General features: G+C 41.0%; 10 protein-coding genes and 4 long non-coding RNA genes across 52 annotated transcripts; 8 read left to right on the top strand and 6 right to left on the bottom strand.

The window, feature by feature from the left end:
* Positions 1-88738: 88738 nt before the first annotated feature.
* PDE7B (phosphodiesterase 7B) lies at positions 88739-346442 on the top strand. 12 transcript variants are annotated; one of them, XM_020779568.3, is made up of 14 exons: positions 96470-96598; positions 117722-117937; positions 214537-214597; positions 294781-294864; positions 302519-302670; positions 304520-304583; positions 307385-307480; positions 315474-315574; positions 318648-318779; positions 324929-325020; positions 328289-328433; positions 339678-339774; positions 341445-341525; positions 345269-346442. In XM_020779568.3, exons 2-14 carry the CDS (start codon positions 117878-117880, stop codon positions 345484-345486), a joined length of 1383 nt encoding a protein of 460 aa, XP_020635227.1. In that variant the 5' UTR covers positions 96470-96598; positions 117722-117877; the 3' UTR covers positions 345487-346442. The 12 variants fall into 12 exon arrangements, with proteins under 12 accessions (XP_072852545.1, XP_072852548.1, XP_020635227.1 ...); XM_020779607.3 differs by lacking the exon at positions 117722-117937 and adding an exon at positions 283305-283427 and having other exon boundaries at positions 96487-96598; XM_072996443.2 differs by lacking the exon at positions 117722-117937 and adding an exon at positions 97184-97366 and having other exon boundaries at positions 96507-96598.
* LOC140706182 (uncharacterized) lies at positions 333267-334842 on the top strand. The gene is made up of 2 exons (XM_072996449.2): positions 333267-334461; positions 334567-334842. The coding sequence occupies exons 1-2, from the start codon at positions 333811-333813 to the stop codon at positions 334693-334695; spliced, it is 780 nt and encodes a 259-aa protein (XP_072852550.2). The 5' UTR covers positions 333267-333810; the 3' UTR covers positions 334696-334842.
* Positions 346443-357978: 11536 nt separating the features above from the next.
* Positions 357979-378431, bottom strand: MTFR2 (mitochondrial fission regulator 2). 4 transcript variants are annotated; one of them, XM_072996388.2, is made up of 10 exons: positions 377540-377871; positions 376083-376220; positions 375499-375613; positions 372888-373010; positions 370756-370860; positions 369162-369283; positions 367013-367206; positions 365637-365940; positions 364165-364345; positions 357979-358627 (listed from the first exon to the last, which is right to left on the bottom strand). In XM_072996388.2, the coding sequence occupies exons 3-10, from the start codon at positions 375559-375561 to the stop codon at positions 358529-358531; spliced, it is 1191 nt and encodes a 396-aa protein (XP_072852489.2). In that variant the 5' UTR covers positions 375562-375613; positions 376083-376220; positions 377540-377871; the 3' UTR covers positions 357979-358528. The 4 variants fall into 4 exon arrangements, with proteins under 4 accessions (XP_072852489.2, XP_020635175.3, XP_072852504.2 ...); XM_020779516.3 differs by lacking the exon at positions 376083-376220 and having other exon boundaries at positions 377540-378431; XM_072996403.2 differs by lacking the exon at positions 370756-370860.
* Positions 378432-387731: 9300 nt separating this feature from the next.
* BCLAF1 (BCL2 associated transcription factor 1) lies at positions 387732-419579 on the bottom strand. Of its 11 annotated transcripts, none has more exons than XR_013540602.1 (14): positions 419408-419579; positions 416177-416226; positions 415211-415333; positions 412783-413688; positions 408161-408826; positions 407894-408063; positions 401214-401319; positions 399863-399947; positions 397699-397874; positions 397406-397565; positions 396459-396639; positions 392887-393033; positions 388890-389096; positions 388363-388780 (listed from the first exon to the last, which is right to left on the bottom strand). XR_013540602.1 is itself a non-coding variant. In XM_020779436.3 (13 exons), the coding sequence occupies exons 3-13, from the start codon at positions 415312-415314 to the stop codon at positions 388775-388777; spliced, it is 2754 nt and encodes a 917-aa protein (XP_020635095.2). In that variant the 5' UTR covers positions 415315-415333; positions 416177-416226; positions 419408-419579; the 3' UTR covers positions 387732-388774. The 11 variants fall into 11 exon arrangements, 6 of the variants coding, with proteins under 6 accessions (XP_020635095.2, XP_020635139.2, XP_020635124.2 ...); XR_013540604.1 differs by having other exon boundaries at positions 396459-396570; XR_013540603.1 differs by having other exon boundaries at positions 419393-419554.
* Positions 419580-421060: 1481 nt separating this feature from the next.
* Positions 421061-456146, top strand: LOC110082664 (uncharacterized). 2 transcript variants are annotated; one of them, XM_020800429.3, is made up of 14 exons: positions 421061-423723; positions 427637-427756; positions 428295-428414; positions 429501-429620; positions 431012-431134; positions 432359-432441; positions 434802-434927; positions 438731-438776; positions 439193-439326; positions 445422-445550; positions 449435-449552; positions 452052-452186; positions 453088-453213; positions 454445-456146. In XM_020800429.3, exons 1-14 carry the CDS (start codon positions 423498-423500, stop codon positions 454564-454566), a joined length of 1728 nt encoding a protein of 575 aa, XP_020656088.3. In that variant the 5' UTR covers positions 421061-423497; the 3' UTR covers positions 454567-456146. The 2 variants fall into 2 exon arrangements, with proteins under 2 accessions (XP_020656088.3, XP_072852477.2); XM_072996376.2 differs by lacking the exon at positions 434802-434927 and having other exon boundaries at positions 421877-423723.
* A 1749-nt stretch (positions 456147-457895) lies between these two features.
* MAP7 (microtubule associated protein 7) lies at positions 457896-598299 on the bottom strand. 13 transcript variants are annotated; one of them, XM_072996260.2, is made up of 19 exons: positions 596232-598299; positions 513022-513123; positions 509362-509439; positions 499612-499775; positions 498927-499044; positions 497897-497983; positions 493673-493783; positions 479519-479632; positions 475720-475868; positions 473408-473511; positions 470167-470444; positions 468385-468568; positions 466380-466572; positions 465680-465775; positions 464900-464950; positions 464769-464811; positions 463435-463570; positions 460218-460450; positions 457896-458727 (listed from the first exon to the last, which is right to left on the bottom strand). In XM_072996260.2, the coding sequence occupies exons 1-19, from the start codon at positions 596623-596625 to the stop codon at positions 458717-458719; spliced, it is 2646 nt and encodes an 881-aa protein (XP_072852361.2). In that variant the 5' UTR covers positions 596626-598299; the 3' UTR covers positions 457896-458716. The 13 variants fall into 13 exon arrangements, with proteins under 13 accessions (XP_072852361.2, XP_072852363.2, XP_020635059.3 ...); XM_072996262.2 differs by having other exon boundaries at positions 475720-475844; XM_020779400.3 differs by lacking the exon at positions 596232-598299 and adding an exon at positions 566550-566919.
* Positions 566835-623241, top strand: LOC110071777 (uncharacterized). The gene is made up of 4 exons (XR_013540606.1): positions 566835-567422; positions 594804-594914; positions 619648-619811; positions 622618-623241. It is a non-coding gene; the product is annotated as an uncharacterized LOC110071777 (long non-coding RNA).
* Positions 598293-717054, bottom strand: MAP3K5 (mitogen-activated protein kinase kinase kinase 5). 2 transcript variants are annotated; one of them, XM_020779391.3, is made up of 30 exons: positions 716616-717054; positions 672404-672543; positions 670570-670593; positions 667761-667954; positions 666595-666763; positions 660267-660373; positions 656438-656608; positions 649607-649719; positions 647072-647231; positions 642443-642596; positions 639256-639363; positions 637951-638000; positions 633144-633239; positions 631936-632017; positions 630191-630324; positions 628473-628600; positions 626056-626192; positions 624087-624192; positions 621933-622090; positions 621099-621276; positions 620662-620682; positions 619603-619780; positions 619304-619472; positions 616913-617098; positions 615740-615845; positions 613910-614156; positions 602758-602870; positions 601826-601938; positions 600268-600344; positions 598293-599394 (listed from the first exon to the last, which is right to left on the bottom strand). In XM_020779391.3, exons 1-30 carry the CDS (start codon positions 717052-717054, stop codon positions 599328-599330), a joined length of 4125 nt encoding a protein of 1374 aa, XP_020635050.3. In that variant the 3' UTR covers positions 598293-599327. The 2 variants fall into 2 exon arrangements, 1 of the variants encoding a protein (XP_020635050.3); XR_013540601.1 differs by lacking the exon at positions 602758-602870.
* LOC144585959 (uncharacterized) lies at positions 602858-605626 on the top strand. Its single transcript, XR_013540609.1, has 2 exons — positions 602858-603218; positions 603556-605626. It is a non-coding gene; the product is annotated as an uncharacterized LOC144585959 (long non-coding RNA).
* A 15630-nt stretch (positions 717055-732684) lies between the features above and the next one.
* PEX7 (peroxisomal biogenesis factor 7) lies at positions 732685-816123 on the top strand. The gene is made up of 10 exons (XM_020779379.3): positions 732685-732977; positions 737017-737074; positions 738185-738335; positions 745220-745297; positions 747511-747619; positions 759977-760083; positions 762197-762310; positions 763992-764047; positions 788542-788641; positions 815526-816123. The coding sequence occupies exons 1-10, from the start codon at positions 732824-732826 to the stop codon at positions 815592-815594; spliced, it is 996 nt and encodes a 331-aa protein (XP_020635038.3). The 5' UTR covers positions 732685-732823; the 3' UTR covers positions 815595-816123.
* On the bottom strand, positions 795824-804302 carry LOC144585958 (uncharacterized). Its single transcript, XR_013540608.1, has 2 exons — positions 802889-804302; positions 795824-796595 (listed from the first exon to the last, which is right to left on the bottom strand). It is a non-coding gene; the product is annotated as an uncharacterized LOC144585958 (long non-coding RNA).
* An 11453-nt stretch (positions 816124-827576) lies between the features above and the next one.
* SLC35D3 (solute carrier family 35 member D3) lies at positions 827577-840582 on the top strand. The gene is made up of 2 exons (XM_020779294.3): positions 827577-828268; positions 836953-840582. Exons 1-2 carry the CDS (start codon positions 827833-827835, stop codon positions 837771-837773), a joined length of 1257 nt encoding a protein of 418 aa, XP_020634953.2. The 5' UTR covers positions 827577-827832; the 3' UTR covers positions 837774-840582.
* An 86588-nt stretch (positions 840583-927170) lies between these two features.
* LOC144585957 (uncharacterized) lies at positions 927171-928598 on the top strand. The gene is made up of 2 exons (XR_013540607.1): positions 927171-927296; positions 928406-928598. It is a non-coding gene; the product is annotated as an uncharacterized LOC144585957 (long non-coding RNA).
* A 489-nt stretch (positions 928599-929087) lies between these two features.
* On the bottom strand, positions 929088-950381 carry IFNGR1 (interferon gamma receptor 1). The gene is made up of 7 exons (XM_020779205.3): positions 950147-950381; positions 937166-937280; positions 936781-936956; positions 935659-935828; positions 933699-933873; positions 932644-932756; positions 929088-930671 (listed from the first exon to the last, which is right to left on the bottom strand). Exons 1-7 carry the CDS (start codon positions 950235-950237, stop codon positions 930204-930206), a joined length of 1308 nt encoding a protein of 435 aa, XP_020634864.3. The 5' UTR covers positions 950238-950381; the 3' UTR covers positions 929088-930203.
* Between the last annotated feature and the right edge of the window lie 95904 nt (positions 950382-1046285).

Genomic DNA, 1046285 nt, shown 5'->3' with positions numbered 1-1046285 from the left:
ATTTATTTATAAGACAGAGAAAAAGCGGGAGAGATTCTTTAGTTATACTGGAGAGGATTTAGACTTTTGGGGTTTATTCCCTCTAGCTTATTATTATAAGAGCATTTGTGCTTTTCTCCATTTGGGTCGCTTCTCTCCTCACTTCCAGGATAGCATCAAATTACAAAGTATATTAGCTTGGTGTATTTATTTTCAAGTTTCACTTCATTTTGTAAAATGAACAAGATAGTTTTTACAGTCTCGGCATTGTCTAGTATCCTGTGAATGTAACTTGTCTTGTGGAAAATTTATTTATTTATTTTATTCATTTTTACTCCACCTTTCTCCTTAAAAAGAACCCAAGGCGGCTTATATCGTTGAAAGAAAATATTTAAAACTGAAAGCAACGAGTATACAACGCTGATTTACATCATTACAAGACAATGCTGTATTTAAAGCTAAGAATAATAGCTATAAAGAGGCAGATTGCATCATTGAAAAACAATATTAAACTAAAACAATAAGTATGCAGACATTAAAAAGGAACAAGTACCACTCTGAGAGATGGTAAACACAAGCAGTACTAAAGATCCAGTCAGAGCAGTAAATTCATAACAATCCATCTAAAAGTCACACTCATGTAGCCAGTTACTGAGTGAAAGCTTGCCTGAAGAGAAAGGTTTTTGCTTGTGATTGTGATCTAAAATCATGAGTATCCCTCTCTATGAAGAATATCTCTTCTGGAACTTCGTTGAGATATTTGAGACTTTGGAACAGTTTGCCATCAGAGATTCGCCTGGCACCCTCGCTGGGTGTTTTTAGGAGTCAATTAAAGACCTGGCTCTTTAAGCAGGCCTTCCCTCCTATCAATACTTGATTTTCTTTTCATTTAGTTTTCTTTATTCTTTCCATCTTGACCAATGTTAATCTTGTTAATTTAAATTGTTGTTTTAACTGTATATGTATATTGTTTTATGAATGATTTTATGTAAGCCGCCCTGAGTAGACTTTGTCTAGAAGGTGCGGGATAGAAATCTAGTAATACATAAATAAAATAAATAAAAAATGTTTTCCTTCAGCTTTCCTGGTGTCAGTTGCCTTGCATGGATGTTTAAGTGTATTTCGATGACTAGCAATCTATTGGTAGAGAAGAGAGACAGCCTTAGTCACTTAGTGACTTTAGTCTTCTTACAGCCTCTGCTGCTTTAAAACCTTGATTCTCCAAGTGGTGAAATTTAAGTTTCTGCATTTCAATTATCCTATATACAGTACAGTATATACTTTGGCTGTCCTTACTTGTTAGAAGTCCCTTAATGTTGTTTTTCACTTTTGAACGCCTTCTCCCACCAAGATCTACCCGTGTCACTCGTGCAAGCCAGGAGGTGAGGCTGAGGAGCCTAACGCCGAGAGAGGCCCGGAAGGAAAAGACCAGAAATAGGGCCTTCTCGGCGGTGGCTCCTCGCCTCTGGAACAACTTACCTCCTGAGATTCGCGCGGCTCCCTCGCTGGGCATGTTCAAGAAACAACTAAAAACGCTGTTGTATAAGCGGGCCTTTCCAACAGAAAACTCCTGACGATTTTCTCTCTATTCCTTTTTAATTTCTATCTTTCTTAAATTGTAATGTTTTAAAATTTTGTTGTTGTTGTTTGTTGTAAGCCGCCTAGAGTGGTCTAATACGACCAGATAGGCGGGATAGAAATAAAATAAATAAAAATAAAATAAATAAATAAAATTCTTCATGTGTTGCCTTGCTTGCTTTATCGTGTGAACACTCCATACCTCCCACAGAGAAACATGCACCACAAATTTGTACTCTTCTCTTGATACTTAAGTCTAGCCTTCCATCCAGTGGCCATAATACCTGGTCTGTTTTCTTCAAAAAAAAACTTTTCCTTTGCCTCTACTTCCACTTCCCCCACCCACCCCAGTTCTTGCAGCTTTACAAAGCTTTAAAAGAAATTAAAAGAGATAAAACTAACATTTAGCAAAAACTTTAATCAAATCATATAAACCTACCCTACCGTAAAACCATAAAAAATTAAGCAAAGTACCTCAAAATGCCATTTGAAAAAATACAGATTAAAAGCAAAAGATGAATATGGTAGAGAATGAGAGACAGTCACTGTCATTATTTTTAATGACTGTAATTTAAGCATTGTTTAATTTGTGAATTTCCACTATCACCAGAATATCTGAATAATTTTGTTCTACATCAGAGTTCTCTGACATAGACAGGTTTCACAAAGCCAGGTTCTCTGCAGAACCTCTCATGGTCCACTGGACAGTCCAAAACCAGTGGAAGGACAAAGCTTGGGGGACATGGTCATCCATCCATCCATCCATCCATCCATCCATCCATCCATCCATCCATCCATCCATCCATCCATCCATCCAAAGACCTAATTTAGGTAGGGAAATGATGCCAAGAAACCCAGAGGACTGCAACAGCAATACCCCTGCATGAATGCACCTCCAAATTTTATCCAAAAATCCAAAGTCAAGTGAAATGAGAGAAAGCAACACTTTAATAATCATGTGTCAATATCACCTGTCAACAAATGTTCCCTGACTTATCTGGGAGAAAAGAACAGTGGCAGTGAAGAATCTCTTTCCTGTTAGTATGATCCAAAATTGAAAATAGGAACATGCGCTATCTTCAGCCAAAGGTATCAAAATGGACCTGCCCAGAGGTATCTGTTCAAGTTTGGAAGCAAGGGGGCAAAGCAAGCAGCCTCTAGTTGTCCTTGAGGCAGAGGAATACAACTATGGATCTTTTGTGTTCTATCTGGAATTTGTGGGGCTAAATACATTTTGGGGGAAACTCAGTGAGTTAAGTATACATACTACTGGCACACTAAGCTGCTGTCACCAAGGAAAAGGCAAGTTACAGCAGAACCTCTAATCTAGCCCGAGATCTCCCCTGAACATTCTAACTACTTAGATCTATGAAGGGGTCAGATTGCAGCTCCCACATGGTATGGAACACCTTGCAGCTGTGTGGCTAGTCATTTTGTGGAGCTGGAGAGCAATGTGAGGGAGCTCCCTTGCTGTGTTGATTAGCTTTACACAGCAAAGAGCAACCTGAATGTTAACAGCACCCATGGCAGCAGTTAAGATGGTCTACAGGGGTACTCTCTTGCGCTCACTACCAATTACACTTGTTGAAAAACCAGCCCTGACCATTGCTTTGTGTTTGGGTGAGAAGAGGTTAATTGGTGAAAGAAAAAGTCAGCTTCTGGGATTTTCCCTTGTATCCTGTCCCTTTGTGAATGGTACTGAGAAGAAGATATAAAGCTTAGCACCCTTTTTCCTGCTGGTAACATGGCATTATATTGTGTAGCAATATTGGGTCGGTTCCTGGTGGTTTGAATCATGGATACAGAAGCACAATAACCTACTGTGAGGGTTCAGTTTGCGGGACCTCCCTTTCCCCAAATAAAGCAGGAGATGTTTTAAGATCAAAATTGTTGTTTTCATTTATTAACTCTGGCAATGGCACAGAAACATCATGTAAACGGGGAACAAACTTCTCCTGAGAGAGCAACGGCTCAGACAGGGGCAACCACATGTCCATTTCAAAAGGGTTCGTAGGTTGGTGCTCCCAGGGACCTGCCAGAACCTTTTTGGGTTCTTGGGGCTCATCTTCTCCCATGTCCGGTATTAGTAAGGGGGTGGTTTCTTCATCCCCCGACCAACCCCAAAGCGACAATCCTCCTGGGCTGGCACTCCAAGGTCCAGGAAACACCCCAGCCCCTTCAACTCCTCCAGAGGCCATGCCTTTTTTTGCCCCCTCCCTCTCTCTCTCTCTCTCAGCCGCCTCTTTCTCCTCCCTCAGCTTACGTCGCCACTCCCGGGTTTCAGATTCACCCCAGTAAGATGGGTGCTGTGGGAGTCCTTTTCTCCTTCGGTTCTCTGCTTCTTGTTTTGGAACCCACCTGCTCCCATCGCCCAGTCCACGGGTCCTGCATCCAGATCAACTCCCAACCTCCCGGGATCTCGTCCCAGTTCCCTTTTATATCACCCATGCCCGCCTCCACCACAGACCACCCACTCTCCTCTCTTCCCGCCATTTCAGGGTAGGTCTGGGTGGATACCGTTAACCCATTCATTCCCCAGGTTAAGTCTTGGGTGTTGACTCCTCGATGCACCAACCTAGGAAGAATAGGGGGTGGAGGCGTCTGTGTCCCCATGGATGCTTTGGGGAGAGACGGCACTCCTACCATAGCTTCATGACCCAGTTTCCGGGTTCCACACCTACATTCATAAACCAGAGGTTTTTTGAAAAGTTGAGCAAAGAATAACATTGGCTACTTTTGGATGTTGTTAATATGTCAACAAAAAACAATTAAAGCTCATAATATGAAATAATACTGTATTGGCTTTTACAGCACATGCTTTAGTAATATAGTTGGAGTACAAAGCATGTGAGACAGAAATGTCAGCAGAGTATCCGTGTGTGCAAATATAGTCCTTTAAGCAACCTAAATGAGATAAGGATGTTCACCAGGTATAATCCTGTCCCAAAATAGAGTCATTATTACAGTCAACTAAGATATCCAACCAAGGACTTTACTGCCTACTTGAAAGCTGTATCCCAAAAGGACATGTATATCATAAAGAAACTTGTGCAACATGTACAGTATATTTATTTATTTAGCATCTAAGGCAGAGTGGGCAATACCTTTATTGTGACATTAAAATAGCCACAAAAAGGGCAACTGTGGCGATGAAGCCCCTATCCCCTTAGGCTTTCATGAGGTTCTTGCTCTTCTTCCTTCATTGCTGCCACCAGGTATTACTGCTCTAATACCATTTAATCATGGAGACATGTGTGCTTTTAAAACTTAAGTCATTTATTAGATCAGGGAAGTTAATATAGGATTAATATTCAATAGGTAAATCACAGGTTGCTAATCACTTGCATTTGAATCACAACTGCTATAACTTTAAACTTCTTTTAACTCTCTATTACATTCATTGTCCTTACAGATCTCTCACTTACTCTTAGTGCACTTTTAAGTTTCACACAGTCTCTCTCTACCATAATCTCTTCCTCAGACTCCATCCACCAGCCTTTATATCCAGCCTCCTCCCCCATTGGCTCCGCCTTCCATCCAGTCATTAGCTCCTTCTTCACTGTTCTACTGTGACGGACAGGTGAGGGCAGGGTTGTTCGCTACAGCAGTGGTCCCCAACCTAGGGTCTCCAGATGTTCTTGGACTTCAACTCCCAGAAATCCTGGCCAGCAGAGTTGGTGATGAAAGCTTCTGGGAGTTGTAGTCTAAGAACATATGGAGGCCCAAGGTTGGGAACCACTGCACTACAGCAACCTTTCCAGTCATTGAGCTCTTCCTCAGGCTGGCTGTTACAAGATTTGGGATGCAGAGAAAAGCAAAAATAAAAAATAAAATAAAAATTTTTTAAAAAAATTTTTTAAAAAATTCAAAAACCAAGCTAGTCAAATGCTATAGTCATGAAGTCTATTGGGAACTTCTCAAAGCTGAGACTGCAAGCCTGAAGAATTAGCCAGAAGTGCAATGTTACCAGATTTCACCTCTAGGGATGCAGGATCAATTGCCTATGCCAACTATCCATACAAAAGGCTTGCAATTACTCTGTGGACTATGCATTGCCTTTTAGCTGAAACACATGACTCTTGTGTTGGCTTGGAGCAGAAGCACTAAGTAACATGGCAGACACAGAGCAGAAGGATCCATTAATGTGGCAGCCAAAGCTGGATATTACATTTAGGCAAAAACTGTTACAAATTATGACTATTATTTCATGTTGACATCTAGGCCAACCAAATGGAAACTAGCTTGAAGAAAATCTAGGCAAATAGGTATTTGAATCTAGATGTCAGCTAGCCTATATATATATATATATATATGTAGATATGTGTGTGTGTGTGTGTGTGTGTGTGTGTGTGTGTGTGTGTGTGTGTGTGTATGTAGAGATATATAAAGTACTGTAAACTCAGTTCTTATAAAGACGGTACCACATAGTCCTTTCTTTTGCTTATATGTTTCGTCAAAAGTGATTAGAGTGGTTGTCTCCTTGTTATGTGAGTTTGGATATATATATATATATATATATGATATATATATGAGACCACGAGTGGTGTTTTAGTGACCTTTAAATCTGGAAAAATGGATAAGAGTGGCCCCACACATTCAGTGGGAATAGAAAATGAGACAGGTGTCACTTCCAACCCTGCTGTGGTGCTGACCCCTGTTTTACAGATTAATCACTCATCTCTACTGACAAAGATATTACTTCTTCAATTAACACTGGTATTTGATACATTTTAAATTGGATTTTTGTGTTTGTCAAATAAGAGAAATACAGGGAAAAACATGCACAGATATAACATATTTTGACAATATTTTCTTTAAGCACATGTCATTTCCTGCATATGCAAAAATATCAAATCTCAGTGTAAAAGTGGCCTTTAAAGTTTATTTGCTCGCTTTCCTCTAGGTGGCAATGAAGTTATACTAATTCATAGATTTTATCCACACACTTCACACATACACAAACACACAGAGACATCTTCACAAGCAGGGAAAGTTAAGAGATAATGTTTTTATCAACAATTTTAAAGACCATTTCATCCATACATTTGTGCTGGCCTTGGTGGAATCAGGAATCCATTCTCCATATATGTTTAGGTATCAACACTATAACATGGAAATTAACAGCTCTCTAATTCCACTGACAGTTGTATAATTATCCAAGCTTCCACTGGATACACAGTGTGGTGCAGTGGATAGAGTGACGGACTAGGACTCAGGAGGCCTGGGTTCGAATCCCCACTCAGCTACGGAAGCTTTCTGGGGATATGGAACTGGTAAAACCACTTCTTAAATATTTCACTTACACTTAAAGCCCTGTTAAGGCTGCTATAATTCAATTCTGATTTAACAGCACATAACAACAAGACTCCAACAAGACTTATACTGCATAGCAGATAACAGAAATATGTAACATTATTATCCATTACATGTAATTGAAACGTGCAATATAGACCAGAATCCACCGATGTTACTACACTGATGTAAGCAGAGCCATCAGCAGAAGCAGTTTCTCTCTCTGTCTTCCTTAAGCATCCTTCTCGCTATAGCAACAGCAACATTAAAACTCTCTCCATTTCAATCCACATTCAAATACTCTCAAAACATCCTTCCCTGATTCAAACAACATTCAAATTAAACTCACTCAACCTCTTCCTTCTTCAACCATGTCTTCACAACATGTCCCAGGTTGTAATTAGCTGAGCCAAAGAGCTCAGAGTAAGGGCAGTCACTAGAGCAGGGATCAGGGAACTTTTTTACCTTTTACCCCCCCCCCCCCAATTTATATATGTTGACATTACCCCCTTGATTTGAAAGGAAGGAAATCAGACATTATTTGAATTCAAAATCTTATTGGATCTATTCAAAATTATTTTGAAAGCTTCAACTTACTTGAAAACTTCAGATTTTGGAGAAATGATGTTGCTTCATCTTGGATATGAAAGCATCAATATTGGGGCTCTGCTCATCCTCATTACCTCCAGGATTTTCATTTTTACCCCATTTGGGGTAATTTACCCCTGTTCCCTGACCACTGCACTAGAGCTTCCCATTGTGGTAACATGCTGGGAGGAACCAGTGGAGAAAAGGGACATTTTTGATCCCTTAGTACATGAGCCTTCGACTCATAAACCCATTCCTCAAACCCATATCATTTCCCATGCAGAGTATGTATTTTACCTGCTAAGTACTTGAAGACCAAGGCCTGGTGTTGGGCTGTGGCCCATTTCCATGTTGCTTTCTTCCTTCTGATCTCTTCTCCCCAGGAACGCAACCCTCCTCATTTTCCATGCATCGTCATGGCTGAATATTTGAAAAACCCTTATGTTTGCCATCTTACCAAGATTTTAAATCCCTTTGAATTTGTGACATTATTCATAATTATATAAGTATGAAAGTGAAGGGTTGTTGTTGTTTTTCCTGTTTCTGAAAATTTGCATTGTTTCACAACGGCACTCCAGATGAAAAAAATCCCATTATTTCAGGAAAAAAAAATAGTCAGACTTCTTTTTTAAAAGGCTGTTATGCTAGGAGGGGTGGTAGCCAAAATCCAGTGGGAGTAGAGATAGGAGGGAATTGATAGAATTTGGAGTGGAAAATAACTCCCAACTGGAAAAACACAGACGACTTCTAATGATGTTTATAACTTAAAATCCCTCAAGCCAAGTACAGATAAGACCCAGATCTGTTTCTGCAGCTTCCCTTCCAACTTTAGCATCCTGTGCAGAAGAAGTAAATATTCCTTTTGTTAAATAGTTGTCACATTCTGTCCCTGAAAACTTACCTAATTGGACTTCGTTATATACTTCCCATGGTCCCCACTGGGTGAGGGCTTGCCCTCTTTTCTTTTCCAGAGGGAGCATCCCCTGATCCAATCATGAATTGCCTGTGACAAAGTAAGAAATCAAGCTAAACCCTGTACCCATTTATCTGGGAATAAGACACATTAAAAACAATAACACTTTTTTTATGAGCAAACACTGGTAGCATTAGAATGTCAATTTTGTAACCCATTTGTAACTCATGTGGAGAAATGGGTACATGGCATAGGAAGGAGTGTGTGTATTGTGGCAAAAGAGAAGGAAGAACAGGGCACAGACAAATGGCAAGGAGCCAGGATCAGCCCTACTGTTAGGCAGAGTGAAGAAGCTACCTCAGATGTCAGAACATTGGAAATATGGTAAAAAGAATCAAAAGACAGAGTAGAGAGCTCTGTTATGCAGCTTGCCCAGTGACCCTCCTTCCATCTAGCTGTCCTTTAATATGGATGATTTGTTCTGTTTTCAGTGCATAATTAAGGATGTAATCAGACGTCAGGAAAGGTACATGTCTGAGTACACTGGAAAGGGTTGTTTGCTGGGAGTGATCACCCTCAAAGCGACCAGTCCATCCATCATAAAATTGTTCTAGCTCAGTCCCACAAAGTGGTAGCTCTACTGCTGAGCCAAAAAGGTCCAGCTTGAGTGTTGATCAGTGTTGGGCTACAGTGCTATTGCCCAGACATCATGTGATCGCCAGGAAATAGCTTGCATTGGGCTGTACGGTAAGTGCTTCAAAATGCACACCTTAAGACTGAACTGCCAGTTCAACTGGCTTCTGTGTCATCATTTGAATGAGAAGTGTCATGTCCTTTACCTCAAGGAGCAACATATCTTTGGCTAACTTTGCAAGGAGCTCTTCAAGGTGAAAAAGGACATGGTGGCGCTGGGGGTTAAACCACAGAAGCCTCTGTGCTGCAAGGTCAGAAGATAAGCAGTCATAAGATCAAATCCACACGACGGAGTGAGCTCCGGTCGCTTGTCCCAGCTCCTGCCAACCTAGCATTTTGAAAGCATTCAAATGCAAGTAGATAAATAGGTACCACTGCAGTGGGAAGGTAACAGCATTCCGTGTCTAGTCGTGCTGTCCACATGACCACAGAAACTGTCTTCGGACAAGCGCTGGCTCTAAGGCTGGGAGACGGGGATGAGCATCATGCCCTAGAGTCAGAGAACAACTCTAGGGCATAGAAAAGTCAAGGGGAACCTTTAACTTCAAGGTGAAACAGTATTACTTTTTTTAGCAGTGGACAGCCTCAACCAACCTTTTCTTGCTGCAGAGCTTTCACTGCTTATACTTACTCATCCAGTATCTACCCCCTGCTCTTGTATAAATGAGCAGTGTTCCAGAGTTTAGAAAATTTATTTTGTACAATAACTCCCAGAATCCTCCAGGCAGTTTGGCCAACGGTTGAGGGAACTCTGGAAATCACAATTCAAAAGAATAATTTTTCCAGAGCAGAGTACAGGGTCATAGTTCACGAGACCCACCATCTAGAACCAGATGATGTACTGGCTTAGTGTGTGGAGGCACTGGCACTCAGAATTAAAAATCAGAATGCCTTTCATAGAATATTATCTCTTCAATCAATTTTTTTAGTACAAGAACTATTTTTTTTTGGCATTCAACAAAAACAAAAGTGGTGGCGGCAACAACAACAACAACAACAACAACAACAACAACAACAACAACAACAACAACAACAACAACAACAGTGTGCTATCCAGTTAATTCTGACTGACAATCCTTTTCAGAATGTCCTAGATAGAGTGCACTCAGAAGGGGTTTACAATTCCATTCTTCTGATAGCATCCTGGAATGGTGCAGATTGCCCAAGGCCCCATAGGCTAGATTCCCTGACAGCTAATAACTGTGTACCCTCAAAGCAAAAGTGGCTAACCATTCCCTTCTTCGGGGTGCATCCTGGAATTGTGCAGCTGTGCTGACTAGGGTTGATGGAAGCTGCCATCCCACACTATGGATCTCAGAAGAGCCAACCTGTGTAGCCTTTGGGAAGCTGTACAGTGAGTTTTGAAACATTTGAAAGCCAATTGTTAAAAGTTGAGAAACTGCAGTAGACACCATCTGTTGCATACTGAGTTGTGCAACTTGGCGTGCAACAGATAATGCCTACAGAGCTTTCTTAATTTATTGCAATTCACAGCTAAATGTTATGCCATTTGTGTAACTCTGCAATAGGATTTCAGCCAATCTATACTTGAGTTTGTTCATAGTTTGCTTCCATTTTAAACACACATATTAGTGAGAAACAGTCAGCGGGCTTTGTGCAAAATCAAAAGGGAAATCAAACACTGGTGCTACTGTAGTTCTAATTCTGAAAATCCTTAGAACAGGGTATTTTTTTATATCTTCTGAATCTATGCTCTAGTTTATTTATCTAGATGAGGTTTGGTGAAACTGTGGCCTTCAGATGATTAACAATTGCAGCTTTCATTAGCTCTAGTCGGCATAGCCAATAATGAAGCCACAATTGGTTTTTTAAAGAATTGAATTTCCTGGTTTTTTAAAATGTAAATATAAATACACTACACACAAATTCCGAAAGAAACTGCTCTCGTATAAAATTACCCAGCAATAGAGGGTCCCAGAAGATGAGCACATGATTTGTATTTCTATGGTTGCTGAGGGAGGAAAGAAACAAGAACAGCTGGGATGTAACTGCAGTCCCTTCTGGTCCAAAATATTTTGAAGGGCTGTTTTGGACTTAGTGAAATGGTGAAGCAAAGGTTTCGGTAAGTGCAACACGTACACAAAGAAACAAACACACCTTTAACCTCTCATGTAAACTAATGTTGCTATGGCCACCCTGCAGAATGCAGTCTGTAAAGCTATGTTTCAGTTTTCCTTGGGTAATCAACCTATATTCATAGATCAAACCTTCTATGAATATGTTGTGTGCATGTTTCCCAAAAGACATTCCTTTTCCTTATGATTTTTTTTTTAAGGGGGAGGGCTTGGGGTTAGCAAAGAATGTCACTGGAAACAAAGGTCAAAATCATCTGTAATATGTTTTTTTTTAAAAAGACAATGAATAAAGACAAAGAAAAAAGTCAAGTCATTTGAAATGTTGTTTTTGAGGAGAGCCTTACAGATAACACAGACCACCAGAAAGGCAGATGTGTGGGTGCTCAATAAATCCTGAATGCTCACTAGAGCAAAAATGAATAAACTGAGGCTATCCTACCATGCACATAGAATGATAACACAGAATTAACCTGAAAAAAACACTATATTGCTGGGAAAAGGAAGGGCAATAGGAAGAGAGGAAAACCTAACATAAGACAGATTATCTCAATAAAGGAAGCCACAGCTGTTAGTCTGCAGGACCAGAGTAGAATTTACAGGAAAAGACAATATTGCTAGGACAGGTCAGTATAAAGACCTAATATGAGATTGTTTTACTTCTTAAGATCCTAATAGAGCTGTTAATGATTTTACATTTTGGAGGCTATTAACTCATATAGTCACCACCCATTAGAATGGCAGGCAAAAACAAAACAAAAATGAAGAAATGAAGAAGACAAAAATATTGTGATGCCTCAAAGACAAATGGCTATATTTTAATGCGAGCTTTCAGGGACAACTGCAGTGCTTCAGCCTTCAGACCTGTCTGAAGAAGTGCACTTGTCCATGGAAGCTCACATTAAAATATAGAATTAGTCTTTATTAGGCATCACAACATTTTTGTCTTCTTTATTTTTTTAATTTTTGTTTTGTTTTTGCCTAACATGCTAGCACAGTCTAGCATAGCTACCTCTTATAAAATTACACATTAGAAATTACACATTAGAAATGGCACATAACATATTTGTTGTTATGATTATTTTGACTTATATACCACCCCATAATGCTAGAGGACTCTCTGGGCAGTAATTATGCAAATGACAACTTGCTCCTCAGTGAGCTGGGTACTTATTTTACCAACCTCAAATTGATAGAAAGCTGAGTAACCTTTGAGATGGCAACTTGAATTCATTGGGATCGAAATCAGGTTGTGAGCAGAGGCCTGACTGCAGTACTGCAATCTTTGAAGTTTTTTTTTTAATTACCAAACAATTTTATATTGACAAATGGGTGGAATGGTTGAAACTATGACAAGATCTAGGCACCAAAGCTCCGCTAATGTCAAGTAAAACCATCCCAAGACACAAAGCAAAACACAATAATTTCACAGTTTAAATGAGTGAGAATATGAATATTTGTTTTCTATTCTTTTTTGATATATTTAAAAAGTATTTTACAACCAGATACAGCATCTTATTGCAAACACATATCCCTATCTGGCCAGGAAGGAATTAAAATTCTATTGGATCCTGATCGACGGGTTCAAAAGTTTAGATTTCCCCAGACCTGAAGCTGGTTTCCCCTTTGAAAACCTGTGTCAGGAGCCTGGTGTCAGAAATCCTGAGGTAATGTTTACTGAAAGCACTAAGGCCTGGGACAAACACAACTCCTCTACATTTTTGTAATACAGAAATATTTTGAATGTGCCTTGCAAAATTATATGCTAACTCCCTGGAGATACATGATAGTCCTCTTTCCGGAAGACTATCACTCCATTACTTTCTTTAAAGCAAGCCTGTGGTCCTTTTTTGACTTTTCAAAGATAATCTGTCTTTTGACTATGTTTCTGTGACTTTAATTGTCCTAATCAAAATATCTCCCCTCCCAACCCATGAAGCTGCAACAAGGTATCTTATTTGCAATGTTCTTACTAACAAGCCTGATCCATACATGCCCAGTGTTATAGGAAATCACTCTTACTCCGCTTTGAAAGTCCTTTTTTGGGGAACCTAATGCCTGGATTTTTTTCCAAATAAAAAAAGTTGATGGGGTCAACCATTCTCTTTCAAGATAAGCAAGATTGGTCTTTTCATTTTATGTGATCAATTTTAAATCTGGGAATGTTTATGGTCACCTATTACTGAATAGGGGAGGGGAGAGTTTTACTTTAAAAAAATCATAACCTCAAATCCTTTGCCCACTCTTCCCCCAGATTTGGCACAGGGCAAGAGCAAACTGTCTGCTACACATGTCTGTGCAAATTTGGTGCTGACCTAAAGCCCTGGTTTAAAGTCTTTGTTTTGTTTTGTTTGGGTTCCCCCCCATTTTTAGAATTGTCTGATAGAATGTTGATTTCCTCTGACAGTACAAGATCAATGCTGCACTCTCATGCAGCAATAATCCAGGGGTGGCAGTTCCAATACATATGAAGGGCTAAACATTCATGACCCACAACTTAGACAGATATATATAATCTGCCTTTTAAGGCATACTCTTCCAAGGTGGCTAACACAATGGAATTCAAAATATAAAAGTCTTTTTGATCTGTATAGTTATTGACACTGATTTTTCCCATCCAACAACACCGTGCTTCCTCTCCCTTAAGCATTTTGGTAGACTAACACTCCTGTTATTATTTTGGCCTTACCACATCCTGGGTCTTTAGTCCTGGTCTGTTTTATTTCCTGATCAACAGAGATGGATCTTTTATGTGCATTCTTATATCATTGCTCTATAAACTTCAGGAAGTCCTGATAACCATTGTTTGTTCTCACTGTATGCATAGAGAAACAACAGCTGCTCAACAGTGTTGCCCAGTGAAGCAGAGTTATAGCATGTCACTGTTTTATGTCAATAGTTAGCAGAATTAAAAGGACAGTGTAGGAAAGACCATGAGTATGTCCAAAGGTACTTTGGTTGAGCAGAAAGCCCTTCAGCTTGTAAAAACTTAAAATGCCCAATTATTATAGATCTCTCTTACCCACTTAAGCCCCCACATTCCAAACAATGGCATTTTGTGCTGAGATCTGCATTAGTGGGGTGTGGGTGAAAAAGAATGAGGGAGTTAAAGAAAAATCCTCCCTTTTATTATTCTCAGATGCAAGACTAAGGAACGTCTGCACTCTCCTTGCTGATGGATAGCTATGAATTCCCCGGTACTCTTCAACAGAGTACTTATGTTGAAAATAATTATTATTTGTACATCAGTGCCTGTCTTTATACCCAAAGTCCTGATTTTGGACAAAATTGCACAAATTGTCTAAAATGACTCTTGCTTGGTTTAAAAAAAAATCAGAAAAACTAGATTGTGCTGTTTTTAACTACCAGCCAGTCCTTCTGTGCTTGTAAACTAAACAATATTTTGGTACTCAAAAGACACTAAAGACATAAATTATAGAGATCTCAAAGAAGAGTTAGAAAGCTTTTTCCTTGGCCAGAAGGAAGGAATCTTGTGAACCATTAAAATTCCTCGTCAAAGTATCAGTCTAAATCAACAAGGACAAGAAATTTAGGGAACCCCACCCCATGTCAGAGCTTCTGCCCACTAACCTATATGGTAGACCATATCTGTGCAGAAAAGAACCCCTCCAATCTGGTCTGGCTCCATCTACCCAGGCTGCTCTAGTGGTTTCCCCTAGACCAGTGGTTCCCAGTCTTGGGTCCCCAGATGTTGTTGGACAAACTCCCAGAAGTATTCATCACTGGCTATGCTGCTTAAGATTTTTAGGAGTTGTCGTTCAATAATATCCAGGGACCCAAGGTTGGGAACCACTGCCTTAGACAGAAAGGAGTATTAGTTGTCTCCCTCCCCTCCAGACGACCTCTGTTTGAAGACAGGATCTTCTTAAAGGGTAGTATGCAAGGTTCTTCCTAAGCTGGACGTGCACACGTGCACTACACTTCTGCCTCCCTGCACACATCTGTCTACCTCCTCTTCGCAGTGATTGCATTAGGTCATGATGGAACCCAGCATGTGGAGGGGGCAGAGTCACATGCGCACTCAGGGGTGAAGTCATGCGTGCGAGAGGCGGAGCCCCACTTAGCAGGGCTGAAAATTAGAGGGTACATTGATAGTATGACTTGTATTTCTGATCTTGTCTCCAGTTGTTTTATGCAAGAAGGATTCCATAATCTGGCTCCCAATGTGACACACTCAGTTCTTCTAATACATACAAGGACTTACATTTACATAGCTAGGACAAAAAATTGCCTATTACACCACTGAGTTGTTCAGGAGGAGTGATGTATGTGAATGTGAAGATTCAGTTCCCCGACATAGCTAGTCACTGACCTTCTGACATGGCTACTTGCATTCAGATGAACAGTAGCTATTACTCTCATACAATGCTCATCCCATGCCACTGAATGTTCAAAGGCTGATTTGTTCTAGACTGAAATAATCCTTCCCAGATTTTTGTCTTATTCATATGAACTAATGCTGAGGTTCTTTCCTCCTCTTGGTTGGAAAAATAGGATTAAACAAAATTTCCATTGCTGTTCTATTTCTAGATTCCGTGTCAAAAATACATTCATTTGCTCTGCTAAAAAGAGTCATTATATTGTTTCCACACCCTTCCAGATCTTAGGTGGAATGGTGTATTAGTCATTGCCCAAGATTAAGAAATACTAGTTCTGGGAACCATTCAGACTCCATCCTTCCTGCTGAATTTATCATATCAGAGGTGTCACTCCATATTTTCACAGGTCACATGCAAGCTTGTTTGAAAATGCCGAGGTTACAATTTGTGTATGTTGACACTTTAACTTTTTAAACTGGGACTATTTTTCTAAAGCAACATTAGGAACTCTGCAATACATTATGGGAAAATTTATAGAATCAGACTTTTAGAATGAGAAAGAGAGAATATGAATGACTGTGGCGAAACTATCCAGTTGACGCCTTCAAGTTCAATATCTTCTGATGTGTTTTTCAGTGTAAATTGAGAAACATACTCCTTTCTTTTTTAGCAGAGCAGTTTCAAAGGAGACTTTTATTACTCCACTGCCCTGCTACATTCACCAAGTTTTATGGGTCTTCCTGTGATATCATGCTCCACTCATAAATCTCATTTTTATTTTCATCACCTCTGATTTTTCCTTGGCACAGAACACTCATTAAGAAGGAAAGATAGAAGGGTTTTAGAATGCCTCCTAATTGATAATATGAGGAACGCTCCATCTGGAAATGACCCCAATGTATATAAGCATTATAAATGCATTGATGTAATTCTTGGATTCCTCAGGGACCTATATGTTTGCTGTTAAGTTGTTATCTACTATCAAGTAGCTTCCAACCTGATGCAACCATGTGAATTAAATGATTTCTAAAAGGTCCTACCATTAACAGCTCAGCTGCTGGAAATGAAAGGCTGAGTCAATTCATCTCATATTAGGTTTTCCTTGTTCCCTGCTTCCTTCCAATTTTACTAGGACTGTTATTTTGATTTTTCATGCTATGTTCAAAGTTGGATAGTCTTAGAGCTCAGTCAGACTGGCAATAAGAACCACTGTTGACTTGTGTTTTTCTTAAATAAAATTAATTTAAAAAATTCTGCCTACATGACACAAATGGAAGTAATGATTTTTCTTTACCCTGGAATTGTGGTGTTTTTTAAAAAATCAGAAGAGAGATATTTTACTGGGCTGGCAGAGGGTTATTTATTTTAACACAGATGTAAAATCAATTTATTTTTCATTAGTTTGGCGTATGTGAATACTTAAGTCAGTATAAATTGCATCTGTTGCCCCATGTTGGCTGCCTCCCATAGCTATGTGCTGGCTGCCTAATTGTTTTTATATTTTTCCAATGGGGATATCCATAGTCTGACATGACAGTGGAAATTTAGGAGCCAGGAAGAAGCCCCCCTCCCCACTTCCCAAAGTGAAGAAGCTACCAATACTGTAAATTTCTCTGGTCAGTTTCACTTTACAAAGGAGGAGGGAACACTTCCCCCCTTTATTTGCTAGCTCATCAATTTCTCCTGTCATTTCAGAATATTGATATTCCTCTTGGTGAAGAAAAAAGATGACACCACCTTTGTTTAAAAGTGGAATGTACTGTATATTGAACATTTTCAGTCTGTGGGTTATTAGTTTGTTCTCTATATTTGTTAGTATAACCTACATTCAGTCTCTGTAGCTTAAATTGTTATTTTTGGATCCCATCTATTTGTGGCAATTTATTTCTTCCAATTGCTTTGAGATCAGCTTTCACTTTGCTTTCTAAACATCTTTAGAAAGCATTTGCATTCTTCTTGAAGAAATCAGTAAATCCTTGGTTCTGTGGTGATGATCAGTAGTGAAAAACAAAATAGTAATTTTTTTTAAAAGACAAGTTTTATTGTTAAAGTTCTGGTGGGGAGTTTGATTTTCTTTTCTTTATTATTGTTACATCATGTGGCATTATTCATATTTTTAAAATATTTCTAACATCTCTCTATTTTATGCATTCCCCAGTTCATATTTCAACCTAATTTTGGTTTAAATTCCTCTTCAATTTCTTGAATCATATGGAAGAGGTTCTTGCTTTTCCTTTTCCTTTTGATCATGGGAATGGTCTTTACATAGTCAGGAGCCTTGTGGTGTAGTGGTTAAATTACACTACACAGCCAAGACTCTGTTTATCACCTAAGCTCAATCCTGGGCTTAGGTAGCCAGCTCGAGGTTGACTCAGCCTTCGATACATTCAAGGCCGGGAAATTGAGTACTCACCTTGCTGGGGGTGAGGGAGGCAATGTGAAGCTTGCATTATTTAATTGTAAACCATCCAGAGAGTGCTTTAAGTGCTATGAGTTGGTATATAAGCAGTACACTTTGTTCTGGGTTGTGCATTCTTCCCGGACAATAACTCTGGTTCCAGTCCACAATTTTTCTGGTTTACCATCACTTGGGAATACAGTAATAACATAAATCTGTTCTGTGCGTAATCTTTAAATTCTTCAGGAATGTTACAGAAATCCCTCTCTTTTCTTTTCTTTTCTTTTTTGCAATAAGGTTGCTTAAGAGTCATTCATCATCCTTAATACATCAACATGTCATAGTCAGGATTATAGTCCAGTCCTGGTCTTGTTTCTGCTGAGAGAATAGAGCTTCTTCATTTTCCACTCCTGATTATGTAATTTATTTGCATTCTATACAGGCCATCTGATGACATCTATGTGTTCAATTACCTCTTTGATTGCCAGAGGAATGTATGTACAGTAAACAAACTGATGGTTTTAGAGAATCCTGTAAGTCATTCTTCTGCTTTGTTTCTGATCCCTAGCTCAAATTCTCCAGCAATGTTTCTTAGTTATTCCTCATTGAACATTTAAGAGTTTCACTGGATGGCATGTTAATTCTGTCTCTAGATGCAGTTCCTCCATAAAAAATTATGATTCAGAAAGTCCATTTTAAAAAGAAAGATAATTATAGGTCATTTTTTTTAAAAAAAGGCTTTCTTTATATGTTTAGTTTGTTGTTGTTGTTTAGTCATTAAGTTGTGTCCGATTTTTCGTGACCCCCATGGACCAGAGTACGCCAGGCCCTCCTGTCTTCCACTGCCTCACGGAGTTGGGTCACATTCATGTTGGTAGCTTTGGTGACACTTCTAACCATCTTGTCCTCTGTCGTCCCCTTCTCCTCTTGCCTTCACACTTTGCCAACATCAGGGTCTTTTCCAGGGATTCTTCTCTTCTCATGAGGTGGCCAAAGTATTGGAGCCTTAGCTTCAGGATCTGTCCTTCCAGTGAGCACTCAGGGTTGATTTCCTTCAAAATTGGATAGGTTTGTTCTCCTTGCAGTCCAGGGGACTCTCAAGAGTCTCCTCCAGCATCACAATTCAAAAGCATCAATTCTTCGGCAGTCAGCCTTCTTTATGGTCCAGCTCTCACTTCCATACATTGCTACTGGAAAAACCATAGCTTTGACTATTCGGACTTTTGTTAGCAAAGTGATGTCTCTGCTTTTTAAGATGCTGTCAAGGTTTGTCATCGCTTTCCTCCCAAGAAGCAGGCGTCTTTTAATTTTGTGGCTGCTGTCTCCATCTGCAGTGATCATGGAGCCCAAGAAAGTAAAATCTGTCACTGCCTCCATATCTTCCCCTTCTATTTACCAGGAGGTGGTGGGGCCAGTGGCCATGATCTTAGTTTTTTGATGTTGAGCTTCAGACTATTTTTTGCGCTCCCCTCTTTTACCCTCATTAAGAAGTTCTTTAATTCCTCCTCACTTTCTGCCATCAGAGGAGTATCATCTGCATATCTGAGGTTGTTGATATTTCTTCAGGCAATCTTAATTCTGTTTTGGGATTGATCCAGTCCTGCCTTTCACATGACGTATTCTGCATATAAGTTAAATAAGCCTGGAGTCAATATACAGCCTTGTTTAGTTACAGGGATACAACTAACAAAGGATATCACATTCCTGTGGAGAAAAAGTTGAAGGGTCAGGAAGGATACTGGAACATGAGTTTTAACTAACTTCAGTTGCTTCAGCTATGCATTGAATCCTATTTCATCTATTGCAGGGCTGGTTAGTATTCAGCCTTTCAGTACATCACCTACTTTTTGTGACTTCCAACAGTGTAATGTTGGCCATTTGCGCATCTGTCTTGCAGTCTCCCTTCAGTGGCAAGTCTTTGTAAAAAATACCTGGGAGTCAGCTCCACTGACAAAAGTGCCAATGTTCTAAGGAAATAGCATAATACGTATTTGGCTTTTAGCTTTGCATTGGGAACAACACTATATAACTGCTTTAAAAGAAAAGGAAAGAAGTTCCAGTTAAAGAATGGGGATGCTCACAAGAAACTGAAAGAAGGCTTCAATCCTGCTAGAGATGACACAGTGGGTGAAGTTGAGCAGTAGAACATCAGAGCTTCTTTGGACCAGCTCAAAGAATGATCTAATCCAGCATGTTCTGCACACCAAAGCCATCCAGGTGTCTATGAGGGCCAAACTACGTATAACTTACAGATAACCCACTGTTAATACTGAATTCACATGATTCCATTTGTGTCTGCAAAATTAGACTTTCAGTAGAAAACCAAATACAAAGCAGCTTCCAGGAGTGAAAGAATTTCCTCTTCTAATGATAGGTTATCATTAGCTTGGTTCAAAGAAGCCCAGAGGCAGGATGAGTTCAGCAACAGGAAAACTCTTAACTCACTTTGCTTTGGCTATTTCTATGCTCAAATGAGACCTCAACCAACATATCTTGTGCCTACTAGTATGGTAGAGGAGAAAAATGTGTTTGCACTGTTCTTCCATGCTTGATTATAGCTTTCTGGGTCTGCTTTCAAGTTTTAAAATTTGTGGAAAAGTTGTATGCATATGCATGTAATATCCAGTTTCAAATGATCTTGTAGCTCATTGCTTAGTTCTTACTGAGATAACTTCTTGTTTTATACTACCTCTCATACTGTCAACTGTGGTACCTTGACTTAAGAACTTTATCCATATTGGGACTGTGTTCTTAAGTTGAAACGTTCTTAAATCGAAGCACCATTTCCCATAGGAATACATTGAAAACCATTTACTGTAATCTGTATAGGAACTAATGCAAAACTGGTTAATCTGTATCTACCACTAGGGGGTGAATTTTTTTATTTTCTTCTTTTGACCTAAGGTGAACTTAAGTCAAAAAAGGGGCAGGAAACATTTTTGCTTTTTTGCTTTTTGGTTCTTAAGTCGAGGCAACTTTTTGCGAATGGAGCCGTTCTTAACTCGAATTGTTCTTATTTAGGGACGTTCTCAAGTCGAGGTACCACTGTAAATGCTAGTTAGATAATGAAGCAGCATATCAGAATAACCGATTATTCCAGGTCACTAGTAGTCATTGATTACTTATTAGTGATATAAAGGACACAAAACATTTCAAGAGAAATAATATACATTTGCTCTCTTTTTCCCTAAGTTAAACTGCAGTTTGTTTTTCGTCTACCTTGTTCTATGTAAGCTGCATGGAGATCAGTCTTTACATCCAGAGCAATGGATGCAGGACAATGGACTGAGGTTGAACCCGGACAAGACAGGGGACCTGAGGGTGGGCGCCCCTTCTATCAGTGGTTTGGGAAGCTCACTCTCTTTTGGGGGAGGGCAACTCTCACCATGAAGAGTGTGGGCTGCAGCTTGGGGGTCCATCTTGACCCACTGCTTACCACGAAGTTCCAGGTGGCCATTTACATCTTTGGCGGATTGTCCAGCTGCACTCCTATATTGATGTTGGGTCGCTCACCACTCTGGTCCATGCGCTCGTGGTCTTGAGATTAGACTACTGCAATGCTCTCTACATGGGGCTGCCATTGAGACTGATGTGGAATCTACAAATGCTCCAGAACATGGCCACCAGACTATTAACTGGGGTGAAAAGATATCAACGTATTTTCCCCACTCTGGTGGCCTTACACTGATTACCCATTTGTTTCCACACTGATTTCAAGGTACTAATGCTTACATTTTGTTTGTTCAGTCGTTTAGTCGTGTCCGACTCTTCGTGACCCCATGGATCAGAGCACGCCAGGCCCTCCTATCCTCCACCGCCTCCCGGAGTTGTGTCAAATTCATGTTGGTTGCTTCGATGACACTGTCCAACCATCTCATCCTCGGTCGTCCCCTTCTCCTCTTGCCTTCACACGTTCCCAACATCAAAGTCTTTTCCAAGGAGTCTTCTCTTCTCATGAGATGGCCAAAGTACTGGAGCCTCAGCTTCAGGATCTGTCCTTCCAATGAGCACTCGGGGTTGATTTCCTTTAGAATTGATAGGTTTGTTCTCTTTGCAGTCCAGGGAACTCTCAAGAGTCTCCTCCAGCACCACAATTCAAAGGCATCAATTCTTCGGCGGTCAGCTTTCTTTATGGTCCAGCTCTCACTTCCATACAACACTACAGGAAAAACCATAGCTTTGACTATTCGGACTTTTGTTGGCAATGTGATGTCTCTGCTTTTTAAGATGCTGTCAAGGTTTGTCATCGCTTTCCTCCCAAGAAGCAGGCGACTTTTAATTTCGGGGCTGCTGTCTCCATCTGCAGTGATCATGGAGCCCAAGAAAGTAAAATCTGTCACTGCCTCCATATCTTCTCCATCTATTTCCCAGGAGGTGATGGGACCAGTGGCCATGATCTTAGTTTTTTTGATGTCGAGTTTCAGGCCATTTTTTGCACTCTTGTCTTTCACCCTCATTATAAGGTTCTTTAGTTCCTCCTCACTTTCCGCCATCAGAGTGGTATCATCTGCATATCGGTGGTTGTTGATATTTCTTCCTGCAATCTTAATTCCAGCTTGGGATTCCTCCAGTCCAGCCTTCCGCATGATGTATTCTGCATATAAGTTAAATAAGCAGGGTGACAGTATACAGCCTTGTCGTACTCCTTTCCCAATTTTGAACCAATCCGTTGTTCCATATCCAGTTCTAACTGTTGCTTCCTGTCCCACATATAGGTTTCTCAGGAGATGGATAAGGTGGTCAGGCACGCCCATTTCTTTTAGGACTTGCCATAGTTTGCTGTGGTCCACACAGTCAAAGGCTTTTGCATAGTCAATGAAGCAGAAGTAGATGTTTTTCTGGAACTCTCTGGCTTTCTCCATAATCCAGCGCATGTTGGCAATTTGGTCTCGAGTTCCTCTGCCCCTTCGGAATCCCGCTTGTACTTCTGGGAGTTCTCGGTCCACATACTGCTGAAGCCTACCTTGTATGATTTTGAGCATAACCTTGCTGGTGTGTGAGATGAGTGCAATTGTCCGGTAGTTGGAGCATTCTTTGGCACTGCCCTTCTTTGGTATTGGGATGTAGACTGATCTGTTCCAGTCCTCTGGCCACTGTTGAGTTTTCCAAACTTGTTGGCATATTGAATGTAGCACCTTAACAGCATCATCCTTTAGGATTTTAAATAGTTCCACTGGAATGCCATCACCTCCACTGGCCTTGTTGTTAGCCAGGCTTTCTAAGGCCCACTTGACCTCACTCTCCAGGATGTCTGGCTCTAGGTCAGCAACTATATTGTCTAGGTTGTCCGGGATATCCAACACTTTCTGATATAATTCCTCTGTGTATTCTTACCACCTCTTCTTGATGTCTTCTGCTTCTGTGAGGTCCCTTCCATTTTTGTCTTTTATCATGTCCATCTTTGCTCTAATATCTCCAATTTTCCTGAACAGATCTCTGGTTTTTCTTTTTCTGTTATTTTCCTCTGTTTCTTTGCATTGTTCATTTAAGAAGGCTCTCTTGTCTCTTCCTGCTGTTCTTTGGAAGTCTGCATTCAATTTTCTGTAACTTTCCCTATCTCCCCTGCATTTTGTTTCCCTTCTCCTCTCTGCTATTTGTAAGGCTTCCTTGGACAGCCACTTTGCTTTCTTGCATTTCCTTTTCTTTGGGATGGTTTTTGTTGCTGCCTCCTGTATAATGTTACGAGCCTCTATCCAAAGTTCTTCAGGCACTCTGTCCACCAAATCGAGTTCCTTAAATCTGTTCTTCACTTCCACTGTGTATTCATGAGGGATTTGATTTAGATTATACCTGAGTAGCCCAGTGGTTTTTCCTACTCTCTTCAGTTTAACCTTGAATTTTGCTATGAGAAGCTGATGATCAGAGCCACAATCAGCTCCAGGTCTTGTTTTTGCTGACTGTATAGAGCTTCTCCATCTTTGGCTGCAGAGAATATAATCAATCTGATTTCGATATTGCCCATCTGGTGATTTCCATGTGTAGAGTCGCCTCTTGTGTTGTTGGAAAAGAGTGTTTGTGATGACCAGCTTGTTCTCTTGGCAAAACTCTATTAGCCTTTGCCCTGCTTCGTTTTGAACTCCAAGGCCAAACTTCCCTGTTGTTCCTTTTATCTCTTGACTCCCTACTTTGGCATTCCAGTCCCCTAGAATGAGAAGAACATCTTTTTTTTGGTGTCAGTTCTAGAAGGTGTTGTAAATCTTCAAAAAATTGGTCAATTTCAGTCTCCTCAGCAATGGAGGTTGGTGCATAAACTTGGATTATTGTGATGTTGAAAGGTCTGCCTTGGCTTCGTATTGACATCATTCTATCATTTTTGAGATTGTATCCCATTACAGCTTTACCCATTCTTTTGTTGACTATGAGGGCTACTTCATTCTTTCTATGGGATTCGTGCCCACAATAGTAGACATGATAATCATCTGAGTTGAATTCTCCCATTCCTGTCCATTTTAGTTCACTGACGCCCAGGATGTCAATGTTTATTCTTGCCATCTCCTGTTTGACCACCTCCAGCTTCCCAAGGTTCATAGATCTTACATTCCAGGTTCCTATGCAATATTTTTCTTTGCAGCATCGGACTTTCCTTTCACTTCCAGGCACGTCCACAGCTGAGCGTCCTTTCGGCTTTGGCCCAACCACTTCATTAGCTCTGGAGCTACTTGTACTTGTCCTCCGCTCTTCCTCAGTAGTATGTTGGACGCCTTCCGACCTGAGGGGCCCATCTTCCAGCGTCATATCTTTTAGCCTTTTGTTTCTGATCATGGGGCATTCTTGGCAAAGATACTGGAGTGGAATTGCCGGTTCCTACTCCAGGTGGATTGCGTTTAGTCGGAACTCTCCACTATGACCTGTCCGTCTTGGGTGGCCCTGCATGGCATAGCCCATAGCTTCTCTGAGTTGCTCAAGCCCCTTCGCCGTGACAAGGCAGCAATCCATGAAGGGGAATGCTTACATATAAAGCCCTAAATAGTTTAGGGCCTCGATGCCTGACAGAGCACCTGTCCCCACCTAGTTCTACTCATGTCACTTGATCAAGCCAAACTGGGCAGCTGAGGGGCTTAACCTCGAGAGAGGCTCGGAAGCAGAGAACAAGAAACCAGTGGTGGCCCCTCATCTTTGGAACACCTTGCCCCTGGAGATCCGACTGGCACCCTCGCTGGGAATTTGTAAAAACAAATTTAAGACTTGGTTCTTCCGGCAGGCCTTTGCCCTTCCTATTACATAGCTTCCTTTTCCCATCTTGGATCCTGTTTTCTTTATTGATCTTTATTGCTCTTAACAACAAAGTTATTTGAATGCTGGTTTTATCTTTATATTCTGTAAACTGCCCAGCGTAGATTCCCAAATCTAGATGGGTGGGGTAAAAATGGAACAAACAAACAAACAAACAAACAAACAAACAAACAAACAAACAAATAAATAAATAAATAAATAAATACTGGAGATTATATAGCACATTTTATGAATTCAGTTAGGATTAAATTATTGGGATGTTACTTTGATAATCAAGTATTCTTCTGGTGGGTCACTTTTCTGTGTTGACATTTTCTTCCCAGTGAACTCATTTAGGACAGCATCTGAGAAGTAGTTCAAATACTGTATTACTCAGTTCCTCCATGCGGCGTATACTATAGCACATGTGTAACAGCTCTGGTGCTGACATGTTAAAACATTTTACAGAAGAGCAGAGACAGCTGGTGAACAGAAAGTTTCCAGTATTGGTGTAAGATATTTTCCGAGAATTGTCCTGCAGCTTATTAAGCTGCTGAGTATCTCTCTGACAACAGAACTCTTAACTACAGTATTTCAGGAGCAATTTTGGTGTCAGTGATTAACAAAAACAATGATCAATTTTTAAAAAATCAGCAAGCCATATTGATGTGAGTTTAGCAAAGAAATCTTGCCGTCCTTTGGCTTTTTAAAGAGAATTCTGTATATTAGGAAAATAACATGCACTCTCAAGAACACACGGTTTTAATCAAGATGTATCTCTACTAAAGCCATGTAAATAATGATCAGAGAAGGTAGGTAGGTAGATAGGATATGTATATCAGTGAAAATTAAGGGGCGCTCAGAACTGATTTTGGCACATGTGCTGCTTGTTTTGAATATCAGCATATATATATTTTGAGAAACCATTTTTTGGACTACAACTTGCAGAATTCACCTAAGGATATTCTCCGTCCTGCAGCCCAAAAAAGTAACTTTTCTGAGCACTTCTGCAAAATTATATTCAACTGTATTGGACCTGTGCAGAAATATGTTTTTGTTTGCTAAAGCCACACATAGGTTTGTCTGTCATGTACAGATTAGTGCCAACTCTCACTGTTTTTAGCATGGCTGTGTTTATTCCTCATGGCTGCTACTTCCCACCACACAGATGACAGGAATTCTGTTCTCAGAGCTTTGAAGAAAGATAATGATCTGGACCTTTTCTTGTGCAGTATGGATGAATGAGTTTTCCAACAGAAGATCTGATGGAAAAATCTGATTTTGTTTAAACAGGAAGTACTAATTGAAAGTGCATGGGATAAACTGAGGGACATAAAAGCACAGCACAAGCTCTTAAGTTGGGGAAAAGTTTCATATCTTCTCCAGGTTTTTTTTTAAATTCTCCACAGATAGCTGCCTATGAATTGAGTGCTTTGCATTAGGACTGGAATGGCAACACATTTTAACAAGGGGTCAAGGGCAGGACCCAGTTCATTGAATTCAGCTGTAGTCATTTCTCATGGCCATGGCCCAGAGTTTGGAAATGTTATTTTTGGACTGCAAGTCTCAGAAGCCTCCAATCAGGTGGTGGTGGGGGATAGAGGAAGTGTTAGTCTGAAAACTCATTTTGTCAAGGTTCTAAACAGCTATGTTTCCTGTCCTGATCCTGAAGAGAACAAGAACAGGCCTTCCAAATGTTCTTGGTGTGAACAACTGCTTGGTCAGATTTTTGTATAGCATAGTTCTTATACACAACAACAACATATGCAAATCTACAGATAAGGTGCTGATATTTATTATCTTAATAGGCATACTTTCTCTGAACTTCTAAGACAAATTATTTTTGTTGTAAGATTCCTCTGCCCCCCACCCCCCATTCCAACAGAAGTGCAAGGATAAATGGAAGGAATCCAGAGTCAATGACATGAGGTAGCTGTTGTATTGCAAGACAAGTAGATAGGGGGGCATTTGCATAGGTATGTCCATTGTTGAAGTTGGGCAGCTGCTTATGCTTCATCCTAAGCATTTGCTGCCATGGCAAAGCAAGCCGATCTGATGTTCCACTCAGCAGCTCCACTTATAGCTAATATAGGAAGGGAAGAAAGAAGTGACCCTGTATTGATTAAGACCTCTGGCCCACTATGCTTGCTAGTGGCTAGCAGTCTGTCTAGGATTTCGGACAATGTGTTTGCTGTGTGCATTCATCTTCTCATTCTGTGACAGCTTGGTACAGCTCTGGTCATTTCCCATTATCAGGAATGGCTCTTCCCTTTGTATTCCAAAGCCTCTCTGGAGCTCTTCCAGCTATAAAAGTTCTCTATATGCTTCTGACGCTGCACTGAATTCTAATTCTGTGGAAGATAAAGGTGTGATACCTTGTTTGCGACTAGCCAATACAATGGGACCATACAGAAATTTGAAAACAATAATGGACCTATGATCTTTGCTATCTTCTGTCTAGTCTGCATCTGTGTAGGTGAGCTAACCTTTTTACTCAGAATTCCTGTAGGAGTGGCAATGTCAGGTGTGGTAGTGGTTATCAAGTACAAAAGCTTTCCTATAGCTGTTCTGTTCCAACTATTATTTGCCAGACATTTATTTTCCTCTCTACCTTTCAGAAAGTCCATTTACAGGGATGTTGCTACATTGTAACCATCTTGCCTAGTGTGTCTGTGAGTCCAACTATCTCTTGTTTTTGGTTCAGCAAATATGATCGTCTGCCTCCTTCTCACACAATGTAGCATCCTCTACCTCCTTTATCACCTCCTGGATAAATTTACGTACTATTTCTTTGTATTCTTGTTCCCTATGTATGGCTACAATGAGATCATAGACGTAAGCCAAAATAAAGGTTAAATGCTCATCTTTGTTTCTGGTGTACAGGCACTGATCTGCTTCACCTTTCTTGAAGCCATGTTGCAGTAGCATCTTCTTTAGTTTCTTATTCCAGACTCAGGCAGTCTGTTTCAATCCATAAAAGCCTTTCTTCAGTTTGCAGACAAAATCAGGATGTTTCTAGTTCACAAAACCAAGTGGTTGATTCCTGTATAGTTAGTCTTCTATCTCCCCATGTAGAAAACCAGTCTTACTGTCTAGGAGCTTGACTTGCATCTGTCTGGAGGCTGCTATGCTGAGGACAGGAGCATTCAAATGGTGCTGTGCCTCACAAATGGAATGAAGATTTCATCAAGTCTTCAAAATACTTCTACTGAAAACCTTTGCTTTGGGGCACTCCATTTCTTCATCTGCACCTTTCTTCTTCTTAAACACCTATTTGTATCCAATTGCTTTCTTGCCTTGCGGTAGTTTTATCTGTGTCCCCCTTGTTCGGAATGATCTTGCAGAGCAGGACAGGGACAATCTGTTGGATTGTGATGAGTATCTAATTCAGGATAAAGTCACTCTGATGCAGGCATTCCTTTGCTCAGATCATGCATTTATTTGCATGTTGAACTGGCCATAATTACAACAGGGACTGCTAGTGTAACTCTAATGAAATTGAGCTGGAGCCCATAGAGTTATTGATAGGATACCGTGGCTGTGCCAGCGAGGAAGCTGGCAAGGTGCACAGTCTCTAACAAATTTGCACCAAAGAAACCATTTTCTTCTGAAGCCTGGATTGGGTCATTAGCATGTCCTAGACAATGAAGCTCAGAAAACTTCACTGTCCTTGGCCCAAGTGTCTCTGGGGAAGTGGGTGAAACTATGTGAACACACTACCTGCGTTTCTCGTTTCTTTGAATTAGAAGGTTCTTCCCCAGTCTCTGGCTTCTGAAACCTCCCTTTTCTCCTAGAATGGCAGCTCCATTTTGCCTGCTATCCTTTTCTCTGTGTGCGTACACAACTTACGTCAGTCATACCCCTTTCTGGTTCGGTCCCTATCAGTGCATGCACTCAGAGGACATGGCTGCCATCTGTACGAGAGAATATGGGAGCAGTGGACCAATAGTGTTTCTCAGTGGGGCAGATAACAGCTATTAAGAAAAATACAGCAGGGTCAACTTGGAGAATTGATTCATGAGATACTAAGATCAAATTAGCTTAACTTTCTCCCACACTCAATTTCTTTGTATTGAAGAAACTATGAAGGAACTGCTGGAATTTGGTAATTTTTTAAGAAGGAGGAAAGGAACGAAAGAATTCTTGACCATCTCTAATGGCCTAGTTCAACAAATCCAACTATTCTCAGTAGGAAGAGTGTTGTCTCATGTCCGATAGACACAAAAATCCTAATTTTAGGAACATTATTCTTTTATTTGTCAAAGGAAGACAGGAAATGTGTGTGAAAAAGGAGATGGTAATATTAAGTCAGCATGTGAAGCATGATTGAATAAAGCATGTATTCAAAGAGCTCAGCACTCAATGCATTTTGCCAGGATTGACAAATCTGAACATTTTACATTTCCCATGTCTGAATTTTTAAAAGTTATTTCTATAATATTTAGAAAAAAACATTTCAAAGTTTCAGAAGTACTTACTATTGAAGGTGCAACCTTTTTTCACACCTGAGAGTCTTCCTCTGGGTCAGGGTAGAGGCACAAAATGGAGTGAGTTAGACGAAAACAAACTCAGAACAGTTTATTTTGACTGATAAAACGATACACCCTTGTGCAAGGAGGTACGATCATATGATGGAAGTGCAACCCTTTTATACTCTTTTAGAGGAACTAGGCAAACATTGCCTAAATCTACCAATTAATGAGCAGGATTAAACTGTGACCCAATAAGGTCAAAGGAAACCATTTGTAATTTCAGTTATACCCTAATAAAGTCAAGGAACTGGGTAATGCTGAATTATGCATTTCCATCCTTAATGTGGAACAATCATAACTTATTGCTGGACATACAAGATTGATAGTTACACAATGTTAAAATATTGCTGAGCAGGTGTAAGTTAATCAGTTACAAAAAATATGTTCAGGCAAGTCTAACCTAAGTAAGCTTGCATCATCTGTCTTTCACATAGATACAGCTGATAAACAAGCTTTAAGAAAAAAAATCCCTTAAGAACAGTATATAAAAATATATAAAACATTATTTTGATTTGCAACAGTTACCAACTCTGTATTTGCAGACCAGCTCCCCCATTTGTCCACGATGACTGACAAAACTGAAACAGTGTGAAAAGGACTACATCATAGTACTAGCAATACTTTGTAATCATCAAAAGCATATAACCCAGCAGCAATGACGCTATGCCTAGCAGCATCTTGACTACATCTCTGCACCACAAGCACACAGTTAAAGCACGTTTGTCTGTTTTTAAAGCTTCTGCCATCCAGTACGGGTGGTAAAGCCTTCATCTGAAATGTACTTCTTGTCTCTGAATCCTACCATCATTTTACTTACTGTCCTTTTAAAGCATCAGACTTTTTGACAAGGCTTTTCCCCCCTTTCTGCATCAAAATTCCTAATATTTTTGCACATGTTTTCTGTTGTGCACATTTATTTATGCATTGTACTTGATTTATGCATTTCTCCCTTTGACCCTTCATGCATATTCTTTCAACTCTAGGCATTCTAGCAGTTCCTATTTTAAATGTGCTGATTGTTTTGTGTATATTTTATTACTCCAAGCCCTTAGCCTTAGAAATGTAGTGTTCTGGAGGTGTCTCCTCACAATGTCTTGGGAGGCTGAATTTCAACTCTCCATATAGAAATAGGCCATGAAGAAGACAGGCAAGCTTCCTGGGGAAGAGATGGAAAGCAAAGACTTAGAGCAAACAGCATCTAAGCTGGGGGGGGGGGGGGTTCATATCACAGAAAGCACTACTTCAAAGATCCTCCCCCCCCCCCCAAGCTGTTTGGGGTTGTAGAAGTCATCAGCAGCACTTTGAATGGGTCCTGGGAACAAACTGGAGGTGATAAGAGAGGTGATAAAGTGGTAGAGTGATATATTCTAGATCAGTGGTTCCCAACCTGGGGTAACCCAAGTGTTTTTGGACTGCAGTTCCCAGAAACACCTGGCAGCACAGCTGGGGGTGCAGGCTTCTAGGAACTGCAATCCAAGAACACCCAAAGTTGGGAACCACTGTTCTAGGTAATTGGTCCCCATAAGTGTTGTTGTTCAGAATCCTTCAGATATCCAACTGTACCAATAAAGCATTGTTATTCTTTGAGTGGTGGCATTCCATTGTGGAATGCTCTCCTCAGAGAAGGTGCCCACTTTATTGTGTTGTGAACACCAGAATAATTGTTTATTCAACCAGGTCCATTAGTCCTTTAGATATAAAAATGTTTGTGAATTTTTAGCAGGGTAAGAAGGAGTCTGGAAAGACTGGCTGGAGAATTCTGGGTGCAATAGTCCCCCAAAGTAACTTCCTCCTTCCCTGGAGATGGTTTGCACTGCTGCTAACTTTTATTTTCAAATTGATTTTTTTTTTTACTTTGACTTCATTCTGTGGTTTTCAGCTTTCAAAGGTTACTAGATTGGCTAGAATCCTCTTTGCTTATGCTATTACATTGATCACATTATTTTTTTCTCCCTCTTTGGCAAGCTCTGCATAACATTACTAGGAATGTGTTGATTGTAAAATTGGTCGGGCAATCAGAAACACAACCAATAGCACAAAAGAGAACATGCCAGAAGGCAAAACATGTGATATAATTTCCTTGGGAGCAGACATAAAATGTTTTTGTATTTCATGGTTCTAAATTTTGGTCTATCAACCACACAGGCAGATTGGGGTATACAGTGAGGGAGGTATACAAAGATTTAAAAAAAAAAAAAAAAGATAAGCAAAATGGTTGGTCATAGCCCAGATTTTATTTTGTACCCACAACTGCAAGACCACAATGAAATGCATAGAAGAGCAAATAAAATAAAATACATGACATCAGGTGAAGCAAAGCTAATATCTTATTTCTGCACCCTGAGGAAGGCTTTTATATTTGTTAGCTTATTAGAATATGTACTTCAGCATTTCAGAAAGCTGACACAACCTTATCCCCCACAGATCTGAGCAGAATGTATGGTTTCTATATCTGTTATTACATAAGCACATTCTTCCTCCTTCAGCTGAGTTACTGCCCACTCTTGAATAGGGGGCTTGTTATGTAACAGAAAGGCTATTCCCTGTATATTCAACTATACAAGAATCTGGGAACAATATTGGAGTACATGACGGTCTCATTGCATAATCACTCTTTCTTACAAGTCTACTGTGAGACAAGTTGGTGTTTACAACTCAACAGCTGCAATGGGTTGTTCCATACTATTACAAAGACTTATGGCACAATTTTAGCAGTTGATGTGCCAGGATAAATACTCACAAGATAGCATTAAAATGTCCCATAGTAAGGAAAAATTTGGTGATCTGAGTCATCAGCCTGCCTGGAAATGCATTACCTGGTAGCAAGAGATGATGAGGGGGCATGTGAAATACTTGGTGTATGGTGATCATTATTATGAACTTTAGTCTAATCCAAATACAGTGGACCCTCTACTTACGGAATTAATCCGTATTGCAACAGTGGCTGCAGGTTGAAAAGTCTGTAGGTTGAAAACCGATTAATCCCATAACCGGCCGTTTTTGTTCCATTTTTGTCCCATTTTGGGTTTTTTTTCTGGTCTGTAGGTCAATTCTCTGGCTGCAAGTCAAACCTAAATTTTGCAGCCATAGAATTCTGTAACTTGAAAAGTCTGTAAGTCGAGCCGTCTGTAAGTCGAGGGTCAACTGTAGAGACAAATGTGTAATATTTGTAAGAAATATGTCAAATATACAGGTCTCTTCAGAAGCCCAAGCAACTGTAGTGAGAGCTTCACAGAAATTTCTATATATTCAGCATTTTTTACATTTTATTTTGCATGCAAACATTCAGAGGTCTGCTGCTGGAACCCAATCCTGTGTTTAAGATTACTTTTTTAAAATCAATAGATTGGGTCCTGATTTATTCAAAGCAGAGTCTTTGAAATCTGTTTGGTTTACGTTAGTCATGATTACATGATATTCCTCTAAGAGTGGCCCAATCTGAATCCTGTTCTTGGGATGACATCCAACTCATGTCCTGCTCAACTGGAAAAAGAGTCCCATTAGCAGAATGGGGTGGGTGGCCATATTCAGCAATTGCCCCTCCTTCCTACTGTCCCAAGATCTGTTTCAGAGGGTCTCCAAATCCTCTGCAGACTTGAGGGGACAGAGAGTCCTACACGAGGGACAGGTTGTCCATAAAAATTCTCCACAGCCCCTATCCCACTGACAAAAGGCAATGGAGGGAAACCAGCTGGTTTTGCCCCTGCTGAAAAGCATTTACAGCCAAATTTGACAGAAAAGCTGAAGCCACAGAAATGATTTAGAAGCTGACAGCACAACCCTGGGCATGTCAGCTCAGAAATAAGTACTAAAGTGTAAACTGCTAGATAACTCAATGGCTTAGGTATCTGGCTGTGGAGTCAGAGGTTGAGAGTTTGATTCCCCACTGGGCCTCCCTGAGAGGGGCCGGACTCAATCCACAGGGTCCCTTACAGCTCTGCAGTTCTAAGATCCTGATGATTATTATTATCTACAGTAGACAGTTCTAGCAGTTTGATAGGACTTTAGATCCCATAGCACCACCCATTGGGATCTTGGAATACAGTATATAGTTTGGTAAGGTATATACAATTCTCTGCTTGAGAAGTTTAATTACTGTTGTATTTTGGAGAAGTGCAAGAGTGCTTTGTAGCTGAGAATTCCAAGTCCTTCATCAATCTACATATCCCAGATTCCACAGGATGGAGTTATTGCAGTAAAAAGTGGTGTTAAATTGCTATAACTGCACAGTGCAGATACACTTTTATGATATTCAGTGGAGCTCAATCACAAATAAGTGTGCATAAGAAGTGATCAAACAACCTCTCATCCATAATTCCATATGATTTTTCAGCTGCTATTATTTGTTTAATAAGGAGAAATTATTTTACAAACATCGAGTTAAATAACATTAGTTGGCAATTGTGAAATTTCAGCTGGAATAAGGATCAAATACATCTATGGGTAACTCTCTGAGGGAGCTTGCTGTAGCCAAGGCTGGCCCTACCATTAGAGAGAATGAATCGATGCCGTGAGCACTTAATCTTGGCTATCACGAAAAAGCAGCAAGTTGCTATTTCACTTATCCCTGTATTCCTCCTCACAAAGGAGAGATGTTTGTCTAATTTTTTTAATGTGTCAAGAGCGAATGAGGCTTTACTCTGTGTAACATCTGGTTATGTAATTTAGATAGGAGGCAGATGATTTAGATAGGGAGTTGCTGAGTCTGACACAAGTGAGAACACAAGGAAATGACTTGCAGGAGTGGAAGGGTGATGTTGCTCAGATGACCATACTAAACATGATGAATATTTAATTTTTTTCAAGTCACTGTCAAAGCTCTGGGATAGCATTGGATTATCAAGCTTCCACACTGACATTTCATGGTTTTCCTTGCAATTACTATTTGCAGGGGCAAGCTGAAACATTTGGCTGATGGAGGCAAAGGACAAAGTGACACCTCTTTCTCATTCCATGCACGGAGGCCAACTGGATTGGAATCTTCAACACAGGCAATGACATTGGGTCCTTATGTTGCACATGTAAGCCTCAGAGTTGTTGTCTTCATGGTGGGAAGGTGTTGTGGAACACATGGAGCTTTGCTTTGCAAGGAAGATGAACAGCCAAGAGACTCAAGAAACCCCCCACCCCTGTCATCTGCTTCCTGAGACAATTGTCTTTGCCTAAAATATTTTCTAGGGATGTGGTGGCACTGTGGGCTAAACCGCAGAAGCCTGTGCTGCAGGGTCAGAAGGCCAAGCAGTCGTAAGATCACATCCACATGACAGAGTGAGCGCCCATCGCTTGTCCCAGCTTCCGCCAACCTAGCGGTTTGAAAGAATGCAAATGCAAGTAGATAAATAGGGACCACCTTGGTGGGAAGGTAACAGCGTTCTGTGTCTAAGTCGCACTGGCCATGTGACCACGGAAGATTGTCTTCGGACAAAAACGCTGGCTCTGTGGCTTGGAAACGGGGATGAGCACCGCCCCCTACAGTCGAACATGACTGGACAAAAATTGTCAAGGGGAACCTTTACCTTTACCTTTAAAATATTTTCTGGCTATTTGTTTACCTGGCTACCAGCATTTTAGCTCTACAACAGCAGTGCTGTACGTTTGAATCTGTACAGTGGTTACTACACTGGGATTATAAATAGGCAGCTGAATGCAAGTTTCAACAACATATTTTAAAAGTAGCAGTTCTGTTTCTCCCCCCATCTCCAAGTGTTGCTGTTGTTTTTAATTCACAACGATGAGTTTACTGTATTGGCAAGAGAATTGAGATTCTAAGTTAAAAACATCATGAGAAACAAATGGCTCCTTGTACACATCAAATTAATCAGCACTTCTCTTTGAATTTTAGTGTATTCTCCCACAGAGATCCAGATATTTTCCCAGATATGGAAAGCTTCTATATTCTGGAAAAGACAAAGGATGAGTCAAATGATGTTTCAGTGGGAATTTTTGTTTGTTTGGGGGTTTTTTGTTCCTTTATTGAGCAGTCTGGGAGTATTTTTCTCAAGTATTGTCATTTATCTGTCATTGTGTGGTTTTAGAAGAGTAGTAATCTGCAGAGAGACCTGCCCTTCCTTGTGCTCCCCAGGCCGTAGGACTAGCCAGCTTCAAGCCCTGCCAAAAGAACCTGAGATGTCTAAAAACAAACAAACAAAAAGCTTTCCTTAGCCCACGAGCACATCCCTGTCTTGGTTCTGTGGGTCTATCTTTTTAAATGAGTATTGCAAACACAATTAACTGCAAGGGTTTGAAATTTTACATCAGCTAACAAAGACACCAATAACTATAATACAATCATAGCCCAAACTGGATACTACCTAAATATAAACCTCAAGTTCCATAAGGCCAGTTAAACACCAGAGCAGGAGCTTGTACAGGAAATTCCACAAAGCCTCTCTTTCTGCCCCAAGTCAGGAAATCAGGCTGTGAACATAATTGCTCTCAGAGGATTCTTCTAGACACAGCACTTATTGCCCCTTAAGGGTTGTGTACCAATCTGATCGGAAATTTTCCCAACGGACAGCCAATGCTCCTCTTCTCTTAGTTTGTATCATTTTCTTTCTTTCTTTTTCATGAATTCTTGCACTTTTTGCCACTTCCAAACCCATGCACTTAGATTTTTTTTTGTACTCTGCTTTGTACTGAGGCAGAGTTTAGTGCTATTGTGCTTGTCGTCTGCTGTGGTGTCCCAGTGTTTTTCTCCCACAATTTGTTCTGCATAGGAAACAGTCAAAACCTGTCCAGCATTTTAAACAAACAGCCTTTTACTTTTTCTATTTATGGTTTTACCACAGAAGTATTTTCCCATGGGGCATTGTGCTGCAGAATTGGTCAACACATTCTTAAGAGAAAATTCTTTTTGTTTGTGTTTGTGTAAAAATAATTGCCTAAATCTGTGCCTCATCCTGTGCAGGACAAACCACCATATAAATATAGGCTATGCCTCATCCTGTATAGCACTGGTTCTTAACCTTTGTTACTCAGGTGTTTTTGAACTGCAACTCCCAGAAAACCCAGCCAGCACAGCTGATGGTGAAGGCTTCTGGGAGTTGCAGTCCAAAAACATCTGAGTAACAAAGGTTAAGAACCAGTATAGGACAGGATGGGGTGCTACTTTGCACAGCATAGCAACACCCACAGAACTGTGTTTCCTAGCAAGGAAAATGGCTATGCTCAGGGTACCATCCTGCACAGAAATTTTGAGTTTTTCTTTTGTGCAGAAAATGTGAGGCAGCTGAGAAGTCCCACAAGATTTCCCATGAGATTTCTGTCCAAAGAGATCTTTCAAGATGAACTGTCTGGGTAAACAATAAGACATTTTCTTCTTCTTTCTTTCTTGGAGAGAACAAGACACTCTGAGATTCTCATCGAATCACTATTCTAGTTTTCCTCTCCATAAAATCATGCTGGAAGGCATCCTATGAATCATCTGTCCCAACTACCACAGACTTAAACCAGTCCCAAAGGTTTTTCTCTGAAACGTTTTAGACAAGATCAAACAACCTTCATGGACAGCATGTTCCATTGAAGGTTGGATATTTTATGTACTATGACAATTGTCTATGGGAATATTTGGAAGAACATGTCGGTAGATGGAGGATTTGTGGCTCTCCACCACAACCAGTAGTAAGCAGTGTAGTTCCTTAACATCTGGAAGGCTGAATTTCCCCACATGTATGGCTCCAGACATTACATGACTTTTGACATATTATTTCATTGTCATGGATCATATATGAGGATGTAAATTCATTCTTTCTGCAGCACAGCATCTTAATGCTTCCACTGACGACCACTACTTACTTTCTCACTTTCTGGCTTGCTTCACTACATTCATTTTGTTTGTGGGATTTATATTCCACTTTTGTTTGTGGGATTTATATTCCACTTTTCTCTTAAGTGGCCACAAACCAACTGACAACAGTAATTAAAAAAAACACCACACAAAAAAGAATAAATACATAACATCAACAAGAACTGCTGGATAGCTCAGTGGTTTAGGTATCTTGTCTGTAGAGCCAGAGGCTGGGAGTTCAATTCCCACTGTACCTCGTTGACAGGGACTGGACTCAATGATCCACAGAATCCTTTCCAGCTCTGCAGTATTAAGATTATTATTTATTCATTGATGATCCAGAATTTTGACTATGCTGTGCTAAATATAGTGGAGAAATTATCTCCACAATGAGTTTCTTGGACAAGTCTTGGAAACAGAATTTTATTTTCTTTATTAAGAAAGGTCTGCTTTCTGGAGTTTCTCCACCCACTTCCTGTCAGACACACCTCTACCTAATATTACTTATTCTCTACTGTGCATTTATGAAACACAGTAGATTCTGGAGCCAGCATACGGACAGCAGTTTGCTAGAGTGGTAGCAGTGTATTCTCCAACAGAAGAGAGTGTGGGTAATGGAGTGAATAAGTTACTTGTGCAGTACATTTACCTCCATCATCATCATCATTGGATTTTCTGAATCCATTTCAATTGGGTTTCAGGCCTGGCTTTGGTACGGAGACTGCCTTGGTTGCCCTGTGCGATGACCTTTGCTGGGAGAGAGACAGGGGGAGTGTGACCCTGTTGATACTCCTGGACCTTTTAGCGGCTTTCGGCACCATCGACCAAGGTGTCCTTCTGGTTAGGCTGGCTGGGTTGGGAATCGGGGCATTGCTTTATGGTGGTTCCGCTCCTTCCTGACTGACTGTGTCCAGATGGTGATGCTGGGGGAGAGTTGCTCTGTCCCATGGCATTTATGTCATGGGGTTCCTCAGGGCTCGATACTGTCCCCCATGCTGTTTAACATCTACATGTAATCGCTGGGGGGGGGTCATCAGGAGGTTTTGGCTGAGGAGTCAGCAATATGCTGATGACATTCAACTCTACCTCTCTTTTCCCACCAATCCAGGTGAGGAGGTTTCTGTGCTGAACTCATGTTTGGACCTGATAATGGACTGGATGAGGGTTAATAAATTGAAACTCAATCCAGACAAGATGGAAGTGCTGTTAGTGGGTGCTTCACCGGACAGGCTAGAGGGCCATTTCCCTTAGACGGGATTACCCTCCCCCTAAAGGACAGGGTCCACAGCCCAGGGATGCTCCTGGACCTCAGTCTAACTCTGGAAGCCCAGGTGGACTCGGTGGCCAGGAGCACCTTCCTTCAGCTGTGGAAATTATACCAGCTATGGCCCTACTTGGATGAGAGGAGTCTCATGACAGTTACGCATGCACTGGTAACATCCTGTATAGATTGCTGCAATGCAATGAATGTGGGGCTGACTTTGAAGATGGACCAGTGACTGCAACTAGTTCGGCGACTGGTGAGTTGTGGGGCCGCTAGGGAACACATCAGGCTGATCCTGTTCAAATTACATTGGCTACCAGTCACTGTCCAGGCCCAATTCAAAGTGCTTGTTTTGACATATAAAGCCCTAAATGGCTTGGGTCCTGGATACCTGAAGGACTGCCTCCTTCCATATGAGCCTACCCAGCAATTTGGGTCCCAATGCCAGTTTTTTGGAGCATTGTATTTTAATTGTATTTTAATTATCTTTTTATTGTATTCGAATTTTTGTAAGCCACCCAGAGACCTTGGGGTAGTGTGGGCAGCATATAAGTTAAATAATAAATAAATAAATAAATAAATAAATAAATAAATAAATATTAGAACTGCAGAGTTGGAAGGGACCCTATGGATATTCCTATTCACTTATATTTTACAAGAGAAGGTTTCAGGTGTTGTATAGAGATGTGAGTCCTAAACATCTGTAATGACAATTATATATTGTTCAAGACTGAACTGAAAGCACTTATTAACTTAATTTGCAAGCAAATACTTTAACAGGAAGACGTAAACATACTAACGAGTTCTCTTCTAAACTCTCCATTCAGCACATTTCAAAAATCATTTGGCAAGAAATATTTCAACAACTTCTTCCAAAGTATAAAAACCATGAAAGTATCTGTTTTCTTCACAAAGTTTTGAAAGATTGCTCGGGGATTTTACACAATGAAACAATTATGTAGTGAAGCCAACAAATATAACCTTATCAGCCATGCTACATTGTGATAGCTATGAAGTAACCAAGCAAATACATTAACCAAGTAACAACTAGAATAATAACTTTTGCTAATAATTGTAATGATTGATGCATATTACTTTTTTTCTCAGTTCCCTTTTTAACTGAAGATGCCATAATTTTACAGGTTTGGCTCTTGAGTCCCCGGTGCTGGCCCAATCCATTTACATTAAAACACAATATTTTACATACATACATACATACATACATACATACATACATACATACATACATACATACATACATACATACATACATACATACATACATACATACATACATACATACATACATACATACATACATACATACATACATACATACAGCTCCTTTCCCTTTGTGTAAATTGGATGGAATATGCAGGTAGGATAGACCCTTGGAAGTGAACTGTGACTACTTAATTTCTTCCAAATGTGCAGGGGTTCCTGTGTTATACATATTTAAAGTTTATTTTAAAAAAAAGCTAAGAGTTTCTTTACTTCATGTCAGAACTGAAATAAATGGAGTGTGCAAATTCTGCAGGTTCAGGGACATACATACATACATACCAGTTGAAAAGTGATCCATACTCAATGGCAGTTCTCTCAAGGGTTATCAAAAAGGGAGGTCCAAAAGCCAGGCTGGGTGAGTACACAAAATGGAGGCCAGAGAGCAGTTTAAAGAAGAAGACCAAAGGTATAGTGAGAATACAACCTGAACAGCAAGAAACACTTTAACTGAAAGACTGAGGTCAAGTTGTGAGCTTATCAATCAGCTGAGAATTTCAGAAGAATGACAACAGGGAACAAACTGGGGAAACTGAGCTTGCTATCAGGGGTCTTTTGTTAGATATCATTCTTATACTGCTATACACGGGCAACTTCCATCCCCACCAACAGCCACTCAGTAATACCGTACACTAAAGGTGTCTTCTCTTGGAGTCTCACATTATGTCTGTATCCAACTGTTCTTCACCTTGAGATACTTTCTCTCTCTAGGTCTTGGAAGCTGGTCTTCCTCACCAAATCTCACTCCTCTGCCAGGTGAATTGTCCCTGAAAGGTCTGGACCATGCCTCAGTCTCTGGTGTCTCTAGAAGAGGGATCTCAGCTAGACGTTTGCGTTCTTCCCAATCAGACCTAGCCACCTGGGATACATCACCCTGACTATCATTCTCGGAGGAAGACCTTTCTAGGTGGGATATGTTATCACCCACATGAAACACTCCCAACAACTGGAAGCACTGGAGTCAATGGTAAAACATGTTAGCTTTTAAGGTGTCACAAGGCTCGTTCCTATACAACAGACCTCACACTGGCATGGCTATCCCTCTGGAAAGGATTTATTATTTTTTATATGGTGCACATTGTCTTGATGGTTTGTGCAGGCCAGTGATATAAAAGACTCCTGCTAAACAAATGGACAAGGTTAGGTCTTATTAGGTTTCTTTCACTGTATTAAAATGCCCAAGAAACCAAGGCTGTCACCCAACTGATGTAATCTGAATTTTAGTTGACAATGTAATGACATGTGCATACATCTGTATTTTAATAAAATCAAATAGTTGGAGCTAGCAGTGGTCGGCCTTTATTTTCAAATGGGGCATTCGTGTGTCCTAGCAAAGCAAAAATGCCGAAGAGAAATTCTGCCTTGTGAGAGAGGAAAAGGAGAAACATTCTCCTTAAGATGGTGCTTTCTGTCTGTGGTTTTTATTACTTCTTCTATTTAAAAACCCGTGTTTAAAATTTATTCCTTGAATTAATTGGGGCAGCTTTATAGATAATGCATTTTTTTAAAAAAAGCCAGCAAATCAGTGAAATATTACAAGTGTAAAAAGGAGTATATCAAATGTGAAGCTTGCATTGTTGGCATGTCACTATTCAATTAGTATGAGAGATGGGGCATAATCTATTAATTTATTCATTTATTTTTGGATGGTCAGTCTTAGAAATCTATAGCCAGCACCACCACTGCTATATTGACCACAAACTATTGTCGCCATAGTTTTTTAAAAAAGAGGAATGATCTCTATCCCTGTTTAAACATCATCTGTCAGCAACGGTCCCCTTAATTTTCAACCCTGCTGGGTGGGGTTCCATCCCTCATGTGCAAAACTCCACCCCCACATGTAACTCCGCCCCTGCCCCCATGTGGGGTTCTGTTAGAACTAAAGGGGCTGGAAATGATCACTGTGAGTGTACAAAGGCAGAGGAATGCTGTACGGAGGGGGTAGAGTTGTGCATGCTCACACAGCTGCACAATTAAGAGGGAACCTTGTTTGTCAGATATATATGTTTTTATAAGGGAGTTAAAATGGACATCCAAACACTCTACATTAGTTATAATGTTTGCATATTTTATAGTTTATCATCCATATCCTAATATATGAGTGAAAAAATCTGACAGAAAACAATCCTCTTTAGATGGGTGTGGGGGATAACCTGGCTGTTGACAGATAAATGTGTTTTAGCAGCTACATGTTTTTAAAAACCAAAGGTTTCTATGTTACCGCTGCAGTACACAGCCATGTCCATCACATGCTGATCCTCCTGTTATTGAGACCTTCTGTGTTTCTTTTGAGCATTCCCCCCACCTGCTAGATTAATGTCATCATGTAGCTATTAACACATAGGAGTTGTGGATCAGCTGCTGTCTCCCAGCCCAGTAAGAAGAATGGAATGCTTGTTCATTTGCAGGCTGGGAACACCTATGAAGTTATAATGCCCATGGTGTTTTCCAAGACAGCCCGTGGGGAAGACACAAAATGTAACCCAGAAGCACAGGTTGGAACAGGTTGATGTTGTTATTACATTTAAGCTGCAAGTTGTAGTCAAAAAAAGTAACATTTCAATCCTCTGCCTACAAGTGAATGTAGAATAGAGTAGTATATAGAATGTTCATTCCAAGCAAGCAAGTTGATGGGCACAGCTTGCATGTGTCTCCCCATGAAAGCATCTCCTAATGCACATGGAACTGTAAAGTTGCATGAATCCATATATACACCAGAATTAAATTAAGCTAAATGAAGAAGCTCTGCATTTTCTCTTTTTCTGCAGTGCCGTTTGATTTGTATTTCATACGCACATAGACAACATTTCTTTGTCTCTAGTTTACTCTCTAAGTACCTCTGAAGATCAGTTCAGCGGCCCATAGATCACTTTTATGAGGCATTCTTTCTGTGGCGTTTCCTGTGTTCAGACTCTGTTTCTCTTCTGTCTTCCTTGCAGGGTTTCCAATGTCCATGCTTCATGCTTCATTCTGCAAATGGCATCAGCACAGCCTATTTGATCAGCGTCTTTGTAGCTGCCCCCTTCCTTCCAAACATGCTGTGGCTTTTCAGCCCCCTCCATAATCCGCACTACAGATTTATATCTTGTTCTTCCTTACCTTGCTGTTGCTGTTCTCCTGCCTGAACAGACATTGTGTGTTCACTATTCAAAGGTGAATGACATGATGCCCCAGTGATCAGGACACCATCCATTTTTAAATGGACAGCAAGGAATTTAGTACATCTGATGTTCCATGCATCAGTACCTTACTGCTTAAGTCCACTGCCAGGCTTGCCGGTTTCTCCAATGCATTCAACTCAATGCATGGCAGAATCGAAAACACAGGCAGCAGCATCTCTTTTGTCTATGCCAACATATAAGCATAAAACATTTGCCTTTTGAGAGCAGGATATTGCTTCCCTCTGCTTGTGCTGTCCTCATATGAACCATATGATGCAACAGACTTCATCCTCATATACTAAAAGAGTCAAAGCTAGCCATACTGCAGTGAGGAAACTTGAGACTTAAAGTATGCCTTGAAGAGGACAAGTACATCATCTCCACTGTGACAAAACTAACTGAATAGCCCATGTAAAATAGGAGAAAAACTGGAAAAAGTTAGTAGATTTAAATAACTAAATAACTTCCTGCAGATGGACTGACTTTTGTCAAAAGAATAGGGTAGTAATTTCCCTCTATTTCTACAGACCCCTAGATGATTCTCAAAATCTTCTCCAGGAGATCAAGGAGTCCCTTGAGTATATTTGGGAAGCAGGGCAAGTCATGGAAACATCACTGTTGTGAATAAGTACGAGAATCCCCCAGCTGACTGGCTTCTGAGCATTGGGGATTGAGAGCTTCCAAGAGAAGGAGAGAAGAGAGAGATCCTATCGTAGAGGCAGATGTCCAGTCATACAATATTGCATCCCAACTGATGTCTCTGCCTTGCATTGCCTCCACTCTTGCACAATGAGAACTTTCCTGCACCTGGAGTTTGTGGGGCATAGGACCATACTTATTGCAACATTTCATAATGACACTATATCCCCTATACAGTGTCATACCAAACGGATGAATAGAAGGTATCCATGTCTCAAAGTCAGGTAGGGGAAAGCACTCCAGGACCATGGCTATGAAATCTGCACATCTTCTGGGTAGGGACAAAAGGTGTTTGACAATGAGCTTTTACCTGCCTTCGTTTTCTTTGGGGTAGACCTACAGCTGTAGGAACATGGTGTAGTTCCTGGTTGGTGTTAACCCTCAGAGTCCTGATGCAGAAAACCCACCAGGCTTCTCCAGAAACAAATATTACTATCCCTGCTCTGTTGTAAACTTTGCTGTTTGTTAGACTCTCTTTCTACCTACTTAGGTAGAAGGAAAGTCATGTGTTGATTTGCACATGTTGCCCTGGCCACTGGTCTTGATGTAGAGATCAGAGTTCCTTGGCTGGGTCTTATATTTCCTGAGTGCTGTGCCAGGACTGATGGAAATGTTTACTGGAATCCCCTCTGCTGTTGTACCAGGGAAGCTCAGAGACCACTGATAATGGCACAGCTAAAAATATATTGTAAACAAATAAAAATAAATAAATAAAACAGGTAGAGGATAGTCATCGGGGTTGCCCGCTCATCCTTCCTCATGCCACTGCTAGGTCAGTATACAAACAGTCAACATAGGGCTTTACCAGAACAGTTTGCCCTTGATGATTGCGTGGTTTCTGTTTTTACATATTCTTGGCACGCACTTCCTGATACAGACATGGAAGCTAATAAGAGGAATAACTGTCCTCATTTTAACCCATTTTCTTGATCAGGATCAATGGAGAGTGGGCATGCCTGTAATTTGCCATGCAATCATCATCATCATCATCATCATCATCATCATCATCATCATCATCATCATCATCATCATCAGAAGTTACTTCATGGAAATGGTACTAAATTGTCTTGGAAGTGCAGTGGATTGTGTTTGCCTGTTTGTTGATTGCCCATAGGACATGTGTATCTAGCAAACATGCATTGGGTTTCTTTTGAGATTTTAAATGCACTCAGATATCAATATGCAGTAACTGCCTACATTAATTATGTAATTCAGTTTTCAGATGTTTCTGTGAAGAGATAAAACTCTATACAGAACTCTCCTCTGTTCAGTCTTGTCCAACATTTCACTATCTTTCTTGCAATAAAAGTGAGTTTTCAATATGTATATTTATTTTCTTTGCAGATGTTAGTCACATCAGGGAATGACCTAAGGCTGCACAAAGTAGCATTTAGGATTTTATAGCCCACCACATATGTGTATTATCCATCTGCATTATCCCTTCAGATCCATTCTATAAGCATTTGCAGGCTGAACTCATGGAAAGCCCAGGCAACCTTAGTAAGCCTTACTCATACTGCCCACAAAACTTTCATGTGGCTGCCTTAATTAAAAGACTGAGGAAAGTACAGTATGTTCTATAGCGATGCAGTCCAACAGGGTGACGTGAACTGAGGAAAACATATTGATTACAAAAGCCCCAAGTTAAATCCTAGAATTCCAATAGGGGAGGGGGAATGGTTTCTATTTACACTTTTTTGTATTTGTGAAGGCTTTCACGGCCGGGATTTAATGGTTGTTGTGGGTTTTTAGAGCTCTGTGTTCTCACCAGAGCACAGAGTGCTGTCCTCTGAAGATGCCGGTCACAGAGACTGGTGAAACATTAGGAAGAACAACCTTCAGAACACGGCCAAAGAGCCCGAAAAACCCACAGCAACCATTACACTTTATTTTTGTTTCATTTTGAAACAAATCTGCTCGTACATTAGTAATCAAGGGAGGAAAAAAATGTAAGAGATCTACTTCTCATCAAAGTGATGAGCTCACCAAAAGTTGTTGACAAACATTGATGACATTGGCGAGGGAAGGCACAAATTAACTGAAGCAGCTGTGGCAAACTGTAAACGGAAACCCTCATTACAAAGTCCAGAAATAAAATAATGCACCAATGGAGAATTTGTACTTCCTTGTTTTAAAAAAATAGCCACGTAATTTGGAACTCCAAAATACCAGACAGAGCTATAGAGCAGGGTTTCGAAAGCATCCATGCTTACTCCACTTTTAGGACTAGGTGTTGGTTTACTTTAGTTTAGTTTTGTTTGAGTGGCAGGGCAAATGTGAATTGAGGGAGGCACAGAAATGATGATGTATGAGTAACAATAGTTACCTGTTACGAGTATAGGTGTGCACAAACCACCTTTCAAAATTGTCTACATATTTATGGGAAGACAAATTAGGGGGACAATTACACTGAGTTTCTTGGAGGAAGGAGAAATTCTCCAACAATATTTTAGAAGTGAGACTCACCATTAGCAGTAGTTGTAACAAAACTTTGTTCTCTCCCCCATGATTCCCCAACAGCAGCACCATCGCTAACAGCAATTGAGTTAGGAGCCTGGTCACCACTTTGCTTCCTTCTTAGTGCCTTCTACCTGATTGCATAATTATTTGGAAAATGAATATCCAAGATGGAATGTGAAGTGGTCTTCTATTTATATAGTGTAAGGGGAAAAATAAATCTCAGAATGTTTCACAGGGGAGAAAAGATTTCTGAGAAATTTTGGCTCAGCATTCTTCAAGGTTCACCCCTTTCTCCAGACCTTTGAAATCCTATATTTTAGAGCAGTAATTATAAATACATTTTGTCTTTGTTCCAGGTGCTTATAATATACTTCCTTCCTTCTAAGAGACAGCAGTGATGGACGCAACAACATGAAAAATAGGAAAGTAGTACTGTGCCATATCTTGTCCTTCTAGCTTCTCCTTCAGTTTATTGGAAACTTATTTCCACATGGAGGGGCCTCCCATTTCTGCCTCATTCCTTCAGAATTTTTTAAAATTACCATAGCAAGATAGCAGAGGATTCTGCATTTAGCTCCGTACCTCCTTTCTGTCACATATGTCTTCATCATTCTGCGGCATCCTTGGCTGCCCACACATGAATTGAAGTGTGGAAACTGGGTATAGATAGGGAGACTGGGCTGCTGGCTGCCACAGAGCTGACTGAGCAGTGAAAGAAAAGACACTTATACACACACACCTCTCAGTAACTTAAGAAGATAAGCTCAAGAATCTGAACTTCAGCCATATAAATTACTTTGAAATTTCTATTCCTCTAAAATACGTTTCAAAGGGAACCCCTTTTGTATCAACTTGACAAAAAAGAGGGCTGGGGAGAGACAAAATACTGTGGAATCTTAAAGAAGAACGTATTTTCTCCTTGCAGTCTTTCATGGATCAAAATATACTTCTTCAGACACAAGGAAAAAGAATCTATTTGTACCAAATTGTTGAGAATGGTCAAAAATTTTCTGATTATTTTGTAGAGGGAATGAACACTGTAGTGAGAGTTTGTAAATTAGTTTGCTTTCTTTTGTGATTGGTATTTATTTATTTATCAATTTATTTAAGTTATATGCCGCCCACACTACCCCAAGATCTCTGGGTGGCTTACAACAATTTGAATACAATAAAAAGATAAAACAATTAAAATACAATTAAAAATACAATGTTCTAAAAATTGCCATCAGGGCCCACAGTTGATATTATTTCAATTAAAAACCTTCTGGAACAGGAAGGTTTGGACCTGGTGCTGAAATGCCATCAACGTTGGTGCCAGAAGAATCTCCCTTGGGAGCGTGTTCCATAGTCTAGGGGCAGCTGCTGAAAAGGCCCTTTGTCTACAAGCCATCCCGCTTACCTCCTTGACAGATGGCTGTTTCAGGAGGGCCCCCTGGCTAGATCTTAATTGCTGGGTAGGTTCATATGTAATTTGAACAGAATCAGCCTGCTGTGTTCCCCAGCAGTCCCACCACTCACCAGCCATGCAGCTTGATTCTGAACCAGTTGCAGTCACTGGACCGTCTTCAAAGGCAGCCCCACGTACAGTGCATTGCAGTAATCTATACAGGATGTTACCAGTGCATGTGTAACTGTCATGAGACTCTGCTTGTCCAAATAGGGCCGTAGCTGGTATAATTTCTGCAGCTGAAGGAAGGCGCTCCTGGCCACTGAGTCCACCTGGGCTTCCAGAGTTAGACTGGGGTCCAGAAACACCCCCAGGCTGCGACCCTGTCCCTTAGGGGGAGTGCAACCCCATTCAGGGCAGGGAAATGGCTCACTAGCCTGTCTGGCGAAGCACCCACTAACAGCACTTCCGTCTTGTCTGGACTGTGTTTCAGTTTATTAACCCTCATTATCAGGTTCAGCACAGAAACTGCCTCACCTGGATTAGTGGAAAATGAGCGGTAGAGTTGAGTGTCGTCAGTATATTGCTGACTCCTCAGCCCAGACCACCTGATGACCTCTCCCAGTGGTTCTATGTTAAACAGCATGAGGGAAAGTATTGAGCCCTGAGGTACCCCATGACATAAATGCCATGGGTCAGAGCAACTGTCCCCCAGCATCACCTTCTGGACATGGTTAGTCAGGAAGGAGCGGAACCACTGTAAATTCATGCACCCAACTCCCAACCCAGCCAGCCTATCCAGAAGGACACCTCGGTCAATGGTGTCGAAAGCTGATGAGCGGTCCAGGAGTATCAACAGGGTCACACTCCCCCTGTCTCTCTCCCGGCAAAGGTCACCATACAGGGCAATCAAGGCAGTCTCCATACCAAAACCTGGCCTGAAACCCAATTGAAATGGATCCAAAAAATCTGTTCCATCTTGCAACACCTGGAGTTGCCCAGCCACAACCCGCTCTACCACCCTGCCCAAATAAGGGAGGTTCACCACTGGTCAGTAGATAACCACCAGCCTTGGGTCCAGGTTAGGCTTTTTAAGGAGTGGCTGAATTAACGTCTCTTTCAAAGTGATAGGGATCACTCCCTCTCTCAAAGAGGTGTTCACAGCCTCCTGGACCCAGATGCAAAACCCCCTGGCAAATTTTCCAGTTAGCCGTGATGGGCAAGGGTTGAGTGGAGTGGTGATAGAATGGACAGATCCAAGCACCCTATCCACATCCTCAGGTCTCAACAACTGAAATTCGTCCATTAATACTTGACCTAAGCATGGCACACTAGACACATCCTCTGATTCTGCAGTAATGGTGGAGTCCACCCCACTGCAAATCTGAGCGATTTTCCCCTCAAAATGAATGGCACAGTGAGCTGATGAGCAGTACGGGACATCCACCAGATTTCCCAGTTGAATTAGATCCTGGACCACCCAGAATAGCTCTGCTGGATGACATTCTGAAGAAGCAATATGGATGGTGAAATATTGTCATTTCACCAGCCATATTGCCATGAAATAAGCCCGATAATGGGCTCAAAGTCACGTTCGAACAGACTCCTAGTGAGATTTCCTCCACCTGCACTCCAGCCGCCTCCCCTCTCACTTCATTGCTTCAAGACTTGAGTATGGGATTTCTCTGAAGTCTGAAAGACTGCCCCAGCCACTTCTCTCCAACACTAACATGCTTTCAGCACTATTTATGGGTATCTATCAGTTTCTGCTCTTGATAATGTGAACTGTCAGTTTCTGCTTTTGATAATGTGAAGTGTCACCAGTGTGGAGTTGCTATCACCGCATTCAGTATTTGTATTCACCATATCACAATTTTATCCTTTGAGGGGGGGGAATGCTTCTCAAAATTCAGGCAGCCTTACTGGGATTTGTAGTGCAATGAAATGTAGTTCCTATTCTTTCTGGAAGTTATCAGAGTTTTGGTTTTCTTAATGGCACAGCAATGCATAGTCTCCATTTGCGAGTATATGTCTCATTACTTCTCTTTTATTTTTATTTGGAGCAGGAACCAGAAGTCTTATAGATTTCAGGACTGGAGATTTGCTATTAAACAACTGAATCAAACAACAGCTTGAAAAGTTACTTTTTTGGTCTATAACTCTCAAGATTTCCCAATGAGCGTGGCAAGGACAATTGTCCATGTTCTGAGTTTGTGCTCACTCTTCTTTAGAAGTTTTCAGGGAAAGATGGAAAAAGTAGAATAAAAGTAAAATACTAATTGCAAGGCTCTTCCCAGAAGCACATCCTGGAGCTAATTTTTCTCCTCTATCAAGGGCAGCATACAATTTATTATGTGTGTACCATTCTTCTGTCAAAGATCATAGTAGCAGATGTACACATCTGATAGGGCAGCAGTTTCAATAACAATCCCACTTCCCCATTCAGCTCCCGGATGGCATCATCCTCCATCTGCCCAGGTCTGCAAGATAGAGACTCAAAACTCATGGACTTATAGCAAGTATTTATAGCAAGAATATGAACTATAGTATTCACTAAATCAGGTGAGAAAAGAAATTGATGGGGCAAGACTGATGCTCAGGAACAAGCTATTACAAAACACACTCAAAAGAGAGAATTGCAGACCACCAATAGTTGACACCCTACAGCTCCTAGATGAGAACACTAACATGTATCATCAGCAAGCTATAATCCATTATGAACAATACTTCACTTCTCAGGCTTGGGAGGGCAGCCCTGTACTCACTAAAAGAAGTTCCCTAACCTTAAACAACAAGCCAAATAATATAGGTACAGGCTCGTACAAGACCCTGCTAGAAACCTAGATGCCAAGTCCATCCCCACATCTACTGTAGCAGCACTGTTATGAGTCTCAACAATGCTACCCACAATATCAGTGTCTCATTAACTTTTTCATTTTCTAACACATAGCTTCTTAATCTGTGGTCCGGGGGCAGGGGGGCAGCGGCGATGTCCTCACAGATATCCACAACGGCAGGAAGAGAGAGTCAGTCAGTATCTGTGTGCCTGAATGTCTGGACAGACTTCATGATCTTGTTTCTTCTTTGATTTCTGCTAATAAAATCATTTGGTTATTGTCAGGTAAAGTGACTTTTCAATATTATCACAGTAAATTTCATAACAATACATTTTGGCTGAGCCTCAAAATGGACTGCTGGCTGAATCTGAAACATGAGGGATATGATGCTGTGGATGAGGGCGCATCCTGTTCAAAGCAAAATGAAGCAGCTTCCAGTCATCTTAAAAAGTGTTGCCATTGTAGCAAGGAATATATGTCAATGAGATCCTTCATGAGAAACTTTAGAGTTTTGAATCTTGAGTTAAGCCTTAGTGGTCCAGGCAATAAAAGATGTTTAAAGGGGTCTGTGGTAAAGAAAAGGTTAAGAAACACTGTTCTAACACAATGGCTGAAATCCTGTTGATTTGTTATGCAAAAGGTGCACTTCCTTTTCTTTGGGATGGTTTTTGTTGCTGCCTCCTGTACAACGTTATGAGCCTCTATCCAAAGTTCTTCAGGCACTCTGTCCACCAAATTGAGTTCCTTAAATCTGTTCTTCACTTCCACTATGTATTCACAAGCCAGTGGACATGCATACTGCTAAAAATTCCAGCAGGGACTTGTAAATTACCAGCTAGAAATGACTGAATGTTATGCCTTTTATCTTCTGTCTGCATAACAAAGCAACATTTTAGCCAATGTTTTCTGTCATCTGCCAACAGTGCCCTTTGCATCCCACATAGTCTAGACAGTACAATCTATAAGCAAGGAAATAAACGAGCAGAAATCTGACATCAGAAATGGCAACACATAAAAGCCCGTATATCTCAGGGTGGGTTTGTGGAGAAAAGAAATCTCAAAAGGAGATTTGAGAAGAAGACCCTGAAGTAGGTTATGACAATACATATCCTATGTATGCATCCCTCTAGAGGCATACATAGAGACTGGAGCATTTTGACTATGCTGAATATATTTATAAACTTGTTTTTTAACTATAATTTTGCCTATAGCCAAAAAGATATTTCCTTTGGCAAATTCCGGGCTCAACACAAACAATTCTGCAGTACTTCAACAGCCTAACCATTGTGTACCGACTGTTTTCTTTAGGCAGTCATTCCATCTGCTGACAGAGTTTTTATGCAATCAACACCTAAGAAGTTGATTGTGTCTGTTAATAATTTATTATTAACTTTCAAAATTCATTGCATTATGAAAAAAGGAGCTGAATGGAGGTGGTGAAGGGATATGAATACATACAGTTGCCTCTGCTGCCTGGAATTAGATCCTGCCCCCATGACATGGGGCTACATGTCTGAAAATGTTCCTTTTTCTTGTGACCCCCTTTGGAACTTCTTCACACATTCCTAGAGTGTACTTGCCCCCAATGTTTGGAAAGTAGTGGTATTGTACCCCATATGCCTGAGGACGTAGATTGTAATCCATAAAACCTCACACTAAGATATATTTTAAAGATTTTGCTTTTGTCATACACAGCAGCTTTGGTGGACTTTGAAAATGCAATAACGCTCTACTTTTTTTAAAAAAAAGTAATTGGCCAAGATCATGGTAGAAATTATTTTAAGACCCAAAGCCAGCAGAAAAGCTGGATAGAATACAGCGTGACTGCACTCTGGAAATTCAAGTTTGAACAAAAAGATAAAGGTGCACCCACTGTGTGGCTCATCCACTGGACACACGGAAGAACTGTTGGAGAAAATGGACTCGTTAGTGCTGCTAGACCCCTCCCCCCCTCCAATGTGAAGAGGGAGGGAAAGCATGTGGCAGATCATTGGAACAGAACTAGGAGAAGAAAGCATCAGTTGCACCAGGGCTGTTATGAATAACGGCAACTGTGGCAAGTCTGCTGAAGCTGCAAAAACCTCTTTATGAAGGCTTGTACCACAGCCAGATGCTTGCGGATCTAAGGCTGGTGCCTCAGAGTTCATTAAGTTATCAGGTCATGGGGAAGAAAGAAATGGTGGCTGATCAGTAGCTCATGCACAAGGACACAGCTCTTCAAGGCTAAGAGTACGCCTTTTGAAAGCTAATACCAATGTTCTTCCGGCATCCCTGATTATGCTTAAGAATTACATGACCATGTGTTTTGAATGAAGTGAAGATGGATGGAAAATATTTTGACTCAATCTCAGAATGAGCCCTAAAATGCATTTTGTAGATTAGCAAGGAAAGGGGAGGGATCATATGTCCTTTCAAATACTGTTTCTGTAGTCTAAAATTGAGATAAATTTACAGAAGTAACAATGCTTTTCCAAGGCGATGGAACAGAACTGCATATGGTTGAAGTCACTGTATTTTTGTAATGCTTTGGAGTATTTGCTTTTAATGGCTGCTCTTTTTTATGAAGTCCTTTCTAAATCCAGGATACACATGGAACTTCCTTTCCATCTGGCTACCAAACAGGAAACAGTTAGAATCTTGAACCTCATGGAAGCTTTAGTTGACTGACAAACAGACCCTCATATTCACTGATATTGCCAGGTTGCTTTTATCCATCCCTGATGACTTGGACATGCTGAGAAATCAGTGCTATAGGCCTGTGATTGAGGGGCCTGTTCATGGTATTTTGTATTCTACTATAAGAGAGATCTCACTTTTTCCGTTTTCTTCATTTGATGTGTTGATGCTTATGATGAATTCTAGTACCCGGGGAAGAAGAATGTGAGAAATTCTTACCAACACTTTTTAAAAATAGCCAAGGGCTTGATCCCACTCTCAAAAAAACCCTCCAGTGTTCTACTGAGTTCTCTTTTTTAAAAAAACACAATTTAAATTTTAGCATACGCAGGAGGGACATGCACGTGTGGACCACTCTGCCAGGGGTTTTTCTGAACCCCTGGCAGAGGTCTGTTTATTTTGGGGCAGATGTGGCATTGATCCATTGGAATTGATTTCACATATGTGAATGCCCCATCTGCTTTTTTTAAAGAAATCCTGTTACCATATAGCAGGATTTTATTTTTATTTTTTGAAATAAAAGTACCAGGCTTGCTGAGAAAGTTGGTGCCTGCCTGGTTGCCCCCCTCTGTCACATCCTATCATGCCCACCCCCTCTCCCTTGCTCACACACCTGCCTATCCCTCAGGCAACTGTTCCCATGCCCTCCCACCCTCAGCCCTTGCCTCTTCCCCAGTCCCTTTCCATTCTCACCACCACCACTACCACTGTGTTAGACCCACCTGGCAGGAGATGGAGGTGGTCCAGCAGTGGTGGAAGCAGCAGGGAGCCAAAGAAGGCAAGACCAAGGAGGATGAGATGGCAGTGGCAAGGTGAGGATGTCCCAATCACCACAAAAGTGTGGGATTCAGTCTAAAGTCCACATGACTTCAGCCTAAATCCAAAAAAATACAATCCTTCTGCTGGTTTATTCCAGTAGTGGAAAGAGGCTCCAAGACAAGTTGTTCCAACCCATCCAGATAGCCTGCTGAGGCGTCATTAACAGGCCCAACATTTCTTGTTTCCAGTGTGAGAATGAGGTGAATTTAAAGAAACCAACCAACCTGTACTATGGAAACCCATCCCAGCTGAGGCAGCTGTCTTGGATTTTGGTCTGACTTTGAAATCAAAGGGACACTTGAACTTTGCAAATTCTACCAGCCACTCCTGTATTAGTGCTGTTGCCAAAGTCTTGGGTGCACAAATTGCTATTGTTATACTTGTTCATGTTGTCTGATATGAACGCAAATAAGAAGGGACTATTTTTCTGAAATTGTCTTTGCAAGATTCATCAATAATAAGCAAATACCCCCATAGGACTTAAATTGTTACACATTCAGGTTTCTACCAAAGCATTTCTGTGGCATTACAGTTAACAATATGGATCCCGTTGTTCAGGCTTTTTTTGTTTGTTTGCTTTTTTTGCCCCTCCAGTTTCACTTCCCCATTGTCATATTCAAATTTATGTTTTCTGATTTTTTTATTGCCTCAATTCTTTGTCCACTAAATATAATCACTACTTAGTTCCTGATATTTTCTGAAACCTACAGATGTTGTTTATTACCTACGTTTTAGAAATCTGTTCATTTTCCTGAAAACACTTGCAAAATACAAGATGAAACTTAGATTTCAGGGGTATTGATGTTTTGTTTTGGTTTGGTTTGTTTTAGAGTCCAGAGCTTACAGCTGTGCATCACTTTTTGGAAGAAAGACATACATTTTGTGCCTCTAGAAAATCATTTTAATAATAAAAAGCCAGAGAACAAATGGATTACTATCTGTTCCAAATTCTTTCCTAGTTTTTTTTCTTTTCCATTCCATCTTTTTTTTTAAATTGACTGGAGTGGAATGTAAAACAGATAACTGGTTCAAAGTGATGAAATCCATTTCATTAGGCCTTCTCTGCATTCCTTCACATAAAATAAACAAATCAAGTATATACAGCTGCAACCAGTCTTATTTTAAGTGCATATATAAGGTACTATGAAAGATTTCAAAGAGAGATCTGTGGGTGTGAATTGGGTAGATATTATACGTAGACAATTACTTTAGATAGCATTATTTCCAAAGAATGCGTACTTTGTCAAAATTTCTTCCTTTCATTTTTGACTCTGCCTTGACAATTTGTACTTTAAAACATATTTCTAAAAGTTAGACATAAAACTTTCTGAGGATGTGATTAGTGATTTGAAGAGCAGTCGGAATAAGTATCATAACAGGGAGAGTGAAATGTTTTCTAAAAGCAGTGGCACTTCCTTGGCCCTGGGGTGGGGTGGAGACCAGGAGGAATGTTTGGCTTCTACCTCACCTCAGCCAAAGGTGCATGATCCTCCCCTTTTACCCTTTAGCTGTGTTTCTTGACGTTGGAAGGTTTTATGATATAGTGCAATCCTTGACTAAAGTCTTTAAAATGGCAGGCCTTACCAGGTGAAATGGCATGGGCATCATCTGAACTCTCTGAGGGACTGGCACTGCCAATTGCCCTCTCCTCTTAAAAATGCACATATCTTGCAAGCATCTGGGGAGTAAGTAGCATGTATGAGGAGCTTTATTAATAATGGTTTATTAAGATCAGTTATGCTAGTGATCTGTAGCCAAAGGCTTGGCTCCATCGTTTGTACCGAGATGTGAAATTCATCAAAACCTCCACTTGATTTTTGTTTAATATTTTATTTTACTAGCTTCTCTAGCAGTTCACTACCTCCTTATATATTCATTCTTGTCAAAAGATAGCTTGGGAAAGTTGCTTCTCTTGGCTACAAATCCCCAGACGACATAGCCATTGGTGGTGGCGCTGTGGGCTAAACTGCAGAAGCCTCTGTGCTGCAAGGTCAGAAGACCAGCAGTCGTAAGATCGAATCCACGCGATGGAGTGAGCGCCCGTCGCTTGTCCCAGCTCCTGCCAACCTAGCAGTTCGAAATTATGCAAATGCAAGTAGATAAATAGGTACCTCCTTGGTGGGAAGGTAACGGTGTTCCATGTCTAGTCACGCTGGCCACCTGACCACGGAAAACTTTCTTCAGACAAACGCTGGCTCTATGGATTGGAAATGGAGATGAGTGGGGAGATGTGAGTCTATAGCCACTAGGTGTCTTACCCATCTTTGGTTATTTATTTATTTATTTATTTATTTATTTATTTATTTATTTATTTATTTATTTATTTATTTATTTAATATCCCGCCTATCTAATCAATTAAGACTACTCTAGGCGGCTTACAGCAGCATAAACAACAACAATATGATTAAAAACAATTACATAAGGAGGACTTTCAGCAAGATGGGACAAACACTGGGAGAAGAAAGAAAAGGGAGGTCATGTTCTCATATCCATATGATACAACTTGTATGGTGTAGTGGAGAGTGTTGAACTATTTCACAGGACACACCTGGCTTGGTCATGAAAATTCAAAGGGTTGTGAGAGAACATTTTGTTTCTAACCTTCACAATTTCCGTGTCTCTTTTGCATATACACAAGACACTTATGATTTTTATATTATTTATTTATTTATATCCACACATCAGCTAACAAACTCATGACATCAAGGCTGGGACCTGCCATCTCATTCTCATTCTTGCAATCCACCCATCTGCCATTTGACCACATGAACAGAACGATTGTGTTGTATATCATTAACTTAACCAGGAGGCACTTTGCCAAGGAGCACTAGGAATGCCGTAATTCTTGCCACATGAAGTTCCACCTTGACAGCTTTTTTAAAAAATGAATCAGTCGTCAGTCGTTAATCCTGGGGTCTCAGCAGCACTAAAACCTTAATGAAGACATGTTTCCTTCCATCTTTTCATTTTCAGGATTCTATTCAAGAGCATTGGGATTGAGGCGGACCTTATACTGTACATCTTCAGTATATTGTTCAGGCAAAGAAGACATATGTTACAGGAGATCATTAACATGCATTCAGTTAAGCAGTGAGGAGAAGCGGGTCCACGGGAAGCAGGTTTCTTTCCATTAATGTTTCCATCCCACCAGGTGATCCCTTCTGTCATTGCCGAGGCCTGGAAAGCTGGGCCTTGAGATTGCAGCAGCACAAGCCAGGGTGTTATGTAACCATCTTTAGAATAAGTGTAAGTAGGAGTTCAGTGAAACTGCAGTTTGCTTGAAATTGCTCCATAATTTGTGAGTATTTTCTCTTGTAATGCCTCTTATTTACAGCACTCAGAAACCATGGCTTTTCCAAGAATATTCTATGATCTTCAGTAACCCTATCCAGGCAAAGATGACTGTTTCCAGCTGCAGGGATACAAAGCATAAAAAAAAAAATTAAAGAAACTGAGGAACATTTTGTTTAGGAGGCAATAGTCAAATAAAGTCTGAAATCAAATTAGCAAGCTGCTTATTCTACAAAAGCCACTTACTATGTTACTAAGAGTTCTGGGACTTCTCTAGGGTAACTGTTACATACAGTAGTGGGATATACATGTTCATTATTGTTTCGGTTTATATACTTGAGGAAAATTGAATGATCCTAGATAATTAAGCAAGAGGTTTAGTCTAGCATTCCTTCTGTTTTAGTATAGAGGCATGAAGGGTTCTCTCATGGTCGCATATCGCATCCCACTGCCATGCTGGAGGAAATGGGTAGTAGCACCCAGAAGAAACATTTAATGCAAGTGTCCTGCAAATCACAGATTGGGTGGAAACCCAAAGAAGCTGTAGATGTGGGTGGCAGGACTGCAGGGATGGACAAGTATAAAGACAGCCTAAGTTCCCCAGGGGGATTGGAGAGCAGGATCACGGTGTGAGTGGATAAGGTCCTTGAGTTGTCCAGTTAGAGGAAGAGGGAGGAGACATGGGCCTGTATGAGAGAAGGTAGCTCAGCATGTGAAAGAAGTGGGAGGCCTGAAGCAGTGGGAGGCTCCCAGAGCCCAAGAGTTAGCAAATCTTCAAGGAAGCAGAAAGAAAAGCCAAAATGCAAGCAGTGGCAACTGGTCTGAGGAACTTACCTGGATAAGCAGGCATGGGGATTCCCCAGAGGACTGTCACAACAGTGAGAGATCATCCCATTCCCAGCTGAAGGTAAACCTGAGCCAATGCTGGGGCCCCCGGTTGACTATTTAACCTCTGTCTAAGGGTGCTGCACAGCCCTTGGCCATCCTTGTCCATAGGCAATTATTCTAGGTTGGCAGTCCTGCCACACAACTTCCCTGCCCAAAGCAGGAATCAGGGCTGATTGCACAGGCCCATGTAGGGCACCTGGTGGTGGGACTAACCTCCAACTCACCTGGTTAGTGAAGTACTAGCCCAAGAGGTAAGGGTTGGTTCCCATGCACATAGAAATAAAGAGAGCATTATTCCGATCTATGAAGTCTCACCTTGCCAAGGATATCCAGTTGGGGTCTGTGACATCCTCCAACCAGGAAGGGGAATCGGGGATGCAACAACTGGTTAATTCAAAACCAGGGGCAGCAACCTGTTTGTGTACTAGTGATCTAGCTATACCTGAATAAACTGCCTGTTTTTTTAAAACAGAATCTGCATTGTGAATAGATTTGCTGTTCTCTGAGACAGCAGGATGCACTAAAGTACAGTATAATTTCTGCTTGCTCCTCAGCTATCCCTAGTACATTGCTGTCATTTGGCACATATGCTGAGTGGAAATGCTTTGACACTATGAAAGGAAAGTGGAGGGGGATAAAATACAAAACTGTGTGCCGGGTAAAGAGGGAGAGGTCCTAAATGTTAGAGGCATGTTTTTCAAACAATTATTTTTTGCTTGGCACCCACACTTTTATTTTTCTGGTCATATTTAAAACTAGGCATTTGCAAGGCAAAAAATGATAATATATGTTTGTTTGGGGTTCTTTCAGAAGCTGCCTCTTTCAATTTGTGTGTGTATACCAGTCACTTTTTAAACATGAAAGAGATGCCCTCTTTTGGACAATTAAATGTTGCATTTTACCATTAATGTTTCTTGGGATAAGTAAAAAAACAAAGTCCTAAAGAAATAGTAAAAACTAATCCAAAATGCAGAGGCAAGGAAACAGATAGTCAACTTACTCTTAAAATAGGCAACAGTACATGGCAAAGAAAAATCACCATCTAAACTGTGTAAGCACCCACATAGCCCAATGGAGCACTGGCACAGTGACAAATCTTCTCCTACAAGCCATCTTCCCCCAGAAGCAAATAGACAGTCCCCCAAACCCACCAAAATATTCACATTTAACAGAGTAAAACACACAGTAAAATAAACAAATACAGTGGTCCCCCTGTTTCCATGGGGGATCCATTCCAGGATCAACCACAGATACTTGAAACCACAGAAACAAGGAAACCCATTAAAGACAATGGATGAGAGCAAAAAGAGGGGGAAGGACAAGAGGAGGCATGTGTGTGTGTGCACACTGCAGGTTGGGTTGCAGTAGTGGTGACCACCAATAACTGAAACCGTAGGTACTGATTCTGCAGATATGGTATCTATAGTTATGACAGGGCGACTACTGTAACAAATTTTAAAAACTAGTCTGACAGAAGAAGTCTCCACCAACCCGCATACATATACATACATATATATACGTACATATACATACATATATGTACGTACGTATGTATGTACGTACGTACGTACGCACGCACGCACGCACGCACGCACGCACGTATGTATGTATGTATGTATGTATGTATGTATGTATGTATGTATGTATGTATGTATGTATGTATGTATGTATGTTTAAAGGAAATTATCCAAGATGGAGGCACAAAGCAGGGAGCTGGACAACCAGGCATCCCACAATCCAAAATGGAAGCCACCAGGCACTCATATACCCTCAAGTTAAAAAAAATTAAAAATTAAAAAAAAAAACCCTTCTCATTGCGTCCCAACCAATTCAGACTTTTTTCAGAAACAAAATTGCTTCTCCTGCCGGACCTTCTGATTAACTTCTGACAGCAGTCTAATGCTACTGGAATTGACCAAAGAAGGCGGAAATAATTATTAAATAACAGCTTGAGTATGTCAAAAGGATGGGCTTACAAACCAAAAGGTCACCTAGACCATAATGAGTTAGTTGTCAAGTTATTACAGATATCGCTGCCTGATTAGCTTAGGATAGAATGGTGCCCTTTGTTTACGGAGGCCAACCATGTCTATAGTTCTATGACTTCTGGTGGTCTGGTGTCATTTCATTCAATTACTGTATCCAGATGTCTGCACGGAAAAGTTGTGAAACAGCCTAATACGTTTATAGCAGCCCAAATATTCAAAAGTAGATTGAAGAGCCTGTGTGGTATTGGAAGTACACTGTGAGACTAGAACCTGGGAGATCTGAGTCATGAAAGTCACTGGGTCACCTTCAGATAGCCACACATTCTCAACCTGACCTATCTCAATAGGGTTCTTATGAGGAGAATATGGGACAGAGAACAACCATATAACTTGCACGGAGCTAACTGCAGGAAAGAAGAGATATCAATGTAATTTTTTAAAAAAATATATAAATATATTTTCAGCATTACATAAGTCATGCACAGAGGGAGTAATGACTCATTAGGAAGGGGCAAAGGTATAAGCAAGGTGGTGAACATCAGAGGAACATCCTTCAGTATCAGAAAATCCTGTATTTTTTCAGCCTGCTGAACACTACAGTATATCTAAATCTCATCTGCAAAGTTTGCTCAGTTATGATCACAAAGGGCTGGTTAACCTTGTTACTTTTGCAAGGAATTTGTAAACGGTATCTTCACCCAGGCCTTTCATTATCCTGCAAATCTCTTTAATAAACTTTCCTCAGAAAGTCTGCTACTACAAGGACTTTCTGAAAAGATCACAGTTCATAGTGTCCTTAAAATAGGAATCCATCAGCTGCTGACCAGATTAATCAACTGGGAACTGACCCAACACCTGCTGGGCTGTTGCAGATTTCATGGTTATACGTATATATGCATAACCCATCTCTCCCCTCTGCTGACTTCCAAGTGATGGCATCACACAATGATTCTGGAAACTATTTTGAGCACAGAGGCTTTTAATAGGCTAGAGAAGGCTTCAGTGCAGACAAGCTTGTAGAATGACTTGGAGAGTCAGCAAGACTCCAGATAGAGGGACGATGCAAAATTCCACAGGTCTCCATGATGATACAGGTTGTTCTGCGTTCCTTTACAGGTTTCTCTCCTGGCATCTCCAGGTGGCAAAACCCCAGTGATTTACTACCAGTGCAGAACCACGCCAAACATGATGGATCAATGATCTAATTTTACATAAAGCAACTTCCTGTAATCTTGACACAAATAATTGTTCTCCTTTTTTTTCAGCAGAATGGAACTAGCTTACTTTATGTTGAAATGCCATATTTCCTTGTAAACTGAGAAGTTTTAGCCCTCAACATCTCCAATTATAGGGGGTCAAGATGCACTCAGTGGAAAAGCCCTCCACCTGACACGTTTGGATAGACAAGAGTGGGCTAGATGGATGAAAGTTTGGATCTGGGACAGAGAGAGACACAAAGAGATCAGTCCCTTCTGGAGACAGAATTTGGCTTGGCAGATAATTGAAGACTGTTTGAAAGAGGGATTTCTGTTTATGAAGTGCACATTCATCCCACATTCACCTCTGGTAAACATCAATGCCTGAATTATCCTGGATAATGCAGATAGAAATATGCAGATACCATGGGGAAAAAAGGCATCTCTCTCTCTGAAACTAGCATTTTCAAGTTTACCCTGAAACATCACCCTGGTTTCTTTAGTCCATGTCTCTTTCTATACAAAAAAAAATCTCATTGGTATAAATTAACTCTTTAAAATTAATCTATAGTATATACAGCATGTTGTGGTGGTTTTTCTTTTCTTTTTTCTTTGTCTTTGTCTCTGTTTCCCTTGCGGGGGAGGGGGGACTGATAAATGTCGTGTGGCTGCCTGGAAGTCATTCATTAACAATAAAATATATGCTTATCCAGTTTATTCATTCCAGGAAATCCTTCTATTCAGACACAATCTCCAGAGATGGGCAAAGTTGGGTGTGGATAACAGCTAACTGATCTCGGAAAGATTTTCTGTACTCTCCAAGTCAAACTCACATGAAAACCTTTGGAGGGGAGATTCTAAAAATATCTGCTTCTATTTTATGAACATGGTTTCTCCAGTGACATCCTTTCCTCTATGTGTGGAATGAATATCTCAAAAGAGCAATAACATATACTGTACCTAAATGAGATAAGCGAGCACAGTATTCTTCTTCGATTCTTTTATCCTACATAAACTGCAAGAAGGAAAAGTAGGGAATATATAAAGCTACTAGAAAAGGATAATACTGTTAATGAAACCTGACCATCAGACTTCATTTTAGGAAAGTAAGCAGTCTTTGAAAAGTCACAGTACATCCATGAGGTTATGATGATGCACACTAGAGAATGGTGGTGAGCCTGACAACAATGAATAGTGGGGAGATTATAAAACAGTGTGATGATTTTATCCACTTAATGCTAATGGCCTCCAATAATTTATTATTTATTTAGTCTGATCATTTTTATCTTGTTCTTTAGTTGACAAGGTTCCCACAGCAGCTTACAGAACACCAATAATAGATTATCAAAACAATAAACTATTTAAAGAAGTATTGATTATTATATTTCTGCTTTTCATTTTCTCATTCTTCTAGGGTAACCTGCTGTAATGTTCTGTGTTGTGTTGGTGGTTGGTGGAATCCAGACATATTTTAATTAAGATGCAGCATGTAGACAAAGCAATAATAGGCACTCACTTTACTGGCTTTTTATATGGTGTTGGAAGCTTTATGCCATAATACAGGGAGAGGAACAATAGCACAGGGATAGTGTGTGTGAAGTAGATGCTCCAAAACTCAGTACTTTGTAGTATGTTCTGCCCTAATCTCTCCCTGCCTACCATCACCACTTTTTCTCTAAAAATATAAAATTGTTCAATAGGGCAACGTTATTTTCACAACTCCCTTCTCATTAGCATCCCTTCTGACTTCACCCTATCTCCTATCAATGTATTTTGAAGTTTCTGATGTTCTGCAAACTTATTTTTAATTAGCATCAAAGTAGATGATGGATAAAATCCAACTCAGATAAATTACATCACATAATTCCATCACGCTATGTCATCAGCTGGGGCAATTTTTGGTCAATAAATATTTTGCCCTCCCATCCCAAGACTCCATCAAGTCCTGAATAATTGCATTTATCATCTAAAAACCTTGTGGACCATGGGATGGGAGAAGTCATTAATAACTAAAAATCAGCATCACAGTAAAGTCATCTACATTGTTCTTTTACATAGTGTTGGTCCAGACCTTTTTTATTCCCCAAGGCACTTAAATTATTTTACTTCTTTGACATTTTGTTTTATTTGTATGTTTTCTCTTGCTGCAGCTGTTTTTTCAAGTATGCATTCTGTACATATGCACACAAACACAGAGACCATGGGAGAAACCAGAAAGCACAGCTTTCATGTATTTGTGAAGATTCTCATTCATCCAGGTGAGGTTATCTGGAAGTTGAGTCATGGCAACTGGACTTCTTTCTTAATTAGGTTGAAATGTTCACTGTTCATCCAAGTAACTTCTTCAGTCTGCAGAGAGTTGGTAAGAGACCCCTGATAGATCCTCTACGTTGGTTTCATTCCCGCTGGTCTGAATAGGCTTGTTAGATGGACAAAGGATGGGATTCTGGATTTTCTGGATTTTCACTCACCTCCATCCTTTGTCCATCTAATGAGCCTATTAAGACCAGGGGGAAGTGAAACCAATGTGGAGGGTGTATCAGGAGTCTCCTGCCAACTCTCCTCAGACTGAAGAAGCGCCTTGGATGAGTAGCCAAACATTTCAACCTAATAAGAAAGAAGTCCAGTTGCCCTGACTCAACTTCCACACTGTTGACATACTTATCTTGAATTTTGTCTGCCATACAAAGAAGAAGAATTTAAAACAGTTGTCTATAGCTGCTAAGTTGCTTCCTGAAATTTAAAAATCTGTTATTTTGCAAACATGCCATCTCACCTGTAAATTTTTAGCACTTGACTTTTAATTTTTAGACTTGATCCTTGGGCCAAACACCGGCACCAACAATGCTGAGAAATAAGAGGTGTATCACAAAATAAAAATCAGTGATTTGGCAAACATGTCATCTCCTTTGTAAATATTTCGGACCTAATTTATAACTTTTTTGACATATCAGACAAACAAAAACTAAAGCAGAAAAAAAAAGAAACAAAACAATAATAATCTTAAAGCCTATATCTTAATGGTATATTTTAATGTGAGCCTTTCTTGATCAACTCTATTTCCTCAGACATGAGAAAGACATGTCTCAGAACATGGACTTGATCCACAAGCTCAATTAGTCTTTTAAATGCTAAAATATTTTCTTTCTCTTTTTTTTTTTCTTTTAATATATACTTGCACAGACTAAAATGGCCACTTCTTTGAAAGCTAATTTTTAAGCTTGATGTTTTGGCCTGCCTCCCAAGCACCGCAATATGTGTTTGGCACAAAGGCCCCTATGTTCAGTCAGCTTTACTCTCTTTCATTTAAATTACAGGGAAGAACTGCTTCTAAGCTAAAGCAGTCAGTAAATTGATCCCACACTGCAATCATAGATGGTACCGTCTTCCTTCAGAGTGGTTTGATAAGATTCCATATCAGCCCCTTATGGAAAACTCTTTCATGGCTACACTAACTGAAAATACAGAGGCTAGGATATGGGGCTGGATGCAGTTGTGTTATTCAACACTTTCTACATAACAATTTCCTCCAAATGGAACACTAGATACTGGGGACAATTTTTTAAGCCCAGAATTTGGGAAATTACTCTGAAGAAAAATGTGTGCTATGACATACTGAAGTACTTCATAACTGAATGAGAGTAGGATGATTCACCCCTTCATGGATTGCTGCCTTGTCATGGTGAAGGGGCTTGAGTAATTCAGAGAAGCTATGGGCTATGCCATGCAGGGACACCCAAGATGGACAGGTCATAGTGGAGAGTTCTGACTAAACGTGATCCACCTGGAGCAGGAACTGGCAAGCCACTCCAGTATCTCTGCCAAGAAAACTCCATGGACAGAAACAAAAGGCTAAAAGATATGACACTGGAAGATGAGCCCCTCAGGTCAGAAGGCATTCAACAAGCTACTGAAGAAGAGTGGAGGACAAGTACAAATAGCTCTAGAGCTAATGAAGTGGTTGGACCAAAGCTGAAAGGACGCTCAGCTGTGGACACGCCTGGAAGTGAAAGTCCAGTGCTGCAAAGAAAATACTGTACTGCATAGGAACCTGGAATGTAAGATCTATGAACCTTAGTAAGCTGGATGTGGTCAAACAGGAGATGGCAAGAATAAACATTGACATCCTGGACGTCAGTGAACTAAAATGGACGGGAATGGCCGAATTCAGTTTGGACAATTATCATATCTACTACTGTGGGCAAGAAGCCCATAGAAGAAATGGAGTAGCCCTCATAGTCAACAAAAGAGTGGGAAAAGCTGTACTGGGATACAATCTCAAAAATGATAGAATGATTGCAATATCCAAGGCAGACCTTTCAACATCACAGTCATCCAAGTTTATGCACCAACCACTGATGCTGAAGGCTGAAATTGACCAATTCTATGAAGACTTACAACACCTTCTAGAACTGACACCAAAGATGTTTTTCTCATTATAGGGGATTGGAATACTAAAGTAGGGAGTCAAGAGATAAAAGGAACAATGGGTAAGTTTGGCCTTGGAGTTCAAAACAAAGCAGGGCAAAGGCTAATAGAGTTTTGTCAAGAGAACAAGCTGGTCGTCACAAACACTCCTTTCCAACTACACAAGAGGGGACTCTACACATGGACATCACCAGATGGGCAATACTGAAACCAGATTGATTATGTTCTCTGCAGCCAAAGATGGAGAAGCTCTATACAGTCAGCAAAAATAAGACCTGGAGCTGATTGTGGCTAAGATGGACATGATAAAGGACAAAAATGGTAGGGACCTAACAGAAACAGAAGACATCAAGAAGAGGTGGCAAAAATACACAATCTGGACAACCCAGATAGTGTGGTTGCCGACCTTGAGCTAGACATCCTGGAAAGTGAAGTCAAGTGGGCCTTAGAAAGCATGGCTAACAATGCCAGTGGAGGTGATGGCATTCCAGATGAACTATTTAAAATCTTAAAAGATGATGCTGTTAAGGTGCTACATTCAATATGTCAGCAAGTTTGGAAAACTCAGCAGTGGCCAGAGGATTGGAAAAGATCAGTCCACATTCCAATCCAAAAGAAGGGCAGTGCCAAAGAATGCTCCAACTACCATACAATTGCACTCATTTCATATGCTAGCAAGGTTATGCTCAAAATCCTCCAAGGTAGGCTTCAGCAGTATGTGCACCGAGAACTCCCAGAAGTGCAAGCTGGATTTTGAAGGGGCAGAGGAACTAGAGAGCAAATTGCTAACATGCACTGGGTCATGGAGAAAGCCAGAGAGTTCCAGAAAAACATCTATTTCTGCTTCATTGACTACACAAAAGCCTTTATCTGTGTGGACCACAACAAACTATGGCAAGAAATGGGAGTGCTTGACCACTTTATCGATTTCTTGAGAAATCTATATGTGGAACAGGAAGCAACAGTTAGAACTGGATATGGAACAACTGATTGGTTCAAAATTAGGAAAGGAGTACGACAAGGCTGTATATTGTCTCCCTGCTTATTTCACTTATATGCAGAATACGTCATGCGAAAAGCGGGACTGGATGAAACCCAAACCAGAATCAAGATTGCCGGAAGTAATATCAACAACCTCTGATATGCAGATGATACCACTCTGATGGCAGAAAGTGAGGAGGAATTAAAGAACCTCTCAATGAGGGTGAAAGAGGAGAGTGCAAAAAATGGTCTGAAGCTCAACATCAAAAAAACTAAGATCATGGCCACTGGTCCCATCACCTCAGGGAAATAGAAGGGGAAGATATGGAGGCAGTGACAGATTTGACTTTCTTGGGCTCCATGATCACTGTAGATGGTGACAGGAACCACGAAATTAAAAAATGCTTGCTTCTTGGGAGGAAAGCAATGACAAACCTTGACAGCATCTTAAAAAGCAGAGACATTATTTATTTATTTTATTTATTTATTGCATTTATATGCCGCCCATCTAGACATAGTCTACTCTGGGCGGCTCACAACTTAGAAGATAAAAACATTTTAAAATATACAGTTTTACATTAAAAAACAAAATGATATAAAATATAATATAAATTTAGGATTTTAACAGTTAATTTAAAGCAAAGAGTCCCAAGATGGCAAGAATAAAAGAAGAAAAATAAGAATGACTTAATTGACTGAAGGGAAGGCCTGCTTGAATAGCCAAGTTTTCAGCTGGCTTTTGAAAATGCCCAAGCTCCGCATAGTCAAAGCTATGTTTTTTCCAGTAGCAATGTATGGAAGTGAGAGCTGGACCATAAAGAAGGCTGACCATCAAAGAATTGATGCTTTTGATTTGTGGTCCTGGATGAGACTCTTGAGAGTCCCCTGGACTGCAAAGAAAACAAACCTATCCATTTTGCAGGAAATCAACCCTGAGTGCTCACTGGAAGGACAGATCCTGAAGCTGAGGTTCCACTACTTTGGCCATCTCATGAGAAGAGAAGACTCCCTGGAAGACCCTGATGTTGGGAAAGTGTGAAGGCAAGAGGAGGAGGGGACGACAGAGGATGAGATGGTTGGATAGTGTCATCGAAGCTACCAACATGAATTTGACCAAAGTCTGGGGGGCAGTGGAAGACAGGAGGGCCTGGTGTGCTCTGGTCCATGGGGTCACGAAGAGTCAGACATGACTTAACAACTAAACAACAACAAGGATGATTCAATGGAATACAAAGAATCATTCACTTTACTTTTATTGAACTTATACCCCATCCCTCTAGACAAAGTCTACTCAGGGCGGCTTACATGAGTAATAAAACACTATAAAATAACATACATAATAAAACCTCCAACTAGCAAACTAAAGTCTATATACATTGTCAAGATGGGATAATTCAGTTATGAATGGCCTCAGGATGCCTTTCTCCCATATTTTTGCTTTCTGCAGCTTTTCAGACTCTAGCCTAGCATGCTATAATACAGTGATTTGGATCACTGCCTGTGGAGCCAGAGGCTGGGAGTTTGATTTCCCAGTGTGCCTCCTTGACAAGGGCTGGTCTTAATGATCCATAGGGTCCTTTCCAACTCTGCAGTTCTAAGATAACCTCTTACTTCTTTGTTGTTGTTTTTTTGTTTGCATATATGGACTATTGTTCCTGCAAGAAACATGTCCCATCTAATAGGAAAAATGTTATCACATATTGAGCTGTTCATTGGAAGTGATATCGTCATCCTTCAGTCTTGAGAGACTATGGTAACATGCTCTGAATAGATGTCTTGGAACAGCATCTAGTGTGGCTGAGAAGACCAATTCGAGAGTGACCATCCCTTCCACACTGAAGACAAATGCAATCTGTTCCAAGTGAGAATATCACTTATTTACCAATGCTTTTTCAATCCAAGAGGCACTCAACCACTCAGTTTAATTTAGGACTGTCAGGCCTCAACTTTAGTCTTTATTTTTTTTTTTGACTCATCAGATTCTGGAGTTCATTCTGCACATATCAGGCTTTGGACCAGAAACCTCAGAGAGTGGGGTGTGGCCAACATGGCAACCAAACGGTTGAGGTTCATTCTTCTAAGCATGCCATTTAGACATGCTTCATTTTCATTATCTTGCATTCTCTAGATTGCCTGTTGCTGTTGCTGGTATTTTAGATTCATTGTAGAGTCTCTTCAATGAATCTAGCAAACACATCCCATATTGGAATTGTTGCCAAGGCTCTGCCTTGTGACATCATAAAGGCCTGTCCCCTGTGACATCACAAAACATAGTCTCTATTCTTAGCCTTTGGGCCTAAAATATTTGGGAGCAGGATGTTGCTGACCTAGCAATCCTCCTCAATGAAAAATTTAAAAGGTTAAAACCATAAAGCTGTCAGAAACTAATTGTTCCAGCAATTGTGACTATGAGGAGTGCTTGTACTTGTGTGTGTTTCTTTATATTTTATGTTTTAATCTAAACCACAGCTGATTATCTTGTGTGTTTTATAACTTCATATTAAATTATGTGCACATTAAATTAAATTAAAATATCAACAGGTTCATCCAGATATTCCATGCTGATTATTGCAATGTAGCTGAAATCCTTAAAACAAGAAACAATAGAACGAACTTTAAGAAATTGTTATTACTTGAAACTTTATTTTCTTTACCCAGAGTGTCTAAAGCTGCTACTACCAAGTCTCTGGTATCTGCAGAAAAAACACAAAAGAAACCTCATTTACGTACCAACTCACCACAGCAAAACCATACACACAGCAAGGTGGAAATAGCAGGCCTCTACTGCAAAAATGGCTAGAAAACTCTTCTTACAAACAAAACAGAGAAAGTTTTGATGGAAAACTGGAGAAACAAAATGATCTATTTTCTTCAAACTAATACTTGAAGGGAATCTTTGTGTGCAAAATTTGTTTGCAGCCCTCACAACCACTGTTGAAAAGGCCTAGGGCAATTATGCAATCAGATATAATTTCTCACATCAGTTTGTGTTAGCTTTCAAGAAAAAGTTGTAATTTCCAATTCAGCGAAACTGCCCTTAATTTTTCTATAGTCTATATTCAGAAGATGTTTGAGTGTTTATTATTATGATAGCAAAACTCTGATACTTCAGGAAGAATTTTCTGTCATGAAATATTCTGAAAAGGTATTTTAAAAACAGCTAGGACTACATGACCTTTTAATTGCAGTCAAGGAATGGTAAATTGCCACAATTAAATTGATATGAAGCATAAATTGGACAGAAATATATGAAATGTAATATGATGCAGTTTCAAGAAAGACTTTTTCCCCTAGTACTGTATTTCTGGCTGATCAAAAACAGGAAATAACAGAAATCTCATGAGAATACTTGCCTCAAAATATTTCCAAGCCAATATTATATTATGTGGATGCAGCTAAACCTCAAACCATTGGGGTCTGCCTACTGCGAATGTGAATTTTGAAAAACACCACAGGTTGTATATCCATATAAATATGGTGCTTATTTTGTTAGGATTACAAGAATACCCGCTCAGCAGGACTCCATACTATTGTATCAATAATTTTGCTTAGTTATGTAACTTTTATGAAAGGCGGCTCAGATGGACAAAGTGATGCCCAGAAAAAAATACCAGCACCCCAAAAACAACCAAACATCCATGTTGCATATACTATGTGCAATATCCATATCTTTCCATGTACAGTGGTGTCTCGCATAATGATGTTAATTGGTTCCATTAAAAACTTCGTTATGTGAAAACATCGTTAAGCGAAACACCATTTCCCATAGGAATGCATTGAAAACCGGTTAATCCGTTCCAATAGGAGCCTATTCAATACATTTCAATGGTGAAAAAAATCACCAAAAATTCAAAAAGACTCAGAACGAAGCCAAATTACTTTAATGAAGGTTTTATTAGGTGCACTAATGATTCCAAGCATTTTAAACATTTTAACATTTTAGAATATTTTTAAAATAGCGAAAACAGGGCTGTCAAAAAAAACGTTAAGCGAAACAGGGGACCTAAAACTGTCATCGTTAAGTGAAGCAAGGTCCCAAACATCGTTATGCGAAAATCCCCCATAGGAAACATCGTTAGGTGAGGCAGCAAAATTTCCAGCAAAGGCCATCGTTATGCAAATTCATCATTGAGCGAGGCTCTCGTTAAGCGAGGCACCACTGTATATTGTTTGTGGTGCATATATCGCCTGGGCGGGAGGAGGGAATCCCTCTTTCAAATGAAAACAATTTTTCCCCCATTTGTTCAAATAGAAGTTGTTCATATTTCATGATGGATAAGATTAGATTGGTTTAGAGCAGTGGTTCTCAAACTTGGGTCGCCGGATGTTTTTGGACTACGACTCCTAGAAATCTTGCCTAGCGCAGCAAGTGGTGAAGGCTTCTGGGAATTGCAGTCGAAGAACATCTGGGGACTCCCGTTTGAGAACCACTGGTTTAGAGCATTTCAAGATAGAGGATCCCTCATGACAGCAGTTACAGGCATTATGGGGGGGTATCCCACTCTTTTTCTCCTTTACTGATTTTCTGTAATTCAGAAAAAAGAGGGAAGGAGTGGTGGAAAATTGAGACGAAATCATTGTCTTATAAAGCTACAGCAGGACTGTGGTATCCTCAGGGGATCTGTTCCAAGGTCCACCCCCACAGATTCTGAAAACAGTGCATAGAATCTCTTGTTCCCTCCAGTGGCCAGTTTTGGTTCTGCACCTTGGAAACACATATTTCTGGAATTTTTTATTTAATATTTTCAGGCTGTGCATAACTGAAACCATGGGTACTGATTCTGCAGATACAGCAGTCCTACTGTAAAATGCTCACCAAAAGAGGAACAGTTAGGGAATTCAACTCCCAACCAGTGGCTCTGCAGCTAGATACCTAAACCACTGAGATATAGTCTTGTCTAAAAAATAAAAAAAAATCTGAGTACAGTTTTGTCAGCAAAGTTTTCACTGCTTGAGTACAGGTTTGTTCTTGCTCTCATCCTTTACCTATGTATATCTTGTTTCTCTTTCTCTTTCTTTCTCCTTCCACAGTCTTCCTGCTTTCTTTCTTTCTTTCTTTCTTTCTTTCTTTTTTACTGTTTAACATGTACAAGGAAACATTGGAAAGATCATACAGTTTTTAAGAAGATATGGGCAGAAGTATGTATGGGGAAAACCCACTTGTATCTTCCTGTCTGTAAATCCACAGAATTTGTTCATGTTCTGAATCAGCATCTGACACTGGAGATGAAGAAATCCACTGCTGAAGCAGCCTAACACAGAGCCACCAACCTCTGCTTAAAAACCTCTAATGGAGAATCTAACACCTGCTGGGATAGTCTTTTACTTGCCAAACAGCTCTTGCTGTCGGAAAGTTCTTCTCAGTATTTAGTTGAAATCAGCTGTCTTGTAATTTCAATCCATGACTTGGGGTCCTGCCCTCTAGAGCTGGTCAAAACAGGCTTGTTCGATCTTCCATATATTTGGAATATTGGAAGAGGGCTATCATGTCACCTCTTAGTCTTGTCTTCTCTAGACTAAACATGCCCACTTTCTGCCCGCTTTCTTCAACCATTCTTCACAAAGTTTGGTTTCCAGACCCTGGTTGCCCTTCCTCTGGACATGCTCTTGCTTTTTACTATCTCTCTTAAACAGTGGTGCCCAAAATTGGACACAGTATTCCAGGTCAAGCCTGACCAAAGAAGACTAGAGTGGCATTATTACTTCTGGACAGTATACTTCTAATAACATAACAAGGGACATGCTGGCGCTGTGGGCTAAACCGCAGAAGCCTGTGCTGCAGGGTCAGAAGACCAAGCAGTCGTAAGATCGAATCCACGCGATGGAGTGAAGGCCCGTTGCTTGTCCCAGCTCCCGCTAACCTAGTGGTTCGAAAGCATGCAAATGCGAGTAGATCAATAGGGACCACCTCGGTGGGAAGGTAACAGCGTTCCGTGTCTAAGTCGCACTGGCCACGTGACCACGGAAGATTGTCTTTGGACAAAATGCTGGCTCTATGGCTTGGAAAGGGGATGAGCACCGCCCCCTAGAGTCGAACACAACTGGACAAAAATTGTCAAGGGGAACCTTTACCTTTACCTTTACCTTGTATAGTAATGGCTTTTTTGTCGTTGTTGTTGCCTCATCACACTGTTGGCTCATTGTTAACTTGTAGTCTACAAATATCCTCAGATTATTTTCACAAGTGCTACTGCCAAGCCAGCTGTCTCCCATCCTTTTTTTTTTGTCTGTATACATCTAATTTTTTCCCACCTAAGTGGACGATTTTACATTTTTCCTAGTTCCTTTTGGCCCAGTTCTCCGATCTATCAAAGTCCTCTTGGATTCTTATTCAGTCTTCCGAAGTATTAGCTATCCCTCCAAGTGTATTGCCATCTGCGGCTCTGAAGAGCATCCTATTCACACCTTCATTCAATTTATTTATAAAAATACTGAACAACACAGGACTCAAAACAGATCCCTGTAGTACTACATGTGTCACTTCTCTCCAGGATTATAAGGAATCATTGGTAAGCACTTTCCTGGTGCAGCCTATCAACCAATATAAATCCGTAGAACACTAGCAATGACTAGTTCACATTTGACCACAGGTGGTTAGCAAAAAGGTATGAGAGCTTACTCCACACAACATAGATTCTCTCTTAGTAGAATGGCAGGCAGATGAAAGAATAAAAGTTCAGCCTTCTTTGGATGGAGCTGTACTCCACTTGAACATTCAGGTTTGCAGTTTTGGTGGGCTTCTGGATTCAATCCTGAGTCCAGGTTCTACTGGAGTGGCTTTGCACAGCTAAGCCTAGGGCCTCAAACCATTCCTGGAGATGTCAGAACAAAGTTGTCAGAACTTCTTAGTTACATTGTTGTGACTAGAGATGGCGACAAATATAAAAAATGGCGATTTGTTTTGATCCGTTATTCATCAAGGTTAATGGATCAATGAATACGAATATACGAATATTCTTCGACAAATCAACAGATCGATCTGTCAATTCATCTGCAATTCAAATGGCTATAACACTGGCCCCCGATGACCTAGAGACATCAAATTTGCAGGGAAGCTTCCTCAGATGCTTTTCTACAACTCCTGAAAGGTTGGTGAACATTGGGTCATGGACCCTGAGTTATATAGTCACAAAGAGGACCCTCCAGGAAAGCTCCCCCCACGTACTTAGAGAATCAAGAATCACAATGGAGCTTCCTATGTCTCTCCCCAACACACCTGCCAACTTTGGTGAATATTAGATATCAGAACTCTGAGTTATTCACCCACAAATTGGGTCCCCCCAGGAGAGTTTACCACACGGCACAAAAGCCCATGGTATTGAGGGAGTTATATTTGGCCCCAGCAGAATGAGAAGTCCCTTTGGCAGAGGCATGCATGAGGCATTCAGTTTGTCTTTGGGTGGGGCAGAGCTTGGCATAGGAGACTCACCTGTCCACCAATGTTTAACTAAACTTGCTGACAACCTTAAAAGAAACAAAGATGCTTGTTTAAAACTAGAAAGCTGGGGATTGCAACTTGGCTGCTGAAACCACCCGGATATGATAAAGATAGCCCTCAGAGGTTTGGGGGGGGCTGAGACAGGCCGGCTCTCTTGGCACATTTGGGTGTGCTGGGCTTGATGAGATGTCTGAGGGATGTCTGAGGCAGGCATGCTGGTCTGGTTTATCCCAGGAGGGCTGGCTGGGCTCTGCCCCACCCACAACCCATCTGCGCGTCACCCCCATCATCAGCCTGCTGGGCCGACATGACCCAGCAGGCAGGCAGGCAGGCAGGCAGGCAGAAGTTAATAAACTTGGTACGCTGAGGCTTAACCCAGTGGGCAAAAAGAAGACAATAGGCCTAAGCTTGGCCCGCTGAGCCAACGTGACCCAGCAGGCAGGCATGACTTGGTTGGAACTTGGCCCGAGGAGGCAACTGGAATCGGCAGCTGACTGAGGGGCAGGTTTACAGATCGGCAGGCAAGTAGGTAGGTCTTTTTTTTTCAGAAGGACTGGAGGGTGGGCAGGTGGGTAGGCAGGCAGGCAGGCAGGCAGAGAGACGGGCGCAGGGAGGCAGGCGGTGTGTTAAGGGAAAGACTGTCATTGGAACCCTACCTCTTTGGGTTCAGTGAGAGGAAGCCCAACAAGGGAAGGTTCACCTTGATGAATGACAGTCTCTCCACAGTATCGGGATCCAAACACGAGTGGCGTGGTTGAAGTATGTCTCCGAGATGGACACTCGCTCTAGACACTGGTGGGGGGATGGAAAGGAGGTCCATGGTCACATTGGACAACTCCGGCCATATGACTAGTTTCCTAGCCCAGTAATGGAGGAGATCTGACTGGTGGGGCTGAGGGGGCTCAGCCAGATATTCCCGCACCATTATCTCTGCTGAATCCTCCTCAGTCAGCTGTCTTTCCTCTGAGGCAAGTGCCAAGGTCACCACAGAGCTCCAGTAATGATGGTGGCGAATGAAGCCTTCACCAGGTGAAGTCCTTCCCTGTGGTTTGGGCAAACTACCCTGCCCCTTGTAGCCTGATGTTCCCGTCACTCCATGCAAGCATTGTGGCCCCAAAGCCCTGCAGACCTCAGTGGAGAGCTCCGTTCTCCACTCTTCAAAGTCTGAGGTGTGTGCTGCCAAGCCCCCATTGATTTGAGAATCACACAGGCAGGCCATTTGGTAAGCTCTGTCGCTGTAGACAGGATGGAGTCGCTTCTGCACGCCTGCCTGCAACCTCTTCACCAAAGCCCTGGTCCGTGGAAGGAAGGAGGATCCTGGTGCCACAGCAATCTCCAGGCACCGATCGAGGGCATGAATCAGGAGGATGACCTTCCCCAGGCTTGCCGTATAACCACACAAGATGTCCGTGGTTTCCAGGAAGGGCTTGAACACCTCCACCATCTGGGAGAGGGCCTGCCAATCTGATGTCCACCTCTCTCCCCGGAGGCAGAATGGGCATGGAGGACAAGATGTCCTCCAAAACAGCCTTCTGCTCCACCAGACACCAGGGTGTTTCACCTGGTGGGCAGGTCTGTCAGGAGAATGTGGGTCTCCTGACCCAACTCCTCTTGCCTCTCACACAGCCAGCGGGCAGCTTTCAGACTGCAGGAGAAGTGGCCCACCAGTTGGCGGCATTACTCCAGGCGTGCTCGCATCTCCCAGGTGCCTGTGTCCCACTCGGGCTTGATGTGGCTGCCCAGGCCAAAGGCATCACACACCACAAGGTGTAATTTGTGTGCCATGCATACCAAGCCCACCACATTCAATGCCAGCAACATGTTCCACCTAGCATCTGTGACCATGTGGCCACGGGTCACCTCCCCCTCCGGTGCCCACTCCTGCAGCGTGGACAGGAACTCATTGGCGATGTTCCTTCCCATCGCCTGAGCTTCCATGTGCCAGACGTGCAGCAGAACGGACCTGTAGCCTGGGCCAGGGCAAGGGCCTTCCCCTGCAGTCCTGTCGCTGATGCCCTGACAGTACTCAAGTCTTCGGCTGCCACCAGTAGGCTGTGAGCTAGAGGTAGCCATGCTGACCTCAGATCCACAGGTCTGCTGTGAAGTGCACCTTGTGCCCCTGTAACCGTGAAAATGGTCACGGACCACCTCCCTCATACAGTCATAGAGTGAGAGCAGCACTCTAGAACTGAGAGTTCTCCATGAGGAGAGGTCGTACCAGTGGGCAAAATTTTTTTTTAAAAAAATGCAGCAACCGGCAGAAGGCTTGGGATTCCATGATGGACAGTGGAAGTCTGAGCAGGGTAATCCTCTTGGCAACAAGACAAGTGGCCGCCTGCTGGGCCTTGCCCTTTGACTGCCAGCTGAGGGCCATGGCAGACCCAATGGGTGCCACTTTGTGGAGCGTGGCCTGCCTCATGCTACTGGCCCCAGAAACCCCTCTGGCTGCCCTTTTGAAAGGAGGTGCCTCCTCCTGCCTCCCTCCTGCCTCCCTTGGAGCTGCTCTTTTCCCTCTCCCAAACAGCACAGATGAAGTGCCTTCCCTGGACAGGAGCCTTGGGTGGTGCCTCTCCAGATGTTGGCAGAGGGCAATGGAGAACAGATCCCTGGGGTCTGGCCCCCTCTGGACCATCACAAGGCAGGCATTGCAGCGTGCCAGCATTGAGCATTGTGAAATGAGCCCACTTGGCCCCTGTGCCATGTTTGCCCAAACGAGGACGCACTGCCTGCCCCTGACTGCTGGCCTGAGAAGAACTCTGTGTCCCAGGGGTGCTGCTGGTCTGGGAGGAGGGAACAGATGACTCTGGAGACAAGGGTGGGAGGAACGGTGACGCTTGCCCTGCTGTCACTGGTTCCAAATTGACTGGGGATCTTCAGAAACAGCCAGTTTAGGCAGCCCTTTAGGCACCTCTAGAAGCTGTGCTTCCGTGCCTGCCTCCAAGGCCACCGGAGGAGGAACAGTGGTGGCCATGGTAGTGGTAGTAGACATATATGTGGTGGTGAAGGACATGCTGCCACTGCCAAGCCTATGTAGCTTCATGGCCTTCTTCCCCTTGTTGGCCATGACATGAAGAAATCCGTTCATCTTCTACTGCCTGCCTACCAAACCAATTTAATCATCATCATCATCATCATCATCATCATCATCATCATCATCATCATCATCATCATCATCATCATCATCATCTAATTAATAAAGCAATGGAGACAGGGACTGACTGCAGATTTTATTTTTTGAATGATAGGGTGGTGGACTAATTCTTTTACTGAAATGTGACCTCCCTACCTAAACAAAGCCCCCCCCGTATGATGTAATTAGTAAAAATCCCCCCCAACCCACTGTAGCTGAATGAAAATTTAAAAAAATGCAAAAAGAAAAGCCCTGCCAGCTAAGTCTTAGTCAGAGACACGCGCGCACACACAAGTCACACCAATGTCATTTTAGGGGAAAGGAGAAAAAAGGATTAATCCAGCTATACCGACCCACCCACTGTGCCTGAGATGCAAGTCTCCCAAGTTCCAAACTACACTTTTGAAAACTGATAGAATAATGTAGTCCTGCCAGCTACGCGCACACACACACACACACAAGTCACACCAACAAATTCCCCCCCACTGTGCCTTAGATCGAAGCCTCCACTTGCCTAAAGGCGACACGACACAAGCCTCCAGAAAAAAAAAGTTTGAAAAAAAGCCGTTCCAAGGGTTTTTTCAAAGCTTCCAGAAAATTCCTTCCCAAATTCCCAGTACAGTTGATGATCATGATGATGAATGATAATTTTGAAAAAGAAAAATATAAGCAACGTGTTCATTTGCTTTGCTGCCACAAAAGAGAAATAAACTACCAGAGCAACAGCAAGCCAGCAGCAACTGTTCTCACTCCGGAGAGCATGAACAGAAATGCACAACATCCAGAGGGGAAAAGCTGATATACAGCCTCTCATCACCTTTCATCAGCGCTACTGGCTGCTGGACATGCCAATCCACGATCTCTGTCCTGATTCACCAAAGCTTCTAACTGGCACCAGCAAGCTCAGAGAGAACCCCAAAAAGGTAATGAATATATAGGAATATCAACGGATCAACAGATAGACGAATAAAACCAAGGAAATATTCGTCCAGCCATATTCGTCTAGATTTATATTTTTATGAATACGGATTGACAAATATTTGATGAATCGGCTATATTCATCAAAAAAACTGACCCGTTTTTATATTTGTCCCCATCTCTAGCTTTGACGACAGTGGGCCCTCAAGTTACGTCCTCTCTGCCTTTGGAGCTTTCAAAAGGATTCCCTCACATCAGAGGAAGCCTTCTGAAACCTCCGAAGCCAAAAAGGCAGGGAGAAAGGGTGGGAAGTTCGAACTTTGCGTGCTTTCTCCCTGCCTTTTTGGCTTCGGAAGCAAGCTGGCCGGCCAGGGAGAAATCGGTTCCCTCCTTCACCTGATGGTGAGTCCCCTTCGCGCGGGGCTGAGTTCAAATTTCCTGCACTTTCTCCCTGCCTTTTTGCCTTTGGAGGTTTCAGAAGCCTTCCTCCAATGTCGGAGGAAGCCTTTTGAGAGCTCCGAAGCCGCCCATCGCGGCGGTGGGGGGGGGATCCCCAGGGAGGTCTCCCAGGGCTTGCACGCCACCATGAGAGACCTCCCTGGGGGTCCTCCCCACAGTGATTGGTGCTTTCAGAGGTTTCAAAGGGCTTTCCACGACATTGGAGGATGCCCTTTGAAAGCTCCAAAGGCAGGGAAGAAGGGCAGGAAATTTGAATTTCCCACCCTTTCTCCCTGCCTTTTAGGCTTCGGAGCCACTTAAGCTAACCCAGCGCCGGGGGGGGGGTAGAGCTAGACGCTCGCCCCCGGCTGCGTGGAGGCAGCGGAGCACCAGCAGACTTAGACTGGTTAAGTCCTTTTTAAAAAAAGCTTTTCTGTGTGGGTTTTGGAGGGGGGGGTTGGACTGGGGGGGTTATGTTTCTGTGGGTTTTTGTATGTGTGTGTGTGTTGTTTTTTTTTTGCAGTCCCAACGTGGGACTTGCTCTTTTTATTTTTATTTTTGTATTTGTTTTTTTTGAAATGCTGGAATGGATTAATTCCTTTCCCATGCATTTCAATGGGAAATAGTAGGTTGACTTACGAACTTTCCTAGCTACGAACGTCCTTCCAGAACGGATTAAGTTCGTAAGTCGAGGGCCCACTGTATTGTCAACCGCTCTGCATGCAGCTGTCACTGATGACTTCTGGAAAACTAGAGCATGTTCAGAGTGCTATGGCAAGCTTGTATAACTGATTAGTTTCAGTTATAAAAGGTATATGACCCTTACACCAGCTTTATTGGCTTGCAGCTTCTTTTGAACCCATACGTAAGATATTTAAATCAATTTAATAATTTTGTGCAATTCAATAATATCACTGTTATTAAAAACAGAGTATGTTATTGTGGGATATAGATGCAATATTTTGATGATCTTTGATTTTTACTGGTGCAGATAGTGCCTTCAGCAATGCCAAGCATATCAATTCCATCCTATTATTGCATTCATAGTTGTTATGGCCATTTTGTCATAGGCTGGCCAACCTGCTGGTGGCAAGCCTCTTTATACTTGGTGAGGCTGGTTCTTAGGTAGCAGACCTGCAATCCTCCATCAAGGGCAGACGTGAGGCTTAAATCACTTGGCAGAACCTGCCAGAGCTTACTTTTCAAAGGCACAGCAATCACAGAATCATAGAATTGTCATGGGGTAGAAGGGACTTTTGAGAGCCTATAGTCATTTCTGCTCTATGATGAGGCACCAGAATTGGATGTTGCACAGAATACATTTAATAAATAAAAAAAAAGCACTGAGAAGACACAAGCCCAAATTGACAATGTGTTGCCGTGCATATTCTTACTACAATGTTTTGAAACACTTGAACTATCTTAAGTACACAAGGCTCAAGTTCTCTACTGTATGACCCAAGAGGAAAGTGTGCAATCATGGATAGCTGCAGAAATGTGTGTGTGTGACACATACGTATATATGTACATACAGTATGCTATATATACTTCCCTAGAGAGACAGTGTGATGTAATGGACAGAGTGTTGGGCTAGGGCTCCGGAGGTTGAAATCCCTGCTCAACCATAGCAACACATTGGTAGGAAGCAGTGTTAAAACCACTCCTTAAATGTTTCACATACCTTGAAAACCCTTTGAAAGCCACCACTAGTTGGATGAAACTGGACAGCACACGACAACAACAACAATTTTAATTGGAAGTCCTTTCCACTGAACATGGCTGTACTTACATCAGAATGGGTACATTCCCAGGATTACACAATACAGAGAAGAAAGCACAGTGTACATGCATGCACACTCTAAAGGGGTGCTAGAAAGGTAATTGTTGCCATGCCCCTTAGTAAGCAATGATGTGCTGAGCTTCTGTGCATTTCCGGAGTTATGCAATATGAAATGTGGTTTGTCTTCACAAAACGTGAGCCATTCTTAGAGGTTTATTGCTGGCTTTCTGGTCTCTTTCAGTTTGTTCATGTCAGCTGCCAATTTGCGTCACTGGGTTGGCTTTGTGGTTGTGTCCCTGCTCCACTGGACACCCTGTTGCATGAAAGGAGTCACCACAATCATTCAACCAGTATGACCCAGTGTCCTTGTTTTCAAAACATGCTACAACGCAGGGAAACAAATGACTAAATATACAGTAGAGTCAGAATAATTTAGCATTGTATTCTAAAGACATCCCTCATCGCTGGCAAAAATAAGATTTCTTACTCAAGGTGTAACTATCACAATGAATAGTTGCCTTTGAATGTCTTTGCTGTTACAGCTTTATCTCTAATGTTAAACTCTACTTCAAACAAGGTCTGCTTTTTCTATGTTTATGTCTCAGCAGAGTTGCTGTGCAGTTGTGTTATAGAGAAGTAAAGACTAGTTTCTTCACTCTTCCCAATAGGAAACTCAGCAACACCCACAACTGCAAAGTTGGGTGTCCGAGCAACAGTTTAAAATGTCCAGTTTGTATAATCAATAGGCCATTCCATTCAATATGCAAGTGCTTGGATGTATTTGTTTATTTATTTATTATACTTATATACTGTCGAACTGAGCAGTGGCCACTTTGGGCAGTGCACAACAGAAAACAGTAAAAATACATAACAAATACACCCATAACATCATAAAAAATTACTTAAAATATACCATAGTATAGATTCAATTTAAAAAAACAGATTAGACTACTAAACTAGATTTCTTTAATGTGGGCATAAGTGACTTAATTGAGCAATGAAATATCTGGCTGCAATGCTTTCAACAAGAAAGACTCTTAATCCCATTTTTATTCTTTTTGCTTCACGTCTCACACATTGGCTGCCTTATTCTTTACTGAAAACACGTAGGTCCACTCTCCTGAGTCACATCTGCCTCTGATCATACAGCAAAAACTAAGGCAAGTTTTAAAACATATATGCCATTTTTTGGAGAGAACATCCGTAGCTCCCAGAGATGTTGGAGGAAGGATATTGAGGTATGTTGGTCTCTTCTTAGACAGACATGTGTATGATAATTCATTTATTACTTTTTTTCAAAGGTGCTCCAGAGAAACTGCATTCGTTGCAACAGAGCATATAGGCAGAAGGTCTAAAGTCTGGCCTCTCTTTCCCAGAAAGTGTGCGAAGGTTATTATTTTGAGTCCTAGAATCACTTAACCAGCATTGTCAGTAAATTCAGTAGCTCATATCACGTCAGGACTTTTAAAAGCATTCCTGCTTGTTTTGGGGGACGAGACCTGCTGGAGAGGAGGACGTTATTTGTATTTGCATGCATGCTTTTTGTTTTTCTTCTGCAGTTTCCACAGCCCTTTGCCTTAATAAAAATGGGGAAAGAAGGTGTGAACTTTCAGATTTGGTTTTTAAAATAGCAGCACAGTCTCTAAATGGTACAGGTGCGGCCACAGCTTGGAAAAGCAACTGTTGGCTATGCTGGTTGTGGGAATTTGGGGATCTACAGTCCCTTTAAGTAACTTTTCCAGTGTCTGGGTATGAGCAGGGCTGGCAATGTTGGCGAGTGCATAGGTGCATATTATACCACATTGGCACTGGCCAGTTGCTGTCTGACTCATTTAAATAACTATATTATGCAGTGCATTCCAAACAAGTGTAGCTGGAGATATTTGGTTTCTTGAAATGGTGCAGATAATGACCTCCACCATCAACTAAATTTTAGTTGCACAGTGTGATGCGGTTTTGGCACATGAGGTAGAAAACCCCACAAAAACTTTCCACCTCAGGGCGGGTGGTGGCTGTCACACTACCTGATCATGAGGCCAGTCCTAATTCCAAACCACCACAAGAGATTAATTAGATTATTAGGAAATGGGCTGCAGGAGTAGATTAGCCCTGGGGGCTGCAGGATGATATCAAAAGGAAGAGGGACATGAGTATGGAAGCTCCTCCTATAGTGTGGAGCTTTATGGAGGAACAAAGCCTCGGGGAAGAGCGTCATCTGGACTTTTAATTAGTTGGAACTAGACCCGTCACAGTCCTCTCCCAATTTAAGAATCTGATACATGGAGGCTGCAGTTGTTCAGATGAATTAGGACTTAGAATTTTATTGAACACAGGGCAAAGGCATCTCTTGCTCCCAACAGGCCTTCCAACAATGTGGCCACCACTGCCGCCCCTCTCTCGCAAACTGTAGTTTTTGTATGGCTTGGGAAGTAAGGAAGGAGAACTGGCATGAATGGTGAGTTTGCCCATTGCTAGTAAGTAGTGGATATCATGTGAAAAGAGGAGGAGGAGAGCAGAGGCTCCCCTTTGCAGGCTTGCTGCCCTCCATGTATAGGAAGGTGACAGAACTGGAGGTGATGGGGCCTGATAACGTCCCCTGCTCATATGGTGAAGACACACCATTTCTGACATCTAAATTGGGCTAACACCTAAAGAGGGAGTTAGAGATTGCACAAAGGCACTTATCCCAAGAATCCTTTCTCCCTGCTGGCAGGGAACTTTCTGAGCCTCCCTGCCTTGACATGTCTTGACTACAGCTCCCAGAATACTTCAGCTACATGGCCAGAGGATTCTGGGACCAATGATCCAAAAACCAAAGTTTTCTAAACTCTGCCTTCCTTTTTGCGTGAGCAGCAGCGGGAAAAGGGTGATCTCCATAAAATCTGCAAGAAACACCTGGGAAAGATGATTATGGTAGAATGTGAATGACAATATGGGACAAGAAGAAGAACAGAGGAAAATGATTAATATTGTGAACCAACAATATGCGCTAGTGCTGTGCAAGTATGACCGAAACTTTCCTAGAAAAGCCAACAAGACGGATGTAGATATTGCAACATATTGCATGAGAATTGAACAGACTTGGCTGAAGTTTGGAAATGTTTATAATGTTTAGACAACAGCCTTGAGTAAATAACACACTTTGATGGTTTGTCTTGCTTTATTCCTCAGCCAAAATGCAATAAAGAAGAAATAAAATGTCAAAACTTGGACACACATTTTATCACATTTCTTTTCCAGGCTACCAGTTCCCTTGTAACTAAAAGAAGAACCATCTATACCAAAACACACACATATATTTCCATCTATATACTATATGTCATAATGGCAGCCATTGAATGTAAATATTATTGCAGTCTTTCCTGAGTGGGCTTCCTTTTCCCCATCCAGAAAGCAAGACGAAGCCGTCTTAATTTGTGGATCTCAGATGAATTATCAGCCTTTGGGGATACAGGCTGAACACATTATTATAAGCAATATTCTGTTGGGAAGTATCCTAAAACAATTTATGGTAACTAAAAATATGCTTGTATTTAGTTACTGAAGCCATGTATTACTCTAAAGCAGTAATACTCTAACCTTTTTGTTTGTTTGTTTGCTTTACCCAAGAGGATTGCTATGAAGATAAATTGTGGAGTCAGAGAGCCACATACTGTGCTTTGAGTTCATAGGAGGAAAGGAGGTAGTCTGCAAATAAATGAATAATGCTGGGAAGGGAAGTCTCTGTGTGATGGCAGAGTGTCCTATTGTGTCGAGTGACATCTTTCCACTGGAGAGAGTAGAAGAAAAGTGGAATGAGGAGAGGGCACTGCACTTGGGATGGGGATATCAGGGAATTCTGTGCTTGCCCAATTCCTGCAAGCATGTCGATGGCTTGTGTGGCAGGTTATATGATGCCCTTGACTCACCAATGATTTAATTACTAGTGCCCCCAATTGAGAGAGAGAGAGAGAGAGAGAGAGAGAGAGAGAGAGAGATTTGCTCTGCCACAGCTGTGGGGCTATGAAATCTGTAATCCAAAAAAAGGAACTCTTCCCATCTCTGACTCAGTAGGAGAGAACACGTTATGCATGCAAAAGATTCTGGGGGCAGCTCTTGGCAACCCCACAACCTTTGTATTGGTACTGGCGGTGCTTGACCTGATTGAGGACAGCATGATGGGGATGACCTACCTCTCAACCACTGAGGTGACAGCTGATATCCTTATCAAGATGCTACTGAGAGACCAGTTCCAGAACCTGCAAAGGAAGATGGGACTTCTAGACAATCTTTGCAAGTTGGCTTGGGAAAGAGTGTTGGAATTATGGGCAATTCAACATGCAAATAAATGCATGATCCCCTAACAGGAAGGAAGTGCTTGTAAAACTAATATGCTAGGTAGCTTGCATGACCCTCTCCTCTCTTGACCAATTAACTAATCCTTTTTCTTTAGCAGACAAAGATGACCCCTCCCTCTTTTCAATTGTTTTACTGCCTTTGTTTTGGAGAGAATCTTTTGGGAACACCAGAAAGGAAGGATGCTGTTTTGAGCCTTTCCTGTCCTGATGTCCACCATTTTCTCTTTCAGCAGTTCGCCCTGAGAGAACCCACTTTTATTTTTACTATTTTAAACTTTTTCTTCATTTCTCCTATTAACCTCTGAAGCGTTGTACTTTATTGAAGTCTTCTATAACCTAAAACTTGTAGCATCAGTGAGTAAAGCTATTTTATCTTTTATCACAAAGACAGTGTCTATTTAAATTAATTAAGCTGGTTAAAAGCATTGGAAGGGCATGTTTGGCAACTTGCTTAATTTTAACAGATAACGTTACTAGTCTTTCTGTTGTGCTATTAGAGAATTAAATATATTTCTCTCTGCTAGTACTATATAAGCTTTCATTCTTTAATACTGTAATTCCCTCTGCCTTTCCTCCCACAGTTCCTATAAGATCAAATTACAGTCTCTAAATTACTTGCAAGCTTTGGGGTCCAGTTTGTGTCACTAGAATTCCCACAAAGTCCATGTTTTGTATGACAGGAAGAAGGAACGACCTTAAGTCCTAGATGCAACCCTTTTAGAGAAAAATTGTAGAAATGAGCACAAAAATTCAATCTCTGCAGCTTGTCTCTCCCAATGCCTCCTCTTACTTGCCTCTCCAGAGCAGTGGTAACATCCAAGCTCACGTCTAATGTCTCCACTGCCGGCTCTGTAAACTTGGCAAGGGTAGACAGCTTCTATAACCTACATTTCCAAGATAGGCAACAACCCCTTGCCTTCCCAGCCCTGCTTCATTACTCTCCTTGGCCCTGCCTCCTCCAGCTCTCTCTCATCTGGCTGCTGTCTTTCCTGCAGTTGGAAGAACTCTCCCCAGCCACCCTGATCCTGAGGAAACTTACTTTCCTCTTGGCTGTCTGCTACTTGTGTGCTGGGGCCAGACAGTTTGCTAGGGCTTCACAAGTGCACTCCCTCACGGGGATAGAAAATGAAAAGGCCTGAAGGCTTTCTATATGTGAGAAAGTCTTTTGCCAAATGCATCTGTGTCAAAAGACATACATGTATATACAAATCCTGGGGGACGGGGATTATAACTTCCAGTCCTCACCCTAGTTGAGAGATTATGGAACTGTAGACCAAACACTAACTTTTTTGAAACTCTGCATATAAGTACATTTGGCCATGAAGCATCCCATGGGTTCCTGAGACATGGATTGCCTCTCTTCACTCAGCTCCCCAGCTCAAAAAAATTTGATGTAATATTTCCTTGACTGATAAGACATTACATGCAGAGATACAGGTGCACAGCCCACCTGAAGTGTGTGGGAGGGGCAGTATGATGACTGGAAGTACATTCAAATCACTGTCAAAGGAGGCCTATCAAGTTGGACGCATTGACAGGAGAAAAAATGCACAGCAGCTGCTATTTTTAATGTTTTAGTTTCACAGGTGCCACTGATGAAGACTGCAATTAAGAGGAAAGTGTGGCAGGTAGAGGGAAGCAAGAGGAAGAGATGTTTCAGTGAACATGTATAGCTTACCACACTGTTATCTTGAATACTGTACAGGCTATATCTTTTACTGGTGCCTATCAAAGTTACCACATAAGGGATAAGATTATCAGCCATCAGTGTTTTTGTCCATGTAACAGCTTCTACATAGTTCTGAGTAACCAAAGATCATTTTATATTCTGAAACAAAATTTTAGCCCAGAGAGTCAATCAAGTCATGGTACAGCCACATAAAGAAACATGCCAGGAAATACACTAGGAGATCTCTATATAATTGGATTACAAGGTTTGGAGTAAGACTGTGGGAAGTTCCTCTTAAATAAGGTAATGAATAGAAGCAAGCAAGAATGGGCACTTCCATGGCCAAACCTAGACTGCTGAAAAGCCCTTATCTGGGAGTGTCTCATGGGCCAGTTATTACTGTTGTCCATGCTTTACGCAATCCACTTCTAGAAACAGAGTTATGTTCATCATTTTAGGGCCAAATAAAACATAGCCACAACATACTAGAAATGCTTTCATGAGGCAATGACTTCATACAGGAACCATTATTTCTGACAGGCACTCACTAACACCAGTAGCCACCGTGATTTGGTTTTGTCATGCCAAATATGACATTACATTAAGTCTACAACAGTTACATGAAACATTTCTCCTACTCAGCATCTAAAAAGGCAATGTGTAAAATATTAGGTTTCGTATCAGAGCTTGGAAATGTTACTACCTCACTTACAACTCTCAGAGGCCCCCAGCCAGCAGGTGGGAGGAGGAGTTGAATGTGCTTCATGCTTCTCTTAATTTGGAATCTTATTATTATTGAGTATTAATATGTAACTATCTTTTTTGTTGGAAGAATCATCCAGAACATCACCCTTTCTGTATGGCTCCTTATGCATGCCCAACAGGGACATTCTGGATGTAAGAGTAGACCCTAACTATTCCTTTCACTGGCTGTCTTTCACTCTCCTATTGCTGCTTCAAAACAGTCAAAAGCTGCAAGTACACTGGGAACCTGAATCGGAGCAATTTGGGTTTGCTGCCTATTTTCTCATTAGATTAGGTGATCTCATGGAGACTGTACATAGAGGCAAAGTTAAGTTAGAGATCAGAAGTTGTGTTTCTCTTAATGGAATGTTGATCTGCCAGAACTTTCATAACAATTCATGATGCAGCCTGATATTTTCAAATCTATCAAAGCAACAACTTCCAACAGAATATGTCAGAGAGGATGGATAAAGATTATTAAGAAAGATCTGAAGTGAAAGGGGGTTGAGTGATACATCTGTAGAAAGATGTCTGCTAGCAGCAAAATAAATGACAACAAAATATGCTTCAAAAATGCTTTCTCTAATCACTGCCATGTGTTATAGATGCAGAAATTAAAACATCCTTATTTAATTTGCCCTTGAAAATTGGACCTGTATTCTGAGCATTGTGTTGGTTGCCTTAACACAACTATGCACCATGTGTGGTGTCTAGAGATGATTATGGACCAGTGGTTTGTGTCAGTTCGTTTATTGGCAAAAAAAGGGTATTTGATGCCTGAAAGTGCACTTGGAGAGAGCGACCCAGCTTCTTTGCCTCACTGCTTCTGAATCAGCACCTGCTGAAGGAGGCAGGATTCGAAGTGCCACACACCTGTTTGGCCAATAAACAAACCAGCATGGACCCCCAGAGCACCAGTTTGTGCCCATCTCTAATAGTGCGCATACTAGGATAGCTTCTACGTGGCATCATTCACATGACACAAGATGAAGAAAGGCATGAAAACTAAGCCTAAAGAATGGCACAAGCAGATCTATTTTTCAGTTTCTCACTGGAAGGAAAGTTGCAAAAAAGAAAAGAAAAAAAAGAGAGAGAGAAAATTGCACCAACCACCTTTATAGAACAAAGCTTCAAAGGTTAAGTCTGTCATTCTCAGCTCATTATCAAATGTTGTTTCTGCTGTTGTTTTGTTTAGCCACTAATCACTGCTGTTGCTTGCAGAAGAGAGCTTCAAAATAAAAGAACTGAATAAACAAACAGGAGTCTTAAATCATTTCTAGATGTGAAATGCAGCTTGAGATGGCCAGTGTCTCTTACAGCCCTGTATGAATGTTTTATCACGTAGTCTCTTTATTCTCACTCTTATGTCTGAAGAAGTGGATATGTTCCACAAAACCTCATATTAAAATATAGCAATCTTTAAAGTGCCACAAGGTCTTTGTTGTTTTTGTTTTGTTTTGTGTTTCTTGCTGATATTCTGTATATATTGGCTTTAATCTAATTGCTTATCTCTTTTAGAGTGGACCCACTGAATCTATTACTGAATGGTAAGTAGCCACTTACATATATCTTGGACTTTTAAGTTTTTCACACTGGTACCAACCTGATGAAGTGGTGTTTTAGTTCACGAAGGTTTGTGCACTGTATGATTATTTTTTTTAGTAGTCTATAAAGGTTATTGCCTATTTTTGTGTCCTGACTAGACATGGGGATGAATATAAAAACCAATCAGGATATTTGTTAAATATCCCTGGTTTGTCAGATATTTGTTGCTTTGTGTTCTTGGGGTTCAGAGACCCCAACAAATATGAAACAACAAATATAAATGTTTTATATTTGTCTGTTTGTTCCCTGTTATGACCCTAAGGATCAGAGGCATAAGCTAAAGCCTGCCCAAAGGGAATCCCATCACCGGGGCTGGGGATGGCTTGGTCCCCCTTTCCTCCTCTTCCTATGCCCATGGAGCATAAGAAGAGAACGGAAGAGATCAAAGAGGGATCAAAAGGATCCCCCCCGCCCAGTAGTTGCGAGATGGCTTTGGTTCCTGCTGTCCCTCCTCTTGCTATGCCCCAGGGGGCATACCAAGAGGATGGAAAAAGGGATCAAAGCAATCCCCCAGCCTGGCTGCCTTACCAAAGGCAGCCAGGCTGGGGGATCGCTTTGATCCCTTTTTCCATCCTCTTGCACTGGGGGGGGGTAGATAGGAAGGCTGAGGGGGCTGGAATTTATTTATTTATTTTTAGATAGCCCTATGGTCTGTCTTTTTAAAAAATGACCTGATGAATTGATTCTTTGTTCTTCAGGTCACTGGGGGGCAATTTGTGGGTCATGAGTCATCAAGTTTGACAACCCATGAACCAAGACGAAGCACCATTTTGGCGCTTTGTCCCCATCTCTAGTTCTGACTCAGCAGCCAAAAGTCTAAAGATATTTGTGGAAGGGCTTTTTGCATGACCCAGAGTTCCATCACTTGATGAGGCACTCAGCTGTGGGGAAGATGGTATGTATGACAGACATTCTGGGAAACAGCTACCACAGCTTCTATCGTTGTCCTTGTGTGATTCTATACTGGCTAGCAGGTTTACTCTGGCCCGGACTAACCATTAGACTTTGGTCAAATTATTTCTATTTATATTGTAGTAATTATTTTTAAATTTGTATCTGTGCATTGACATTCACACATGCCAATTTTATGGAACCCCACATTTCCTCCTAATGATTTATTTGGAAACACATTCCCTCATTTTGGCAATATCAAGCAATAACTCTATTCTCTGTATGCTTTAAATGTCCACAGTTTGCATTTCATTTTGAGATACAGTTCCATGTCTCTTTGTTTCTTATTTAAATATTCCTTTGGGTCCTATCTTACACCTTCTTAATACCCTAGTTTTGGAGACTTCTTCACAATTCACAATAATCACCTTCCATAAACTTATTTTATTAGCTGTAAACAATCCAATTCAATTTGAAAATACAATTATTATTCCTCCCTATTTTGTTAGCTTAAAGAGAGTGCTTAGTATTCTGTTCACAGAGAAAGAAGGATAGCTATTTGAGCACCATTTCCTCAAGTCACAGTGCTATTTTATTCACAAACACTAGGCTATTTTATCCTCCTATATGTGCAATGTAATGATGTGGCTTGCATTTTGGTGTGGAGAACTATGATAATTCTTGGGTTTTGGCTCTGCCTTTAATTTTTCTGGCATACTTTAGCTCATGAAAGGAGAGTCATGTCAGCATCCGTTCCGCTTAACAAAATGCAGTTTCTAAAGCTTGAGGCTCAGCATAAGAGAAAATGATTCTGTGCAGTGTTAGGGCCTTTTAGATTACAAATAACTTAAAAGAACAAGTTAACTATTCTTCTTCAAAAATGCCACAGTCAATCACTAACAGATACTGCTGCTGCTGCTGCTGCTGCTGCTGCTGCTGCTGCTGCTGCTGCTACTACTACTACTACTACTACTACTACTACTACTACTCAAAAACACCAGGCACAGTCAAAATTATAAGAACATTGTCTGCTATTATATAACAGATACAAGTTTTAACCAAAAAAATAAGTATCCATTAAATATCGGCGCAGTATGTATGCTGTTCCTAGTACTGCCATTTTTGTAGCTCTGATGGTGTGATTTCGGAGATCTGCAACTGCTTATAGTACTGTGTGAAATTTCTTCATATTGTTCCCAAAGCCCCAGTGACTACAGGAATGACTGAAATGTGTTTCTTCCAGAGGTGAGATGTTTTGATTGCCAGGTCTCTGTACTTTGTTAGTTTTTCCAGTTCTTTATTTTCAACTTTAGCATCCCCTGGAATCGGAGTGTCAATGATCTGGACATTTCTTTGTTCTATTATTGCTGTGTCTGGTAATAGTTGAGGGTGTCTGTCCGTCTGGATCCGGAAATCCCACAAGATCTTGACTTCCTCATTTTCTGACACCTTTATCTGATGTTCCCATGGGTTTTTGGAGGCCAGCAAGCAATATTTCTTGCATAATGACCAGTGCACTAACATTGCCACTCTATGATGTCTAACTTTGTAATCTGTGCAATTTTTGGACATTTACAGATGAGGTGTGACACAGTTTCATCTTTTTCTTGGCAGAATCAACATTTGCTGTTAGCACTAATTCCCTAGATCTTAGCTTTCATCATGTTGTTTTGATGATTTATTTATTTATTTAGCAATAGAACAAGAAATAAAATCCACTCCTTTTGCAGTGTAACTAGAAATTTTTAAGTTTGTTTTACCGTCACAGGGAGTGTGGCCTGGTTTGATGGTGGGGCAGGAATGCCACATAGTTCATATCCTGGCTTCCTGCTGTCTCGTACTTTGTTGTAGGTTTTGAGGCAAAGACAAGGAGACTGTATGTGGTATTACAGGTCCACGGCTTGTAGCATTCAGATTTTTTTCTCCAGAAAAATTCTAATGTAATTGTTACAATTTTGAGAAAAGAAAAAGAATTGCTTTTAAATACTAGCAACTGTGACAGTAACTGACTGCTTGGAACGGCTTGGAACTATAACTATAAATAATTAATTTTTTAAAAGTTACCAACTTTTTGTGCCAAATGGAGTCTCACCAAGTTTAGATATAATCTAGAAAATAATTTAAAAACTCTTTTTCTACTCGCTTTTCTCTCCTTTAATAGCTTTCACTTTGTTAATTTCAGTATTGCAATGTGGACTGTCATCTAAAATTATTGTTAACTGATTAGTTTCAAGTAGACATACTAGAGTGAGCGTATGGTTTTTATATTACGTTTCTGGAAAAATCTGCAGAAGCTATATAATTAACAAGTTAATTTACTTGAATTGTGAAATGTACAGCCAGTTTACCTAATTCAGACATGGAAATTTCTCTCTTACCATATCCTGCCTCATCTCTGGCTCAGAATACTTAGAAAAATAACTCCAGAGTTCCTGGATCCAAGTCAAATTTTGCTTTCAGCCTCTGCAGTGTGATTGCAATGGTATTTTGTACAATCTTTCTCTGATACAGTGTTTAACATTTCATTGTCAAGCCAAACAAATCAAGGGCAAATCTGTACTGCAATACAGTACTGTATATATGCTAAAAACTTTAATTGACTTCATGCCATTTTGACTTCTTCCAAAGAATGCAATTAGGTGAAGATGCAAAGTAATCTCTCTTTGAGCTCAGAACCCACAGTTGTACTGCTGTTCCCAAGGGAGAACACAAATCCATCAATCTGCTCTCTATAGCATAAATATCCCCCAATGGTTCATAACAAGCATTCAAAACACAAGAGAGTCTTGGTGAGTCCAGGGGGGGGGGGATGTCAAACTAGGCAGTATGTTCATCCTGCTTTTTGCAAAAGTGCTCCCCCAAGTGGTGAAAGACACCTGTTTGAAAGAGACGAAGAACAAACAAGGAATGCACAGTGAAGTTGCAGAATACAGTACTTCAAAGAACAAGAGTTGCTTTTGAGGTCATGTGGATGACTGTGGCCAAACAGATGTTTCTGGTCTACAACTGTCATCCATCATTAATAATGAGTGAATCTGGGAACTGCAATCTAAATGTATCTAGAAGGCTACCCCTGCACACCCTATTGTAAACAGTCAGGGGAAAGAAGTGTTAAAGTACGTTCTTGAAGAGCTTCAGACAGCAATGGAACAAGGCTGGGAAGAATCCAAGGGCTGATGGAGGTTAGGGAAAGAGAGACTCAGATGTTTTAAAACCATAATCCTCACAGAGCAAAGGGATAGGAGGAACCACCACTATGCAACCCGAAGAGTGTATGGGGGAGATGCTGGATATAGGTCAGCTAAAAGTTCCAATGCAGGCCCAGGAAACTGGGGAAGGGAAACCAAGGCAGCAAAAACAGATGGGCAGCAGCTTCCAGATTAATCATAAGGACAGGGAGAGGGCAAAAAAAGAGAAGTGGTTGCAAAACCTGGTGTATTTAGACTGTTTGTAATGCTGCAATTTTCTGTCTGATGCGCTTTTAGAGCAATCCCTTCATCTAAGTACTTTATTTGCAACTGATAGATTTTATAAAATGAATGAGGAGCTAAGTGTTTGTGATTGCAGGGTGATGGTGTTGACAATGGTGGGAAGCCAATGGGGGCATCGTCTTCTGGGATGCAAGTAGGAAGCTGGCTCAGCACATTGCAGCAGGTGGGGGGGCAGTGGGCGTAGGGGGGAAATGAGGTGCCAGGGGCTCCCCTGCAGTTCTCACCCTGGATCTGTTCAATCCCTGTGCTGGGAGAAAAGCCAGGAAGAAATAAATTAAATGAGTTGCATACTAATTTGAGTTGCATAACTTATTGCGACCCACTTCAGGTTGTCCAAGAAGAAAGGATTAAAAATCTGAATATGGATCTGCCCAGGTGTAGACTGGGAAGGGACGGTGGAGGGGACGGAGCTGGTAAAAAAAGAAAAAGAAATAGGAGGAGCAGGAAGAAAATTTGAAACAGGAAGGTGTATAAAGTTGAAGAAGGGAAAGAGACAAATGGAGACAGAATGTTATTCTATTTAGAACATGTGAGGATGATAGGGTTCACACTCACACAGATTTTCCCACAGGCTCTCGACTTCTACATGCCTTGATTTCCCAGGGAGGAGACAGGGCAAGGAGGAGGAAGAAGGAAGGGCTGCTTGGCTACTGCAAGTGCTTTTTGCCCACTTGCCACCTTTTTCAGTCAGGAATGAATTCTTGGCCTTTGAATTTCTTCATGGCTGCAGCAAGTGGTGGGGCAAGATGTCCTGCCACTTCAGGGAGGAAGCAAGATGGCACCGCCCATCTCTTCCGCTTTGTCTGGCCCTGGTGAAGAAAGCACCTGTTTCCATTGCAAGCAGCAGCTGGCGACATCTCCACACGTTTCCCCACGCGCATGCTGCCAGAGAAGGAAGAGGCAAGCGGCAGCACCATCTGTTGTTAGGCCTGGCACCCTTCTTTCTTTTTTATTTTTAAACTGGCTCCTAGATGGCCTCTTGGAGGCAAGGCAGAACAGAGGTAGAGAGAGGTCTACACAGCCTCTCCCCGCCCTACATTGTGCCTTGACTCTGTAACATTGTCTAGTTCTATGGGTATGTATGTATGTATGTATGTATGTATGTATGTATGTATGTATGTATGTATGTATGTATGTATGTATGAATGAATGAATGAATGAATGAATGAATGAATGAATGAATGAATGAATGAATGAATGAATGAATGAACTCTAAACTATCTTTTGGGGAACAGCAGTTCCTGCTGCTCCAGCTTTCCCATTCTTTCTCAATTGAAATCTTGGATCACAACCCCTTCCTAAAAGTTCTTCATCCACTGGTTTGAACCAAACAGTCCACGGGGGTTACAACTCCAGCAGCAGCAGGAGGAGAAGAAGAAAGCAGCCAGCTTTAACAGAAGTTGGTTGATATGACGCTACCTCCCTTCTCCTACAGGACAGCATCCAGAGAGGCAGGACACTTCTTGCACACAGTGTGTCCATAAGGCAATGGCAATGACAAGGTGACTGAGCTGTGCATTTGCCACATCCAGTGTTCTAGCATCTTCTGAAGTTTGCCGTCTTGGACTTTTTCCCCGTCACCCCATGGTAGTTATGGTCAAAGAACTGGCTAAAGAGCATAAGAAATTCCCACAAAACCACTTCCTTACTGGAGTCTCTAACTAGATCTTTTACTGAACTCTATTATTGAATAAGTTGTTCTGCTTTCTGTTCCTGAAGGAGTGCATCTGCACAATTCAGTGTGAATTCGGTATCTTACCCTCTGCCAACACACCAACAGCTTTACATTGGCTGGAACAAAACATTACTTTTTTAAAAACTCAGCTATTTGTTTCTAATAGAAAAAACTGTATGTGGCAAGTGCCTGACGTTTCGCAAAATTATTTGCTCTATGCAAATATGTGTGTCATACAATGACTGTACATTGCAGACCCATAGTAGTTGTAGATTCTGCAAGACAAAAATGCTTCTAAGTTACATATTGAAATATCCTATGGCAGTCCATGAGTATTAAAGCAGGAGTGTGGAACTTTAGCCTCTCCAGATAATACTCCCATCATATGTCTCTTTTGGCAAGACTAGCCAACACTAATGGAAGTGTTCAACAATATCTGGAGGGCTACAAGTTCCCCAGCCCTGCACAAAAGTATTAGCAAGGGCTTGGGCAGAAACAAGAATGTAGAAATATCATATAGTGCAGTTCCTTCTCTTTCTTCAATTTGAAATATCTGGGACTATCTGATAATTTTAATACAAGCCTAATGGTGTGCTTGTGACTACTGAAGGGTAATATCCACTCTGGAGCCTGGTAATTTAAAAACGGGAGGAGGGGGAAAATCATGGTGGTAGAGAAGGATACAAGGATCTACACTTGTTTACAGAATCTTATTGGGCTGACTTCTATGTGCACAGGTTTGTGAGCAGCCATTTCTCTAACTAAAAAAGAGAAAGAAGCAGAAGGGACCACAGGGAAAGATGGAACTTCGCCAATCTGCATGTAAATCTAGAAAGGACAAGAGGAGGAAAATACACACCAGCAATCCAGCTACCTATGTACAAGTTAAGGCTGATGGCTACCTGTGTGGGTGGCCCTTAAAAAAAAAAAAGCAGTTTTGCTGTTTGGAGCTGTTCCTAGGGGAGTCAGAAGAGCCTCTGAGGATAAGGCTGACTGGCCAGGGAGTGGGATGATATCACTAGCACTCCCAGGTGAAGCAGGTGTAATTTTCCCTATCAAGTTCAAACACATTGAAAGTTTTGGAAAGAGAGACCCTTCCCTTCTTTTCCTCCCCTGCCTCTTTCCTTCCCATCCTGCTCTGTGCCCTTTTGTTCCTCTGCTTCAAGCTTTCATCACGATTTTCTGGTAATCTAGTGGCTGAACAGGAAGACCATCCCCTTTGGGAATATGTGCCTGTGGCTAACTTAGACACGAGAGACATGGCTTGGGAGAGAGAGAAAAAAAGATTTTGAGAGATACTGGTGTTGCTGGTTTCCTCCTAGGCAACACTGACAACCCAACACGCACACAAATACTTAAAAATCAACAACAACCAGGAGACAAGAAAGCAGGAGTAGCAGCAGCTGTGTATTTTCAGGCAGCATCGCTTGAGAGCTCCTCTCACACATTCTCTTTCTCCCACCTCTCCCCAAATGTTCTGCCTGCTGTGTGCAGGCTTGGTGTTTACAGTTCAGGGCTATGGAGGAGGAGGAGGAGGAGGAAATATTTTGCCTATTGTTCAGTGACGTCAATGGCTTAGCTCCCAGTCACTTGAGGGACTCTGCTGCTTAGCAAATGTCAGAACAGTGCGGCTACAGCATGTGCCTCTCAAACGGCTGCTTGTTACAGCATAGCTTTCTAAGGCCGCAGTTTGGATAGAGCTGGCGTGTGTGAGGGAAAAGGTATGGAAAAGGCCAGTTTTTAAGTTTGCTACCTATGTGGAACAGTTATTTCCTGGTATACAGTATGGGGAAAATAATTATAGGCAGCTATCTATCCAGCATTACAATACCACTCTTTCCTATATCTTTTTTTTAAACTGTCCTAGAAATAAAAGAGAAAGAAAAAACAACAATGAATTGGACACTTAGAGGTAGCTGCTTATAATATGGGACTATATTAATTGTTTCTCAGTTGTGCCTTTCTTTCATCTCCTCCCCTCCCCTTTTTTTTTTTTACTTCTTGGCCTCAAAATGAAATTTGTAGGTGGGAAAAAAATAAGCTTGCATGTAATTCTGTAAGAAATAAGGCTCTTGGTGCTGATGCTAGTTAGTGGTCAAAGAATGCTTAAAATGTTATGTTACCAGTAAGCCTTATTTATTTATTTATTTTAAAAAGCATTTGCCAAGAGAGTGAAATCTGTTTGAAAATTGTCTGCAGGGGCAATGCACATATACACAACCCCAGTTTCACACACCAATAGCATATGGGTTTTGTAGCTGGAGGTTCTCTAAGATTGTTGTCTCCGGTCACTGTCCATGTTACAGCTGTGCTTAAGGCTGTGATACTGATCACACCTGCCTGACATTATTATGTTCTCAAGTAAATATGGTGAGGGGCTGGCTTTGAAAGCACATGGTAGAGGATACAAATTTGAGTTCTGAGAAGAATTTTCATCAAGGTCAGAGGAACTCCAGGAAAAAAAGCTTCCCATGATATCCACATTACAGGTAAGCTGCAGTACTTCTGTTTTTGTGGTCAGAGACTTTGCTCTTCATAGCAGTGAAGGCAGTAAATCAAACCAGCACAATTGTGAGATGTTATTAGGCAGAGGCAAATGACCTCAGGGGGCAGAGCACTTGTAACAGAGTAAATGTTCTGCTTTTTCTATAATGTATTATATGTTTAGAATGGTTGGTAATGATGGGTTTTCTTTCTGAGGTGCTGAATTTTGAGGGTTGGACCTGTTGAATGTATACTGCAAGTATTTCAACTGTTTACCTTGTACTATATGTGGAATGTGGGGTAGCGTACCTGGGACTGTGCCTTTTACAGAATGGATATAACCTTGCTGATCTCCTTTAAAGAAACTAACAACGTGATCAAAGTAGGAAATGTACTTGGGTAGCCATCTCCCAGTTCTTGACTAATTATTCAGCATTGGCTATGTGCAGGACTCAGCTAGAGTTACCAACTGAACAAGCTCTAGTACATAATCGTGTCTGTTGTGTAGAGGGGGGGGGGAACAGAGAGTGCTGAGGTGCTGCCTTTGGAAAAGAGAACAGAGGGAAATTTATATTTATTTCTATTTTGTTTATTGAAATAATCAGAAGCCAATTTTCTCCTAAAAGACCTACAAAACCCAGTGCCCCCATAGTATAGAAAAAGAACAAAAGAACATTTAAAAAATTAAAAATAACATCTTATAAAGCAGAATTATCTCCATATCCAAACTATGAAAAACAAATGGAACAAATGCCTCTTTAGGGCATGCCTAAAAAGGAACAGAAGTGAGGCTAGTCTCCTCATCCTAGAAAATGAACTTTATGGCCAGGGGTGCAGCCACCAGAGTAAAAGTCCTGTCCTGTGTTTTTACCTGTCTAGCTTCTCCTGGTGATGGGACACACAACAGGGCCTCTAAAGATGATTGCAATAAACTGTTGAAATTGTACCAGTGTGAGAAGGTGGTCTCGATGGACTTCAAGACTTGCTTCTTCTTTTTTGATGGTTTTATTTGTACCCGCTTCAGCCTCTCAAGAAAGGAAATCATATGGTACAGCATTATTATATCCTCCTCTCCTAACTTCTTCTTAACTGACAATGCTACATTCAATTAATCTTCCATTGTCTTTTGTTGTATTTGGGTTACAAGAATGATTTCTGAGTGCTGAAAAGCTGTGTTATTCAAACCACATGTGGAAAGGTGGCATGTAAAGTTGCTGAATATTCCAGGCTTGCCCACTGCATCCTATCTCCCCATTTATTCTTTGCATGGTGCGGCACTTTGTTATGCTTAGTCTTTCAGTTTATGTATATTCGGCCAGCTTGACACACAATGTTTGTAGCTGCTAGTTTCAGGAAATCAACAGCAGTAGAATCCATTTTGGCTTGGTAAAAAAAAAAAGAAGAAGAAGTTTGGTTGGGATTGCTCTGACTCTATTTTAAATACCCTCATTTCCCTCCCCCTCCCAATTCTTAAAAACTGAAGTATAACTCTTTGTACAAGATTCTCCAGTGGAATGCACCAGTGGGGGAGGATTGGGAACAAAATCATCACTCTGTGAGACCAGCATGGGCTGCATTTTCTCTGGGGTAATCTGTCAGGGGCCACCTGATGGCAACAGATGGAGCTAAAAATGAATAGGTGAAACTCTCCTAGCCTATTGGAGGAGAGACAGTTTGCTTTTGCACAAGCTCAAACTGATCACTTGCAGAGGGCTTTTAAATTAACTTGAAGGCCACATGGAAGGGCTGAATTGGATCCTTGGTTGCTCACCCTTGATTCTCATCCATTCTCAGTCACATATCTTTTTGTCACTTTTATATTTGGTTTATTCATCCTATCTTGTGCAACAGTTCAATACAGATGCTGTAGACTGGGGTGGGCAACCTCTGAGGGTTCGAGGGCTATTGTCATCCTTTTCCTTGACCTTGGAGGCCTGCACTACCACAAACCCCCTTTAAAACAGAAGCCTTTAGAATATTTGCTGTCTAAATTTTGCCTCCTTGTGAAAAGGCACTAGTGGGGAAAAAACTACCTCGGAAAGTCTGGGGGAATTGCTTGCTTCCCTGGGGTTCACTTTGCCAATCCCTGCTGTAGATGGAGAGCAACAAAAGGGGAAGGGGTGATTATTCATTTGTCTACATTTTCCACGCAGTCGTGGGATGCGTGGGGAAGAGATAAATGTGAATTACTATGGTTTGTTGTGAAACCTGTGAGGAATCTTCCAGATCATGTATACTTGCCCACAGGTATAGGCTGTTTTCTCATAGTGAGGAGGCAAGATTTAGTGCATTAGGAAAGCAACGTTTCTACCCTGCTGTCTTCTCACAGCCTTATTTTTAAATACATGTTCACATGACCACTGGTGATATTACTGCTCATGCTTTTTATATCTGGAATTACATTTATGGAGTAATCTAATTGGTTTGGTGTTGGTATGGGGTGAGGAGAAGTTGTCAACAGCACAGTAAGGAATTGCAGCTGGAGAATTAATATTATGTTTAGTCAGTTCTGTCATATGTCTTTGAAAAATACAGGTGGAGTTTCCCACCAAGCAGCCAGGTGTGCTAAACAAGCCATAAAAAACCGGTGTCTGTTCGGTCCACTAATTGTCAAAAACCAGGATGTAGACAATAAAATAGGTAGAAAGATCAAAATGCAAATCTTGGCTGGACTGAGACCTTCATGGTAGAAAGCTGGCGTAGAGCCACAAGGTCAGTCTGAGGATGTATCACTTCAAGGCGGGGCAGTATCAATTCTGAGAAGATAACCAAAAAGTGGTATAACAAAGAGCATAGGGAAGGACCAGGCAGAAAATGTGGCAGAATGGGAGGGGGCAGGAAGTACATGTCAAACGAGGCCTGGTGTCCAGCCAAAGACCGAGGGCAGAAATACACATTAGAGATAACTGTGGTTGGATGAGGGGAGTTCTTGACTAACACAAACACTAGAATGTGGAGAGTATGAGTTTTTCTTATCTCTGGGATCATGAAACCCACTTGCTCTTTTCATGGTTAGTCTTTGACTTAAACATGGTATTCCTTGAAAGTCTGATTTCACAAACAGAGAAAGATCGCCTCTGCAACATTAACACACTTCCAGCAACCCAGTTTCACACAGCAATAGCATATAGAAATGAGAAACAAGATATCTCTTTCAGAAGATCCAAGAAATCAAAGATAAACTTAAACCTAGATTAGGAGTGCTGATTGACCAACAGGGAAGCACATTATCTGACCAGGAAAAATAAATAAAGAGAAGGCAGAATGGTTGTTGTGGGGTTTTGGGGTTCTTTGGCCGTGTTCTGAAGGTTGTTCTTCCTAACTTTTCGCCAGTCTTTGTGGCCGGCATCTTCAGAGGACAGGAGTAGCACGCTGTGCTCTGGGCTTAAATCTCCAGGCTTAAAAGGAAGGTACCTCAAAATGCCAGATGCAGGGGAGGGGTATCAAGAGACAGGTATCTAGTTGTCTTGTGTGCTCCCAGAGGCATCTGGTGGGGCCACTGTGAGATACAGGAAGTTGGACTAGATGGGCTCTTGGCCTGATCCAGCAGGCTCTTCTTATGTTCTTATAAGTATACTGAAGACCTATACAGAAGAGATGATAGGATATCAGATCCCTTTGAAGAACAATCCTACCACAAAATACCTGCAGTTCTGGAAAGTAAAGTGAAAGCTGCTCTGAAAGCACTCAGAAGAAATAAATCACCAGGGGTAGACCCATAGACCTTTTTCAAGCCACAGAGACTGAATCTGTTAAAATCCTGACAACAATATGGCAATAAATATAGAAAACAAAACAATGGTCCACAGACTGGAAACATTCAACATACTTTTCAATACTGTATACTGCCAAGAAGTGCAGTAACTATAGAACCATTGCTTTAATTTTCCATACTAGTAAAGTGATGCTCAAGGTGTTGCAACAAAGGCTTTTTTATGGACAGAGAAATGCCTGATGTTCAAGCTGGATTTAAAAACAGAAGAGGCATCTGATATCAAATTGCAAATATGCTCTGGCTATTGGAGCACACCAAAGAGTTTAAGAAGATCAGTCTATGCTTTATAGACCACAGCAAAGCCTTTGACTGTGTAGATCAGCCATTCTCAATATTTTGCTTTCAGTTGTCATAAAGGCTGTAAACTTCATCAAACCTCTCACCCTTCAAGATCGTCTTTTCCAGAAGCAATGTGAAAAAAATTACAAAGACTTCCAGATTTGTGCTGCATACTGAGGCTAGGGAAAGTCTAAGTCTAGAGTGGTCCTTTCGGACCAGATAGGCGGGGTATGTATGTATGTATGTATGTATGTATAAATAAATAAATAAATAAATAAATAAATAAATAAATAAATAAGGGAAACTGCCTCCAACATTTTGTAACACTCTCGGACTTCATAGTTTCCTTCATGTCTGATAAAGAGCAGACAAGAGCTTGTTGATGCTAAGGCAGACATATTTTATCTAGCAGATATTTTTCAGAAACTTAATTTGTTAAACAAGTCCTTACAGGTTTAAAAACAGTAACCTTGTAGACAGGAAGGAAGCCATTGATTCTTTCCTTATGAAACTCAAAGTCTATTGGCACAATATAGGATGTTGGGAATTTTTACACTTTCCAAACTTGAAGACTATCACAGAGACACTGAAGGGCAATGACCTTACCATTTATGTGAAGCATCTCAGGGGATACAGAAGGATATGCAAGAAAATGTAATGATCTGTTAAACCTGTGTATCCCAGACTTGATTTTGAATCCATTTGAAATACAACCCACCCAAGTTGAGGCAGAAAGTCAAGAGAGTTTGATTGATCTTCAGAGTGGTTTAACTAGCCATCGTCAGTTCAGTCAGTTTCAAAAAGATTTTTGGATCAAGATTGATCTGCCAAATAGATTTCCAACACTGTGGGGGAAAGCCCAATTTTTTAAAAATTGCCTTTCCCTCAACATAGTTGGTTGAGTGTGGATTCAGTAAGGTAGTTTCCTTGACAAAATCCAGGAACAGAACTGCTGTTGCGACAAGAGGAGAGCTCCAGCTGTCATTGTCTAATTTAGTGTCTGAATGCAGGAAACGTGCAGAAAAGCACCAAGCTCGAGGATCACATTAGGCTTAAGAGATCTTTAATTTCTTACAGTCCTTTAAAAACTTTTGTCAAGTACATGTTGGAATGTTCATGTTTTCTTGATGTCTAATAATGTGACTTTATGTTTATCTGTTCATGTTGTATCCTTGTTTGACAAGGGAGCCCTGGAACCTGAGAAGAGCTTCAGAAGGGGGAGGGGGGTGTAGCCAAGAAAAGGTTGAGAAAGGCTGGTAAAGATCATGAAAAAGTATGGATTGCTCTGAAAGAGAATGCATGTGCCTCAACACTTAATTGTCCTGATTTGTAACTTGTATTGTAGACAATAAACTATCATTAGGACAAAATATGGAGAGCCAGAATGGTTTCCTACAGGCAAAGGTGCCAGATAAGGGTGCATTTCATCTCCTTATCTGTTCATTCTGTATGCAGAACATATCACATATCATAAACCAGATTAGATTCAGGTGAAGGAGGAATAAAATTGGTGGAAGAAACATCAATAATTGAAGATATGCAGTTGATACCGTCTTAATGGCAGAAAGCAGCAATGACTTGAAACACGTTTTAGTGAAAGTGAAAAAAGAAAGTGCCGAAGCAGGTCTGCAGTTGAACATTAAGAAGACAAAACTTGTGACTACAGAAGAGCCACACAACTTTAATGGTGGCAACAAAGAATCTGAAATAGAAATTTTGTATACCTTGGTTCAATCATCAATTCAAATGCAGACTGCAGCAGAAAAATCAGAAGACTGAGACTCTGAAGGGCAGCAATGAAGGCATTAGGAAGGATGATCAAGTGTGTGTGTGTGTGTGTGTGTGCGCACGCATTTGGCTTCTACACTGCCCATCTGGCTACTAGACCACTCTGGGTGGTTTACGTGTTAGACAAATAAAACATACATTATGCCAACAAAGAACATAATAATACAAAATCATAACAAAAATAAAACAACCAATAATTTAAATAAAATAGTTAAAATAATAATAATAATAAATAAAAATAGTTAAAATAGTAAGACAGCAGGATTGGTAGTATAAATGTTGACACCACTCACCGTAATTAGATGTTGTAAATAAGATGATGTAAGGTCCAGGAAGGTCTTCTGGAAAAGCCACATTTTTAACAGTCACAAAATTTATTGTATGGGTATGTCTACATGTGAGACAGAAAACAATAGTTAGAACTGGATATGGAACAACTGATAGGTTCAAAATTGGGAAAGGAGTGCGACAAGGCTGTATATTGTCCCCCCTGCTTATTTCACTTATATGCAGAATACATCATGCGGAAGGCTGGACTGGACAAATCCCAAACCGGAATTAAGATTGCTGGAAGAAATATCAACAATCTCAGATATGCAAATGATACCACTCTGATGGCAGAAAGTGAGGAGGAAAGAATGTCTTAATGAGGTGAAAGAGGAGAGCATAAAAAAGAGTCTGAAGCTCAATATCAAAAAAACTAAGATCCTGGCCACTGGTCCCATCACCTCCTGGCAAATAGAAGGTTGAAGATATGGAGGCAGTGACAGATTTGACTTTCTTGGGCTCCATGATCACTGCAGATAGTGACAGCAGCCATGAAATTAAAAGACACCTGCTTTTTGGGAGGAAAGCAATGACAAACCTAAACAGCATATTAAAAAGCAGAGACGTCACCTAGCCGACAAAGGTCCGCATAGTCAAAGCTATGGTTTTTCCTGTAGTGATGTATGGAAGTGAGAGCTGGACCATAAAGAAGGCTGACCACCGAAGAATTGATGCTTTTGAATTGTGATGCTGGAGGAGACTCTTGAGAGTCCCCTGGACTGCAAAGAGAACAAACCTATCCATTTTGAAGGAAATCAACCCTGAGTGCTCACTGGAAGGACAGATCCTGAAACTGAGGCTCCAGTACTTTGGCCATCTCATGAGAAGAAAAGACTCCCTGGAAAAGACCCTGATGCTGGGAAAGTGTGAAGGCAAGAAGAGAAGGGGACGACAGAGGACAAGATGGTTGGACAGTGTCACCAAAGCTACCAACATGAATTTGACCCAACTCTGGGAGGTAGTGGAAGACAGGAGGGCCTGGCATGCTCTGGTCCATGGGGCACGAAGAGTCGGACATGACTTAATGACTAAACAAGAACAAATGTGTGTGAGAGCTGGGCAGTAAAGAAAGTTGACAGGAAAAAAACTTATATTTGTTTGAAATATGATGCCAGAGGATGGTTTTGCAGATACCCTGCATGTCCAGAAAGATGAAGAAGTGGATGCTAGATCAAATGAATTTTGATTTATCTCTGGAGGCAAAAGTGTTGAAACTGAGGCTGTCACACTTTGGGCACATAATGAAGAGGCAGGATTCTCTGAAAAAAGTAATAATTCTGGGGCAGGTTCAAGGCATCAGGCCCTGGTCTGGAATCACATCAGAATAATTCACATCCATTAAAGAAAAGATTTTAAAGCCTGACTCAGATATTAAGAGAGTGACACAAGACTGCTGACTAGCTCACAAACTATCATGTAGTGATGTTGACCTTGAGAAGTGGCACCTCCATATGAAGTTTCAAAACATGGCTACTACCATTTGCAGAATCATGGCTGTTCATAAATGGGCCACTGGATGGAACCAGAACTTCATACTACAACAACAGCTTTCATAGTGTCTCCCTGACAGGCCTCCTGTCACACATGTTCTCACACATATGTATGGTGAGCTGGGCTTTAGTATTTCTATAAAATCTAAATTATTAACAATGTTGAATCATTAGTCTCCGTCTGGCAGACAATAAAGAGCCAGGATGGTGTAGTGCAGTGGTGTCAAACTGTGGCCCTCCAGATGTTCTTGGCCTTCAACTCCCAGAAATCCTGGCCAGCAGAGGTGGTGGTGAAGGCTTCTGGGAGTTGAAGTCCAAGAACATCTGGAGGGCCACAGTTCGACACCACTGGTGTAGTGGATAAATTTCAGAGTAGGACTCGAGAGATTTGAGTTCAAATCTCTGTCTGGCCATGGAAAATGACTGGGTGTGTGTGGTAATGATAAATCACTCCTCAAACATCTTGCATACTTGAAAAGGCACAATTAGGGTTACCATAAGTCAGAAACAACTTGACAGCACATTGAGGGTGGGGGTGGGGAGGCAATACACAGTATTTCTACTGTCTCCAACAGGCTGCCATGCTTTTTCCTGGTTTTGTCCCATCCAGAGCATAAGACCTCATCATTTCCTCTTCTTGACTGTACAGTGTCAAAACATTAGTTAGACTTTAAATATAAGTGTACAGGAAGGAAGCTTGTCATCCCTTGCAATGAATTATACTCAGTTGCCTGATAACTGTCTTCACCACACATAGTATAAATTAGAAAACACTTGGCTTTTCCTGAAGGGTTTGTAGAGATTGGTAAGTGGCAGTAAGGTAAAGGTAAAGGTTCCCCGCGACATTTAGTCCAGTTGTGTCCAACTCTAGGGTGCGGTGCTCATCCCCGTTTCCAAGCCATAGAGCCAGCGTTTGTCTGAAGACAGTTTCCATGGTCACGTGGCCAGCGCAACTAGACAATGGACCACAGTTACCTCCTCACTGAGGTGGTACCTATTTATCTACTTGCATTTTACATGCTTTCGAACTGCTAGGTTGGCAGGAGCCAGGACAAGTGACAGGAGCTCACTCCATCGCATGGATTCGATCTTACGACGGCTGGTCTTCTTGCAGCACAGAGGCTTCTGCAGTTTAACCCACAGCGCCACCACTTCCCTCGCAAGTAGCTGTACAGTATATCAATAAAAGAGATAAAAGAGGGGGAGATAATATCATTTCAGCTGTCTTGTGTTCATCAACCTCGTTTTTCTTCTTTGTGGAATCTTCCTTTACTTCTCTTCCTTGTGCTACTGTTTTGTTTTCAATCACTTGTATTATGTTAGTTTTACTTACAGAAAGAAGGGGTCCTGAAAGATAATGCAGCAAACATCTAACCATATAACTATTCAAAATAAGAGTACTATAATATATTCACAATGTAAACTATTACTCTGTATTCCAACAAGAATACTTGTAATCTTCCTAGGTAATAATTCTTAATTCCACACCTGTACATGTATACACCCAAAAAAATGAGCAACACAGCTACAGTGTTAGATATCAAGGTTAACTGTTTTATCCCCATGCCTAGAAAAAGTGGACTGGATAGGAGCACATTGATTCTTATGTTGATAATAAGAGTAAAATAGGGGGTTAGGATAAAAATCTTAATAAATCTTAATATGGTAACTCCTAAGAGCCTTGGAACTGAAAAAAGAAATAGCCTATACTATGGCAAGATTATTTCCTGACTGCTTCCTTACAGAACTGGGGTCAGTGATCACAATTCAAGTGTTTCGCCATGTTAAAATCAACACATTCTGTTCTATCAGTATGAAACTTGAAATGAAGAGTATCTGTAGAAGAAGCCAGATGACAGCAGGCAGAAGGACAATAATTTAAACAAACAAAAGCTGACAGAATAGTGCAAGATATACATATATAGCGAAGACAGACCAAGACAAGGAAAGACCAATGAAAAATGTGTCTTTTTCCAACTCCCGAACGACAGGCAGAGGGGGTCTGATCATGCTCCACAGGAGACATTTACTTCCAATCAAAGGAGACTGTTAGATGTTCAAGACTCAGGACCCAAGACTCTCAGCAGCAGTGTTGAGTCAACAGTCCCCATTTATAGGGTTTCTTTACTTGTCTTCTGTTTAGAGATTTTAAAAAATTCTCAAGAGTGCCTTACAAAAATACGAGGTATTAGAATTGTTCAGTGCAATACAATGACATTATACAAAGTGGTATACAATACAACAAAAACAATACAATGGCATTGTTTACAGTTGTTACAAATAAAAAAAATCTGCTGAAACATTTTCCCTCATTAATTCCCACATTAACCTGCTGCAGGCACAGGATTTCATGGCATGTGACTGAGTTACATGCTCTGGGTGCAGTTTTAAAGTTAGTGTTTTCTTATGGTTTTGTTTAGATCACATTAGGTCATCAGTGGAAGCATCTCTCAGACAGTTTGGGCCAGGATTGGACAATATCTCTGAACAGGAGTAAGAAGAACACTGTGGTGGTACTTAATACAGACAGAGACCCTGAGGAGTCAATAACTTCTGAGGCACAGATTTGCACTCATCCCAAATGACTGCCTGAGGAGTTTCTTTTGACTCTGCACTCTGGGCTTTCCCTCATCACCCTAAAACCTTTGGAGTAATAATAGTCACGATGAGTCCCAAGCTTGGGTCCAGAATGTTTGGCAACTCAAAGAACTTCCTTCTGTTCTGTTTGGCATATGGGGAGAAGAAGGAATTCTTCATGTATGCTCCAGCTCAGAGCATTCAGATTTGGACTAGTATGACTTACTACACTAAGTGGGAAAGGGACAGAACCACCAGTTCCACTATGAAATCATGGGCCCCTACTACCTACTTCATGCAGTTGCAATGGCTGTATGGAGTAGGGCCTCCCCAATTGTTTCAAACTCAGCTCTGGCTTTTTCCACCTCTGCTGGGTGATTCCCCTGTTGGCCCAGAACTCTAAAATCCTCTTCTCAGTGTTCAGTTCCCTCTTTAGGAAGCATAAGATCCTTAAATATTCTGTTAAATGAGCTGTGATTTTGCTCCTAGAATTAATTCATAGAATCAGGAGGACCAAGCAGAAAGTTGAGTGAAAAGAGATATGCCAAACAAAATAGCAAGCCAAAATTGGACTTGAACTCTAAGCTTCTTATTTCCAAAGAAGGAGGGAATGTGTCATGCCATCTTAAGATTTGCTTAGCACTTACTTCACACACACCTCCTAGTCATGTCAAGATACGTAGGAGTAGAAACCAGAAGCATGAAAAAACAATATTGTCCTTCTGTGTAGGCTTCATTGAAAGGGACTAGATTTGATTATATGCACATACATGTTGATATTTGTTCCGGTTATGGATACCAAAATGCGTTTATCTGTGGTTCCTTCATGGTTTTCAATATTTCCATTGTAAAGGTAAAGGTTCTCCTTGACTATTTGTCCAGTCGAGTCCAACTCTAGGCAGTGGTGCTTATCTCCGTTTTCCATAGAGCTAGTGTTTGTCCGCAGACAATCTTCCGTGGTCACGTGGCCAACATGACTAGACATGGAACACCTTTTAACTTCCACTGAGGTGGTACCTATTTATCTACTTGCATGTTTGCATTTTGCATGCTTTCGAACCACTAGGTTGGCAGGAGCTGGGACAAGCAACGAGGGCTCACTCCGTCGTACGGATTCGATCATACGACTGCAGGTCTTCTGACCTTGCAGCACAGAGGCTTCAGCGGTTTAACCCGCAGCGCTACCACGTCCCTTCCATAGTATTTCCATAGTTGTTGTTGTTTAGTCATTTAGTCGTGTCCGACTCTTTGTGACCCCATGGCCAGGCCCTCCTATCTTCCACAGCCTCTCGGAGATGGGTCAAATTCCTCTTGGTAGCTTCGATGACACTGTCCATCCATATCATCCTCTGTTGCATTCAGGGTTGATTTCCTTTAGAATGGATAGGTTTGATCTCCTTGCAGTCCAGGGGACTCTCAAGAGTCTCCTCCAGCACCACAATTCAAAAGCATCAATTCTTTGGTGGTCAGCTTTCTTTATGGTCCAGCTCTCTCTTCCGTACATCACTGCAGGAAAAACCATAGCTTTGACTATGCAGACTTTTGTCGGCAAGATGTCTCTGCTTTTTAAGATGCTGTTTAGGTTTGTCATCGCTTTCCTCCCAAGAAGCAGGTGTTTTTTAATTTTGGGGCTGCTGTCGCCATCTGCATGGAGCCCAAGAAAGTCAAATCTGTCACTGCCTCCATATCTTCCCCTTCTATTTGCTAGGAGGTGATGGGACCAGTGGCCATGATCTTAGTTTTTTTGATGTTGAGCTGCAGACCGTTTTTTGCACTCTCTTCTTTCACCCTCATTACAAGGTTCCTTAATTCCTCCTCACTTTCTGCCATCAGAGTGGTATCATCTGCATATCAGAGGTTGTTGATATTTCTTCTGGCAATCTTAATTCCATCTTGGGATTCCTCCAGTCCAGCCTTTCGCATGATGTATTCTGCATATAAGTTAAATAAGCAGGGAGACAATATACAGCCTTGTCGTACTCCTTTCCCAATTTTGAACCAATCAGTTGTTCCATATCCAGCTCTAACTGTTGCTTCCTGTCCCACGTATAGGTTTCTCAGGAGAATAAGGTGGTCAGGCACTCTCATTTCTTTAAGGACTTGCCATAGTTTGCTGTGGTCCACACAGTCAAAGGCTTTTGCATAGTCAATGAAGCAGAAGTAGATGTTTTTCTGGAACTCTCTGGCTTTCTCCATAATCCAGCGCATATTAGCAATTTGGCCTCTAGTTCCTCTGCCCCTTCGAGATCCAGCTTGTACTTCTGGGAGTTCTCGGTCCACATACTGCTGAAGCCTACCTTGTATGATTTTGAGCATAACCTTGCTAGTGTGTCAAATGAGTGCAATTGTATGGTAGTTGGAGCATTCTTTGGCACTGCCTTTTTTTGGGATTGGGATGTAGACTGATCTTTTCCAGTCCTCTGGTCACTGCTGAGTTTTCCAAACTTGCTGGCATATTGAATGTAGCACCTTAACAGCGTCATCTTTTAAGATTTTAAATAGTTTCACAGGAATGCCATCACCTCCACTGGCCTTGTTGTTAGCCATGGTTTCTAAGGCCCACTTGACTTCGCTCTCCAGGATGTCTGGCTCAAGGTCAGCAACGACACTATCTGGGTTGTCCGGGACATCCATATCTAGGCATCAGTAATAGCCAGTTTATTGTACTGTGACTTCCTTCTTGTGCTCCATCTCCTTCTGTATTATGGGGTCTAATCAGACAATGCAGCCCACTCTTCATTAGAAACAGAGTTCTTTTGAAAAATAAAAGGCATCTGTTTAATCCTAGTATGACCTTTCCTCATCTCCATATGCTGCAAATGATCTCGCTTTTGCTTTAAATGGCAAAGAAGAGCGTTATTTGCAACTCAGATTGCTTAGGCAGGAAGCATTGAAAAAAGGTAGGAAAGCATGCTACTCACTTCTAACTGTGAGCTGGAGTCTCATGTAGCTTGATCCCCGGTTGATTCATCCCTCTTGTTTTTTGCCCCATTTGTTCCCTGCCTATAAATTTGCTTTGGCTCTCTTATCTTCCTTTAGATAGATGTCTCCGGTTAAGCCTGCAATGTATTCTGCTGCAAGGTTGTTCTTTTTCTGGATTTGCTGAAGCACCCCTTCCAAAAATCAGTTCCACCTTGGCTAGGATTAATATTCCATCTCTTTGTTTACTCACCCATCTACAATCCTCTGTTGACTTTGTAGACTGTGGAGGACTTTGGGGGTGGGGGGAGCAGGCACACTGATTTGACTGTAATTGAAACATGATTTCCCCCCTAAAATTACACAAAGCCTCCCTTAAAGTCATAGCAATCTGGGATTGATTAAGTGGTGGCACCTTAAGTTATACTTAAAGATGGAAAGTAGAATTAAATTCATAGGAAGTGTTGAGAAGATAAGTATGAGTTTGCAACTGCTAGCATGAGTTCATAAGCACTACGCTTGCTGAAGCACACATATCGCTGTACAGAAATACTGCTGAGCCATCACAACCACGCTGTTTAAATGCACCAGAGTTTCCAGATTATTTTGGCTGGTTTTATTTAAGAGGTGGCCCAAGCAAGCACTTTTCCAAGACTAGAATGTCATGGATCTGGATGGGGGTCCCACTGCAACGCTGTGTGTGGTAAGCTGACAAACAGAAAAAAGGATAGAGGGAGATTTATTTCAACATGCCAGCACTCTTTGAAGAGTATTCTGTTCATTCAATCAAAATATATGCATTTAAGCCTGTTATATTTTCCAAATCGAGTTTATTTGGCTTCTGCTGTGCCTTTAACACTTTGAACAATTTAGGCAAGTCCATGGAAATTACTGGGAGCATCGAAGTAGCACATTTTGTTTGTAGAGAAAAGGATTTGCTGTTCTCTGCTTTTTTTGGAGCAAAAACACACCACACTGAAGATGAACTTTGTCCTTAAAAAGAGAAAACATTTTCAGAAGTTACAAAGCTTCTGTCCCTTTTTAGAGGATAATGAAATAATAACTTCATTGGCAGCAGCTCAACAAACTCCACATAGAGCGAAGGAGCCAGTTTTCTCTGTCTGGTTTATTTTGCTCTGTTCATTGATGGGGAGGGTGGCCAACAAAGAAGCACATTGGCAAGCAATTAAAAAAAAAAACCAAGAAGTGCTAAAACTCATAGAAAGGTGAGACTGTGCCATTCGTGTTGTGAGAAAGGAAAAACACAGATTTTTTTAACAGCTGATCGTTCAAAGTAAAATAAATGGAGAAACGTACAGGAAAAACTTAATGCCTGAAACCATGGAGACTGGTTTGGATACAACACAACATAATTTATTAGAGCTGCCACACTAGAAGTCAGTATCACTATGGCAGTGGTTCCCAACCTTGGGTCCCCAGATGTTCTTGGACTACAACTCCCAGAAATCCCAGCCAGCACTTGGAAAGTTTTAGCCCAAGAACATCTGAGGACCCAAGGCTGGGAACCACTGACCTATGGCAATGCCCAAACTCTGGTAAGAGAGGGGTAAGAAAAAGAAGAATTTTAGTTGTCATTAGAATTTTTCCCTCCTCATTTAAGGATCATGAAGTTGGGGGAAGACTCCCACCCTTCTCCATTCTGTTGTGTGTGTAGTGAATAACATATTGCCAGAGCAAGCATCTCCACCTCATTCTGAAGAATTGTACTAGTCATGCGTATCTGCGTACCAGACAGATGTGCAGATAGTGCTGTAAATGTGTTTGAGTGGCAGCTATTCTTGGAGGATTCGGTTATCTCCAATAGCTAGGTAAATCTACAGTATTTGTCTTCTACAGTATTAGTTTTCTCTATGTAATTGAAACATCTAAAATGGTCTCCCTATCAAAAGACAATGACTACCTGGTGACTCTGACTTTCATCTCTCAAATAGCCTATGACTTCCACACAGGATGCAGAAAGTTGTGAGTTTATTAGAACTTGAGGTTTGCATTTTCAATAGAGAAGATGATGTTTCCATGCATTTCCTACTCCCAGAAAGCCCTGGGGCTACTTTGGATGAAACATAGTGTCATCACATCACCTGATGAGCCATATTCAGAGCTAACAGACCTGGAAAGCAGTCAAACACTATAGTTTGCAACACATAGCCAAAGCCCTTCAAGTTAGGATGTGTGTGTGTGTGTGTGTGTGTGTGTGTGTGTGTGTGTGTGTGTGTGTGTGTGTGTGAGAGAGAGAGAGAGAGAGAGAGAGAGAGAGAGAGAGAAAATGGTTGCAATTCCTGATGTGATGTTATAAACTCAAGAGTTTCTGTTTTTGTGTGGAAAGTTGGAGGATATGAACTTTCCATTTTTATTAAAATTCCATGAAAAGTTATAAATGCCTTTCTGTTCTCTTCATTCTGAAATTAGACTGTCACTGAGGTAAGAGTAGTCTGAATTCACAACATCTGGCTTTCAGTCCAGTCACTGAAGTAACTTAATGCTCACCATTACCATGACAACTCGAATGGTAGCACAAAAGTAGACCATGCCTTCAGTGAAGGATGGACATAATGGCAAAATGGATTGGGCGGCTGAAAGATCCTAGCTTTGGAGTGGTAGCAGAACAACTGGGAAGCCCACAAAGCAACACAGTTGTATTCTGTTCAACAAAAATAAGAGTTTAAAACTCATTGGTCTCATATATTTGAAATGTCCTGACATTCCCAAAATACCAGAAGATATTGTTGAGAGTACCCACATCATGGGGGGGGGGCAATGTGTAACCTGCATAATTAACTTGTAAACTGCCCAGAGAATGCTTGAAGCACTATGGGGTGGTATGTAAGCAGCATGCTTTACTTTTCCTTTTGGGAGAAACTGTGTGTGTGGTTTTTTGTTTTTTTTTTTTAAGGGAAAGGGTGGCTCAAAATATTTTGCTGGCACATGTCATCCCAGCCATATGCTCAGTGCAAGGTGCATAATACCAAAAGCTAGATAAACTATTTTGGCACATGAGGCAAAAAAAAAATCTTATAACAGTATAATGATAACTACTTGAGTAACCAACAACGTGCTGCCTCTTTGTCACATCTGTTATCTGCAGTCAGAGGTCACTGCTTCCCTCTGGCCCACCTTTTTAGAAGACCCCTGCTACATGCCATACTAGATATGTTGTTAAATTCTTATTTTGCTGAGTCTTACATACCTTTTATAAAACCATACTTTTCATGTGTACTTCAAACAATGATTGTTACTATTATTTTACCTCTATGTCTTCTTTAAAAAATACAACTGGTTTTAGCAAGGAACGGTTTAGAGAAAGAACTTTCCACCCCAAAGTCCAAAGGGAAAGAACCATAATGTAAACCACCTGTACTCTCACTTTCACTGTCTGACTTCTGTATGTTTTTGAATAAATTATAGCATTATTTTATATTATTTGCATATTAAAAAGACTAATGCCATGTGATGATGGTGCCACTTCCTTTCTATTTCAGCTCCCGTTAAAGTGAGTTCATTTAATCTATACCTATGCCTAAATTCACCAAGATGGCACACATTTAGCTGCTCAGGTTTATGCAAACTTTTCACCTTCTCAAGTTTTTTCCAATGGAACTTTTTTTAAAAGAAGCCCAGAGTTTCTGGCTTACAAAAATAAGTTCAAAATAATCTCTTCTACATGACTAGCTGAATATTAATAGTGCCTTTTGTTACTTATGCAAATTCTTACAAATTGTTCATTGCCTCTCTTACAAGGGAGGGAGGGAGGGAGGGAGGGAGGGAGGGAGGAAGGAAGGAAGGAAGGAAGGAAGGAAGGAAGGAAGGAAGGAAGGAAGGAAGGACGGACGGACGGACGGACGGACGGACGGACGGACGGACGGACGGACGGACGGACGGATATTTGTAAGCACTAGCTTAGGCTTTGTTGGCTGAAATCCTGTTGCATACAGAGTGTAAGGAAGCATCCGGGGTCGGACGGCTTGCCTCCGGAACTGTTCAAAGAAAATATTGACTGGTGGGCACCTTTTTTAGCAGCATTATTCACCTACATCGACTCCACGGGCCTCTTTCCTGTAGAATGGAATACAGCAATAGTAGTACCTTTTTTCAAAAAAGGACTAAGAGATGAACCGGCAAACTATCGCCCTATTAGTCTCTTAAATATATGCAGCAAACTATATGCTAGGCATCTGCAGGACAAATTTGAGACCTAGATGATTGAAGAAAATAGGATTGCTGTAGAGCAAGCCGGTTTTAGAGAGTGTAAATCCACTATGGACCACTGTCTTATTATTCAACATCTTATAGAGAAATATGAGGCAAAAGGCCCAACGTCATTATATGCTGCATTTGTCGATCTGAAAGCGGCTTTTGATTCAATCTCGAGACAGCAACTATGGGCCCATTTAGAAGCCACCTCAATAGATAAACGCTTACTTCTGTTGTTGCATGTGCTACACAATAATACCAATCTCAAGGTTAGGCTCAATAGGAAAGGGAATTTAACAGAACCAATTAACACCTATAGAGGAGTCAGACAGGGTTGCTTACTGGCCCCCTCATTGTTTAATTTATATATAAACGACATAGCAGAACACCTGAATTCTCCTAGTCTTCATTCTCCAAAATTACACCAAAGACATATTTCTATCCTTCTCTATGCGGATGATGCCGTGCTTCTACTGAGAACGCCAATCGGCCTAAAGAGAACCCTTAAGAAATTTGCAGACTTCTGCAGAAAGAAGGAATTAGAAATAAATTATCAAAAGACAAAAATTATGGCCTTTGGTAGAAGACAAAAGAAAAGATCTTGGATTATAAATGGGCAATCTCTTGAACAAGTTTCCTGTTTTAAATACCTAGGTATGGCCCTGCAATCCACAGGGGACAGGAATGCCCATATACAATATGCAGCCACCCAACAGGAAAAAACAGCAAACGCCATCCTAAGGTTCTACCATTCAAAAGGGGGTCGTTATATCCCAGCAGCCCAAAAACTCTTCCAGGCAATGGTGGTCAGCCAGATGCTCTATGGGACCTTTATGGGGCCTCCACCCAGCAGTTTTGACCCGATAGAGCGGGTTCAGTCAAAATTCCTTAGAGCAATACTTGAAGTCCCAAGATGTGTAACGAATGCACAAATCCATTTAGAGACCGACTCACTAACAATGGTAGCCAAAATTGTACTAGCCTCCCTTCAGTACTGGCTTAAAATAAACTTCCAGTTACAGGGATTAACACATCTACTCCTAGAGGACAATTTCCAATCGAGCTGGTTAAAAGCGGTCCTAAATAAATTGCAAGTAATGGGCTTCTCTCCTCAAGCAATATTAAGCATGCAATGGGATGAAGCAAAATCAGCCCTAAAACAGAGAATAATGGATATGGAGAGACAGGTAGATCTCAGTAGATGCCCCAATTTTAGAGCAATAGACATGCATAAATATCGTCCGCTCCCTATGGCCTACCTATCACAGCTTGAGACATATAAGTTTAGGAAAGCCTTTACTCTGGCTAGATGCGAGGCTTTCCCTTCTGCGGTGTTGGAAGGCAGATTTAAGAAGATCCTGAGGGAACAGAGATTCTGCCCTTGTGGCTCTGGCAAGATAGAATCTATCGAGCACATGATGCTCAGGTGTAACAGGCATAATAAGATCCGAGGAAAATATATTACACCTCTCTTAAAAGATATGGCAGGTCAATCGGATTTGGACTACTGTAATCAATTGTTAACCGACCAAAATAGGATTACTACAGAACTGGTAGCGAAATTTTGGGCGGCATGCTATAACAGACAGAACAGACAGCTAAACCCTTAGACCTTGGTCTTACATTGTTATATTTGCTGTTTTGGATATTTTACCTTTTGTATGTCTGGTAGGGTTCTTTATAGTGCATGCCAGTCTTTGAAGTTTTGTATTCAATTTTATATGGCTTGATGCCATAACAGTAAAGTATGTATGTAAGGAAGCATCCTCTTTTGGAACTCACGCTCTCAGGCATCTTTGCAAGTCTCAGGGAATCTCATGATTCCCACAGTGCTTTTCTCCCCATCACGAGAGGAACTGTGTAGGAACTGAATGGAGATAAAGGGGCTTTCACTCTCATAGTTGACCTGGATGTGGGGGGGGGGGATTCCCACTGAATTATGCAGGTGGGAGGCCATTAAATACAACAGTATTTGTGCCTTCACAAAAACGCACAATGTCACCTCAAGTACGTATTGAAAAATGAGTGGGCAGTATTATGGAGAGAAATTAGAGAATGCAACAGGAGGAAGCTGTTTCCGTTTACCTGTCATACTGTGGCACTCAGAGATTTTTAAAAGTTCCACAGATTCTCTGCTACATCATATGTTTTGTAAATTCAAAACGTTCATGCTTGTTAGAGCTCTTCTATATTGCTAGGACGATATCATGATGATTTCAAAAGTCATTTAGAGAACAATTGTGCCTTCACATTATGATGGCTGAGGAACAATAGGATATTGTATATTGTTATCCCAACATAATACTAGATAACAGCACTGCACCAGCAAATATGGGTACGTAACATTTTACCAGTGCAACAACTGTACCAGCTACTATGCATTTGTGCAACAGGTAAAATCGGAAAGGGAGTTGTGAGCCAGTGCCCCCTCTCACACAGCAGACATATGCCCATCGTATGCAACTTGACCAGAGTAGTATTCTTCCCATTGACAATTGCTGTGTCCACACTACCACAACATAACAGAGGTTTTGGTGTAACTCAGTCACAGCATACAATGGCCAGTTTATAACAGCTCCTCAAGGAGACTACAGCTCACATGGTGTGGTGCCTATCTCTCTTGCCTCTGTTCATGTGCACTTAGGGGAAACAGAGAGGAACGCTGATGAAGGGACACTTGAACACAGGCAATTAGTACAAAATGTGTTGGCTCACCCTTATACATGGGAACTTGCACACACAGATCACACATCTGTGCCTAGAACCCAGAAAGGTTTTCTCTGTGAGACTCCAGATATAAGCACGAACAATCCTCAGCATTTCACCATCGGCTTCACTTCAGCCAGGATGGAACACCTTGGCCAGGTAAGCTAGAGGGGGCAAGGATGCTACCAAGTAGAACTACAGCAAATAGCCTTTCCTCTTTGCTTTATGTAAATCCTGCATCTTGTCAGAATTCTAGCACTTCCTGTAACATTCTTTTCCTCCAACAGTGGGGAAGGGTCTCTCCCGCACTGGGGAGATACTCACCCCCATATGTGGCAGGTGATCTCTCTGATGGCAAGGATTGGATGCTCTGCTACAGCTGCTGCCACAGCTGGTGAAATGCCTCTGCCCAACTTTGCACTGCAGAATCACTGTCCAGATAAATGGAACGGAACACATCTCTGCAGGCCAAGAATGCCACTGCAGCATCCATGAAGGATGGGGTGAGTAGGCTCATAATTGCTGCAGTCTCGCTCTCCCCCATGATGTGAGGAAGGTGGAGGCATGAGATGTTCACTATTGTTTGTTTTACCTTCTTCTGTGCCTCCCTTGTTCTCTACAGGCTGCGCTTCTGCAGGTCATGAGGACCACCCCATTCCATGGCCGGCTATATTTACAAGCATGTTGCAAGATGTTCCTTCATGGGGTGGCCAACCTACTTGTACCAAGCAGACACCTGAACCTCTGCAAGCTCTATGACAGACAATTATGTGTAGGCATAGGGCACAGAGACAGTTGCAAGATCTTAATAACAATATATTCCTTGCCACTGGATCCAGCTTCATTTAAGTAGGAGGGAGTCCCTGGTTAGAAGCTCAGACTCCCACTATGCCTCCCAGGGAAGAGGGTGTAGCAGCAGCAGCACAGAGGCAGAACAGATAAGTTAATCATATTCCAATCCAAAAATACAGGAGTTTATAGACTTCAAAAATATAAGCTTTAAAAATTTGAGTTTCAGCTATGATGGACTACCACAAACTCAAAGTACCAAGGGTTCTTAAATTTTTTTTTATAATGCTCTATGGACTACATTTGACCTTGAAAAGACCAGCTGTGGTCACCCAGGGTGTATGTGGCTGATAGGCTGATGTGCCCTGCCACCTGTATGGCCTAAGCTACACAGGCCACTGGAAGGGAGGACTGGTAACTCACTTTCTAGCACTTGTACCTAGAAAAAGTCACAATGGCTTATACGTACACTGACATCCTCTGTTATTTATTTATTGTGTAATTAAAGCACTTGTTTATTGCTTTCCTGTTTCCAAGGCAGCTTACTATAGATAAAATTTTTTTAAAAGATATTTAAAACATTTTAAAAACAGGGTGAAAATGTTATTTAAAGCTATATTAAAGCAACCTCTAAAAGCCTGTTTTAAAAACAAAAACAAAATGAGAGAACAAATCCTTCCGGAACAATCCTGTTTTAGCTATCCTTCAGCAGCCCAACAGAGATGGAACCCTGTGAAATTCGTTTGGGAGGGAGTTCCTCAGTTGTGGTTGTGTTTCACAGAAGGACTCTGCTTGTGTACCCACCAGCTCGGCCTCTTGGGTTAGTGGTACACATAAAAGGGCCTCTGCTGGGGATCTTTGATTCCAAGCAAGTGTATATGGGAGGAGACGGTTTTTCAGATGTCAAGCTGTGTAAGACTTTGTAGATCAAAACCAGCACTGTCAATGTGCTCAGAAGCAAATTGGAAGAGCAGCTAGTTCTGTACTGTCTCTAAAGTTCACATCAGGCAGCAGTCTGGCAATCAAATTTAAAACCAGCTTCTGAACATTTTTCGAATGCAGCCTGCCTTGTACAAGCTGTTACTATAGTCTGATCCGGAGGTAGTTAAGGCATGGACCGCTGTTGTCAAATCCATCTCGCCTAAGAAGGGGCACAGCTGGCACCTCAGCTGAAGTGGGCAAAGGCATTCTTGGTCACAGCAGCCACCTGGCCTTCCAGGAGCAAATGCAGAGTACAAGAGCAGCTCCCGATTGACAACCTGTTCTCTCGAAAGGAATACAAGCCCATCCAGAACAAGTTGTAATCCCAATCTGACCTTGTTTTTTTGTTAATCAACAGTACATCTGTTTTGGACTTTGATTTGATCCACTACCTCTAATGCCTCACTACATCCAGAAAACAAATCAGGACTTCCATGGGTCTTTGGTGTCAGCAAATAAAAAGAGATTTTGCTGGGTGTTGTTAAGGTAGTGCTGAGACCCAGCCCTCAAATTCTGGATGATCTCTCCTGGAGACTTCATGTAAATATGAAGAGGCATTTGAGATAATGCCTTCTTTTTCTTTTTCTTTTTCTTTTTGAAGAGCCCCATATGCTAATATCTAGGAAGTTTAACAGTGTTTCCTCAGCATCACCTTTTAGATGCATTCATCCAAATAGAACTGGAACTAGAGAAAAGGCACCTGAGAGGGGACATGAATGAGAGGAATAAATTATGTAGGGGATGGATAAAGTGGATAGAGGAAAGCTCTTTTTCCTCTCACACAATACCAGAACCAGGGGACATCCACTCCAATTGAGTGTTGGGAGAGTGAGAAGAGGCAAAGGACTATATTTCTTTACCCAGCGTGTTGTTACTCTGTGGAACTCCTTGCCACAGGATGTGGGATGGCATCTGGTCTAGATGACTTTAAAAGGGGATTGGAGAGATTTCTGGGGGGAAAGACCATTACAGGTTACAAGCCATGATGGGGATGCATAATCTCCAGACTTAAAAGGGAGGTACCTCAAAATGCCAGATGCAGGGGAGGGGTATCAGGAGGCAGGGATCTAGTTGTCTCGTGTGCTCCCAGAGGCATCTGGTGTGGCCCCTGTGAGATACAGGAAGCTGGACTAGATGGGTCCTTGGCCTGATCCAGCAGGGATCTTCTTATGTTATCACATCTGCATTCCCAGGTCCCATATCAGCCAAACAGCCCAGAAGGGTACTATGATCAACAGAATCAAACTGTGGTTAGATGTGGGTATGTTTCTGGGAGCCACTGAGGCCAGAAACATGCATTAGAGTTAACTCATTATTGGAAGAGGGAAATTTTTAACTAACCCTATGAATTGTGACAGCATGAGTTTATCTTACCTTCAGGATTATGCCATTCATTTGATTTGTTCAGTCTTCAGGGCTTAACCACAGGATTCCTTTGAATGCTAATTTCACGAACATAGAAAGACTGCCTCAGTCACCTCCACACGATATTAGCATGCTTTCAGCTCTAATTATGGGCTATCTCTACCGTTTGTTTCTGGCCTGAGTAACCACAGCATGCTTAAAAAGGTAGAGTGTTAAGTGACAGTTATCACCCTTACATCTCTTTTCCTACCCCTAGTGAGTGGAGTTTCTTAAATCTTTTCCTCCTCTGTCTTCCTTTTCTAGAATGGTCTGTTCTGTTCCTAGACATGGCAACAGAGAAGTCTCCTGCCCTGTTTAGCTGAGCTCCTCTTATCCAAGGAGGAATCAATTTTGTTCTCATTCTGAATTTTTAAAGTCAAGAGCCAGATCAGATTTCCAAAGGAGAGATGGCCTTGTGTTCACTTCATCGGAGAGTTGTGACCCAGAGTTCCATCTGCTGATGGTGTGTCTGTAACAGTACATTAGGCAGCCTTCCAATCAGATGTCTGTGTCACATCCAAAACACACAGCAGCTCCAAACATGTGGCTCTTTAATAAAGGATAGTTGTTGCCGATGGTGTCTGACGTTTTAACTTCAGACCATACCTCAGTTAATGCAGTTCAGGAGGGGATACACGATGGTTTACACGATGCTTTTAAGCAGCTTTCTTGTGGATTGTGCTGTGTCGTAAGGAGGAGGTGTGAAAGGCGGTAGGTAAAAAAAGTCAAACCCCTCATTTTAAATGTACCTTACCCAGAAGTCAGTAAGAATTTCCTACAAGATTAGCACTGTGTACCTGAAAAATACAATTACTCTTTCTGGGGCTTGTATCTGTTCCTTTAACGGGTTCTGATAAAGTGGGAAATTCTCATCAAAATGTTCTCTAATGCAAGAGGTTTTAACATACTGAAAAGCTATTATCTGCTAAAACCATCATATAAAGAGCAGCAAGAGCTCCATAGGATAAGTTTGGAGAAGAATGAATTAGGCAGGACAACAGATGTACATGAAAAAACTTCCTGTTTGCCTGCCGCTGGAAAGCAGACTTAATGCTTCCTCTTTCAACACAAGCACAGTCTACAGCAAACCCTGTCAAGTAAGAGCAGGAAAGTCATTTGTCAGGATAATGCATTAGTAGTAAAGCAGTCAGGACAGCTGTCAATGGAGTCCAAAACAAGACAGGCAGCACAAACCCATGGATGCGAGTCCACTCAGTTCAGTGGGGCATAGTTGCTGGTAAGTGTGTTTGGGGCTGCATAATACAAAAAGGGGCATACACTGAAAGCAGTATGGGCTTTAGACATCACCAACCTGAACTACAACCGAGAATAACATCTAATTGCAAAACTCACCAAGCAACATAATAATTTGGAATTAATTCAGCTTTGATGAGGGAGTTAACCAAAATGTATCCCAGCTTTAGGATGCAGATGGCCAAGTCTCTGTGTGGCCTTTCTCCCCTCCCCCAATAAAAAGACTTGCTTTCCAAACAGGCAATATGTCTGTTTGAAGGTGGGAAGGGGGTTCACTTAAGGACTACCTCCTATCTTGGAGGCTGAGTGGAAAATTCCAACCAAATGGCACCAGAGGTGAGCCATTTAAAACACACACACACACACACACACACACACACACACACACACACACACACACACACACACACACACACACACACACACACACACACACACACACACACACACACACACACACACACACACACACACACACACACACACACACACACACACACACACACACACACGGGGGGGGTTGAAACAAAGCTCTCAGCTCACCTTAAGCAAAATGCCTGGCAGATCTCTGCCATGACTATTTTGGGACTTTCGTAATTTTTTTTTCCTACCCTGCGCCTGAGGAAGTGAATTTTATTCACAAAAGTTTGTACTGAATGTTTGATTCTTAGTGGTCCAAATAAAGGTGTCATCTCTTCTACATTTGGAAGCAGCTGGGGGATTTTGTAGCAGACAAGGAAAGCAAGCAGCTTGAGGGCAACTGAAGTAGGAGACAGGGAAGCCTCACTTCAAACTTGAAGCAAATAAATGGCCCACTAACATCCCTCTGTATCTGTGAAGCAAGGAGATCCAAGGCTAAGCAAACATTCCGCCTTCCTTAACTAGCACTTGGACACAACTTCTCCACTGCATTATGTATTCTCCTCTCATGCACATAAGTGTTCTTCGTTCTAGTGGCTGAAACTGCATTTGGGCCAAACATAAACTTGGCTTTCTGCTTGTTTAGGGATTCTTTCAGTTCCTGTTTGGCTGTTGAGCCCTGCTGATCTGTTTGTATTTCCTTGCCTAGGCAGGCAGGAAGACAGTTTTGTTTTTAACATGAAATTATCAGTACCATTAAAGGAAAGGAGTAGAAAGTGAGGGTGTCATCCAGACTATATCAAATTGACACCGGGATGGAAGATGGATTGAGTAACTAACTAGAAGGATATTCCAGAGTTGCATCTTGCCAAACTTTGGAAGTGTTTTTTTTTTTCAAGTTTCCTTTGGCAAAAAGGGAGAAGGAAGTATTTCCACTGAGAAAAGTTTCTGTTTTCTGTAACCACATACAGATGTTATCATTAATGATTTAACTTCACATGAGCAACATGTTAGACTTCACTGTCATTGATTTTTTTTTTTTTTTGGTGGGGAGAGTCTTCAAATAAACAGAGCTGCAAATGAATTCCATACACAACCATCCAAGTATTGTACCATGAAACAATTGTATGAATATAAGTTGCATTTTCAACAGCACCATGTTGTGCTATTGAAGTCTTGATAGGAGGGATATATATTTAGTTTCAAATTCTATTTTCACTTCAGATTAAAATAAGAAAACTGTCTGGGGATTTTTTCAGGCAAAGCTTCTACTAGTTATTCCCTTGAAACAATATTGATAGAAGTAGGGGAAAAAGAGACAAAAATATAGGTTGGAATTTCGTACAAAATCCTTATGCTTGCTTGCTGTATAAGGGTTTTTATTAAGGGTGTTTCTTCTATATTTTAGGAGACATAATTTGACAGGACCGTCTGTGTCTTGGTCCACTGCTTTTTTAACTGATATCTGCTTGGCCCATTACATGCCTGCAAGTGTCTTAAAAGTCTGTGAACCACTGCTCTGTTTCCCCTTGCATTGTAACTGAGGTCTACTGGGGCCATTTGACACTGTTTTTTTTTGGGGGGGGGGGTCACTGTTTTCATTATGATTTTTTATTCTGCATTTTATTCTTACTTTTAGTTGCCATTAACTCATAGAGTGTTCCTGTTTAAAATTACATCTCTTAATAATGACTGGCTTAAGTCCTGAATACCCCTTTTGGTTAGAAGGGGGTGTGAGGAGATGATTTTGCTGAAAGAGTTGCTTATGTTGCATCCCTTTTAGCATTTCACAGGGAAAATATGGATAGTTTCGTTTAGTTAGAATGTTCATTTTCCACAATGACTATTTTTGACCGAGATTGTCACCCACCTGCCCACCCATAAAATTGCAGAGAGTCGTGAATATGTGTACATGTGTACATGTTTATGAATGGACATTAAGATGCAATATATGCCCGAAGAAGGGCAGAAGTTGCAATAACATTTGAGCATGCCTTGCCAGACCAAAAGAAAAGAAAAGAAGAAAATGAAGAGACAAAAACATAGTGGAATCTTAAAGACTAATTGTTATAGTTTAACGTGAACTTTCATGGATCAAGTCCATTTCCTCACACATTAGAGTGAGATTTTTAGGACTGCTATATTTATATAAGGCCACATGATCAGGTGGGGATACAGATAACACAGAGTGACAATGGTTCATTAGTAAAGGAGTATCAGGAAGTGAATAATTTTATCAATCTATTAACCTACAAAGTAACAATCGCATTGTTGAACGTGCCTCGGTGTATTAATTTTTTAAAAAAAGACATCCAAAACATCTCTCCAAAGTATAAAGCAAAGACAAAAAAGGAAGCATTGTTTCAACAGGGAGAGGAATGGAAAAATATGGACTGTCCCTAGTAAACAGAAAGGCTGGAGTGGATAACAAACAGCCTCCTATCCAGACACTGAAGTTCCCACCAATTTAACTTCAGAGGTTATCTGGTGCTAGTTATGTTCCCTCTACAGTGGGCTGTATGAAGAGGTGAGTTGGAATGGATTTTCACTTGCTTGTTCATAATTGCCCCTGTTCTACGACTCTAAGCCAATGCGGCATATTCGTTGTTCTAATTAACTAGTTTTATAACTCATTCAAATACAGGCATGTTCTCAGAATGTAACAATAAATAACAGGCAAAACGGCCCTGAAAGAGACAAATGACAATCATTGACGTCAGTATTTCTTGTCTTACTAAACAAGCTTGGAATCTGCATTTTGCAGTTTCCCATGGCAACCCTCTAATATCAGTGAATAGAGTGCCCCAGTCTACACGCCATTCCGTTGGACGGCTCTGCTCTGTACAAGCTTGTGGAGAGATTGTGACATTTGCACTTGTGCCCCAATTCTTTGGCAGAAATTATGTCAATAGAAATGATGTTGATTCTTTTGAAAGACTGGCAGTTGGCGAACACTTGTGAAAATCTGTTGCTGTGCAGAATGCAAAAAAAAAAAAGACGTGGCATGTGAAGTGGCCTTTATTAATTACAGTCTATCCCATGATTCCTGTTGTCAAGACAAACATAGATGGCTGTCTCTTTAAACTCTATAGGAAGCAGTTCATACAGATTTCGAAACTTGACAAAATTAAGCATCGAAGTGCATTTTACAAGAGAAGGATTTTGGCAGGGGTGTCAGCAACTCAGAGCAAACCAATGGGATGTACAGAAAATGTTTGCAAAGAATTTTTTAATACAACCAAGATTTGAGATTCTTTTTCTGTGTGAGGACAGTGTAACCTAGTGCTTAGCCTTCACTATTGTCTTCCTTTTGCAGATGTCAAGCCCTTTAAGCTTTGATGTTTTCGTGCTAAGTTACCCAATATTTCTTCTCCCCATTAAACGACTAACCTTAGAAAGTGTTTAAGGATCAGGTTATACATTATTCACCAGATGCATGACTAGGTCTTCTGCCTTAAAAAAAAAAACTTATAGTCAGCTGAAAGGTTCTTTCCATTCCACCCTCCTAACTGTTGCCAAGTTTAGAATTTGTACTTAAAATTCCTTTGTTTGCTTGCTTGCTGTGCAGTAGAAATACAGAGACTCTCAGAGGAGAATAACCCCATGTTCCCCAGATAGTCCACCCCTTTATCATTAACTGGCACTTAAGGTCTCAGTAACTCACTCTGAGACATTTGTAGGTGAAAGAATAAAAATGTTTCATTACATACAGTTGTGAATAGAGCACCAACAAACAAATAACTGTTTCCAAAAAATGAAAGAGAGGGAAAAAGAATACCTGGGTGCTGGGAGTTTGAGGCACAGTGGGAGGACTGGCCCAGCAGCCCTGCCACACATGGTTAGTTTTACCCAGATCTGTGACCTATACAGTAGTACCTTGGTTTACGAATTTAATGAGTTCTCTGGGATATTTAGTATTGTGAAAAATTTGCAAAATGAAACACAGTTTCCCATAGGAATGCATGCACGCGGGCGGTGCCATAAACCTCCCAGGTGCAATGTATTGTGGGGAAACTTGCTTTGCATTGCGAAAAAATATCGCCAACCAAAGCATTATTTTCAATGGATTTTCATTCTTAAACTGAAAATTACATTAGCCGAGGTGTTTGTAAACCGAGGTACCACTGTACAGCCAGATGCCTCTTGTGCTTGTTTATACACTCACCTGGCCCAGAAGGAGTTCTGTGCTCCTCGTACACCTAGCCTATCCTGCTCCTAAGAAATCTCATCTCCCACATGTTTTGAGCCTGAGCCCTCCTCTCTCCAGAAAAGCATTCACCACCTATATTCAGTACATTCTGTTCTGTATCTGTCCTGGCTGTTATGCTGAAATTTGCCAAAAATCTGTTCCATTTGAGGCATGTCATTCTGATATGAAGAGGTTGTGTCATGGCTTTAATAATGGTAGAATTTAGACCAAGATGTTGTCCAGGAAAGTAGCCACTCCTTTGCAGATTTTATTCACATGTGTTGTGTGAAGTTGAGCTAGTACATGGTTATTTATGGGCCAGTTTACTTGCTACTCTTCCTCACAAGACAGTGACTGTTCCAGGTAGCTTGGTATACAGACTGAATTTGAGTGGTTGCCTTAAAAATGGAATGAGCAGTGAGTTTGCAGGGCAACAAGACAGGCAGAAGGCCCCAGTCTCTGCTTACTTCCATTGCCTTCATCTGTGAAGGGCACCTGATACATTATAAGGAAGAGGTTCAGCAAAGGTATTGATTGCTTTCCCTGTATCACAAGAATCTTGAGTTGGCCTGTGATTGAATCAAACGCAGAGGTTCACGCTTGCATGTTTTTTCCACATGCACACCTGCATCACCACATTTCAAGTAGAGGGCCCCTCCTGCTCTGGTCACAAACCAGCTCTGAATAATAGGTCACAGAAACAAGGACATTCTAACACTATGAAGATTGTTGAAAATAAAATTTTATAGCTTGTGTTGGCTTAATAACAGGCTCTGCGGTGGTCTGTTGTTGGCTCCAGAAATTGAGAGAAATTTTCTTTTTATGCTTTCCATGTTGAATGGTTCATTGTCGCCTTGCCACCAGCACTGCTCAGAGCTTGAGAAGTTACTTTATAAAAGGAATCCGTTATAACTGGGACTCCAAAGCACAGTTAGCAACAGAGTTGTTGAGTTTGTTTAAAAATTTTAATCTTTACATGTTTCTGAAAGATGACTAAAATGGTCGTCAAATGATATAAATCACTGCCCCGAAGAATCAAACTCATTCAGCTTCGTACACCTTGTCATGGCTTCAACACCCGTAAAAGATCACAAGCGAGTCGCACCATACAGCACAGACTAGCACCTCCTCCACCATTTAGTGAGACCACACTGCTGTGACTATAAGGCAAATAAAACGTTGTAATTATACTTGAAAAAAGAACAGTTATAAATACCTTCATTATTAGAAAAAGGAACTAATTATAAAATTTTGGTAACTGCTTACTCCCAAGCCGTGACACTACTGAGCATCTGCTTGGCCTCTCCTTCTGGGCCCAATGCACCTCCGTCCTCAGAAAGACAAGGCAAGGTGAAGGGTTTATGCCTTTGGAGAGGAGAGGTCAACAGTAAGCAGCCACAAAGAGGAAGAGGGGTGGGCATGTGGGAGTCAGAAGGGGGCACCATGCCGGGTTGTGGGCCTTGCTAGTTCCCAGTGGTATCAGGAGCTATAGCAGGCTAAATTAATCTTGTTGGGGGCATCAGCTATTTTCTTTCTTTCTTTCTTTCTTTCTTTCTTTCTTTCTTTCTTTCTTTCTTTCTTTTTATTTATTTATTTATTTATTTATTTATTTATTTATTTATTTATTTATTTATTTATTTATTCAGTTTATATGCCGCCCACACTACCCAGAAGTCCTACATACAGAAAAGAAAAGAAGAAAACAATAGTGCACCCTTCACCCCAAGGACCATTAATTTATACAATACATAATTTTTTTTCAATAACTTTCAATTCATCTTTTAATTGACCCCCTTATTCCTTCCAAAAGTACATATATTCTTGCTGTGGCTTTTGCCCTTTTCCTTTATTCATTATGGCATTTATAAAATCATCCCAAATCTCATTACATTTATTAATCTTCATCACTCCTTTTAAAAAATTAATTTCAGATGCCAATTTATTATTAATTGCTATATTTTAGATTTCATTATACCACTCATGTGGTTGAAAAACCCAGTTTTGCTTCCACTTTTTTGCTATAAGCATCCACCATTCTAGCTATGGTTTCTGCTGCTGCATCTCCCAAGCCCTGCTCAACTTGGGCATATAGTTCAAGTACAAGGTGCCCTTTCTATCCAAGGAAGTTGACGATGTAAAGACTTTAACATCCTAGTACTCAGAGGGAGTAGAGCAGAAAACAGTATCTTTCCTCTCTCTTTGTAGAAAGTGTGCGTTTTATTAGATGAGTTGCTAAGGATGTATTCAGTCCTTATCACAATTAGAGATATTTTCCCGTGCTTAAAGATTAGGAAACTGAGTAACTGCTATATTTCCTGAAATGATATGTGTGAAAGAGCGGGGTCATGAACTTCTTTTCCTCTTGTTTCATTTCTCCTCCCATCTTTTCTTATTTTTAACTTATCCAGTCTCCCTGTTACTTCTGTGTTTCTTCTGACATTCTCTTTCTTAAATGGAAGCTGTCTGCTTCATATTCTCGCCTCAAGAAGTCATTCATTTATGTAACCTCTAACACTCTTGATTACTACAATGAGCAACTGCCACTGGTGATTAATGTCACTCTGAGCAGTGTGCACTTCAGTGAGTGCCAGGCCAGTTAAATGTATGTTATAGATTAAAAAGAAAAAAGAGAGAGAGAGTAATTGTTCCTCACTTCCCTTGGAAACAGTGTCTATACATCTGATTTTGATGCAGTTTTCATGCCCTCAAGGGAGGGGCACGGAGAAATACAAGTGTGTATGTGAAGAGGGAGAAGAAAAAAACATGCAGGTGAGGAGGGAAGCGAAATGGCAGTTGTGCACATGCATGCACACAGAAGGTACCTATTGTCCACCACCACCAAAGGCAATCTCCAGAAACAGCTGGCTCTGGCATTGAGAGTGGAGGACTGAGGCCTTCTCTGACGGCAGGAGTGGTTGGTGCACCACGTGGCAAAGTGTGTTGTGTGGCCAGGTCCACCTGCTCTTGCCTACTACCCACAGTTCATCTTTACTTGCCTTCCCCTCCCCATCAGTAGCTCAGTTCATCATGAGAGAGCTGTAAATCTCTTTTGCTTACTGACAAAACAAAAAAACAAAACAAACCCCCCCCCCCAAAAAAAGACAAACATCTATAAGGGATTTGAGGAGATTTGAAGGGGTTTGCTCAGGCAAAACCTTTGATGAATTCTGAGGGAAGGTATGTAAAAGAGAGGGTTAAAAGAGAGGGTTAAATGGGCAAGTTAAGAACTGATCTTGGGGGACGGGGGTGAAGGGTGGAAATGTCCCAAAGAAATTTCACATTTATTTTTCTTTTGTTAGTGACATTTGGATTTCAGTCTCTTCCTCAGCTGATCTCAAGAAAAAGACATACCTCAGCTGTTGTCCACTTTATTCTCCCCATAACCCTGTGGGGTTGATCAGACCAAGTGACAGAGTAACTGGCCTAAGTTCATCCACTGAATTTCATGGCTCAGTGATATCTTGTACACAGAACGTCTATCTCCCAGATTAATAATAAATAAACATCACTGGCTCATTGAAAGATTGAAATGTTTTTAAATGTTGAGAGGCTGATCCAGTTCGACTCTAACATGAGTCATTTATATGTATAACTTTTTTTTCCAATACTGACTTTCCCTTTTCAACAAACTCCCAAATATAATTAGGCAGATAGCCTGAAAAGTACCAGACAAGATCGTCAAAAATCTTGGGCTTTGATGAGCAGTGCACCTCTCCAACCTCCTGCCTGACACAGCTTATTCCCTCTTTTGAGCCATATGAGATGGATGGACGGATGGACGGATGGACGGATAGACGGATAGACGGATAGACAGACAGATAGATAGATAGATAGATAGATAGATAGATAGATAGATAGATAGATAGATAGATAGATAGATAGATAGATAGATAGATAGATAGATAGATAGATAGATAGATAGATAGGAAGGCAGGAAGCTACAATAAAAATAAAGTCCAAAATCCACAGTGATGCCAATACATTTAGGACCAACTACTATATTTCCATACTATTTCTGCCATGTGGTCTCATGAAGACTTGCTCCTGATAGTGATGTTATACCAATGGCAAGGTACAAATAAAAAGAATCATCTGTTTGTTCATCAGTAGTAGTGAATAAACATACATAATAACTTATCAGTTTTATCTGGTAACTAATTATTTGCATATCAGGGAATTTATTTTCATACAGACATGATTAAGAAAATTAAGCACAAAGAGTTACGGTATATTTGTCAATTTCTCAAAAAACAGAAGGTGGGGCGCAATGCAAAAAAAAAAAAAAAAATTTGGAGCCAGCCGCCTAGAAGACCTGGAATCATAAATTCCAGAATGTGTTTATGAAAAGAGGCTCACCAGATTATCAGACCAAAGACCTGTCTACTGCAGCATTCTATTCACACAGTGGTTGACTATGGAAATCTCACCAACAGGGTAGGATTACACAATCCCATTTATGTTCCCCCAGTAGCAGATATACAAGGGTATATTACCTTTGGTACTTCAGTTAAAGTATATCAAGAATCACTAGCAGCCTCATTTTCCATGAATTGCCAAGTCCCCCTTTAAAGCCATACAAGTTGATGGTCATCATAATATCTTATGGCAGTTAATTTTACAGTTTTATGAAGTAGTTCCTTTTGTTGCTCCAGAGATTTCTCATGATGCAATCCTGCTGGATGGCCCAAGTTCTAATATCATGAGGGCATATGTATCCCTGTCTGCTCTTTCTGCACCCCACATTATTTTATACACTTCTATTGTGTCTCCTTTTGTTTCCTTTCCCTCTTTAACCTAAAGATCCCCAAAAGTTACAGTTAAGACTCATAGGAGAGTTGTGTCCTTCTTATCATTTTGTTTGTCCTTTTCTATACCCTTTTCAGCTATACAGTATCTTTTTTTCAGATGTTCTGACAATATTTTAGATGTGGTCCCATGACAGAGGAGCATAATATTGACTGTTTTATTTTCAGTTCCTTTTCTAATCATAATCAGTATGAATTTGCCATTTTTAGAACAGCTCCTGGTTTGACATTTCCATCAACATATCTATCGTACTCTGGAAATTCCTTCCTTTGCCATTCACTACCACCTCTAATCCTATTAATGTATTGAAATACTGGATTATATTTTTTTTTGTCCTAATGCATCACTTTGCACTGGCTGATACTGAATGTCATTTGCCATATTACTGTTTATTCTTCCAATCTGAAGCAGTCCTTCTGACTCTTTTTGGATTCTGAAGTTGTCCCCAGTAGATTTGACCACCTTATGCCTCAGCATTCACTCCAGGTGGTTTCTGAAGAAATTAAAGGTTATCGGTCCCTGTGGTGTCCACCCAGGTCCTGAATAGTAATAAGCTATTTGCATGTACCAATGAGAGTGCTGGAGAGGCCGAGTCACCAGATATAAGTGTCTCTGCAGGAGGGGGAGTTAAGGAGGGAGGTTTTGGAATTTGAAGTAGAGAGAGAGAGAATGGGTGGCTGAGAGTAGATGAAGTTGGATGTTCTGTTAAGAGTTAATGACATTGATAGTATCTTCATCACCTGTAACAATAAACAACTTCTATTTAGTTCTTTTTAAAATGTCACATTGCCTGGACCTCTGTGATTTATAATAAACAATGTTGATGTAATCAACTGGTGGCAGCGACACAAAACATAGCTTGGGCTCTTGCTTGGTGAAACAACCAAGGGGCAGGCGGGAACGTGACAGTCCCAAAACAGATCCCTGTGGGACTTCATTTGTCACTTCCTTCCACTGTGAGAGTTTCCAAGTTGTGCCTACTCTCTTCTAACCAGTTTCCAGTCCATAAAAGGACATTTACCCTTGCCTGCTGAATTCACTCTTTTAAAAGTCTTTTGGAACTCTGAGTAAACCATGTTTACTACCCTGTGTACATATTTATTTACACTTCTTCAGAAGTCTAAAAGGATAGCGAGGCAGGACCTAGTCTTGGAAAAGGCCATGTTGAGTCTTCTTCAATCAGGTTTACACTTCTATATGCTTTCCAGTGTTATGTTTTGCAATAAATTTATCTGGAACAAACATTAAGCTAAGTAGCTTCTAATCTGCTGGATTTCATTTTACAAATTAGGGTTATTTTGTCCACTCTCAAGTCAGATGGCTGTCCTTAGGGACATGTTACGTATTTTAGTTAGATAATCAGCAATGTTCTTTAAGAACTCTTGGAGAGGTACTACCTGGGCCTAGTGAGCTGTTTATCTAAATAATTTGTCATTGTGGCTTAGAATTTCTAAAAATGATTTGGGCTATACGATAATGAAAAGTTAAGTATCTTACTGTCTTAGAGAAAGATTGGCCACTGCCCATGGTTGAAGTCTACAATGGCCTGCATTTGTATTCTAACTTGAGTCATTACAATTATTATGGGACAAGCATAGTGGCTAAAGAAAATGACAGCTAAAAGTTAGTCTAAATGGTTCATATTTATTGTTTAAAGGCTACACCATCTATTTGATTAAATGGATTTACACATAGATTATGGCTGTAGTGCTAATAACTGTTATTCAGGAATAACTGGTAAAATTTGTGGGATTTCCTTCTTATTTTCAATGACCTTGTACTTGGGCTTCTGGCATGTGGTTCTTTATAAAGTTACACAAATGTTATATTCTGCTGAATGTTTATCATCATTTTTTAGCATGAGCTAAGCAAATCATTGACATGCAGTGCTATTCTGGCAGATGGAGCAGGGCACCACTGGAAAGAAAAACTAGCAAACCATTTTGTTGCCTTGAAAACCCTTAAAAATTGTCTGAAAGTCAGACTTCATTCCCAGTATGGTGTAGTGCAGTGGTCCCCAACCTTGGGCCTCCAGATGTTCTTGGACTGCAACTCCCAGAAGCCTTCACCACCACCCTGGCTGGCCAGGATTTCTGGGAGTTGAAGTCCAAGAACATCTGGAGGCCCAAGGCTGGGGACCACTGGTATAGTGCATAGAGTGATCAACTAAAACTCTGGAGAACAGGGCTCAAATCCCCCCTGGAAACCGACTAGGGGAGGAGAACTGATAAAACTGCTCCTTAAATATCTCACTTACCTTGAAAACCCTGTTAGGGTCACTATAAGCACATAACAAACAGTCAGACTTGATGGCATAACATTATTGTTATTACGTATTTATTTCAGACATGAGAACCCATGAACCAAATGGGGTCTTTTCTCATCCCCTCCACACTGAATATTCATTTCTTACATCTATTTGCTTCCATATACAGAACTGGAGTGGGGGAGAAAGAGGTACTACAATATTTGTCTTTTGTGACTTTGGGTCATACATAGGGCATACATAGGGTGAGATATAGACAAAATCTTGCTCGCCAAATGGCCACACCCCTCCTCCCCATGGACTTATCCCTCCAGAGTTTGTGTCTGGAGAGAACATTCAGGTCCACTGACCCAAATGATTGTTTTGAGCCTTGCATCAGATGCCATCCTGCCTCAATTTCAAAGTGGCTTTTATATGATGAGTTGAAACACTCAAGTCATCCACCTTTCACCTGGTTTGACATTTCACATTGCTTCTCCCAAGATACGTGCAGTTCATGCATACAAGGGGAACCTGTGCTGTCCTGGGCAGAAATGAGACAGTCAAGAGTTTACAATTTTCTCAATTATGTTGTTGTTGTTGTTGTTGTTGTTGTTGTTGTTGTTATTGTTGTTGTTTGCAGTCAAGTCAGAATTGACTTAATAGCAACCCAAATAGGGATTTTAAAGTAAGTGAAATATTTAAGGAGTGATTAACCAGTTCCACTCCCTCAGTGAGTTTCCATGGCTGAGTGGGGATTTGAACCCTGTTCTCCAGAGTTTTAATATGTTACTGTATCCACTACACCATAGTTGTGGCTTTTTTCTGTCAGGGCTAGAATCAGAAACTACTGGATCTCATGCACTGCTACCTTACATGGTGAGCCACCACATGGCCCATTGTCTTTTAGTGATTAGAATGATCTATGAAGGCTCAGAGTTCAGACTGGAATGTTGCAAATTGGTCTGTCAGCCATGCCAGTTTCAACTTTGCTGAAGTCCTACTTTTTTCCAGGCCCGTGAACAAGTCTTGAGTGGGACATAGATGGGGGCCTCTTTCTGCAGCCTCCCTACCCCCCACTCCCGGCATCTGCACCAGATATTGCAGACACATATACACAAATTGTTATCATTCCATCCTGAATATGAAGAAAATTTGTACATTCTGGTAAATCTTTCAAATGCAAATTAATACATTTCTCTCAGCATCTATAGTGGCCAAATTTACTTCCAGGATACAAGACCACCTGTTTCCTGATTTTGATGGAGGTGCTCTCAATGTTAAGAAGCCTTTTGGGTGGAAAAGAGGTGGCAACATTAATTTAGATTGACAGAGTTAAATGCATAGATATTTGGTGGAACATTTAGAATGAAGTGCTCAACATTAGAAATGGGATGTCACCACCACAGGTGGCCGGGCCCTTTTGGCCCCCAGAACCAGCAGGTCCACTCACTGGGTTTTGTATGGCGCATGTGGCCATCACTGGTAACATTGTGCCAAACGTGGAAATAGCCTGGCTGGCGCTTCCCCACCTCCCTGCTCCGCTGGCCCACTCAACAGCTGAGTGGGGAGACTTGTCATCCCATCTCCTCGCTGGAGTGGCTAGCAGTGCAGGGAGGCACGGAAATGCTGGCCAGGCTACTTCAACGATTGGTGCAGTGTTACCGATAACTGCCTCGTGTGCTGTGCGATGCTCAGTGAATGGACCAGACTGGTTCTGGGGGTGGGGGTGGGGGTGGAATGCACCTTCGTGGCACCAGTGGTGTCATGCTTCATATTTGCTTCACTTTGAGTTGATGCAATGACAGTGGCTCTGGACTGGAGGAGGTCTGTTTCTGGTGTAACTCAGCTTCTCCCACACCCTTTCCCATCCTTTTATTTTGGCTCTTTTGCCAGCAAATACTAGCCAAGTAGAACTAGCAGATTTGTCTATCAGCAGATCTCTGAGATAAGCCAGCAGAAGAGAGTTCTAGTGGAAACAGAGGCTTATGCCAAATGCTAACATCCTACAATCAACACATCTCTGAGTGATTGTTGCATTGCCCATTTTCAAAAATAATTGAGCTGGGGCAGAAACAAATGCTGAGGAAATGAAAATAAAAACCAAAAATATGTAATAGGTTCACATTGCAGCCAAGCTCTGGAAAAGTTTAGATTGCTACTCTGTATAAATTTAAATCCCTTTCTTTTTGCATTTTTAAAATGTGCTTTAAGGGCTGCATCCAACATATATCCTACCTCAAAGAGACTCATTCAGTATGTGGGATCCTTTATTTTTTTACAAGTAACTATAAACCACTGTGTCACATCCCCTCCCCCAGTGTCCTGTTTGCTTTCCCTCAAATGCAGGTCCACCTTTGGGCACGATGTGTTATTTTCTCCCTTTACACACTGCCACAAGTGGATCTTTATTCACACTGTACCAAATATGTTTCTTCGACACGGGCTGCCAAATATAACAGGTTTATTTATTGTTTGATTATTTCAATGGCTTCACTTTAGGAAGGACTAACATCGGACTGTGCATGAAGGATGGGCACAAAGGCACATCAATTTCATAAATAACCAGTTTAAAAGACATTTCATTCTATCTCTGTGTGTTTTTTTAATCTGAGTAGAATTATTTTCTTTTAATTCCTTTCCAGTCCTACTTTTCCCAGAACGATACCGTAAGGTGTCTTTTGGCATCTTAAAGATTACCTCATTTTATTTGGCCCAAGATTTCATGGACTACATTATATATTTTGAGATGCATCTGAAGGAGTGGGCTACAGTCCACAAAAGCCTATACCTAAATAACAGTGGTTTATCTTTCAGTAAGCATAAGATTCCTAGTTGGTTTTGCAGCTGCGGACTAACATGGCTAACTCCCCTGGAAATTTCTTCTACCGTTTTGTTTGTTCATTTTTGTTTTTCCTTTCCATTTATGTCTTTTGAGGCGTTGCTGGGTTCTGTTTATTTTATTTATTTATCTATTGAACTTATACCCTGCCCAACTAGTGGAGTCATTGTTTAACAATGACAGGAAAGTCAGAGGTCAGCAGGCTCTTTTACACAGCTAAGGTAGTGGCTACTACAACAGACCCCCCCCTACAGCTGCAACCTAATTGGTTCTATGATAACAATTATACAGTAAGCCATTGTAATTTGAACCTTATTTTCCTATGAGGCTCAATGTTTTAAAAAGAGCTTTGATTCCTGGAGAATTGTCATGCCCTGTTAATGGAACTTCTGCTGTCTTCTTGCTTCCCTCACATCTCCTCTCTCTAAGATTCTTGCTGAGTGTTTTCTTCTGAGCTCTGCTGTATTCACTCTTCTCCCCCCCCACACACACAGCTGCTTGCTTGCTAGTAGAGTTGGTGATGGAAATGCAGCATTTTATAAAAGTGAGTTTTGGAAGCGTGGGTGCTTAACTTGTCAAGGTTTGAGATCCTGTATGTATAGAGTGTTAAAATAATTAAGGGGGTGTAGAACATGCAAGACTGAAAATATGCACCACACTTTAAAAAGGAGGTTTGAACAGCTGTACACTAAAAGTCACTGCAAAAGAATCAGCCAGCTCTCCACCCAAGTCTGAAAGCAAGATTAGCGCAAAATAACATTGCTTTGCAAAAGAACCTCTTTCGTACCTCACACTTGAGCATGGAGGTAAACAACGGAGAAGAAAACAAAACCAACGGAAAGGGAAAAACTCCTTGATTCCTGAAGTGCAGATAGATTAAACTGGTACCTGACCAAATTAGTTCACCAGCACTTTATGCTTGTGGCATTTTGCCTACTCAATAAAATGATACCCCAGTTACTTACTATTCCTATAGGTGCAAGGACCCATTTAGTCAAAATAAAGGTGATAATCTGCAATTTGCTAGTCCATATTTTATGAGGCCGATTCTTTGCCACTGTAGTGAAAGCAACAGAGGTTTCTATTAAAAATATTCTGACTGCTTACAAAGATCAGTAACTCACTACACTGGCAAAATCCAGTTATTTATAGTTGAAGGAAAATGTAAACAACTAAGAGAATTATAAATATAGGAAAGCAAGTGACACACACAACACACCATGCCACACACACTGGATACCAACAACACTGATACTGGGCACCAGACATCAAAGAGCAGGAACATGTAGCAGCAACAGCTCACAATAACACCTCAAAACCGATGAGGACAACATGGATTTTCCTTCACAGATTCAAACTGGCTTGGCTGAGTGAGCACTTACAATATTTTTCATGTACCCAGTAATATGCTTAAAGGCTAAATCCTGCTTAAAGCTATAATGCTTTTTACTTTTTAATAAGGTATTCTTTGCTTTCTCAATGTGCCATTTTAATCTACAAGTCTCTGCATTTTTAGAACGTAGTTAAAACATTTTTAATCATTTTGTACCTTTTATGCACCTGTATTTCGGATTGAATCGTATTTAAATATTTGTCTGCAACTTTTTAGTGTTCATATATTTCTAAGAATGTGTGCCTACCGTTTTTCATAGCTGCAAGACTGATTTCTTTCTAACTGAAACATGCTTGTAACTTCCTGGTTACATGTTTTCAACAACTCCAAAATATTTTGTAGATAAGGTACATGGAAACAATGCAGATGAATAAAGCTTGTAGAAATAAACAAACTGATGTTGCTACTTATTCATCCTTGATGCCCAGATGAATTTTTGTATGATTGGGAATGATTGTCTGGTTTCATTCTGGACTTACCCTAAATGGAATAAATGCCAGCTATGATAAACACATGCTTCTGAATTTTCCTAGAGGTTTATTCAGCACTATAGGTCTCTTTGGAAGATGTTCGGGTGTCAACAACCATGGACAAGAGTGAGCCATATATATAGTATTGTTGCTGGTTCCCTCTAGTGGCTGGTTCCTGTAATTACATTGTGGAAAAACATATTTCTGGGGTTTTTTTAATTTAATATTTTAAATACTTTCAGGCAATGGATAAGTGAAACTGTGCATGCTGATCCCATGGATATATGGGTCCTACTCTATTGCAAATGTAGACTTATATTACAGGAATAACCTTTTTCAGAAAATAGCATCAAACTGTTATTTTATTATTGTCATTGTTTATATGTTTAAATGATATACATGCCACATTTCCCCTGAGTCTGGGACTCAAAGTAACTCACAACAAAGAAGCAAATATACTAAAATATGCTGAAAAGTAAGTTGTTATAATATTAAAACATAATTAACTTAAAATGAAACCTGTTGTTATTGACATTCCTGTTATCAATTTGCCTGCTTTCCTTTTTTGACAGTGGTAACAGATACATAATTCCTGCATATACACACACCCAGCATGGCAGGATGCACCTCCAAAATATGACTCAGTTAATCTCTAACACTAGACTGACTTGCAATTTTCACAAGAGACTGGCAATCAAATCCCTGCTGATCTTTACAGTGTATTTGAGTTAATCACTGTACATTGTAGAAGTCAACTCCCCTCCCTGCCAGCCATGAGCTTTTCTCTTAATCTGGGTCATGTTTAGCCCTATTATGTATTTCAATGATAGAACAGTCTGCTGCTAGGATTATAGATCCAGAAGTACCCAGATTATTTCAGTCAATTAATTCACATTTTATTATTTTTCAGCCTGCCCCCACTGTGACTTGATTCTTATACAAGATGATTATTACTTTTTTTTCCTTTATAAAATACTGGTGACTGTTTTGTTAAGGTTTAAATAAGATATATTTTTAGCCACAATCCTATGTATACTCCCCTGGGAGTAAGCCCAGATAAATTCCACGTAGGATTTCACTTTTACTTTTGGTTCTTGGCCCAGAATGCAACTTCTGAATTTTTAATAGTGGTAACACAATTATTATAAGATATAAAGAAGAAGAAAAAATTAAAAAGCCTTTAGTACCTTTGCTTTCACATTTATCTAAATTCATTTAATTAGGTAACAGTTGGTGTATGGTTGTCTGCTCCTTCAGAACAATGAGAAGAGTTGTTTTTACTGTATGTGCGATCAAGTCACCTCCAACTTATGGTGGTTCTATGAATGAGTGATTTCCATAATGTCCTGTCCTCAGCATCTCTGCTCAACTCTTGTAAACTCAAAAGTGACCTTCTTTTATGCAGTCAATCCATCTCATATTTGATCTTCCTTATTTCCTGCTGCCTTCAGGCTTTCCTAGCATTATTGATTTTCTAGCAAACCTTGCCTTTTCGTGATGTACTCAAAGGATGGTAGCCTCAGTTTCATCATTTTTGCCTCCAGAGATAATTCAAGCTTGATTTGCTCTAGGACCCACTTGTTTGTTTTTCTGGCAGTCCAGAGTATCCAAAGAGCTTTCCTCTGGCACCATATTTCAAATGAACCAATTTTACCCTGTTAGCTTTCTTTACTGTCTAGCTTTCACAGTTGTACATCATAATCAAGAATACAATGTTTACTTTGCAGGTACATGAAGGTGGGGCATAAACTATTACAGAACTGTGCACATGTGCTAATATCCAGTACAGCATAGATTGTCTAAGCCTCTGGAACAGTTGTTCCCAACTTTGGATCCTACAGGTTCTTGGACTACATCGCCCAGAAATCCAGATCAGGGCAGCTTCTGGGAGTTTTAGCTCAAGAACAGCTGAGAACCCAAGGTTGAGAACCGCAGTTCTGGAGGAAAGATAATAGTGGTACATTTTGAAATGTGGGGGTTCACCCCCCCCTCAGTATTGCAAAAAAGTGTAGAGTTCTTAACTGCTAAAATACAGGTGCACAACCCGTGGCCCTCCAGATCTTGTTGAACTGCAACTCCCATTCACTCCTTTGATTATATTGACTAGGACTCCTGGGAAGTGCAGTCTCCGAATATCTGGAAGGCTCCATATTCTTCAGCTTTCTCCTATAGTGAAAATGAGCCCCTGAAAAGAAAAGAAGTATCCAGCTTCTACTTGATTACTTTCTTCATTCTTTGATTTTCTCTATGCTAAATTGTACCAACACCAGTAAAACGTAAATACTTCACTATCACCTCCTGCACTTGCCAGAGTTTGGAGGATTCCACAACAACCCTCATGCTCTGAAAGATGAACAATGGGTGCAATTAGACAGGGGAATTTGGAACAATCCTGTTTATATTTAAAAGGCTCTTTGGCATTATCTATTTCATCTCACACTTGAGCAATCCTTTCATTCACACGGGAGATGTTTCTTCTCCTAGGAGAAGGATCCAGACAGCATTTCGAATCACTCCAATTTATTCCCCTTTTGATTACTGACACCCCTCCTGCGCCCCTTTACCCTTTGTCATTGTGGTCATTCCCATATTTTGTTTAATTTAGTAAGTGGCACAGCTCTTCAGCAATACATCAGCCTGGAAGGGATACTCCCTTATATCTGAAATAGCCCTGTGTCACTTAGGAAAATATCCTTTAAAATTGTGAGGAAATTGGGACAGAGAGTTTCTCTGCTGGCCTTTATATGGCTACAAACCCACTGTATATATTACAGGATTGTCACCAAAGAGAACACCACCCCCAGCTCTACTTGGGAGCAAATTAAGCAACCACACAGACATCAGAATGAGATAATCAGGAGTGCTCCGAATTGCACCAATTAAACTGCTGCCCTAGCACTGTCCCAGAAAGGAGCAGAACAGCTTACAAATGGGTCAGGGTGGGCTTTTTTCCAATTTTTTTTATTTTTTTTATTTTTATTTTTTTAGTCCAAGATCTCTCACTGCAAGCATTCACAAGTAAAATATGGCATACATTGCTGATGGAAAAACGACTAATAAAGTTAGAGTACATAGATTCCAAGCTGGAATTAAGATTGCAGGAAGAAATATCAACAACCTCCGATATGCAGATGATACCACTCTGATGGCGGAAAGTGAGGAGGAACTAAAGAACCTTGTAATGAGGGTGAAAGACGAGAGTGCAAAAAACGGTCTGAAACTCAACATCAAAAAAACTAAGATCATGGCCACTGGTCCCATCACCTCCTGGGAAGCAGAAGGGGAAGATATGGAGGCAGTGACAGATTTTAGTTTCTTGGGCTCCATGATCACTGCAGATGGAGACAGCAGCCCCGAAATTAAAAGACGCCTGCTTCTTGGGAGGAAAGCAATGACAAACCTTGACAGCATCTTAAAAAGCAGAGACATCACCTTGCCAACAAAAGTCCGAATAGTCAAAGCTATGGTTTTTCCTGTAGTGTTGTATGGAAGTGAGAGCTGGACCATAAAGAAAGCTGACCGCCGAAGAATTGATGTCTTTGAATTGTGGTGCTGGAGGAGACTCTTGAGAGTTCCCTGGACTGCAAAGAGAACAAACCTATCAATTCTAAAGGAAATCAACCCCGAGTGCTCATTGGAAGGACAGATCCTGAAGCTGAGGCTCCAGTACTTCGGCCATCTCATGAGAAGAGAAGACTCCTTGGAAAAGACTTTGATGTTGGGAAAGTGTGAAGGCAAGAGGAGAAGGGGATGACAGAGGATGAGATGGCTGGACAGTGTCATCGAGGCAACCAACATGAATTTGACACAACTCCGGGAGGCGGTGGAAGATAGGAGGGCCTGGCGTGCTCTGGTCCATGGGGTCACGAAGAGTCGGACACGACTAAACGACTGAACAAACAAACAAACAAAACATAGAGGAGAAATAAACCATAGCAAATTCACGGAAAATTGGAAGCCATTATTAAAATATGCAGATAAAATAGACTTTGAGACATGTGGTTTGAAAAGAGACTTAGACTGTTGGTCAATATTTCTTTAAAAGGTGATGGGGAAAGGTATATATGTGATTTGGAGAAATGTGGGGAATAGTTTTGTACAGTTTTTAGTATTTGCAATATGGTCGATTGTCTTTTTATTCTTTAGAAATAAATAAATTTAAAAATAAAAAAATGGGTCAGGGTGGATCGCTCTTACTTCAAACACATATGTTCTCTGGAAAATAGGACAAACCACATGTGAACCAAATAGGAAGCTATATGTTCATTTGGTTGCTCTCAGTATCACTCATGTTCTGAAAAAGGCCCAGAATGGCACTGCCTTGCATTCCATGCTCATTTTAAAAGCTAAAACTCTTTTGGCTCCTCTGGTAACGTGTTCAGGAGGTAAAGTAACTGGGTGGTCTGCCCTGTCTCCAAATGGCCTCCTATAACTTCTCAAGTTGTATACAATGGAATCTCACCTGCAATTACTTCTCCTCTTGGGACAGGGATGAGGAAATTGTAAATCTGTAAATGCTTTTCAAATGTCGTTGGAATTAAACTCCCATATTTCTTCACCAGTGGCTATGCTGCTTAAGGCTAATAGAGGTTGTAGTCTAGTAGTCTATGGAGGGCGACATGTTGCCTATCTGTGTATTGGGAATGAAATATTCTGCATCTGGTGACATTCTTAAGTCCATGACAACTTTTTAAGGTAGAGGGACTTCCATACACAGTCTGGACCTTCCCGACAACTGTATTTATAAAAGTTGGGACTAGGAACCCACAGCTTCCTATTTCCATTGTGCCCAGTAAATACATTAATTACATGATCAGTCTAGCCTGTCAGAACCAACAGGGAGTTTCTTAGCACTGAAAATGAGTTGTTCAATGGCAAGTGGAGGCCAGCAAAGGGAAGGAGGAGGGGGGAAATGCCCCTCTGTTTTGAAATTCCTTGTGTGCCCTAGTGCAGTAGAATGAGAGGCAGGAGCATTTCTCCCTTACGTCCAAATGCTACGAAAATTATTGAAATGGCTGCCTGGTGCACTATTTTTGGAAAGTGTGGAGAGTGAACTTTTGACAATCCCAACTCCCCTCCTTAGGCGTGCTTCCAAGAGAACCATGCATCCTTCAAAGTGCTACCTTAGGACAGACTGGGCAGAACTGCTTTGCTCAGAGAGGATTTGAAAGTCTCCAGGCCAGAGTTTTTAAGCCCAAACATGCCGATGAACATTTCTGTTTCAAAGTCTGAATGGCTGTCCCCTCACTGCCGTCTGCTACGCTCCCTGGTGAAACAATCATGGTGTTAGTCACCTATGTGAATCTCCCATTCATATCCTCTATTTACAGTATATTCCCTGAGGCAATAACCATGGATGCTCTGTTCCTCCTGGGAATGAATAAAATTTTCATTCCCATATTTTAAAGATGAGAATTTACTCCCAAAAAATCATAGATTTCTTAATATTTGGGCTGGAAAGATCTTGAAATGTAAATATGTGGAAGGTAGGAGAATATTGAAACTGAGAGATTTGTCCATCTCTCTGAGGCTCAAGACTCTTTAAAAATCTGGGGAAGTGAATCTTGATCCACAGTGAAACAAATATATTAGTCTTTAAGGTGCCACAACATATTGTGCTTTGCTCCTGCCTTTAATTTAGTTAACGTCTTAAAAATCTGGGTTTAAATTGTGTGTATTCCTCCCTGTTTGTGCTAAATTTGGGTTATCGCTTCTTCTAGAGGCTCTGTGTCACTAGCACCTTGCAGGATCACATAGGTACGATTTTGCCCTCTGAAGGCTAGAAATAGCTATAATTTAGCCAGGGCAAATGGGGATAATTTTGTCTCAGTTTGACGAACTTAATGAATTGCTGAAAGAACTTGAAGCTTTTTTAAGAAATGCAAATATGGAAGAAAGCAAAATGAACTCTTTTTCTTGAACCTAGCTACTTCTCCATTCAAAGTTCCTCCAGCTCCCTCTTCCTCTGCAGCTTCATAATATACTCTGCTCAGAGATGGGACTGTTTACTTTTCTGTACTACAGCTCCCAGAATGTCATATCCAGTACAGCAACCACCCATCGTTGGTGGGGTATTCTGGGACTTTTAATCTCAAAAAGGTCACCCATCCCATCTCTGTCCTACAGCATTGTCGAGGGCCCACCCATCTCCTGAAGCAGGCTGCTGCTAAAAGAATGGGGGAAGCAGGAAAATCCTGTTCGACAAACAAGAATTATGTGCTGTTCATGAGGGAAAGTTAGCTTGCATGCTTGCACAGTTACTTGCTGAAAGTGTTTAATCTGTCATGTCAGGTTGTAAACATGTGCTCTGTTCCATGAACACATAAGTCACAGGACTGCAGCCTAAGTTTGCAGCTAATACCTTTTCATTTATTAATAATCAGCTAATTAGGCATCCTGGTCGCAACGAGTTGTATTCCTGCTGCCTTTTAGGAGCAGTGGATATTCTGTCTGTATTGCTTCACAAAGTCATGTAATAATAAACTACTGAGCTAATGAAGTAAGCTGGAAGTTCAATGGTGTTCCCTTACCTGGGAGTGGCTCTTCATGACGAGACTTGCAACAAGTGACCTTTCAGGTTCCACTTTCATGTAGGGTATGAAATTAAGACCATTAGTTAGGTGATGTTATCTGGAGGCCAAAAAGCCCCATTGGCGATGCAACCAGTGTCATTTTTGCTGTGCAGCTTCAGTTTTATTTACATGTCCGCATTATGCTGGAAAGAGACTCCATGAGGCATATCTTCCTTTTAGAATTCACACATGTTGCTGCACTTGTAACACAGGGTTCTGCTTTTATGTATATTATCTATATAGAATATGTAGTATCGATTTTATATGTAAAAAGTAAGGTATAATAATAAAAGTTATCTGTGAAGAAACATTACTTTGGTCTTCCCATAAGTAGGATATCCACAGGTCTCTATTTATTATTATCTGTCTGTTGCTTTTATTGAAAAATAATGTTAATGAATAATATCTGGCCACAGGATATATTAGGCTTGATCATATTATCTAGCTCTAAATATCTGTTCTAATAATTTAATAAACAAAATTGTTTCACAAATTTATGCTTAAAATTTGACAAGCGGAGAAGCTTCATTACTCCCTTTTAGGAAACATCCATATGACATTTTTACTAAAAGTTGTGGGACATTTGGTAAGAGGTCTTTTTAAAGTCCTGTCAGCCTCCATGATCTTATGGAAATTTGTGTGAACTGCACTGGCTTGCTTATCAGATGGTCAAACAAGGGGTTCCTATAATTTCTGTGAGTTGCTAGTCCTGGTCATTCCATCCCAGCTCTCTGTGTGTATAGAGCTAAACCAGAAGAGGACAATCTACTGTAACTGTGGAGAATTTCTGTGTGATTTGGAACCTAATTTTTCAGGATTTCTGGGGATGTGGCTATGTGCCATATCGTTGGTTCATCTTTTCAGCTGTAACTGTACATGGGCTGAAACCTAGGATGCAGGGAGGGCAGGACTAGAACTTTTTTCCCCTCACATGTGCACCTTAAACTGTTTTGTAGAATGACGATATGGCTAAAGAGTTGGGTTGTTGTTTTTAAATGAACTCCTCTTGCAGCCCACCCACCCTGTCCTTTCATCAGAAGGACAGTCTGAAATATAAATGGATATACTGTAATTTAAATGGATATAATTCACAGCTTCATAATTAGGGTTTGTCTACACATGACTAGTTGATCAATAGGTCTAATATGGAGTTAATTCATGTGGCTTATTCCTCCCTTACACCAGTCAGCTTGTTGGACTATATTTTATTTACCGGTACTTATTTTTATTTTAAAAATAAATACATTATATGCATTAAAAGGTAAAATGCAAAGTGTTTTTTGTTGTTGTTCATTGGCTTCCCATCACTAGTAACAGGCAGTTTGCTTCCTTGTCAGAGTCGCAGCTATTGACTCTGGCAAGGAGTCAACGGATAAACAGATACATTGCTCACAGGGAACCAGGCAGTTGTAAATAATAATATAAAAATAATAAAATTAAAATTATTAGAAAAGTGCAATTGCACAAAAGGGACAAAAAGCTAAAAAGGAAAAAAGCAACTCCAAAACCAGATGTTTCTGCTAACTTCTTCCTCAGCCTGGTGTATCCAAAGTGTTGGGTAGCAACTCCCATAATTCTCCAACTGGGGACGTTGAGACATCTGGAGGGCAGTGAGTTTGGGAAAGCTGGTTTGGGAAGTCCATGGTTATTTTTAGTGCCAGGCAACAAAAAGGGTCAGGACAGACCAGCTGAACCAACCATCCTAATTACATATGATGTGGATTCTGATATCAGGGTCTCGTATACCCATAATCCTCTCAGGCTGGAGCAGCAGCAGGCGACCTTGACTGAAGTAATGAAGACCTATAAGGAGCTTGTCTGTCATCTGACGTCTGATCCAGTGCCAAAAACAAACATTACCGGTGAAGGTCTTCATCATACTGCTTTTCCCAATGGTCTGGTGCTTAGTGTCTCTCTGTTAAAAGGACATTAAGAAACTCCAGTGCTGATTTCAAGAGGTCTGAGTTATTTTTTTCTCTCTCTCAGCTACCTTCTTGTAAATAGATTTATTATTCAGTGAGGTGCTGACTATAGTGTGGCCATATGCCCTATATCCTAAAGAACAATCCTCATTTTGAAGTGGTCTCAAAGAATAGTCCTCTATATAAAATAGACTATCATGACCAGGTCTGATTTAGAGATCCAGAAATATAAGGAAGGGGGGCAGAGCCCAGATGTTGTCCATCAGAAGTGCGCAAATAGAGAGGAAAATGAGCAGGCAAGGCATTTTATTCAGTTTTCTCCAAAATGGTGAAATTTATAGTTTTTCCATTTAAATTATACATAATCACGTTTTACTTTGAATGCATATATATGTATTCATAGGGAAATGGCAAAACAATAACAACACCCATGTCCTCTTTTTGAGGAAAGATAAGGGAGAACTCTAGATGATGTTCCCCCAACAAAGCCTCGAATGTGGAGGAATATAATCTAAAATGATATTTAATAGACCGTTCTTCATATCCCCTGGTTAGAGTAGGGTTAGTACGGAAAATGGAAAACAGGTCCCACCTTATTATGTACAGCAAAATTGATTTTGATCTAAATATTTTCCCCCAAGCTCTTGTAATATACATTTCTAGGTCAATGCTAAGACATCCTTGTACACTGACACCCCCCCTCCCGCTGCCTTTTTTAAAAAATTGATGCCTGATCATTTTTGCCTTTAAAAAAAAATTGATGCCTGATCATTCTGGCAATCGATCTCTCCATCTATCTCCAAGAAGATGAGAATATATATATAGTATAATCAAGTGAGAGCCACATCTAATTTGAGACAACCACCAGAAAAAAATAATCATAATCATGCCACCTCCCCCCCCCCCAATGGCAGCCCTGGTTTCTCCCCCCTCCGTCCCACCCTTCCAAGGAGAGTGGTAGCCTGCCGAAATCAGGGCCACATTCTTCCCATAGTAGTCCTTTAAAATTAATAGCACATGCAGGGGAAAAACTAAACCCCCTTTGACGTCACTTTTGAAACGAGGAAACATAAACAGAGAAGGCTCCACTCCAGCGAGCTCTCCGGGCTTAAGCTGATTGGCCGGCTTTGGTGTGCCTGTGGCCGCTGACAGCACCTCCCCGTCAGGCACCGCAACAGCCGTCGACTTTGCTGCTTTAACACCCTCAGCCACTCGGAGACTGCAGCAAGCACAGCCCAGGGTTTTATCCCAGCACTTCTTCCCTGGCAGAAAAGTGCAGCCTTCTGCCAGAGAGTCTCTCTCTCTCTCTCTCTCTCTCTCTCTCCCTCCCTCCCTCCCTCTCTCTCTCTCTCTCAGCTGCTTCTTGGTGTCCTGTCTCTCCCCGGACATTTGTCCCTTCTCCTGGGTGCATGTTCCCGCGCACCTCTCCCGGTCCCCTCGTGCGTCTCGCTTAATTATTTGTCTAATCCTGGATGCCGTTTCTGGATCCTGCAGCACAAGGCTTCATGAACCAGCTGCACCGCTTACAGATTTCACGGCATTCAAAGGTCACAGAGCTGCCACTATGGTTAAATGTCTTGTTTAATGGTTGAGGTACGTACGGCGAATCGGAAGAAGCAATAGGCTTCTGTTGTTGCTGCTAGTTTTTGTTTTGATTTTTTTTTAACGGTGGAGCTGCCTTTGCCAAAGTTAATGAGGGGGGAAGTTATGTCTGTATGGAGAAGAAAGGAGTAACTGTCAATGAAAATTGTTTCCTGGGTTTTGAAAATGCCCCTACCTGCCTTTTCATTGTTAATATTATCCCAGACCCTAGAAAACTGAGTGTAAATCTTAACTGTGTTGAGTGTAAAAAAATAATGGAAAGGTTCTAGTGCAATTATGACCATCACAAGAGTGAGAAGATGTTTTCCCCTGTTATCTGCCCTCAGTTCTTGAGTTTTTCAGTGGCTTGATAAAGCCTACAGTATATAGGTGACAAATGCATAGGTGCTAAGGCTCTAGATTTAAAAATTGATACTGAAGGTCTTGGGAAAATGAATGGCTATCTACATCCAAATCATTGCTTGTTAATGTGTGTTACAAATGTTTTGTGTTTGGATGATTTAGGGGACTGTTATGTCAAACTGTAAAACAAGAAATGCTTTCACGTCAGCAAAGGAGAGAGGGCTTGTCTTAATATGCCATCTCTTTGCTGATAACTTTAACAGCTAGCTGTAAAAAAATGTAGTAGATACTCAAGCAGAAACTGAGCCAGCAGTGTCTCCTAGGACTGTTTGGTGGCATGTACGTTCAACTAGTCGTCAAAAAGCAGCCTGGCTGTTGCAGCATTAAAGTGACCTGCATGGGCTGCAGGAAACACAAGCAATAGTTCAAAACAGACCTCACATTGTTTTTAAGAGTGTAGCTGCAACATCCGCTTGGAGAAGCTGCTGAGTTAGAGAGATACATGTTTGAAATTGGGAGTGATGGACAGTTTTTTTTTAATTAAACAATGGTAGAGTGGAGAACTGTCTATTGAAAAGGCTGAAGGGTTTAACTATACCAGAGGGTCCTTCAAGCAATGGTGGGCAATTGCTTTGAACTCTTATCTTTTTTTCTTGGAAAATTTGCTCTTAATTCCAAACTCATTTTTGCTTTTAGAAACAGGTGACAAATCCAGAAAGACAGGACGGTCACCCTAACAATGCTTTTTTAAGGGTGAAAGTTTATGTGTGAGGCAATTAATTGTATTTGATTCATAGATTGCCACCTTAAGAATGACAAAATATTAACTCCAAAATGCAGACTATCTGCTATGTGCTATGAATGGACAATTGCTATTCTGCAGTGCCTGGTGGGAAAAACAGGGACTTTGTGTATTACAAATGCATAACTGCAGCTCCTTCATTTCCTTCCCTGTATCTTCACTGAGGGCTGCAAGAACAAAGAGATTGCTGTCGTTAATAAATTGCTTAATGACACATCTTGTATGTTGTGCTGAACCATCCCTCTTTTTTTTTCTTGCATGCCCACAGTCATTTTTAAGTAGCTGAACTAGAAGCAAAAGATATTCCTTTCTCTGTTCCAGCGTTCTGTTGCTTCCTTCTTCTTTTTCCCCACATTAGTCTATTTACACTGAAAATGTTAGCATGCTCTACAAATTTGAACCACTGTTCTTTTTGTCCCCCACCCGACAGAATAGTTTTTGCTGCTGATTATAAATTGTGCGGTATTCACTGTGAATCTTCACTTTGTAGCATGGAAATGAATGTGGAGGGTAGAAGTCTTCAAACTTTCTGAACTTTCTGAAGGACCCTAGTTTCTGAGACCCCCCAGCTTCCTACAACTTCCTAAGCAGGACGAATGTCACTTCTGCAAATTTTGTTGGCGTATGTAGTTAACACTGAAGCAATGAAGACTGTAAACAGAAATAGATACACACACCTCAACCAGTTAACCAGATGTCTTGATTTATCAGAAGTCTCTGTCCTAATCAAGGAAAATATAATTGAGTTTTATGTCCCAAAGAAATCACATAAACTTTAGTCATAGCTGAGGTATTTAAAGTTGATAAGATACTGGCAAAGCTGACTTCCTGTATTGGTGTCTTCCGACCTACCGTAACATGAAATAGCATTTACTGCCTGACATAATATTGCATATTTCTCTGTCTCTTTTAGTACCAATGGTTTAGAGTGGAAACATATACTGTGGTGAGGTCACATTGTAAGTTAAATGGCACACCACGTTAACATGGGACAGCAAGGCCCAACCCTACCATTAGACAGGTTGTGGGTATCATGAAACTGCAGCAGAGTGTTAGTTACATAATTTGTTAGTACTGTATTTTGATTGCCAGGGATGTAAAAGATACTTGTGAGATTTTCAGCCTCAAGTGCCAGAATAATGTGGCTAGCTTTGGGTACCAGGAGCTGTGACTTGGCTGAGGAGGTGGCACTTGCTGCTGTATCTCAGGCAACATTAGGTCATTGGCTACCCTTGGAGATACAGGGAAGATTTCAATATGGGGATATTGTTTTCATTCAGTGGTATGTCTCATAACATTAAGCTCTTGTGATGTGGATCTCTATTTTCCTAACTGATTTCAGTAACTTTGGAGGATAAATGTCTACCATATACCTCTGTCACTTTTTGTAGCACCTTTCCTTTCACATGTTCTGCTTCATACAATCATTTTCAATGCCCTAGAATGTGCTAGAAAAGACACTGTGCCCTGGAGAGCAGCTACATCTTCATGTTTATAAATGGTGGTCAAACCTCTTAATATGCATACCCAATATAGTGACAAGAAGAAAATGAGGGGGGGGGGAGAAGAGTAACCGTTTGGTAGGATACAGAAAACCAGTTTCTTTATAGTTACTTATGAAATGTGCTAATCATTCATTTATTTGCATTTTTGGCTCGCTGCATCCCACATGCTCAGGATAGCTCACAAAGTTTCATTCATTTCTCAAGGTAGACACATGAAGAAATGTTAAAAATAGTCACCTCTCGACTGATTAGCCCATGCCAATAAATACTAGCCCAAATAAAGATGTTCTATTATGCTTTCAGAATTACTCAAGCTAAGGGTTTGGCCAGCTTCCACAGAAAGGAAGTCCCAAAAGAACCTCAGGAAAGGAAACTTTGCATTAGAAGCGTTCAGACAAGGACAATGTCAGGATCCGATGAAATGCCTGGCATCTGAAGTTTGAGCTTTGCTTTGTCCAAAAGTGCTATGTTTTCAAGTTGATCAGAACCCGGTATGAACATTTAAACAGCACCATATGAGCAGTCACACTCCTTCCTCTGTATCCTAAGTTTGTACACATTTGTACTAGTTCTCTTTCGGCAGCATTGCCTTTGCTGTTTTCTCACACGTTCTTGTTTCAGCCTCGGTGAACTTGACTCAGAATCAAATGCGGGAGGAAAAATCTGAGAAACTCTTGTAGGGAAAAACGTTCAGGCATTGCTCATGTGCTCTATTAACTTGTGCATGCTTACACACACACACACACACACACACACACACACACACACACACACACACACACACACACACACACACACACACACACACACACGTGCAGATTAGACAGATTGAGATGTTTCTGTATGAATGCATGGAAAGCCAAGTTTTACTGTTTCCAATGATTTTAATGGTATGTCAAGATTATATCCTTCATCCTCTCACAAAAGCATGGCAAGTCACATAAACTTTGTGTCTTCATTTACACGGCTTTAATTTTTCTCTTAAGGTGTCTTGATATTAGTATGTTCTAAAAGTATGAAGCATTAGGCTGATTTCTTATAGTGTCAGCAAGGGTATCTTCTGGCTTTCAGAATATATTCAGGTCAGGATGCCTGTAAGACCTGTATGTAATGGATTCAGTCTGCAATGACAGAAAATGTATAAGTCACTCGCGTGTCCTTTACTATAGTTTCCTCTGTCAGGTAATTCAACTACAGATAGGCACAAACTGGAAAACTAGAGATGAGTTAACCATTGCTGAAACAAACAAACATCAAAGGGAAAAATGTTTGGGGTTTTTTTTTTCTTTGACAAAACAGGATGCCGGAACTGGATCGTGAAACTGAACCACGAACTGGCCTGGTTCATCAGGCTTTTTGGTTTGTAATTTGTTTCGTGCCTGTGGCCGCCTCCTCATACGTCACAGAGGGGACACCACTTCACATTCTCTTTCTCAACACACGCTGCCACCAACCACACACATATATCTGACTCCTCAGACAAAGGTATGGATTTTAAAAAGGAAAATGATTGTTTATTGATACAACTTAATATGTGGTAAATCACTATAGAAACTGAATAAGGCAATCAATAAAATAAAGGATCCCTTCAATCACACTATCGCTCAGACCTTAACTAACACAGTACTTCATGCCCTAACTCATCTCTCACTCTAACTCTAACTCTCCAAAACTGTCTCACATCATTCACTCCCCCCCTTATATACACAGCTCCACCTCCTGGAGTCCCACCTCCTGCCCCGCTATAGGCAGAAGAGCTCCAGCATACCATTGATAGGCAGGTGATGTCATCGCAGCCGTCACATACCTCCCCCCTTAATAAGTTGTTTTGCGGTGAAAAGCTATAGTGCTTTTCATCACAAAACAACTGCAGGTCAAATATATCATCTAACACAACATTTCAATAACTATCATAAACTTACCACATTTTCATGCATACACATACCTACCATTATTACTTACTTTAAATAATAAATGAACATATAACACGGCATTGAACAATATACTCAACATTCCAATACATAACATAACCTTTTACATTTACATATACACATATACTTTAAGAGTCCATATCACTTCAACCGTTGTCTTCTGGATAAGGCGTCAGCCACGCAGTTCATAGTCCCTCTGACCACCTTAACCTCGAAGTCATAGTCCTGCAAGAGAAGTGCCCACCTCATCAGCTTACTGTTCTGGGCTTTCATTGTCCTTAGCCACATTAGAGGTGAGTGATCAGTGCACAAAGTAAAATGACGACCCCAGATGTAGGCCTTCAATTTCTTAATCGCGAAAACGATGGCCTAACACTCCTTCTTAATGGTAGACATATTCTTCTCACTTGGTTTCAGCTTCTTGCTTAAGTAGGACACAGGATGTTGGTCTCCGTCGTCATCTTGTTGACACAGCACCGCTCCCACACCGGCATTGGATGCGTCGGTATAGATGATAAATTCTCTGCTGAAGTCAGGAGCATGCAGCACAGGATGGTTGGTCAAAGCCTCTTTCAGACGTCCAAACGCCACCTCGCAGTCTTGGGACCAGGAAACACGGTCACTGCTCCTTTTCTTCGTCAGCTCTGATAATGGTGCAGCAATCTCACTAAAGTTGGGAATAAACTTCCTATAGTACCCTACCAGACCTAAAAAGGATCTTACTTTCTTTTTAGTATTGGGTCTGGGCCATTTAAGAATTGCATCTACCTTGGTCTCTAGGGGTTTGATAAGACCTCCCCCAACTCTATGACCTAGGTATTTCATCTCAGAGCTCCCCAGTTGACACTTGCTGGCTTTTACAGTTAGCCCAGCATCCTTTAATCTTTGAAACACTAATTCTAAGTGGCATAGGTGATCCAGCCAGTTGTTGCTAAAGATCCCTATATCATCAATATAAGCCACAGTAAATGCACTGAGCCCTTGCAATGTTTTGTCCATTAGCCTCTGAAATGTAGCTGGTGAATTTCGCAGGCCAAAACTGAGAACCCGGAACTCAAACAGACCAAATGGACTACAAAATGCGGTTTTCTCTTGGTCCCTAGGATCGATTCTTACTTGCCAGAACCCTTTAGTTAGGTCCAAACAAGATATGAATCTGCACCCTCCAATAGTTTCAATTAGGTCATCAAGCCTGGGCATAGGATAAGCATCAGGTTTAGTTACTGCATTTAACTTTCTGTAGTCTACGCAGAACCTTATACTACCGTCCGGCTTGTCCACCAAAACTACCGGGGCTGACCAAGCGCTAGAAGAGGGTACAATAATTTGGTCTTTCAGCATTTCATCAAGTTCTTTACGAACTTTCTCAACATAAGGACCTGTTACCCTATACGGAGTTACAGACTGAGGGGAAGCATTCCCTATGTCAATCCTGTGTAGCATTCCCTTGGCAACACCAGGTTTGTTTGAGAACACTTCTTGATATTTTGTAACTAGCACTCTAAGACTACTCTGCTGTTCACTGGATAGAGCAGGGCTGATCTGCACATCTTGTGGATTGAACTTTTGTTGCCCCCTCCCTTCCCAAAAGGGTAACTCATGTTCCTCTTTATCAGCAGCTTTCATAGCAAACAGCACATGGTTCGTTTCTCTATAATAAGGCTTAAGGGCATTGACATGAACGACCCTCCTGCCTAAACTTTCATTGTCCTCAATAATATAATTGAGGTCACTCATTTTCTGAATTACTCTATATGGTCCATCCCATCTAAGTTGTAATTTGTTCCCCTTAATGGGTCTCAGCATGAGAATCTCATCACCAGGGTTGAACTGACGTTCTCTTGCTCTTTTGTCGTACCACTGTTTCTGTTTGGCCTTTTTAGTTGTTAAATTCTCAACAGCCAAATCCATATTTCTCTTGAGGCAGTTCATTAATGAATCAATATAAGTCACTACATTTTGGGGATCATCTTCAATACACTGTTCCCAATTTTGCTTGATTAAATCTAGCGGTCCACTCACATGTCTCCCAAATAATAGCTCAAAAGGACTGAAACCAGTACTTTCCTGTGGGACAGATCTGTATGCATATAAGAGTAGTTGTAACTTTTGGTCCCAATTATTTGGATTCTCATGTAAATAAGCTCTGATCATCCTGATAAGAGTCCCATTAAATCTTTCTGTTAACCCGTTGCATTCTGGGTGATAAGGAGTAGTTTTGAGGTGTCTGATTCCACAAATCTGCCATAACCTTTTCATAAGTCTGGATGTAAAAGAGGTTCCTAAGTCTGTGATTATCTCAGAAGGGAAACCCATCCTACTCATATAATTTACCAAAGCCTCTGCTACAGTCTGGGTCTCTATGTTTCGTAAAGGAATCGCCTCAGGGTATCTAGTGGCATGGTCCACAATGGTTAAAATAAATCTGTTTCCTCGCTTCATGACTGTGGGCAATGGACCTATAATATCCACTCCTAGACGTGTAAAAGGTGTTGAAATTACTGGTAAAGGGCACAGCATTGCTTTGGTCTTGTCGCGGTTATGACCCTGTTTCTGGCATACATGGCCTCTCTGGCAGAAACTTCTAATATGTTTTCCCATATTAGGCCAATAAAAATTTTGGGCTATCCTCTGTTTGGTCTTATTTATCCCCAAATGAGCTGAGAAAATGTCTGCCTGTCCCTTTTCTAGAATCATAGGATGATATTTATCAGGAACAACCAACTGTCTTTTATTCTCAGACCCTCCTTTTGAAATATTAATCAGTTTTTCTTTGTAGAGCAACCCACACTTTATAATGAAACGTTCAGGACATTCAAGTGTTAATTCTTTGTCATTCACCTTTTCAAAACAAGATTTTTAAAGTGGGGTCTGCTATCTGATCCCTGGCAAATACACTTTTCTGAGGTATTTCTAAAGAAAATGCCTCATCTTGGGGTATATTTTCCTGTGGTTCTTGAGAGTCAGTATCATTACTAGATTCACTTTGTTCAGATTGTGATCGAGTAATCACCAAGGCACTCTTGACATGCTTTGTTAAGTCAGTGCCAATAAGAAAAGGTGTAGGAATTTGAGAAGAAACCCCAACTCGCCAAATTCCCCACCATCCTTGATAATCAATTAAAACATCTGCTACAGGCAAAATCACTATCTCCTTCCCAATTCCTTTGAGAGTCAAGTTCTGATCCGAAATTATACACTTCTGAGGTACAATATCTGAGTGGCAGATCGAAACCTGTGAGCAAGTGTCTCTTAAGGCAGTGTAGTTATGTCCAAAAATTTTTATTCTGTCCCCAGCTGATTCCAGTAACTGCGAATTTGTTTGAATATGCAAGCAATGTCTAATTTCAGCTATTGGCAGATCTTCATATTCGCTTGTACTTTGCCCACTCAAAGTATCAATTTCTGAAGAGCTAGCTGCTGCTTCTGTCTTCGTTCCCATGGCAACAGAGCTATTTCTAGAGGGATACACCTGGCTGTTCTGTATACAATATACAGACTTGGCATCTTTCAAATTCACTTTCTGAGGAGAAATTTCTTTCTTTTGTTTTGTATTAAAACACTGGGAAGCAATGTGTCCCCTGTGGTAAAAGCGTTCCTTAGAACTGCCTTTACACGAGACAGAGAGGGATTCAGAATGATCAGTCCTTATTGCCTGCAAAATCGGGTCCTGTAATTTTGCTCTAGGCGACTTCTCACTCCTTCACCCAAGTCTGTCTCGATTTTAAACAATCTGGAAGGTCTGCTCTTCCTCTTTTATTACTTTAGGACCCTCATTTGGTAGCGTAATGTGGCCAGATCAAAACAATCCTAGTTCTAAAATATCCAATTTACTACAGTAGCTTGGTCTAAACAAGGAGCCAGCTTACAGACAATTTGTCTTTTTATATTTTATTACAAAAGATATCATTTCAACAAGCTCATTTTAACGTCATTCAGTATTTCCAAATTATTTTCAAAATAACCCCCAGCCTTAGCCACCAGTCATTTCCTCTATAAAGTGAAAATAATAAACAGTCTAGTTATATCTTAAACTAACATTCTTACACAGTCTTCTGATTAAAGTTCTGCCAGACGCATATCTCTCCGTGTGTTGTCTCTGGCTGTCGTGAAAGCAAACTCTTCCCCCATCTCTCTTCTCCGTCCTCCTCTTCGCCCATCTTTCTTAAATTAAGCTGTTGTGTCCTTGTCCGTTGGAGTTTTGATAAGATAAGGGTCAACTTGTTCTTCTTTACTTTTTTTTCCTTCTGCTGGAATAAGAACTGACCTTGTACAATTTTTTCTTCCTAATTAACACCTGGACATTAGTCAGCTTCTAGTTGTTTCGTTGCTGTAATGAAACAAAATCCATCTCTATTCTACTTTTACAATTTTCATAATCAAATTCATGACATCCCCTACCCTGACAAGCAAAGCAAATTTTATCTCCCCAAGAGCTTTTGCTAGTGAATTTTTCTGATTTTTCTTTTCCCTCCAAAATCTGGTTCCTGGACTGGCTCTGCCCAGAAGTTTTATCAACAAAATGGCCGCCCATTTTAGGCTGACCCTGACCTAGCTCTTTGGAGTACTTTGGGTCCCATGTTTTCCTCATGCCTCTTCCCTCATAGTTTACAGGCCCCTTTATTTGAGAAATAAAATCAGCAATCTGAGCAGTCTGTCTAATGTCAGAAGGTTTCTTTTCCTGCACTAAATATTTAAGTTCACCATGGAGTAAGGAATAGAATTGCTCCAAGCCTACAATAGCTTTTAATTGTTGAAAAGTCTGTACATTCTCCTGTTCTAGCCACCTGTCCAAACACCTCTCTAAGTTAAAACCAAGCTGTGTATAAGTTTCATCTGATCTCTTTGTAAGCTTTCTGAATTTCTGTCTCAGGTGTTCTGAATTTATGCCAAATCTAAGAAAAACCAACTTTTTAAACTCTGAATAATCTTTACTGAGTTCAATTGACATATCAGCATAGACTTCCGCCATTTTCCCACTAATCAGAGATCTTAAAATTATCATTTTCTCTGCTTCTCTGAGAGAAAAATCTGAGGCTGTTCTCTCAAAACTTGTAAGGAACGCTTCAACCGAATTCCCTTGTTTATAGGAAGGAAATTTCTTTAAATCTGCTTTCGATAATTGGCTCTCCTCATTTTCCCTATTATTATTATTGTTCTGGTTCAGTAATTCCATTCTTCTTATCTCCAATGCTATACGCTGTTTCTCCAGCTCAAATTGTCTCTCTCTTTCCTCCTTCTCTATTTCCATTTGTTTCATTCTATATTCATGTTCCTGGGTTAATTGAATTTTCCTCAGTTCTGATAACTGTTCCCCCTTAATTCCTTCCTCCCGCTCTGAGGTAAACCTGTCCCCTTCTTCATAAAACACCTCTCCAGCTCCTTCAGTCATCTCTGGAGACTTTGGCTCACTTTCAGCCATTTTACTGCGTGTCAAAGGCATGTTTCTTGCACAGAAGGCTCCTCACTATTTCCAAGCCTCTGTTTAAAATACTTTTTTTCCTTTCCTGTGTTAAGGTCTGATATATATATTAGCAGTGTGCTCCAACTGATCTAACACTAGAAACTGTAACCAAGCTTCTCTAGCGTCTTCTTATCCCCTTTCACTGGCCTCTTGCCAATTTCAGGATACTTTATTTTATATTGCTGCCTTTGGCTGCTTTTATATTCACCACAGCTCTGCCCTCTCACAAGAGCTGTTCAAAATGGAGATCCCTCAGCTTTGCTGCGCTTGGTCTGTCCTCTCAGAGTTCACCTAACTCAGGACCCTCTGACCAATTTGCCACAGCCTCTGCTTTTGGGCTAATCTCCCTCACAAAATTGACCTTACAGAGCTCATAAATCAGTTTTCCACTCTGAAGCTTAAGTGCCTCTCCACTAGATTTGCTCCCCGTGAGTCAAATCCTAAAGAGTTACCCACACTTTCCACTCCAGGTGACACTAACTGAAGTCCTTTTGCTCTGGTCACTCTAGCCAAGGCTTTACTGGCCAACTGGGCAACTGGACACCTCGTATCCCACACGCTGGCACCAATTTTTATTGTGGCTGCCTCCTCATACGTCACAGAGGGGACGCCACTTCACATTCTCTTTCTCAACACACGCTGCCACCAACCACAAACATATATCTGACTCCTCAGACAAAGGTATGGATTTTAAAAAGGAAAATGATTGTTTATTGATACAACTTAATATGTGGTAAATCACTATAGAAACTGAATAAGGCAATCAATAAAATAAAGGATCCCTTCAATCACACTATCGCTCAGACCTTAACTAACACAGTACTTCATGCCCTAACTCATCTCTCACTCTAACTCTTAACTCTCCAAAACTGTCTCACATCATTCACTCCCCCCCCCTTATATACACAGCTCCACCTCCTGGAGTCCCACCTCCTGCCCCGCTATAGGCAGAAGAGCTCCAGCATACCATTGATAGGCAGGTGACGTCATCGCAGCCGTCACAGTGCCCATCTCTAAATGCATCCAAAAATTACTCTATCCTGTTATTACTTTTTGGTGAATAGTATATCTAAGCCTTTTCTGTTTTACATCTTGCTGATCGCTGCTGATAGCAATCCATAAGAGAGCCTCTTAATTTTGTGTGTGTGTTTGTGTGTGTGTGTGTGTGTGTTTGTGTGTGTATGTAATGGATGCTGTCAACAAACATCTGTTTTTGCTTAGGAAGCACCTGTTTAATATTAATCCTACTGTTGCTCAAATATAGTAAGCATCTAGCCTGTTCTTGTGTTATTCCTATACAGAGATGGGAAAAGTTACTTTTTTGAATTACAATTCTAGAATATTTCAGCCTGCATCACGGGTATGTTGGATAGACTGCAGTTAAAAAACAAACAAAAACCCTGTCTACATTTCTATTCCTGAACTAGATCTTTTAAAACTCAAGCTTAGGATAATTGTTACTATATGCCGTCAGTTCATTTCCAGCTTACAGCAACCTTGTGAATTGGGTCTTTCATATTTAAAGGACTTCAGTGTCCAAAATTTGGAAAGGAACCCCCCCCCCCAGGTTGAGTTATAAGAGTGAAAGCCCTCAAACTGGCATAACTCTATAGACACAACCTTCACTGGAACACACCCACCCGCTCATGCACCTTTGTGGGACACATGGAGTCCTTGTGACTCCCACAGTGCAAGAGCACACTTTTTGCCCTGATTGAGAAGCAGTGTGGGAACAGCAGGGACGTGAGAGAACTCATCTACCTCCTTCCAGTTTGAGGTTTTTCACTCCCATAATTTGACTTGAGGAGTTCTCATTGAATTATGGGATTGAAAGTCTATACAATAAAAAAGCCTCATCCCTGGTAGGTGACCTCATCAACAGACCTCCTCAGGTCTTGCAAACCCAGGATGGTGGCTTTCTAATATTTCCAACTTGCCCAGCATTATTAAGTCTTGTCTTCTTGTGGTATGTCCAAATTATGATATATTCACCATGTATGGGTAGGAAAGCTGGTTCGTTAAGAAAGCTGACATGAAAAAAATTGATTTGTTTGATATATGCTGGTGGAGAGCTTTGTGGGTATCTTAAACTGCCAGAAAGATGAACAAGTAGGTCCTAGATCAAATCAAACCTAAACTATCTTTGGAGACGAATTTTGTTTTTTATTTATTTTTTTAATTTATACATCTGTTTAATTTATAGATCTAGACTGAAGTCCACTCTGAGCGGCTAGCAGCAATCCAAATAATAACAATATAAAATAGAACAACAGCATTAATGCAAATGAAGATGGCAATAAACAAATTAGGTATTGACAGGAGGGAAGGCCTGCCTAAAGAGCCAGGTCTTGAGTTTGGTCTTAAAAACACCCAGCAAAGGAGCCAGACAGATCTCTGGGGGCAGACTGTTCCAAAGGCAAGGGGCCACTGCTGAGAAGGCCCGGTTTCTTGTTCTTTCTTTCTGGGCCTCCCTCGGCGTTAGGCCCCTCAGCTGCCCTTCCTGGCTAAAGCAAGTGATGCAGGTAGATCTAGGTGGAAGAAGGCATTCTGCTAGATATTGAGGTCCTAAACCGTTTAGGGCTTTATATGTATATAAATATTATTATATATATTAGTACTTCTAAATCAATACAGAAACGAATGGCAGCCAATGTAGGGCAGACAGAGTGGCTAAATATGTTGATGTTTTCTCACCCCAGTAAGAAGTCTGACCACCGCATTCTGCACCATTTGAAGCTTCAGCAACAATCTCAAAGGTAGTGTCATGTAGAACGCATTACAGTAGTCAAATCTTGAGACTACAAGCACATGGACCAGAGTGGTGGGTGCCCCAACATCAAGATAGGAACTCAGCTGGGCAATCCGCCAAAGATGGAAGTAGGCGGTGTGGACCACTGACACTATCTGGGTTTCCATGGTAAGCGCCGGATTCATAGAACCTCACTCTTTGTTGTGAGAGTCTCCCCCCAAAAGAGAGGGCGTATCCCATACCGCCAATGGCGGGACACCCACCCTCAGGACCTCCATCTTGTCTGGGTTCAGCCTCAGTCCATTCACCTGCATCCATTGCAATATGGCCTCCAGACAGCGCTGAAGGGACGAAACTGCATCCACTGTTGTTGGGGAAAAAGGAGATGTAGAGCTGGGTGTCTCAGCATACTGATGACATGAAGCCGCACACCCCCTGATAACCTGACCCAGCGGCCTCATGTAGATATTAAACAGCATTGGGGAGATAATTGAGCCCTGCGGAACCCCACAATTGAGATTCCGCTCAGCTGATATACCCTCCCCAAGCTGTACTCTCTGAGGACAGTCCTCTAAGAAGTACTGGAGCCAGGCAGGCACCAGACCACCAATTCCCAACTCGGAGAGCCTTCCCAAGAGGATACCAAAGGCGGTATCAAAGGCAGCTGAAATATTGAGAAGGACCAACAGAGACATTTTGCCCCTGACGGCCTCCCTCATCAGGTCAACAAACAAGGCGACCAATGCCGTTTCTGTACCATGGCGCGGCCTGAAGCCCGATTGGAATGGATCCAGGGTGTTGGTTTCATCCAAAAGGGCCTGGAGCTGGTCAGCCACCACCCTCTCTACCACTTTGCTGAAGAAAGAAATGTTGAAATGTTGAAACTGAGGCTGTTCTACTTTCGGAGCATCATGAGAAGGCAAAATTCTCTGGGGAAAAATTCCCAATAATGCTGGGAAAGGTAGAAGGCAGAAGGAAAAGAAGAAGGCCAAATACGAGATGGACTTACTCACTAAATGAAGCCACAGACCTGAATTTACAAGAGCTGAGCAGGGCAGTTGAAGACAGGACATTCTGGAGATCTCTCATTTGTAGAGTCACCATAAGACTTGATAGCACATAACAACAGCAGCAATGATTTAGTCATATTCTCAAAGGCTTTCACAGCTGGGATCCGATGGTTGTTGTGGGTTTTTTGAACTCTGTCCTCTGAAGATGCTGGCCACAGAGACTGGCGAAATGTTAGGAAGAACAACCTTCAGAACACAGCCAAAGAGCCCAAAAACCCACAACAGCCATCAATGATTTAGTCGATTTAGTCATTTTAAATTATAGTAAGAGTTCAGGTTTAATTTGATGTAGAGCACATTTTATTTGTCTTTCTAGTGGTCAGTGGTGTCAATAAAGCAAATTCCTCCAACAACACAATTGGAATGAATTTTTTTTCATGTCAGCTGTCTTCATTGTCCAGCTTTCACACCCATACATAGTGATTGGTAATACCCTAATATAGATAATCTTGGCCTTGACCTCCAATGACGCATCCTTCTACTTTTCTTTTCTACTTCCATCCAAATATCAGACTTCTGATATTTTTTGTCTTTGGTCTCTAGTTTGATTGCTAATGGAACCATGTTGAAACAAAACCTAAACAATTTTGATTTCTTCATTGTCAGCATCGTTGCTGTTATGTGCTGTCAAGTTGTCTCCAACTCACAGCAGCTCTTTTAATGCGCAAAATCCAAAACGACCTGCCATCAACAATCCTACTCAGCTTTTGTAAAAGCAAGACTATGGCTACTTTTATGGAGTCAATTCACTGAATATTGTGTCATTCCCCCCACCACCAGCTTCAACCTTTCCCAGCGTTACTGTATTTTCCAGCAAGTCTTCTCATAATATGCCCAAAATTTATGACTGCTTTCCTTTTGTCATTTTTGCCTCTAGTGGAAGCTTGACCTGGTCTAGAATTCACTTGTATGTCTTTCTGGTGGTCTGTGGTATTTGCAATGCTCTCCTCCAGGACTATATTTCAAATGAATTGTTTTTTTTCCTCCTGTGTACTTTTTTCACTGTCCAGTTTTCATATCCATACATAGTACTGTAATTGCAAATACAATAGTGTGGATGGTCTTGGCCTTGGTCTGCAAATACACATCTTTATACAAGTACTTGTTAATATTAGTGTTATATACTATAATTCTTTTCTAGTTATGATTTTTGTCTCTAATCCTGTAGTTGCACTTTCTTCGTTATCCTTCCTCAGGAGCTATTTCAAGTCACTGCTTTTTTCTGAAGTAATATGGTGTTGTCTGTATATGTTAGATCACTGATGTTTCTTCCACCAGTTTTTACTCCTTCCTAGGCATATAGTCTTAAAAACAAAAACAAAAACACACACACAAACTTTCTGGATAGGTAAAACTATCAGGTACAGATAATAATACTAAATATTCTATAAAAAAAAATTGTGTTCTGGTGAACTCTCATGTTATCTGGTAGTAATCTCATGCAGAGATCTTACTTGTAAGAGCAAACTTTAATTCCCCAGACTGTTTTTTATGTGGAGTGAGCAGAGTTGTCATTGCAGACTCCCAGGGTGACAAACTCTACTGTTGTATAAATGTAGGCAAATACTGTAAGTGCCTTTGAATGAGCACACACAGAACTGGGCCTGCATGTCAGGCTAAACATCCCGTGACCTGACTGAAAGCACACACATATTTTAATGCATATCATAATGATAATTTGTGGATCATTCCCGCTTTAGCCCATGTACATTGTCCCCACATTTAAATTTTACCATGTCTGCAAGTGCCCAAGAAGACTCTTTTAACGCCTGTCAGCTTCAGATCCAAATCCATATCATGCTGTGACTAGACAGAGGCGATGCCACAGGAATCTGTTCTAGTCTGCCCCATCACCATATCCTTCATAACCACATTGTCAACTTTCTAGCAAAACTCATAAATTGGAAGAAGGCCATATAGGTTTCATGGATGCCTTACAGTGCAGTGTTTCTTCCATTTTCTTGATGAAAGAGGGGATAGAGAGTTCAGAAAAGTTGTTTTTTAGACTAGAGGATTCTGGGAGATATTATGCAAAAAAAAGGAGGCATCTAAGCACAGTGATTGTGCCCATACACATGCCTTTGCCAAAAGAAAATCCTTTTCCCCTCCAGCTATTATGGCAGAGAGAGGGGGACTGGTTGGGGATAATTTCCCTAGTGTCACCTAACTGACAGACCTGTCTGCAGGGTTGTCAATTTCTGTGACAAGCAGCCTTGAAGGCAACTGATATTGCTGAAATTAACCAGTCCTTCCTCAACCTTGCTATTTTCACCAGAGAGGGTTTTGAAAGAGAGACTTAAAAATACATGCAGCCAAGAACAATTTCCTCCCATACCTATCTACAAGGCAAAGGACAAGCGACTCAAATATAAAAAACGAATTCTCAATTGTGGAAACCTATACGGGTAGAATGGGAAGAGTAGTGGATAGAGGACAAAAAAGAAAAATAAACTTGAACTTAAACAGTTTGTTAACAGGTGGCCCTAATGGGCCAGGCACATCAGAATGTACAGTAATTTTATATGTAAGCCTGCTTTCTTGGGTAGTCATCCTTTAGTTTTAAAATCTAATGCGAGCACACTGAGAGTTGTCCTTCACCAATGCCTATAGAAAGCAGGAGTGATGCTCAGCCACGTGTGAAACCTTGCATGCTTTAAGTGCCACGTGTGAAACCTTGCATGCTGCTCATGGGGTGGGGGTGGGGAGACCAAAATCTTAAATCTATGCTCAAAGTGGCAAGATGATCCCCTCATTCTACTTTTTCTCTTAAGTTGCCAAGCTGGGGGAAGTGTAAGCAAGGAATCAGATGCTATGCTCAGCTTCTGACTGCAGCTATAAAACATGCACAGTTAGTCCTCTTTGCTGCTGCTTCCTCTGAGTCCAAAGGAAACACCAATGGGGCTAGAAGAGAAGAGAGGGCAAGAGACCAAGACAAGCTCAGCAAGGCCCTTCCCAGTAACTGTTTGTGAGGTACAAAACGGGTGTTTAAGATGTATGCTTCAGACAACTTTTCCATTGTAAAACTACAGGGGCTATTTAGTTTATTTATAACTCTGTTATTGGAAAAACACAAGCATTATGAATAACTTATTATTTGTAATTCACTACTGTACTTCCAAACAGTAGTGACACATATAGCAGCCTAGTCATATAATATTCCATCCTTCTGTAGGACAGGAATTATGCAGATAAAGGTCTAGTTTAGGGATAGTTGTGCCAAAAGTAGTGTCTTGACAGCAAGCTTCTTGGTTGTCATGGGAGACTAAAGCATTAGCAGAGGTTGCAACAGCTGCAGTCATCTGGAAAAGAAAGTACGCCTTCTTTGAATTCAATGGTTTTACATATCAGGCCATAATAAAAATCATCTGATCCTTAGCAGGTCTGAAAATTAGGTAAATGCAACCTCAGATGAATAACAACACATGACATATTATTTGGAAAATAAATGATGACATAGTATAATATGCCATGTGTTGTTGTTCATCTGAGATTGCATTTACTTAATTTTCAGACCTGCTAAGAACCAGATGATTTTTATTATGTCCTGATACATAAAACCATAGAATTTGAAGAGGGTGCACTTTTCCCCCCTCATGACTGCATATTTTAGAAGATTACAACTCTCAGAATCCCAAGGTTGGCTGGAAGATTTTGTGGGGACAGGATTGTACTCCATAAAAGTTCTTGGTAAAACTAAAGGTGAAACTCATCAAAGAACTAGGTAACAGACAAGGTTCAATTTCAGAGAATCGGTCCGTGGATTAAGAGTACAGTACACCTATGTGTAACACTTAAAGATTTTTGACATCACTTTAATCAACATGACTCCATTCTACCCAATCTTTGGATTTGTATTTTGTTGATATACTTAAGAGTCCTCTGCTAGAAAACTCTTATGTGCCAGAGCTTGTGTTCCTGTGATGATCAACAGGCAGAGGATTCTAAGTACCACACCAAACCACAAACCCTTTGGATTCTGCAGCATAGAGCCATGATCGCTAAAGTGGCAATTTAGGAAGCTGCCTTATGCTGAGTCAGACAATTGGTCCATTTAGCTCAGCATTGTCAACAATGACTTGTAGCAGCTTCCCAGGCTGTTAGGCAAGCTATACTCATCTATGGCAAAACTAGACTCTGGGACTTTCTGTAAGTAAAGTGAACCTTCTTCCACTGAGTTATGGCTCCTAGCATGGCAATAAGCTAGAAAGAAGACTGCAGCCTCTTGTCTGGGTTTCAAAACATTACGGCCAGAACGTCTGTTTGGTTCTACAGAAGATATAATGGACAAAGTGTGCCGATCCCAGTTGGTCCTGCTTATTATCATTTAGAAGGAATTTTGTAAACATCTGTTGTTAGCATGGTTGTCTTCCACATTCATCTTGTTCATCTTGATTGCCAATAATATGCTTATTTTACTGTACTGTACTTATAGACAAAGCAAAACAGGGCTGTCAGGCTTCATTCAAGAAGTGGCAGGAAGATAGTTTTAATAGAGGGAAAGCTAGCTGTTTCAAATGGTGTTGACAGAAGCCACAGAGCACTAAGTACGTAGTTTGCAAAGGAAGAGAGGAACAAATGTGCCTTTCAGAATTGCTAAGAGAAGTTACTATGAGTGGTTTAAGTAAAAAGAATTCATGGTGGTTCTGTTTCTTTTTTCATTTTTAAAACGTTGCATTGCATAAGGTCTTTTAACCCAGTGGTTCTTAACGTGGGCGATAATGCCCCCCAGGGGGCGATTTCATTTTTCAGGGGGGCGGTAGAACGAAAAGGGGCGGTGTGGGGGCGCTGGAGCAGAAGGGGGCGGTAGGGGGGCGCTGGAGCAAGCCAAACCTGTGAACATGGCTGCAGCCTTTTTACAGTGTGCATGAATATATATTTTCCTCCAATCTTAATTTAGTTTCAGAGTTTTTGTCTTGAAATTTTTAGTTCCTGCATTTGGTTTTATGCCCTTTTTATATTTCTTTTTGCATCTTAAAATTCACTTGCAACTAAATCATTAAATGTTACTTTTTGGGGGGCATTTCATTTTCATGGAATTTAATTTTGCTTTCAGGGGTCATTGGATTTAAGTGTAATAAATAAATAAATAAATAAATAAATAAATAAATAAATAAATAAATAAATAAATAAATAAATAAGATATCATCACCGCGGGGAGGGGGGCGATGATAACTTCCTCAATGGCTCAAGAGGGCGTTTCTTTCAAAAAGGTTAAGAACCACTGTTTTAACCACACAAACACATGTTTAATGCACTTTTGCTGGTCCCCCTACCTGTCCAAGAGTTAAATCAGATATACATTTATTGTTTTTTTTTTTACAAAGATGCTCCTCCTAACTGATGAGAAGTACTTGTTAGAGCTCATGATTTTCCTTATACATGCATCTTGCTTTTAGCCTGCTTTTTAAAAGTGATTGATCATTGGAAGATCAATATGGGTTTAATTACTAAATCTGGTGTCCAGCCCACTTATCTCAGTGGAAGCAGAAACAGTTAAAGGCAGTGTAAATCACAGGGTAAATGCATTCTTTTTAGCATGTCATTTGATACAAAGAAACAAAGTTGGTATTAATCCCTGGTATTTGCTTCTGCATGATATTCAGTTCTGAAGATAGGAAATAACAACACCTAAGGACTCTCAGGAGATGTCTAAGTGATATTTGAATGGAGGAAGGGTCCACATCTCCACTAGGTTGCTTCTTCCACTGCTCAGTTTGTCACACCTTTTAAAAGGTTTTTTTTAAAAAAAACATGAAGCAAAAACGTACAAATAAACACAAAAACCTAGTAAAATGAAGCAACAAAAAGATTTATACAAAAATATTCTCCCCACCACCAGGGCCATTGGAGAGATAATCAATTTTCTTCCCTTTATAGAGGCAAAACAAATAGGCCAACTCCAGATACTGTGCAACAATCCCCTTCAAAAATTGCATTGACTCATGCGAAGGGGCACCTCCCTTTCCCTTTATTAATATGAAATAAATAAATTCTCCCCCAAAATCTATAAAAATATTATTTTTCAATTCTTTCTTTAATATTACATGTTAACTTATTAATATTTGTATTCCAAATCTCTTTATACAATTCATATAAGTGAAAATTGTACTTTATTTTCTAATTCCAAGCTGCCATTAATCTTGCTGCTGTTAATAAGTTTGAATTGGTTTAGTTGTCTAATTACAGTACATTGATAAGAAATTTCATACTGTAGGTAGGGAGACAGATTTCCACTAAAGGCTAGATTAAATCTACCCCTTGGATTTAAGAGAATGAGACAGAGAGAACGGCAGGTGAAGTTTATTAAAATATAGTGTAATGATAGCTTTCAAGGGGGTAGCCATGTTTCAGAAAAAAAGCTAAAGAATATTGTGGTTTTTTGAAGACTAAGCCATTTCAGCTGACAAAAGTTTGCATAGACTATTGCCCACTTTTATTAGCTGTGTTTTAGTCTTTAAGGTTATGCAAGGTTAGCAATACAACATTTTAAAAATTGTTAATCCAGTGGTAGAAATTTCACTGTGATGTTGTTTCCACACATCATTTGTTCTTACATGAACACAATATGGAGTGTGAAAGGAACCCTTACTGAGGGGCCATGTTTTTAGAAGCTCTCATTATGGAAAGAATTGTCTAAGGGAATAGATGTTCAATTTGTGTCATGTTTTACTGTATAAACAACCTTGAACTGATTAAAATCCGTTCCTTGAAGGAGCTGTTGCTCTAGGCCAAATCTTACATTATCATTCCATCCTTATTCCCAATTGACGTTTTGAATGAACAGAAGAAGGTTTCAAGAGTTTAAGAGATGCTTTGTCTCTATACAAGACTGGAATGTAGATAATCCTCAAGAGACTGGAGATTTGGGTGAAATATTTGTCATTATTACTTTACAGGCACATTTCAAGTTCCTTATTTTGCATTTGTATTAATATAATTTACAAGCAGTGGCTGAAATATTTTGTTTAAGCAATGGAATAGATTTGGGATTACTCTGAGAGGTTTTCAGTTATGCCTTCTCCCACTTTCCCCAGCCCAACACCCACCATATATAACATCTTGAAGATCCCAGATTTCCCAGGCGATCTTTACTTTGCACTTTGGGACTTGTAGTCAAGGTTGAACCACCCCCGTAAGTGTTGGGATGGATGAGAAATTAATTTTGGTTAATTTTGGTTAAGATCTTACTGGAATTTGCAAATTTCTTTACGAACTGCTTTTTCCTCCCATAAAATTCAAATGTGGGGAAATATGCTTCTGTTGGCAAATCTCTGAGATCAGCCAGCGGAAGGAACTTCTGCCATATTAAAGGGCGTTTCTTACAGCACAAGAGACTTCTTTCTGCCCATTCCTAAACCTGCTACAGCCAGTACATCATTGTTTTAGAATTGTACTGAAGGCACGTTAAGTGAAAACCAAGTAGACAAGTATCTGCAAAAGAAAGTATACATTTGTTTATTGTTTGATAACACCATTTTAATATAATTTTCAAAGAAAATTTTGATTAAGATGTTGTATAGGAGTTTTTTAAACCCATTATAATAATACAAAACACAACAAAGTGTCATTTGCAAATTGCAGTGAACATTAATAAATCCAGGCAATTGACAGGCAATATACATTAATGAATTAGATTTGCAATATCAATCAGATAAAACGTCATCCTTTTTTGTCACCATGATATCAGAATGTGTTTTTAATGGGAAGTTTAAAATATGTCAAAATGTATTTATTTTTAGCATTGTTCATTTGATAAGAAAAATACTTAGTTTGCACTTTTCTTCACCAAGCTTTTGTTTTTGTTCTGGAATCTTCTTCTTACCAGCCTCTCTGCAGTTGAAAAACACTTGATGAAATCACAATGAGTTTTATTAATTTATTATTTATTTGTCTCATTTGTAGGCTGGCTTTCTCCTGATAAGGGAACTCAAGGCAGCTCACAGTGTCAAAAAAATAAATAAATTAAAAACACAATAAATTATACATTAAAACAATTAAAATATAATAGTAATTAAACTACACTGAATGACTCATAACATTTAAAACTTTAAAAACAAACTGAACTTAAAAAAGGCATTCGGGGACTCAGTTATGATCATACAAAGCCTGCCTGAAGAGATGGAAGGATAAATCTGTCAGTGGAAGGATGATATGGAGGGGGCCAACCTGACCTCTTGAGGGAGAGCATTCCATAATCTGGGAGCAGTCACAGAGAAGGCCCTCTCTCATGTCCCCATCAACCATATCCACACTGGTAATGGGACCAAGAGGAGTGCTTCATCTGGAGAGATATAGTCCTTCAGGTCACCAGGACCATATAGGGCTTCATCAATAAGTCTGTAATCCCATTAACTGTGAGTGGTTAGCAATCATTCTCTCATTCTCCTGCATAGGAAGGTGAAGGAGGGTTTTTCCCCCCCAATTCCCGTTTTATGAATGAACACTGATTCAGGGAAGCAGGGAACAAGGCTATCAGTGGTTGCTAGTCAGGATGGTTACATATTACTCCCAGTGCCTGAGGCAGTATACCTGCCGGAACCAGTCACTTGGAAACTGTGGTATTGTGACCATGTCCTTTGTATGTGATTTCTATAGCATCTGTTTGGCCAGTCTGATACAGAAGTGAGAAATATTACTTGTCTGGATTGCAACTCTGAATCCAATAGCCAGCATGGTCAGAGATTTTGGGAGTTATCATATGAAAAATGAGTAATTTTTCTCATCATGGGTTTAGGAACGGAACGAGTGATAAGACAGATACCTTTTTAAAGATAGATATAACTCCTTTTCTAAAACAGCTACAGTACATTGGCTCTGTTTGGAGACATAAAGAAATGGTGGGAATTAACGCTGTTTTTGACCTATGAAGCCCATATGACTTGTTCCAGGCTCTCTGAAATACCATATTCTCCCATATATGCTTGTCCACATGTTGAGATCTACAGGAAAGGTCTTTCTCTCTATCCTGCCATTTTCAGAGATTCATTTCATGAGGATGTGAGAAAGGTAGGATGGTCATATATTCTCCTTTAAGGAGAATGATCCTCCATTTGAAGAGGTGTCCTCCTTTTTTGTAACATCTAAGGGGCCACCCTAACTACTCCCCAGTGAGTTTCCCTGATGAAGCAGATTAGGATACAAATCTCCTGAATCTGTGTCCAGTGCTCTAGGCACCACACCACACTTGCTATCAAGTGACACCTTTATCAGTCCAACAAAATCTTGAAAACAGACTATCTTTTGAGTCCTTCAGAATGAGAGATGGGCATGAATTAGCAAAATGGCAGTTCATTTTGCTTCACAGTTCATCAAAGTCCACAAACCATGAATTTCCGAACCTTTGCTGAATGAACCACAAATTGGTTTGTTAGTTTGTTGACCCTATAAAACATGGGGCTGACAAACTGACAAAATTCACCTTCCCACTGCCCCTACTCCCTTTCCACTGTCCACATTGCCTCCCTACCTTTTGCTGCTGCTGCCGCGTCTTCTGCTGTCATTATATTGAGTAGCAGCCTGGTTGGCTCCCACAGGCCAGCTGCCTCTGCACATGTGTCTACGTCTCAGCTGGTAGGTGGGTGCATAAGCAGAGGTGGCAAGCTGGGCTCCCAGAAGGGAAGCCAGGCCACTGTCTCCAAAGATGGCAGCAGTGGTGGTGATGGCAAGACAAGGTAGGGAGGCAATGGAAGTTGTGGGAAGGGGGCAATAGGCAAACTATGGGTTGTGGGGGAATGAACCAGGAAAAGATTTGGAGTTCAAGTCAGTTTGGGTTCTTCACTTTGGATGAACCCAAACTGATCCGAGTCAACGAACTGGTGATTGTCGACAAATTTCCTGGTTCTTTGTTAGGCTCATTCCCATCTCTATTCTGAACTTTTCATCAGGCTGGACATAGAGCACACCCAGTGATATTACTACTAGAGATGGGCACAAATCAGAAAAATAGTGATTCATTTTGATTCATGGTTCCTCAAGGTCAGTGAATCACAAATTATGTATATATTATTATTTTTTTACTTTAAAACCCTATAAAATGCTCCCCAGATTATAGACACCAAATTCACAGGGAAACTTCCCCTGACTCTCCTCTACAAGTCCTCCAGATTTGTTGAAGATTAGGTTTCAGACATTCAAGTTATACACCACAGAGTGGGGCTCCCAGGAAAGTGCAGTTTAGCAGCTGGCTTGGGGGAACCCAATGTTCATCAAACTTGGAATTGTAGAGGAGAGTCATGGAAAGCCTCTCTGTGATTTTGGTGTCACCACGTGGCTGGGGAGGGACTTTCCTGGTTGGGCCCTCCTATGGTTTCAGACATCTGAAACCCCAATGTCATCAAACTTGTAGAAGAGGGTCAGGGAAAACTTCCCTGCACATTTGGTGTCTATAGATGCCTGGGGCCCCATTTTATATCCAAATGAATCTATGAATCCAAAAATCACTAAAAATTTATTGATTCATATTTGTTGGGTCCATTGATTCATACAAATACAAATCAACAAATTAGCAATTTTTGAGCAAATCAGGTCATTCATTTTTAAAACTGATGCCCATCTCTAATAACTGCTGTGAGTGGCAGGAAGGATATGGCATGGCATGTCAGTTCTGTATGACCCTCAGATGTGAGGTCAGTCCCAGGTCTGGATATTCTGAAAGCACTATTCAGACCATTCATTTGAAATAACAGATTGTTGCCTAACCAGACGTTTTCCCCCAGGGCTATCAGTGCTTCAGTAGCTGATAGCATGCTAAGGACAGAGGTGTGCCGCTCTTTCCTTTCCTTTCATTTCCTCTCCTCTCCTTTCCTCTCCTCTCTTTTTTCTCCATTCCTTTTCTTTATTATTATTATTATTATTATTATTATTATTATTATTATTATTATTATTATTATTATTATTATTATTATTATTATTATTATTATTATTATTATTATTATTAATGTTGTTGTTGTTGTTGTTGTTGTTGTTGTTGTTGTTGTTGTTAATACTGTATTTTGACTGACATGTTTTCAAACGTCTTTCACCTTTCTGGGTTTTATTATTTTTAACAACACTGTAAACCTATTTGATTCAGTCCAATAAGTGGCATATAAAATAAATAAACAAAGAAACATGTGCACTGGAGGGAAAAAAAACACTAATCAGTCCACAGGACCACACTGGTTGAAGCGGGGTGTGAGTGATGGAGATTATCGCCAAGGTTAAAAATGCAGCCAGTCGACTTACACAGAGTTGTGCTTAGTCAAAGTGACTGAAATGAAAGAACACTTTGTTCCTATGCTTGATTTTTCCAGGTTTCCACTAGCTTTCCACAACTTGGCAGCAAAAGCTTACCTGCCACAGGGAAATGGATCTTAAATATCTGCCAGATATGTCAGGCCAGCATTGTTTTCAAAGAAGAGGTGCTGTAGGGCTAAAGAAATGCCACTCGTTCCACTGTGATGATCCCTATGCATATATATATATATTGTATATGCACCCCTATGCAAATGTATATATATATATTTGACGTTTTGGGATGCTGAGAGATTTTTCTGACTCCTGTTAAATAGGTCCCCCACGTGTTTCCATACTGGGGGAAATGGGTTGCTTAAGTGTGCTGGATCTGCCTCTGTGACTTGAACTTCCATTGTAATTCAGGTTGAGAGGAACTGTTTCTTTATTCCTCCATTCCTCATCTCCATACAACATACTTGGAGTGCTTTATGTTCAATAACTTAGTTAAAGCACACCTGGATTTTATCCATACATAATACACAGCTCATTCTTCCTATTTTGGGAGCAAATCTAATGTTGTTATTGGTTTTTAAACAATAACAAGGTAAAAGTAGAGGTTCCCCTTGACATTTAGTCCAGTTGTGTCCGACTCTAGGGCATGGTGCTCATCTCTGTTTCCAAGCCATAGAGCCACCATTTGTCTGAAGACAGTTTCCATGGTCACGTGGCCAGTGCGACTAGACATTTGAGGGCCACACAAATCAGAAAAACAGAGTTGAATATTTAAAAACACCACTTTCAAAAGCTGGAAAATAAAAATATGAAACACCATAAGAAAATGGGAGGAAGTCAAGAACAGTGTTGTCGGCTGTGAAGATTTCATAATGGGGATGTGTGCACAATGAGATCTTTATTTTTACTTTTTTGTTTTGTTAATGTGCATCTTTTGGATGCAGAAGAGGAAGGATGAGAAAAATGTATGTCCAACACATTTTACTGCATGTTGACAGTACTTTTTTTTTTTTACTTAAGACGTATTTTCAGAATTCATAATACTTTTCAGAACTCTGTAAGAAAAGGAAAGCTTCTTGCTTACCAAGGTTTTTAATTTAGAAGGAAAAAAGTAAACCCCTGACAAATCAAGAGAGCCTAAGCATTAGATATGAACTGCCCCAGTTACTAACAGCACAGATTAGGCAAAATCAACAAACTTTGAGAGTCCCTATCGCAGTTCATGAAATTTATGACAATGAAAAAATATGTTGTGTAAGCCATATATTCTGAAATGAGCCTTGCAAACATTCTTTGGCACAGTGTGCCACCAGCCCCCATGGAAAGTTGTTGGCTTGTTTGGTTTACTCATTACCATGCAAAGAACTCTCTGTGCACTTAATAGTAAACACATGTACCTATTATCTACTGTCTGATCTTGGGTATGTCTGGGATTTTTTTTCCATACGAATCTTAGGACTGTTTCCATAATATGTGAAGCTGACACACTGTATAGTTCTCAAAATGTGTTGTTACCACAGACCACATTTAAAACAGGATAGCTGAAGTGAGCTGATAATTTGGAGAAGGATTAGAATCTCTGGTTTTTAGCTGTGGATGAAGTTGTGGTATGGAAGGATCCAAAAATGGAATCAGACCTAGGCTTGAGGACAAGGAGATATATAGGTTTCCAAATTTCACTTTCAAAAATTGTCTTAAGGCACTTAGACACAATTTAAATTCCAGTGTTTATAATAGTGATTTACTCAATGGTTGATACTTTTTGTCTTCCCAAAAGGTCTATATAAAAATTCTAAAATGTTTATACAGTATATAAATTCATACTACATGTTAGGAATGCAGAAAAATGTGGGAATGTCCACAGGGAATATACAGCCAGGACAATAGTCACAGCTTTGAATATCTATGTAGGAAGTAATGTGTGAAGCTTCCTTAGAACAAGGAGAGTATGGATAATTTGTCCCAATGCTACTTGTCCACTCATTGTTATACCTCTACTAGCTGTAATAATAAAGAATACATAATACAGTGGTGCCTCGCATAACGATGTTAATTGGTTCCATTAAAACATCATTAGGTGAAAACATTGTTAAGCGAAACACCATTTCCCATAGGAATGCATTGAAAACCGGTTAATCCGTTCCAATAGGAGCCTATTCAATACATTTCAGTGGTGAAAAAAAAAAATCACCAAAAATTCAAAAAGAATCAGAACGAAGCCAAATTACTTTAACGAAGGTTTTATTAGGTGCACTAATGATTCCAAGCATTTTAAACATTTTTTAAACATTTTAGAATATTTTTAAAATAGCGAAAACAGGGCTGTCAAAAAAAACGTTAAGCAAAACAGGGGACCTAAAACTGTCATCGTTAAGTGAAGCAAGGTCCCAAACATCGTTATGCGAAAATCCCCCATAGGAAACGTCGTTGGGTGAGGCGGCAAAATTTCCAGCAAAGGCCATCGTTATGCGAATTCATCATTGAGCGAGGCACTCGTTAAGCGAGGCACTACTGTAGATAAATATGAGCAGAGTCAGCAGTTTAAAATGATGTGGTAATTTACACATATGGGCTTTTGGAAATGCATAGTAATCAATCTGGAGTTCCTTGATCACATAGGTCAGATCAGGAGCATATCCTGTACGAATTTTAGAGCTAGTTGTCATAAAGGACAGGACAGTGTGAGAAGACAATTATGTTTTTGAACAATAGTTGTGCTTCAGCTCTAAGAGGCAGCCTTGAACAGCTTGTTAAGAAAGAAAGTAGCTGGTTGTTTTGAAGTTGAAGTTTCATACAGACCTACCTGCTAAGTATGGGTGCACCAAAGCTCCATATAACACAGAGAGTCTTGCTCCTGTGTAAAGAGGCATGGAGAAGTCTGAACAACAAGCATACGTTTGGTAGGCTTAGACTGGCCTTTCTGTACTCTACAGGGAGATTGGAAAGCAGGATGGGGACACCTGAAACCATACAGGATGCTGATGAATGACTACTACTGTACTTGCATCAGCCCTTGCCATTGTCCAAGTTGGGTGAAATTGATAAGACCTGGAGTTCAGCAACATCTAAAAACTCCACAGGTTCCCTAATCATGGGGTAAGGAATTGGTTAAAGCGTTTGTATAAGCCAAAAACAGAGAACCTATGGTTTTCTATATGTTGTTGGATTCTAATTCCCACCATTTTTTTTACCATTTGCCACAGTGACTGGGGTTGATGGACACAGAAGTGTTTGTTTATTCAGATACTTCACAGGCTTTCCCACATAATATATCATTTTGTTCCTCATCATTATTTTGGTTCAGTACGTTCAGTTCAAAAGGTCAACCTCTGACTTGCACAAAGGGACTTTCCCTTACTTCTCTCTGCAGGCCCCCAACCAAATATGCTCCAGTGTCGATACTGCAGGGGCACCACTTCTCTATTCCAGTGATGGAAACTGTCCCATCCATGAGAGGAATTACTGGATGCAATCCAATATATGTTTGATTTGGATCTTGGTAATGGATGTGATATGTGTGAATATGTCTTTAAGAAGCCTACTGCCTCCCCATCCTCTAGTGTTCTCTGATTATGCTCGTCCTTCCTTATTTGGCTGTAAGTCATGTTCTAGGCTGTGTTTTATTTCAAATAAATGCTACTGTTGCATTAAAACTTCATGCATTTGTCTGATTCTTGACTTTGGAGGGCATATTTTTAAAGAAACCAAACTAGAAACATTATTATACTGGACCTATGCAAAACAATGTCAGTCTTCTGCTGTGCATGTGTACTTGGAGAAAAGACCAATTCTTTTCAACAAGTCATTCTTGCGGGTAAGTTCAGGATGGCAATCTTGGAGGAAGAACACATTTTCCTTTAATCTCCCTCTGTCCTTACTCCACCCAGGGGTGTGTATATGTAAATATCGCATCATATTCCGGGTACATATCACGATCAAGGACAAGTGACTTCAGAGGTCTCATGCGGTCTTAGGCGTAGGGATAGTTTTGAATATTTGCTGACGTAGTGATTGCTCTGGCTTTGCTGACACATTGGCTTATTTTATCCCATACTATTCTTGGAGCTGACGTGGGTTTGGTGACATATGGAGGAATGTCAGCATAGACTAATGTTACTGGCTGAGGTCATTTGTGTTATACTTTCCCTGGAACACTGTCCTGTCTTACATTTCTGTTTTTGAAGCAAAAAGACTTTGTAGCAGGACTGAAACTTTAAGATTACAGAGTAGAATGTTCTCATGCTTCCCCTGGTGTAACTTTTCAAAATGTGGGAGTTTTAAATTCGAATTTCAAAGCTTAGGACATTCAGTGTAACTCAATATGTAGAAATAAAAAGGACTATATTATTTTATCAATTCCTTTTTTAAAAAAATATAATGACTTTTGTGTTATTGTGCTAATTTACATTTCAAATTATCTTTTTCAATACAGTGCACAGTTCTTGGATAATTAGAGAAACACATTGACATGTTTTATATATCTAAATATAACATACTAGTCAGAAGCAGTTTACCATGCCATTCTTCTGGGGCTCTGGGACTTTACAATTTGCCCAAGGCTTCTGTCCCACCTATGCCAAACCTCCCTTTGTCTTATCACATGACTATTTAGGTAACAGACTCTTTAAATCACCAGAGGAATAAAATGTTTTTTTTACAAATCTCCACTTATCTACCCTCTTCCTGTTTCTCTGCTACCAATCTTCAGCTGCTCCCAGGTGTGTGTGTGTTTGCTCCTTCACTCAGGTGCCTTTTAACACCCTCAACTGAGCCAGCCAGCCAGCCAGCCCTTGGGTACTCAGCTGATCATCACTTAGCTTGAATAGTTCAGATAAAGTATTATTAAAATAACAGTGTTAAAAGGCTGTTGTATGTTCCTAGGCTTCAAATTCATTCAGCGCAGCCTTTCACCCTCTGTATCTGTTCCCCCTGCTACCAATCTGTCTCTAAAACTAGTCTCTTCTCTCACAGAGCCTCAGCTTGCTTTCTCGGACCTCAGACTGAAAAAACCACCTTTCCCCCAATCTCCATACTAGATTACTCCCAAAATCTCACCAACTCTCAACTCCCCTTGTTTCCGCCAGTCAATCAGATCCAAATATTGATATCTTAGAAAAATGAAAATACAACCCCAGGACATACTTGGTAATTAATATGCTGACTGCTATCCTGCACATATTTACTCAGGAACAATTTCCCTTGACGGCAGTAGAACTTACCTCCTAATATGCATAGATAGGAGACTGAAGAACTAGAGTGTGTGGCTGCAAGAGATAGATGGGGTCAGGGGTGATGTGCATGAATTAACAGAGAAGGAAAGAAGGGAGGGAGGCCTGCAAGCATTCCTTCATGCACACATATGTAACAACACCCAGAGAGTGATTCCAGACATACAAGCAAATGGGTAGACATTCTTTTTCTTTCTTTCTTTCTTTCTTTCACTCTCTCTCTCCCACCATATCCACCCATTCTCACAGACCCCTTACCACCCCACATTCCTCTATCCTTTCAGATAGGGAAACAGACATGTTGCTATTGGCTTTACATCAATCAGTTTCAATCAGAAAGAAAAAGAAGTTGTGCCTCTGGAACCTACTGTTTTCCTCTGTTTGACAAGGAAGCAACTGGCCTATTGACATTTACTCGTTCTGTCTCCAATTTTCTCTTTTGCACGTGCACACATGCGTGCACGTGCACATACACACACAATGAGAGAAAGAGAGAGAACACTACAGTATACCACAGAAAATTCCAGCTTCAGTAAACTTGCCCAGAAAAAATATTGACAAATAATTGATTTGTTGTTAGATACAAGAACAAAAAACTGAAGTTAGTGGTGGGCATTTTCTTTCCTGCTCATTTCTTAATCATCTGTGGACATATCAGATCAAAAAATCCTTCAGGGAGAGTGATTTTGATGCCATACTTTGTACCCACTCAGTTCAGGACTGGAAAACACCTGCTACCATTTTTTATTTTCTTCCACCTTTGTGCAGAACAGGGAAAAGAGAAATCGGAACAGGTAAGGAAATGCTCAGGAGGAGGGTCATGAACAACCTAACAGTATAATATTGACATAAGAAAGATTTGGATTGCACCAGAAAGGTTCACTTCATTGGGTGCAATCTTTAAAGTGACCCTTTAAAGTGACCTTTCCATCCACATTTGATCTGTTCTGGATTGCTGAAGGCCATCTCCAAAACAAGAGCAGACCTGATGCTGTACCAGAAAAGTTCAGACTAAGCATGGAGCAGATTGGGCTGGTTTGCAATCTCCTTAACATTGCCTAGTCACTGGAAAATAGATCAAACCAGACCATGTCCTTAGTGCTCCAAAAGGGGACTTAAATCACTGTCTGATCACACCCCAGCCCTTATCTCTGGTAGCTGGAAATTCAATAGGATAAAATACACTTCATTTCATCCTGCTCTACCCCCAGTGGCACTCTGCTTTTGCTTTTAAAAGTTATATGTAGGAAAGCGTTGTGGTATGGAACCAAAATAGTTTGCTGTTTATATCGATTGCTTTACCTAGAGATGGGCACGAACCCATCTCTAGGTAAAGCACGAACCTCCCCAGCCAATGACCCACTCAGCAGTCGGAGGGCACTCCTCTCTCCTCCTCTTTGGCTGCTCAACCAGTTCCCAGCTGTAGCGTGGGTTTGCCTGTCCCGCCTCCTCGTCTGAGTGGGCATCAGCCAAGGAGGAGGGGCAGGAAAGCCCATGCTCTTGCCGAGACTGGTGAAACAGACAAAGAAAAAGAGGAGAGGAGTCTGTGCTGACTGGTGAATGGGGGATTCAGCCGTGGAGACAAGGGAAGAGAATGGGTGACACAAACCTCCAAACTGAGATCCCCATTAATTATATGCTGCTAAGTCTATTCTTTCACATTCCTACAGTCGCACACGTATTATTTTGCAGTTTTGTCACAATGGCCCACTTCCAGTGGCTTCATATGGGCTTACTCTGCTAGTCTCAGGTTGTGGCCCTGAAATTTCAGGGGCCAAGAAGCTGTTGATCTGATGACCAGACTCCCCATCTCTGTCCTGGGGATACTATTAAGGTCTGAGTTATTCCCACCCCCACCTCTGAGCTGATTTCAAGCTGTAAACAATAGCAGCAACAAAGGGACTCTGTGTATCCTTTCATGGATCATACCTGTCACGTGTCCCCATAATATCAAAAGTTCTGTGCTGGAGTTTTCAAGTCATTGTGAAGTCAGTGTATTTTGATATACTGGTTGGCAACTATCACTGGATTGCGCAACCCTCTGAACCTGTTATCCCAAAGGAGAAAGTTGCTGGGTGTTGGACCTGGCCTGTAGAAACCGTCATGCAAATTGTTCACATGAAGCCATCTTAAGACCTTGTGGCATATCACAATTGTAAGTCTTTCAGACCCATTGCTTTAAAATAAATATCCTATGCCAACGCTTGTGGAGTTTTGTTTCCATTAATTTCAATAGGAGAGGAATTGATTTCAACATAGAGTATTTCTTTGCCCATTTATTTCAATCAGAAGCATAAATGCCTGCTAGGATATCTCCCATAGAAATCAAAGGGATTTTTACAGAGGTTAATTTTGTCTGGACCATGTCTTAAATAAGTATCTATGGACATTGTTTGACTCCAGTGTTCATGAGCTGTCTTCCTCCACAAAATACAGCTGGCTCCTGTCTTTTACGAAAACCATTGATTTCAGAAACACTGAGGATAGAAATGCTAGTGTGCCGTTAAGAGTACATCTATTCAGGGAAGCAAGAAAAATCTTATTTAAAATGGAGACGGACTGATACACTGAGAGAAGACAATTGCAAATAAAAATAGTAACATCTCAGTATCTCAGTTTTACACAGTCCATTTCAAAATAAAGTCCGAGCATAAATGTTATGTTTTTAACCATTTCCTATTTTGTGAAAGAGTTCTGCATAAATAATATTCCTATGCACAAAGTCTTAAAAAGTGGAGTTTGTGTAGATATGTCAGACAAATGACAGTACACCCATGTTATCTACTGTTTTAGTGTGGTTGCACTGAGAGCAAAAAACATGGTTCCTCCAGTATACAAAATGTGAGATATTTATGGAACTTGATATTTTGTTTGTTTAAAATGGAAACATGAGATTTTTAGCATGCCAATGTGTCCTGTTTTTACTGTAACCGCGTGCCATACTGCATTCCAGGTTTTATAGTATAAAATGTACCATACTGCACTCAGGTTTTACAGTGCAAAAGTGTAATTCTATATGTGTTTGTTCAGAAAGAAATTTAATTGAGTTCAGTGGGGATGAATGATAATTAAGTGCTGTCAAGTCAGTTCTGGCTTCCTGGGATTTTCTAGGCATACAGCACCTAGAAATGATTTGCCATTCCTTTCTTCAAGGGGAGCCCTGGGACTGTACAGCTTGCCCAAGGCCACCTAGGCTGACTTTCCTCCCTGGAGGTACAGTGAGGAGTTGAATTCCTGCCCCCTGGGTCCACAGCCAGGTACTCCAACTCACTAAGCTACCTAGGCAGCTTTAATGGGGATTACTGCTCAATAAATATGAGGACCAAAGGAGAGTGACAGATTACTCTAGCATTCTCTACCCATGCCTCTCTACTTATAAATAGAACTTAATTTCAGGTAGGGCTAGGCAACCATGTGTTTTCAATGAGAGATTTTTTTAGTGTACAACTTCCATACACCCCAGCCAGCATGCCTGTGGTTGGTTGTTTGGGGAGCTGTGGCCCCAAATATTTGGAGAGCTCCAGTTTGCCTACCATTGTTCTAAGGTACAAGATAAGGCTGATGTATAAGATATTCTTGTCTCAAGCTCAAATTGGTACTATGTCCAAATTCTAATTACTTCTGCATTTTAATTTCTTTGCTGGTTCTGCAGTTGTTTTTTCAATTGCTTTGTTAATCTAAGCAAGACATTTTTTGCTCATTTGAACTGCTACACTTAATTCCCTGAAAGGGACTGTAGAAAATTATTTCAGTGATCCATTACAACATGTACAGCTTTTCAGCTGAAAATTAGCATTATAAAATATCTTATAAGAAACTGTTGTCATGGATTACATATTTTTTCCCATTGCCAACTACCTCCATTTTTAGACCGAGACTTACTGTTAGCCTGAACAGCCTGAATTTATATATTATGTCAGGCGAAAAAATTCATCTGGACTACATATCATTGCAGGTGGAGTTGAGAGTTTGCATGGTACAATCAATATGCATCCATCAAGGATAGCCCACATACATCCTGAACGTGACAAGTAACTTTTTAGTAGTAATTAGCTATAGCTATATTATCAGGTTGCAAGAGTATTTAATTACTCCTGTGATTACAAATTTTTAAAGTACCTCTTTATTTCCCTGTTTTTTAGAGGTCACTAAAATAGTTACTTTTTAATTATTGAAAACAACCCCTGAATGCTATAAACCACAAAACATACACTCCTTCTGTCCAGCCTGTTGTTGCTTCAACACCTACAGCTGAATGTAGGCAAGCAGCAAGAGACACACATTTCTCCTTCATGATTCTGTGAGGGCACATCCCAATGACTGGAAATGTAACACTTGAGGCAAAAAAGTGACCTTGCTCTTTGTTAAACGACAGTTGTTATGTGCTTATATCTTTGCTACAAAGGGAAAAATTAATTACAAGTAACAGTTACTTCTGAGCTCTATATTATACTGTACTGCGTTCACCTGCTAATCCATCAGTCCCAAAGCTGTTAATAAGGATCAAATTCAGTTTTGGAAGAATCTTGTATGAAGACTACATTTCCTGGTAGCTATTTAATACATACACATCAGCAGAAAGGACTGATCTCTACTTATTCCCTTTCCTGGCCATATACATTCATTGCCTGAAACAGAGCAGTCCGGGAAAGTTTTGGCCACTTGCAGTTGCCAATTATATAAACTGTTGCTCAGGAGTTGCTGTGGGCATTTAGGGAAATATCATTGCTCCCAGAATTCTGTTTGGGTTAGAGAATTCTGGGAAGTCCTGTCTAATAAAGTAATTTCTCCAAATGCTGTCCATTCATTGAAAAGAGTGTCACAGGGTGCCGCATGTTTATTGTTTATTGCTGTTTCCTGATAATGAAGAAACACTATTTGTTTGTTTGCCTATCTGTCTGTCTGTCTTTCTTTCTTTCTAATTTATAGGCCACCTCTCTCCCGGTAAGGGGACTCAAGGCAGTTCACAATATTAAAAAATTAGAATTAAAATAAATAAATAATACTGTATAATATAATAATTAAACTATAATAGCAGTTAAAATACACTGGTTGATTTAAAGCATTTAAATGTTTAAAAGACAAACTTTATTTAAAAAAACCAGGAGATTCAGAAACTTGGTTATGATTGTTCGAAGCTAGGGGCCACTAAATAGAGGTGTTGGGTCACAGAGTCCCAAGCACCAACTTTTTTCTTCTTGTGCTCCTGTCTTTCACAAAGTGTGTGTGTGTGTGTGTGTGTGTGTGTGTGTGTGTGTGTGTGTGTGTGTGTGTGTGTGTGTGTGTGTGTGTGTGTGTGTGTGTGTGTGTGTGTGTGTGTGTGAGAGAGAGAGAGAGAGAGAGAGAGAGAGAGAGAGAGAGAGAGAGAGAGAGAGAGAGAGAATGTTAAACTGGATAGTGGGGTATCCTGAGAGTTGTCATCTAAAAAAATGAACTCTTCCAAACTCTGGTCCCCAACCCTGAGATATCATTCCCAATGGTCATTTCGGGGGCTGAATAGGAGCCTGCCCTATGGCTCTAAATCACAGGTTATTATCCTAGTAATAGTAGTAGTAGTAGTAGTAGCAGTAGTTTGGCTATGAGAGTGCGAGTGGCCCAAGGTTATCTAGTGAGTTTCACATCTGAGTGGAGCATTGAATCCAGGTCTCCAGATTCATTCATTAACATCTGGTTTTTGATACCTGAAACTCTGAGACGTACTCCCATCCTGCAAGGGGAGCATGGAACGCTTGCACTGTGGTACAGATTCTGGTTCATGTCTTTGCCCAGTGTTCTCCAGGCTCCTCCAAGCTCCTCTGTTGTCCCAGGTGTTGTTCTGAGGCAGTGCTGGATACATAATTTCTCAAACACAATCTACTTAGCCACATGCAACTTTCTGCTACATCTGTCAGAAAAGGGCTACCACCTATAGAGTACACTGATGCTTTGCCTGTATCTGGAGCTACCGTGCTGGCTCTACACCATGGTCTGAAATCACCCACTCATTTTTCTCTAGGAGCTTGGGGTACCAGGAAGTTTTAACTGTGCACATACTGTATTTTGGATTTAAAAAAAACTTTAGGCTCCCTTGCAGGCACATCGCACAAAAGGAATAGAGCTTCAAATGGGGCTGTGGGGCTGGGCCTCAGAATCACAGGACAGTGTGCATCTCCAGCCATTCATTGTATATATGTGTGTTCTGTGCTGTCAAGTCAGAACTGATTTATAACGACCCTAATAGGCCTTTCAAGGGAAACAGGATATTTAAGGAGTGTTTTTACCAGTTCCACTCCCCCAGTGAGTTTCCATGGCTGAGTGGGGATTCGAACCCTGTTCTCCAGCGTCCCAGTCTGTCACTGTAGTCACTTCATCATACTGGGAATATAGCCATTCATTAGATAATTATAATAAATCTGTACTGTCAAGTCGATTCTGAATTATGGCAGCTCTTCATGAGCTTTTGTAGGTAGGTATAAAGCACTCCAAGATAGTTTTCAGTCCTTTATTTTGGGGATGCTCTGGCACTATGTGACTTGTCCAATGCCACACAAGCTGGCTCTTCTCCTAGTATGCACAGTTTGAAATTGAACTCCGGACCCCTCACTCTAGGTGCTAACTCCATGAATTATCCAGACAGCTGTTAATTAGATGCCAAAGGCATTTTGCTACCTGTGGTAAAGTAGCAAATAACAACTTAAGCAGTGTCAAGATACACGATACCTAAAGCCAGATAAATTACTTTGGCACCTAAAGGGGAAAAAACCTGTCGTGTACCTCTTTCCTTTCCTGGAAGTAAAAATACACTAATAATAAATGTTTCTTGCTCTTTCATGACATCCAAAATCCATTGTGTAAAAGAATTGCCTTATTCTACCTAGCGGTAGGGCCAGCCATGGCTCTCTCTCTCTCTCTCTCTCTCTCTCTCTCTCTCTCTCTCTCTCTCACACACACACACACACACACACACACACACACACACACACACACACACACACACTCTCTCTCTCACACACACACACACACACACACACTCTTTCTCTCTCTCTCTCTCTCACACACACACACACACACACACACACACACACACATGCAAGCACACACGCACGCACGCACGCATGGTCACTCTAGAGCACTATGATTGGATTACATGACGATGATTCAAACTCTTGAGCTACTGATCTCTCCTGAGGATACAGTATGCCTTAGACAGTGTCGTTTTCCATTTTTCTTGTCTCCTATTTAAGGAAGTGAATCACAAGTTTTTGAAACTATACCAAAAAGCCACAGCGAGAAGGTTCCATCTGTGAAATGACGTCACTGTGGGATTTCTACCGAACTTTATGTTCTGGTAAACAAAGCTTCTGTGCCAATTGCCACAGGACAGGAAGGGGAAAAAAGCCACCAATATATTCTGCCACTGTAATTGCTTATAATTGCTTATCTGCTGTTAAACTAGCCTTAGAGATGGAAGAATAGAATCTATATGAGAAGAACTGTCATGTTAAGAAAAGCTTGCTGGGAATTTTAGAGGAGCACAAGCTGATTCTAAAGAGTTTGGTTTTCATTCTTCAGAGAGCCTGTCTGAATAATAAATCTGACACCATTATTAATAGTGGGCATGTGCATACAGTAAATGGAGGATTTTGGTGTTTAAAACAAAGCAAAATATTTGCCTGGCTCAGAGAATAAAATAGTGGTTAATCTATCACTCTGATCAGCAAATGGTTTTGCAAGGTAGACGTTACAGCCTTAACAGTGTCAATGGTATCTGGCTACGCATTGCCAGGGCTCTCCGGTTGCTTATGTTGATTGCTGCTCAGCTTTTATGTTCCCGGGGCAGCTCCCCTCAGCAAAGGCCAGCCCAAGCATTAGGCAGAGTGAGGCAGTTGCCTCAGGCAGCAGATTATGGCCATTTTGAAAAGAATGGATTGTTAGAGGCTAACACTGTTGTTATATTTTTACTGCCAGGAATGGGAAAATGTGTTTGTGGGATTTTCTGACACTTGTGCCAAAATAATTTGGGTCACTTTGTGTACTTGGCATTGAACTTGGATAAGGACAGGACACCATTAGCTGCTTAAAGCATGCATTGAAATGGCTTAGGCCAGCCCTGGCCCCAATTTTTGTTACATCTGCAGAGGAGACGTTTCACATGAGTTAAGCCCGTGACTGGAAATTTAAAGAAGGATTTTATGTCAATTTAGTACCCTGGGAGTGGTCATTTTTGGCAGGACATTGAGTGGGAAGTAGAGGATTGAGGCAGTCAGAACCTTTCTGGGAATGCCAGAATCTTATTTGCTGTATCTCACTTCAATTTGCATTTGTCTAAACTTGCACTGCACTTTTTCAGCCAGTTTTTAAATCACAGTTTGTTTCTTTATTTACTTATTGCATTTATATGCTGCCCATCTAGACATAGTCTACTCTGTAGTTTTAAATCACAGTTTTAAATCAGAATCTATGCCAAAAGTCTAAACTGAGTTTATACTGGGTTTAACTGGAAGGGTAAGCCTGTATGTCTTGTTTATGACTGTTCCATGAGTTGTGTAGAAAAAAGAATTTCACTAACCACTGTGCTTAGGTGTGGTGAACCATGCTGTCCTATATTACTTTTGTTGGAGTAACATTCCAGTGCCAGTCTCATCAACTCCTGTACATGATGCCATACTGTGTACTTTTCCTCAAGCAATTCACACTCTTCTACAACATTATCACACAGGGATTTTGCCCCTGGCACACGGTGACCTTACTGTATCTGCTTCGACTGATGATTAATACATTAAATACATAAGTAGTTCTTACTCTTTTTTTGTCACACAAGTGTTTAACTTGTGCATCCGCTAAACTATTTACTTGACACTATGCCAACATTAATAGTCACATTCTTACTCTTTAGAAGGGGACACATCTGGAATATAAGTTCTGACTAATACAATGTGCTTCTGCCACCAGAAGGGCTTCAGCCACTAGAAAAGCCCACATACACTGTGATCCATTACCACAAACCGTTAACAACACTGTCATATCTGGATTCAGTTTTATCTTATTAATCTGGACGAGACAGATTGTCTAGATCCATTTCAGGCCTAGTTATGGGACAAAGACTTATTTAGTTGCCTTGGTAGATGATGTATGCCAGGAATTGGACAGGATGTGTATACCCTTATTGTTTCTGCTGGGCCTTTTAGCAGCTTTTGATACTATCAACCATGGTAATCCTTCCGGCCCATCTCTCTGGCGTGGGACTTGGAGGCACTGCTCTCCGGTGCCTCTGGTTCTTCCTGGAGGAGAGAACTCAGAAGATGATGGTGGAAGAATCCTGTTTGATGCCTTGGCCACTGGCTTGTAGGATCCCTCTGGGTTCTGTCTCCTATGTTATTTAACATGAAGCTGCTGGGAGGGTTCATCCAGAGCTTTGAAGTTCAGTGTCACAAGTATGCAGATGATACCCAACTCATATCTCTCCTACTCATCTAAATCTGAGGAGGTTGTTTTGGCTCTAGATCAGTGTCTGGTATCAGTAATCAACTGGATGAGAGTGAATACGCTGAAACTTAATCCATACAAGACAGAGGTGCACCTGGTCAGTTGAAAGGCAGATCAGAAAACAAGAGATACAACCTGTGCTGGATTGGGTTGCAGTCCCTCTGAAATCACAGGGGTGCAGTTTGGAAGTGCTCCTGGATTCATCTCTGAGCCCAGATGCCCAGGTTTCTGCAGGGGCCAGGAGTCGCCTTTGCACAATTAAAGCTAGTGCACCAGCTTTAATTGTGAGTTTCTTGAGAGTTGTGATCTGGCCACAGTGACACATAACCTGGAGGTAATAAGCACACTGCATTCTAATATAGCTACATATTGGCAAGAACTTCCCATTTTTAAGACTTTGATGTATTTCCCAAAGTTATTCTACTATAGCTACTATTAATCTGAGCTTCTTCTTCTTGTTGTAATTCACCTTTTATGTCTGACACAATCTACTCTCTGAGGACTCCTTTGCTGCTTCATTTGCACAATCCTGCAACGAAGGGATTTTTCCCCCCTGTTGACCCATCGTATAACCGGCAGTGTATTTTTATTTCTCAGTTTCATCTCCAGAGCTTGGCTGTAAACTACAGCACTCCCTCTGACCCTCCATCTAAAACCACGTCAGACTTCTTGGGCTTCTGCCAATGAACATGGTACAAAGACTTCAAACAATAGGACCCAGCCACCTCCTGGAGAGTTGGCTCACTATTCCTACTGGTTTCAAAGCACACAAATTCTCTTTTATTATCATGTACAACAAGAAATTGTACAGACAAAAACATGACTAGACTACTAATTAAACTGCTCTCTCTCACTGTGTGTATCTATGAGTGGGTGTGTGACTTCATAAGGACAAAGGATTTGGCCTGTTGATGTGGATGTACATGGAATGTATTCAGAAACATTTTCCAGTGGCTGCTCGGCATACTGGGTTTGTAGACGTAACATGTTAAAAGCAGTGATATTACCTCTGATATGTTGCTTTTGGGGGGAAAGTGGTCATAACGTCCATTTTGTAAAGCAATGTAATAACTTGTAAAATCTTGCTTTTTCATGTGGCACGTTTGGGTTACTCATTTTGTTACTTTTGGGAGGCAAAATGCTTGGAGGGGGACATTTTCTTACTTTTTTATGGGTTTGGCCTCAGGAAAGGAATGGCACTGTCAATAATACTGGTATCAATGGTTGTTCTGATCCATTGTAAAAAAAAGAAATATTAGAGGCTCTGCTGCACCCTATCCTACATTCTGAACCAGTTACCAAAGAAGGAAGCCAATATTATGAAACTTGTATTAGGCCAGTTTATTTGGGTTCACACGTATTTCCGCTACTGAGATGAGGAAAGGATAGTTTTCTCTTCTAGAGAACTGTGCACTTTTTCCATTCAACATAACTCAGATATCAAACTTTTTCATGTGGAACCAATTTTCTCAGACCATATATAGGAGAAAGGCTGTAGCTCAATGGCAAAACACATACACAGTTGGCCAGGAATCCTAATTTTACTCCCCAGTTTCTTCAAGAAGGACAAAGAAGGACCCTTGCTTGAAACTCTAGCAAGCCTCTGCCATTTGGTGCAGCAAAGACCAAACTAGATGGTCCAAGGATCTCATTCCATGTGAGGCAACTTCCCATGTGAATCTTGTTGCATTTCTCATTGGTTGCATGCACTGATGTGGCTCAAGGTGGAACTGGTGGGGTCATATTTAATTGCAATTGCCAGCATTCCCAAGCTGGCCACTGACCATCACAACAGGAGGTGTCCTGAGTAGAGTTGTTCTGGTTTCTAGTGTTGCTGTTTTTACCAATCACATTTATATCTCATCTTTCCAGTACCAACTAGCACTCAAGGTCGCTTGACAATCTTCATTGAATGAATCTTCAATCTTCATTGGAGTTTTAGTCTATATGACTAGTTTCTACAGGCTGTGGGGTCAAAATACATCTTTCTTGTTATGGGGGCTGCTGTCTTTCCAAACAGTAATGTACTGTATGCAGAGCTTAGAAAAGTTCTTTTGTTTGCTTTTACTACAACCAGAGTGTGGGAAGTTATTCATTCTTGTTGCTCATTACAATGTTTCAGAAGTAATTTGATTTTGGTAGTTGTTACAGTACGTGTTGCATTGCTCAGTAATTTTTTTTAATGTTTTCCATTACCTTTCAAAAAGGGGTTAGTTTTCATAAAACTTGAAAAATCCTATAGAAATGCATCTAAAAATGCTTTAAAATGTTCTTCAAAAAGAACCACTTTGTTGTTCCCACATATTATGCCACTTCTGCGATGTAACTTTGTTGTGCCATCATTGCAAAACTAACTCATTGCAAAAACACTACCGTATTATTGCCAATGCAGTTTTTCTGAACTCCCACTTCTCCTTGTATCCCCAGGGCCATGTTAACTGGGAGATTCTAAAAACTGCAGTGTAAAAGGTAAATTTTCTAAGCAGCCATTGACTGGTGGAGAGGGACCTGCTACTTTCCCAGACAGCACATTGTTATCATGATCGTTGTACAACCAAGGCTGCACAAGTGTCCTCAGCACCAGTGAAGTAATTAGTGTTGAGCCACAAAACTGCTTCCCTTACCAGCCATGTGCTATTGTTCAAATATATTTTAATAACTTTTAAAAACATCCATGGAGGTTGTTTGCTCCTGTTGCTGGATGAGTTTCATCTGACCTTAAAACAAACACTGTGAAGAGAAACAATTTCAGCTAAGCCTCCACTATTTACCGGTAATCAATTAATTAATTAATTTGTTTGTTTGTTTAACTTATTTATATGTCACCCTTCTCCCCATTTGGGACCCCATAGGATCTCTTATTTCAACCATCTGTAGATGGGTGATTTCCTGCTCCATCTCTCCAGAGCTGTGTATGTACCCAGATTTTAAAAGAAGGATTTGCTTTCCAAGAGGATCGCCATGTTAATAATTTGCAGCAAAAAAATTACAAAGAATTTTATGATGCTTTAAGTACTAATGTCATTGGTCCTGAATGCCAAAGCTCACAGTAGTTGTTTGAGGAGACTCTTTGAAATACATTGGACTTAATTAAAGAAGTGGTTAGTAAGTCTACTTCATTTCAATAGATTCAGTTCAATTGCTGGATTTAACCTTAAGGTACCACAAGATTTGTTGCTATTTTTGGTAATAATTAAAGAGCAGCATAGCTATCTTGTTACCATTAGTAGCTATAAGTCCATGTTCAAAGCCTTGCTCAGTTGCAGATCTCAATGAGCCACTGTGAAGGAAAAAAAATGAGACAGAAATACATATATCACTCTTAGCTCCTTGGAGATAAACTGAAGTAAACATGCAAAATAACAACAAAAAACAAACAAACAAAAAAACCCACCCACTCTTAAACACTCACTTATTTGTATTCACAAAGGCTTTCATGGCCAGGATCTAATGGTTGTTGTAGGGTTTTTTGGCCGTGTTCTGAAGGTTGTTCTTCCTAATGTTTTGCCAGTCTCTGTGGCTGGCATCTTCAGAGGACAGCATCTTCCAGAGCACAGAGTGCCGTCCTCTGAAGATGCTGGCCACAGAGACTGGTGAAACGTTAGGAAGAACAACCTTCAGAACACGGCCAAAGAGCCCGAAAAACCCAAAACAACTCACATATTTATTATATTTCTTTCGTTGTCAAATGTGACACAGAGTTCAATTCCTCACTGTGCTTTCCAGGAGAAGAACTGGCTTGTGTAGTCTTGGACAAGCATGTAATAAACATGTAATAATATACTCTCATTAATCATTCTGATTGATTTTCCTTGTATTTTGATTTTCTGTGTAGCATGTAAAGTAGGGAACAACACTGTCTGAAGGAGAAATCTAGTATTATATGTGCTGCTCTTAGCAATGTCTATGTTCATAACAATCTGCCCATCTGTAATATGAAAGGGAGTTGATGTAATCTAATTTCAAACCATAACAAACATTTTGACCTTTGGCAAAGAGGCTGTCCTGCCAGGTTAAATTTGGCTGGAGACAAAATTTGTTTTCTTTCCATAAAACTAGAAAGAGGAACGACCATTAAAGTGGGTTATACCCTTCCCATGTATGTGTCTGGTAAACATGTTTTGAAAGTTAATTCAAAAACCTGTTTGACCATTATATCCTATTGAAACTGAATCATACATATAAAAAATGTGAACCCAAATTGTTGGAGGGACTATAAAGAAATTGGTACATATTTACATTCCTGGTGGCATTGTCCTAGAATATATAATTTCTGAGTCAAGGTGTTAAAAAAAAATTAGAACTATAACATCGCAGACTATGGTTATATGTCCAGCATTGGGATTAATGAATTTATTCTTAGATTGCAGTGTACTGATTACTTTCTTGTGTGTAGCAGCTAGACAAACAATTGCTCAATTTTGGAAGACAGCTGTAGAAATTTTGATGAATGCTTGAGATTCTAGGGTATGGAAATTAGTTTTGATGGAAAAACTCACTGCCCACTCTCAACTGAGGTACCAGAATCCCAGTATAGACTTGTTCTTATAAAACCTGGCTTCCTTTTATTTGGTATTGTAATAATCATAGTGATTCTCTTAGCAACTCCCCCAGACACTCATGCTAATTTATGGAAAGATGCATTATGTTAACTAGTAATGCCATTTGGTATATTTACTATGTGAGGTTTGATGGTTTGTAACAATTTAATTGTTTGTATATTGTATCTTAAATTTTATTTATTAATTATTTTTTAAAACTCTGTTTGACTGACAGTAACAGTGGACAAAATAAAATTATATATAGTCCATGGCAAGTGAGGCTGCTCATGAAACTTTTCAACATTTATTAGAACTATATTTAAAGGGTGCATCTACACTGGCAGAATAGCTTGCTATTTGAGTTGCTTTTTGTGCTGTTTTATGGCATCCACAAATGCTTCATCCTGGCCTTTTTTAGAGCTGTCCCACTCCTCTTTGGCATACCAGTAGGGCTTCAGGAGAGGTTGGCACAATTCAGAGAAATTCTAATTGTTCTATTATGTAGTCCATGCATACGGTTAGTTTCCACCTAAACAGAGCTGTACGAGGTGCTATATGAGATAACCCTGTGATGTGCAGTAAGACCCCTTTATCCAGGGGATCAGTATCTGCGGTTTCACTTATCCGCAGTCTGAAAATACTAAAAATATTGAAAGAAACGATCAAGAAAAAAAAATGTTTTCACATGTATTACCATAACAGGTGTCACCGAAGCTACCAACATGAATTTGACCAAACTCCGGGAGGCAGTAGAAGACAGGAGGGCCTGGCGTGCTCTGGTCTATGGGGTCACAAAGAGTCAGACATGACTTAACAAATAAACAACAACTGTAACAGGCCACCAGATGGAGTCAGTGACCATGCTATGAATAATTGCCAATGAAGGATACATTGCATAGTCCCTGGTGCCCTCTTCTGACCAGTTCTGGTAATACATGTGAAAATAAATTTTCTTGGGTTCCCCCCCCCCTTTATCCATGGTTTTCAGTACCCACTGGGGCATGGAAGCAATACACCAGCCGATATGGGGGATCTGCTGTATTAGGTGGATTGTGGCATTGAAAGCAACCTGCCCCCTGCAGGTCCTGAAAATAAGCTAGTCTGCATAGTGGGTTGAAGGAGGATGCTTGATCCCCATCTGACAGTTGACAGTTGAAGCTTGGGTGTGTGTGTGTTAACAGTGGAAAGGGGACTGGGCTGGGGATGTGCAGGTGTATGTGGGCACATCTGTTTAATTTTGCCACTCTGCCCCTTGGTCATTGCAGTTCCCTCTCTGTAGCTCATTGCTGCAGTTTCACTACAGGAGAAGCCGTGGAAGGGCAGTGGAGTGACAGAAGCCTCCCTTTCTACTGTAAGTTTTCCACATGGAGGGTGGCTTTTCTCTGATCAAAAAGGCTTGCTTGGATTTTAAAAGCAGCACACAAGTGTGTCCAATGTGCTGTTTGCTCCTCAGTAGAACCAGGGGCTCAGAGCTTATGAGGTGATGGGCTAATCAGACCAACAGTCCCAGTCTCTCGCCCCCCTCCCCCCCCCCCATTCAGTCCAGGTGATGGAGGCAGTTTGTGTCAGCTTTGCTCCAAGACCTTCTGGCCTTTGTGAGTTTCTCCCTTCGCACTCTCCAAGTGCAGAAAGCGAGGGGGGGGGGAAGCTTGCATGTTATTGCGGCAATCAGGATTGTGCAACACCTGCCAGGAGGGAGCTGCTGTCTAGGGAATGCCAAGAGGTGAGTGTATGGCTGGAGCTGGGGCTGGAGGTGGGAAGGGATGGGGAGACAGCAGTAGCGCCCTTGGGTTGTTTCTCTCCCAGTTTTGCAGGCTTCCAAAGCAAATGTCTGGACCTTGGAGGAAAACTGTTGATCTGTGTGAATGGAAGGATTGCTCAAGTGAAGTAGATGGCACTAAAGATAAGAATCTTTAAAGTGCAAACCAGACCTCTCCGACCCCCCCCCCATGCGGATGTGCCCTTAGTGTTTTTTTAGTCATTATCTCTCACATCTGAGAAGTGAGAGCATAACACACCAGCTTCCATATCTTAGCTGCTGCACATTTCCAGCACTGCTGATCCCGATAGGACAAGATTGGGCAGGTGTAGTTCTCTTCGAAATATTAGTGAAGAATACTCTCCAAAATGTCCTGTCATCAACATTCCTGCTCAGCTCTTGCAAACTCAAGGCTGTGGTTTCCTTTAGGGAATCAATCCGTCTCATATTTGGTCTTCCTCTTTGCCTGCTTCTTTTAATATATCTTAGCATTATTTTCTTTTTCAGAGAATCTTGCCTTCTCATTATGTGCCCAAAGTGTGACAATCTTGGTTTTGTCATTTTTGTCCAGGGTATCTGCAAAGCTCTCCTCCAGCACCATATTTCAATTGAATCAAGTTTTTTTTTTCTTGTTAGCTTTCTTCGATGTCTGGTTTTCACATCCATGCATAGAAATCAGGCATAGAACAATGTGGATGATCTTGGCCTTGGTCTCAATGACACACCCTTACGTTTGATTATCATTTCTCATGGCTTCATTGCTGCCTTTCCAAGTCTCAGACTCCTTCTGATTGCTTGGCTCAAATCTCTAGCTGGATTTAATGATTGGATCGAGTTATACAAAATCTTTAACCATTTCAGTTTTTTTCATTGTCAATATTAAAGTTGTGTAATTGTTTTGTAGTCATGATTTTGATCTTCTTAATGTTCAGCTGCAGATCTGGCTTGGCACTGTCTTCTTTCACTTTCACTAAAACTTGTTTCAAGTCATTGCTGCTTTTTGCCATTAAGATGGTATCATCTGCATATCTTAAATTATTGATATTTCTTCCACCAATTTTCATTCTCTTTCATCTGAATCTAGTTTGGCTGTCCATATGATATGTTCTGCATACAGATTGAGCAGATAAGGGGATAAAACACCCCTTGTCTGACAGGGGCAATAGGAAACTATTCTGTCTCTCCATATTCTGTCCTAACAGTAGCTTCCTGTCCACAATACAATACAATGCACAATACAATCAAATGGTAAGGCAAAGCCATTTCTTTCAGAAAAATCCATGAGATCAAAGTATCTGCTCTAACTACTATTGAGTCTAGGTTCAAGCCAAAGATAATTCGCCTAGAGCAGGGGTCTCCAAACTACGGCCTATGGGCCACATCCAGCCCACCTTGCCATTTTATTTGGCCTGTTCCCTTCAGCCCGTGTATGCACGGGTGGGATGTGGGGCAGGATGGTGTGCATGTATGGGGATGTGCATGTGTTCATGTGTGGGGGGCGTGCATGTGTGCATTTGGCCACTCATTCATGTTCCTATTCCTTCAACCCTCAAAAATGTTGGAAAGATCCGATGTGACTCTCACGGTAAAAATTTTGAAGACCCCTAGCTTAGAGTAACACATATCTGAGAGGGAGTTGAGGATTTCATATTTGGGCCTTGTGTCAAGTCTTAAGAGAAAGACATGGTGATCAATTAATTAATTGTGTTGGTTTAAGTAGAGGAGTTACACTAGATTATTAGTGCAGTTCTGTTTTACTGAGAAGATTGTTCCAGCATATCCAGTGAGGCTTATTCTTAAATGTGGGTGGCTAATGACCAGTGATCCCACCTAAAAAAATTTGGACATGATGTGAACTTCTTGACCGACAAGCCAACTTGTTCTTGAAAGCTGCATAATCAAATCAAGGGCTGTGTAGCCTGTTCTGTTCCACACACTGATTCAGGCCAGAAACGGACATTAGGAAATGTCCGCAACTGGAACAGAAAAGTGCTTAACTAATGTGAGCATCCCAGTGTCACAACATAAACTTCAAGGTTATTTAATTTAGCTTGCTTTGTTTGGTTTTCAGCATATGATTCTTTTTAAAGTCTGTCTCCACAAACATGGAAAGATTGCCTTAATCCCTTCACTGCAACACGAATGTGCTTTCACCTCTCAGTTCAGACTCTGTTCCTGCTCTCAATTGCTATGAGAAGCCAGCACATGGAGGACTTCACTGCACTAGCACCCTTCTACTGGGATTTCCTGGCAACTGGTATTAAAGGGCAGATAAGTGTACAGGAGATAAGTGTGCATAATGAGATAAGTGTGCATATTCTCACAGGCATCCTTCAGTCTCGAAAGACTATGGTAACATGCTCTGAATTGAGGAGTGTCGTCTCCAGAGCATGAAGCCTGGGTAAAGTAATATGGAGGATAGGCTGTTACCCAAGCAGCAGATCCCCCCTCTCCACGTTGCTGAAATGGTCCAATGGAAAGGCAAGAGCCAATACAACTGGTTCCAGCAATGTCGCAGGAGTTGGCAGAATGACACAAACTGCCTCCGGGACTCCAGCCCTGGATTTTGCCTCTAGGTTAACTCCTGAAGCCTTTTCCATGAGTGGATATAGCCACAAGGCAGTGGAGCTTTGAAATCGGAGTTTTCCTTCTCCTAGATGGGCTGCCTTCCATGGTTGACGAGCCCCACCTACCCGGCCTGCTCTTTAATAGTGCAGAAATATGATCCAACCTTTACAACTTTCCTGCCTCCCAGGTGTATGCAAATCTAATTGGCTTTCCTATTTACCATATTAGGGCCTGAGATACAATCAGAGAATTTGAGAACTTCACACGCCGTTTGGCGTGCGGTCCTAGGACACGCTCTTTTAAAGCAGAAAGTCCCACCCCCTAGGCCCCACCCCCAGGCCATGCGGTGGAGGAGACAAAAAGAAAACCCAGGAAAAAAAGCTCAGCAAATTCTCCATGCAAACATTCAGCCTCAGCCCAGCTTCCTAGGGAAGTGTGCATAGGGATGTAAGCTAATAGGCAATCTTGTGGTCCCATGACAGCATCCTTGGTGCCACTAGAAGTAGCAAAAAATGAGACGCACAGCATATGGGCTGCCTTTTTTAAAAAACAACCCCAGCGCCCCTTCCATATCCCCACAGACACTCCTCACTGGGGGGGGGGGAGGAAATCAGCTGAAAAGGGGGGATTGTTAGTCCTAGAAGCCTCCAGGAGGGATGATTCTTCTTTGAAACAAGGCACAGGTAGTCTTGCACCTTGTTTTGTTTTCTGCAAAAAAATTTAAAAAAGGAATTTGGAAAACAGGAAATAGGCTTCTGAGTACTTCCAGTTGCATGACAGAGATGCAGCCTGTGGCAGGTACAAGGAATAGAAAATGGGAATCTAGACTACTAAAGATAAGTGCACCTCCCCATCCCCAGAGAGGTTTCCCTAGGGGCTTCCTATCCTACACTGAAACACCAGCCAGAGAAATGGCAAAACAAGAGATGTGTCAGGGAGGGAAATAATGTTGCATATGCTCCACTTTTTAGACTCCCTATTAGATTCCCAATGATGTGGAGCATCTAGAACACTGGTTCTTAACCTTTATTACTCAGATGTTTTTGGACTGCAACTCCCAGAAGCCTTCACCACCAGCTCTGCTGGCTGGGGTTTCTGGGAGTTGCAGTCCAAAAACACCTGAGTAACAAAGGTTGAGAACCATTGATCTAGAACACCTCCTGTGGTGGTCTAAACTCTAAATGAATGCATCTCTCCAAAGTCAGAGCACCCTATTTGTTGGGCTCTGAAGGTCTGCACAGTGTTGCTCATGGGTGATGGAATCAGAGTGTTCAATGTTTATTTCCTATGTGTGATAGACAATGAATTTGTTTTCAGTTAATTTTCAATCGTCCTTTGCTACAGCTTCACGAGCTCCTAAGTGTTCTTCATTTAGTTGGTGATGAGGTGAGATAAGGACAGTGAGTTTTTCCAATACTCAGATAATCTAAGAAATGTCTTTTCCGGCTTTCTGGATTTGTTTTATTTTTTTGTAAAGTTGAGTTTGTAAGTTGTAGAACTTGAAACTCTGCTGGATTCCAAAGAACAACTGTCTGTCTCTCTGTCTGAGTCCATTTCAAAAGGGGTTGCATTGTGAAGAGCCTTGGCAAGAGATCCTGGTGACTAGAATGCTGTGTCTAGTCCTCTTAGTGGAAGGCTGGGAACTTTTAAATAATCCATCTTCATTATGAAGGGAACCTTGAATTTATCCAGTGCTGAGTACCTTTGGCACAAAAATGCTGCTAACCTTGAATTTCTCCAAGCAATATTATCCAGGCTATTTTGTAAGGCCCTTTTAATCTAGGCTGAGTTTCTTTCATTTGATCAATGGTAGTTACCAGTGCGGGGACAGAGTGAAGGCAGGAGATGTTTAGTGAATATGTGTGCCCCCTTTTTAAAATTTAAAAAAGAAACTTTTCCAGGTGCCTTTTTTGCAGGTTCTTTGGAAAGAAGAACCATGTCCCCATTTGCCAAAGCAAAGGGGGACAAGACTTTCTGGGACCAGCCCAGGCTTATGTAGCTAACTAGCTGAGAGAGGGTGGAGATGTGAATATCATTCGAAGGCTCATGTTGTCCATCCACACATATTGCATTAGGATTTATGAGATATGTAATGGAATGCACTGCTGGATAGCTCATTCATTTAGGCATCAGATTTCAGAGCCAGAAGTTGGGAGTTCAATTCCCACTGTACATCTTTGATTGGGGCTGGACTTGGTGATCCATAGAGTCCCTTCCAGCTCTACAGTTCTGAGATGATGGTGATCTCCATTCTGCTCTCAGTATAATTCATGTAGAAACTGTCCTCTGAACAGTGCTGTCCTCTGAAGATGCCGGCCACAGAGACTGGCGAAACGTTAGGGAGAACAACCTTCAGAACACGGCCAAAGAGCCTCAAAAAACCCACAACAACCATGTAGAAACTGTTAGGAATAAAGGTGATTCAGAGTGGAAGGTTGGCCTGCAGTTCTTGCAAGCAATGAAAAAGGCCATAGAAGTTGATTAGATGGGAGACATCCAATCTGGAGATTTGAAATGTTAACCCATAACTAGATGTAGCAAAAGTCCACATGGAAAATGGCAACCTATAGAGATCTACAGATGATAGCATGGCAAAAAGCATTTTGTTGTTGTTTAGTCGTTAAGTAGTGTCCGACTCTTTGTGACCCCATGGACCAGAGCACACCAGGCTCTCCTGTCCTCCACTGCCCCCTGGAGTTTGGTCAAATTCATGTTGGTAGCTTCAGTGACATGGTCCAACCATCTTGTCCTCTGTCGTCCCCTTCTCTTCTTGCCTTCACACTTTCCCAGCATCAGGGTCTTTTCCAGAGAATCTTCTCTTCTCATGAGATGACCAAAGTAGTAGAGCCTCAGCTTCAGGATCTGTCCTTCCAGTGAGCAGTCAGGGTTGTTTCTTTCAGAATGGATAGGTTTGATCTCCTTGCAGTCCAGGGGACTCTCAGGGGTCTCCTCCAGGACTACAATTCAAAAGCCAGAATTCTTTGGCAGTCAGCCTTCTTTATGGTCCAGCTCTCACTTCCATACATCGCTGCTGGAAAAACCATAGCTTTGACTATGCGGACCTTTGTTGGCAAGGTGATGTCTCTACTTTTTAAGATTCTGTCTAGGTTTGTCATCGCTTTCCTTCCAAGAAGCAGGAGTCTTTTAATTTTGTGGCTGCTGTCACCATCTGCAGTGATCAAGGAGCCCAGGAAAGTAAAATCTGTCACTACCTCCACTACTGCCTTTCTATTTGTCAGGAGGTGATGGGACCAGTGGCCATGATCTTAGTTTTTTTATGTTGAGCTTCAGACCATTTTTCCTCTTTCACCCTCATTACGAGGTTCTTTAATTCCTCTTCACTTTCTGCCATCAGAGTGGCATCATCTGCATAACTGAGGTTGTTTATATTTCTTCTGGCCGTCTTAATTCCGGCTTGGGATTCCTCCAGTCCAGGCTTTCACATGATGTATTCTGCATATAAGTTAAATAAGCGGGGAGACAATATACAGCTTTGTCATACTCCTTTCCCAATTTTGAACCAATCAGCTGTTCCATATCCAGTTCTAACTGTTGCTTCCTGCCCCACGTATAGGTTTCTCAGGAGGGAGATAAAGTGGTCAGGCACTCCCATTTCTTTAAGAACATGTCATAGTTTGCTGTGTCAAAGGCTTTTGCATAGTCAATGAAGCAGAAGTAGATGTTTTTCTGGAACTCTCTGGCTTTCTCCAAAATCCAGCAGATGTTAGCAATTTGATCTCTAGTTTGTCTGCCTCTTTGAAATCCATCTTGTACTTCTGGGAGTTCTCGGTCCACATACTGCTGAAAACTTGTAGGATTTTGAGCAAAACCTTGCTAGCATGTGAAATGAGTGCAATTGTACGGTAGTTGGAGCATTCTTTGGCACTGCCCTTCTTTGGGATTGGGACTGATCTTTTCCAATCCTCTGGCCACTGTTGAGTTTTCCAAACGTGCTGGCATGTTGAGTGTAGCACCTTAACAGCATAATCTTTTAAGATTTTAAATAGTTCAACTGGAATGCCATCACCTCCACTGACCTTGTTGTTAGCCATGCTTTCTAAAGCCCACTTGACTTCACTCTCCAGGATGTCTGGCTCAAGGTCAGCAACCACACTATCTGGGTTGTCCGGGACATCCAGATCTTTCTGGTATGATTCCTCTGTGCATTCTTGCCACCTCTTCTTGATGCCTTCTGCTTATGTAAGGTCCCTACCATTTTTGTCCTTTCTCATGCCCCTTTTTGCCCAAAATGTTCCTTTAATATCTCCAATTTTCTTGAGCAAGTCTCTGGTTTTTCCCTTTCTATTATTTTCCTCCATTTCTTTGCACTGTTCATTTATGAAGGCCCTCTTGTCTCTCCTTGCTGTTCTTTGTAAGTCAGCATTCAATTTTCTGTAACTTTCCCTATCTCCCTTGCATTTGGTCTCCCTTGTTTTCTCTGCTATTTGTAAGGCCTCGTTGGACAGCCACTTTGCTTTCTTGCATTTTCTTTTCTTTGGGATGGTTTTTGTTGCTGCCTCCTGTACAATGTTACAAGCCTCCATCCATATTTGTTCAGGCATTCCTTCCACCAAATCTAGTTCCTGAAATCTCTTCACTTCCACTGTGTATTCACAAGGGATTTGGTTTAGATTATACCTGACTAGCCAAGTGGTTTTTCCTACTTTCTTCAGTTTAAGCTTGAATTTTGCTATAAGAAACTGATGATCAGAGCCACAATCAGCTCCAGGTCTTATTTTTGCTGACTGTATAGAGCTTCTCCATCTTTGGCTGCAGAGAACATAATCAATCTGGTTTCAGTATTGCCCATCTGGTGATGTCCATGGGTAGAGTCACCTCTTGTATTGTTGGAGAAGAGTGTTTATGATGACCAGCTTGTTCTCTTGACAAAACTCTATTAGCCTTTGCCCTGCTTTGTTTAGAACTCCAAGGCCAAACTTACCTGTTGTTCCTTTTATCTCTTGACTCCCTACTTTAGCATTCCCGTCCCCTATAATGACAAGAACATCTTTCTTCGGTGCCAGTTCTAGAAGGTGTTGTACGTCTTCATAGAATTGGTCAGTTTCAGCCTGGGTGGCCATCTCCTGTTTGACCACATCCAGCTTACCAAGGTTCATAGATCTTACATTCCAGGTTCCTATGCAGTATTTTTCTTTGCAGCATCAGACTTTCCTTTCACTTCCAGGCGCGTCCACAGCTGAGTGTCCTTTCGGCTTTGGCCCAACCACTTCATTAGCTCTGGAGCTACTTGTACTTGTACTTGTTCGCCGCTCTTCCTCAGTAGCATGTTGGATACTTTCCAACCTGCAGGGCTCATCTTCCAGCGTCATATCTTTTAGCCTTTTGTTTCTGTCCATGGAGTTTTCTTGGCAAAGATGCTGGAGTGGCTTGCCAGTTCCTGCTCCTGGCACTTTAGTCAGAACTCTCCACTATGACCTGTCCGTCTTGGGTATCCCTGCACGGCATAGCCCATAGCTTCTCTGAATTACTCAATCCCCTTTGCCACGACAAGGCATCAATCCATGAAGGGGATCATCTGTAGAGATCTACAGATGATAGCATGGCAAAAAGCATAGGAGGATGGCATCATTTCTGTGTTGCAGATGGTGTCACTTATTTGTTCTGGACCTTCCTAATTACAGTATTATCTCTTGGCATATATTTAAAGCATAGTATAGCCCTTTCCGGGTGCTCAGAATATCCTATGAAAAAGGGAATATACTATGAGAAAGGCTCTGCCCCCTCCATGATGTCATGTATAAAGTGGTAGTCTGAGGAAGATACATTTTCTTTGCCTGCAAGATTGTCTATGTATACCAGAAGTCCTCTGTTTTCCCTGTGAGTAGAGTGATGTATGGGGTAAGGGCTAATATGCTCCTCATGAGTCTTTTTTAAGTGTGTTATAGATCCTTGAACAGGCCTTATGAGTAGAAATGCAACTAACTTCTCAAAGCCCACTGCACACACCACAGGATTTGCACAGCCTATGCTGAGAACATAAGATTTACTAAAGATGAGTGGCAAAGCTAACTGAAGAAGAATGTCTTAGTCATTTAAATCCCTACATCTATAAGTTAATGTTCCATTTTCATTTGATATTTAAATGATAACCTATAAGGTAGCTTTGGGAAAATATTAATACTAAGTAATTGTTCCCACTTAAATATAATTTCATTTTTAAAACTGATTTTTATTTTGAGAAACTATTTGGTCATTCCATTCGTTAACTTACTTCCAAATGAAACTAGAGATCCACCTTACTTAATCAGGGATGTTCCTTTAAATCAATCATATTTCCAACAAACTGTATTTTCACAGAGAGAAGTTAATATTGTACTGGACGTTTCCTAATGTACTAACTGAGGAGGCCCCGATGGGTTGTGAAATACCACATAAAACACTAAAGAAAACATTATAAACCCGAAGCATAACTTTGTTATCCTTTCACTAGACTATATTACATCCAGATGGCAAGCACCGCCTTACTAAGAGGTTTCTTAATGTTGGTGGGTCATTATTTTTCTGCCATAAGTACAGACTTCTTTTAAATGTCTGATCTTTTGGTGATGCATTCAATTAAGACAAAAAATTATAAGATGCCTCTTAATGAAAATGTTAGAATTTTCTGCTGACCATCCATTTTGTTTTAATTAGCAGTAAGCAAGCATATCTACAAGGTATTCAGATAAAACTGGACAATTGAGAGGGATCAGGTCTTCAATGAAGTGTACCTGTGTAACAGATGTTTGATTAATATGTGAATTCAGCACCCAAACCAGAGGCAATTTCAGATGCCAGACCTCTTGTGCGGCATTAGAATAGCCTTGCTGGGCCATCAGTACTGAGGTCACAATCCAAAGGAGTGGATCTGATGATGGATTTCCTTCAGTCAGTGGAACCAGGAGGGGATGGTCCTCCCTATCCACTGCAACCTCTATGCACCCAGAAGGCACGCAGAAGTCCAGCTCCAGAAGGCTGGGAAAACTTTCTGAATTAGCTTTTGGGCAGAGTAGAGGTCTGCTGGACGGAGAGGAGTGGAAAGAAAGAAGAGGGACAAAGAAGAGGTTTACACCATTGTTTCTATGCCTGAGCCTGCTTTGTATGTACTGCATTTTTAAAGATACCCCAGGTTCGTAAAATGATCTTGACAGTTTGCCAAGGGATGTAGATAATAAGCCATGGGGAAATGAAAGTGGTTAGAAGATGATTACTATAGATTAATTATATTCGAGAGTACTGTTATATTCAAAAGTCCCGGTACATTTGGACTTTTCTTCAGTCTGCAATTCCCCCACTGAGATGAACAACAGATCCCCTAATAAAACTGTTAGCTAGAGATGGTAATGCCCGTGTATGTGAAACCTAGGGATGGACACTGGCCCTCTTTCCCAGTCTGCACCCAAATCAGGGCACACAAATTGGTGTCAGACCCACCCTATACCCTTCTGGAGACACTCTGATCCAATCCTTATCCAGGTCTAGACTGCTTTTTTGTGCTTCTCAGCGCTCTTGTGGTGGGTCTCTTGAGACTGGCAAATGCCACCAGGAAGGCCAGGTCATAGCGCATGATGCAGCTGTGTAGGCAAGAGTCTTCTGACCGATGCAGTGGCAAATTGCAGAGCTGGGCACTCAGTTGCCCTCTTCCTTTGTCCAGTTGGTAGAAAAATCCTCCCATGCCACGAGTGAGTAAAGCAGCTTTCTAAGGCAGCCATAGGAAAGGACCCCGCCACCATCCTTTGTGTCAGAAGCAATCTAGTGGAGTGGAAAGATCAGGATGGCTGGATGTGTTGGAACTTTAAAAGGGCTATCAGTACGGTGCTTGTGGATTCCTTCTTAAAAGGGCAGTGTGCAGGGAGCTTGCTGTTTCTTCACGCCACCTGGAATTTCACCTTGTTCTTTCTCTTCTTTAGTCCTGTTTTCTGCCATCCATTAACACAGCAAGTAGGTTTAATCAAAAAGAAGCAACCGCCATTTGTGTCTGTTGTACAACAGGGGTGAAGGAAGCCCTCTAGGCTAGTATTATCTCTACACTTTGGACTCTTTTCTTTCTCCCAAGCTTCCTCTTCCTCCTGTTCCCTGGATCAGGAACTTGTGGCCCTTTAGTCCCTTCCTGCTGCAGATCTGTGACAAATACAAGGGCGCAGCACGTGGCATGACTATGGAAACAGCTTTCTTATACAGTGCAGACTGGTGATTTATCAATAGTTTTTCAGCAGGAAAGGCACAGAAAGTGCATTTCTAAAATAAAAAGCATGTGCTCCTTTTCTCTTGCTGCCAGTCCTCCATCGTCTTAGTTTCTCTTTTCTTTTCCCCTCCTCTAACTGTGTCAAGTCTTTTTATTTTAACATACTTAACCCCACAAATATCAGATTTAACAAGAGGGATCAAGTTAGCATGTCCCTCCAGCGCATGAGTGCTTTGTTCTGCCCCGTGGTCACCCTGTAAATCAGATTTACTTCTGATATACTTCTGTATGTGCACATTTGTCCAAAGACAGTGCACATTCGTAAAGAAAACTGTTAGGCTGCGGAATAACATGTATTCCAACACAGGATTTCAGTTGTACCCTACAGAGAAGGAGACACCTATGCACATCCAACAAGATTAACTCTACATAGAGCAAGTCATTTCATTAGCCATTTTCAAAAAAAAATGATTAGCAGAACGCTATAGCTTTGCTTGAAAGTACTGTACAGTCTGAATGAAAGGCTGCTTAGCTCTCCCCAGTCCTACTATGCTGCAGGCTATGCAAGTCACAGAGACCAATATTTACCAGGAATAACGATAGTGTCCACAGATAATATTGTTAGAGACACATTTTTAAAGTTTGCATTTGGGGCAAAGCCAGTGGGATTATTTGCATCACCTCCCCCTAAATGTCTTTGTAGACACTGAGGTAGCTAATCTAGGGCAAGTGAGAAGGTGGGTAGCGAAAAAACGGTAGCATAAGAGGGATGATTAGAAGGGAAGAATTCAGATGTCCACCTCCTTGGCCATACCTTCCTCACCACCATCCACTTCTTATCTCTTTCTGCCCCAACACAAAAACATGAAGCAAACAGAATAGCTGGAAAACAGCAGAAACAACTAGTTAGCTGTTCAATGCTGACGGAACCATCGCTTCTCCACCCAAATCTGGCCTCTCCTTCCTACTCTAACATATAAGGTACAAAAACAATGAAATAAGCTGTCACATTAAAACAAGTGCATGCACTGGATTAAAATGATTTTAAAAAACAATTAATAAGTATAAAAAAAGAACTTCCAAGAAAAGACCAGCCTGCAGCAGAACTGCATCTAAATATATGTACATTTGTGCTCCCTAGTTACTAAACCGTGTTTAGGATTGCAATCTGACAAATGGAATTATTGCATAATATGCTACAACCCTACTCCCTATCATTAGGATAAAATTTGGCACATAGACTATGCATGAGTAACTATTTAAACTCCTAGAACATGAATTAACATTGTAATGCATTCGGATGCACTGGTGTTTCTGTACAGCTGGATGGGAAATGTAACAATTTAATTGTTAAAATGTTAATTGTAACACATTATTTCCAAACGCTGTCTAACCAAATTGGAGAGGTTAACCAATATGCTTGCTCTTTGTCTATGAAAACCCAGCAGCCCTTGCCCAGAAGGCCATTGCAGGAAGCAGGAAAAAAATTATATCCTTTTGTGAACATCTGGAAAATGAATTATGTCAATGAAACAAAGAAATCCATTGGTATGGTTTTCCCTCTTGATGAAGTCATGCAGTGGCTAAGAGTTGAGCTAGAAGCTACAGTACTTGCTTAGAATGGTGCCTTACAGTGTCATAGCATGTATGATTTCTCAGAAGTAAATAAATCCTACTTTGTTCATTGGTGCATTTTCTCAACAAAGGGCCTTTAAGATCACAGTTTCAGTCATGGGCTTATAGGCTGGCCTTAAGCAAGGCACCTTTTCAGCCTTAGCACTAACATTGCCACTTCCTTTTCAGTACAGGGATAATTGTATGTCTGTCCTATAGATGCTGATGTTAATATAGAGAACTTCTCACATGGCTTATCATCAAGTTTCCAAGTTTAAATCAACACGGTGTACTGTTTTTTGAAGGAGATGTAGATAAATCTAGCAGGCACACTGTGCATGCAGCAACTGATGATTTCAGTGGGATTGGCTCTGGTTAGCTGTCCCCCATGGCCACTCTGGGTTAACCCTGTGGTGTCTGGATTCACTGGCTCTTTTATAAACTCAGAGAAACTGCTCAACTGTTCACTCACTGAGTTTTAACAGCATGTGTACATGTGTAACAATAACCTGATAGTTGTTTTAGTGGCCAACACAAGTTCCAAGAGGAGAAAACATGAGCCAAGAAACTGTGTGGAATACTTAACTCATTACCTAACTGCTGCTTCTTTGCTGCAAATAGGCAGTGGCTCCATCTGAAACAGCCAAAAAAGTCAGGCAAATACACTTTTGTTTCGTATCTATGCACAGACTCTCAAACATGTTTAGGCTAGTTCTGCCTCTTAGGTGCAAGCAGAGTCGGTCGAAGTGGCCAGGTACACAGCACCCTATTCCCTGAGATTTTGGGGCCCCGGCCTGAGACTGAAAGGACAGGTCGTTGTGGTGTTATTGAACAGGTGAGGGACTCTTGTGGCGTCACAGGAGCAGATTCATCAACAGTTACAGACTGGGGTATGTGTGTGTGTGTGTGTGAGAGAGAGCGAGAGAGCGAGAGAGAGAGAGACAAACGGAAGATTCAGTAATGAACTTAAATGTGAACATATGGATTTCAGCAGCAGCAGTTTTAGAGCACGAAGATAAGGAGGGAGAAAAGCTTCTAAGTATGTCTAAATGGCAACTTATGAACTCTAAAATCTAGGGCCTGAATGTTAGAAATATCTCATTCCCCAAGATTTCAGGTCCAAAACATAAGACCTAGAGCATGAATCCTGAAACTTGAGTCTCAGGGTCAAAGCATGACAACCCCACCTAGTTTTGTATGGATGTATTTGTGTAGCATTGGTTCTGCACGATACAAACCCTTCTGTGACTATGGGTTCAGGTTCCCATGGAGAGAAACCTGTGTAGGTTCATCCTTCAGAGTGTTACTGATTATTTATTGCCAGCACAGCTGATGCATGCCAGCATCTTTGGAGAGAAGATTAATCCTCACATGTTCTTGCACATATTCATGCCTGAAGAATACTGGAAAGATGCTTGTGTAGTGAGTGTAGTTTTACCCATGTAGTCAGTTACACGGTTCCAAGGTTGTCCCTGGAGATGTGACATACTTGTCAAGGTTGCTCTGCTTTCAGACAATCTGAAGTTTGCTAAAACTGTTGTTTAAACCTTTGCAAAAACATAGAATTCAGCTAGGTGGGGTTTTTCTGCACACCCTTAAATTTTCAGTCAGACTATTAGATCAAAATGCAGAATTTATAGTTTAATGTGATAGGTGGTGTTAGATCTCCCAGAAGTGTGCTCCCTTTCTTCAGATAATTTGAGCATGTGGGGCTTTTAAGAGAGGAAGATCGAATACTTTCTCCAGGTTTTAGAATGTGACAGTCATTCCACCACCACCACCACCACCACCTCTGACACTCTAAATTTATACTGTATTGGATTTAGGGAACGTAAAGGATGAGGGGATGGGAAGTGAGATCAGCAAAATGCTAACTTTATTTTATTGGAGAAGATTTAAGTTGTATGCCATGTATTTCTGAAATAATTTTATTGTCAACCTCCTCATAAATACAGAGGACATCACTGACTTATATTCCAATCTGCTTGCAAACTTGAATGTGTGCTTCTGTGGTAATTATTTGGGGAGATTTCTAAATGCATTCAGATGTTTGTTGTTAGCATTGGAGAAGTGCAAGTTTTCTTTTTTGTCCTTAGTAAAATGTTACTTGCTCTGTTGTTTCCTCGGATGCGTTTTTAGGAACATTCTCAAGGTCTGGAGCTCATTTTCAACTTCTTGTTGAAATGTCTTTGTTCCATGGCCTGGTTTACCATTTTGAAAAATGAAGGGAATAAAATAACATTTGATTGTTAGTTTGACATGCCTGGAGAGGCAACAAGTCCTTTACAAATACCCTTCTGTGCAATGCAAATTACCCATCTAGTCACATGCTGAGAAGGCATCCCACAAGTATTTGAATTGTGGTATTTGTACAGAAGATCTGAATTTCTTATAGATGCTACTGTATGCAGTATGTTTAGTTTTTTGTTATTTATAGACGTTGGTGCTAAATTGTTGGCCCTGGGCAAATAACCAAAAGAATCTCAGTAAATGCAATCAGAATAAAAACTGAGCTGAAGATGGTGTGAGATTAGACTGTGCACAGCTCATGTTATGTGGTTCAGTGTTTACACCAAGCTAATGGGGCTTTCTGTAGGGTGAGTCTTTGCTGTTAGTATTGCATATACTGTATAGAATTCGTCAGTATGGAGAAGGGGAGTGGTTAACTTTGAAATGTTCATGTATTGTTTACATCTATCTGTCATTCCATCTATGAAAGCTAATATTAAATTTAATTATACATCATTTTTCTATAATGAGGAATAACTGAAGTCTAAAACAAAGATCCTAAACTGGTTTACCAATTCTTATATTGCTTGTAGTGAAATAAGATCCTCAGCAATTTGACTGCATCCACACTATTTCCTGAAATCTGATAATTTAGGTAATAATCTGGAGTCCTTCAGCGCCAGCGATGCCTTGCCTGGAGTAGAAATGAAACATATTGCCATACTCAACCTCTGGGATGAGGTACTTTGGAGACAGAACCTATATACAGATAGCAGTACAGTATATAGGTTTTGTTACCTTTGGTAGCTACTCGAAATATGTGGTCATGGAACCCCTACATTTCCTCTACAGGTGGTCACAAAGAGCTTCAGTGCTGCTTGTCACAAGTCCAAACACTGGCTGAGGCAACCTCTCAGTTTTCCCAGTGCCAAGCTCAGGACAAGATTTGTATTGTGCTTCCACTGTGCTTCTAGGGCACTTAGGGCTCTTCTACATTGAGCATTTGTTCCCTGTAAAATACCTGCTTTGTTACCAAGGATATCAGTATTTTCCCTAACACCCAAACAATGTAAGTCTGTATTATCTCTGTATTTGCATGACTAAATCTATGACTTTTAAGTCTCCTCCTGACAATATGGTTTGTTCAGATTGTTCCGAGCTGGGTAGGTGTGCATTTAGTGCTATGGTGCTTCTCATTCACTTTTGCGGTTATAGCTTTCTGTTTTGATGCTTGTCATTTGCAATCACTTTGCATAGGAAATACATACCTAAGCTCCAGGAGACATCTGGCAAGGGCTGATTTCTCACTTTTTAAAAAAAGGATTTTTAGATATTAATAGGACAGAAGAATTTTTCTGAGAGGTTTTATTTTTACAGGTGCTGTTTGGATGGGAATCCCAGTGAGCCCTGTGCTCCTTTGGGATAAAATAAGAGTCAAACCAGGAGAAGGGTGTTTGTGTATTTTCCCCTTGGAGAGCCATCAGAGTTTCTCAAAAGCACGCCCTGGTGCTACTGAGATAGTATGAGTATAGGATCATCCTTGCCCTTGCACTGCATTTGGAAGGCACATTAGAAATTAGGAGGAGGGCTGTAGCTCAGCATTTTCACCAGAAGGAAAGGGCACTTGCCGTGATAAGTGGAGTTCATCAGATTTGTCAAACCCTTCTAGCAGCCGTTCTGGAGCTACCACATCACAGCACCTACCAGGCAACAACATGTGTTGTATGAATGGGCTCTGAAGTGTGTTGAACTAAATGTTTTTCCCCAGACATTGTAAGGCACTTTAGTAGTTTTAAATCTTTGCAGTCATAACTTCCTGATGATTTTTAGTTTGGTTTGAGGCACTGAAATCTTCGTTTACCAGCATTGTATACCACCCAGAGAACTTTGGTTGGTGAGCAGTTCAGAATTACAATGAATGAATGAATATATGGATACTATTACCTAGTCTCGAATGTTTCATTTTTGGACAAGAGGTTGGAGTGTGTTGTGGCTTCTTACCTCCAGGGGTTCCTTGATGAGACAGATGGTCTAGATTCATTTCATTACAGCTCCAGCCTTAATCATCAGATAGAGAAAGCTTTGGTCATTTTGGAGGATGACCTACAGGGAAATTGGACAGGGGAGTGCATCTCTGTTTATGTTACTAGATATCTGAGTGGCTTTTGATACCATCAACAATGTATCCTGTCAGAGTCATTTTTCTGGAATGGGACTTGAAGGCACTGTTTTATAGTGGCTTTGGCCCTTCCTGAAAATGTGATCTCAGAAGGTAATGCTGGGACACTCCTGCGTCATGCCCTGGCCATTACCCTCAGGGCGCTGCCTTCCCCACCCCCACCCCCGTACTGTTTAACATAAACATGAAACTGGTGGGAGAGGGTTTGGAGGTTTGGAGTTCGGTGTCACCAGTCTGCAGATTATACTTAGCTCTATTTCTCCTTTCTGAGCGAGTTGTTCCTGTTCTAAATCATATCAAACAAAAACCACAACAAAAGACAAGAGACAAGAATGGTGTGGCACCTCACCTCTGTATTTTAATATGACATTTTGTGTATCAAGTCAATTTTCACAGATATTATAGGGATTCAGTCTGTGCTCGATGAGGCTAAACTCCCCCTGACAACTCAGGCTTGCAGTCGAAATGTGCCCCTGGACTTATCACCTGAGCCAGGATGCTCTGTTATTTTCCAAGGTCTTCTCACAGTGACCTATTTACATGGAAGTAGCTGGAAATACACACACATGCATTCACACATGCATGCATAGACACACACACACACATGCTAATAACAGTAAATATAAAAATAAATTATTAAATGGGAATGAATATGATTTTTACACACAAGAGCACACAGTCACTCCTACCATTTACTAGAGACATATACAGCTGGTATATGTTGTATACAACTAACTTCATTGAATACCTTTTAACGAGGGACATGTTCTGCTCTGTTAAAAAAATCAGTAGGAGTGAAGAAACCTATTAAATACTGTGAAATGAGGAAAGGAAAAAATTATTTTCTTAACCAACAGTGTAGTACTGTATAGTCCATTTCCTCCTGTGGTAAACCAGAGTAAAATGTATTGCATTCTTGGAAAATATTGAATGAGCTCACCAGCGTAGAGCCATGGCTCCTAAAACATACTCGAGGGATGAATCAATTTTTCATGAAAGTCCAGAGGAAAACTCCCATTCATATGGCTAAATATATATATCTTAGTTTAATTTAATCGCCTTGGACCCTTCAATGTATTTTGGCACTAAAATTGTTTTTACTATGTCGCTAAGTTGCCTTGTACCTAAACAATGGCTTTTGGATTCCACCTTTTCCCAGTTGGATGTGCTTGCTAATGGAGTTTAGTTCAGACTGTAATCTGGATTATGAAATTTAAATTAATAGATACTGAAATCATTTAAACAAGTGTGGAAAGCCCCACATCACACACACAAAAAACCCAACAACCGTGACACCATTTTCAGTTTCTTAATATTGGAATTCATAATGAAGGAACAGTAGTTTTTTTTCATCATTATAGTATGTTGTATATGACAATTCTTGTTACATATTCCTCCTTTTCTTCTATAAGACATGTGTGCGTCCTCCATTATGCAAACACATAAAAAATTGGAATGCAGCAGCAGCGCCTTAGAATGATAGTCTGTATGTCCAAAATTCATACAGCTGGCTCCTGATGACTGAGTTCCTTATACATTCCCATTTTAAGGTCAACAGAGTTAAGTGGTAGGACCGATATGTAGAAAAAAAGCACTGTCAGAAAACCAAAACTACGCCTAAAATAATGCAACGGGAAAATAAATAAAGCACAAATTAATCTAACACATATGGATGTGCCGGAGGAACAATAGTTTGACCTACATTCACAGGGTGATTTCACAGAAGATGCAGGGAGTCATTGGCAGAGACTTTTGGGGATGTGTGGGAGGAAAAATCTCCTGAGTGGAAGAAATAGTGGTTTTTCATCCAGAGGATGGATCTTGGATAACCGTAGACTAGTTAAGCTCTCTGGCTGATAGCTGGTGTCAGTGGTCCCCAACCTTGGGCCTCCAGATGTTCTTGGACTTCAACTCCCAGAAATCCTGGCCAGCAGAGGTGGTGATGAAGGCTTCTGGGAGTTGTAGAACATCTGGAGGCCCAAGGTTGGGGACCATTGGTTAGACAACACAGGCTCCTTTGTACAGTTATGACGTGAGTGACTTGTAGTCAAGCTATAGCCACAAGCAAATAAAAAACTATTTATTTATTCCAACTATTTGTTTATTGCTTTTTGCTTACCAGTACTCCCTTTAGTTATATACGTTAGACAGATTAAAATAATTAAAAACAGATTTAAAATGTTATTCTAAAAACAGGTTGAAACATCTTTATAAACAGATTCGAAATATTTCCTAGATGCCAGTTTTAAAAGCAACCTTAAAAACCAACAGCCTTTCCATACGACACAGTTTTGGCTGCCGGGTGGGAATCCAGCAGGGCTGGAGCTTTGGGAAGATGTTCCATAACCAAGGTGCTGCTACAAAGAAAGCCCTGTTTTATGTACTCATAATCTAGTCTCTTGGGCTGGTAGCACACACAACAAAGCTCCATTGAGTATCTCAAATTCCTCCAGGCAGATATAGGATGAAATATTTTTTTTCAGATATCTTGCTCACACAGAAAACCATAGTTTTATATCCTAAAGTGATACATTCAGTCAACATATCATCATGGCCACGTTGTGCTCTGCATAAAGCTATATGTAAATTGCTCAGGATTTCCAGTTGTATGAAATCTTGGAAACATACAGATCACAAAGGCTTTCCTGCTACTGAAGTTTGTGTTGTTTGTGTTGATGCCAGGAGGACCTAGTCAGTGCATCCTTGTTTACATGTACATAGAACATAGTCTCCGAAGAGGGCTTACTCATGCGTCACCACTTATTTCTGTGGCTGGAGTTCTCCATGTGTGCTGTGGAGTGTGTTTGTTTGTGTTGATGGAATCATCTCTAATAATAAAGCCATTGTGCTATTCTGCAACATATATAAAGAACTTGGGCAGCAAGGAAATCAGTTGTTTAAAGCTGGAGCTGCTGCAAATATGTTAGTTTTTCTAGAAATAACATCATTAACATCCTTTACAGTGAAATGCTGGAACAAATTTCATTCGCTCATCAGTTTTGATTGTGGGAACACTAAAGCAGTGCTTTAGGCCAATTATCAACCCATCAAATTTTCCTTTCAATGTTATGATACTCTGGGGAGGTGGGGGAGGTATCGGCAAGTCTCTTGTCCAATGTTCAAGTGTTATAATTTAAACCTTATTAAAATCCAAATTCATTTTCTAGGAATTCACACATGCACACACAATTTGTGTAAGTCATCTATACAATCCTTCCCTTCACCTTAGTTTTTTTTTAAAGGGGGGCTTTGTTACTTAGGATGTTGGCTTCTAAAATCATTGCAGTTCCTAATACTTGAATCAAATGGTGGCCAACATGCAAAATTGAAGCAATCACGGTTGTGATGCTAATATCTATTGGATATGTTTTTCTGTCATAGGACCTTATATTCAATATATTCCTGTCTTTTTTCAGAGGTGTGGAGAAATCTCATTTGATAGCCCAGAGCAGACTGCCAAATGTGTTCGCATGCTAGGTAAGTACAGTCCCTTCTCTTAATCTGAGTTTTGGTATGTGCAGAAATATGCACTGTTTTAATGAGGTGTTCCTTTTCAAAGAGTATCTGAATTTTAGTAAGGTTGGTTGGTAGTCATAATTCTTCTGAATGTGTAGTTGGCTCTGGTACAACTGGTGTGAATATGGAATGCATATGATCAGTAATTGGTTATAGGTAAAGGTTCCCCTTGACATTTTTAGTCCAGTCGTGTCCGACTCGAGGGGGCGGTGCTCATCCCGTTTTCAAGCCGTAGAGCCAGCGCTTGTCCGAAGACAGTTTTCATTGTCACGTGGCCAGCGTGACTAGGGAATGCCGTTTTACCTCCCTACCGAGGTGGTACCTATTTATCTACTCGCATTTGCAAGTTTTCGAACAGCTAGGTTGGCGAGGAGCTGGGACAAAGCAATGGGAGCTCACTCCGTCGTATGTATTCAATTGTATGACTGCTGGTTTTCTGACCCTGCAGCACAGAGGCTTCTGCGGTTTAGCCCACAGCGCCACCATGTCCCATATAATTATAACCCAATTGGTTATAATGGATCCTTAATTCACTAGTGGAAAGCTGACAAAATGATTTCTGACTGTTCATTATGAAGTTCAAATGTAGATTGTTGTGGCAGAGCCGTAACTAGAAATGCATGATTAATTCTTTTGTATCTAAGGACATTAAAAAGTTTAGGTTCTTAAATTATTTTAATAATTTATTTTAATGCTCTTCTTATTCTTTTTTTAAATTGCCCTGTGCCCAAAGTGGCTTCATTGCAAACCCTAGTGTGTGCTGATTTATCTAATAAATAAAGTACAGTTCCATTAATTTAGTACATGCTGTGGGAGAGTGGGGAGGCCACCTTTGTGACAACAGAGTTCCAAGACTAGGTGAGAATTATGAAAGTTTCTTCAGGTTTCTCCAAGATTTCCAAGTATTCTAGGAGTAATTCTTGGAAATCTAGCAGAACCCGCCCGGCGCCCTGGTTTAACCAGGAGCTTCGAGCGATGAAGCGAATAAGGAGAAGGCTAGAGCGTAGATGGAGGAAGAACCCAACGGATCATCATTGGATAGCTGTTAAGGTCGCAACAAACCTTTACCTGAATAAGGTAAAGGCTGCATGTCGATCATTCTTCACTAACCAGATAAGCAAAGCATCCAACCAGCAGGCGGAATTATTCCGTATAGTGTGCGACCTATCCGGAACTGGTTCAGGTGATAGGCCTCCCCCTAGTTTTTCACCTGACCAGTTTGCAGCCTTTTTAAAATCTAAAGTGGAGGCCATCCACCGGGAGCTCTCTCCTTTTTAAAATACAGTGAATCCTTCTTGGAGGACCGTCCCCAGAGAGTACAGCTTGGGGAGAGTGTCTCGGCCCTGTGGAGTCTCAACTGTGGGGTTCCACAGGGGTCGATCATCTCCCCAATGCTGTTTAACCTCTATATGAGGCCGCTGGGTGGGGTCATCAGGGGATGTGGGGCTTCGTGTCATCAATATGCCAATGACACCCAGCTCTACATCTCCTTTTCACCAACTGCAGGTGATGCCGTCCTGTCCCTTCAGCGCTGCCTGGAGACCGTACTGCAGTGGATGCAGGAGAACGGGCTGAGGCTGAACCCAGACAAGACGGAGGTTCTGAGGGTGGGTGCCCCCGTGGTAGGCGGCTTGGGTGACTCTCTCACGTTTGGGGGGGTCGTCCTGGCCGCGAAGAGTGGGGTCCGCAGCCTGGGCATATATTTGGACCTGACGCTCACCATGGAAACGCAGGTGGCATCGGTAGACCGCACCGCCTTTTTCCATCTTTGGCAGATTGCCCGGCTGTGACCCTACCTCGAAACGGGGGCACTCACTACCTTGGTGCATGCGCTAGCAATCTCAAGATTAGACCACTGTAACGCACTCTATGTGGGGCTGCCTTTGAGGCTCATATGGAAACTTCAGGTGGTGCAGAATGCGGTGGCCAGACTCCTCACTGGAGTGAAAAAATACCATCATATTTCTCCAACACTGGCCGCATTGCATTGGCTGCCCATTCGCTTCCGTGTCGACTTCAAAGTTTTAATGCTTACTTACAAGGCCCTAAACGGATTAGGACCTTGATATTTGGCGGAATGCCTGCTTCCACCAAGGTCTACCCGGATCACCCGCGCGAGTTAGGAGGTGAGGCTGAGGAGCCTGACGCCGAGAGAGGCCCGGAAGGAGAAGATACGAAACCGGGCCTTCTCAGTGGTGGCTCCTCGCCTCTGGAACAGCCTCCCTCCGGAGATTCGCATGGCCCCTACGCTGGGCATCTTTAAAACCCAATTAAAACATGGTTGTTTATTCAAGCCTTCCCTCCAGCCAACTCTTAATTTATTTATTTTTTCTTCTTTACTTTTTCTTTCTCTTACTTTCCCTATTTTTTAAATTTTATTGTACCTGTTACTGAATTGGCATGTACTTGCCTGTGTTTTATTATCCGATTTTGTATTGGAAGCCACTTAGAGTGGACTGGTAGTCCAGATAGGTGAGGCATAAATCAAATCAAATCAAATCAAATCAAATCAAATCAAATCAAATCAAATCAAATCAAATCAAATCAATCAATCAATCAATCAATCAATCAATCAATCAATCAATCAATCAATCAATATATGCAGCTTCCATGTGGTGGCTATGATTATGTTTTAGTGGAAAACCAACTAAGGTGCATGTGTCACTTTAAAAACGTTGTTTTTCTTCAGTTGTTAAGTTGTGTCTGACTCTTCATGATCCCATGGACCAGAGCACGCCAGGCCCTCCTGTCTTCCACTGCCTCCCGGAGTTGGGTCAAATTCATGTTGGTAGCTTCGGTGACAATGTCCAACCATCTCGTCCTCAGTCGTCCCCTTCTCCTCCTGCCTTCACACTTTCCTAACATCAGCGTCTTTTCCAGGGAGTCTTCTCTTCTCATGAGATCGCCAAAGTATTGGAGCCTCAGCTTCAGCATCTGTCCTTCCAGTGAGCACTCAGGGTTGATTTCCTTCAAAATTGATAGGTTTGTTCTCCTTGCAGTCCAAGGGACTCTCAGGAGTCTCCTCCAGCACCAAAATTCAAAAGCATCAATTCTTCAGCGATCAGTCTATAGTCCAGCTCTCACTTCCATACATCACTACTGGAAAAATCATAGCTTTGATTATGCGGACCTTTGTTGGCAAGGTGATGACTCTGCTTTTTAAGATTTTGTCTAGGTTTGTCATTACTTTCCTCCCAAGAAGCAGTCGTCTTTTAATTTTGTGGCTACTATCCCCATCTGCAGTGATCATGGAGCCCAGGAAAGTAAAATCTGTCACTACCTCCACTACTGCCCTTCTATTTGCCAGGAGGTGATGGGACCAGTGGCCATGATCTTAGTTTGTTTGTTTTTGATGTTGAGCTTCAGACCATTTTTTGCACTCTCCTCTTCACCCTCATGAAGAGGTTCTTTAATTCCTCCTCACTTTCTGCCATCAGAGTGGTATCATCTGGATATCTGAGGTTGTTGATATTTCTTCCAGCAATCTTAATTCTGGCTTGGGATTCCTCCAGTCCGGCCTTTCGCATGATGTATTCTGCATATAAGTTAAATAAGCAGGGAGACAATATACAGCCTTGTCGCACTCCTTTCCCAATTTTGAACCAATCAGTTGTTCCATATCCAGTTCTAACTGTTGCTTCCTGTCTCACGTATAGGTCTCTCAGGAGATAGATAAGGTGGTGAAGCATTCCCATTTCTTTAAGGACTTGCCATAGTTTGTTGTGCTCCACACAGTCAAAGGCTTTTGCATAGTCAATGAAACAGAAGTAGATGTTTTTCTGGAACTCTCTGGCTTTCTCCATGACCCAGCGCATGTTAGCAATTTGGTCTCGAGTTCCTCTGCCCCTTCGAAATCCAGCTTGTACTTCTGGGAGTTCTTGGTCCACATACTGCTGAAGCCTACCTTGGAGGATTTTGAGCATAACCTTGCTAGCGTGTGAAATGAGTGCAATTGTACGGTAGTTGGAGCATTCTTTGGCACTGCCCTTCTTTGGTATTGGGATGTAGACTGATCTTTTCCAATCCTCTGGCCACTGTTGAGTTTTCCAAACTTGCTGGCATATTGAATGTAGCACCTTAACAGCGTCATCTTTTAAGATTTTAAATAGTTCAACTGGAATGCCATCACTTTCACTGGCCTTGTTGTTAGCCAGGCTTTCTAAAGCCCACTTGACTTCACTCTCCAGGATGTCTGGCTCAAGGTCAGCAACCACACTATCTGGGTTGTCCGGGACATCCAGATCTTTCTAGTATAATTCCTCTGTGTATTCTTGCCACCTCTTCTTGATGTCTTCTGCTTCTGTAAGGTCCCTACCATTTTTGTCCTTTGTTATGTCAATCTTTGCATGAAATGTTCCTTTAACATCTCCAATTTTCTTGAACAGATCTCTGGTTTTTCCCTTTCTATTCTCCTCCTCTATTTCTTTGCATTGTTCATTTAAGAAGGCCCTCTTGTCTCTCCTTGCTATTCTTTGGAATTCTGCATTCAATTTTCTGTACCTTTCCCTATCTCCCTTGCATTTTGTTTCCCTTCTCTTCTCTGCTATTTGTAAGGTCTCGTTGCACAGCCACTTTGCTTTCTTACATTTGCTTTTCTTTGGGATGGTTTTTGTTGCTGCCTCCTGTACAGTGTTACGAGCCTCCATCCATATTTGTTCAGGCATTCCTTCCACCAAATGTAGTTCCTTAAACCTGTTCTTCACTTCCACTGCATATTCATGAGGGACTTGGTTTAGATTATACCTGACTAGCCCAGTGGTTTTTCCTACTTTCTTCAGTTTAAGCTTGAATTTTACTATAAGAAGCTGATGACCAGAACCACAATCAGCTCCAGGTCTTGTTTTTGCTGACTATATAGAGCTTCTCCATCTTTGGCTGTTCCAAATGCTTTCTCTACCTGTCTTTCCTATCGTTTTTTTCAGTAGCCACAACAAAAAATGAAGCAGCAGCATGAGCTTGCATTCAAACCATGTGATTTTCTTCTGCCGTAATAAAGCAGCTTGTTCTCTTGACAAAACTCTATTAGTCTTTGCCCTGCCCTGTTTTGAACTCCAAGGCCAAACTTACCTGTTGTTCCTTTTATCCCTTGACTCCCTACTTTAACATTCCAGTCCCCTATAATGAGAAAAACGTCTTTCTTTGTTGTCAGTTTTAGAAGGTGTTGTAAGTCTTCGTAGAATTAGTCAATTTCTGTCTCTTCAGCATGGGTGGTTGGTGCATAAACTTGGATTACTGTGATGTTGAAAGGTCTGCCTTGGCTTCGTATTGAAATCATTCTATCATTTTTGAGATTGTATCCCAGTACAGCTTTTCCCACTCTTTTGTTGACTATGAGGGCTACTCCATTTCTTCTATGGGCTTCTTCCCCACAATAGTAAATATGATAATCGTCTGAATTGAATTTGCCCATTCCCGTCCATTTTAGTTCACTTACGCCCAGGATGTCAGTGTATATTCTTGCCATCTCCTGTTTGACCACCTCCAGCTTCCCAAGGTTCATAAATCTTACATTCCGGGTTCCTATGCAGTATTTTTCTTTGCAACATTGGACTTTCCTTTCATTTCCAGGCACATCCACAGCTGAGTGTCCTTTCGGCTTTGGCCCAACCGCTTCGTTAGCTCTGGAGCTACTTGTACTTGTCCTCTGCTCTTCCTCGGGAACATGTTGGATGCCTTCCGACCTGAGGAACTCATCTTCCAGTATCATATCTTTTAGCCTTTTTTTCTGCCAATGGAGTTTTCTTGGCAAAGATGCTGGAGTGGCTTGTCAATTCCTGCTCCAGGTGTCTAGTCAGAACTCTCCACTATGACCTGTCTGTCTTGGGTGTCCCTGCACAGCATAGCCCATAGCTTCTCTGAGTTACTCAATCCCCTTTGCCACAACAAGGCAGCAATCCATGAAGGGGATTTTAAAAACTAGAAGATGCTTTTCTAAACTAGATTTGATTTATCAGATGCGTGGATCCTACTTTATCCTACACTGTTATAGGGAGGTGAAGGAAGAATATTGCCCTGTGAGATGGAATTGTACATGGCTGGCAGGTGATCACATATATCGTGCTGGAAAATGATTAGATGAATGAACCCCTCATGCCATTTTTGATGTTATTAGCTTCTGCAATCATGTAGTCAGGTTTAGCCTGGGGACAGTGTTGGCATATGAGTTTATTAAGAAATCTGGTCCCTGTATTGGTGTTTTCTGCTGGTGAATAGCTATTTTGTATTAGAAGGATGGTTATAAAACAGGGTCGGGTCACTTAAGGATTATGTGAGAAAAGTATTGTCAAGGATGTGCTGTAGAGTTTTGCTGCACACTGGACTGTGTGTGTGTGCGTGCGTGCTTGCGTGCGTGTATTTTGGGGTTGTTGATTTTACAATGCGTGCTTTTCTGTTCTTCTTGGACTGTTGTGCAGTAGGTTATTCCTGATACCAATCTGGTTATTGATCTGCTTTTACATTAAACTGGATTAATGTATAATTACATGCTGTTTCTCAATAAGCATTTTGCAAACCAGTTTGTACAATTTCTAACATTAATAATAAATAGCAGAAGGAGAGCAGATAGATCAAGAGGGACATCTATTAATATCAGTCATAAAACCGTGGCTTTTAGTCACAGTTGTTCTGCGTGGTGAAGCATTTAGTAAAAGTTGTAACGTGCCTCGTTTTCCATACAATTAATAGCTTGTGTTGCAATGACTGGTCGTCCTCATTCAGTACTCTCCTATTTATGTATGCTCATTAGAATAATAGGGAGACTATATTTTTATTTTAATAACTTAATTCAGTTTGTTTTGCTCACTTAATCAATTAATTACTTACAAATGTAATTCTCATCTGCTCAGGCGGTGGAGTGCCGCTCAGCCACTCATAATGAATCCAGTGAATACGGGAGAGCTACCTACTAACACTTTTTTTTTCCTCCTCAGAATCACACGGGCATATTTCCAGTCACGGCCAGCTAAGCTCTTCTTTATGACATATATTGCCAGTTTACTTGGCTCTTACACAAAGGGTCCCATGAGATTTTTTTTTAAAGAAAAGCTATTTATGAGGGAGAGTTAAGTGACAGGTATTCCTTTTTCTGATTTTGTCTCCATAGCAGATTGACAGCTAGGAAAACTTATTTTGTGGACCAGATTTCCTAGACTGGAGATTTTTGTAGTCCCCATATGTAACTTAGCCGAACTCCATTTTCATATACTATTTAATTCTGGTGCTGCCTCTCTCTTTTTCACTCAGGATTACTTTAATGGATGCTATTGTTGCTATTGGTTTATTACTTTATTCTTTTAGCTACTAGTGCTATTGCATTTTTAATTTGTAGACCACTTTACGTTTACAAACCAATCAGTCAACCAGCCAATGCAAACTGCTGTACACAGCTTCTGACAGTTTTTCATTTTCACATAGCTGCAACCTTTGAATCTCCACAGAAAACAAGAAAGTTTCCTTCCTTCATGGATAATCCTAGAATCATATAGTTGTTTGTGTTTAAAAGGTGACAAACATTTTCATTCTCCCTCTCTATCATGAGATTATACTCTCAAGCTTTTCTTTAAAATATTGTCTATATTTAAATTCACGTTTCCCACCTAGTGCTAAATATATGTGGTGTCCTTCTCCTGCGGATAGAACTTCTCAGAATTGTGCCACTGAGTGAGCAGCCTGGTTTTGCTGAAATTTGGTAGGATAGGTAACCATAGCAACAGGTTGTCAAATGAAGAGGCTTTTGCTCATGCCTTTCATAGCTTGCTTCCTTGTTACACAGCCACAGCTCTTTACCTGATTTCTTCTTTGAGTAAGGGCCCGTCTTTTCGTTCCTTGTGGCCAAGCCACTACTGCAGATTTCAGGCATCCCATCCTTTTTTCCCACCTTATCCTTAGTCTGACATGTGTTCTGTTCAAAATTATCATTTTATTTTTCTCACTCCCTTCCTTGCATGCATAAGCCATTGACCTTTGCCAGCTTTGTGGTCTCTTGTTGCACTCGATGTTAACTTTTACCTTAACTTCCAACTATGGGTATTTCCAGTTGGGTGGCTCTTAGTGCTACTGTGCAAACCAGTTGCAACTAGACTAGGTCCATTGAATCACTGTGGATGTTGGGAATTAACACCTACATAACAGTTCTAAGATTATTATTGTTGTTGTTATAAGTTCCATTGATTCAATGGGCGTATTCTAGTTACAACTTACTACTGGTTTTCAGCCATTGTACTTGGAAGTCACTGGTTATAAATAATGCATTGTTTACAATTAGTTTCCCCAATAATGAAGGCATAGCTATACTGCGTGCTTGTTTTAACTTCACACAGCTGCAGTTTTTGCAGTGCAGCTTTACTAACTGGCAGAAGATGAATAACACACAGTTCAATTGGGGGCTCATGCTTATTCAGGCATTATGCCCAAATAAGTGATGGGAATGTGGGTTGTTAAGTCGTGGCGTTGAGCGCCCGAAGAAGAGTCAGGACACAGCAGTTATTCCACACGATTTAATGGATAAAGACACATGCACACGCACACGTGTATATATACATAAAAAAAACCCCGCCTCTCGTTGAAGGTTTCCACCCCCACCCCAATTACCCACATCCAAACTAATTGAAGGGAGGGAAGTTATCTGTGACAGCTGCTGTTGCATCCACCAGGCTGCTGCGAAAACCTGGAAGGACACAGCAAGGTTGATCCCGAGACACAACACCCCTCCCCCCTTGCTCTAAATGGTCACAACTTACATAGTCCCTAAAATAACCGGGCGGCTTCCGCTCTCGCTGAGAGCGCCGCAATTCCCTACGAGGCTCTATTTCCTCTGGGGTTTCCACCGTTGGAGGAGCTACTGCTACCTGAGGTTGTGATGGGGATTGTGGCAAAGGTGCCACCGCAGTGGCTCCCATTTCAGCCGATCGTGACGTATTTGGCCCTACACTCCCAGCCGGCTCAACAAAATCCTCTAGCCCCTCCTCCTCTTCGAGGGGACTGGCCCCACCGGTCACTGTCTCTGCTGAGCTCCTATGTCTTGACCGCGCCATAGCATCTCCTGGCAAGCGACTACGCAGTTGCTCTATATGCCTCTTCAGGATCCTGCCATCTTCCACAGCAACCTCATAAGATACCGGCCCTGTTACTCGAAGAACTGTTGCCGCCAGCCAAACGGGATTACCCGAGTAATTCCTAGCCCACACTGGGTCCCCACAAAAAAACCCACGTAGTGCCTCATGCACCTCCGTTTGAAACCGCCGTTGTAAAACTCTATCCGGATGAAGACAATCCAAGCGGGTCGTTAGGCGACGGCCCATCAAAAGCTCTGCAGGACTATACCCACTCCCCGGATTGGGCGTAGTCCTATAAGATAAAAGGAAACAAGCAAGCTTCCTTTCCTATTCCATCGGGCCAATGCGTCGGAGTGCCTCCTTTGTGGTACGCACCATCCTCTCCGCCTGACCATTGGTAGCGGGATGAAAGGGGGCTGACCTTACGTGACAGATAAGATTACTCTCCACAAACTCCCGAAATTCTCTGGAGGTAAATGCTGTCCCATTATCCATCACCACAACATCAGGAATACCATGAGTGGCAAAAATTGAACGTAAAGCCCGGACCACTACTGAGACTGTGGTTGAAGACACCCGAATCACCTCCAACCATTTTGTGTAGGAGTCTACCAAGATAAGAAAATTTTGGCCCTGAAATGGTCCTGCAAAATCTAGATGAAGACGGGACCAAGGAGACCGCGTCGGCTCCCACGACTGTACCGGCCCTTGAGGTGGATCAGGGCGTGATTCCTGGCAAGCTCTACAGTGCTTAACCCAAGCCTCAGTCTCTGCATCCAACCCTGGCCACCAAACATAGCTCCTGGCAAGAGCTTTCATACGCACAATTCCAGGGTGCGCCTCGTGTAAGGCTACAAGAACTTGTTGCCGCAAGGGCTTGGGGATCACCACCCGGCTTCCCCACAACAAACACCACTTATGTGTAGATAATTCATCTTTTCAAGACACAAACGGCTTAAAGTCTTGGCCATTCTGCACCTTAGGCCACCCCCTCCCCACCCAGTCCAAAACACGGGAGAGGACAGGGTCCCGGGCGGTCCTCTTTGCCACATCTGCCGCATGAAGCGGCCACTCTGGTAGCTCCTCTATCAACATAATTTGGTGGGCCGGTGCTGGATCTGGACCTATCTCTGACAATGGCAAACAACTGAGTGCATCAGCATGTCCCATTGCCTTCCCGGAACGATGCTGTAAGGCATACTGATATCCTGCCAGAAAGATGGACCAACGGAGGACCCTAGGGGAAAGGACCTGTGGTGTCTGACGATCGGGTGCAAATAGCCCCAACAAGGGCTTGTGGTCAGTCAAAATGGTGAAAGGCCGTCTGTACAAATAATCGTGAAATTTCTTTGCTCCTGCCACAATTGCCAGACCCTCCTTGTCAATTTGCGCATAATTTCGCTCTGCTGGGGAAAGGGTCCGTGAATAATATGCAACAGGGACCTCTTTCCCATTGGGGAGTAGACGGCCCAACACAGCCCCAATACCATAAGAAGAAGCATTGCAAGCTAACACAACTGGTAATTTTTCATCGAAATGAGCCAGTACCGAGTTCGAAACCAACAATCTTTTAACCGCTTGAAATGCACAAACCTGACGAGGGCCCCAAGCCCAGGGAACATTTTTCTTTAAGAGACGATGTAAAGGTTCTGCTACTGCTGCCTTATGTGGGAGAAAGGCATGATAGAAATTCAAAAGGCCCAAAAATGCCTGGAGTTCCTGCTTATTTTTAGGGGTGGGAGCATCCTGAATCGCCTTTTCCTTGTCTTTCGAAGGGTGGATTCCTGCCGCGTCTATAGAAAACCCTAAAAATTCTACCCGATCGACCCCCAACAAGCATTTCTCCCATTTCACCTTAAGGCCGGCCGTTTCAAAACGCCTTAACACAGAGTGGAGGCGATCCACGAATTCCTCCTTAGAAGGAGCAGCAATTAGCACATCATCGAAAAATGGTGTAACCCCTGGAAGTCCTTTTAAAAGGGAATCCATCAAATTCTGAAATAGTCCAGGGGCTACACTCACCCCAAACTGTAACCTTTTAACCCGAAAGGCACCCTTATGAGTGACAATAGTCTGTGCCTCTGCTGTACAATCGTCCACAGGCAGTTGTTGGTACGCCTGGGCCAAATCCAATTTTCCAAAAACCTTAGCTCCCGCAAGTGTAGCTAGTACATGGCTAACCACTGGTACTGGGTAAGCGTGATCTTGCAACGCCTTATTTATGGTACACTTGTAATCCCCGCAAATGCGCACATCCCCATTTGCTTTTACTGGAGCGACTATCGGGGTCTCCCACAAAGCGTGGGACACTGGTTCCAGGACCCCCTGCTGTACTGAGCGATCTAACTCCTCCTCTATCTTTGATTTGAGGGCAAAGGGAACTCTTCGTGCCCTCAGACGTACCGGGCAGACCTGTGGGTCTAACTGAAGGGAAACGGGGGGCCCCTTATAACAGCCTAATCTGCCATCAAAAACAGATGGGAACTCCCCACAAATTGCATTCAGGTCCATAACAGCAGTTGTGTTGACCCCCTGTATCCCAATTCCCGGGGGGCTCAAACCACGCCAGTCCCAGAAGGCTCGTACATCGCCCTTTTACAACCAGGAGATCTAATTTGCCATTAAATTTACCATATCGCACTTTAAATTTGCCTTGTCCCAAGATAGGCACAGCCTTCCTCTGAAAGTCAATTAAGGTGTAGCGAGGTTTTTGAAGCTTAGGTCCACCCCTCGGACAAATTCTCCGAAGGGTTTCCGCCGAGATGATAGAAACCGCTGACCCAGTGTCTAATTCCATTTCGCAGGGAGAGCCCTCTATCGCGACCGTCACCCTTATTTTAGCAGAACCGGAAGGTTTGGGAAGGCATAACACCTGGAGTGGACTTGTAGAGGGAGGGGAATGCAATTCCGCCTCTAGCAGCTCCGCCGCATGTACTGATTTCCAGCCCCCTGTGCGTCTTCCAGTGGATCTAGAACCACAGACACGGGCGAGGTGACCCTTTTTTCCACAATTGTGGCAAGAAACATCCCGAAAACGACAAAAACGACGCTCGTGCTTCTCCCCACAGCTCGCACAGCTGGCAGCACCTTCCCGCCAGCGTTCCTGAGCAGGTGTTGGGCGGACTGTCTTTCCTTTCGGGGCCTGCCGCATTTGCAAGACTTCGTCTCCCTCTGAGTCACTTGTGCTCCTCTCTCGAGCGACCTGATTGGTTCCCAGGCGCCGGGAAGACTGCTGGTCGTCCCCCGAATGGCCCCTCTCCCAGGCTGTAGCAAAATCCACTGCCTTCGCTAGATCACATTGGGGAAGCCTGACTATCTTACTTGAAAGCTTCTCGCTTCGTAGACCAAAAATAAACTGGTCTAAGAGTACCTCGTTCAGTCTCTCAAACCCACACCTGCGAGCAAGATGACGCAGGGCAGTCAAAAATTCCACTACGGACTCCCCGACACCCTGCGAACGCTTACGGAAGTCCCAGCGCCGCACCAGCTGAGATGGTTGTGGCGTCAAATGGTCTGCTAAAGCCTGCACGAGTTCTTGGCAAGTAGCTTCTATTAGCTGCTTTGGTTGAATTAAATCTTTCACCAAGTCCAAGACCTCCGCCCCACAGGAGCTGACAAAGAGTGCTTTTTTCTTCTCCTCTGTAATCTCCGGGAATGGCAGATAATAGGCGAAGCCATCGGCCCAAGAGTCCCACAGCTCAGGGCAGTTCAAATCAAACGGTGGTAAAGATCCCTGTGCCTCCATTTCTTACCAACGGCGGCTATCCAGTAGCCGTTCTGGAAACTGGAGCTCACGGAATCCTATCCCACCTTGGTCGCCAGTGTTAAGTCGTGGCGTTGAGCGCCCGAAGAAGAGTCAGGACACAGCAGTTATTCCACACGATTTAATGGATAAAGACACATGCACATGCACACGTGTATATATACATAAAACCCCCCCGCCTCTCGTTGAAGGTTTCCGCCCCCACCCCAATTACCCACATCCAAACTAATTGAAGGGAGGGAAGTTATCTGTGACAGCTGCTGTTGCATCCACCAGGCTGCTGCGAAAACCTGGAAGGACACAGCAAGGTTGATCCCGAGACACAACATGGGTGTTCATGTAAACCTTGCTCCTTAGATTCCACCCAGAAAATCTCTGAGATGTTTGTGCATTGAACATGACAGTCTGCAAAGAAGCCTGTAAGCACTTTCAGCAAAAGATGGTTGTAACACTCCTGTGACTGAGAGTCCTGCCTTATGGGGGGTCCTTTCTGTTGAAGTTTATACAAATTTGCATGCTGCCAGCAGTTTATTTGACTGGGAGAGACTTTGTGCCTCAGATTTCAAAGAGAGCTCCACCTCTCTGCTGAGAACCTTTTCCCTCTCTAGAGTCTATTGAAATCTGTTGTTGAAATCAGTTGTGTTTGTCAGTTTACTGTTGATCTGTAGGTAACAAAACATTTTCTATTCTTTCTCCTACAAATGCCTCCGAGTGAGTTACTGAGACTGTAAATGCTAGTTAATGAAAAAAGGGGTGGACTAATCTGGGGAAGTTGCAGCTAATCCCCACACTGCTGCACAGCTAGAGGAATTTAACCCAAAATTCAAAACCCTGCAACATTTTCTTGTGATTATTCAGATGTGGTGGTGGTGATTCAAACTGGCATACATATTTTGGTGCAAACCATGAAATGAAAAAATGGTGTCATTGTCCTACAAACAGGATTCTGAAGTTCTTTGGCCTAGTAGCCTCTCAGTTTCTACATTCCCTGTTGAATGGTGCCTACCTCAATCACGCCTTCATTTTCTCTCTCATTTTCACCCCTACAAGATTTTTCCACACCACTACCTGTTGCTACAGTTGCTTTTGTCCTTCTCTCCTGCCTTATAGTTCAAACTCCCTCGTCGTTCATGGCTCCTGATCTTCATCAGCATGTGAGCCCACATGGCACCAGAAAGAGAGCATTCCTCCAGTCTGCTACCATAGAAGCAGTGTTTGCCCAGACACAGACGCTTCTGTCTAGCATTGCTTAGTGGCAGAACTTCTCTTGGATCATCTCAGAAAGATTAATCTTGTTTTGACAACACTCAGCAGGCCAATATTGGATATTTAAATATGATGGAAGCCACTACTGCTTGTACCTCCCCCTCCATAGATGTGGTGCTCCTTCCTGAATAGATGGCAATTAATTACAGTTGTTAAGTATTGAGCAAACAGATATCCTGTGTTATATCAGCTAATCTAGTCTGGCTGTCTTTGGTGCCAGTGTGGGAAATCTGGCCACAGTCTAATATGGGGGAGAGCAGGAATTACTATCCTTCATGCTCTTGGGCTATAAACGACTGCACATTCCTCTGCCAAATCCTAAGAACATCTTCCAGTATTTCACAGATTAATCTAGAGATACCCAAAAAACAAGCGGTTCTCATATCAAGTATTTGTAGCCAAAATGAGATCCTTCCCTTTCCCCACTTCATTCCACTCCACTCCACACAGCTAAAAGATATTCTGTACTTGATGTAGGCAATATGGCTCTATGCTCCAATAGTTTACCCAGATTGTCCTTAACTTCTTATCTTAACTTCTAAGGAGTTCATCATCCTTAGATGTATGTGTGATAGCAGGGGGTGATGGTGATGGTGACTTGTCAGTAGCTACTCCCAGACTATGGAGATCACTTCTAAACGGCGGTCAGTCTGTTCTTCTGCCAGCAGGCTAAGATCTTTTCATTCAGTTGGATTTTTGACTAGCTCCTGAGGAACAGGCTTTTAATATGTACTGATTCAGTGATGTGCTTTTCAAATGGATTTGTAATTCAGTTAAAATAATTTGTTTTAACATTATGCTTAGTTTATATTAATATTACTTCTTGTGATATTTTCAGTTGTCCCTTTTTTAAAAAAAAAACCATATTATAAGCTGCCCTGAGTTCCAGTTTTGGGAGCAAAACAGGATAAAAATGAAGGGAAGGGAAGTAAATATAAGTAGAGATCATGGGGATGGGAGTGAGGATCAGAAACAGTGGCAAGAGAAACTAACATTTAAAGGTTTAGACTCTGTGGCCTGGACCAGACAAGCACCAGATTAAATCAATTGATAGTAACAATGGCTGAAAGGTGATTCGATATTTATGTAAGTTCCATTCATTCTATAGATCTACTCTAGCTGGGTTTGATAGTTGGATTCAGACAGCAATATTCAGTTGACCCCTTTTAATGATAGGTAGCTGCGTACAGTAGATGACTTCACAGGCATGAAAGGGCGGGGCAAAGTCATACCAAATTGTGAATAATTGTAGTAAAAAGCAAATAAATAACAGCAGCAACAACAAAATGGCATCAGAGGCTTTGCCCAGAAATAAAAGGACAGTCATTTTTCCCAGGGCAAAAGGCCCAATCGAAGCAAGTGTCTTACATACATCCTTAAACCTATCTTGGAATTTGCAACGTTTTGTTTGCAGGTCAGGTGGAACTGTGTGATACAGGAGGGCAGAAAAGGAATAGAAATGACAGACTGAGATAAATTGATGTTGGGTTTTGTTTTGCTTTTTAAAAAAAAATATGATAATGCAAACCATGAAAAAGGAAAAGACAGACAGACATGAATAATGTGTTCCATGCCTGGAAGGCTGATGAGGTTTTGGTATACCAGGATCAGAGAGTTTAGCACTGGACAGGTTCCATGACTTCCCTTTCAACTAAAATGTTGGAAATTGCTGTTTTATTCCACAATCCTAAAAGTCTGCTGTGACAAACTAACTGGTATTATCAATGTTACAGTAACATCTTGTGATGTGGCAAGAGGGACAAAGCCCTATCAGTCTCAATGAGTGTCATAATCAAATTGACATATAGTTCCAAAGTACTGTATAATGAATATTGGTTGTTGTGGGTTTTTCGGGCTCTTTGGCCGTGTTCTGAAGGTTGTTCTTCCTAATGTTTCGCCAGTCTCTGTGGCCGGCATCTTCAGAGGACAGCACTCTGTGCCCTCCGGCATCTTCAGAGTGCTGTCCTCTGAATATGCCGGCCACAGAGACTGGCGAAACGTTAGGAAGAACAACCTTCAGAACACGGCCAAAGAGCCCGAAAAACCCACAACAACCATTAGATCTCGGCTGTGAAAGCCTTCGCGAATACATTATAATGAATATTCCTGGTTAACTTGTTTCTATGCCTGTCTTTACCATAGGGTAGCCACATGGCCAAACAAAGGTCAGTGGAAAAAAGAAGATGGACACATTTGCAGTTGCTAACCTATAAATGAAAATTTGGAAATGTAAGAAAGAGAGTTGGGGGCAAAACCTCTGAAAAATCCCACCATTGTAAGCATCAATATTCCATCATGAATAAAAATGACACAATATGAAGCTAATAATTAGAAACTTGGCATATATTATCTACCTGACTGATTAGGGAATATTTGTACTGGAAGAATTACAGTTGCCTAGTGCTGACTCTGTGACTATTGAATATCAGTCAGCACTTTGAAGGCAAGAGTTATGCAAAAGGGCAAAACATAATCCTTTATTGTATAAAGAAGTATATTCATGGACAAAGCATGAGGAGAAATATCCCTAATTGTGTTTGAAGTAGTCCCTACAACTGGTTTTCATACTTACAACTACTGGTTGTTATGCAGAAATCATGTGAGTTTGTTTTTCTTTACCTATACAGTGGAGGAAATAAGATGTGGTCTCAGAGGAAGAAGGGTTTAAAGAGGTCTAAAAGTAGCAATCTAAACATCGATCTAGAAAAAATTAAAAGGGAAAAACAGAGGGCTGATCTAGTTATCTGCATATCCCGCCCCCACCCACCCCCAGCAGACACACATACTGAGGTTAAGACTCAGAGCAATTGTTATATTCGTGCTCTGTTCCATGAGAACAACTTTTAGAAATGTAGAATGAAGAGTAATAAAGCTTGTCACCAATACAAAAACTAGTAAGTTCTGAAAACTGATGCATATATATTCTGACAAATGTTTCTGAAAACTACTGTCTCTTCATTCAGACTTGTCAGGAAAGACACCCCTTCATTGGTTTCATCAAGTTTAATGGAAACCATTTAAAATGGTTCCAGATTTTCTCTCCTGTTAAAATGTATGCCAGATTCTGCTTACAATGTCATCTTGTGTGTGCTCAGCTTCCTTCGGAGCTTAAGACATTTCCCATGTTTTCAGGAAGATTCTGTATTTAAGAAGTAGCCTCCTAGATTCTATGTGCAATTCCTGCATTGCTTGACTTATGAAATATTATCTCACAAGGTCATGCTACATGTTACTAGATGGATCCAGACTCTGATACCCGGCGAGAAGGAGCTTTATTCTTTTATTCCCCTGTAGGATAGCTGTAAGACAACTCCTTTTGGCTCTGAGAAGCTGCTGTAAAAGAGGCAGAGGCAACTCAGAGTCTGACAGAGGGACACTTTACCCCAAAATTTCAAGAATAGGTGCCCCCTTCCTTGCGTCATGGAACACCTACAGTTTGAAGAGGAGTGGTGTTTGTTGTTGTTGTTTTTAGTCACAAAAGATTGGCAGAGAGTGAGTGAACAAAACAAAAAACCAGAGGAGGAGAGAAGTTCTATCTTCTGGCACAATATCCATCCAAATTTCAGCTTGACACCTACCGTTGCATTCCTGCTTTGTGTAGTGACAAACACAGGACCTCCTGTCCTCCCAAAGAAGAGACCCTAATTTCTCACTACTGGTGGGCAGCTCATTCATTGCACTCCTTTACCTTCTTTTGTTCTGTTGCCCGGAATTGCATAGTTGCCTTATTTGTTCCAAATGCTTCTTTCCTTCTTTTCCTTATAAAATAAATTATTCCTGGCAAGTCTTTTGCAATAAATGTTTTTTCAACAGTGTTGAAATCCCATTTATATTCTATTATCACAGTTGTGGTTTTCATGAGTAGAACTGTACACAACTGGACTACTTATATTTACAATGGATGGGGCAGAATAACTTGATTTCCTGGAGCCTAAAATCTTATGTGATCCTAACTAATATACTAGAACTTACCTTGCTGCAGGTTAACAGCAGTAGCTTTATGACCAATTTACTTTTTTAAAAAAGTGAACAACTTTGTCAAGATCCAAACATTCCTTATTTCTCTATCGTTTTAAAAAAACTTGGCTATATTAGCCAAATATAGTTTGTCTCAAGATGTTCCTGAGTTAAGGAATGCCATTTGATGGTCAAAAGCCTACAGAGTTATTAGGAAACTTTTTATGTACGCTGACTGCTGATCTGCCCACGCATACAGTTATCTGAACCATTCAAGATGTGTGCTGGATATTTGGTACATGTGTTTAGCACAAGCTCGGCCCCCAGTGTCCCTGCTAATTCCTTTGTCCTTGTATGAAATTTTTCTGTAAGTTGGCCATGGGCAGAAGAGTTTCCCACTGTTTTGACAGACGACAGGCGAAGTCAGAGACATTGCCGTAGGTTGATCTGCTAGATTCTGGTTTTGATATTTTAAAAAAATTAGCATATTTTATACTGGCATAGGTGAGCTTCCATTGTAAGCACAAGCTTTGCAGGGTGTGTGGGAAAGTAGGCATTGGTAGAGAATGCTCTGATAGGGTAGTCTTGTGAAATACCAAGTAAGTAGGGGATTATATACTAAATTTCCATTGAGATTGCCCTGCCAAATTTCGGATGAGTGGGTGCAAGGATTTTTCTGCACCTTTGGAGGGGTATGGGGTGATTTCAAAGACTTTTTAAAGAAGCGATTCAAACAGACACTCTTTTGAGCACCTCTAACAACAGACTGCAAATAGGGTGCAGCAATTTTAATGCAAGACAGCAACATTTAAAGGACAGAAAAAATGGTGGAAGCGCTTAAACCTGTCTCTTCTGAGTGTATATAACACCACTGTTTGCTCCTTCCTGGGGAGAAAGAAACACAAAACAGTCAGGTTTAGCATGGAACCAATATAGTGGCCACATGCCCAGCCCCTCCCCCCATTGTTCCACCACATTCTTTTGTTTGCTGCCCACATATGCCAGTCTCTCACAACCTCATCTTAATCTGTGGGACAGAAAAGCCCCGGGCATCAAAACTGCTAGTTATAACTCTGAATAGTAAGACAACACCAACACCTACAATTTTTCTGCTGCATGGATGTGTGTGTTTGAAGAATGTTGTAATTATCAATTTCCATTTCATGGGTGTTAATTCCCCTCCCCCCAAATAAAGCTGTTTCAGACCAGGGCTATTTCATATTAGCTGAAGTGCCACAATTTGAAGCAAAGACTGATGCCTTGAAAGATGTGCTCTGTTTTTAGTACTGATGTTGTGCAATGTCACAACTTGTGGTTGCTTCAACGTTTACAACCTAGTTTTTATGCACTCACAAATTCCTTGGTCTTTCATGCCCAAATCCAGATGGGCAGGATGAAGTCCTTGGGACCAACAAAGGGGTCCCCATATTACCTTAATCTTGCATTGCCTTGTGAAGCACAAGACAATCAGTTTTAACTGGTATGAGGTATCTGTGCCATTCCAGACTGGGCCCCAAAACTTTGGGACTGGCTTAAATTGAGTCCCTTTGGAGACATACAACTTTGCCTTGGCAGCGCCTGAATTGCCCCCAAACAGCCCACTGCAGTCCTGGATTTGGACTTAGTTTAAAGCAGATGCATAACCCTATTATCTAGGAGCCAGAAGAATCAAAATGCATGTGATTTTAATTGTTACCATATTTTCCGTTTTTAAAGGAAAGAAAGAATTGCAGGAGCATAAATCTGGTTGTCTAATCTCATTTGCTGTCATCTGTAGGAAAAACAAACTACAAGCCTTTGAAGTCTGCATGATGTCTTTTGAGGTAGGGGAGAAATCACACAATAATTTTCCTCAGAAGAGTTTGGACCCAAATTATTGTTGTTGGAAACATCCAGTTTTATTTTAGTCTAGCATCCCTGTGTCAGAATGTGATCTGTACATGATGAAAAAGTAGCCATTTTGGCTACCACAGCTTCTCAAAATGTATACTGCTAAACCCAAACAAAAAGTTTTTGGCCATTCCTGAGGTAATTTATGGCACCAGAAACCAACAGGATAAGTTCTTGCTAGGCAAGAGTGTCTCAATGCCAAAACAAAATCTCCACAAAATAGCTCACCCATTGAAATGTTTGGACCAAACATTCTTGCCCATAAATTGTGCTGAATTGAGAGGGTGTGTGGAACAGCCCATGTATCCTGTACCCACTCAGCCTGGGAGAAGAAAGGCAAACACTCAACATAGACAATCAGAAAACAGGATAACAATTGCAAACACTTCACCAGCATTCTTTTCTGGAAGAACAACCAAAACCCACTAATAAAAGTGTGCCAGCAGCACTGCCTAACATCCACATATGGAGAAGGGCAGAAAACTTCAAACAACAAAAGGACATGTCCCCAGCCAGCATACATCGTTGTGTACATGAAAATATGCACACGCACAAAAATGGTGCCAGGCTGACCTCAATTCTAATCCAGGATGGGCCAGCTGCAATTGATCAGGATACTTCTTTGAGCAAAACATAGCAGAAGAACCTTTGCTACTAAAAGTTATACTTAGATGTGTGTGTGGGGGGGGGGGAACAGTCTTTTGATTTCTTCTGAATTCAGTGCACAATTTAAACAAACAGTAAAACAAATGCCGAGAATTTTTGTTACAGTTCCTCTTTAGTGCAGAACATCCTGAAGCAGCTGGAGAATGGAAAGTTCAAGCAAACATCTGGAGCAATAATTTCTCTGATCCTTCTTCCAATGTAGCATGTGTGGAGCAGGTTTAACTATACAGTATCAAGATATACAAATCATTCCTGACAGAGTCAAAGGACAAGATGGCACCCCCTCTTCCTCTATAAGCTGAGAACTTACAAGATTCAAGTTGGCCGTGTGGCACATGCTGCTCTATTCAGCATCTTAACACTGCTCTTTGACCCCCAGTGGTTGCTGTCTGAAGTGGCTGCCATGTTCTGCCTAATGGTAGGGCCATCCCGCGCTTATTCAGTTTTTGCCCAAAAAGCAGAGGGATAAATGGGGTCTTTGAAAAGCAGGAATGATGTAGAGCTGGAGGAAGATATTTGGATATCACATCCTGCAGTCTTCAGTATGGAGGCATAGACATTTTTCCTACTGCAACTGTTAATAAGAATCAATGCCAGCTGTAGTCGAATATGACATAGGTTCATTGGGGTTGCTATACCCAATATTTGAAAAACTTATAAGAGTAAGATGATAGACTTCTAACATGTCCGTAACTCAAACTATGATTACTGTCAAACTTTTATGATTCAGTGTATATTTGACTCCTCCCTCAGCTCCCTCCTGGTACGTGTCAGCTTCCATATGGAGATCCTAGTTGCATTAAGCTGGAGTTTTCTGTCAGATCCAAACTGGAAAAGGCTGCTTTGTTTAATAAACCAGGTTAATTAAGAATTATTTAACAGTAAACATATACACACAGCTTTTCCCCCACAGAACTCTGTAGTGAAAAAGCTCCTTTTTAAAAAGAAGGAAAATTCCACAGTAATAGCAATTATAATATTAACAAGGCCAGGTTATTTCATGTTGGCTCAATAAACAACAGGAGTGAAACGGGGAGAAATACATGGTCAGTATTGTTCCAAAACACATTAACCTGAACCATCTTTGTTCTGCCAGATTAATTAAACAGAGGTTCTATTAGCTTCTTGCTCAAGAACTGCCCTTGCAAAACAAAGTTCATTTTATTTAATTTTTTTTTATCCAAGTTGCTGTTGTAGGCTGGGGTGGGAGAAAAGGTTGTATATAGTCATCCCTCCCCCTTACCCTCTCCCAAAACCTGAAGAGAAATGTCAGTGCTAAATTTGTTATAGTCAATTTCTTGGAAAGGGATGACACACTTGTGTCATACATCCTTTTGTGATGTATGGAAGTGAGAGCTGGACCATAAAGAAAGCAGACTGCCGAAGAATTGATGCCTTTGAATTGTGGTGCTGGAGGAGGCTCTTGAGAGTCCCCTGGACTGCAAGGAGAACAAACCTATCAATTCTAAAGGAAATCAACCTTGACTGCTCACTGAAAGGACAGATCCTGAAGCTGAGGCTCTAGTACTTTGGTCATCTCATGGGAAGAGAAGACTCCTTGGAAAAGACCTTGATGTTAGGAAAGTGCGACGGCAAGAGGAGAAGGGGACGACCGAGGATGAGATGGCTGGACAGTGTCTGCGAAGCAACCAACATGAATCTGACCCAACTCCAGGAGGCAGTGGAAGATAGGAGGGCCTGGCGTGCTCTGGTCCATAGGGTCACGAAGAGTCAGACACGACTAAACGAAACGATGACACACTTGGAATCGAGACCTTCCAGTTGAGTATGAATGCTTCAAACTATTCTGCTCTCCAGCAGAACATGAAAATGTATTCTTTCAGATGGCCACTCTAGGAATTCCTCAGCCACAGCCTTGTCTTTTTTCCATGTTCTGGTTATGCAGGATGTATAGAAACATTACATATTTTCACTATATTATAAAGCTTATTTTAAGCTTATTTTAGCATTACTGTGTAGCTAGAGAAACAGCAGGACCATTTGCCCAGAAGGTACCAGGAGAGAATGCCGTAGATACTTGAGAATCTGTGGGAAAATAATCAGAGCTTTTATTCATGACCACAGAATTATGACAATATGATTCCTATTTCATTTTTTCGGGGGGGGGGGGGAATAGCGGAGGAGGGCAGGCATGTTAATTTGTTGCAGTAAAAACAACAAAGAGATTTGTGACTTTTGTTTTATTTGGCATAAGAGTTTATGGACTGCTGCCCACTTAATCAGACTCTGCAATCCACAAAAGTTGATGCCAAATAAAATTTGATAGACTTTAAGGCGGCACCAGACTCTTCATTATTTATGTTCTGCCTGTACTGTATTGAAGAGTGTTCTATTCTCCTAACATTGCGTGACTTAATTATGAGACCTCCAGTGGCAGGGTGGGATCATCATCCATTCAGATGACCAAAGGAATCACAAAGCTGAGGTGCTTCGGATGACAACCAGACAGAATTCACCAGGTTGAATTCAATCGTTTCAAGAAATCCTAGGGAAAATCTGGACTCAGTGACATTTAAAGGATCAGAGCCCTATCTAATATATGTTGGAGCTTTTACAACCTTGCAAATTACCTGCAGTTTGTGAGGTTGGCAGGGACCTTTCTGGGCTGGGGTGACTATCAGTCTATCCCGCACTAACCAATCATCCCTTCCCTGCCTCAGAATTCAAAGATAACCTTGCCTATTTGCTAAGTGAGTTTTCCTTCTCTTTAGTCAGTTGAAGTCTGTTACTGAAAGCAGTCACCTTTGTAAGTTTGCTGTTTGATCTGTTCAATTGTAAGTAATGAAACCTTTTTATTCTTTCTCCTACTAATGTCTCAGAGTGAGTTATTCATACTGTAAGTGCCAACTGATGAGACAGAGGGGTGGAATCTGGGGAAACTGAAGATATTCTACTTGGTAAATCCCTGCCTTTCTGCTGTGCAGGTAGAGGAATTTAACCAAAAATTCAAAACTCTGCAACAGTGTAATAGTAGAACAATACTAGTAATTTCAGCTTTTAAAAGTGAGTGTATTGGAACTGTAGTAAGGAATACGAATCTGAAAGTCATCAAGTCAACAAAGAAACAAGGGAGGATTAAAGTAATTTTACTCTGAAAAAAGAGTAAAATTATGGGTATCAGTATTTTTTAAAATAAAAACCAATATTTAAAAAAAAATTCAAAAAACCTCCAGTGTATGAATGTGGGATATGTGCTTCTGCAGGAAACTGCTGCACACTCATGCCCACATTGGCAGCAGGAAAAAATATGCCAAACTTTACGTAGAAAAGAGCAGTCTGACAACACCAATGGCAGCAGTTAAGATGGTCCACAGTACGTAGTGGCTGTCAACTCTTCAAGTTGCAGTCCCCTTTCAGCCAAGTAACCTGTGACCTCACCACCACCACCACCACATTTGCATAAAAAGGCATTTTAATGGGGTAAAGTCATCCCTTCTCAGAAAGTAGAGGCTTATTTCTCTCACCAAAGAGCCTGTTTCACATACGTACGCACACTTTAAAATCCCATTCTGAAAGTTCAAGGAGGTAATGATTTAATAAGGGCTACAACAGATGACCCACAACCCCCCAGGTTAGGAAAAAAATTTGGGACCCCCTTGGGGATCACGATCCCTCATGTTGGGAAACACTGGTCTACAGGTGCCCTCTTGTGCTCACAATCATTCATACTTGTCGAAAAACCAAGCATCATGATTGTTTTGTGTTTGGGTAAGAAATGGGTAATTGATGGGGGGGGGGGGAAACCAAGTCTGCTTCTAGGATTGTCCCTTCTTAGGTGTCACTTTGTGAATGCGTTCAAGGTTATAATTTGTTTGTTGGGGCTGCTCATGTTTTTAGAAGTGCATTTTAATCATTCTTCAGTCTTGAGAGACTATGGTAACATGCTCTGTATGGAGGACTTTGAACAGTGTCTAGTGTGGCTGAGAAGGCCAATACGAGAGTGACAATCCTTTCCACACTGAAGAAAAATACAATCTGCCCCTTGTCCAACTCCCTGATTTTTTTTATTTTAATTTTAACTATAACATAAACATGAAATACATAAACCAAAATACAAATTAACTGTGTTCCCCACCACTATAGACGGGACCTCTTGCAATAATCTTCTTGTTCCTCCATCTATATTCTTTTTTGTTGTTCTCTTCTCCAAAACTGCATTGATTCTTGATTTGGAGCTTTCCCTTTTCCTCTTGTTAACACATATTCCAAAAATCTGCCCCATATACTGTATCATAAAAATTCAACTCTTCTTTCTTAACCTTTAAATTACAAGTTAGCTTATCATTAATAGCTATTTTCCATATTTCAGTATACCATTCATCCTTTTGAAATTTAGATTTTGATTTCCATTGCCTGGCTATTATTAGTCTAGCTGCTGTTAATAAATTGGTAATCAATTCTTTAGTCATATTATCATATTCCACATTCTCAAATATTGATAACAAAGCAATCTCAGGATTAAATTGGCACAGTGGTTAAACCGCTGTACTGCAGCTAAAACTGTGCTCACGACCTGGGGTTCAAATCCCAGGTAGCCGGCTCAAGGTTGACTCAGCCTTCTATCCTTCCGAGGTTGGTAAAATGAGTACCCAGCTCGCTGGGGGGGCAATGTGTAGCCTGCATAATTAAAATTGTAAACCGCCCAGAGAGTGCTTGAAGCGCTATGGGGTGGTATATAAGCAGCACGCTTTGCTTTTTTTATATCTTTTTCACATATGCCATTTAGTTCTTTAAGGATTAGTTTCCAAAATCTTTGTACTTTTTCACATTCCCACTACATATGGAAGTACCAATTTCCTTCTCACATTTCCAATAGACATTCAGATAACTAGCGTTAATTTTATTCAGTTTTGTCAATGTTTAAATACCATCTTAAGCCCAATTTAATTTTTTTTTCTCTTATTCTCACTGACATAGATCTTAAAACCCTCATTTTCTGCATCTTCCTCCATTCTTCCTCATTTATTCTTTTTCCTAAGTCTTGTTCCACATAAACTTTCATATTGACAGGAAAATTCTCTATTTCAGTCTCTAATCCTACTGGAGAGTTAAATGGACATAAATTCTTTCTATATTTATACCCTATGTTTAACATTGTCTTTAAAACCAGGTAATTAATTTCACTTATTTTATTTTTCTTGACCATACCAAATAGGTATTTTTTTTAGTATCTACCTGTAATTCTGATGATTCCATTTTCCACCAAATTAACCTTTCTGGATTATATATGATTTCTCCAATAAACCTCAACTGATTAGCCAAATAATAATTATTTATATTTGGTAAACCTATACCACCTTTTTTTTGCCAGTCCCCTGATTTTGCTGATTTCGGGACTGCCTCTTTGCCTCCACCTGCTAGACAAGTGTCTCTTCAAAATGGGAGAGGCCATGATGGACCGCCTGCCTCCAGGCTGAACGCTCAGATGTTAAGGTTTCCCATCTGTTGAGGTCCATTTCTAAGGCCTTCAGATCCGCTTGCAGATATCCTGCAATATTGCAACTGTGGTTTCCCCGTGGGGTGATTTCCCTGCACTAACAGGAGCTCCATACAGGAGATCTTTTGGAATCCGACCATCAGCCATTCTCACAATATGCCCAAGGCAACATAGACGTCATTGTTTCAGTAATGTATACATGCTAAAAATTCCAGCTTGTTCTAGGACTACTCTACGTATTTGGAAGTTTGTCCTGCCAGGTGATACCAAAAATGCGTCAGAAACAACGCATGTGGAACGTGTTCAGCTTCCTCTCCTGCCATGAACAAAAGGTCCAGGACCCACTCAAGTACAGGAGTATACTCAGGACACAGGCTCTATAGATCCTTCCCAAGTGCCTTGTTGGATGCGAGGGAATCCAGGGCCGCTTTTATTTCTGCTAAAGTTGGTTTGCTGTCCAACTCTTTGGTTACTACATTCTCTCTGGAATATAGCTCAGAGTAGTGCTGCACCCAGTGTTCCATCTGTTGTGCTCGGTCCTGGATGATCACGCCTGTAGCAGACTTCAAGGGAGCAGACACAAAGATCATAATAATAGCAAAACTCCAGCAAGCGCTGGCCATTTTCATCCATCTTCCCAATGTCAAAACAGCTAGACAACTGGGCTAAGAATTATGATCAGCAATTAACTCCAGCATTAAAGTCTCCGAGATTGAACAGTGGCTCTCTCTCAGGGGTTTTTTTGATAGTAGCTGGCAGATCGTCGTAGAATGTGTCTTTGACCTCTGTTGTGGACGACAGTGTTGATGCATATGCACTAATGAGGATGACTGGTCCCACTCATGAGTGGAGCTGCAGAGACAGAATTCTTTCACTCCCCACAGTAGGTGGAACAATGGATCTCAGCAGAGTATTTCTGACTGCAAAGCGAAAACCATGTTCCCTGGTCTCATTCAATGGTTTTCCCTGCCAGAAGAATAAGTTTTTTTCTTTCACAGATCCCATGTCTGGCAATCTCAACTCGTGCAGGGCAACAATATCCATCTGCAGTCTACTCATTTCCATGTCGATGACAGCTGTCTTGCACATGTCATCTATTTCCTGCAGGTCATTAGAAAAGCCAGGGGTCATTGTCCGAACATTCCAGGTGCCCAACTTTAGGGCAGAGGTTTTCTTATCATTGTTTCATGGTGCAGGGTTATCGATCTGCTTGTTGGCTTTCACTCTAAACCCCACGCAACTCGTGAGGTTAAGAGACCATGGTGAGGTAGTACCTTACTGGCTGGGGACTGCCCAGCTTAAGGCGGGCGGTAGCTACCTACTTCTCCCACTGTCAGAAGTAGCCCCTAGTGTCATGCTGTACACTGATTGAATGAAGACTTATAACCTGTAACTGCTACTGCCCATGTTGTTTTGATGCTGTATGCGAAGCTGGAGTGGCCTCTCCAGAGCACGAAGCCTGGGTAAAATAATATGGAGGATAGGCTATTACCCAAGCAGCAGATTCTCCTTCTCCACGTCACTGAAATAGTCCAATAGGAAGGCAAGAGCCAATACAACTGGCTCCAGCGACGTCTCAGGAGTTGCCAGAAGGGCACAAACTGCCTCCAGGACTCTGGCTCTGAATTTTGCCTCGAGGTTATCTCCTGAAGCCTTTTCCATCAGTGGATATAGCCACAAGGCAGTGGATATTGGAGTTTTTCTTCTCCTAGATGGGCTGCCTTCCAAAGCTGACAAGCCCCACCTACCCGGCCTGCTCCCTGATAGTGCAGAGATTAGAACACAGGACTCCAGCTGCCGGACCTTGTCTTCCAAGAGGACCAAAAGCTGACACTTAGAGCATTTCTATCCAGGCACCTAATTGGCAAGAAAACAGACATTCCACATGTGTTGCAAATGCAACAGATCCTGCACTCTCCATCCCAACTGATTGGTCAGTGAATTAAAAAGGAGAGGAAGTCTGATCCTACCCCTAAAACTTTCCTGCACTCCAGGTGTATGCAATTCTATTTGGCTTTCCTATTTACCAGATTAGAGTCAAAAATAAAATCAGAGAATTTTGCACGCCATTAGGCACGTGCTTCTGCTCAGACCATTTTAAAGCCAAAACCCTGCCCCCTCCGGCCATGTGCTCAGGGAGAACAAAGGTCAACCTAGAAGAAAATACATCACCAAATAAAATGTCCTCCCAAACACAGCTCCTCTCCTGCCTCAGCTCCTCTTCAGGAAAAGGGCCTAGAGCTTCTGCTCTCACACATTTAAAGCCAAAACCCCACACCCTCTGACTATGTGGTCAGGGAGAACAAAGGTCAGCCTAGAAGAAAATACCTCACTGTCATGAGTTCAGCCAAAGAAGATATGGAATCTGAGGGGTTAATTACAGCTGAGGAAAATGCTGGACAATTAGAAGCACAGACAGATGAATCACCACCAGATTCTTCTCCCCCAGTTGCAAAGACTCATGACACGAAGGTCAGAGGATCATATGAATGCTTCCCACAGGAACATCAGGTCAACAAGTCCTGAGTTTTAACAGGATGGAAGGCTTCTAGGAGTTTGATGACTGTTTTTTACTATATAATCTGCACCTAGAAGGCTTGGAAGCTTGTGGAAGCAACAAGTCAACACTCTGGTTCTCATCCACGCTCCTGCTTATCTTGGACCTTGTTCTCTGAACCCTTGGCTTTGGACTCTGACTTCTGACTACGGTTCATGTTTTGGTTTTGGCATCTGCTTTATATCTTCTGGACTTCTGATACTGGACTGTGGGGTGGAGGACTTAAGTCAGCAGCATCTAGATCACCTGTTCAACGTCTGAGATTGAAGTGGGAGAAACAAACATGCTCTCAGGGGACTAGCTGAAAGAAAAGACTGTTTAAGTCCTGCCGACAGCTCTTCATAGATTCCCTTAGTCTCTGAAATTGCCTGTGGCTGAAAGGGCCTTGATGGAGGTGAGAAATAACTACTGTACCAGTGACATTTCCCCTGATTCCTCACAGTTGTATCAACAGATGCCATGTAAGAGGCTCTCCAGTTGTTGTTTACAAAGAACAAAGTTCCTGATCTATTTTCTGATCTTGCCAACACCATACAGTTTGAAGTATTGTTATACCGTGAAAGCCCAGCCATACACTGAAACTAGAAGGATGGGTGCAAGTCCATCCTCATGGTGTAACTCAGTGGTAGGGAATGTCCAAAGGCCTGGAGGCTGTACACTGCCAACCCTGAAACTATGTAGCTAAAAAAAAACATCCTAACACCTTCTAGTGGCCATAGTTTCATCATTTGGGCTGCTCCTGAGCTGTTGTAAATGATTTGAGGTTGTGAAAATAGGTGAAATTACACCTTACATCTCCTAGCAGTGACAATGAGACTTTTAAATACAGTGGTGCCCCGCATAGCGAGGTTAATCCGTTCCAGATTAACCTTCGCTATGGGAAAACATCGTAAAACGGATCCAAAAAACCCATTGGAACTCATTAAACAAAGTTTAATGCGTTCCAAATGGACCCAAAACTCACAGTTCTCCGATGTTTTCCCTTGTTCTGGCAGCCATCTTGGGTGTACCAGCGGCCATTTTGAGTGTCCCGGCGGCCATTTTGGGTGTACTGGCGCCCATTTTTTGTGTTCCGGCAGCCATTTTTTTTGTTCTGGCGGCCATCTTGGTTGTACCGGTGGCCATTTTGAGAGTCCCGGCGGCCATCTTGGGTGTACCGGCACCCATTTTTTGTGTTCCGGCGGCCATTTTGGAACCGCTGAACAGCTGTTCCCCCATCATAATGCGAGCATGCCCTCGCATTAGCGATGGGGAAATCCGCATCGCAATGCGGATTCATCGTTCACCGGTGCACTCATTATACGAGGCACCACTGTGCATATAAATAAAGTAAATATATATTTACTGTAAAAGTCCCATTGTATACATACAATGTGTGTGTGTGTGTGTGTGTCTGTATCTCTGGGGGGGTATTGGGGCCATTGGGAGGCTCGGGAGTGCTGAAGTGCCACACTCAAATCCGAAGGGAGGAGATAGGCTGGCAGTTCCTCCTTTGTCTTGTGTCACACAGTAAGCACCAGGACTGCATCGTCTTAGGTAAAGGTTCCCCTTGATATTTAATCCAGTTGTGTCCAACTCTAGGGCATGGTGCTCATCCCCATTTCCAAGCCATAGAGCCAGTGTTTTGTCCGAAGACAGTTTCTGTTGTCACGTGGCCAGTGCAACTAGACACGGAACGCTGTTACCTTCCCACCGAAGTGGTACCTATTTATGTACAGTACTTGCATTTTTACATGCTTTCAAACTGCTAGGTTGGCAGGAGCTGGGACAAGCGACGGGAGCTCACTCCGTCGCGTAGATTTGATCTTATGACTGCTGGTCTTCTGACCTTGAAGCACAGAGGCTTCTGTGGTTTAACCTGCATCGTCTTAAACCAGTACTTAATCACAAGGCAGGAGGTCAGTACGTTCCACAGATCAAACTGTTAGTTCTGTCTGAGTCGTTCCCTCGAAAACAGGGAGCAGGCAGAGGTGGGGTCATGGGCAGCCCATTTGGCAAAGGCTCCAGGAATCTGCACAAGCAGCTGGGAATAGCAGGCGAGAGATGGACCAGGTGGATTTGTTTTAAATCAAATTGATTTAAACCGTGATTTACATTTTAAAAAGCAGACTTTTTTTTACAATTTAAATTTAAAAAATCAATTTTTAAAATTTAAATTGTCATTAAAATCAATTTGATTTTTTTAAAATAAATCATTTCCCACAAAGGCTCTGCTGGCTGCAAGCATAGCATTTATAACCCTCCATCAGCTTCTCCAAGGTGTCTACCTGTTTCCAATTAGCACTTAAACCTCCTTGAAATGTTGGCTGTACTTTTGCTGATTTTTTTTTTCCACTATTACCTCTCCCTGGGGTAAATGGGCCTCACATTTATTGCTTTCTCTTTCTCTTGAAATACTGTACTTTCTTCTCAACTATGCTACTTCTGCAACTTTCTGGAACAACACTCACTGTTAGCACACTGAATTCTGCTTCTGTACTAGCCCCCAATGGCTGTGTGCTGTCTTCTTCCTCTTCTGAAGCTGACTCAGCAAGTTGAGACATGACACCCTCGCCTAATACTACCAAGTTATTCTGATATATTCTTGATGTAAGTTCTGATCTAGAATCTTGTACCAATTCAGAGACAAGAATCCCTGGGGTGGGGCAAGAAACTTTTTCTCCCTTCAGAGTTACTTTTATAGTTAATGAGTACATTAATGAGTTTTGTACCATAGGCCAACATATTACTTTTTGATTTTTTTTTAAAGAAGTAGCTCAGAACTACATATTTCAGGTGCCCTTGAATAATGAAGAAATTGTTACTTTTAAAACATAACTATAGTACCATGTCTACCTATTTTGTGGGTGGCCTTAAGTATAATAAGAATTAGCTACTTTAAAAACACATCTTCCCAAGCTATAATAGCTAGTAGGGATGTACACTATATATAGGAAAGATTTATCCATGCCAATGAACTGTACTAGCCAAATAAATTAATAATCTGATACAACCCCTGCTGGGGTGAAATTACAAGAATTATTATTACCTCTGACAATCAAGTCCTATTTCCAGATTTCCCATTTGGTTGGGCAACATCTTATACTGGGTGAGAGAAGAGAAACAATTCAGCCATGGTGGTTTTCTCTTCACCTGTAACAAAATGTGGTGCCCCAAATATTTAAGTACTTTATTTGTAGGCGTTTTACTTTTTAAAATGTTTTATGATTGCCAGGAAGGGGTTTGCATTGCCTCAGCCTGTCTTCCAAGGCAGAAAGATGAAGAGATCATATCTTAGGAACACCGCACCTCATTTCCAAGCAAATGAGCACAGAAGCACTTGTTTTGTCTTCCTCTGGTTATCACAATATGCATGCCCCATTGACTCTAGCTACAAAATGCTTTCTAGGAAAGAATGTTAAAACCAAATTCACACCATGTGCCAAAAGGGTAAAGGCTAAGCATTTGTCATCCTATATGCAACAATTCTCGGTGGTCTTCTTTAAGTTTACAGCCAGGCTTCCAAAAGACATATTTATATCATCCTTCTCTTTTTGTTGTTACTAAGATGTACAAACACCAACAGAAATAGAGGCATATGAGCAATAACCAGAAATTGGAAAACAGTCTCCAATAGATTTCCTTAGTAACAAGGCCAGAATCCAATTGGTAAATCCAACAGAGTAGTACTGTTGAATCAATGGGATTTACATAAATGTAGGCTCACCTTTCAATGAGTCTTAGTTTGGTCTAGCAGCAGCATTTTGGCCAAAGATTTCAGACAATGTTTTGTGATCTCTTCTAACTGAAAAAGAGGCAAAGAAACCTATATTTGCAGTTATCGTATTTTTCCATTTAAAACACTCCTCCGTTTATAAGATGCCCCCCACTGAATACTCAAAACTTAGCTTTGAGTATTCAGCCTCTGGGCTCAGAACACTTCGACATTAGGAGTCCCTGTTAAATCTGGGCCTACGGGCTCCACCTTTGACAAGGTGTGTTCCAATTGGTTTGTTCAGCATCAGCTGACATCAGTTCCATACGGCTCATGATTGGAGGAAGCTAAGTCTCCTGACTGAAGGATGCCTGTTTACAGAGGCAAGGTACGGGCCATTTTGTTTTCTCCTCAGCTATCTCAGCTTACTTCCATGTAAAAGATGCCTCAATTTTTAGTGTAATGATTTTAGGAAAAAGTAGCATCTTATACATGGAAAAATACGGTACTTGTGCATCACTTCTAGTAAATGTCAGCATTGAGGTTTGCTGATGTTAATTGCAGATGCGGTTGTTTCTAGTCAAAGCTATTTAATACATTCCCTGTCAGGTCTATGCCAAGGCATATCCTAGCCTGAGGCACAGCATCAACTGGCAGCACATGCACACATATACACTCCCAAAGTTGAGGTGCATAGTGCCCAGGCCCAGTCAACTTCTTGTTTCTTGCCCTTCCTTTTCAGTCTGTGTTGCAAGCCATGATGAAAATATTTTATTGAAAGGTGGAGCAAAAGTTAAGAAATGCATGGTCTGCAAAGTAGCATATCATTTCCCTCAAAGCATGCCTTTTGGACACAAACGTACACATCTTCCCAAAGACCATGGCTGATTCTTGCAAGCCACTTTTTAAAAGGAGATACATGTTTTTTTCCAGTGCTGGCTATTTTGCACATGCTAATACAATGAATTCTGAAAGCCCCAGTGGTGGTTCATACATGAACAAGAGTGGGATACTTTTTTACTTACAGCTCAAGCTGTCTGCAGACATCCCGCTCCTATTTGCTTCCTTATCAGAAGCAGAGACTTCCTGTGTGTACATGTCAACGACTGCTTGCTTGTATTCAAGTAGTGCATAGAATGGTGGACTAGGACTCATGTGACCCTGGTTCAAATCCCTGCTTGGCAATTGAAATTCACTAGGGGGAAGCACTGGTCAAACCAATCCTTAAATATGCCACGTATCTTAAAAATTCTATTCAGCTTGCCATGAGTTGAATCAAATACTGTAAATATAAATTAATTAATAAAATGTTACTTGACAGCACACAACAACAGAATAACAAATGTGTGTATGTGAGAGAGAAAGCCTCTGTGTTTGTCTATGAATACAGTACAGTGGTGCCCCGCATAGCGAGGTTAATCCGTTCCGGATTAACCTTCGCTATGGGGAAACATCGCTAAACGGAATGGAAAAGCCCATTCAAATGGGCCCAAAACTCACCGTTCTGCAATGTTTCCCCATGTTCCGGCGGCCATTTTGGGTGTTCCGGCGGCCATTTTGGGTATTCCGGCGGCCATTTTGGAAGCGCTGAACAGCTGTTCCCCCATCGCAATGCGATAAAACATCGGTATGCGATTGCATTAGCGATCGCAAAATCCGCATCGCTATGCGGATTCATCGTTAAACGGTGCGCTTGTTATGCGAGGCACCACTGTATTTACCTTTTTCCTGGCTCTGGCACATCAGTTGTAGTGCCTTCTGTCCCACTAACCACAGCAGGGACCAGTCACCATGGGGAAATACTCTTTAAGTAGAGTGCCCATTAAGGAAACATATCAAGAAGATCAGAGATCACAAATCTTATATAAGATTGTGTGTGTGTGTGTGTGTGTGTGTGTGTGTGAGAGAGAGAGAGAGAGAGAGAGAGAGAGAGTGTTACCCACTACTGAAAGATCTGGAGTACGTATCAGGTTTATGGGAGCCTCTCTGAGGAAGTTTCAGATTTGATGCCTTGAAAAAGTCTCACTCTTGCTCATTTTATCATCTTTTCTCCTCGTTTCTCATTAATTATTACACTTAGAAACAAGATAATGCAGAAGTAGATGAAATAGCTGAATTCACAGCTATTAGTTAGGAATAAAATGGCAGTTGAAATGTTGAGGTGATTCTGATAAGTTCACACCTATTGACTTGTCTTCTCATTTGGTCCCAGCAGTAGGTCTGAACAGAGGGCTGAGAATTAAAAAGTGACACACGCACCCCACTCCCCCACACTTACTCAGATGATAGGCCACCTATGGTGCTGACATAAGCTTGAGAGAGAAATTCAGCAGACATTTTTCTTGGCATACCCTATGTACACATAGAAAAGCTGGATACATTCATGTCTTTTTAAAGGGAGGATGCATATTGTCATTGTGAAGAAACTGAGAATTTGGAGAATATGGATTGTGGAATTTGGTTGCTGGACACTTCTTTGCTTCTGTGAGTGCCTGGGAAGCTGGCCAAACAGGCAGAGGTCAGCCTATAAACAGACAGTTCACACCTTGAATTTATCTCCTGTTATTGAACACTTCAAAAAGTGAGGCAGAGATGCTTCCATGCTTATCTTTTATCAGACAGTATATCAAACTGCCTCACAAAGACTTTTAACACCTTAATTGCAGCCCCTTGATGTGAAAAGAGGCAGTCTGCTTCCTTCCCAGAGAATGATACAGATTTAGTGGTAGAAATGGGAGCAGGTCAGGAAGTTGCCTTTTGTCCTGACAGAACTTGAAAGGGGTCTTAAGATGTTGTTGGCAACAGGTTTGGAATGGCCCATTTACTTGTATAGAAAGGATGGGGAGAAGCTAGTTAGTTGGCCTAGCATGTCTCTGAGGAAAAATGTGGTTTGTTCTCTGCTGTTTTATGATGTCTTAAAGGGACATAGTCTGATTCTGGGGAGAGACTGGGTGTGTTTGCCACGCTATGATGCTGTGCTGGGAGAATGCTAGGTATTCTAATTACTAATGCACTCTGTACATGTCCCAGAACTACCCTACCTCTCTGCTAAGATGTGAGTATTAGATAGGGTGGGTTAGCTTTCATTATTTTCTGTTGTGTTTTCTTCTTTAATGCTGTTAAGTCTGTCTCTGCATTTGCTCTTACATTTTGAAAAATCTTCTCTTGTAACCAGGGAACATGTGCCCCTTTGTCCTTTTGAAGTGAGTTTTTCTTTTCTTTTTTTTAATAAAGTACAAAAATATTTTCAAGCTGTTGTTAAGGATTTTGGATCTAAAACCAGTATTTGACTCATTCAGCTACTACAGTTTTTTTAAGGTTTGTTGTGAGAGTGGTGGAAATCACCTAGCAAACTCTTAACTTTTTAAAAAACATATACAGTGGGGTCTCTACTTAAGAACGTCCCTACTTAAGAACAATCCAACTTAAGAACAGCTCCATTTGCTAAATTTTGCTTCTACTTGAGAACAGAAATCCAAGATAAGAACAGGAAAAAAAACCTTTCCTGCTCTTTTTTTAACCTTAGGTCATCTTAGGTTAAAAAAAATTCTCCCCCTAGTGGTAGAGTACGTATTAACCAGCTTTGCATTAGTTCCTATGGGAACTAATCCTTCAATGTACGAACGCACATCTACATAACAAAAAAACAGCCAGAACGGATTAATTGGTTTTCATTCCATTCCTATGGGAAATTTTGCTTCAACTTAAGAATGTTTCAACTTTAGAACACCCTTCCAAAACGGATTAAGTTCTTAAGTAGAGGTTCCACTGTAGTTTCTATGGACGGAAAAGAGCAGATACGGATTAAATGGTTTTCAATGCATTCCTATGGGAAATGCAGATTCAACATAAGAACTTTTCAACTTGAGAACCACCTTCCAATACGGATTAAGTTCTTAAGTAGAGACTCCACTGGACACCGTAATTGCTAGTTTTTTACTAGCTGAAACACTAGATATGGAATGTAGAAGTCTTTTCCTCTCCCCACATAACCTGTCTTTTGGCTCTCCATGTATTCTTCCCCTCCCCCCCCCGCTCCATTTCCCAGTGTTCCAGTGAGTCTCACTTTGGGACAAGTGGGGAAAAGTGGGACAAGCCTGTCCCCTGTCAAATCCTTGCCAGTTGATTGAGGTTCACAGTACCCTTGAGTCAAGGTGCATAGTACCTAAGGCAGGTCAGGTTTCCTTGGCATTTGAGGCAGAAAATCCCACAAATGTGTTTCCTCCTCCCTAGCTATAAAATATAATAACAAAGTAGGTCAGAAATAGTTGCTCCTAATCTGCTGTTCAAGGAAGCCACCTCACTGTGCCAAACAGTAGACCTGGCTTTGCTGGTAGGTATTAATTAGCCGCCTAGAGTGGTCCTGACATAACCAGATAGGCGGGATATAAATGAAATGAAATAAATAAATAAATAAATAAATAATCTGAGGAATGCGATTCCAGAAACAGAGCTAGGACAGAATGTTATGAAATCTTCTAAAAAGGAGTTGAAATGTCACCAATCTGGGCCACTGCAGGCCTGCAATCCAGTTTTATGAATGATCTCTGCATCTTGAATGCTATATAATATACTAATTGTTTTCTTCCTTCTTAACCTCTTTGTACTAAGTGTCAGGATATCCTGGTGCTAACCACTACTGGGAAATACTCGAGAAGAACTTCACTTGACTTACACTTTCGGCTTTAAGATGCATTATGAAGACATAATCTAATAACAGAGAACCTGAGATAACACTGAAAAAGTTTTTTAATAAGACAGGCATACTGTCCTTGGACACTGGAAATATCATGCTGTTGCTTCTGATTATTTTGGCACCAGCAGGATAAACTTGTATTTTCTGTTTTTCAAAATCTGAGGATGTTAAAATTCAATACACTGTGTTTTTCCTCTTTCCTATGAATAAAGATCCTGTTTATTTGCAAGTGTTTTTCCCCCTAGAAAGGGACAATATGTTTAATTTTAGCCTGATAGAAAATAAAAATTAAACCATGGGACAGTGAAATTAAAACCCCAGATGACTAAAAATCATTATTTATTTATTCTCCTGTATAAAAACAGCAGAAATACTTGAAAGTTGGAGAGGAGAGAAAGTGTTGCATTATTCAGAGGGCTGAATGTGAAATTTAAACACATTCCACATTTGTCTGTAGTAAATAAGTTTTACAGGTTTTACTCTGGTCTTAAAAAATTGCAGAACATTCTAATTGGAGGTGATGGTGAATGTATTAAAAGCTGTGGCAGTAATGGCTCTTTGAAACACCACATAATTAAATGGCTTTTCTATGTCTTGTCTTAAGAGTTGAATAAGACTGCAAAATATCCCCTTGTTTGTGCTATATTTACCACGATCAGATTCAACTGTCAACTGCACAATGTGAAGCTTACTGCAAGTAAGCCCAGACCTTTTTCACAATAATTTGTTGTATTTTGCTCAGCTGGCAGAGGGGACAAGATTTTTGTTGTGATTCTCTGAACATTACTTTGTTTCAGTTTCTGGCATGTGTGATTGTCTCAGTCAATCGGAAGGGGGGGGTGGGTGTGTCCTAGGGTGATGTTGATGTCTTCCTTGAGGTGTTGTGTGGCAGGTAATCTGGAACATCTCCCTCCAATGAAGACCTCCCTATGTTGCAGGGAATAATATAATTTGGTTTTTAAATATATGATTCTGTCAATGCTGTGCTGTATCAACTCAGCACTGCTTTTCACTCTCCCCCTTTGACCTCATTAACTAACCGGCTCACCAACTAATCTTGAAGTGGGTTCAGAATCCAACCGCAAGCATAACTGCAGGATTTCCTGTGCCTGTCAAAGTGGTTTAGGCATCTGACTGCAGGGCCAAAGGCTGGGAGTTCAATTCTTCACTGTGCCTCCTTGACAGGGGCTGGATTCAATGATCCATAGGGTCCCTACCAGCTGTTGCAGTTCTAAGATTATTTGTATTTATTTATTTATTTATTTGTTTGTTTGTTTGTTTGTTTGTTTGTTTGTTTCCTAAGAGACCCTACTTGCAGTGGGCAAGGGGATGCCTCTTGCCTTTCTTGATTCCACCACTGACATCAAAAGTTCAGTCCAGAAGAGCTGTAACTGTAAGAGCTGCCAAGTACACCTCAGAGTGAGCTTGTGTAACAGCTTCACTGACGGAACCCTTTTCTCAGGGATCCTAAGGAAGCTTTCTGGGAATTCAGCCCTGCTGCATTTAACAACAGTGCAGTCTTTATATCAACAAGTCCATCCTCACACCTCCCTCTCTGGCCTCCAGGGGAAAGGGGAAAATGCTGCAAAATGACGGGAAAGAACTGTTGCCCAATGTGCAAGGTGCCAAAGGCTCAAGATTTTTCTACTGTTCACACACACACACACACACACACACACACACACAGAGAGAGAGAGAGAGAGAGAGAGAGAGAGAGAGAGAGAGAGAGAGAGAGAGAGTCTCCTTGACTTCCCTTATGGTAGGTAATTAAAACCAATTTGTCTCTCTCACACTCGCTTGTTCTGCCACCCCTTCTTTCTCTTTGGATCCCACCACCCTCTTCTTGGTGGGTGGGTGGGTGGGTCTATTTCTGCAATCTCCCTCAATCTCTCTCCCTCTGTCTTGTGCACCTTCTTTTCTCTTTCCTCCTTTCCCTCTGCCACTCGTTCTCTATTTCTGGAGATGATGGGAAGGGATGGGGAAAAGGGTAGTGTTAATCAGTGGTTGGCTGTGGGATCTAGACGAAAATTTTATGTGGTGTGGATGACTGTAATTGGAAAATTAATCATTTGTGTGAACAATTACAATTATTTCACCTGCAGAAACGACCAAGATCATGGTTTTAAAATTCCAATTCAATCTGAGTAAACTCAGTGAAAATTTCCCTATGTAATTGCACCCACCTTGTGGAGCCTCGTGGCGCAGTGGTTAAACCGCTGTACTGCAGCCAAAATTGTGCTCACGACCTGGGGTTCAATCCCAGGTAGCCGGCTCAAGGTTAACTCAGCCTTCTATCCTTCCAAGGTCAGTAAAATGAGTACCCAGCTTGCTGGGGGGGGGCAATGTGTAGCCTGCATAATTAACTTGTAAACCGCCCAGAGAGTGCTTGAAGCACTATGGGGTGGTATATAAGCAGCACGCTAAGCAGCACGCTTCTTTTATGGAAGACTTCAAATAATTGGTTTACTAACTTTCCTGCAAAATCAGTACCCATCCACAATTAAGATATGTTCAATTTTACTTGTACCCACAATACTAGTACCCCATTGTCTGCACAATGCAGGGCTAAAACTACTTATGATCATGGCCAAAATGGAACAAAAAAAACACACCCTTCCTTATTGGGTTGTGTTTTCCCCCCTCATCATCAGATAGTGGTGTATTTTTGTAGCAGTGTATTTCTGCTGTGCTCTAATTTGGTCCCATGCATTTCTTTGCTTGCGTGGACCCTAGTCCTGCATTTTTTCCATGTTGATCCATGCACTTTGTGGTTATGGTTCATTTGAAGGGTGCTCATCTACTGGCCAACACCTACTCTTGTTCTTCCCATAGAAACAAGAAGCAAAGTGAGGAGCAAGTGAAGTAGATAGGTAGAAGGCAGAGAATACAAGCAAAAGGGAGGGAAACCTGTGTTGTGATATGACAAGAAGTAAATCCATATGTACTTAGATTGGTAGTACCAGGACAAACTATTACATCCAACAACAAATCCCCTCCTCATGTGTGGATGCAAATTCTGGCATGATCTTTTAAAATCTGCAACAAAAATACCAAAATGACATTCACTGCATTTATATTTTACAACTGTTTTCCATGGGGTTTACTGCTTAATAAATAGGTTTCAGATTTATTACTAAAAAGTTTTTATCCAAGCTGTTGTCTAGGGTGTTTGAGGGTAGTAGGATAAAGACATTTACCATATTTTATTTTCACATACCCCCAAAAAGTCTCTTAAGTAGCAGAGATTGAAAGGTTCTCGGTTATTAAGGTCAACTAACAGAATTGACTCTAAAAAGACAACAATTTCCAGAAACCCACAATGAGCATGGGCGGCTTGCTGGGGGATTCTGGGGATTGTAGTCAGAAAAAAGTAGTATATCCAGGGTCTGGTCATTACTAAACCAAGTACCATTGTTTTCAACTGGTCTTCTCTAAATACAATTATGGAGTCTGATTCTATGAATTCTACCTGTTTAAATTGCCCTTGATCCAGTGCTTGATGATCAGAATGTGCATTAGTTTCAAAACAGCTGAAAAAATGAATGAGCACCATTAGTTTCCGTTACAAAAATGAATGAAAAATGGAGCATATAGGTTCTGAATGAAAGCCCATTCATTTCTCACTTCATTAATTTCCCATTGATTTCAACAGGACAACTGGCCAGTATTTACTGCCTACACCTTTCGAGTATAAAATTGCATGAACATTTCTACTACTCCCTCGATTGTCAGAGGTGCCAAATTTTACTTCTCAGATCCATGGGAAATGAAAAGAAATAGAAATATCTGAAATAAATCAGCTACTCCCAAGTCACTAATAAAATTAATGTGATTCTAAGAAACACAGGAAACTTGTGCTAACAAAAAGAAATGGATGAGAAATGAAACTATATGGAATGAAACCAGTTCTAGTTGTATAGGAAAGGGGAAGGGATTGTAGTCCCAGTTCACTTGTAGTCATTCATTCATAATGCTAATAAATTGGCTGCCAGTGGTTTGTTCTGTAGCCTAGTGTGTTGGTGCTGGATTTCTTTCTAGAAAAGAGGTTGAAAATATCAGACCCTCCACATGTTTCAGCCAACTTCCACCAAGAAAGTAAGGCCAATGGAAAAGAAATAAAATAAAACCAAAATAAGTCCTGAAAATACCACTGTGGTGGTGGGTTATTTTCCTCTTGTTTCTTTGTTTGCTTCAATAGACTATGTGTTGGAGATATTTGGAATTCAGTGATTCTCTTTTCAGCACAGAGAAATGCGTGGAAAGATCTGCCCGGTCTCACTTCTGCCCTTTGAAAAAATCAAAAATTGGTCTGGACGGTTGTTGGCTCCAACAAACAAACAACCCTTTTACTAAACTATAAGTGTAGTGGTAGATGTGTCCTACTAACCCCCAGTGTTAAAAGAATAGCATGCAAGATTGTATTTTTCCAACATCACCGGCACAATTGCTCTTCTGAAAATAAAATGGAGAAAAAAGATTGAAGACGTGCCAGCTACTTTGTATGTTAAAATCAGTATGTGATGTACTTTTTTTTAAAAAAAAAAGTAAGTTACTTTATTTGTGAAAATACATGAAATGGACTGCAGCTCATTTACAGAGGTATCCAACATAGGCCAAATAGTGAGAAAGACTGCTTTGATCTGCAGGTGAAGAAGGGACATTGATGTAGTTCCTTGTCTGATTTGCTAACTCACTCCACAGAGGTATTCCATGAACTTGCCTCTTCACTGAGGAGAATACAGAGAGTGTACCCAATCTTTTCAGTGTCCTTTTACATGAGCTCACAATGGAATAGAAAAAGAGTGGGATGTCAAAAGCTTGTTTTTCACCTGTCAGTCAGCCAAGGTGTCATCTCTGTCTTTTTTTCTTTTTTTCTTAATGATCCCCTTTCTTTTTTTAAAATAGCATTTTATATTCCTAAAGCAAACCCAGAGATTTTTGTTAGTTATGACACCAACTCTGAATCTAGCTGCTTCCCAGATTCATTTCATTCACAGTTCAGTCTGGAATGTGAATCAGTGTTATTTCCTGTCCAGCTGAAGGGCAGCTGAGGTTACAACGTGGCTTGATTAATAGTCTGCACTTCAGATTTGCTAAGATTGAAAACCAGACAACTGGGAAGAGGAAAAGGAGGAGGGAGAGTTGGGAAGCTTATTTCATTGGCTTTCTTTCTTTTCACAGAAATCTAAACACGGCCTTCTTAATATCCTCATCATAAGGCAGTCTTCAACGGAGCAAGGCAAATGGCCTTGAGGGTTAGTCTTGCCACAGTTAGGTAAATTTTAGCTGAACTGGTCGAGGTATCTCCCTATCCCCCATTAAGACAACACCACAGGGCATAGTTTGGCAATGTCCTTGTGTTAATAACCACGGGCTGCTCATTTCACAGTGGCTACTTATCACAGGCCTTTTAAATAAATATTGTACTTTCCTGTGCCTGTAAATTTTGCCTGTAAATGCTAGTTGCATTTGACTGATAGTCTTGGCCAAGAAAAAAAGGGGGAGGAGGAAAAGCAAAGTAAATATCTGTCCAGCCTTCTTCCTCTCCCTGTTAAGAACTTTTCTTTTCAGTAGGCTGGGATTTATCAAGCCCTGTTAAGCTGGGAGTTAGAGGCAGAGGGAAAGGGAAGAGGGGAGAATATTTGCCTATGTGTCAGAAAGAACAATTTCACTCTGAACCAGGAGCCTTGGAAAAGCACATCTCTCCACATTCTGTCACTTCAGCTTGAGGAGGAATAACTAGGCTGCCATGAGTTTAGTGAAGAAAACTCCTCTGTGGGCTGGGACGATCATGAGGATGTGTGGCATTTTCAAGCTTCCTGGAGTCTAAGAAGTTTTTCTTTCCAAGCACTAGCAGCAGTCTTTCCGAGGATGCCTGTGCTGAATAGGTTTTTCAGCGTGTCGGACATGGGTAGGCGGTGGGGAACAGAGGAAGATCTGATGCCTATGTCCCCCAGGAGCCGGTCCTTCTGTCCTCAGGGAACCCTAGCTTGGGAGTTACCCAAGATGTTCAGAATAGTAAAGCTCATCTGGAAATCAAAAAACGATCTACAGGGAATGAAAGAGAGAGGAGTTCTAGCAAGCAACCTGGGTCCAGAGATTTTATCAGGTAAATTTTAAAAATGCTCTTTGAGCAGGCCAACTTTGAATCATCTTGAAAATTAGAGAGACTTTATTTTTGATAATTAATTGCCTGAACTGATAAGTATGTATAGGTAGTGCATGAGCTCATTGCCCTTTATGTGACAAGGCATTTTAAGGCACTTAAAAGTTTTTAAGGGAGGCATGAAGATTGTGTATGGATGTGGGACCAAAAGGTTAATGTACTTCAAAAATTTAAAGTTTGCTTTTATGTTTGCGGTCTGCCTTTCAATGAAACAACAAGTTTTAAATGCATAATCAAACTGCAGCTGTATGCCTACTGCTCTGGAAATAAATCCTATAGAAGTCAATTGAATGCTTTCCCCTCCAGCAGACTTGCCTTGGATTATGCTAACATTGAGGTGGTGTATTTGGAGCTGTAACCTCCATGTGGCCCCCATTTGAAAGCATGTAAAGAGGCACTTTGGATAACTGTTCCTCAGCACTAAAAATCTGTGAATCTTCTATTCTGTCAGTATAGTGCATAAGAAAGGAGAGAATACGTGTGTGTGTGGGGGGGGAATAACTGTTAGAAGAACATGGTGCAGCTGTAATTTAAAACTTCAAAATCTACTAATTCTAATAGAACAGAATTAAGTGTCTACTTAACTTTCTTCTGATGAATTCAAAGAGTTACAAGGGCTAAACTTTGCCTGATAATATCCAAATTATTGTTACTTTTTTTGTAAATCTTTTGAATGTCTTGAGGGGGTGTGATGGTGTAAACGTCAAATCAATAGCTTACATTAAAAATTGTTAATAGCTTGCATGTTTGTACACTTCTGAAGTTGTTACATTTACTATCTAGGAAGTGAAGTTTTATAAACATATTGAAGCTATTTCCCTGCCTCCAGTGCATGTGATTTCCACCAAATCTGGCAGGGCATTTTTAAAAAAAATCCCATCAGGTAAAGCAAAGAAAACAAAAAATCAGAATAACATTCTACTGTCCTCATGACTTTTTCAGAATGCTATTTAGTATATTTACAAATAAGTCCAGAGAAATCAAATAGGGAAATAACCATATGATTCAGGTAATGCATTCATTGATATCTTGCTGACTATCACACTGATTGTCACTGAGATCTTGATTTAGTCTTTCTTTTCAGATGATGTGACTCTCTTAGTATACAAATCATTACACTCAATAAGATATATCTTCAAAAATCAGAATTTTTCAGGCATCTTTTTGTATTCTTACCTACAAGACAAGGCAATGTGTGTGTGTGTCTCCCGTGTGTGTGAAATGGTGATTGAGAATGCTATCAGTTTTGATTTTGGTTGCTCTATTTTCTCATTTCCCCCTTTTTCATTTTGTTTTGTCTCATCACCCTTCCCCTGCCTTCTACATGAATACTCGTCTACATTCATGCTCATATTCTTCCTAAAAGAACATAGTTTTACATGCAGGTTTCCTGCAAACATATTTTTGGAAGCAATTCTCTGTAGAGTTTGGCATTTTGGTCTGTTGTTTTCACATGTGCACTCTTCCCACTAACATGCATCCTGTCTGTGCAGTTATTGTTGCTGTTGTTGCTGTGAGAGCTGCATGGCAAGGTTTGGAGGAGTTCATTATGGAAGGACTACTGTGTTCATGTGTCATTTGGGAAGCACAAATTAAGTAGTTCGCAGACTGAGCAAAATTCCATCGCATCCCAACTCAGTCAATATTACAGATGCTGCTGCAGGAAATAAGTGGAGGAAAGTCAAAAGGGAAGTTGGAAGGCTTACGACTTTGTATTTGGTGTACCAACTATGGCAACATTCAGATTTTAAAGCCATAAGAGGAATGCCCCTGTGTGCATTCCTCGACATGCTCTTTTTAAAGATTTTCAGTTTATAAGAATTTTGGGGCTCATGTACCCAATTTCTTTTTGGCTTTCCAGAAGCAAATTCAAGGGAAAATGTTAAGATTTTGGGAACATGTCATGGAGTAAATAACAGGAGCTCCAACTCTACTTTTTTGATTATTGTTTAAACAGAGCTTTAGAATTATGTATATAATGTTCAGAAAGGGGATATAGAAAGCAAACAGCCAATATGAGGTTATAGGAAGGAGGTGTCAAGTTTGTTGCATAATGTTTTTGCCATCAGAAAAGCTTGGGCAAGGCTGCAAAGGGTAAAAACATGTTATAAACATCTTAATAACCCAACATAGGCTCCAAATCAGAGGACTGAGATGAGCCCAAAAACTTTACTGCAATTTTGATTTTTTTTTTCAAAAAAAAGAGAGAGAGAGAGGGACAGAGATGGTGCAAAACAAGTTAAGAAGGATGTGTATTTCTTTTGCCAAGATGGCATCTGGTCCATATGACAATGTGGTGAATGTGGAAGGAATGACTAGCTAGGTGGCGGCAGCCAAGCAGCTGTGCTCACTTCAACATTAGCAATACACCGGGGGGTGAAGATGGGGAGGTTAAATTTTAAGCTTTTATTTTATATTTTTAAAAGAAATGTTGGATTAATAAGAGAAGGAATAATGTCAGCCTCCAGAGGAACAACCCTCTGTTCTTGATATTCCCGGCTTGGAGAATATATATTAAAATGACACTTAAATGAGAAGTTTTTCCAAGGAGGTTATTTTGGGTGAAGAAAGGAGACCAATATGTGTATGACATTTAAAGTAATTTTATTACGAAAGGAAAGGGCCAGGAGAACCAGACGGGGTCTTGAAATTTTGCAGAGCAGTTAGCAGTTGAGTGTCCAGAAAATTAGACCTCAGTGAGAGAGAGCTGAGCTAATCCTTTATCAAGCACATTTTGGGGTCAAGTGATACTGGAAAGTATTCAGAAAGCTGCCAGGGCAGAAAAAAAAATATTGCCATCTACATATTGTAAGTAAAAGAAATTTGTTTCAGTGAATTGAACAGAACATGGACCTGTTTAGAAGTTCTGATGATTCTTGTGCGTTTGTGAAGAATATCCATGCAAGGACAAGTTACTGTATTCAGTGGAACAGACAGCATTCAAACAAAAGTGTGTGCAGGATATACAGCTTCAAGCAACTGACAGAAGTTGGATTTCTTAGGTTTTAGGAGGCTAGTAAGGAAAAAAAACCCTATATGATGCTAGTAAGTACATCCCAAAGTCAATCAAGAGCTTCTGCTCAGTGATCAAATTCCATCCTCATTTGACATCCTATTATTTATTCAATTACTATTCTATTTATTTAAAATATTTTAAACCCATCTTTCTCCTTGAAAAGATCCAAGGTGGCTTAGCCTCATGGCACAGTGGTTAAACTGCAGTATTGCAGTCAAAGTGTCTGATCACAACCTGAATTTGATCTTGAGGGACTCAGGTGGCCAGCTCAGGGTCAACTCAGCCTTCCATCCTTCTGAAGTTGGTAACATGATTACTCAGCTCACTGGGAGGCAAAGTGTTGTTTGTATACCCCCTGAGAGTGTCAAAACAACAAGAAGAAAAAGTCACTTCAGTAACTTACTTGGAAATGATGATGCCATAAGCTAGTCTGTCAGTTGCCAAACTAAATATCATGACTGAAACATATAAAGTTTACTGTTAGAAAAATAAAAGAAAAAAAAGAGAACATGTTGTAACACTCTATGACTAACAATTTTATTTCAATGTGAGCTTTTATGTATCAAAGTCTACTTCCTCAGACTTTGATCCATGAAAATCCACAGTGAAATAAAATTCTTAATCTTTAAGGTGCTTCAATATTTTCTTTCTTTCTTTCTTTCTGTTTTGTTTTGTTTTGTTTTGTTCTGCCAGTATGCTGAGACATGTTTACATAGCCACCTCTGGTACATCTCAAGAACTATCAAATACCTTCAATAAATTATCCAGTGATTTCAGCATCCTTTCCATAATTTCTTGCGGGCATTTACCAGTCCAGGCTGAGAAATGTCCAAAATTATGAGAAAATAAATGATTCCTTTCATTGGTATTTAACAAGGAAAATTTAAACAATAGTCCATTCTCTTTATCCCAAAATACTTTCCTTCATTAACTAAACTGCCTTTACCATCAACTTGTACCATGCTTTTTCTTTTTCACTCTAAACCACTTTTCCAGTGGCATCTATATCTGTGGACAGGTGCCATGAAGCTAGAGGGTCTGTCACTGTTTTTGCTGCAGCAGACTAATATGGCTACCCCTCTGAAATTTTCAGCCATAGCATCCGTAGCAAAATGGAAAAGGGAAAGGAAATAATAAAGTAGGGTGTTATTGGTGCTCAACTATTTGAGCATGTCATGATTAATAGTAGTTATGGGAGGCATTGATGACTTGTGTAATGAAATTGACACAACATCCAATTTCACACATATTCTTCATCAGACTAAAATTGGATTATTCCAGATCATGCAACATCAAGAAATTGGGTTGGCTTGGTTCCAGCTTCTTTCCAATAGTGGATACCCATTGCCTGAGCAGAGAATAACTTAATAACTGCATGACATGATATTCAAAATAAGAAAGAGACTGACCCGTATTCTCAGCTCACACTCTTAAGTGTGTCAGTTAGTCTACTGAGATGGGAAGTGTCCTAACAGTCTCCTAAATTCTTTGGCACATCATGTTCAACTGTTTTGAAACTACAGCAAGCCAGTGGGCTCTCTGCCTTCATTCAGAAATATATGCAGGATGGGGATGACAAAATATTGTACCATCTACTAACAAATTTGTTTCAGTGAGATCTTTTGCTTTCAGAAGGGGGATTTTGATCCACAAAAGTTCACACCAAAACAATGTGTTAGTCTTTAAGGTGTCACAATATGTTATCTTTTGTCACCCCACTCCACCCAGCATGTTGAAACATGGAAGCATTCAGAATTGTCTGTCTCTCTCCATTTCCTGTCTTCATATTTACAGAGCTGGCAAATTTTTGTACCCAAAATAGGAAGGAGACACAGTCATTGCAAATCCTATTCCATACAATAAGGATGCAAAAGTATGTACTTGGTAATGCTACTTTTATTTTTCAGATGCCATCAGGAAGCAAAACATCTCAGAAGCCTCTCCCTTTTCCTGTAGATCTTTTAACAACAGTACTGCAAAAATATTTCCCAAAAATCATGTTCAAGCACAAAGCACTGTAGCTTCCCGTCAGGGATTTTTAAAAAACACATCAACAAATATTCATATCTGATCAACCTGATTAAAATAAATTTCATTCATTCTAAATTTCATCTAGAAACCTGTATTTTTCTAAATGTTCTTTTCTAGGTACTGAACCGGTAAATACTGAAGCTTCTGAATAGTCTTGAAATTTGTTCATTAGCTAGAATAATTCACAAAGGTTGAGGCAAAACCCTTTTTTTTTCAGGCAGGCTTTTCCTTAGTGATTGACTGTCTAGGAGACAATAAACGGGATAGTTTATATTTTGTTGCTTCTAAATCTGTTTTTCATAATGGTTTTAGCTAATATTTTCAATATAAAGTTATTAATTCTTACTTAATATTTGAATAATTTACTGTTTTTCATTTTTAATATTGTGTTTTTAATTATGCGAGATACCTGGTTTCTGTTTTTTAGGAGAAAAATGAGGAAAAATAAATAAATAAATAATATCAGCTACTAGTAAACTAAATGAGTTGGGTTTAACAGCAATGAGAGCTGCGACACTGTTTTGTGAGCTCTACAAAAAACTGTCACACACAAAAAGAATGGAGTTTGCTCAGCAGCAGCCCATTCGCATGACTATAAAGATTATAATAATCATGCATTAATCCTACCCTGCCACTTTTACGGAAGTCACTACAGTACAACCTAAAAGCAAAACAGATGTTCTTGATTGTGTTTTACATAATGCCTGTGGAGACCCAGTTGAAAGCTTGAAGTCAGTTTGCTTAGGGTTTTTTTTTTCATATACATTTATTATGTATATGCTGTCATCTATGTGCATGTCATTTAGGGAAGTAGAAAGGATGAGTCCCTGACTACTTGTCAAAGCCATGTACAGAATTCTAGAAGACTGGGCTGATGCTATGGAAGATATAGGCAAAAACTGCTGTTCCTAAGGGTCTATTTCTGGGCAAAGGGGGCTCCCTGGAAGAGAGAGAGAGAGAGAGAATACACTGGAGTTTGGAGAAGTTTATTTTGTGAACTGCTTGTATGTCTGAGGTTTTGGGAGTTTGTCCAGAGTTTGTCTATTTCTTAATCAATATTCCATGTAAACATTCAACTTTTTATGTTTACCTAAATCCTCTCTTTGATGAAATGACCAAAAAGGCATCCATCTTGGTCTGTTTATGAGTGAATCACAAAAACTAAATCAAGTATTGGGGCACCTTTAGCCCCAAGATATCTTTTGGTGGATTACAATATACTTCCAGTGGGGACCACACACCAAGTTATTCATGCACATGTATCTGAGGAAGCAAACTGTAATCCATTAAGCCCACAGTGCTGTGCATCTGCTAAGTCTTAAATGGATCACAATCTCCTTTGCTTTCATTCTATTTTTGTTCCTGTGATACATCTCTGATTCAACTTACAATCAAGACCTTAATTTTTCCTGACTGAAGGTGCATTACTCTTAGGAATGTATTTCATGGCTGGCGAAGTAAGGTAAGGGTTGAATAGGTTTTCTGAATGATGCAAGTAGGGTATCAAAAGTGCAAATGTACATTGCTAGTGAAATATGTCTAGGCCTCTTGAACCATTTTTGCCACACAGACCTCACAATCCTTACACTAATATTTCTGGAGGCACTGCATGCCCAGCAATGTGCTTATGTTTGGCTTTGCTTCCAACAGAGGGCTGGGAAATTACATGGTTTAGGCAAGGTCAAATTACTGTAGCATTATGGGGGGAATACATACTATATTTAGATAGTCTATTACACTCTCTTACACACCAAGAGACAGAAAAGTACACTGCATGTATAGGCAACCTCCTGAGCGGCGTGAATCATACAGATATAAATTAAGAGAAATCTAATAATGTCAATTAGATAAGAGCTAAGTGAGAAACACACTTTCACACCAGTATTTTAAAAAATCTTAAAAATCTGATTCAGTCTGTGTGAGCCATTAGGAAAATAACCCTGAATCCAATTGGTAGTCTTTGTTGACAGAGTAGGCTCTATGAGTCAATGGGAATCGAGATTCAACATTCTGCAATTGATTCAGTGGCTATGCTTTAGTTGGGAATACCAGTTGGATTTAGGCCATACTGTTTATCTGCGCCTATCTAAGAGGAACTTCCAACTGAGCAGTATATGATAGCTAACGGAGTAATCTTTAGAGTGTAATTCCCAGTGCTGCCAATTCAGTTTACTGTTATGTTGATAAATTAAGCTAATCAAGCAAGTTTTATTTATTTAAACATTATATGTAGAGTGATCAAAATCTACATATCTAATGTCTTGCCACAGATGATTCAGTCACAATGGAATCAAACACATAATATGACCAATTACATTTGTTATACACACTTTATTGTACATTGTGATAATTAGATTGTTTACAAATCTGAAAACTGCCTCAATTATTTATGCACATGCAGATTTCTCGAATGGCACAACTCATTGGCCAAAATCCAGTTGCTTAGCATAGTAAATTGCACTAGAGGAGGCCCACTGAATCAATGGAGATTTAATGAGTCAACTGCTCTGTAAGTTCCATTGATTCAGATGGATCTACTCAGTGACTTACTATGCTAAAGTAAATCACAGAGTAGTTACTATTTATTTTATTTATTTTATTTATTTATTTATTGGATTTATATACCGCCCCATAGCGCTACAAGCACTCTCCGGGCGGTTTACAATTTTAATTATAAAGGCTACACATTAGCTAAGAGCTTAACACAACCCATTTCGGAACAAACAAATCAGTGGTTTAGAGAGAGTGATAGCAGCTAGAGAGTATGTAAAGCCCTTGCCCATTAAAGTGCAACAAATGGAAAACAGTGTCTGACATTTCACGTAGCAAATAATGTAGCATTTTGCATAACAAATAATTAGAAGCTGAAATCAAGGCAGTGTTCTGGAGACATGGATCCATCAACCACGTCTTGCACAATCATACCTGTAAATTAAGTCTGTGTTTTCCTCCTGTGACCAATCACAAAACAAAGTGAACAATGCAAAGTGGGGAAAGCTCCTGCTGTGGCAATCAGCTGTCACTCAGCATTGGCGGAATTACCGGTACCTCTGATGACACACTTTCTGAAAAGTACAGTTTGACCATCAACTTGGGAAAAGAGAGTGTTCCTTAGATCTCTTGAAATGGAGGAATAAAATCGTATGTGGCCATTATATAACGTTCTTTGGAGCACGCTGTGTTGACGGATCATGACTGAGGACCTTTCATATCGGCCTCACGTGGTCTGAGGGCCCGTGTTGCTTTCTTGGTGTGTGGCGTGGCATTAGATTTCCAGAGCTTTAGCAAGTTGCAGGTCAGCAGGCAGGCAGGCCGGCAGGCAGCCTCTTTCTTGTGCCTCCCATGGCTTTTGTACTACAATTATGCAGAATTAATCAGATATGTGAATATGTAATCAGAAGGCATATTCTTGTTTCCTTTGCAGCTGTAGGCCTCCCTTTTCTCTCTGGACAGCATAATGTAGCCAACTTCAGCCAGAAAAAAAAAAACTGAGGTGGAGTGGCAGCTTTCCAGGACTAACAGGAACTTGAAATAAAGCCCATAACTAAATCCACATCATTTAGCATCACAGCGGCTGCTTATCTTCCTGCATTTTGTAATACTGTATGTTGGGTGTGTGTGTGTTTAGCGTTACATAAAAACTATTTAGAAGAAAGTATACTCTCACTTAAACCAAAATAATTTCAGAATCACTGGTTTCTGTGAAGTGGTGTCCCATTCTCTTTGAGAGAACTGCAGGCCATCTTTGGTGATAACTCACCAACCCACTGAAAGTCCTCTACTTGCATTTAAGCTGGTTATTCAGCTCTAAAGTCACTTTACAAAGATATTGTGAGTTCTGTTTGGATCTCAGAATTTAAGCTGCTCTGTATGTATTCAAGGATTATAAAGTTCTCGTCTTTAGAACTGTGCCATTAGCAAAACATAAAAGGGAGTAGCAATAAATTTCTTTAGTTTCTTCAAAAACTGCACTGGTACAACCACAAACATTTGCATTGGTGGGACTGTAAATGATGCCTGGGTAAAGATTGGAGCAGATATGGCGTTGGAGGGTGTAACCCAGTGTTCTTTCAAGCAGAAATGAGGAACCGGCTTTGAGATGCTGAACTGCAACTCCCATCATGCCTGGCCATTGATTTTGCTGGTTAGGGCAGACAGTTCCAGTCCAACAATAGCCTAGCCTAAGATGGTTTGAAGGGCCAGATATTCCCAAGTCAAAGGACAAGTTGAGGCTTAGAGAGGAAAGTCTTGATACCTGATCAATAACATAATAACATTAAGAACAATTTAAAATGCATTTTAAAAAGCTGCTGTAGAAGTCTAAAGGTACAGCCAAGCATCATCATCATCATCATCATCATCATCATCATCATCATCATCATCATCATCATCATCATCATTCAATAATAATAATAATAATAATAATAATAATAATAATAATAATAATAATAATAATAATAATAATAATAATAATCTGGAAGGAGGAAGGTGACACTCTGTAGCTTCCTTGAAAGCAGAACAAAAATTCTACCCATCCTTTTTTCTTCTTATCTGTATAAAACAGCTCTATGGCTTAAATACAGAATTAAGTGTATTGCCAACTCATTTGAAAATTGCAGATTGACTGCATGACCTTTACTGAACCAATCGATAGATGGATTACCTTTTCATACAGCCAGAAGTTCTCATGAGTCAGTGTCTGGACTAGAGTTGTGTTACTGGACTACAATCCCCAGAATTCCCCAGGCAGTCAGCATAAAAATAAAGAATTAAAAATATGTACACCTCTAGTTTGCACTGTATGATGTTGTCCTTCACCATTTTAGTAAGGCTGGCCCGCTATAAAAGTAACTTCAAACAATGCAGTAATGTGATATAAGGAATTATTATTCCTCTAATAACGGAGGCATGACTAATTTACACTATGAAAATTAAGTCTTGATCATAGTACAACTTAGTCACACCTGTTTTATTGGAAGAATTGCATTATTGCTTGTAACAAGTTACTTCCAAGCTTTAATTAATAAATAATTTAGCAACCAGAGTTGCCCAGTGTTTAAAAAGCATATATTAATCAACAACTTGAAATAGTTTTCCCATTGAGACTATTCATAGTGGTAAACAACATCTCACTTAGGAGCAAGTCTCCATAATGTGAAAGAAAACACGGCCCTCTTGTCACCTCCTACATCCGGCTCTGTACACAGAGGACATTGTACCTTCCACAGTAGAAAGCTTTTTATTAACTGTGAGAGGAATTATTTCTAACAGCATTTCCCAGTCAGACTGCAGTGACTCAAATCTTAATGTTTCTTTCAGAAGAGATATTTTTCCAGGCTCCTGGCAGTCAGCCACCAAATGTCTGTGTCACACCTTCAGCACTGTTTTTCAACACATCTTGTGGATCACTAATTGGGGTTTTCATAATACCACAAAATTGCAAGCATTCCTTTGAAATAAGAAAGAATGTGTACTACACTGTGTAGTAAATGAAAAAGGTCTTACCTTAAAATCACTATGAATTGCTTTTTTTTAAGCATACTTTGGGAAGCTCTGTGTGTGTGTGTGTATGTGTGTGTGTGTGTGTGTGTGTGTGTGTGTGTGTGTGTGTGTGTGTGTGTGTGTGTGTGTGCGCAAAGAAAACAAAACTGCATTAGATTCTCTGAACTTCAGCTGCCCCTGCTTTTGTTGATGTGGAAAGTATAGCTGTGTCAGAAAACAAAGAGTGTGATCCATAGGTGGATGATAATCTCTGTGTTCATTTGAACAGAATCACATAGAAGCATCTGGAAGACTAATCAGTTCAGTGCAAGAACTGCAACACTACATGAATTTACAGCATTTTTTTTTTTTTGGACTTATATACTGCCCCATAGCACTACAAGCACTCTCCGGGCGGTTTACAATTTTAATTATACAGGCTACACATTGCCCGCCCCCCCAGCAAGCTGGGTACTCATTTTACCGACCTCGGAAGGATGGAAGGCTGAGTCAACCTTGAGCCGGCTACCTGGGATTTGAACCCCAGGTCGTGAGCACAGTTTTAGCTGCAGTACAGCATTTTAACCACTGCGTAATGCCTCCAGTTTACTACCTCCTGAGGCACTCTGTCTGCCCTATGATCTAGCAGCACATATAATCAGGAAAAAACATCTCTACCTAATTAGCAAAACAAAATTCTCCACAACTTCCACTCTGCAAGCAAACACTTGCTGTGTAACATCATCCAAGAAAACAGATTTACCATATTTTTCCATGTATAAACAACACTTTTTACTTAAATAATTAGACAAAAACTTGAGGGTCATTTTATACATGGAAGGCAGCAGCTTTCCCTGCTTTTTGTGAAGTCACAGGGTAAAGCAGCCGTGAAAAAAGGCAAGGAGCTTAGCAAAAAGGACGGGAGAAATGCTGGCCCTGTGCCTTCTCAAAAGGCAGCTGCCTTCCGTGTATAAAACAACACTCAATTTTTTCTCAAATTATTTAAGGAAAAAGTGTTGTTTTATACAGTACATGGAAAAATATGGTGTGTTATGTTATATGAGGGGAACATGGGAAGGAATGGTACAGATTTTTTTTTAAAAAAACCCTCAATCTACTAACCTATGTGATTCTCCCTAGAGTCATCCAAAAAGGTTTCAAGATGGACTAAATTTCCATCAGGGATGCTGCCTGAATTGATTCTTATTTTATAAGTGGAGGGTTTTTTTTTAAGGAAGGAGGTGAAATGAATAAATTGTGGGACAAATGACTCTTTCAAGCTGTTGATGCCAGGAATATAGCCTTGCTATTCCTAAAACTAAATGCTTTATATAACTATACAGTAGTTCCAGGCATCGTTTAGTTATGGTTAATGGGAAGTATCCATGCCCTTCACAAAAACAAATAGTGGTGGCTGCGTTCTTTTTCTTTTTGGTGACATTTTTACTGCTGTTATTATTCACTAATGTTTGAGTTATGCCTCTCAAACCTGCCATTTTCCAAAAGCCTAAAACCTCTACTTGTGTTTTTTACCATGTCAGTAATTTGGTAATTTACCACGTCAAGTATTGGGTGAAATTGTGGTTTCCTCATGCCTTCCACCTTGGGTAGGCTTAGTTTTTGATTTAACATATCTGATCCTAAAATGTGTTTCCTGGTGGAAAGTTCGAGTAGCCCACCTAATGTAGCAGGAGCTGTCTCTTTAAGAGAGACGCTTAAATTGCAACTTAAATGGAAATTGGTAGATCATGCTTCATTGCCCTTTGTTTTATTTGTGTGTCATGGCTTTAAGAAACATACATTAATTTTTTCATAGGAGAAACGTTATTATCCTAACATCAATTTCTCTGTGTTTCTATATTTTAACAACCTAGGTACAATCAATATGCATGCATTTTACAATGATGGGGACCTTTCCATGTACTGATTCCTGTTCTTTGCTTTCATTTATTGGCATTTTATTTTATTTTATTTTACTGGCAAGGGAACCATTTAGAGAGTGTAATCCTTTCAAGCATGAGTTCTTGAGAAAATTCCCAAAGGAAAAGAAGGCACAGTAATGGCAGGTAGTGGGGAGAGAAGAGAATTGTCTCTGTATTCTGTGACAGCTGTAATATAATGTAAATTATTGCTAATAGAGAGCAATTATAAAGTGTTTGGCAAGCACTACTTTCTCCCCACCAATGATTTTCACACAAAAGCAGAGAGATATTAAATCTACAGTAGAACTCTGGAACAGCTGATTATATCTTTTGTACTAAGAAGTGAGGCATCTTAAAGATGGTACAATAACCATGACATGTAAAAGAACATCATGTTCGAAGCAACAGCATTTAGATTTCTTTCTCTCTCAATCTCTCTCTCTCTCACAGACACAGACCCACACACACGATCTTATATAAATCTACATCATCACTTTTACAACCTGGCTATGTTATTGCTTATTATGTGCCCAAATTCTGATTTTTCAGAGACAAATTGTTCTTACTTGAAAGCTTGTTGCTTGGTGTATGCAGTTTAATTCAGCCATTTGAAACCACACACTGTCTGTGCCGTTGCTGTAATAAACCTTGTGCAGATATTTATGTTATTGGGTCATCCCTACTAGCAGTATTATTTTATGTAATTTTTCTGAAGGAAGAGTACTTCAGCTGTGCCAGTAGCTCTCAGAAGCATTCTTTGTTTAATATGAACACACCATTCATTACATAATTTTCACCCTACAAAATAGGATAAGGAATCTTTATTACGCTACAGGCTGAATTCCCTCAAGGGTAAAAATTTGGAGGCCACATGCTGTAGTGAGTAAGTTCAGGTGCAAAGCTGAACTTACTCACTGAACTTACTCACTATTACAGGGCTTTGTCTCTTCCTCACGTGCTTGCCCACAGTGTCTCTATGCCATTCCTTCGCTATGATCCATCTGCATTTAGGACTCCTTGAAGTGAGACAAAAAAGATTGCAGGTTTCCATCCCCCAATGCAGAACATCTGGAAGCAGAGATTTGTTAAGTGATACATTCTGCCAAGATTGTTCTAGACCAGTGGCTCCCAACTTTAAGTCACCAGATGTTCTTGGACTGCAACTCCCAGAAATTCTGCCCAACACAGCTGGTGGTGGTGGAGGTTTCTAGAAGGTTTCTTTTTTAGTCCAACAACTTCCGGGACTCCTAGTTGGGAATCCTTGTTCTTGAACTACAATTTCTCAGAAGGGTTTCTGGGAATTGCAGTCCAAGAACACCTGGGTTACCCAAGGCTGGAAACCACTGTTCTAAACTACTGGCTCCACAGATGTTGCCAGATTACTATTTGAAGAATCTCTAAGTGTTAGTCATGCTGGCTAGTCTTTCTGGATCTGAAATCCAGCAACATGTGAGGGAGTCAAACCTATTTCATGCAAAAATAGCTATTCCTGGAACCATTCAGGAAAGTAAATCTACCTCCCAATTTTGAGATGTATTGGGAGCGCAAGGGTCACAAAGGCGGGCTTGGGACTATGTGGAGCCATAGGCCATGTTTTGCCCACATCTGTTCTACAGGGGCTTTCCCCCTAAAGCCTTTGCTGCTAGTATTGGAGTGAAAATCAGTATCAGGCAGCAGATTTGCCCTCATTTAACAGACCAGCAGATAAGGGCTTGTAGCCATCATCTTTGGGCTGGGGCTCTTTGAGGGACTGTACCTTTTCACCATTTCTGACCAGCATAGCCACTGGGGATGGAACAGGAGAGCTGTGATTCAATAATATCTGGAAGGCCAGACGTTTCTTATCCTCACAGTAGATAAATGTAATTTTATATTGGCTGCTTGGAGAGCTTTAATTAGGAACACTATAAAAATAGGGAAGTCAGTGGATGTCCCGCTATTGCTGGACTACCCATTCTGTTCACCCTATACAGAAATGGTAAGAGATTATGGGGATTCAACAACATCTGGAGGGGCACAATTCCCAATCCCTAATCTAAACAGTATATGTTGTTATATGCCATCAAGTCACTTCCAACTTAATAATAACCCTATCAATTAACGACCTCCAAAAGGCCTATTCGCACAAATAGCCTATATTCATGTTTCTAATTGTTTTCTTGTATATTAAATGGCTTAAGTTGTTTTGTGCACCTTCTGATCAATAGAAAGAACTATACTGTCAAGCAATCAATCAATCGATTACATGACTATTGTATTTGCCGTAGAGTAAGAATGGCAACATTTTGTAAACGGTGGAATTTCACATTTGTTATAAATTCTGGTAAGGAAATGTGGAGGCCACTACAGCATGTGGCCTCCACATTTCCTTACCAAAATTCATAACACAGGAAGATGAAAGAGATTTCAAGCACTGGAAATGCAGTTCTTTTGGATAAGGAGGTTAGGGTAGCTCTGAAGAGAGAGTGTGTACGTCATGGCCAGAAGCAGTTCAGTGCAGGAGAGAATGCAGTGTACATCTGGCTACTGAAGAGGACATCCTTGATGTTACATGCATTACCCTTAATGATATAAAGGAGGAGACCCTTGTCCAGCAGGCCGAGGCAAAGAGGCAGTCCTGTAACCAAGAAAACCAGGGAGCTGGACAGGGGACAGATTGTATTTGTCTTCAGTGTGGAAGGGATCGTCGCTCTCGAATTGGCCTTCTCAGCCACACTAGACGGTGTTCCAAGTCCTCCATACAAAGCACGTTACCATAGTCTCTCAAGACTGAAGGATGCCTAATAAAGGAGTTGAAACTTGTTGTTGTTGTTGTTATTGTTTTAATTGATTGGCTGCTGTATAAACCTTGAGGGGCTGCCGCTTTCTTCCTCCTGCCACCAACTTTGCTGCTGCCAAAATTCTGCAACAGCTGCCAGAGCTTTATCATGCAAGAGGGTACCTGGGAATCTTTTTGCATCATAGAGTTCTGTGAAATCCCAGAGCAGAACAGCCCAAAACATTGTGGTCCAGATGGAAAACAGAAGGCAGCAGTCTTTTGGAGTTGCATTGCTCTCTGCTGCAGCACTTATTTTGGCAGCCAATCTAGCAACTGGGGGGACTGCCAAAAAAAGGGAGGAGTGCAGAGAGTACCCCCTTGCTCTAAGGATCACTGGGTTGCTAAATTAATTTCATAGCAAGAATAAATGCATGGTGTCCTGCACCTGCTGCAGGTCACTTATTTCAAAAGCAAAGAAAAATGCATTCACATTAATCTAGATAAATAATAAAATACAACAGGAAGCCATATATTTAATAACCTTTTATTAACATTTCTCAAGTGCTTACAACAAAAAGAACATCTGATTAATATTTTCAGATGCTCACAGTGAGCCTACTATTGGGTAGTTCCTTATGAGACTCACAATTAAATCACTCCTTAAGAGTGAATTTGTACTTCATGTCATAATAATATTTCCCTTTCAGGCATGCAGTTTTTTCAAAGCAATGTACCTGAGAACTGAGACTTGCAAAGGGCACCTCTGTTTACCTTCCAAGTTTCAGCTAGGATAAACAGACTTGTAGTGATGGGCCAACTGTATCATTAAGTTTAAGCCTAAAGACCATGTTCTTTTGGTGATGAAAGCAAAAATTTTCCATAAAACTCAAATTATTTCTGCCACACTGGGTGAGAAGAGATCAGTAGCTTTATAGTCTTGGTGCCTATTAGGCTTTATAGAGGGTACCTCCCAAAGAACTACACTTCTCAGGAAGCACTGGGGCAGTTGGAGTCCAAAAAATCCAAAAGTCCCATCTCTAGTCATTATTCAGATTTGATTCTGTTTTACATAAATGGATAATTCAGGAAACATGGGAAAGGTTTGGTATAGCATAAGAGTTCCTGTTGCTTTAGCAGTACTATGGAAAAGATACATCAGCGAAATAGCCAGCACAAAATGAAAATACGTGCATAGTACATCTGAGGCTGGAGATTCCTTTCAAAATCAAGAAGCCCAATTTTACTCATATACAGTAGCTGCTACAAGCTAAACAGCAGCTTCCTTTAGCATCTTGTTCTTGGCAAGAAAGGCAGAGCGGTATGATGGCAGACTGGCTCTTTCTACTAGAGAAGAGGTAGAAGCAGTGGACATAGAAATGGGACTCAACAATACCAGAAGATCAAGGTAGTGGTCCCCTTTCTCTTCTCAACCCAGGATTGCTTTGTGTTGCCAGCTCAAATTTTTGTCACTACCCCAGTGCTGCCTCTTCTGCTTCCCTCAAGCCAGGCTTTCTAGGAAAAAGTTGGTCTCTCATGCATCCAATTCTGCTCTTGCAGCTGCCAGTTCCTCACCCTCTCCTCTGACAGCATCCACATTAGCCTGCTGGTTGCATGTGGAGAGTGGGAGCCGTGTTTGAATTGCACATTGGTGCACAGTTGAAAAGAAGTGGTTCCAGAGGAGTATGGACTCTGTTGGGGCAGAAGCAGGAAAGAGCAGCATAGCAGATTTCCCACTTTCAGTGTGCCACCCAAGCAGGACAACTGTTTTAGGATACCTAGTGGGTGGTAGGTATAATTGCAGCCTAAGGAAGTAATATCTTCAGCCTCCAGATAAAATGTAATAAAAGGTGGTGAGACGAAGCTGTTGCCCTTTCTTTGAATGCTGAGTTAGGGTCAGCAATTGATGGACCTTTCACCAAATGTAGTTTACGAGAAGCTGTCAGTTGTACCTCTTCTCACTGCTTCTGCGTACTTGTACCTCATAAATGACAAAAAAAGAAGTCCTTTTGGCCCAGCTATGTTCTCACAAGTGACAAAATAACAGATTGTGAAGGGGTGCATCATTCAGACACCTGCATTTTTTTTCTTACCAAGATTAACAATTTACCAATCAAAGGCTTCTGGTTTTGCCAGTTCTTATCATATTGCCTGTGAGAAATGAATGAAGTGCAATTTTGAGCCCTTTATTCTGTCTTCTCACTTGGACTCTGGATCAATCCATACCCTGACCTCTGTGTAGACAGGCTTCTAAGGACTGCATGATAAGGATCAGATCACAATTTAAGACAGAGATGTGTTTCCTGTTCTTAGTGTTATTCCACAAGACATGCAAATCTTCCAGTGCTACATGCCTGAAACAACAGATATGCAAGCAAAAGCCATGTTATGTCTCAGTTGACCAATAACAAAATAAAAACATACTAATTTGCTAAATGTAAACTGAGGCAAGTTTGTGTTTGAATAAATAGACTGCACTTTCTTTTGTGTGTTGTTGTTTTCACTGAGTGTGAAGCTTAACAGCTCCATACATGTCTGCTCAAAAGTACTGTATCACCCATTGAATTCATGGAGCTTACTTCCACGCAGGTGACTGTAGCAGTGCAACCTCATTCTCAGTGAAATCTGTGTGACAACTTAGCTGTAATTTAAATTTTCCTATTGACAACCGACATCATCCCCAGGCAACATGCCTATTCCCAACAGTAGCCCCAAAGCTATTGAATAGTCTCTGAATTAATCTACAAGCTCTCTGGACTAGAATCTCTGGCTTTTTTACTTTGGCAAGTCACGATGAGTACAGCCTGCTGAAATGTATATACAAAGGTTAACCCAGGAGCAGTCAAGCTGTGGCCCTCCAGAGATTGTAGAACTACAGCTCCATTTACAGTACAGTGGACCCTTGACTTACAGATGGCTTGACTTACAGACTTTTTGAGTTACAGACTTCTCTGGCCGCAAAATTTAGGTTTGACTTGCAGACTGAGATTTGACTTACAGACCAGAAAAAACCCAAAATGGAACAAAAACGGCCTGTTACGGGATTAATCGGTTTTCAATGCAGTGTAGGTCAATGGAGACTTGACTTACAGACTTTTTGACTTGAGAACCGCCTTCCAATACGGATTAAGTTCTCAAGTCAAGACCCCACTGTATTTCCTACATTGACCAGTGATTATAAGAGCTGTAGTTCAATCCATCTGACTTGTGCCAGCTTGGAAAAGACTCAGCTACTACTTGGCTTGTTGTTGTTGTTTTAAGCATAGAAAGCTTGTGTCAGTTCTCCTGTGAGCACTGACATTGTGTTTCCTGTCGACTGAACAAATTATTCTAATTCTCCTGGCAGCCTGTTCTCTTCCTTTGGTCTAGCTAGTGTGGAAGTTAGTTTTCTCTCTTCAACTCTCTGTTTTTTTTAAAGGCTCTATCAATCCATACAGCCATCCATCCACCCTACTAATGTCAATTCCACTACTCTGGGCAGCAAACAAATGTTATAATGTATATATACAAGGGCCATAATAAAATTAACACAGGGCAACAGAGAAACAACAACATAAGCTATTAAAAATAGGTTCACAAATGCTACAGCAACATTAAAAGAAAAAAATTGAGTACAATATGTAACATTCAACAGCAGCAGACAACATCAAGTACACAGGCACAGGGAAAAGGGAAAAAACTGATTCCTGGAGACAGGATTACAGTGGACCCTCTACTTACGGAATTAATCCGTATTGGAACGGCGGCTGCAAGTCGAAAAGTCTGTAGGTCGAATCTCCATTGACCTACAATGCATTGAAAACCGATTAATCCCATAACTGGCAGTTTTTATTCTATTTTTGTTCCATTTTGGGGTTTTTTCTGGTCTGTAGGTCGATTCTCTGGCTGCAAGTTGAATCTAAATTTTGCGGCCAGAGAAGTCTATAACTCGAAAAGTCTGTAAGTCGAGCCGTCTGTAAGTCAAGGGTCCACTGTAATCTGAGGTAAGGTCAGAAAAGGCTTGTGTGAACAGCCAGGTTTTAATCTGTCTCCAAAAGCCAAGGAGGGACAGAGCTAATTGAACCTGAGAGGTTCATAGGGGACATCTGGCTTACTTTGGTATGAGCCTCTATGAGGCCATTTCATTTGTCAGTAACAGGATACAATACTTCTATTTCCAATTAAGGAAACATAATAGAATTCAAAATATTACATCTCCTCAACTGGTGGTGGTTCCTAGTGAATGAAAAGACTGAAGATGAGCATTGTCTGAAATCCAGTAGTAAGTCACAACTAGAGTAGGCCCATTCAGTCAGTGGGGATTTGGGGAATCAACTCCTCTATCAGTTCCATTGATTCAGTGGATCTAATCTTTGAATTTCAGCCACTATGGGGCAGTTGTGCTTAGGTTTTCCCAAAACATGATGGTTATATATGCATTATTATTATTATTATTATTATTATTATTATTATTATTATTATTATTATTATTATTATTATTATTATTATTATTATTATTATTATTATTATTATCATCATCCTCACAGACAAGGGGAACATTCCATTGTCATTATTTTCTTACACATGGGCAGTAACAAGTCTAAAAAAAAGAGCCAGCACTATCCATGGTGCCTCTTCATTTGAGTTGCAAACTGATTTCTCAGAGTCAGGTGGAGAGAGCCCCTCAGATAGCTAAACCTGTCCTTTTCAGACTCATTTCTCTCCACATGGTGGAGAGTCAATAAAGGTAAGACTGGAGCACTTCTCTCTGTCTGTGGTGACTTAAATGAAACATGTAAATACAATTGTGGTATAGCCATACTGGTGGAGTGAGGAGAGGGAAAACATTGAAGTTATCAGTGTTGTTATCTTTTCTGCTTTCTGATTCTGAGGATGAAGGCCAAAGGTTGGTAAAATGACTACCCAGCTCGCTGTGGAGACAATGTGTAGCCTGCATAATTAGCTTGTAAACTGCCAGAGAGTGCTGCAAGCACTATGGGGTTGTATATAAGCAGCACACTTTGATCTTTTTTTTCCTTTTTAGACAGGGTGAGTAGACCACATTGCCACTTACTTTATGGGACCAAGTCAAAAGTATTAGTTTAACACTCTATGTGCTTATTGTGCTTGTAACATGTAGGAGATAGGGCAAGTTCAAGACTTATTGTTCCTTGAGGTGAAGAAAACAATGACATGGTTGTTGTGGGTTTTTCGGGCTCTTTGGCTGTGTTCTGAAGGTTGTTCTTCCTAATGTTTCGCCAGCCTCTGTGGCCGGCATCTCCAGAGGACTGGAGTCAGAACTCTGTTCTCTGGTGCAGTTTGTTTAGGAGTTGAGTTTGTTTGGGAGTTTGTTTGGGAACTCCCAAACAAACTGCACCAGAGCACAGAGTGTTACTCCTGTTCTCTGAAGATGCTGGCCACAGAGACTGGCGAAACATTAGGAAGAACAACCTTCAGAACACGGCCAAAGAGCCCGAAAAACCCACAGCAACTATTAAATCCCGGCCATGAAAGGCTTCACGAATACAAAAAAATGACACTTCCCCCCCCCCGACCAGACTGGCATTCAGATCTTGATTTCAGCACTGACAAAGGGACTGCATCCTCCATTTGCACTCGAACACATATGTGACCATACAGTTCTGTTTGCTCCTTATCCTGGCTATCTGCCTGGGCTAGTGGTAGTGCAGGCATTAAGGACAAATATAAAAATAAACTGGACCATAGGAAACATTATTCAAGGTGCTTATCCTCCCCAATCCCCTCCTCATTTGCAACAATACTGTAGAATTCTTTGCTGACAGAGAAGCTGAAGGATTTCTATTTTGTGAAACTGATATGGAATATTTCCCCCACACACACACACCCAAGAATTTATAAATCTTTGAAGGATGGCCCCCTTCCTGACTTTCACACCGGCTCCATACAGATGCTGTGACTGAACAGATTTTTTTTTAAAAAAAGGCTAAAGAAATTATTTGGCTGCTTAAGCAGGAGAGAAACAAGGCATCAGGTTCTGACATGTTGTGACATGTCTGCACTTTATTTCAGAAAATCCTTTTTTTTTCTTCAGCCTGGTTTCAACTACCTGCTGATCACCTCAGTTGCTTAAGAGCACGGTTAGTGCCGATCATTGCTGAAGAAAACTGATCTGAACTCAAAGAGTTAAGATTCTTCACCAGAGAGAGCAGTGGTAGCTGAATATAGTCTTGTATGATGCAAATATACCAGAGTTTTATGTAAAGTCTGGAAGTGTTACATACACACCCTGGGATTCAGTTGCTGGTTCTCTCAAATAAATATTTCAGCAAGAAACACAAAACAAAAACCAAGCAAAAAAACAAAACAAAACATTGCAGCACTTTAGAAACTTGTTTTGTGCTTCTTGTTGAAATGTTTGCACAGACTGACATGGCTACATCTCCAAAAAACTCAAGCAAATAGGTAGACATTCAAGGTTCTAGTGTGGGAGATCTAGTATGAGAACAGCTTTTGGTTGTATTACTTCATGATCTGCATCTAGAAGTATTAGATTATCCCCCTATTTAGTGTGAGCATGATTCTCTGAAGTGGGAGAGCACATGTGCCCAAGAAAACCTACTGCCTGGAATGGAATGAACCAGAGGTATAATTGCCGGACCTGTTCCAAAAATATCCTCACTGTTGTTGTTTTTAACTGTGACCTATCCTTTAAGAAACATGGGCAGTGAGGATGACAGAAGGAGGAGGAAAGCTTTTTACCTTGTGCATACAGCATGAGAATATGTCGAGTTAAGGAGTGTGTTCCACATGTTGGTTTTGCACAAAATTGCCAGAAAAGGCTTGTTTGGGAGTTGCTCTATTTTAGAAATCAAATTTTATGAAAAGGCAGGATTTTCGTTACACCACCGCACTCCCTAATATGTCCTCTGCTTTGTGTTTCCATATACAATTTGAGGAATAATTTGTAGAATTGGTTGCTGAATATTGCCGAATCTACGCTCAAACACAATGGTTTAGTTAACTGAGAAACTGATGACTTAAAAGTCTTAAGCTACAGAGAAAACATAAAAATGGAAAGTCTTGGACTTCTTTCCATTAAATTCTATATGTTCAAATATAGGGCAATTGCAAGAAATGTAACAAAGGGGGTGCAATGATGAAGAGTTAGGTATGCCTCAAAGGTTTGACTATATAGTAATTGTAAAAATACTTGATGCACCATTTAATAAATGGGAAAGCAAATCTAAAATTTGTTAACGTTAAGATAACTCAGATTATTTAGACTTGAGTAGACCAGGAATGATAAAACAATGAATGTATGTATGTCCATTTCACAAAATGTTTCTTGACAAATAAAGGAGAGCACGGCTTCAGATTTCTCATAAAAATATGTGCATCCATAACCTAGAAGAAAACCTTTCCCATTGTCAAAACTTATAAACATTAATGTCCAACTATAATGTGACAATTATTGTGTACATGAATTTAGACAAAGCATGTGCATGTTTTTTTTTTAATATGTATGTGCATCATCTTTAAAACACATCTGTGCTTTTACAAAGAGAAACACGAGCACTATAGGAAGTGGGGAGGGAGAGCTGTGCTGCCTTGTATGATTTCCACACCTCCTCTGCCCTAGAGTTGCTGTTTTCCATGGGGGCTTCCTTTGTATGCAAACAGCAGCCTAGGGAGGGTGACATGAATAAAGATATACAGTACTTTGAAAAGGGGTAACATTTTACTCTACTGTATACACCCAGATATCTTGAACAGACAGTCTAAAGGAAAAAATCAGTGAGGGAAGGGAACCTGATATTCCCCATTGTGTGGTCTGTTATCCCCCAGTTGCACTGATTAGGGTAGATTTAAAAGCAAACAATACTATGGATAAAGGGTGTGTGTGTGAGGGGGGGGTATAGCATGTGAGCCAGGGTAGAAAATTCAGTATGTAACAAATAATTTAAGAACTTGATTAGAGCTTGAAATACAAGCTGTTGTTTAGCTATTTCCTTTGGTGCATGTACGGCACAACATACAGAAAGACAAAATCCTTTCCTGAAAGGGGTGGGGAATGGTTCAAAGCAAAAAGTTATAGCTGGAACTGTATCCCGAAAGTGAAGAAATTCAAGCCACAAATTAAGCTCTGCATTAAATCATTGGCATATTGATGCAACCTTATTATACCTTCATTTTCATGCCACATGAATCAAAATATGATTTTCACTTTTTACATTATCTAAAGAGAAGGCGATGGAAAATCTCCCTAGGATTAAGCCCATTAAACTGAACAAGACTTCCTTTCTCCAAACATAGATAATTGGACAGGTCCAGTGAACCTTTCAAAACTGTGTGTGGGACTGCACACACTGCAGATGTGACTGAAGTTTTTTTTTCCTGAAACCATATCTGAGGATCAGACAAGTTCTGCTAAAGCTAATTCCATTGGGGGTGGGATTCTAAAGCATTGAATAGTTACCACTCTTTTAGGTCAAAGCCGCAAATAGAAACCTGAAGTTTTCAGAAAGTGGCAAGACTGAGATGTAGCATTCACTGTCAGGGAATAACGGGAGGACTAGCGAACATACATGCTAACGAAACTGAGCTACTGTAAAATTTTCTGAAATGTTTACTGTTTGAAAGCCAGAATGCCCTGCTTTTCATGCAGGAGAGCAATAGATTGACAACTGGCATGTTTTTTTAAAGTTTTTTTTAAAAGTTTCGGGCATTCAGGAATTCTCTACATTGGTGCCCAGGCTGATTTTCTCTCTTTATGTGCCAGGGTCAAATAGGACCGGAAATGCCAGTTTCCTTCACTGACTTGCTTTGCACCATCCAGCAGGACTTCATCAGAGATACAGACCTTAACATCTGTCTTGCAGGCCAACCTCTGTTGACTGTCAAGTGATCAAAGCAAAACATGTTAAATACAAGATATGTAGACAAGGAAAATCATATGCTTTGACACATAGAAATCTTTCGCCACTTGAAGGAGCACTTTTTGTATTAAAAATATCATCTGTTTTGACCCCCAGTTTCTCAGTGGTGTATTTTGAATATACCATTGAGAGTACAGAATTTACATACACCCCAGCATCTACAGAGGGTCAGGATTCCTACTAAGCAATCTGGGTCTGTTGAGGAGGGGAGACTTCAACACTGGAGGTGGCTTTGCTTGATTCTTCTTTCCCCTCTGCCCTATTTCATATTTTTTGGTGGGGAAAACTTTCTGAGAGGGCTTGTTGGAGAGGCCGGTGGCTGCAGGGGAAGGAAGGACACAGAAGGAGAAGGGAACTTTCTTTTTCCACTTAGCAGTCTTCAGATCCAAACACTGTATGCAGAACACTGAAAATGCAGTTCTGTATCATGTTAAGTGGTGTACTGAACATACTGTACAAAATGCTAAGTGGTTATTAATCTGATCTACAGGAAGAATGAACAGGAAATTGTCCTGTGTATACACAAGAGAACATTTTACTAAATTGTTCGTGTGACTTGTAGTTTTTAAAAACTGGAATGGTACTGGATGTTATCAGAACTTCTCTGTAGGTTTTTCTGGAGGAAATAGAAGTGTGATGGAACTCAACAGTGTTAATTAAAGAAAGCTTCAAACCAATAGGAAAACAGGCCCTTTCATGTTCTCCTTTTTCATACCTTATGTCAATAATTCAAAAGCAAGCAAGTATTCTTCTCAGCTTCAGCCCCACTGATTAAAGTTTGCTCCTATGTTAAACAAAGAAAGCTTTACTTGATTAAACTACTGATTATATCCGTGGAAATTTGCAGACCTGTTAGAAAGCAAAGGATTATTTGTGCCAGGCATTTAAAGATTGCTACAAGCCCTGCTACAAGGGCTTTGACCAAACTTCAGGAGGCAGCGGAAGACAGGGGGACCTGGCATGCTCTGGTCCATGGGGTCATGAAGAGTCGGACACGACTTAATGAATAAACAACAACAACAAGCCCTGCACCAAGTTACATCTGTACCAAGCATTCTTCAAACTAATGAATTATTTTTTAAAAAGTAGTAAACTTTGGCTGTAATTCAGCAGTCAGCTGCAGCTAGAATAGACCCACTAAATTAGTGGAATTTAAGGAGGACTTGGCTCACCAAATCCCCACTGATTCAGTGGGCCTACTCTTGCTTGCTAGTGAATTTCAGCTTTTAACTAGTTATGTTTTCGGCAATAAAAGCCAAAATTTCGTGCCAGAAGAACTGTGTGCAAGATTGTGTCCAGTCCTTTGATATAACAAGCAATGTTTTATGTACTTAGTTTTTAGTTACTTTGTTACTCATTATTTACTGCTACTTACTCATTACATTTCTCACCATTTTCAGGCAATCCTTGAAGTGTTTTGATATGAAATTTCCAATTTCTAGAAAAAGAAAAAAAATTACAAGCAGCATAACAAGTAACCCTACAACACTCTTTTCCAGTATTTCAAATACCAATGACAACAGGTAACATTTCTAATACTATTAACAACTGGCAGGAATAAATTCCTTTTTAATGCCCATGCCTACTTAAATCTTGAAAAAGTTGCCTTTGGCTAACGGATCTCAGAGAATTTGAGTTTTAATCCAGAAAAGTAACTTTACCAAGTTCTTCCCTGTTACTATCGTACTACCAACTGTATTATCTACAGTTTGGACTATCTTTGGACTTCTACATAAACCTAAGTCTTGCAACTTAAGTGACCATATTGTGCAAATTTGACTGCTTGCCTTAGAGGAAGAGAGGTAACCTGATCATATCATGGAAAGAATCAGGATTTTCAATCAATCAATCAATCAATCAATCAATCAGTCAATCAATCAATCAATCAATCAATCAATCAATCAATCAATCAATCAAAATTCCACCATAATTCAAAAAGGGGATCTAGTTCTTCTTTGTGGCCTCTGTGAATCACACCCTGGGTGATTCGCCCCTGCGCGGAGCCTCATCGGAATATTCTAAAGCTTCTGCGGTAGCAATGAACACATTAGAATATTCCCCTCCCCACCCATATAAGTACCTTGGCGCCAAGTATCCCCTTTCAGTATCTTTCAACCACCATGTTGAGAGCCTCATATTTCTGCTTCTCTGAGTAAAAGAGAAAGAGAGCTTATTCTTGATTCCTTCCTGTTATCTTTTTCTTTTAAACTATTAGATCAAACTCTTTATCATTAGAGATTTTTCCTTTCCCCTCACTCGGCCTGTGGCCGCAGCACAATCATCAGTTTTTCTCCTCAATTATTTTCTCCTATTCATGGCCCCTTTGGACCCGTTTAAGCACTATGTTGTCTGTGATAATAAGATCCCACTTTCCGACTGACACAATAAGTGCCTTTTCTGTTTGGGAGAACAACATCAAACTTCCTCCTGTACCCATGGCAAAAATTTTAAGTGAGGAGTTCTTTGATCTCGAGGCTAAAACTCCAACTTTGGGAACAATCCTTACAACCAGTTCAAATGGCCCAACCTCCCTGTAGGGCCACTTCCCAAACCAAAGCAATGGAAAAAGCCATTACTGAATCATCAAAAAAACCTCCATCGGCTACACCAGCTCATTCTGATTCTCCATCTGCATTGTCTAAGACCTCGAAGACACACAAATCGAAACCTTCCATACTGAAGTCATTGACTTCGGAAACAACTTCTAAATGTCAGAGTCCAGTGAAGCTGCTCCAGCTCCAGAGCCTGTTGCTCCTAAACGAGCTAAACCAGGGGTCTCAAACATGCGGCCCGGGGGCCATTTGTGGCCCCCCAGATGATTGTTTTTGGCCCTCACCTTGCCTGCCCCCCCAAAGCACCCACACACCCTCTGCTGTCAATAGTAAAAAAAGCCTTGCCTTTCTCGCCAGCTCTTTCCCAAGACAGCACCTCTTGCACCCTCCATCCAGAACTGCAGCCTGCCAGCCAGCCCACCTGTCTGCCAGCTAAGAAAACTCCACAACAAATCTCTTACAATCCATACTTCAAAAACCAAAGAGCCAAAACCAAGCAACAGCCTGCCACTAAATGGAATGACCGGAAACCCAAACACCATGTTTGACATTCCTCTGACTAAGATCGCCACCCACCCCAACAACCCTGCCCTCTGGAAACACTTACCTGTATGGGAATCCATCACCACAGATTCCTGAGTACTCTCCATCATCAAAAATGGCTACCGCATCCACTTCTTCAAACTTCCTCTGACAACACACGTTGTTACTCCTGTGTCACAACCCCTGCAAGAAGAAATAAATTTATGTCTCAAAGATGCCATGCAACCCGTCTATCAAAACAACACCGGGTTTTTCTCTTGCTATTTCACTGTCCCCAAGAAAGATGGGGGACTTCGCCCTATTCTAGATTTAAGATTATTAAACAACTACATTGTCACTACATGGTTACTCTAGAATCAGTTCTTCCCTTACTTTGAAAAAACGACTGGTTCACCGTCATAGATCTAAGAGATGCTTACTTTCATATTGCAATACATCCCACACACAGAAAATTCCTTCGTTTCCAAATGGTTCACAAGCATACCAATTCAAAAGACTCCCATTTGGCCTTGCAACAGCTCTGAGAGTATTCACAAAGTGCATGGCGCTGGTAACCACCTACCTCAGACTTCAAAACATTCTCGTCTTCCTATATATTGATGACTGGCTCCTTGTAACACACTCCCATCGCAAAGCTCGACAAGACACCCATTTCACCCTTGCCCTTCTTTGCAATTTCAGTCTATAATGAACAGAAATCAAAATTAAAACCTACGATGACTATACATTACATAGGCATGCTCATAGACCACACGAGCTCACACGTTCCTCCCTGCAAAATCTCTTTACCTTACTTTGCAGCTTCACTCTGCATGCCTTGATATCTGTCTTAATGATCCAATGATTTCTAGGCACCATGGACTCTATGATGTCAGTTGTACAGCATGTGTGTCTCGAGATCTCTCCAATCTTGGTTTCTGGCCCTATTCAATCCACTAACAGATTCTCCCCACACTCTCCTAAGAGTCACTCCAGAACTGGCCTCTCAACTTCAATGGTGGCATTCCCATGCCAACCTTTCTATCAGGTGACCGTTCCAACAACCTCGCCTGTGAATACAAGTCACTACCGACACCAGTCACACTGGCTGGGGGGTTCATTGCAAGTCCCTCACAGTCCACGTCAAATGGTCTCACAGAGAAAAACGAGTTGGAACTACTAGCCATCATAAAGGCTCGCAAAGCTTTCAGAAACCTTTCTCATAGGAAAAATGGTACAGCTCACCACCGACAAAACCAGAAAACAAAACTGAAAAGCAAAAGTATCAATAACCAAAATCATCAGTGCCCTGATTTAGATTTCCAATAGGCACAGATACAGCAGTCACACTCAGTAATAACAGGCAGGCAGTTACACATCTGACGGGAGAAGCTGTCTGGGAGCAAAATGTTACATCATCTATTTGGCACTGGGATGCATTGTTTGGCATCTCACACACAAAGACAGGGGAGGGGGACCAGAACAAAAGGTTGGGGAAATAAGCCACTGTGCCATCTTGTTCCACTTGGTTGCCAATAGCACACTCATTACTGAGATGGGTGGCTCATATTTCTCTTTGAATTGTTCCATCATTAATCTCTTCAGAGGACAACGTAGCAGAACCGGTGACATGAGAAGCTAAGCAACCACTTCATTCTGTTTTATTCCTTGGAGCCAAATAATGTCTTGTATACAAGCACGTGTATTTCACCCTGTGGATTGCAGCTTCTGAAGAAAAGCAGCTTCAGGAGGAGGTGGTTTCTAGTGGAGTTTGACCTTGACACTATAGGCCATATTTGTGCTGTAATTTCCATTGATTTCTCTCTCTCTCTCTCTGCAAATGATAAAAGAGATGGATCCTAGAAAATTTCATCCTATAAGGTAGAGGGATTTGCCACCAATCATAGTCATTGTTTACAGAACAATGCTTCCTGGGAGGGGAACTGAATATCAACAGGGGTCTTGAATCTCATTGCCAACTGTGAAATGCTGCGCTATCATAAGAACATAAGAATATACGAAGAGCCCTGCTGGATCAGGCCAAGGGCCCATCTAGTCCAGCTTCCTGTAGCTCACAGTGGCCCCACCAGATGCCTCTGGGAGCACATGAGGCAACATGATCCCTGTCTCCTGATATCCCTCTCCTCCATCTGGCATTTTGAGGTACCTTCCTTTGAAGTCTGGAGATTATACATCGCCGTCATGGCTTGTAACTATCAATAATCTGAGTCCAGTCAACAGTCTCTTTGTTTTGGGGCCGTGTATAAATGTATAAATATTTACCATGTAGTCCCACTCTTATGTCAGAGGAAGTGGACTAGTCCATGAAAGCTCACATTAAAATATAGCAGTTCATCTTTAAGGTGCCACAATGTTTTTGTCTTCTTTATTTGTTCATTTTCTTTTGTTTTTGCCTTAGACATAGAACTGACAGGGTTTTATTAAAGGGGCCAGCTGTTAGTGGAACTCAAAATACTTTTCCACAACTTTGTTGGTTTTCATAGCTGGCCATGGTCCAAACAGGCAGAATGCCTCACCCTAGAATTGTTAGGTTGAGGTGCCTCATTCTTAGACCACAAACTGCTCTTGTCAGTTTCACTGGAAACAAGCGGCGACGCAAGTAGGAAAAAGGGACACACAACTCCAACTCCAATTGGGGTTACATGATCTCAGAACTGTGTCTAATTAGCATGATGGGATTGAAGCAGAGTTTAGCCAGAGAACAGGAATGGGTTAGAGCTCTCTTTCCACATCAGCTGGGTGTGGTGTGGTGACTTTTTGAATGGGAAAAGCAGATTAACTGTAGAAGGAAGGGATTCCCATGTGATCTCTGAAGCAGTTAAGATGCTTGTGTTTTGGCTCAGGCTTGTGCTTGAATAATAAAGTAATTACATATGTCCAAGGGAAAGCTTACAATTTTAATTTTAATGAGAGAATTTGCAAATCACTGTGTACAGATGATATCAATCACAAAATCAGGGAGCAAAATCCACACTGTGTGACTCATAAAATCCATGAGTCCCGAAGAGATGACATAGATTTGCTACCAGCTGTAAATGATCTCCAGGACAGTACTTAATTAGATATTTGTTTGTAATTTTCAAGAGCAATTAACCAGTCTTTCAGGGGAAGGCATCAGCACAGTTGCCTTCCTTATCAAATATGAAGAGTTTGGTTCTGCCTGCCTGTGTCTGCAAAGTTCATAGCATAGCATATGCCAGTTGATAAACAGTTTAGCACTGTAAGACTGGCATTGTTGCAAGGATGTTACATTAGTATTTGCAAGCAGATTGGCGAAAACTGCCAAATCTACACATGCAGCTGAACGTGGAGGGACCAGTTAATTGGACTGCATCATTTCCAGCTGCTGTTGGGAGATACCTTTTTTAAAATGCACCACTACATTTAAAGAAGAAGAAGTCCTTGCAAGTCAAACAATTAGCACAGAAACCTGTTCATCTGTGCAAGTTTTCTGCAGTTAAATTTTAAAAAAATTAATATGAGGGGGAGGGAAAATTCTAGAGTATGTTCTTGCGCTTTCAGTCTGAAGTGATATAATCTAATCTATTCTACTTCTTCATTCTTATCCATGTATAAACTAGAGGTCATGATGTGGAAACTTCCTAAGGCTGAAGAACTTTGGGATAGACAGGTGAAAATACTGGCTCAAATCCAACATTGCAGGAGCCTTGTGGCGCAGTGATTAAACTTCAGTACTCTAATCAAGACTCTGCCCGCAACTTGAATTCTATCCTGAGGGATTCAGGTAGCCAGCTTTCCATCCATCTGAAATCAGTAAATTGAGTGCCCAGCTTGCTGGGAGTGGGAGCAATATCCAGCCTGCATAATTAAGTTATAAACCATCCAGGAAGTGTTTTAAGTGCTATGAAGGAGTATATGAGCAGCACACTTTGCTTTGTTATAGTGCCAGAATGAAGAATCATTGTCTCTATATTCGCAAAGGCTTTCACGGCCGGGATCTAATGGTTGTTGTGGGTTTTTCAGCCTCTTTGGCCGTGTTCTGAAGGTTGTTCTTCCTAACGTTTTGCCAGTCTCTGTGGCCATGCCACTTCCCCAGAATCAGATATGTAGGATTCCCCAGCCTCTGGAACAGGTTTATTTTTTTGGAGTAGGGGTTCTGGGGGAACCGCAGTGGGAAACTTGCCCTTCCTGATTTTGCTGATAGAAGCAGTTCCAAGCAGTTCATGCCCCCCACTGGAACCAGACTGTCTGTTGCCACTTTATACAGTATATAGTTTGTCTCTTCTGGGTTGTGCATCAAGATAGGTGAACACGGCTCTTCCTGTGAAAGGCATTTTACACAGTAGGTAAAGAGTCATCAGCCAGTATTTACATAATTAATGCAATGCATTATAGTAATGAAACATTGTTAAAGTGTGTTAACGCAGCCTTTGCAAGCAGCATAACCATGGAAACACTGTGCATTATCTGTTGCTAAGTTAGCAATTTAGTTGTATCAGAGGCTATATAAGGTGCCACCACAGCAGCAGCAACAAAATCTGGACAGAGTGCCCTAGTTCATTTCACTACAGATGCTAACTATTTCTTTCTTCTCTTGTTTTGCATCCCTCTTCTATTTTTTGCTATTAATCATTGGCTGAGACCCTGTTGAGCTGTTATATAAGTTTTTAAGACGAATTGCTGCAACTTAAGAAATCAGTGCAAACCTTCCTGGTTACGCTAATATATAAGAATTCTTACCAAGCCCTTCCTGTTGTCCTCTGTTTTTGACTGGTGGACTTCCATTAGTGCCATGGAGCTTCCTGTTGTTCTCCACTTCTTTCAAACGCCCTCAGTTTTTCTCCCTTTGGGGATTCCAGTACTGTACTCTGGAACAGATTTGAGACACATGCACATTCTGCTGGCAGAAGAAGAAATGTTGTTTTCCAAGAGTTTTTGTTCTGCCAGTGGACAGACAGCATTCAGTATAATCCTACATTCATAGTTAAAGCAGGTGCCTTAAACTCTTATGTTAGCTACAACTAAACTAATTCCCATTGATTACTGGGTTGGGAGATTCAGGTTGTGTTCTATCAGTTCCATGTGGAACAAGGGCAAAATAGAGGTGGAGGAGTAAGAAAAGATGGCTCCTTTGTTACTTCCCACTACACAGGGGGTGATGGGGGACCCATATATACTCTGCTCCACCTAATTGCTGAGGGGAAAAAATGTCCTTAAAATCCATCTCTGGGAGGCCAGAATTTAGAACATTGTGTTTGTAAGGAACTTGTTGCATTACCTTGCAGTAGCCAAGTTACTATTCTGCTGTTTTTGGTCAAGCAATTTGTGGTGCTGGCATTACCAGGAAACTGAAAAACAGGGAAATATTCTCTGGTTCTCTCTAGTGGTCAATTCTGATATTGCCCTTTGAAAATAGAAAAGATGAAACAACGTACAGTAATCCTTCACTTGCTATTTAGGATTGATGAAATAATGACATTACTGTAATTAAATAATCTCAAAATGCTCCTTAAAATGTATTTAAAAATTGAACTTAACCATAAAATGTTACTTATTATGCCAAAAGCTAACCTTTTAACTACTCAATATATTACTCTTCAAATGTATTACTTATACTCCATCATACCACAATAACTAGTTGTAGGTAACTATACAAATCTTCCAAGTTCTGGAGAAGACTTGTATTATAAGAAAGTCATACAGGGAATTTAGAGGTGGTCTAAAGCACTCCAAGAAGTTGGCCGCCTTCTTCCAAAGACGTACTTATTCTGTGGCCAGACACTGCTATTAGGTGCACAACATGGTACATTATTGATTCTTGTCATGTACCATTACACTTTTAGTTTCTGGGATAAGCAAGGGTCATGTGGTCCAGTCATGGATGAAGTGAGGCCAAGCTAGTTTTACACACAAACATAACCTTGACCGATTTTACAGTTTGTTGCTATACTGCAGTGGTTCTTAACCTTGGGTTACTCAGGTGTTTTTGAATTGCAGCTGCCAGAAACCCCAGCCAGCACAGCTGGTGGTGAAGGCTTCTGGGAGTTGCAGTCCAAAAACACCTGAGTAACCCAAGGTTAAGAACCACTGCTGTACTGCAGCATAGCAGAGCCAATGGGGAGCTATTCAGTCTGTCTGAAGAAGTGGACTTGTTCATAAAAGCTCAAATTAAAATATAGCAGTTAGTCTTTAAGGTGCCACAGTGTTTTTGTCTTCTTTATTTTATTTTATTTGTTTCTTTTTTGCCTGACATGCTAGCAGAGACTAAAAGAGCTACCTCATTTAAAACTGTGTGGCTGTTTCTCTATCTAAGGGGCAGCAGAGTGAATGGCTGTGCAGTGGTGCCTCACTTAGCGATGTTAATCCATTCCAGAAAAAACATTGCTAAGTGATTTAATCGCTAAGTGATTTAAAAAAAGCCCATAGGAACGTATTAAAACAAATTTAATATGTTCCTATGGGCTAAAATCTTACCTTAAAGCGAAATTCCTCCATAGCAGTGGCCATTTTGGGTGCCTCTACAGCGAGGCAAAACAGTGGTGGCCATTTTGTTTTTGCAGTGGCCATTTTGGAACCGCCGATCAGCTGTTTTAAAAAGTTCGCTTTGCCATGATCGCTCCCCCGCAATCATCACAAAGCGAATTTTAGCTATAGAGGACATCGCTAAGCGATTGCTCCAGCGATGACCAAAAGTCCATTGCAAAGCGATTTCATCGCTCAACGAAGCGATCGCTAAGCGAGGCACCACTGTATTCAGTTCACTGGTTCCATTACTGCCTAGGTAGGAACTGGCAGAGGACAGGCATTCAAAGATAATCACCTGGCAGATATGCTGGGATTGCATTCCTGCATTGAGCAGGGGGTTGTACTTACTGGCCTTGTAGGCCCCTTCCAACTTCACTTTTCTATGATTTCTATGGCTTACATTAGAAGAGGAACAAGTAGATGAATCTCTGATGTTATGGGTGATATTATTTGGACCTGTTAGGGTGCTGGAATTTGATGCATTGCAGCCTTTGGTGCTTGCAACAGTGCTACGCCTTGAGCATAGATTTAGAAGAATCTGAATCGACCCAACAAAAGGTTTGATTTTTGGATGGAAAAAACCCAGACACTTTGTTGGAGGGATTTGGAATTTGATTATTCCCTGCCCAACCGCCCGCCCGCCCCTGCCCGCTTTGGAAAAGGAAAAAAATTGTCAATCTGGATTATTCTCGGTTAAAGGGAACAAAAAAAAAATTGTACTAATAGCATCTGCTTCTGCTCTTTCCTTTCATATAGTGTGGAGCTACGTACATCTCCACACATCTTCGGCATGCAGATAATAGAGGACAGAGGAAAAAGGTGGCTAACAAAGAAACAACAGGATGGAGGGGTAGTCCCCAGGACTCTGAGAAGATATGTTTTGAGGGAAAGCTAGATCTGAGTGTTCCCTTCCCTTCTCCTGTTCCTGATAAAAGCCTTTTATTGTAGTTTTCCCTTTTTGGGGGGGGGGGGGGAGGAGCACCTGGTGTGATTTGGGAGACAAGAGCCTGTTCCCTCAGAAAAGTAAAGTACCAGTGGTCTTCATTTGTAGGCTATATGCCAGGCACCCCTCCCAGGGTATGCAGCCAATGGCAAGAAAGCCAAAGTCACAGCAATGTATGACCATAATACATTCTGCAAAATGGGCTCCTTTGAGGATTGGGTCCAGGAGAGAAGATTAACACATGTATGCCATTAGATCAAATGTCAGGTCCTGTGTTCATAGTTGCATCAGCAGGTCCTTGTAGAGGCCTATTCAGATTTACATTTCATCAAAAAAAGAAGAAGAAGCAGTGCAGCATTTAGATATGAAGGTGCATTTTCATGCACATTTGATTTATATGTTTTGATTTTATTATAGATTTGGGAAGTGATATGCATGCAAAAATCTGCTATTTGCACATAGGGCCTCATTAACAGCATTTGGGTGAGGAAACTTATACTTATGGAACAATTTGTCATTTGTAACTGTAGCTGGATAGTGGCCGGGGGGAGGGGGACTGACATTTTTCTTTCGCAAAATAAAACATGTGAAAGAAAAACAATCAATGAAACTATTACATTGGAATGCAAAATGCCTGTTTATTTTGCAGGAAGGATCCCTGTATATCAAAAAGCAGGAATATACCATATTTTTCCATATATAAGACACCCCCATGTATAAGACACCCCCCAATTTTTAACCCAGAATTAAGAAATCTAAGTGGGGCTTAGCAAGTGGAGGGGAAAACAAGGATCAAAGCCCTGCAGGATCACTTTGATCCCTGCTTTTCCCTCCACTTGTTTTTTCTCTATCCTCAGCTTACTTCCGTGTATAAGATGACCCTCAATTTTTAGTCTAAAAATTTTAGACAAAAGTATAGTCTTATACATAGAAAAATATGGTAAGCTTCTGTTTACCGGACTTCAAGATGCGTTTTTACATTGGTATTTCATTCAAGTGTAGACATTTACCATAAGATCAGTCCAGAGATACATGATAGCAATTGAAAAGTTTGCTATTTGTAAGTTAGTGGGTCAATGAGCAAAATGCAATGACCATAAGGGGAAAGTATTAAAATATTTTCCTATATGTGCTTTTTTGCTAGCTAAATGCAGACATGAATTTCTAGGGCATGGCATTCTTGAATTACCCTTTAAGGGGGGAAATGTTTCACATTCCTTGGACTTACTGTATTATCAAAATGCTGTTGCACAGTTTTCACTAATGTACAAGAGTCTTGCAAAAAATCCACAGTGAAATAAAACTCTTAATCTTTAAGGTGCTTCAATATTTTCTTTCTTTCTTTCTTTCTTTTTTGTGGTCTTGCCTACAAAATGTAGTGGCTACACCCTTCTCTCGCTCTCCATGGAATGAGCAGAGTACAATCCCATCTGGATGCAGATTTCACTTTAGTTACCCTGCCTTTTGAAACAGCGGTGTTGAGAACTGGGAAATTATTTCCATTGCCCTGCCACCCAAATGTGGATTCAGGCAGAATTAGAACCTGTGAAAGTTGCCAAACAGCCTTCTTGTTCCTTGAGACAGACTTGAATTGACAGTCTCTCTCCAGAAGCTTTCCTGGACAGCAGCCTGTAGCCTTCCTTTTCTGCTCTTTTCAGTGATTCAACCGCTTGTTTTCTTCCTCAGCCTCTTCCTAGCCTCTGTTACTGATTCCCTTTTTCTGAATTTCTTTGCTGCTCATACTGCCTGCATTAACAGGATTCCTTCCATCAGTTCCAGACAGGGTTGGATCTACCTTTGTCAAGACCCACTAAGCAATAGGTCTTTACCAGCTCTCTATATTTTGCTGTTACCCTTTGGCTTATAGACTGGTGATCCAGCGATGCCAATGGAATGTTCACAAACTGGCCTATCCAAACCTGACCCATTTAAAATCTTCTGTCCAGTGTTTAAATTGAGAACCACAAAGGCCTGTGACTGTTTTCTCTAGTAACTATAGCAACTTTATTGACAGTAGACTGCGATTGGTAAGGCCCGCATACAAAGTAACAGGCTTCAATTAGAGGTAATCTTTTCATTTCTTACTGTTAACCACTGACAATCACAAAATGACTCAATTCCATAATACATTCCGGGTTTTGCAGTTTTACAATATTTTACTTTAGATGTTGTGATTCTCCACAGTCTTATGAAGACTGCTTCTTACAGAAACATAATTTAATTTAGCAGACCAGGCTTTCTTTTCCAAGGCAGATAAGTTTGCTTTAATCGATTTCGCTGTTTAATATAGCCTGTTCACTTTTTTTCTGGGGAAAATGTCTGCTATATTGGCTGAATGATCATGTTTTTCAGGAGATGCACGACTGAGAGGTCAGACAGGAGTTATCTCTGAGCGACGTGGTTCCTATCCATTTATAGACTTCCGTCTTCTGAACAGTAAGTAGAGTGTCTATTGGGAAATTGCTAGGGGGGATTTTTTAAAAACATAAGTTATTCAAATTGAAATATACAGAAAAAGTGTAAGAATTTTTACTGCATTCAGCCCACAATCCTATTGGTGTTCCTTTACAGTTATCATAATAATTAAGCAGCTAATTGCAGCTAATTGACATGGTGGTGGGACATGTCTTGCTTGTGTGCCTGTTCATGCATCTAATTGTACAACCAAGATGCACCCCAATACCTTGTCAATTATCTGCAATTAGTCAGGGCATGTTAAATGAATCTTATGCAAACACCAATAGCATTCTGGCCCTGGGGTTCCTAAACACCTGCATAGGTGGCAACAAGAGGCATTTTGATATTTGTTTCTTTCTTTATTTTGATTCAGAAATGTAGAACATGTTAAAATATTTGGTTCAGAACTTTGTAACTCAGAAGCATTTCTGATTTTTAATATATATTTCATCTCTCTCTCTCTCTCTCTCTCACGCACGCACACACACACACACACACACACACACACACACACACACACACACATACACACAGAGAGAGAGAGAGAGAGAGAGAGAGAGAGAGAGAGAGAAGGCCAGAATCCTGTTGGTGACACATGCATGCATAATTAAAGTTATGTAACTCCCCACACCAAACTGCCACTCATGAGGCGCTGGCTGTGTTACAAGATACATGGCCTAGTAATGCAGCTGGGTCTCACAACAGTCTAATTTATGTATACATAATTCACCAGCAGGATTTTGGCCATTGTATTTTAACAAGTTACACACTGCGGAACTATGGAAACGATAAGTGGTGATAGCACAATGATTTATGACCTGACTTCCTCATTAGGTAGTACTACAAGCTCAGTACAAGCTTTCATTATATGCATTTAATATAATTTGTCTTGTTTTGTTGTATTAAAGCCCTATTTGTCACATTAAAATCCTACTGAAAGCAACAGTGCAATGGATGGACAGTACAGATAGGTACCAGTTGATATAGCTCTGTGGCTGGTATCCTGTTTGTTGTTTATGTATATGTACTGACCTTGAACTGTGGAAGGTTCTATGGTAATTTCTTGAGCTTCCGTGTGTCATGTCCTATCTTGCTGAGTTTTGTTTAAAAGAGGTCACACATCAGCTGAAGGGCCTAGGGGATGAGCTTGAGGTCCCAGCTGGCAGTCCCAGTTTAGGGGCACGAGGTTCAGCCTGGACCATCCAGAGAGGGCTAAACTCTCTTGGTACAGAAGAAGTCCATCCCAGTGAATGCCAGAGGTACAAAGTAGGATTTAAATGGAGTCATTCTCTTGAGGGACATTCCAGCTAATACTATTTATTTGTTTATTTTATTAGATTTATACCCTGCCCATCTAGACATATAGTCTACTCTGGGCGGCATTACAAAATTTAAAAACAATAGAACCAATAAAATGGAGACATCCAAATATTAAAAATGTAAAGTGTAAAAATGTTAATATTAAAATACAGCAGGAAGGAAAACCTGCCTAAATAGCCATGTCTTAAGTAGGCCACTGCAGTCAGATAGGAAGAGCTCTCAAACAGCATCACAATGTTGAGAATGATGACTATTCCTCTCCTGCCTTGATCCTTACCTTCAGCATTCAGAGTTCATTGTTCCCTTGACAGATAGATCTCCCATGGCCCCAGTTTGGACTGCTTCCTGACTGTGTCTCTGCTTACTCCTTTACAGTATTTTTTGAACCTAGTATGGCCTTGATTTACACATTGACCCTGACAGGCACCCTGCCAATGCTTTGGCTTGTTCCTGGATTCCAGTTATTCTCTTCTTAGTGCCTCAACATGGCTTGGCTTAGGATGTCCCCTTGCTCCATGACAGAGATGTCCCATTTACAGGAACTTGCTTCTCATTTGTAGGCACATGTGGCTTTGAAAACAGGACATAATGCCTGCTCACAGGTTGTTGATGCCTTCTTATTAGAACACTGCAGCAGCTTCTGCAATTATAGCTCCATGTGTATGCACATATTGAACAGAGTACTGACTTATATATCTATATGTCTATATTAATCATTATAGCATAGCTACATCTATATACTGTATTGATTTCACTGTAGAACTGTATCATTATATCATTATATCACTACATATTTCCCAGTGTGGGGCAATGGAGTGATGGACTAGGACTCTGGAGAACAGGATCTGAATCCCCACTTGGCCATGGAAACTTCTTGGAGTGGGGAGTGAAACTGGTAAAACCACTCCTTAAATATCTCACCTTGAAAGCCCTATTAGAGCAGCTATAAATTGGTTCCAACTTGACATGAAAGAACAAGCATACATATATCAATACCTGTATCATACTTTAAAATTTCTTGTTGTCAGCATTTTAATATAAATGAATCCTGTATTTAAATGTAAATCACTTAGAGGTTTTATTAAATCAAGCATTGGGCAAATACAATAAATAATTTTTAAAGCACACTCAGTTCTTGGTGTAAGAGGTATAATATGTGTATAAATTGAATGTAAGGGGTTAGATCTAATGTTACTGTCTTGTAAAGGAGACTTATTGAAATCAGTGAGACCTCTTAGTACAAGTAGCCTACATCCAGATTATTTCAGTGGGTCTTCTGTGATTAATGGGATTAAATCTAGTAACATCCACCTGCAAATGAACACACCATCTATGCACCATGATGTGTGGATTTTAGTCTTAAAGTATTTAGGCAGCAGACATTCACACATCGTTCACTTTTTCTTTTATTGGAATCTAGCCTACTTTGGCTTTTGAGTAGGATTTTCCTGGTAAGGTGGTAATAATTTATTTCTCTGATTGACTAAGTTGCTCAGTGAGTCACTGAAACAGATCCTTTCGGTGACTCATGTGTGGTGATTAAAATTAGCTTTCATTATCATATGATGAAGTCTGTCAGTAACTGAGGCAACACATGTCTTGATTGCCTTAATTAAAAGCAAGAGGGGATTCCATGTGGTGTAGTTGCAGTGGGATTGGTGAATCACAGCAGAATTTGCACAGAGCTGGGTGTTCTTTTTTCATATATTTTCCGAATAGAAAACTGGTCATTCAATATTAATAGCTGAAGCTCAACAAAAGACTTAGACATAAGGAAATGTCAATATATTCTACCAACAGTACACATAAGCAGTGAATAATGTAGCGCTCATCCCAGTTATTTATTTAAACGATTTACACAAGGCTTCCCTTCACTCACTTCTGAATCTAAAAATGTAAAATTGGGATGTTGATTTCACCTCTCTAGCAACTAGGCAAGCCCAACAGGAATTCTTGTGCTGCATTTTCCGAGTTAGGGCTTTCTGGGAGATCTGTGACTTATTTACCTATGCAAAGCTTCCGAAAATTATGGTTTTGGACTACAGCTTTCCAGAGCCCCCTGAAAAGCATGTTCAGTTGTCATCCTGGCGGTAAAATTTTAGAGCTACAATCCCACAAAAGTAAATCTCCCAAGTGATGTGCCAGATTCAGCCAAGTTGAACTGGATCGGCTAGTCTAAGCCAAGGTCATGGAGCTCAACAATGCATTGTCTGGTGGGCTGCTAAATAATGCTCCTCCAATCCCCAGCTGAATACAACCCAAGTCTCTGCCATGTAAGCCAGGTCAGCTTGTTCATCCGACATTAAATCCTACATATTCACCACCCTACCTTTCACCAAATTGGCGTTTAGTGATAGCACCTTAAAGATCGTCACTTTCAGACAGGCTTTTTGCCAATAGGTGTGGGTCAAAGCTATGGTTTTTCCTGTCGTGACGTATGGAAGTGAGAGCTGGACCATAAAGAAAGCAGACTGCCAAAGAATTGATGCCTTTGAATTGTGGTGCTGGAGGAGGCTCTTGAGAGTCCCCTGGACTGCAAGGAGAACAAACCTATCAATTCTAAAGGAAATCAACCCTGAGTGCTCACTGGAAGGACAGATCCTGAAGCTGAGGCTCCAATACTTTGGCCATCTCATGAGAAGAGAGGACTCCCTGGAAAAGACCTTAATGTTGGGAAAGTGTGAAGGCAAGAGGAGAAGGGGACGACAGAGGATGAGATGGTTGTACAGTGTCACCGAAGCAACCAACATGAATCTGACCCAACTCCGGGAGGCAGTGGAATACAGGAGGGCCTGGCGTGCTCTGGTCCATGGGGTCACGAAGAGTCGGACACAACTAAACGACTAAACGAATGAACGTGGGTCTCAGGAATGTTCTATTTACTGAATTTAGATATTTTTAATGTTTTTAAAATTGTTTTCAATTGTTATTTTGGTGTATTATCTAGTTTTAATTGTTGTGGGCCACCTTGGGTCATACACACACACAACACACAGACGAAACATATGACCAGAATGGGGAATATCCCCCAGGAAAAGGCACACATGGTTTACCTGGAACACTTGTATGCTTTCCATTTAAAGTGCTGCCTGTGCCATGATAATACCTAATAACGCAGACTTAGTAAAGACTGAAGGACACTACAGATTTGAGCTACAGGGACTGGCCGATGTAAGACTGATCTAGATGCACCTTCAGATTTTGCAGGTCAGTAACTGATCTCTATGAAAGGAGTATTTAAAATCATAGAAAGTGAAGTTGGAAGGGGGCTACAAGGTCATGTCCAACCCCCTGCTCAACGCAGGATTACAATCAAAGCATATCTGCCCGGTGATTATCCAAGTTTTTCTTGAATGCCTCCAGTGTTGGAGGACTCACCAACTCCCAATTTTGTTTACACAAACAACATTTATAGTCCAGCATATCATTTAGATTTCAGCTTCTAGCTTCTAAGCACATTGGTTTCTTCCAGTAATTAGATAGAATACTAGTTCATACATACTAATAAGCTAAATCTTGCCTTACTGAAGTGGCTGCTTTTGTTGAAGTTCTTGGCAAGGAGGATATACAAGGAAAGTTGACATACAGTGGACCCTTGACTTACAGATGGCTTGACTTACAGACTTTTTGAGTTACAAACTTCTCTGGCCGCAAAATTTAGGTTTGACTTGCAGACTGAGATTTGACTTACAGACCAGAAAAAAACCAAAATGGAACAAAAACGGCCTGTTACGGGATTAATCGGTTTTCAATGCACTGTAGGTCAATGGAGACTTGACTTACAGACTTTTTGACTTGAGAACCGCCTTCCAATACGGATTAAGTTCTCAAGTCAAGACCCCACTGTACCATGCAGCAGGACTTCGTTGTGCCATTCTTGTGCATCTGTAAAGGGATACTGCTAAGATGAGCATGCCTTCATTTTTCAGATTCTCAACAGTGTTTTCAAAAGTTGAAGCTATTACTGAAGATGAATGCAAGCCTTTGGTTCATTTTGTTTGGAAAAACCAAAACAATTTGCTGAGACATTTGGATTTGCTGAAATAATATTCCAGTATTAGCTTTGAAAGCACAGTAAAATATTCTTTTTTCATACCATTAAAATATTTTGTATTATTTGGGCATTACTTCTGCAAGCATCTGAACAATTATTTGTTCATGTATTACACACACACACACACACACACACATACACACACACACGCACGTGCGCGCGCGCACACACACACACACACACACACACACACATTCTTTAAAGCAAGTTATGAGATGTTCAGTTTGTTACCTGACCTTCTGTTCCAAGGAAAAGAGTGTTCTCATGATAACATTTAGATTGTTCAAATGACACAAGGAAGAGAAAGAACAAAATGAGAGGGCCATTAAGATGATAAATGAAAAGTAGGGTTCTCTGTTATTGCAGGTTATGGTCATTTTCCTTAAATGGAAAAAAGAACAGGGGAAGAAGGGCCATTTCCTTTCATTTACTTTGCAATTAGCCTTATTTCTATTCTTTAAAACATAGCCTAAAGTACTTCTTCACATAAGAATTAACTTTTTAGGTGCAGATACTCAATCCTGCAATATATTGCATAGTTAATGGTTGCATTTACGTATAACTGGTGCAGCACAAAGTAGTGCTATGTTCTAATTACATTTCCAGGACAATTCACAGGCTGTCTGAATTCAGTGGAAATCAACCAGTCAGATTGCTCCTTGCATTAATGACACAACATGTTGTGAAGCCATCCCATATTTCCCTAATGAATACATTTCCTATGGAAGAAACAAAGACAGAAAGAAAAAGGAAAGTTGACACATAGGAAACAGGGAAAGAAAATGAAAGACAGAATTATCTGAATGCCCCAAAAATTCTGTGAATGAGGGGGAGAGCAATTGTACAATAAAAGCTTTGTCAGAAAGCACATTCTATTTCTGGTACTTACCTTGCAGATTTAACTATTAATATGTCATCAAACATAAAACATGGGAAAGTGTTTCGTTAGTTTGTTTATTTTTAAGTTCAGTTCCAGAATCTCCAGGCAGGGAAGGGGGGGGGGTCATCATGCTAGCTAGGATATTCTAGGAGCTGCCATTCAAAAATCATTTTTTCCAAAGTTTGATCAGGTACCCCAAACTGATGCTGAACATGAATTTCGCCTGTATAAAGATCCTAGTGTTGGAGGTTTGCCCACTGAATTATATGGGTTTCTAGTGCATGCAGTGGGCTAAATCCTTGGCTGGTGGTTAAATATGAACACAGTGGCTATTCTAATAGTTGCCAGTGGCTGGTTAGTTGATTTTTCAAATGTTCAGCAGGATTTCTGAACTAGATTGGAACTGGGGAAATAATACTTGTAGAAAGGCTGCTCATGAGCAAAGGCATACACTGATCCAGGTGAACCTGGCCATGGTTTAAGTCTCTCAGGAGCAATTGATTCCATTGTGGAATGATCTGAGAGGCATTCTGACCTCACCTCATGAAATCCTGGAGGCCTAAAAGTGAGGAGAAGGAAAGGAATTAATGGGTTAAAAGATGATTATGCTGATTGCAAGGCAAATAGCAGAGAAAAATAAAAGGAGAACCTTCTTCTATTTAGATAATTTGTATACAAATTAAATCACTATTAACAAGGAGAGCAGGAGATGAAGGAAAATGATACTGTACATTTCTATATGGGTTCTATACAAGTAAACTAGGTATTCAAATTAAAAATGCAAGCCAAGAAAACCAATGAGTTCTGTTGTTGCAACATGGGTATTGTACAAGGTTGTGTTATTTACATAATCATGGCAACAGCCAAAGTTTCATTGTGTCTGAAACTTGGTCTAGTGTCTCTCTTCTTGCTTCCACAATGGAAGAACACGACTTTTTTTGTCAATATGGCTTATGGTGTGTATGTGGAAGTTTACTTGTTCTCTAACATTCCCCGGTATATTATTCTTTAAAATATTGATGCTGCTTGCAGACCTAGAGTGATGTGGATCAAAATGAAGTTCCCCGTCTCTTCTGCATTTTATTCTTCACTGAAATACCATGAGAATAAACTTAAATAATTCTGTTGAGGCTCGGATTTGTTTTGCCAGCAGAAAATTTTCAACCAACCACACTTTGATGCTCAATATCTTTGTGAGCACAACTCCCGCTTTGTTGTTGCTCTTGGGAGAGGAAGATGTGGTGGAACAAAGACGTTTGTTCTGGGCTGTAAGGGGAGCCACAATTATGCATTTTAAAGCAGGCAACCAAGATTTGGCCTTACTTGAATTCTAGCATGTTCATGTAGTGAAGAACTTTGTATCTCTTGTTTTTCTACAGATACTATTTACTCAGGGGAAATTGGAACAAAGAAAAAGGTGAAAAGACTCTTAAGCTTCCAGAGGTATTTCCATGCATCCAGGCTATTGCGTGGAATCGTACCACAAACATCATTGTACTTACTGGATGAAGACTACCTTGGTCAAGCAAGGGTAAGAAGCATCTCTAACAAACACAGTTTTTAGAGACAGGTGTACTTCAGATCATCAAATCCCTACATTGGCTGTGCCTGAACTTTCCTTTGAATGTGACAGAAACCTATGGCTAAGTGAAATTTCTAGATTTGATCCATTGCGTGTGTGAAAGGAGCACCAAAACAATGTCAGAAAGGAGATATGGAGGTACACTAAACTTGCATATATCCTTCCTATTAAACGTGTCCAGGAAAAGAAGGGCCTTCATCTGATAGTAGAAAGAGTGCCTGCGTGCAAAATTGACCTCCTGCGGAAGAGAGTTCCACAGCCTGACAGTAGTCACCAAGAAGGCCTTCTCTTGTGTCGTCATCAGGCATGCCTGTGATGGTAGAGGTTAAAAAAAAGACCTAAGACCTACCCCTAAGATCTTAAAACCCATGGAGATTCATAAGGAGAGAAACAGTTCTTTAAAGAGTCTGGACTCAAGTCATCTATGAGACCAGATATTATTTGACAACGTTGTGTAATTCAGACTTCGTGTTTGCTTTCTTTTCTCTTAAACTCCATTTCATCCCACAGTTTTTGACAGCCCCCCCTGCTCGCCAACTTTGTAAACTTTCGAAGTTGTTGGTTTTTCATGACACAAATATAGCTGTTTTCTAGAAGTTCAAATATCAAACAGGGTTTGCATTTTTTTTCTTGGACAACCACAACATATGTGGGTAAGAGGATGAAATTTTTCCAGGAAGATGCTGAGTTCAGTTTTCTGTCCAACAAATGTTATTACAAAGACAAAAAAAAAGAGGTTGATTTTTCGAGACGTCCTGTTGCACTATAAGGAATAACAGTCCTGGGATACATACATGTTTATAAGCTAAGATCTATGTTTCCAATTTGTTTTCCTCCAAGCTAGATCATTGACATTATTTGCTCTTAAAATGCAGAAGTAGTGAAGGACTGCACATGGAGTCTATTTACATTTATTCAGAATTCCTCATGCGCACCCTCCATTGGTTAAATAGATCCTCCTTCAACTGTACTCAACATATCCCAAGTAGATGCCATGCTCTTAATTTCTATTGAGAAAATCCATCATGTGGCAAGATATATGGATGGCTACTGGACTTTGTTTTTATTTCCAATTTTATTATTATTATTTGTAAAAAAAATTAGTCAATGGCAACAATTTCTGTACATAACAGAAAAGACGGTTCCCTTGGAGAATATTCCTACATATATTCCAGTTGTAAAACTCTACCTAAATATCAGGGACATTCCAGATGAGGCTTTTGTTGAGCAATTGCCTTGCCACATTCACAGAATTTACTGGGCAGTCCAGACAATGTTGCTCCCCAGTTGTAACCCCAGTTGTGCTCTTACCCTGGAGAGTCAACTCATCACCTGTACGTAGATATTTTTATATCTGCTATAACCGTATGACCTTGTTTGGACTGTTTGAAAATGGCAGCTCTTCAGATTGTGGGATTTCTCTGTAGTAGCTAGGGCCAATGGGAGCTGAAGTCAAACAGCATCTGGAAAGGAGCATCTGGAGCGCTACACATGCATTGTCATGAAGGAGGGTGGTTTATTGGGATTGGTAGTATTAATCAAGGCACATGTGCAAAGTACATTTTCCTCTGAATATAGTTCATCTGCATATTTGTGATCAGGAGGCAAAGTTTTTAAATAAGAGGGTGTGGTTTTCTGGCTAACCATGAGTACAAAATACACACACACACACACACACACACACACAGACACATGTCAGTATATATGCAAGCAAGCAGATAAAATGTAATCCAAGGAAACTTGTTAGAGGTTTTGTTTGCACCCATGTTTATCCTGCATTGCCTATTTATATTTCCAGCACATGCTATCCAAAGTGGGAATGTGGGATTTTGACATTTTCCTGTTTGACCGCTTGACAAATGGTAAGTTTAAAAAATCTGTTTCATAAAATCTCTTTCTCAAAGTGATACTATTGCTTCTTCCTAATTGCCTTGAGGTTCATCTGTGAACCTTAGATCTTCTATTACATTAGCTTTTCTTTCCAACATATCAATGTATCTAAATGAATAGAGAAGTTTAAAAACATGCATTGCTGAAATAGCAGAGATTTATGCCATAGAATCTGTGGTTTCCGTGCCTCCTGCTTGTGGTTTTTCCACAAGCTTCTCCCATAGGCACAGTGAGAGCAGAATTCTGGACTAAAGAGTCGCCTTGATTCTGATAAAAAAAAAAGTCTCTTATGTTTAGATGCTGTTAAAATTATGTATTTATCTTATCCTACCTCTTTTCTGGGTAAAACCGAGATTTCTCCCCTTGTTATAAATTAAGGAGACTAAATTATACTATTTCCTTGGGATTAAAAAGAGAAGAACTTTGGTTTGAAAGAAACCTGTTCTGAATCAACACTGAGCTATTTAAACAGAGAACTTTCTTTCAGGAACATATGAGGAACTCTGGATTTATAAGACAGTGGTCAGAACCTTTGAAGCATTGGTGTCTTTTGAGGACATGAGCAGAAGGATAGACCGAGGGCCAAACGAGACGTGGTGTGGCAAACTTGTAGACAGGATTCCTCCCTTAAAAAGAATAAAAACTCAAAGAAGGCAAATCACGCTGTTTACACGATATTGCTATTTACTGCACAGGGTAAAATATGTAGGTATCCTTTCCCCCCAACTGGAGTATTTTTGAAAAACCATAAAAAATAGTTCATGTGCTTGATCATGCATACATTATTCATATGCTTGTTTCTTAATTTTAAAGAAAAACAAGACTAATTTCCCTGCTGATTTTCCAGTAATTTGTCTGACACTGGGTATAGTTATAGTCAGCTGATTGCCCTAGGCTTCCAATTATGTTAGGAATAAGGACTCACCAAAATTTTCTTTTTCAACCGGTCATTGGGTGGAGAACGAAATGAATCCTGACCCTCTCACTGAGAAAGGTTAAGATATCTGAAATTAGAGGATAACTAAACTTTTTTCCTAGATTGTTCTTTCCTTTTGTTGGGGGGGGGGGAGAGGTTTAGGCTTTGAGTAGCATATATAGAATGGGATGAAAAAACCCTCGCTATCTCCTAATCCTAATTAAGGCAAATGGCATCTCTCCCACTTCAGTGACAACCCCTCCCTAGAAATCAATAGAAAATAAACACTATTTTTTTTCACTTGGGAAAATGGGATGGAAATTTCTGTTGAGGCTTAGGAATTCAGATTATTTTTTCAAAGCTTAGTGAAGTTCTCTTTAACAAGAGGATTCAAAAGAACAAATAAATCAGACAAAACAAAAACAAAACAAAAAGGCCAGTCTTTTCGCTGTTATCTACTTAAGCCCTGTAGTGTGGGTAGAGTAGTATTTTTATTTACTGTTATCAGTCACTGAGAAATGACAGTGTACTGTAATATGTCCCTGTGGCTGAAATACTGCTACTCTTCAGCAAAGAATCTAGCCTGGAGGAAACAGCAGGGAGCCTGAAGAGTACAATGGCTTGCATGTTTTTTTTCCCCCACAGGACCACATTCCATTCCATGTTTCAAGGAGACATTCACTTGTCTATGTGGCAGCCGTAGGAAGCGGCCTTATACTTTTTCAGAACCTTGGCCTGTCTAGGCCAGTGATAGGGAATCTCTGGCCCACCAGGCCCCATCAGGCCCAGGCGTTTGTCTCCCAGGGCCACAACCCTACCACCAACCACAAGATCTAGTCCTCAGCCATCCTGAGATAGCTTGAGATATTATGACTGGAGAGAAATTGCTGCTGCTTTCCCACCTACCCCCACGCCCAATTTTGCATTGAGACTTTAAAAATTAGAATCAATGGATGATTTTTTTAAAATACAGGTATTAGTCTCAAAATTAAGGCTTTTGGAGGGATGCTTCTAAACAGAGGAAAGCACTGCAACATTCCCATGCTTTTAGCTTATGACTACAGATTGTTTCTCCCCTGCCTCAATTATTTCTTTTTTTATTTATTTATTGTATTTATACCCCACCTATCTAGTCATTTCGACCACTCTAGGCGGCTTTTGAAAGGCCTTCATTAGTGTCTGGAAGCTTTTATAAGCCCAACTTATGAATCAGGAAGGGGAATTTTTGGAAGACAGGTGTCTGAGAAAGCAAGAGGGAGAAAGAGTCTAGTACATTACTGCTAGCAGTAATTCACCAGCATCTCAGATAACGGTTTTCTCCAGCCACATTGTGTTTATCCTGAAGAAACTTGGGATCTCATTCATCCAAGTCATGTGATGTTCCATCAAGCTAATGAACCTTTCTATCCTATGGCTCATTTTTAAAAACAGTCTAACAAAATTCTTTTGGCAAGAAAACAGTTCCAGAAATCGTAATGGTTCCACAAGTGGTAACGCTTCCATCCCCATAGTGATGCTTTTAGAAACATTACCATTGCAGGCAGTTGCCATTTACTGTTGTTTGCCTAAAGAGTTATTCTAGGCTCTGTTTTTAATGTTTTTAGTAAACCAACAGCAGGTTTCCAGGTTTATGGGGGCCTTTCCTAGTCATCTTGTTCCAGGGCTCTGGTTTTAGTGAGATCATCTATACAGTTCAAGGCATGAATTTTGCAAAGTAACTCTGAAGCAGACCTAACCGGAGAAGGAGTGACAGGACTGCAACAACACTGCTAATTAAAGTACAGTATCAGGATACCTAGTGGGAAGAAAGTCCTAGATGTTCTGTCAAATTTAACACAGTTCTTCCTCTTCTTTCAGGGAATAGCCTAGTCACCTTGCTGTGCCATCTCTTCAATGTCCATGGGCTTATCCACCATTTTCAGTTAGACATGGTTACATTACACAGGTTCTTAGGTAAGTGCTTTCTTCTCTACTGCTCTTGATGAAGGTTATCCTTAAAGCTCTAAAGCATTTATGCCCCAAAATCTAACAAGCATGGGGGAACCATTTTTTTACTGGGGGTTTCAACTCCTGTAAGACTCACCAGCTTGGCCAATGGTAAGGCATAGTGGGATGCAATCCAGAATTTCTGTAGGAGGAAAGATGCCTGATTCATGGCTTAGGCAATCCCTCCTTCTATATATCATAATGCTCACATCCTAAAATTCAAAGCAAAAGCAAAGTAAAGCGTGCTGCTTACATACCGCCCCATAGTGCTTCAAGCACTCTCTGGGCGGTTTAAAAGTTAATTTTGCAGGCTACACATTGCCCCCCCCCCAGCGATGTGGGTACTCATTTTACCAACCTCAGAAGGATAGAAGGCTGAGTCAACCTTGAGCCAGCTGCCTGGGTGGTGAGAACCTTCTCTGTGTCCAGTCTAAGATTAGAATTGCATTTGAATGGGATGAAAAGAAGGCTTCCTCAGTAGCCACACCCAGATTTGGGGATGTTATACCCAGGAGGAATTTTTTGGTTGCTCCTGCCAATTTTGAGCCAATTGCTAAAAGTAGCTTTTATTCTACTAGGATTTTGTTGCAGATGGCAAACAATGGCCTAAGTCCTATTATTTATGCCAACCGGCATTAACACGGTGAGCACAAATTTTGTTGAGAAATTGGTGCAAGATTAAAAAAAAACTAGTGTAGGCATTCACTGTTATGCACATAACTCAGCCCACAAGAGCAGATACCTATACTGTTTTCTTCACTTGTAACAATTCACCAACCAGATGTATGTCAACTGCACTATTCAGCAATAATATAACAGAATAGAACAAAACAAAACACAATGTAGTTTTGACCAGCGTTTCTATGTTTACCCTTTGTCCTGGGTTGGTTGTTTTGTATTATTCTTATCTAGAAATGCTTAACTTTAAATATTTCAAGCTGCTCTAAGTGGTGCTTTTGTGTGATACAAATGTTTTAACAAAACCAAGTGTACCATCACATGGGGAAACAGACCTCTATCAGGACTGCTTGTGGAGTGGTCTGGTGTAATCTGTTTCCCAGCAATCACATGACATGTAGGACAATGTGTTTGACCCTGGTCCATGTTCAACCTGGACACTTTTGGTCCAGCTGTAGGGCTACTATGTTTTGGGGCTTGGCTGGAGTGATTGCTTGCAGACAGAAGGGTTGCTTTAAAGTGAAATCACTCTGATTAAATCAGGCAAAATCCAAACAAACAAGCAAAACAAACAAACAAACATGTGGCACCTTAAAAACTATCAAATTTTAATGGGAGCTTTTGTAAACACATCCACTTCGTCAGATATATGGGAACAGAATGAAATGTTGAATGAAATATCAGTTTCATACTGATTTGTAGCTTGGGCATCTGCCTGGACTCGGATCTCACCATGGAAACCCAGGTGGCATCTGTGGTCCAGGCAGCCCATTTCCATCTTCAGAGGATTGCTTAGCTGCATTTGTATCTAGACGTGGGGGCGCTCACGACGCTGATTCATGCACTCGTAATCTCAAGAATAGACTACTGCAGTGCTCTCTACATGGGGACACCCTTGAGAATTTGGTGGCCAGATTAATAACTGGGGTTTAGAAACTCCAGCACATCTCCCCCATTCTGGCCGCCCTTCATTGGCTACCGGTTCATTTCTGCATCAGCTTCAAGGTTATGATGATACTGGTAACATTTAAAGCCCAAAACGGTTTAGGACCTTGGTACGTATCAGAACGCCTGCTCACAGCCAGATCTGTCCGTGATACCTGTTCTTCACAGACAGGATGGTTGAGGGCCTTGACCACAAAGGAGGCTCAGAGGGAAAGAACAAGAAACCAGGCCTTCTCAGTGGTCGCCCCCTACCTGTGGAACAATCTGCCCATGGAGATTGGCCTAGCACCCTCGCTAGATGGGTTCAAACGAGCACTGAAGACTTGGCTCTTCTGCCAGGCTTTCCCTGAGCATTACGTTTTTGAGATATCAGCCTCCCTTTACCATCCTTTTAACCATCTTTTCATCAACAACAACAACAACAACAACAACAACAACAACAACAACAACAACAACAACAACAACAACAACAACAACAACAACAACAACAACAACAACAACAATAAATATTCATTGACTCTTGGATGTATGTTACATCTATATTCAGTAATTTATGTTGCTTATGTTGTTTTAGGACTCTGTTGTAAAAATTCCTCAAGAGACAGAAAACAGACACTAGGCCTGAGCAAAGATGGGGGAGGAGAAAGAAAAGAAGAGGAGGGGCGTGGGGGTGGTTTGAAGATGGGGGATTCACTTAAAGCTCAAGAGGGAGGGGAAATAGTATATTAAATATAAAGGTGAAAGGAGATGGCAGAGGAATCACAATGCAGCGAATATTGACAGCTTCTACCATTGAGTCTTGTGATGAGAGATGGGTTTGGTATTTGTAAAGAAAATAACAGTGGCAGTAGATAACAGGAGAAGTATAACATTTGGTAATGACTTAAGAAATCTAGGTTTACATTGGAGCCATTAAAGTCTCTCTTTCTAGTTAACATCTGTTTACTTTTGCAGTATCTGATCATACTCAAATAGACAAATCAGGCCCCATAAATGGGCCTCTTGGCACTTGGAAGATGTGCAAACCGTTGTAGAGAATGAATCTACGTAAAACAGATAGCAGGCTGAGGTGTGACCATTTAATCCTGTACCTAGACCCAAAAACAACATAAAAGAACTGATCAAAAGCACTGAGGATTGGAACAGACAGAAAACAAAGGCTACTGAAAAACCTGAATGAGGGTTTCAGCCTGGCACACAGGCACATAGTCTGGGATCTAAGGCCGTTCAGCTCTGTAGTAAGAAGCATCTGTTTCTCCCTCATCTGATTTCTTTAAAAACCTTCATTACCCCTGGCAGATACATGAAGAAATTTGCAACTTTGATAACTTTATGTAAAAAGCAAGCAAGCAAACAAAATTCTCCCCAATCTCCTCCTCCTTGGTGGTTAGATATACTCGTGGCTATTCTGACCTTGGATGCATCAGCTTTAAACAGGGACATTGTACTGTATCCAAACCAGCCTCAAGGTTCTTGAGCTTTATCATTTCGGCTTTATCATTTCAGTTTCTGTGGTTCCTGTGCTGAAGTCCTGGATTCTATGTCGTATTTCATGCCACACAGCAGAACCAAATCACATGAGATAATTTATTGTGATGACCATAGATCAGCCAAAAAAAAAAAGACTACAGAAAAATAGATACAAGTAGAAACAAAAGAAAACTGCAGGAACATTACAGAAATCAAGTTTGCGTTGTTACAGCTATACATTTCTTATATGGTTAGTGGAGTAGTCTGCCAATTGCTTTCTTGTTAAATGAGGTGTTGCACAAAAGTTGCTACCCTAACTCTGATTTCGCAAAAGTGGAACCAAGAACATATAGCATCATACTAAATGCATCTTTAAAGCCAATGTTAAGGATTTTTTTGTTGTTGCCTGTTACACTCTTCATCTTAAGGGAGTTACTGCAAGTAGCTGCTATTGTAACTTCTACGGCATCCCTTGTTCATTCAACTACATTTCAACATTTGTCAACTCACTATACACTTCCATTTTTGAGATTTAATTTCATTTATTGAGCTGACTGTTTTTAACTGACTTCAGTCAACATGATTTTCTCAACATTCATTTTATACCATATTCATTAGTTACTTTATCGACTTTATTCAATAATTATTGCAAAGCATCTAAACTGTCATCTAATATCTACATATTAGACATTGTTGATAACCATGCTATTGACAATGTCATTGGAATCAGAAAGTGCTTTTCTAAAGATATCCTCAGAGTACAAATTGAAAAGCAGTGGTGACATTCATCTTTGTATTTTTCTTCTATCACTAGATTTTTAGCATTCACTGCTGGTTTTTGTTGCCAGTACAGTTTTCCAAGGCATGACTCCCACTTGAATTAAGATCTATGTTTACCAACAACTCCATCAGTGTGGTGTATTGGACTTTTTCAAAGGCTTTATTCTAGTCAGGAAAACAAACATTAATATCTACAAGAGTTAATATCTACAGCACACCTCCTCAGCTACATGTATGCAGAATCCATATCGTTCGTTCGTTTAATCATGTCCGACTCTTCGTGCCCCGTGGACCAGAGCAAGCCAGGCCCTCCTATCTTCCACTGCCTCCTGGAGTTGTGTCAAATTCATCTTGGTTGCTTCGATGACACTGTCCAACCATCTCATCCTCTGTCGTCCCCTTCTCCTCTTGCCGTCACACTTTCCTAACATCAAGGTCTTTTCCAAGGAGTTTTCTCTTCTCATGAGATGGCCGAAGTACTGGAGCCTCAGCTTCAGGATCTGTCCTTCCAGTGAGCACTCAGGGTTGATTTCCTTTAGAATGGATAGGTTTGTTCTCCTTGCAGTCCAGGGGACTCTCAAGAGCCTCCTCCAGCACCACAATTCAAAGGCATCAATTCTTCTGCAGTCAGCTTTCTTTATGGTCCAACTCACACTTCCATACATCACTACAGGAAAAACCATAGCTTTGACTATTCGGACTTTTGTTGGCAAGGTGATGTCTCTGCTTTTTAAGATGCTGTCAAGGTTTGTCATCACTTTCCTCCCAAGAAGCAGGTGTCTTTTAATTTCGTGGCTGCTGTCTCCATCTGCAGTGATCATGGAGCCCAAGAAAGTAAAATCTGTCCCTGCCTCCATATCTTCCCCTTCTATTTGCCAGGAGGTGATGGGACCAGTGGCCATGATCTTAGTTTTTTTGATGTTGAGTTTCAGACTGTTTTTTGCACTCTCCTCTTTCACCCTCAAGGTTCTTTAATTCCTCCTCACTTTCTGCCATCAGAGTGGTATCATCTGCATATTGGAGGTTGTTGATATGTCTTCTGGCAATCTTAATTCCTGCTTGGGATTCCTCCAGTCCAGCTTTCCACATGATGTATTCTGCATATAAGTTAAATAAGCCGGGGGACAATATGCCTTAGCCCAAATTCAATGGAAACTGGCATTCTCCTCATGAAGAAGACCATGTTGTATCTGTTGCTATGCAGTTATTGAATGGGAAGAAGCTGCCTGAGAAGAAAGAGGTAATTTAGCTCCACAGAATTTTAAGAGTGTTCTGCCTAGATGGAGGAATCTGTCAGTTTTACTTTCTCTGATATTCTTTTTTTTTTCTCCAAAATCTCATTTTACCCACACCCTCCATCTCAAGACCTTTGCAGAAGCTGAGAGGTCTCTTACTAAAAAATGAATAGAGCACAATTCTTACCCATTACTATTCTTCTGTATTCTTTCTATTAGGAAAGAAGGATGCTTTTAGGGGATGCTGTTAAGACTTTAATTTGCATTATAGTAAAGAGAGGTTTTATTCTATATTTTAAAGAAGTCCCTTCCCCAGGTTACCTGGATGCCTAATCTTGAGTTATAGAATCTTCAGAATTACCTCATTTATGCTTTCCTGAAGGCAACAAATTCTGATTATACCCTATATTCTTTCTAGGAGCATGGTTAATGTGACATTTTGTCAGAGAATTGGAAACTGGAAAAACTACATGTCATGATCAGATTTTAGCTGAAAAACAGTAGAATTCTCACTTGTAATATTAATGGGAGCCAAGAAAGTTGTAAAGTTCTCTGCCAACTTTCCAGGTGAAGATCAGCTATTATAGATTTGGAAAATACAAGTAGCCATGATAGTTTTTAAATGGTGGGATTAAAAAAAGTAGTTCGAGAACCTGTGGGATGAATTTGCTTCAGTAACATTCTTGCATTTGGGAATCTTGATTTTCAGGCTTATTCGTATAAAGAACTCATCTTGCTGTGGCCAGAGATTGGAAAGGTTACCCCTTTTAAGACTGTACATCTCAGGATCCCAAGCTCTGGTCATATAGATTCAAAACTGTTTTAAATGCTTGGAATCATTAGTGCACCTTCTAAAACAGGTGCAAACTTAATTTGGCTTTGATCTGACTTTTCGTTAATTTTTGCTGAATTCTTTTCCCCCACCAACTTTTGACAGCTGTCAAAATTTGACAGGTCCATGCTTTCCTATGGGGGAGAAAAAAAATTCACAGAAAATTAACGAAGCCTCAGAACGAAGACAAACTAAGTTTGCACAGGTTTTGCAAGGTGCTCTAACGAATCCAAGCATTTAAAACAATTTCTGAGTCTTCGTTAATTTATTGTGAATTTCTTTCTCCCCCATAGGAAACAATGGAACTGTCAAAAGTTGGGAGAAAAAAATTGGGAGAAAAAAATTCACAAAAAATTAACGAAGACTTAGAACAAAGCCAAACTAAGTCTGCACATGATCTAGAAGGTGCTCTAACGAATCCAATCATTTAAAACAGTTGCTGACTTTTCGTTAATTTTTTGTGAATTTTTCCTCCCCCATTGAAATGCATTGAGCCCAACTTTTGACAGCTGTCAAAAGTTGGTTTCAATGCTTTCCTATGGGGAGAAAATTCAGCAAAAATTAACGAAAAGTCAGATCAAAGCCAAATTAAGTTTGCACACGTTTTAGAAGGTGTACTAACAATTCCAAGCATTTAAAACATTTTTGAACATTATAAGACACTTTTAAAATTGAAAAAAGGACATGGTTAAGCGAAACAGGGGACCTAAAATGCATTCATTATGCAAAGCATGGTCCCGAAACTGCTAAGCAAAAATCGCCCATAGCAAACATTGTTAAATGATGCATAGAATTCTTTAAAAAAATCGTTAAGCAAAAACTTTGTTAAGCGAGAATACAGTGGTGCCTCACAAGACGAATTTTGTTTGTTCACAGTTAATGTGATCTTGTGAAAAATTTGTCTTGCAAAACGCGTTTTCCCATAGGAATGCATTGAAGTCTAATTAATGTGTTCCTATGGACCAAAAAAGTCAGAACAAAGTCAAATTTGGTTTACAAAGGGTTTATTAATTGCTCTTTAAAGCCATACATATTGTGCAGATTATTTCAAAAATTTCAATCAAAAAAACTTTAACGTTTTAAACATCATAGAAAAACATTTTAAAATCAGCAAACATGAGACAGGAACAAAAAACAGAAAACATTCGTCTTGCGAAGCATGGCCATAGGAACATTCATCTTGCGAGTCATCAACCCCATCGCCAGAACCATTCGTCTTGTGAGTTTTTCCTCCCACATTCGTCTTGCGAGGCACCACTGTAGTTTGATTTTCCCCTTTCATTGCTGTGGTGAAAAATAGCCTCTCCTAGTTGCCAGTAAGACCAAGAGAAACTTTCTTGGCAATGCAGTGAGAACTCTGGAGTTGCATTTTTTTGTTGAGACTGTGGCAGGAGAGAAAGATTTAAGCCTTTACTCCTCCCTCATTCCTACTGTCCAAAGGCTGATGAGACTTTTCCATGGATATTTTATGCACTGAAAAAAAGAGGAAGTTAATTGCATTTACTCAATTCAGACCTAATTTGGCCGCAAATACATTTTTTGAAATGGATAGGAACACTTTAATTTACAATTAATAAAAGCAGTCTGTAGGAACAAAGAAATTGCCCATTGTTTCTTCAAAGCAGGTACCATCTTACTGACAGTCATAGAGCAAAACAACCTTAAATAATTATTGCATCAAAGATGTTTCCTCCTCCACCATCCTCAAATACTATTGATTTTTCCTCTGAATTGGTGCTTTCACTGAAAACAGTAAAAGTGTGATTTATAAAGCAGGCCTCCTGTGCTTCAAGGTCTGACGTCTTTTCTTGAGTGGGCTTCCTTCCCTCCCTTCCACCAAGGGACGGTCTTGTTAGAGAATGCCAAGCCATTAAAATGTTTTCAAAGAGATCTACGTCTGTTGAATTTAAGACATAAATCCGACATTTCTAAAATGACAACCATATTTTAACCACCGGTTCAAAGGATAATCGTGATTTGGGCAAAAGGCTAAGATTATGTTCCTCCCTTTTATTTCTAGTTATGGTGCAAGAGGACTACCACAGTCAAAACCCATACCACAACGCTGTCCATGCTGCTGACGTGACACAAGCCCTGCACTGCTACCTAAAGGAGCCCAAGGTAACTGTTCTGGGAGGAAGAGGGGAAGGAAAAGACATTAGGGGAAAGAAGAGGAATTAAGATCATTTCTACCTACATAGACTAAAGCTTTAAATCTGTCTTTCAAAACCCTCAGCCTTTCTGTGGCTAATGATAAGCTGATTTTTTTTTTTACAACGAGTCAGCTGAATCCCCAGGCAGTTGTGGTAGAATCAGGGCTCACAGGATTGAAATCCCAAGACTTTCAGATACTATCTGACAACACCCGCCACCTCCATCTGGCTTCCGTGTTCCCTCTGAGGTTAGCTGTAATCCTCACAGTGGCTGAGAGAAAGGGATTTACCCAAGAACAGTATGTTATTCCAAGTTATCCCTGTTTCAATGCAAAATATGTCAGGGTTGTTTGGTTTTGAACGGGCAACTATCAGCCACCAGCTTTTCAAAATACTAGCTCTCGTTGGTTGATGTGGACTGATCCAGCTGCCTAAATTTTTGGACTTATGTCTGTGTGTGGCTATGGGAAATGTTGTTGTTTTGAACTATGCTATAACAACACGTCTGTAAACATTCCTAGCAGGTATCAAGCTGAGCTAAAAATCAGTCCTGGCACATTCTCAGCATCAGGGCTTAGCAGTAGATAGGAAAGTTGCTAAAGAAAGTGACGGTGGATATTTTAAGCATCTTAGCCTCAGAAAAGCAAAACAGAAGATGGGTCAGAAAGGGAGCCTGGTCCAAGTAATTCAGGTTCTGTCCCTTCTTCCTAATTAAAGTGACAAAATTGAAGTCCACGGGGCTACTATACAAAGTTCCATGTTATTACAAGATACCTGTACATCTCCACTACTGCTTTTCCACCCTCTCATGACAAGTAAGCTGGAGAATTAACTTATTTCCCAGTGGTGCTCACCGTGGGATCCTAGCTTTGCTTTGTTGCAACCAGTTCAATAGCAAACAAACCCTAGTACTGTATATTCATTGATGGTGACCCTTGTAGAGCTCAATCTTTTTTTAACACTAGTTCACCAAAATGTTCCAATGCAGCTTCACTGCTGGCCTCAGTATCAGATGGCACACCCTAGTGGGAAGCCTTTCCTGTCCATTTTGGACCATTCAGAATGAAAAGGGAGGCGGATGGCAGTCATGGGGTAGGAGAAAAAATGAACATGGCTAAATTAATGTTGGAGTCAATCATGGACATTGCAAATCACAGCCACAGACAAGCATGTCTATGAGTGGTTCATTTGTGTACTCAAGTAATGGACCTTTCAAAAGCATAAGCAGCATTCCTAAGCAGAGACTAAGAGCTGTTTTGTGGCACAGCCATAGCCTACATGTGCACATTTGTAGTGGGAGACCTGGCAGTTTGTGGTTCAGTTGGCTTAGATGACAGAGTCCTGATGCCATGTCTGAGCAGGGAAATGAATGTGCACAGATGGCAATGTTCTGAGCCACCAGAGTGGCCCGTGTGTGTGTTTGCTGTAAAAAGGGTTCTCTTGATTAGACTTTTCATACTTAATATAAACAGTTACTGCTATGCTGGTAGGAAAAGAGAAAACAAAACGTTGACACCGAATAAGAGAGCATTCTTCAAGAGACAGATAAAAACAAAGCAGCTCAAAGACAGTAAAGAAATCCACAGTACCAAAGGCTTACATATGCATTTAAATTTCTATTTACATGTTTTGGGATAGATCCATATAAGTCACTGGTAGTTACCTTAAGCTTGTTGATGGCTTAGTCCTAAATTAGATTGAAATTTTGTGTGTGTATTTTGTATTTGTATATGTACATGTTTTTGTATCTATGTTATAGCAAACCTAGCCACTTCTTTAAACAACTTCCCCCTTCTCTTGCCTGTTCAGTGAGGCTATCTTTCACTTGTTCTATACATTTATTTAAAGATCTGTAGGGAGGATTTGCAAGGGAAATAGCAGCAAGTGGTGCAGGTTTAAGCCCCAGCATACCCACCACTTCATCATTTAAAACATATCCCATGCCTTCACCCTTATGGAAAAAAAGAGGGTTAGTGATATCTGTGCTTCCCTCCTGACATCTATATTGACTCTGAAACTGTCTAATCTAGAAATGCCAGGAATGGAACCCAAATGTTTCAGATACAGAAACTCAGATGATGCACCACATAGCCACTCGAAACTTGTAGCGGACCTGTAGTCTTTACCACTAGTAGGTGTAAGAAGGTGCAAGCTTCAGAGAAATGGGCCAGTGGGAAGTCTGTATCTACCTCTGTGTATACAGTAGGTAACTTGCCTATGCAACACTTTACTATAAACCAAGTGTGTCTCCCTTTGCCTATAATAATCCGTTTTATTATTAATAAATGCCATCCAGGAACAGAACTTGTAAATCAAAGGATGGCAACTTTGTGTCTCCAAAACAGAAGGTGGGTTTTCTAAGAGGTTTTACCAGATTTGGAAAAAAAAAATAATTACATAAAGTTACACAATATACCTAAGTACTTCATTTTCTTATTTTGGGCAAAATGAGCAGCCTTCTTTCTGATCAGTAGGTTTTGAGACTATATTATGTATATAAAACAGTCCACAATTTTGCTTGCTATGAATATCTGTCACTAGCAGCACTGAAATGCACGATAAAGTAGACTGGCCTCACATATGTCTATCTCAGCCCATGGAGGTGGATGTTCACAAGTTACCTACATTGGGTGCACATGATATCCTCTTTTATTTAAACATTATTTTAATAACTGACATCTCAATCGATAATGTTCCTCCTCCCCAAGAGTTGGTTATTTCAGAAATTGCGAAGTTTGGGAAAGCTACTTTTTTGTTTTTACTACAACTCTCAGAACCCTCCCAGCCAAATGCTGGGGATAGTAGTAAAAAGTAATTTTTCCAAGCCCGGAAAAATTCAGTATATTGATAATATAGAGCTGTGATGTCAAGTTAAAAGTCTTGCAAGACACTTCCATCAGTATTCTGAAAATGGACTAAATAACAACCTTACAAAGTAGACGAAACAAAAAGTTGAACAGGTTTAGGAACTAATTTAACCGTTTATATTAAGGGACAACTCTTGTCTTTGATTTAACTTGATTTTCCCCCACATGGAACAGCTTGCCAACTTCCTCACACCTCTGGATATTATGCTCGGACTACTGGCTGCTGCAGCCCATGACGTTGATCATCCGGGAGTCAACCAGCCATTTTTGATAAAAACCAAACATCACCTTGCCAGTTTATACCAGGTGAGAAAGGCTTGGTAGGTGGCATAAACAGCTTCTTCTTCATTATGGAGTAACACGTTCCCTTTTTCTTGACGGAATTTGTTAATGGCCTCCTTCCATCCCTCTTTCCTTCCCTCCACTTCGCAATCACTGTTTGGCATTTCATACAACCTTTCCAGTTATGGATGAGGCAGAGTATGTGACACAAATGTAATTTATACTGGTCACCAATTTTGCCATATCAAAAGCAGAAACTGAAGAATAAAATAACTAATAATGACTGGCACTGTACGGCAGTCAGTTTGTGTGTTTTCCTCCAGGAATGCAAAAAAGACATGGAAAATGATATTGTGGAGATGGTGCATTTGAGAAACATGTTTCTATGTACAAATACATGCTTGAAAGTGTGAGGAAATTGCTTCCAGGGCTCCACGTCACTTCTCTTTTATCCTCAGCTGAACCAGAATATATAGTACAAAGTGATCCACTTTGCCAATTTGCGCCATGTTCCTAACTTTTGTATAAGCTGCAACTTCCAGATATTTCCAGGCAAAATGTCTGAATTGTGTTGATACAGAATCTTGTCACTTTTTTTAAAAAAAGCCCATAGACATAGCCTCAAATGTACAACCATGTCTGATTATCTAGACAGTTAGAAACAGAATACATTTATTTGTATCGGAGAGAAGCATGAGAGAGAGAAAATATGTGGAAAAGATTCTTGATTTCTCTCCAAGAGAGACCATTACATTAAGATGGTAATTTTATACCTTTTGAGACATTAGTTAATGTCTCAAAAGGTATGTTAGTTAATATCTCAAAATGTCAAGAGATGCACTGTGTGTTTGAAAACTTGTATGAGCCACTGCCCTCAGTAAGTGGTATTTCTTTTGTATCTGATGAAGTGTCAGGCTTCAGCCCAAGAAATCTGTGTATTCGTTATAATAGTACAGGCTATGCCATATACTACCCTATTTGCCTATTAAACAATGGTTACTGGAATTAGGTGTGGCATACGAATTACAGTATTATTTTGCTGATTGCTGATCCTTGCAGTTTTTCCTCAGAGATGGGAAAAGTTGCTTTTTAAAGACTACAACATCTGGAATAAACCAGGCACTAAGACCACTGGCCATGCTAAGATATTCTGATGGAGGAGCAGGGTGAAAGAGACCTTTAACTGACCATTAAGAATATATATATAGATATTGACCATTACGAATATGGTCCATATTGACCATATATAGTCCATATTGACCATATTGACCATAAGAATGTGGTCCTATAATTGACCATTGAGAATATATATATTCTTAATGGTCGATTAAAGGTATCTATCACCCTGCTCCTCCATCAGAAGTATCTTAGTTAGTTAATTAGTTAGTTATAAAAACAAAAACAAATAGTGAGCTTTAGATGATAAATGATCATCTTCAAGACTGTGCATCAAGTTCTTGTGGGCAGTTCCAAATTTATGTGCTCTTTTTAATGTCCCAGATTCACATGGCTAATGGTGTACAAGCCAGGTAAGCTTCCTAGATATAAACAGCTGCAGCATGCATGTCGGTTTCAAGCTCTTCTTCAGCTAGCAATTTGGAATTTATGACCCATCTCTTAGGACAGTAATCTCTTGAGTAAATTTGCTAATGGCCTCCTTCCATCTCCCTTTCCTTCCCTCCACTTTGCAATCACAATTTTTGGGGATACATTCTGGGTGTCATTGGTCAAATATTGTCTAAAAAGTTTCATTCCCAACTTGGGTTCCTGTTTGCACATATTTCTGATGTAGCATGGGGCCTGATCTACGTTGCAATAGGATAGCTCTTATCCTGTGTTTGTATAGGACTTGGATGAGTTTAACTGGACAGTATCAGTTTTCTACTGTGTAGGGCAACTAGAACAAAGGTGTTAGTCTGTGGATGGCTCCCAGCAGACTCCTGATATTATAAGAAACCTAATTAGAAAAAAAATATACAGAATTCTGTATTTTGAAGTTTCCCTCCTGTGCTTTTGTTTTATTCCCTTAAAATGTCAGTTGCATAAGAGTCCAGGCTCTTTCTACCCTGAGATAAAGGAGCAGACAGAGGAACAAGGGCCAAGGCTAGGACACAGGAATGCTGAGATACTTCATGGCTAGCTCAGCTTTATCTATCTGTTTTGACAAAAGACAGCCAGACACTTTAAATACAGATGTAATGATCTGCAGCGTTAGCTCAGACTCCACAGAAGGCCAGGCATTTGACAGAATGATGAGAACAGACAGAGGAACATGATGGTAGTAAAAACATCGGAGGTGGTGTTTTCGTTTTGGTTGGGGTTTATATTTGGGCCACCTTAAAGACAAATGAATTATGAGGGCACAAGTTTTCCTGGATTTATGACCTATTTCCATAGCTGGATCTGATGAGGTAGGCTACAGCCTATGAAAGCATATGCCAAATGAAACTGGCTTGTTTTCAGGGGCCATTGGACTGCAATAGATTAATGTGTACACGCACACACATGCACATGGACAGTTGTTTTTAAAGCAATGGATTCCTATTTTATACAGTGGTGCCTCACTTAACGACGATAATCCGTTCCAGGAAAATCACCGCTAAGCGAAAACATTGTAAAGCGAAATAAAAAAACCCAATTGAAACGCATTGAAACCCGTTCAATGCGTTCCAATGGAGTAAAAACTCACCGTCCAGCGAAGATCCTCCATATGGGGGCCATTTTCACTGCCTGTATAGCGAGGAATCCGTCCCTAAGCACACAGGGGAGCCATTTTTAGCACCCAGCGGCCATTTTGAAAACCCAACGATCAGCTGTTTTTGATTGTTGTAAAGCGAAAATCGGTTCCCGAAGCAGGGAACCGATCATCGCTAAGTGAAATTCCCCCATTTAGACCATCATTTTGCGCTCGCAATTGCAATCACTAAAAGTTCATTGTAAAGCAGATTCGTCGTAATGTGGGGCAATCGTTAAGCGAGGCACCACTGTACTGCTGTTATTTTATGAATTGCTGTTAGCCGCCCAGAGTAGACTTTGGTCTAGATGGGCGGGAGATATATATATATATAAAAATAAATAGGATGTCATACAAAGTCATTGACAAAACATATATTTCAGAGGTAGATGAAACTATAAAAACCACAAGACTCTGGCAAATGAAAATAACATTTAATCCAATCCCACAAAATTAAGATACTGGAATTACAACATTTGGCATACTATGTATTTTTGTAGTAAGTTACCTTGTACAACATATTGTATCTCTGTTCAATCTGCTCCTGTCCTCTCTGAGAGACACCTATATTGATAGAGGGCAACCCATCTGTGAAACCACATCCTATGCAACTATTGTGGTCCCAGGAGAAAGTTGCCACAGTTTTGTTTACTTTGGTCTTTGTAAAAAAGCAAAGTGCGGGCTCACTTGTGTTGCATTTTACATTATCAACACTAAGGATGCCCTATGCACTGGCGAAAGTTCATTTGACGCATCTGCTATAAGCTGGTGCCAGTGTCTAGCATCTAGATCAGTGGTGTGCAAGCTTAGTTTATTTCAGTTAAAAGGAACCAAAACTACTTCACTGTTCAAAAAATTATATTCCAATGTTAAGTTCTCCAGTTGTTGTTGTTTTGTTGTTAAATTGTGCCCAACTCTTTATGATCCCATGCACCAGAGCACACCAGGCCCTCCTGTCTTCCACTGTCTCCCAGAGTTTGGTCAAATTCATGTTTGTAGCTTTGATGACACTGTCCAACCATCTCGTCCTCTGTCATCCCATTCTCCTCTTGCCCTCACATTTTCCTAACATCGGGGTCTTTTCCAGGGAGTCTTTCTCTTCTCATGAGATGGCCAAAGTATTGGAGCCTCAGCTTCAGGATCTGTCTTTCCAGTGAGCACTCAGGGTTGATTTCCTTCAAAACAGATAGGTTTGATCTCCTTGCAGTCCAGGGGACTCTCAAGAGTCTCCTCCAGCACCACAATTCTTTGGCATTCAGCCTTCTTTATTGTCCAGCTCTCACTTCCATACATCTTTACTGGAAAAAACATAGCTTTGACTATGCTGACCTTTGTTGGCAAGCTGATGTCTCTGTCTTTTTAAGATGCTGTCTAGGTTTGTCATCGTTTTCCTCCCAAGAAGCAGGCGTCTTTTAATTTCGTGGCTGCTGTCTCCATCTGCAGTGATCATGGAGCCCAAGAAAGTAAAATCTGTCACTGCCTCCATATCTTCCCCTTCCATTTGCCAGGAGGTGATGGGACCAGTGGCCATGATCTTAGTTTTTTGATGTTGAGCTTCAGATCATTTTTTGCACTCTCCTCTTTCACCCTCACTAAGAGGTTCTTTAATTCCTCCTCACTTTCTGCCATCAGAGTGGTATCATCTGCATATCTGAAGGTGTTGATATTTCTTCCGGCAATCGTAATTCCATCTTGGGATTCATCCAGTCCTGCCTTTATGGATCCTTATTACTTATCTGCTCAAATATTCTTAGTACATTGTTGCATTACAACCAATCAACTGCTTGCTGACGCTTCCTGTGAAAATGTTGGTTAAAGATAATAAAATAACATTTAAGTATTTCATACCCTGGATGCCACTTACTGTAGATGTTTTTTGCACTGATAACTCCAAAATAAAATGTGTGGAATGCAGAATTGCTTAACTGAATATTTGTTCATATAACAGAACCTTTTATTTCTCTCCTCCCTACTGTAGCCACATCTATAAATCAGTTCTGTAATTTTTTCTAGTCCTTCAGAGCAGATTTGAGGATGAGTGCATGGGGCCAGTCATTGTCTCTCTGCTCTACTGATGTCAACAGACAAATGTAAATTGGAATCCTCCAATCCTATTCTTCATGATACGCTTGGTCATTGGTGCATGTGGAAGCTGCCTTTCTAATCGGAACACTGTGTACCAAGTGCCATAATTTACCTCCCAAAGTTGAAAAGTCTGATTTGAGCCTGTAATGCTACAAGGACAACATGGAGCCTTCAACACTGATGACAAGGTTATAGGTTCATGTTTCCCACTATGAGAAATGCCTTGTCATCTTAGGCAGAGTTTGCCTCCAGCTTATGCAGGCTATTGAGAAAGAGAATCTCAGCCGTTGTCACCTCCCTGTTCTGATCTTGTGCATTCTTCACCAAGAATCGATACTGGGCTGGCTAGATAGCACAGTGAGCTGCGTCAGTTTGGGGGTTTGATTCCCCACTGATTCTGGGAGAAGAGTCAGCCTGTGTAGCCTTGGGAAATTCCAAAGCACCCCCAGAAGAAGGGAATGGCAAACCACTTTTGAGTACTTTATAACTAGAAAACCTTGAACAAGGTCACCATACCTAGCATTGATTCAAGGTCACACTACTATTATTTAAATCAATGTTAGTTGTAGTATTAGCACTGGAACTTACATACCATATCACATTAAGTGCTGCCAAGTTTTATCCGGCTTGTGCCTGCTTTAATAGGTTTTCAGGGTATACAAACTAGTTAAGGAATGGCTTTATCAGTGCCCCCTACACACTCCAGTGAATTCCATTATCCCAGTGGGGATTTTAAACCACATTTTCTGCATTTTCATCTTTCATTCTATGCACTACACCATGCCATATTGCTATACAGATAACACGATATTATATTTTTATCCCCGTGAAGGAGTCCTAATTCACGATCCATTCCAAATATCTGACAGGTAGCATTTCAGTTATGTAACTGGAGTTTTTTCTATTGGTGGAGAGGGCAGAATTGCAACTAAGAAATATAAGAAAGAAAAAATGGGGGATCTTAGATAAAATCAAGCCTGAACTACTATGTCTGTAGAGGCAAAAATGTTGAATGAGGTTGTCCTACTTTGGGCACATCATTTGAAGATGGGAAAAAAAAACAGGAATGCTGGGAAAGGTGGAAGGCAGCAGAAAATGAGGAAGACCTAATAAGAGATGGGTTGACTCCCTAAAGGAAGCCACAGACTTCACTTTGCAAGAGCTGAGCAGGGTAGTTGAGGACAGGGCATTCTGGAGAGGATTCATTCATAGGGCTGCCTGAAGTCATGGATGGCTTGACAGCACATAACAACAGCATCAAAGAAATGGATGCCCAACTGTCTGCCTCTGCATGAATATGGCATTTTGTTTGTCAGGATGACAATGGTTTTCTTTTTGTTTTCTTCTCCACCAGAATGTCTCTGTATTAGAAAACCATCACTGGAGATCTACAGTCGGCATGCTTCGAGAATCCAGGCTGCTTGCACATTTGCCAAAAGAAGAAAGGTAAGCTCTGCAATTTGGGGAAAGGGCTAGCACAGTGCATCTGCCAAAATGGGTTTCCCTAAACATTTTGAGGTGGACACTGTGAAAATGTGTTGGCGAGCAGGTAGTAATGGAAGTGAGAGAAAGGATCTGTATATGCTTCCTGGGTGGAAGGGAGAATTAATAACAGTTTTGAGGTCATCTAATCTGGCTGGTCCTCTATTCACTTTGTGGCCAAGCTAAATTATCCTGTCACCATTGACAGTTTGCTCTCCAATTTGCAAATGGCAAAATGGAAATGCCACTGCAGGCCTTTTTGGGAGGTGGCATCAAATGCCTAGGGGATTCCCACCTTTATTGTGCAGTATGGATCAATCCAAAGAAAAGAAAATGCAAGAAAGCAAAGTGGCTGTCCAACGATGCCTTACAGAAAAGAGAAGGGAAACAAAATGCAAGGGAGATAGGGAAAGTTACAGAAAATGGAATGCCGACTTCCAAAGGCTAGCAAGGAGAGAGAGGTCCCTCTTAAATGAAAAGTGCAAAGAAATAGAGGAAAATAATAGAAAGTGAAAAACCAGAGATCTGTTCAAGAAAATTGGAGATGTTAAAGGAACATCTTGTGCAAAGATGGACATGATAAAGGATAAAAGGATAAAAATGGTAGGGACCTCACAGGAGCAGAACACATCAAGAAGAGGTGGCAAGAATACACAGAGGAATTATACCAGAAACATTTGGTGTGTCCGGACAACCCAGATAGTGTGGTTGCTGACCCTGAGCCAGACATCCTAGAGAGTGAAGTTAAGTGGGCCTTAGAAAGCCCACTGGCATTCCAGTCGAACTATTTAAAATCTTACAAAGATGATGCTGTTAAGATGCTATACTCAATATGCCAGCAAGTTTGGAAAACTCAGCAGTGGCCAGAGGACTGGAAAAGATCAGTCTACATCCCAATCTCAAAGAAGGGCAGTGCCAAAGAATGCTCCAGCTACCATACAATTGCACTTATTTCACATGCTAGCAAGGTTATGCTCAAAATACTACAAGGTAGGCTTCAGCAGTATGTAGACTGAGAACTCCCAGAAGTACAAGCTGGATTTTGAAGGGGCAGAGGAACTAGAGACCAAATTGCTAACATGCACTGGATTATGGGGAAAGCAGAAAAACACCTACTTCTGCTTCATTGACTATGCTAAAGCCTTTGGCTGTATGGACCACAGCAACCTAGGGCAAATTCTTAAAGAAATGGGAGTGCCTGACCACCTGATCTATCTCCTGAGTAATCTCTATGTGGGATAGGAAGCAACAGTTAGAACTGGATATGGAACAACTAATTGGTTTAATATTGGGAAAGTGGTACAACAAGGCTGTATATTGTCTCCCTGCTTATTTAACTTATAGGCAGAATACATTATGCGAAAGGCAGGACTGGATGAATCCCAAGCTGGGATCAAGAGAAATATCAACATCCTCAGATATGCAGATGATACCACTCTGATGGCAGAAAGTGAGGAGGAATTAAAGAACCTCTTAATGAAGGTGAAAGAGGAGAGCACAAAAAATGATCTGAAGCTCAACATCAAAAAACTAAGATCATGGCCACTGGTCCCATCACCTCCTGGCAAATGGAAGGGGAAGATATGGAGGCAGTGACAGATTTTACTTTCTTGGGCTCCATGATCACTGCAGATGGAGACAGCAGCCACGAAATTAAAAGACGCCTGCTTCTTGGGAGGAAAACGATGACAAACCTAGACAGCATCAAAAAGCATAGACATCATCTTGCCAACAAATGTCCGCATAGTCAAAGCTATGGTTTTTCGGGTAGAGATGTATGGAAGTGAGAGCTGGACCCATAAAGAAGGCTGACTGCCAAAGAATTGAGGCTTTAGAATTGTGGTGCTGAAGGAGAGTCTTGAGAGTCCCCTGGACTGCAAGGAGATCAAACCTATCTGTTTTGAAGGAAATCAACCCTGAGTGCTCACTGGAAAGACAGATCCTGAAGCTGAGGCTCCAATACTTTGGCCATCTCATGAGAAGAGAAGATTCCCTGGAAAAGACCCTGATGTTGGGAAAGTGTGAGGGCAAGAGGAGAAGGGGATGACAGAGGACGAGATGGATGGACAGAGTCATTGAAGATACCAACATGAATTTAACCCAACTCTGGGAGGCAGTGGAAGACAGGAGGGCCTGGCGTGCTTTGGTTCATGGGGTCACGAAGAGTCGGACATGACTTAATGACTAAACAATAACATGGATCAGTCCTAGTTCTCCATCATCTTAACAGGTTGGGTTGGGGCACAAGAATTAGTCCAAACCCGGCTTGAACTTGAACTTGAATTGAAAGCCCTGACATGTAAGTTTCCAATCCCCCAGATATTCTCACCTCAGCATCTACCTTCAGAGCACTCAGAAGAGGACGTCTGCCCTATTCCCTGGACATTCTTGCCCCAGGTTCCCTCCTTCCCTTTTCCTTGCTTCTCAAGAGCAGGAACAGCAGTGACATCAAGGGCAGGTACATGTATGTACATGTATGTACAAAAGGCCCCTCTCTTCCCCCTCTACTCTTCTGTCACTCTGTACCAGAATCAGTATTTTTTTCAAACCAAGGTTGGGCAGATATGCTTCTTTGATATTTTGGGCAAAGGATTCTGGGGAGTGTACTCCAAAAACGTCTGAAAGTCACAATTGCCCACCATTGTTTTAAACAAACTCAAACAGCAAACAGCTCAAACAACAACTCCCTGAATCCACAATGTTGAGTGTGTTCTTATTCTGGTCTCCATTACCAGTCCCAAATATTTCCTGCCTCAAAGAAGGTCTCAACCTTCTCCTCCTCCTCAAGTTCTCAGTTGTCCTCTTCCTCCACCAATGAATCCAGTCTTGAGTCTATCAACTGAGGGGAAATGGATTACCAGGAAGGTGTTTGGGAACATATGTTGAACTTTCCTATGCTATTCCAGTGCAGAGTTTGGACAGCTTACATTTGGACTACTGCTCCCAGAATCCCCCAGTTAGCATGATTACTTGCTAAGCTGGTTGGGGCATTCTGGGGGATGAGGTACAAACGAAGCTGACCTGAGGCTTATCCCTGGGTGGGAGGATCCATGGCGAGGACACATCGGATCTGAAGTAGTTCTGCAAGATGATGAATGGAAGAGGACACTAAAAAAGGGAATTCCTATTCTGGTAGTTTGTCTCGAATCCCTCAAGGTGGAAAGGACGACATGCATGCAACCATCAACAGTCCCTTGCTCAATCTCAATACATTTTTCTTCTCAAATTACAGGCAAGACATTGAACAACAGCTGGGCTCCCTGATCTTGGCAACAGACATCAACAGGCAAAATGAGTTTCTGACCCAGTTGAAAACTCATCTCCGAAATCAGGATTTGAATTTGGAGGATGCTCCAGACAGGCATTTTATGCTTCAGGTAGAACATAAATGTCCCGCCCCCCCCCCAGCAACAATTTGTTCATTAAAATAGTCACTGTTTTTTTTTCCTGGACATCTCTCTTTCTGTTACCAAGGAATCCAGATATTTTTAAAAAGCAGGGATTATCTGACTGGTACTTTGCCAAACCTTGGCTATGCCATGCAAGGAAGCAGGTAGCCAAAATTGGCAGGGTTCTGGACTAGGTTCCTTTGCCGACTGGATGAATGGGCAGATGGATGTATAAATAAATGAATGGATGGATGGACAGACACAGACAGACACAGACAGACAGACAGACAGACAGACAGACAGACAGACAGACAGACATGTTGAACTTGAATTACACTTTACTCCCATTCAGGATACTACTTCTGTTAAAAAAAACCAAAACAGTACAGTACTCATCATGAAGTTGTAACAAGTACAACAGAGAGGAAAAGTAAGAGAAAAGACCTGAACCTTTGAGCCAGGATTATACTGGTAACACCCAGATGCTGAACAGTTCAGAAAATCCTCTACTTTAATCCCATCTATAAAGTCACAATAGTTACCACTATGTGAAAAGAGTGAAAAATCACTGTTAAAAGTCTCCTGCAAAATACAATAAATAGTTGAGGGTAGGGAAAGGAAGAACTGATGAAAACTGATGCTGGTTTGGGCCACACACCGCTGAAATTCAGCATCCAAATCATATAATAAGTAGTGCTGGTTTTGAAAACAAAAAATGTTGTCTTTTTAAAATGACAGTGAGGGTTCTACTTTCAGTCTCTTCCCAACTAGCTCTACAGTGATTTCCTCACTTCTTTTCCTCTATCCGGTTTTCTACTCTTAACACTTTCTGGGCCTCATGCAGTGTAATGTTTTGTATTCATCATTTGTTTTCTGGAGGAATTCTCAGAGCACAAAAACCCCAAGAACTTTCCTGAGCCAAAAAGGCAGGCACTGAGCTCCGCAAAAATCAGACGTCCTGCTGATGAGAAAGTTGCAGTTCTCATGTAACATTTCATCATGCAAGAGGCTCACGAGATGATAGCACAAAAATAAAGCAAAGAAGTTAATATCCATTTGTGTGGGTTTCTGTAGCGCTGAGTCTGTAGCACTAGCTGTTTTCTAAATACTCGGTTGTTGCCTTAAACAGTAATCTATAGGTTAACATTGAAGCATCTCTAACGTTTAGGTGGGTTATTCCAACATAACATTTCCCCAGCCTCTTCCTTCACCACCCCACAAAGCAAAATATCAATAAAATGCATCACATTGGAATGAAATTATGGTATGGATTGTATAAGATCTCTTTGTAGAAAGGGTTTTGTAATGGTTGTCTAGCTCCAATTGATAAATAGAGATCATTCTTTTTTTTCTAGAGTTCAGCTTGAAAACAACATCAACAAAGAACAAAGGGCCTTGTTCTGTAATCAGAATTGTCCCTCGTGCATTATACATTTTTCTTTTCCTTAGAGAAGAGCCTATGGAGACGATCAGATGGGCACATTGCTTGCTATTTCAGTCACTTTTGGTGTACTTTGGTTTGACTGGTTTTCTGTGTTTTAAGTAAGAGTCTTCCATCATGCCCCTTTTGCGAGCTGCGCCACTCCTTTCTGGCACATTGCTGGGGCTGCTGCTTATTCGGTGGGATGGGCAGCACTCCTGATGATTCCATTCTGAAGTCTGTGTGGTTGCTAAATATATCTCCCATTAGAGCTATGGATGGCTTTCTTTTCTACGACAACCCTGCATATTTCATGTACTGCCATATTCTAGCTACAGAGAAGCACCCACTAGTCTAGCAACTATGTATTTGGCTGGTTGTTCTTCAAATGGCAGTGACAAAACCAAATTTAATTTAGGCTCACAAGGACTAAAATTGTTCCCCCCCTCTAACCATAATGGAGTAGTTAATGGGATCCTCAGATAGCAGTTCCACGAACCATCATTGTGATGACTCTAAAAGGATCTTGCACTGGCTTATTAACAAAAGAAATGACACTAGAAGATGCCTCATGCCTGCAGCCCAAGCATTTTAGTTCAAAATACCTATTAGCTGGCCCCCAAAAAAGCTAATAATTTCATTTCATGTGGAAAGCCCACTTACGGAGTGCTTCAAATCTTTGCTAGTGTATGAAGGAGGGGGAAACAAGGAATGGATGAGGCAAAGTAGATGCTTCAGAAGAATAATTACAGAGCTTCTCACTCCCTGTCTTTGATCAAAACAATTATGTTCTCATGACACAACTTCATTTGCATGAGAAGTCATATAGAAATATGGAACCAATGTTAGTGGTGCAGATGTAAAGATGGCATATGCAGTTAATCAAAGGTGGTCCTAATATTAGGCCAGGTGAGGCGGCTGCCTTCTGTAGAGGTCCTGGAAGAGAGTGACAGGAAACACTTGGCGGAAAGGTTTTATGTGCACTACCCAGTTATCTTGTGCACCGAGAGTAGCTTGCTCAGGTGATAGCCACTATTGAAGTAAGAATCAACTGTCATTCTTCCTACCTTCTGTAATGATAGTGGGGAAGCATTTTGCTTTCATTTCAGGGAGTGGGAAATCTTGGCCCAGCCCTATGAGGCAGCAGTATTTATGGGAAGGAGAAGCACTGAGGAGCAAAAATGTTTTTTGTGGGTTTTTTTAGCCACTGACATGAAGTAATCATAAAACAAGTCCAGATGCCTGTGAGCTATATTTAGTGTTTGTTACTCCTGAAATGGACTAATATGGCTACTGAAAACCAATTTATATTGTCACTCAGTGATCAATTGATTGTGAGCATAACAAAGGGATGGCCAAGTATTATTTTTGCTGTAAAGGTTTCCACAGTCTTACTTCATCTTCAGTGGGAGATTATACTACACTGTGAATCCTGCATCTTAGTTCAGGAATAATTACCATCGTAAAATGAGTGGACCTTCTGAGCAAATGCGTACAGCACCCTGAGCCACACAAATTGGAAGATTACCCAAAAATGGACATGTGATCATTTCACAGAAGCAAAGTACTAGGATAGACAATACCATTTTTCATACTAAAACATAATGTCTTCTTTGTAACTTCTTCGTGTTAGCAACCTGCCTAAGCCAGAACTTTGCTACAGAGTCAGTAGAAGAACTAAGCTTTTCATGGTTTGCTGCTGGCACCCAAGCAAACATTTAATTTAACACTGTAGTCATATTTGGAGTGCACTGTTTGCTATTCGTAAGAATAACAAAACACATTGTTAGGCCCAGAGTTTGGATAGAGCAAAAACATTATGGTAAAAGGGAATATCTTTGAGCCTTAACAACAAAAATGTTAAATAGAGCCACTGAGATGCTAGTCTCAACTACTCGTCTGAATTTTAATACTGTGTAAGGAATTTCCTGGTCTTTGATTAACAACTTACTTGGGTTAAGTTGGGATGAGAGGCAGTTAATTTAACTACAGTAACTAATGAACTTCCTTGGTGAATAGAGGATTCTATGTATGTATGCTCCACTTCATTTGATCAGCTGGTCTACCTTGTGATTTAAATCTTATAAGGTTTAATTTAGGATTTGGGCTAATTAATTTAAAGATCTAATTAAATGATTCATGAACCAATGTTAATTATGATTAAGTAGTATGGATAATAATGAGAAAAGAAAGAATACTATCAGATTGTAACCTACAGTAGATACAAGGACTACTAGCAGATCAGGAATTCAGAAAGTAAAGAGGGGGAGAAAGTTGAAATAGAGGGGGGAAAGGCAAATGTTTGTGGTGTCAGTTCTCTAAGATTTGGGGAATGTGGATAATGGGTGCCGAAACTGATAAAAGTGAGGAAACATAAGGAAAATTGGCTGCAAATCATATTATTTGGACCAATAACAAAATGCTGCTGTGGGGAGTACTCAGGTTTGGTCCACTTTGCCCCTCAGGCTCAATTCCATTGACTATAAAATCCCTGTTGTTCGGGGTTTTCCTAAACAAAAACAATCACCACCACCCACAATTTAAATCTTAGCATACAGTTTTTCTGCTCCCGCTCCAGAGGTACATTTACCGTATTTGCCGGCGTATAAGATGACTTTTTTGGCCCAAAAAACAGTCAAGTGGGGGGGGGGGTTTGTCATCTTATATGCCGGGTGCACTTGAGTTGAGCCAGGAAGGAACTGCTGCTGCTGCCGCCACCGTTGGATGAGTGACACAGGGCCACGCTGGCCGGGGAGGAAGGCAGGTGGGCAGGCAGGCGGTCGGTCCAGATGGAGGGAGGGAAGCAGAGCCAGCCATGCCTGAGTGGCCAGAGCCCATTGCCAGGCTGCCCACTGCCTGCGCCGCTGAGCAAGTTGTCTGCTCGCCTGCCCGCCACCGGAGAGCTTCCCCTCCTCCTCCTCCTCCTCCTCCTTCTCCTCTGCTGCCGCCCACCCAGCTGCTTCCCCTCCCCCTCCTCCTCGCCCTCCTCAGGCCTTTCGCCGGCAGAGCCAGCTGCCCACTCGCCCACCCACCACCAGAGAGCTTCCCTCCTCCTCCTCCTTCTCCTCCTCTGCTGCCGTCACCTGCCCGGCTGCTTCCCCTACCCCTCACCCTCCTCAGGCCTCACTGCTGGCACCACAGCAGAACCATCCACTCTATATTTTGAGGGGAAATGTTGGGGGGTCGTCTTATACGCCCAGTCGTCTTGTATGCCGGCAAATATGGTATATTGGGGCAGATGTGGAATCGATTCATTGTAATCGATTCCACATATTTAAATGTCTCTTCTACTGTAATTTCTGCTACAAGATATTAGAAATGGTTTAAAAGAAAAAAGCACTGGGCTTGCCAAAAAAGTCAGTGCTTGACCACTGCTCTCCCAAATGCCTGCCCACCTGATTTCTGTTCCACTCACAATCGCTCACCTGCCCAATTGCCCCTTCACCTGATCAGTCACCCCCTTGCTCCCTCCTTCCCCCAGCCTAATCACCTGTTCACTCACCCGGTCACCAATCCTTGCTTGCCATCTCCCTGCCTCCCGATTACCCCTTTCCCTGCGTGGTTGCCCCTCTTGTTCACCCTCTCCTGCACACACACCCAGCCCTTCACTTGCTCACTCCTCAGGCACCCGTCCTTGCCCCCTTCACAGTAGTAATACTACCTAGCATTCATCAAAATCACTTTTGACAGGTACACTGCCCCTGTGAGGTAGGACAAAGGTTCAAGAATCAATCCAGGTCCCTCCTCTACCGCCAGGCGGGACTTTAGGGTGATGTAGGGGGTTGGTAAGGCCACTGTGGGCCTATAGGAGGGGTTCATAGATGCCAGGGACCCCTGTGACCAGAGCGCTGCCTCCAAATTGGCTCCCAAAGTCACCCCCGTGGCCCTATAGGCCAATGGGGAGAGGTTGGAGGGGGTTGGCTAATAAAGGGGTGGCCCTATAGCATGCCTTGGCGTGTCCTTAGGAGTCCCGGGACTGAAATTCCACAGCAGTTGCTAAAATGCCACAGCGGTGGTTTTGGCAGCCTTCTGTGCATGCTTGCCACTCTTTGCAGAGACTGGTGTGGCTTGGAGAAGATGGAGGACAAGAAATACCAGCTCCCTGGAACTCAGGGGCCCCCAGAGGCTGAAAGCCAAAAGGCGACGGTGAAAGCCAAAAGGTGCTTGTGCCCCCAAGGTTACTACCAGGGGCTTGTAGGTTCTTCCAAGCCCCTGTGCCCCTTAGGACCCCCTGCAAGTCTCAGGGGGATGCTGCCTGAAAACCCAGAAAATCTAAGAAAATGCAAGTCTGCAGAAAACCTATTCGTATTTACCGCAAAGCCAGAGCAGAAGCCGAAAAGCACAAGAAAGCTGGACTGCACCTTGATGTGGGGTGATGATGAAGAGGAGGATGAGCTTGAGTACAATTGTGGGCAATGGTCAAAAAGAGCTTTACAGAAACAAACCGGTGATGCCCTGAAATCAGCAAAGGATGTGGATGGCTGTGTGCTGGCAAAACCAGGCTTTGTGGTTGATGCCGATGGCCCTGAGGATCTGATGGAGGAAGAGGTTTCAGATGAAGGCTTTGAGAGTGATGCACAGCATCAAGTCAGCCAGGTAAGTGCATTTTCTAAAAGCTATAGTTAAGGGATATGTTAGGGGTTTTAAGGTCTTTTTTTTAAAAAAAAACTCACTAAAGGGTTGTTTCATTCTCACCCACAGGAGAAGGCTCGGGATGATGAGGATGATGAGCTTGAGTGCAATGGTGGACATGGGCCAAACGGAACTGATCTGAAATCAGCAGACAATGTTGTTTCATTCTCACCCACTGGAGAAAGCTTGGGCTGCTGAGGATGAGAAACTGTCCTGCATGAATATACAGCTTGTAAATCTATCCTGTATTGCATGTGTTTCTACTACCCCTCAGGCTTATATGTTTGCTTTACAGTACCCTTGTAATATACTGTCTTTTAATAAAGAGCCTTTATTGTACCATAACTTGTTCATATTTGTGTTAATGGTTGAGTTGGCTGCACAGGGGAAAATACTACACAATATCTATTATACACCCTCATCAGTGGGGAGTTTTGATGGTCTGAACCCTCTATTTAGGGAAGCCATTGAAGGTAGGGGATGTTTCTCAATGGCTTTCTGATCAAGATGCCAATACACTGCATAGACCGGCTAGAGTTCATTTTAAAAGAAATAAGACATTGTTTCCAAAGTAGATGCTCAATGGCAGGCAGATTTGGTTGATATGCAACAATTTGCTCGGTAAAACAAGGGCTACAAGTATATCCTGGTATGCATTGACATCTTTTCTAAGCACAGCTGGGAAAAAGTTCTCAAAGGCAAAACAGGTAAAGAAGTGGCCAAAGCTTTTGATTCTATTTTTGAACAAGACGGAAGAAAATCTGACAAAATACAGATGGATTGTGGCGGTGAATTTCTAAACAGACCTGTAAGCAGTTTATCCAAGAAATGCGAAATACAACATTTTGTCACCAATAATGAGGTGAAAACGGGGGTGGTGGAGAGGTTTAACAGACATTAAAAACAAAAATGTGGAAGTATTTCATGGCTAATTATACATACAGGTATGTGGATGTATTACCACAGTTCCTTAAAAGTTATAACTACGGCATTCATAGATCTATTAAATGTAGACCTGTAGATGTTAATCATCACAATGCTCTGACCATCTGGAAAAGGGTCTATGGGGCCTTTGCTGAAACAGAGAGGTTCCAGAACTCAGAAAAGGAGACTGTGTGAGGGTTTCTAAAATGAAGGGGGCATTTGATAAAGGATATGAACAGAATTTCACCACTGAAATATTTATAGTGGATTGGGTTATCAAAGGCGCAGAGAGGCCTGTATACCAGTTAATGGATTATGATGGGGAGGCCATAGTCAGGACTTTCTATCCTGAAGAACTACAGAGGATGACTGGGAAGACAGATTGTACAGAATTGAAAAGATTTTGGACACAAGAAAACTTCACTTAGTGAAATGGTTGGGTTGGGTTGGCCTAGCAAGTTCAACAGCTGGGTGGCTGCCTGTGAAGTTTCTGTGGCCGTATAGGACAGAGAAGCAAAATGGGTGATCATGGTTTTTAGATCACACTCCCCAGCATCGCCTGTCTTTCCTCAAAATACAAATGCTTTACAACGATGCTACCCCATCCCTTAGATTTGAACAGGGTTTGGGAAGCTGGCCTATCCAAGATACAGTATCCTTGGAGCTGGTACACAATCCTTAAAAATGCCCCGTTTTCCATTTCTGAGGATAAAGGCCCCCCAAAATGGGCCTTTCAGTTACCCATGGGCATTCCTGATCTTCTGAACAACATGAATGATACTATAAAACAAGCTATAGTTCTGCAACAAGTGTGGCTGACGTATGACCCAACCATGGGAAAAGTTAGATTCACAGGCCCTGCAAGTTACTTCTTTTCAGCTGGTGCTGAGTTAGCCGGCATTTTGGGGGCCCCTCTGGATGAACCCGTCAGAAAAATGCCTCATACTACAGTCCTTACTGGAGGTTTCAGCTCTTTGTATGGCTATACGGATATCATAGAACACAAAAATTGTGGGAGACCACTCTGTGCCTCTGTTATGCTGTATCCCCATCAAGGGAGAAACCTACGAATGTGTTACAATTACCTGCGACAAGCCACATTATGTATTGATAAGTAAGAACCACATCAACATGATCAACATTGAAATAAAGACGGATCAGAACCAAGATATGCCATTCACTTTGGGAAAGTTGTTGTGATGTTGCATATTCATCCCAGAAAAGGTTGTGCGCAAGAAAAGAAGAACGTTTAAAGGGTTGTGTTAAAAGACTATGGAGATGTCTATGTTCATAGGGCTTAGTATAATGCACAAGCAGGTCGCAGCCTCCCCGGATATCATGACACTAAACATGTATGGGGCAGGGCTGGGTGGCATTTTTCGTGGGCTGTTCTGAAAGGCAGTCCCCCTCTTGAGGAGAGGTTTTAAGTTTATTAAACCCCACATTAAGGGGGTGCATAAGGCTGTTCATAACATCGCAGGAGATGTCATGGGTCATGTTATGAAAAAAGTGAGACCCCAAGAAGGCTTAGGAGTCATGTACCTGAAAAGAAGGGGCGGAGTTAAATGAAAATCAGATTATCAATGCTTAGGCCCTCCTAAGCAGTTAAACACATGAGCACCTGCTAAAAAACATCAGAAGCTTTGGAGCAGGAAGAAGAAAGCAAACCGGAAGATAAAGGGCCTGAAAGGGGCAGGGGAGACATCTTTTAAAATGGCCTTCATTCACTGATGTCTGTAATGAAACTAAACTAAAACCTCATTTTCCACAATGTGCTGTTTGCCAATATTTCTGCTTCTAATGCAAACACACTTCTGGATATGCAAAGAAGTTTCAATCTGTTTTCCTCTACCTGTAACAATTTTAGCTTGATCATCAGTACTTATAAGATGGTGGTCATGTACTAAACTGTACTGGGTATACCTTATGAGGAACCAGTTTTGAATAAAAAACAAAAACAAAACAAAACAAAACAACAACAAACTGTCCCCTGCTGCATTCCCATCAATTATGAAATGACCATGAATCTCTAGGGCCAGTATTGCCTACAGAAGATTTCAGCCCTCTGCATAGAATCAATCTGGAATCAATCTTTCCTTTAAGCTGAAGATTTACAAAGCTGTTGTTCTGTCCTCTCTGCTTTATGGTGTGTAGACTTGGACTACCTATTGACCCTATGCAAGAAAGCTCAGTTACTTCCATCTTACCTGTCTTTGGAGAATTTTCAACATTGAATGGCAGGATAAAGTCCCTGAAACTTAACTGCTGGAGTAAATGCGGACAGGCATTTTTTATAGTTTTGAAACAATGGAAACTTCATGGAGTAAAGGCAGTATCATGTCATCAGGATGTTGGATGACCTTCTCCCAAAGTTTGTCTTTTATGGAGAGCTTGCTGCAGTTGCTCATGGTGGACAAAAGAAACAATTCAAGGATACACTGAATAAAACTTTGAAAGGATTTAATATTGACTGTGTCATTTCCAAAGCTCTCCCTCAACACTGATAAGACTGGCAAAGGGCTGTGAGGCAAAGGGCTGAAACATTTGAAATAAAATGAATCAAGGGTGCTCAAAGGAATAGAGAAATGAGGGGAAAAAAAGATGTAGCAGCCCAATGAGTCCAGGATCAGCTAAACACCCCCCACTGTACTTTTATCTTCTGGGCTCGTATTGGGCTGATTAACTACCTGCGCATTCATTAGCGTGCTACTGTTCAACCTTAACTTGCAAATAATCTTATCTTTTTTTCATAAATGATAAATCTGATGAAAATTGTCTTCTTTTAAAATCAAGTATGAACTATGTATAATGGCCAGAATGCAAATTGGTGATGTGAAGTACAGGGGCATAAATCTCAGCAGAAAATTGCTGCTAATCAATGAGTCACCACTGGTGTTCTTCATCACTTGCTAAGTCACATGACATAGTGCAGCAGCTTGTTAATTAACAGCAATCCACCAAAATGTTTACACCATTACACCAGGATAAATAGCCAATAAGATACTTGCCATTATCTTATATCAGACTCAATTCTATAGTTCTATATGTTGACCTCTTTTTAACTGGAAGTTAATGCTACAAAGCTCACAAATAGTTTTCCATGTCTTTTAGAGGTTATCAGACTTTAGCATTAAGTCTGAAATTATCTGTCTATCTAATCTATCATTATTTCCTCTACATTTCACAAAGTTACTTTTTACAGCCTGTAGAAATTGTTCAGCTTAGGATGTTCAAGGCTTGGAGTATTTCAAATCTTTACTAAATGTACTTTTTGTACATCTTATGGTTGCAGTGGATCCTGAGAGTTTAATTACTGTCCTTGACAATATTATACTTTATTTGGAGTCTTTTGTGAGCTTCTGCTTATTGCCAGTTAAGCAGAAAACACTTCAATTTAATAAGAAATAATAATTGGCTTAATTGTGTAGAGCTGAAAAAAAGTGCAAAATCATTATATGCAATATATCGACAGTATAATCTGCCCATGGTCAGTCCCCACTACAGACCTCTTCAAGGATATAATAATCTTTTATCTAAGAAAAACAGTAGACCATTTTTTTAAAAGATGGAAATGGTTGCAATAAACATTTCCCAGTCTGCTCTGAAGAGAATGACAGAAGGCAATGCATTGTTTATGAAGGAAGGAAGGAAGGAAGGAAGGAAGGAAGGAAGGAAGGAAGGAAGGAAGGAAGGAAGGAAGGAAGGAAGGAAGGAAGGAAGGAAGGAAGGAATTCTTTAAAAACTGAATTAAATGTGAGTGTTTTAGTCAGAATAATGTTGGCATATTGTAAACAGTGACTTGTGGGGAAAAAACAGACAATTTTAAATGTGTGCAATTAAAACTGTCTTTGCAGAGAGAAAAAGTTTGCCACAGATGAAAGAGAAAGGCAGCCTAAGATATCACCAGTAGGAAAAGTATGAGTGGCATCATTTAGCTAGTAACTTCACTTTCCACAAATGTTACTAGAACATGTGCTCCTGGCTCCTGCAACACCTAGCAGGTGAATTATGTACAAGGCTTGTGTGATAGCTTGAATCTAAGGGTTGTGTTTGACACTTGCACATGAGTGAACACAAGATTTCCTCAAGGATTAGATACTGTGTGGTGATGTAGTGACCTGGCTGTCTTCTTGGAAAGATGACACTGATATACTTAGTCCAGTATCAAAACACGCAGAACAGATAAGCCTTGAAAAATGTGTAGAGTAGAGTCCGCTTTGCTGCCTCATTCCCATCGTATTTTTCTTTGCTTTCAGATTGCACTGAAGTGTGCCGATATCTGCAATCCTTGCCGGCTCTGGGAGACGAGCAAACAGTGGAGTGAGCGAGTCTGTGAGGAATTCTATAGACAAGGTCAGCAGCCTGGTATCCTCTTCAACTTTCCACTCTCAGCCACTAAATCAGGATTTCCTTCAGCCAAAGTGACAGCTACTCACCAGTCAGCTTGACAGCTCTCATTGCTCACTTGAAGTCACTCACAAAAATATGCTGACAGAAGGGTTTTATTTCATTAGATAAGTGGCTGGGGACTGAAGGGCAAAAGCTTGTTAATACAACAATAGCTATCTAATCGGCTTGATTAACCTTGTACAACACTCAAAATGAAATATCTCTTTTCTAAAAGGTAGACATTCGAGTATCTCTGGGCTTATAGAATAGGCATGGGCACATTCTGGTGCACCACTGTCCCATTTTCTGTGGCAAGACCCACCATGGATTGCACCTTCTCTCCCAATGCAAGGGAAATAAAGTTGAAGCAGAAAGTTTCAGACGCCTGTTTCGACTTGGCTGGTTGGGTCAAGCACAGAACTTGTGCTTCTGGAGGCATCCAGACTAGAAGAGGCAGTCTTCTGGTTTACATCAGGGGTTCCTTACCTTGGGTAACCCAGGTGTTCTTGGACTGCAACTTCCAGAAGACTTCACCATCAGCTGTGCTGGCCAGGGTTTCTGGAAGTTGCATTCGAAGAACATCTGGGGACCTAAGGTTGGGCACCACTGCTTTACAGATGAACTGAGAGTTATAGGTGCATAAAATGATGGATTTGAAGACAGAAAATTGGCTCCTGGACCAGAATTTGCCTTTGCCTCTTCTACATAAAAAACCAAGATGTTTTCTAATGTTTGCTTTTTTTTAAAAAAAAAGATTTGCATATATAAGTGTATATCTATATTTATATCTATATTTACATCTATATGTATATATAAATAGCAGGGAAAGTGGGGGGCCTCAAAAAGCCTAGACCACATTTATAGAACTCTGAGCTAAAGCTTTGCCTTTACAGACAATGGGGTTGAGCCAATACTGTTTATACAGTCCTGCTGATGTTAGGATATCATGGTAACATCTAAGAGCAACATGATCTCAATTTACCCAGAAACATCTCCATTTCCAGCAAGCTAAGCCTCTGCTTGGTTTGGCGAGGCATTCACTCAAGGATTAAGCTTCTTGCCAGAAAGCTTCTTATGATTGTGACACACATAGGAGATACCAGTAGATGGAACTTCATGAATAATGGTCCAAAATACCATTGCAAAAACAAGTAACACAAAATAACAATTTATTAAGTTATTATTTATTACAGAAGTCTTTCACCACAATGTAAAAGAACAGCAACAAACTATTAAAATGATCGACTAATCAAAGTTTCAGACTTCAGCATAGCATCAGAATGACACAAACTGGGATTAAATAATGGATATGAGTGAAGCATTGGTCATAATGGGAGAAATGTCCTAACCAAACTTCCTTTGTAAGAGGCATTGATAGTTGGTCTAGTGCAGTGGTTTTTGCTTAGCCAGAGATTGGGAGTTTGATTCCCCACTTAACAGGGACTGGACTCATTCCATAGGGTCCCTCCCAGCTCTGCCGTTCTAAGATGATGATGATGATAGATGAAAAATTTTCTTTAAATTTACATGTATGCTTCCATTTTCCTGTTAAGTTCTTTAATTTATATCCTGTGTATTACAGAATATACAGTTTTAAAATAATCTGATAGACCTTTAATTTTTTTTCCTGACAGGGGACCTGGAGCAGAAATTTGACTTGGAAATAAGCCCTCTTTGTAATCAGCAGAAGGACACAATACCTAGTATACAAATTGGTGAGTAAGTACATCTTGCACCATTAGCCTGCCCTGTGCTTCCACCAGAGAATGAAGTACAAAAAGCATGTGAAGATAGATTAGCCTTTAAGTTATGCTTTCATTTCCATGAGTCAGTGTTGAGTCAAAATATGAAGTTTAACATGGGATGGTTATGTAGGATGCCACTGAACATGAAGCCTCAAGCTGAGATCACAGTTCAGACAACTGTGTACAGTATTTACACACACATTCTATATCTCTTGGCAGACAAATCTTTCAGTGCTACATATCTGAAACAATGAGCATGCAAACAAAGCTATCAATCCACCAATGACAAAACCAAGCTAATTTGCCAGCTAATTTGGATTGTGGCAAGCTTGTGTTAAAATTAATACAAAGTATTTTCATCTTAAGAGCAGACTACTTCCAAATACCAAATCAGACATTCCTCAAATCTTGAAACAAACAATAGTTTGACATTTTAGTTTACATACTTTAATTCTATTGTTGTTTCTGGCTAAATAATGTAACCAATACAGGCATTGTTTACCATAGCGAAAAGTATGATAGGTGTCAGAATCAAACACAGCCATTTTGCTGTTTGAGAGAGAACAGAAAATGCCATTCATCCTCCACATGCCAAACTGTATAGTATCCAAAGATCTGCAAACTGTGTTGGCATGGGACACACACACACACACACACACACACACAGAAACTCACAAATACTGTACTTTTTCAACTCCCAATCAATTGGTGAGAATGATACAGAAATATTTGCCACCCATCCCATGCCATAGACCAGCTGTCTAAGGCAGTCACCTTACTCGGCCTAACAGTAGGGCCAGTCCTGGTTAACACAGACATGATGAGCGATGCTCCTGCTTTCAAACGACCATCAACGTACTGGAAAGGAGAAAGAAATCTCCAGACTTTCACTGAATGATTAAAGACAAACATTCATGCAACTACCCAAGTCAGACACCAGATAACACAAACAAAATGTAAGAAACAGATAAGTGAATGCATTTCTCCCCCTATGAGGAGAAATTTCTCCCCATCTATCAGCTTTGAACAAATAAGCTGCTCAGCTTGTACAGCAGACCTCTGCACTTTTAACTATGGAAAGAGAAGAGTTGTTCCCCGCTGATGGGATCCTTTTGTGCCCCTTGATATTTCTGAGGGGCATGTCCCATCCTTTTGCAGATGCAGACAAGCCCATCTGGAACAGAAATAAAGGAGAAGCATTTCTTCAGTTTCCATGCTGTTCTCCCAGTGGTCTGTGAAAAAATCCAGTGGACTGTTTGCCCCATCATGCGCTGGCCAACTAAAAGCAACCCCTGTAACCTTTCAGTATTGTGGCCCCTTTTAAAAGTTAAGAACCTTATTCTTAAAAGAAGTTACTGTGCTTTATTTTGAACCTTGGGGCCACCCAAAATTGGACGAACTACAGATTCAACAATGATAGCTAAAGTTGTCTGGCTGTCTTTCTCCCTTGGCAAGTTCAAACAGTTAAATCTTTTTTTGCCCTATATATATATAGAATGAACTTCTAACATGGGATGATCTAGCCATAGTGGCGCTTCACATTTTAAAGATCAGCTGTTCCATCATGGGTATTTGGGGCAATAACCACAAAATGCAAACAAGACACATCTAAGAAAGTAATTCAATGCCCCCAGGAATCTTGGCCTGTTGCAATTCAAGTGCATGTTTACCAAAATCTGTTGCACTTATGTTCCTATCAGAAAGAACACTGGTCACAAGAAAAATACACGACTTAAAAATAGTCTTTTGATTGTTCATTTTTACATGTATGCGGCAATTCTAAGACTTCCTGAGCAAGAAAATAAGTTTTTCAGGCTAAAACACTACTGTACAACAGCACAAAGTTTTGTGAAGGAGGTGGTAAATTAAAATCAAAATCATGGCACAGACGGAGAATTCATACTTCATTATAGGATCACAAGGAGAGACAGGAATGTTTGAAGTACGTTTACTGCAGTAAACACATAAAGCACAAAAGACAGATGTGTGCATTCCAATATTCAGGAACACACAAGGGAATCCATCTATGTGGCAACTGTGAATGGATTTATTTATTTATTTATTTATTTATTTATTTATTTATTTATTTTATTTGTTTGTTTGTTTGTTTGTTTATCCTGCCCAACTAGTAGTGAAGATACTACTCTGGGTGGTAAACAAAACAGAAATAAAAATCCCAAATTTCAAGGTCCCTGAAGGCAATACACTGAATTCCTACAGCCAACACCAAGGTATCCAAGATTGCTAGACTTTGGCCATGATTGCTGGTCTGATAAAGTGAAGGAAAAAGGAGGAAACATGTAATAACACAACACTGCTGCAAAATGTCACCCTCCAAATGTTGATGGATTGCATGAGTCATAGCCACCATCACAAGTGATGAGGAATGCTGGCAGCTGTAGTTCAACATCTGGAGGTCTACACTTTGCTCACCCATGCTGGTATTGGAAAATTGAAAGAAGACAGTTTAAGCTTTCAATTTCCCAATATCAAGTAGTTTTAAGCTACCTGCTTAAGGCACTTAACAATACTGGGAAATTGAAAACTCCACTTTGGTTTGATCACGGTGATTGCATGTGCTGGAACTAGAGCAGAAAGGATCAATTCTATTTGAACCTTTTAAAAGTAGCCCCTGAAAGGGAACCAAAAAAATGTGGGTAGGAATGCTTTGGGGGTGGGATAGTTTATACGGCACTAATGTCATGTAGTTGCCAGGAAAAGAAGCAAACCAGCTCATCCCCAGCGCAGTCAAAAAAGTGGGACAAATCCCTGTGTGGCTGTACCCTAAGATTTCAGTGGATCTAACAAGTAACTATATTGTATTCTGGCCATCCAAGCCTTATGTCCAGTTAAACTTCTGTGCGAGAGTAGGAAACAATCTAAATGCTTATATTTAGTGATTACTAGTTGCGTACTAAAGTAGATACACTTATCTTAAAGAGTTTTGATTGTATACAGTCAGGTTGGTTTCCTATTGCTGCCCCCAGCAATAACAAGCTACTCCTTGTAGCAAATCAGAAGTGACTTGATGGCATACAACAGTGATAAGTTAGCATGTACTATTAGAGCTTTTTATGGTAAGAAAACTGAGTTTCCATGGCCAAGGAGAGCTTTGAATCTGGGTCTCAGTCTCAAATTCTAGCCACTACTACACCATGCTGCCTCTCCCTTGTTATTAAACTGTATCTCTTGCTACGGTCATAAGAGAAAAAGAGTTGATATGCCATTGACTGGCACTGCTGCTAGCATAATAAAAAGCAGCTTTATAGTAATTTAAATATTTTTTTTTAAAAAATGCCAGCCTAGAGTCTTGATGGCCTGATAACACAAACAAAATGTAAGACAATGTATTCGTGAAGGCTTTCACGGCCAGGATCTAATGGCTGTTGTGGGGTTTTCAGGCTCTTTGGCCGTGTTCTGAAGGTTGTTCTTCCTAACGTTTTGCCAGTCTCTGTGGCCGGCATCTCCAGAGGAAGATCTCCTCTGAAGATGCCGGCCACAGAGACTGGCGAAACGTCAGGAAGAACAACCTTCAGAACAGAGCCGAAGAGCCCAAAAAACCCACAACAACCAAAATGTAAGACAAGTTTGTAACAATTTTGCCCCTACAGTGGCTTTTTTTTGTAATGAGGGGTCAGGTTTGGCTCAGCCAGTCAGTGTACTAAAGTGAACAACTTAGCCACTGATAAGATTGGCCTTGTGTTTCCCTTCAGGCTTCATGACCTACATTGTGGAACCACTCTTTGAAGAATGGGCCAACTTTACTGGGCACACCCCCTTATCCGAAAACATGCTAAACCATCTGAGGAGGAACAAGACCAAGTGGAGGAGTTTGCTTCATAAACAACACAGCAGCAGGAGGAGCAGTGACCACTCGGTTCATAAGACAGAAAATGAAGAACAAACTTTAAATGAAGGAGAAGCCCTGTAGCAGTGGCCACTCAGCGCTTTATGCTGCTGTGCCCCGAAATCTTTCCCAACAGTGAACAAAATGGGTATGATGGCCCGCTGTTAACCATGCAGGAAGAAAAAGCAGGGGGGGGGAGCTAATGGCTACAGGTGTCCCTCAGTAGAACATGTGTTCTAAAGCTCTGCCAAATCTCACTTCCTCATCTTAATATCTGAAGCCATGCATCACTTCTCATCACCAACTCTTTGTGTGAGAAGTTTCTTTTAGTCATGTTGAAGCTGGGCCAGTGAACAAGTTCCCCGCCATCAAGAGGATTAGAGAGCACAAGGCAAGACCAGTGCATTCTTGGTTATCCGTTTCATTCACTCTTGGTGAAACTGTGACATGTTTTTGAACAAAAGGTTTGGAGCAACATACAGTCTTCAGTTGGGCAGCTGGGCTGCACATTAAAAACCACCTTCACCACCAGCAGCGCCATTGGAGAACGCTGAGGACATCTGGTCATGCGAGAGAAAAAGTATCTCATTTTAAATAATCAATCAAAGCCTTTTTTTTTAAAAAAAATGTATTTGGTGCACTGGACAAGGAATCTAAAAACCTTGAAATAAGGTTATTCTGTGTATACAAAGCTTTTCTGTGATGGTGCCCAGTGATCATTTTATGCCACTTTCGATAAAAGACTGACATTCTCCTCAGTGCAAGAACAGTATTTCTTATCAAATCAAAAAAGGAGTTGTACAGTTTAAATGTGTCCAGATGTCTCTTTTGATGACTGTATCCGTGACCTGTTTATATTAGCACATGTACGTCTCCTGTATATATAAAGCGCTACTGATTCCCATATGAAAATACCGAAGTATTATGGGAAAGCTACCTGTATAAACAATGGCACTGTGAACAAAATACTGTTAGTTTTAGTATAGAAACATTTGTAAATATATTACAGACTATTAATACACATTTGTTTGCAGATAAAAGCCTTAACTTCTCGCATCCTTAACTTTCTGATGGCTATCAAAAGTCTTATCATTTCAGTATGCCCCGCCAGAGGTTGGTTATGAGCAATATCTACCACAATGTGTCCAGTTTTTCAAAGGTTTCCTATACATTCCTTTACAGACTCATCGTAGTGTTCTGGTGACTAATGAAGATACAATTCAGTCAACCTGTTGCCATTTCTCCCTATCTGAATTGAAAAATCCACACAGGGCACAATACTGGACTTTATTTGGTTGCAAACTGCAATCCAGTGAACATTGAAAAGGCTAAACCTGAGCTGGACATTGGGGCATTTCATCTAAATCAACAAGTGAGAGCTCCTCTCTAGTCACAGATGCCACTGGATTTTAGCAGAATTATTGTATGTATTGAAACATGTCAAAAAGTAATTCTTTTAGAATATCAAGGAAGATTAGTCACAATACCTCATGTTTACGCAGAGCTCTCTTACAGGGAGGTTTCACTTGAGGACAAAAGGATCAAAATATACACAATTATTAAATTGGGGAATAGCAAATATTATGCTAGACCTTCATAAATGGCAAATAATATATAAATAACAGCACAATCAGAAAGTTAAATACAGTGCCTTGAGAATGGGAAAATATTAAGCCAAAGAAGCCTACTTGTGAAAAACTGAAAGGACACTAAGATGAAGGCCACTAAAAGTAGGCTGTAAGATTTCATGAGGTGGCAGGGTCTGGATTTATGGAATGTGGGTTCACAAGTTGCTGGAAAGAGAATAAAAGAGTTTGGGTGGCAGCTCGGAGATCAGGGAGCAAAAAGGGATCTTAAACAGTTTGTTATAAGGCAGACCTAATTCTTCCCTAAGCACATCACACCAAAGACAGAAGGGAAAAGACGTGGAAACTGCCAATGTATAGGGGCTTTCCAAAGATTGATTAGGCTAGAGAAATTTGCCTTCTGTTTGATCTAGTTATGTTTTCCTACAGAGGAGCTGGGTAGGTTTGTACTTTTAGTTGAAAAAAACAGGTCTTGGGCAACAGTCTTTGGGAAGAGCAAGCTAGCAAAAGTCCACTGAACCAAAACAGAGGAAATGGGACAGGTTGAATGTGGGAAGATTTCCTGGGCTGGTCTGCACCCAAAATACTGCTTAAAATTAGCAAACCAAGCTGAAGGAGTCAACGCAATGATTTTAGCAAAGCATTGGCAAGAAGCATTCAGAAACAGGACTTCTCAGGATAAGAACAAACAGAATTTCTTTGCAACAGTAACTACAACAATCGTATGCCATCAAATCAATGCTGTTATGATAATCCTTTTCAGAGTTTTCTAGGTAGTAGAAAGTACTCTCTATGATTTGCCATTCCCTTGTTCTGGGGGCTCTGCAGCCTCGGACTCTGCAGTTTGCCCAAGGCCAGACGGGTCGGCTGTTCTGCGAGGCACAGTGGAGAATCGAATGCCCAACTTCTGGCTCCACAGGCAGATACCTGAACCACTGCGCTATTTGGCCAGCTTCTTTGCAAGAACAGAACAGCAAAGGGAACAGCTTCTTAAGATACAAGCAGCACACAGAACCTCTTTGGAGAAAACCGCAGCAAAACAGAATGTCTAAAGATGGGAATCATCTGAAGTCTAGGATCTTAAGTTTGATGGTACAGTTTGATTTCTGTTTCCTTTTTCCTAATTCAGTTAACCTACTGCTCTTGATGGATTCAGAATGCTAGGCTGAAATGTGAAAGAGTGAAATGAGCCCCTTTTTACCAGTCGTTACAGTACTTCATTAACAAAGGGGGAAAGTAGCAGAATAGCCAAGGCTGATCATCCTGGTCAGGAGGCTTCCTTCCTGACTGCACAGTATCCTAAGACTGACACCTCTTGGGTGGATTTATGCCTCATGGCAGCTTGAGTGCTCTCTGGAACTTGGTAGTTACTTGTAAGCTATATTCCTGTATCTTTTCCATTTCTGATGACTCAATGACTTTACAGAAGAAACTTTTCAAGAGACTAGCTGAAGCATGCTGGTTAACCCTGAACAACCTTTGGAGACTGGCTTACTAGCCAGCCCCCTGTCCCCTTTTCCAAACAGATTTCAAACATGACCAGCTATTTACGCACACATTGCTGGGATGAGGTGCAAACCAAGGCAGTCCACTAACAAGCCTGTCTGGGCAGTAATATCCTACATTTTTTCCTGTTGGCAGAAAGATATCATAAAAGGAGCTTGTCTGGCTTCTATGTAAATAAGTAGATCTCCTGCATGTAAACAGAGCCAGTAATGATTTTGGTTCTGCTAACAATTCCACTAGCAATCATTTCACTCAGCACATTTGATTATGATATTCTCATGCACACATGTTTTGGATTATTGAAAAAGGGAAATAAAGCCCCTGCCCACTTTTGCATCCTAAATAAGCAGGCACACAATGTACTATAAAGCAATTGTTTGGCAGTTTGCACTCTGATTAGCAACTTCCAGAGAAATCTAGAAATATGCATTCAGTATATTTTTAAAGTATTTATTCCACTATGAGGGATACTCTTGTTTCCAGAGTAATTGCATTATACACAGAATCCCATTTCACATAAATATAAATTTAATGTACAGAACCAAACTCTTGCATAATTCAGTAATGAGAGTTAGCTTGACGTACTAACTTCAGAATGTGCAAGCAAACCCATATAGCTACTGTACTTGGCAACCAAACCTTTCTTGCACATGAGGCAGTAGAAATGGAGCCCTGAGAAAAATGTTAATTGCATTTTAAATTCAATTAATTCAACATAAATATTGCGAAAGTACCAACTATTATGAAATTTTAAATATTGCCAGAATTGGAAACAGCAGAAAGCAGACTTCCAGTTGGGATGCGCATGCTCAGTGCCCAAATAAAGGGCACAACAAACCCTGTGCCCTTTGGGTCCATTATGGCATTTGTATTTCCCTGAAACCCCATTCCTAGGAATGGGGAAATGCAAACGACAAGACCAGGTCATAGATTGAAGGCTGCTGGTAAGACAGAAGAGCCCCAGCAGCTGCTTGCAGAGCTGGGCATTCTGTTTTACTTCTATTTTTCTGGCAAGAGAACATCAGCTTCCTAAGGCAGTTACTGTATGAAGAAGGAAGTGAGTGGGGAATCTTTAAAAACGTACTGGCCACGTATTCCTTTGATATCTTCTTAAAAGGGCAGTGCAAGGAGCTTTAACTTCTGTACTGTCTGCCCTTTCTCTCTCCCTGCCTTTCCTGTTCCTTGGATCCAAAATCAGTGGCATTCAGTCAGCAATGACCTTGTAAGAGGAAGGACAAGAAAGGTGGATTTCTAAGGTAAGAAGCATGCACTGCTGCATCTTCCTCTGTTCTTCTTTCTCTTTGCCCATTTCTAAGCATGGCCCAGGAATGCTTAGAAATCCACAGGAATGCTTAGATCCACAGGAATGCCAGTCTACCTTGGTAAAGCCTCTGGGCTTCTTGCTCTACCCCATGGTTGCCCTGGAAATGCACAAATTTGGTTTGTATGTACATGTTTGTCCAAAGACAGTGCACATGTCCTTATTCCCATGAGTGCACATGAATGTACATTTGTTCTCAAGTCATGTAAGAAGTGGACTTTTGCTTAGAAATTGGATTACATTTTCCTTCCTCACGTTCTTTATTACTTTAGAAAAAAAATATTCTGAATATACAGAGCTGCTTTTCAGCTGCACTGTAGCATAGTTAATTCATAGCAGGAGAAATAGCACACAGGACTATGTAATTCAATGACAGTTTTGATTAAGTTCAAAATGGTACATCTGCAGTTATGAAATATCCAACCTTTTATTACATTAATTAAGTCTGTGGCAAATCTATAGAACCAATTCAGACAGAAAGTAGTGTTTATCTGGATTTGGTGGGGGGCAAGGGAGGAGTATGTGTTTCACTTTCCCATCTCCCAGAGATGAATAGCATTAAGACAGGGTCATCAGGGACACCATTTAGATAAGCCCAGGATAAATTACAAAGTACTGTACTGCAATGAGAAACTGGGCTGTATGAATACTGTACTCAGAATGTCTTCAAGTACTGCCTCTGTGTGTTTTTGAGAGCATGAGCTGGATGCAGGCAATTAGAAGCCAAATTATCAATGAATATAAAAAAAGGCTGAACTGCTAAGAAACATGGAGCAAGAATCACAGTCCATCCTAAGACATCTAGGTCTAAGTGAGCTTCAAAGCCGAAATTAGAGTTTAGTTTAAATATTTGGAATCTGAAGACATGGATTGCTGAGAAATAAAAGTTTTATACACGAAGACTAGCCACATCAAAAGCATAGGAATGACGGCCCAAGATTTTCATTCAATATAAGATGAGGAATGAAAAAAAGGAAAGAATGAACTAGAATCCCGCAAGCCTGCTCAACTTAGCATCTCTGCGGCTTTCTGAAAATTCAAGTCAAAAGGAAGACATGAACAAAAACAACAACAAAAAAGAAAAAGGCAGTGGTTAATGATTTAATGTCGTAATATTTAGTGTTGTTTTCATATGCTTGTCCGTTGATTATGCACATCCTTCCTTCCAGTAATGAGTAAGTGGATGTCTTATTCAAAAAACTGCCCTTGATTTACTCAAGTGATACTTTAAAACTCACGTATTTGTCAGGTGTCCCGCTCCCTTCAGAGGAATATGCTTCCACTGCGCTTAAAGAACTTTCAACCAACTAACAGGGAGGTTCATTGGTCCGACACATACCAGCTTGGAAATCTGGAAATATTGTCCCGTTCAAATCGTTTTTTTAAAAAAAGGAATAGCTTGCCTTTAACAGAGGAGAAGGGGACAACAGAGGATGAGATGGCTGGACAGTGTCATCGAAGCTACCAGAACGAATTTGACACAACTCCGGGAGGCAGTGGAGGATAGGAGAGCCTGGCGTGCTCAGGTCCATGGGGTCATGAAGAGTTGGGCATGACTAAATGACGAACAGTCTTCAAGGTATGTTGCCTCATGGATAATTATACCGTGGCAGACCATACAGCAAGCACAGTATATTCCTAGTCAATATGATCTCCGTCCTTAACATGGGTTTAGTCAATATTCATAAACAAATATACCAAAATTGTTTTTATTACCATAAATGGCAAGATTTATGCTCTGCTTAGAGTGAAAGAGAATCTTACTTTTGTTTTGGTGCCAAAAATCTTGGCACAATCAGTATATTTTACCCTGTTTCCCTGAAAATAAAACCTGAAAATAAACCCTAGTATGATTTTTCAGGATGCTTGTAATATAAGCTCTACCCCCAAAATAAGCCCTAATTATGTGAAAGCCCGCCCTCCACCACTGTGCAACAACCAGAAAAAGACGACATGACTGTATTTCAATAAATGTAGATTGTACATAAAAAAAGTAAAATATTCACTGAAAATAAGCCCTAATACGTTTTTGGAAGCAAAAATTAATATAAGACCCTGTCTTATTTTTGTAGGCACACAAATATTGCAAGTAAGGGGGGAAGCAGTTGCATTTGAAAATAGATAGTATTTTCCTCACAAAATATTTTACAACACACACAGCCAAATGCTCTGGACAAGTTTATGGGTCAAGCCATGGTTCCAGCAAAATCAATGTCCACTGGCTTCAGTGGAATCAAGATTCAGCTCCTATGAATGTGAATAAATAATGCACATCATGCTCCCTCCAGACATTGTAATGCTCCTGGAGCAGCTTATATATAACCAAGAAAATCAAGGTGGTTTCTGTCAACTGACTTAACCAACTAAAAGAGAAACAATGTGACAAGATGCAGCAGAAAAGGGAGATGGGAAAGAACATGTCTGGGGAGGGGAGTAATCTTTCAGCAACCTGGTGGGATGTCCAGGTTTCCTGACACATCTCACTCTCCTGAAATGAGGTCTGTTAGCATAGCTCTGTCACTGAGAAAAACCATGGAAGGACCTTTCAAATAATGCTTAATCCTATGGTCTCTGCTCCTTCGTTCTCAGTAGGGAACACTGTAAAGTGTAAATTGCAATTATAAATGCCTAGAGGAAGTCAGGCCAAATTGTTTGGGGCCTATTTGCATTGTCAGACTCCTGCTGGGCTGTGAAATGAGCTTGCGTTGAGCTTGCGTTGAGGCAGACACCCCTCCAACAATCTGAGCAAACATAACTTACCATGAGACAAAAAAACAAAACAAAAAAAAAACGTATATTTCTGAATCGGTTCATTGGCTCACTGTCAGTGCCATCTTCAATATAGGCACCATTGTTAGAGGTGGTTTTGCCACTGAATCCACCTCTCCAGATACTAGAGGGGAAGGCAAGGTCAGCATCCGGGCTGGTCAGAATTCTCCTGCTGCAACTGCTGGATGCCTCTGCTTCTATCCACAGCACCAGTAACTATTTTACTGGACAACAGCATGGCACCATTCCATGTCAATTCCAGAATCAGTAGTTTTCCAATTGGTAGGTTCCTTAATCTTTGCAAAAAGAACATCAACTTTCTTCCAGCACTTGAGAGCTAAAGAATTGGACTGCATATACAGCCCATTTCTCTGAAAGTTAAATGCCACCTTATTGCAGTCATATATACGGGAAACTTCCTAGCACATCTTGACTGATTCATACATAGATCAACAGAAGACTTATTTTTCTCTCTCTGATTTTAAGCTGCCAACTGCTAGGAATCCTGGGCAGCATCAATGGAAAGAATCAACTGTCCTGCCACTGATCTGTTACTAACACAGCAGTGGCTCAGAAACTGACCTGAGTACTTTAGGTCCCAAGAAATCCTATTCAGATTCCAGTATTTATTTCCCTTTGAGAGAAATGAAAAGGAGCACAAGAAACATGCCTGGGTGATGATTTTATGCTTCCTCAAACAACCGTTGTCTAACGCTCTTCAGTCTTCACACCTGGATTGCAAAACAGCTGTCTTGAGGAATCCGTAATCTTCAAACTGCCTGGCTCCATGGAGATAGCTCTCCAGGGTCACTTCTTGGTCAACAAAGTGCAAAGTACTGAATGTGCTTTTCACAGGAACAGATCTGCAAGGGCCAGAAAAAAGTATGGAAAATAACAGGTCAGTACAGTGTAACTTCTTGTTAATTTTTTTTTGTAAAGCTGGGATAAATTGCTTGTAGCAAAACGCATCATGAGTCCTTATTGTTTTGCGCCATCAAGTCATTTCCAATTTACAACCCTCTCAATTAGCAACTTCAAAAGGTCATGATGTTAACAGTCGTGCTTAGCTCTTGTAAATTCAAGACTTCCTTCCTTTATTGAGTCAATCCAACTCTTAGTTCATCTTCCTCTCTTCTTGTTGCCTTGAACATTTCTGAGTGGGGTGTTTTCAGTAAAGTGGTCCATGGACTCTTAATTTACTTGAATCTTTGCATGGCTATGGTGGAACTAGGCAAGCTGAAGATGGGAAACTTGGCACTGAAGCTGTGGGGCAGAGAAGGAACCTATAACCAAGCAAAGTAAGGGAAGAGGATGAGACGCAGCAAGTCCTGAGATAAACTTGCCTACTTGTGTGAGTGGTTTTATTTCATTTGTAACTCTTCAGCCAGAAAATGACTGGAATGGAACCTGGGATCAAATAAAACTATGACTACATTAAACAATGTGGGACTGTTGGTTTGGTCTTAATGACAAACCAGTTACTGTAATGCAAACCAAGATTTTCAAGCACATTTCAAACCATGGTATTACACTCCTCCTCCTCCTCCTCCTCCTCCTCCTCCTCTTCTTTTTCTTCTTCTTCTTGGCCACAAGAAAAATTGGCTGAGATGTTAGTTAGATGTACGAATAAACCCCATACTAAGGTTTTGTGTTGCATAAGAACACTCTGCTGTGAAATATTGTGACTACTGCGCAGTGTTGCCAAGAATTAAAGAGATAGAACTAAAAGTTCTAATGGTATGTATTTGCGTCAAAAGATAACAGCTAATAAAAAAGAGGCCTGCCCCAGCTTTTAGCAAATTGAATAAATGGTTTCATGGTGCCTACATTTTTATCTTTAAAAGGAGAATTTTCATCAATCCTAAATTATGGTAATCACAGCTTGCATTCTTTAAATATGTTGGGTGTACCAAGGTCCCAGTGCAAATCTGCCAATTTGCAAATGGGAGACACTTTACCTCCATTCTGCCATGAGTTTGATTTAATGCATGCTGGAATGGTTCCATACCTTCAGAATGAGTATCAGCTTTCAGATGTCAAGCATACTATTCCTTATCTTTTCCTATAGTTACGGTATCTTCAATGCCGACTCTGCTGTTACAGAAGTATTCTAATAATCATAATCCTGGTTTCAAGGGAGAAACACCTTCAGACTACAGTACTTGTATTAATTCTGCACCTTAACCATGCCATGCCATTTGTGATTAGGCTTGATTTGTGCTTGTGCCCTTTATACACTTGCTCATGCCTCAAATGTTTATCCCCAGATGTGTCCAGTTTCAGAGCTACTGGCCAAGATATCATGCACTTAGGTGGTGTGGATGTACTCTGTCAAATACTCATAAAGCTACAAGTGAGTTGTGTGATATCAAGCCCATGTATATTACACAAATTAACATGAATCTAAAATACATTCTAGGTATTACTTTATGCACTGAAATAGCAATGATTTAAAAAAAAACAAACAGAAACATACCAGTCATATAAGTTGAAACGTTTGTTTTCTAAGTCACCAGCTGTACAAATACACTCTTTTTACAGCTATCAAGACTTAGAAGTCCCATCGTATTTAAATCTCAACAGGTCTACACAAAAGGCAGCAGGGTGTTCGGTTGTTAAATGCAGTATCTGTCTCTGCAAGGAGCAAATATCTACTTATGGAAGAAGAGCACTTACGAAAAACTGACACTATATATTTTTCATGACTGGTGCCTGATTGCCCCCTGGTGGTTAAATGCATGTACTGATTCTCCTAGAAATGCATCAGTTGCTCTTAGCAGTCCGAGACATGTGGTTGAAATATGTATTTCACAATATTATGATATTTAAGTTCACTCTTCACTTCACAGAAAATGATTAAATGGATTCAACACCAATGAGAAGGCAAAATGCATACAAAATGCCTTTATGCAATATAAACTATCATCCATGATGCTATAATTTAGGCAAAGCATTTCAGACATACAAATATTATCACAGTTAAATATAAAACTAAAAACTAGATTCTGCTTGGAGCAGTGCCAGTATTTCTAATATTAGTACCTAAACAAATACAAAATTGTGGTATAACAGTCACATTACTATTTGCTGGCCAAAATCAAACTGGTGATCTATGTGTGTCTAAATGAAATGGTGTATGTCATGCTGGCAAATGGTCACTAATAACAAGGTGCTGCTTGTGTTCCTGGGGATGTTACTATTATGCATATACAAACTGTAAAACTCGGATTAGGCATCCTTCAGTCTCGGGAGACTATGGTAACGTGCTCTGTATGGAGGACTTGGAACAGTGTCTAGTGTGGTTGATAAGGCTAATTTGAGAGTGACAATCCCTTCCACACTGAAGACAAATAGTCTGTCCCCTGTCCAGCTCCCTAATTTTGCTGCTTTCAGGACTGCCTCTTTGCCTTGGCCTGCTGGACAAGTTTCTCTTCAAAATGGGAGAGCCCATGATGCACTGCCTGCCTCCAGGTTGAACGCTCAGATGTCAAGGTTTCTGTTGAGGTCCATTCCTATGGCCTTCAGATCCCGTTTGCAGATATCCTTGTATCGCAGCTGTGGTCTCCCTCTGGGGCAATTTCCCTGCACCAATTCTCCATACAGGAGATCTTTTGGAATCCGACCATCAGCCATTCTCACAACATGCCCAAGCCAACGTAGACGTCGCTGTTTCAGTAATGTATACATGCTAAAAACTCCAACTCACTCTAGGACTACTCTGTTTGGAACTTTGTCCTGCCAGGTGATACCAAAAATGTGTCAGAGACAACACAGATGGAACGTGTTCAGCTTCCTCTCCTGCCATGCACAAAGAGTCCAGGACTCACTGCAGTACAGGGGTGTGCTCAGGACACAGGCGCTATAGACCTGGATCTTGGTATATGCTGTCAGCTTCTTATTGAGCCATACTGTACTATCTTTGTGAGTCTAGAGAAAGTGGTAGCTACTTTGCCAATATGTTTATCCAGCTCGACATGTAGGGAGGGGGTGTCAGAGATCGTTGAGCCAAGGTACACAAAGTCATGAACAACCTCCAATTCTTGTGTAGAGATGGTAATAGAGGGAGATGAGTCCATGCCCTGGCCCATGACTTGTGTTTTCTTCAGGTAAAGGTAAAGCTTCCCCTTGACAATTGTCCAGTCAAGTCTGACTCTAGGGGGCGGTGCTCATCCCCGTTTCCAAGCCATAGAGCTAGCATTTGTCCATAGACAGTTTCTGTGGTCACGTGGCCAGCATGACTAGACACAGAACACTGTTACTTTCCCACCGTAGTAGTACCTATTTATCTACTCACATTTTTACATGCTAGGTTGGCAGGTTGATTGTTAATCCAAAATCTTGGCACGCCTTGCTAAAACTATTGATAAGTTGTTGGAGGTTCTCAGCAGAATGGGCAACAACAGCTGCATTATCGGCGGAGAGGAAGTCCCGCATGTATTTCAGCTAGACTTTGGTCTTCGCTCTCAATCTAGAGAGATTAAAGAGCTTTTCATCTGATCTAGTCTGGAGATAGATACTTTCTGTTGCGGTTCCAAAAGCATGCTTCAGCAGGACAGAAAAAAAGTTACAGTTTGTTGTAGGGAGAAAAGGAACAAGGAGAGTTTCAAGGAGGGTTTCTGTGGCATAGCAGATGACAACCCCAGGTGTGTTGTTGCAGTTAACACAGAAAGAGGTATAGAAGAGTGGTGGGAAGCCAGGCCTTAAAGGATGAACCCTTTTCAGTGAATGGTGGACACAAATTGTAGGTCATAACCAGAAGACCTATAAGACAGTGGCTCAGGAAGGAGAAAGAAATTTTGCCATAAGGGATTTGGAATCTGGAGATCTTAGGACCAGCACAACACAAATTCTATTCCCTTACTCATGGGTAAGAAAAATGAAGTGTATTTATCATTCTGCTTCATTCCACAACAAGCAGCAACTGCAATTGAGAATTTCCCCATATAGCCTGTTTGCACAATTGCTGCATGTGGCTTGCAGCTTTGCACACACACATATAGGTTCCCGAATGAAGCAGCAGTATCTAAGCCTCAGGATCCATTAACCTTTTGGCTGGCCATGCAAAGGTAATCATGGAAGGGGTGCCAAAGGCACTTCTCAACAGAATAGTTTTAATCCTAGCCCTGAACGTAACCTAAAAAGCAGCACTCAGAAACTAGCAACAGACTACCAGAAATAATAAATAAGTAGAAACTGAAAAAGTCATTTAACATCTGATGGGTCTTGCCAGCAGTTAGCCATTTGGAGTTGCAGAGGTGCATGCTAATTTTAGATAATAATCCCACGGTGTTATCATCTTGTGTATTACAACAAAAAAGCACATTGCTAAAGATAGTTTATGCCTCCTTGCATGAATCTTAACACACCAGAATTGTGAAATGATGCAGCAGATCGTAGTCTGTACATAAAATTATGTATTTTATAGGCTGAAGGTAAAGGAGTCAAAAAAGCAATCAATAACAATATTTGGATCCGGAATTTCAAATATGCATTTGTCTCCTCTTGTTTAACAATATATCTTTTCTGTATTCATTTTCTGTAGTACAGAGTTTACATCTCTTACTCAGTGCCCATAAAATACAACTGATAATAATTAATGAAACTCTGAGGTAATTCTCTGAATCAATGTTTGAAAAACAGTTTGACAAAGCAGCCACTATTTTTCTTTAAACAGTATTAATATATTAGTATCTCAACGGCATAAATATTTAAACCTTTGCAGCACAGATTGTAACAATGACATAAAAACAGTAAGTCTTGCAGCTGAGAAACTAAAATTTTTTAAAAAAGCAAATCCCACCTGAACAAGCTAAAACATTGAATTAAAAAGCAAATACCTTTGCTTTATAAGCTATTGCCTTATAGTACAGAAGTACATGAAACTGAAGAAATATTTAGAGCAATTAACAATGAATAAGTCTGGTTAACAGTATCTACATAATAGCTAAATTTGTACTCGTGTTTTTGTAGCTGTTGTACTCATTGGTTTCTCAGTTCTGTGAAGTGTCTGCTTCACACCTGGCTTCAAAATATGACTGTGAACCTGAAATAAAAAACAGATTATTTAGAAAATTACTAATTAATCATATTTTGGCCAGAAACAGAAAAGTTTTATTACATAAATAAAAGAGAAAACAAATGAAGTAAAATAGAAAGGAAAAAACAACAACACCCAATGTTAGATGGGATAAAAAAAACTATTTTTAACAGCCCACCTAAAATTAAACAAGGAGTCACATTAACTTCCTGAAGAGAGATTTCCACAGTTCAGGTACTGCAACAAATGACCTTGTCCTGTGTTTCCACCAATTCAAAATCTCTTGATGCTGAACAGATATGAAACTATAGGCAAGCACATATGGAAGGCAACAATCCTTCAGACATCCTGGTCACTCAATTGTTAGGTTTTTATATGCATCAGTACTTGGAACTCTGCCTGGAAACAAACTGGAGACCTGGGTGGTTAAAGACTACAGTACTATGGTCAGCAGAATGTTCACCAGAAAGCATTTGGGCTGCTGTGTTTTACATTAGCTGTTGTCTCCCAACAATCTTTATTCTCAGCTCCATATAAAATATTTTATTATTTATTTGATTTGTACCCCGCCTATCTGGACCAATGGACCACTCTAGACGGCTAGAGTAGTATTGTAGTAGCATTCTGTTCAGCACCACAAAAAGATTCAGTAATACCAACAGGGACACTTTGTTTTTAGTAGCCAGTACAGACCAGTATAGACCAAGAAAACAGGGGCTGTTTCTGTCCCCAGACTGAATCTGAATCCAAACAGAAGTTTCCAAATAATCAGCTTCAACAGAAAAGAGCTGGAATTGATTTGCTGAAGGACCTTTCTTGAAAAAGCCATATTGGAGATTGACCAATAATTATTTAGGGTGGCAGAGGCACAGGTGGTCTCAGCTCACACTAATTAACCACTCTGACTTTACTTGGACAGCAATAGCTTTGCAATACTTACTCATGCTTTGGTACCCTCCCATTCGGTTTGTTTTTTCCTGGAGGATATTATCTCCAATCTAGGGAATATTAAGGCCTACCTTATTTAACAGACTCTCTCTAGTATTTGATGTAATGTTTCTGGGAGCCCAAAAAAGTTGTTACAAGAATGCCTTGCTATGTACATTTAAATCTGGATCCAATCATAAGCCTACACTGCAAGTTGAGCTAGGTGAAAACATGGCATCAACTCAGATTAAAAGCACTCTAGAACTTGCAATCTAACTACACATTCTCTCTCTAAAAGGGCAGGTACTTTCCTCTCTACTACACAAGATAAGCCATATAAAATGATGCTGTGAAAAGTTCTTATTGCTTATTGAGAAGCAAGTCCCAGTGAAATCAGTAAGTACACCCTTTTTGAATTCTATAGTTTTACATATCAGGATATAATGAAAATCATCTGGTCCTTAGCATGTCTGAAAATTAGGTAAATACAACCTCAGATGGCATATTACACCATGTAATGATTTATTTCACAAAAGTAAAGCCAAAATGGAGAATCCATGTGTGAAAAACTAAGCACACTTTATGATTCAATAGCTTGTAGAACCAACTTTAGCAGCAATAACTCAAAGTAATCATTTTCGGTATTACTTCATCAGTCTCTCACATCATTGTGGAGGAATTTTGGCCATTATAATGTTGCTTCAGTTCACTGATGTTCATAGCCATTTGTTTATGCACAGGTCTTGTACGGTCCCCCCACAGCTAATTTTCAGCCCACTGGCGGGGCTCTGTATCTCACACGACTCCGCCCACCCCCACAGTGTTCCAACTGGAACCAGAACCAAAGGGGTTGAACATTATCGCTGTGCGGAGGAAGAGTGCTGCGTGGACCTTGGCCACAACATTTCAATTGGGTTGAGGTCTGGACTTTGAATGGGCCATTGCAACATCTTGATTCTTTTCTTTTTCAGCCATTCTGTTGTAGATTTGCTGGTGTGCTTGTGATCATCATCCTGTTGTATGACCGAATTTTGGGCAAGTTTTAGCTGTTGGACATGTGTCCTCACATTTGACTCTAGAATACTTTGATAGAGTTCATTGTTGACTCAATGACCCACCCAAATCATCATCCCTCCTCCATCTTGCTTGACAGTTGCTATGAGGTGTTTGTGCTGACATACTTTTTTTTTTTTGCCAATCATAGTGCTGTGCATTATGGGCAAACATCTCAACTTTGGTCTTGTCTGTCCAAAGGACATTTTTCCAGAAGTCTTGTGGTTTGTCCAGATGCAACACTGCAAACTTAAGTTGTGTTAACATAAGAACACAAGAAGAGCCCTGCTCGATCAGGCCAAGGGCTCATCTAGTCCAGCTTCCAGTATCACTCAGTAGCCACTACCAGATGCCTCTGGGAGCATAAAAGGTAACGAGACACCTGTCTCCTGATACCAATCCCCTGCATCTGGCATTCTGAGTTACTTTCCTTTTAAGCCTGGAGATTATACATCCCTATCATGGCTTGTAACCTGCAACGGACTTTTCCTTCAGAAATCTGTCCACACCCCCCCCCCTTATTATCAACTAAGATTAAGGTGGGAAATACAAAGGGTAAAAAGGAGAAGGGGAAAGGGGGGAAAGGAAAAGGGTTGGGGGGGTAGGAGAACACAAAGTATACAATCATTCAATCTATTCATGTTACAATAAACAAATCAACTTTCCGCTTTTTTAACAATCTGATTACCCTCCAGCTTTCAATTTACAGTTACATCTTAGTTTAAATCTATGTTACTCCAACACTATCTGGAGACTGAAGCCATTTTTATAATAAATCCCATTGTTCAGTTTCCTTTTGAATTGGACAGTCTTTCGACACGTCTTTCTCCATCTTATTAATTTTTAAATTATCTACAAATTTCCTTTTATTTAGATATTGTTTTATATATTTGTTTCCTTTGTGTGTTGTAAGCGCCTAGAGTGGTCAATATGACCAGATAGGCGGGGTATAAATGGAATAAATAAATAAAGAATATCCATTTCTGCCACTTCTCATATCTTCTCAATAAGTTCCTCTTATTTCAGTATCTCTGCTTTCTTTCAATTTTTAGCATAAAGCTTTCCGACTGTGGTAGCCATATAGATCACTGGGTAACTCTTTATCTCATCTATATTGCCTGGTATCATACTCAATAAAAGCTATTCTGAGGTTAGTGGAGTTTCATTTAACAGTTCTTTGACATCTAATGTCAACTCTTTCATCTGATCTACTATTTGTCTAAGACGTTCATTTACTTGCTGAAATCATGTTCTTATATTTTGCATGGTAGTCTGCCATTCTTTGTCTGATTCTTGTGCTACTAATTTTCCCAAACTTTGAGACTGGGCAAGAAAGGTCTCCAGCATTTGGTGCTTTAGGTTTTTGGAAGCCATTTTGATCTTTTCAATGAGTGGGGTTTGCGTAAATAATACTATATCCTTCACCAACGTGACCAATCCTCGAATATACCATCTACTCTTTCAGTAGTTTCCACTATTTTATCAGCAAACCAAACCCACAATCAAAAACCTCCCCTAGGATCTTCCTCCAATCTTTACACAGATGTTATAGTATGTAAATAAACTTTTAGCAGTTAAAATACAACCGTGGTAAAAATATTCCTTCTTCTCCAGAAACCTAACAAAGTTCTATTATCAGAATCCCACACAATCCAGCGAAAAAGTCCAAGCTAAACAGCAATCACAGGGGTTCAGTCTCTCCTGTAGGGGTCCTTATAATCCGTCGTATGTCCAAGCTAAACAGCAATCACAGGATTTCAGTCTCTGTTTCTCAATCTGGTTTCCTTGCTTCTAAAAGCTTTTAAGTCCCCATCCACTGTTATCCACTCTGGGATTTTTTCCAAAAACAAATTATTTTTCCATCTCGCTTTCTCACTTTTGGCCTTGAAACAGCCTGCTGTTTTAGAGTCAGTTTTGTTTTGAGGAAGAAGACTGGTAAGCAAGCTCGCCCCTCCTTGCCTTCTTTCGGCCAAATATTTTCACTCTGATTTCTTTTCCGCTTAATAGCGCTGTTCATAAATCAAAGGCTTCAACTGACTTTGTTGTTGCGTATTTTCAATGCTGTGTTTGTTTGTTCTCTTTCCTCCAGGGTGGGTAGGTTACTCACAGCTGAGTGTCCAAACTGGCTCCCGCCCGATCTGTGCTCAGGGTGATCTCTTCAGAGGGAAGAAACACCAGGTTGCTGTCCAACTTCCCTCACCTCCACTACTCACCATGCTTCAGGGAGACTTCTCCTAGTCTCCCTTTTGATCCCTCATTTCTGAAGGACCCCACAGACCAGGCGGTTCCAGCTTTACCCGGGAGCTCTCCCCAGGAACTGCCGGCTGCACCGCGACAAGCCCCACCTTCTCAATCCCCTCTTAAAGGCATCTAGGCCAGATGCCATCACCACATCTATTATCATTACTGATGTGTTTTCTCCCTGGCACTGTGTTAACGCACAGACCAGCAAACTGCAAAAACTTCAGCTTTTATACAGGAGGTCATACTTGATGGTGATCAATTATTCAAAGGCATTTGGTTAGTGTTACATACAGCTACCTGTCCGTCACTGCTAAAGCTGTGAGTCATCTACCAATGGTGTGACGGAGGGTGGGACATAAGGGGTGGAGCTGTTGTATAAATGGGAGTGAATGCGTGTGAGAGATTTTAGATAGGGACTGATAGGGCTTTGATAGGGTTTAGAGAGGAGTTAGGAGATCTGTGATATATTGTGAGAGTCTGTGTATGATAGTGCCTTTATTATAGTGATTGAATTATTATTTAATTATAAGTGATTTACCATTCCTTTTATTTGTACCCAATAAACCTGAGTTTTTATTTTGAATCATATTTTGGCATGAAGCTACTTATTTGAGGGAATGGTTGGTGGCAGTGGAAAAGAAGAGTGATTTAGAGTGACGTAGTGACCCCCCTTTGTGAGGTAGAGGGAGGCCGTTACAGTTAGCAGCACCTGACTGCTCCTTATCTTAATTCCTATAGAAGCAGTAAGGATGTGCTTAGTTTTTCACACATGGCATCTCCATTTTGGCTATATGTTTGTAAAATAAATCATGACACATTGTAATTTGTCATGTGTTGTTGTTAATCTGAGATTGTATTTACCTAATTTTCAGAGCTGCTAAGGACCAGATGTTTTTTATTATGTCATATTTAAAACCACAGAATTCAAAGAGTGTGTATTTTTTTCACATGACTGTACTTTCAAGTAGATAGCAGAGACACTAAATAGGGATAGAGAAATAATTTTTTTTTTAAAAAGTTCAAAGCTCTTGAATTCAAAGGATTTAGTAATCGGGAAAGAACTGAAACTTTTAAAACAATGGCATAAATGTATTAATTGCTCTTGCTTTTTTCAGAATGGAAAGATCTAAAACTAATAGAAATAATGGTTATATTCACAAAAGCAACAATCCATGACATTCAAGCCAATTCAAAGCAGTTCCAGAAATCAAAGACCCGTTCACTTTCTTCCCTTATCTGCATGGCAGTTATTCTGATTTTGCGGCTGTTGCAGAATATTTCAAATGATAGAAAGCATTTGTTAAAATACAGATACATACCATTGGAGTATCTGGACTGGAAAATGGAGATGCATCATAGGATCTGTTTTCTTTATCAAAGGAATCATCACTGAGGTGGGATGCAAATTTCTCCTTCAGAGCCTCTGCTATTAAAGTTGCTGGATCCCACTGTGATTGCATTACTTTCTTTGTTTTGGGTAGCGGTGTACCTCCAGGTGATCTGGAGAAAGACAAATTTGTCTAAACTCCATGCAAAACGATTGCTGTTCCAGGTTAGTAAATACATCTAACATTAGTTGCAATAATCTTTAATCCTAATATGGTCCTTTCTAGAAAAATTCTTAGTTTTTCGTGAAGTGTAGCAACATTTTATATATTCTGCAGTTGCTTACAAGGCATGAGTGCAATCACACCTCTTCTGTAGTAGGTGGTTGCAACTGTAGCTATCACTGTACTTTACTTTTACTTCACTTTTATTAGATTTTTACCCCACCCCCTTAGACAAAGTCTACTCGGTGTGGCTTACATACATGATAAAAACATCACAATAACAGATGATATAAACATTTAAAACATCAAATTTTAACACTTCTGTAAATCACTGTCAAGATGAGATAATGCAAAGCAGCCAGGGTGGGGGAGATATGCTGGTATTTCCTCAACCCACTAAGAAGGCTGGCTGCCGCATTCTGTAGCCTTCAATGCTACAAGTAAGTCCTCTGTCGGGTAAGAATCTCTTATCAATCTAAGCCATTGATATCTTAAAAGCTGATCAGCTTACTATATGGGTCACCATCCCATTTTATCATTGTGGAAGGAGTTTTAAAACTCACGAATTTTGCCTACTAAACCATTATGTGGAAAGGCTCTAGAAGATTAATAACATTACTGAGAAGGCCAATTTTTATGAGCTTACATGTGGCATTCCACTGGTTGTGCTACTGCATACATTAAATAACAAGAAAAGCATGCCTTATATACAGAAAATGGAGCCTTGTACAATATATGAAACACACATAAATAGATCAATGTTTTCAGATATTGAAGACTGGTATAACTAATGAAATAAGACACGGAAGACAAGAATTTGCCATGAAGTCCATCTCACTCTCAATTTCAGTGCAGTTTTGAATTAATTTTAGTTGATCTACTCCCTTTGTCTACGGGGGGGAAAATGGAATTTCATATGCTACTGCCAACTTTTTCATTCAATAACTTTGTACAACATATTATGAAGACCTGTGCTGCCTGGATCAGTTTAAATGTTACATTACATAGCATCCTTTTCTCCCAGTGGATTCTATCATTCTAAATGGTCAGAAGCACTAACACAGATTTGCAGGAAAAGCTTTTGGAGTGACAAATCCCCATACAATTTATTAACTCAAGAGCCCAGATACATGCAAGTAGGAAGGTAGTTCACACTCTACCTATATGTGCATATAAAGCCACCTGCATAGTCACCTTATGTTATAGCCATTATTTTTGAATTTAAAATCTGTTCAATTTACCTCTCAATGGCTCTTAGTTTAACTTTATTTATATCTTTCAGAACATCCATCATACATGGGACAGCCTTAGCTTCCTGCCGTCTACTACTATTTGTAATATTTCTCCTCTTATTAGGAACCTGATGCTCTTTAAGCTCAGTTTTTGAATTACATGAATCAAAATTAGACAGCAGCACAGCTGGAGGAGGAGGAGGAGGTGGTGGTGCAAGCACACTACGAGGAGAAACAGGAACTGGTGTAGAAGTCACTGTTGCCCACTGGAGAACACTAGACGGCGTATTTGTTGAACTGACAATATTTGAACCTATTGAACAATTGGAAAGTTTGTTAGCAGAGCACAGAAATGAACTGTTGATATGAAATGTGAATCCCAGATAGGTCACATTGCTTAATTTTATAACAATCTACACAGTCTAGCACAGGAAAGCATTAATACCCAGAAAAAGAATGAGGACTGGGTCAAGACATAGTGTCTTACCATCACAAAAACAATTATTATGTACCCTGTTCACTACAACACATTGGTCGTGATAAAGTCATACTTGGATCAGAGAAATTCGAGTTCATTGCTTAACTTCAAGGATTACTGGATAACTCTGGGCTAGTTAGCCTAGGTTTCTCCAGTGCTGCTATGAAGATAAAACAAGATTACATTATAAATGTGAAATAAACTAAACAGAAAAATAATAGATTATAAATAAGCCAATATACAAAGTTATACCCCAATCACTGAGATCACTTTCAGCCCTTCTATATGTTTCTACCACATTGTCATTCTTACTTGGCTAGGAAAACTTGCTTTGCATTTTAAAGTTGTTTCTTAAAGGATGAATCCCAAATAAGACACTTAAATTTTCATCTATTTACACTTGCACAGAACAATTATGAGATGCAGAGAGCCCTAACTATAACCTAGTATATGATTACTATAAATACGTGCATCAGACAACTTCTGTGTTAATTCATAATCTGCTTTTGAACTCTTCTTCAACTCCAAAAGACATTTGCTAAGATAGTGCATAGCATCGATGTCCAAGATATGCATCCAAATCTCCTTTGGAACATGCAGAAATACTTGTGAGGCACTTTGGTTTCAAGGCAAGTTTCCCAATCCATCTCCTACCCATGATGTTAATCAGACTTTTACACTTATGAGGTATAGGATCTAATCTTCTCTTGCCTTTGTTGGTAGAGTTAATGCAAACTGAGTTATCATGTAACTCCAGGCAAGTGCTTTTACACATCCTCTATACAGAGGATGAAGAAACAAGATAGCTTTTTATATAAATGCTGCTGTCAAAAGGCAGTGTGACAGAATATTACTTGAAGCACAAGAAACCAAACATATATGTTTATCAGAATTTAGACCAGCTTACATGATAAATTATCTTCTGCCCTACGTACTGCCACAATTGAAGCAATCTGTCTACGAAGATGAACTAGCTCATTCTCAAGAGCAGAAAGTTTTTTGAATGCATCTTCATCTACAACAGGTGTTACAGGGAGGTTTTCTGTTGAGGCTGCTGGCACAGGAACTGCTGGAGTTACAATATTTCTCCATTCAACAAATCTAGAAAACATCAATGTACATCTCTATAAATGATCAGGTGCCAAAAAATAACATATCTGCTTTATGACCAACTTACTTTCAGGTAAACTGATATGGGATTACAGTTTATGGTTTTAGGCAACATACCCTCTTAATTTTCATCCCTGCTGAGCAGGGCTCCATCTCTCTTGCATGACTCCACCCCTGTGTGCACACGCAACTCCCTCCCCCATGCTAGGTTCCGTCACAATAGGAACCTAATGCGATCGCTGTGCGGAAGAGGAAGACAGCTACGCGGAGGGAAGCAGAGTCGTGTGCATGTGCCCAGCTTAGCAGGAACCTTGGTTTTAGTCCATTATTTCTAACATTAGTTTATCTGACAGGTTAAAGGGTGTGTATGTTTCTCCATTGTATGTGTTGCACTTACTCACACCACTGCTTCACAATTTCATTACATCCAAAAGAGCCCTTTGAAATATTTTGGCAGAGGGATTACAGCCACATCCCAGTAGTTGCTTGTCCTCTCTCAGCTACTTCAGTAGGTTCTCGACTTACGAACGGCTCGACATACGAACGTTTCGACTTACGAACTGCTCTCATAGGAATATATGGACTCGACTTACGAACTTAGATTCGAGTTACGAACTCTTTTTTTTCCTTTTTTTTAAAGCTAAGTCATCTTAGGTTAAAAGGAAAAAAGAAAAAATATCCCTCTCTAGTGGCACAAGGCAGAATAGCAGCTTCCCATTAGTTTCTATGGACGAAAAGAGTAGATACGGATTAAATGGTTTTCAATGCATTCCTATGGGAAATGCAAATTCGACTTAAGAACTTTTCGACCTGAGAACTGCCTTCCAATACGGATTAAGTTCGTAAGTCGAGACCCCACTGTATATTACATATAATGTGATCAACGTTCCCTGTAAGTTTCTGTCCCACTACGTGGGAGCCTCGTTCCATGTGTGCAGGGGTGGGTGGGGCTTCATTCAAAACAGAAAGTAAACAAACTGGCTGCCCATGTGCAAACCCAACGGAACTTTGGCTGAGTGCACACAGCTTAGAGGGAACATTGGATGTGATCATCTTCTCGGACCCTCTAGCATTGGGTTACTCTACATGAAGGAAGCTGCTGTTGAAAATTATGTGTAGCGTATGTAAATTTAAACTTCTATTTTTAAAAAAACCAGGAAATTCAATGTTTTAAAAAAACGTGGTTTAAGAATGCGGGATATTGTGCTTACGCGTTAATGATTCAAAACAACCGGAAAAGGTCTGATATTGCTACACAACATCATTGTCATGCTACCAGCAGGAAAAAGAATGCCAAGCTTTACATAGCAAAGGGTAGCCTGAAAGCTGATTACAGTCAAGATAGTCTACAGCAAGGGTCCCCAACCTTTTCAACACCGCGACTGGTTGGGGAAGGCAGAGCATATTTATTATTTATTTATTGGATTTCTATCCTGCCCATCTAGACTAAAGGTCTACTCTGGGCGCATGTGCAAAGGAGCATTCACACGGGCACACTTGTGCACATGTGCAAAGGGTGCTCATGGGGCACTTGCGCACATGCATGATGGGGTGGGAGGAGCTTGCATGGGCATGTGCTCACTTGCGCACATGTGCAAAGGGGCTGTGCGGGGGGAGTGTGCTCAGGGGCGGTGGGAGATCTGTCTCCATGGTCCGGCCCAGGCCACAGACCGGCACCTGGGCCGCGCACCAAGGGTTGGGGAACCCTGGTCTACAGGATACCTTCTTGTACTCACTACTGTGCACAAAGAAACACCAAGCAGGAGAAAATCCCAGAGCCTGACTTGTTTTTCCATCAGTTAACCACTTCCCACCCAAAAGTAAAGCAAAGGTCAGGGCTGGTTTTCAACAAGTTCTCTATGTACCTATTGATACCCACTAGAGTAGGATTTTTTTTGTTTTACAAATTACAGATTCTTAAAGTCTTAGGACTCAGATCTACTTGCCTGAATTTAGCATATGCCTCTCTGTCATCATTTGGCACCCACAAGACATCAGCAAGAGATGGTGTAACAGCACTAAGAGTGCTAGCTTGTCCAGACTCTAAATAATTCAGACTTTGAACCAGCTAAAGAAGAAAAAGGTTAGAAATGTTATCTTTCTAACAACAACAAAAAGACAGAAGACAAATATCAACAGGTATCCACCCGCTATTATTCTGTTTAGTGAATTGCACATCCCACACCTGCCAATTGTTTGACAAGCTGAAGAACTCTAATTATCTAAGAGTAAGTGCAATCAAGATACCACAAGGGTGCCAATGCAATTTGTTCTTCACAGCTGCTACCTCTTCATGGCAAACTGTCGTAGGCAGAGACCAAGAGTCTGAATCAAGCCACAAGGACAAGGAAAATATGGAGAGTGTCATCTGTACTGCATGGCTGAATCACTACACAAAAATTGTCTTCATAAGGAGACACACAGAACAAGCCTCTGTAAGAGGGAACAATGGAAGGAGGTTCCACATCATAAAAGTTCTTAGCCTCCAGGTAGATGCCATGGTTCCAACTATCTTTGCACATCTGATCTCTAAAAATCCTCCTAAAACGAAGTAAACCAAAACTGCCCACACCACCACTGTACCACCTAGACCTTTATGAGCATTCCCAATATCAATACTCAGTTGGAAGATAGCATGATTCTCCCAGTTCAGTTTTTGGAGCACAGCTGCACTATCTTTTTGCTGAACTGTAATGGCCAAAATCCCATTGCTTAATGTAGTAAATCAGAGTAGAGTAGAAGATCAATGGGGGTCTACTGACTCAACTCCTATGCAAGTTCCATTTATTCAAATGAGCCTACCCTAATTAAGACTTACTATGCTAGAGTAAGTTCATGTGAATCAATTGAACTTATGAAGGAACTGAATCATCAAATCCCCATTGATTCAATGGGCCTGCTGTAGTGTGTTTAATTACACTAAGCAACAAAATTTGGGCCAATTACTGTGAGTACACAAACAGAATACTTACATCCTATCTACCACCTATGTGAAATGACGTAATCAGATTGGTATCAGAAGTATAACACTGAAGTGGTGATTTCATCATAACTGAAATTGGCTTTTGACTTGTACAACAATAGATCCGGAAAGGTCTTGGCAACAAACTGTAGCTCAGTAGTGAGGGGCTGGTTATTTTCCTAGCTGTGCCTTGTTACTGACCAACAATTTGTCACTGAGACTTGTGCAAGTTTCCTCACGCAAACATAAATAGGGTTTTATCAATAGGATATTTTGGAATCTAGAGACTCAAATATTTTTCTGCATTCAGAATGTAAATGTATTCTGATTTTTTTCCAATTTCCGTTATTTTATTTAATCAACTGTTTAATTAACTAAACAACTAATTAACTGTTTAATGATGACTATTCCACTATTTTTATATCTTTGTTCCACATTAGTTTCCAAAAACATTCCCAAATCATAAACTACATTGTTCTAGTACAGTACCACTATGGATGTCTGTTCATAACAATATCCCTGAATAAATATTAGAGTTAATATTACATTAACCTAAAATTTAGCCATAACCTATATACCTGGAGATGAGGCCTTGGACAAGGTGTTAATGAAAGACACTTCCCCAGTCTACGAACAAAACTTCGGGTAGATCCATATTTTTTTCTTTCCCAAGCCCATGATACCTAAAAGTCAAAATCTCTCTTTTTTAAAAAAGGCAAACTTGATAAAGATGTAAGTTAATGGAAAGATCTATAATAAAGCACTCATTGACTTCTAACCAATTGGTAACTTTCTGAGCTACAAAGTGGTTTCTAATATCATCACAAAACATTATTGTTAGAAAGAATGACCATTAGAAAGTTCCCCTCCAAGAAAGTCTACTACCTTCGGTGGAAGAGACTGCAATCCAAAACAGCTTCTACAACAGAAAGATGGATGCAGAGATGGCTTTTACTGACCCCATCATCACCGTGCAGTTCCCCCTTGTCACCTTCTATACTCTCCCAAAAAGATTTTCAGGGGGCACAGAAGGGGAAAGAGTCAGAGAAAAACAACACTTCCCTCTGTTCCTCTGGAAATATTCTGCAAAGAGAATCCTGCTCAGAGAAACTCTGGACCTAGCCAATATATTCTTCATTCTCTACTAACAGAAACGTATCACAAATAGAACGACTTAACAAGTGTGTGTGCAAATTCAACTTTTAGCCCCAAATTAAGGTTTATCCTGAGAAAACTGGTCCCCAATTATTTATCATCAACTAAAGTACAGTGGTGCCTCGCATAGCGAGGTTAATCCGTTCCGGATTAACCTTCGCTATAGCGAAACATCGCTGAACGGGACAAGGAAAGCCATTGGAACGCATTAACCATCATTTAATGCGTTCCAAAAGGCTCCTTTACTCACCATTCAGCGAAGTTTCCTATGGCCGGCAGCCATTTTCGCGCCCTCGTTAAGCGAGGGGAGGGCGCGAAAACGCTGCGCGCGGCCATTTTGGGGCTTCCGGTGGCCATTTTGTCCGCCGAACAGCTGATCGTCGGGGCTTCGTTTTGCGAAGATCGGTAAGTTTCGCCCTATCTAAAAGTCGTTGAGTGATCGCATTAGCGATCCCAAAAAAGGGATCGCTATGCGATTTCGTCGTTGTACGGTGCGCTCGTTAAGCGAGGCACCACTGTATTTTATGAACCTACTGAAAGAGCTAAATTATTAATTTCAAGATACTATTAAAAAGAAAATTACCACCACTGAAGTGACAAAATTGTCCAAAACACTTCAGAATATGGACATATTGTACAGATATTTTTATATGGATTTTTTTAAGGAAAAACCCTAAAGCTGAAGCCTGCAGAAGGCTAACTAAATCATCAGTGGGGTGGGGGTTGGAAATCACACATTTCCTCTCAAAAACTGTATTAACACAGTAATTTTCAGAGACCTAAAGAGCTAGGTACATTCCATTCCTCAAAGAATAATCCTGAATAAAATCAAAAACCTTTTGATTTTATTTGGAAACAAGTCAGACCTCCCCATCATTACATTACTACTTATTTCTTAGCCATCTTTTGGGGTAAGCCCTTAAAGTGCAGATTATACTTAAAATGCTAAAAACCACATAACAAATGAACAAATAAACAATAAACAATATCAGTTAAACTCCCATCATGTACTAGCAATAACACAGTCATTTGGGCAGCTGACTTGTGGCAGGTAATGTTTTCAGGCCGCCATTAATGAGAAAGAGGATTGCAAACGAGTCCGAATGCAACCAGCATGCATTTAGTGGAAACTGAAACCAGTTCTTCAAAAAAGGGTCACAGCGAGCATAAATGGCCAAGGTGGTAGAAAAGACTCTTAGGCACTGACATCATTACACTTCCACACACAACTCCATGTCCTGACCTACCTTTTTATTGCCCATTATTACAACATTGTTCAATTCTTTTTTCTACTTTCTTTTAGCCAAAGGATTGTGGGAAAGCAACGAACTCATCAATAATTATTTATCAAAGCTATTAAAATAAACTGCTTTATCTTCATACTGGGAATGAAAAAAAAATAGCAAGGAGACAACTAATCCAAGAAACAAAGAAATACAAAGAAGGGAAGGGACAGTGACAAATCTGTCTTAGCCAAAAGCTGAAACAGAAGAAAAGGAGCACAATCACTTAAAAAATTCAAATACTGTTTTTTAAAAAATGCTGATAATCTTACTAAACATCTCCTTGAGATGGCACATAACTCCTGAAAGTGCATTCTTGAGAAAGAGTTTGAAGAAAGATGGGATCCAATCATATAAGCAATACGATTAAGACAAACTTCACACCTTTGTAGGAGCTGCAAAGAGAAATCACAGTCATAGAAATAAAATATCCTATATTTAGACTTCTGTACAGAAATCCTAATAGTATTAACTGTTTTAAAAATAGCAACATGAAACAGATTTGCGTACATAAAGACATGGGCTTATATTAGCCAAAATCCTCTTGCTTAGTTACACTGGCATAACACAAAGGCATAGATTATGGAGGCAAATTGCCTTAAGTTAAGAAATTGTTATATATATTATTTATTGCATACTGAATTGTGTACTTCAGTGTGCAACTGATAATGTCTACAATAATTTCTTAATTTGGGGCCAGTTGTTCCCAAAAATTATGATATTTGCTATGGTAGAGATTTTTGATTGGTGTATTACCACAAACCGTCTAGCCCACCATTTCAAAGAGACTCTCTCTAAACTTACAAAATGCTTAGATAGTTAAATACAAAACAGTAGCTAAAATGCTCAATGTTATAGAAATAATGTTACATGATGATAAGCAATTAAAAATACAGTGTTGAAAAAGATCTGAAGCATAAACAGGAAAATGAACACAATAAAATGTGGCCAGAGACATACAATTCTATGACAATTCAATAATCACAGCACTCCATATAGACTCTGCTTCAGGTGTCAGACTTCAAACATTTAGTTCTTTTTGCTCCAGAGAGCTATTTTTTGTTCATATAATTACACATATGTGAGGAAGACAAAAGTGGCTCAAGTGGCTCTGTTGGCAAGTCATCTCACCTCCACCCAGGACCTACAGTATTTTGGACTGCGTTTCCTGGTAGACTTGGTAGATACCCAGTTAGAACTTGGACAAAAGACAGCAGCCCTAGAGAGGAAGACCCAAGCAGAAAGTCTGGAAGAAGGAGAGCGATTCCTAGAAGAGAGGGTGAAGGAAGGCCCCAGGGAGTTAAGCGATATAAGGGAGGCATAGGAGGAAGACAAATTATGTCAGGAAAAGAGAATGAGGAGCAGGAAGTTAGGACAGGGCCCCTTGTAACCTGAGAACCTGGGAGAGGGGGCTTGGTGATGCACCTTCGAGTAACCAGATGAGGGCTTCCAGGCACAAAGGCCCTGCTCTTGAGGAACTGGAGGGAGTGTGACTACCTCTACAAGGAAGAGCCTTGGACTGGCATTAGCGGCAGCTCTCAGTCAAACAGAGTAAGGGAAGGGATTCCCACCACTGCCCTCAGAGTCGACATATTGGCCATCCTTCTTGCAGGCCTCGTGATTCAGGATGACATGGAGTGTGCCAATCGAAAAGAGTGGACTGACAGTTCTTCCCTCCCAGTAGTGTTAACTGGAGGGTTAAAGAAACTGGACCCTGACTCGGGGGAGTGAAGGAAACTAACACTGAAGACCAGAACCACAGTTTGTTACTGACCCAGGTTTTAATAAAACCCATTTGTACAAAACCATGTTCAGTAATTGAGGAAGGAGCTTCTGCAGACCTGGCCAGAGCCAGCAGTGCTCGTAGTGCACTTTACATCTGTTTTCAGAAACTTGTCTGAGGCACATTTGTCAGTAAGCCAGCAATACTGGTTGCGCATACTGAATAAATGGCAGGAAGCTCAGTTACAAGTGTTTAAAATGAAAATAAAATAACAAAAACACACATTGCATCCATAACTTGCCTCTACTACACACAAGAGACAATTCAGTTTCTAAATTATTTATAGTGCAGTTGGAGGGGGATACCTGCTTCTAATGAAATGCCTACATGCATTACAAGACTTTTGAAGAGCTGAGAGGGAAGCTCACATTTCATTATCAGATGCACTATGCCTCAAATAATATTAATTTGCTATGTAGCACAACAGTACTCTTGGGCTGAAAGCCTACTGAGTAATTTGCAAATCCTGATGTTATGAATGGGGTAGCTCTCACTGTGCCAAGGCAAAGTGCTATTCAAAAAGCATTTCCGTAGGTACATTGAACAATTGGTCAAAATAGGAGCCATGTGACCAACTGTGTAATCAAACTACACAATCCTTGTTACCTGGACAGTATACCCAACACTTTTATACAAAAGTAACATTATGTTGTGCTTAGACAGAGACTCTGGCCTTGGTGTCACATGATCAAAGACCGTGGGGGGGGGGAGAAATCCCCTAGGCCAGTGGTCCTCAACCTTGGGCCTCCAGATGTTCTTGGACTTCAACTCCCAGAAATCCTGGCCATCAGAAGTGGTGGTGAAGGCTTCTGGGAGTTGTAGTCCAAGAACATCTGGAGGCCCAAGGTTGGGGACCACTGCCCTAGGCAATCAAGTGAGCAAATGCAACTCTTTTACCCCCTCCCCCCCCATCCAAAGGACCAAGCTGGAGAGGAAAGATGAACCACATCCAGCTCTCCCTGGGGACTATGAAACAACCACCACGGCACCCCTACAGAGTGAGCCTGTGGACATCTGTAGAACTTCTATGGTTCTTATCCCATTTTGGGATAAGAAACTTCTCTGCAATTTTGCCTGGCGTGATAGTAATATCTGCTTACCAGTTCTGGCGCCACACCATAATATTCCAGCAGCTGTCTTAAAAGATTCAGTAGCAGAGACATTTACAGAATGATGTATCTGTCCAGACACCACTTCAATAAATACTTGTTGCTTCTACAAGGTAAAGGTTCATTTCACAGTTAGGATGAAGATATAAAATTCAGTTGTTCACACATCCTTTTCCATTTAGTAAGAGAAGCGTAAAGTCACCACACTATGTTAGAAACACAATTAGGAGACTACAGTGTAGAGAGTTATACTACAGCTAAAGCATCCCTGATGGATGGCACCCATCTGCCATTAAAAATTCCAAGATAACTGATTATAGGATTCTAGTCTAAGACCAGCATTATCACAATTGCTGTATGTTTGTCACTGTCTCATATGGCAGCAGAGGTAATCAAATAATTCTGCACTCAACTCTTTCAGTGTAGAATTTTCACTACAAAATATTGTGTTCACTTAAAAATGAAGCAATTGTTGCACTATGAAATTTCTTTACAGTACAGTATTTGCATCAGTGTCACATTTGGTCCTTATTTTCAGGAATTGAAAAAGGTGAGAAAATTTATAGTTTACTTACTTTCAACCAATAAAAAAGTTGATTAAAAAGGTTTAGTGATTTATGGGTAAGACATTGCAAATATATTAAAGAGATGGCACAACCGAGTCTGTATTTATGCCCTCCTCAATTTATGCTTAATCGGCATGTTCCAGCCATCTGGAAGAAATATAAAGTAGAAGCTTGATGAACTTCAGCAAGATTATTTAAAAAGAAAATGAGACCTCCTGATGCAAGACAATAGGCACCCAACACAGGCATGATTCAGAAGCCTTGGGCTTTGATTGGATATGTAGTACTGGGAACCATCTCTGCCCCACCCCATCACCACTGTTTTCTACTTTCTTTCATTTTTTAACATTTGCTGCTGGCCCTTACTTGCAAATCATGTTTTTCTTGTTCTGGGGGCCTGTGTATGCTCTAGATTGCATGGGCATCAAGTGTACAACCCTCTGATTTTGGCAAGAAAGTGACTGGGCACACCTGGGCAAGCCATGCTTAATCTAAGGGCATACTTCACACCCCAACATGTCCTCCTTGAGCACAGTTCCCTGGGAGAAGGTAGAAAAAGAAAGTTGGTAGGAAATTTGCTTACAAATGAAAGCATTATGGGTAAAAACAAGTTTAAAAAATAAAAATAAAATAGCAAAAAAAAAAAGATGTTTAAAGACTAAGTGTTATTATTTTTTTAATGTGAGCTTTCCTGGATAATTTCAATTCGTTGGATATGAGAGAGATTTACATGGCAAATATTTATACATGGTATCAAAATTCAGATATCTACTGTGTGTACATACATACATACATATACATATACATATACATATACATACATATACATATACATATACATATACATATATATATATATATATATATATATATGTACAGTATACATTTGATATCTAGATGTTCATGCTATGTAGAAATATTTGCTATCTTAAATCTTTTTCTTATGTCTGACAAGTGGACCTGCCCACAAAATGTCACATTTAAAAATCTATAACAGTCTTTAAGGTGCCACCGCGTTTTTGTCTTTTTTATTTGTTCTTTTTTTTTGACCTATAAAGCTTGCTTGCACAGGCTAACACGGCTACCCCTTCTACAATCACACGTGAAAGCCTCAATATTCTCAAAGATGATGGTGTAGCCCAGCACCCCACCACCACCACCTCGGGTCACAGACTTTGTTTTTCTCCATTTTTAGGGTGCGCGGGGGGGGGAATAGATAGAGAAAACTGCCTCCTGACCAAGAAAACCTCCCGTCTTTCTTCGGTTCCTATCTCGAGGCGGGGCGGGGCGCGAGAGAGCTTCCAACCGACCCGCCACAAGGCCCTGCCCTTCAGTCTGAAACGCTTCGACAACGGCCCCTCCGTCCGCCCCCCCCCCCCCCGCTTCTCGCTGGCATGGCAGCGAACCAGCCCACGGCGCGCGCGTCAAGGGGAGCTCTCGCGCCTGGCGACGGACAGGCGACTCACCCACCACCGCCAGACCCTTCATCCTCCTCCTCCTCCTCCGGGTGTGCGCGAGGAAGCCGTTCGGCACCAGCTCCGGCCAAAAGCACAATCAAACGCCAGCACTCTTGTTCTTGATTGGAGGAACTGGAAGACGGTCGCTGGGCGCGGTAGCCAATCCGGGACTGCGAGGGCGAGGCTTTGGGGAAAGTGACGTTTTCTACGGTCGCCGCTTTCCTAGAGGAAAGACGGGGGGGAGGGGATTCCTGCCGCCGCAAAGCAACCCAGGTTTTGTGAGACCTGAAACCCAGACGAATTAATAATTACAGCATGGTCGTCGTGGATGCCTTGGGGGGTGCGCCCGACGGCTGCTGCGTACAAGAATATGGGGGTGGGTGGGTGTGTCACTCGTATGCGTCTGTACACTGGGGGATCTGAGTACCGAAGCGAAAGCGCTATTTGGGACAATGGCGCTCTTGTCCGTCTGGCCTCACCTTTGGGCCTCCAGTTCGTCCCCTATTAAACGATGGCCATCCGCCGGTTCCCTGCCTCGTCCCTTTGGGCCCCTTTGCGTCGCTCTTCAGCCGCCGAGAGCCAAGTTCCCCTTTCGTCCCCTCTTCTCTCTTTACTACGGCAGGAGGCCATGCAAGGTGAAAGCCTCGCTGGTGCCGCGGAGCTGACTTGCAAGCCGGGGGGGGGGGGAAATAAGCGGAGGAGGAGGCGGAGGCCCGTTGAACCTGCGCACCTGCTTCTCTCCATCCTGGTTCTACTACGGGCCTTCCCCCCCCCTCTTCCCGCTCGGCTCCCCCCTCCACGAACTTGCTCCTCTTCCTTAGCTTGGGAAGCGTCGCCCTGTGGTGGGCGGCAGAAGCCTCCTCGGTGTCTCGCTTGCTCTTTCGAAACGACACACCCCCCTCTCTCTGCACGCAATTGCTCTCTCTCTCCTCCCGTGTCTCGGTTCAGCGGCCGGGGAGCGCCGGCCCCTGAAAGCGGGGGGCTCGCAGAGCGGAAAAGGGCAGGACGACCCTCCCTCCTTAAGGGATCCGTGGGGTTTCTGCTACGCCGCTTCCCCTGGGATTGCCGAGTCGGCTTGAACAGTGGCAAAGGCAACTTCTACCCCTTAATCCACCGTTTTCTTCTAACCCTTCAGGATATTTGCTTTCCCCAGCCGGGAAGAGGTTTATTAAACGTAGACACATCTTAACTAAAAAACGTGTGAAGTCCCCATCAGCCCCATTCATGTCGCCTTTCATTTGCCATTTTACCAAGCGTGCTGCTGTATGCAATATACTTAAAGGTAAAGGTTCCCCTTGACATTTTTAGTCCAGTCGTGTCCGACTCTAGGGCGCGGTGCTCATCCCAGTTTCCAAGCCATAGAACCAGTGTTTTGTCCGAAGACAAGATCCAACATCCATACAGAGCAGTGTTGGAGAGATGTCCATAGCTGCTGCCACTGAGATTGTTCTAGAGGAGGCCAGGGCTCTTTCTCACTGGCTTCTCAAAGCTTTCGGAACATCTGTCATAATCTGTTCTACATTTAAGCAGTGAACTCCAAATTGTAAAAATTTTGGAGCAGAAAACATTTCAAGGAAAAAAAAAACTTATTCATGATTACTTCTACCTTGTTTCCCCAAAAATAAGACAGGGTCTTATATTAATTTTTGCTCCAAAAAACACATTAGGGCTTATTTTCACAGGACTTTTAATTTTTTTTCATGTACAACAACTTACATTTATTCAAATACAGTCATGTCTTCTGGTTGCTGCACAATGGTGGAGGGCAGGGTTTCCCTTAACTGGGGCTTATTTTGGAGGATAGGGCTTATATTACCTGTAAAATCATACTAGGACTTATTTTCAGGTTAGGTCTTATTTCCAGGGAAACAGGGTATTCACACCATACATGGAAAGAATACCCATATTCAACTCTTGAAAAGGACCATTTTTAGACACCACCCTCTTCTACACACAACGAGCAGCAAAAACAAATGTGATAAAATTGTTCATCTATATAAAGAATGATTGTCGCTGCATCTCAAAACATTTTTTTAGCAGAAGTCTTTACCTGCAGTAGCTTTTTTACTGCCTTGCTCATTCTGTAAGTAGGGTATCCTTTAAAAGTACGGTCAGCAGATCAATGCCAAAGATTTTCAGTCTTCCACCAAACACTAAAGATTTGGTTATTTTACGCTTATACAGAAAATTGCAGATGCCATTTAGTTTTGCTGGTTCTAATTTAGTAACACATAATTACTCTTTATTTTGAACAGAAGAACTGGATACATGGATGAAACAAGTCTTAATAAAGTACCCTTACTAGTTTGTAGTGCCATTTTTCTACTCCTTCCATTTAATTTTCAGCCTTCTACTTCAAAACAGTGTTTTCCATTTCTTTTTCTTCACCGAGGCCTCCTCTACTAATCAAACTGCTCCCTCCTAACAAATATCCTCCTTTGTCACTGTCCCCTCTGATCGCCTCCAAGCTCTGTTCCTCTCGGTCTCAGAATCTTCTCTCTTCCTCTTCAGTTTTCTTTGGCCTTTCCACTTTCTTCACCAGTTGAAATTAGCAATGGAGCATGATACAAACTGCAGCATGAGCCAGCACTTGAATCATCTGTCATTTTAACTCTTCCATCTTTCAGTGAAGCCAAAACTCCATTAACAAGTAAAGGCACAGAACATGTTACTGTAACAGCACAAAAAGGAGTAGGTTCATCCCTCATTAATTGTACATAACTGAAGCTTTATTATTGCAAAAAGGAGTTAACTACAAGTAACACACTATTTCTAACGTGTTACTTGTAAACTCTAAACCAATATACTTACAGCAAATATAACATCCATTTATAGGCTGAAATCCTGTTGTGCAATTATGCAAACATAACTTTTATACACAAGGTGCTGTAAGTTAAGAAATCTTCACAGGTATCTGTTGCACATTGAGCTGCAAGTCTTAGATGCCATAGGTAATGTCTACAGAGATTTATTAATTTATAGTAGTTTGCTTCTGAAAGTTATGCTATTTGCACAACTGCATAGCAAGATTTCAGCCATAATATGTTGCTGGCTGGACAGCTCAGTAAGCTGGGTATCTGCCTGCAGAGCCAGAGGCTGGGAGTTTGATTTCCCACTGCGGCTTCCTGTGTGGCCTTGAGTAAGTTGCACAGTCCCAGAAGAAGGGAATGGAAAACCACTTCTGACTACTCTGCACCTACAGAACCCTGGAAGGAGTCACGATAAATCAAGATTGACCTGATGGTATGCAATTATATTTATGTCCAAGTACTGTAATTATCTTCAACTATCTTTTTTTAAAATCATACAAAACCACAACTGGTACCACAAATTTAAGACAATAAATGGATAAGAATGAAGACCAAAAGAGCAGAAGAAATTCCCAGTGACTGTCTTACAGTCAGACGTGTTTGAAAGTATTCAAAAACCAGAATCTCAACTTTTTAAATTGTTTATAAAACTGACAGTCTACTGTGAGCAGATTGCTCTCTGAAAACCAAGTTTAACCAACTTAACAACCTGGGTTTGGATTCCTGAGATGTTCTTGGATTTCAATAGTACAAGATCTATTGGTGGGAATCATTGCATGCCAGAACCCAAGCCAGTAGGTGCCCACACATTTGAAATTAATTCTGTGAATGGCAAGCAGCAAGAAAAAGCCATAATTTGCTTTGCCCCTTGAAAAAAATGAGAATGGATGTAAGAAACTCCCATATCAGAAACACAGGGCTGTCATTTGCCTCTTTCATCATTAGCAATCTGAATTAGCAGAAAAAACCATTGAACCATGGAAGACCAATTGATAGGCAGGAGATTAATTTTCTTGTTCTAATCAGGTGTAGATACAAGTTTAGGTACTTGTTGGATATATTACACCCTCATATGATACCTCTAAGAGGTTTAATATAGGAGGCAGCTGCAGTGAATGTCAAGCAACTCAACAGCCACCAATTGTTTCCCACTCTACTTCAGAGTTCTTTTTCCTGCTTTTTTCCAATCAGAGTTCAGTTAGTATTCTGTCAGCTACGTAACCAGTCAGCAAGTTAATAATGAATCTAATTAACCAGTTAAACTCAATGCTGTAACAAGTTAACATTTCCACACAATATATTTTGTTTTTTTATAAAAGAAGTGTGAGTAAATAAACTTTTTTTCCTTTTTCATTACCAGTCTCTGAGTGAATGTTTTGAAACAATATGTGCCAGTTGAGGTAAACTAACAAATAAGGGGTAGTCTGCAAAGGGAGACTGGTTCAGTCTCCTCTGTAGGTTCCCAACGGAACCATTTTTATCGGCTGAGTTATTAGAGGAAGTTTTATTTTTATTTTTAAGTGGCCCTCAGTTTTCCTCACAAACTCTGCCAATTCCAAACACTTTTTTCATTGCCTGTGAAAATACTCAGTACTGAATTCCATTAAATGACTCAGTAACTACTTTTATTATATAAGGAAGTGTAGTCTTTAATAACACTGCCAACAATACTGGGTCAACTGAAAATGAACCTGGCTTATTTCAGTGGTGGCAGATTTTTGCTCGTTAACAAGATGCTAGTTGCATTCTTGAGCACACTTCTGATGCCACAAGTGGGCCTGCAACCAGTATCCTGTAAATGAGCAGCACTTTGCTGCTAAGTCTTGCATGATTTCCTTTATGCAAGCATAAACTGGCAATTGGATTCTGACCTTCATACTTCAGGAAGGAGTTGCTACTGCATGAAGATTTCAAATAAAAAGTTATTTGCTAAAGAGTGGAAAATGTAATTAGTTAAAAATCAGTTAAAAACAGCCAAGTCTTCACATTTGAAACATGCACAAATCTAAGTTGCTGCAAGTCACTCAATATAAAAGAATATAAGGGTATCTGAAGTTCTTGGGATGCCATTTGATCATACATTTCTAGCAGTAATGTTTCTTATTCTCTGTATTCCTTGCTTTTTTTTATCATGTGCACTGTTTGTCTGATTTGGAAACCTATGATTAGGAACTTGAAGTTAAACCCCATAAGGCACAAATGATATTGCTAGGGGTTTTTAAAGTTCATATTGGAGATGGCTCTTCAAGGGTAAAGGATGAATATTATCTTTATAATCAAAGCTGAAACATAAAAAGCTTTTTTAACAATATCTGTGGAACTTTTTTGCCAGCTGACAAATCTGATTTTATAATCTTAAATGGAAACCTCAATAAGGGAATAAGCATGGGGAATTCATTTCAAGCCAGAAAGAAGCTGATTTGATTAATTTTATATTAATCCCCCCTCCCAACTCTCTGGAAGATGCTTTTTATTTTTACAGTGGCATTCCAACTTGAAAGTAATCACTGGATACTCATAACTTATATCTCTAGAGTTTTACAGTAGTAGATGGCAAGATAGTAGCTCATGTGGATGTCACACAATATTAAACACTGAGGGCTTGGTTACACTGGCATTCTGATTTGATTTCATTTCAAGCTTTATTTACATCAATGTAAAGTCATGTGGGATATAAACCACTATGCATGTTCTTATTGTTAACTTTGATTCGGAAGGAGAAATGTGGAAGCACTGAAAATCAGACTTCCAGTTTCATTTACCCTGCCAAGTAATCAATCCCACAAAACACCAATGATTTTTGTTTTCAGGAAGCCTATTTCTAGGCTATCGTTAAGACATTTACTTGAGAGTTTTGAATAACCATTGATTGGATCACACTACTCAAGCTTTCTTTCGTCATTTTATATTCCCCGGGGGGCTCTTGCACAACTGATCCTGTGTCCAACTGCAAGGGGATGGGTGGCAAGGCCAGGCTTGTACAGCGCCACCACCGTTCCTGCAGGAGGCCAGCTGCCTCTCCTCGAGTCCCATTCTTCACTCACGCTCAGCTGATTGGCCGGATCCTTTTTCTGGCCGGGCTGATGCAGCAGCAAGGCCAGGCTTGCGAAACGCCAACCACTGTTCCTTTGCAGAAGTCTTCCACCTTCAGTTCTGTGTCCTGCACCTGCTAGCAGCAGCTTCACAGTTCCTCCTCACAGCTCCTCAGGAAAATAAATCATCAGCCACAGACTGTGTCCTGATGGGCGATGATGCCAGCTGCTGCCTCACTACTCCTCTGCGCTGGTCCATTTGGCAGTATTTACTGCAAGATGGGCTTCACACACACCAAAATAATTCATATGAATCTACAGTATTTCAAAAGTGTGATAAAATAAAAGCCTATGCTGGCTGGATTAAAGGAACTTCATTTAATAGCCAAATGAACTGATTTTACAGCATGATAAATTGTTTGGCAAACTGAGGAAAAGAGTTTATTTCACAGCTCTGTATATCAGTACTGCATTGGTATTAACCTGCAATGACTGATTATAGTGTTGAGGCCTTTTTATGCAAGAACGTTAAAAAACAAATGAAAGGAGAAGAGTTTGACAGAAAATGCTCAAAATATGAAAAAGCAGTTAAGGCATGCTCTTAGGTCATGTAAATGAATCCAATCTTGCTTTTTTCAAGTTCTGCAATAATATGAGTATCTCCTTTGGGGGTTAAAACTTGCCTCAATAAAAGAATCACCAGAAGAGCTTATTCAGGCACTGAGAAACACATGGGGACGCTCTGGCACCTGCTTCTGGCTCTGGGAGAGTCCACTATGACTCTGTTATTTACATATCCGTGGTTTCTTGGGACAAACACTTTTTAAAAATTCTAATAACCCAATGCAGCTTGATTGTAAGGTTAAATGTGTCATGAGAATTGTCAAAGCTTTTACCCATGTAGTCTTATCTCATGGTTAGTGAAATAAAATATTTAATCTTTGCAATAAAGAACATTAAAGCCTCAGAGGAAAATATTATCCCCCCACTAAATATATTTAAATCTTCCCTGGACTGGTGAACTTGTCTTAGCTATCATGTTCACCAACAGACAGATCCAGTTAAGTTTCTCCAGGAATGAAGCCTCTTAATTGTTGTGTCCACTTATTAAAAAGGAGAATGAAATGAACCACCCAATTACAGATCAGTATATTTACTTTTGCTGCAAAGGTTTTTTGATATCACAAAACTTTATGCAAGATATTTCCTGTAGTTAGAGGTGTGGGTGACTCAGAACAACTGACAGCATTTATTCAATTTTGGTTCACCGATTTTTTGCTACATTTAATTAGCAAACGTTTTAAGGTAACTAAAACTTGCATTTTATTCTACTTAATCTGAATATGGGTATTAGGTTGTTACAGCAAATATGCTGACATCATTTTAAAGGTAAAATTGGACATTTGTGGTCCCCTGTACAACTCTTCAAATTCTCAAAACAGGTTAATCAAGGCTGCATCTTAGCATTGTTGCTCTTCAATCTATACACGAATACAGGAGAATATTTACCATGATTATAATTTTTGCCATATAATATCAGGGGGAAAGGCCATTTGAATATTACTTATGCAGATAACACAACAGCCAATGGTTAAAATTGTGCTTAGGCTACTAATGCAGGCATTTGAAAAATATCAATACATTTGGTGTGTACTGCAAAAAAAAATCAATGTAAATTAGAAAACTAATGTTATGGTTTTCAGAAACACCCATCTACATGAATAAATTGTCAGCTGAATGGAAGTCATTACAACAGGTGTCTTGTTTTAAGTATTTAATATTAGTGTTCCATCAGACTTCTGGACAGCTCATATTCATTGTGTTAAATAAAACTGAAAAACACTTTTAAGATTCTAGAGTTTGAGAAGAAGCTGCTTGGCACCCCCCCCCCACCGACTTTAAAAATTCTCAAAATGAAATTATTTCATCCAATATTTGAGAAATATTGAAGTCTGGAAATTTACCCCCTCTAGAAGTTGCCCAAAATAAATGTATGTGGTCAGTGTTGGAAGCCCTTCCCTTCAAGAAATTCAGCTCTAATTATTCTTGAATTATTTTTTCCTTCAATAATAACTTTTAATTATTGGCTGAACATTCTCATTTGTACAAACAAAGCTAATTGTTAAATTAATTGCTGTACTCCAAATCCCTCAATATCATATACTGGCTGAAATCCTGTTACTTAGTGTAATGAGTCACAACTAGAGTAAGCTCACTGAATTAATGGAATTTATAGAGTTGACTCACTACAGATACAATGGGTTTACTCTAGTTGGACCTGGCACGCTAAGCAACAGGTTTTCAACCACTGAATTATTAAACTACAGGTAAGTTGATATCTGTACAGGGCAAAGAAATAAATGAAAATAATACAAAGGGAAAAACCAGAGATCTGTTCAAGAAGATTGGATATATTAACGGAACATTTCGTGCAAAGATGGACATGATAAAGGACAAAAATGGTAGGGACCTAACAGAAGCACAAGACATTAAGAACAGGTGGCAAGAATACACAGAGGAATTATCCCAGAAAGATCTGGAATCCCCGGACAACCCAGATAATGTGGTTGATGACCTTGAGCCAGACATGAAGGTAGGCTTCAGCAGTATGTGGACCGAGAACTCCCAGAAGTACAAGCTGGATTCTGAAGGGGCAGAGGAACTAGAGACCAAATTGCTAACATGCGCTGGATTATGGAGAAAGCCAGAGTTACAGAAAAACATCTACAACTGCTTCATTGACTACACAAAAGCCTTTGACTGTGTGGACAACAACAAACTATAGCAAGTTCTTAAAGAAATGGGAGTGCCTGACTACCTTATCTATCTCCTGAGAAATCTCTATATGGGACAGGAAGCAACAGTTACAACTGGATACGGAATCACTGATTGGTTCAAAATTGGGAAAGGAATACGACAAGGCAGTATACTGTCTCCCTGCTTATTTTATTTATATGCAGAATACATCATGCAAAAGGCTGGACTGGAGGAATCCCAAGCCTGAATTAAGACTGCTGGAAGAAATAACCTCAGATATGCAAATGATATCACTCTGATGGCAGAAAGTGAGGAAGAATTAAAGAACCTCTTAATGAGAGTAAGAGGAGAGCGCAAAAAATAGTGAACATAAAAAAATACTAAGATCATGGTCACTGGTCCCATCACCTCTTGGCAAATAGAAGGGGAAGATATGGAGGCAGTGACAGAGTTTACTTTCTTGGGCTCCAGGATCACTGCAGATGGGGACAGCAGCCATGAAATTAAAAGACACCCGCTTCTTGGGAAGAAAGCCTAGACAGCATCTTAAAAAGCAGAGACATCACCTTGCCGACAAAGGTCCGCATAGTCAAAACTATGGTTTTTCCAGTAGTGATATACGGTGTGAGAGCTGGACCATAAGGAAGGCTGACCGCCGAAGAATTGATGCTTTTGCTATTGGAGTTCTGGAGGGGACTCTTGAGAGTCCCCTGGACTGCAAGGAGAACAGACCTATCCATCCTGAAGGAAATCAACCCTGAGTGCTCACTGGAAGGACAGATCCTGAAGCTGAGGCTCCAATACTTTGGCCATCTCATGAGAAGAGAAGACTCCCTGGAAAGGACCCTGATGTTGGGAAAGTGTGAAGGCAGGAGGAGAAGGGGACCAAGGAGGACGAGATGGTTGGACAGTGTCATCGAAACTACCAGCATGAATTTGACTCAACTCCAGGAGGCAGTGGAAGACGGGGGGTGGGGGTGGGGGCTGGCGTGCTCTGGTCCATGGGAATCACGAAGAGTCAGAAAAGACTTAACTAAACAACAAGAAGAAGTTGATAATATGCTGTTATGCTTAAATGTACAATTTTAAGAACAAGAGCCTAATTATTTTAACTTTTAAGGAACCTTTATTCCTTTTTTATTATATTATAAAGTTTTACTACATTGATTGTTATGGCTTGAGTGCTAAAAGCAATACAATTTATCATGATTATAAATATTCAGCTTTTAAACATCAAAATGGAATGTCCAGTTTTCTTCCTCCTTACACATATAGATATAATGTTTCTGTTATTTACTTTAAATCTGTAATAACAGTCTTATCCCCTTTTAGAATGTTCACATCTTTATACTACTGAAGATTGGGATTATATTCCAATATTCTACTTTTCAAATTACGTATCTAAAGAAAACCTCTATGTAAAATTGTTTTACAAACTGTGACCAAACTGATACTTTTGACAAGTTAGACCATTATTGCCATGACATTCCTCGCCAATATTTACAACAGTTGTGAATGAACCTTCTCTAACATTCCAGTAAATAACATTTCATACTCATTGTACACATTGTTTGAATGTTATAAATAGATAACATCCAGTGCTTTACATAAGACTATGTTTATTAGGAATAAAAACTCTGAAACAACACACAGAAACATGCTTGCATTAAAGGTAACCTTTCACTATATTGTACCTCTTTGTTGTACGCCTAAAGGTTTGGAATGTAGGATAAATCTTCTTGTAAGAAAAGAGAGTGAAGAAGGTCAAGCTACTTTTAGTGCTGCTGCACACACATTTGAGGCATTTCCCCATTAGCAGTAAAGGTATGTGGACGGAGAAACGTAGCACATGTTAAGCTACAGCTCTACTTGTCAGATCTAGATCTGTTGAGAAGAGAACTCCCATCGTGTTCTAGAAATGTGAATGTATGAAAGAATTAATAAGATCCCCAAACTGACTCATACAACCACCTACTTACATACTGTCTTCAGGAAATGAGATATAAAGGTAGCAAAGAACCCTATTTTCAAACTTGATCAACAGTACATTTTGTGAAAACATTGCAAACAGTTAATCTTGTGGCACTGTTTACTTTTGACACAATTAATCTGGCAGCAGATAAAAGAAGTATCACCCTCCCACCCCAAATGAGATCAAGGAATATTACTGTACAATTTAAACATAAGCCATACAAATAAAAACTTCAGGAAATTACTAACTCCAACATAGTACTGAGATATAATACAGATTTATTTTAAAATGCTGTCTCAAGAGTTAGATGTGGAAACCGTATTTTCCTTCATAGTAAAACACAGGTGTGAAAGGGGCAATGAAGTACAGTTCTCAGGGCTTTGACTGTATCATCTGGACAAAGCAAGAGTACACTTTGTTTAACAACAAACGTTTAAAAAACTGATCATGACAAACAGTATTGCATTCCCCCCCCTTGTTTCTTTTGTATAATCATCAACAATTACTATTCCATGAGACTGTGAAGGTATTAAAACAAAACAGAAACATAACTAAGCTACTCGCTAACAATAAAATTTTAAGTAAAACGCTTACATTCATTTGACGACAAGTCATAACAAAAATGCTGTGTAGATGGCGCAAATCTTTCTGCATGAACTGCTCTTCAGAGTTATTATTCCTGTGGAAAAAAAGGTATTCACACTTTTATACTGCAGCACTTAGGTAATTTAAAATTCAACTCTCAAGATACAAAGAAATGAAAGAACTGATAAATAAAAAGTACCTACCTTTTCTTCTTTGCGCCTCTCCTTGTCTTCATTTTCCATTGTTTCATCTTCATCTTCCACAAGCCCGTCCCCTTGGTATTTGTCATGTGTCCACTTCGGACTGCTACCTGATTTTTTGAAGTTGAATCTTCCTCTGCCACGCTGGAAAGTGCCACGGCCTCTTCCTCTTTTAGCCCAGTAATCTACACCATCATCTCTGTCATCATGCTAAATGTGGATTGAAGAAACAAAAATGAAAAATTGAAAGATTAATTCACTTTAATGTGAAAAGTATCTCCATTTTTCTTTATATAAATACTGTCTAGTTTCTTTCTGATTTTCTCTTCTGTTCTCAAGGAACTAATATGTTTTGCCTAAAGAAGAGGACAGATCTGAGGACTGAGATTTCTCAAAAAGAGTAACATTCCTTTTGTTTGCTGCTGCTTCCCAGCAATTCATGGAATGATTCCAGTACCTGAGAGCATCTCAGATTCCAGTACAGTGTAATTTGAATATACTCAATTTTCTCCCTCTTTTCACTGCAAAACTGTAATTAGTTGTAATCAGAATTATTCAACCCCCATTGCAAATCAGGTTTATTGTCAAAATTTAGACTTTCAGCTGTTTGCAGTGACCAAATCAAACAAAAGCAACTGAAATACAGTGGTGCCTCAACTTACAAACGTCCTGACATATGACCATTTTGAGTTGCGACCAGCTCCAGCCGCATAATTGCGGCCGGAGCTTCAAGTTGCAACCGGAAAAGGGCAGAGAAAAAAGGTGGGGAATTCAAATTTGCTAACCGTTGGTAGGCGAAGAGATTGCTTCTCTATAGCTTTCGCCCCAACAATTAGAGTGTGTTGGAGGCGGCTTCGGACTGCCTGGAGCTGCTTTCTGCTCCTGAGTAAGTACATTTACTTTCTTTTGTAGGATTGGTTGGGGGTGGTGGTTTCTGTTTCTGTGTTGTGATGTTTTTGTGTTTTAGTGTTTTTCCCCAGCCCCATCGCGTTCTGATGAGGCTGGCTGTGAGTGTGTGTGAGTGTGAGTGTGTGTGTGTGTCTTTTTGTGTATTTTTTCCCAGCCCCATTGTGTTCTGATGGGGCTGGCTGGTTTTTTTTTTTTTTTTTTTTTTTTTTTTTTTTTTTTTTTTTGGTATTTTTTCCTCCTGCCCTGACGTGTTCCGACGGGGCTTGCATTATTTTTGCTTGTTTGCTTTTGGTAATTCCGATGGGGCTTGCAGTGGTTCTTTTTTTTGGGTCATTTTTTTTCCTGGAATGGACTAATCACATTCCAATGGGAATGGTGCTTCGACTTAGGACCATTTCGAGTTACGCCCATCTTCTGGAACAGATTATGCTCATAAGTTGAGGCACCACTGTAGCTCTACACAATGACTGCTTTAAGAGGTTTCCCCAAATTCAACTGAAAATGCAACTTATAATGGATTCTGCAGGCTTGAAACTATTCAACCTCCTGAATAGAATCCCTCACAACAGAACAATTATGCAAAACAGGTGTTGTCTCAAGCATACCTGATGAACTAATCAAGGTCTTCATTAGTTGCGCCAGATGTGCTTGAGCTGGAATACATGAAATACCTGAACTAGCTAGGGGTTTAAAGTGTGTCACTTTTGACTGCATGTTCGAAATATGGCTAAGTCAAAAGAAGGGTCCAAAAAGTTAAAGAGAAGAAATCATTGCCCTTCACAAGCAAGGCACAGGATACGGTGCTACAGCAAAGGGACTGGGTGTTCCCAGAGATACAGTTGGAAGCATAGTTCACAAGTTCAAAGTTACACTACCTGGACAGGGCAGTAAAAGAAAACCACCAATGCCTGCAACCAGATTTCTGAAAAGGCAGAATGAGAAAAAACCCTTGAGTAACTATCAAAGCCTGCAGCAAGACTTGGTGGCAACAGCCACTGAGGTTTCAGTGTGCACAGTAAGGTGTGTACTAACACAGCAGGTTTTCACACCAGGACTCCAAGATGTAGACCACTACTGATCCAAAAGCACAAGAAAAGTCAGCTCCAATGTGCTCAAAATCATATAAATAAGCCACAGAAGTTCTGGGATTCTATTATGTGGATGAAACAAAACTGTAACTTTTCAGCCTGATGGATAAGAGCTGGGTCTGGAGGAAGAAGAATGAAGCATATGCTGAAAAGAACACTCTGCCTATAATTAAGCATGGTGGTGGCTTGGTGATGTTCTGGGTCTGCTTTGCATCCTCTGGCACTGGAAACCTGTAATTTGTGGAAGGCAAGATGGAATCATTGAAGTATCAGCTTCAATTGGCCATTGGTCATGAGGAATGGGCTAAGTCAGGACCACTGTCAGAAGCTGGTGTCTGGCTATGTATCTCGTTTGCAGTAGGTCATAACAGCAAAAGGGTGCTCCACTAAATACTAAAGACGCTTGCCAGAAAGAGGTTGAATAATTTTGAGACTGGAGAATTCATTAAAAGTTGCATTTTCAGTTGAATCTGAGGAAATCACTTGAAGCATTCATTGTGCTGAGCTATTTCAATTGCTTTAGTTTGATATATTCATTACAGACAGTTGAAAGTCTATAAATCCTGACAGTAAAAGTGATTTACAATGGCGGTTGAATAATTCTGATTACAACTGTAGATGTCAGATACATGTCTTATTCATCTCCCATTTTTCCTCTGTGCCTTTATGCCTTAATAGTATTTTATTCCAGAGAATTTACAGTAAACTCTTAAGGATTTTTTGTTGGCCTAAAAAAGATGGATTTTAGTATTTTCTTTAGGAATAAAAAATAGAACAAAACTATATAATAGCTATTTCAGGAAGTCACTGATATTGCTGTGTGAAAAATCTAAAAAGTCTAACATACAATTTTATCTATTTTCAGCATTCAAGAAATGGGTGAAGTAGCTTATTTAACTAAAACAGTGCTATTCATGTACAACAGTGATCACACTCATATTTATTTTTCCAAATAAATGAATGGTTAACAATTATTCTTATGGAAAAGGGTCTGCAACTGGGGGCAATGGGGGGGAACACACAAAGATGTCTACTAGCATGGCAGGCTGCAACATGTCTTTTAGCACAGCAAGAAAGCAGCTCTAGAGTTCTGGTACAAGACACTTCCTTGTCACACACCCCAAATTGAATTTTGTTGAGGGATGCAGGTGAAGAAGAAATGGAAAGTACTGCTTCTCTTTGTATCCTTATCTTGAGCATCTGTTTTGGGTTCAGCAGTTCACATTTCCTCAGGGCCTTATTAGCAACAAAGATGATGTGTGTGTTTTTTTTTTAAAAAAACTCTGGCTCTTCAACAGTGTGGGCAAAGTGCAGCTTATAGCATGCACACATTCCTCAGCATCTTTTTACGCCTACCAATTGTTTCCTAACAATCAGAGTCTGAAATGAGCAATAACACCATTTTGTGTCATCTCCCCATGATTGGCTGAGATGGGTGTGTATGTGCTAAAATTCAAGTGTGAGTTGAAGGGTGGAGTGAATGCTGCTCCAGGCTGCCCATCTCTATTCTAACATTTCCATCAATCTTTGCCAAACCTGATAGGACTTTGGCTATTTCTAAACAATGACAGATACCTTGATAGATGGGATGACACTTCAGAGCTACTCTGATCAACAGAATGGCACTTTATACTATACACAGGTACTGTACTTATGTAAATAGAGTCCTAATTTCATACTAGGACTATAATTTGTCTCTTATACAGAAACTTCTAAAGAAAGCCAAAACCCCTCCCAATTATAGATGTTACTTTGAAACATGCTGGGAACAGATTTTCAACTGTAACCTGTAGATGTTAGATCTTTTCCCCAGTTGACAAGCTTAGAGTTTTTGTATGTTTATACAGACAAATAGGGAAGCAAGCAGAAGTTTAGATGCTTGCTGTAAAGATCTTGAGTAAGATCCTTGAAATGACAGAAGTAGCTATAGATATTGCTTTTATTAAATGTGCTTGTAAGACAAGGTTTGAAAAAAGATGCATGCATAACAGTATAGCACCCACCAAGAAGTATTTCTTGCTTTTTGGGGTATATTCAGGATCCCATTCCTCCTCCTTCGGTCTCTTTTGAAAAGCAGTGTTTGAGTTGCTGGGACCAGTATTTGTTCCAGCAAACACGCCTCTGGCTCTTCCTCTGCCCCTAATTCGAAACTGATTAACCAAAGCATTTATGTATTTAATAAATATTATTTAAATCAAATTATAAATTCCTAATTCATTATCTAATATGCTTTGTTATTTTTCACATACCACCACACACAAATGAAGTGGCTTAAAATTAATGTGCAGAAATGTACAGCCATCTTAATGTAGTCAGTGGAGAAGAGCATATCCTGGCTGGACAGCTGTAAAATGAGGAAGCAATCTTCACAAACTTTCCCCTCCCCTTTAAGACTATCCAAAATCTGCTCTGGAGGATGGGAAGATATTTCAAAACAATAAACCGGCACTGAAGGCTACAGATAGAGGCTGGAAAACCAACAAAATTGCATCCCCTTCTCTTTATACCATCACTTATGTTAAGAGTACACTGGTGTAATAAAACAGTGTTTCCAACCCAGGAACTTACCAATACTTCCAATTCATTTAAAATCTACCAAAAAGCCTACATTTGTGGAATGAGAAATTAAGCATGAGTGCTTGGGAGTTAAAGCTGTGTGCACAAATTGCAATGTATACTGATGGGTTAGGTGGTCAGATTCTAATATATCCAACAGAAAATGCGGGAAAAGAGAGAGAGAAAGAACCTGGAGACAGCCTAAAAATTACAGGTATTTTAACTAAACTTCACTCTAATACTTAATAGGAAAAATATATTATAAGCTAACTTTGTTAACTGAAAAACTAGTTAGATATAATACTGGAACATGTTTCTAATTGTTGGCTTGGAAATATACACAGTTCTGTCAAATTTCCTGCTTCTTTTCCCTAATCAGTTACTTGTGACCCAATGATGCATAATAAAAAAAACTATCTTCCATCAAAACCACTAAAGTGTATAACCAAATTACTGCCACAAAGAACATCACTGTCAGAAAGCAAAAACTGAATTGATAATAGTTCTTGAAACACATAAACATATGTACCTTATTCAGAAACAAACCCTATGTAGAATTTTCATGTGCCTATATAGACTAACACATAAGCATGACGTTAACATTAATCTAATTCATATCATGCAAAGCAAGAAATCAAAATGTTTAATAGAGATTCTAAAATACCACCAAATCTATGCCAGTGAAAGGACTTTTTAATCTGGGTCGGTGCAGTCTTCTTCCCCCCGACCCCAATGTTTTGTTTTTCAATTACTTCTAATTGTTAAAATCAAACCGTTAGCTCTTCATTCACCACTGGTTTTCATTTGGTTTATTGTAAATTGTATTGAGCCTCATTTTGGCAAATAAATGATAAAAGCCCAATTAAAAAACAAACAAAAAATTCCCAATATATTCTCTACGAATTTAACTGGACACAACAGTCAGAATAATAATGGCTAATCCAGTTTTCATTTTTCTTGGTGAACCATTGTTATTTCAATATGTTGCAATATGCTTTAATGTACTGTCATTCAACAAAGTATGCTGCTTATATACTGCCCCATAGTGCTTGGGCAGTTTACAATTTATTTACGTGGGCCACTCTACCCCAGTGAGCTGGGTACTCAATTTACCAGCCTCAGAAGTATAAAAGGCTGAGTCAACCATGAGCCTGCTACCTGAGCCCATCAGGACTGAACTCAGGTCTTGAGCAGAGTCTTAACTGCAGTAATGCAGTTTAACCACTGTGCAATGTTATCTTGCTTTGTGGGATTAAAACTCTTCCAGTTTTGTAAATCAATCTTACAAATATTGGTTGTTTACAAGTATCAAAATGTCAATTTCTTGCATTTTCCTGCTAAACAATTTTGTTGTATCTTAGACACCCATGGTAAGATATTACGTAAGAGGTTTTAGTTAGTCAGTTCATAATACATACATGCACAAGAAATCAGTTAGTCCTAAAAGTAAAAATCTGTATTTTAAAAACTTTGCCATTCTAGTAGATTTAGGATTTTAACACTGTAATTTCTGGGTATTAATTAACTATGACTGTATATCAAAAAACCGTGTCATGCCTCTGATATTCAGTTTAGATGGAGTGAGTCTATAATGTTATACAGGCAGACAAGAAATACATCATCTTCTTGTAAACAATTTCCCATCATAAATAATAATAATGTGTGACTACTTGAAATGAACTTAAGTCTAACCAAATATAAATAATCAGGCTGCAAACCTATATATGGTAACCTGAAACTCTATAGGACAGGTTAAAGTTGTTTATATAAACCTATCAGTGTCACATAACAGAAGAGTTAGCTCTTAATTTATTTGCTGTTCGACATTAAATCCCAGATTACACTATAACATGACTTCCAATTAGAAATGGGCATAAACCACAGTTCAGTGGTTTGGCCCAGTTCGGCAAGGCTCCCGTGGTGTACCACAGGCACCATGGTGTTCCACAGGCATTGTGCACTCGCCTCCATTGCATGTTTGCCCATTCCCCAGGTGAAACGTGCTTCCCTTTGTGCCTCCTCAGTATGACTGCCCACTCATTGACAGCACTGCCCACTTCCCTCCTTCACCAGCTACCCACTCAGACAAAGAGGTGGGTCAGGGAAGCTCGCAGCACTGCCTTCGAGTGGGTGGCTGACAGAGGAGGCACGGCAGGAAGCATGCTTTGCCAGAGAATGGGCAAGCATGTAGAGGAGGCAAGAGAGGGGCGTGGGTAGCACCCATGAAACACCTGTGAAGGTCCTGACCTGAACTACAGTTCCTGCCTATCTCTACTCCCAGCGTATGCAATGTATACTTAAGAGGGAAAGACAGAGCACAAACACAGAACAGTAAAACAAATTTGAAGACGAAACTATAAATCATAAACAGAGAAAAGCAGCATTAATAAAATACAAAAAGAAGCATCAGTTTTTTTAAAAAAAATCACATAGCAGAATAGGTGATTGGATCAGAAATCCCATTTGTGTTTTAAACACAAACATAATTATTTTTCCAAAATATTCACATTCAGCTTTGAAAATAATTACTAACATGTACATGGCTAATGATAAAAAACATAAGCAAACCCTGGAAGCATGATGAGATAGTTATTTCACATATTTTCTGTCACTTTAAACTAACCTATTATAAATATGTTGCTGTTATGTGCCTTATACCATCCCTAACAGGGCTTTCAATGTAAATGAGATATTTAAGGAATGGTTTTACAAGTTCCATACCTCCAATGAGTTTTTATGGCTGAGCAGAATTCAATCTCTAGTTTCCAGCGTTCTAATTTGGTGGTCTATCCACTGCACCACACTCGGTGTCATTATAACCATATACCCACCTAAACAGATCTGGACACACACTTTTACATATCAGCCTGCATTAATTAAGACAAGTTATAGTCAAAACAGGAAATACTCATGCATTGCCATACTTTTCTATAGTCTATGAACACAACTGCACCCTGAAAATATGAATTAAGTAATCATAATTTTTATTTTTAAAAGGAAAAATATGGAAGAAACTCACAAATGTGCCTCTCGGTCTTCCGACTCCTGTAAAACCTGCGAATTCTTTCTGCTCGTGATGGGGTTTAAACTCTTCTTCTCTTTCTTTCTTGCAATCCTTTTCTTCTCGGGAACTGGATGAGGAGGAAGATGGGGAGGAAGTTGAGGAAGATCTAGAACGGTCTTGTTCTCTTTTTTGTTTACTGAAAAATAAGAAACCATACTGTTTGCTGCTGTACCCTAGAACAGGATTTTCTGTAGCCTTAGAAGCTATCCTGTCTTCTTGTTTGAAGCTAATGTGGAATATTATGACACCATCCAGTTTCCATCTATATTTTTAACAGGTAGATGTCTTATTAGTATATTACTGAGCAAGAATAACTAATTCACCAGAAAAAACACCATATATACATGTTTTTAAATGATAGTTTTATATACATGCACACACATACATGTGCAGAAGAACATCAGGCAAGAGAAAAATTCTTAAGGGTAATGTTTCTATAATGATTATCTGTTTTTCAGATTTTATAAAAAAAAGATATATTTTCATTACAGAGACATACGGTGCAGAACTAGTCAGCAATTGACAGTTGTGTTGAACATGTGTAAGAAAGTAAACAGAAAGTGCAAGTAAATCCATGATTATAACATAAAAGAGCAGAAAAATTATATACACAGATTTCGTATTCAACTTTCCTATAGCAAATACATTTTGTATTGATCTCACCATATTTACATCAAATCAAAAAGGCATAAACATTATCACTGTGGTAAATACACATTGCACATGTGGCTTTTAAAGACTAACCTGTTTCTTTGGGCCCACTACCAGTCTTGAGAAAAAAAAAACTCCTTGCCAAACCACCCCTTTCCCACATGTAACCTACACTTCTGTATAATTCTCATAGTCTGGGTGTTATGAGTTGAAAAAGTGCGGAATCAAGCATAACGAACCAAAGTTCTTACACAAACTGTTTACAGAAATGTACTGCATTGAAGTCCAACCTCCTGATGTAGCCTGGATAATAGGACAGATTAATTTGTCATTTTTTTCAGTGTTAGCTTGCTATTCCAAAGTTTTTGTCCTCATCCACCATAAGCCGTGTAAAAGACAAATACATTTTTGCTGTAAAACAAATAATTTTAATTGTTTAAATTTAGATGTTCCATTGTATGTGAAAACTGAAAGCAATTAAGCTTGCAATTACAAATGACTAATTAGAAGCTAAACAATTATTTATAAGAGTTAAGTCTTTTACCTGTCATCTTTGAAAGGTTTATAATCCTTGTAATCCTTTGGAATTTTCTCCTGCTTCCTTGAGCCACTGGATTCTCTGGAGCCTTTAGAATCTCCTCGTTCTTTACTTCGTTCTTTTCTACGACGGTCGATGTCATGTCGAAGATCCGCAGCATCACACTTTAATTTTTTATCCCCCTAGTTCAGAAACATTTCAGTAGAATAACTTCAATGCAAAAAGGGGGGCAAAATGAAAAGCTCCACTAGCCTCCGGTCCTACACATACTTTACTATCAACTAAACCTTGCTAAACAAAGCAGGAATTAATTCTAGTAAAACAGCCACAGGTTTCCATTGTTACCTAACTATACATGGCACAATGATGCCTCGACTTACGAACTTAATCCGTTCCAGAAGATGGTTGTAATGCGAATCGGTCATAAGATGAAGCAGCATTTCCCATAGGAATGCACTGAAACCCCATTAATCCATTCCGGCCGGGGGGGGGGTGGAATCACACACACACAAAATGCAAACCCCATCGGAACACATTCAGGCCGTAAAAAAACCACACCAAAAAACCAAACAACACAGCAAGCCCCATCAGAATGTACTGGGGCTGGGGAAAAAAATCACCAAAAAACCAAACAACATAGCAAGCCCCATCGGAATGCGCTGGAGCTGGAATAAATCACACACAAAAAACAACAACACAGGAAGCCCCGTTGGAACGCGCTGGAGCCGGGGAAAAAAATCACAAAAAAAACCCCACAACAACACAGTAAGCCCCATTGGAATGGGCTGGGGCCAGGAAAAAAAATCACCCCCCCCCAAAAATCACAGCACAGAAACAGAATGCTCCCAGCCCAAACCCACATTGCAAAGCTCTGTATGTACTCACTCAGAAACAGAAAGCAGCACCAGGCAGTCCAAAGCCTCGTCTGAACGCACACTCTAACCGCTGGGGCGAAAGAGCTACAAAGAAGCAGCCTCTTCGCCGACCAACGGTTAGCAATTTAAATTTCCCGCGCTTTCCCCTGCCTTTTTTCTGATCATAACTCAAAGCTCCGGTTGTAAGTTGAAGCAAAATTTTGCAGCCGAAGCTGGTCGTAACTCAAATTGGTTGTAAGTTAGGACGTTCATAAGTTGAGGCACCACTGTAATACTATGGGCCAAATTCAAGTGCTGATCCAAATACGTAAAAGCTTTAACAACTCAGAACCAAACTATTTGAGAGACTACTTCATCCCTTGCACTGCTGTTCAATCTCACTGATGCTTAGGCAACGGTCTTCTTGTGGTGCTGCAAATTCCTTTGATCAACCAGTGGCCACAGAGACGAAAGTATTTACATAGTCCTCAGTGAAACTACAGGATTACCCAATGACTTTGAGTTTTCAGAGTATGTAAAATAATTTCTTTTCACCATGGATTTTCCAAATAAATTTTACTTGATTAAATATGTTGTTGCTCACTCAGACACACTCCCTACATGTGAGATATTTTAATTGTTTGTCACAAACCATAACAGATTATACTCATCACTATATAAGTGTTGTAAAATAAATAGGTAGTTAAGTTCCAGTAACATATTTGTGAACTGAAAAGGCTGCATTCTCATACAGTAAACTTCTCTGAGTTGAACTTTAAATCTAAGTCACTCCTCTAAAAATAAAACACAACTGAAGAAAGTTTCCAGTTCTTCTATGAGCAGTATGAAACAACATCCTTCTGCCAGTAGAACAGACTGCTCATAGACGACATTCTCCTTCCCTCTGCAGCCCCTCAAAGCATTTATAAATCTGTTTCAGAAGGATAAGGAACCCTCTACAGCAGATTAGGATGGATAAAAGGGAAGAAAAATTCCTGTTGCTGAGAGTGGAAATCTGCTTAAATAACACAATAAAAGAATGGTTTAATTCACTTATTCTTGGGAGGATGTAGGTAATTAATGTGTTCTGTATTTCTGGGAACAATGAGTACAATATAAAGTAAACAAATACTATGATTAAGTAGTATTCTTTCATGACCTTTTTAAAAATATGATCAGAACACAACAAAATATAATTCAAGGCACACAAATATAAAACCTGAATTTGTGAAAGATCATTTTAGGATACAGGCTTTGGTTCAGATTTTATTTTGGCTACAAGCAACCAGTGTAAAGGACATCATTTTGGAACCTACTTTCTGACTTTCTTCTCTGAAAGTTCTTTCTTCTCCCACTAAGCGGGTATGCTTCCGCAGGGCACTTGGAGAGATGTCAATCCTCCTAAATGCAAGATTTTTAAAAGTAATCATTATGGCTGCCAACATTCATCTCTGTCAAGTGGACAACTGGAAGCACAAAAGAATATGTCCCATGGTCTGGTCTAAAGCTGAACACATCTGAAAGATAACACATACCTCAAAAAATACATGAAATAGCATCATACAAAATATAAAGAACTATGAATCTGGAGAATTTTAGCCAATAGCAGAATTGACAACCAACTCACATATTTTATTTTATTTTATTTATTTATTTATTAGATTTTTACCCCACCCCCCCTAGACAATGTCTACTTAAGATTTTCTTCCTGGAGAAATGCAGCCAAGAAAAAAAAAAGCCAAACAAACACCACATAGCAACAGCATATATAACAAATTAAGAATTTTACAGAATTGTATATTCAGTAAAACTACAGGTCATTCAATAGGTTCCATCATTCACTTAAATGCATAAAAACCGCCCAGAGTGGCCTGGGCAGTCAGATGGGTGGTATAAAAATAAAATAAATATAAGATAATCACCATATTTAAGAAGTAATTCTTAGATGTTCTACTTATTATTTTTACATACCTGAGGTCAAGATATAAAAAGGTGCTTAGCATCATACAAAAGTCCTGCATTAACAATGCAAATTTCATAATCTCTTTGAATTGCTAACTCATCTGTCATATCACAAATGGTTTTTTCACCTCCCTACAGTGTTATGTGTACGTTTAAAGTCCTCTTAGGTCATAAAACTATTTTCATCTTTATTTGATTCAGGGCCATAGTTCAACATTTTCTCCTCCAACATGATCATACAAACCGAATAAAAATAAAACTGCTAAATATACATTTCACAAATAAAGACACAAATCTACATAACATTTCCCACAATAAATACTTAAACAATTATGGACACAGTTGATATATAGCATTTGACCCCAAATTTGTGCTCTACTGTTGTTCTATACAGTGGGACTATTAAGAAACTTAAATTCTATGGCCACAATTCTATCAATGGAATGTAGCATAGATGATCAAATTTTTGTAAGTGCCGCCCTCCCAGCTAGGTTCTTCATCACATGCCCACTCTTGCACTAGCTGTGATAACAGCTGCACAGCAAGGGGCATGCTGGAGGGGAAAAACAAGTTTTTTTGTATATTTGCTCTTTTGTATATTTTTGCTTAATGGGATTCCCGTCCAGAGCTCAATAAACAATTACATATAATTTCTTGTGCATATTATTTTAATCAGGCAAGTAGAAGAATACTATAGTAACGCACCTGTGTATTTCAGGGCTCTTTTGCTGGGTACTATGTTCTTCTGTAGCCTTCTGATAAGATGTGAACCTCTCATTTAGGGTCATTCCAGCTGACTTGAAATATTGTTCTGTTGGGTGCAGAGAGCAAACACTTTAATTGTAACTGTAACCATTTAATGAAGAAAATACTTGCTTACGTTGAGCATCATTTGTGTTTTACCCACAGAAGCAGAATATGTTGAACCATAAAGGAATAAATTATAATTTCAGAAAATGTGTTTGGTGTTTTAAGTTACTTGATGAATCTATTGCTACATATTCTTGATTAATGCTATCATCCTACGTATACCAGTACAATAGTAAGCTTCCCTAGCTTCCCTGAACTCAAGCAGACTTTTCCCAAGTACAAACACAAGAGATGAAACTACAAGAGTTGTTTTTGGAAAGAAATACAATTTCTTCATTTCAATCCAGAACTTAAACATGAGGTATGTTGTCAGCATTGATTTCTTATGTTTTAATTCATAACCATTAAAATGGTTATACACAATGCAGTTTGAAAGACCGGTTCAAGAAATATGTTTAAAAATAGAAAAAAATGTGTAAGATGTCTAATGGATTATGACACGTTACATATAAAGCAAGCTATCTGCTTAACAGGTCAATGTACATCTGTATCAACTTACCGCCCAACATCCAGCACATCTCTCATAACCAATCATTAAAACTTGATATGGCCACTACAAGGGTAGCGCCTCAATCATAATTCCATCAAACACAGGAATTTGAGCTAGCAAGTCAGTTTTTGTGCCATTTTTGCCAGGAAGATAGAAGGTTCAACTTTGCCTGTTTGTGCATCTGTTATCTTTCAACAGCTATTTTACTTTTGTAATATGGATTTTGCCATTTCAAAACACATTCCAGGACCTAGTTGCAATGAAAAAGAAAACATCACTGGGCATTTTCAGCTCTATGTCAGTGAAGAGCTGTTCAGTCTAGCTGCATTGCACCAATAATGTAAAATTATTATTTCACCTGTACCAAAATGTGATCCACAAATTCTTTTTGAAGTGTGCAGCAAAATGTACATACCCTGGGAAGCAAATTATTGTTTAGACAGAGCAGCTAATTTATTCAGCTAATGTAGTACCAGAAACTTCTTAACTGTAAATCTTTTGTCATTCTAAATGTGCATCAAATAAAAACAAAGATATTTAAGAACAGTATAAAGACAATACCTAAGCAGATACTGGAGGGAGAAGACTAAAATTTGGTTTGGAATTCTTACTTTAGCAAAAATACAAATTTGTAGAAAATTTACAAACATACCATCACAAACTTAGCATTTGGACCATATTAGCATTCTTGGATTAAAAGGGCTTCTTCAGTTCACAGATGACTTTTGATTATGTAGAGGGATCCCACCAGGCAGTGCTTCCCAACCTTGGATCCCCAGATGTGGTCAGACTATAATTCCCAGAAATTCTAGCAGGCAGATAGTGCTGAAGGCTTCTGGGAGTTATAGTCAAACATCTGAGGACTCAAGATTCGGAACCATTGCACTAGAGCAGCGATGGCGAACCTATGGCACGTGTGCCACAGCTGGCACACAGAGCTCTCTCTGTGGGCACGTGAGCCATAAATTGCCATCGAGAAAAACTTGCCTGTCCTCTGATCCCGGATTTTAGCACTCCCCTCTGCTGGTACAGTGATCCAGCGGAGCGGTGCAATGGTGGCCATTACTGGTCTAGCCTTACGGGGGACTGGAGGACTGGTAAGTATTTCTCTGTTAATAATGCCCCTAGGAAAAAAAAACAAGCATTTAACTTTTGCAGTGCTGGGGTAGTTTTTTCTAAACTAAAACCTCAGTATTCAGGTTTAATTGCAGTGTCGGCACTTTGAAATAAATAAACTGGTTTTGTGTTGCAGTTTTGGCACTCGGGCTCAAAAAGGTTAGCCATCGCTGCACTAGAGGAACAATTCCACCTCTTGCAGTGTCCCAACTCTGATTCTGGGAAGTCCTCCAACATCCTGCACAGGGTATTGAAGACTGCAAGAGGTTGCAGGAGACAAGGCAGGATTAGGAAATGTCTTAATCCTTCCCAACATTGGGAGTGTCTCTGACTGAAATCCCACCTTGAGGAATATTCCTGCCAAGAGAAAAATCTGAATCCAAGCCTATTTTCCTAACATACAAGAACGTTCTGTTTAGTCCAAAATCATAAATTTATTCTGTATTCAAAGTAAAATAAAATTTGCTGTCCACTCTCCCCTCTTCGCACTCTGCATAACTGATACATTAAGAAAAAAGGCATTAATAAAAAAAAACTTCAAGAAAATGAGCATTCTCTTCAGAATGCTTTAAAACATATTTTAGAGAAATTACTGTGCTATATATTAAAAATCATTGTTCCCATCAGTTAATTTGCATATTTTTTTATCAGTACATAGTTTTTGTTCCTTTATGGCTTAACCCACATACATATCTGGAAGTTATTTTCTTTTTTTTAAAGCAGCATGTCAACCAACTCTGAAGCTGTTACTTGTGCTGAGAGATGGTGTTTTCCAATAAGTAGATTTTCCAGATCCAATATTCAAGCTATGTGTAAGGTGAAGAACTAATAAAACATATGTACTTATCTGCAACATTAGACTTAAAAAACTACTAAAAGAACAACATTAGACTAAAAGGTCCCATATTCAGTCCTCAGCAAAAAAAGTGAAATAAATGATCGGGTAAGATTGTATGAAATGTTTGTGCCTGAGACTCTGCCCGTCAGCAGAGACAATTGTACTGAAACAATTAAATACTTAAACATAATGAAGGTACTTTTGTTTCCTGTCTGTGTCCATTTATCCAAGAAAAAAAAATGAGTTCTGATTATATATATTGCCGAAAAACCTGTTGCATAGCATAGTCATGTCCCCCTAAAGTTCACTTGATTTAAATGGGCCTACTCTAACTGCAACTTACTATGCTAAAGCAAGTTGGAGTTATAGTAAGCTCATTTAAATCAATGGAACTTATGGGGGATTGACTGAAAGGAAAAGCAGAAGCTATTATTCTCTTTCTCCATGACTGCAAGGAAGGAGGAATAAAAGGACTTGTGCAAAACTAGGGTTGCTGCAGCTTGGGCACTTTGTGCTAAACTGTAGATTAATGTGACTGTGCAGAGAATGTCATCATTCATTAAATCCACATTGATTCAGTAAGCCTACTCTAGTGTGATTTACTATGCTAAGCAACAGCATTTGGGTCAGTATACATACACTATATAAACATACACATATTAATAGAAAATTCTGTAGACATATACAGATAATTTGACTTGTAACATAAGTCACCCTGCTCCATCCCAGCTGGCATACTCGGATATGTAAACATTATAAGTAAAAACAAAATAAAAGTAAAACAATAAAAGACAAAAACATGCTGGTAGCTTAAAGACTAACTTTTATATTTTTAACATGAGTTGTCATGGAGAAATCTACTTCGACAGACATAAGAGACATAAAAAAAGAGATAAAACATGGCAAATATTTTTAAGTCCTTTTCCTTATTTGTTTAACCTATAATGCTTGCACAGACTAACACAGCTACCTCTTCTACATCAGATACGCAAGAGCAATGGACGTCTTAGAGTTGTATGGCTACATTCTCCGTATAGTCACATTAATCTACAGTTTAGCACAAAGTGCCCAAGCTGCAGCAACCCTAGTTTTGCACAAGTCCTTTTATTCCTCCTTCCTTGCAGTTATGGAGAAAGAGGATAATAGCTTTTTCCTTTCAGTCAATCAATTTGCATGTTGTCTGGAACTGTGTTTAATATAATTAAACGTAAATTTAACGTAAAAGTTAACTTTACAGCTCAGCCTGAAGGTGGGGATGGCTTGTTTGAAAATAACTATAGTTAGCTCAGTTGAGTCTGCAAGAGCTGAGCACAGCTGTTGATAGCAGGACCTTTCAGAACTGTTACTAATTCACAGTTGCCATAAGTTGGTAGTGACTTAATGGCACACAACAATTAACTTCAAACAAGCTGCAAGCTGTCAGTTTGTCATTGTAGATAATGCAGTAAACCATGCTTAGTGAAATGAAAGCTTTCAAACTCTTCCTCCCGGGTTCCACAGTAGAAGGATGAGGCCTGCAAATGAAAGGCTTGTTGCTACTCAATCCTGTCTGTGCACATTACAGACAGTATAACATGTAAATGTTTCTCTTGTTTCAGGGATGTTCTATCTTTTCCTCTGTTGAATTCCAATGTTAGTCCTGAACTACATCTTTACCAATATTGCTGTTTTCCAGGCAGCATGGAAATGACTCTTATACTTAAATAGATAAATTATAGTTTCAGATTTTTCCAAAAAGGGCGAATTAGGCTGTACATATACATTCAAGTAATATAAAGAAAACAAATCATCTGGATATTCTCTTCAGTGTCCCAAATAACTTTATATTAAAACAATTTAAAATGCATATTCCTGTTTTACAAGAAAAAGTGCTAATGAGATCATCTGGCTAAGAGGAGGAAGTATCAGTGCATGCTTTTTTCAGCCTACAGAAATTAATCAGCATCTTTCATATTTGTCTCCACACCATTCTACTATACCCTATAAATGAAGTCCATCACATTAGTTTGGTCTGTGTCCTCCAGAGTTACCAAGAGACAAATATTTATTCCCTTCTTCAACTTGAACTTTTCCTTGGGGAAAAGGGGAAGAGATTTTAAAGGCCATTATCTGTTTGGGACTTTTTATATTCTTACTAAGATGAAACATATGGTTGCAGAAATAAGAAAGCTGTTTTCCCCATGCAGTGATGAAATCCTGTTAGCCTTGTGTTTTAGACAAATACCTTTTATTTAGGTGCCGAGTAGGACACTGAGCCTAGCTCAGTGAAATCAACTAATCTCGTACTCCTATGTCTCTACTATTCTATACCTTTTCTCCATCTTTTAACTGACAACTAAGCACCACATGGGTATAACTAGGTTGCTTAAATTCCCTGTACTGGTTCAAAAGAACAGATTTCTATGTACAACTAAACAAGATGAAAATGGTCTCACCCCTGTGCCAATACAACACAACTGCAACAGCATTCTACACATCTTAGCTAGGCTGTGATACTTATATAATTGAAACCTGAATGTGATCCTACAAAATGACTAATTGAGCAAGAAACCAAGTATCAAGGTGTTGTACTGTATTTCCCATCTGCAGAAGGCCAAACAAGATGGTTTAACAAAACAAAATAATTCTGGAGTATAGCAACTGAAATCTCAGCAAGTTACAGCTACAAGCCAAATGTGCATATATACAGTGGGGTCTCGACTTACAAACTTAATCCGTATTGGAAGGAAGTTTGTAAGTCGAAAAGTTTGTAAGTCGAATCAGCATTTCCCATAGGAATGCACTGAAAACCATTTAATCTGTTCCGGCTATTTTTGGTTCTTAGGTTGAGGGGCATTTCCCATAGGAACTAATGCAAAGCCGGTTAATCCGTTCCTACCACTAGAGGCAGAATTTTTTCTTTTTTTCCTTTTAACCTAAATGACTTAGGTTTTTAAAAAAGGAAAGAAAAGAGGGAGAGAAGGAGGGAACAGACACCTTTTTAACAGAACACCCTGAAAAGCACATTTTCAGCCAAGACAAGCACCTTCTGGGAAAAACCAAGCACCTTTCAGAGAACAGATCACCTTGAAAAGCACCTTTTCAATCAAGACAAGCCAATACAAGCACCTTTTGGGGAAAAGGGGGGCAGCAAAGGAGGGAGGGAACACCTTTTAAAAATCCAAAAACCAAAAATTAAAAAAGTGCCAAAAATAAAAATACTGTCCGTACCGCACTGTACCAGGCAACACCAGCAATACCAGGCAGTACCAGGCAGTCTGAAGACTGTCTCCAAATCCACTCTCAAAATGCTGGGAAGAGCGAGGAAGCAGATAAGCACCCTCTTCACTGGCCAACGGTTAACTGAAAGGTCAAATTTCATGCTTTCCCCACCTCAAACACATTTTTTTGTTTGTAACTCGAATCTAAGTGTGCAAGTCGAGTCAATAATTTTCTATCAGAGTGGTTTGTAAGTCGAAATGTTTGTAAGTCGAGCCGTTTGTAAGTCGAGGGTTGACTGTATAACTGGACAAGGGTAAGCATCCTATCCAAGGAAACTCAACTTATGATGAGAATGACGTTTACATTTTTGCTGAGTTTGTGATGCTATTTTTTCTCAGTGAGGTTTACTGGTTCTTTCTGCTCATACTAGCTAGCTGATATTTATAAGATTATTTCCTTCAGCATAATAATCACAATATTGAAACCTTGTCTGTTTCCACTTTTCCCCCCAGTTCCATTACTCAAGAGGTCTATGTCGTCTCACTGTTGTCCCCTTTCTTCTCTGTTTCCCATAACATTCCTTCTCTGATCCCCTACCTCTTTTATCACCATCCTTCCCCTTTCCTTGCCAGTGTTTTATTTCCATTTCAGCTCCCTCATCTTTTTCTTTAAAATCAAGAGGAAAGAGGAGCAAGATAATTTCTCAATATGTTTAACAAAAAATTAACTATATTCCTAGAAGTCTGTAGTGTTAGAAAATATAACTATTAGCAAAAAGCACAAAGACAAATCTATATAAAAATAGCTCAAAACGTATCACATTAGCAGTATATTTCTCCTAATGCTTTGTACAGTATCTTCAACACATACCTTTCACATGATGAACTAAGGATACAACATGCTGAATAAATGACTCTGATGTGCTTTTGGCGGCCTGTGGTAGCTTAATGTGGTCAAAGATGGATCGGAACTCTTGCTCCTTCTTGACTGAGTGGACAAGTGTACTAGCAAGCAGCCTGTCTTTAGTCAGGGAAGCAGGTCTGAAGAACACACACACAAAGGAAAACAAGTACTTTATGAAAAAACCAACAACTCTGTGATAGGTAAGAGAAACCAATTACAAATTAGGACAATTACCTGTTTGAATCATCAAGTGGCACAGGTGCCATTTTAAGTTTAACTTCTGGTCGATGAGAGTCGCTGGCTATCATTTTGATTCTAAGCGGGCTCTCCTCCCTGAAGGCAGATTTCTCTCTTGCATCCACATTTTTGTGCAGGGGAGGGCTATAATCAAATAGTTCTTTGAGCTTCTCTGACTTTACCTGTTCAGGTGACTGGGTTTCTTTCTTCATCATTCTCTCAGAAATTTTCTCATCTTCTTTGTGCTTATCTTTAGGTACACTAGGCCTTTCCACTACATAGGTAGTCTCTTTAAGTTTGTAACCTTTATCTTCTCTAAATCCTTCACTCTCTCTATTTCCCTTCAGAGAAATTTTAGATTTGTATTTCGATCCTTCCTCTTCAGCATTCCGATGAGATGCAGTAAAACTCTTACCCTGATCTGCCAAAACAGACTTTCTGAACTGTCTATAATCTTCTGTTTCCTCTGCATCTTCCCCTTCGGAGTCATTGAACTTTTGCTTTCCAGAATCTTTATCCATATAATATTCCAAAGCTTCCTGATCCTCCCACTCTCTTTCTCCCTCTGTCCTTCCCTTTTCTGATCCTCTTTCCTTCTGAGCATCCTTCTCCCTAGCATTACTTCTATCAAGCAGGTATACTCTAGACTCTTCATCTGTGTACCTGTGAACAGCAGAGAGAAAAAAGGTAACTCCCAGCTACTTTTATTTACAAAGCACCCCAACTCTACATAACTTCAGTACAAGGTAGAAAAATTCACACAACTAAACCATTTTCATATATTAATTGATGCTTCTTAATATTTGAAAAGAAAAATATTAGGATTTTAAAAATTAATATCTTGCACAAATTCCAGTATCAAATAAGAAAATGAAATAATCACTTTTGTAATTCATTAAGTCTGATATAGCTTTTATAATTAACCTTTCAATCTGAATTCCATAGCTATCCATTATATTTCAAACATTCAGAGGTAATAATATTGTCATACACTAATCTAAACAGAACACCTCCCATCTGATGCCATGATAAAACACATTCAAAATCTGGACACACTGCATTGTAACCCACCAGCGAAAGCAGCCACTGGAACAATAAAATGTAATTTTGAGCTATTATCCTTGTAGATGCTGAAAGTGCATTTCATTTTTTTTAAAGTTTATCTTGTTCTATTATAGATGTTACTTGTACAGCCTTTAGCAAAATGGACTTATCTTTATATTAGATTTTTAAATACATACAGTGGTGCCTCGCATAACGATGTTAATTGGCTCCAGAAAAAAAAACGTTATGTGAAAACATCGTTATGTGAAGCACCATTTCCCATAGGAATGCATTGAAAACCGGTTAATCCGTTCCAATTGGAACAGATTATCCGGTTTTTTCCCTCCCCCCGCGGCTTGGATCTGACCCACGGCGGCTACCTCAGCCATGGCTGGACTCCCTAGAGTCCGGCCATGGCTGGGGTAGCCGCTGCGGCTCGGATCCAAGCTGCGGGGGGAGGGTGGTGGGCTTGGATCCCACAAACCGCTGGTTACCCTTTAAGCGGCGGGGACAGGGTGGGGGGTGGATCGGGAAGCTTGAAGCCTCCCCGCGCCGCTTACCCAGGCCGTTCTGGGACTTCCAGAAGTCCGAGAATGGCCTGGGTAAGCAGCGCGGGGAGGCTTCAAGCTTCCCGATCCACCCCCCACCCTGTCCCTGCCGCTTAAAGCCTCTTTGCGCTGCCTAGCCCGGCCGTTCTCGGACACCTAGGTGTCCGAGAACGGCCTGGGAAGGCGGTGCGGGGAGGCTACCGGCATTGGAGACAGGGTGGGGGGTGGATCGGGAAGCTTTAAGCCTCCCCGCGCCGCTTACCCAGGCCGTTCTGGGACTTCCAGAAGTCCGAGAACGGCCTGGGTAAGCAGCGCGGGTAGGCTTCAAGCTTCCCGATCCACCCCCCACCCTGTCCTCGATGCTTGAAGCCTCTCCGCGCTGCTTACCCAGGCCGTTCTCGGACTTCTGGAAGTCCCAGAACGGCCTGGGTAAGCGGCACGGGGAGGCTTCAAGCTTCCCGATCCACCCCCCACCCTGTCTCCGATGCCGGTAGCCTCCCCGCGCCACCTACCCCGGCCGTTCTCGGACGCCTGGAAGTCCGAGAACGGCCTGGGTAAGCGGCGCGGAGAGGCTTCAAGCATCGGGGACAGGGTGGGGGGTGGATCGGGAAGCTTGAAGCCAATCCGCGCCGCTTACCCAGGCCGTTCTCGGACTTCCAGGCGTCCGAGAACGGCCGGGGTAGGCAGTGCAAGGAGGCTTTAAGCGGACACCCCCCACCCTGTCCCCGCCGCTGGCAGCCTCCCTGCGACGCCTACCCCGGCCATTCTCGGACGCCTGGAAGTCCGAGAACTGCCGGGCTAGGCAGCGCAAGGAGGCTTTAAGCGGCGGGGACAGGGTGGGGGTGGATCGGGAAGCTTGAAGCCTACCCGCGCCGCTTACCCAGGCCATTCTTGGACTTCCAGAAGTCCGAGAACGGCCTGGGTAAGCGGCGCGGGTAGGCTTCAAGCTTCCCGATCCACCCCCACCCTGTCCCTGATGCTTGAAGCCTCCCCGCACCGCTTTCCCCAGCCGTTCTCGGACTTCCAGGCGTCCGAGAACGGCCAGGGTAGGCGGCGCGGGGAGGCTGCCGGCGGCAGGGACAGGGTGTCCGCAAGGCTTCCAGGCAAAGGCCTGGAAGCCTTCGACACCCCCGTACCCTTCCCCCGCCGCCGCTGAGAGCCTTCCGAGCTCTCAAAGGGCTTTCTCCAATATCGGAGGGGGCCCTTCGAGAGCTCGGAAGGGAATTGTCGGCAGGGGACGGTGGCTTCGGGGTCCTTCCGAGGCCGCAGCCCACTGCCAACATTTTCCCCCAGCTGAGCGGCGGGGCTTCAAAGCTCCCGCCGCTCAGCTGGGGGAAAATGGTGCCTATGGGGAAAAATCGCAAAGCGATTTTTCCCCATAGGCAAATCGTTGTGCGATCGCAAAAGCGATGGCAAAAAAGCCATCGCTATGCGATTTTTTCGTTAAACGGGGCGCTCGTTAAGCGAGGCACCACTGTATTTTAGAAGAAAAACTATCTGCCATTGGATAAGTAAGATTTAAACAATCAGCCTTGAAGAGCAACATAGGCCTATTATCTACAGACTTTTTCAACTGCTTAAAATAAGGATGGCAGAAATGGATTACATACCTATTTTCAATACTTTATAAAGAATGTGAGATCTTCTTGTTAGCTAGAAAATAACCAAGTACTGTATACTACAATGCTGTTTATACTTAAGATCAAACTATTTATATGAAAGGCCAAATTGGCTAATCAAGTAACCACTTACATTTGAAAATTCAAACTAGACTTCCTCAAAAGCAGCCTTCCCAAATCTAATACCCTCTGAATGTGCCGGATTACAATTCTGACCATCCCCAGCCAGCATGGCACTGCCCAAACATATGGAACAAGATGAGTCTTGAATGTCTGAAAAATCTGATTAAGTCATAATTAGAAATGGGCACAAATCAAAAAAACAAATCACCAAATTCATTTTAAAAAACATTAATTTGTCAATTTGTATTCATACAAATCAGTCTTGATGAATACAAAACAACAAATTTTTAGTGATTTTTGATTCATCAATTTGTTGGGCTATAACCCCCTCCCCGGCACCTAGACACACTAAAATAGCAGGGAAGCTTCCTCTTGCTCTCCTCTACAATCCCTCCAGGTTTGGTGAAGTTTGGGTTTCAGACATCCCAAGTTACACATCCACGAATTGGGTCTTCTCAGGAAAGTGCCCCTTAGAAGCTAGCTTGGGGAAACCCAATCTTCACCAAACTGGGAGATACTGTATAAGAGACTCATGGGGAGCTTCTTTGTAATGTTGGCATTTCTAGGTGCCTGGAGGGAACTTTCCTGGGGGGCCTTCTTTGTAGGTGTATAACTCATCCGATACCCGATCTTCACCAAACTTGGAGGTATTGTAGAGGAGAGCAAGAGGAAACTTCCCTGCTATTTTGGTGTCTCTAGGTGCTTAGGGGCCATTTTATAGGATTTTAAAGTAAAAAATGAATCAATAAATTGATATGTCGATTCATCAGAAAAAAACTGTAACTTCGTAATTTGTTGACCTTGACTGATCATGGATCACCATTTTTCTGATCAATGCCCATCTCTAATCATAATGCTTTATTCACCAAGAGAAAAATGTATTTCAGCTCTACTGCTTAACAAGCTCATATTGTTTGGAGTGTAAATGTACACTTTTAAGCACATGGTACATCAAATTCTCTTAAAGCTCTAGAAGATTAAGGAAATAATTCTGACAAGGATCCTTAATATACATTGCTCTCTCTTTTTTCCAAATTGAGGAATATGATCTGTCTTTTTTCCTTTTATAGTTTCATATAAAACCATTACAAGATACCAAGGGAACACATCTTTTCAACCCTCATTCAGAAAGAATCATGAATACCAAATATTTTGCATACACCTTCAAATCAGAATCAAATCACAATATAAAATGTAGTACTTTTAAAAGCACAATACATATACTAATAAAATATTAAATTGTTATATAACTGAATAACTTTATTTCTGTGGTTCCAGATCTTACCTTTTAAGAAACTTTGCACCCTTTGTACTTTCTTGTTCCCCAGCTTCTGCATAAAAAGATCGTATGCGAGTCTCCTCACGTGGAGCATTCTGCAAGGCAACTGGTTTGGCAGGGCTTCTCCTTGTAGGAATGTGATGCAGTGGGCTATTCTGGGAAGGGCTGTAGCGACTAGAACCATTTCCCAAGGATCCAGACCCAGACCTTTCAGGGCTATGCTGAATGGAATGTGAGTGCTGAGGTGTGTCTTTTGCTGAGTGAACTGTGCTAAGTAAGTGAGCATCAGAACATGAAGAACTCTGGCTAGGTGGGGAGGCAATAGAGGGGCTATGGGGAGATCTTGGGCTGTTATCATATGCTGAAAGGCCAGGCCAAATATCACCTGAAGCTGCTGCTGACTTACTAAAATCATCTAGAGGCTCAGATGGATCATGTTCAAATGTATTTTTCTCTTCTTCTTGTGATTTATTTTTTAAAGAGCTATCTTGCAAAGCGGTTGCCTCAGTTTTCTTTGTTTGCTTTTCTGATGACCCACGTCTTTTGGAAGAGACAGGAGATTTGCTATATGGAGATGAAGACCGAGATGAAGAGGACCTTGGAGATCTGGAAGATCTGTAGGATCGTCGAGATCTGCTCCGAGATCTCTGGGAAGATCTTGACCTTCTCTTTGGACTTCTGGAACGCGAGCGGTCTCGTCGAGGGCTTCGAGAATGTCTTCTATTCCAGACAGGTCTATAACCTCCACGATGGTATCGTCCTCCGCCTCCTGGATAATATCCTCTACCTCTTCCTCTATAGCCATAGGGACGCCTCATTCCTCTATTATTTCTATAATCTCTGCGGTAATCTCTATTATAAACACGCTCTCTACTGCGAGAGCGTGAGTATGTTCTAGACCGAGACCTAGAACTAAAACAAAAAAGAAATTAAGTGTCCAAACCATAACTACCAGTAATATAGCAAGTGGCTGTGAGAACTGAAGTCCCAACATCTTGATGATACTGGGCTGCCAATCCCTAAAACAAGGGTGGGCAATACCTGTTGGCAACATAGCCCTCCCCCAGAAAGCATGCTGAGGTCCCAAACCTACCCTAGAACTCCCCACATGGCAAAATGCAGGAAAAATGTTTTGGCCTCTTAGAAGTGTTTGGGAGTAGTGGTTTTTGCAAGGGTCCTCCAAACGTCTTTGACTTTTTAAAAAGTAACTGTTTTTCACAATTTTCAAGATTGTTGCAGGCTATGGCAGGTTCAGGGGCTAGTATCTGGCCCTCAAGTGCACTAACTCACCTCTTACTTAAGATAAAAATCTCAGATGTGATCTTCCTATGTTTTTGAAATGTCTTTTACAGACATTCCAATGAACGAAAAATAGTTTTCAATGATTAACTGACAAATTGCTCACAATAAGCATAATATAACAATAACTGTATGTTATCAAGTTTATTCCAATTTATGGTGACCCTTTTCAGAGTTTTCTGTGTAAATATTTAGAATTGGTCCACCATTCTCTTCTTCGGTGGGCACTGTAGTATTATACAGCTTGCCCATGAGGAAACAGGCTGGCTCTTTTCTCAGAAGGCACAGTGTGGTATTGAATTCCCAATCTCTGGCTCCTCAGCCAGATACTTAAACCACTGAGCTATCCAACCAGCTACAGTAATATAATAATCTACAACCACTCCTTGCACAACTATAGCCAGTAACTATGAATACCCAAGACAAAAACACATCTTCTAAAATAAATAGGACCTTCAAGTGTCTTGTTTAAAACAGTAACATGAATGTGGCTAAGAAAGCCTTGCAATCATATTCTTCCCTCCTTCTTCTCCAGCACAGATGAAAGGTAGCTGGAAGCTTTCACTTACATTTTTCAGTAAATGAAGATTAGTGTTACATCCAAGTCCAAAACACTGATTAGGCTTATATAAATAATTCAACTAATTAAGTCTTGGGTTTCAAATTGCCTCATTTTAAACATCCCAGAATCAACATTAACCACCATTTGATGCTTCACACAACAGATGTAGAAATTTCAAAAATGCTTCACGTCTACATGAAGAAGAGCTGTGAACCCAAGGCTAATCTAGGCTCATTTATATCACACTAAACCAGTGGTTTCCAGAACAGGAGTGTGGAGGGTAACGGAGAGGGAAAAGGGCCTGTGCAGAATAATCTTGTTTGCTCAGAAGCAAATCCCTTTTGACTTTAGTGCCCAGGTTGGAACCAGTGGTAAAATGGAGAAGTGCAATGGTTTCTGAAAAATCAAAAAAAGGATCTGAATCTCTACTAAACTGTAATTTGGCTTTATATCTGAAAATACTTCCAATAAATCTGTGATTCTCAGGACACCCAGGTACTATAAAACACCAGTAGGTCTTATTTTCAAATGTAAGAAAAAACAGACACAACAGAAAAACATGCAAAAAAGTACCTGTATCTCTTTTTTCTAGAGTGTGATCTGGATCTAGATCTTGAACTAGACTGAGATCTGGACTTTGACCTTGAAGAATGTGATCTAGTATTAGAACGACCCATCTTCCTGATTGGCTCACACCTATTTAGAAATAACAACAAACCAGTAAAACAAGACAACCTTCATTTCAGTTAGATCGCTTCTAAAGGAACAAACATGGATCAACGGATACATGCATGAAAACATGTTTAAACAATCAAATGCATTGCAAGTCAACAAACTATATGATTTATTTTCACAGATTCTTTCATCTGAAAACCATACCTGAACAAGGGTAATATGGAAGACAAAGGCTGAAATCATGTCACTCAGAGTAGTCAGTTGCACAAGAGTAGCCAATTGAGTCAATGGGGAGTCGATAAGTTAACTCCACAAGCTCCACTGATTCAAGTGGGCCTACTCTGGTTGTGACTTACTTTAGCAGGGTTTGAATCAATGGAATTTACAGAGGATCTGACTCACCAACCACTATTTAATTGGTCTGCCCTACTGCAACTTGCTACACTGAGAAACAGGATTTTATTTATCACAGTAATACTGGACATAATCCTACTGCATAATGACCAGAAAACCAAAATGATGGCTGAAATCCTGTAACAGTTACACAGTGTAACATAGATGTGTACTGCCACAATAAATCTCCATAGACAGATTTCTAAACGTATGTCAATTCGTGTCTAAAAGGACTCTTGCATTTGTTCCCCATTAAGAGGACTACCCCTCCTGTCATTTAGATGCACACAGATATTGCTGCATTGTCTTTTACACAGCTCAAGTAAACTGACCATGGAGCTGGTAGAAGGCTGAAGACCTCCCCTTCCCAAACTGATGCAGCATATCCATTTTCAATTCTCCCCAAGGCCAGTTAAGATCTATTTTCAAGGCTTTCATCAAGAATTCAAAATAGCCTGTTATTTATCTTACCTTGTAGTCTTGCACAACAATAAGAACGCAAAATTCACTCAGATCACTTCCTATTTAAATGAAAAAAAGGTATTGTTACCTTAACTGTCGTTTCTAACCTTACATAAGTTTTTAAAATATCTTGAAGTATTAAAGATATAAGTTTGGGAAAGCAGTCATTTCAATCTACTAGTTTTGTGCTTAAGACATTAGTTCAAAGTCTAATAGGCTTACTGTAACGATTGAATTAATACATGTGTACATACTGCTGAATTCTATATACACTAACAATACATCTACAGTATTTCACAGTTATAAAATATTAAACGATCTACTTCTATCTGACATTGATCTGTGACCTGTAAAGCGGGACCCCCATATCCCTGGTTTCAGTTATCTGCTGTTTACTGCAGTTCAATATACCAGAGGTCCCCAACCCCCGGTCCACAGCCTGGTGCCAGTCCGAGGCCTGAGCCAGACCTCCTTCCCCACAGCTGATTTGCACATGCGTGTGCTTCAGCGTGCCCATGCAAGCACCGTCGTTCGTGCATGCAAGCCTGCACAAGACCCACACTGCCATTCGCGCATATGCACAAGCACCCACGTGCGAGGCACCGTGCCGCTGTTCGCACATGTGCAGGGGTGCTCCGCCTTCCCCAGCCAGTCCACGGGGTGAAAAAGGTTGGGGACTCCTGCAATATACAACATACAAGTGGGTGGGCCTTGTGGCCTTTGTCCTGCCTCCTTGTATGTTTGTATATAGGATTCAGTACTATCCGTGGTTTCAGGAATTTGTGGTGAATCATGGATTGGATCACTGACAGATATGGGGGTCCTAATGTACTATCAAAGCATATCATACTATAAGTCACTGGTTCCCAACCTTGGATAACCCAGGTGTTCCTGGACTGCAACTCCCAGAAGCCTTCACAATTAGCTGTGCTGGCTGAGGTTTCTAGGAGTTGCGGTTCAAGAACACTGGGTTACCCAAGTTTGGGAACCACTGCTATATGTTAGATACACAGCATTTTAAAGTGTTTTTGAATCATATTTCAGGGGAAATACAGTGGTGCCTCGCTTAACGAGCGCACCACATAACGATGAAATCGCATAGCGATCCGTTTTTTCGATCGCTAATGCGATCGCTTAACGTTTTTCCTATAGGGCACAATTCGCTTTGCGAAGACCGGTAAGCGTTTCGCTTACCGATCTTCGCAAAACGAAGCCCGACGATCAGCTGTTCGGCGGCCAAAATGGCCGCCGGAAGCCCGGAAATGGCCCAAAATGGCCACGCGCAGCGTTTTCGCGCCCTTGTTAAGCGAGGCGAGGGCGCGAAAATGGCTGCCGGCCATTACGAAGCTTCGTTGAACGGTGAGTATTTGGCCCATTTGGAACGCATTAAACGATGTTTAATGCGTTCCAATTGGTTTTTTTGATCCGTTCAACGATGCTTCAGCATAGCGAAGGTTAATCCGGAACGGATTAACCTCGCTATGCGAGGCACCACTGTACATACACCACAGTGAATTACTAACACTGCTTCAACATACATCTTTGAAGGCCCAAAATGGAGAATCTGAATCTAAGTCTCTTGCCTTAAACTATGTAAAAGTGCCAATCATATTTGCATGCACTGCTCCCCAAGCCTCTGTGAAAAACCCTGCATCCAATCAAAATTGTTGGACAAAGAAATCCAGCAGACAGTGGACCCTTGACTTACAGACTTTTTGAGTTACAGACTTCTCTGGCCGCAAAATTTAGATTTGACTTGCAGCCTGAGAATTGACTTACAGACCAGAAAAAAAACCAAAATGGAACAAAAACGGCCTGTTACGGGATTAATTGGTTTTCAATGCACTGTAGGTCAATGGAGACGTGACCTACAGACTTTTTGACTTGAGAACCGCCTTCCAATATGGATTAAGTTCTCAAGTCAAGACCCCACTGTAGAGAATTAGACAGGTAATAAGTACTTGCTAGCATGGGAAATGAATTACATTCTGTTCTGCCTTAATTATGTTGTTCTCAAAGAACATTCCATAACTACAATGGTTAGATGATACTGCTAGAGTTATAGCAACTTACAGGTGAGAAGATCTGTTTCTTCTTTTAAAATTCAATTCTAAAAATTATCTAGATTGGGAACTGTAATAAGAATGATAGGATTTCTTTTCCTTGCATATGTATCATCCTGATGGGAATTGCATATACTCCAAAAATTGAAATCTGTACATCTCTCATTCTTATAGCCTATTTCTTTTCTCTGAAAGCATAAACATCTGGGAATACTGTACTCGTCAGTGATCATATAGGAGCAAACTTAACTTGAACTAACTTGCTCCAAAAAGGACAAAATTGCAGGAGTTAAGCAAAACACTTTGCCCTGAAAATAGAACAAAGGTAGGAATAATCAGCCACGTTTGTTACCAAACCCACCCTCAATAGGGAGCTGCTGCCTAAAAGTGCAGCTTCACGATAACCTGTTTCTTTAGATCTGCAACTGACGTGTGTTCAGGGAGCGCGTTAAAAAAAATTAACAGGAGAAGGGGGCCCACAGCTGCCTCAGAGGGAACAAACGCGGCGGAAAACGAAAGCGCAGGTCTTCGCCCTTCATCCGTCATCTTTACTCGGTCGGCGCTAGCGAAGCCACGGGGAGAAGAGAGGCGGAACGGAGAACAGGATCAGGCATCGTCGCCCTGCCTCAGCTAAACGCCAGAAAGCGCCCCCTCCTTCGCCTTGCGTGAAACAGACGCCAGTCTTTCTCCCCCTCCCCTCCCCAGCAGTCCTTTGGCCACGCCTCACGGGCCCGGCTAAGGATCCTCTGCCCCTGGAGGGAAATGGGGGAGAGAAAAGGAGGCCAAAGGAGAGGGAGCGGCCGGGCCCACTCCGAGGAAAGCGGCGCTCGCAGCGACAGAGTGCCCAGGAAAACCTGCCTTCCTCGACCAATCCAGCGGCCCCCCCGCAACTCGAGGGAGCAAAACGGGGGAGGGGAAGGACTCCCAGAGGTCGAGCCCAGAACATTAGAAAGAGCCCAGAAACTGGATGGGAGGCGGGAGAGGCCTTGGCGGGCTACCAAGGAGTCTCACGCCATAGCGCGAGGAGCGGGAGGGGGGAAGAGAAAGCGAGGTCGTCACCATGGCGTCCGAGCGAAATTAACGTCCACCGAAGCCGGGCGAAGCCAAGGAACAAGACCAGGCCTCACGGTCTCCACCCTAATCCAGCCATTCGAACGCTTACCCGGCTCCGTTTTACCTTTTTGAGGGGGACACCTCGCGTTCGACTCTCACTGCTCGGCGGCCATTTCCAGCCTCCGTGAAGGAAGAGAAATGGAGGGAGGGGGAGAATCATAGAGAAACCAGTTTTTGCGACGTTAGACGACCGCGCATACGTCACTTCCTCTTAGGACGGGCCACAGGAAAGGAAGAGAAACGTCAGCAATCACCTCTTATTTATTCGGCGCTCGCTGTTGCCCATAGAAAAGATGGCGAATGTGAATGACGTAACCCCCGCAGGCTTCTAGCTTTTAGTATCACGTGATGTTTTTTTTTCTGGGCAATGAAGTAGGAAGGGGCAAGTTGTGCGAGTGCGCGTGTAGTTTGTCGTGGGAGGACTAAATCTTTAGGCGAGGCAAGAAAATTGGGAGGGGTTTTTTTTTTGGTTGTTGTAAAAAAAATTGCAAAAAGTAAATATAACAGTAACGGTGTAGTAGACCGAATGACGAGCTAGGATTCTGGAGCTAAGGGTTTGTGCTTGGCCATGAGAGCTCCCTGGGGGGCGTGGAACTAGTAAAACCGCGCCATAAATACTGTACCTCGCTTACTGTAAAAGCCCTATTAGGCTCGCTATAAATCGGTTCCGACTGGGCGACGCAGAACGAACTGAACGGACTGGCAGATGCCATCAGGTTTTCTTGAGCCTATTTACTAGTCGTTTAGGCGGGTATTGTCACGAGTTTTTAGTGCCACCGCCGTTGAACTTCGCTATAACCGTTAGAAACAGGTTAGAGAGGGTGAAAGGGTCGCCCATCCGAATGGATTCGGACATCCGAAAAATAGGCGCCCTAGAGGAGAAGAGAAGAAACTTCGGACTGATGGAGTGGGGCCTCTGGACCCGATTTGGATCTCCCTTTGCATCATGTATTGTAGCCAACAACAAAAAAGTGAATTAGCCCACCTCCAAACACGTGTTGTTGTTGTTGTTGTTTTTTTTGCATTCTTGTGTATTCAGGTTAATATAACCGAATAGAGATTGTAATGTGGATTTTGCTCCAGTACATTACCTTGCTTGTTTCCTAGTGGTTCAGCTTCCAAGATTAAATATACTGTATCTGCATTTATGTGTGTACTGAGGTCGTTGTAAAGTTCCTTTCTTTGAAGAAGTTCACAACCCTTTTGAGTTGGTTGGGTTGAGTAGTAGTAACTTCCCTCCTGTCTTTCAATAAGTAAGTGTGGCACTGAATCTCTGCACTACACAATTTGAACTTTTTAAAGGGTCCTATGCCCATGTGTAACGGGACGTGGTGGCGCTGTGGGCTAAACCGCAGAAGCCTGTGCTGCAGGGTCAGAAGACCAAGCAGTCGTAAGATTGAATCCACGCGACGGAGTGAGCGCCCGTCGCTTGTCCCAGCTCCCGCCAACCTAGCGGTTCGAAAGCATGCAAATGCAAGTAGATAAATAGGAACCACCTCGGTGGGAAGGTAAACAGTGTTCCGTGTCTAAGTCGCACTGGCCATGTGACCACGGAAAGATTGTCTTCGGGCAAAACGCTGGCTCTATGGCTTGAAGAGCGGGATGAGTGCCGCCCCCTAGAGTCGGACACGACTGGACAAAAATTGTCAAGGGGAACCTTTACCTTTACTTTTTATGCCCATGTCTGAATGCATCATAATGCCATAAAAGAGAACAGTGTAATATAATAGTGAAGGAAGGTTTTTAGCAATTTATCATTGATTGAAGCTGTGCCTCGGTGGATGTAAATGCATATTGCAATGTAACACATCTGTGAAGATTCTCAGTCATCCAGATGAGGTTATCTAGAAGCTGAGTCATGGCAACTAGACTTCTTTCTTGTTAGGTTGAAACATTTCACTATTCATCCAAGTAGTTTCTTCAGTCTGAGGAAGTTGGTAGCAGATCCCTGATATATCCTCCATACTGGTTTCACTTCCCTCTGGTCTGAATACACTGGTTAGATGGACAAAGCACTGGGGGTGGTTGCAGTCCTTATCCACCCATTGTCATGGGTTGTTAACAGTGGTCTTTCAAACTATGAGCAATATCTTTATTAGGCCATCAAAATATCAGAAACAGAAGCAATATTTTGACTCTTACAGAAGTCTGTCAGGCTGGGCATTGCAGATCCAGGGGTGATGCAGAAGAAACGCAAATGTTCCAAAACTAATGGGTAGATGTGTGGCTTAGTTTCTTCTGAGTCCGAACTCTACTGTTTTAAGTAAGTTCTAAAGTGGGCCTGCGGGGAGGTAGCAGGTTTCAGCTTTCACCCCAAGGATGTAGATTAAAAGGTTTCTCAAATTTCTTGGATAGTTACTCAGAACCCCATATACTCATAGTGTACATATGAGGTGAGCCAAGTCTGATGAAACCAAAAGTATTACCTAGTGGTTGGAGGAAGAGGTTGTCCTCAGTTTATAGTCCTGCTTAGATGATGTTAAACATCCTTGCCTGGTTCTAGATATGCTCTAGTCAGTTATTTGGGATAAAGGTGTGTGTGTGTGGAGATCCATATCTGTGGCCCAGTTCCAGCAAGCCCACCTGCTTTAGGAGGTCAATCAATCTTGTATTTGGATTTCCTCTTTTTCTGCTGCCTTCCACTTTTCCCAGCGTTGTTGTCTTTTCTAGAGAATCTAGTCTTCTCATTATGTGCCCAAAGTAAGGCAGTCTCAGTTTCAACATTTCTGCTTCCAGAGATAGTTCAGGCTTTATTTGCTCTAGGACCCAATTGTTTGTCTTTCTGGCAGTCCATTTCAGCTTTCACACCCATACAAGGTGATTGGAAATACAAGAGAGTGGATGGTCTTGGTCTCCAGTGACACCTTGCACTTGATAATCTTTTCTGATTCCTTCACTGCTCCAAGTCTTAGTCTTCTGATTTCTTGGCTACAGTTTCCATTTGGATTGATGATTGAACTTGTATGTTGTATGTCTCTATTGATGGAGCATATCAGTAGGTGGCACTCTTTACTCAGAGGCAGAACAAAACAGCAAATAAGCAGCACCTGTCTCTTTATTTTACAAGAAAAGGTTGTAATTGTACATGTTTTAGAACTTAGATAAGAGGTGGGCAATATATAGTCAACTACCTAGATAGCAGAATGAGTTGGAGCACCTATCAGGAATCTGAATACCCACTGTGACTTGCAGAAGACAAGCCAGGCTGCATGGTCTTGTGCAAGCTACATGTTCCAGAATGCTCCTAGAAGAAGGGATTGGTGAACTATTTCTTATTGTGCAATGGGAACAAGGAAGGAAATATAGGTGCGATCTGGAGAAATGCAAGATATTTTGACATTCCTAATTCTGGCCTTTTTCAGTTTGTTAATGAAATCTTTATGTTCGTTCTGTCAATACACATTTGTTTAGAATAAGGCTTCCAAATGTTTGGTGCACATTTCCCTTCAATTCATTTGTGGGCCTGCGTTTTTGTACATTGAAGGGGAAATACAAACCATCTTTTAATTACTGTGGCACATGTATTTTGTTTTTGGAGACATGAAGTACTCAAAGCTATTTGCCAGTTCATATGCTACTATTGTTTTAGTCTAGAAGGAACTAGAATTACCTGTTTGTTTAACTCTTTTTGTCTTCCGTGATTGGCAGATCCGCGGTAGAGGTGGGGACTAGCAGGTGCCCTCACCTGTGATGTCATGCTACAAAGGCATTACCTTCCTTTGTTTACTATTCCAGAGGCTGTTGCTAGTCTCTCAAAACAGTTGTGCTTAGTTTTACCATTCAAAACATGTTTGGTTTGCCTCAGAACAAAGGTAGATTCTGAATATACTGTTCTTGATCATCTGATTTTTTTCTTTGATGTGAAGCAGGGAAAGGTGATTGTTTCTGACTGTGATCCAGGCTTTAGAAACGATGTCTTAAACTTTTGTATAGAAAACTACAGTTAGATATTAATCTGTTGTGCAGTGTGATCACAGGAAATAGTTTTAGCTTGTCACCCCCCCCCCCAACGTCTGTCTTAGATATTTATGCGTAGTGCTATCTAGACCAAGATCTGCCAATATTAGGGAGCATTGCAGAAAGAAAACAAAGTGTGGAGCTGCAAGCGCTCAGTCCTTGTGCATTCTGGTTTTCTGTGGATCACAACATTAAGAATGGGACAGCTGTGTGCAAAATGTGTCCAGTTGCTTTGTGACTTTGCTCTCAGAGTGAAAAAATTCTCAGTGGACCTGATGTTTGACATTAAGGAGTGTTTGACCCAAGTCCTTAACTGCCCTTGTCTGAAGCGGAAAAACTTTGAAACCAGACAGCTATACAAGCCTGCTTTTCAGACTCAAGAAGAAGAAATCGCCCAGGAGTTTTTGCAGCACATTGAAAAAGGTGAGACATTTTTGCATGTGAAACTGGGGCAGCTAAGGGCGGGGTTTACTTTCCTGCTTTCTAATTTATTAGTTGTGGGTTGGCTTATTTGTTTATGTGGTGCTAATATTTGGTATACTATTTAGATTTATTTTGTTTTGTGTTATATCTGTTTCATTTTGGATGTAAAAAGCTCAGAACTGTGTTTGTCACCAATTGGTGCAGTATGATAGATAGACAGACAGACAGACAGACAGATAGATAGATCGATTGATCGATCGATCGATCGATCGATCCTCTGGATTGTGCAGTTCAGTGGTCACAGACGAAATAGGGTAAAGAGTTGTTTACACTTCTGCTGTTCAGGTGAGTGCTGATTAAAAGAAGGTGAGAAATAAGTGTCAGTGGCACCAAATGATGATCTTTAAGAAAAATAAAATTTGAAATAAGAAACAATATTCTTTTATATTCATCTCTCATTTGACATGGTACCTCCTCAGATACATGCCAAAATATTTAACTTTTCTAATTCTGATGCTGCATTGTCTGTGCTCACCTAAGTGATTATTGAAAGCAGAACCTAAGTAATATGACTAGGTAAATTAAAGTTTCGAAATACTTTCATATGATCTACATTCATGTTTTTAGTAGAGAGATTTATGCGATCTGAAGAGAAACCAGAGTATGTTTTTAGTACAGCACCTCTTGTTGTGATATGTAGGTAAGGCAGTGGCTCAGAGACCTTTGGGTAGTGTGGGCGGCATATAAGTTAAATAAATAAATAAGTAGGAGTGTGCCGATGTTTTTACTGGGGCAGACTAACATGGTAGTCCCTTTGGAAATTATTACACCAGAAAGGTGATTTCAGTTGCTTATGAAGTTCTGATTACATTACATCACTGTGAGAGCACAGCCCTCAGCTCAGTGAGGCATAGAGAGGACTGAGGTGGCAAGGTGGCAATTTTCATTGTATTTTAATCATTTTATCTTTTATTGTATTTTAGTTGAATTTTAATTGTTGAAAGCCGTCCAGAGACCTTTGGTGTTGTTTTTTCTGAAGAGCAGGAGCTACTTTCCATACCACATTTAGAACGATCTCTCCATTAAGATTAGGCAGGCTAGTGTGGGATGCTCACCCAATAAGTTAAATACTTTATTTCTTTGTCCACACATTTTCTTGACAACAGTCCTTCTGAAGGGGGCTATAGCTCATGAAAGTCCACGCTGTAACAGATTTGTTAGTCTTTATGTGCCACAGATATCTTAATTGCTAGTGAAGTTCATTATAAGCATAATGTGAGTTTGTACTAATATTTTTGTTTCTGGGTTATTGTTTTGTTGTTTTTTGAACATAGATAACTGCAGTTCAATGGTTTAAAACTATGAGCGAAAAAGATATTGGAATACGAGCCAACAGCGTGATGTGGCTGCAAAAAGAGGCAAATGATACTTTAGGCTGCATTAACAGAAGTATTACTTTCTTGGGCTCCATGATCACTGCAGGTGGCGACAGCAGCCATGAAATTAAAAGACGCCTGCTTCTTGGGAGGAAAGCGATGACAAACCTCAACAGCATCTTAAAAAGCAGAGACATCACCTTGCCGACAAAGGTCTGCATAGTCAAAGTTATGTTTTTTCCAGTAGCAATATATGGAAGTGAGAGCTGGAGCACAAAGAAGGCTGACTGCCAAAAAACTGACGCTCTTGAATTGTGGTGCTGGAGGAGACTCTTGAGAGTCCCCTGAACTGCAAGGAAAACAAACCTATCCATTTTGAAGGAAATCAACCCTGAGTGCTCACTGGAAAGACAGATCGTGAAGCTGAGGCTCCAATACTTTGGCCATCTCATGAGAAGAGAAGACTCTCTGGAAAAGACCCTGATCTTGTGAAAGTGTGAAGGCAAGAGTAGTGGGTTAAAAACTTGTATGAAGATGATTTATATAGTTATGAGGAAATGTAAAATGGTTCCATAATGGTTCTGTGTAGGAATGATTTTATATGATAGGAATGTTTTCTTCATGAGCCGATGGGAAACTTCCTTGTATCCAGCCATATCAGGAGACGATAAGGCATGAAGACACATGTTGTCTAGATCCGAGACGAGAAGGAAAACAACATCTGAATTTCTCTTGGGAACAGAAGGCGGGATGAGAACGGACTTTCCTAATCGCCTGTTGGTCAGCATCTTGAGAGACGAAGAGGAAGGGTGACGTCAAAAAAAGTAGAAAATGGAGTTTGTGCCATGTGGACTGTTCCTTAGACTATAGAGAGGCTTAGGAGCCATTTTGAATCTTTTTTCCCTATGTTAGATCAAAGGGAATTGGAATGTAGAACCTCAGAGAGGAGAGGGGGGCTATACCCTATGCCTACTCTTAAAGAAGCTTCTTAGAAATTTTAGCTATAGTTTTGCTTAGTGAGTGATGCCTAGATTTCACTGTAATACTCTATGGAAATGTAACTTATGCTTTCTTATGCAACAAACTGAATATTTATAAAGACTTTATTTTTTCAATAAAAGTATTCTTAAAACTCCTTAAGAATGGTCTTTTGAACAGCAAGTCTGCTGAGCCTGCTTCCAGAGAGATTGTGAGGCCACAGAATGCTACAGAGTCCTATCTGCCTGAGCTTTGATAGATCTGGCGACTACAAAGCTCATGTGTGTGTTCTTGCTGAACTTAATTAAGTGCAATCAAGTATCTTTTTAGGATAGACTTGTGAGAAGGGGTCTGTAATACTTCCTGGCTGAGGTCATCTGGACTCTACCCAGCTGTAAAGGAGATTCAGATACTCTAATTGCTCTCTATCCGCCGACCAAATGCTCTCCAACAGGAGACTGGGTCCTGACCGTTCCAACTCCAGGAGGCAGTGGAAGACAGGAGGGCCTGGTGTGCTCTGGTCCATGGGGTCACGAAGAGTTGGACACGATTTAACGACTAAACAATAATAATAAGAGAAGTATAGTCTCCAACCCCCGTGAAGTGCTAGTTCTCTGTTTGGCACTGGTTAAACCTCATCTTGAGTACTGTGTCGGGTTTTGGACACCGCACTTTGAAAAGGATGCTGACAAATTGGAACAAGTTCAGAGGAGGGCAACAAGGATGATCAGGGGGCTGGAACCCAAGCCCTATGAGGAAAGACTGAAAGAACTGGATATGTTTAGCCTTGAGTAAAGAAGACTAAGGGGAGATATAATAGCATTTTTCAAATACTGTACTTGAAAGGTTGTCATACAAAAGGATTTGTTTGGTTAAATGTCAGGAAAAACTTCCTAACTGTTAGAGCAGTACAGCAATGGAACCAATTATCTTGAGAGGTGGTGAGTGCTCCAACACTGGAGGCATTCAAGAGAAATTTAGACAACCACCTGGCAGATATCCTTTGATTTGGATCCCTTTTTTGAGCAGGATGTTGGACTTGATGGACCTCAAAGGCCTCTTCCAACTTCTTGATTCTATGATCCAGTTATGTGATTAGCATTTGAGTTTGCATTCAGCTTACTCTGCTGAGCTGTTGTGACCCATCTCATTTTTGTTTATGTCATGACTTGTTCTTCTGATATCACATGGATCCTATTTTAAAAAGTCACTTTTTCTCTACAAGGTGAAGGACAGATCAAACAACAACAAAGAGAAATTAGATTAATTGGTGTAAAAGAATTAGGAGGAAAATAATTCCAGTAAATAAAACTTACTAAAGGAACAATAAGATATTAAATCATAAAAGCAAAAAGAGTAAATGTTGGCTAGTAAATGTTTTTCAAGCAACTGATTAAACTTGATCTAGTAGGCTAACTTCAAATCAAATATAAAAATTATAAATATTTTTATATCAAATTTTGTATGATGCGGTTTTTCTACTACTTTATATTTGGGTTATTCAGATACACACAAGTTTTTCTGATGCAAATTGAACTCTGTCGTGATAATGTCTTCAGGTTTTGAAGCATCACCGCTGAGCAAGGTCTCTCTTGAGGCTCTGAGGACTTTGGCATATTCAGAGAATCCTGGCTTACAAATGTCTGCTGCTGCCTATTATTTACAGATGAGTCAATACAGTAAGTAAGATCTGTTCTACATGCTTTTTAAAATTCACAGAAATCTAGAGAAACAAAACATTTTCCCCAAATCCAGCTGAGTTCATTTCTAAAACCTCTGTATCACAAATACCTTTGTCAAATATATATATATATATATATATATTGGCTGCACAGTCAAAGGGTATATTCTACTTCATGAACGTTCAGCAGTTATGCCAGTTCAGGTGATACATAGCGCTAGTGGATGGATGGATGAAATAATATTACCTCAATTCTCTCCTCAAAGGCTCCTATTCCAGTAAACAACAGGGCATTATCTCTGTACTGTGAATGCTATTGTTATGGAACTTTATATGCACAATGGCCTGCATTTTGCCAAAATCAGTATATTTGTGCAGTGTTCACATCCCATGAATTTGTATGGCCAGAATTAATATGGAGACTTTGGAGGTCCCAAAAAAGTGGAGATAGGTGTCACTCCTGTTATGCACAAGATCTCAGATAGTCAAAGACTTCCAGAAATGATTTTTGTCAGCATTTCCTCTTATTCTTGCAGTGAATATCCAACTGCCTCCAGAGCATTTGGAAACTTACTATGCATTGCTGAAATCTAATGACTTGGAAGTTCAGCAGATTTCATCTTTGTCCCTTCTCAATTTCTTACTGGAAGGAAATGGTGAGTTAAATGTTTGGGAGATCTCTTCCTGACAAGATAAATATACAGTGGTGCCTCCCTAGACAGTTACCCCACATGACAGTTTTTTCGCTAGACATTGACTTTTTGCAGTCGCTATAGCAATTTGCAAAACAGTGATTCCTATGGGGGAATTTTGCTGGACAATGTTTAGTCCCTGCTTCACAAACCGATTTTTGCTACACAACGATTTTGACAGCTCCCTTCGTGCTTGCAAAACAGGTGTTTTCGGGACCTAAGCTTTGCAAGACAGCTATTTAAACAGCTGATCGGTGGTTCGCAAAGCGGCTTTCCTATGGCCGAGCTTTGCTAGACAATGACGATTCTTCCCCATTGGAACGCATTAAACAAGTTTCAATGCATTCCAATGGGGAAATGCTTTTCGCTAGATGATGATTTCGCTAAACAGCGATTTCAGTGGAATGGATTATCATCGTCTAGCGGGGCACCACTGTAGTAATTTGCCTAAGATTTTGAGGTTCCCTTCATTCACATGCCAGTTGAAATATGCCTTTAGGGATTGCTGTAGCTGTCCTGTAGGATAGGATACATGAATAGCAGTAAATGGAATTGGTTCTTGCTCCCATAAAATTTTCTGCGAGTGGGGTGAGGGATATAAAGTCACAGGAGAGCTTTTGCTTCTTGCTGATGGAGCATAATCATGCTGGCCACCAAGGGGTACATTTTTTCCCTTGCCAGGCTGATATTGGATGATAATGGTAATCTTTTGCCACCTGTCCCATAGCACAGTGGTCACCAACTTTTTTCGGATTGTGGACCGGTTGGGGGGTGCAGGCTCTGTGTGCGGGGGGTGCAGGTGGCACCCTCGCGGGTGGGCGTGTCACGTTTTGTGGAGGGGCGTGTCATGCTCGCGCCTTCCGTGCGCGTGTGTGTGTGTGTGGGGTGCCAGAGATCCATGTCCACGGCCCAATTCAAGGAAGCCCACGGACTGGCGCAGGACCGTGGACCAAGGGTCGGGGACCCCTGTCATAGCATATAGCCAAATGAAAGAAGCTTTTGAAATAGTCGTATTTTAAATTATTTATGATTGCCTTTATTCCCAAACAGTCAGCAAACAACATGTCATGCAAATGGATTTACTTGACCCAATTCTGGAACTGCTTGACTCAGACGACACCACCGTCCAGTGTAATTCTTGTGCCTGCATCATGACACTCGCTGTCTCAGGTGTGCATGATTAAAACATTTAAAGGATTGTGTGTGAATTTCGTTCAAGGGTGATTTAGTATTTAGGCTTTGTGTTTAGGTTGGAATAACTTTCTTCGCAGCTGGGATGCACCCCTTTCCCAATCAAGATATGCATGAATAAAAATTAGTCATGTTTGATGCGTGCATGTAAAATATATGCATGCTAATATTAATGTGCTTTGTTTAGCTTTTGTTAATCATGGTACGGGATGCTTGAGTGGATGAGCTGGGAGCTTACCTTTGGACAAAGGAGGGAACAGACGCTGTGTCAGTACCTGATGTGTGGGAGAGACCTCAGAAGGCCCATGGAGATTGATGCTGTGATTATTATTCTTTCTCCAAAACCTTAAAAGATTTGACATTGCCAAATGACACTACTCATTACTGCACAGGTTCTGTGTTCACACCATTCCCAGCCTAAAGCTGAATTGGGGGAATTTGCTAATATACGATTTCTAGAAGTGAGTGCCCTCCCTTTGGATCACATGGCTGTGTTCTCTACTGGAGGCTGCACAGCAGTAGTGGGCAGGGCAAGAGCTAAAGATGAGCGGGACCCCCACCTATCTAATAGTGGATGCTTCTGTGTCTGGTGCTGGACCCTGACACAAATAAAACTCATTACCCTGCTTTTCAGTGGGTCGCTGAATCCCCTCAACGGCTGAACTCACCAGAAAAACATAACTGGGCCTTTAACACCCCTTCGTCAGTTCTCAATTTGGGTCAGATGTTGCCTCCCAGCAACCTATGGGACAACCTCATTCACAGAAATATTTGTAGCAGTGACTGTTAGGCATCCAGGTGGAATGTTAGCCATCCCTGTGGAATGGACTTCCATTGGAGGCATGCCAGACTCCCTCCCTCCACATTTTCAGGAAACCAGGAAAGGCAGAGCAGTATAGAGAGGCTTTTAGCCACATACTTCCCTGAGGTTAATTCATGACCCATACTCTACTGTATATGCTGTTTTATATGTTGCCATATGCTGATTTTTGATTTGGTGAGTTGGTTGAACTAATATCCTTATATCTAATATTTCTTGTGTAAATCACCCAGAATAGTGGCTTTCACTAAGCTGTGTGGTATAGAAATCTCTGAAAAAAATAAATCAAATCAAATCAATCAATCAATCAATCAATCCAGAGCTCCCACCCTTTCTTAGTATGCTTGGTACTCATATGCTGTACCTGGAAAACTCTTAAAAGGGTCACCATAAGTCAGAATTGACTTGATAGTATATGATGATGATTCCCATCTTCTGTCACAGAACTGCTAAAACTGATCTCTTCCTTTAGAGTACTCTGAAGGTAGTACAGGTACTTCTCTCTCAGCAAGAAAAAAACATTTACTTCTCTTTCATTCTGTTTCCTCAGATGTCAGCCGGGAAGCCATTGCTACAGCAGGAGGAGTTATACCATTACTTGCCCTTTCTAAATCTTACAATCCAAGAGTCCAGCAAAATGCAGTTGGAGCTATTTTCAACCTCACACAATCAGGTATTACGGTTTATTTCAAATGTTCCAATATAGTAACACAGAGTTTTGTGACACTCTTGAGATGAACAGTAAGTACCATAAAACTCTTTGGTCTTTTGTAACAAGCTAAACATGGCTACCTCTCTAGTAACCAATAATGATAGTAGGAAAAACATATCGCTGATATTACTCTTTTTGGGAAATGAAGGGCTTGTCACTTTGTATTTCATTGGTATTTTTAATTTAAGGGCCAAACTGTGTATTACAGATAGCTCGTCATTAGTAGCTGAAATCCATTTGCATTCCAGAGACATGATCCAGGCAGGTCTTCTTGAAAGCAGTCATATTTACAAGCAAAGACTGTACTTACTTCCCAGTGACTAATAACAAAATAAAGCAAGCTTTCTGAATTATCAGAGATTTGAAAAGCTCCTTCTATGATAACCAGACATTTCAAAACTTAATGATTTCACTCTCTTCTAATGACATACTGCATATATGTAATATACTATTTGGCCCTGGATTGTGGTAGAACAGTTTAGTGAAAACATGCTTCAGCAGGTCTTTAGACACTACTAAGGAAACAGATGAATTTTGTTGTAGATTGTATAATATGTGGGATCTTACAGTCAGATGCACTCTTTCATGGACTCTTAGGTGAATGACGTACTGCCATTTTGTACAGAAGTTTAAATGAGATGTAACTTTTATTCCTAGTTGTATCCAGATTATATATAAGCGTGACTTCATTGGGATGAGTTTCCTATGATAGATAGCTTTGATGCCATTTTCATACAGGCATATTTTAGCTGGAACCCAGTAGCAGACAGAGTGACATCCTAAGACTTAGGAAACCTGGGTTTGAATCCCCACTCACTGCAGACTTACTGGAGAGGATGGGGGATTGTTAAAACCACTCCTTAAATATCTCATTTACCCTAAAAAGCTCTATTAGCATCCATATAAATGAGTTCCAAGTTGACACCACATGTGTTTTAGCAATATATCATTGACACCCTTCCCATCTTTGGCAATGGGTTACTTATCTTGGCAATATTGCTGTTAAAACCAAGAGAAAATACAGATAATTGCAGTAAAACAATTATTTTTCTTATCTCGTCTCCCGATTTCCCTAAAATATTATATTTTCTGACCTTTTAATGTGCAATCTGTGATGAAAGTAATGTTCAGTAGCGTACAGTAACATTACAGGCACCATGTTATTGCCTCTTTGTTCCCTTTCAGACTGGATCCAGCAACTTTTGTTTCAACAAGGTGCTCTCCCAATTCTCATCTGTTTGCTAGAGTCTCCTGACTCACAAGTACAGGTAAAAATGACATTATAAAAGAAGCTTTTGAGATTGAACAAACCAACCAAGAAGTCATGACTGACATTTCTGACAATTTTTGGAGAAATGATACACATTAAAATTCAAACCTGTCAAGAACCGTCAACTGAGTTTATAGATCTGGAAAGTCAGATCACGGTCTTCGGCACCTGAGCTCTTGGCAATTAATAATTCAGCAGGGTGGCAAATTAACTAGTTGAGATACTCTTGCTTGAGGTGACAGAAACATTTGTGGCACCTGGAAGGTCACAGTTAGCCTCTTATAAGAAATGAAAAGAGAGGGGTCAGGGTTTGAGTTATGCTTTCTTGTTTCACGAGTCATATGCATTTCAGGGTTAAAGAATAGTCTTGGACTGTGCCCATCTCATGAGATCTGTTGCAAGTCTTTGTTTAGGATACCTGATTGAGAGTCAAGACTGGAACAAATACTCGACTTCTCACCTTCAGTCTTACATCAGTTAATGTCAAAGTGAAAGTGAAATGCAACCATTGGAATGTAAAATAACATTGGAGTATAAGTTGGCTTCTGAGAATTTCAGAGTCTTTCATGCTTGACTCCTCATGATATATGCTGAGCAGTAGAGAGGAAAAAATGTAAAGTACCCTTTCTCTCCATGGAGACTCTTTTAGACCCTTAGGCAAGAAATCAAGACTTCCCATTCAGCCATAATATAGCGTGTGCCTTCCTCATCCTGCTCTTGCAATTAGCACTTCTTAGCAGAGAGTGCAGCGGGAACCAGTGTAATGTAGTAGGTAGAGTGTTAGATGAAGACTTGAAAGGCTTTGGGTTCAAATCCATGCTCAGACATGGAAATTCACGGGGTGGGTGGGAAGGAAGCAGTTTGGAAAAAAAACACTCCTTAAATATCTCACTTACCTCAAAAGCTTTATTAAGGTTGCAGTAAGTCAAGAATTGACGATGGCACAAAACAATAAGAAACAGATAGACGGTTTTGGAATTGGAGAATGGAAGAGAAGAATTATAAAGCAGGAGTTTTTTTTTAAAACCATTCTTCTTTACCATTTCAGCTTTGTTCTCCACTTTGCAATGTAACTCCCCCAGGGGGATATTTAGTGCTAATGCTATGCTCTCTTTTAGTGTTTCCCCCTCCAGGAAAACTGAGTATTTTTCCACTAAAGTAAATCATGGACAACATCTCATAATAGTACAATAAAATAAATTATTATAAGTTAACACACAATAAAAGCTGTGTTGCGCTTAATCCATCTTCCTTATTTGTTTTAAACAGCTGTTCATCTTCAATATCCTAGAGATCCTCTACTTGAAGAAAAAATGTATATTCTATCCCAAAGCCACCAAACGTTATCTTATATATTCATTCTTATTTTCGCTGCAGAATCAACCCAAACGGTTCAAAATACACAACTAGTAATAATAATTCATCTTGAAAATGAGCAAACACCAGACGTGTTTGCTCATTTCATGTGGCTTGAAAAGTTGCTCCAGCTATTAAGAAAGAGCTTTTGTGGAAGGTAGAGGTGTAATTTATTAGAGACCAGCTGTAATAACATGACCTTTCACCGTATAGACTACTGAGGTGTTTCAGTTTATCTTGGTCTTCACACTCAAACTTCACCTTATCCAGAACTGTCAGGATCTGTGTGGTCTATAGTTATCATAGCTGTGTCCTATCAGACACAGTATTTTTTTTCCTGGGACATGTCCAGGATTCCTAGAAATACTCTCCACCAGAAGGAAGAGCAGTTGCCATGTAGGATTGATCTCAGCGGATGTTCCTAAAATGTTCTGAACTATTCCTGCTTTCAGTCTTCCTGAACCCTATGCCCTTTTTTTGGCAAACTAAAAGCACGTAATGATTCCTTAATAATTAATATTTTGCGCTCTCACTCTCTCTTCTCCCCCCCCCCATTTAATTTTAACAAAATACTGAGACAGACCAATAGGGCTACTTCTTTGGAAATTAAGACTCTTTGGCAACCTGACACTGAAGTTTCTTTTGGCATAATGTCTGGCTTTTTTCATTTTAACCTTTTCTCTGTCTGCTCTAGTCATTGACATGCTGTGGAGCTAAACGGCTCCTTTCCCCATTTGCTGTTTGCAGCATTTGCTTTTGAAGGTCGAAGGGAAGGGAGAGCAGTCATAAGCTGCTGCTGGTTTCCTAGACACAATGGATTGCTGATGGCCCCATCACTCATAGTCCCCCCCATACCGTGGTGGCTTGACCACAGGTTGGGAGCCCAAGGTCACAAGTGCTCCCATCTTGAAATCAATGAGAGCTGTTGTGCATGCCTTCTTGGTGTGTTATCAATCTTCCCTTGCAACACATCAATCCCAAATTCCATTTTTCTGCCTACAGTACTATAGCTGTGCTGCTCTAAGCAACATGGCCATGAACTCTTGGCACCATGAAGCCATGCTGCACATCGGCAATAGGTTCCTTCTACGGACACTCCTTCCTCTCCTATCTTCACCTGTGGACAAGGTAAAGCCATAGACTGTTGCCAGGATTGTTGCATAGGGAGACTTAATTTTTTTATTTAAAAAAACCAATTTTATTAGTTTTTCATTCTATCTACATTCAATTTGTGCTTGTTAAACATCGTGTTACATGGGCTGATTATAATTAATTTTTTTGCATGTTGGTGTCTTCTTAGTTGTCCCTATAACATCAGCACGCTCGCAGAGGGGTGGGGTGTGCTTGCTTGCATGTGCTGGGGGCAGGGCATGCTTGTGTGCATGTTCGAAAGGGCAGGGCGCACTTGCAAAGGGGAGAGGTGCACATGCGTGAAAGGGCGGAACACACTCGTGCACATGGATGAAGGGGCAGGGTGCTATCATGGGTGGGTGCAGCATGCATGTGCGAAGAGGTGGGGCTCTCTTACGGAGGAGAGGGGTGCGCTCATGGGTGGGTGGGTCACCTGTGTGTGCACGTGGTGGGCTGTGCGGGTGGGGGGACGGAGATCCGTCTCCACAGCTTGGTTCTGCCATGGCCACAGACTGGCACCGGGCCGCAGACCAGGGGTTGGGGATCCCTGATTTAACCGGCAAACTTTGTATTTAATAACTAAATAGGTTCCTAACACATAATAGATGTTATCTAAAGCAATTTATACAGATTTTCTTTATATAATTGTTTAGCCATTTCTATCTCCACATTTTCTATCACGTCTATATCAATATCATATCTAATGTATGTTCATTAAGTATTGTTTTACCTCATCCTTATATCTAGCTTCAATTTACCTTAAGAACCGTGTTATGCCTTTACCCTGATTAGTGATCCGTTATTTCAGTTTAATTCCCTTTTCGTGTAGGATATGCCCCCTTACAATTCCAGAAGTAGGTGTATTCATGCTTTCAACGCTGAAGGCTACCTTTTAATTTTTTTTCCTTTTCCATCTTTCTAAGTAACTCCTCTTATTTGTCTTTTCCAAATTCCTGTTTCTATCTCTCTAAAAATTCTGCCATGGCTTGTGCCACCTGAGAACATTTTATACATTTGATCTATCTCCAAGAGATCTTCCAGGCTCTTTTTAATTAGATCTGCTCGTTCTCTCCCCTTATCTTCCCCTCTTTTGATTGGCATACATCATTCATTTCCTTGTTCATTATTCCCTGTCTCCTGTTGACTGTAGTTCTTCAACTGCTTCGTGAATAATTTTGCCTCTTCATTGTGGGATCTCACTATTTCTACAATTGCTTGAAGTAGATTTTTTTTCATCCCAAAATTGTCCTTGTTGTGGCATTATGTCCCAGATGTCAAAAAATTGTATTCCTAGTGAAAGTTGTCCAGATACTTAAAGTAATCAGTCCAGTTACATCAATACTTGCTTCCATAGGTCGACATTAATGGATTGATCATCTTTAGGATTAAGCTTGCATCCAGTCTCAGACGTAAAGAGTTTTCCATGCCTAAAGGCTCAAGGTCCAGTCAGGTTCAAAACCCAGGATATAGTTTAGAAGTTCCACTTTGGCTAGATTAGGCTTTCTAGGGTTAATTTATCTGTAGTTCAGCTCCGTCCTCAAAAAGAAAGGGAATTCCAAACAGCCATAAAGTGTTTAAGATCATTGATTCTAGGCTTTTTGCCAGCACCTTAGATTGCTGTTACAAGTAACAAAAACAAATTTAGTTTCCCAGAGTTATTGCCAATAGTGTTTTCAAGAGAAAGATTCTTAAGTTTATAACAAAGTAACACTTCCTTCCTTGAAGTGTAATTAAATGTCTAATTAATGTCCAATTTATGTTCCTTGTGTCTCCCTGCGTCTCCTCTCTCCAGATTCACCGCTAGTCAATCAGTGGTGGGGGATAGAAGACGCTATTTCTGCCATAGGAATTGTCTCATCCGGGGACAGTAAAGCAATACAGTTAAAAAATACTCTTCACACAGTGATAACACGATGTTAATTAGGCTGATTTATCGCTTCTCCATTGACAGCTGCCAACAATTTGCAAGCAAGCTATTTTAGCTGCTTGTTTCTGCTGGCTGATTGGGAGTTTCCCAGATCAAACATAGCCAGCCACCATTCCCCCATGATCAACAGGCTTCTCCCCCATTTCACTACTTCTCTGGGGTGGTTTTAACACCCTGGGGGCGTCCCAAACAGGTCAGCCCAGGGATCAGAGCTCCGTCCTCCTGCTGCTGTCTTGTCACAGTGTCAAGCCAGAAGTCGGGTATTACTTCCTTTCATTACTCGCATAGGGAGACATTATTGATCAAGGGTATTGTTGTGGTTTTATGAACAGCCCTATCACAAACTTTTTATTCACAGATGTCCTTTGAACACGAGTTCAGTTTACTTCTGAGCAACTGTGCTGAAGGCTACGACCTTAGTATCTTTCTACACATTAAATTAGAGGATTGAAAATATGTTTCAGCAGTATATGCCCAAATGAGCCATTAGCTGAAGGTTATGTGTTACCTGAATCCCTAAGGCAGCAATGGGTGACACATGGCCCATGGCTATGTGTGTACCTCATAGGCTGGTTTTGGAACTTCTGCTGTCCCACATTTGCCCCCACTGCTGAAAACAGTGCTGACCCCGCCCCCCACAAAAAAAAACAGTAGAGATGCTGCATAAGTGCCCAAAGAATGTTATCATTTTTTCTCTTGTTTTCCAGAAGGAATGGAGACATCTGTACACTAGTAGGTGGTTAGTACAAAAAGATATTCTGCAGATAATCACTTTCCTTTCGGTATCATAGAGCACTGGTTCTTAACCTTGGGTTACTCAGGAATTTTGGACTGCAACTTCCAGAAGCCTTCGCCACCAACTGCTGGCTGGGGTTTCTGGGAGTTGCAGTTCAAAAACATCCGAGTAACAAAGGTTAAGAACCACTGTCATAGAGAGATGCTGAAGCTGCCAGCAAAATTACTTTAGTGTTTTAGACATCTGGCTGCAGAGCCAGAGTTTGGAATTCAGTTTCCCACTGTGCCTCCTTGACAGGAGCTGGACACGATGATCCATAGGGTTCCTTCCAGCTCTGCAGTTCTAAGGTTATATTCAAACTTGGATCCTTTTAAGGAGAAAGGTGAGGTAAAAATATTTTAAATAAATTAAATAAATATTATTAGCAGTGATTGCTGAATTTTGGTTGTGACAGTAAGGCTGGACAATCCAGTATGATCCCAAGCCCCTGGAGGTTAGCCACCTGCTATTCTAAGAGTTCAAACTTAGTATTCTATCATTGTTTCCTATGTAGAACTAATGGTGGGCACTGCCTTTCTAATATTCACTCCTCCTGTGTGGTACAGAATGGAGGTGGGTATGGAGGTGGAATACCAGTATAATATATATTCCCATAGAAGTGGAAAGCCAACCTTTTAAAAGAAGTAGTTAGTCTCTTAATCAGGGGCCTCCAAAGTACGGCCTGCAGGCCACATCCAGCCCACCTTGCCTTTTTATCTGGCCCAGGCATCCAGGCAGCCCTCAAAAATATGGAAAATATATTATGTGGCCCTCGCTGTGAAAGGTTTGGAGACCCCTGCTCTAAATCAAGAGCAGTCTAGTTACACCTTAATTCCTTATACCCTGTAACTGTGTTTTTTTTGGGGGGGGGTGGCATCTGTGGATCACTAACAGGGTTTGCTTTAGAGGCTTTGATGTACCTTGTGTTTTCACATGGAGCATTTTTAAGTTAAACCTTTGATGCACATTTTGTCTCTAGTATCTTAGAGATGTGAAAAGTGTTAAACAAAGTTAATATGGGCCAGTGGGCTTTATAAATTTCATGCCGTTTTTGAGAGGGTGGTCCCTTACCTTGTGATCTTTGTTTTCTACAACTAGGTGTCAAACCAGGCTTGTGTTTGCCTCAGAAATTTAGCTACAAATGGTAAGTAACACTCCTAGCATGTCAGTAAATGAAATTATGGGCGGACACCTCTGTGCACACAGACACACAAAAAGATGTCCCCACTCCCCATTCCACACATGTTGTTTTCAACTGTCTGGCAGAGTCCTTTTCTGGTTAATGAAGCCTTAGTGCTCATGGGGGCTCTGAGGCTACTATGTTAGGCACCTTGAGAGAATGACAGCTCCGTTGTTCCATTCTCCCTCCAGCATTTAGACAGCCGCCTGGCTGATGTAAAGATAAGGAACATGTAAGATTGGTGAGTAGACTACCATATTCCAGAAAGAATTTATACCCCAGATGACTGAAGTCAGATATTTTGTCAGGTGGGAACGGCACACTAAATCTAGAAGAGGATATCTGCATGTTGAGGCTTGAGCTGCCATCTTATTTTCCAGAGAGTGTTCAGACCAGCATTGTTGCCCTGCCCATCCTGCCTCTTCTATTCCCTCTCCTGGCTTCTGACAATGCAGAGCTCCAACAAAACGCCATCATTCTCCTCCGGCTGTTATCCCAGCATCCAGCCAATCAGGTAGTGTGTCTTCATCCCACTTGCCTTCTAGGCTTCACTAAAATGTGCATGGCTGTAATGTTCAGAGGCAGCAGATGTAGTTTTGGGAATGTTTCTGAGCTCCAGAAGCTTCTAATAAGGTGTAGTTCTCCATTTTAATGGCTTTATTACCTCCTGCTCAAAACCTACAAAATTCCTCCAGAAAAAGGCGGGGGGTTAGAAGAGGTAGGAAAAGGGGGAGGGCTCACCTCTGGAACGTCTGCCATCCTGATCTAAAGTGCCACTCTAGATGTTGAGATCATTATATCCAATATCTAAGATGAACACCCTGCACCATAGCTTGCTTCCAGGTTAAAAGATATGTGAAGGCTTCCTGCCCGAGGATCCCCAAACGAAAGAACCAGCCCTAGATAGCTCCTCTTTAGATTGCAATGGCAACCAGCGGAGTGGGTTGGTGCCTTTATGCCCAGCCAGCCTGTGGACTTCCCAGTTGCATCTGGCTGACCATGGGTGAATACAGACAAGCCTTTGCCAGATTCAGTAGGGTAATTCTTATGCCACAAAGAAAACAAAATTGGCATCTGCTGAAGGCTAGAACCATACTTCTGTTGTGAGACCATTTCTAATTGGAAGAAAGTCACCACTTATGCAAGAGGACTTACTCCTAAATCAGTGGTATACGATTGGACACCTAACTCTTCATAATATGTAAAACAAACATCAGAATAAATATAGTAAGATAATAAAACAAACGTAAACATGATGCTATTTTCCTTTTGCGTAAATGTATATTAATAATTTTGTGCCACCAACTTGATTGTAAGTTAACGGCAACCTTCCCAGGGTTTTCTTGGTATAAAACTACAGTGGTGCCTCGCAAGACGATGCTAATTCATTCCGCGAAAATCGCTGTTTTGAGAAAACATCGTCTTGCGAAATGCGGTTCCCCATTGGAATGCTTTGAAATCTATTTAATGCGTTCCAATGGGGAAAATAGTTGTCGTCTTGCGAAAATCTCCCATAGAGAAACCGTTTTGCAAAGCGCGGATCAGCTGTCAAAATCGTCGTCTTGCGAAAAACGATCCCAAGAACACCTGTTTTGCGAAGCACGGATCAGCTGTCATAATGGTCATCTTGCAAAAAACGGTCCCGAAAAAAAAAACGTCTTGTGAAGTACGGTCCAAAACATCATCTAGCAAAAATCGCCTATAGGGAAAACCATTTTGCAAAGCGCTATCGCAATCACAAAAACTCATCGACTTGCAAATAAACTGTTTTCGAGGTAATCGTCTAGCGAGGCACCACTGTACTCAGAAGTGATTTAGTAGTCCCTGCTTCTCATAACACCCCAGTATTGTGTCTAAGGCCACACAGATGTAGAGCATGTAGTCCAGACCTGGGCAAAGTGCAGCCTGAGGGCCACATATGGCCCGCAAGCTGCTCCTGTCCAGCCCGCTGGTTGTTGCTCCAGTCCGGTGTTCATGCACTTGTTCAAGCCCCAGACAGACTGGATTTCTCTCACTGAACAACTTGAACATCAAAAACATTTATAGCTTTTTGTCTAAAGTTGATCAGTTGCTTATCTTTTATTTTTAAATAAAGTTGGTTCGGTTCCCGAACACAGTTCAAATTTTTCATGTGGCCCCCTATAGAAATTAACTGCCCACCCCTGCTGTAGTCCATCAGCTGCACATACTCCAGGTGATCTCAGCCAGCCCCTCTCTCACTAGGGGCAGGGAGACACTGTGAAGATAAATTCTTGATACCTGGCTCCATAGCCAGCTGTTCCAGTCTACTAACTACAATGAAAACTATTGATAATTCTGTGTTAGAGGTCAAATGGTTAAGAAATATTTTCTTTGCCTAAGACTGTAATCTTAAACATCCTGCTGAAACTTAGTCCTTTGCCAAGTTCAATGCATCTTCACCTCAACCTAAATATGCATTGGATTGCAGGCTGTCTTTCAGAAGCTATTAAGTGAATGACTTTGTGAGCTTAATCCTATACAGTTTTGCCTCGCATTGCGATGTTAATTCGTTCTGCAAAAATCACTGCAGACCGAAAACGTCGCTATGCGATATTTAAAAGCCCATAGAAAAACATGATTAATGCGTTCCTATGGGCTTAAAACTCACCATTCAGCGAAGATCCTCCATAGCGCGGCCATTTTCGCTGCCTCTTAAGCGAGGAATCAGTCCCTAAACACAGTGGGTGGCCATTTTGTTTACCCGGCAGCCATTTTGAAACCGCCAGTCAGCTGTTTTAAAATCGTCGCTTTGCGATGCTCGGTTCCCCAAGCAGGGAACCGAGCATCGTAAAGGGAAATTCCCCCATAGGGAACATCGCAAAGCGATCACTTTTGCAATCGCAAAAAATGTGTTGCAAAGCGATTTCATCGCTAAACGGAGCAATCGCTATGCGAGGCACCACTGTATATGTGTATTGATATTTCTGCCTTCAGCATGTTCCTCTAGTGACAGTGTGGTGAAATGGTTTGTAATTTCCATGGTGATACAGTGGTGGGTCTGACAAGCAAGCAAGTGATGACTAGAGAGAATCACAATTTTCAGAGTTCCAGTGTAATCAGGCTTGAATGTATGAGTGGGGCTCAAGGGTCACATGTATCTCCTTAGCGTCTGCAAATGTTCATGAGTCCTTTCCCCAATATGGTCAATTGTATTCTCTAGGGGTGGGCCCCATCCTTCCATATCTGGTTTAAGTCAATAAGGCATTTCCCCTCTTCAAAATCAGAAGTGACTAGCTGATTGGCCATTTGACGCCAACATTTTTTTAAAACTTTAAACAAATAATTTATTATTGTGGGGCTCAAGGTCTGGGTGAGTGAATATGGTTTATGGTCCTCTGGATGCTGCCTACTCCTGGATTTCAGGAAGGTGAATTTTCACATTCACTGCAATATTTGCAAGAAATCCTGGGGCTCTATTTGGCGACAGGAAATGCAACAGAGTTTTACACACACACTTAACACAGAGACAGTAAAATATTTGGGCTGTAAGGTTTCCTGTTAGTCTAAGTTCTTCTTTGTGCCAGAAACATCACAGTACAACTAATATATCAGATAATTTTGAACCAGTAACAGGCAACATTAATGTGGAGAGCTAACATTCAGTCTTCTGTGGGGCAAAGAGTACACAGACACAGGTGTGAAGGTGTCTGTCCTCTGCAGTCACAATGGACTTATGTCAATGAAAATGTCCCATTTCCTTACAGTCATTGAACAAATTAGCCTAAGGCTGCAGTCACACAAGCAAAATGTTTCTTGAGTTGCTCCTCATGAATTTTGACCCTTTTTTGGGAGACTGGATCAGACAGTGTACAGCCATTATCAATTATTTTGTTCCCCCTCAATGCTATCTCCGCATCAAATCTCATCTACTGGGAGCCTTCTTCATTTTCTGTTGCGGGATACATCATGCAACAGTTACAGTGGTGTTTTGTGCGAAAAGCTGTATCAGTACTTTTTCTAGCAAGCAGTCTTTTGTTGCTTCTGCCAGTGATGTCATTTGCCTACGTGTCCTTTTATTTATTTATTTTTAATTTACTGAGCGGAGTGTCACTGTGTTGGAAAACATACAGCATTGGCCCTTGCGTGTCACTTATTTGCTGATCCTTCCGCCAGGAGGTGATCCTTCCCCTGACCCCTTTCATGTTTTCCTTTTGGGGACCTCATGGTAGAGCTGTAATGAAAACAAAGCCTCCGACTACAAATGCAACAGAGAAACTTGTACCCATTAAGGAAATTTTGCCAAAACATGGATCTAATGAAATTTATTTATTATTTATTTATGTTAAGGAAGAAAGGGGCCCCAGAGACATAAACAACTCAGAGGGAAATATTCTAGTGCTGAAGTGCAAGCCAGTTGTATCACATCAAATTTAGGGAAATGTCATGGTAATTCAAAAACAAGTCAGAATGTACACCCTGGGATATATGTCATGTGACCACAACGTGTGACTGCTCAGAGAGTAAAAGATGTGAGAAAATAGGGAAACATTTTGCTGGTGTGAGCAACACCTAAGTTAAACAACACCCAGTTCCACATTTCCCTCCTGCCAGCATTTAAGTTAATTTAATTTATTTAATTTAACTTTTTCTTTTTCTTATCTATCATTTATTATTTTTAGTATGTCTGTTAATAATGGATGTTTATGGATTAATTTTTGTTTTAATTGTATTTGTTCTGTTGTTAGCCGCTCAGAGTGGTATAATTATACCAGATGGGCGGGATATAAATCAAATAAATAATAATAATAATTATGCCACAGTGGAACTCAAGGTGGCCTACCTGGTTGTCTCCTATCCAGGCATAGACCAGACCCAGACCTGTGTAGCTTCAGCAAGGTGATTGCATTATATGCCCTTTAGGCTACACATCAGGATTAGCACATAATCAGAAATATCCCAAAAAATGGAAACCCCTCTTCCTTTTTTCCTATTCCAGAATAGTGCTTTTTTTCAGCCATGTGACTGGCTGCACAGGCACTGGTCATCATCCACAGGATGAACTAAGAGAGGCACACTTCTGAACTATCAGGACCAGGAAGTGTTGAATCAACATTTTCGGATGCAGTCTTAGGCAGCAATGGTGATTTTCAGGGAGAGCTCTTAAACAGTAGCAGCCAAAGCATCTATTGCAATTTTGCCTCACCAGTGTGTTGACCAGCTGGATTAACTGGTTAGGATAAGGCTTTCAAGATAAAATAAACTGGAAACGATGCGTAGGGAGAACTTCTTGGCTGAAAAGATCTTAGATGTAAAACCACTTCTTTGTTTAGAGATGCTGCATTGCAAATCTTGATCATGTCCCACAAGATCAAGAAATCAGGCTTGGAGAGGGCTAGATCATAGGCTTCTATAGGCACTGAACTACATCCCAGTCTTGGCCTCAGAGGTCCATGACTGTCCTCCATCTTCTTGAAGAAGCTGATTGTACTCTCTGAAAGCCCCAACTTGAAACTTATGTTCGTTAATCTTAAAAAAGTTATTGCAACGTTTTTGTTTTTTGCTTCTCTTCCTTCTCGTAATTTAGGGAAGAACTGCAAAGCCAGGATGAGTTTTGGGGGAAAGATTGTGTGTCATGCTGGTGGGGAAGTAAACTCCGGTGACTTTTTCAGACTATAGTTTCTCACTTAGAGAGTTGCCTCATTTAGCAGTTATCACCACTCCTAGCTCAGCCGTATGGAGGGCTGTCACTACTGCAGCAAAGCAGAAAGAGATCTGTAACAGATCACTCTCCCAACCATTCTCAGTAGAAGTGTTTACATTGTCCTCTCTTGGATTGCAGTTCAGCCCAGTTCACATAGAAAAGTGGCTGACCCTTTGTTGCCATTTCATACTGGAGCCTATTTTTTTCGGATCTTCTCTAGACCTCCCATTCTGGTCTGACCTGAATTCCAAGTGAGGTAGAAAAGGAGTTCTCCATGGAAACAGCTGGAAGGAAACAAACCAAGGGACAAAGCTAAGGTTTTCAATTCAGTGAACTAATACTTCATCTGTTGCTAAAGCTACTGTTTACAGAAAACCAGATATTGTCTTCTCATTAATCCTCCTTAGATCTGACACCCTAAATGAGTTTATTTTTGAGATTTATTGGATTTATACACTGTTTTTCCCCCAAAAGCAAATTAGATTCAGTGTGGCTCAACGTAGGACTGAATGAAAGTACAGTTAAAACAAATCCACATATTAACATACAAATAGGTTTAAAACACATTAATAAAGGATAAAAAGGAAAATTAAAGATATTCCCTCTAAGAAAATAATCTGTCCTTTGCCTAAAGGCTGCCTGAATAAAAAAAGGTGTGTGTTTTTTCCCAGTAGAACAACTGGAAGAAGCCCAGCTTGGCCTCCCTCGATAAGGAGGCAGGGAGTAGCCACTGAGAAAGCCAGGGATAACTTTCTAGAGCTGGAGGACCCCTCTTCTGATTTAAAAGATAGGCAGTGGTGCTTCACATTGGGCCATTATCAACCCCCCCCATAAGTAACAGGTGGGCTAATCCTTTGAGTTGTGGTTTCATACAGTTGTGTCACATCGTATCACTCTTTTGCTGTCCCCCCCTTCCCCCAATTCACTGGCTCTGTTGCTCTTTGCAGGATAAGCTCATGTGTGATGAAGTGTTACAGATTTTAGGGAAACTGCTGCTTGCCTGGAAAACACACCCCGTGGTCATTGGTCACGCTGCCTGCTTCCTCCAAAATCTGAGCTGTTCTGAAAGCATGCCAGTGAGTGCCAAGCTTCCCTATTGGAATTACACTTTGTTCTGAATGGTTCAATTCCCTGTTAATTCAGTTAAGTAATATCAGTGAAAACAACAAGTTTGACCTTGCTTGATCCTTATCCAAGAAAGTCAGTGATATTGCATAGGAAAAGTTTTAGCTGCTGACAATTCCCACTGACAGGCCCCAGTGAAAACCAAATCTGAGATTTCTATGTGGTTGCTTTAGATTTTTTAATTTGGTTCCATAAGTAAATTTCTTTTGCCCCAAGTACCAGATCTTTCATAGTTTGTAATGGTGAAAGGATAAATTTTCAGTTGTACAACACAACAGTTAAAATCCTGTTGCTTAGCACACAGTAGAGTAGGCCAATTGAATCAGTATGGATTTGGTGAATCAACTCCTCTGTAAGTTCCATTGATTCAAATGGGTTTACTCTAGTTGTCATTTACTGTCAGTGTTTAATTTCTCTGGCTAGTGGGTAAATAGATGTGGTTACTGTATCCCACCTCCATTGCAGGAAGGGACAGGATGTTTATTGTCCATATTCTACAGGGCCAGCTGCATAGCATCTACACCAGCTGTAAATTGAGGCCTGTCAGTGTAGATCTGGAACTAAGACAGTTTATAATACAGTGGTGCCTCAATTTACAAACTTAATCCGTCTCAGAAGATATTCGTAGGTTAAAATGCTCATAAGTTGAATCAGCATTTCCCATTGAAATGCATTGAAACCTGATTAATCTGTTCTGGATGTTTTTTGTTTGTGTGTAGAGGCGCTGGTTGTAAGTCGAAGCATTAGTTCCCGTAGGAACTAATCCAAAACTGGTTAATCCGTCCTCTACCACTAGGGGGAGAATATTTTTTTAAAACCTAAGATGACTTAGGTTTTAAAAAAAGGGCAGGAAAGGAGAGAGGGAACAATGGGGAAAAGAGGAAAGAAAGAAGGTCATTGGGGCACACAGACCCCTCAAAGGTTTGTGCTTTTAAGCACAAAAAGAGAGAAGACGGAGAGAGAGAAGACAATGTCGGGGAGGGGGAAGAGAGTTTGGAGTCTAAAACACATTTTAAACCCACACATGCTAAACCCACACATTTTACACTAACACATTTTAACCAAACCAAACAACATTTTAGAGCCCAAGAGCCAGCACAGACCTTTGCAAAAACATTTCTGATTTTAAAACGAAAAGACTAAACTCCATTTTAGAGCAAACCAGCCAGCACAGACCCTTGCAGAAAGGGTCTGCAAGACCCATCAGAGCACAGAAACATAACCCCCCCACCTAGCCCAAACCCAAGCTGCAAAAACCCTGTACAGAAAACAAATGGAGCAGATCAGAAATGCACAGAGAACAAAGCAAAAAGCAAGGGAAGTATGCAGGAACCATTGCAAAAGTACAGAAAACAAATGGAGCAAATTAGAAATGCACAGAGAACAAAGGGACAAGGCCGGGAATGCACAGAAATAAAAGGAAAAAGCAAGGGAAGCATGCAGGAACCATTGCAAAAGCACAGAAAACAAACAGAGCAGATCAGAAATGCACAGAGAACAAAGCAAAAAGCAAGGGAAGCATGCAAGACACATCAAAAATGGGGGGAACCCCAAAAAGGAACCAAACCCCCCAAGACCCATCAGAAATGGGAAAAAACACTCCAAAAAGCAACCAAACCCCCCATCATAAATGGGGGGAACCAAGAACAAACAACCCCCCCAAGACACATCACAGCACAGAAACATAACCCCCAGCCGAAAACCACACTGCAAAAATACCCAGAACAGTTTTTTAAAAGTATAAAGCAGCACCTTACCTTAGCAGGCAGCCTCCTTGGATTGCACACACTCTAACTGCCAGGGCAAAAGAGCTACAAAGAAGCAGCCTTGTCGCCACCTATAGTTAGCTATTTAAATTTCCCGCCCTTTTCCCCTGTCTGTTTTATGTTCGTAAGTGGAAGCTCTGGTTGCATGTAGAAGCAAAATTTTGTGACCGCAGCTGTTCATAAGTCAAAATGTTTGTAGGTAGAGGCGTTCGTAAGTCGAGGCACCACTGTAATATAAATTCCTGTCTGGATTGTGGGTTGACAAGAAGACAGATTAAAGCTCCATACCCTTAAATGGAGTGAGCTTTTTAAAAAAGTACAGTGCGGTGTCCTTTTGAGTAAACGTGTGTAGTGTTCCATGGTTAGTGGTTATCCCTCACTCAGGTAATACTTATTAAGACATCCAAAAATTACTTTTCCCTATACTATACTTCGCCCCCTCCCATTTGAATCAGTGCTAACAGACTCACAATATTACTATCCACTCCACACATGACAAGATTTGTAGTTATAAAATTGCAATATTCCGGTATATTCTTACATATTTTCTCAAACGTAACTCCTTGACCACCATGTTTAGTAGAGCTAATTGCCAGGTAAGCATAGGTAAGATTGCACCATTCAATGAGGTCCTTGATGTTATTTACTCAAAAGCTGAATTCCATACAGCTTCCTCTCAGGGTAAGGATTGGCATTCTCCTCTGTCCAATTTGGAGCTCCTTCCAGGAGCACTGCTCCATCAAGGTGTTCAAGACTGGGGGGCTTTGGTCAAAAGTAGAGGCAGAAGTGGGAAAAAGAAGTCATTTCATTACCATCATGTGAAGGTGAGACCGATCAACCTCACTTCTGGCAAAGTTTTATGAAAAAGTGCTTGAACAGTTCCACAAAACCTCTGGGAGAAAAGGCTTTTAAAACAACGACGACAACAACAACAACAAGAAGAAGCATGGCCAGAAATTAGAAGGCTCAGGATTTGGAAGACTCTCTCATCCTTGTGGTAGGCTGGTGTGAATACACCAAGGCTGAGCAGAGCAGAGAGCTATTTAGTTGAGAGAAGGCAATTAGACTTCGCTTCCCCACTGAGTGATGTGAAAAATCTTACTGTCTTGTCACTCTCTTCCCACCCACCCCCCAGCTTGGAATTTCTTCACACACACTCAGAGGTCTCACCTAGTTTGGGAACCAGTGGTCTAGATGGAACACATGTCTATCTCTGTAGTAGCTAAGGGCAGTGTTAAAGGCATAACTGCCTATGTTTGTTTCCACACTGATGAGGATTATATCTGATTCCTAATGTTATGTGTGTACAAAAATCAGGAATGGCAGTCATTCATAGACTGTACTCATTCTTATGTCAATATTTGTTGCTTCTGTAGTTCCCAGCTTATAGCCTGATGTCACCTGAGAAAAATCCTGGTTGGGGCTGAGTGGACCTAGGTCTTGTCAGCATTGAAATAGGAGATCAGCTCAGCCATTGAGTCTCATGATGAAGGAAAAGTGGGATATGAAGATACTAATTTATCCCTTGGATGCCTTGATTTCTTCCAGTAGTAATTGTTCCACCCACTTACAAGGCAGTCTGCAACACCCATATGATTTCTTTAATTTGCCTTACAGAGTGCCAAATGTAGGAAATACAGAGTATATAGAAACCTTATTTCATACATGGAATTAATGTCAGAATGAAGATGGAAATGAACTGCAGTTTTCCCCTTAATGTTTTTAAGAAAACTATACAGGTTTTATGGTGAGACATCAGGATCCACCCAGACACAAACATCTTTTTGCATGAGATTCCATTTCTCTCTCTATATTTCTGTGTCTTTCCTTCTCCAGGTAAATTTGTTAGGGTTCATCTTGCTTGCTAGGAAGTTCGGAAATAACTCTCACATCCACAGGGAGGAGCTAATGACAGGGCCATCTTTTCTGAATGAGTTTAGGTCTACACAGTGCTCTCATAGCTCAATATTTTTTTCCTTCTATTCCTCAGGCTAGCTTGGTGGAGATGCTTGAAATTTAATATAAAGCAGTTTGTAACATAAACTATTATTACACTACACTGTTTACAGAAAATCGTCAAAAGTCCATGCATTGAGGGGCTCCTTCAAACTGTCCTCAGTGCAGACTTTCTAGAAGAAGAATCTCTTTCCTGTGTGATATCTTGTCTTGCTGAACTGTTGAAACATGGTAAGAGGACCTTTTCATCTCTAGATAGATATGTGCACCGTTTTTGATTGGTTGATTTCAACGCTGTGATGATGTAAATCGCAATCACCAGTATTAAATAGATTTATGAAAACTTTATTGGAGCCTCTGCTGACAATCCTGGGGAACTGAAAGTAAAGAGTAGAAATTTAAAAAAAAAAATAAAATGAACAGAATTTGAATGCTGTGATGTCCCAGTGTCCAGTTGCTAACAGGTAAAACACATTACTCACCAGTTTTAAAGGGTGTGGTGGCGCTGTGGGTTAAACTGCAGAAGCCTCTGTGCTGCAAGGTCAGAAGACCAGCAGTCGTAAGATCGAATCCACGAGACGGAGTGAGCTCCCATCGCTTGTCCCAGCTCCTGCCAATCTAGCAGTTCGAAAGCATGTAAAAATGTGAGTAGATAAATAGGTACCACCTCAGTGGGAAGGTAATGGCGTTCTGTGTCTAGTCGTGCTGGCCACATGACCACAGAAACTGTCTATGGACAAAACACTGTCTCTATGGCTTGGAAACGGAGACAAGCACCGCCCCCTAGAGTCGGACACAATTGGACTAAATGTCAAGGGGAACCTTTACCTAAAACACATTAGGCACCAATTTTAATCCTAAGGAATTGAATTAAAGTTGTACCACTAGGATGATGACTAAAATCCAGTAGTACATTGCAACTAGAGTAGGCTCATTAAATCAGTGGAGATTTGGTGAGCCTGCTTCTCTGTAAGCACCACTGATCCAATGGGCCTACGTCAGTTGAGACTTACTGCTGGATTTTGACCAGTATTTGACTTAATGCTTAATGATTTCTATGCTAATTCTGAGCTGTAGTAGAGGACTGGGCAATTTATGGCCTTGCAGGTGTTTTCAGATGCCAGGAGAGCCTATGGTGAGGGATCACAGGAATTAAGAGTCAAACGTCTTCTGGAAGACTACAAGTTGTCCACTTCTGCTACATTGGCTTTTCTCATAACATCACCTGTGATTTAAAAGCAATTGAATGTTTTAACATGAGAGCAGTTTGTCTGACACATGCAATATTGCTGGATCCATGCAGACTGTGGTACCTCACCAGAGCCATAAAATTCTCTTAATTCCAGATAAAGTCTTTTACCACTAAAGGGGCACAGTATATTCTTAGAGAAAAGGGCATATTGAGGCAACAAAATGATGCAGGGCTCCTTCCTTGGGCTCTGTGTATGTAGGAAAAGCTTAAGCTTAAACAGTCCTTAAGTTGCAACAGAAAGGCTCTCTAGATTCCTCATAATGTGATGTCATGGCCTCAAAGTGAGGACCCAGGTGTTGTCACTTCCACAGTCTGAACAAGAACAAATAAATGTTCTGGGCTGTTAGGTTAAAGATCCTTGAACAAGCCTGGTTGGTAAGTATCTGTGAGTCAGCAGCAGCACTGACACCAATGACTACTCCTCTCATGGTATAAAAATCCTTTCCTGGCATTGTGCAGGCCTGTAATATGAACCAATGTTTAATTTGTGGCGCCACACAAGAGTACAGTTGAATTAACTGAACTTCCATAGTGACTGAGTGTATTTTGCCTACTCCATTTCCTGACATCCATTCATGTGCTATTACTTCAATGTTCACACACATCTCCTTTTTCAAGACATTGCTGATGACAGCAGGTGTGTAGCAACAACAGGACCAATAGGTGTATTCCTGCTTCGTTCTCTGCATGTTCATTGAGTGCATAGAGGAGACTGTATGCAGGTCCCTAAAATATCATTCTAACACCAGCCCCCTTCACTTTGCGTTCTGCCAGGAAGGGAACAGTTGATAGACCATAAAATAAATGCTCCAGATGATTTGTTTTATATCTAGGCCAGTTGCCAGAATTCTTTTGCTTTGGAAAAGATGGAAATGTGAGCTTTTTGCTTGAATCTTCCCAGCAGAAGTCAGTAATGCATGTGTGCTGATCAACCAGCTCATGAAACCAAACTGGACCATTTTTCATCTTTTTGCACATAAGATTGTAGGCTACATGGATATGGCTGAGGATAACCAGTTCCTCACAAGCAATACTGTGCTGAAGGAACAGGAGTGAGAGATAATAGAGCAAGATAGCCGCATGGTAGGAGTGGCTTCAGGGATTACAGTAGTCTGGTGTCTTCCTTATATGACTACCCCTTGGCCAAGAATAGATTTATTAAAAGGATCAAAATAACAAAGCAAGATGGATTATGTAATTTCCATTTGAATAGTTCCTCATGTCAATGAAAAACTGGTTTGGGTAATGTTACATTTTGGCACAATGACACCATCCAATACTTTACCAGGATATTTTAATTTCCCTCCATATTTATCTCAGACCTTCTAAAATCCATGTTATATGTATCTCCATTTCTCTCATCATTTTTCCATCTTTCACATCCTGTTCTTTTAATGTGTTCTGAGTTCCTGTAAAACTATTTCATCTGTACCTATTTAGCTGTTGTTTATCTGTTCTCTCTCCTTGTCTACCACCAGAAAGAGCGATAGCGTGTATACTGGAATTAATTGATGAACCATTGATAGATATCTTACTAAGATTGGCTGGCCAAGTGGAACAAACAGAGACTTCCTTCCAAACTGCCTTTATCATCAAATGCATCATCCAACATGGTACATATCAATATAGTTTAATATTTACATTCCTGGCACAGTGAAATCACCCAGGAGGTATGCCAACAACAAGGGTGTTGTAGGGTTTAAACAGGTTTGGCAAAAAATGAAGGCCTACAGCTTTAGATTTAACTGCAAAGGCTTTTCATTTATTTGCAATCCTGACAATTTTGGCATACTCTTCAGCAAGACTCAGGGTTTGGAATTGACTCTGAAACACTTTTTCTGAATAAATGAATTATAGCTAGAATGATCAGTGGTATCAGTCTGACAAACTCCCTTCTTGATGCAAAGAATAGAAACTTAGTTCACAGTAAGTGAGACCAGGTCTTCTGTTTTTCATATATTCTTGCAGGGACATTGCATTGTCCTTTTTTATTTGTGAAAACCTGGTTGAGAATTTGAAGGCAGGGATTTGAGTGGTGGGTAGATGTAGGCTTGAAAGGTCTATGTAAAAGCCTGGCAAACATTTTATACCATAGGAGGATCTTTCATACAGAATCAAATCCTGTTGAAGATGCTAGAATTCGTCGGATATTTACATATCACTGAGTGAAGTATGAACTGATGATTAACTTGAAAGTCAATGTACCACGAGGCTTCTATTGAACACACCAGTACAAGTGTCTTCTAAAATAATACACTAGCCTTTGCATACACATCTGAGCTTAAGTCCAAGCTTCAAACTGGTGTGCCATTCTGCTAGTCCATTAGATTTCAATACTTTATTCATTCAGATTAGTAATGAGAAAAGGAAATAGTAAAAGTCATGATTTACAGTGTAGTTTTAGAAGAGGTAGTATTGCATTGCATATCATGATGCAGTATTAATTTTTATAATTGTGATATCTTGCCTGGTCTTTGTTCTGTTATTGTTTCTCTTTCAATTTTAATTGCATAGGAAATATGGTATTTCTGTTAAAACAACATATGAACAAAGTTCAGGAGTACCTCATGAAGTATCTTAGCCACCAGGAGAATCGCTTTCAGCAGCTGGGCATATCCACGCTCTGCCTCTTACAGAAAGGTATGGACTATTGCATTCATCAGTAAATCCAGGTTAAATCCCATGGGGTCCCTTTGCTATAACGTAATAGCTCAGCTCATCAGTATTTACCAGAAGCACCACAGTTATAATGCACAGCTGAGTCCTGACTATTTCTGGTAATGAAAACCAGGGTACTGCTGTATAAAGGTCTGATGGAAAGTTAATTGAATCTCATTTCACTGAGATTTTAATGAGCCATTTTTAGAGGCTCACTGACAGTATCTGTCACAAGTTTCTTTCTGGAACAGAGTTTTTTCTCATAATCATGTGTGTGAATCCTGGCAACACCAACCATTTGGAGGTCTACAAATATTTTTTTAGCAGCTAAAGGAAACCCTACGTATTTTTCTAGAGAGAACAAAAATTACGTCGTGAAAGAATTCAGTGATAGATGTTTGTCCTGACTGAACCATAATGACTTTTCATTTTCCTTTTATTTCAGTGTAATCCATACCATGGATTCTGGTATTGGATCTAAAATTACTTTCAAATAAAAATGTCAGGAGCTGTAGCTTAAGACAGACTATAAGATATGCTCAAGATGGTGCAGAAGTAGGATGTATGTATTGCAATAGGCAGATAGTAGATAGAGTGGGTGGCAACCCTCCTGAAATTTTGGGCTGAAGTGCTACCCAGCCCTGAATATTATGAAAAGGACAAGAGCATGGAAACTCAGAGTGAAGACAGCTCAGATGGCATCACTGTAGCACAGGTTTTTAGATTTCCAGATGGAAGATCAGACCTGCAGCACAAGTCCAGGGGGAGGTCCAGGTAGAAGAAGAAAGTAAGGTGTAAGAGAAATTTAAAAGGAAATGCAGTCATCATCAAAATGAAGTATAATGACTTGGATGGCTGAAAGAAGGAAGCATTTTGACTGAGAAAACAGGAGGTCACATGCTCAAGAAATCATTGTTGATAAGGCAAGATTTCAAAGTATGATAAGCAGAAGTATGCATACATTATAACACAATTTTAAAAGACTGTAAAATATTATGTCAGGTACTAAACATTGGTAGTAGATCACTCCTACTCTCAAGAGTTTGTCAGTCTGCATTTGATGGACTTGACAGAATTTTGTAGACCCTATGTGGATGTAAACCTTCAGAGGACACCCTTTCTTTGATAGCATATAAATTTATGGGCAAGGTTGAAAGATATATTTGCTTATGCTGCAGATCTGAAACCTGAATTCCATGTCTCTTGTATTTAGATTCAGAGTTTTTATCAGCATTCAGTCAGAACCAAATGAAAAAATACCTGGACCAAGTCCATCAACAAACTGAAGAAACTCAAGAGCTTCTTAGTGTCGCTATGAAACACATGGACACATAAAGCATCGTTCCAGCTTATATTAATGTTTTGTGGTCCATGGCATGGATTTCTGTCTCCACCTATGAATAGGCAACTGTTTCAAGATGTGAGTATCTCAGATACATAAACATGGTTGTGGCCATATCCACAACCAGTACATGGATGATAAGATTCTTATTTCTGTGCATTGGGGAAAGCTTAGGTCCCATTCACCAAGGAAAATTTCATTATTCAACACTTACTGGCCTAAATAAACCATATTGATTAGTGTATTAAATGGCACTAGAGTAGACCCACTGAATCACAGGGAATTTACTGTAGTGAGTTATTTCCTCTGATTCAAATGGACCTGCTCTAACTGTGACTTACTTTAGCATAAGTCATCACAATTAGAATAGGCCTATTTGAATCAATGGCAATTATGGAGGACATGACCCACTAAAATCCCCCTGGATGTAGTGGGCCAACGCTAGTGTGATTTACTATGCTAAGCAACCGGATTTGGGCCATTGGTTCACAACAGCATGCATGACCCAGATGCGACTAAAAAGCACTGCATTTGAGGTGATATAAAAGATCTGCCAAAACTATTCGATCTATAGTAATTGGCTGAGACATGCAACTTATTTTAAGCCACAGCCATAAGGACAGTTTCACTGCTCATATGGAGGCTGCAACTTTGCATTATCTTTGCCGAGGCATTGATGAATTGCAGGACCTACAGTGGGAAATAAAGGAATGCTGCTGTAGGATCAGTTCCAGCAGCAGCATAGGGTACCATCTATTTAGTCCCTTATTGCTAATAGCAGGAGCAGTTCCACTGATGGAAGGATTAGTGAAATTGGCCAGATTACTTCCCCAGGCTCCTATCACCCCAAAACACGCTTTGGAATGTTTGATCACCTTCTGGAGCAGATTTGCAGAAGGTGGAAGCTCTCGGGGTAAGCTAAAGAGGGGAATTCCTGTGTGAATAGCTCCGTTTCAGCTACATATGTAGGTCATTTCAAATGCATTTGGGTCTTTTAACAGCAGTCACTAGCCCCAAAATTTGCAGTTCATGGCATTTTTGAATTTAAAAAATGATGGAACCCTAACATTTTCAGATGTCTGGTAATAAATAATTAGTACATGGCATTCTATGTGAATTTTTTCAAGTTTTCCTTAAATGGACTTTTGCTGGTCCATATTTGTCTAGTTCTGATTTGTTGATTCTGATTAAATGGATCTTTCCTGGTCCATATTCATATAATTCTGTCATTTCTGAGATTTCCATTTCAACAAAAGGACATTGTGCCTTGAGACCTACATGTTTTAGAAAGATGACTTGATATATGTTACCTAGAATCAATGTGTGACCCCTAATGTCTCACAAAATACTGGCTAAGAACTATCTGGACAAACTTTGTATCAGTGACTGACAATCAAAATTCTGGGTTGCCTTATGGTCACAAGTGAACTGTTCTCCTTGTATTCATTTTTGTATCAATATACCTGGAGCGACCTGTCCCACCCATTTACTTGTGTTCCCAGTATTTCTTTTACTGCCTGGCTGTTTTTCTTCACAGAACACTCATATTAAAATTCTTGAGTTATGCACTGTTTTTTGCACCAGTTCTTTATCTGAGAGACATTACCTTGGACTCAAGTGTGCTTCGGGATGTATCCAGCATGGTGTAGTGCAGAGGTCATCAACCCCCAGTCCGCGGCCCATTGCCGGTCCATGGCTTGAGCCCGACTGGGCCGCGAAGGCAGACCTCCCGCCCCCCCACGCACTCCCCTCCCCACAGCTACTTTGCGCGCGTGTGTGTCAGCGGCGTGAGCACTCCCTCACCCCTTCATGCAAGCCCCCGTGTGCACAAAGCACCTATGGGGAGGGGAGTGTGTGCGGGGGGTGGCGGGACGTCTGCCTTTGCGGCCCGGCGACAGGGCTGGGGAAGAGCCGAAAGGCAGGGCAAGGGCCGCAACGGGGGTGAGGGGGTGGCTGGAGAACAGCCGGGAGGGAAACCAAGGCCTGGGTGTTCTGGCGGTTCCCCTCCCGGCAACAGCGGGGGCAAGGGGGGTAGGGGGTGGGCAAGAGCTGGATAAAATTAAAAAGACTCCCAGGCTTCCACCGCCAGGGGTGGAGAGACGCTCCTGCGCATGTGCGAAGTGGTGAGGGAACGCGCGCGTGCCATAGGCGCGTACGCACCCCAACCACCGTGTGCATGCATCGGAGAGGGCAAGTGTGCAGGGCCACCCCACCTCCGTCAGAGACTCCGCCAGGCCAGACTAGTAAAAAGGTTGGGGAACTCTGGTGTAGTGGACAGAGTGATGGTCTAGGACTCTGGAGACCAGGTTTCCCCACTCGGCCACAAGAAACTCACTGGGGCAATAGAACTGGTAAAAGCACTCCTTAAATACTTTGCTGACCTTGAAAGCCCTATTAGGATTGATATAAGTTGATTGGAACTAGACACTACATAACTAAGGATGACAAAACAATTTTGCAGTACATTTTGAATAAATTTGAAACAATGTTGGCATCTTTTCCTCTAAAAATGAATACTTGTTCAGTTGAATTAAGTGTGATTCAAAGCACAGGAACATTTGTGAAATAGTTTTAAGAATTAGACGAGTGTTAAGAATGTCATTCTGGATTCAAAGGAGGTACAGCTTATGTTGGCCCTAGTAATAGAATTCACTGAAAACATCCTGCACATTTTGATCGGTTACAAACAATGAAGAACTACTGCAGTCAAGAAAGATACATGTGGAAAAAAAATCGAACATCTTCCCGTGTTCCACAATCCATATCACAATAAAGGTTTTAGTGGACTAACCTGAGGATTCTAATCCTGTGCACACTTCCAAGTTCTCCAACACTCTGAAGCTAGGCTAAAGAGTAAACAAAGGAAAGGTGGAAATCCATGGAGTCTGCATTTAGTCACAGTTAAGACAGAGTGCAGGAGGGGATGGGAGATATTCATAGCAGGCTTTGATGGATGTTACAATAGTTTCTGGAACATCTTAGAGCTGTGGACTGGAACTAAAACTGGAGGACCCTCTCCCATCCTCATCTTCTCAACAAGAACCTTCAATCTTCATCCCAATATTAGCACTATTCCCTTACAATGGAATCTCAGCGTTATTAGTTTGGACCCAAGGTTGTGTAAAGAAGTCCTGCCACTGATACAGCACACCTTCGAATTACCTGCTTTTAAATATGCTTCACCTGTTGCCCCTAAGATGCTTTTTTCATGAATGATGACTTGGAAACAAACACACTGGCCATTTATGCTGCAGTTTGAGTCAGAGTTGGTACAGACAACATTGAATTAAACTTACAAAGTGGACAAACGACAACAATCAAATTTTGCTGTAGTTTTGTAACCATTTTTTCCTATGATTTATTTTGTACTGAACAAAATTAATAAATACATTATCTAGGATAACAACAGGTTTTCATTTCATCCATGAAAAAATAATGCTTTCAGTTTTTCACATTTTAAAACCTGCTGCTTTTTAATTTTTAAAAGAAACTGAAAGAAGACAGTAGTCATGCCTAAATATACAGAATGTCCATGTAGGAGTTACATTTACAAGAACCTGATACAGAAGCCTACATTTTGCCCCCATAATTAAGAGTTCTCTGCAATAATATTTAAACCAACAGGTTTAAATAAAAGAAACAACACCTCAGAAGCCCTACTTGTAGAGCACTGAGGCATTTAAATTTCAAGTATTCAATCAGTAAAATGTAAAAGATTCTTTTCTGATTTTACAGTATACCTTTAAAAAACAAATATCCACCTTGGAAAAACCAAACCAACAGGTCCATTATTCCAGTAATCAGCTTGGTATTGTTAGAATCCAGTTAATCTTTTTCTCCTCTTCTTCAACAATGCAGAAAATAGCCATTTTTCTAACCATGGAGCTTGCTGGCTAAAAAGCAATTTATGAAAGATGAAACATGGTTTTCCTAGCGGTGAGATCTATTTGATAGAAATAATCCAGGTTTACTCCCAATAAATTCTTCTGCTGGTTTTACTACAGTCTTTTTTTTTTTTAATTGTGTGTCCATGAAATCTTTAGAAAATTCAAGAGTGCAAAAAGAGTAACACTCCTTCATTGCGTGGAAGGATCTCCATCGGCTGCAGACCTTACTTTGCCTTTGGTAATTCATAAGCAGAAATCAGACAACCTCTAGAAGGAAACCCAAAAAAAGACAAGTTAGTAGAGAGAACAACCTAAATTAAATAAAATTACATTGAAGTAATTGGTTGGACAGTGTCATTGAAGCGACCAACATGAATTTGGCCCAGCTCCGGGAGGCAGTGGGAGACAGGAGGGCCTGGCGTGCTCTGTTCCATGGGGTCACGAAGAGTCGGACACGACTAAACGACTAAACAACAACAACAACATTGAAGTGCTTCAATAAAGAACACTCCAGCAAGAACGACAACTACAGCTTGGACCTTAATCTTCCGTGGGAACACTATGCAGGGCATACTCTACACTGGCAAAAGGGTAGTGGGGTTAGAGTGGAACAGGTGATTTCTCCCATTCCTTCTTCCCTCTGAACTTCCCAATTAAGTTTCTCTTGATGGTTGAGGGACTTTCTGCAAGAAGAGAGAATTGGCAAACCCTTTCACCATACTTTTTTCATTAGCAAGTGGGTGGGCAAAAGGTGGTCCTTTAGAGATTCTTGGACAGCAACTTCTAGGACCTGTGAGCAACAGAACCAAGCACCCTGCAAGGTGCAGTCCAGCAACCTTGGAGAGGGACCCATTTTGCCTGTCACTTTCATGTAGCTCAACTGCTGGACCAGAGTGCCTCCTGTCAACAGAAAGCAGCAGGCAGAAAATGTGTACTGCAGTGGTACTCTTCCACAGTGATCATATGCCAAGGATTAGCAATATTAAATGTCTCACCTGCAATATTAAATGTCTCACTAAAGAAGACGTTTTCACAGGTGCATCTTGTCATGAAGAAAAAGACAAGTTGAGCATAACAGTTCTCTTCCTGTGCATGTATGGAAGTTACAGGAGTCCTACCCCTCACATCCTGTCAACCTACTCCTCTATCAAAACAGTCTGTTGGCTCCTTTAAGAAACACGCAGCTTTGTGAGGGACAGAACTTGTTTATACTGGAATTTTTTTACTGTAGATAATTCATTTCAGCTTCTTCATGTAGTAGAGGGTTCTAGATCAAATGAAACTAGAACCTTGAAGCAAAAATGATTAAATTGAAGCTATTATACCCTGGCACATGATGAGAAAACTCAGCGAAAGACAATAATACTGGGAAAAGTTGAAGGCAGCAGCAAAAAGGAAAAAAAGAGAGATCGGTTGATTCAATAACAGAAGACACAGGCTTAGGTTTTTATGAGCTAAGCAGCGCTGTTGATGATAGGACTCTTTGGAGGGGCTCGCCATATGTTGGAGACATCTTGAAGGCACATAACAACCGCCATGCGCTACAACTCAGAGGAAATTAACCCTCAGATTCCGAGCATTCTCTGTCCTTCTGTCTAAAGACTGTGTGTGTTTTAAAGCACACTATAATTGTCAGCAAACACCTTAACGTGCACTTAATAAATAAACTGGATCCAGACATTTGCTGGATTCATTCCAGATGAACACTTCACACCAGTTAGAAACGAATGGTTTGAAGAGATTTAAAGCAGACTTACCTGCTGTTTGATGAGTTTGAACATTATCAGCCTGTGGCAATGACCCAAGTGTCCCCTTCTCTTCAAAGGCTAAAATGGGAGCTAAAGGAATGTCAGAGCTCTCTTTCTCGTCCTTGTTCATGGCATCCAATCTGGATGTCTTTGTGCCCACTGGTAAGCTGATGAGCTCTTCAAAGTTCTCATCCTGCATAGTCACTCCATTTTCATTTGAATGTTTTCCTGGGTTAAGGTTACTGAAATAAACAAATCAGTAATGCATCTATGTTCAAACATAAATATATATATATTTTATATTCCTCAGGGAAAATCTGACTACTTTCATTCTAAACCTAGTACATGCACCATTTTATTTGCAGTACAAATTCTACGGAGAACAGTTAGACATGATTCAGCCAAAGTTAAGCATATTGAAGTTTCACTGATTTCCATTAGAACAAGTCTGAGGCGTGTTTGAATCCTCCAAGTTTTATCAGACTACAACTTCTATTATTTGGCCTTTGGGGATGTTGGCTGAGGATAATAGAAGTTGGAGTATAAAAACTGAAAGCAACGTATTTCCAAACCCTGTCCAGTCCAGTGGAATTGAACAGTTAATAAACTGTGCCCCCTCCCGAGATCCTGTTGGATTCCACATTTCAAAACCTCAGAAAGCCCAGGTTGGTGGGCAGACATAACAGGATCTGCTACTCATCAACATTAAGAAGGCCACTTTGGTGTAGCCAGAGGTAGGAAAAACCTGTCCAGGGATGTTACAGAGCTTTGCCAATTGAAATAGACCAGGGGTGGGCAAAGTGTGATCCTTCATATTCTTAGATTGCAACAACTATCAGTCTTAGCTACAAGACCCAAGGGCAAGAAATGCTGGGCCAGTACTCTGCCTACCCTTGAAATAGCTAATACTGGCCTGTATGAACTAAATGCCATTCCCTTTGTTGGATCAATTCCCCCCACGGTGACTCCTTGCTGGACTCAACGATCCATAGGCCCCCTTCCAGCTGTGCAATTCTAAGATTAAGATGATTATGATGATTGCACAGTGTTTGTTAGGTATGGAGTAAATCAATTTAAATACTGTCAAATTGTTGCCAATCAAATCTTCAACAAAACTGTTGCCATTCAACAAAGTAGTCAAACATACAACCAAAAAGCTGTACAGTGATTTTGTAACTCTTCAGAATGAAAGTACAGTACTGTAATCCATTACCCAAAGAAATTAGATGTTTTCAAGCATGCTTATTTTAAGCTACTAGCAACTTTTCTTGATTTTGTTTTCAAGCACCCTCCTCTCTACTGCTTCTATATGATCAGCAGGTTTTTGAGAACACAGATTATAATTGACATCATCTCGTGCTTCAATTTGAAGAGACAGATAACAGCTACATACACTGATAAATATTGACAGCAGGTGGTACTTCCTAATTAATCAGAAACACAATCAAACCTTGGCAGGTGGCAGCTTTTCCATTATTCATTGTCTTCATTTCTTTTGAATAATACAGTGCATCATGATCGGGCAATGGGGTTTTGTTTTGTTATTGTGTGTGGGTGTGTTTGCCAATGAGATTGGCTGTCACTGTTACTTTAGTTGCCTATTCATTGAGAACAGCAGGAGAAAGTCGCAGTGCCCCCATCTCTGCTCAAGAGGAGTCTATTGTTCATGTGTGTAAGGATGGGGGAGGGAGAGAATTCAGGATGGCCATTTTCCTTTCCTTAACCCTTCAGCTTTCAAGCAAAGAAGCTCACAGCTAGCATATCCACACAGATGGTATCTGCTAGATAACCCTCCTCAGCACAGTGCACCTCTGCCAGCATGGGTGTACAGGGAAGAAATGTGTCTCTCTCTCTAGCTTCCAGTCTGTACTTAGCAAAAATTCCACCCTCTGATCACAAAACAATTTTGTTGAGAATTGATGGCAGTTTTCTGTTTCTTATAGCTTCTACTTCCCTTCCCTTCATTTTATCAGTACTGAAATTTCAGTGCTCCTTTCCTAAAGAATTGATGGCAGTTTTCTGTTTCTTATAGCTTCTACTTTCCTTCCCTTCATTTTATCAGTACTGAAATTTCAGTGTTCCTTTCCTAATTCTTTCTTTCCTAATCTAGTGCCATCCGTCTTCATTCTTTATATCTGTTGGTTATTTGAATGAGTCTCTGTGTTGGTCTCAGAGTCTTTATGACTTTAAATAAGCAGTGGTACCTTCTTTCACCCTTAGACCCACCCTACTTTTGGCCCCAGATTATGCTTGACTTTTTCCACTCTGTTATCTAGTGTGTTTTATTCTCTCTTTACAGTTTAAGTCTGAAACAACAAGCACAACAAATAAATCAGGCAGCACCACAATGCAGAAAAGCAGGGCACATATTACTGAACTATAAGCATATTAAAGCAAATGTTTACGGTGGCAATCAAAACCTGCTTAGACCTGTATCTATGCAATTTCTCAAAAATAATCCATTTAAGGAGTAAAAATGCTGTGTTTTGTTCATACTTGTGTGAAAAAAGCCAAACAAAAGCCCATCACAAGTAGAGGTGTGCACTAGTCCCAGCTGAATGTTACTATGTATTACTTTTCATTTTATTGCTTGGAACTATAGCACGTTTAAGAAAAGAAATAATTGATAATTCCATGAACTGAACATGAAGGATTTGTGTGCGTGTGTGTGTGCGTGCGTGTGTGTGTGCGTGTGTGCGCGCGCACGCACGCACGCACGCGTGCTGCTCCAGTCTGTAGGTAACTAGTGGCTCCTTGCTCAAGTCCGTGGTCAACTCTAAATCTCACAGATAACTGAAATTCTGAGGCACGCTGGGCCTAGTACAAAAAGCTGGTCTTCCTTTCTGCACATGGACACTAGTTGCAAGCAATTGCCTGTCAGTTTAACTTCAGGAGCCACTGGTTCTTCAACAGCATCAGCATAGAGACAGAAGTAAAAAAAGGCCTTTTTAAAAACTTCTCATTACATTTTAAAGAAGATGCTCTTAGTTACCCAGCAGCATCCTATGCTTTTAAGTATTGTTTGCTACACTGAGAGCTATAATTTTTAATACTGCAAATCTGACTAACCTTCAATAGTACCCAGTGCACATTCTTGAAAGTAGGGTCCCTCCCCAAAAGGGATAATTCAGTTTAACATATATCTATCTCAGTAAGAAGAAACATAAAGAAAAGTTTATGTATTGCTACATAAACTTTTGCCACCAAACAACGTCACGTCTCTCACCTGTCTAGGTTTACTGTGGGCTGATGAGAAAGGAGCACATGTGTATGGGTTACCATTTCCCCATTCCGTGGAGATTCTGGCACACACTGAACCTGAGAGCCCATCATGGGGCTTAATGGAGACATAGGGCTGCTCACTGGTAGAGAAAAAGAAAAACAAGTTATCCTTATAACTCTTTACTGAAAGATTACATTCATTAACTCTAGCAAAATGCTCTGAACTGTTGATGGTGGTGGCAGAAAAAAATAGTTCAAAATTGCTTTGTGTAAAACTGCTGCTTCCCCCCTCCCCCCCCCCCAAAAAAATACATGGAAGCAGCCTATGAATACACATGGAAGACGTATTTGTCACATTCCCAGGAACCACTCACTGGAGGAAGGTCCCCTGTTCAACCTCAGGCACCTCCAGATGGGGAGATTCTCATAACTGAGAATTTTGGGAGCACTGCTGCCTGTGAATATGGACCAGGGATGGGCAGCTTTGCTAGGTTTAGGGACCACTCTTTCCTAGACAGGAAAAGTTCACTTCTGAGGTTTGGATTTTTTGATTTGGGGGGGATTAAAAACAAAAATACTCCCTCTAATCACCCAAAAGCAAGACCCTATGCTTTATCAGTTTGGGCTTTATGCCATACCTTAGAGGAGAACCACTACTCCTGGAGGAGGCTTCTGGGTGTTGTAATTGTGGGGAGGGTGTCAATGTCTGTTTTGGGGGCTCACATGTTGCCTACCCCTGACCTAGAAAATGCCATGCTGGATGCTCCAATGACATAACTGAGAATAAGTGTCAAATCCCCAATGCATTGTATGTTCCTTACCAGAAAGGAAAGAAAACAAGTGGTTTGGGGGCTGTGGCTCTAATGAAACTCTGTGAAGGTTTTGCTTTCCTTATGGTCTTATCTCCAATTAGAACCACTGTCACATATTTACAAAACAATTGAGTACCCAGTGTCCCTCTTTTGCTCAGAAATCCTAATGTGTGCACCAAGTGTATTAGTCTCAGAGAGCAGAGGCAAATGGAAATACATGACAGTACTGAATATTTTGCTCTTGCTGATTAAAAGATGACTCCCAACTGACTAATTATCTAAAGCTTTGGTTGATTCATAGACTGCTTAAACTAATTAAAACTTGCAATCATAATTGTGGGTTTCACTGCACTTGCAATCATAATTGTGGGTTTCTGCTACATTTGCAGCAGAATATCCCATTCTTTCAAAGATTTAGACTTTGAGATTTCAATGACTCTTATTAAAAACATTTGGGTAACCAGTTTTTCAGATCTTCTCTCAGGTCATAAAACTTTCACACTTGACTGCAGAGAAAAAGTAGTACCTGTTTCCTTTGTTATCTCCCCATTTTGCTGCTCATTTGATTTCTGTAAAACAAATCAATGTGGTTAAGTTAGAAACTGAACAGGGAAAAAATCCACATACACACAATTGTGTATCCTGAGTGTTACGTACTTTCTCTGCCGCTTCTGTTCGCCTTGTTCTTTTCATAATTTCTTCTAGACGCTACAAAAGAAGAAAGAAAGGAGGTGGTAGTTGTTATGGTCCATCTTAAACACTGCCATACTGTTTATAACATAAAAAAGGACACACTGACCAATATTTTTAATATATATGGATCTATAGCATAGACTCTGGCATATAGCTTTGCTGCAACCCATGTTCCCTCTAATTTTCAGCCCCGCTGGGTGGGGGGGAGAAGAAGCCCTGTGCAGAGGGGGGTGGAGTCATGCTCGCTCGGGCAGTCTCGCACCTTAGAGGGAACCTTGGCTGCAACAATTCCATTACAATATTTTTGTCTCCCTCCAATTGTTGTGCGAATACAATGTCTTTGGACTGATGTAATGGAAGGGGCTGCTGTAGTCCCTTACAGAACAACTGAAATTGCCTGAAAGAGAAAGTGGGGGAAATGTGTGCTGGCCCTGCTCCCTCCCCCATAGCACCCCAAGGATGCAAAAGAAAATCTGTTCTACACAAGGAGCTTCTGTTCTTTATTTGGAACCTTGACTGCGCAAGGTTCTAGATTCAGAGGACAGCCCATGCAACATAGCAAGCACAGGCTGCAGCAGGGAGGGACGTGTATGTCTCCTTCCATGCCATTACAGTTATGTACAGGAAAATACCCTGAAAAAGGGAGAGAGCCTTCATTATATTAATCTTCCTTGGCCCTTAAAGTCAACGGCCCAATCCACACGACTGAAACCACAGGGCGTTCCAAATGCCATCTGCTGTTACCTTTTTCCTTTCTAAGCGCTCCTGCTCTTCTCTTTGGAAATGCCTTTCACGTTCTAACCGGATCTGTTCTTCTTTTAACCGAGCTTCCTCTTCTCTCTGGAGAATGATGAAAGGAAAAGAAAACACGGATGCACTTTTCCTGATTGATCAAATTCAACAAATGATCTGCACCTCGCACCTTTCATCTACCCTGACTGTTCACTTCAAGTACTGGAGACTCACAAAACTGTGCCAAGGGGATGGATAGGTCTTTGCCATGTGAGCGTATATTCAGGAATCTCTGGGTTTTCAGTACAGACCGTTTGCAAAATAAGGGTATTGAGATATGTAAAGTAGTATGAGCTATGTCTAAGCTAGTATCTAACAACTTTGAGGGCCCTAAGGTCCTTCTTGCATTCATTTCTGTATCCTATACAATGAATTTCCACAGATTCAATCCTATGTGCCCGTAGGAGCAACAAGAAGGACACAATCCTCCCAGAATCCTAAATGTGCTTATTGTTTTTATGCACACAGACAAACACACTAATTAGTAGGGTATAAATCCTATCCATGCAAATTATGCTGAGCTCCCACTATGCAGCTTTGCACCCTACTCTGGGGATATTGTCAGATTCAGTCTGCCTTGCTGGCCACTTTCTAGCTCCTTGTGCAAGATGATCAAGAAAGCAACGGGGAATCACTTTCTGTCTCACAAGACCTGCTTCTGAAGATGCTGAACTTCCTCTCTTTCTTTTTGCTCTTTTTCTTCTGCCAGACGGCGCAGCTGCTCTTCTTTTGCCCGCTCTTGTTCTGCTTCTCTTTGCTTCCTCTCAGCTTCCTGCTTCTGTGCTTCTTCCTCTCTGCGGGCTCTTTCTTCAGCTATCCTCTGAGCCAATTCCTCTTTCTTTTGCCTATCACCAGCAAAAAAAAGTAAGCATTAGACAAATGTATGGTGGGAGATGCATAGGAAGGGACTATGATTTTTAAAGAATACATACTTTGCTGCTGCATGCCTTTTTAAAGTTGTGAAAGAAGTAAACAGATAGTTTTTATAAACAATCCACAACATCTATTTTAAAGTGGTAAAACAGCCCCTCAGAAAAGAACAAGTGGTAGGTAATATGAGTTCTTAACAAAACAATAAAATCAAGACACATCTTTACTTTTGTTACACAATTATATTTTAGTAGTAGAAAAGTACACTAAATATATTAGTGAGGGGCTTTTTTCCCTACAAGAGAGAGAGAGGTTGACTGAACAAGATGCTGATTCCTTATCTAGAACCAGTGCACCCTTAACAGGAAATACTGTCTTGTTGACTCTGTGACCAGTTTCACTCTATTGGTTTTTAGCAAACTGGTGTGCTTTTGCTTCATATTTTGGCAACTAGGAGACTAAGCAATCAAACATGCTATGTCTCAGGCTGATTTCTCAGACACATAGCACCAAAAAGTGTGAATTGCCTGGAGGGAAGATGTAAGAAGGAGAAATAAACTTTTGCCATAAGGTGTAATTTGGCCAGGGAAACTTATTCTAAACCTGGACAGACAATAATTGGTAAGAAAATATTGGTAATTCATAGCTTAGGTGTTTTAGGTGTTGTAAAAGAAAAAAAGAGATTTTTTTTCAATCGAGTTTAATGAAAATAAGCCATCCTTCTCCACTCCCCACAAAAATTCTTTTGTGATACAGAACCATGTGTGGGAGATACATAGTGCCTTTGTAAACATTTGAATATGCTTATTACTTCAGATATACAGTGGTGCCTCGCTTAGCGATCGCTCCGTTGAGCGACGAAATTGCTTAGCGACAGAGTTTTTGCGATTGCAAAAGCGATCGCTTTGCGATGGTCCCTATGGTTTTTTTTTGTTTTTTTTTTGTTTTGTTTTTTTTTTTTGCTTTGCAATGATCGCGGGGAAGCGATCATGGCAAAGCGACCCTTTTTTAACAGCTGATCGGCGGTTTCAAAATGACCACCGGGAAAACAAAATGGCTGCCCGCTGTGTTTCCTCGCTTAAGAGGCAGCGAAAATGGCCGCCCCTATGGAGGATGTGGTGGCGCTGTGGGCTAAACTGCAGAAGACTGTGCTGCAGGGTCAGAAGACCAGCAGTCGCTTGTCCCAGCTCCCGCCAACCTAGCGGTTCGAAAGCATGCAAATGCAAGTACTAGATGAATAGGGACCACCTCGGTGGGAAGGTAACAGTGTTCCGTGTCTAAGTCGCACTGGCCATGTGACCATGGAAGATTGTCTTCGGACAAAACGCTGGCTCTATGGCTTGGAAACGGGGATGAGCACCGCCCACTAGAGTCGAACACAACTGGACAAAAATTGTCAAGGGGAACCTTTACCTTTACCTTATGGAGGATCTTCGCTTAAAGGTTAGTTTTTAGCCCATAGGAACGCATTAATGGTGTTTTAATGTGTTTCTATGGGCTTTTAATATCGCTTAGCGATGAAATCGTTTAGCAACGTTTTTTTCCGGAATGGATTAACGTGGCTAAGCGAGGCACCACTGTAGTCAGAAATTATATTACAGTCAATAGCATAGTCTAAAGTTGACTGTGGAATAAAATGCTTCTTAATTGTGCAGGTCAGAAGATGGAAAGTGTGTATTTAGTTATTTTCAGGCCTCATTCATTTTTTAGTTTTGGGTTTTATGCTTCATGCCAACCAATATTAACATTTTCCCAAAGCACATCCTCGGTAAATGTTGGTTAATCACCTTTCAGCCTCTTCCCTCTCTTTCCTTTCTTGTTCCTCCCGTTCTCGTTGTTCTCGAGCCAGTCGCCGTTTTTCACTAAGCAGCCGGGTTGCTTCCTCTGGATCCGTTGTTCCAGCAGAAGGCTTGGTGCTGGCAGGAGATGGCAAAGATACCAGAGGAGCAGGGGGAACAACTGGGGCAGCAGCTGAAGCAGTAAGAAAGGAAGAGCCAATGTTTGAGATGGGTCACAATGCGTATTATGTACTGTATACAGTATTTGTACAATACAGAAAATCATATATGTGAAGCTTCTCAGATAAGGAGGACATTTTGAAAGGTATACTGTAGCTACAGCTTGGAAAAGCACATGACTCAATGGTAGAGAGGAAAAGCCAGGAGAACTGGAAGAATTTTGCACAAGACTTGAGCTGTTGGCTATAACATTAGAGGATACTGGGCATTAGATGGACCACAGACCTGACACAGTGTAAAGCACATCCATGCATTTAAGTGAAGAGGTTGGAAAAGTTACCTTTTTTGGAGTACAACTCTCAGAATCACTCAGCTAGCTTGAGCCACTGGCTGTGCTGCTTGAGGGACTCTGAGAGTTGTTTGCAAGCTCTGTCTTGCATGTTGAAAAAGAACACCAAAATGGCTTTCTCCTAGCTCAAGAATGGCATCCATTTTGTACAGGATCCTGCCCAACAGATGCTAGCCATGTACTGCCCAAAAGATTAGCCTTATGCAAGAAGCCCTTCCTCATTAGTGTGCTCACATGATGGGTAGCAGATAGAGATGAGCATGAACCACCAGTTTGGACAAACAGTTGTTGGATGTTTCTCAATGCCGCCTCTTCCGATTGGACGCCCAGTCAGAGGCAGAGCCCCAGCTTCTTTGCTCCACCTCCTCCAGACACTGCCTCTGAGTGGAAACGCACCAGAGGAGGTAGGCTGGGAAGCACTGAACACATGTTCATCCAAAGAATGAACCAGCATGAACCGCCAAACCAGAGATATGAGCTGAAAACATCTTTCTCAGTTTCCAAATCACTACAACCAAGGGCAAATATGTATATGAAGTACTACTTTTGAACTCTTAAAAGATACACAGTCTGTTACTGCTAGGTCAATATTCTCAGTCATATGGCTTACAAACAGGAAAATGTGGTAAATTCTCCGAGTGGGCCAATGCAGTAGCTAAACCACAATTATAAGTATGAAGAGCAACTGTCATCACCACCAACTTGCTTGCCACCTTCTTCCCAATTATGGTCAGAACCAGAGCCAAACTGAGCCCATTACCACTGTGCAGAAGGAGGGGACATGGTCAACCAACTCCTCCTCCTCCATGCCAGAACTGCCTCATGGAAAAGGAACAAATGAATGTATGCTGACAAACAGAAGGAAGCACCTGCTTGCTTAAAAGCTTTATCCCTTCAGATCCAGAAGACAGATAAGCGGGTGAGCAAAATAGTGGTGGCAATACTGAGCAGAAGAAAAAAGAAGAGTCAACAGAAAAAAAAATAGTGCTAATAAGGAAAGAGCCTATTTAAGGGGGTGGGGGGTCCTGTCTTCTCTGATGGGGAGACACCAATGGCTTTTTGGTAATTGACTCCTGAAATCTGCAGTCAGCACTGCTTATAATGACACATATTATTTATACATATTGATAGTAGCATTTCAATTAAATCATTATACTTGACACAATTATCCTACGGCTTAAGTGAATGAAAGGAACACTGAAATGCTGAAGGATGAGGGATCAATACAATTAAACGAGAGGGGAACACAATGGACATCTTACTCTGTGTGGTCTCTGGCTTACAAGGAAGTCCTCCTTCATTTGCAACCCTTTCTGTATCTGAGATTTCCTTTTCTTTGTATGTCTTTTCCTCAGAGGACGTCTCAGATTCCTGTCGTACTTCTTGTTTCTCAATTTCCAGCTTGTGCTCCTTTTTGACAGGTCGAATGTTGCCAGGGGAAGGTGGCCGTGGCTGAGTGGAAGAGATTCTGGAGGAGACCTGTGACGAAGTTGTCTTTCTGGGTGTCCCAGGCAGGAAAGGTAAAGACCTGGAAGCATGCCTATTTGAACCACAAAGAAACAGTAAGGGCAATGCTAACCACTCTGTTGTCGCTGTTGCTATTTCCATTTTGATTTTGGGGTTTAATATTTTCTCTCCTCCCATAACATAAAGACCACAAAGAGAGGAGAAAAGTAAAAAAAAAAGGGGGGGGGGCAAAAAGGACATCTTAGAGACTAAATTAGTTTCCCCATCTCCTATCATGTGACCAAGAACACCTCCAAGGTAATAGTTTCCTGATAGTTTGCATGGCGTTGGTCCAGATGTCACTGAACCTTTCCAGCCAGCATCTTTCTTGTCAGAAAAAAAAAACACAATTCTGCCACCACGCCTTACAACTTGCAACTTACTAACTTTTGCTGGCTGCCATCATCACATATACAGTGGTGCCTCGTATTACGAATGCACCGTATAACGATGAATCCGCATAGCGATCCCTTTTCCGGGATCGCTAATGCGGAGGCATAGTGTCGGCCCCAATGGGCAAAACTCGCTTACCGATCTTCCATGTGGGGGGCCGTTGGAAGGAGCCGCCGCCGCCGCCGCCGCCGCCGCGAGAGTGATGCGGGGCCATGCTGGCCGGGGAGAAAAGCAGGCGGCGAGACAGGCAGGCGGAGGGAGGGAAGTGGCGCGCGCTCGTGCGTCCGCCTCCCTTCTTCGTCCTCCTCCCCTCACACTTTCCCTCTTCCTCCTCCTCTCTCTTCTGCCGCCGCTGGGGAGGAACGCAGGCAAGCAGGCAGGCAGATGGAGGAAAGGAAGTGGCGCGCGGTCGTGTGTCCGCCCCTCTTTCCCTCTTCCTCCTCCTCCTCTTGCCCTCGGGCGATCGGCTGTTGCCGGACGCCCGAAATGGCCGCACGCTCGCTGAACGGTGAGTTTTGGGCCGATTTGGAACGCATTAAACGATGTTTAATGCGTTCCAATGGCTTTTTTTGTCCCGTTCAGCGATGTTTCGCTATAGCGAAGGTTAATCCGGAACGGATTAACCTCGCTATACGAGGCACCACTGTATTTCGACTGCCTTGAGAAATATTTGTTTTCCTTTCCTTAACAACGGGTAAATCCTGGAACTAATGAATGGTGGAACAGTGCTTCACACAGAAGTGTGCGCCCACTGTGGCTACAATAGTGGAGTCAAGACGGCTAGCATAACCTGTGTCTGTTCATCTTCTATCCACAATGGAGTTCTTATCTTTAAAGACTAATTACTTTTGTATCATTAAAGACTAATTACTTTTGTTTCACCTAGAGCTCTTTTGTTACTTCTTAATCCAATCCACATGCAGAATCCCTTTACATTTTCCATTATGAAGACAGTGAAGGGGACAAGAGAAAGAGGACCCTATCCACCAAGTGGCAAGGGCCAAGCAGTGATGAGTTTGGTGGATCTCTGGGATGAGGCAGACTTTGCCTGGGGTTTCCTTGAGCTGCCTACTTTTTCTTCCAATGAGGAAAGGTCTTGCTTCAGTTGAGAATCCTACTGTAACACAAGCAACTTACTAAACACAATATCCTACAAGAATTTACTTACATACTCTTAGAATCTACTTATATTTATACAGTATCAAAGAAATATCAAAATCACATAAAGTGAAATGCGTACAGCCACAGAGAAGCCAAAAGAATTTTCTCAAGGTTAGATACATATATATTTACAATGTCTATAACTCCTATATTGATGAATGCATATCCGCAGGGAAGCCTAGGAAAATATTCATAAGGGATGCTCAATTCATTCATAGAGCTGCTTAATCCGTATAGCCCATATCTTGTTATAATTAAAGTTTCCTTGAGAGGCTTTTTTAAGAGTCTCATTGCTTTTCTTCAGAATCTAATCTTGCTTTGATAACAAGCTGTCTTTATTTTTTGGTAACGAATTGTCCATTGCTGCTGACCAAGATGCTTGCATGTATACTTGGTTTCCATTTTCTTTATCAAAGCACTAGGACTCAGTATTACCAACAAGGAATACTGTTTAGTCCAAGTACTGTAAGCTTCCTGGGGAGAAAAAACTGAGGCCTTCTGCTTCCAAAGCAACAAACAGTCTTCCCCATTTATTCATGGCAACCAGTTCTGAAACTGAGGGCACTTTCAAAACAGACCTGTACTAAAAAACTTTTAAAATTCTGTCCAGCATAGAACAAAATACCTTCCTCCCCCTCCACCAATCTAAAAGAGCACTTTAGATCCTTTGCTCTGTGCACGTTGTTCATCATCGTGTATGTAGTGGCCCTATAGTAATACAGTGGTACCTTGCTAGATGACGACCCCGCTGTACGACGAATCTGCAGGATGGTGACTTTTTGTGATCACTATAGTGATTCGCAAAACAGTCATTCCTATGGGGGAATTCCGCTGGATATTGATTAGGTCCGTGCTTCGTGGACCGTTTATTCGCAAGACGACGATCTTTACAGCTGATCGTCGGGTTCCTAAAATGGCTGCCCTATGTTTTCCGGACCCATGCTTCACGGGGCAGCCATTTTAACAGCTGATCAGCGCTCGGAAAATGGCTTCCCCTATGGGCGATCTTCGCTGGACAATGAGGTAATTTCCCCATTGGAACGCATTAATTGGGTTTCAATGCATTCCAATGGAGAATTGTTTTTCCCGGAAGGGATTATCGTCATCATGCAGGGCACCACTGTACAGTATAATGCAGTAGCAGTTCTCAGAGGAGATAAACTAGTCACCTTCATTTCCTAGTTATAAGAAAACTTTAGCATGTGGAATGAAGTGCCTGAAGTGGTTTACTTTGAAACAGATGTTAGGTGCTTTGATAACGGATGGAAGAAGTGTACATCCTTTAGGAAGGTACAAGCATCCTGGAACCTCTTATAATCTACTGTCAACAAACAGAGTAGGGTCACTCCGTTAACATATTCTCTTTCCATTTCTACATGCATTCTATTTTTCTAGAACAAATACAGCATCTCAAAACAATGCATAGACTAATAAGTTACATACCATGCAGAGGATTTACTCCTGAAGGCTGAAGGTGAATGAGCTCTTTTTTTACCGGAGGGAGGATTTGATGAGGAAAGACCCTTTTCCTTTTCTTTTCTATTAGCCTGCAATTTAGCAAATAGGACAGATCATGGAGTTATTCCACAGTGCACTTCAATAAATACTGCTGTACAGATTCCACATCAGTGAAGTAACAACAACAGTAGAAAGACAGCCTCGTTTAAGGTGATAATGGTCAAAATCCTGTTGTTGTTTTTCTATGTGCATAATGTCTCATTGTGCATGCAATTGTCTTTTCATGTGTATGGGCATATTCAATATCCCCCTGCACATGCATAAGCCCCATTGTTTTTGCAAGCTGGAAATTGCTGGAGTGATCACAAGACACTCCACTCAAAGAACAGTTATGCTCCATGACTGCTAATAGGATTCTATCCTATCTCTTGTGCTCAGAAGCAAGAATTTGCTAGTAACAATTTTCCCTTTATTTGAAAATGAGTGCAGACTCTCTCTGTTAACTTCCAGGTCATGATCCAATGTTGTCATTCATCTGCCTCTGTCTGCAGAAACAGTGTATGTGTGTCTTACCCCCTGTCCCTCTGCAGCCTCTGTCCATTCAAATTGTGCCTCAGAAGCTAGGGGACACTCCAGAGCAGATTTTTCAAGCTATATGGAGGACTTCAAAGGTTAAAGAATAGAACAAAGTCCTATCCCACTAGCAGGCACCCACTAGCGTGGTAGGTCCTGTCTTTGACAATGCCTTCTGCAGAAGACGCTGTTAAAAATCAAACATATGTACTTATCAACTGCTTCTCGCAGAAAATATCCACCTATTGTTTTTTCATTGTTATCCTCTAAGATTCCTAATACCTTAAAAGGGGAGAGGGTGCAGTGGCTTTTCTGGTTTGACAAAGTGCCTTCAGTAACCCTTGAAATGTGTTGTTTGTAAGAGTTTACAAACAACTGAAAGATTTTCAACTTATTCACCACATTACATGATGCTATATTTCAGGTGCCGTTGGGCTTCTAAACCTTAGCATGCAAAACACAAACTAGTTTTCACTTCTAGAAAAACTTAGTGTCTTTTCTAGTATTTTCTTGTTCTTTTTTTTTCCAAAGGCAGATTAATAAATTCCAAGCAAGTGCAGTCAAGCCATGTTCTCTTCCCGTGAAACACCACAGACCTTTCTGGTACAAAGTTACTGTGACTAAAACCTAGACCATTGTGACCCTTAATTGCATCATAAGGAATGAATAGTATAAGGGTACTTCCAGAAAGGGAGCTGTTCTGTTTTTTCTCCTTCATGAATATTTTGTGGAAAGAAACCAAAAAAATGGAAGAAGAGTTGAGAAACATGGAAGGATGGAAAATGGACGATGAAGCCATCCAGAATCCCTGTAAAATTATGTTTCAGCCAGAGCAATACAGTAAAAAGGTTTCATCTGGAAGCACCCCAAGACTCCATATTCCACCAACAAACACACCTTGGAAAAGTTCCCTTTTTTGGACTACAATTCGGAGATTCCTCCATAACAAAAAGAAGTCTTGTGAGACTGTTAAAATTAACAGAGTGATTTAGCATGAGCTTTCATTGATTACAATCAACTTCTTCAGATGTGTGCAATACAATATTTGTATCAATACAATATGACTTGAATATTTTTCCCATCTTGAGCTATATTACTGTTGTTTTTTATTTTATTATTTTATTTTATTTTATCTATTATTGTTAGCCACCCAGAGTAGACTTTGGTACAGATGAGCTGGGTATAAACAAAACAAAACAAAACAAAACAAACAAACAAACAAACAAATAAATAAATAAATATTCAAGTCACAGGCAGATACACACTCTATGGTTGTGGTTGAGGGTGGGATCAGAGTGAAATGGGATACAAAAAAAATGACAACTGTATGATCAAAACTGATTATAAACCTTCAAAGGGCTGATTAACATAAACATCCTGGGAAACTGCTGCATAGTTCAGTGGTTTAGGTCTCTGTCTGCAGAGCCAGAGGTTGAGAGTTCAGTTCCCCACTGGGCCTCCTTGACAGCAGCTGGACTCAATGATCCCTAGGGTCCCTTCCAGCTCTGCAGTTCTAAGATTGTAAACAACGTAATTAACTAATGATAAATATTTTAAAAACCTAACACACAAGTAACCATTCTGGTTGGGAGGTTCAGGGAGTTGTGGTCCCAAAACGTAACTTTTCCAAGACCTCATTCCACTATGCACTTTCTTATTCTGTGCAAGCCACTTTATGCAATATTGATTCACTTCAGCCTTAAGCCTATTCATAACGAGCTTACCCCTGCTGAATGAGTAGTCCTCCTACGCCTCACGTCAGGTGCTGTGCCAAAGAGTTTCGCTCTGTCTGCTGGATTTCGACAGCTGAGGGCCTTGAAGGAGAGAGGACTGATGGGGCTGCAAGATGCTGAACGGGGACAAATGGGGATAACTGGTGTACGGGGCAGGGTTTTTTTAATATATATATATATTTAACAGAATGCATAAAAGGAGAGCCAAGAGAAGGAAAGAGGAAAGGAGGAAGATGGAAAGGAGGAAATAAAGGAAAGAGAGTGTTAATATAGAGGAAAATGAAAGACGATTAAGTCAGAACCATCATGTGATTATCCATAAGTAACCTCAGAGGTATTCCAAATGGAAATATTTCACAAATATATCACTATGCTACTAAAGCAGGCTGTGTTTCTTGCCCAACCCCACCTCACCCTGACATTATCAGTGTATGCACTTGTAATTTCCATTTGTTTCCAAATCAGAGCTTCTTTAAAACTACCATTCTGGGTTAACAAGTAATAGCAGCCCAGCAATAGCTGAAAGTGAAACAGAACCCCTTCACTGAGCTGCCTCAAAAGTGACAAGGCAATGGAGAAAGTCCAAGGCTTTGGTTGGTTATCTTGAGGTGCAGGCACATTAAATCCTGGCCCAACAAGCTGACCTAACAATTCCTTTGTGGAAAAGATGCACTTAAATTGTCATATAGTGAACATTATTTTTTTTCATTCATTCATTAGCATTCATTTATTCATTCAGTCATCATGTACCCATACTCTGTGGGTAGTTCACAACAGGTTAAACAAAGTCTGAAGGGGGGTTGGGGATAGAACCGAATAAATTTTTTACATCAAAATTCATCCATAAACATGCATTTGTAAACAATACTTTAAAAAGAGTCCCTCTCAAGAACCTGCTTTCCAAGAATAATCACTGCAATGGTTCTGCTCAATAATTATTTAATTGGGAGGGGGGGGAATTTCTAGATTAACTTACTACTACATATACGAACAAGATTAGTTTTAAAACCAGTAAGCAAAATCAGAATGAATAGCATACCAGGACTAGCTCTGGAAGAAAAGCACCCTATTCCCAAACAGAGAAGTCACAGATAAAGAGAACAAACAGATGCCAGAAACATAAAGTTCAGGAGCTCAGCAGTATAATCATATTACTGTATAATGATCAACATGTGATCTAATGAAGCATGTCTGAAGCAGCCAGTTCTATAAAACTAGATTCCACTTTTTAGTTGCTAAAAACCCACCAATCAGCTATCTGGTATGGAACTAAGGTAGAGAAACTTAGTTGCACCCAATATTGACTTTGCATTAATTGGAAGCAATTTTGATTGTGCCAAGCGGGATATCCCTTCATTAGTTCTATTCCGTTTCCATCCAATTTTCACCATTCTTCCCTACCCACTGACACCCCAATTCCCTTTGAGAATCTGCCTCCGAGGTCTGTGAAGCACTCTGAAAAAGTGCAGAATACAGTACAGAGGGTGGGAGTAAGTAAGAGGAAATGGGTGAAAACTGGATGCTGTCCTTGCAGAAGTGGAAGCAGGTTCTCCCAATGCAAAGCTACCACTGGTACGGCCCACTGAAGGAAACTGGAACAAGGCCAAGATCTAGGCCTCCATTTTTCACCAAAACAAGTGAAAACCAGGGTTATAGGTTTTTTTACAAAGTGGCTTAATATGGGCAAACCGAACTACTTGATAGAGTAGAGCAACCATATACGCACACAGCACATTATACAAAGGACTTGATCCAGTTGTTATTCCCAGCTAGATCACAGCTGTTGAATTAACAGGACTTCGATAAGTCAGCAGCCATGAGAGTCTTGTCAATTCAATGGGCCCACTCTGCTTGGGAATGTAAGATAAGATTTAGTCCACTGAATGAATGTAATTCATTAAGCCAACACTAACATTCAATACTCCTATGAAATCCACCAATGCTCTAGTACATGAACTGTCCCTCCTAGTTTGCAGTTCATGACTCAGCATCAGTCAATTTAAGCACACTTAAATTTGGGGTTATATGTGTATATTGACTGACACTGAGCATTGACTACATCACGTCATAAAATTGTCATGATGTATGCGGAATCTCAGTTTTTCAGATATGATAAGCTACATTAACTTTTGCTCTCTTTTTCTATTAGAATATTTAAAACCCAGTTTGATCAGCTTTTCTTTCAAGAACAGTTAATACCTTTATATGTGAAAACTTTACACTTGGCTCTGCAGTATATTTTTTCTTATGAAAAAGTGTTTGGCTGACTCTGTTGTCTACCTTATACACACAGCCCTACACATCTCTCCAATGAGCTCCATCAAAGAAAGTGGATATAGGAAGACATCCTTAAAAGTATCCATTACTCAAATACCTTTCCCTTCCTTGGCACAGATAGCCCTTCTCAACAAGTCTAATTCCAGTTTTTGTTCTGTGCTGCCTGCTAGAGTTTTTTTAATTCAAAATGAAGTTGTAAGCACCTGAGGACACATACACATTCAAAAGTGGCTGTAATATATTATTCATATTCCCTAGAGGTGACCTGTGTTAACTCTATTAAATAAGATGTGAAATTAATAATCTCCAACTGATAATTGTGAGAAAACGACATGTCATCGTTAACTTGAGACACTGAATCTTGCATCAAACACAAGCACCTGATTTTTTCCTCAACTCTCTAAGGGGGATGGGTGGACAAAGAAGAGGCAGCAGACCTTACATAGCCACCTCCGTGCTGTTTCTTGCAACTTCCCGTAATGCTTCCCAAAATTTACTCAGAATTATTAGCTAAGTCTGAGTGAGTTTCTAGGCAACCCTCCCTTAATATTAATATTAATAAATGTTACTTTAATAAAATATGAAGTTTTATACAGACACGTAACATACACACATTTTGCTGGGTTTTATAAAATATTGAATATACTGGGGAAAAAACACAAAGTTTTGCCTAATCCCCTTAGATCATACTATTTTAGTTGACAAGCAGTTACAGTATAGTTAAGAAGCTACAGCTGTAGATGCCACTGGGAATATGGTTTATGGGTTTCTTCAGCCCACAGTTTATTAGCAAGGTCCTCTAAAACAGTGGTTCTTAGCCTTGGGTTACTCGGGTGTTTTTGGACTGCAACTCCCAGAAGCCTTCACCACTAGCTGTGCTGGCTGAGGTTTCTGGGAGTTGCAGTTCAAAAACACCTGAGTAACCCAAGGTTAAGAACCACTGCTCTAAAGGAAAGTGGATCATTCTGACAACTGGACCATTTCCTATTTCCTATTAGAGTGAGACAGAAAAAAAGCAAAGAATTTCAGAAATATGTAGAAGTAGTACAAGGCAAAGAAGCAGCAAAAGCTCACATACTTCTTATTTGAATTGAGATCTGTCAATTTTTACCCAACTCAATCTGACACATATTTTAATCAAACTTAATTTTAAAGCAGCATGCAGACACAGAGCTGTAACTCCCTACTTTGGAATCCAGGGCATGTGGCACAGTGTCCCACCCAACTCTGGGATGATGCCCCCCTCCCCTGGAAAGGGAGGAGGAAAACACAGTGTTCCCTCAAAAGAAAATGAAAGTGTATATCTAACAAAAAATAGGGAATGCAATTAAGTCAGGAGACATTGCTGTTTATCTTCCTAATACTCACCACTGAAATCACCTCTACCTTCTGGCACCTTCTGCATTTTGGTGCCCTGGGTCAAAGCCCCAGCTGTTCCACCCTAGTTACAGCTCCATGCAGCCATTGTAAAAAAAAGGCAAAACCAAGTAGATGCTGAAAGCTTTCCTTTTACCTGCATCTCCGGACAAGGTTGCTGCACTTTTACTCCTGGCCAAGAAGGAATGTGTTGGTGTCAGAAGTCTGCTAACAACGTTGCTCTCCCAGGGACTTAGCTGCAGGCGTCGAGCTGAGTGTCACCACATAAGTGAGATATTAGATCTCCTGCTTTCCACAGATGAGCAGGTACCATACAAAGCAATTAATAAAACTCTTTTCCATTGCACATAGAGATTTTTTTTAAAATTAAAAACAATTAAGAGCTAGAGATGCCTCACCTTATTTACCTTTTACTGTGTATTTCCATGTCAGCTTTTATTACCAACATACCTTTTGAATACAAAAAAGTACATCCTATATTTCAGCACTTTGAAAAACTAAAAAGGTTTTATTAGTTCTAGAAACAATACATGTAAGTGCTGAGTGAACAGTGTTACCTATTGTAAAAGTTAAAAACATCAACGCCATCATAGGTAATTTCTTCTATTATTTACCAGCTTTTCTTCTACTATGGGGTATTTTAAAAAAGCAAGGTGTATTTATGCTTTTTTTATGTTGCTTCTAAAACATACAAAGAAAAATATGGGAGAGACATGAAATCTTCAGGCATCTGCAGCCTTCACATTTTCCCCACAGAGAAGATGCACATATTTCTTTTTCGCTTGTGACAATGTTACAAAAAAAGAGCAGAACATCCTGGTCCCTCATAAACCTGATTTTCACACCTCTTACCTGATAAAGGACTTCCAGATGCAGTGGCATTATTCTGAAGTCTACACAACCAGCTTTCAGATGGGAATGTTATCATTTTTAACACACATGATAAAATAGTTCTTGCAGTGGGAAATAAATTCATGAAAACAACAGTCCATCTGAAAGTGGTGTGTGTTCACAAAAAGACATGTGAAATGTGTACCTATAGATATGCAAGGAGACAGATACAGCAGGACTTCATCTTCCTTTTTTCGGATTCAAAAGAAATTAGCAAAGGAGGAAAGGTAGCCCCATCATGTCTTGATATAATTCCAGAAATCAGGAAGCACCCTTAGTGAACTGAATCTACAGTCCCCTGAAATCAATTGCAATTACTTATGTTCCACTGATTTCAATGGGAAATACTGTAAGTGCAACTTCATCTAGATTCCAATTCTGTGTATCTGATAGAAGTTCCAACTTCAAACTCATAGCAGAAATAATTTTTAAAGTGCAGCATTAATGTCTCAAATCCCGCTTCTTTGTATTCAGAATTAAGCATTTACATTGTGTCTTCAAAATTATTTCCTTAGTAAGTCTGAGATATGAAAGATGTTGGTGCTTCCGTCACAAGGGGAGGTTTGGATACAGACGTGCTGCTAATCATGTGCCCCAACTCTTATGATTTTTCAGACTGTCCCACAGAGAAAGACAAGGGCAATTTCTGATAGAAAACTCATGTTATGCAAGTGTAGTCCCTGGGCACATATTCACAAATACTTGAGCCTCAGTTTTACCTACCTAGCTGGCTAGACAGCTCATGAATTAGGAGCCTGGCTGCAGAGCTAGAGGCCAGGAGTTCAATGCCCCCAATGTGCCTCCCAGGAGAAGAGCCAGCCTGTGTGGCCTTGGGCAAGCTGCAGAGTCCTAGAGTGCTCCCAAAAGAAGGGAACTGTAAACTACTGCTGAGTACTCTCTACCTAGAAAATCTTGATAAGGGTCACTATAAGTCAGAACTGACTTGATGGCACACAGTTATTATTATTTTACCGGCCTTAAAAAAAAGTTTCACATAAGAAATCTTGATTCTACATCCACAGTAGAATGCCTGCACAACTGTTGTTATGTAATGAACTGTTGCAAAAAAAGCTTTTCAATTAATGGAATCATGTTGAACCAGATTACAGAAAGTACAAAATACACTTACAGAGACCCCATTAAAACATACCCATGATCATTAAAATTGCATCTCAGCAAATGTGGGGTCAGGAACATGCTGTAGAAAATTTCTGAGAACACCATTTGCATTGTTTCCCCTCACTGAGCCACTTCAGTCAAGGCCTTGCTTTATATGGCCTCCCATGCAACACCCCAGGTTCATTTTTTTACCACTTCATCGTCACATTTCTTTCAAGAATCTCTTCAGTAGCCAAGCAAAAATTCATGGGAGAGGAAAATAACTAAAGAGAATGTGTGTGTGTGTTGGGCCTGGGTGGGGTGAGACACGCACCAAATAGCTGAATGTTTTTAAATCTTTCTGCTATCTCCATTAACAACTTGAAGCTTTAAGGCAGAACTCAACAATGAAATTTATGTTTTCAGGGTGGTGATGGTGGAGGGCACTGGCAGGAGAGAAGCAGTGGGCAGAGAGAGGCCTAACTCTCCCGCCACTTGTCAGTATTTTCCAACAACTGTCACTAACAGTGACTATAGTCATTTTTAGCACACACTTCCTCTCTGAAATTGAAAGCAAGTCCAACTGGGGAAAAAACAAATTAATGGGGTGGGGTGGATTTGCAAGGGATAATCTGTAGGCATAAGGCAAGCTAAATATTTCTCCTTCCATCCACAAATTCTCTCCTACAAATGTGCTCTGTCTCCAGATTTCTGTTAGCTTGATAAATCTGAGCAATGTGCTTCCTATTTTATGAATATTCTGTCCTTGAAAATTTGTCATTATCTATAAAATATTAATGGCAAAAATTTTTATAATGATTTTGAAAAAAACTATTATTGATATTGTTACATAGACAGGCGTATATTAGAAAGCAAATAAACAAATAAACAAAAAGAGTACTTCTACAAATATTTGTTTATATTATGCAACAGAATTTTGGCTACTGAATGATTTTGTCAAATTAATTATTCTTGATTGCCACAATATTTCTTCAACTGGGACAGTGAAGTGTCTTGATCAACTATGCACATGATATTTTCACATTTTTACTATAAAATGTATTTCAAAAGAAAGAGCAAATTAAGGAGGAGTGAAGGTGTGGGCATATTCAATCCACACTTTCCAAGTGTTGAGCTCAGAACTCAAAGCCAAATAGGATGCTATATACAGGTATTCATTAGAAAAGTAATTACAGTACTTAAGTGTTGGGCACATATGCTTCTCCCAGTAGAAGCTTTTCACATCTGTTGTAGATTGCAAATAAACTTGGTTTACTGTAGTTTTTTATTGATATTCCGGACATAAATGTGAACTTTATTTGCATGGTTTAACGCATGGTTTGTAAGCTGCGCTGGGTCCTTTTGCTGGAAGGAAGGCAGGATATAGAATAAACAAGTAGGTAGGGCAGCTCAGTTATGAAAGTCTGCTCTAACATCTGTTATAATGGTTTCAGAGTTGCATCTCTGAAACCATTATAAATTGTGGCTTCAGCAGACAGCCTAGCCTATCTTTAATGCAGTTTGTCCCACCACCAGCTCTTGATGTTCTCGCTAATTGTGTTTGCTTTCTACCTGAGGGGAGTAAACAGTGGGAGAGTGAAGTTTAGTCTCAAGCCACAAAGGCCCCTGGCCTCAACCTTCACTCTCTTATCCCTTGTCTCCTTTCAGGGAAAGTGGCTTTAGGGATGGGAAATTTAGGAGCCTCTGTAGGCTGGATTGTGAATTCCAGGAGGCTAGATTGCACCTGCAGGTTCAGGACTCCCCTCTCTTGCCCTAAAGCAGAGATGAGTGAAGTGGAGCACTGGGGCTATACGCAAGCCAAAAGCTGTTTTTGTACTCCTAGCTCCTTCCCACTTTCTTCTGGCAAAATGAAGATTAATTGCTGCTCTTAGAAGCTTCCAGGAGTGGCTAGTGTTTTACAATAAGTCACAAGGTCAACTCTCCCCTTTGCATTGTTTGCAGCCAAAAAAAAAAGAAGTATTTTCTAAGCCAGAATTGAACTTTTCAGCCACTCCCAATTTTCTCCTTCATCATCATCATCATCATCATCATCATCATCATCATCATCATCATCATCATCATCATCATCATCATCATCATCATCATCATCATCATGATGTTTGGGGGCCTATGCAACTTTAGATGGTCTCAAGAGTATAACACTGGCAGCCCCAAACCCACCAAAGTTTCTCCACCCTTGGAAAGTACAGTACTGTATATGACACCCTACCTCCTATCTATATAGCTGTTTGTGCAACAGGCCTCCTCATGGAAGCAATGCGATACGAGATAAGAGATGATATTTCATCTTCTTTTCTCCAGATGAGAAGCATTGCCTTGCGCTGCTCCTTCCTTCCAAATGATAATCAGTAGCATAGGCATGTTAGATTGAAAAGTAATTTATAAACTGAGCCAGAGTTTATCCACCTCTGAAATAGTCTGGGCAGAAATGATTGCTAAATATTTTATATGAAAAGATGCTGAATATCTGCGGTGCCAAAGCACATTTGAATGGTTCCTGCAAGACTAGGAGGAAAGGTAGTAATCTACTCCAAAGTGTATGTTGATGGATACAATTAACAAGAAGCACAATTGGTACATGACATAATAATAACAAAAGCCACCTCATATCTGTTTCTATCTGCTTAATATCAGTAAGCAGAGACACCTTTATGTTTTCCACAGACAATAATGTGAAACAGTTTGGAAGATGAACAATTCTAAATAAAAACCACTGAAACAAAAAGGCAAGGAGTTATAACTAGAGATGGGGGTATTTGTATAAAGGGACGTGGTGGCGCTGCGGGCTAAACCGCAGAAGCCTGTGCTGCAGGGTCAAAAGACGAAGCAGTCGTAAGACGGAATCCACGCGATGGAGTGAGCTCCCGTTGCTTGTCCCAGCTCCCGCCAACCTAGCGGTTCGAAAGCATGCAAATGCAAGTAGATAAATAGGGACCACCTCAGTGGGAAAGTAACAGCGTTCCGTGTCTAAGTTGCATTGGCCATGTGACCACGGAAGATTGTCTTCAGACAAACGCTGACTCTATGGCTTGGAAACGGGGATGAGCACCGCCCCCTAGAAGTCGAACACAACTGGACACAAATTGTCAAGGGGAACCTTTACCTTTACCTTTACCTCCACACAGGTGGACACAACACGAGTTCAAGCCCCCTGGGGCCAGACTGTCCACTCACCTTCTGCAGTTGCCTGGCCTCCGTGCTCCCTTCCTATCGCTCCGGAGCTCGCGGTCTGCGAGCCACTCTTTGACCTGCCAGTGAGGCTTGTCCTCCTGCCAGGAGTGGTTCGCAAATGTCAAGCTCTTGAGTGATAGGAAAGGAGCATAGAGCCCGCAGCAACAGTGGAAGGTGAGCAGACAGTCCGGCCCCAAGGGGCTGGACTCTCATTATGTCCACCTGCAGTGTGAGGTATTCATATTCATATACGAATACCCCCATCTCTAGTTATAACGTGTTGTATTGCCTTCCACTACACACGGTTGTGCAGAAAGTTTTAGGGCAAATGGTTTTAAATTTAGACCGCTGAGGACAGGATAAGGAATGAAAAGACATAATCACTATTTTCGACACACATTCTTCAAGAAAATGAGGACTTAAGATCTCATTTAGTCTTCTTTGCCCTTACAAAAAAGTATGCTGAGGAAATTAAAATTAAAAGGAATTCTCTTGGGTTGTTTCTCCAAAAATCTATGATGGAGGGGGTGGGTGGGGGAGGAGATTAAAAAAGCCTCTTCTGAACCTAACAACCCAATATAAAGTATATTGATGGCAAAAATCTAAAACCCAGCAAATGTGATGAATTAGAATAATATTTATTAGTACCAGAATATGTATATATTCTGTATATGTATATTAGCATCAGAATATGTATACCCTCCCTACTGAAATCCGGCTGGCACCCTTGCTGGGTGTTTTCAAAAGCCAATTAAAAACGTGGTTATTTAAACAAGCCTTCCCCCCAGTCAATTAAGTGATTTTTTTTCCTTTTTCTTCTTTCTGAGTTTTGCCATCTTGGAAACATGCTGGTTAGAATTAACTTATTTCTTATTTCTTTTCTTTTGATTTATGCCGTCTTGGAACTGTTTATTTTAAATTAATTGCTAAAACTGTAAACCTACGATTTATATTTTATATTGCTTTATTTATGTAAAACTGTGTATATTTTAAATTGTTTTTATCATATATGTTGTGAGCCGCCCAGAGTAGACTATGTCTAGATGGGCGACATATAAATGCAATAAGTAAATTAAATAAATAAATGAACTGTAATAATGGCATTATATATGTTTATTTTAATGTGTTTTAAACTATGTAAGCCACCCCGAGTAGACATAGTCTAGAGGGACGGGGTGAAAATCGAATGAATGAATGAATGAATGAATGAATGAATAATATTCTGGAATAATAGGGATGCAGTCTGCACTGGATGGGGTAACATTCCCTCTAAAAACACAGGTGCACAGCTTGGGGGTGCTCCTGGATTTTTCTGAGCCTGGAAGCCCAGCTTTCAGTGATGGTCAGGATTGCCTTTCCACAGTTAAAACCAGTGTACTAGCTGTGCCCATTCCTGGAAAGTTTTGATCTGGCCATGACGACACATGCCTTAGTTACATCCCAGCTGGATTACTGTAACACACTCTCTACATGGAGCTGCTTTTGGAAAGTGTTTGGAAACTCCTACAGCGGGTCCAAACTCCTGCAGCCAGATTGTTAACTGGTGCTGGTTGCAGGGATCAAATAAACCCCCTGTCACATCAGCTCTACTGGCTTTTGATCCCTTGTCAGGCACAATTCAAAGTGCTGGTTTTAACAACTATAAACCCCTGAATGGTTTGGGTCCAAGCTATCTCAAGGACTTAACTTCTTGAGCCTGCTCAGGTGTTAAGATCACCAAGGGAGGTTTCTTTCTTTCTTTCTTTCTTTCTTTCTTTCTTTCTTTCTTTCTTTCTTTCTTTCTTTCTTTCTTTCTTTCTTTCTTTCTTTCTTTCTTTCTTTTTCTTTTCTTTCTTTCTTTCTTTCTTTCTTTCTTTCTTTCTTTATTTATTTCGTGCATTTGGTGGGGACAGAGGAGAGGGCCTTCTCTGTTGCTGCTCCCAGATCTTAGAAGCTCCTTCCATGGGATGCCAAGCTGGCCCCTTCTTCCTCAAGTATGCAAAGACCCTTCTCTTCGGGCAGGCCTGGCCTTAGTAATTGGCTACCCGAGATGAACTTATTAAATGGACTGTTGTACTTTGTTACTTTTAGATGTGTCTTTAGTATTGTTTTTATTTACCATTTTAAATATAATATTTGCATGCTTACTGCTTTTAATATTCAGCTACTGTTTTTTTTAATTATGTAAGCAATCTTGGGTCCTTTTTAAGGAGAAAAGTGGGGTACAATATTTTAAACAAATAAATAAATTGAATGATATGCTCATGCTGGATGACACGTGGAATAAAACTTTTTCTCATTTAACTTTATTATACCGAATATGTATTATTTCCTGTTAGAATCTGAAAGCACAAATTGCCGATGTAGTTTGTACTGTTTCTGAATTAGCAATGTGTATTCAAATGTCGTAAACAGCACCAGAACACTCAAAAGCACCCTTTGGTGAAGCACTTCTTAGTACGCTTTCAAATGGAAGGTGATACAGAAGACAATTTAACACACTAAAAGTTACAGAGATGTACATATACGTCACTAAAATCATCCTGCTAGATGGGGAGCACAAAACTTGCCATTTTTACACAGCCGCTGTTTGGTGTTAATCATGGGAAGCAGCTCCCTTGAACGGGCCTTATGTGAGAGAACATCTGCTTCCTTCGTGCCACGGGCTTCGTGAGCAGTTCAGCTCATAATGATTCCAGTACGGTTCTCTTTTGCCAACAGCCACAGCTCAGATCGCATTTTGGAGAGCAGATCTGCAGACTGAATTTAACTGTTTTGGTATTTTCTTGTGGTTGGTTCAGAAGGTCATTCGTCCTTCTTGCTGCGGTATTTTCTTTTACAAGTCTCCTCGTGGCAAAAGTAAAATGGAACTGATTAACCAAAAAATGATCCATGCAATGAGAAATTAAGATTGCAGTCTCATTCCTTTGGGTTAGTCCGCACTGATCAGAATTGAACTTATTGGTTTGTAAAAAATACATAAAACAGGGCTGGATGTGCTGAATGTTACGAACTGGGACATTTCATTTAAGACAAAATCTACAGAATAACTTTTCATAAAATAAAGCAAAGGAAAGGGTAGTTGTACTGTAACAGAATAAAAAGGCTATCTCTGACAAATTCATAAAATGTGTTGGTTTTCCTAACTGTTCTGTCACACATTACAGATGGGCTCCTGGAACTGTCCCAGAGATGGAACAATTGGTGTCCATTTTGTGAGGAAATTACCTTTCTAAAATTAAGACTCTTGAAGTGGACCAGTCTGAGAAAGCTCACATTAACATATAGGAGCTAGTCTTTAAAGTGCCACAATGTTTTTGTCTTCTTCTTTATTTGATACGCTAAGCGAATACATCGTTAAATGAGGCAATCGCTAAGCGAGGCACCACTGTATGTCTATTAGCTAGTTTGGGGGGATGGAACACCAGCTAACTGAGCACCATTATCACTGAGTTGATATAAAAATTAAATAACAATGGAGCTAATATGCACCCTTGCTTCACACCATTATAGGTAGGAACTTTATCAGACAGGTGTTCTTCCTTGTTGCATCTAATTCTGAGGGTTGTATTTTCATGCAGCTTATACATAAGCAGCAGAAGGCGTCGATCTATTGTGGAAGACTCTAACTTATTCAGAGCCTTTCTGGTGAAATTAAATCAAAAGCTGATCTAAGATTGATAAAGATAGCAAATAGGGACCCTTGGGGTTTTTTAGAGTACTTATCTATTTGTTGCCTTAAGATAAGGGCATGATCCTGTGTAGATCTACTAGATCTAAATCCAGCTTGTTCACCTACCAAAACACTCTTGGAGTCCATCCAATCTATCAATTTCCAAGATAAATGTCTAGCATAAAGCTTACTAATTATGGGTTGTAAACTGATTGGCCTATAATTAGCTGGATTGTATTTCTTGCCTTTTTAATAAATGGGGATAATAATGGCTGTGCCCCATTCAGATGGCATGTGAGCGTTTTGGTCAATATAAGTGAAAAGTTTTGCCAGAATTGGGGCCCATCATTCACAGTTGTTCTTAGTAAGTTCAGGAGGAATACCATCACAACCCAGGGCCTTGCCAATTTTCAATTGGTTCACAAGGTCATTTATTTAAGAGATTGATACAAAGTGCCATTCTGGATAGGTTCGTATATAAATGACTCACATGAAATGAGGGATTGTCTCTTTTTGGCATAAAGCTCATGGAAGTGCGCTTCCCACACTCAAGCATTAATATAGCAGTCCGTCCTAACTGAAAGACTATTGGTAGTTAATGTTATGGATTCCCAAAGTGATTTCATATCTTTCCCCCTGATTGCTTTGGTGAGTTTTTTCCCATTCTATCTGTTGAGCTCTACTTTTTTTATTTAATTAATTTCTTATAGCCTTTCTTAAGTTGCAGCAGTTCCTCCACTTTCTTTGATGATGGATTTTTATTTTGTTTGAATTATGAAATTACCAGGTGTTTTTTTTTTTGCATCAATACACTCCTTATCAAACCAGTTATCAGACCTGTGCTTGATAGTACAGGTTTTTGTTGAGTTGTTTGTACCAGCTAAATCTACTAGTTTATTTATTAATGTTTCATACAGTGCAATTATGTTACTACTTCAACCTGCTTTGAGAAGGGTGGAATGGATCTTAGAGAACTGATTATTATTGAGTTGATTAGTAAAATAAATTGAGGCTTTTCCTGACCGTTTGATCCTGAAATTGGTTAGTCTCATCTCAGGATTCATAGGTAAGGCCTTCTCAACATGAATATGCCATTCTTGTAACTTTAGGTGCAATTTTAATGGCAGGTGATCACTATAAATCCTGCTGTCAATCACCAGATAGATCAGTGGTCCCCAACCTTGGGCCTCCAGATGTTCACAGACTACAACTCCCAGAAGCCTTCATCACCATCTCTCCTGGCCAGGATTTCTGGGAGATAAAGTCCAAGAACATCTGGAGGCCCAAGTTTGGGGACCACTGAGATAGATGACAGTATTCAATATGTTATGGCTGACAATCACGTAATCTATGATACTCATCCTTGTTCCCGACCAGAAAAAGAATTCCCCTGGTATGTCACCTGTAGTGCTTCCATTTAATATACAGTATGTAGGTCAAGCTGATAAACTAGCCCTGCCAGGTTAAGATCTGCATAATTACTGATGGTATCTTTAAAGAGGCACCTAGTGACTATGGGGGGAGTGTACTCCATCAGGAGGGCATAAGTTATAAACAGCATAAAGAGCCAAGTCATTTGTAGCTAATCTGACATTAAAATTGCCCCCAATTATCATTTGGGGGTCATCATTAGTTAACAAAAGCTTTTGAATATAGGATTCAAGGTCTTGGTGAATCTGTTTGATCTGGGCGTTCCATCTCTGGTGGTAAATATACATTGATGAACACCATTGCACTATGATTAAATTTGACCCTCACTATTGCAGCATATTGATCAAGGGAGGGAAATTTGGTCATTGTAATATGGAGCTTAGTTGAAACCAGTTTAAGAAGACTGCCCTTAGCTCTGCCCTTCTTTTCACTGGGAGGGCACTTATTTGATGGGCAGAGTAACAATTTACTTCAACTTCCCCTAGTGCCCAAGTCTCTTGCAGCGGTAAGATATCAAACTTAGAAAGATACTTGATAAAGAATTTGCAATTACTCTTTGCATTCCATCCTGCTATATTCCATGATAGAACAGAGATGGTGTCATTTATGTGTTTATGTCAGTCCATAAGATCAGGAGATGAGGGGGGATTCTGAATGTTAAGATTAAGAGGCGTAGCCATGTCGGTCGTACAAAGGTGGTGAATGTCTGTGTTGTGGTAGAGCAGGTTGAGATACAGTTTTTAAGTGGCTAAGATGGGTAGCCGTGACCTTCTCCTGAGTAGCTAATGTTCAAGGTTCGGAATCAAATGATTCTCATGAACTAGCCCCATACATGATATGACTTTTGCTGTTTTCAGTTTCTTTACTATCTAAGGAAATCAGAATCAGAATGTCCTGATGAGGTAGCATCTGGTGCTTAGAATCTTGCTTAGGTTCTCGTATCAAGCTGATATCATTACTTGCTGTTAGATATTGGTTGAAGGGTGCAGCTTTGGCTTGTAAGCCCGAGTCATCCGTTATTAGGTTACCTCTCAGTGATACGGTCTTATTACATAGGGAAGCAACACTAGTTTTGACTTCCATTTTGTTGTTAAGGTCAATCAAGGGAGCTTGAGTTTCCTCTCTGTTACAAAGGGGATTCCTGTGATCAGCTAACAGGGAAATCGTTAAGTTCTTTGCCTCTATCCTTATTGATTTCCCAGCATTAGAACCGAATCTAAAGTTGGAATCTTCTCTGGTTACTCTTGGAGGATTGCTCCCAGGGATCAAAGAAGGAGGCTTGATCCGTATGGGGGGGCAAAGCCATTGGTTCAGAAAAAACTCTCGAGGGAGTAATCTGAAATTTGCCCAGATAAGTTCTCATTTTTAAGAGAATGAGAGTGATCACAGCATGTTCAAAGGTGAGACAGACTTTTTTCTGACCATACTTATGTGGGAGCCATCGAATATTCTTGAGGTCTATCTTTTGTGCTTCTATATTGAACAGCTGACTCAAGGAGATCATCACTGATCTGTGTGTCTCCCATCTCTTTCTGTTGATGTTAATTGGAGCAATTTGTAATATCACCTGAGTGCTCTGAAAGATCTTTGAGGAGTTTGCCTCCCTTTTCAGTTGGGAAGCCAATTGTTGTGGAATTGGTTGCTGTATGCTGTCTTTGCTGCTAAATCTACCAACCGCCCTTTCTTTGTGTATTATCTGTTGATTGAAGAAGGGCCCAGAGCACTTTCAACTGAGTTCATTTGATTACAGACCCGTTGTAAATTTTCAAAGATGGCAATTACTGTTTGGGCTGTTAAGATACATTGTTCAGCTAGGAAGTTGGCATGGTTTCTTTCAGAGGAGAACCATACTTTCTTGGGGTGGGGGTGGGGTGCAAGGAGTAGAAATTGCAGATAAGTCACAAGCGCCTGATAGGGATGAGAAGGTTTCATTTCTCAACAATGCAAATCTGCTGTTAGTGATAATGCTGGAAGCTATAGGTAATGTAGAAAGGTTACTCACGGGGCAGTTGGATATTACAAACTCATCAGTCTTCAGTTGTTTCACCACCCTTGCAAGGGGCTGCTCCATGCTCGATCTGCAGGGATACTCCCCATACAGTTCAGCCCTTTCCTTTCAACAACTAGCTACCAAAAATCCAACTCAGAGTTACAAGTGTAGGAAAAACTCCTGGCTGCAATTAACCTTGATTGGAGGAATGGGAGTGACTAAGCCAGAGATAACAGCATCCAGTTAACTTAGCAGCAGCTCCAAGGTTTGTGAATAAGCATCTTAAACTCCCAACAACAAAATACTTTGACTCTGGATAATTATGTCTGTTGGCAGCGCTATGAACTTAACAGAATATCAAGATAAAACAAAATAAAACAAATAAAACAAACTCCACCACCATACCGTGGCTGCAAATGCACCCATCCGGAACTTGAACTCCTGATGCCAAGTATATTACAACAATTTGTTGCAAAATTATTAACACTGACCCATTTGTCTCTTATGATCACTGCGACAATGTATGGATTGTATCTATGGATTCAATAATATTATCTGGGGACATTCAGGCACATGTGCACATGCCCATCTTTTACTCGGGGAACCTTTTTTCCATCTTCATGAAAGTGCCAAATCCAGTAATATTTTGAGTCTGCTGTGCAAGCACAAAAACCTGTATTAAAATATTGCACTAGTCGCTGCACAACTGTTTATGACTTCACTAGATGTTGTTTGCATTAATTGTGCTGGATTTCCAGTAGCAAAAGACTCAATAATTGGAACTTGTGTTTTTTCTGGATCCTCAATAGAGCCTTTTGTTGATTTAATAATTTATATGTGTTATCATGGATCTGCAACACCCAACCTTCAAAGAAGAGTTAATTTTTTTTGAAAAAATTCTTTGCAAGTTTTAGTTAATTAGTATGGAAAAGAAAAAGCTATTGCCCTTAAAAAAACAATTTCTGATCAATTGTGCTTTGTTGCCTAAAAAGCTGTATAATGAGATTAGTCACCTCTCAGAGTATCTCAGATGAATTGTTAGCCTAGCATTGTTAGCCGAGCATTCACAGATGAATTGTTAGCCTAGCATTTAACACAGCATAGCACATACATGTTTCCAAACATGCAGAAAATCACACAAATACAGTAAACAAATCCCACACATTTTAAAAACAATCAGAGCCATCCTATGCATGGATTCTCTGGAATAAGTTCCATTGAGGTCAATGGGACTTACTACCAAGTAAGTGCACATAAGATTCCAGCACGTGTTTACCAAACACATGGGACTTTCCAACCAGTTTCACAATATAACCAAAATTCAAATACAATTTTTGATTACAAACATGTGTTTCTGCATTCAACCAAAGTATAATACTCCTTGGAAATATTTGTTAACATTAAAAGAACACATTTGATATCTACCGGTTTCTAAAGAGAGGGGAAAAGTTAACGTCTATGTGTAATAAAACTACTGAATAAACACAGAAGCCCATCATCCTTCTTTCCATTAAGAAACTCATAAAGAATGAAATATAACTTGAAATAAAGCCTCTCTCTAAAACAAAGTCAAGATATAAAATAGAGACAATGGACATTCAGGTTTTTAGCCAGCAATTAATCTTACATGGAAAAATTCAAAAGCTGTTTTGTTTTTTTGTTTCTTTAAAATGAGGAAATAAATAAAAACCAAATGAGTATGGTCAAGTGGTGATACAGGGAAAAAAACAGAATGAATTCCATGCACTATGGAGAAATGAACTGTTCTCTATTTCGCAAAATTCATTTACTAAAAAACCTGACAGAAGCACTGCTTTTAGCAATTACTGATTGAGGGAAGTTCTGATTTTTTTTTCAAATACGTGATTTTTTTTTTCTTGCCAAAATGTGGCCTTGTGTTTTAAGCCTTTTTTTCCTTTTCTCTAGTAATGTAAAGAAAATGACTCAAGATCTGCTGAGGTTTTGCACAATAAGTAAGTCAGAGTACAGAACATTTTTAGACCTTTTCTTTTCCACTGTTATTCTTTAAACTGTACCTCTGTCTGGAGAATTTAGTAATGTTGCAGATGAGGAGGAGAGCCGCTTGTTAATGACTGGATCAACATGTTTCGAAAGGTTCATTGTTGAAACAGATCTCCTGTCTGGATCTAAAACAAATGGAAATAATGCTAATTGACAGCCTACATGCAGCAATGCAAGTTCCTAGTCCTCTAGAAGGAAGTGTAAATAAAAGGTTTTTAAAAATCTATTGAATAATGCCTTAAAAGTAAGGTCTTTAGGAGTGACTAAAAGACTGGGCACAACATGATTTTGGTTGCAATCCTATACACAATTTCCTGAAAGTAACTCCAACTCAAATCAATAGGATTTACTTCTGAGCAGATATGTATAGGATTACACTGTAAATGTCAAGCTGAAGCCAACTTTCCATAGTTATTCATTCAATCAAGCAGCAATTTATATTTTTATGAGACAAATTTGAATGTACCAGCATAGAATAAACAAAATGAGATGTTCACTTTTATCTCATTGTGCTTATTATCAGAATGAAGAAGCTAGTCTTGGGGAAATGGAAAGTTATAGAGAGATATTACACTCAAACACAACCAAAATAAAAGGAAACAGAAATTTGAAAAATAAAACACTTTCTTATTGAGAAAGGTAACCTTGTGAACCAGGATGCTTCAGGATTCTATGTTCGGCTGAGAGAGTGGCAAAGAAAGAAAGAAAGAAAGAAAGAAAGAAAGAAAGAAAGAAAGAAAGAAAGAAAGAAAGAAAGAAAGAAAGAAAGAAAGAAAGAAAGAAAGAAAGAAAGAAAGAAAGAAAGAAAGAAAGAAAGAAAGAAGAAGAAAGAAAGAAAGAATGAAAGAAAGAAAGAAAGAAAGAAAGAAAGAAAGAAAGAAAGAAAGAAAGAAAGAAAGAAAGAAAGAAAGAAAGAAAGAAAGAAAGAAAGAAAGAAAGAAAGAAAGAAAGAAAGAAAGAAGAAGAAAGAAAGAAAGAAAGAAAGAAAGAAAGAAGAGAAAGAAAGAAAGAAGAAAGAAAGAAAGAAAGAAAGAAAGAAGAAGAAAGAAAGAAAGAAAGAAAGAAAGAAAGAAAGAAAGAAAGAAAGAAAGAAAGAAAGAAAGAAAGAAAGAAAGAAAGAAAGAAAGAAAGAAAAGAAAGAAAGAAAGAAGAAAGAAAGAGTGAGTGAGTGAGTGAGTGAGTGAGTGAGTGAGTGAAGTGAGTGAGTGAGTGAGTGAGTGAGTGAGTGAGTGAGTGAGTGAGTGAGTGAGTGAGTGAGTGAGTGAGTGAGTGAGTGAGTGAGTGAGTGAGTGAGTGAGTGAGTGAGTGAGTTGAAGTGAAAGATTAGGCTGACTCAGGACTCCTATAGATAAATCGTATAAAATGTAAGCCAATATCCAATAATTTTATCCAGTTAGCTCTTAACTAGTTTTTTGATCCAAACACACCCATATTTCTCTTTGTCTGTTTGTTAACATAGTGGCCAAAATACTGTTGCTTAGCACAGTACGTTGCAACCAGAGTAGGCCACTTAAAGTCATAAAAAACGTATGCAGGAGCTGGCTCACCAAATCCCCACTGATTCAGTGGGCCTACTCTAGTGTAACTTACTATTCTATACAACAAGATTTTGGCCACAGTATTTATTATGCTGTATAGTTATCTTGGATGTCGTCAACTGCCTTGGGTACTGCATGATATATTTAAATAAAAGGCAAATAAATACTTTGAGGTCGTTTTTCTCCCTGCTAGTATGGTTGACATCTTCTAAAAACCATCCACTACCAAAATTGCCAGTTGGGCAGGTGTTCTACAGTCCTATTTAACACAACCTCTTTCATAAAGCCTCATTTGCATATTTATGCACTCATTCCTCTGTTCTCCACTTTGTGGTATTTTCATTTCCACAGTTTTCTAGTCATCACAGTGTAGAATTTCTGGTATATTGTAATGCTACATTGCCATTGCTTCTTTAACATACAACAGCCCGGGAGAATTAGCTATTTCTGTATAAGAAAACAGTTGTCACTTTGCTCACAGATTGGACATTCTTCCTCTTTTTCTTAAAAATAGTTTTCCCCAACAAGCTACTCTTTGCAGAAAGTGATCACAGAAGCCAGAGAGGGAAAAAGTGGTCAGGAAAAAAAAACCCCAATAATTATTAGGAGGAGAGGCAGATGCAGGCATGTTTGGAAAGGCTACATGGTCTGAGGGAGTGTATAGGTGAGACAGAGGTTGCGTGCTGGGGCAAGAGGAAAGGGAGGAATGAAACCTAAGAATAATCACACTCCTCTTCCAATTCTGCAAAATAAGTAGCTGCACCATAGTGAGCATGTAATAGATATTTCAAGAGCACTGAACGATAGATACCCAATTTGAAAGGATTTACAAAGGGGAAGGAAAGAGAGGCAGAGACAGTGATAGTTTGAGCTTGGTTAAATAAGTCAATTATCTTGCAAAAGGTTTTTGAAATTGTTTCAGAGGCTAAAAAGCTAAAAATTTGAAAATACTGAACTGGAAGCCACACACACAAAGGACATATTTCAGGATGCTGAAAAACAGTAGCTGAAATCCAGAAGTATGTTTTAGGCAATGTAAAGCTCAAGATGTCATCAGTAATTTTTTTTTTTTTGGGGGGGGGGGAATAAAACCTTTCAAATTCCTTCTCCAAATATCCCAAGGCTCCAGTAGAATCCATTAGATCATTGGGTGGAAGGAAAGGGGGGGGGGAGTCTGAGACAACACATGAACACATTTATAAAAGCATGACAAAATATGAGTTGCCTATACATTATATTTTCTAATTTTCCCCCTGTGATACATCACACATGGGGCAGAAAAGAAGAAAAACATCCTCCCTTCTCATTTCCTTGATGCAGATGGCTCTAAGAATTATTTTACCTTGAACTTTGTTTTTATTGTCAAATAAAATGAGTTGCAATGGGTTATGTTATGACCCCTTGAAGTGGAGAATTTATGTATGGAAATATTTGAGCATTATTTGTCTAGGAGGATTGTTTGTTGAGCAACCTGCAGTTTGATTCAGATCCACTGATGAAGTATTTACTATATGGGGAAGGAGTCAAGGGACTCTCAATACTATTTGTGGGTGCATTAGCACTAAGAATGCCCAAATCATCTCTGACATTCATTAGAACTGATCAGAAATTCTGTGGCACACAGTCTGCAATAGACATCAGATGCTAGGCAACAGAAACAAAAGATTCTAAAGATAAGATCCCACTAAACAAAGACATTGAATGGGTTTCAGAATTGGAATCTTTGGTTCCATTGTGTCTAAATGAGAAACTAGATTTTCTTCTATTCCTTTAGTGTAAGATCTAGAGAGCTGGGATTTTTTAAAAAAATTCCTTCCCCTTTCTTATCCCAGGTATTTCAAGATAAAATGACCCTTGAATATAATTGTCACCCTGCAGCTGTATACAACCCTGGTAGGAAGAATAAAATTCACAGACTAGAACCCTGTTCGTGTTTGTGTACGCTTTGCATAACTTGCCGTGGGTATTGTGGCTAATTGATGAGGTGTCAGGGCATGTCTTGCTTGCATCCCTGGTCATGCACTTGATTATGCAACCAAGATTTGCCCTAGCATCTTGTCAATTAACTACAATTAGCTATGGTGAATTACACAAATGCAAATACCAATAGGATTCTGGCCATTTCCTTTCCATTTTCATGCACTTACTCTGAGTGAATTAATTTGGAGACTCCCAAAAGAAATTTTTGCAGACTGCTTTTTCTGTGTAAGTAAATTAAGGCAATTCCTTTCATGCAGTGTACAATTAAGTCAATGTGCATATAATTTGTTATATTTACTATACATAAATACATTCATGTGTTGTTTCTTTATATTTTTTATTGTTTTATGAAGAAGGAATATTAATAAGCCAAAACACAGTGCACTTTTTAAAGACTGTGTTTTTAAAGAAGTTTCCCAGCACCCTGAGATAAGTGTTGTCTGTACATTTTTGAGGTAAAAAGGAACACTAAATACTTTACATGCACTGAATGAAATTATACATTTTCCTTTAAAAAGTTGTGCCACATTCTTTTAGTCACCCAAGCGACACTCAGTAAATTTGAGGAAGATAGCGGGGGCTATCAGCTCTATGCTATGCGGCAAATGTTAGGCATGCACAGTGTCTAATAAGGGATGGTTTAGTTACTGAAGTACTGATCCTATTCTGAAGAGACAACTACTGGTGACAAAAATCAACAAACCACAGTGATTTATGTACCGGGTTTTCTAGCACCACCCAGAGGTCTGAAGTGGTACTCCAAGCCTGCTAAATCGAGAAAGGTGAATGATGATTCAACAAAATAACCTAGAAACAGAATGCAAGACAATGATTTTAAAAAGAAAAGAAAACACAGCAAACAAGTTATACAGAGAGAAGCAAAGAGAACAGGTAGAACATTGCTATGAAAAAGCAGCTATTTATTGATCTTTTAGCACAGTGAAAAGAATAATAATACGAAGCTGTGGTGCTTTGTAAAAACAATGATACACAAATTTGTTCATAATAATGAAGTAAACAACAAGTTTGCATAGAAGAAGTATATATATATATATATGTAAACTATACTAGCTACCATTTTGGAATAAAAGTGATCCATATTTATGCTTTTATCAATATACACACCCATAAGTTTTTTTTTTGGGGGGGGTTTAATAAAACAGAGATGAATCGTAATTCCATAATTTTCTTAATGCTTGATTTTTTTTTTCCAAAAATCCACTTTTTTCAGAAGTCAGGGAACACCACTAAGAGATTTTCAATATTAATTAATATTACATATGCTGGCAACATCAAACCCTTCCCAGAGATCACAAATTAAGGATTTAAAAAGCAATGAAATCTATTCCTGCTTTGATATACTCCTGAAACATATTCCTTGTTACTTATGTAATAATTCATCTGGTGTTCCCTTATACTCATATTTTAATACTATCTAACAAATACATGAGTTTAAGCACAGCTTAGACAGAGAGACTGTTGGTACACAGACAAAGCCACAGAGAAACAACAAAGCAAATTAAGGATAAATACAGATGAGGTTAAAAACAGCAAGTTGACCAAGGCTTGGTTTAATCTCCTTATTCTTGATTGTCCGACGTAAAGGTAAGATGCATGCACAGCTCAAGGTACAATGCAAGATTCAAATGAGATTCTATCTGCAAGGAGGCTTCCTCAGCAGAAACCCATGTACATACGTATTAACACAAAGACAGTGAGACAGACTGGGATAGCTGGCCTCCACTTTTACCTGTATTAATAACGCTGCTGCTTCTATGAAGGGTACCTCCCCAGGACCACCTATTTTGCTTTTGTTTTGGTTTCTGGCTCCTCTCGATTGTCCGGCGCACAACAGCTTCATGACGCTCCTAATAAGATAACAAAAGGCTAAGCCTGCTTGATCTAAAACAGCCCTGTGACAGTGTGGTCATTATTAATAAAATGTGCTCATGTTCGAAAACCCATTTTGAACGAGAAATGCTAAATTTCTTTACTCCATGTGTATTATTACCAGAAAATCAACAGCAGCCCTCAGTAGCTTCTTGCCTGTTCATAGTGGGAAGTATACATACAGGTGAGGTGCCTATAGAGACACTTGTGCTGTTTGGGATCCAAAACAAGGCTGTGAGAGCCTCCTTTCGTCTGGCAAGGTAGATGGTTGGTTTAGGTGGGACCATAATACTGCAGTTTGTTTCAAACAGTAGCCTCTCACTCTCCATTCAGTCGGCATGCAAGTCTTCCACTGATCAGCAAATGTAATTAATTCCATCCCCCTTTCCACATAGAAAGCCAAATACATTGCAGAATCACCCTGTAACAGGAATTTTCCTAAACCAACTATCCATCCAAACATGACCTCTTTGAAGTAAACTCGTTTTCACTGGTCCTAGTGGAAATGCATTGTCCCAGAAGATATCCTTGGAAAACTCACTTACCTTGTCCTCTTCTAATCGCTGCCTTCGCTTTTCCTCAACTGCAGCTCGCCTTCTCTCTTCTTTTAATCTCTGTTCTTCTAATTTCTTTCTACGTTCCTCGAGATGTTTCTCATAATGTTGCCTTGCTCTCTCTTCTTTCTCTAACCAGGCCAGTTCTCTTGCCGCTAAACAGCAACAAATGAAAACTTATTCTAATTTTGATTGTTAAGTAATATTCACCTGGCTAATATACAGAGGCCAAGAGTGGTGGTTTTCTTTATAAGACTTATTTATAGCAGCTCATCCAAATTAAACCAAAGGAAGGTAATATGCTTTTATATACGTACACAAAAATATTAAATATGTATCACCACCCAGCATAGAGAGAGGTATTTCCTGATGTTTCTTGGACTCAACAGTATACAGCTTTACAATGGTTTTGTGTTTGGCCACAAACAATAGTATTCAATTCAGGAGCACAGATTTATTTAAAATATTTATTTGAGGTAGTTATTATTATTATTATTATTATTATTATTATTATTATTATTATTATTATTATTATTATTATTATTATTATTATTATTATTATTATTATTATTATTATTATTATTAATTTGATTTGTACCCCGCCTATCTGAACCAATGGACCACTCTAGGCAGCTTCCAACATAAAATTTAAACAATAAACACAGCAAGTGCAGAAATAATACAAAACAACTATAATATAAATAGAAAAACTAAGAAGAAAAATAATAAGAAGAAAATCAAGAGTTGACTAGAGGGAAGGCCTGGGTGAAGAACCATGTTTTTAGTTGGATTTTAAAGATGCTCAGCGTAGGGGCCGCACAAATCTCCAGAGGGACATTGTTCCAAAGGCGAGGAGCCACCATTGAGAAGGCCCAGTTTCGTGTCTTCTCCATCCGGGGCTCTCTCGGCGTCAGGCTCCTCAGCCTCACCTCCTGGCTCGCACGGGTGATCCGGGTAGACCTTGGTGGGAGTAGGGACTCCGCCAAGTATCGAGGTCCCAAACCGTTTAGGGCCTTATAAATAAGCATTAAAACTTTGAAGTTGACGTGGAAACAGATGGGCAGCCAATGCAATGCGGTCAGCATTGGAGAAATATGATGGTGTTTTCTCACTCCGGTAAGGAGTCTGGCCGCAGCATTCTGCACCACCTGAAATTTCCGCATCAGCCTCAAAGGCAGTCCCACGTAGAGCGCGTTACAGTGGTCTAATCTTGAGATTACGAGCGTATGTACCAAGGTGGTGAGCACACCCGTGTCAAGGTAGGGTCGCAGCCGGGCAATCCATAGTTTTAAATATAATTATGTGTTTTGTTATTTATTAATACCATCTCTTATGATGTTTGCTTTCTAGTTGTGCCTTTTGTGTTGTTTTAATTGACTGTGAGCCACCTCTTATAGGGAAAAATGACATTAAATAAGTAAGTAAGTACTGAAAGCCTCTGAGAGGATGAGGTAAACACAATACAATACACTTCTATTTCCCAGTATATGTTATCTAGGCTGATCAAAGCAGTTTCCACCCCCAGTTCTTAGCCTGAAACCAAAGTCCATTCTGAAAGCTAGTGAAGCTGTACAGCCATCAAACACTCCACTGCCTTGCCAAAGAATAGTGAAAAGTTATAAAAGATAAGGAAAAATGTATTTCACCCTACCCTCCTTCCCCCATTACCTAATGACCTTGGAGAGAGAATTGCCTTAACCTTTTGCTTAATATGCTTTTTTTTTTGCCTAGACATTTTTCGGCCTCAGCAAAAAATCACTAAACTTTGATTTTTTGGCTGACCTTACTGTGTTATTTTTGTTTTTTTACTTTGAATTTGAGTTTAGTTAATAAAAGTGGACAAAATTAATAGACAGCCACCATGTTCAAGGCTTCCACATAGTGAATGGGCAGCCCCAGAACCCTTGGAGTCTCAATGGACATCAATCTCACAGTCAGGCAACTGGATGAGGATGGGCTGAACTGGGAGTTGGGACTGAATAGGCATACCAGAAAAGCACAGTCTTCAATAGAGATAGGGGTATTCATATTCTGCACTATCATCCTATCGCTCCGGAGGTTGCGATTGGTGAGCCACTCCTGGCAGGAGGTGGGACAACAAGCCTCTCTGCCAGGTCGAAGAGTGGCTCGCCAATCACAAGCTCTGGAGTGATAGGATGCTAGTGCAGAGCCCGTGGCAGCAGCAGATCGGTGAGTGGACCATCCAGCACCATGGGGCCGGACCCTTGTTATCACCACCTCTGTGGAGGTATTCGTATATGAATACCCCCATCTCTAGTCTTCACTCCAATCTGTCTCTACCGTTTAAAAGTTTATAATGCCCAGTGTGGGTTTTTTTTTTAGCTGACCTACTGAAGACTCAGAATTGAAAGGTGGTCTGGGACCCCCAGAACATGGGCATTGCTAGCAGTTACTGAAACTTTCAGGTGACCTGGGGCAGCTGCTGGGGGCTGGTGGATGTACAGTGGACCCTTGACTTACAGACGGCTTGACTTACAGACTTTTTGAGTTACAGACTTCTCTGGCCGCAAAATTTAGGTTTGACTTGCAGACTGAGATTTGACTTACAGACCAGAAAAAAACCAAAATGGAACAAAAACGGCCTGTTACGGGATTAATCGGTTTTCAATGCACTGTAGGTCAATGGAGACTTGACCTACAGACTTTTTGACTTGAGAACCGCCTTTCAATACGGATTAAGTTCTCAAGTCACGACCCCACTGTACCACTTCATGTCAAGATTATCTCTACAGACCTGATGGGGTCCTGCACAGTATACCGTACTTCACTATGTAACAATGGTAAATGCTGCTCTTGCTTGCTTGAAGCAGCATTAGCTTTGACATTAGTTGCCTAGACCATGGAGTGTGACAGCCTCTTATTGGGGTGGTAAAGGGCATTGTAACGTATCCAGTTTTGATGTAATGGCGCCTGCATGTCTGAATATCATATGGGAGATCCCCTCAAGATATATTGGTAAGGAAAGACTGCCAAGAGGCCTAACTCAGGAGCAAGAAGTCTGGCCTTGTTGCCCAGGTGGTAGACAAAGTATGCAACAGCCATGTACCTATGTGGTACCCACATCCTGTGGCTCCAGATCAGCCTAACAGGTGGGTTGAGTCAGTTGGCCCATCTGATGGTTGACAAGTCATTTGGCACATGTATTCCTGCCCTCTGGGAGGCTAAGCCTTTCAGCTCTAACCAATGAAATTATGGTCATGTTTTTTTCTATCCTGAACCAGTGTTACATGTTATTTCTTCTCACTGACCCCACTTCTGTCCTTTGCTAGAGACACAAATACCTTCTTTACCCAATGAAACCAGTATCATTTACTCCACCTGGCACTGATTCTCCAGGTAAAGGTCTTCTTCGTTGCTGATGACCTGAGCCTTTCAACTGGAGATCAAACCTGTGGCCTTTTTCTGCCAGCAAAAAGGTGTTCTACCATGGAACAAGGGACCCACCTAAAGTATACAATTCTGTTTCTAGGATTTTACTCATAGTTCATTAGCTGTAAGAATTTAACATCAGAAAATTTCATTCCCCCCCCCAAGAGTGATGAGAGTTCTAGTCTTTTCAAACAGACACATTACAGTACTTATTTTTTTAAATGATCTAAACTGTATTTATTACAAAACTGCTAAAAGAAAACCTTTGTCCAAATATTTATAATCACATGGATATTGAATCATTATGCTGTTCTATCTTTCAAGCCAAAACAAAAAGTTTATATTCTAGAAGTAATGGGTAGACATTTGCATTTCATTCAACAAAAGACCATGCCCACAACATGAGATCATTTCATTGATAGTATACCTCATCCCACAAATGATGTGTGCATATGGCTGTATAATGAGAGGAAATACAGCCAAATATGGTGCTACCCTTTAGGATATACATACAGCAGCTGAGAAATAGCCCCACTACATGAATACATAAATTATAATTCTCAGGATTTTCATCGCCCAACAGAGGATAACATGATATCTGGTGCATGAATGTGTAGTATTTTTGCTTCCATTCCAATAGTGGCACTTCACAAAAAAGAAAAACAAAGAAAAGCTTTTAAAAAGCTAAAAAAGTAATGAACGGGGCTATGACTTTCCTGGGCCAATCTGCCTTTCCCTTTCACTGGTACCATCAATCGGTGGCTTGCCAGCTTTTGCACAGTCTCTGTGCATGGTGAAAAGCCAAAATGTCTCTCCTGAGGCTTAGTTCTCAACAGTAACAGATTTAAGATAAAATATGCTTACATTTTAGCCTATCCTTTTGCCAGAACTGGAATTTGACCCGTGAGAACTTCTCTGAAATTGAATTCAGTCTTTAGACTGAAAGACGTTCCTTAACCTTTCATATAGAACCGTGGTTCCTGAGCTTGGGTAACCCAGGTGTCCTTGGACTGCAACTTCCAGAAATCTTGGCCAGCACAGCTGGTGGTGAAGGCTTCTGGGAACTGCAGTCCAAGAACACCTGGTTGCCCAAGGTTGGGAGCCACTGATACAGAACAAACACAGAGCCGATATTTGGCAGCTGCTGCAGTTTTTGAGAACATGATGAATAATGGACAAAACAGTTTGGTTCTGAGTAGTGAGCACTTTTAGAAGGTGACCCCTTGAATTACAGTTGCTAAAATATATAAAGCAACTTGATAGAAATCCTATCTAAATTTTTACCACACCTCACTGCCTTGCCAACAAGGGACCATTTCTATACATATATCATAGATTTGATGGCAAGACATGGATTGTGCTATGAATGCCAATAAAAGATTCTGATTATTAAAATTAATGAATTGCCCTTTGCATGTTCAGGGAGCTTTTTGGAAGGGAAGAAGTTAAAATCTCAACTGTTCTGGATGAACTGAAGCATAACACAACATTAGTAAGATGTGTATTCCAACTGTGGAAATATGTGTATTAGTTTGTTTCCCAATAGTGAGATAGCATACAAAGAAGTACTGCTTGTTTCATGAGTACAGAAATAATAGTTTAATATAGCACTTCCATGGATATTTATAGATTCTAATCCAACCTGTCCGATCACATGAAACTGTGATATGTATCCAGCTTTATGAAGTATGATACCTTTAAACACTTGATGCACTGAAGATTCCACATCAGATCTTGGAAGCCCCTTCTGTATCAAATAGGTACAAATTAGGGATGGGCACTTTGTGATAAGTTTCCTGACCGGCCCTTCCCCGCCTCCCTGAGCAGCCAACCACTTTGGTGTGGAGGTGGGATGGGGAGTCTCCCTGCTCAGCCGATGAGTGGTCAGTTGCATGGGAAGGGCCAGTCTGGTTCTTTCTGGGATTGATGTGATGATGATGACACAACTGAGTTCTGCAGAGAGCTCAGTAAGTGGCCTGGCCAGATCTGGGGTGGGGGCAGGATTGGGCCACCACAGCATTCATATTCATTTCCCCAGGGAAACAAATATGAAATGCCATTTCTAGTACAAACTCAAGGACAGGTCCATCTAAAGATTGGAAACCAGCAGAGTTTAATTCTGCATAATAAATGCTCCTTTCGAGTGACCAATAAACTTTCTTTAGAAAATGAGATAAACTTTTTAATTGGGACATGTTTAACAAAACACCTGTCTCCATAGAATGTTCCTTCCATGATTTAGTGCTTAGACTTATTTTGGGTGGAAAACTAGAGTATTCTGTTCTCATTGAATGCCTGCCAATTTGCAGTCGGGGAAAAATTGCCCTGCATCAAAATTTATAGAGACAGGGCATCAGCACTTGCATGCTAAATGAAGTGTTACAAGATGCCACAACTCTTTCAGTGTGCTGAGGTTGACTGAGTATTTTTAGAATTCCAGAGTGCATAAACAATTATCTGCTATTTCAGCTCCTTATAGGAAAGCGGAGCAAGTACAAATGTGGAAAACCAGTTCACACAAAATAAAGATGATGTCATCTGCTATTTTTTTTCTGAACAAGGAAGGTGAAAGTTGATTTGAACACTTTTAAACAGCATATCTGGAGGCACTTTATCCTGGTCTTATGAATGCTTTAAGAACCTTGAGAACAGTTCTTGCGCTTCAAATTTCAGGCAAATTCTTGCCTACAGAGTTCTTGGGGTCAAAATACGACAGACAGGTCACGTATTGCTTCCTTTTCCAAGTCCTAACTTTGCTTCACTCATTCCGGGATCCTGGTTCATTCCTTCAAATTTAGACCAGGCTGCTCAGCTAAATCTTGACTTTTCGGGTTTCAGCAGTAGCTACAATACAATAAAGGAAACTGCCTAAGGGAGAAGTTTTTTTTAAAAAATGATGCCTATAAGCACTTAGGTTCACTTTGTTGATCAACAAATGAATAAATATGGGATAGAGCTCATAGGTTAGCGGAAGTGCATAGCAGCTAGAGGGATCAACAGCACTAGGAGCCTGAGTCCTCTGCTTCACAGGGGCAGTCTCATGGCAAAGAGGTGAACTAACATGACCCCATCCATTGGCCAAACTTGAGAGCATTCCCTGCCCCTTTCCTGGCAAGAAAGAACACTTGGTTCCAATCAGGCCATGAGCAAGCTCACCTGCCACCTGAAACTGAAAGAGTGATGCACCAACTATACTGTTGCAACACTAATGTAAATGGAAGAAGGAAGGAGGAACCTTGTTAATATCATAATGCTTATCTGTGTGCTTTCTGAGACCAATGCAATTATGTTTTATGTCCTGATATAAAGCCATATTATCTAATTAGATTGTGAAATAATTAGATTCCGTTGCTTTCTGTTCCATTTCAAATATTAAAACAAATGTAAACAGGGTCAGTTACAGGTAAATGTACTGTGCCATTATAATCTATTTAAAATTATAACAAACTAGCTGATACCATATTGAGGATGTCATTTTTCATAAAATTAAGAGTTTTTTGCATTCATGAAAGGTAGAAAGAAAAACTAAAAATGCCAAGCTGTCTTTAGCTCCTCTTTCTCACTTGCAGTCCAGATGCTTCTAAGCAGGCCTGCAGTTTTGAAGAGCAAATGAATGGCTAAAGGTACAGTGCTGCTGGATGTTTAAAATACATCCAGCTGCCAAACTCACTGTACTTCTATGAAAGGGCTTAGAACTGCCACGGAAATCTCATATTGTCTCAGAAAACTGTAATCTCCAAGGAAATTAATGGACACTGTGATAAATAAACTAGCTTGATATAATTATGTTTGTTCTCCTTTGCATGGAAAGCATTCCCATCAGAGAACAGCCTTCTGAAAAAAAAGAAAACCACCCTTCTCAGTATGAAAACTGTCAACTTGCCATGTTTTAAATAGCTGATAACAGCGGATAATAGCAGCAGTGCATTTACCTTCAGCTGATCCTGTTGATGTTTCTTTATTTTGGCATTTGTGATGGAACAAAATGCAAAGCAACCTAATTATTTCACATTCTAACTAGACAATCTGCATGCTGCTACATTTAGACTATAAAGCAAATTTCCATTTGTTGCAGAATGCAGATTTAGAGGCAGAGAAAGTTGACAGAGAGACCTCTGAGAGCAGAACGCAGTCTGTTTCCCATGCCAACAACTCCCTGTATGACATTCAATATTACAAGATATAATAAAGGCCAGTAGTTTAGATGGCTTTTAAAAGGAATGGGACAAATTTATAATGGATAAGTATACTATCGTAGCTATAACAGCTATAATAGGAGCTATATGCTATATGCTTGGTGAATAATGTGTAAAATGTCTGAACATATCCTACTTGGTATGAAGTACATATGGCCCTATCGACTTTATGAATACAGTGGTGCCTCACATTACGATCGTTTCATTTAATGACGAAATCGCATTACAATGAACTTTTTGCTATTGCAAAATGATGTTTCCTATGGGGGAATTTAGCTTTGCGATGATCGGTTCCCTGCTTCGGGAACTGATTCTTCGCAAAACGACGATTTTCCAACAGCTGATCGGCTGTTTCAAAATGGCCGCCGGGTAAATAAAATGGCTCCCCGCTGTGTTTAGGGACGGATTCCTCGCAAGACAGGCAGCGAAAATGGCCGCCCTATGGAGGATTTTCGCTGGACGGTGAGTTTTAAGCCCATCGGAACGCATTAAACAGATTTTAATGCGTTTCTATGGGCTTTTTAATTTCGCTTTATGATGTTTTCGTTCTACAGCGATTTCGCTGGAATGAATTAACATTGTAATGCGAGGCACCACTGTACATTAATACTTCCTTCACCCCACCTCACCCCTTGCCCCCTGGTATGTGGCCTCTTGAATGCTCCCCAAATGAGAAATAAATCCCTGGGTCAAAAAAAGGTGTGTCCCCCTCCATATTTATTACATTGAGAATTTTCCTGCCCTACAAGATACTCATTTAGGACAAAATAGCCTTTCTGATAATCTTCTTTGGATGCTTGTGCTCTTTGACACCATGGCCAAGTTTGTATTTTGGGTCTCTAACTTCTGGATTTGAGTGCAGTTAGGGTCCTATCAAGGCATTCATAAGGCATAGTATCACAATGTGTGTCAGTGTACGTCCAGATAACTAATTTCAGTATGTAGGATATAGCTAGCATAGACCATGAGAACAAGGCTTGGATTACTCCTCTCTGCCATATTTAGAGCCCCAAGAGTGAACCATAAATAGACATGGGATATTCGTATTTGTATCTTTGAGGATATGAATATTGGCACCACACGTGCCTGAGAAGTTCAGTTCCTCCCCCTGAACCAGCAGGTCCAATTATCAGTCACTGCGGTGCACACAGCTGGCATTGTTCCTGTTGCATCAATCACAGAAGTAGCACAGCCTGAGCTTCCCTGCCTCCTCGTGCAGCTGACCTATCTGGTGAAGAGGCTGGATGATGAGTCTCCCAGCTGAGCTGTTGAGCGGTCAGTTGCAGGAAGAGGCAGGGAAGTGTTGGCTGGGCTACTTCCATGGTTGGTGCAATGGGAATGATATTGGCCACACACACTGCCATCGTTTGTTTAGTCGTTCAGGCATGTCCGATTCTTCGTGACCCCATGGACCAGTGCACGTCAGTGCACGTAACCAGTAACTGGACCTGCCAGCTTGGGGGAGGACAGGGAATGGATTTCCCAGGCACCTGTGGTGCCAATATTCTATTTGTATCCCCAGGGACATGAATACAAATATCCCATGTCTAACCATAAGACATCTGTGAGCAGACTCCAGCTTAATGCTAGAGCTCATGAAACACCTGCATGGTAGAGCCACACTGGACATCAGGTGGTTCTTCTTAGGATTCTAAGGACTTCCCTTATGGCAAAAGGGGACATGTCTTAACTTCATTACATTCTCATACATTATGCTGCTTTACACATATGTGGAGCGGTTACAGCTCAAAGGGAAGGGCTATAGCACAGTGACCAAACTCACACTTCACATGTAGAATTCCCCATTCCAAATACAGCAGTGGTGTCGAACTGTGGCCCTCCAGATGTTCTTGGCCTTCAACTCCCAGAAATCCTGGCCAGCAGAGGTGGTGGTGAAGGCTTCTGGGAGTTGAAGTCCAAGAACATCTGGAGGGCCACAGTTCGACACCACTGAAATACAGCTAGGAAAGAATCCTACGAGAAACCCTGGACAGCCGCTACTGGTTGGAGTTGGCAATACAGGGGTGGATGGACCAATAGTTTGATGTCATATGAAGCAGCTTTCTACATTCTGTGATGTAAACATCAAACAAATGGCACGTTACAAACCATGAGAACTGTCAGCCAATTAGACAGCATAGTAAGTATGACTCACCTTGCAGCTTTTCCCGTTCCTCTCTCCGCTCTCGGGCAAGCCGCTGTCGCTCATCAACTTTCAGTACTGGTGCAGAGTCTGCAAAGTAATAGGTAATTGAAGGCATCATGTTAGAAAATGCAAGGTATTAAAATAAATTAACAGGCAAGTGAAAACCAGAAGCACACAAGAGGAATTTGCCCAGTTTAAGATTGAACACGAAGTTCTAACCTATTCTTCCCCTAAGTTCTTGTTTTAATGTATAGCACCCTTCTCCAGGAGGACAGCTTCAGATTTGTTGGAGGACACCTCCCAGACAATATAGACGGTAAGAGATCTAGACTAAAACATCTTGAGGTTTTCCTGATGGACAATTCTGATGTATGACAGAATTGATGTAAAGCATAGTCCTCAATAAGCATAGTCCTCAATAAGCATAGTCCTCAATAAGCTGAATGCTTAAAGAGTTTAACATCCTTAGAATAGTGAAATCCCTACATCAGAATGAAAAGTTCTAACCTATCCTTCCTTAAGCTTTTGTTTTCTATGGAAGCAAATCCAGTCATGTGAACCCCAACGGACAGTGTAACCTATGCAGACACTGGCCAGGATCCAGTACACACCTGCTTCTTTCAGCAGAACTGGGAGGGAGTAATCCTTCCTTTACCTTTCACCTCCACCCTGCCCTCTGAGGAGCCCCTGAAACCTGCTCCAAAGCTATTGTCCGGAGTAGGTGTCTAGGTGATGCAAAGGGCTTCAGGGTAAGATAGCCTTGTCATGTTAACAGTAGTTAGGTGGTGGCACAGAACTAGTTTTTTTTTTGTTTTTTTTTTTTTACTTATGCCTCGACAGTACTGTTTTATATCAAAAGCTGCATCAATGTTGTTACTATTACCAGACAAGTACGAGTGTTATCTAATAACAAGCCTTGGCTAAACAGAGAAGTGCGCCTTTTATTAAAAGCCAGAAATGCTGCTTTTCATTCTGGTGATGAACTACAGTACAGAGAGGCCAGAGCTAAACTGAAAAGGGGCATTAGGGATGCCAAAGCTACGTACAGCCAGAGAATTGAGCAACATCATGAGAGTTCTGACACTCATCGAGTATGGCATGGCCTACGACAAATCATGGGGCAGAGTAACAAAAACAGTCTGTGTAGCAGCAGTGATTTTTTGGCTGAGCAGTTAAATCAATTTTTCAGCCGTTTTGAGGTGGAAACAGGAACAACCATTATTCCAGCACCTACTGTCTATAATACATCACTAGAATCTACCATCAACAGACAACCACTAGTACTGCAGATTTCAGATGTGAGACGCGCTATCAAGAATATTAACGTTCGAAAGGCAGCTGGACCAGATGGAATCATGGGACGAGTTATTAGGAGCTGTGCTGCAAAATTAGCTGGAGTTTTTACGGATATTTTCAATCTATCCTTGTTGCAGTGTTCAGTCCCCACTTGCCTGAAGACATCTCTGCTCTGCACAACAAATGCCACTGAGATGGCTGTAAAGTTGACTGTGAGCCCAATGCATATGCCTAAGGAAACATAACTCTTCTCTGATTTATTTGTCACTGTGCCTGCCAAGTGCTATAAAAGAAGGAAAGGAAATGTACTGCTGGAGTGTTATACAATTGTACACGAAGCAAGGTCATTGCTTTAAGTAAAGCAAAATCTATGTTTCAGTCCTGGCAAGTAAGGGAAACAGAAGTAGAGACGATGTCCATACTTCAGATCCGGTCAGGCCTCAAGGGTACACCTCTCTGACTGCTTCTTGCTTTTCAGATGTTTGAATAGATCAGAGTTATGCTATAAATATGCCACTACAAAGTGTGTCAAGAAACAATAAATGGATGCAAAAATTTCAGTAATGCATTGTTACACACAAAATCCACAGTTTACAGAGCACAGGATTGCTATAAAATGCCTTCCTGACAAAATGTTTTGTTATTTCTAGACTGCATTTCTGACAACGTTTTCACACTTCTATGACACAGAGTACAGGTCCTTGAGGAGAATCTTGGAAATTTATTTTCAGGAATAAGTATTTTCAGAACTAGGCAGCTGCAGAAAAAAATACAAATGGGATGAGAAAACTCCTGTCAGTTTCTCATAATTACTTGTATTACTCTTCCTTTGTAATAGGTCTATGACAGCCTTCAGTGACCTAGCACTCTCCAAATGTGTTGGACTATATTCCTGTTATCCACAGCTAGCAAGGTCAAGGGAATGATGAGAATTGTCAAATCAAATGTTGGGGAAGATTATTATGTGACATTATAGTACTGTAGAACTATATTGTTAACATGACAGTTGTTCTATCCAGCCCACACCTAGTTAACTTGCTAATCAGGATATCATGGGGCACTGTCAAAAGCTTTGCTGAAGTCAAGATATACTATGTCTACAGCATTCCCTCTGTCTATCAGGGAGGTTACTTGATCAAACAATGAGATCAGATTCATCTGGCAGGATTTGTTCTTGTCACACACTAAACTAGAACACAGGCAGAGTTCTAACTCCTGTCCTCTGAAGATGCCAGTCACAGAAACTGCCAAAACATTAGGAAAAAAAACATCCAGAACATGGCCAAACAGCCCGAAAAACCTACAACAATCATCGGATCCCAGCCGTGAAAGCCTTTGAGAATACATTAATAAGGTATTTCTTTGATTATTTGTTTATCAATCAACAGCTGCAATCTTGTCCCTTCCACATGCACTTCACATTTGTCTGGAGAGTCATCATCTCTGTTCTTTGGGAAGAGACTGAGCTAAAACAGGAACTGAGTACTTCTGCCTTTTCTACATTAGAACAGAAAAGTACAGTAACAAGTGTGACTAAAAATGTATGCATATGTAGGCATGCAACAGTAATACATTGAAAATGGGATTGTTGTTGTTTAGTCGTTAAGTTGTGTCTGACTCTTCGTGACCCCATGAACCAGAGCACGCCGGGCCCTCCTGTCTTCCACTACCTCCCGGAGGGATATGTTAAAACAGGATATGTTCATTGAATTTCAGATTTTCAAATGCTACCTTTATTTATCCCAGTGATGTTTATGCTACAATTTGAAACAAAGTGGTAATCAAACACATAGTAACAAATTAAAAAAAAATATATAAGTGGCACACTGTGTAATCAAAACAGCAAAATAAAAAGTCAAACAATGCAAGTTTTGAAATATAAAATCTTCCATCTTGTACAGTATTTCAAAATGATGATAATGATGATGTGGTGCCAAGTCAATTCCAACTTACAGCAACCGTTCCCAAGGCATTTTAGGTATTAAATATTCAGAAGTCATTTCCCAGTCCCTCTTCCTGAAAGCACTGTGCTATTTTGCAGCCTGACTAAGGCCATATGGGTGTCAGGGCACCCATGTTTCAGGTGATTTTGTCTGGCTCTCCTCATGGAACTTCCTACCCCTGGCTCTGCAGTCAGGGGCTCTACCTCACTGAGCTATATAGCTCTAGTAATTTTTATTTTAAAACAAAATATTTCATAACAAATATCCATGAGAATTAAAATCTTTTTACCTAATTCCTGAATAATTATTAAACAGATATTAAGCAAGCCTCCTTGAAGTGGGAGTCCCACAATCAGGTTGCCTCAGGCAGTTTGCCAATGCTACCACAGTTTTACACAATTAAAAGCAATTAATAGATATAAAAAGGTACCTGGTCTTGCTCCGGTGTTGCTTGTGTTCTGCCCTAAAGCTGCAGAGGTTGGGCGGCTGGATGAAGCTGCTTTTTTGTCTTGTGCTTTAGAGCTTTCCAAAACTTAAAAAGAAGAGAGGGAAAGAAAAATCAACCGTTATCACTACACTGCTCAGCTATCTTAATTCTTCTTCGTACAATATCAGTCAACTTGACATAACTAGAGTTACTGCACATCTCACAGGATACGTTGGTTTCTGTGTCTCAGCACTGGAAGGAATCAAGGTGAACATCAGGTGCTGAAATGGTCAGTCTGTCAAGTTCTACCAGAAGAAGCTCACAGAAAAGTGTCCAATAGGATAGGCAAAACAGCTTTTGATACAGATGTGTATATAACATATCCTTGGCCCTCTGGTAGTTTGATCAAAGGGCTGGCTCAAGACATTTAGCTGCCTGAGGCACAGCAGCACCTTCTGTCACAAGTAAAGATGTGCATTAAACAAGGCTGGTCAAATCATGCCAGTGTCTGAGGCACAAAATCCACAAACACTTGTTTCTTCCCTGGTAGTAGAAATGAAATAACAATAAGACAAATGAAATATAATCATGGGATACTCCTTCATGAAACTCAAATCTGGTTATCTGATTCTTCATCCTTGTATTGACAGGAACATTCAACCCTGAAATACAGGATCAAAGCATGCTGGAATAAATTATGCCCTATCTTATTGTCATCCCTCCATTCCTCCATCCATCCTAGTAGTCTTTCCCAAATGGATGGTGTTGCAGTACAACTCTGTGTCTTTCCCAGCCCATATGACCAATGGTCAAGGACTATGGGACCTGTTGTGTAACATGTTCTGCAACCATATTTGGCCTGGATTATATTACACAAGTATATCACACTTTTATTTTCATGTAGAGAACACACTGACATTACAATTGAAACAGGAACCATATCCATTGAGCTGCTCCATACAGAAGATGATGTATATATTCTAAGTCCCACCCAAAATTTAGTGCACTTCAGATCTCCAACTGCTCCAAATCCTTTTGCTGAAATCCATTAATTCAAGAGTGGGGAACCAGACTTCAGATGTAACTGTCGTTGTTATGTGCCATCAGATTGGAAAAGATTTATAGCAACCCTAGTAGGGCTTCCCAGTGGTGCCTCAACTTACAACTATTTTGACTTGCAACCAATTCGAGTTACAACCAGCTCTGGTTGCAACATTTTGCTTTGACCGGCACTTTGAGATACAAGTGGAAAAAAGGCCTCTTTTCCCCATTGTTCCCTCCCTCCCTCCTTTCCTGCCCTTTTTATAAACCTTAGAAGTCATCTCAGGTTAAAAAAAACTATCCCCCCAGTGGACGGATTAACTGCTTTTGCATTAGTTCCAAGGAGAACTAACGCTTTGAGATACAACCAGTGACTTGAGATACAGCCAAAAAACAGCTGGAATGGATTAATCCATTTTCAGTGTATTCCTATGGGAAATGGTGCTTTGAGTTACAATCAACTTGAGTTACAACCATCATCTGGAATGAATTAAGTTCGCACTCAAGGCACCACTGTGAGATATTTAATGAATGGTTTACCAGTTCCACACCCCCAGTGAGTTTCCATGGCTGAGAAGAGATTCAAACCTTGTTTTTCAAAGTCCTAGTCTGTCACTCTATTCACTACAACACACAGGGAATCCAAAAGTGGGACTACTTTGACAAAAAAATGCAGGAAATGCTATGGGACTGGGGCAGTCTGATTTGTATTTTTGTTGTTATTGAGCACATGATTCAAAAGGAAATGCAAATCATCTCAGAGTCCCCCCGCCATCAGTAGCTTTTTCTTCCTCATAGGATACATTTGCATAGGTTAAGACAGAGTGATCACTGGAACTCATGCAGAAAAGTGTGTGCTGGTGGATGGCAAGATGGCAGAGAAGGCTGAATCATTGCAAATAATGACCTCCTTTCCTTTTCATTTATTTTTAAACAGCTTGGTGCCACGATGGTTGTGTTAGACTAGAGCAGTGGTTCTTAACCTTTGTTACTCGGATGTTTTTGAACTGCAACTCCCAGAAACCCCAGCCAGCACAGTTGGTGGTGAAGGCTTCTGGGAGTTGCAGTCCAAAACTCCTGAGTAACCCAAGGTTAAGAACCAGTGGAGTAGAGCACCTGGACACTACCCCCAAAAAAATAAACAGAGAATGAGGAGATAATAAGAGGAGGAAATTGCCATGTGACCATTGTAACCATGTTTTTGCTGGGGTAACAGAGCTCTCACACACTCTTATAACCTACTACAGTGGTGCCTTGCATAGCGATTGCTCCATATAGCGATGAAATAGCTTTGCGATGGACTTTTTGCCATCGCAAAAGCGATCATTTTGCAATGATCCCTATGGGGAAATTTTGCTTTGCGATGATCGCAGGGAAGTGATCATCGCAAAGCCTTCATTTTCGGCCAGTTGATCAGCGGTTTCAAAATGGCCGCCGGGAAACAAAATGGCCGCCCGCTGTGTTTCCTCACGTTAGAAGCACCGAAAATGGCCACCCCTATGGAGGATCTTTGCTTAAAGATGAGTTTTTAGCTCATAGGAATGCATTAATCACATTTTAATGCGTTTCTATGAGCTTTTTATTTTCGCCTAGTGATGTTATCGCTTAGCAGTGATTTTTTCTGCACGGATTAACATTGCTAAGCGAGGCACCACTGTACTTACAAAACGCATATGAAAATTCAGTGGTACTCTTCATTTCCCCTTACTTTCTGTCTCCTTCCCTTGCTGATTTAACTCACTGCTTCTCATCTGGTACCTCACAGGGATCGCAAAACTGAAGAAATTTTATGGAATGGACTGCAGTTTAAGATAAATAAAAAGGAGGCTTTTGAATTTGTGACTGTGGCGACCACCCATGTAACTCATATACATGAGCTGTTTACATGAATCTATGAGAGGGCTGAAGAGGCAGAGTCAGCAGTTACATGAGGCTTGGCTGGAGAAGGAGGAGTTAGATAGGATGGTTAGAGAGGGTGGTAATGAGACTGTAAGCTGAGAAAAACTATGTAATGAGGGAACTGATGATGAAATGCTTGTGTACACTGAATAACTGAAAGATTTATGTTATTCATTCTGCTTCACTTCAAGCAGAATGTTCACATGACACGTTTTCAGACATATGTCAATTATATTGTGGACTGAAGTAATCCAATGGTTTACACCAGTGGTTCTTAACCTTTGTTACTCAGGTGTTTTTGAACTGCAACTCCCAGAAACCTCAGCCAGCAGAGCAGATGGTGAAGGCTTCTGGGAGTTGCAGTCCAAAAACATCAGAATAACAAAGGTTAAGAACCAGTGGCTCACGCAACGTGAGCCTTTGTTTAAGGATAGTAAACAGGGGGCACGGGGAGAACATGACAGTGGCCTTAAAACAGTAAGATTTCCTATGCACAGAGGTGCTGATTTCTTTTCTAAACAACAGATGGTCCAGTACAGTTCAACAGAGAAAATCTCTTTCATGAGCACAACCTCCCCCTGCCATATATACAGAGATTTAATATCATTCTGCTAAATCCACTGGTTCTGTATTTGGAAGAAGATTGATTGATTGATTGATTGATTGATTGATTGATTGATTGATTGATTGATTGATTGATTGATTGATTTATTAGATTTCTATCCCACCCATCTAGACCAAAGGTCTACTTCTTGGGGGAAGCTCAAAGTTAACCACTTATTCAAAACGGGAATTTTTTTTTAACATTCACAACATTTCAGGGACTGAATATTAAGCTGCTGTATTATCGTGTTATCAAAAACCAGAACCTCAAGACAAAGTCAGAGAAGTTGAAGGAGAAACTTGAAACTTGAAAAAAACTTGAAAAAAATATTCTTATAAAAATAAATGTGGAAGTGGACTTGTCCACAAAAGCTCACTGTAAAATATAGCAGTTAATTTTTAAAGTGCTACCATGGTTTTGTCTTCTTTATCTAGCCTGATATGCTAGAAAAAGAACCTGCTCTTACAAAAGTTAGTAATCATGAGCATTTGTTATTACCAATGGCTAATATTTTAAATATTTTTACTCCTTAATTTTTATTCATGTATGTGTTGTTATGTCCTGTCAAGCTGGAACTAACATATAGTGATCGTAACAGAGTTTTCAAGATAAGTGAATTATTTAAGAAATGGTTTTACCAGTTCCACTCCCACAGTCAGTTTCCAGGGCTAAGCAGGAATCTGAACCTTGTTCTCCAGAGTCCTACTCCATCATTCTACCCACTGGGAACCCTTATTCATGTACAACTATATTTTTATCCCAAAATTAATTCCCATATCCCAACTATTTCTCTACCATAATGTAGCCATAGGAGAGAGTACTGGGTGTGTTTTGGGCGGGCCTTCATCCTCCCTTCACACAGGATGAGTGTGCAGTCCACACAGTTCTGGCTAGTCAGAGCCCCCAACAGACAGAAGATATGCCTAAAACCCATCACAGGGGCAATGCAGTCATGGGCTCTGTCTCAGATCATAAAGTCTGAAAACAAACCAACAAACATGACTGAAACTAAAATCAAATTGAAATAACATGAAAAAATTAATTGTTACTGAATAAATTAATGTCAATTTTGTTTAAGAGTAAAAATTAAGCTTACGCTGATTGTTGAAAATTTTAATGAGACAGTGCTAATTAATTTTTTCAAACTATGGGCATTAGTATTACCATTATTTCTTTACTGTGCTTCAGGTCCTGTCATAATCTTTCCTTTGGACAATGCACACAGATCTTTTTTAAAAAGCAAAACGATTATACAAATCAATCTACCATATCACTATTTATAATAATAATCACGTGCCATCAAGTCAATTCCGATTTATGTCAATCCAATTTCTAGGTAGAGAATATTCAGAAGTGGTTTACTCTTATCTTCTTCTGAGGATACCCTGGAATTGTCCAGCTTGCCCAAGGCCACACAGGCTGGCTATTCTGGGAAACAGTGCAGACCCAGTTCACAAACTCTGGCTCTGCAGCCAGATTCCTGACCTATCTCTGAAGAACTGCTAATTATGCACATATTTATTTCTTTGAAGTATACCCCACCCTTTAGCAACAGCTTTCAGAATCATTAACAATAACTATGTGAAGGCAAGAGGAGAAGGGGACAACAGAGGACGGAAACGAAGAGTCGGAAACGACTAAACGACTAAATAACAACAAAAACAGTAACTATAAAAATCAGTCAACAAAAAGATAATTTAAACAAAACAAAAAAAAATACAAAAATTTAAAGAAAAATCAGCAGAGATTATGACTAAGGACACAGCATAAATTTGTATCTTCACAAAACTGTGGAAACATCCTTTAGGGATATGTTTCATGTATTAAAAGGTCCAAGAGGCAATGGTCATTTTCATACTGCAAACAGGCAGCATATGGACACATGAATGCTGAGGTAAGTAGGGAAAAGAGCAGGGCACTAGTAGTACAAGAGATAAAGGATACATTAGTGACCGTGGCCCTCCATATGTTTTTAGACCACAGCTCTCACGCTGCCTCACTGACAAGTGATCTGTAGGGCCTCAGTTGATCACCCCTGTTCTAGATGGTCTGCATTGTTTATATACATTTTAAGCCCCCTCTCTTCTTTCTCCATATTGCAATCTATGTATTAAATGAAAGATTGTGAACGCAAGAGGAGAAGGGGATGACAGAGGATGAGATGGTTGACAGTGTAATCGAAGCAACCAATATGAATTTGACACAACTCTGGGAGGCAGTGGAAGACAGGAGGGCCTGGAGTGCTCTGGTCCATGGGGTCACGAAGAGTCGGACACGACTGAACGACTAAACAATGACGAGTGTAGAAATGGTTTCTAAATTAATATGTGCATAGTATCAACCATCATGCTAAAATGAAAAGCTCAGCCATAAGTGCTGGGATTTGGACTCAAGTTGTTTTCCTGCCATACACTTGTAGGGCTACATAACATTTTTATTATGTAGGCTCACTGATTCTTATTATTCCTCTGTAAATGCTTTCTGTTTGTTACACAATTAAGAAAAAACATTCCGTTGTGTTCAAAGCTATAATTTTGCATAGAAATTTAGGTCTATAGTAACAATGTATGCCTCACATTCTATGTGAACAATAAAATGTCTGCAATGTTTTTTGAAACATACCAGAAACAATCTCTAGGCACCAGTTATCTAAATGACATTTTGAACTCTCTGAATATATTGATTAACTGTATTTCAAACACAAATATTCTGTGCATAAATTTTTAATCATGCTGTAGTCATGACAAAGCCAACAAAGCAGGAATACTAAGAGAAACGGTTCATCTTGCTGCTGAATACCAGGGGGCTTTGCCTATGTTAATATGGAAGCATTGAGTCCAGGCAGGTACATATACTGGTTTAATGAACTCTGGATGGAGTAATAATTTTGCGCACAGCATGATATCGTTGATGGTAGTGGGCTTGGGAGCATGTCTGAAATTAGCTTGATCATAAACAATAAGCAGAAAGTAATTCCATAATTTGTAAGGCAATGTCACAAGTTCCTTTTTTTTCTTGTTTGCACTGAATATTATTCTTCAGAATGTCAGCTCTAGTCAACATTAAATCTACCACTAAGATATCCAGTAGCCACGTGATGTTAGATTCAATTCTAAATACAAGAGGAAGCTGCTTCGAGCTTGTGGGAAAACAAACTCAAGCCATCCGAAATGGGAATTATTTAAATATACTAAGAACCTTTCCCCTAGCCATAGTTTACAAGTATAGAACTGCAGAAGCTCAAAATCCCTCGCCACAACTGCAGTTATATAAAATGCAGTAAATTTCTCCCTTGAATTGTATGGGTTTCAGAAGCACATTTTTAAATTATACACAGGTTTTTTTCTCTAATAAATAAATATTCCAATAAATAAATAAATATTCAACAAATATCGTACTGCTATTCATCTCCAGGACATAGCCTGAGAGAGGTGGGCCTTGGTCTTATCAAGGTCCCTGTTGTTTGGAGTGACACAGCCCCTGGTCCAATGGCAGCAGCCCAGCTAACCCCCTGTCCTCATATGGCAGCAGCTCCTTGTGGCAGCTTGGGAGGATTCTAGGGCACTATGTGCAACAAATACAGTAAACTGATCTGTTCGTTCTCTCTCAGATTTTGAACTGTACTAGGGTCCGGCACCCCTAACCCCAGTCTTCTTGAAGGAAGAAGTGTAACATGTTGCTATACCACCAATCTCTGTGTTGTTTTCTTTAAATATCCTTACCTTGATTTCTACCTCAAGGGTATGTGAAAGCAGCACACAATTTGTATCTGTCCAGAACAATATGGGAGGGAATTGTTTTCAAGCTGTGTAATTTATTGAAATTGTGCAGTTTTTGCTAAGGCAACATTGGTTTTGAAACGAGTTGCTTTTATGACCTTGCCTTTGGGCATTGCAGCTAAGGAAGCAATATTCGTGTGATGTCTAATTTATATACAATTGCAAATATTTATAATGTAAATAATAGCTGTAAATTTTAGTTACAGTAAGTAATAACTGTATAGGTAGTAAAGATTCTCAGCAATTATGAAATACTATAATTCACAAAAGGCATCTTGGACTTCGCACACGCAGCTAAATCTTAAGACTTCACTTGTTTTCTAATAATTCATCTTATGATATAAAATATTTTGCCAAGACCTGATTGAATTAATCCATATACATCACATATATGAATCATCTGTCATATCAACATAATATTGGTGTCACATCAGTTATGCAGTGCAGGAATGTGTAATAACAGGTCTCAAAAGAACTTTATTAAGTGCCAGTAGTAGCAAACTGGAGTCAAATGGAAGGGTTCCATGTACTCCTATGGAAATCTACTAAAAAGTACATATAACTAAGTTCAATAGGGTGTTCTGCCAGATAAACAGATATAAGATTGCAAATTTTGAATGGATGTCTGAAAAAATAATTAAATACAAATTATGTCCTCGTGGACCAAGTCCAATTTTGCGTTGGCAATCACAACAGAACTTTATTTTCTTTTCCTAAAATATTATTCCTATGATTCCAAGAAGAAGAAACTCAAGAACATTTTGAAAATAGCTAAATAGTCATGGGACTCATGGGATTATAAAGGTATCCACTTATATTCTGTTTTTCTGTCTTCAGAAACTCAAAATAGCTTCAAAAATGTAAACAAAAATTGCATCTAGTTAGTATCCCAATACTACAAGCATCCGTAAAAGCAAGGTTAACAGTAGGCCCTTCCTTACTCTTTCCACAGCTGCTGTGTGACCTTTTTTTTAGTGAGGACAATCCACTTTTTGAAGCTATCTGCAATTTCAAGGGCTGTCCAGTCTAGGTACGATCTAAAGATAAAGAATTGTAAAAAGGGAGATTAAGGACCTTGAAGCTGCCTATTCACAGTGAGTATCCAGACAACAGACTCACCAGGCACATACGTTGTCTGGGTGCTCACAGGAACAATCTTCTCCACTGAGCTATGTTATAATTTTGCTTAAATTGTGAAAATAATTTATCGTTTTGCATATGTGCATATAGATCAGCACATGCCATTTTATGCACATCAGGGTCCTCTTCTTTGGTGATGTGCACATGGCCTCCCTAACTGTTGCCCATCTTCCAAAACAAAAGGGGGAAAGGATAACGTGATTCCCTTGCCCGTCTACTAATCAGTTTGATTCTGCACAGATGGACAGTTACCCAAGAGATAGTGGAAAGCAGCTGTACCTTTCTTTTCCTACAGTGTTTCAGTCCAGGTCTTTGAAAGCACAAACCTAAGGCCAGTGACTTAGAATTTAAATCTGAAATTTAATTAGGGACTATCTCACTCTGAACTATTGAGGAAAAATGCAGAAACTCTAACCCTAGCTTGCAAAGAAGAACAGCCATGTATTAGGCAGCTATTTGTACTAAGTTCTCCATGTTCAGAGGTCTTGTAAGTTGGGCCTCTAAACATCAGAGCTTGCCTATTTAGACCTCTTAATGTAAAAAAAATTGATGCCAGAAACAGACAGTAGAGTTAGCCCATATTCAGAGGTGAAAGCACATTAATGTTGCAGAAAGCTGCCAAGGAAAGTCTTTGTATTTGTGAAGCCAGCCTTCAAAGGAATCTTGTGTCGAATATCAATCACAAAATGCATCATTTGCAGAACCCCAAAGATGAGGGGGAAAATGTTGTGATATTTAGACACTAGTTAAATGTTGGGCTCTTGTAGTCATGGGCCATCTCACAGATTTTTTTCCTGGCCTCAAGTATGAATGGCTGTGCAAGAGAAGTGAGTTGGTGTTAGAGTAGGGGGAGAAGCAAACAGAGACAGGCAGTGGAGAGAAAGAGGAACAGAGGCTGAGCTAACTGTAAACTGCTCTACGCGTTTGGATGTAACTTGCACTGAAAGCCAAACAACGAAGGAAACAACTACTACATTGCTGCTCTCTGCTCTCCTGTGTTGCTTTTAACAACAGTGCACTCTAAAAGCTTTTAAGGAATAAATGAAAATTGCAATCTTCCGTTCTGGAAAGTAGCTACTGATCTTTTTTTTTCTAAGCTATTTTGTCCAGACAATTTTACATGCTGTTCTGAAGAGCCTATAAAACTAGTGTTTGCCAGGAATAAATATAGTCAGCAGTAACATTGAGACCACCGCTGAAGGTCTGCCAGTTCAAGTTCACAGACAGAAGGATGATCACGTTACAGCTGACTGTTCTCTCCCATAGTTTTTTTTAAATCTTGTCTAATATTGGTGAACCTCACCTAAAGACTGACCCGGTGCTGGACCACTTTCTTTCTTTATATGATGATAAATGTAAACTGGAGCAGCTGTACAACTTTAGGTGACTGCAAACAGTGCTATGTGAGGAAGAACTAGAGGTCTCTGTATCTAAGTTTCTGGACAACTCCCAGATACCCCAAGCAGCATGCATGGCAGAATGACCATTGCTCAACAGGTCTGGGGGAAGCAGCGCTGAGGTTTCACTGCAGAGAAATGCTAAATCCTGATGATAATTCAAGAGGAAAAGCAAGTCTTTGACACTGTCCAGCAGTGGTGACCAAAGTGTAACTCTCCAAATAAGTGTTGGACTGCAAAAATGGTGGACCCATGGGAGTTGTAGTCCAACAATGGCTGGGTGGCATATATTTGTTCATATCTGCCCAATGGGCTTTGGAAGCAGAGTCATGGTCTAGGTCTTCAGACGTGTCTACAATTGGATATGGACCAGGGGAGGGGTGTTTAAGAAATTAAAATCAATGATTTCAATAATAAAACCTTTTTGTAGCAAGTCTTGTAATTTTTTTTAAAAATGGCAAGAAACTCTCTGTGGCTTGATAACCCACTTCATCATATGCTAGGAGATCAGCATATTTTGAAAACCAGAATGTTTTCATTAATCATACATTTATTTATTTAAAGTATTTATAACCTGCCGTTTTCCTTAAGAGAATGTACAAGAATGATGAATGTTATCATTATGTGGAATCACTCACATTATTCTCAGCACTACAGTAACATTTCATTTAAAAAAAACATTAAAGTGTTAACTATGAAAAGGGACTAGTATATTTTGTCTTCAAAAATATTTTTGGTCTCAAACAATTAATTCTGGGAAAAAGTTAATGAAAATTAATTATAAAATATAAAGTGATAAGGTAAAGTATATTGTTGGAATTAATAAAAATGCTTAGAGTATAAGGAATATTAATTGTTTAGAGTGTTTTAAAGTAATAAGAAGGAAAAGTGTTATTTTGTATGACTTTTTCTGCTATTGAACTGTTAAACATTTTGGGTAAGTGTGCGTGTAATGTTGGGGGAATGTAATTTTTGTATATTGCTCCTCGTTGTTTTTGGAAAAAGCACTTTAGCTTTCCCCCACAAAACAACTTATTAAGGGGGGAGGTATTGTAATGGGCAGATATAACATCACATGTCCATCACAGCTGGGCAGTGAGTCATCCTTGTTCTTTGACGACAACACCAGAAGGACCTGGGGCTCTTTGTGAGCCAGAACAGTGGTTCTTAACCTTTTTGAAAGAAACGCCCCCTTGAGCCATTGAGGAAGTTATCATCGCCCCCTCCCCATGGTGATGATATTTATTTATTTATTTATTTATTTATTTATTTATTTATTTATTTATTTATTTATTTATTTATTTATTTATTTATTTATTTATTTAAGACACTTAAATCCAATGACCCCTGAAAACAAAATTCAATTCCAAGAAAATGAAATGCCCCCCAAAAGTAACATTTAATAATTTAGTTGCAAGCGAATTTTAAGATGCAAAAAGAAATACAGCATAAAAAGGGCATAAAAACAAACCGCAATGCAGGAACTAAAAATTTCAAGACAAAAACTCTGAAACTAAATTAAGATTGGAGGAAAATATATATTCATGCACACTGTATAAAGGCTGCAGCCATTTTCACAGGTTTGGCTTGCTCCAGCGCCCCCACACCGCCCCTTTTCGTTCTACTGCCCCCCTGAAAAGTGAAATCGCCCCCTGGGGGGCATTATCGCCCACGTTAAGAACCACTGAGCCAGAATATGAATTTTAGCATGAGCTGATATACATACACCAAAACACTGGAGCAAAAAAGATGTCCTTTACCTTTGAAGGATGATAGTTTATGGAATCTCTCACATGGATAATGAAGACATTTATTACAGCAAAGAAAGATGTCTCAAAGCAAATGAATAAAGACCAAGAAATCACTGGCTGAAATTCTTTTACTTAGCATAGTAAGTCACAACTAGAGTGGGCCCATTTGGATCAATGGAATTTAGAGAGGAGTTGACTCACCAAATCCTCACAAATTCAGTGGTCTGACTTCAGTGTGACTTACTATGCTGAACAACAGGATTTTAGCTGTAAAGTATGCAAGGACAGTCAGCTTGCATCCTCCGGTCATGCATCGAGAAAGAAAAAGTGCAGTTTGTTACAGTTGATCTTTCGAGTTAAAATAAATGGGGAAAGAAGGATAGGAAAGAGAAGAACACGCCCACTGAAATTCATGGCAGACTGGTTTGGATGCAACACAGCATCACTGTTCAGATCTAAGTATAGCCATGATAGACAACCTACAGAAGGAAAGGATTATGGCCACTGTATAAGCCATGTCAAGACAGTACCTTCTGGTATCACAGTTTAATAATTTTTAGAAAATTATTTTTTTTAACAAAAAACTGCTTCATTGCAACGTAAAATGCAGTGTGAAGCAGCTTTTAGCTGAGTATTCTCTCTGACAAAGGTGTTATCTTAAACACACTGGGAATAGTATCAGGCTGCACAATCTTTTGTATTGTGCTGAATATCTTTTTCTGTGGCTCAAATTCCCAGAGATGCCATGCTAATGCAGCAAAATCAACAATAATACATGGAAGACTAACTGACTCATTAAAAGAATTAAGCTTCCATGAAATAAAGACAGCTTCATCCGTGCTGAGTAATAGTTCCTTCCAACTGAACCTTAATCACCCTAAGAAGTTTTGCTCTTAGAAATAAAGGAGTGGAACAATGATCAGACTGGACATTGGTTATCATATGTGTTCCTCTCTTAGATCTCAAGGCCCTTCTGCCAGTTGTGACCCCATGGACCAGAGCACGCCAGGCCTTCCTGTCTTCCACTGCCTCCTGGAGTTGGGTCAAATTCATGCGGTGATACTACTTATTGTGAAAAATAAAATTTTGGAATTCTGCAAAATAAACATATGTGGCTATTCTCAGCGATGTATTTTGACTTAAATAAAAGTCAAAATGAAAAATGCATTTACCCTTCTAATTTTCTTCTGTTAAGAAGAGATATGCTAAGGTAAGAACTGAAAATGCTGTCTAGTTCATCCTTTTAAATGAAAAAGCTACTACCACAGCAGACAGGCAATCCCTGCTGGTACTTTAGTTTTCCAAACAAAGCTTTACAACGGTTCAGACAGATACTGTCACCTCATATAATGCAAGGACATGCATTATTCCCTATAAAATGAGTGCAGCACCTTGCCTTCATGCTGCAAACATTTGATGATCTGTGTTAAAGCTGTTTACCTGTTGCTAACAAATTTATAAACCTGGGATCTAGTTCTCAACAGTCTTTAATTAACAACCTTTTTTTACTTTCTTTAATATGTTTGTATTTCAAAGACTGAATCCAAAAGAAAAAAAATCATTGAGAACCACAAAATCTTCAAGATGCGCCTTTTTGGTAATCACATTAAATACAGGGGAGTTACTGCTAATGGATGTAGATGACAATCCTATAGAGTCGGTGTGGGCAGCTTATAGTCAGTGGCAAAGAACATTAAAGCTGTGGTCCAAAGCTTTGGAACCCATCCACTAGATCCTTGGACTACAATTCCCAGAATCCTTCACCACCAGCAGTGCTGGCCAGGGTTTCTGGGAGTTGCGGTCCAAGAACACTTGCCTTATCCTAGATTGGGGAACTAGCTATACAGAGAGATGTCAACCACCTTACAGCTTTCCTATTTTGGCAAACGCTGCTTCAAAGGGTTGGGGAAGTCTCTAGAGTTTCCTGTTCTCTCACAGAGCTCCCAGTGGGAGCTAAGTGAGAGAAAAGGGAGGAAAAACCGAATTCCCTTACATCTGTTTGGAACCCAGTGGATGTAGCCCAGGGCCCTACAAAATGGCCTCAGTCAGTATTAATTTAAATACTGTCATTTTAATGAGACAAGTTAGTGATTTAGCTACCTACCACTTTTTGGCTTCCAGAAGAAAGCAAGAGGATATTACTTTGCTGAAATATTATAGGATTTGTAGCCGATATACTGGTTAAGAACTAGAGTTAACTGTTAGCCAGGCATTGTCATAAAAGTTACAGTAGCCCAAATATTTATAAAAGGGAAGGAAGCCTATATATATGTTATTAATTATAAATAAAAACTTTCACATACATGTTAATGCAAAGGAACATACAAGAATTACCTAAGTGATTTTATAACTAATAGTTTGACTTATTATGTTAAGGCAACAAATAACTCCCCCCCCCCTCCGGCTATATGATTAAATACTGAAAGACCAGTATTTATATGGACCAAAAGAGCAATTCTCAGATATCTGAGAACACTGAATTATCTGGAAAGTGAGGAGAGATGCAAAATTATGTTTGAAACACAATGACACAAAATACATTTTAATTCAAATATATTTTAAACATATATGCACTTTTAGCATGTTTAAATGCAAAAAGATGGCCAATATATTCTATTTTTTACTTATAATGGCAAAAGTGTTTTTGTACCAAGATCATTTCAAATTTGAGACCATCATATAAATTTGTTGAATATGGCTATTGCTTTTTACTTTACCTTCTGCATACTGAGTCGTGCGTTAAAGGTAATTTTGTTTTGTGGATTGTGCTACCAGCAAGATTAGGACTGTCAATAATTGTGTATATGTGGTGCTCTATAAAACTGCTAAAGATCAGTGTAGCTGAAAAGTGTTCAGTACACTCTACAAAGCTTGCATTTTATTACTGCTAATTCATGAGGTTTTATAATGTGCTTTCTACCACTAATTTGGCCTTTGTTTTATTTCTGCCTTAAATTTGTCTGCAGTGACTGCTTTCTAATTTTATTCTGTTGCTTTTGTGGCGTTATTGTTCTGGTTAAGAAAACCTGAATAATGCCCCTGTAATTTCAGCAATATTTGCCAGTATAACTCTTGAGCTTCCCTTTCAACCCAAGGAACAGGATAGGTTCAAAGTCCACATTATTGTCTTTGTTTTGTTTTTGACAAAGCAGTCCATCAACTTGCTGTATTATAAACAATACCATGCCTTGAAATGTGGAGCACGCCTCAGAGACTTACTGTCTCCTAGCTGCTGATCCAGTTTGGACTTTTCCACTGTACTGTCTGTTCCTTTTATATCAGACATTTAAAAACCTTCTTGTTCTATTATTCTCCCCATGCCCTTCCCTCCTTGCTCGCTGTTTTCTTTGTGTCAGCTCAACAATGCAAAGTAAAAACTAAAGGCTGATTAATCACCCTCAATATTATTTCCCACACAGCATGAAGGTTGTTCAGGGTAAAACTCAGAGGGTCACAACTCAGCACTTACACAAACGCACACACTTATACATAGGGGCCATGCATATTTGAATAATCAGTTCCACAACCATGGATTCAGTATTAGAAAAGTTGGGGTCCACTGCTTGCAAAGTTAAGCTAGTTTGATTATTTTCTCTCCCCCGTGTTACTACCTCTTCTTCTTCTTCTTCTTCTTCTTCTTGAAATATTAAAATCCTGAACTACTTCAACACTGGCTTCTTCTCTGAAAAAACTTCTTAGGTGATTAAAAATCTTTTCTAGTCCTTTGTTGTTTAGTGGTTAAGTCATGTCCGACTCTTCGTGACCCCATGGACCAGAGCATGCCAAGCCCTCCTGTCTTTCACTGCCTCACAGAGTTGGGTCAAATTCATGTTGGTAGCTTTGGTGACACTATCCAGCCATCTCATCCTCTGTCATCCCCTTCTCCTCTTGCCTTCACACTTTCCCAACATCAGGGTCTTTTCTAGGGAGTCTTCTCTTCTCATGAGATGGCCAAAGTATTGGAAACTCAGCTACAGCATCTGTCCTTCCAGTGAGCAATCAGGGTTGATTTCTTTCAAAATGGATAGGTTTGTTCTATTTGCAGTCCAGAGGAATCTCAAGAGCCTCCTCCAGCACCACAATTCAAGAGCGTCAATTCTTCAGCGGTCAGCCTTCTTTATGGTCCAGCTCTTACTTCCATACATCGCTACAGGAAAAACCATAGCTTTGACTATGCAGATCTCTGTCGGTAAGGTGATGTCTCTGCTTTTTAAGATGCTGTCTAGGTTTGTCCTTGCTTTCTTCCCAAGAAGCAAGTGTCTTTTAATTTCATGGCTCCTGTCACCATCTGCAGTGATCATGGAGCCCAAGAAAGTAAAATCTGTCACTACCTCCACATCTTCCCCTTATATTTTCTATGAGGTGATGAGACCAGTGGCCATGATCTTCGTTTTTTTGATGTTGAGCTTCAGACCATTTTTTGTGCTTTCCTCTTTCACCCTCATTTAGAGGTTCTTTAATTCCTCCTCACTTTCTGAAAGCAGAGTGGTATCATATGCATATCGGAGCTTGTTGATATTTCTTCCAGCGATCTTAATTCAGGCTTGGGATTCATCCAGTCCTGCCTTTCACACAATGTATTCTGCATATAAGTTAAATAAGCAGGGAGAAAATATACAGCCTTGTCGTACTCCTTTCCCAATTTTGAACCAATCAGTTGTTCCATATCCAGTTCTAACTATTGCTACCTGTCCCACATATAGGTTTCTCAGGAGACAGATAAGGTGGTCAGGCACTCCCATTTCTTTAAGAACTTGCCATAGTTTGTTGTGGTCGACACAGTCAAAGGCTGTGTAGTCCTAAATCAATGTAATTTAAAGGGCTTTATTCTTTTGTTTGGAATAAAGTTTTTTTTTTAAGCTAGCCAACATGCTCCTGGATAATTTCATGCCATACTCTGCAAACATCCTGGGCAAAGCTGTATCTGTTGCACTTACACCTGTCATGTAGGTAGCCAGCCACCACAGGATTTTCTCCTTGAATATTTTGTACGAAAGTAGAAACAGTCTAATCACTTCCCAGTGTTGATGATTCAGCATGTAAGCAAATGATAGATGATTCAGCGTCTCTCCACATCAGAAGCAGGTTCTACAGGCTAAAGAGGCTTGGTGCCCTCCTCCCTGCATTGGGTCACTGCAAGAGGAGGCAGCAGACTGAAGATGCCTTAGGATAGTATCTATTTAAATTGAAAGAAATCCCCGAAGGATGTCTGTGACACACACAGGCTTAGTATTCCTTAGCTTATTTCTGAATTGTGCCTACACAGACTGGCACATTTGTGTTTGGCACCTAACTTTCCTTGAAAAGCTGTTTGGAAATAGCAATGTGAATTACACCGTCTGTTAAAGACGTCATGTACAGCTAGCTTCCACAGATGGAAAGAAGAATCAAAGCACAAGTCAACAGGAAGAAAGTTCCACAGATTAAGATTCACCACCAAGAAGAATCTAAGCAGAACTAATAATACAAGAGGAATCCAAAAAAAAAAAATAAATAAACAACAGTGGGCTTCTGGAAAAGTTTGCTTAGTAGTGTTCAGCCCACACGATAATCTTTACTTTGTAGAGTTATATTGCACTGTATGCTTTCCCTCAAAATTGGGTAAGATCAGTTTGTTAATTTTAAATAATTCACATGTTTCCTTATATTTCTTTTGTGTGTCTTCTTTAATCTTTGTCACCAGGGGAAAAAATCCTTTCCAGCTGCCTCTGCACAACACTATGAAGCTCTATAGGGATTTTTAGCAATGTATTTCATAAGTTATTGCAAGAACATGGGAAATAGAAACGTTCCCCTTTTATGTACAGAAGATACTTCATACATATGCAAAGGGGTGTCTCTATTGACCAGCCTATATAACATTATTATTGATAAACCCTCTAATTTTCTCTGGATAGCCTATAAGGATGGGAATCAAAATTGTGACTTGCTCTTAAGTAGCACCCATTTGTCGAAGTTTCATTGCCAAGTCCCTTTGGGCCTCCTCACCTGATGCTACCGATGCCTGTCACCACTAACTTCAGAAGCAGCAGGTCTGGCTTCCGTACCCTCTGCACATGTGCTGGCCTATCATCTGGGCAGTGCATGTGCAGCCCAAGTCTTTGGTACCGAGCCCTAAGCCTTGGGGCGGGGAGACAACTCAAGAATCAGACTCAAGGCTTAGGACTCTGGGTTAGGGCTTGGTACCAAAGACTTGGGCTGCACATGCACTGCCCAGATGATAGGCCAGCACATGTGCAGAGGGTACGGAAGCCAGACCTGCTGCTTCTGAAGATAGTGGTGACAGGCATCGGTAGCATCAGGTGAGGAGGCCCAAAGGGACTTGGCAATGAAACTTCGACAAATGGGTGCTACTTAAGTTGGACTTAAGAGCAAGTCACAATTTTGAGTCCCCATCTTTATAGGCTATCCAAAGAAAATTAGAGGGTTTATCAATAATAATGTTATATAGGCTGGTCAATAGAGACACCCCCTTGCATATGTATGACTTGGACAAAGGACTTGGGCCTGAAGACTCAATCTGTTGCCAGAGGACTGGCCAACATCTCTGGTATCTAATGTGGTAGAGTGAATACACTGATGGACTAGGACTCAGGAAACCTGGGTTAAAATCCCACTTGCCACGGAATCTCACGGGCAGTGGGATGGAACTGGTAAAATCAATCCTTAAACATTTCAGCTACCTTGAAAAGCCTATTAGGTTCCATGCAAGTCAGAGTGAATGGCACATAACACAAACGTATTAATTTTTATATGGTATGTATGTGGAGAACCCTTGGAATTGAGTTTGAAAAAATCAATAGATGCATTAAATTATTGTTAATTATCTGATAGCTAACCTCCATTTAGATAGCATAAAAGGAAGGCATTTAAGAGATAGGGGCTTCATATTCATAGATGAATATGGAGTCCATCAGTACAGGGGGCCGGTCCAATTACCACCCCCCACCAGAACCCGCTAGTCCACTTGCAGTGTGGTGCACGGCACACATGCCCAGCATCATCATCAGTGCACCAATTGTGGCAGTAAACCTGGATGCTGCAGCCCCGTCTCCCTACTTGCCCAGCCACTCCAGCAAGGGGGGGGGGAGAGGGGCAAGTTTCCCCACTTAGCCATGGAGGGGCTGGGTGAGCAAGGAGACTGGGCTGCGGCAGCTGGGCTACAGCCATGATTGGTGCGCTGATGATGATGCTGGCCATGCGTGTTGCACGCCGTGCTGTAAGTGGAGTGGTGAGCTTTGTATTCGTTTACAAATGTGAAGCCCCCATCTCTAAAAGGCACCACTGTATTCATGCTGACCTCAATGAATATGAAAAATGAAAATCTTTCTGGTTGTTGTGGGTTTTTAGGGCTCTTTGGCCTTGTTCTGAAGGTTGTTCTTCCTAACATTTCACCAGTCTCTGTGGCTGGCATCTTCAGAGGACAGGAGTCAGAACTCTGCTCAGAGTGCTGTCCTCTGAAGATGCCGGCCACAGAGACTGACGAAATGTTAGGAAGAACAACCTTCAGAACAAGGCCAAAGAGCCCTAAAAACCCACAACAACCATTAGATCCCAGCCGTGAAAGCCTTCGCGAAGACATCGAAAATCTTTCTCTTTGATTTTTCACGTATATGAACATAACCTTGCGATTTTGATAACAACAGATAAAGCAAGTTTAAATCATGCTGTTTGATTCTGCTTTAGTCACCTACTTCATATTTTTCAGGTGAAGTGAAACCAGGTAATAATGGTATAGCTTTTCTTTCAAAATTCCTGTTCCTACAGTCAGTCCCTTCTCACACTCCGGCCGTATGTTACAATCTTATAGACTCATGATGAATAACGCTGACCACACTCAACTTGCATGTGCCCATGAAGTGGGGGGGGGGGTATTTTTATTTTATGTGCAAGAAATATAATGCACTCTCATCACATTACTTTGTTGTCACCATGGGGCAACAGGCTTAGTTCCTAGTGTGCGATTTTAACCAATACCCACCATCTGGCCCAAGAGGCTTATATGGCTTCTGTGATTTATTTTAGATCTAGTTTATGTTAAAAATAGCTGTTAGGAAGTTTCAGGCATGTTTTCAAATATCACTGATTCACCTAACCTTGAAAATAAGACTAATGAATTCTGACTTTATACACTTTATTTGAAAATAAAGGTTATAGAAATTGACCATATCAATATAATGTCTACATGTTACATTTCAGTAATCGTACAAATGAAAAGACTTCTTCCACAATAGCTTTCTCCTACTTAGAAACTAACTGATGTCATTTAGTCTCCACTGAACAATACCACTGAAGTGACAGCTCAGTTGCCTACTACCAGATAGTTTTCAAGATCAGCATTGTTGATAAATACAAGAAGCTGCATTTTGGTTTTAATATGTTTAGTAGATATACCTCCTGTCATCAAGCAGCTGCACATCAGAGTGAGGCGGGTGTTTTTATTTAATTTTCAAAAGTAAGAGTTACTAGGCACCACAGATACTCCTTCAGAAATTCTGCATTTTTTTTTGTTGGAAAAGAACATGCTGTATAAGAATTATACTATATTCACTTGAGATGTTTTCTCCATATACCTCCCTGTTTTTTTGCTTATTTGGTTCTGATAATCTTTTCGTCAAGCTTGATGTCAATTTGTTATAGATAAAATTATCCTGTTCATAAGAAAACAGCTTATCAAGTTTTCCTCCCCTCAAGAAGCCACAGCCAATAAACAGAACTCCTTTTGGGCCTGTAAACAGTCTGGCAGGTCTTAGGAAAACGTCAGCTATAAATCACAAACCTTCAAAGCAGAGGACCTCCCAGAACATGAGACTCTCTGTATTCAAGAGATATTAGAAACAGTGTCCCCACTGATACCAGCTGCTCCATGTCCCAAGTCCTCCAATATTCATTCTTGTTTAAAATACACAACCACCAAAATCAAGATCAATAAGTGAATGCCTTCATTAAGCAAATTAAAACAACAACTCAGAAGAGATGATGCCATCTTCCCTCATACAGAACTAGACACTGACCTGGAAAACACAACAATACTGAAGAATACCAAGTCAGAGCATCGGTCCATCTAGTCCAGTATGGTCAACTGCTAGTAGCTATCCAAGATGGCAGGCAGGATTCTTTCTTATCACTACCTGGAAATGCCAGGCATTACCTGCTGGTGTCACATCCAAATACTAACCAGCACCAAGCTAAATCAGACAAGATCAGATGGAAGGTATGGTGGTGAGTGGGAGCCTAAATTGCTCATAGGGAAACTTCAGTCCAGTCTGCAAAGGAGCAGAGCAGAGATTGCTCAAGTAATCACAACATTTGCAGCTATGAGCAGAGATTACTCAAGTTGGAGTTCCTTATAAAGGATTTTTCATTCACAGAATCCTACTTTCCTGATAAGCTACAGGTACACCGAAACATCAAAGGCCATCAAAAGAATCTAAGATTTTAAGTTAGCGAACAACCCCATGAAAGAGCCATTCCTTATCACAAGGAGCAAGATGTAGCTTAAACATCAGGGCACAGACCTGCATAGAAAGGCTTAGTTCAGTCATTCGAACACACTGTTGTGTGTGTTCTGGAGCTATCCATGGTCCTGCAGATGTTATTTGCTGTCAAGTTGGAACCAACTTATAGCAACCCTACTAGAGCTTTTAAAGCAAATGACATGTTGAAGGAGTAGTTTTACCAGTACTTCCACACCTATATCCACAGTGGGGATTCAAACCCAGATCTACTAATCCATCATTCTATTTACTACACCACACTGGGTATCCTTGTCCTGCAGATAGTGGTGGATTCAAGGATGCTCTTTCAGCAATTGTAGGAGATCACAGATGGATTCCCAAGCTTTTCTGTGCTCTAAGGTTAATTTTGCTGGGCAACAAGAGAAGTAGTGGAGAAAACTATTTTTCCTACTCCAAAATAGAGAAATGAGGAAGGGAATTGAAGGAAAGAGCACATTGGTGCACTGATGGGCATCGGTAACTGCTTTAAGAGTGACAGGAGAGCAACAGAGATGGACACGTGAAGGTGATAAAAACTGCATTCCCTTCCTCAGGCTCAGGGAACTTAGGATCAAAGATCCAGGTTGAACTGAGGAAAACCTTAGAGGATTTATCTCTGAACAAACCTGGTCTTCAGTCCAGAACACCAAGAAATGGTAAATCCTCTCAAATGCAACCCTGAAATATTTGAGCCCTCTTTTCTCACCTATTAATAACTGAATCTATAGGCAGCTTGGGAAGTTGGCCGGTGTCTCCTTGAACAAGTATTTTATGAATAAGTATAGTTTTCTCATTCATATACTTAGCTATGAGTATAGTTAAGAAGAGAAAGAGAGGAGTCCTCTCCACGTGCTTTACTTCTTTTCTCAGACAGATTAATAATAGTACAACTGTTTGAACCCTTCCCAAATGGTGGTTCACCTTTAGATGGTCTTTTCAGTCCTCTCAGGTAGCTATTAATGGGAAGAAAGCCTGTGTAGGATGGGATTATTGCCCAAAATCCATCCTTCAGTGATAAAAGAGGAAAATTAAAGAGCATTAGACTGAGATAACCATTCATACTAACATGAATGGCCAACAGAAGCAATAGTTCTTGCTTGTGGGAAAATAACGAAGAATTTAAATCAGCCACTTTAATCATATATAGCTATATCACTGGTAAGCCAAATATCCCGACTCATGTGATGTTATTTAACTCCATAGCTGCACAGTAGTAAATTATACCCCTCTCCACTCCAGAACCCATAGTGGGTGATTCCAATGTCCCTCTGAGAAGCTGTTGATCCTGCTTCTGGTTCCTCAAAGCCCACACATCTAAGATGTGCTGAGGAAGGCCTATCAGTCTCTCCCTCCTCTCTGAAAGACAAGGCAGGCCCAAATGAATGAGGCAGGCAGAGATACCTCATGTCACTTCTCATTCCATTTCAGGTAAGATAAACAGGCAAAAAACCCCTAGAATTTGTAGTTTTGTGATTGCAGCTGAACCTCCTCTCTAAAGCCCACTTTCTGTGTGACCAGATGTTTCTTTCCTTCTTGTGTGTGTGTGTGTGTGTGTGTGTGTGTGTGTGTGTGTGTGTGTGTGTGTGTGTGTGAGAGAGAGAGAGAGAGAGAGAGAGAGAGAGAGAGAGAGAGTGAGTGTGTGTGTGTGTGTGTGTGAGAGAGAGAGAGAGAGAGACAGAGACAGAGACAGAGACAGAGAGATTGCAGCATGGAAGCATGTAACTTTTGTCTCAGCCATTCCAGCAGTCTGAATTGCCCTGGCACCAGTTTGCCTCATAATCTGCAGTTTAAGAGAACTAGATCTCAATCCTAAATTGATTTGGGAGCAGTCTAAAACTACAGCTACAGCCAGGAAATAAATGTCAAACACGTATTACTCCTCATAGTCATAGATATCTTGAGTTTTATTCTTCCAGGAGAAACAAGAACCCTAAAAGTGTGAAAACATGGTTTGCCTATCTTCAGTACATCCACTTCTTGCCTGGATAATTGTGACATCAAGGACCACACAAAACATCTAATATTTACTCATTTATATATATACAAGAATTGTTACCTTTCCCTTCAAGTACTTAAATCTCTTATAAATAATTTCTTCTTATCATCAAGACATACAATCATTGTTGAGTGAGATCTGTGTGCAGTGAACAGCAGTATAGGACAATATAGTTAGGTTTGGATTTCATGTAAATTCACCGAAATAGGAACAGCTTGACTTATAAGTAAAGAGAAATTCATGTTAAAAGTACAATACACAGCTGGGACACTGAACTCAAGTGTGCCAAAAATATGTACAGAATCAGTTTTACAGTAGTTTCAAATCAACAGGATATACAATCCAATCCAATGCAAATTTACTCAGGAGTAAGTTTCATCATGTTCAGTGGCTCTAGCTTCTGAGTAAACTCAGGGCTTAAGCACTGATTCACCACCTCTGTTACATTTATTGCAATGGAATTTAGGTTCAGCTAACCTCTGTTGTATTATGATTTGTGTTCATCCAAATCTATCTGACTGAGTTGACAAATTTTCTCTTCTTAAGGTTAAATATGCCCAGATCTTTTAGTCTTTCTTCATAGGGCTTAGTTTCCTGTCCTCTAACCATTCAATAAACAAGGGAGACTTCTGTAGCTGTTAGTTTGTATGTTTTTTTTTTCCTTTTTCCTTTGTTACCCAATACAGTACAGTGTGCCGAACGGGTATACAGATATCGCAGACTGAATGCCTGAAGGATATCTCTCAGAGGGCTTAAGGTGTCTACAACAAATTAAGTTACAAGAAATGAGGAAAGAGTCTAACTTGCTTGAGATCCATCATCAAAGTTATGTATTTAACAGCCTGTATCCCAGACCATAAATACAGATTGATAGCAATTGTTTTGTCTTTACTTTTGGGCCTACTAACAAGTTACACACTTCAGTAATTCAATAATTATTTTCAAAACAATGCTGATGAGATATATTTCATAACTGGAGGAGTTCCTTGTTCATTGACCAGCTATACATTTTAACTGTTCATTGACATTCATGATAATCTTTTTGTTCACAGTCCACATTCTTTTTTTCCTGTCCATGTTTGCAATTAATGCTCAGATTTTATTGACTGCAAACTATGATTGTTTGCAAAATCCATGTTCATATTTGGATATGCATTTATTTTTTTTAGAAAGAATTGTTTGAGAGCTGAGCGAGGGATTAAATCCAATGCTCTTTCACATCTGGACAACTGGATTAAGGTTGGAATGAAATGAAGTTGAAGTCGGCCTACTTCAGACTAAACATTTGTTCCCTTAAAAAGCCACGCCCACCCATTTCCACAACATGCAATCTGTTACTATTTGCAGGCTTTAAGCTTGTGGCTGGAGTGCAAGAGGGAGTAACTAACTGTGGAGAAGAGCTTAGCATTTTTTAAAAACATACCCCAGAGATATATGGTCTGCTTTTTTTTTTGTCAAGTCATTTATTTTACTATATATGATTTCAAACACAAAACAGTGTTATTCAACCTTAATGGCATATACCTATATAGAAATATATATTATGTTTTGAAGATCCTCATGGGGAAAAAAATCTTTAAACAAAAACAAGGGTAGAGAATGATCAGATCTATCACTCCCCTGCTTTGAAGGGAAGTTTTCCTTCAGTGCAATTTAATATTTCTGCTGTCAGAACTGGGGATTGTGGTCAATTAGCCGCTTGCTTTGCAGCCCCTAATGCCTTCTCTGGAATCTGCCTCAGAGAATATTTGAGGACCCAGCAAAACAGTGAAAATTTTGTCTCTGAAGGGCAGCAAGGTGAATGTAATATAGTGAAAAAAAATCTCCCTTCTCTTTGATTGTCAGTGGGAGCACACTAGACAGAGGAACATTTTGAGGTGCACCGGCCAGCAGAACAAAATGCAGGATATAGTCCATGATTCCAAGGTTACCATTTTCTTCTAACACCTTTATCTTGTTTCAACCACAAAGCACCACAAACTTTGTCATGCCTTCTACTGCCAGTAACAGAACTGGACTTTACTCAGATGAGACTCTATTCTGATACAGCTGAATTTCTGGATGGCAGACACTAAATATTAGCTAGGAATAGATTCTTACAAAAAGGTTTTGTAAAATGAACCTTCTGCTGAATGAACAATATAGAACAAGAGCTGGATGTGACAGCATTTTGACTCAGATGCTGTAGCAGATCTAAGTCCAAAGCACCTTAAAAGATAGTAGCAACAAATTGATTCCAGAACACTGGCTGTATTTTATAGCAAGATAGCTACTTCTCTCAGTTTTCATCAATTTTTGAAAACTGTGCAAGTAATTTACATCTAATATTCACAGCATGAGAGAGTGTACTCATTGCTACATATCCCAGACAGGCCCTCAAGCCAGGAAACAAATCTACAGGTATGATAGAGGAGGGGAAATGTATGCAGTACTGTACAAATTACTGCAAAGTTTCTGTATCTAAAATAAGCTTGAAATTCCAGGGTCACATAGAAAGGTACACAGCACTGTTATAACACTTATACTGATATAATATAAAAATTATAATATTCCAGCCCACTGGCTTCTCAAACTGCAATTAAAAACAACAATTACAAATAAAAACAGTCATTTCCCTGCTGTACAGGTAACTTCTTCATTGGCTGGAGCGGAATCAGCATCCAGACCTTGAAGAACTATTTCTTAATTTAAAAAAAATAAGGTCCTTACCTATGTCCTCCTCCATTACTGTAGGTACTTTAGTCACAGATGCTGTTCTAGGAATCTACTGTGGCTCCATGGGATGACCCATATTAGAACAGTATGACTTTGCCATTACTTAAATCCACACACAGAGGAAACCTGGCTGACACCACAACTATCCAAGGAAGCCAGAAAGGAAGGCTTGCTGCAGATGCTTTGGCTATGCTGTTTCAAAACAGTCAGGATAGGTAGGAGTGGAACATCTCCAGGGTATTCCAGACATCGTTTTTCAAGTCGAGGTTGACCTTCCCTTAAAGCTCTGCCTTGTTCAGCATCTGATCAAAATGGATCTTGTCTGTCACATCCATGAGATTATTTGAGGGGGCCGAGAAGGGAGGAAATCTGCAGAGCCTTTCCCACTGCAGTATGTCAGTCATATGAGCAGCTTAACTGAAGGTAAGCCTGAAGCAACTGGTTACTGGCGGTGGCAGCTGTCTACCGAACTGCCTCACTTGGTATCACAATTTACAGCATGACATATGTTCCAGCTCCTCCTGTTTAACCAAGGTACAGGTGGGTGGGAGGAAATGCTTTTTCCCCCCCTGGAAACTTGCCTCAGAGAAACCAGTATCCTTGCCTTCTGAGGGTCTGCCTTGTTAAAATTACACTGCCATTCTTTGGGGTCAAATTAATTTTGTATTATTATTTGTAATGATGACTTGATGTGTTGTGAATGGCCACACTAAAGGAGCAGTACAGAAGTTGATATATCAAATAAATAAATTACATGTGACATTAACCATGTTATTCTTAAATCATGCAAACTGATTTATGTTTTCTAGTAGCAGTACTAGGGTGGGTGGGTGGAGAGGATATTTAGCTCTTTCCTCCCCTGGTGTGGTCCACAATGCATTAACATATTGTCTCATCTCAGAAGCTAAGCAGGCTCAGGCTCAGTTAGTAACTGGGTAGGAAACATCAAGATCTTTCCTAACCCAAGGATTTGGGGGGAGGATATTATTTCTCATGCACTTTTATATGAACATGTATACTGTATGTGAGGTTTGTCATGCCATCCAATGCACACCCATTTTACTAACTGGGACACTTTAATACTATGGTGTTTTTTCTAGTATATTTTTAACCTCAATAAAGCCTTTAAGATGAGAGGGAAGTACAAATTCAAGCAGTCCCTACAAGGAGAGTTTGATAGTAATCCTTGATACAAAGTTTTCATTTGTGGTGGAAGAAACAGATGTTGGTGAGAAGCAGGCGATATAGAATGGAACATCTTAATATTTCCTTCCACCACCATCCTGTATCAGACACACAGAAGAATCGCACTGCAATTCTGGTGTTCACAGATTTCTTGTACAACCCCTCCATCGCCAGATGCAATCACCTGTAAGGCGCCCCTCCCCTTACTACTATTATGCTTGAAAACAGCCAGAGCACTGCAGACATGTCTGAAGATCTCATGTGGTTGTGGTGCTAATGCTTCACCCCTGCTGTCCTTGCAGGTGTCTAAAAGAAATACAGATTCAGGTTGTACTCGCCCAAAGCACTTTTTTAAATGAACTATCATCAACATTCTTAAATAACTTCTGCTCATGAGCAGTTCTCCATCTTCAAGACACACGTCTCCGCCTTTCTATCAAAGAGGGAAACAGCTTAGCTAAAAGCAATATGTTATGCATTAAGATGTACTGTAATTGATCTTAAGCACATGGGTATAATTCACCAGCTTAAAGGACTATATGCACAATTGGCTTTGTCCATATATGGGGGTACAAGTATCCATGTCTGAAGATTCCCCACACTTAAAGCAGCTGCCGGTGAAGGAACATATGGCCATGGGATAGAACACTGTCATGTGAACTGCTGCACAAAGTGGAAAGAGAGGCACAGGGTGTCACGTTTAGGGATCCAAGTCTGCAGGTCTGAAGTGGAAGGCGGTATAATTTCAAATATATGGCTAGGCAAACCCCATGGAAGTGTGACATAGCTTCTCCAGGATTATTTGGCTAAGATCCAATAGGGTACTTTAGTATTCTTGGGGCTTTCCTCCCCTCTTCCTCCTGCCACAGCCCTCGGTGAGGCCCACAAAACTTGTTCCAGAAAATTTCCCAGCTTGATGAAGTAGGCTTCTGAGGCAAATGTTGGGCTTTAGGAGTGGGGATGCAGATTCTAAAGACTTGTCCAGGAATAACTATAATTGTATTCATTATATATATATTTTTAAAAAATATATATCTCCCGAGCACTGACCTTGATACGTTGCTACCAAATACAGATAGGAACATGAGGCTAGATTCAACTAATTAAAAGAGAAATACTGTATGCACACACAGCTACATTGGCTATAGAGTTGTGTGGATTCTATGTCAAAATAAATCCTTCACCTATAAAATCAGAATTCTTCTTCCTGCCATGAATCAATCAATCATGTTTCCCTATATTTAATTGTCTTCCATGACTTATGCAGGTAGTGCTAGACACAGGAGGGGAAAATGAACAATTAAGTCCTCCCACAACCAGTCAGAAAGTCTCCTTAATTCCAGTTCATGCCTTCTTGAATTTAACAGGTACTGTCCAAATATTTCCCATTCCAACCTTTGGTTGAAGCTTGCTTTTTACATTGAAAGATGATTTCCAGAAAAATAATTTTACAACAAGAGATTACTTGAGGCAACTTTACTCCCCAAGGAAGTGATGGCCTTTCAGCTAATTTTCAAACAAGTGGGGTCACATACATTCTTCAGGAGGTCACAGTTATCTCACTGGCACCTTTTAACACATTAAACCTAGCCACCATTCCTTAGTGCCACAAGGAAAGGTATTATTTTAAAAGGACAGCCCCTCTGAAACCTCAGCTAAATATTCTGAGATTGCCCTTTCTATTCTGCCCCAGCAAAACCTCCTTGCCCCAATTTAATATCTTTTATTGTTCAGGGGTCCAGAGAAAGGATTTTTCTATTTCAGTTAACCACTTCATCTCTTTTGGTAACACATAGTTGTGTGTGATGTGGGTCTACTGTTGTTTGTTTGTAGTCTGTTTAACTTCTTCTTAGTTACACATAAAATAAGTAATAAGGAGAATTTCAAAATCAAAAAGGATTTTATTTGGGGGAACTACATGTAACTGTAGGGACGTGATGGCGCTGTGGGCTAAACCGCAGAAGCCTGTGCTGCAGGGTCAGAAGACCAAGCAGTCATAAGATCGAATCCACGCAACGGTGTGAGCTCCCGTCGCTTGTCCCAGCTCCCGCCAACCTAGCGGTTCGAAAGCATGCAAATGCAAGTAGATAAATAGGGACCACCTTGGTGGGAAGGTAACAGCGTTCCGTGTCTAAGTCGCACTGGCCATGTGACCACGGAAGATTGTCTTCGGACAAAATGCTGGCTCTATGGCTTGGAAACGGGGATGAGCACCGCCCCCTAGAGTTGAACACAACTGGACAAAAAATGTCAAGGGGAACCTTTACCTTTACCTTTTACAGGTAACTGTAGTTACCACAGGCTCTCCAACTTTCCAAGACACACATTCAGAAGTCTCAAGACAGGGGTTTTTTTCCTAACAAACTCTAGCTCAAATTACTTTTTCTGATTGAATCGAAAAACAGAATTCTTTCTCTCTTTAACTCTCTCAACTTTAAAAACTGACTCACAGATTGGACTCTTCCCATGTAAATTCCAAACACACCCATTCATTCAATCATTCAATTGCTAATCACAGTAGCACTCCACCCCTGCCTATACATTACACAGGCATATGATACTCCCATACAAACCTGTTACAGTGGTGCCTCGCTAGATAGTTACCCCGCATGACAGTTTTTTCGCTAGACATTGACTTTTTGCAATCGCTATAGCGGTTCGCAAAACAGTGATTCCTATGGGGGAATTTCCCTGGACAGTGTTTGGTCCCTGCTTCGCAAACCAATTTTCGGTAGACAACGATTTTGACAGCTCCCTCCTCACTTGCAAAAGGGGTGTTTTCGGGACCTAAGCTTCGCAAGACACTATTTAAACAGCTGATCAGCGGTTTCCTATGGCTGATCTTCACTAGACAACGGCGATTCTTCCCCATTAAAACACATTAAACAGGTTTCAATGCATTCCAATGGGGAAATGCTTTTCGCTAGACAATGATTTCACTAAACAGCAATTTCAGTGGAACAGATTATCATTGTCTAGCGAGGCACCACTGAACAGTTAATTGTAAATACATACATACATGGAGATGTCAAAAGGAAAAGTTGCCTCGCTACTTGCATAGTGTAACTCATAAAATACATGTTGAGTTTAATGTAGCTCTTGTTTAGGCACTGAAGAAGAGAATATGATTCCATATGATACATTCATTTCTCTTTAAAAGAAAAAAAGTGTAGACTTTAAGGCACAGTTGTTATGAACAGTGATTAAATACAACACATATCACCTGTTATTACTGGCCTGTTCTTGTTGCTGGGGGTAACAGTGAACAACTGGCCCAGTCGGGGATCACAGTCCAGGTCAACTGGCTGACGCAAGGAGCATCTCCCTGGATTAACAGGAGATTGACCTGGATTGTCAGGGGTGCCCTCACCTACATTCAAGAGCACAAAGGACAGACAGGAGTTTTTTCTCTTCAGACAGGCCTTACAGAAAGTAACAGTCACTTCCTTCTTTATGTTACTGCCTCTCTTGTGCCTTTGATGGCTTTCTCCAGCAGTAAACTGCAAACCAAAACAGCATGGGCAGTCATTATGGGAAACATGCAATGTGACTACAGCCTGAACTCAAAAAGGTCAAGGAAGGGCCCAAAGAAATACAGTGGGGTCTTGACTTAAGAACGACTTGAGTTAAGAACATTTTGACTTAAGAACCGCTCTCATAGGAAAATATTGACTTGACTTAAGTACTTAGATTTGAGTTAAGAACTGAAAAAACCCACGTGGGAGGCAGGGAAAGTGCAAAATTTGAACTTTCGGTTAACTGTTGGCCAGTGAAAAGGGTGCCTGTCTGCTTCCTCACGCCTCCCAGCGTTTAGAGAGTGGATTGGGAGTCTTCAGACTGCCTGGTACTGCCTGGGCTGTATTTTCCCTGCCTTCCTTGAACCTTTCTTGACCTAAGAAAAAAAGAAACAAAATATCCCCCTCTAGTGGTCGAAGGCGGAATAGCAGCTTCCCATTAGTTTCTATGGACGGAAAAGAGCAGATACGGATCAAATGGTTTTCAATGCATTCCTATGGGAAATGCAGATTTGACTTGAGAACTTTTTGACTTGAGAACCGCCTTCCAATACGGATTAAGTTCTCAAGTCAAGACCCCACTGTACTTCAGAACTGAAACTGTCAATGAATTGGCTGTGGCGTTGTCTCAATCCTCAGGAGTCCTGTAGGTAGGTGGATGGTGGATAATGGCAGTGATGCCAATAGTTTCACTTCTCACTGGAGAAGCAGCCTATCACATAAAGGCAATATTCCATTCTGCTGAATTAACAGCTTCTTCCAAGATAAGGGAATGCATTTCTATCATGCCTTCTATCACAGAAACACACAGGATGAAAAGATTGCTATACATAACCCATCACTAAGGCAGGAAAATTCTTAAGTGCTCATTGTTTGAATCATGACTATCATGGCATGTTTTCTTTCATAGTTTGCAAATTTGTTTTGCTCTGCGATTCGAATTTGGGCTATAAGCATATTTTTCCTTTGTAAGTCTGATTCTTCAGACACCAAAGGCTGCCTCAGTCAGTTCTAATCAACACTAATGTGATTTCAGGTCTAATGACAAGCTGTCTCTAACATATAATTTGTTCCTGAGTAAAGAAGATGGATTAAAGACCATGGGAGTGAATGAGCACTATGCTTTTGCAAAGAATTGCCTGTAAAAATCTGGAACTCATCTTAGTAGCCACCTACACATCACAAGGGACATGATGGCGCTGCGGGTTAAACTGATGGTCAGAAGACCAGCAGTCATAAGATGAAATCCATGTGACAGAATGAGCTCCCGTCGCTTGTCCCACCTCCTGCCAACCTAGCAGTTCAAAAGCATGCGAATGCAAGTAGATAAATAGGTAACACCTCGGTGGGAAGGTAACGGCATTCTAGTCACACTGGTCATGTGACCATGGAAACTGTCTTCGGACAAATGCTGGCTCTATGGCTTAGAAATGGGGATGAGCACCGTGCCCTAGAGTTGGACATGACTGGATTAAATGTAAATGGAAAACTTTACCTTACACATCAAGAAAACAGATGCATTTCATCAGACAAACAAAATGGACTAGAACAGCTCAGTTGTGTGGATTTGATCTGTTATCCATTCTAAATGTTTTCTTTAAACTGGCACTGGACTCAAAAGCCTGTCAGAACAGAAGTAACCTTTAAATAGAGGATTACTTCATGACAGCCTTTCAGATGGAAGACTGTGCCCTCTAATGAACAACATGTGGCCACCACAGAAAGTGGGTTTAATTGCAAAACATATGGAAGTGAGGACTTCAGCTTAAATACAACATGTTTTGTGGAACTGTGTGTGTGTGTGTTTAGTCGTTTAGTCGTGTCCGACTCTTCGTGACCCCATGGACCAGAGCACGCCAGGCCCTCCTGTCTTCTGCTGCCTCCCGGAGTTGTGTCAATTTCATGTTGGTTGCTTCGCAGACACTGTCCAGCCATCTCATCCTCGGTCGTCCCCTTCTCCTCTTGCCATCACACCTTCCTAACATCAAGGTTTTTTCCAAGGACTCTTTTCTTCTCATGAGATGGCCAAAGTACTGGAGCCTCAGCTTCAGGATCTGTCCTTCAAGTGAGCATTCAGGGTTGATTTCCTTTAGAACTGATAGGTTTGTTCTCCTTGCAGTCCAGGGGATTCTCAAGAGCCTCCTCCAGCACCACAATTCAAAGGCATCAATTCTTCGGCGGTCTGCTTTCTTTATGGTCCAGCTCTCACTTCCATACATCACGACAGGAAAAACCATAGCTTTGACTATTCGGACTTTTGTCGGCAAGGTGATGTCTCTGCTTTTCAAGATGCTGTCAAGATTTGTCATCGCTTTCCTCCCAAGAAGAAGGCGCCTTTTAATTTCAGGGCTGCTGAAATTGTGTAGTAGGATTTTATGAAACTTTATTTTCAATACTCTCCTTGCAGTATATTATCACCATGTGCCCTGCTCATAATTTCCTTACTTACAACAAAACCCTTTTGGATTATGATACACTTATATTTTTGGTTGAACAAAACATGGCTGTTGTTTTAAATTAAAATTATGGGTAAATTGCAAGTAGATCCTAGCTTGAACGGATAACTTCACATCAATACTTGCTTCATTATGTGCAGAATAAACTTCTTGACATTCCATTACAACAGATGATAACTGAAAATTTTTATATATTTTCCTAGCAGGTTAATAAGAAAAAGAACCTTGTCAGGTTCAGTTGTTTCATTCAAATCAGAAGGTACTAACATGAAGCAGATATGCTATCGGTCTGTAGAAGCAGGAAAGCAGGACACAATCCTTCTTAGAATACAGCTGAAGGTGATTCTCACCCAAACATGCAGGAACCCCGATATAACCATTAGACATATTTCACTGTAGAATCTTTGAAGAATGTGATTATCTTATACACTGCATTTGCAGTCCACCCCTATGTGTACAGTACTCAAAAGTAAATCATGTAGGAGTCAATGGCACACACAAAACACTTCAAAATCCTCATCTCCTTTATCCTTTTAACAAGGATGGTCCTCATGTTCCCATTTACAACATGGAAAAATGGGGCTGCAAGGTAACAAGACTCTAAAGGCCAATGGGTGGATCCAGGGCTAATGTGAAATGCAGATCTGGGGTCAGTGGCTGAAACTGGCTCACAAAGCTTACATGAAGATATCCACACAACTTCCTACTATGCATGGTCCTTGTATTTTGTACAATTTAATAACACCCATGTGTGTATAATTGCTTTAGTCAAATATGTAACAGCTTCAGAACATTACAGTCACATGAATTTTTGCCAGGCAGTCAACTCACTGAAATATTTGTTCATGACTAACTCAAAAAGTAGGCAAGATATAAATCTTGAAAATTCATTTTTCCTGCCAGTTCTCTGACATTGCCTCTCACTTATGCACACATATATAAAAAGGGTGGATTTGACAGCCAAACAGAAATCTCTTGAAGAGAGACACAATAGCATTATGCCTGAATTCACCAGCGTTCGCTGGGACTAAAAAATAAATAGCAATCCTACTTAAACCAGGCATGCATTGCCCCTTGGAAAATGCATCCTTAGCGTAACTGATATTTCACTATGTATGACAGCAAAGTTGCCATAAAAGACCATAATTAAGAATTCAGATAAATAGATGGTTAGAGAATCCAAAGTCTTTCAAGGCCATGATCCAATTGGAAATGCAAGCTCTTGTTATTAAATTAGATGTCTATCTATACTTTAGCATCAAATTCTGCAACTGAATGGAACTTTCATTTCTGCCTGAAAGAGAGGCTATAACGGAAAGGAAATCTGTGGTCCTACCCTTGAAGATACAGACTAGCAGCTGTGGTTTTCCAGATGTTGGACTACATCTCCCATCAGCCCTAGCCAGTAGAGCCAATGATAACAAATGCTGGGAGATGCAATCCAACAAGTCTATAAGGCCATACATTTCCAAACCCTGCTTAAGTACTTTTCAGAAAGTCCTACTTGAGATATTAAACAAAAGCCACAAAACAGGATCTTCTTAGCCATGGCACCGGCAGTGTGTAATTTTCTCCCCAGATTGGGAACAATAGCTGTCAAAAGCACATTACTATCAGAACGTCCTGTATAACAGGGAAGAATATTCCACTCTTTAGGCACCACTAGACTACAATTCACTTTTACAGGGTTTTTTTTTAAATTTTTCACTTTTATTAAAAGTGAACGAAGAAAGCACTAAGGACACCAAGGACAGCATTTAAGGCAAAAATCATGACTACAGAAGAAGTATACAACTTCAATGCTGACAATGTTGCTGTTGTTGTTTGGTCATTAAGTCGTGTCTGACTCTTCGTGACCCCATGGATCAGAGCACACCAGGCCCACCTGTCTTCCATTGCCTCCTGGAGTTGGGTCAGATTCATGTTGGCAGATTCGGTGACACTGTCCAACCATCTTGTCCTCTGTCGTCCCCTTCTCCTCTTGCCTTCACAGTTTCCCAACATCAGGGTCTTTTCCAAGGAGTCTTCTCTTCTCATTAGATGGCCAAAGTAGTGGAACCTCAGCTTCAGGATCTGTCCTTCCAGTGAGCACTCAGGGTTGGTTTCCTTCAGAATGGATACGTTTGTTCTCTTTGCAGTCCAGGAGACTCTCAAGAGTCTCCTCCAGCGCCACAATTCAAAAGCATCAATTCTTTGGCGGTCAGCCTTCTTTATGGTCCAACTCTCACTTCCATACATTGCTAGTGGAAAAACCATAGCATTGACTATACAGACCTTTGTTGGCAATGTGATGTCTCTGCTTTTTAAGATGCTGTCTTGGTTTGTCATCGCTTTCGTCCCAAGAAGAAGGTGTCTTTTAATTTCATGGCTGCTGTCACGATCTGCAGTGATCATGGAGGCCAAGAAAGTAAAATCTGTCACTACCTCCATATCTTCCCCTTCTATTTGCCAGGAGGTGATGGGACCGGTGGCCATGATCTTCTTTTTTTGGATGTTGAGAGAGTGGAGAGTACAGCCAAGAAATCAGAAGGAGACTGAGACTAAGAAGGGTAGCAAGGAAGGAATTAAAAAAAAAACACATCAAATGTAAGAAAGTGTCACTAGAGACCAAGACCAAGACCATCCGTACCTTCTATACCAGATCACCATATGTGGGAGTGAAAGCTGGACATTAAAAAAAAAAAAGCTGACAGGGAAAAAAGTTGATTCCCTTGAAATATGGTGCTGGAGGAGAGCTTTGTGGATGCTTTGTATTGTCAGAAAAATGAACAAGTTGGTCCTAGATCAAATGAAGCCTGAATGATCTCTGGAGGCAAAAATGGGCCTATCCTACCTTGGGCCCATCATGAGAAAGCAGGATTCTCTGGAAAAAGACAAAGATGCTGGAAAAATTTGAAGGCAGCAGGAAAATACAACATGGATTGAGCCCCTAAAAGACCCATAGACTTGAGTCTATGAAACTGAACCATTGAGGACAGGATATTTTGAAGAGCACTCATTCACAGTGTCACCATAAGCCATAGGTAACCTGACAGCATCTAACAATGCGAACAACAAAAACTAAAATCTGCAGCTCTGTATCTGAGGAAGTAGGACACAGTTCACAAAAGATGCTGAACAAATGTTGTTAGTCTTTAAAAATTCTTTTTCTTTTGCTCTGTTAGATTAAGGCAGTTACCCTTCAGTTTTTCTGACTAAAACTCTTCTACCATCCCCATCTCTCAGATAGCCAGCTACCCGTGTTTCTTTGTGGAGATCTTAGTATACTTCAGGGCAGCAGAAACAAATTGTGTTTTAAATCAAGGGGCAAACATGCATTTAACAAAATAATAAATTTCTTAAATCAGAAAAAATAATTATAAAACTGGCAAAATACAAGACATATATTCCTTTAGTTCCAGCAATCTATTCCACTATTCCAAGACTAAACAGGCAAGCTGGATTGCATCCTCTTTCGTTTATTCATTCTAGCTTCATTATAGATTTGAGTGATTCGAACTTTAACAGTACAAAAGATGGTTACACTTGATAGTTTTTTTAAAATACAATTTGATTTGTTCTGGGGGCAGGTTAACAAAGGTTTAGTCAGGCACAGCATCCCTCTTGAACTGAACAGGGTTGTCAGGGTTCAGACAAAATGATGCCATGGGTGACTCCTATCAATACATTCTGCTAATCTGCACACAAAGGCTACCTTAATAATTCGAAGAATGATCTAGGGTGAAGGATCAATGGTGACAGAAAACTGGGATGCAGAGCAATGCCAGGAACCTCATATTAGATCCCATGGGGGAAATGCACAAATTAGGTTGAGGCACGAAATATCAGTGGTAATGAGTGGCCATTTAACTTAATTTTTTTTAAAAAAAGCAACAACACCCAATTAGATAAACATCCTTTGATGCTTCACATGGTGTTATTTGTCCTTTGGATTGAATGGTGTATTGGCATTTCAATTTTGTTATGGCTCACAGCCACATGACCAGCCACCACATTGAGTGAAATGGTAGGTCTGAACTTCTCTTCAAGTTGACCTGCTCATAAATGGTGCAGTGCTCAAGCCATGCAATGCAGGACAGTTATGGTTCATCTTCTTTAAGCATTTATACAAATTAGCTCATCTAAATCCAACTCAACACTAACAAAAGTGTATCTAAGTTCTATCACCCCAGCCTTTCTGGCTTCACAACCCCATACTGGATTGTCTTCACTTCCCAAATAAGTGCCTTCGATTTCACTCATCTCAGTTTTCTATGTTTACATTTACTTGTCTGAATGGAGAGATGTGCTAAAGAATTTAGAGAGCTTGATAAGTTATTTTTTTAAAGAGTAATGATTTACACTTAGTATTCCAATGGCTCTTCTAATGGCATTAGTTAACTATTTTTGAAGTTAATCTCTCCCATTTCACAAGAGCGAGTAAAATAGTTACATTTTAGGCATTATTGAGGGGAGTGAGAACATGGCTATGTGGTGTGGAGCCAAAAAGGTTGGTTTGGGTTTTTAGTTACATAAAAACCCATTCATCTGAAAACTATAATACATGTGAAGCCATTTGCCTGTAGTACAAACCATCTCTACATATTCTCTACCTTGTTACTTTAACAACAGAGCATGTGACACAGCATAAGGCAATACAAAAAAAGAAGCTTTTGAACCATGGGATATTCCTCTGCTGTACAGTGTGTAGGGCCACATTCATGTAGCTATAAAAATAACTAAAATATATGCTTATACTGCAAAAGGACTTAAGAAATGCCTCATGAAGTTGCAGCTGTTTTCTAATGCATTTGTGACTTACTGGAACCAGTTCTTTGTAACTAATTATTCTGAAGACCCAAGAAAACTTCTACATCCAGCTGGTATTACAAGAACCTTTTGACCCAATGCTTCCTTAACAGAGCGAAAGACTATACTGTTGTTATTAAGCAGGAACACCACAGCACAGTAAGCAATCTTCAATTACCAGAATGCCTCAGGAAATAATACAGGATGAGTCATGCTGATGGCTACATTAATTTTAAAACAGGCAAGTCTTTAGATATTAGCATCTAGCTCTAAAGGAGAAAAAAAAAGTTCAGCATTACATGGGTCTGCAAGTATTTCATAAAAAGGAATCCATTCTGCATCATAAATAAAGGCCTGTCTGGCTCAGGTTCCTATATTAGGTCACATATGAGTACATGCCAAGAAGAGAGACGTCAGATTTGCTTCTTGTCAGTTGCTGCAATCATTTAGTAAGAGTAGGAGCTACAGCAAAAGCAAGAAGGTGGCATGAGATATACATCATTTGTACTTATCGTACATGCTCCAAGAAGCACTAGCAAACATTTATTCTTGTTTTTTTTCCACCTCTGTAATAGGCGGAAGTGTTTTGTGGCTATGGTATAACATTATGTTCTATTACAATATACAAATAGGGCATTTAGAAACAAAATCAGTATTTCCAAGTTTCAGATATTACTGAGTAGGCAAGTATAAGAAATAGCATGAAGCTTATTAGCTCTCGTTTATTATGCATCTGACAAATCTGACACTAGTAGATATTTTTCTCATTATACATTGAAACTTCCATGAACACATTCACAATAGTAAATTTTTAAAAACAATTATTGAGAAATAATCAAAGAGAAATAAGAGCAGATTGCATGCATTTAACAGAGTAATATATAATACTGTGCTTTAATCATAGGTAAGAAAGACTACATTGAGAACCAGTGCACAGGGATGTTGGCAAGTCTTTGGGTCTGAGTCCAGAGTTCAAGTCTCAAGTCTTGAGTCTGAGTCTTGAGTTGTTTGTCCCCTGCCTCCCCCCCGGAAAAATGACCAGGGACTTGGGACTCAAACCCAAAGGTTCAGATTGCGCATGAACCACCCAGCTGATTAGCTGGCGCATGCACAGAGACAGCAAGCCTGGAAGTGCCACCCTACCCGCTGCTCTTTCTGTCACCCTCCTCAGAGGTAGCAGGACCTGCTTTCTTTCCAGGAATCAGCCTTTGCTTCTGTGCATGCGCCAGCCTATCAGCTGAGCAGCAGGTGGATGGGCGGAGGCAGCAGCCAGCTTCTGGAAGGGAAGCCAGGCCTGCTGCCTCTGAGGATGGCAGCAGAAACAGTGGCAGGTAGGGAGGCCCATCCCTCATACGGACTTGAAACGTGACTTGAAAAAAATGGCTCCAAGTCACAAGCAGAGTCTGAGTCTTTTTTAAAAAGACCCAAATCAACTCCAAGTTGAGTTGCTGGTATGACTTAAGTCAGACTTGACAGTGAGTCACAACTCGTGAGTCCCCATCCCTGCTATTGTATATAGTGGATAGAGTGCTAGATTCAAATTCACAAGGCTGGGGTTTAAAACACCCCTCAGCCTTAGTGAAGTAAGAAACTGACTGCAGGATGACAATCTTGAACCACTCCTTGAACATTCCACATACCTTGAAAACCATATGAAGGTCACCTGAATGCAAAAGTGACTTGATGACACACAATAACACATCAGATTTGAGCTTGAGACCATGGTAACAGACTCCACCTTTCCTCTCAACAGCTTGATGTGTTGTAGATGGTGTACATGGCCAGATATAGCTCCCTTGCTCCTCCTTAATTTATCTGCACAGCAGCTTTGTGAGGTAGATCAACCTAGTTCAAGGCCACCCAGTACATTTCATGGCTCAGTGACAACTAAAACTTGGATCTTCAAAGACCCAGTCCAACACATTACACAGGATACTATCCTGTCTCTCCACACAGAACACTTTTATTGTCTCTTATTATGCCAAACACATTTTCAACCAATTAGAAGATAGTCTGCTCTGGTTTTCTGAATTTCAGGCAAGAATTTACCTATTTATTTCTCAAGGAAATTCTGTATCATGCCAAGTCACTTTCCTGACCAATACAACTGAAGTCTTTTTCCTTTACAGCATAGGTCGGGAAACAGGGATAAATTACCCCAAATGGGGTAAAAGTGAACATCCTGGGGGTAATAAGCACAGTGCTACCCCCTCCCTCCCACCCACCCCACCCTCTTCAGCCAAACCTCAAATTGTAAGCCACCTCTCCCTGTTACGTCCTTGGTTGCAGCAGGGAATTTGTAAATCCTCCGTTCATTCAGAGATCGGAGATAAGCCTGCTTGATTGGTTACAGCTGTGGATTAGCCCCAAGCAATCAATCAATCAATCTGGGGTTTCTGAATGACTGTTTCCTCCGGAAGTGACTGCAAAGAAGCAGGAGGGGGGAAAGGATTTATTTATTGCAAGCAAGGGAAGGAGGGAAGAAAGGTTTGAGAGACCGAGGACTTCATCAAGCTTATTTAAATGTATGTAGAAAATGGAGGGAGGGAGAAAATGGAGGGAGGATGGGTGGGATGGATGGATGTGTGTGTGTGTGGGGAGAGAGTGAGTGAGAGACTGACTCAAAACTATGAAAAAGAACAGGGAAGAAAAAGAGAAACCTTGAATTAAGGCAGTGTGGGGGGGGAAGGGTGGCTTTTTAAGGTGCTGTCTAGGTTTATTATTGCTTTCCTTCCAAGAAGTTCTTTAATTCCTCCTCACTTTCTGCCATGCTTTTGCGTAGTCAATGAAGCAGAAGTAGATGTTTTTATGGAACTCTCTGGCTTTCTCCATAATCCAGCGCATGTTAGCAATTTGGTCTCTAGTTCCTCTGCCCCTTCAAAATCCAGCTTGTACTTGTGGGAGTTCTTGGTCCACCTACTGCTGAAGCCCAACTTGTAGGATTTTGAGCATAACCTTGCTAGCATGTGAAATGAGTGCAATTGTTTGATAGCTGGAGCATTCTTTGGCATTGCCCTTCTTTGGGACTGGGATGTATTTATTTATTTTATTTATTTATTGCATTTATATGCCACCCATCTAGACATAGTCTACTCTGTCGACTGATCTTTTCCAGTCCTCTGGCCACTGCTGAGTTTTCCATTGATGTTGATTAAAAAAGCACACTGGTCCTTTGATATTGGGCTGTGGCATCAGTGTGGGTGACATGGCCTTTAGCCTGGTTTGTTCCTTTTTGCACACCACACATAGAATGATTAAAGTGGTAGGGAAAGCCCCCTCCCCAATTCTGCATTGGCTGTCTCTAGCAAGCATGTCATTGCTAGCACCACTCTGGTAGCCACTGATGATGATTAAATCCTCTGTGAGCTAGCAAAAATTTAATGCAACTTGCTAGGCATGTTGGACAACTTACTACTCCCTATACCACACCATGGCTGGAGTGCAATGTGTTCCAGCAAAAATAGTGCTCATCTTTATCAAATTTGGTGCATCCTGCTAGTTCGGTACACAACCTGTGTAGATTCAATAATATTTTTAATTCAAATAATGTATGATTTCCTTCCTTTCGAATCAAGGGGGCAATGTCGGCGTATATAAATTTTTGGGGGGTAAAAGGTAAAAAAGTTCCCTGACCCCTGCTTTACAGTGTGACTTTCAGCCACTCTACATACCATCTGTTACCTGCATAAGCGCATCAACCTGCCTTTATACACAGGAACAAACTGTGCAGAACTGTGATGCAATCAGACAGCTGGCAAAAGGTCTTTTAATTCCTGCAGTCACCAGAGACACTGCTGGATATGGACACATGTCTTCAGTTTGCAAAACGTATTTTTCTCTCACCACGTGAGTGTCCCAGTCACCAGTAACTCTGCTAACCCTTAAGCATACTTTGTGAACCACTATTTTCTCTAAAAGGGGTGTGTGTGTGTGTGTGTGTTGGGGGGGCAATAATCATTCCCATTCCGAAGTGTCAACACAAAATTCTTAGCTGTGTGGACAATTCTCTTATTTTATATGGTAGCTGCTGATTTACACTTTTCTTTTTAAATAGTAGCTTAGGTATTTGATAAAACAATGTTCCCAGGCAGTTTCCGCCTCAATTCACTGGAGCTGTCAATGTGATAAAAGCTTTGAATTAAATGGTATGGTCAGCACAGGCTTCAGAGATACATATTTACCTTGTCCTTGAAATGTCTTAAACTGAAAGAGGCTGGAAGCACACACATATAGACAGATAAATTTAAGGTCCATCAGAAGTCACTGTTCAGGACTCTAGTGATAGCAATTATAGTGATAATGAAATCAAAAGCCTACTTTCTTACTCCTCCATACCCTTTTTTGCTAGGCCTGCTCAAGACCTATTTGTGGATATACGTAATAGGAACACAAGTTGCATCTACTTCCTTCAGCGGGTTGGCAACCCAAAGAGAAGCTGCTGGGAAGAATGAATGTAGATTGCTAAGAAACCTCTTGATGATGATGGCTGTGTAAAAATCATGTACCAGCAGGGACCTTATAAACTCAACAGAAAGTATCTGACAAAGGTATCTGCCACAAAGGTTTATAAAGTGCAAACAAGGTGAGACATTAATTGTGTAAATGCAATTAGTGTGCACAATGAGAAATAAAGTCCACACATAAATAGCAAATGGGGGGGGGGGGGTGAATGACTGGGAGAGAGTGGAAGAGATGTGACTTCTCCCCTAAAATCATGCCAAAAATCGCCTCCTTGTGCAAAAAGTAGATTTAGCAAAGTGATATTTTAAATGTGAACCCGGGTGCATATGTACAGCAATATAAGTGGGCATTATACAAATGTGGTGGGAAAGAGTAGACAAGCCAGATACTTACCCCCATTTCTTAAGCATCAACAACCTTATGCAGGCAATGTCACCCCAAGATATTTTGTTGAGATGAAAGAAAAAAATCTGTCCCTCCCCCCCCCCCCACAGTTCACATATAACAGCTGCCTAGACTGGCTGCCAAGTACTATTTGAACACTGGCAATGGAATTCAGACCTTTTCAGTACACAGATATACACAGCCCAGGAAGGTTGTATGGCAGACTCAGTTTTGAAAGAAACAGCTGGAGAGCTCCTGTTGCTGTTGCCTCCAATGACTGAAGCAATCGCCTCTTTCTACTTAATGACAAGACTAAAGTGGGGACAGAGCATGTACAGGGACAGGCAGTCTGCATCCCAAATGCCCCTTCAACTTGGATGAGCAACCCCTAAATCTCTGGGGAATGCCCTTACCCATCCCTGGACCTTCAAGTGTAATCTCCCTCCCACTACCTTGATCCCCTGAAAACAGGGGAAGTTAACTGAAAAAGATTCCTTGTTCTCTCTAATGGCCAGTGGCTGAAAAAAATAAATAGAAAAACATTGAGGAGTGCTGAGGAACCCCCCAAAACATGGCAGAATTGCTCCGAAAATCCCCCGATAGTGGAAAGGAATGTCAGATTGAAACAATTCCCCACCCCCAAAAAAACAAATCGTATTCGGGTAGCATATAAGCCCTTAGGGACCACATCTGGGCATCCATTTTAGATCTTTATACAGTGGTGCCTCGCAAGACAAATGTAATTTGTTCCACAAGTAGCACTTGCGAAAAGCGGTTTCCCATAAGAATGCATTGCAATGCATTCCTATGGGAACCTCGCAAGACCAAAATAATTCATTTGTCTTATGAGGCATCAATATTGCGGAAAACATTCGTCTTGTGAAGCATGGCCATAAAAGAAGCCATCTTGTGAGGCACCACAGCGATCGAAAAACCATTCGTCTTGTGGGTTTTCCGTCCCGCGAGGCGTTTGTCTTGCGAGGCACCACTGTATGTCGACCACAAAGACCTTACAGTCATTGTCTGAACATAGTTACAGAGCCCCTGTCATTGTGAATCCAGAAAGGTCAGAAAACAAGCTTAGAAGTTCCGACAGAGACCTTTCAGTCTCACAATGCAAGGTCTCTGGGGTAGCCAGAGGCACTGGTAGGTGGGGGCTTGCTTACAAAGATCTCATCCTCACTTCAGACATATGCTAATTGCAGGTGAATGCCTGCACAGCTCATTTGCATCAAGGACAGGTCCAATCTCATTCTGAGCATTTCTGACAACTTCTGTCTAGCATCTGCCCTTCACATCTCAAGAAAATGGATACAATATATTACTCAATTACAAGTCAACTTAAGGCACACTGTCCCAGGGTACGTTTATTTGTATTTTGTTACGTTTGCTTCCCACCTTTTTTCCCAGTGTGCTCAAGACAGTACATATGACTCCCTTCCTTTCCCATACCCTCCAACAACCCAGTGAGGGGAGTATGGCTGACTGAGAAAATGTGATTGTCTCTATGGATTCTCAGGATTCAGCAGGGAGATGAACCTTCATCTCATGGAACCCTGCCCCACAGCTTTAACAAGTACAATGCACTGGCTTTCAAGTATTGAGGAAGGGTCCTGCTCTAAGTTACAGCAATACACTTCCATTTGCTTTTAAAGAAAAAAGGGGAAGAACATGGTCGGAACAGCTAAGACCCCACCATTCTGCATCTGGCTGCTCTTATTTTAAGCCATTTATAGACAGCTTCTTCCATCTGGTATTTGTATGTGTGTGTTTGCTCCTGCAGCTAGACTGACAAGCATAATAATAGCAGCACTCCTCCAAACATTTAAAATTAAAAGAAAAAGGAACCTGATTTCAAAAGAAACGAAAAAGCCATATATTTGGGGGGGGGGGGGGGGAAGGATGTGATCCAAAGGTCTAATCCCTTTGTGAATTGGTGCCATACAACATCTAAGAACTGTATTTTATTGGCTGTAACAGTAACCATCTGCACATAAAACAGAATCCTTGTTTCTCAATTATCCATATTCATTTTGCAGCCCTCCCTTGTAGCCTCATTTCAACATAATCCAATGAAAGGGAGCATCTGCTTATCTAAATATTGTGGATTCCCCTATTGCCTCTATTTTTTTTTTTTTTTACCAAAAGACACTTTGGATGTACAGCACACCAAACTTGACTGTCACTGCACAAATGTGAATTTATAGTGAAATCACACATATTTAAGTGCAAATAAGTCTCACTATATTTAGTGCAATTTACGACCTAATAAGTATGTTTCGAATTAAAGTTTTAGTCTTAGGTACAGCTTCTGTGAGCAGAATCAATAGGGGTGATCCCCTCCTTCTCCACTGCAGCACCTGCCATGCATTCCCCCAACTTGCTCTGACGGCTGAGAAACCTACTGAAGCCCATTTTTGAGGAGCAGCAACGGCTACAAGAAGAAAGGATGAGAAAGATTCATTGTGACATTGCCTGTAGGCCTTAGTTCGTGTAATTTCCAAATCTTATAAAATATAAGGGAAAGGAATGATAAGATCTTTCTATTGTTATATGTAAAACCAAAGGTGATAGCATACACACAATGCAAAACATTGCACTATGACAAACGTTTAGGGAAGGAAGGAACCTTGAAGGTCAATGTATCGCTAGATCAGTGGTTCCCAACCTTGGGCAACCCAGATGTTCTTGGACTGCAACTCCCAAAAGACTTCACCACTAGATGTGCCAGCCAGGATTTCTGGGAGTTGCAACCCAAGATCACCTGGGTTACCTAAGTTTGGGAACCACTGAGATAGATCGTGAAAGAGATCTGTGGATCGTATAATCAAGTTGTTTAGATTACCCAGGAGATACTAATCTAGAGAGGAGACTGATCCATTCTCTCTGATCCAGAGCTTGAAAACCCTTTAAAAATTATAACTCTTAAAGTCTGTTGCTGGCTATGGGATTCTGGGACTTGTACTCTTAAAAATAACTTCCTCGGCTTCTGATTCAGCATGTTATTGCTCATGTTAGGATGTCCATTTGTCCTACATTTGCTCCAGCTCACCCTTGGGTAGGCTGTCCTAATTTTTTGTTGCAGAGTTTTGAGTTTCTGGCAGAATTTTCTTTTTGCTACATAGTAAAAGTTGAGAGGGGCATGGTGGTGCTGCAGGATAAATCGCAGAAGCATCTGTGCTGCAAGATCAGAAGACCAGCAATCGCAAGATCGAATCCATGTGATGGAGTGAGCTCCAGTGACTTGTCCCAGCTCCTGCCAACCTAGCAGTTTGAAAGCATGTAAAAATGTGAGTAGATAAATAGGTACCACCATGGTGGGAAGGTAACACCGTTCCGTGTCTAGTCGCGCTGGCCACATGACCATGGAAACTGTCTACGGACCAACACTGGCTCTACGGCTTGGAAATGGGGATGAGAACCACCCCCTAGAGTCAGACATGACTGGACAAATTGTGAAGGGGAACCTTTACTTTTACCTAAAAGTAGAGAGATTCCTAGAGGAGAATAACTTCACATTCCCCAGCGTCAACCCCTTTCTCATTAACTAACCTTAAAGGGTACCGTTGACAACAAAAAGGAATCCAGAAAGTATAAGTTCATGGACACAATATTTGCAATGTTGTTGTTTAGTCGTTAAGTCACGTCTGACTCTTCGTGACCCCATGGACTAGAGCACGCCAGGCCCTCGTGTCTTCCACTGCCTCCCAGAGTTGGGTCAAATTCATGCTGGTCGCTTCAGTGACACTGTCCAACCAGCTGATCCTCTGTTGTCCCCTTCTTCTCTTGCCTTCACACTTTCCCAACATCAGGGTCTTTTCCAGGGAGTCTTCTCATGAGATGGCCAAAGTACTGAAACCTCAGCTGCAGGATCTGTCCTTCCAGTGAACACTCAGGGTTGATTTCCTTCAAAATGGATAGGTTTGCTCTCTTTGCAGTCCAGGGACTCTCAAGAGTCTCCTCCAGCACCACAATTCAAGACATCAATTATTCAGCGGTATGAGAAGAGAAGACTCCTTGGAAAAGACCCTGATGTTAGGAAGGTGTGACGGCAAGAGAAGAAGGGGACGACCGAGAATGAGATGGCTGGACAGTGTCTGCGAAGCAACCAACATGAATTTGACACAACTCCGGGAGGCAGTAGAAGACAGGAGGGCCTGGCGTGCTCTGGTCCATGGGGTCACGAAGAGTCGGACACGACTAAACGACTAAACGCACATGATAGCTATGCATTGTTTGCACCTTACTATACTTCCAATAATAAGGTGCAAACCATGCATAGCTATCATAACCCACTTCTGTGTGATGTGCTATCTGTATTGTGGAAGAGTTAGTAGGAGTGGTCCTGCTCATCCTGGTAACGTAAGGTTTAGCAACACCTTTCAGTTCACTAACCCAGGACTGGAAGGACAGGTTATTCCATTATGTGAAGGGAGGAGGATGAGATTTTGAACAATAGAAAGGCACAATAAGAGCTTTATGAGTAATTTGAACTAATGCAGTTCCTGTGGGTGTGTTGGGGCAGCGAAAAGAACTCTTCCTGTACAGAATGAGGCCTATCTCTTGTTTCAAATACTAAGAAAAGCCAAGGTAACACACATTTACTTTCCAATGTCATCCTGATCTAGACAACTTTGGCTGTGGGCCTCATTCTTGGAAAGGACAACAATTTGAGAAAACAATTCTTATGCACTGAGTTTTTGACAGATACACTTTGGCTCAGCTAGGAAAATAAAAGTTTTTGTTTTTAACTGTTTGCTTTCTTCTGGATTTCAGCATCCAGAATGTGTGATCCTTTAGGGTGCCCACCTATATTTATTAACTTTGGAATAAAATGATCAAAATGGGGCATATTTCTGAATAAATGTGAATATAATTTGCTCAGTGCTCATCTTCCAGTATGCATGTTTGCAAAACCTGAAGAGCAATATAGGAAAATAGATCTGCTATCTAACTCCACAGAATTAGAGACTCCCATCCCAACTCAGCTTCCTCTTAACATTTTCAAAACAATGAAGGACCCAAAGTATTGTCTTAAAAATATCTTCCATTGACAGGATAAACTAAACAGGATAAATACCCCCACATTACCATTACTATGAGAACACCAGATGCTAAATCTCTGCCATCATCACAGACATCCCAGTCATTTGTTGAAGGAGGAAAAAGGAGGCATAACTCTGCAAAGTGGGTGAGTGGCAGATCTAGCACATAACTTGACTATCCTTACTATCAATTTTTCATTTTCCTAATTTAGCTTGCCTCATTTATTCTCAAAGTATTTAGATGTCCATCTTTTTTGCTTACTATTACACAGAACTCCAATATTTAATTATGGAAGCCAAGCACAAGTGAGGCTTGTGATACAGTGGTTAAACTGAAGCACTGCAGTCAAAAACTCTGCTCATAACCTGACACGCTGAGGAAGCCAGCTCATGGTTGACTCAGCCTTTCATCCTTCCAAGGCTGGTAAATTGAGTATCCAAGCTTGCTGGGGAGGGGGCAATGTTTAGCCTCCATAATTAAATTGTAAACTGCTCAGAGCATTTTAAGTTCAAACTAAGTGCTCAAATTATGGTACTTGTGGGGTTTTTTAATTTATGTTTTTATAACTTAAAAAAGAAACAAGTGCCCTAGTTTGGGTTCTGAGTTTTGTGATGGATATCTGGATGTTGCTGTGAATATCTGGAAAAAAGTATACATGTATCTGTACATGAACTTCCAGAGTGCCTAATATATTAAAATCTCAATTTTCTGATAACAGTTGGCAACTTCATATGAAAATGAAACCCTATTGGGGAAAAACATGTGAGTGAAGACAATCCCACAGCAATTTACTTCTCATTGCCTGCAGTCCATTGCATGGTCAAGTATGTGAGTGGATACAGAACTTCCTCCCCAACCTGAGAAAGCTGAGGAGCTCAGCAGCTCGGCAGTACAAGCTCCATTGCTCAATGGCCTATTAACACTGCCTAGGACCTACACAGCAATATGTGAAATTTTGTGTGTATAGAGTGTAAAACATTTAGGTGGGGTGTAGCAAAAGTAGACATGGAAGTGAAAGAGTTTTTAAAAATGAGGCTTGAACAGCAGCTTACTAAAAATGCTGTAAAACAATTAGCCTACTCTCCAGCTGAGCACAGTCACTCTACCATAACATTTATGACAACTGAACATGTTTTACAAATGATAATAAAGTGTAAACAAAGGACAGAATTGAAATTGTACTGAAATAAGTAGAACATATTGATGTTAAAATGTGTTAATATGATCATAGAACTTGCACCCTCTGTAACTACAGTACTCTGGTTTTACAGGACCTTGATGTAACAACTTTTACAGGCCTTTATTTCTCCAGGCTTTGCAAAATTTTAGTCAAAACAATGATGGTACTGTTATAGCTGTGGCCTGCCAGATTTCAAATTTCAAGCCCTTGTAGTTACGGAAAGTGCAATAACAATAGATGGACATACACCATTTTGGCATTATGGACTATAGTTGCATCTACAGGTAACAATATAAAAAGTGAAGGGCCTATTGGGAAATACAGTGGTGCCTCGCATAGCGATCGCTCCGTAAAACGATGAAATCGCTTTGCGATGGACTTTTTGCCATCGCAAGAGCGATCGCTTTGCGGTGGTCCCTATGGGGAAAATTCGCTTTGCGATGATCGCAGGGAAGCAATCATCGCAAAGCCCCCATTTTCAGCCAGCTGATCGGCAGTTCCAAAATGGCCACTGGGTAAACAAAATGGCCGCCCACTGTTTTGCCTTGCTTTAGAGGCACCGAAAATGGCTGCCGCAATGGAGGATTTCCGCATAAGGTTAGTTTTTAAGCCCATAGGAACGCATTAAACGCATTTTAATGCGTTTCTATGGGCTTTTTAAAATCGCTTAGCGATGAAATCGCTTAGCAACGATTTTTGCTGCACCGATTAACATCGCTAAGCGAGGCACCACTGTACTTCAATTAATTCAAAAGATATCTGTAGTAGTGAATGAATAACCTGCTCAACACTCCTTGTTTTCAAAGTTTAAAAAAAAATCAGAATTATTTTCCCCTCCAACTGCTTAGTGACTGCTGACATAGAACAGACTGACAAATCAAAAGTGTCAACCATATGTCACTAGATCTGGTGTCCAAAGTAACATTCCAAAGTCAAGTTCCATTGAGTTGGAACTAAGAGATGCACAGAGCTTGGAAAAGTTACTTTCTTGGACTTAGAACTGCCAGAATCTCAGCTGGTAGTTGTAGTCCAAAAAAATAACCTTCCCAGGTTCTGAAGATTCAGTCCTGTGGTCCACTGAACATTGTCTGGAAGATTATATATCGGATCAGGAAGGCAACAGTTGGAAAAAATGGATTTAGATAAAGGGTTCTGTCCTAGATCATCCTTTGAAATTCAGGGATGTCATGCTTTATCAGATGAGAGTCTTCCAGCAAAAACAAATCTGTGATTAGCTTATTCAAGCTGCTTGCCAGGGACACTGCCTGTGTGTGCTGCTTCAAAAGTCACTGGTTTCAGCAGCAACTGAAAGCTCAGTTTTAATGTGCATGTATTGTCTGACGCTGTATATCAAAGAAATCAGTACTGTACTCCAAATCTTTGGTGCATGCGGAGTTCTAAGGACATATTTGACAGAAAGCCGAGTAGAAAACAGCTGTTACAGAGTCAAACAAACTTTTCATCTGCTTCAACTTAAAGATGACTATACTAAAACACACACACAACACAAAACAATACTGCAACCAAATACACTGGGAAACTGAACTTCATAGAGGACGTTGCATAAATAGCTTACAAGTTGGTCAGAATAAAGGCTTCACTGGTCAGTCAAGCAGCTGACATTCAAGCAACAATAAGAAACAAGCAAGCATCCCTGGGTTCATTATGCAGGACAAAGAACAATATAAGGTGATCAGCAATGAGTTTTCATTTTTGGCACATGAATAAGAATGTGAGCACTGGCATTTGAAGTGTCCATTCAAGGTGGATACATGATAGGTTTCGTCCTACTGGTGAATTTGTGATGATCTGAACTAGAATGATAAAAATTTCTGACTCCTGATCCTCCTCATCCACATCAAAATTATTCTTCCTCTTCCCCAAATTACACTCAAAAATATTTGGGGCAACAAGAAGTAGGATGTGTGTGAGAGAATTCGTGAATATGTGCACCTGCGTTTTGCACCATTTTGTAGTTGGTGGATCTTGAGGTGACAGTTTACCTATTAAAGATAAACTTGAAGGCCTATACAAATACGCAGAAATTATCTCTAAATGACCATATCGGAATACTGAATACATCTTCATTAAGACGGCTACAGGATGCTTTGTAGTCTTTTGACTATCTCGTACAATACCACCTATATTGCCATTAAATTTAGTGAAACAAAGTTTAAATATAGATACAATCAATCATGAGGTGTACTGGTGAATGACAGACGCTCTAGTTACTTACTGGCTGGATTACTGTAAAGTGCTCTATGTGGGGCTGCCAATGGAAAGTGTCAGGAAACCTCAAGGGGTCCAAAATGCAGCAGCCAGATTGCTAACTGGGGCGGGTTCAGGGATCACATAACTCCACTGTTACCAGGTACAATTTAAAGTGCTGGTTTTAACCTATAAAGCCCTAAATGGCCTCAGTCCAAGCTATCTCAAAGACTGTATCTCTCATTATGGGCCAGATCAGGTGTTAAGATCATCAGGAGAGGCTTTTCTCTCACTCCTGCCACCTCCTTCACAGGTGCGTCTGATGGGGACAAAGGAGACGGCCTTCTTTGTTGCTGCACCCAGACTCTGGAACTCCCTCCCACAGGAGGCCAAACTGGCCCCATCTTTGCTGTCCTTCCACAAGCAGGCAAAGACTGTTCTCTTCAGGTAAGCCTTCCCATATTCATTGTTTGCAATTTTAAATATTGTAATTTAATGATGTTAACCACCATTGTATACTCATTGTTTTCAACTTCAAATATTGTGTTTCATTGTGGTAAGCCGCCTTGGGTCCTTTTCAAGGAGAAAGGTGGAGTAAAGATATTTTAAATAAACAAGTAAACAAACAAATAAAACATACTTATGCGCTTTATATGCAAGCCACTCCAAGAATTAAATTGAACGGCAGCATAACTGCTGGATAGCTCAGTGGTTTGGGTATCTGGCTGTGGAGCCAGAAGCTGGGAGTTTGATTCCCCCTGATGTGCCTCCTTGACTGGGGCTAGACTCGATGATGCACGGCGTCCCTTCCAGCTCTGACGACGATGATATACATACTGTATTTCTGATTCATTTATCAGTTGCAGTCTTCACAAGAAATTACTTAGAAGTGAGTACCATTTATCTCAATGGAACCTATTCCCTTCTAAATCTGCCATGGCTTGATTATACATTTATGGTATAATTGTAAAACATACTGAACTTTAAACTGAAGCCTTCAGGGATATGTTTCTTCCTCCAACTAGGCAGAGAGAGGAAGGACATCCTTTGCCCTCCAATGTTCTTGTGTCCTTATCTGCTGGCTGTAAAAGGTGGAGGAGCAGCACAGGAGGCTCTAGGGCAGTCCATTCGGCAAGTTTACAGCTCTGAGCAAAATTCATTTCAACGGGAACACTGTCATGGGCACTCTGATACAGAAGCAAAGTCCAGATAATAGCCTGTGGCCTGGGCACCAGAAAGTACTAAGCCAAACACGTTCACAAAGGCTCTGTTGCTAACCAGCTCATTGGCTTCATGTTTACTTCCCCCTGTAACTGCAGAGAATATAATTTACTGCTTCTTAAATTTCTACAATGATTATGAAACACGCTAAACTACAGAAATAAAAACCTCAAATAGCTAGACTCAAGGGGGAAAAAAATCTAACAAGTACAGACATGAAGGACCCTGAACAGATTTTTTTACAATCATTTCTCAGCAAACATATAGACATTTTATAGTTCACAGTTTTAAAAAGGTAGACTCTTGGAAGTTAACTATTTAGTGGCTCAGATGAAAGTAACTATCACTTTCAAATAAACTAGCTCAAGATAAACATTAACACTATTTAAATCTGCAAATATTTGCCAAGAAAACTCTCCTTTTAGTTGACTGGCTGACTGAGAAAGGAAAATAAACAACCACTAAAATCAACAATACAAGTGAAATGTATAAAAGTCTAGCCTCCTTGGTAAATACCATCTCAGATTTGACAGCTGTTTTTCCATGATTTCAGAATGCTATTCAGAAGCAATTTCAACTTAATATCTTCACTTATTACAGCTGGCGATCCAAAGGATTAATTATAACAGTGCAACCCTGGTACAAGTGACAGCAAAAAAACTAATGGCAGGTAACATAAAACTAAAATTCTGGAAGAAGGGAAGATTTGTCATAGATGCTACAATAAGATATTGACAAGCATACTATTGAAAAACTTTAACTCCAAAGTATGGGGGTTTATAGAATCCAGTTTAAAGGTAGTAAAATTTTGGAGCCAAATTTTTAAAGTATTTGAGAACGTGTGTCCCTTATAGCAACCTATTGCAAAACCCCAGCAGCAAATGTCACATCGCTGTAGTTTCTTCTGTGAATCTCTAGTTTCTCCTTTTTAATGCCTTATTCTTCTTAGCATATACCAAAAGGAATACAAGAATCACTTTCCCTCTAAAAGCATGAACAGATCCATCTTTCTGTTACCATCATTTCATCTTTAACAGCCAGTGTGGCCAAAAAGTTAGCTTTTTAATGTGGCAAACATGTTAGAACAGGAGGTAGCTCATAACACTTAACAACTCAGAATGCATAAAACCAGTAATATTTTAGCACATCAAAGGAAAAAAGTCACTGAAATATAGAACAGATAGGTCACAACCGGTATTAGCAAAACGCGATTTGCTGAGCTACATATCCTACAGACGGCCCTGGTTGCCTGCATAAGCAACACATACCTTTGGGTCTCTTGGAGCGGCTGTTCTTTTGCTGCTCATCTTCCTCATTAATGGTAAACAGAACAGGTGTATTTGGCCGCACACCTGCCTTCTTGAGCCTCTCTTGTCGGAAAGCAGTAGCTGAACCAGGCATACTGCTGTTTTCTCCTTTATTCCACTACTCTCAGTTCCAGACCCCACTTTGCAGCTAGCTAGCTGCAGAGCAGCTTGTCATTTGTAAGAGATCCCGTAGGGCTAGGCAGCCTGCAAAGAGGTGGCAAACAGTTAACAAACATTCACTTGGCAGAAAAGGGCCTGCAGTCTCCTCCACCTCGACAAGGAAAAAAAAAGAGGACTTAATTAAAGGCCCATTTGTTCAGATGTCTCCTCCTGCTACTATGACGTGTTCAGTCAGATCCCATGTCTTCTTTCCTTTCTGATGCAGCACCTTTTCCTCTCCCTGTAGCTTCCTTACAGCTCCTGCACTCTGAAAGATTCAGCACGCAACCCAAGAGAAGAAAATATGATACGCCACCGTTAACAGTTGCCCTGACAACAGGGACATATCCTAATCAAAAGGAGGTCCACGAATGTCGTCTCCTCAGCTGCAGGAAAGCAGCCTGCCGGAATGTCCTCTCTCTCTCTCTCTCTCTCTCTCTCTCTCACACACACACACACACACACACACACACACACACACACACACACACACACACACACACTTTGCACACTGGCTGCTGAGGCAAAGCAAGCAGGGCCCGAAGAAAGGCTGAAACCACCTAGCAAGCTGGGCTGCTCCTTCTTCCCTCAGAGACGGGTGGAGAATGGATGGAAGCGATGGCTTACACAAGTGGAGAAGTTCTGAGGACAGGAAGCTGACAAGCCTCCAGGCAGGTACGTGGATTCTGCCAACTCTTCCATCTTGTCACACACCCCAACCACAAATGCATTACTGTACATCCGAGCCAGGAGCATCGAAGCACTGCTGGGATTTTTACAGCTTCACAGCAGCTGCTTGCCTTTTGCACTTCAAAGCCATGCTCCCACAGAAGGTGGGTGTCTTTTGGGAAGGGGGAAAAAATCTCAAGGTAATGTGTGCATGTTTTACATTTTAAAAGGAAGAGAGGCATAAAACAAAAAGCTGACTCTTTCTGTGAACAAGCAGTATTCCACTGGGCAAATGTTATATGTGTGACACAGAGCTTATTAGTAACAAAGGTTAGTGGAAACAATGTTTGATGCGGCTGGGACAAAGTACTACCACAGTTTCTGGCAAAGTATGTCAGTGCCCTTTGCTGTTTATGCTGGATACTGTATCCATATCCTCCATTTTATGGGTGGGCCTTTTTTGTTTATTATGTACAAGACTTTTTTTTTTGCTCCACCTTTCTACACTAACAACAACAAGAAAGAAAGCCAAGGCAGCTTCCAAAATTTTGTTTAAAAATGGCACAAGCGGGAAAAGCACATTGAAAGCAGTGATCCAATTAAAAAACAAACCTAAACAGCAGAGCAGATTTTTTCTTAAAGGGAGCGAGACAAAACAAATACATAGCAAACCAAATACTTATCTAAAAAGAAAAAAAATTCCTTTTTTTATAACAGTGGAAAACCATTAAATGAGGGGCAAGGTGAATCCCTTGGCACAGCACATTCCACGCTGAAGGCCGTTCACCTGGCCTGCAGCAACTGCACGTTAGGCAGCAACGGCACAAAAAAAAAAAAAGGGAGTCTTCTGCTAAATGCACAGAAAAAAAGTGGCCATCTATGTCTTAAATTGTTTCAGTTTTTGGAAATGGCAACCAAAATACTGAATTGCACCCAACAATTAATCAGCAAGGAAGGGAAATTGTGGCAGGAGCAGAATGATGTGCTTGTTCAAAAAGGCTCCGGTCTCAAGCTCGTATTTTGTCTTCAAGGCAACTGCTAGAGCTCAGAAAATTTGCTTTTTTGGACTACAGTTTCCAAAATCCCCTGGCCAGTGACTATGCTGGCTAGATGTTTCTGGGAGCTGAAGTCCACAAAGCAAGCTTTTCGGTCCTCTGGCAATCCTATACACAGTGCCTGACAGTACTCCAATCACAATATTTGAGATTCATGTATCTAGTTGCAAAGCCAGGGGTTGGGAGTTCAAATCCCCACAATGCCTGCTGGGAGAAGAGCCAGCCTATATGGCGTTGGGCAAACTGCACAGTCCCAAGGTGCCCCCAGAAGAAAGGAACGGTAAATCGCTTCCGTGTACCCAGAAAACTCTGAAGAGGGTCACCATAGGTCAGAAATGGCTTAACAACATGCAATTATTATTATTAATGTTAATAGAAGGAAGGCACACCTAACCACCCTCACTATCCACTGAAGGCTCTCAACCAGAAGGAACTCCTCAATTACTACGGTGGGACATTGCACCAAACCAAAGATCACAAAAAATAGCTCAGTCTCTTCCTTGCTGGCACACGCCTTTTTTCTCCAGCAAAGCTTTTCACACTAATTGAAGGAAAGACTAATTACAATTTATTAGTGATGGGGAAGATTAAGTTTGGTTTCATAATGGTTCAGGACAAGGCACATCCCGCCAAACATTGCTGGACATTATTTCATTTTCCCTCACTAACATTCATGGAGGGCCATGCATCCTTTGCCTTGATTTTACACCTAGCTTTGCAAGGCAGGCCTACACAGAAACACTGAAATAAGGCATCCTGCATGGGGCAAAAAATGCAACTAGAAGTGATTATCAAACATGGGACTCTTTGGATTACAGTTCCCAGAATCTCTGACCATTGGCTTGGCTTTGGTTTCTAAGAGTTGTGGTCCAAGAACATCTGGGGCCCCAAATTTAAGACCTACTGGGCTAGGAGCATCATCTTCAGCTCCAATAATTTTTAAAATGTATCTTCCAAACATTAGCTCTTATAATTATTATTATTTTTAAAATGTATTTCATAGCAGAGTATCATCTCCTTGTTTCCTTTTATAAACAATGATTTCCTGTTCTGTTCTCACTGCTGTCCTCAAAGCCGGACCTAAGGATTTTGCCAAAGGGAAATTCCTGCTCTTTTCTCTGGGAATTTGCTCCTTTGCAATGAGGAAACCTGGTATTGTGCAAAATAAGATACTTACACAACTTGGATACTTAAAGGTACAGAGTGAAAAGCGAAAACTGCCCTGCAAAATAACTGGGAAGAGTGCCATGCCTTATGACTGCTGTGAGAAACAGTGACATTACACTAGCTGTTTTCTGTGGAATGCATAATAATTTGTTGTAAATTATTTTTAAAAAATAATCAAATAAATCATACATAATGGAAAATGGGCAAAGTGAGGAACTGACATTTTCATGTATTCGCAAAGGCTTGCACAGCCGGGATCTAATGGTTGTTGTGGGTTTTTAGGGCTCTTTGGCAGTGTTCTGAAGGCTGTTCTTCCTAACTTTTCACCAGTCTCTGAGGCTGGCATCTTCAGAGGACAGCACTGTGCCGGCCACAGAACTGGCGAAATGTTAGTTAGAACAGCCTTCAGAACACGGCCAAAGAGCCCAAAAAACCCACAACATGACATATGCATGTCCATGTGTCTTTAAACCTAAGTTTAAAAGGTTGTTAAAAAGGCATGCAGAGCATATCCTAATCCACAGCAAGGTCTATTTTGCTACTCAGATGCTGCAAGATTAGCCCACTACTTCAAATCTGGTTTTGGGTTTAGACGATCAACACTAGGAGGAGGAGCTTCAATTCTCTATCATCTGTAAGAGGCAATAAGCATATAAATTTATAAATTCCAAGATTAGTACATGTGCATTGCATAAGTCCAAGTGTAACTTTCCATGCATTTTCCCCTAGTAAACAAACTGCCACTGCTGAAATTATCAGAGGTGTAGACAAATGTTGGTTTTGTGCATGCATGTCCCCCTCCTGAATTGTAGCAACAAGTGTGTTTACCAGGGAAGAATGGACAGAATACTACGTTTGGGCTTAAACTATGAACAGAACTTCAGTCTACATCTCATCCATAACTTAGGAATTTACTTTTAAAAGATAAGTAGTTACTATTTCAAGGCCTGGAAAGTAATAGTTGTTAATGCCTACAATTTTGAAATACAAGTCTTCCTTTCATCTTGTTACTGAAAAGTACATGAAATTACAGTACTTATTTTTTTAAAAGTAATTAATCATAATGCTACAAACTGGTGACCTGTGGTAGAAGGCAGGTAGGGGGACCATATATCTTATAATTGTATAAGTAAATAAACCTGTTTTAGTCACATTGCAAAAGGTGTAAGTTACCCTCCTGTGTTACAACTGTAACGTGACTTAGTTAAGTCTTAGTTATTGCAAAGAGTAATTAAATGTAAATAACTTATTACTTTTAATTAGTAACTTCCAAATTCTGATCTCATCCAAAGAAGAAAGGTGTACAGCAAAGTTGCACACATAGCTTATGCAAATCTCTCCTTTGCAGATGACACGGAATTGCTACCCTTACCCTCCTCTTCCTTCTGTACCTTTCATTCAAACTTCTGCATGAAGAGTTTGTTCATTTGATTTAGCTTTAGGGGCTGCTTCTAGTGTCCATTTTGCTCACTCAGGAGAAGTACTGCTGGCACATTATGTGAATAGACATACAGTTGAAACATGGGCACAGAAGTGTTCGATTCTTCTAGAGTAGCAAGGGCCAGCACTTAAACTGGCAGTAATCCTGCCAATATGTAAAGCAGCCCTGAACTGCTGGCTTTTGGAGGAGGAGTGTCATGTAGCGATTTGGTCCTTTCGAAAGACAGATCATATTCTGTTTGGAAGAATCAAGCTTCAGTGAGTGTTTGGACAAAGACTGCAAAGGAGAAAGTATGCTCTGTTTGCATTTTGGGGGGCAGCAAAATGAAAGACTACTTTTAGATTATAAACTGCCTCCTGCATAAAAGAAAATGCTGCCACTTTTTAGTTAAAGAGATACAATTATCTTTTATTTTCCTTTAGACTGATTGAAGCTACAACTAGAGGCACAGGAACAGTGACTTCTCTTGGCTACACCGCCCCCCTGCACAAACACACAGTTTCAGCACCCAGTGTTGCGGTATTTGCACTAGATAAGCAACATTTCATGATTCCCCTCTACAAGGATCAACACTTCTGAGCTAATGAGTTATTTTCAGACAAATCTCACACAGTACACAAGGCAGGTTTTCAAAACTGTAGCTACTGGGTATTTGCATGCATGTTTTCTGTGATTTTTTTTCTAAAGTAAAGCTATATCAAATTATTGGGAACATTTTTTCTGTTTTGAAATTATATTCCAGAAGTATCAAGGGTAAGATGTATGAATGCTCTCCTTTCAGGGAGATGCCTGGTCACTTCAAAGTACTGCATCTGTGGGGAAACTATAGGGCCTGTCTACACTCACTGGCACATATATGGATAGTTGATGGCATAGTTTGGATCGGGGGGAGGGAGACCTCATCTGCAGGTTTTTCTACTCAGAACCATCCATCCTTCCTTTCCTTTTAAAAGCTGTCATGCACCTTTGTGGCCCAGTAATAAGGCATGCAATCATTGTTTAGCCCGGAAATAGCAGCCTCAGCTTCCAATGGCCATCATGGATGAGAAAGTCAGGGGAGAATGACGGAAAGGAAGTAGGCAGGAGGAAAGCGAGAAGACGGAAAGTCTGCAGTTGTCTCTGAACACTCCTCTGTGATCCTTGTAAAATACAACCCCCCAAAATGCATCTCTCTTCCCTTCCCCCAACCCCTTTGCCAACCATCAAAACAGCAAGCATTCTACTAGTCAGTAATAAATGACAGATGGGATGATGGAATTCTGAGAGATTAAGCAAGCTCAGGGAACATTCATAGAATTCAAACAGCTTATGTCTCAGTATGGGAAATGGCTATCCACATGTAAACAAAAAGCACAAATTCGGAGCTAATTTTGCCTGCTCTATGCCTAGGTCTGTTGGGGCACCTTTCTTCTAAGCAGGACTATAGCCCTGTTATCTGTAATGTAGAAGACCCAACCCTGTGACACAGTAAGCTACAGAATAAGGAAGAAAATGCTTTGAAGGGAAGGATGCGGGCCAAAGAAAAACAGAATAAAACCCCACTGCTCATCCCTCACCAGTTTGGCTGCCAATGCTAAACAACAGATAACCCAGAAATTCAGTTTCTTTCAGCTCACAAACATGTGCACACCGTACAGCAGTGCTGTGCATGTGAACAAGAGAATGCATCGAACATTCTTGCGATGAATATGCACAGCCTCACCTAAAGGGACAGGTTTTTTTTTTCCAGCAGAGCAGAATAATGGCTCATATGTACAGCTCATTAATCTAGCTATTTCATCTGACCTTGTTTTCTGGATAAGAATGTATATGAGCAGCTAGATTTCAGAATAGTTCAGTAAGTCAGTTCATTCCAATGTTTTTATTAATCTTTTCCTATACTAATAAAGTGTATAAACATGGATTGAATGAAAATCCAGAAAAAGGGTTGCTATGAAGGAAGAAAAGCAGGCAGGGAACTTGTCTCTTGCTTCCCCTTCAGGTGGGGGCCAAACAGAAGGGATTTCTTTTTGCCATTCCAATCATTCCAAAATGAGAAGTTTAAAGTCTGGGAAAAAAAAAGGCTTTCATTCAATGTTTTCTTTGGCTGGATTGCTTGCTCTCACTCAGATTGGCAGGAGAAGATACTCATTTATTTTGGTACACCTTGATTGTCTCTCGATCACATCTTCAATGCATATTTCAGGAAGGGAGCAGATCCAAAATGGCACATGAACACAGATAATTACTTCCATCCTTCTGTGTACAAAATCTGTAACAAATGCCTCACCTCCTATAAGTGGTTACATTGATCTCAGCTATTCATGTGAACCCTGAGTCTCTTCCTTACTTAGGGATTTCGGTCTTTTACGATGAACACTTAGTGTAATGAGCTCACGGGTTTCCAGTCATGTCAGTTCATGTTTATTGTTTAAATAGTCTAAGCTTTAGATGGCAATATCCTATGCCATCCTTGTTAGGGAAGGCAAGATACCAACTCAAACAGAGCTAACCTTAAATACCTCCAGATGTAATCAATATCACCTGGGTGGACTTTCAGAACAAACCCAGAACATTCATGAAATGTTAGATTACAACAGCTTGAAAATCTGGAGTGGCTGAGCACTGTATCAAGGATGGTCATCAGCCCCTATGGAATGGAGTACAAGTATTGGCCCAAAGTAGTCGATGTTGGGATAGAATTACTATTGAGCCTCTCTTGATAAATCTGGAGCCATATTCCATCAGCTGAGATAGTGGCATTACTTTTAGTGCTTGCTGGAAGCCTTTGTTTTGTGAACTGGATAGACTTGGCAGGTTGCCCTTATATAACGCTGATCAAGGTGGGGGACGAGCTCTTCAATGTTAATCTGCCTGGGTTTGCTCTGAATGTTCACCCAGCTGGTTTTGATTGTATCTGGAGGTGTTTAAGGCAAGCTTTGTTTGAGCTGACATCTTGCCTTCCCTGATGAAGATGGTGCAGGATATTGCCATCGAAAGCTTGGACTATCTTAACCATAATCATGACTGGAAGCCTGTGAGCCATTTACACTCTTCCTTAGTGTTCTGCAGTGTGTAAGATTGCATTTCACCTTCAGGTGGCCATAAGAAGGACCTGGTACTTGTTTTGCAGTTCCAAAAGGTCAAATTTTCCTGACTCATGTTGCCAGATCCCTGGGCATTGGCTGAAATATCAGGGACCTGCTATTCTTTCCCAGGTCTCCAGGTATGGGGACAAATCTCAGAATGAGCAATACAGTACTGGAAAAGCTCAGAAATTTTATTTCCGCATGCGAGGGGATTTTAAAACCTGGGTGCCCATTTACCTGATGACACAAGGGCACATTTTACTGCTTCCGTAGCCATCAAAAACTGACCTTTTCTCCCCTCTGCCAGTTTATCTGGTTAGTGAACCACTTCACCTTTTCTTCCAGTGCATCTACTAGGTTATCCCGGTGGCAGGTATAATTCCTGTCGTCCTCAGTACACACCCTGCAAGATTCTGGAACAAATTCTCTCCATGACCATAGTGACAGCCATACCAATGGACACTGTTCATGGATTCTCGCTCAATTTTGCCCGGGAGTACTGGCAGGTCAGCAGCAGCCCAGTCCCTAAAATTTCAGCCAAAACCAATGGGTTTGACCTTATATTGTCACAGGGATGGAGCAGGCAAGAGATGGGATGGGAGCTAGGACTGTTTTTAGGCCAGCTAATTCTGCAAAGGGGTACAAGGTGGGGACCTAGGTAGATAGACCTGAAATGTGTGAAAAATGGGGCTAACAAGGTAATGTGGCAATCTAGAGCCAACTACGGGGGGGGGGACCCATGATTTTTAGCAGGAGTATGAATGCCCCAGCACAATGGTTATCTTCATTCTGGCCCAGGTTTTATACCCAAGCTTTAGCTCAGTCAGTGAGTTCGGTATTTGGCTGCAGAGCCAGAGATTAAGAGTTCCAATTCCCGCCGTGCCTCCCAGGCCAGCTAGGCTGTGTGACCTTGGGCAAACTACACAGTTCCAAGGATGCCCCTAGAAGAAGGGAATGGTAAATCACTTCAGAGGACTCTCTATCTAGAAAACTCTGAAAAGGGTTGCCATAACTCTGAACTGACTTCATGACACACCATTATTATTATTATTACATTCATTCAGAAATAAAATCCTCTCTTCCTCTAGCAATTTTTGGCCTAAAATTTACCTCTTCACCTAAAGCCCCAGGGAAGCACAGCCATCTCCCGGTCCTCTTGACACCTGGCAAACTCTAGTTCCTGCAAAGCCCCTCTGCTTTTTTCTTACCCTCTTTGTTCCTTCCAGTCACTTACTTCCAGAACACAGAAAGCTATAGCACTCACTCGCTCTGATTAAGATCCCCATGCGGACGGTGGCCTCATCTCACTCATAGGCAGCTCTAATAGCAGGTCAAGTCAGGTGATTCAGCAGCCACAGTTACCAAGGCTCCACACACAAGTTTTTAAAAAGCTATCACAATAGCAGGTTGCTAAGCAAACAGAAAACAAAAGCTGGTGAGACAGATCATACACATCTCCAGCTAAAATAGTCAAGTGACGTAACAGCCTAGAAAAGAACAGAAACTCAAATGAAAAAAAAAATAGGGAAAATAAACTTCCAAACAAGCCACAGAATCGGTTAAAAACACAAACCCACCTCTTTATTGCCTGATAGAAATGCCTCATGCAAAGCCTTCTTGCTTGCTCAATCCACTCACTCTTTCCAGTCACTCAGTCCAAGAAAAACAAATGACATTTGTTGCAGACTTTATCTACTATTATGAGACTTAGCAATGACCTTGCTTATTAATACAGTAAAGAACAACAACAAACAAGAATTTTGTTGGATGCTTCAAAATCAGGGGGAGAGAAAGCATCACCAGATGAGTATACGTTGGTTTCACAAGAGTTTCTCCCATTGCTAAACAGATGGCCGGAGGACCTGCATTGTTCACTTGTAAATGACTGCTAACATAAATATATTAGTGCTCAGCCTTGAGGACATTATATTTTTTGAAACCTTAATATTTAAAGAAATGATGGACATGAACAGTCATGGTTCATTAGCTTCAAAATGTAGATGGGTGACCAGCTGAACATAGAACTGAACATAGTTCATGACTTTGAGTTATTCTTTTTCTTACATTTCTGCATTGCACATGCATGTTGTAATTTAATTTGTTGTGCGGAGCCAAATTTTGCACTTTAAGCCACTTTCAGCATGGCAAAAAACCTCCACATAACTTCACTTGTTCAGGGACAAACACTGACATTTCTTTACACCATTCCACTATTAATATCTCCCCCCCTCTCTAAAACATGACCTAGCATTTAAACCAAGGAAAGGATTCTCTCTCTTAAGATTTACACTCTTCCTGCATGCTTCTGTCCTTCTGTAAATGAGATGGGCAGCCCAGTTTTACATCGTTCACACCCAATTTCCTTGTATGTAAGCTTGGCACAGAAGGTAATGGAAGCTCTCCACATTTAATATGCAGGTTTTTTAAACGTGTGGGGGGGGGCAAGTGAGTTTTGCCCTTGTTATACTTTGTTAAAACATGTAACCACCATTTGGAGAAGCCAGGAAATGTGTGGCTAGTGCTACGTATGTAGAAAATAGGCTTAAAACACCCATTGGAGCAAGGAGGGAGCAAGGCATGATCTTGTCACTCAAAGGATATTTCCCCTGCCCTCCCCCTCAAACAGTCTTGCCAGGGTACCCACCACCACTAGCAGTATCATGCCTCTTGTTTTTACAATTCCCCCTCAGCACTCCCAGGAAGTATTTAAAGAAATGGGAACAATGAGGGTAGCCCTCACAACATCTTACTAATTTCTCTGGAGTCAAGAGTTATGAAGAAGGAATTTATTCTGAAAGGCACCTTAGCCCAGGGAGAGGCAAGTCAGCTGATGCTGCTTCAGCATAATCCACCCCTTCTCCAGCTCCAATTTATCTTAAATCCCCTGATGCTTTTCCATTCACTACAGAACTCATAGTGCCAAACTCATAGTGCCAATGCTACCACTAGGCAAACTGAAGCATCTACCTCAAATAACAGCAGTAAGAACTAGGGAGGACAGAACTACCTATACCGGTTGGCCTTCCTTGTACTCTCTAAGCTAGCATATTGTCCCCCCAGGTGCATTGGTGGACACTGTTCTGTCAAAAATCTATTTTCAGTACAGTATCTGGAACAGGGAGGGGCATCTTATTATTTGCCTCCAGCCAATAGAGTATATAGGCATGCCCTGTCATGCTAAAACATCACTTAATCATGTGCCTCTCCCTCAAAAACCTCCCATTTGAAACCCTATGGCTTTTCCTCTGCATGCAAGGGGGGGCACTCCAAAATTTTTGAGCTTCACTCATGCTCCCCTAGAGCTAGAAGAGACATACTGCCAAAGAACAGTGGTTCTTATTGTTAGTGGGATCAAGCCCAAAGTGTATCTTTCATGTGGTGAACAGTGGCAACATTATTCTGTACATACATAACACATTTGCATGTTGCTTCAATTTGGTGTCAGTCTGAGTAGTAAATGAGTGCATGTGGGGGGCAGTGAGGAAGGAGCATCACCAAATTGATGCTACATCACTACATGAATACAGCCCAGAATAGCTGCCCTAAGTCTTGGAGTCTAAGACACAGGCATCGCATACCACCATGAAAGTACCAGACCCACCTCTGCCAAATCTGAGATGGTACTTTTTCAGCAGGCCATTCAATAGGCATAGAAGACACTGGCTGAGAATATATTGCACAGCTCCTTATGTGTTGTTGTGACTGAAAGGCTTCCTATGTTGATTCCAGGAATCACCAAAACTTTGGCGCGCTGTATATGAGTCACATGCACCCTGAAATCACCTTTAATCAGTACCAATTTGCTCCTGATGATGACATCATCCCTGCTGCACATGCGGAGCTGCACAACAGGATTTCAGCCACTGTTACCAACTGTGTCAGAGCTGCAATCCCAATCAAACAGATTTTCTACTGCACACTTAGGTATCTGCCAAGAGTCCTTCCACAACTATGAGGGAAAAATCAATTATGCACCATTACATCATCACCTTATATGTCAGCTGCCATCACTAATTTAGGAACAATGGGATGAACAAGTTTGCACAGGGAAGGAAAACCACATAGAAAGCAGTTTTACAGCAATATGGAACTACTTCAAAGGAAAGTTAATATTGCAAACTTCAATCTTAATGGTATTTCATCACACCTCCAACACTGATATTATCAAAGAAATGAAACTCCTGTGTCTGTCTTTTAAATAGTGTTGCCTTCTAAGCAGTTGAATCCTAATTACGTCAGTGTGTTTCCTCTTTCATTAGGAGATATAGTAGTCTTAAACCTCATCACTTTATCTGAGATGTTGTTTTCTGACCCACCAGTGAGAGCTGGGAGCTGGGTGAATACAAGAACAGGACTTTTTCTGTGGTACCCAAAATGTTTGTCACTAGTCCATTCCTTGATCCAAGGCACGGTTGTTAAAATATCACGGGCTAAATACAGATAGCCTCTTGAGAGTGAAGGATGCCTACAAATACAGATAGTAACCCCTGCCAAACTTTTTGAAGGTATTATAAAATAAATCTCACAATTGATAAGAACCTATGTAAGACCTGGATCTCCACAGAATCAGGCAGCATCTCAAAGATTCTCCAATTCCCCTTGAGAGATTTTGCTTCCAAGGCAACACCAAGTTGACAAATGTGTGTTGTTGTTTTTAATTGTCACTTCTCAGCCTTTTGGCTAAGATCAAGTGTAGTAATTATGATTTCTGCAGTTTACACAAAATACTTTACACAAAATTCTTGGATCTACACAGAACTAGCAGCTTCTTTCCTTTATTAAGCAAAAAACCCAAACACTTGGAAAGCACAAAAGAACAGACTGATTCATAACAAAGACAAACCATCCATTCAAGGCTATAATTTTTACCAGTTCATGCAAGAAAGGAACAGCTACCACATTTTTTCCATTATGTATGCTTTACAGAAATGTGCAAAACCCAGTCATGAAAATGAACCAAATGTTTCTCAGATTGGTTAAAAAAAAATCTCAACGAAAAACATTTTTGCATATAGAACAGGGATAAATCAAGTCAGTTTTTATATTCTTAACCAAGTACTGTAATTATAAATCCTCCATCTTTTACCCATGTTGTGAATTCAGTTTCTTACTGCCAAGAGTTCTAGACATTTAAACACAACAGTATCTCCATAGCTTTAGAACGCTATCCCCAGAAAAATACATATGCCCTCCTCATTGCTGGATGTTAGGAGGGCATGGAATATTTGTTTTGCAACCTTATATATGACAATTAAGCATTAAGTCCTACTAACTCAGCAGAACTCTGTTAGAGCTAAAGGAGTGTAACCCTTTCTATTGCAATTTACACTGTGTTAATTTTAACATAATATGCTTGTTAGCTAAGATCTTATCTGCTGTTCTCATTTGCTCTTTGAAATGGTGCTCAACCTTTGGCCCTTCAGATTTTTTGGGACTTCAGCTTCCAGAATCCCGAGTCACTAGCCATGCTGGTGAGAACCTCTGGGAGCTGAAATCCAAAACCTCTAGAGATACAAAGACTAAGGACCACTGCTTAGGGATGGGGACTTGAGTAACAGAACTTGCTGTCCAGTCAAACTTAAGTCACACCAGTGACATGACTTGGGTATCCCCCTCCCCAATAATCTGGACTCGACTCACTACTCAGAACCAACCTAGCCCCTCCTTTTTTTCTGGGAAAAAAAAAAAGCTTATTTTTAATAGAGACTTAGGCTTGGGACTCGGGATTTAATACCAAAAACTTGGTGCCAGACACTTGAATTCAGTTGTGGGACTCATACTCAAAGACTTGCCAACATCCCTACTATATATTGGATAATGTTTATTACATTTTAGGTTAGGCATCCTTCAGTCTCGAAAGACTATGGTAACGTGCTCTGTATGGAGGACTTGGAACAGCGTCTAGTGTGGCTGAGGAGGCCAATTCAAGAGTGACAATCTCTTCCACACTGATGACAAATCCAATCTGTCCCCTGTCCAGCTCCCTGGTTTTGCTGCTTTTGTGACTGCCTTTTTGCCTCGGCCTGCTGGACAAGGGTCTCTTAAAATTGGGAGAGGCCATGATGCAACGCCTGCCTCCAAGCTGAACGCTCAGATGTCAGGGTTTCCCATCTGTTGAGGTCTATTCCTAAGGCCTTCAGATCAGATATAGCTTCATTATTTATTACAACTAGATGCTCTGTCTGTCTATCGGTCAGGTGAGATTTATTTAAAACTGTACAGTATTTTCCATTTAATAAAATGTTTCACTGAATAAAGCAAAAGAAGGGATGGATGTGATTTTAAGTCCAAGTATCACTTTATCAAAAGTCAGATGCATGTGCCATTTGCTGACATTTATGTATGTTTGCTGACATGGACAGAAGGAGAAAATAAATAAAATACAGTACATATTTCTGGCTTCTCAAAACACAATAAATGATTTATAAATCTGAAGTGTATAAAAGGGAGGCATCTCACAGCCATGTAAACTAGCAGCCAGATTCTGGACATCTTATTCCTGTGCCTCCTAGGAAGATAAGGGAGGTCATGTTCCTGAGTACTGACTAGAAGGCGATACGGGAGCCTGGCCTGGTCTCCAGCAAGCTTAAGCTGCCACAATAGTTTGTTAAGGTGACACAAGAGGCCAAAGGAGGGAGGTCATTTGGCACTATAAATATCCAGATCCTGCCCTATCACCTTGGTCTGAGCAATTTATCTCCACAATAGAGCTAAGCTCCCTGCCTCCTTACTTCCAGCTGTCTGCTTGCTTCCTGCTCACCAGACAAAAAGCCTGGGCTTCAGGTTCAGCCTGTCAGTCCTGCCAGGCTTAGGATCTGAATGAGAAATGTTGAGACTGCAGCTTGGTTGAAGATGCAGAACTAGGAAACTACATCTGCTCTTCTCACAGTGCTTCTTACAACAAGTCACAGATGCATCAAGCAGAAGAACACACTGCACATGTTCAACAGCGGGATTTTCTTTCCACATTCAAGGACTAGTGCTAGGTGTTGCAGAGAAAGTTTCCCAAGCAGACTTCAGGTAACAGTTGGTCTCTTACGGGGAAGCATAAGCACAGATGTACAGCATCCCTGTGGAAGATTTCATGAAAAAATGTGGTTCTGCGTAAAGCAGCCCAAGGTGCATACAAGGGGGAATTGTCCCATGCTGTTGCAGGATCGTATAGAGCAATATGGTATTTCCAACAGCATGGACACTTTACCCCCAGCAGTCTGAATGATAACTCCAATCAGCCATGTTGCTGGGCTAGACAAGGAGTTGCCCAACACATCTGTAGGGTACAGGTTACAGAAGGAATATAGAAACCCTCTCGAGGTAAAGATCTGTCATTTTGCATAAGGCCTATAAGAGGGTATTATGCAAACATCCAGTGTATTTACACTCTTTTTTCCTATCCTGTAATTCACTGAAGGAAAGTTTAATTATCTAGGGCTCAGCGAGTCTAAACATTTTTGTCCTATTATGGTACAGAGGAAGGTGTTCAACTGTAATAACAGGCTTGGGCACGTTTTAATGTTTGCTTTTTCCAAGTGGAAAAGTATGTTCGCAGAGAAAAGCATGTTCTCTAACCATTATATTGTGCCTAATTCAGATATCAAAAGGAATTAAGTTGAAATATTTTTGATATGACAAATCCTTTCCTAGGTTCAAAGTGGTGGGAAAATATCTTACCGTATATATTGTCTCTCTCTCACACATGTACATATATATGTACATGTACACACACATATAGACAGTCATTCTGAAAACATTGTGCTGAAACTTCGTCACACTATCAAACTAGACTTCCACTCTTTAACAAATAATTGCCTCAGTCTACTGACCTCTTCTGAACAAGGGTACATCCTCAGCCCTTTCAAAAGAAGAGGAAGATGTAAGTACACATTATTTTACCTATGAACATATGATCCCCACTCCAAAATTAAAAGGTTTTGTTATTCTTTTCCACTTTGTTATACAGGCTATAGTAGTGAATTTTTTAAAACTGCAGAACAGTGTTTATGCACATGTAATGCTTTTACAAAAACACATTTCAAGATTAATTTCTAAATATTACAGGGACAGTTCACTTGGAACACACAAGTTCCTGGATCAGCATGAATATATGTTAAACATCTCATTAAGACAGGATGCCAAGTTTGCACTCTTGTACTGCCTCAGTTAACGGGGGGAGGGGAGCACAATGAGATTATGCTTCTTTTTTAAAAGGAATTAAATTTAAGTATTTTTCATTTTAAGTATAGCAAATTTTGTTCCAATTTTTTTAAAAAATAAGTTCAGAATTCTTTCCTTTTTTCTTCAATTTAATGGCACTTTTCTCCCAAGACTGGGACTCAATGCATTTACAAAATAACAGTTAAAAAGAATAGGAAATTAAAATGCATTAAAATGACATATATTAGAAGAGAATTAAAATCTGTCATGTTGTTAAATGCAATTAAAAACAAAACACTTTAAAATCACTTGACTAAAAATTTCTGATAGTAGTTTGACTTTTTAAAAAACACAAACCAGCATATCAGGTGGCATCTTAATTGCCAAAGGCTTCCCTGAATTTAAAAAAAAAATGCCTGCTGCCGGAAGGATAGTTAGTAGGCCAATCCGAGCCTCTCTTGACAAAGAGTTCCAGAGCCTAGCAGCAATCACAGAAAAGGTCTCCTCTCAAGTCCTCACCAAATGGGACCCTGAAGGTGGTGAGACTTCCTCTCTAGTAGATCTCAAAGTCCAGGTGAGCTTATGGGGATGGGAGAGGGATATGGTCTTTCAGATAGCCCAAATCCATGTTGCAAGGGGTTTTATAGCTTAAAACCAGCACTTCAAACTGTTCCTGAAAACTTACCAACAGAGAGTGAATTGTAACTCTTTTATGTGCTATTGTTATCATAGTTTGCTTACAAGCAAGTTTCACTACTACAATTGCCTTTAAACTGGAGACTCTAGACACAGGTTTCATTGCACTCTAAGAGTAAAACACTTAAAAGAAGTCACGGATGCACCACCTCATATGAGTCGTGTTTTTCACAGACTGTAGGAAGATATAGCTAAACCAAAAGCATGACCTACTTTCTATGTATACCTTCCCATGTCCTATTACTGTATTACGGGAAAGTGCTCAAGGATTCTCCCAAATAACTCTTGTTGGATTTGGGTTGTACAGTATGTGAAAACAGTTTGAGACTGCAGAACAACCCTTCTGTTGTTTTTCTGCTGCCAGAAAACCAGGAGATGATGTTGGACAGCCTTGCTGTCATACAGCTGGAGAAAGAATTTTGTCAGAGAAGAAAAAAAGGCAGACAATTGCTTTGGGTCCTCATAGTAAAGGTAAACAATAACACCTAGCATGTGTTTAGAACTGCTGCTCTCTCTAGTGGTGAAAGATGCCTGTTTTTCCTAGCTTGTGCTTTTCCTTGTCTCTGCATCTGTCATTTTAACTTTGTTTTTTATTAGTCATAGGAACTTATTGTAAGTATGGATTTAATTTACAATCTGATAATTAAAGTACATACTCCTTTTTTAAGGTTTATGTAATTTTTTGTGCTTTTAAATTACAAACTACAACATAAAATACATAAACCAAAATACAAATCAATTGTGTTCCCCACCACCCTAGTCGGGACCTCTTGCAGTAATCCTCTTCTTCCTCTATCTTTAATCTTCTTCCTTTATTGTTCTCTTCCCCAGAACTGCATTGATTCCTGATTTGGAACTTTCCTTTTTCCTTTTGTTAGCACATATTTAATAAATCTGCCCCATATATCATAAAAAATTATTAATTTTTATCTCTCGTTTCTTGATCTTTAAATTACAAGTTAATTTATCATGTATAGCAATATTCTATATTTCCTTATACCATTCTTCCATTTGAAATTCAAGTTTTGATTTCCAGTTCCTGGCTATTATTAATCTGACAGCTTTTAATAAATTGGTAATCAACTCTCTAGTCATCATATCATATTCCACATTTACAAATATTGATAACAAAGCTATTTCAGGTTTAAATTCTATATCCTTTTCACATATATCAGTTAATTCCTTAAAGATTAATTTCCAAAATCGTTGTACTTTTTCACATTCCCGCCACATATGAAAGTATGTACCAATTTCCTTCTCACATTTCCAACAGATATTCAGATAATTAGAGTTAATTTTATTCAATTTTATTGGTAAAGGACATACTTCTGATGATAACATGTTCTAGCAGGAAACACAAGCCAAACATTCTAATTAATTGTGTAATCACAAGGGGAACCAGATCACAAGAGAGTGGTGCAATCTACTTCCCAGATATCAGACAACTAGGAAATGAACTCCAGCCTGATCCTAATCTATGTCCAAGGCTACAACTTCTGAAGGTCAAGCTGGAGTGATTCCTTGATAGACAGAAGGGCTGCTTTAAGGGAGATCACTAAAGTGACCCTGTCCAGTTAGATTAGGTGTGCACCTTTACAGATTATACCTTTAAGTTATTTATGTGCCAGCATGATCTGACCTGTCCTGTCTAGCAGGCTGGACCCTATCCTTAGGTAAAGTGAGGTACATGAAGTGAGTCACTTCATGTAGCCACTTTCAAGTGCCATACTGTTAGACAGGACAGATGGTATTTGACTTCAGTGTGGAAGGGATTGTCACTCTCGAATTGGCCTCTTCGGCCACACTAGATGTTGTCCCAAGTCCTCCATACAGAGCACGTTACCATAGTCTCTTGAGACTGAAGGGTGCCTAATCACAATCACTGTTAGGTCTTAAGTAATTATTAGTCTAATGTTTTTACTTGCAGAGAGGGGAGGAGGAAAAGCACTTGTGGGATTTTGTCCCTCAAGTTCCACTATAGCTTGACCACCCTTGGTCAACCTCCTTGACCTGAGAAAGATGGTTTATGCTGCTCTGCCTGCCTTGCTGCCTGAAAGAAGATCTGCCATTCTGTCAGCAGGGTTCCGTACACCTCACAGCAGGAATCAGTACTGCTGGCTCAAGACTTGGAAAGATCCTGGTGCTAGATAACCTCAGTAGGACCCCATCCCTGGGTGGACTATCAGATACAGAAAGCAAAAGAGAAAAATACAAATAACAGGAGTATCTAATGCTGAATACAAAATACTGTAAAGTAATTGAATGAACTGCAATTATGAGTAAAGTAACCAGAGATATTACAGTATATTTGGGCTTGCAAATTTCTGTTGAAAAGTAATTTGTTACCTTTAGAAACAGGAGAAACTGCTTTATGCTGGATGATTTTAGACTCTTTGTCCTTCTACTCTAGTATCACCCACTCTGAGTGGCAGTTCTGCAGGGCTTCAGGAAAGTTTCTTTCTTAAGCCTACCTGGAGAATGCTAGTGTTGCCAACTCAACCACTAGCCAGACCTAACCCTCTTTGCTTTTCTAAATCATGTGAGCTAAGGGTGTTCAAGGTGGTATTATGGCCCAAAAGGTTATTAGTAATGGTCTCACTTGCAAGGCTCCCCAAGTTGCTGTCGGCTAAGAGAGTTACAATTTTGAAGGGAAAAAAAGGTTTTTCATTTTTCAAAGTCACCAAAATAGTTAGCTACTTTTTGTTGCTTTCAAAATAAAGCCTATAAACCTATAATGCCCCATTACAGTAGATGCACCAGAAGCAACAGTGATGGCCCCCATCCTATCATCTCCATCTTCTCTCTATAACCCTAACTAGCAGAGGCAGACACAGTCAATGGCAGGAGTTCCACTGCCTGAAAAAATGGGTGGCAAACCAAACACAGTTCTTTCTAGAATAAAAGAGGAGGACAAAGCTATCCCATGTCCAGAGCCAGGAAGGGTATTGTGCTAGTGGCTGTGTTCAGTTCTCAGCTACATAAAGCTATGTGAAGCAAACTTTCCAGAGAGGCAAGGGACCTGTCAGGGTTGGAGAAATTAGCAAACTGCTGTAGAAGCCAGCACCTCACTCAGCTCTGCTAAAAGTCAAATTTGACAGCATGTTTACTATATATAGAGCAGTGGTTCTCCCTCAAGTGATGATTTTCCTCACCCCTGTCTCTTGCATTCAGCATGCTTAGTTTTGTGATTGGTCAGTGGCTTTGTGCTTCACATATACAAACAAAATGCAGCGCTGGGCAGTAACTTTCATTAGGACCACTGAAATGATACAAAGATATTTTGAAATCTCTGTCCAGCATGTTGATGTGAAAACTAGGGCATAATGAAAGATGTCAAAAAATGCAAAACAAACAAACAAACAAACAAACAAATAACCAACCAACCAAAAAAACAACAACCAAAAAACCCAGTCTGGTCTATTAGCCATAGTGTATCTCTCTGTAACTACAAGTCTAAAGGTGCTAAAGAATCAGTAATGGAATATATGGCCGTTTATGGCTTTAAAGTATTATGAGTTATATTACAAAAATAGTATTTATTTATTTATTTTATTTATATCCCGCCTATCTGGTCGTTATCCCTCATTAATGGAATATAATATAATTATGGCTGAAATCCTATTGCAAAGCTCTGGCTGTGCAACAGGAATGATGTCATCAGCAGTGGAAAACTGCTGCCAATAAAAGCTTCCCTTTAATGATTTCAGGATGCGCACGGCTTGCACATAATGCAGCAAAGTCCTATGCACTACAAAACAGCAAAAGAAAGCCAATGGTCAGTGACTGTCTGCCCCATGTATGAAATTATTCCCATTGCACAGGTAGATCCCACTCAACAGAGTTTCAGTCTAAATCTTTGTTATTGAAAAGAGTAATCAATTGCGTCTAAGTTCTCAATAGCAAGATACAGGACTCACAGAAAATGTTAGCATTCAGCTCAGGTACATCTCCTTTCAATCAAATGTCAGTAGCTCCATCTTGTGGTTTTATCAGTGAAAAGAGAATTCAAAATGCATGCCAAATTCTAGAGCAGCTGGCTAAGCCTAAAACCAGCACAATGGTGAAGTAACATGAGGATCACTGAATTTCCTGGATCTAATACCTTGTTTGACTCACCATGCTATTAAGTCTATAACTTTAGATAAGAAGACTGTCCTCTGTCTCTGAGGTAATTAATGATATGTTATATCCGGTGGCCATTGTAGTTAGCAGTAGCAGTAAGAAAATTAAGGAAATCATAGCTTTTCTTAGGTTTAATGTATTTGTGATCAAATAACATGTTCAAATGTCGCACTTCTCTGTCTGCAGGAGCACATTTCTATCTATTCATCAAATTATGTATACTCAGCATCATGGGTTGGTTCCAAGTTCTGAGCCAGGTGTGAGTCATTGAAAAAACAAACAAACCCAAAGTCAAGTCCAAGTTGAGTCTCCAGTGCAACTTAAGTCCATCTTGACAACAAGTCCCGTGACTCAAGTCTCCACCCCTGGCATATGCTTATTGATTTTTTTACTTTAGTTTGTTAAAAACAACTGCCACCACTACCCATGCAATTCTTTTAAAGAACTGCAAAATTGTTTCCAGGATTATGAGGGATTTCTTGCATTTTGAAGCACCAAACCATGACATGGCTCTTCCATTCTCTGACTCAAACTTGAAAAAGCAAAGCAAAATTAACACTCCTGAAATCATGCATTTCTGTGTGACCAAAGGCCAGGCCAAAATATTATGTGAATGGTTTTATCTGATATATAGGCTGTTCAAGCAAACAGACATAATCCAAAGTTTAGAGAGTTCTGTCTCCGTATTGCTGTCATTACTCTCTAGCCATCGCTGTTTCTCTCAGGAAAACTTCACGCCAGGATTTCAAATGGCACCCAAGCAAATGTGTTCAGGTTTGATGCCTTAATTTTCCACCAGATTTGACTCCAAAACGGTGACAAACATCATCAATTCACATAAATAAGTGGCGAAAGAAGGCAGACAGGGGAACTGTGGTGAAAAAGCCTGAGCTTTTTTTAAACATCAGATCACCCAACAAAATCTTGTTTTTAAACACTTGGCACACACTGTGCACAGTTTCAAGTACAAGGATTCAAGTCTGAAGGATTTAAATGGATTAGCCACCAAGTAACGCTATGTTCTGTTACAGCCATAAAAGGAATATAATGTTAAACTTGTAAAGGGGGGGGGGGAACCCTTATTAAAATGTAACTCAAGTTTCTTGCTTTCCACATGTTTGATACACATGAACTTTGATATTGTGAGCCATGGTAAAAAGCAGTTTTTGTTAAGCTCCTTCTAGAAAACAAATGGAACAAACCATAACAGTGGTTTTGTTTCCTATGCCAGTGTCACAAATTGACATCTATGTTATGTGCCAAAACTCTAAAATGCTGAATTTTTCAAGAGTACAAGGCCAAAATGAGGCATTTTCATTTTAAAGTTTGCTGAGTTCAGTGTGGAAGATTTCTGCTTCTACCTTATTTTTCCACTGAAGTAATGGAGACTCAAATGTGCTTATGCCTGCTGTATTACACTCTCATTAGTTTATTCTCTGGTTAAATCTTTAACTCTATGCATTATTTTCTTGTGAGTAAGCTACCAGTGAGCACAGCAGGACTTATTTCCATGTAACAGGATTAAATGACCCATCTCATACCTCTAGTACTACCAGTGGTGCCTCAACTTACGAACGTCCCGATTTATGACCAATTCGAGTTACGACCAGCTCCGGCTGCAAAATTTTGCTTCGACTTGTGACCACAGCTTCCAGTTACAATTGGAAAAAAGGCAGGGAAAAAGGCGGGGAATTCAAACTGCTAACTGTTGGCGGCAAAGAGACTGCTTCTTTGTAGCTCTTTTGCCCCAGTGGTTAGTGTGTGAGTTCTGAGGAGGCTTCGGTAAGTTGCTGCTTTCTGCTTTTTAAAAAACTGCCTGTTCTGGGTGGGTTTTGCAGTGTGGTTTTGGGCTGGGGGGTTATGTTTCTGTGCTATGATGGGTCTTGCAGTCTTTGTTTGTTTTTTGGGTTTTTTCGCATTTCCGATGGGTCTTGCAGGGTTTGTTTGCTTTTGGGGGGGTCCCCCCATTTCCAATGGGTCTTACAGGGTTTGTTTGCTTTTTTGCTTCCCCCCTTCCAATGGGTGTTGCAGAGTTTGTTTGCTTTTTGGGTTCCCTTTCCCCATTTCCAATGAGTCTTGGAGGGGTTTTTTGCTTTTGGGGTTCCCCCCTGATTTCTGATGGGTCTTACAGGGTTTGCTTGCTTTTGGGTTTTTTTCCCCCTATTTCCGATGGATCTTGCAGGGTTTGTTTGCTTTTTCGGTTTCCCCCCCAATTTCCAATGGGTCTTACAGGGTTTGTTTGCTTTTTGGGTCCCCCCCCCGATTTCCGATGGGTCTTGCAGGGTTTGTTTGCTTTTTGGGGTTCCCCCTATTTCCGATGGGTCTTGTAGGGTTTGTTTGCTTTTTGTTTGTTTTTCCCCTTCAGCCGGAATGGATTAATTGTGTTTCTGATGGGTCTTGCAGTTTTGTTTGTTTGTTTGTTTTTTGTTTTGCTTTTTGTGTGTGTGTGTGTGTTTTTTCTTTTCAGCCAGAACGGATTAATCGCATTTCAATGCATTCCTATGGGAAATGGTGCTTCGATTTACAACCATTTTGAGTTACAACCATCTTCTGGAACGGATTACGTTCGTAAATTGAGGCACCAGTGTACTTTTGATCCCCAATTGTACCACACTTGCTATTGTACAAGGTTGGATTCTAACTAGGCTTCAGCGAGAATGGGCAAGCCTTCATACAGACTGCCGGATAAAGAACTTTTCAGATTCCTTTTCACTCACTGTTTCACTTGCTACTGTGATGAGAAGCTAGCAGATCAACATGTGGCCCTTTTGCAATGCTGAGTACTTACTGAAATGGATGCAAGGCTTCCCAACCTTGGGTAACCTGGGTGTCTCTGGACTATAATTCCCCAAAGCCTTCACCACCAGTTGTGCTTGTCCCGATTTCTGGGAATTGCAGTCCAAGAACACCTGGGTTACCCAAGTTTGGGAACCACTGCTTTATCAGAAAAGCAATCTCTAATTTCACACACTATTTTACTTTGAGATCTTTTTCTTCTTTTCTCTCTATATTCCTACTAATGCTAAAAGCAGCAGTTCCCAGATTTTGAGTCCCAATATGTTATACATATATGCCACAACTCTCAGGATTCCTGACTATTGGCTATGCTGCTTGGTGATCCTAGCACTTGTAGTCCAATAACATATGAAGACCCAAATATGCAAACCACTGTTCACAGTTGTTGTGGACTCTTGACCAAGATTTTAAAAAAGGAGTCAGTCAGATATGCAGTACTAGAAACAGAGCAGAGGGGTACAAACCCAGGCATGAGCCAGAGCCCCTTATGTGAACCTTCTGAATTTGGACCTTAAAAATCAAGAACCTCTGAGTTTGCCTCCCTGATAAGCAGGCTCCCTCTACAACTGCCTGCTGAACCTGAAAAGTGGGGGGGGGGGGGAGTGCTAACTTCTAATCCAGATGACTGCCCCTTCTTTGCATTCCTCAGGGAACAGACAGAACCTGAAATGGGTAATCTCGTTCTGGATGAATACTGTACAAGTTTTTGGTTTAAGCCCAAAACTTGTTGGAGCAAGATAATCACTTGGAGATCTCTGGAGTTCTGTGACTCAAGCTTGTGCCATGAGCTGTAATTAATCATAGTGGCTCTTTGCTGTCCTACTGGTTAAGCGTGGCTCACATGAGACTGGCATATAGTAGGTGAGAACAGAGGAACAGAGACAAATGCTTAGGTATGAGTATTCAACAGCCATATAGGTTTCATGCTAAGCCTATCTGTTTTGTGTTTCCCCCTTCTGGGATGGGAAGATTTTAATTCCTTTGGCAGAAAATGCTTATGCCTTGTAAATTTTTGTATCCTGAGTGAAATGATCAGCAATCCTGCTCTCATTACTGTTCTGGTTCAAGGTCATGACAGAACAGCACCCCTCAACACACACACATTCTCTCTTTTATCCTAGATCAATGGTTCCCAACCTTGAGTTCCCAGACATTCTTGGACTGCAACTCTCAGAAGCCTTCACCACTAGGTCAGTTGCAGTCCAAGAATGTCTGGGGACCCAAGCCTGGGACCACTATCCTCAAGCATCATCCATGGAGCAGGTGATCAGATGGCCTCCAAACATTTTGGATGTTGTTGTTTACACTATCTGGAGAGCAGCTGGTAGTGAGAGACTGACAATAGCTATTCGTCAATAAGAAAGAAGCAGTGGTTGCCCTAAATTTCTGAATTCTTTATTCATATTTATACTATCGCTGTGAAGCCTGTGTCAGAATTTCCTATGGTTGAATTAATACACTTCCTCTTTCGGAGAAAAGAGAGCAGAGGATGATTCTGGAATAACCTGAGATCTTGTTTCTCAATATAATCCTACATCTTATTGAATACTTAATGTGAAGGGTGATAGACCTTTGGCTCTCCAGATATTTTAGCTACAATTGCCATCACGATCACTGGCCGTGTTGGGTGGTGCTGATGGGAACTATAGGCTAAAACATCTGTTAGGCAAAATATTCTCCACCCACCTGATCTAAACAAAGTAATTAGTTAGAAGCGAATTCTTCCTCCTCTAACTCTCACACCCTGTGAGGCCTCCTTCCACCTTGCTGTGGCAGGTGCTTACTTCAGGGAACTTGCTCGATGACATTTAGTCAAGGAAAGAGATTGGCTCACACATCAACAGTTGCAGTTTATGTGCTCATAAACACTTCATCATGATTTCAAAGTCATTTCCTGAGTTTAAACCTTTGGTTTCATGTAATCATGGCGGCCCTTTCATACAAAGTATGGCATTTAGCACATTTTTTTTTTTAGCACAGAGAGGCCCACTATTCACAGAACAGTGTCTGGGGAAACAGTAACTGCAGGAGGTGAGGAATTACAGAATGATTTCTGAGACAAACGACACAAACTGTTAATTTTTCCACAGCCAAAATTAAAATACAATATGGGTTTCAATTCTGAAATGGGTAAGATTTTGAAGAAAACTGCTGAATATAGGAAAACCAAACCATTTAGCATCTTGAGTCTATGAAAAGTGGCATTGATGAAGAAATCAATGGGCAGCAGCAGAACAAACTCTGCATAGGAGGTATTTGTTAATGCATTTCATAACCTAGCAGCTTAATCCTTCGTACCTTCTGTATCAACGTTTTGGAAAGCGAGTCAAGAGAACATGAACTGGCTGTCAGTCTCCATCGTCTTCATTTCCTGCTTTCATTCCTGTCCTTTGTGAGCTGCCATTCCCTAATGGGGAACATAAAGCTGTCAAGATGTTGGTGGACTTTAATGATCATCCTCTTTCATCACTGGATAGGATGGCTAAGGTTGATGGAAGATACAATCCAACAACATCTGGAGAATACATTTCCCAGCAGTGTTGCAACAGGTTTCACTTCTTTGGGAAGCCCTATTCCTGCCCCCTCTAGCGCCATCTGACTTCTCCCTATCTCATGCCCCTGATGATTGTCATTGTCTTCTATGGTACCGATTCCTAATTTTTCTCTTTAGACTGAAATATTTTTGAACAATAGCAGCACATCCCTTCACCATTCTCCTCCATAGACGGCATGCCATGAAATAGGTGCATCGTTTCACAGAGTACCATGCAAAATATCCTCCTCTCAGACAATAAATAAATATTAAAATACTGAATTCAGAACTGAACAACATGAATCACTTTGACAAATCACTAGTGAAGTAAGTTTGTAGTATTACAGCTTAGTCCCACAGTCTAAAGAAAGTTGTTGTTGCTGCTGCTGCTTCTTTCTTCCTCCTCCTCTTCTTCTTCTTCTTCTTCTTCTTCTTCTTCTTCTTCTTCTTCTTCTTCTTCTTCTTCTTCTAACATTGTCTTTATTTCCTTTGCTTGCCAGTTTCACTCTTTACTATCCAACTCCTGATCATCTCTGTACAAAACTCTCCCTCTGAAAGCACCTAATGATTCTCGATTCTTTTATTCCAGTAATACTAACATTCCCATATAAAGTAAATAAATGAGATCAGGAAGGAGTGCACAAAATACTGGCAATTGAGGAAACAATGCACAAGGACACAAAGCTCCATTTCCGTGTTTGGTTTTACCAGCAGAATTATTACATGAATAGAAGTAAACATGGGCGTTCAGAGGAGCTCAAATAACATGCATGGCCTGAATCATCTGCAATACCTTAGAATTAAAACAAAGTGAACTCAGAACTGACTGTTTCTGCTCTGACAGCTACTACAAATTAATATGTCAAGCCATTAATCACACACACCATGCCACAGCTCAAGGAAATGTGCTTTTTGAGGTGTATATTCAAATGGATTGCTATGAGTCATTCCATTAGGACCAAGTAAACTTATCCATGCAGATACTTCCGTACAGGCTTTCTGAATGCAAAGCGTACACCTGCCTTTCAGCAAAAAGCTTTCAAATCCGATTAACCACACTCTGTAGAAATCAGTCTGCTGAAAGCTTATGCTCTCCAAGTGCTGCCTGCCAAGCAATAAAACCTCAGAAAAAATAAGTTTAAAAATAAACACAGCATCCTAACATTGTTCATGTAAACTGACACCACTTTAAATCAATAGAGCAAAATGTGAAGGTGACAACTGAGAAATAAAAAGAGAAAGTTCCCCACCTTGACCCCAACCATCCTTTGAAGTGGCACAGTGGAGCCAAGGCTTACAGAATAAAGCAGCGGGATTTCGGATTAGCCAGAACAATTATGTCATCTGCTACCCCTCTGACTCCTACTCTCAACTTCCCTCTTTCCTCTGATCTTACATGAAGTCCCTACAGCAGGTGCCTGGGAGAAGAAAATAGCAACAACACAGGGAATCATTCTGTTTTTTCCTTTCACGTAACAGCCCAGTTGCCTAGCTTTTTGGGGCTTACAGAAGAACCTATTACTGGATACCTTGTGCAAGCACAGAAACTGCCCAGCTATTAGTACAATGAACCCTTCGGAGAGCAAAAGGAATGAACAGAATTCAGCCCACATTGTTCTGTAATGCAAAATACTGGAGGATACTTTGTAATGCAAATTTCCTCTGGCACAGTGCAAAGTATTTAGAGGTGACAAATAGTTATGTAAATATGAATCAATATATTCGCCTGCAATCCTGCACTCTCTCGAAGACGTGGCTATAGGAACTGTTTTGATTAGTAGTTACTCTGGAAGATGTATCACTGCACCACTGTTGATTGTGGTTACACCTAGAGGCATCCACAGGAGAGCAAGGTGGGATGCTTCCTCCACCCAAAGGAATTCTTAATTAATTGGTTATTGTAATGTACACTGAAAAATATACTACCATAAAGAAACACATCCCACCTGAAACAAATTCTGCAGGCACTCATAGCTATGCAATGCAGTGGGGCAATTGTTATCAATGTGAAAGTTAGTCATCTAGGAAAGCCCAACAGCAAAATGGGAGGGCAAGAGTCACATCCTGTTAATGCAGAACTAATTAATGAGTTCTTGAAAGATGCTGGCCCTCACTGAATGGTCCCACAGTTAGGATAGTAAATATCTCCAAGATGGCATGGCCAGTTAATCAATGGTGTCAGGATTAGCCAATGAATAAAGCCAGTAGAGAATGCAAGTTTATTTCAGTGGGAGCTCCAGTCATTGAAGAACCAGCTGGGATATACAGGGTTCAAGGTTGGCATCAAATGTGATCTCTGTGAGACAGGGTGTGATATTTAAGCAGGTTGATTGCTGAAATTCGGGTGTTTTGTAGGAAAACTTTACAGGGGAAAGAAGAGAGCTAAGTGACTCCAACAAGCTAAGAAAAGGAAGATGCTTTCCAGTCTGAGCTATCTGTGAGAAGGACTACTGGGACGAATGTAAGGTAAGATTAGAAATGTATTTCCTTGCATGAGAAAGAGGCAGTTATATTATCAGTGTAGGTAATGGGTTAGCTGTGTTGCGCCAAAGTGACATATTTACTGGCTGACTACACAAAGTCTCTCTGAAAACTGTAACAGGGGTAATTAGGTGTCTCTCCTGCCCATAACAATCGTGACAAGCTTTGTGTTCACCAGTACCTCCAACTAGCTGTGTCATTTCCATGCTTGAGATTGCAAGACAGAACTCAGGGTTCAGAGTATAACATTAACATACAACTGTACCATACATTCAAAGGGGATATCAGATAACAGGAGTTTGTATTTCACAATGTTGTCTAATTGTAGAGCATGAAAGAGTTACCCATTTAATTGATCTGTGACTTATTTTAACGCCAATTACAGCACTTGTATTTGTGTCTTTGCCTTTTCCCTACAGAATACATTCTGTGTAACAAACCTGATTTCCCAAGTGCTGGCAAATATCAGAAATAAAGAGGGCTGCACTCCCTCCTTAACCACACACATCTACAAAAGCCAATCACACAAAACATGATCACCATCTGTTAGTGTTATGAACCCACTGAACCAGAGTGACCGGATCCAACCCCTTTTAATGTTACAGTGAACAGAACATCAGAAATAGGGTTTCCTATTTTCCCCCTCTGGCAGGGCTGTCTTGAACTGCTGCACAACAAACAGGTGCCACGTTCCCCATCTCTGTTATAAAACAACTCCAGACTTCTGAATTTCTGCTTTCCCTGCTGTTGTTAAACACCCAGGAATCCTGCCTGGAAAGTGAGACCCAGGATAGGTGCTAACTCTGCGTTGGTGCCGACTCTGCAGGCACCACCGCTCTCCTCACGCAGCCTATTTATTCGTGTTTTTTTGCTCGCGTTTTTGGGGACGTTCCTCCTCGTCGCCTGAGCCGCAACCGGGCTCAGAGGGTTTCAGAAGAGGGTCCCCCCACAACTCAAGGCGCAGGAAGGTTCAAGTCAACGCGAGTTGGCGGGACCTCGCGCTCCAGAGGCCACCGGGCTCAGTCTTCCCGCCGCCGCCGCCTTCTCCCTGGGCGCCGGCAGGAGATGCCCGCGTCGCATTGGACGGGGGGCGGCGGGCGGGCGGGCGGGAGAAGAGAGACGGCCGGAGGGGGGGAGGGCTCGGTTGAGGGTCCTTCCTCGCAGCACCACATCCGGCTCCCGTCCGGACGAAGATGCCATTCCGGCGGGGGAGGGGGCGCCCGCCCGCTCAAGGAAAGGCGAGCGCGCCCCCCGGGCGCCTCTCGGAGGCGCCTGCCGGGAAGGCGAGCGCGACGGACTCACCTGTTCGGTCCGCGAGGGGCGAAGCCCCGGGGCTCTTGGGCTTCCCGGCTGCTCCTTCGGCCTCCGCCATGGCGCTACTCGGTGAGGTGAGGTGAGCTGGGCTGCCCCGCCGCCGCCCGCCGCCCGCCGCCGCCCCGCCCCGGTCCCACCCTTCGGGGAAAGAGAACGTGGCTGGGCAGGTACGGGAGCGGAAGGCGGGAGCGCCGCAGCCGGCGGCTCGAGCAGGTGCGGGCAGACGGCGCGGCGGCGGCGCGGCTCTGGTTTGTAGCCGACAGGCGCCCCCTAGGGGGCAGGTCGAGGACGACGTGCTTGTGACGGCCCAATCCAGGCGGGGGTTGAGGGCTGAGGAGCGGATTAAGTGGGAAAACAAGCGGAAGCCGTCGGCTGCTTCCATTGGAGGGCTTCTTTCTGCGCCTTTCAGAGCTCCCCCTCCCCCCAGCCATAAAGTGGATTAACAGAGCGGGGCTCAGCATGGGGCGTCTGGCTGTTGGTTTGGGTTTTTTTTAAAGCACTAAACGCATCCGGAAACTTGCAAATGTTTATAAAGCCGGAAAAGATCGACAAGAGTCGTAAGCAAAGGCTGTTTACTGCCTAGCCAGCCGTCCTCATCCCGCTTTCCTTGGCGTTTCGATTAGCACAATCGTACTCAGCATCTCGTGGCCGCAGGATCTCACCCGGGCCCCGTGGAACCCTAACCCTTTTCCCTTCCGATTGTATAAACGCGCCCAGGCGGCGAGTGAAGCCATTGCTGGCCGTGGGAACGCGCAAGTTTACGAGAATGAATGGCTTCCGATTAGCAGTTGCTGCTGACCGAAAGCCGTTGGCTGCGGCTGGAGATCCAGGGCAGAGTCAACACGTATAAACAGGCTAATTAATAGGAGCCAAAGTACAGCAAGGAGGTGCAGCAGGTGGTAAGCGTCGCAGATCGTTTTATAGTCTCTAAGGGCTACAGTGTAGCTAGCAGGTGATTAAAAATCAACACATCCGATGGAAATAAAGGCTAGGCGGGGATACAGAGACAGATAGTACAGCATCACTCTGCTTCCAGACTGATTGTGGATAGGCTGAGAGAAGTATCAGCCATTTGCCTATAAACAGAGTTTTGAGGAGGCCTGGTGGGCAGAAAGATCATAAACAAATGTTTTCAATCAATAAAACAATGAAAGTACAGTATTCCTAAACAAATGAATCTGAACTTCATTTAAGGCGGCGATTCTGTTAACAAAATTCAGGTCCTTTAAACCAACTTATCATCATGCTGCATCAACAATTAGACCTTCCTAAGTGCTTCATTAACACAGCACTGCAGTTGTCAAATGTTAACCTGACGACAAATACATTATAAGTGTGAGTGCAGGCCCAGGCCAGGCTGGCAGATAGTCCCTCCTGTAATCCATCGACTCAGCAACAGGAGCTTCCAAACAAACAGGGTTTATTCCAACTGGGAAGGGGAATACAATGGGACAGATCTGGCCTGGTCAACCTTCTCCAGATCTAGCTGGCAGCACTAGCCCTGGCTTAGTCCCACTTTTCTCTCCCCCCCCCCCAAAAAAAAACTGCAGTTAGGGGAAGAGAATCTATAGTTCTGTTCATCATAGGAAGATATGCTGGCCCAAACTCAGAGGCCACAAAAGCAAAGGCCAGGCCACCCAGAATGTGGGCAGGGTACGTGCTGTTCTGGGGTCTGAGTTCTTTCTTTTGCCACATTTGAAATCTTCCCTTGCTCTGCGGGGAGGCAATACTGGCACTCTTTCTCACGTTTTCTCCTCCAGCATTGGGAGTCCTTGCCACTGGCTCCCCGGGCCTGGTCTCTTATCTGTTGTGGCTGGCCTAACATCTTCCATCTCAGTAAGAAGGTCACAGAAGAAGATGTGAGTTTAGGTGCTTTCTTCCCTTCCCTTTCAAAATTGTGAAGATCTTGTAGCATTTTAGGTAATGCAGTTCAGCATCTGAGCAGATATTTTTGCCTCCTTTATTTTTGCTTGAAGAAATATTTAATCAATTGTCCTCCTGTGTGTTGTCATTCAACCGTTCATTTATAACTTTAAAACCACCAATGTATTAGAATTGTGCATTATTCTTTATTAATTGACTGTATGTCACAATGAATAGCTTTAGAACAAGCTAACAATACTATATGTATTTCAGGCATATGTAACTGGTACAGTTCAGTAGCACATAAACAAGACTAAAAAGAACTTCACAAATGCATTGTGGAATGGGATTTAAGTTACTAAAAATAAAATTAATATACACATTCAGAGAGGGCTAGAAGTATCAACTGAGGTGTTCAGTATACTTGAAGAAAAAGCTACCCAATTAGCTCGACACAGTCATTTCAACTATGAATTCTCTTCCAGGTTTTGAAAACAGACAAGGACCTTGAGCAAAAAAACATGCATGAGCCCTTATCCGTCTCATCATGAACCAAGCCCTCCTACTCAGTTACCCATGGGGAAGCCCTGAATTGCATCCAAAGCTACCCTGGGGTGAACTGAGTTATCTCCTTGTCATATTACAGGGTGGGTGGCAGCAGAAGGACCTAGGAATCATCCTAACCTCAGGCTTCGGTTATTCATCTTCACTTAAAAATCTTAAAAGTTTCACATTTTGTTTTCTGTTTTTTTTCTTCAGTGATGTCCAGTTCCATAATATCTTACAACAGGCTTGTGTTATATCAACATTTGGTTCTGTTATATGTTACAGCAACATTCCCTCTAAGCCACACAGACAAGCGAGCGTGTGTATCCGCCCACTTGCTTCTGTTTGCAGCTGGAACTCTGCGTGCAGGGGGCAGAGCCTCTGCATAGAGCTCTGGAGAATTAGAGGGAACTTTGGTTTCAGGACTTTAGAAAAGGAGAACTCTATGTATAAACACACACACCAAACAAACAACCCCCCCTCTAAAATCCTATTTAATGTTGTAGACATTTTTCTTAGGGATACTGGCAATCAATGCAGTCAGAAAGCTGCACTGATCTTTACAACAGTAAACAAATACTGGCTTAAAGTGCAACAGCATCTCTTTGAGAGCACTCTTGCTCTGCGGTGCAGGAAGGCTCCAGCCGTCTTTGGAGATGGAGGATATTCCTTTACTCAAGGGCAGGCAGGCTTCTCTCGACAGTCACTGATGGCCTTCCACAGACTACACAAAATGCCTCCTCTGTAAAAGAAGATCACAGCCGTTTTCAGTCACACTTTCAAAAGGCCTTCCTTGAGACAACCATGGACACTCTTGAGCAGATTCAAAATGAGAGCTTAGAAAAGTTCCTTTCTGGACCATGCCTCCCAGAGTCTTCCAGCCAGCACCCTGACTGAGGGAATACCACTGGAGGCTTTGGAGACAGCTTCAGTCCTGATTATGGGGAAAGGTTGGAGATAACTTGGGAGTAGATGCTATTTATTTATTTTACACCATTTTGCCAACAGTGAAGTGACCAAAGGGAGGGGCCAGTAGCCTTCCTTGGAAGGGAGTTTCACAACTTGGGACAAACAACAAAGAAAGGTGGGGCGTGGATTCCACTAGGGATATAGAAAAGGTTTACCGAACAAGAGGCCCTGCAATATCTGATGTAGCCCCTGAAATCAGCAATGTTACTTGAAAAGAAGAATGCTGAAGTCTGCTAATTACCAGACATGCTCAATTACCTTTTTTGAAATGTTACTTTAAATGCAATTTAGCAAATAAACTGCTAGAATATGAAACCAGCTCATGTAAAGAGAGTTCAGTGCAGAATGGGCTTCTGTGCACATCTAGTTACATATAGTGTCCTAACAGCATACGTGAAGAGAGTATATACTGATTTTGTGATATTCATTACAATAATTTAGAGAGATGCATTAAAACATAGAAATACAATTTGTACGAATGTGTCACCAACCAATATTGAATGAGTGTACTTATTAAATATTTGAAGGATGATGTCAGTTTCAGCGCCTTTTAAACAGAGTTTATCAGTAACAACTTCAAATAAATAACAATAAGCCCTTTGAAAAACTGAATACTTTGGAGTTATTTTCTTTAAAAGGGAGTTACCTGAGTCTAAGGCATTTTAGATCATCTCGTGTAACATAGCAGAGAACATCCATTAGTGTGTAGTCTTCTGCCAAGAACTAAAAGAAGAAACCGTAATGAAAATTATGCAGGTTCTGCCGCAAGCTGTCAGTCGGGTCTCCCCTCCCCTCAACTTCGGGGAAATCCCTGATTGAATCAAACGTTATTTCTCCACAGTTCATGCAGAACTCATAACAGGAATGTAATGTTTTTGTTCAAGGGTTTCTACAGCACATAACAACTCAAGATGAGTTCATATTCTTCTGAAAGGTTAGTATTCACAAGCTAAAGGATAATTTCATATGGTCAACTCTTAACAGAGAACCGCTGTCAACAGCAAAAGTCCAACACAGAGCAAAGGATGCTTAAGCTAACCCAAATCAACGGGGTTAAAGGTGCTAAACTCTTTTTGTTGGACTGTGGCCATCAAGAGATTGAAAATGCCCAATTTTCCCATAACTACTCCTTCATATAAATACACAGGGATAATGGGCACCAGCATTTTTTTTTCAAAAGGAAGAAAGAGAAAAAACAGATAAATATAAATGCCTTAAAAAAAGCCTTAAAGCCTAATACAACAACACTAGCACCAACTGGTAAAATGCAAACAACAAAATCTGTTATGGCTCCAAGTCTGCTTTGATCAGATATATTCCTGAATTCCTCCACATTAATTGGGGGTAGAGGAACTCAAAAGTCAGTTCCACCACAGTTTTCCAAGGGAAGGAGAAATCCTCTGCAGTGGTTTCCAACCTTGGCTCCCTAGATGTTCTTGGGGAAGCTTTCCCCACCAGCTGTGCTGGCCAGGATTTCTGGGAGTTGTAGTCCAGGAACATCTGAGGACTCAAGGTTGGGAAGCACTGCATTTAACAGCTGATCCAATGTGAGGCTCACCACTAGCAGTAGTTGTAGCATAGTTTTGTTTCTCCCTTGCCCACTAATGGTTTTCGTTTTTTACACTACCACTCCAGATGTGCCCTACATGTTGCTCACCTCTGCTTTAATAGAAGAGATTTCCAAGAGGGCAACCATGTTAAACTATTACAGTAAAAACAACAAAGCATAACACCTTAAAGACCAAGATTTTTCATTTGGCATTAGCTTTTGTAGAATGCAGCCTATTTCACCTGAGGTATTCCACAGAAGCTCATGCCAAATAAAAACTGTTAATCTTTAAGGTGCGGCAAGACTTTTTCTTGTTGTTCTTTAATGGAAGAACAACTGCTTTGCATGCAGAAGCTTTTGTATTCAGCATCCCAGGTTAAAGTGGCAGTAAAACAATTTGGCCAACTAGATCTGACCAACAGCTTCCAGCGTTCTCATCTGAAATATCTTTCAACACTTTGTGCTGGTTCTAAACTTGAACAAAGATTGTAAGCCTTTTCAGTAATGTTAGTTCACTTAGGTTGTCTTCCTTGGTCCTTTATTGCTTCAAAAGGTCAGGTAACACAACAGCTGAACATTGTTGTTGTTTGGCCATTAAACCTCTGGGTTTTGCAAAATCACAAAACAGAACAGACTTTAAAAATAGCTTTCCTACCCTGTTTATGGTTTCTTCATCAGCACCATGAGCTCTAAGCCAATTTATCAAATCTTGATCTCCAAGTCTTCCATCGGCATTGCTAAAATGAGAGGGAGACGTGCCAGGAATATCTACAACAATGTTTTGAAACAAGACAGTTAGTGCATGTTTATAAAGATCCATAATCTTGTCCAGCCTCCCATCTAGACTCTCACATACGAAATGTTATGCTATGTGCCCTATCATTAGTTCAAGAAAGGTGAAGCACAGATAAAGCCATAGGGTTCAGTCCAGCTCTGCAGTTCTATGGTGATGGATTTCAGAATTAGCCCTTACTAGCTAGTTCAGCAAAATTTTCAGCTTCCAAAAATAGCATATGCTGGAGCAATTCAGAAACTTATTACTCTGCCCACATAACAGACTTTGCAAATTATAAATAAATAACTGATAATCCAGACTTTTATATATATATTTGCTTAGAAAAAAGCTTGGTTTGAAATATTAGGTCTTTCCTAGTCGGTGATACAGTTTAAAAACTCTCTACTGTATAAATAAATACAAAAAACAAAAACAGTCACTCACACACACACACACACACACACACACACACACACACACACACACACACACACACACACACACACACACACACACACACACACACACACACACACACAAAAGCCTAGAACAGTCAGAATGTTTTGCTGCTGTTATTAATATTATTTAGAGCAAGAAATTATGTATTTAGTCTTGGGTTTGTATGAATATATTATATAATGCTATCAAAGAACTAACTGCCTAGAAAATATGACAAAAGGGCCTTTCACATTATGAATTTTTTTAAAAGGGGGGGGCTGTAATCAGGATGCAGAAGAAAACTTTGACATTAACAGTCTTTGACAGGAAACTGCTTCAAAGACCAATGGCTTTTGAAGGTTATAGGGAAGCACCTATTGGTTGAGTCCTAAGCTTCAGATTTTTGATCTCCTGTTCCTTTTCTTCTATGGCGTGATGCAACAAGGCTTGAAATTCTCTCTCCTTTTGCACTAGCTCTTCTAGAAGTCTGAAACAGAAAAGGGAGAGATGAAGAGAAAAACAACATCATCATGTGTTTGCCAAGAATCCACTAACATCTATGAGAAGTAGATACCACCGTACAGTATCTCTTCTTGGATGCTCAACTTAACATGCTGAGTGGGGTTTGGGTTGGGCATATCAAGGAAGCTGCGAGCCATACCATCAGGAGGCTAGAGTCTGTTACAGGCAAGGTCACCCAAGGACACAATGGTCAAAGATGTGACAACAGATGTATTCATCCTTTTCAGGAATTAATGGTGGCATCAGCAGAAGATAATATTTCCAATGATGAAGGGGCAAAGAAATTCTGGAAGAGCAGTGGCAACAGTAGAAGGTAATTAGATTAGGCATCCTTCCATCTCGAGAGACTATGGTAATGTGCTCTGAATAGAGGACTTGGAACACCGTCTAGTGTGGCTGAGAAGTCCAATTTGAGAGTGACAATCCCTTCCACACTGAAGACAAATACAATCTGTCCAGCTCCCTGATTTTGCTTGTTTTGGGACTGCCTCTTTCTTTCTTTCTTTCTTTCTTTCTTTCTTTCTTTCTTTCTTTCTTTCTTTCTTTCTTTCTTTCTTTCTTTCTTTCTTTCTCTCTCTCTCTCTCTCTCTCTCTCTCTCTCTCTCTCTCTCTCTCTCTCTCTCTTTCTTTCTTTTCTTTTCTTTCTTTAGCCTCAGCCTGCTGGACAATTGTCTCTTCAAAATGGGAGAGGCCATGAAGCACTGCCTGCCTCCAAGCTGAATGCTCAGATGTCAAGGTTTCTGATCTGTTGAGGTCCATTCCTAAGGCCTTCAGATCCTGCTTGCAGATACAGTATCCTTGTATCGCAGCTGTGGTCTCCCTCTGGGGCGATTTCCCTGCATTAATTCTCCATACTGGAGATACAGTATAAGGTAATACTGACAGAGGATCTTCCACAGAGAACAATGCAAACAATCAAGTTAACTCTTAGTACCTTGCAGAAGAAGGCAATAATTTGCTACTTCTACTATCTATGATGAGATAATAAAGCAAGAGATAGTGCTATAGGATGAAATCTGCTGATCAGAAGGTACTCAATCAGCTACCAGGGAAGAAGCAAAGGATAAGTACAAAGAGTGTTGTCACTAATGAAGCAATTGGATAATTGGATAAAAGCCAAAAGGACATTAATGAACACAGTCACTAACGAACACAGAGGCAAAAGGAAAATCCAGTGGTGCATGACAAGATATAACTGGAACATGAAACGTGGGAAGTATGAATGAATGTAAGATTGATATAGTAAAACAAGAATAGAGCAAAATCCTATAGCATAACTTTGCACAACCTGGATCAAGCAGCAGAAATCTACAGTAATCAAAAGCTTCCTATCCCTTTGATTTAGGTTTTAAGGGGTCACTGGGAAAGCCCTTGGAAGCCTTGGAACCAGAGTGGGGTGGGGGAGAACTTTAGAAGTAAAAAACCATCACTAAATCACTGCTGTTGATCTTGATCACAGTGGTGATGATCTAGCAGTGATTTCTGAGATTTAAGTCACTCTTCCCATCCCAAGGCTTTCCAAGGCTTCCCCAAGGCCAGGACCCCCCTAGGGAGCCTTGGAATGTAAAACACGGGGATTGGAAGCTTTTGGTGTAACTTGAATGTTTCCAGAGCCTGTTCTGGATTATGCTGGTACAAAGTCAAGAGGATTTTGCCCAAAGATATGGTAAACTTGCAGTGCAGAAACTAGGGTAGACTGGAATAAGATATTTTAATGAAGACCAGTGGTTCCCAACCTTGGGTAGCCCAGGTAGTCTTGGACTGCAACTCCCAGAAGCCTTCATCACTAGTTGTATTGTGCTGACTAGGGTTTCTGGGAGTTACGGTTCAAGAACACCTGGGTTGCCCAAGACTGAGAACCATGGAAGAATAGATAAAAAGGGGGGGGGGGTTAATAGTGAGGCAAGATGTAGCTATGATGCAGGATTTGATCTAATAATATCAATAAGATTTTGTGGAAAACTTATCAAAGTAACCATCATCTCCATCACAGTTACAGATGGAGAAGAAGAAATTAAAATCTTCTATGGAAGTGTTCAAGAATAAGCTGATCATATACCAGACAAGAATATGTTGATAATCAGGGTGACTGAAACACAAAGTAGGAAACAAAACAATACCAAACTTTGCTGGATAATTTAGTCTAACTAAGGGTCAGGATTCTGTGAAGTCAATATTTTGCATATACAGTACCTAACATGGATGACTTATGGTCATAATAACAATAAAGTTAAAATTTATTGCAAAAACATTTCAGGCAACTGATCAGACAACTGTATGTGCCAATGTAACCAGATGACCAATATGGAAACCAAACAGACTACAGTATGTATATTTGGAGGCAGATGATAGAGAAGCTGTATTCCCTCTGCAAAAGCAAGACCAGAAGGAGATATTAACATACTATGAACTGTTAATATCATAATTAGATAAACCTGAACAATCATAGTGCCAGAAAACTGAGAGTCAGAGGGACAGCTATGAAGGAATTAGAAAAATTCCTCATGTGTTAGGGATCAAGATGCTGGTGACGAAGGCCAAAATAATCCACAGTATTATACTTACTATGACTATGAATGGATGTGAAAGCGAAGCTATCAAGAAAGATGATGAGGGGGGAGAATCATTTGGAATGTGATGTTGGAGGAGAGCTGGGATGTAATTAATTCATAGGGAATAAAGGGCCAAGTGAGCTGAAGACAACCTGACAGTACAAAGCAAGAACATAAGAATAGTCAACTTTCATTGTCACCACTTATAGTCACAAACAAGAGCTTAGAAGGATCTTCAGTTTCTCAAGATTATCCATGCTTTGCAGATACAAGAGAGACCTGCTATGCATAATCAAGTTATTCCATCAAAACCAATGAGACCTGCATGTGCTTGGTAAAGGTTCCCCTTGACAATTTTTGTCCAGTCGTGTTCAACTCTAGGGGGCGGTGCTCATCCCTGTTTCCAAGCCATAGAGCCAGCGTTTGTCTGAAGACAATCTTCCGTGGTCACATGGCCAGTGCGACTTAGACACGGAACGCTGTTACCTTCCCACCGAGGTGGTCCCTATTTATCTACTTGCATTTGCATGCTTTCGAACCGCTAGGTTGGCGGGAGCTGGGACAAGTGACGGGCGCTCACTCCGTCGCATGGATTCGATCTGCTTGGTCTTCTGACCCTGCAGCACAGGCTTCTGCGGTTTAGCCCAAAGCGCCATCACGTCCCCTGACGTGTGCTTGGGTGAATAGTAAATTTTAAGGACATATTCTGCATATTGCATACAAAATTCAACCTAGAACAAAATAAAATACTGATGAAATCGCATTGATTAAAGGTTAGGCCGCAGAGACAAGAAAGCTGGTTGCTTAAATTTACAGCCTTGAGAGCCGGTGTGGTGTGGTTGTTCTGGTTCTGGAACAGATGCAAAGGGATCCATTTTCAAGTCCCTACTGAGCCATGAAACTAACTAGGCATCCTCTCACTCACTCTCTCCCTGCCTGGCCTACCTCACACAGTTGTGGTGAGGATAAAAGGATGAGAACCAAGAGCCATGTACATCGCCTCAAGTCCACTGAGGAAAATGCGGCCAATGAATTGAAACAAACAAGCAAAAAGAAGACGTGAAAAGAAGAACTAAGAATCCTCCCTACCCTAATATCCCTCATTGTGCTTCATACAAGTCCTTGACCAAGACTCCTACGGCTTTGGAAAGGAGGCACAGGACTCTCTCTACATCAGGGGTCTACAACCCCTGGGCTGCGGACTGGTATTGGGCCACCAAGACATATTTTTTTGAGGGCCAAAGGAACATGCACGTATGTGCACTCCCACCCACCCACGAGCTTTGATAGTAATCAAATTATGAGCTTTGGTAATAATAAAAAGTAACTTTTCTTAAGCTCACTTGTTTTTCACTCCCTTCCCCTTACTCTGTGTACGTGTATGTGTTACATACAGCACTGATGTTACCTGTCTGTCATGGGTTGGAGGGAAAGTTCCATCCTATGGGGAGTGGAAGGCGGGACATCAGGAGGAGGGGCTGTACTGTATATATATGTGGAGCTTGTGTGGAGAAGTTTAGGAGAAGCTGAGAGGAGAAGCTGAGAGGAGAAGCTGAGAAGAAGAAGCTGGTGTGGGAGTCTGTGTGTCAGACAGGGTACTACTGTGTGTCAGTCAGTACCTACCTGATAGGTTCAGGTGTCTTTATGGGTAGCCAGAACTGATAGGTTCAGGGTCTGTGCTTTATTTAAAGGTGTTCTGTGTGAACCAAACTGGTGTATGTATGATTGAGACTAAGCCACGTTACTGTATCTTATTCACTTGATCATTTTATTTTCCCTGTGTGTTATTTAAATAAACCTTGTTCTTTTATTTGTTAAAAATCCATTCCTGGTCTGTGTGACTCCTTACAGGGAATGGTTGGTGGCAGCTTAGTGAAACTGTGGCATATCCCAGTAGGTCTGGGGTTGTCACATTGATTGGTGTCCAGCGTGTGGGATACGACTGGTCCAGTTGTCCAGTGGTCCAGCAAAGCTTTGGCAAGTGTGCCCAGAGCAAGGGGGGTCTAGTCAGGGACAATCTGAGAGCGCGTAGGTAATCTTCTAGGCTTACCTCACGGGGAGGTAGGCTAGTGGAAGAACGTGTAACCTCAGATTGGGGACTAGATTAGGGAGCTCTGAGGCAACCTGTTTTGGCGGGAAAAGGCTGAGGCAAAGCTGTGTAAAGTAACAGTGATCTAGCCTGTCTGCTGAGAGGCCTAGCAGAGGGGGGTAGACTCTGGCTGGCAACAGTTGCAAGTTAGTGCTGAAAGAACAGCAGCAATCTATAGAAGGCTGGTTCTGAGGCAAAAGAGAAAAAAAAAGTGGTCGCTTTATTTTGAGGCTTGACTTTTGAAAGCAGCCTGTTCTGGGGGGGGATTATGCCCTTGACTCGAAGCCAAATGGCAGAAATGGGTGAAGCGAGGGAACCCCAGGTAGACCAAGGTTCTGAGGATGAATTTGGCTCAGTGCAGGATGAGAGCACGGGAGAGCAGAACCCAGAACTCAGGAAAATGCTCAAAGCCAAACAGCATGAACTGAGGATGAGGCAATTTGAAATGGAGGAAAGGGAAAGAGAGAAACAAAGGCAATTTGAATTGGAATTGGAGAGAGAGAAAATGGCGTTTGAGTTAAGAAAATTGGAACTGATGAACCAGAACAATAATAACAATAGGGATTCTGAGGGGGGCCAATTGTCTAAAACTGACCTGAAGAAATTCCCTGTGTACCACAAGGGGGATTGCCCTGAGGTGTTCTTTTCTCTCGTGGAAAGAGCGTTTGTGGACTTCTCAGTAAGGGAAACTGAGAAGATGACCATTATGCGATCTTTAATCAGTGGCAGCCTGGCAGAAGTCTATGCAGAGATGCCAGAGGAACTGCTAAAGGATTTCGCAGAGTTTAAAAAACTGGTGTTTGCCAGACATGGGATAAATGCGGAACAGCTGAGGCAAAGATTCAGGTCACTCACAAAGAAACCAGAGCAGACTTTTACCCAAGTGGGGGCCCAACTGGTGAGGCTGCTAGAGAAATGGCTATCTCAGGAGGGAACAGAGACCTACCAGCAGCTCAAAGACCTGATAGCGCTGGAACAGTTTTATTCAGTCCTGCATGGGGAACTGAAGTTCCAGGTGAGGGAAAGGAAACCGAAATCTGTGGCAGAAGCGGCCGAGATCGCAGATTTTATTTCCCAAATAAGAAAGCCCTTAGGTGAGGGGAAATCTATAAGCAAACCTAAAGAAACCTACAGCAAGTACTCTCAGGGACCAGGGAGAAGCCAGCAAGGGGGAGGGGCCCATGGTGAAGGGAAGCCCTCAGACATGAAACCAAGACCTCAGATTTTGGAGGGAAAACCAAAAACAGATGAGAAAGACTCCAAGTACAGCAGAAAATGTTATTTCTGTCAAGGAAAGGGCCATCTAATCTCAGAGTGTGAGAAATTAAAGCAGCTAAAAGGAAATGTGCCTCATGATTTGAGTGGAACCAAGCCAAAAGCTGTGTTCTGTGTCCAGAAAGAGCAAAGCTCCTTGTCACTGAGGGAGCCTGTTGCCATGGCTACTCAATCTGGAACAGATACATCTGCTGATCAGGCTGGGGAAAATGGTCCTCTTGTGGAGGTCAAGCGCTGCTTACTAGTGAGAACAGATTCGCAGTTGTTTGAAACCGCAGGGGTGGACGTAGGAATACTTGACCATCAGTATAGGGGGCTAAGGGATACTTGTTCCCAGGTGACCCTGTGCCATCCAGATATTATTCCTAGGGAGTATATAACCCCAAATGAGAGCATAAAGGTGGCAGGGATTGAGGGACAGGTGATCTCGCTGCCAGTAGCTGAGGTACCTGTAAGCTTTCAAGGCTGGAGGGGAGTTTGGCGGCTAGCGATTTCATCGACTCTGCCAGCAGCCGTGCTCGTGGGAAATGACCTGGCTGAACATGTGAAACGGGTGCTAGTGATTACACGCTCACAAGCCACCACGGGGACAGTTCAGGGGGGTACTGATGAGCCCGAGACGGAAGCAGAGGGGAGTTCAGAAGCTGTGGTGGAAAACTTAACCACAGACAGCAAATTTGGCCAGGAGCAAAAGGCAGACGCCACTCTCCAAAAGTGTTTTGAACAGGTGACAGACGCCCAGCTAACACCTGAAACCCCAGTGAGATTTCGAGAGAAAAAGGGAATTTTATACAGAGAGACCCTGAGGAATATCTCAAAAGGGGGAGATGGGATCAGAAGTCAGCTAGTGGTACCTGAAAAGTATCGCCCCATGATCTTACAAAGGGGGCACTCGGACATGTTTGCTGCGCACTTAGGGGTGAACAAAACCCAGCAGAGAATCACACAGAATTTTTACTGGCCTGAAATAGGGAAACAGATCAAGGAGTTCTGTAAACAATGTGATGTGTGTCAGAGGCAGGGGAATAACCGTGACAGGACCAAAGCAAAGTTGTGCCCTTTGCCTGTGATTGACACTCCGTTCAAATGTATAAGGGTGGATATTGTGGGACCTTTGCCCAAGGCCACAAAGAGGGGGAACAGGTTTATTCTCACCATTGTGGACCATGCCACGAGGTACCCTGAAGCCATTCCCTTGACTAACATTGAAACTAACACAGTGGCAGATGCCTTGGTGGGGTATATGTCCAGGATGGGATTTGCCTCAGAAATAATCACAGATTTGGGCGCATCGTTTACATCGAAGCTCATGAAACGGTTATGGCAAATCTGTGGAATTAAACACAAGGAAACCACTGCCTATCACCCTGAAAGTAATGGGTTAACGGAGAAGTTCAATGGGACTCTGATGCGCATGATTAGGGCTTACTTGGCAGAGAATCCAAACAATTGGGACCAGAAGCTGCAATCCCTTTTGTTTGCTTATCGATCAGTGCCACAAGCCAGTACCGGGTTCAGTCCGTTTGAACTTTTGTTTGGGAGAAGGGTGAAAGGGCCACTTGATTTGATCAAACAAAATTGGGAGCAGATCACCCAGGATGACCCACAAGACGTTGTGACATATATAGACACCTTGATGAATGACCTAAAGAGAAACCTAGAGCTAGCAGCAGAAAACCTGCAAGCTCAGAAGGTCAGACAGAAAACCTGGTATGACCACAAAGCCAGGGAGAGGCACTTTAACCCAGGGGAGGAAGTGCTTTGGCTTAGGCCCTGCAGAGAGAACAAACTGCAGCTCAAATGGGCAGGACCATATAGGGTCATTTCCAAGATGTCAGATCTGAACTACCTTATAGAGCAGGAGGAGAACCAAGCAAGGAGGGTGGTACATGTGAATGCCCTAAAACCCTACTACAGAGGGGAACAGAGGGTTTTATTTGCGATAAAAGCAGCTGAGAGTGAGGAAGCTGAATTACCCTTCTGGGAGGGTAGAGGGGAAGTAAAATACAACCCAGAGGAGGTAAAGATCAGTCCTGCACTCACCCAAGACCAGCAGCAAGAACTAAAAATGCTGCTCATCAAATATCAAAAGGTGTTTTCCAATAAGCCGGGGATAGTGAAGGGAGTGATGCATCGGATCCACACAGGGGATGCACCCCCGCAAGCAGTATCCCCATACCGAGTGACGGGACCCTATAGGGACAAGGTGCGGAAGGAGCTGGACGAGATGCTTAGGGAGAATATAATCGTCCCCTCTTCTAGTCCTTGGTCCTCTCCGATAGTCCTAGTGGACAAGCCTGATGGGAGCATTAGGTTTTGTGTAGATTACAGGAAATTAAACCGCGTAACCACTCCTGATGCCTACCCGATGCCCAGGCTAGACAACCTGATTGAAACCATAGGGGGTTGTCGGTTCATTTCATCATTGGACCTGGTAAAGGGATATTGGCAATTAAGGATTGATCCCAGGGATCAAGAAAAGACCGCCTTTTGCAGCCCTTTTGGTCTCTATGAGTTTAGAGTCCTGAGTTTTGGTCTCAGAAATGCACCAGCCACATTCCAAAGGCTGATGGACCGGACCTTAGCAGGGCTCAGTGACTTTACTGTAGCCTACATTGACGATATAGGGATCTTCAGCAATACCTGGGAAGATCACCTGAAACACCTGGAGTTAGTGCTGCAGAGGTTAAGTGCAGCAGGGCTAACAGTAAAGGCGAGCAAGTGTCAGCTGGGTAGCCCAGAAATAAAATACTTGGGTCACATAGTAGGGGGAGGAGTGATAAAACCCCTAGAGGCCAAGATAGAAGCAGTTCGTGATTGGCCCAGACCCAACACCAAGAAAAAAGTCAAATCATTTCTTGGGTTGGTGGGCTACTACAGAAAGTTCATCCCGAGGTTTAGCGAGATAGCGACTCCGCTGACCGATCTGACGCGGAAGAAGACTGATGACCGCATCCCGTGGACCAGCGACTGTGAGGAGGCGTTCCAGAGGTTGAAGGAGGCCTCATCAACTATCCAGTGCTGCGTGCTCCAGACTTCGACCGGGAGTTCATCATCTACACCGATGCGTCTAACAGTGGGGTAGGAGCAGTTCTTTGCCAGGAGGATGAAAATGGTGACCAGCATCCAGTGTCCTACCTGAGTAGGAAACTCCAGAAAGGTGAGAGACATTTGGCAACCATGGAAAAGGAGTGCCTGGCCATAGTCTACGCGATCCAGAAGGCCAAGCCTTACATTTGGGGAAGACATTTTGTTCTGTGCACTGACCATTCACCACTGCAATGGTTAAAGACAATGAAAACCCACAATAGTAAACTTATGAGGTGGGCTTTAAACCTGCAAGACTATGACTTTGAAGTGAAGGTGGTCAGAGGGTCAGTGAACTGTGTTGCTGACGCCTTGTCAAGAAGACCCGAAGAATGAAGACGGCGAAAGAAACATGGACTATGTATATATTTTGGTGACCAAAGGTTAAATGTACTTGTTTATTAAACATGCTTGGTTTGTATGAATAAAGGTAACTTGATGTATTGTAAATGGTAAATGTTTAAATGCCTAATTGATATGTTTATCTTAGAGTGTGAGTATAAGTAAGTATGGTATTGTATGTTAATGTATAACTGGTTTTGTAAGTTTTGGATCCAGGTTGTTTTTTGGAGAAAAGCACTTTAGCTTTCCCCCTACAAAACAACTTATAAAGAGGGGAGGTGTTACATACAGCACTGATGTTACCTGTCTGTCATGGGTTGGAGGGAAAGTTCCATCCTATGGGGAGTGGAAGGCGGGACATCAGGAGGAGGGGCTGTACTGTATATATATGTGGAGCTTGTGTGGAGAAGTTTAGGAGAAGCTGAGAGGAGAAGCTGAGAGGAGAAGCTGAGAAGAAGAAGCTGGTGTGGGAGTCTGTGTGTCAGACAGGGTACTACTGTGTGTCAGTCAGTACCTACCTGATAGGTTCAGGTGTCTTTATGGGTAGCCAGAACTGATAGGTTCAGGGTCTGTGCTTTATTTAAAGGTGTTCTGTGTGAACCAAACTGGTGTATGTATGATTGAGACTAAGCCACGTTACTGTATCTTATTCACTTGATCATTTTATTTTCCCTGTGTGTTATTTAAATAAACCTTGTTCTTTTATTTGTTAAAAATCCATTCCTGGTCTGTGTGACTCCTTACAGGGAATGGTTGGTGGCAGCTTAGTGAAACTGTGGCATATCCCAGTAGGTCTGGGGTTGTCACAGTATGATATCTACAAACACATATACGTCCTTCCTTTATCACTAAATACAGGAGAGGCCAACGACAGTTTTGATTTATCAGTGACTTCAGTGAAGAAGTAAACATTAAATATCCTGCAGCACCATCAAGTTAAAAAGTCTAGCATTTATAACTACTTTCAACCATGAACATTTATGGTTTGAAAAAGCTCTTTAAACAGTTCTCATTCAAAAAGCTAGCAAAAACTTCCCGTTATCTGGCAAGCTAGTTTGTTTATAAGAGCACACACATGTGCTCATGCACACATGCACATAGACACTCTTTCTTTCTCTCTAGGTATTGAGTTTCCAATCATATACTTTGAGTGGCAATCAGCAACAATGAAAACAAGGTTCTGGACCTGTGCCATCCAGGCGTTTAGTATTTTGCATTTGTTTCTGGTACACAAATTGTTACAATGACCTAGTTATTTGTATAATTATGAAGATTAATTGCTATTATTTGGCAAGAACTTAATAGGGATATATTTGGCAACTCATTTGACTAAGGCAAACAAAACAACAGCAGCCCCAAACCACTTTAAAATAGGTTAAATTTCAAACAAATTTGGCTGAATTCCTTGCATGCACCCCTGGATTAATGTGATGGTGCTAGATAATACTAAACAAGACCCAGATGAGGAAACTGATCTGGCATGCCGAAGTTATCCAGATTAATACAAATGTGCACATAGATGACATAGGAGTATACATTTAAATGTTTAAAATGTAAACATTTTCCAACCCCCCCCTCTCTCTGTGTGTGTGTCTACCAGTTTGTCCATCTGTAAGATGACTAGGAATCAATCTTAGCTCTTCAGATCCTATAACTTACCTGTTGGTTTCCAATTTGAGCCTTCCAAGTTGAACATTGAGGGATCTTTGGGCAGCCTGGGAATCGTGAGATACAGTAGAACTGAGTGTGCTTACACCTGAGGTAGCTATAGCATCATCTAACATAAGGCAAGGCCTCTGAACAACTGGGTTTGAAGACTGTTCTTCATGTTCCTCTTCACCTTCAATGTCCTCACACTGATCTGCGGTGTCACTCTCAGATGCTATACTGAAGTGTGTCCTCAGTTCTGTTAAAGAGCACATTTGTGATTAATTATCACAATACCAAATATGCAGAGAGGTATAATGGGCTCTATAGATTGGCCTCACCCTGCAAAAGCAACTATCTTCCATAGGAAACTTCTACAGACTGAAGCCAAGATGCAGTCCCTGAGAGATAACCTTGCAGATCTGACACATCAGGAATAAAGAGATCAAGCTGCTAAATCTGGTGCTGATCCCAGGAGAAATGCTAGACAGTGTCTTCCACCAGAAATGAGGCAAGAGGTTACAAGATTCCATGCCTTCAGCATGGGAGCTGCAGTCTAATGAAACTGAATCTATACAAAGCCAGTCCTTTGCCATGTGTTATGAAATTCTTTTGCTGACAAGCTGGAAAACAGTCAAGCCTGCCACATGAAGGAAGACTGGTATTCTGTATTTTTTACAGTTAGTTGCCGATAACTGCCACCTCTGAAACCTCTGTATTATACAGAGACATAAAACTTTTCAGCTGCAGCACTAATGCCATGAGCACTGTACATCTCACAGGCAGTACAGCCTTGTGTCTCATGAATGCTCATCAGAGTACTTCTTCTAGCTATACATGGAATGGAAAGCTTTAGGGATTTTTCAGAAAGAATCTCTAAAGCTCTTTTTTTCTTAATCATTAAGCTAGAGCAATTTCCATACAGCAAATGCTTTCAGATTTTACTCTGTGCTGCAGGGCTTTTCATTTTTCATGTATCTGACGGTGTTGCGTTTTTTCCAAGCACTTCACAAATCCATCCAGAACAAATGGCCCGCACCATTCTTACCACTCTGCCGTTCTTCTAAATTCTGTAACTTGAAGCACTAGGAGCTGTATATGCTTGTTTTCCTCTTCCCTCCCCATTATTTTCCCTTTTTGTCCTATGCCTATTAGACCATGAGCCTGTGGGGCAGGGATTAATTTACCTTTCAAGGTCTTGATAATGCTTTAAAACTTTTATTTACTCATCCTCAGCATAATTTAAAAGGGACACACTGAAGGTACTTAGTGGCAACCACTGACATATAAAGCAGGGCTGGGGAACATGTAGCCCTCAAGGTAAAGTTGGACTGCAACTCCCATCATGCTTTGCCAGCATAGTCAATAGATGGGAATTAGAGTTCAACCTAAACTAAACACAATCACAATTTGAACAATCATGGTTTGCTGTTGTCCTCTAATGTATTTTGTTATGGTTCAGTAACATCATAGATGGACACTATAACAATTTCAGCAGAATATTTCCCCAGGTTAAGTGTATTTACAGTGGTGCCTCACAAGACGATTTTAATTCGTTCCATGAAAATCGTCATCTTGTGAAAAAATTGTCTTGAGAAGTTCCCTATTCATCCGTCTAAAAAAAAAATCGGTCTAAAAAAAAAGTCTTGCGAAGCATCGGTCTCAAAAAAAAAAACATGTTGCGAAGCACAGTCATAAAAAAAAGTCTTGCGAGGTACCATAGTGATCGCGAAAACCAATCGTCTTGCGGGTTTTTCGTCCCACAAGGCAATCGTCTAGCGAGGCACCACTGTATAACTAAAGTCTTCAAAAACCCATTTAAATGAGTAACAAACATCTCACCTGGAACCATAATAGTAATAGCTGTCTGCACTGCTTTGCGAATTATGCTGTCCAGTGCAAACATCCAGTGTGGTTTGATATTGTGAGTTCTTAGAACTTTATTCACCTGCGGAAAGACACTGGCATTAAAACATTGTTTAACTTTTTTTTTCCAGATGTCACATTGGTGGGGGGAAAGCACTATATTCAGACAGAGAATTCAGTTTTGACATTCATTGCTCCTTTCCTCTCCTTTCTTCTCTCAGTAATCAGCTTATTATGGAAAGAGAGCTATACTGTGGAAGTGAAGCATTTTTGAATGACAGATGAAACATACATTTAGGAACACATCATATAACCCATCTTTCACCAATGGGGGCAACAAAACAGTGGCTGAAATAGAGTGTCTGCCTTTCAAACAATTAAATAATTAATCATTGTGAGAAAGAAAAGCAATTTTGATACTTTCAGTTTCCATCATAGTAAAATCTGAATTTTAAAAACAGATCAGGAAATCAACATGTGTGCCATTAACAATCAGCCTTGGCAGGATACAAATAAAAGAAACCCCATCCTTCTTATCAACCTTGGGTTGGAGACAAGGAGACAATGTCTGCCTGCCTCTCCAGCTCAAAGGCTGAAAAGAAGGGTGAAGCTGCCACATTTACCAGATAGCAATGGCAAGTACATCATGGTCTAGCAAAACTGGGAACTGCTGAATTTTATCCTGCTGTACTATTTTTTAAAAAAAATAATAATCCAGAATAGATCTCACTTGAAGTGAATGGTCTCTTCTTGATAGGTTCATAAGGAAACTCTTCCTCACCCTGCTGATTATCTCTCAGATTCTAAATACTTCCCATTTTGCAACCTGGCATAATGATTATAATAATGACATTTATATCTTGCAACTTTCCTACACATTCAAAGGTGTTGTAAATGGTCACTTCACATTACCATCACAACAGCTCTGAAAGATTTAAGACAGAGCGACAGTGACTGGACCTCATTTCACCTAGTGAGTTTTACAGTCGAGTCAGGATTTGAAGCTAGGCCCCAAATCCCCCCACCATCAACAACCAAGCACTCTACCCATTACAGCACACTGCTTTGCAGCCACCTTTTGATGGCTTGGAGTCGGTGTTTAGGGATAAGAAGGTATGAACTAGAACAGCAGGCAGAAGGCATACTTACTGCATCTTGGAAACCAAAGAGTACCAACTGAACTTGACTGATGCCATGACTGTCAAAGTCCAGCTCCAGTTTCAGCTTTGAAAGTGTGTTTGCAATCATTTTGCGATCAGTTGATCTTACAAATTCTCTGAGACTGGCAACTAAAGTGGTGATGTGTTCGTATTTCAGTTTAGGCTCATCGGTTCCCTGTTAAGACCAATAAAGATCTATTCATTACATAGAAATTTATATTCTGAAATTTTCAGCCAAGCATGATTTTGAATATATTATCTGTGGATGCGCAAGGCAGGCACACTGAAATGTGTCCAGAGGCCTTTTGCATGGTTTGTGCTGAATTTCATAACTGGTTATCTTGAAGTAACTTCTAAATTCATTTCAGCCTCCGCTTTACACAGGGGTTCTAACACAAAAGAAATCAAAATGAGGGGGGAAAAATCCTAGGTAATGAGAGGGTAACTCTGCGTACCTCAGAATAGTCTGACTTATGAAGTATGACATAATAATTGTCATGAAAAACAGCTATGTTGAAACACACTATTGTCCAGCTTTTTCCTACAACTTGTGGCAACATGCTGATAAAATGAGGCTCCTTGACTGAGCAACAGTTTAGGTTGTGCAGTCCTGCCGCTGATTAAGTATGTAGCAGACCAGTTCAGATTGGTCCTTCAAGTAAGCAACTTTCTCAAAGGTGACTCACAGAAAACAAAACTGAATAGATAATACATATTTTTTTACCGAATTGCAACATCTGCAATTTGAGGATGTCATGTTATAACCAGGGTCATTCTTTTATAACCCAATTGGCCAATCATCTCAATGACTAAGGCTTCACACTGCTGCTGCTGTTAATATTTCATTTGTACAGAACTATAACATCTTAAAATGCCACAGACATAAAGCACATATTAAGAAATACTTTTTATTATATAACAAACAAACAGACAACAATGAAAGGAATACAAATACATTGGGGGGGGGGGAGGAAAGAAAAATATACCATACAAAAGATACACACAGGGAAGTGTTTACAGTAGTACAATATCTAGTATAATCTTGACTCCACAACTGTATTACAATACTAAAATCTATAACACATGTTATATTATCTACTCATATTTGTTTCTGGGCTCAATCACAAAACATTTTTCAGTTTTCTTTAACATATCTTCTTGAATTCTCAGATAGCCTCTCTAAGAAGGTATTCCATTTTGAGCTCAGATCAACCTTTTAACTATAAATTTTTACAACAACGTATGTTTACTATACATATATATCTTTTAAATCAACAATTTCTGGTATTATATTCAGCAAGAGCATTTCTAGTTTAAAGGTTATATATATGCGTGTAATTTCTTATATCTTTTTCATCTACCTCCAAAGTCATTTTACTCTATCACGTATCCACCACCTATACAAAAGAGAGCCCGCAGTTGCCGACAGTATTTTTAACATGAATTTCTAATCTCTAACAACCTTTTTGCCAGTTTTAAAATGCCATCTATAGAACATCTTTAGAAATTGTTCAAAGATGCCTAAAAGCCGAGATAGGAGGAAATTGGAAGGACTCCAAAAGAGAAGTTACTTCACAGCTTTCATACAACTATTAGGAAAGCCCCTCCTTTTATATTTGGGTGTATAAGCTCACTTATCTATGGGATACAGAGAAGAATCTGCACCTAATTTTAATCAGCTATTAAAGCAAGAGTGAAGAATCTCTTTCCCTCAACAAGTACTCATAAGTCTCTTTTTCTGTTGCAGAGTTTTGAATTTTGCTGCAGAGCAGAAGGGCAGGGATTCACAGAGCAGAACACTTACACTCTCAGTAACTCTGAGACATTAGTAGGAGAACGAATAAAGGGTTTCATTATTTACAACTGAACAGATCAGGCAGCAAGCTGACAAGCATGACTGCTTTCAGCAGGCTTCAAAAGACTCAAGAGAGGGAAAAAAGCTGAGCAGAGGAGTGGGACTGTCTTTGAATTGAAAGGCGGGGGTGCTGTTGGTTAGTTCTGGATAGACTGATAGCCACCTCAGTCCAGCAAAGTCCATCCTAGCCATACCTACTAGAAGCAGCATGTGAGGTTGTAAAAACTCCAACATTTTCTTGATGGCTACATTCCCTTGTGGGGTCCTCTGTCAGATGACACTGGGCAAAGAAACAACCCTCCCCTCAATCTTCCCAACCCATTTTTGAATCAGTACCACTGTAATCATCAAATCCAGAGGTGACTAAATATGAAATATTGGTGCCAGGTCTGGTTTCAGCAGGAAAGCTTGCAGCTGGAGACCCAGCCAAAGGTTAATAAACCTAACCGCTGCCACCACCTGATGCTGTGATTGTGAAGTCCTCCCTTACATTTCTTTCTTAAAATAATCCCTATGTTTGCTTACCTGCGCTAAGGCTTCCATCAAATTCCTCACCACCTTTTCTTGGTCCTCGGTTAGGATTCTATGGAGGGTGGCTCTTCGCTCGCTGTCCTTTTTAAGCAAGAAGAAGCCAGAATCCTTCTCATCCGGTGAAGGAGGAGCACTGTGGTCCTCAAAATTCTCATCTGGAATGCTGTAAATGTTTTATTTAAGAAACCATGAGTTAATCAAATTTATTGAAAATGTGTTTCTTTCTTCATATACATGAACATTGTGTATATTATATATGTATTCATATATATGAACATTATGTAGACTTTTACCTTAGAAAAAGGGACCTAAGTCCTTTGGCATCTTTTTCTCCACAGGATTTGGCCCTCATTTTAAAAGAAAATGGGTCAAGCTTTAATTCTGTGTCAGGTGAAACGGAACCATATTCACTGCTACTACTTGTATCTTCTACAAGAACAGGAACAGGCAAAGATATACTTCGAAGATATTCTGTTGAGAAAAAGGCAAGAAAATCAAGAAGGTGAGTGCAATAAAACTTCAAAAGGAAAGTAAACTGTAACAAATACAGGACATGATCCATCTCCTCCTGTGTTCACAGCACATGTAACTTGGGAAGTAATGGAAGCCCTCCATCCACAATTATGACGGTATACACTGAATTGTATCCAAGGAAATATGGGTAGGGTGGGGTAAACAGGCTCATCATCATGCCCTGTGATGGGTAGTTCCCTCGCCCACAATGTAATATCTGAAGAATTAATTTAACAAATAAGTTGCCCAATGAAGAAGGTAGTGTTTCTAGATTTGGATCCTGAACTTGTTTGCTTAAAAGTAAGTCTCACTGAATTCACTTGACTCCCCTGGACCACACATAAGCCTTTTTATTTCCTTTTCCTGAACATGGTGGGCATGGTGTTGGGAGCTGTTCCTACCCTTTCCTTGGGTCACTTTCAAAGGGAAGTACCAGACGGCTGATGGGGCCTGAAGTCACACACTATTCCAAACCATTTTTCTTGGCTTTGAGTAGCAAGGGGATGAATCAGTCACATGGTGCTTCTGAGAGCAGGAAGTGCACTTCAAAAGGCAGAGCCCAGCTAGTTCAGAAAGTATTTGCCTCCTGAATGCTAATCACCTGGCTACCACTGCTATGTAACTATGTTTTAAGGCAGCATGACTCTGCTACCTGCTGAGAAATTGTTGGAGGATAGATCTCTGTTGTATGGGCAGTGGCACTGCTATCTTTTGCTCCTGTTACCTCATTTGAGATTGCAATTGTGGTAGCTTTTCAATAGATTATACAGTCATGATGTTATAGAACATTTAAAGAGTTCAGAAATTTAAGAAGAAAACTATGTAAATATTAATCTCACCATTTGATCCGACTGACAGAGCTGGGGGGGGGGAGAAAGGAAATGCATTAAAATATATTCAGATTCATGTGTGAAGTAGAACTAAAAAGAAATAACTTGACCAATTACTAGACAATACATAGCTGTTTTATGTATGAATTTTTAAAATATATTTCATTAGCTAAAGTGAGTCATGACTAATTTTTGCTGAAAAAACAATGGAATTGGTTCACTGTGGCTTTCTTAAGGCTCATGCTTTCCAAATGAATCACTTTAAATCAAATTTTACAATCCATTTGTTGGATAGCATAAATGTAAACTGATAGGTAAAAGCCATATTTCCATTATGTTAACAGACTCTTCGTTCATATTCTTAACAGAGGCATCATGGGTGGCTACATTAATCAGGCTGCCTCATGGACTTAAGCTCTCCTACAGAGACCTGAATACTTCTTTACCTGCAAGCTTGGTTTGGTTTTTCTTTTTCTTGCTTGTGACCTTTAGGAATTCATCCACAAGAAGCTCATTAGCACAGGCTCGTCTGTCTGGATCAGGTTCAAAGCAACGTAACAGAAAGGCCTTTGCTTCTACAGACATGGATTCAGGGATCTCAGGGTGTATCTTGAACATGCCAACCTGATGAAAAGCAGAAAACCAATGAAGAAGACCTTCCATCAAACAGGAAAGCCTTTTTCTTAAAATACAACATGAAACACAAATAAGCATGAACTGCTATATTCCTGTCATGCCGTTCTCTCATGCAGGGGTCCCCAACTCCTGGTGTGCAGCCTGGTGCCAGTCCGTGGCCTGAGCCAGACCCGGTGTGGAGACAGATCTCCTGCCCACCTGCACTCCCCCCACAGCCCCTTTGCACCTGTGCCTGCATACCTGCGCCTGCATGAGTACTCCCCCACCCCTTCGCACATGCGCATGAGTGCCCCCAGTGCTGCCCCACCCTTTGTGCTCGCACGAGCACCCTCCCGCTCCTTTACACATGCACACGAGCACGGGGGGGTATCCCACCTTCACCAACTGGTCCGCAGGTTGGGGACCACTGCTCTAGTGCATTTATGTCACATGGCAATCTCAGGAACATTTTAGTATTCTGTTTTCTTCAGAGTATTTTCCTGCCAAATGTGACATCACCACAGTTCTATTTCTACTTACCTCACAACTTAACATATAAAGTCACTGATCTCCTCCTCAATTGTTTCAACAGACCAAACCAAACCAAATCAAACCCACACAACCCCCCCCCCCACAATCACACTGATCCATATACGTCATCTAACCTTGAACATTGCTGCCTGCGGCTCGCCTAGTTCATAAAATGGTGGCTTCCCAGTAGCCATTTCAATAATTGTGCAGCCTAAAGACCAGATATCTGCAGGTTTCCCATAACCTCTTGGTCCTTTATCAATTATTTCTGGTGCCATATACTGAAGAGTACCTGTTAAAAACAGAGATTTCACTTAAGGCAGGAATTTCTTTGCTAACACTTCAATTTAAGAGAAAGCATACAGGTAAGCGTCAGATGCCTACGTTTTCTGGTAGTTTTAAATAAGTACCAAAAACGTATGAAGCATTTCAGAGTGTTGAATGTATTTCCTCTGGTCCTGGTTCAGGCTTAACAATATTGATCTAACAAACTATGATTCATTAGACTGAGAATAAGCCTTGCCTCGGAGAGTACTCTTATCTGTCTTTGCCTCATATGTCTAGCTTGGGTACTTCCATTGTAGTTTATTAAGCCAGTCTATGATTGCATCTGGTGGGAAACTGTGGTTTAATCTCTGTTTGCAAGGCAAAACAGGAAAGCTGTGGTTTAATAATCTTCAGGAGTGTTCCATTACAAGATAAGAAAGATATGGACAAAGGGCTCATTTTTGACCCAGAGCATGAGGAGAGGCTCAAATAAATGAACAGGTAAGCATTATTTACAAAAATAAATATATCCCACCTTTCTTTGCTATGCAGGTACAAAGCAACTTGCAATGGAGTTTTACCTGAGGTCACGTAAGCTCACTGCAGGAATCCAAATCAAAGTATACTGGGCAGACAGTTGTCTAAGTGCTGCAGCAAGCCAGTTATAGTGAGAACAGAAATTCCATGCTACATTACCTTCATTGACTATTTATCTGTTTCCAGGCATAAGGCAAAGTGTTTATAATGATTTTGAAGCCCTATATGATTGTGTCCAGGCTATCTGAAGGGCTGTATCTTCCTACATGAGCATTTCCAGGTCATAACACTCTCTGACTATGCCTTTCTCTCTGCCCCACCACCTTCATTGCAGGCATGTTTAGTAAGGGCAAGAGAGAGCACTCGTCAATGCTTACTCCAAGCTTATGGAATTCCCTCATGAGGGAGATTAGGCTGCTCCCGTTCGCTGATCTTCCACTGGCAAGTGACAGCATTTTTACTTAAACCCATTTTTGGCCACTGATCATGTCCATTTAACGTCAGGTGCTGCTCTTGTTTTCAAATGGCTTGAACTGGTTTTAATTTGTACTTCAGCTTCGTTAATTATGTATTTGTGTTGATCTATTAATTTATCGAGTGCTGTTTTAATAATTAAATATATTGTGTTTTTAAACTGTATTTTTTGTACATATAGCCAAGGTTGGCCCTGGTTACTACTTGAGTTGGGAGACCACCAGGGAACACGAGGGATTTTCACGTACGATGGGGATGAATCCTGCCCGAAACCTGGAAAGCTGCTACCCATCAGAGTGGACAGGACAGGCCTAGATAGACCCATGGTGTCTTAAGTCCCATAAAGGAGAAAGACAGAGCATAAAATTTATACTTTCATGTTCTGATTTTAAAAAAAGAAAAGAATTCAGTATTCAGTTTAATACCACTTGCAGCAAAAGTTACTAATACTTGAATCCCAATATTTGGGCATGCATGCTGTTCTGAGCTCCCAAGACTACACAAAGGAATAGAGCAGGTACAATTTTCCACATATGTCTCTCCAGGTGGATCAAAATGTCCATGTTTTATATGGTTGGTTAGGTAGCTGCAATAGTTTGGTTTTTATCTCACTGAAAAAGTAGGAATATTATTAATAGCTGTGAAGGGAACTGATATGTGCATCACACAGACAGAGAATCGCTACTTAACTAATGCCAACAACTTGGTTAATGAATAAAGCAACAGTCCCGATACAGTTCCTACTGGAACTTCTCAAGTCAATAGGTAATTAGGATGACTGTCTGCACCAGCCTTCCTATTTTTGCTTTCTGCAGTGCTATCCTTTTCACAATGTGTACACAGCTGAATCACAAAAGGAACAGTTTTATCTAAGCAAGTCAAATAAAGTGAGTCAGCATCCTGTGCTGACAAAAAGCTACAGACAATTCTGATATCAAGTCTATTCTTTTGAAAACCCTTCCCTTTATTCAGCAACTGGAGGGATCAACACTGTAGACATATGAATATACCTGTGAATGTTTCAGTGCATGGATTTATCCCAGCCAGCCTCTTTGATGTTCCAAAGTCTGAAATCTTCAGCACGCCACTGTACGTGTTGATGAGTACATTGTCACCCTGGAAGAGAGAGCATTTGAGATCACAATTTTATCTTTTCACTGAAACTGCAAAACAGATTTCAGCAAAAATGAGTGCTGAAATATCTCACTGTAGATTACAATGCATTTAAATGGATGTTGTTGCAATTTTGTTTTCATATTTTTCATTCAACAAAGCTTCAGTTGAGAACTAAAAGAACCTATGAGTCTACCAGTGAATTACATTATACAAAAAATACAATAAAAACAATGTAATTCAAATTTGTTCAAAACTTTTAAGAATATATTCGTGAAGGCTTTCACTTCTGGGATCTAATGGAGTATTTATGGCTGTGAGATAGGCCTTTGTTCTTTTCAGGAGATGGGTGATTAGTGTGTCTTGTTGTGGGTGTATTGTTATGATAAGGAGAGATTATCTGTCACTGTGATTATCACAACAAGCTGGACATGAAATTCTATTTCAAAATACTGATGAACTGGACATCACTAGCAATCTTTATGTTAGACTGCACAGGGAAGCTATTGAAATCCACAAACACCAGCAGAGCTTCAACAAAAAAGGAGAAAGTCTAAAACTCAATAAAGCCTGGCTCCCAGCACTGAAAAATACAGCCTGCAAAAGGTCAACAAATTCTACCCAGCCACAAGGACCACTGCACACAAAAGACCAGCTAATGACACCCATCAGTCACAGTGACAGATAATCCCTCTCCTTATCACAACAATACACCCACAACAAAAACACACTGATCACCATAATCATCCATCTCCCAAAAAGGACAAAAGCTGATCTCACAGCATAAATGCTCAGCTCCCAAACAAACTGCACCAGAGCACAGAGTGCTGTCCTCTGAAGATGCCGGCCACAGAGACTGGCAAAACGTTAGGAAGAACAACCTTCAGAACATGGCCAAAGAGCCCGAAAAACCCACAAAAACTTTTAGGAATACTTTGTAGCTTTGTTAGTTATCAGGAGACCTTCTGAAGAGATCGGTTTTCGACTTCTAGCATTTTCTTCTGAATTTTTTTGAGTGAAACTGGATATTGTATAATTTAAGACAAAGAATGCTGTGGACCACCCTCTCCTCCCCTTTGGCTTTCTGTATCCACAGAAAATTCATTCTAGGATCCAGACAGAGCTTGGAAAAGTGCATACATTTTAATGCATTAATGTTAAAGCCATTACAGTACTGTTGCATTAGATAAGAGAAATGCATCTACCTGCTTAAAATGGTATTTTAAAAGTATAGTTATATCATTACGTTTCAAAACATCATTCTTCATATGCATCAGTTGCCTTATGCTTCTGTTAACACAAAAGTAATCATTTTTAAAGCTGATTTTTTTAAAAAATGTAATGCATTAGTGCCAAGCTTTATGGAAAAATGTTAAAGACTGGAGCCCATGTCTTCTGGAATATAAAGGGAAGGGCAATCACCTGCAATCGGGCAGAGAGGTTGCAAATGATTCCTGATACGAGGTGATTGCCTCCCATTTCAATGGCAACAGTTCGGCTGACTCGACTACCCCTCTGAAAAGGCTTTTTTGGGAAATAGAGGGGGCTGATGTGGAAAGAAGGAGAAGAGAAAAAGTTGATTTGAACTTTGGAGCTTGAATTCTGGCCAAGAATTTCAACTGATTATGCAGAAATCTTTATAATGCTTTATAATTCTAAAACTCTGGGACCAAAATCCAGTGCCCCTCCATTAGCAAACTTCACCACTCCAATGTTCTGTGCTATTTATGATGGCTAATATCAGCAAGTGAAGATTAATATATTCATTTTTTTCATGGAGCAGTAAATAGCACTTTTTGCCCACCAATATAAATCTAATTCTTTTGCAAAGAAATCTATATTTACATATGACAGTAAAACTCCTACCTTAATGTCACGATGTACTATTTGATTATCATGGAGGTATTTCAATCCTTCAAGAATCTGTTTGGTATAAAAGCCAATAGTCTGTTCATTATCTTTTAGTGGTCCCCATTTTGATCTCAGAAGAGCTGAAAGGCTACCTGTAATTTGGGGGAAGTATCAGAGAAAATGAATTTCAGATTGGGCAGATAATAATTTTATACCAACACTTGGTTTTATTTAACAATGCCTATATCTACCAAATAGAAATGGGAGAAAAATTATATTAATACCAGAATCTCTAAATAGTTTACAAAGAAAACACATTGCTTATTACAGTACAAATATTTAAAATCTTTGTTCTCATTTGGTCATAACAGATTACTGAAAATCAGTAGAAAAGCCTATCTAAAATTACTGACATTTTGTTCAGCTTGTTTCCTTTACAATTAATCCATGTACTCCATCTACAATTAATGCACTTACTCCAACGTTTAGATCAGGGGTCTCCAAGCTATGGCCCACGGACCGCATCTGGCCCACCTTGTACTGCATTTTTATCCACCCCGAGCATAGGAAAGGAAGGGAAGGGAAGGGGGACCCAACCGATCCCCCACCCCCACTGTCTTTGCTTGGGTCTGCCTTCCCTCATTCGGCCCTAGAAAATTTGTAAAATATATGATGTGGCCTCCATACTGAAAAGTTTGGAGACCCTTGGTTTAGATCAGTGGTTCTTAACCTTTGTTACTCGGATGTTTTTGAACTGCAACTCCCAGAAACCCCAGCCAGCACAGTTGGTGGTGAAGGCTTCTGGGAGTTGCAGTCCAAAACTCCTGAGTAACCCAAGGTTAAGAACCAGTGGTTTAGATGACTGAGCCAAGAATGTTAATATTTTGGACAAAAATGACAATTTAATAACATTATAGACTTCCTTCTTTATGGAAAAGCCTTTGCTTAATAGTCCACACCCCTTCTTGAAACATATCACAGTAAGAACTCATGTTTCAAATTGAGAATCTGAGTATCTCCCTCAACTGCAACAGCACATGGGAAGAAGAGTAAGAGCCATTTGGTAACTCACAGCTAAACCATTTACCAAAGTACTAACCATTATGATTTTTTTAAAAGGTGCAAAGGGATTTTTAAAAAAATCTCCACTTTCCATTGTCTTTAGGAATAGATCAAAGGAACAAATTACTTTAAAGGTATCTGTTGAAGATGACTCAACAAGTAACTTTGCAATGTTTAACTGACACTTCAAATTCACTGCAATTCCCTAGATCAGAGTCCTGCTACACTTATTGACTATCCAGCCCAAGGGAGAACACATTCATACCAACTTTATTTCATGTACTGGGACAGTTTTGGTTTTTTGAAATTTAACATTGATACAATTGGCATGTGTGAAGAAGGCAGGTTGGCAGTAGTAGCAATGGTCAGGGGCATTTTATATAAGCATTCTCTCTAATACATAACACTATCTACCAGAGTAGATTTCAGAAGCTAAGCTGGTTAAGGCCTGGCTAGTACTTGGGCTGGGAGATCACCAGGAAATACCAGGGATCTACAGAATAAGGCGAAGAAAGAATTCTGCCTGAAACCCTGAAGCACTGCCACCAGTCAGAGGTGGCAATATTGGCTTAGATGAACCAGTGGTCTACAGCAGCTGCCTATGCTCCTCTATTCTTCATTGTGTATTTGGGACAATGAGTCAAGCAAACCAAATAGGGTATAGAACAGGCTCTCAGAGGCAATCCACATATCTCAACCATGATCATATTTGTTGACAACAAATGAATGTGACCCTATGAATGAGTAACCTCCAAAATGTCTTGTCCTCAACAGCCCTGCTCAGCCTTTATAAATTGAAGGCTATGGCTTCCTTTATGGAGTCAACCCCCTTATCATATTAGATCTTCCTCTTTTCTCATTGTTTTCAGCTGTTCTTAGCATTGTTGTATTTTCCCGTGAGTCTTGTTTTCTCCTGATGTGCTCAAAGTACAACAGCCTCAGTTTCACAATTTTTACCTTTAGAGAGAGCTTTGGCTCATTTGACGCATTTTATAATTATATCTGCAAATCTAATTCAAGAAGTGGCAGCAAACAAAAATAAGTACAAAAATATATTTCTCGGTCTATTGGGCTCTGGGTTAAGAAACACACTTCCTTTCTTGGACAAGGAAAGAGATATGAAAAGTGTATTTTTCCCCAATAATGGGTTGTTTCCCCAACATTTATACTAGCCATGACAGGGTGACCAAGACCCTTCATCAACTGCACATTTAGCAAAAAGGGTGTGCATACTAAAGTTCTCAAGTTCCTGATTTGCAAATATATATATAGAATTTCTGTATCCAAAAGAGGTAACAACTAAGTAGCAAGATATATCACAGAAGTAAACTGACTATACACATACATACATCGTATCTAAAACCTCCTACCTCCAGGTACTTGTTCCATGAATATTTTGATGAATCCATCTTCACTAAATGAACCAAGATACTGGACAATGTTCTTGTGTTTCAGGTGCTTATGCAAAGCTATTTCTTCATGTAGAGGCTGGGAGTATCTGAAAGGCAAGGTTTAACAATTTTCACCATTTTCACTGTACAGAGTTCCATACACAGCAGTACTTCAATGGACCTGTTTAAAGTGAAATAACAATTGCCCAGGCAACATTTGCAGAAAGGAAATAAGGCTCCAAATGAAAAGATAATACAGAATAAACAGACAGGCAAAATAACTCAACGATCTCCCAAGTAAAGGAAAAAATTAAACTGAAGCTTATCTCTTTGGTTGAATAATCCAACACAAAAGAAAAGCTTTTAAAGGAGAAGGTTTATAGGATATGTCAACCATGGATGTTTGCCCTCAGTCCAGTAACTTATCCCTGCTTCTTCAATGAGAGATGCTCAGTTTCCCCACCTCTGCAGTGAGAGATGTCTAGCTCACATATTCTATCTGGCTGCATGTTTTCTGTGCTGTTCTGGGAAAGATGAGACTAAAAATATATATATATATAGAACAGGGATCATGTGGATATATATCCACATGATCCCTGAGATGGGGTTATCTTGGAGGCATTGCTACATCGTGATAACTGGCTCCAAGATAAACCCATTGTAAGGGATCATGTGGACTTTTTTTTTAAAAAGCAATCTTTATAAAAGAAAAGATTTCAGCCATCTCAGATACAGTTCCTATTGTAAAGCACCACTGCTTTTAAAAACGGGGCCTTCTCCATGTTTTGCTATGCTTGTTTCCTGCTCAGGAATTGACCAGCCCTTTCAAGCTTTTCTCAGATAATTTAGACTGAGGAAGTGTCATGACTGTGGAGGGGCAGTCTCCCCCCAAAATATTTGTGTGAGGTGTCCCAATGAGCTATCTCTGGCCGAGGTGCAGGTACAACGATGTGTGTGAATCTCTAGAAAGGAGGACAATTAGGAGAACTGAAGGAAAGAGATATAGTATTTAATCCTTTCCATGTCTATTTTACTCCCCTCTATTTTCTTCCTGCAGAGTAGCTGGGAGAGCAAAACACTCACCTCTAAAAGTCCCAGGAAAGAAAGCAACAAGTTGAGTGACTACAGAAATAACAGCAATAGCTGGGGGAAGGATATTTCTGCCTTTCTGTCATCCCCAGCCATTCTTTCTAATGCTAGGCATTAGAAAGGCACCCAAAATAATATTGTTAAGATGCACCCCTGCAATACGAACAGGGCTCCACAGATTTGATCATAAAAGGAGCTGGGGATATTCGTATATGAATACGAATACCCCTGCACAGCTGGAAGTAACAAGGGTCCAGCCCTCTGGGGCCAGACCGTCCACTCATGCGTCCACTGCTACCACCTGCTCTGCTCTCCCTTCCAATCACTCTGGAGCTCGCCAGTAATCAGCCTGGCAGGGAGATTCATCTTCCCTCCTTCTGCCAGGAGTATACAAATACGAATACCCCCATCTCTAGTCATAACTCCTTTTTCTCTTCTTTTGCTAGAGTTGAACACCTCTGAGATGATGTGAAAGACAATCTAAAGAATATGAAAATATATAGAGAGCTATTAATAGGGTTTTTTTTTAAATGCCACTGTTAAATCAGCAGATTTAATTTTACAGTTGCAAGCAAAGCAGTATTTATTGGTATTTGGCATTACTATACCTGCTGTCTCTTTCTGGGATTTCTTTAATGGCAATTCTGACTTGATTGCTCAGATCTCGTCCAGCATAAACTATGCCGTAAGTGCCTTTCCCCAAAATGACTCGCTCTCCATTTTCATCATATTCATAGTCATACTGTAACAGAAAATACAGCAAAAGGAACGGATCTATGACTCTAGTATGTATCCTCCTCAAACATTATTTCATAGTAAAAAGTGAACAAATGATAGTTGAAAACAGAAACATCCTATCTGAATGAAATCACTGTCAACATGAAATTATTGATTGATTGATTGATTGATTGATTGATTGATTGATTGATTGATTGATTGATTGATTGATTGATTGATTGATTGATTGATTGATTGCCACTGCAAGTGTTTTAGGAAAACTTCATCCTGACACACTGATACTTTATTGGTTGCAAACTTGATATTGCACTTTTCATTGGCCCATTTACATTCTCAGAGCAGACTCTAGCTTAACAAGATTGCACCAACATGAGACTGCTTAACTGCATGTGGATGGGGTTGAGTGGCTACCAGCATCCCATCCCTCTCCCCAACATTTCTCTGGGAATGCCCAGTAAAAGAAAACATCTCACACTGTGTTCAGTTTCTTGATTTGTGGAAATGGCAGATAACAATTAAAGAATACTCAGTCACTGAGAAGCGTATTGTGCAGTTTTCTCAAGATATTACTGAAGAGAAAGAAATAGGATGTCCATGTACCTAGCATATAGATGCCCCCGAGCACACTGAGTTAGAGCCAGTTCATGAAGGAAAGCACCTTTATCTGGACCCAGGGCTGTACTGGGTGCAGGAAAGAATATGCTGATTTGGATGAATTACTGGAGTTTGATAATGTGAATGGATCACTGGAATTCTTTCTAGAATGATATATCAATTTGATAGATGATTTGCAAAAGGCTATACTGGAATTTAGCTCGCTAGATAGCTCAGTGGTTTAAATATCTGCCTATGGAGCCAGGACTTGGCAGTTCAGTTCCCCAGAAAATTTATAGATAGAGCTAATAAATGCAGATTATCAGGATAGGACATAGGAACCAGTATAGATATATTTATGTAGAAGATGTAAATACCCTAGAGAAGTGTCAGCACACAAAACTTTAATTCAATCCCAAAAGTGAGTACCCGGGCAGTGCATTCTGGTGATGAGGCACGTGCCTCAAGTTGTAAACCTGCTGCAGGGACACATCTTGGCAATCCCAGGATAGATCTCAAAAAGACTGTGAGGACACTCAATATTTGGGTGATATCCTAGAATCCACTTGGGATTCCATACAGCAGTTGAGACAAGTTCTTAGACTTCAATGTCTGGATGGCAGCAGGAATAAATTGTGCCCCTCCTCCCCGGTAAAGAAAAAGCAAGAAATGGCCTTGATTGCAGACCATCTATGGTCAACCCAGTAGAGATTGTGGTGAAACCTAATGCCCAGATCTTTAAACTGTCTGACCTGATCAATTGAATACTCACTTTTTCATGCTAAATGCTATGAAAGTCCATGATTTTTCTTTTAATAAATTTATGGTCAGTGGATTGCTCTTGCAGTAAGTCATGAATGCATACATTAGGTGACTAAGATCTAGTTTTGATCATTACAACATGACAGCATCATCATAATATTTAATACTGAAACATAAAATGCTTGGGTTTTAAAATCTACCTTACAGAGCTCAGTTCTCAATGGTGTGAAAACCAACAAGAATGGAAGATTTCTCTTACCTCCAGGGAGTCTCCCTCACATTCACCTTCTTCTGTATTTTTCCCTTTTTCCTCAGTGATACTATTAACCATTTCAAAAAATCTGCCAAAATTCAGAGCACAAAGAACTGTTAACGAAAGAAAGAAAGAAACCTAGGCGTTATTATCATTACATGTCACTCTCTAAAATATTTCAGGGAATTCAGAGCCCGAAAATCCAGAGGAAATGGGAATGCACTAAATTCTGCAAGCATCCCCTTCAAAATGATTTCTTGGTACTCATCTTTCTACATTTGCTTGAGAATGGTAAATGCTTACTGTTTCACAAAAAAGATGATTCAACCTCCCCTAGATTGTTCCCTTCTAGTAACCTGATATTATTTTTCATTGACCAGCCCACACACTATGCTAATTGAAAGAAAAGTCTGGGCTAGCAGAAAGGTGGTTTACAAATATTAGGAAAAGGGAGGCAGAATCTTTTTTAAAAAACTACAATAGCAAATACATATAAAAACAGAGACAGAGTTATACGGTCTGTTACATAATAAACATTCATGAGAACTGAGAGGACATAGGAAGTAGTATAGACCACTCAAATCAAACATTCAGCTTTAGGTTTTGTGATTAAGAAACCACTTTTTCAGGTCTCTTGTGGGGAGTGCAGAAAAATTATAAATAAATGTCCCAAAATTTCTGCCATTTAAAAGACAAATAAGCTTTTTTCCATAAAGTGAAAAACACCACAGAGGAGGGTTGTTCAGGGGGAGTCAATACTTTGAGGAGTTTATTCATGCACGTGCATTTATTATTTTTCTATTTTTTAAAAAAGAAATGACCCTCATCTGAAATAGCAGAGGCTATTCCACCTGTATCATTTTTTCCACCTTCTATATCATTTTCCTTGTGCAATAAATAAGAGAGCACATTTAGTTTGAAAAAGAATATAATTATTTTCCCCCATAATTGAACTACTTAAACTACTAAAAGCATGTGATTTCTACTTTTATCTGTGGGTCTTGATTCTATTAATATACAATTATTTCTGATATAAAGATATTTCACATGCTGACATTTTACACATAGGATGAGCAGTTAGTCAGAGATGATTCCACAAGCTGGATTAAAATTAGTAAGCAGTAGTAGTTTGCAGAACATTTTCATGTAAATTACATATGGCACATTTTTTTAAAAAAGAAGGTTTAAGATGCTGAATATTGGCCAATACCTACTTTTTGCAGTGGTGTTCTGTACAGAAATATATTTGAAAGTCATCTGAATTGTGCAATACATATAGGAAACAGCATCGTTCTTCAAATTTTGAAATGCTGGAAGAAAAGCAAAATTACTGATTTGAAGATTCTAACACTCAGGCAGTCTTATATTTGTGAAGAGAATATTTTATGCCACTGACATAATGGCTGCAGCAATTCTTTCCTCCAGTCAGTTATTGTTACATGAAAACTGCTCGAGGGGAATATGTAATTGTTTTTACTACGGAAGATAAGTGAAAATTTCATGGAAGAACAAGTATGTTAAGAACTGAAAAATGAAAACAAAGGTTCACAAACAAGATGTCTACTGTATTAATTTGGATGCAGACCTTTTTTTGCATTAAACGCAGATGATGGCAGCTAGAAAGGGGTCTGGGTCTCAATTGTTCACTAATAGTGGCTATTTAGAAAAGCACTCTTGAGTATTTTCTAGTAACATGAAAGTTTTCAGTTAATACTATGGACACTTCTCTCAGACAGAGGCCTTGTGCAGCTATTTCATAGTTTAACAAGAAATTATTTTGGAAATGCTTTCTGTAGACTCTATAACAATGTGGAGGACCTTTTGGAACAGATTTTGTGGGGGGGGGGCATGGTAGACTATATGGAGAGAAGAAACTCCATTGCCCATGTGGAAGAAGCCCACTTGTGTAAAATCGAATTCCAGCCTGCCATGTATTTTTTAAAAAAAACATCCAATTGACTTGCAACAGCAACAACTTTAGCCATTTTTATATTTATGATGCAGGTTGAATGGGAATAAAACACTGTTTTTAGACAAAAGAGATATGCAGTACTGTAGTAGGTGAACTTTAAACTTAAATTTTGAAAACTGAGAGAAGGAAGAGGAAATGGAGGGGAGAGAGAATACATATGTTGGCTTCAGTTATAGTTTTAGCAACAGAGACGCTTGAAGTATTTGTCTTTGATGTTTTCTTATTTTTACATTTTTCATTACTTCTTTAAATACTGAGGACACAACCACACAATTCCTCGAAGCTATTTCCATAGAATAGAGGCAACCACTGGAAAGTCCCTGTCATCTTAGAATTTGTTCGTCGTCGTTTAGTCGCATCCGACTCTTTGTGACCCCATGGACCAGAGCACGCCAGGCCCTCCTATCTTCCACTGCCTCCCGTAGTTGTGTCAATTTCATGTTGGTTGCTTCTCAGACACTGTCCAGCCATCTTGTCCTCGGTCGTCCCCTTCTCCTCTTGCCATCACACTTTCCTAACATCAAGGTCTTTTCCAAGGATTCTTCTCATCTCATGAGATGGCCAAACTACTGGAGCCTCAGCTTCAGGATCTGTCCTTCCAGTGAGCACTCAGGGTTGATTTCTTTCAAAATGGATAGGTTTGTTCTATTTGCAGTCCAGAGGGATCTCAAGAGCCTCCTCCAGCACCACAATTCAAGAGCATCAATTCTTCAGCGGTCAGCCTTCTTTATGGTCCAGCTCTCACTTCCATACATCGCTACAGGACAAACCATAGCTTTGACTATGCAGATCTCTGTCGGTAAGGTGATGTCTCTGCTTTTTAAGATGCTGTCGAGGTTTGTCATTGCTTTCCTCCCAAGAAGCAGGTGTCTTTTAATTTCGTGGCTGTTGTCTCCATCTGCAGTGATCATGGAGCCCAAGAAAGTAAAATCTGTCACTGCCTCCATATCTTCCCCTTCAATTTCCCAGGAGGTGATGGGACCAGAGGCCATGATCTTAGTTTTTTTGATGTTGAGTTTCAGGCCGTTTTTTGCACTCTCCTCTTTCACCCTCATTACAAGGTTCTTTAATTCCTCCTCACTTTCTGCCATCTGAGTGGTATCATCTGCGTATCGGAGGTTGTTGATATTTCTTCCGGCAATCTTAATTCCGGCTTGGGAAATTCCTCCAGTCCAGCATTCCGCATGATGTATTCTGCATATAAGTTAAATAAACCGGGGGACAATATACAGCCTTGTCGTACTCCTTTCCCAATTTTGAACCAATCAGGTGTTCCATATCCAGTTCTGACTGTGGCATCCTATCTCACATATAGGTTTCTCAGGAGATAGACAAGGTGGTCAAGCACTCCCATTTCTTTAAGGACTTGCCATAGTTTGCTGTGGTCCACACAGTCAAAGGCTTCAATGAAGCAGAAGTAGATGTTTTTCTGGAACTCTCTGGCTTTCTCCACAATCCAGCGCATGTTAGCAATTAGAACTTGTTACTAATCACCAAAAAATCTTAAGAATGCCTTCGAAAACACATTAAAGTTTCCTACTAGAAATCTAACAAGAGACTCCATCTGAAAGATCACCTTCATGTCTAGAGCAACATATTGTATTGCACTCGTCAGCTATTATGCCAGCTACCTTTGAACAATTCTTTCAAAGAAAATGTCTGGTCAGACACTTCTCTGCATTCATCACTGCCAACATCAGCACCATCACTTAACATTGTGTTGTCACCTGCAGCTGTGCCAACAAGTGACATTTTTTCTCAGCCAGTGTTTACAAAAAAGCATACAACTTCAGTTAAAAAAAGAAGCGAAACCTTGATAATCTCTCCACATCTATTAATTCTAAAACTCAGCAGACTTACAGATGAGTTCTAGAAAACCCTGTAACTTGTAGAATCTGCATCTAGTACCTGAGGCAGTTTTTCTACCATGCACAAAAGTACTTGATGGCACATAACAGCACCAACAAAAATATATTTATTTATTCATTCATTCATTCATTCATTCATTCATTCATTCATTCATTTATTTCATTTATACCCCGCCTATCTAGTCAATTGTGACCACTCTAGGCGGCTTACAACATACACTTAAAAAATAAACATATAACAAACCTTATCACAAATAATAATTTACATAAATTAAAAGATAGAATAAATTTTTTTTCCCCAAAGATGGCGAGAAACGGGATATATTATAACAGAGAAAGAATAATTAGATATTAGGTGGAAAGGGGGAAGGCCTGCCTGAACATCCATGTTTTCAGTTGTTTCTTGAAAATACCCAGCGAGGGAGCTGCGCGAATGTCAGGAGGTAAGTTGTTCCAGAGGCGAGGAGCCACCGCCGAGAAGGCCCGGTTTCTTGTTTTTTCCTTCCGGGCCTCCCTCGGCGTCAGGCTCCTCAGCCTCACCTCCTGACTTGCTCAGGTGACACGGGTAGAACTGGGTGGGAGTAAGCGTTCCGCCAAGTATCGAGGCCCTAAACCGTTTAGGGCTTTAAACGTAAGCGTCAAAACTTTGAAGTCAACGTGGAACCGAATGGGCAGCCAATGCAGCGCAGCCAGAATAGGAGAAATGCGACGGTATCTTCGAGCTCCACTTAAGAGTCTGGCCGCCGCATTGTAGTTTCCGCGTCAGCCTCAAAGGTAGCCCCACGTAGAGCGCGTTGCAGTGGTCTAATCTTGAGATTACGAGCGCGTGGACCAGGGTGGTGAGCGCCCCCACATCGAGATAGGGTCGCAGCCGGGCTATCCGCCAGAGATGAAAAAAGGCGGTGCGGACCACGGACGCCACCTGAGTCTCCATGGAGAGCGCCGGGTCCAGGTGGATCCCCAGACTGCGAACCCCACTCTTTGCGGCAAGAGTCACCCCCCCAAACGAGAGGGAGTCGCCCAAGCCGCCAACAGTGGGGGCACCCACCCTCAAGACCTCCGTCTTGTCCGGGTTCAGCCTCAGCCCGTTCTCCTGCATCCACTCCAGTACGGTCCCCAGGCAGCGCTGGAGGGACAGGACGGCATCACCTGCAGTTGGAGTAAAGGAGATGTAGAGCTGGGTGTCATCCGCATACTGATGACACGACGCTCCACATCCCCTGATGACCCCTCCCAGTGGCCTCATGAAGATATTAAACAGCATTGGGGAGATAATCGACCCCTGTGGAACCGCACAATTGAGGCTCCACGGGGCCGAGACACTCTCCCCAAGCTGTACTCTCTGGGGACGGTCCTCCGATACTGTTCTTTTTGCATATGAAATTGCAGAAATATTTTATAACTGATATATTTTATGATGTGCATACATAGCTGAGAAATTATTTTGCAATGAAATATTATCTGTGCTAACCATGTTCTCTCTCTCTCTCTCTCTCTCTCTCTCTCTCTCTCTCTCTCTCTCTCTCCCTCCCTCCCCACCCCAGGAGCCAAATCTGCTAACTGAATAAGCAGATACCCACCACATTCTAATACGGAAGTTCCTTTCTCCTTCTCATACAGACAATTGCTTGGGAAAAGTCAAGATCTCTATTTTTTTTCCCCACTGACCTTTTTGTAGTACACCCACCTCATGCTTATGTCCTATTCTCCCATTCCCCCCCCCGCCATTCTGCATTTAAATGTGATTTTCTTTTGTTGATTCTGGTATTTCAGAGTACAAATGCTCATCAGACACTGTCATGGTGTAGTTATATCACTGCTCTTCTCTGAATAACGCCACAAAAATAGTGAGTAGGGCCCTGTCTGTGTATGCACCGAAGCAAAAACTCTGGTTTATATATGCTTCAACTAGAACAAAAAAAAATTTTTTGTTTTATTTTTGCTGTAATATCACAAAGAATCATTGTGGCGTAGTGGCTCAAAGGCTGCGTCTAGAAACCCAAGGGCTGGAATCCAGTTCACCTGTGAAACGTGCCAACTATTTTTGGCTCTTTTAATTTCTCTCAATCAAATCACAGACACATTGCAAATATTAAGTGGGATAGCCCCAATACATGAGCAATCTAAATATTAAGGGGAAAGAGGGTGAAAAATGTCACAAATAGGTATGAATGACCTTACCTTACTCCTCTTATAGAATCAGCACTGAAGTTCCATTCATGAATGCCTTTCTGTAACGAAGAAATTTTTTAAAAAAACGCACGCATTAATTCTGAAGTGTGCAAAACAGTTCAGCTTCTAAGTGTTACAAAACAGGTTATTTGACCCCTTCTTATTTATTATTTGAGACAGCAGTGGAAAATACTAATGAAAAAAGAAATAAAAATGAACAGTGCATATACATGTGTGCAAGTATTACTTGTACACACTGAATGAAATCCAATAACATAAAAGTATGCCACTTTTCATGACTGGATTTCAGACATTTTTTTTAAAAAATTATCCCAGCATGTCTCTTTTGCTGAAACTTTGAAATATCTTTCTTTCCCCAAATCTCTAACTTCTCCAGTTTTATATACTGAATCCCTCAAAACAATCCAGTAATTTCCCACTGCATAATTTTTTATTTGAATATACTTTTTCATGTTTGATGCCCACTTTAGTTCACCATTATGAAGGAGAAAAATTGTGTAAGTGAAGACATTAAGCAGTAGAAACACTTCCAGGTACATTTTCTATCAAAGCTGAAGCAACAAGAATTTTAAAAAACTCAATCCCAAATCCAGAAATTCTAACACTTTTAAAATTCTAGTTTCTCACAGCCCTCTGTGACCTCCTTACTTCATACTGTTACATTTTCAAGTTGGTGAGGTTAAATAAAAATGATTTTTCTGATGATCCAGCCAAAGTTTCAGTCCACTGGAGTAAACATTAAAGAGAGCTGTCCAACTCAGACATCTGTTTTCACTTAATAATAATTTGAAAAACTGACAGGAAAATTGCTTCAGCAGCCAGTATGAGACCAAGTGTCAGGGCCAAGACATTGCTGAGAACAACAGCAACATCCATCTCAGCTACTATCTGGTAGTGTTGCTAATAAAAATTCTTATGCCAGAGAATTTGTATGCCATCTCAACAACCCAGAGCAATTCAGCTATTGTTCAACAGCCAGAAAGGACCAGAAAATCCTATCTACATCAAATGAATAGTCAAAACAAAACTCCACAGCCATGAAGGATCCTAGCCAAAAATTTGTGCAAAAATAAACTTCAGTATGATACTGAGGACAAGAATAATGCCTTGCATTTGCTCCCTCAAATATTAAAGACTGTGAATATTTCCCTGTTCTCCAAACATCTCCAATTTCCTCTTCCCTCCTCCATTCAAATCAGTCATCTGCTAGAGATTATCTAGTTACAAGTTATAACTTGCACAGTGCAAATTACAATTACCTTTTGTTCTGCAAACCAAAGGGTGCCAACTCACCTTATCATCAGGCATAACATGCCAGATGGAGATGGTCTTTTCTTCAGCTTCACTATTGATGGACAGGTATGAAGGCTGGTAAATTTTTGTAGGCTCCAATATTAAAACCTTTGAACCGAAATATACAATGGTTACTATGCATGCAGTTTCTTCAAAGTGCCTTAAGTATTTTAAACAGTGACCATTCTACATTTAAGGTAAAGGTAAAGGTTCCCCTTGACATTTAGTCCAGTCGTGTCTGACTCTAGGGGGCGGTGCTCATCCCCGTTTCCAAGCCGTAGAGCCAGAGTTTGTCCAAAGACAATCTTCCGTGGTCACGTGGCCAGCGCAACTAGACATGGAACGCCGTTACCCTCCCACTGTGGTGGTAACTATTTATCTACTCGCATTTTTACATGCTTTCAAATTGCTAGGTTGGCAGGAGATTCTACATTTAGCTCTTATTAAATCTGGAGATGAGAGCACACTGCACAAAATATATATTTACAGCTTTACTGTAACTAATTTTGGATTTTATGAGATAAACTATTTACTGAAGGCCTTCTGGTTTTAATTTCTGTAGAATCTTCTAGTTCCCTGTATACTTTAGCACTTTGGTTTATGCGTGTAAAAATGTCAGAAAAATTTTAGGTGAGAAAGGAACACAGTATACACTAAAACCAACAAGAGCCTTGCAGCTCTTTAAAGACGAACAAGTTTTCCTTGGCATAGGCTTTTGTAGACTGTAAATAGGCTACAATCCATGAAATCATAGGCCAAATAAAACTTGCAGGTCTTTAAGCTACCACAAGATTCTTCGTTATTTTTATTGCAACAGACTAACAAGGATGCCCAGCTGGAAACGATCCACAGTTTTTTAGGGTCTAACATTTAAATGTTTGAGTGTACATATAAAGAGCCTGAACCATATTAAAAAGCTATATCTCATTACTGGTATTGGCTATAGAATCTGCTTTCTGTTAGCAAAAGGGCTCTGTTCAAGAAAGCTGGCTCCATCTGTTTTAATAATTCCCTTTCCTCCCCACACATGCCTCACTTTAACATTCACTCCATTCAGCAGGGAGCCCATGATCCTCAGTGTAGCATTTTCAACTGCCTGGAAGGGTTACTAGGGTGAATAATCACACATCCACCAGTCCAGTGTCACACACCTGAATGTGAATCCATTCACAAGGAACTGGTGTTTTCTCTCTCCCTTTACCAGGACCTTTCTCGCTTTTGTTTGTTTGTTTGTTTTAACTTATGATTCCTCTTTTTACTACAGTTTAATTCTGACTTCTTTGTAAAGATGCTCCCGCTCAATTGTATTGTATCACTTGTACTGGGGATACTGAGCATGTGTTCGTAATTTCAGCATGCATGTGCAAACTGGAAAGGAGAAACAGGTGGAGCTTCTAGTTCTAAAAAGAAAAGATGCAGAGGTACAAGAAATACAGGAAAATTGTGGTGGTTCAGTGAAAGGCGGAGCTGACTGGAAATGTGATAAAAGTCCCACTTCCTATAAGGCATCATATTCTGGTACAAGGAAGTATAATTAAGATCAGAATGTTTAGGATTGGTCAGGCAAGGAGCAACAGGAAATACAGCGCTTAAAAAGCATTAGGGCCAAAAGAGAATGTTTTCCTTTATTTCATTCCATGAGAACTGGGTGAAAGCCACTATCAGAGTCAGATGAGGAGAAAAGGAAGAAGGAATTGCTTCATGTGAATTACTGCATGGATAAGCTTACACAATATGCTGATGAGCGCTGGCAGAAGCATACATAATAATATCAAAGAGTCTAAAGCACATATCCTGTGACTTGAAAGGTGCACATCTTGCATGAAAGGAGAAATAAGTTATGCTGTACAAAAACTGAAGAAACAAGACAAGAGAGCGGTTTCATTAGCTCTGGAGTTGAACCAGAGGGATGGACAAGCAGGTCATATATTCCCACATCTCAGTAAAGAAGTGGTGTGAAATGTCTAGGGCTGAAAAATACCCATTCCTAGCCATGACACCTCAGGATCAGTGCTATGACTGCTAAGGCAATCCATGTGTATCCCTAAGGAAGCCCATGTCAGAAAAAAAAATATCTGGGGCCAGCATGACTTTACTAGACAAAAGTGGCTGGAAGAAATGTAGGTAGAAAGGAAAAGTATAATCAGGTGACAGAAAGCTGAGCAGCTGCTTGCCATCCTTCTCTGAATCATGCCTATATCTCAAAACATGGGGTGTGAAGCCACAAGATGGAAGTGGAATGATAATTTGTACACTTAAAGAAGATCTGAACGTATTTAACCACAGAACCAAAACAAAAAACAAAACAAAACAACACAAAAAAACACGTAACTAGCTGAATAGCTCGGCACATCCATATCTGGATGCAGAGCCAGAGACTGGGAGTTCAATCCACCACCACCCCCCGTGTACCTCAGCAAAACTAGCCTGTGTGCGCACAGTCCCAAGAAGGGAAGGGCAAACCAGTTCTGAGTGCTCCCTACCTAGAAAACCTTGAAAAGAGTCACTTCATAAGTCAGAACTGATGTGATGGCATACAAATAACATAGCAACAGCTTTCAAATCTTGTGGGCTTTACCAATTTTGTGTATCAGACAGGATTGTTAATGTACACCTGGAGCTAACATTTGAATCTTTCTTTCTCGACATTTTCAAGAGAATAATCAAGAAAAAAAAATCTTCAGATTATTAGTATGCAGTTCTACATGCTACATACAGGGATTGGGAAGACAGGGACATTTTAACAGCAGAAGACATTAAATTTCAAAATTCAGACAGAACTTCCTTAATTGTGAAGAAAAGTAATCAACACATCCAGGTAGATTCAGTTTTAGGCATATGCGAATGACCCTGTGGAAGGAGACTTCTTTGCCCCCAAACGTTCATTGTTTGGTGTACTAGTTAGTGTCAGAAGACCATGAGGAAACTCTAGATTCAAATCCTCATCCAGCCACAAAAAGTCATTGGGTTATCTTGAGCAAAGTCATTATTGGCCAGGGCAGTTTATCTTGCTATATCTCCTCTGAGGAAATGCAGGCTGCAAATAAAGGAAACAATATTCACCTAATTTCTTTCTAGAAGTTTATTGCATTCTAAAAGAATATAATCTCCTTAAATAACCATGTGCTATAATAAACAAAAAGGAAGGCTGTTAATCATTAATTGCCACTGTTTAAAATGTACTTACAGGAAATCTAACTACAGAAACATCTGTCTTTGTCGCCTCAACTAAAAAGTCCATCCAAAAGTCCACAAGTTCATGTTTGGCAATTTGCTGCTCTGGATTCAGTTTCTTAAAATGCTGATATATCAAAATAGTCTCCACAATAGACTTGAGATACCTGGTGAACATGAAAAAAAAGAAAGAAAACAAGTTTGCAAGCCTTCAGAATGAATTATAGCCTCTGCATACTCCATTACACTTTTATGAGAAACAAGAAATATCGCTATGTATATTGTTGTCACATTATTACTAGGGAAATGTGCAAAGAAATGGGAGAAGTCTGAAGGGAGGGCAACCCCCAAAAAAAGACAAAGCAGAAATAGATAAAATGAATGATCAGAAAGACGAGAAAAAATCAGGACCTCTCTTTCTTGGTTCACGTGAGCAGGACGCACCAGACAGACCTGCTAAGATCTCTTTCTTCTTCACAGATGGCAGGGTGGAGTGGGGAGGATGCTATTCTAATCTGCAAATTTACAAATAAAAACTTCTGTGCTCTGTGCGGTACCATACATTCCCAGTTACTTAGGAGAACCATAAGCATTGCATAAATGCACCAATGGAGAAACCTAGAGCCAATCACATTTCCTTCATCATGAGCATGAAATCTATGTGATAATGACCAAGTGTAACTTAAAACTGAAGGGAATATATCACAGCTGCACTGATGTCTAAGTGCTGTTTCCATGACACAAAGCAGCTGCTAACTTGGGCCATTCATGGTTTGCAGGGACTATTTAAGACAAAGCTAAGGAACGTGTGGCCTTCCAGCTGTTGTTACACTGGAACTGGCATCAGCCATAGACGGCAAAGCTAATTGTGATAGATAATAGGAGCTGCCATCTAACAACACTGGGGTGGGGCACATATTCCTCTCCCTTAATAAAATGGCAGCACCAGTACTGTATGTTCAGTGACAGAACAGAAGCATCTTCAGGTGAAAGGACTGTTGAGAAAATCTGGCTGTCACTGAATACATATACAGTCCTATGTATGCTTACGTAAACATCCCATCAAATGTATTGGGCGTTGTGTATAGTGCTACCTAGATACGTATAGGTGGAAGTCATAGAAGAACAGTACATTTGGGTGGAAGCCTGAGACAGAAAGATAATTTCACCATCTCCACGCTGCCTGTTTCAGGCCTCTGCAAATTGTTAGTTCTTCTGGGCAGGAGCAACTCCAGAAGGGAGTAAGACTAGGCATTTATAGGGGGCCTGCAGCCAGCAGAGGGCTCACTGTCTTACCAATGCTACTGCAGTATATTTATTCCACACAGGGTATCCATAAAAGATCAAACTTATGAAATTCTTAGGTCCTGTGTCCGACTTGCTCCAGGGGACCTAGAACTCAAGATGCTGTATCTGTGTTTTCACAGAATTCTGAAGCAGGCACTGCATCTAGTCCAAATACAACTCCACCCCACCCCTGCAAAAGTTGGACAGGAAATTGACTGAGACATGTACAGTTGCCGAGTGACTGCAACCCAATTTCCTTATCCCTGTACCCAGCAAAATGGCTGTCATTTCTGCCGTAGTTACAAATAACAAAATAGCAGGAAAGCTCGATAACTGGAAAGCAAATACTAGATGGATATGCCTTAGGCTGGCAATGAACACACTGAAGAGAGTCTAATCAGTTAAGCAGAAAGAAAAAAGCAATGAAACTTAAATTTTTCCACTGCCATGTTACTGAGTGAAAACCAAAATAATTTTGAGCTAATGAAGGTCTTCAGTTAACATGACCTGGAAAGACTTTTTGTGAAAGGATTTTTTTGGAGGTCATGAATTTAGAGGATCATCCTAAGTCAAAAGCAAGTTGTTGGCAATGAAAGGCTTTAAGAACTTGTTTGTGTGTGTTTAAAACTGGCAACAGAACTTCCCCTAACAACCATTCTGGACTGGGAGAGTGCTGAACATTTCAAACTGCCTCAAAAATGTTTACATGGGTTGCCTCAATGTATATATAGATAACTGTTTGTAAGGTAGTTGCAATGGAAAATTCTAGTGACACACATGGATCTCATCCTCCTCACTTTATCCTCACCACAATGATCGTGGGAGGCAATGTGAAGCTCAGAGAGTTTGACTGCCTCAAGATCACTTGGTAGCTTCATGGCCAAAGAGCGAAGTGAATAAAGTTTTCTCTAATCCAGTACTCTAAATGTTATCCCCAATTCCCTAATTAGGGTTTGTCACATTTCAGTGTAACCACTATAAGAGTCACTCTAACACTGACACTTCAATTTCCTGTCTGACTAAAATGAGGAGGCTTTCACAATGACTTGTATTATGCCCCTTCCTAATCTTGTGTGTGTGAATATTTTTCCACACAGACACTTTTTTGGCTCAGAAAATATCCCATGCAAGGAGAACCGGCTCTAGTAGTTCTCCACAGGACAGAGGGCATGAAATATCCACCCTTGTCTTCTGCTCCTTTGAGGGCACCAAAAGGAAGACAACATGTGGACCCCAGGAGGACAAGGTGGAAGGAGAGCTGCCAGCTGCTGAGGGGTCCAGCAACAAGGTTCAGTTGGGAGAACACATGGGCAAGGTTGAGGAGGAAATAAATGGGAAAGAGCAGGAGGCTGGCGAGAAAGAACAGGGACTCCTTCTTCACAGCCTGAGGAATGTGGTGGGGTTATTTTGGACAGTGAACAAACCTGGGGAGAAGTTGCAGAAGAGCTGATATTTCATGCTGAGTGGAACTTCCAAGTACAGTGGTGCCTCGCTTAAATGAGTGCCTCGTTTAGCGATGAATTTGCATAATGATGTGTTTTTTAAGAAAATAATATGCACCGTATAACAATGTTTCCTATGGGCGATTTTCGCTTAGCGAAGTTTGGGACCATGCTTCGCATAACGAATGCGATTTTAGTTCCCCTGCTTCACTTAATGATGTTTCTTTTTTTAATTTTAAAAGTGTCTTAGAAGGGTCAAAAACGGTTCTAAATGCTTGGATTCGTTAGAGGACCCCCTAAGTCGTGTGCAAACCTGATTTGGCTTTGATCTGACTTTTCGTTAATTTATGGTGAATTTCTTTTTTGGCCCATAGGAACCAATGGACCTGTCAAAATCTGACAGCTCCATGCTTTCCTATGGGGGAGAAAACAATTCACCATAAGTTAACAAAAGTTCAGATCAAAGCCAAATCAGGTTTGCACACGGCTTAGGGGGTCCTCTAACGAACCCAAGCATTTAGAACAGTTGCTGAGTCTTCGTTAATTTATTGTGAATTTTTTCTTCCCCCATAGGAAACAATGGAGCTGTCAGATTTTGACAGCTGTCAAAAGTTGGGGGGAAAAATTCACCATAAATTAACGAAAAGTCAGATCAAAGCCAAATTAACTTTTGCATCCGTTTTAGAGGGTGCAGAAGCTAATCCAAGCATTTAAAACCATTTTTGACCCTTTTATGACACACTTAAATTTGCAAAAACTGACTTCGCACAGCCATTGAAATGTATTGAGTCAGCTTCAATATATTTCAATGGAGGAAACATTGTATCGTTTAACGATGTTTCCTATGGGTTTTTTTCGCTTAAGGACGGCAATCCGTGCCTATTGGAACGGATTAACTGGTTTCCAATGCATTCCTATGAGAAATGGTGTTTCACATAACGTTTTTTTTTTTGAACCAATTAAAATCGTTATGCAAGGCACCACTGTACTGGCTAAAGGAAAACTCTTGTAGAGCTGTCTTGGTAGAGGTATCAGTAGCTAAAGGGCAATGGTGAGGTGCTGGTGCTCCCATATTTGCCCCACCAGAGTCCCTACCTCAACCAGCATCCATCTAGTGACTCAGGAAGTCAATGGGTCCTGCTGCCTCAACCCTGAAGCAGTGCCAGCACTGGTGTCACAAGCAACAGAAAGAGAGGTGGTGGCTTCAGGAGGACTCAAAGGGAACCAGCAGATATTGTTCAGCTGCTTTTGCCCACCATTCTTGAGAAGAGCCCGTGGCATGCTGGAGCACCCCAGCTGCTTGGACTTGTGACTCAGAGCTCTCCTCTTTCCCCAGTGGACTTAAGTAGAGGACATGCAGGAGAGCCTGTGCAACAGGGCCTAGGGTTGGGAAGTAAGCCTCCTAGTGTACTACCCACTCAGGAGGAGAGTGACGCAGCCTCTACTTCTGTATCTCCAAGTCAGCAAGCAATAAACCTTGTGTCTGTTCACATCAGCAGTCTGAAGCCTATTGAATTATGGGAACTAGGGACATTTTGAACCGCTCTATCTTTCTATAGAATTCTCTTTATCAGGATTCTCTTCCATAGCATTGACAATCACATCCATACACTACCATCTGCAACGAGCCTTAAAAGGTTCTTATGACCGTAATCTAGAAGCTGGATTAGAGATGTTGTGTTTGTGGGCAGGTGGGCCACTTCAACACCGTTGGTGCTGAACTCATGCCCCTGGTTCTGGGTGGCCAGAGACATAGCATTCATTGAATATTTATTTACTGAAATATTTATTTATTTATTGGGCGGGGGAAATCTGTATATAACCAAAACTGTATAGCTGAGACCCATGCAATTCAAGGGAGAAATGTATTTTGATATAATATGCTTGGATGATACAACTGTTCAGTTTCTTACCATGCTGGTGTCTTTAGTTTGAAAAGTTTTTCTGAAGCCTGAATCACTCTTGTGTGATCATTTGCCAGGACACTCGCTCCTAGGAAAAAGCCTACTTCCCAGTAACTCTGCAGTTTCTCCAGGTTTCCTTTTTTCCCAAGCAGGCTGCTTATCTTCACTCCTGCAGATATGGGAAAGAAAAATAGTGTGTGAGACTGTAGCTCCCATTCAAAGCTTATGGCAATGAACACCTACGCCCAAGTGAAATCAGTAGGGCCTCAAAATGTGTGTAATCATCTGCAAAAGCTGATATTTTTGTTCTGGTTTGCAAACTGATCTTCTTCTTTTCTCTTGCTTTGCCCTCTCATTTTCTGCTTAATTGCAACCTCAGACAACAGAATGTGAAAATCAAATTGGCACCTTCACATGATTCTGAACCAACCATCCTAGCACATACAATTGTTGGGATAGTGTGCATCTGTCTCACCTTACATTTTAAATATTTTTATAAGAAACATGTTATGAGCAAAGTACAGCTTTCAGCCCTCCAGAGACATTTCTCTCATCTCAAAGACTGCCCCAGAGCCTCTCAAGCTCAAATCTCCTCAACCTTTTCTTTCAGCAACAAAACACCTCCTGGGCAACTGGCATTCTGCTTCTAGGTCTTGGTGCGGTCATCCAAAATTCCCACACCCCTTTAAAAACTCCTCACAAAACCGAAGTGCCTGTCCAGCTACAGTACTTTTTAAAATGGTAGTGTTTGGCCACTTGTGGAGGCTGGTGGGGCCACAGATTTAAATTAGGATTTGAAAACCTTGCCCACCCCTGTTGCACACACTCAAAAAATACTGATATCAAAATAAAACACAACAACCAAAAGAAGCTGCAGTCAACATATTGTAAAGCTTTGTCCCTGGTCCATTAATTGCACAATTTCATCATTCACAATTTGCATTCATTCACCCACTTTTTAAACTCTTTGAGTTGGATCCAGACAGAATCATGCTTAGAATAGACTCAATGGGACAGATGCTAATAATGACAAACTTGGCCCACAGCTTTCCATGGTTAAGTCAGGATCTATTAACTACCGAATATTATTTCAAAATAAACATAGTGAACATTAGCAAAACTTGTTGGGACTGGTAAAAAGAGCAACAGGTAATCAAAAGAAGAATCTACAAGACACTACTACTGAACATTTATTTCACTGATGCTTCAGTGGGAGCCCCATAAAAATTAATGGAGTTTCCATCGATAATCAGGAAACCAAACTAGGCATATAGAAAATCAGAAGGTGACGGACATATTGACCTCTTTTTGGTGTACTGCAAGGATAGATTGATTCACTCCTGAAGACAACAATCAACTGATATCTTTGCTGGAGTGATCCACAGTGGTCTTACTTGTCAGGGATTTCAACTTCTGTTGGTGTGGGTAGAATTGCTCTGTTTTAGTTCATTTCCAGAGTGTGCAACTGCTAAAAATGATCCAAAAGTGAGCCTTCCTGTTAGGATTGCCAATATAATGATGTGGTTGAAAAAGAATTAAACACTCCTCAGTTCTCTAGATGGGCAAGGAAGTTAAAAAATTTAAAGTACATTGTGGCAGCACATATGGACTGTGTCACTTTAAAAAAATAAATGCCAAATGGAAAACTTCCTCCCAGAAGCAGGGGGATACAGGAAGGGGCAATAAGATGGATTTTTGTTTGCTTTTCTCAACCTACTCTTGACTGAACCTTCATGAGAAAAGCAAGCAAAAATCCCCCTCATTGCCCTTCCTGTCTCTTTCCACTTCCAGGAAGAAGTTGTTTTTTATTTTAATTTTTTTAAAGTGATGTAGTACATGGTCTAGAGGGGCGGGGTAAAAATCAAATAAATAAATAAATAAAATAAATACATATAAGCTGCCCTAATACACTTTTTTTTAAAAAAAAAAAATTCCACTTCCTCAGCCCCTCCATGGAGCTCACAAAGTATTTAATTTGTAAGTATCCTGAAGTGGCTCTCTTCTTAAGCCACTTCACAACACTGGCAAATTGACAGCAGGCAAAACAAAGTTGCTTCAGGTATATACTGCACCAAATGGCATACTGGACTTCCTAGTGACCCTATTTAGCCCGATCCAGCCTGCTCCAAAACAGGCCTGATCGGCTATAGTAGTTTCGATACCAAGCTTTGCATTTATGGGAAACTGACATTTTGTAGTAACTATTATTGCGAATGCTGCATTTATTGTAAGTGTAAGGTCTTCCACTCAAAAATACCAAGCATGGGGAAAACAACAGCATTCAGGGCCTCACTAATGAAAGCTGAATCCTGGTGAGCTACTGATGCTCATTACCAGATCATTGCATTGGTATTTCTGCCTCTGTGTGAGAGATTTAAGACAGAAAACCAACTTCATTCAAGACTATCACAATGGTAGGAGCAATGGGGTAGCCTAAAATAATAGTGCCTGATTACTAGCAAACAAGGGACTCTTGATCACATTCATCAGACTGTTTCCTACAAAATTCTCTGATTTGCCTGTGCATTGACAGGCTATAATTACCAACTTTCCGCAGCTCAAAAGATGTATCAAACTGGTGCCCAGCAGCCAAGAGTAGTACTGCATAATTAATTCCTGACTGTAATGTTGGTTCTGACTCAAATGCCTTCTTGAACCTAAAAGAACAAACACATATATTATTGCAGCTGCTTTTTGTTATTAGTTAAATGAAGCAATCTTGCAAAGAGCCAGTTATACTTTTTTGGGTACTTGTAATGCTGACCACCCCTTTGCTCAACTCCACCAACTTATTCAAGTACAACATACTGTGATGTTTATCATCCAGATAGCTTGGTTATTTGAGAAAGCCAGAATTTACAGCATCCTCCTGCCATTTTCTTCACATTCATATGTGTTTATATGATTCTGAAACAACACATTATAGATTCAAACTGATGGCAGGAACTAGCCTTCGTACTTCTATTGAAAAACTGATTGTTCAATGATCCTGGAAAACTATGGAAATAAACTCAAGAGTTATACATTATTCTAAATTAGAAGTAAAGATATGTATATGCAATATTGAAGAATAGGGAGCGGAGTGAAAATTGTTTGTAATACAAAATGGCTGAATTCATACTTCCCATACTAAGATGCACATGAATCGCCTTTTCGTTTTCCTACTTATTCAAAATTTTTTATAGCTTCCAGATTTTTTTTAAAAGGTGCACGATGGGGAAATAGTATTGCAAATTGTGTTTTTCCTGCTCATGAAAACACATGCAAATCATCATCTTGAACTTTAAGGAATTTTTTTTTTTTTTACAAACTGATGGAGCAATAAGGCTGAACAGAGATGTGCTTGAAAAAAATGTTAACATTGCTCAGAGTGAAAGAGACTGTTTAAAATGTTTACAGTCCAATATTTAGCAACAGCAACATCAAGAACATAAAAGCCTGCTACAGGATCTGATTAAAGGCTTATTCTCACAGAGGCCAACTCAATGTCCAAGGGAATCCCACAAGTGTCACGGCCCTCCCCTGTCGCTGTGTCTCAGCAACTGAATAATAGCATAATACTGTACTATCATGAGTAGAAGCCACGGAAAGATTTATCTTCCATGGATTTGTCCATTATGAAATTCAGAGTGAGGAGACCCATCTCCCATTGCAAAATCCCATCCCATAGCTTCCCCTGCTAGAGAACATGGATTTGTATGCCACAGAGGACCAGGGAGAGCAAGATTTAAGCTCCCAAATCCTTGTCATCTTTTAAATGACATCTTGGGAAGGCCAGGTCTGAAACAAAACAGGAATGTCAGACCACTTTCCATCTAGCTTAGTGCTGGTTATCACATACTGACAGGAAGCCACTGTCTTGGGTTTCAGCAATTAATGTTTTCCAGCTTCACCAGACATCTTCTCCCACTAAGTTACCATCCTGTACTTTAAAAAAGAAAGTCTGGTGGGGTACAATGGCTTATATCTTGCATATGTAAGTTCCAATACATCTCTTTTAGAAACCTCCCATCTCTCAGCCCTCACAGGCTCAGAGCAATTCCTTTTTGTTGTTGGGGACTTGTGGGAACTGGAGGATGAGAGGAGGAAGTCTTTAATTACCAAAAATCACCACTGCCAGGAAATCATCCCAGCATTCCTGATTTTCAGAAATAAAAAATTACCCCTCCCGTCCCACAGCCCTTGTGGGCTCCTGAGGATGGAAGGGATTCCTTGAGATCTACTGAGGGCCAGTAGATCCCAATTGATGTCATTCTCCCAACTGATGTCATCAGCCTTTGGCATTGTGGTTCCTACTCATTGGGTGCCCCTCCACTGATGAAAATAAGTTTCATTGGTGGACATTTCTCTCAACAAAAGCACATCACACCTGAGATCTGCTGGTATAGGGCATGTTAGAAATATAATAAATATATAGTGAGTAAAATAAATAAAATGGAAAGGGAGGAGGGTTTTTTTCAGTGTGAGTGTGTTTGTGTATGTGTGTGTGTGATTCCACCTCTGCCACACAGTTCGTCTTCTCACTGGAACACACACCAGCTGGCTACAATCCTAGGTTTCTGAGTAACGTTTAAGTTCTCAAAATAATTCACTTTGATATATAAGATCTCTCAGCCCTAAAAAACTGAAAATTATTGGCACCGTCCTATTTCCAGTTCTGTGCTGAACACGGCAAGGTACAAAAAGGAATACAGCCTAAGCAAACATCTGTGTTCACTCTGCAAGGCCAAGCAAAGTAAAAACAAAGGGGTGGGGGCTGAAGAATGAACCTGAAACATGCATATGCCAGAAATGTGATTACCTCTTTCACTCCCCCTGCTTTTAAAACAAATTTAGACAGTAGTGGAGTAATGCTGCGGAAAACGAGATTTTATTTATTTGGAAAATAGAAAACAGTGAGAACATGAGCACAACTTTCTGCCTAAATCTCTCTATCATGACCACAAAACAAGATTGAAAGGGACTATTTATGGCATTCCCTGTGCTCACCCAGGCTTCGACCTCTTTAGTCTGATAACAATTTTGTGATGAGAAACAAAAAGGGGGGAAGCTAGATAAGAGAGGAACGGCTAAATAACCTGTATCAGGTAAAGTAAAGGTAAAGGTTCCCCTTGACATTTAATCCAGTTGTGTCCAACTCTAGGGCGCAGTGCTCATCCCCATCTCCAAGCCATAGAGCCAGCGTTTGTCTGTAGATAGTTTCCATGGTCACGTGGCCAGCGCGACTAGACACGGAACGCCGTTACCTTCCCACCATGGTGATATCTATTTATCTACTTGCATTTGCATGCTTTCGAACTGCTAGGCTGGCAGGAGCTGGAACAAGCGGCAAGAGCTCACTCCGTTGCGTGGATTCAATCTTATGACTGCTGGTCTTCTGACCTTGCAGCACAGAGACTCCTGCAGTTTAACCTGCAGTGCCACCACAGTCCCATTTCAAGTAGAAAGCTGAGAATAATATAGAAACAGAACTTAGCGCTATCTTATGTGCAGAACCCATGAGGAAGGAATACTCCAACACCCTGAGTGCTATGGGAACTATTATTGCTGCTGCCACAACCAACACCACCATCAAATACGACACTGATGAATTTCCAAAGACGTAATGATGTTACTCTGTTTTCAGCATGCATCACTCAGAAAAGCCAACAACCACCTTTGAGACTAACAGGTTCATTTCAGTATGAGCCTTTGAGGATTGCAAACCACTTCTTCAGAAATGTAGGCCAGAATCATATTTCTTACAAGTGTTGGTATAAACTCTGAGATCACAGAGATGAATGGCCACTAGTTAAGACGTTAAGGCTTCCATTTCTTGTTTCATACAAGTCACATGCGGTGAAAAATACAAGCACTGCCTTCCTAACCAGCAGCAATTTCCCACAGCAATTTATGTCATTTGACTTACACCAGCGTACATAATAATAGGGTTCTGGCCACATACAAAATTTAGCTAAATAAACTACCAGGAACAAGTGTTTCCCTAAGGTGGTTTTTACATTAAGAAGCTGTCAAACTGCAATACCTCTTTCTGATCTGATTGCACGTACACCGCTGGGAGTCAATCTGAAAGCACAATTGAACTGAAATTGTACCATGTAGCTAAACAGTCTTGGGATTCTTGATACTCTTGAACCCGGTATCATCCTGCTTGTTGCAAGACTGTGAGTAAAATGCCCTCCAAGGCTACTTAAGATTAGGTGGTTGTGGAGGATGAGGGATTGCACAACCAGTGATCCAGAACAGATCTCTTGCCTAGCAGTACTGTATAACAATAATTAAAATAAAACCAACAAACTGCCAAACAGAAAAAAAGAACAAACAAAGCATGGAATGGAGAAGGATAGAGACCAGTTTCACTCTTCCAGCGTAGCTTTAGCTTCCTCTCTAAATAACTGCCAGGTGACACTCATTTTCCACTGGAAATCTATTCATAGGCAGACACGGGGTTTCCTTCTTGGATGATTCACAGGAAAAAGTAGAAGCACATCATTCTAAGCATAGCCACAATTGTTTTGGCCTTTTGATGCAGGCAGAGCATCAGGAATTGCTGAGCACCCCCAAGAAGTAGGACTACCTACCTTCTCCCCACACACACACTTTTTCCCACAAGGTTCAGGACCTCCTCTTTGATGTGATGCTTCTACCTAGGGTGACAGCTGCTTCTGCTGTCTCATCTGCCACAATGCTTAACCAGTTTGATGCTGAGACAAGAGAGATTTCTACAGTGATTCAACAACATTCTGCTTCCACCACAGAGAGAACAAAGGCAGCAATAACCAGGCCTCTTCCCTCTGCCAAGCAGCAAATATCATTGGGAGCGGTGGCTGCTCACACACTTGCCCCCACTTCCTGTGAGGCAGCGGGTGCTCCTACCTGGTTTTACTGATCACTTGCTCAGTGAAATGGTGGCATTTGGCAGCAGAAGAAAGAGAAGCCATTGTCTAGGAAAAGATGTGTGAGTGGTTTCTGTCACAACTGTTGACTGCTCAGTTGAGCAAGGAATGTGACCAGCAGCATCACTCCACTATCTATCCACGCCATCAGATGGAGGCAAATGGAACAGAGTGAGGAGGAACTGCTTCCATGATTGTGGCCTAATGAGGGTTCCACTATCTTGCCGAGCTGAAAGCTCACTGGCCAAAACTTTAGACCCAGCCTTATCCCAAATTCCTTTACCATTATATCACAGCTAGTTATGATAAGCAAAATAAGAGCCCACATGAAAGTATAAAGGTAAAGGTTCCCCTTGACATTTTTAGTCCAGTCATGTCCAATTCTAGGGGGCGGTGCTCATCCCGTTTTCAAGCCGTAGAGCCAGTGCTTGTCCTAAGACAGTTTCCGTTGCCACGTGACCAGCATGACTAGGGAACGCCGTTTTACATGAAAGTATATTCCCAATAATTCCTAATTATAATGAACTACAGGTTCACCATAAAATTGAATCCAATATTTATGCACCAGCATACCTCTTTAAATGCTCTGACCATGTAGAGTAAGATTGTTGAATATTCTGCTACAAATTATTGCTAGCAGATGGGTGACTAGATGGATGGATTTAATAAAGGAAGTCATTGTCTTTAGTTCACAATACCTTGGCAGGGCTTTTAAAGGCAGAACTTTGGGGATGGCACTATTTTATAGAGATGCCATAAGCTGAAAGCAACTAACAACAATGACTTATTTTTAGCTTTTCAGACTTCAGCATCTATTTTCTTTTGTTTACTTTTTCTTTTTGCTACCGACTGCCGTTTTCATGGCTGCACCAACTTCATGAATGGGTTTTCACCAACTGTTTTTGTCATCTGTCAACTGTTTTTGAATCCCCATCAATCTTGGGCCCACACCTAGGATGGCCAATAACCTTGATCACCCAGCTCCTAATGAGAAGGAGAAAAAATCCATTTGCCTGATTGACCAGGTAAAAGAACAGCAGCATTGTGTCTGAGAAAAACCTGACAACAAATAATTAACCTGCCATTTCTGCAGTGATTTTAATAAAAATCTGATCACCATGTCATGTTCTCTCATCCTGGAGAGCAGATCATGAAAAGAAATGACAAAAGCTACACAGATCCACACAGAGCTTCCATCAGTCATGGCTTCCATATGAAACAAAATATATGTGTGACACTTGTCGTAGAACAACCGATCTACTGATTTCCCTTAGATGCAGTTCATAATGCAAACAGGATGGTAATCTAAAGCTGATGATAAAAGAGAATAGTGAAGTAAAAACCTTCCTTATTTGATGCTGTGCAGCCTACAAGAGGGTAAGAAAAGAACAAACAGAGTTTACTACAAAATAGATTGCCGGATTTTTTCAGAAAGCTTTTGAATGCCAAAATAAGATGTGATATCTGCTTCCAAAATTCAACTAAAACTGTTACAAAGGGGAAGATTATATTTGCTACATCTGTTGTCAAAATCCAACAGGAATTTTATTGCAAAAAAAGAGAGACATCTGTAAATGGAATCATTTTTTAAAGCTGTAAAGATACTTCTGCAGGCTGTATTTTTTATGGACTCTGGCTAAAGCAAATAGAACATTCAGTCATTTCCCATCATTGGTGGGGCAAAGAGCCTTTTCTAGAAGCTGGAAAAAGGATCAGCTATGGGGAAAGGACATTCCACAGCTATGAGGAACCACACAGAACACCCTTTTCTGCATGCATTTAATCTATTATCTCTCAGCATGACTTGAATAAACCACAGTGGAGGTGTGATTATCCACAGTTTTTCACTTCTTGTGAAAAGAAGAAGGCAGGCACAAAGAATCTGATCCAGGTAAATGTAGCTAAGGCTACAATTCTATACACATACAATTTGGGATCCTATGCATTGAACAGAGCTAGCACTGTCAAGCATGTCTAATATTAGCTAGAGTTGATGATCCGGATTCCCTGGCTGGTATCGGATTTACCACATTTTGTTTGACGTACAACCAAGAAGCAGAGCTTTTAAAAAACTGTAATGTATAGCCTGAATTTCACATATTATGCAAACATCACAAAAATATTTTAATAGAAAAAATGTTAATTGAATAATTTAATTAAGACATTTTTTTAAAAGAACATTTTGCAAAAATGGTTAACATACTAATATTATAATATCCAAAGAACTGTGCGTTAGATATACAGACATTACCTGGGCATAATAATCTGGCTGAGCTACATCTTCAGAAGTGCCTAGAAGTTGACTAGATTCTTATTGATTCATTATATTATAAATTAAGTGTTTGTATAATAATGGATTTTTAGAAATGGGAATACACTCCCTGAAAAACTGGAGTAGGCAGGTTTCCATCTATATCAGCAGCTATTTTCATTTTTTAAAAAATTGAACTATTTTGGCATACAGAAAAGTTCTACTTACCACAAGGTCCCTTGGTCTCTACTTTCTATGTCTGTAAATCCAGAATCCAGAAATATATCTTTGTAGATTCGTCCCACGAGGCAGTACATATCTGAAGCCACTTGAGTCTCATGCTCCACTAGAGGTATCATAATGTCTAGTGCTTTCTGCCTATCTCCAGGTAGATTTCGTCTGTTATTTTAAAAACAGCAACCAAAGACTTTGTGAAATAACAGTAAGAACTGTAAGCCTCTGATTACTTCACTTTGTTTAAAAGGCAACACACAATGATGGTATAGGTAGAGCTAGAAAATGTATGGGAAAAGGGAGAGAAGGAATCAGCGTCCTAGTATATATTAATGATTTTGTTGACTAAAAACACACATACTATTTTATTTCCTGTTGTTCCCAGACAACTATATTATAGAAATCCCATGGGCAGCTGTAATGTACTGTATACATAAAATGTAATATTTCACACACTGTGTGCTCTCACTGAGATATTAGAAACTATTTCTCTCTTTGTATTTGAGTCCAATAAGTTGAAATGCAATAAATTGAAATAATAGAGAGCAGCCAAAATCCTATTGTTCAATGTAGTACATTAGACTAGAGTAAGCCCACTGAATCAGAGTAGAATTGACCTACTCTAATATGATTTACGACCCTAAGCAATAAGATTCTGGCCAATGAATAGTAAGGATACCATTTGTAGCTTTTCAACAAGATGATGTTGGCTTTTCAAGAGCAATCAACATTTGCTTACTGTAGCTGACAAGGAAAGCTTAAATATTAAACTACTTGATTAACCAGTGTATGAATTGTCTGTTCCCCACAGTGATCAATTCTGAAAAGTCTTTCCATTCTATGTCCTTGTGACCACCGCATACATACATACATACATACATACATACATACATACATACATACATACATACATACATACATACATACATACATACATACATACATACATACATACATACATACATACATACATACATACATACATTTCTTGGCTGATCTCATATTTATGGAGATTTTGCTGAAACACAGTGTTGCTTCAAATGCAATCAAGTTCCACAAATTTTGCCTAATACCATGCTGCTTCGAGCATGACCAGTACCATGACTACCACATACATAGCACTTCTGTGTAGGGAAAAGCCCACAGACAGCACACAAAGTCATATCTCTTTTGCAGCAAGCACAGTGTGTGCCTTTGCAACAAAACAACATGCACAACTGTCGCACACAATGATCTTCTCTATATTGTCAAAGCTGTCCTACAGAGAAATTGTGTACATCCTGGACATTTTTCCCTGGACAAAAAAAAAATCAAGGAACATGTTTAGTTCCTTCCTTTCCTTTTTAGTATTATAAAATGAAGAGCAAAATGAAGAACGTCTAAACAGGGAAATAATAAGCAATTCTCGATTTTCCTAAAATATTTTACTTCTGTTCTGTCCCTAGTTTTCCGTCAGAGAAACGGAGTGGTAGGAGTACTTCAATATGGCTAAAATAGGCCAAAGATCCTTTTAATATAGAGTCTATTTCATGATAAGTATGTTCTGTGTCAATGTAACCTACCAACTAGATGGTGGTAACATATGTTCAGATATTTCTGCAGTGTAGGCTTCCCATCTGTCTTCTACCCATTTGCCACTTTGTATTGTGCTTATTGAACATACATGGCATGGGCCCAACAATTAAATCTAACACCTTGTTCACAGTAGGTTTCTTTTTGAGCAATAAACTCATGTGACCTTTTTTGTCCCTTTGTCAAAGGAGAATGTCATTTCAGGGTGAAAGAAAAAGTCTCTTTCTTGGAATAGTCAAGAGTATCTCACACACATAGTTAATACTGAGGGTTATTAAAAATGTACAGCTCTATGATGCTGGCCCTTGGGATAAAAAAAAAAGAACAGCCTATATATTTGTTTATTGTTACCATTTAAGCTAGACAGCTGGAAAGGTTCTCAGCGAGGCATTCAAATTAGCAATAACTTTTAAAAAAAGACAAGAAGGACCTTACTCTCAGGCTGGCAATCTTGAATACAATGGGGTACTGCAGCCAGGGGCTTGCAGGGTCAAAGGCCTGAAATGTCTGAACAACAGGAACTATGACATCGTCTGCCATCCCTCTTATTCCTATCTACACTCCCAAGCTTAGCAGCAGTGCTTGGAGTAGCTAGGAGAGAAACTGATTTTCCCAGGAACATAAAGTTCACACACATGTTGCAAGGTATCTCTGTCGTAATGCAAAGTGTTTGAGTAGTTTGATGCCACCCAGAGTAGACCATTCATTTAGTTGGGTGGGGTATAAATCTAATAAAGTAAATAAACAAATAAATAAAATAAATTTGAGGGTGGCTTGGCATTGAATGGACAATTAAGAGCCATTTGTAAACAAAAACTGTTAGAACTCCTTTGCCACCATCGGGCCATCAGCTGATATAGACTGATCCAGCTGCTTGCCTTTTTAAACTCCCCCTGTAGAAGGGAGTGGTGATACTGATCATCTGCATTTTTGAATTTACCATCACACCACTGCTTCAACGACATGGCACAAAAAGAAAAGGAGATGGGAAATTATAGAACCATAGAATGTAGAGCTGGGAGAGACCCCAAGTGACATTGAGTCCAATCCCCTGCCAAAGGAGCAAATCCTCAGCTAAAGCATCTTTGACAGATGGCTACCCAACCCCTGTTTAAAAATCACTAATGACGTTAGGTAGTCTATGTCACAGCTGGACACCTCTTACTGTCAGAACGTTCTTCCTAATGCCAAAGTCTCCTTCCTACAATCTGAAGCCAGTATTTTGGAGTCATAGAAAACAAGCTTAGAGGAATTTAAAAAAACAAAACAAAATTATGTCCATAAGTCTCAAACTTGATTTCAAACTCTTGGGATAGAGCTTCCAAATCTGAAAAGGAAAAAAAGCCAACAGTTCAGAGCCCTTTCAGTTGCCCCCTTCCTCTTGCTGTTTGCTTCTGTTTCTTATGAGAGGCCATTTTGGTCCATTTCCCATCCAATCATAGAAATTATCATAGGAAATAAAATGGAAGTTGCCAGGAAACAGCGGCAGCATTACCAACAAGAGACAGGCACTTCAGAGTATCTGTCTTCACACCACATGACTCACACTGTCATTCTTAATGGATGAAAATGTAAATTTTAGATTAGCATTGCCATTGGTTTTAATAATAAAATGATCACTAATGGGTTTTTCAAAATTATTATCTACAGTAAACAGCTCTCTGCTCAAAGATTTCAAAGGATAAATGCAGACAACTTTAAATCACTTAAAGCAAGCAATTAATCTATTAGAAAAAGATATAATGAAGTCATATAAAAAAAAGACTTTCCCCTTCTGCCTCTTTTTTATAGAGAAGTGTTTTTGTCCCTAAAACATAGCTTGATAGTCTGTTATATCAAACGAAACTAGAATAGCTAACATTAGACATGTGGACATTTTATATATGTACACTCCCAAACTCTGTATCATCCTGTTCAGGCAGACTCATGATGATTTTTTGCTTTATGCTTTTGATTATGTTTCATGGACTACTTGATCAACATTTGTTTCTTCATGTTGTGTTTGCTCAAACTACTTTCCTAATCATGTGTAAAATGGAACATTAAACACTGATTACCAATGGAAAGCCAGCTGTCACTCACACAGTGCAGCAGAAGAAAGGGTGATGGAGATAGAATGGATGCAAATGTATGAGTTGAGTATCATATTGTGACCGAAGACAAAGCTATGCTTCTTTGTTGCATGGAAGGCATTGAATTACTCAAAACCCACATAAAGAGTGGTAATTTCATTTCGAGAGAAAGTTCTTACCTGTTCAGTGCAAACGCATAATGAAACTTCACATGATCATGCATAGCCAAATCAAAGGTCGGAAGTTTTTCTAATGCTTCTACCAGTTTCACGATAGAATCATAATCCTTCAAAGAGACAGGGATATGTTTAAGTCACAATAGTAATAATCAAATGAATGAACTTTCTAGATCTTATTCTTCTGTAACATAATGAGGTATGATAACTGCATACTAGAAGGACACATCACTTGAAATGGGCTGCAGAACTCATTTCATTTCGAAATATTATAGCTTAGCGCTCTTTTTGTCCCTTCAGATGTTAACTGCTGTGCATTGAACTGTACTAAAAATTGTCATTCTATTCTATTCTATTGCCTGAGAGTGCAACAAATTAACATTCTACAAGGTAATTCTAAAAGCGAAGGCAGCCTAAACAAAATATATATATATATATAACGTTGATATTGGGCTTTAGATCAGCACCACATCTGGCACAGGTGTAGCAGACAGTCTGCTCTTGCTTTGTGCCAAATGTGGGGAAATTTAGACAGCAGGTTTTATCATCCCATTCAGAAATAGGTGATCCCAAACAGATCACATAAATTGCAAAGACCAATCTTGCTTATCTTGAATGAGAATGGTTGGCATCACCTGCTTTTTGGAAAGCAGGATTTGGAAAGAATCCAGGCTGCACAGGCTGAAATATTGATCATCACAAAAGGCCTTTCAAATGGGGAAAATGGCCACTTTGTTATAAGAAGGATGTTCAGAAAATGAAACATTGTATACACTCACAGGCAAGAGGAGAGTGTTTTGGAAAGATTATAGAAACAGACTGACAAGTCAGGTGTTCTTTAAAGAGTAAAAAAACAGGGCTGCTTTAAAGAAAGTAACGAAGTGACAGTCCTTCAGAAATGGGAAATTTTTTTACTTATTTATTAAATTTATACCCACCCATTTAGACCCAAGTCTATTCTGGGCAGCTAACAATTAAAAATAGCATAAAAGCCATATAATAAAATAGAGAACAACAATAGTAATATCGTTCAAGATGGGGAAAAGATAAAAATAATCAAGTGATGACAGGAGGGAAAGCCTGCCTAAAGAGCCAGACTTTAAGTTGGCTGTTAAAAACACCCAGCTCTTCCTGGCTAGAACGAGTTATTCAAGTAGATCTAGGTGGGAGGAGGCGTTCCGCTAGATATTGAGGTCCTGAACCGTTTAGGGCTTTATATGTATCTTCAGGCAATTAACATACAATTTTGTAAGGCATATTGAAAATATTTCCCCTTACCTCAACAAAACAGATAGTAGCTTTTATTGTTGATGTTGTTCTAGCACTTTCAGTAAATATTATCTCAGGATTTCACACAGCAAAGGGCAGCCTGAATGTTGACAACACCAGCTGCAGCAGTCAGGATACCTTCTTGTGCTCACTACCATTCACAAAGTGACACCACAAAGGGGAAATTCGCAGAAGCTGACTCCTTTTTTCATCAGTTAATCACTTTTTATCTTAACACAAAGCAATTGTTGGGGCTGTTTTTCAACAAGTGTCAATTTCCCCCTAATTGGTGTCCCTTTGTGAATGGCATATCTGTGAAGATTCTCAGTCATCCAGGTGAGATTATCTGGAAGTTCAGTCATGGCAACTGGACTTCTTGCTAGACTGAAACATTTCGCTACTCATCCAAGGAGCTTTTTCAGTCTGAGGAGAGTTGGTAGGATATCCCCGATATATCCTCCAGTTTCACTTCCCCCTGTTCTGAACAGGCTCCTTAGATAGATAGATAGATAGATAGATAGATAGATAGATAGATAGATAGATAGATAGATAGATAGATAGATAGATAGATAGATAGATAGATAGATAGATAGATAGATAGATAGATAGATAGATAGATAGATAAGATAGATAAGATAGATAAGACAGACAGACAGACAGACAGACAGACAGACAGACAGATAGATAGATAGATAGATAGATAGATAGATAGATAGATAGATAGATAGATAGATAGATAGATAGATAGATAGATAGATAGATAGATAGATAGATAGATAGATAGATAGAGACAAAGGACTGGGGGTGAGAGATAATACCAATTCTGCAGTCCTTCTCCACCTATTGTCATTGGTCGTTAACGGTTGTTAACAGTGGCCTTTCTGGTGTGTGTGGTCCTTATCTTCTGGGGACTTTGTGAATGGTGCTGAACACAATAAGTTTCTTGTAGACCATCTTGACTGCTGATATGGATACTGTCAACATTCAGGCTACCCTTTGCTATGGAAAGTTTGACATCCCTTTCCTTTTGGCATTGCAAGCATGATACTGTGCAGCGATATTGGGGCATTTCCTTGTGTTTTGAATCATGGATACGGAACTACAATATCCCACATTAAGATGACAGAGGTCTTTTGAAGAACTGAATTCCATTCCTATGCCCCTTTTTCCTGGTATAGAGACTCAATGAAGCTCACAAATGGACTGTTACGTGTAATAATTTATAACTTTAATATTAAAAAACAAAAGAACACCTAGACATGTGTCACCAGAGGTAAATGTGAGATTAAAATCAACATCATTTCCCAAAAAAGGATAGCATCTTTTATTTCCGGATATGTGCAATGATTTCTTAGAAGCAGTATGTTGTTGTTGTTGTTGTTGTTGTTGTTGTTGTTGTTGTTGTTAGGCTGAATAGGTAGGCATAAGCACATCTGTGTATACTGCTTGGGCTGTGTATCTCACATTTCCCTTTGCCTGGAAGGGGACACACATCCTAATTCACATCCCCCATAATTCAATAGTGCACGGATTAACTTCATGACATAAATAGATGCTAATATGTATCCAGTCAGAATGGCTTTTGAGGGAAAACCTTGCCCTGAAAGAACAGGGGAAGCAACAGATTAAGTTTGAATTTATGAACAGAAATCTAAAGAAGAAGAGAAGGTACCCCAGATTATTCCCTTCTATTCCTTGTAGAAAAGCTGACTAGGCATTTCTGTGATTAAAAAGAGCACAGAGGCAGGTGGGACCTGTGTTGCCCCTTCAACATGTGTGGGCTCCATTGAAAAAGGCTACTGGTGATGAGACAGCATCTTCTCCCACACCTGGAGGCAACAGGCAAGACTAAAGAGTGCGGGTGAGGTGGCAAAAAGCTTATCCCTTCAACAACCTGCTGCACCTCAGTTTGTATAGCGGTAGGGCTATCCCTCATAAGACAACCAAATACCATTATGCTTTCTTCCTGTTCGTCTCCAAGCTCTTTCCTTGAGTCTCGTGTCTTTTTGTCTACAGGCCTAGAGTGAGGGACTGTTTAATTACAGTATTAATGTCAACAAGCTATCCAAGGTACTCCTTTTTTGTGAAGAATTGAGCAAAAAGTTTAAAAAATAAATATAAAGAAGTAGACATGTGTCATATCTTTATCAGTGAGACTTGCCCTGGCCCCCCCAATGAACATAGACTGGAATTCCAGCAACTTCCTCTTCTGAGCACAGCTCCTTGTCCAGCATCAAATGCTATTCCTGAAGATCCATCCTTACGGAGCAATTTTGAAAAATCAACTCTGTGGGCAGAATTAGCAAGGAAAAAGGGCCTCAGCAATGCCTGTTTCTACCCAGCTTCTTTCTGTCCTGGCTGTTACATAGAGTTCCTTAATGTGTATTATATAATGGCTTAAAATAAAAAACGACGATAAGAATTCTAGACATGATGCACCCACCCCTTTCCACAGGCCTTGTCATAGATGTACAAAGTTGCCATGGTAACAAAGTTCTGTTATTAAATCTGGCAAACGTACAAGTGCTTTCACACTGCAATAAGACAGAAGTGCTAGCGAGCCATTTATACAGAGCTCCACCGTGTGCGTCATGGTGTTCTTTTCTTTGGAAGAGACAGCTGATCCAGACCATTACTGATCGAACAATTACTTTGAGAATTTTCTGAAAATCTCTCTCTTCCATACTGAATTTAGATACTGAGTATTAGCAGGATGGTAGACAATAACACAGGTCCACAAAGATACAAGTGGGAAGGATAAGAGCAACCCCTAAGACTCTTCTTTGCTGCAGGTGCTGCAAAAGTCCTCCTCTTCCACAGGAAGAAAAAGAACTCTTAAAAATTAAGAAGGCGAAGTAAAAACGCAACCAGGCCAGGCATGTGAGGAGAAAGCATGTTCTGCAACCACAGTAAACAGCAACTGTCAGAAGAGGAAAACAGAGCACAAAGTGTTGGGAAGAGAAAGCATGTATTATCGGTGGAAATAGCTGGCTGGAATCAGAAATAAGCCTCCTTCTCTTAGGAGGGAGGAAATGGCAACATTTCTTGGCAGGTCCTGCCTATTATACAGTGGTGCCCCGCATAGCGAGGTTAATCCGTTCCGGATTAACCTTCGCTATGGGGAAACATCGCTATACGGAACGGAAAAGCCCATTGGGCCCAAAACTCACCGTTCTGCGAAGTTTCCCCATAGCGGCAGCCATTTTCGCACCCTTGGTAAGCGAGGGCAGGCCATTTTGGGTCTTTCGGCGGCCATTTTGGAACCGCCAATCAGCTGATTTTAAAAAAACGCTATGCGAAGATCGGTAAGCGAAACGCTTACCGATCATCGCTAAGCAATTTTTGCCCATGGGAAACGTCGGTATGCCTTCGCATTAGCGATCCCAAAAAACGGATCGCTATGCGAATTCGTCGTTATACGGTGCGCTCGTTAAGCGAGGCACCACTGTACATTCTTTTTCCAATCTTTGGGTGCTTATGTAGCCAAAACTCCAGCAGACACACATAGAGGGATATATTGACCAATTTGCGCAGGGGCGGGGGGATGAGGTACAGTATATCACAGAAAGAAGCACATAGATATGTAAAAGTGTAGAGACCCATCACATTTTTGTTTAGGTAAGTTGACACTCTCAAGTTCTCCTGGCTTACCATAAGATGATTTTTAAAATATGCCCAGAAATGATAGAGAGGGCCACCCGTACAACTCAATCAAGAAAGACCTAATTTTAAAGCAGCACTGCTGTGCACACCCTTCCCAAATGGCATCCCACCACCACCAGTACAGTAAACTCCTTCTAAATGAGTTCTTATATAGGGTGAAATATTATCACCTTACAGATGTGAGAGTTCGGTTGGAGGGTCATGCAGCTCTTCCTTATCTCCAATAACTTCATCAGACACAGACACCTTTTGCAATGGTAACGACTGAACATTTATTTTAGAACCATTGAATAAACAATTTCTCTCTTCCCTCCAACGGGGTGGGAAGGGGCTTCCATCCTTCTAAAATGAGAGGGTTCCCAAAATTCGAGTTCCAAGGGCATACACAAAGGGTGGCGCAGTGCTCATGCGGGTGCACTTGCGCTCCCATGCAGGCGCAAATGGGCTGTGCAGGGGGGAGTGTGTATGGGGCTGGGGGGGGAGATCTGTCTCTGAGGCCCGGTCCAGCTCAGGCCATTGACCGGTACCAGGCCGTGGCCCGGGGGTTGGGGATCTCTGCTGTAGAGTATTCACTGATAGAGCCCTATGTCAGGCTAGAAGGCTATGCTGAGACAGCTAGTTTGCAGCAGCCCTGGAGATAATTCATAGTTGATATTGCAGATCATGTACAGAGCTACTTAAATTGTCCCCTCAGATTTCCTGATTGACATGCTGAAGACTCACGCTTCATTAACTGATATGCAGATTAGCTGCACAGAAAGAAAAATATATTTTTTACAAAGGCAGAATCAAGTTAAAGTAGGGACAATAGTCTTTGATGTCAACCTCCTCACCTCCAACTTCTATGTGCATCAGGTTGATATAACGCAATCCCATGAAAGGGACTGCAACATTCATTTTCCCTGTTTCTCACATATAGGTATGAGTGCCAACTGATTATGTATGAAAACGGCAACACATACAGTATCCAAGAGAGAGAGGGAGGATTGGTGAACCCCTCAAATCCCTGCAAAAAATATAGGCAAAGATCTAAGACAGGAATTTTATAAACAGACAATGAGAAATAAATGTGCTCTGTGGCCACAAACTAGTGCTGAAATCCAATAGCAAGTCACAGCTAGAGTAAGCCCATTGAATCAATGGAATTTATGGAGGAACTGACTCACCAAATCCCCCTGCTTTACAACTGGATTTCACCCACTGATTGTGTATGTATGTAAAACCTATTGTGCCGGACAGTGATGCAACACACAATACAACTGACTGACAATGAACAGACACATTCCATACACTGTTTTGCAGCAGGACCCACTTATATTAGACTAACCATGTTGTTAGTAGAAAGCTATGCACACAGACAATAGAGGTTAAACATTTAAATTAAGCAACAGGTTCCTACCTGAATATCTCTGTAAGATAACAACAAGTTTATCACAATGTCAGCAGACAGAAGCTCGATATTATCCACTCGCTGCCGTATTCTTGCGAGTTCTGCAGCTAGTTCTTTTCCCGTGTACAAGTTACGAGCCTTTCTGATATCGTTAAGAATTGATTCCCTGAAGTATTGGCTAAAATAGGGAGCGGGGGGAGAAAAGAAAACCTTCAATTTAAGCTTGAATATCAGGGGACAGCCTCTTGGCTATTTTTTTCTGTAGCAACTGACAGAGTCATAACTAGAGATGGGCACAAACTGAACTACAAAGTGGGGAAAAACATGAACCAAGCTGGTTCGTGATTTGGTTTGTACAATCCATTTTGCCAAATTTTTCCACTCAGTGCTTCATTTTGTTTTGGCAAAACGGATGCCCACCTGCCCCCTTTCCTGCTGCCCTTTTCACCTTCCTACCTGGTCCTGCTTCTGCCTCCACTGCCACCATTGAGCCAACCCGGCTTTCCTTCCAGGAAAGGTTCATGCCAAAATGAGTACAACTCTATTTAAATCTGGGAGTCAAGTTGGGGAACCAGTGCTCTTTATAAACTGGCCAAGGAGGATCCGGCTGCCCAGGCTCAAGATGTTGGCTGTCTCTACTACAAACAATACTCACACATACCTGGGAACTCTGAGGTTACTGCGCCACTTTCAAGTGCTATATTTATCGCAGGGTCTTATATTAATTTTTGCTCCAAAAACACATTACGGCTTATTTTCAGGATATGTTTTATTTTTTTCATTGTACATCAATCTACATTTATTCAAATACAATCATGTCATCTTCTTCTGCTTGCTGCACAAGGGTGGAGGGTGAGGTTTCACTTCACAGGGGGTTATTTGGGGGGCTTATACTACGAGCATCCTGGAAAATCATACTAGGGCTTATTTTCAGGTTAGGTCTTATTTTCGGAGAAACAAGATGTCTATATCAGTCAGCAAAATTCTGTCGAAAGAGGAAGAATTTACCTGCTCTGGGAATCCATGCATATTCCATACATAAGGAATTTTTTAATATATATTTAAAAATCCTTATGTATGGAATATGCATGGATTCCCAAAGTGAATTCTTCCTTTTTTGACATAATTTTGCTGAATAAATTTGATAGCAGAAGACATGTCATTGAGAACCTTACCTTGAACTGCCCTGTGCCGCCTTCAGGAGCTGAATAAAACGATCAACCAAAGGTAAGCATATTGGACCAAGCAACAATTCAAAGTTGGGCTGCATTAGCTCCGTTAATCCCTTCATAAAACTGCTGTCACAGCAATATACTTTATTATGGGGAGTTATCATATATGGAACAAATATGTAGTTTCCAGTACACATCTAGGAAAGGAAAAAAATAATTCCCTATATTAATAAATCATAACATATAACACCATAGTAAAGCTAAAAATTATAAACAAGCTAAACTATGTTCAATGTTATTTCCACAGGCAAATTCTTTAATGGTTTCTGTTGGCAAGCTAAATATTACAAGAAACATTTCTCATTTAAATCACTAATATTCCTCTCCAAAACTACAAGGCGACCAACAGAGTAACAAAATGTAATTTAAGTAACAACAAAAGCAAAACAAAGCATACCAGCTTGAAACCCTGCAAATAGCTGAACCAGCAATGTATATAAAATAGAAACTGATGAACCATTAACTAAAACATAATGTTTTTACTGCCATGCCCACTGTAATGACATTTCCAACAGGCCACCCTGCAGGTGCATTTGAATTGGGATTCCTGTCATCCATACCCAACAGAACCAATGTAAATTGTAGACCAACAGCTCTGGATAACACCAGGTACAGGAAGAATAGTTAACACAGAGCTCCCTTGGGAGGCGATTTCATAGTCAAGACACCACCACTGAAACAACCTTATCCTAGGTAGTCACTCACTGCCCTTCAGATGACAGACAGACAGACAGCAGTACCTCTAACGGCGACCTGATTGAGTTCAATTATACTGAGCATTATATAAATGTTGTAAAAACAAAAAGTATTCTTTGCTTATATAATTACATGGACACAACTACAATTCTAGAAATTATAGTTGATGCTTATTTTGGGATTGGACAGTTGAAGCCCACAAAGATTAACTGCTTGGTATTATGCTGCATTGCCCCCTTTTCAGTACAATACAGTTGTAATAAGATTTACAGGTAAGGTAAAGGCAAAGGTTCCCCTTGACAATTTGACCAGTCACGTCCGACTCTAGGGGGTGGTGCTCATCTCCGTTCCCAACCCATAGAGCTAGTGTTTGTCCGAAGACAATCTTCTGTGGTCACGTGGCCAGCGTGACCAGACAGGGAACACCGTTACCTTCCCACCATGGTGGTACCTATTTATCAACTTGCATTTTGCATTTTGCATGCTTTCGAACCGCTAGGTTGGTGAGAGCTGGGACAAGTGATGGGGGCTCACTCCGTCGCGTGGATTCGATCTTACAACTGCAGGTCTTCTGACCTTGCAGCACAGAGGCTTATGCGGTTTAACCTGCAGCGCCACCATGTCCCAATAAGCTTTACAAGGACAGCTTAATAAATGTCAAGTTGCCTTTACTAAAAGACAGTCCAAAAATGCACCAGTTAATTAATGAAAAGCTGGCAGATTTCCTAAAACTTCAGCAGCAGTTCAAGATGGGAACTTTTGAACAAGATGGAATTAACACTATGGTGGCACCAAAACTTTATAACAGCCTTTTATACAAAATGGATTATCAGTTTAACCCATTCTTCCAGTGAGTCTGAGCATATTGAAGGTTGTTGCTAATCTCAACTTCACAGGAAAAAGCCAATATTTCAAGGCATGGTGGTAAGATGAAACATCCAGAAGCCTTGTTGATCTTACTCTGAGAATATTATCACTTCCTAACATATTTCCTGTTCTTGGTACATTTTTCTGATATAGCCACCAAATACATAGCAGACACACGAAAGTGCCCCTCCCAATCAGCTACTAAACTCCTCCTGCATGACTGCAACAGCCAATGAAGTAGATCTGAAAGCCTAATGTGGAAGAAACACTGTACTTTTTTTGCAGCACATAAAATGACTTTGTAGGATTTGCTCATATGAGATATTTTAATTGTCATTTGGTTAGCTAGGGTTAAAGAAAGTTTAAGCTAATTTGCAAGTACCATTAAGGAATTCCGAAATGGGGGGGAAGTTGCAGAGCAATATGTGGCCCTGTGTCTATCCAAGCCCCACTTTCCACATTAAGCAGAATCTGATGGCAGACCATGGGCACCTTAAGTCACACACAGTTATAGTTCTCCTTGTGATCCAGGGAAGGTAAAAGCTGCATGTTGCAAAATGTGATTCTAATCATTCTCCAGAGATGCATCCTCAACACAGGAAGGAAGGTTGGTGGGGTGGCACTGGAGGAGTGCCAGCATTCCTAACAGAAGGCCTAAGACGATGCATGGAAGCTTTGGGCTGTACACACCTATCTGTTCTTGATGCTTGTGAAACCAGAAGCTTATCTATCTGTGGACAGTTTGCAAAAGCAGGAGCAGGAAAGCTAAACTATCTAAAAAATGAGGCCTTAAGAAGGATGCGAGGATAACAGCAGTACAGGGATGTGTGAATAGAGAGAACCAAGGAAGTTTGGTAATGCAAATAGGCAAATACGGCATCTAGTAACAAGTTTATAAAAGGATTACAATATTTGTTGCTGGGAGGTTGGGCATTGAAAGTGAACTGCAACAGAGCTGTACAGAACAGCTGCATCATAGAACTTATAACAGACATAATGTTTAAATCTTAAATTGCAGGGACTAAACACAGAATCATATAAAAGTGAAGTTGGAAGGGGCCTAGAAGGTCATCAAGTCCAACCCCCTGCTCAATGCAGCAATCCAAATATGCATATACAGTAAAAGAAATCCATAAAGCAAGTGTGGTCATTTTTGGTTTTTTGTTTGTTTTTTTAAAAAAATACTTACATTATTCTTCTGGCAAATAATTTCCTGTAAAGAAAATGATAGATAAGAATGTTAAGAACCACCCACAAACAATTTTGTGTTTGCATTTCAGGTTATATTTAGCCAACAAAGAACTCTACAGCTGTTTTGAGTTTTTAATATTCCCCTTTGGAATCTTGCATTTCTTTTACAGCACTCTGTTGCTTAGAGGAAAGACAAAAGGTACTGTGATGTGAGTCATTAGAATCTCTCTTGCCCTAACAAGTAACAGGAGACTGGACCACACAGTTTAAACAGGTGAAGGTTTTTTATGGCATAGAGATAAAACAATCAGTAAACTTTCATAGATCAAGTGTATTGATGTTTAGGTTCAGTTGCTGTTAAATGTGGTGGAGTAAGTCCAGGAATAAAAGTAGTAGCTGGCACAAATACAAAATCAGGAAAATATTACTAATTTGTGTTAACAAGACAGTATCTAAGCTGCGATGATATGAAGAACAAGGTGTTTATTAATTAAACTATTTGTTTGTTTTTTTTTGATTATTTATTCAGGGTTAGCTGTGCACAGAGCTGAGCATATCAGCACCGAAAGACTATTCTGCCATTGCTGCTTCTGCTCATCTCATGCTTGACCTGGTATGAGACAAATATATGGCATGAATATTTTTAAAAGGGGAGAAATCATTCTCCAACATGGTTTATGCTACAATAATCTAAAGAATTTTTCACTGTATTAAAATACTATTATTTAAACATTTCTGATGGATCTTGGGGGGTTTGGTTGATTTTTTGGGGGGCTCCCCATTTCCGATGGGTCCTGCATGTTTCCCTTGCTTTTTCCTTTGTTTTCTTTGCATTTCCAACCTGCCCCCTTTGTTCTCCATGCATTTCTGATCTGCTCCGTTTGTTTTCTGTGCATTTCCAATGGGTCTTTGCATCTTGATTGCTTTTCTTCCCCCCCCCCCCCTTTGGCCAGAAGGGATTAATCGTGTTTCCAATGGGTCTTGCTGTGATTTTTTAAAATAAAAACAATTTGGTGATTTGTTTTCCTTCGGCCAGAATGGATTAATTGCATTTCAATGCATTCCTATGGAAAATGGTGCTTCGACTTAAGACCATTTCGAATTGCATCCATCTTCTGGAACAGATTATGGTCATAAGTGGAGGCACCACTGTAGTGCCTTGGCACTAATGGAAGCATTATACAAGCTAAATAAATAAATCAAATAAATACGTAAATATTTAAATTAAAACATGCTCACTATGTGAGCTTGGACAGCTACTGTGTCTCAGCCTAACCTACCTGGAAGAAAAATGGACTGTAAATAATAATAATGAGATTTGATTATTTTGTTTACTTCTGCCACACTCTCCTGCATTATTGCACTGCTTAAATGCTTTGAGGATAAGAATCCTGTTTAAGATTGCGAGAGACTGTTCTTGAGTTTCAAGATGCTGCTGCATTCTTAGCATGTTTTGATAGAATCATAGAATCACAGAATCATGAAGTTGGAAGGGTCCTATAAGGCCACCAAGTCGAACCCCCTGTTCAGTGCAGGAATATAAATCAAGCTGGGAGTGAGGATGTGGTGTGGCTTTATCACAGCATAGGCAGCTTGCTTCAGCATCTGAGTGTGTTGACTACCAATACATTCATCATGAATCTCTGCTCCTTCACCAGCTGTTACCATGTCATGTTGACACTGAGTATTGTGTAGGTATGGAGGATATTACCACAGCACACCCATACATTTCTCTGCATGTTTCTGCAAATACAGTAACTTTTACCACCCATCACCTGCACCACCCCGCTCAGACCCTGAATTTTCATTCCATGAATGCAGGCATCTATTACCTTCAGAGACTGCAGGGAGTCTGCATTTGTATCACAGTAGAGGATAATGTTGTTGGCCATGCTGAAGCTCTCTCGGACTCCCAGGTGATAAAAAAGGGAGGGCTGACGGAAAGCATCGCTCATCTCCACCACGGCAATATCTGTGCACATGAGCCAAATATATGTTTCGTCAGATCTTGCATAAAACAACTACTCCAACGATATTTTCAACTAACCTGCCAACTTCACTCATCAGCCATCAAAGACAGCTATTACTCTGGAGGAAAGGAAACATTCAAAAGGCCTGCAAGGAAACATCGGCCAGAATCTTGTTGGTATAAATTCATATGATGGAAACTGATGATGTTATCAGCTAGTGCCAACAAAACTTGTAAAAAGATTAATAACTTCCTAACACACACACACACACACACACACACACTTTAGATCCTGAGGCTCCCTGCATTTCCTTTTGCATGATAAATCCTTTGGGAATCAGGAGAGTGGTCTTTAATCATGAGAAGTCACCACCACTGGATTGCCAGTGGCATTGATTTGGCAGCGATTTTTGATAATTAAAGGCTCTCTTTCTTGTTCTAAGGCTCCCAAAGGCTTCCTTTGGGCAAAAGGGAACCCCAGGGACAAATTTTGGGTACAATTAAGAGTCAAAATACATGGGGCAGAAAATACTGTAAAGCCTCGAAATGCTTTGATCCAGCACTGAGACTCTACAAAAGGGGAACTCCAAGAAGGTGTGACACAAAATCATAACAATTTATGTGATACATAATGTTAGACTTACACCACATTTCCCTCCTCTTAATTAGCCCCTGTCTAAACTAATTCTATATTTACATTTTATTTCCTTGAGAGACTCACCAGAATAAAAGGAAACATTTATGCCTGCATAAATATTTTGGCATGACCTAGAGGAGTAAACAGCTGCTAATTAAGGAGTCCCTGATCAAATTCCTAGTCTCATGCAATTCAATTGGGGATTTGTTAATTAGAGGCTATTTGCTACTTCAATCTATGCCAATGCACTTAACACAAACATAAATATATACTTCAATTCTGACAACAAAAACATTTTGTTTTGCATATTTTATTCCTGAATGTACCTGAATATCAATTCTGTAAAGTCAAGTCCAGATTACAACAAACAGAACAACAACAATATAGAAGGGCTGTATTGAAATAAACGGTAGTTAGATTATAAATGCATTATTACAAAACTATGTACTGTATCATATATTTTGAGGATTATAAAGGTGTGAAACTCTCTCTCTTTTTGGTACAATTCATCTTAACTAAAGGGGAACCACCAATGCCTCTTTAATATGAAGTGTAATACTGTACTGCTGATTTCAGCAATTCCATCTGTGGATATTTCCCACTTCTCCTTAGAATGTTTCTTGTTAAAGAAATGAACCTTCTGCACCTGCACTGAAAATGCAGAACAGTAACAATAATTAAGGAATCCAAGAAAAGATATATTTTCTTATGAACACACCATTTGCCTTTCTCACCAAGAACGCTTCCTTCTTCTACTCAATAAGCAATATGTGCTGATTTTTCAAAGAATGAAAGGGAGGAATCAACTAAGAAAAAAATATGTTCTGAATCTGATATACAAGAAGGTCTGCTCTGTTTTGGGCTGTTCACAATATAAACGTTAATTTGTCATTGCATCATTATCATCTAAGACATGTAAACCACTGAGTTATCCAGCCATCAGCACTGTATCTGTCTACAGATGTGCAGGTGCTTCTGTTGATTACTGATCAGCAGAAGGAAAACTGGAACAAGTAGGCATATTTTGATCATCTACATTAAAAAGAGCACTTGACTACAAAGGTGCAATTAACCAGTTAGCCCATATATCATTATCAGGTTATATCTGTGTCTACATCTGTGGATGTAGTTTTCCATGTGGTAGGTGTGTTAGTCTATGCAAGCATATCAACAAGGAACACAAAACAAAAGCAGGCAAATAAATATGTAAACACGACAAACATGTTTGGTGGGCACCATGAAAACTAACTGCTATATTTTAATGTGAGCTTTTGAACATGTTTACTTCATCAGACATATGAGTGAAAATATAGAGACTGCATAGCAAAACATTCATACAGGGCTCTAAGATAAAAGGATGGTAGATAAAGGTTGGTAGATTCAAGATGCATTTCACACCTAGTACATAATGATTTAAGACTCCTGTTTGGGGACGTGGTGGCGCGGTGGGCTAAACCGCAGAAGCCTGTGCTGCAGGGTCAGAAGACCAGCAGTCGTAAGATCGAATCCACGCGATGAAGTGACCTCCCGTCGCTTGTCCCAGCTCCCGCCAATCTAGCGGTTCGAAAGCATGCAAATGCAAGTAGATCAATAGGGACCACCTCGGTGGGGAGGTAACAGCGTTCCGTGTCTAAGTTGCATTGGCCAGGTGACCACAGAAGATTGTCTTCAGACAAAACACTGGCTCTATGGCTTGGAAACGGGGATGAGCACCGCCCCCTAGAGTAGAACACGACTGGACAAAAATTGTCAAGGGGAACCTTTACCTTTACCTTTGGGTTTTCAATGTTTTTTTTTTCTTTTCTTATGAAGCTTTATTCTCTAAACATCACCAGTGGATTTCTAGGTGTGAAATGCACCTTGAAACTACCAACTACTGCATCCCTTTATCTTAGAGCCTTGTATGCATATAGTCTTTGTATTCTTTCTCATGTCTGATTTTCTATGAAAGCTCACATTAAAATATAGCAATTAGTCTTTAAGGTGCCACAATCTCTTTGTCTTCTTTATTATTTTGCTTTTGTTTCATTTTGTTTTGTGTTCCTTACTGATATACATCTAGGGCATTTTCAATAGCATTGAACTGATTATTATACCAGTCAGATGCAACTTATTTGAACAGTTTCAAGTTCTCCCAGAAAACCAATGACGAGGGAAAGAGAAGCATCTATTCTTGAATACCTCTCCTTGTTTTTCAGCCTTAAAGCTAGAAAGCAGGGACTGATACAGATGTGATACTAGATGCCTGCAAAAGCACAACCAGAAGATTAAAGGGGAGAAGCTCACACACTTCTCTGTGCTTCTTCCTTTTTCTTGACACATTTCTTCCTCTCCTCTGGTCCATTCTGTTTCGGAGATACTACGAATCCTGCATCAAATGTTAACTCTTAAGCAGAGGCAGCAATCTCTTCCTTGGGAAACTGTTGCAATCCCCTAGTTTGTTTGTTTGTTCATTCCCTTTATATATCACCCCAGTAGTGCCACAGCACTATTCTAGGTGGTTAACAATGTAAAATAACAAGGCATAATGAACCAAGTAAGAGTAAGAAGATACTATTATAAAACAAAGAATAAGCAAATAAATCAACATTAAGGCATGACAGTGCAGCAGTTTCAAATAAGGCAACAGGGCAAGAGCCCTGCCCCCCCCCCCAAAATAAATCAGACAAGGCTGCATTCAAAGCTCTCCAAGAAGAGCAGTGCTTTCAGGAGCCTCTTAAAAATGGTGGCAGGAGGGAGGAGGCCAGGTAAAGTTCACCCTGGAACTGATTCTTCAGAGTTGGTGCCACTGCCGAGAAGGCCTGATTTCTCCTTGAAGATTTCCTGGCCTCCTTTGGAGTAGCCACCCTGAGAGGATCAGACACAGGAGGATGACCTTGGAAAAAGATGCTTCAACAAGTAATGTGGCCCCAAACTGTTCTCTTCCCCCCTCCATCACTGGCTTGAGCAATACAACATGGCTCAGATTAATCTGCAGCAGTGTTCTTTTGAGCTGACGGGGAAATTCAAATGGCAGCAAAATCCACCTCCCTCTGCTAGTAAAAGTATCAGAAGTTGGGAAGGTTCTCTCTCTCTCTCTCTCTCTCTCTCTCTCTCTCTCTAATGTTTTCAAGCACTAAGGAATACTACAGTCCATCAAAGAACACCTTGCCAAAGCTTGAAAGTAGTAAATCACACGTAACACAGTTACAGTATCTGCAATGAATTACCTTTTTGCTCTCTTACAAGTGTGTAACAAAATTACATTTCAAAATTCATGTAAGTGGGAATGAAGTAATTATGGAGGAGATAACAAGTAACAAGTTTCTACTTTCCATTAAAACTTACTTTGTCCTAAACCAGTTTACCATTAAAATCAAGATACAGTTAAACCACTTTGAAAATAAATAAATAAATAAATAAATAAACAAAGCAATAATAAAAGCATTAAAAAAATGGTATAATTCATTAAAAACAGTTAATTAAAACAGGGGGTGGGTGGGAACAACTGCGGGTGTATTAAGTTACAATTCCGCTTTTTTGACGTCCATGCTGAATAATATATTGATATATTCATATCATTGTATGTGTGATAGACAACTGGCAGCTTGTGTTTATACAACCACTGTTACATAACAGCACTGATGTTACCTGTCTGTCATGGGTTTGGAGGGAAAGTTCCATCCTATGGGGAGTGGAAGGCGGGACATCAGGAGGAGGGGCTGTACTGTATAAATATGTGATGCCTGTGTGGTGAAGAGTAGATGCTGAGACAGACTGTGAGACACTGGGTTGGGACGAAGCAGCAGCTGGGGAAGAAGAAGCTGTTGTGGGAGTCTGGGTGTCTGACAGGGTACTACTGTGTGTCAGAGTACCAACCTGATAAGTTCAGGTGTCTGTGGGTTAGCCAGAACTGATGGGTTCAGGGTCTGTGCTTTAAGTTAAAGGTTCTAGGTGAACCAAACTGTATGCTTGTGTGTGTGAGAATAAGCCACGTTACTTTATTTTATTCACCTGATTGTTTTATTTACCCTGTTTGTATTTAAAATAAACCTTATTCTTTTATTGTTTAAAAATCCATCCCTGGTCTGTGTGACTTATTATAGGGAATGGTTGGTGGCAGCTTAGTAACTGTGTGATAGATCCCAGTAGGTCTGGGTTTGTCACATTGATTGGTGTCCAGCGTGTGGGATACGACTGGTCCAGTTGTCCAGCGGTCCAGCAAAGCCTTGGCAAGTGTGCCCAGAGCAAGGGGGGTCTAGTCAGGGACAGTCTGAGGCGCGTAGGTAATCTTCTAGGTGTACCTCACGGGGAGGTGCACTAGTAGAAGAACGTGCCAACTGGGGAGACTTAGATTTAGGTGCTCTGAGGCAGCCTAGTTTTGGCGGGAAAAGCTGAGGCAAATCTGCGTAGCAACAGTGAGCTAGCTTGCCAGCTGAGAGGCCCAGCAGAGGGGGGTAGGCTCTGACTCGATACTGTTGCAACTTTAGTGCTGAAGAACAGCAGCAATCTCTAGGGAGAGCTGGTTCTGAGGTAAAAGGAAAAAAGTGGTCGTTTTATTTTGAGGCTTGACTTTTTAAAGCAGCCTGTTCTGAGGGGGGGTATGCCCTTGACTCGAAGCCAAGTAGCAGACATGAGTGAGGTGAAAGACCCCCAGATTGACCAAGGTTCTGAGGAGGAATTTGGCTCAGTGCAAGGTGACAGCACAGGAGAGCAGGACCCAGAACTCAGAAAAATACTCCTAGCCCAACAGCATGAACTGAGGGTGAGGGAAATGGAAATCAGAAGAAAAGAAAGAGCTGAAATCTGTCAGGCAGAGGCAGATGCCAAGAAAAGGGGAATGGCCATGAGGATAAAAGAGATGGAACTGAAACACCAAATTAGACTGGTACAATTGGAATTGAAGTTCCTAAATAAGTTTATTAACAATTTATCAGGGGAAGAAATGTCAAAGAAGGAAAAGTATGAGGCTCAGGTCAGACAAAGTGAGCAAGATCTTGAAAAATATACTCAGCAAAAAGACATTAAATTAAAAGAAATCAGAGATAAGACTGAAGAAAAAGTAAAAGAGATAAAAGCTAGGGCTGAGGAAGAAATTTTACAGATCAGGGCTGAGTTTGAGGCCAAGCAAAAGGAGCTGGATTTGAGAATAAAAGGGAAAAGCCAGCAAGGGGGAGGGGCCCATGGTGAAGGGAAGCCCTCAGACATGAAACCAAGACCTCAGATTTTGGAGGGAAAACCAAAACAAGATGAGAGAGAATCAAAATACACCAGAAAATGTTATTTCTGTCAGGGAAAGGGTCATCTAATCTCAGAGTGTGAGAAATTAAAGCAGCTAAAAGGAATGGTGCCTCAGAATGCTAGTGGGACCAAGCCAAAAGCTGTGTTCTGTGTCCAGAAAGAGCAAAGCTCAGTGTCACTGAGGGAGCCTGTTGCCATGACTACTCAGTCTGGAACAGCTACCTCTGCTGATCAGGCTGAGGAAAATGGTCCTCTTGTGGAGGTAAAGCGCTGCTTGCTGATAAAAACAGATTCTCAGTTGTTTGAGACAGCAGGGGTGGACGTAGGAATACTTGACCGCCAGTATAGGGGGCTGCGGGACACTTGTTCCCAGGTAACCCTGTGCCATCCAGATATCATCCCTAGGGAGTTTATAATCCCAAATGAGAGCATGAAGGTGGCAGGGATTGAGGGGCAGGTAATCTCTCTGCCAGTAGCAGAGGTACCTGTCAACTTTCAAGGCTGGAGGGGAGCTTGGCGGCTAGCGATTTCATCGACTCTGCCAGCAGCCGTGCTCGTGGGAAATGACCTGGCTGAACATGTGAAACGGGTGCTAGTGATTACACGTTCACAAGCCACCACAGGGACAGTTCAGGGGGGGAATGATGAGCCAGAGACGGAAGCAGAGGGAAGTTCAGAAGCTGTGGTGGAAACCTTAACCACAGACAGCAGATTTGGACAGGAGCAAAAGGCAGACGCCACTCTCCAAAGGTGTTTTGAACAGGTGACTGACGCCCAGCTAACACCTGAAACCCCAGTGAGATTTCTGGAGAAAAAGGGGATTTTATATAGAGAAACCCTGAGGAATATCTCAAAAGGGGGAGATGGGATCAGAAGTCAGCTGGTGGTACCTGAAAAGTATCGCCCCATGATCTTACAAAGGGGGCACTCTGACATGTTTGCTGCCCACTTAGGAGTGAACAAGACACAGCAGAGAATCACACAGAATTTCTACTGGCCTGACATAGGGAAGCAGATCAGGGAGTTCTGTAAACAATGTGATGTGTGTCAAAGGCAGGGAAATAACCGCGACAGGACCAAAGCAAAGTTGTGCCCTTTGCCTGTGATTGACACTCCGTTCAAATGCATAGGGGTGGATATTGTGGGACCTTTGCCCAAGGCCACAAAGAGGGGGAACAGGTTCATTCTAACAATTGTGGACCATGCCACAAGGTATCCTGAAGCCATACCCTTGACTAATATTGAAACTAACACAGTGGCCGATGCTTTGGTGGGGTATATGTCCAGGATGGGATTTGCCTCAGAGATAATCACAGATTTGGGCGCATCGTTCACATCAAAGCTCATGAAACGCTTATGGCAAATTTGTGGAATAAAGCACAAGGAAACCACTGCCTATCATCCAGAAAGTAATGGGTTAACTGAGAAGTTCAATGGGACGCTAATGCGCATGATTAGGGCTTACTTGGCAGAGAATCCAAACAATTGGGACCAGAAGCTGCAATCCCTTTTGTTTGCGTATCGATCAGTGCCACAAGCCAGTACCGGGTTCAGTCCATTTGAACTTCTATTTGGAAGAAGGGTGAAAGGGCCCCTTGATTTGATCAAACAAAATTGGGAGCAGATCACCCAGGATGACCCACAAGACGTTGTGACTTACATAGACACTTTGATGAATGACCTAAGGAGAAATCTAGAGCTGGCAGCAGAAAACCTGCAAGCTCAGAAGGTCAGACAGAAAACATGGTATGACCACAAAGCTAGAGAGAGGCACTTTGACCCAGGGGAGGAAGTGCTTTGGCTTAGGCCCTGCAGAGAGAATAAACTGCAGCTCAAATGGGCAGGACCATATAGGGTCATTTCCAAGATGTCAGACCTGAACTACCTAATAGAGCAGGAGGAGAACCAAGCAAGGAGGGTGGTTCATGTGAATGCCCTAAAACCCTACTACAGAGGGGAACAGAGGGTTTTATTCGCGATAAAAGCAGCTGAGAGTGAGGAAGCTGAATTACCCTTCTGGGAGGGTAGAGGGGAAGTAAAATACAACCCAGAGGAGGTAAAGATCAGTCCTGCACTCACCCAAGACCAGCAGCAAGAACTAAAAATGCTGCTTAATAAATATCAACAGGTGTTTTCCAACAAGCCGGGGATAGTGAAGGGAGTGATGCATCGGATCCACACAGGGGATGCACCCCCGCAGGCAGTATCCCCATACCGAGTAACGGGACCCTATAGGGACAAGGTGCGGAAGGAGCTGGACGAGATGCTGAGGGAGAACATAATCGTCCCCTCTTCTAGCCCTTGGTCCTCTCCGATAGTCCTTGTGGATAAGCCTGATGGGAGCATTAGGTTTTGTGTCGATTACAGGAAATTAAACCGTGTAACCACTCCTGATGCCTACCCAATGCCCAGGCTAGACAACCTGATTGAAACCATAGGGGGTTGTCGGTTCATCTCATCATTGGACCTGGTAAAGGGATATTGGCAATTAAGAATTGATCCCAGGGATCAAGAAAAAACTGCCTTTTGCAGCCCTTTTGGTCTCTATGAGTTTCGAGTCCTGAGCTTTGGTCTCAGAAATGCACCAGCCACATTCCAAAGGCTGATGGACCAGACCTTGGCAGGGCTCAGTGACTTTACAGTGGCCTACATTGACGACATAGGGATCTTCAGTAATACCTGGGAAGATCACCTGATACACCTGGAGTTAGTGCTGCAGAGGTTAAGTGCAGCAGGGCTAACAGTAAAGGCCAGCAAGTGTCAGCTGGGTAGCCCAGAAATAAAATACTTGGGTCACATGGTAGGGGGAGGAGTAATAAAACCCCTGGAGGCCAAAATAGAAGCTGTTCGTGATTGGCCTAGACCCAACACCAAGAAAAAGGTCAAATCATTTCTTGGGTTGGTGGGCTACTACAGAAAGTTCATCCCGAGGTTTAGCGAGATTGCGGCTCCGCTGACCGATCTGACGAAGAAGACGGCTGATGACCGCATCCCGTGGACCAGCGACTGTGAGGCGGCGTTCCAGAGGTTGAAGGAGGCGTTAATCAACTATCCTGTGCTGCGCGCTCCAGACTTCGACCGGGAGTTCATCATCTACACCGATGCGTCTAACTGCGGGGTAGGAGCAGTTCTGTGCCAGGAGGATGAGAATGGTGACCAGCATCCAGTGTCCTACCTGAGTAGGAAACTTCAAAAAGGTGAGAGACATTTGGCAACCGTGGAGAAGGAGTGTTTGGCCATAGTCTACGCGATCCAGAAGGCCAAGCCTTACATCTGGGGAAGACATTTTATTTTGTGTACTGACCATTCACCATTGCAATGGTTAAAGACAATGAAAACCCACAATAGCAAACTTATGAGGTGGGCTTTAAACCTACAGGACTATGACTTTGAAGTGAAGGTGGTCAGAGGGTCAGTGAACTGTGTTGCTGACGCCTTATCAAGAAGACCTGAAGAATGAAGACGGCGAAAGAACATGGACTATGTGTATATAATGCTGATAAAAAGTAAAATGTACCTGGTTTTGAATTTGGTTTGTATTAATAAAGGTAAATTGATGTACTGTATATGGTAAAATGTTTAAATGCATATTTGCTATGGTTAACTTGGAGTGTAAGTATGAGTAAGTATAATATGGTATGTATAACTGTTTTTGTGTATTTTATACAGGTTGTTTTTTTGGTGAAAAGCACCTTAGCTTTCCCCCTACAAAACAACTTTTAAAGAGGGGAGGTGTTACATAACAGCACTGATGTTACCTGTCTGTCATGGGTTTGGAGGGAAAGTTCCATCCTATGGGGAGTGGAAGGCGGGACATCAGGAGGAGGGGCTGTACTGTATAAATATGTGATGCCTGTGTGGTGAAGAGTAGATGCTGAGACAGACTGTGAGACACTGGGTTGGGACGAAGCAGCAGCTGGGGAAGAAGAAGCTGTTGTGGGAGTCTGGGTGTCTGACAGGGTACTACTGTGTGTCAGAGTACCAACCTGATAAGTTCAGGTGTCTGTGGGTTAGCCAGAACTGATGGGTTCAGGGTCTGTGCTTTAAGTTAAAGGTTCTAGGTGAACCAAACTGTATGCTTGTGTGTGTGAGAATAAGCCACGTTACTTTATTTTATTCACCTGATTGTTTTATTTACCCTGTTTGTATTTAAAATAAACCTTATTCTTTTATTGTTTAAAAATCCATCCCTGGTCTGTGTGACTTATTATAGGGAATGGTTGGTGGCAGCTTAGTAACTGTGTGATAGATCCCAGTAGGTCTGGGTTTGTCACAACCACATCTAAAACAGAAACGACAATTCAAGCAATATATTCCCCCAACCTTTTCCCCACACAAGGTCAAAGTTAAATACTCATTAACAATCCAATACTTTTGCATGCCCTATCAGCTATTATGTCTACACAAAGAGAATACTTCTCAGAAAAAAAGGCCATCAAACTGTACAGATGTGATTCTCAGAAACTTGACTACAAAAATGCTCACGTAAGTTTTTTAAAAGAAAAAAAACAATAACCCTTTTATGCATAGATACTTGTGAAGCAAAAAGAGGAAGCTAGAAGACAATAAGGACAGTCCATACTCTCATCATAATTCCCTAGCTAGAGTATGCTCTCATGTTTTATAAGTAAAACGCTTATGTGGGCACTCAGTTCAGGAACAAAAAAGGCAGCAAGCAAGCCAGTGAAATAAAATTAAGAGGATTAAGAAGAAATGAAAATGAAAAACCCATAAAGAACACTGCTCATATTTGGTTTAGGCAGTATTAAAGAAGCCATTTTTTCTTTATTCTCAGGTGAGAATTAGAATTTGGTCACATCAAGAGGAAGTCTGAGTACTTGCCTCCTCTCCCTTGCATCAGCCCATATGTCTAAACACACACATACACAAACACACATGCACATGCACATACCCCTCCACCATCACCACCACTTGCCAGCTTTGAAATGATTGTTCTAGATCAGCAAATTAAACCTAGCATTTGAGCAAAATATTCACCATGGAGAGGAAAGCAGCTATGTGGTTGTGAAGGAAGCAGACATTAAGGACAGCTCAGCCATTATGGCATGAACAGCATAATCCGAGTCCATTAGGATGAGCATGGTGAAATACATCTAGAGAATGACTGCATCATCCTGGTTATGTAGTTTAGTTCTCCACCCTAGTCTTCAAGTCAACACCAATGGCTCTGAATGCCTTGTCTGTCCCTCTTTGGAATGTAGCCAGACAAGTTCCACACAGGTCGTGGGCCTTTTTTCTCTCAGCCCCACTCAAACTGTCCATCTGTTATCTCCCCTCTTTAAAAAGCAAACACCACAGAGGTCTGATGCCCTACCCCATAGTTCTTTGCCTGCACACTCTTAAACTTGAATTGGGCTAATTACTATTACATTCTCAGCCAAATGTAAAGCAGCAGCATTCTAGTGTAACCAGGGCTGGAAAGATGGAATGCCCTGGGCCTTTTTGATCAGCAGAGACCATGAGATCATCTGCCACCAGCCTCACTCTTCTGTGTTCCTTCTGAACTACTCACAGAGGGGAAATCCCAGCAACAATATGTGGTTGTGAGTCATTCCTATTGCAAAGAAAATTGTTTGAAGGGAGGGGGGGGTCTTGATCCAGAAGTGTAATTAAGGCCAATTAGCATTACAAAGTCTTGCTGCTGGGAGAGAGGAAGAGTGCTAAAACTGGTTTTCTGATATGGATCAACAAAGGCGCCAGCATGTTCAGACTCACCTTGAGTGAGCAGCTAAGGACTTGTTGTGGTGAGCAACCCCACTTCAAAGTGTACCTATACAGCACAGCTTGGAAATGTACCTTTTTGCATGGCTATTAAGACTGGCAGGATGTTTCTGGGAGTTGCAGTTCAAAAAAGTACACCAGATTGTATTCGTGAAGGCTTTCATGGCCAGGATCTAACGGTTGTTGTGGATTTTTCGGGCTCTTTGGCCATGTTCTGAAGGTTGTTCTTCCTAACGTTTCGCCAGTCTCTGTGGCTGGCATGTTCAGAATACAGCACTCTGTGCTCTGGTGTAGTTTTCTTGGGAGTGGAGTATTTATGGCTGTGAGATGGGCTTTTGTCCGTTTCAGGAGATGGGTGATTAGTGTGTCTTGTTGTGGGTGTATTGTTGTGATAATCACAGTGACAAATAATCTCTCCTCCATATCATAACAATAGAACCACAACAAGACACACTAATAACCCATCTCCTGAAAAGGACAAAAGCCTATCTCACAGCCATAAATAGTCCACTCCCAAGAAAACTACACCAGAGCACAGAGTGCTGTCCTCTGAAGATGCCAGCCACAGAGACTGGTGAAACGTTAGGAAGAACAACCTTCAGAACACGGCCAAAGAGCCCGAAAAACCCACAAAAACCGTACACCAGATTGCTGGGGAAAAGGCAGCCTTCTGTCATCGTCATTCATTACTTCCCTTCATGCGGTGTCTGACTTGAACATAAGACAGAGGTGAGCAAACACAGCAGCATCAGGTACCATTTTTCTTCTTTGTCTAGCCAATGTCTACTCCCCTGGAGATGTAACCAGAGGGATTGGGGCCATGGCCAAAACTAACCTGCATATTTCCATCTTATTTTTAAATTAACCCTAATTGATCTGTTCAGTTCACTTCACAATGGTAACAATAATTCTGTACTTTGTTCTGTAAGTCACATCATTCATACTTTATTAAGTAACTACTGTAAACAGAAAAAGCTGTAATAACACAGAATTGCAACTCTTTGAGAGGTCTTCAAGGAATACCAAAATGACCTTGGTGCCTGCATGTAGCCCACAACCTAAGGTGTTACCTCAATTTACCTCAGTTTTTGGACCTTGCTTCCCTGACTTATATAAGACCACTCCCACTTCTGCAGCTGGATAAATATACTTAGCCTGAAGGCTTTCAACATTTACCAAGGATTCAGATCCTCAGAACTAAATGGACAAAGGCATGCTTTAGATAGTATTCTCCAATCCTGAATCTTTCAGCTATGCCGGACTACAAATTTTAAAATTCTCACCCAACAACTAAGTTGCAGGAATTTTAGTCTGGAGAGTCTTAGATTGAGGAAGCCAATTTACAGTTAAAAAACAACAACAAAAGAAGCCTAAAGGGGAACACAACAAAATGTCACTGAAAAAAAACACCACATTTGAACATACAAGCACATGCTATTTTATCCTAGGAGTCCCTTAAAATGAATAACTTCATATTTGATTTAATACATTAAAAACTTTATTCTTTCAGATTAGTTAATATTAATTTTAAGCAAATTAGGTTTTTTTGGTTCCTCTAAACTCTGACAAATTATGCTTCCTTTTAAAGAAGAAATGCAGGATCAATCAGTCAGTCAGTCAGTCAATCAATCTTTTGTGCTAACAGTCTAAGTCTTAGCAAGAGCAGCCAATATTCAGGCATAACAACTGATCTATAGTTTCAGTGATATATCAACGGGCCCATATTTCCCATATCTGTTTCTTCCTTTGAAAATGCCAGATAGATATGAATTTAATATACTGTGCACACATATACGTACATCCATCTCTACATATGTTTATACATATTGGAACTGCTAGATAGCTCAGTGGAGGTTGGGAGTTTGATTCCTTACCATGCCCTCTTGGCAGAGGCGGGATTCAATGATCCACAGGGTCCCTTCCAGCTCTGCAAGTCTAAGATGATGATTGTTTGTGTATGTATGCAGGGCCGGACTGGGACCAAAAATCGGCCCTGGCATTTAGAGCACACAGGCCCACCGGCTGTGGGGACACCTGCCGCTTCCTCCGAATCCCTCCCGGGAACGGCCCGGGGACCATGGGGCGGCAGCGGGGAGCGGGGGAAGGCAGGCGGGGGTCGCATGGATTGCCGGCTTGCTAGAGGCGGAGAGGGGGGGTCTTTGCTAAGGCCGAGAGTCTCCAGGCCCCCCCGAGAGCCGGGCAAGGGGCCACTCGCTCAGCGGCGCATCGGGGTCCCACAAATGCCTCGGCCGACGACGCCAGCAGTCCCACAGGCCAGGGCTCCGGGCGAGCGGGGCGGATGCGGGCCCCGCCCGGGCCGGGCCTCGGAGGGAGGGGTGGCGGCTCCTCGGCGGAGAAGGAGCCCGGCACAACGGACTGGCAGCGGCGGCGGTTCTCGCGCTCTCCGGGAGGAGGGGAAAGGGAGTATGGGGGCCCGCCGCCGCCTTGCCCCCTCCTCTGCCGCCCCCTCCCGCGGAGGAAAAGGTGCAGGGCCACGGGGCAGGGGGGAAAGGGTGCTGGGCCTTGCCCGGTCCTCCGCCGACGCCCCTCAGCCGTCCTTGCCCGACGGCGCCAGGCAGGCAGGCAGGCAGGCAGTGGGCCCGGTGGCAGCGGCAGCAGAGCCCGGCCCTGCTCTTCCTCCAGCGGGCGGTGGGAGGAGAGGGAGGGGGCTCGGGGGCGGGGGTGAGGGGGGAGCGGGAGGGGGCCCCGCCCTCTTCCGGAGGGGGGCACTCGGAACCGGGCGGGAGGGTCTTCTTCCGTCAGTGGGGCCGGCCGGCCGGGAGGCGCGGCTGCAGCTTCCCCGGGGGAGGGTCAGCCGGCCAGCCGAGCGGAGGAAGCTGGGCACCCGGCGGCGGCGGTGGCGGCAGCAGAAGAGCAGCGGTGGGGAGGCTGCGAGGCAGGAACCGGCCGTTCTGACCATTGGCCATTCTGGCATTTGCCAGAACTGCCAGATGGCCAGTCCGGCCCTGTATGTATGTACATATGTCAATTGATTTACTCACTAAAGGAAGCCAAAGTCTCCAGTTTGCAAAACCTGAGCTGGGCTGTTAATAACAGGACATTTTGAAGATTATAACAGGACATTAATTAATGGGACCATCCAAAGTCATATGCAACCTGACAATGCCTGGTAACAACCACATGTATACATGTATATATGAATTTTTATATAATATACAGTACATGTACATATTCATATAAATGTACTTCTACGCATACTCGTACTACATTGTTGGCAAACTACCTGAGTAGTTGAGCCACTGAGGCCTTCATGTTAACTGAGAGTCAAGGGTTTGAAGAATCCTGGTGGAAATGCAGTTTGACAATGAGTGCTCTGCCAACTATTTTTATTCCCTCCCCTTGCTATTAGTGAAAAAGTATGGTCTGTTGTATGCATTTTTCTATGCTTCTGAAAAAGCAAAGCAAAACTATTTTGCTGATCTTCCTGTGGGACTTTGTTAGCTGCCTTACACTTCTCAACAGAAGGTAGGCTAAAATGCTTCTAAACTGGATCGAGCAGAGATGTCCAATGCTCTGTCTTGCCCGGTGACTCTCAATCTCTTTCAGCCTGTGACCCCTGATATTGTGGACAAAGCGCTTGTAGCGTTCACCCTTATTATGTTAAGGTGGGTTCCCCCCCCTCAAGAAGACACTTATTAGGCCCATTAGAAAGAAACCTAATTTGGTGGCGGACAATATTGGCAATTATAGGCCCACCACCAATGTTCCTTTCATTAGCAAAGTAGTCGAGAGGGTGGTGGCAATCAGCTTTAGATAAAACAAACACCCTGGATCTGTTCCAGTCCGGCTTCAGGCTGTGCCATGGTACAGAAACGGCACTGGTCGCCCTGTTAGATGACCTATTGGGGGAGGCCGACAGAGGGGAAATGTCCCTGTTGGTCCTCCTTGATATCTCAACGGCCTTTGATACCATCAACCACGGTATCCTCCTGAGGAGGCTCTCTGAGTTGGGAACTGGTGGCCATGCATTTGTGTGACTCCGATCCTTCTTCAGGGACCGTCCTTAGAGAGTACAGCTTGGGGAGAGGTTATCGGCCCCGTGGACCATCAATTGTGGGGTGCCACAGGGCTCGACCCTCTCCCCAATGCTGATTAATATCTATATGAGGCTGCTAGGTGGGGTCATCAGGGGGTGTGAAGCATCGTGCCATCAGTATGCTGATGACACCTAACTCTACATCTCCTTTTTTCCAACTGCAGGTGATGCCATTCTGTCCTTCGTCGCTGCTTGGAGTCTGTACTGCAATGGATGCAGGAGAATGGGCTGATGCTGAACTCGGACAAGATGGAGATCCTGAGGGTGGGTGAACCCTCCATCAGCAGTTTGGGAAACTCCTTCTCTTTTGGAAGAGTGAGGTTCGCAGCTTGGGGATACACCTGGACCTGGCACTTACCATGGAAACTCAGGTGGCGTCAGTAGTCCGTTCCGCATATTTCCATCTTTGGTGGATTGCGCAGCTGCGTCCCTATCTTGATGTTGGGGCGCTCACCACTTTGGTCCATGCGCTCTAATCTCGAGATTAGATTACTGCAATGCACTCTATGTGGGGCTACCTCTGAGATCGATGCAGAAGCTCCAAATGGTGCAGATTGCAGCAGCCAGACTTCTTACTGGAGTGAGGAAATGCCAACACATCACTCCCACCCTGGCCGCCTTGCATTGGTTGCCCGTACGCTTTCGCATTGATTTCAAAGTTTTAATGATTACATACAAGATCCTAAATGGTTTAGGACCTCGATACTTGGCGGAGCGCCCCTTCCCACCTATATCTGCCCGTACCATCCGATCTAGCCAGGGGAGGCGATTGAGGAGCCTAACGTCGAGGGAGGCCAAGAAAGGAAAAACAAGACACCGGGCCTTCTCGGCAGTGGCTCCTTCTCTTTGGAACAAACTCCCCTCTGAGATTTGCTTGGCCCCCTCACTGAGTATTTTCAGAAACCAACTTAAGACCTGGTTATTCAGACAGGCCTTAACTTAACTTAACTTCTCTTTTCATCCCATCTTGAACTATTGTTGTCCTGTATATTGCTGAAAAACTGTTAATATATATTTTGAATTGTTTTTATCTTGTATGTTGTGAGCCGCCCAGAGTAGACTATATCTAGATGGGCGGCATATAAGTGCAATAAATAAATAAATAAATAAATAAATAAATAAATAAATAAATAAATAAATAAATAAATAAATAAATATCTTGGCAAAAAGAACAGGTACCACTATGGACACACTCTTTGGTTTAAGCAATTAGTTATTTCAATTTTTTTAAACTGTGCTTTTAATCTGGAAGGCTGAACATTTTTTTCATCTTCTTTCCACGTGCAGGCAAGCAAAACTGCTGTCTGACATCTCAACAGCTTTTATACATTTGTTGTTTTCATTTGGGGCTGTTACATACAGCACTGATGTTACCTGTCTGTCATGGGTTTGGAGGGAAAGTTCCATCCTATGGGGAGTGGAAGGCGGGACATCAGGAGGAGGGGCTGTACTGTATAAATATGTGATGCCTGTGTGGTGAAGGGTCACACACTGAGATGATGCTGAGAGACACTGGGTTGTGACGAAGCAGCAGCTGGGAAGAAGAAGCTGTTGTGGGAGTCTGTGTGTCAGACAGGGTACTACTGTGTGTCAGAGTACCAACCTGATAGGTTCAGGTGTCTGTTGGTTAGCCAGAACTGATAGGTTCAGGGTCTGTGCTTCAAGTTAAGGGTTCTGGGTGAACCAAACTGTATGCTTGTATGAGTGAGAATAAGCCACGTTACTTTATTTTATTCACCTGATTGTTTATTTATCTCTGTGTGTATTTAAAATAAACCTAATTCTTTTTATTGTTTAAAAATCCATCCCTGGTCTGTGTGACTTCTTAAAGGGAATGGTTGGTGGCAGCTTAGTGTAACTGTGTGACATATCCCAGTAGGTCTGGGTTTGTCACATTGATTGGTGTCCAGCGTGTGGGATACAACTGGTCCAGTTGTCCAGTGGTCCAGCAAAGCCTTGGCAAGTGTGCCCAGAGCAAGGGGGGTCTAGTCAGGGACAGTCTGAGGCGCGTAGGTAATCTTCTAGGTGTACCTCACGGGGGGGTGCACTAGTGGAAGAACGTGCCAACTGGGGAGACTTAGATTAAGGTGCTCTGAGGTAGCCTAGTTTTGGCGGGAAAAAGCTGAGGCAAAACTGCGTAGTAACAGTGAGCTAGCTTGCCAGCTGAGAGGCCCAGCAGAGGGGGGTAGGCTCTGACTCGATACTGTTGCAAGTTAGTGCTGAAGAACAGCAGCAATCTCTAGGGAGAGCTGGTTCTGAGGCAAGAAGGAAAAAAGTGGTCGTTTTATTTTGAGGCTTGACTTTTTAAAGCAGCCTGTTCTGAGGGGGGATTATGCCCTTGACTCGAAGCCAAATGGCCGAAATGAGTGAAGTGAAAGACCCCCAGATTGACCAAGGTTCTGAGGATGAATTTGGCTCAGTGCAGGGTGACAGCACAGGAGAGCAGAACCCAGAACTTAGAAAATTGCTCATAGCCCAACAGCATGAACTGAGGATGAGGCAATTTGAAATGGAGGAAAGGGAAAGAGAAGGAAGGGAAAGGGAGAAACAACGGCAATTTGAATTAGAGAGAGAGAGAGAGAGAATGGAGAGGGAGGAAAGATTGGAGAGAGAGAGAATGGAAATGGAGAGGGAGAGAGAGAAAATTGCTCTGGAAAAAGAAAGAATGGCCTTTGAATTAAAAAAATTGGAACTGATGAACCAGAATAATAATAACAATAGGGATTCTGAGGGAGGCCAACTGTCTAAAGCTGACCTGAAGAAATTCCCTGTGTACCACAAGGGAGATTGTCCTGAGGTGTTCTTTTCCTTAGTGGAAAGAGCGTTTGTGGACTTCTCAGTGAGGGAAACTGAGAAGATGACCATCATGCGATCTTTAATCAGTGGTAGCCTGGCTGAGGTTTATGCCGAGATGCCTGAGGAACTGATGAAAGATTTTGCAGAGTTTAAAAAACTGGTGTTTGCCAGACATGGGATAAATGCGGAGCAGCTGAGACAAAGATTCAGGTCCCTCACTAAAAAACCAGAACAGACTTTTACCCAAGTGGGGGCCCAATTGGTGAGGCTGCTTGAGAAATGGCTATCGCAGGAGGGAACAGAGACCTATGAGCAGCTTAAAGACTTGATAGCACTGGAACAGTTCTATTCAGTCCTGCAGGGGGAATTGAAATTCCAGGTGAGGGAAAGGAAACCGAAATCTGTGGCAGCAGCCGCAGAGATCGCAGATTTTATTTCTCAAATAAGAAAGCCCTTGGGTGAGGGGAAATCTGTAGGTAAACCCAAAGAAACCTACAGCAAGTACTCTCAGGGACCAGGGAAAAGCCAGCAAGGGGGAGGGGCCCATGGTGAAGGGAAGCCCTCAGACATGAAACTAAGACCTCAGATTTTGGAGGGAAAACCAAAACAAGATGAGAGAGAATCAAAATACACCAGAAAATGCTATTTCTGTCAGGGAAAGGGTCATCTAATCTCAGAGTGTGAGAAATTGAAACAGCTAAAAGGAATGGTGCCTCAGGAGTCTAGTGGAACCAAGCCAAAAGCTGTGTTCTGTGTCCAGAAAGAGCAAGGCTCAGTCTCACTGAGGGAGCCTGTTGCCATGGCTACTCAGTCTGGAACAGCTACCTCTGTTGATCAGGCTGAGGAAAATGGTCCTCTTGTGGAGGTAAAGCGCTGCTTGCTGATAAAAACAGATTCTCAATTGTTTGAGACAGCCGGGGTGGACGTAGGAATACTTGACCGTCAGTATAGGGGGCTGCGGGACACTTGTTCCCAGGTAACCCTGTGCCATCCCGATATTATTCCTAGGGAGTTTATAATCCCAAATGAGAGCATGAAGGTAGCAGGGATTGAGGGGCAGGTAATCTCTCTGCCAGTAGCAGAGGTACCTGTCAACTTTCAAGGCTGGAGGGGAGATTGGCGGCTAGCGATTTCATCGACTCTGCCAGCAGCCGTGCTCGTGGGAAATGACCTGGCTGAACATGTGAAACGGGTGCTAGTGATTACACGCTCACAAGCCACCACAGGGACAGTTCAGGGGGGTAATGATGAGCCAGAGACGGAAGCAGAGGGGAGTTCAGAAGCTGTGGTGGAAACCTTAACCACAGACAGCAGATTTGGACAGGAGCAAAAGGCAGACGCCACTCTCCAAAAGTGTTTTGAACAGGTGACTGACGCCCAGCTAACACCTGAAACCCCAGTGAGATTTCTGGAGGAAAAGGGGATTTTATATAGAGAAACCCTGAGGAATATCTCAAAAGGGGGAGATGGGATCAGAAGTCAGCTGGTGGTACCTGAAAAGTATCGCCCCATGATCTTACAAAGGGGTCACTCTGACATGTTTGCTGCACACTTAGGAGTGAACAAAACACAGCAGAGAAGGGTGAAAGGGCCCCTTGATTTGATCAAGCAAGATTGGGAGCAGATCACCCAGGATGACCCACAAGACGTTGTGACTTACATAGACACCTTGATGAATGACCTAAAGCGAAATCTAGAGCTGGCAGCAGAAAACCTGCAAGCTCAGAAGGTCAGACAGAAAACATGGTATGACCACAAAGCTAGAGAGAGGCACTTTGACCCAGGGGAGGAAGTGCTTTGGCTTAGGCCCTGCAGAGAGAACAAACTGCAGCTCAAATGGGCAGGACCATATAGGGTCATTTCCAAGATGTCAGACCTGAACTACCTAATAGAGCAGGAGGAGAACCAAGCAAGGAGGGTGGTTCATGTGAATGCCCTAAAACCCTACTACAGAGGGGAACAGAGGGTTTTATTCGCGATAAAAGCAGCTGAGAGTGAGGAAGCTGAATTACCCTTCTGGGAGGGTAGAGGGGAAGTAAAATACAACCCAGAGGAGGTAAAGATCAGTCCTGCACTCACCCAAGACCAGCAGCAAGAACTAAAAATGCTGCTTAGTAAATATCAACAGGTGTTTTCCAACAAGCCGGGGATAGTGAAGGGAGTGATGCATCGGATCCACACAGGGGATGCACCCCCGCAGGCAGTATCCCCATACCGAGTAACGGGACCCTATAGGGACAAGGTGCGGAAGGAGCTGGACGAAATGCTGAGGGAAAACATAATCGTCCCCTCTTCTAGTCCTTGGTCCTCTCCGATAGTCCTTGTGGACAAGCCTGATGGGAGCATTAGGTTTTGTGTCGATTACAGGAAATTAAACCGTGTAACCACTCCTGATGCCTACCCAATGCCCAGGCTAGACAACCTGATTGAAACCATAGGGGGTTGTCGGTTCATCTCATCATTGGACCTGGTAAAGGGATATTGGCAATTAAGAATTGATCCCAGGGACCAAGAAAAGACTGCCTTTTGCAGCCCTTTTGGTCTCTATGAGTTTCAAGTCCTGAGCTTTGGTCTCAGAAATGCACCAGCCACATTCCAAAGGCTGATGGACCAGACCTTGGCAGGGCTCAGTGACTTTACAGTGGCCTACATTGACGACATAGGGATCTTCAGTAATACCTGGGAAGATCACCTGATACACCTGGAGTTAGTGCTGCAGAGGTTAAGTGCAGCAGGGCTAACAGTAAAGGCCAGCAAGTGTCAGCTGGGTAGCCCAGAAATAAAATACTTGGGTCACATGGTAGGGGGAGGACTGATAAAACCCCTGGAGGCCAAAATAGAAGCTGTTCGTGATTGGCCTAGACCCAACACCAAGAAAAAAGTCAAATCATTTCTTGGGTTGGTGGGCTACTACAGAAAGTTCATCCCGAGGTTTAGCGAGATTGCGGCTCCGCTGACCGATCTGACGAGGAAGAAGGCTGATGACCGCATCCCGTGGACCAGCGACTGTGAGGAGGCGTTCCAGAGGTTGAAGGAGGCGCTAATCAATTATCCAGTCCTGCGGGCTCCAGACTTCGACCGGGAGTTCATCATCTACACCGATGCGTCTAACAGCGGGGTAGGAGCAGTTCTGTGCCAGGAGGATGAGAATGGTGACCAACATCCAGTGTCCTACCTGAGTAGGAAACTTCAAAAAGGTGAGAGACATTTGGCAACCGTGGAGAAGGAGTGTTTGGCCATAGTCTACGCGATCCAGAAGGCCAAGCCTTACATCTGGGGAAGACATTTTATTCTGTGTACTGACCATTCACCATTACAATGGTTAAAGACAATGAAAACCCACAATAGCAAACTTATGAGGTGGGCTTTAAACCTACAGGACTATGACTTTGAAGTGAAGGTGGTCAGAGGGTCAGTGAACTGTGTTGCTGACGCCTTATCAAGAAGACCTGAAGAATGAAGACGGCGAAAGAACATGGACTATGTGTATATAATGATGACAAAAAGTAAAATGTACCTGTTTTTGAATTGGTTTGTATGAATAAAGGTAAATTGATGTAATGTATATGGTAAATGTTTAAATGCTTAATTGCTATGGTTTAACTTAGAATGTAAGTATGAGTAAGTATAATATGGTATGTATAACTGTTGTTGTGTATTTTATACAGGTTGTTTTTTGGTGAAAAGCACGTTAGCTTTCCCCCTACAAAACAACTTATAAAGAGGGGAGGTGTTACATACAGCACTGATGTTACCTGTCTGTCATGGGTTTGGAGGGAAAGTTCCATCCTATGGGGAGTGGAAGGCGGGACATCAGGAGGAGGGGCTGTACTGTATAAATATGTGATGCCTGTGTGGTGAAGGGTCACACACTGAGATGATGCTGAGAGACACTGGGTTGTGACGAAGCAGCAGCTGGGAAGAAGAAGCTGTTGTGGGAGTCTGTGTGTCAGACAGGGTACTACTGTGTGTCAGAGTACCAACCTGATAGGTTCAGGTGTCTGTTGGTTAGCCAGAACTGATAGGTTCAGGGTCTGTGCTTCAAGTTAAGGGTTCTGGGTGAACCAAACTGTATGCTTGTATGAGTGAGAATAAGCCACGTTACTTTATTTTATTCACCTGATTGTTTATTTATCTCTGTGTGTATTTAAAATAAACCTAATTCTTTTTATTGTTTAAAAATCCATCCCTGGTCTGTGTGACTTCTTAAAGGGAATGGTTGGTGGCAGCTTAGTGTAACTGTGTGACATATCCCAGTAGGTCTGGGTTTGTCACAGGGGCTATGTTATATATAGAGATACAAATGCATGAACTGAAGGACTTACAAGCAGTAGCTTAACTTCTCAGTGAATTCTGCACATTATCTTTCAGAAGTTATTTCTCAGTGAGGAGACTGTATTTAAAGAAAGGATGCCCTTTTCTTTAAATAGTGCTCAAGAAAAGTTAGGAGAGCCAGTTCATTCTACCATTACCAAATCTTCTCATTAAATTTCAAATTATGTTTAGGTGGATCTACTAATGTTGATTTTTATTTTTCTGGGCTAATTCCACATATTTAGCCTTATATAACAAAAAGTACTTCCATTGTTAGTCCTATTTGATAGGAAGAACTACTGAATGAATGGGACTTGTTAAATCAATATTTATATAAGTCCTACTCATTTAATGAGTCATTTCACATTAGTAATTGTAGTTAGCCCTCTAGATATGCACCAATCACAGGATCTGGTTTGGACCTTGATTTGATGATTCATCTGCTGGCCCAGTTTGGTTCAATCTAGAGGCCAGGTGATTTGACTTTAGTCAAAATCTGAATCTTAGTTATGACATCTCAGTGTTTCATGCCTTTCCACTGATCATCACAGGACTGTCCAGTGACTATCAATGAAAATCAACAAAGGCTATATTTTTCTTTTCAGCTGAACTAGAATAAATTTGCAGGCACAGTGACCTGAGGAGATTTTGTCTGTTTAATTTCAGATAAATTGGTGAAGTTTGTTTTATGTCTTGCTGTTTTGCTGTGGAGGTTTGAAAAAGTAGGAGACCTAAGCAAGAATGTTAATGATAGGGCCTTTTAGGGACTAATTCATATGCTCAGATGTTACTTCACAGCACACAACATGGCACAAAAATTGATAACTACATACATTTTTCAGTACTCAGCAGAACTGCATTATTTTAATGCACCTGACTGTCTCTATTTACTCTTCTTATTCTGTTGTCTCTATAGATGGGGGATTACTCTTCATCTACAAAGACAAATCCCGCTAGCACAGGTGACTGGCCCGATTACCTCCCACCCTCAGAACCTGCCAGTCCACTTACCATGCAGTGCACAGCGTGCGCAGCCAGTGTCATGGTCAGCATGCTGATCGCATTAATAGCCCAGTTGCTGCAGCCCCGCCTCCCTGCTCACCTGGCCACTCTGGCAGGGATGGGGTGGGATGACGAGTCTCTCTGCTCAGCTGCAAAGTGGCTAGGGGAGCAGAGAGGTGGGGCTCCGGCAGCTGTGCTACTGCCGCAATTGGTGCACTGATGATGATGCCAGGCACACACACCACATGCTAAGTGGACCGGTGGGTTCTGTGGGTTGGAGGTAACTGGGCTGGCCACCTGTTCCAGTGAGATTCATCTTCATAGATGAAGACAAACCCCAATCTCTACTTGTCTCTCCTCAGTTTTTCTTTCTCCAATCTTCCTACAATTTGCTTTTTGAATACTGCTACATACCACTTATTTTGCTTTATTCTACTTTCCATATGTTTCTGAAAGCATGACGTTCCTATCACTGAATAATGATGAACATTATCAGACCTTTTTGCCAATCGTTATTATATTATGTTATTGTTTTTCCCATGTCTGCCCCACAAAGTAAACTTTTTTGCAGTCCACCCACATGTGACTTTGCTAAGCAGAGGCGAAGAGCTTGATGACCATCTAAGAAGCATAGCCAGTTCCCTTGGGCCAGGGATTCTTAAGGAGATGCAACTGGTATTTACAAACAGAAACCATACAGACCATAGATCTACTACATGTTGGGGCAGTTTCTCAACCAGGATATTATTACTTCTGAGCTACTGTACTTCAATAACTCAAAATCTCTCTAAAAGGAGGAGCCCCTTAATAAAGCTTCATTATCCTGTGCAAACATGTGGGTTCTTAAGAACAAACCAGACATGTGTACAACATTCCTGTGTGTTTAGACATGCACTGTCTCCAACTTCACTCGTATGAAGAAGTGGGAAGATGAAGAAAGAGAAGTTTAAAGAAAACCATGACCTGAATTAGTTTCCTCATGGCAGCTTCCACCACCACCACACCGCTGTTCCAGTGGTTTTGTCCTCAAGTGAGCTTGGATACCAAAGTATGCTGAGGTGGGAGAAAAGAGACTGGGAAGAGGACCTCCAGGGAAGTGGTGAGAGGGTTCCGCAAAAAAAGGCTATTTGTAGCTCCAAAAATGGCAAGCCAGCAGGCCTGGATGACACAGATGCCAAATAAAAAAAATCCAGGCACAGTAACAAAAAAGTGGCTCCTTAATTTTTTTAATACTTATATTGACTCTCTCAGGATGCCAAAAATTTGGAGAATTTCATGAGTGATCATTACCATGGAACAAGGTAAAGAACCCACAGATCCAAAGAATTTCAGCCTATTCTCATAACTTTGTCACCTTTACAAAAAAAATGGTTCTCACTGTCTAAGGGCAGTAGAAGAACAACACGTTATTCCCCAACAGGCTGGTTTTAGACTAGGAAGAACTGTACAGGACAAATCCTATATCAACACAACATATTAACAATTGCTTTGAAGCCAGGAAGATCACAGGAGTAGCCTTTTTAGACCTCTTGGCCACCATAACATCGTTCGTTATCAAATATGACTGTAAAGATTCAGTTACATAGCCAGGGATGACATCATACATTTTTCACCAATTTTCAAGGGCAATGCAGACAATGGAGGATTCAAAACATTGGTCTATCCCAGGACAGTGTACAGTGGACCCTCGACTTACAGACGGCTCGACTTACAGACTTTTCGAGTTACAGACTTCTCTGGATGCAAAATTTAGATTCAACTTGCAGCCAGAGAATCGACCTACAGACCAGAAAAAAACCAAAATGGAACAAAAATAGAATAAAAACCATCAGTTATGGGATTAATTGGTTTTCAATGCATTGTAGGTCAATGGAGATTCAACCTACAGACTTTTCGACTTGCAGCCACCATTCCAATACGGATTAATTCTGTAAGTAGAGGGTCCACTGTACTGATTACTGTTTTGCTTACCATCTACTCCAATAATCAACCACTCCCTCAACAAAAATGTTTATTTATGCTAATGATCTCTTGCACGTGCTGCTCAGTCAGAGAATTTTCAGATAGTGTAACATCTCTAAATTAGAAGAACGTGACTGTTATTATGACAGAAATAAACTGAAACCCAACCCTGCTAATTAAATACATGCTTTTTAAATGAGAAATAAGCAGGCATCTTGGAAACATCAAGTCACCTGGAAGGGCATCCAATTAAATCACTGTTTTGCATCAAAATACACAAGTATTACTTTAGATAGTGTGCTGACCCCATAAGAAGCATGGCCAAAACGCAACATGAAAGGTCTCTGCAAGAAAGAATATTATTTGAAAACTATCAATAACCTGTTGGGACATACAAGCATACAAACACTAAGAACTGCAGCTTTAGCTACTCTGCAGGCAAATAGGCCAGTCCAGTGTGGTATAATTCAGACCATGCAAAACAGTAACAGCACTGAATGAAACTTATAGAATCACTACTGGATGCCTAAAGCCAACCCCTACTGATACAATCAATTGCTTATTAGGCACTGCATTCAGTGACTAGGAAGAGAAGTAGCAACTGATTGTGAACGACTCAAAGCATCCACATCAAGTGCACATTCACTCTTTGGCCACCATCCCAACCATCCCAGATCAACACCAAGGCTAGGTTTTTTCAGAACACCTGTGAATACTTAAAAAAAGAAAAAGGCAGAGAATGCCGGAATTATAACATGGGAAAAAAAGAACACATTAAATAGATAGAACTCTAAAATACTCTATCCCTTCCCCTGCCCAGTCACATAGAGAATTGTGTTACTTGGACGTCATTTAATAGGCTACAGCTGAGATTGGCAGAACCAAAGTGAACCTAAGAAAATGGGGCTTTGCACCAACACAGTCCTGTATGAGTATGGTCAAGAACAGTCAACTTCACACCAATGTCAGTGTACTCTATGCGCACCTCAACACATACCACGGAAGATTTTAGATTAGCTGCCCCCAAATACTCCCAAGATTGCTCATTATCAGGCAAAATCAGATGGATAAGCGTAACAATTATTGGAAGAAAAGTATCTTGTGTGTTAAATATACACAGCCACTTCCAACACAAATGAAAAAAAACACACAACACTTTCATATAGTTCTGGCTCACTTTCACAGAAATTGTACGTGAGGACCACTATTCCATGCCCAATTAAAATGAGTTTGCTTCCATTTTTCACTGGTTGTACCTGGTAGCTGCAGCATGAAACAGATGTGGCTTGTCTTTCTAGTTTGATTTCATATCCAAAAGGTCATGTTCCTTTGCTGCCAAGCCTCGTGGTAGGGGATGGGGCAGATGATGCCACTCAAGAGGCTAGTCTGGATTCAGCATCTTCAGTATCTGATATGCATCCCTGCAGTCACCCAAGAGAGACTTCTATGGGTGTAACATTTAACTCCAAGCAAGGAGAACACATGCACAATTGCCAGCTCAGTAAAGCTGCAATACACTACCAGACCAAAAAAAACCCACAAAAAAACCACACACACACACACTCATACCTAAGTAGTAATTAAGTAAGTTTAAATTGCACTTACATATTCGCAACAGAAAGCGGATATGACTCATCTGAATTAGATTGTTAACACTCTGCATGACGACTGTCCTGCTTTTAAAAATTAGATTAAACAAACATGACAAACAGGTTTGCTTTCATTTTTCACTTATTGTGCCTGGTAGCTGCAGCATGTGATAGCTGTGGCTTGGTCCTTCAGGTTTGATTTTATACCCAAAAGGTCGTGATTTTGCAGGTGAGGGGTAATCATGGGAAGCTTCTTTACCTGTATGGCACAGACTATTTTGCAAAGCAACTTTATTTATATTAACTGATACACTGATTCTCTTTGCTGGTCCTTTCCTGCAGGAGAGTGAAATTCATTGTGCCTATGTTGACTTTGGATGCAGCAGTTTTAAGGAGTGATGCTTAGAACTCAGATCTAGTCTTCAAAGTTCCTCAGCCAATTAAATTCTCCGCTGCATTTTTTTTCTTGATTAGCCCTTTATAATTTTACCCCACTTGTGCAAATCCATTTATCCAAATGCCTTAAGTTATGTAAAAGCATACAACCACAAAATAATAATAGCACGTAGCATTTGAATAACACGTCTCTAGTTCCTGGGGTGATTCCTGTACATTATCTCAATAGTTCCTATGAGGCCCATGGACTAAATTTTCATAGAATGACTGATAAAGAAACAGATGTAGAAAGGTCAAAAGGAGGTTAATATGGTTAAAGACTTAACCAATTAACTAACTTGGAACACAAGCCTACACTGAAGATATGCAACTGGAAGGGGTTCTGTTATACTGCTGCAACTCCACATAGGTCAATGCCAACATAAGTACAGTATGCTGATGAACATGCCTTCAGAATACTCCACTGGATTACAGCATTCTTTCCATCAACATCCTGGACCGTGGTGATGTTGCCGTTTCTTGATCTAACATTGTGCACCAACTTCAAATGGCCCAATGGGTCTCCAGCAAGGCTCTGAGCCATCTGGAGGTAGGAGGCAAACCAGGAGGAGGAGGAGGAAGGTGGTGTCACCTCTCCCTTCACCTCTTCTGCTGCCAGTTTTAATCCTTCATGTCAAAACTGAAAGAGCAGCACTTTTGCAATTCCTCCTCTCCAAGGGCTTATTTCAAGACTGACAACACATTTGAAGGCTGTAATATTACTGCATGCCACTAGTGAATATCACAAACAGAAAAATAGTGAAATAATTCCCCTAGATAAGGGATGGGCAACTGTGGTTCTTTAGGTTTTTTATTTTTATTGCCTACAGCTCTCTTCAGCCCCAGCCAGCATACTCAATGATTAGCGGGAATTAAAAGACATCTGGGAGACACAGATGACCATGTCTGGTCAAGGCATTGTATCTAGCCAGCCAAGCAGAGCCTTGCTTAGCCCCTGCAAGGGGTTAAGATCAGTAGAGACGTGCCTTGAGAGGGAACCGGAAGGAACGGGCAGAATTCCTGCAGAAGTGTTCAGACAATTCACTTCCTTTCTCTGCCTATCTCTCAGCTGGAAGTAAAGGGGCTGAAGCTGCTGGAGCTGTGGGGCTCAGCCCCGTGGCCACCCAAAGTAGCAGGAATGTTTTTAGCCAGATGCAATCAGGATTTTTTAAAAAAAAATCCTCGCTGTTCTGAAAATCCCTTTGGCCAAGAGGTACAGTCCCGTTTTCTATAATGCCAAGATGATTCTCAAGAGACTAACTCCCTCAGTTTTTCATTTAACAATTGCTTATAACATCTGGCCACCCAGTACCAAATGTATTTCCCTGTCTTGGGGGCAGGGAATCCTGTAAGCCTTGTCATAATGTCCTAGCAGAGCAGTCTGTGCAAAAACTGCAAAGTCATCTACCAAGTTCTGGGCAGTTACAGCTGAGTTGAACAGCCTGAGAATTCTTGGCTGACTTTAGATGCTATGTATGTTTTCCTGGTGACACACAGGGCAACATTTCTTAGAAAAATCCTGAACACAGCATCAGCATGACTCTACTCCTGGAATAATGTGGGTTAAAGACTGCTCTATTAGTTTGTGTATGAAAAGGATAATTATTTTAAAAAAAATGGAAATGGTTGTAATACATTAAACAGTACACATATACAAGTTTGCAATCTAAATTGCAAGAATTTTGATAGCATTATTCTATCACCAATTCTTGCTGCCAACAAACATAATTATTAGTCTACTACATTTAAATGTGTAAGGGCTATAAGCTAAGAAGCCTCCATATGTTCCTAAAGTGCTTCTGTACACGTAGGTATACCTTCTGTTGCGACATATGACAGTCTAGAATACAGAGGAGGCAGCTGAGAAATCTCAGTACAGGTACAATAACAACCAGGTGGCTTTCTAAAAGCTGTGGAGTTCTGTGAGTTGTAGGCAATCTTAATGCAATTGACTTGCTGTTAGGGAGTTGCCTCTACCCTACAAGGCCAGGGGAGCCCAGGAGAGAGCAAGTCTCTTGGGACCCTAGTCAGCAAAGATGCACTGCCACAGGTAGAGGAAAGGCCACAGCAGGGAGAGTGTGCAATGGTAGGAACAAGAGGGCTGGAGTTAGAGGCCTAAGGGTCATTGCTGTCAATTACGTCAGATAAAGTGGAGATGTGGGAAGAAGCAACAGAGAACTTGGACTCCATCCCCTGGGAACGTGGGGGAAGGGGCAGCTGGGGCATTAAGAAAAGCTGCCAAGAGTGAGAAAATCAAGATGGAGCCCATTGAATGATTGCCTGAATGAACCCCTTGGCAGGAGAATCCAGTGGGGCTCACACTTGCAATATGATGGGTTAATCAAATGTTTATTTGAAGAGCTCCTCTTTTTGTTAACTAGAAAGGAAAACATTGAAAAGCCGATGCTGAGGGGACCGCAGAGCTTGGAAATGTTACATATTGGGGCTCCAGCCTATATGACTGACTGGGGGATGGCGGGACTGTAGTTCTGAAAAGAAACGTTTCATAAGCTTTGGATAAGTGCCATATTCGAAGAACAGTAGCCTAGCCCAGTCCCTCTGCAGCACGGGGACCTGGCTCAGCCCCCACAAACACCCATTCTAAATGGTGTTCCCTTCCCAGACTACAACTCATGAAACGGCTGTCATTGCCCAGTTTATAATCTCCTTCCTTTTCCCACAGAAGTGACCCAGCTGACACCCACTACAAGAATGTCTGGATGCCTTATTAGTCCCACTTAAGTTCCTCGCTGTTCCTTGTAGCCCCTTAAATTCATGAACAGTGGCACACAACAGCAAAGATACATTGACCCATACACAACTGTGATTTTTCAAGTCCTGATACATGCATTACATTTCCTGTTTCCATCCAGGTGTTCTATCTCAGCAGACCAATGCGCAAGTCCAAATCAACTTTTTAAAATGTCATTTTGTATGTTTTGCAATCAACTCATTTCCGTTCCACATTAGGACTCCACAATGAGATCTCTTATAATTCTCTCACCACATTGGAATCCTCCTGTGTAATATCAATTTTCAAGGGGTTTGTGTGAAGTAATATCAATTTGAGACATCTAATGAATTTAGCCTGCAGAAGGTCAGACTACATTATACTTGCAAGATGCCACACACATCTTCATCATTATTCCTCCTACGCTTTCCCAGTTTAGCAATGCATTTCCAACACTGGTGCTTTTTAGAATGTTTAATGTAAACTTCCTTTAAGATACAAACTGGACAAGGCTGGGGGGGGGGCAAAAGCAGCTGCTGAAATACTAAAAGGCTCATAGGAGATATTTGCCTACCAACCTATTATTTCAGTTTTTAGCTACAAAATGAATACCACAGGGCTCAGCTAAATTGAAACACGACACAGCCCCACTGATTCAAAAGACTCTATAGTCACAGGGGGAGGAATCCTGCTTCTATTATCAAATATATGTAAGTACCTCTCCTGCTGAATCAACAGGAATTGTGCGTTTCAGTTTGATGCATGCTCACTCAGAAGTAAGTTTTGGTTTAGTTCAAGGGGATCAACTCCCAGAAAAACGGACACAGGATTGCAATAGAAAAGTGCTTAACTCTGGTTGGATCTAGTCCTATATGAAAAGAACTGGCCAGTTGATGGCTAGAGCATAGCTGATGATGATCAGCTAATGACACTCCGCCATGCCTACAGTGCACCAGAGGAGTTGGGGGAGGGGGAAGAGAGACAGGTAGATGGGTGGGGCCAGGGAGGGGCACATGCCTGATGGATGTTGGGAGATTTTGCATGCTGTCTTGGAAAAGTGGTATGCCCTCTCTGGAAGAGCACCTCCCAGGATGCAGAAGTGTGTGAGAACTACCATCCCATTGCAACAGTCCCTTTCTTGAGCAAGACGGTTGGGAGACTGTGGGTAATCTTGGAGGAAACCAATTATGTACATCAATTTCAATGTGGTTCCAGGCAGATTCCAGAGACTGGAACAAGTCTGGTCAACCCTAATAGTTGACTGCTTCAAGAGATGGCCGGTGGAGGGCCCAGTTCTCAGTGTATATACAGTACATTCATTTCCATTTGTGAACCTACAAGCAAACTGTCAGAATGTGGAAAAGTTAATTTTTTTTTATTTTGGCCATAGCTCTTTTAGTTCTGCTCAGGCTCCAGGGCCCCCTGTCAAACAAGGATACAACATGAGCTGATATAGTTCAGAAATGTTTCACATTTTTTAGTCTGTGGCCCCTTTCGAATGTGCCAGGAGGCCCCAGGAAGCCAACTTGGGAGTATCACTCCCAGAATCTACACTTAGGATAAAGGAAGGCCATGTTGACTGGGCGATTCTGAGATCTGCAGTCCAAAAAATAATTTTCCCAAGCCGAGAATCATAGAATCATAAAATCACAGAGCTGGAAGAGACCGCAGGGGCCATCGAGTCTAACCCCCTGTCACGCAGGAACTCCATCAAAGCCCTCCCGACAGATGGCCATCCAGCCTCTCAGGAAGAGCACCGTGCATAATATACATGTAAGGCTGCCTCAGATATTGACGTGTGTATACCAATTTCAGAGCAGTCTGTCTCCATGAAGCTCCCTTTTACCTTACAGCAAATGCACATGACTAAAGTCTACTTTTATACTACTGGGTTTTTTTTTTTAAATATATGCATGGGAGAACAAAGGGAAAATACTACAAAATGGCAAAATAGCTCTCAAAGCTATTGAGAGCTTCTCATAACATCAGAATGAGAATGCTACCCATTAAAGCAGCCATTCTGGACTTCTTTTATTTTTTTTTGGCCATAGCCCTTTTAGGAGTTCTGCTCAGGCTCCAGGGCCCCCTGTTAAACAAGGACACAACACGAACCAATATCTTTCAGAAATGTTTCAGATTTTTTAGTCTGTGGCCCCCTTTGAATGTGCCAGGGCCCCCCAGGAGGCCATATGACCCCTGGGGAGAATGGCTGCATTAGAGTATTGGTGAGCAGAATTAACTGATGGTTACACTCCTCTTATATCTTTGATAGCTAAGCTGAGAATGAGCATCCTTGCCACACCAAGTCACTACCAGAAACAGCATATTAGGTTACAGACAGGTTCTGTTCAAAGACATCTTATTTACTGAGAAGCGACCATGCAGCTCATAGAAAGACTGAACAAAAACCCGACAACAGCCACCCTAACTAGACAATCACAAGGTCGGGATACTGAATAAACTATAATGTGTTCAGCTGCTTTCCCTACTTAAAGATAATGGAGTCCCCTTCCATTCTGGATTATTACAGAAAAAGAGTCATCTGTGATGAATTTATATTACACAAGATCCACAGAGAAAAGAATCAGATAATTAACTGAAAAATTCAATAAGCAAACCATAAATCAGGCAAGTTTGCATGGAACAGTACTCACACATGAATACAATTATCATTCAATTAGTTAAATTTCTGAATCTGTTACCATCGCTTATCATTTGAATCTATTAGGTTTTAATCTGATCTAATTACTGCCTACTGTTCAATGTGTTTTATGTATTTTGAAGTGTACTATTATAAGGGGTGTGTGTGTTTTATTTTAACTAGGTTATATCATGTTATGGTTATTGTTGTTATTTTTATGTTGTAAACCACCCAGAGTGGCCTTTGGCGTGATGAGAAGTATAAAAATCAAATAAATAAATCTGATCCATTAGTAAAAATCTCGCCTTCTGTTGCATCAGCCAGTTCTCCAGCAATGAGCAAATGCTTTTTTTCTCCAAGTACAAGTAATTGCCCCTTTACTTTCCCCTTTTAAAAATGAAGCCAAACCAAGCCAGAGCGGGGAGAGGGGGTGAAAGGGGGGAGAGGGAGAGGGGGGTTGTGCACATACAGGAGGGTTCAAATTCCTGCTGCCACTGCTGCTCCACTTGCCCCTTTTAAAAAAACAAGCCACATACACAGACACACACACATACATACAGGAGTACATGAAGGCTGTTCCAGAAGGCTTTTAATTGAAATAATATTTCCTGTGGGTCCGATGGCAATTTTATATATATATTAATTGTATTTTAATTGTTCGGAATTTTTATTGTATTTTAAATGTTGTAAGCCACCCAAAGACCTTTGGGTAGTGTGGGCGGCATATAAATAAATAAATAAATAGATAGATAGATAGATAGATAGATAGATAGATAGATAGATAGATAGATAGATAGATAGATAGATAGATAGATAGATAGATAGATAGATAGATAGATAGATAGATAAATAAATAAATAAATAAATAAAATGTATGTGCTCAGTAGGGTTCATTTTTCAAAGACAGCCTCCTCGCATTGCCTTTGAAAATTAAACACTTCCACGTAGCTGAAGAAGTGTTTAATTTGCCCAGACTGTGAAGCTGCTCTCTTATTATGGCACTTCACGATACTGGAAATGGAGAGGAAGGCTTCCATTGGTTTGTTTTCAGCAATCACATGGACTGGAAACAAATCAAAGTTGAGTGATTCTACCTGCACCGGAAAAGTAGAAGCCTCTTGACAAGGGCCATAAAGGTGCAGGTAGGAATATACTGGGGAGGGTGGGCTGGTTCACTCTAGCAAAGATGTCATCTGATCATTGTCTTTAAGAGTGTGCCAGCCTGTCCCTACTGTGGTCCAAACAGTGGGTTCAGCACCCTTCTAATCACACTCTACACCAAAGAAGAAAAAATGACTACAGAAAAGGAAGCTTCGAGTGAGTAAATGTGGATTGGTGAGTAAAAGGGACTACAGTTCCAACCCACATCGATCCAAGCCACACACCCTTGTACAGATGGGCCCACAAGGAGCCTGTTATTAGAAGTGGAACTCCCTTAAGAAAAGATAAATTTGTTTGCTGATTGTAGCCTAAAGTTTCCAAGCTCTGCAACCTGCAGATTAGCATGCTTTCATTTGGGTGGCTGGTTACCAGGAAATAAATGCAGGCTGCATTTGCATGTTGATTCTGCAACTATGACAGATTTCAAAGATTGCATCTTTTGGAGAGAAAATATTTTACCACCTTCTATCTACACAGCTAATATCTACTCTACTGGGCTTTCATGGCACACTGCTGACACCTCAACCCAAATCTATTAATGACCATTTAAACATATGATTTCTAACTGACCAGGGTTTTTCGTTTTATTATGGGGTGGGTGAGTCATGGTGCCTTTTCTGATTTTTGAACCCAAATACAACAAACACTCTAGCAGTGACTCAATAAGCAAAGCTTATTATTATAGTGGGGTCTTGCTGGGCAAGACTTCAAGCCCTAGAAGACGGTCCTTTTCATCTGCTTGGGAGGAAGGCCTATCCAAACAGTTCGGGGGGGGGGGGGGGAGAAAGAAAGCAGTATTTGAGTTAAACCCTAGTTAATTCAGTGCATGATACACAGCAGATGTCTCAGGGGTTAGTGACAGGCAGGCATAAACTTCCTCTGAGGGAAAAGAGAATTAAAACTGAAAATGTTGACTGGTTAATTTGTATTCCACGATGCACACTTCAATAATAACTAACACATTGAAACTTATATTCTGCTACTATAAATGGCATATGTTGTGGGCGTTACTGAGACTGGGAGTGGAAACTGCTCTATCAGCTATTAACAAGGAAGAAATGTGTTTTAGAAGTCTGTTGAAAAATGTTCCAAGAATAGAAAGCAGAGGTGGTGTAGCTTCAACATTTCATCATAAATCCTCAGAAGTCCTAAAATAAAATATGGACTGTTTTATAGCTAATCTTCTGGCTCATCCATAAATTGTGTTCATAGTTTGACAAACAAAAAAAAAGCCTTGGAATGCAGCAATTCCTAAGGCCAGCAAGGCACCATCAGAAAAGAATCTCAGGGATTTAGGACGAAACAGTCGCTCTGTTTCTTCTCCTCCCTACAGTTTGCTTTTAGATCTTTGTAATCTTCAAGAAGAAATACACAGTCCAGAAAGGGCAAGGTCCTAGCTTTATATAGTGCAAACCTTTATAATGACAGAAGTTTGTTGTGCTGAAATAATTTTGCATAGTTCTGTGGCACACAAGCAACATGCAAGAAACACTACCAAGCATTTTAAATGTTCCAAATTGCTTATGAAAGTATGGCACAACTTATAAAAATGCTATACATCTTCATGCCTGACTGAGGCTAGTAACAATTGTTCATGAGTGAACAAATTGGTAACAAATTACAACTATCAACAAGAAAGTCATAGAAGCAATTGCCAAAGCATAACTGGGGGTTAGGGGAACATACATGCAGATCATCTTTACCCTTCTTTTTAAGAATAAAAAGAAATCTTTAATGTTCAGAGGCACACAGCATTTCTTTATATACAAGAATATCATGCAACTTGGCATCAGCCTTTTGATTCATTATAAAGTTGTACAAAATGTAAAGAGTTTCTTTCTTATTTGTTGTGCTGTATTTTTCAAGAGTTTTTAGATTTCCAAGGGTAGAAAAGAAAGACAGATCTACATGTACAGCACACTGAGTACCCCCCTGCAAATCTTACTATAAGAGAAATATTATATTTTTCTACACAAGCTCTACATAACTGTCACAGAGAAATCTGTTTGCCAACTTCTCCTTGCCACATACCTATTAAGCTACATTAAGTCCTATTATGTCTGAGAAGGTCTTATGCAAAGACTTCAACTTAGTTATTTAATGACACAGAACAACCCTGTTGGTCAAGGGACGCCAACTCTCACTGGAATCACAAGGAGAGGGGGGAAACCAGCATCTCTGGCGAGAATAATGCTTTATATAACAGAAGTTAAACTCATTGAGTCAGAAATTAACAGGAGAGGGGAGGAATACATTTTTAGATAGAGCTAAACAACCATGGCATCACAAGGAAACAGTGTTTTGTGCTGCAAAACACACAAGATACCACAGCCTGCTGATTCTGAGTCAGAAAAGGGTTTCATATTTGCTGACATGCTGATTTCAAATGAATCTTCATTTGCCTTTCAGAATCTATGCATCTACATACCATGCCATGTCTGAGGAAGCCCTGAATAAGATGTATTACTGGCCTCACCTGCTTTCCACAAACCACCTTGGGTCCTTTGGCACGTGGGAGCCCACATTCTCCTGTATGATCAGCAGTGGCCACCACCAGTGTTTCAGCTATTCTGCTGCCCAGCTGCTACTCCCCACCTTAGAAGGCAGTGATGAGAACCAGTCCCCTTTCCTCTCTTTTCCATTTTAACATTTTGGGGTGACTATCTTGACAAATAATGCCAGAAATGCCCTGGGATTGGGAATGGTCTGATTCATATTATCATCTGTTGGCTACATGATGTACACAACCCAATGCAAACCAATTTGGAGTCGTTTCCCCCCTCCCCCCAATCCATATTTTTTACTCCACCATTGGGGCTTGTACTTTTTTCCAGCTGAATGCATTCCCATCAGTTCAGGTAGTGTGATCATTTGAGTTGATGCAGCTTCATGTCTAAGTGGGTAACAAGAAACTGGTTCTCCCAGCTTCCTAGTTCGGGGTGGAGACAGAGGAAGCAAAGAGGCATTCACAGGGGTGTCAGCTCCCCTCAACCATGCATCTCTTCTCTCCATGCTTCTCTTCCCTCCAAAAAAAAGGCTTAGTGCAAGCACTGGTGCACAAGGGCAGCTGGTGACCAAGGGTCAGGGGAAGAGTGAGGAGAGCAGAAAGGATACTGCTGATAGGCAGCTTGTTAAAGTAGATCTTTCCATTTGTTAAAGCAGCTCTGATACAGCTGTGCCTCCTGAAAATTTGGACAGCCACTGCACAGCTTCCTTAACAAGCTGCAAATAAGGTGCATTGCTAATTTTCTCCTCTCTCCCTCTTGACCAGTGTAGTTTGCTCAAGTGAACTCACCTGGAGAAACCCAACTTCCTGTGTGTGACTTCACAACAGATCAATTTATATTTTTCCTGCATTGTAGCTGCATCCTAAGTCGGACATCTTCCGACTCAGTGTTCTACAATAAAGAAAATCCTTGTGTGGCAACCCACACCAAAAGATGCCACCAATAGTGCCTGTTTCCTGCTGCCACTGCCCCCCCCCATCATAAGGCTGTATTCTCTGGGTTTTTTTTTTGGGGGGGGTGAGCTGTGGAGACAAAATAAGCTGATTGTCATCCCTTTTCACTCTGTCTTCCATTGCAATTGTTCTTTCACTCTCTCTATTGACTGCCATTTCTTTCTGTTCCTCAAGTCTACAGCACGTGCTCTCTCAATCGGCACATGTCATGACATTCATTCATCTCCACCCCATCACAGATCTCCTTCTAGGTTAAACCACCTTTTCCCCCTATGCCAGATATGTGAGGGTTGTGGCTGTTATATACAAGAATCTGAAGAAATGAACCATGGAACAAGCCTATTTCTAATATGGTTTTGAAAATATAATGGAAATACAAATTCAGAGAAAACAGAACATTTCAACCTTTGAAATTCAGAGCAACTTCAAACTTGCTGTTTCAGGTAAGAAAAAAACCACTCCTCCTTGCTCTTGTACGTTCTCTCTGCCAGGAGCAAAGTAGTTCACATCACATAATAAAACCATGTTCTTTAATAGGGATGTTTTAGGATTCCCAGTCCCAAAATTTGTCCAGAGCCTTCCCCCACCCCCATGCAGGAGTATGAGTACCAAAAATGAGACACTTCAGAACAACCTTTCCTGCCTTTATACTCTTCCCAAGATACCCAAAAGCCAAAAAGCGGCCCCAGTGCACTATGGGAATCCCAAGACTATCTGGGACTTGCAAACTTTCATGAGAAGGGCAAATCCATTAGAGACAACTTCTAGTCTATACAGCTTTACTTGGCATTGGGACTTACCCTCCCATGAACCTTTGTGACTCCCAGATAGCCTTGGGAATCCCACCAGTGCACCAGAGCAGTGCCTTTGCTGCTCAAAGTGCCCCAAGAAGAGCATGGATGTAGGAAGGGCTGCTCTGAAGCCTTCTTGTGTTTTTTTTTGGGGGGGGCGGTGGTCCTACTCCAACAACTCTGCCTGGGGGGTTCTGGGCAATTTCTGGGAATCCTAAACGCCTGGAAGTCTCATCCCTTTTCTTTAATCCTTTATTGTACCGTGGAAATTGGTTTCACATGTTCTGTTCCTTGTTTATTTGTTTGTTTGCCACAAGAGTGGATACTACCACTCATGGAATAACACTGTATTAGCACCAGGTTTGCTTTGGAAGCTCACAGTAGTATTTTCCCTCCACAAGTAAAGAGCCGTATATCAGGAGAGAACACATGCTTTGCATGGGAAGGTTCCCAGGTTTACTAACCAGCATCTGCAGGAAGAGCTGGGAAAACTCCTGCATGAAGCCCCAGAAAGACGCTGTTCCTCAGTGTCAACGGTACTCCACAAAGGGAGTCCAAGGTCTGATTCAGGATAAGGCAACTTCTTATCTTTCTACTGATGGTGGTCCCACTGCTATCATCCTCCCCAATCCTGTAGAGCTTGGTAATGTAAACACTGAGCTAACACTAGTGGTATGCCAGCTGTTGTTAAAAACTATTGCAGCAAAAATGTTCCTCTGTGTAACATCTGACATCATGGTAGCTAAAAATAAAAGGGAAAGGAAAATTCTCCTGCTCCCACACTTTCTGTTGACACATTTTGCCAGTAATAACTTGTTAGCTTATCATCTGAAACTAACATAGGCAGCAATTATCTTTCAGATAACTCTTATCAACAAGGGATCATATGTGTCCATCTTCCTATTTGGGAAAAGACTCACCTGGAAAGTCTGAAGTTCCCTAACCTTGGATTACTGAACATGTTTATTCACTCTAGGGAGCTAATCATAATAATAATCATGTGGTATCAAGTCAATCCTGGCAACCCCTTTCAAGGTTTTCTAGCTGGAGAACACACAAAATTGGTTTACCATTCCTTTCTTCTGAGGATGCCCTGGGACTGTGCAGCTTGCCCAAGGCCACACAGTCACAGGAGGCATAGTGAGGAATTGAAATTCTGACCTCTGGCTCCATAGCCTGATACCTAAACCACTGAGCTATCCGGCCAGCCTAGGGCCCTAAACCTATGATTAATCTGGCACAGAGGGCCTGTGGGGTGTCTGGATGTGAGGTGATTATTTAGTGAGTCTGTGGTTTTTGTGGGTTTGAGTTGCTTCTGGGACATATTTAAGTGGTTCTGTGTGCCCAGCTCAGAACCTGGTCTAAATTTACTACACCTGTGGTTGACACATTTTCCAGCAGCTGGTCAATAGACGTCTGTAGTGAAACTTTATTGACACAAATAAACCCCTTGCTCACAAAAGCACACCTCAGCCTGTTCAGTCTGTATTTCAGCACACTGGCTAGAGTCACATGAATAGGCCTGAAGCCTGAAGCCACAGGACTGACTCTGAAAACAGAAATAGAAAATGTGTGAATTAATTCTAAATCAAGTTTTGCATTCCTGGCAAAGCTCTGGGTGTGACTTCCTGCCAAGAGACCTATCACTGAAACACCTACATATTTGCCTTTGTTTACAGCCATTAGGAATAACTGGATAAGACAGCTGCAGAACTGTATTGGCTGATTACTATCTTCAGAACCAAGGAAACGAGAAACACCACAAGAATGTGGAACATCTCTCATGCTTCTGTCTTCCACAACAAGCACCTATTGACATATACATGGGCTTGCTTACAAGTTGCATGAAAACAAATAGATAAAATCCAGGAAGTATATCATACTCTGCCTGACTAGCCAAACATCTGGGAAGATGGTGTTAAAGCTTAGCTATGGTCCAAAGACCCAAGTTGCTGGTCTCAGGACACAGATTTGTTACAAACCTACCATTAATTATAGGATGGGGGAAGTATATCAAACCCAAGCTTGATGAAGCTCTTGCTTGTCCAGCATAGGACTGGCTCATTTCTTTCTCTCCTCCACGTTCACCTTTGGAGAACTGACATCAGTCCTTTTGACCGGAGCTCAAAGAGGTCTGAATGAGGCAAGTGTGTGGTGCATGCCAGAAATGCTGACACCAAAGATGACAGCAGAATTGTTGCCACTGTACAAGTGGCTTCTTTCACTCCACCTAGGTCACTTGCTCTTCAGGGCACAGTAATGGAGGTGCAGTGAAAAGAGAGGGGACTTAGGCAGAAAGATGGCTCTGGGTCCTCCCTGAATCATCAAGAAGAAAGGCAAGAGGGGCAAAAAGGTACAGGAAGAGAACCAGGGAGGGGGCGGGGCCTGGGGGCAGGGCCCAAGGGTGGTATTTATTTGAGCTTGAGGGGTGGGTTCTTCACTGAGGGGGCTTTTTTGCAGAGGGGAGGAGACAAAAAGTATTTTAAACTCAAGTATATTGATTTTTTTTCCCTTCTCAAATTTTATCTGGTAAAGGCAGATTTACAGGGGGGCATTATGTATTATTACATTAATATTAATATACTGTATTAGGATAAACGTATATTCTGAAAAATCTGTTTTAATGTGTTTACTTTAACCTACTAAAAAGCCTATTTATGCAAATATGATGGAGGGGTCACAAGTTATTTGGCTAGTCTAAAAGGGGGTCATGACTTGAACACTGGCCTAAAGCATCACTGTATATATTTGTATGCATGCATTAATCTGTATTTTTAAATCTACACATTGTAAATATATATTTTCCTCTTTATTTTGCAAACTGCATCACAGCAACTAGATACGTGGTTCCCTGAAAATAAGACCTAACCTGAAAATAAGCCCTAGTCTGATTTTTCAGGATGCTTGTCATATAATGCCCTACCCCAAAAATAAGCCCCAGTTGTGTGAAACCCTGCCCTCCACCATTGTGCAGCAACCAGAAGGACATGACTGTATTTGAATAAATGTAGATTGTTGTACATGACAAAAAATGAAAACATCCCCTGAAAATAAGCCCCAATGTGTGTTTTGCAGCAAAAAATTAATATAAGACCCTGTCTTATTTTCGGGGAAGCACAGTACAAACTGTAACAGTTCTGCGAGGTACAAACTGGCTCATCCTATATTAAAATGCAAACCCAATCAACGTCTGTGTTATTCCTACATGAAAATGGCAGCACAGGAAGCTGGAAAAGAGAAAAAAAAAGCCCAGAAAAAGTTGTAAGTAGTAGGAAAAGGGAAGGTTTTGGGGAATCCACATAGAGTGAATTCTCCCAAGGAGCAAAAAGAGACTAAACTAAGGCTATCTTACTTTGAACTTATCATAATAACACAAGACCCTCTAGAAAAACAAATAAGGCTAAGAAAAATTTAAGGCAACAGGAAAAGAAGAATGCCAAATAAGAAATGCCTAGAGTTTGCAACTGTTGAGCAAGGCTGTTTAATGACAGGACATTTTAGAGGTCCATTATTTTGGAGGCTGGCATAATTTGGAAGTGATTTGATGGTACATAGCACTAATGCACACTGACAGGTATGGTTTTCAGCACAAGGTAGAAATAATTTATCAACACATTTGAGCACTTTTATAAATAACATCAATTAAAGTTTTGACAAAAGAGTGTAAGAGTGCTGTTATTGCAGCACAGAAAGCAGAAGAGTGCCGATTACAAGGACCAGGGCTGGCTGGAACCTGTGGTTCTAAAAAGAGTAATGTTTCCAAGCCCAATCCATTCAGTCCATCATCAGGGAATCTGCATACCAGACACTATTAGTCCATACTAACATCATGGAAAGAGGAAGAGGGAATGACAAGTGAACTTACACCATAGTCAAGGCATGCCTTGCAAACTATGGTAAGTCCTTAAAGAAATGGGAGTGCCTGACCACCTTATCTATCTCCTGAGAAACCTATACGTGGGAAAGGAAGCATCAGTTAGAACTGGATGTGGAACAACTGATTGGTTCAAAATTGGGAAAGGAGTACAACAAGGCTGTATACTGTCTCCCTGCTTATTTAACTTATATGCAGAATACATAATGTGAAAGGCAGGATTGGAAGAATCCCAAGCTGGAATCAAGATTGCTGGAAGAAATATCAAGAACCTCAGATATGCAGATGATACCATCCTGATGGCAGAAAGTGAGGAGGAATTAAAGAGCCTCTTAATGAGGGTGAAAGAGGAGAGCACAAAAAATGGTCTGAAGCTCAACATCAAAAAACAAAAACCCAAGATCATGGCCACTGGTCCAATCAGCTTCTGGCAAATAGAAGGGGAAGATATGGAGGCAATGACAGATTTTACATTCCTGGGCTCCATGAGCACTACAGATGGAGACAGCAGCCACAAAATTAAAAGACGCCTGCTTCTTGGGAGGAAAGTGATGGCAAGCCTAGACAGCATCTTAAAAAGCAGAGACATTACCTTATCAACAAAGGTCTGTATAGTCAAAGCTATGTTTTTTCCAGTAGTAATGTATGGAAGTGAGAGCTGGACCATAGAGAAAGCTGGCTGCCAAAGAATTGATGCTTTTGATTTATGGTCCTGGAGGAGACTCTTGAGAGTCCCCTGGACTGCAAGGAAATCAAACGTATCCATTTTGAAGGAAATAAACCCTCAGTGCTCACTGGAAGGACAGATCCTGAAGCTGAGGTTCCAATAATTTGGCCATCTCATGAGAAGAGAAGATTCCCTGGAAAAGACCCTGATGTTGGGAAAGTGTCAAAGCAAAAGGAGAAGGGGACAACAGTGGACGAGATGGATGGACATTATCATCAAAGCTACCAACATGAATGTGACCCAACTTTGGGAGGCAGTGGAAGACACAAGGGCCTGGCGTGCTCTGGTCCATGGGGTCACGAAGAGTCGGACACAACTTAATGACTAAACAACAACAAGGCATGCCTCACATATATCTTGCTCCGTAGACATCTAAGGTCTTTTAGGGGCACACCTGAAATGCACATGTGACAAGCAGAAGTCCTCTACAGAGATAGTATATGTGACAACACTGGAATTGGCACATCCTAGTTAAAGACAAAACTCACTGGCAGCCTGATTTACTGACACACCTGGCTTCGGGATGTGGGCGAGAGCCCCGCAATTCACCTTCCACTCACAAAGCTAGAATAAACAAACCCTGAGTGATCGTTCAAATCAGGGTTCAGTTTCAGCCACAGAAATTGGCAAACCCTGTGCTTGCATTTCTTGTGCAGCTTCCCCTCGGGACTTTCCCCCGTTCACGATGTCAGAAGATCCAGAATAACGACCAACGAGTAACTAACTACTAACGTGCCCACGATCACCCAGGCAGAGGACGACCGCGTGCCCCGCTCCACACACCCGTAACAGGGACAGCCTTCGGCAGAGGGGCCGGGAGCCCGGCTCACACCGCGTCACCTTTGCCCCATTTGGCCTACAGGTCAGCCCTACGGGGCGTCCGTCCGGTGAGTCTTCTCCCCGAGCCGGGCAGGCAGCCCCACCGGAGCGACTCACCCGCGTTGTAGAAGCGGTCCAGCACCGCCGTCTCCCCGAAGTCCAGCTTGCCGAAGTGCAGCGTCTCCAGGTAGGCGCCCACCGCCTCGCACGCCTCCTTGAGGCTCTGCAAGGCCCCGCTCTCCGCCGTCTGCAGGAGCCCCGGGCTCTCCTCGTTGATCACATAAGACACCGTGGTCCTCCGATTGACGCCGCTGGCGGCGGCTTTGGCCCGCGTGGCGGCCTCGGCGGGGCAAGCCGAGCTACTGTCCTCGTTCCAAAAAGTGCCGGGCGGCGGCGCGCCAGGCCCGCCCGGGAAAGCCCGGGCCACCCCTTCGCCTGCCGCCGGCGCTCGCCTCCCGAGCCCATCCTCGTAGAGCAACGGGCAGGCGCCGCCGATCATGCCCGGCGGCTGGCTGGGCACCGAGAAGCTGATCCCCGCGTCGGTACTGTCGCTCATGCTGGCGGGTCCCAGCCTCCTCCTTCTCCTCCTCCTCCTCCCTGGGACGGGTGCCTCTACGCAGATGCCATGCGGCGGCGGCGGCGGTGGCGGCTGCTACCGCGGGTGTTATCGCCGCTGCCGCCTCTTCCCGCCGACCTCCTCTGCGGTCTCGAAGGGCGTTTCTCAAGCTCCGAGCGAGCGAGCAATACGGGCGGGAAGGAAAAGGAAAAAGCCTTGAAACTCACGCCGCAGACCCGACGCTCGAGGCGGCGAGAGACGCGCGACTTCCTGCGCGCCTTGCCCAAGCCACCATTGCGCCCTCCTCCTCCTCCTCCTCCTCCTCCCCCGGAGCTCCGCCGGCTCCTCAGAAGCGGGCCAGCTGCACTGCGCTCGCCGCCGCCGCCGCCGCCGCCGCCGCCGCCGGAGAAAGCCGCTCCGGCGTCTCCCTTTTGCCTCCTCGGCCGCCGCCTCGCCACCAAGCGCGCCGCGGAGGTGCACCTCCCGCCTCACCGGCCCGACCGCGAGCGCCTCAGCCAGCAGCGAGAGAGACGCGCGCCTCGGCCACTTGTTGCATTCTGCTCCCGAGCGACTTCTGCCAGCCGGCCCGCGCAGCCAGCCAAAGGGAAGCCTCGCCTTCGGGGGGAGGGGGAGGGCTCAGCCCCGCCCCCTGATTTGTACTATTAAGGACGGCGCATTCCGACGCTTGTTGTCAACCGGAGAGGCGGGCCCAACTTCAGGAGGAGAGGAGGCGCCGGGAGGTGCCGAGGGGCAAAGGCGCGCCCGTACTAGGAAGCGCCCTCTGCCGTCTCATGTCGCGGCAACCTGGAGGGGGCGGCTGTCTGTTCCGGATTTTGTACCAACTTTCCCCTCGCTGCCCTTGTACACTTGCCGGCCGGTTCCTTCAGGCCCATCCCCATAAGCGCCTGAAGGGAGGGGGCAAGATAAACCGGTTCCTTAGCGAGGAGGTATTCCTATTAAGCCTTCTAAGACGAAACGAGTCCGCGTGCAAACGGTCAGCGTGGTAACTCCTTGTCAGGCGTGGAGATCTTCCTGTTTTCCACAGTCTGGAAAAGCATATACCAAATACAATTTTGAGGTGGCAAGAGCCTTCGTTCTTGCTACCACGGTCTAGTAGAGAGCGTTGAGACACTCTTTGCTCCTTCCACGGATCAGCAAGATTGGGGGCCAAGAGTTTCAGGACTTGGCACTCAACTTCCTGTTGGCTGGGGTTTCAGTCTCGGCAGGACTGACCTTCGCTGAGGTAGACCCTGCTAGATAAGGACTTACTGTTCCCATCAAGAACGCCTCTGGAATAAATTAATTTCTGAGAACTGTGTCTTATTTAGATATTTAATCCCAGACCATCCCAAAACATGAGTGGGGAAGGGAAACCATACCAAGTAGCATCTCATAGATTAAGCAGCCATGGCTCCTAACACTGGATGCACACAGCTTGAGTATTACAACTCAAGGCAGTTACCTGCTGTGAGTTAGGTGAGGAATATTTCAAAGATACATGTCAAAAGTAGCACAAGTGGAAACAAAATTCCTATTTTATTGGTGCAATCGGCATAATTTTCTAGTTACTTTAAATGTTAAATCTCATTTAAATAATATTTTAAGGTTTGTTTATTTAGGAATCTTCCAAGTTGTATGAGGGCTCGTCTACAAGGGTTCAGTTGGAGCAGGTTGGAGTAGGCTAAATAAGGTTGCTTGGGGTTGGGGAGAAGTCTGGTATGCTATTTGGTGTAATCCTTGTATCCATTTGGTATGCACACCTCAGGTCTCGCGCCTTCTGCCATCAATTTCCATATCATAAACTGGTTTAAGAAAAGAGCCACTTCAGAATACTAGCAAATTAAACACTTCGTTTGCTTTCTCCATCTGGTCTGCCCTCACAGAATTTTTTAAAAAATCTTCCTCTGCTCCTCTTTGAAACAGTCAAGGAAGCATATAATCTGACAATAAATATCCTGAAGTGGCTCTCATCTTAAACCACTTCATATGACAAATTGGCAGTGGCAGGCAATTTGATAGGTGCAAAGCTTGCTTTGGCTCATTTCCAGTGATTGCACAAAACAGGAAACAAACCAAAACAGATCCAACTGACATAAAAAAGTATAAGCTACTGACAGGGGTCCAGAAATGTGAAGTAGAAATGTTCTCAAGATGACATGCAAATAGGCTAAAAATCTGTCTTGTTGAACCCTGACTTTCACTTATCAATCCTAAGGGGTTTTTTTTTGACTCCCCAAAAAGTAATCTGAAGGAATACAAGAGGAAGAAACAGTGCAACAAGTAAGAGAATTAGATACTTTATTAACATCACAGTAAACACTGTATAATGGCAACATTTTAACACTATGCAATGGGTTACTAAATATGGCCTTGCTTATACTTTAGAACAGGGGTTTCAAACTCATTTTACCTGGGGGCCGCTAGTGGCAGAGCCTGGGTGAGGCTGGGCCGCATCAGATTTTCCGCCAAGCGGAGCAAGAGCCCGAGGAAGCCGCCCAGGAGTTAGACAGGTGAGCTGGCTGGCAGGCTGCAGTTCTGGATGGAGGGTGCAAGAGGTGCTGTCTTGGGAGAGAGCCGGCGAGCGAGGCAAGGCTTTTTTTTTTTACTCTTGACAGCAGAGGATGTGTGGGCACTTTGGGGGGCAGGCAAGGCGAGGGCCACAAACTATCATCTGGGGGGCCGCAAATGGCCCCCAGGCCGCATGTTTGAGACCCCTGCTTTAGAATATGCAAGCAAAATGCCTGAAAATGGCTACCCAGTACTTCCATACAAAGGTCTCCTATGCCTGTGGTTTATTATAAGGCTAAGGTACTTTTGATCCTTCAAATTCTCAGGACTACAGTGCCCATTATATCTTCCTACTGGACATCCTGACTGGGATTTCAGTTAAATAGTCCAAAATACTTGGAGGCCAAACATTTCCATTTCCCCAGTGTGAGTTCAGTGTAATGGCTTCCTTGAGGATTAGCTGTGTGACTAATTGAAATTATAGGTATGTTTCATGCCACTCTTGTAGTATATGTTTTCACTTTACAACATGTGTGGTGCTATAATGTTTTTAAAACTTTTGAAAAGCTTCTGCTTTCTGTGGAAATTCCAAATGATTTAGGAATCATGATTGTTTTAAAGAGAGCTTTGTCCTTGAAAGATGAACTTGATTGAAATATCTATTTCCCCCATGTAGTCCCCGTAAAATATTTTCCTGTGATAATGTTGTTGTTGTTTAGTTGTTTAGTCGTATCTGACTCTTCGTGACCCCATACACCAGAGCACACCAGGCCGTCCTGCCTTCCACTGCCTCCCGGAGCTGGGCCAAATTCATGTTGGTCGCTTCGATGACACTGTCCAACCATCTCGTCCTCTGTCATCCCCTTCTCCTTTTGCCTTCACACTTTCCCAACATCAGGGTCTTTTCCAAAGATTCTTCTTTTCTCATGAGATGGCCAAAGTCCCAGAGCCTCAGCTTCAGGATCTGTCCTTCCAGTGAGCACTCAGCATTGATTTCCTTCAAAATGGATAGGTTTGTTCTCTTTGCAGTCCAGGGGACACTCAGGAGTCTCCTCCAGCACCAAAAGCATCAATTCTTCAGTGGTCAGCATTCTTTATGGTCCAGCTCTCACTTCCATACATCGCTACTGGAAAAACCATAGCTTTGACTATGCGAACCTTTGACAGCAAGGTGATGTCTCTGCTTTTTAAGATGCTGTCTAGGTTTGTCATCACTTTCCTCCCAAAAAGCAGGGGTCTTTTAATTTTGTGGCTGCTGTCACCATCTGCAGTGATCATGGAGCCCAAGAAAGTAAAATCTGTCACTGCCTCCATATCTTCCCCTTCTACTTGCCAGGACGTGATGGGACCAGTGGCCATGATCTTAGTTTTTATTTTTTGGGGTTTTTTTATGTTGAGCTTCAGACTATTTTTTGCACTCTCCTCTTTCACCCTCATTACGAGGTTCTTTAATTCCTCCTTACATTCAGAGTGCTATCATCTGCATATCTGAGGTTGTTGATATTTCTTCCAGCAATCTTAATTCCAGCTTGGGATTCACCCAGTCCTGCATTTCGCATAATGTATTCTGCATATAAGTTAAACAAGCAGGGAGACAATATATGGCCTTTTCCCAATTTTAAACCAATCAATTCTTCCATATCCAGTTCTAACTGTTGCTTCCTGTCCCACATGGAAATAGACAAGGTGGTCAGGCACTCCCATTTCTTTAAGAACTTACCATAGTTTGTTGCGGCTCACACAGTCAAAGGCTTTTGCATAGGCAATGAAGCAGAAGTAGATGTTTTTCTGGACCTCTCTGGCTTTCTCCATAATCCAGCGCATGTTAGCAATTTGGTACCTAGTTCCTCTGCCACTTCAAAATCCAGGGAATTCTTCTGGGAATTCTTGGTCCACATATTGCTGAAGCCTACCATGTAGGATTTTGAGCATAATCTTGCTAGCATGTGAAATGAGTACAATTGTACGGTAGTTGGAGCCTTCTTTGGCACTGCCCTTCTTTGGGATTGGGATGTAGACTGATCTTTTCTAATCCTCTGACCACTGCTGAGATTTCCAAACTTGCTGGCATATTAAGTGTAGCACCTTAACAGTGTCATATTTCAAGATTTTAAATAGTTGAAATGGAATGCCTTCACCTCCACTGGCCTTGTTGTTAGCCATGCTTTCTAAGGCCCACTTGACTTCACTTTCCAGGATGTCTGGCTCAAGGTCAGCAACCACACTATCTGTGTTGTCTGGGACATCCAGATCTTTCTGGTAAAATTCCTCTGTGTATTCTTGCCACCTCTTCTTGATGTCTTCTGCTTCTGTGAGGTCCCTACTATTTTTGTCCTTTATCATGTCCATCTTTGCACAAAATGTTCCTTTAACATCTCCAAGAAGGCCCTCTTGTCTCTCCTTGCTATTCTTTGGAAGTCTGCATTCAATTTTCTGTAACCTTCCCTATCTCCCTTGCATTGGGTTTCCCTTCTCCTCTCTGCTATTTCTAAGGCCTCATTGGACAGCCACTTTGTTTTCTTGCATTTCCTTTTCTTTGGGATGGTTTTTGTTGCTGCCTCCTGTACAATGTTATGAGCCTCCATCCATAGGTCTTCAGGCACTCTGTCCACCCAATCGAGTTCCTTAAATCTGTCCTTCACTTCCACTGTGTATTCATGAGGGTTTTGTTTTAAATTATACCTGACTAGCCCAGTGGTTTTTCCTACTTTCTTCAGTTTAAGCTTCAGTTTTGCTATAAGATGCTGATGATCAAACCACAATCAGCTCCAGGTTTTGTTTTTGCTGACTGTATAGAGCTTCTCTATCTTTGGCTACAGAGAACATAATCAATCTGGTTTTGGTATTGCCCATCTGGTGATGTCCATGTGTAGAGTCGCTTCTTGTGTTGTTGGAAAAGAGTGTTTGTGATGACCAGCTTGTTCTCTTGACAAGCTTCTCTCTATTCACCTTTGCCCTACTTCACTTTGAACTCCAAGGCCAAACTTCCCTGTTGTTCCTTTTATCTCTTGACTCCCTACTTTAGCATTCCAATCCCCTAGAATGAGAAGAACATCTTTCTTTGGTGTCACTTCTATAAGGTGTTGTAAGTCTTCACAGAATGGGTCAATTTCAGTCTCCTCAGCATTGGTGGTTGGTGCATAAACCTGGATTATTGTGATGTTGAATGGTTTGCCTTGGATTTGTATTGCAATCATTCTATCATTTTTGAGATTATATCCCATTACAGCTTTTCTTTTGTTGACTATGAGGGCTACTCTATTCCTTCTACAGGATTCTTGCCCACAACAGTAGATATGATAATCATCTGAGCTGAATTCACCCATTCCTGTCCACTTTACTTCACTGACGCCCAGGATGTCAATGTTTATTCTTGCCATCACCTGTTTGACCACATCCAGCTTTCCAAGGTTCATAGCTCTTACATTCCAGGTTCCTATGCAGTATTTTTCTTTGCAGCATTGGACTTTCCTTTCACTTCCAGGCGCGTCCGCAGCTGAGCATCCCTTCCACTTTGGCTCAACCACTTCTGTGGTTGTAACAGCACAAACACAATAGCTGGTACCTCATGGGATGTAGTCCGCAAATGTGTCCTTAAAATATGATGTAACTGGAAATGAGAAACTGGAGATAAGCAGGCTAAGGTGATGAGATGATGAGAGTAAACTCATTCTGTGAGATTAAAAAAGATTGTGAGAATAAATACTGTATGGTTTTATGTTTTTATCCAGTGTCAACTCTGTTTAATACAAATGTGGGTTTGTCTCTAGTAACTGCATTTTTATAACCTGTGCCCAAGAACATACAGGTTAGAGGAGCACAGTTCTATTTAGGTGGCAATTAGGGTAAATATAATGTAAGAGTTCTATTGCCAGGCAATGACTATCAGCCCCAGTACTGACCTCTCAGCTGAGCTAAACTACCAATTTACCTGTGATTAAATTGGCATGTCTCATCCCCAGGAATCCACAGTAAAAGGGGCCCAGCAGTCAATATAGGTTAAATAATTAAAGAGCTCTTTTTATTCTAAACATGAGTAAACTCAGTCACAGTATTTATTTCTTTAGAACAATATTACTTTTTAAAGTATAGTGTTGCTTTATTTATTCAGAAGATTTATATTCTGCCTTTCAACCAAAAGATACTTAGAGTGATGCACTATAGAATATAACAACACATACAAACATGTATGTGTGTGTTTGGGGGGGAGCTGTCTATCTGGCTACATTCTGACTCTCTCTCTCGCCCTTCATATTATCCAGCAGGCCTTATTCGTCTTGCAATGAAGTCACCATATGTTTCCTTTTTGCCATTGAGTCCAGGCCAACTTGCAGTTGGCACTGTTATTTCTGGCAGAGAGGATGGTAAGACAGAAATCTCTCCACATGTTCTTCTCCCTTGGAGTTATGAATGGACCAAGCTGGTTTCTCTAAATTCCAAGACATTTTTCTCTGGAGTTGCTTAACAGATGCATAACCGACTTTGAAACAAAGTATGCAGATCAAAGAATAATCAGGTAAAATTGGGCTACTTGGATACAGGACAAATTTTCTGTGACTGAGGAGAAATTCAATCAAAGCAGCACTTACGTGCATGCAATTTATGCCCCATCACAAGTACTAAAGAAGATCTAGCAAAAGGCCGAGATAACACTGTTGAAGCAGCCCACTTCTGGTCAAAAAGTCTAATAGTCTTAAAATTTTAATTTGTTTTTATTTGATCTATATTTTGTATACATCTATAATTTTAAATTGTGCAACACTCTGATATCAGTCAACCAGTCAACCAGTCAACCAGTCAACCAACCAGTCAACCAACCAGTCAACCAACCAGTCAACCAACCAGTCAACCAGTCAACCAGTCAACCAACCAACCAACCAACCAACCAACCAACCAACCAACCAACCAACCAACCAACCAACCAACCAACCAACCAACCAACCAACCAACCAACCTACCTACCTACCTACCTACCTACCTACCTACCTACCTACCTACCTACCTACCTACCTACCTACCTACCTACCTACCTACCTACCTACCTACCTACCTTATTTTCTGGAAAACAAGGCAGAGCAGCCTCCATCAAAAACATTGTGTCCCTTGGCCAATAACAAGGACCAGACTGGACTTCATATCAGATTTCAAAGAAAGATGCTTAAGAGATCCAAATATGCTCAAAAGAAAGAAAGAAAGAAAGAAAGAAAGAAAGAAAGAAAGAAAGAAAGAAAGAAAGAAAGAAAGAAAGAAAGAAAGAAAAGAAAAGAAAAAAAGGGGGGTGAGCTAAGGAAAATAAAAGTGCTTCAGGGATTCCTTGTCCAGCCACAAACTTATGCTGTTGTCTCTCTAATCATAACTTAAGAGATGGTTCTAGATCTGGAAGCATGAGCTCTGATCTGCAATCCACAAAGTTGCTGCATGGAACTGAGTATATCTATTGGGAAAATGTCCGAAATGGCAAACAGTACATCTATCCCGGCCCACCTTGGTTTGGCCTTGTTCCTTATACTTAGCCCTATCCCTTACTGGAATGTGACCTCCTAACCTTTTCCAACTTGGAATTCAGCTCTGAAGCCAGCAGCTCCCAAACTTTGTCTCAGCATGTCCTCTATCTGATGCTTGAGGAAACCCTCCTGCTAATATCCCTCTTTTGTCATAATCCAATGTCCTTTGAATATGTTAATTGTAAAATTAAAAGCAAATGAAACTAATTTATCAGTTCTATTTCTATCACAGAAATATGTTTAAACAGATAACTTTATATATACTGTATATAAATCTAATAGTCTCAATATTCCCAGAATGTCTTCATGTCCCCAGAGGGGTACATCCTTCCTCATCTAAAGAATTCATGTCTTCATCCAGGAAAATATTCTCACTTCTCCTATAGTCTGTGCCCACCAAACAATGATGATTGTTGCAAAAATCAAACATGAAACATCTTTAAATCTCATTTTATGCCATTACATTGTGACTTCTTCATGTCATATAACATTAAACCATTTCCTTACTTTCAGCTGCAAGTCAAGCTGATGCGTTATAAATCAAATTAATGAAGATGTAACAGGCAGAAATTGAAAGTGTTACTTTTTTGGGTTATACTCGCAGAATCTTGGCAGGTCCAGTAGTTGTGGGACTCTAGGAGTTACAGTCAAAAAAGCAACTTTTATTACATCTGTCATGGACTTATCTGAGTTATACTTTTCTCCATGATTAAAGTACATGTGTAAGTATGATAGTCTGGAATTACATAATTCTTGTTTCAAACTTCTGGGGAATCTACAGCATCTTACAGTTTAATTATCTTCTTGAATGCACTTAGAATAAAGCTTTGTTTAGAATGGCCTAAAACCTCTATGTTTTGTTTTATTTTGTTTTTTAAAAAGTCGAAGACATATTGAATTTTATAACATCATAAAGTCTAGGTATCTTGCCATGGAATTGCTTTTTGTAATTGTACTGGCCAGAAACGTATTGGTTAATAATCCTGAGATAGTACAGTGATGCAAACTGCAGTAGCAAATTGCTGCTGGTATCATCAGACATGTGAGTTGGTGCACAACAAGGGATACAAGCAGCAAATAGTTAACTAGCAGCAATTCACCACTGCAATTTATTCCAATGCACCTATACCAATATAACTAATAGGATGCTGACTATTATGTAATTCATAAAGGGCTCTGTTTTTATTTTTGCAGCAGATTTGCTCAGCTACCCCAATAAAAATTTTGCATTTTTAGAGCAGATCTTGGCTGCCATCTGCTGTTGACTTCACTATATTCATTTATTCCCTTTAAGAATCAGTTGTGCCTGAAAAAGATGTAGACACTGGATTTGTCAGCTGAGCTTTCAAGAAACAGGATTTCTTTAATCAGATGCAACAACACCAATTTCATTACATCATCATGGCAATCCACCTCACCATCTGCGTGATTTTATTTCCTCTCAATTAGACATGCAAAGTGGAACTTAAAAACTGAAGAGAGCACCAGCCCATGTCCTCATGCTTGCCAGACATCTATACTCCTGCAAAATCTTTTAAAAATATGACACACCATTTGTTTTTATTACTGAATATCAATGTTTAAATACTTTTGCCCCCAAAGGTAGATTAATTATGCATTTAAAATATTTTTATCCTGCTTTCTCCTAAAAAAGACCCAATATGTCTCACATATTTAAAAAGAAACAATATTAATTTCTGAAAGGAAGCTCACTGAATAAACCTCTCCAAAGATCAATAGTCCCTCCTACAATAAATGCAGTTTTAGATGGAAAGGAGGGTGAGAGAGAAGAAAGAGAATTGCATAAAGATAGCTTCAGGACGTTGTTTTGGTATTCTCTGAAAAAAAAGGAAAAACAGACAGGGAAAAAGAGTTTTGAGGCTGTAGTATGCCTAAGATGACCATGCTTTTCCTTAGAAGTCCCACTGAGCATCTAATAGCTAGGAAGAATTCCGCAGGGGGCATCAAAGAAGGTTCTGACCTGGAAGATGAAAGAAGCAATCTTGCTGGAGACGTTGGTGGTCTCTTCCCTGTCAAAACTGGGCCTGGAGTCAGTGCTTCTTGAGTTGGCCCTCAGGCTGACCAGGATGCAAGTGCATGTGGCCACTTAGGGGCAGTGGAGCACAGAGGCATTCATCAAGCATCTATGCAGTGGCACTCAAGAAGGTGGCCCTGGAGCCGTGCTGTGCGCAGAATCTGTCAGATGTTCTACATTTCATGACTCCTTCCACCAGCTCTGTCTTGCTCTTGTATCTGTCAATTTCCCCCCCCCCCCCAGCTTCCTTCTTCAGGTCAGCACTGACCCTCCCTTGTGACAAGGTGCTTCTGTATTCCTTCATCTCCTAGAGTTCTTCCTGATGCTGTTTTTCCATTACAGTTTGCCAAGAAACAGGGCATTCTTCTGGCATTGGGCATTTTGGAAACCTTCTCCCATTCTTCCTCTCATGACTTGTGTTTCTCTTGGATCGCAACTTCAGCCACAAACCTTTTGTTGATCATAAGGTAAGCGCTACCTTTTCCTCCATACATTGTGATGCAGTCTCTCTGCCATGGATGGGCCCCTTTAGCCAGACCACCTCTTCCTTCCAAAATCACTTTTTTACAGGAAACATGGACTCCAAGTCCAGCTGTGAAAGTGGAAGGACCATCAACTTCACAGGCAAGATAGTCTCTTCCTTCTTCCAGGCCAGCTTCTTTCATGCCACCCCTTAGAATTTTCCCCAGCTACCTAGATGTTTCCTTTTTCCTTTTTAAGTACACTTTTCATGTATAATTGAGAAGTAAAATCAAGCAAGATATGGATTTCAGTGAAACTGTAATAAAGTTTTAGTGTTGTATCTCATTAAACAAATCCAGGAAATAGCTCTCTCTTCAATTATAATTTATGCAACATGTGTAATGTAATGTATTGTCTTTTTTTATAGTCAGGGAACCTAATTCCACGTAGATTCAGAAATAAAGTTCTACTGAATTCATTAACAGCATGAATCAGACACTGTACTGTGGTGGCCAAGGGCCCAGAAGATTTTCTGAGTCCCTTGGCAGTTATATATGGCTGGTAGATTGTATACTGTGGGACACCTCCCAAAACAGTTGATATACAAATTAGTGCTGTGATCAGCAAGGCTTAGTCTCCATATATCTGCATACAAGATAGCAGCATATATTTATCTCTTAAAGAAAAAAAACTTTAATCCAGAACCCCTCCTCCATAGTTCAAATGGGAAGTCTTATATCCAATAACACAGCTGCATGTTTCAGGATCCCCTGAGATTTATCTTCTGGAGATCTTTCTCTTTTCTTAAATGTCTGGTTTCAAGTTTTGGAGAAGAGGAAGGGCTATCTTTGAAACTCATCTTTACGACATTTAGGAAGGGTCAAACTTCACCAAACTCTCTTCATTTTAATTTCAGGAAATTCAAAATAAAAATATTTTGGAATGAAAGCTTAGAAGAAAACAGCTACAAATAAGTAGGAGCCTGTCCACACAGGCATATGGTTATAATGTATGGTTCCTTGAAAGCACTGTTTAGCAAAGGGAAAAAAAAGACCTTATCCATTTATGTTTCTGCTTTAAATTATCCATCCTTCCACTTTAAGAGCTGACCCACAAATTTCTGGCACTAGATTAGGGCACACACTCTTTTTGGGATGATTCACTGAGATGCAAAATAGGTCTTTGTTCTGCCTTCAGGACGGGTAGCAAGAAGTAGATTGCACTAACGGGTCTTTTAAGCACTGGCGAGATCGCACCAAATTTCACAGTGTGGACAGGCCATATAACTAGCTACAGTTATATAGTTTTACTTGACTTCTTTTGCCTATAACAAAGTAACTGTTAGTACATTAAATTGTATCAGAACATAGTATAACACCACTCATTTTGCAGTGCAACTGTACTTACTTTTATTTTCATAGTTAAAAAGTGTGACTCACTAAATGATAGAGAGTGAGTTGTTTAGTCATTAAGTCGTGTCCGTCTCTTCGTAACCCCATGGACCAGAGCACGCCAGGCCTGCCTGTTTTCCACTGCCTCCCGGAGTTTGGTCAAAAGAGAGTGGGTACCATATTTCAAGAGCTGCTTGTGCCATGCTTTCTATTACTTTCTCATGTTCTACTGTCGTAACAATAAGGTGGCTGTGCTGGTTTTGATCTAAAAAGCCCTAAACAGTCTGAAACCTCAATATCTAATGGAATGCCTCCCACTGAAGTAATCTACCTGTCCTTCCACTCCTCACAACAAATGTTACTAAAAGTGCCAACGCCAAGGGAGGCCAGAAAATCTACAATAAAAAATGAGGCATTTTCCAACCTGGCCCTCCTATTGTGGAGTAAGCTACCATTGATAGTTCCCCAAGTACCATCCCTTCTCACCTTTACAAAGATGTTAAAAAACTGAACAGCTTTTGGGTCGTCTTCTTAAGGTTCTTATACCTGGAAACCTGTGAGCATTTGTCATAGTACTTACTGTATTATTTTAGGTTTAGGTGGTTAAGATTTTAGATTGGGGTCACTTTTAATTTAATTGTCGTGATTTATCAGAGGACATCATGCCACTTGTTTTTTATTTATTATGCTTTGTTATTTGTTAATTATTAATATGTTTAACTTGCAATATGATCTCTTGGCTGTCCAGAGAGTGCCTGTTCAATATTGGATGGTATAAAAAGAAAATAAAGGTGAGGGGAATGTATTTTGTACTACAAGTCAGTAATTAATTTCTAGATTTAAAAAAAAGAAATAAATAAACTAAATATTTTTAAACTGAAGAGATTGAAGACATACAGAGATTAAATGGACTCTTGTCTGACACCTTGCCTATAGGAAACCGTTCTGTTTCTCCATAATCTGTCCTAATTACATTTTGATACTATAATTATTTTAGTACTCTTTTTCAGCTTTACTCTAATGTTGGATAGCAGCAGTTCATGATCAGTATCACAATCTGCTCCTGGTCTTGTTTTGGGTCAGAGAACACAGCTTCTTCATATCTTGCTTGCAATTACATAGTCAATTTGATTTCTATATTGATTTCTATATTTGATTTCTATATTCTACATGATATCAATGTGTAGGGTCATGTGTTTGGTTGCATGAAGCATATATTTATGGTAAAGAGACAGTTGGCTTCAAAGAACACTGTAAGTTATTATCCTGCTTTGCTTCTGAGCCCTAGGCCAAATTCTCCAACAACATTTGGTTCTGTTTTGCTTCCTACTTTTGCATTCTAGCCTTCAACGATTATAAACTTGTTTTATTTTGTTGTGTGATCAATTTACTCCTGGATACTTATAAAAACTTTCAGTTTCATATTCTTCAGCCTCTATAGTTAGAGTATAGAACTGAATGATGGCTGTGTTGACGGCGATGTTCCTAGAAGTATGATTGATATTATTCAACCAAACTTTGCATTATAGCTCCTGTACTATATCTTGCCTCCGTTTGTCATTTCCAGAGTAAAACAATTGGTAGTTTTCTAGCTGAAAATGTCTCATTTCAGTCTGTGGGTGATCACGGAACAAGGAAGGCTAATTGCCTTAGAGAGAGAACAAAGGAGTTGACAGCAGGTGTCCGAGCCAGCGGAGCCTACAGGCAACGCTCTGAGAGCTCTTTTATTTACTTAGAATGATTTACATAGTATGTTGTGAGAGAGACAGATAGGATACTAGTTACCTAATCGTAATCAGGATTGGCTAAAATAACCCTTTGATCTTATGCTCTACCTCTAAGCGAAAGGGCAGAATAACCTCATCTGCTGGCAGCTGCTGCTTCCTGCCAGGAGTCTATGCAAGTCACTGGAAGAGAATGCAGCTACAACCTTGAAGCAGAAGTTTCCCACACAGTCCACTTTAGGTCACTGACACCAAGCATTGCAATGTTCATGTTTTGCTTTCCAGTTTATCTTGATTCATACTTCTCATTTTCCATATTCCAACTGTGTATCTTGAGCAGCATCACATTTTCCTTTCACCTCTGTGTACATCAGCCACTAAATGTCCTTTTGGCTTTAATCTAATTTATTAGCAACAATATTCATACTTGTCCTTTGCTCATCCCTAGTAGGTAACTGCTTTCTCACCTGGGAGTCTCATCTTCCAGGACTATCTCTTTTCCCCCCAATTTGGTCTGTTTTTAAAGTAAGAAAGGTTCAGCAGTGGTTTACTGTTGTTGCCTTCTATGCAGTATTCACACGTTAGCTTGGCTGATACTGCGATTCTCTGTGAATGCTCCTTTACCAGAGTCTCCTTCAGCTACCACTGCTGCCCAGTAGCTGTCCTCCAGAAATTTTTCCACCCCATCAGCACTGGAACCAACCAGGTTATTTTACTGATCTTGCTGTTACTCCTGAAGAGGGCAGATGCATCTAATCTGATGCCTGACCTGTGAATATTCCGCCTTGGGTGACCCTGCTAGTAATCTAGGCTCATAACAGAGTCTAGCCTCTTGACTTCTCTGCCACATGCAAACCCATTCACCACATTAATGTGTGCATCCCAGAAGGGGTGCTTGAAACATGTCATTTTCAGGCCTTTTGATCATGGTGATGATAATTCATCCATGCCAAAACAAAAACCTAGAGGTGAATAAACATAAACCTTTCAATGACATTGCTTTTCATGCCAGGTTTTGTGCAGCAAAAGCATATGATTTAAAATACTGCAATTAGTACTGTGTGACCCTGTCTCTGGAAGCCAGATAAAGACTGAGCTTCATCATGTGAATCATTCATCTGATAGAAAACATATTCACATGACATGTTTATACTGTACAGAAAACAAACCCACAATTCTATGTCGCTAATCTGGAAGTGAGTCCTAGTAATATCAGTTGAACTTGGTTCTGGATATTTATTTATACACGGGGCAAGGCTGCCAGCTACAAATCACGTGCTCCTCCTGAACAGATCCAGAAAACGGGAGCATTTTTCCAAAGATTGGAAGGGGAGGGTTGAAGAGATTTTTTAAAAAACTTCGACGCTATCGGAAGTGAGGAGCATTCATAGATGCATCTGACATTTTCACTGCAGAGTGCTTGGCCGCTGCCCACCCATTTGCTCAGCTGCAACGCGGGAAGTCTCCTACCGGAGTCACCCCCTACTCTGCAAGAGATAAAGGGACGGCGGGGAGGATGAACAGGGAGGCGTTGAGGCAGCTGTCAAAGGATGAAAATAAGAGCTCTCCTGCTTTCTGGGTTGAAATTTCGAGATTCCACCCATGCTCTCGCTAGGTTTGTCATTGGAGCTTTATTGCCTCAGGCAGCAGGATGCTTTGGGACGGCCTCTTGTGCATTTAAAGGGCGGCAAACGAAGCAAATTACAGTACTCTTGGATTTATTCATTTGCCATTTTGAAACACACACACCCCGGACGCGGTCAACGAAAAGAAGTCTCTTCACTATATATTTTTAATATAAATACGGAAGATTGTCCGCCCCGCACACGGAAAAGGGCTTATCCGCAAATTGCAACCAGGAACCGGAAGACTGATCGAAACCCATGATTGCTATGCCCTCCAACACCTCCCATCCGTCAGGGACCGCGAGCCTAAGAGGAGAATCTTTTGCCCGAATCTGTCATGGCGGCGGCGGCGGCGGCGGCGACTGTTTCCCTCAGTTCCGCCCTTTCGACAGCCATATGGGGGGAGTGAATACCAAGTCCGAGGGCGGGCGCTTTTAAAGCCGCTCGTAGGTGTCCTCCGAATACGGGAGGCGAGAACGCCTCTCCCTTGTCCACCAGGCTCGAACCGGAGGGCGAAGCCATGAGCCACGGCGGAGGTGGTGGGGCTTTACCGGGGACGTTGCCGAGGGCACAGGCCTTCCGCTTGCCCGGCCGCCACGGCTACGCAGTCGAATTCTCGCCCTACCTGCCCGGGCGTTTGGCCTGCGCTACCTCGCAGTACTACGGAATTGCAGGTGAAGAGGCAGTAGGGGGCGCATGCGTAGTAGAGACTGCGCGGTCCAGTCCCACCCCCTCCCCATCTTTTCCCTACTTTCTTGAATTTTTCTATTCAGTAACGTTAGTTGGAGATTGACATGCTGAGCGAGCAAATAAAAGAATAATAATTAAAATAGCGTTCTTGGCTCTCTCCTCAAGTCCTGTTTGTTCACTAGGGCCTCTTTCAAAGGAAGAATCTGTGCGCTTAAACTACGATGTCAGCCTTACTTAATGTGGAAGGAAGTCCCCATGATTTCCATGATAATTTACTTCAGGGCTTGTGTAAAATTGCAGTTGGTGGGAGTTGCTTCTGCGTAAACAGGGTTAAGATTGGATCTTGCTTTAAGGAAAAAAAATCTGATCTGAGAAAGATTGCTTTTCTAGCTAGAAAATTTCTGATAAATCCAATACAGGTACATCCAATTCTGAACATCCAGGTGAACTGGTATAAGAAAATATTTTGAGAAGCTTGGGTGGTATTGTGTCTCTCTCTTCCCCCCCCCCCCTTTTAGCACTGAACAGAGTGGAACTTTTATAGCTTATGGACTTAACAAGGCTTTCACTGTAACTCTAGTGAGCTTCCAAGGCTGAGCAGGAATTTGAATTCAGTCCTGAGTCATAGTGTGTCACTACCAACTACAGCACCCTGGGTGCCCACACCATCCTGGATATCCTTTCTGACTGCAGGGACAGCCTTCTTGCATTTCCCCCTAGAAATATCTCTGGTTTCCAGCCGTGGATTTACTGGTTTATGGTCAACTGAGTTTAATAATGAAAACCTGTTCTTCATGTGAACCTTAAATTATATTTTGGCACTGTGGTTTTTTTCCACTGTTCTTCCTCAGTTTTACTTTAATTTTTGAAATTTTCATGATCTTTACCACCATCTGCTCTGGTTTTGTCTTGGTGGACAGAATACAGGTTCTCCACCTACTGTCTGAGTACATAATGTATTTAACTTCTGTATTGGCCATCTGGTGACACTCATATTTGCAGCTATCTGTTTGGCTGCTTAAACCATCTATTTGCATCAAAGGTATTAGCTTCTTAGAATTTTATGAGTTGCTCACCTGTTTTATTTCTGATTTCTAGGCCAAATTTTGATCATTCTGGTAAACCCATCATATATTATAATATCAAAATTCTTGTTGCAGTTCTTATCAAATTTACAGCATGACAAAACATGAAGGTATAGTGGACCCTTGACTTACAGATGGCTCGACTTACAGACTTTTCGAGTTACAGACTTCTCTGGCCGTAAAATTTAGGTTCGACTTGCAGCCAGAGAATTGACCTACAGACCAGAAAAAAACCAAAATGGAACAAAAATGGAACAAAAACGGCCATTTATGGGATTAATTGGTTTTCAATGCATTGTAGGTCAATGGAGACTTGACCTACAGACTTTTCGACCTACAGCCACCGGTCCAATACGGATTAATACTGTAAGTAGAGGGTCCACTGTATTCTAAAGTTGTATAGCTTAATAAGTACTTTAAAACTGAACTTGAAATTCTTAAATACTACAAAGCCACTTTACTGCCACATCTTATGCCACAAAATTTAAATCTAGAGTTTGATTATGATGGTGATTAGTGTAACCCATCTCAGTTCTCTCTGTATTAATAGGACAAAATCATGGTAACAGAATTCTATGCACATCTGCTCCATCAATCAATGGAACTTAATGGAGGAGTCTCCATTTTTAACAGCATGCATAATTCAGGTTGATTTACTATCTTACAGACTAAAAAGATTTTGTCCAGTCATTAGGAGCACTACTGTACAGAAGATCTTGGCCTTGGTCTCTAGCAGTACATTCTTATGCTTGAGGATCTTTCTAGTTCATTGATAGCCACCTTTCCAAGTCTCAGTTTTCTCATTTCTTGATTGCAGTCTCCATTTGGTTTGATGATTAAACCAAGTTGTAGAACATTTTTAACTACTTCAATGTTTTCCTTTTTAATTATGTCATTATTTTGTAGTCAAAATTTCTGTCTTCTTAGTGTTCACCTGCAGTCTGGCTTTTGCACTTCATTGTTTCTCTTTATCCTCCCTTCATTAGGAATCATTTTAAATGATTTCAGCCTTCTGCTAGTAATGTGGTATCATCTGATACAGTATTTTAAATTACAGTATTTATGTTTATTTTCACTCCTCCTTCATGTGAATCTAATCCAGTTTTCTGTGTAGTATGTTCTGCGTAGAGATAGAACAGATAGGAAATAAAATACATTTTCTTTCTCCATATTCGATCCTAACAGTAGCATCCTATCTGGTGTACAGGTTATATATTGGAATAATCAAATATTGAGGCACACTCAACAACTTGTAGCTTGGTTGTTGTGGGGTTTTTCGGGCTCTTTGGCCATGTTCTGAAGGTTGTTCTTCCTAACGTTTCGCCAGTCTTTGTGTCTGCAACCTTCAGAGGACAGGGGTCAGAACTCTGTACTCTGGTGCAGTTTGCTTGGATAGTTGAGTATTTATAGCTGTGGGATCAGCTTTTGTCCTGTTCAGGAGATTGGGTGATTATGGTGATCAGCGTGTTTTTTGTTGTGGGTGTGTTGTTGTGATAAGGGGGAGAGATTATCTGTCACTGTGATTGATGGGTGTCACTAGCTGGTCTTTTGTGTGTAGTGATCACTGGTCCTTGTGGCTGGGTAGAGTTCGTTGACCTTTTGCAGGCTGTATTTTTCAGTGCTGGGAGCTAGGCTTTGTTGAGTTTTAAGCTTTCTTTTTTTTTGTCGAAGCTCTGCTGGCTTCCCTGTGCAGTCTAACGTAATGATTGCTGGTGTTGTCATATACTTCAGTACAGTGGTGAAACGTTACGAAGAACAACCTTCAGAACATGGTCAAAGAGCCCGAAAAACCCACAATAACCATCAGATCCGGGCCGTGAAAGCCTTCGAGAATATAAATTTGTAGCTTCATTATCCACACAGGCAAAGACATTGCTGTCATCTACGAAGTACAGACAGAACTGGTAGTGAAATTCTTTGGTATCCTCTATTAGCCAATGCATATTTGCAGTATCATGTGACATCACATTATATTGCATCACACTGAGCATCACATTGCTTAGAGATGATAAGTTAATGCAGTGATCTTATGGTTTTTGCATTCTTTCACATCTCCTTCCTTGGGGATTGGAATGTACAGTGGTCCCTCGCTTAATGATTGCCCCGCTCTATGACAAAATCGCTGTACGATTAAGTTTTTGCGATCGCAAAATGATATTTTAAATGGGTTTTTTTCGTTTAACGATGATTGGTTCCCTGCTTTGGGAAGCAATTTTCACTTTACGACAATCAGAAAACAGCTGATCGTCGGGTTTCAAAATGGCCACCAGCTGCTTAAAATGGCTCCCCACTGTGTTTTTGGACGGTTTCCTTGCTTTACAGGCAGCGAAAATGGCTGCCCCTATGGAGGATCTTCACTGGACGATGAGTTTTCAGCCCATTGGAATGCATTGAGGGGTTTTCAATGCGTTTCAATGGGCTTTTAAATTTCGCTTTACATTTTTGTTCTACAGCAATTTCGCTGGAACGAATTAATGTTGTTAAGCGAGGCACTATTGTATATTCAACATTTATGGTCCATGGGCCATTGTCTTATTTTCATCTTAGTTGCCATGCTCTTATTAGGATTTTGGTAGCTTGGAGTATCTCTATCGGTATCTCACCTTTTTCTGGTGATTTATTTGTTCCCAGTACTTTGAGAGTGACTTTTGTCTCTGGACTGTAGTAGGATATATGTTTTGCATGCACGATGTCCTGTCCCTAGCATCTTCAGTTAAGGCTATTAGGCAGCAGGTGATGGAGGAGGCATCTCGTAGGCTCTGGAAAAGCACTTCTAGTCACAGTAGATTGCTGTGTTAGATGGAGAAATGGCTTAACTTTGTGCAAGGAATTTTGCTTTGTGCTGAAGCACCTGTTTCTGGATAATCCAAAGAGACTTTGTAGTTTAATCTATGTTATGTCACCTTTGTGAGTTTAGTTTTATTCTCTTTCCTTTTAGGCTGTGGAACTCTGGTAATACTGGAGCAAACTGAAGCTGGAATACATCTCTTCAGGAGGTAGTGTTCTATAGTTATTTAAGAAAAGCAGTTTTCCAACTGTGTTTATATTTTGCAATATTCTGCTGTAGTTTTGTTCTGTCAGAATTAAATATCAAATGGAGTTACATCAGTTAAATCCTTAGAAACAAGCTCAACAGAATGGTATTCAGTATGGAAGAGAGATTGCAGATGTGCACATTGACTAAATAGGACTTGCAGAGTATCACAGATTTCAGTTTCATTACTTAAAAAGGCAGGCTGAGCTAATGATATTACTATTTGGTTATGGAACACACCCACAGCCACAACTACCATCACCGCCTCCCCAGCTGCCACATGGAGCTGCTGTACCAGGAGAGGAGGGCCAACTGGGCCATCACATGGCCAACAGAGGCCTCTGTAATACCAAGACCCACCTTTCTCAGGCCACTTTCTCAAGACGTATAACAGCACACTGTTGACTGAATATTGATTAACTGATTGAATTTTTTCCCCCGATGTATAACCAAAATCGTGCTGCTCAGACACAATTCAAAGGAGAAGTGTAGTTTCTTTTGTAATAGTAATTCCATTTGTCTATAGCAGCTGAAGATGAAGGCTTAGAAATAAAGATAATAAAGATATTTCATGTGCTATCATATTTAATAACTGTAGCGCAACTGCATTTTGGAATCCGTCAATTGGATTAGTGCATAGATGCCATGAAAAAAGTCCAGGTTTTTAAGAGAGGGCTGGTTAGAAGAGCATACAAGCTATATCCTGAGGCATAACTGCATAGGAAGAGCATTCTAGATTAGATCAAAGTCCTGTGTAGTTCTTTGGTCTAATCTGGAATATTCACACAATGAGTTATCATAGGAAGCCTCTAAGGATAGGATGTTTGGATTTTCTGGAGTACAAATACCCTTTTTCTTCATTCTGAGAGTTCTACCTACAGTGCAGGCGCTTTAGAAATACCTCAGTGTGATGTACTTGGAACATCTGGTCTGGAATTAACAGCCTTTCTATGGCACTTCTTCTTGGGTCTTGGTATTCAGAAAATAAGACGGAAATCTACTATCATTAAATTAATTTGTCAGCTTTGGTATCTTCTTGATTAACATGTCAGTTACTTTTGATTTGATTCAGTTTTGACTGGAATGACAGTCTGTTTGATGTAACGTGGAGTGAGAACAATGAACATGTGCTGGTCACTTCCAGTGGGGATGGATCTTTACAAATCTGGGACACAGAAAATCTCACAGGTCCTCTGCAGGTCTACAAAGAGCACAGTCAAGAGGTATACTAATTTTTGTTGTTCCTTTTATTTCTCTGCCTACATTCTTCAAAAAAAAAACTGAATAGTTATATCTATGGTCTTAAATGAATGCAGATAATTATTCACTTTACTAATATTCTATTTCTATTATATTATGAAGCAAGATTGGCTATTAAATTTAAATTTTCCTAATTCTAGTTTGTATTAATGTCTTGCCATTAGCCTTGGTCAACTTTCTCCTGTTCATATGTGTTTTAGGGAAAGAAAAATCGTCCTGACATGAAATAGAAAATAGAATTGATGGGTTTTAATGTCTTATCGGAAAAAATAGGGAATAATTTGAGAATTAAGTTACGTACACCAAATGTTGCATTGATTTGTCCAGTGACATAGCTCTGTTGTCTTTAGGAGGCTTGCAGTGTCTGTTTAATCTGAAATTTTATGTACTCTTAATTGGAAGTACATCCCATTGAACTGCATGGAACTTCTAAGTACACATGCCTATAGTTAAGCATCTATATAGCAGTCTACTTAAATAATGCAGTGTTGTCTTGTTCATATCTCAAGTCATTTTACCGTTCAAAATGTTGAAGTAATAAAAATTTCTCATACTCTGAAGAATCTATAAAACTGTACTCAAAAGCTTATTGTTCCTAGGATGCAAAAGTCATTAGGTCGTGGTGCTCCTCTGTCATATGAACCGTAGCCTTATAAAATGAGTTCTTACTTATTGTGTCTCATAAAGATGGCTAACTTCTCTTTTTTGCTGACTTTTCAACTGTACAGCTTTCACAGAAGCACACTAACTCATAATGTTCTGATAGTCTCTTACTGTCAGAAAAATCTCAAGAATTATAGCTAATCTTGCTGTGGCTGCTATCTGCTGAGGATAGTATTGATCAAATAATTTATTTACCCAGTAGAAAAGAATTACCAACTGCTAGCTGTCAGAGGCTGGAAGATATGTGTTGCTTTGGAAAGATTTACTAAATTGTTCCAATGCTGTGGATTTGTCTTCTCTCTTTAGAACACAGGTGAGCAACATAGCCCTCCAGATGTTGTTATACTGCAGTTTCCATCAACAATTTACAGCAAAGCCAGCAGTAAGGGCTAATCGGATAGCAGTCTAGTAACATCTGGAGGACCACCATTTGCTCTGCTTTAGAAGTATTTGAGTTTGGTGACTTCTGGAAGTAACTCAGACTAAAATACAAAAAAACAATGGATCAAATTAAGTGTCTTTGGTAGCCATTTTTTAGCCTCTGCACAGATGCCTTACTGATGATCGTGATACAGTATATCCTGTCAGTGCTACGCAAACCTCAGCCTTCTTGGCTCAGCTATCTGCCACCACTGGGATTGTTGTAGAAAAGGAAAATAGTGTTGCTTGGATTTTGTTTCTTTGTTTCTTTGTTTGCATCCACCTTCCTCATCAAGAGAACCTAAGGGCTTTGCTGCTGAAACAGAGTTTCAGCTCTTTCAGAAGATTGGTGCTTTATGTTGTTAGAGTAGCAGTACTGAACTACTCATGATCCAGCTACTGCAGGTCAAACAACATAGCGTTGCCAGAAGCTGAAGGCATGTTAATATTCTAGCAGTGCTGTTCCCTTTCCTTTATGGCTGAGCAGTCAGACTTGCAAAAGAACCCCATAATAACCAATTACAGAACAAAGGAAGACAATTTACAATTTTAGGGAAGTAAGAAAAGTTTATAATATGACTACCAAATGGCTTTCAGCACTGAAGGGATTTTCACTTCCAATGAGGAGATTGCATAATTTAGTTTGATCCAGTGTACGTAAGTCCTTCTGAATGCTTAAAGCCAGCTTTGTAGAACAAAGGATGGAAGAGGTTTGATAGCCAGCTTTCTCAAGCATATGTAGAAAGTATAACTCTACGAAGATATTAGGCCTTAGGGGACCTTCATGGAGCAGCAATATCTCCCTCCCTTTTTCTCCCAACAATCATATGTTGTAAATAGCATTTTTGCTGTGATTCACCAGCTCTGGAGATGATACTTTGTGTCACCTTGCCATGTGACAGCTTTCATTTTACAGTGGTGCCTCACATAGCAACGTTAATCCATGCAGCAAAAATCACTGCAAAGCGATTTCGTCGCTATGCGATTTTAAAAAGCCCATAGAAATGAATTGAAACTCCTTCAATACGTTCCTATGGGCTTAAAACTCACCTTAAAGCGAAAATCCTCCATACAGCGGCCATTTTTGCTGCCCAGTAAGTGAGGAATCCATCCCTAAACACAGTGGACGACCATTTTTTTTACCCGGCAGCCATTTTGGAAGCGCCGATCAGCTGTTGGAAAATCATCGCTATGCGATAATCGGTAAGTGAAACAGTGAACCAACCGATCATCGCAAAGCGATTTTTCCCCATAGGGAGCATCGCTTTGTGATTGCAAAAACTTAATCGCTATGTGGTTTTGTCAAACGGGGCGCCCGTTAAGCGAGGCACCACTGTATATTTTTCACTGTTGCACTGTACAGTATGGAATGAAATGAAGGTAGTAACAATAAGATGCTCCTTGTAAAGATTGTTCTGTATAGGATGAGGCAAAAAGGTCATCTTGGAGAAACGTCATGCATTTTGTGCCATTTTGACTGGTGTGTCCTGTAAGAAACAGAACAAAGTCTTGTGCATCGTACACATAAAAAGATTCCAGACTGTAATGTAGTTTGAGTAAACATTGGTATGGGATAGGAGGGGCTCGTTAGCCATGGAAGGCAGCCCATCTAGGAGAAGGAAAACTCTGATTTCAAACTTCCACTGCCTTGTAGCTATATCCACTGATGGAAAAGGCTTCAGGAGTAAACCCCAAGGCAAAATCCGGAGGCAGTTCGTGTCGTTCTGGCAACTCCTGTGACGTTGCTGGAACCAGTTGTATTGGCCCTTTCCTTACCATTGGACTATTTCAGCGATGTGGGGGGGGGGGTTTGCCTATCTTGCGTAGGCTTTGTGCTCTGGAGAGGACGCTCATACAGAGCGCGTTACCATGGTCTTTTGAGACTGAAGGATGCCTAAGAAGAAACATTGGCAGGTTGTACTTTTGAAAATAGTTTTAATGCTTAATCCACATAATCTACAAGTATAAGTATCAACACCAGATTTAGAAGCAGTCACTTGCCCACAACAAATAAGAAGGATTGTCTCAGGGCAAATATTTTTTTCTAGGCTGTTTTAAGACTGTAAGTGGTTAATGTGTGAGAAGGCATTTACAGGCTAATAATTTCTCTATGCTGCTTCATGAGACTGATCAAAGCCATGTTCATCTGATACAGAATCAAAATGGTGTAGTAGTTAACAGTTAAACTGGGACCTTGTTACAGTTTCTGCTGAGCTGTACAGCTCACTGGATGACCTTGTGTCAGACCGAGAAATTAGATGCTTGACCCTTCCCTTCTCTCAAGTCCTAAGGAAATTCCATAGAATTTAAGGGAAAAATCAGAAGCCTGTGTTCCTCAGAGCTGGCATTTATCGCAGTAAAGCGTTAATCCCAAAATGAAACCAGTCACATATTCATCTTAATATCAAAGTATAAGTCTCTTTACTGTTGCAATAATTTTTGGGCAACTTGATGTTAAAAGTAAAATTATATTATAATAAAATACATTATTTAACTTCGAAGCATGTTATTAGATGAGAAATATTTGCTCACCCAGCCACAACAATTTGAGGAAGTTCCGTTTTGATTTTCTTTTGTCTTTGTGTTCTGCTGCTCTGCTAAATACCTGTATTGTTGATGTCCAATGTATGTATTGTAATGTGAAGCTGTCTTGTAATGAATGAAAGCCTCATTTTTATGCCTCCTTTCTCCCCATCCTGATCTCCCGAGGGAGAGCATTCCATAGCCTGGGAGCTGCCACAGAGAAGGCCCTCTCCTGTGTCCCCATCAGCTGTGCTTGTGCTGGCAATGGGACCGAGAGGAAGGCCTCGTCTGCTGATCTTAATTGCTAAGAAGGCACATATAGGGAGATACAGTCCTTCAGGTAGCCTGGACCCAAGCTGTATAGGGCTTTATAGGTAATGACCAGTACTTTGAATTGGGCTCGGAAACAGATGGTAGCCAGTGCAGTTGTTGTAACAAGTATGTTATATGCTCCCTGTAGCTGGCTCCAGCCAGTAGTCTGGCTGCAGAGTTTTGCACCATCTGAAGTTTCTGAACTGTCTTCAAAGGCAACCCCACATAGAGTGTATTACAGTAATCCAAACAGGATGTAACTAAGGCATGTGTCACTGTAGCCAGATGAAACATCTCAAGGAACGGGCGCAGCTGCCACACCAGCTTTAGCTGTGCAAGTGCACTCCTGGGCACTGCTGAAACCTGGACATCCAAGCTTTAGGGATGAATCCAGGAGTACACCCAAGCTGTGGATCTGAGTTTTCAGGGGGAGTGTAACCCCATCCAGCACAGGTAGTATCCCTATTCCCTCATCTGCCTTCCGACTAACCAGGAGCACCTCTGTCTTTTCTGCAATAAGTTTCAGTTTGTTTGCCCTCATCCAGCCCATTACTGATGCCAAGCATTGGTTTAGAGTCAAGACAGCTTCCCTAGAATGAGGTGGAAAGGAGAGAGAGAGAGAGCTGAGTGTCATCTGCATACTGGTGACACTGAACCCCAAAACTCTGGACAACCTCTCCCATGTAGATGACAAAGGAGAACCCTGAGGAATGCCACAGGCCAATGGCCAGGGTGTTGAGTAGGAGTCATCCAGCACCACCTTCTGAGTTCTCCCCTCCAGGAAGGACTGGAGCCACTGTAAAAGTGCTTCTGAGTCCCATCCCAGAGAGATGGCCCAGAAGTATACCATGGTCAGTGGTATTGAAAGCTGCTGAGAGGTTCAGCAGAACCAACTCCCCCTGTCCAGTTCCCGTCGTAGGTCATCCACCAAGGTGGCCAAAGCTGTCTCTGTCCCATAGCCAGGCCTGAAACCAGATTGAAATGGGTCTAGATAATCTGCTTCCTCCAGGAATCCCTGGAGCTGAGAAACCACCACACACTCCAATACCTTGCTCAGGAATGGGATGTTTGAGACTGGGCCGGTAGTTATCCAATACACTGGGATCCAGGGATGGCTTCTTCAGTAGCAATCTTATGACTGCCTCCTTTAAGCAAGCAGGGATCCTAGCCTGCTGCAAGGAGGCATTTGCCACTCCCCATACCCAATTGGCTATTCCTCTTTTGGCTGCTTTTATAAGCCAGGAAGGGCAAAGGTCCAGCACACATGTGGTGGCATTTACCTCTCCAAGAATCCTGTGCACATAATCAGGCCGCACCAACTGAAAAATATCCATTAAAACAAGACAAGCCGGGGCCAAAGTTACATCCACTGGGTCTGTATCAATTACAGCATCCAAGTCAGAGCGGATCCGAGTGACTTTATCTGCAAAGTGTCATGCAAATTCCTCACAGTGGGTTGTGGAGTGGTCAATATTTTGTTCTTTTGTTGGGGCATGTAGTAAGCTTGAAACAACTCCGCTAGATGACTTTGTGCAGATGCAGTGGCAGCAGCAAAGAATCTTTTCTTTGCTGCAGCCACTGCCATGGAATAGGACTTCAAATGGACTCTAGCTCGTGTTCGGTTGGATTCACTCTGAGTTTTCTGCCATAGTTGCTCTAGTCTCTGTCCCACTCTTTTCATCACTGCCAGCTCCCTGATGAACAATTTTACAATTGCCTCCCTGTTTTACAATTGGCAATTAGTAAAATAAACAAATTCATTTTCAAATGCTATTTTCCTTCATTCACCTACCACGTGTATTTCTTTCAAAAGAGGGTTATTTAAAATGTGTCTCAAGCTGCATTTTAAAACTGCAGTCATTTTTCTCTTCTAACTTCTTCAGTATGTTTACCTTTTATGTCATTAAAAACTTGTTTACTTCTACATTAAAATTGGCATATGATGAAATTCTTTAAAGTATTATCATTAGCCTTGTTCCCAAGCTCCACTATGAAGCAGCAGATTGTTTTGGAAAGCAGCAGAATATTTTGAAAACAACTATAATGAATATATACTTTTAAGTGTACTTTTGCTTTCAAAGCACTATCCCCCCATAATCATTTCAAGACCTTATAAACACAGTTTTTTAAAAAAGTTTTGACACTTGGAAGACTCACACATGATCTGAGATACCTTAGATCCGTGGTTCCCAATCTTGGGTCCCCAGATGTTTGTGGACAAAAACTCACAGAAGAAGCCTTTACCAGTAGCTGTGCTGGCCAGGATTGTTGGAACTTGTCCAAGAACTTTTGGGGAGCCAGGGTTGGGAACCTGTCTTAGAGAACTGTTGTGAGGGTAGAATGGAGAGAAGGAGTAGGAATCACATATACTCCCTCAAGCTCATAGGAATGGTGAGATATAGATTGATTGATTGATTGATTGATTGATTTTATTTTATTTTATTTTATTTTATTTTATTTATTTCATTTCATTTCATTTCTATCCCGCCTATCTGGTCTTATTCGATATGGGAATTGGCGAACTTAGGATGAGTCATGCAACTGTTTTAAAAGTGTTAATGTGGATACTTCATACTTGTATGGCACATGTGATGCAGATGCCACCTGACCAGAAGGACTGATTCTGTGTATCCCATCACAGTTAGCATGTGGCAAATAGTAAATGCTAAGTGTTTGCTCAATAGTTCTGTTTCATCTTCTGAATCATTCTTTTGAGGTCAATGTTTTGCAAGTCTGGGTAGATTGGCAAGTCTGCTGCAGAACTGTACCGTTCAGCCTGGTTGCCTGATAAAATAGCTATATTTAGACATGGGGAGATGCTGGTTGTATCTTTCTTTACAGTTCTGTCCATGGCTTCTCAGTATCCATTTTAGCTTATTTAAATGGTGATGTTTTCTGTACTAAACTAAAATTCATCCATTATGTGTAGGTGTACAGTGTTGATTGGAGCCAGACTAGAGGAGAACAGCTAATCATATCTGGGTCATGGGATCAAACTGTGAAATTGGTATGTTTGCACTTTTTGTTATTTCATTTGTATGTCAGTTTAACATTTTCCAATTAGGTACTTTTCTAAGTCTGCTTAAAGGTGAAGGACAAATAAAATAAGTGGGGGAGCTGTGTTTTTCTGTTTGGTGTAGCAAGGCATGAAAATTGACATTCCTACAGATGCTGTTTCAGAGGTCTGGAACTTATTAGCTCTTACAATAAGAGTTGATCAAGATGAAAACTAATTATTTCTATAGAAAGAATATTAGGCCTGGTATAAATATAGAGTAGAATCAGAGCTTGGAAATATGTTTTTGTGTGAACAATGACTTTCAGAATCTCCTAGCCCATATGCCCAGTGTAGTCCAGAACTGTAATATCTTGAAGCTGTAAGCATAATGAGGTAGTAGATGGTTTCCCTTTTAGCTATAGAAGGATGGCAGTGGCTCTCTTTCAGTGCTTCTCCATATAAATTTTTTAAAGTTGGTTGTGTTACTCTGTAGACTACTGAAACAAAAGCAGCAAAGAATCTTGTGACATGTTGAAGTCTGTTATGATTTATTTGACATAAACTCTTGTGGATTATAACTCATTCATTACTTTATGCATATATAGGCATCCACAAATGATGTTCAAGCAACTCTTAATGACTGACCATTAAGATATTTTACCTCCCAAGAACTATTAAGGAACTGTAAGAACAACCTTAAGATCATGACCATGCTGCATCTTTTGCATTGAATTACATATCACATTTTCCCCCTCTTCATGTTTGTGTAAGTGGCAACCTATAGAGGTTGGATCCCATCCACCTGAAGGAGTAGTCTATAATATACAGAAGTTTATCCCAAATAAAATTTGTTAAAGACTTTTCATTACAGCACCACAGGATTTTTTATTATATGCACCCAAAAGCATTTAGGAAAGCTACTTGGAATCTTTAATGGTTTGGTCTATTTTACCACTCTTATATAATTGTCAGTGAATTTTGTGATATATGTTGTAGAGAACAAGAACAAGAAGGTGGCTTACCAGTATTTTTGAATAATTTACATTTCTTAGTATTTGTTGACTGAAATCCAGTAATAAATAGTGACTAGAATGGGCCTGTTGAATCAGTGGAGATTTGGTGAGTGAACATCTATTTAAATTTCATTGATTCAATGGACCTACTCTGGTTGTAACTTACTACTAGATTTCACCCATTGTGTTCTAACCCATTGCAAGCACTTTGCCATAAGTTCACTAATGTATAAATTCTAGTTACTAGAATCTAGTAGCTAACTGTGTCTGTTTGAGAGAGTAGGGTAGGAGCTGTGTTTCTTTCTTGGCTAGTTCTATTAAGAAGCTTAGACAAAATACAGTCAAGATTCACAGTTTTGATTACTTATGGGGTTTTGATTATGAGTGGTTGCAGACGTTAGCTACAGCCAGCTGTGCATGTAGGAGGTCGGCCTCTTAGTCACAGAGCTGCCTATGTTCTATTTCCTTCAGAGGGAATAGATTCAAGTAACATGCTGTGATATATTCCAATTAAAAAGCTCAAGTGAGAAAGAAAGACAGAACTTTAAAGCCTGCTCTCCTAAATGTTGGGAAAGGGTTTTTATAACTCAAACTGAGCAAGATGATGACTGAGTTGATCTTCTGGATGATGGTGTAGGAAAGGTCAAGCAGAATTTTTCAAGATAACAGAATGGACTTAAACTTGTTTTATAGGTGCTCATTCTTGGCATGTTTTAGTATCACACTCCTACATTGAGAAGTTATTCCAATGGAAGATGGCACCTGTTACCTTTCCTTCTCCCCCCCACCCCCCGGAAGCTGTCCCTACCTAGTTCTTCTTTGCCCCCCCCCCCCCGGTGCTTGGTCCATATTCTTTTGTCTTCAAACTGACTTGTTCTTGAGAAGAGTATGGAAATATTTAAAATGTTAAATTTGACCTAGTAAATCCCAGTAATTTATTAGGGGTTATTCTTAAGTAAACGTTCTTGGTTGATAGAGCTGCATTTAAAATAAAAGCTGAATTTTGATCAAACATAAATTTATTCCACTTTCTTCCATTCTGCCTTATGTAGAAGCACCTGTTTAGACTTACTTACAACAGCTATAATGTGTGCAATTTAGACATGCATATTTCTCTGATCAAGACTGTTTTTTAACTGTGAGTAAAAACAATTTTGTGTCTTCAGCTACTGCAGTGTCCACAGAGCTGTCTGTTTCTCTTTTATCTAGTGGGATCCTGCAGTGGCACAGTCTCTATGCACTTTTAAAGGCCATGAAGGTGTCATTTATAGCACTATATGGTCTCCGCACATCCCAAGCTGTTTTGCATCGGTGTCAGGTAAATGTTACATTTTAGTAGTACTGTACTGAGAAAAGTGAAATAATTCCATTTCATTTGTTTTGTTATTCTGTCCAGCAGGTGGTGGTAGAAATGTATACAGAAGAAAGAAGTAGAAATGATAAATGTGTTGCTGTAACTGAAGTGGTGGTTCAGTACTTTTTAAACATCCACTGACTTATTCTTTCTGCATGGATCAGCAGTAGTCTCCCTTGAGTGAATGGGTGGGAGTTTTTCAAATTGATATTTTCACCATTGGCAACCTCTCAACTTCTTTTTCTTTATTGGCCTGTATAGCAGTCCAAGCACTTGGTCGTAAACCTCTGCTTTTACCCATATAAACAAAGTGCAAGTCAGTCCCTGAAAAACATAGCTTGATGGCCTTTGGTACTATATATATTGCACTATAAATTGCGGCATGAGGTCAGAATATGGGAAACCAGTAATTACTGTGGAGCTTGGTGAAGTTACTTTTTCAGACTGTGGTTCCAGAATCCCTTAGTCAGTTTGGCAGCTGTTGGCTAGAGAATGCTGGGAGTTGTAGTGCAAAAAAGAACTTTTCTAAGGTCTCTAATTACATTCTTTCAGCTCATGCTTATTTTTGGATATCTTTCTGATAAAGGTTTGGTGTTTCATCACTGGATCTTTTTCAGTAACTTAAAATCTCCAGGATCATTTGAGAAGCAGTTTAGGACTATTGTAGGGACATGGTGGTGCTGTGGGCTAAGCCGCAGAGGCCTGTGCTGCAGGGTCAGAAGACCAAGCAGTTGTGAGATTGAACCCACGCGACGGAGTGAGCGCCCGTCACTTGTCCCAGCTCCCGCCAACCTAGCGGTTCGAAAGCATGCAAATGCAAGTAGATAAATAGGGACCACCTCAGTGGGAAGGTAACAGCGTTCCGTGTCTAAGTCGCCCTGGCCATGTGACCACAGAAGATTGTCTTCGGACAAAACGCTGGCTCTATGGCTTGGAAACGGGGATGAGCACCGCCCCCTAGAGTCGAACACGACTGGACAAAAATTGTCAAGGGGAACCTTTACCTTTACCTTTTTTAGGACCATTGTGCAACAGTTTGCACTACAACAAAGTTCTCTTGTTTTTGATTTTTTTAAAGTCTGGCTGCATAAACTCACCTTAATGTGGACTAGTCAGCAGTTTGGTTTCCTTCACTTTAGTAAGCTGGTGGTTCCAAACTCAGGCAGAGCAGAGTAATAACGATTAACATTGGTGTGATGCTTTTGAATGTCCAAAACATTTCTTATGTGTTGTCTTGCTTTAATTTCAAAGGTGATGGTGGTGGTGGTGGTGGGTTAGTATTATTTGCCTCATATTGCAATGACTTGGTACAGAGTACAAACTTAAGGAACCATGGTTTGTGCTATCCAGAATATGTGGTATTTTTGACTGCCAACATGTTGATACTAGTCAGCCTGGTTAGTAGAGCTGATGGAAATTGGAACTCAACAACATATGATGAGCCCTGACTCATTAGTTAGTCAACAAACCAAATATCGGACATCAGTTTTGTCCTGACATATTCCAATTTCTTTTGTGAGCACAGATTGATGCAGAACTCAGAACTGTACTTCATTCTGAAGAAAAGTGGAAGCTCACTTTCCTGCTCTGAAGAAGCACACAAGTCCTTTTTAGCTAATTGATCAGTGTGTTTGGTATTTTTAACCTTAAAGTAATAAACATATATCAAAGTCAAGGTTGCATTTCAGGGGAAGATTCCAGATTGCCTGTGTGTGGGAGGGTTTTATTTATTTTTTTGAAGTTCAGTGTGCACAGAACCTTTTTACAGACTGAAGTAACATAATGAATCTGTCTATTTGATTAGTAGCAGCATGACCATTTCTCTTCTTTGTACCAAATGGATAGGTCAGCCTGGTTTGTATTTCAAGTGAAATGCCATTTAACACATTGAAGTAATGCTGCTGCTTCTCTGCTTCTGAACATGTGCATTGGGAAGGGAGTATCACTGATTATTTTCATTGGAAAGGCTAAAAAGCTTGTTTGGGTACTGATCCTTATACAACTACTTAATTTGTTGTCTTTCTGGAAAGATACTTGAACTGTACAATAACCACTTGCTGTTGCAATTCACTGTGTTCTTGTCTTTTATTAGTTTCCCCATCTGCTTAGTGACCATTCCTGTTAAGAACAAATAAGAGATTTTGGAGATACATTTCTCACATAAATATGTATGCTTTTGATGGACTACCTTGGCACTTTCCAGGCATATTGGACTGCAGGTCCTGATAGCAGGGAATGATGGAACAGTAGTCCAAAATATCTGATAGGCTCTAGCTTGAGTAAGGCTGCTTAAGACAGCAATACTGGATTAATAACTTTAGATATACAGTATCCAGAATTTAACTTATGAAATGGGTGCAGTGAACTAAGCTCTTCATTCCTTTCAACAGGCTTTTGAAGGTATTTTTAACCAGATATTTTCTCAGTCTTTGATTAATGAAACACATTATAGAAAGAACAGGTTCAGGATATAACTGCGGATCACTGGCATCTCATAAGTGGTGCTTTAAAAGATTTTTGTCCTCTTCTGACCTTGGTATTCTAGGCCAGCCTTTGCTGCAGTTGCTGTAGATTTTTGGAAAGGTGTGCTTTAAGCTCTGCTAAACTACAAAGGGTCTAATACCTGGCTGTTCAAAATGGTTCACATTTTCTGAGTTCTGGAGATTTGACTGATACAGCAACACAACTGTAACTGTCATAGTCCTTGTTTTGAAAATGGCACAAATATGTTTCGGAGGAAATTTCTCAGAGATTTATGGTTGTGCAGAAATTAGAACAATAAAAATTCACTTCACCCAATCACGTTGCTCATCAGAATGGCTAATTTTTGAGACAGATAAACTAAAGAAAGGAGTGGAGACTGACTCTTTCAAACACAGCATCACTGACTAGTGCCTACTAGAAAAGGACAAAATGTATTTTCTGTCTCTGATCTTTATTTTTAAGAACACACATCATAGGTCAGAACACGGAGACATTGATCTGGAACTGTATGTGGTCAGAGATGTTGACAGTGGCTGAGAACCAAAGAGCTACTTAATGCATACCTACAGTGATTTTTTAGAAAATTTATTTTTACTTTCAGGCACAAGTTCTTGTATGCATCTCAGAATGCTTTGTAATCTCACGTCAGTTTCAAAAGGGCTATATTATTCATCATGAGGGGTTGCTGATTAGAACACATATGCCTAAAGCTTCCTACTTTTCTCCTAGCCAGTACCAGCAATGGACTTTTAGGTAGTAAGTATTTAAATTAGATCATGCTGTCTTGAGCTTTCTGAAGTCCTAAATTTGTGTGTTTCTATGAAAATACATATACACCTACTTAAATGGGATATACGCATGAATGAATAAAATCTAAACTCCAGAATGACTGATATAAATAAAATGTACACTGACAGCTATAAGCAGTTTGTGCAATGTTTTCAGTTTACTGCAGCAGGTACTTAATCAAATTGTCAATAAAAGTATGATCTCTTTATTTATGATCTTAGCAGTAGAAAGAAAATGAATAAAGAGGATTAAATATTTAAGGATCTGCAGTTGTGCACATTATACTCATAAGCACTGATGTGAAGAAAAATAGATTACGCTGTATGGAAAAAGTATCCCTGCCCAAATGCCATTTCAATTAATGTGTATTCATCAGTAAATACATTTACCATTTGGAAAGGTCCAGAGCACTTTGTAGAGCTGTTAATGTTGCTTTCAGTCATTTGTTCTCCAATGAGTGCTTACCAAGTTACCCCAACACTTGTTTCAAACAGGCCAAGATAAAAACTCTGAGTTATGAGAACTGTATATTCTGTTCTGTTCCATTCTGATGTCCATACTCATTCTTCAACTGATAAAAAGGAGCTGAGACATCAGGTAGAAGGGACTAGTCTGGCTCAGGAGCCTGATAAACAGTCTGTCTTGACAACAAAAGGCTCTCTGTGTGGAAAATGTGATTAAATAAATTACATAAATAACAAAGGTGCCTGATGGCTAAATAAATGGCTTTAATGAGTCATTGTGCCAATTGCCCAAAAGGCCTCTTTCTCCCAGAACCTGAAGCACAAACTTGCATAACAGGATAAAGAAGATTCAAATGGACTCCATAATCATGAGCAGCCAAACATAATCAACTCTGTCTTGGCCATTCACCCTGCAAAGCTAAAGAGTGTGGTTGATTTTCCAGTTGACTCTGAAAGCATGCTAGATAATTTAAACATTTATTGTGTATTCAGTTGATCAGTAAGAAGTTATTGGTATTATATGCTTACTTGCAAGAAGCACTCAAGCATCTAGACAAGGAAACTGTTAGAGTTCCTTCTGTAGTGGGTAAGGAGTTGTAACACTTAGAGTGATAACTGGCTATTACTTCAACTGCAAGGCCTGTGGTTTTATTGCTTCATTCACTAAGGTCTTTAATGTGGCTATTACATTTATTAGAGTAAATAAAAGTTGAACTTGTGCCAACATTTTCAGACACCAGGAAAAGAAAATGTAGTCTTGTATCATGGTGGAATTTAGTCACACCTGTATTTTTCATTTATCCTAATTAAGCTTGGCTTTTTTCAGTTTTCCCAGAACTGCAGTAGATCCTTCCCCCTTTTTTGCATTGCATACCAGACTATCAGCACAGAAATGGAAAAATATTGCAAGCTATTTAGCTTTTGAATAAATTAAAATCCTTTTTCATATTGAGCACTTAACATTTTATGTTCAAGAATTTGACAGCAATGTTAATGACCACAGTGCATTATGGGAAAATAATTTACACTTAAAGAGTCTGGTGCTGCAGATAATGCAAGATGTTGGCAGTCTCATAAGCATCCTGAGAACTTAAAATTGTTAGGGGAAAAAGTCAGCAGGGCTTTACTTGACCTTCTTTGAGAATGGGTCTCGAGTGCTGCTTCTGTGTCAATTCAGATTGTCTTGAGCACTTGTGTTCCTTTTAGGACAAGAATGTCATTCTTTGAAAATGGAAAAAAGTAAGTCTGGTAATTGTAAGCATGAACAATTAAAGATATGTAGAAAATTATATTTTAAAAAAGTAAGTGGATCCATAAAGAATAGACTAAATAGTTGCCTACCTCTAAGATAGGCAGTGCTGACAGAAAATACCTAGGCTGGAGAATATTGGCTATTTTTCAAGCATATCATAAAATATGGCAATAGGCCAGCATTGCAGGTATAATAGTTCAAATAATTGTAGACAGTTGCACCAGAATGTTCCTTTAGAAGTAGCTGTTTGGATTTCCATGTGAAACTCGATGTAGCATCTTTGGTATCAGAAGTGACTGAAATGTGATGTAAATGCCCCAGCTTCTGTTTGTTTGTTTGTTGTTGTTTTTTAAGACAAGAACCTATGAGGACTCCTATGTAAATTTTTGTTTTATGCTTGACTTATGAACATTGATGCACATTTTAGTGGTTGAACTTCCTAGCCAGGACAAACAGATGGCTGTCAGCATATTCCAGAATAAATAAGCAAGGTCAGGTTTCCCAATCTGAGACAGTGGGTTGAGATGCCAGTTTGTGGCGATAGAAGTTTAAGTTAAATTAATAAAGAGGATCAAACATTGTTATTTTTATATTTTTATGTTGTAGAATCTCCTTTTAGCATCATTGAGAACTAAAGTGATTTGAATAGGTTTATAGGTCCAAGGTTACAAAGGGATTGGCTTCTGGATCAGCTTTGGTGAGTAGTGGTATCATGTGTGGCATACTCAGGAAGGTGTCCCTTCTTACTCTGTAATGAGTTACGCACTCCCGAGCAGCCAAAAGGCACCTCTCTAGTCCCTTCACCTTAATACCTAGCCACCTCTTCTTGATACCACTAGGTTAGGCATTAGCTCAAAGGACCCCCAGAACTGTCCAAAGTGTCTGAGGTTGCCATTTTATTTATGCCAATCAGACTGTGGAAGTTGGGATTAAAATTAATCCATTTCCAACTGAGAAGATTTCTTGTATTTTGTTGTCGTCCTGTTCATATCTTAATATTGTATTGCCTAAATTGATGTGGGTGTTACACTCTCTGCTCTCATGGCCTTCTAATATTTTTCAAATATTATTTGTGAATAAATAAGGATGAGAGTTTTTCTAAGCATCAGACAAAAGGACTTTATTATGGAAATACAGATATCAGGATAGAAAGGAAAGTTAATTTATCAGGTAGTCTTGAGATGAAATGAAAAACCTACTTATATTGTGAAATGAGGCAGATACTTCATTTGGAATGGATCATCTCAAATCTTGTCACCTTGTAATCTGAGTCTGTGGGGTGCTATAATTAAGCTTTAGTCAGTGAATCCTCCTTTGACAGTATATCTGGAATATTACACAAGAAATTAGTTTACCCATTTCTGGCAGTCGTCTGCTACAGGAAAGACTCTTAACAGCACACGTCTGTCTCAGTAGCATTTCAGATAATACTATTTTGTCAGTAATATAGTTGGATTTTAAAAAAGCCATGCCTGTCTAGTTCAACATGTGTAACAAAAAGAAATCTGTGGGCTCCTTAAACCCTAACAGATTTCTTTAAGCCTGAGTGGATTCGTCAGATAGAAGGAGCAAAAGTTTAAGGCTATAGGTTTACATATTTAGTATCTGTGAGTGTGAGAGGTGGCTGAGTGGGTCCTCACTTCAACAACCAGACACCTTGAGTAAATAAACTTGCAGCCTAAATATTTTATACTACATGGATAGATTTATACTACATGGATAGCCGCCTAGAGTGGTCGTTCGACTAGATAGGTGGGGTATAAATGCAATCAATCAATCAATCAATCAATCAATCAATCAATCAATCAATCAATCAATCAATCAATCAATCAATCAATCAATCAATCAATCAATCAATCAATCAATCAATCAATCAATCAATAGTAAAATGTGTGAAGTAGCTCATACTGAAATATATCTACAGTACTGGTCTTAAAGGTGCCGCCATAATTCCCATTTAGCTGAATGTGCCTCAGATTGTAGAGGTGCCTGTTTGTAGTGTCATCTGGACTGGATTCCAAGTTTTCATTTTTTGAAAAAGTAAGTCTCTAGTCCTTATAGAACTGGAGATAGAAGACAAAACTTGCAGTCAGTGCTTTGACGAGTTGTTCGTGGGAAATAAACTTTTCCAGGTGCTGAGCCAATGACTGAATTCATCTATAATTGCACATGGTAAATGATAGTTTTGAGAACTCATTTTCCCTCTGCAGATAGCTGAAAAATGTTTTCAGAAATCTGTTTCCAGAGGTATCTGACTGTTTCTACACAAGCAGTGCAAGGAAAGTGATTGACCCATAGCAGTGAATACTCACTGGGGGGTTATGGGACCCTTAGTCACTTAATATGGTGTAGTGCAGACATTCTCTACAGAGCCACTGGCACATGTGAAGGGAGTCACAGACTGGGAACAACTCTTCACACACCAACTTAAAGTTTTGTTATGAGACTTACACAGTTGTGATTCAGGCTGTATTTCATATTGTGTTTATGGCTGTGACCAAAAAAAGGTTGAGAATGGCTGGTGTACTGGACAGAGTGATGGACTAGGATTTGTGACACCTGGGTTTAAATCCTGTTCAGCTGTTCATGGCGGGAAATCTGGAAATAGTAAAACCACTCCTTAAATATCTTGCCTACCTTGAAAGTGATATTAGAGTTGTTATAAGTCAATTCCAGCTTGACAGCACATAACATGTCCAAACAAAGTACTTTTCAAGTTCTGACATTATGCAATTTACTGCACTTCCTGCTTTGAAAGGGAGTTAAATGCAGGGCCCTTTGAGATTGCTTCCATTTTGCCTACATTAGCTGAAATCCAGTAGTAAGTTGCAAATAGAGGAGGCCTATTGAATCAATATGTGAGTCAACACATACTGCGAGTTTCAATGATTTGGTGATTCTCCTCTAATTCTGGCTTTCTACTGAATTTCAGTCTTTAAGTTCTGGTTCATTTTTTGTGAACTTAGCTAGGAGCTATCATGAGAAAATGTACAGTTGCAAAATAAAGAGAGGATGGAAGAATATAAATTATTAGAAAGTTCTACTTATTGTTCTTAAGTTTTTTTCTTAACTTATGGGTGATGTGAATTTTTAATTTCAGGAAGGAGGTTTTAGGTGTTGAGAAGAAACCTGTTCAACATGCATTTGTTTTGTTATGTTTCTTGAGTTGCTTACTTAGATACATGTACCACTAAATTAAATGAAACTTACAGTAAATGTATGCTTAGGAAATTGATATATCTACATTCATTGTGAAGCAGATTTTTGCCTTTTGAATCTCTTGCTGAAAGTTCTTGGACTACAGTTCTTAGAATCTTGCAGCCAAGTTATTCTAGTGATGGATGTACTTTTATATATTGAAAATCCATTCATGCTCTGCTATGAGCATGGATGGATTTTTCATTCCACAGGTAAAGAGGATGGGTATTAGGAAGCAGGTGGCATTTGCTGTGTGTGTGTGTGTGTGTGTGTGTGTGAGAGAGAGAGAGAGAGAGAGAGAGTTTTTACCATGGTTTCTGCAGCTTGTCTTCACTTCTCACACATTTTTTCCTGCAGATCAATCAATAGTGTGTCACCTGTGAATATTCCTGTGTATTCTCACAGGTCTGTAAGTTGCTTTTTTGCCATTAGTAAGCACTGATGGCAAAAAAATAACAGCCGTCTAATGAGAATATTACCAGAAGTTCAGTTTGCATGGCAGAGTTACCATGTAAGGAAGGCTTGTCTGGAAGGTAGTGACTGACCCAAGGATGGCAAGTAAACTATGTGGTTCAGCAGAAATTTAAACTTGCACCTCCCTCTCCCAAGTATAACACTGTAACTATTATACTGTACTGACTCCTTCATATCAAAGGTTATTGTATAAATGATTCCAAGGTTAAGATACATTGGTACAAAAATAATGCAATAATTAGCATGTTTTTAATTTGCATAATATGAAAAATCCACATTAGCGTATTATGCAAACTGCTGGATAGCTCAGTGGTTTGGGCATCTGGCTGTGGAGCCAGAGTTCGAGCGCTCAGTTACCCTCTGTGCCTCCCGGACAGGCTTGGGACTCAGTGATCCATAGCTCTGCAGTTCTAAGATTATCATATTAAGATTAAATTTGCACACGCTACACGTTGGCCTGTCTGATTTGCGTAGCTATACCTATGAGGCTGCCCATATTTGGAGATCTGGAATATGGCACCCCTGTTCATAAGTATAAAAAAGCTGCAGCAATATAATGCAAACATGAATTTTGTATATGGGCTTCACATGGACGGGCTTGCATTGAGACCTGGGAATGTGAAAGGTGTGCATTAATTTATATTCTGATATCAAAATAAGACATACAGTTGAAGAATTATGGTCATGGAAGCATGTGGGTCTAAGTCTAAATCTTCAATTTCTCATGTAATGTTTGTACAGTCAGGTGTTCTGTGTAAGGGTCTTCCGCCCATAAATCACTCTAACAGAATAATGCCTGCTAGCTGTACTTGCTTCTCAGCTTTTGGGTCCTAGCTGAGTGGCCCTAGGAGATAACTGGGTGTACAAGATATGAAAGGAGAGGGAAGAACCTGCTTATACATCAGGGTAGGTAATGGGCAAGGCTTTCCTTCTTAACATTCAGTAGCGAAGGTAAAGAGGCTTAAATAGTTCATAACGGGAGTTTGCTGGCTGAACAGCAAAACTTTTATTGGAATGTGAGGAACACAGTCTTGCTTGGGCTTGTGCCATAGATTTTTTTCCTGTTTTCCTTTTGCCTTTACTTTGCCATTTTATGGAACTAACTTTATGCCAGATATCCAAGGTGATGTGGAGGCTACCCTTTGAGAAGTAGGAAAGGAGACCTTCCTTAGATCCACTCAGCTAGTTGCAAGATTCTTTGGATCTTGGCCTTAATATATATGATTTGCTGAATCTTATTCTTTAACAAAAGGTCATTGATAGGTCTTCCTTGGGGCACTGCATTATATTATGATCTTCTGACAGCAAACATAAACTGCAGGGTTGGTTTGAAAAGCCACTGTTCCGGGACTAAGAATGCAAGAGGCTGTAAGGGGTTCCTTCTTGAGATGGGCACTGACCATGGTTTGGCTATTCAGTGTGGTTTAGAGGATTAGGCCCACTGGTGTTGTGTGGATGCCCCAGGTTCCTCCTGTGGGCAGCCTGTCAGAAGCGGCACCACAGGCTTCCCTCCCCTTCCTCTTCCTCTGGATGGGCACCTGCAGGTGGAGGCAGGGTGTGGAATCCTGTAGGTCCAGTCCGCTGAACTGCATTGAAGTGCAGTAAGTGCCCATCTCTAGTTCCTTCAGGTTGTTACAAATCAAACTTCTCTTCCTCCAGGGAAAGATGCCATGAATGTTTCGCTGAAGGACAATCATATATATTAAGGCTAAGGTCCAAAGTAAATGTTGGTTCCGTTTCCTCCATGGTCCCTTACAGCAGTGGTTCTTAACCTTTGTTACTCGGATGCTTTTGAACTGCAACTCCCAGAAACCCCAGTCAGGACAGCTGGTGGTGAAGGCTTCTGGGAGTTGCAGTCCAAAACCCCTGAGTAACCCAAGGTTAAGAACCAGTGCCTTACAGTATACACTTATACACTAATCTAAGGCTGTGTTATCAACAACAGGAATTTAAAAAATTCTACTGGGGAAAAAAGTATTTTGTGCTTATTCTTCAGACAACATTGCGTCATGAGTATCTAATATTTATCATTTCTTGTACCATTAAATAAGGTAGGGGTGTGTGTGTGTGTGTGTGTTGCTGATTGTTACATATTGGGGACAGTGGCATCAGACTGCATTGTCTGTGACAAAAGTCTATCAAATATAAAATTATTTTTGCCTCACATTAAAGCTGGTGCTGCTACAGTAGTAGACATCCTGCTGATAGGATATAAATTGGTTCGCTTTTCCATGTGTCCGACTTACTTTGCATTGTTCTGTGCTTTTATGGTGCTTCTCACATTCTTGCTCCAGATAAGCTCACCAGCCGCTGCAGCTCTCTCATTTTCCAGCTCATGCCTTTTGAGTCTCTTGCTGAGCTGTGGCTGAAACAACCTCCCACTTCCATCTGCCAGTCTCACTTCTTTCAACCTTGCTCAGGCCTTGTTCGCAAAACTGTTCACCAGCCTTATTTTTCCTAACAGTTCTGCCACCAATTAATTGTATTCTTAAATTAGTCTTTTCTTGTTTTAAATTTTTGATCATTATTATTTATTTTAGAGCCGTTGTGACTACTATAACATAGATGTTGTCTGAGGATGTATTTTTTGTGCCACGTTCTGTGTCTCACTTTTTGGCACAAAAGAAAATGCAACAGGAGTACTGTAATTGCAATACAGTAAGATCCAAGAACTTGACTGGTTTGGTTCTGCTTTAGAGAAATCATAGCATTATTTTCACTAGGATTAACTGAAAGCACAAGAGATAACAAATCCGGTTGGAAAAAGTTGCATTAGTTTGGGGCCATGGAGTCTACAGCAGAGAGAATGCAGTTCTACAAAGTGTTATGAAAGCAGGTCACTAAGATTTAGTAAAATTTTGGATAGGTAATTCTTGTCTTCTTGTTGATGACATCATAAAGCCAAACAAAGGTTGGAGGTTTTAACTGGATTAGATTCCAGTTGTCTTGTACAGTTTTTAAAAAATGTTTATAGTAAAAAATGTTTCTTGAAGGTAGCACACTAAAAAAAGCTATGTGCCCATTCTCCCTTTTCACTTTAGTGGGTGAGAGAAAGTTCTTTCTGTTTCATTAGTTTGGATTACGGGCAGGATCCAGTGACCTCCACCTGGCATAACAGCAGAATGTAGTGGGATCAGGAGAGGAGCAGTGTCCCCTCACCAGCCTCTCACATCTCTAGAATCAGTTGTGGAAAGCTGAGAAAGTTCCAGAGCTCATTCTTGGGCACATATTTGGTGGGGGGGAGATTAAGCAAAGTTAAGAGCACACGAACTTCTTTCTGCATGACAGATGGTCTCTGGAGCTAAGCGTTGAATGATACATTTTCAACAATGAAAAATATAGACACATCTAGCCATGTGAGACAGGCAGGATTCGCCTTTTAGAAGCAAAAAGCATGTATGGAAAACAGTAAAGGCAAATGGGGAGAAGAGTAGCTGAATTTTGATGTAGGAGAGTCTCAACACACATTACAGTGGCTATTTTTGTTGCTAAGTCTTCCTATTATTTATTTTATTTTTCATATGGTGTTTGCATTTTTTGTAATTGAATTTCCCAGGCCTTTGTATTACAATGAAATGGGATTTTCATTTCACAAATAAGATTTGTTATAAATAGGAAAAAAAACTTATAGAATTTGACCAAGTTGTCCCTCTGTTTCAGGTGATCAAACTTTAAGAATCTGGGATGCAAAAGCACCAAGACTCCCAGTGATAATCCCTGCTCACCAGGCAGAGATTTTAAGTTGTGATTGGTGCAAGTATGATCAGGTATGGTAGATAAAAATAAAGAATTTCTGAACCCTGAAAAAAACTACCTAGTAAAAAGTAGTGACATCTGTGCATATAGATGCAGATAACAATTAATGTCACAATGTGCCAAAATTAAGTTCCTGGAATAGATTTTGTTGTTGTTGTGTCCCATCATGCCCCTCCGAATTTACGGTGAATCCATGAATTAGTGATCTCCAAAATGTTATGTCCTCAGCAGCCCTTCTCAGCTCTTGCAAACTCAAGCCTGTGGCTTAATTTAGGGAGTCAGTTCATCTTAATATTTGTCCTTCCTCTTTTTCTGCTGCCTTCAACCTTTCCCAACATTATTGTCTTTTCCAGAGAATCCTATCTTCTCATGATGTGCCCAAAGTAGGACAACCTCAGTTTCAACATATTTGTCAGGCCTGAATTGCCTTGAAATCTAGGACTCAACTTGTTCATCTTTCTGGCAGTCCCAGGGTATCTGCAGTGCTCTCCTCCCGCACCACATTTCAAATGAATCAATTTTCTCTCTCTTTTTTTTCCCTCAGAAGGAGTGATATAAGCCCTTCCTTAACTTTGGCAGGAACTACACATTTCACATACTTGGCAATAAGTTTTTTTACTTGGGTTATCTGAAAACAGGCATGAAATGGCCTGTTTCACATGGAGCAGTCCTCAGGCTGATCAGTGCTGGGACACTTCCTGCTGCTATTAACAGCGCCTGCCATGTGAGGAAAAAGGAGCAGCTGGAGCTGCCCCACTCCACCCCTACAAAAATTGTCACCAGCCAGCCAGTGTTAAGGTGGCCGGGAAGCCTTCCAGCACCGACTGGGCAGCATTGCTGATATCTTGCCTGAGGGGCAGCTCCAGCAGGTCCATTTTTACTGCACAAGGAGCCCTGACCGCGGTGCCATCAGTAGGTGGGAAACCTGCCAGCACTTGCTGACGGGGACAGAAGCCTTGATATGGTTTTAAAAGGGTGCGGGTTTGCACTTCTGAAAAACATACCAGGGCTTGTGTCATGTGAAGCAACTGAAGTCATGCAAAGCAACTTCAGTCCTTTCTGAAAGTGTAGTTATAGCCATACAGTACTTAACTTTGGCTGGATTCTCTCCCCCCCCACACACTTTTTAGTCTCTTAAAGATTGCAAACCATTGCCAGACTTCTTTTACAAAATGCATTTTTTTAATGTAGTAAATCATTACTTCTCCTGCTTGCTTAAAAGGCTTGTGCCTCTGGGAGGGCACTGTTGTTTTCATTTTTGCTCTTCCAGTAGATGAAGGGGAATATATTCATTTGGGTTCTAGTTTGAATTTTGCTATTTCATTAGCACTTGTCTGGATGACACTGTGTTTGTACAGAAGCAGCTGTGTTCTCAGATAATCAATCAATCAATCAATAGCTTTTCTCCTAGCACTGGGACTCAACCGTTTAAAAAGGTTAATTGTTGTGTCTACCAGCATGCCTTTCTTGTTAATCATCATTACTAGCAATCAGAGATGTTTCACGTTCGACTTTTTGTATCCTAGAACAAAATAGACATGTTTCATGAAAAATGGAATACTTGTATGTGAGAGTTCCTACATAACACTCTTGTGTTATGAGTTTGAGCTGCAACAGTCTCCATGAATGGTGACGGAGGCAGCTTCTCTGCCAGCGCAGAAGTTAGGAAGGTTCTGTTTTTTGTTGATCCATAGCCTAGTGTGTGTTGTCTGAATGCAAACCTATGGATTGCTCCTACAAACCAACTTCATATCCCATGGTTTCAACTTGACTTGTTTTGACAAACTGTAGTTAAGATTCAGACACAGTTTGTTGGGTTAAGTGACACAATTGACAAAGAGGACAGTAAAAACAAGACTCCTTTTGGCCAGATCAAAAGAGAAGGGGAAAGTTAAAGATTTACTGTAGCTTATTTTTATAACACTGAACTATAATTGTTACACTGATACTGACAGAATTAAGGGAAGGAGAGAGACAGTTTGGATAAAGGACAGGGAAAAGAAAAAGGCATGTTGATTTAAAATAGTTGTCTGAATTTTTAGCACTGGGTCTATTCTATTTAAAATGTTCTCATGCTTTTTCTTAATCATGTATGTTGTCTTGAACATTTTATTAATTGATTAGAACTTGCTCGTAACGGGTGCTGTTGACTGCAGTTTGAAAGGCTGGGATTTAAGAAACATCCGTCAACCAGTGTTCAGCCTCCTTGGACATACTTATGCTGTAAGAAGAGTAAAAGTAAGTATGAATTTTTCTTTATGGTTACACCTGCAGATTTCTATAGGCTTAATAATATGAGTTAATGAGTATCATTTTTTAAATGAAATATTAAAGTCAAATATTATCTGGGAATAATTTTCAGTTACTAAGATCACGCTAAACAATAGTTCATTATTGGCTTCTGATAATTTCCTTAATTTATTTAAAATTATAAGTAAATTCTAATGTATGACTCAAAAGTGAGCCTCCTCAGCATCGGCATCAGGTGGGCCTCCTCTATACAAACTACATTAGATTAAATTTTACCTCATGTGCTGCCTTCCTATAAAGGCAGTTTATTACAGGGGGCAGACAGTATGCAAGGTTAAGAAACAGTGCATTGATTTATAAAAAAATGAACATTTTAACAATAACAATATATTTCAAATAGAGTGTAATATAAGTATCTCATAATCTCAGTAACGATTCATAAGAAACATTTTTAATCAAACCAAAATCATTGCATAGATGTTAAAATATAACTACTAGTAAACATCAGCAGCAATTGTATTTTCTCAGTTTGTTGTATGTCATCCAGAATGAGTTTCTCCCCTTTACAGGCCTTTCCAAAACCAACTTCTCTTACCTCCTAGAGTTGAAGTAAAGCAGCTGGTAGCAGCTTTGATAGCTGCAACAGTGTGTGTCTTTTGGGTACAACTTCTGTGCCACATGGCTTTTGCATTCCTAAGTAATCTGGGAGCAGCTCCCATGCGAATTTTCAGTATTCTAAGATGCTCATTTTAAATATGTGCTGGTGGGTTGTCTTTTTCCTCTCATTTTTGGGATAAAGTGGCCTTTTTGTCTTTTGTAGTACTTCTGATAATATGTGGAAGTGGCCATTAGGATGAAATATGGGGTTATTTCATCTGTCTGTCAGATATGTGCAGCTTGAGAGAGGGGGGGAGAGATAAAAAAAACCCAGAATTTTCAGGACTATAACCCTTTCTGGTAGCAGAGTTGTTGTTTTTCGTTGCTAATGTGCTTCAGATGAGTTCAGATGTAATTTTCCAAGAGCCAGAAATAAGGTTGACAAGAGTTTGGCACATGCCTCCCATCTTTGCCGCAGCCTTTGTTCATCTCTACAGTGGATGCCAAACACTATAATAATATATCTCCTTTCTGTTATGGGTGAAATGATGAGAAACGTTTGTGCTGCTGCCAGGTTTCAGGCTTGAATCCAGTTACTTCAACAATAGTAATTAAATTAAAAGAGCGCCATGGGAGAAAGTAGGGCCTTGGTGCTAGCAGAATAACATATTTCTGTCTCTTAAATATTCTGTGGGTATTATACAGTTTTAGAGGAATACGGCTGATGAGAATCAGGCAAGTGTTTGAATTATTTCAACAATACTGTTTTTATTTAAGGTTGATTTTTTTGGAGAGTGAGAATTCATGTTCAGTTGGTAGCCCAAAGAAAAATGTACTAGCCACCTTGGGTGATTACCTGAGTTCAAATCTTGAGTTATAATAAGGCTGCTGGGTGCTGCTATAATGAAATCGAAACTAGCAATTTCGTCACATTGAGTGACATTTCCCTTTGGAGCCTTTATATTCTTACTTAATAAAACATTGTTTTTAGTAAGCATTTCTGTTAATTCTCCTCTACCCATGTATTTCGTGCCAGTAATATTTGGGTGTTTTTCCCCCCGTCTCTGTGCAGTTTTCACCATTTCATCCTACTCTCCTGGCGTCCTGCTCCTACGACTTTACTGTGAGGTACAGTAATTAATTTTTACAGCATACACATACATCTGACTTACACTTTAGGAAGCATATGCCAGATTTTGTGCTCAGTCCATGGGAGCAGTATTTCTAGGGGAAGGTGCTTTGCAAAGATTCTGTGTGATGTAATTTGATTCTAACTTAGACAGCCATGAGCTAAAGGTAGATTCTGCCCTCAGGAAAGATGCTCTGTCCAGGAAAAGGTCTTCTGCTTTTACTGCAGAAAGTAGCCTTGTAATTTCACCATCTGGTTCTGTTAGTGAAAGCATGACAGAGAAAACTGTTACTATCTCAGATTCCCCCCTCCCCAATCAGCTTGATACATTTTGGGTCTAACAGATGGTTTTCTTATTGTGGTATCTTTACACCCTTGTGTTGGTAAATCTGCAAAGAGCATATGCCATGTGCGAATAAAGGAAGTGAAAAGGTTGTGTGCAAATGTGCAGACTGTAGGAAATCAATAGGTGTACCTACAGAAACATATGCAGATACAAGATGCATAAGGTGCTTTTGGGGGAGGCTTTTGTGGGAGGAAAAGTGCCGAATCAGTGCACCTGCCACTTGCCATTTGCACATGAACTGCAAGTGACTGTGCTCTTTGATACTAGATGAAATGTCTTTAACTTAAACTGGTACACAGCCATCAATAGTAGTTGCAAACCAGTATGCTTTTTCTTTGTATAGCGTCTCTCTGTTTTTCGTCCTGGTTTGTAATACCCTTCCATTTAGAAATATCTCAAGCCTAGTTTTCACAAATAACAAGTGAGGTGATAAACATCCTTCTCCGCTTTGGCCTAAACTGCACCATCCTTTTGATATTTGGCTAAGCCAGTGCTCTTTTCTTCCTCAGAAGTAAGCACAGGGACCAGGTCTGGATAAGGATCTTGGTAGTAGAGGGCTTGAACCCTTTATGCCTCATTGTAACTGTGATCTAGATCCCCGCCTTCCTTTAGTTTTCTGTAGGGGTGAACCTACCATTGAAGCAAAAGTGGGTTTCCATTGCAGGTATGACACCTACTTTGTAACCACAGCACAGAGAAAAGGTTTAAGGACCCAAATCCAGATTGGTTTCAGTATACATATCTTTAAAGGTAGAAAAAGCATTGGTATAGGTGAACAAAGCATATGGATAATAAATATAATTTGGTTCTATATTACATTAGTTAGCAGATGATGGCTGTTGTGAATGGATCTTTCCATATAGGCAAGGCCAGATTAAGGTGATGAGGGCCATAGAACAGCCCCCGTTCCCATGCTGTCCATGTGCAAGCTATTCTAGGAGCTATTGGTGGCCAGAATCCTGTTGCTGATTTAAACTTACACACGTTGAATTGTGTAACTCACCATGGCAAATCACTGCTAACTTAAAAGGTACCAGACATGTCAAGAAGTATGTACTCAACTGGGCAAGGGACATGCATCTAGTAATGCAACTGGCAGAACTGGTACCTCCTTAGTTAGCAGGTGTTTATTGTGGTGAATTGTGCAGTTCATGTGGGCATTTCTAAATGATACTATGATTTTCACCAATAAATAATTAAAAAACACACACACTAAAGGACAGCAACCAAGGTTCCCTTTAAGCACAACTCTGCTTCCCTGCATTTTAGTTCACTGATGCCCAGGATGTCGATGTTTATTCTTGCCATCACCTGTTTGACCACCTCCAGCTTCCCAAGGTTCATAGATCTTACGTTCCAGGTTCCTATGCAGTATTTTTCTTTGCAGCATTGGACTTTCCTTTCACTTCCAGGCGCGTCCACAGCTGAGCGTCCTTTCAGCTTTGGCCCAACCACTTCATTAGCTCTGGAGCTACTTGTACTTGTCCTCCACTATTCCTCAGTAGCATGTTGGACGCCTTCTGACCTGAGGGGCTCATCTTCCAGCGTCATATCTTTTAACCTTTTGTTTCTGATCATGGGGCATTCTTGGCAAAGATACTGGAGTGGCATTGCCAGTTCCTACTCCAGGTGGATTGCGTTTAGTCGGAACTCTCCACTATGTCCTGTCCATCTTGGGTGTCCCTGCACGGCATAGCCCATAAACTAAGATCATGGCCACTGGCCCCATCACCTCCTGGGAAATAGAAGGGGAAGATATGGAGGCAGTGACAGAGTTTATTTTCCTAGGCTCCATGATCACTGCAGATGGAGACAGCAGCCACGAAATTAAAAGACGCCTGCTTCTTGGGAGGAAAGCAATGACAGATCTTGACAGCATCTTAAAAAGCAGAGACATCACCTTGCCAACAAAAGTCCGAATAGTCAAAGCTATGGTTTTTCCTGTCGTGATGTATGGAAGTGAGAGCTGGACCATAAAGAAAGCAGACCGCTGAAGAATTGATGCCTTTGGATTGTGGTGCTGGAGGAGACTCTTGAGAATCGCCTGGACTGCAAGGAGAACAAACCTATCAATTCTAAAGGAAATCAACCCTGAGTGCTCACTGGAAGGACAGATCCTGAAGCTGAGGCTCCAGTACTTTGGCCATCTAATGAGAAGAAAAGACTCCCTGGAAAAGACCCTGATGCTGGGAAAGTGTGAAGGCAAGAGGAGAAGGGGACGACCAAGGATGAGATGGCTGGACAGTGTCTGCGAAGCAACCAACATGAATTTGACACAACTCCGGGAGACAGTAGAAGATAGGAGGGCCTGTCGTGCTCTGGTCCATGGGGTCACGAAGAGTCGGACATGACTAAACGACTAAATGACGACGGCTTCCCTGCATGCAGTGCTCCTCCTCTTCTGTGCACCCACAGCAATTGTTTTCAGCCCCTTTGCTTCCATCTCAACAGAACCCTGCCCGGGGGGGGGGGGGGGGCTGGGATTCCCTGCACAGGAGGTGAAGTCACACACGCTTGGTGGTTAACCATTTCATGAGAATAAGCTTTGGATCCTACACAGGTGCAGGAGATCCTAATGAATCCTTTAATGCTGTGCAGAGGGAGCAATCATTTTCAGTGCTCTGCCTTGGCTGTGGTCTCTTCTACCTGTGGTTGCTGAGCCGAAACTATGAGTCATGCTTTGCAGTCCCTCAACTAGCTTTAGAAGACTTAGAAAACTCAGAAAGTGGCAGGGGAAGAAGAGAAATCAAGATTTACTCCTGTTCTTCAGCACTGGGCCACTTGGCCATGGAGGGGTTCTGCATACAGGAACAAACTCCTTCTACTTAGGAGGCTAAATGTTAGGATGAAGGGTGGTAGCCTAGCATCAACCTTTCCTTTTCAAAGCATAGAAATTATGAGCAGAGCACAGAGTGCTGTCCTCTGAAGATGCCGGCCACAGAGACTGGTGAAACGTTAGGAAGAACAACCTTCAGAACACGGCCAAAGAGCCCGAAAAAACCATAACCACCATAGAAATTATGCTTTGTGGAGAACCATCACCTGTAGTTTTAAGTGGTGCAGCCTAGCCTGATCACTTCATTTGTTAATGACATGTAGTCTTAAAAAGAGAGATAACATTTGTTATTTAATCCTGCAGATTTGTTTTTTCAAGTGGTAACTAAAAATATGTGGCTTCTTGCTGTTTAAAGACTAATGGCGGGTGGGGGGGGGGAGTACTGGCCATCTGCCATGACAGATGCTCTTGATAAAAAAGCTGTTCAGTTAACCACTATCCTGGAGTCAATACGACAGCTTTTTTCATAAGTGGAATATACCAGAAATAACTTCGTTAGAACTCTGAATGATATCATGCTGTTTTGCGTCAAACTGGGTGAGAGCAATTTAGATCTCTTTCTTCCCATTTGGAGAAGGCCAGCCTTGTGTCTTTTCCACAGCTTTCCAGTATTCCATCTACACCTGAGTAGGGTCAGCTCATTGACCTTCTGTCTTCAGCATCATGATTTGCAAAAAAAGCACCATGGGTCAGTTTTTGTCACAATATGCTATTGTGGCTGCTACAGAAGTACCCCAGTGGCAAAAAGCAGTAGATATGTTAGGATGTTTCTGTTCCAGATGTTTTTGAGAGTTAAAGGCAGTACATTTAGCCCTCTCAGTAATCACAGCATAAAGTTTCTATTTATTCTTCCAAACCAGCTGTGGTGTTTATATTAGATGTTTGATATATACATTTTTAAAAGTTAAGGGTTTTCTGGTCATTTGAATTTCTACACATGAGGCACAGAAGCAGAGATGACATACTGGCTGGCAAACTGAAAATCTTGTTGAGAATTAGCTTTTTACATCTGGAATATATCTAGGTTTCAATGCTCTAGATATATTGAAATAGCAGAAAGCATTTTAAAGAATAAGTTGTATTTGGCAAGACTATAATTGTCTATAGCCCAGTCCATCAAGTGGATGGATTGTTGTCTCAGATGATATTATTGTAGCAGGTGTGGGTGTCTAACTGGGTGGTTTGTAATCTTTAAGGCCAGAGGAAATTAACATGCAAATAGTACCATTTGAATTTCAGTTCCCTGGCCCATTGAAGATCCCCACTAATTTATTTATGTATATTAAAATCTGCAAATATGGTGTACAACGGTTGAAGTGGGGTGTAGTGAAGCCTTTCTCTTCCAAGAGGCTTTCCCTTAGTTATTCGCTATCTGAAAAAAGTTTTTAAATGCAATGTTATGCCATGTTGTTTCAAATCTGTCTTTGGTGTTAATTTTGTTGATTTAGTGTGGTATTTGTCTGATTCTTTTTAATATTTGTGTACTTGCTGTTTTTAGCATTTAGAAATTGTTGTTTAACGATACAGGCCACTTTGGGTTCTTTTTGGAAAGACTGGTGGGGTAAAAACATTTTAAATAAAAAGAAAAAATAATCCAGGAAAGGTATGTCAAATAAAACTAGAGCATTCTTCACAGTAACACATTTTTAATTTTTTAATTTTTTTTTGCTGTAACAGTCTAACATGCAGTTTGCCTAGAAATGGCACATCTTTTAAAATATCTGTTCAGTGTGAGAGAGGATGAAACTTGGGAAGTAATGATTTCTTGTTCCTGCTGTGTGTGTGTGTATGTGCATTTATTCATATGTAGATCAAAGAACAGATCATTCCTTCAGCAAAATGTGCCCCTGTCCAAAACCTTCATAAAACCCTGCATTGCTAATGTGCTAAGACTTGCCAAACTAGAAAGGGAATGCTGTGCAGCGGAGAACTCTTTCCTTCTCAGGTCACTGGCCTTGATCCACCTCAGAGTGGCATTTGCCAGCTCATTAAAGCAGCATTTCAAAAATTGCCTCCTGCTTAAACATACAGTAATTGAGACACATACAGTACTGAAAAAAATGAAATCGGGTTTTATATCATTGGCTGAAACAATTTTCTGGTTTTTGCTTAGACTAATGGCTATGTGCATCTCTCGCTGGTGGAACCATATGGCACGGACAATTTCTTCAAAAGGGAGTGGTTAAATATTTTTTTCCTGAATAGATGGTGATCTCTTAGAGGGAGTAGGAAGATACTCTGGGATGTCAAGAGGAGGTTTGGTGCAGCATCATACCCATGTTATGCCCCTCAATTCCATTTTACAGTCTCTTTTGCCACTCCATACCAATATGTGATCTCTTATCTGTAGAATCATGTTGCTGTTCTACCAGTGTAGACCTCAGATTAAGGATGTAGGTTATTTTTACCCATATACAACTATACCTGCTTTATGAATTCTCTCATAATAGTTGGGATGGTTTACAATAATTTTATGTGCCAAGTCAATTCTGACTTAATGTTACCCTTTCCGAGGTGTCCTAGGTAGAGAGTACTCGGAAGTGGTTGCAGGGAGTCCTGTAGCAGCTCAAGGCCACATAGGGTGACTCTTCTCCTGGGGCACACAGCAGGGAGTTGAGCTTCCAACCTCTGACTCTGCAGCCAGATACCTAACTCACTGAGTTAGATGTTATTTTGTAGTTACAAAATACCTTACAGACATCCAATACAGAAAGTTGTAATGCATGTGACTTAGACGAGTATAAATGTCAGTAGCAAGAAAATTCCACATTGCAGCTTCTTGTAGAATCTGGCAGATGGCAAAATGTGCAATAATATAATTGCTATGCAGAGAATTTTGAAGACATTTGGTGCAGCAAGTGGATAATGCAATGCAATGTTATATAATCCCTGACAGTCAAACAATATAAGCCATATACATAGAAAAACACATCTTCTTTTAAAGTCATCATTATAGACTTTTTTATAGACCAGATGGTTCCAACCCAGAAGCTTTCTTGGAAGTTTTGAAACATAAAGTTTTCAGCACTCTTAAAGCATCCTCGTCTGTTTTTACTCTCTGTTTGGGACTATAAATACCATCCATCCTTCTTAGCCAGCATGGTTGATAGTTCAGCACATCTTAAGGACAAAGGGTTTAGGAAGGCTAAACTTAATAAGAAGGACAAATTAAATATGTTACCAGGAAAACAGCAGTTGCAAGGTTGCTTTATCTGAATCTTACTGCCTAAACTTAAAGTAAGATTGGAAAACCTTTTTCAGTCTGTGAGGTGAATTCATTTTCAGAGTGATTCTTCAATGCTGCATACCAGTGGTGAGGGTTTGAGTACTTCTGAGTACTTTATACCTAGAAAATCATGGAAAGGGTCAAGGTTGCAGTGGACTTGAAGGCGTACATTTGAGCTCAAAACCCCTACTGACAGAAATTAAGACTTAAAAAGAGTCATTCTAATCTTTTATGTGGGGAAAAAACATAAGCTGAGAAACCATGATTAGATGGTGTTATGGGGAAAAGGATGTGTCTATCTGAGATCAGGCATGAAAATCTCCACCATTACCCTAAAGGAGTGCCTTCTTATAATTTAAATATTATGATTCTGATTTTTCACTAAAGTAACTTACATAATTTCTGGCATATAATTAGCTCTTAAATAGATAAAAAATATGCTTAGTGCTGTGTTTTCTGCTTGGTATGCCTAAGAATGAGCAAAATTTAGATCCTTACCCTTGCCTTTTTAGACCAGTGACCCTCTGAGTAGTTTACAATAAACATAAGCATATAAAATTTAAACTGAAAATAACAAAATCAATAATATATATGTTAAAATCTTTATCAAATTTTAAAACAACCCCTCACATGGACATTATCATTATAACAAAAGCTCTATAGCTCTAAAATACTTTGCAGCAAAGAGAAATGTTTTTATCAACAAAATGGATAGATTATGGAGTGTATTCTAAAGTATTGGGCACTGCCATAGCAAAAGCTTTTTTCATTGTAAAGGGCAGCTTCGTTCTTGACATCAGAAATTGCCAGGTCTTGATGGTACACCTGGGGAGGAAGAATTGCCAGAGCTATCTTGAACATTGAAATTGAAGACTTGCATAAAGAGGAGTGGGGGACCTGTGTTTCTCCAAACGCTGATGAACTACTACCTCACCTTTCGCCAGCATGGTTTGGCTGATGGAGATCGGAGACCAGCTGCATCTGGAGGACCACCAGTTATTCACTTCTGGCCTAAAGAATAGCTACCCTTGTGGCCTAAAGAATAGACACCCTCTGTCTTTAATCTGTATGGTCCTGTATGTTTTTATTATTATAGCAATATCTTCAAATTATTTGGTTTGCAGTGAAAACGTGCAGGCATGGACTATGTTACCTTGGGAGTCTAATATTGTGTTTGAGGATTCAGCTTCCATTAGGGATTGAGTACACAACCTTGTAAATCCTGGATGGGAACTTCTGGCATAGGCATTCTTGGCCACCAGAACAGGTCCACAGTTTGGGGCCTTTGTGTACAAACTAGTCTTGCATCTGCAAAGTTGAGGATTAGGCCTGTGTAACCCAAAGGGATTACTTGGACCAAATGTTTTCCTTTTTAGAAATTGTATCCATTGAAGTTTATGTACCAACAATACAGTGCTACTGAATGCAGATGGATGGATGTGATTTAACAGGAAACGTCCAAGGACATGAGACACCTGACATTCTATTGCTGTCTTTTGTAGCAAGCATTGGAAACCAAAGCTGATTTTATATTGTGACACAACATTTTAGCAGGAATTAATTGTTTGGGAGGAAGTATCAGAATTAAGAATTTTGTCACTAGTGTTTTGGATGTGTCTCGCAGAGAAAGATTTAAAAGAAAACACTTCTGAAATAAAATTTGCGGACCAGAAGTTATCTCCTGTCTATATCTGTATCTTTCAAATACAGAATAAATGCACCTTCTGTTTAACACAAACGTTTATTGTTTAGTTTTAATACACCCTCTAGTTGAAGACTTGTATCTGTATATACCTTGGGAAAATAATAGAGCCTTTAAAGCGATTCTTCTTTGTTGTATTAGGGATTTTACTGAGCAACTAAAAGGAAGGATAATTTATTTTAATCAGTTAATTAAAAGTGCAGGTAGATATTTCAGAAAAGATAATGCCATTTCTGATGAAGCACTAAACCTTACAAGGTTTCTGCATCTGAAATTAATTTGGTTTTAATATGTAACTATGTGCAGATTAATCTATTTAGGATAATTGAAAACATATACTGGTGATAGTGGACTTGTATTCCACACTATTAGCTCATGACTTCTGGAAATGTACTGTTATTGACTGCAGTTTAGAGCTACAGATTTACTTGGGAGGGCAGTTCTAATGGGTGTATTTTTAGTTTTAAAATGCTCTGATATTGCTCAGTGGTTTAGGTATCTGGCTGTGGAGCCAGAGGTTGAGAGTTCAATTCCCCATTGTGCCTCCTTGACAGCGGCTGGAGTTGAAGATCCATAGGGTCACTTTCAGGTCTGTAGTTCTAAGATGATGATGATGATGATTAGTTAGTCTTTTATTGTTGATTTTTTTTTTTTGCATTTAGAAGTAGGCAGAGTGTTTACGTGAAGACTGAAAATGCTAGTTCAGAATCAAGAATCTTGAATTTTGTCTGTGTAGCTATTAGCTTATCATTCAGGCACATTTATGCATTTAATATTTACTCTAGCTCTTTCCTGTCCATTATAAAATCCCACTTGATTGTTCTGTATCTTATCAACCATAGTGTTGCATAAATGTGCCTATGCATAGTGCATAGAAATAACTATAGAATAGCCGCTTATCTGTTATTGCTCTAATAAGTAGCACTATTAATTCTTCAGGTGCTTAATTTCTCTCATGTTTCCCTCCTAAGTTAAATTCTTCAGTCTCGGGCACTTAAACGGTAAATTGTTGCCAATAATTTTTCTCTCTGCCATATGTGTCAAGAGCCTTCAGTGCAAATAAGACCAGTAGCTCTAATTTTCTGGAAAAGCTGAGTTAAGTGTCTGCCTCATGAATTACTTAATCTTTATTTATAGCTAAAATGTGTTTCTCACATAAGCCTGCTCTGATTAGAAGAGATTTTTAGTGGGATCTTGTGTAGAATACCATGCCTATTAATAATTAGTGCCAGTTAATAATAACCAGAGTTTGGTTATTCAGCTTTGCATGAAGCAGTATCAAAGGCAATGCAGGCCCATGTCCACAAATATTCTAACCAGAGGATGGGGGACCATTTTAAACTAGTAAGGATGACTTTATTACTAATCTTGTTATTCCAATTACTCACCTATTACAGAGATTCTTTTCTCTTTCATGTTGATTTTAGCCATTCTGCTACCTTTCATACTTTCCCTAACCAGTCCTTAAGCGAAAGTATTTGTTTTGTCTTTCATAAAATAAAATGATTTTTAAAAAAAAGGAATTGCTTTTTGGAGATTTCATTTGTTTCTGCTACACAGAACATTGGAAAGTGGAAATTAGTTCACTATCTAAAGATGGAACACAAGAAGAGACATACTGGCTAAAAATTGAAAATTTAGAGGAAAGATCATCTGAATACCCTCAAGTGTCCATATAGCTATAGCCCCAAAGGCAATATATTTGTTTTATCAAATTATAATAAATCTTGGTAATAACTCTGTGTAGTTGTGAATGGAGGTGAGAAGTATCTTTATGATTTATGTATTTTGATACAGATTTTGATTCTATCTTAGTTGACCTAGGTGCATTTTGCTTCCCAGATACTCTGAGAATTTAATGTTGACATTTTATTGCTGAACTTATTCTGCCATTAAAAGGGAAGGCGGTGTGTTTTGCTTATATGCCACATACTTGGGAATGAGAAACATAAATTGAATGCTGTATTTTGCCATAAGCATTTCTTGTCAAAACAAGACCTTACAAGATCAAAACTAAAAGGGTGAACCCTGCTTGCAATGTATTTGCTGAAGAGTAACCAGTAAATGAATAAAATTAGCACAGTTGATTGCTAAATCTATTTGTTGTTTAGTCATTAAGCCGTGTCCGACTCTTTGTGACCCCATGCACCAGAGCATGCCAGGCCCTCCTGCCTTCTACTGCCTCCCGGAGTTGGGTCAAATTCATATCAGTGGCTTCAATGACACTGTCCAACCATCTCGTCCTCTGTCATCCCCTTCTCCTCTTGGCCTCGCACTTTCCCAACATTAGGGGCTTTTCCAGGGAGTCTTCTCTTCTCATGAGATGATCTCAAAGTATTGGAGCCTTAGCTTCAGGATCTGTTCTTCCAGTGAGCACTCAGGGTTGATTTCCTTCAAAATGGATAGGTTTGTTCTCTTTGCAGTCCAGGGGACTCTCAAGAGCCTCCTCCAGCACCACAATTCAAAAGCATCAATTCTTCGGCAGTCAGTACCTTTCTTTATGGTCCAGCTCTCACTTCTGTACATCGCTACTGGAAAAACCATAGCTTTGACTATGCGGACCTTTGTTAGCAAAGTGATATCTCTGCTTTTTAAGATGTTCTCATTGCTTTCCTCCCAAGAAGCAGGGGTCTTTTAATTTTGTGGCTGCTGTCTCCATCTGCAGTGATCATGGAGCCAAGAAAGTAAAATCTGTCACTGCCTCCATATCTTCCCCTTCTATTTGCCAGAAGGTGATGAGACCAGTCCCCTTCATGGATTGCTGCTTTGTTGTGGCGAAGGGGCTTGAGTAACTCAGAGAAGCTATGGGCTATGCCGTGCAGGGACACCCAAGACGGACAGGACATAGTGGAGAGTTCTGACTAAACGCAATCCACCTGGAGTAGGAAATGGCAATGCCACTCCAGTATCTTTGCCAGGAACGCCCCATGATCAGAAACAAAAGGCTAAAAGATATGACGCTGGAAGATGGGCCCCTCAGGCCGAAAGGCGTCCTACATGCTACTGAGGAAGAGTGGAGGACAAGTACAAGTAGCTTCAGAGCTAATTAAGTGGTTGAGCCAAAGCCGAAAGGACGCTCAGCTGTGGACGAGCCTGGAAGTGAAAGGAAAGAAAAATACTGCATAGGAACCTGGAATGTAAGATCTATGAACCTTGGGAAGTTGGATGTGGTCAAACAGGAGATGGCAAGAATAAACATCGACATTCTGGGCATCAGTGAACTAAAATGGACAGGAATGGGCGAATTCAGCTCAGATGATTATCATATCTACTATTGTGGGCAAGAATCCCGTAGAAGGAATGGAGTAGCCTTCATAGTCATCAAAAGAGTGGGAAAAGCTGTAATGGGATACAATCTCAAAAATGATGGAATGATGTCAATACGAATCCAAGGCAGACCTTTCAACATCACAATAACCAAAGTTTATGCACCAACCACCATTGCTGAGGAGACTGAAATTGAACAATTTTATGAAGATTTACAACACCTTCTAGAACTGACACCAAAGAAAGATGTTCTTCTCATTCTAGGGGACTGGAATGCTAAATTAGGGAGCCAAGAGATAAAAGGAACAACAGGGAAGTTTGACCTTGGAGTTCAGAACGAAGCAGGGCAAAGGCTAATAGAGCAGTGTCAAGAGAACAAGCTGGTTATCACAAACACTCTTTTCCAACAACACAAGAGGCGACTCTATACATGGAAATCACCAGATGGGCAATATCGAAATCAGATTAATTATATTCTCTGCAGCCAAAGATGGAGAAGCTCTGTACAGTCAGCAAAAACAAGACCTGGAGCTGACTGCGGCTCTGATCATCAGCTTCTAATAGTAAAATTCAAGCTTAAACTGAAGAGAGTAGGAAAAACCACTGGGCTACTCAGGTATAATCTAAACCAAATCCCTTATGGATACACAGTGGAAGTAAAGAACAGATTTAAGGAACTCGATTTGGTGGACAGAGTGCCTGAAGACCTATGGATGGAGGTAACATTGTACAGGAGGCAGCAACAAAAACCATCCCAAAGAAAAGGAAATGCAAGAAAGCAAAGTGGCTGTCCAACGAGGCCTTAGAAATAGCAGAGAGGAGAAGGGAAACAAAATGCAAGGGAGATAGGGAAAGCTACAGAAAATTGAATGCAGACTTCCAAAGAATAGCAAGGAGAGACAAGAGGGCCTTCTTAAATGAACAATGCAAAGAAATAGAGGAAGATAACAGAAAAGGAAAGACCAGAGATCTGTTCAGGAGAATTGGAGATATTAGAGGAACATTTTGTGCAAAGATGAACATGATAAGGGACAAAAATGGGAGGGACCTAACAGAAGCAGAAGACATCAAGAAGAGGTGGCAAGAATACATAGAGGAATTATATCAGAAAGATTTGGATATCCCGGACTACCCAGACAATGTAGTTGCTGACCTTGAGCCAGAAATCCTGGAGAGTGAAGTCAAGTGGTCCTTAGAAAGCATGGCTAACAACAAGGCCAGTGGAGGTGATGGCATTCCAGTTGAACTATTTATAATCTTGAAAGATGATGCTGTTAAGGTGCTACATTCAATATGCCAGCAAGTTTGGAAAACTCAACAGAGGATTGGAAAAGATCAGTCTACATCCCAATCCCAAAGAAAGGCAGTGCCAAAGAATGCTCCAACTACCGTACAATTGAACTCATTTCCTACGCTAGCAAGGCTATGCTCAAAATCCTCCAAGGTAGGCTTCAGCAGTATGTGGACCGAGAACTCCCAGAAGTACAAGCTGGATTCCGAAGGGGCAGAGGAACTAGAGACCAAATTGCAAACATGTGCTGGATTATAGAGAAAGCCAGAGAGTTCCAGAAAAACATCTACTTCTGCTTCATTGACTATGCAAAAGCCTTTGACTGTGTGGACCACAGCAAACTATGGGAAGTCCTTAAAGAAATGGGAGTGCCTGACCACCTTGTCTATCTCCTGAGAAACCTATATGTGGGACAGGAAGCAACAGTTAGAACTGGATATGGAATAACGGATTGGTTCAAAATTGGGAAAGGAGTATGACAAGGCTGTATATTGTCCCCTGGCTTATTTAACTTATATGCAGAATACATCATGCGGAAGGCTGGACTGGAGGAATCCCAAGCCGGAATTAAGATTGTTGGAAGAAATATCAACAACCTCCAATATGCAGATGATACCACTCTGATGGCAGAAAGTGAGGAGGAATTAAAGAACCTTGTAATGAGGGTGAAAGAGGAGAGTGCAAAAAACGGCCTGAAACTCAACATCAAAAACAAACAAACAAACAAACAAACAAAAAAACCTAAGATCTCTGGCCACTGGTCCCATCACCTCCTGGGAAATTGAAGGGGACGATATGGAGGAAGTGACAGATTTTACTTTCTTGGGCTCCATGATCACTGCAGATGGTGACAGCAGCCACAAAATTAAAAGACCCCTGCTTCTTGGGAGGAAAGCGATGATAAACGTTGACAGCATCTTAAAAAGCAGAGACATCACCTTGCCAACAAAAGTCAGAATAGTCAAAGCTATGGTTTTTCCTGTCGTGATGTATGGAAATGAGAGCTGGACCATAAAGAAAGCAGACCGCCGAAGAATTGATGCCTTTGAATTGTGGTGCTGGAGGAGACTCTTGAGAGTCCCCTGGACTGCAAGGAGAACAAACGTATCCATTCTAAAGGAAATCAAGCCTGAGTGCTCACTGGAAGGACAGATCCTCAAGCTGAGGCTCCAATACTTTGACCATGTCATGAGAAGAGAAGACTCCTTGGAAAAGACCTTGATGTTAGGAAAGTGTGATAGCAAGAGAAGAAGGGGACGACAGAGGATGAGATGGGTGGACAGTGTCTGCGAAGCAAACAACATGAAATTGACACAACTACGGGAAGCAGTGGAAGATAGGAGGGCCTGACGTGCTCTTGTCCATGGGGTCACGAAGAGTTGGACACAAGTAAACAACTAAACGACGACGACGATGGGACCAGTGGCCATGATCTTAGTTTTTTTGATATTGAGCTTCAGACCATATAAACCATGGTGGTATCAAAGCATTCTGTGTGATTTACATGTCATCCTATAGGCATTTTGAGATAGAAAGTTGTATTGATTTTTAAAACATCTGAATATATTTTTCTCAAATACATGTTATTTGTGGGCATGCATACAAATTCAGAGGTCTCTTAGAAATGGGAAACTTAAAGGTATCCACAAAATTTTGTCTGCAGGAACATTTATTTTATTGAAAAGGAAAGATATGTATTGTACATTTGTTTGGCTCTTCTCCAGTTGAAACTTGTAGGGATTTCATGCGTGTAGCTAGGGATACTGGGAGCTCATTTCAAGAACACTCAAGTAGTCCCAAAACTAGGGCTTTTATCTGTTCTTTTAGAACCTGCCTCATGTGCTTTGTGTCCTAGCCCTCCCTAACTGAAATGAAGGCTGAATAGGTGTAAAGTGTTTGCTGGCATCCATTCATTTTAGCCTTTATTTCGGCTTCCTGCCTGCCTTTTCCATAGCTTTTGTTGTAAATAGCCATATGCATGGATGACAGTGTGCCTGTATAAGTAACACGTGAGGCATACAGCAAAATGTAACAAGAGTTTGTCTTCATGGTTCCAGCCAGTCGTGATGAAACTGCCATAAAAAGTGGAAGGAGATAAGTGCACACACATGCTTCTGCATCTATATATTCTGCTTCCCTTTTGTCAAACATTGCATGGCTCTAAGCAGCCTCTGAGAGGGACGTGGTGGCACTGCGGGCTAAACTGCAGAAGCCTGTGCTGTAGGGTCAGAAGACCAGCAGTCGTAAGATCGAATCCACACGACGGAGTGAGCGCCCGTCGCTTGTCCCAGCTCCTGCCAACCTAGCGGTTCGAAAGCATGCAAATGGGAGTAGATCAATAGGGACCACCTCGGTGGGAAGGTAACAGCATTCCGTGTCTAAGTCGCACTGGCCATGTGACCACGGAAGATTGTCTTTGGACAAAACGCTGGCTCTATGGCTTGGAAACGGGGATGAGCACCGCCCCCTAGAGTCGAACACGACTGGACAAAAATTGTCAAGGGGAACTTTTACCTTTACCTTTGAGCAGCCTCTGAATTCACTCAGGTCCTATTGAGCTGTGCTTTTTGGTGAAGGAATGTTTTGTATTTCTGTACTCCCAGTGCAAGTGTTCTGCTATGTTCATGATGTTTCATACTAGCCCAGTTTAGCTCCATTCTGATTGGCACTAAACCTCTCAAGCTTGCTTTTAGGGGGAATACCAGTAATATTAGATCATGACAAATATGTGATGATTTTCATCACTAAATATTTTCAGTTACAATAATTTTTTTATGCAAAATAATTCAGTCATCTGCTTTTGAACTTTTCAAGTAGACAGATTATTGGAATATACTGATGAATGCAGTTAGATTTTACATGAATATTAATTAACTAGAAATACTCGTTTATTCTGACCGTGTATACTACTAACATTTCTAATTTTTTTGTAGAACAGATTTATGGATATGACAAATGCATACATCCTTCTTATTATTGGCCCAATAGCAGTGTGATAGTTTTCTTTAATTTATCTATTTTCATGTCTTCGCTTTCTTGTGCATTATATTTATGCCTAGTTTGTTTGTTAGTTTCTATCTTTGTGTTTTGTTTTAGTTTTTGAAGTTGAGTGAACCCAAAACTCATGTTTTGATTTAGATAAAAGCTACACCTTGAATATTTTGGAGAAGGAAATTGGATTGAACAGCTTATGAATAAGGGTTTCATCAGTCCTGAAATGTTTCTTACCCTTGCTTTTTAGGATGTGCTAATGGCTAGTATTGCTTCTAGAAGTAGTGGATAGAGTGACAAACTAGACTCTAGAGAACAGGGTTCAAATTCCCACTTAGCCATGGAAATGGAACTGGTTAAACCATTCCTTAAATATCTCACTTACCTTGAAAATCCTATTAGGATCGCTATAAATTGGTTCCAACTTGATGACACAGAACATACATACAATGGCTAGTAAGTCTCTAATTTTCTAATGTTTTCTTTTTCATATGTGTTTAAGATTTTCAATAAAAATGCATTAAGTTTGAGTGTTCAACTGTGGCTCATGCAACAAAATCAATTTATCTAAACCATGGAGGACATCAGTAGTTACTATCAGAATAAATATCTTTTTCTTCTGTTGTCTTAATAACTGAACTTTGGAATGCTGCAGATCTAACACTTGATCATGTTTTTATCACCTTTTGATGATCATGAATTATGCTGTCCTGATGCAGTACATCCCAGTCCCTTCCTCAAATGTACTTAAGACAAACATTAGTTTGCATAATATATAAAGTGTATCTGATACCTTGCTTAATCTGAATTGGGTCATGGAAATTTAAACCTGGTTAATAATTGGTTAATCCTGCAACTTGGATATTCTTAACTCTTGGTTGATAGAAACATTCTTTTATCTATTTTGTACCATGGTTAAATATGCTTCAAATACTATCAGTTTGCATTCAGCCCAACCTGTCAATAAAAAAGTTAACGGCAGTATATTTGGAACTGGCATATTGGTTAACTTCAGCTACACCAAAAATAGGAGAAAATTTGCTAGAAATGGGAGGGGGTTTGTGAGCAGAGAACACAACTCATGGCCTGTTAATAATGTCTAAGACAGAGACCATGTTAAATCTCCACTAGTCCGCAGAAATCTAAAGAGTGATCAGATACAGCCAGAAAGCTTTTGAACGTTGGTATTTCATGGCCTAACTGTAAGCTAAACTGAGGAGTGCAACACAAATGCCCTCACATATATATGGGATGTTTGTATAGAGTATATTTTAAATGGTCAACATTCCTGACAGCCCTGGATCCTAAACATGTGTTCTTGCCTTATACCCCAATTCTTAAAGTTCATTCCTGTGGCACCCACTGTCTTTGAAACCAAAAAATATGATTATACATGTGAAGATTCTCAGTCATCCAGGTGTGGTTATCTGGAAGTTGAGTTATGGCAACTGGACGTCTTTCTCGTTAGGTTGAAACGTTTTGCTACTCATCCAAGTAGCTTCTTCAGAACAAAAATACAGTAGGACCTTATTTACTGATAAAGCTCCCTTCTGCCCTCTAGTGGCCAGTTTGTTTTCTGTAAAAGTTGATGTGGAGGCTCTTAGGCTACTGTGGGGACTTCAAAATATGCCACATTTTCCCTTCTCCCTAGAGGGCACAAAGGGACTTTTTGAATAATCTTTTAAATCAAAATTATTCGGGGGTATAGAGGGATGCTGCGCCCCCTAGGTGGTAGAAGCCAAATTTGAGTCCTAGATGTTGCTTAGGCTGCATGCTGCTTTTCCTGATTTACAAATTAGGATATTGATATTGCCATTGAGAGCTGTTTAAGCAAATGACATAGAGATCTGAGAGGACAGCTCATCAACAAGCAGGTCTATAATCTGTGGGATTCATTAGGACAGTGGTCCCTAAACTTTTTGGGGCCACGGACTGGCTGGGGGGGAGCAAACTCCATGTGCAGGGGGTGGGGGCATCCCCGCACGAGCGCAGTGTGCATGTAACACTCGTGCGGAGACGTGTTGTGTTCATGAGGGGCGTGTCATGGTCGAGTGCATGTGCATGAGCGTGACACGCCCCCACATGAGCGTGACATGCCCCCACATGAGCGTGACACATCCTCTGTGGGCATGACATGCCCACCAGAGATCTGGTGCCCCCACCCCCCTGCACATGGAGCTCACTTTCCCCCAACCAGTCCACAGCCCCAAAAAGGTTGGAGACCGCAGTTGTAATGAATCCCACAGATCATAGACCTGATTGTTGATGAGCTTTCATCTCAGATCTTGCGCAGGGGGCGTGTTGTGCACATAGGGGGCGTGTCACGCTCGAGCACATGTGCACGAGCGCGACACTCCCCCGTGAACGTGCATGGGGCTGGAGATCCGTATCCGCGGCCCAGTTCCGGCAAGCCCACACACCGGCACCAGGACTGGTTGTTGACGACCCCTGCATTAGGATATTGTTATAGATGTGTGTGTCCAACACAACATAAAGGTAGTCAGAATATGAGTTGTTTTTTGTAAAAGTATAATGTATTCTTTTGTAGCAGGCAACAATTTATCCTGTCCTTAAAGTTACGGTCATATCAATATATTACAGAATTGACAGGCAAACATATTTCAACCTGGATTGTCAAACAGCATTTATTTGCCATTAGGAGAATCCAGTCAGCTGCAACACTGACTTGGGAAATTGTGGCTGTATGGGAGATGTTACTTGAAGTGTGTATATGTAATATTTAGTCATCTGTGAAAATGAAATATCAGTTACAGCAAATCAATACTAATATGCTATAGAGGAATAATAACCCAGAATATTATCTATACCAGAAGTATTTATAAAGGGAAAATACTTTTAAATTGTATTCTTTGATTTTCAATTAAAGCTTGACAGATAGAGAATGTTATATAAATGGGGTTATTTCTGAACATTCATTAGCACCTGAAGTAACCTTTCTTCTGAAAAGTATGTGAAGGTCCTTTATAGAACAATTGCATATAGAAAGCATGTAGAGGTATTGAAATGAATTCTTATACAGAGGTTTTAGCTACTGAAGCAACAATTCATTAGTGTTGCCTAAAAGTTAGTTATATTGAGTGAGCTCATGTGAATATTCAAAATCCTTCCTAAACTTTCATCTTTGCTCCCCCTAAAAAGGTACACAAATAACCCCATATTACTGGTAGAAGGTGGGAATGATTTGAAATGCCTATTAAACATACCTTGGATATATTATTAGAAGACACTAGAAATACAATAATGCAGAAAAGTGAAGACATCAGGAAAAAAAAAGACCAAATTTGAGATACATTGACTCAATAAAGGAAGCCCTGGTCTTCTTTTGGCAACATCTAATACGACCTTTTGGTGATCAGTGATTCATAAAGTTCCCATAAGTTGGAACTAACATAACAGCAACATGGGCAACAACTTAGGCTATACCTTATTATGGTTGTTGGTTATTTCGAACAACAAATCTTGACTACCATAAAAAGACAGCAAGATGTTACATACATTGTGATTTTATTTCCAGAAAGGAGGCAAAGTGTTATTGAGATTTTCTGCCTCGTGTACTGAAGTAACTTGTCTGTCATTGGATATTGTACTCATTGATTTGTATAGTGTTTATGTGGGGGGATTTCTGAATCTTATGTGTATGGTGTTTGCATTCCACTGTTTACACTATTTGAAGCACAGCCTTGCTATTGATTTCTGCAAGAGCCCTACAATACTATTTTTTCAACTCCTTTCTTTGCAATTCCTTATTTATGAATACATCTTTCTATTGTAAATGTATAGTTCCAGGAACAAAGTGAAGATCTAATTTTCTAGTTAGAAAAACTTTAAAGTAATTTGGCTTATAAAGTAGGTGGCTGGCCTGAGAACCAGCCATCCATGGCAGAAGAGCTAGCGCAAACCCCAATACCTACAAACACACCTATAAAAATTTAATAAATACTTTGCCTCCACTTTAATTAAGTCCTTATCCCAAAGAGGAAGAATGTTTAGCTAAGAATATCCAAGAGGCTAAATCTTACCCTTATCTGGAACTTTCTTTCCTTCTTCATATCAGAAACACAAGCACCACAGAACAATTAATAGGGTGCAATTGTCTTCGGACAAAATGCTGGCTCTATGGCTTGGAAACGGGAATGAGCACCGCCCCCTAGAGTCGAACACGACTGGACAAAAAAAAATTGTCAAGGGGAACCTTTACCTTTTACCTTTTTAATATAAAATTAAGCAATCATCTGTATATAAACATATATAAAACACAAATTTTACAAAATAGATTTGTTAAATACATAATATTTTGCCCAGTTACAAGCAATGTACCGTCTAATTTTCAGCCCTGCTGGGTGGGGCTCTGCCTCTCTCTCAAGACTTCACCCCTGCATGCGCATGCAATTCTGCCCCCTTGTGCATGGTTCTGTCGCAACCAGAGCCAAAGGAGTTTAATGTGATCGCTGTGTGGAGGAGGAAGAGAGCTGCGCAGAGAGAGACGGAGTCCTGCATGCCCGCCCGGCTTAGAGGGAACCTTGATAACAAGCAATCTCAGCAGGATTTGGGCAACTAACATCAAATCTTCCATGGTGCATGTTGAGGGGCCTAGAGTACCCTAACACAGGTGTGACATTGACTGTTCTCCACACTTGCAAAGGACTGTATTAGTGTGAAAACTCCATTTTCTTAGTTTTACCTTGGTTGTGCTATCTTCAGCCAGTAGCTTATTGAGTGACTTCCAGATAACCTAGTCTCCGTGTCACTAAGGGTTAGATATTACTGGGGTTCTATCAGTTTTAAGACCTATGTAGCTTTTTTCTTTCCACATTGTGATCCTGCCATTCTCTGCTGTTTCTTTAGGATTCAGTGATGTTCTGAAAAATCTTTTCCTTGATTTTAAGCTAGGAGGGATAGATTGGTACCCAAAGAGTGAATACATATTTGATGTACAGTGGTACCTTGACTTGAGAATATCCCTACATAGGAACAATTCAAGTTAAGAATGGAGCCTCGACTTAAGAACCAAAAAAAAAAAGAAGAAGAAGAAAGAAAGAAAGAAAGAAAGAAAGAAAGAAAACATATTTCCTGCCCTCTTTTTTGACCTAAGTTCACCTTAGGTCCAAAGAAGAAAAAATAAATAAAATTGTCCCCTAGTGGTAGATACGGATTAACTGGCTTTGCATTAGTTCCTATGGGAACTAATGCTTTGACTTAAGAACAGCACCTCGACTTAAGAACAAAAAACAGCAGATATGGATTAAATGGTTTTCAATGCATTCCTATGGGAAATGGTGCTTCGATTTAAGAATGTTTCGACTTAAGAATGCAGTCCCAATACGGATTATGTTCTTAAGTGGAGGTACCACTGTAGATGCTTTGAGTCTTTCACTACTAGTGACTATCTTTTTTCACAATTGCTGGGTGCAATGCCTGCTAGGGAATTTATTTTGTCACTTGGAGTTGATTTCATGCATCTAGTAATGATCCTATAGCTTTCATTAAGTGCTATGTCTATCTCTTTTGCAAGGGCTGAACTATACCACACTGGGCTGGTGTATTTACCTGTGGAGTAACATAGGGCCAAGACGACTGTACAGTTCATTTTCTTCCTGGTTGTGTGTATCCCAGCTGGTTCCTGATAACTTTTGAAGACTATTACTACTTGTATTTTTTCATTCTGGCAATCTGTCTTCCTTCCTTCCTTCTGAAAGGTGGAAAGGCATGGAAGCAGCCTTTACATATTTTTATTCTAGTAATTCAGAAAAGCATTTGTCCTTTTTAAAAACAAACACTTCCCTTGCATATAAATGCTAGTAAAAGTATGGGTGAATGTAAACTACAATGTATTAATGAGGAGATGTATGGATGAATTTGATCTGTGTGTGCTTTTGTTCTTTGGAAGGAAGCTTTTTCCTTTCATCCTAGGAGAAGGTAAAGAGGGCTGTTGCCATAGGAGATCTATTGTGTAGCTACCAATCTGGCCAGGTAATTTGCTGAGTAATTAATGAAGACAGTTTAAACAAACTAATTCTGTAGCCTCTAGTGTTTGCTATGTATCTGAACTGTTCCTGAATTGAATTTTGTATAGATCAATGTCTTCCCCTCTCACGCACATTTTTTGATAACCACTTCAGTGGTAAAACCAGCTGTGCACATTATGAAAAGAGAACATTGCTTTTTGTAAGTATAATGCCTAGGGAGGGAAAAAAGCACAAAAAGATAAAATGTGTGGAGCAGATCTGTTGGATATCTAATCTAATATATCACTGGATACAGTGTGTACAAGGGTACAGTCAAGCCAAGCATCTTACCCCAGTTACCTGAGGATTCATGCATGGTGGTTTTTAAGTTTATTAAATTGTATTCATATATGTGTTGTACTTTCGGATAACCTAATAACAAAACTTATTTGAGCCATGTACAACACATTAAAAAAAAACCTATTAAGTATAAACAGTAGCTAGAAATAGCACATAATAAAACCAGTAGCAAAAAGAGCTGGTTTGCTTTAGTGGTTAGATTGTCAGAATAGGATTCAGGAGACCGGAGTTCAAATCTCCATTTGGCCATCAGACTTATTTGGCCTGTCACAGTACATCAGCCTGACCTACTTAGAGAACTGTTGTCAGGATAACATGCGGAAGAAGAGAGCAATAAAAGTTGCCTGGAGATGTATTTATTTATTTATTTATTTATTTATTTATTTTATATCCCGCCTATCTAGCCACTTGGCTCATTGGAGGGAAGATGAGATATAAATGTAACAAATAAATATAAGTAAGAACACTCAGCACATAAAGCCAAAGTAATACCTCAGGTGTCAGCAAACATAAAAAGGTCTTAACCTGGTTCCGTATGTGCCAGACAAGCCTTTCACAGGAGAGCATTCCACAAAAGGTGTGCACCACTGAATATTTGTTGCAAGTCAGTATTTAAGACCAGGTTGTGATTTTCAGGTTGTGATTCAGGTTGTGATTCGGGTTGTGATTTTCTGCGTGCAAAGCATGTGCTCTGCCACCTAGGAGTGGCCCCTCCCAGTGAGAAATGGCTTAAGAATTGAGTATAAGCTTTGAAGAGGTAATCAAGTATGGTTTAATATTATATCCTGTTGTTATAAAGCTGTGGTTCCTTTGAGAGTACACAAAGGAGTGATTGATCATCTATATTGGAGCAGGAATTAGTGACTTGGTTTTTATGGTTGCTTGTAAGTACTTTACACCGTAACTGCCCCACGTGTTCAATTTTAATTTCCTCAGGAGAACCAAAGGAGCGTGGAAATGCCAGGTTGCTAAATTGCTCACTATATTTGCTAATGACAGATCTTTCTATTCCTCCGTCTCTTTCTGCCCTACTGTCCCACAAAGTATAGGGCATGATCCCTTCTCTCTCCCTCTTCCATTTAAAAGCTTACTTCTCAGGAGGTTTCTTAAATGTTGCGTATGGAGACCAGAGCTATGTTTTCGTTGTCTAGCCTGCTGTCCTCTTCTAAATTGGAAAAGCAGGCTTGGAGCATTTGTAGAGTGAAATAGATGAGGAATGTTTAATTCTCCTCAAACGTAATTTTTCAGTTTTCCCTCAGCCGGGTTTCTTGAGTTCCTGCTAGTTAAATGAGGGAAAGAGCAAGGCATGTTAAAGTGTTGGGAATGAAAAAAAGAGAGGCCGCTCATGGGAGAATGATGTACTGTGTCCTTCTTTGTACTTTGTACAATTCTTTGTACTTCAGCAGCAAATGTCCAGGATTTGTCACTAAAAGTGTAATTTTTTGAGGCCATCTTCTTATGTCATCCAGAACAGAGTTCAGCTTTTATTTAAAAGCAAGAAGCATTTGATTGGCTACATAAGAGTAAATTTTTTTTCCAGAACAGAGGTGGGAAATGTGTTCCCACAAGGTGTTCTTGGATTGCAGGTCCTGTTAGCTGCAGCCTGCACAGTCAATAGTGAGAGGTGGTGGGAATTGTAGTTCACAACACTTCAACAACTGTACATTTCATGTCCTGTTCTAAAGCATGGGAAAGTAATCACCAGAGGCCCTGGGGCCACACACATTCATCCATAGGCCTTGGGGAGCACCATCTCTCAAAATTTTTCTTTACGAAAATGAGATTTTTCCTGCTGGAAAAGACATTTGCACCCTTTCTTGACATCTCCTTCTCCTTTTTCCTCTCCCTCCATCCTGGGAACCTCTCAAAACATTGCAAAATTACCCCACATGATACCCAGAGAACACAAGGGGAAAATTTATGGCAGTTTAGGGGTCTGGAGGTTATAGAAGAGCCCTGGGCTCTCAGCTTGCCCTCAGAGCACATGTTATTCATCCCTGCTGTAGAATATTCTGTTAAGTGTCATTGATAAAACAAGGGGAGGGGACATAGCTCAGTGATAGAAAAATATTTGAAATTCAGTTCTTGGCATCCTTAATTCAGTTCAAGAGCTGGTCTAAGAAAGGCTTTTGCCTCTGTCAGCTGGAGTTGACTATGCTACTCTGGATGGACCAGTAGAAGGTTGCTTCATATGCTGTAAAGCTGCACTTACTTAATAAAGAAGCTTCAGATGACTGTTTTGCAGATTTTCCCAATGGGAGATCATCATGCCAGCCCTTTTGATGAAAATTTCCATACTGGGCTGAAGGAGAAGTTTTCTTAATGAAGTACTTATTTATGCAGATGAGCCAAGAGAATTGTGGCAATAGAATTAATTGCATTTCTAAAGTGGATGAGTTTGGTTTTTAAAAGCATCTGGCAGCTCAAATATATCAGCAGTCCAGCACTGCATTTTTTTTTAAAATGGCCTTTCAATTATCATAATTGTATTCTCATTTCCATCTATAGATTTTGGGACTTCTCCAAGCCTGATCCTCTGCTTGAGACTGTGGAGCATCATACAGAATTTACTTGTGGTCTGGATTTGAGCCTCTATCACCCAGGCCAGGTAAGAAGAAACATTCCTGAATTCAGGAATAGTAATATTCTGATAATATCGCAGGTAGCTTTTGGAAGAAAAAAAGTCATATCTGAAATTTCTTAGTTTATATGCCATAATTGCTTCTGTTTTCATTTCTAAAAAATACTAAGTGACCTAAAATACCGAAGCAAATACAGTGGTGCCTCACATAGCGACGTTAATCCGTGCAGCAAAAATCGCTGCAAAGCGATTTCGTCGCTATGCAATTTAAAAAAGCCCATAGGAATGCATTGAAACCCCTTCAATGCATTCCTATGGGCTTAAAATTCACCTTAAAGCGAAAATCCTCCATACGGCGGCCATTTTCGCTGCGCGGTAAGCAAGGAATCCGTCCCTAAACACAGAGGGCAGCCATTTTTTTTTTGGAACCACCGATCAGCTGTTGGAAAATCATCGCTATGCGATGATCGGTAAGTGAAACAGCGAACCGATCATCGCAAACCGATTTTTCCCCATAGGGAACATCGCAATGCGATCGCTTTTGCAATCGCAAAATCTTCATCGCTATGCGGTTTTGTCGTTAAACAGGGCGCCCATTAAGCGAGGCACCACTGTAATGTCCAGCTTCTTTATAACAATTATAGTCTCCATATTCACTGATCAACATTGATTGACAGTAAATCATCCCATATATAAAGGTAATAGTTTGTTCAGTATTTGACCAAGTTGAGGGATGTAGAAGTAAAATGATATTTTTCTGTCTCTGGGCTCACAATAAACAATGCAGTATTTGCTGTTTAGATATGAAGATGAGGAAGGCATAGCTATTTAATGGAATTACCGCGTGTAGCATTTCTTAGGGTGAAGATTGCCTGAATCAACTTTGAATAAAATACAGTTAGGATTGTCAGCTTTTTGATAAGATTTTAGTTGATCTGGACTTGGAGCTGCACTTGGTCATAAACTACTGTATCTCATTTACTTCAAAATATCCCATTTACTTTGAAAGTCCTATAAGTAAGTTCTGGATTGATGGCACAAAACACAATTTTAACTCCCACATGAGAGGAGAAAGAGCAGGGATTTGTGTCTGTGATAGGGTGTTTTGTTATTATGAGCAGCATTACCAAAAAAAAGGTGTGTTTTTTTAGGGGGGGAATAAGTGCCTACATTTGAGCAAAATACACATTTTTTGCACAAAAGGCAAGGATTTTCAGACTGCAGTATTTTTTTGCATGACGTTGGAGGTGGGGGGGAGAGATTGCAACAGACATTCTGAAATGGGGAAAGAAAGAAAAAAAACCCAAACACTTTTTTCGAGCAGGGAGGGAACTTTCTGCCTTTTTATTCTCATCTGTGAAAGAAAAAATAAGCAGAGATTTAAAGTGATAGATGAAAATGCTGTGATGTGTACCGCTCCTAGCAGTGCTGAAAGTCCAACATGAAGGGACAGGGAGGAACACACAGATTAAATGTGTGCATCTATAAGTAAGCACTGCCTATAGCATAATAAGCAACATATATATGGAAGGGACCCAGCATCAATGGGCAGATACATTTTAACTATCCATATTTCATGTGTTGTTGGAAGAAAGTGAGGAGGAATTAAGGAACCTCTTAATGAGGGTGAAAGAGGAGAGTGCAAAAAATGGTCTGAAGCTCAACATCAAAAAAACTAAGATCATGGCTACTGGTCCCATCGCCTCCTGGCAAATAGAAGGGGAAGATATGGAGGCAGTGACAGATTTTACCTTCTTGGGCTCCATGATCACTGCAGATGGTGACAGCAGCCACAAAATTAAAAGACACCTGCTTCTTTGGAGGAAAACGATAATAAACCTAGACAGCATCTTAAAAAGCAGAGACCTCACCTTACCAACAAAGGTCCGCATAGTCAAAGTTATGGTTTTTCCAGTAGCGATGTATGGAAGTGAGAGCTGGACCATAAAGAAGGCTGACGGATGAAGAATTGATGCTTTTGAATTTTGGTGCTGGAGGAGACTCTTGAGAGTCCCCTGCACTGCAAAGAGAACAGACCTATCCATTTTGAAGGAAATCAACCCTGAGTGCTCATTGGAAGGACAGATCCTGAAGCTGAGGCTCCAGTACTTTGGCCATCTCATGAGAAGAGAAGACTCCCTGGAAAAGACCCTGATGTTGGGAGAGTGTGAAGGCAGGAGGAGAAGGGGACGACAGAGGACGAGATGGTTGGACAGTGTCATTGAAGCCACCAATATGAATTTGACCCAACTCCAGGAGGCAGTGGAAGACAGGCGGGCCTGGCGTGCTCTGATCCATGGGGTCACAAAGAGTCGGACACGACTTAATGACTAAACAACAAATAGATTTAGAAATCAACTGTGCTAATTTTATTTATTTACTGGTTTAATTCAGCAATTACATTGCAAGCAGGGTTCACCCTTTTAGTCTTGATCTTGTAAGGTCTTGTTTTGACAAGAAATGCTTATACCAGTACACTAATGAAAAATAAATGAAAAATATTCTTATCCAGTTAAACACCTAATTTATATGTTTAAAATGAAAGTTTACAATTTGTTCGATTTTTAGTGGTCCAGTAAAAGATATAACCCACTTGTACATTTGTGTGATTGTGGGGCCCACACAGTCTTTTCCTTGTTCTTTCTGACTCGTCTTCAGTACTAATTTGGTTCTGTCATGCCTTTGTGGATTGTATTGAGAGTAATCTCATTTCAGTAGAACTAAATGCTATGAAAATTAATATTAAAAACATTCAAACAGTTGATTGAATCCAGATACTATAAATAGATGCATAAAGAGGTTAGAAAAATCTGGCTTCTCTGCCATGTCCTCACTCATCAGCCCTGTGAAGCTGCTCCTTCATCATTGAAGGGCTTTGTTGAATCAAATGGGTAGGAGTGGGAGGATCAAACACTGAGAGTGAAACTACAGTAGACACTGATCCTGTATCTAGAAATAGTGTTCTCTCATGTGGCAAAAGATGTCTGATTGTAAAAGCATATTTTAATCACTAGAGTGAAAGAACCAGCTTCCTTTTCAGTTTTCAGTTTAATTGTTGAAGTACACATTACGAAGGATATCACTTGCTGGAGGGAAAATGTAGTAAGAACAGGAAATAGCATATTTCACTGCCAGAATGCTTGTTTTTATCCAGAACAGATAGAGCCTCTATTAGTGGGTGCTCAGAAGTCCTACAACTGAGTCATCCACCATTTAAATGTGTTCTTCAACTCTCATAGGATCCTTTCTGTGTGCTATCAGGAAGAAGAGGTGGCATGAATGTCACATTTTGCCATTACCATTAAATATATGTTTTCCTGAATCCAAGCCCTTGTTTAAATATTTCCGATATTCATTTTTGTAGTACTCCACCCATATGCTTAGGTGGATCCAGCCCAAGTTTAATACATTTTTGAATGAAATCCTTGGTGACTCTTATTCTACTTATTTTAATTGTATTCTTAGACAATGACACCAGTGGCTAAATTCCTGTTGCTTAATGAAGTAACTCATAACTAGAATAGGCCTATTGAATCAATGAGGATTTGGTGAGTGTACTCTTCTGTACATTCCATTGATGCAAGTGGCCTACTGTGCTTGCTTGCTTACTATGCTCAGCCAGTCTTCCCCATATACTCTGATTACTTCTGTTTGCATTTCTCAAAAATGCTAAATGATCTGAAATACAGAAGCAAATAATGCCCAATTTCCTTATAACAAGCTATTATAATCTCCAAGTTCATTGACCAACATTCTTTAAAAGTGAATCCTCTCATTTATAAAGATAGTAGTTTGTTCAGCATTTTTTCTTCAGCAACGTTGAGGGGTGTAGAAGTAATGATCTGAAATATGGAGGTATCTTGATTACATGAATCATTGTACCTTGTGCAAAATGCAACAGATCACTATATAAATGCAGAGTAAATAAAGTACATGCAACAGATCACTGTTATAAGCCCCCCAGAGACCTTTCGGTAGTGTGGAAGGCATATAAGTTAAATCAATCAATCAACAAACAAACAAACAAACAAACAAACAAACAAACAAACAAACAAACAAACAAACAAACAAATAAATAAAGTTAGCCTAGTGTTCAATGCACAGTGTTTTCCCATTGCAGGCTTTTTAAATATAGAAGAAAAATGAAATCAGATCCTATTTACTATACCGATATTTTACTGACTCCTGTAGAATTTTTTTTTAAATTAAGGAATGGAGCTCAAACACCCCCGCCTACCCAAAGAATCATGTAGATCAGTGGTTCCCTACCTTGGGCAGCTCAGGGGTTCTTGGACTTCAGTTCCCAGAAGCCTTGACCAGTTATGCTCACCAGGGTTTGTTGTGAATTGCAGCTCAAGAACATCTGGGTTGCCCAAAGTTGGGAACCGCTAAACCAGATAATCAATTTTGATCCTCCTTTATTTAAAATATACTTCTCTAAAGACCAAGTAAAATTCTAAGGCACATTTCATTATTTACTTTGAATTAACAAAAATAAAATGTTCAGATATTCCCTTAAAATAGTATCTGCTAAATTCATTCTGTATTCCCAAGAGGTAGGACTCTTGATAATTACTAACGGCACCAATGCTTTAGAACAGGTTCCAAGTTTGGAAAAGAAAGGGCCCAGGCCATTTCTTCATTAGGGCTATAAAATTTATTTAATTTCAATTAAAATACTGCACAAAACTGTATGTGTTAAAAGTACTTGTGTTATACTGAACAGAATCTGATTTTGTTTAACTCTGGATTGTAGAGGGCAAGAATGGATGCAGATGTTGTACCATAAGGGCTAAGTATTTTGATTGACTGAAAATGTGCATATTGTTTTTTTAAGTATATATTTTTAAGTATATATATGTTTTTTTAAGTATATATTCTTTGTGTTAACAAAGGTTACAGTCCCTTCTGAAAGTTCTTGCTGCTTTGAATTGCTGTGTTTGGAGTAGTTCATTATTTCTCTTTATTCTAGTTGTGCACCCAGCTCATTTACTTTACCTCTGTTCCATTTACTTCATAATACAGTATTGGTCCAAAATATTCAGATTTCTTTACAAACCTAATTTTTTTCAGATTAAATTATGACAGTAGACACAATTTTCTTCAATTTCTAAAGATGAATTCCCTTGCGGCAGGTCTTTGTTAACTTTTAACTGTTAGTAGTAATAAGTAAATGAAATAAAAATAGCGTGTTTAAATTTTTAGATATTGCAGTTTCCCCAGAGATTTTTGTGAGCATTTCCTATTGCCACAGACATCACTTTAAGATTTGTACAGCATAAATAGTACCTATTCAAATGTGATGGTTGAGCAGTCCAGCTCTTGCTTCAGAAGCCAATTTAATCTTTTCTTGGCTGAATGTTTCCTTTGAAGAACAAAGAAACAAGGAAGTGTTTCTTTGCTTTTCATGAAGGGCTTGTGATGATGGTATTTTAGGACTGCACAGTATTTGAAATGAATGCATGGAAAAGAAATGAACATCCTGAGAACTTCTTTGATAATTTTCTTTACCTAGTTATCATATGCTCTCTTACGCTCCAGAGAGCAGTGGCTACTATATGTAAATGAATGTTTTCTGTTGAGCAAGGTTGTTTTTTATTTTTCTTAAGCTGTTGTCTACTTGAAAGCAGGATTAAGTACTTTGAATGTAGTAGTGAGAGAACATTCTCTTTTAACGGTTCCATGAAGCATGAACCATTCAGTTTTCTAAATTGCAGTTTTAAAGTCTCATTTATTTATTTACTTAAATACTTACTTACTTACTTACAGTGTTGCCTCGACTTATGAACTTAATCTGTTCCAGAAGATGGTCGTAACTCAAAATGGTTGTAAGTTGAAGCACCATTTTCCATAGGAATCCATTGGAATGTGATTAATCCATTCTAGACGGGGGGGGATTACAAAACAAAAAACAAACACTGTAAGCCCCATCAGAACACGTTGAGGCTGGGGAAAAAAACACCCAAACCCCAAAAAAACAATGCAAGCCCCATCAGAACATGCTGGGGCTGAAAAACAAAACCTCACAAAAAAACCAAACAGAGCAAGCCCCATCGGAACGTGCTGGGGCTGGGGAAAACACACACACACACAAAAACAAACAGAAAAAGCCCCACCGGAATGCACTGGGGCTGGAAACACACAAACACGCAAAACCCTGTATGTACTCAGAAGCAGAAAGCAGCACCAGGCAGTCCCAAACCTCCTCTGATGCACACGCTCTAATCGTTAGGGTGAAAGAGCTACAAAGAAGCAGCCTCTTCGCTGACCAACAGTTAATAATTTAAATTCCCTGCCTTTTCCCCACCTTTTTTCTGGTTGTAACTCAAAGCTCCAGTCAGAAGTAGAAGCAAACTTTTGCGGCCGGGGCTGGTCATAACTCGAAATTGTCGTAAGTCAGGACATTCATAAGTTGAGACACCACCGCCTGTACTTACTTACTTACTTACTTACTTACTTACTTACTTACTTACTTACTTACTTACTTACTTACTTACTTACTTACTTACTTACTTACTTACAAAGAGTGAGGTGGCCTGAAGCATGACTGGAATGGATCCAGGGCGTTGGTTTCATCCCAAAGGGCTGGAGCTGGTCAGCCACCACCCTCTCTGCCACTTTGCTAAGGAAAGAAACTTTGACAATGGGCCTGTAATTGCCAGTGTCGTCCGCCGCCAAACTTGGTTTCTTCCTAATGAGCCTAATGAGATTCTCCTGGAGGGCTGCAAATTGGTCAGGTAAAATACTGGTAGGAGGTCTATCCCTGAGACCAATTCTGGATAGATTGTGGACTAGATTGTGCACCTGCTGAATTGAAGCTTCACTTATCCAGACACAAAGTAAACTCGACTGGTAGCCCTCACCCCTGGTGAGATAAAGGCTAGTCGCGATCCAAACAGCTTTCGGATTATAGTCCATCTGCTTTCATCTCCAGTTGCACTCTAGCCTTCTCCTATTCTGCTTCATAGCTCACAGTTGCTGGTTAAACCAGGGTTCTGAACAAGCTCTGTAATGGAGAGGGCGTTTTGGACGATCGTGTCAACAGCCCTGGTTGTCGCGGCAAGCCGTCTGGCAATCAACCAGAGACAATCAACCAGAGCCTTGACAGGAGTGCCAGTCTGATCAGCCGGAATCCCTCTCAGGGAGTCCTGGAATCCTATAGGATCCAGTAAACTTCAAGGGTGGTCCTCCAGCTCTGGTAAGGAAATGGGGGTCATGGGGAGCGCGGTAATCCAGCAATATCCCATACCATCCCTGGCCCCAATCAACATGTGTAGGACCTCAAGATCTGGCATCACTACCACTGAACGCCTAACAACCTCTAGAGTGTTTTTATAGACAATGGCTACTCTTCCCCCTCTCCTCCAGTCTACCCTGGTGTTGGACTGCATAAACCGGAGGGCAGGCAAGGGTCAAGGGAACACCCCCTTACCTGCCCATCCAAGTTTTGGTTATGCATGCCAGGTCTGCATCCTCCTTCAGGATAAGGTTGTGGATAATCTGGGATTTGTTGGATACAGACCTGGCATTCAACAACACCAGATTTAGAGTGGAGGGAAGGCTGGTCTGACTACCTCAAGTCTGGTGGTTAGTCACGGTGCCAGAACAGTGAACAGCCTTCAAACATCTGTTCATTGTTCTTCTGCAACGAGTAGGAACTGTGCCATAACCGTATCTCCATCTACCTGTAATCACTCGGATGTTCAGAAGACCCCCACTGGGGGGGGCAGGCCCTCCACTCCATGTCAAACAAAAGGAAAAAGAAGAAGAAAAAGACCAAAAAATTACAATTAATAAAAAACAAGAAATACAATAGTAATCCAATTAACAAAATTAATTAAACCATAACATAAGAATAGACATGTACATTTAAATTAAACATTAATAAATTTAAACAATTTAAAAATTTTGAAAGTTAAAAAGGAAAAATAAAATTAAAAAACAGAGCACTCCACACCCAGACTACCGCCCCACGTCATACCTGTTACATACAGCACTGATGTTACCTGTCTGTCATGGGTTTGGAGGGAAAGTTCCATCCTATGGGGAGTGGAAGGCGGGACATCAGGAGGAGGGGCTGTACTGTATAAATATGTGATGCCTGTGTGGTGAGATGAGATGCTGAGAGACACTGGGAGGTGACGAAGCAGCAGCTGGGAAGAAGAAGCTGTTGTGGGAGTCTGTGTGTCAGACAGGGTACTGCTGTGTGTCAGAGTACCAACCTGATAGGTTCAGGTGTCTGTTGGTTAGCCAGAACTGATAGGTTCAGGGTCTGTGCTTCAAGTTAAGGGTTCTGGGTGAACCAAACTGTATGCTTGTATGAGTGAGAATAAGCCACGTTACTTTATGTTATTCACCTGATCGTTTTATTTTGCCTGTGTGTAGTTAAAATAAACCTTATTCTTTTTATTGTTTAAAAATCCATCCCTGGTCTGTGTGACTTCTTAAAGGGAATGGTTGGTGGCAGCTTAGTGTAACTGTGTGACATATCCCAGTAGGTCTGGGTTTGTCACATTGATTGGTGTCCAGCGTGTGGGATACGACTGGTCCAGTTGTCCAGTGGTCCAGCAAAGCCTTGGCAAGTGTGCCCAGAGCAAGGGGGGTCTAGTCAGGGACAGTCTGAGGCGCGTAGGTAATCTTCTAGGTGTACCTCACGGGGAGGTGCGCTAGTAGAAGAACGTGCCAACTGGGGAGACTTAGATTAAGGTGCTCTGAGGCAGCCTAGTTTTGGCGGGAAAAAGCTGAGGCAAAACTGCGTAGTAACAGTGAGCTAGCTTGCCAGCTGAGAGGCCCAGCAGAGGGGGGTAGGCTCTGACTCGATACTGTTGCAAGTTAGTGCTGAAGAACAGCAATCTCTAGGGAGAGCTGGTTCTGAGGCAAGAAGGAAAAAAGTGGTCGTTTTATTTTGAGGCTTGACTTTTTAAAGCAGCCTGTTCTGAGGGGGGGTTATGCCCTTGACTCGAAGCCAAGTAGCAGAAATGAGTGAAGTGAAAGACCCCCAGATTGACCAAGGTTCTGAGGATGAATTTGGCTCAGTGCAAGGTGACAGCACAGGAGAGCAGGACCCAGAACTCAGAAAAATACTCCTAGCCCAACAGCATGAACTGAGGATGAGGCAATTTGAAGTGGAGGAAAGGTTAGAGAGAGAAAAAATGGAGGAAAGGGAAAGAGAGAAACAGCGGCAATTTGAATTAGAGAGAGAGAGAGAGAGAATGGAGAAGGAAGAAAGATTAGAGAGACAGAGAATTGAATTGGAATTGCAGAGAGAGAAAATGGCGTATGAGTTAAGAAAATTGGAAATGATGAACCAGAACAATAATAACAATAGGGATTCTGAGGGAGGCCAATTGTCTAAGGCTGACCTGAAGAAATTCCCTGTGTACCACAAGGGAGATTGTCCTGAGGTGTTCTTTTCCTTAGTGGAAAGAGCGTTTGTGGACTTCTCAGTGAGGGAAACTGAGAAGATGACTATCATGCGATCTTTAATCAGTGGTAGCCTGGCTGAGGTTTATGCCGAGATGCCTGAGGAACTGATGAAAGATTTTACAGAGTTTAAAAAACTGGTGTTTGCAAGACATGGGATAAATGCGGAACAGCTGAGACAAAGATTCAGGTCCCTCACCAAAAAACCAGAACAGACTTTTACCCAAGTGGGGGCCCAATTGGTGAGGCTGCTTGAGAAATGGCTATCTCAGGAAGGGACAGAGACCTATGAGCAGCTTAAAGACTTGATAGCCCTGGAACAGTTCTATTCAGTCCTGCATGGGGAATTGAAATTCCAGGTGAGGGAAAGGAAACCGAAATCTGTGGCAGCAGCCGCAGAGATCGCAGATTTTATTTCCCAAATAAGAAAGCCCTTGGGTGAGGGGAAATCTGTAGGTAAACCCAAAGAAACCTACAGCAAGTACTCTCAGGGACCAGGGAAAAGCCAGCAAGGGGGAGGGGCCCATGGTGAAGGGAAGCCCTCAGACATGAAACTAAGACCTCAGATTTTGGAGGGAAAACCAAAACAAGATGAGAGAGAATCAAAATACACCAGAAAATGTTATTTCTGTCAGGGAAAGGGTCATCTAATCTCAGAGTGTGAGAAATTAAAGCAGCTAAAAGGAATGGTGCCTCAGGAGTCTAGTGGAACCAAGCCAAAAGCTGTGTTCTGTGTCCAGAAAGAGCAAGGCTCAGTGTCACTGAGGGAGCCTGTTGCCACGGCTACTCAGTCTGGAACAGCTACCTATGCTGATCAGGCTGAGGAAAATGGTCCTCTTATAGAGGTAAAGCGCTGCTTGCTGGTGAAAACAGATTCTCAGTTGTTTGAGACAGCTGGGGTGGACGTAGGAATACTTGACCGTCAGTATAGGGGGCTGCGGGACACTTGTTCCCAGGTAACCCTGTGCCATCCAGATATTATTCCTAGGGAGTTTATAATCCCAAATGAGAGCATAAAGGTGGCAGGGATTGAGGGGCAGGTAATCTCTCTGCCAGTAGCAGAGGTACCTGTCAACTTTCAAGGCTGGAGGGGAGCTTGGCGGCTAGCGATTTCATCGACTCTGCCAGCAGCCGTGCTCGTGGGAAATGACCTGGCTGAACATGTGAAACGGGTGCTAGTGATTACACGCTCACAAGCCACCACGGGGACAGTTCAGGGGGGTAATGATGAGCCAGAGACGGAGGCAGAGGGGAGTTCAGAAGCTGTGGTGGAAACCTTAACCACAGACAGCAGATTTGGACAGGAGCAAAAGGCAGACGCCACTCTCCAAAAGTGTTTTGAACAGGTGACTGACGCCCAGCTAACACCTGAAACCCCAGTGAGATTTCTGGAGAAAAAGGGGATTTTATATAGAGAAACCCTGAGGAATATCTCAAAAGTTGGAGATGGGATCAGAAGTCAGCTGGTGGTACCTGAAAAGTATCGCCCCATGATCTTACAAAGGGGTCACTCTGACATGTTTGCTGCGCACTTAGGAGTGAACAAAACACAGCAGAGAATCACACAGAATTTTTACTGGCCTGACATAGGGAAGCAGATCAGGGAGTTCTGTAAACAATGTGATGTGTGTCAAAGGCAGGGGAATAACCGCGACAGGACCAAAGCAAAGTTGTGCCCTTTGCCTGTGATTGACACTCCGTTCAAATGCATAGGGGTGGATATTGTGGGACCTTTGCCCAAGGCCACAAAGAGGGGGAACAGGTTCATTCTAACAATTGTGGACCATGCCACAAGGTATCCTGAAGCCATACCCTTGACTAACATTGAAACTAACACAGTGGCCGATGCTCTGGTGGGGTATATGTCCAGGATGGGATTTGCCTCAGAGATAATCACAGATTTGGGCGCATCGTTCACATCAAAGCTCATGAAACGCTTATGGCAAATCTGTGGAATAAAGCACAAGGAAACCACTGCCTATCATCCTGAAAGTAATGGGTTAACTGAGAAGTTCAATGGGACTCTAATGCGCATGATTAGGGCTTACTTGGCAGAGAATCCAAACAATTGGGACCAGAAGCTGCAATCCCTTTTGTTTGCTTATCGATCAGTGCCACAAGCCAGTACCGGGTTTAGTCCATTTGAACTTTTATTTGGGAGAAGGGTGAGAGGGCCCCTTGATTTGATCAAACAAAATTGGGAGCAGATCACCCAGGATGACCCACAAGACGTTGTGACTTACATAGACACCTTGATGAATGACCTAAAGAGAAATCTAGAGCTGGCAGCAGAAAACCTGCAAGCTCAGAAGGTCAGACAGAAAACATGGTATGACCACAAAGCTAGAGAGAGGCACTTTGACCCAGGGGAGGAAGTGCTTTGGCTTAGGCCCTGCAGAGAGAATAAACTGCAGCTCAAATGGGCAGGACCATATAGGGTCATTTCCAAGATGTCAGACCTGAACTACCTAATAGAGCAGGAGGAGAACCAAGCAAGGAGGGTGGTTCATGTGAATGCCCTAAAACCCTACTACAGAGGGGAACAGAGGGTTCTATTTGCTATAAAAGCAGCTGAGAGTGAGGAAGCTGAATTACCCTTCTGGGAGGGTAGAGGGGAAGTAAAATACAACCCAGAGGAGGTAAAGATCAGTCCTGCACTCACCCAAGACCAGCAGCAAGAACTAAAAATGCTGCTTAGTAAATATCAACAGGTGTTTTCCAACAAGCCGGGGATTGTGAAGGGAGTGATGCATCGGATCCACACAGGGGATGCACCCCCGCAGGCAGTATCCCCATACCGAGTAACGGGACCCTATAGGGACAAGGTGCGGAAGGAGCTGGACGAGATGCTTAGGGAGAACATAATCGTCCCCTCTTCTAGTCCTTGGTCCTCTCCGATAGTCCTTGTGGACAAGCCTGATGGGAGCATTAGGTTTTGTGTCGATTACAGGAAATTAAACCGTGTAACCACTCCTGATGCCTACCCAATGCCCAGGCTAGACAACCTGATTGAAACCATAGGGGGTTGTCGGTTCATCTCATCATTGGACCTGGTAAAGGGATATTGGCAATTAAGAATTGATCCCAGGGATCAAGAAAAAACTGCCTTTTGCAGCCCTTTTGGTCTCTATGAGTTTCGAGTCCTGAGCTTTGGTCTCAGAAATGCACCAGCCACATTCCAAAGGCTGATGGACCAGACCTTGGCAGGGCTCAGTGACTTTACAGTGGCCTACATTGACGACATAGGGATCTTCAGTAATACCTGGGAAGATCACCTGTTACACCTGGAGTTAGTGCTGCAGAGGTTAAGTGCAGCAGGGTTAACAGTAAAGGCCAGCAAGTGTCAGCTGGGTAGCCCAGAAATAAAATACTTGGGTCACATGGTAGGGGGAGGAATGATAAAACCCCTGGAGGCCAAAATAGAAGCTGTTCGTGATTGGCCTAGACCCAACACCAAGAAAAAGGTCAAATCATTTCTTGGGTTGGTGGGCTACTACAGAAAGTTCATCCCGAGGTTTAGCGAGATTGCGGCTCCGCTGACCGATCTGACGAGGAAGAAGGCTGATGACCGCATCCCGTGGACCAGCGACTGTGAGGCGGCGTTCCAGAGGTTGAAGGAGGCGTTAATCAACTATCCTGTCCTGCGTGCTCCAGACTTCGACCGGGAGTTCATCATCTACACCGATGCGTCTAACAGCGGGGTAGGAGCAGTTCTGTGCCAGGAGGATGAGAATGGTGACCAGCATCCAGTGTCCTACCTGAGTAGGAAACTTCAAAAAGGTGAGAGACATTTGGCAACTGTGGAGAAGGAGTGTTTGGCCATAGTCTACGCGATCCAGAAGGCCAAGCCTTACATCTGGGGAAGACATTTTATTCTGTGTACTGACCATTCACCATTGCAATGGTTAAAGACAATGAAAACCCACAATAGCAAACTTATGAGGTGGGCTTTAAACCTACAGGACTATGACTTTGAAGTGAAGGTGGTCAGAGGGTCAGTGAACTGTGTTGCTGACGCCTTATCAAGAAGACCTGAAGAATGAAGACGGCGAAAGAACATGGACTATGTGTATATAATGGTGAACAAAAAGTTAAATGTACCTGGTTTTGAATTGGTTTGTATGAATAAAGGTAAATTGATGTAATGTATATGGTAAATGTTTAAATGCCTATTTGATATGGTTAACTTAGAATGTAAGTTTAAGTAAGTATGATATGGTATGTATAACTGTTGTTGTGTATTTTATACAGGTTGTTTTTTTGGTGAAAAGCACCTTAGCTTTCCCCCTACAAAACAACTTATAAAGAGGGGAGGTGTTACATACAGCACTGATGTTACCTGTCTGTCATGGGTTTGGAGGGAAAGTTCCATCCTATGGGGAGTGGAAGGCGGGACATCAGGAGGAGGGGCTGTACTGTATAAATATGTGATGCCTGTGTGGTGAGATGAGATGCTGAGAGACACTGGGAGGTGACGAAGCAGCAGCTGGGAAGAAGAAGCTGTTGTGGGAGTCTGTGTGTCAGACAGGGTACTGCTGTGTGTCAGAGTACCAACCTGATAGGTTCAGGTGTCTGTTGGTTAGCCAGAACTGATAGGTTCAGGGTCTGTGCTTCAAGTTAAGGGTTCTGGGTGAACCAAACTGTATGCTTGTATGAGTGAGAATAAGCCACGTTACTTTATGTTATTCACCTGATCGTTTTATTTTGCCTGTGTGTAGTTAAAATAAACCTTATTCTTTTTATTGTTTAAAAATCCATCCCTGGTCTGTGTGACTTCTTAAAGGGAATGGTTGGTGGCAGCTTAGTGTAACTGTGTGACATATCCCAGTAGGTCTGGGTTTGTCACAATACCCAGTAACAGGCCTCAGGCCTCCCAACAGGCTCGCTGCCAGGGATGATCCAGTCACCTCTACACAACGGTGTTGGTAATACGGCCAGCCCTTACTGGGGCTCAGCCATTGCCACCAATGCCCCAGTGGGTTACAAGGCAGTAACCCTGATCCAGCCGAGGAAGGTGATGAAATCACAGAGGTGGCAGGGGACAAAAGGCACTAGGCACCAGAAGTCTGAACCTCCAGATAAATATATTTTGTTTTAAGGAACAAAATATATTTCGAAGCAACTGCAAATGTGCAAATGTTACAGTTTGCAAAGTGCTTTATTGAAAAATATCTCTAATGTTAAAATTGAAATTCAGGTTAGATCCTGTGGAGTCTGATTCGTTCTAGAGAAATTGCTAATTTTGTCTTTATGTGGCATCAAGTTGCCTCTGACTTATAGTCACTCTATGAATAAACAATCTCGAAAACTGACTGTTAGATTTCCACCAATTAATTATATCTAATCAAAATATTGGGCTGTGAGCAGCTCGTAAGCAATGATGCAAACTCACATGCATCCCAAAATGTTTTAAAAAGGAAAACTTTAATTAGCAGCAGTCTGATGCAGCTGGTTTTATTATTCCTGTTGCAAAGGGAGATCTATTAAACAAGATACTGGCCAGTATTTCAGGAAATACAGTAAATCTTTTAGATAAACCAAGGTGGTGAGCAATTAATGGCCTGAATGCTGAATTGCAACTTCAAATCTACCTGTATCTCAAAAGCCACATTTCAAAGGTGAGTAGTAAAAAAAAGTAAAGGATGGGGCCAGTTATCGTCCTCAATTCAAGGTCTGTTGGTTACTTATGTATATGTCTACTCAGAAGTAAGCTGCATCAAAAAACAAAATAAGGTATTTAAAATTCAAATCAGGTTTTGGTGTGTCTTCTCAGCAGAACTTTTAAAGTGCAAAATATTCTCATTCTCAGAAAAAGAAGAAAAAGTCGTGCTAATTGCTATAGATACTGTCAAGCTACAGAAGCTAGAACATGTGGTCAAGTTGAGATAATGTTTTGGCTTCCAAGAAAGGGGGAGTGGGGGACCTGGTATGGTAGAAAACAATGGACACAATAGCACAGCACTGCACAGATATTTGGAATACGTGAAAGCCAGATGGTCAGGGGTGATCTCATGGTATCGGACAAGGGGCAGAGACATTCCACCAGACTGACTAGGACCTTAAGCAGGTTCTGCGAACCAGAGGTTCTCCTCCTCAGAACTACAGCCCTTTTTAGAACCATCCCAATATGTATTTGTTTGCGGATTCAATCCAGTTATAATCAGTAAAACACATGCTAAACAGTGGAGTGTTACATGTATCGACTGAGAAGTATGCTCTGTTGGGTTTTATGTGGTTTACTGTCAGATTAGTGATTATTACAGACTACAGTCATGCCCCGCTTTACGATTACCCCGTTTAACGACCAATCCACTTGACAGTGAGGTTTTTGCGATCACAAAACAATGATTCCAATGGGCAAAAACCGCTTTGTGGTGATCGGTTCCCTGCTTTGGGAACCGATTTTCGCTTTACGACGATCAAAAACAGCTGATCGTTGGGTTTCAAAATGGCCGCTGGCTGAAGAAAATGGCCCCCCGCTGTGCTTAGGGACGGATTCCTTGCTGCACAGGCATGGAAAATGTCCACCCCTATGGAGGATCTTCACTGGATGGTGAGCTTTCAGCCCATTGGAACGCATTAAAAGGTTTTCAATGCATTTCAATGGGCTTTCTTATTTTGCTTTACGACGTTTTCACTCTACAGCAATTTCGCTGGAACGAATTAACGTCATTAAGCGAGGCACCACTGTAGTTGCATTTAGATGAGGATGATAATAGTTGGGTTCAACAGGTATCAGCTATTTCTATGTTATTTGTAACTCATCTTTCTTCTCAAACCAGCATGACTAACAGGAAAATGAAATAAAACAAACATCAGTAAAGCATAGAACAGATCAAGAAAAAGAGAAGTCAAATTCAAAGAAAATGACATCAGATCAGTGATGGAAAAGAAAGGGGGGAAGAAGTAAAAAAAAACCCACACCACATTAGTTATTAAACCTTTTTGCTGTAACTTCACTTAGTTGTTAAAAACTTGTAAGAGATTCTTCATCCTTTCTTTCTTAAAGCAATTGGAAAATAGTATGTCAGCCAGGTAATTTCAAAAGGCTGAACAGATTACCCTAGTGTCCTAAAAATGGGTCTGAATAGCAAAATAAAACTGTAAAGATAAATAGCTAATTCTGGCCCTGTCATAAATGTACAGCAGGAGGCAGGTCAATGAAAATGAGGGCTAATTAATAAATGGCTGCTCGTCTTTATTCTGCAGGTAAGAAATAGCATTATAAATATAGACAATGACAAACATTTTAATAATAAAAAATTGGATTTTTGCTTTAATGAAAACTTGAATGTCAGTTGAAAGATGAGCTCTGTCCACCTGTAGATGTACAAAATTCATATTCCTCGGCTTTGACAAACCACTGGAGTTGAGATAGATGCTGTCCTTAATGGCTGACACAAAATTAGCAAGCATGAGAGTTTCTTTAATACGGGTTTCTCAAAAGTCCTCTTGAAGCTGGATGTCATTAAAAATGAAAACATGGGAGAGGTAAACAGAATGCGGTAACATGGAGGACGCTGGCTGGCCTATGAAGAGGATCATTCCTTACTGTAACATTTTGTTGCAAGTCCCAGATGCACATTTAAATCACTGGGTTATTTGACTCACCAGTTTTCTTAGCCAGGTATGTAGAAGCAGCGTTTAGGAGACACTGGGGATGAGGTCAAGGACACTGATCCATGCTGGTGGGTCCATCTCACCTTCCAATGGCCAGGGAGGATTTTCCCACCTCTATCTCTCGTATAAATAAAGAGGGAGCTATGTCAGACACAGAGCAAGAAGAAGATCTAGAAAAGGTGGGGAAAGAAGCAGAGAAAGGTTAAAGACTCTTAGAGGAGGAGTAAATAAAGGGAAGAAGGAGAGGAAAGAAGGTTGCAAAGAAGAAGCAGAAAGAGGAAGAGAAGAGGAAGGAGGGAAAGACAGAAGAGACATGGAGGGATGCTAAAGAAGAAATAGAGGTTGAGGCTTTCCAGGCTGAAGTGAAAGTCCTGAAGGTACTGGATCTTTAAGAGGACTGGAGTGTGTGAGCAGTCCCTTTGGACTGGGGAGCTGGTCATGTTAAGAGTTGTGCAGGTCAAGACCACTGCATAAGCCCTACTTTTGGGATGGGAGAAGCATGAGAAGAGGAAGCAGCTGTGAGAGCAGGGGCTGAGAAGGGATTTGACTTAAAACCCTTCAGCCTGACCCGGTCATCAGGAGACAACCTGTCAAACCTCCTGCCTCTTTGAGAGGGAGAGGGAAGGAGGGATGGCTCTCCCTTTCCTCGCTTAGCTTACCTCAAGCAGGCATTCCAGATAATGGAGGATCAGCGGATGATTTGTCAAGGACAGAGAGAGGGGGAGAAAGTACATAAATGAGTGAAGAGACTGTGCTTGGTTCCAGTTTAGAAGAAACAATGTATTTACCCATTAATAAAATTCCTGATTTACAAATAAACTCAAGTTTAAAGAATACCATCGTTGATAAGCATTCTCCATCTCCAGTGGTGGAATCAACATGGGAGGTTTGGGAGTGGCTTGGAGCATGTACAGTGGGGCCTCTCCCCTTAACCCAGGTGCTGCTGAACAGTGTTTGACCCACACAGGGTCAAGAATGGAAGTTTTTAAAATAACATTTCTCAACAGTCATCCTAAGGCTTGATGTCTTTAAAAATAAAAAAAACCTGGGAGAGGTTAATGGAATGCATTATCATGGAGGAGGCTGACTGGACCCATACTGTAACATTTTGTTGCAAGTCCCACATGCTCATTTAAACCAGTGGTTCTTAATCTTTGTTACTCAGGTGTTTTTGAACTGCAACTCCCAGAAACCCCAGCCAGCAGAGCTGATGGTGAAGGCTTCTGGGAGTTGCAGTCCAAAAACATCTGAGTAACAAAGGTTAAGAACCAGTGATTTAAACCAGTGGTTCTTAACCTTGGGTTACTCAGGTGTTTCTGGACTGCAACTCCCAGAAGCGTTCACCACCAGCTGTGCTGGCTGGGGTTTCTGGAAGTTGCAGTTCAAAAACACCTGAGTAACCCAAGGTTAAGAACCACTGATTTAAACCACTGGCTCAGAGTATTTGATCCACCAGTTTCCTTGGCAAGATATGTAGAAGTAGCAGTGTGGGAAACACTGAACCATGACATGTGTGTTTATTGTAAACAGTGGCATTCTGAACAGGTTGGTGTTGTTCATAATTGACACAAGAAGCAGAGGCTTTGTAATCTGCTAAATGTGCTGAAAGTATTAACAAGCATCTTGAGACAAAATGAAAAACAAAAGGATTATACAGCACCTCTTTCCCTTGTATTTTTCAAAGGAATCCCCTTTAGACCCTAGGGATTTATAGCATACAAGAGGATTGGTCCCTAATAGTATGCAGTATAACTTCCCCCTGCAACAATTTATAGTTTTAATAAATTTTAATCCTTCCTTCCAAAAGGTTATCACACAGAAAATAGGAACAGGAACATTTTACTTGTTTATAATATTAAAATTAGTCTTAAAATTCACTACTGAGCCTTTAACTAATTAGTCCGCTTATTTATGATAATTAATTGAACAATTGTACCATTTATAATGAAAATAATTTATGCATATCTTTCGCTTCAATCTTTAAATTACTTTTTAATATCTGGTTTTAATGATAAGCCCTTAATGCTACAACTCAAAATTTATCATAACTATATATTAATTTATCATAACTATATAACTCATATATGCGTTTAATTACCATTTTTATTATGGTTGCTACCTCTTTAATTGGTTTCCTTATACTTTAATAAGGATTTGAGAGTCCTAGCAACCCTCTCAAGTAAAAGTTGCTGTAACCTCCATTTTTCAAATTCTTGTGAGGTTAACCCAGTTTCTCCTCTTGAGGTTTCCTCCTGCTGAGCCTTCCCTGGCTCTATCAATTAAAGAGAACGTTCCTCTTCCTGAGGTAAACTTAGCATATCAGCAGCTCCCTCCATAGCATACTTTTCCCCTCTCGTAGAAGGCATTTATGTGCCGTGGTACCCCACTAGACGCTTACCCCGCATGACGTCGAAATTCTTGACGATGACATTTTTGCAATCGCTATTGCGATCACAAAACAATGGTTCCTATGGGGGAAATCCACTTTACGTTGATTAGGAGCCTGCTTCGCGAACCGTTTGTTCGCAAAACAAAGTTTTTTCCGGCTCCGCAAAATGGCTTCCCTCTGCAAAATGGCTTCCTTCCCTTCTCAAAGTGGCTGCTTTCTGGACGGCAGCTTCGCATTACAGTGGTTTAGAACAGCTGATCAGCGGTTCTCTATGGGCAGTCTTCACTGGACGATGAGGTATTTCCCCCACTGGAACACATTGACCAGTTTTCAATGCATTCCAATGGGGATTTTTTTTTTTGCTTGACGACAATTTCGCTTAGCAGCGATTTTGCTGAAATGCATTATCGTTGTCAAGCGGGGCACCACTGTATTTCTTTTTCATTGGATAAGTTGGTTTATTCTATTGAAATCAATGGTCAAGCCAAGTCAAGCCTCAATTTAAAACTCTTTTTTTCCTTTTTGAGTTAAAGAGAGTTAGATTTAGTTACTTTGTAGCTCTTTGAGGGCAGCCTCCACAAATTGCTACTTTGTTACTTTTAGGCACTTAGCCTCACTGTTCCTTGTATGATACACTGTTTCTTTTGGCCTCCAGCCACACAGCTATTTCAGATTACTGTACTTTTATTTTTCTGTTTTTTAAGCCTCTGCTTGTTCCAGTTCCCTCAGATCTGTGTCTGACCCTGGCTTTCGCTCTTGGTCCCCTCAGCGCTCCCTTCTTAGAGCCTAAGATCCAAAGCTAGCCCACTGGTCTTTCAAAATTTCGATGTAAACCTCTTAACAGACATTGTTCCTTCAGAGTCTTTCCCTCTCTTACTCCCGGATCTGCGCTTAGGAGCCCCTAAAAACTCTGGAGAGTTAACCACTCCATACATGACAGACCTCCCTGACTAATAGGTATCTTTGACTCAGGAAACTTTATTCTTTTCTTTGGCCTTACTGGACTCTATTCGAATCCCGCCACTGCCACCACGTTGTCACGTCCACCCAGTGTCCTTTGTTTATTTTTTCTAAACACAAGTCCGCCCTCTGGATGCATTTCCTCACTTCACGCTGCCACCAGGTATTATTTCCTCAATGCCAAATTGATAGTTATTAGACACATGCTGCTAATACAACAGATTTATTGATGTCACTATTTGATTTATTTTTCTTTTTTCTTTCCATCTTGAACAATTGATTATTGATGTTGTATATTGTTGCTTTATTTAAATTGTTTTCTTTTTAAGAGTTGTTAACCATCCAGAGTGGTCAGTTGGCCAGATGGGCGGGATATAAATGCAATAAATAAATTAAATAAATAAATAAAAAGGTTGGCTCTAATCCAACATTCTAATCATAAGCAAGTGCCAGTCAAATCCATGGGATAAGTCTGACCCTCCACTGCACTAGCCAAGATTTCTGGCAGTTGTAGTCCCAGAACATCTGGGGCCTGAGGTTGGGAACCACCGTTCTAATGGGTGATTGCTTTTGGTGGCAATAAGATTAGTAAAAGATGATAGAGATAGCCCATAATTGGAACTGAAAGCATGTTCCATGTAAAGGGATGATTGAGGCAATCCTTCCACATTTGTGAAATGAGACTTCACAGGAATCCTGTATTTATGTCCTGAAGACTGATCACCAAACAAAGCAAGCTAATTTTTGCACTGCATGAAGGAAAAGAAGCTTCTGTTGTGACACTGCTTTATCAGTTAAGGATTTTCCTCTTTAACCAAGGGAGTCAGTGTGGTTTAGTAGATAGACTACTAGACTGGGACTCAGGAGACATGGGTTCATATATCCACTTGACCGTGAAAACTCACTTGGGGAGAAGCAATGGTAAATCCACTCCTTAAATATTTCACCTTGTAAACCTTATTAGGATCATCGTAAGTTGGGTGTGACTTGATAGCGGAGAGCACAGACACAATCAGGGGCTTCTTTGTAATTAGTTTCTGGACCTAGCCATGACTAATTTACCTGGATTGGAATCAATAACACCAGAATTTTTATTGATCACATTTCTGGTGTCATGATCAATAAAAGCAGTGCTCCATCTGTATCTAGGCCTTCCTTTGCATTAAGTACTGTCAAATAAATTAGGAATGCCTGTGTATGACATTCCCAGATTTAATAGGAATGTCACGAACAGTCCTACACAAGCAGTGCACATTTGTGTGCTGAAAGGGAGACCCCCCCCCCAAATAGCTTCTGCTTCTTTTGAGACATTTTCTGCTTCGTGTTTGGAAGGCCATTTGCTGGAATAGATAATTGACCTTTGTGTGCTACTTTGGCTTGGATGATATGATTTCCCAAATCACCCTTTGCACAGAGCAGACACAATTTGGGACAATCTAAGATTCATGTTTCCTCTGCACTACACTAGGGTCTCAACAGGTTACCTTGATGCAAATCATTTAGCTGAGAAGTTAAAATTGAGGTGATGGGGTATTTATTATTCAGCCCTCCGGTCCAAAACATTATGAATAGATTGCATTTCAAATCTAAAAACTGAAATATTGATCGGACCATCACAAGCAATTAATTGTGATTGTTAAGGGACACAATGCTAAGCAGTAGACTTTATCTTTTCAGACGCATGTCGATATCTTTTTGTAGCATGGAAATACCTCGTGGCCCATGATAGTGCCCTTTCCTCAGGATTGGTTGCAGCCTGTCAGATTTCCACAATATATCAGAATGATTTCCTGTTGATATTTTCTTTGCTATCTTTGCCTAGCTCCACTTGGATATTTCTGTGTATGATCAGAAAGGGAGTTGGACTGAGTGACACAAAAATAGCTCTCAAAAGTCTGCATTTTGTAGCAACCCTGTTTGCTCTTCCTGTGATTTCACAAAATGATTACAACTGCATTTGTGTTCATAAGCTTCTCCATGGTGCTAATTAAGTTGATCACAGGTGGGAATTCCCCAGGGAGTTTGCAGATGGTGCTTTATATATTGTTTCCTCCTGGCAGTTGACTATACTGGAAGAGAATTATTTGCTTTCTTATTTTGGAATATGGTATCTAGAAAAAGGGTCCATTGTATGTAGATTGAAACACACTCTGTTTGCATGGGAGAAAAAAAACATGAATGGCCAGTTGGGTAGGTCATTAGATACCTTCTGTATTTAACATATAGGAAATCCTTTTGATCAGAAAAACAGATCACTGATCAGCTACAAAGCCTTGCCTCTTATCTACACAATGTTCTTTATTAATTGGGAATTCAGTTGGATTAAAGTTATCATAATTTATGGTTACAACAAACGTTTGAATGGATTTTTTAATGGCAAGCTACTTTTTTGAAAGCATATAATGTGACTAGTAATCAAAAGAATGAGTAACCTGATTTCTTAGGAAATGTGTTCACAGCTGTAACTATACTGCATATATAATAGAGATGTGTAAGGACAGTGCTTTTATATAGATGGATATACATATCTGTGTGTGCTTACATTTGTAATCATAATTATATATCATTTTATTGGTTGTTGTGGGTTTGTCAGGCTCTTTGGCCGTGTTCTGAAGGTTCTTCTTCCTAACATTTCGCCAGTCTCTGTGGCCAGCATCTTCAGAGGACAGCACTCTATGCTCTGGTGTACTTGGCTTGGGAGTGGAGTATTTATGGCTGTGAGATAGGCTTTTGTCTTTTTCTGAATATGGGTGATTAGTGCATCTTGTTGTGGGTGTATTGTTGTGATAAGGAGGAGAGATTATCTGTCACTGTGACTGATGGTTGTCATTAGCTGGTCTTTTGTGTGTTGTGATCCCCGTTCCTTGTGGCTGGGTAGAGTCTTCTGAAGATGCCAGCCACAGAGACTGGCAAAACGTTAGGAAGAACAACCTTCAGAACATGGCCAGAGAGCCTGAAAAACCCACGACAACCATTAGATCCCAGCCGTGAAGGCCTTTGTGAATACATTGAACACCTCTATGGGGAGGAAACAGACAGACTCGGAGACTGGAAACACTCCGAAGCAAAAGAGCACACCTGCTATGTTCCTTAACATTTCTACTACGCTGCTGAGACACAAAAACATACCAGCCTTCCTCAGGACAAAAAGCACCATCATTTCCCCACAGGCCAGCCACATCTACGACTGCCTGGAACATGCCCTCCTTCGGGAAAGAATCCACACAACCCGCAAAAAACAGGACTCCACAGACAAAGAACTACTAGGCCTACACATCACTATCAGCCAAAAAATGAGAAGGCAAGATTGGGACCCTGTCTTACAAAAAGATGGAAAAAGAAATGATGAACCACACAGCCAGACAAAAACAGAAATTCAACAAATGCCAAACAAGCCAACAGAAACCTACATTAGACACCACGCGCATCCTCATCAACCTATCGGGACGCCAACTCTCCCCAGAAGAAACCTCAGTCTTAAGCAAAGGAGGAAATTTTGCAGTCACACCCAGTAAAATTCCTGTGGAAGACATAATTGCCAGCGTGGAATCAGCATGATATCATCTTCCAGAAGAAAAAACAGGAAATAAGAGGGGAAGTGACTAGGATCCTATGGAAAACAAAAAACCCCAAAAGCAACATAACAAGAAAGGAGAGAAATGCCATCAGGTCCCTGAACTCAGACCCAGACATCATCATCCTGCCAGCAGACAAAGGCAATGCCACAGTAATCATGGAAACAGAAGAATACAAGGACAAAATCAGAGAACCTCTAGACCCCACCACCTACAGAAAACTGAAATGGGACCCAACCAACAAAATCACAAAACAAACAAACATACTGATCAGGAGTTCCTCCCTGCACCCCAACGTCCTTCAACAAATCTGCAAGACAGAAGCTCTCCCACTATACGGGCTCCCCAAAATCCACAAAGACTCAATCCCACTCAGGCCCATTGTAAGTGCCATCAGCTCCCCAACATATGAATTAGCCAAACACCTTGCGAGCCTCCTACAGACCCACATTGGACAAACCTCATCCTGCATCAAAGACTCAGGACATTTCATAAGCAAGATCAGCACCCTAAAACTCAACCCTGGGGACAGACTGATCAGCTTTGACATAGTATCCCTGTTCACTAAAGTACCGATAAAGGACACCCTGACACTCATCCAGCAAATCTTTCCAGAAGACATCAAGGCCCTATTTCAACACTGCCTAACGACCAGCTATTTCCAGTGGGATAATGAATTCTATGAACAGACAGATGGAGTGGCCATGGGGAGCCCCCTCAGCCCGGTTATAGCAAACTTCTACATGGAACATTTCGAAAAACTTTCCCTGGCTTCAGCACCCCTCGCACCCACAGTCTGGTTCCAATATGTGGATGTCACCTTTGCAATTTGGAGCCACGGTGAAGAAAAATTGGAAGAATTTCTCAACCATCTCAACAGCATCCACCCATATATACAATTCACCATGGAAAAAGAAATAGAGGGCCAACTCCCATTCTTAGATGTCATGATCCTATGCAAAACTGACCTCTGACTGGGACACAAGGTCTACAGAAAACCCACCCACATAGACTGGTACCTACACAAAAACTCCAACCACCACCCACAGCAAAAAAGAGGCATAATCAAAACACTGGTAGACCATGCAAATCGGAACTGTGAAGCTCAATTTCTCAGCACTGAACTCAACCATTTGAATTGGGCCCTACAGGCAAATGGGTACTCCAGAAATGAAATCAGAACAGCCATCAAACCAAGAAAACAACACCGAACTGAAGAAGAAAAACAGCCACCCACAAATAAAGTATTTCTGCCATACATCAAGAGGGTCACGGACTGCATGGGGAAACTTTGAAAAAACACAACCTACAAACAGTATTCAAGCCCACCACAAAAATACAACAAACGCTACGGTCAGCAAAGAACAGAAGGGACCCCCTCACCACTGCAGGAGTATACCGGATACCTTACAGTTGTGGCCAGGTATATATTGGAACCACAAAACAAAGCATCCACACCAGAATCAGAGAACATGAGAGACACTGCAGACTAAAAAAAACCCAGAAAATACTGCAGTAGCTGAACATGCCCTAAAACAAACTGGACATGAAATTCTATTTCAAAATACTGAAATACTGGACAATACCAGCATTTCATTACGTAAGACTGCACAGGGAAGCCATTGAAATCCACAAGCACCAGCAGAACTTAACAAAAAAGAGAAAAGTTTGAAACTCAACAAAACGTGGCTCCCAGCTCTCAAAAATACATCGTGCAAAAGGTCAACGAACTCTACCCAGCCACAACCGGGGATCACTACATACAAAAGACCAGCTAATGAAAACCATCAGTCACAGTGACAGATGATCTCTCCTCCTTATCACAACAATACACCCACAACAAGACACACTAATCACCCATTTACAGAAAAAGACAAAAGCCTATCACAGCCATAAATACTCCACTCCCAAGCCAAGTACACCAGAGCACAGAGTGCCGGCCACAGGGACTGGCACAACGTTAGGAAGAACAACCTTCAGAACACGGCCAAAGAGCCTGAAAAACCCATAACAACCATTAGATCCCAGCCATGAAAGCCTTTGCGAATATATCATTTTATTGCTTAACTATCATTCTTTCATTCTGAGCTGTGAGTAGTTTGTAATTTGGTAGTTGCATTATCAAATATAATGTGTTCTGTCTTTTCCTCCAAAATGTACTACTAGTTTCTGAACTATTTTCTCATTCACTTGAAGCAGGTCAGAATAAACCAAATTTGAGTTTGTATTTAAAGTATTTAACAAGGTTCTGCCAATATGATGATGGGACTAGATTTATGAGAATCGACCTTGTTTTATATTTTCCAGCTAACTTTGCCACATAATACATAAATTCATATGTGTATAATGATATTTATATATCATTTATTATCTCATTATTTTCTTTGGGGCCCTTCAGATCTTCTGTCTAACTTAGTGAAATAATGACTGGCCTGAAAATGGCCCCACTTATTCATTTTTGTACTGGGGAAATGGTAAAGTGCAAATTTTAAGCAGGGCTCAAATCATATCTTCCAGATTCATGCTTGCTGTTCATGTATCTTATTCTAAATCAAAAAGTTGCTTGTTTTTTAAACAGTTTTCAGCAATTTTCAGACCACTTGACAGCATAATTTCACTATTCCCTTTATAGAGGATTAACTCACAATAATTGGAAAACAGTTTTATTTTTACTTTTATGTTGTACCTGAAAGTATTGTCTTGAGTATATCTTCTTAAATTTTGCTTTAGTTTATGTAGCCTTGTGCCATCATTGCAGAGTTGTTGCATTGATACTAGATATTAATTTGATATTAAAAAATTAATAAAGTAAAAAAAAAGTTGCACCAAATTGTCACAAATTTATATATAGTTTTTTCTTCCACTGTTTGACACTATGATTTGCTTTTATCCTCCCCACCTCTCTGCTTGTTGCTTTAAAATGTGCTGTGTTTGCTCTCCATAGGTGGCAGACTGTGCATGGGATGAAACAGTGAAGGTCTATAATCCATCTTCGTTGGCTGTGCCCGCCTAGAGTAATGGCAGCTGATTGGGAGGATAGCTGACATGGAGGAAAATCAGTGCCACTTTCCTAAGACAGGACTGGATAATATGTGATTGCCTTGATGACAACTTAATTTTTTAAAATATGATCTTAAATAAAGTCTTGTAGTTAAGGACAGGTTTACATGTTGTGTTCATCACACAAGTACACACCCGTGCTGGACCAACAGAATAATCACAAAGAATGAGGTAGACAAAAAAAATGGAAGGGCTGCAGATTATGCAGTCTCCCAGCCTTCTCCAGGCTGATGCCTTCTGACACATCTGTAAACCCGCATGTCGGGGAAGGTGGTATACACAGGATATGTGGTAAACCGCTGTGTAGATAAAAGATGACTAGACAAGAAGAGGGGGAAAATATAAATTGCTTTGCAATTTAATTATTCATTATTGTTCCAATGTAAAATACCTTATATAACATTGTGGCCTCAGTCGGATCCATATGGTGTTCATTTTATCTCATTGTGTTGATTGACAATAAACAGCATATCATTCTGTGACTCGGCTTTATGTGACTTGTTTGAAGTTTTCTTCTTTTATTTTAAAAAACCCTATAAACCCGTTTGTTCTTTTATTCATGTCTATCAGTTGAGAAAGGGAAAGTGTCCAATTTCTTACAGCCATGTCTATACATTTGTGCATCTTCTGTGATACATCTGCTTAACGGATCTTTGATATAATAGCTTTGTCCAAGAAATTCACAGTCGCCTAGGGCTATTAGTGAAAGGAATTTTGAAAGAGAAAAGAAAAATACAAACAGTGATCAGTGCTGGGAATTGGCAAACATACTGTAGCTAGGTACATTATAGGGAATTAATTTGTTCATAGGCAATAGACATTTCTGTGGATAGTTGGCATAGAAGACACAGTAGACAGTTTTTCAAAAAAGCCCATAAATTCAGACGTCAATGTGGAGAAACTGGTTAATAAAGATCAGTCAGAGTTTAAAACAAGGGCACCGAGATGGTTATTAAAATGGGAGAAATGGAGTTGAGCTCGTTTTCTATCACATTACTCTGGACAGGCTACTCTAATTTTGAAGGCTTTCTTAAAAGGCAGACAAAAGGGGAGAGGAATCGGAGAAAAAGGCAAAGGAGTTTGCAGCAATTTATGCTGAAACTGAGCCCAGAAGCTGCTTCCTCATAAATGCAGGTGAGCAAACGGGAGCAATACAGTAAGATGGTTGAACACATAATGAGGTAGCTCAAGCTCTTTTGTTGCCTGAGGCAGAAGCAAAATCCACCCTCATTGCAGCAGCTCAGACCTTTCTGCATTTCAGCAGCGACAATGTACCTGTCACAACAAGACAACCTGTCACAACAAGACAGTAGAGAACTGCATGGAATTTAGTGCTTTAATAGAGAGAGAAAGAAATTAGGTTAGGTTGTGCCTTTGTGTCCCCACTGGGTTACTGGCATATCTCAAGAATGTGTGCACAAATAGACACAAAAACACACTGCCAGAGGCTGGAATTTAGTGGTGGCGGCCACAAAAATAGCCAGCAGAGCTTTATGTACACCTGGGAGTTCCACGAGAAGGGAGCTGCTGTCGCTTGGTTTAAAAACAACGAGGAGGAACACACAAGTGATGGGACGTTCCCAGAGATAAGATTTCCCTCCAGAGGGTTGATAAGCTCTCCTCTCTCCTTCCATATGATCTACATGACCAGGGGCAGAAAAGTGTCAGGACAAGAAGATGAATTAGCAGCTGTGAAGGAGGAGGAAAAAGAGTGAATCATGACTATTTTATTTTTTTGCAAGAATGGAAGTTGGAGATAACAGCATCCCTGCTACCATATCACAGTGTTGGGGGGCAGCAGAGCACCCATTGGCACTGGCTACCTCTTCCGATTGCCAGAACACGGGAGGGACCTGGTCTGCTGGCAAAAGCAATGAGGACAGCCCTACACAGCTAGATGTTGCTCAGCGCCTTCTCTCTGTTTGAGAGGGATCTGTGCAAAGCAGGTCTCCAGAGTGATCATTAGTGCCCTTGGAAATCTGTCCTCTGAAGCGGCTACCTCACTCCGACAAATGGCAGCACTGGTCATTAATTTTAATATGTAATATGCTTGATTTTTTTAAAAAAAATATTGTATTGAATTTTAGTTGTCTTAATTGTATTTTAAACATTTGATAAGCTGCCCTGGGACTCTTATTGAGTCTAAAGTGGGGTATAAAAAACTCCACAAAAAATGACAAATGCATTAAGTGCCCAGCTGAAGCAAATCCATTGACGTCCACTGGTCCGTCTTGCCCAGTTTCATCCTGTGACGTCAGTTGAGGTTGACAGAGTGCTTGATCGCTGCAGGGCCACCACCTCTTCACTAGATCCTTGCCCAACCTGGTTGCTGCAAGTGGCCAGGCCTATAACAGTAGAGGCTACTGCCATTATCAATGGGTCTTTCCTGGAGGACAGGGTGCCCCTTGCCCTCAAGGAGTCACTCGTTAGACCAATTTGCAAAAGGCCCAGTTTGGCAGCGGACGACCTAAACAACTACAGACCCGCTGCCAATGTTCTTATCTCTTATCTTTAGCAAACTGGTGGAGAGAGTGGTGGCCGATCAGCTTCATACACTTCTGGAGGAGATCAGTGCCCTCGATCCATTCCAGTCTGGGTTCAGGCCACGCCACAGCACAGATAAGGCATTGGTCACCCTGCAAGATGACCTTTTGAGGAAGACCGATAGGGGAAAAACATCCTTGTTGGTCCTCCTCAACCTGTCAGCAACCTTTGATACCGTCAACCATGTTATCTTCCTGGGGAGGTTCTCTGGATTGGAGATTGGGGGGTTTGGTTTTGGCCTGGCTCTGGGCCTTCCTGAAGGACCGTCCCCAGAGAGTGCAGCTTGGGGAGATGTTGTCAGCTCTGTGGACTCTCAATTGCGGAGTCCCACAGGGTTCAATCATCTCCCCAATGCTATTTAATATATATATGAAGCCATTGGAGGAGGTCATCAGGAGTTCTGGAGCTTCATGTCATCCATATGCAGATGACACCCAGCTCTTATCGCGCCTTCCATCCTTCTGCAGCAGATGCTGTGCCATCCCTAGGATGTGGTGCTGGGATGGATGAGGAAAAATAGACTGAGGCTGAATCTGGACAAGATGGAAATCCTGTGGGTGGGGGTCCCTAGTGTCTGTGGTTTGGGTGCCCCTCTGTCTTTCGAGGGGTCACTATTTCCATGAAGGATGAGGTGCGCAACTTGAGCGTACTTCTGGACCCAGCACTATCAATGACATCACAGGTGTGTCTGTGGTCCGATCCGCTTATTCCCACCTAAAGCGGATTGCCTAGCTGCGTCCCTACCTTGACACCAGGTCCCTCACCGCACTGGTTCATGCACTGTAGTCTCAAGATTAGACTACTGTTATGCTCTCTGTGTGGGGATGCCCTTTGTGCTGTCAAGGAGATTTCAGCAGGTCCAGAACTCAGCCTCCAGATTACTGAGTGAGGTGAGAAGACTTCAACATATCTTCCCCACACTGGCCGCCCTGCATGGACTACCTGCCCATTTCTGTGCCAGCTTCAAGGTGATGATGTTAACATACAAGGCCCTAAACGGTTTGGAACCTCGTTATCTAGCAGAACGCTTCTGTCTGACTAGATCGTCCTGCCCTGTAAGATCTTCCCAGGCTGGCTGTTTGAGACGTCTGACCCAGAGAGAGAGGCTCGGAAAACAGCAACCAGAAACCAGGCCTTTTCTGCATTAGCCCTGCAATTATGAAATTGTCTCCTGCCTGAAATCCACTTGGCCACCTCATTGGGAACCTTCAAGTGATCATTAAAAACATGTTTATTTAGACAGGCCTTCCTAGGTTCTCTAATATCCTGATACAATAGGGCAGTGGTTCTTAACCTTGGGTTACTCAGGTGTTTTTGGACTGCAGCTCCCAGAAATCCCAGCCAGCACAGCTGGTGGTGAAGGCTTCTGGGAGTTGCAGTCCAAAAACACCTGAGTAACCCAAGGTTAAGAACCACTGCAATAGTGCTTTAACAACCAGATATTTGCTAATGTTCAACCCTCCACCATGCTTTCACTATTTATTTCAATGTTTTTATTGATATTATTTTCATTTTGTTTACACTGTATTGATTATGTTGTCTTACAGTTTCATTTTATTGTACTGTTTTGCTTTATATTGTATTATGTCATTGTATTGTGTAAACCGTCCAAAGTGGCCTGGGTTGTCAAATGGGTGATTGGCCAGTCAGTCAGTCAGTCAGTCAGTCAGTTAGTCCTAAAGTTGTTGGGGAAATAGCCAGGTGATAATTGGGGTTCTTGCTGCCCTGATTGCCTTCATATATGCCTATCTGTGTATATTTGATAGACATATGGGCCAGAATCAAGTTGTCAGTTTATGCTTATTTCAGATTAATAAAGCAGTTTCTTTCAAACTTGTTGAACAGTGGCTTGGGCCTACTTTGTCTCCTCAATCCCAACCCAACACCTATATGAGGAAACTGCTCAGAAGAAGGTAGTGTCTTAAGAAAACAACGTGAGCAATAGCTTTTTCTGAGCAACTTTTTACCTTCTAAACATTTAAAAACTTTCATTCCCATAAATACAAGCCAGGTGGATTGTCTTCCTGGGACATTTGGCCCACTCAGATTTTCAGTGATACATATGAATTGATAGGTGCTGTTATGGCTAAAGTAATTTGTCACACCATATTACAGATTTCTATGGGATCATTGATTAATGGCATTGTGTGGCTATGCAATAATTCTAGTTCTAGGTTAATGTTCTAGGTTGATATACTGGATAGAAAAAGAGCATATAATGACAGGAAGTCTGAACATTAGGCAAGTAGGATGATGTTATAGGGAAAATGTTCTTTGATCTTGGATTAATGGTGTTTTAAGAACTTTAATACAACTCTTATTTTTAACATCTAATAATATTATATAAAAAACTTATTTGATCAGACAAATAGTATGTTTTTTCTGACTCCCAGATCATTTCTAGATGTCCAAGGGTAAGGAACTTGTGGGACAAGTATTACTGTTGCACTACAACTCCCATTGTCCCTGCCTATTGGCCATTCTGACTGGGGATGGTGAATCTGAAGATAGCAGGTCACAGATCTTTTCAGTTGTGAAATTTGAAGTTGGACCATAAACACTGGAAGGATGTGGTAATCAGTGATGTGTATAGAGTATAGTGTACAGAGTCTTTTGCTTATTCTGTCTTCTTTTCCACTTCAATTTCAACAGAAGTTTCAAAGTATCACTTCAAATTGTTTTTCAGCTGCTTTGGGAAATGGGGGAAAAAAAGAAAATCTGTGATATTCTATTTGTGTACATTTTGATCCTGGGAGCATTCAACATTTGCTAATTATTCCAATTATAAATAGAATTTATTTTTGAGAGTTGCAGAGATCTCTATATATTAGTTTTTCTGTTTCAACGAGGCAGTGGGACTGATGAAATCCTTCATAAAAACACTATATTTTAAACTAGGCTTGCAAACATCAAATGTGTCTGTGATCTAGTGATTTAGGCATGTGTTAGAGTGTGCAGGAGGTTCCCCAGATGTGAAGTGAGTGCATCTCTGCATATCCCAGTGCATGCATCTGAGTGTGTGCACCCTCACAATTCTGTTCTCTCCACTGAAATAAACGGAAAAACTGTGAAGTTCCACGCAACGTCCAGGTTTCCTTATCTAAAGCACATTTCTGATTTTTTAAAAACTATCTAACTAGTCTGTTTATAATATTAAACATAGAAGTTCTATTTTCAGTTTTTCTCCAAGAGAGATTGCAGGAGATAGAAGTGTCACAAAAACGTGTACATTTAATAGCCAAGAAATTGCACAGCTCTATAAAATTACTGCATATACCTTTTGGTAATACTCAGAGACATAACAGCTAAAATTGATTGCTTCAAGTATTAATACCATTTTATTCTCTCCTCGCTGTCTGCGCAAACAACATGTTAAAGAAAATGAAAGTAATCGTGTATTTTATATTATTTATGTGTTTGTGTGTATAAGGGAGAAACAGTATTAAACAAAATAAAGCTTTATGATAGTAAAAATAAATAATAGTATAACACAAAGAGAAGTCTCACGTGTGTCACATGATGGAACAGATGAGAGTGTGTGGTCTTTACACCCAACGAGATGCATAAGATTCAGTGCTATAGTTGGGAATTTCGAAGCAATATGATAGTCCCCAAAGCGATGCCCCTAAAGAAGAAGCCAAGAAGGCAGGTAGGTATGTATGTCGACAAACCTTTTTCTAGCAAATTTCATTTCAATGAAAAAAAGAGTCCTACATAATGGCACTTAATTAGCAATTCAAGGCAACTAGACCACCAAATATTTTGTGGGACCAGAGAGAGCTCACAACTATATATTCTTACTGGGAAAATCCATTTCCTCTCCACCTACTATGAAGACTGAAGGCAAACTCAAGAAGAGCAGGGAAGCCTCAGGAAGGAGGCAGATGTTGCCACTGTTCCCCCTTAATCCAAAGGTCCAGTGTTCCAACCCTTTGAGCCCTGGCTCCACTTTGCTACTTTGATCTCTTCTAATTCTATCAATTTCCCCATATGCTAACTTTAATGTCATGTTATCCAGTGCTTTTTGAAAAATAAATAAATCCAATGCTAAATCTATCATAAATAAATAGAGTCCACCTTTCAACCTTAACAAATACCCTCTAAATCAGGCCTATATAAACATATTGCAGAATATAAGGAAAAAATGATTCATCAGCAGTAACTGGAAGCCAGCTTTTAATTCTTCAAGCATAATGACTTTTTTTAAAGTAGTGGCTTTTAAGGTTCACAGCAGTATCTTGGGGGTCCTTCAGTAACTACATTCAGAAATGGCCTTTTAAGTAGAAATGCCATTGATGTTTAATCCTTATTTTAAAGGGCACATTCAAACCCTTCCCTGTTTTCTCCTTTCATGGTTTTGCACATGCCATGAAAATGTGAGATTTCTATGCAAGTGCTCTGAGTGTTTTTATCACAGTGTGCTTTAAAATTATTGCAATTCTGCATTAAAATTAGTATTCTTGGGGTGGAGGCGAATAGACTGAGTGTTCCAATATGGAAGGCTCCATGCCAGCCAGAGCCCTGCTGGGCTTTTACCAACAGGGCAGAAGTAAAAATGGAACTGATTTTGGCTCATTTCCCCCTCCACAGGGCATGCTTCTCACTTTTGCTGCAATTGAGTTAGACAAGCTCTGAGGCACATCTAAATACCATTCCCAGTGGAGGGCATAGTTGGGAGGCTCCAAGGCCTTGTGATCCTATAGACCCAAATCCTCTCCCACCCACACTCTCAACACACACTTTTGTACTCCTCTCCAAAGTCCAACATGGGCAGGAGAGGCCACCCAAAGTTTTTCTGTACTGGCTGGAGGAATTTCAGATCTTCCTCTCTGTGACTGGTATGAGCATGGTTCAAGACCGCAGGAAGGTAAATCTATGGGCCACAGGGCTACAGGATTATTACTATTATTACTATTATTATTATTACTACTACTACTAAATAGTTTTATTATTAGTTCTATAGCTTATTTATTTATATTTATTTATTTATTTATTTATACCTCGCCCATCTGGTATATTCTACCACTCTGGGCGGCTTAAGAGAATGATTTTAGTAAATATTTTCATTACTGAAGACCCCTTGAAGCTAATGAAATTACATCTGTCTAAATGGTCAGTGTGTATCTTTAGAAAAGACTGAAGAGTGTTTCTGTTCTGCTTTTCCAAGTACGTAGTAGCATCTTCTGTGCTCACTAAATCAGTGAGATGGAGCCCCTGGCTGCTGAGCCAGGGGGGAGGAGTTTGATTCCCCACCATGTCTTATCAGAGAAGACTGAGCCTGTGTCTTGGGCAAAAGTACATGGTCCAAGAGTGCCCACGGAACTTCTGAATATACATAGGAAAGCCTGAAAAGGTTTGCCATAGGTCGCAATCAACTTGAAGGCACATAATTATTATTAGTAGCAGCAGTAGTATGTGCTTTATTAGTATTAGTACTGGGTTCACTTTAAGGAATGGAGGTTGCTCATTAGCAAATTGCTTGGGAGTGGTTCTGGAGAAGTCCATGGCTGGCTGCCCAAAAAAAGAAAAAAAAGGAAGGAAGGAAGGAACAGTGTAAGAAAAGACCTTCACAGTGCAACACTGGGAACCAAGGCAATTCCATCAGCCCTGCTGACAAATTGACAAATCACCTCCATCATGCTTTTTCCTCCATTATTCCCACCTCAGTTAATGGCAGCAAGTTGCAAGAGAAATTGATGCGCATTCCACCAGCTTGGCTAAAAAAATCCCTTGACCTTTCCTCTGCTCTCCCCGTCTCTATTTCCTTTCGTGTTATGCATTTTTAGATGATGATTCTGCAGAAGAGGAGTGCTTTGTTTTTGCTAATTGTACTGCCACAAAAGATGTTTTGGCTGACGAAAAGGATAAAGATGTCTTAATTTAATTAATCTAGCAAACAAGCCAATGAGAAAAGAAGAGTGGAAAGTACTGTGGCCAATATTGTTTGGGTCTGTCTGTCTATCTGAGTGTCCTTCTTCCAATATCACCATGAAACTGAGATTTCAGAGAAAACGACATGATCAATCTTTTTGTTTGGCTTCTTAATGCAATTTAATGGCAATGATTTAACAGGCAGCAGTGTGGCCTGTTTTCATTCAAGATCTTATCTAAGTATTGTCACTCTGATGCACTTCATTCTACTCTGCATTCAAAACACAACCATCTCATAATCTGAAGTATAGCCAGAAAAGCTGAAATAATGTTGAGGATACTCAGAATTTGTATCAGGTTAGCAATGGGCAACTTAGTCCACCTCCAGACATCCCATCTTAGGCTGATAGTGAATTGTCAAAGCAAGGGAATAAAAGTAAATGCCTGGCCAAAAAAAAAAAAAAAGACTTTTAAAGTGGGGGAGCAATGTTTATGGAACAGGAAGGGCATTGCTATATAGATAGGGTCATTGCCACTGCCATTTTAAAAGGCACAACCAAATTATTTTATATTTGTAAGCCAGTGTTTATGTAAAAATGCTCATGTGAACGTTCTTCCATTTGAATCCAGCTTGGTGACAAGATTCTGGGTATTGTAGTCCAAAAATGTAACTTTTCCATGTTCTGTGCTTGAGTATATCTTGGTCAACTTCCATCTCCTAAATCTGAAACATAATAATCATCATTGGAAGACAGGGGGAAAAGGTACAGAACTGTATTAATGGATGAAATTTTGTAGCTGGTCCCTGTGGATGCCAAGGCCTATGGATAGAAATGTTTAGTTTGGAGCTGCAGGTGATAAGAATACATAAGGAGGTGGTGCCAGTGGGAGGCAGGAAAAGGGCTCCTTGTCTGTCAGTTTATTCTTCCTGTAAGAGTAATATTGACCACAGACCTCCACCAAGTTCTCCTTTTCTTCTCGGGGGTTTAATTCAGGGGTTCATTTACTTCTTCAGCTTCAAGAGCACAGCAGGCAAAAGTGTGTAGAATCTGGTGTGATAAAAACGTATACACAATTATTGGGTGAAATGAATAATTTACAAGCCCTATAGTGTTCGTTCCCAATCAGCTTAACAGTCCTTGTTTACTTTTTCCATTCTCCCACCCTCCAGCTGTCTCCTAGTACCGTTAGGAGGAGTGAGGCTGTTGCCTCAGGCAGTGGATGGTGGGAGATAACTGGAAGTGGGGTGTTGGAAAGAGGAGGTGGGTACGCAAGACAGCATGCCCAGAGTACTCTTGCACTTAAAAGGTCCAGGAGTTGGCAGTGAGAAGCCTAGGATGGAGTGTTCTGCTCCGGGTTCAACATTGCAGAAGCTTTCAACTGCCACTCCCTTTGGCACATGGAAAGGGGACAGGCCTCCTCAGGCCAAGACATGTCTCGGGCACCTCTGCTCAGAACTCTCCTAGTTTCCTCAGAATGGATCCAGTAGACTGCAGGGAGCCAAGGGAAAGTCCATGATGGGCTGTGTTGCTGCCATGTGCTGTCAAGTCATTTTTCCAGCTCAGGTCTTGCAGTCCAATGGTCGTGGCTTCCTCCTCTGACACTCTAACCTGGAGAGGGGGGCGGTCTGGGTGTGGAAGCTGAGCCTAGTGCCGTTGGGAGGCTAGGCTCTGCTACCAATCTGGTCTCCTTGCAAGGCCCTGGCTTTCTTCTTTCCTAGGTGGGAAAGAGACCCCACACATTCAGAGGCCAGAACGTCTATGGAAAGGCTCTTAGCCTTTGGCAAAGTCAGTGGCCCAGAGATCCCCAGTTGCTAGGAGACAGCGAAGGGCCAAGGGCTGTCGCCTTAGCGCCCGGCTGGTGGCCTGCCCTGACGCAGGGGGGTGGCCGGCAGAAACCTTTGGTCTCTTCTCCTGGGTCCTTCTCTCGCTCAAGGAAGACCATAGGACGCCCGACGGAAGTCTTGGATTTTATTTAATCGATGCCCATTAACGATATTTTCACAGGCAGATACTGTACCTGTGAAAGCGGCGGGCCTGTCTAGGATTCCCTTCCCATTTAAGTAGGAGGAAGCCGCTCAACCTGCCTCTTCGGCGGCCCGCCTTTTCCAGCGCTAGAGCTTCCTCGCGTTCGCTGTTTTCCCGTTCAAACTCTTTCCCAATAGAACACAATACTGCACAATGTCGAGAAGGGGAAGGGAGAGAAGGGGGCTGGCTGCGGTGCCGTGGCGTCCCGTTCGCAGCTAGCTGCCTCCGGGCCTCCGAAAGCTCTCGGCCGTCGGGGTGGCACGATGGAGGCGCCGGTGTGTGGAGCGGCCCTGCCTGCCCCAGTGCGGGAGGTTCGGGTCGGTGGCGGTAGTGGATCCTCCACGATGGGTCCTCCAACATTCTCCTCAGAGAAGAACCGGGCGCATCGGCCGGTTTTGCTCTCTTTCGACGCCCAAGGAGTTCCCGCCACTCCGAACCACAGGGCAGAAAATCTTTCCCCTCCCTTCTGAATCCTCTTGGGTTTCTTTGACGGTTCTGGATCAAAGCGGACATGAAAACAGAACCCCCTAGCGCTTCAGCACCTAATGCTTGAGAGTAGATCCATTAGCCAAGATACGCCAAAAAGCCGCCCCCCAAATCCCCAGACCCGCACAGGCGTCTGCCTTCTCTCTCCCCCCCCCTCAAGGGTTAACTCTTGCGGCCGCTTCTGGAGCACCTGTTCTTCCAGCTCATCGAAGACCTGCCAGGCAAGGGCGGATCGATAGCCGTGTTGCCTTATATGGAGACCCTCGCCCATATTCATTTAATAAGGATGGATGACTCTCTTCCATTAGTGAATTGCCCGCCAAGAAGCATAACTTACCCGTTCAGACTCGTGGCTCCCTCCCCGCCCGACTCCTGCTCAGCCCCACTTATGAGCTTTGCTTGCTAACAGGGTGTGTGGGGGGGAACTGGGGGGCAGCGGGGTAAGGTTTTATTTCTCAAGAAGCCAGACACAGTCCTTTGCTTTTGCTTGAAAGGGGTGACCAAACTTAAGGGGTTTGTTGTTTTGTTGTTCTTAAGACACCTAAGGAGTTTGAAGACCCGGGGGGGGGGCATTCCAGCTACCCCGATAACCTTTCTGCCCCCCTCCTGCTCCTCATCCCACCCCCCCGCCCCCCGCCTCCGTTCTCTTCCAGGAACAAAGAGCATCCATGATTCACGCTCAGACCCATCGCGGCGGGTCAAGAAGGAAGCGCGGCCAGCGCGCGCGCCTCGCCAATCGCCTCCGTTTAATTAAGGTAATGGGAAGCGCCCGGGCACCCAGCCCCCTGCTGCGTCAGCAAGAGGCGATGCTGCCGGGGGAGCTGGTGGGCGGCCGGTTCTCGCGCCTGCAGAGGCATTTCCCACCCGCCGATCCGGTGGTGCCCCCTCCTGCCCGCCCTTCCTGAGCATCACTGGGTGGCCGTCCAGTCCTCCCGCCGCGCCGTCCCTGGGCGCGCTGGGCAGAGCGCCGCGCTCGGGCTCTAAGGCAAAGTTGGCGCCGCCGCTGCCGCCATCCCTGGCGAGCTGGTTGGTGTGGAGGCGCGAAGACCCTTCCTGCGCCCGGGCGAGCAAGTGAGCGAGCGACAGGGACCGCAGCCTGCGCGTCCTCGTCCTCCTCCACTAACACTCCCCCCCCCACACCCCCTTCAGCCCCGGGAGCAGCCCCGCTCGGCTCGGCTCGGCTCGGCTGGCTTTGGGGGGCGGTCGGCCGGTGGGTCCGGGGCGGCGGCGGCGGCGGCGGCGAGGGAGCGGGAGCGCACCAGCATGCAGCGGTGCCGGGGCCGCGCGCTGGGCATCTCGGTGGCGGTGGCGCACGGGGTCTTCTCGGGCTCGCTCAACATCCTGCTGAAGTTTCTCATCAGCCGTTACCACTTCGCCTTCCTGACGCTGCTGCAGTGCCTGACCAGCTCCACGGCGGCGCTCAGCCTGGAGGTGCTGCGGCGCCGGGGCGCCCTCGACCTGCCGCCCTTCGGCTTCAGCCTGGCGCGCCTCTTCGCCGGGGTCACGGTGCTCTCCACGCTGCAGTCCAGCCTCACCCTCTGGTCCCTGCGCGGCCTCAGCCTGCCCATGTACGTGGTCTTCAAGCGGTGCCTGCCCCTCGTCACGCTCCTCATCGGCGTCCTGGTGCTCAAGAACGGCATCCCCTCCCTCGGCGTCTCCGTGGCCGTCCTCATCACCACCTGCGGGGCCGCGCTGGCAGGTGAGTGCCGCCCCCCCCCCCGCGACCCTCCGAGACAGAGAGAGAGAGAGAGAGAGAGAGAAGCCGGGCCGGGGCCTCTCCCGGGCTCACAGGGCTCCCTTCAGGAGAAGCCCTCGGACTCTGTCCGGATTCATTTCCCCCTTCCCGTTTTCCCCCTCTCCGCTCAGCCCTGCGGCCCCCTCCTTAACCCCCCACCCTCTCCTCCGTCCGCAATTCATTCGCCTCCCTGCCCAGAATAGCCTCCGTCCTTCCACATGACTCCCCCCTGGCCGTCCTCAGGAGCATCCCTCCCCTCGGTTCCTCTCACCCGGGATGCCCCTGACCCCCTTGCCTCTGCCTGGGCCTTCCTGTGGTCCTCCACTGCCTTCTGCAGACCTGGTGCCATCCTTATCCTCCTCCTTCTGTGTTTTCTAAAATTACTACTATTAGATCTCAGAGGACCTCTGCGGCCTGAATTAGCCTATGTGATTCCACACCGCTTTCAGTGCATTACTCTTCTTCTGATTCATCAGTTTCCTCACACCTCTTTTCATACACCATTTCCTCCCAATGTACTCTGATGTGTTCGGTCACCTTCCAGACTTTGTGGTGTGTTATTAATACTTTATTTTAATACTCTGCCTCCCAGTTCTGGAAATGCTTCATTCCACTGAATCAACCATTTCACTAATTCCCACATGTCACCCCACCACTGCCGAAAACCTGTACATATCTCCCAGTCTCACAAATTCTTCTCTGTCCGTTATATTTACTGTAACTAGTGAAAGTTCTTAGCTCTGTTTTTCACTGTCATCCTTCTCTCACTGCTGTCTGTCTATACAGTCATTCTGTAGACTTGTCTTTGATCTCATCCCTCACATTCCTGCTACTATTCCCACACCTCTCTAAATACCACTGTTTGCCTGAGGGCTACTTCATTCTATTAATGTATGTATTTTTAAAGTTGGATAAATATGTCAGGAGCTTGACCAAATTGCTGAATCTTTTTATGTCAGCGTATACACCAGTGTTCCCTCCTCACAACCTTAGGTTAATATGGCAGTATTGTCCCTGTTTAACTTAAAAGTGCATAAGTTGGCCACATTTAAAATTCTGCGTCAACGACCTTCCTCTGTCATAAGCATTTATTCAAAACCGTGAACACACATGATCAGATCACATTTTTTTTCTATACAAAGACAGATAATCAGTTTGTAGGGAAGAATGTGTAGAATTGCAAGCACACAGCTTTTAAACACTTGTTGCCACTGCGAAATATATGTTACCGTATTTTCCATACATGGCCCGTATATGTGGACAGATGTGATTCACCCCCTTTCTCACAGGTTATCTCCATATGGGAGAAATGCCATGCTTGAAGAGGCCCAGCTGGTTATTCCCAGTCCCTCATTTAACTCCATCATGTTATTTGCAGCTGCCTGGCTTATCTGTCACATATCAGCTGTTGCCAAGGATGAGAAAAACTCTGAGAAAATCCACATTTCGGACCCACCAGGCAGCCTATAATTAAAGGCTATTATGAGTTCCTTAATAGTCAGTGGAAAGGGATAACTGCCAGAACTTATACATGTGCATGTATATAAAATTAATTGGCACTACTAAGCACTTTTCTGTCAGATCGTTTGTTTTAAATTAAAACACAAAAGGGTTGAATTTTTTTTTTTGCAATGTAAATAGAGTCCTTGGTCAGTGTGGAAGGATATGAAAGGACTATGCAGACTGCGAATTAAAAACCTGATCTACAGGACACCTGTAATTTAACAGCAGATAACTCCTTTATATATTTCTCTATATAAATATCTACTGTATATAAATAAACATTGCTTGTTTATGAGGAGGTGGCTATCTGAAGATGGATTCTTCCAGCAATGTTTTCGTTTCATGGAAGTATACAGCTTTGGCAGCTGATGGTCATGGGTCACTGGGTAACAGTCTGGATGATCTGTTTGTGTTATTCGGGTTCAACCAGGCAGATCATATAATAATTCCTATGTAGCAGCAGGAGGAGCCTTCTCTGTTACTGCCATGTTGGCGTGAATCCTGGTCACTAGCATTATATGAGCATGAAATGGGGTGAAGGAAGACTTGTTCCAGGAAGAAACACCTGCCCACTCTCATTTCTTTCTTATGAAATATACTCATATGAACATAAGAGAACCATGTTGGAGCATCAGACTGAAGGCCTATCTAGTCCAGCATTCTATTGCCATATTTGTCAACCAGATACCTATGGAAAGCCTCATGAACACAGTAACATTATACTGCAGATGTTTCCTGGCAGCTGGAATTCAGAGGGTTAACATTTCCAATATTGGAGGGATGTATGCCCACCGTGACAAGTAACTACTGCTAGCATTATCTATTCTATGAATGTATCTAATATCCATTTAAAACCACCTCCACCCTTGATAGTTACCAGTATTTCGTTTGGTAATGAATTCCACAAGTTTACTATGTAATGCGTAAAAAATCGCTTCCTTTTGTCCTCCATCATCCAGGTTAACAGGATGAATGAATCTAGGTTCTAGTAAGGCAACAGGCTTCCTTCTGTCTACTGGAAGCCAAACAGTCATTTGCTTATGTCCTCCATCATGTGTATGTGCAGTGTAAAAATTCATTAGAGGTGATCCTGAGCAACTTCTGGTATTCAGATAATTTCACTTGTAAAGATAGCTTTGACCACCTGAATGCTTTGTAAAGATAGCTTTGACCACCTGCATTCAACCCCTCATTACCTCTGTTTCTCATTTTAAAACAACAGCAGTCATATGAGTGATTAGGGACTTGGAAAAAGTGGAATCTAACAATGATTGACCCTGATGATCTTACATACGTAATATGTGTGTATCAGCGACAGTACGAGTAAAATGCCTGCAGATTTTTTTCAGGCTTTTTTTTTTTTTTTTTGCAGTTCAGTACTGCAAAACAGGCTTGAAACAAAATAAGCACCTGTAAGGCAGGCAATGACTGCTGTCAAGGTGCCTCAAAGTAAGCTATTGTCGGACTGTTGTTTAGTCGTTAAGTTGTGTCTCACTCTTTGTGACCCCATGGACCAGAGCACACCACGCCCTCCTGTCTTCCACTGCCTCCCGGAGTTTGGTCAAATTCATGCTGGTTGCTTCGATGACACTATCCAACCATCTCATTCTCTGTCGTCCCCTTCTCCTCTTGCCTTCACACTTTCCCAACATCAGGGTCTTTCCCAAGGAGTCTTCTCTTCTCATGAGATGGCAAAGCATTGGAGCCTCAGTTTCAGCATCTGTCCTTCCAATGACCACTCAGGGTTGATTTCCTTCAAAATGGATAGGTTTGTTCTCTTTGCAGTCTCAAGAGTCTCCTCCAGCACCACAATTCAAAGGCATCAATTCTTCTGCAGTCAGCCTTCCAGCTCTCACTTCCATACATCGCTACTGGAAAAACCATAGCTTTGACTATGCGGACCTTTGTCAGCAAGTTGATGTCTCAGCTTTTTAAGATGCTGTCTGGGTTTGTCATCACTTTCCTCCCAAGAAGCAGGGGTCTTTTAATTTTGTGGCTGCTACCACCATCTGCAGTGATCATGGAGCCCAAGAAAGTAAAATCTGTCACTGCCTCCATATCTTCCCTTTCTGTTTGCCAGGAGGTGATGGGACTAGTGGCTGTGATCTTAGGTTTTTTTGATGTTGAGCTTCAGACCATTTTTTGTGCTCTCCTCATTCACCCTCATTATGAGGTTCTTTAATTCCTCCTCACTTTCTGCCATCAGAGTGGTATCATCTGCATATCTGAGGTTGTTATTTCTTCCGGCAATTTTAATTCCGGCTTGGGATTCTTCCAGTCTTGCCTTTCGTATGATGCATATAAGTTAAATAAGCCAGGGGTCAATATACAGCCTCGTCGTACTCCTTTCCCAATTTTGAACCAATCATTTGTTCCATATCCAGTTCTAACTTTTGCTTCCTGTGCCACATAGAGATTTCGCAGGAGATAGATAAGGTGGTCAGGCAATCCCATTTCTTTAAGAACTTGCCATAGTTTGTTGTAGTCCACACAGTCAGAGGCTTTTGTGTAGTCAATGAAGGAGAAGTAGATGTTTTTCTGGAACTCTCTGGCTTTTTCCATAATCCAATGCATGTTGGCAATTTGGTCTCTAGTTCCTCTGCCCCTTCAAAATACAGCTTGTACTTCTGGGAGTTCTCGGTCCAAATACTGCTGAAACCTGCCTTGGAGGGTTTTGAGTATAACCTTGCTAGTGTGTTAAATGAGTGCAATTGTACGGTAGTTGGAGCATTCTTTGGCACTGCCCTTCTTTGGGATTGAGTGTAGCACCTTAAAAGCTTTCTAAGGGCCACTTGACTTCACTCTCCAGGATGTCTGGCTCAAGGTCAGCAACCACACTATCTGGGTTGTCCCATTCCTCTGTGTATTCTTGCCACTTCTTCTTGATGTCTTCTGCTTCTGTGAGGTCCTTACTATTTTTGTCCCTCATCATGTCCATCTTTGCACAAAAGGTTCCTTTAATATCTCCAATTTTCTTGAACAGATCTCTGCTTTTTCCCTTTCTATTCTTCTCCTCTCTTTCTTTGCACTGCTCGTTTAAGAAGGCCCTCTTGTCTCTCTTTGCTATTCTTTGGAAGTCTGCATTCAATTTTCTGTAAGTTTCCCTAGCATTTGGTTTCCCTTCTCTTCTCTGCTATTTGTAAGGCCTCCTTGGACAGCCACCTTGCTTTCTTGCATTTCTTGTTATTTGGGGTGGTTTTTGTTGCTGTTGCCTGTACAATGATATAAGCCTCCATCCATAATTCTTCAGGCACTCTGTCCACCAAATCTAGATCAGAGCTAGTATCAGCTCCAGGTTTTGTTTTTCTGACTGTATAGAGCTTCTCCATCTTTGGCTGCAGAGAACATAATCAATCTGATTTTGGCATTGCCATCTGGTGATGTCCGTGTGTAGAGTCACCACTTATGTTGTTGGAAAAGGGTGTTTGTGATTACCAGCTTGTTCTCTTGACAAAACTCTATTAGCCTTTGCCCTGTTTTGTTTTGAACTCCAAGGCCAAACCTACCTGTTGTTCCTTTTATCTCTTGACTCCCTGCTTTAGCATTCCAGTCCCCTATAATGAGAAGAACATCTTTTTTTGGTGTCTTTTCTAGAAGGTGCTGTAAGTCTTCATAGAATTGGTCAATTTCGGCCTCCTCAGCATCGGTTATTGGTGCATCAACTTGGATTACTGTGATGTTGAAAGGTCTGCCTTGGATTCGTATTGAAATCATTCTGTCATTTTTGAGATTGTATCCCATTACAGCTTTTCTTTTGTTGACTATGAGGGCTACTCTATTCCTTCTACAGGATTCTTGCCCACAGTCGTAGATATGATAATTGTCTGAATTGAATTCGCCCATTCCCATCCATTTTAGTTCACTGATGCCCAGGATGTCAATGTTTATTCTTGCCATCTCCTGTTTGACCTCCTCCAGCTTCCCAAGGTTCATAGCTCTTACATTCCAGGTTCCTATGCAGTATTTTTCTTTGGGTCCACAGCTGAGTGTCCTTTCAGCTTTGGCCGAACCACTTCATTATCTCTGGAGTTACTTGTACTTGTCCTCCGCTCTTCCTCAGTAGCATGTTGGATGCCTCCTGATCTGAGGGGCTCATCTTCTAGTGTCATATCTTTTAGCCTTTTGTTTCTGATCATGGGGCATTCTTGGCAAAGATACTGGAGTGGCATTGCCAGTTCTTACTCCAGGTGGATTGCGTTTAGTCAGAACTCTCCACTATAACCTGTTCATCTTGGGTTTCCCTGCACGGCATAGCCCATAGATTCTCTGAGTTACTCAAGCCCTTCACTACGACAAGGCAGCAATCCATAATAAGGATTGTCAGACTACACACTACGAATCCCCTTCTGTTTTCCACCAAGTGGATTCTCGCTGATATGGGCTCTGTAGGATTATTGCTCCAACTGAGCTGATTCAAAGGTTCTTATTCTTCAAAAGATAAAGATAGCAATGTAATGTGAAAAAGAGAAGCAGATGCCTGCTTTTATAAAACATACTATAAAGTTGCTTTAAACTGAGGACAGATTAGGAACATTTGCATTTAGTGAATGGATCCTGCTCCATTGTTCCTTGCAACTGCTGCAATTGCCAGCTGTAAGAGAAGATGGATGATCCTGCAGAAGTGGACTCTTGATCTCTGTGAAATGTTTGCCATAGGGAGGATTCTGTGCCTTGTCTTGTGAAACTAATGGCACGCTCCATGTCCCTTGGCTCCAATGTTTCTCACCATTTCAGCAAATGGAAAGATTTTTAGAACTAAAATCTCTCTGTCTCTGACTCTGACTATGCTTTCCACAAAAATTCAAGGCTTCTCCATTACGTAGAAGTCCTCTTAGTTCTTGATTAGTACTGTTTTCTGTGTTGATAATCTACTAAATTGTGGTATGGAATAAACATTCACCTAGAAATTGAAGGGCAGTGTATTTTCCATACTATGTGAGAGCATAAGCACAGTGAAAGCTTTATAACCTGTTTTAGCAGGCACCTTCTGCTCTCCCAAACCTCCATGTTCAGTGTGGCAGACCAAAAGCCTTGGATGATTTCTCCAAACCACCCACTGGAGCAAAAGGATTTGTTCTTGCTAGTAGATCTAAGTGAGGGATGAATAAAGTATTGAGTGGGATCCAAATCATAAATTTTAAAAAGAAGCCACTCTGTTCAAAAAGCAAGCTAGCTTACTATTAAATCCAATTGAGAGAAGTCTGGTTTTCTTCCCTAACTAAATTCAGATAGCCTGCTGGATTCACACTGGTGAAAAGATTCTGTGTCACTCTCTGAATGCCACCAAAATTGCCAGGATAACATTCAAAACAATGTTACATTCACCTAATAGTTGGGCTCTAAATGGCCACGGGACAGACCCCAGTATAGTTATATGCAATCTTGAAAAAAAATGTGTGAAAGGATACAATAAAGATTATAACTGAACACAAGTCTAACTTCATATACATTTTAAGTATAATTATAGAGTCATATGTTCACAGTAATCTGCATGCAGATAACAATGACAACAACAATAATGAAGTCATGATCTTATGGGATTTCTGGATACAAACTTATAAATACTTTGAACATAACACACCCGACATAGTAGTAATAGAATAAAGAAGTGTCTGGATCACTGACATTGCAATTCCAGGGGATGCCAGAGTGGAAAAGAAAGAATTGGGAAAATGAGAAAATTCAGAGATCTGGCAATCAAAACTTTTTGCTTGTGGATGAAACATGCTTCATTGGTTCCCATAGTTATCTGGGAGCACTATCAAGAAATTTTGCATAGTATTAAAGGCAGTTGCAGATCTCAGAAGTAATTATACCAGATCTACAAAAACCAGTGATATTAAGAACAACATACATACTTTAACAAATACACATATTTCACATACTGTATACAGTATTTAGGTTTTTGGTTAAACCTTGCATCTGTTAGATAATACTAGTCAATGTTTATTTTTGAATTTTTTAAAATAAATTTGAACAACAACAACAACAACAACAACAACAGCAACAACAACAGCAACAATAGGAATAATAGGAATAATAATAATAGGAATAGGAATAGGAATAGCATACATATTACATTGTTACTTAACCAATACTTAGGTTTTTGGTTAAAACTTGTATCTGTTATAGAGAGCTGAGTGGTTTAGGTCTATGGCTGCATAGCCAGAAGCTGGGGGTTCTGTTCCCCACTGTGCCTCCTTGATGGGCTGGGCTCAGTGATTCACAGGGTCCCTTCCAGCTCTGCAGTTCTAAGATGATGATGGTGTAACACCAGTCAAAGACTGTGACTTGTATTTTCAAATAAACAACAACAACAACAACAATGTACAGTCAAATCATTTCCAAATGCAACCCTCATTGGGCTTTTTAGGCATAAAGTACCCAGAAGTGGTTTACTGGTCCCTTTTTCTGGTGGCACTCTTGAAAATGTGCTATTTTGAGCAGCTGTGTTGAATTCGCTAATGCAGTCTGTTGTGGGTTTGGGTACAGACAAAGTCCCAGTCCAGCACAAATGCCTGTCTTGGCTTCTCCTTAATCATAAAGTGATTTATTTCTGGTCGTAACAGGTACCTAGTTTTGCTAAGTTGTCAATTACATGTAGTTTACTAAACTGCACTTAATTTGAGCAGAGGTTGAAATTTGGTATAGAAAGGACATTATCTGCTAGTAGACATGAGCAAGGACAGCCAGAGGCAGAATGGCAAATTCTCACATAATTCCTTTTCTCCTGGGAAATTCAGTGTACGCCGCATCGAAAGCCAGACATTTTATTTTGGTAGCAGAGGCAGAAAATCCCACATACATCTCTTGCGATCCCTGATAGTTTTAAAAATGTTAACCCCTTGCTGGCCTTTCATGACAATCCACCTTCTGCTCCCATCATTCCTACTTATAGTAAGGATTGATTTCGTGAAGAGCTAACTGTCTATTTTGAAGAAATTCACACAGTGTGTCTCTTGAAGCCTGTGAGCTGAATTAAGGGCTTTTTGCTGTTGTTTGTTCCAAATTCCCTTTAGCTGTCATAATTAATAGTTCTTGATAAATCTGTTCTGCATGAATTTTCCTGATATAAGAACGTCAGGCCGTGCGTATAGCCCATGTCAATGCGTGCTTTTTTTCTCTCCTTCTTTCAAAATCGGCAGGCGCTGGTGACCTGACTGGGGATCCCCTTGGGTACGTGACTGGAGTGCTCGCTGTATTGGTGCATGCAGCATATTTGGTGCTCATTCAGAAGACGAGTGCCGACAGTGACTATGGGCCCCTGACAGCCCAGTATGTCATTGCTGTCTCAGCCACCCCGTTTCTCATTGTCTTTGCCTTTGCCAGCATGGATGCCATCAATGTCTGGTCCTTCCCTGGGTGGAAAGATCCTGTTATGACATGCATCTTTATTGCATGTGTCTTCATTGGTTGTGCCATGAATTTTACTACTCTTCACTGCACTTACATCAACTCAGCTGTAACCACCAGTTTTGTTGGGGTCGTGAAAAGCATTGCTACCATCACTGTCGGGATGGTGGCATTCAACGACGTTGAGCCCACAAAACTGTTTATAGCAGGTGTGGTTGTAAATACTGTGGGCTCTGTCATTTATTGTGTGGCCAAGTATATCGAAACAAGAAAACAAAGTAATTATGAAGACCTGGAAAAGGAAATTAGAGAGGAGGAGAAGAAAGAATGTGAGGAAAATCAGCCGCCCTTTCTAATGGAGGAGATACCCACGGAGCCTGGGGATACAACAACAGAAGAGCCATGGAATGAAAGGAATCAGCAAACTGTGGAGGAAAAGGACAACACTGTGGGGGATTCAAATGCATCTGCTGTCCCTGATGATGGCAGCTCTGAAGGACTTAACAAAAGCTCTTTAAAGGATGCTTATCTTGGAATATGGAGATTGGTTAGGGGGGCAAAGTACATGAAGAAAGATTATTTAGTAGAGAATGAGGAACTACCAAGTCCTTGAAGAATCATTGCTTAGCAAATCATAGTCAAGGATATATGTAATGTATTCTTTATGGTGGGAGTACAGATGGTTTCACAGACACATCTCAATTGTTTATTAGAAAGATTTTACCTCATAACAAAGCAGAAGCATGATGTTCATGCTTAGGTTTAGTGAAATTCCATTTTTCAGTGGGTTATTTCAATTTTCCACCCAAATCAGGCCTAGACCAGAAAATAGACACCCTCAACATTCGAAGGCAAAGTTTTGTATTCAGAGATGTCAGCTGGATGACACTCTCGGTGTGTTCTGCAGTAAGCACCCTTTGAAGGAGTAGTGGGATTGTTCATATTTGTTAAGAGCATGATCCACAGAAGCAAATGCTAAAAATATTTGTTCTTCAGCTAATTCAAAGGGAAGTATCACTACATTCCCTGTGATTGGTTAGGTGGCAAGGAAGTGGAAGAGATGTATGTGATCTCTTTCACGGCTCCTACATATAATTTTTTGAATTCTTGCGCACCACAGTGTCCCACCTGCTAAGAAGGCTGAAGGATTTTACTTTGTTTTTGCCTCTGCCATGTTTGTTGACAAGGTGAGAGAGGTGTGGGAGGGGGAATGAGCTGTTTAGACTCCAACCTGCCTCAGAATTTTCTCAGCTAGTTTATTTTTATTTAGTATTTATGGTAACAGATGTATACACACACATGTGCCAAGAATCCTGTGTTTTCTGTACAACATGGAAGTCAAGTGCTGTTATTTTAGAAAACATATTTTTTTAAAATATAGAATATGTGCTTTAAATTATCATAAGAATACAAGAACTTAAGAAGAACCTTGCAGGATCAGGCTTAACGACAATCTAATTCAACAAACTGCTTCCTACACTGGCTACCCTGATGACTCAAGGAACCTTACAAGCAGCCCCAGCTTCTGATAGTCAGAGGCAAATGACTTTTGAATATGGAGATTCCAGCAGAGCCTGAAAAAGTTACTTTTCCGTATTCTCTTTCTCTCAGAATTTCCCAGCCAGTATGAACAGTGGCTATGCTTCTGGAAGGTTCTGAGAGCTGTACTCATAAAAGGTATCTTTTCCAAGTTCAGGATGCTACGTAGCTGTTAAAACATCTTCCAGGAATATTGATGTGTTTCATTTATTTAGCCAAATAGAGTAACTGTGAGAACATAGCAGTGGTTAAAGGCAAGTACATTAAAACAAAACAATATAAGGGAGTCAATACCCAACAGCCCACATGCTTTCATATGCTAAAGGGCTGCTGAATTAAAATATCTTTGCCTCCCAAGGGAAGGACAGCAGAAAGGTAACAAACCTAGCTTCGCTTGGTGAGGAGTTCCAGCTGCCTGCAAGCAGCCACTGAAAAGGCTTTTTCTCACATCTGCAGCAACCTCACTAATGCTGGCAGGACTATGAAAAGGGCCTTCCCCAAAGATCTTAAAACCTTGGCAGTAGGTCTATTCAGGCATTATACATTTGTCAGGTCATGTGCACTTACTGCAGATAGAGGGGAGTCCTATTGCCCCACTTCCTGCATTTCTCATTAACTCTCTTTAACATGGGGAGTGATGAAGCAGGGATTCTCTTCTACTGTACCCATGGGCGCTCAGCCGATCAGTTGGGAATCTGATTTTCCAGGGTCCTGACTCAAATGGAAACTGTCCATAGATAGTGAAGCTCACCCCTTTCATGACTCATTGCCCTCCATGTGTTAGGGATCAATGAAGCTGGAAACTGAGGTGGGTAGGGTCAAGTGCTCTTGCTACCTGCAGTGAGTATACACAGATTCATGGCACCTGATGTCCAAAGATATCTCGACTATCAACCACATATACTTGGTCAATAAATTCTACACACTGTATGAAGTACATTTACCTTACCTCAGAAACGTGCTCACCATTTTGTAATGTTTATAATCTAGTACCTACCAGCTATTTTTGACTACAGTTCCCACATCATGCTGACTGGGAGTTATATTTTAAACCTCTGGAGGAAACTGTGTCTAGGAAGGCTGTGTTACAAGATGGCAGTATTTTAAACTAAGGGGTGTTCATAGAAAGTAGTTGCCTGCCAGTGTGGATGCAGAAAAACTTCTGCATGCAACTGAAACCTTGCAATAAGAGGGAAGGGCCAAAACCATATACTGTATGGGCCTCACAGAAAGTAGCAGAAATGCTGTTTTATTTCTTATATAGAACACCTCATGCAATTACCTTTCCTATTCTTCCATTGCTTGATTTTCCACATCACATCCCCAAATCCGCAGCCCATTGCTATTTACTTGCAGCCTTTCTGTCCCTTCTTCCTCATGTAGGATGCATTGGGTAGGATGTGTTCATTGCCCGAGAAGATTACCTTATGCGGGGACTGATTTAAGCCAGTCCCTGCTGTAAACACTGAGTAGTAAGGTCATAAGTGGCTCATTATTTTAGCACCTGTAAAGTCTGGTATGAGTCTTCTCTCCTTACTCAGACTCTGAACTGGCTACCATGAAGCAGAGTTAGGAGGTTGAAACATACACACAAAAAATGATAGTGGGCTCCTGCAGGGCATGAAAAAAAAAATCCCTTTGTTTTGGACTACGTCTCTCAGACTCACCAAGCCAGGATAATCTGGGAATTGTGGTTCAACACCCCTCATTGTTCCAGTTATGCTTTCACTGCTTGAATGACATCAAACTGAACAGGGAAAAGAAAGGAAATTAAAAGTAGATTAAGTTTATTTATTTACTTCTCAAATGTGTTTAAAACTCTTGGTTGTCCTTAGTCACACTCCTGTGCAGCTGTTGTCCCTAGGTGCATTTCCAGACAAAAATTCTGTATCACAATTACCCTGCCTCATTCACAGAATTGTGTGAGTGTGTATCCAGAAATACTAATCATCTTGATTCCCTCTATTGTTTTCCTACATATGCTGCAGTAGTGTAAAATAACCTGGTGAAAAATGTTATGCAAAAGTGCTTCTAAGGAAAAGCAACTGTTCAAAATATGTTGGGCTTAAATCAATAGCTCCCACTGCTGGTGCCCTGGGTGTGGGTGGGTCTCTCCCTGCCTTCCTCTGTGATAGATGCCTTCCTGCTTTTCTTTCACACACCTAACCAACACATAGAACAAGTTTTCCATGTTTCCACAGTAGCTCCACAAATTGGTTTTACCCTAAAACTTGCTACAGCTCTATTCAGCATTATTTTTTGTGGTGGGGGGGCACAAGAGTTGGCTGGCCCACTTTCTCCTTCCAGCAGTTGTTTGTCCGGATGAGAAGCACTACGCACCTGTGTATGGCTCTCCTTCCTACACGGCAATTAAAGATTCTGAGATCATGTTTAATTTCTGCTTCTAGCATTCCTGGCAGCAGCTATCATGAGCCAAACTATATGTTACAAATAACCCGTTGGGGCAGTGCAAGCTGTCGCACTGCCTGAGGTAAAAGGAAGCACAGTGCGGCTGGCCATACTGTTGCCTCTCCCTCATGATGTGCAGCAACATTTATGCTGCCCTGCCAGTGAGGTGGAGGCCTACTGGATAGGCACCACAGAAGGAAGTGGCAGTGGTGGTAGACACAACGTGAGCTGCTGCAGCAGCAATAAAAGGGTATCAGGTCAGAGAAAGAGGAGGAGAGGAGCCATAGAGGCAGAGGGGGGGGTGGCACCCCTTCGCTTTGTCATGCAAAGATAAGAGGAAGAAAGAGGAAGAGGGGGGAAAAAACGGCCACTCTACTTGCACTCGTGCCTAGCTGATTGAAGGGTACTGGGGAAGACATGGCTAAAAAGAGGACTATGCATGCGTGATTTCTCTCTCTCTCTCTTCCCCCCCCCCAACCCGCTCTCTTAACCATCCCTTCCTCAACATGTTGGTTCAAAGATTATGAGAGCCAAGAATTATTCACATGTCTCTCTATCTTCCTGAAGCAGCGAAGTGAAAGCTAGCTTCACTGCCTCCCGTGCTTCAATCACTTCATTCTGCCTAGTGGCTGGCCCACCTGGCCTTGTAATTCACCATTAGGTCTGAAATCATGCTAATGTGCAAAAGATATAATTTATGGCCGAGAAATTAGATTTATAACGAAGGGATTTGCTTATGACATGCAGATGAATCACAAAATAAAGTCAGCTAAATTGCAGGTTAGCAGATTAGATGGGGCAAAATGTTGCTGTGATTATCATTCCCAAAGGAGTGTTGTAGTGCAGTGGTTAAACTGCAGTACTGCCATGAAGACTCTCTCCACAAACTGAATTTGATCCTGGTCTCAGGTAGGCCTGAGATTGGCTCAACCTTCCATCCTTCCTTGGTCAGTAACTTGAGTATCCAACTCACTGGGGGGGGGCAATGTATAGCCTGCATAATTATATTGGAGAGTGCTTTAAGCACTGTGGGGTGGTATATAAGCAGCATGGATTGCCTTGCTTTGCTATCATCACTTGAGGAATTCCATCTTCTTGGTTTTCTGTGATGTATAGTTTAGCCCTTGGTAATAGCAAGGATACATTGAGGGGTGGGGGTTTGCAAATAAATTGCTTAGAGGGCCAGTTCAAGACATTTTACTATCCCAACTCTGCGCCCCTTAGTGACTGAATAATTTGTATAATGACACTTTGCATCAGTAAGGGTGGAGGAACACGACTGGCAAATAGCTTGCCCAGATAGAAGGATCTTAGTGTATTGATAGAGGAACAATGAAGCCCAATGAACTGAGTATGGAAACCTGGACTATTGTTTTCCAGAGATCTCTTCAGCAGCTATGAGTTCATTAGCAAGCAATGTTGCAGACAGCCAAGATAAGGTGGAAAGAATTAACTTGGGTTAGGAGATATTAACCACTGATATAACCCATCCCATAATTTATGCATTAATGGTCTGACTTGATACACTGAAGACTGATAAATCCACGTTGTCATTGTTTTATCATTACTTAAGTCATTTTAAAGTCCATGTATTATTTGTGTATTTATTTCACTGAACAGCTTATGCCAGAATATTAACATTAGGCATAGTTCAGTCAGTTTGGAAAGATCCCTGCTAGTTTGGAATCTGCCTAGGCCAATGCACACAACAGTAATTCTATGTCCCTTTTTATGGTGGGCTCACCCAGGCAGAGTGCTTGTTCTCCCCCACTTTGCACGAGTGCTGATTCTTCCTGGTGCTGAATCTTGCCAGGATTCCTATCCACATGTATTTCTTAAACCTCATCTCTCTCCTAAAATCGGCATATTTTAGAGAAATGACTCAAAAATATTTTAAAAAGCTTGAAGAAGAAATTTAAAAATTGTGTTGTGTTTTTTAAAAAAAGAACTATTTTTGATAGTGTCTGATGTGAGCCCTTCGTAGCAGAGCTCACTCTGCTGCTAATAAATCAGTTGTCCTTGAAACCAACTCTTTCAAAAATGTTGAGGAAACCGTTTAAAAAGTATTGTCTCTGCTGGTTTGTTCATCTGAACATTAGTGCCAACATTGGAAGCACCTGATGCAGATGCAATTGCTGCATGAGCTCCATTTATGATAGTACAGAGCAAAACAACAATAAAGAGGAGGTAGTTTTTTTTTTAAAAAAGGTTAAAATACAAGATCCTTGTGATTCTTTGTCATCATTTGTACCCATTCATAAGACTTGAATTTTCTGAATGGAAGGGAAAAAATATTGGATATCCTCAAGGCACAGTCTGGTTGCATATAAGGGAATAAATGCTCCATCCAGATGAGCCCAGTGTTTAGCCTGCCATGGAACAGTATCCTATGCTAATCAGAGTTCTTTTGCTAAACCCCTGTTGCCTGGGTGGCACAGAAGAATGTGCTGTGGATTGCTAGCTGTCCGCCTATACATTATGGTGCCTTTTCCATGTGCTTTGCAGGAAAGTCCCAGTTTGCAGCTTTAAAGTTCTACCAGAAACACACAGAAATATTAACAATGTTGGACTTCTAAAAATGTGTCAGTGAAAATTTTGTACAAGATACCATCATGCTCCATCTCTGTTTGAAGCTTAATGTGGGTGTATTCGAATTCCCAGCTTTCAAGATGGGGATTTGGCAAGTGCAGCCCAGTGTGATTTGTTTTGTTTCTAATAAAGGAGATTGTTGTAAAGTAATTGAATAGAAATGTTGCCTTGTGCGGAGGCATTTTAATTGCATCGATGCAAAACTTCAGTTAATCTGGAGAATGAAACATGGTAATAAATTGTATTGCTTTACAGAAGCCTTCAAATGTTTTTATTGTGACAGGGAAATGAGGCAGGAAACAAGAGGCCTGAATGTCTAGTTTTACTGGTGGAGTACTTCTGTCTGCGTGCATCTGCGTGCACATGTTACGTATGTGAATACTGTCCCTTTTGTAAGTATGTAAGTATGAATGTATTATACAGCATTGTCATACAGCATTGTCTGTATCCAGCAAGTGTGTCAAAGCAGGCTCAAAGGCCCAGCCAACAGGGTTGCAGATGCCTATCTCCACTGATTTCATAATGCACCGACTTACTCAACTTCTTGGATGCATATTTTGATGTGGGTGGGAATGCGTATTGTTGGGCAAGTAGATGCACATGAGCCAGAGTTTGCCGGAGCCCCAAATCTATGAGTATTTGACAGAATGAACTGTGTCTTGTGTAGTGGGATTAAAATATTACAATTGCAGAAGATGTGGAATCTTAACAAGACTCTCACAGGACAAAACTCAGGGCTGGATTAGTTTTGGGGATCAACAGCACACCACACCTGTTCAGCAATCATATGGCAAATGTAGGGCAAGCTACCAATCAGGTGGTAGCTGTGAATAGGCTGTCACTTGCAAACAATAGATGCAACCCCTCAAATCTCTCTCCCCTCATTTGGACACTAGCTTGCTGTGTGATGACTGGAGGCTGTTGGCATGAGATTGGTCTAAAAGTTGGCTCATGTCATGTGCAATGATGCTGCTTTGTTCCTTCTCTAGGCAATGGTTTTCTGGAACAATTTTGCCCAGCGTTGGCAGAAGACTGATCAATTAGTTGCCATTGAAACATTCATTTCTATTAATAACAATGATTGTAGATCAGTTTCGCTTTTCAATATGCATAAAATAGTTAACATTCTCCTCTCTACAGGAGTTGCCAGATTTCAGCTTTAGACTTGAATTCAGCACAAGTACTGTATATGGAATGCCCACAGCCTGGTAGTTATTATCAGCGATTTGAGTAATTCTCAATGATTGCAGAAGTAGGCATATGGATAAGTGGGGAGAGAGAGGGAGAGAGAGAGAGAGAGAGAGAGAGAGAAATTCTACTCGCCCCCACCCCTGCAATCCTAAACGAGTGGTTGTGGAGCACAATGGCATTCTTCAAAATAAACATTTGTTTTCATGTCAGTATGTATTGAGAAGCACCTGCTGTAGCTCCACAAGGCTGGGAATTAACAGAACCCAGGCCAGGAAAATATAGTCTTCCCTTTGCTTTGTGTTTTAAAGGACATTTGACAAAAGGCATGCAGATGGCTAAATATCCCACCACCATTTTAATTCTGGGGATAAGCAAATGGCTCAACCTGAGTACTTTTATCAGCATTTGGAAGAGTTTCCTTTTAAAAAGATTATTACTCCCAGAACTTTTCAGCTGTACTGGTTAGCTGGCAGTATCTGAGAGTTGCAATAAAAAACAGGATCTTCCCTGAACTCAGGGTGAGACTAGACAGTGAAGTTATCCCAGGCTTCAGCAGTCTAAACATGGACAGAGATTTTCAGGAAAGGATCAGGTGGTTTGGGTACAGGAAGCCAAACTATACATCAAAGTGGCCCCATTCAGTCCATCCCTCCTTGCAAGTCTCCATCCACCCCCATCCTTTTCTGTCTCCGTCTCCTCAGAGAGGCAGGGAAGCTAGATTTTGTTTTTCATTTATTGGTAAGTGACATATCACTGCATTGACTTGGCATCAAAGTGAAACAGCACCAGATAGTAAAGGAAGGAAGGAAGGAAGGAAGGAAGGAAGGAAGGAACCCCTCTCTACTTCCTCTTCTGTCTCCCTTCCCCATCCTCTTCTGTCCACCCCTCCATGAGGAATAGGGGAAAGCTGGATTTTATTTTATTTCCATTTATTGGTAAATGACATAACAGTGCATTGCCTTGCTACTGAGCTGAAACAGCTCTGGATTCTAGAGAGGAAAAAAAAAGATAGCCCTGCCTGTCCTTTCCTGTCACCCCTTCTGGGGGGAGCAATGGAAAACTAAATCTTTAAAATGCATTTATTGGCAATTGATGTATCACCTCACTGGCTTGTCACTCAACTGACATAGCACTGAATTGTTGGGGAAAGCATTGACTAGTGCCACTTAGTTCAATAACAGCAGTCACACATGCTGGAAACTGAACTAAACTGACAGGGCCCCCCAAAACTACAGATAAGTGTTAGGCTGGTTCACAATTGCCTGCTCATCATGTGATTGCCAGAAAAAGAGTGAAACAGACCATACACGAAAACAGACCAAACTGTGGGACATATCTTTGTCTGATTGCACCCCCAGACATTGGTCGGTTTGAACAATCCTCCCTGTTGCAACCTTAGGGGCAACAATCACAACACAAAAACAAACATTTTGTTGAAGGTTTTTGCTCTAACACTGGAGGCATTCAAGAGAAAATTGGACAACCATCTTTCAGATCTGCTTTGATTTGATTTCCTGCCTTGAGCACGGGGTCGGACTCAATGGCCTTATAGGACCCTTCCAACTCCATGATTCAATGATTCATTCTATGCAGAAACACGCTAAAATACAGTTTTGCTTACAGCTGGCAACTGCCTTTTTATTTCCTGTTTCTTCCAGGAGGAAAGTAACTTTTTTTAAATGAAGGAATGCAAAAACATATTAACACGCCTAATATCTTTCTATAATTTCACTGAGGTTTCTTTATCATTCTGGCACTCTCTTAGCAAACCTGCCCTTCCCCTCTCCCTGAACATTTCTGATCACCTCTTCTCTCTCCCTTTCCTATGCAGTGCCCAGCATAGCTAGGCTACTAGCTACAGTGACATTTAAAATAATGGCGGAGGAAGACCTCAGATTGTGTGACATTCTGAATATCTCTGGCTAGCAGAAGCTCTGTTTTGCAAAATACAAAGAACAGCACAGCTGGGGATTTTCCACACCTTTCAAAAATTTGAAAAGCTGGAAAGAGGCAACCTGGATAGTACCTAATAATAATAATGCAGGTGGTGGGGAAGATAATGTATGGGTTTACGCACCAGAAGAGTGTCTGTTCTGGACAAATTGACTGTTTCCCCATCGAGCCTCTGTGACAACGATGACTACTGGGAGCTGTAGCCCCCGCCCCACATAACATTGATGAGTTCTGGGTTTTGCCATGACAGAATGTACAGTCAAACACATCTGGAAAACACCAGGTTAGGAAAGGCCCAATGATAGGTATAGCTTCTAAATTTAGGTTTTGGTATTATAGAATGTACCCTATTAATATTTCACACAGCTGTGGTACTCTTCACATCTTCTTTATAGCAACATCTCCTGTCTATTTATGCTTGTGACATTGGCGCCTCAGGATGTGAACCGTATATCTCTAGAAGAGCAGGAAAGGAGGAAGCAATAAATGCTGCCCATCAATTAGCTGCTGTGTTCATGCTTGGTGAGCTTCTTGGAGGTCATCTGAAAGCTGTTCACTCAGAGCGATCTGTGACCATTGCTGTGATCAGTCCATATGGTCTATTTCCCTTCCACTCTCTGCAAGGAAGTGAGAAAGGTTTGAGTTGTGTGTGTAGTGAATGAGAATGCTATTCTGTATGGAAATGCAGGTTGCATTGCAGAAGAAATGAACTCAGTTTCATAAGATGGTTTACAAAGATTTCATTCATGTCAGGAGGATTCAGCCTCCTTGCTCATTAGGTGCAGGGAACTTTGGGGGTATATTTGGCCTCTTTGAAAGGCTATGGACACACGAAGTTTGGCTGGCCTATTGCTTCCCTTTCATTCTAAGGCAGGGGTGGGCAATTAATTTTTATAGGGGGGCCACATGAAAAATCTGAACTGTGTTTGGGGGCTGAACCAAGTTTACTTAAAAATAAAATGAAACAGTGATGTTATGATAGTTTTTATTTTAAACTTGTTAATCTTCACAAATACTAAAGAGTTTTTTTGCGGTATGTTAAAGATAAGCAACTGATCAACTTTAGACAAAAAGCTATAAATATTTTTGATGTTCAGCTTGTTCAGTGAGAGAAATCCAGTCTGTCTTGGGCTTGAACAAGTGCTTGAACACCGGACTGGAGCAACGACCGGCAGGCTGGACAGGAGCGGCTCACAGGCCGTATGTGGCCCTTGGGCCGCACTTTGCTCAGGTCTGTTCTAAGGTGTCAATACCTCTTATGAGTGTTTTCCTGTTCCAGCAGTAGAAGCATGTCAATCGTATTTGGACAAGGAAGGGGAACTACTGGATAGCTCAGTGGTTAAGGTTTCTGGCTGAAAAGTCGGAGGTAAGGAGTTTGGTTCTCCTTTGTGCCTCCTTGACCCAAACCAGGGACTCACAACTCATAGATTTTTATCAGACGTTTCTTAAATCACAATGCCCATTCAATGAGGTGAAAAAATTAAGGCGAAATAGCTGGACTAGATGATCCATAAGGTCCTTCCAGCTCTGCAGTTCAAAGATGATGATGATGAACTTCCAGGCTCACATGCCTAAACTGACACACGGGGAGTTTCAATCTAGTTCCTGAAGAATCCTGGGGACGCCTCTCTTTCTAAACCCTGTTCCTTGGAAATCCCTCCTGCTCTCCTTCCCGGTTGAGAACTGAACTCCTAATAATCAGGAAAAAACATTTCACAGCCTGTCTCTGATCTTGGGTTGGTAGCTATTGACATGTTGTGGAGCCTAGGTATCACATTGTCAAAGTTTTTAATGTTTTCTGGAACCATTTATCTGTATTATGAGGACCCTACCCAGTCTTCCTACACTCTTCCCAGACATCCTACACTTTATTACTTTGTACTCACACACCACTACTTTACCTTTTGACAGTAATATGTTTCTCCGACATGTACGTTGCCGCAGTGTGGGCCACCTGGGACAACATTTCTTCAGCTCCTGTATCAAAAAGCCTCTCTTCTGCCTGAGATATATTAACAGCATCTTTATCCCTTGGATTCATGGAAAGGAATCACCTGAGAAATTCTAAATTTCCTCCTATGATTAGTCTTGGATTAGACCAGTCTATACAACATGTACATTATCAAGACACCACATAATGGACATATATGCATCAGATTACATAAAAATGCACTGATAATTACCCATACTTACATGCTTCCTAGAACACAGCACACAGTCTATTATATACTAGCCAGGCACTTGGTTGCAACTGCCTCGGTTCACATTCCTAAACCAGGGACTCACAACTCATGGATCTTTATCAGACATTTCTTAAATCACAATACCCACTCAATGAGGTGGAAAAATTAAGGCGAAACAGGTATCTGGGGACAAGCTACCACAAGATATACTGAAAGGAGATAATGACATGGTACAACCGATAACCATCTGCAACCATCAGCTGAGACCACTGATATGTATGATCAACCATCTACAGCCAGTTCTTGACACTAACACTTCCCCCTTCCAAGTTCTGAGTGGCAGGCCTCTGCTTTGCTTGCAGACAACTTTCCAAGCTCAAACAGCTATTCACACAAAGTTGGACGAACACATGGTTATGAGAACAGGAACAAGATCCTGCTATAAACCTAGATGCCGAGTGTGTCCTCCAAGCACCATTATGGGCCTCAACAATGTCACACACGACATCAGGGACTCATTTACTTGTTCATCTGCTAATGTGATCTGTGCCATCCTTTGTCAGGAGTGTCCTCCATTGTACATAAGGCAAAGCAGAGAATCTCTGCCTGAGAGAATACAGTGAGACATCAGAAATGATGGCATGCAAAAACCTGTTTCAGACTTTTCCAGCCTACAGGGCCCTCTGTTACAGATTTCAAGGAAACGCTTGTAGAACAAGGAGTTACAAAGGGAGATTTGAGAGCTGAGGTAGATTACATTCATAACGTGTGTATGTGTAAAGATGTAAATAAAGATGAAGGCTTTTTAGATTACTATGTAGATTCACAAAAGGTCTTCTTTACAATCCAATGCAAATAATTATTTGCTCTAGTATCAGGCTCATGAGTTGATTTAGAAAAGAAAAGGTACTTGCTATATTAATATCTTTGAACTTCAAAGATGAGCCTGTGCTTATCTGGTAGACAGTTGATCACTGTAGTTTATAACCAGTACTGTACACACCTTCAGATTTTATTATTTGCATTAATAATGCTATTGTCACTTTGAAATTTCATTTTCTGTGCCTGCACTCATCTTCACTAGGTCCTTACCCCCAACAATTTATATTTGTTGTAAGTCGGCAGCTAAAAATTTCACTCCATGTGTTTGAGGAAATGGATTATTATCTGTGAAAGCTCACACTGAAATAAATCTGTTAGCATTTAAGGTGCCATAGTACTTTCGGGGTTTTTTGTTTTTACTTTTGTTGCATTTTTGATATACTGATCTGTATTGATGTAGAAATTGTATCTTTATTGTATTAGAGTAAAAAAAAAAAGCAGTGTCCTGGGAAGAGAAGCAAATGGGGGAGGGTGTATATTTTCTGCTTTTCATAGCATGTTTACTCCCTCTATCATCTGTAGAGAAGATATCATCCTGACTCGAACATATCACTTCCAGGGAAACTGAGGGAAGTACTGGGTAATTCAAAAAGGCATATGTGGCAATGAGACGTGGAAATGTCTAACTTCTCATATTCAGAATTAGGTATCAGGATGAGTCAGAGGTCAAAGCAAGGTATTGTAAAGAGCTCAGTGGGTTAGAGAACTCGGACATAGAGATTTTCAGTTTACTATTGTAAGTCAATGACAAGTCGTTGTTGTTGTTTAGTCGTGTCTGACTCCTCGTGATCCATGGACCAGAGCATGCCAGGTCCCCCATCCTCCACTGCCTCTCGTAGTTGGGTCAAATTCATGTTGGTAGCTTCGATGACACTGTCCAACCATCTCATCCTCTTTCGACCCCTTTTCCTCTTGCCTTCACACTTTCCTAACATCAGGGAGTCTTCTCTTATCAGATGGCCAAAGTATTGGAGCCTCAGCTTCAGGATCTGTCCTTCCAGTGAGCACTCAGGTTTGTAGACACATATAAAAACATCGCAAAGGAAGCCATTGACTGACTATTAAAGAAAAGAACAGGCAGTGTTTTGAATCAATTATGTCTAAACTGTACTACGATTCCAGTCAATTGGAAATTACTTTCTAGAGGAATGTAGTTCCAGTAGTAAAAGAGCTAGAACTTTTGCTGAATACATAAGCACAAACAGCAATAACAAAAGCTGCAAGAGCTGAGTCTGTTTGATTTAATTGTGGCCAAAAACCTGTTGCTCAGAGTAGTGAATCATACTAGAATAGGCACACTGAATCAATGGAGGTTTCGTGAGTCAATTTCTCCAAAAGTTCCATTTATTCAAACAGGCCTGCTCTAACAGCAATGTACTATGCTAAAGTGAGTCATGGTTAGAATAGGCACATTTGAAGCAATGGAACTTTCAGAAGAGTTGGTTCACCAAACTCCCATTGAATCAATGCGCCAACTCTAGGGCAATTTGATATGCTAAGCATATAGATTTTGGCCAACATTTATTTATTTATTTTATTTATTTATTTGATTTTTACCCCGCCCCTCTAGACCATGTCTACTCGGGGCGGCTTACAAAATAAATTTGACTCTCCTGAGATATGGATATTTATTTATTTAATTTATATACCACTCGTCTGCCATTTACATGGTATAATAAAACAAAATATAAAACAAGACAATACGAAAACAGGATAAAGTATAAATTAATACCCTGTTTCCATGAAAATAAGCCCTTGTATGAATTTTCAGGATGCTCGTAATATAAACCCTACCCCCAAAATAAGCCCTAGTTAAGTGAAAGCCCGCCCTCCACTACTGTACAGCAACCAGAAGATGACATGACTGTATTTGAATAAACGTAGATTGTTGTACAGGAAAAAATAAAATAAAACATCCCCTGAAAATAAACCCTACTGCTTTTTTTTGGAGCAAAAATTAATATAAGACCCTGTCTTATTTTCGAGGAAACACGGCAAAGACAAAATTAAATAAAAATAACATCAGTGAACATTAACATGAAAAAGGAAAAGGAAAAAGATGGCGGGATTGAACAGTAAGTTAAATCAAGATAAAGTAGAGTCTGGAAAGGCCTGTCTGAAGATGAATGTTTTAAATAATCTGTTGAAGGTTTCCAATAAACTGGGAATTCTCCAGGTGAATTGCAGGTGGAAAAGCATTCTACAATTGTGGGGCTACCACCTAGGGAGCCCAGTTTCTAGTCATTGATTTCTGAGCATCTCTCGGAAACTAGATTTTAGGTACAAATGTGCAATATCCAGGGGAAAAACCCCACCTAGCACATAACAGAGAATGGAAATTGTATAAATACAGTCCTTCAGCTGAACTTACCAAAACTATATCACTCCATATTTATACTGATGCCATCCTTTTCCAGATGTGTCATGCACCACCTCTTATTTTCCCCCAGTAAGCATGTTTTTTAGAGTTTAGATTGTGAAGGGCTAACTCTAATCTTTTATGGAGTTGTTGAAGTATTAATCTTTCCAATATGGAAGTTGTTTATATATTTTTCAATATCGGACAGTAACGGTTTCCAGTAAGTAATGTATTTATAATAATCATGTGCCGTCAATTCAATTTTGACCTACGGTGACCCTTTTCAGGGTTTTCTAAATAGAGAGTACTCAGAAGTGGTTTGCCATTCCCTTCTTCTGGGGGGGTGCCCTGGGATTTTGTGGCTTCCCTAATGCCCTGCAGACGGGCTCTTCTGTGATGCACGCTAGGGAACTGAACTCCCAGGCTCTGGCTCCACAGCCAGAGACCTAATTCACGGAGCTATCCAGCCAGCTATTAAGTAACACATCTGTTCTTTATCTAGGTCCCTTATAAAAAAATTATAATTCCCAGCAGGCACACTATGGAAACAGACACTCTAGAAAGTTTCAGCATGATCTATCACAATCCAGGGATTTCAGTCTCCATAACAAAGGAAGATTCTCCATGAAGATCTATGACACTACATACAGAGATGTGAAATCACAGTTGTTACTAGAAAGAACAGTTAGGTCTGCCCATCCTGCAAGATCATCGCAGGCAGGGTGGCTGAGAGTTCTGACCCGGGAGAGAGGCCTGGGAAACACCCACTATAAATCAGGCCTTCTTGGTGGTAGCCCCACAACTATGGAACTCGCTTCCGCCTGAAGTCCGCCTGGCCCCTTCACTGGGCACATTCAAAAAATTACTAAAAACCTGCCTATTTAGACAGGCCTTTTCTGAATAAATAACATTCTGATACAATAGTGTCCGATAATATAAGTTCTATCATACTACCATGGTCCATGTTTTTATATTTTTGTACCCTTTTACTTGTATTTATTGTATTGTAATTTTATCCTCACTGCGCTTTATGCCTTTTCATTTTCGCCCCTATGTATTGACATTATTTACTATTTTGCTGCTTTGTTGTAAATCACCCAGAGTGGCCTTGGCTGCCAGATGGGCGGTATATAAACAAAACAAAAAACAAACAAACAAATGGCATAATACAGAATCATAATACTTTACATATTGCTCAGGTGTGACCAACACTAAATAGAAATATCTGTTTATAAGCACATGTACACAGTGCTGCATCTATGTCTTTATAGAGATGTTCAAATATTGTCTCATGCTAGATTCTACATCTTCTGAACTGTAGATTTATGAGCATGGTATGTAGGTTAAAATAGTGGTTGACTAATTCACCACACACTATATATTGAGGTGATTGCTATTCTTTATGTAAAATCTGCTGTGTTACTGGTGTAATACTTATCAGGTCAGAAAGTCTGGTACCTGAACAACTTCCTAAGACCCCTCTTTACAGACCTCTAGGAAAAATTAGAAACCTGTGTTTAGTACAGCTGGCATTTATCCTTTAAAGGGTTGATTCCAGAATGAAACCCAATAACCATTTCCAGTCATATCAGTGTTCATCTGGATATCAAGGTATACAAATTTGCTCCATTTTCAGAATGATTTCAGGCAACATTAGCATGTTCTATTCATCTACATTTCTTGGCTGTTCCATAAGCACAAAATAAAATCCAAAATATTGAAAACATGTAACTTTTTGAAAAGTTAACAGGCCATTTCATTTAGACAGGAATCAGTCTTACAGCTATGGAAAAATTGTAGGCACAAATGTTTAAAAATATATGAAAAATAAACTTCAAGTTGCAGGCAAATACTTAAGTCAGATTTCAATTTAAAAAGGGAAGGAGCAAAAAGGCACAATTTTTTTGTTTCGGCTCACAATTCTAGGCATTCCAATGCTTCATATCTCTGTCCAGTTTCCTTCTTTCCTTCCTTATTATTTATATTCTGCCTTTCATCCAGTGCACTTAAGGGCTCTTCTTTTCTGCTCTGTCTTCACAGTATCCCTATGAGAAAGATCATGTTGAAAGAAAGAATGACTGGTCCAAAGATAAACAGTAAACTTCATGGCTCAGTCAGCACATGAGCATGGAGATCCCAAGACCCAGTCCAACACCATACTAATCACCACAGCACAGTGATACTGCATCGTTATATGCTGTTTCAGAAATACGAAGGATTTGAGAGAGGCCAGGAAGCATGCTACAGACTGCTTCCCACAATATAGTATATGATAGGTTGTAACATGTGCTTTCTCCTGAGGGAGGTGTTTTGTTTTTGGTTGTTGTGGGTTTTTCGGGCTCTTTGGCCGTGCTCTGAAGGTTGTTCTTCCTAACGTTTCACCAGTCTCTATGGCCGGCATCTTCAGTCCCCCAGTGCTGTCCTCTGAAGATGCCGGCCACAGAGACTGATGAAACGTTAGGAAGAACAACCTTCAGAGCACGCCCAAAGAGCCCAAAAAACCCACAACAACCATTAGATCCCAGCCGTGAAAGCCTTCGCGAATACATTGTTTTGTTTTTATTTTAAATGTAATCTTAAAGAGGCAGTCAAGCTGATCAGTCAGGTGAAGATATAATGTCAAAGACTGCAGTAAAGCAGCAACATGGTGACCCTACCTGACTACGTTTAATGTTAAAAAACATTTGAGAACTCCAGTCAAGGAATATATTGCTTTTCGGCTGACTTGACAATGTAATTTGGCTTCTTTACAATGCACAGCATTCGGAATATCAAATGCCATAAATTGAATCTTTTACTGGATAAGCAATAACCAGCTAAGCCCGGTGGATGGAAAACTGTTGTGCAGACTATATGGGAGCAGTCTGCTGTGAGGGATATCTAATTTGAAAGAGTGCTTTTGCAACAACTTGGCACATTACTGCAGTAGGCCTGTGGATAATTGCCAGTGGATCCATATGCAATCAACTTCACATATTCACCTAGAAACCATTAAAAAAAGAAAAAGAATGAAGGAAGGAAACACTCCACCCCATGAAGATTCTCTGCCTGGATAATCATTTCAAGTCATTGTAACTTAATAAGATAGTGGATAAATTGTATGAACCCAAAGCTATAGCTATGCTCTCAAGAAAAGTTCACAAGCTTTTCTTCCAAAACTGTTTAAATGTGAAGCTAAACAATTTTGTATGTATCGCAAGAGCACTCACAGGACTCAGATGACTTCAGCTCTTCTGAGGGTCTGCTTTGAGTTTCGAGGGCTTTGCCCCTCGGAACCCTGTGAATGGCTACCCAAAGCCTGAAAAACAAAAAACAAAAAAAAAAACAGTGGTCCAGGCAGGAGGAATTATAGTTTAAGAATAAGGAATGACGGTGCCCCTGAGCCCATATGTAGCCAGCAATTTGTGATCAGTGTCAGAACTAATCTTCAAAGTCTTTCCTCATCAGTCAATCAATCAATATCACTATCCCCTGTGTCCTTCCCTGAGTCTTTTCCAGCAGCCTAACTGTGCAAGCCTTTTACTTGTTGTTATCAGACAAATGGGAACTATAAACCCTTGTTGATTTATGGCAAATCACCCAGTGATTTATCAGAAGATCACTTTCTACCTTCTAACCACCCCTATTTTAGTGCATGGCAGAAACAGCTGAAATGGATAGACATGACATGGTCTCAAAAAATAGAACAGGAAAGGAAAGGAAAAAAGGAGGAAGGGAGAAAAAAAAAGATCTAATAGTCATTTTAATACTTTGCTCCAAGAAGATTGTTCAATCAGATGTACATTTGGCTTAGCTGAGAATGTGGCTAAGATGGGTAAATGCTTGCAGTCCGAGTCCTGGTTGCGTACCTTCAAAGATTTCTGCCCAATGAGGTCTTACAGCAGCCTCTTCTGTAGGTCAGAAAAGGTCCCTTAGGGATAATGGGCAGTGCAAGCAAGAGGAAGGAGACCTTCTTTTTTTACTTTGCTTTTGGAAATAAAGCTGTTGGCTTGGGGTTAAAGCTTACCCTATTTGGATCTTATCTGGTGCCTTGGGTGGGAAAGGCCTGCTGCTCATACATGCCTGCTCAGGCAGTTTGTGCATCAGCAAGGCAGTGTAGCAGCCAACAACCCAAAACCTCCTTGTAAATGAATTCAATGGATCCAAAGATTTATTTTGTTTATTGTCTTTAAATTAAGCATAGTGAAGTCAATGCACAGCCTGAGGTAATATGCACTAAAGCGGAAATTCCCAGTTCACAACTTGGGCAATGTTGGGATATTGTTACCAGCATATTGTACATCTGCTTTCTGGAAACAGGAACATGTGCGGGGCTAGATTTGTAGGCACACACAAAAGTAAAGGAGTTACTGTATTTAATTTTGCTCCATTAGAAATGTTTAAGCAGAGGAATGCTGTTGGAACAGGTTTCCTGCATTAATAGGAGGTTCTGCTAGATGGCCTTTGAGGCCAATTCCAATTCTACGAGTTTATGACTCTAGGATATATCCTGCTTTGGACTGGTGCCCTGTGGCCAGTTGAGTGGGAGCCAGTTCTCATAGGAGGTGGCTTTCTCCTGCCAGTCTTCCTGACACCTGCCTTTTCCTTTCCATTCTCTAGTCCTGACAGGCTAAAGATGCCTGGAAACATGAAAGACAAATGAGATACGTACTAGAAATGTTGTTGGGAGGTGCCATTTACTGAAGAATTGATTACATGTGGAAAGACTGCCTTAATAAATGGGTGACTTAAAACTGATTCAGTCACTGGAGTAAGAAATTCTTCTACATTTTCTGGAGACAGGAGATTTTTACAGAGTAGTAACTTTTTATCTCCTGAAGGCTGCACTTTCCCATTTTTATTTACTTGAGATAAAATCTAAATGAACTTGACTAAGAAAGTCAAAACTAGTAAGAATAATATCACACACATAAATTGGTGTTCTGGACACTTCATAACATTGAGCAATATTCAATAAAATCTATTAAAATGTTGAACATGAACAGAGAAAGGAGATAGGGAAGGGAAGTAAAAACGTGATGGGTGGCCAAGCCATAGAAAGCTACCTAAAACACCTGGAAAAGAAAAACATCTTTCTAATTCTTTAAAGGGTGACACAAGAGACAAAAAATGTACCTTCAGGAACAAAATGCCTTCATATATAAAGCTTAAATCATTTGACAGTGCAATCATATCAATGTTTAAATGACACTGTTAGCATGTGATTAGATACAAAGGGTAGCATTCTTCACTCTGCATGCTGCAAATTATCTAGCTTTTGTTATTGGAAGGTAAACAAAACCTTCATCAGAAAGTTTAATCACACAGGCATGGATCTGTTGGAGGGATCTGGAATGTCATTGTTCCTTTTTAGAACAGAGAAGAGCATTGTGAAAGCATGGTGAGATGTCTCCCACTTTTCCTTGGAAAAAGGGAAAAATTATCTGTCTGGATGCTTCTTGGTTAAAGGAGACAAAATGTTTATGTAGCAACCAGCATTGCTGAGGAGACTGAAATTGAACAATTCTATGAAGATTTACAACACCTTCTAGAACTGACACCAAAGAAAGATGTTCTTCTCATTCTAGGGGACTGGAATGCTAAAGTAGGGAGCCAAGAGATAAAAGGAACAACAGGGAAGTTTGGCCTTGGAGTTCAGAATGAAGCAGGACAAAGGCTAATAGAGTTTTGTCAAGAGAATAAGCTGGTCATCACAAACACTCTTTTCCAACAACACAAGAGGCGACTCTATACATGGAAATCACCAGATGGGCAATATCGAAATCAGATTGATTATATTCTCTGCAGCCAAAGATGGAGAAGCTCTATACAGTCAGCAAAAACAAGACCTGGAGCTGACTGCGGTTCTGATCATCAGCTTCTCATAGCAAAATTCAAGCTTAGACTGAAGAGATTAGGAAAAACCACTGGGCCACTCAGGTATAATCTAAACCAAATCCCTTATGAATACACAGTGGAAGTAAAGAACAGATTTAAGGAACTAGATTTGGTGGACAGAGTGCCTGAAGAACTTTGGATAGAGGCTCGTAACATTGTCCAGGAGGCAGCAACGAAAACCATCCCAAAGAAAAGGAAATGCAAGAAAGCAAAGTGGCTGTCCAACGAGGCCTTAGAAATAGCAGAGAGGAGAAGGGAAGCAAAATGCAAGGGAGATAGGGAAAGTTACAGAAACTTGAATGCAGACTTCCAAAGAATAGCAAGGAGAGACAAGAGGGCCTTCTTAAATGAACAATGCAAAGAAATAGAGGAAGATAACAGAAAAGGAAAGACCAGAGATCTGTTCAGGAAAATTGGACATTTTAGAGGAACATTTTGCGCAAAGATGAACATGATAAAAGACAAAAATGGGAAGGACCTAACAGAAGCAGAAGACGTCAAGACGAGGTGGCAAGAATACACAGAGGAATTATATCAGAAAGATTTGGATATCCCGGACAACCCAGACAATGTAGTTGCTGACCTTGAGCCAGACATCCTGGAGAGCGAAGTCAAGTGGGCCTTAGAAAGCCTGGCTAACAACAAGGCCAGTGGAGGTGATGGCATTCCAGTTGAACTATTTAAAATCTTGAAAGATGATGCTGTTAAGGTGCTACATTCAATATGCCAGCAAGTTTGGAAAACTCAACAGTGGCCAGAGGATTGGAAAAGATCAGTCTACATCCCAATCCCAAAGAAAGGCAGTGCCAAAGAATGCTCCAACTACCGTACAATTGCACTCATTTCGCACGCCAGCAAGGTTATGCTCAAAATCCTACAAGGTAGGCTTCAGCAGTATGTGGACCGAGAACTCCCAGAAGTACAAGCTGGATTCCGAAGGGGCAGAGGAACTCGAGACCAAATTGCTAACTTGCGCTGGATTATGGAGAAAGCCAGAGAGTTCCAGAAAAATATCTACTTCTGCTTCATTGACTATGCGAAAGCCTTTCACTGTGTGGACCACAGCAAACTATGGCAAGTTCTTAAAGAAATGGGAGTGCCTGACCACTTTATCTGTCTCCTGAGAAACCTATATGTGGGACAGGAAGCAACAGTTAGAACTGGTCATGGAACAACTGAGTGGTTCAAAATTGGGAAAGGAGTACGGCAAGGCTGTATATTGTCCCCCAGCTTATTTAACTTATATGCAGAATACATCATCCGGAAGGCTGGACTGGAAGAAACCCAAGCCGGAATTAAGATTGCCGGAAGAAATATCAACAACCTCCGATATGCAGATGATACCACTCTGATGGCAGAAAGTGAGGAGGAATTAAAGAACCTTGTAATGAGAGTGAAAGAGGAGAGTGCAAAAAACAGTCTGAAACTCAACATCAAAAAAACTAAGATCATGGCCACTGGTCCCATCACCTCCTGGGAAATAGATGGGGAAGATATGGAGGCAGTGTCAAATTTTATCTTCCTGGGCTCCATGATCACTGCAGATGGAGACAGCAGCCCTGAAATTAAAAGGCGCCTTCTTCTTGGGAGGAAAGCGATGACAAATCTTGACAGCATCTTGAAAAGCAGAGACATCACCTTGCCAACAAAAGTCCGAATAGTCAAAGCTATGGTTTTTCCTGTCGTGATGTATGGAAGTGAGAGCTGGACCATAAAGAAATCAGACCGCCGAAGAATTGATGCCTTTGAATTGTGGTGCTGGAGGAGGCTCTTGAGAATCCCCTGGACTGCAAGGAGAACAAACCTATCAGTTCTAAAGGAAATCAACCCTGAGTGCTCCCTGGAAGGACAGATCCTGAAGCTGAGGCTCCAGTACTTTGGCCATCTCATGAGAAGAAAAGAGTCCTTGGAAAAAACCTTGATGTTAGGAAGGTGTGATGGCAAGAGGAGAAGGGGACGACCGAGGATGAGATGGCTGGACAGTGTCTGCGAAGCAACCAACATGAACCTGACACAACTCCGGGAGGCAGTGGAAGACAGGAGGGCCTGGCGTGCTCTGGTCCATGGGGTCACGAAGAGTCGGACACGACTAAACGACTAAACACACAGCAGTACATACTTGTTTTCTTTCCTTTTATATAATGTGGAGCTTCATCTCCGTATGTCTATCTTCAGTGAGCAGAAAATGGAGGAGAGAGGAAAAGCATCTGACAACAGTAGAGAAGAAGTTGTTTTAAAGTCTCTAAGGAATAAGAGGAAAACATTTATAACTTTAGTGGCAAATACACTGCATGCTCCCCACAAATACCCTGTGTCACAGAAGCATGCAAGATTGTGGTTTTTGCAACAGGAACTTAGAGGGAAATGTGTGCCTTGAAGGAAGACTTTGTAATAGCAGGAGGTACACATTTCCTTAATGTGTAATTGACTATGCAATAACCTGCACTGTGTTCAGTGAGGTGTACCAATGCGCATAGGATTGTATTCTAAGCCTCTGTGCCATGATCTTGTGTCTTTTTTTTTTTGGTATGGAAAAGAAAAGAGATGGAAACCATTTGTAATAGGGATGAGTGGTGTGGCCAAAGTAGATTTTAAATACTTATTAAACATTTGAATGAAGCAAAAGAAGTTTGAAGCTTTGCACAAATGCCCTGGTGGACCCCCAGCAGAGGGCATATTGGGTTGAAGTAGTTATTTGTGCATATCTGTGCTTCCAATCTAAAAAGCATAACAGAGATGGAAACATGGATCATGAGGGAGAAGGAAAGCTGGGAAATTTGGTTTTAAAGTTACACAGTTGTTCTTTATGCTTTCCAGACGGGGTGGAAATAGTTTGGAGGTATGAAGAGGCAAATGGAGCTGGTATCTTGCCTCCCTTCGTGGTGATCTCTGTTTCCCATAGTTCCCTCTGTATCAACCAGCTATAGCTATTGACAGATGACATTGTAGTGAGACAAGAACCTGTGGGAGTTGGTAGCTACTGCTCCTTCATGAATTTTTTTTCTAATCTTGCTCTAATGAGACTGTTGTTTATGACTGTCTAGGTGTTCCACCTCACCAAAGAGCTCAAGATACCTGGTTTCCCCTCATCTTTGTTAGACAGGTTAGGTTATGAGAGAACAAAAAGCCTAGAGCAGGAGTGTCCAACCTTTCACCTTCCCTGGGCCACATTAGAAGATGAACATTTGGTTTGGGCCGCACATAAATTTGGTTTGGGCCGCATGGGGGGGCAGCCCTAGCCGTCCTCTGCAGCCCCACTCCAAGTGCGTTTACTGGCAGCTGCGATCTCAGACAGCAGAGGCTGCCAGCTTCGACTCGGGTGGCTTTATGGGGCCGGGAGGGGGTCCACCTATTGATGGGGATGGCACAATGCAGTCACGCAGACCTCCTGTCCCCTCCCCTCCCACTCCTTCCTTCCCTCTCTCCCCCTCTACCGTTGTGACGTGCCCCCGCCACATTCCAGCCGCAAGCACCGGCAGTGTAACTTGAAACTTTGGAATTTCTTTAAAAATAAAAAATTGCACTGGGCCGCATTATGAGCCGACCTGGGCCGCATGCGGCCCTCGGGCCGCAGGTTGGAGAAGCCTGGCCTAGAGCTTCATGGCTGAGTGGGAATTTGAACCCAAATCTGTTGAAATTCTCAAAGCAAGTTCATCTGAATCTAGAGTTGGTCTCTAGAGGCACCACTAGATGGGTGAGTGAAGATTGCACAATGTTTAAGAGAGGACTTCACACCAATCCTCTGGAAACCCTGACAAGGAAGCCTAGAACAATCCCATCTCTTCCATCCTTCCAACAGCAAATCCTTTTAATTTCAGAAAGCCTTTAGCGGGGCTATTATAGTTTCAAGCAAAGTATTGTTTTCTTTATACTGAGGGTTTTTTAAAAATTGCTTCTAACCTGTTTTTTAAAAAAATGTATTTTTAAATTTGATTTTCACTGCTACTAGCTGACTTGGGTGTAATTTGTTTCACCCAAATGGATCCAGGCTTCACAAATTTTGAACTTAGTTGATTTCAGTGGGGGAGCTGAACGTGTTCCTAACTCTGTCTTTTAAAGCTAAGAACACTTTACTTTGGCAGTTATAATGCCTCCTGTCTTGAATTCAATCTGTTGCTCCCTGCAGGCATCCAATGTACAAGGAAAGCCAGCTTAATAGGATGATGGTTACTGAAATATAAGCATAAGCTGAAATAAAAAGCCACAGAATCCACAGAAGAGGGAATAAGTTAGTCTCACAATCAGCTATACCTAATGGACTAATGCCCTTATTTATTTTATTAGTCATATTTATAGGCCATCTTTCTCCTGACAAGGGGACCCAAAGTGACTCATAGTACTAAAAGAATACAGTAGAATTAAAAACATAAGCTACACATTAAAATCAATTAAACTATAAATGGATTAAAATACAACTGAATAATTTAAAACAGAAAACACATTAAAAATATCTTAACAGTTTGTGTTTTATATCACCAGCACATTCAAACCCCAGTGCAGATTAAAACATAAACCATACACTACTTGTTAAGGTTGTGTTCCCAAATCACTTTGGGTCTAGGGAGACACCTTCTTCACTCCCAGTAAATAAAGTTGCCTATATAAGGGACAAGTTCTTTAGAGACATTTGAGTAGTTCATTATGAGGCGCTTAAAAGAGATAGTGATCTTCTCTGAACTTCTGAAAGGACAGTGAAATGGAGATGAGGTTTGTTTGTTTGTTTATTTGACTTGTATGCAGCCCGCACTCTGCAAGAGTCTCTGGGCAGCTTCCAACATCAATTAAAACAGTTCAGTTAAAAACAGACACTAAAAACCAATACGATTACATCTATACTCTACAAAAGCAAAAATAAAAACAAAAACAATCTACAAAAACCATCTAGATCCATGACTTATTAATTAAAATTAAAACCTTCAATTAAAAAACGTCTGGAACAGGAAAGTTTTAGCCTGGTGCCGAAATGTCAGTAAGGTTGGTGCCAATCAGCTGTCGTTTGTGAGGGCATTCCAAAGACCGGGGGCATCTGCTGAAAAGGCCCTCTGCCTACAGGCCATCCTGTATGTGGGGTTTGTACTAATAAGAAGGAATCTCTCAAAAGAATAAATGTTTTTGAAATGCGGTCATACAGAAGGATCCTTCACATCCCATACACTGGTAGAATAAAGAATGAAGAGGTGATTCCTTAGAAAGTAAAATAAAAATTAGGAGTTGTCTATTGAAAAACACAAGCCCTCATATTTTAGATACATAATTTCTCATGACAAATATAATATATAGGAGTGCAATATGCTACTGAAGTGAAGACTGAAGATAAATGTGGAAGGGATAGAAGGCAGATTTCTTGGATGAGTAACACTAGAGACTGGATGGACCTTAAGAAAGTACAACTAATCCACTCAGAGAGAGATAAATGGGCATATGCCATGATAGTAGCCAACCTCAGCAACTGAGATGACAACGATAACAACACACATACACACAGGGAGGGGTGGGAGAGCCAATTCACAGTACGGTTTTCCAGCTTCTCTTGCAAGTGCACCTCTATAAGTAACCTGTCTTTTGATAAGAGGTATTTCAGCCATTATAATCCGTTGCCTTCCCAAGACTAGAATTATCTCTATTTATGTGGATGAAATAATAATGGTGATCTAACACAAAAATTAAAGGAAAAATTGGAAGCGCCAGTTGCTTAATCCAGACTTTTCAAAGTAATCTTGAGGAAATGGCTTTGGATCTCTTGTATATTCTTCAGGCTTCACAGAAGAAAAGCCATACCTTGGAAATGTAGGCCTGATAATTCCATAGATGTCCCATGGCTATCTCCACTCAATGTTGACTACTAAAACCATATGTCTTACAAGTGTAATACCCAATAGTGATTTCTTTTTATACTAAACAGATCACGCCAAAATTTCTTGTCCTGTGGTGACATCTGATATTAATAACAGGAATAATTAGAGCTGTTTGAAACTTCCAAATGACTAAAACTTTGAATACTGGACTATCAAGATACATTAGACTACAATTTAAGATATTTTATAATACACTTTAGAACTGATTTAGAGTACATGTTGAGGATGACAAAGCTTGCTTGGTAGCCCCCCCCCCCCCAATTAGTGACAGACCAGTTGGACTACCAATCTTATTTTGGAAGTACTTATCTCAAAAGAAAGCTATTCACATGTGTCAAAATACTGCCCTGACAATTGCTTTCTGTTTGGATGAGAAGTGGTTAACTGAAGAAAAGGGGAAGTCAACTTCTGGAATTTTCCTTTGCTTGGTGTCACTTGTGAATGGTAGTGTGAGCATAACAGGGTATCCTGTAGACTTTCTTGACTGCTGCCACTAGTGTTGTCAACATTCGGGCTGACCTTTGCTATGTAAAGCTTGGCAATATCAAGCCATTTCCTGGCTTTGTGAATCGTGGATAAAGAAGCACAATATCCCAGATTCATACCCTGGAGTTTATTTTTTTAAAGAATTGAATCTATATGATCTTCCAGTTCATCAGTTTTAATTAGTTAATTTTTCCTATTCTCCCTTTTTCAGGTTTTTCTGTCACTGATTCATTAATATAGTGCAATACATACTATAGTCTCTCAGTGTCACTGGCACCTCTCTAACTAACCTAATTTCCTTTGTCCAATGCATTCTACTTTGTAGTAACATATTCAATCTATCCTATTTCTGAAACTGATGGATCCATAAAACTCAACAAACACAACTGGCATACTAAAATATGCCTTTAGTGGTTTTCCTCAGCTCCATCTTAAAAAATAGGAGTATTTGCACGGGGGCATGTTATTTGTTTGTTTGTTAGTCTGACTTTTATACCTCCCATCTGGCTGCCAAGGCCACCCTGGACGGTTTACAATATAACATAAAAACTACAATTAAGGGCAATGAACAAGATAGCTATTAACAAATCAAAGTTAAACAACAAAGCACATGCAGAAAAATGACAGAAAATTAATTGAAAACAATTAAAAGTAATTTAAAGGCAAGGTTGCGAAACTGATAATATAACTGCTGAGACTACCACTGTGTTAAGATGTTGTAAGCTGCAGAAAGGGCTGTCTATGTTGGATCTTCCTCATTTTGTCTTGTCTTCCACTTCTCTTTGAATTATTGTCTTTTCTAGTGAGTCTTATCTTCTCATGATATGTTCAGAATGTGATTGTTTATTCATGAGGATGTAGCAAAGGAGAATTGGTTCATCCATATTTCCCTTATCATTTGAAGGAGAACGTTGTTGGTACACAAGCTAGGAATGTAAATAGTCTGCTTTGGAAGACATATATAGTAAATAGCCATCAACTTGGTTGTAGTTGGTTAAGTGGCAAAGCATGAGGCCATGGATCAGGCTGGTGAATTAGACCCTGCCTTTGCTGGTGGCTTTATGGCAGTGGTCCCCAACCTCGGGCCTCCAGATGTTTTTGGACTACAACTCCCAGAAGCTTTCACCACCACTTCTGCTAGCCAGGATTTCTGGGAGTTGAAGTCCAAGAACATCTGGAGGCCCAAGGTTGGGGACCACTGCTTTATGGGACAAGTTATCTCTCTCAACCCTTTTAAAGCACTAACACCTCCTGAGAATGGGATGTGTTCCATCTGCCACCTGCTTGGTCAAGATCTGCATCTTTGTAAATATCTTCACCCAAGGTCTCCTCTTATCATGTAAATAATCTTAGATTATAATCTTAGAACTGCAGAGCTGGAAGGGACCCTCTGAATAATCATGTCCAGCTCCTGTCAAGGAGGAATCTCTGGGGAATCAAATTCCCAATCTCTGGCTCCGCAACCAGAACCCTAAATCACTGAGTTATCCTTCAGTTTCATTAAATTATCCTTGGCTTTTGTGAGGGGGGGGTCAGTGGTGGCTGTAGAGGTTTCATAGATGATGATAAACCAAAGGGAGAAGCCTTGCTTATATGTTACTTTAGCTGCCTAGAGTGTCTCTGTAGAAGGCTTAAAAGACCGTTACTGATTCAAAGTGGCTGGGAAAGGATCTTGAAAGCATATATTGTTAGCAGCTGTTCACCCACTTTTTGACTGCTTGGGATGTTTAGCCATTATAGTGTCTTCTCTCTTTGATTGCCTCAGGGCCTTAGTTGCTCCTTGAAAGCTCAAATGACAGATCTTTATCTCAAAGACAAGATGTTCTTTCCTTCATATCCGAATTGTACAGCTGCATATTGATGGTTTTCCTGCTTTTAAAAGATGGGTTGCTTTGCATTGCTGGGTCAAGGATTCTGATAGCTGAACATCTCCCTAAGAACCCTACAGGCCATGACCCTTTACAGACCTCTAGGGAAAAATCAGAAGTCTATGTTCATCATAACTAGTATCTGTCCTAATTAATGGTTAATTTCAGAATGAAATTGGACAACATTTTCTAATTATAACAAAATTTATTTGGATATCTAGGTATATGCCTTTTCATTGTTGCAATAATTCCAGGCAACATCAGCTTGTCTAATTCTGCAAGCTTTATTTTATCTGCATTGCTTCTATGTTCCATAAACACAAAAATACTTCAAATATGTCCAAAAGTTTTACAGCTATGAAAAACTGTAGGCACAAATGCTTAAAAATATGAAAACTATTTTTAAAATGTGGGCAAATAATTAAGTTAAAATTCAGTCCAAAATACAGAAGCATAAAAAGAGCAATAAAATACAAAAAAGAATTTTTAGTTGCATTCTAAAAATGCAGGATCTTATAGCCTAACAAAGCACATTTAAAAAATAATACCCAGAGAACACACCTCTAAAACACATAGTTTAAAAATAAAAAGCATTATAACTTTTAGTAATCTTTAGCTTGTAAGTATATTGCTGGACACACATGAAAAATTATTAAGTAATGTGCTCATGCAGCCAAGCGTGCCATGTGTCAATTTGCATCTATGGAGGGAAATCTATGCTGATTGTGCTGCCATCTTGTGTTGATGAGTTGAATGTTATTCTTCCTTCTTTGGCTATCTCTTCTGACCATTTTTATTCCCTTATATTTCTTTTATCAACTATAAACAATCCTTTCTGCAGTGCTTGGATGTCTAAGAGCCTGGTGCACCAAGGAAAATTTTTAAATAGGAAATTTTTTGTCCCTGCACTCTCTGTAACTCCTAGGGCCTGTAACTCAGAATTTGGCAGACTATCACTATAATGATAAATATCCTTATCTTGCAAAGTGGAGAGGCTTGTAACATAAAAGATCTGATCCATCAAGGTCCTCTATAATACCAGAGTACTGGAAAACCAGAATACTGTAGTATAGAGTACACTTTCAGTTCTCTGTTTTATTTCCTTCATACTCAACTGTCAGCCATGGCAATGTTACTGTACAGTGTGACCTTTTTTGGCTGGAAGCAGGCTAATTGTTTTGAAAATATTTTAGTAAACTCTTGTTCAAGCCTCAAATTAAAAAAATACTTTCATTTTTGAGGACTGCTTTTTCTACATCCCCCTTCATTTTTTCAATGTTTTATACACACAAAATTTCACACCTTGATAGGATGTTGGTTGAATAGGAGAGCTATTCATTTACGCCTCCATCACAATTTGGTGATGTGACCACCACCATTATTCTCAGTATTATATATGGACTAGCCATAAAGGTTTGATGTGTGGGGAAGAGAAGGGAGGGCTTTTGGAAGAAATGTATCTTCACCATTGGAAATCCAACTGCAAAGAATGAGAAACAATTGGGACCAAGAGTGGGGAGGGGAAAATATTTGAAAGGAGGGGATCCCCTGCAGCTACGTTAACATATCAGACATCAACACAGCCTGCAGGGTGACACTCAGTGAAACAAATGCGGTGAAACAAAGTGATTTGATTATACACACAAGGAAATGTTGATTAAATCATGCTGACAAAGTTTTATATACTGCCTTTTTTGCTACTTGAAAAAAGTTTGAGAACCACAGGAAATAATTAAGCAGGGACAAGACAAGCTGTGCATCCTGTGTATGTTTGAAACTAATGCGAAAACACCCTCCTCTTATACTGGTGCAGAGTGCGATAGAAAGCCCATCTGGGTTCTCCCAAACAAACAGACAACTTATTAGGATAATCCTGAGAAGCTGATTGATCTGGATAGTTTCCTGCTGGCATGTCTGCTGCTGTTACTGAAGCCTTGGCTAGTAAAAGCAAAAGCAAAAATAAGCACACCCACACCCTGCTATTTTGCTACTTAATATGGCTGATGCAGATTGCTGAAATTTAAGACAATAAAGCCTAGAAGGTAAGTGAAGTAAAATTTTAGCAAAAGCCAACTGACCGCAGGCCAGAGTTCATTTTAGAACCTATTCTGGTGATGGAGCTGAAGAATGATTACAGTATTTCCCTACCACTATTGCTTCTGCTTGGGACCACCCTGTCAAATAGTTCTGAGAGATGCAGAGTCTGTTTTGTGCAAGCCCTCAAAGTGATTGCAAGGAATTTTTGGAGGCAGGCTGTTTCTTGTTGCTAGGGTCTGTGCAGATAAAATCATTTTCCATTTGTCTCTGCTGTGGTTAAGATGGCAATATAGGAATTGGATACTGCTTGGCAGTCATCGTGTCATTGTTCTGTGGATATATTTCCAGTGTGGTAGTCTGAGGACTTAAAATAGTTTAAGATGCTTAGAGAATTATGTCCTATCATCTTTGTACTATGAAGTTTCTATTAGTCTAACACAGGTTCTCTATCACTGGCAGTCCAAGACATTCTGCTGCCTGAAGTGGATCAGCAAAGGGCACTAAATCCAACTTAAAAAGTCAAAGGGCATGGTGCTAAAGGCCAATCAAGTTGTATTATCACCTGAGGCAGAAAATGCCATGAGTACATCTCCATACTCCTTGGCAGTACAACTACAGCAATATTAAACTGATTGCTAACAGTGCGCTGACTCTCCCCTGTTTGTAATGATGGGACTATGAACCCCTTCATCCACCCCCCCACACATACCATTTGACTTGAAAGTTACTCCTAGAGAACTTCTATTTCACAGTTAAATATTATGAAGAGCAAACAAAGCAAGTAGGGTTCTCAGAATCTCATAGTTAAATCTGATGGCAACATGACAAAGCCGCCATTCTTCAGGCGAAAACATTTCCAGGTTAATCTAATATTTGTTTTTCTTTTAAGAACTGGTACTGAAGCTATTGTCTGCTGAGGTAATAAACAAGCTACAAATGTGCACCAACAACATGGGACTTCTCCCCCCAAAGTTTAGCAGAGAGAGGCTATAAAATGTATTTACTACCAAATTATGAATTACTGTATATCTGTTCCTTCGCTAAAACAAAATGGTCTTTTCCTTCTAATAAACAAACTTGAAGAAAACCACGTGAATGAAGACTCCTGACAGGATGACTGGAGGTGTGACCTACTGGGATATGTGAATGATGGCTAATATTAAAAACAATTTTAGTTTTATCTTTGGTACTCCAGCTGGAATAAATCTACAGTCTTATCTAAAGTAAGTTTTATCTTGGTACCTTCTTTACTCAGACAAATATAGAAGATACTCTTGGAAAAAAAAAAGCTGAATTCAAGAACTTACCGTTTTTGCTTACACACCGAACAAAACCTGAGCTATGTTACTGTGCATCGTTTTTTTAAAAATAAAGATAACTATCTCTTTTGCAAAGATAATTGGATTACAAAACTTAATTCAAAGTCTGAAAAGAAAGATGGTGTGATATCACCGAGTGATATATCCTTCCTCTAAAATGGTATTATGGTATGTGTAGTAGTACCTTGTCTTTTTCCTATCTTCAGCAGCTCCATTAAGATACCCATTTTGTATCAGTGCTTATTAAAAGCAGACAGCTGGAGTTAATGGAAAAGGTGACAGCTGTAGAAGTGAGATTAGAAAACAGTAACCTACTAAGAGTTCCACAGAGAATAAAATGGATGTTTAGAAACTCCTTAAATTTTAAAGTTAAATTTTAAAATTCTTTTTTTGTGGTGTCTATGATGCCTCTCATATGAAATTATGGGTCATTATATGTAAAGGGTGAGCAAGCCGTGGCCCTCTTCATGATGCTGGAGTCTCATTATGCATAGCCAACATGGTCAATAGCAGGAATGATGGAAATTGCATACTAGTGACATCTGAAGTCTTGTAAGTTGTGCATTCCTTTCTGTCATTGTATTATAATCAATTAGGTATGTGCAGAAGCCAAAGCTAGCCTGCTCAGCCAATTCTCTTCCTCTCCTTAAGCATAACAATGCATCTTCCCATATATGGAAATATTATCATTTGATAGGTTTTACCTGATGTAGACTGCAAAGTCTACATCGTTGTAATGCTGTACACCTTGCAGAATAACCCACAGATTTCAATGGAATTTTTTCTTCTTCTCCATAACTTCCCCATTGATTAGAGCTAGTTGTGCAAGCAACAGAAACTGAGCTATGTGGAAGAGCCTCAGGTACTTATTTGTTTGTTACCTTTTATATCTTCATTTCACTTCATGCAAGCCCAAGGTGGCACAGCTGGTTTTCTTGCTTTCCATTTTTATCCACCTAGCAACCCTGTGAGGTAGGTCATTCTGAGAGGATGTGAGTGGGCAAGTTCACTCCAATGGCTTTCATGACTAAGTGAGAGCTTGAATCCAGGCCTCCCAAGGTTCATTCTAACCACCAGACCACACAGCTTTTTCATACGTTTCATACGTTCATTACGTTCTACTTGGAGAATGGCTGGAGGAAAAGGTCACCTCTATGTATCATGGCTGTGCAAGGAGCTGAACACAGGCCTCCCAAGTTCTAGTCTTACACTCTGACCACTATATTAGGCTTCTTCCTCTGCAGCAATATTTCCACATTTTGTAAACATGGACCAGTTATTACCTGGTGGGGTTTAGACCCATTGGAACACAGCCTCTGCTGGGTGGAGGACTCATTAAGATGGTCCACCCCAGGAGGCTGGTGAATCCCAATGGTTTCCTGATAGAATTACCTCACTTGGGCAGATAATTCTGTTGAAGCTCGGTTGACCTCTGGAATGGGGCTGTTGATATGGTTGCTCCTAAGCATTCTCCCCCATGAAGAAGAGTCAAAGTTGCCCCCTGGTTTACTGGAGCTGGTAGTGACAACAGGAGTGGGATGGAGACTGGAACAATGATGGTGGAAAATTCTGAGTGAATCTGAATCTGGGCTAGGGCCCACTGAAAGGCTTATTCTGTGGTAGCGGCAGCAAAATAATTCTTCTCTGTTACAATTGTGTCTGCTCAGAGTCATCTGGTGGAGCTCTTTTGAGTGTTCAAGACTCCTGAATAGCCATCCCTCAAGAAGGTAAGAGGGATGGCTTGTAGACAAAGGGCCTTTTCAGGAGCTGCACCCAGATTATGGAATGCCCTCTCGAGGGAGGTTTGTCTGGCGCTGACACTGATGATGCTTCAGCACCAAGTCAAAACCTTCCTGTTGCATAAGGTTTTTAATTGAAATAATATCAACTGTGGGTCCTGGTGGAAATTTTTAGAGCACTGCATTTTAATTGTATTTTAATCATTTTTATATTTTTATATTTTTATTGAATTCAGATTGTTGTAAGCTGCCCAGAGATCTTTGGGTAGTGTGGGCGGCATATAAATATACAAACAAACAAACAAATATTACATGCTGGCCTGAAGGAAGATAATGCAGACCACATGGTAACTGCTTCAGCATCGATTTCAAGGTGCTAACCATTACATATAAAGCCCTTTATAGTTTAGGACCTCAAAATCCGACAGAGCACTTTCTTCCACCTAGTTCTACCCAGTTATCACCCGCTCCAGTCAGGCTGGGTGGCTGAGGGGCCTAATGCCAAGAGAGGCCCGGAGGGAAAAAGCTAAAAATTGGGCCTTCTCGGCAGTGGCCCCCTCGCTGAGGCCTTCAAGACCAATCTGAAGTCGTGGCTATACAGGCAGGCCTTCCCTACAGTAATCACCTAGCCTGTTTCTTTTTTGTTCCCCTCTCCTTCTTTTTCCATTTTGGACTCTGCAATTAATTTGGATTTTACCTTTAGTTGATTTTTTATGCTTTATGTAAACCGCCCAGAGTAGACATGTTCTAGATGGGTGGTATATAAGTTAAACAAACAAACAAACAAACAAACAAACAACCCACTGTGAACAATTTGTGTGACATTTTGTTGGCAAGATCACTAGGATCCACTCTGGCTTGGATGCTGTTGTTGATACAGGTCCTGTGGATGTCATTTTGTCCCCTGCTTGGCTGATGTTAATGGATAAGTTTCTGTTTTTGCAGCCTGAGGGTAGGGACAGGACACTTGGAGAGGTGGAGGCTACCTCATGCCTTTTCGACAATGAAAACCACTGTGGAATCGGGTTCTGCGTAAAAAAAATGATTTAAATTTTAGCGCACACACAGGGTATGTGCATGAGTGGAGCAATGTGACGGGCGATTGTTTAATTCTGAGTGGCAGCAAGCTTTTCTATTCCTTTGCCAAATGTCATTTATTTTAAGGCAGAGGTGGAATCAATTCATTGGAGTCAGTTTTTCATAGGGTGAACTCCCCTATCTGTGTTAAAGCACGGTGCCAGACCATTAATTCCCAGGCACCCATCAGCCAAGCTTAGTCTTCCTTTCCCTTCCTCTCCTCCTGCCCTGCCCCTCAACCAATCTCTTCTCTTTGCCCCCCCCCCCCCGGCTCCAGATTCCCATCCTGGCTGAGCAAAAGAACCTGCTTGGAGGTGGCCACAGCAAAGGTGGTGGAGGTGGAGGTGCTGATGAGGACACATACACTGACCCAAAAGTCACCTGAGTACCTTGTGATTTTACACTGAATTTGAAAAACAATGATCTCTCTCCTAATTTATTTTATCACGGGAACCAGCCTCTCACTCACAGCCAGGCTCCATTGCTAGATGTTGGCGTGCTGGGGCTATCGGGTAGAAAAACACAGACACTGTTCCAAGAGTAAAGAAAACAGGCCTGGCACATGGCAGATCATCACGCCAACCATATTCTGTAGATGAAATCAACCATAGTCTGATGATGGAAAATAATGTTATTATGCTATAAGAATCAGGTATCTGTAGACTTCAATTAGAATTAATTTCTGCAAAGCTTTGTTCCTATTTTAATTTTTTAAAAATTGGACGTCATCTGAAATCGTCTGATCCATTCTAGCTGAAAGTGGTCTACAAGGGCAACGATCTCAATGTTGCAAGACATTAAAGCAGAATTTCTGCTTCTTAGAGAAGGCTCTTGAGTTGCTTGTAATGTTAACAGAACCTTTCATCTGCTCAGATAAAAGGGTCGAAGAGCAGGGCTGGCACTAGGATAAATGGCTTCCTGGGTGCCTTTGGCGTCCCCCTCATTGCTCAGTTTTGCAGTGTTGCAAAGTTGCAAAGCTTTTGTGGAACTGCAAAACCCAGCTCAATAAGGCTGATAACTTTTTTTAAAGCAAAAACAGCATCAAGCTGGAAATTGAAGAATAACATACCTTATGCAGGGATTATATACCGTCATTGGAAGAATATGCAAAAAGGGACCAAATCAGGAGGTTTTTTTTAATATTGTCACAGGCCAGAGCAAAGAGTTGCTGGTCACCCACAGGGTGGAACAACACCCTGCAGATCTTTCATTTTTCCTTTTAGCATTCATGGGTTTAAATGGTTTTTAAGGAAAGGTGCTCAGTGATTTGATAATAAGAATTAAAAAATCCTGATCTACAGGAACCAAAGGAAAAGGCAAGTGACAGCTAAATATTCCAAAACAACCCACATGTTGTTGGACAAACCAGAGTCCCTAGTGAGGAGCTGAGACTGAGATCACACCCTGCTCTGTATCCCAGTTGCCCCGGCAGCCATTTTGGCTAAGTTTAAAGCAAGGTGTACTGCACTGCCCATACTAGTTACAAATCACAGTTTACAATCAGTTAACTTTTTAGCTTAATTTTAGCTTATTAGGTAGAGTATACCTATTAAATGAATGGGATTTGGTAAGATACCACTTAAATAAGTTCCACTGATTCAAGGAATCTATTCTAGTTAGGGCTCACGGTCGGATTTGAGCCTTCAAAGTATTACCTATATAACTTTGTGTACAAGTTGAATAATTTTAAAATGGTGATGTTTGGCATGTTTTAGATACTTCGGGGATAATTTGGATAATACGTTTTTTATACGTGAGAGAACAATTGTTTTTAAGTTGTGAGAAAGAGTCTTAAAGACTACCAAACTTTTGTGAACTGCAGCCCATGTCTAAAACCAAAAGCCTCCATTTTAAAATGGCGACCACAAGGGAAACTTTAATATGAAATTGGACTAAAGTTTTATTCTGAGCTGCCAGAAATCTGTTGTCTGGCAGCATCCTGTCATTTTCCTCAGAGACATTTGTTCACGAAAGTATGGAAAACTTTGTTAGATACCATATCCACCAGCCTTGTGCTGACAGCCACTAGGTGGCAGCATTTCCTACTTGCAAACAGCACTCTTTCCCCCCCCACAGCATTAATAACGAAATTAATAACAAAAGTTCCTCAAAAATTGTTTATTACAATTGAGTTGGAAAACCCTTTCCATTTGGAATATGGTGGCATTTCTCAGCCTCAGTGGAAGAAATATAAGGATAATCTAAAAGCTCATAACTTTCCCAGACATGGAATTGTCTGAGAGGCAGAAACTGGGGCTCTGTGAGAGGGTAAGCCTGGAAGGGCATTGCTTATCCTTTCTCCTGTCTGAGTTGTTTCTTTAAGTACTGGCAAAATAAAACAAAACAAACAAACAAACAAACAAAAAACCAACAAACCAACAGCTTCTAGTAACAGGAGTTGGTCACGAGGCTGAGATGATGCCATTGTCCCTTTCTGGATTGGGCAGTTGTGGTTGCATTTGTTAGGGTTGCCAGCTTCTGATCAGAGCCTTGTAGCCTTGTAGTTCGTTCACCCATTTCCTTGGATTATCTTTGCTGCAGCCACATGGGCAGCCTCCCTGCGCCAGCATGCCTCCTTGATCCATGGCAGTTCACACTGGAATAAATCTGGAAATAACAAGGAAAAGGTCTTGTGGTCCCCAAGGTGACACAAATGGAAAAGCTTGCAATTTGTTTGCTTTTCAGTAGTCAAATAAAAGTTTTTGTCTACTCTTACATTTGTGCAATAAATTAGAATTGACTTGATGGAACATACTTATTATGTGTAAGGTAAAGGTAAAGGCTCCTCTTGACATTTAGTCCAATCGTGTCTGACTCTAGGGCACGGTGCTCATCCCGGTTTCCAAGCCGTAGAGCCAGCATTTGTCCACAGACAGTTTCTGTGGTCGCATGGCCTGCGCGACTAGACACGGAATGCCGTTACTGTACTACCGTGGTGGTACCTATTTATCTACTCGCATTTACATGCTTTCGAACTACTAGGTTGGCAGGAGCTGGGACAAGCGACAGGAGCTTACTCCATCACATAGATTTGATCTTACGACGGCTGGTCTTCTGACCTTGCAGCACAGAGGCTTCTGCAGTTTAACCTGCAGCATCACCAAATTATTATGTGTACTTGTGGATTATTTGTTTAGTTGATTCATATCCTACCTTTGTACTAAAACTAAAGCCCAGGGCAGCTCACAATAAGATGGGGAAAAAAAACCCAGCTACAAATGAAAACACAAATATAATACTAAAAGATGGGTGAACAAATTATGACATTAAAACATAAATAAGATTAAAGTAATTTACAGCAAATAAATATAGAAGTACAGCAACCATCCAGCAACATCCCCTTCTCGGTAGTCGTTCAGTTGCCTAAAGCCTCTCTTGCCTTTTTATATAATAAAAAGTAAATAATAAAATCTTTAAGCAGTTTATATTCAATTGCATGTATAATGAAATCTAAGGCAATGTTCTGCTCTGCTCTTGTGTTCTCTCAAACTCTGAAGCAATAGAAGCTTCAAAGCTTTGATTTTTTGAATGATATGAACATAACGAGCTTTATTGTTTAAAACCACAGGCCACCACAATATCAACAGCAACACAAAACTGCACTGACCCCACGTATCTATACATAAATTCAAGAGGAATGATATGTGAAAGCTTGCGGTCGCACATTCTGAGCAATGACAAAATAAAGGGAACTAGGAAGTAGACCCCAAGTTTCTTTTTGTTAAGGTCAAATACTGCTGATGAGAATCTGTCAGCAAATACTCTTCCTCTTTGGGGAAGAATAAACCCAGAACTGTGGTGGATGAGTAATCTCCAAATCCCAGAAAGACAGAAAAGAAAATGGAATGGAATGCCCAAAGGCTGCCTCAGATAACTTTGTTCTCAAAAATCAAAGGGTTGTGCATCACATATTTCAGTCATTTGTGATTTTGTTGCATAAAGATGATTGATTCAGCTCAGGAAGGCATTGACCACATCAATGCCTCCCTGATCTTCCTGAAAGCGTCATCTCTTGGCAATCCCAAAATCCTGTGAATACTTTTGAGAATTCCTCTTGCAGCTGATGTGTTTCAGTAAAAACATCTGGCTTGTTTCAGCTACCATTTTTGACAAATAATGTGAGTGCTACTGCTGCCCCCGCCCCTCCAGCATCCCCAGGCTGCTGGTGAAAAATAGTTTTTTATTACATAAGGTGCTTTTAACGGCAATTCCTCGTCACTATCCTCCTTCACCCTGAGGACTGAGTTCCTGGCACTTCTCCCTTGGCAGAAATCAGCTCAGTCCTGGCCTCAGTTCCTGTCACTTAAGCCAGAGAAGTCTTGGTAATAAACAAGCCGAGTCTGGGACTTTCAGCACAGGTTGGTGGAGGTGGCTGGCTGTAGGCGACAGTTGCCCTCTTGCTCTATATATGGCCTCCTTCTTTCCCAATGCTCCACCTCTGAATGTTGAGGACTCCTGCCTGCTCTCTGCTGATCCCTCACTGGGCGTCCCCAATTCTGGAGAAGAACCCAAGCCTTCCTCTTTGCTCTCCTTCAATCCTGCTTCTGTGCTCGCCTCTTCAGCTCGGGGGGGGGGGGCTGGCACTCTTCACCTCCCTCGCTATCGAGACCTGTGCTTCCCTCCTCCCTGTCTCCTGCAGATGGCAGAGCAGCTGCTCTGGCCTGTTTTTCGGGGAGTGTGTGTAGGGCTAGGGCAAATGGCTCACCCAAGGCACTGATACTGTGTTCCCCCCAAAATAATATTAATTTTGCTCCAAAAATGCAGTAGGGCTTATTTTCAGGAGATGTTTTACTTTTTTTCATGTACACATTTATTCAAATACAGTCGTGTCATCTTCTTCTGGTTGCTGCACAAAGGTGGAGTGTGATGTTTCACTGAACTGCAGAGTATTTTTGGGGTAGGGCTTATAGTATGAGCATCATGAAATATCCTTTTAGGGCTTATTTTCAGGTTAGGTCTTATTTTCCGGGAAACAGGGTAGTGGTAAAGGTAAAGGTTCCCCTTGACAATTTTTGTCCAGTTGTGTTCAACTCTAAGGGGCGGTGCTCGTCCCTGTTTCCAATCCAGTGTTTTGTCCGAAGACAATCTTCCGTGGTCACATGGCCAGTGCGACTTAGACACGGAATGCTGTTACCTTCCCACCGAGGGGGTCCCTATTTATCTACTTGCATTTTTACATGCTTTCGAACCGCTAGGTTGGCGGGAGCTGGGACAAGCGATGGGAGCTCACTCCGTCACGTGGATTTGATCTTACAGCTGAAGATCTACAGACTTTACAGCACAGAGGCTTCTGTGGTTTAACCCGCAGCATGGCCCCCTAACAAATAGTAGTTGATTTATATTGACAAAATTGCTAAGGCTGTTTTGGGAATGGCCACCATTCCTCTTACCCCACCTGGGTCTCTTTCTCACATTACCAGAAAGCACATGATACCAGTTAGCCATAGCTGTCTCGGACATTGTAGGGTTTTGCTGTGGGCTGCCCCTACCATTAGGCAGAATAAGACACCCATGGGGAAAAGGAGACACTGAGGGATGAGGGATTATGGTGTTAGAGGACAGGGCTGTGTTTGCCATGTGACTGGTCCTGTGCCCCTTAAATGAGTCTGCTGCCATCAGGTATTGTGGTAGATACTGTCCTGTTTGCTATATTGAAGAACGATTCATGTGCCATATACATCGTTTGTACAAAAAACAAGAAGAGGTACAGTACCATTTTGTCCTTGGCTTTGGGCAGCAAAATGGCTTGGACTGGCCCTGAGTGCATTAACAGTCCCCCCCCTGCCCCCAATGGATGAATTAAAACAGGAGGCATCTCTTCCTCATAAACATTAAACAATTAAGAGTCCTACTTTATTATGGCAGAGTATTTGGTATGTGCATAGCACAGATCACAAATCCGGGATCTATCTTCTTCCACATATGTAAAATTATCTTTCAGTTCAGCAGCCATCTTGACTGAAAGCTTTCCATACTTGACAAGGGTCTAATAGTTTGGCTGCATGAAGGGATGTTTTCCTGTCCTTATCTTGCCTGCATTTCCAATACTGTGGGATGTTCTTATCAACTGAGTTTCTTTATGGCCATTACAGTTTGGGAAACAACCCTCCGTTACCCCCCCCTTTTTTCATTGCTGCTGGTAGTCTTACACCAGATCCTCTGGCATGGTTCCAAGCATTAATTAATGCCATTCCCAGGACTGCTTCTTGGAAGAGACTATTCAGTGACTTGGCAAAATAAGTGTCACCTCTTAATTTGATTCTTGAGTCTTGCAACTATTAAAAGTTACCCTCATCTTTCTGGGTTACACACTGGCTTTGGGGCCAGTAATTTCCCTCTCTGGGTTCTGTTTTGTTATAATGTTTTCACATTGTAACAAAACAGAAGCGGAAATTAGGAAGGTCGAGTCTTCATATAGTTAGACTTAAAAAACCCATGATGCGATGTGACATAGAGTAAAAGACATATGAGAGTTTTACTTTTTTTTTCTCACCCCAGGATAGATTGAATAGGTATGCATCAGACTGCTGATGCCTACTGTGTTACAAATTTTTCAGTGCAAAATACACTGAAAAATACAGCCTGCAAAAAGGTCTACAAACTCTACCCAGCTACAAGGAACGGTGATCACTACACACAGCTAACGACAATCACAGTGACAGATAATCTCTCCTCCTTATCACAACAATACACCCACAACAAAAACACAGTGATCACCATAATCACCCATTTCCTGAAAAGGACAAAAGCTGATCCCACAGCTATAAATACTCAACTCCCAAACAAACTGCACCAGAGCACAAAGTGCTACTCCTGTCCTCTGAAGATGCCGGCCACAGAGACTGGTGAAACATTAGGAAGAACAACCTTCAGAACATGGCCAAAGAGCTCGAAAAACCCACAACAACCTACTCTGTTAGCTTGCTCAAAGGGATACTTGGAGAAGGGGCAAGAGATGATCTAGTCAGAATTAAATGTTGTTAATTCAAATTCATTTCAGAGGGAAGAATAGGTTCCCAAAGTGGTCTATATGGACTCCCAGGGGTTGATTTTGACTTGCAGGTGGTCCACGTCAAAGAAAAAATGGGGGTGCAAGTTTAGACTTGTATCAAAGCTTTGCAGGGGGCAGGGGGTCTACAGAAAAATAAGTCAGCAAGTGGTCTATGGGGCAAAAAAGTTTGGGAACCTAGGTGTTCAAGATAGTTTACTGTACTGGAGGGGGTTACATTTCTCCCGAAAAGCCAGGTCTGCAGTTTGGATGTGCTCCTGGACTCATCACTGAGCTTGGGTGCACAAGTCTCAGTGGTGGCTAGGAATGCCTTTGTACAATGGAGGCTGGTGTGCCTGCTGAGCCCGTTCCTTGAAATGTGTGGTCTGGCCATGGTGACACACGTCTTATTTACATCTCCTATGGTTACTGCAACACTCTCGATGTGGGGTTGCCTTTCAAAAGTGTTCAGAAATTTCAGATGGTTTAAAATGCCAGACTGCTGACTGGTGCCAGTTAGAGGGAGCTTGTAACTCAGTTATTAGAACAGCTTCATTGGCTGACAGTCTGTTTCTAGCTTCAGATCAAAGTGCTGGTTTTTACATACGAAGCCCTATACGAATTGGGTTCAGGCTACTTGAAGGATCCCATCACCCAGGTTCTCAAACTCCAGGTTCTTTCTTTAAGGACCACCCTCTACCACATTGCTCTGTTCCTAGACTCATCCAAAAACCTAACCAAGCCTCAAAATCTCCCAGTCAGAACCATCCTCCTTAGCAATGTTTCATGCTCCTTACTCACTTCCTCCCACCACATACTTAACAAACCAAAGCATTTCAGAAGAGTACTCTTACCATTACCATATAAACAATACAATTAAACGTAACTCGGCATCCCACAACCATATTTAAATTTTCTCTCATGAACAGTCTACATGTCTAGTTCTGAATGTAGCAGTTAGAAAGTAATTCTGCTTTCTAAATAATTACATCAATGTTCTGCCTGCCTAATATGTCTGTCAGTGAAATGCTTGTATTTTGTTTTGCTTTTGTGTGTTTGTTCCCATCCTGTAATTTCAATTTTTAAATATACATATAGATATAGCCTAATATTGAGAGGTTTTCTATACAAAATGAAGTGTATATATATTTTTAAAAATAAAGTGACCAGTAAAATCAGTTTTTCTCTTGAAATAAACCTGACAAAAAGACTCACAGTTAACCTTATGAAACATTTTTGGATTTAGTGGTTTAGCTTAATTTTAATGGTGAATCAGGGCAGTTATTTTTCCCCTTAGGGAGTACTTGGAGGTTGGAGGAAAATCCACATGTGGCCCACAACTGCATTACCCACTTCCAATCTTTTCATATAGATTGTGTGTATGTTATGTGATGCCAAGTTGATTTAGAGTTATGGTGACCCTAGCATGGTTACCAAAATATGTGAGATATTTAAGGAGTGGTTTTACCATGCCACCCACTAGTATCATGCCATCCACTAGTAAGTTTCAACGGCCAAGTAGGGATTTGAACCTGAGTCCTTATCTATCATTCTACCTACCACACCAGCTTTCCCATCTGAATTAGCACTTTGCAGTTTGATGCAAATTAACACTCTCTCTTGTCCTCTTCTGTGGCCATGAATTTCCTCTCTCTGTCTCTCTTTTAACGACATGTTCTTTCACAACCAGTCTCATAGTGCTTTCTTCTGGAAAATTTAGTGTGTTCGGGTACAAGCAATTCAGAAGCAGAAGCAAAAGTAAAGTTAAAATGAAGTGTGTTGAGTTATGTTCTTGGTCACTCTAATGAGCATAGGTTACGGTGTCTGTCTTCTGTTAACATGAGATTTATGATTTACAGCAGATGGAAACTGCAGAAATCAATGCATGTTATTGGCAAAAATCCCATTTTGCTCAGTTCGTCTAATGTGAAAGCTTAAAGAACAGCTATGTTCTGGAGCAGCACCAGACTTTGTTTAGATCATGTCAAGATAACTGCAAAACCCAAAACCCAACAATAGTAAGACCACCACCTAATTCTTCCATTGGCCCTTTATTAAGGTGTGCCAACTATTCCATTTCCTGAGCTGTCTAAGGGCTTGTTTTTATATATATTCACCTCAGAACAAGCTCTGTTCTAAATGGAATCAACTTCGAAACCATGTGGTAGTCACATGGTATTTGGGTCAGTGTGTGCATCCATTGGGAAAACTTTTAATCAATTTTTAAGCTGTGTTGTATGTTGGTTAAGGGAACTAGACTGGCTTTCAGAATCACTGCATTTGACGCTTTGTCCTATATCTGCCCACCCAACATGCCCTCATGCTACCCACTGGTCTCTGCTGCTGTGGTGAGATGAGGGAGGGAGAGACGGGGGTCTGCTGGTAAAGCTGTTAGTCCCTTAGAACAGTGGTCCCCAACCTTGGGCCTCCAAATGTTCCTGGACTTCAACTCCCAGAAATCCTGGCCAGCAGATGTTGTGGTGAAGGCTTCTGGGAGTTGTAGTCCAATAACATCTGGAGGCCCAAGGTTGGGGACCACTGCCTTAGAAAGCTTGGCTGCTTCTGTCACTTTAGCAATGTTGAAGCAGCCGGTCAGTTGACTGGTTTCCCAAGCAGCCCTGCTGGTTTTTCCTGGGTTCACCCACTTTTAACTTTGTTCCAGGAACAGCTGCCAGAGGAGGAAAAGTGAGGACAAATAAGGCAAAGCAAGGAAGTTTGTCCACTGCTTGCCAAGAGGGGAAATAACTACAGCAGGAGTGGAGAGTGGCTCTGAGAGAAGGACTGGCCACATCCTCCCTTTCTCTCTGCCTCCCAAGGAACAGCAGGAACATTCTTAAAGGGACAAAAGGAACAGAAGGAGCCGAGTTTTCTAAAGGGACAAGCAGCTTTGCCATCAGACCCTTCCTCTCCTGTGCCCGTCCACCACTCCTTCCTTCCTGCCATCTCTCCCACCACCTCTGCTGGTTACCCAAAGTTGCAATTTGAAGTGACAGAGGGGTCATTTCAGAAGCAGAAATGACTGAAATAAATGGCCCTTGGGGAGAACATTATTTTCGGTCACCTTCCAACTAGAAAACATGCTTTCCTGGTGGAATAATCCATTCTTCTGTTCACATCATGGAAACACCTTATTTTAAACCATTCCAAAAAAAGCAGAATGTGGTACAACACGGATCTTATTGACTGTAGGCTCAAGCCCTAAGGAAATATATTAGCCAACAGTTGCTTGCCTCGTCTCACAACCAGATGCACTTTGTTGGAATGACATTGCCATTTTTGCTCTGAGGGCTTGAAAACAGGGAAGATGACACAGCAATGGGCTGCTTTCACTTTTTATTTCACTTGGTTATTTCTGATGGAGCTTTCCACATGGCAAAAAAGATCTGGTTTCGTAATGTAGTTAGCAGGGATTCCCCACTTTTCCAGGCCAGTGAACACCTGAAATTGTGAGAGAGCAAATTGAGTGCTTGCATAGAATTGGTGACATGAGCTAGAAGCTTGCCTACTTAAGTGAAGACTGAGTTATCAAACATGACCAATTACAAAATACCCAATTCTGAGAAGTCAAACTCATGAGGCTGAAAGAAAAGTACATTGTCCAAAAATGTAGCGAGAAACAGAGAAAAAGCCTGGACCATTTTCTTCTCCCACATGCATTGTATAAGGTAATTGGGGACTAGCTAACCTGGCAACAAACATGAGTGCACATAGAGGTGAGGACTGTACCTCAAATGCTGTTTCCCTCCACAAAATACCCATTTCACAGAAGAACAACTAGTAATGTGCAAAGAAGCAGGACAGTGCTCTGCTTTGCTAGCCTCACATTTGCGGTTTTTAGAAGACACCTTGGTGGTTTTTAAAAAAAGATATGCACTCACAGTCTAGGAGAGGCAGACACTTTCTACTTCAGCTGCTGTGTTTACCTTCCACACCATAACCTAGTCTGTTGGCTTCATTGCAAACAGTCATGAAGTTGGAGGAGCTGGTAATACCTGGATATTGAATACTTCATACTCAAAGCTAAGGAACAATCCTATCAGCTGAAGGCAAGGCTGAGCCTTTGCTTGGCACTGTGCAGCTTCTCACGTCCACTGTTGGAGGACATGCAGAGAAGTAACAAGAAATCAAATCACACCGAACACAACAGAGCCATCTGCTGCATTATCACAGCGATCAGACATTAGAGAAGGAGCTACATTTTCAAAAGCAACATTAACGGGACTGTTTGTTTCAATCCCTAAATAAATCTCCCAAGAACTCTGATGTCACTGCAACAACAACTGATGTGGAGATACATACTAACTAGATTAGGAAACTAGATTTGTTCCTTCATATCAAAAATCCAAGCAGTGAGAAACAACTGGAAGAAAAATAAAAAGAAGCAGCAAAAAATGCATGCTGTTCCTAACTTCAGGGCTATCTCTTGATTCTGGTCACTTCAAAGCTTCCTATCAGAAAAAGCATGCGAGGGTCAGCTGTTGTAGTTTTAAAGACTGATCATTATATGACCTGATCTTGTCTATGCAGTTACCCATTCTTACCTGTGTGCTTCAATGGAAGGAAACCTTAAAGACTACAAGCTTCATCTGTACCTAACAGAGTTCTGCCCCCCAAGTGCTCAAATCCTTGATTTGCTATGATATAGTCATGTTTTACAAAAGGGACAAGGAAATTCTGACCTCTGGAAGAGAGCTTCAGCAGAACTGTTCTAACAGTCTTCCCCTAAAAGGGAGGCGAAGGGGCAAGGTATTCAAATCTTTATGTGATTAAATATTGGCATTCAAATGCAGGGGTGGTGGAGGAGAGTAAATGCCTTCCACCCTGACAGATAACACTCAAAGATTCTTGCCATGCAGTCAAACCAAACACATATCAGGGCTCAATCCCACTGACAAATCCACTCATGTTTCGGGTTCTCCTTTTAAAAAAATGACTAAAATTTTAGCTTATACACGAGGTTTGCGAACACACAGAGTAATGTGCCAAACGAGCATGTTCTTCTGCTCCTGCTCCAGAGGTCTGTTTATTTTGAGGCAGATGTGGAATCGATTCCACATATGTGAATGCCCCTGATAGCAGCAGATAAACTTGCTTGCTGGCCCACCCACTTTGCTGGCCCATCCACCTGATAACTCAACAATTTAATGTATTCACGAAGGCTTTCACGGCCGGGATCTAATGGTTGTTGTGGGTTTTTCAGGCTCTTTGGCCGTGTTCTGAAGGTAGTTCTTCCTAACGTTTCCCCAGTCTCTGTGACCGGCATCTTCAGAGGACAGCACTCTGTGCTCTCCTCTGAAGTGCTGTCCCCTGAAGATGCCGGCCACAGAGACTGGCGAAACGTTAGGAAGAACAACCTTCAGAACACGGTCAAAGAGCCTGAAAAACCCACAACAACCAACTCAACAATTGTTTCCCTGCCCACCCCCTCGCTCACCTGTCTGATCACCCCACCCTCGCCAGATCAGTTGCTCACCCTGTGCCCTCACTTGCTCAGTTGCCCACGGCACATCTCCTTGCCCCACCTACATGCCAAGACTGACCTTGTTTTGACAGGTGGCAGAGGCACAGGTGCCAAGGGCAAAGTTGAGGACAACCCTTCCAATGTTTTGGATTTGGGCTAAAGTCCATTGACTCCAGCTTGAATCCAAAATACATGGTCCCGCTCCCAGTTTATTCTGGCACTGGGAACAGGCCCTCAGTTTCATTCATTTGTTTCTTGGAATGTCATAACATTGGCTTATTGGATAGAAATGTTGATGGGCTTCAGCTCTCATTGGATCTTGATGGGCTTCAGCTCTCATTGTTACATGAGTCCCAATTGGTCATGCCAATTGGGGCTTGTGGGAGTCAGAGGCAAATATTGTCTGGATGGCCACAGATTCTCCTACCTATCTTATTGAATCAGATAGTCAGCCCATCTAATGCCATTTTTGGGGGGAATTGGGTCTTTGCTTCGAACTCTTGGGGGGAATATGGGGGATATGTGCAACGTGCATTCCTTTTCTCTCCATAGGGCCCAGTAACTGAGATATTGATCACTTGCCAGTAGATAATCTTTTCTCTTGGAACATGATCTTTTCAGGAATAATGTGCATTGCATTAGTTTGCTACCCAGTATTCTGGGACTGTAGTGCTAAATTGATCTCCAGTAGGAAAAGGTAACACCAATAGGCCCAAAGGGGCATCTTTTGCTTCTATCCTTCTCAGGCCAGTCCCAGATGTTCAAAGTCATTATCTTTTATAGCATATTTTAACTACAGCTATGTTATCCTCTTTCATGAAGCATGAATGTGCAATTAGATCTACTAAAGAAGCTTGTGTCCGCAATTCTGTATGTGGTGGTGAAGTAACCGAGTATCCCATGATTTTACTTTATTTCTGTCCCTCTGTATCCCTCTCTCCTGTTTTTCATAGAAACTCTATAGGGCAATCATCAGTCCTTCAAGGTTACATCACAATGGAGCAATCTGCCCAAAAGAGGTGGGAGGTGGGGTAGTCTTAAAGCCAGTTAGGCTGTATGGAAAATGCCTCCTGTGGAAATATCTCACTCATGAAGCTTTGCAACTCCCATGAAGCACCAGGGCAACTTCCTTGTTTTTCAAAGGAGAAGGATCCAGATAGGAACAATGGAGGTACAGACATCTTCTCTGGCATCTTCTGTTTTGGGGCTCCATCTCTCAGAATTCTGCCTGCGGAATTCTGGTTAAATTTTGGGAGTGGGAGTCCCATCACTATGGACTACATCCAGGCCGTATAACAGAAAGAGACTCTCCTGTTTTATGCCATCACACATGCATTGAACCTGGTTGCCAAGATTTCACTGATACAAAAACATTGATAATAATACATTAATTTACATTTAAATCAAGATCTGATACCAGATCTGCTCTCTCTCTCTCTCTCTCTCGTTTTAAACGGAAGCCTGGCTGAGATCACTGAGCTCTCTTGAGGTTAAAAGGGATGAGGTCTATGGGCCTAGATTTGTTCTGTAGTTCATGTTTTACTGGATACTAATAATTATGAATGAGTAGTTCACCTTTTCTGGCTTTACTATTTCTTCTAAAATTAAAATAGAATGTACTCCTGTTAGTCAAATGGAACACGTCCATTCTTCTTGATTGTATTTCCAAAGCCTTAGCAATGGTCCACACATATATGGGTCCTTATGACAACAGAGTCAAATGGGGACTTGCAGGAGTTAGCCATAGAGAAAATGTTTGCATCCCCTCAAAGATAGTTATTTGTTGTGGAGCAAACAGTCCTATCAAGGCAATCTAGAGTGGTCAGCATGTACAGACTGGCTTTTTAAAATTCTATTTATATTCTTAAAATTCATGTTTTGTGACAGATATGTGGAGAAACATTTGAGCAGCTGGAGACCTTTTAAGTGTCTTTACTAGACGTATCTCTCCGATACATATCTAATTATTTGCTCAAGATGCTCCCCCGGCATTCTCTAAGCACTGCCCATCAGCATTTTTTTAAAAAGCGGTAAGCAAGAAGAAGCTACAGGATTAAACTGTGAGGTCATTTGCAAATCCCTCTGTAGTTCCAAAACCAGTACCATGCATTGTGACCTTGCATTTGAGTGTGTTAAAGTCAATTACCTTTCATTTAACCACATTCTCCCATCAAACCTTCAGCTCCAGTTAACAGATTCTTCTATTAGTTTGAATTGTCTGTGTAACTGATTATTCAAAATTGTTCAAATACTATGCTTTCCTATGGAGGGACTCCTACTGCTGCCAATTCCTCGGATTGGATGAAAATGTCAGGCCTGATTAATTTAAGGTGATCAGAATGCTTTAGGCTAATAGAGGTGGCTCCCTTCAGGATGTTACAAGTGTCAGCATCGATTTACTCCTGTTGATTTGATGGGGAAATTGGGATATATTTTGCCTTTTTAACAAGCTCTGAAAAGCTGCAGTGTGAACCAAAGGTCTTTAGCAGAAAATAGCAGGAAAGGAAAAAACGTTAATTTCCTAGTACAGAGGTTACTTTGTACTCTCCGTGTCTCCCACATTCCCACCAGATAGCATAGCAACTATGAGTATATTTTCACATGTCTGAGAGCAGCCCCTGGAAATGTTATATTTGGGACTAAAACCCCTTGCATCCCACAGCCATTGGAGACCACGTGGGCATATGCCACTCCACGACTCCCTGCCACCCAGGGGCAAGGCCAGGCTCCTGGCCTCCCGAGATGGGCTACTGCATCTTGGTCCTGTACGTGCAAACACGGTAGCAAACAGAGCAGAAAACAGTAGTGGCTGCTGCTATAAGCCCATAAGGGCAACCCTGCTGGGTCAGACACAAGGCCTATCCAATCCATCAGCCTTCCCCACAACTCCCAAGTCATCAACCCGATTTCTATAACAAGCTCCCAAGAGGACATGGTCAGCAATTACCCTTCCCCCACGGTTGGTTTGCAAAACGGTGGGGTTTGAGACAAAAGTGCCTTTGATCCTGGAAGTATTATATGCATTTATTTGATTTATGAAAAAATTTCTAACCCATCCTAAATTGATCAATCTCAGGGAAGGGTACAACTGATAAATGCATAGTATCTAAGCACTGGCCTAGCATCATCATCATCGGCTAAATCAGACTGATAAGGAGCTGAGTGTCATCACCACAGAGATGGCACCCAGTTCCAAAACTCCTGATGAGCTCACCTAGCAGTGACATATAGGTATTTTAGAGCAAGGGACAGAGGCAAACCCTGTGCCCCCCCCGGTCCACATGGCGAAATATCTCTGTAACTGAACAGGTATCTTCCAGAGCTATTTTTTTAACCAAACTTGCAGGAAGGAGTGGAATTACCATAATATGGCAGAAGTCCCATTCCCCAGAGCCACTCTGGAAAGATACCACAGTTTATGGTGTCAACATTTGCTGAGAGATCTAAGCAAATCAAGAGGGCAGGCCTCCTCCATCTCTTTCCTAAAGCAGGTCATCCATTAGGGCAAGCAGGAATGTTTTGGTCCCGAAACCCAGCTTGAAACCAAAGAGAAATAGCTGTAGATCAGGGGTAGGCCACATGGGATTCAGGCATCACTGAAGCTTCCCTACTCTTTTTGGGGTTTTTTAATGGGTGGTAGTAGTCAGACCCTGATGTTGGGAAAGAGTGAAGGCAAGAGGAGAAGGGGATGACAGAGGATGAGATGGCTGGACAGTGTCACCAGAGCTACCAACATGAATTTGACCAATTTGCCGGGAGGCAGTGGAAGACAGGAGGGCCTGGCGTGCTCTGGTCCATGGGGTCACGAAGAGTGAGGTGACTTAACAACTAAACTACAAAAGTAGTCAGAAATTCCCCTTATGTTCTCTGAAGCCATGGGACCAGTTTTGACCTCCTTTGAGGAATCTACTCATCGCCTCAATTTTTAATGTAGATCTTTTTGTTTCTCTCTTGCCATCCAAGGGCACAAGAGGGCCATTTTCAGTTTTTAAAAAAACCCACAATTTTTATAAGAAAAATGAGAGGGGACCACAAGAGCTGCCACAGCCTGCCCTCCCCAATTCCAGGTTTGACACCTGTGGCCCCGAGACATCCTTCTTCTAGATACAGTAATCAGATTCCTATAATAATGTGCAAAATTGCTCTCCAGCACATTGTCCAGCAACTGTGTGTTTGCAATCAGGCAATAGTCTCACATGCCTCTGGATCGTGGAAACTCCTCTTCAGAAGAGTGTAAACCACCACCTCTTTCCAGGTAGTAGATACTGCACATGACATAATGAGGTATTTATCAGCCCCTTTGACTCACCCAGCAATACTTTCCTAGCAGCTCTTATCAGCCAAAATCAGCAAACATCAAGTATGTAGTGGAACAAAAGGACTGACACATCTTGTCTACATCTGCAGGCCACAGTAACATACAGCCATCACGGGTATGAGTTAGTGATAGCTCAGTACCCAGTGGTGATGCATCTTATCCACTGGGTATTGTTAACAGTGCTCTGGTCACTGTAAACACTGTCCTTTGATATTCTGATCTATTGATTTGTCAGCAATTCACACTGTCATGATATGCCAAGTCAATCTATCTTCTCCTCTGTTTGGAGCATGTCACACTTGAGGCAAAGAACAAATATTAAAACTGACAACTCCTTTTTCTGAAAATTACATTTGAAATTAAATAGACATGTAGAACCACAGAGGTTTAATTGTTCTGTGAAAAGCAAAGTTATTGATTTTTCTAGCCAGGGCTGAATTTCAGCAGGCATCCAGTGTCCACATCTCACCTGCACTTTAACTGACAAGAGTTTAGAACAAACTATTTTGGTTTGAATCCATGTAATTCTGAGATACTTACATTGGCACAAAACTAATTTATTGAGTTTTTAATATTTTTTGATACTGTGAGCTACCTTGAGTCCTTTTATGAAGAGAAAAGTGACCTATAAATGAGACAAATAAATAAAGATTACATTGAAAGAAACTATCTGCATTTTTTTCTGGGTAGCCCATAAACCAATCAGGAGAAAGTGATGTTATCTCTGTATGGCTGGAAATATTCACAGTGAGGAAATTAACCACTGTTGTTTCAGAAGGAACAAAATCTTATTTTTACCTTTATACTTCAATACCTTAGACAGAATGAAAGCCCCACAGTATTATTATTTGTAATAAGAATATGGCAAAATATATTAACTGTACTTTCTATTTTAGATTAGGATCTCACTTCAGCTAAAATAGATTATTGTTAAGATCCACTACCTTAAGAGGAACAAATTGGCCAGAATTAGAACCATGTGGCATTTTCTCAAACATTTTATGGGTAAAGATTATATTCAGAGGAAGGTGGGTTGAGTATCTCCAATCCCTCTTAATCCTAGTCTTTTCATGGCTATTTATAACTACTGCTCTCTTCTGCTGCTTGTTCATCACTACATTTCCTCTCTTTCATAGAACAGATCTATGCAACCTATTATGTGATTGCTTTTCTCTCAGCATCTTTTCCCTTCACAGCAAACATCTTTACTGATCAATTATCTTCATCTGCTGGGACAGTTACTCCATTCCTTAAGTCTCTCCATTGTTCCTCTCTAATTTCCCATCCAGTTCTTACATTTGAGACTCTCATCCTAGTTTCCCTCAATTCTAGGCACAACATAGCCTTCAGTTTTCAGAGATTACAACAAGTATTGGAATGGGGTTATTTGAGGATAACATATCTGTGTTATTTAGCCTTATCAGTAAGACCAAACATGAGCAGGTTGATAGGAAAAAAATTATCCTGGCCCATCACTTTTACCCTTTTGATATCAAGCGTGCAAGGAATACAAGGTGGGAAAAAACCTAGTGAGTAACATTTGTAAACAGTTTAAAACCAGGGCTGTTTATCCTTGAGTTTTTCTAATTAGCAGAACAGAGAATGTATTTTGGGAAAGGGCGAATATAGTATGAAAAAAAGAGCAGAACCCAAAGTCAAGTAATTTGCTTGATACATTTGTGCTGTAATCCTTATGAAACATCCACATGAGAGTTTAGGATAGCTGGAGAAAATTTAGAACCAACGGAGCCAAGAGCATTTGCATTTCTTCATTATTTTGTTTTTCTTTTTAGTGATTAATTGAAGCCTTAGTAATTTGCAATCATTCATGAGGACTTCTCTTTTTTTTTACACGAATCTGTGTGTAAATATAGCTTTGCTGTTGGCTTCTTAGAAGTTTTGCCCAAGAATATTTTAGTCCTTGCTTGTGGCAAAAACCCTTCACAGGAATTATCATTTTGATGCTCATTAACTCTGATGTTGGGAAAGATTGCTGAGCAGCGGTCTATGAGCTAACATAAGAAAATGTTGCAGACTATATAGGGAAGGGCCAAAGCTCCATGAAAGAGTACATGTTTTGCTTGCAGAATGTTCAAGTTCAGTGTCTAACATCTCCATTGAAAAAAGAATCTCAGGCAGCAGAGCACAGAGACTTTGGAGAGTCGGTGAAGGTAGATAGTGCTTACCTTTTCCAGTACAACTGAGGAAAATAGTCCTAAATGAACAGTTCTGGGAAGCACACCAGCGAGAGTTCTCCAGCAGAGAGTTCTAAGTACCTGACTAAACTAAAACACACACCACACACACACACACAGAGAGAGAGAGAGAGAGAGAGAGAAAGAGAGAGAGAGAGAGAGAGGGAGGGAGGGAGGGAGGGAGGGAGAGGATTCCCTGACATGGAGCCATGACTACATGATATCAATCTACTATAACTGTATAGCACATCTACACCCAATGATACTATGACACTGTGTGTGCTTTGATCAGGTGCAGAAATGAGAATGTGAAGGGAGGAGACCTTTCATTACAGATGAGACTGCCTCTCTCCATCACTGCCTCTGAATGAATCTTGGGCATCTGTACTTTGTGTGACTGTTCCCACAGTTCATTAGATTTCTGTTTTTCAGCCAAACCCCTCATAAAGTGGCCCTCTCAGAACATGCATGTTGCATAATGTTTGCCTGCCCGCACCCCGCCTGCCTCTGTAAAAGGATATGTGTGCAATCAGGGCAATGGGTATTTCTGAACTGTCATTCTCTGGATAACTTTAGCAAAAAGAAGCGTCATATTGGGAACATGTAAATAGATGGAGTGGCTTAACCATTATAATACCGCAGGACTATAAACTTTAAGGGATTTTGAAAAGCCCTTACCAAGTACCAACAAAAGTAGGGGTACTTTTGTTTAGTGATACGAAGATACCTGTGGAAGCAACAGCTTGATACCAAAATAATGACTATTACAACATCAGGCAAAATATATCCAAATACAACTGTGGCTGTCTGCTTCAAAACTAGATCTGTTGAGAAAACAAAGTTATATGCTGTCCCTTCTTCCAATTATCCAGCAATCACAAGTATTTATAATGAATGTTCTGTATAGTAGTCAAAATAACCTCCATTTAAAACAGGAAAAGAAAATAGATATTGATTATTAACATGGGACTTTATACCCATACAATATTTTAAACCTAGATGAGATTGAAAGGAAATTTAGTATTCTTTATAAATCATAGTATATGATTTTTTGAATAACAGTACAAAGTATCAAAGGTAGCCGGTATTGAAGAAATGTTGCCTGTGGCGTCAATAATGGCATTTTGAGAAATTCTTTCCCCAACATTTGTCCACGTGAAATCCAGCATTTTCTGAAATATCCCTTCCAAAATACATAGTGAAGTAATTATTCTTAACTTCTTACAGGCATAACAGCTGAGTTAGATTTTTAAATCCTCTATATTTAGGCTATATTGCTACGACAAGTTCTTCGAGGCCCCTGCCAGCAGCTTTTTTCTTTGCCTAATTTATCCCATTTATTAGGGATCCATAGACTACCAATAAGGGCTGAAAAAAGGCTGACTTGCTTGTTTCTAATAAAAGATTCAAAATTATGCTCTTCAAAATGAAATGAAACCAGAAATGAATCCACTTTAGGCTGCAAAGCTGAAAGTGACATATGATAAAAGTGGCCTCTTTTGAAACTCTAACCTGAAAAGGGTGTAACAGAGAACATAAAATATTTTATGATTACTTTTGTTCTTCCTTCCCTGGACAGTGGGAAGTCTAGGTCAGCTCTTTTGAAAAGTAGGAACAATATGGGATGCTTTACTGCCCAAGAAGAAATATGTGGGATGAAACAGACAGCTGCTCTTGGTAAGCTGGAAGTATTGAGGAGAAAATTGGACAACCGTCTGTCAGATATGTTTTGATTTGGATTCCTGCATTGAGCAGGGGGTTGGACTCAATGGCTTTAAAGGCACCTTCCAACTCAATTATTCTGTTATTCTATGATTCTTAAATATGTCTGTTAAATAACTACATGCTATCTAGTCAATATTGACTTATTGCTACAGTTTCCAAAGTTTTCCAAGCAGCAAGTACTTAGAAGACATTTACTGTTCCCTTCTTCTGGGGATGCCCTGGGACTATCCAGCTTGCCCAAGGGTACATAGGCTGGCTCTTTTCCTGGAAGGACACACAGTAGGGCAGTGGACCCCAACCTTGGGCCTCCAGATGTTCTTGGACTACGACTCCCAGAAGCCTTCACTAGCACCTCTGCTGGCCAGGATTTCTGGGAGTTGAAGTCCAAGAACATCTGGAGGCCCAAGGTTGGGGACCACTGCAGTAGGTACTAAATATCTAACTCACTGAACTATTCACCCAAGCACTCCTCTACTGCAGAATTCTGCAGGAGTATCAATGCATTAGTTGAGAGGCAATATATCACTATGACAAAGAAAACCCTGAAGACACTTTACTGAACACATTGTGCTGTTTCTGAATTCTTTGTGGACTTGCTGCAATCATTGGCTAAAACAAGCTGGCTGAGGTTAGGGACGTTATAGTAATCACAGCTAATGTTCTAGTTTCTTTTGCCACTTTTTGTAGGAGAAAATTATCAGGAACACAAGTGAGGAATTTCTTGGAAGAGGCATACTTGGCAGAATTTGCCTTGCTACTACTATTACTACTATATTGTGTCTCTTTGAAATTCTTGCGATTTGTTTTTCAAATATCCATATCTTCTTCTTGATTGGGTGGTTGGTAGTAAACTCAACTACAATGCTCCTTCCATTTTTTGGCCCCAATTATATTAATCTAGATGCTCTTGAAGGACAGATCCTGAAGCTGAGGCTCCAGTACTTTGGCCATCTCATGAGAAGAGAGGACTCCCTGGAAAAGACCTTGATGTTGGGAAAGTGTGAAGGCAAGAGGAGAAGGGGACGACCGAGGATGAGATGGCTGGACAGTGTCACCGAAGCAACCAAAATGAATCTGACCCAACTCCGGGAGGCAGTGGAAGACAGGAGGGCCTGGCGTGCTCTGGTCCATGGGGTCATGAAGAGTCAGACATGACTTAACAACTAAACAACAACAAGATGCTCTTGATGGGACAACCAAGGTCATCTTCCTGTTTTCCTGTGCAGGAATATGTATTTTTGATGTATACTCCAATTCTACTTCATTTTCTATTCCTTCTGTTCTTTCTGGACCATTTATATTCTTCAATTGCTATTTTCCAGTCATGGGAGTAATTGCACCAAGTTTTATTTATCCCTATCAAGTCCTATTTACCTTCCTGAACTAAGATTAACAGTTCTTCTTGTTTGTTTTCCATATTATGAACATTCTCTTCACTGGAGATTGTGTGATTTGTGGCCTGCTTTCCTTTGCACATTTTAATAAAGATTATTGTTGTACCCCATTAGAGTTGCTCAGTTTGTTTCTCTTATTGTGCACAAGCCTTCATCTATCCTTACCTCTCAGTGTGTGTCCCTCCCCCTTCCAATTCAGTTTAAAGCTCTCCTGATGAAGTTCGTCATACTGTGGCCAAACACATGCTTCCCAGTCCTTGTGAGGTGCAACCCATCATTTGCCAGCAGTCTGTGTTCCAGGAAGCATAGCCCATGGTTCCAAAATCCAAATCCCTTCATACCCTATCATTCATCCATAGTATTTTCCATTCCATTTCTAGGTATTGGTACAATGGATAAGGAGATTATCTGAGCCCCAAAGTCCTTGAGTTTTCTTTGCTTCAAAGTCTGATGTGATTTCTTTGCTCTTGGCTGAGTAATTTGTTCCCACATAGATGAAAAGAATGGGATATGTGTAGGTTTTATGAGTGATGGCAATTCTGCCATCACATCTCTAATCCATTCTCCAGGGAGACAGCATAACTAGTGGATCCATGGATGTTCTCGGCATATTTCAGTTTCAATTCCACACAGTAGGGTATGCCTTCCTCTGCATATTGTCTGAAGTATTGTCTGCATACTGCATACTTGAAGGCTCCTCTTCAAGTATTGTATCTGAACCCAGTTTTGCAATTCCACTGGTGAAGAGTGTCTTCTCCTTCTTTTGCTCCTAGTTGTGACTCTTACCGAATGATTCTTCCTGCTCTGTGTTTGTTCTCTTCTCAGCATTCTCCTCCACTTGCTGTCTTGCTGTTCTTCCACCGCCAGTACCATTCTTGGCTGCTGCTGCTGCAGGAAAGTTCTGTCTATAAACTCTTTATCTTCTCTTACAGTCTTCAGCCTGGCCACTCACTCCTCCAGTTCGTTCACTTTTCCTTCCAACAGTGCTACCAGTTTGCACTTACTGCATGTGTATGCTGCGTTGTTCTCAGGAATGAAGACAAACATTGCACATACTTTGTAGGTCACCATTACTGAAGGGTCTCTTCCCTCTATAATCCCTTATACTTTTTTACTTTCTTCTGTTTGTCTATGAGTGCCCTTTCCTTTGTCTTGTTTGCCTTGAAGGATGTTGGGAAAGTCTACTAATATATAATTATATTCAGAAATTGAGAATTTTGTTTGTCTTCCCTGCTAAACTCCCTGGTCAAACTCCTGTTACCTTGCTCTGCTCACTTCTCCCTCAAGTTTTTTCTTCTGCTGTGTTCTCTCTGTCTTTGTCTCTTTGGTCTCCCCTTTTCTTTTGTCTCTTCCTCCAGAAGCCCCTTTCCTTACATCCTTTCCCCTGTCAAACTCCTGTTGGCATGCCCTGATCGGTTACTCCCTGGGATATTTCTCAGTTTCATTCCTCTTCTGTGCTCTGTTAGGAGTTAGTAAACAGAAAGTCTTGAAAGTGCATGCAGTTTTGATGGATTTATCAATAGGGGCAATATAAAACCACAAGGACATGTAACAATTTAAACAAATATTAAGTTATAAATTTGGCTTTCCAAAGGCAGGGCTGGGGAATGGCTTCGGTTGGGCTTTCCCCCTCTTTCTATGCCTGACAGCTGCATAGGAAGAAGGGGAAAGGGATCAAAGTGACCCCTCCAGCTCTGTTGCCTTTGCAAAACAATCACCCAGCTCCGTTGCCTCTGTTGCCCCAGCAGGGCATAGAAAGAGGGGGGAAAGTCCAACTGAAGCCATGCCCCAGACGCACTTCCTTTGAAAAGGCAGTGGAGTTGTGGGATTGCTTTGATCCATTTTGTTCCAGGGCTGTCTAAAACAAAAAACAACAACAACAACAAAACCTGATGGACCAATGAATTGATTCATGGTTCATGAGTCATCAAGTTTGACGACCCACAAACCAAGACGAAGCTCCATTTTGGCACTTCATCCCCATCTCTACTCCTAATTGTGGTTAATTTTTATTTTACTTACAACAAACAAAAAGAGCAATGCCCTGTTTCTTTTGGAAGTTGTAGTCCAAAAACACAAGTCTGCACATTTCTGCAGGTTACATGTCGCTTCCACATTCTCCACGTTTGTGGCTTGTTTTGCAGCCACATTGCTATTGTTACAAAGATGGCTGACAGATGGGAGAACACAATGTCCTTGTTTTTGCTCCCACTTTGTACTGACAGACTCCCCCCCCCCCCCATATTCAGCTCATTGAGTCCCAGCACAGTCATGAGAACTGGATACTATATGCTAGGTACTTGTTTGATGTTGTTCCCAGTCCTGGATATAACTTTCTTTGTCAGGAATTCTCAGGTACAGCTGGCTTTTCCTTTCATTGGGATGAAAAGCAATGTGGGAGCAGGAAAAGATTTGGGAAAAAAGATAAAACCAGTCCAGAGAAAAAGAATTAAATATATGTATTCTCGAAGGCACAGGAAAGAGAAGATATATTCTCAAAGATAAATATATCTTTCCTACATGTCACCTTTTGCTCCAGAGTGCTACTTGCCAGAATTTTTTTATTCTGAGTGAGCAAATCAAAGAGTTAGGAGAAATGTTAGCACAGTTGTTTGGAGAGGGGAGTCCTACTTTCAAATTCAAGGGGATGAGATGTCTTCCCCTTGACTGGGACATGAAGTTCAGTTCCCCCTTTACCTACACTAAGTTCGAACAACATCTCTTTATTCACACTATTGTAACTGACCATGCTTAATCAACACCCATTTAAATTATTCCACAGTCTTTTCTTTTAAAAGTGTCAGTCTTACTCTTTTCTTAATTTTTTTTGTTGACTATAGAAACAGTATACCATAGGCCTGGGTATATTTGATGCAAATATTCTGGTTGCTCTCTAGGATTTCTCTTCCATTTCTCAGGGGGACTCACAATAATTGAAATAGATTTTTTGATAGAAAAGGTAAGGGGGGATCGATTTTAGCTGAAAAATCAAGCATGTACAATTGCATATACCCAAAAGGAAGAAATAAGGGCCATTTGTGCTTATCTTCCCTCTTGGGTTCATTATTTTGGTCTCTCTCTCTCCTACAAACCCTTCCAGAGAAATAGTCCTATATAATTAAGTCATATAATTAACTAACATTTACTTAGAGGTCAAATGTATTGACTAGAGTCCAAAGAACTGAGAATGTAGATCTATAAGTCCCAGAGAATGGACCACTTTTCATAGACAACAGTCTTAGCCATGATGTTATAGGGCCAGCTGCTTTTTATACAGGGAGGCAATGATTATATCAAACATGAAAAGGTGTTGTGTAATTTTTTAAAAGGTAATTAGGTTAGTGCAGACTTCCTGAATGAACCGAAGCATGTCTTCTGGATCTCAGCCTAATTACCTTCTGCAAGGTTCCCTTAAAAAAAGAATATTATGCTACCAATGTGAATACAAAGAGCAGCACATAATGTTGAGAAATAAGTTCTGCTGTTACAACCTTCCTTGAACGCAATAGATTGAAAAGTATGTGGAACACATACTGCATGCGAGTATGTGGCAATGCAGTATGTGGCAAGCTGCATGCCAATCAATCAATTGCCAACTTCCAAAACCATAATGTGTGTCAATCCATATGCAGTTACTCCTCTGTTGGGGTTAAGCAGAGGCAACCTGCACTGGTGGTCTTGGATAGGCAAGGAAAGACTAGAGCAGGGCAAAAGCGTTCCAGTGATCCATGTGTATTCTCTGCTCAGCGACATCTGTACAACTGCTGCATGGATAAACCAAGAGAGGTAGGAGTGGATTCCAACCATCTTGTGATGAATGAGTCACACTGCTTCTGTGCCATGTGAATAGCATGAAGGAGATCTGTTGTAAACTGCTCTGAGGCTTTTAAAAATAGTAATATAAAACATTTACTGTATTTTAAATGTATATTTTTTGTTCAGTAAATAGCAGCCACAGGAAAGCTAACACTGCTCCAAGAGCATGGAGGTTCTATCAACTATTTAAACATTTTCTCCTCCACGTTACTACAAACTGCTCTGTGAATTTTAAGGGAAGATTAACACTACTGAAATTAACTTTGTGTTTTGAAGAAGAAGAAGATGGGGAAGGAATTGTCTGTTCATATCATAGTCATGAAAAAGCTGTGATTTAAATCTTATTATAAAACACAGGAGCTCCCATTGTAGCTACAATCTGCTTATCATATAAAAGTGTGGGGGAAGGCAGGGAGTGTAATTTTCAAAGCGTATTAAAATTAGTACTCTTTTTGCAGCCACGCTTCAGATTGTGCACTAGACTAATTATTTATGAGACACCTTTTAATTAGCATGGCATCTCATGAAATAAGCAAATACTGAAAGCTAACAACTGGCCTCCAGTGTCTTAGGTAAAGGTAAAGGTTCCCCTTGACATTTAGTCCAGTTGTGTCCGACTCTAGGGTGCGGTCCTCATCCCCGTCTCCAAGCTGTAGAGCCAGTGTTTGTCCGAAGACAGTTTCTGTGGTCAGGTGGCCAGCGCAACTAGACACGGAACACCGTTACCTTCCCACTGAGGTGGTACCTATTTATCTACTTGCATTTGCATGCTTTCGAACTGCTAGGTTGGCAGGAGCTGGGACAAGCGATGGGCACTCACTCCGTCACGTGGATTCAATCTTACGATGGCTGGTCTTCTGAACTTGCAGCACAGAGGCTTCTGCAGTTTGACCCTCAGTGCCACCACTGTTAATGAACAAATGACTTTGCATAGACTTACTCGTACTGTCTGCTAATGAATCAAACTGGGCAGAGTCTGCCCAGGTGGAACAGTTCCCATTTAAAATAGCTTTCACTCTGACATGGCACTGCTTTTTGTGGTTATACATTCTATGTGAGAGATCACACCAGGTTTGAAGGATATTTTTACATTCAAACAAACAAACGGCGTTATCAGAAGTTCAAGAGCCAAGGTGGGATAGTGGATAGAGTGTTGGGCCAGGACATAGGAGACCTGGTTTCAGATCCTTGCTGTTCCAGGGAAACTTACAAGCTGAACGTATGCAGCACTGGTAAAATCACTTACATGCCTTGAAAACCCAGTTAGTGCCATAAATCAGATAATACTTGACAGAACATAACACACAAGCCACATATTCTCTCCTTCAGGAAAAAAAATGCAATACAGTATCTCCCTATGTAACATCTAATGGAATGTTCCGCTTGTTTTCTTAGAAGAGTCTGCGTAGTTGCACTAGTTTCACATTCTCATATACTTATAGCCCAGAACACTACACTCAATTTATATTGCATATAAGGTATCAATCTTGGCAAATTGCCAATCCTAACCAAGGTGCCCAAAAAACACTTTTCTGATGAGCAACAATTTAATTCCCAGACCCATGTGAATTCTCTTATGCAAGTGTGATTTGGCAACAAGATTTGGACCACAATGCCATCTCTTGAGTTTTTGGAGTAGCAAGTATAATTAAATTGTGTGAACATTTAAAATGCTAGAACAGCAACCAGCAATAATGAAAGAGTAGAAAAATCAAGAGTAATCACACTTTTTTTTAAAAAAAAAATTGACTTGATAGATTATTTTTGTCCTCTGCTATGCCTTATACTGGAGGCTACCAATATAAGATGTTCTCAAAGTTTTTGGAGACAAAGTGGATATTCCTAGGGCTGGGCAAAGTGCAGTGTGATGCTGTAGAGAATGCTGATTCAGACTGCCCTTTGCTATGTAAAGCCTGGCATCCTTTTTCCTGCTGACATTGCAGGCATGATATTGTACAGCAATACTGGGCCATTTTTTCGTGTTTTGAATTGTGGGTACAGGAAGACAATATCCCACATTCATAAACCAGTGGGTTTTTTTTATAAAGAATTTAATATGTCAAATATTCCCTTGGCTGTGCCATGAAAGCTGCTATAACTCCTGTGACTACTCAAGATGAAAGAATAGTTGAATATAATTGCCTTGTATCGATGGTGTTGTCCTTTGTAAGCAAATCTGAGATACTCATTATGAAGAGTGTGAAAAGCTAGATAGAAGCATGCTTCTGTTAAATCTAGGGATGCTAGGAAGTTCCCTGCATGCAATGAGTCCAGAATCATCCTGGGTGTTTCTCTGTGAAATCTGCATTGCATGATGAACTGAGGGCCTGTCTACACTGGCATATAGATATGATATATAAGGATCACTGAGGACATGGTGTGGATTGAAAAAAAGACTTGTCCGCAAGTGTTTCTACTTAGAATGATCCATCATTTCCCTCTAAGAGTTGCCATGCACCTTTCAATAGGACATTCATTCTTTTGGGCATTTTAGCTGGAAGATAGCAGCCTCTACTAGCTACAGATTCTGAGGGAGAGTGAGAGAAAGAGGGGGGCAGAATGAGGGAAGGGAAGTAGAGATGTGGGTGGGGGAAGGGAGAAAATGGAAGGGCACCAACAGAGGGAGAGAGAGACGGAATGTAAAAAAAAATGCTTCCTTCACAGATAATGAGGGGAAGCATTTAATTGACAGTTGATCAGACGACAATGGGTCGTTTGCTGTTCGGACAGGAGGCACATGCTAAATGGCACACTGGTCCTCCCCACAACCTCAACAGATCCTTTGTAGCCTGATCCACCACCACCCCACCCAAAATGGCCAGTCTGACCAGGTCCTGATTTGTCCTCTTAAGGACCAATATTGCCCTTCAATCCCTGGCAACTTTCAGCATAATGAAGAATATCGATTAGCAGCTGTAATATGTTTGTCATAAAGACACTGGCTGTATCACCCCATGTCCATAATGTGTTCTATGGTTTGGAATATCAAGGCATGTTTGTCTAGTTTCTTGGATGCTGGAGATTATACAAAATAACTGTGAGATGTTTGCAGAATCTCTTCCTTGTAACCTCCTCTGATGGTCTGTATGACCCTTCTATCTCTAAATTTATAGAAGGAACATGAGGCATGAAAGGAAGAAGAGCCTATTTCCCTGCATATCTCAAGGGAGCAGAGGGGAATGCCTTCTCTCTGTGCTCTGTTTCCACTAACCTGGGCTCGAGAGAGTCTGCAAACGATTACGTGCTACTATAGTGGTGCTGGAGGAGACTCTTGAGCATCCTCTGGACTGCAAAGAGTACAAATCTATCCACTCTAAAGGAAATCAACCCTGAGTGCTCACTGGAAGGACAGATCCTGAAGCTGAGGCTCCAATACTTTGGCCATCTCATGAGAAGAGAAGACTCCCTGGAAAAGACCCTGATGTTAGGAAAGTGTGAAGGCAAGAGGAGAAGGGGACGACAGAGGATGAGATGGTTGGACAGTGTCATTGAAGCAACCAACATGAATTTGACCCAACTCTGAGGGAGGCAGTGGAAGACAGGAGGGCCTGACACGACGTAATGACTAAACAACAACAACAAATAGGGTGCAAAAGTGAGGTTGTTTTTTGTTTCAGCTTCAGTTTGCTGGTCATTTAACTCCTTTTGCTCTTGCACTAAACTAAATCACATCCAAGCTGTCCAAATGGTAGCCTTGGGAATTTTATTAACATTCTGGCATCATCTAAGGTTATCTTTTGATCAATCTTCAGAATGTCCTTTCCCCTTAGATATGCAACTCCAGGCAACTGAGGATAGAGATGTAAGTATTGCTAGGGTAAGGGCTTTACGAACTTTAAAATGTTCTTACTCTTAATGCTGATTATCCCCATCTGTGATATACCCTAACAATTTCCTCCCATGACTGCTTCTGAATGGGTGGAGATATCTGCCCCCACTTCTCTTTCCATCATCATCCAGGAAGAGAATTCCAGATTCTGCAACTCCTCCTCTATAATGGGAGGAAGGGGGCATTCCACTTTCCCTCACTCTTTCTTGAAATGTCTCTTTCTTTGAGTGTCGCCAATGCCCTGATAGGGCTAAAACATTAGAAACTCAGAAACTTTGTTGGTTACAGAACTTTGGATCTTCAGTTTTGGGATCTTCAATGGGAACATGTGGGAAGCCCACAAAAGTACGAAAACAGCATACAAGTATTCAGTACTGTGTTACCAAGATAAAAATAAGAAGCCAAGCTATTACTGATAATTCTGTGCTATCCGCACAAACAAATATAATTAAAGCCACAAAATCTCCTAGTAGAATTGAGTTTCTTGCACAGTCAAGAACAGCAATTGTATTATGGAACAACACTCCATGGAGGATAAAGTTAAAAGGGAAGGGAAATTGAATATTGTCATATTGATGTTTGCAGTCCAAGGTAGCATTGGGCTCCATTCCAAATCCCACGCTGCAGCGGAAAGTTTAGTTCTGTTGTGCAGTTAATTACCTTGCCTCACAATATTGTTCTTAATTCAGCAAATATGTTATAACCGGCTGCCACTTCTGGAAATCAAGTCCGTCCGTCCGTCCGTCCGTCCGTCCATCCGTCCGTCCGTCCGTCCGTCCGTCCGTCCGTCCGTCCATCCATCTTTAATTTATTTACAATATTTTACCCCATGTTTCTCCTTTAAAAAGACCCAAGGTGACTGATATCATTAAAAGACAATATTTAAAAGATAAAAACAGTTTGTAAACATATATTTTAAAAAATCAAATACTAACAATAAAAATATCAACACCAAAACACATTCAATACAACAAGGTACAACACTCCATTTGAATCCCCCTCACAGAATAAACAGTTCCATGTATGGCCTAAAATGCCAGAGAGGAGCATCTCTTTCCACCCACCGTGCATGGGTGTCTCTGTGCAACAAGGCTTGTACTATATTTTTGAAGTCTGACACAGTACCTGTAAGCTAAGCAGTCCGGTTTCTCCAGAATGATGTATAAACTCTGTGTATGTTCAGAAACACTTTAGCATGTCAGCTGGTGTAAATCAGAGCCTTGGTATTTCAAGTAGCTTCCAAGACTATGGTCAGAATCATATCGCGCCTCAGCACACACAACCTTGTTCCAGAACCTCACAGCCCAATCATCAAAGATCTCTTCATTTGAAAATGACTCATCCATTCAATGTTCCTTGCTTTTGCACAGTGCACCCCTCGGGCAACATGCTCCCTGCCCCTCACACTTTCAGATTCTTGATAAAACATGAGAGGAGCACAAAAGAAAGGACAATCCAGTGGGAAGCCCAATGGCGGTAGGAAAAAGTGGCCGTGACCACCACATCAGCACAGCAGTGTCTCTCTTCCCCGAGCTACCTGATGCCTCAGGAGGAGGGATGGGAATGAGCAGACTCAGAAGCAGGAGCCCCACAGTTGATCTCCGCTTTAGGTCTTTGGGGTCAACATTGACAGGCGCTGGCGTGTGTCTGCTCAGCCCGATGTCGCATTTGTTCCTTATATGTACCCAACTGTGCACCGATGAGATCAGTATTTCACTGTCCAGATGACGCAAGGCTTAGGCTGCAATTTGTAGCCTATTTTACGCTTTAGGTCAGGGGTCTCAAACTCAATTTACCTGAGGGCTGCTGGAGGCAGAGTCTGGGAGAGGCTGGGCCGCATCAGATTTTCCGCCAAGCGGAGCAAGAGCTCGAGGAAGCCGCCCAGGAGTTTCCTTAGCCCAGCTGGGGCTCCGAAGAGCAGGAGGAGGAGGTGGAGGAGGGGTGTGCGAGCCCTTGTTGCTGGTCACAGCCCCCTCCAGCTCCTTCTTCACTACCACCACCACCAGCAGCAGCAGAATGAAGGGGAGGGGGCGCCAGTGAACACCTAGCTGGGGGGAGGAGGGCACAATATAAAAATTAAAAAAAAAAAAAACTCACAGAATCGCCTTGCCAAAGGAGAAAAGCCCCCATCGATACCTGTGAAATTAAACAGAATGGGATGGGGGCCCTCACAGGTGTGCACGCATGCACACAAACACACACACACGGAGGTCCGGCAACCTTCCTCTGAAGGCCCCCCTCAAAATAAGGTGCACTCAGCAGCAGCAGCTACCCCCACCATGACAGGGGACCAAACTTTGAGAGGCGAGCCCAGGCAGCCTCCAGAGCCAATGCGGCTAAAGCAGGATGAGGAGGAGGAGGAGGAGGAAGCACCGCCGGGTGCTGAGGTGGCCGCTGGCCAGGCTGGTGCTGGGGGTGCCAAGAGAGAAAGAGAGCCAGAGAGCCGCTTCCCTGGAAGCGGCAGCAGTAGTGGCAGCTGCTGTTGGAGGCGCTGTTGGAGGCACTCTTCGAAGACAGGCTGGGAGTGAGCTCCACTCTCAGGCATCGCTCGGTGGCGGCTCAGGTGCTCAGGGAAAAGGGCCAGCAGCGTGCCTCACTTGCCGGCTCTCTCCCAAGACAGTGCCTCTTCCACCTTCCATCTGGAACTGCAGCCTGCCAGCCGGCAGACAGGCGGGCTGGCTGGCAGGCTGCAGTTCCGGATGGAGGGTGCAAGAGGCACTGTCGTGGGAGAGAGCCGGCGAGCGAGGTGAGGCTTTTTTTGACTCTTGACAGGAGAGGATGTGTGGGCACTTCAGGGGGGCAGGCAAGACGGAGGCCACAACCTATCATCCGGTGGGCTGCAAAGGGCCCCCGGGCCACATGTTTGAGACCCCTGGTCTATAGCATCATTCTGTTTTCACATGTTTTGATGTCGGAATTGACTTGTTGGCACACAGTTATTAGCTTGCTGGCTAGCTCAGTGAGCTGGATACTTGGCGGTGGAGCTGGAGGTTGGGAACTCAATTCCTCATTGTGCAGAGCCAGACTGTGTGGCTTTGGGCAAGCTGCACAGTCCCAGGGCACCACCACCCTGAAAAAGGGAAAGGTAAACCACCTCAGAGTAGTCTTCACCTGAAAAACCCTGAAAACGGTTGCCGTAAGTCGGAATTATGACTTTACGGCACAATTAAATTAATTACATAGGTTATGAATATCCTGACTTTGTTTTATTGCTTTTATCATTACCCTTTTTCCCCAAAAATAAGACCTAATCTGAAAATAAGCCCAATATGGAAGAAGCCAACTGAATACCGCTGTAAATAGGCAGAATAGTAGAGGCTCCTAGTTGTCCCTTATACCTCCAGCTGCCTATCCCTACTGTATGACCAAAGAGGCATCAAGAGTTATCAAGGAAGGGAAATGCCTTATGACTTTCCTTATACTATGTAACAAGTTGACATATGTTCCAAGAACAGAACAATCTTATATGATGACATTGTATGTTGTTGTTCTGTGCTGTCAAGTCAGAATCGACTTATGGCAACCCTAATAGGGTTCTCGAGGTAAATGAGATACTGTATTTAAGACTTGATTGCAGCCGTCCCACACACTCAGTGAGTTTTCATCTCTGATCAGAGAGTCAAACTCAGGCCTCCTAAGTCCTAGAGCACTGGTTCTCAGCCTTGGGGTCACCAAAGGGTCTTGGACTAAAAGTCCCAGAAGGCTTCATCACTAGCTGGGCTAGTAATATACCCTGCCACTGTTCCTGTGATTATCCTAGAATGAGAAAAGTGAAGTCGGAAGGGGCCTACAAGGCCATCAATATCCTCTGGTGATAGGCTGGTGACACAAGGCTTCACTTCTTTGCATTGCCTGCTGAATTTCTGTCTGACAACTGTTGAACCCACACCAAGACAGCGTTCTTTTCTTTTTAAAGCAAGGATATTTTTAAGTTATTTGCAGCCTTTTCAGTAACTTTCTCCGTCTGTGAGTATAAACTATGGAGACAAAAGCAGCTGTAACTCTCCAATACATACTTCATTACAGGTAACAATTATATATAAAATACCAGTGAACAAAGTGGTTAAGCGTAATCAGATTTGCTTTTTAACTCTTACTGAAGGCTACATAGTCCACCTAATTGGAGCAATTCCCCCTTTTTAACCCCCCCCCCGCTATTAATCAAGGAACACTTTCTTCTGTACTCTACTCAGAATGCATAACATTAACTGGAAAAATCTATTTAGAAAATGGAGCTGGACAAATGCTGTTGGAAACCTTCTAAATTAGAAATGTAAATAACATTTGCTGATGCAGTCCAAATAACATAATTCACTACCAGATGGACTAAACTGGAAACTGTGCGGGAGTTTGGAAGGAAACAGGACCGAGAGACATTAAAGAATCACAGCCAAATATGCAAACCATTTAAAGCTGGGCAAGTGGTGGGAGGGAGATAGTGGAATTTGGTATGGGTGGAAGAGGTCCAGTGGGTAATCTGAACATGAACACAACAATATTATACTGTCAATCGGGGGGGGGGGAGGGAAGTAGGGGGGAATCTGTTTCTTGTTGGCAAGCCACAGTGCCTGAAAAAGCTGGTGCAACTTGGTCTCCCTGTCTTGCATGTGTGAATGTGTTCAAGTGCCTATAGAGCTTGCATAACTTGGAAATGATCTCATGCAAGGGGGATGGTCCATGATGGCCCCAGTCCCATGGAACAGAAAGTTTGGGGAAAGCCAACTGGATGTCATGCAGTCCTGTGGGTCAGCGCAGCAGCTGGACACGCACATAAAGTCAGGATGGATGGATATAACATCACATAGCTGTGGCTGTAAGTATGGTCTACACATATTTAGGATTTTTATGCCAGCAGAGTGCAACAGACTAGTGTTGCATCCATAGATATTAAATACGAATAACTAGGCGGAAAAATCTAAAAATCCTACAGAAGCAGGATAAGTAATCCAAAGAAATGGGGGAGATCCCTGCAAATCAAGAAAAGGGGGGAGAAAAGAACAAATCCAAGACGGAGGGACAGAGGCAGGCAGGCAGGCAACACAATTGAGAGCACTACGCACTCACACCACCCGCAAGGAACAACTGAAGCAAAGAATGGGCACTCCTCACTAAATCCTAACCAACCCAGGCTCTTTTACAGGTTCAGTATTCCCACTCCTGGATATTTAGATTTACTGCTGACAGCATTCCTTGCAATGCTACTAGATTAAATGTTTACAGGGCAAAATGACAGAAAGGGAAAGAAGGGTTCCACCAAACAGAAGACACAAAGAAACAGAAAACTGTTGTGTATCTCTCTTTCTTAAGTAAGAATCATCCATGTTTTAGAGGCTCTCTTTTGACAATCAAGGAAAGAATATGTAAATAAAAAAGTTGTTTTTGTGTTGTGGGTCTTTTGTTAAAACACAAAAGGCCTGTTGAAGTTTTATTTGTAGCCTTGCATGCTGTGTGTCCCTCAGGTCGGAAGGCATACAATATGCTACTGAGGAAGAGTGGAGGACAAGTACAAGCAGCTCCAGAGCTAATGAAGTGGTTGGGCCAAAGCCGAAAGGACGCTCAGCTGCGGACGGGCCTGGAAGTGAAAGGAAAGTCCGATGCTGCAAAGAAAAATACTGCATAGGAACCTGGAATGTAAGATCTATGAACCTTGGTAACCTGGATGTGGTCAAACAGGAGATGGCAAGAATAAACATTGACATCCTGTATGTGGACAGAGAACTCCCAGAAGTACAAGCTGGATTTCAAAGGGGCAGAGGAACTAGAGACCAAATTGCTAACATGCACTGTATAATGGAGAAAGCTACAGAATTCCAGAAAAACATCTACTTCTCCTTCATTAACTATGCAAAAGCCTTTGACTGTGTGGACCACAGCAGACTATGGCAAGTTCTTAAAGAAATGGGAATGCCTGACCACCTTATCTACCTCCTGAGAAATCTATATGTGGGATAGGAAGCAACATTGAGAACTGGATATGGAACAACTGATTGGTTCAAAATTGGGAAAGGAGTACGACAAGTCTGTATATTGTCTCCCTGCTTATTTAACTTATATGCAGAATACATCATGTGAAAGGCAGGACCAGATGAATCCCAAGCCGGAATTAAGATTGCCGGAAGAAATATCAACAACCTCCGATATGCAGATGATACCACTCTGATGGCAGAAAGTGAGGAGGAATTTAAAAAACTCTTAATGAGGGTGAAAGAGGAGAGCGCAAATAATGGTCTGAAGCTCAACATCAAAAAAACTAAGATTATGGCCACTGGTCCCATCACCTCTTGGCAAATAGAAGGGGAAGCTATGGAGGCAGTGACTGATTTTATTTTCTTGGATTCCATGATCACTGCAGATGGTGACAGCAGCCATGAAATTAAAAGACATCTGCTTCTTGGGAGGAAAGTGATGACAAACCTAGACAGCATCTTAAAAGGCAGAGACATCACCTTGCCGACAAAGGTCCGCATAGTCAAAGCTATGGTTTTCCCTGTAGTGATGTATGGAAGTGAGAGCTGGACCATAAAGAAGGCTGACCGCCGAAGAATTGATGCTTTTGAATTGTGGTGCTGGAGGAGACTCTTGAGAGTCCCCTGGACTGCAAGGAGAACAAACCTATCCATTTTGAAGGAAATCAACTCTGAGTGCTCACTGGAAAATGAGAAGACTCCCTGGAAAAGTGTGAGGGCAAGAGGAGAAGGGGACGACAGAGGACGAGACGGTTGGACACTCTCATCCAAGTGACCAACATGAGTGTGACCCAACTCCGGAAGGCAGTGGAAGACACTGAGATATAAAAAACAAATAATTGCAAGCAAATTATGTAACACGATGTTTGAGAAGCACAAATCAAATGTAGATAGAATGAAAAACTAATAAAATGTATAAGGAAGGGCCTGGTGTGCTTTGGTCCACTGGGTCACGAAGAGTCGGACACGACTTAAGTACTAAACATCAACATGCTGTGTGTCGTTTGTGTTACTGGGAGGGACCTTTCTGGGCTGGGGTGATTGTCTAACAAATCATCCAAGCCTTGAATTTCAAAGGGTCCTATCTCTCTGCTGGACTTTCTTTCCTTCTCTTGGTGGCAGTTGTTTATTTGCTGTTGATCAGTTTTGCTCGTTGCTAAGTATTGTGCAGTAAAGGAAGCAGTAAAATGTATAGGCACAAGTCTATAGTTTCAAGCAATTGTATTTAAAGAAAAGTTTTTTATTCTTTCTACTATAGATGTTGTGTTCGATTCTAGGGGCGGTGCTCATCCCCGTTTCCAAGCCATAGAGCCAGCGGGTTTTTTTTTGTCCAAAGACAATCTTCTGTGGTCACATGGCCAGTGCGACTTAGACACGGAACGCTGTTATCTTTCCACCATGGTGATATCTATTTATCTACTTGCATTTGCAAGCTTTCGAACTGCTAGGTTGGCAGGAGCTGGGACAAGCGGCGGGCGCTCCATTGCGTGGATTCGATCTTACGACTGCTTGGTCTTCTGACCCTGCAGCACACAAAGACTTCTGCGGTTTAACCCGCAGCGCCACCACGTCCCTTGAGACTTTAGAGTAGTAGGCATCCTTCAGTCTCGAAAGACTATGGTAGCGTGCTCTGTATGGAGGACTTGGAACAGCGTCTGGTGTGGCTGAGGAGGCCAATTTGAGAGTTACAATCTCTTCCACACTGAAGACAAATCCAATCTGTCCCCTGTCCAGCTCCCTGGTTTTGCTTCCTTTGTGACTTCCTCTTTGCCTCGGCCTGCTGGACAAGGGTCTCTTCAAATTGGGAGAGGCCGTGATGCAGTGCCTGCCTCCAGGCTGAACGATCAGATGTCAGAGTTTCCCATCTGTTGAGGTCTATTCCTAAGGCCTTCAGATCCCACTTGCAGATATCCTTGTATCGCAGCTGTGGTCTCCCTCTGGGGCGATTTCCCTGCACTAATTCTCCATATAGGAGATCCTTTGGAATCCGACCATCAGCCATTCTCACAACGTGCCCAAGCCAGCGTAGACGTCGCTGTTTCAGTAATGTATGCATGCTGAAAATTCCAGCTCGTTCTAGGACTATTCTATTTGGAACTCTGTCCTGCCAGGTGATACCAAAAATCCGTCGGAGGCAACGCATATGGAAGGTGTTCAGCTTCCTCTCCTGCCGGGCACAAAGTGTCCAGGACTCACTGCAGTACAGGAGTGTGCTCAGGACACAGGCTCTATAGACCTGGATCTTGGTATGTGTTGTCAGTTTCTTATTGAGCCATACTCTCTTTGTGAGTCTAGAGAACATGGTAGCTGCTTTCCCAATGCGTCTATCCAGCTCGACATCTAGAGAGAGGGTGTCAGAGATGGTTGAGCCGAGGTACACAAAGTCATGAACAACCTCCAATTCTTGTGTGGAGATGGTAATAGAGGGAGGTGAGTCCACGCCCTGGCCCATGACTTGTGTTTTCTTCAGGCTGATTGTTAGTCCAAAGTCTTGGCAGGCCTTGCTGAAACGATTCATGAGTTGTTGGAGGTCTTCAGCAGAGTGGGCAACAATGGCTGCATCGTCTGCAAAGAGGAAGTCCCGCATGCCTTTCAGTTGGACTTTGGTCTTCGCTCTCAATCTAGAGAGATTAAAGAGCTTTCCATCTGATCTGGTCCGGAGATAGACACCTTCTGTTGCAGTTCCAAAGGCATGCTTCAGCATGACAGCAAAAAAGATCCCAAAAAGTGTTGGTGCGAGGACACAGCCCTGTTTCACTCCGCTTCGGATGTCAAAGGGATCTGATGTTGAGCCGTCAAAAACTACAGTGCCTTTCATTCCCTCATGGAAGGACCTGATGATGTTAAGGAGACGAGGTGGACATCCAATCTTGGGAAGTATTTTGAAAAGGCCATCCCTGCTAACCAAGTCAAATGCTTTTGTAAGGTCTATGAAGGCCACTAAGAGTGGCTGTTGTTGTTCCCTGCATTTCTCCTGCAACTGTCGGAGGGAGAATACCATGTCAGTGGTGGATCTATTAGCTCGAAATCCACACTGTGATTCTGGATAGACTCTGTCTGCAAGCACCTGGAGCCTCTTCAGCACAACACGGGCAAGCAGCTTCCCTACAACGCTAAGAAGAGAGATACCACGGTAGTTATTGCAGTCACCCCTGTCACCTTTGTTCTTGTACAATGTGACAATGTTTGCATCCTTCATGTCCTGTGGTACTCCACCTTCCCTCCAGCAGAGACAAAAGATTTCATACAGTTGAGACTTTAAGCGCCAGTTAATAAGAAAGGCATGGACTGTCTGTGGAATTTGTAGCTATTCTCCTCTGTGAGTCTCTCTGCATTTCTACTGTGTCACAAAAAGGAATTTTACCAGAAATTCAAAGCTCTGCAACAAGGCCAACCCCTGCATGTGGCTGCTATGCAGGAGACCTCACAATGAACAAGCCAGCCTGGATATCTGTCTATTATCCCCACTGCTTCGGGTTACTCAGTACTTTTCAGTTCCAACAGGTTTTCTGTGGAGGCCATAAATCAGGCAAAAGTTATTAAATACAACAAGTCAATAAGTCATATTCTACCTGAGCGTACTGCAGGTGATAAGTGGAGCCACCACCCATGCTAGGCCAAAACCTCCTGTCTCAATTATATCTCAATTATATCTCAGAACAAGTTACAGTGGACCCTCTACTTATAGAATTAATCCGTATTGGAACGGTGGCTGCAAGTCGAAAAGTCTATAGGTCGAATCTCCATTGACCTACAATGCATTGAAAACCTATTAATCCCATGACTGGCAGTTTTTATTCTATTTTTGTTCCATTTTGGTTTTTTTCTGGTCTGTAAGTTGATTCTCCGGCTGCAAGTCGAATCTAAATTTTGCGGCCAGAGAAGTCTGTAACTCGAAAAGTCTGTAAGTCGAGCCGTCTGTAAGTCGAGGGTCCACTGTACTTTGTGCTGCTCACTTTACATGTGTAAGAAAGAATCATCTTAGAAAGAATCAGCATAGCTCTGCCATTTAGAAAATCCTGCAAGAAGCCCTGAGGCTGTTCATAGCCATCACTTGCCTCTCCCTTATGTTCCTGCATCCACCTTTGGTGTTCCTGGGCTGTTCCTGACTGAGCTCAATTAGTTGCTAAGTTTGAGCTCTCACTTAGCTCAGTCCAGAGGACCTTCTTAAGCTCTCCTCCTAAAAGTTCAGGTTTCTTCATCCAGGGTCCCATCTACCCAGATGTCTTTTCTGACTGTACTGTATCCTTCTTGCAGCAGCAGCAACTAGTGTGTTAATAGTCCCCACTTAATTTAATGGGAGTCAAGGGCAAGTATCTTGGAAGCCCTTGTTTTCAGGGAGTCCTTGCCTTACAAGCTTCTACATCTTTCACATGTGTACAGAAGAGGGAACTGCGGTGCATCCTTTCACAACACCCCAGTTTTAGTGACCCCTCTTGGCCATCAGTCTGAGGAAAACCACTGCAATACAGTTCTGCCCACAAAAAAATCCATTGGCATAACTGGGGTCTCCGAGATGAACACCCCTGCTACCATCACCAGAATTTTTCTCAGAATCTCTGATGGATTGCTGTGTTCGTTCATGTGATGGTGAGGAGTTAAGAATAAGGAATTGTTATTTATTGCTAGACTTAAAGTAATTACTTGCTCAAATATTTAAATGATGTTGTTTTCATTGTAAAGGTCATGTTGTTTTCTTCAAACATGGAAAGAAGGTCAGTTGTAAATTTGTCATACATTTACTAATGAATTTAAAGGAAACAAAGGATTACTGAGACTGCATAGCAAATAAAAAAGAAAAGAAAAGCTAATTGGGAGTTAAAGGTTTCATTCAAAACACCCCAATGTTCATCGTTTCAGATGATGTTTCCTTGTGGGCCTGGTTTTAGTACTGGATTTTACACTGAAAAAACATATGACATCTGTCAGGAAGGCCTCACACAACTTGGTTCTCCTGTTTTATCATCTAACTTGAATTTCCTGTAGATTTCAGGAGGGAAAAAGCTGAATAAGCTGAAAGATAATTGTTCTTCACCTTAGCCAAGATATGTGATTGATGGGAAATTTTGTTAGACATAAATTTAGAGACTGGGGCTGCACTACATTGGCAAGCTCAGTCAGAGCCATTCAGCTTTGCATTGGCTTGGAGCATAGTCTCTTTTCTGTGAAGATTCTCAGTCCTCCAGGTGAGGTTATCTGGAAGTTGAGTCATGACAACTGGACTTCTTATTAGGTTGAAACATTTTGCTACTCATCCAAGCAGCTTCTTCAGATATATATAGAATTATTTACTGCCCTTTCAAGGGATCTGAAAATCTGATTCCTGAGACAGCTGCCTTGTTTTCTTTAATGTCAGGGTTGCTGTTCAATCCTGAGGTGCAGACTGTTTTAAATATATCCTTTTTAAACAAAACAAGATAACAACAAAGAAAAATTACAAAAGAAAAAGAAAACAAGAGCAAACAAGAACAAATAATCTAAAACTCAAATAATTGAAATGGAAACAACGAAAAAATAGTGCACTCTTATTATTATATTTTAAAAGATAGAGAAGCAATAAGAGAGAGCAGCGCTTGAGGGATTTTATGCCTTACATGCCAGAATCCCTATGCTGACTTTCAGTACTATATACTGTATCTTGACTTACATAGATCAGGGACACCATTTGCTACTTTGCTTCAGGTGGCAATGTGTCTTCATCCAGCTTTACGCAGAATCAACCTTCCTCTTACCCTCACCTCCAGGCCCCTTTTAATTACCCAATATATTTTTTCCAGAAGGTTGGGGGACCTCTCGTGAGCTGTGAAAGCTGTGTTTTATGGGTCTGCATGCAAGGAGTGAATCACCCCCAAATGAGCAGAGAGATCGTCTTCATCAAAAAACTTCCCCAGGCTGCAGACTCATATGGTGGCAGTGGCAGAAAACACCATTTGAAAGATCCTGTAATGATGTGGATCAATGTAATGTTAGCTGCTCCAGGAAACCATGAGACATTTGAAATGGTGGTTTGTAGATGCAAAGAATGGTGGCCCACAGCAACAGTCAGAGGATGGTCAGGTGTTGAGAGCAGGCCTGTTGAAAACTGCCAAAATTCATAAGGAAGATGCTAAGATCCTTATTAATGGGACAAACATGTTCCTGCAATACACAGAAGTCATAAGGCGAGACTCTGATTTCATTGTCCTGCCCTTTTGTGCTATCCAGTGATGGATGCTACTGTGGTTTCATATCTGGGATGACAGCTCAAAAATGCCATCTATACAAGTACCAGGAAGAGGAGTAGGGTGGAGAGTTGATGTGTTGAACAGTTACATCAAAATCAGCAGAGAATCTTGCGGCACCTGAAAAATTAACAGCAGCAGCAGCAACAACGACACCTTTACACCTGAAAGCCATTTCATAGATCCATTAGTATATCCAGCAATGCCTTTGCAGCTTCAGGAGGGAGGTAATAATGAGCAACAAGTTTAGAAGCTGTTGTACTTGAGAGAATCAAAATCCTGTGCAAATTTGTTTAATTCATTTTTAAAAAAACCTTCTAAGGCAGCAGCCATTTCTGCTTCTTATGGAGGCAGTTTAACTAGGCACTGCGTAAAGAACATCACACTATCTTGAATCTCCCACCATTTGGCTTCATTGAAAGATCCTAGCTTCCAGGAAAAGGGACAAAAGTGCTCGTGGGGAATGATTCTTCCACACCATGCATACTTTTATCCCCTTTCTGATCAGTCACTGAGCATTTAGGAGTTCTCAGCATATAGGCAGAGCTGAGATGTTTAGCTCCAAGCTGTATCACTGAATTACATTTGCTATTTTAATGGCCCATTTCTCTTGATCTTTGCCTATTTGTGCAACAGTCCTTTCTCCCTGAAGTACCAAAAAGCCTCTCAAACCTGGTTCAAGGCTTCTCTCAAACAGTATAACTAGGCTACAAATCAGTTATTGTGGGCTTGTCTACATGGCTCAATTGGATTGGGCTACATTGGACTAACTAGGGTTGCTTAAGTCTGGTATGCTGTTTGGTGTGATCCTTGTATCTGTGTGGCTTATACACCTCAAGTGACCTTATTTGGTCTCCTTTTCTCAAGACAACAACAGGAGCAGTAACAGCAGCAGCAGCAACAAGAAGAACAACAACAGCATCTCCTTGCCTCCTCCTCTCTCCTCATTCTGGAAGGAAGTTTTCAATTTAAACAGTTGTTTTTCTCTAAGAGGTATAGTGCATCAGCATTGTCCTAATAGGTTCCTTTAAAAAACCTTCTTTGTTTCCTTCCTCTGCCCCTCTATGCAGGAACAGAGGAAATGTTTAATTTTCCAATATTGTGAAGTGGCCAAGCTGTCTTTTTAAGCAGGAACACAATATTGGAAAATTGAAAGCAGGAGAGTACTGTAATTTAAAGCTGCAGCTCCACTTTGGTTTGATCCTGGCAATAGCACATGCTGGAAATGAACCAAAAAACAGAGTAATCCTACCTGCACCAAAAGAGCATTGCCTCCTGATAGGAACCCAGAAAAGTGCGAATAGAAATGCTCTTGAGACAGGCTGGTTTGCTCTAGCAATTAAGTCATTTGAGTGCCAGCAAGAGGAGTGAAATAGCCCATCCATGCCGTGGACCAAGCAGCAGGACACACCTTCAGTTAAACAGGCAGGTTAAACCAGTGAAACAAAATGAATATTTGTGATACTTTTGAGGGCTCTGCTGGTGCTTTTACTCAGCTTCCTAAAGGACTTTGCTGTGATTGTGGAAAGGATATCTGACGGTAATCTACAAGATAAAAGGGCAATTGAATCCATGCTGCAATGACATTATTTTCCTTTAGCTGTTAATGGATGAAAGCAGATTTTTAAAATTGATTTTATTTTATAGATCACTGAGGAAAATTACCTCTTAAAGCAGGATGCTCATAGTACTGTGCTAAGGTCAAATGCTTCACGGGGAAAGCTGATGTAGCTCAAACATATTTTAGGAAAGATTATAAACTTGTGGGTCCTCTTAAGTCATCTACCTGTCTCTTTCTCACTGTCTGCCTGCTTTCTGCTTTGTGCCTTCAAGCAAAACTCTTAAGAAAATGAAGATAGCCTTTTTTTTAAAAAGTGTTCTCTTCGACCAGCTTCTTTCTGATTTCCTGGTTTCTGCTGCTGCTGCTGCTAACCCCTCTTCCTCTGATTCCTTTGTACCATACCCTTGTTCTTCTGTGCTCCTGCTCAGCTTGCTTGCTTGTTTTGCTTCTTTCCTTCCTTCCTGATTGGGGAAATGCCATAGAACAAAGATACAATTCAATGTTCTTCCATGCAGACTTTTTTGTGTAATTGTAGCTTGATAAAGTTACTTTTCCTGATTACAGCTCATTGAATCTCCCAACCAACATGGCTACTGGGGGTAGTTGAGGGGGTTCTAAGGGTTGCAGTCTAAAAGAGAAGTTTTCCAAGCATCTTGCTGAATTCTTTAGGCAAGCACTGAGTAACCTGAGGCCCCGGAGTATACCTGTGGATCTTGGCCTAGTCTAAAACAGTGCTCACTTTGGAAACCCCATTCACTTTGCACACATGCTCTGGCTCAACCAGGTACTGGCATTTGATCCTTCCACCATTTCCATGCTGGAAATGGTGGAAATTGGTGCCATTTAACCAATAATATTACTTAAAGGCTGGTTTGATTCCATATTATTGTGGATGTAATTTTCTACTGTTTTGATTCTGTATTGGCTAGGAAAGCTAGGAAGCCTAGACTCAGCCTCACTGTGGCTTCTGTCCAGGGCTGACTTTTTGTTGTGTGAGACAGATGCCAAAGGATGCCCCATGACTAGCCAAGTCAATGTGCCCAGTGCTTAAAACTAATGGTGGGAAGAAAAGCCCACAAGCATCTGTCTCCTCATTTGGTAGGAAATTTTACAGTAAAAAAGAATGGAAAAACTAGGAATTCCTGCCTTTTCATAAGATCCAAAATCTGCTGCCTGAGGTGATAGCTTCACTTTACGTAATAGTCAGATAGGCCCTGCACTGGCCCACTTGGTGTCATCACTCAATCATAGTCCAGGCTACTGTATTCATGAAGGCTTTCACGGCCGGGATCTAATAGTTGACAACAACAACAAACCCACAACAACCATAGTCCAGGCTGTTAATGGCAACATCTAAGCAGGCAGCGCTGGCTATCAGTTGAGTGCTGCACACATAAGTATATAGCCTCAAGTGCTCAGTGTGGAGAGGCACCCACGCTTTGGATCAGTACAAACAAGCTTTTCTGTGTTTGTTAATTTACATCACTGGATCTAGATCAGAACACGTGCTGCTGCCTGTTGCAGTTTTGTTTTGTTTTCTAAAATCTTTAAGCAGCATTTTGTACCATTTCTTTATTGTCATCCAGGAGGATTTTGCACTTTTGGCCCACAAGTGTGCCTCACGTTTAATTACATCCTGCCAAGAAGGTGTTTGGGAATAGCTGTGACAGATGAAGCCTGGAAAGCAGAGTTAGGGCTCATTAAAGTCGCTTTTCCACTCTGAAGACTGCTTGGGTGAAACAGCTTAGTCAGTTAGGCATCCTTCAGTCTCGAAAGACTATGGTATTGTGCTCTGTATGGAGGGCTTGGAACAGCGCCTAGTGTGGCTGAGAAGGCCAATTCGAGAGTGACAGTCCCTTCCACACTGAAGACAAATCCAGTCTGTCCCCTGTGCAGCTCCCTGGTTTTGCTGCTTTTGTGACTTCCTCTTTGCCTCGGCCTGCTGGGCAAGGGTCTCTTCAAATTGGGAGAGGCCGTGATGCACTGCCTGCCTTCAGGCTGGACGCTCAGATGTCAGGGTTTCCCATCTGTTGAGGTCTATTCCTAAGGCCTTCAGATCTCGCTTGCAGATGTCCTTGTATCGCAGTTGTGGTCTCCCTCTGGGGCGCTTTCCCTGCACTAATTCTCCATAGAGGAGATCCTTTGGAATCTGACCATCAGCCATTCTCACGACGTGCCCGAACCAACGTAGACGTCGCTGTTTCAGTAATGTATTCATGCCGAAAATTCCAGCTCGTTCTAGGACTGCTCTGTTTGGAACTTTGTCCTGCCAGGTGATGCCAAAAATCCGTCGGAGGCAACGCATATGGAAGGTGTTCAGCTTCCTCTCCTGCCGGGCACAAAGGGTTCAGGACTCACTGCAGTACAGGAGTGTGTTTAGAACACAGGCTCTATAAACCTGGATCTTCGTATGTGTCGTCAGCTTCTAATTGAGCCATACTCTCTTTGTGAGTCTAGAGAACATGGTGGCTGCTTTGCCAATGCGTTTATCCAGCTCAACATCTAGAGAGAGGGTGTCAGAGATGGTTGAACCGAGGTACACAAAGTCATGAACAACCTCCAATTCTTGTGTGGAGATGGTAATAGAAGGAGGTGAGTCCACGCCCTGGCCCATGACTTGTGTTTTCTTCAGGCTGATTGTTAGTCCAAAGTCTTGGCAGGCCTTGCTGAAATGATTCATGAGTTGTTGGAGGTCTTCAGCAGAGTGGGCAACAATGGCTGCATCATCTGCGAAGAGGAAGTCCCGCATGCATTTCAGTTGGATTTTGGTCTTCGCTCTCAATCTAGAGAGATTAAAGAGCTTTCCGTCTGATCTTGAGGAAGTCCTTCCAGGTCCGGCTAATGCAAATGCACCTGAACGATGGGAACACTTCAAGAACACTGTCTATAACACCGCCTTGTCCACCTTTGGCAAGAAGACCAAAAAGATGGCTGACTGGTTCAAAGCCCATTCAGAGGATAAGAGAAGAGCTCTAGCAGCATACAAAGCCTGTCCTAGCGAGTACAACTTGCAAGCAGTCAAGTCCAACAGGCTGCCAGGAGATGCTCCAACAATTATTGGCTCCAGCTCTGCTCTCAGATACAGTTAGCACCGGACACAGGTAACAACAAAGGAATTTATGACGGTATCAAGCAGGCCTTAGGTCCAATACAGAAGAAATCTGCTCCCCTGAAGTCTGCTACAGGTGTGCTCATCCAGAACCGAGCACAGCAGATGGAACGCTGGGTACATATATATTCCAGAGAGAATGTGGTAACCGAAGAAGCATTAAATAACATTGAGTGCCTGCCTGTCTTGGAAGAGCTGGACAGCGAACCAACCCTAGCAGAAATAAAAGCGGCCTTGGACTCCCTCGCCTCTGGCAAGGCACCTAGAAAGGATAACATCCCCGCTGAAGTGCTGAAATGCTGTAAGGAGATCATCACCACTGAACTTTATGAAGTCTTTTGTCTCTGCTGGAGGGAAGGTGGAGTACCACAGGACATGAAGGATGCAAACATCGTCACATTGTACAAGAACAAAGGAGACAGGGGTGACTGCAATAACTACCGTGGCATCTCTCTTCTTAGTGTGGTAGGGAAGCTGCTTGCCTGTGTTGTGCTGAAGAGGCTCCAGGTGCTGGCAGACAGAGTCTATCCAGAATCACAGTGTGGATTTTGAGCTAATAGATCCACCACTGACATGGTATTCTTCCTCCCACAGCTGCAGGAGAAATGTAGGGAACAACAACAGCCACTCTTAGTGGCCTTCATAGACCTTACAAAAGCATTTGATCTGGTTAGCAGGGATGGCCTTTTAAAATACTTCCCAAGATTGGATGTCCACCTCGTCTCCTTAACATCATCAGATCTTTCCATGAGGGAATGAAAGGCACTGTAGTTTTTGACGGCTCAACATCAGACCCCTTTGACATCCAAAGCGGAGTAAAACAGGGCTGTGTCCTCGCACCAACACTTTTTGGGGTGAAACAGCACACTGTGTTAAAAACACAATACTGTATGCTGTGAAGGATCCCTGCCATTTTACTTTCAGGTGAATAAGTGAGATCTTGATCAGAGTGGAACCATAAGAGATACACGACTGAGAATCTTCACAGATATATGAGATACAGTTATCTCCATGGATGAATTTTACTTTGAATGTTGACACCACCACTCCATGCAGAGGTTAAACAAAGTGAAGGGGTGCTCCACTGTCACAATTTGCAGCTGTGCATTGCCTGAGCTAGCCCAAATGGCCTGAATGAGGAGCTTCCTGACATTTAGAACAAGTGATATCACTGCAAACCTGGAGAGTGGAGATATGGGCCATTTATAAGCATCTCCTCTCAATCTCCTGCAAACTGGGTCACATAGACCTTTGTATGTTGAGCACAATGGTCTACAGAAGACTCTGCAAATGCTTTCAGATGAATGCATCTACAGAGTTCCTGTGACCAGGAACCCACCTTTTCCAGATCCTCAATCAAGGAGGATCTGTAAACATGTTTGGCTGTATACAAGTTACAAACATGAAAACATAACTGGATGAAAAACCATCTAAAAGCACATCAGTAAAAAGTACAGCACTACCTCCTTCCTCCGCAGCCAGTCAATTGCTGAAAGTCTCTTTAGCAAAATGCCTTTGTCCCCAAAGATTTAATCCTGTCCATCTCCAATCCCCAACCCACCCTCCCATGCTATAGTGTAAAGGAGGTCAGAGTTTTGGCAAGGTTCTGCACAAATCTGTCTACATATTGAGACAGCTGCTAAAGCAACATTAGTGGAAGCCTGCTAAAACTGGGAGGAAGGTTGCTCAGATATTTTAACATATTTGTTTCTCATTATGCCATGTCTCTTGTTATCTAGGCCTCTTCAGTCGACCTGACACATCCTGTAATTTCACAGCTGTGAAGTCTTTTAAGAAGACTGTGGGAAATATATTACTATGCTTTAACAGAAATAATTTTGATTCACTGCTTTGATAATCATCCTATTGCTCAGTGCAGGCAACCCAATCATATTCCACAGAGTGTTTCCTGCTGCTTCAGTGGAATTGGCTAAGGAGGTTCTTCTGTTATACAAATATGAGCCAATGTGGAGGGCATCACATTCACATGGGTACCAAGTAAACATCAAAAACAGGTAGTAGGGTTTTGTTCTGTTTCTTCCTTGATGAAGAAAAAAAAAGCAAACCTTGTGAATGGATGAACAACTTCCAAAATAGGGATCTAAATCTCCCTGAAGAAAAGCTTGCATTACATTGTTTAAAATGCCCTTTCATGTTTAAAATACATTTTCATGTTAGTTTTACTTAATTTTACAGAACATTTAAGTTTTAGGAGGTGTTTTCTTGGTCAGTGTTGTTGTTGATTAGTTGTTGTCATGTCTGACTCTTCGTGACCCCATGGACCAGAGCACACCAGGCCCTCCTTTCTTGCACTGCCTCCCGGAGTTTGGTCTAATTCATGTTGGTAGCTTTGGTGACACTGTCCAACCATCTCGTCCTCTGTCATCCCCTTGTCCTCTTGCATTCACACTTTCCCAACATCAGTTTTTTTTTTCCAGGGAGTCTTCTCATGAGATGGCCAAAGTATTGGAGCCTCAGCTTCAGGGTCAGTTCTTCCAGTGAGCACTCAGAGTTGATTTCCTTCAAAATAGATAGGTTTCTTCTTCCTGCAGTCCAGAAGACTCTCAAGAGTCTCCTCCAGCACCACAATTCAAAAGCATCAATTCTTCGGCGGTCAGCCTTCTTTATGGTCCAGCTCTCACTTCCATACATCACGACAGGAAAAACCATAGCGTTGACTATGTGGACCTTTATTGCCAAGGTGATGTCTCTGCTTTTTAAGATGCTGTCTAGGTTTGTCATTGCTTTCCTCCCAAGAAGCAGGTGGCTTTTAATTTAGTGGCTGCTGTCACCAACTGCAGTGATCATGGAGCCCAAGATAGTAAAATCTGTCACTGCCTCCATATTTTCCCCTTCTATTTGCCAGGAGGTGATGGAACCAGTGGCCATGATCTTAGTTTTTTTGATGTTGAGCTGCAGACTATTTTTTGCACTCTCCTCTTTCACCCTCATTAAGAGGTTCCTTAATTCCTCCTCACTTTCTGCCATCAGAGTGGTATTATCTGCATATCTGAGTTATTGATATTTCTTCCGGCAATCTTAATTCTGGTTTGAGATTCCTCCAGTACAACCTTTCACATGGTGTATTCTGCAGATAAGTTAAATAAGCAGGGGGACAACAAATCAGTTGTTCCATATCCAGTTAGCAACATCCACGCTAGCAGTCAACATGTTCTACAGGATATCCTCTTGTGTTCACTACCACCTCTAGGCATTTTGAGTGCTTTGTGGCTTCCAGCAATAGGTACCAAGATAACTTGTTGAAAAACAACCGTAACAGTCACTTCATCTTTGGGTGAGAAGTGGTTAAATGATGAAAAAAGGAGCCAGGTTTTGGGATTTCTTCCCGCTTGACATCTCTTTGGGAATGGTATATGTGTGTATATACAAAATATACAAGTATGAGTGCTTCTCTTGAGTTGTGTCAACAGAAAAATTCTATATATTTAAGAAATGACTGAAAAGTAGAAAAACAGAATGATGGCTCCACTACTGGTGTAATTATGTGCTGACAAGTTGCTTCCAGCTTATGGCAACTTTATGAATTATAGATCTCCAAAAGGTCTTGTTGTTAGTCTTGTTGAGGTCTTGCAAACGAAAAGTTGTAACTTTATTGAGTCAATCCATCTCTGATTTGATCTTTTCTTCTTGCTGCCTTCCACTTTTCCAAGCATTATTGTCATTTCTGATATGTTTTTTGCTTCCTATGATGTGTCTAAAAAAGTACGATAGCCTCAGTTTAGTCAACATTGTTGGCACAAGAGATTAAATGCTATTTTATACATATTTAGTCAGAAACCCGATTGTGTTTATTGGATCATACTCCCAGGAAATGGATATAGCATTGCAACCTGTGGTGAAAAAAAAGAAGGTACAGAAAATAAGAGCAAGTGAATTCCAGTAGAACATCAAAGTTGTATTAGGAAACTTGTTTGTTAATTTCTTCAGTATATGGATAGGAAAGATTAGGTCGAAGGGTGTAAAGGTGGAGACACTGGTGGTTCTTTGTGGTGGGTGGAGGATCAGACATGCATGTATGTGCATGGAAACAAACATTCTCTCTCTCTCTCTCTCTCACACACACACACACACACAGAGAGAGAGAGAGAGAGAGAGAGAGAGTAAATAGATCTGATGACAGTTACCTGTAAACTTCCCCTTCTGTTTACTGAGATTGGAAGGTTGTGTTTCTGAGAGAGGGGACTTAAAAACCTCTTCTTCCCAGCAATCCTGGTTCAGGTCATGGCTTTCTGCTACTGATCTCTGAATTTAGATTGCTTAAAGTTTGAGGGAGGTGAAAGCTTTCCCATTGATAGTTACACTGGGAAAGGAGCAAGGTTAAAAACCTTTTGCACCCCCTGTGATCCTGTGGGGAAACAGCAATCTATATTGAGACCACTAGCAAAGTGGAATGACTAAAGCCACTAACTATACTCAGGTGAAAACAGTAACTAACCATGACAGGAATGGTTTTCAGCAGCTTAGAATAGTGTGTCAAAAGATGGTGGCCCTTGCTTCAGTCATTTGTGCACTAGTGACATCCTGGTCGGCCTGGTAAAATCAGCTGTAAGTGTAGCTGCTTTTGGAGATGGTTCAGGATAGTTCGCAGCCACCCACAGTTCAGAAATGTTGGTGGGTGCAAAATACAGCCAAATATTCTCCAGCTGCATCTGCTCGCAGCACACTTCCAAGCCCTGAACAATTTGGAAGCGAGGTACTTGAAAGAGCATTTGTAGTCAGATGCCCAAGTCCCACTCACAAGCTCAACATCAGTGAATAGCTTCATGCTGGCCTCATGGGTGTGGAATGCATTGGCCCATAAATTCACATCATTATGGGCCTTGAGAAACACTACTAAGATTCTCTTGTTTTCACCAGCCTTTTTTAGGGTTTCTGGATCATTAAACTGAGCCTTAGCAACTGTTCCGTAAAAATTTGCTGCAGTTTTGTGCTGAATGTTATGTTTTCATTTTCCCAATATTTAATGATGGATAGTGTATGTTAGTTTAACCATCTAGGTGAAGGCCTGAAGTCCTGTTGTACAGTTACACAAAAGGCATCTTTGGAAGTGAACTTCCATTAGGAAACCTATTATCTACTGCAAATTGAGTTCTGCAACTTGGCATACAACAATTATCTATGGAGACTTCTTAATCTACAACAATTTACTTCCAAAATCTACCTTTTCCATAACTGTATGTGAGTGACCCTGCCATGACCCCCCCCCCGAAAATGCAGAGAGTGTTTGGAGGAATAGGTTCTCTTATTAGAGCAACACAACTGTAACAGAGCCAACGTGCCTCAACAACAAAACTTAAAACAGCTCTATGAGTGCCAGTTAACTGCACCCCCAAACAATTCAGGTCAACCTGACCATTCCACCAGTCTTTTACTGGCAGAAGTGGAGCCCCGCCTCTTCTAACCGTTTGAGGACATTTCATTGCTTCCTTCAACAGCACAAAGAATTCCTCCTTATGCCTGCTGTCACTGTCCAGGTGACGGATTTTCCTCCAACCAGTTGTTGAGCACTCTAGCAGCACTGGTATCTCCTGGGCCTCGAATGTCTCCCAGTCAACAACATCTGCCCCACAGTCTCCCTCTTCGTCTCCACTCTTCTCCAGCCCTCCATGTCCGCATGTGTAGCTTTTAAGACATCATTCGTGTCAGTTCCAGTCCACAGGTGAACTGTAGGTCAGGAATCTTGCCCTTACTCTCAAGGAGGTAGAAACCCCATTCTTACCAGTAGAGGGAGTGGGGCTGGTCCCACACTACACAACAGGATTCCAGTCAACATTTCTCTTTTAAAATAAAAAAAAAAAACCCAGTGAGGGTGTTTTCTTGAGCTTTGTATACCAGTTCTAAAGAAGATTATATTTATGTTTCTGTATAATTCACACTGTTTTCCAGTTGGGTTATTGATGCTAAGTACAAAACTGTGCATTTACAAAACACTAACAAGGGAGTCCAAATGAGCATCAGTTATTAGTATCTGTATTGTCTTCCACAGGTAGGAGCAATGTTGTTGCCTCCAGATGTTTGATTATAACTCTCATCAACCCTAAGGCAGTCCAGCAATATATGAGGGAAAGCATGAATTCTCTACCACGTGCTGTGGTCTTGACGTTTGGTGTGGTGCCAACACTTCCCAGATCCTACTGAAGCAGAGGGACAAAAACATTCTGTGTGTGCAGAACTGCACTCAAAGACAATGCTAGTTACTTCAAAGTCTAACTCCTCATCAGTATCTTTGGGACAGTAGAATTGGGATCAAATTCTAATCAAATTCACAGCCATGATAGAACTGTATAACTGCATGTAGTGCACTGAATGTAATAGGTTGCTCTTCTTAGAGGTAATGTTCAGGTACCATGAACCTTTCCCCGGGGGGCGGGGGGGAACCCTGTATTTGAATCAGGTTTAGCGTTTTAATTCAAGGACTGCCTTGCAGCAAATCCGCTTCTCCACAAATTGATTCATCTTTCCCATGTCATATCACAGCCAGAAACTGTGCCTGTCTCTGCAAACACCAGCTAGCTCAACTACGCTTTCAACCACAAAGGCAGCATATTTGATGAGGGCTCCAAGTAGTTCTCCTTTCTCAAGCACAGGAAATCCATTTTTGGCTAGAATGGTAACAGAAAGTACACCAGGTTCCCCCAATGTGCATACTAAGAGGAACCTTGTTCTGAATGTTGTTTATTTCAGGAAACATCAGCTTCACAGCTTGAGGGGAATAAGAGGGGCAGACAAACCTACGGGCAGAACAGGGTGCAGCATTTTCACCTCAAATTTTTTAATTATTGATAGTATACAGCAGAATAGGGCCATGGTGGTGCTGCAGGTTAAACTGCAGAAGCCTCCGGACTGCAGGGTCAGACGACCAGCAGTTGTAAGATCGAATCGATGCGACGCAGTGAGCTCCCGTCGCTTGTCCCAGCTCCTGCCAAACTAGCAGTTCGAAAGCATGTAAATGCAAGTAGATAAATAGGTACCACCATGGTGGGAAGGTAATGGCGTTCTGTCTAGTCGCACTGGCCACGTGACCACAGAAACTGTCTTCGGACAAACACTGCTCTACGGCTTGGAAACGGGGACGGGCACCACGCCCTAGAGTCGGACACGACTGGACTAAATGTCAAGGGGAACCTTTACTTTTACAGCAAAACGTGGAAAGATTATGTTCCTGGACAACACTTTCCAGAAACAAAGCACATATCAACACACAAAGGGCATTAAGCTTCTGGTTTAATTCAAGTTAAAAGCTGAGGAAAGCCCTCTCTTCTTAACAAGATACTGTTATCCTAATTTGCCCTTGTATAGACTTCTGTGAACTACTTTCTTTAAAATATAAAGAAGTGTGGCCTGACATTTCATCTTGCCAGGTAACTGGAGTAACTAATTTTCCACCACTGTTTTGTGGCAGGAAGTCTACATTGGTCGTCAAAATAGTTGCTTTCAAGTTTGAAGTCCTGTAGATCAGAAAATGTTGCAGAAACAGAATGAACCTTTTCAATCCTGGTTGCATGTCCTGCTTCTTCTCAGGGGCGAGTGTTTGTGTGTGTGTGTAGAGGAGTGCATTGTTTTTACAGGTGCCCTAAAAGCTGATGAGGCAAGAGGCTAGTTTGATTTTCACTAGTTTGATTTTGGTGACAGCTCAGAAGTCTGGCATGGAAAATATACAGCCCAAAGAAGGCAGACAAACACACAACACTCCATTTATTTCCAAATTAAATTTAAAAGGCCAAATATATTTTCCCACTCTTGCAATTTACTGGAAACAAAGTTTAGAGTATATATGTTATTAGATAAATCATTCCATACTTCTGCAATGTTGGTATTGTTAAAAACAAAGAATCGTCAAGATTCCCAGCATTAGCTGGAACCCTCTATGGTTCTCCTGGCTGCTGTTCAAGGAATACTTAAAACACAGCGCAAGAGCACCATCTACTGATCAATCAGTATGCTATGTTTATATGCTGTCTTTCTCCCCATTGGGAAAAGAGGTCTTGTGCCAACTTGAACATTACAAATCTATGAATTACAGTGCACTTTACAAGCTTATCAATTGTATCCTAAAGACTTGTCGGTTTTATTTTCTCTCCTCCTACCAGATGATGTGGTTGACTGCATTTTAAACTTTCTTTCAAAACAAAATATAATGGTTGTGGGACCCCAAAGGATATTCTTCTGGTAAGTGATTACAGGCAGCAGTAAAGCATAATTGTGGTGAAAATGATAAAGTACACAATTGTTTGCAAAATAAAAGGTTGTATTCCAAAGTCAACATTTATAATTATGTGACTAACAAAAGTTCAAAACAGGTAACAAAATGTCAATAAAGATCTAACGGAAGGGCAGAGGAGAAAACACTGTATAACTGTTTCTAGGCAAGACACTGGTGATTATTGGCTATCTATACAGTGGTGCCTCGCATTACGATGTTAATTCGTTCCAGCGAAATTGCTATAGAACGAAAACATCGTAAAGCGATTTTTAAAAGCCCATAGAAACACATTAAAACCCGATTAATGCGTTCCTATGGGCTTGAAACTCACCGTCCAGTGAAGATCCTCCATAGCGCGGCCATTTTCACTGCCCGTGCAGCGAGGAATCTGTCCTAGAAAACAGCGGGCAGCCATTTTTTTACCTGGCGGCCATTTTGAAACAGCCGATCAGCTGTGCGAAAATCATCGTTTTGCAATGATCGGTTAGCAAAGCAGGGAACCGATCATTGCAAAGCGAAAAAACCCCATAGGAAACATCGTTTTGCGATTGCAAAAACTTTGTTGTTATGTGATTGCGTCATAAAACAAAGCGCTCGTCTTGCGAGGCACCACTGTAAATGAATTGCAGGTATTGAGGAAAAAGGTTTATGTAAAAAAGAAATTCTGACCATGCAGGCTCACGTGTACATCAAGCTTATCATCTGTGAGAAAATGTGTTCTCTGAGACCATTTTTGGTGCTAAAATTGGTCTTTTACCTCTTCTTCCTTTTGTTACCTGAAACAAGCATACCCTGAATGGCAATTAAGTGTCCAAAATGGCCATAGAAATAGTAAGCTAAATCCCAAACTAGATGGAAATGTTCAATTTGAGAACCAAAGCACTTGAGAGCATACGGCAGTGAAACAGAATATGAAGAACCACTGCCTTGGCCTCTTCCACTTTAAAGACTTTTTGCATTTGGCAACATTTTGAGAGATGCTTCCCTTTTTTGCTTTCTTGCCTATTTTTGATTAGAATATCAATTTGGAACATTTTGATTAGAGCATTAACCAATTTCCTTTTCTCACTATCAGGAAGATATACATTGTCTCACAGCAAGAACAAATTACATAGAACCTGGAAGAATCCCGGAATGTAAACAATAAAAAAGGAACCCATTCCTGCTTGGAGCAAATATATAGGAGGTGGACAGGACTGACCAGATGCTCTACCATATGATAAACACCAAGAGTCATGGCGTAGTATAATAAACTGGGCATTTTTATGGTACAGCTGGCAATGCATAATCTTTTCCTAATTTATGAGGTTGGCACATCTGGTGCGTTGCTGTCACTCTAGCAGACTGCTTCTTCCCTATGCAAATCATATATGTTGTGTTTCAGGTTTTAAAAAGCTACCCTTCCAAGTCAATGAAATGATGATGTCATTTGGTAGAAGCATTATCGCTAACCTCCTGCTCACAGTACTATTCACCTATGAACACACAATTAAAAAAACCAAGATGGCAATGTGTAATTTCTTTTCTAATTTACATAGTTTCACAGATGACTGTTGATTGGTTTAGGATTCTTCACACAAAACAAAAGAACTGGTTTTCTCTAGCTTCCATTAAGATGGGACAAGACATGTTGCAGCAATCCCAACAACTGATCTAAAGGAGAGGAATGATTAAATGACACGGGTCCAGAAAATATCATCATTACATAGTAGGTAGAGCTATCTAGATGGAAGCACTAAATTACTCTACCATGGAGAAGTACATGGGGGCCGGAAGGGGGGCAGGTGAGGTATGTTACTGGATGGAACAAAATCAAGGGAATCCAAGGCAGTGTGTCCTCTGTTTTATAGAGGAGAACATAAAAGTTACTAGACTGCACAAGAATTTCATCAACCTGCATTTTACTCACAAAATAAGCTAGGGATGGAACACTTCCCTTTTCTTTTCAGGACTCTCTTTATATACTAGGCCAAACGTGCTGTAAGAACACACATAGTAAAAGAAAAAAGAAAAAAAAAACAGTCCTTTAATATAGCCAGATTCCTGAAGGATTAGAGTGCTGACATATCTTTTATAGGATCCTTGCAGAAAGAAAAGCCTGAAGGATTCTCCCCCGTCCATCCATTTGAATTATGTAAAATTTTATATACATCACTGGTTTGAATCAAATCAGTATATATTTGAATCAAAATACTGTATAGTCATCCCCCACATGGCAAAATATACAAACTGTGACACTTTATGAATGGCAAAACCCTAGTATCACTCAGTTATCTGAACATGCTGTATGTTGTTAAACCACTGTCAGCATCGGGTGATGATGATGATGATGAGTGTGTCCTTTTCTGCTCTCCTTTCATACATTGCTTGGCCACGTGACTGCTACTGTCATGCTTGTTTCATCTCCCATCTGCAGCATGCTATATGGGAAGAGTGGCTGCACTGTCCACCAGTCTCTTTTCTCTACGAGTGTATCCCAGTCCACACTGGGGGTGAGGGAAGAGCAGTGGCAACGAGACACAATATGAGAGGCCTCAAGAAGGACTTCTGCAGTACATTCACTTCAAGAACTTGCAGTGCTTCCAGTGTTACATGTTCTGCCCCAAAAAGCAATAAAATCCCCATGACCTTTAAAAGGCTGGAGACTACTGCTCGCAGGTCTACAGACCTCAGTTATTTCTTTAAAAGAAGAAAGTGCAAGTCTCGGATGCAATGATTTGAAGTCTCTTTGGCTATCCTTTTAAGTTAGATCAAACTTTTTATCCATATCCACCATGGATACTTGCAATAGCCAGGAAACCGCTTACAGTTTTTGATGTTTCTCTCTTGTAAGATAAATGGCGCCCATGTGCTTCAGGCTCATAACTGGGCATCTAAGTAACCAGTGATTCTCCTTCAGGGTGTGCATCTTGCCAATGAGGTTTATCATACCCACCTATGTTCCTGCAGCTTCCTTGAGTTTTAGGCTGTTGCACATCTGCACACGGAAGGTTCAGAGTTGGGAGATTATTACACATCTCTTGTTGGCCACTGACAGATTGAAAATAATTGTCTGAGTCTTGTTCGCCCCCAGTGATGTCCACCACTACAACTTCTTCAATGTTCATCTCGCCACTTGCTTTACTTAAAGTGTCTTGCGAGCCATCAGCATATACTTCTTTGCCACTGTTACTGAGGTGAACGATCTTCTCCTCTGTTACAAAATCTACGTGTTCCACTGTTTTTTCATCTTCACGTTCTGGCAACACTGGCTTATAGGACGATGAAGTTACAACAGAGATATATTTGCCTTCTGGTTTTATGTCAAAACTGCTGCTGACTTGGCTCCTTACCACAGAAACCTTAAAATGAAAAGCGAACAATTAGCTGCTAGTTGCAATTCCCAGAGGGGGTGGGTGGGGAAGAGTCCCCAAACCCATTCCAAAGGTGAACATGTGGAAGTATATTGATACATCAACTTTCTTTTTTCCTCATTTTCCCTTTGCCCTCACCACTAGTATATATTAAGCTATTACGGCAAAGGATTTGCTTCTTCTGTCCTATTGTTTATAAAGACAGAAGAACTGAGGCAAAAATCCAAAGGGGTAGTTTCAATGGATAGCCCTTTTTCTGCCAGGGGAAGTGGGAAGAGCTGATCCTGCCGACACCTGTCTTTGCCAGAGGGCTGGATAAACCCTCCAAAGAAGGCTTTCCTGCACATGTAAAGGCCTGCATGAGAGAGGAGAGAGGGGCTCTCCTGGGCTGTGTAAGCAGTGTCACTAGGACTGTACTGCTCAAAAAAGGACACAGAAGTTTTGCACAAGCAGCTATGTTTGCTCAAAGCTTTCTCCACTCAGTTAGGACTGGTTTGCCCCCTCAACTCCCTGAAGAGGCTTTTCAGGGAGTTAGGCATTTGCTGTGGAGCCAGATGCTGTGAGTTCAATTCCCCACTGTGATTTGTAGGAGAACAACCAGATGGTGTGGCCTTGGCAAGCCACATAGTTCCAGAGTGGCCCCAGCAGAAGGGAATGGTAAACCACTACTGAGAATTGTCTATCTAGTAGACCCTGGAAAAGGTTGCCATGACTTGGAAATTCTCTTGATGACACACAATTCATTAGAGAGGAAAGGAGAAAGGCTGGTTTTCAATGGACCAGTTATTGAAACGATATACAAATATTCTAACCAAGATCATTCTAGGAGCTACAGGAAATTGCAAAATTTCTGTAGAGCGACTGAATAGCAAGTTAAGATGCAAGGAATACTTTCAGGTCATTACCCAAATTGTATTCAGAAGTGAAGAAGATTTTGTTTAGCTACCTGGTGTCAAATGGCAATTAATGGACTACTCTGGGACGCTCGCCCTGAAATAGTAAGGGGAGGCACCCCTCAGCTCAACCCATGCACTCTTTTTATCAGCTTTTAAATAGGTGGTTCACAACCCTCAGGGTAAAAGAAGTGACTAATTTCTCCTGCTAGTGTGTCTCTATGGTGTCATCTGCCTTCCAAATAAACCAATAAATTAATCCATGGAGAAACATACTAGAGCTGCAGTGGTCATTCTGGATGCTTCTAACAGAAGAGATATGTCTGAGACACACTTAACTGGCACATAGTGCCATTTCCAATGTGGAATATGTGAGAGCAAGAGAGAGTATCTATATTATCAGACTCCAAGCTAATCCTGTGCAACTGTTGTGGTGTATGAGACTAGAGATGAGCACGGACTACTGGTTCAGTGGTTCGTGCTGGTTTGTTTTCCACTACAACAGGTATTCAGCACTTTAGCGCCCCCACTCTTATATACACATGTGGCAGGGATTGTGTTGTGGGAAAATTTAAGTGGTAGCTGTACCAGCTAATTCAACCACACTACTTCACTGCTACTGCCAGCATCACCATCAGTTTGCTTCCACCTCAACTGCCAACTCAGCAAGAAGTCCAACAGAAATGTAGCAGACATTGCCTTATACAGAAACGAAATGGCAGTCATCCCAGCAATCTGACGCAGGAATAAACAAAACTCAAGGGGAACAGAGACCTCACATCAACCACTGCCTTGAAAATGTCATGTGCTGGTGCTGAGACTACCTACCAGAGTTTCTTGGGGAGCCTTTTTCTACTTACTCGGTGTGCTCTATTGAATATTGTTTAGCTCCTGAAATTACCACTGATTACAATTATATTAGCCAAATTTTTTGCAAGCTGCTTTGAGTGTCTCTTGGGGTTATAAAACAGGCCATAACCATCCTAAACCTCAAATAACACTCAGTCTGTGAGATATTAAGACATTCTAGAGAAGGAAAGATCTGTTGGTCCCTATAAAGAACTTACCAGAGACTTGGGAAGTTTAATTTTCTTCTTATATGTACATACATAGACTATTATGAGAACGATCAGCACAAGAAGTAAGACAAAAACACCCACAATTATAAGCACTGTTGAACCTACAAAATAAAGACATCATTTATTGTCAGAGATTTTATAGTATATTTTAGCTATACTACTATTATTTGACAAATCTACATTTTACGTGTATTTTAAAGCAGCAAAATTATCTTTTCTGTAATTTAAAAATTTCTTCCTTGGCTGTACACAAATAATCTGAAAAGTGTCATGGAAGGTAGCTTGGAAACAAGCTGAATGTCCATATTGTCTAGGAACACACAACATGATAACTTTAAAATAGATGGTACACTATAAGGAATACAAGAAGTTACCATCAATTTGCCACTGTGCTGCTGCGCTTGCACTGGTAGATGCAAATAATATGGGTCTGGCTGCTTTTAGCAGAACAATGCAAGAAGAACTGATGTTCTGGTTTCAGCCAATGTCTTCCCAGTGCAAGTTCATATAGGCTGGATTAGATTTTACTATTCACCCACAATCATTCAAGCCTAGATCATGGAAACTCTCTAGCCAAAGGGTTTGAAAAAAGTACTGTGGAGTAACCACAGATCATTAAAAAACTGAGTGTTTGACATGCAAAAGTCTTCATTCAGAAAACTCAGACCGGTGAAGACTGGTTGGATTCCTCCTTCAACAGTATGCATGGTAAACTGCAACACCTTATTTGCATCATGGGAGATACCATCTTGGTCTTAATCCTATTACAGATCACTTTGCCCTTAAGCAAGAAAAAGACTCAAAACTTATGGTAAGTCTTTTGGTATGCTTCCCACAACAATGAGGTGGTCACAGGGCTGAGATACTTCCGTCCAAGCTACTTGCTGAAATCCAGTAAAATCATGGATAGACACAAAGAATCAATGGAACTAACAGTAGCGTTGACTCACCAAATCCCCACTGATTCAATGGGCCTGTGCTAGTTATGATTTACTCCTCAATTTCAGTCATCTTGTGTTTAAATTATGTAATTGCTTTCTTACCTGATGACTGTTTAGGTGGAAAACTAATACAGTTTTCTTCTGATTCTTCCCCTATCACATCATTTGAAACTGAAATGCCCTGAGCTGAAACACAGTATGAAGCATCCCATGATGGAACATGGAGGTTTTTAGTACATCTTCTACGTGGACACTCGTCTAACATAAATGTTGTGCGCTGTAAAAAAGAAGAGTTTTATATTTAGAGAACACCTCTGTGATTACCTGTGTTCTAATATGTCCTCTTTTGGTTGACAAAACTATTGCCTTTGATCCCGCTACTTCTCAAAACTTTTATCTTCTACTTGCTAAACATTAACCTTCTTGATCCATAAACAACAACACATTGCTGCAAATTAAAACTGTTCAACTAACAAGCATGAGTCAACACTGTAGTGGTGCTAAGAGAACAGTTTTTTTTTCCTGATCTGTTATCATCATCAGCTGTTCTTTCCTTTTGCAAATGCAGGGTGCACTGTAACTGGCTTGTCTTTTCAAGAACATAAGAAAGTGTTTTGTGTGGGTTTCCCCCCCCCTTTTATTAATGCTATTGAAATATTCCAATATTTTAGTGTATTGAAAACTGCCAGATTCCCTTCAGTCTTTCTTAACTGCTACGGCAGTAAAGTCTGGTTTTGCCTGCGCTGTCCTGCCTTAATTACTAAATGCACTTCCCTACATTTCCAGACTTGCCTGTTTTTCTTTTTTTAACTTGCCTTTTAAGTTTTTCTGTTTTAACCACTTATCTTTGTTAGAATATACAAGTGTGCAACCCAGCATATATACGTGTGTATAAAAGAATTAACGTGATGTTATTTACATAATAGAACACTGTAAACAATCAGATTCTATCTGGTTTTAGCCAACGGGTGTTAAGTGGGTTAACTGTCAGATAAAAGTAGCAGTGACAGTTAGGATGAGGCTTATTCTGCTTGGTCTGTTTGTAAGCATGATGTTTTTTTCTTGAGAAGTAGTGTTTTTTTTAGTTATGCTGCCTGCTATCAGTACACTACTAAGGAAACTATTATGAACCTGTTATATGCCTGTCAAGCACAAGTCTATTCCAAGTAAAATATTCAAGTACTGTTAGTTTATTTGTCAACATGTTATACAGTAAACATTCTTGAAGATTTTCCATGGCTAAATAAATATAATTTCAACTGATTTTATCTGTGATCCATGTGGTTTTTTTATACTCACACTTGATCCACTGTGTGTGTAAACTCTCAGAAATTTCATCCACCTTAAACTAAAATCTCTTGCCTTTTCAAATTCCTGGTTGCATCATTCCTGTCTTGCTTCTGCTCTTTACTGGCCTCCCTCTTATAGCACATTCACTTCAAACGTTTGTTCCTCATTGCTAAATACTTACATCATACTGTGCTTCATTCTTTATTCTTCCACACAGTCGTTCAGGGTCCCTCCATTAAGCTAGCTCTCTTGTAGTGTTTTTTCCCCCTATCTCTCATCTCCATTCTTCTGCAATCAGTATTCTCAGCCTGTGGAAAGCCCTGCTTCCTGGAGTTCTGAGACTCTCACTGTGCCTCCTTCTGCTGAAGCCACAGTTAAGCGCCATTCATGTTTTGTTAATGTATGTGGTGTTACATGTGATGAAGAGAATGAGCCACCCCAATCTCACTCTGCTTTGAACATGGAAAGTGGCAAACTGAGTGGGAAGAGTGACCTATGCCGGGGCCCTCTCCAGACATCTGGAAACCTAAAGATCATCAGGATTCTGGCTCACATGGAGAGGCTGTTTATACACAGGAGCCATCCCCATCGTCCTCAGATCATCACTTTTGTGTGTTGAAAGCAACAGCAGTGACGGTGGAGCTTGCATCATTCTCCCATCATGGGTAGGAGCCACATGTTAATAAAGCCTCAGATGGAAATCTTTTTTTCAGGCTTTTTCTTGCCTTTTCACAGTTACAAAAGGTAAACTTTAACTAATCTGAAACCTTACCTTCTCACGGCTCCCCTTTTCCCAAAGGAACACTTCATAGGTGAAATCTGTGAGGTTTGCTGCTACGCTAAGTGGGTATTTCTTGCGATATGGAGTGAGAGGATTTTCAATATTAACATGGATCTCATCATTAACAATGGAGAGGTTAAGCTTCGGTGGCCCTATTTTACCTGAAAGAGTTGAACACTTATTAGTAACATTCACAGTGCAATATTTTCATACAATAGGAAAGCTTAGTTTTCAAAACCAAGAAGATTGAAAAGGTACCAAAATGACTGAAGCAATATGGGATTTTCAGTGATTAAAGACTTCCTTTTTTCATCTCCCTTGTTTACCTAGCAGTATTTAACCAAGGGCATGCCCGGTGCCCACTGTCCCTCTTTGAACCTGAGAGCTCTCATATCTGAATAAAGTAATTTTAGTTTTTCTACTGAATCCAGAGTCTATCATTCCTTTGCTTAGCAGGACGGTATTCCTGTCCCCCACATTCCATTGTGTGGGTCACAGCTGAGACTGACAATATAGCTGTACCGTCTTATATTCCCAAACTTGCACTTCAGGAAGAGGGTAAGGAAGAACCAGACAGTAAGTGAGCAATCACACTTGTATTAACATCTATGGAAGCTGTGAGGCCATCTTTATGAACTATAATTTGGATATTAGCTGACTGGATAGCTCGGTGGGATAGGCATCTGGCTGCAAAGCCAGAGGTTGGGAGTTCAGTTCCCCACTGTGCCTCCAAGAACAGCCAGCCAATGTGGCCTTGGGCAAGCTACACAGTCCCAGGACCCCAGAAGAAGGGAATGGTAAACCTCATCTGAGTACTCTCTACCTAGGAAACCCTGAAATGGGTTGCCATAAGCCAGAACTGACTTGATGGCACAGACACACATACCATATGGATATTAACAAAGTCACATTATAAATAATACTACTAATTTACCAGTGATCATGCAAAAATAATGCCCACATCTAATGCTGTTGGATTGCTAATCAATTGCTGTCATACTGAAGCATACATTATAAACTTTGCAAATACAGCAAAGGCAATACAGTCTTTCACACACACAAAAAAGGTGAACATTCAATACCTAAAATCACATGTTTCACATTCCAACTTACCATTCCTGATTACAGTAAACACATCAGATGTTGTATAGTTAGATTCATGTAGTCCATCAAGAGCTTTGACTCTGGCCCAGAAAAAATCACATTGTTCTATCTTGTGTGTAAGATCACAATAATGCTGCAATATGTTCACACAGTTGGCAACTTCAGTCCAGTTGTTGCTGCCAAAACTATTGGGGGAAAAATGTCAAAGCTCAGATTCACAAGATTACAAACAATGATAAAATTCCAAAGGAAGATTGTCTAGTCTACGACTGACACATTTTTAAGACATTAGAAGGTAACCAGCAACAATCAAACAAAAAAGGAGTAAAGATTCAATAAAAGGATTACACAGACAATAAGGTAAAAGTTACACTTCAAAATAAAATATTCTTACCCATAGCAGCGCTTTTCTACAATAAAGAGAGGCTTTGAAGATCTGCCTTGGTAATTCCAGTGTACAGAGGTATTGAAGTTGTATGATTCTATGGTAACGTCAATTGGTTTAGGCACTAAAAATAAATTAATTAATAAAATTTGATGCAACAGAATTTAAACAAGCTAGAAAAGATCCAACAAGACATTTGTTTACATCCATCTCTATGCATGCCTAAAAGGTATAAACTGAACATACATGCATGGGGGTGTGGCAGTGTACTGTGTAACTGCACTAACATGTTTCTAGAGTCCACCTGTTATCTGTTGGATCCAAATGGATCACACAGTTAAAAATATGGGAAAATGTGCACTCTTTATGCTTCAAAACTGGAGAGAGATGAGTTGTACATAAAAATGCAGACATTTAATCCCTGCTATTTAGTTCACGGCTGTAATAGCTCAGTGAGTTAGGTATCTAGCTGTGGAGCCAGAGGTTGGGAGTTCAATTTCCCCACTGTGCCTCCAGGGAGAATAGCCAACCTGTGTGGATTTGGGCAAGGTGCACAGTCCCAGGGCATCCCCAGAAGAAGGGAATGGTAAACCACTTCCGAGCATTCTTTGCCTAGAGAACCCTGAAAAGACTGCCATAAGTCAGAATTAACTTGATGGCACATTTATTTATTATTATTATTATTATTATTATTATTATTATTATTATTATTATTATTATTATTATTATTATTATTATTATTATTATTATTATTATTATTTAGTCCATTTGTCAAAACAAGTGTAAGCAAATGTGGTACAGTCTAAACATATTTTTGATAATCAGTAATAAAGTTTTGAAAATCCAACACAAGCTCTAGCTGTGGCAATACTGTTTCTGTATGTGTGAGTTTTCTGCGTTTTGAGCTTTTCAGCAGCTCAATGGCACAAACATTAGGGGATGAGAAAAGAAATAAAAAGTAAAAAATATATCTCTATCTATCTATCTATCTATCTATCTATCTATCTATCTATCTATCTATCTATCTATCTATCTATCTATCTATCTATCTATCTATCTATTTATTTGATTTCTATACAGCACATCTGGCTACCAAGGCCACTCTGGGCAGTTCACAACAGAAAATAGGACAATCAGCATCAATAAACTAAACTAAAATAATGTCAAACAATATAGAAGAACAGACATACACTAAAGCATTATAAATCAATTACCAATGGTCAGATAGAGGAGGCTCATTCTGTTATTATTGACTTGGCAGCTTTGTTTACTTATTTACTTATTTAATTTCTATAATGCCCATTTGGCAACCCAGGCCACTCTGGGAGGTTTACATAATACCGGACCGGGGTGCGAAGACAGACCTCCCAGCCACCCTGCACGCACTACCCTCCCCACAGCTGCTTTGCACACGTGTGCGCATGCCAGCGCTGGCGTGAGCGCCCACCCATCCCTTCACACATGCGCCCAAGTGCCTGCGCGAAGGGGTGGGCGGGCTGCAGGTGCTCCTGCGCATGTGCGAAGGGGTGGGGGAGTGCTCATGCCGGTGCTGGTGGGCACTCCCCCATTGCTTTGCGCATGCGCCCAAGTGCCTGAGCGAAGGGATGAGTGGGTGGGTGTATTTGCATGTGCCCCTGCGCATGCACAAAGGGGTGGGGGAGTGCTCACGGCGGCACTAGCGGGCGGGCGCTCCCCCACTGCTTCGCACATGTGCCTGAGAGTGCGCATACAATCGCACGCACCTGTGGGGGGCCCGCCTTCCTCGGAGGCTCAGCCCGTCCACCGTCCCAAAAAAGTTGGGGACCGCTGCCATAAAACAAAGTATAAAAACAAACAAAGCAAAAGCGGACAAGAAATAAAATAATCAATATAATATTAAAACATGAAAACAATTTCAATAGAACATTAAAATAAAATAAAGAAAGCGTGGTGGAAGTTGAACATTAGCGAATTCTAGTTATTTTAGCACTATTGTATCAGATGTCGTAGAGGAAGCCCTGTCTAAATAGAAATGTATTGAGCAACTGCTTAAAGCAGTGGTCCCCAAACTTTTCTGAGTCGCGGACCAGTTGGGGAGGGTTCGTTCGTGGGTGGGCAGGGCATGCTCGGAGAGGGAAGCGCTCATACATATGTGCAGAGGGGCAAAGCATGCTCACAGAGGAGCAGAATGCTCTCGCGAAGGGGTGGGACCTGCTCGTGGAGGGATGGGGTGGGCTTGCGAGGGGTGGGGCACCTGTTCATGTGGATGGTTGGCCGTGCGTGTGGGTGGATGGGTGGAGTGCATGCAGGGGGGGAGATCTGTCTCCACGGCCAGGTCCTGTCATGGCGACGGACCAGCACCAGGCCATGGACTGGGGGTTGGGGACCCCTGGCTTAAAGGATCCGAATGAAGGCAGTAGGCAAATATTGGGTGGGAGAAGATTCCACAATCGGGGGGCTACTGCCGAGAAGGTCCAGTTTCTGGTTACTGTTTTCCGGGCCTCTGTTGGGGTCAAACGTCTCAGCTGTTCAGCCTGCGAAGATCTTATAGGATGGGCAGATCTGGTTGGAAGGAGGTGTTCTGCCAGATAATGAGGTCCCAAACCGTTTAGGGCTTTGTATAGCACCATCACCTCTGTTTCTGTCATCCGCGGGCAAGTTGGGCTTTTTCCGAATTGGTCTAATGAATGTCTCCTTGCACCACAGAGGCTTCTGCGGTTTAACCCACAGCACCACCATGTCTGAAGACAAAGCTGGGTGTAAAAAGCCTATTGACCAAAATCCTGTTGGTGTTCATGTAAAGTCTATGTAACTTATAGCAGCTTATAGCAGCTAATTACAGTATCAAGATGCCAACCAGGGCATTTTTCAATCATGTGTTTCGGAATGAACTTCAGTGCCCAACTAATGTGCTCTGGCACTTCACCAATTAGCTACAACTAGCCTCAGCAAGTTCTGCAAAGATTATGTGAACTCAATACAGTTCAGACCCTTGGTTCCTTAATGGGCTTACAGCATGGGGCATAGACTAACATGGTAGTCTATATATCAGCAAAACTGGTTACTAAATTTAGGTGGTTGTAAAAATACTCGAACCCAGAAGTGGTCAGTTTTATAGTGGATGGACAGGAAAACCCACAGAGCATGAAGTCCTATTTCCAGGTGTGCTACCAAATGTGTGTCTTCTTCCAAGATAGGATCCAACTGCTGGATGGCTAGTTATATTATCTCTGAGGCTTTAAAATGCAAAGGTCTTGGCCATAAAAGAAACCACTATATGTTATGTTCACTAGATTTTGGTTTGGAGATTGAAGGATAACAGATTTGTAAACCAACATTATTCAGATTAACTCTGACATCACATATTTGAGTTTTGCCAGTCTTTATTCATGAAATAATCTTGTCCTTGAGTGATGAGTAGTGCTAGTCACAATTTTTTCTTTACTACCGAGATCTTCTCACCAATTGTTTTTTCCTATGAGTAATTCAGAATTCACCGTGGTCTTGCTTCCCTTTTCGTGTCTTCTCTTTGAAATATACATTCTTAATTATGTATCATTATGCATTTCAATGGTGCATCTCTTGACATTCAGTTTCACCTCGCTTTGAGAGAGGGGAGCTAGCAATTTCTCAGTAGCCTTCCCAGCAACTCCAAGTAGCCTAATTATTGAAGGAAGATTCAGAAAAATTTTGCAGTTTGGAGTTCACAGATCCGACCAAGATACTCGACTAAACTCCACTCTTCCCTCCCATCTGGTTTGATGCTCCTTCTTACTCAACTGTCAACTATCCATGACCAAGCCAAACAGCATTCCACGACCATCCAGCATGCTGAATCTTGTCTTCGGGTTCTGGCCCTTCTGTTTTTTAATAAAATCTTCAAACCTTGGGATTCTTACAAACCTGTCACCACATTTCTCTTGTGGCCTTTGAAAACAGAAGAAATAATTTCAGAATATGGGCCTAGTGATCGGTGTTTTTGCACTACTTGGTCCAAATACTGAAAAGCAGAAATAAAGTTAATTCTTAGTTCTAACTGGGGAGACTATCCCTGTCCCCATGCTCTCCTTCAGATTGCCACAGCTCAGGAGAGCCACTGTGGAGTAATTGACTAGGACTTGGGAGACTTGGGTTTAAATCCTTGCTCTGCACAGAAACTTACTGGGGATGGGGTGGCACTAGTAATATCTTATATACTCCTGTAGTGTTGCCATATGTCAGATGCAACTTGATGGCACATGGCAACAGGCCGTGCCATGGGACAGAAACGGCATTGGTCGCCCTGTGTGATGACTTATTGAGGGAGGCCGACAGGGGCAAAGTGTCTCTGTTGGTCCTCCTCGATATCTCAGCAGCCTTTGATACCATTGACCATGGTATCCTCCTGGGGAGGCTCGCCGAGTTGGGGATAGGTGGCCGGGCTTTTGCTTGGCTCCGTTCCTTCTTGGAGGACCGTCCCCAGAGAGTACAGCTTGGGGAGAATGTTTCGGCCCCGTGGTGCCTTAATTGTGGGGTCCCACAGGGGTCAATCATCTCCCCAATGCTGTTTAATATCTACATGAGGCCGCTGGGAGGGGTCATCAGGAGGTGTGGAGCGCAGTGCCATCAATATGCGGATGACACACAGCTCTACATCTCCTTTTTTCCAACTACAGGAGATGCCGTTCTGTCCCTTCGGCGTTGCCTGGAGGCTGTACAGGAATGGATGCAGGAGAACGGGCTGAGGCTGAACCCGGACAAGACGGAGGTACTGAGGGTGGGCGCCCCCACACCTGGGGACATGGGAAACTCCCTCATTTTTGGGGGGGTGACCCTGCCCGCCAGGGATGGGGTCCGTAGCTTGGGTGTCCATCTTGACCCGGCGCTCACCATGGAGACCCAGGTGGCGTCCGTGGTCCGTTCCGCTTTTTTCCATCTCAGGCGGATAGCCCAGCTGCGACCCTACCTTGATGTGGGGTCTCTCACCACTCTGGTGCATGCGCTTGTAGTCTCGAGATTAGACCACTGTAATGCGCTCTACGTGGGGCTACCTTTGAGATTGCTGCGGAAACTACAGGTGGTGCAGAATGCGGCGGCCAGACTACTCAGTGGGCTGAGAAGATACCAACATATCTCCCCCACTCTGGCAGCATTGCATTGGCTGCCCATCCGATTCCGCAGTGATTTCAAAGTGTTAACGCTTACTTACAAAGCCCTAAACGGTTTAGGACCTCGATACTTGGCGGAACGCCTTCTCCCACCTAGATCTACCCATGTCACTCGCGCGAGCCAGGAGATAAGGCTGAGGAGCCTAACGCCGAGAGAGGCCCGAAAGGAAAAGACCAGAAACCGGGCCTTCTCGGCGGTGGCTCCTCGCCTTTGGAACAACTTGCCCCCTGAGATTCGCGTGGCTCCCTCGCTGGGCATTTTTAAGAAACAACTAAAAACATTGATGTATAGGCGGGCCTTCCCAACAGAAAACCCTTGACGATCTTTTTTTCTTATTCTGTTCTTTATTTTTTTTTATTTTTTTTTACGTTTCTGCTGTAAAGTCTTAAAATTACATTGTTGTTTTTACTGTAAGCCGCCTAGAGTGGTCTAATATGATCAGATAGGCGGGATAGAAATTAAATAAATAAATAAATAAATAAATAAATAAATAAATAAATAAATAAATAAATAAACAAACAAACAAACAAACAAACAAACATAAAAGACTATAATTTTCTCTGTTTGTTCCCCCCTCAATGAAAGCTGAAAATTCAGAAGACTCTAGAATTGAATATCCCATTGGGAAGCAGAGTCCAGATCCAGCAGCATACTTTGGCATCTAATTACTGGATCTGGAAAGCTCTTCTCTAGTCCCTACCACTGTAGTGCCCAAAAGTGCTCCATGGAGTTTCCCAGCCCTATGAAGCAAGGATTTAGTTTGCATAGGGAGGTCCAGAAGGACTGCTGGGTCTAGAAGAAGCAATGGGATTTAGCAGACACAAATGGTGAGCTTCTGACCCAGGCCCAACATGAGTAGAGCACAATCACCTTAGTAGAGGCTGCTCATAAAGAGTGGCAGACTTAAGTTAGATGATTCAGTATCACAGAGAAAATGGATGAGACATCAGGCATGAGGTGAGCTCAAGATTACTTTTATTTATATATAAGATGGTGAGGAATAAACTTCATGGCTCTAAAAGAAACCCATGACTTCCTCCTGTACAAGTTATGTTTTTATTCATATACAATGACCCTGGGAAACGTCAAGTCCCATATGAATATCTTCCATCTTTCTTTGGCTTGTGTTGGGCAAAAGAAAGTTCTTAGTAAGCTGTACAGATTTTCAGCTTTCATTAAAGACTAAAATTATTGCCAGTTTTGCTGCTCATCTCTATTTACACACCTTGTCTTTATACTATAAAGTATTAACACAGACGAAACAGCTGCACAGGCAAAATGTTACTGTCTGACACAAACCCTATGTTTAACTCTTCCACCAAAAACAAGATTCAAGACAATATGCTTATCATTTTATTTAAAAACAAGCAAAATATGGTATGAATGGAATTCTATTCATGGAAAGCTCCGCAAAAAGAAGGGAGGGGCAGTTTTCGCATATTCCTACATTTTTCTGCATCTCCTGGTATAACCTGCCATATAGTTCCACAGGGAGCAGCTGACTTTTGGTATCACAGATGTTATGAAGTAATCATAATCCAATGGACCAAAAACTCTTCCATTATAGAATGACGTGTTGAACTTTGGCATGTGAATGTTGCATATAGGTTAACAACAAGAGGATGGAGGGGGGAAACTAAGAAGCAAATTTAAGAAAAACAAAACAAAAACTAATAAAAAAGATCAGGCAGAAGAAAGGGAAAAGCATTATACTTATCAGTATTCACATAAAGAAACAAACCTATGTATTGTAACATGATCATTTTCTATAGTTTAATGGTTTGGGTCTCTGGCTCTGGAGCCAGGGGTTGGGAGTATGATTCCACACTGCGCCCCCTTGACCGAGGTTGGACCAGATGATCCACAGGGTCCCTTCCAGCTCTGGAGGTCTAAGATGATAATGATTACACACAACTTCAACGGATGGGGAAAAATGAAACTAAGGAACTGATTATTATACTTATTCTATCTTTTTTATATACCAAGAAGCTCACATTTTGTAACCCATTTCTTAGGAAGTGTACTGGGGGCCTTGCAAACTCCTGCTATGTAAAACTTAAAACTTTATTTCCCTAACAATCCAGGTCCATAAATGCAGCAGAGGCTGCATCTCCACTGGTAAAGAAATGCAATTATTGTTTTTCAACGTAATTCAATATGATGCTTTAATTCAAAATTTCCAAATTAGGTCTGGAATGTTTGAACTAAAGGACGCTATTACCAAAGGTTTCAGGGGCCCGGGGGGAGGAGGACTGCTCATATTTTGAAACGGGAGCTCCGTCGTACCCATTTATTCCTAGGAGCATACCACAATCATTTTTTAAACATCTGCTTTCCAGAAACAAATCCATTTTTTTTACTATATGGATTTTTTAAAAACTGGGAAGAGTGACTATAAGTTGAAGTTAATTTGGTAGCACACCATCATTTATTATTATTTAATTAATTTTACTCTGATCTTTAGCTGAAAAGGCATCCCCTATACAGTAATAAGATCTAAATCTGAACCTTACAAGTAGAGATGGGGGTATTCGTATACGAATATCCCTGCGCAGGTGGCATTAACTAGGGTCCAGCCCCATGGGGACGGACGGTCTACTCACTTAGCTGCTGCGGACGCAGATGGCACAATTCTACCAATGGCTCTGCAGCGTGCGATCTGCTCGCTGCTCTTTGACCTTGCAGCGAGGCTTGTCCTCCCGCCTCCTGCCAGGAGTGGCAAGTGGACTGCATGCCGCAGAGCCATTGGTAGGTTCACGCAATCCACGTCAGATCGGTGAGTGGACCGTCCAGCCTCGTAGGGCTGGACCCTCATTAACACCACCTGTGCAGGGATGTTTGTACATGAATACCCCCATCTCTACTTATAACACAAAAAAGAACAGGGAGAAAGAGAAAGCAAACCAATTCAGCTGCCGATTCTTCCTGCTGTATACTTGTTCTTATAAGGACCAAATGAATGGAATTTAACTAAAGAAAAAGGGAGGCAAATTGAGCTGGTTTCTCTGCAAAGCAGAAGTGAAATTTCTTTACTTCCAGCATGGGTGGGCAAAATGCTGTCCAAAGTTCCTCACAACCTCCACAGGCAATTTAAGGAGATATTTAAAGGAGATTTGTAATGGCTGCAAGGATCAAAATATGTGTAATATGAAATTTTACTTATTTTCAATCAATGACCTTAACTACATGTTTTATTTAGATTTTTTGAGGTAAGTTTCAAATCATAAAACATGAAATAGAACATTTAAGTGCAACAAATGGTGTGACAGTGAACAGGAATGAGATATTTTCTATCAGATAATAATAGGTGTCTCAAGATTTACTACACATAAACAAATGTTATGGCTCTAACAATGATGCAAGATGTACCATAAGCAGTTAGGAGCTAGTATGAAAATATGACAAAAATAATATCAGATTTTATGGAAAATCTATTAACATCATTTCAGTCTGTGCTCTAACTATACATGCCAAAAAAGAAGAGATAGAAAGCTTTTAGATAGGTATTGAGGAAACTGATAACAACAAAAGCAGGACTACTAATAATCGTGGTGACTAGAATACAAAAGCAGGCAAATTGGACCAAACACTTTTGTCAATTTGGCACAGGTGATAGAAACAAAACAGGAAAGCAGCTGACAGGCTGAAATTCCATGGTGTAAATGTATACTGTACTTTACAAATTGGATGATGTCATCATTCACAATGAGGAGAACTTTTAATATTGGAAAATCACCATCAAATTGTTGGCAATTATCCCTAAGCAATGATGGGATTCTTGTTGGCAATTTTCAAATATTAAAGGCACCCCACACATTCCAAGGTTCCCAAATGCTTCCCAAGGAGAAAAAGGGTCCTCAGGGAGCCTCAGAATGTGAAGCAGGGGATAGGAAGTTTCTAACTGAATACAATTTAAAAGATCTGTCACTGAATGATGACATTATCAGGCTTGCATGGCGTAAAATTATAAAAATAGAATTCCAGCAATAGCATTTGTGAAGGCCACAATCTGCTTTTAGCAAATACAGTACATGCTTTATGCAACCAAACAAGATGATTATACCTGTGGACATCACCTGAAGACCAACACAAGAACGTGCCAACAAGCATGGAAAATAAAACAATGGCCTACAAACTTGAAACACTCAGCATGCATACCAATCATAAATAAAGGTGCTGAAGATTTCATTAAATGTAGGACCATCACACACAAGCAAAGCGATGCACAACATCTTATAATGAAGACCTTTGCCATATATGGAGCAAGAAATGGTAGATTTTCAAGCTGGATTCAGAAAAAAAGAGGTACTAGAGATAATATGGCAAATAGACACTGCTTCTCCTAGAATACGCCATTGAGCTATCTAGCAGTGGTCCCATAAGGACTGATTTGAAGGCACATGACAACAAATTCCACTATGTATGACAAGCTTTTCGCCAACAAACAGTGTATCACACCCTTACTTTTACTGAGGCAAAATTCAATTTTCATTCTGTCAATAGTATTTCCCATCAAGAGACATGTATGGTATCGACTACTACCTTTTTGTTTCTCTCCCATCAGAAAGTGGAGAGCAACATAGCTACAGTACTCTGACTTTTGATGCATCCAAAATCAACCTCTAAGATTATTCAGCAAATACGTTTTCCATCTTTTTATCCTTCTTCTGACATTTATTTTGCCTTGGAATATCAGCTGTAACAATCGTACATTTTGTTTTTTAATACAGTATGTGACTGAAGTAATCTAGGGTGGGTGTTTTTTTCCTGCATTGTGTGTTTCACCCAAGTTCTGTGAAAGCCCTGCAAATCTGTCAAAGAAGTAAATCTAAGGATTATGTGATGTACTAAACTTGAGAAAGACGGCCTTTTTCTTACGAAATAAGGGGGAAATTTCAGAATAGAGTAAGACTTGGGACTTCATTACATGATTCCTAACACACTTTAAAACAAGCCATTTACTTGAGTGCTTTTTAAATAATTACCTACTGTCTTTCACTTGTCATCTGAAGATCCTCTGGTCACTGCAAAGAACTCAGAGGAGTGTTTTAGGATACACACAGCTCCAAGGCCAGGTTTTCTTGGTGTGTGTGTGTTTTGGTCGGAGACCCTCGCAACTAGTCTACATGAGCTGGGTGTGAACCACAGAACACTACATTGTGGTTGTGTGCTGCTCATCCATCATTCAAATTTTCTCACTGAGGAACCTTGGAGTTACTAAAACATTACAAAACCTTTTAAAAACAATCACTCCTCTGTAGCAACAGGAACCAAAGGGCAAACAAGAGTCCCATGTAGCAGCATTATTTTTTATGACAGAAGTCAGTATGACAACAATTCTGCACGTAGCAGTAGTCTTCAATTCAAATGCACTTCCTTGTTTGACTCAGCCTTGAGAAATGTTTTTCTCTATGACAAAGGAGTCGGGAACTCACCCCTCCCCAAATTATTAAGTTTTACAAACAATTAAAAAAGACAACAGCTAGTTTCTGCTAGCAGTGACTTGTAACAAAAATTAATTTTTCCTGGAAACATTAGTTGCATAATTCCAGCCTGATAGAGAGAACCCAGTTATGATTGCTTCCTGGGAAGAGAAATCCACTCAGCAATTATGGATAAGAACTCTCGGTAATTGTTTGTACATGTTCAAATTTGAACATTGAAAGTCATCGAAATCACATTCTGCTGAATTTTGATTCAAGGTGAGGTTACACTATGAAAATAAATCTGGAGATAGACAGGGGGGTCAAAGTTGGTTTAAAGTCATGTGGTAGCCATGTGGGTTTTGGGTCAATTTGTGTGTCCCCCTGGGAAACCTTTTAATCTGTTTTTAAACTGTACAGTGGTGCCTTGCTTAACGGGCGCACCGTTTAACGACGAATCCGCATAGTGACGCGTTTTTTGCGATCGCTAATGCAATCGCAGTGCGATGTTTAGATAGGCTAAACATTGCATTGCAATGATTGATAAGCGTTTCACTTACCGATCTTCGCACTGCGATGTTTAGAAAACAGCTGATCGGCGGTTCCAAAATGGCCACCCGCAGCGTTTTCGCACCCTGCCTTCGTTTACTGGGCAGCGAAAATGGTGGTCGGATGGGGGAATCTTCGCTTACCGGTGAGTTTTCTCCCCAATAGGAATGCATTAAACTGAGTCTAGTGCATTCCCATGGAGTTTTCCCCCGCGCATAGCGACAAATCCGGATAGCGACGTTAATCCTGGAACGGATTAACGTCGCTATGCGGGGCACCACTGTATTCTATATTGGTCTAGGGGGCTATCTGGGCTTTGTCCTGTGCTCACCCACCCTCACTCTGGCTGCCTCTCACAGTCACTAGCTGCTGCTGCTGTGATGTTAATTTCAATATATTTATTTATTTATTTTTAATACCTGCATTCTGGCATAGTACTAGTTCAGTATGACAGAAAAAAATTAAAACAGAACGAGCACATGTGCAGGGACACACACACACACACACACACACACACTGCGGAGGAAAAGCTAGGGAATTCTGGGGCTGACCAGAGGGAAGGAACATCAATGAGTGGCAAAGAGAAAGTGACCAGAGAAAGTGACCAGATCAGCAGCTTCTAGGCTTGCAAAGGAGAAAGGATTCCTCACCGCCACCAAACCTTCCTCACTCTGATCAGACTGCAAGGTTTCCCTGCAGCCTGAAACTGTGATCTTGGTACCCTTACTTGACAAACACTACAGACACAATTTACACTGACAGAGACCTTCATATGTGCCAAAATGCTTCAAATTAAATCAGTTTCACCCATAATTTAAAATAAACAACCCTCTTGCAGCCCAATAAAATACCTTGTTTTCTAACAAAGAAACCCAAAACACTTCCTGGGCAAAAAAAATCAGAATTTCAAAATCAATTTCAAACATGCTAAACCAGATTCAAAAACTGGTGTGTTTTTACATGTAACCACACAATCACAACATGCCTTAAAACAGGCTGGAAAATAATGAACGAAGACTGGGATGTATGCCTATCACCAAGGAATATCCTTCATCACCTGTAAGTTAAGTCAGGCCTCACTCTCGTTTTTTCCTCCCGTCAAAATGGGGCTGACTTAAATGATGTATGTAGTCATCCGTTTTTCCCAGCATTGCCCAGCAGCCTTGTCTTACTAGCTGCCTCCCAGTAAATTTTTGTCTTCCCACGATGTGCTCCAAAAAGGAGTGGGGTCGGCGGGGGGGGGGGGGAGTTAAGAACTAACCCCAAATTAATTCTCCCATGGGGTGTGTTTGTTCACGTTCATGACACTTGCAAGATCAACTAAGTAGCAGAACTTGGAAAGGTAATTTCCCAAACATTTCCTAATGAGTCTTTTCAGTCCATCTTCGCCTAACAAAGAAAAGTACGCAAAATTAACAAAAACTGAACCAAGTACTGTACACCGGAACGGAGCATTAGCTCATGTAAAAAAAAAAAAGATGAGGAAATAAAATCGCGAAGAACAAAGAAAGGAAACGGGTGGGGGTGGGTGGGCTGCGTCTCTCGCTCCTTTAAATCAACAACTCTAAAATCAGATTAAAAAGGCAATCCGTACCTCGCCTACATCGCAGTGCTCTGCGAATAAAAAAATGAAATGGGAGAAGGAGGAGGGGGGGTGGAAAGAAGTGACCAGCAAATTAGGGAGGAACGGAGCTTCCAAGCCTTCGAGAGAGCTCGGGAATTCCCAGCAGCCAAGGCCGCCCCAAACCCAGGAAGGGACCTCTCTTTCCTCCATGCTGGATCTAAACAAGCGACCGCCTGCAGCAGGCCGACCCCGACCCCTCCAAGCTCTCCCTTCCGCTTCAATCCCCCCGCCCGCCCAAGCCCGCCAGCTTTTTCCCTTCCGTCCTACCTTCCGCCTGCGGTTTCCGCACGCCAGGCTCCCCGCAGAGGACTGGGGACGAGAGGACGAAGGCGAGGAAAAGTCCCGCAAGCCCCACCATCTTTCCCACGAACGCCCTGCCCGCCGCCCACACAGGGGACCGACCCAAAAGGCCCGGGCCGAGGCGCCGAGGGTCCCCCCGAGGGAAGCGGAAAAGCCTCCCTCACTTCCGCTCTCGAAGCCCGCGGCCTGCCAGGCGCCCCCCCCTCCCTCCCTCCTCCAAGACCGGCGGGCGCACGGACGCCTGTGCCAGGAATGAGGGGGCGCGCGGGCGGACAAGGAAGGAGGGAGGGGGCGGGGTTGGACTTTCAGCCGGGGAGTTCCCGCTCCGCCGAAGTGCCCAGAGAAAAGCAAGCAAACAAAGAGGGCGCGAGCTTCATGTGAGCCCTTCTGTCCCGGGACTTCCTCACGACTTCCACAGGTTCCATGGAGTACATTTGCAGACAATGGCTACTGGTTGTTTGCTTTTGAGAATAACATTTGAATTCTCTAAAATAATAATTTCGGGTCTGTGCACAGCACAAGGCAGAGGGGAAATCTCCTTTTAGTCATTTATTTTGTTACGATTGTACATCGTATAGACCAGATGGGCGGGGTACAAATCCAATCCAATCCAATCAATCAATCAATAAACACTACTATATCACTAGCCAAGGTGCATGTGGGATTTTTTGTTGTATGTAGAGAAATAACGTTGCTGAATTTCGTGTCATTTCGGGTCACCCCCTTAACTAGAGTAGGTGTGTGAAGCATCATTAGCTCAGGGGGTTTGGGTCGCTGGCTGCGTAGTCAGAGGTTGCGAGTTCGCTTCCCCGCTGTGCTTTCTGGACAGAGGACTGGCCTTGACGATCATCCATAGGGTCCTTTGGAGCTCTGCAGTTCAAAGATGATTATTATGTTATCCTTTGCTACTTCACCTCAAGTGGCAAAATGGTTGGCCCTGTGCTCATAATTTCGGGAGGTCATTAAATGATATGCCATGTAAGTACCTCTGGAAAAGCACCCCAAAACTGTTCCCAGAGAGAAGACACTTCTCCTGATCTCCATTCCTAACTTCTAGTAGCTATAGAAAATTGCTGATGATGAGCATAAATGATAAGCAGGTTTATATGAGAATTTGGAATTCTTATGATGTTCAGTTCCTAAATCAATAGAACCTTGTGATTTTTCTGTAACATGCCCCCTCACCTAACGTCTACTCGCACCTTTCTTTGTCCACATTTTTAAAATATCATTGATAATTGTACTTTAAATATTAAAACACAGCCAACCCTATGATTAGGCAGAGTGAGGCTAATGCCTCGGGTAGCAAATGTGGGCACAACTGTCCTAAGGACATAGCTCTTCTGATAGCCATCACCATTCTCTTGTCATGGAGGGCAGAACTACGTGTACTATACAACCATTCTTCACTCCCAAAACTAACCTACTTCCTTCTGACACGTTGGAGGATGCTATCTTGTTTCCAGTGTCAAAGTAAAACTTATTTGACAGTCCTGTTAGCTTTGCATTTGGAATGGGATGATTTTGTCTTTTGCCTTAGGCCGTAAAATATCTCAGGCTGTCCTTGTGCTAAGGAGACTACATGCACAATTCATGGTTTTTAAACTTACCACAGTACAGGAAGTAAATACCTCAAAATGAAAGTATAATGAAAAAGTGTTAACCTAACTTATTTCACTGTTGTGGTGGTTTTGACAGTTGAGATAATTGCCTTACTCCAAAGGTGAAATGAAATCCTTCAGACGTTTGTAATATTCCTGGGTCTTATGCCAAAGACCAAGCATTTAAGACATTTAAGCCCACTTCTCTTTAAAACAGCTTTTCTTAGTTGGGTTTAAGTTCTACAAGTTGAAAACTTCCCGAGGCTTACTTTTAGGTAATGTTTTTGTTCGCAAGTCCTCCGTGGGCAAGGGGAGGTCCAAGAACTGCTTAATCGTTGCCATCACTGCATAGAAGAGCAGCTTATGCTGCAGCCATGTGACTATACCCAGACTCTTGGACTTTGAGGGGTGACCCTATATGGGTTCCCCCCCAGCCGCCTAGAGTGGTCACAATGACTAGATAGGCAGGGTATAAATGGAATAAATAAATAAAATAAAAAATAATAGTCCAAGCAAGGTGATTTGCATTCACTCCCTTGCCTCCCCCAGCTCATGGAGCCTTCACTCATGGTGTTCAGTCTGGAGTCTGAGCTTGCTAGTCTCTCACTAAATCCTGCTCTGTGACCCAGCCCAGTGATTGCACCTGTCACTCCTGAGGGGCCTGTAGAGCCATCTCCAACTGCCATAGTTACTTGAACTGGCGCTGCCAGTACCAGGGTTGCGTTGATGTGGGGGGGGGCAGGTGACATAGGATTTTGGTTTGGTTTGATCCTTTCAACCAGGCAGCCTGGTTTCTCAGGAACAGGCTGAGCCAGTAGTCCATCACCCCTGCCAAGGTAGTATTTTCAGGCACTGTTTCTTGAGGTTAGACCAGGTGAGTAGTAATGTATTGTTACATACAGCTATGACCTCACCTGTCCATCACTGCTAAAGCTGTGAGTCATCTACCAATGGTGTGACGGAGGGTGGGACATAAGGGGTGGAGCTGTTGTATAAATGGGAGTGAATGTGTGTGAGAGATTTTAGATAGCGACTGATAGGGCTTGGATAGGGTTTAGAGAGGAGTTAGGAGATCTGTGATATATTGTGAGAGTCTGTGTATGCTAGTGTCTTTATTATGGTGTTGAATTATTATTTAATTATAAGTGATTTACCATTCCTTTTATTTGTGCCCAATAAACCTGAGTTTTAATTTTGAATCATATTTTGGCCTGAAGCTACTTATTTGAGGGAATGGTTGGTGGCAGTGAAAAAGAAGAGTGATTTAGAGTGATGTAGCGACCCCCCTTTGTGAGGCAGAGGGAGGCCGTTACAATAAAATTGGTGTCCAGCTGGTGGGATACGAATATTCCAATGAAGCCTTGGCAAAAACGTGCCCAGAGCAGGGGTCTTTAGTTAGGGTCATCTGAAGTGGAGAGCGTGGGTCACCTTCTAGGGCTTGGCTCAAGGGGAGCAAGTCTAGTAGAGGGGCTCTGAAACTTCAGATTGAAAACTGAGACAGGGAAGCTCTGTAGAGACCATTTTTGTGTGTGGAGAGTGGCCCAAAGCAAAGGCTGTGGTGTTTTGGCTAGCTTGTCCTGAGTTTAGGGAAACTCTGAGGGGACAGAGCGAAGGCCAAGGGCAGCAAAGCTGAGGGAACTCTGTTTGAACAGCTAAACCTGGGTCAAGGTAGAGCTGTGTGAATTCAAGATTGGTGCCAGAGGCAGAGAAATAAAATAAACTCTGTTTGGCAAGAGGCCTAGCTTAAGGGGCAGAAGCCTAGTTACAGTTGCTAGCTGACAGTGCTGGAGAAGGCAGCAACTTTATAACACAGACTCAGTAGCATAGGAAAAAAAGTGACCTTTAAACAGAGGCTTGAAAGTTGATATAGGAGCCTTTGGTGAAAGAAAATGCCCTTAACCAGGGATAGAAAAGCTGAACCAAGACCATCTGAGATGGCAGCTAGTTCAGATGAAGAGATGAGTGGGGGACAGGAAAGATTTTCCTCAGCTCAAGAGGGAGGGTCCTCTAGAGAAGACTTAACAGACCTCAGAAGATTGGAGTTAGCACAAGCCCATGAATATAGGTTAAAACAGCTAGAATTAGAAAAGATGGAAAGGCATGCTCAAATGGAGAAAGAGAAAATGGAGAGGGAAGAAAGATTACAGAGAGAGAAAATTGCCCTAGAGAAAGAGAGAATGTCTTTTGAACTACGAAGAATGGAATTAATGAACCAGAACAATAATAATAGGGATTCAAACTCTGAGGAGGGTCAGTTGTCAAAAGCAGACCTAAAGAAATTCCCAACATTTAAAAAGGGAGATTGTCCTGAAGCATTTTAACTCTTTTTGAAAGAGCGTGTGCTGATTTTTCAGTCAGAGAGTCAGAAAAAAAGATTATTCTGAGATCTCAAATTAGTGGAAGCCTTGCTGACGTATACGCCAAAATGCCAATTGAATTAACAAAAGATTATTCTGAATTTAAAAAGTTGGTGTTTGCCAGGTATGGCATCAATGCAGAACATCTGAGACAAAAATTCAGATCACTAACAAAGAAACCTGATGAGTATTACAGTTAGGAGCCAACTTGGCTAAGTATTTAGATAAATGGCTGGTACAGGAGGAAGTTCAGACAATTCAGGATCTGAAGAATATTATAGGATTGGAACAGTTTTATTCCCTTTTACATGGTGAAATTAAATACTTGGTCAAAGACAAGAAACCTCAAAACTTGAAACAGGCAGGGGAAATTGCAGATTTCATCTCACAAATCAGAAAACCTATTTATTCTGAGGGAAAGAGTATGAGAAAAACATGGGAGGACTACAATAGATATCCCAGGGGACAAGTTAAAAGCCAGCAGAAAGTGGGCGGCCATTTTGTGGGAAAGCCCTCAGAACAGAGCCAAGCCAGAAGTCAAAATTTGGAGGGAAAAGAAAAAGGGGCTGGAAAGGTTCCATAGAGTGATGGAAATTGCTTCATTTGCCATGGAAAAGGCCATATTGCATCCCAATATTATAAAGCTAGAGAAAATAAAGAATTTTTACCTCAGAAAATGAATTTAAACAAGACTAAATTTGTTTACTGAGTTCAGAAGGGACAGATAACTCCACCAAGGGAGGAGTCAGTTGCCATAGCAACACCAGCAGAGATCTCAACAACAGCTGAGATTAATGAAGATAGTATTCCTGTGGCTGAGATAAGGCATTGCCTTCTTATTAGAACCGATCCCCAATTATTTGAGGCAGCTGGTGATAATTTTGGAATTTTAGATCACAACTATTTGGCATTGAGAGATACCTGTTCTCAGGTGACCTTGTGTCATCCTGATATCATACCACAAAAATACATAATACCAAATGAAAGTATGACAATTAAAGGACTAGGGGAAGAAATAGTTATTTTGCCTGTAGCTAAAGTGTTAGTTCATTATAAGGGCTGGCAGGGAAATTGGCACGTAGGAATTTCCTCGCAACTGCCTTCAGCTGTACTTATTGGGACAGACCTCTCTGAGCATGTTAAGAGAGTGTTAGTTCTTACACGTTCACAACAAGATCAAACAGAGGCAGCTGAAAAAGTTACTGACATTCAGGAGGGAGAAAATGAAAATATACAACAAGCTGAGGCATTCTCACTTGAGATACCCCAAAGCAGTATATTTTCCCAGGAACAGCAAGCAGATCCCACTTTAAAATGTTGTTTTGAGAAAGTGTCAGGAATGGAGTTAACCCCTGAAACCCCTGAAAGGTTCCATATTAAGCAGGGTTTACTGTATAGAGAAACACTGATGAACATCTCAAAAGGGGGAGATGGGATTCGAAGCCAGTTGGTAGTGCCTGTTAAATATCGCCAAATGATTTTAGAAAGGGGACATTCTGATATATTTGCTGCACATTTAGGGATAAATAAAACCAAGCAGAGAATAACTCAAAATTTCTATTGGCCAGAGATAGGAAAGCAGATTAAAAATTTCTGCCAGAGATGCGATGTTTGCCAGAGACAGGGTAATAACCGTGATAGAACTAAGGCTAAGTTGTGTCCATTACCCGTAATCTCTACACCTTTTAAATGCATTGGCGTGGACATTATAGGGCCGTTACCTAAGGTCACAAAAAGGGAAAACAGATTTATTCTCACTATTGTAGACCATACCACACGATATCCTGAGGTTATACCTTTAAATAACATTGAGACCCATACAGTGGCTGATGCACTGTTGAGCTATATGAGTAGAATGGGTTTTGCTTCAGAGATTGTAACTGACTTAGGACCATCTTTTACTTCCAAACTTATGAAGAGACTATGGCAGATTTGTGGTATTAAACATCTAGAAACTTCCCCATATCACCCGCAGACAAATGGGTTAACAGAGAAATTTAATGGAACCCTGATGAGAATGATTAGAGCTTATTTAGCAGAAAACCCAAATAACTGGGACCAGAAATTGCAATTATTGCTATATGCCTACAGATCAGTACCACAAGATAGTACAGGGTTCAGTCCATTTGAACTTTTATTCGGGAGGAAAGTGAGAGGACCACTTGATCTGACTAGGCAGAACTGGGAACAGATCATAGAAGAAGATCCTCAGAATGTAGTCTCATACATAGACACTTTAATGAACAACCTCAAAAGAAATTTAGAGTTAGCTGCTGAAAACCTGCAAGCACAGAAAGTCAAACAAAAAGTCTGGTATGATAAAAAGGCTAGGGAACGACATTTTAACCCTGGAGATGAGGTGCTGATGTTGAAGCCCAACAAGAGGAACAAACTACAATTGAACTGGGCAGGAACTTATAGGATCATTTCTAAAATGAGCGATCTTAATTATATAATTGAAGGAGATGAACATCTAGGCAGGAGGGTAGTTCATGTGAATGCAATTAAACCATATTATAGAGAGGAAAAGTGAGCGCTTTTTGCAATGAAAGCTGCTGATAAGGAAGAACATGACTTGCCTTATTGGGAAGGTAGGGGTGAAGTTAAGTTCAACCCAGAGGAGGTGAAGATCAGCCCTGCACTCACCCTAGAACAGCAGAGGGAACTAAAGATGTTGGTTACTAAGTATCAACAGGTCTTTTCAAACAAGCCTGGGTTAGCTAAGGGAGTGATGCATAGAATAGATACTGGAGATGCACCCTCGCAGGCAGTAACCCCATACAGAGTAACTGGACCCTATGTGGACAAGGTGCGCAAGGAGCTGGATGAGATGTTAAAAGAAAATATTATTGTGCCATCGTCTAGCCCTTGGTCTGCTCCAATAGTTTTGGTGGATAAACCGGATGGAAGCATTAGGTTCTGTGTTGATTACAGAAAATTAAATCTAGTAACCAAACCAGATGCTTATCCCATGCCCAGACTTGACAACCTAATTGAAACCATAGGGGGTTGTCGATACATTTCCTGTTTAGACCTGACTAAAGGTTTTTGGCAAGTGCGGATAGACCCTAGAGATCAAGAAAAAACTGCTTTTTGTAGCCCTTTTGGCTTATTTGAGTTTCGTGTCCTCAATTTTGGCCTTAGGAATTCCCCAGCTACATTCCAAAGGCTGATGGACAAAACTCTGCAAGGGCTCAGTGAGTTTACAGTAGCCTACATTGATGACATAGGGATCTTTAGCAATACCTGGCAGGATCACCTTTGTCACCTAGAGGTAGTACTGCAACGGTTAAAGGCAGTAGGGCTAACAGTGAAAGCAAGTAAATGCCAGCTGGGTAGCCCCGAGATGAAATATTTGGGTCATATTGTAGGGGGAGGTGTAATCAAGCCCCTAGAAGCAAAGGTCGAGGCAATACGTAATTGCCCTAGACCCAATACCAAGAAAAAAATTAGATCTTTTCTTGGTTTAGTAGGATACTATAGGAAGTTTATCCCTAGGTTCAGCGAGACTGCAGCACCGCTGACCGAGCTGACGCGAAAGAAGAGTGATGACAGCATCCCATGGTCCAGTAGCTGCGAGGAGGCGTTCGGGAAGCTGAAGGAGGCATTAACCAACCACCCTGTGTTGCGTGCTCCAGACTTTGATTGAGAGTTCATCATCTACACCGATGCATCCAACGCCGGGGTAGGAGCTGTGCCGTGCCAGTGTGATGACAACGGAGACCAGCATCCTGTGTCCTACCTGAGCAAGAAACTACAGAAAGGCGAGAAACACCTGTCAACCGTTGACAAAGAATGTTTGGCCATCGTGTACGCGGTCCAGAAATTAAACCATACATCTGGGGGAGACACTTCATCCTTTGTACTGACCACTCCCCTCTGATGTGGTTAAATACTATGAAGGCCCAAAACAGTAAGCTGATGAGGTGGGCTTTAATTTTACAGAACTATGAATTCGAGGTTAAGGTGGTCAAAGGGACTATGAACTGTGTTGCTGACGCATTATCCCGAAGACCAGACGACGGAAGATGAAAAGATGGACTCTTGAAATTGGTTACTGTGTTTAAAAGTTATGAAAATATGTGTTTACTGAAATGTTGTTCTGTATATATGCAAATGATTTATTGAGTGTAAGTATATTTTGAATAATATAGTATTGTAAGAGTATGCCTGAATGTGGATGGTAAGTTTTGAAATGTGGGGAAACTGTAATGTTTTGATTTTTGCTACTAGTTGTTTTGGGTGAAAAGCACCTTAGCTTTCCCCCACAAAACAACTTTTAAAGGGGGTAGGTACTGTTACATACAGCTATGACCTCACCTGTCCGTCACTGCTAAAGCTGTGAGTCATCTACCAATGGTGTGACGGAGGGTGGGACATAAGGGGTGGAGCTGTTGTATAAATGGGAGTGAATGTGTGTGAGAGATTTTAGATAGCGACTGATAGGGCTTGGATAGGGCTTGGATAGGGTTTAGAGAGGAGTTAGGAGATCTGTGATATATTGTGAGAGTCTGTGTATGCTAGTGTCTTTATTATGGTATTGAATTATTATTTAATTATAAGTGATTTACCATTCCTTTTATTTGTAACCAATAAACCTGAGTTTTAATTTTGAATCATATTTTGGCCTGAAGCTACTTATTTGAGGGAATGGTTGGTGGCAGTGGAAAAGAAGAGTGATTTAGAGTGACGTAGCGACCCCCCTTTGTGAGGTAGAGGGAGGCCGTTACAGGTATCATATCACCTGTCAAAATAATTTATTATTCATCCTTTAACTTGACCCCCTCAAATTTGACTTCCCATCAACATCACCCCACCATCTTGACCCCCCACCCCAGGAAGAAGGCCTAGCCCAAGACCCAGCCACCAGGGAGGGAGGGGACCTGTGGCTCATAGGTGGTCACCTCCCTCACCTGGCAGCTGTGTCTTGGGGTGGGCCTTCCTCCTGGGGATGGGGGTCAAGATGGTGGGGTGACATTCAGGGGAATTCAGGTTTGGGGAGCAAGTTCAAGGGGGTACAAGTTCAAGCAAGGGTAATAAATCATTTTGAGAGGTGCTATGCTACCCTACTACTCAGGTGGTCAGAGATGTAACAAAAGTAGGAGGGAACAACTAGAGCATAGGAGTCCTACACCTGATCCAGGATGCTGAGCCACTCATCGCTGCTGTTTCCTACTGCTCTCCTCCCCATAGACTTCCATTTCTCCCTCTTTTATACCTGCCACGTGTAGTCACTTCCCCACTGGGCCCTCCCCTAGGTGCACCCTCTTCATTCAAAGCTGGTTCACTCTGCCTGCCATGGATAAAGCCTCAATGCTGAAGTCTACTGGTAACACATGTGTGGGTCAGCATTTGTGTCTTCCCTCACCCAGCTGTGTCCTAACAATGCCATAAGATGATGTCATGGATGAACTTTGCTCTGGAGTGCTGGCTGTCCCCCCCCACCCCCAGGTAACCATATTAGTAATTATATTATGAATATAAAGTATAGATGTATATATCATCTACCATCTGAATTAATGAATTAATACTTCATTTGAAAACTAATCCCTATGGACATCCCAGTTTAAATCCACCTGTTTATTCCAGTTTTAGGTATTCCCTATTAGGGGGAGGGGGGTTCTAAATCTAGTTTTACAATTACCTTGATTTATTTAAACTTTAAAACTGATTAATCTCAATTAAAAAAAATCATCTTATTGATACAGAATCTGGTAAATTAAAGTTATTCTATTGGACTTTTATGAAATTATAATTAAGTGATTTTTTCAACTCAATTCTATCTTGTTGATTGTATTTTCTGTTTAATTTGCCCAGTTGTTATTATTGTTTAACTGTCACTTTGCACTTTATCTTACATGTCACGTATAAATTGGAGACTGAAGTCCTGTCACCCAGTGAATGTTAAATGAATAACATACAAATTATTAGGGGCAGAAGAAGGTATGGCATTGGCACTGCAGCAATCAAACCCGGAAGAATGGGGGACAGATGTTTGAACGTTGTCCCTTATTCTAGCTCTGTTGCCAGCAGCCAGCCTCGAGGTAACTCGCTCAGACAACCTTCCACTTTGTTCTTGATGTTGTTAAATGCCAGATCTGCCTTGAATAAATCCCAGTTTATTCATGACTTAATCTTGGATTAAGTGGCAGATCTGGCCTGTATTACTGAGACCTGGTTGGGCATAGAGGGTGGTGTAGCCCTCTCTTTAATCTGCCCACCTGGATATTCCATCCAACCCCAGGGTAGACTGGAGGATCAGGGAGGGGGAGTTAGCATTATTTATAAAAACACCTTAGAAGTTGTCAGGGTCTCTGCCTTGATAATCCTAGACCTGGAGGCCCTCCATGTGTTGGTGGGGACCAGGGATGGATTTGGAATGGTGCTGGTCTACAGGGCTCCCCGTGATTCAGCACCCTCCTTTCCGGAGGAAGGCTGATAAGGGCAAAACTTCTTTGTTGGTCCTCCTCAATCTGTCAGTGACTTTGATACTGTCAACCACAGTATCTTCCTGGGAGGATCTCTGCATTGGGGATTGGAGGTCTGGCCTTAGCCTGGCTCCAGTTCTTTCTCGAGGACAGTCCTCTGAGAATACAGCTTTGGAACATACTATCTGCTCCTTGGGCTCTTAATTGTGGAGTCCCACAGGGGTCGATCAATCATCTCCCCAGTGCTGCTTAATATCTATATGAGGCTTTTGGGAGAGATCATCATGGGTTTTGGAGCTTTGTGTCACCAATATGCGGATGGCACTCAGCTCTATCTCTCCTTCCAGCCTTCTGCAATGGGTGCTGTCCTGTCTCTTGAGTGCTGCATGGATGCTGTGCTAAGGTGGATGAGGGATAATAGACTGACGCTGAACCAGGACAAGGCAGAAATCCTGTGGGTGGGTGCCCCTAGTTTTTGCAGTCTGGGACATCCACTCTTTCCCCAAAGGATGATGTTCACAGCTTATGCATTCTCCTGGACTCAGTGCTATCAATGGAATCTCATATAGCGTCTTTGATCCATTCTGCCTATTTCCGTCTAAGGCCGATTGCCCAGTTGCATCCCTTCCTCCTGGTTCCTGCATTGATAGTCTCAAGATTAGACTATTGCATTGTTCTCTATGTGGGGCTGCCCTTGGGACTGTTTTGGAGACTTCATCAGGTTCAGAATGTGGTGGCCAGATAACTGAGTGAGATAAGAAGACATCAACTCATTTCCCCCACTCTGGCCACCCTGCACTGGTTACCTGTCCAGGGGTTTCTGGTTATATTCTCATGTTGGTTTGTGCCACCAGTGTTTACTGGACGAGAGAGAGAGAGAGAGAGAGAGAGAGAGAGAGAGAGAGAGAGAGAGAGAGAGAGAGAGAGAGAGAGAGAGTAGTGGTTCTACTACTAGTTAGGTAGGATAAAAATTTAAGGAAAGAAGGAGGGAGGGAGGAAGGAAGGAACGAACAAACGAACAAGTATAAACCCATGAGACTGTGACAACTCTCCTCACTTATGACACACTATCATTTGATTTACAGGAAAGGGGGAAAGTGATGACAAATTTCAGAGATCAGGGGGAAAAACATGGTGTGATTTCTTCCAGATATGCAGATTGATTTTTAAATATATATAAATATAAATATATATGTATATATCACTAGAAACTATTCTAGCAGAACTTTTTTTTGCCACATCTGACTTTTCTTTACTCTGTGTGTCTCAAAGCAACTACGTACCAATCCACTGTGGCACCTTTCACATTTTGCTTCCACTTTTCCTCAATATAAGTTGTTCCTAAATACCAGTCTCTGCTAGCCTCTGTTTTGTTTCACTTTTAAGGACTAACTGTAGCAGAGAATAAAAATTGTAACTGAGGTACAGTAGGACAAATTATTTTGTGGACTCCAGCACTTACAATAGTCAGTGACTGTGTTTGGTCTGACAATTCTGGCAGTTGCACTCTAGAAATAAATCAGTCTCTTATGTATATTTAGTGAAGTGTAATGTTCATTTACTTCATTTACTCCTATGACATATATGTCAGATATACGTCATAGGACGTACATCTGACTCAGCTATTCAGAATTAGATCTTCAAAAATGCCACCAAAGTTTCCTTCTCATTGCTGGAAACTTCTCTAAAAGAAATTGAAGATTCAGAGAAACCATACGCTTGACATATTCTCGAAGGCTTAATAAAGCTTGATAAATTTAACAACAACCTCTAGTCCTCCTATACCAGTTCTGTCACCCAAAAGTGTGTACACAGTGGCTTTATTTGTAATGGAGCATGGTCAGGCGTTGGCCTATCAACCTCAAGAATCTCTGTAGGGATCAAATACACACACTTTCAAACTACTTCCATATAAGCACGATTTCACTTCATCAGATGATATTCTGATGAAGTGGAATTCCCCAAGGACTAGACTCTATGATCCATAGGGTCTATTCCAGCTCTGCAGTTCTCAGATGATGGTGATGACTAAAATTATAAAAAGCTAACAGTTTAACAACTTGCAAGTGGGTTGAGTTGCTCTTCCTCTCTCCAGACTATTGTGCAAGGGATATGGCTGCTTAGACAGAAAATGGGTGCTCATTTTTTACCATTGTGGAAGGGAATTGCTGAATGTGGCAACCATACACTGAATCCTACTAGCAATACATACTGAATTTTAGCACACATTTGCACTGACATGCACCCTCAGTGTCCTTTCTAAAGTCAATCCAAAATTTATCAGAACATATGTTACATTTTTCTCATTCTTTTGCATAAGGTTGGGATTTTTATAACTTTGCCGAATGTCCTTGAAACATTTCCTACTGCTTTTGCGTATGTGGCAGCCATCACTGCACCCACACCATGATGCTGGAATGACACTAATCAGGTACATCACAATGACTAAGCTGACTGAACAGTTACTGCTGCTGATATGTGCAGTGGCAGAATAAGAAAAAAAAAAACCCGACACCAGAAGAAAAGAAGTTGTAGTACTGCCATTTGCTAAGAGTGAACCTTACTCCTGAGAAATTTTCAGAATTTATCTTGTTCCTCAATTTCTTGTCGTTAAGTACCATCAAGTTGCCTCTGATTAGTGACCCTATGAATGAATGACCTCCAAAATGTCCTGCCCTCAACAGCCCTGCTCAGTTCTTGCAAACTCATGGCCATCGTTGCCTTTATCAAGTCCTTGAATATTTGGTTGCCCTCTTTTCCTGCTGTCTTCAACTTTTTCTGACATTATTGTCTTTTCCAGCAAGTCTTCTAATGATGTGCCCAAAGTATGATAGTGTAACAGTTTTGTTGGTTTCACTTTTAGAATAAGTTCAGTTTTTGTTTGATTTAGGATCCACTTGTTTGTCTTTTGGCAGTCTAGGGCAGTGATGGTGAACCTTTTTGAGCCCGAGTGCCCAAACTGCAGAGAGAGAGAGAGAGAGAGAGAGAGAGAGAGAGAGAGAGAGAGAGAGAGAACAACAACAACAACAACAACAACAACAACAAAAAACCCAGCAGGTGGTGGGTGATGGCAGAAGCAGCAGCGGCAGAAGTGGGAATCCCGGGCACAGAGGTACCTCCAGACCGCACTCCGAATCTGCCTCCAGTCGTGCCCAACCCCGCCACTGCCTATAGCTCAGATGGCCCACTGCTGCCAGCACCAGCTGCTCTGGATCCTGGCCCGCCGCCTGTCGGGTGCTAGCACTGCAGCTGCAGCCGCTGCCTCAGATTTGGCTGCTGGGGTAGTGATCCAGCAACTTATGGCTCACGTGCCCACAGAGAGGGCTCTGCGTGTCACATGTGGCACACATGCCATAGGTTCACCATCGCTGGTCTAGGTTATCTACAAAGCTCTCCTACAGCACTAGACTTCAAATGAATTCCTTTTTCTCCTGTTACCATTCTTCAATGTCCAGTTTTCCCATTCATTTGTAGTAATTGGAAATAAAATCATGATGATTAGTACCTTGGTTTCCAAAGACACATCCTTATATTTGATGATCCTCTCTAATTACTTCGCACATGCCCCTCCCCAAGACTCTGTCTTCTTATTTACTTATTGTAATGTCCTTTTGGTTTGATAATTGAACTGAGGTATACAAATCTTTAACAATTTGGATTTCTTCATTGTCAATGTTAAATGTCATGCAGTTCTTCTGTAGTCCCGATCTTTGTCTTCTTGATGTTTGGCTCCTGTCCTGCTTTTGCACTGTCTCCTTTTGCGATTAAAATCTTATCATCTGCATATTTTAAATCATTGATTTTTTTTCCCATCTGCTTCCATTCCCCCTTCATCTGATTCTAGTCCAGCTTTCTCTATGAATTTATTTATTTATTCACAGTTAATTGAATTTAGTAATGTAAATCTGCCCTTTATGAGAATTTTGAATTGATCAGAAATGTTATTTAAATTATATTTTGGCACTATGGATCTTTTATTGTTCTTTTTCAGCTCTGCACTAATTTTTGATATTAATAATTCATAGTCAGTACCACAATCTGCTCTTGGTCCTGTTTTGGCAGAGAGAATACACCTTCTCCATGTCCTACTTCTAATTACATAGTCTATTTGATTTCTATACTGGCCATCTGGTGATGTGTACAGTTTTGCAATAAACAGAGCGTCATAGAATTTCACAAATTGTTTTCCTGTTTTGTTCTAACTTCTAGGCAAAATTCTGCAGTTGACAACTGCAAAGCCATAGGGAACTAGTAGTTTTTATAGATGCACCCTCAAAGGGCTTAATGAACAGAGGGACTGCTTTCCAGTTCTTAAGGCGCTTAGAAAGCTCTACACATGTCCTCTTCATGCTTAAATGGCTGTTGCCATTTAGCAAAGAACTGGTGTATATGCTGAAACTTCCATCTGGCGGAATTCCTGCTGGACTCTGATAGCTGTTCTGAAAGACAAATCTGAATATCCTATGCCTATTCTAGACCTTCCATGGGGAAAATCAAGATCTTTATTCACACCAGCCAGCAATTTGTTTGTTTGTAAAAACTGCATGAGAAATTTCCCTGACAAAGCAATCTGCCGGGCTTTGAGACACTGCCAATTTTGCAGAAGGCCTAGAGGAAGTAAGATGTCTGAAATTAGTCATGCCACCCTCAAATAGGTTTTTGCTGCTGTCTCAGAATGCACAAAGTAGACTGGATGTTTGCTGATGTGTGTTCAGTCTTGGTTCAAGACGGGTCCTATTTTTACAGTTCAAAGTATTGCTTCTAGTACATTTATTGTTGCTGCTTATGGTCCTGTGGAGTACATACAGTGTTCATAAGTGTAATAGAAACAGTAAAGAGATCAGTTTTAAATAGACAATAAAACTTGGACAAAAATCCCAAATAGCAACTCAGAAAAACGATCGGTTTCCCCACAATTTATACAGGCAAGTAAACAGTTTGACCTGCAAAATCTTTTATAATGTCTTAAATATAAGAAACAAAAGCTTTGTGTTCAAGGCTCAAAAAAATAGCAAAAAAAGACACAGTGGGCAGAATCCTCTCCTGCATCTCCACACACACAAAGGTTGCTGAGATGTTAATCTTTAAAAGGGATGGAGGGAGGCCTTTAATGCTCCCAAATTACCACCATCGGTCCTGGCCCTGGTGGTGGGACTGGTGGCGGCAATTTTGGGGCATTAGAACTGCGCCCATCCTTAACCTCTCAAAGCCTTCCCCAGGCCAAAAGAAATTGTTAAGGAGCCTCAGAATCAATGGGGGAGGGAGCGGAATAGGAAAAATCAAATTGAAGACTAACCTATGCAACTGATGGCCTCATGCATGTGAATTTGAACAAGAGAATTCCAGCTTACGGATCAAAATATTTTCTTACCAGTTCTGTAATCATTTTTTTCCTAAGCAAGACTATATGAAAAATGTGGGTACTGTATTTGATGCATATTTTTGATTCTAGATGTTGGTAATCACATATTTGTGTACAATACTTTAGTTTATTATGGGATGTTTTGCAAGTAACACATTTTAAAAACATCAATTATGGCTACACTGGCCATTTTCTAAATTGCTATTTGTTCTTTATGAGTAATTGAGATTTTTATTTCCCTCCTGGCTTTCCATTCTGCCCCTATCCCCAAAAGATTTTTAAATGCTTAGTTATTTATTATTTTTAAAATAATATTTGTATGCTACCTTTCACCCCATAGGGGACCCAAGGCAGCTCATAACAATTAAAACTATATACTTAAAATACTGTATCATAGAAACACTATATTTTTAAAAAATTAATATTTATTAAGATTACAAACAATTTTGAAAACATGTAAAAACCACTAAACATGATAAATACAGTGTTCCTTAGTTCCCACTTATTGCTTGAAGGCCTGCCTCAAAAGGAAGGTGTTTGCCTGAGGATGGAGTGATAAGAGAGGGGACCAGTCTGACTTCTATTTACCTCTACAAACCTTAATGTTCTCCTAGATCTTAAAGTGCTTCCCTCTCAGTAATATAAGCAAGATCACTCTGAGAATTAGTATGATTGTACAAGGGTTTTCTCTACATGGTAGTTTTAGGCAATGTGCTCTGAATGGAGGTCTTGGAGCAGTGTCTAGTGTGGCTGAGAAGGCCAATTCGAGAGTGACAATCCTTTCCACACTGAAGACAAATACAAGCTGTCCCCTGTCCAGTTCCCTGATTTGGCTGGTTTCGGGACTGCCTCTTTGCCTCAACCTGCTGAACAAGTGTCTCTTTAAATTGGGAGAGGCCGTGATGCACCACCTGCCTCCAGGCTGAACACTCAGATTTCAAGGTTTCCTATCTGTTGAGGTCCATTCCTAAGGCAGTTTTTGTGAATCAAAGCCCACTAAACATGTTTATAAGGTTAGGGATTCTTTATCTCAGTTTACTTTCTAAGATGCTGTACTTACTTTGTAAATCCACTTGGAGTCACTGTAACACAGCAACATTTCCTGCCTTTTCATTGCATGCATGCATTGTATAATAACTTGGTGAATCACCTTCTGGAAGGAATGAGGAAACCCCAAAAGTACTGTGTTAAGTAACGCTGAATAATAATAATGTCAAGATCTACAGATCTGTACACATTCTGTTCATGTTTCATAAGGTTCAACTGGGAATTCCACTGAAAAGAAGAACATTTGTTATTTCTAGTTGTAATGAAACCAAGTCATGTTAGTTAATACTTCTGAAAAGGCAAAGCTGTAAGGTTATTTTCACATTTTCTTGTTGTGTGGATGTGTTGATAATAAACTTAACCATTAAAAAAAAAACACGGGTATTTCTAATACTGTGATTTCAAAGTCAAAACTTGATTTTATTGTTGGATGCCATGGAGGGAACCTTTCTTTAAAAACAAGTGAAAATTAAATTAGTATCTAAATAAAGTTGTAGCATCATAGAAACCAGCTGGTTTACTGCACCTAGATACTTAGAAATAAAATTAGTTCAATTCAATGTTGTGTACTTCCACAACTGGGACTACTTGTTTGCAATAATCTGCTGGAATATATTTACTGTGGATTAGTTGCAAACAGGCACAAGATTGGTTGTGGAATATGCCAAAGTTGCAGTGCTTTTTCATTTTTCCCCTGTTTTTGAAAACAGTGTTTGTAAGCATATGTGGAAGTGTGATTGGATTACAGATTTTAAAAAGGGAATTGCACTTGTGCATATGGCGAAGGGAGGTGAAGAGGAGGGAGTGTGAAGAGATTGTATAGCCAGGGGAGCTGGGAAGGGGTGGGCATACAATTGGCAAGAAAAATGGGGAGGTCCTGAACAACCCCAAACTGTGGTGAAACTGTAAAATCTGAAGCACAAAACAAACAAACAAAAAAAGGATTGGGTGTCATTTTAAACTGCAGTAGATGTTGATATTATGTGATATGATAGGAGTTGCTGCAGATTCAGTCCAATTGTTCTCGACAAGATTGTTGCAGCACAGGTCTTGTATTCATTTACATAAGATTAAACAGTATGAATGCCTTTGAGTGTACTACTGTGCTGTGAATTCCTATGCAATGGTAGGTTCGTAGGCTAGGTTGTCTGAAAAAGTCCGTCAGTGTTTTTCCCCAGGGCAAAGGTGGCTTGTGGTGAAGTAGATTTCATCCCAGATTTTGAAGTGAGAGGACCCTGCTTGATCCAGAAGCTATCTATACTTCAGAAAGAAAGCATTCTGTGCATGGAGATGTTTGAAATAACAACTGTGGCACATACATTTTAATATTGTGCAGCTCCTGCATTCTCAGAAATACATTCTTTCTGTTTTTTGTCAATGTGATGCTACAAGCCAAAGCACACAAACAATAATGATATCAGAATAGTAAAAATGCATGGCTGGGAAGCTGTTGTGCGTTACTTGGGTACAAACCACAATATAAAATGACTGGCGAAATGACTGTTAGAAAGTTGGAAAAAAGGATTTTTGTGTCCTAAAAATAGAAACACTAGAGTGTTGTACCTTTATATTGTAGACCTTTTTAAAACAGTAAATACATCAGAAATATTCCATTGATCATACAATTACCAAAGATATTTCTCCAGAAAATGTAGAAATATTATGAGTTCAGGAATGATACATTATGGTCTAATCAAGTAAAACTGGACCTGTAAAGGAAGAATGCATGGTCTCTACCTTGAGGATTTCTTTCTTATGATTCTTCCAGAAACAGATGACAGTGGACAATATGATGTTTTGATGATTTAATTAAAAATTTTTCATGCAGCAATGAAAATAGTTTCATTGTATTGCAAGTGTAGTTTCTGAGTTGCATTTTCCATTCATTTTAAAATAAAATAATGACTGAAATTCTGTTGGTGCAGCCAGTAGTTTTATAGTGTTAAAGCAGTGGGTAATAACTGATAATAACTAGAATGTTGGAATTTCTGTCAAATGTATTATGATGTTAACATTTATTCATTTGTTTATTTGTTTATTTATTGTTTTAATTGCAATATATACCACCCCTCTAGTTTCAAGCCACTATTCTGGGCAGTTCACAGGGATTAAAAGAACTCCTCACCCACCCCCAATGAAATATTAGTTTCATTTCTTGTTTTTGTAACTTTTGAATGCTAAATATATTAGTACATTTATGTTTCATATGTTTTGAATTTGAAACAATCTGAAATTTATGTATAGAAAAAAATATATGTGACAGAGACTGTGCATGTATCATTTACTGGAATAATGCTAAACAGAATTAAAATATTTGATATGTGATATGAAATTTCTGTGATATGAAATTCCCTTAAAAGTAAGTTTTAAATAAAAACTATGAGACTACTATATAAAATTGAAACTGAAATAACATTTCAGGGTTTTGTTGTGTTTATGGAATTATTCTTAAGATAGGATAAAACTTATTTAAAAGTTAGTGAAAAACTAGAAATATGATTTTAAAGGGTGTGAGCTTTTAACCATACTTTTCTTTAAATGTAAATTAAACATGGCCCTTGAAAGAGTGGTCACATAAGTATCTAATATCGATGGGAAAGTGACATTGTTCCTTACTACCGGTAGTTATAGTCTAAATTTATGTGTAAGATTTCAGCTTTTGTGTGTGTGATAACCCCCAGTTTCCACACATCTTTTACCTCCAATGTGTTTCCAGTTGCCAAAATACTGTGTGTAAAATTTGACACGTGTGAGAGTGAAAAAAATCTGTGGTTCTTGTCAGTAGTTTAAAACTGCAATAAACTAAAACATTTACATTAAATGTAAGTTATGTGACTCTTAGGATTCTATTTATGACCGTGTCCTGAGTATGATCAGAAGAACAAGCAAGAGGAGGAGAAGGAAATAATGTTTACTATTATCTCTTAGCTTAAATTTTAATATTTTTATGGGTTAATTTAAACATCACAGAATTTGTTGTAAGGGGACCTCATAAGGGGGGGGGGTCCCTTACAGAATTTCATAGAATTTCATTCACAAATTGTCCTTGAATATTAGCAAAGGGAAGTGATTCAAAGTGATTGAAAACCTCCTCACATATTAAGTGTCCATCTTACAGTGGAAAATGTGAATAAGACAAATAGGTGTTTTGAAACATGTCATCATACAGTCATCTAGACTGTGGCTGGCTGTGGTTTCCCACAGAGTGTACCCGAGGTGTCAATCAAGAAGAGGGAGTCTTCTCTGAGTAAATTAGAAAGAACAAAGATGAAACTACTTTCTTTTTAAAAAGAAAAGCATTCATTTGGCATAGCTATTCCCAAAAAGTGTACTGCACGACACACTGGGGACTTCAAAATAACTGGTGCAACTTTATCTTTCTTCCTTCCTTCCTTTGGTTTTGGAAGAAAAGGAGCGTGGTGCCTTTGTAGTACAGTGGGGTCTTGACTTGAGAACTTAATCCATATTGGAAGGCGGTTCTCAAGTCAAAAAGTCTGTAAGTCAAGTCTCCATTGACCTACAGTGCATTGAAAACCGATTAATCCCGTAACAGGCCGTTTTTGTTCCATTTTGGGTTTTTTCTGGTCTGTAAGTCAATTCTCAGGCTGCAAGTCAAACCTAAATTTTGCGGCCAGAGAAGTCTGTAACTCAAAAAGTCTGTAAATCAAGCCATCTGTAAGTCAAGGGTCCACTGTAGTAGAGGGGAACTGTGGATTTGAAACCTTGTGGGAGGAATTGTCCCTAGAGTAGGTGGATGATGTGTTCACTTTGTCTCGTCCTTGCTTGCCATAGGTTTCTTGTTGCAGAGCCAACTAACAAACTAGGCCTGGCCCTTTTCTAGCCAGGTTGTGACACTGAAACTCTCAGTCTGCCTAATAATATCAGGTTGTGACCTTGACTAGAACAGAGGTGCGATCAATGCGCCTTCTAGCCCATTTGTACCTAAGTTCACCAAAAAGAAGTTCTATACAGTCAGCAAAAACAAGACCTGGAGCTGACTGCGGTTCTGATCATCAGCTTCTCATAGCAAAATTCAAGCTTAGACTGAAGAGATTAGGAAAAACCACTGGGCCACTCAGGTATAATCTAAACCAAATCCCTTATGAATACACAGTGGAAGTAAAGAACAGATTTAAGGAACTAGATTTGGTGGACAGAGTGCCTGAAGAACTTTGGATAGAGGCTCGTAACATTGTCCAGGAGGCAGCAACGAAAACCATCCCAAAGAAAAGGAAATGCAAGAAAGCAAAGTGGCTGTCCAACGAGGCCTTAGAAATAGCAGAGAGGAGAAGGGAAGCAAAATGCAAGGGAGATAGGGAAAGTTATAGAAACTTGAATGCAGACTTCCAAAGAATAGCAAGGAGAGACAAGAGGGCCTTCTTAAATGAACAATGCAAAGAAATAGAGGAAGATAACAGAAAAGAAAAGAACAGAGATCTGTTCAGGAAAATTGGACATATTAGAGGAACATTCTGCGCAAAGATGAACATGATAAAAGACAAAAATGGGAGGGACCTAACAGAAGCAGAAGACGTCAAGAAGAGGTGGCAAGAGTACACAGAGGAATTATATCAGAAAGATTTGGATATCCCGGACAACCCAGACAATGTAGTTGCTGACCTTGAGCCAGACATCCTGGAGAGCGAAGTCAAGTGGGCCTTAGAAAGCCTGGCTAACAACAAGGCCAGTGGAGGTGATGGCATTCCAGTTGAACTATTTAAAATCTTGAAAGATGATGCTGTTAAGGTGCTACATTCAATATGCCAGCAAGTTTGGAAAACTCAACAGTGGCCAGAGGATTGGAAAAGATCAGTCTACATCCCAATCCCAAAGAAAGGCAGTGCCAAAGAATGCTCCAACTACCGTACAATTGCACTCATTTCGCACGCTAGCAAGGTTATGCTCAAAATCCTACAAGGTAGGCTTCAGCAGTATGTGGACCGAGAACTCCCAGAAGTACAAGCTGGATTCCGAAGAGGCAGAGGAACTAGAGACCAAATTGCCAACATGCGCTGGATTATGGAGAAAGCCAGAGAGTTCCAGAAAAATATCTACTTCTGCTTCATTGACTATGCGAAAGCCTTTGACTGTGTGGACCACAGCAAACTATGGCAAGTTCTTAAAGAAATGGGAGTGCCTGACCACCTTATCCATCTCCTGAGAAACCTATATGTGGGACAGGAAGCAACAGTTAGAACTGGTCATGGAACAACTGAGTGGTTCAAAATTGGGAAAGGAGTACGGCAAGGCTGTATATTGTCCCCCAGCTTATTTAACTTATATGCAGAATACATCATGCGGAAGGCTGGACTGGAAGAAACCCAAGCCGGAATTAAGATTGCTGGAAGAAATATCAACAACCTCCGATATGCAGATGACACCACTCTGATGGCAGAAAGTGAGGAGGAATTAAAGAACCTTGTAATGAGAGTGAAAGAGGAGAGTGCAAAAAACGGTCTGAAACTCAACATCAAAAAAACTAAGATCATGGCCACTGGTCCCATCACCTCCTGGGAAATAGAAGGGGAAGATATGGAGGCAGTGTCAAATTTTATCTTCCTGGGCTCCATGATCACTGCAGATGGAGACAGCAGCCCTGAAATTAAAAGACGCCTTCTTCTTGGGAGGAAAGCGATGACAAATCTTGACAGCATCTTGAAAAGCAGAGACATCACCTTGCCAACAAAAGTCCGAATAGTCAAAGCTATGGTTTTTCCTGTCGTGATGTATGGAAGTGAGAGCTGGACCATAAAGAAAGCAGACCGCCGAAGAATTGATGCTTTTGAATTGTGGTGCTGGAGGAGGCTCTTGAGAATCCCCTGGACTGCAAGGAGAACAAACCTATCAGTTCTAAAGGAAATCAACCCTGAATGCTCACTTGAAGGACAGATCCTGAAGCTGAGGCTCCAGTACTTTGGCCATCTCATGAGTAGAAAAGAGTCCTTGGAAAAAACCTTGATGTTAGGAAGGTGTGATGGCAAGAGGAGAAGGGGACGACCGAGGATGAGATGGCTGGACAGTGTCTGTGAAGCAACCAACATGAACCTGACACAACTCCGGGAGGCAGTAGAAGACAGGAGGGCCTGGCGTGCTCTGGTCCATGGGGTCACGAAGAGTCGGACACGACTAAACGACTAAACACACACTCACCAAAAAGAAAGATTAGAGGCAAGCCTGTCCTGTCCTGTAGGCACTGTCTTTTGAAACAACACTTTTAAAAATACAATTACGCTGCTTCAAAAATTATACAACACACACAGACACAAGAAGATTCTAACATGGCACTGAGAATTACCCTCTTCAAAGTGACAGAAGGCTGTATGTGGCAAACAATAAGGAGTTGGAAAAAGGAAGGAAGCAGTTATAGGGTTATGTTGTGCCCACTGTTTGGACAGAATATAATAAGATGTATATATGTTTCCCCCAAACCTCTGTATCTATAGTGACATGTAAACTGCACTGCCCAAGTATTAGTCTCCTGAAGTATGTGTTGTCCATCACAATTCTAATTTTATCTTACAGTGGTAGAGCAATGACTAGTAGCATTAATGTCATCTGGAGACACCCCAGAACAAACAAGGCAGTTAAGCAGCATGAATATTTTAGTATGCAACAGTTTGCAGTGCTCCATTATTTAAGAAAAACATATAGTCCCAAGAGTGAAGTCCAGATCTACAGAGTAATTTTAAAGTTTCAGAGATGAAGGTCAGAAACAGACATTAGAAATAACTTGTGATTAGAAAAGGGAAATCCTTAACGAATGGAAACATCCGAATATCATAGCAGTAGCTTCTAACATTTTAGAGTGTATACAAATTAGCTTGCTTTGTTTGGTAATTGGTCTTTAAGCATTGTGCACAGAACTGAAGTCTTCTTTCAGAAACTAGAAAATGTGATTCTATAGATCTAGAAGACAAAAATGAAACAATGGGGGGGGGGAATTAAACAGCACTTTTGTTCATAGAAGCCAATGAGCTGTGGCAAAAAAGAGACAAGAGAATCAAAAAATAGTCCTTTTCATGAGTCCTGCATGAGCTGTTGATCTTAATAACTTGTTCGGTAACTGCAAAGGCTAGATATAGAATCATGGTTGACAAGTTTGAAAAGTTGCAAAAAATGGAGTTTCCAGATATGGCTCCAGGTCTTTAGGTTTGGTTAGACAGCCAATTAGGAGCAGGCAGGATGTGGCTAAACAGGATAATTTCAGGTAGTTTAAGGTCAGATGGAGGCATGTGGTGCAATCCTTGCCTCCACATGCAAGGGTCAGGGGTTTTTAAATGAGGAAATTGCACCACACTTCAAGCAACCCTGTTTAGCATGACTAAGATCTTCTTTTACTTACATCATCTGTTCACCAGCAGAAGGAGTGAACCAATCTGTAGACCATACAATGAGACAAATGCCCATGTAGTCAGGCAGTTAGCCTGGTGGTGTAGATTGGGACCTTAGACTGAGGCTGGGAACCATGCGTGTTATATATACTGTATGACAATTTGCTATAGGAACAGGAGACAGGGTTTATTTATTTTTACTTAGATTTTTATGGTGATTCTTCACTGTAAATTTATTTTATTTATTTATTTATTTTATTAGATTTATACCCTGCCCATCTAGACAGATAGTCTACTCTGGGCGGTAAGTGCCTTAAAGTTAAATTACTTTAGAATTACAGGGATGTATTTGTTACATACAGCACTGATGTTACCTGTCTGTCATGGGTTTGGAGGGAAAGTTCCATCCTATGGGGAGTGGAAGGCGGGACATCAGGAGGAGGGGCTGTACTGTATATATATGTGGAGCTTGTGTGGAGAAGTTAGAAGCTGGAAAGGAAGCTGGGAAGAAGAAGCTGGTGTGGAAGTCTGTGTGTCAGACAGGGTACTACTGTGTGTCAGTCAGTACCTACCTGATAGGTTCAGGTGTCTTTATGGGTAGCCAGAACTGATAGGTTCAGGGTCTGTGCTTTATTTAAAGGTGTTCTGTGTGAACCAAACTGGTGTATGTATGATTGAGACTAAGCCACGTTACTGTATCTTATTCATTTGATCATTTTATTTTCCCTGTGTGTTATTTAAATAAACCTTATTCCTTTGTTTGTAAAAAATCCATTCCTGGTCTGTGTGACTCCTTACAGGGAATGGTTGGTGGCAGCTTAGTGAAACTGTGGCATATCCCAGTAGGTCTGGGGTTGTCACAGTATTTACATGTAGCTCCTGACTGATTTGCTTCAGCACTGTGTAAATACTTGGGGCAGATGACAGGATACACAAACAACCAAGCCTTAGCCCTGGACTATGCCAGAAAACTTGGTACAAATCTGACACATCCAGGATGGTCTTCTGGTGGCAAAGGCAGACCTTCTGGCACAAATATTTAGGACACGATTGCCAGAAGGACAGTTAGTTAGACAGAAACCTTCTTCTGCACAACAGATTAAGAATCTACAAGGTGAATTTTCTGCATTTCCCACAACAAACATCTTGTTTGCAGCGTCTATAGTTGTGTATATTTCTGCTGCCTGGTGGACATGCAATGCTTTCTGGTTGAGATGGAAAGCTTCTGCTGTAATGAACTCTGTTTTCATGGTGAGCTGTGAAATGATCCCTTGATCAGTTGGTGACATTTTAAGTAAGGAGTTGTTGGGGGGTGGGTGGAGGATAGAAATAAGCTAATTCATTCTCGATCTCCATTTCTCTGCACGTTCTGTCCAGGCTCCTTTCAGCTTTATTCATGAGTTGATCAGTGGGAGAAGAGAGGAGGGAAAACTTATTTGCATTATATCTTTGCATTTAAAAGCTATAAATTACAAGAAACTATAAATGCTTCTTCTTCATAAATGTTACTGCTCATAAAGAAATCTGTGTTTGCATCTGTGCCCCTTATTGAAATTTCTCTTCGGCTCAATAGATGCACTAGCATTATTAAAACTTCTGGGATTCTCATTCCAAATATAGAATGGCCAATCTTTTGTTTCCAGCCTTCTCCTTGATGTATTGTTGTTCCCTGGCATGGGATCAGGCAGGCCTTAAATTAGCCCCGCAATGACTAAGAAGGGCAAGATTAGTGCTGTCCCTTCTCTGTCAGCATTCACTCTCATGCTGACCAGCAAGACCAACAGCTTCTCATTGACCAACAGAAACGTGGACATTCTTTTTCTCACTCCCATAGGAACTAATGGCTCTGTTAATTCCTTGGGGGGGGGTAGAAATAAAAGCAATGTGGGGGCTGATGAACTGGGAATACTACCTCTATGTTCCATTCACACACACCCCAGCCTGAGGGCTTCTTTTCTGGGCCATTGTTTCTGGTGGAGTGAGAAAAAACTCTTGCACATGGGGACGGGCTTACTACCCCATGGGTCTCCTGCAGTGGAAGGGCTTTCAACCCCTACATCTTTTATCTCCAGTGGTTCCTTTTCCTCTCAGATGAGAGCCTTCTTGGCTAAGCATCGTGATTCATGAACAGAAATGAGAGTTAAACTTAGAGTGAGGAAACAGAGTGACTAGCCAAGGTAAGCCTTGAGGGTGCACAGAAAAGGAGCTGGCACTATAAAACATTAGGGATATCGTAGTCTTATAGCCCATTATCCTCCATACAGGATACCTCTCAGGAAACAAAATGTTTCATGACCCTTGCAATTCCTAGTTACAGTGGACCCTCGACTTACGGAATGAATCCGTATTGGAACGGTGGCTGCAGGCTGAAAAGTCTGTAGGTTGAGGCTCCATTGACCTACAATGCATTGAAAACTGATTAATCCATAACCGGCCATTTTTGTTCCATATTTTTTTCCTGGTCTGTAGGTCGATTCTCCGGCTGCAAGCTGAACCTAAATTTTGTGGCCAGAGAAGTTTGTAACTCGAAAAGTCTGTAAGTGGAGCCGTCTGTAAGTCGAGGGTCCACTGTATAGTCTGCATCTTTAGACTAGACTTGGGCTAAATAAGGGTGCAACTAAACAGCAGGAAAAATGCAAACCGATCTGCTGTGAATTCATACTTAGGAAGTCTGCTTTCCCTGGGTAAAGTTGCTTTAACCAACCAGACATGAGTCAGGAGAGGAAACTAACAATCAGCCATTTTTGCAGCTTGTTAAGTCAGCTTCTGCTGTGGCTCTCCAGATTTACAGGAGGCACAACTACAGCAGAACTATCTTAACAAACTGCAAACAAGGGCTGATCACTAGTTTTCTTCTCTCACTGTCCTGTCTAGTTGGCTAAAGTAAATGGACTTCCATCAGTTGGTCTTTGTCAACAAGGGCTGATTGCCAATTTCTTCTTTCCTTTTTTTTCTTGGTCTACTAGTTGCCTTAATGAAGCGATCCCCAACCTTTTTGGAACCACAGACTGGTTGAGGAGGTGGGGTCCATGCACGGAAGGGGCAGAGGCATACCACACTCATGGGTGGGCGTGTTGCACTCACGGGTGGCTGTGTCATGCTCGCGGATGGGTGTGTTGCACTCATGGATGGGCATGTCGTGCTGGTGCGCATGCATGGGAGCGCAACATGCCCCCTGCACATGCACACAAGCATGACACCCCCCACAAGTGAGACATGCCTACCCATGAGCATGACACACTCCCTGCAAGCACAACACGCCCCTCATGAGCACGACACCCCCACCATGTATTTGTGTGGGGGGATGGAGATCCATCTCCATGGCCCAGTCTTGGGAAGCCCATGGACCAGCACTGGGCCACGAACCAGGGGTTGGGGACTCCTGCCCTAGTGGACTGGCATTGGCACCAAGCCTTTTAAAAAACCCTGTTGTTCCCAAGTACCTGCCCTGCTTCCATATAGTCTAATAGAAAATATCCATAAAAATAGAGAGCAGGAAGGGTTGGAGAGAAAATATCAAGCCACAAAAGTAAAGTCAAAATTTGCTGTCCCTCCCATGTGGTGCATGTAAGTCACTAAATCTAGTTTTCTTCAAACCAAACCAAATTATTCTGTGGTCTGTTTAGAAAAGTTATGATGCTGGTATTTGTAATTTTAGTACTTTTTTGTGCATAAATGAATCTGTTAGAAACCTCATTCCTTAAAGTAACAGGTTTTTTTTTTACCACCTTTCCTATCAAAATATCATCATCATGACTGTGTATTGTTGAGTCAATTCTGACTTATGATGATCCTTTCCAGGATTTTCTAGGCATAGAGTACTGTATTTTTCTGTGTATATGACCCTTCCCAATGTATACAACGACCCCCTAATTTTGTCCCTTGCCAGAGGTGGAGGAGCAATCAATGGTCAGCTGTGAGGGGCGGCTCCGCCTCCATCTCCTGCTGCTGCTGCCTCTCCCGCCCGATCACGTTGCTGCCTTGTTCCCTGCCCGAAGGGAGCCTGTGAGTGACACTGGAGGAGGCAATCCGGCAGTGGAGGCAGCAGCAGGAGGCGGCGGAGACACAGGCAAAGGAGCAGCCGCATTCGGCCGCCTCTCATGGCTGCCCATTGACTACTGCCACCGCCGTCCGATTGCCTCCTCCTGCTGCTGCCATTGCTCACCTCCAGCTCACGTCACCGCCTTGTCCCCTGCTCGAAGGGAGCCTGCGAATGGCACTGGAGGAGGCAATCTGGTGGCAGTGGCAGCAGTCAACGAGCAGTGAAAGGCGGCCAAGTGCGGATGCTCATTTGCCTCTGCCTCCTTCCGTATACAAAATGAACCTCAATTTTTCCTCTAATGATTTTAAGAAAAAGTGTCATTTTATACACAGAAAAATAAGGTGCTCGTAAGTGGTTTACTGTTCCCTTCTTTTGGGGCCCTCCCCAGTTTGCAGCTTGGCCAAAGCCAAACAGGTTGGCTGTTCTCTCAAGAAGCACAATGGGGAATTGCACTCCCAACTTCTGGCTCCTCAGCCAGGTATCTAGCTCATTAAGCTTTCCATCCTGCTAACTGGAATATATGTCTCTTTTAATATTATTTGCAGTGTGAGATAATCTATATAAGAAACAGCTATCTTCAGAGACGTAGTATATTAATTGTAAAATGTCTTAAAATTCAGACTTAATCTAGTTTTCAATTTGTCCTTATTTAGAGGTGAGCGCAAGGAGAAATCAAGCAGGAACTGGTAACTTGGGGCATCCAAAATGTTTTAAACATAGCATGCCTCCAATGTGATTTCACAATTTTTTTTGTCATAAAACTGTTCAAAGTCACCTTGAGATACCTGCAGACTGGAAATAACTAGCCACACATAAGTATGAGCTCATTTCTGGAATAATTAGCTAGGTTTCAGTGCAGCTATTACTTAATGAGGATTAACTTCCTTCCTTAAGTAGTATATCTCAGTCCCGTGTTGTGTAGAATTTATGTTTTAAAATGGTGATAACTTAGCTTCTTTAGAGAAGTGAGAATAATGACTTGTTTTTCAAAAACTGTGATTGCAATGACAGCTAACTACTTGGAATCAGTGTAGTGCAGTGGAGCGAGACTAGGGCTCAGGAGGCTTGAGTTCCAAAACCTACTTGACTATGGAACTCATTGGGGTATTTGGGGCAAAGGTAGTTTGCTCATTGAACACCTCATATTCCTCAGAAACTCTATTAGGGCTGTCACAGATTGGAAGCAACCACACACCATAATTATTAGGAGGCTTGAGTTGTGATTGTAAAAGACAGAAACACGGACTTATCTGGTTCCTGTGTTGTTGCTGTTGCTAGAAGCCAAACACCCCCCCCCCCCAAGTTTGTAGGCTGCATAATGTCGGCACCTGCATGGTTGGGGCCAGCAGGAAGTTGTCCGACCCTCACACCTCCCCAACAGGAAGGGTAGCGGGGGGGGGGGGGATGACTGGACCTCAGACCAGAAGAGGTGTGGCCTCTGTACCAGTCTGCTGGCAGGATTCAAAAGGAGGAGCTGGGGCCCTGCTGAGCCCCAGTTCCTTTGAGCAGCTTCTCCCCTCCCCCCGCCTGCCCTCATTAGTTATACTATTTGCACTTTCTTATATGTGTTCCTTGGTTGCACTATTAGGGGTTTGTTCACTTCTCTTCTATTGTCACAATTCACTTGGGCAGTTTTGGGCACTGGGATGGATCACCATGGACACAGGACAGCAGGCATGAGCCTGCAGGTCATGGACGGTATGGAGTTCCTAAACGGGAACTGGGGGAGGGGACTCTGCTGTCCCAGCTGGGGGGGGGCAGTTGCCCTGCCCCTGGTTGGTGAGGAGCCACAGAGTGGCATACGTCCTTGTTGCTCCATGAAATCTACCATCCCAAGTGGTCTCATAGGAATGGTCCTGTGGAAATGGTGGGTAACATCAGGGGGCAGTCGCCACCTCCCCCCCACCCCCCGATGAGCAGGATCCAAACCAATGCTTTCCAGGTTAACTGCTGCTGCAATTAATAAAGTTGTGGCCATTTTTACTCCAGTTATGATGTGTGTGTCTGTTGTTTTGGGAGGGGACTACAGCCTCCTTAGCAGTAGGCCAGCAACTAATTATTTTTTAAAAGTACAGTGGACCCTCGACTTACAGACGGCTCCACTTACAGACTTTTCGAGTTACAGACTGCTCTGGTCGCAAAAGTTAGGTTCGACTTGCAGCCAGAGAATTGACCTACAGACCGGGAAAAAAAAATCAAAATGGAACAAAGATGGCCGGTTATGGATTAATCGGTTTTCAATGCATTGTAGGTCAATGGAGCCTCAACCTACAGACTTTTGGACCTGCAGCCACCATTCCAATACGGATTAATTCCATAAGTCGAGGATCCACTGTAGCTTTCTGAGAATTGGATGTCTTTGAGATAATTTGAAAAGTCTGTTAAGGATAGGACCTTGAGGAAGTCCTTAATTCTCCAAAGGAAATGACTTTATGTTGATAGCACAGAAATTGTGCCGTGTTGTCATATCATTGCATGAAAACTTGTGCTGAAAGTATTCAAGATCAGTCCTCTTCTCTCGCCAACCTCAAATTCTGCCTTCCAACAATAAACTTTAATTGATTAAATGTAAATTTATCTGCTATATTTCCTTTCCATTCCTTTCTGAAGCCTCTCTTCCTAAAAGAAGAAAGCATTTGGCTGAATAGTAGTGTTAGTATGAGAATTCTCAAGACAACAGAACTTTTGTGCATCAGAGCATGAAATGAAATTTCAAGGGTCAGGCAGGACAAGCACTTTATTCTGCTATTGGTGTTTTTTCGTGCCTCTTCAAAATAGGGGGTCATTTCCTACATCCTAGTGAGTTTTGGTGACTATATTTTCCTACATGCTAACTACATAAGAATGTGTACACTTTGCTCTTGTTTCCTTCCCAGTTTAGATCCACTTCATTCAGATGTTTTAAAACAGTAACTAAAGGTAACTTAATTGCTTTTAAGACATGGGACAAGAAAGTAAATAATTTTTTTAAATGGGAGTAAAAAGTAAAGAGCAAAGAGGGTGATCGACTTGCTGTTGAAACAATCCTTTAGCTTAAGAGTAGTTTCAGCCTGTTTGCAGCCTATAGGCATTGTTTACCATAATGTTCTATATTGGTCCTATGGAACAAGGAATATTTATGTAAAGGGGGTGAAACAATTCAGAAAGCAGCATAATAAGCCATTCTGCATGAAGCAATGTATGGTTTGTGGGAAAAATCCAACAGATATCAGACCTACAACAGCTGCAAGGGGGGAAAAAGAGAGGGTGACAGGAAAAGAGAAATATATATTTTGGTGAATGAAATGGAGGCTGTCAGTAGGAAGAGGGGCATGACCAAAATGAAAATCAAATATTTAATACTTGAACCCACAAATCTGGTTTTTTTTTGGGGGGGGGGCTACCTGAAAGTAAGAAAATTGGTGCATTTTTTTCCTTGTGGTTACAGACTTAGCTGCAGGAAACACTTATTCTGTATATAATAATTATAATTATTTTTTAAATATTGATGATAAGTAAAATCAGAGCACAAAACCAATAGATGGACATTATAAAAGTGGGATAAATGTCAACTGTCTGCAACAGTAGCTCAGATCTATTTTGGAAGACCAGAAATGGCCTGCTGGCTTATATGTACTGCCCCCCTTCTCCCCCTTCCCAAATTTGGCAGTATTCTTCTTGTTCTCTATTGTTTAGTGCTAACCATAATTTGAAATCTAAACTTGCAGACTATCACTGATGCATGCTTTCCAAATCAAAATGAGATGCTGAATTCAAATTGTGGGTGCTCATTTTGGCTTGGAGGGGAAAAAATGCTGCTAACTAGTGTTCATTGATTCTGACATCCTAATAAACTACGGTTTTATGCTAAAGAGGAAACTGAAAAGAAACAGGCATGAGAGAGAAAGAATGGAAAAGAGCGAGTGCATGAGCTGATAGCTCATTTCTGAATCTTTGAGCCACTATTTAGAACAGTAATAGGCAATATTTAGCTGATGGGTTGATATCTCTTCCCCCCCCCCCCAAGCAAGGATTTAGGAATTGAACCTTTCCGCTATATGTTTAACTCCATGTTTCAGGAACATCATCCCATGGGTGAGAGTAGAGAAAAAAATTGCTTTTGTTTTTCTTCTTTTCCTTCTCTAAAACAGAGAAGCAAATGGGGAAAGACAGACACACTTTGCATGATAGTGCAATGAATTGTAACAGTAGGAGCTGCTTTGGGGAGTGGGGCACAGAGAAGGATCCAAGGGCTGCATGTGGCTTATGAGTAGTATGTTTCTCAGCCCTGGTTTGTAGGAACTTCTGAAAAGAATTGGTAAAGAAAAGCGGATCATGAATGAAGCAGCAACTATTTTAGCCCCAAGGGCTCCTAAGGTTCATTTCAAAACAAAGATCAATAGTGTGCTAAAGGTACTCCAAAGGCACACCAGTCAGACTTGCGATTTGGGATGCCTTTCCCTTCGATACCAGGTCAGAAAGACTGCAAAAATGAAGAATAAATAATGCAGCAGGTTCTATTCAGATGAAAAAAAAAATTAACCAAGAGCTTGGGAAGCATCTCTGTGCCTCCTTGACAGAGGTTGGACTCAATGGTCCATAGGGTCCCTTCTAGCTCTGCAGTTCAAGGGTGGTGATGGTGGTGGTGGTGATCTCCCCTATGGGATCAAGGCTGCCTTGGACAGCCTTTGATTAAACTATGAGGCAGCAGCTCCTTGCCAGCTCTTTTGTGACAAGGGGGGGGGAGATAGCCAGCCCTCTCAATGTCCATGAGAAGCGCCAGTCTCTCGGCAGGGAGAACGAAACAGGCGAGGCCCATGGTTCACATTCCCTTTGTTAATGGCATCCAGCCTCTAGCCTTGGGAACTGACTGACGGCAGTTTGCAAATGTATGTGCTTGGCTGGGAGCCTGCCGTTTCCTTTGTCCTGACTGCATAGGGGGTCTAATAGGGAAGCCGGAGCGTGTCATCCCTGACCGCCTGAGTTTCCAAGCAGTAACATGATGGGCAACCTTTCAGACAATATCCAACATGAACATTCAAGGCCTGGTCTATTCTTTTTCTAGACACTCGGGGGGTGATGGTTTCCACAGGCCAATTTCCAGATTTGCTGCTGAGGGAAACACAGAAGACTGAAGGAGGACCCTTGCTTTTTTTAAGAGAGAAAACCTTACCACACGAAAGGGATGAAATTAATAGGAGTCTACAGAAGTAATTAGCACATACATCTGTGGAGAGAAGCATTAAGACCAGAAATGGGTTAATGTATTTAATCTGAAAAAAATAGAGAGGGACAATGGAATCCTGAAGGTGGCTTGTGGAAGGAAGGTTCATTTCCTTTAACTTTGTGATCAAACCGCATCTCTGAACATCACAGTTCTCAGTGGAAACCCATGATTTCCACTTGGGAAACCACCGTTTGGTCATAGAAAGAATTTGCTGCCTTCATAGCATCAAAATCCATTGAATAAATTTTCTTGTATCATTGGAAAAAGGATGTGTACAGTGGACCCTCTACTTACGGAATTAATCCGTATTGGAACGGTGGGTGCAGGTCGAAAGGTCTGTAGGTCGAGTCTCCATTGACCTACAATGCATTGACAACTGATTAATCCCATAACTGGCCGGTTTTGTTCCATTTTTGTATCATTTTGGTTTTTTTCTGGTCTGTAGGCCGATTCTCAGGCTGCAAGTCAAACCTAAATTTTATGGCCAGAGAAGTCTGTAACTCGAAAAGTCTGTAAGTCGAACTGTCTGTAAGTCGAGGGTCCACTGTACTGAGGGTCCTCTGTCAGGGTAAACAGAAAGAAAGAAAATCACTATATTCGTGAAGGCTTTCACGGCCGGGATCTAATGGTTATTCTGGGTTTTTCGGGCTCTTTGGCCGTGTTCTGAAGGTTGTTCTTCCTAATGTTTCGCCAGTCTCTGTGGCCGGCATCTTCAGAGTGCAGCACTCTGTGCTCTGGTGTAGTTGGCTTGGGAGTGCTGTCCCCCAACCCTTTTTTCCAGCCCTCGGTGCCTCCCACCATCCCCCAATGCTATGTAGGAAAAAAATTAAAAAATCATTGCAGTTTGCTCTAGAAATGTGGTGGCAGACCACTACTGTAAATCTAAAGAGGAACCTTAATAAGATTACCTGCAAATCTATTTCTCAGTGTTACTCTGACAAAGAAATTTTAATTACCACCATCTTCCTAGCTACCTATGTCCCCAGGATTCCTTTTCCTTAAACCCTGGTATTTTATTGCCAAGCCTTTTGTTAGTCAAGATTATAAAATGCTTTAAACATTAAAGAACCACAAAGCTCTGATTCTCTAGTGCTGCATTATAAAAGAAAGTCTGAATAAATGTTAAATCAGTGTAGAAATTAGTGAATAAAATTCTGAAAGAATAAATTTGATTTTCAAAGGACTAATGGCTTATGGAACAAAAATAACATTTTGAATTTGAAAATCTTCTGTTTATTAGTCACAATCCTATCATTAAGCTATGCTGGCATATATAAGTAATGGGGTTTTGGCCATTATGAACTAATTAGGATCTGTGCCTATGTTTGGGGTTAGAAATTCATATACATTGGGAATTACTTTTATATAAGTAATAATATTTAATGACATAAAAAGACATTTTTAAAAGTGCATATGATGAAATATTTCTCTGTCAAATCTATATACTGTACTGTACATTACTTCTGTTGTTTACAGAGATCCATATATTCACTTGTTTTTACACATTACATATTGCAGCACACATTAAATACAGTGGTGTCTCGCTTGACGATGTTAATTCGTTACAGCGAAATCGCTGTAGAGCGAAAACATCGTCAAGTGAAATTTAAAAAAACCATTGAAACGCATTGAAAACTGTTCAGTGCATTCCAATGGGCTGAATACCTGCTCGTCCAGCAAAGATCCTCCATACAGCAGCCATTTTCAGTGCCTGTAAAGTGAGGAATACGCCCTAGAAAACAGAGGGGGGGCATTTTCTTCAGCTGGTGGCCATTTTGAAACCTGACAATCAGCTGTTTGCTGATCGTCGTAAAGCGAAAATCGGTTCCTGAAGCAGGGAACCGATCATCGTTAAACGAAAAAAAATCATTTAAACCATTGTTTTGCGATTGCAAAAACCTAATCATACAGTGATTTCCTCGTTATGTGAGGCAATCGTTAAGCAATGCACAACTGTATTTTAGATTGCATTATAGTACTATAATACTGGCTGAAATCCACTGATGACATCATCAGCTTTATACAGTGTAAGTTACAGCGATAGGATTTTAGCCCCTGCCACTGCAGCTGCTAGGTGTTATACAGCAAGAAGACTTGAGAAATGTGATGTTGAACACTTCAGTGTACCAGACACTCAAGATTATTTGGTTCTTCGTTGCTTTGCTCTGTCCTGAAAGATCCATTGCTGGAGTGATTGCTAGAATGATTGGAAGGATTCTGGACTGGAGTCTGAGACATGATTGTAGAAGCTGCTAAAGCCCAGACAAAACCACAAGGGGGCCTTATCACCCATCTACAGGAAAAGACAAAAGCCTATCTCACAGCCATAAATACTGCACTCCCAAGCCAACTACACCAGAGTACAGGTTGCTGTCCTCTGAAGATGCCGGCCACAGAGACTGGCGAAACATCAGGAAGAACAACCTTCAGAACATGGCCAAAGAGCCCAAAAAACCCAGAACAACCATTAGATCCCGGCTGTGAAAGCCTTCGCGAATATAATGGGAGTTCACTCCATTGTGTGGATTTGATCTTATGACTACTGGTCTTCTGACCTTGCAGCACAGAGGCTTCTGCGGTTTAATCCACAGCACCACCACATCCCTTCATATTTTATTATATGCAGGCTCAAACGTGAAATATTCATCTTTGGGGGAGCCCATGTTCCCTTGCAAGAATTTCTAAGTGTAGGGTTTTTTTAATGACAAGAAAGCGACTAGTTGCGCTGCTATGACCAAAGATTGCTAACTATTTATTTACACATTTATTATGTGTTCTATTCTAAGGGTAAAGAATGAGCTGGAACTATAAAAGCTGAGCCTGCAGGAAGCCCCATCAGTCTCTCCACACTTCTGCTGTCACCCCTATTGTACAGGAAACATTATTCAAACGGCAGGCTCTGAACTCCCAGGTAACTGGGGACAGCATGAGATCGAGTATATTCTTCATCAACCTTTTTGTTGTGATGGGAATAAATGAACTCACTTTGCTTTCATCTTGCTAGGTCCTCACATCACCCAGTAGGTGAGTTGGCCTTAGCCAAACTCTTTGATACAACAGTGCCCTTTGCAGTAATAAATTTTCTACCTCTCCGACAAGGGTGGTGGTGGTGCTTGTTTCTTTCAAAAGTCTGTTCATCTAGCCATTAAAAGATTTGATGCACTTTCAAAACCAAAAGAAGATAGGGAAAGGCTTAGGCACCTCGTGCTCTTCATGAGGTTGATTCACATGTTCTAACTACCTGCAATTTAGGATCGGTGAGCATCCTTCAATGACACCTTCCGGTCTCTTAACTAAACAGTGCCATGATGCTGAATGTGAAAACTTGTCCCACAGCAATGCCATGTATTTAAACTGTGTGTTCAGAGTACTCTGTGTACGTTACAGCAACTTTGTCTTTGTTAGTATTTCAACTGGTGCAATATGGACTTGCCTAAGAAGTGTTCATGTCTGAGATGAAATTTGATTTTGCGATATTCTAATACAAAGTGGTCTCTTGGCCACTTTGAGAGAAATTTAGCATCACATGAACAGAATTCTACTCTTTGCACCCATTTTCAAACCAGCCCCCAATCCCCTGGATATGAAGATATGAAGACTAGGTGAGGTGGGACTGGCAAGGGGTGGGGTGGGAGCAATAATCCATTCTGTCAGTAGGATGGGTTAATTTGGGGTGTGCATGTTGTGGCCCAAATGTTACTAGACTCAGTGGAGGCTCATGAAACAATTAATGTGCTCCAGGTTTTAGTTTGAAATTAAAAGAGCTTTCCAAAGGCGCTGAAGCATATTTTGGAGAAAGAGTTCAGCAAGTTGGTTGGGTCCTGTAAAGCAGAGGTCATCAACCCCCGGTCCGCAGCCCAGTGCCGGTCCGTGGCCTGAGCCGGACCAGACCGCGAAGATAGACCTCCTGCCCCAACCCTGCATGCACTCACCCCCGCAAAGGCTGTTTGCACCTGCTTGCACGTTCATGCGCAAGCGCGAACAGCAGTGCAGCACTTGTGTGGGCATGCTCACGCTCATGCACATGCACAAATGGCATCGCTGCCATTAGCACATGTGCAGGAGCGTGAGCCTGCGCAAGCGCCATGCTGCTGTTCGCACATGCGCACAAGCACGGGGGGTGCCCTGCTTTCCCCAGCCTGTCCGCGGGGTAAAAAAGGTTGGGGGGGCTCTGCTGTAAAGTCTGAACTAAAACCCTGAGTCAATTCAATGGAAACATCAGTCTCTGCTGTTTGGACTGTAACTTACAGGAGTTCTGTTTGGTATAATGTAAGGTAAAGGTAAAGGTTCCCCTTGACATTTTTAGTCCAGTCGTGTCCGACTTGAGGGGGCGGTGCTCATCCCATTTTTCAAGCCGTAGAGCCAGCGCTTGTCTGAAGACAGTTTCTGTTGTCACATGGCCAGCATGACTGGGGAACGCCGTTTTACCTTCCCATCGAGGTTGTTACCTATTTATCTACTCACATTTGCATGCTTTCGAACTGCTAGGTTGGCGAGGAACTGGGACAAAGTGACAGAAGCTCACTCCGTCGTATGGATTCAATCTTACGACTGCTGGTCTTCTGACCCTGCAGCACAGGCTTCTGCAGTTTAGCCCGCAGCGCCACCACATCCCCTGCTTTGGTATAGTGAGGGATGAGCAATCCCTGGATTTCACCCATTCCTACAAACATTACCACTTCAGGCTGTATTCTACATGTGGCTGAATACACACATACACTAATTCTCTACTTCATGTGAAGTAAAACATATGTCTTACTTTACTACTTCTGCCTTTACTTCTCTACTACATCTACTGGAGTATTTAAGTCTATTTAAATTTCTGCTGGTGAAGGTTTTGCTTTTCAGTCTACCAAGCACTGTGTAGGAACATGTAGTAAAGAGACTTAATTCTGCCTTCATTTTGCTTTGAGCTTCATCATGGAAGAAATAAATTTTATAAATTTGCAGAAGAGGAAGTAGTATGATGTAACTTACTAGCGTTAATCACTACATGGACAAAATGATATGTTATTAATGTGTTGTTTTGGATATTTTAATGTTATTATTAATCTTTATCTTGGACTTTTTGGCATCATTTTGGGCTTGGTGTTTTTGTTTTTGTTTAAATAATGTGCACACTGTAGAAACTTGTTAGTGCTTCTGGACAGCTCAGCGAACTAGAAATGCTAATGGAAGTATAAAGAAGACCTGTCATTCCAAGTATGACTAAGCCTGGATCCAGTGTAGAGTAAAAGAATACTCTTAAAGTACTATGCATCATTATACACCACTCCACATGATTTCTGTTTGAACTGAAAACAATTAAAAAAAACCCAAAAATCTGCAAAATCCATCTTGCTATAATTTTCACAGTGGACCTGTAAGGTATCATTACACTCTTCCTGCAGTTCAGGCATGGCTAAGGGAAAATGGGTTACCCTAAGCCACCCATAAGTTTAGGACTTCTATCCAATGTTATGCAAACAGGCTCCTTCATGCACATGGACTTTGTCTTCCTTTTTATTTCTCTCCTTGCAGTCTTTCCAAATCTTCACTGGGTCACTCAATCCATTGGAGTAAATCTGAGGAACATCTTGGGGCTGCAAGGGGGAGGGGGAAGTCTTTTCCACCATTCAGCTGCTCAAAGGACATAGTCCTTATGGCAGACAGGTTACTACAGACATGGTCAAAGTTTAAATACCGAGCTACTGTGAGTCAAAATACATTGTATTGCTAATATGTCATTAGAAGCAAATTTTATTTAGCTGATAAAAGACATCTATTTAGCTTACCTTTTTTCCCCTCAGCTTTCACACTTGTAAATGAGCTTTCTTTTGTTTTTTGGACTGGACATTGGAAGGCAAACATGGACTTCATTTGCCAATCTGATTGCTCAGATATGGAACTTTGAAGGAATTATATCACTAGAGAAAAACATAATAGCAAGAAGTATACTTTTATTCCACTGTGTAATTTGACCCTTACTTCCATGAGCTCTTACACCATTGGGACTTCTTAGATTTCAGATTATATATTTGAATTTCAATCTGTCCAGTGAGGTTGCAATGCTAAGACCCACCTGAATAATGGACGGTGCATAAGAGTTTTGTTGAAACTCATAAAACATTCCCAATATTATAACAGTTATGTCACTGTTATTAGGCTTCATTTTGCTGAAAGAACTGGCATTAAGTTAATCAGTCTCCTCTTAATTCATGGGAATTTTCTGATGTAAAATAAATGTAGGACCAAACTCTGGCCCAGTGTTTCAAACAGGCAAGCACAAGCAATGAATTCATGGAATTAATAAAATGTCATGATTCGGACAGGCCAGCTGAATTGCCACTTCATGACTAAATTCTTTATTTGATGGGACTCAAGTAAAGTTTCTAGGATTTGATTGGCAGCCTGAGGAGGCTACCGGTAACCTCCAGGAAAGGTGTATCCAATCACACCTCTTGAGAATGGAGTACAACCATCATAGTTTGACCAACCTTCGGCCTTCAGCCATCATTTTGGTCATCAGGTCAACAGTTGTTTCCCAGAACATCAGCAATTGTCTTTCTCCTTATGTCAGAATACTCCTGAAACATTATACAAGGATAATTCAGTCATGAATAAGGGTCAGCTTGGACAAATAAATCAACTGGATAGTTTGAGCACAGTCTGATTGAGCAAAAACAAGGAGTGCTGCCATGCCTGTTACCACGGCGCTTGATGTTAAGGGACTTTGTTAACATTAAGTCCAAAGGCGGCAAGTGGGAAAGCTTTGTGAGGAATCAAAAGCTGAGCAAAGAGACATGGGCTTTAATTGTTCAGCTTTATTTCTGAAATAAAGACATGCAGGGCATCAATTTAGCTGACTTTAATGGAGCACAAAACTGAAGCCATTCTTTAGAATGCTAATTGAGTTAGAAGAATTTTGTCTATGCCTCTCAGAGAACAAGGGCTCAACATTGCCCTTGCCACAGTGCAGTGTAATCTTGTGTGGGTACTGCAGGTAAAGAACGCAGTGTACAAAATGAGGTAAACCTTGGACTAGGTGGGAAATATGTTGTAGAAATTCAACAGATGGCCCATCTTAAAGCTTTCATGTTCAAACACTGCAGAAATCAAGGTCATTAACTTAGACAGAGAATTTGGTTGTGCACAAGGGGTAACAAAGTAAAATGTATGTATACATGTATTTATTTACTTTAAAAGCACCCAACAGGCTACCATTTACTCAGACATCAGAGTCTTTCTAAGAAAAAAAGACTGCTTTTGAAAAAGAGTACCTGTGTCAGAAAAGCAAACTATGCAGACATCAGTCAAAAATTAAATGGTTTGGGGGATAAAAGGCTGCTTTGTTTGAGCTGTCTACACAGAGATGACCCAGGGCAAATATAGCATCACATCGTTTTTTGGAGTTATGTGGAAAATTGCTAATTTTGAAAGAGTTTCTGGTTGAAGAGGCTATTTGTGCTTCTGTTTTTAGACAGTACCTAATACTCTACAGACCAATTGAAAACAGGAGTTGGCAACTTCAAGCTGTCCCAATGTTACTGCATTGCAATTACCAGCCATCCTCTTATTATGCCCCCACCCCCGGCCATTGCTCCATTTCTTCTAATGAAAGAGCAAAGTAACTTTTTAAATCAATTTACAGAAAGCATGCATTTTTTTCTTGCTAAACCTTATCTACCTTCCTTTATCTCACTGTTTTTGAGCAAATCTTTAATTCATTCTGTTCTGTAATAATAAAGACAGACCAGTATCCTATTGTGTGATTGTACCTGCTGAACAAAATTGGTGCCACTGATTATGACAGATTGTGTCTAATCAAAGAATTTCTTTCTTTTGTTTAAATTTCAGGGGACGCATGACTTGCATCCCTGTGACGGACAGGTCAGTAACCACTCCTGTCCATCACAATGGAACCCTGATTCAGGAGCCAATGGTTGTACAGAAGAGGCAGAACTAAGGATATATCGGGGAAATGGAAGACAGTTAGGTATCAGTTAGAGTTTGAGTTAGGGATGAGTTAGGGATGAGAGTTAGAGTTAAGGAATACAGTTAGAGAGAAGCAGTTTAGGCAGTTAGGGCCAGCCTGGTGTTAGAGAAGAATAGAGAGATAGAGAACAAGATATGAAAAGAATAAATACCTTGATTAACATGATTCTACCTAAGCAAATATAAATGTTACCAAAGCACAGTTGATTGAATAAATAAAATAAGACCATTCCATGATTTACTTTACATGATTTACTGATAAATACTTAAATAAACATTGTTTTATTGAATAACACTGATTGAAGAGTCATATGTGATAGAGTGAGGATAAATCTTCTGGTGGCAGCAGAAAAGAGTTGAAAAATAAATGTCATACCTGAAAGTGAAACTGGGTTGTGTGGAAGAACGAACAGGGGAACTGAGGGTGTGTGACAATCCCCTTCATGGATTGCTGCCTTGTCGTGGTGAAGGGGGATGAGTAATTCAGAGAAGCTATGGGATGTGCCATGTAGGGACACCCAAGACGGACAGGTCATAGTGGAGAGTTCTGACTAAACGTGATCCACCTGGAGCAGGAACTGGCAAGCCACTCCAGTATCTTTGCCAAGAAAACTCCATGGACAGAAACAAAAGGCTAAAAGATATGATGCTGGAAGATGAGCCCCTCAGGTCAGAAGGCATCCAACATGCTACTGAGGAAGAGCGGAGGACAAGTACAAGTAGCTCCAGAGCTAATGAAGTGGTTGGGCCAAAGCTGAAAGGACACTCAGCTCTGGACGTGCCTGGAAGAGAAAGGAAAGTCTGATGCTGCAAAGAAAAATACTGCATAGGAACCTGGAATGTAAGATCTATGAACCTTGGTAAGCTGGATGTGGTCAAACAGGAGACGGCAAGAATAAACATTGACCTTAATTCAGACAATTATCATATCTACTATTGTGGGCAAGAATCCCGTAGAAAAAATGGAGTAGCCTTCATAATCAACAAAAGAGTGGGAAAAGCTGTACTGGGATACAATCTCAAAAAATGATAGAATGATTGCAATATGAATCCAAGGCAGACCTTTCAACATCACAGTAATTAAAGTTTGTGCACCAACCACTGATGCTGAAGAGGCTAAAATTGACCAATTCTATGAGGACTTACAACACCTTCTAGAACTGACACCAAAGAAAGATGTTCTTGTCATTCTAGGGGATTGGAATGCTAAAGTAGAGAGTCAAGAGATAAAAGGAACAACAGGGAAGTTTGGCCTTGGAGTTCAAAACGAAGCAGGGCAAAGGCTAATAGAGTTTTGTCAAGAGAACAAGCTGGTCATGACAAACACTATTTTCCAACAACACAAGAAGCGACTCTATTTATTATTTATTTATTTAACTTATATGTCACCCACTCTACCCAAAGGTCTCTGGGCGGCTTACAACAATTAAAATACAATTAAAATACAACAAAAGATAAAACAATTAAAATACAATTAAAATAGATTCTACACATGGACATCACCAGACAGGCAATACCAAAATCAGATTGATTATGTTCTCTGCAGCCAAAGATGGAGAAGCTCTATACAGTCAGCAAAAACAAAACCTGGAGCTGATTGTGGACCATAAAGAAGGCTGAATTGCGAAGAATTGACACTTTTGAATTGTGGTGCTTGCAGTCCCCTGGACTGCAAGGAGAACAAACCTATCCATTCTGAAGGAAATCAACCCTGAGTGCTCACTGGAAGAACAGATCCTGAAGCTGAGGCTCTAATACTTTGGCCATCACATGAGAAGAGAAGACTCCCTGGAAAAGACCCTGATATTGGGAAAGTGTGAAGGCAAGAGGAGAAGGGGACAGAGGAGAGATGGCTGGACAGTGTCATCGAAGCTACCAACACGAATTTGACCAAACTGAGAGGCAGTGGAAGACAGGAGGGCCTGGTGTGCTGTGGTCCAAGGGGTCACAAAGAGTCGGACATGACTTAACGACTAAACAACAACAAAAATGACTTGCATGCATGCAAACCCGTACATACTCTGAAATTAAAAAAGAAACTCTTTAAGCAGTCACAATTTGCTACTGCTGGTGATGTCATTACCATTGTGCAGGTGACCTATATAATAGGATACTGGCCACAATTTCATAATCCAGAAAGCTGTTCCATAATGTTGCAGCTAATATGGTTGGAACTGTACTTAACAAATTACAGCAGACCACAGAAATATGTGGGACAAATAAATCATGACTAACTTAGGTCCCAATTACTTTTGTGCATCTATTCGTGCCATAACTACATCTAGATCCAATCCAGGATTCTCAGGTTGTCTTTCTGTTCTGTTTTATCAGCTGAGGCTAAAATATATTGGGATGTCCTTCACTATTTCTCAGAGCTGACCATTTTAACAAACCTTCTGCCTTGTGAAGATTTTTTTTAATCTTGAGAAGCAGACTATAAATGTATTAGATGAATAAAAATGAAATAAATAAAAATGGATTACTGCAATACTGTACTATTATGTGGCATTGCAGATATATTCAGCTTTCCCTTGTAATCACTATCAAACTCTTCTGCTTGTTCAATTTTCATTCCTCTCTTTTGAGCAGCATTCTTCCTTCTGCAAGTCTTTACATTTGCTTAAACTTCCATTAGTCTAAGTTGGTTTTAATTTCCAAATTGCAAGACTGTTAGATTTTTATCATTTTCTATTATCATCTGATGAAGTGGAGACATGTTCCCATAAAAGTATTTCTCAAGTCTGACTATTTGACCCATACAGAGATTCTTGAGATCAGTAAGCCGACTGCTGTCTATGCTGTATGGTAAATAAAGGCACTCTGTACATGCCTTCGACTGATGGTATCAGTGTTTTGACCAGAAGACTCAGACTTTCCTGTTTAAGTAATCAATATTACTGTACACCCAGTCCCCAGTTCCAGAAGAATATGTTAATAGTGGGGTTGTCCAATGATTTTTCCTTTTGAATTTAGTTCTGATCTGAATACAGTTTTATCAAAGGACTTATTCCCAATTGAAGTTCCTTATATTGAAATTGTCGGAGATGCCTAGATGTATGTGTGTGTGTTTTTGTTTTTTTTGTTTTGTTCCTCTAAGCAATAAAGCTTATTGGTAAGCTCCTAAATTCTGCCTTCTAAGAATTTACTTCTATGTGGATAACGGCACATTTATCAACTACTACTACTTCCAAAAGACTTTGTCTATGTTAAGTCATTCCTTATTATGAAAACACGAGGTACTTGTAAAACTGTTTAAACTTCAAATATATTTGCCTCTAATGCAAGGATGATATGACAACAATATCAGCAGTAATAATATTGGCCTGCCAATAGCAATACGTTTGCATGGTACAAGAATATTGGCAAATGTTATCATCATGGCATTAATTTGTTAAACAATTATTTATATATAACAGTCCTGATCCATTTGGTGTAACATAACCATCATCAACTCATTGTGGAGGAAAACAATTTTCTCTTTGTTGATATTGCGTGTTTTTTTAAACTAGAAATTTGGCAAGCAGTAGTAATGCAACTGTTTAAATTTTAGGAAGCATGTTACAGATGAATGAAATATCATGTTTGATACCAAGGCTTTATGAATGTTGATCCATCAAAGTCAACTGAAGAAGGATAATACTAAGTAATGATGGTGCTTATGGCTTTTATTTTGTCGGATGTAAACCCCCCCCCCCATTTTAGTCCTAATTAGTTCCTTTGAATATATTTTTTTGCTTTGTTTTTCACCCTGAGAATGTTTTCTTAGATTGGAGGCATTCAGTGATTTATCCCCAAATGAACTGGAACACTATCGAGAGCAGTGCAAAGAATATAATGTATTCGCAATGGAGAACAGTGCAAATAAAATAAAGTGAATATAAAACATTGAAAATCATTATAGGTAAGATATCGTACGACACATGAACTTTCCTTAATGGAATGTATAAAGAATCTATGGGAAACATATCTATGCATCCTCATAAATTACTAGCATTTGTTAAGAAAGGTGTAATGGATTATGTTGAAAGATGAAGAGAGCTTATATACCATAACCAATCAGCTTTTTTCCTTAAAGGTCAGGACATTCTGTCTGGGTCCACTTGAGTTTTTGATTCTGCCTTCGCACTATTCATGGGCACAATGTAACTGTCAGTCTCAACAACAGCCTCTGGATCCATTGGCTCCACTGCTCACAGGGCAAAACACAATATTTCACATCCACAAAACAATTCAGTGTCTGCTTCGGCAAACCATATGATTACCATGGGGAGCCATATTGACACACACCCTACCGAGCTCTCTTAAGGGGACACTTAAAAGGGTTGGACATTTTAGAAAAGAGAAAGGAATACAGTCTTGCTATTCTTTTCTACTACTAAGTTACCCAATAGCATTTTAATGTTTGATCTTCATAGGACAAAGTCTAATGCAAATGTCCCCATCTCCCACGCTCTCCTCTGCCACCCCCCTCCCCCCCATTTCTCATTTTACTGGTCGGTGACAGTTATACTGCTTTACAAAATGTCCCAAGTCACTAAGAAGGTAACTTGATAGATATTAGGAAGAATGTAGCAGCACAACTGATTGCCTATTTAGATTCCCCCGGTGAGTGTTTATCATAGTGTATCTGTTATTCATTTATATTTCCAAGATAAATCATAGGACTGGCATGAATTTGCATGTACATGAGAGTACTGTATACTGCTTGCTTTTATTAGGCTTTTCCACTAAGGTCTGATCTTTGCTATAAAGGCATACTGAAGCAGGTTCAGCTGCGCACAGGAATAGCTTGCATCAGGGGAGGCCTAGAAAGGGCCCATTATGCCTCCAGGGAGAGATTCCTGTGGGGATTCCCTGGAGAATGTGTGGCTGATGGGTTTATGTGCTCTGCCACTGCGCATCCCTGGGTAAGTTGTATGGCCCTAGACCACCACCAGAAGGAAGGGCTGGTAAAGTACTTCTAAAAACTTCTATACACAGAAAATTCTGGAAACTTGTCCCAAGTTGTAAACAACATGACAGCGCAGTAGGCAAAATCCTGTCAGTTGGTTACACCAGTGTAAGTGCAATGGCATAAACTGTAGCAGCAAATGGTCAGCACTTAATGAGCCACCACTTGTAGTCCTCCTGTTATGCCAGTCACATGGGCCACAAGAGTTACAACTAGCAACTCATTCACTTGCAGAAAATTTATCTGATAGAGGTGTTAAGTAAATGGCCAATGTATTTATTTAATTTGACTTTTATTAGCAGAAGTGTCTCTGAATTACTTTGCAAAAGACCTCCTCTAGTGATCTTGCAAGAGCTCATTGGTTCATGGGCGTGACTACACAGGCTCTTTTGGAACAGGTTGTTGCAGGCTAAATAGAGTTGCTTGGGGTCAGGCAGAGGTGCAATATGCGGGTAGTGTGGGCGGCATATAAGTTAAATAAATAAATAAATAAATAAATAAATAAATAAATAAATAAATAAATAAATAAATAAATAAATTTTATATCAGAGTTCAAGGGACCCTATTTAGTCCAGCTCCTTCAATTTCTGATATCATAAAGTGACTTAATAAGCACTGCAAGATATTGGCAAATTGAACACTTCAGCTGCTCCATGGCAGAAAGGCAGGGAAAATATTTTTTTAAGATGTTGCAATAGATCACTGCTGATGTGCTGCATTGGTTATTAAAAAAACAAGATCTTTTCTTTGCCTAATCCTCAAGAAACTGCAGGCAGCTGAATCTGGGGCAGTTTCTCAAGGAGCAGAGGAACTGATTAATTTGCCAGTATCCTGAAGTGGCTTACTTATTTATCCATGTCATGATATTATCAGATTCAAATCAGAAGGTGTGCTTTGGACTACTTCCAGCTCTGGCTGTCTCAGCTCTGCCTCTCTGGATACTCCAGCCAGCATCAACCTAGACTGGAGGACTGGAGTTGGGATGAGGAGTTGCCATCATCCATAAGGACTCCAACTCTCTCACAAGGAAATCTATCCATTCTGGCACCACTTTTGAGGGCCTGTACCTTGTACTGAACCAAACAGACAGAACAGGGTTGCTGATGATATGCCACTGTATATCAGCCACACTGGATAATCCCAAGACTGTAGTTCTGGGGGCATTCAACCTCCACACCAAGGATGTCCTGACAGGTCTTGCTTTAGATTTCATGATTACCATGGCAAATATGGAAATGTCTCAATGCATCTGGCAGGTCATTCTCTGAATCTGATTTTTTTGCCACTGGAAGAACAAACAACAATCTGTTTTTAAGGGTGTTTTTTTTTTTAAAAAAATAACCCTACAGTGATGGTCAGTTGTTTTCCTGGTGAAGTTTGATTTGATGGCTGCAGACCTTCCCTGCAGGGGTGGGGGACCCATTAAAGTAGTCATACTCTGAAGAATCCCTGAATGCTCTGGGGGAATTTTCAGCTGACAGGGCTGGTGATGTGATCAAGGCCTTGGTCTCGCTGTGAAATAGTGGGATGGAAGAAGCAGTCACTCTCAAGCACCCTCTTCAGAGTCCACACTTACTTTTGGTTCACATCAGATCTATGGACAATTAAACAAGCTGTATGATGGCTAGAGTGCAGGTGGAAAAGGTCTTGAAGCAAGTGTAGTTAGAAACTAGTAAGGACTTCTTGTTGTGCCTGCTATGCTGCAATTAAGAGGGCAAAAAAGTTTTACTTTACTAATATTATTTTATCCTCCACCTGATATCCAGCAGAATTGTTCTGAGTGGTTAAAAGCTTGTTGGGATAAAAAAGCTCAAAAAGGAACCCTCAGCCACCTGCAGTGAGACGTTTGCTAGCCACTTTGAGGAGAAAGTCACTCATGTTTGCCTGGAACTTGATGCTACCAATTTTTATAGTATCTAGGGAGGCGTCCAGTACAGCATCTAGTCGGTTTTTTGGGATCAGTTTCAGTTGTTCCAACGTGATGATGTGGACAAAACATATGAATCGGTCTGTTTCACCACATGTATACTTGCCCATCATGGTTGCTAAGCTCTAGAAGGGCTAGACTGACTGGGTGGGTCCAGGAGGTGGTAAATGCCGTGTTATGGCAGGGGATGGTGCCTTCTGCCATGAAAGAGGTGCTGGTTGCACCCTCTCCTGAAGAGGACCTCTCTGGACCCAGAGATATGTGACAATAGAAGCTCCATTGCAAATGTCCTCTTTTTGGGCAAGGTACTTGAATGAGTGGTGGCTGGTAGCTTCAGACATTCTTGGAAGAAACTGATTATCTGGACTCATTTCAAATCTTGGTTTCAGGTGGGGATTTGGTACCAAAATGTCCTTAGTTGCCTGACTGATAGCCTGAGTCAGGCTAAAGACAGAGGGAATGTGGGCCTGTTGATTCTCCTGTACCTCTCAGTGGCTTTTGATGCCATTGGTCATGATATCCGCTTGGACAAGCTCCAAGGAATGTGAATGGGATGCACTGACTTCAGAACTGGTTCCAAAGGGTGGCATTGGGAGAGTTCTGCTCAGCGCCATGGTGGTTAAGCTGTGGACTACTGCAAGGTTCCATTCTATCTGTGCCATGCTGTTTCATGTCTATATGAGCCACTGGGATTGCTTAGGAGCCATCAGTATGGTGATGACATGCAGCTCTACTTCTCCTTATCACTATGCAAGTGCTGGTCCAATGTCTGGAGGTTGTAATGGGCTGGATGAGGGTCAGTAAACTGAAGCTGAATCCCAACAAGACAGAGGCTGTGTGGTTTGGTGATTCCCTGATCTGGAAGTTGGGTAGGAGACCTGTTCCAGATGGAGTTGCACTACCTCTGAATGAGCAGGTGCATTGTTTGGGAGCACTCGTAGATTCATCTTTGTAATTGGAGGCTCATGTGAGATTTGTGGCTTGGAGTCAGCATCATCTGGTCTGACAGCTATGACATTTCCAGGACAGGAATAACCTGGCCATAGTAGTCCATGCCCTGATAACTTCCCAATTAGACTATTATAATACACTCTATGCAGGGCAACAATTGAAGATGACATGGATGCTGCAGCAGATGCAGCATGCAGCAGCTAGACTGCTAACAGGAACATCCTTCTGAACCTAAAAAACAACAACTCTGAAGTATTTACACTGACTGCCAGTATGCTTTAGGTCTGTGTTCAGGGTGTTCACAATGACTTATAAAGCCCTAAATGGCTTGGGACTGGACAGTTGAAGGAGTGCCTCTCCTTATATAAACCAGTCTGATCACTAAGATCTGCTTGAAAGGACCTCCTCAGTGTCCCATTGTTGAGAATAGTTCATTATGTGGAGACATGAGGGGGGGGGGGGTTGGGTTTCTGCCATAGCAGCCCAGCTCCGGAATGTCCTCCCCTTGGAAGCTTGATTGGTGCTGATATTGGCATTATTTTGGTGCCAAGCCAAGATGTCCTTATTTATTAGATAATTTGAGGGTTGAGGATCATGGCCTGCACAAGACTGGCTGCCTCCCCTGCTTCCCAGACTGTGGTAACAGAGAGGAATGCCCACCAGTCTTAGGATAAAGAGACCCTTATACCCCAGTTAGAGATAGGACAGATTGCACACATTTAGGGCACCTAGGAATGTCACTCTCGAAGAGACACAGAGGGATTTGAGGTTTCTCTGTGACAGATATGTTTGGTGGTCATTTCTTCTGAAGGAGATGTCAGTCTGTCCAGGAATGTTTCGGTTAATTTACAGAATGGCACAAGACCTTATCCTGTGCAAGATTTGCCCAGAAAGAACAGAAGGAACACCAAGATCCACTAATGATTACCATTCCTATGCAGAGCACCATTTTTCATGCACAGGATTCACCAGAAGCAGCATTAAGCTATGCAAGATTTTCCTGCACACATGAAAACTGGCTCAGTGCAAGACATTTGTGACTGTGCATGTTGTTTGAATGGGATGACTGTATCCTAAGTAAACCAACCTACTGTCTCTTTCTCCAGCCCTTCCTCTGGCTCCTGGCTTTTTATTGTTCCAATGTTAGACCTGTCGTGTCGTGTGGAGCAAGGCAAAGCGCAGAGCACCGTTGTCAAGGTTCACGATCCTTCTTGCTGCTTGAGCTCAGGTTGCAGCAGGCCAAAGACAGAAGGAAATTCCCTCTTTGGCACCATGGCTGAAGAAAACTGCTGCCTACCTGTGCGACATTGTACGGGACAGTGCCGCATCAGTGACATCACAAGGACCCCCACCCCCACCCCAGTTCAGTCTTGAGTTTTACTGTGACGTTTCACAGGATGGGAAGCAGTGGACCACTGGATGCATTTGCAGATTTGTACCTGCCACTAAAACATTGTAGTTATCTGAGTTAAGTGACAACTTCATAAAAATGCTTCCTCAATGTATGTTTTCTTTCTGTTTAAGAGCTTTCATTTTCTTAATCTTGCTTTTTAAATCATAATCTTAGAAACCTCTATTGAGGCATAAGGTCTGCTAAATTCAGTGGGTTTAGCTTCAGTTAAGTAGATACTGGATTGCAGCCTGAAACTAAAATCATGTGTTTATCTCTATCTCTCTCTCTCTCTCTCTCTCTCTCTCTCTCTCTCTCTCTCTCTCTCTCTCTATCTATCTATCTATCTATCTATCTATATGGAAGACAGGAGGGCTTGGTGTGCTCTGGCCCATGGGGTCACAAAGAGTTGGACATGACTTAACAACTAAACAACAACAACAAAGTAAGCTTAATCGAAATAAGTGGTGCTTACGCTTGAGTAAACATATATGACTGCATTGTAAAAAACCTTCTTTCTTTGACTTCCCTGGACTGTATCCTTTAACACAAACCTAAAGATGTGTGTGTGAATACAACAAAGTCATGTATGCAACACAAGTAAAAGCTCAAAGGAGCTGCGATTGGTTGCTACTTTTTTGTGGAGTGTATATATGTGGTGTGATGAGCCTGAATTATGCACCTGTGTAATGTATGCAACGGCCATAAGGAGCATTAAGTTTTTGAAGGTACTAAGTGTAAAATTTATTTTTACGTGTCAGGCACTGCCTTAAAAAAACAAACAAAACAGTTCAATCAAGTCTTTAAAAATGTTAGCAAATTGAGAGGGTGGGAAGTGGGAAGAGGCATTGCTTGCTATTATCTGAGAATGTTAAACCCTCCGTCATAGATAGAAGAACGCAAAAGTGGAGTTAAATTTAGAACAAGGCACGGTGCACAAAAGGATTTCTCCCTGGGGTGCTTCTACAATCGACCACAGAGTATCATTCTTGTATTCTAACAGATGCCCAACAGAGAAGTTCCAGGCCCTAAACCTCACTGTAGTCTCTTGTGTTAATGAGGACTCTTGATGCAGTTTAAGGTACACTGGTGAGCAGCTTTAAATCAGAGCGCATCCTGCTGCAGGAGACTTTACAATGGCTGCTGAGGCCAGTCTGTTAGCATTCCAGATGTGGCGCCTGTACCTTGCCTATGACCAGCATTCATTTCTGCACTCCACAGCTGGTCCATGTAAATGTGCCATATTGCGGCCCATCTGTTCAGAGAGTGCACAGTGGTGCATCTCTCTCTGACAGTGGACCATTTTATTGAACACTATAAATATTGAAATTCATAGGCATGAAGCAGCAGATTTTTAATGTTACTTAGAGAGACATTTGAGCCACCACCTTTGGCAGAGGCAGATACTGTTACTATCTCAGTACACTGTGCACCATTTGGTTCAGGCTCATGAACAACTTTTCCAGAGATTTCATGGCTCTCCAATCCCAGGTAAAATGGAGTACAGACCCTGTGGGATGATATTTAGCGTGAATGTCACCCTGCATACAATGTGCATTTGGGATATAGACTTTCCAGTCCTGTGCTGCGTTAAACCATATGCTAATGTTTTTATACTCAGAAAAGATTAGATTGGGGACCAATAAAGTTTCAAAACTACAAATAATAAGCTAACAATTATGAAATGTGAGGTATTCCTTTGCCTGCTTTCCCTCCCAACCCCCCAGAACTTCCCAAAGTCTATGCAGTTTCCCTCCTATTTTGAAACAGCAGGCCTGCATTTTGCTGCAGGAAAGCAGCTTATCCATATTTTATAAGTTAATATGTGCACATTTTGTAATAAAGAATAAACATCCCCATTAATTGGAAAGTGCTGGCAACTGATCTGGAACAGAAACAAATGTATACTCGCTTTGCAAATTTTCTCTATCAAACAACCTCTAGAAAGTATGCCTTTAGGAAGCAAGGTCTGCGTTGTTATTTATTTTCTTCTTTAGTGCAGACCTGCCTCTTTCTCAAGTGGAAAAAAAAGGCTACGCACCTGATCCTAAAGGTACTTAAGCCCGAGATATTTACTTCATTATGAGCACCTTCAAAGGCTGTGGGTTCTTCCAGAGGGAGAGTTCCTGGTGTATCGTGGATCTTGTGTGAATTTTCCTCATTGGCAAGTTTCTTTTTCCCTGGCAAGAACAAAGGTGGAAAAATTGAGTGAACACGAGAGAGTCACAAATGGAAGAAAGAGGTATCTCTGGATCCCCAGTACAGTTCTGTGTTTGAAACATTATTTTTAAAAAAATTAAAACAATGATTAAAACCAGGTTTAAAGCATTTGTCCAAAAGCCTATTTAAAAGTGTTAATATTGACAAAGTTCAACACCTTTCCAAAATATATCATACTTAAGGGGCCTGCTCACATACTCTGGCACTCCCTCCCCAAAGAGGTCAGGCTGTCCTTTGCTATCCTTCCACAAGCAGGCAAAGACCTTTCTTTTCAGCCAGGCGTTTCCTTAGTGACTGGCTGGCAGTCTAACAGAGATTTTAAAACAGGATGGTTTGTATTTTTGTTATTTGTAAGTCTGTTTCAGTAATGCTTTTACCTAACATTTTTAATAAATGTTTATTTAATTCTTTTAAAACATTTGAATCATTTAATGTTTTTAATTATGTAAGCCACCATGGGTCCTTTTTAAGGAGAAAGGTGGGGTAAGAATATTTTAAATAAATAGAGAAAGAAAGAACTATGTTTACCTAATGCATCTCAACAAATCTGAGGAAGAGACCAGCATGATGTTTGTTCTGGTTACACCCAGTGGTGAATGGGACAATGAACGTACAAAGTTTTTCGTTCTGTTTGTTCATACGAAATAGAAACAGAGAGGGATTATAAACACACAAGCTTGGAGTAACGGTTTGCAGTATCCTCTTCTCAAAACGGCCTCATTCTGCATCAGTTACCTCATCCTTTTTCTTTGTTGCATTTTTTAAAAATAAAATAAAATAAAATAAAAGGCAAACTCGTGATAGTTTGACAATAAGCTGTGTCACTGTTCAAATGGTCCCTCGAGTTCCCAGTCAGCAGCATGGTTATGTAAGGTGGCAGGTTAATAAATGCGACACACTGAAATCATTTGTACCAGATTATCTCTCCTTCCAAACTCTGACAGATGCTGGGTCCAGCTGGTAAAGAAAAGTTTATAGGCGAGCTGGATCTGGGGCCTTCACACACTCCACAATGTTGGCTACCAATGCTGGTTTTAATGAGTCACGAATTGCCTGTTTATCTTCTGCTCCCTGCTGTTTCTGCATTTTCTCTTCCAGAACAATCCTAGAAACACATGCTGCTACAGACGCTGGAGCAATGTGTGTAGACATTTGAGCCAAATTATTATAAAGAACTCTTTCTTCTCTGATATTAAAAAAAGGGGGCGGGGGAGAGAAGAGCACGTTGTGTGGCAAATCGTTATCTCGGATGTTTGCTCTGACATGCTCAATATGGCCTACCAGAGAAAGTTGGAGACATTTGAAACCTTAACAACTACCGAAAATGACAGTGTAATTGGCGGGTTTTGTTGTTCATGTTCTGGCTCTGCTAAAAACTGCTCTAAACACTTTGTTTAATGATGTTACATTATGACAACACATGGCTTCTATACAGCGAGTCATCACGTTTAACATGCATCTACACAGGAACCGGAGCAAGTAGCCAGGAAATAGTAACTGATACAGGAAACCGAAACCTTAAACAGTGCGGAAGAGCTGCAGTATCCAGTCTCTTCTAACCAGTTGTGGGAGGGAGGGAGAAAAAGAAAGAAAGAAAGTTTCCCAGAAAGTTGAAGAGAGCATGACAGAGGAATCAGTGCCTGTGGGGTGTTCAGTGCTTCCACCTTTCTGGCTGGTAAAGAGGCTTTTGGAGTGCTTTGAAAATCTGAAAAACTGGCTTGATCAGAGATGACAGCCGGTCCGAAGAAATGTGCATATTTGAAGGGCAGTGACGCCCCATTTGTACCATTTTCAGTTCCCTCAAAATTAATTGGAACAGAGGATGAAACAACATGTTAAACATGTTGCTTTTTAAAAATAACCCCCCCCCCTCTCTTTTTCCAACTCCAAATTTAGTGCAGCATCTCAGTGGAGCATGGAGGTGAGAGACATTACACTTTCCCTCCCATTGTAGTCCACCTGCCTGTAGTTTACATTGTTAAAAGATGGTCTGTTTATGTGAGTGAATCCATCTTTGTCAATGCAAACTGTATGTGTGGGGAGGAGATCTGGATCATAGGGAGAGTTAAAGACCCTTTTATCTCATATTAGGGTCCCAATCTGGTTTAGACCTACTGCACCTGCTTTTGATTTCAAAAAGGAGGGGGAATATTTGAGGTTTGCCTGAGGAGAGCAAGGGCAGTGGTGGCCATCCATGTCAACTGAATACTAGTGGTGGTCTATATATGTATACAACTATCCTTGCCTTTGGAGGCTGAGTTTTCCTAGCTTAAGCTACTTTCACCTGTCATAGGTTTCCTGTCTGGGAAATGTTTTTAGAAGAAAATGCATACTGACATTCAAGGGACCCCATGAATATCAGCTGTCCTGGTCAAGGTGCTTTACAGACATGGATAAAGAAAGACCGCTGAGAATTACAGGTGTCATTGACCAAGGACTATTTCTCACAATTACTCAGGAAGTATTGTGAGCACAGAATGGAATAGTTTTATTATAGTTCATTGGCATTCTTTGGAAGACAAAAAGATGGAAAACTTTGCAGTAGAATATAGATGAACTCACTGGAAGAACAGATCCTGAAGCTGAGGCTCCAGTACTTTGGCCATCTCATGAGAAGAGAAGACTCCCTGGAAAAGACTCCAATGTTGGGAAAGTGTGAGGGCAAGAGGAGAAGGGGATGACAGAGGACGGGATGGTTGGACAGAGTCACCGAAGCTACCAACATGAATTTGACCTAACTCTGGGAGGCAGTGGAAGACAGGAGGGCCTGGAGTGCTCTGCTCCATGGGGTCATGAAGAGTCGGACACAACTTAACGACTAAACAACAACAATAGATGAACAGCCTCTCCCCTTTCTCTTTGCCCCTCATTCTTTTAAAAATTAACTTTATACCACACATCTGATGTGAAGACAGCTGAGAAAATATCTACCTTTTTGCAGTGAAGGCTGAATACTCTAGCCACCACCTTCAGTTGATCCTCTGCAAAGTTTGTTTCATCCCAGAAGAGAAGAATATATTTCATGTTGTGGACCTCCTAAGTCATGATTTACAGTGTGATAATTGAAAACACAACCCCTGAAAACCCTTGTGTATGTGTTTTGTGTATTGTAACATTATTTTCTCCAGTCTCATAATATTGTGGCACTTCAGCTCTGCTAGCTTGATAATCTTCTTAAGTTTAGATCATTTAAAAAAAAAACTCTGAAATTTATCTTAATTAACTGAGGCCCCTTGCCTCCAAAATTTATATTGCATATACTATAGTTTTGTGATGCTAGAACAACAATTGCCACATTCTTAGTTTTCCCAAGGTTCTATTTTTTATCTGCTTGCTGGTCGAATGCAAGTTTTGATGTCCTCATTAAGAAATGGCAAAGAGAACATTTCCCCCAGTGTCCCCAATTATTAACAGAATGTTTTGAATTTGCCTTTTCTTTGCACATGGGAAACTGTATGGTCATTAGACAGATGCTGAAACTCACCAATTTTATATCTAGCATCTGGAAAAGACAATGGATGTCATATGAAATATATGCCAGGGAAAGAGTCAATAATCTGCACTAGTAAACCAAAAATCATGACTTGTACTTCTTCACTGTCATATCAAAGCAGCACCACTGTGTTGTGAGATTGTACCGTTTACTGCATTTGTTTTGATATCTATGTTTCTCTAATTTGCAGTCAGGTATGGGTATGCCCCCTTTTGTTCTTTGTTACACTTATCAGTTTTAAGGCTATGATAATGATGGGAAGAAGGCATACAGATTAAATATTGACAACATCAAGATGTGGAAGGCGACAGTACGTTTGGCCCCCAACCATGAAATTTTATTCTGCAGTTGCCTTCTTAATGGCATATCTTGAGGTCAGTGGCTCTGAATTCCCCCAATTGTCTAGGGTCACTCAGGCAGCATTGGCCAAGGAGAAAAGCTTCAGACAGCGGGAACAATGGTAGAAGTCACCATTTAAGTGTTCTGCCTTCTATATCATCTCCTTGATTCCATGACCCCCCACTATGATGTCACTGTTTGACCAGTTTGCTTTAAAACAGCTTAATTGGCTGAAAGGAAAGCTATGTCTGACCATGTTTGTAAGTTTATAAAAAAAGAAACAAGCTGAAGCTCTCCCTTTCAGAAAACTCATTGTCTGCCTTGTCGGAAATCTTAGATCTCAAATGAAACAACATTCCTTTCATAGAGAAAGAAGGCCTTGACAACAAGTTTCCCTGGAATGGGGAAATAACAGATTCTGAAGTGTTGAGGCATGGATTGTATGCTGCCTACCTATCATTGTTAGCAAACCAGTGCAAAAATAGGTATACTGTATAATCCATGAGCAGTAAAGGTGCATTTGGGTACAGACACTTACAGTATTTTCCTACATAAGCTGTAAGCCGGCTTTCATCTTATATCTGTCTGCCATGTGACAATAACATATATATAACTCAGTAGTATATGTTTCCAATTCTGCATTCTATTTATCCATGTGAAATACTGATAGACAGAAACAGTAGTTCTTCCAAGACTGACATGCCAGTTTTTCTATGGCCATGGTGTTCAACTACTTGTTTCCAGACACGTTGTTCAGTTGTTCAGTTAGAGAGCATAATATCTGGATGTTGTGAAAATATTGCTCAAGAAGTGCTCCCCAGCACATATATCTATTTCTTCAGATTCTAAATTTCTTGATGAAGTTTACAGATTCTTCCTAGAAGTTTGGAAAGCCAGAAGTATGTCACTAGCAGTCCAGAATATGGAAGTAGTAACAGGTTATATATATTCTGGACTGCTAGCGACATACTTCTGGCTTTTCAAGACCCTAAGGAAAATGCCTACCTTTCGTCAAGAAATGTAGAATCTGAACAAATATTGTCCTGTCTTCTCCTGCATTATGGGAAGAAAAACAACTGAAAAGATTTAAGGTGCTCTTCTCTTTCCATATCAGCTATGCCTTCGATCAAGAAATGTGGAATCAGAACAAACATTACCCTGTCATCTACTGCAGTATGGGGAGGACAAAGAGGGAGAGAATTGTAGGGTGCTTTCCTCTTTTCATGTTAGATATTTACAATTCTTGCAAACAAATGTTTTCCTGCATTTATCCTTCTGTTCTTCCATTTGTTTTGAGAACCTGTTTATTCTAACTGCTACTGAAACATAGAGTCAACCCAAGAGGATGGATCTCATTGACAATAACACTACTGTTCCTGTGTGTGTGTGTGATTGCGTGTGTGCATGTGGAAATGCAAAATATGTATTCCTGATGTGTACAAAGATATTTCCAAGAGAAGGTCCCCAATGTTATAGGCGCTCATTTCCTTAGCAGAGGACCTCTTGAGCATTTCTGTCCTGGTATCCTTATGGCACTACTGAAGCAGCCATTTGTTAGCCCCAGCAAAAATAGATCCTTTCAATGAATGGCACTAGTTATGTGAACACTTATCCATGTCCCATTGATTCATTTTGTCTACTTTAGTTGGGGCCAACAGTAGAAGTCATACATCGCTTGTTACACCCACACATGCACATACACACACATAACATATTAAAATATTCACGCTCTTATTTATCTCTTTTATTCTTCATTTTCAGTAAAAAAGTATGAGAAAGAAGGTAATTGAAAATAACAAAATAATAAAACAAATTTACAAATCTATTAATAAAGAGTCATGAGTGCTTTTCTTCTTTTCTTCTTTTCCTTTTGGCCTGATTTGCTAATGCAGACTAACATGGCTACCTCTTCTGAGGCTAAGATTAAGAATTAGGAAAATATCTGATGACTAAAGAATGAATAGATCCTTCACTGATGAGCGAAACTTCCAACATTGGGAATTTGCATAACCTCAAAATAGTTCTTCTCTGCACTGCCACCAAATGAGCCTGGTGAGGCAAGCAGGGCCTCTCTTCAGAAAATATTTAGAAGAATATGGTCACTCAGATAGCCCAGTCTTGAATTTGAACATTGCTTGGTATTTAATTGACAACGAATGCAGATTTTTTAATGTTAGTTGCAAATACATGGGACCTGCTGTATCAGCTGAAGCTAGTGGTAGGCAGTCTTTGCCAAAGTGCCATCATTACAGAGATGAACCCAACAGCAACCCTTCCCCCAGACCACAGACTTGTCACTATAGGAAGGAGGCAAGCTCATCGAGAATAAGTACATTACCCAGTTCCTAGACAAGAGAACCATCCACCTGTATGTATGGCCTGTGTCTCATAATCCTTCTGATATTCTTCCTCAATAATAAGCCATTGTTTAATTGCTTAATCACCAGGGCTTCTTTCTCAGACGGTATGGAGTTCCCCTTGCTTATTGAAGACTGCTGCAAGACAAAGGCTGCCTGGTGAGAACTAGCATTACGGACAATGTGGACTGCTTTTGGAAGGGAATCAGAGGATCTGGGTCATGTTCCACCCATTTTATTAAATCAAGTTTTTATTTTTAAAAATTCACAGTTATAATGTTCAATATTGTTTTTTAAAAAACAACATTCTGAATTTTACAAGCTGTTATACATAAATGGCTTATATAAACTTCCAGTGTTGATTTCTAAATACTATTCATTTACCAATTTTTTTAATTTTAAATAACATTTTATTTCTAGCAGCGATGCAGGATCCATTTATTTTATCTTAAAGCATAAAGCTTTTGCTAATGTGATTTTTTTCTTTTTTGCAGGAAGCTTTCTGCTCACATTTCTGAAAGGTGAAGCAAAGGGTGATTAAATCAGAAACAAAGTCAGTAATTAGCAGTATAAATCTCAGAGTGATTTTAGTAGGTCACGAAATTAACGCGTACAGACTTTGGACACATCTGCTCTTTTGGCAACTACTTCCCTTTCTCTACATTCTGATTGGATAGCTCTAATCACATGACAGATCTCCTGGAACTTATTTGTGTTCCCAAAGCTAAAGACAAGCAAGTGATGAAATCTAGCATGCCCAAATGCTAAAACACTTTGTATTATGAGAAGTACAGAACTCTTAGCAACCAAAACCACAGCATCATTGCAACGCACTGCAGTCTTTTCAGAGGACACATAAAGGGGAGAAAACAGAGGGCTTCATAACACACAGAGAGAGACTGCAGTACATTGCAATTTTCTTACAGGGCAGAAAGACAGATTTAGCTAAGAGGTTCATATCCACAAAATGACTGAAGATAACTCTTGCTTTTTAATGTTACTTTTTGGATAATATAAAACTTAGGTCCTGTCGTCAGTCCAGCTTATCTTGTTCCATCTGATGCTATGCAACGTTCATTCCTTAGAGCATATAGTTATGTGGCCATCTGTTCTCTCCATATTATTTATTTGTTGCAGTTGCATCTTGCACATCCACTGTGAAGCCCAGAATTGCAATTTTGCTTCATAACACCGATCTTGTAAGTTAAACCTGAAGATGGTGACTTTCTGAGGGCTACTTGCTAAGCTTCACAGCTGCGTGGGGATTTGGGTTTTTCACATCCAATCTCAACAGTCTATCCTTTGCACTCCAATGGCATCACGTATCATGTGTTGGCAGAACTAAGACTATATCCAGATGGCAAATTCCTCCAGCAAACAGAGTGCTAAAAGAGGACATGAGAAAAAGGTATCTGTAGGAACAGGAGAGTTTTAGCACTACAGTTGCTGATGTACGCCACAAACCCTTCTCCTGCTAATCCATTTGTAACAGCTGAAATGTGTCTTGGGCTTGGTATATTTTTCATGCAGCCCATGAAATGCAGGCATACTTTTTCAGTGTGATTGATCAACAGCAACTTCCAGTCAGGAGCACCATTAACTAGGCATATACCATTTACGAAAAGCAATTTTGGTAAAAGAGAGAGACAGAGCTGGGAAATATTTATATTTTGGACTAGAGCTCTATGGCCAGCGGCCATGCCAGCTTTAGGATTTCTAGTACTTTCTGAGAGTACTAGTCCATAAAACTAACTTTTCTAAGCTCTGGACAAGAATGGCACATTACAGCATCTTAATCATCTAGGTAGCAAGGGTTGTAGCAAGAACAGGTAAGGTAATGCAGAAGAAACTGTTTTGGATGTGGTAAAAGCGAAAGCAATATATTATTTAGCATGAGAAAGTAAGTGAAATGCTTCCAAAGGATAAACCAAGGAAGTTCAAAGACAGTATGTGCTTCCAAAGTAGCTATACAATATCTTGGAAGCTTTGGGACAAATACTTGTTCTATTTCTTGTTTGGACTTTGAACAGTGTTTCTTGGGAGACAAACCACATAAAGGAGAAAGGAGGGAATGAAGCATTGTGCTCAAAAGTAGCCCTGCAAGTAAGATAGAGACACATTTTATGTCATCCTCTGTACGCTGGAGGAAAGATCCATTTACTACATAAACACTTTGCTCGCTCTCTCTTTCTCTCTTATGCAACTGCTGTCTGCTGTAATGTTGACTTCTAATAAACTGCAATGGAGACCACCATTTCTTAATGGCAGCCCATCTGAATGTTCCAAATTAAAAAACCATGTCAGAACACTGCTTTTTGTGGAAAAACAAAATGTCAGTCATCCCCAAAATAATTTTATATCCTGCCCCAAAATATAGCCCTTTCCACAAGATTTTAAATTTGGTAAAACAGCTAAGAAATGGTCCATGCCACTTTAGTAGAGCACTGATTGTATATGTACATATCCTGGTATTTATATATGTGTGAATAAAGTACATGCTGCCCTGCGAACAGTATGCTATGTGTGCTTGTAAGCTGTACTGTAATATGTGTATCATACACATTTTCTGTACTCTTAATTTTCAGTGTATGCTTGACATACACATACTTCAACCTTCAAGAAATATTTCATAAACCTCCTTGGTTCATTCATGAGACAGCTTTCATTTCTCACTGCAGAAAATCTGTGTGTGAACATGGCGACCGTTCTGACACTTTCTGTGTGAACATCGTGCAGTTCAAAAGAACTCTGTTCAGCATGGAGCTAGGGTTCCTTCTTACAGAACTCTAGCCTTTGTTTAGGTGTCAGGGGAGCATCCCTCTCATCTCTCAGATTGATGGCATCGTCTAAGACTTCCCACATAGACAAGATAAACTAAAGGTTTCTGCAGACAGGTATGTAACTGTGGAGACAGCGATATTCCATGAGAGGCCTTCTCATAAGAGTTACTGTTCATCTCACAGTCTACACTCTGGCATAACAGTCACCTTTGACATGACTTGCTGAATAGCAGTTTGTTTTTTAATTTTCATGGTTCAACCACAGGGCATGCAAAGTAAATACACACAGACAGACAACAGTGGGTTCAAAGAAAGATAAAACAAGAATTCTCCTCTATTTCTTTCTCTCCCCCCCCCCCCGCCCAAGGTCCTAGAAGACACTTTTGGTAATGGACATGTGTGAATCAATCTGTTTCGAGCCTTTGAAGTTATTAGGTTGGAAAGGATCTGGACAGGACAATGACAACTGATGGAGTCAACAAAAAATCCAACTCAGTATATATTCATTTGAATTAATTATGCCAATTAAGTATTTGATAGGCTGCTAACTCTTTGTTGGACAGAAACACGTGTTCTTAATATTGTTCATGTACTCAGGAAAGCATTTTTCCTCCCATCCTGTTGGGTGGTTACACTTTTATTAGGGATATTAGCTACAGATTTAGAACCATACTAGTTATATCTCTGTATACTACAAGCTGTCAGCTTCATGGTCATGTTAAATAGCATGGTGCCAAAATGGAACTTGAGGAATACTATAGGCCAACATTGCAACAAAAATGACTTTTTCTATATCAGTTCTGAAGTGATATCTTCATGATGGACCAGAGGCACCATAGTATAGTGCCTTGGAGTCCCATTGCAGATACATCAGAAAGCTACCATAGTTGATGGCATCAAACGTTGTAAGACAGCCTGCAGGACCACGTTGGGCATACTGCCTCTGTCTAGTTCCCAGTATAGATTGTCCACCAAGACAGTACAAGCACTCTGTCCAAAAGAAAGGCCTAAAGCCAAATTTAATTGGATCTAAATCTTCATCCAGAAATGTGAGCTGAGACTCTTGCACATGCTCCAGCAGATTACCCAAAAATGGAACATCACAGACTGACCAGAAATTATCCAACATTATGGTATTTAGAGAAGTTTCCTGAAGATCCTTAGAACCACCACCTTCAGGCAAGATGGGATCATACTTTTACCACAAAGAGGTGTTTGCCACTACTCCTACCCACTTGGCCACTCCCTCTTCTCCTGACTGCTTTTTGAAGCCAACAACAAAAATGGCCCAGTCCAGCACACAGAATGTCGAAAGATTCTGTCCACAGCTTTCATTTGGGAAACCAGAAGTATCCCATTGGTCAACTAGAGTCCAAATGTGCATTTCACTGAGATTGTATCATCAAATGTGCATTTCACTGAGATTGTATCATATATGACAAAAAAAGTATATACAAGGATAGAAGCGTTTTTTATACATGGAGCTAAGTGACCTGATCTGCCAAGAATTGCACAAATTGGTCTTCATTTTATTCTGGCAGGCCAGAATACATAACCACATCTGACCACCTAAAAAACCCCCATTGGGAAATTCTGTTCTGGCACAATAGGATTGGAGTGGGACGTGGTGGCGCTGCGGGCTAAACCGCAGAAGCCTGTGCTGCAGGGTCAGAAGACCAAGCAGTCGTAAGATCGAATCCACGCGATGGAGTGAGAGCCTGTTGCTTGTCCCAGCTCTTGCCAACCTAGCGGTTCGAAAGCATGCAAATGCGAGTAGATTAATAGGGACCACCTCGGTGGGAAGGTAACAGCGTTCCGTGTCTAAGTCGCACTGGCCATGTGACCACGGAAGATTGTCTTCGGACAAAACGCTGGCTCTATGGCTTGGAAACGGGGATGAGCACTGCCCCCTAGAGTCGAACACGACTGGACAAAAATTGTCAAGGGGAACCTTTACCTTTACCTTACAATAGAATTGGAGAAGAATGGTTTCTTCAACACTGTCATCCCCATGGAACAGGATTCTGAACATGCTCTAGCCAATGTTTAATGAGACACACCTCAGGTTTTCTTGTCGTTACTATACCTCTGGTAACCATATGTGTCAAAGATATTGTGATATGGGATCATAAAACAAAATCTGTAAAGTGTCAGATAGGAATAGGTAGCCCATTCATGCAAATATTTTTAAATTTTTGCTAGGAACAGTACCTTGAAATATTCAAAAATGGCTTTATATGACAGTGCACCTAAGCCATTGCTCTCCCATCTTGTGTATGGGTTTCCCAAAGAATCTGGTTGCACACTCTGGAAAAGAGAATTGGAGAATAGTAGAACTTTTCATGTGTTCTTTATGGGCTGAAAACTGTGGTTGGGGACTCAGTAGGAAAGGATGAACTTCAGTCACATTTCTTCCAAAAATGGTACTTGAGGTAGAGGAAGGATAAACTCCAGTTGTGGTCGATATTCCTAACTTGGAATTAGCAGAAGATAACAATAGACTTAAGACGTGGCTATTCTAAACTGGTGCTGCTGGAGATTAAGATTAAAGGACAGATATAGAAAAGAGATAGACTAATTACTTTTCAATTTTTTTAAATTATAACATGAGGCATAAACAATGAGAGTAAGACTGACTGGAATGTATATTTATAATGCCAGGCAGTTTCAAGGGATAGGTCATGGAAAGAACCAACTAGGATTATTAATACCTCTTGCTTGTCTTCACCCTAGATGAGAGTGTCCATGTGCATGTGAATAGAGAATACTCACAATATTCAAGAGAAGACAGAATGTCATGATAAAACAAAACCTTCCTTATGAAGTCAATCTGAGAAGGCTGTTACAGAAACCTTAAAAATAGCAGCAATGCACCACAACAGTCTTATCACAAGAGACCTTCACCCACCTTGAATTGGCTAAGCTTTTCCATCCCATGCTTGACCACCTGCCTGGAAATGTGTGGCAGGCTGGCTGACCTCCTTCCTAAATCACTTTTGAGAGGTAGAACTTCATATAAACTGAGAGGAACTATGGGCTGATGAAAGAAAGAAGGCAAGGGATTTACAGCTCCACAATATTTCTCGCTTTTGAAAATTAAATGGTCTGATAGAGACACTAAAAAGGGGGTTCACAGAAAAGGGCAATCCCACGCATGACCAGTTAAATATTCAAGTCCATGCTAGAGAAATGGCACCAGTGTATAAATTTAAAAGAAGTTATTGTTTTGCAAGGCAATGGCTATAAAGAAGAAGGATTTTTCCGAACGGCCAGATTTCTTCAATAGACCACGTCCCCATTTTTTTTTTTTAAAAAACTCTTTAACTCTCCCATGCAAAGATGTTTGTAGTTGGTATTTTAACAGGCTTCTCCAAGAAGGTGCATCCAGGATGATGAGAAAGAGTTTCATGACATGTTTATTAAACTATCATAGCAATGGCCTCACTAAGTTATGCTGTTTTGCAAAGTAAATACCTCTGAAAATCTTAGTTTTGATTTATAAAATAAAACTGCAAAACAGTCCTGATATAATGGGAGCTGTTTACTTTATTTCACTTCACATTCTGCCATATTATCTGCAGAATAATGATATGTGCCGATCTAGTCTAAATTAACGAAGCTCTGTTTTGAAAAACCCAACAGGTCTGCTATTTATTATTTATCAGTGAATTTAGCATGCAATAAAAATCTGGACAAGGAAAATTTACCTAGTGTTCAACTTTGGTCAACAAAAACCAGTGATTTGTTAAGTGGCAAAAGGCACCAACACGTGGCAGGTCACGCTAGATTTTCTTTATAAATAAAAATAAAAACAATGTTAAACTTTCAGTCAACCTGAAAATATTTGCTTTTTATGTGGGCAATGTGGAACGAATGGAACAGCAAATCTTTTTTTCGGTGGTCCAGTTTGTGGAAGAGAGTGGGAAGAGAAGGAAAAAGGAAGGGAGGAAGGAGTGCACAGAGTGTCAGCAAAACCTGTGCTAAAATCAAAATGAGTGAACAATGTGAAACGAGTACAAAATAAAGTATGACTTGAATGTGAGTTTGACATTTCTGAAGAATGATGTGCCTCAAGCCCAATGAAAAAGGAGGTTCAAAACATAAGGCACCAAATTCTGGGGCTGGGGAGAACTTGCATCTTTTTGTCAAAAATAGTATCAGGAATCTGGGTAAAGAGAAAGGCCTTTGAGTCCTATATATATTTTGAAGTAAATCTTATTAAACTCAAAGAAACTTAACACTGAATACTCTCGCATAAGGCTTTAAACTGTTTTCTACTTTGATCAAGCCTGCTTCTTTAGTAAATTACTTGGTTACTTAGTTATGAGTTAATTCCGTAATATGCTATGTGATCCTGGCAATAACAGCAAAGGAAGTGCTTAATTAACAGAGAACTGGATGACTGAAAGCTCCTTGTCTTCACTTAATAAAACTTAAGTAAAACAAAAGACACTTAAAATATTCCTAATTTTCTGTTTTGGCTGACACTTAAAGGATACTACTGTTCATATTTCTGGAATATGTTCATTGGCTCTTAGAAAACTGTACTTGGCATCACTACACTTATTTCTTCCATTACTTTAAAAAATGTATAGTTTTCTTTGTAAAAGTTAAATTTTAATCATTTCCATTAAGTTTTCTTTTAGCAAATGCTCAGCCAGTACTCTAAGCAACTTATGTATTTTCTTGTTTATATTCTAGAACAATTTTTCTCCATAAATTAAGAACAATGTTCATATTGTACTTTTAAGTATGGTTACATCCTTCTAGAGGTGGTTTCATTTAATATAGATTTTGTACATGGATTGTACAGGCAATTTGTGTTGCAGAGTGGTTATACACTGATATTCTTCTGAGTAATTCCCCTGAATAACAAACTACAACAATATTGTCTTTCCCTGCCACTTCTTTACACACAAACAAACAAACACACACACACACACACACACACACACACACACACACACACAAAGAGAGAGAGAGAGAGAGAGAGAGAGAGAGAGAGAGAGAGAGAGAGAGAGAGTTACAAAGAAAGGGAGAGGGGGGTTAACCTATCTAGTGAAAGCAAGAATGCTGGATAGTTTTGACCTCTAGCGTCCTTACAATGAGCAATAGACAATGCCGGTTTGGCTGTTTTTCTCTGCAGGCCTGCTTTTGTATTCTTGTCCAGGGCTTGATCCTTGAAGCCCCGTGAGCTCCGTAGATGCCCAAGAGATAGATGTGATCTGTTAGCCTCATCCAGAGACGACAGCTGAGCCACTTTCACACAGTCTGGCAGGTATGGCTGTGCCTGGGTAACAGATGAGAACCCATGGGGAGCACTTGACTATGGAGAATGAAAAATAAAAAGAAACCATATTGGACACAGATAACAAAAGTGTTTCCCGCTTTTCCTTATTCGTCTTCTTCTGGCTGCCTTCCCTTGTTCTTATCCTCTTCCTTGCTAAACTGTAATGAGTGTGAAAAGGGCTTTCTCCTTAGAAGAATCGTTGTGACCATGGATAGTGAGGACATAGGGTCCAGATGCGGTTCTGTTCTTCTATCTCTCTCTTTTTTCTTGCAGCACCACAAGTCAACTGGGCTTCGTTTGCTGCTGCTTTCCTCTAAAGGAGAAGAGTTTCATGAATTAAGCTCAGTGACCAGGAATGTTTTTGTATTTATGGACAATGAATATTTGCAAAGCACAGTTGACAACAAAATGTAGATATTTCTCACATTAAGTATAGCCATCTCAGATTCTGAAACTGTTTTAGATTGTGTTTAATTTCTTTTATAAGAGGGTGTGATCACACAGAGAAATAGATAGCAATTTTGACCACTTGTGGATTGGTCTGGCACAATATATTTCCCAGTGATCAAACAGCATAATGTAAAATACACTCCAGCCCAACCCCAGTCTGTGCCCTGACTGAATCTTTTTAGAATTCTACTTTGGGGGTCCAGGCTGGGATGATTCCCTGGCAGACAGAAGGGTCACTTTAAGAGAGACTGCTACCATTTCTGGTGCCTTTGAAGCTGCCTGATTGCACCCTCAGATCTCATCCTGATGGGGAAATGTGATGGCTAAAAGTGAGCTACAGGAAGTAGACCGTCCATCCAGCACAATCCTATGTGTGTTGACTTGGACATAAGTCACACTGTGTTCAGTGGGCTTAAGGCAAATCTATATATAATGGCAGCTTAAATACAATTTTATCTAGCTAAAATGTTTCAGTTCTGTATATAGCGTAAATACTATTAGAAATGAACACAAAAATATGCCTATTAGGGAAGAGTACACATACACAAATGTAAATATTAATGAAAATAATGTTCAGATATCCTTTAGGTTAGGAAAAAATGGATTTATTAAGAGAAATATGCACAAACATACATGCTCGTATCTATGTAAAGTCTTAAATCTTGAAGAACAGCCAACCTTGAGGGAGAAGAGAGGAAAATCATTAGAAATCAAATATGACAGATTTACCCTACTTTGCACAGGAGCCCACTTCATGCTGCCTTCGTTTCCATGAATCAAGCAAACAAGCTAGTGGTTCTTATACTATGTTCCTCAAAACACAGAACATGGTCAATGTTACGAGAGTTCCTCAGTGAGGAAGGTACTCTAAGGTACAAGTCTCCCCAGAGGAGACTTTGCCACCACTCGATGATAGGTAAAGGGAGGAACGTGCTACTTGTGTTCCAGTAACTCCTTCCTCAACAGACACGTTCACAGGGCATGGCTTAGCTGAAGGTAAACTTCTGAAAACTGCCACCCTAAATTTGTCTTGAGGAAACAAATTGTCATAAAGGCTCGAACATTTAAACACTTCTATTATTGATTTTGAAATTATGAATGCTCTAGTGTCTTAGATGGCTTGTGACTGGAACAGGGGAATGTAGCCACTCTACCACCCTGATTATAGAAGCTAAACAGCACGAGATCTGGTTAGTATTTGGCTGGGATGTCACCAGGGAATTCTGGGAATCTACAAGATGGGCCTGGAAACAATCCTGCCTCCGGTCTCAGAACTTCTGTCAGAATTAACGATACTGGACAACATGGACCAACTGACTGACTCAGTATAAGGCACTCTCCTATGTTCCTTCCTCAAAATATTGGGGGGGGAGGGGGAGGAAGATTCCCCTCTCTAGTATAGTATGCAGCCTAAAAGACACCCTCCCCGAATCTAAAATGACTGACATGTTCTGGGCACTCAGTACTGCTCTGAAGGGCTTAATTTAGCATTGACCAGTACCTGAAACAGATTTGCCTGCCTTATTTAGGTAATACGGAGCTGTCTTTCTCTGCTAGTCTATTAAGATTAAGTAAACTGTTTCTCATCATTAGTGTGCCTAATGACAGGAGAGACGGAGCTGAACAGATGATTTCCCTCACTGTGCAATCCAGCAGGGTCACTGCCCCGTGTTCTGCATCCTCACCTGTGAAAGAAAATCTTGAAACCCAGTTTGCTGGGTGAACCTCGTCTTTTGGCTGTATTTGAATCCTGGACTGAGTGTGTAGTCATTTATTTATTTTTTTAAGTGAGCTGGGAATGGTGTCACAAAAAGGGCTTGTGTTCTACCAGTTGATGTCAAGTTGATGGTTCCTGGTCCCAGAAGTGTCATGCTCAGTTTAGTTAATAACCGATTGTCAAACAGTGCAATAAATCTTCTTGCTCAATGATGTCTGAGCAGCTTCCTCACATCCCCACTAATTCTGCATGACGAGTGAGGTTTTCTGCATTTATGGTTTCTCCTGGGGCCATTAGAAACATGGCAAGCAGCAAGCAGACCTACATGAGTATGCTGGCAGTAACATTATCTTCATGGTACTTTGGGCCAATGCTGAAAATTCTGACAACAACAAATTATAGTATGACATTCCCGATATATTCTAGGTTTATTATGATGGAGTATCACCGTAATGTGTTATCCTTACAACAATCCAACAGTGGATGGCAATTGCAGGCCAGTCTTACATAGGAGGAACTGAAATATTTTGTCCTTGTTCAAGGTCATTTACAAATCCACAGCAATGTGAACACAGGTCCAACACTAAATGCAATTTGACCATACTGGGGGGGGGGGGGGGGCAAAGCACAGCCCTGTGGTATCCAAGAATGTTTTTCTAGTCACCACCAGCCTTCTCATGGCTTCCTCTTTTTCTAGAAGATGAGGTGAACTGCTTGAAGGCTCCAGGAAATGCAATTCATCTTTTAAATGGATCACCATTCAACACCCTAGAATGCCTATTTCTTAAAAGAGGAAGAAGACTGCTAGCCCTTTTCTGGTTTCACTTTGTGGCTGTGGAGGAAGAACTATGCAGCCCCTTGGGAATCCCATTGGTTAATCGGAAGGTGGGCAAGTGATCAGGCAGTCCAGTGAACAAGTAAGGGAGCAGGCAGGCTGGCAAAGAGGTAATCAAGTGGGCAGGGGGACTATCAAGCGATCAGCGTGTGGGCAAGTGATTGGGTGGGTGAGGAGGTGAGTGATCAGAAGGGTGTCAGCTTTTTTTGGCAAGCACAATGCTTTTATTTGTTTGTTTTAATTCCTTCTATCTGGTATAGTGCTATACCAGATAGCAAGATTTTTTTAAAAGAAAGTAGATGGGACATTCACATATGTGGAATCAATTCCAATTAATAGATCCCTCATCCAACAATAATTTTCTCAGAGTTTGTTTGCTTTTTTGTTTTGTTTTGTTTTAGTTTTGTCTTTAGCAGAAGCCAATACAACAATGGGTTTTATTGTCAGTAAGATCAAGTCCTAAGATGTTTTGACTACTTTGCTGAATGCCAAATAACGGATCCAGTTCCCAATGTTTGCTGTTTCTCCAGAGGCTCCAATACTTGGAATATTTCAATGAGCAGTTAAAGGTCTTCTTTATTGTTACAGACATGAATCACAATCTTACACAAGGGATCAGAAATTAATTCCCACTAAAGCATAAGGGTAAAGCCAAACATAAATATCAAAAATTATTGTATGGACACAAGCCAGACAAAGCTAAGCACTTGTTGTTGCTAGAAAATGCTTTTAAGTGCAATATATTTGTTTGCTTATTTGTGGAATCTCTCTTGTTTTTCTAAACCATCACAGAGATAGCTGAACTCAGGATAATTTTCTTTGCAGCCAACGTGCTTACAGTTAGCAAATAAACACATGTAGCATGCTTGATTTCACTTATTTTCTTAATTTTTCAAAAGTAATGTTTATTCTGCCCCTTTTCTGCCTTAATCTGCAAGGGATTTTTTAAAAAGTCTACAGAAAAAAATGCACATATTTCTCTGTGTATTTTTTGCAAGCCATTTTCCCCACCAGAAAAAAAAATGTGTATTGAAGACACATTTTTATGCTGTAAAAATTACATACACCTGATGCAATTTTTATGTGAGAAATCTGATCCCAAACTCAGAAAGATGCAAGTGCATCTCTGTTAATATGATTGTGTAAAACTGGAATGTATGCATAAAAAGCACACTCAATTAATTTTTCACTTATCTCTATTTAGGATTATACTGTGCATCCCTCAGATTAATTGGAAATATTTAACACATGCTTATCTCTCTAGCAGCAAAATTTATGGACCTTTAATATATTTATTTTTCCAGACCCAGAAATACAAACACAGGAAAAAAATTAGTTTCCAAGTAACAGAAATCTAGCCTTTTCAGCTTCTTGTCGTCAGTAATACTTTTCCTGCCTGTTTATTGTTTCAAAAGTATCATAGCTCTCAACTCTATTGTTATAAACTGGTTGTAGGTTTGTGTAACATAAGCTGGCTGTAGGCACTAACTATAATACCTGCCAAGCACTTTCACGGGTGGATTGCATTTCCTCTATTGCTGTCCAAGCCTTAGAATAAATACAGAAAGTAAATTGGAAAATGAGGAAGGGTAGCAAAGGCTTATGGCTGTCTGAGGCAGAAAAGTAGATTATAATGTCATTCCCTAACTGACAGATCATTTAGTGTCCTGGAAGAGTCTGTTTTCGCACTGCTGACATTTCCACTGGGGACTTTGAGGAAGGCTCCTTATTGTCAGAGCTATTTTTCACCCAATTTGTTTCCAAATGATGTCTAACCTGAGGTCTCCCCCCTGAGAAGGATTTAAGCAATGATTAATGAGAAGTGTTTGGCCAGACCCACCTGGGGGATGGCCCATCTGCAAACTCAGGTAAGACAGAGCTGCCTAGAAGACATCAGCTTGCAAATGGCAGGCGGTTTCCCATGGCTTGAGGCATGGCTCACAGCAAATGCAAGATGTTCACTGTTAGCCTTGCTGTGATTCATAAAAAAAGTAAACAGAGATAAATGCCACTCGACTTCTCTTGAAGATTTGTAGGTGCAGATCTCTTCGATGTATTTTGCATTGTTCAGGGTTTGTCAACAGAGAGTATGAACATCTCTTTGTGGGATACTTTGCCAGCAACGGTATTCTTGTTGGTCCCTCGCTGTGGGTTATTTCTCTAGAACAGTGGTTCCTAACCTTGGGTTTCCAGATGTTGTTGAACTACAATGCCCATTAATCCAGGCCAGCACAGTTAGTGGTGAAAGCTTCTGGAGGTTTTAGTCCAAGACACTTGGGGACCTAACATTGTGAACCACTGCTCTAGAAGATTATTTTAAGGTGTTTCTTTAGAGGATTAAGAGTACGAAGTTTGCACTGCTTATTTTTGCAATGTTTACAACAGTCTACAGATGTAGATCAGCTAGAGGTTGGATGGAAATCATCCTTTTTAGCAGCACAACTCAAAGAATCTCCCAGACAGTGTGGCTAGTGGCCTGGAAACATTACTTTTTGGACCACAACTTCCCAGAATCCCTCAACCAGCAGTTTGAAAGAACTTGTTCTCTGACCATTATACCTGGGAGTCCTGACCTTGCTCAGTGATTTCATCCCTTGAGTAGTCCACCTATGGATGTAGATACAACTATCTGCCAAAAGTTTCATTCCAGATAGCCCCATCATTTGAAGGTGAAATCCACTACTGTTTCAGAGATATGATTCAGGCAGATCTTTAGGACTTAACAATCCTACTTGCAAGTGAACCCCCATGTTTATCTCCTTGTGGCCAATCACAAAACAAAGCAACCTCATTTACAAAGTAAAGAAGTTAGTAAATGCTCTTGCTATAACAATCAAGGGGTATATATACTTTGCTAGTCAGGGCTGGAGCATTCTGAAGCAGAGCAAAGTTAAGTTTAGTAGCAGTTCTCAAACTAGTGTCCCCGGATGTTGTTGCATTATAGTCCCCATCATCCCATGGCCATGGATAATAGGAACTGCAATCCAACATCATCTGGGGATCCTGAGTTGGGGAAGCCAGGCTACAAAAAGAAAGTGAAAGATGGCAGAGATGAGGAAAAACTATTTCCAGATTACTAATGTGAGCATGATAAAGCAACAGCAATAGTGGAAGTCACGGTATGTCACAATTCCCAATGGGAATTTCCAATGGGGAATTTCAATGAAACAAAAAACTTGGTATGATATATTTATGTAAACCCAGAAGCTAATACACTTCTGAGTGTTGTCCTCCACTTCTTCTGTTTTGTATCGTTGTGTCTTCCGATACTACCTTTTAAAATACAGTGAACCCTCTACTTATGGAATTAATCCATATTGGAACAGTGGCTTCAGGTCAAAAAGTCTGTAGGTCGAGTCTCCATTGACCTACAATGCATTGAAAACCGATTAATCCCGTAACCAGCCATTTTTGTTCCACTTTTGTTCCATTTTGGTTTTTTTTCTAGTCTGTAGGTCGATTCTCCAGCTGCAAGTCGAACCTAAATTTTGCAGCCAGAGAAGTCTGTAACTTGAAAAGTCTGTAAGTCGAGCCGTCTGTAAATCGAGGGTCCACTGTAAACTATTTTTTTAAAAGGAAGAATGTCAGCTGTGTGAGATGTCTACCAGCGATCTAAGTATAGGCCACTAGTCTGAGGATCTTGCATGTTTAGAAATGCTGGCCAGTACTCAGCCGCACTAATTAACAGTGGAGGGGGTGCAGAAATGTGGAGCCCACAGTATTTTGTTTTGTTCTAAATTTAAGAGCGGCCATCAATTTACTACCTGCTCAACATAGAAAAACAATTTTGGCACAATCTATAAAATGGGAGAAGAGGACTCCAATTCCTGAGCCTAATCTAATTTACAGAACCTCAGCATTCAGCTCCTGAGGAAGCCTCTCCCTCTCCCTAAGTGCCATCACTAAAAGTGGGGAGACTCTCCTGCACATTGTTTTCCCTCCCAGCTGGGATGAGACATGGCGCATTAGGAAATCTACTTTGTGTCTGATTGCTCTACCTAAATTGAGGTATGAGCTGTCCACTAAGTGTAATCCCCGTTATTTCTGATCAGTGGGTGGAGACAACATGAGAGGCGCGATTTTCTTTGTATGCTACTTCCCATTCCAGCTGGAATGGTATGCAATGGACAAGAAGCCTTGGCCAGTGCTTGAATGGATGCTAGATTACTTCCATCAAGAGAGACAAAGGTGTGGCGCTCCACTTCTCTCTTTGCATGGAGGAACTTAAAATTGATTGGAGAAAGGATGGGAACTGTGATGATATGGAAAGGCTTTGTGTCATCTATACCCAACATTGGTCCTGAGGATAATATGGCCTCTGAGAACAAAATGGTTCCTTTCCTGCGCCATAAGTACACAACAGTCCTACTAGATGAGACCATAATATCATAGTCCAGCATCTTCCTTCTCAGAGTGCCCAACCAGATGCTTCCAGGAAATCTCCAAGCTGGTTGTGAAGTCAATATATGTTCCCCTTTGTTGCACCCCAGCTATTGATATTCTTTGGCCAACTGCCTCTGAACCTGGAGGGCCCAGATACCCATAACACATAGTAGCTGTTAATAGGCTTATGGTGGCACCTTACACATACTTGCCATCATATCAAAGACAGTGGGCAGTATTCTTGGGGAAATGGGTATAAAATGGCAGTCCATGAACTTGTCTAATCCTGTTTCAGTGCTGACTAAACTAGTGCACATTAATGCATTAGAAAACAGTGAAAGGCATACATTAATGTATGAAAGCACTTTCATTCTGATGTTCTGAATCTCCTGTGTCAGTCAACTCTATTACTTGCCACGCCAACCTTTGTTATGATTATTCTGCCACAAAGAACATGTATTTTATAAAGCTAATGGCTCTTAATTCCTTATTCAAAACCAATCATCTCTCATAGTTTGCCACAATAAACAGTTCCTGGGAAATCAGATGTTATCCCGACCATTAGTATAAGGATTGCAGTGAAGTACAGAGCTAACTAAGGAGCCTGAGAGGGGTTGGCAGATGATAATCCTACAAGCTATGACTCCACTACACCACTTTCACCCTTGCTGAATATTAGCAAAGACACCAACACAACAGTACAACCAGAAACAACAAAACAACGTGGGCATAACTGCCTACAAGTAGAACAGATTGTTTGTAGGCATCATTTCTGACTGATAAAGAGCAAACATTTATATCAACAAAACAGTTTGTCTGCTAAATCACTGGCAGTGTTCTGATTCTCCACACTGTCTGTTCATGAAAATGCTCCTCACATACGGTACTGGCAAAGCAGAGGCTGGAGATGATAGCATTTTTTACTATTTTAAACCAACTGTTGTGCAAAAAACAAACAAATAGTTTCAGTTTTATGTGTACACAATACATCCTACAAAACAACCTCACACTTTCTTTAACTACTTCTGTTGCCAGAAACATGTTTACCATGATTTAGATGTCTATTATACGCATGAATGGCTTGTCTACTTAATTTCATCAAAAAAATGAACCCTCATAAGAGGCACAGATGCTGGTATGATGGTAATCAAATTAGTTTTTGGACAGGTTTATGGCCACTTGCTGTCAGTTAAGCTCTTTTTGGCTATCTTCACTCTTAATACAGTTTTGATGGTGATTAATGGCTCCATTAATATACTGGTGTTTTTTTCTGTGATAGACACAACATTATGGTGTTGTTGACCACAGATGATCATATCATTCTGTAAAACCCAATCCTGGAGAATATTAGTTATACCTAATGTGGGGACGTCAAAAGACAGGCAGCATGTTTGATATAGGTAGGAGTCCTCCAGTTAGGGAAAATCCTGACCTGTTTTGTTCTCCTGTGATAAATAAGAAATCATATTTCTCCCCACCCACTTACTGTGAGCAATCAGAAATGCTTTCTGATGGTTTCAGAGAGATTTTGTATATTTGTGACACTGCTTTTTTATGTGATTCTGAAAAAATGCTCATTAGGAGAATATGCAGGAAGTATGTCAATGCTGTTTAACATCTATATGAGGCCACTGGGTGGGGTCATCAGGGGGTGTGGGGCTTCATGCCATCAATACACTGATGACACCCAGCTCTACATCTCCTTTCCTCCAACCACAGTGGATGCTATTCCATCTCTTCAGTGCTGCCTGGAGGCTGTACTGCCATGGATGCAGGAGAATGGACTGAGGCTGAATTCAGACAAGATGGAGGTCCTGAGGGTGTGTGGCCCCTCCATCAGTGGTTTGAGAAACTCTTTTGGGGGAGTGACTCTCACCACAAAGAGTAAGGGTCGCAGCTTGGGGGTCCATCTGGATCAAGCACTCACCATGGAAACCCAGGTGGCGTCAGTGGTCCACTCTGCCTAGTTTCATCTGTGGCGGATTGCCCAGCTATCTTGATGTTGGAGCATTCACCACTCTGGTCCATGTGCTTGTAGTCTTGAGGTTAGACTACTGTAACACACTCTACATGGGGCTACCTTTGAGATTGATATGGAAGCTTCAAATGGTGCAGAATGTGGCAGCCAGGCTTCTCACTGGGGTGAGAAAATATCAGCATATCTCCCCCACTCTGGCTGCCTTGCATCAGCTGCTTGTTTGTTTCTGCATTGATTTCAAAGTGTCAGTGATGACATATAAAGCCTTAAATGGTTTAGAACCTTGATATCTAGTGGAACACCCCCTCCCACCTAGATCTACACAAATCAATCATTCTAGCCAGGAAGGGCAGCTGAGGGGCCTAACACCAAGGGAGGTCCAGAGAGAAAGAACAAGAAACTGGGCTTTCTCTGCAGTGGCCCCTCACCTTTGGAACAGTCTGCCCCCAGAGATTTGTCTCCCTTGCTGGGTGTTTTTAAGAGTAATTTGGCTCTTTAGGCAGGCTTTCCCTTCTGTCAGCATTTGAATATTTTTCCCTATCTTGAACTATATTACTATTGTTTATTATTATTATATTGTTTTTATTCTGTGTATTATTTTTAGCTGCCCAGAGTAGACCGATCTAGATGGACGGGGTATAAATTTAATAAACAAACAAACAAATACATATCACTTTCTTGAATGAACCAGCATACTAGCAGCATTGAATGGGTTGTTTGTGTCTTTTTGATCAATCAGCCCATCCTTTGTGTCTGCTCTCTCTCTGTGTGTGTTTCTGCATGTGCATCTATTTCTTAGAGAAAAGGCACTTTGTTGCTGCTGTGTATTATGCAAAATGTAGAAAACATGACGGAAAAAGCTCTAGTCTTGCTGTCACACCAGAGAGAGGTCCCTAAGATGCTACAGAATCCCTGACAGATTAACTTGTCATGCTAAGACATCTGTCTTGCTGAGAAATGAAACATTCTGGAGATTTTCTTTTCATGCCTCTACTCCAAAGTTGCAATGTGACCCTCTATCTATGAACTTCTTATAATAACTCTGTAGGGGCAAAACTGGACCATTAATAACTAGTCCTAGCATCAAGTATATCATCTTGTTTTCTGTAGAACTTACTTGCAGGTAATGCTGGATAGCTCAGTGGTATAGATATCTGGCTGTGTAGCCAGAGGTTTGGAGTTCAATTCCCCACTGTGCCTCTTTGACAGAGGCTGGACTCAGTGAGCTGTAGGATTCTTTTCAACTCTGTACTTTTAAGATGATGATGATGATGATAATTAATTGGGTTGAGGGCAGAGGGCAGAGGCATGGAGGTCTGCAGGAGGGGCAAAAGGGATACTTCCCATCTGGGTTCTAAATTTTATCATTTTCTTAATGTACACGGAGAAATGTTATGTATTGATGTGGCACATACTATGCATACACATTATGTTAAAACATCTTATGCAGTTTTGTTCCCTGTTGGAAAAATTCTTGCTGAATTTGGGGCCAGGATGTGTACAAGTTTTAATTTGCCTCCAGAACCTGCTGTGGACTACATTTTCTCACAAAATGCTATCTCCTTCCTCCAAGGTTTTCTCAGACCTCTAAGTGAACAGAAAAACTGGCTCAATTCTTGTTTTAAGAAACACACATGAAAATTAAAGCAGAGCCATGTTCCTTTATAGGAGAACTGCTACTCCTGGAATGATTCTCTCTTCTTAGCCGACTTCTCCCCTAATGGAGCAGGCACTTTGGAAGGTGCCCTTGAAAAGCCCAAATCCCTTCAAAATGGGTGGGGACGCACCTGGGCTATAGGCCATATGTTTTCCATCCCTTGTTTAAGGTTTGCAACCTCACCACCTATCTTAACCATATTTATTTGGAAATTAAAAAAAAATCAAATCAGCAATTTTCAACTCAATTTAAGAATAAGTATGCTTTGAACAGTAGTCTCTGATTTTATTTTACTTTATTTTTGTGCCTCAGAAACGCATGTCAGAATGATCCAAATGCTTCTAAGCTCTTCTAGGAAGAGGTCCCAGATATTCACAACACTTCACATTTCCCCTGGTTATTACACGTAGGAAAATACCTGTATGGGCTACCAGAAGGAATTTCATGAGAACAACGTTTCCCATGGAAACTTGAAGATGAGTCGCTTCCAATAAAAATATGGCAATCTTTATTCAGTACCACAAATACAGTTGAACACTCTAAGATTCAAAGGGAGGTTTTTGGAAAAATCAAGCTTTCAAAGTCCTGGGTGTGGACGGATCTATCCGTTGCAATTTCTCTTACATTTGAGCTTTTAACATCTCAAATCTGCATCCCAAAACTGCTGATTTTGGTACATTCCTTTAAAAATGGATTGAAATAGAATTCTCACATTTCTCTACTCTAGACCACACATGACATTGTTCAGAATGGGAGACAGGAGAGGTCTTCATGGCTTTAAGAGACACTTCACTTCCATGAACTTTCCTAAAGTAAAATTAACTTAGGATCCAACCTACAGACTTTTCCTGTCTTTCCTACATTAAAGGTAAAGGTTCCCTTTGACAATTTTTGTCCAGTCATGTCCGACTCTAGGGGGCAGCGCTCATCCCGCTCTTCAAGCCATAGAGCCAGCGTTTTGTCCGAAGACAATCTTTCCATGGTCACATGGCCAGTGTGATTTAGACACGGAACGCTGTTTACCTTCCCACCGAGGTGGTCCCTATTTATCTACTCGCATTTGCATGCTTTCGAACCGCTAGGTTGGCGGGAGCTGGGACAAGCGACAGGTGCTCATTCCGTTGCGTGGATTCGATCTTACGACTGCCGGATCTTCTAACCCTGCAGTATGTATCTCAGTATCTCAACACAAGATATTAGTATACTTACTGTTTTTAGCTTTTAAATATTGCCTTTTTAATTACGGTTAATTATGGCTGAAACAAGTTTCCTTTTGGCATAACATAAGGTTACACCTGTGTAAGTGTGCCAGGCATTACACCCAGGCACCAAATATTGTGGAATTTGATTGTGGAATTAGTTGTGTGTTTTGTGTCACAAGTGATTCATGATACACATCTGTAAGTGCTTTATGAATACTCTTTCCACCCTGAAGCAATTTTTCCTCCTGCTTCCATGGCTTTACATTACACACATGTAAATGGAGAACTGGCATTCCGCCTTTTGCTTCAAGTACCAGTTGCTAATAGTAGGATTAATAAACTTTATATCCCTTGACATGCCATCTACACCCTTTTACTTGGTACTTCAGAAACAATTATTATGTACTGTGGACATTTTGTATAGATAGCAACAATAACTTTTTTCTGCCCATATTCATATATATATATAAAGCTGCAAGGCTGTTGGGTAGTGTAATTTTTGATGAGCTGAGTTCAATAGTTACCCCGCGTGTTGCATTTCTAATTTTTGTTTATGATATTGGTTTTGTCAATCTGGCTCATAATAAGAGCTAGGCATTGAACTATATAATCTGTAGACTGGAAGCATTCAGAACTCCATGCCATGTGCCTTACACAGCAGAGAACTGCAGTGGGACTACCCATTTTCTTTAAACCTATTAATGTATTAGAATGCTTTTCAAATACATAAGTATGATCCCATCTGTCTAGTTTGTTCATGCTGGCAATCCCACTGACAGATTTCATCTCATTATTGGAGGAAAGTGTGTTAGAAGAACAGTTACCAAAGCAATATGGATCCTGCCCATATAAACCATGCAGGCGGAAAACTGTGCTTTGTGACGTATTTCTGTCAAGGAAAAAAGAAAATCTGTAACCTGGTTTGGTGTGTGTGTGTGTGGGGGGGAACAGAAAATGGGATAATATGCATAAAATGAAATTAGGAAGAACAAATGCAGGCTACAGCCAGCATGCTTTAAAAAGAGAAAAGGAAACCTGCAAGTCAATAAGGTATGTTATATAGTCCAAATTTTCACAAGTATATATATATACTTGTGAAATACACACACACACACACACACACACACACACACACACACACACACACACACACACACACACACACACACACACACTAAATGCATGTAAATTTCATCATATTTGATTAAAAAAATGTTTACACAAAACATTCCTCCCATTCTGGCAGGATCCCTTTTGCATGCCTGATCTTGTATTGACTGCAAGAACAATTGCATGATCAGAAATGAGATGGGGAGGTGCTCAAAAAGTGGGGCAAACATTCACACAATTGCTTGTTTTAGAAGAGGTAGCTGTGTTAGTCTATGCCAACATGTCAGGCAAAACTAAAACAGATATATAAAAATTAAAAAAATGTAAAAGACAAAAAAATACTGTGCTACCTTAGTGCCTAACTACTATATTTTAATGTGAGCTTTCATGGAAAAGCCACTTATATGAGAAGTCTGGGGGTCCCGTCCTCATTTCTGAAGATGTGGACTTGTTCATAACAGTTGACATTAAAATACAGCAGTTGGTCTTTAAGGTGTCACAATGTTTTTGTCTCTACTTTTTAATTTTTATTTCTGTTTTGTGTTTGCCTGACAATTGTTCATTTATTCCAGATAGGATCCTGACTTTTATATTTTTGAGTATATTTTTGTAATGGATGTAATTTTTTTGTAACCGATTTTAAACTTGTTAACAATATTATATAAACCACCCAATGACAATGTTTTCTGGTCAGCTTACAAAGAAAACAAGAAGCAAACTTTGGGATCACAAAACAATGACGATCTACAAATACATGCAGCATAAATAAGTTAGTGGCAGAAAGTAAAATAGTGAGTAACCAATGCCATTTAAAGGATTCAACAGATCCAGACATCAGTGGCTTCACATCTTCCCAACTGTAAAGCCTGGACAAATAAAAAGTTCTTCCTCTGGTGTGGGCATTAAATGTGGCGCCCTGCATAGAGAGTTCCAAAACATCAGCGCTGTACCAAGAAAAGCCTTTCTCTAGTAACCACTAGTCAAAACTTGCTTAATGGGAGCAACTTCAGAAGCTCATAAAGGTGATCTCAGGGCTGAGATAAGTACTGTCATATCTCTTCCAGGTGTTCCAGGCGGATTGTAGATTATTGTTGTTTTAGAGCTCTTGCAGTTGTCCACAAGGTCACTGTGGAAATAATAATACAGAAACTTGCTGGGGAAAAATAATCTGAGTGTCTCTAGCACATACTGAGGAGGCAACAGTTTTCACCATTTAAAGGTTATTTTAAGATGAAAAATATGTTGCTTTGCTTCTTCAGCACTGTGGGATGCTTCAGTGGAAAATTTGAAGACAAAAAGAACATGACTGTATGCACGCATGCGTGCGTGCACGTGCACACGCACACACACGCATATCCACACAGAGTTCTCCTTGTGCATCAAGCTTTATACAATTATAACCTCAATTCAGTCAAATTGAGAAATGCTGCATAGACCTGCCATCCCCTGCAGTGGTGGTGATGATAGAAGCATGTTGGGCCACTGTGATTTAGCAGACCACAGCACTGATCTTCAATACAATAAAGTTTATGAATCAAACTCCAATGGTTTGGCAAATGCCAAAAACTTATTTAATGTGAAGATTTACAAGTAACCCACATGCATACCTGTTGTATGCAAGAGTAGAAATTAAACAAATACAATTGAGACATAAGTGAACCCCAACTCACCAAGCAATCTTAACTATTAAAAACAGTGCAAATGAAAAGGTGCAAGGCAGTGTTGGTTGTAATCAATGGAGGCTAATTGACTCCAGCTAACTTAGGATAGCTTAGGATAGCTAGCTTAGGATAGCTGCCTTGTTGAGGCGATGGGGCTTGAGTAATTCAGAGAAACTATGGGCTATGCCATGCAGGGACACCCAAGATGGACAGGTCATACTGGAGAGTTCTGACTAAACGCAATCCACCTGGGGCAGGAACTGGCAAGCCATTCCAGTATCTTTGCCAAGAAAACTCCATTTACAGAAACAAAAGGCTAAAAGATATGATGCTGGAAGATGAACCTCTCAGGTCAGAAAGCATCCAACATGCTACTGAGGAAGAGTGGAGGACAAGGACAAGTAGCTCCAGAGCTAATGAAGTGGTTGGGCAAAAGTCGAAAGGACGCTCAGCTGTGGACATGCCTAGAAGTGAAAGGAAGGTCTGATGCTGCAAAGAAGAATACTGCATAGGAACCTGGAATGTAAGATCTATGAACCTTGGTAAGCTGGATGTGGTGAAACAGGAGATGGCAAGAATAAACATTGGCATCCTGGGCATCAGTGAACTAAAATGGATGGGAATGGGCAAATTCAATTCAGATGATTATTATATCTACTATTGTGGGCAAGAATCCCATAGAAGGAATGGAGTAGCCCTCATAGTCAACAAAAGAGTGGGAAAAGCTGTAATGGGATATAATCTCGAAAATGATAGAATGATGTCAATACGAATCCAAGGCAGACTTTTCAACATCACAGTAATCCAAATTTGTGCACCAATAACCAATGCTGAGGAGGCAAAAATTGACCAGTTCTATGAGGACTTACAACACCTTCTAGAACTGACACCAAAGAAAGATGTTCTTCTCATTCTAGGGGACTGGAATACTGAAGTAGGGAGTCAAGAAATAAAAGGAACAACAGGTAAGTTTGGTCTTGGAGTTCAAAATGAAGCAGGGCAAAGGCTAATAGAGTTTTGTCAAGAGAACAAGCTGGTCATAACAAACACTCTTTTCCAACAACACAAGAGATGACTCTACACATGGACATCACCAGATGGGCAATACCGAAATCAGATTGATTATGTTCTCTGCAGCCATAGATGGAGAATCTCCATACAGTCAGAAAAACAAGACCTGGAGCTGATTGTGGCTCTGATCATCAGCTTCTTATAGCAAAACCCAAGCTTAAACTGAAGAAAGTAGGAAAAACCACTGGGCTAGTCAGGTGTAATCTAAACCAAATCCCTTATGAATACACAGTGGAAGTGAAGAACAGATTTAAGGAACTCGATTGGGTGGACAGAGTGCTGGAAGAACTATGGATGGAGGCTCATAATATTGTACACAAGGCAGCAACAAAAACCATCCCAAAGAAAAGGAAATGCAAGAAAGCAAAGTGGCTGTCCAATTAAGCCTTACAAATAGCAGAGAAGAGAAGGGACACCAAATGCAAGGGAGATAGGGAAAGTTACAGAAAACTGAATGCAGACTTCCAAAGAATAGCAAGGAGAGACAAGAGGGCCTTCTTAAATGAACAGTGCAAAGAAATCGAGGAAAATAATAGAAAGGGAAAACCAGATATCTGTTTAAGAAAACTGGAGATACTAAAGGAACATTTTGTGCAAAAGATGGACATGATAAAGGACAAAAATGGTAGGGACCTCATGGAAGCAGAAGACATCAAGAAGAGGTGGCAAGAATACACAGAGGAATTATCCCAGAAAGATCTGGATGTCCTGGACAACCCAGATAGTGTGGTTGCTGACTCTGAGCCACACATCCTGGAGAGTGAAGTCAAGTAGGCCTTAGAAAGCATGGCTAACAACAAGGCCAGTGGAGGCAATGACATTCCAGTGAAACTATTTAAAATCTTAAAAGATGACACTGTTAAAGTGCTACACTCAATATGCCTACAAGTTTGGAAAACTCAGCAGTGGCCAGAGGATTGGAAAAGATCAGTCTACATCCCAGTCCCAAAGAAGGGCAGTGCCAAAGAATGCTCCAATGACCATACAATTGCACTCATTTCACACACTAGTAAGGTTATGCTCAAAATCCTCCAAGGCAGGCTTCAGTAGTATGTGGACCGAGAACTCCCAGAAGTACAAGCTGGATTTCAAAGGGGCAGAGGAACTAGGGACCAAATTTCTAATATGCGCTGGATTATGGAGAAAGCCAGAGAGTTCCAGAAAAACATCTACTTCTGCTTCATTGACTATGCAAAACCCTTTGACTGTGTGGACGACAACATACTATGGCAAGTCCTTAAAGAAATAGGAGTGCCTGACCACCTTATCTATCTCCTGAGAAATCTATATGTGGGACAGGAAGCAACAGTTAGAACTGGATATGGAACAACTGATTGGTTCAAAATTGGGAAAGGAGTACGACAAGGCTCTATATTGTCCCCCTGCTTATTTTACTTATATGCAGAATACATCATGCGAAAGGCTGGACTGGAGGAACCCCAAGCCAGAATTAAGATTGCCAGAAGAATTATCAATACCTCAGATATGCAGATGATACCACTCTGATGGCAGAAAGTGAGGAGGAATTAAAGAACATCTTAATGAGGGTGAAAGAGGAGAGCACCAAAAATGGTCTGAAGCTCAACATCAAAAAAAGTAAGATCATGGCCACTGGCCCCATCACCTCCTGGCAAGTAGAAGGGGAAGTTATGGAGGCAGTGACAGATTTTACTTTCTTGGGCTCCATGATCACTGCAGATGGTGACAGCAGCCAGATATTATCAGATATCAGGAATTCCTCCTTCTAATCATGGGCTATATGTAGTGTAGGCTTGGATCCTCGTAGTGTCTTTGCCCTTTTGCCTCTCCTAGTGTTCTCGCCTTGATTTGTTGGTTTTCTAGGATTGCTGTAATGGAAAATAAGTCAGACCAACTAATCCTGGAGGAGGTTCAGTAATACAGGCATTAATTTAATGTTGCTGAATTCCAAGTCTCCAAATCTAGACAGCCTAATTTACATATGGTGCACATTAGATGACCTGACCATATTGGTTCTGGAATTCTCACACCTGTGGTACAAGGGAAGACTTTTCCTAGTTTCTCTTCCTAATAAATATAAATATATCAATCTCATATGCATATTCACTGAGATGTGAGATCCATTTAACATCATAGGTCATATATATGTATAAGCAGTCCAATTTTAATATTGTAGTACTAACTAATAAGACAGAAGTGGTGGCACTGTCGGTTAAACTGCAGAAGCCTCTGTGCTGCAGGGTCAGAAGACCAGCAGTTGTAAGACTGAATCCACGTGACAGAGTGAGCTCCCGTCACTTGTCCCAGCTCTTGCCAACCTAGCAGTTCAAAAGCATGCAAAAATGCAAGTACAGTGGTGCTCCGCTTGCCGATGACCCCGCTTGATGACAAAATCACTTTACGATGCCTTTTTTGCAATCGCTATAGCAATCGCAAAACTATGGTTCCAATGGGTGATTTTCATTTAACAATGATTCGGTTCCTGCTTCGGGAACCATTTTTTCACTTGACGACGATTAAAAACAGCTGATCGGCAGTTCGCAAAATGGCTCCCCGCTGTTTTCCAGACTGATTGTTTGCAAGACAGGGATTGAAAATGGCTGCCCTATGGAGTATCTTCGATGCACGAGCAGGTATTTCCCCCATTGGAACGTACTGACTGGTATTCAATGCATTCAGTGGGTTCCCCCCCCCGCTTGATGATGATTTCGCTGTACAGAGATTTTGCTGGAACGCATTATCATCATCAAGTGGGGCACCACTGTAGATAAATAGGTACCACCTTGGTGGAAAGGTAATGGTGTTCCATGTCTAGTCATGCTGGCCACGTGACCACTGAAACTGTCTACAGACAAATGCTAACTCTATGGCGTGGAAATGGGGATGAGCACTGCCTCCTAGAATCAGACATGACTGGACTAAATGTCAAGGGGAACCTTTATCTTCACCTTACTATCTAATAACATACCATCAAGACAAATAAATATAGAATTTCATTTTCCAAAAGGACATGGTTATTTCCATATTGTTATTGAAATCTCTTCCCAGAAATCTATGATCCACAATTGCCATATATTCAATATGCTTCAGCAGCAGCAGTTTATAACAGTTTATGCACATCAGCTCCATAATCATCCTCTCCTTTTCTTTTTGCTAATTTTTCCTTTTCTCAAGGTAGCTGCTATCTAAACTCCCAGCCAAGCTTCCAACATCCTGTAGAAGACAAAATGGAACTTGATTTTTTCGGGGACCCCAGTAACATGCAGAGCTTGGGGGAAAATACAATTTTTGGATTATGTTGCTGTTAGTGCTGTCAAATCACCTCCAACTTATGATGACTCTATAAATGAGTGACCTCCAAGATGTCTTGTCCTCAGTTGCCCTGTTCAGCTTTTGTAAGCTCAAAACTGTGTAAAAGGTGGCTTCCTTGATGGAGTCAGTCTGTCTCATATTTAGTCTTCCTCTTTTCTTGATGTCTTCAATTTTCCCCAACATTATTGCTTTTTGCAGTGAATCTTACTTCTCATTATGTGCCCAAGGTATGACAACCTCAGTTTCATCATTTTTGTTTCCAGAGAAAGTTCTGGGTTGATTCGATCTTGAAACCACTTGTTTGTCACTCTGGCAGTCCAAAGTATCTGCAAAACTCTCTTCCAGGATCGCATTTCAATTGAATAAATTTTCTTCCTGTCAGCTTTCTTCATTGTCCAGGGTTCACATCTGTATATAGTAACTGCAAATACAAGAGTCTGGATGGTCTTGGTCTTGGTCTCCAATGAAAGATCCTGACACTTTATTATCTTTTTAAATGCCCTCATTGCTGCTCTTTGAAGTCTCAGTCTTCTGATTTCTTGGCTGCAGTCTCCCTTTAGATTGATGATTGAGCAAAATCTTTCACTGGTTCAGTTTCTTCAGTGTTAAAGTTGTTTCCCATTTCTAAAAAAACCCTAAACATTTATTAAACAAAAGATTTAGAACTGATAAGAGATTGGCATAAGGGGGAAAAAACTAATTACATCACAAAATGAATGATGCTATCCTTCATTCAGTTACATTTATAATGTGACACAGTTATACTGTACCTTCATTACTGGAAAGGAAAACATGTTCCTCAGACTACAATTGCACATCCAATATTATTAAGGAACAAATTAAGAAAGCAGATGGATACCCAGGAATAACCTATTACAGGACAGACCCAGAATAAAAAAATAACTGAACATTGCTATTTGTCATTTCAGTCCACAATGAGACCACTCACATGCATCATAAGTGATCTCCAGCCCATCCTTGACAATAATATTTTACTCTTCCAAGCAACTACTAACACATAATGGACCACACAGCATTGACATAGATATAGGGATTAAGTCCTGCAACAAACCCAAATGTCTGCTCTGCCCCCACATTTATTCTGACAACATGATTACAGGACCCAACAATGTCACTCACAACATCAAGAGTACTTTTACCCATTCCTCTGTCAATGTTTAGTAGGGACGTGGTGGCGCTGTGGGCTTAACCGCAGAAGCCTGTGCTGCAGGGTCAGAAGACCAAGCAGTCGTAAGATCGAATCCATACGACGGAGTGAGCGCCCATCGCTTTGTGAGCGCCCATCGCTCTCACCAACCTAGCAGTTCAAAAGCATGCAAATGCAAGTAGATAAATAGGGACCACCTTGGTGGGAAGGTAACAGCATTCCATGTCTAAGTTGCACTGGCCATGTGACCACGGAAGATTGTCTTCGGACAAAACGCTGGCTCTATGGCTTGGAAACAGGGATGAGCACCGCCCCCTAGAGTCGAACACGACTGGACAAAAATTGTCAAGGGGAACCTTTACCTTTACCTTTACCTGTCAATGTTATTTATGCCATCATTTGCCAGCAATGCCGATCTGCATTCTACATAGGACAAATGGGACAATCTCTGTGCTAAAGAATTAATGGACACAAGTCAGCATCAGAAGTGGCAATACACAGAAACCCATTTCACATTATTTTATACCTAGACACTCTGCACACGAATCGAAAGTTGCCATTCTGGAAAGAGAAAAAACAGGACAGGAATCCAGAGAGAAAGAGACATCTGAGAGGGATCTCAAATGTCATTACCAGGTGTAAAATGCCAGTCTTCTTATTTTTGGCCATGTATAATTAACAATCTTGTGTTTTATGCTATTGTTATTCTGTGCCAAAGGTTCCACTAACTACTGTTGCTGTTTATAATACAAAGCTTCAGTGGAAAAGATTTGAATATCAAGTGGAAGTCATTACCAGGTGTGAAATACAGTACTACAACATTCACACAATTTGCAACTTACGTCTGCCAATCAACCAATCACTGTCTCTTTTCGTGCCATGTACCATGTAATCTTACTCTTATGTCTAAGGAAGCAGATTTGATCCACAAAAGCTCACATTGAAATATAACAGTTAGTCTTTAAGGTGCCACAATATTATTGTCTTTTTTATTTTTGTTTTGTTTTTGCCTGATGTGCTTGCACTGGCTAACATGGGTGCCTCTTCTAAAACAAACCAATTATTTGTATCTCGTTACTCCTGTGGCATATGAATGCAGCAGTTCCCATTTCCTTGAGTTCTGGAGAAAAGATATATTGATGCCTCTTAGATGCATTCCCTCCCACTCCCTATAAAAAGATAGCAAGCACAGTCCTCTTCGTGGTAAAGTTTCTATTGCTTTTCCTTTGCTTAAAGAACTGCTATCAAAATACTTGCCTGACCAAATGGGTCTGAAACCTAATTTGTTATGAGGGAAAAGGAATGTGGAAGAGACCTGGATGCAAAATAGCACCACTTTCATCCAGGTGCTTTATAATCTTAGAAGTGCAGAGCTGGAAGGGACCTGGTAGTTTCTGGAGTCCAGCCCCTCTCAAGGAAGCCCTGTGGGGAATTGAACTCCCAACCACTGGCTCCACAGCCAGATGCCTAAGCCACCGAATTATCTAGCAGATTCTGGATAGTCTTCCATGCAACAAAAAGTCACCAGGGCTTTTTGAACGAGGGCTTTTAAAACATTATGTGCATTTATGTGCATTCTAAAAACGATGACTCATTTCAATACAAGTGTCATTGGTTTCAACTACATAGCAAATAATGATATCCATAGAAGTCAGTGTTGGATTCTAGTAAGTCTTGGAGTGTTTGATTATGGCTTTGGAGATCTAGGTTAGAAGCCCAGTTTAGCCAGAAGACTTACATGGTTACACTCTCTTAATCTGACCTGTGTCACAGTTTGTTATGTGGATAAGGTGTGGATGTGGAGAACACATCGACTACCTTGAGTTCAGTTGGAAGAAAGAATGGATATGGATAAAGACAAAGATGATGGCGATGACAACAATGATAATGACCTGACAACGAGGACGATGTTGAGGCTATCCAGGATCATATCAGCATTTATATTTTACATATCAGAAAAGATTTCTACAGAAACTGGCACAGGTTTCAACAACGTACTGTTCATTTTTCAGTTACTCTGTTTATGTTCTTCAGCCTACATGCTTCACAGTATCTCCTGCAATTCAGTGAACTTTATGAATTCATTTAGGATCTTGCTGTAAATAGTTCATCCTTTGTAAGTGGTCATGTAAATATAATGTATCTAGTGCAGAAGCGGTGGAAAAAGTGAGGGAGAGAAAGCAAGAGAGATCAAATTGCCTGTGGATACAAAAGATTTCACTTCTGGCAACCTCAGTGATTAGTTTTTGCTTCCTCTATTGTTACTCTTTGTGGTTTCATTGGTAATATGGAGAGCGATTGTTCGCAGCCTGGCAACAGAATGGAGGAGTGAGGGGGTGGGAAAACTATAGCCCCTTGTTAGCTGCAATCCAAACTTCAAAGTCGCTTGGAACAGTGAAGAGACAGGTTTAAAGCTGTCATGAAAACAAAAGGCCCACTCCCATCCAGACTGATCCAGGATGTGTTCTTGAGCCATCTCTTTTTTAAAACATAAAGCAAAATGTTTTGGCAATGGAAAAGATGCATTATGCCCATGGTCGTATGGCCTCCCAGTTCTGCATCAGATGGAGATATGGGCATTTACTGCACCATAAATCAAGGGATAAACCATACATGAGCAGCTGGCGCATGTGCTAATAACTATAATTATTAATCATGTCAATTTCACACCCTTCAAATTTATGCTATGTGTTTTCTGCAGGAAAGCCATCCTTGGCGCCGTGAGCTGTTTATGGTATGAAAATATGATGTGCTGATGTTCTTGGATAATTGTTCCATCACCCTGAAATTGGTGGAAACTGTGGTGGAGTGCCCAGTGACCAACAATAGAAGGAAGGGGGGGTTCCCCTTGTTTTCTGGTATACATCATTGTCACATATTTCCTATTGTTACCCAAGCAAGTGAATTACCTTCAGCATTGTCCCAGTCTTTTGCCAATCGGTCACCATTATGCTAATCTTAAACCTTATGGCTATTTGAAGGCATACTTTGATGTTGCCTTAGTGTTGTTGGTAAAGCAACAGCGATAAAACTCATATAAAATTGTAGCTGAAGTGGGGTAGGGGGGAAACAGCACTCCAAATTGGTAATGTTTGAAAATTAATCCCAAACATGCCACCCCCTACTTCCTTTCTGTCTGAAAGCTAATGCATCAAACAGCTTTAAGGCCGACTTCAACAGTATTGGCTGATAACATCAGAAACAATTAGTACATAATTTTGTGTGGCAGAGAAATGATATGATAGTTATGCTTCACCCCACTCCCCTTGCACAAACATACAAAGTTATAGGTTTTTATCTCCCGCATTTAAAAATAATAGCATTGACATATACAATTTAGCAACAATGTGAACCACTTGGAGAGCGACTGATCCAATTCTTGATTCTTTAATAATGTTTTTTAAGCAACAGAAGGGTTTTGATAACTAATTATCATGTTCATTTGACATTGGTGTGGCTACTTTCACCTCCCATCCGGAAAGAAAGGCACAGGACACTCCCCGCACGCAGCCCCCATTGGGCTCTGGCTGAATTGCTCCTGCTGACTTTACAGCTGCTCCTTTCCATTGACCCTCCGAAAGGATCTGGGAATTGTAAGAAGAAATTTCTATTAATCAACCACAAACAGACTATTACCATTTCACACTTCGCCTCTATCATTTCACACATTTAATGAATATGAAGGTCTGCTCTTGTCTTCAAAAACATTTACAATGGAGGAGGGGTGTGCAGGGAAGTATAAAAATTAAGTCAGAAAAACAAAAGTGATCAGACGGCAACAAGTGTCACCACCAAAGCGTTCCTGACACAGCCCAGGCAATAACAAATAATTAAATCCGGTGCACTTATTGCAAGCTGGCAGGTGGAAGAGACTTTATTACTGCTGGTTTTAAAGGTATGTTCTCTTATTTGACTCTTAAATCTAAAGACACTTCTGTTCTTTCTGAAATACTTCAGGAGTCCATAAAGTATTAATAAGAATAATAAATAATGACTTTTCCACACCACAGAAACAAACAATAGATGCTATGTCCCCATTTATTTATTTATTTATTTATTTATTTATTTATTTATTTATTTATTTATTTATTTATAGCCCGCCCATCTAGTCACCTGATAATACTGCACCTCACACTGAGTCTTCAAGTGTGTACTGTAACCTTCTCTCTTGGGACGTCAGACTACCTACGGATCTTGTGGCTATAACATCCACCCATGGTGATTTTTGGACTTTCTTTTTCTCCCCTTCTCCTGCCGGGTTGATTAAAAAAAAAGGATGGAAACACCCCCTCTGCTGCCTCTAATTTTTAAAACTCCCTAGAGCACGACAGGAGCTGTCATAATTTCATGTTACATGTTGCGTGCAAACCATTCTTGCAAGTAGATCTTCCGTCAACCCAGCAAAAAATATCCTTCTTTTGTGTCACCCAGGCTGATGGAAGATTCTGAAGAACTCCAGAGCTTACTTTTTAAATGAGATTTTACTCACCTAATGGAGCTATTACTCAGTTCTGATTTCTTTATACTTTAGTCATAGATTGCATGGCCAAGTTTCCTTTTTATCTGCAGGGGTACAGAAGGCAAGGAGGCTCTCCAGAAAGTCCCACACTCCTCCTCCTCCTCCTCCTCCTCCTCCTCCTCCTCCTCCTCCTCCTCCTCCTCCTGTGTTTAGTGTACTGGGAGGAAGAATACCTGCAGAGGGCATCCCAAATCATGTGGAAAACTTCCATAGATACAGAAGACTCTTCCTTTCAAAACATTCCCTCGTTCTGGAAGATGATGGAAATATGAGAAAAAGAGTTGGGCTAGCACTCTTTCCTCAGTTGTACAGCATACATCGTTTATTACATAGTTTATTAGGGCTAGAAACAATTAGATCTGAATCTCCTTTCATCTCAACACTCACAGCAACTAATACCTTCACTTTGAAAGATGATCGTTCCCTTCTGTTGTTAAACAGATGAACAATGGATTATAAAAGTAGTTGAATGTTAAATGTTTATGTGGCAGCCTTGTATCCTAATACATATTTCTCAGCATTGTTACAGTGATTAATAGAGCAGGTGCATGCATGCTATTCGTGTGTATTTGGAAGTGCAGCTTCACTACTTCTAGGTAAGAATGCATAAGATTGCAATGTGTGCTATTTGTATTTATTTTACTCCAATTCCCAGAATTCTCCAGGATTCTGGAATTTCCTGCCCAGAAAACTGCACAAATTTCATTTTCCTGTATAAAATGAAATTGTCCCGGTTCTTCCTAGGAGGCCTAGGTCCTTGTGGGAGATGTCTTTCTCCCAAAGCCTCTTAGGAAGAACTGGGAGAATTTCGTTTTATACAGGAAGTAGGCCCAAAGCAGCCTGGAAGATAGGGGCCTGCTTGAGGTCAATGAAATATGGTGCTGGTAGGTGTGGGTTAGTGGGCAGGAACTCTCAGAATTCTGCCTGGGGCATTTTTGAAGAATTCTAGCAACTGGAGTCTAAAGAAACAAATGGCACAACTCTAATTGCAACCTACGTAAATACAGTCTTTGCTAGTAAGAAATCTTAGTGTTTTAAAAGGGAAAATAACATTTCTCCTAATTTTGCAGCATGATACGTATGTGTGTTATATATCCTCAGACAGCTTAAAGTATATGTTGTTGTTGCTATGTGCCACCAAGTTGTCTGCAACTCATAACAATCCTATTAATGACTCCAGAATGTCCTGATTTCACATTTTTTTTCCTTCCAGAGAGAGTTCTGGCTTGATTTTTTATCTTGGAGGCCCTTTGTTCATCTTTTTGGCAGTCCAAGATATCTAAAGAGCTCTCCTCCAGCACCATATTTCAAACAAATCCATTTTCTTCCTGTCAGCTTTCTTCACTGTCCAGCTTTCACACCCCTACATGGTGATTGGAAATATAAGAATGTGGATGGTCTTGGTCTCCAGTGACACATCCTTACACTTGATTATCTTTTCTAGCTCCTTTATTGCTGCATTTCCTAGTCCATGTCTTCTTCTTTCTTGGCTGCAGTCTTCCTTTGGATTGATGATTGAACTAAAATCTCTCACTATTTCAATTTCCTCATTGTCAACATTAAAGTTCTGTAGTTCTGCTATAAGTCCTAGTTTTGGCCTTCTTAACATCCCACTGCAGTCCTGTTCTGGTACTTTCTTCTTTCACTTTCCCTAACAGCCATTTGAACCCTTTGCTGCTTTCTGCCATTGAGATGGTCTAGTCTGCATATCTTAAATTACTGATGTTTTTTCCATGAATTTTCACTCCTCCTTCATCTGAATTTATTCTAGCTTTCCGTATATGTTCTGTGTACAGATTGATCAAATAAAGGGATAAAATGCACCCTTATCTGACGCTTTTGCCCATAGGAAATGATTCTGTCTCTCCATATTCTGTCCTAATGGTAACTTCTTGTCCACAATACAAGTTATGCTTCAGGACAATTCAGGGTGACACACACCCATTTCTTTCAGAACAGCCCATGGCTTCTCATGACCTATACAGACAAAAGCTTTGTTGTAGTCTATAAAGTATAGATTGATTTTCTTCTGAAATCCTTTAGTGCTCTCAGGTAGCCAGTGGATGTTTACAATGTGATCTCAAGTGCTTCTTTCTTTTCAAAATCCAGCTTAAACATCAGACATTTCTTGCTCCATATAAGGTAAAAGCCTTTTTTTTGCAGCACCTTGAACATCACTTTGCTTCCATGAGAAATTGAAGTAATGACCCTATAGTTATTGCACTAGGCCTCTCCTTTCTTAGGGACTGGAATGTATATTGAGCATTTCCAGTATGTGGGCCAGTATTTTGTTTTCCAAATTTGTTGACATATTTTTGTTAGGATTTTAACAGATTCATTTTCTGTGGCTTGAAGAAGATCTAGCAGTATTCCATGTTCTACTTGTGATTTATTACTTCTGAATGCTTTCAACACCAACCTAGCTTTCACTGCATTTTCTAGAACTGCAGGTTCTTCATCATAGGCTTCCTCTTCAAAGGAGTCTGTCATCCTTTTGTCCTTTATAGATCTTCAGTATACTGTTTCCACATGGTGGCACTGCAGGTTAAACCACAGAAGCCTCTGTGCTGCAAGATCAGAAGACCTGCAGTCGTAAGATTGAATCCAAGCGATGGAGTGAGCTCCCATTGCTAGTCCCAGCTGCCACCAACCTAGAAGTTCAAACGCATGCAAATGCAAGTAGATAAATAGGTACCACCACAGGTAACGGTGTTCCGTGTGTAGTCGCACTGGCCAGATGGCCACGGAAGATTGTCTTCCGACAAACGCTAGCTCTATGGGTTGGAAACAGAGATGAGCACTTCCCCCTAGAGTCAGACACGACTGGACAAATTGTCAAGGGGAACATTTACCTTTATCTTATACTGATTCCACTTTCTCTTTATTTTCTTCTGATCAAGTTAGTGTGCTTCCCTGTTGGTCATGAGTTTAGTAGTGCAAATCTGTTTTAATGTGGAATTTAAATTCATCAGGAATGTTGTTTAAATTATATTTTGGTGCTACAATTATTTTAGTGTTATCTTTCAGCTTTATTCTAAGATAGAATATTAGAAGTTAATTATCAGTACCACAATCTGCTCCTGGTCTTGTTTTGGCTGAGAGAATACAGCTTCTCCATCTCCTGCTTCCAATTACATCATTTATTTGGCTTCTATATTGACCATCTGGTGTTGTTGATGTGCATTGCCATCTGTTGGGTTGTTTGAAACATGTATTTCCAATAAACAAATTGTAGGTTTCACAGAACTCTATGAGTCATTCTCCTGCTTCATTTCTGTCCAAAAACATTTGGTTCTGCTTTGTTCCCCACTTTTGCATTCCAGTAACCTATGATGATAAGCATATCTTGTTTCTGTGTGTGATTCATTTCCTCTTGGACATTTGCGTAATAGCTTTCAATTTCACGTTCCTCAGCGTTAGTAGTTGGAGCATAGACTTGAACGCTCATTATGTTGATTGATTTTCCATTGAGTCTTAATTATATTATTCGTTCAGATCTTGCATTATAGCCCCCAACCACCTGTGCTACATTTTGCCTCAGTATTAGAGCCACTCCATTTCTTGTGAGTTTGTCATTTTTAGAGTAGGACAGTTTGTAACTGTCAAATTGAAAATATCCCACTCATATTTTTCACATTCCAACGGTATATGTTGTACAGCTGTGGGCTTTCCTTTGCTCTTCCCTAGTAGCTGATTGAGTGGTTTCTAATCTAGGAGTCTCTTGCTCCAGCGCTGTCTCTTGTTTCATTTTAGACTGTTTCATCATAGGGTTTTCATGGTAAGGAAAATATTAAAAAATAAAAGTTAGTTTGAATGTCACTGTTGTAGCCTCCTTCACCAGTGTCACTTCCAGCTACTGCTGCTGCCCATTAGGTGCCTTGAAGAGGGTCGATAGGAATAAGATCACCTATTCAGCCTTGGGTTCTTTTACTGCTAGTTTCGCATTTTCTGTTTCTTAATCTTTGTCCTGTGATATATACCACCAGGTAGGTCACTGTTGCTTCGTGTTCTATTGTGG

The sequence above is a fragment of the Pogona vitticeps genome, chromosome 1 (genome assembly GCF_051106095.1).
Source record: "Pogona vitticeps strain Pit_001003342236 chromosome 1, PviZW2.1, whole genome shotgun sequence".
Taxonomy (NCBI): Eukaryota; Metazoa; Chordata; class Lepidosauria; order Squamata; family Agamidae; genus Pogona; species Pogona vitticeps.
The sequence above is the reverse complement of the archived record's forward strand: the minus strand, read 5'-3'. Positions and strand labels throughout refer to the sequence as shown.

Excerpts from the sequence above, each read along its gene's own strand:
- PDE7B (XM_020779547.3), top strand. The coding sequence starts at position 257,508 with ATGCCTGTGCTGAATAGGTTTTTCAGCGTGTCGGACATGGGTAGGCGG. Across the intron at positions 307,481-315,473 it reads TACATTACACAGGTTCTTAG|TTATGGTGCAAGAGGACTAC; the intron begins GTAAGTGCTTTC and ends TTTTATTTCTAG. Across the intron at positions 339,775-341,444 it reads TGAGGAATTCTATAGACAAG|GGGACCTGGAGCAGAAATTT; the intron begins GTCAGCAGCCTG and ends TTTTCCTGACAG.
- LOC140706182 (XM_072996449.2), top strand. The coding sequence starts at position 333,811 with ATGCCTTGGCGTGTCCTTAGGAGTCCCGGGACTGAAATTCCACAGCAG. Across the intron at positions 334,462-334,566 it reads CACAGCATCAAGTCAGCCAG|GAGAAGGCTCGGGATGATGA; the intron begins GTAAGTGCATTT and ends TCTCACCCACAG.
- MTFR2 (XM_020779516.3), bottom strand. The coding sequence starts at position 375,561 with ATGTCTCTGCTACTGAATCTTTTAAGACAGCTGCTGGAATATTATGGT. Across the intron at positions 370,861-372,887 it reads CCATCTCAAGGAGATGTTTA|GTATCATGGGCTTGGGAAAG; the intron begins GTAAGATTATCA and ends TTTGACTTTTAG. Across the intron at positions 367,207-369,161 it reads GAGGCATATGCTAAATTCAG|ATTTGTTGAATGGAGAAATA; the intron begins GCAAGTAGATCT and ends GATGTTTTCTAG.
- BCLAF1 (XM_020779436.3), bottom strand. The coding sequence starts at position 415,314 with ATGGGTCGTTCTAATACTAGATCACATTCTTCAAGGTCAAAGTCCAGA. Across the intron at positions 413,689-415,210 it reads TCTAGAAAAAAGAGATACAG|TTCTAGGTCTCGGTCTAGAA; the intron begins GTACTTTTTTGC and ends TTTTTGTTTTAG. Across the intron at positions 408,064-408,160 it reads CCACTTGATGATTCAAACAG|ACCTGCTTCCCTGACTAAAG; the intron begins GTAATTGTCCTA and ends TGTGTTCTTCAG.
- LOC110082664 (XM_020800429.3), top strand. The coding sequence starts at position 423,498 with ATGGGACAGCTGTGTGCAAAATGTGTCCAGTTGCTTTGTGACTTTGCT. Across the intron at positions 445,551-449,434 it reads GCTGTTCTGAAAGCATGCCA|AAAATCGTCAAAAGTCCATG; the intron begins GTGAGTGCCAAG and ends CACTGTTTACAG. Across the intron at positions 453,214-454,444 it reads GCTCTGCCTCTTACAGAAAG|ATTCAGAGTTTTTATCAGCA; the intron begins GTATGGACTATT and ends TCTTGTATTTAG.
- MAP7 (XM_072996260.2), bottom strand. The coding sequence starts at position 596,625 with ATGGAAGCAGCCGACGGCTTCCGCTTGTTTTCCCACTTAATCCGCTCC. Across the intron at positions 470,445-473,407 it reads AGGAGTAAATCCTCTGCATG|GCATGCTTCCAGGTCTTTAC; the intron begins GTATGTAACTTA and ends TGGTTCAAATAG. Across the intron at positions 460,451-463,434 it reads CCCACAGTAAACCTAGACAG|TAACCTTAACCCAGGAAAAC; the intron begins GTGAGAGACGTG and ends TGTTTATTTCAG.
- MAP3K5 (XM_020779391.3), bottom strand. The coding sequence starts at position 717,054 with ATGAGCGACAGTACCGACGCGGGGATCAGCTTCTCGGTGCCCAGCCAG. Across the intron at positions 633,240-637,950 it reads GATTCTATAAGAGGAGTAAG|CATTTCAAAATTTGAAGAAC; the intron begins GTAAGGTCATTC and ends CTTTTCTTCCAG. Across the intron at positions 626,193-628,472 it reads CATGGAACAAGTACCTGGAG|GTAGCCTTTCAGCTCTTCTG; the intron begins GTAGGAGGTTTT and ends CCCAAATTACAG.
- PEX7 (XM_020779379.3), top strand. The coding sequence starts at position 732,824 with ATGAGCCACGGCGGAGGTGGTGGGGCTTTACCGGGGACGTTGCCGAGG. Across the intron at positions 732,978-737,016 it reads GCAGTACTACGGAATTGCAG|GCTGTGGAACTCTGGTAATA; the intron begins GTGAAGAGGCAG and ends CTTTCCTTTTAG. Across the intron at positions 738,336-745,219 it reads ACAAAGAGCACAGTCAAGAG|GTGTACAGTGTTGATTGGAG; the intron begins GTATACTAATTT and ends CATTATGTGTAG.
- SLC35D3 (XM_020779294.3), top strand. The coding sequence starts at position 827,833 with ATGCAGCGGTGCCGGGGCCGCGCGCTGGGCATCTCGGTGGCGGTGGCG. Across the intron at positions 828,269-836,952 it reads CTGCGGGGCCGCGCTGGCAG|GCGCTGGTGACCTGACTGGG; the intron begins GTGAGTGCCGCC and ends CAAAATCGGCAG.
- IFNGR1 (XM_020779205.3), bottom strand. The coding sequence starts at position 950,237 with ATGGTGGGGCTTGCGGGACTTTTCCTCGCCTTCGTCCTCTCGTCCCCA. Across the intron at positions 936,957-937,165 it reads GTAGAAAAGCGCTGCTATGG|TTTTGGCAGCAACAACTGGA; the intron begins GTAAGAATATTT and ends TTCCCCCAATAG. Across the intron at positions 935,829-936,780 it reads GTTTACTGTAATCAGGAATG|GTAAAATAGGGCCACCGAAG; the intron begins GTAAGTTGGAAT and ends CAACTCTTTCAG.